This window comes from Aedes albopictus, chromosome 3 (assembly GCF_035046485.1).
Source record: "Aedes albopictus strain Foshan chromosome 3, AalbF5, whole genome shotgun sequence".
In the NCBI taxonomy this organism is placed as follows: Eukaryota; Metazoa; Arthropoda; class Insecta; order Diptera; family Culicidae; genus Aedes; species Aedes albopictus.
Window position 1 is genome coordinate 31934465 of NC_085138.1, and position 1153433 is coordinate 33087897.

Genomic DNA, 1153433 nt, shown 5'->3' on the forward strand with positions numbered 1-1153433 from the left:
GTAATTTCTCCAGGGATTCCTCCAGAAATTTCTCCAGGGATTCCTCCAGGAATTTCTCCAGGAATTCCTCCAGGAATTCCTCTAGGGATTCCGCCAGGGATTCCGCCAGGAATTTCGCCAGTGGTTCCTTCAGTTATTTCTCCAAGGGTTCCTCCAGTATTTCTCCAGGGATTCCTCCAGGAATTTCTCCTGTGAAACCTCCAGGAATTTATCCTGGGATTCCTCCAGTATTTCTCCAGGAATTTCCTTAGGGATTCCGCCAGGAATTTCTCCAAGGGTTTCTCTAGTAATTTCTCCAGGGGTTCCTCCAGTAATTTCTCCAGGGATTCCTCCAGGAATTTCTCCAGGGATTCCTCCAGTATTTCTTCAGGAATTCCTTCAGGAATTTTCTCAGGGATTTCGCCAGGAATTTCTCCAAGGGTTCCTCTAGTAATTTCTTCAGGGGTTCCTCCAGTAATTTCTCCAAGGATTCCTCCAGGAATTTCTCTAGGGATTCCTCCATGAATTTCTCCAGGGATTCCTCCAGTTTTTTCCCAGGAATTCCTCCAGGAATTACGTCAGGGATTCCAAAAGGAATTTCTCCAGTGGATCCTCCAGTAATTTCTCCAGAGTTCCTCCAGTATTTCTCCAGGGGTTCCTCTAGTAATTTCTCCAGGGATTCCTCCAGTATTTCTCCAGGAATTCCTCCAGGAATTTCCTCAGGGATTTCGCCAGGAATTTCTCCAGAGGTTCCTCCAGGAATTTCTCCAGGGATTCCTCCAGAAATTTTGACAGGGATTCCTCCAGGAATTTCTCCAAGAATTCCTCCAGGAATTTCTCCAGGAATTCCTGCAGTAATTTCTCCAGGAATTCCTGCAGTAATTTCTCCAGGAATTCCTCCAGGAATTTCCTCAGGGATTCCGCTAGGAATTTCTCCAGGGATTCCTCCAGTAATTTCTCCTAGGATTCCTCCCGAAATTTCTACAGGGATTCCTCTTGAAATTTCTTCAGGGATTGCTCCAGGAATTTCTCCAGTGATCCTCATGGAATTTTTAAATAAATAATAATAATCCTCCAGGAATTTCTTCAGGGATTCCTCCAGTCTTTCTCCAGGAATTCCTCCAGGAATTTCTTCAGGGATTCCGCCAGGAATTTCTCCAGGGGTTCCGCTAGTAATTTCTCCAGGGATTCCTCCAGAAATTTCTCCAGGGATTCCTCCAGGAATTTCTCCAGGGATTCCTCCAGGAATTTCTCCAGGGATTCCTCCAGTATTTCTCCAGGAATCCCTCCAGGAATTTCTCCAGGGATTCCGCAAGGAAATTCTCCAGTGGTTCCTTCAGTAATTTCTCCAGGGATTCCTCCAGTATTTCTCCAGGGGTTCCTCCAGGAATTTCTTTAGGGATTCCGCCAGGAATTTCTCCAGGGGTTCCTCCAGTAATTTCTCCAGGGATTCCTCCAGAAATTTCTACAGGGATTCCTCCAGGAATTTCTTCAAGAATTCCTCCAGGAATTTCTCCAGGGATCCTCCAGGAATTTTTAGATAAATAATAATAATCCTCCAGGAATTTCTCCTGGGATTCCTCCAGTATTTCTCCAGGAATTCCTCCATGAATTTCCTCAGGGATTTCGTCAGGGATTCCGCTAGGAATTTAATCAGTGGTTTCTCCAGTAATTTCTCCAGGGGTTCCTCCAGTAATTTACCCAGAGTTTTCTCCTGAAATTCCTCCAGGGAATCCTTCAGGAATTCCTCTAGGGATTCCTACAAGAATTCCTCAAGTTATCCCCCCAGAGATTCCCCCAAGAATTCCTCCAGGGATTTCTCCAGAAATTCCTCTAAGTATCCCTCCAGGGATTCCGCCAGGAGTTCTTCTAGATTCATCCAAGTAGAATTTCTCCAGCGATTCCTCCAAGAATTTCTCCATGGATTCCTCCAGGAATTTCTCAAGGAATTCCTCCAGGAATTTCTCAAGGAATTCCTCCAGGAATTTCTCCAGGGCTTTCCCCCAGAATTCCTCCAGGGACTGCTTCAGAGGAATCCTGGATTTTTTCCAGGATTTCCACTAGGAATTTGTCCAGGGATTCTCCCAGGGCTTCCCCCATGAATTCCTCCTGGAATTTTCTAAGGGATCCCCTCAGGAATATCTCCAGGGATTCCTCCAGGAATTTCTCATGGGATTCCTCCAGAGCTACTTCCAGGGATATCTTCGGGAATTCCTTAAGGAAATTTTCTAGCATTTCCACTAGGAATTTCTCCAAGGATTCCACCAGGGCTTCCCCCATGAATTCATTCAGGGATTCCTCCAAGAATATTTCTAGGGATTCCTCCGGGAATTCCTTCAGGGATTCCCCCAGGAATTTCTTAAGGAACTCCTCCAGGAATTCCTCCAGTGAATCCTTCAGTAATTCTTCCAGGAATTCCTCTAGAGATTCCCCGAAGTATTCTTACAAGAATTCCTCCAGATATCCCCCCAGGGATTCCTCCAAGAGTTCTTCTAGAATTCCTCCAGGAATTCTTCAAAATATTCCTCTAGCGATTCCTCCAGAAATTCACCTAGACATGCCTCCAGGTATTACCCAAGGGAATCCATCAGGAATTTCGCCAGGGATTTCTCCAAGAATCCCTCCAGAGATTCCTCCAGAAATTTCTCCAGGGATACCTCCGGGAATTCCTCCAGGGAATCCTCCAGGGATTCCTCCAGCGATTCTTCGAGGGATTCCTCTAGGTATTGCTTCAGGCATTCCTCCAGGAATTCGTCCAGGAATTTCTCCAGGATTTTCTCCAGGGATTCCACCAGTATTATCTTCAGGGATTCCTCCAAGAGTTTTTCCTGGGATTTCTCCAAGGATTCCTCCAGGAATTTCTCTAGGAATTCCTACAGGTATTCCCCAAGAGACTCTTCTAGGAATTTCTCCAGGGATTTCTCCAAGAATTCCTCCACGCATCCGTTAGGATTTTCTCCAGGGTTTCTCCAGAATTTTTTCCAAGGATTCCTATAATTTTAAGATATTCAATAAGACTCACTGAAGTCAGTTAAATTAACAAATAAATAAATAAATAAATACAGGAATTCCTCCTGGCATTCCTCCAGGATTACCTCAAGGAATTCCTCCTGGAATTTTAATAAGAATTCCTCCAAGCATCCCTTCAAGAATTCCTCCAGGGATTCCTCCTTGCATTCTTTCATGAATTTCCCCACGCATTCTTCCAGGATTTCCTCCAGGGATTGCTTCTGCAATTTCTCCAGGGATTTCTCAAGAAATTCCTCCGAGAAATCCTCCAGGAATTCCTCCAGAAATTTCTGAAGAGTTGTTCCAGGAATTTCTCCAAGAAATTCGTTAGGGATTCCTTCAGGAACTTCTTCAGGAATTCCTCCAGGAATTTCTCCAGGGATTTCTCAAGGGATATCTCCATAGGGACTCATTCAGGAATTTCGCCAGGGGTTTCTCCAAGAATCCCTCCAGGGATTCCTCCAGCAATTCTTCGAGGGATTTCTCTAGGCATTCCTTCAGGGCGTCCCCCAAGAATTCCTCCAGGGATTACTCCTAGAATTTCTCCAGGAAATCCTCCAGGAATATCTCCTGGGATTACTTCAGGAATTTTTCCAGGGAATCCTCCAAGGTTTCACCCAAGAATTCTCCCAGGGATTAATCCACTAATTTCTCCACGGATTCCCCCAAGAATTCCTCCAGGGATTCCTCCAGGAATTTCTCAAGGATTATACATTTACATACATATCATATAAGTGGGCACCAGAAATCCTTAAAAAATATTCCGACGATCAGCCATTGCTACAAGGATTCTAAAAACAATCTGTGATTTCTCAGTTTCTTTAGAAATCCTATAAATATATTTCCAGAATCAGCCGTTGCCGCAAGGATTATAAAAATAATCTGTAAATTTCCAGTTGGCACCAGAAATCCTTAAGAAAACCAGCTAGTACCAAGAAGATTTTTGAAAAATCAGAGAACTCCCAGTTTGAATCAGAAATCCTTTAAATATTTCCGACTCTCGACCATTGCCGCAAGGATTCTAAAAATAATCTGTGATTTCTCAGTTGCCACTTGAAATCATTAAAATATTTTCCGAACATGAGCTATAACCAAAAAGATTTTTGAAAAACCAGTGACTTCTTAGTTTGAACCAGAAACCCTTAAAATGTGGAGTGTAGAATAAGCAATTATTTAAACTTAACACATAAATAAAAACCAAAAAAAAACCTTAAAATGTATTCCGAGGATCAGCTGTTACCACAAAGATTTATAAAAAAAATCAATGAATTCCCAATTGGCACCAGAAATTCTTAAAATGTATTCCGAGGATCAGCTATTACCACAAAGCTTTACAAAAAAAAGTTGGCACCAGAAATTCTTAAAATATATTCCGAGGAACAGCTACGGACGTAAGCATTCTAAAAATAATCTGTTATACAATAGCTGGCAAATTAAATCCAAAAAATATATTCCGAGGATCATCCAAAGAGATCCATAAGAACTGTGATCTCACTATAACAATTCTTCCAACAAGCAAAATTTCAAAAATAATTTCAATAAATTAATCAGAGTTCCTCCAAAGAATTCCACAAGAACTGTGATCTCACTACAAAAATTCTTTCCACGAACAAAATTCCAAAAACAATTTCATTAACATAACCAGAAATCCTCCGAAGAGTGCCATAAGAACTGTGATCTCACTACAACAATTCTTAACACAATTACAATTTCAAAAATAATTTCAAGAAACTAATCGGAGTTCTTCTAAAGAGTTCAATAAGAACTGTGATCTCACTACAACAATTCTTCCCCCAAACAAAACTCCAAAAACAATTTCCATAAAATAATCAGAGTTCATCCAACGAGTTCCATAAGAACTGTGATCTCACTATAACAATTCTTTCCACAAATAAAATTTCAAGAACATATTCAAGAAATAAATCAGAGTTCCTCCAAAGAATTCCACAAGAACTGTGATCTCACTACAACAATTCTTCCCACAAACAAAATTCCAAAAAGAATTTCAAAAAAATAATCAGAGTTCCTCCAAAAACTTTCACGAGAACTGTGATCTCACTACAACAATTCTTTCCACAAACAAAATTCCAAAAACAAATTCAATAAAATATTCAGAGCTCCTCCAAAGAGTTCGATAAGAACTGTGATCTCACTACAACAATTCTTCCAACAAACAAAATTTCAAAAATAATTTCAATAAATTAATCAGAGTTCCTCCAAAGAATTCCACAAGAACTGTGATCTCACTATAACAATTCTTTGCACAAACAAAATTCCAAAAACAATTTCCATAAAATAATCAGAGTTCCTCCAAAGAGTGCCATAAGAACTGTGATCTCACTACAACAATTCTTTCCACAAACAAAATTCCAAAAACAATTTCAATAAAATAATCAGAGTTCCTCCAAAGAGTTTGATAAGAACTGTGATCGAAGGTCAACAATTCTTAACACAAAAACAATTTCAATAAATTAATCAGAAATCCTCCAAAGAGTTCCATAAGAACTATGATCTCACGACAACAATTCTTAACACAAACAGAATTCCAAAAATAATTTCAATAAATTAATCGGAGTTTCTCGATAGAGTTCCATACGAACTGTGATCTCGCTACAACAATTCTTTCCACAAACAAAATTCCAAAAACAATTTCAAAAAAATAATCAAAGTTCCTCCAAAGAGTTTTATAAGAACTGTGATCTCACGACAACAATTCTTTCCACAAACAAAATTCCAAAAACAATTTCAATAAAAGAATCAGAGTCCCGCGAAAGAGTTCCATAAGAACTGTGATCTCACGATAACAATTCTTAATACAAAGAAAATTCCAAAAATAATTTCAATAAATTAATCAGAGTTCCTCCAAAGAGTTCCATAAGAACTGTGATCTCACGATAACAATTCTTAACACAAAGAAAATTTCAAATTCAATTTTGATAAATTAATCAGAGTTCCTCAAAAGAGTTGCATAAAAACTGTGATCTTGCGACAACAATTCTTAACACAAAAACAATTTCCATAAAATAATCAGAAATCCTCCAGAGAGTTCCATAAGAACTGTGATCTCACGACAACAATTCTTAACACAAAGAAAATTCCAAAAATAATTTTAATAAATTATTCAGAGTTCCTCCAAAGAGTTCCATAAGAACTGTGATCTCACGACAACAATTCTTAACACAAAGAAAATTCCAAAAATAATTTTAATAAATTAATCAGAGTTCCTCCAAAGAGTTCCATAAGAACTGTGATCTCACGACAACAATTCTTAACACAAAAACAATTTCAATAAATTAATCATTGTTTTTTGACATATCATATGTAGACGAGATACAGTAAAAAATTCAGTTCAATCGGAGCAATGATTACGAAGAATGAGATGTTTGAAGTGAGCAACTTTGCTTAAAAATAGAACAAAAATCGATTTCAAATCGACAGCCTTGTATGGAAAGTCGAAAAAACTTCCGCTCTACTGATTTTTTTTCCTTCACGTTTTCGAACTCAGGACATGATTTTACACTAAAAATGATCATCAGCTTACCGAGTTCAAAAATGCTGTAAACTAGTGTAATTTGCATAACAAAATCTTGAAGGAACTTCCAAAAAAAATGTCGGTGTTAAATTCAATAACCAAATTTTATTAATTAATTTAAACCAAATGTATGTGGAGTTTCCAATTCAGCAGGCAGAAGAAATGTTTAAAGATGTTTCCTTAGGAATTGCCGTAGTTAATTTTTATTTGATTTACGAATAAATTACCAATGAAATTATCATCAGAACTACCAAAAATAATGCACACAAGTCCTCCACAAAATATCAAATTAATTTGGCGAGAAAATTCATTGGAATCTTCAAAGGAATTACAGGATCAATTCATTAAAAAAGAATGAAATTCAGATGGAATAATCCAAAGCAATACCAAATAAGTTTTTCAAACCATTTAAAAATGTATTGCACTAGCAATTTTCTTGAAAATTCTGGTGGATATTCCAAAAGGGATTTTCGATATAATTTTCAAAGGATTTGCTAAGGAATATTCCAATTCCAAAGAATCTAATTAATTGGATATTCTGAAGCTTCCAAAAGTACTCAAATATTAAAAAAATGAAAAAAAGTTCACAAACAAAAAAATCTGAATTGCATTCAAAAAAAATTTATGCCGAAAGAAGTTACTAAACATGTACCGAATAAATTTACACAGATATTTTATTTGCAATTTATGAAAGAATTGAAGTCGAGAAAATTTCCACTACTAAATGTTTTTGGACCAACCGAGAATCGATCGCATCGCTCTCAGCTTGCTCTTGCTAAATACCCGCATGTTTAGGTGTATGGTCTCTTCTTGTTGATTATACAGATTTAGTTTCAATTGTTAATAATTACCTTTCTTCATGTAGCTTAAGCTTTGATGCCTTCCAAGGTGGTCCGTCAAATTGAAATTTTGAAACCTCTTTTACACAGAGCTATTATTCCGCCCACCTCTTCTACGTAACGCTTCACCGTGATTCATTTAGCAGAACTTTTTTATACTCAAGGATCTGTGCTGGGAAACACAAATTAATTTGTGTTTCCAATGCTCCGAGGAAATATTCACTAATTGCTTCTACTTGCTTTTCACTTGAATCACAGTATCACTTCCCGAATCAAAAAACGAGGAGCCCATCGGAACTTTTTTTATGCCCAAGGATTTTTGCTTCGTATTGATTTTCACTATCGATCGACACCAACATTTTTATTATTTTTCCCAAGGTGTATTGCATGAATAAAAAACCCACGACTGCTAACACTTCCGTAATCGGCAGGATAAAAAAGCGCCAAAGGCAGAACAAGTTGCTTTTTTTTTTGCAAGTTTTGATTTGCGCTTTGCTTCTGGATTCATTTCCACCGTTTCCACCAAACGAACGTAAACCACACGCAGGCGGATCAGGAAAGCACAATTTCGGACAAGTTTTATGATTCGAGGATTTTCCTCACGGGGACACACGCACGACGAACAAAAATTTATTACCAGCGCGACAACGAAGGACGACCGGACTGGCGAGAGATGACCGAAAAACTGAAAAAGCCAGTGTTGCCACATTTAAATCTGTATTTTGCCTTTCAAAAATCTTTATTATCTGTATCACCATTTTTTGTCAAAATTCTGTATGAAATCTGTAATATTTCGCGAAAAATCTGTTTGAATTTCTGTAAGTTTCTGAAAAATCTGTATAATCTGTATCATTTCCAAAAATCTGTATATATTGGTATACAGAATTCTGTATGAAAAGCTGCAAGAAAATCTGCATGATTACAGAAAAATCTGTATATGTGGCATCCCTGGAAAAAGCTACCTCATATGCGCACACATGAACCGTGCGCAAATGCGACTGCTTTCTGTACACTGTGTGTGTGCTTGTATTCCGTGATTTGTTTATTTTCCATACAGTATTTGTATGCGTGCATTGTCAATCGCAGTTTCTTCGAGTACAACCGTCGAGCAGTTGATGTATCGTTACATAGTTTTCACGGCGCATGTATTGAGTATACCGTCCGTGAGCGTTTGTGCGCCAGCGAGCATGAGCGTTTTGCGCTTGTAGCATGCGCATTCCGTGCACATTACGCTGTGAGCTAAAACGCGCTTATGGCTCTGTTTTGGGTGTAGGGTATAACCTTTTTCACAGACGTTGGATCACTTTGCGGTCTTCGACAAAGTTGTTTGGCATATAGTCACCTACAATAATACCAAAGGGTTTGATTATTGAACGCTTACAACGCCACCTAGTGGCAAAATTCGAAAAATTTCTGCATACATTTGGCCAAGTTTTCCCATACAAACTTCAAGCGTTTTGAGCGCCCCTTTAGGCTCAACCGATTTTGCTCAAATTTTGAACGTAGCTTCTGGGAGTCCAAAACAACTGATTTAGGATGTTAGACTTGGTATTTTTCGAAATTTTTGTTTTTCATATTGTTCGCGCCAACGCGAAGTGGTAACCATGAATGTATTAGCCCCAATTTTCTTTACAACATGTCACGTCGTCCATCTGCCCATTCAACCATCTCTTCCCGCCGAACGATGACATGATTGATCATGCCAGAAACCATCAACCGTCCTCGTGATCTATGTGCCAGCAGCAACCATCATCGTCAACGCCCGAACCAATCAGCATCTTGTATGCAAGGAATTTTCCTCCATCTCCAAAGCCGTCACCGTTATGCATCCATCTCCTTCCATCTCATTCAGGGTGTTGAGTACGCTCGAAACCGCCACCACACAACAGTCAACATTGAACCACCGACAGAAGAAGTCAAGATCAACCGCCGACGAGAAAGGTTCTCAATCAACCACCGACCGAAGAGTTTTTGATTTGATTCGACCCGATTGATCCGAAGAACGAAATACAAGTTTTAGTGTAGTTTAGTGAACCAACGCGTGTTTTCCTTCACCAGTGAAATCAAGGGTTATTACAGTCCACCCTCTAATCAAGCTACCGGTCCCGAATCCATCCACCCCGCAAAATCCCCGTTCCACGACGGAACACATATAAGTGTGGGCCACCTTAAGGTCTGAGGTCAAGCTCGTCCGTTAAAAAATTGATATTGTCACGTGTTGTCGTTTAGAAAGCACGTTGTAGTTCTCTCAGAGAGGAAAACTTTTCCGCCTGATCAAGGGTGGCAGGGTGGCCAAGATTGTGTGGAAGGAATCCCTAAAATGTTACGACATGAATCAATATCATAACTCTGGTTTCTATTTGGCTCTTGGTAATCAGGTTTTCTTATAACATTTATATGTAAGTTTTGTATAATTATTCAAGCAAGTGAATAGTTGTATTCGACATATTTGAATAACATACACTCTGAAGAAAATAATTGTAATAATAACTTTGGCAGGGCTCATAAAACAAAAAGCTGAGAAGCAGGCCGTGTTCCAGTGTACATACGTTAGGTAAAGAAAAAATAAGAAAAATAAGCTGCTTTATAGTAATGAAAGTAATGAAAATATCAGGGCAAGGATAGTTAGTATGAAATTACTCACGATTAAATTATTGTCAGTTTTGTATAATAAGCAATGTTAGTACCAACAATCTTTTGATGCCTGACAATTCATAGCAGCTTCATCAAAACTATATAATATCACACAAAATAAAATCATAATTGTTGTACATTTTGCCGAGTGGCAGAAACATGATCATTGGCAACCATGAAAACGATGATCCGTGCACATTGATTTCTATTATGTCTTTACTCTCCTGCAAACCATAGCACAGAGCAAAAGGAAAGAAAAATCGCAAGAGACCAATACACGACATAACGGATTTGACGTTTGAACGGGTGCGTATTGACTAAAAATAAACTCGTTTTTAGGCTGCCGTGATAACACAGCACTGCTCAGGCGTCAAGCAGGGAAACAATTGCATCGGTCGGTACATACAATGCTCAGCCAGCTTGTTTAGAGAGGAGAGAACAATGAAGCACGGTAAAGCGGGTGCGTTTGGTAGCTGCTGAAACAGTAACAGTTGTTTTGGAAATAATTTCATGCTGTTCGAGCAAATTGCTCGAATATACAAACATTCAATGATATTATTTATGAGCAGTTTGAAGTTTGTATGAATAAATATAATAAAAAGTAAAAGCTTTCATTCAGCGCTACATCCGATTTGTGTAATACTCAACACGTAACAATTTGGTCATTCACATAAACTATATTTCATTGAACTATGAATAAAAATCACGACTGCTCGAAAGCACTCATGGTTTGTAGTCGTTGATGAAACGTGTAATTCTGGTGCATATGTGAGTTCAATGACCTTGCACGAAAATGTTGAAGTATTTACACGTATTTGCTCGAGTTTGTTGAAGTATTTGTGAATATTTGTTGATTTTTATGATGATCTGGGAATTCTGGTGAATATTCGAGTTCAATGAGCTTGCTCGAGGGTTCATGAAGTATTTGTGAATATTTGTTGATTTTTATGATGACCTGGGAATTCTGGTGAATATTTGGGTTCAATCAGATTGCTCGACCGTTTTTTGAAGTATTTGTGAATATTTGTTGATTTTTATGATGATCTGGGAATTCTGGTGAATATTTGAGTTCAATGAGATTGCTCGAGGGTTTATGAAGTATTTGTGAATATTTGTAAATTTTTATGATGACCTGGGAATTCTGGTGAATAGTTGAGTTGAATAATTTTACTCGAGGGTTTGTTGAAGTATTTGTGAATATTTGTTGATTTTTATGATGACCTGGTAATTCTGGTGAATATTCGAGTTCAATGAGCTTGCTCGAGAGTTCATGAAGTATTTGTGAATATTTGTTGATTTTTATGATGATCTCGGAATTCTGGTGAATATTTGAGTTCAATGAGGTTGCTCGAGGGTTTATGAAGTATTTGTGAATATTTGTAAATTTTTATGATGACCTGGGAATTCTGGTAAATATTTGAGTGCAATAAGCTTGCTCGAGGGTTCATGAAGTATTTGTGAATATTTGTTGATTTTTATGATGATCTGGGAATTCTGGTGAATATTTGAGTTCAATGAGGTTGCTCGAGAGTTTTTGAAGTATTTGTGAATAATTGATGATTTTTATGATGACCTGGGAATTCTGGTGAATATTTGGGTTCAATCAGATTGCTCGACCGTTTTTTGAAGTATTTGTGAATATTTGTTGATTTTTATGATGATCTCGGAATTCTGGTGAATATTTGAGTTCAATGAGGTTGCTCGAGGGTTTATGAAGTATTTGTGAATATTTGTAAATTTTTATGATGACCTGGGAATTCTGGTAAATATTTGAGTGCAATGAGCTTGCTCGAGGGTTCATGAAGTATTTGTGAATATTTGTTGATTTTTATGATGACCTGGGAATTCTGGTGAATATTTGGGTTCAATCAGATTGCTCGACCGTTTTTTGAAGTATTTGTGAATATTTGTTGATTTTTATGATGATCTCGGAATTCTGGTGAATATTTGAGTTCAATGAGGTTGCTCGAGGGTTTATGAAGTATTTGTGAATATTTGTAAATTTTTATGATGACCTGGGAATTCTGGTAAATATTTGAGTGCAATGAGCTTGCTCGAGGGTTCATGAAGTATTTGTGAATATTTGTTGATTTTTATGATGATCTCGGAATTCTGGTGAATATTCGAGTTCAATGAGCTTGCTCGAGAGTTCATGAAGTATTTGTGAATATTTGTTGATTTTTATGATGATCTCGGAATTCTGGTGAATATTTGAGTTCAATGAGGTTGCTCGAGGGTTTATGAAGTATTTGTGAATATTTGTAAATTTTTATGATGACCTGGGAATTCTGGTAAATATTTGAGTTCAATGAGCTTGCTCGAAGGTTCATGAAGTATTTGTGAATATTTGTTGATTTTTATGATGATCTCGGAATTCTGGTGAATATTTGAGTTCAATGAGGTTGCTCGAGAGTTCATGAAGTATTTGTGAATATTTGTTGATTTTTATGATGATCTCGGAATTCTGGTGAATATTCGAGTTCAATGAGCTTGCTCGAGAGTTCATGAAGTATTTGTGAATATTTGTTGATTTTTATGATGATCTCGGAATTCTGGTGAATATTTGAGTTCAATGAGGTTGCTCGAGGGTTTATGAAGTATTTGTGAATATTTGTAAATTTTAATGATGACCTGGGAATTCTGGTAAATATTTGAGTTCAATGAGGTTGCTCGAGGGTTTGTTGAAGTATTTGTGAATATTTGTTGATTTTTATGATGATCTGGGAATTCTGGTGGATATTTGAGTTCAATGAGGTTGCTCGAGGGTTTGTTGAAGTATTTGTGAATATTTGTTGATTTTTATGATGATCTGGGAATTCTGGTGGATATTTGAGTTCAATGAGGTTGCTCGAGGGTTCATGAAGTAATTGTGAATATTTGTTGATTTTTATGATGATTTCGGAATTCTGGTGAATATTCGAGTTCAATGAGGTTGCTCGAGGGTTTATGAAGTATTTGTGAATATTTGTAAATTTTTATGATGACCTGGGAATTCTGGTAAATATTTGAGTGCAATGAGCTTGCTCGAGGGTTCATGAAGTAATTGTGAATATTTGTTGATTTTTACGATGACCTGGTAATTCTGGTGAATATTCGAGTTCAATGAGCTTGCTCGAGAGTTCATGAAGTATTTGTGAATATTTGTTGATTTTTATGATGATCTCGGAATTCTGGTGAATATTTGAGTTCAATGAGGTTGCTCGAGGGTTTATGAAGTATTTGTGAATATTTGTAAATTTTTATGATGACCTGGGAATTCTGGTAAATATTTGAGTGCAATAAGCTTGCTCGAGGGTTCATGAAGTATTTGTGAATATTTGTTGATTTTTATGATGATCTGGGAATTCTGGTGAATATTTGAGTTCAATGAGGTTGCTCGAGAGTTTTTGAAGTATTTGTGAATAATTGATGATTTTTATGATGACCTGGGAATTCTGGTGAATATTTGGGTTCAATCAGATTGCTCGACCGTTTTTTGAAGTATTTGTGAATATTTGTTGATTTTTATGATGATCTCGGAATTCTGGTGAATATTTGAGTTCAATGAGGTTGCTCGAGGGTTTATGAAGTATTTGTGAATATTTGTAAATTTTTATGATGACCTGGGAATTCTGGTAAATATTTGAGTGCAATGAGCTTGCTCGAGGGTTCATGAAGTATTTGTGAATATTTGTTGATTTTTATGATGACCTGGGAATTCTGGTGAATATTTGGGTTCAATCAGATTGCTCGATTGTGGAAATCCATTCACTACTCTGGGAGTTATAATGTCATAAAGTTGAAAAACCACGAAAAAGTGTATAAAGAAGCCCCGCACGACGGTACTCTAAAACTCTTAAAGAATCCTCGAATTAGCTCAGCAAACTCAAATATTCATTAGAATTCCCAAATAATCACAATATATCGAGGAATACTCTAAAACTCTTCAGGAATCTTCGAATAAGCTCAGCAAACTCAAATATTCATTAGAATTCCCAAATAACCACAAAATATCGAGGAATACTCTAAAACTCTTCAAGAATCCTCGAATAAGCTCGGCAAACTCAAATATTCATTAGAATTCCCAAATAACCACAAAATATCGAGTAATACTCTAAAACTCTTCAAGAATCCTCGAATAAGCTCGGCAAACTCAAATATTCATTAGAATTCCCAAATAATCACAAAATATCGAGGAATACTCTAAAACTCTTCAAGAATCCTCGAATAAGCTCAGCAAACTCAAATATTCATTAGAATTCCCAAATAATCACAAAATATCGAGGAAGACTCTAAAACTCTTCAAAAATCCTCGAATAAGCTCAGCAAACTCAAATATTTATATAAATTTCCAAATAATCACAAAATATCGAGGAATACTCTAAAACTCTTAAAGAATCCTCGAATTAGCTCAGCAAACTCAAATATTCATTAGAATTCCCAAATAATCACAATATATCGAGGAATACTCTAAAACTCTTCAAGAATCCTCGGCAAACTCAAATATTCATTAGAATTCCCAAATAACCACAAAATATCGAGGAATACTCTAAAACTCTTCAAGAATCCTCGAATAAGCTCGGCAAACTCAAATATTCATTAGAATTCCCAAATAACCACAAAATATCGAGGAATACTCTAAAACTCTTCAAGAATCCTCGAATTAGCTCAGCAAACTCAAATATTCATTAGAGTTCCCAAATAATAACAACAAATCGAGGAATACTCTAAAACTCTTCAAGAATCCTCGAATAAACTCAGCAAACTCAAATATTCATTAGAATTCCCAAATAATCACAAAATATCGAGGAATACTCTGAAACTATTCAAGAATCCTCGAATAAGCTCGGCAAACTCAAATATTCATTAGAATTCCCAAATAATCACAAAATATCGAGGAATACTCTAAAATTCTTCAGGAATCTTCGAATAAACTCAGCAAACTCAAATATTCATTAGAATTCCCAAATAATCACAATATATCGAGGAATACTCTAAAACTCTTCAGGAATCTTCGAATAAGCTCAGCAAACTCAAATATTCATTAGAATTCCCAAATAATCACAAAATATCGAGGAATACTCTAAAACTCTTCAAGAATCCTCGAATTAGCTCAGCAAACTCAAATATTCATTAGAGTTCCCAAATAATAACAACAAATCGAGGAATACTCTAAAACTCTTCAAGAATCCTCGAATAAACTCAGCAAACTCAAATATTCATTAGAATTCCCAAATAATCACAATATATCGAGGAATACTCTAAAACTCTTCAGGAATCTTCGAATAAGCTCAGCAAACTCAAATATTCATTAGAATTCCCAAATAATCACAAAACATCGAGGAATACTCTAAAACTCTTCAAGAACCCTCGAATAAGCTCGGCAAACTCAAATATTCATTAGAATTCCCAAATAACCACAAAATATCGAGGAATACTCTGAAACTCTTCAAGAATCCTCGAATTAGCTCAGCAAACTCAAATATTCATTGGAGTTCCCAAATAATAACAACAAATCGAGGAATACTCTAAAACTCTTCAAGAATCCTCGAATAAACTCAGCAAACTCAAATATTCATTAGAATTCCCAAATAATCACAATATATCGAGGAATACTCTAAAACTCTTCAGGAATCTTCGAATAAGCTCAGCAAACTCAAATATTCATTAGAATTCCCAAATAACCATAAAATATCGAGGAATACTCTAAAACTCTTCAAGAATCCTCGAATAAGCTCGGCAAACTCAAATATTCATTAGAATTCCCAAATAACCACAAAATATCGAGGAATACTCTGAAACTCTTCAAGAATCCTCGAATAAACTCGGCAAACTCAAATATTCATTAGAATTCCCAAATAACCACAAAATATCGAGGAATACTCTAAAACTCTTCAAGAATCCTCGAATAAGCTCGGCATACTCAACTATTCATTAGAATTCCCAAATAATAACAACAAATCGAGGAATACTCTAAAACTCTTCAAGAATCCTCGAATAAGCTCAGCAAACTCCGATATTCATTAGAATTCCTAATTAATCACAAAAAATCGAGGAATACTCTCAAATTTTTCAAGAATCCTCGAGCATGCTCTGTGAACTAAAATATTATCCAAATTGATTGACGCATGACAAAATTCGGTTAACATTTGGAAGTGGCCACATACCATGGGGCATAAATTTAGGGTATTGCTCAGTGTATCTGAACAGGAAAGTCATAAGTGAATTGACTTCTAACGAACTTGATATATTATTTAGTATTTGTAAGTTGTGCATTTGGTATATATTCGAGCAGTCAAAGCGTGTTCCACTAAACGCACCGTGGGAGCAAACGCAGAGCAACATACAGAGGATCATCATTGTGAGCAACATAGGGTTGCCATCTTTGGCTAAACGAAGTACGATATTGGAATAAAACTTTTTTCGGTCGAGCCAGGATCTTTTCTCATTGGATAATATATTCTGGACTTCCTTGGTTATAGAGTGAATTCCTCACAAACGAAAAATGATCGATTGGCAAAGTAAGCTCTCAACCAATAACCGAGGAAGTTCTCATAGAAAACTAAAGCAGGCTCAGTTCCATTTTGGTCGTTACTTTAGAAAGATGAAAAATATTCTAAAGCGAAATAAATAATTATATGTAATATGCAAATATTATTGTTAGAAATGCAACTATGCGTGTTATGCGCATGACCAATCCTGGTAACCCTGAACCCCACCACAATTCCATGTGCTCTTGTTTGTCTGTTACGAGCGGAGAAAATGAGAAAATAATTTCTCTCATATGAGAGAAGTTTCATCATTTTTAGATTTTTACTGAAATGAAATGTAGACTACTAAAAATGTACCATAGTTAGCGTACTTTTTTTTGGACTAAAATGATCATAAGAAATATCCTCAGAGATTGTCGGGACGATTTTGCGATCAAATGCCTCTAACTACTTCAAATATTAGAAACAAGTGTCAAGGTGGCGAAAACAGCTTTTGACAACAGTTTACTCTTTTCTAATAAATTCAAATTTGGCTAAGTCTAAGATCATGAAATTTTCACTGAATATTCTAAAATATATTTTGAAGAGATTGTCTTGTGGAAATTGTAATATTTGGCTTCATATTCGAGATATTACGATTGAAGTTCCCAAAATCGAAGAATCCTCTCTCTCTCACGAGGAGCGTGACCTCAGACCTTAATGTAGACGCAACAGCTATGATATTTCTGCTAGTGATTGGCAGTAAATATGTTCAAATACCCAGTCCTTTGATAAGTTGTTCGGGCACGTTTGAAAGTTGACCATCAATTGTTAACTTCGCCTCGTCGGATAAATTTACGACTCGTGCTGTAAAAATCATAATTTTGCAACTTGTTGCATTAATAACTATTTTGCAATTTCTCATCGTAACAGGCTATTTTACCTCACGCAAATCTGTCAGGAAAAGGTCTACTTTCGCACACCAATTTAGCAGTGCTGTAATGGTTCATTATAGCACTAATTTGCGTTGCGTAATGAACCATTACAGCACTGTTTTCAGTTTTGATCAACTTCTTGATGCTTTCTGGAGTAGCTTCCGGGAAGGTAAGCCCAGTTCCTTGGGTTAGTGGATTGTCGTCAGGCCCTGTGAGCCAGCCTTAAAAAGACAAGCACCGAAAAATCAACAAGAGAAGAATGCGAACCGACACCAATGGCGACGACGACAGCGACGAAAAGAGTCTTGCGATTGGAAGCTCGGTACGTGGAACTGCCGATCTCTCAACTTCATCGGGAGCACCCACATACTGAAGGAACACGGGTTCGGCATCGTAGCGCTGCATGAGGTGTGTTGGACAGAATATATGGTGCGAACGTTTAGAGGTAGTCATACCATCTACCAGAGTTGCGGCAACATACGTGAGCTGGGAGCAGCTTTTATAGTGATGGGCGACATACAGAGGCGCGTGATCGGTGGGTGGCCGATCGACGAAAGAATGTGCAGGTTGAGGATCAAGAGCCGATTCTTCAACATCAGAAAATAAACGTGCACAGCCCTCACTTCGGAAGCACTGATGATGACTAAGACGCATTTTACGTGCAGCTCGAACGCGAGTACGACCGCTGCCCAAACCATGACGTCAAGATCATCATAGGAAACCTAAATGCTCAAGTAGGCCAGGAGGAGGAATTCAGACCGACGATTGCAAAGTTCAGCGCCCACCAGCAGACGAACGAAAACGGCCTACGATTCATTGATTTCGCCGCCTCCAAAAACATGGATATACGTAGCACCTTTTTCCAACACAGCCACCCTTATCGTTACACCTCGAGATCACCACAGGAGACGGAATCTCAAATGCACCACGTTCTGATTGACGGACGGCACTTCTCCGACATTATCGTCGTCAGGACCTATCGTGGCGCCAACATCGACTCCGACCACTATCTGGTGATGGTTAAACTGCGTCCAAAATTCTCCGTCATCAACAATGTACGGTACCGGCGACCGCCACGGTACAACCAAGAGCGACTGAAACTACCGGATGTCGCCTCAGCATACGCGCAGAATCTCGAGGCCGCGTTGCCAGACGAGGGTGAGCTCGATGAGGCCCCTCTAGAGGACTGCTGGAGTACAGGGACAGCAGCCATCAACGACGCGTGGAAAGATATCGACGGAACGAATGGTTCGACGAAGTGTAACCCGTGGTTACAATTTTGTGTACTTTTGTCGTTACGTGCATTTCACCCACCTACACCACTGTGTTTTGGATCATTTTAATTTGTTTGTTTTTAAATTTACTTTTTATTTGATATTTATTTAGTTAGAATGTAGGGAAATTGTACCGCACTTATTGTATCGGTGAGCCATTTGACCCCCAATCTCCCCCTCATTGCACACATCGACAGCAGCAGCAGAAACAATCGAGTGCGGTGTGTGGCTGTTTGGTTTTGGATTAGAGAGAAAGTTACGAACCACGTAGTGCGACGGACGCGTATTTTCACCCGTTTTTCTACCCCCGGAAATGAGAAGAAAGTGCCGTTTTCGCGCCGTTTATTGCTGGATGGTTGTTCCCAGCACCGACGGAAGTATCCGGGAAGTGAATTCCAACGGAAAAGTGCCGGCCCGTGGTTCGGTAACCAAAGTGTAGTGCTGTGAAAGTGATAGTGCTACAAGGGTGACGACCGCCGCCATCACGGGAAGCTAATTATAAAGGAGTGATTCGCTCCCGGCGGTTTAGCCAAGTGTCGACGAAAACCCACCGTCCTCGCTACACGGGCTCAGCCAGTAGAGCCAGTCTCGCCCGTGTAGCTAAACGTCAAGGAGGACGAAGACAGGTAGGTGTAAAGGGGCTCACCACCTGTGGTAGTACTTTGCGGAGACTACCAGGGCTAGTCACGGCGAGTGACTTGCCCGGCGTATTATCGCCACCGTCGCTAGGGAGGATCCGACAAAGGAGCCCGCTCTTCCCCCTAGCTAACTGCCAAGGACGGTTGCTTCGGCAACCCCAGTGCCCAAAGAAGAAGAAGGAGAAGAAGAAAGAAGAAGAAGGAAGAAGCTCCGCATAATCCGTGCGGGAGCGAAGCCAGCGACGACCACCACCACCGTTTTGCAGCAAGGGCCCCAACGAGTCGACCATCGAGAAGTACCTTGGGGAGAACGGGGCAAAACAGGTCAGGCGTAGAATATAAGTTTATGTTGCAAAATTGATTTATTATTATTTTCAAATTAAATTCCATTCAAAATCCTTAATTTAGTGGAGGTACCCTGCTTAAGGCCGCCCTGCCGGGTAACAGCGGGTAAGGGCTAAAAGCCTCTCCTTACAGAAGAGTGCAGAACGGTTTTGGCGGAGAAGAATGCAGCGAGGGCGGTAATGCTGCAGCAAGGGACTCGACAGAACGTGGAACGTTATAAACAGAAGCGGAAACATCAGACCCTCTCTTTCGGGAGAAAAGCGCCACCTGGAAGAAGCGGAGTGTGAAGAAATGGAACTGCTGTGCCGTTCCCAAGAAACACGGAAGTTCTACCAGAAGCTCAACGCATCGCGCAACGGCTTCGTTCCGCGAGCCGATATATGCAGGGATAAGGACGGGAGCCTCCTGACGGACGGACGTGAGGTGATCGAAAGGTGGAAGCAGCACTTCGATCAGCACCTGAACGGCGTGGAGAACGTAGGCACGGGAGCCCACGGTAACGGAAGAAACGACGACGCCAGTGCAGCGGAGGACGGAAATGAACCAACTCCCACGCTGAGGGAAGTTAAGGATGCCATTCACCAGCTCAAAACCAACAAAGCAGCTGGTAAGGACGGTATCGCAGCTGAACTCATCAAGATGGGCCCAGAAAAGTTGGCCACCTGTCTGCATCGGCTGATAGGGTAATTGTTCCCTTCGTTGTGGTAGTACCTAATGTTGCGGTAGTGGCAATTGAGCACTTTTTCGACTGAAATGTTACCAAAAGGCATTTTTAATAGATGTATTATGCTTAAATTATGAGATTGCACCATTTGGGTGCTTAAGATTTGCCCAAAAACCTATTTAAAAAAAATATTTTTCTTAAATTTTTTGCTGCTGTGTTCCTATTGTTGCGGTATCCCATATGATTTCGATGGGATACCGCAACAATACGAACCAAAATTAAATTTTACCTCCATAATAGGAACAGTGTGCCTAATGTTGTGGTAAGCGATTTATGATCGAAAACAGAGAGAAACGATAGTTTTTATATTTTTCCAAGCAAATTTGGATAGAAAACTACCAAGTAACGTTTTGAAACCCTTCATTAGACTGTTCGATCATTGTTTTTAAAATGAATTTACCTTAATACCACAACGATGGGCACACTTACCCTAGTCAGGATCTGGGAAACCGAACAGCTACCGGAGGAGTGGAAGGAAGGAGTAATCTGCCCCATTCACAAGAAAGGCGACCATTTGGAATGTGAGAACTTCAGGGCGATCACTGTTTTGAATGCTGCCTACAAAGTGCTATCCCAGATCATCTTCCGTCGTCTGTCACCTAAAAAACGAATGAGTTCGTGGGAAGTTATCAAGTCGGCTTCATCGACAGCCGGTCGACAACGGACCAGATCTTTACCGTACGGCAAATCCTCCAGAAATGCCGTGAATGCCAGGTCCCAACGCATCACCTGTTCATCGACTTCAAAGCGGCATACGACAGTATCGACCGCGCAGAGCTATGCTGCCGTAATTCTGCAAAGTGACGTAAGCGCCATTCAAAATATCGATATTTTTTGGTATATTATATATAATATCTGGGGTAGAAATAACACTGTGGTATTCCTGTTGTATTAGAATGCAAGATCTAGTCGTAATCTATCATCTATGGAAAGAAACTTAGAGGATGAGCAAGAGTTTTATGCATAATAACCAAAAAATGGGCCAAAACTATCAATGCACAGTGTTCGAAATCGATGATTTTGCGATCAAAATTAAATAACTTTTTTTAGGTTGGTTCTAGAGAATTAGCGTGTTCTACAAAGTTTTTCTGCATGCTGAAAGGCGTCTTTTGATAAAATGTAATAAATGATTGATCCCCCTAGAAGTGAGATAAAAATTTTATTTTTTCGAAATATTTTTTTAGAGGTTTGACGTCTTCGGCAAAGTTGTAGCCCATGATAAGAGTACAAAAATCCTAGAACATGTCAAAGCTCCATCTCTTACGGTTTTCGAGATATGGAGCGTTTTGTGCGAAGTACCCCTAAAACTAGTTTTTTAGTGTAGCTTCAACAGATAAAATCCTACAGTTTTGTGACCTTCTACAAACATGTTCAGGACGTCAAAATACACATTTCTTCCAAAGATATCAAGTCATTATATCTTAAAACAAAAAAGTTATAGGCAAATTTGTCATATTTTAAGGTGTACTTTCACCTTAAGTAACTATTTCCGGCGCAAAATGGCGCAGATGGCTCAGTCGGTAGTTGAAAGATTAGACTTTTTACTATCACTTGTGGACCTCGTGGACAATAGTGGGAAAGGTGGTTTAAATACATGACAAAAACTAATTATTTTGAATGTAATACAAGAAAAAAAAATTTAAAAAAAAATTAAGAAGCCCACAGTAATTTTTACCGCACTGTGTTTCTTCCGGCAATATTTTACAACGTTTTTTACAAAAACCAGTGAGTTTTTATCACTAAAAATTAAAACATAAGGACAAAATATTGTTCCCGAGAGTTATAACTAAAGCTAGTTCTAAATAAAAGTATTGAATTTCTTCAAACTTATGACAACATATCTATGCCCAAACGAATGACTACCTACCCTCTACCCAATAGTCATACAATTGAATGGCTACGGTGGTTAGAATATCGAATGCGTTTTGATAAATACCTTTGCAGTTCTTCTTAAGGTAGTTGTGATTTTACATTCTTCAATACATATTTTGACGATTTTCTGGTGAAAATAAAGTAGATCTTTTTATATCAAATGATCAATTTGATAAAAAAAATATTTTCAACTCGATTTTTGTGAAAAGTGCTGTAAAAAATATGAAAAATACTTCAATCAACTCATGATGCAGACGATGGGACGTCAAAACATGTAATTGGTTAACGTCAAGAGATTAAAAATAATATTTGAAATAAAAAAAAACCATCGCATTATTTCTCACACCCTGTATTTTATTGACTTATATCTGATATATTTCAATTGCTTCCCAGGTGTAAGTCAAACTCGTGGATTACCGGAAAAGCATAAATACAAATATAAATATAAATAGATGAAAAAAATTCTACTCTGTGTTTTGTTGCACATCTTGAACTGTTTAATATTTCCTTCTTCCTATTTCTACCGCTACATAACTTGAATATTGCCCCAAATAAAACTTCAAATAGGTAATTTTAAAGAAACTTTATCAGAAATTGCCTGATCATCAGATAGTAAACAAAATGAATTCAAAAGCATGAATAAAATATTCTGTTAGGTAAAAACAATGCTCAAAAACGACACGAATGCACCTTTGGCGTAAAGTGTCGCTAATTTAAGTAAATAAATAAATAAATCATGCTCAAAAATGTTGTAAAATATTGCTGGAAATTACGCAATGCAGTAAAAATTACTGCGGGATTCTAAATTATTAATTTTTTATTTATTTTTCTTGTATTACAGGCAAAATAATTAGTTTTTGTCATGTATTTAAACCACCTTTCCCACTATTGCCCAGGAGGGTTTCCACCCCCAAGTGGTAGTTAAAAGTCTAATCTTTCAACTACCGACTGAGCCATCTGCGCCATTTTGCGCCGGAAATAATTACTTAAGGTGAAAGTACACCTTAAAATATGATAAATTTGCCTATAACTTTTTTGTTTTAAGATATAATGACTTGATATCTTTGGAAGAAATGTGTATTTTGACGTCCTGAACAAGTTTGTAGAAGGTCACAAAACTGTAGGATTTTATCTGTTGAAGCTACACTGAAAAAACTAGTTTTAGGGGTACTTCGCACAAAACGCTCCATATCTTGAAAACCGTAAGAGATGGAGCTTTGACATGTTCTACGATTTTTGTACTCTTATCATGGGCTACAACTTTGCCAAAGACGTCAAACATCTAAAAAAATATTTCGAAAAAATAAAATTTTTATCTCCCTTCTAGGGGGATTAATCATTTATTATATTTTATCAAAAGACGCCTTTTAACATGTAGAAAAAAATTGTAGAACACGCCAGACCTCTAGAACTAACCTAAAAAAAGTTATTTAATTTTGATCGTAAAATCGTCGATTTCGAACACTGTGCAATGTCGCTTACGTCACTTTGCAGAATTGCGGCAGTATGGAGAATCATGGACGAAAACGGCTTTCCTGGGAAGCTGCCTAAACTGATTAAAGCAACGATGGGCGGTGTGCAAAACTGCGTAAGGGTTTCGGGTGAACTATCCAGTTCATTCGAATCTCGCCGGGGGCTGCGACAAGGTGATGGACTCTCATGCCTACTCTTCAACATCGCTCTAGAAGGTGTGATGCGACGAGCCGGGCTCAACAGCCGGGGAACGATTTTCACAAAATCCGGTCAATTTGTGTGCTTTGCGGACGACATGGACATTATTGCCAGAACATTTGGAACGATGGCAGAGCTGTACACCCGCGAAGCAGCAAAGGTCGGACTGGTGGTGAATGCCTCAAAAATAAAGTTGTAGGCGGAATCGAACACGACCGGATCCGTCTGGGTAGTAATGTTACGATAGACTTTAGGATACTTTCGAGGTGGTGGAGGAATTCGTCTACCTCGGATCTTTACTAACGGCTGACAATAACGTGAGCCGTGAAATTCGGAGGCGCATCATCAGCGGAAGTGGGCCTACTACGGGCTCCAGAAGAAACTGCGGTCGAAAAAGATTAACCCACGCACCAAATGCATCATGTACAAAACGCTAATAAGACCGGTGATCCTCTACGGGCACGAGACATGGACCATGCTCGAGGAGGACCTGCAAGCACCTGTGTGGCGGAGAAGGATGAACCACGAGCTCGCTGCACTTTACGGCGAACCCAGCATCCAGAAGGTGGCCAAAGCCGGAAGGATACGGTGGGCAGGGCATGTTGCAAGAATGCCGGACAACAACCCTGCAAACGTGGTGTTTGCAACTGATCTGGTTGGCAAAAGAAGGCGTGGAGCGCAGAGAGCACGATGGGCGGTCCAGGTGGAACGTGACTTGGCGAGCATTGGGCGCGACCGAGGATGAAGAGCGGCAGCCACAAACCGAGTATGTATTGTGGCGTATGTACTATTGTTGATTATGTCTTGTCCTAAATGTGTTGTGGAACCAATAAATGTATGTATGTATGAACTCAACAAAAATTTCAAAGGTTTTCACGACTGTTTGCCTGTTCTTCCAGAAACATTATAACACTGTTATTTTATTGCTCCAATAATGCCTGTCTTCCCATGATTTTTGAATCAAATTTCTCAAATTGATTTGAAAAATATTCCTACAACATTCTCATGTCGGCTTGACCACTGCAAGCAGCTGCAAGATAACACAGAACGTTGCTCATAAATCAGTTCGTTGATGTGATTCGATTTATCCCTTAAACAACTCCCGATAAAGGAGCCGGGTAATCTCTCTCGGTAAATCTCTGAAAATAAACAATTCCGATTATTTGAATTCACTGAATGAATACAAGTTTTCTATTGAACTCACTCAAACAAGGCCAGTTGCCAAGGTTTAAAAAAGTCCGGCACAAAAAGCTTTCGCTGGTTGGTTCGTATTCCACGAACGATAGTTCTGCCTACGACTTCCGGCTGTGGAAACTCCATCTGGGCGTATCCTCTGCGAAAGTTAACAATATTCAGCTAGGTGTGCTTCAAAGTTTATACTGAAACTACTTACGGCAGCGTCAGAAAATGATCCATAGACTCCTTCCGAGTGTTGAAGATCGAAGGAAATACGGTAGTCGTAACGACCTGCCCCTCGAATCCGGCTCGCCAGATCTCGTCGTGAAGGTCCTCCATGAATCCGCGGATGCCATACTTGGTGGTCAGGTAGTTTCGCATGTACCCCGTCGGTATGTAGGCAGTCCGCGAGGAAAGACCCACAATGTGCCCCCGACGACGGCGGTACATCCCCGGTAGGAACACATTTATGGTCCAGAAGTGGCTCATCAGGTTCACGTTCACCATTCTTCGGATGTTCTCCGGGCTGTATTCGTCTGGCACCAGGAACGGAATCAGACCAGCATTGTTGACCAGGATGTCCACATGCCCAATGTCTCGTTCAATCTTCCGCTCAAGCTCCACGATCGCATCGTACTCCGCCACGTCAACCTTGTAGAAGACTGCCTTGACGCGATACTTGCGCAGTTCCTGAACCAGCTTTTCACCATTGTCCACATCGACGTCGGCTATGATCACGTTACACCCGAACTTGGCCAGTTCCAAACAAGTGGCGTGCCCAATTCCGTTCGACCCCCCCGTCACCAGCGCGTTCCAACCCGCAATGTTCTTCGGAGGAGGTGGATTCAACCATTCCCAAAACAGCTGGATCCAGATCGGGATGCTCTTGAACAGGAACTGGACAAAGTAAAACACCCGTTTCAACGTTACCCAAATCCGCTCCAGCGGGGATATCCGTCGTCTGGGAGTGGCGGGATTATATGGAAGCCTCTGGAACTGGTACAGGCTCCCCTTGGATGAGCCGGACGCCATATTGGACGTGGGGAACACTTTACCGAAAGGACGTATCATCGTTACAGCTGGTGCGCGTTCTATGGTAAATTAGTTTTGTGGAATCGCATTCTGCACCGACCGATGATGCGATGCGAGTACCCTTTACCTTGAAACCGGCTCGCACCAAGAAGCCGCACCATGTAGGTTGCAGCACTTTTCTGCATCAGTGCACTCACATGGCTGCTGTATGTTGCATTTGCGGAGATGATTAGCTCGGTCAGCGATCAATTTGTGCTGAGGATTGATAGCTACCAGTTCGTTCAATTGATTCCTCGATAGTGGTTCAAAAGCTGAGTTTTGAGTTTATTTCCCATGGTTTTATGCATACTATTCAATATATATATATATATATATATGAAGAGTATAGGTTTTTTTTTTCATAACTGTACTTTGAAGTGATTGTGCAATGTTCAGCTTGGATTCCAGCTGGAATTTCCAACGTTTGTCTTAACCCGTAATGTACCAGGACGAACCAAAAATTTTCAAACTGCTCGTTCTCAGCAGTGTATTGACCGATTCTCAAAAACTTGGACTTTTATTGAAGGGGAATAGTTGTACTAACTTTTACTTTTGGTGCCGCCCCGCGAAACCCCTCCCCCCTTTCGGGGGAGGCAAATATGTCTGTGTTTTTTTCCTATGCTTCTGCTAGTTTGAGCAAATTCTTCAGGTTTTTCAGTAATTTCGATAACCAGCATCCAAAATCCCACCGGAGAAGTATAATTTAGTTGCATGACACTGTCCAACATTGTTGGGGACCATTTGGTTTCGATGTAAGAGTACCAGGCCCACCGGAAGATCCGGAACATCCGTAAAAATGGCCATTTGATGAAAATTCCTCTAGAGCTATGCGATTTTTTCCAATATATTCAAAATTCTTGGTCTAAGACCATCGTCAATGATTTGTTCCTCTTATGGACCACAGTGGCCACTTATTGGCCCACCGGAAGATCCGGAACATCCGTAAAAATGGCCATTTGATGAAACTTCCTCTAGAGCTATGCGATTTTTTCCAATACAATCAAAACTCTTGGTCTAAGACCATAGTCACTGATTTGGTCCTCTTATGGACCACAGAGGCCACTAATTGGCCCATCGGAAGATCCGGAACATCCGTAAAAATGGCCATCTGATGAAAATTCCTCTAGAGCTATGTGATTTTTTCCAATACAATTAAAATTCTTGGTCTAAACCCATAGTCGATGATTGGATATTCTTATGGACCAAAGTGGCCACTTATTGAACCACCGGAAGATCCGGAACATCCGTAAAAATGGCCATTTGATGAAAATTCCTCTAGAGCTATGCGATTTTTTTCCAATACAATAAAAATTCTCGGGCTAAGACCCTTTCAACTAGTTTGGTCCTCTTATGGACCACAGTGGCCACTTATTGCCCCACCGGAAAATCCGAAGTATCCGTAAAAATGGTCATTTGATGAAAATTCCTCTAGAGCTATGCGATTTTTTCCTATACAATTATAATTTTTATTCAGTGGCTACTTATTGGCCTACTGGAAGATCCGGAACATCCGTAAAATATGGCCATTTCATAAAAAAATAATCTGGAACTATGCGATTTTTCCAATACAACAAATATTCTTGGTCTAAGACTGTAGTCGATGATTTTCTGAAGGAATTCTCGAGGAAATTTTTCTAGAGAAATTCTTAGGGAATTCCCCAAGGAATATTTGGAGGAGTTTCTGGAGAAATTTGAGAAAGAATATCTGGAGGAACTCCTAAAGGAAGTTCTGGCGAAATTTCTAGAAGTACTTATGGAGGAATTCATGGTGTTACTTCTGGAAGAATTTCTGAAAGAATTTCCGGAGAAAATTCTGGAGGAATCCCGGAAAAAAATTTGGAGGATTTCCCGGAGAATTTTTTGGAAGAATACCCGGAGGAGTTTCTGGTGGACCTTGTGGAGGTGTTTCTTGAGGAATTCCCGGAGGAATTTCTAGATAAATTCCTGGAATATTTTTTGATGATTTTTTTAAGAAATTTCTGAATGAATTCCCAAATGAATTACTAGAATTTCCAGAGACAATTCTGGAGGTATACCGGGAGGAATATCTAGAGAATTTTTTTTGAAGAATTTTCAGAGGAATTTCTCGAAGAATGCCCTGAGGAATTTATAGAAAATTTCAAAGAAATTCCTGGGGAAATGTCCGGAGGAATTTCCGGAATAAATTTCTGGGGGAATTTACGATGGCATTTTTGGTGATATTTTTGGAGAAATTCCTGTAAGAATTCAATAATGTTTTTTTATGGAGATATTGCCTGCGAAATTTCTGTATTCGTTCAATATAGAGATGGGAAAACTGATTCAATTTTGAGAGTGAATCGCTCTCGATTCACTCTCAAAAAAGAGTCGACTCTTTTGATCGATTCAGCAACTCATTTCCGGGATTTGAAGAAAATGTTGATTTTCGATGTGAGCCAACTCCTTTTTGTACGGATCTACCCAGTTTTCGAGAAAATTCAATTGCATGGTATGAATATTGACGATCTGCACAAACGTCTGAGCATAATGTAGTGAAATGCAGGATCCGTAGGTTTTCGTTAATTTCTCCGAAGAATCGAATCGCTGGTGCGAGCCGCCAACATAATATAAGTATGAAAACAAAATTGAATGTCAAGGATTGCAATGTTCTGCGTCGAATCATCATTAGGTGCGCAGTCATACCAACTCTTTTAGCAATCGTAATGAACATCAGTGAATCGTAACTCTTTTGAAAAGAGTCGTGGCTCACTCACTCGGTTTTGCGAATCGATTCTTTGAGTCGATTCGCGAGTGAGTCACCCATTTCTAGTTCAATACATTGCCTTCATGCCTAATTTCACCTTCCACTTCAGCCAAATTTATGGAGAAATCCCTAGAGTAATTTCTTGGAAAATTTCTCGGAGTAATTTGTTGAGTAATTTCCAGAGGAATTTATTGAGGAATTCTCTAATCTATTTCTGGATGAATTTGCAGTGCAATTTCCCGACAAACTTCCAGAAGAACTTCTGGAAGAATACCTGAATTTCTGGAAGGATAACCGGAGGAATGTCCGAGGAATTCTTGGAGAAACTACTGAAAAATCCACAAAGGAATTTTTGAAAAATCCCCGGAGGAATTTTTAAAGGTATTCCTGGAGGAGTTTCTGGAGGACCTCATGGAGATGTTTCTTGAAGAATTCCCGGAGGAACTTCTGTAGGAATTCCCAGAGTAATTTCTTGATGAATTTCCGAAACAATTTCTAAATGGATCCCCTAATGAATTTCTAAAATTCCCAGACAAATTTCTGGAGGAATGGCTGGAGGAATGGCTGGAGAAATTTCTTGAAGAATTTCTGGCGAATTTTTCGAATGAATTGTTGGAGAAATTCTTGAAGAAGTTCTGAAGGAATTCCCGAAGAAACGTCTGGAGGAATTTACGTAAGAATTTCAGGAGGAATATCCGAAAAAAATTCTAAAGGAATTTCTGGAGGAATTCACAGAGATATTTCTGAAGAAATTTCCAGAGGAACTTCTGGAGAAATTCCCGAAGTAATTTCTGGAATTATTCCCACAGGAATTTCTTGAGGAATTCATTAAGAAATTCACGAGGGAATTTTTGGAGGAATATCCGGAGAAATTTCTGGAGGAATTCCTAAAGAACTTTCTCGATTCCCTGAAGATTTTCTGGAAAAATTCTGAATTAATTGCAGGAATAATTTCAGGAAGAAGTCTTCGTGAAATTTCTGGAAAAATTACCGGAGGAGTTCTGGAGTTTCTGGAGGAACTTCGGAGTTTCTGGAGGAGTTCCCAGAACAAATTCTGGTAGAATTCTCAGAGGATTTTTTTGGGGGAATTCCTAGAAGAATTCCCGGAGGGATTTCAGGATAATTTCCCGGAAGAGTTTATGGAGAATTTTTCTGGAAGAATGAGTAAGCTTTCTCTAAGCTTACAGAAATTTCGATTTTTGGAGGCACTTCTCAAGGAATTTCACAAGAATAATCTATATCTATATATATATAAAAATGAGTTTGAAGTCCCTTTGAGGCAACAAAACTCAAGAATTTTGATTGTATTGGAAAAAATCGCATAGCTCTAGAGAAATTTTCATGAAATAAACATTTTACGGATGTTCCGGATCTTCCAGTGGGCCAATAAGTGGCCACTGTGGTCCATAAGAGGAACGAATCATTGACTATGATCTTAGACCAAGAATTTTGATTGTATTGGAAAAAATCGCATAGCTCTAGAGGAATTTTCATCAAATGGCCATTTTTACGGATGTTCCGGTTCTTCCGGTGGGCCTGGTACTCTTACATCGAAACCAAATGGTCCCCAACAATGTTGGACAGTGTCATGCAACTAAATTATACTTCTCCGGTGGGATTTTGGATGCTGGTTATCGAAATTACTGAAAAACCTGAAGAATTTGCTCAAACTAGCAGAAGAATAGGAAAAAAACACAGACATATTTGCCTCCCCCGAAAGGGGGGAGGGGTTTCGCGGGGCGGCACCAAAAGTAAAAGTTAGTACAACTATTCCCCTTCAATAAAAGTCCAAGTTTTTGAGAATCGGTCAATACACTGCTGAGAACGAGCAGTTTGAAAATTTTTGGTTCGTCCTGGTACTTTACTTATCTCCAACTTGTTGGAACCCATTAGAAAAGCTGAGAAGCTTAGAGAATATTGTCATCGATTTTTCTTATCTTTTTTTTGCCTTTCTCGTACACCAAGGTGTACCGAAAGGCTATATGTTCACTCCAAAAACGAAAATTTGATAGAGCCCCCGGAGGGGTCAAGTGTTATATACCAATCGACTCAGCTCGACGAGTTGAGATGATGTCTGTGTGTATGTATGTGTGTGTGTATGTATGTGTGTGCGTGTGTATGTGTGTATGTGTACAAAAAGGTCACATCATTTTTAGATAGTAAATATGAACCGATTTCAACGACCGATGGTTCATTCGACGGGGTACATTGTCCCATTGTTTCCTATTGAAAATGGTTCAGATCGGTCCAGCCGTTCCGGAGTTATGGCCATTTAGGTGTTCCGGACCGGTACCCCAGGAAGGGGCCAGATATGAAAATGCAACAAACCCATGCATGCGACACATCAAACCACGGCATTTTCGACTATCTGATGAACGGGAAGTAGGAAAATAATCTCAGACTATATCTGAACCGGTAGTGTTCCGGAACCGGTTCCGGGTGTCCTGCCGGAAGTGGCCAAATGTAAAAGTGAACATAACCCATGCATGCGACACGTCAAATAGCGGATTTTTTGATAACCAGTTGAATGGTAAGCAGGAAAATAGTTTCAGACCATGTTTGAACCGGTAGTATTCCGGAACCGGTTCCGGATGTCCTGCCGGAATTGGACAATTAAAAAAGTGAACCAAACCCAGGCATGTGACACATCAAACAGCGGCTTTTTCGATAACCAAATGAACGGTAAGCAGGAAAATAGTTTCAGACCATGTTTGAACCGGTAGTATTCCTGAACCGGTTCCGGATGTCCTGCCGGAAGTGGCCAATTAAAAAAGTGATCCAAACCCAGGCATGCGACACATCAAAGAGCGGCTTTCTCGATAACCAGATGAACGGTAAGCAGAAACATAGTTTCAAACCTAGTTTGAACCGGTAGTGTTCCGGAACCGGTTCCGGATGTCCTGCCGGAATTGGCCAATTAAAAAAGTGAACCAAACCCAGGCATGCGACGCATCAAACAGCGGCTTTTTCGATAACCAGATGAACGGTAAGCAGGAAAATAGTTTCAGACCATGTTTGAGCCAGTAGTATTCCTGAACCGGTTCCGGATGTCCTGCCGGAAGTGGCCAATTAAAAAAGTGAACCAAACCCAGGCATGCGACACATCAAAGAGTGGTTTTTTCGATAACCAGATGAACGGTAAGCAGGAAAATAGTTTCAGACTATATCTGAACCGGTTGTGTTCCGGAACCGGTTCCAGCTGTCCCGCTGGAAGTGGTCAATTAAAAAAGTGAACCAAGCCGATGCATGTGACACATGGAAGAGCGGGGTTTTTCGATAACCAGATGAACGGTAAGCAAGAAAACAGTTTCATACCGTATCTAAACCGGTTGTGTTCCGAAACCGGTTCCAGGTGTCCCGTCGGAAGTGACCAATTAAAAAACAAAACCAAACCCATGCATGCGAAACATCAAATCATCAAAAATGTTCGTTAACCAGTTACACGGGCAGCAAGAAAATAATCTCTAACCACACTTAAGATTACCGGCAGTGTTGCAGAATCAGGGTTGGATCCATTGCTGAAATTACGCAGGTGAACAAAATCGATGCAAGCGATTAAAATGTGTAAAAGAACAAAATCTTGATAAAAATTTAAGCGATCTTGTCAAATTACATCATTTTAGATTCCTGAGGCGTCATTTTACAGTAGGATGGATCAACGTTGTATGGAAAAAATTAAATTTTATAGCACCAATCCCCTTCTGCGTCTAAAATTACTGCGAACAATTTTGATGCAACTGGTTGAGTCCTCGCGCTCTGTAACACGGTAGAAATTTGAATGGGCTTTAATAGGGGAAATTTCGATTGCTTACACTTTTTTTTGTCAAATTTTACATGAATCTTATAACTAATGATAATAAAATATAGGTTAAAGTGCGCAGAAAAAAATTGCCGAAATGTCTTGATAATGATCGGCATCCAGTGCTAGTGAAGGTGGTCAAGCAGTCAACTGAGAGATTTGATATTTTTCAGCTCGGCCTATTTAAACGTATAGCGTTGGAATATGAGCCATCAATAAGTTTCCAAATTTAATTATGGCTTTGATAAAATTCTTGCTTTTCTGAATAAGGCTGACAAAAATTTTGATTTTCTCTTAAGTCCAGAGGGGTCCCCCCTTGGAAATTTTGGTCGGAATTCAACATCTTGAAGAAGTGCACAAATAAATAAACCAATAGATTTATCAATTTTAAAGTGAAATTAGAGTCTTCCAGAAGTTTTTTTTTTATCAAAACCGATGAGTTAAGGCGAAACTGGAAGCCTTTCCTCATTTTTTGGTTTTTGATGTACTATTAAATAACGAAGCAATATTTTCAAAATCGGTTTTCGTGCACATGTAGAGTGTGGATCAGGGTATCTTCTGATTTTTTTACGCGGTATAAAATGTTTTTCGTTTTTGCAGAAACCATGTTTGAACAAAATTTCACAAAAAAATGGTTTCTGCAAAAACGAAAAACATTTTATGCCGCGTAACAAAATCAGAATATACCCTGATCCATACTCAACATGTGCACGAAAACCGATTTTGAAAATATTGCTTCGTTATTTTATAAAAAAATCAAAAACCAAAAAAATTACGAAATGCTTCCAGTTTCGCCTTAAGCGGTTTTGCTTAATTTTTTTAAGAATTTTTTCATCAAATACATTTATTATTTATCAACTCCACCCCTCATTGACGAGTCAACGAGCACTGTGACAAAAGAAGAAAATGAGATTTATTCCGTTCTAGAGTATTCTCAGGATTCAGGAACACTTCGGCTTATGACCGGAAAAAATGTTGAGTACATATTCGACGAGAAAGGCACTATCACCACTAGGTGGATTAACCTGGGTTTTTTGTAAACAAACTCAAATAATTTGAAGGAAATATTTTTTTGAGATTTGTGATATCAAAAATAGATTATACGTGAAAATCCAATGAAAAACTAAATAAATAAAAATGTATGGGATCTTGTAAAGTGTTATTCAAGACTCCTCCAAGAACTTTAAGAAATTACTTCAAAGATTTCTGCAGAATTTTGTACAGGTGTTCCATCAGACATTTCTGAGTTTTTTTAGGGATTGTAATTGAAATTTTCTAGCGATTTCTCAAGAAATATTCTTGGAAATTTCGTTGTGGAAGAAATTTCTTTACAATTGCTTGCAAAGTTACATCTAGAATTTCTAGTTGATATTCTTCCAGAGGTTTCTACAGGAGTTCCTTCGCATATTTTTTTTTTCAGAGTTTCTTGCATAAATGGATGCCTTCAGAATTTTTCCAGGAATTCTTTCCGAAATTCTTGTTGTTCTTCAGAGGTACCATTAGGCATGCCTCCATGTTTTCTTCTGGGATAACAACCAAAATAAATTCAGAGTTTTCCTCAAGCATTCCGTTTAAAACTCATCCACGAAATATTTTTTGGCATTATTCAAGAAACTCATCTAAAAAATTCCCAAGTGATTCTTCTAGCAGTTCTTTCCTATTCCTAAGGACTGCTTCATGAACTAAATTTAGCGACTTATTTGGACCTTATTTAAGAGGATACCTTAAATGAAGGTCCGTTTTGGGACCCTGGGGTCCATTGGACCCCAACATATATTCTCGCGTATCTCGTGATCCTTACTTTTTGAAAGGATGATGTTTTCAGCAAAGATGTTGGGAAAGTCAAGGGCTATCTAGTGATTAACAATTTAGTTCGGGAAGTTTCCGCTAGGTGGAACTAGGCATTCAAAAATGCTCCTTATCAATAGGATATAACGTATCTAAACAAGCGGACAAGACGCACCGAAACAATAGGGTAAATCGCACTGCTGTAGACGGGTAGACATATATATCCGGCGGATCAAAGGGGGTCGTTCAAATATTACGTAACGCAAGGGGGTGGGAGGAGTTCTAGCGCCGTGTTACGTTTCATTCAAAATTTCCCATACATGAGTTGGTATGCGGGGGAGGGAGGAACTCAAAAATTGTCAAATTTTGCATTACGTAATATTTGAATAAACCCAAAGCGGAATCAGAGACAAACAGACATAACACTATTAAAATTTATGAGATTTAAATCTCAGGATCCTAATTACTTATATAGTCTTCGGCAAAGTTGTTTGGTTGGTCAAGAACTTACAAATCTGGAGCAACATTTGAAAAGGGTGTTAAGAATAGGATTAATTTCGAATCACCCTAATTGTGAATTTGCTCTCACTTCTCTTCGCACAACGATAAACCTCTCTGATCATCTATCCATCCGATAGGTGAGCGAAAGCTCTTTCGTATCCCCAATTGTGCTCTGTGCTTATTGTATAGCTAGTCTAGAATAGCCGCCTACCAGTTCATTATAGACCTCCGAACAACGTAGATCACTAGATCTTTTCGCAAATAAAACGTACCCCTTTTTGTTCAAATACCGAGCCAATCTAGTTTCATTTCGCACAAAGGGCATACAAGCATTGGTAAACAATGACTTCACATGTCGCTCCTGCGTCCTCCTCAGCTTATTCACAAAAACTAAGACCGTTATCAGATAGAGCAAACATCGATCTTTCGGATAACGGTGTTCATTTGCGTGGGCGGGCTGTTGTTATGCCCTACGGAGCGTTTTTGAAAAAAAGACACAAGACCTCTTGGGCCCTTTTCAAATGTTGCTCCAGAAATGATTGACGGTTTGATTCGATATTCCACCACTAGGCAGTGCTAGTGAGCATGCAAATTTTATATATCATATATCTCAGGATCCTGATTTCTTAAAAAAAAAAATGGTGTCTTAGTTGTTTGGTAAGTCAAACATTTGAAGATGATGAGCCATTTGAAACGGTCTCTCCTAATAGCGCTGGTGCGGGATGCTTATCTATATATGGTCGGGGTTCTGCTAAACCGAACCAAAGACCATTTTTTGAAAAAATGAGTTTTCTTAACCATTGGATGAAGAATATGATGATCTACCTTCAGTGTAAAAATCCAGTAATTCTGACAGCTCTTCGTGGAGTAAATTCAAAATTTCTGTTTGGCAGAACATACAAAAAATAAAATTGCATCCAACCAGAGTGAACTGTAAACCATTCCATATAATCAGCGAAATGTTTTAGTGTTGGTCCAGATGAAGAACATTTTAAGTTATGCTCATCTCCGTCAAATTTCTAACTTCCAACCGACTCATAGTAACAATCTGTGGGAGAATTGAACACGTTATTAGAAATACGGATGTTGGAGGATACAATTATGTTTCGATGGTGCTGATCGCCATTTTTCCAAATCACATTCAGCCAGACCGAACCAAATCCACTGCATTTTAGAATCTATTTATTCTCAACAATACAAAAATCAACTGGTTTTAAATACCTGCGTTATGTCGACACACCTCATACTGATAATTTAACACAGAAGCCGTCATTGAACAACAAGGCTAATAAGAATAATAAAGCTTGAAAAAAATCAAACACTTGGTTCGCTTTGGCTGATCGAAAAATGCCGTTTTCACGAAAATCATGCTAGAGAAGAATGTTTAGAACTTGATTCAGACTTAACGACTGACCTTCAGCTAAGTTAAATAACCTAGAGGTAACGTGCTTGGTTATCACTCAAAGGACCCAAGTTCGAAACTCTTTAATTTTTTTTGATTTTTTTTGTCTTAGTTCACTTTGACAGATCATTTTCATGGTTTTCTTCGACCAGTATAAATTAGAAGTACACAAATTGCTCCATTTTCACATTTCAGGACCTCAGCACATGCAAGGACATCATTTTACATAATCACTCTTGCTCTGTGCCTGCACATGCACCGCCTATAAAAAACAGAGGTGGGAAGGGCTGAGCTGGGAGGGCTTCCGCCGTTCATATTTCAAATTATTTTGAAACCTCCATGCTACCATAATATACGCGTCCTCTCTAATTATTCATGTAAAAAATTGTGAGTGATATCGATTTCAACTTCATAGACGATGAAAAATCGAGTTTTCTCTTACAATCCGAATTGTTTTCTATGAAACAAAGAAACTCAGTCAGCCACACTGAACTATAAACCATATTCCAATGTTTTTGTTCAGCCAGAGTGAACTGAGTGCGAAGCACTGAAAAATTAAATGTAATTATATCAATGATTTCAAATAATTTACATGTATTCTTCGTCTCTGATGATTAATAAAGGCTTGCAAGTTACATGTGTGTGGAAAAGTTTCAAATAAACTTAGCTGTTGTTTATTTGTGAGTGGCTGAACTTAAAGCTTAATTATCTCGGAATAAAGTTTTTGGCGCTTAGTTCGGTTTAGCAGAACCCCGGCCATATATAAAAATGCAGTGGCATACGTGGGACCGCGCATAACTTGCGAACGGAAGGTCCGATTTTGGTCGTCTTAGTTTTGTTCTGTTAGTTTTCACCCAAGGAAGGTTTATGAGGCAAAAAACGTGGAAAAATTGAGAGTTTTTGAAAATCGATCTTCCATACATATTGTGACCGGGGACTTGATCTTGGATAGAAACTTGAAACGTTAAAAAACGCAGTAGGCAAGACAAAGTTTGCCGGGTACAGCTAGTTATTTATAGATATGGTGTCTACGGATAAGTTATTTGGCAGGACATTAGAGAATCTACAGACTTGCGGAGATATAGTTGAATAACGCAATTTTAGAGTGTTTTATAGTGAATTTAGTTTAATCTAATAGAAAATGACGTCACACAACCCACTGTCGTTATCGAAATCGTTCCGTAAATCTCATTTGGCTAAACGAATTGACAGATCGTTTGGTTACAGTTGTCTGCACCTTGGCAGCATATGGAATCTATAGTGTCTATATTACAGAATATGGGATATATACCTCGATCATAATCTACTTATTTTTCCATCGCTTTGTGAAATAACAGGATGGCTTAATTATGATGCTTGCATAGAACGTTCCATACAAGCACAGAGAATAGACATCCAAGTCGACTTTCAAAACTGTGTAAGGAATTAAACGGTCATTTGTAATGGCAACACAAGTGGCAACATCATGGTGACGCTGCTATCGCAAAGTTCCCACGCTGTTGTCAGTGGTGAATACAAAACTTATCAAGATATGCGCACGCACCCGAGATTGGCAGATTCTAATACAATGCGGTTTGAAACATATACAAATATTGTATTAAGGCTTTGCAAATACAAAAATTGGTAGGTGGCAGTATACCAAAAATTGTATTGGCTTCCTAGAATCTGGGAAAGGAAAATTTCGCATGTGTGCGTGTGTGCTCTGTCGCATTGGTTTCTCTTTATTTGTTCTATTTTTAGACTACTCATGGCAGCAGCGGCGGCATCAATCACCAAAACATGTTTAAAAAGAAATACGGGCGGCGGCGGGAATCGAACCGAGACACTATAATGCTGATTCCCAGTACCCGTGCTCTAATCAACACAGCTACAACTGCACATGGATAGACGAGAGGCTGAAATCCATCATTAACAACACAAACGTGGCTTGGTGATGGAAGTGATACAGCCACCACACTGCACAATGGGCCCAGAGCCGTATATAAGAAGACAAAACTGTTTAAGTTTTTAGACGCATAATATGTTTTAGAAAGTTTCTTTTTAATTGTTGATCTTTTTCCCCATTATTGTTATGTCAAACATCTGGTTAAACTGATTCAAAAATCTGGTCTCTAATTATTTTATTTACGATTCCATGAAGGATGGTGATGGATCGTTTAATTGGAAATTCCACCAATAAGCTGCGCCAGAGATCAAGCAAATTTTAAATTTCATATATCTCAGGACTCTCACCACTTAGAAAGGTGGTGTCTTCGGCAATGTTATTCAGTTATTCAAGAGCTTACAGTTAATGGTCCACTTGTTTCGAAACTTCGTCACTAAGTGGCACTAGGTACACATTTGCAAAATTATTTAAATGATTGATTTTTTTTCGTGAAGTAATCAACAAGCTGTAAATTTTGTTTTCTTTGAACGTGTCTATGTTAAGTCAAAGGTTTTTCAAAGAGCTATGCATTAGTCATAATTGTGCGACATTTCATTTCATTCGGTTCACTAATCCAGGGATATAGCAATTTTACGAAGAACACTCAAATATGAAATATTTTACTAGAGTTGCTCCAACTTCATGTAAAGTTATCCAATCGAGTCCAAATTTGTACCGTTTATAGCTAACTAGTTGTGCAACTGGCAGGTAATATTTGAGAATATTTGGTTTACCGTAGAAAATATTACAGCATGCTGAATATATTCAAAATATTAAATAAAAGTTGCATGCTTCAATTAATTTGCAACTAGCGCCGCCTACTGGCAGAACCTTGAACCAATCAGCTAATCAACTGAGAGGCCTTAATCAAGGTAACAACATCACCGAAGACATCAACTTTCTAAGTAATCAGAGTCCGAAGATATATGTAACATAAGATTTGTTTGCTCACTTGCGCTGCCTTATGGTGGAATTTTGAAACGAACATTCAATCATTTGTTAGTTCTTGACCAGCCAAATAATATTGCCAAAGACACCAACTCTCCAAGTAATTAGGATCATGAGATATTTGATATAAACATTTCATCAGTGTTACGTCTGTTTGTCTCTGGCATGACAGATATCACAGACAGCAAGACGTAGCACTTGCAAAATTTCCATACCGTATATCTTAGCACCATGATCACTTAAATATTCGGTGTATTTGGCAAAGTTGTTAGGTCAGCCGTTTGATTCAAAATTTCACCACTAGGTAGCGCTGACGATAAATCAATTTTTATATTCCATATATCTCAGGACTCTGATCACCTAGAAAGTTGGTTTCTTCGGCAATGTTGTTTGGTTTATTAAGGCCTTTCAGTTGATTAGCTGATTGGTTCAAGATTCTGCCAGTAGACGGCGCTAGTTGCATATTAGTAGAAGCATGTAACTTTTACTTGTTATCTCGAAAATATTCAGCAAGCTGTAAGTTTTTATAAAGTGTAGGGAAAATTCTCAAATTTTATCTGCTAGTTGCACAACTAATTAGCTATGAATGATACAAATTTGAGCTCGATTGGATAGTTTTACATGAAGTTAGAGCAACTCTAGTAAAATGTTTCATATTTGAGTGTTCTTCGTTAAACTGATATATCTCATGATTAAGTGAACCGAATGAAATGAAATTTTGCACATTTATGACTAATATATAGCTCATTGGAAAACCATTGACTTGACTTAAATATGTTCAAAGAAAACTAATTTACAGCTTTTTGATTACTTTACGAAAAAAATCGTTCATTTGCATAATTTTGGAAATGTGTAACTATCGCTTCCTAGTGCCGAAATTTCGAAACAAGTGGACTATTAACTGTAAGCCCTTGACCTACCAAACAACATTGTCGAAGACACAAACTTTGTAAGTGACCAGAGTTCTGAAATATATGAAATTTAAAATTTGCTTGATCTCTAGCGCCGCCTAGTAGTGTGTACAAAAGCATGCTAAGTTTGATGAATAGCCTAAAACATTTTTAGCAAGTTGTTACCTTTTATAAAGTACACCAAAACTATTCAAATTTTTTTTTTCCTCAACGAGTTAGATATAATTGGTACAAATTTGGTCTGTATAGATTAACTCTACACGAAATTAGAGCCCTTCTAGTAGAATACCTCGCCCCCTTAATACTAGAACTAGGTAACTCGTTTTGGGAAGTACGGGTAAAAATGGCTGGTAAAACATATCCTGCTATAAAACAAACACTTTATTGGTCTTAAAAAAAGAATCATTATGTGTTTTTGTAGTTTCAATCGACAAACTTGTGTTTATTGTGGTGAACGTTCAGATGTAAACAAATTGTACGCGATTTCGCAAAACCAGTTACCTAGTTCTAGCATTAAGGGGACGACCTATTATTTGACTTCCGTTTATCAAATTACTGTACCTTAGGATTAAGCGAACCGAATTAACTTTAAATTTGAAAGTTCATGATTAATGTATTGGTCTACTAAAGTATGTCCAAAGGGAAAAGAAGTTGCAACTTATTGAATACTTTTCAAAAAGTTCTAATCATTTGAATGTTTTTTTTTTTTGCAAATTTGCTACAACTTTGTAGAACATTTTGAAATTGTATAGAGAATAATTAATCAGCAGATTTTTGGATAAGCCACCTCGAGTGACCGTACTCATTTCACAATAATACAAAAAAATGACAGAACTTGGCAGAAACATTTTTGTCTTCGTAAATACGACTCTAAACTATAGACACTATAGATTCCATAGACTCGCGGAGACATGGTTGAGCAATACGATTTTAGTGTGTTTTTCCGTGAATTTAGAGTGTACCGAGCGAATATGACGTCACGCAATCCATTGTCGCTATTGAAATCGTGACGTCATTGCTCGTTTGGCTACACGAACTGACAGTTCGTTTGGCTACAGTTGTCTTCGCCTTCGCGAGTCTATGGAATCTATAGTGTCTATAGTGGAACCGTGTAGCGCATCTTAATACAACGAACAGATTATGATTTAACACATTTTCTGTACGTTTTTAATACATTAATTGGTAGAAAAGGCATATCTCAATTTTTGTTAGCCTTTCTTGTTTTGCGTAGGGTAGATCAAGGTTTTAAATTGATGTGCCGTTTGGTTCGGAACTCTAGGAATAGAAAGGAATGACATGGTGGTGCTAGTTAGCATTCAAATTGTATGCCTTGAAGGAATCCCGGAAGGAATTCCTGGAGGAATCCTGGGAGAAAGTCCTAGAGGAATCTCGGGAGGAATTTCTGGAGAATCCCGAAAGGAATTTTTTGGAAGAATCTCGGTGAAATTCCTGGATGAATCTCGGGAGAAATTTCTGGAGAATCTCGGGAGAAATTCCTGAAGGAATCCCGGGAGGAATTCCTGGATGAATGCCGGGAAGAATTCTTTGAGGAATCCCGGGAGAAATTCCTGAAGGAATCCCTGGAGAAATTTCAATTTCTGAAGAAACCCCGGGGCCGATTCGGAGAGGAATTCCTGAAGACATCCTGAGAGGAATTCATGGAGGAATCCCGGGAAGCATTTGTGGAAGAATCCTTTTACGAATTTCTAGTTGAATCCCTGGTGGAATTACTGAAGCAGTCTCGGGAGTAAATTTCCGGAGTACTTCTAAGTGGATTTCCCAGATGAACTTCTGGAGGAGCCTCGGGAGGAATTACTGAAAGAATCCCTGTATTAATTTCTGAAAGAATCTGAAAATTCTGAAAATTCTGAAAGAATTTTGGGAGGAATTCCTGGAGTTATTCGGGTGAGTCAATTCTGAAGTAAATTATCCAATATATAGGAAGTATTGGTGTTGTGAACAGAATGTAATTATATTGTATTATTCTCAAGATATTCACTTCAAAAGATGTGTACTTATTTGAAGACGCTTGTCACTCGGGAATCTAGGTTGCGGGGCATATACGAACTAATTAGCGCCATTTTGCAAGAAAACTTAAAAATAATTTTCATTACCAAATAGCCCTTGATGTATTGAACACTTTTGCCGAAGACACAAACTTTCTATACATTCACAATCTCAAGATATTCAAACTAAATTTAACTTTTAATCCATTATTTGAATACACACTAGCGCCATCTACCGGGCTAATTCCAATTCAATTTGTTCGTCATAAGATTGCCCTTGGTGTATTGAACAATTTTGTCGAAGACAGCATTATTCTAGGAAGTGACGATCACAAGATACGATCATTCGTGTCTTGGGGTCCAATGGACCCCAGGGGACCAAAATCGCCCGGTTCAACTTTGACATAAAACATAATCCATAGTACGCCATGAAATATTTGTTATTTTTGCACAAATAACTCATCGCGGTGTAGTTTGAAGGTACTGTGAAAATGGGGCCGATATGTCAATCCAAACTTTTTTGCGGCCACTTCAAAGTGGCTTTGGGGTCCAATGGACCCCAGGTATCCATTAGAGGGTTAAGGAACACTTTCAGACATTTTTCCGGTGATCCTTCAAAACTTTTGGCAGAGACTAACTTCTTGATATCCTTCTCAAGGTGTTTTCATGAAAGAATTTAGGAGTACCCGAGGAGGCTTTTTCAGTTCTATTAAGTATATCTTTAGACATTGCTTCGAAAAACATCCTTTTTTTATTTCCTCAGTGGTCGCAAGAAGACCTCCTCCACGGCTTGAGAAATTGCACAAGAAATTCTTCGACGCATTTTTCCTTAGGTATCTCCAGGAGTTCTTTGAGCGATTGCTTAATAAATTTCATGAGATATCTCTTCAGAAATTCCTTCCGGAGTTTTTCCTCGGAATTATTTTCAAAATACGTACAGAAGTTTCTCATGATTTTTCAGGGGTTTCTATGTTTGCAGAATTGCCTCTGGAATTCTTTTAGGGATTCAGTAAATCCATAAAGCATTCCTTTGGAAATTCAAAACGTCCACTCGATATTTTGTGCAATTTCAGGTAGAACTACTGAAAAAAAAATGGAAATCATTGTAGGGTCAGGATAAATATCTGACGAGATCACAGTGATTTCAAAAAGAACTATTGTAAGAATTTCTGCAGGAATCTATGAAGGAAATTCCCAAATAATTTCTGAAGGAAGTCTTGGAGGAATTTCCGCAGGATTTTGAAAAGGTAGGGGAACTTACGAAGAAAATAATATATGAAGCAAAATTCATCGTTGAATTGCGTAAAAATCCTTAAAATACTGTAAGCGTCCCTGGAGATATTTCTAAGAAAATCACCGGAGAAATTTCATAAAGTATCCATAGAGAAATTACTAAAAGAATCCTTGAAATTTTTTTTTAGAAATCTCCAGTCTAATTTCTGTAAAAAAGGATTTTGAATGAATCCCAAGGAAACTCCTAAAGGATTTTTAACAAGAGTTTCTGAATAAATTCGTGAAGAAACCAGGAGAAACTTCAAGGGAAAAGCTTGGTGGAGGTCTTAGAAGAATTTATTAAGAAACTTTAGAAAAGTTCATGGAGAAATGCTCCAATAGAGACATGAAGGAATTTCTATAAAACATCTGGAGGACTCTCTGAGGTACTTAACTGAACGCTTGCAAAAATCGCCGTAAATCCGTCCAAAATCACTGAAAATAACAATACAAGATTCTCTGGAGAGATTTGTACTTGATTTTCTGGATGAACCCCTCAATTAGGAAATTCCTGGAGACATTCTTGCGATTATTTCCAATGGCATTCTTTGGAGAAATTCCCGAGTTTATCACTGACGAAGTTCATGAAGAAATTTATGTAGGAATTCCTTAAATATTAAAAAAAAATCGCTGACCAACAGATTTTCAGATTACAATCTTGAAAAAGACTTTCTAATATAGAAATTAAAATAATCAAGAAAAACAAAATTATTGGATCCCTGGAGAAAATTATCAAGGATTCCCTAAAGATACTTCTGCATTCTTTACAAGGATTTTCTAAAGGACACCCTGGAAGAGTTTTTGAAATATGTATTCCCAGATAAAGTTCCAGAAGGGAACCATGTAAAACTTTCTCAACGAATTATTGGTGATATATTTGAAAAAAATCCTAAGGGCATATAAAGCATCTGGAGAAATTTTTCGAATAGTCACTGGAAGAATTGATGAAAGAATCCTTGGAAGATTGCATGTACACAGACAAATAGACGTAACACTCTTCAAAACGGCTTGGCACATGTATGTAACGATCAATTCAAATTTCATTTGATTTGCGCGATCGTTCCACCAGATGCGCTAGTGTTCGATCGCTTTGACGTTTGCCAGTGTACACGTTGCTGAATGATGCAAACGGAAATTACAGGCGATTTATGTAGTAGTGTGCGTGTTAGACAAACGTCAAATCAAAATCCATCATGGCCGACAGTGTTGCGCGCGGTTCTATCAACAGGTGGCAGTGTGCTCATGAAAAAGACAGCGGGCAAAAGTTTATGATGAATTTCCTATAAGAGTTACGTCTGTTTGTCTGTGGTATGTATCTATAGTACACTTTTAGAAGGAAGTCGTTTTTAACGAATTTCTGGAGAGTTTTGGAAGGGAACTTCGGAAAAATATTCTTGAGATTTTTTTCAAGATTCCTGGACGATTTCTGAACTTTTTATATTTTGTAAGAATTCCCTGGAAAATTTTTTGAAGGAATTCGTGGATAATTTTCAGAAAAAATCTCAGAAGAAATTTCTAGAAGAATCAATGGAGAAATTTCTAAGGAAACTTATGGAACTCTGAAAGAATGTCTGTTGCAATTCATAGATGGTTTTGTGAAGAATTAATCCCTAGAGAAAATTTCTGAAGTGATCGGTGCAAGATTTTCTGAAAGAAACCCCGGGATGAATTTCGAAAGGAATCCATGGAATAATTCATTTGTTTTGAATAATTCTTTGTTTTTTGATTCATACATAGTTTCTAGAATCTTTAGGGAACTTCAGAGGAATTTTTAAAGGTATCACTGGCAGAATTTCTAAAGAAACCCCTGCATAACTTCCGAAAAAAAAACAATTAAAGAATTTTTGAAGGAATCTGTGAGAGAGCATCCACAAATGACAGCATTTTCATGAAATAAATCGTGAACAATTGGAGAAATTCTTAATAGCGTTCCACTGGAGAATACTTTAGCAATTCTTCCTGGAGACTCGTCCAGGAAAACCTTCTGTAGACTTCCTTTAGGAGTTACCTCTGGAAATTCCTCAAGGAGCTCCTTCTGTGGATTGCTCCTGGTCTTCCTTTCGTGGTTATTTCCTAGAGCTCATGTAGTAGTTCTTCCCGGAAATTGCTCCTGAATTTTCTTTCTGGAGATTTCTCAAGGAGTTCTCTCTAGTTCTCTCTTTTTATCGGGAGTTCCCGCTAGGGATTTCTCCAGGGTTTCTCTTTCGGGATTCCTCTAGAAGTTCATTCTAGCGATACGTGCAAAATTTAATCTAGGAATTCTTCCTTTTGATTCATTTAGAAGTTCGTTCTCCAAGGACTCTATCAATGAAATCTTCCAGAAGTTCTGGAGATTCCTCCAGAAGTACCTTTTGATTATTTTTCAGGAGTTTCGCCTGGGAATTTCTCTTGGAGTTTCTTCTGAAGATTTATCCAGAAGTTTTCTCTAGTGATTACTGCAACGGTTTCTTCTGTGGATTTATCCACACATTCCGCTGGAAACTTAGTCAGTTCGCTAAGAATTTTGCCAGGAATTTCCATTGGAAATTCCTCCAGGAGCTCCTTTCAGAGATTTCTATTGGAGTTTATCCTGTAGATTACTTCGGTAATCCTTGTTATAGATTGTTTTAGAAATTCAGAGAAGAATTTCAGAGGGGATACTGTGTTTTTTTAAAACATCTGTTGGAGGAATCTTCTGAGAAACTCTGGAAATATTTTCACGGAAATTCCTGAAAAAATCGCTGGAAAATTTCCTGTGAGAATCTTAGGAAAAAAAAATCTTAAGAAATATCAGAAACGATTGGGCAAAATCCTGAAAAAAAAATCCTTGTACTACTCCACGAATGAGGCCTTGGAGAAATCTCTAGACGAGCTCCAGAAGAACTATGGTGAGTAATTGCTGGAGGAATTCAACAAGGAGTTTATGGCACTTACTCTTGGCGAAATTTTGGGGAAAAAAATCTGACGTAATTGAATCGACATGGAGAAATTCTAAAAAAAATCTAGAGGAGCAATTGGAAGAATTCCTGGATTTCCTGGAGCATTTCTCATAGAACTCCCAAACTTTTCTCAGAGGAACTCCTATTTTGGAGAAATCATGAGAAAGTATCATTTCCCACAGGCACTGGCGTAGCCACGGGGGTGGGGGGGCTTAGGGTTAAAATCCCCAGAAGAACTTTTGAATAATAGCCAGAAGCTCTGAATTAAAACTCACTGGAGAACCTTTCGGAGAAAACATAGAGAAACTTCTCGAAGAGTCCCTTAATTGTAAAACAAAATACGAGAAGTAATTCTCAGTTTAAATTCTGGATCTCCAGTAGTAACCTTGAGAATTCCGAACAGAACTTCTAGAAGGACTCTCTCAACTCATTTGGGAAAAAAAATCTGGGAGTTTTCAGATGAAACCCCGTCAAAACATTTGTAAGAAATTCTACAAAAAATCTGCAGATATTTCCCGAGTAGAAGGGAATAACAACAGCATAAGGGGCTGTGTTGTTTTGGCAAAATAACTGAATAATAAAATCGATCATTTCTAAATTATTAAATACCACAACATATTGTGTTATAAACTTGTCTGTCATAAGTGGCAAAATAACAAATTCCATAACAAAAAAATGTTCCTGGGAAACCATTTCAATATCTTGTTTTGTTAGTTTCAATAACAACTTAATAACAGTGAATTCGGAAAATATTTCAATAACAAATTTTGATAATAATAAATATGTTATTGATAATAATCTGAAAGCAGAATCTGCTATGATATCAAATTCGTTACTAAATAAGTTACAATACTTATTAAATAAAATTATTCGCTTTGTCTCACAAGCCCGCCCGTAACATGAGGTTCATCACTCTGACTCCTTCAGCTTTTAATTCATTCTACGAGATGTAACTAATGGCGGTTCAGCCACAGCCATCATTGGCTGAGGAGAGGGTCACAGAAGGTGACCCTTCCCAGCGGCTAACGAGACTCTGTATTTGCCTTCAATCCCAGGGTCGGCACGCTTATCCTACTATTTCGCGGATTCAGGGAAACACTTGGATTGCCTTTTTCACACTCCTTTATATTTGGTATTTGTGCACTTTCTCTCTTTCCCTAGCTCTCTACCTTCACTCTACTTCCACCCACTTTCTTAATCTTATCTGACCTTTTTCTTCCTTCTTCGGGGCCCCTTTCTCCTGCTGCCATCATCCACCTTCCTCGTCCATCTTCTTTTTCCCGTTTGATGCGACCTTTATCGCCCAATCGATTCGGGGTCCGCGACCACTGGAGAACAGCTCTTAGGGTGGTCCTCGGCCTGGTGTAGCGAGTGGCCGGATCATCATCTGCCCAAGCCTTCGCCGGATGTAGCCACGGCGGATGGTGACCCATTTTGGGGTTAGGGTTCACCTCGGTATAACTAAGGTAAAACCTCGGGGTTCTGTGTCCTTGGAATCCACCACACACACAATAGGAACACATTAGACACTATAAGTACAGAGGACTTCACGAGTGTCGATCACTTGGGCAAATGGCCGTTTTTTCGGTCGATTGAGTATCTCTAAGATCCTAATGGCCTCCTTTCGCTATCAACGTCTACGTCCATGATTCAGGTAAGGCAGAGGCATCTGTTGGCTAATGTTGACGGGTGATGGTAGCTGCTATATATGGCTGCGTCCTTTTCGGGTGACCAGCAAACACAAAGAGTGGAAACAAACAACACAAACACTTTCCTGAATTTTAAATAAACAAACAGACGAAACTACACTATAACGCGACAAAATCTCTGAAACTGAAGAATTTTTAGAATGCTCAACAGTTTTGCAAAAAAATTTAAGGATATTGGAAATATTGTACAGATTATTACAATTTTTCTGGAAACTTTCTTATAATTCCTTCGATTTTTCCCTGGATTCAAGAATTATGTCGAATACTCCTCCTGGATTCTACAAGGATTCCACCAAAAAAAAAAATATATAATTTCTCCTGAACTTCCTCTGATGATTCCTACAGGACTTTCACCAAAATTGCAATATTTTATTTCTAAAATTCCTCTAATCATTTCTCTAAGGATTCCGTCAAAAACTTCTTATATGTTTATCAAGTGACTTTGTCATAAAATTCTTCTAGAAATTCGTCGACAGATTTGGTCATAAACATTTCCACAAATGTCTCCAAAAATCTTCCAGAAATTTCTCCGGGAGTTCTTCTACGGAATCTTTCATGGATTTTCAAAGAATACTCTAGAATTTCCTCCAGAATACTGCATAGAATCCCTTCCAGGATTTCTTCAGAATTTCCTGTGATCATTAGTCTTGAAGTTCATCTTAAGGAGAAACTTCAGAGAATACAAACATGGCTTCCACAATGGCCGACTTTTCCCCCTACTCACGTTTTCAAAAGCACCAATCTTGAAAATTTGTAAACAAATGCTCTAGATTTGGAAAAGCTGGCTCTTTTTGCAAGTGAGCAAAGCCAGGATAAACAAATGCGGCTTGATTTGATGCTTCGTTCATCAGATTTGTGCATCTAAAGTTTGTATGGAAAATCGCAATGGGATTTCTTGATGTTTCACCTTAAGATTTCTCTGAAATTTTTTTTGAGGATTTCACCAAGAGTTTTTTCCGAAAGATTCTCCAGGAGCTTTTCAAAAGATTCTGCCAAGAATTCTAATAGATAATTGCTCAGAAGAATTAACTTCGAAATTTCTAAGAAAATTACGCGAGGAGTTCTCTTGAATACTTCCCCAGGGATTTATCGAAAGTTCCTCCAGAACTTCCAAGTGCTTATCCGAAAATTATTTAAGGAATTTTTAAAAGGAGTCGTTCTGAAATTTCCTTCTTAACTGAATACAAAAATTGAACAACACAAAGGGACAGGCCATAATTGACGAATTGTTGCTGTGATTTCAAAAAATGTTACTGTTGTGCTATTGCTGATAAGTGGATCAATACTACAACATGGATGAGTTTTTGCAGGAATAATCTCTGTCTGGTTTTTTGTTTACTTCTTCATAACAAATGAGCTAATTTAGTTTTAAGATACTTGAAATCAGCTTGTCAATAAAAGTGTTCAAGTGCATCGCATCACCCAATGTTGAGATAGGAATATTTGAAGGCAAACGAGAGTAAATAGTGTTGCTTTTCCTTGTTGATTATTTAAATTGGTCATGTGATTTTGAGACATTCTTCTATGATAGATGTGTATCGGAGATATTCCGACGCCATGGTAACACTAGCGATTCAAGCATGGGTGTTTTCGGTTTCGTACCCTGGATGTGATTTATCACCAGCAAATGCCACAAACCAACAGACATGCCTCAGATTCGTAATATTTTATGTTTTACATCTTTTTATTTCATTTCCGGTACTTTTGCCCGATGTTTTTTTATTTATTCAAATAATTGTATTCCATTTAGTTTGCTGATTTATAAATCCCACAGTTCTGCGGAGTAACGCCGGCTTCTGCAATGACTACGTTGCCTGGGGAAAATTGGTTCCAATGCAGATCAATTTGAAGAAACACGCTTGACAAATAACTGACATCTGTCAACACTGTGTAGAGCGCTCTGCGTCTCCGTTTCGGACCCAATCAATCAGCGCCGATCGTTACCATCGCGTAAATTTACATCTATAATTTAGTTTATCTTTCTAGTTTCTTTAATGTCCATGGTTTATATCGAACGGTGTCTTCCCTTCCCGAAGGCGTTCCACCTCTAAATATCGTATTGTTTTTTTTAGCCGTCAGGCTCCCGAATCACTTACCAATTAGGTTTAATATTTATAGTATTTCTATAATGATTCCTCTAAAGATTCCAGTGTTTTTTTTTGCGTCCGGGCGTCCGAAAGTGTTCCGCGTGTGTGAGTCTCGTCGCGCATTTGACTAAAACTAAACGTTTGTTTGAGAGCTTTTCCCTTTTTTTGGGTTAATGTCTAATCCACTGAAATCACATCTATTAGTATGACACTTCTGCTTTAACATTGTTCTCCTCGCGGATCCACTGGCGGAAACATCGAATTGTGGCCTATTCTAGTCCGGATGCTCTAATTTAGTCTAGGAGTTTTGGTGCAACCGCTTATTTGCAAACTTTCAGAAGACAGTTTTGTTTCAGTGTTTGTTTTGCTGTCACACTTTCAGGGGTTTGAGACTAATATTGGTCCATTCAAACCTTCTTGTCGGGGCCGGAAATATTTCAGCGAGGAGTTTCCTAATAAGTTTTGAAATGGTGGGATGCATTGAGTTAGGTTGGGACTGGGCTGGGGAAAGGAGGATACGTTTCAGTTTCAGTTTCTCGTGGCACATTGTCAATAGCTCTAGATTTGGCTAATTTGGTCGCTAAAGTTTGAGGAGGAAACTTGTTCTACTGTGGCGCACGCCGCCGGGTTGCCAAATAAATAAAATTTCAAGAATCTGGCGGCTTAAGCCACGTGTTCGCACCATTCGCAAATCGCAACAATTAATAATGTTTGTGTTAGTCTTTTTCGTACTGATTTTCAGTAGATAGTTCCTTAAACAATAGATACATACTTCCAGAGTTGTGACGACGTACTAACACCTAGGATTTACCTATATATTCTGCTTTCACTTACGACACTAGTTGTTTGCTAAAACTACCCATTCTGTTGATCATTAAGAGACATTGACACCGATGTAAAGGAGGGGTTCGATATTCGACCGACTGGCATATCTATTCACCTCCAGCGTGAGTACCCCTAAGTGGAAAAAACGTTACTTTTATGCATACGTGTGTGTTGGTGTGTGTGTGTGTATGTGTGAGTGTTACATCCTTCAAATTTATTTATAATGTTGCCTGCAACATGAATTTTCAATCATATCTAGAGTCGGTAGTCAGTGTTTCATTGTTTACCTCTAAAATAAGTCGATATTATAGTCTGACGGCTGTCAGTGACTGGAGCGCCGCCTACTCATCTCTTGCGCGTTAGGTCGATAGACTACAGTTAGGCGTGATCCGTTGTTGGCCGGATCGCACTAGAAACGGGATTTGCTTGTTGGGGATACTAACGAAAAGACAAAGTCACGAGCTGGCTAACGCTCTTCAGACTTCGAAGGGTATTTACACAGCCAAACAGACGAAACACTTGCAAAATTTCCATCGACCACTTTTTTAACGATAATTTTGAATCAACATAGTTGTAGGTTTCAGAACCAGAGGCGCGCGCATCGCTTTTCTTCGCGTTTGACATTTCACACTAGCGCCTTCTGTTGACGATATTGCACAACTCAGTGTAGCGTGAAACATTTCCACCAGGTGATGGTAGTGTGACCTGGGCGATGAATTTTCACGAAAATTGTTCTAGGTGTTTCGTCTGTTTGTTTGTAGTATTTAGTTCAAAGGATAAATATCAAGAAGGTGTTCCTTTGCCATTCGATCGCTATAGAGCTAGAAATGTGGGTTTCCTATGGAAAATTAAGGGCCCCTAGAGTCTTATCATGCACCGTTATGTTTACAGTTTAGTTGTTATGGTTGTTTGTGTGCTTTAGCGGGACCGACGAATGTGTCAAACAGGTGCATAAATTCGGATTGACGTTTCGATTTGGCTTAAAGTTTGTATTGTTAGTCGTTAGAACAGTAGAAAGTGATATGTTCGCGTTGTGGTGGATAAATGTTCGACGTGTGAGTTGCTAAATGTGATTTCAAACTGACTGAGTATTACAATTGATTATTTCTCTTACTTTGGTTTCGGAAAGTGTGAAGTTTTCTTGGTCAATTTGCTTAGTTTAGTAAAAATTTCAAAACTGTTCTAAAATTTGCGGGAGCTGATCAGTCGAACGTATTGATTTCCATGAATACTTGTGTTATCGAACATAACCTACATTAGGAAAGCTTGTGGCCTCCCACGAACCATCCACAGCACTGTGACTCCTCGTCCGCTTTGACCGTCCGTCAGTACTCCTGATTTCAGACGCTCTCCGCCGGAGGAAGTGTTCGCTCGCAGCACTTGCAGATCAGTGAGCTCATCCGTTCCGTCAGACAAGCCCAGTAGCTGACCAGCACCGAAGTGTGTTTGGATGAAATAGACTCCGATTCGGCGTACGGAGCTCGTTGACCAGCGCCATCCTGTGACGATTGCCGCCGACTGTACTGCAGCAGTGGTACCGGCGGCGGTGGGTTGCTGCCACCGGAACTGCTGCTAGCCGGCAACAACTGATGCGACTGTCTCGACGATGGCGTTGGAGTAGGTGAATCCGTCTGAAGTGAGCTCGACGCCAGCAGGATGCCTTGCAGTGATGGTTCGTAAGGGTGTTGTCAAATGGTTTCGCTTATGCTGCCCCCGCTTTTAGTAGTGTCATCTATCGGTGGCTGGCGCAATCCTCCTCCTGAGCTTAACGTCGTATCGTTAGCTTCCTCATTCAACGATTTGTTCAGAGAAAATGTCAAACTCTTGTGACTTCCACCGCAACTCGAGCCTCCTCCGCCAGCAGTGCTTCCACTTAGACTTCGACAGCAATTTCGACCTATGGGTACATCCAAGCTGTAGGCACGATTCCGTGCCGTGTTGATCGAACTAATGATGTCGCTGTTCCGTTGTTGCATAAGTATTGGCGATATCGACTTTGGTTGATTCAGTATCACTCCGGTAGCACAGCAGTACTCTCCCATTCCTTCGCCTCCGCCACAGATCGCAACCGAACCTCCCACATCTACAGTCTTTGATTTTTCCAGAAGGCGTGCCTTCTTCTGCAAGCAACTAGTGCTGCCTCCTTTTCCCGATCCGTCAACTTGGGGTGACTCCCTAACATCCACCACATCTACCGCAACCGTTTGTTGCAGCTTCTTGGATTCCTTCGAGTCAAAATTAAAGCTCAATCTTCCAGTCAGTTGTCTCAGTCTTGATATGATCGATTTTGACGCCGTTCCATTCGTCCCGTTTACTGCACTGCTGGTAGCTTTCCCAGCAGAACCCGCTTCTTCGCCTGATCCTCCTCCATTGTTATTGTTGTTACTCGCGTTCTTTATCTTCTCCAGCTTCTGCTGCTGACACCAGTTCATCTTCCTGCCAATGTTTTTATTATTGTTGCTACTGTTGTTGTTATTGTTCAAGTTTGCATACAATTTCCCCGAACTCGTCGCCACAGCCGTTGCCGTCGTAGGCACGCTTATGTTCATGTTCTCACAGTCTTGAACCGCTCGCAGCTGATGCAACGCAGCCGCCGCCTGCTGGTAGTGATGATGATGGTGGAAATGCGCATGGTGACTAGATTGAAATGGCCCCTGTTGTTGTTGTTGCTGCTGCTGTTGCTGTTGCTGTAGTTGCTGTATCAGCTGTTGCTGCTCATTGCTACTGTTCAGACTGGTACTGCGGTCCGACGACGAGTACATGCCGCTACCGCCGCCGCCACCGATGGAATCGTGCTCCAGACTCCGGTGCTGCCGCTGATGGTAGTACACACTGTTATCGGACACCACGGTCTGTATCTGGATGCCGTCGGACATCCGGCGGCTGTTACTGTACTGATCTAAGCTAATAGCACGATTTGAACCAAAATACGTTCGATTAGTATGCTGAATGTTGCCGTGGGAGCCACGAATGCGCGTACCTGTCGTGTAGTACTCGCCGATCATCGACGGGCGCTTCTCGCGGCTCCCCTTGCGGGAGCTCGGGTGCGATTGCTTGCGGTGACTACTCTCGGTATCCACCTTGAAGCGGGACGTTTTCTCCGCAACCTGGAAATGGGTGGGTGAAAAATTATGAAATTAGCCTTTTTGGATATCATAAAGTCAGTGTAAGCAAACTGGCGCTACCCATTTGGGAAACTATCACGATCCTGACTTGGTAGGATTTTGTTTTGCGATCTTCATACTTCAATGTCGTCAGACATCGGTTAGAGGTTCAAGCAAGCGTTAAAGTCAAGAACAGAAACATAAAACCACATCAAAGAAGATTTCCAAACTCACCTTTAACAGAAAACGTTACTGAAAGTTCATTGCGGACGGTTAAGTATGAAATTCTCAAGGTTGAGCTTTGTTCGTGGGTCTTAAATAATCAAACATACCGACATTTGACATAATACTCCAGTATTCTTCAAAAAATTTCCATTAATAGACAAGAGCAACGAACTCAAAGAAATTCTCAAAAGCACAAGTCATTTCAACTGTCAGTGAAATGGCAAACTGACGTGTCATGCCTCGAGCATGTATGCTTGTCTACAACGCAATCGTCTGCTACAGTCGTCCCTGAACTTACAGTGCTGTCACCATTGATGCATCCAGCGTTAACACCCTTCCCAAAAAATGGCTCACCCCATACTCACATCCACTTCGGTGGCCGTCTCCGAGTCTCCACTCTCGCTACCCTCCGGAAGGTCGTGCAGTTCGGCTGTAATTAAAATAGACTCATCAACAGATGTTCCACAGGCGGATATTTGCGAGGGGATACTACGTCTAGATTTCACGCTGATGCCGCTCTGCGACCGCGGCAACTGAGGCGATCCGGTCGAACTGGTTCCCAATCCTGGCGTGCCCGTTCCCGGCCCGGATCCGGTTCCCGTTCCACCTGTGGTCGTTCCACTGCTGACTCCGGTTCCGGCCGTACCCGTTCCAGCCGTTCCCGTCGTGGCCGTACTGTTGTTCTCCGACGATTGCTCCGCTTCTGCAATCGACCGACGCGCCCTGGTGGCCACGTCGTTCAGTTTCCTAGAAAGTTCACAATCACAGTTATCCAAAATTTCACACGGGAACACGGGAAACCTACTTGTAGTAATCCAAGGCCACCCGCACCGGAGTGATGATCAAGTCGGTCAGTTCCGGCAACAGTTCCCCAAGTGCCTCGAACAGCGGCAGTAGCACCAGCCCGATGAAGCGCACCTGGCTGCCCGGTTTGCTGACCTTGTCCGGATCCATGAAGGGCGTCACCGGCAGGCCTTCGGACTTTTCGGCGGCACTTTGGGCGAAGAACTCCTGCAGCAGCCGATCCAGCCACGGTTCGGCCACGTCCATGGGGCGGGCCTCGTTCGAGATGTCCGCCACCTTGATTAGCACCATGCACAGCTGGAATGGGGAAGGAACGAAGACTTCGTTACTGTCGTTCGGTAGAGAAGTCATGTATGAACCCGCGGATACTTACCAAATTGGTATGAACCTTATTGTTATAGTCGAAGATGGGTGTAGCCTCTTGGAACTGCGTTAGGATTTCATTGTGACGGGCCATATCCGTGGCCAGAATGCAACGAATGATTCCCTCGCGAACGTCTCTGTGAAACAGAATAAAGAAAGTAAAATATGTAAGTAAGTACCGTTGAAATCAGTGATGTTATTGAGGTTACTCCTCATTTACTCAGTGAGTATCCAGCTCTCAGATAAACAAATAACTACCAGTATAAGCGCCCTTGCTTTACTTGGCGTAACGCCCCCACTTGGACAAAGCCTACTTCTAAGCTAAGGTCAAAGAGTACTTTCACAATTATTGACTGAGAGCTTCTTCTGCCATCAATCATTTTGCATGTGTATATCGTGGATTTGGCAAAAAGATAGTGTATCCCCATTGGCATTGCCCAAGGAAGTCATGTTTCCTTTACGAAAAGATCATTGACCGACCGTGAATCGAACCCGTCACCACCAGCAAGGTCATGCTAGATACCCTGCCACACGATGCAAAATGGTCAAATTTTTTTTTTCTAGAATTTCCTTTAGAATTTCCTCTAAAGCATCCATCAGAAATTACTCCGGGAATTGCTCAAAACAAGCGTCCATTAGTGTGTCCCAAAAATAGATGTTCAAAAAACCAAGATGCTGAACGCTTAAATAAAAGATATGCATATATAAAGCATTTTTGTAGAACATTTCGATTTTCTAAAAAGACATTTAGAAGTTCCGCCAGGGCAATTTTTGAAAAATGACCCTTTTTCATGAACATTTTCAAAAAAAAATCATTTTTATTCGGAAAATTTTTTCAATTTCTGAATATATTTATTTGTATTCTTCTATGGGCTTTTGGGCATTCTTGAAGGGTATTGGTCCATAGAAAAATACAATAATATTCAAAAAATTCAGGAGTTGAAAAAATGTTTCAATAATTTTTTTTTGAGAATTTTTATGAAAAAGGGCCATTTTTTAAAAATCGCCCTGGCGAAACTTCTAAATGTCTTTTTAGAAAATCGAAATGTTCTTCAAAAATGCTTTATATATGCATATCTTTCATTTTAGGGTTGAGCACCTTGACTTTTTGAGCATCGATATATTTTTGGGACAGCGTAGCGTCCATGGATTTCCTCAGAAATTCCTTCATGAAATCATCCACGGATTCCTTCAAAAACACTTTCAGGAATTCCTCCAGAATTAAAAAAAAAGTTCAGAATTTCTCCAAAGATTTTTTTAGGAAGTGTTCCACAAATTCCTTCAAGTTTTTCAATGTTTTTTTTTTTAATTCTTCAGGAATACCTTCAGAAATTTTTCTCAGTAACCCTTTTTTTCTATGAGAAATCTTCTATTGAGTCCTTCCAAAATAACTCCATGGTTTCCTTCAGAAATCGTTCCAGCAATTCGGTCTTGAAATAAACCAAGCTTGTATTCAGAAACTTTTTCAGAAGTTTTTTTATTCAGAAATTCATCCAGGGTGTCCTGTGGGAATTTCTGTAGAATTTTCTCAAATATTCGCTCAAAAATGTCTCCAGGTAAACCCCCCCCCTCCCCAACCTTCTAGGTAAATTTCCATGTGTTCCTTCCAAAAGTTGACCCAGTGATTACTTCGTAAGTTCTTCTTAGGAAAACTAATGTTTAAATTATCCTTCAGAAATTTCTTCAAAATGCTCTATAGGGTTTCTTTTAGAAATTCTTGCACAATTTGTTCATCAATTCTCCTAACGATTACATTGATAATTCGTACAGGCATTACTCTAAGAAATCCACCAGAGCGTTAATGATTAATCATAAATTTAATCATGATTAATGATTAATGATTAAGATTAATCAAAATCATTAATCATAATCACAAAAAAATCTCATTTAATCATTAACCATTAATCTTAATCACACTGTTTTTGCAATCTAATCATTAATCAGTAATCATAATCATAAGAAAAAAATATTAATCAATCATTAATCATTCATCACCAAAAATGATTCATCATACAAAATATATTATCCAATTTAAATTGGTTCAAATGCTGTTCTAAATAATATAATTTATGATTCTTTTTTTAAAAATCTCCCGGACAGAGTTACCTTTTACTTTTGAAATTTCAAAAACATGTTTAACAATAAATATATTTTAATCATTTCCAGTTTTTTGTGATTGATTAATCATGATTTTTAATCAATGAGCCATTTTTAATCATTAATCATGATCAATAATCACAGATAAATCCAATTTAATCATTAATCATAATCTTTAATCATCCTAAAAATCAAATTAATCATTAATCATAATCAATAATCACCAAAATTGAAATTTTAATCATCAATGATTAATCATGATTAAAATTTTTGTTAATCATGAACGCTCTGAAGTCCACCACAGTTTTGTTCAGGAATTCCATTGAAAATTCCCGCAAGAATGTGTGCAGAAACTTCTTCAGGTATTCATATAGGAAAACCGGCAAGAATTCCACCAGAAAATATTGCATTAATACTTCAAATAATTGAGAAAGAAATTTCTACAGAGACGAATCTTAGCATTTCTCCATGGAATTCAGAAACGTTTCCTAGGAATTTCTACTTAAACTTCACCATGAACTGTTGAAGATATCCTTCGCTGATATTTGCCAAGAGAACTCTGAAACTCCGAAGAAGACTCTGGAAATATTTTTGAAAGAATTCCTGTTGAAGAAATCTTTAGAGGATTATACGAAGACATCTCAGGCTCAGGACACATCTCAAGAAAATTCTTGAAGGAATACCAGGAGGAATTCCTGAAGCACTTCTAAGAGAAATACTTGGAGAAACTCCTCGGAAAATCCTTGGTGGAATTCCTCGAAAAGTTATTTTTTTTAGGAAAAATCTTGAAAAAATCCATTAAAATCCATGGAGGATTTTTTGAGAGTATTCCTCAAACAATCTGTTGCAGTATTTCTGAAGAAATTCCAGTGGGAACCTTGCTGAAAATTCTTAGAAAAAAAATCATGAGATATATTTAGAGGAATAAGAAATATCTCGTTTTTTAAGGATCTTCACAAAAGATGGGCAATGCGTTTCTACAGTTTCCCACAGGAATGCGCTCAGAAATACTTCAACAGATTGCTCCAGGTATGCTCTCAGAAAATCCTCCAAGGATTTAATTGGATTTTTCCACGAATTTCTCCAAAAAACCCTCAATAATTTTTTCTAGGAGTCCCTGCAGATATTTCCCGAAATGTGCAGGAAATTCAAAAAAAATATTCGCATTTTTTTCAAATAATCATATCTAAAGTATTTAAAGTATTATTCAACAGTACTCCTGATACTTCTGCAGAACAGTACTTCTCACTGGAGATTTCGTCAGAAGTTTCTACACGGATTTTTTTAAAAATATCTCCAGGCTTCTTCGGAGTTTTAGAGTTTTCTTCAGGATTTTCAAAGTTCTTCTTGGAGTTTTTAGGAAGTTCTCCTTAAACCCATAGAGATTCATTCGGAAATTCTTCCAAAGGCTTTTCCAAGAATTCCTTGTGGAGATTTCTGCGGAAATTGTTTTTGAGATATTTCTGGGGATTTTTTTTTTTGTTCAAAAGTTTTTTTTTCAGAAATTGCTCAAAAAATACTGGAGGAATTCAAGAAAGAATTTTTAATGGTATTTCTAAAGAAATTCTTGCGAGTCTGAAAAAATGCCCCGAAAAATTCCTGGTGATACCTATGAGCATTTCTGGAAGAAGTTTTTGTACATATTTTGGAAGGATTCATGTATAAAATTCCTGAAGCAGTTTCCTAGATAAACGCCCGGGAGCGTTAGCGTTTGACTAGAAAATTTTCCACGAGAAATTTCTGGAAGGATTCCTTTAAAGGAACTTTTGAAGAAATCTACAATAAAATTGTCTGCAGAAATTGCAAGCCAAGAAAGTGGTACAATTCTCGAAGAAATTCTTCAATAAATTTCTGAGAGACCCCTGCAGGATATTGTGAAGCAATCCCAGGAAGAAAATGGTATGGCGCGTAAGATTTTTTAAACCCCCCTCCCACCATAAACCCTTACGTAATTAATGGACAGCCTCATACCTCTGGCGGAATTCTTGGAAGAATTTCTTAAACAATTTCAGAAGACATAAGTACACAAGAAAGAAATTTCTGAAGTAAATATTGCAGAAAAAAAAATAAATCCTGGAGGCTATTCATCAGAAAAGCACGGAAGAAACTGTTGAAAAAATATGTTTTTAAGGGCAAGCTCAGAATCCCAAGATGGCCGACTTTTGCACCTACTCACGGTTTTGAGCGCAAAAATCTCACAAACAACTTAACCAGCGCTCCGGATCTTCTTATTTATAGCTCATTATAAGTGAACAAGAACAAAATAAAAAATTACAGTCTAGTTAGAAGAATAATTCTTGAGATTTGTGCATTCGAAGTTCTGATGCAATGTTGATAGACGTATGTCTTAATTCATTAAAAAATCTTAAAAAAATACCTGAGAGAACTGGAAAGCCCTCCACAGGAATTGATCTTTGGAGACATCCCTGAAGCATCTCTGGAAACTTTATTCATAGAATCGCTGAAGAAAGATCTTAACAGATACTAGGTCATCCCTGGAGGAATGCCTAAGGAAATGCTGGAGAAAGTGCTGAAGGAACTTCCAGAAGAAATGCTCTGGAGTTTTCTAGAGAAATTTCCAAATAATTAAAGGAAGCTTTTAAGTAATTCAAGAAAAAAAAAATCTGCACTTCGGTGGAAAAAAAATCATATAAGTTCATATTTTGAAAAACATTTGAAGGTATTCATGAATAAACATAGGAGAATTTCTTGAGGAATTTCGAGAACATTTTCAGAAGAAACTCCAAAGAAACTCCCGGAGAAATACCTTCAGAAATGTTTGAAGAAAGAAAGAGTTCATGCACAGATTTCTGTGGAAATATATAAAGGGATTCTCTAGATAATGATCAAAGGAATCACAGAAAGTATTTCTGAAGTATCTTTTAAAGAAACTAGTGGTCTAGTTGCAAGATAAATATTTTGAGAAATTTCCTGAATAACGCTTAAAGAAAATCCAAGCAAATTTCCTGAAATCTCTGGAGAAGCATAGAAGAATAATAACACGAATGCATGTAAAAAAATAATATCTCAATTTTACTCCTGGAACATCATCATCATTGCACATTTAGCTTTTGGTAAGATTTAACCAATAGCAGTGAACTATTTGATTGATCTTTAAATATCATATTTTGCTATTGGTTAGATGGTACAAGAACAATTTTTTGCTATTTTTTCAGTACTTTTACCTCTTATCTCAAACAATCCAATATCACATTTTGACCGTCAGTAGAGTAAAAAATCAAACTTTGAACTATTCAAATTTTAATATTAATTTGAAGCATTTTGAAATACATTAAAACGGCGTACTTTTTAGGCAAATCTTGTCCCGAAAAAGATGTCAAACTGCTTTCCGTAATATAACCTGATAACCATGGACTTTAAAAGCATTGAAATAAGCGTTTTTGTCATGGAAAACAGGCAAATGAAAAATCACTGTGATTTCACCAATTCCCCCCCAGAGAAAGCACATTTTCGGTGCACTCGTACAGCTCATGCATTATATTACACGCAATATGTGAACACGTCAAATGAAAGCTTATTTAACGTAGAATCGACCAACCGAATAATATTCCGCATTATTTGTCATAAAATTATCAAATTTAGGTAATTCTTACTTGGAGAATGTTATCTTAAGTCGAACCATTTGAAATCTAAATTTGAACTAGTAAACGGGGCGAGCTTCCAGTGTTGGCCTGCAGACTGCGCTAATGGTTGTTTTGTTTACTCTTGGGGGATGAAAAAAATCCAAATTTAGTTTCCAAGTTTCTGAAGAGTTTAGAACATTCTTAGTTGAAATTCCACTGCCTAATGAAAAATAGTTATGGAAATTAGCAGATCCATGTGTTTTTCTATTGTTCAGCACGAAATTGGCTGTTGTGGGAGATGCTCGAGCAGCTGCCGCCAGTAGTTCAGATTTAGATTAAAATCATTGTTGACGAATAATCGAATTTTTCAATGAAATTCGGTGCAAATACAAACTTTTTACCACTTAACAGAAAGCTTATATCCGTGGCTTTCCTGTACATAAGATTTTGCCGTAGTAAATTATTTCCATGTGAGAGAAAAAGTCACTCAAAATTTGCGCTACTCCGGAAAGCCGCAATTTGGTTCAACTTTTGATTACCTACCCTACTTGAACTCTGCCCGGGTTTTAAATATTTGATATGGTCTCAGTCATTCTGTAGCCCAGATAGATCACGTGCTGGTCGACAAGCAACATTTTTTTGATCATCATGCATGTGAGGTTTTTCAGAAGCCCAAACATGGCCTTGGATTAGTATCTCGTAGTTTAAAGCTTCTCTGGCGCTCCGAAGCTCAATAGTGGTTAGTCGAAGAGGTAGCTGCAGTACCATCAGAAGCAAAATCAGAGGATAAGTATGATCAATGATTTTGGCACTTTATAAGAATTTATGCATGAAATAACAACAACCACGCAAGAGGTGACAAGTATCGCTCAGCGACATCAACGAAGTAAAATAATACAGTCCGGCTTAACCGAGAGCGGTACAGGCTGGCAAGAGCAGAAAAAATCCACTGTACCGCAACAAGAATGAGCAGAATGAAAAGAGTTTAGTTGATGAAGGGTAAAAAAAAACTTTTATCGGAACGATATGCCGAGGTTCTATGCAACTGTCAATGGTACGCAGAACGAAACTGCGCTAGTATCCACTAATGACCGGGAGTGAACACAAAATAATAGTGGCAGCCAGATGGAAAGAGCACTGAAACGATTTGTTGGATGACAACGAAGAAGATTTGCATAGTTACAGGTCAATCAGTTAAATCGTTCAGCGCAGAGGTTAAAAAGACCCTACAGTTTCTCTTCCCCAGATTGATTCGCCAAAAACGTTTCCCATATTTTGGATAATCAATAACGGGTATACCTACTTGTACAAGTCCTTGCTCATGTTGCGGAAAATGTTACAATCCGGATGCTCCAGCAGCCGAAATGCAATCGAACAGTGGTGGTTCTCCAGCGGAGAAATGTCATTGTATCTGGAATGGAATGGGAAAAAAGTAACGAAAACCATATCGTCATTAATCAATGTTCACACTGGCGTTGGATAGATGGATTGGATTGGGTGGATCGAATGGGGTAGAGACAGCATGGCATCGCATCGATTGGGTACATGTCAGTTAAAAATAAATGATAAATGAATTACAAAAAAAAAAATTGTGCCGCTGATGGTTGTGTTTAAGCTCAGGTACAAAACTTTTCAAAAATATGTTTTTTTTTCTTGAAAAAATATAATTCTAGCAAAAAATCCTAATTTCATTGGATATAGGCAGAAGAATCCCTAAATCTCAGAAGTTTTCTAGAACAAGTTTTTAGTGGACTCCCTAAACAGTTTTAAGACAAAAGTTTGTTTTGTTTTTGCTGAGACTTCATTTGTTCCAGTCAACCACGAGGTAGGAACTATCTTCTATGTTCAGTTCATACCCATGCTCAGTAAAACTGCATCTTCATTTGTAATCCCTCTTCACTCAATACCAGAGATGCCAGATATACAGATTTTTCTGTATTATACAGATTTTTAGAGGTTGAAACAGACAGGATACAGAGTACAGAAAAAATACAGATTTCATGATCATGATACAGATTTTTCCTCCACATATTTTTTTCCTCACACATTCACGCAAGATGGAAAATAAAGTGATAAAAATTATTGAGAGTACAAACCCATTTATTTATTTATATTTTTCACATTTGACCTCAATTTTCAATCATTCCATTAAAGGAAAATTATTCTTTCAAATTGAATGTAATAAAAAAAAAAAATATTACGAAACATAAAACGTTAGATTTGCAATAAGCATACGTTAAGGGCGGGCTTCTTCACGTTTTTATCACGTTGAAATCTTAATTTGTAAAATATAACTTTTCAACCTTCGCCCAAAATTAAGTTTTTCAGCAAGTTTTCAAAGATTATGTTGCTTGACAATTTGCAAGAGTCGCGAATTTCCAGTGAAATAATAAGTTGAAAGGAAAATTTAAGCTTGAAGTGAAATAAAAGTTGGAAACTTTGCTAAGCAAAATACCTGGTTTTCTTTACGCTTTTCATTCTTATATGTACAGGGGATAGACAAAATGATCGGGACAGGCAAAATTTTCACTTTTCAAAAAATGGTCAAACGGCTGTAACTGTTTGAAAAGTACATCGAAAAATTTAAAATTATTACTGTAAGCTGATCAACTAGTAACAATGGTCCAAATTTAGTAAAGATTAAGTTATTCTACATGAAGTAAGAAAGATTCTAGAAAAAGTGAAAATTATCCGATAGCCAACTTTGAACTGTTATATCTCCGGATTCAAAGAACCAAATGCAATGACATTTTGAGCATTCATGCCTTATATAATAAGCTTTGAAAAACTTTTAACATAACCTTAAATTGTTCACACGGAATAAAATTATAGCGTTTAGATAATTTTTCTGATTTAACACCGAATTATCGAAAATTTCAACATCGCTTCAAAATTCGAGATTTTAATTATAGTTCATTTTAATTCCGTCGAGTTTACTTTAATATGATTATGATTTGAAAGGAAGAAACACCATAACCGGCAAAATTTTTTAAAAGTAATGGAAAGCATATTAAAATAAGACCAATTTACTAAAATCATAAAATAAATGAAATCGCTGTAACTTGCGCTCGGTTCATTGAGTCTGGAGATATAACAGTTCAAAGTTGGCTATCGAATAATTTTGACTTTTACTAGATTCTTTCTAACTTCATGTAAAATAGCCCGATCTTTACCAAAATTGGACCATTGATACACAACTAGTTAATCAACTTACAGTAAACATTTTAAATTGTTCGATGGACTTTTCAAAAAGTTACAGCAGTTTGACCATTTTTTGAAAAGTGAAATTTTTGCCTGTCCTGATCATTTTGTCTATCCCCTGTAGAATGAAAATAATTAGAAAACTTACTAAAAAAGTTTTTGGAAATAATGACAGTTTATTTAAATAATAATATAGAATCGAACCTGAGTAGAAATAGCCAGTGCACACCTTTTAAAACAACTGAGTTACTAACTATAAAATTGTGTTGAAGAGTAAAAATCGCTAGAGCTTTTGGAAACTACAGAGTAGGAAAACAACTTGCAAAAATATGATGCATCGAATGTAGCAAAAGGAACACGTCATATGTGATGGAAATTTTTGAACGTTCTCAACGTTACCTTGCACATGAAAAGAAAAGAATTGCGTACGCGAATTGAACTCAGGTCCTTCGGGTGTGAATATCACGCTCTAACAATTTTGGCCATCTTAGGCTGTTGAAGCACAGATAAGGCGGCATGGGAGAGTTTTTTTTCTAATTTCGGTAAAAGGCGGAGAGGCGCCTAGTATATGGAACATCGGTAATGGCAAGGATTTTTTTTTTTAAGAAATTCTTGTAGAGATTCCTTGAGAAATTTCTAGAGAGCATTCTTAAGTGGAATTCTTTTGAATAAATCTCTATGGGTCCCTTCTTAAACTCTAGCAAGAAAAACTATACACACTCTTTTTGGAGATTTGTTTAAAAAATTATCGAAAATTTCTTGTCGACGGATAACTCCATTAATATCTCCACGGATTCTATGAGAAATTCATTCAGAACTATTTCCAAAGAATTTCTACGGAAATTCCTTAAGAAATATCTAAAGAATTAATTTCTGGGGTTTTGCAAATGTTTTGTAATGCGTTCCACCAAGAATTTCCCGAAATGTTTCTCCAGGTATTTCCTCAGGAAGTTCTTAAGAAACTTCTTCTAGGATGTAAAAAAAAGAAATTCGGGTTAAATACTGTTCCTTTCAATTCCACTACGAATTTGCATCCCTTGACAGATACGTATGTCGACCTCAACTGTAAGGTCGTTTTCAGTGTCTTGTACTTGACTCGACTGGACTGGATCTGTCAAAGGATGCAAATTCTTAGTGAAATTAAAAGGAACAGTATTTAACCCGATTTTCTTTTTACTTGCCACTAACTTTACCTCCTCCAACTCTTTCATTCAGAATTTCCTGCTTAGTTTTCTTCAGAAATTCGTATGTGAAGATATTTTTATCTCCACACATTTCTTCAAAATTAAAAAGTTACTTCATGGAGTTTTCCTGAAAAAATAAAAATTCTGAAATTCTTCAAGTAAATTATTCACAAATATTTAGGGATTTGTTTGAAAACTCTTCCCAGGGTTCTCCAAGATTTTTTTTGAGAAATTCGTTCAGTGACTCCTGCAGAAACTCATTCATGTTTTTTTAGAAAAAAAAAGAAAAAAAAAATTGTTAAACTTCTGGAGTAACTTTATCAAGAATTCTTGAGATATTTCTGAAGTGAATCCTGGAAAATCCGTGGAGAAATTTCTGAAGAAATCTCTTAAAAAATGCAGACATTGCAGACAAAGGTACTTGTGGATTTTTTAAGAAATTCTTCATTGAGTTTTTAAAGGTTCCCTGGAAGATTTCTGAAGGGATCCTTGGAAGAACTGCTGGAGGTACTTCTGAAAGATTCATAAAAAAAAAAACTCGTGCAGTTTATGAAGGGATTACTTGGAAGAATTCGTTAGAAAACCAAAAGAGAAATTAAAAAAAAATGGAGAACCCTTTACAAACATTCTTTGAAACATTTCTAGAAAAAAACCTTTGGAAAATGCTTATTAGTTGAAGTTCTGCAGCAATTGTTGTGAGAATCTTTCGAAAAAAAGAAAATAATTCTGAAGAAAGGTCTGAACAAATCCAAAGCAGTGCCTGGAGCAATACCTCAAGGAACTATTGGATAAACTCCTGTACGAACATCTTTTGAGAATTTTTAGAGGAATTAAAAAAAAACCCTGAAAAAATGGAGTAATCCTTTAAGTAAAATATCTCCTGGAATTGCATCTTTTCAAGATACGTGACGAGAAATTCTTGGAGAAACCCCTGGAGAAATTCATTGATAAATTTTTGGAAAAATGCTATAGAAAAACTCCTGAAAAAATGTTGGAGGAATTTCTCCAAAAAAAAAATATATATATATATACATATATATATTAAGAAACACAAACATAACTTATGTAGCAATCCCTGAAGGAATTTTCTCTTTGATCCTTTAAAGAATCAAATGAGGATTTTCGAAAGGAATTTCTGCGGAAACCCGTGAACCAGTTTCAGGATATTTTCTGAAAAACTCCCAGGATAGTCCCAGGGAAAATTCCTGGAAGAATCCCTGGAGAAATTTTCACAAAAAATCGGCGACGTAAAAGTTCAGAACTATTAAGAATATACATATTTATTTTACTATGCAAAATCATAACGTTTTGATATTTACACCATTAAGTGAAAACTTACAGCAAATAAAAATGATCGTGCAAAATTCGGGACACAAAAATTTACATTTGCAACATACAGATTTCTTACGGGGTCTGGCTGGATTTACGGAAGCTTGATGTTTTTTGGCTTCCAGTCACAGTTTCAAAATACAGACAAATACAGATTTTCTAAAATCCTGATACAGATTTTTGGAAAAATCATCTGGCATCCCTGCTCAATACCTACATATTTTCGCTTTCACAGAGATGGATGCACTGATTTTTTCCTGTGCTTGGATTTCGCGCTCTGCAGGCATGAATAATTGGAGTATCCTGTTTCGTCGTTATCCCAAGAATATGCCTTGCCACCGTTACACGATAAAAAAAATCTATGTACCTCTACCTACATGTATGACAAATGGTGTGCAATAAAATTCCAATGCGCCAATCGACACGGGATCGGGACCACATTTAGGGAGCGATAACTCATCCGCGTCCGAATAAGTTAGTCACCAGCCGTAGAGTGAATTGTCCGGGAGCTGAATTATGTATTCATGGTGCTGGTCGTCATGCGTAAATTGACCCGAGAAGATTAATAGGCTTTGAATCACCATTTGGTTGCTGCGGTGCAGGATAATTGCGAGTGACAATTAAGAATATTTTTGCACCCGAGGTGTGGTTGGGGATGAACACCAGTAAAACCAATTATAGTGTAACACTGCAAGAAGTTCAAATTGCATCATATACTCTAATGCATACATTTGATATTCTTGCAACATACAGTACTTTTGCACACTTCTAGTCAACGACGATATTCGAGTAAACTGTAATATTGCCTCACCCGTACGCAAGTTAGCACATCGTCTGTCATTGCTTCTATCAATCTGGCTAAAGTCGAAATTTCGTTACAAATTACCCGTTTCTTTCACTACGTAGGAAACTATTCCGTTTTCCACACAATGACAATGTCATATAATACCATTCTTAAAAACAACTTTATTATTCTTAAACTGTTGAATGGCATCCTTAGCTTCACTTAGCGAGAGTTGGAATAGAAATACCTTCAGAAATTTATCGAAAGATTCATTAATAAACCGTTTAAGGTTCCCCTATTGATTTTTTTGAAAAATTCCCCAGGAATTACAAAAAAAAAATTATCAGTGACTTAGATAGTCTCTCAAGAAATCTTTGATAAATTCTGACATGGATTCCTTCTGAGATTTATATGAGAATTCGTCAAAGAATTATTCCAGAGATTTCTTTAGGAAATCCATAGAAACATTCATAAATTTGGAAACGAATGACAACACATCTAATAAAAGCCTATGAAATATAATATTATTAAAATAATAAACAAAAAATTTCTTATAGTTTCCTAAAATTCATCCTTAAACTTAAAATTTAAGAATTCTTTTATTAGTCTTTCCTTGAATTGTATCTGAAATTGTTCCATGGATTCCTTTAAAAAAATCCTGAATTAAATCCAGAAAACCTTCCACTGATTTCTTCGTAAAGTTCTCCAGAAATACTTTTATAAAATCATCCATGCATTATAAAAAAAAATTCCTCAAGAGTTCCATGAGTTTTCTCAGAAATTGCCAAATAAATAATTACAGAAATTTCTCTTGTGCTTCCTCTTAAAAAATGAGGAGTTTTTCATTCCTTCAGAAATTTTCCATATAATTTCTTTGGAACATCTCACAAAGTTTCCTTCAAAACATTTTTCAGAGATTTATTAAGAAAATCCCTAGAGATTCTTCAAGATAATCTTCCAGGGATTTATATAAAAATCTCCCAAATTTCCTTTAGAAAGTCTTCCAGGGATTTGGTTAGAATTTTCTGCAGAGATTCCTTTAGAAAGTCTTCTATGGATTCGGTCCGAAATTGCACTACCGAAGTCTTCAGAAATTCAGGCACGCGTCCTGAAATGTGAACTATTAGTTCTAGCTATATGCTGTATTCTGCAAAGTTTCTTCATATTTTTTGAACATTTTTTTCCAATAATGTGAAATTAGGATGGTCTAAATGGTTCTCAAGATGACAATGTCAACTTAACTTTTCAATGTTTCCATATAGAGTAATGAAATGTCTTACAAAGTTGAGAGGCGCTCCATTCAAAACAACTTTGCCGAAAAAAGCCAAAATAGCCAAAATGGGGTAACAACCAAAAAAACAGGTTTTTTTCAATAACTTTTTATTCATTGAATTTTTACAAGAAACTTTATTCCGAGCAGTTTTGGTGCATTCAATATGCAATATTTCTTCCAAAGATAGCATAGTTCTATATCCTCAATTAAAAAAGTTATTCAATATTCAATAAAACAGATAAATATTATTATTAGCTTTATTTACGAGGCTTTCAGCCCTAGGCTGGTTCGCCTCGGGAAAACAGATAAATAAATAAAAATACTTATTCAAGCTTTTCTTCTCAAAATGGCTTATTTTTGACACCCACACTGTGGTAGAATGGCGCAAGCATATTTCAAATCATTTAGTCTTGTTCAAAAGATCTTATTCTCACCTTTCTATGGTGTAAAAACGAAAAAGGTGTTTTTCGTTTAAGGACAAACGTCATGAAATCCCGCTTCAACAGTGCATCAGACGCACAAATCTCATGAAGCAAGCTACAAGCAACAGTGTATTTTATTATTATGTTCTTGCTCACTTGTAATAAGCTTAAAATAAGAAGACCAGATGCGCTGGTTTTGTTTACGTAGAGAATTGTGCCCTCGAAATTGTGAGTAGGTCCCATTGTGGCAGCCATTTTGGGATTCTAACAAGTCTGTCCTTAAAGAGTTTAAATTAATTTTGAAAATATGATTTTTTTTTATAGTAAAAGGGCCCTAAGTACGAAAACATAAAAGATACGAGTTTGTCGTGTTCGACAAAAATGTGTGATATTAAAAGGATAAAAATTGTTCAGAATAAGCATTCCGAAAAAAAATCAACTAAACAAAACATATTGGAAAAAAACATTTTCTTCCTATGAAATTCGACCATGAACTTCCTTAGTACGAGAATATATACTTTTTATAGTGCATAGGCTGGCAGTACGGAACAGGTACGTATGATAGGTAGTATATGATAGACTTTCTTACTCAAATAGGGCGCCAACCAAATTTTGACGCAATTTTTCTTTCACCCAAAAAAAATCTCGAATTCAACGCCCAATCAGGTTCAAATGGTCTAGGTGCCAAAAGATCAAAGGGGTGAAAGTGGACTGCTTTGTTCACTCTCTCGCGTTCGTTAGCGAATGGAGCTATTGACATTTTACGCAGTGCCACGCTTCTCAATTTGGCCTTACTAGGTGCACACTGAACCGTTCTATTGTTAGAGAAACAGAAGGCATCAAGTAGGAGATCCCCATCTGAAATTTATCACAAGGATACTCAAATCATTTTACCGTTTGTAAATCCTGAACCACTGGAATCATGAGGACTGCTTAAATCTTATTTGTAAATGTAGAGGGGTAGGAAAGAGATATTTAAAGATTTTTTTTTTAGTAAACTCATCTGAGAAAAAACTTGTTTTCATTTCCTACCATTGCACTATAGAGCGGCTCCATACAAACAAGTTGTCAAACATATTTTCGCGTCAATTTGATAATGTCTTGCTCCTATGCGTAGGGTTTATGCCTTAAACATATTAAAGACATGTTGAACATGTTGTTTTATAACGACAGTTTCAAACAGCACGGAATTACAAGTGAATTGCATACTTTTAGGCGTCTATCTTTGTATGAGGATTTATGTCCCTACTTACAAAATGGATTTCAATTCGTAAAAACATGCTTCGCTAAGAGTTCCAAGACCAGATTTAGACTCCACTATGATTGATCTACCGAGAAAAGCGACCATGACGACCAAATCTTTCCCTTAGAGGTATTCAATGGCCAATACGGTGTTTTTATATTGCAATATCTCAATCATCACCGACAACTTGATTTGAATTGCAGAATAGCAGCTAGTAGCAGCCAAATGTGGTTTCAATGTATCCCACGGATCCTAAACAAAGGCATAGAAGTTGTCCCAAAGCGAAACTTTTCTTGTATGGAACGGTGTACATAGGGAAAAATTGATTTTTTTTAATGTTGCATCATTTAATAGTTTTACAATCAACATTCCTACGTCTCATACGTCTTTCGAACGGTTTATAAGCAAGCTTTTAGAAACTACTTTAAAAGTTTAACATTCTCCATTTAGCCGACATTTCATTCATTTTACCAAAAATTGGCAATGGTCTCATTCTGCTGACAATATCTCGATAAGTATAGGGATTAGCAAACTAATATTCTACGGTTTACTGGTCTAAGGGGTCAGCTTTCAACTACCGAACCTAAATCTCAAATTGAATAATAAAGTCGATTTTTGATTTTTGGCCACCTGAATCCCCCTTAGTGCATTGTGAGCATTGCGCGTATATCCCGTGGTTTCTTGTGGATACGGGGTTCAAACGCGAAGGACCTTCTGGTGGTGGTGTGAAATTACCAACGCAGTCATTTTTTTGTTCCCTGCCAATTTGTTGGCGAACGAAAAGGCGTCTGATTCATCATCGATACCATGAGCACAACCATTGACCAATGCTCCATGCTGGATGGATGCTGCTGCTGACACACGTGGGTGTAACCGGTCAAAAGGTTCACGTGTAAATCTAAACCGTCCGTTTGGTATCGGTGTTACAGTTTGCTCATTAGAGTCAACGGGCGAAAAAAGTACTGAGCTCACGCGTGCTATATTGAATCGCTGATATGTTAGGGGTCAATGGATGTGCACCCCGTGCACCGTGTCAGGGAGAAATGGGCGTTGATGTGTGATCGGGGGTCAAGCAGAATAATACAGTGTACCTAACGGTGATTGAGCAGAGGACGGCTTCGCATCAAAATGAGAGTTAGTTTCCTTGGATATTAGAAAAGTTCGGTTAAAACATATATGCATCCTTTACTTCTAAATCAAGCCGAAGCAGCGATCCCACTCAGTTTATTACTACTAGTGCTTGGGACCTCTAAACAAACGAGATTTTTTCTTGAAAAGGGTTTAGGGATGAACGGACGATTGGTAGGGAGCATATTTTACTATCTTGAGATAAAATCTCGACTTCGAATTTGAAAAATGTTTTTTTTTCAGTGTAGAGCTCAATTTGGATTTTTTCTATACTTTTTTATAAGACATGGACACGTTTAATGCGTCCAGCGAGCTATTCGCTCTTTGAAGTAAGCACGACACTGGACAACGGGCTAACATGTAACGCCCAGTGGCACAACCGAAAGCTATTCCTGACAGCTGTGGTGGGAATCGAACCCACGCCCCTCAGAACGATGCCACCAAATCTAGACCAACATTTGAAAAGGGCGTAACAGCCATTTCGAATTTCTGCTTCTCCCGTCCCTCCTAGGCTTACCCGCCATTATTCATGAAATCTTTTACCAGTTACAGATATATCTGACTCCCCTCTATCTGTTAACGGGAAAAGTTTGCATAAAAATATTGAAATACGCCCAGGAGGAACGGAACAAGTGAGAATTTGCAATGGTTGTTCCGCCCTTTTCAAATGTTTGTCTAGAAATGCTTGGTGCACTAGTCATACGGCAACGAAGCTACACGGGGCCTATTTCTATACGTTTTTTTTAACGAGCATTATTTTGTGAAAATTACCTCAAACTACTTTTTGAAGAAGTTGTTTTTTTTTAATGAAAACATTTAAAAAAAGAAGGTCGAAACAAGTTTAGCCCTTTTCAAAAGACCGTCCAGAGTGGCTTATCAATCCAAAGTCTTCACACCAAGAAAATTGCATTGCAATCTTAAATAGTACTGCCAAGTGCAAATACGATTTGGGGCGAAATTCGTCGTTTCTTAAGAGAATCTCTTAGAATGTATTAATGCACTACTAACACAGCAATTATTTAAATATAAAAACACTTCAAAACGATTTAATGAATAATCTCCTGACAAATTGTGGGTCATTTGATTTTGGTATGATTATGGCATTCACTAGTAAAGTTTTTAATAGCTAAAAACGCGGAAAAAACCTTTTTGGACATGAAAAACTTGTTTTCCCTGTAAGTTCCTATCATGTGGTGTATGGAAATTTGGTAAGGTGTACAATAACCTTTCTTAAAGAAACATTTCGTAATCATTAGTGGTGTTTCTTAAATCAACGTTAAATTTTAAAATATTTATGTTTTTTTTTTCAAAGTAGACTGCCCATAACTGCATATTTGTAACATTTGTAGTTTTTGTCAATATTGAGTTAATACCGGGGATCATCTCCAAATTATCAGTACTGTCATCCTCCCAAATAAACTTAAGTTTGTTCTACAAAACGTGAAATAAATACCAAGTCGTTTTGTCTCATCGTCAAATAGGGTAAGCAGGTGCACCTATTTTGGGCACTTGCCGTTATAACTAAGCCAATTTCAAACCGATTGATTTGAGATTTTGTATCGAGTTAGATGCTGTACGTGCCTAACTCTATACAAAAATTCAAATCAATCCGTTTGAAATTGGCTTAGTTATAGCTGCAAGTGCCCAAAATAGGTACAGCTGCCCAAATGGTACAAGACCCTATTCACGTATGTAACCGCATAACAGTCACACTGGGAATACACAATGGCTTCATGGCGTACCGCCAATCATATTATGGTCTAATGACTTTTACAACTCTTCGCCCAGCATAGAAGAAGAGCTGTAGAAGATTTCATTGCAGAAGGATAAATTTTCAATTTTCGGCAACTTTTTTAAATTACAATCTTTTTTCAACACAAGTTGCAAACTTTGAGCTCCATTTTCTCCAATATCTACTTTTGTCGAAGTTGACTATTATGCAGTTATGGGCAGTAGAGCTCTATTTGTTTTGTTTAGTATACAAGGTGTTTTATCTAGGCAAAGTCTACACACAGAGAAAGTATAACTGTAATCTTGGTGCCGTCAATAATTGTACGAGTTGGCATGAAAACCGTCTTCACTCCCTTCTCGAAAACTGAATAGAATATGACGGGCTATGGCCTTGAATTTTAATCTTTAAAGAATTACTTGAATCCGTAAAGAAAAGATCGATAGCAGCCCCTGCATGCATTGCTCCTCGAGAAATCATTAGAGGAAACCCTGAAGATATTTTGGGACAAATTTTTAAATAGAAAAAAAATTGAGTATTTGCAGGACTCCTGGAGAAATTCCTGGAAGAATTGCTGGAGCTCCTGGAGGGATTCCTGCAGGAATTCCTGGAGAAATTTAAAGATGAATTGCTAGAATAATTCTGGCTAGAAGCAATGCTTTAAGAAATTTCTGCATAATTTCTTCAAGGAATTCCAGGAGGAATCCTTGAAGAAATTCCTGGAGGAACACTGGAGTAATCATTGGAGAATCACAAAAGGAATTTCTGGAGGAATTCTTGAGGAAGAAATTCTGGAAAAATTCCTAGAGGAATTTCTAGAGAAATTCCTAGAGGAATTTCTAGAGGAATTCCTAGAGGGATTTCTGGAGAAATTCCTAGAAGAATTTCTGGGAAAACTCCTAGTGGAATTTCTGGAGAAATTCCTAGTGGAATTTCTGGAGAAATTCCTAGAGGAATTTCTGGAAAAATTCCTAGAGGAATTTCTGGAAAAATTCCTAGAGGAATTTCTGGAGAAATTTTTAGAGGATGTTCTGTGGAAATTTCTAGAGGAATTTTTGGAGGGATTTCTTGAGGAACTGTTATTAGAATTCCTAGAGGCACTCCTGGAGGAAGTGCTAGAGGCACTCCTGAAAGAATTCCTAGAGAAATTCATGCAGGAATTTCAAGAGGAATTTCTAGAGAAATTTCAAGAGGAATTCCTGGAGGAACACTGAATGAATTCTTGAGGAATCACCAAAGGAATTTTTAGAGGAAATCTTGGGAAATTCCTGGGGAAATTCCTGGGGAAATTCCCTGGGAAATTCCTGGAGAAATTCTTTGAGACATTTCTGGAGATATTCCTAGAGGCATTTCTTGAGAAATTCCAATAGGAGTTTTTGGAGAAATTCCTAGAGGAATTTCTAAATAAATTTCTATAGGAATTTCTGGAGAAATTCCTAGAGGAATTTCTGGAGAACTTCCTAGAGGAATTTCTGAAGAAATTCCTAGAGAAATTTCTGGAGAAATTCCTAGAGGAATTTCTGGAGAAATTCCTAGAGGAATTTCTGGAGCAATTCCTAGAGGAATTTCTGGAGAAATCCCTAGAGGAATTTCTAGAGAAATTCTTAGAGGTATTTATGGAGGTATTTCTTGAGGAACTGCTGTATGAATTCCTAGAGGAACTCCAGGAGGAAATGCTAGAAGAACTCCTGAAGGAATTCCTAGAGAAATTCATGTAGGAATTTCAAGAGGAATTTCTAAAGAAATCTTAAGAGGAATTCCTGGAGGAACACTTTAGGAATTCTTGAGGAATAACTAAAGAAATTTCTAGAGGAATTCCTGAGAAATTCTTTGAGTAATTCTTGGAGAAATTCCTAGAGGAATTTCTTGAGAAATTCCAAGAGGAGTTTCTGGAAAATTTTCTAGAAGAATTTCTGGAGAAATTCCTACAGGAATTTCTGGAGAGATTTCTAGAGTAATTTCTGGAGAAATTCCTAGAGGAATTTCTGGAGTAATTTCTAGAGGAATTTCTAGCGGAATTCCTAGAGGAACTGTTGGAAGAATTCCTAGAGAAACTCCTAGAGGAATTACTAGAGGAACTTCTGGCGGGATTCCTTGAGAAATTCATGCAGGAATTTCAAGATGAATTTCTGGAGGAACACTGGAGGAATTCTTGAGGCATTACTTAAGGAATTTCTAGAGGAATTCTTGAGAAATTCCTGCAAAATTTCTTGGGAAATTCCTGCAAAATTTCTTGGGAAATTCCTATAGAAATTCCTAGAAGAATTTCTGGAGAAATTCCTAGAGGAATTTCTGGAGAAATTCCTAGAGGAATTTCTGGAGAAATTCCTAGAGGAATTTCTGGAGAAATTCCTAGAGGAATTTCTGGAGAAATTCCTAGAGGAATTTCTGGAGAAATTCCTAGAGGAATTTCTGGAGAAATTCCTAGAGGAATTTCTGGAGAAATTCCTAGAGGAATTTCTGGAGAAATTCCTAGAGGAATTTCTGGAGAAATTCCTAGAGGAATTTCTGGAGAAATTCCTAGAGGAATTTCTAGAGAAATTCCTAGAGAAATTTCTGGAGAAATTCCAAGAGGAATTTTTTGAGAAATTCCTAGAGGAATTTCCTGAGAAATTCCTAGAGGAATTTCTGGAGAAATTCCTAGAGGGATTTCTGGAGAAATTCCTAGAAGAATTTCTGGAGAAATTCCTAAAGGAATTTCTGGAAAAAAATCCTAGAGGAATTTCTGGAGAAATTCCTAAAGGAATTTATGGAGAAATTCCTAGAGGATGTTCTATAGAAATTTCTAGAGGAATTCGTGGAGGGATTTCTTAAGGAACTGTTTTCAGAATTCCTAGAGGCACTCCTGGAGGAAGTGCTAGAGGAACTCCTGGAAGAATACCTAGAGAAATTCATGCAGGAATTTCAAGAGGAATTCCTGGAGGAAAACTGGATGAATTCTTGAGGAATCACCAAAGGAATTTTTAGAGCAAATCTTGGGAAATTCCTGGAGAAATTCCCTGGGAAATTCCTGGAGAAATTCTTTGAGATATTTCTGAAGATATTCCTAGAGGAATTTCTTAAGAAATTCCAATAGGAATTTCTGGAGAAATTCCTAGAGGAATTTCTAAAGAAATTTCTAGAGGAATTTCTGGAGAAAATCCTAGAGGAATTTCTGGAGAACTTCCTAAAGGAATTTCTGGAGAAATTCCTAGAGAAATTTCTGGAGAAATTCCTAGAAGAATTTCTGGAGAAATTCTTAGAGAAATTTCTGGAGAAATTCCTAGAGGGATTTCTGGAGAAATCCCTAAAGGAATTTCCAGAGAAATTCTTAGAGGTATTTATGGAGGTATTTCTTGAGGAACTGTTGTATGAAATCCTAGAGGGACTCCAGGAGGAATTGCTAGAGGAACTCCTGAAGAAATTCCTAGAGAAATCCATGTAGGAATTTCAAGAGGAATTTCTAAAGAAATCTTAAGAGGAATTCCTGGAGGAACACTTTAGGTATCCTTGAAGAATAACTAAAGGAATTTCTTGAGGAATTCTTGAGAAATTCTTTGGTGAATTCCTGGAGAAATTCCTAGAGGAATTTCTTGAGAAATTTCAAGAGGAGTTTCTGGAACAATTCCTAGAAGAATTTCTGGAGAAATTCCTACAGGATTTTCGGGAGAAATTTCTAGAGGAATTTCTAGCGGAATTCCAAGAGGAACTGTTGGAAGAATTCCTAGAGGAACTTCTAGAGGAATTGCTAGAGGAACTCCTGGAGGAATTGCTTAAGAAATTCATGCAGGAATTTCAAGAGGAATTTCTGGAGGAACACTGGAGAAATTCTTGAGGAATAACTTAAGGAATTTCTAGAGGAATTCTTGAGAAATTCCTGAAAAATTCCTTGGGAAATTCCTAGAAGAATTTCTGGAGAAATTCCTAGAGGGATTTCTGGAGAAATTCCTAGAGGAATTTCTGGAGAAATTCCTAGAGGAATTTCGGGAGAAATTCCTAGAGGAATTTCTGGAGAAATTCCTAGAGGAATTTCTGGAGAAATTCCTAGAGGAATTTCTGGAGAAATTCCTAGAGGAATTTCTGGAGAAATTCCTAGAGGAATTTCTGGAGGAATTCCTAGTGGAATTTCTGGAGGAATTCCTAGAGGGATTTCTGGAGAAATTCCAAGAGGAATTTCTAGAGAAATTTCTAGAAAAATTTCTGGAGAAATTCCTAGAGGAATTTCTGTAGAAATTTCTAGAGGAATTTATGGAGGGATTCCTAGAGAAACTGTTGTCAGAATTCCTAGAGGCACTCCTGGAGGAAGTGCTAGAGGAACTCCTGGAAGAATTCCTAGAGAAATTCATGCAGGAGTTTCAAGAGGAATTACTTGAGAAATTTCAAGAGGAATTCCTGGAGGAACACTGGATGAATTCTTGAGGAATCACCAAAGGAATTTTTAGAGGGAATCTTGAGAAATTCCTGGAGAAATTCTTTGAGATATTCCTGGAGAAATTCCTAGAGGTAGATTGATTGATTGATTGATTGATTTGTCTTTATTAAAGAGACTTTCAGCCCTTGGCTGGTTCGTCTCTTTTTTCCTAGAGGAATTTCTGGAGAAATTCCTAGAGGAATTTCTGGAGAAGTTCCTAGAGGTATTTCTGGAGAAATTCCTAGAGGAATTTCTGAAGGAATTTTTAGAGGAACTGTTGGAAGAATTACTAGACAAAATCCTGGAGGAATTCCTAGAGAAATTCATGCAGAAATTTCAAGAGGAATTCCTGGAGGAACACATGAGGAGTTCTTGAGGAATTACATAAGGAATATCTACAGGAATTCTTGAGATACTCCAGAAGAAATTCCTGGAGAAATTTATAGAGGAATTTCTGGAGAAACTCCTAGAAGAATTTCTGGAGAAATTCCTAATGAAATTCCTGGAGGAATTCCTAGAGGGACTGTTCAGACAGAAATTTCAAGAGGAATTCCTGGAGGAACACATGAGGAGTTCTTGAGGAATTACATAAGGAATATCTACAGGAATTCTTGATATACTCCAGAAGAAATTCCTGGAGAAATTCATAGAGGAATTTCTGGAGAAACACCTAGAAGAATTTCTGGAGAAATTCCTAATGAAATTCCTGGAGGAATTCCTAGAGGGACTGTTGGTAGAATTCCTACAGTAACTCCTGGAGGAATTGCTAGAAGAACTCCTGGAGGAATTCTTACAGAAATTCATGCAGGAATTCCAAGAGGAATTTCTAGAGAAATTTCAAGAGGAATTCCTGGAGGAACGCTGGAGGTATTCTTGAGAAATTACTGAAGGAATTTCTGCAAGAAATCTTGATGAATTCATGGAGAAACTCCTAAATAAATTTCAAGAGAAATTTCTAGAGGAATTCCTAGAAAAACTCGTGGAGGAATTCCTTGAGGAATTCGTGGAGGAATTTCTAGAGTAACTCCTGGAAGAATTCCTAGGGGAAATCCCGGAGAAATTTCTAGAAGATCTCCTGGAGGAATTCCTTGAGGAACTCATGAAGGAATTCCTAGAGGAACTTCTGGAGGAATTCCTAGAGAAAATCTAGAGAAATCTCTAGAGGAATTACTGGAGAAATTTCTAAAGAAATTCCTAGAGGAATTCCTGGAGATATCCCTGTAGGAATCCGTGGAGTAATTTAGAGATGAAACGCTAGAAAAATTCTCGGAGCAATGCTTGATAGAATTCCTAGAGGAACTCTTGGGGGAATTCCAAGAGGAGCTCCTGGAAGAATTCCTGGTTGAATTTCCAGAGGAATTCCTGAAGAAATTCCTTAAGGAATTCCTGGAGAAATTCCTAGAGGGATTTCTGAAGAAATTCCAAGAGGAACTTCTGGAGAAATTCCTACGGGAATTCCTGGAAAAGTTCCTTGAGAAACTCCTGGAGGAATTTCTAGAGAAATTTATATAGGAATTCCTAGAGGAATTACTGCAGGAATTTCTAAGGGAATTCCTGGAGGGATTCCTGGAGGAGTTCCTGGAGGCTTTTCTGGAAAAATTCCTGGATAAATTTCTGGAGAAATTACTAGAGGAATTTCTGGCGGAATTCCTAGAGGAATTTCTGGAGAGCTCCTGGTGGAATTTCCAGAGGATTTCCTGAAGAAATTCTAAGAAGAATTCTTGGAGCAATGCTTGAAGAAATTCCTGCATCAATTCTTGATGAAACTCTTGGGACTAAAGTAATTTCTAGAGAAATTAACACAGAAATTCCTGGAAGAATTCCTGGAAAATTCCTGGGGGAATGCCTAGAGGAATTCATGCAGGAATTTCGAGTGGAATTTCAAGAGAAATTTCTAGAGGAATTCCTATAGGAATCCCTGGAGTAATTATTGGAGAAATTTAAAGATGAATTGCTAGAAGAATTCTTGGAGCAATGCTTGAAGAAATTCCTGCATCAATTTTTCAAGGAACTCTTGGAGGAATCCTTGAAGACATTTCTGGAGGAATACTCGAGGAATACCGGTGCAATACAGTAGCAATTTTTGAGGAATTACTAAAGCAATTTCTATATAGAATTCTATAGAATTTCCAGAGAATACCTAGAGAAACTTTTGTAGGAATTCCTAGAGGAATTCATGCAGGAATTTCTAAAGGAATTTCAAAAGAAATTTCTAGGGGAATTCCTAGTAGAATAACTGGACGAATGTCTAAAGCAATTTGTATAGGAATTCCTATAGGAATTTATAGCGAAATTCCTGTCGAAATTCCTAGAGGAATTCCTGGAGGAATCCCTGGAGGAATTCTTGGAGGAATTTCTGGATAAATTTAAAGATAAATTGCTAGAAGAATTGTTGGAGCAACGCTTGCAGGAATTCCCGGAGTAATACTGGAGGAATGCTTGAAGATTTACTAAAAGAATTTTCAAATGTATTCCTAGAGGAACTCCTGGAGGAATTTCTAGAGAAATATCTAGTGGAATTCCTAGAGGAATTACTGGAGGAGTTTCTTAAGGAATTCCTGGAATTTCCTGGAGGAATTCATAGAGGAATTCCTAGGCGAATCATTGGAGGAACTCTAGGAGTAATTTCTGGAGAAATTTCAAGTTGAATTGCTAGAAGAATTTTTGGAGCAAAGCTTGAAGGGATTCCTTGAAGATTTACTAAAAGAATTTCTAAAAGAATTCCTTGAGGAAATCCTGGAGGAATTCCTAGAGAAATTTCATGAGGAATTCCTGGTGGAATTCTCAGAGTAATTTCTGAAGAAATTCCTTGAGGAATTCTTGGAGAAATTCCAAGAGAATTTCCTGCAAGAATTATATTACATTTTTTTTGAAATAAACATTATGATATCAAAAACCACATTTTCATCGACTTACCTCAGGGCGAGCTCGGTCCGGGCGTTGATCTGGTAGATGTTGTTGTACCCGGGGTGGTCCAGGTCGTGGCAGATGCAGGACACCAGCAGGATCAGCACCTCCAGTTCGCCCAACCGCTGCACCAGATTCGTGTGCCAAGTGATGGCGTACATCTGCGGAAAAGCAGCAACAATATGCGATTTAAAATTAAGCTCTTATGATTCAGTAGCAGTTGGTAGTGCATGTGCGGGTTAGACACGGGGGGTGGGTAAACAGCAATGTGTTTCGACCGGTAGTGATTAAGGCCGAGATTAAAAAAGTTTGGCTCGTGCTGGTTGGATCTGGCGCTTCTAGTTGTGTCTATCGTCGTCGACGACGCGGCGTAGGCACGCTGCGCTGCTGGGATGTTGGGACCAAGAGATAATGGTCTGTGGTTGCCGTCGACAGAGAGTAGCGTTTAGCGTACACTTTCGAGTACTTCTGCTAGTATTTAGTTGCTAATAAACAAACAATGCTGCGCATCTCATGAAGGGTGTTTTTCAACGGAAATTAGACAATTTCGCTGTTTTGATACTTTCTTGGGTTGATTGCAGCGCAGCGATTAGAACAGTATAAAATGCCCAAGCGATGAGTTCTGCCAGTATCAGTTGTGCAGATCTTTCGTCTCAGAACAGTTTTGAAACTCGAGAAGCTCAAGTGTTCCCTGTTGAAAAAAAAATCCGAATCAAAATGAAGGCAGTAGCAATTTTGATGATTTTGGCGATGGTCAGCGTTTTGGACTTTGCTGCTGCAGGTGACCAAATCTCATATCATACGAATTATCCCAAATTTTATCAAAACTGTTCCATTTTCAGCACCCAAATTTCAGCGGGGACGTGTTGAACGATGGGCCCAGGATCCCGAGCCTACCGAGGGCGCACCAGAGGCCGAATCGGAAAAACCGGAAGAGGAAGCAGAGGAAAAGGAAGAGGAAACTTCGGAGGATGAAAGTGGTGGCGATGAAGCCGAAGGGGAAGATCATCATGGGAAACATTGCCCCCATGATGAAGAATCTGGACAATCCGAATCTGAACCAAATGCTGAGGGGCCTGCCAAGTCGGAAAAGTGAAGTTAGATTAGGTGGCATGTCGGTGTAGCTCGATAATATTTTGTTATTATGAAGTTCTGTATTACATAGGCGTAAGTGCAGTAATAAAATTATTGATAAACAATTATTCTCTTTATAAAATGAGGAAATTTGATCTATATGAATATGTGTTTTGATATCAAGTTTTTACAGAAAAAAACAAAAATAAAAAACTGGTTATATTGATATATTTAAAATTTTAGGTTTATTTTAGATTTTTGTCCTTGAAAAAAAAATGTTGTTGGCCAGTGTAATATTTTTCCTTAAAGCCTAATCAATGCCCTAAGACTTGTTCTTAGACAATTTTTCCATATCACCATCGGATTTCAAGAAACAATTTTTATATATGCAGTGGCGTCTTGGTTTAGTTCTGTTAGTTTTCACCCAAGGAAAATTTTTGAGGCCAAAAACAATGAAAAATGAAGAGTTTTTTTTAAATCGATTTTTCATACGTTTTGAACGGGGAGGCTTCGACTTAAAACGTCTAAAACGCAGTAGGCAAAACAAAGTTTGCCGAGGACAGCTAGTATATAATATATTATATATTAGGAAACCCAGTATTTTTCCCAATGTTTCTCAAGGAGTGCCTCCAAAGATTTCATTAAATGATGCAATTTCTGGAAAAAACTCAGACATTATTGTAGAAATTCATTAAAAAATTCCTAAAGGGGTTTCCTTTAGAAATGCAGATATTTTTTATTGTAAAAGTTTCTCCAAAGCTTCATTAGGTTTTATTCCATATGTTCATAGATTCCCTAAGCCTAAGGCATTTATTTAGAATTTTCACTTGAAAATTCTCAAGACATTCTGAAAGTTTCTCAAGGTGTTTTATTTTCAGAAGTTTGTCCAGCTATTCCTATTATGGATCAGTTACTTTATTTGCAATTTTTGCAGGAGTTTTGGCAGACATTTCAGGAGATTCTTTCAGAAATTTGTCGATGGATATCTGCAGGACATCTCTCAGAAATATCTTAAGCTATTTTTCCTTTAAATAACGTTCGCAGTTCCCCAACAAATTGCATATGATTTTTTTAGGAGATAAGGAGGTATCTCAAGGAGCTTCCTTAACTCTGTAATACCCAATCCCGCCTTTAGACGGGGTATAGTTTGAGCATTTTTGTAATTTTTGTTCCGTGGAAAATCAAAATTTTTATATTTTTGGCTGATATTTACAACTGTTTTGTATATCTCAAAATAAATTTTAGTGTATTTTGAAACATACTAACATGTTTTAAAAATCATTGAAAAATTGATGTTTTAGTCACCTTTCAGAAGTCATTGTTTATTTTGCGATTCAACTACAATTAACATATTTTACATTTTTCCCAAATCATTCTATCCTAGTTTAATAGTTTAAGGGAATCGAATACACTCTTAAATTATTTTCCTTAAAATTACACGGAAAATAAAATTTTCAATGAATAAAAATAAAAATAAAAATATTTCAACAATAATCATAAAATATCAAAATGTTTTTATCTAAAAAAATCCGTACCCCAAATAGGCTTCCAAGAAAAATATAAAAGTGGGGGAATGTTCAAAAATAAAAATTAGAAAAATCAAAAACTGAAATTCACGAAATCTTAAAAAAAATTAAAAAGAATTATCTTCCAAAACATGTTTCAATCGATTTTAGATGATGAAAAGTGATGTTTAGATCAAAATCAAAAATTTGGGTATTAGAGGGTTAATCATCAGGTACTTTTTCAGAAATTTTTGTCCAAGAATCGCTCCAACAATTTTTCAGTAATTTCTTCAAGGAATCGCCAGAGTTATAACAAGGAGATTCTCAAGAATTGATTTCTTGAGGCAATCATCTGAATTTAACTCAGAAATTCTTTCAAGAACTCTTCCAGTCATGTTTGTGTAATTCCATGAATCTCAAGAAGGAACCCCAGGAGATATTTCTGACAGAGCCACCAGAGCATTTTCCAAAATAAAACCGTGTAGGAATTTCTGCAGGTATCACAGAAAAAAATTCCTCATCGAATTCTTGAATGAATCTTTAGAAGAATTAAAACAAAAACAAATCTGTAGGGTTTTTCCAAAGAAATGTTTCGATGAATTTCGATAAAATTCCACGAAAGAACTGTTGAAGACATTCCTGAAGAAATCTCTTATACTCTGAAGAAGTATCTGAAGATATATTTGTAATTGCGTTACGAATTCCCCTACTTTTCACTCGCGAAAACAATGTTAAAACGGCCTACTTTTCTTCACTGAAGCAAAGGTGCCGAAAAGTACTATTTTTCGGCACTCTTTAGAGTGCTGAAAAGTAGTACTTTTCGGCACTTTTGCCAGCACACACTTTTTGTTGAGTACCGCTACCTCCGTAGATACAGTTGCTACTTCTACATGCGCTGAGCAGATCGAATCCGAATCAGGACGATTCAGATTCTGATTTGAACTGTCAATCAGGCGTAGAAGCAGAAACTGAACCTACTTTTGCTTTTGCTTATGATGCTGCATGACGACGACGGGAGCTTGAAAACTTGCGACAGTTGGCCTACCATAGCCTACCTGATCGAAGAAAATACTATGTATGCACTACGTCCTGTCGCGCATGGAGGCTCGCACGTGGTTGCTGCTGATACACGTTTGTGTGGCTAGAGAGATTATACTGTACGGGTATATTTTGCAATTACAAAAAAATGTGTATGCAACGCGTTGCAAAACTCGATTTTTTCAGCACTCGTCGTATTTATCCAACTCGGCAAGCCTCGTTGGATAAACGTACAACTCGTGCTGAAAAAATCATCATTTTGCAACTTGTTGCATAAATAACTATTTTGAATGCATTGCCGCTGACGAAATATCAGAAGAAATCTGAAGTATTCGCTGAAAAAATCGCTGAAGAAATCACCAGTAAAATTTCTGTAAAAATCTCAGGAAGAACTTTCGAATGAATCTCCAGAGATATATTTGAAAAAATAAACCTGGGATTTTTTTTTTAAGAAATCCCAGCAGGAAGTTTTGGAAAGCTTCCTAGAGAAATACATGGAGAAAATCCCCGGAAAAGCCTTGGGCGGAGTTCTTAGAAAAGTTTATTGAGTAATCTTTAATAAAATTTGTTATCGAATCTGTGGAAGATTTTCTAAAGAAGTCCATAGTGAAATTTCCGGAGGAATTTTGCACTTTTGATTTTAAGAAAGAATCACAGAAAGTATTTCTGAAAGCATTCCTTAAGCTATTAGTCGACATATTTCTGAAGAAATTCTTGAAGGAATATCTGAAAAGATGTTTTAGGCGCACCATGATGGGGTAGAACAAGTTCAGCGAGCCTGACTGGGTTATATTGACCTCAACATTCTACTAGGGTTAAGGAAATGCCGGAGAAATTTACGGAGAAATGCAAGGGGGGATATCCTTTGGAAATTCTGAAGGAACCTCTGTATGAACTCCTTGAACAATTCCTGCAAGATTTTCTGGATGAATCCTTGTGGAAGTTCCTGAACACATTCTGGCGGAAATTTTCAATAGAATTCTTACAGCAATTTCTGAACAAAAAATCTCTAGTGGTCAAAGACACCCTTGGAAGAATTTACGAAAGAATCTTCGAAAGGATTTCCGAAGCGATCCCTGTATTAATTTGTAAAGGAATCCCTTAATTCCTAAACGAATCCTTAGAAGAAAACTTGAAGTAATCCCTGGCAGAGTTTCAGGAGGAACTCATAGAAATTTACATAACAGTGTTCATGGGTACATTTCTAGAGAAATTCTCAAGAGAAATATCTGAAGGAACCCCTAGAAGAATTTCTAAAGAAAACTTTGGTGAAACTCCTAAAGGAGTCTGTGAAATTTTTTCTAAAGAAATCCGTGAAGCTATTTCTGGAGGAATATTGAACTTGTGATTTTCTGAGGAAATCCAAGGATCATTTCCTGGAACAATTCTCGTATGGAATTTTAAGAGTTTATGAAGGATAACCATGGAAGGTTTTCTGGAGGAGTTCTTAGAGAAACTTTTGGAGGTTCCTCTAGAAGTAGTTCTGAATCAAATTCTAGAGCAATTTCTGAAGAAATCCATCGCAGATTTTCTAAAAAAAAAAACTTTCCAAAAGAATCCGTAAAAAACTTTTTTTTTTCTAAAGGAATCTATTGAAGACTTTCTGAAGGCAATATTGGTCGAATTTCTGAAATAATCTACAGATATTCTTAAATAAAATCACTGGAAGAACTTCAGGGATCAGGGACCAGGGATCATCAGAGGCATTTATGAAGGATTTCCTGGGGGCAGGATTTTCTTTAGGAATCCATGCAGGAATTATTGAGGAAACCTATCAAAAGAATTCTAACTAATCCCCTTGGAGATATCTTTGCAGGAATCGCTACAAGAAATTTTGAATGGAACTCTGGGAAATGTATTAAGAAGAAATCCAGGAAAAAATGTGAAACATGCGTATTGAGAAATAGAAGTATAAACCTCTACAAGAATCCTTGAAGAAAATTTTCAAATTAAACCCTGAAAGATTTTTTGAAATAATATCTCAGAAATTTCTTATAAAAAACATGAAATTTTATCTAGTTTAATCCTTGGAAAAATGTCCGGTGGAATCCTTTGACAAATTGAAAAAAATCTGAGATAATTTCCTGAAAGTCTGAAATTTAAAAAGAAACCTCCTGAAGAATTTTTGATTTGATTTTTTCAAAGAATTCCTGTACGAGTTTCTGTGAGAGTTTCTGGAGGAAAACTTTGATAATTTTTCTACGAAATCCCCAGAAGAATTTCTGAAAGATTTTGTGAAAGAAACCCTGCGAGAAATTCCGAAGAAATACCAGGTGAAATTTATGAAAGAATTCCTGGAATATTCAATTTGTTTTGAGGGATTAATGGTTTACAAGTGGCCAAACAAACATTAACTGAAAATAACAATTGTATGAACTAAAAGAGCATCATCTGACAAAAGAGCTATAGCATCTTGTTTCCTAGCCTTAGGCCTTTTTGGCGCCCCTCAGAGACTAGCGCCCTAGGCGGGGGCCAACCTTGTCAAGCGTACACTACGGCTCTTCTTATACACTCAATTGAGGGATATAATTTAGAACCACAAAGTATGATATAATAAGGCATGTAACATCACATGTTTGCTTATGATAAGGATTTTACAGTATCCAAAATTTGTAAATTATACAAACTACTTGCATATTCACTAACATATGTATGTTTGTAACGCATTACGTGTAACGCGTAACGCACTATGTGTTACGTGTAGAACGTCATAGATGACTAGCAGACCACACGAACATTTATAAAAATATGTCATACAAGATCGATTATTTGTTAAAACTTAGATCTAAACATCAATGGAACGAATTGACCTTGGCTTTTTTCCCATTGGTACTTCAACTTTGACGATTTCTGTGGCCCAAACCGCTGGATGAAAACATTTTAAATTTTGACCACAACATTTCCTATATATACTGACACTGCAGTGAAATTTTCATGAAGTTACTTAAATTTTTCACTGAAATACGGATTTTTGAAAAAAGTATGTCGAAAAATGCATTTTTCAAATGAATTGTTATAACTCAAAATATATAATTTCTATCAATTTGAAATTTTGACCATACATTACGAATATATTGATGATGAAGTGGTAAAATTTTCAGCCAAAAATATTGATTATTGCCGAAGTTGCAACAGATTGAACATGACCAATTTTGGGAGGAAAATTCAGCTCGGCTTTTTTTTTGCTACTGAGTGTAAGACTAACGTACTAGGCCCGTGCACAGAAGTGACGCCAAGGGAGGGGGTTTTCCCAATTTCTGCAATTGGCGGAGGGGCGCCTAGTGTATGGAACATCCGTAATGGGGGGCTTTTTTACTATTTCTTTATTTGACAGGCTCAGACGCCCGAAGGCTTTACGGGGCCAATAAAACCTTTTTTTCATTTTGAATTAGACAAACTAACAGAATCACAACCACTCTGTGACTCTTGAATACTACACGATTTCTACTTCTCATTTCCGCGTTCAGTTGACAGCCGACGTTTATTGGTTCCACAATTGATCTCATATGGTGAAGATGAGCTATCAGTCTCGCCGCCGTCGTCGTCGTCGTCGTCATCTCCATTCGTGCTCTGTTGGTGTTCTGTTTAGATCACTGAGAAAGCAATTGAATTGGATCTTGCAAATATACAGAAGCAGCATTAGCTTAACATTTAACTGCACCAATCGATGAAATCGAAGAAATTTTTTCCGAACAAAATTCCGCGCGTCATTTCACATGGACACATTTTAGGAGCCTGTGATAATGTTATAAACATTATTAACGAAAACAGAACCCAGTTAACCGACATGATTGTTTGTACCATGAACATTTTTTTTTGTGAAATTCATTAACATGTCACTTGAGTTTAGTTAAGATGGTTTCTCGAAGGCACGAGAAAGGTACCATTAGGATTTATAAGGGATTTTGTTTTACCTCTCTGATCGGATGGTACGCGGCACCTAATAAGACAGTATTCGTCTAAGAAGTAATGTCACAATAGACGGTGATAGCTTCAAGGTGGTGGATGAATTCGCCTAGTCGTGAACTACTAATGTCGAATTCGTTTTTGAACCTGGGTTGGAACTGGATCGGCGAAAAATGTGTAAACAAACAAACGTCAAACAAAATTCACCACAAGCGAACCTGAGTCGGGTTGATGTTGCAACTGTGATCTGATCCAGTTCCAACCCAGGTTGGAATTGAATCAAAAACGAAAAAAACATAAGGCGTATTATCAGTGGAAGTCATTTCTTCTACAGGCTCCAGAAGAAACTGAGATTAAAAAACGACTTACTTCGCATGAAATGTAGCTCTCTGCGTTCTACGGTGAACTCAGCATCCAGAAGGTGTCCAGTCCAAAGCCAAAAGGATACGATGCACAGGACATGTTACAAGAATGCCGAACACAAAACAAGAAGGCGTGGAGCACGGAAAGCACGATGGACAAACCAGGTATAGCGTGATCTGGGGAGAATTGGGCACGACCGAGGATGGAGAGCGGCAGTCGCAACCGGAGTATTGTGGCGTACTATTCACTATGTTTTATATTGTAGGGCAGCGTTTCTCAAACTATCGGTCGCGACCCACTGGTGGGTCGCGGGCTGATATTCGGTGGGTCGCGAAGATTTGTGTGATGCTCTAAATAAGATCACCCTTCACTTATGTCGAATCATGTTTCGAAATTAAAAAAACACTCTCTGGAAGAATCAGTGAACGTTCACCGAATTATCCATATATTTCAGGAGAGCTTCGGATTTTTGCTTGAATTTCGATATTTTGAACATATACCATATCTGATCATCCAGCAGCACTATAATTACTCGCGTAAATATTGAGTAGCATTTTAATCAGTATCTGATTGATGGATCCTGAAATGTATGTACGTCGTTACATACAAAATGTATGATTTTGAGTGATAACACAGTGCACCCTTATTCGACAAGCAATTCTAAAAGTTGTACATAAGCATAAAGTTGCTACTATATCTCCAATACCTTTTTAAAAATTAATGACAGAATTCCTCAAATTGGTGGCGTCCTGGAGTAATGCATGGAGTAGGAATGGTCAAATCTATATATATAAAATCTATATATATAAAAATGCAGTGCCATACGTGGGACCGCGCATAACTTGCGAACGGAAGGTCCGATTTTGGTCGTCTTAGTTTTGTTCTGTTAGTTTTCACCCAAGGAAGGTTTATGAGGCATAAAACATGGAAAAATTGAGAGTTTTTGAAAATCGATCTTCCATACATTTTGTGACCGAGGACTTGGTCTTGGATGGAAACTTGAAACGTCAAAAAACGCAGTAGGCAAGACAAAGTTTGCCGGGTACAGCTAGTTTGTATTAGAAATTCGCCAACTTATCTCAAATTCTTAAGACAGCGAGTTTACTGAAACTAACTGCTTTGGAATGTCAATATTATTTTGACCTTTTTCGGGAAACAAAAAAAGCTCTGTAAATAAAAAAAACTACAAATTTCCTAAGAATAAGTCTTGCGTAAGGTAAGTTTACCACATCATCGAATTGAACGTGTTTGATACAAATAAACTTATATCACAATGGAAGCGATAAAAACAGTTAAATTTTTCAAAAATGATTTATGTCTTTTTTTTTTTCTTTATTAGAGAGATTTCCAGCCCGAGGCTGCTTCATCTCTTTTGACTCATGTTATGTGGGTAGGTTGCCAAATTCTATTAAAATCAAAAGTGGATCGCAAAGTGGAAAAGTTTGAGAACCCCTGTTGTAGGGTAATTTTCCAATTGTTGCACAGCTGAAAACTCGCCTGTTGTTGCACACTCCATGTTATTCTTATGAGGTGTGCAACAACTGGAGAATTTTCAGCTGTGCCACAATTGGAAAATTATCCTATTTGATGTTTCTACAAAAAATGCATATAAGATTAAATTTCCCTGCTTGACTTAGAAGTCAAGGTTGTTCGGCTGCTATCGGCTCTTCTCCCAGTCTGCACCTACAGCGGATGGCCAAAATGTTTGGGATAGGCAACTTTTTTTCTCCCACAAAAAAATTCAACATGCTGTAACTTTTCATAGAGTGCATCAAACAATCTCAAATTTTGACTGTTTGTCAACCTATTATTTGTGCATCATTGGTACAAATTTGGGCACGATTGATTATTTTTTCGCGAAGTTAGAACCGTTCGGATAAAACACTATTATTTAGACAACTAATTTTTGAACTGTCATATCTCGGAAACCAGTGAACCGAATTGAATGATTTTTTTAACGTTTATCAACAATATATTGATACTCAATACGACGTTATAAAATGGAATTATTTCTCACGGCGAATTAAGTTATTCCGGATTGAAAATAAGTCAAATTTACAATACCACACAAAAATTACTAAATGTGTTCTTCCATCAATCTAAATAGGCTCTAATATATCTGATTAGGAACAGAAGTGGAAAATCTTTGGATATCAACACTAAAGTTTATTGACATTGATGTAAAAAAAGACATTTTTTCGAAAAAAATCCAAAAAGTGTCAATCCATGATAATTTTTTTCAATATTTAAAAAGTACCTATGTTTTAATAGTTTGTGAAGCATTTACATATTGTTAGTGTACGTTCAAAATTTCATTCAATTCGGTTCACTGGTCTCCGAGATATGACACCTCAAAAATGGGTTGTCTGAAAAATAATGTTTTACCCGAACGGTTCTAACTTATTGCGAAATATTAATCAATCGAGCCCAAATTTGTACCAATGATGCACTGCACATATAATAGGTTGACAAACAGTCAAAATTTGAGATTTCTTGATGCACTCTATGAAAAGTTACAGCATGTAGAACTTTTTTGTGAGAGAAAAAAAGTTGCCTATCCCAAAAATGTTGGCCATCCCCTGTAATTAGGAAATTGGTCAATAGTTTATACTCATTTCCGCAGTAATCCCCTCTTTACAAAAGTGTATGTTCTTTGGGTGTTTTGTTATGTTTTAACGAAGGCGTATTCTTCAAAATAGATTTTGTATTTGCTTTTTTATTTACACGTTATCAATGATAGGCACTAAAACGTGACAGCTTTTTGAAAATATTGAATATTCTCACATGTTCCATTAATTATGTAAGCCAGACTGTACAAATCCTTGCAAAATCAAGTATCTCTGAAGAAGACTCATGGCTTCTAAAATATCTCAGCATCTAAAATACGACGTATCTGCGGTACTTCAGAAAAGAAATAACAGCATATACAGTAGCGTGGCTCAAAATACCACATGTCAAAAAGTTCGATGGGCCCCCTTTTCATTTCGTTCTATATGACGCCACGATGCTGTGGTAAAATTTTTAGCCAAATACGTTAACATTAGGGCGGTGCTAAACTCGTTTGAAGTTTGTATGGAAGTTTATATGGGAAAACATCTTTTTTAGCATTTTTCTCATGAGGGGCACTATTTTTACTTAAATCACATAGCCGATTATATAGAACTATAGTCTTACATGTGCCAAAAAACTTTATCGAAGACCGCAAAGTCATCCGAAGCTTGTAAGAAAAGATATTACATGCAGACCATTTGGTGGTGCTTAACATTTAGCATGTAAAGGAATAACAATAGCAATAAAATCTCATTGAATGTGCCCGTACTGTCTAGGCTATAGCTTTTTTCGCAAGTGTCTGATTACGTTGCGGTCTTCGATAAAGTTTTTCGGCATATCCCAGGCTATATTTCTATAGGATTGATTACGTGTTTTAAGGAAAATTAGAACCCCTCAGTAGAAAATTGCTAAAATCGATGTTTTCCCATATAAACTCCCATACAAACTTCAAACGAGTTTAGCACCGGCCTAATGTTAACGGATTTGGCTGAAAATTTGACCACAGCATCGTGGCGTCATATAGAACGAAATGAGAAGGGGGCCCATCGAACGTTTTGACATGTGGTTTTACCATACAAGCTTGAGCCACCCTAATATACAGTTTACACCCTGGGCCATCTGATGATGCTTGCATATAAAACATTTCAAAATTAATGAGTTTTTAAGTAAAAAAAAAACTGTCAATACACATCCTTAGTTTACAACCTGTTGGTCAGTCTGGATTGCTCATTTTGGTTACTCTAAATCAGCGTTTCTCAAGCTATGGGTCGCGACCCACTGGTGGGTCGCGAGCTAATTTTTAATGGGTTGCAAAGTCTTGATCAACTTATATCAAATAATACTGCTCGTTATTTTTATTTTTTCAAATACTCCCTTAAATAATCGGTACAATTATTTTTAGAAATACAGTTTCTCTATTCGAAATTTTGTATTCAAAGTCTTTGTCTGGAGTATATTGAATATTGAAATTACTGTCTGCGTTCTGGCATAGATTCTAAAACTCTTTTCATATTTCATTTTTCATTCGATTTTAAAACTATGAGTTTTCAATCGGAAGTATAAAGATTAGGGTGAATTTTTAGATTTTACTTGTGTACTAAAAAATGAGTTCAAGTTGTTACTTGCAGTTACTTTTCAGTTAAATTCAGTTACATGCCAGGTTCAGCAGCTAAAATATAAAAATGGAAAATCCAGAAATAATCAAAAAATTACCAAACTTCGACAAGAAACCTCACTGTTACCATACTTCAGTAAAGCTAAACGTCGGTAAAGTTCTGCTGAATGTCGGAAGTTAGAATAACTAAAAATGGATTTATATAAAAATGGAAATGAAATAAGTGTGTATGGAGGATATGATTAAAGCATTCAAAAGGATTCATATGAGCATCCAGCACTACTATAATTCTAAAAATTTGATTTTCACCCACTTGCTGTGAATATTTATAGCTTTATCAATCCGATATTTCATTTGAAAATAGATTTTACAGATCCGAAGAAGCATAAAATTGCCACTATATCTTCAAGAACTTTGTATAAATTGTATGCTTTCGTTTTATTTTTAGATTGTCTGAGTGAACACCTAAAACCTGTTCTGCAGTGTTGTATCTGTATGGAGCTAGACTGGTCAAATATATTAGAAACTTGGATACTTATCACAAATTCTTAAGACTTGAGCTTGAGCTTGATTGACCGCCCGCAGTTGCTACTCCAGTATCGCCAGATCAGCTACACTCACACAAGGAACCAATGAGATAGCTGCTTGGGACTAACAGGCATCTTCAGTGTGTGAGCGTTAGTGGTCTTGTATTTTTAGGCGACAATGGCGCCTGCTGCGTCAGGTTGCAGGCCAATGGGGAAGGGGAGGGAAGTGATGATTGCAATCGCTTGCCCACAACAGGCCGTTAAATCCTCTGCGCCTGCACAAGGTCATGCGGATGTTGGTGTGTTGGTGGGAAATGTTTATTTTTGGCAGATGGATCATGCATTGGTGCAAGGGTGCCAGGCGTAAAGCGATAGAGTATGTGAAGAACACAAAATAGACGCAACTTATTATTCCTGGTACAAGACTGAGCCTATAGAAAAATGAAGATAAGATTGACATACAAAAAGGGAACAACAAGGAACAAACTCACCGGACTGACTCTTCATGGTCATCACCGACTACAGGACTAACACGTCCTTCCAGTCGTTACGAATGTCCACTCCTTCACATCACTCGCATGGTTTACCGCCGTCTAACGAAACTCTCTTGACTGGTAAAACGTAAATTCCCTCCCAAACAGTGTTGCCACAGGTACAGGTTATTCTGTAAAAGTACAGATTTTTTTCTACTTTTTGGTACAGATTCTGTACGGTACAGATTACAGATTTTTTGAAATTGAAAAAAAAATCATTAAAATTTAAATTTAAATCATTTTTAACACTGATATCTTTCAAAAGCTAGACTTTACATATACTGGCGTGAGTGAGAAATGGACAAATTGAGGTGAAATTTGCGAAAAAGTTACTCGTCCTCTCGGTGAGACTCGAACTCACGACTCCTACTCCCTAGACTAGTGAGTAGGAGTCGTGAGTTCGAGTCTCACCGAGAGGACGAGTAACTTTTTCGCAAATTTCACCTCAATTTGTCCATTTCTCACTCACGCCAGTATATGTAAAGTCTAGCTTTTGGAATAAAGTAAAACTTCCATTCGGCTGGTTAAGCCGCAAAAATCGATAATTAATTAATTTAATTAACTGATATTTTTGTTTTTAAAGTTTAGAAATTGGTAAATATTAAGTGTTTTTCATAGTTTAGTCTGAATATAATGCTCTTTTTTGTGTTTTTTAAGCGATTTTAATTCAAATGTGGTACAAATTTGGTACAGATTTTGGGTACAGATTTTTCGAATGTCTGGTACAGATAAAAAAGATTTTTGAGCCTCCGGTACAGATTAAAATGTGGCAACACTGCTCCCAAAAGTCACTCCCGTTCCGCCGCTAGCACTGAAAACGAGGACGCGCGATGGAAAGACCGGAAAGACGACGACAACTTACAACAAATTCTTCAAGTTATTCAAGACACAAACACGAACATCGTAAATTCATAGCTAAAATCTTCTCCAAAGCATACGAATGTAACTTTCGGATGGCGTTTCACCAACCAAATTATCACCGGAAAATCGCACAAAACGGAAGAACGAAAAAACGTGATAGTAAAAACAAAAAGCAGATCGGATTGCTTTTCCTGAAAGTTTTAAGAAGTAGAACCCAGGAATTTTTTTTCCGTCTCTTAACACTCCATTTTACGGTATCTATTAGCTCAAAATCATCCTTCATATATTAACTCAACAAGAAATGCAAAGATCGTCATTTCAAGTGTCGGCCAATTTTTTTATTAATTTTGTTTTATTTTGAATAAATTCTCCTGTGTTTTTGTACAGTCCGCCACCTTACAGTGGCAGTGTTTGGCCTAAGTTTATGCGGTCTGTCATCGTTAGTGGTGGCACTAAGTTTTGTTTCAATATATCGATTTCATGGCAAGTAGCATATTGGTTCATCAGTCCTCCCAATTGCGAGGTGACACAAAATCTTTTTCATTCCATAAATATTCACTTAAAATTTTCATGGTCTCACCATTTTTCCATGGTCTCACCAATTGTGAGGTGACACATTTGTGTGTATACTGTACGGTTGCATGGATCGCATCTCTTACCAAAGTGAATCCTTGATCTATGCAACTATCAATCCTTCCCTACTAACAAAACAAAACTCCTTCCTGCGACAACTGTGGAGGGTCCAGTAGTACATATTACCTCTATTAGCAACGGTTGTCGAACTAATATTCCTTTCCTTCCCCGATAGACCGTGAGGAAGTGGAGTGGCAAGCGCCGTTATTGACCCAATAAAGTTTGAGCGCTCAAAATGGTCTGCTCATGCTCTTGAATTTGATGTTTCTACAAAAACTAAATACAAGATTATTTTTTCTGCCTGACACAGAGGTCAAGGTTGTTCGGCTGTTTCCCCAGCCCCAGCCTGCACATAAATCACATCTAGTTGTCTACATGAGACGAGTCTAGATGCAGTCTCCTATACTCATATATCATACTTGTTACTTGAAGTTTGATGCGCAGTTGATATTCAATGACAATGGCAAATCAAACAACCTGTTTCCACTCTCAAAACGGTGTGCAAAGTGTCACAGTCAATTAAAAAACTAAATTTGCTTTCCCACCAAAAGTAAACATTCCACTCTCATGGGCGCTAGGCTAGGCTAGGGTAAGTACATCTACTTGACTCGGAAATTAACACCTCCCACTGGTACCTAAGTCGTGTCAACCAACACGAAAGCTTTTCCCATGACGTATCCCGCCATACAATATACATTTGAGATGAATCTGGTCACTCGGCTTCCGTCACGCAATTGTCACATTTACTGACGTCACCTAAAAGTCACAAGCCACCCGCCATACGTAGAAAGGTGTAATACATTCCCCTAGAGGCTGGGGAATTCCAGTTCTATCTATCACTGGGAACTCGTGTGTTTCGCTTGGCGCATTCGATCGAATCAATACCGGGGAACCGAACAACGCATTATTTATACTTATAGAGAACCTGTTCGCCTTCAACTGCGGTGAACAATCAGCGTCCAAATTTGCTTACGGAACAATCTCAGAAGATTCTTCAATCAAAAAACCACTTCTGCAGTTGACATACGATCTTCAAAATTTGAGACGCTCCCCGCTGCCCCCGCTTCAGGGAAAACGCTCCAACGCCACACTTTAAAATTCGGTTGTTTGCCCGCTTTAGTACCTAAGGGGCTGTCCATAAACCACGTGGTCATTTTTTTGGGACTTCTCAAACCCCCCCCCCCCCCCCCGCGTGGTCATTTGTCCATACAAATTTTTTTATTCGTCCATACAAAATGCTCATAGGCCGAACCCCCCCCCCCCCCCCTCATGACCACGTGGTTTATGGACAGCCCCTAAACTGTGGAGTGCCTCGTCGACAGTGACGTCACCGAGCCGTTGAAGCACCGTTCACCAGGCCCACAGCCTATAGGCACAGGCACTAGGCAGCAAACCGTGCGACCGGGACCGACCGGATGGTGCGCCGTAGTTGTGGCGAGAGGAATTTGCCATCTCCGCGAGTCTCGGCGAGTCAGTCGAGTCCGAGCCGGTGTCGCGTTTAGTTCACGATCAAGATCGCGCGCGCGTACGCGGGATCGCATAGGTTTTACCATTTATTTCGGCGTTCGCGCATCCACCAGCAGTGCTTTAACACATTTTAGTATAAGCGGGAGATTATCGGATCGTAGCCCGTAGGTACCTTACCTAGTAGCAGCGAAGCAGAAACGAATCAGCGCGCCGCACGCACTAAAATACAAAAGCGACGAACCTACAGAGCAGCCGTGAACGCGAACGACGCGACGACCATCATGCGGACCGGTTTGCTGCTGGGCAGTGGTGGAGCTTCGGCCAGGCTTTGGGCCGGCTGTTGGTGCCTCAGTTTGGCATTGTTGTCTTTTTCGGCGCTGGTCACGGCACAGTTCACCGACGAAGACGGCTTCGATATTGACTGTGAGATTTTCTGGTTTTACGCGGCGGGCAGTAGACTGGTTCAAAGTTTGAGGTGAAATTATGGGAGATAAAGTGTATGCATCAGGGGATTTTTGTTTATTATCGTACAAGTTGGTGCGAAGGTTCTCAAAATTAGATGATTTTTTTTTCGTAGCTTAGTAGGGTTCATATATACTTATATGTGTTTATATGAACAAACACTAAATTGAAAAAAATCAGGGTTGCCTGATTCTCCGGAAAACAATCATTTTCCACAGACACCACTTACTTTGAAAAAGCATAACTCAAAAACGAAGCATCGTAGACACAGTTTTTATGAAATCTTAAGCAAATTTTATCTGCAATTATAAATACAAAAAAATGGTTTTCCACAAAATTGTTGAGGAAAATCGGTTGGAAAAGTCGTAAAAATCGTTTTCATAGTTCGGAAAAATTCCCAAAAAAAATTTTTTTGGAAGGAGATTTTATATGCTATATTCAGTAAAATTTTCAAGTTGTGTTTTTTCTCCGTTTTTGAGTTATGACCAATTTTGTGGAAACTGTCCAGATGTGCTATATGACCCGTAATTTTTTTTTTTTGAAAATCATAACTTAAGAACGAGGCATCGTAGACACAATGTTTTCTTGTGAAATTGTAAGCAAATTTTCTCAGCAAATCAAAAAAAAAAAATACGAAATGAAAATTATTTTTTACAAAATCCACTGTTGAGGAAAATCGAAAAAAAAACTATTTAGGAAGTCCGGAAAAATTCTTAGAAAAATAGTTTCGGAAGGGAATAATATAAGCTATATTCTGCGCAATTTTCAAGATGTGTTTTTCTCCGTTCCTGAGTTGTGACCAATTTTGTGCAAATTAATAATATGGACGGTCGAAAATCAACCAACATCTGGACAAATTCCACAAAATTCATCATAACTCAGGAACGGAGAAAAACGACATCTTAATTTTTTTTTCAGAATATAGCTTATATTATTCCCTTCCAAAATTATTTATATAATTATTTTTCGGACTTCCCAAATAGTTTTTTCGACTTATCCAACCGATTTTCCTCAACAGTCGAAAATTTTGTGGAAAAAATATTGTTTTGTATTTTTTGAATTGCTGAAAAAATTTGCTTATGATTTCACAAAAAAAAATGTGTCTACGATACTTCGTTCTTGAGTTATGCTTTTTAAAGTTGGTGGTGTCTGTGGAAAATGTTTGTTTTCCACTGGAGTTTTCCGGAAAATTAGACAACCCTGATTTTTTTCAATGTAGTTTTTGTTGACTGTTTACTTCAATTTAATTAAAATACTACTAAATTTCAACGAGCAATTCAATTGCTCGACCGCTTATTCCATCCACCTATTGTTATCTAGTTCTGTCACTTCGCTAAGGGTAATCATCCGTAGTTACCGCGCCAACAGTTGATAAACGTTCAAAATTCCATTCAATTCGGTTCATTGGCCTTCAAGAGAGAACAGTTCTATTTTCGCGAAAGATTAACCAATCGAGCTCAACTTTGTACCAATGATGCACATATAATAGGCCAAATTTGAGAATTTTTGATGCGCTTTGAGAAAAGTTACAGCATGTTGAACTTTTTTGTGAGAGAAAAAAAAGTTGCCTATCCCAAACATTTTGACCACATCCTGTATATGAACCCTACCTGTGAAAAAATTTTCATCAAATTCTGAGAACCTTCGTAGGGTAAGTGTACCAGTTATGGCCATAGTGGTTCCCTATTTGGCCATAGTGGAAATTTAGAATGTTTTCAAACTTTGACCTTTTATGAGAGTTTTAGCAGTGAGCATTTAAATGTATCTTGTCATTAAAACTCTTGAAATGATGCAAAATTATGAATTCTCTCAAATAACCACTATGGCCAAATAGGGAACCACTATGGCGATAACTGGTACACTCAGCCTACCAATTTATACGATAATAAAAAAAAATCCCTATTAGTAAACATAATGTGTTGTGAGAAAATCTCCCGTGCAAATATGTGCGAGACCGTCAACAGATGTGTGCAATTAAAGTCAAATAGTTTCGAGGTTATTGCTTAACAAATTTACGTGTTCGTGTATTGTATTTATAGTTTTCTGAACTGGATGAACTGGATTTGACTTACTCTATGAGCTTTTTTGTACATTTAAGCGCGATTACTACAATACAACCATATAAAAACAAGTTCAAAATCTGGAATACAAAATATTGTATGCTATGTAAAATTCATGGGATGGGGATTGAAAGTAAAGATCGTTTGAACACGATATATGCAGTTGCAAGAAGAGATGGAAATGTTGTTATGATAAAGCTGCTCACTGTTTATTTTTATCCAAAACTAGCTGACCCGGCAAACTTTGACAGTGATTTTAGAGGAAAATGGAACAAAATGGGCAGTTCTTGTATATGATTTAGAACAAATCGTGCCCCTGAAATACACCGATTAATTTTGCTTCAGGAAAAAAAGTTTGGTTAGCCGCAACCAGTGCACAGTGGGAAAAAATGAACCCGAAACACGACTAAATTCATTTTCTCAGCTGGGTACCGGGTTCTACCAACGAATGAGACCATTCTCGCTTGGAAAAAGTGTGCTGAATCGATTGGTGGCGGTCTCGTTGACTGGAGGCCTCACCCTGGCCAGCTAGAGGGCCGAAATCAATCCGAGTTCGCACCAGATATTTATTTTGAAGCCGCAAATCAGAATTACTTCGCATTCCAGATAATATCAGTTGCATATTATGGCCCAATTGTGGTTCCGAAAGAATCCGGAACAACCCGGAACATCTGTATACGTGGGTAAGAAGACTTACTCTTATAGACATTCACACCTATTATGAAACGTAAATCTGCAAAGATCTGTTTTAAGGATTGAAGTCATATCAGATAACCCTGACCAGTTAGAAGGTAGGATCTGGCCAGTTCTAATTCCGAGTTCCTCTTAATACCTATACTACGAACATCTAAATTATGCTGCAGCTTAATAAATAGTACAAAATTCACAATCAGGAGCATTCAGGTTGACCAAAACTATATTGGTGACCACTAAACGGCAATCCGGAATGCTTCCGGAATTCCTCAGGGATTATTCCAGAATTCTTCTAGGTTGGGTCAAGAATCCTTCTGGGTTACTTCCAAAATACTTCTGAGATGTTTCCTGAATCCTTCTGGGATGCTTTCAGAATCCTTCCAGGTTGCTAACTGAATTCTTCGAGCATGCTTGCAGAATCTTTCAGGTATGCTTCTAGATTTATTTTGAGTTGCTTTCTGAACTCTTCTGGGTTACTTGCAGAAACTTCCAGAGATGCTTCCAGATTTATGTTGAGATGCTTCCAAATTTCTTCTAGGATACTGTCAGAATCCATCAAATATGCTTCTAAAATCTTTCTAGGATACTTCCAGAATACTTTTACGATGCTTCAAATTTAAAAAAAATGTCTCCCAAGTTCTTCAAGGATACTTTTAGATTCTTTCTATGTTGTTAGTAAAGGTTTCTGAAATTATTCCAGATTTCTTGCTTACAGAATCCTTCTGAGTTGCTTTAAGATATCTTCTAGGTTGCTTCTAGAACTTTCCTGGAATGCTTCGAGTTTTTTGAGGATGCTTCCTGAGTTCTTCTGGGATTCTTCCAGATTCCTTCTGAGATGCTTTCCAAATTCTTCTGAGACGCTTCCAGATTTCTTGCGGGGTGCTCCTAGATTCCAGAATACTTCCGGGATACTTCCAGAATCCTTCTGGGTTATTTTCAGAATACTTGGTTGCTTCAAGAGTTCTGGAATGCTTCCAAATTCCACCTGGGATGCGTCCAGATTTCTTATGAAATGCTTCTAGAATTATTCTTAGCTGCTCCCAAAATCTTCCTGGGATGCTTCTAAAGTTCTTCAGGTATGCTGCCAGAATCCTTCTATGACAGAATCTCAGGGATGTTTTCAGAATCCTTTGAGAATACTTCCAGAAACATTCTGGGATGCTTCCAGATTCATGCAGAGCTGCTTCCAGGATTTTTCTGACTCCTTTATGAACGCTTCAAGAATTGATTTGGGTTGCTTCCGGAATCTGTCTGGGATATTTTCATATTCCTAATGGGAAGCTTCCAGAATCATGCCTGTATGCTTTCAGAATTCTTGGGAGTTGCTTGCAGATTTTCTTTTTGATATTTTCAGATTCGTTATGGGATACTTCCAGATTCCTTCGTAGATGCTTCCAGATCCCTTCTGAGCTACTTTCTGAATTCTTCGAGGTTGCTCGCAGAATATTTCAGGGATGCTTCTAGATTTCTTCTGAGATGCTTCCCGAGTTCTCCTGGGATACTTCCAGATTTTTTCTGGGATGCCTCCAGAACCCTTCGGGTATGCTACCAGAATCAATCAGATTCCTCCTGGGATGCTTCCAGAATTCTTCTGAGTTGCTATCAGAAATCTTCTAGGTTGTTTCTAAAGTGTTTGGGATGCTCGTAAGTTTTTCTTGTATTCTTCCTGATTCCTTCTGGGATGCCTTCCAAATTCTTCTGGGATGCTTCCAAGTTTCTTTCGGGATGCTTTTTGATTCCTTATAGGATGTTGGCAGATTAATTTCAAGATGCTTCCAGAATACTGTAGAATTCTTCAGGGATTTTTCCAGAATTCTTCTGAGTTGCTTTCAGAATACTTTTAGGTAGCTCCAAAATCCTGGGATGCTTCAAGATTCCTCCTGGGATGCCTCCAGATTTCTGATGCTTCCAGAATTATTCTTGGCTGCTTCAGGACTCTTTCTTAGATGTTTTCAAATTCCTAATGGGATGCTTCCAGAATCATTCTGGGATACTTTCATTATTAGTTGGGCCGTTTCTTGTTTTTGCAAAGTATTGATTACATGCTGAGCTGGTACGTACAGTATCGGACAATAAAAATGCACCAAAGCCGTTTTCCCATACAAACTAGTCAACTTTAGATTACCATATCTCAGTTACTTCTCAACCGATTGTTTTCATTTTTCTGTGACGAACTACAAAACATTCCAATTTTCAAAAACTATTGAAAAAGTTCAGTGATAACTATTGTTACAAAAGTTACAGATAGGTTGAATTTTGACAATAAAAATGCACCAAGACAAAAAAATGTATAACAAAAAATGTTGAAGTCAAATCATGTTGGTCTGTTCAGCAAACTTGTTCGTCATCACACAAAAAACATATTTGCCGAAGACACCATAATGATATGACGTAACCATTTTTTGCTATAACATTTTTTGTCTTGGTGCATTTTTATTGTCAAAATTCAACCTATCTGTAATTTTTGTAACAATAGTTATCACTGAACTTTTTCAACAGTTTTTGAAAATTGAAATGTTTTGTAGTTCTTCACAGAAAAATGAAAACAATCGGTTGAGAAGTAACTGAGATATGGTAATCTAAAGTTGACTAGTTTGTATGGGAAAACGGCTTTGGTGCATTTTTATTGTCCGATACTGTATATATAAAGCTATTCTTGGTTTTGCTAGAATTATTTGGGCAGTAGATCCAGAATGAATTTTTGTATGGCTTTTCTGAGCAGAGTCTTCTATTGTAAGCTATTTGCTTCAAAACCGCTTAGTTGGTTTTATTAGTACGATTTTTTTTTTAAATTTTCGTATTCGTTTCGAAAAAGCTTACAGTTATTTATGATTATATGCGTGACATGCGGGCTCTCAGAAATAACTTCTTTAATAGAAAATATACACTTTCACAAACATAACTTCAAGATGATTTTCATCTAGCCTGCTTATTATAAACACTTAAGCTTTATGAGTTTCGTTGCAGAACCATTCTCAAAGACTAATCAGATTTTTTTTATTGCTCAATACGCCTTATAATTACTCCTACTGTCATGCCTACCAAACACTGGGAACGGTAATTTTAATAACTTGGCCTTTTTTCATCCAATTTGCGTAGTTTTGGAACCAATAAATTTTCCCAGCCTTCCCAGGTGAATTTGGACTTTTCCTATGTATGTGGATTTGCTCATAACTGTTTGCCCTGTGCAGCATAGTTGTCCCATGTTCTATGGGAATCCCTATTAACATGAGACAACTATGCTACACACGGCAGTGTGTTTTAAAGAACTGGAAAAAAATACAGCAAATTCTTAAAAACACATTTTTATGTGGATTATTATCATGCAAATAAATGTTATCTTTAATAAGCCAAAATATTGCACTGCAACATCTCGGGATGCTCAATTGAAATACTATATAATCTTCACAAAATTTCGTATAATACAGAAAATGTGTGATTTCGGTTCGAACTTAACATTTATTGTGACAATCCCCTAATTTTATTGCTTGAATAGATTCAAGGGGCCATAAGGCCGTTACAAATTTTTATTTCACTTTTTGTCCCGCCACTCTTTGACTGGTCGAGGGGGGGGGAGATAAAAAAAATACAGCATTGAATTTGAAATATATTAAAAACTCGTTAATAGTTATTTATGAAACGAGTTGCAAAAAGTTGATTTTTTCAGCACGAGTCGTACATTTATCCAACGAGGCTTGCCGAGTTGGATAAATACGAAGAGTGCTGAAAAAATCGAGTTTTGCAACGAGTTCCATACAAAATTTTATGCTATGATTTTTTCATAATGCAACCCATTTGAGTTGCATAATGTTCATAATGCAACTCAAATGAGTTGCATTATGAACATTATGCAACTTTTTTTCATTATGCAACTCATTTCAGTTGCATAATGAACCAGTCCGGAAAAATTGGTCATTATGATACCAAAATGAGTTATATAAAATGTAAATTATGATACTGAATTGCATAAAGTATTTTATGCAATTCAGTGTCATAATTTGTATTTTATCTAACTTATTTTGGTATCATAATGGCCGATTTTTTCGAACTGGTTCATTATGCAACTGAAATGAGTTGCATAATGAAAAATAGTTGTATAATGTTCATAATGCAACTGATTTGAGTTGCATTATGAACATTATGCAACTTAAATGAGTTGCATTATGAAAAAAATCATTGCATAAAATTTTGTATGGAACTTGTTGCAAAACTCGATTTTTCAGCACTCTTCGTATTTATCCAACTCGGCAAGCCTCGTTGGATAAATGTACGACTCGTGCAGAAAAAATCAACTTTTTGCAACTTGTTACATAAACAACTATTTAGCAAAACCCGATATTTTGATAATTTTTTTTTATTTGCCCCTCAAAATGCAAAATCCAGCCAAAAAATTTTGAAGGGAGAGGGGACAAAAAATCAAAATGAAATTTGTATCAGCCTTAGAGTACTTTTCCAAAACAATTGTGAGAAGTACGAATCACAAAATCTGAAAAAAAAAAAACAAACAAATTTTGTGTTTTCGGTTCAAACTAGACATTTATCACGAAGTTATTATTAAGTTTAATTGTCTGAAAATAATTACATGTACAGTTGAATGGTTTTCAAGAGTTATTTTAAAAAGCAGTTATTCTAAAACATACATAATGAATCTTTTGCGGCAATTCCTCTGAAAATCACTTGTGCCGTTTATTCGGAAATTTCCCAAACAATTATTTTTGGAATTCATTTCACAATATTCTTTGGCAATTGTTGCGACTGTTTCTTTCTTCGGTCATTCCTTGTTGAATCAATTTGCAAAGAAATTCTCAAAAAGATTCTAAAAACCTCGTAGAAATATCCAAAAAACTTTCCAAACGAGTTACTAGATAAATTTTCATCAAAATTATCTAGTTTTCAAAAAAAATGTCAAATAAATTTCTAAGCGAAACTGGAAGCATTTCCTATTTTTTTTTGGTTTTTGATTTTAAACAAAATAACGAAGCAATATTTTCGAAATCGGTTTTCGTACACATGTAGAGTATGGATGAAAATATCTCATGGATTTTTCCCTGGTGGAAAAAGTTTTTCGTGCAAAAATAGTTATTTATGTAATGAGTTGCAAAAAGTTGATTTTTTCAGCACGAGTCGTAGATTTATCCAACGAGGCTTGCTGAGTTGGATAAATACGAAGAGTGCTGAATAAATCGAGTTTTGCAACGAGTTCCATACAAAATTTTATGCAATGATTTTTTTTATAATGCAACCCATTTGAGTTGCATAATGTTCATAATGCAACTTAAATGGGTTGCATTATGAACATTATACAATTATTTTTCATTATGCAACTCATTTCAGTTGCATAATGAACCAGTTCGAAAAAAATGGCCATTATGATACCAAAATGAGTTATATAAAATATAAATTAAGATACTGAATTGCATAAACATTTTTTTGTGCAATTTGTTTAAAAATGTTTCTGTAAAAACGAAAAACGTTTTCCACCAGGAAAACAATTAGGAGATACTTTGATCCATACTCTACATGTATACGAAACCTGATTTTGAAAATATTGCTTCGACATTTTATTAAAAATCAAAAACCAAAAAGTGAGGAAATGGATCCAGTTTCGCCTTAAGGCTTACTGATGAAATTATGGAAGCTTTTCGAAGAAAATTGGTCAAAACAGATCCATAAGTTAATTGCCAAAGTATATTCAAAAACGGTTGCCGATGAAATTTCCATAAAACTCTTTCCACAGTTATTAAAAACATTTTTTATTTCGAATGGATTCTCAAAGAATATGCCGAAAAAAGTTTTGGACCAAATTTCTAAATGAATTGCTTGAGGAATTTCATAAGATATTACAGAACGATTTTCCAAATACCAGAGAATTGTTGGCGAAATCATCAACAGAATTTCTGATGGAATTTTAGAAAGAGTTCCAAATAGAAATATCGAAGGAATTTCCAAGCAAATTCCGAAAGAATGTTCAAAATAGGGTATCGCGCTACTTGGGCGGTGGCTTCTATATTCGTCTGTTTTCCACTATAACTCAGTCAATTTTGAACTAATTGACTTGAAATTTTGTACACGGGTAGATACTATATCTATCTCACCACAATCCAAAAGTTGAGTCAATTGGTTCAAATTTGACTGAGTTATAGTGGAAAACAGACGAATATAGAAGCCACCGCCCAAGTGGCGCGATTCCCTAATTTTGAAAAAAATTGCCAACGATTTAAAAAAAACCAGGAAAATCTACAAGAAATTTGCCAAAGAAATTTCCAAAGCATTTACCAAAAACGTTACCAAAGTAATAATCGGAGAGGTCTTCAATAGATTTGCCGGAGAAATTTTCAAATGAATTGTTGATGAAATTCCAAAGGAATTCGTGAAACAAGTTAAATTAGAATAACCGAATGTTTTCCGAAAGAATCAGCTGCAGGAATTCATATGATAATTACTGAAGAAATCTTGAAGAAAATGCCGGAGTAATACCGAATACCATAGATTACAATTTGAAAAAAAAAAAGAAAGTTCCTAGAGTCATTGTCGAATGAATTACAAAAAAAAACAAAAAAATGGTTTCGGAACTAGCCTACCGGTCGTTGTGAGACAGCAGCGTTGTGCGGCATCCTCTTTCATCGATGGCCCATCGGACGATACGGACGCAACGAGTAATCCGCGGTGCTGGGTGGTTCTCACTTGCACGTAGTAATAAAGTTTCCACTCCCATCAAAACAGAAATGTAGTAAATTGAGATATATGAACTCATAATATACACATTACATCCTACTTTGATCTTCTCCGAAAACTGAAAGCTCCATCGATGATTTTTCCTTTGAAAAATAGGCTATACTTCAGAATTGACCGGAGGTCAAAATATCAACATATGTTGATCGAACTCATGGAGAAGTTTTCGGTAGATTTTGTGCTATTCTCAGAGAAGTTGCAGGAGCGTTATTTCGACGACATATATGACCAAATCCTCGAAAGAATGGAGAAGTTTCTTTGGTAACTCTCAGGCAATTCTTTTAGGAATAATTTCTTCAGCAATTCTCATGACAATTCCTTTAGGGTTCCCTCTAGTATTTTCTCTATAAATTCTATTGCGGCTTGCTCTGGCAAATTCTAAAACAATTCCGATTGAGAATTTCTTCAACATTTTTTTCTAGGATTTTTCGTCATTTTGTTTCAAGGTTTGTTTCAGAAATTTCTCCAAAAGTTTCATCATGGATTTCTCCGGCAATTCATTTCGAATATGCTACGAGACTCTTTCAGGACTATCAATGGCATTTTTTAAAGAAATTTCACCGGTAATAATTTAGGGAATTCTTCGGAAATGTCGGCAATGAATTGAATGCATCTGCCGTTTAACTAGTCTCCACATCGGCCAATGTGGTGCTACCTTCTATGAACGAAATAATGCAAAAGGTAAATTCCAAGACTATTGTATGATGAACAACATCATTAGATAAATTTCTTGAAGTACAACGCATTCTTTGAAAAAATATTTGATGACCACAATAGTACCATGTAAAGCATACCTGTACTATGTTACTTTTTGACGATTTTGGAAATTTATCGCCAAATGGTCTATTTTTGTGTATACTTTCAGAAACTTCTCTCGATTAGTTTTTTTTGTTCAGAATTGTTTTTCTTCGAAAGCTATTCCTTGTTCAGTTTGTACACAAAGAGATGTCCGAGAATCGCTGAGGGAATCCTGATATCATCTATGAAATTCAACATGGGACTACTGATGCTGAAAATCTCTTATGACATGAAACAGTTTCTGCCGATAAAATCCCGAAAATTGCTAGATTTTCGGCATAACAGTCACACCAGAAAAAGTTCTATAAAAAAAGTTAAAGTAAATTGAATGTAATGTTTCTAACGCTATCCCAATGAATTCACTATGTTTTCTTATTAGACTTGTCCATAGAGAAGAAAACAAGGCTTGAACTTAAAACTCGTTTTTTCTCAGTTTTCTGTTTCGGAACACGGGACAACTATGCTGGTAGCTACCAAATATTTATCGAGAAATGGTGCCCAATGTGGGAAGTCCATTCCTGGAGCAATTTATGAAAAAGTTCGTATGCATTCTTAAAGAAATCCCTCTTTTTTAGATAGAAGAAAAGAATCCAGCTCAAGCAAAGTGCTCCCATTTTCATCCTTTCAAAAACAAAGCTAATGAACGCTACTTGTTTTGTTTTATATTTTTTTTTGTGAGGAGTGAACAAGTATGATAACAAAAGGAACGGAAACAATCGGTGCTTATAGCGCCTTTTTTTTAGGATGAACACATTGACATAGCCTGAAAAACGGTAATCAGTTCTGCGCCTTTCAATTCCGCCCTATTTTGCTTATCCTTTGACAGATAGGCGCATTTCGAATACCACTTGTAATCTTCCTCAGTGTCAGTTATCCACTCTGTCTTATTTTTTTTTTTCAGAATTTCATTCGCCTAGTCATTTTGAAGTTTCAAATTCATTCTTCAGGAATTCCTCTGACAATCTCGACCTTAAGGAAATCCTTTGACATTGTATTTTGGATATCTGGAAATTGTGCTAGAAATATCATTAGAAGTTTCTCCGATTTTTAAAGAATGTTTTAATCACGTAACGAACTTTTCCGCAAATTCTTCCGAGAACATCTTAGGAAATTCTTACGCTATTTCCGACAATTTTTGCGTAATTTTAATGGTATTTTTTTTTAAGATTTTTCAAGGCACTTTTTAGAAATTTGTTCAGAATATCCTCTGAAAACTTTTTTAGGCATTGTTCAAGCAATTCCTTAAAAAAATCCTCGGGAATTTTTTGGACGTTTTTTCGAGAATACCTGACGTCTCCACTAGAAAGAAATGTCTTGCATTCTTTCGTACAGAAATGTCAAGATAGAATTGCTATCTCTTCGTTTGCTTACAGTACACCACATACCTAGCCACCAGGATTGGAGTACGAGAGTAAGTCTCGGATTCATAAAAATAATTCGCTCTCACTTGTAGTTAGTGGGCACAAACAGGAGTGTGTTGTGGATTGGCATCTATGCCGAAAAGAGAGATGAGTTTGTGGAATTGGAGTATTCACGGGGCGGCTTCGGAGTCAGCTTGGCTTTTTATTCCGCAGAACCATTACCTGTTCTGTGGTTTAGTTGGTTAAAGCGCCGATCTAGCGAATACGGAGTGGTGGGTTCGAAACCCACCAGAACGCGATGTTTATTCACAAATTTCATCTCTCAATTTGTCAATTAGCAACATTTCGTGCCTTCTAATTACAAGTTTTTCAAGTATGTTTCAGACATACCAGCAAACATTCGCGGAGCCAGCTTTTTCTTTTTTCTTACTCACTCTCCTAAACATACACGAGAAAGAGCGATATGAAAAAGGAGGCAAGCTGCCCCCTCTTCTATCTTTCTTCTTCTCGTGTATGTTTAGGAGAGTGAGTGAGAAAAAAGAAAATGCTGGCTACGCCAATGCCAGCAAACCTGGTAAAGTGCCAAATGGGCAATATGTGTCATTATGTTCATATATATGAATATTTTCAAAAAGGTGAATCTAGAACAGCTCAGGACTACTTTTTATTCTAGAGTTAACAAATTTGCACAATTTGATATGAGAATTTGTAGAAATGTTCCGCAATTTTATTCTATTGAAAATTTTTCCAGCCATCAAATTCCATGAACCAGTCTAAACCCCCAAATAAACAGTCCAAGACCGTTACCTTCACCCGGATCTCTCGTGTCTCATGTCAACTTTTGCTCGTTCAATTTTAGTTGCGCCGACCAGCGAAAAGACAATGCAAGGCAATCTCGTTGAAGCAGAAAGCGAAGGCGAGGGCAGCAACAGCAGCAGCGAGAACAACAACAACAGCACCATGCGATGCTGGAGTTGCGTGGCTCGGTATCGCAGCTGGGCCGATTGCCAAAATCTGGACGAAATGCAGTACTGCGAGGACCCCGATGTAACCACCTGTATGAAGAGTTCGATCCGGATCGAGGGTCTGCTGGGCCGGGAGACACGCTACCACCGGTTGGCCGGCTGTGGTCAGAACGAAACTGCCCTGCGCGATGCGTACTTCGAGTTCTTCGAGATAACCTTCGGCGACAGCGAGCGGGTCACGCTGGAAGAGTTCAGCACCTGCGATGGGCCGCTGTGCAACGTCATGGACGAGGAGGCACTGCAGCGTGGCAAGTGGCGCGTGGTCAATGGCAATGTGGTGACCGCCGGGGCTGCTGCTGCTGCAGGAAGATGGGCGGGATCGGCCGTGGCCAGTGCGCTGATGATTTTAGCTGTAAGGTCGTTTGTGTAAGATGGGGGGAAGGGGGTTTGGAGATAAACCATCGAAGTAGATGATAAGTTCGCGAAATAAAATTTTAATAATGAAATGCGATGAACGTCTGAAGCTTTAAGAAGAAACACCTGTAACGCGTAATTAAGTAACTATTTTATTAATAAATTTCAATCAAACTTGGTCTGCTTCAGCTGTCGTTTGAGATATGTTCATTACATCAGTAATCAAAATTCAAAATCCGAACCAGACATGTTACTTAAAGCAGACGCGTTATCGAAATTTATCGTGTGAAAGGCAGAGTTTGGGTGTTGCTTACCAGCAACCATATCGCAATAGGTAGTATTTTTTGTTTGGACAGTATTACATCCTTTACACGGCTACATAATGTTGGTTAGAGTATAGTTTAGTATGTATGATTGATTATTTTCCGTCAATGGACATGATTAATCAATCGTTCATTAATATAAGAGTTTCTATTGCTAGAAATATATAATAAGTACACCTGAGGTCCTTATACATCAGCCAGGCACGGTATTCAACCACATTGTTAAGAGCTGAGTCTCCGGTAATCTAGCGCTTTAAATTCTTTTATAGCATCCAGTCAATTTGTTCGCTTTGCGAATGACCTAGACGGACACTATTGCTAGTATTTGCTGCCACGCCATAGGTTACGCCAAAACGGGCATTATAGTGATTTATTCCAATAAATCGGGTCATCTAAATACTGCTGGAAGACCGGATCATAAAGAACTGATTAAAGAACCATGTCGAATCCAATGCGGTTCTCAAAATCATTTCCAACAACATCCCATTCGCATACTTTTAGCCACATTTCTCCTACACCAGTTCAGAGGTGCAAAATGTTGTGTTGACTAGACAATAATTAAAATTCGAATTCTCACCGTCCGGTTATCCAGAAGTATTTTCCAATTATAATTGCTAAGTGACTCTCGACACAAGTGGTCCGTCTATCCGAAGTGGTAGCAGCGGTTATTCGTCAGTCACTCAAGCGGGCGAGAGTTGTGCGTTTCGACGGCGCGAACCGGTTTTGCAACTCGATGACGACTACAACAACGGCAGCCACGCATTCGGGTATTAGTCGCTTGTTTTAACTGGGAGCGACCGTGATAAATCAGGGAGGAAAATCCACGCCCCCTCTGTATCTAATTTCCACATTGTGCTTTGTGCGAGGGTATTTTTTTTCCTCCAGCTCATACGCTGCTCACTTAATCCGATCGATCTTGTAGACAAATAACAACCGAGTTGTCATTCCGTTCCTGTGCTCACGCGATGCTGTGTCCGAATAACTGCGGAATTGATTTTGTTTTTCCGATACAAAGTCATTGGTTAGAGAGAATTGGCGTAAAATGACTCACATCAATATGCAAAATACGATGAAAAGTTTGGGGAATGTCCAGAAACATGTCATTTTTTAGCACTTAAATCTGCCAATTTCGTGCTATTTCCGCCCGTTACTTCGAAACTTAAGGTCTGAGGTCAAGCTCGTCCGTTGAAAATTTGAAATTACCACGTGCTGCCGTTGAAAAAGCACGTTTTAGCTCTCTCGGAGAGGCAGCTTGTCCCACTCGTTCGGGGTTGGCAGTGTGGCCAGGATTATTTTGAAATGAGTTTATGGTTCAGTATAGCCAAAGTTGTACAAGATGGTTTTGTATCAACATTCTGGTTTTCATTTTGTCCTCAGTGACAAAAGTTATAACATGGATATGGTAGAAGATTTGCAGAGAAAGAAAATAATGTAAACAAATATAATAATGAAAGATGTGAATATAACTGGCTCAGTAAAAGGTCGGGTATTCATCAAGAATATACTGATGGTGTCTGAGCTCGTTTCTTGATCAGTACATAAACTTTACAAAAATTATCGTTGTTATCCAAGGCTATGGGTATCTTAGCATGCATATACGATATAAGAATGCGAAAATGATTCATTGATCATAGAAACCACTTAGCTATTTGCTTTATAATTATAAGCTGAGTAGCAGGTTGAGTCCAAAAGACGGGAGTTACGAAGAAATAGAACAAGAATAAGTGTATTGTATTGATACAGCAATAAAATGCATGGCGAATTATATATAACAAGCAGAGTTACTTCTTATTATACTTGACGTCGGAGAAGATTTCCACTATTGTTTCATCGAGCATTTCATTGTGTTTTCATTTATATTGAAACTAAATACTATCACAGCATGGAATCATAAATGGTTAGACTTATCAAACCTCTTGTATCTAAAGATAGATCTCAAATCATTATTGGCAACCACCAAAACGGTGATCCACACCGACCTCAATTTTCTCATTTCAGTCGATACCAACAAAGCAGAAGAGAAAAAAAAACTCTCCCGGCTGAAAGCTGTGGATGGATGCCCGCAGATGGGAGAACAATAGAGCACGGTATAAACAAACGCCGTCCTGGCAGGGCAGGTGCGTTTGGTAGCTGCGAAATAGTTGCTATGAAAATGATTTCGTGCAGTTCGAGCAAGTTGCTCGAATACTCAATCAATGATTTTATGTAGCAGCAAATGCATTGATTTGCATTCATTGCATTGCATTGATTGCAATTCAAGGTTTACATGGAAAACTAAGAGAAAATAAACTAAATCATCTCAAAACTTAAACAAAACAGAAACATTTTATAGATTCAAATTTATTTAACATATTTCATTCAAACATACAGAGAAAATAAAACTGCTCGAAACTCTAGTCGGCTGTAAGCGTCGACTCATAGGAGAGCTACGAATTTCATAGAAATCATATATGGTATACCCGATGATTTTGGGTGGATCGGTGAATATTTTTTTATCATCCGGAAATTCATCTAGAAATTCAATGGATTTCCTTCGAGAATTTCTCTAGGAATTCCTCTTGAAGTACCTCCAGAAATTTCTCTAGGAGGTCCTCCACGAATTCCTCAAGGTGTCCTTCAAGGCAGTCTTCAGGAGATTTCTTGACAAGTTCCTCCCGGAAATCCTCAAGGTGTTCCTCCAAAAAATCCTCTAGGAGTACCTCTACGAGTTCCTCTGGAAATACCTTGGGAAGTGTCTCCAGAAATACCTTTTGGAGCCCAACCAAGAAATTCCAGAAGATTTCTAGAAGTTCAAAAGATTTTTTTTCTACGAGCTTCTCCAGGATATTCTTGGGGAGTTCCTCCGAGAATTCTTCCCAAAGTTCCTCGCAAATCTCCTGTAGAAAATCCTTAAGGAATCCCTCTAGGAGATTGTCTAGGAGTTTCTTCTAGAAATTCTTCTAGAAGTAGGAATTTTTCTATAAGTTCCTCCGGGAATTCCTCGAGGACTGCCAAAGGAAACTCTTTGAAGTTTCTCTAGGGATTTCACTAGAAGTTACTTCGTGAAATCCTTTTCGAGTGTCTCCAGGAATTCTTCTTGAGTTCTTCCGGAAATTCCTCTAGAAGTTCTTCCAGAAATTGCTTTTCGAGTGCCTATGAGATTTCTTTGTAGGAGTTCCTCAAAGAATTCCTCGGGATTTCTCTAGTCGGTCCTCCGCGAGTTCCTCTAGGAGTTTCAATTGCATTTTTTTTTCTAGGAGTTTCTCTAGGAATTCCCCAAAGAGCTCTCTTGAGATTGCCTCTAAGAGTTCCTCCAGAAGTTTCTCTAGGAACCTTTGAAAAGTTCAAATGCATATTTTCTAAGAGTTTGTTCTGGAATTCTTCGAGAGGTTCTTCTGGATATGCCTATAGGAATTTCTCCGGGAATTCCTGAACGAGTTCCCACCCTTAGTAATTTGTCCAGCAGTTTCTGCGGAGCTTCCTTTAGAAGTTTCTTCAAGAGTTCCTATGGTCTCGCCGGGAATTCTATTAGGATTTCCTCCAAGAATTACTCTAGGAGTTCCTCCAGGAATTTCTGTACAAGTTCTTCCGGGAATCCTAAGAATTTTTTCGGGAATTACTCTTGGTGATCATTCAACAATTCCTCCAGGAACTCCTCCAAACAATTCTTAAGTAGTATACCTCTAATTCCTGTAGGAGTACCTCCAAGAATTTCTTGAGAAATCTCTCCGGAAATATCTCTAGGAATACCTCTAGAAATTACTCTAGAAGTTGAACATGCCTTTTTTCACGAGTTACTCCTGGATTTCCTCGAGGAGTTTCTCGGAGAATTCTACCAGAAATTCGTCCAGATTTTTTTCAAGAAGCTCTTCTAGGAGTTTCTCCGGAAACTCTTTCAGAAGTACCGATTGGATTTTTTTATGAGATCATCCGGGAATTTCTCTAGAATTTCTCTGAGAGATTCTCCGAGGATTCCTCAAGGAATTCTCGAGGAGTTTCTCCGGTTAATCCGCTAGGTGGTCTTCTGGGAATTGCTATAGAAGTTCCAAGAGGATTTTTTTTCTAGAAGTCTCCCCGAAAATTACTCTAGGAATTCCAAGAATTTCGCTAGGAGTCCTTCCGGGAGTTTTCTTGGGAGTTCCATCAAAAATTCCTCTAGAGGTTCATCCGGAAATTACTCTTCGAGCTCCTATCGGATTTCTTTCTAAGAGTTGCTCCGGGAATTCCTCTAGAAGTTTCAATTAGATTTTATTCTAGGAGTTCCTCCAAGAATTTTCCTAGGAGTTCTTTTGGAAATTTTTCAAATGTGATTTTTTCTAAGTGTTCGTACATAAATTTCTCGAGAAGTTCTCCAGGAAATGCCTATGGGAGTTTAACCGGGAATTCCTGAAGGAGTTCCTACCCCAGTATTTTCTCGATGGGTTTCTCCGGGAATCTAGATCCTAGATTCCTCTAGGATTTCCTCCAAAAAATCCTCTAGGAGTTCCTCCGGAACTTCTTCAAAAAGTTCACCAGAATCTCGTCTAGGAATTCTTCCAGGAATTTATCTAAACATTCTTCTATAAATTCTTCAGGTAGCTCCTCCGGAAATTGATCTTCGAGTTTTTATAAGATTTCTTTCTGGGAGTTCTTCAGGGAATTTCTCGAAATTTCCCTAGTCAGTCCTCCGGAAATTCCTCTAGGAGTTTCAATCGGATTTTTTTTTCTAGGGGGTCCTCCAAGAATTCCCCAAAAAGTTTTCTCGAGATTTCTTCTAGAGGATCCTCCAGCAATTTATAAGGAGGCCTCAGCGAAATTCTTCTAGAAATTCAAATGGGATTTTTTCTAAGAGTTCGTACGTTCGTATCTCTGAGAATTCCTGTAGCTTTGCCGGGATTTCTACTAGAATTCCTTCAAGAATTCCTCTAGAAGTTCCTCCAGAAATACATCAAGAAGTTCCTCCAGAAATTCTTCCAGGAATTTCTCTAGAAGTTCTCCCGGGAATTCTTCTAGGAGTGTCTCCGGGAGTTCTTCTTGGTCGTCAACCAGCAATTTCTTCAGACGTTCCTCCAAAAAATCTTTAAGAAATATCTCCTGGAATTCCTCTAGGAGTATCTCTCCCGAGAATTCCTCTACAAATTTCTCCAGATTTTTTTCTAAGAGTTCCTCCTGAAATTCTTCTAGGAGCTCCTACGGGATTTTTTCTTTTAGTTCGTTCAAGAATTCCACGAGTGGATCCTTCGGGAATTCTTCTTGAAATTTCTTCAGAAACTCATCTTGAAATTCCTTCAGAAATTCCTCTACGAGTAACTCCAGGAATTTCTCCAGGAGTTTCTCCTAGAATACCAACTAGAAGTCTCTCTGGGAATTCTTCTAGGACTTCCAAGAATTTCTCTAAGAGTCCCCCTGGGAGCTTCATTGGGGGTTCCTCTAGGAGGTGCTCCAAAAATTTCTATAAGACTTTCTCCTTGTTCCTCAAGGAGTTTCTTCAGCAATTTCTCTACAGGTGTTTCAAAAACTATTCTATGAATTTATTTTTAAAGTTCATGCAGGAATTCCTCTATGCTGTCGTTCGGGACTTCTTCTAGGAGTTACAATGTATTTTTTTTTCTTGGAGTTCCTCCGGAAATTGCTCTACGTAGAATTAGCGACACCAGTAGAATTCGTCCAAAATTACCTCCGAAAATTCCTATGGAAGTTCCTTCGGGAATTCCTCAAGGTGTTTCTCCGCATATTTACCCAGGATTTCCACCGCAAATTCTTCTAATTGTTTTCTTCAGTAATTTCTCTTACAATTTCTCCACGAATTCCTCTGGGAGTTGCTCCAGGGGTTCCTCCAGAAATACTTCTTGGAGTTCCCTTCAGAATTCATCTAGGTGGTCTTCTGGGAATTCCTCTCTAGGAGTTTCATAGGATTTTTTTTTTTCCTAAAATCTCACCGGGAATTCCTCTGGGAGTTCTTCCGGGTATTATTACTTGAATATCCCAAAGAGTGTCGTAAGCAATTTTCTTCAAAGGTCATCCAGGAATTATTTTATGAGTTTCTCCCGAAATTCCTCTTGGAGTTCCACTAAAAATCCTGCAAGAAATCCCGTCGGGAATTTTTATGGGAGTACCTTCAAAAATTTCTCTATAAGTTCCTCCTGGAGTTCTTCTTGAGATTTTGTGTGTATGTTTCTCCGGGAATTAAACTAAAGTTTCTCTAAGAAATCCTGTCGGAGTATTTTCAAGGACTTTTCAAAAGTTCCTCCGAAATTGCTCTACCAGTTCTCAAGGAATTTCTTTCTAGCAGATCCTCCGGTGATTCTTCGGGGAGATACCCCGAGAATTTCTGCAGGCGATCCCGATATTCCTCTAGAAGTTTCAATGGGATCTTTTTCTTGGAGATTCTCCATAAATTCCTCGAGTGATTCTTCCGGAGTTTCCCCGGGAGTTGCTCTGGGAGTTTCATTTCTCCTAGAGAAATGGCTGAAGAAACTCCATGAGGAATTTAAGGAGGAACTCCTGGAAGAATTCCGAGAGGAACACCCAGAGAAATTCCAGGAGGAAGTCCTAGAGGTATACCTGGAGGAACTCTTAGAGCAATTCCCAGAGGAATTCCTAGAGGAGTTCTTGAAGGAACTCCCAAAAGAATCCCCGAAGAGAATTTTAGAAAAAAAAATCTCTTGGAACTCCTGAAGGAATGCACCTAAAGAAAGAGGATCTCCAAGAGGCATACCTGGAGGAACTCCTATAAAAAATCCCGCTGGAACTCATCGAAGAGAAACACCTAGAAAAACTCCTAGAAAAACTCCACAGATTATTACAGGAGTTTCCTCTGAGATTCCTTCGGCAATTTATCCTGGAGTTCTTCCGGGATTTCAACTTAGGATTCCACTTGAAAATCCTCTAGGCATTCATACTAGGATTCCACCTAGACTTCCTTCATTGATTTCTCTCTTTCTTCCTGGCATTCCTACTGACATTCCTCCAGGAATTCCTCTTGGCATTCCTCTAGGAATCTCCTGGGATTCTTCCAGGGATTCTGCCTGGAATTCCTCCAAGGATTCCTCCAGGAATTCCTCCAGGAATTCCTCATGGGATTCCTGCGTGAATTTCTCCTCAGATTCCTCCATGAAATTTTCCTTGGATCCTCCTTGGAATTCCTCCTAGGACTCCTCCAAGGAATCCTCCTCGGGATTCCTAGAGGAGCTCTTCCTAGGATTATCACATAGCTTCCTTTTGGTATTCCACCAATAATTCTTCCTGGGATTTTTCCAGGAATTTCTCTTCGGATTCCTTCAGATATTACTCTAAGGAATCCTCTAGGAATTCTTTCAAGAATATCTCCAGGAATTCCTTCTAGGATACTCACAGGTTTTTTTTCTGAGATTTTACCAGCAATTCTTCCTGGGAAGAATCCCAATCCAAGAATTCCTCTTGGAGTTTCTCCAGAAAATTCTCCTATGATTCCCCCAAGAAATCCTCCTGGGATTCCTTTTGGAATTCATCTTCGTCAATCTTCCTGAGCTTCCTATGGCAATAACTCCTGGTATATCTCTAGGAATTCCTCCTGAGGTTTCTCCAAAAAGGCCTTCAAGAATTTCTCCAGAAATTCATCCAAGCCATTCCTCTTGGGAATCCTCCGGGAATGTCTTCGGAAATGCTTCAGGAATTCCACAAATATATCTTCTGAAACTCCTCCTGGGATTCCTCCTAGTATCAATACAGGAATTAATTCTTGGATTCCTTCAGTCATTTTTCTCTGAATTTTCCAAGGCTTCCACCACGAAATTTTACAGGAATTGTTCCAAGGATTCTTACATGAGTTTTTTCTGGGGTTCCTTCTACAATTCGTCCTAGAATTCCTCTAGGAATTCATCCTAGGATTCCACTTGGAAGTCCTTTAGGAGTTCGTCGTAGGATTCAACTTGGAATTCCAACGTGGATTGCTCCAAAAATACCTCCAAGTATTCCTTCAGGGGATCCTTTAGGAATTCCTCTAGGCATTCTTCTGGGAGTACCTCGTGGGATTGTTCCAGGCATTCCTGCTGGGATTCTTCCAGGAATTCCAGGTATTCCTATTGGCATTCCTCCAGGTATTCCTCTTGGCATTCCTCATGGGATTCCTCCAAGAATTCCTCCTGGCATTCTTCCGTGAATTCCTCCTTGAATTCCTCCAGGAAATCCTCCTAGGATTCTTCCAGGAAATCCTCCTGGGATTCCTCCAGGAAATCCTGGGAGGTTTTCTATAAATTTCTCCTAAGATTTTTCTAAATTTTGTTGCGGGGCTTCCTACAGAAATTTCTCCTCAGGTTTCTTTAGGTGTTCCTCCAAAGATTTCTCCAGGATTTCTTTTGGGAGTACTCCAGGCATACCTTCGGAAAATCTTCAGGAATTCTTCCAGAAGCTCCACCTGGGACTCCTCCATTAAATCCTCCTGCGATTCCTTCAGGAAATCCTCCTGGGATTCTTCCTGGAACTCTTCCTTGTATTATAACAGGCAATAACTCTGGAATTTCTGAATCAATTCTTCCAGGGATTTGTTCAGGAATTCCTCCAGAATTGTTTTTTGGATTCCACTAAGAATTCCTCCAGAAGCAATGCTTATGAGAAATCTCAGTAGGATTTGCTGTAGAAATCTCAGTAGGATTTCCTGGAGAAATCTCAGTAGGATTTCCTGGAGAAATCTCAAGAGGAATTCCTGGAGGGATCTCAGTAGGAATTTCTGGTGGAAACTCATTAGGAATTTCTGAAGGAATCCCAAGAGGAATTTAAGGAGGAATAGAAAAATTGGGAGAAATATCTGGTGGAATCCAAGGAAAAATTCCTAGAAGAATTCTAGAACGATTTTCTGGAAGAACCTTACGAGGAATTTCTGGAAGATCACCAGAAGGAATTTCTAGAGGAACCCCAAGGGAAATTCCTTCAGGAACTCCAGGATGAATTCCTGGAGATATCTTGGGAGGAATTTCTGCAAGAATCCAAGTAGTAATTTCTGAAAAAACCTAGAAGGAACTCCTGGAAAAATCCCAAGAAAAATGCTTGGAAGAATCCTAGGTAGAATTTCTGAGAAAATCCCAGGAGGAATTTCTGGATGAGTCCTTGAAGTAAAATCCTGTAGGAATCCGAGGAAGAATTCCTAGAGGAATCCCGGGAGGAAACCCTGGAGAAATCTCAGAAGAAATTCGTGGAGGAATTTCAGGAGGAATTTCTCAAGGAATCACGGTTACAACTGTTGTGGGAATCCCAGAAGGAATTCCTCGAAACATCCCGGAAAGTATTCCTTGAGAATGCTTAGGAAAAATTCCTTGAGAAATTCCAAGAGGAATTTCTATAGAGGAATCCCAAGATGAATTCCTGGAGGAACCCCAATAGAAACGCCTGCAGGAAATCCAGGAGGAATTCCAGTAGAAACCCCGGGAGGAATTTTATGAGGAATTTATCAAAAAAAAAATCCTGAGAGAAATTCCTGGAAGAATCTCAATTTGTGGAGAAATTCTTGGAGAAATGCTTGTAGAATCGAAGGCAGAAATACTGGAAGAATCCAGGAAGGAACTCTTGGGGGAATCCCAGGAGTAAGTCTTGAAGGTATCCCAGAAGGAACGTCGAGTTCTAGGAGGAATTTCGCAAAGATGACCCGCAGGATTTCCTGAAGGAATCGCAGGACGAATGCTAGGAAGACTCCAAGGAGGGATTCCTGAAAGAGTTCCAGAAGAAGTTCCTGGAAGGAAATCAGAAAGAATCTCCGCAGCAATTTCAAAAGAACTTCATAAAGGAATCTCAGGAGGAATTTCTGGAAGAATCCCAGGAGGAATTTCTGGAAGAATCCGAGAAGCAATTCCTGGAGGAATCGCAATAAGAATCCCTGAAGTCCTAAAGGAATCTAAGACAAAATTCCAGTAAGAATTCAATAATTAATTCATGGAGGAATCCCAGGAGAAATTCGTAAAAGAATTCCTGGAGGAATCCTTGAAACAATCACTTTAGAAATTCCAAGAGGAATTCCTGGAGGAATCCCAGTAAGAATCCTAGGAGGATCCTTGAGTTCTTCGGAAATTCTTATTGCGATTTCTCCGGGAATACTACCTGCGATTCCTCCAGGAATTGCTTCTTGGATTTTTCCAGAATTCCTCCACAAATTCATTTTGGGATTCCTCAGGAAGTCTGTATGGAATTCTTCCAGGAATTCCTCTTGGGATTTATCCAAGAATGCTTCCTAGAATTTCTCTAGGAATTCCTCCCATAATTTCTCGAGAAATTTCGCCTGGGATTCTTCCAGGAATTTCTCTCAGGATTTTTATTTTTGATAAATTCCTCCTAAAATTCATCCATGAATTCCTCCTGGGATCCCTCCAGGAATTTCTCCTTGGATTCCTCCCACGATATACTTTCAGGAATTCCTTCAACAAATTTCCCAGGAATTCCTTCCAGGGGTTTTCCATGAATTTCTTCTTGTAATCTTTGAGGAATTCCTCCCGGGGTTTCTACTGGAATTCCTCCTGGATTTCCTGCAGGGATTTTCCTTGGGATTCCTCCAGGAATTCATCTTGGGATTCCTCTAGAAATTCGTCTTGGAATTTCTCAAGGAATTTCTCCTAAGCATTCTCAAGGAATACTTTCCGGGATGTTTCGAGGAATTCCTCCTGAGATTCCCACAACAGTTTTAACCGTGATTCCTTGAGAAATTCCTCCTGAAATTCCTCGACGAATTTCTTCTGAGATTCCTCCAGGGTTTTTTTTTCTTTATTAAAGAGGCTTTCAGCCAGACGCTGGTTCCTACAGGATTTCCTTCAAGGACTCATCCAGAAATTCCTTCTGGGATTTTCTCAGAAATTCTACCTAGGATTCTTCCAAGCATTTTTCTTGGGATTTTTCCAAGAGTTTTTTCTGGGATTCCTCCAGGAGTTCCTTCTAGGTTTTTTTTTAGGAATTACTCCTTGGATTCTTGCAGAAATTCCACCCGGGGTATCTCCAGGAATTTATCCTGGAGTTCCTGCAGAAATTTCACTTGGGGTTCCTCCAGAAATTCCTTCTGGTGATCTTCTAGAAATTCCTCATAAGATTCTTCCAGAAAATCGTTCTAGAATTCTTCTAGGAATTTTTCCTTCGATTCCACCAGATATTTCTCCTAATTTTTTTATACCTCCTAAAATTCCTCTTGGGATTCCTTCAGGAATTCCTATTGAGATTTCCTCCAGAAACTCCTACTGAGAATCCTCCAGGAATTCCTCTTGAGATTTCTCCAGGAAATCCTACTGAGATTTCTCATAAGAGTTGCTACAGGAGGAATTCTTAGTGGAATCAAAAAAAAATCTGGAGGAATTGCTGAACAAATCCCTGGAAGAATTGATTCAGAAATTCCAGAATAAATTCCTGTTATAATGCAAGGAAGAGTTCCTGGAGGAATCCCAGGAAGATTTCCTGAAGGAATCGCAGGATGATTTAATGGAGGAGTCCCAGGTGGAGCTTCTGGAAGAATTCCTGAAGATTTTCCGAAGATATGCCTGGAGAATTCCCAAAAGAAATTCCTGGAGAAATCTTTGGAGGAACACCTTAAGAAACCTTAGGAGGAATTTCTTTAGGACACCCCGCAACAAAATTTAGAGGAATCCTAGGAGAAATTTATAGAAAACCTCCCAGGATTTCCTGGAGGAATCCTAGGAGGATTTCCTGGAGGAATTCAAGGAGGAATTCACGGATGAATGCCAGGAGGAATTCCTGGAGGAATCCCATGAGGAATGCCAAGAGGAATACCTGGAGGAATGCAATAGGAATACCTGGAATTCCTGGAAGAATCCCAGCAGAAATGCCTGGAACAATCCCACGAGATACTCCCAGAAGAATTCCAAGAGGAATTCCTGGAGGATCCCCTGAAGGAATACTTGGAGGTATTTTTGGAGCAATCCATGTTGGAATTCCAAGTTGAATCCTACGACGAACTCCTAAAGGACTTCCAAGTGGAATCCTAGGATGAATTCCTAGAGGAATTCTAGGACGAATTGCAGAAGGAACCCCAGAAAAAAAGTCATGTAAGAATCCTTGGAGCAATTCCTGTAAAATTTCGTGGTGGAAGCCTTGGAAAATTCATAGAAAAATAGCTGAAGGAATCCAAGAATTAATTCTTGTATTGATACTAGGAGGAATCCCAGGAGGAGTTTCAGAAGATATATTTGTGGAATTCCTGAAGGATTTCCGAAGATATTCCTGGAGGATTCCCAAGAGGAATGGCTTGGATGAATTCCTTGAGAAATTCTTGAAGGCCTTCTTGGAGAAACCTCAGGAGGAATTCCTAGAGAAATACCAGGAGGAATTCCCAAAGGAAGCTCAGGAAGACTACGAAAAGGAATCCCAGGAGAAATCCGAAGATGAATTCCAAAAGGAATCCCGAGAGGATTTCCTGGGGGAATCATCGGAGAATTTTCTGGAGAAACTCTAAGAGGAATTCTTGGAGAAATCCCAGGAAGAATTGCTGGTAAAATCTCAGAAAAAAAACCTGTGAGTATCCTAGAAGGAATTCCTGAAGATATTCTTGAAGGAATTCCTAGAGGATTCCTTAGAGTAATATCTGAAGAAATTCGAAGAGAAATTCCTGGAAAAATCCCAGGAAGAATTATTGGTGGAATACCAGAAGGAAGCTATGTTATAATCCTAGGAAGAGTTCCTATAGGAATCCCAAGGAGGATTTCCTGGAGGAGTCCTAGGAGGAATTTCTGGAGGAATCCAAGGAGGATCCAAGGAAGAATCCGAGGAATCCGAGGAGGAATTCACGAAAGAATCCCATGAGGAATTCCAAGAGGAATTCCTGGAGGAATCGTCGGAGGAAATACTGGAAGAATCCCAGAAAGAATTCCAGATAGAATCCCAGGAGATTCCTAGAGGAATGCCAAGAGGAATTCCTGGAGGAATGTCAGGAGGAATGCCAGGAAGTATTTCTGGAGAAATCAATGAAGGAATTCTAGGTGGAATCCTAGCATCAATTCCTAGAGGATTTCCAAGTGGAATCCTAAGTTGAAATCCCGGAAGAACTTCTCTTCGATGAGTTCCAGTGGGATTTTTTATAGGAGTTCTTCCAGGTATGCCTCTTGGAGATCCTTTGGTAAATTCTTTAGGTGCATTCCTTCAGGAGTTCCAAGAGATTTTTTTTTTCTAAAATTCTCTTCGGGGTTTCTTTTAGGAGTTCCTTCAAAAACTCCTCTAGGAATTCCTCTGGGAATTGCTCTAGAAGTTCCTCCAGGTATACCTCTAGGACTTCCTCCGGGAATTTCTCTGGGAGTTCCTCCCGGAGTTCTTCCAGGAGTTTCTCCTTAAATTCCTCATGGAGTTTTTTCAGCCATTTCTCTAAGAGAAATGAAACTCCCAGAGCAACTCCCGAGGAAACTCCGGAAGAATCACTCGAGGAATTTATGGAGAATCTCCAAGAAAAAGATCCCATTGAAACTTCTAGAGGAATATCGGGATCGCCTGCAGAAATTCTCGGGGTATCTCCCCGAAGAATCACCGGAGGATCTGCTAGAAAGAAATTCCTTGAGAACTGGTAGAGCAATTTCGGAGGAACTTTTGAAAAATCCTTGAAAATACTCCGACAGGATTTCTTAGAGAAACTTTAGTTTAATTCCCGGAGAAACATACAAAAAATCAATTAGAACTCCTAAAGAAAAACACGGAGGGCAGCCTAAAGGAATTCTCAGAGGAACTCCAAGAAAAATTTCAAGAGGAACTCTAGGAGGAACTTATGGAGAAATTTCTGAAGGTACTCCTATAAAAATTCCCGACGGAATTTCTTGCAGGATGTTTAGAGGAACTTCAAGAGGAAATGACATTTGAAGAAAATTGCTTACGACACTTTTTGAGAAATTCAAGTAATAATACCCGAAGGAACTCCCAGAGGAATTCCCGGTGAGAATTTAGGAAAAAAATCCTATGAAACTCCTAGAGAGGAATTCCCAGAAGACCACCTAGATAAATTCTGAAGGGAACTCCAAGAGGTATTTTTGGAGGAACCCCTGGAGCAACTCTCAGAGGAATTTCCGAAGAAATTGTAAGATAAATTACTGAAGGAAACAATTAGAAGAATTTGCGGTGGGAATCCCTTGAGGAATTCCCGAAGGAACTTCCATAGGAATTTTCGGAGGTAATTTTGGACGAATTCTACTGGTATCGCTAATTCTACGTAGAGCAATTTCCGGAGGAACTCCAAGAAAAAAAATAAATTGTAACTCCTAGAAGAAGTCTCGAAGGACAGCATAGAGGAATTCCCGCAGGAACTATAAAAAGAAACTCATAGAATAGTTTTTGAAACACCTGTAGAGAAATTGCTGAAGAAACTCCTTGAGGAACAAGGAGAAAGTCTTATAGAAATTCTGGGAGAACCTCCTAGAGGAACCCCCAATGAAACTCCCAGGGGGACTCTTAGTGAAATTCTTGGAAGTCCTAGAAGAATTCCCAGAGAGACTTCTGAAAGGTATTCCAGGAGAAACTCCTGGAGAAATTCCTGGAGTTACTCATAGAGGAATTTCTGAAGGAATTTCAAGATGAGTTTCTGAAGGAACTTCAAGAGGAATTCCCGAAGGATCCACTCGTGGAATTCTCGAACGAACTAAAAGAAAAAATCCCGTAGGAACTCCTAGAAGAATTTCAGGAGGAACTCTTAGAAAAAAAATCTGGAGGAATTTGTAGAGGAATTCCCGGGAGAGATACTCCTAGAGGAATTCCAGGAGATATTTCTTAAGGATTTTTTTTGAGGAACGTCTAGAGAAATTGCTGGTTGACCACCAAGAAGAATTCCCGGAGACACTCCTAGAAGAATTCCCGGGAGAACTTCTAGAGAAATTCCTGGAAGAATTTCTGGAGGAACTTCTTGTGGAATTCTCGGAGGAACTTCTAGAGGAATTATTGGAGGAAATCCTAGTAGAAATCCCGGCAAAACTACAGGAATTCCCAGAGAAACTTATCGAGAAAATCCTGGGAGTATAAACTCTTTCAGGGATTCCCGGTGAAACTCCTGAGATTTCTCAAGTAAATTCTCTCGAGATTTCGCGAGAGATTTCGCCTGGGATTCTTCCAGGAATTTCTCCCAGGATTTTCTTGATAAATCCCTCATAAAATTCCTCCATGTGTTCTTCCTGGGAATGCTCCAGGAATTCCTCCTGGGATTTCCGCAAGATTTTTCCTGGGATCCCTTCAGGAATTACTCCTTCGATTCCTCCCACGATACAACCAGGAATTCTTCCCGGGATTTTCTCAGGCATTCATGTGGAAATTCCACTGGAGGTTTCTACTACAATTCTTTCAGAAATTCCTTCTAGGATTCCTCCAGGAATTCCTTCAACAAATTCTCCAGGAATTCCTTCCAGGGTTTTTCCATGAATTTCTAGTTGTAATTTTCGAGGAATTCCTCCCGGGGTTTCTGCTGCAGGAATTTCTCTTGGGGATTCTCCAGGAATTTATCTTGGGGTTCCTCCAGGAATTCCTCTTGGAATTTCTCAAGGAATTCCTCCTGAGCATTCTCAAGGAATTCTTTCCGGGATGTTTCGAGGAATTCCTCCTCGGATTCCCACAACAGTTTCATCCGTGGTTCATTGAGAAATTCCTCCACGAATTTCTTCTGGGATTCCTCCAGGGTTTTCTCCCGGGATTCCTCTAGGAATTATTCCTCGGATTCCTACAGGATTTTCTTCAAGGACTCATCCAGAAATTTCTCCTGGGATTCTCTCAGAAATTCTACATAGGATTCTTCCATGCATTTTTCCTGGGATTTTTTTATGATTTTTTTCTTGCGATTCCTCCAGGAGTTCCTTCTGAGATTTTTCCAGGAATTACTTCTTGGATTCTTACAGAAATTCCCCCCGGGATATCTCCAGGAATTCATCCTGGAGTTCCTGCAGGGATTTTCCTTGGGGTTCCTCCAGGAATGCCTTCTGGTGATCTTCCAGAAATTCTTCGTAAGATTCTTCCAGAAAATCATTCTAGAATTCTTCTAGGAATTTTTCCTTGGATTCCACCAGGCATTTCTTCCAATTTTTAAGTCCTCCTAAAATTCCTCTTGGGATTCCTTCAGGAATTCCTCTTGAGCTTCCTTCAGGAATTCCTACTGAGATTTCTCCTAAGAATAGCTACTGGAGGAATTCCTAGTGGAACCAAAAAAGAAATTTTTGAAGGAATTGCTGAACAAATCCCTGAAAAAATTGATTCGGAAATCCCAGAATAAATTTCAGTTATAATTCAAGGAAGAGTTCCAGGAGGAATTCCAGAAAGATTACAGGAGTCACAGGTGAAATTTCTGGAAGAATTCCTGAAGAATTTGCGTTATGCTTAGAGAATTCGCAAAAGAAATTCCTGGAGAAAACTTTGGAGGAATACCTAAAGAAGCCTGAGGAGGAATTCCTAGAGAAATAATAGGAGAAATTCCTATAGGAAGCCCCGCGACCAAATTTAGAGGAATCCTAGGAGAAATTTCTAGAAAACCCTGCAGGGTTTCATGGAAGAATCTTAGGAGGACTTCCTGGAGGAATCCTAGGAGGATATGCTGGAGGAATCCAAAGAGGGATTCACAGATGAAACCCAGGAGGAATGCCAAGAGGAATACCTGGAGGCATGTCAATAGAAATACCTGGAATTTCTGGAAGAATCCCAGCGGGAATGCCTGGAACAATCCCACGAGGTGCTCCCAGAAGGATTCCTGGAGGAATGTCAAGAGAAATTCCAGGACGATCCTCTGAAGGAATTCCTGATGGAATACTGGGAGGTATTTTTGGAGCAATCTATGAAGGAATTCCAAGTCGAATCCTAGCTGAATTCCTAGAGGATTTCCAAGTGGAATCCTAGGATGAATCCTAGGAATCCTAGGAGGAATTCTAGGGCAAATTGCAGAAGAAATCCCAGAAGAAACTCATGTAAGAATTCTTGGAGCAATTCCTGTAGAAATTCGTGGAGGAAGGCTTAGAAAATTCCTAAAGGAATCCAAAGAATAATTACTGCAGGAATTGCTGGATCAACCACTGGGAAAATGGCTGAAGGAATCCAAGAATAAATTCCTGTATGGATACTAGGAAGAATTCCTGGAGGATCCACAGAAACATTTCACGAATGAATCCCAGAGGAGGATTTTAAGGTGATATTTTTGTGAAATTCCTGAAGGATTTCCGAAGATATTGTTGGAGGATTCCCAAGAGGAATGGCTTGGATCAATCCCAGGAGAAATGCCTGTAAAAATTCATGAAGGCATTTTTGGAGAAACCTCAGAAGGAATTCCTGGAGAAATACCAGAAGGAATGCCCATGGGAAGCTCAGGAAGACTTCTAAAAGGAATCCCAGGAGAAATCCGAAGAGGAATTCCTGAAAGAATCCCAGGAGGATTTCCTGGGGGAATCCTAGGAGAATTTTCTGGAGAAATTCCAAAAGGAATTCTTGGAGAAATCCCAGGAGGAAATCCCAGGAGAAACTGTCGGTGAAATCTCAGTAAAAAAAACCTGTGAGTATCCTAGAAGGAGTTCCTGGTGATATTCTTGATGAAATTCCAAGAGTAATTTCTGAAGGAATCCGAAGAGAAAATCCTGGAAAAATCCCAGGAAGGATCATTGGAGGAATACCAAAAGAAAACCATGCAATAATCCTAAGAAGAGTTCCTCTAGGAATCCCGAGGAGGATTTCCTGAAGGAGTCCTGGGAGAAAGTTCTGGAGGAATCCTTGGAGGATTTCCAGGAGGAATCCAAGGAAGATTTCATGGAGGAACTCAAGGAAGAATTCACGAATGAATCCCAGGAGGAACTCCTGGAAGAATCCCATGAGGAATTACAAGAGGAATTCCTGGAGGAATCCTCGCAAGAATTCCTAGAAGAATCCCAGAAAGAATTCCTGGAAGAATCCCAGGAGGAATTTCTAGAGGAATGCCAAGAGCAATTCCTGGAGGAATGTCAGGAAGAATTCCTGGGAGAACCCCTAAAAGAATGCCAGGAAGTATTTCTGGAGTAATCCATGAAAGAATTCTAGGTGGAATCCTAGCATGAATTCCTAGAGGATTTCCAAGCGGATTCCTAAGATAAATGCCTAGAGAAATTCCAGCAGGAATTGCAGAAGGAATCCCAGAAGAAACTTCTGTAAAAATCTGTGGAGCAATTCCTGTACCTATTAATTCCTGGAGGAATCCTTTCAGAATTCCTAGAGGAATTCAAAGAGCAATTTGTGGAGAATCCAAGAAGAAATTCCCGTATTATTACTAGGGAGAGTTCCTGGAGTAATCCCAGGAGCATTTCCCGGAGGAAACCTAGGAGGAATTCCTGGAGGGGACATTTGTGTTGGAATTCTTGAAGGATTTCCGAAAATATTCCTGGAGGATTCCCAAGAGGAATGGTCTGGAGGAATTCCAGGAGAAATTCTTGAAGACATTTTTGGAGAGTCCTCAGGAGGAATTCCTAAAGAAGTTCCTGGAGGAGTTCCCATAGGAAGCTCAGGAAGCCTTCGAAAAGGAATCCCAGAAGAAATTTCTTAAGAAATCCGAATAGGAATTCCTGAAGGAATCCCGGGAGGATTTCCTGGGGGAATCCTAGTTAACATTTCTGGAGAAATCCTAATTCCTGGAGGAATCCTAGAAAAATTTCCTGGAGGAATCCTAGGATAAATTCCTGGAGGAATCCCAGGTGAATTGCTAAAGAAATCTCAAGAAAAATGAGATTCTGTGAGATTCCTAGGAGGAGTTCCTGGAGATATTATTGGAAGAATTCCCAGAGGATTCCTTGGAGAATTATTGATGGAATACCCGAAGAATAACATGTAATAATCATAGGAAGAGTTCCTGCATACCAGGAGGATTTGCTGCAACCATCCGGAAGAACAACCCACGCAACAGTTGATTCCAACACCAGCAGACGCCGAGCACACAAGCGCAGTACTCCCGGATGATTTCCAGAGAAACTCGTTACCCAATCATCACCTTACCCATCCTTGAAAAATGTGACCTCCTAACCTCGAGTTGCCCTAATTTAGAGTACATTGGCCTCTATTCAGAACTAATCACTAAATTAAGTAGTTATTGCATTCAATAAATTAACTAGATTAAAAAAAAAAAAGATTTCCAGGAGGAATCTTAGGAGGAATTCGTAGAGGTATCCCAGTTGGAATTCCTTTAGAAATCCCAGGAGGAATTCCTGGTGGAATTCCAGGAGGAATTTCTGAAGAAAATCCTGTAAGAATCAGAGAAGGAATTCCGGGAGGAATTCTAAGTATGTATCCAATAGTCAAGAATTATACATAGATTCTTCAAAAATCCTTGAAATCCTTTAGTGGACCAATGTATGGACAAAGAATTAAAGATATGGATAAAAAATTATATAAGGTTCGCGTAGTTTCTTCAAAAATCCTTGAACTACCTTATAGATAAAATATGGTCAAGAATTTCAAGTAATCCTAAAATTGATTAAGTTTACATAGTTTTTTTCGAAATCCTCGAATTACCTTAGCGAACCAAGATAAGAACAAAAAAAATCTAAATATTTCTCAAAGTCGTTAATTTTTTATAGATTCTTCAAAAATACTCAAACTATCTTTGCGGACAAATAATTCCTAATATTTTAACGAATGTAGAATAAGAAATTCTACATTTTTAAAATATTCAAATAAACTTATAGAGCATTCACAAATGACGTAGCTTTTCCCATACCTATTACATGGTGCGTAGCAATTTGAGGAACTCCATTCTATCCCAAAATTGCTACGTGATTTATGGACGGTCCCTTAGAGGATCCAGGTATGAACAAGAAATTCCAAAAGTCAAGAATTTTACACAGATTCTTCAAAAATCCTTGAACTTCTCTAGCGGACCGAGATGTGTACAAATAACACTAGCTTACAAAATAAATCGAAAGTCGTGAGCTTCTATCAACGACCAAAATTTTTGATGCATAACTATGTGCTGATATCAAGATCGTGCAGCAAAAAAAAAAAATTTAAGTAGAACAGTTTTTAAGTTTTTCCTGAAAATCGAGCTCTACAGTTTTCAAACATATGAAATTTACTAATATATAAATATCTATCGTTGCGATCAACCAATTTTCAATCCTTTTCCATAAATAGAAAGCTGAATACAATATGTTTCAATCATCTGAACATAATTTTTGAATCAAATTAGTGGGATTCGAGATATTGGGATTATATTGGCCAATCTGCTTAAATTTGAGCGAATTTTCCATAAAATAATGGAGATTTGTATTTTTATTTTTCAGTAAGAAAATATCAATTGAAAAATTCTTTCTCATGGGCAAAAAAGTTCCTTATATTCCTAAGAATGAAGAATAATAATTTATACTATTCGAAAATCCTCAAATTACCAAAGCGCACCCAGATTTGGACATGGAATTCCTAGTAATTCTAAATGTCGAAAATGGCGGGTATGATCTCCTAACGATTCATAAACTATTTATAATGGGAATTGCCTCTACTTTCATGTGATTAGTGTTATCGTCGGGCCTACAACACGATATAAAAGTACAGAATGGTTATTGGAAGAGAAAAGTCAAAATTTATAACTATGGAAGAGCTCATGGATGCAAAAGCCCACTAAAATGACGTTTGAGTAGTGCCGCATTTACAGAAAATTAACTTTTTTCAATGGCATAGCACAAAAATCAAACGTGGGAACACGTGCCTTGATTCACAGAACAGCAGGCTGAGCAGCAGGCTTCGTCTTAGTGAGAACAATACTCAAAAAAGAAGAAGAACAATACTCAAAAAAAAAAGAGTCGGGGCCCGTGGCGCAGTGGTCCACACGTTCGCTTCATAAGCGGATGGTCATGGGTTCGAACCCAGCCCCGGCACTTGCAGTTTTTCGTCAGTTGCTCTTCCCCCCGAGAGCAGCTGGCACCTGACCCTCTTCGGAGCATATAGCTCCAACGGACCCGGAATTTGGATATCGGCGAACCGCAACCGCCAAAACATCAGCATCATCGTGCTCATCATTCTACCGTGGACAGGGTAGAAAAGTTGAAGCAGCACAAGGCACCAGTTCGATATAGTTGAATTAGAATAGAATACATGTAGGCGCTGTACAAAGTGCAGCGTCCAATTGGAATCGCTCACGTAGTGCCCTAGTGGACAAAAAGAGCTGTAAATTAGGTTAAGTGAATAAGAATAAAAAAAAAATACTCTAAAAGAAGAAGAAGAAGATATAAAACATCTCATCAATATTTTAGCAGAGTAACCATGCACTATCAAATGATACTTGTTTTCCAGAAATACTCAACTTTTGAGAATATCTATAAGTTTACTAAATTATCCAACAATGAATTTGATATAAATGATTGTGTTCATAATCGTTTTTTTTTTGCTCTGCTGTTTCTACCATTGCATTGATGTTATTGTTTTTCATTTGGTTTATAAGCAAAACAGGAATAAAAAAGAAAAATTTAAAAACGGTTAAAGTTTTTTGTTACAAATTTGATGATAAATGAAAAAAAAAAATATCTGTTTGGATTCGAGCACCTTAGAGGTGAACAACTAAACGCACCGCAGTCGTAAATACAGAGCCAACGATGGAGAGCGAAAGTAAACCGCGTAGGGTTGCCAACAATGCCTCGACTCTTCTAATTTCCTCACAGGGTGAATGATTGAAATAAAATGATAAATGTGTGCATACGTCTTTTGCTATATTTTCATTTTATTTCACTGCTACTTGCACTTGTGATATGAACCATTTTTATACTATAAACAAAAGCGTTTTCAGTATGTGACATAATTTCAATTAGTTGGTAATGTATCCTACCACCACAAGACATTTTTGGTAACCCTGAATCCTTGCGCTACCCGCTATGCTCTTGCTCTTTCTCTGGATGAGAGAAAATGGGAGATTGGCTCCTCTCAAATTTGAGTAAATTTGAATGATTTTACCAAAATTACATTTTCTAAAAAAGCACGGTTTACAAAGTTTTATGCTGTAACATGTACTTTTTTTTACGTTTACAGCATCTATGAACTTATAATAGTATTTGCACATGGGCTTTTGAGGATACATGACTTTTTTGTGTATCAAATTTGCAAGTAAAGTGCACAACCATCTACTTTTTGTCTGTAGATTTGATCGCTCTTGACCACGGTATTCAAATTTGGGATATCCTAAAATCATGAAATTTTTACAGAAGACTCTGGGATACCTGAAGAATAATTGCACATGAGGAAATTGCGATATTCGTCCTCATATTCGACAAATTACGCAGAATATACCAAAAACCCATGAAATCCTCTCTCTCGTGAGAAGCGTGACCTCAGACCTTAAGGAGTCGCTAGATAAATAATGGTTTATTGAAGCCAAGTTTACAGGATTCAGCTGAATCTTTCCCGTTTTTTTTTGTATAAAATTAACATAAAATTAATTGATTTTTTTCGTTATTGTAATATTTTGATACATTTCAACGATGAAATCGCATTTTTTTTTATTAAAGGCTCATTCAATCACCGTTCTTCCTTTACCTACTGGCAATATAAGTAGCATGACCAAGCGCACTGATGAGCCGAAATTCGGGAGGCGGATTTAGATTCATCGATGGAACTAGGTAAGTATCTGGCTGCCTCAGAAAAAATGTTCAAAACAAGGTGGGTACCGTAAATCGAAGGGATGTTGATAACCTTTCAATGAACTTGATTAATCAAATCGTAAACAGTTACACATTTTTTATTTAGTTTTTCTTTTTCTCGGTTTGACAGAAGAATCTCAATATCAGTATATTATCAGTAATTCCACAGTTATTAAAAGAAAACTCAATGTTTATGTGCCAATTGACCAGTTTGCATTTCTCGCGCTAAGTATCATACGACTTACTTGCAAAGGTCGATTTATCTTCACCGTTCTTCTCTTAAATTCACTATTCGGCCTGAAAATCATCTTCGGTTGTTTTTGCTGTTCTAGATGGTAGTCCTAGTTATCTGACTGATATTTTTTCCGAAATAATCCGTAAAGAAAATCCATTTAGAAAAACCAATTTGGCAGATACGCCCGTACGATGGTAATCGCGAGATTTATACATATATCGTGTAGCAGTTTTTTACATTAAGCGCCAACAGATAGGCAATATTCGTGCCCTTCGTTTCGAAGTGTCTTTTATAGACAAGGGTATAATTTAGTATCGATTTGTTATAGCGCAACCTGTTCAGAGAGGCAGAATAATTCACTCATTCACAGTGATCACATTCTCTTCAGATTACGGTAGTGCCGTTTTGTGCCAATCATCGAAGCGATTGAGGAGTTTTCACGCTTACTAGGTTGGAAGTTGCAATGCGGAAAGATAGATGTAAACAAACATGTTTTGCTGCCACGTTCATCAATTTTTTTTAATCAATATATTATGAAATTGCTACGAAAGTTGTTCTTTAACTGGTTGTTAAAAAATAGTTCATATGGAGGATGATAATTGGGTGACCTTGTAGCTTGCGATCTAATTTCATGTCCGATTATTTTACGCCGAACCCCAAGCAAAAGAGAATAACAACAGCATAACAAAATGCGTTATTTTGGCAAAATAAATGCATAATGGAATTAGTTATTTTTATGTTATTAACATAACATATTGAGTTATAAACCTGTCTGTCATAAGCGGCAAAATAACAAGTCACAACAAAAATTTGTTCCTGGAAAATCAATTTAATAACATGTTTTGTTAGTGTCAATAACAACTTAATAACAGTGAATTTGGGAAATATTTCAATAACAAATTTTGATATTAAAGAGTTGTTGATAACATTCCGAAAGCAAAATTAGTTATGATATCAAACAATCACACATGCTGTTGAATAGGATGCTTAAGTGAAGGCGATATGCGTACGCTTTACCCGTGGTTAAATAAAAGCATGCACGCATATGGCCTTCACATTAGCATCCTTTTCTACATCATATATGACTTCGTGTTGGCTGAGAATGCTATACATAATTAGACCAGCATGTGAGAATGGCGGAACAATCATTGCGAACTTCAGTTTTTCTCTTCCCTCATAGGCGTATTTTCAACTGTTCATGTAATCTTTTACCACAAATAGGTAGATCCGACTTTATCCTCTGGAACGACATGTGAAAATATTTCTGAAAAATCCCATTCAAAACCATCTACAATTTTGGATTCAGCTATCTGTATTAGCTTCGTTCAAACAAGTTTACTCAATAAGTTTGACATTTTTATCATTGAAATTTTCATGTCGAAGGCGGAATCTGGAACGTCCCTTTTAAACCCCACCTTCAATATCGTCTGCTATGTTCTCGTTTCCCGGGTAGAGGAAAAGAGCTAAATAATAGCATATTTTGATATGGAGATCAAAAAGTGATATTGGTTTGATTGATATAAGAGATAAAAGATCTAAAAATAATATCCCAAATTTACTCCTGGAACATCATCATCATATCATATTTTGATTTTGTAAGATCTAACCAATAGCAGCGAGCTATTCGTTTGATCTTGAAATATCAAATTTTGATATTGTTTAGATGTTCCAGGAACATTTTTTGAATATTTTTTTCAGATCTTTTATCTCTTATATCAATCAAACCAATATCACGTTTTGATCGTCAGTATTTCACCTCTACCCGGGTTTGATGTATGTAGGGTGCTGCACTGCATGGGCAGTTTCCTAGTATCTTGACAATGGTTAATATTTTTTTTTTATTCTTAATCACTTAACCTAATTTACAGCTCTATTGTCCACTGGGCACTACGTGAGCAATTTCAATTGACAGCTGCACTTACATTTTTGTACAGCGCCTAGATTCTTTTCTACTTTATCGAACTGGTTGCCTTTCTGCTGCTTTCACTTTTTCTACTTTATACCTAGTAGAATGATGAGCACAAGGATGATGATGGATGGCCGTTGTTCCTTTCCAGTCCGATTGGGGGTCCATTATCAGTAGCAGTTCGCCGATGTCCAGGTATCCGGGTCCGTTTGAGTCATGGGGCTCAGAAGAGGGTCAGTGTCAGTTGCTCTCGGGGGAAAAGCAACTGACGAAAAATTGCAAGTGCCGGGGCTGGGAATCCAACTGCATGGGCAGTGGCTGACATTTTGGGAACTTTTCAGCTACAACTCAGTCAATTTCAAACCTCGCGGCGCCCAGCAGGGACTTGGTTTTGTACACATTACAGCACCTCCATGTCATGTAATATATCACACCTCTTATCAAATGTGATACCGTAAGCATAACTCGTGAAATACTGTAAATAGCGTTGTTGAATGGCGTAGGATTTATTTCAAATCTTGTTTTAGTTTTGATAGTATTTGTACACTTTCAATAATACAATAATAACCAAACTTGTAATAACCAAAAATGTAATATTGAAATGTTATTTAATGGCTGTATACCAATAGCTTGGTCATAACAAAATAAGATTGTCCAACAAAACATGTTATGGAAACGTAATGCCTTGATAATACAATAATAACAAAACGAGATATAGAAACAGGTTTTGTAATTCCGTAGTTATTAATTTGATATTCCCCTCTGCTCGGGACTAGCTTATGTCCACTTTTACGTCCAAAATTCAAATTAACGGAAATTCTTCCAAAGATTCCTTAGGAAATCCCTACAAATAAAAGATGATATATTTCAGAGAGTCGTTCAGAAAAACGTAACGGGATGTCTTCAGAAATTTAGAAAGCATCACCCAACGAATACTTCTGAAATTCCACTACGAGCTCTTTGAAAACACTATCAAAGTTTTCTCCAGGGATTTCTTCAGTTTCTCGTATTTTCATAAATTCCTCCAGCGATTCTTTAGAAAATCATTTCAAATTTTGAACATATAGCCTTTCCAGTACACTTAGTGTACGAGAAAGGAAAAACTGAAGGAGCTACTGAAGACATACAAAATTCTGAAAGAATCCCCAAAGGAAGGTCTAAATAAATCTAAAGCAATGCCTGGAAGAATACCTGAATGAACTATTGGAGAAACCCTTGAAGGGACTTCCACAGAAACTTTTGAAAATTTGCGGGAGGGATTCCTAAATTAATTGCCTAAATAAATCCCTGAATACACAAAGTAATACCTGAAGGAACCTGGGGTGCAATTCAAGCAATTATTTCAGTAAATTGATGAATTTCGGAAGGAAAACCCTAGAGGAGTTTCTGAAAAAATCTCTGAATTATTGTGAAAAAAAAAGTCTCCTGGAATTGCATCTTTTGAAGACACGTTTTGAGGAATTCGTGTGGAAACCCCTAGAGACATTCCTAAAAAAGTTCAGAGAAATCCAAAAGAAAAACTGCTAGAAAAATCCTAGACATTCTAGACAGTCCTTCAGAAATATTTGATGAAACACACGAATGAATGCAAGCGTGTACTTATTCAGCATTATTTAACATTGCCCGTTATCCTTGAATGAATTTCTTAAAGAATCCTTGGTGGAATTTCCCTTGGTGGAAGAAACCCGTGGACCAATTTCAAGATAAATCTTTTGAGAAATTTCATGGAAAACTCCTGAAAAAGTGCTAAGGAAAATCCTTGTGGAATCCATGAAGAAATATCCAAAGAAATCCATGGACAACAATGCATTTTGAAGGAATACAAATAGGAATCTCATGAAATCGTTCGAGAATCTTCTTTCTGTAAACATTCCAGATTATTTCTGATAAATCCTCAAAAAAACTTCAAAGCAATTTGTGGTGGTTTTCCGTGGAATTAATCCTTAAAATTTTTCTTATTTTTTTTAAACAATTCTTGGGTAACTCATTAAAGGAATTGCAGCAGGAATTTCCATTCGCGATAATTACAAAGGAGTTTGTGAAATGATAAAGCAAGGAAGAGTTTTCTCGGAATAACTCTTAATAAGGATCAATAGTGAAGTTATTTCCGTGAGGGCGGAGCAGTAATAATTTGAAAGTTGCCTCATTACCCGAATTCTTTGTCAAAAGCTCAAAATATATAGGTTGTATAAGCATATCTCTTGGAAGATTTATATGGCAATTTACGAATTAAGTTCTTGGATTTTCTCTAAGGGCCTGTCAATAAACTACGTAGATTCTAAGGGGGGCGGGGAGGGGGGGGGGTATGTGGCCAAAGTCTACGAGGGGGAGGGGGGTCTGAGATGGTCGAAAAAAAGTCTACGTAGTTTATGGATAGCGCCTAAACCTCACGAAGTATTACCAAGAATTCTTCCAAAATACCATCCATACTTAAGAAATTCCTCCCTGGATTATTTCAGAAATTTCTCCGGAGATTGTTTCAGAACATCAACTTGGATTCCAGACATTCTAACAGCTTTTTATTTTTAGAAAATCAAAAGTTTGGAATTCTTTCAGAACATTGTGAGGTTTTCTTCAAAAAGTTTACAAATATTCCTTTAGAAATACGTTTGTATCCCGAAAGTTCCTCAATAAATTTAGCAAGGAATTTCTACGGAGAACATTTTAAAACGGCTCCATTGATTCCTTAGAAAGTCTATAAATAAGGTGCACCCACCCCCTCCCCTCTTCGGCACCGTTTTTGTATGGGATCTCCACTGATAGTTATGTATGAGCATCTCACTTTTCAGAAAGCCTTCAGAAATTCCTTCAGAAATTCTTTTAGAAAATTATCCATGATTTTTTAAAGAATTCCTCAGGAATTTTTCCGAATACTTTTCAATAAATCCTTGTAGGAATTCCACCAAGGGTTTCTGAGGCAGAATTTTAAGAAATTTCTTCAGCAACTGTTTCTAGAATTTCTTCAGGATTGCCTGGGATTCCTTTCCATAGTTGTCCAGGGATTCGCTTCAGGATATCTGCAGAAATGAGATACACAATTCATTCCAAAATTTCTTTAAGGATTCTTTCAAAAATTCCTTCATGGATTCCATCTAAAACTTACTCAAGAATTCCTTTAGAAACATCACTTAACATTCCTTCAGTAGTTTGAGAATTTCTTTTTGAATATCAGCAAGAGCAATCTCATTTGTTCCATGGATTTTTTTTTAATTTTCAGAGAATTTTCAGCAATTATTCCAAGAATGCCTAGATATATTTCGACAGGGGTTACCGAAAAAATGTCTAGAAGCTTTCATTTTTGTAATTCCTCTTACAATTCCTTCAGAAATATCTCCTGGGATTGCTTAAGAGATTTCTTTAGAAATTCTTTTGAATATTTCCTCACAAATTGTTATAGTAGTATTTTATGAAATTGCATTAAAATATTATAGAAATTCGTCAAGAGTAAACTGGAGAAACTTCTAAGAATTTTATGAGGAACTTTTGAAGAAGTTTCTGAGAAAATTCCTGAAAGGGGTTTTGAAGGGTATTCTTGAGGAATTTCTGGATAGAATTGAAAGAATTTTTTGCAAAATTTCGGAAAGATATTAGTGGAAAAAATCCCTGGAGCAATTTTCTTAGAGGAATTTTCGGAGCAAATATAAATCAGCTGGGAGATTTCTTGAAGAAATCGCCAATAGAAATTGCTTAAAAAATGAATTTTTAGAAAGAATTTCTCAAGCAATGCCTGAGAAACCGGAGAAAGCTGTACAGTGATCCCAAGAATAATTTCTTGGGATTTTTCTGGAGAAACGCCAAGAAAGAAATCCTGAAGTGAATTCGGAAGGAGCTCCTGAAAAAATCTCTGAAGGGTTTCCGGAAAAAAATCTGGCAGAATTCCTGAAGAAAGGTTCCTATAAATTCCAAAAGAAGTGTACGATCCAACCCCTAGAGAAAGTTCACGAAGAATCTCTTGAGAATTTTCTGGAGGAATTCCTGAAGAAACGATTGAGAGAATCGCTGGAGGAATTCGTAAAAAGAACCCTAAGGGAATATAAAGAGAAATTCTTTTATGAACCTCTCGAGGTACTTCATCAAAAATTTCAAAAATCTGAATTTACCAAGGAATTGAAGAAATTCTATCCTAAAGAATTATTAACCTGATTAGGAAAAATTATCCAAATAATGTGAATAAGGTACAGTATTAAAATAATTTTCTCAGGGACGTTACAGTATAAAAGATGATGGAATTTAAAAAAAAAACTTGAGTAACCATCTCTGATTTTACTATGACAGTACTGATCTAAAATGAGTTTCAGAAAATAAAATTTTGAAATTTGTATGGAGCGTAGACTTTGGCCAGACCCCCCTCCCTCCCCCCAAAAAGTCTACGTGGTTTATAAACAGCCCCTTATGACACATGGCGGAAGAAGTTTGGTGTCGCGCACCATTAACAATTGCATAAAACCTCTGCATATCGGTTTTATCCATGCTCTCCTACGCTTCAGCAATCATATTCTCTTCACACTGCCGTCTCTTACTGTGGTGTTGCTAGCTTCTGGTAGTCCTAAACAATATATGAAGATGGTAAAGCGTATTTTTCGAGTTCTATTTCCTACTCTCCCCACCATACTCCCTAGCTACACAAATGTTGAGCTATCAGAGTGGTACTAAAACGAGTCCAACAATGTGATGAGATATGATCCCATCTCTACAGCTAGGCTTGCCTCAACCTTTAGTAAAGTGCTTCTAAGTACAGCACTGTATCGTAGGACAACGTTTTTGCGTCCAATATTCTACGAGTGTGGAATAATTCCTGGTTTCATGCACCATAACTTGGAAACCCATGAAAGATGACGGACTCTATTCCATCCATCTAGATAGTTGCTGAATGGAACAAGGGGAGGCAATAGTTCTTCCCGTGGCGATTCAATCCATCATCATTGTCCCATTTTTTATGCAGTTCAACGCACACTCACTTGCCGTATACAGATTCGTTCTTTGAATGCGAAAAATAGATGACAGTATAGGATTGTGTTTCTCCGGTCTGATTTATGCATTGTTATTCCTGATGGATCTGATGGAGTGAATCTTGGTAACTGTACATGACAAATGTGACTGTGCCATGTATAATTCAAAAGCATTTCTCTGGAAATTTCATCGAAAGCATATTTCCTATTGTTACAATACAGCAAGTATTGAGTGTTCATGTGTCCTTAATCCTTACTATTATACATTAATTTATTATCTCTGCTAATTGTAGTAAAGTTTTATTACACTGATTCAACTGTGTTTGGAGGTTAAGAAGAGATTCGACCTTGCAGAACTGTTTTATAAGAATAGTTCTAAAATCTTTAGGAAAAATTTAAATTATTCAGAACATTCCGAAAGTTCTTCAGAACCTACTCCTAGTTTATTCTCAGAAGCCTTTGCTTCCAAGCACTCCTGCGGAAATTCCACCAGTTTTTCATGTCAAGAAATCCGCTGCCACCACTACATTCTTTACATTCTAGCTATGCACAGAGAAATTGATTTGAAAATGAATGATTCTTGTCAATAAACTCAACTGAAACTTCAAGTTACATCATAAAACTTTGCAAAGAGCTCTAAGCGCTAATTTACAGTCTAAGTTTAACATACATTGCAGACTGCATGACCAAAACTGCCAATGGACAAACTTTTCCTGTACACTCAATGCACTCCAACCAGCAACAAGCCGTTTGTGAACTATCATCTTTTCCCAATTTCACCCATCTAACTACACACAATTCATCCCCCATCATAATAGTACTACAGGGGATAGACAAAATGATCGGGACAGGCAAAATTTTCACATTTCAAAAAATGTTCAACTAGCTGTAACTTTTAGAAAAGTGCGTCAAATATTCTCAAATTTTTACTGTAAGTTCTTCAACTAGTTGTGTATGAGTGGACAAAATTTGGAAAAGATCGGACAATTCTTCACGAAGTTATAAAGATTTTTGAAAAAGGTAAAATTATCCGATAGCCAACTTTGAGCTGTTATATCTATGGATTCAATGAGCCGAATACAATGAAATTTTGACCATTTATGACTTACATAATGAACTCTTGAAAACCATTGACTTAACTTGATATTCTTAACACGGAAGAAAATTATAACGATTAGATTATTTTTCTAATAAAACACCAAATTATCCAAAACATCAACATCGTTTCAAAATTCAACATGCAAATTATAGTTCATTTAATTTCCCTCTAATTGACTTATATATTCATGTGTTTTGAGAGAAAGTAACAACATAGCCGCCATTAAAGTGAAAAAATAATGGAATGCATATTAAAAATAGACCAATTTATTAAAAAATCGTGAAAAAAATAAAATCGCTATAACTTTTTCTCTTGTTAAAAATTTCAAGTTAAGTCAGATGTTTTCCAGAGTTCATTATATAAGTCATGAATGGTCAAAATTTCATTGCAATCGGTTCATTGAATCTGGAGATATAACAGCTCAAAGTTGGCTATCGGATAATTTTAGCTTTTACAAGAATCTTTATAACTTCGTGGAGAATGGCTCGATCTTCTCCAAATTTGAACCACTGATACACAACTAGTTGGTGAACTTACAGTAAATTATTACAGGAAAATATTTGATGCATTTTTCAAAAAGTTACAGCTTGTTGAACATTTTTTGGAAAGTGAAAGTTTTGCTTGTCCCGATCATTTTGTCTATCCCCTGTTGATACTCACCATCTGGGCCACGCAAAAGCAGTGCCGGTAGTTGTGGAACGGGACGTCGTTGTAGTGCTTGTAAACCTCGTAAAGCCACTCCCGTAGCGTGTCCCGGGGAATCTGGAACTTCTCCAGCAGGTTCAGCTCGACGAACATGGTCTGCATCAGGTGGATCACGTCCCAGTCCTCCCACTCGTAGGAATCGAACGCCGGCAGCCGGAGGGCGGCTTTCACCTCGTCGGCCAGGGTCGTATCGGCAATCTCCAGGAAGCGCTTCTTCACGTCCGAGTGCTTCGGCAGGCTCGTTTTCCGGTGCGGCGGGTTACGGGGCCGGCTGGACAGACCTGGGGGGAGGAGCAACAATGGAATAATGGAGTCAATATGCCACTCGGTTCATACATGGATCACTGCTGCGATAACGACGACGACGACAGTGCGTTTGAGGAAGTTCGTTTTCTCCCTGTGGGCAATAGGGTGCAGTTGAATTTTTGGAAATCAGCTAAAATTGGAAGTTTTTGTATATTGTGACGTGAATTTTGACTATTGTTTTAACTGGAAAATTAAAAAAGACTGGTTTTGTATCGCCCAACGTTGCGGCCTTGTGTATGTGACCTTTTTCAAGGAACATTTGGTAATGCTGAGAGTTTCATTGCGCGCTTCTTGTATACGAAATAGTTATATGATTTTGGGACACTGTACTGGACGATGCTGGGTCATTAGGCCGAAGGCCATTAGGCCGAAGGTCACTAGGCCGAATGGTCATTAGGCCGAATGGTCATCAGGATGAATTGAAAGTTAGCCGTTGTTTTTACCTTTTCCAATAATTTTTGTCAAAGACTAGTTTAACAATGAAACTAGAAAGAATAGCCTATGTTTTAAAGATGGAAGAATTTATGAATTGAGCAGTTTCAGCGCTATTTTGGCAATGATACTAGAAAGAACAGCCTATATTTAAAAGAAGGAAAAATTCATAGGTAAAATATCAGCAGATTCAGCATCAATAAAGTATCTTCGTGCCTGTCACACGATACACACATGCACAATGGTCATTTGCAGAGAAAGCTCTCAAGTAATAACTGTGGAAGTGTTCATAGAACACTAACACTAAGCTGAGAAGCAGGCTTTGTCTCAGTGGGGACGTAACGGCAAGAAGAAGACCCAATGACCAATCGGCCTGATGACTAATCGGCCTAATTTCCATTCGGCCTAATGACCATTCGGCCTAATGACCATTCGGCCTAATGACCATTCGGCCTAATGACCATTCGGCCTAATGACCATTCGGCCTAATGACCATTCGGCCTAATGACCATTCGGCCTAATGACCATTCGGCCTAATGACCATTCGGCCTAATGACCATTCGGCCTAATGACCATTCGGCCTAATGACCATTCGGCCTAATGACCATTCGGCCTAATGACCATTCGGCCTAATGACCATTCGGCCTAATGACCATTCGGCCTAATGACCATTCGGCCTAATGACCATTCGGCCTAATGACCATTCGGCCTAATGACCATTCGGCCTTGAAGCGCCCTGTACCGTCCAGGGGCTGCATTATACACTACACGGAATGTGATATCTTTAATTTCATTACAGTCCGACGCAGTTTTAATAAATTATATTGAAGTATCACAAACCATCACTTATCTTATATTACAACGATCCACTTTTTCTCCTTAGTATTGTTCTAGTCTTTCCTAAAAACTTTTCAACGAATTACATTACACTTTTCACTTAATTCGTATCACCTAAGTCCTTGCTTTCGTACTAACTACAGCCTTTATTTGGACAGTATCTAGAGGTGTCCCACATGGGAGCTCAAGACTTATCCGATGTGCTGCCTGCGTTAACGTTGTCACCGAACTCCCCGACAACTGATCCTCAACAACTGACTTCACTGACTCCCCGACTGAAGCCAAAGCCTCCGTATTTATAGCCTAAATTTCCTAGCAATACCCGAACCAGCTTGGGCGTGTCTAAAATTCCTACGATCATTCTCGTCTTGCCGAAGATGTCATGATAATTCCTAACAATGCCCGAACCAACTTGGGCGTATCCAAAACCCTACCAAATGAAAATACTAATAAGTCCAAAACCTAGACCTCTACCTATCCTACTTGTCCTCATCGTGATTAAAATCCTTCTCTTCTTGAAAACATCACGACTCTTCTATCTTGGGCGTATCCCAAGCCCTACCAAGAATATTAATACCAACGAAAAACTTAAATCTCCTAACCACGCCTGACTTGGGCGTGTTCGCACAAAACCTACTGAGAATCTTTACACCAAGGCCTACATCTTCTAGCCCCGCCTCACTTGAGCGTATACAAGGCTTGGGTGTGTGAAAGAATTGAACCAACCATCGACGTCATTATCATTCTCCCCATCATCATCACCGTCACCATCATCATCCTCATCGTCTTTGGAATTTGGCACCAAATTCTCCAAAACAAAGCACCCGCTTTGTTATTGAAGTGTACCTTACTTGGGCACAGTGAACCCTAGCCGGCCCCCGGCCGCGGATGTTGGTTGAAATTATACCCCCACATTCTTTTCTTTCAGTTTACTCGAAGTCAAAACAAATCGAGTGCAAAACAAGTCCGGCGCCGTATGCCGCCAATACGGTGTCTCAATTTCAGAACATTCCAGCTAAGGTTCACCTGAGTTCAGAACCTTACCCGGCCAATTCGGCGCCTTGATTTCGAAACAAAAATAAACAATCTTTGTTCCAGCGCGATCAATATGATGTCGCGGTTCTATATCATTCTTTCGGGTTTATTACCCATCGTTGTCCCAAGCGTAATTGAAATTGCATCACACCGACCGGACCTAACGCGGTGCAACACGATCGCACCCGGCCACCACCGGACGATGATGGGTTATAAAAACTAGGTCAGTAACGAATGGTGCGATTTTCGTTGCTTCCAATATGCCGCGCGTGAGGTAGGTAGACCCTACGATGAAAATTGAATCTAAAATCCCCCGGGCAGCTGTTGGGAATGTGGGGTGAAAATGCATTTTTGTTTCAGTTGAACTGACTTTGAATATCGGAAGGCGTGGGAATATTTAGGTCTTTGCATGCCCTCCCACTTAGCGGAGTTTGAACGTGTATAAAATCACGTTCAAATGTAAGTATGTGGGTAAAATGTATCCCCCGAAAAAAAAAACTCAGCATTTAAATGATGATGCTAACGATGATTGTTAATATATAAACTGAAACTGCTATACTATTCTCCATTTTTCCTGTAAAGTGTCTCAAAATGTTTTCCAATACAGTTAGCTGATCTAAATCTCCCAAATAAACATTAAATTTTGTATTAACCCTCTTACATTCTTCCTCAAGAGATTGACTTCATTGGTACTCGCTGCTGCTCCTCTTGATTCGTCGTAGGTGTTGTTCGTCTGCCTTTGATATGTGCCCCTCTTGTTCAATGCCCAGATCAATTGGTTAGTATCAGGTCTCAGATGAGTGGTATCGTTGCTTCTCTGTTGTACTGGTTTGTCTTGAAGATGATGTAGTTGATTCAGTTGATGTCGTCTCCTGTGGGAACGTGACCATGAAGCTTTGGTATCCGGATATTACCTCGGTTGAATCGTATTTCCCTGCTGGTAATTCCCGCGCTGTCGTTTGCATACAGAAGAACTAGTTTTACTGTTGCTTTCTGTTGTTTCTCGAAAAAGTGTCATAAGTTGCCTTCCGAACTGGATTGTTTATCATTGTCGTTTACGGTGTTGTGGTTGATTACTTATCGCCCGCCTTCTGAATTTTGTTGGTATTGGATCAATCTCAATAGTGATGCGAATATTGTTGTCTTTGACCTGGTGCAAATTGTGGAACTGTTGCACACTCTTTAAAGAGTTTGTAATTAGTTGACTTAAATTCTAAAGCTTTCGATGATGTCGAAATGTTGCATTCCTGATTATGGTTACTGTTAATTGTTGTTGTATGAAGCACAGAGTAAGTGCTTTTTCAATGGTTAATGTAATGCGGTTGGTGAACATTACATTATGTCGGTTAATTTGGGAAACTTTGAAGACGTCCTTCTCTCATCATATGTCTGTATGAATTGTTGTTGTTGTTGTTTTGTTGTTGTTGTCGTTGTTGTTGTAGTTTTTCCCGATGCTCTGCATTGTGTTGGTTCATATTAGCAAATTCGCAGATGTACAATAATATTTGTCTCGATGTGCCACCCGAGTTGACCTTGAATCGTCTCCGGTGAAAAATTATGTTCGCTGAATTCTCTCCTCCGCCATACCAGCACCTTTGACCTTCAACTTTCCATCCGATCTGTTATTCCTCGTCATCGTACCAATTGGCTGTGGTACGTTTTCATAGAGGTACCGTTGAACTGCTCCTCTGATTGCTCTCGCCAGGTGTTGCCTTCTCGTCTTGTCCTCCCGCGTCATCTCTCGAGGAAGTTGTATTTAAATTATATCGAAACCATCGATTTATAAAATATTGATCTACCATGGCAAACTGAACTTTTAGTCTTCATGTTATTATTATTTGTGTTTCTTGTATGTGCAAAATATAACCTTTACAATAGTATTTATAAAAAACTGCACCATTACATTAATCATGCTCTGTTACCGTTACTTTCCTTAATAGTCATAAACTGTTATTTTTTTTTTACTCAAAAACCCGTAAAATATTAAAATGTGAGTTGTAGCAATGGAAAGCTTCTGTAGGGTCACTATAAACATCTGTATTACCAATTCCAAAAAATCTCACTACAGAATTCTCTCCAGTGTGTTTTTTTTCAATTCCTGTTTGCTCCGTTTCCTTTCGCAGGCTCGGCTTGATCGCCTCATTGCTACGACTTCTCCCCCTTACCGAATAAGGTTTTTGGATGGATACCTGTAACGAGACTTAGATCTTGTGTTTAATTCATGATTTGATAAAATATAAATATATTTATGTTTATTTCTAGTTTTTGCTTCTTGACGCAACCTAATGATTCCGAATCTATAAATATTACTTCATTTTTCATTCACATATTATTATTTTTCTTTTTTTTCAAATTAGTTATTCATTCACCATTCACACTCAACATTCACAAGCATCCTGGGGGGCCCTCCCTTGTCCTCATCATTCAATTTTCATCCGATCTCGTATATACTTTCAAAATTGTTATGTGACATGACCATATTATATAGGAGCGTCCTCCGTAGTTTCATTAGGGTCTAAATTGTTTCTAAATTGTTTTTTTTTTTTTTTTTAATCCGTTTTGCTTTATCGTTTCAGAGAATAATCGTTCGTTTGTTGTCATTGATTCTTTTTATTATTAATACTCTCAATCAACAATTTATGTCTTTTGTTTGTTTGCTCAAACCTCATTTATTATGTATTCCATATGTATTAACGTTAAATAGAGCTGCTTCTTTATTCAAGAATCTCTCAAGTTATTATTTTTCTTCTTATACATTCCCCGCTATTGTTACCCGATATACCCCAATGATATTTCCCCTTTCAAGATTACTTTTTATTTCCCATCATATTATTCCCAATATATCAATTCTTCATTCCCAATTTCTATATACCCTTTTCAATTAATCATTTTGCTTAGTTATGTTTACTCCTCCCAAATTACCCCTTTTCAGCTCTTCGGTACATTCAAATCGTTCTTGCATTCAAACTCATGCCGAATTGATGGACGCATTTTTGTTATAATTCAGCTGTACAAAATTTCCCGAAAACTTATTTTCATTATCCTGATTCATTCATCATTATCATTTCTTTATGTCTCTTCATATTCTCATAAAATTTATTTATTTATTTATTGCTATTATCATTATTTTTTTATTTCATTTTTTTATCAATTCCTTTTGAGTTGTTACGATATAATTTCAATTAAGGTAATTCGTATGCTCTCCAATCGTTAACCATTTTGTTGTGAACCTTACTACAGTTATATGTGATAATTGTTTATTTAATATAATAATTCAATTAATATTCCTAGCTATCCTACGCAAGCCTCTATCCTAACATATTATTCCTATGGTATTTTTTTTAACAACATATTTAGTAACTAATATTTACAAAAAATCATTCGTAATAAGGAAATAATTGGTTTTTCAATATTTACATCAATTTATACATTGACGACTACGCATAGCTAATCAATCATTATACTTTTTTAACCTATTATTGTGGACTTTTTCAAATTTGTTCCCATTTTTAATGATTGTGGTTTGTTCGCTGGGTAGGTCAACTACTGCGTATGGGCCTCTCCATTTACTTTGAAGTTTTTGACCTGTTCCTGTTGGGATTGCTTGTACTAAAACCAACTCGCCCCACATAGGTTGCCATTCTTCGGTTTTCTTATCATAAATAATTTTACGTTTCTCTTTCGAAATAATCAAATTTCTTTTGGCGTTTTCATGCAAATTTTTAAGAATTTGTTTCATTTCGCAAAAATAGTCATTATACGTTAAATCTGAATCTGTTGGAGTGTATATGGAGGTAGGAATCCTTGCCTTTCTTCCATATAAAAGTTCGAACGGACTGTAGCTTGTTGAGCTATTATTTGTAGTATTGTATTCAAAGGTAAAATAATCAAGATGTTGGTCCCATTGTTGCGGGTTTTCTCCGACAAATTGTCGCAAATATGTTTTCAATTCTCTGTTTGATCGTTCTACTAGATTTGCTTGTGGGTGATAAGCACTTGTATTGATTTTCTTGATTTTCAAAATTTTGCATGCGTGTTTAAAAAATTTGCTCATGAAATTTGCTCCTTGGTCTGTCACCAGTTCCAACGGAGTACCGAATTTACAAATGAATTTTTCGACAAAAGTTTTGGATACAGTCTCCGCTTCTTGATTGTCCATTGGAGCTACTATCAAAAATCTTGTAAGGTCGTCCTGCATGACCAGCGCGTATTTGTTGCCCCATTCGGATTCTGGGAGAACAACAATGTCCATATATAATTTTTCAAATGGCTCGGATGACGTTGTAGTTACTTTTAACGGAATTCTGTTGGATTTACAAATTTTATTTTTCTGGCATGAATCACATTGTTTTACGTAATTCTCGATGTCTCTTCTCATGTTTTTCCAATTAAAAATAAGACCAATGCGTTTCCGCATTCGCCTTGCTCCAACATGTCCGCCTAAAGGAGCATCATGGAACTCTCGAAGAATTGTTTCGATATCTTCATTACGTACTTCAGTGCGTTCCGAATCTGCGTTATAAAGGCTTAACGTAATTTGATTTTTCAAAGCTAAAAATTGAATCATCTCAAGTACTTCAAATTGTTTAATCTTTCTGAACGAAATCAAATGAATATTTTTGGACGCTGTTATCGGCGCTTTATTTTGATTGAAGCAGTTGCTAAGTTTGTAAAAGAATGTTTTGGTATTAATCATTGAATTACTTTTGCCTTCCACAATAATTCCGAATAAATTACTATCTGGAATAGAAACAACTCCATCTTCGCAAAAATCTTTCAGTCCATGGGGTAAATCAATAATTTTTGAAATTTCATTAAATGCTGATCTGCTATTCAAAATTACAATGTTACAATCAGCATCTGCACTTTTCAGATTCCTAGAAATTTTCAATCGATTTACATCAGTTGGATTATTCTTGGACATCTCTAAAAATTCATCATATGCGCTTGCCGCAAATGTGTCATTAGTATGTGTGTTATTGCATAAATCGAAAATGTCGGCCATAATGGATTCCTCAACTTCAGCCTCGTCCGATATCGCACTCGTACTTGCTGGAGGTATATTTGACACCTTGTTTATGCCTCGTAGGTCGGAACCCGTGCAATTATTATTTACGCTATCATTCATATAGGTCATCTTTTGCGTTTTTGTTTTGGTTCCCTCGCTTTCATGGTCCCGGTCAGCGATCGCGCCCCCGTTATTGTCGCCAGAAACGGTGTAGTTTTTCATCAGCTGTTTGTTCGCTTGACCGCGGTCGCGGTGTTTTTGGTTGGATACGTTTTCTTGTTCTGCTCTTTTCGTTTGCTGTCGGGTGACCACAGCAATTAATTTCGACCTTGCGGTTTTAATTTCATCGGCTGGATTACTCTGCTCTTCTGATTCATTGTCTGGATTTAGCCTAGAGAGAAAATCCGCTACAACGTTATCCTTTCCTTGTTTGTATCGAATATCGCATTCCAATCCTTGCAATTTCAAACGCAAACGTGTGAGGACTGATGAAGTTTCTTTTAGATGCCATATTGAGATCAATGGTCTATGATCTGTGTAAACAATAAACCTCTGATTGTAGATATAATGACGGAAATAATTCACTGCCCATACTATGGCCAGTAATTCTTTCTCAATTGTATAATATTTTCGTTCTGCTCCAATAAGTCCCCTACTAGCGTAAGCTATGGGTCTGTCAATTGATTTTTCATTCGATAAAACTGCTCCAATAGCGTATTCACTGGCATCTGTCGTTAAAACAAATGTGTCCTTGTAATTTGGTCTCACTAGCAAAGAGTCAGACGTTAAAAAGTTTTTCAATTCTTCAAATGCTTTCTGGCACTCTGGGGCCCAGTTAAATTTTACATTTTTCTTCAATAGATCATTCAGAGGTTTTCGTTTTTCTGCAATTCCTGGTATAAACTTACCATAAAAGTTTACTGTTCCTAGGAATGATCGCACTCCTTTTACAGTTTTTGGTATTGCCATTTCTCGTATAGCCTTAATATTACCATCAAGCGGACGAATACCATTTTTATCAGCTGTATGTCCTAAAAATTTCAATTCGGTTTTCAAAATTTGGCATTTTGTTGGTTCAATTTTTAAATTATGTTTACGAAGAGCTTTCAAAACTTTAATCAGATTCTCGTTATGCTCTTGAATTGTTCTTCCAAAAACAATGATATCATCCAAATAAACGATTGCTTTAACATCTTCAATTTCAAATAAAACTGTGTTCATCAGTCTTTGAAAAGTCGAGGGACTGTTTCTAAGCCCCATAGGCATTCTCGTGAATTCAAAATGACCTTTGGGTGTAGAAAATGCAGTTTTTGCATCATCTCTTGGGTCTATAGGAACTTGATAAAATCCGGATTTCAGATCAATTGTTGAAAAGTATTTGCTATCGCCTAGGCTATCCAATATTTCATTTATTTGTGGAATCGGATATACAAATGGTTTAGTTATCAAATTCAATGCCCTAAAATCTACCACAATTCTATGCTTTTTGTTTCCTTCTTCGTCTAAATCTTTCTTTGGTATGCATAAAACAGGTGCATTCCAAGGACTTTTACTGGGCCTAATAATCCCTTGCCGACGCATTTCTTCAATTTCCTCATTAATTTGTTTCTTTGTTGATTCAGGGAACCTATACTGCCTTTTATTTATTGGCACATTAGTCGTTGTTTCAATTTCATGTACTGCTGCATCTGTTACTGTCAGGTGATCCCCTTTCAAATAAAATACATCACAATATCTTGCCATTATATTTTCCATTGCGTCGTAATTAGCGCTTTTCAAATGCTTCAAATCAATTGTATCTAGCAATTTTTCGATACGATTTTTACCTTGTATTTGTTCATAATTCAAATTATCTATCAAACTTAGATCTTGGTTTGAATCTAAATCCTCCGGCGTATATTGATTCCCGGCCTCTACATTCTTATTGTAACATCCATTATCAACATTTTGATGAAGAATATTATACTTCATCAAAATGTTGATTTATGCATTTCTCGTCTTCATAATACTTCTCATAAAGGCACATATTGCATGAATAATCTTTTTTCGGTACGATTGGCTGTGTAACTATTTCATCATGTATGACTTCATCAATATCAAAATTTACTTGACAGCTTTTGTCATTGTTATCATATTGTATACAATTACTATTATCTTGTAGATCAGTCTGACAAGATTTATCTGATACCATTACGTACTTTGTTGTTGTAATATTGTTAATATTATATTCTACACTATCTGGCTTGCGTAGGGCTATGTAATCAAAGTTCTGGCTAATATATAATGTATGCTGTTTCAAAAATTCTGCTCCTATGATACCATGTACATTTAAGTGGTGAACTAAATAAAATTTTATCTTATACTTAGACTTCCCAATTATTAAACTAACTTCAGTAGATCCGAGCGTTCTTGTTTGACTTCCATTGAATCCCGAAATCAAAAACTTTTCAGATTCAGAATAATCTATGTCTGTTGCTCCGATTCTAGGGGCTGCATCCCATCTTAATATGTTTAGTTGTGAGCCTGTGTCTATCATGTAATTGATTTTTGTGTATGGTCTTTCTACAGTGGGTATATTTAACATAAATTGATTATTGCCCGTCCAATGTATAAATACTTTTTCTTGTGCTGGAATGCATTTATCAAATTGAACCATTTGTTTTTGTGATATGTTATAACTCTTATTTATGTTCATGGGCATCATTTTCTTATTACTTGCAGCATATAAGCGCCTTTCTAAATTATTTTCTGATTGACGGAGTGATCGGACGCAATTAACGAACCTCCGGTTATTTAGTTTTTTCGCTCATCATAGCAAATATTATTGTTTTGAATTCCCATGTTGCGTTCATCAAAATTTCCGTTGGTCCAATAAGGCATTTGGTAATCACCACGATAAATTTCTTGTTGTCCTAGATATCTATAATTGTTAAAATCTTTTTCATAACCTATTTCGCTCTGGTTGAATCTACTTTTATCGTAATGGAAGTTGTGATCAATACATTGTGGATTACTGAATTTCTGTTTTTCATTTTGTTGCCTGTAAAATTCTGCAGTGTGGGAATCCCTCAATCTCTGCTCGATGCGTTCTTGTTGTTCCACATCGATGCATTCTTCTTGTAGGTAATCTAGCAAATCTTGCAATGAGTCTTCTTTTTTCGTTTTTGCAAAAATTTTCAAATTTATATCTTCCAATCCCGCTAGAAAATGTATTCTTAAATGTCTTTGAGCGTATGACTCAATTGTAGGATCTTTAATATAATCTTTTTCGAATTCATCTATATTCCTCTTAAGTTGAAGAACGCGATCTTTGTAGTTTTTAAAACTTTCACACTTGCCTTGTTCAAGGGTCTCTATTTTATTAAACAGTTCTTCCAATTGTAAACTAATTCCGAATTCTTTTTGGAGATTATCTTTCACTTTATCCCAAGTATTTGCAAGAATGTTTTTAAATTTTAACGCTGCTGGACCTTTAAGTTTCGACAGTGCAATTTGAATGAGTATGGTTTCTGCATTTTTCCTTTCACTAGCATCAGTTATCCGTTTTATGGGTTTCAAAAAACAATTAATTTGATATATGAAAGCATCTAATTCACACGCACTACCATGAAATTCTGGAATACACTGTATAGCAAAATTTATTGGAAATTCAAATCTAGCGTTGTTCGCTCCACTATTGTTGCCTATTTCATCCATTGTATTCGTGGCCATTTTTATGTTGATATTTTTACTGATTTTTTTTTTAATTCAAATTAACACGACCTTATTATCGCCGGTCTGCTGCATAGTTACAAAATTATTATTTTTTTCAACTTTTGATTGATTCCATTCCATTGTAATGCTAGTTCACATCTGAAAATCATGTTTAGTGTAAAATTATGCCCTAAGTTCGAAAGCATAAGGGAAAAAGATACAGTAGAGCTGAAAATATTTTCGATATCCCGTACAAACCTGGCGATTTTGAATCAACATTGTTACATTGTTGTAGTTTTTGAAAGAAAAATACAAATTGTCTTTATTTATTGAATATTTTGCCAAAATTTAAGGCGATTGTTCCCTACACTTATCAATATCCAATCTGACGAAAAAAAAATCAGATATTCAAAACATATTACGTTCAGCTTCCTATTATTGCAAAAAGATATTGAAAATTTGTGAATTGTAACTTGAGATATTTAAATTAAAAAAAACTTGGTTGCGATTGTCTCGTATAATTAAAAAAAAACTGTACTTCTTAGTTTTCTTATTTTAAACACGGTCTCAAAATCAGCACGTTATTATGCATCAATAATTTTAATCGTTAACAGAAGTCCGCGACTTTCCTTTGATTTTGTTAACTAGTGTTATTCGTTCGTATTTTTCATCCACTTGTTCTTCTTGAAATCATTATTCTTGCTATATTTTTCCATTATTTATTGAAAATCAGTATGATTTCCTTTTTTTTTTAATAAATTTTTGAATAACTTCTTTATTTTTCCCACAACAGTATTTCAATTAAAATGTTTTTGTATAAATCGTAAAAAAAAAATTATCATTTCAAACCAACTCACAAAAAATTTAAACCATCTCAAAACACTTAATCATTTAAAAGGTTAATACTCACGATACCATCAAATAATGCAGGCTGAATGATGTCCATTGGTCCAGACACTCGGTTCCATACACAGGTTGTTGCGTTGCCATTTCCAATTCGGTGCTACGTTGTATTCCACTATCACTTGCGCTGCCACGAATTTCATCTTTTCCATCCAGTCTGTAACATTGTTTTCTTCTTAATTGTTCAAACTTTGCTTTAGTGTTCAACGTGGCACTTAGTCTCGGCACTGATTTTTTTTCTTCCCGTCAGAAATTTGGCGTTCCAATGTTCTGATTAGCGAACAGTTTTCGCTGTCACCATATGAAGCGCCCTGTACCGTCCAGGGGCTGCATTATACACTACACGGAATGTGATATCTTTAATTTCATTACAGTCCGACGCAGTTTTAATAAATTATATTGAAGTATCACAAACCATCACTTATCTTATATTACAACGATCCACTTTTTCTCCTTAGTATTGTTCTAGTCTTTCCTAAAAACTTTTCAACGAATTACATTACACTTTTCACTTAATTCGTATCACCTAAGTCCTTGCTTTCGTACTAACTACAGCCTTTATTTGGACAGTATCTAGAGGTGTCCCACATGGGAGCTCAAGACTTATCCGATGTGCTGCCTGCGTTAACGTTGTCACCGAACTCCCCGACAACTGATCCTCAACAACTGACTTCACTGACTCCCCGACTGAAGCCAAAGCCTCCGTATTTATAGCCTAAATTTCCTAGCAATACCCGAACCAGCTTGGGCGTGTCTAAAATTCCTACGATCATTCTCGTCTTGCCGAAGATGTCATGATAATTCCTAACAATGCCCGAACCAACTTGGGCGTATCCAAAACCCTACCAAATGAAAATACTAATAAGTCCAAAACCTAGACCTCTACCTATCCTACTTGTCCTCATCGTGATTAAAATCCTTCTCTTCTTGAAAACATCACGACTCTTCTATCTTGGGCGTATCCCAAGCCCTACCAAGAATATTAATACCAACGAAAAACTTAAATCTCCTAACCACGCCTGACTTGGGCGTGTTCGCACAAAACCTACTGAGAATCTTTACACCAAGGCCTACATCTTCTAGCCCCGCCTCACTTGAGCGTATACAAGGCTTGGGTGTGTGAAAGAATTGAACCAACCATCGACGTCATTATCATTCTCCCCATCATCATCACCGTCACCATCATCATCCTCATCGTCTTTGGAATTTGGCACCAAATTCTCCAAAACAAAGCACCCGCTTTGTTATTGAAGTGTACCTTACTTGGGCACAGTGAACCCTAGCCGGCCCCCGGCCGCGGATGTTGGTTGAAATTATACCCCCACATTCTTTTCTTTCAGTTTACTCGAAGTCAAAACAAATCGAGTGCAAAACAAGTCCGGCGCCGTATGCCGCCAATACGGTGTCTCAATTTCAGAACATTCCAGCTAAGGTTCACCTGAGTTCAGAACCTTACCCGGCCAATTCGGCGCCTTGATTTCGAAACAAAAATAAACAATCTTTGTTCCAGCGCGATCAATATGATGTCGCGGTTCTATATCATTCTTTCGGGTTTATTACCCATCGTTGTCCCAAGCGTAATTGAAATTGCATCACACCGACCGGACCTAACGCGGTGCAACACGATCGCACCCGGCCACCACCGGACGATGATGGGTTATAAAAACTAGGTCAGTAACGAATGGTGCGATTTTCGTTGCTTCCAATATGCCGCGCGTGAGGTAGGTAGACCCTACGATGAAAATTGAATCTAAAATCCCCCGGGCAGCTGTTGGGAATGTGGGGTGAAAATGCATTTTTGTTTCAGTTGAACTGACTTTGAATATCGGAAGGCGTGGGAATATTTAGGTCTTTGCAGGCCTAATGACCATTCGGCCTAATGACCATTCGGCCTAATGACCATTCGGCCTAATGACCATTCGGCCTAATGACCATTCGGCCTAATGACCATTCGGCCTAATGACCATTCGGCCTAATGACCATTCGGCCTAATGACCATTCGGCCTAATGACCATTCGGCCTAATGACCATTCGGCCTAATGACCATTCGGCCTAATGACCATTCGGCCTAATGACCATTCGGCCTAATGACCATTCGGCCTAATGACCATTCGGCCTAATGACCATTCGGCCTAATGACCATTCGGCCTAATGACCATTCGGCCTAATGACCATTCGGCCTAATGACCATTCGGCCTGATGACCTTCGGCCGAATGGCCTGACACCACTCATGAAACCAGAATAAAACAGAATCCTCCAGAAATGCCCTGCAAGCATGGAAACTACCCTTTGATTTAACCACCTATGACGATAAACAGCTCCATAAAGCCCTCCAAAAAAGAGTCCCAGAAAATTCCATGAATTCTTTATAGTATCTTCGTGCCTGAAACACGATTGTCTCTTCTGGAATGTCTTCAGAGGTTTTATTCTGACTTCAAGATAGTGATCCGGGAAGGCACTGTTGTAGAAAAACCAGAAGAAATTTCCTCTACAGAATCCTTCCAGGATTCTCCACAGAATCCTTCCAGGATTCTCCACAGAATCCTTCCAGGATTCTCCACAGAATCCTTCCAGGATTCTCCACAGAATTCTTCCAGGATTCTCCACAGAATCCTTACAGGATTCTCCACAGAATCCTTCCAGGATTCTCCACAGAATCCTTCCAGGATTCTCCACAGAATCCTTCCAGGATTCTCCACAGAATCCTTCCAGGATTCTCCACAGAATCCTTCCAGGATTCTCCACAGAATCCTTCCAGGATTCTCCACAGAATCCTTCCAGGATTCTCCACAGAATCCTTCCAGGATTCTCCACAGAATCCTTCCAGGATTCTCCACAGAATCCTTCCAGGATTCTCCACAGAATCCTTCCAGGATTCTCCACAGAATCCTTCCAGGATTCTCCACAGAATCCTTCCAGGATTCTCCACAGAATCCTTCCAGGATTCTCCACAGAATCCTTCCAGGATTCTCCACAGAATCCTTCCAGGATTCTCCACAGAATCCTTCCAGGATTCTCCACAGAATCCTTCCAGGATTCTCCACAGAATCCTTCCAGGATTCTCCACAGAATCCTTCCAGGATTCTCCACAGAATCCTTCCAGGATTCTCCACAGAATCCTTCCAGGATTCTCCACAGAATCCTTCCAGGATTCTCCACAGAATCCTTCCAGGATTCTCCACAGAATCCTTCCAGGATTCTCCACAGAATCCTTCCAGGATTCTCCACAGAATCCTTCCAGGATTCTCCACAGAATCCTTCCAGGATTCTCCACAGAATCCTTCCAGGATTCTCCACAGAATCCTTCCAGGATTCTCCACAGAATCCTTCCAGGATTCTCCACAGAATCCTTCCAGGATTCTCCACAGAATCCTTCCAGGATTCTCCACAGAATCCTTCCAGGATTCTCCACAGAATCCTTCCAGGATTCTCCACAGAATCCTTCCAGGATTCTCCACAGAATCCTTCCAGGATTCTCCACAGAATCCTTCCAGGATTCTCCACAGAATCCTTCCAGGATTCTCCACAGAATCCTTCCAGGATTCTCCACAGAATCCTTCCAGGATTCTCCACAGAATCCTTCCAGGATTCTCCACAGAATCCTTCCAGGATTCTCCACAGAATTCTTCCAGGATTCTCCACAGAATCCTTCCAGGATTCTCCACAGAATCCTTCCAGGATTCTCCACAGAATCCTTCCAGGATTCTCCACAGAATCCTTCCAGGATTCTCCACAGAATCCTTCCAGGATTCTCCACAGAATCCTTCCAGGATTCTCCACAGAATCCTTCCAGGATTCTCCACAGAATCCTTCCAGGATTCTCAGCATGATCCTCTCAGGATTCTCTACAGAACTCTCTCGTGATTCTCTGTAGAATTGTGATAGGATTTTCTACAGAATCCTGTCAGGATTTTCTACATAATCCTTTCCGGATTATCTACAGAATCTTCTCGGGATTTTCTACATAATCCTCTCAGGATTCTATACAGAATCCTGTAAGGATTATCTACAGAATCCTCTCAGGATTCTCTACAGAATCATCTCAGGACTATCTACAGAATTCTGTCAGGATTCTTTAGAGGATCTCTTCAGGATTCTTTTCATCATCCTCTCAGGATTCTATACAAAATCCTCTCAGGCATTTCTACAGAATCCTCTCAGGACTCACTTAAGAATCCTCTCCGGATTCTCTACAGCATTTTCTCAAGATTCTCTACACAATTCTCTACTAAATTAGTGTATATTGGAATACTTGTGACTTACAATTATTTTTTTTTTTGTTTTTCATCACAAATAACTCGAGTTTTCGTCTTTGAAAACTTCATGGAATGAGTCGCACCCTACCGGATAAGGTAGGTACGCGTGAATGAACCCAATTTCCTCCAACCTTGCAGCATGAAAGTGCGACCGGGAGCCCGATGCAAATTGAATATGGCTCGGAAGATATTGCATTCCGCATTACCTACCGTTGTTGAAGCCATCATCATCGCCATCATCGATCGACACACAGTAATGGAGGAAGGAGACCAGCTCCGACGATTTGCGATTGATAACGGCAATCAAAACTACATGCGGAAATTGTAAATCCATGCTGATTACGGCTTAATGTTCCTGCTTCTGGGAAAAAGGTAAGCATCTTACAACTCGGTACAACTCCGAAGTCAGATGCAGAAACAATGCAAATCTCATTCCGTCTTTACTTGTATCCGAATGTACTTGAGCAAGATGGGTTTGATTTCTGCGAATTGCAAAACAAATCCACGAGGTTGATTACAAGTTGCTAATGGTTGAAGTCAGGCTGGGAGTTTCTTTGAAAATTAATTTAGCATTTTCTTCAAGAATGTAATAGCAAATTAAATAAGTAGTTCTATCAGGAATTTAACGTGCAGTTTTCGCAGAATTTCCGACAGCAATTCAATAAGGAATCTTCAAAGAAATTTCTCAAAAAAGTTCACTAGACATTTAAAAATGAGTTCTGTCCGGAATTTCACCATGAATGACATTAAAACTCCACTAGAATTTCACAGGGAATTCCAGAAGGCATTCGACTAAAATCCATCAGAAATTCAACGATGGATTCAACCAGAATCCTACTAGAAATTCCTCCAGAAAGTCCTTTAGAAATACGATCAAGAATGCCATCAAAAAATCCACTGATTAATTCAACAGAAATTCAACCAGAAACGCTTGACCAGTTCAACTGCATTGTAGCCCATCAATTGATTCTGAAAAAAAAAAATCCTCACCATTTGTCGCATTTGTATGAATTCCATCACCCGATTGAATTCCGGCGCGAGCACTCAGGTGTCAATTTTTGATGTTCCGAAAAGCCGTTCGCCGGAAAATGGGACCCACTCGTGGGTCCATCGTATTGATAGAAATCGATTTGCGCCACCATGACTGTAAAAGGCATCAGCAGGGCTTTTTGCATCGACGTTGCGACGCTTGAAGCAAAAGTAAGCTTTTTACCAGTAGGTATGGACCGGACGGAACCGACATCCTCCACAGTCGGTGGTCGATTGGTCCTCTCTCGATGCGCACACTTGTTTGTGCAGAATCTACGCGATTGATTTCCATTTTTTTTTTCGCCACCTCCACATCCGGAATATGGCGAAAGAAGAAACTCTTCCAATCCATTCGATGTGGGTTTTTTCCTGCCACCACCACTTTTGATGTACTTTTTCCCTGGTCATGAGGCTTAGTGTTGGTTGGTATTTCGCCAAGGTTCACCATTTGCGACGAAGGGCTTTGCATTTGTCCGGAACATGTAGAGTAAATGTCTCAGTTTTTGATGCTGACAGCCCAAGTAACAATGAATGCTGAACAGTGCGAGTAATAGCTGAACAATAGTTGATTATTGGTGTCCATGGCTGAACACAATGACAGCTGAATATTGGTCTGAAGTATGGATTGTTAATCAGCAACACATAGATGGCTGAATATCAAGTTGAATAGAATATTATTCATCTGGGTAATCAGCTAAACATACATTAACATGTAGCATTAAACATCTGTTGTTCAACCTTTAATCAAATAATTTTTGACAGCTGACCAAAGCATGGTTTTCGTGAAGTCCACATCGATTCTTCAGCCTCAATTTAGACTTAGTTCAACTTAAGTTCTTAACTATTCAGACACAAGTGATGCTCTTGTTTTTGAGGACATGTTTACAATTGTGTGTGGTGTAGGTGCTATGATGAGTGACTATAAAGCAGGAAGTCCGAGTTCAATTCCCAGTTTTCCCACAGATTAATTCATACATTTCTAAACATCTCTTCTAGAAATATACGCAGCTAATGGTAAAAATAGGCTCACGTTAGTGTACTTATTTTAGTTTTACACAAATAATAAATTTAATTGCTTACTGATTAAGCGCATATTAAGGCTTAAATCAGCCTTCCAACGAACCTCAAATCAGCTAAAAGTTAAATAAAATCACCAAAATTAGATGTGTAGGAGCTGCATAAAGGATTGTACTTCTTGTACTCAGCTTTTGTTCAAATGAAGGCTGGTTTAAAATAGTTGGAGAAACGTTTGTACAGCATCAAATTGTTACCTGGGAGTGAAAGGTGTAAACATTAAAAAAAAATATCTAAATGCGCCTTTATCAGTGGCAGAAAACTTAGCCTTCCTTAAACTATACTGGCCATGATCGCATAAATGTCCCATATGCATAGAAAAACTATCAAATATGGAACTGGTATGCGATCTTAGGCAGTATACTAGTTTGGTAGTTGGGCAGCTTGGTTGCAGCTTCAGTCTAAACCTCCGATTTGGTCATCAATGGAGCATTGGCTGAACATATATCAAATGGTGAGCTCGTTCCATGCAATTTTTAATTGGTAAAGTTTAAAAAAAATCCCCTATTACGTACATAATAGGAAATTGCGTTATTCTACAATGTTTGATGCAACGAAGCCTGCTTGATAACAGGCTCTATAAAACACAACTTTTTTTTGTTATTGACGAGAATCTTCCTGTTCCAAGTTTTGGATGTCATGTTCTTATTTAAAATAAACATTTGCACAAACAAAAAATTTATAAGGACATTCCATATATCAATCAGCTAACCATTTTGTCCATAACTGGTGCATTCGCCTTGGGTCGCTTTAGGTAAGCGAGCAAAAATGGCACTCGTGTGATATGGTGGGTGCCTTTCTGGTTTGTTCACCGTGTTATAGTTACGTTTTTTCTCCACTGCTGTTTAGTGACAGAGAGTCCCTAGCAGACACCAAAGCAACCATCGTACCTTATCGTACCTTCGTGTATACGGGGACGATAGACGACACCTGAGAGGATGCACCGAGTGTAAGGTTCACGTTAGGAAAAGTGGTACCTTTTTTCATTTTGGTGTTCTTGACTTTGCCACAGAATGAATATGTTTTCATCGTCCAGTGGGACTGATGTTGCATGTATGGATGGAGGAGGGTGAAAACATTGAACAATAGTTGAAAGGAAATGATCGAAATAACTGCGGAATGGCATGTGTTACAGTTGCTAAAGAGCATTGTTTTGAAAACAGGTTCTTCTCACGTATCCATGGAAACACCAATTCCACCAAAAGAAGAATAATTTCTTATGTTGTTCCTGGCGCATGTCCTAGTGAAATTCAGGGTGGAATCCCTTGCTTCTAGTTCTAACTAAAATTACTAACGAAATTTCTGGTGGAATTCCTGCTAAAATTCCTAGAATAATTCTTGGTGGAATTCCAAGTAAAATTCCTGGTGGAATTTCTAGTTGGATTCCTAGTGGAATTCCTGGTCAAATTCATAGTGAATTCTTGGTATTCTTAGAGAAATTCCTGGTTTAGTTTTGGTGGAATTAGTAGTTCCTTAGTTCCTAGTGGAATTTCTGCAGGAATTTTTGGTATTCCTATTGGAATTCCTAGTGGAATTCCTATTGGAATTCATAGTAGAATTCCTAGTGGAATTTCAAGTGAAATCTCTAGAGGAATTTATAGTGGAATTCCTGGAGGAATGCATAGGGGAATTCCCGGTAAGTTTCTGATGGAATTCCAAGTGAAATTTCTGGAGAAAGTAGTGAAGTGAAGTACTTAGAGGAATTCCTGGTGATATTTCTGGTGGAATTTCTGGTGGAATTCCTAGTATAGTTCCAGGCGAAATTCCTAGAGGATTTCTCGGAGGAATTTCTAGTGGAAGTCTTGGTAGAATTCCAAGTGGAATTCCTGGTTCAATTCCAGGTCAAATTCCTGCTGGAATTTATGGTGGAGATCATGTTTGAAACCATAGAGGATTTCTTAGTGCAATTCCAAGTGGAAATCGTGGTGAAATTCCTGGTAAATTTGCTGGTGAAATTCCTCGAGGAATTACTGTTTAAATTTCCGATGGAATTCCTAGTGTGATGGAATTCCTTTTGGAATTCCTGAAGTAATTCCTAGTGGAATCTATTTGGAAGTCCTGACGGAATTCCTAGTGGGGTAACTGGTTAAATTGCTGGTTGAATTCCTGGTGGAATTCTTAGTGAAAGTCACGGTAGAAATTTCTTGTGATATTCCTAGTGGCATTCCTGGTGAAATTCCTAGAGGAATTCCAGGTGGAATTTCTAGTGGGTTTCCATTTGAAATTTCTGGTGAAATTCCTTTTTAGTGGAAGTCCTCGTGGAATTTCTCATGAAATTCCTAGTGGAAATTATCATGGAACGTCTGATGAAATTCCTAGAGGAGTACCCAGTGGAACTGGTAGATTTCTCTGCGGCATTCCTAGTGGAATTTCTGATGAAATTCATAGTGGAATTCCTTGCGGAATTCTTAGTGGAATTCCTGGTGAAATTTATGGTAGAATTCCTTGTGGAAGTCCTGACGGAATTCATGGTGAAATTCCTGATTGAATTCCTGGTGAAATTCCTGGAGGAAATCCCAGCAAAATCCCTTGTGGAATTCCTAGAGGCATTCCTCGTGGAAGTCCTGACGGAATTCCTAGTGGAATTCCTGGTGGAATTTCTAGTGGAATTGCTGATGGAATTTTTAGTGGAATTTCTAGTGGAATTCCTGGTGGAATTCCTAGTGGAATTGCTGGTAGAATTTTTACTGGAATTGGTGGTGGAATTCCTAGTGGAATTCGTGGTGGAATTCCTAGTGGAATTCGTGGTGGAATTCCTAGTGGGATACTTGGTGAAATTCCTAGTGAAATTACTGGTGGAATTCCTAGTGAAAATCCTGCTGGAATTCCCAGTGGAATTCCTGCTGGAATTCCTAGTGGAATTCCTGCTGAAATTCCTAGTGGAATTCCTGCTAAAACTCCTAGTGAAATTCCTGGTGGAATTCCTGCTGGAATTCCTAGTGGAATTCCTGCTGGAATTGCTAGTGGAATCCCTGCTGAAATTCCTAGTGGAATTCCTGAGCCGGCCTTCTGATACGTAGTGGAATTCCTGATGCAATTACTAGTACACTTCCAGGTAGAATTACTGATCGGATTCCTAATGCAATTTCTGATGGAATTCCTGTTGAAATTTCTGGTGAAATTCCTGATAGAATTTTTGGTGGACTCCTCATGGAATTTCTAATGTAATTTAATGGTAAATGAAAAAAAATCTGTTTGAATTCCTAGTAAAATTCCTGGTAGAATTCGTAGTGGAATTCCAGATGAAATTTTTGGTGAAATTCCTGATGGAATGTGTAGTTAGAGTCCTCGTGGAATTTTTGTATGAATTTGTGGTGAACTTCTTACTCAATTTCCGAGTGGAATTCATACTGGATTTCATAATGGAATAACTAGTGGAATTCGTGGTGTAAAGTCTATTGCAATTCTGATCAGAATTTCTGATGGGATTGCTTTTGGAATTCCTGATGAAATTCCTGATGGAATCCCTGATGAAATTTCTGGTAAAATTCTTGATGGAATCCGTAGTGAAATTCCTACTGGAATGCCTAGTTAACTAATTAAATTCCTATTGGAAATCTTAGTGAAATTCAGAGTAGGATTCCTGGGGTAAGTCCTAGTGCAATTCCTGGTAGAATACCTGGAAGGGTTTCTTATAGAATTCCTGATGAAATTCCAGATTGAATTCCTGATGGAATTCCTGATGAAATTCCTGATGGTGTTCCTGTTGAAATTTCTGGTTAAATTCTTGATAGAATTTTCAGTGGAAGTTCTCGTGGAATGTCTGGTGATATTGCTAGTGGAATTCCTAGCGGAATTCCTCATGGAATTTCTGGTGGTTTGCCCATTGAAATTCCAAGTGGAATTCGTAGTCGCATTCCTGGTGCAATTCGTAATAGAATTCCTGGTGGAATTCTTGGTGGAATTCCTGCTCGAATTCATACTGTAATTCCTATTGAAATTCTTAGTGAAATTTCTAGTGGAATTGCTGATGTTAGTCCAAGTGCAACTTCTGGTAGATTTTTTATGGAAATCCAGATGAAATTCTTGATGAAATTCCTGATGAAAATCCTGATGCAATTCCTGATGAAATTCCTGATGGAATTCCTGATGGAATTCCTGATGGAGTTTTGATGCCTGTCCTGAATTTGTACTGAAAGTCTTCGTGGAATTTCTGGTGAAATTTCTACGGGAATTACTGGTGGAATTCCAGAAGGCATTCCTTATCAAATTCCTGGTGCATTTTCCAGTTGAATTCCTGGTAGAACTATTAGTGGAATTCCTGGTGGAATTCCTAGTAGGAATCTTGGTGGAGTTTCTGGTGAAATTCTTACTGGATTTCCTTGTGGAAATCCTAGTGAAATTCTAACGGGATTTCCCGCTGTAAATCGTAAAGAATTCTTGTTGGAATTCTTAGTGGAATTCCTGTTGGCATTCCTAGTGAAATTTTTGTTGTAATTCCTGGTGGAATTCTTCGAGGAAATTCTGGAATTTCTTTTGGTATTTCGTGTGGTTTTTTTTGGGGAATTCTCAGTGGAATTCCTTGTGAAATTTCTTGTGGATTTTTTGGGGAATTTCTTTTTAAATTCCTAGTGGAATTCCTAGAGGAATTCTTAGTGGAATTCTTGTTGATATTCCATGTGGAATTTTTGTTGTAATTCCTGTTGAAGTTCATTCAGATGATTCTGGAGTTCCTTGTGGTATTTCGTGTTGTTTTTTTTTGTGGAATTCTCTGTGGAATTCCCCATGGAATTTCTTGTGGAATTTCTTGTTGAATACCTTGTGGAAATCTTTGCGGAATTCATAGTGGAATTCCTAGTTGGATTCCTAGAGGTATTCGTAGTGGAATTCCTAGTGAAATTCATGGTGGAATTCCTGGTGTTATTCCTGGTGGAATTTCTAGTGGAAATCCTAGTAGAATTCTTTTCGAATTCCTTGTGGAATTCCATGTGGAATTCCTAGTTCCTTGCGGATTTCTCAATGAAATTCCTAGTGAATTTCCTGTCGGAATTTTTGGTGGAATTCCTGGTGGTATTCCTAGTGGAATTCCTGGTGGTATTCCTAATGGAATTCCTGGTGGTATTCCTAATGGAATTCCTGATGGTATTCCTGGTAGAATTCCTGGTGGAATTCCTTGTGGAATTCCTAGTGAAATTCCTGATGGAATTCCTGGTGGTATTCCTCGTGGAATTCCTAGTGGAATTCCTGGTGGAATTCCCAGAGGCATTCCTAGTGGAAGTCCTGACGGAATTCCTGGTAGATTTTCTGGTGGAATTCCAAGTGGAATTCCTAGTGGAATTCCTAGTGGAATTCTTGGTGGAATTCCTGGTGGTATTCCTAGTGGAATTCCTAGTGGAATTCCTGGTGGAATTCCCAGAGGCATTCCTAGTGGAAGTCCTGACGGAATTCCTGGTAGATTTTCTGGTGGAATTCCAAGTGGAATTCCTAGTGGAATTCCTAGTGGAATTCTTGGTGGAATTCCTGGTGGTATTCCTAATGGAATTCCTGATGGTATTCCTAGTAGAATTCCTGGTAGAATTCCTTGTGGAATTCCTAGTGGAATTCCTGATGGAATTCCTGGTGGTATTCCTCGTGGAATTCCTAGTGGAATTCCTGGTGGAATTCCTAGGGCATTCCTAGTGGAAGTCCTGACGGAATTCCTAATGGCATTCCTAGTGGAATTCCTGGTGGAATTTCTTGTTGAATTCATGGTGGAATTTCTGATGGAATTCCTGGTGGTATTCCTAGTAGAATTCCTAGTAGAATTCCTGGTGGAATTCCTAGAGGCATTCCTAGTGGAAGTCCTGACGGAATTCCTGATGGAATTCCTAGTGGAATTCCTGGTGGAATTTCTTGTGGATTTCTTGGTAGAATTTCTGATGGAATTCCTGGTGGTATTCCTAGTGGAATTCCTGGTGGTATTCCTAGTTGAATTCCTGGTGGAATTCCTAGTGGAATTCCTGGTGGAATTCCTAGTGGAATTCCTACTGGAATTCCTAGTGGAATTGCCTTGAATGCATAGTGGAATTCCTGCTGGAATTTCCAGTGGAATTCATGCGAGAATTCTTAGTGGAATTCCTGATGTAAGTGCTGGAAATTCCAGCAGGAATTCCACTATGCATTCAAGGCAATTCCACTAGGAATTCCTGCTGGAATTTCCAGTGGAATTCATGCGAGAATTCTTAGTGGAATTCCTGATGTAAGTGCTAGTACATTTCCTGGTAGAATTCCTGATCTGATTCCTAATGTAATTTCAGATGGAATTCCTGTTCAAATTTCTGGTGAAATTCCTGATAGAATAGAATTTCCTTCCTCATGGAATTTCCGGTGAAATTTTTGGTGGAGTTTATAATGGAATTTCTGGTGTAATTTAATGATGAATAAATAAATTTATGTTTGAAGTCCTAGTGAAATTCCTGGTAGAATTCGTAGTAGAATTTTTGGCGCAATTCTTCCTGCTCGAATTTCTACTGTAATTCCTAGTAAAAATTCTATTGAAATTTTAAGTGGAATTCCTAGTGGAATTCATACTAGAATTCATAATGAAATAACTAGTGGAATTCGTGGTGTAAAGTCTATTGCAATTCCTGGAAGAATTTCTGATGGGATTGCTTTTGAAATTCCTGATGAAATTTTTGATGGAATCCCTGATGACATTTCTGGTGAAATTCCTGATGGAATCCGTAGTGAAATTCCTGGTGGATTTCCTACTCGAATTCCTACTGGAATGCCTAGTTAACTGGTTAAATTCCTATTGGAAATCTTAGTGGAGTAGAATTCCTGGGATAGAATACCTGGAAGGATTTCTTATGGAATTCCTGATGAAATTCCTGATGAAATACCTAAAGAAATTCCTGACGGTATTCCTGTTGAAATTTCTGGTTAAATTCCTGATAGAATTTTTAGTGGAAGTTCTCGTGGAATTTCTGGTAATATTCCTAGTGGAATTCCTAGCGGAATTTCCAATGGAATTTCCGGAGGTTTTCCCCTTGAAATTCCTAGTGGAACTCGTAGTGGCATTCCTGGTACAATTCGTAATAGAATTCCTGGTGGAATTCTTGGTGGAATTCCTGCTCGAATTCATACTGTAATTCTTAGTGAAATTTCTAGTGAGTTCTTCTGGTTGATTTTTTATGGAAATCCAGATGAAATTCTTGATGAAATTCTCGATGAAGCTTCTGATGGAATTCCTGATGAAATTCCTGATGGAATTCCTGATGAAATTCCTGATGGACATGACAATCCTGTTGGAATTTGTACTGACAGTCCTCGTGGAATTTCTGGTGAAATTTCTAAGGGAATTCCTGGTGGAATTCCAGAAGGCATTCCTTATGAAATTCCTGGTGCATTTTCCAGTTGAACTCCTGGTGGAACTCCTAGTGGAATTCCTGGTGGAATTCCTTGTAGGAATCTTGGTGGAGTTTCTGGTGTAATTCTTACTGAAATTCCTGGTGAAATTCATTCTGGATTTCGTAGTGGAAATCCTAGTGAACTTCTAACAGGATTTCTCGCTGTAAATCGTAAAGAATTCTTGTTGGAATTCTTAGTGGAATTTTTATTGTAATTCCTGGTGGAATTCTTCGAGAAAATTCTGGAATTTCTTTTGGTATTTCGTGTGGTTTTTTGGGGAATTCTTAGTGGAATTCCTTGTGAAATTTCTTGTGGAATTTCTTGTGGAATTTCTTTTTAAATTCCTAGTGAAATTCCTAGTGGAATTCCTAGTGGAATTCCTAGTGGAATTCCTAGTGGAATTCCTAGCGGAATTCTCAGTAGCATTCTTGTTGACATTCCATGTGGAATTTTTGTTGTAATTCCTGTTGGTTCATTCAGATGATTCTGGAGTTCCTTGTGGTATTTCGTGCTGATTTTTTGTGGAATTCTCAGTGGAATTCACCATGAAATTTCTTGTGGAACTTCTTGTTGAATACCTTGTGGAAATCCTTGCGGAATTCCTAGTGGAATTTCTACTGGAATTTACTGGAAAAACTTGTAATTAGAAGGCACGAAATGTTGCTAATTGGCAAATTGAGAGATGAAATTTGTGAAAAAAATCGCGTTCTGGTGGGATTCGAACCCACGACTCCGTATTCGCTAGACCGGTCTAGCGAATACGGAGTCGTGGGTTCGAATCCCACCAGAACGCGATTTTTTTCACAAATTTCATCTCTCAATTTGCCAATTAGCAACATTTCGTGCCTTCTAATTACAAGTTTTTCCAGTATGTTTCAGACATACCAGCTAACCTGGTAAAATGCCAGTAAAATGGGCAATATGTATCATTGTTCTACTGGAATTCCTAGTTGGATTCCTAGAGGTATTCGTAGTGGAATTCCTAGTGAAATTCATGGTGGAATTCCTGGTGTTATTCCTGGTGGAATTTCTAGTGGAAATCCTAGTAGAATTCCTTTCAAATTCCTTGTGGAGTTTCATATGGAATTCCTAGTTCCTTGCGGATTTCTCAATGAAATTCCTAGTGAATTTCATGTTGGAATTTTTGGTGGAGTTTCTGGTGAATTTCTTGTGGAATCTATTGCAAAATTTCTTGCAGAATTCTTTGTGGAAGTCCTTGTGGAATTCCTTGAGGGATTCCTTGAAGAATCCCTTTTAGAATTCCTTGAGGAATCCCTTGTGAAATTCCTTGAGAAATTTCCTGTGGAATTGTTTGTGGAATTCTTTGAGGAATTCCTTGAGGAATTCCTTGAAAAGTTCCTGTAGGAATTTCTTGTGGAATTCCCTGAGGCATTCCATGTGGAATTCCATGAGGAATTCCTTGTGGATTCCTTGTGAAGTTTCTTGTGGAATTGCTTGTGGAATTCCTTGTGGAATTCCTTGTGGAATTCCTTGTGGAATTCCGTGTGGAATTCCTTGTGGAATTCCTTGTAGAATTTCTCGTGAAATTACTTGTGCAATTCATTGTGGTATTCCTTGTGGAATTCCTTGTGGAGTACCTAGTGAAATTCCATATGGGTTTCGTTGTGGAATGCCTTGTGGAAATCCTTGTGGAATTACTTGTGGAATTCAATATGGAATTCATTGTGGAATTCATTGTGGAATTCATTGTGGAATTCATTGTGGAATTCATTGTGGAATTCATTGTGGAATTCCTTGTGAATATTTCTCGGAATTGCTTGTGGAATTCCTTGTGAAATTCCTTGTGAAATTCCTTGTGAAATTAATTGTGGAATTCCTTGTGAAATTTTTTATGGATTTTTTTATGGAATTCATTGTGGAATCCATTGTGAAATTTCCTGCGAAATGCTTTGTGGAATTCCTTGTAGAATTCCTTGAGGAATTTCTTGTGAAACTCTTTGTGGAAATTCTGATGGAATTCCTTGTGGAATCCCATGTGGAATTCCTTGTGAAATTCTTTGTGGAAATCCTGGTGGAATTCTTTGTGGACATCCTGTTGGAATGATTTTTTTTAAATTTCTTCGTGGAATTCCTTACGGTATTTCTAGTGGAATTCCCTGTAGAATTCCAGTGAAATTCCTTGTGGAATTCGCAGTGGAAGTTCTTGTGGAATTCCCTGTGGAATTCCCAGTGTAATTCCTTGTTGAATTCCTAGTGGAAATCCTTGTAGAATTCGTAGTGGATTTCCTTGTGGAATTCTTAATGGAATTCCTTGTGGAATTCTTAGTGGAATCCTTAGTGGAATTTTTGGTGGAATTTTACCATCCTGCACTGTTCTACCTGCTTATCATTTGAACTACCGCAAAACCACCCCTGACGCATCTATTTAGCTTTCCATTTGCTCTAATAAATACTGTGCTAAGCTTGTTTTCCCTCTGCCCTTGTTGTGGAGATACGAAGGAGCGGTCTTCCTTAAAATTGGATATCGTGGTCTGAGCTGACGTTTGCTACGTTGTCGTCCCATCCATCGAAGAGAAGGTCTTCAGCTCGGTCAGTGATGGTTATGAATCGTCGTCCCTGTCCGGAACGATAATACTTTTGAGACAGTCAGTGGTGGCGACGACGAAGACAAACGCGGAATTACCTCTTGGTCATATATTTACGACCACTTTGGTCACCGTTCTTGGTTGGACCCTTGACCAGAACCGACGAGTCGTTGGGGAGCCGGTCTTGGAAGGTAAATAAAACAGTGGAAAACTAAATGACGGTAGACTGTCGTCGTCCCCGTGGGAGTGAGTGTAACTTTTCCGAAACGGATGGGTTTCCGCGTGGGAAGTCCAACGGAACGATAGAGGTATGCGTCAGTTCGAAAGTCATCCACCACTTTTCAGTAGTTTATCGTAAAGTTGGCCCCAAGATGGATGTCGAAGGGGATGGATGATGTTTTTCTCAATATTTGTAGAGGCTTTATCGACTGCATACTATTTTACAGCTCAATAAGGAACGATACGCATAGTGAGAAAGTTATTTAAAGGTTTGCTAGGGCATGGTTTCCCAAACTGTGGGTCGCGGAAAATGGAATTAGCTCACCACAAAACTGAGGTGGTAGATAGTTGTTAACAATCGAAAGTCGGAGCAACAAGCTATGATTTATAAACATGTTCTAAGAAAATGTACTAGCAAGAAAGAATTCCTCATAAAAGCAAATACCAATACCAAAAATATCTCCAATACTCACACAACCAGTTCATCCGCTCGGCAAAGTCGATCTTGCGCTTCAGCTCCCGGATCAGCGCCCTCAGCTCGACGTCGTTGATCGCATCGATATTGTCGCACATCTGCTGGAACTGCTTGGCACTGGCAAAGTTGTTCGCCAGCTCGGAGATTCTCTTCCGCAGTTTGTTCCGCTCGATGGCATCCACTCCTCCGGAACCGCCCCGCTCCCCCTCCACCCCATCATCGTCGTCCTCATCGTCTTCCTCCTCGTCCGGTTCTGTGCTGTCACCATCACCGCAACCCGTAGCCATGCCGGGTCGTGGCGCTGTAATCGAGGAAGACGTCGGAGCGTCCAGGGAAGGTCGCTTCTGGTCCAGGGGTTCGGCTCCGTCAACATTGACTACGGTTTGCTGATCGGAGGACGCCGTCGTCGTGGTGGTCGTGGTCGTCGTTGCGTCCTCGTCGTCGTCTTTGGTTGTGCTATCCGCGGGGGGTCTCGCGATTGATCGCTGCGGCGTCGTTGAACAGCTTCCGGCACCAGGGCTGGGGCTGTCGATTGGTTTGGCATCACTGTGATTGTCGTCGATTGTGGCACTGGTTTGCTCGGAGTTGTCGTCGTTGGTCGTCGTCGACGTCGGTTTGTCGGTGGCTTGTGCGGGTTCAACAACTACTGAGTTAGGATCTCCGGGTTCGCGATCCTGGTTCATAGTACGATCGGCCTGCGATGTAGTGAATGATTGTTCCGGGTGGAGTTGCTTTGGCTGTTTGTCGTCGTTGGCGGTGGCCGTGGCACACTGGCTATCACACTGTTCTGGTCGAGGTCCGGCCTCGGTCGAACTCGATGAAGACGCTAGCGATGATGATCGCGATGAAGATGATGGCAGGAAGGGAAACACCTTGTCTTTGGCTCCCGCGTTACGTGACTTCTTGGTCTTTTTGCACTTGGGCGTTGATTTGTGCGTTTCCGAGTAACTGTGGTAGAATGAGATGAGAAAGTCCTCTAATTGAACTAGTTTGGCATGATCGACGTCGTCACATGGACTCGGTTGGGTGGATTGTTGTATTCGTTGGAGGCGCTGCTGCCTCTTGGTGGCTTCCACCTTCTGCGCCGCTTCCGCCGCTCGCTCGACTTCCTGCTGCAGCTGGGAGCGCCCGTGAAGTTCCGACTGGACCGGTCGTAGCTGATCGTCCACCGATGCCTGGACCACATTCAACGGAAGCTCATCGAAGCTCAGCACGATTCGCTTGTGGAGATCTTTCAGCTCGGCCAGCTCCCAGCGCTGTTCGTGGTTTCGTAACCGTTCCGCTAGATATCCCAGTTCGGCCAACAGCTTCACATCTACTCCGCGGTGGCCGTCTGGTGCTTTGTGGTACATTCGAGCTGATCCGTTGGTGCCCCGGGGCAAGGAAGGTAAATGCGTGGCCCGACGGCCTGCGGGCAGTATTCGAAGCGGATGCGGTCCAGGACGGCTACGGGTAGAAGATGCGGGCGCGGATGGAACGAACGGAAGCTACTGGATTTCTGGACGATTGTCATTCAATGCTGGATGATCGGTGGATCTGGAAGAGAGACAGATGGAGAATCGGAATTTTAGGCAAACTACGAAATCATTGATGTAATGTAATTACTATTTTTTGTATGTTGCGTTAGTGTGCATTAAAATGACTCAAATGTTTGTGGTACCTACAACAATCACATTCAAAAAAAAAAAATGACAGGCTCTCTTGGATAATATCAAGCCAAAGGGGCTTCGGCATTTATAGAAATAAGTAAAAAGGAAATCGGGTTTCTTGATTCCACTAAGAATTTCCATCTTAAGACAGACACATATTTCGACCTTTACTGTAAGGTCGTCTTCAGTATCTCGTACTTGACTCGACTTGACCTAAATGGCGAATCCAATTAGTATTTCTGCTGCCATATGTTTTAATATTACAGTGATATTTTTTGCGTTAACCGGATTTGTCGAAATTCCTTCAACGCTTTCTCCAGACACTCCTTCCGGGGACACTTCATATTTATTTTTCTGAAGTTACTCCACGAATGTATTTTGAGATTTCTCCAGGAGTTGCTTCTGAGGTTCCTCTAGTAGTTCCTTTAGAAGTTCCTTATGAGTTTTCTAACCATTCCTTTTTTTTAGAATTTCTCTAACAGTTTACTCAATTTTCAGACTTCTGGAAGAATCACAGAAAAAAAATTCTAGAGAAATCTCAAAGAGATGAGTTCTCAAAACGAGAAATCCCAGAAAAAACTTCTAGAGGAACCACAGGAGAAACTCCTAGACGAATTCTCAAAATTAGTATTTTTTTTTTTAGTTTTTATTTATGTGTATTTTAACTTAATTTGCTAGCATTTTGCTACACTCAAATGGGCAATTCTAAAATAAACTCTCTTAGGAACCTCTTAGCAAAAGTGTTTTTTTTTCCTTGGCAAATCCCAGAATTCATCCACAAATTACTTCTGAGATATCAGGAGTTCCTTCTAAAATTCCTTCCGAGTTTCCTTCGGCATTTTCATTCCGTTATCATCAGGAATTGTTTGTAGGATTAATCTAGAAATCCTTCCTAGTCTCTTCCAGTGATTCCTTCAGAGGTTCCTTCTATTTTTAGAAATTTTCCGGAAATTTATTCATGTTCCGTCTGAGATTCCTAAAGGATTTCTTTGTTTTTTTTTTCGAGGGTTCACTTCTAAGGTTAACCGGGAATTTCTGCTAGGATTACTCTAAGAGTTCATTTTGAGGTTCCTCGTAGAATTCCTTTTTGAATTCCTTTAGAAGTTATTTCTGGAACTCTTGAAGGAGTTCCTTCTGGGATTGATCCTTTTGACAATTCCTTCTTTTGAGATTACTCTATTCTCTAGGAGTTCTTTCTGAGTTTTTTCTCGGAGTTCTTTATGGGATTTTTCCAGTATTTTCTTTTGAGATTGTCCAAGAGTCTCTTCTAGAATCTCTCCAGGAGTTCTTTCTGGGATTTTACCAAAATTCTTCCAAAGATCCGTCCAGGAAATCCCCAGTGTTTCTTATAGAAGTGGCTTATTAGATCCATCCTTAAGTCTCTTCTGGGATTTCTCCTGGAGTCTTTTTTATGATTTCTTCCTCTATTATGCTAGGTATTCGGATATTCCTTCTCTGAGTACTCTTCCAGTTCCTTCTTTGATTCCTCCAGGAAACCTTTCCGGCATTTCTCTTCGAATGCCATTTCGACATGTCACACATATACACTACCCGCCATAAATATGGAATCGCATCGCCTAGTATTGCAACACCCCAATTGAATATTGCAGCACCTCCAGAAAGTTTGGCATCACCTGAAGACTTCATCACTTTCTGAACTGTATCTCAAAAACCGTATCCCCTGCATAGTTTAGACCTTCAGCAAAGTTGATCAGAAGACCTTTGGCTATCTAATGGTGGTAAGTTTAGTGTGTAATTCCGCCGCTATGTGGCGCCAGTGTGCATTTGAAACGAAGTACTTTGACATGGTTTATCTCAAGATTCTGACCTCGTATAAAGTTCGTGTCTTCAGCAAAGTTGATCAGACGGTCTATGGCTATCACATGGTGATAAGTTTAGTGCGTAATTTCACCGCTATGTGGCACCAGTGTGCATTTGAAACAAAGTACTTTGACACGGTTTATCTCATGATTCTGACCACCTAGAAAGTTCGTGTCTTCAGCAAAGTTTATCAGACGGTCTATGACTATGAAATGGTGGTAAGTTTAGTGCGTAATTCCGCCGCTAGGTGGCGCTAGTGTGCGTTTAAAACAAAGTACTTTGGCATGGGTTACTTCATGATTCTGACCACCTAGAACGTTCGTGTATTCGACAAAGTTGATCAGACGGTCTATGGCTATCAAATGGTGGTAAGTTCAGTGCGTAATTCCGCCGCTATGTGGCGCCAGTGTGCGTTTAAAACGAAGTACTTTGACATGGGTTATCTCATGATTCTGACCACCTAGAAAGTTCGTGTCTTTAGCAAAGTTGATCATACGGTCTATGGCTATCAAATGGTAGTAAGTATACTGCGTAATTCCGCCGCCATGAGGCACCAGTGTGCATTTACAACGAAGTACTTTGACATGGTTTATCTCATGATTCTGATCACCTAGGCCATAAGCCGCAGTTTGTCACGCCGCCGGTTTTTATTTTTCGCGCCGGTGATCAGTGCACAAACAAAATTAATGTTGCATTCCTTCAAGGATTCCTCTTGAAATTCTTTCGGGGATTTCTCCTGATACGCTGTCGTGGATTTCTCTTAAAATTCCTTCGAGGTTTCCTCCTGGAATTTCTTCGATGGTTTCTTTTAGAATTCCTACGGAGATTCCTCCTTGATTTTCTCCAGGGATTCCTCATAGAATTCCTCCTGGAGTCCTCCTGGATTTTCCTCGGGGATTTCTCCTAGAGTTTCTTCGGAGATTTCTTCTGAACTTCCTATGGGGTTTCCTCTCCCCCTGGGATTCCTGCAGGAATTTCTCCTGTTATTTCTTCGGAGATTTCTCTTGAAATTTCTTCAGGATATCCTCCTGGAATTCCGTCGAAGTATTCATTCTGGACTTCCTTTAGGGATTCCTTCGGAGATTTCTCCTTGAATTCTTTCGGAGATTTTTTTTGAAATTCCTTCGGGGTCTCCTCCCAGAGTTCTTTTCGGGATTTCTCCTGGAATTATTTCGGGGATTGATCCTCGAGTTCTTTCGGAAATTCCTGCTGAACTTCCTTCAAGGATTCCTCTTGACATTCCGACGGGGATTCCCCCTGGAATTTCTACGGGAACTCCTCCAGCAATTGCTTCGGAGGTTCTTCCTGGATTTCCTTTGGAGTTTCCTCTTGGAATTTCTGTTGTGATTCCTCTTCGAATTTCTTTGGAGATTGCTCCAGAAATTTCTCATTGAATTCCTGCGCTGCCGTTCTACGCATAGTTGTCCCATGTTGAAAAACTTGAAACTGAGAAAATCGCGATTGAAGTTTCAAACAGGTTTTTCATGATTTTTGGCCAAATTGTTCAACAAATCGGATTTAAGTTTTCATAGTATCGTAAGAAATCTCTTATTTTTTCATGCCTGAAGTATTTCAAATCAAATATTTTTATAAATATAGTGTTTTTAGCAAAACAAATGATTAGTGGGACTGTTATGCCTAGAAATATGGTCCTGTTGGCTAAATTTCTACGCATGTCAGTCCCACGATAATTAATCGTCTCTTTTCACGCTAGATGTGGTCTGTTCTGTACGTTTTTGTTATATTTTTTAATAACAAACAATGTTAGCTTCTTTTATAACATTATAAGACTCTCATGCATAAGGCTCAAATGTCTCGAGGCAAAACGGAGCCGAAAGACAACATAAGAGTGACTTCACATTTTAACACTTTCTTAATATTCGGGTAAGTAGGAACTAGGTGAGTGAGTTGGTGAATAAAAAAGTGGATTGATGAGAGGATGAATGTGAGGTGCTTTAAGTGAGTTGGTGAGTGAGTCAGTTACGAATTACAAGTTACAAGTTGGTAAGATAATTGTTAAATTGGTGAGTGTTTGTGGGATAGTAAATAAATGAGTTAGTGAGTTTGTTGGTTTATAAGTATGTGAGATCTGTTCCGTAGGAGTAAGTGCATTAGTAAGTGAATTAGTGAGTTATAAAGTATGGGTTTCGGTCTTAAGGCCGAAAAGGTCTTTAGGCCGAAAAGGTCTTTAGGCCGAAAAGGTGTTCAGGCCGAAAAGGTGTTCAGGCCGAAAAGGTCTACAGGCCGAAAAGGTCTACAGGCCGAAAAGGTCTACAGGCCGAAAAGGTGTTCAGGCCGAAAAGGTGTTCAGGCCGAAAAGGTGTTCAGGCCGAAAAGGTGTTCAGGCCGAAAAGGTGTTCAGGCCGAAAAGGTCTTCAGGCCGAAAAGGTCTTCAGGCCGAAAAGGTCCTCAGGCCGAAAAGGTCTTCAGGCCGAAAAGGTCTTCAGGCCGAAAAGGTATTCAGGCCGAAAAGGTTTTCAGGCCGAAAAGGTCTTCAGGCCGAAAAGGTCTTCAGGCCGAAAAGGTCTTCAGGCCGAAAAGGTCTTCAGGCCGAAAAGGTCTTCAGGCCGAAAAGGTCTTCAGGCCGAAAAGGTCTTCAGGCCGAAAAGGTCTTCAGGCCGAAAAGGTCTTCAGGCCGAAAAGGTCTTCAGGCCGAAAAGGTCTTCAGGCCGAACAGGTCTTCAGGCCGAAAAGGTCCTCAGGCCGAAATCGTATTTTGGCCAGGTCTTGGCGAAATGACGTTGTTCTATGCCTGAATTATTCGGCTTAATGACTAATGACCAAATTCGGTCTAATTACCTATTCGGTCTAATGAATTTTTCGGCCGGCACTGGCCAAAATAGAAGCATTGACGCAGTTTTGGCCATATTCTCAGCTTGGGTTTCTATTTTGGCCAATCCCTTGTATTTCTTATGGAAGCGGCCAAATTAGAAGCACCCTGGCCAAAATAGATATATGGGAGCTGATTTTTGAAGGAAATTTTGTTTCTTCCAGTTTTTAATCAAAATTTATGGTTTTCACAGCTGTTCTCATCATATTATATTAGGATCTACTAGTAAAAAATAAATTTATGCCTATTTAGATCGTAACAGGCTGGATACCGCGCTATGGCCAAAAGTCCGGGCTGGTCAAAACTGAAGCTTCTATCCTACACGGAAACCGCTTATCTACGACACAACTTAACAACAACAGTTTACTCAAGAATTCACTCACTCATCAAGTCTCTGAGCGCCCAAGTTACTCAATAACTCATTAACACATTCATTCAAAACAGTCACTCACTTACCCATCAAACCATTAATAAACCAACTCACTTATCAAATCACTCGCTTATCATCTTACTCATTTACTCATCAACCCACACACTTACAAAATCTCGCTCACCAAGTCACTCACTTACTCTTCAATTCACTTACTCGGTTGATCTGTCATCAATTGATATATTGATTGCTTGTTCAGTACCTCCAGCAGTTCGTCTTCGATTTGGGTTTAACCCAAAAGTGTTCTTTTTATTTTCTAAATAGGCGATAACTAAGCCACTCACTTACCGACACATTAATTCAATCAAATTATTGGGATAACATATTGAAATAAAAAAGTGAAACTCATCAACTCACTTACCAATAATATTTCAAGCTTGCTTAAATTCTGAAAATTTTCACATGCACCACCCAAGTAACCACAAGCATTATATCATAACATTAATTCAATCGTATTATAGTTTAGCTAATGCAAGATAACTTTTATTCTACATCTGTCAAGTAATGAGGCGTTTAATCTACATTTAGAAAGCATTGAAGCATTATGGGATTTTGACAGCTCCGTATAGTTCTATAGGGCCGTTGTTTAGTGCTTCATTGCATTGCCATGTTAAAAGCTTTATGGCAATCAATAATGCAAGCATTTATTACTTCATATATGCTTTTACGAAAGCTTCCATCGTTGTATACAAAAAAAAAACTCTCAGATAGATTATCATGCTCAGATGCTGCTGTTTGAAAATTTATATTATATGTGGTTTTTTTGGTTTCTGGTTGAGACATGAAAACAATCAGATGCTGAGGGAACAAAAATATGTGAGGTATTACTTTCCTTATTTAACATAGTGCCCCGATTTCATAAAATAAAGGATTGAAGTGCTGTTTGTATTGTTTCTTATTTGTATTTTTGGTAGAAGTGAACACGCATGAAAACAAAAAAAACAGAATCAACCAGACGAATTTATATCTTATTATTATCTTCGTTTGTGGAATCAATCGATTCGGTAATCACTTGCTTTCGAATGAATATGCATTAGTAATATAATTGATGGCAATCAAACCCCAGCACAACTTTTAAAGCTGAAAACACAACTCAATAAGGCACGAGCTAAGTATACGTTACTTTATGTTGCACATTTTCCAGGTGCAAAATACATGGTAATTGTAGCACACAGCGTTAGCGCGGTTGGAGTTTCATCGTGGTCCAGTAGCAGCAGTCTAGGTTCAACTCCCGAAATAGAATAAAAACATCAGAGTGAGAGTATCGGAACAGCTATGAGAAGATAAAAATAGATGGAAAATGAAAATCTTTTTTTTTTTGTTGACATGATGTCTTAAGCATGCATTCCATACGATTTCATTGCATTAGCTTTATGATACAAGCATTTTATATGCTTTAGCAATCTCCACAGTAAAGCTTGCTTTAATTTAACAATAGTAGCGCCACTTTCGACTTTAAACCTACTTTAATGTTACCTATATGACAAAACAACTTTATATCGCTTGTCATATAATGCACTATAAAGCGAAATTAATGCTCTATATCCAGCGTCATGGTTACTTGGGCAGTCATTCAATTCAGCAAACTCTTTGTCATTATATTGGATCGGCTTCGTCATGCTTCACGACATTTGAGCCCCTTAATTAAGTTAAAATGTTTGTGTTTGGTTTATGAGCTCAACGTGCATTGCAGCAATATTTGAATTTAGATTGAAACTGCAAGTTGCGAAGAAATAACAAACTGGAAAACAAGTTTCGTTCCAGCTGGAGCGTAATGCCAACATAATAGAAGAGTTTATACAATTCAGTATTAAAATAGCCATGCTATTTGGTGAAGTAAGTTACTAAAAATGCTTAATGTATCGGTTTTACATAGAAATTTTATAGTGGGACTGTTATGCGTATAATTTCAGTTGTGGGACAGACATGCGTAGAAAATCAACAGTGGGACAATTTGACTTGACATGCTTTTCATTGAGTCTTCGAACAAAGTATGTTATTTTTTGATGTTATATGAAAATATACGTATAAATAGAGCGCCTGGTGCAAAAAAGTCAAAATCGTCAAAAAGTAACATGGGACAACTATGCTTAGAACGGCAGTGCGGGGATTCCACCTAAAATTCCTTCGGGGTTTCCTACTGGAATTCCTTGGGGAATTTCTTCTAAAATTCATTCGGGGATTCCTCTTGGAATTCCTTCGGTGATTCCTCTAGAATTCCCTGAAGAATTTCTCCTGGAACTTTTTCAGAGGATATTTTTCGTTGATCCGTTATTGAAATCCTTTGGAATTCCCGAATTCCCTTGGAAGTTCCCACTGGAGTCCTACTGGAATTTCTTTGTGGATAATTGCTAGAATTCCTTTGGGATTCACGCAGGATTATTTACGGAAATTGCTCTTGAAATTCCTGCGGGGATTCCCCCTAAAATTCCTTCGAAGATTCCTTTTCAATTTTATCCACGGGTTCCTCATGAAATTTCTTCGAGGATTCCTCTAATTTTTTTTACGATGGTTCCTCCTAGAAGGCTTTTGAGGACTCCTTCACGAATTACTTTGAAAAATTCTTTCTGGAATTTCTTTGGGGACTCCTCCTGGACTTCCTTCATGGATTCCTCCTGAAATTCTTTCGGGGATTCCTCTTGATATTTCGTCTAGGATTCCACCGGGAATTCCTTCGGGGTATCCTCTTAGAGTTCCTTCGGGGATTTGCTTTGGAATTCCTTCGTGGATTCCTGCTGGACTTCCTTCAAAGTTTCCTCCTGATATTTCTTCGGGTATTCCTCCTGATATTCCGTCGGGGATTCCTCCTAAAATTAACACGGGAACTCCTCCTGGAATAACTTTGAAGTTTCCTCTTGGAATTCCTGTGGCGATTCCTCTTTTATTTTTTTCGGTGATTCCTCCTGGAATTCCTTAAATTCTCCATGGAATTCCTCCTGGAAATCCTTCAGTGTTTCCTTCTTTAATTTATTCGGTGATTTCTCCAAGAATTCCTTCGGAAATTCTTTCTAGAAATCCTGGATTCTTCCTAAAGTTCCTTCGAGGATTCCTTCTTGAATTTCTTCGGGGATTCCTTCTGACTTCCTATGGAAATTCCTCTTGGGGGTTTCCTCTTAAAAACCTTTGAGGATTCCGCTCGAAATTCCTTCGAAGATTTCTTCCGAAGTTCTTTCGGTGGCTCCTCCTGAGATTTCTGCATAAATTTCTCCTGTAATTTCTTGAGAGATTCCTTCGAAGATTCTTTCTGGAATACCTGCGGGGATTCCTCTTAGAATTCCTTCGGGGATTCCTCCTAGACTTCACTCAGGGATTTCTCCTGGAATTCCTCCAGAAATACCTCTAAGGTAATTTTCGTTGATTCCTCTTAGAATTTCTTTGGGGACTCTTTTTCTAATTTTCTTCTAAACTCCCACTTGAATTCTTTTGAGGTTTTCTGCTGGAAATCTTTCGGAATTTCTCCTGGATATTTTTCGTTGACTCCTCCTAGAAATCCTTGCTTAAAGGATTCCTTCTCGAATTCCCTTAGAAATTCCCGCTGGAATTCCTTCGAGGATTTCTGTAAATCCCTTAGGATTTCTTCTTGAATTCATTTATGGATTCCTCCTGGATTTCCTTCTGAAATTCCTCGAAAATTTCAATCATGGATTCCTTTAGAAGTTTCTGCAGGGATCTCTCTAAGACAGACTCTTGAACCACCAGAGATTTCTGCAGTAGTTCCTTCAGGATTTCATGGGTTTCATTTTCTTCATGGATTTCTCCAGTTTCTTTCAAGGTTCCTCCTGAAATTCCATCTGAGATTCCTCCCTGAAGAAACGAGATTCCTTCCCTCTAAATTAATGAAACAAAAACTGTAGCAAAATCTCTATCTGTATTGCCTTCAATTGCAATGCAGTATTGCAACATGAACTACACTAAGGATGCGGGTAATGTCACAATAGGTCTAAAAACTGGTCGCAGCGACGGATCTGAACAGGACTTACAAAAGGTATTCATTCAATCAATAGTTTATGTCATCAATGATCGTGTAATAGCTCAGACTACAAATTCTAGAGCGTAATGATAACTTGTTTGCTTTATCAATGTAACATTATGGTCAAATTTTGGTCACGCCGATTCACGCAGCCGAAAGCTGCCACCAGCGTGACGCCACCGCCGCCGGCCAAAAATGGCCCTTACGCTGCCGCCGAGCAAAATATAGTCGGCGCACAGGTAGGTCTAGGTGGTCAGAATCATGAGATAAACCATTTCGAAGTTCTTGTTGTAAATGCACACTGGCGCCACATAGTGGCGGAATTACGCGCTAAACTTATCAATATTTGATAGCCATAGACCGCCTGACAAACTTGGCTGAAGACACGAACTTTATACGAGGTCAGAATCATGAGATAAACCACGTTAAAGTACTTCATTGTAAATGCACACTGGCGCCACCTAGCGGCGAAATTACGCACCATTTGATAGCTATAGACTCTGATTAACATTGCTGAAGACACGAACTTTCTAGGGAGTCAGAATCTGGAGATAAACCATGTCAAAGTATTTCATTTTAAATGCACACTGGCGACACATAGCGGTGGTATTACGCACTAAACTTATCACCATTTGATAGCCATAGACCTTATGATCATCATGATCGAACATTCTAGGTGGTCAGAATCATGAGATAAACAATGTCAAAGTACTTTGTTTTAAATGCACACCGGCGTCACATAGCGGCGGAATTACGCACTAAACTTACTATAATTTGATAGCCATAGACCTTCTGATCAACATTGCTGAAGACACGAACATTCTAGGTGGTCAGAATCTTGAGATAAACCATGTCAAAGTACTTCATTGTAAATGCACACTAGCGCCACATAGTGGCGGAATTACGTACCAAACATATCACCATTTGAAGGTCATAAACCTGCTGAACAACTTTGCCGAAGGTCTAAACTTTGCAGAGGATACGGTTTTTGAGATATAGTTTAGTAAAAAATAAGGTTTTCAGGTGATGCCAAACTTTTTGGGGTGCTGCAATCTTCAATTGGGGTGTTGCAATACTAGAAGATGCGATTCCATATTTATGGCGGGTAGTGTAGGTAAGAAAAAGATAGAAGATAGCTTCCATTTTACCCACCAAATTGCCATACTCTTGTGTAAAGAAATCTAAATTTTCAAAGAAAAATACTACAAAAAAGCGTTTGTCTACAAATCCATGAAAATAATTAAAAAAAACTATATCTTTTATATGCTAGTTATTTTATACATTCTTCATGTATGCACCTTTTTATTCCCTGCATAAAAAAGAGCGAATGCGGAACCAATTTTGTATAGAAGTAATGGCGGTAACTATGAAAAAGACTGCCAGAGGTTGTTTATAGAGGAAAGCAAAGGAAGATTGCTAGGGCACGTCCTTCGGAAGTGCTTCAGGGGGTCTCAGGGGCGTTCCTAGGGGCCTCAAAGAGATTTTAGGAGGCCTCAGTGGCGTTTCAGTATCTGAAGGTCTAAAGAGCACGAAACAAGAAAAACCCTGAAAAATTTTGCCAGACTGGAGAATTATCGAATGTCGAGTAATTTCTTTGAAAATTTGTACTGAAGTTTCATTTTTTTTGTTCAACTTTTTTCTCTGATATACCTTTAACAATTCGTTTCACAGTATCTTTGTAAATTTCTTCGGCAATTTTATTGTGATTCCTTTTGTAATTCATTATGATTTGATTATTTCTTTGAAAATTCTTTCGTTTCAATTTATTTGGAGACTCCTTAAGTAATTCCTTGCATAGCTTCTTCGAAAATTTCATAACAAGCTTTTCCGGAAATTCCTCTGGAAACTCCTTAAGCCAATAATTTTGAAATTTCTCAGACAATTATTTCTGAAGTTCATTTCACAATTTCTTCGGTATATTCTTCGTAAACTCATTCGACTATTTTTTTGTGAATTTAAGAAAAAGAATTCACAAAGGAATTGCGATTTCCAGAAGAATAACCGAAGCAATTTGGAAATAGAAATGCCAAATCAATTTGCAAAGGAATTGTCGAAGGAATGCCTGAAGAAATTTCCGAAAAGCTTACTGAGAAATTTCCAAAGAAATTGCCAGATAAGTTTCCATCAAAATTACCCAAGAAGCTTCAAAAAGAATTGCCGAAAGAATTGACGGGCCCAGATGCAAAAGGGTGTCAGTGAACATTTTGTCGATTTCGACCTGAGGCATTGATCGATTTCTTCAGATTTCAAGCCTTCAGGAACTTTTTTAAGATTATTCATAAGAAAATTAGAAAACTTACAATGAATCGGAGAAAATTGGGTCCATTTTGAGACTACATACATTTTGTATGGGATGGAAAATTGGTGAAAAACTTTAATCCTCATTTACTTGAAAGTAGGGTTTTTTTCACTTATACTCCTTTGGTTCTAACCTCTTCAATTACTTAAAGAATTTCCAAAGAAAATCCTAAAGGAATATGTAAGCTTTGCAAGAAATTATCCAGGTCTAATCCTAAAATGAATGAATGAAATACATTGCAAAGGAGTTGCCGCAGAAATTACCATGCAAATTTTCGCAAATATACACAAAGAAATTTACGTAGGAATTCTCACAAAATATGCCGAAGAAGTTTAGGAAAAAAAAAATATCCCAAAATAATTCCTTGAGGAGATTTCTTTGGAATTACCGAACGACTTTCCAAAGACCATGTCAGTCAAATCCTTAAAGGAATTGTTAGAGACATCGTCAACAGAATTTCTGAAAGAATTGAAAAAAAAAATTAAAAATAATTGCCCATAATAACTATAAAAAGATGCCAAAAGGAACGCTCGGAGAAAACCCAGAAAAAAGTGGAGCCTCGGATGAACCTTCTGCATAAGATTTTTTCATGAAATTTTGGAAAAAAAAACGTTGGGGAATTCCAAACTGGCCTTCAAGAGGAATCCCAGAGCAAATATCTTAAGGAACCCCAAAAAATCTCAGAAAAAAATTAACCAAAGATCGCTGAAAGAAAATCGAGAAATCTCCGAAAAAAAACTCCTTGACGGATCTCTGAATGAATTTCTGGAGGGATTTCAGAAAACAAAATAAGGAGACATCTCAGGAGAAACTATGTTATACCAGAAGGGGTTCAAACGAAACTCCAGAGAGTCCCAGATTTTTTTGGAAGAATCACGAAAGAAATTCTTGAATAAGTTACATTAAAAACTCCGGGAAAAATACCGGGAGTTACTCCTTAAAGAATCCCGGAAGGCGATTCTGGAGGAATCCAAATGAAATTTTATGCAAAAATCGCATAAGAAATTACTGAAAAAAAAACAAACCAGAAACATTTTCAGGGACTCAATGAGAAATCACAGAAGGAACTCTTTGAGAGATCCCAGAAGAACTTTTTTGAGAAAAAAAAAACTGAGAAGGAACTTCTAGAGAAATTTTACAGAAAATAGCTGGAGGAATTTCGAGAATTCCTGAATATAATCAGAAAGATCTCCAGAAGAAATGCCAAAAAAAAGCTCGAGAGAAACCCCGGAAAGCGCTCCTTGAAGCTTATCAGAACGAACTTTTGGGGAAATAGAAATCTTATAATAAACTGCAGGTCGAATACCTCAAGAAGGTGCAGGTAAAATCTCAGAAAAAAATCCTCGAGGAATGTCTGACAATTTTTTTGAGAAAATCACAGAAGAAATTTCAGTGTATTGCATTATTTTTCAACAGTATTTTGAAAAATATGTTTTTTTTTTTCTAAATTAGACCTATAGTTCAACAGTTAAAAAAAGACATTTTAAAAATATTGGAAAAGTCCACTTTTGCACCAATTTTCTCCTGGAAATGGTCACTCTAACGAAAAAAAAATACGAATCTAATTTTTTTCAATTAGAAACATACCCACCAATTTTTGAGAAATTGTGAGAATCACTATGTTGGTTGACTGTGGAATGACTAAGGGTATGCGGTATGGGCTTTTTTCAAGGCGAAATGAAACGAAACGAAATGTTAAATTTCTGAGGCGATGCGGTACGAAACGAAACGAAATTCGATAATGTTTCGTGCGATCGACACGAAATCCGAATTCATTCGGTATTTTTCGAAACGAAACGAAATTTTCGAAAAAGTTCCGCGGAATTTTGCAGTTACAGAAATTTTGTGCAAATTGATACTGCGTGTTTGCGGCGCGAATTGCATTTACATAAAGACTCTCATCCCTTAGCTTCTTTTGCTACAATTCTTTTTATATATTTTTTTAAGTTTTTCGCGACCTATATTGACAATTTGAATAATTATACCAATAACCTAATAAGATTGCTCCAATGACTTAATAAGAGCATACCAACAACGCACACTTAGAAAACAGAAGCGAACTTGGTTGAATTTCAACCGAGTTTTTATTTGCTGAATGCTCGGTTCAAAACTTATCAACCGAATTTTCGGTAGACGTTCTTTGTCATAGAAACGTCAAACTTACCGAAAAAACTCGGTCAAAAAATCAGATTCAACCGAACATTTGGTTCAATTTAATATTACCGAGAGCTGTCAAACCGAACGAATCTCAGTTTGTTTTATTTGCCCTGGATTGCATTCATAGTAATTTTAGCATGAAAATAAAACAACTTTTCTCACCTATTTCCTCTGCGATTGTAATTTACGATCCGAATGCAAGGACCTTAACTTCAGAAACAAATATGGCAGATTGGATTACGCAGTCAAACCAAGTACGCAACCTACTTTTCGGTTGAAGCATCCGACGTGAAGTTCACCGCATTTGACGTTTGAACAATGATTGGTATTTTGTTTTGTCTCGATTTACCGAGTTTTCTCGGTATTTGCTACCGAACTCGTACCTTTAGTTGCTTCACCGATGGTTTCGGTTCAACTAACAATCAAATAGATAAGAGTATACCAAAAATCGGTTGCTTTTCAAATCATCAGGAGCAAAACGACATTTTCAAGCGATCTTTTCGGTTCCTCATTATAAACCGATGCTGGTCGGTAGAAAAATGAACCGAGTTCGGTAATATTTTTTAAGTGTGTATGGATACATTATCCAGATGATTACCAATCAAGCTTTGTTAAATAGCGTATCTTCTGGAAAACCTAAAATCTATACATAAAATTGATAGATGATTGAATTTATCAGAAAATACCCAGTATAACTCATATGGAAAATGAAAAGAATACTTAAGAAATGTATGCGCACAATAAATAGGCATCCGCAAGCTTGAAATTGAAAAAATATAACACAATCGTCTCTAGGTTATTAGGCCATAAATTCTACCAGATAGATCTGGACTATAGTGCACTTGCTGTGATGTTTAAAGTGCATGACCTTTTCGCCGAGGACCTCGGATCAAATACCACTCCCAAAAGACTTGCCAAATGTAAGATCTACCTTCGGGTTTCTCGATTTGAGACTGTGGGTCCCGAAATCAATAAACCTAGGGCTAAACATACTGTTACAACAGTTGAAGAAAAAAAAACAATAAAAAAGGTTCTTCAGAACTTATAAAAAAATCTAACCTAATATCACCAGCCCAGAGTATGTCGGTGAATAATCTGATGAAATCCAGCAAACAAACGTATTTTTTACCGAAATTTAGTATAAAAGTTGGCTGCACACACAGCGATGTTAGAGTTTGTCGTGCTCATCTATTCTATTGACATTTTCAATTCACTCCTGAAGGTATTTGAAGAAATTCGTCAAAAAATATCGGTATGAATCCCTGCGATCACATACTTTCCACTTCAAATACTTCAAAAATTCCACTACGAACTCCTACATTGATGACTTCACCTGAACATATTTTAGAAATTTCACAATTAAAAAAAAAAACATGATTTAGGATTCCCCTAATGTTCTTTTACAGTATTTTCTTAAATTCATCCAAATATCGCCAAAGTACTTTTTCAGTATCTGCAAACTTTCTCATGTAGGTAGAGCTCTATGAAAATTTTTACGGATTTTTTTTATCAGCAAAAGAAATAAGAGTTCAATCGTGTATAACGCTTAGTTATACAGATTTGATGGTAAAACTCTTTCAAGAATTCCACTGGAAATTTCCTGGAAAAGGGTTTTTCCAGAAACTTTTCCATGTACCAAACCTTCTACCGAATTTGTCTTATCCGATTTTTTGTGGGATTTTCATTATTTTATGTTAGGTACATATTTGGGAGAGCTTCTATGTTTTCTTAGAGCTTTTGCTAGTGTATCTAACGCCCTATATCATCCTATCCTAAAATTCTCCATTACTCTACTAAAAATTCCTGTTTGGAATTCAAACTGAAGAGAGGAACTAAACTCGTATTTTTTTTTTTGCATTTGATTCAATCAGAAAATTACACCAAAATATTAAGTATGGTCCTGCATACCGAAAATGTGGAAAGCATACCTATTGAGCAAGATCTTGATAGTAGGCCAAAGATAAGAAGTATATCCGAGATTTTTTCTGTCTTTATTATAGAACCTGGGAGTGGTTTGGCTCTCGCTATTCGAGATGTTTTTTATACACTTTTGTGTAACTTGAGATTAGCAAGATCTTCGATAGATGATGTGGACATTTACACAATTTATTTGTTTCCGAAATTTATTAGACATTCCGCGGAATTCCGTTTGATTTCGTCAAAATCTATTTTTTGGAGACGAAATTTTTAGAATTTGGCGAAACGAAACGAAATTCAAAATCATAAATTTCGCCCAAGTGAATTCCGTGGAATTCCGCGGAATTTCGTTTCGAGGTGTATTTGGCGAAACAATTCGGTATACCGCATACCCTTAGGAATGACTGAACCAGCATTGGTTCAAAATATATAAATTAATCTGTGGAAAAACTGGGAATTGAACTCGGACCTCTTGATTTGTAGTCACTCACCTTAGCACCTACACCACACATAGTTGTATACGTATCCTTGAAAACAAGATCATTACTTGTTGTATCTGAATTGTCAAGAACATAAGATGAACTAAGCCTGTATTAAGGCTGAACAAGCGATGTGGACTTCACAAAACCATACACGTTTGGGTCAGCTGTCCAAAATTATTTGATTAAAGGCTGAACAACAGATGACACTAGTTTACAAAATAAAACGAAAGTCGTGAACTTCTGTCAACGACCAAAATTTTTGAAGTACAATTTAGTGCTGATTTCGAATCCGCGCTTTAAAAAATTTAAAGTAGAGCAGTTTTTGAGTTTTTGCTTAATATCGAGTTTAACAATTTTTTAAAATGTGGAATTTACTAAAATTCAAATATCTCGCGTTTTGTTCAACCAATTTCAAATATTTTTTTATGAATTAAAAGCTGAATACTATACCATTCGATCATCTGAATGCAGGATTTGCGTCAGATTGATGAAATTCAAGATATTGGCGAGTTTTTGGGACAATCTCCTTAAATTTTAGCAAAATTTCTAAAAATATATGAAGAAATGTATTTTTTTTTTCAATGAGAAAAAAACAATCTAAAATTTTTTTCTCACCGTTTAGGCGAGAAACAGTAAAAAATTCAGCTCAATCGAAGCATTGATTACGGAGAATGAGATATGTGAAGTGAGCGACTTTACTTAAAAATAGAACAAAAATCGATTTCAAATCATTAACCTTGTATGGAAAGTCGAAAAAATTTCCGCTCTACTGCAATTTTCTTCCTACGCGTTTTCGAACTCTGGGCATGATTCTACACCAAAAATGATCATCAGCTTACCGAGTTCAAAAATGCTGTAAACTAGTGTGATTAATTCAGCATGTTGGTGTAGGGGGTAAAGTGGACAGGGTACAGTTTCATGGCTTGTACTGTTTTTCAACATGTTATAACGATTGAAGCTTATACCTAAGCATGAGTTATCATACTTTTGCTAATCTCGAATTTTTATATCACACAAACTTCTTCAAAAAGGTAAAAACTTTAAAAATCATGTGAAAAATCGAAAATTATGTAAAATTTGCTTACCGTTGCTAAATTATTTTCAAATTTTTACAAGTTTTACACCCTAAGCCAATAAAGACCACGTAGAAGAATATATATATGTATAACCGAAAAAAAAATGAGTTTTTGTAAAAAAAAGTTTTGGAAATAATTTTAACATAATCAGACCTTGGGGATAAAATGGACAATCGGTTCAAATTTCACCAAAATTTAATTTTCTTTTTTTTGTAAACTTCAGAATTATCAGCCGTCATACATATGAGACAGTTGAAGTAAAACTTTATAAAAAAAAATATATCAACAATATATAATTTTCATCTAAAACTGTGCTTGTTTTCTACACTTTTTTAACAATAATTATGTGTGTTTCAAAGTTTGTATTAAAAGTTTTAAAACAACAAAATAAAGGTTTTGTTTTGATAGTTTGTAATATGCTGTTATATAACTTTTAACGACATGTTCATTTTACCTCATCGATTGTCCATTTTACCCCCACCGATTTTTTATTACTCTATTTTGATGCACGTTTTGGTGAAGAATTTAATCAAAGAAAACAATATTTTTGAAGGCAATCCCTTACAAGATTTCTTGAGTATATCATTACCTTCCATGTTACTCGGAAAAGCAAATTGTTTTTGCCGCATTTCCACTAGAAACGACCAAAATGTTCAGGTTGTCCACTTTACCCCCACAACCCCATTTGATTTAAAACTGGTTACACAGATGAAGAATATTCTATTCTAACTTGATTTTTAGCCATCTATGTATTGCTGATTAAAGAAGTTGAACAAGCCATACTTTAGACCAATATTCAGCAGTCATTGTGTTCAGCCACTGCGACCATTAACCAGGTACTGTTCAGCTAATCCTCTCACTGTTCAGCATTCATTGTTACTTGGGACATGTCACAGAAGAGTCACGGCACCACCGCAAGTTTTGGTTGCACTGAATTCAATAATTGTGAATTGTACAACAATAAGGTCATTGTCAGGTATCCTTTTTTTAATTCATTCCTTTCAGCCAGTTCAATTTACTCAATCGGCTGCCACCGATCAAATGTGCTTTACTGTAAACGTCGAATAGAGTTCTAGAAAAGAACATCTTTCTCGTAATGCTAGCCCAATAGAATCTAACTACCTAAAATCTGTGCATTTCAATGATAAGTGCCACGTGTGCCCAACCAAGATTTATTTCTGGGAAAAAAGTATCCCGACAATGTCAATCGCAGTCCACATGAGAACGCCATCTGATTCGTGTCATTTTACTGACAGCTGCCTGTCCAAGAAGTAAAAAAAACATCATTCAATCCTTGTCCTGGAAATGTGTTCTCAATCCGAGAGCGGGTTCGCGGAATCACAATTCGACAAATGGACGAATGACAACAGGCAATGAAGATAATCATCATGAATCATCAATTAGTAAAAAGTTGGAAATACGAATTAAAGAGCTGGTTAGGTTTTCTTAGCTTGCTTGAGCTTAAGCTTGAGCTTGATTGACCGTCCGTGGATGCTACTCCAGTATTGCCAGACCAGCTACATGCACACAAGGAACCAATGAGGTATCTGTCGGGTACTAAGCAGGCATCTTCAGTGTGTGAGTGTGGTTGGGAATGGGTTCACACATTGGTGCGTGGATGCCAGGCGTAGGCGATAGGATTGTGTGTTTATTATGAAGATGTGCGACACAGTTCACTTGATTGCACAACTCGAAGGCGCTTTATGAAAGATTGACACTGTGTTGTGAAAGTCGAAAGGAAGGGAAACGGCTTTTTCAACCCGTTTCTGTTCTATGAACATGTGAATATACATGAGTTGTACATGTAGAGAGGATGGAGAAAATATAAATGAGCTACTCTTACAGCTGGAAAGGGACGGGGCAGGGATTGAACCCAGGATCTTCTGCATACGAATCAGAAGCGGTAGCCCGTATTGAGCTGGTTAGGTTTTCTAAAGCACACAAAAAACTTCAGGACAATGGTTAACATCAGGCAACCTTAAATCAATATTAAACCACCCAATCCATCTCCCGCAATGAGTCCTGCAGAAATGATTCAAATTTCATCGTAAATTTGTCGCTTTTGACAGTTGTTACCACCTTACGCGCTCTCGTTGGTAGCATTCCAGTATTAATTAAATTTCGAACATGTAAATTTATCGAAATTTTCCATGTAAAACGCTCCGGGAACTTCTCTGTGGGGAGAATGAACGACTGAAACCATACCTATCTCAATTAGCTGTCCACTCAAATACCAAAGCTGTTGCCGTCCGTGTGGTAACAACCAGTTCGTTTATTGACCACCCGGTAGCAGCACTCCTCGACCACCCTTGCCAAAGTTTAATATTTTGATTTAAGGTGAGTGTAGCAGTTACGGACTCCCATCAAAAAGGAACTCATTAGGTCGGTTCTAACACGGAATTGTGAAGAAGTCAGTCGCCGTACCGTTTTCCATAAGATTCAGCACACCCGAAATAATGGAGACGCTTGGTGTCCTTTTTCTCAGCTTGTTGTTCACGGTGAAAATTTTTCCAGAATTTAGATGGAAGTGCTCTAAAGTATACGAGTACTCTAATAATTTCCATCATAATTTTGGTGGACACTCTTCCAGAGTTCGTGTGGTATTCCTTTCAGGATTCCAATAGGAATTCTCTCACAATTCCGAAAATGCTGTTAGGATATGCTTTGTGAGACATTTCACCAGTTTTTGACTCTCCTACCCTAACCTCCTTTTGAAGCCGATTTCCACGTGCGCGCAAAAATGCCTGTAGTCGATTGAATTTTGAATTTCCGCGGCCACGCTCGGGTGGCGATGATGGAATCATCCTCCTTTATTGGTTGGGTGCTGGGTGCTAGGCGCTGTCGAGAAATTTGATTCATGCTCATGGATGCCCGCACGCACATTATTTGGTCGAGAAACACACAGAGAGATAGAGACAGGTACCTATTTACAGTAGTGCGAACAGCCTAATTGATTCATTTCATAACGCTTCGACACCGACGACGGCGACCGAGAACACAGTCAGTGTTCCAGTGATTGTGAACCAGCCAGCGGCAAAATGGCGAATTGCTGGCCGTTAATTAAATTCACGGTTCAGATTGAATAGTGTTTGGAGGCGATGGGCGAGGATATGGTTTGATATATATTGTATGTCCTACAGTTGGGTGGGCTTTTATCCATGTTTATCAAAATTCCAATAGTCAATCAATGAAAGGCTGTTGGTATGTTGAAATGCATAGACTCGCTTTAAAGTATCCTAATGTAGTCGTTCCTCCCGAATAAACGATTTTATCACTGTCGATTCCATATATTTTCAAGACACGATCTCCTAAAATGGAACGACCTGAATTGCTGGAAATTCTAAAAAAAAACCTGTTATCAAAAATTTCCTTCAAGAATTTATTAGGAAATCCTAATAAATACTTCATGGAAATTAAAAAAAAAAAACTCCACTCGAGTTCCTGTAGATATCATTAGTTGTATTGCATTACATATAATGAATTGGAATCCAAGAGAAATTCCTGAAAAAAAAATTCTGGAGAAACTCCAAGAGCAATACGTGGAGAGAATTTTTGGGAAACCCCTGGTAGAACTATTAACTTTTACAGTTTTTGCTAACGTAAGAACTTCACGACACACACACGAGACGCGATATGAGACAAGACATAACACTTATCGTTCTTACAATCGTCAAGAAAAGATTAAAATTACCTTTACGTCGACCGGTTTCGGGCGTGATCTAGCCCATCTATCCTGAAAAAACTCTTTAATAAAATCCCTGGATGATTTTTTAAAGTGATATCTGAAGGAACAACCTGGCAACATTTCTAGAAAAATATTGAGAAACTTGTAGGACTAATCTTGTAGAAATTCCTAGGAAATATTTCTGAAGACACTTAAAAATTCCTGGAAATAATCCTTGATAGAAATCCATGAGAAAATCCCTGCTGAATCCTAAGTAATGATGCAAGAATTTCTGGGGGCATCCCTGAAGAAGTTTTTTGAGACACGCCTTCGAAAATTTCCAAAGAAATTTCTAAAACAAATTCTGAAACAACCGACGGAATTTAAGGAAAAGACGCTAGAATTTTTTTTTTTTGAAGGAATCCATGAAAGGATTTTCAAATGAAATTTCTAGATCTATTTTGATGAAATATCTGGAAAAAATCTTAAGTAATTATTAACAGCAAATCTTTGGAGATTTTTTTTCCCAACAAGCCCTAGAAAAAAACTTTTAAGAATCAGCTGGAGGAATTACTGAATAAAGATTCAAATTTCTGAAAAAAAATCAGAGAGAGAGATTTTGAGAAATTTTTAGAGGAATCTCAAGATGAATTTTAAAAGTAATCCTTAGGGCATTTCTTTTAAATCTGTAAGGAATTGCTAAAGAAAACTTAAGAAAAATTTCTGAAGGAATTCTGAGCTTGCAATTTTATGAAGATATTGCTCTACAAAGTAATCTCTGGTGGGTATTCCGTAAAAATCCCCGGAGAAAATTCTGAAAGTATCAACGGGAGGAATTCCAAAGACAATCTATGGAAGCCTTAGGAAAAGAAAGATTGGAGAAATTTCTAGAGGATTCGAAAGGACAATATCAGCGGAGAAATCGGAAAAAATTCTGAAGCAATCCATGAAAGATTTTTCCAAAAAAAATCTGTTGAAATTCTTCCGAAAGGTATCTGATATAAGTTTATGCAGCGTTTCCGGAAGCAAACCATGTAAAATTTTCTAAAAGAGATCTTGGAATCATTTCTGGAGAAATATGAAGCAGAATTTCTTATGAAAAATTTTGTAAAAAACTCTTTGGAGAAATTTCTTTAGGAATCTCTGCAGGAATTTCTGAAAAAAAACTTTGGAAAAATGTTTGAAGGCATCTTTGGAATATTTTATAAAAAAATATCTGCAGGGGATTCTGAAAAAAAAACAACCTGCAGGAATCACTATAAAAAACACGCAAGAAACTCTGGGGGTATCCCTGAAGAAATTCTAGACATTCCTTCGGATATTCCGCGAAGAGTCCCTGAAAAAAATCCTGAAATCCGACGTAGAATTCACAGAGAGATTGTTTGAAACAACTTTTGAGGAAAACCAAGAAAAAAATCTCTGAAGGATTCCATAAGAAGATTTTCTGAAGTAATCTCTGAAAATATGTTGAAAAAATTCCCGAAAAAAAATCTGAAATATCTGGATGAATTCCTTCAGCAGTTCCTTTAAGAATCCCTTGAAGAATTTTTGAAGAAACCACTGGTGGAATTTCGGAATTACCCTTTGGATTATTACAGGATTTTTGAACTTGGTAAGCTGGTGATCATTATTTATGTAGAATCTTGCCCTGAGCTCGAAAAAGGAGTTCAGAGAAAAAAAAACAGTGGAGCGGATTTTTGTTTTTGTTTGTTTGTTTTTTTTTTTTTTTGATATTCCATACAAGGCGATTTGAAATCGATTACTATTCTTTTTTCAAGCAAAGTTGCTCCCTTCATGCACCTCATTTTTCGTAACCAATTGCAAGTCTAATTGAGCTAGAATTTGTACTGTTGTTTGCAAACCAATTACATCCTTACAATACGTTGCGTAAGATTTTTTTTTCTTTTTTTTTTCTTTTTGACAAAACACAAATCTTCTTTTTTTTTTTAAAATTCTGCTAAATTCAAGGAGATTGTTCCATATACTCACCAATATGGAAGTCGATCAATCTAATGGTAATATTGTGTATTCAGCTTTCTATTAATGCAAAAAGATTCAAAAAATGGTTGATTGCAACGCAAAATATTAGAATTTTAGTCACCTCCGGAATTCAACATATTTATGTACCGAAGTAAAGCGTGTAGGGAAGTAAAGCGTGGGTCCCAAAGGGCTTAAAATCTTGTTAATACCGCTAGATAAAAAAAATAAGTTTAACTCAAATTTCAGCTACAACTCAAAATCCACACTACTTTTTATTTTTGAAATACGGTCTCGAAAGCACGAGGTCATAAGATCTTGACAAAAAAAAATTGGAGGAACCTCGAATGGAATAATCGAAGCAATGCTAAGAGCATTTTCAAAAGCATCTCTGAAAGAATTGCCTAAGAAAGCTTCTGAAAGAATTCTGAATTTCAAATTTTCTAGAAAATTGCTGCTATCTTACTTTGGAGGAGGATGGTATTACGTAATAATTTTTGGAGGGTTTTCTGTAAGTATAGAGGAATTTTTGAGAAAATGTATCAAAGCTTTTGAGAGGAGTTGGTGAAATTTCTGGATATAGAGATATTTTTGAAGAAAACTTCGTATGAATTTTCGAAGCACTAGATGCAAGGCATTTCGATCCGCTCCGTAGATTTTTTTAAGGACTCCTTGGAAGATTATCTTAAACAAATCCTAGAAGGGGTTTCTTAAAGAATCCATGTTTTTTTGGAATTCAAAAGCAGTTCACGGAAAGATTTTCTAGATTTTCCGAAAGAATTTCTGAAGATATTTAAAGAGAAATACTTAAAGGAGTCCCAAGGAAAATCTACTGAAAAATTGCTGGATGACTTTTTGCAGGAATTGGTGGAGGAGTTTGAAAAAAATCAGCTTTTCCAAATTAATCCATAATTGATTTTTTAAGAAATCTATGAGGAAACTATGAGAAATCACATCTTAGAATCAACTTCTGATGCAAATAATAAAGGTTTTTGTCAAAGATTTTTTCGCGGAATTTGTCATGGAATATTTGAAGAAAAAAGTTTTTTTTAACCGTGAACGAATATCCAAAGCACTGGAATAAATAAAAATTTAAGCTACATAGATCCCAGAACAATTTTTGAAAGCCTCACTAGAAAAAAAAATCTGAAGAACCCATGTTAGATTCTCTGAAGAAATCTGGAAAGACATTTCTAGTAGAATCATCAGAAGAAGTTAGGAAATCTCGAATTTGGGCTTCTCCCACTTTTGAAATCAGAAGTAAAAAAATATCAATAATAATAATTACTACAATATATAGAATATATAGCAAAGATTAAAAAAAATGTGACAAATTTCTGAAGAAATCAACGAAGGAACTCATGAAGCAATCTCTACACATTTTTTTAAATGAATTATCGGAGAATTTTCTGAAAGAATCCTTGGAGGAATTTCTAGAAAAAGTTTTCGAAGAAAATTTACAAATAAATTCTTGCAATTTTTTCTTGAATGAATTTGTGGAAAAAATTAAGAAATAATGTTTTGACAAATTTTATCAGGAATCCTTAGAATAATTTCTTGAGTTTTTTTTTGTGAAATTGTCTTTAAAAACCCGAAAGTATTTTGAAAAGAATCTCTGAAAGATGTTTCAAAATTTCAAAGGCTTTTTTCAATAAATATGAAGCAAATCATGGCAGTTTTTCTAGGAGACTTTTTTGATAAATTTTCGAAGGAATTTCTAGTGGAATTCCTTGAAGAGTTCCTGAGGATTTTTCTAATGCTATCCCTGAATAAAATTTCCGGATGCATCATTGGAAAAAAAAAATAAAAAAAAGCATTTGTGGTGGAATTCTTGGGAGAATTTCTGAGAGAGTGTTTGGAAAATTATTTCGATAATTTTCTATAAATTCGTGAGAAACGCAAAAATTGAACAAAGGGTTTGTATATGGCTTTCAGGGGCGTTTTAAAAGGGTTTCAAGTTACTCATGGGAGGCTTAAGAGGGTTTTAGGATAGTTCTAAAAAATGTTCGATAGAGAATAAAAGGACCAGTGCAATTTCAAGAGCGAGGTTTTCCTGGAAGAGGTAGAGTCTTCGATTTCTTAAGGAATCTCTGAAAGATCTGCTGAAGAAAAGTCTGATGGAAGATTTTTTTGTAAGAAACCCACAAATAAAACAGTGAGGAAATCTTGCATTTTCCACGAAATTCTTGGAAAAATTTCTGGAGGACACTTCGAAGGAATTTCATAATAAAATGAAATAAATCTCGTCAATTGCTCCGTACAGTATTTGTCATAAAAAGATTTCTAACAGGCAAAAATCTGCGCAAACTTGTTTTCCAGTTCCACTTCCATTTTAAGGCACACTTTGAGGAATTCATGAAAAAATATTTGAACCAAATTTTAAAATAAATGCCTGAAAGATTTTTTTTTCAAAAAATCTCTGTCGGAACTTCTTAAGACTCAAGAAATGCAAGGACAACTTTCTCCAAGCTTCTCGACAGGAATTCATGAAAAAAAACCTAGAAAGAATTGCTTGCCGTTTCCGTATCACTTCGGCATACTTTTCTTCACTAAATCAAACGGCTGCATTAGGGTTCATGTAACTCGTGCTGTAAAAACTAAAAAGGTGCATTTCGTCACATAAATAGACAACTATTCTAAAATATTACAACAAGAAATGGATGTTATAAGAAAAAAAAATACGAAGAAAATTATGAAACATTCCATGCAAAATTTCCCAAAAGATTTTTCTGAGGAATTTCCGAAGAAATTCTTCGAATAATTTCTTGGAAAATTTTTCACAAGATTAGATGAAGGAATTTTTGAGGGAATTTCTAAAATAAAAGAATACTTTCCAACATAAGAGTTCTAAGAATAATTTTTGAAAATAAATCTGAAACAATTCCAAAATAAGTTCATGCGGGGATTTCTAAAACAATCCATGTGAGGTTTTCCTAAAGATTTTTTTTGAGAAATTTCAAGAGGAATTTCTAGTGAAATTAAAAAAAAATGCATGAAATTTGCTCGAACAATCTCTGAAGAACATTTCCGAATGAGTGCTTTGAAAAACTTTTGTGTGCACCTTTGAAGGATTTCTCAGGGGAATTTCTGGTGAATTCTTGGTAGTTTTTCATAAGTTCGTAAGATTCCAAAAAAAAAAGAAAAATCACATAAGCCGTTCCTTCATGTTTCATAGAGTGGCTAATATCACAGTGATTTTTTATTCGAATGAGAGTTCAAAGTTGTTGAAGTAATCACCTCATTGATTTACATCTATTTAGGAGAACTAATAAAAAATATTCAGTGTCGTATTTGAGATTTTTTCAACACGTCTATTTACGCAAAATTTGTCAAGGCGAAAAATAAATCTCAAAATCACGAAAGAGATTTTCTTACATTTGGCAGAGTGCAGAATATTCACTAAAGTACAAGTAGATCACTATAGTAGATTGAGTTCTTGAAAACCATTTAATTAATTGAACTGACCATTTGTTAGAACCCCTTGAAATTCCTTCGGCAATTCCTTTGAGCATTTCCTTGGCAAATGGAAAAGTTTTTCGGTAACGCTTTTTCAGAAAATTTCTTAAACAATTCATAGGGCAAATTCTTTGTGGTTTATCTGGCAATATATTTAGATTTTTTTTATGTCATTGCTTTGAGAACTCGTTCCACAATCATTTTAGATTTTCATACGAAAAATTTATATATAATTTCTTGCATTTAAGAATCTTTTCAATAATGCCTTTACATAGGAGATCCTCCTGTCATTGCTTTTGGCTCATTTGTCAAATTCTACCGGCAAGTTCTTTGAGAATTTGTTCAGCAACTCTTTTGTACTTCCATCGAAATCTCTTTTGGCCATTCTTCCGAGATTCCCTTTGGAAATATTTATTACATTTTTTTAAATTCCTTTAGGATGCCTCTGGGACGCAATCCCAAAGCCAAAGTCGAAAGAATATTAAAATTTGATGTCATGGTTTTCTTAGAAAAAGTCTCAAAAAAAAAATGCAATGCAAATTTTCAAAGGATTCACCAACAAAACTAACACATTGATCATATTTTTTTTTTGAAAATTTGGAAATTGTCAAGCGAATTCCTTAACAATATCTCATAGGAATTGCTACATTAAATGTTATAGGAATTGCTTAAAGAATGTTCAAAAGAAGGTAATTCTCCAAGTGAAATGCTGAAACAATTTCTAAAAGAATGCCAAAGGACTTTTCCAATAAATTTTCGTAGGAATTTCCAAAAAATTTTCCAGAAGAGTGACGAAGAAAATTTGAAACGGAATTCTCAAAGGACTTTCCAAACAAATTGTTGATAGAGATTCTTGAAAAAACATACGATGAAGTCCTCAAAGTTATTACCGAAGAGTATGAAATGTTAGACAATTCCAAAAGTAAATATTAAAAAATTAATAGGTAAATGTGAAATATACCTCCACACAATTATTGCTGAAATTGGTAAAAAAAATACTCTGGATTGTTCCTGCCTAGCAAGAATGTTGCCAATCACTGTGCAGGAGCTACACGAGAAATCATCTTCACAAAATTAGTACAGTGAAACAAACAACGAACATAATACTGTTTATCTTTTGACTTTCAGTAATCTGACCGTCAAAGCATACTCATAGTAACTTTGCCAGTAGAGAAAATGTATTGCAAAATAGTTTCAGCGGAAGCGACGAGTAAGAAATTTGCGCCTTTGGAAAGGACACAGCAAGCTTCGTTCGGCAGACATTAAGTCAAGCTTTTAAAGTTTTCGCAGATGCGTTCACTATTATCGTCTCCCGCCAGCTCTGGGTGGCTCTGGGTGGCTTCCTTCACTACATTGCTTGCTCACTGTTCTTGAAATGATTTCCGGAAAATAATCTTTCAGAAAATTACGACATCGTTCCTTGAAATTTGAGAAAAGTTCCCCTGTCACTAGATGGATTCACCTCGTCGTCATTGAAGCCCTCGAACCTCTTTACTGTCAGTCATTTAGGCAGGCAGGCAGGCAGTTAGTTAGTTCAGTGGTTCCGGAGTGCACTTCATCCTATGCCCTCAGCCAGCTGCCAGTGTTTGAAAAGCTTGGAAGAAACTTTTCACATTTACGTCTATCATGCTTCTCCGGGAAACACACCCGCAGGCGAACTTGTGCACTATTACTATACCTACTTAATGGTAGTGAAACCAAGGTTGTCGGAAAACGGCACGCTCGTAGGAAAAAGTTTTCCCTCAACCCTTTCCATCGTTGTTGGCTGCTGACAGGTTTGACAGTAGTTTTAACTGATGTTTTGATGGCCTTTCGCCCGAAGGTTCAACGAAAATCAATTCTGGGCTCGGCCGGTTAAAATGTTTGCGTTCTTTAATCCTACCCCTGGCAGACAGGGCAATCGATCCAAATAATTACTGAGACAACCTCTCAATAACAGCGAAAATCTGCCTATCGTTACGTTGCCACGCGTGCATAAAACATGATCAACGTAAAATTTAAATTGCCTTGCGGAAGCCAACAGCGTTTTTTCCTTCGCACCAGGGCCGCAACAGATTCCCATGAGGCCTTTTTCTAGAGGGCACTGATAATACAAATACAATACAAATACAATACAAATACAATACAAATACAATACAAATACAATACAAATACAATACAAATACAATACAAATACAATACAAATACAATACAAATACAATACAAATACAATACAAATACAATACAAATACAATACAAATACAATACAAATACAATACAAATACAATACAAATACAATACAAATACAAAACAAATACAATACAAATACAATACAAATACAATACAAATACAATACAAATACAATACAAATACAATACAAATACAATACAAATACAATACAAATACAATACAAATACAATACAAATACAATACAAATACAATACAAATACAATACAAATACAATACAAATACAATACAAATACAATACAAATACAATACAAATACAATACAAATACAATACAAATACAATACAAATACAATACAAATACAATACAAATACAATACAAATACAATACAAATACAATACAAATACAATACAAATACAATACAAATACAATACAAATACAATACAAATACAATACAAATACAATACAAATACAATACAAATACAATACAAATACAATACAAATACAATACAAATACAATACAAATACAATACAAATACAATACAAATACAATACAAATACAATACAAATACAATACAAATACAATACAAATACAATACAAATACAATACAAATACAATACAAATACAATACAAATACAATACAAATACAATACAAATACAATACAAATACAATACAAATACAATACAAATACAATACAAATACAATACAAATACAATACAAATACAATACAAATACAATACAAATACAATACAAATACAATACAAATACAATACAAATACAATACAAATACAATACAAATACAATACAAATACAATACAAATACAATACAAATACAATACAAATACAATACAAATACAATACAAATACAATACAAATACAATACAAATACAATACAAATACAATACAAATACAATACAAATACAATACAAATACAATACAAATACAATACAAATACAATACAAATACAATACAAATACAATACAAATACAATACAAATACAATACAAATACAATACAAATACAATACAAATACAATACAAATACAATACAAATACAATACAAATACAATACAAATACAATACAAATACAATACAAATACAATACAAATACAATACAAATACAATACAAATACAATACAAATACAATACAAATACAATACAAATACAATACAAATACAATACAAATACAATACAAATACAATACAAATACAATACAAATACAATACAAATACAATACAAATACAATACAAATACAATACAAATACAATACAAATACAATACAAATACAATACAAATACAATACAAATACAATACAAATACAATACAAATACAATACAAATACAATACAAATACAATACAAATACAATACAAATACAATACAAATACAATACAAATACAATACAAATACAATACAAATACAATACAAATACAATACAAATACAATACAAATACAATACAAATACAATACAAATACAATACAAATACAATACAAATACAATACAAATACAATACAAATACAATACAAATACAATACAAATACAATACAAATACAATACAAATACAATACAAATACAATACAAATACAATACAAATACAATACAAATACAATACAAATACAATACAAATACAATACAAATACAATACAAATACAATACAAATACAATACAAATACAATACAAATACAATACAAATACAATACAAATACAATACAAATACAATACAAATACAATACAAATACAATACAAATACAATACAAATACAATACAAATACAATACAAATACAATACAAATACAATACAAATACAATACAAATACAATACAAATACAATACAAATACAATACAAATACAATACAAATACAATACAAATACAATACAAATACAATACAAATACAATACAAATACAATACAAATACAATACAAATACAATACAAATACAATACAAATACAATACAAATACAATACAAATACAATACAAATACAATACAAATACAATACAAATACAATACAAATACAATACAAATACAATACAAATACAATACAAATACAATACAAATACAATACAAATACAATACAAATACAATACAAATACAATACAAATACAATACAAATACAATACAAATACAATACAAATACAATACAAATACAATACAAATACAATACAAATACAATACAAATACAATACAAATACAATACAAATACAATACAAATACAATACAAATACAATACAAATACAATACAAATACAATACAAATACAATACAAATACAATACAAATACAATACAAATACAATACAAATACAATACAAATACAATACAAATACAAATACTTATTCCCTCAAATTCGGCCCTGGTTCTCAGTAATCCCAACGGAATCCGCACGCTATGTCCAAAGGGAAGTATTATGAAAATCGAATGTACCTCAAATGTTATTCCATAGGATCGTAGGTTTGGACCTCTAGTTTCAGAATCTGTATGGTTTAAAATATTTCATCTTGGGTTTTTGGATTTTTTTCGATTTTTTAAATTTTTTTCCTATTTTTCCATACAAATCGCGAAAAAAGTAATTTTAAGGTTAATTTCATCCCATATAAAAATGTATGGGAAAAAACCCAAGATGGATTATTTTAAATCGCACAAATTCTGAATCTAGAGGTCCAAAAATACGGTTCTAGCGAATACACTTTGAGGTACATTCACTTTTCATAATACTTCCCTTTGGACATAGCGTGATCCGCCGTAAAAATCCATATTACATTCTCATTTGCACAGAATAACCCTTAAAGCCCCGGGCGTCATCGTCGTCATCGATGCCACCACCACCATGTTTGTACCGCAAACCGATTCCCATGTGTAATCCTCTGACAAAGCCAATCCGGTCAACACCTGTGGCCTCGTTTTGAACCCAACAACGCAACAACAACGCCAACGTATGCGAGTCATAACACCACTGACTGCCGCGGATTCCAATTTCCGCAATTTTCATCCATCGAACCGCGCGCCATTTTGGGGGCCCAGGGCCAGGGTCGCGAAAAACAAATTGCCACTAATCCGCTTCCACCGGGCCGCCCCGGATGATGTCGGTCGACCTGAGGTCGTGCCGTAATTGGAAAGCCGATTTTTCGGGGACGGGTAGCCCAAAGGTGCGTAAGGTTTCGCGCGCTTGCCATCGTTGTCGTCGTCACACAAACTGGTGCTGTCGGAGTCGCGGCTTACCTTTCGTTCGTTTGACGATGATGACGACGACGCCGACGACGCAACGTGTTTCGTAGCTACATACTCATCGAGCCTGAGGGTAGGCAACCTTCGGAACAACAAACGTTGTTATGTTGGGTGTTAATGAAGCACACGCGTGCCGTAAATCTGTCAGATAGGCGAATGCGAGTGTGGGGATGATTGGGTATTTATTATGCATTCCCCCTGAGGAAGGGTTTGAATTCCGCCGAATATAACATCAAAACCAAAATTCTTGTTGCTTGCATTCAAAATAACAGTATTACTCTCTTGTTTTTGGCGTAAAGCCAGAGGATAGAGCATGTTATGAACTGAGGGCTTCCGTTGCCGAATGACCATTTTTGCGTTCGCAGTTGTACATGAGAATTGCAGATTTCTAGAACAATAGGGGGAGCAATAAATATTGGAATACGAAATTCTCACAAAATTACATACAAATCAGGACTTTTTTTTTGTTATTATTATGAGCTCTCTATTTTGGGGAAAGGCTGGTACATCCCCGGAGTATTTGTTTCGAAATCAAGATTCATCACAACGAGGCCTACCGCTATACTAAATAGGTTGCAATCAATCACATTTACAATTGCATGATTTTTAAGAGAAATTTGAAACTCTAATTATTTTTTATATTTTTTATTTCTTATTTTTCCATAGGAGTTCCTCCAAAAATTTCTATAGGAATTTCTCCAGGAATATTCGAAAGGAAGTCCTCCAGGGATTCCTCAAGAAATTCCTTCTGGATTCTTTTACAAATTCTTGCAGGAATTCCTCAGTGATTCCTCAAGGGATATCTATAGAAATTTATGTAGGAGTTCCTCCTGAAATTTCTATAAGAATTCCTCTAGGAATTTCTATAGGAATCCTTCAGAGATTCGTCCTGAAATTCCTCCAGGGACTCTTACAGAGATTCCTGCGGGGATTCTTCTAGAAATTCCTCCAAGAATTCATCCAGGGATTCCTCCAGGAATGACCAAAAGGAAGTCCTCCAAGGATTTCTCCAGGTATTCCTCCAGCAATTCCTCCTGAATTTTTCCATGAGTTCCTCCAGAGATTTCTCTAGGATCGTCCATTGGTTTCTCAGGAATTCCTCCATGGATTCTGCCAAGCATTTCACCAGGGATTCCTTCAAGGATTTCTCCAGGAATTCCTGCAGGGATTTCTACAGGAATTCCTTCAGGATTCTTTCTAGATATTTTGCAATGGTTTCTCCAAGGAATTCCTCCTGGAATTTCCAAAAAAACACCAGAGATTCCTTAAGGAATTCTTCAAGGGATTTTTTAAGGAATGCCTTCAGGGATCCCTAAAAGACTGCCTCCATGGATTCCTGAAGGAATTTCTCCAGGAATTCTTTCAGGTATTTCTCATGGAATGCAGGCAGCCGTCCAGGGATTCTTACAAGAATTCCTTGATTTATTAATCCAGGAATCTTTTCTATGTTTCCTCCAGGGATCGTTCCAGACATTCCTCAAGGGATTTTTTCATGAATTACTCTAAGGATTGCTCCAGCAATAGGGATTTCTCCGGGCTCCGGGAATTCTTCCAAAGAAACGTTCAGAAACTCCTTAAGACTTTTCTCAAGAAAATACCGCAGGGTGTTTTCGAGAATTCCTTTGGTGTTCGCTACCGATACATTTGGCAGAAAAAGGTATGGCGTAGAGTACGCGACGGACGGACCAGGTAGAACGTCATCTGGCGAGCAGTGGGCGTGACCGAGGATTGAAAGCGGCAGCTACAAACTGAGTATTTCGGGATACTAATCCCCTCCAGAGATTCCTGCAAGCAGTCTTTCAATGATTGTTCCTGCTTGAATTTGTCCATTCCTGGAGGAATTCCTGAAGGTAGCTGCTGAGGAATTCTTGGAGGAGTCTCTGGAAGAATCTCTAGAGAAATTTTTTGAAGGATTTCATGGAAAATTCCCAGGAGAATTTCTCGGAAAATTTGTGGAGAATGTCCAAATCTTGAAAAAAAAATCCTGGAGAAATCCCAAGAGCAATTCCTGGAAGAATCTATGGAGGAATCTATAAAAGAGTTCCTAGACGAATTCCTGGAGGAATCCCTGGACAAATCAATGGAGGAGGTTCTTGTGCATTCCCTGGAGAAATTCCTGGATGAACCTATGAAGAAATACTTGTAGGAATGCTTGGATGATTCCATGGAGGATTTGCTGGAGAAATTTTAGGAGGTATTCCTGAAGGTATCCCGAAAACATATTCTGTTATGGAATGGCAGCCAAATTAAAGAGCCGATAGGTCAAAACTGACCCCATTGCAAAAGGAAGGTTAAGCATTATTTTCTAAAAATTGTTCGCTGGAGATTGTTTCCGAAAAAAACATCAAGACTTTCCTCCCGAAGTTCCTTTCTGAAAGTCTTAAATGAATTTCCTTCGTAGTTTATCCAAGAATCCTTTCTTAAATTAGTCAGGGAATTCCTTCCATAGTTCCTTTGGGATATACTTCCGAAGCACCATCAGCCGCTTCTCTAGAAATTCCTAAGGGTTAACCTTCTGTAACTCACGCAATTGTTTATCATTGCTATCACCGCACTGGTGCTGTGTACAACAAGCGAAATGTTTCAACGTATTGTACAAAATACAACAGCGTGACTGCTCGAGGATTAAGATACTTCTTTATTCTCTGAAAACAATCATAAATGACTCATACGAACTCTGCAAATGATTCCAAGGAAAAAAAAAGCTTGAGAAAACTCTGAAAAGAATTCTAGAAAATTTCATAGAGGAATTCTCTAAAAGATGTATGCGGAAACCGCAGACAAATGTAAAGGTGCAATTGTTGAGGAAATTCTTTGATAAATTTCTGATGGATTCCTGGAGGGTTTTCTGAAGGAATTTCTGAAAGGAGAGAAATTTCTGAACCTCTATTGCCAGGAGAAAATTTCTGCACAAAATCATGCAAAAACAATACAATCCTGGCGTGATTATTCAACCCTCCTAAGATTTAGGTTTTTTTTTTGCACCACGATGGCGTAGTGGACGTTTATCGTGCCTATCTGGGTCATATGGACCCCAACATCCTACTAGGGATAAAGAACCGCAAAATACATTAAAAAAAAACATTTTTTTGAAAAAATCTTTGGAATAATTCCTGGAAGAACTGGAGAACCCTCATAGAAAAAATTCTTGCAGCAATAATTGAAAGAATCCCCGAAGGAAGGTCCGAATAAATCCAAAGCAATGTCTGGAGAATACATAAAGGAACTATCGGAGAAACCGTTGGAGAAACTTCCAAATGAATCTCTACAGAATAATCCAAAAGGTTTTCCAAACAATTGCCCGAGAAAATCCCCGAATGAACGGAGCAATACCTGAAAGAATATGTGAAGAAATTCAAGCAATACTTTCTCTTAAAGTTTTTGAAAGAAGAATGAATTTCTAAAGGAAACTCCTAGAAGAATTTCAAAAAGATTCTCCGATTCTTTGTGAAAAAGAACATCTTTTGAAGAAACGTTTGGCGAAATTTCTGGAAAAATCCTTGAAGATATTCCGAGAACAATTTTTTGAGAATTTTCATAGAAACCCCAGAAACAATCCTGGAAAACATTCCGACAATATTTCTGGAGGTATTCCTTCAGAAATACATGAAAGAATGCAATCTTGGTGTTATGTATCAATTATTGAATGAATTTATATGGAATCTCTTAGAAATTCCTGGAGAAGTTTCGGAAGATACCCGTGGACCAGTTTAAAGAATAATCTTTTGAGAAATATCTTCAGAAATTCCTGGAGATGTGTCACGGAAAGTTCCTGGAAGAATATGTGGAGGAATTTCCGAAAAAAAACTCAAGGAAATCCATAAAAAGGGATGTATTTTGAAGGGATAACTAGCGAAATCTTTTTTGAAATTCTAAGAAATTCTGCGAGAACCTTCTTTCTGTAAACTTTCCAGATTATTTTTTGACAATTCCTCAAAGAATTCCCAAAAGAATTTCTGTCACTGTCCCTCTAGGTAATCCTGGCAAACTATCTAGAAATTTCAAGAAGAATTCTTGCAAACTTATAAAAAATCCTGAACAGGGTCGAGAAATGAAGCACTTCAAAAATTTTGAAAGAACTCAAACATTTTTGCAAACATTGTGACAACATTTTTTAGAGAAGTGAAGCGGACCTGATGTGATGATTAGAACACTTGACTATCACGCCGAGGACCTGGGATCGAATCCCACTCCTGAGAAACTCACTAAATGTGAGTTCTTCCTTCTGAAGGGAAGTAAAGCGTGGGTCCAAGGTGAACTAGCCTAGGGCTAAAAATTTCGTCAATACAGATAATAAAAAAAAATTGGATAATATTCGATTACGATACCTTGAAGTAACTCTTAATAAGGCGTACATAAAGAAAAAAAATCAACTCTAGCCATCCTAAATGGATAGGTGTGGTCTCAGATCAGTATTTAGAAGAAATTTCAGGCCAATTGCTAAACATAATCGGGGGTAATGTTTTTGTTCCTTCTTACTAAATGAATTCATACACTCATAAAGCGATCCGGATTCACAAAGGATTTTTAAACGATATTTTTTAAACGATAAAGCAAACGAACAAATTTCAATTATGTGCTGCTGGAACACTGATTAAGAGAGTCATTTTAATCTACTAAAAGGAAACTTAATCAATTTTCGGAACGGTCCAAAATTGCTGAAAAAAATAAACAAACTATTGTAGATATTCCATTAGGTTCTGAAGCTGCTCACGGTGGGCCCGCGTTAGCGCTTTCTGAAGAAATTCCTGAAAGTATTCCAAAGTAAGGGTCATACCCCTAATAAAGATTCTTGAAAACGTTTAAACGCTCAAAAATGTTCAAGGGTTCATAAGAATACTTTTTCCAAAACAGCTGTGAAAAGTATGAAAACAATCCTTTTAATATATTCCTTGCACATGCATGTAATAATTATTTGCCAGAACAACTATAAGAAGAGCGAATCGAATAATCTTTAAAACACGAAATTACAAACTGTATAGAAATTGTATGTTTTAAAGGAGAATTTCTAGCGAATTTTCTTCAGAGCTTCTTCAATAACTTCTCTAGAAAAGCTTTTCTATGGGTTTCCTAAACATTTCTTCCATAGATTTTTTTTCAAAAATTCGTACGGAGATTCTTTACGACAATCAAAAATCTAAAATCTCATCTCAATTTCATTAAATAATCTGCCACAGTCTCCTCCAGGAATTCTTCCACAGTTTAAAAAAAAACCAGAGATAGTATAAGACACGGGTTCCCAACCGGTGGTCCGCGGCCCCCTGGGGGCCGTGAAGCCAGTCCATTTTTATTCTATTTTGTGCAAATTACTCCAATTTTTAATTTTGTATACTGCCACCCCCAAAAGCCACAATTTGAGGAACAAATTTTCAGTACATAACGCCTTCAAAAGAAAAAAATTTTCGGCTGCGCCGCTATTTTTCAGCTACGACTCAATTGATGGTACATCGTTATTTACGAAATGTGAGTATCGAATAAAAAAAAAATATCATTGATCATCGCCAGGGCCCATATAGCCGAGGCGGTAAACGCACGGGTATTCAGCATGACCATGCTGAGGGTGACGGGTTCGATTCCCGGTCGGTCCAGGATCTTTTCGTAAAGGAAATTTCCTTGACTTCCTTGGGCATAGAGTATCTTCGTGCCTGCCACACGATATACACATGCAAAATGGTCATTGGCAGAGGAAGCTCTCAGTTAATAACTGTGGAAGTGCTCATAGAACACTAAGCTGAGAAGCAGGCTTTGTCCCAGTGAGGACGTTACGCCAAGAAGAAGAAGAAGTGATCATCGAAAATCCCTCCCACAGTGAATTTCTGGCTACGTCATTAGGCCCCAGATGCTTTGACAATTCTTAAAGGGGGTCGCCACCTAAAAAAGGTTGGGAACCCCTGGTATAAGAAATTCTCCAGGCCTTTCTTCAGATATTCCCTCAAGAATTTCTTCACAAATATTTCCACGAACTGGTTTAGGGAGATTTCGAAGGGGGTTTCTTCTGAAACTCTGCCTGTAGTTCTTCCAACGATTCCTGCTGGAGTTCAAAGAGAGATTTCTTCAGTGTTTCCTAAAGATATTTCTTTATGCATTTCCTTAGAAATTTCTCTGGAATTTCCATTAAAGACAACTCTTATCTACGAGTTGTTTAAGAAAATAACTCAGAAATATTTCCCAGAAATGTAAAGAGTTTTTTTTTCCTATGGATTTTTACAAAAAGCTTATCGAAGCGTTTCTTCTAGTATTTCCACAGTAATTAAAGCAAAAATATGTTCCAGGACTACTTTCAGAAAACCTTTTCAAAGTTTCATAAGAAAGATTTCTTCAGGAATTCTAGTGAAATTTCAGGAGGGATAACATCAAAAATATCTCAAGAGACTTCTTCAGAATTAAAGAGAATCCTTCAGGAATTTCAGCAAGAGCTTACTTCCAAAATGTCTCCAAAGGTTTTTTTTTCAGAAGTTCTTTCAGAAATTGCACAAAAAACCGGCATTATTCTTGGAAGAATCCTTGAAGGAATTTCTAAAGCAAGTTCAAGGGGATTCTCTGAAAGACTCTTATAAAAACTTCTGCAAGTAACTTTGAAGATTTCTAGAAGAAATTCTTGAAAATTTTCTGGAGAATTGAAAATTCTCTGTTGTTATCTCTGATGGAATGACCTGGAATGCATGTGAAATTTGTTGAATAAACTCTCTGAAATAACTCTTTAATTTTTATCAAAAAAAACATGAGAATCTTGTGAAGGAACTCTAGAAGTAACTGCAAAGAAAACATGCTTGAGAAATTTGTTAAGGAAATTCTTGAGGAGTCTCCTAAAAATCTAAGAAATCCCACAATAAATTTCTGAGGGATCCGTGTAGGGTTTTCTGAAGAACGGCGGTATTCCTGAGGGATATCCGAAAGAATTCCTGAAGACACTTCTGAAAGAATACTTGGAAGAATTTCAAAAACAAATTTTGAAGAGATTAGTACATACACAAAAATACTTAAAGTACTGCCTAATCACTCAAGGGGGCTTTTGCCTCTTTCTAAATTTTGAATTAAAAATAAATAATAATAATAATAATAAAGTACTGCCTAAGAAAATTTTCGAAGAAGTTTCTGCAAAATGGTCATTGGCAGAGGAAGCTCTCAGTTGATAACTGTGGAAGTGCTCATAGAACACTAAGCTGAGATGCAGGCTTTGTCCCAGTGAGGACGTTACGCCAAGAAGAGGAGAGAGGAGGCAACTTTTTTTCTCCAATAAAAAAAATCAACATGATGTAACTTTTCATAGAGTGCATAAAAAAATCTCAAATTTTTGGCTGCTTGTCAACCTATTATATGTGCATCTTTGGTACAAATTTGGGTTCGATTAAATAATTTTTCGAAGTAAGAATCGTTTTGGTAAAACACTATTTTTGAGACAACTAATTTTTGAACTATCATATCTCGGAAACCAGTGAACTGAATTGAATGAATTTTTTATACGATGTTATAAAATGTAATATTTTCTCACGGCGAATTAAGTTACACCGAGTTGAAATTGTCACCCATATAGAGGAAAATAAGTCATATTTACAACACCACACAAAAATTACTAAATGTGTTCTTCCTTAAATCTAAATAGGCTCCAATATATCTGATTAGAGATAACTTAATAGCAGAAGTGGAAAATCTTTGTATATCAACACTAAAATTTATTGACAATGATGTAAAAAAATTACATTTTTTCGAAATAAATCCAAAAAATGTCAATGCTTGATAACTTTTCTCTACGTTCAAAAAGTACATATGTTTAGGATTTTTCTGGCTTTCCAGTCCGATTGTGAGATCAAAAACAATCTTATGTTCTCTTACTCCGACGTTTCGATCCGTCGGAGTAAGAGAACATAAGATTGTTTTTGATCTCACAATCGGACTGAAAAATCCTAAAAATACACCAAGAACAGTCGTAACCAATTGGAAAAAGTACCTATGTTTTATTAGTTTGAGAAGCATTTACATAGTGTTATTGTACGTTCAAAATTTCATTAAATTCGGTTCACTGGTTTCCGAGATATGACAGCTCAAAACTGAGTTGTCTAAAAAATAGTGTTTTACCCGAACGGTTCTAACTTTGCAAAAGATTAATCAATCAAGCCCAAATTTGTACCAATGATGCACATATAATAGGTTGACAAACAGTCAAAATTTGAGATTTTTTGATGCACTCTATGAAAAGTTATAGCATGTTGAACTTTTTTGTGAGAGAAAAGAGGTGCCTATCCCAAACATTTTGGCCACTCCCTGTAGTAGAATTTCTTGTAAAATTCCTTGGAATATGGCAAGGAATGAGGGGCCCAGATTCAAAGGGGTGTAAGTGACCATTTTGTCGATTTTGAGTTTCGAGATTTCGAGCTCTAAGGAACTTTTTTTAGATGATTAGTTTTTACGATTATTAGAAAAATTACAATAAGTCGGAGAATAAGGAGAGTAAGCTCTATACATTTTGTATGAGATTAAACATTGGTAAAAAAAATTTAACCCCATTTACTCGAAAGTGGGTTTTTGTCACTTTGCTTCTAACCCCCTCAAATATATTCTGACGTAAGTTCTGCATGAACTGTTGAGAGAATCTTTGGAGAATTTGCTGAAGCATCTCCGGAAAAAAAATCTGAAAAAATCCCTAGGGAAAGGTCAAAATCCTTAGCAATCCCTGAAAAATACCTGAAGGAACTTCTGGAGAAACTTCCAAATGAACTTGCCGAAGATTCTCTTGAGAATCTTCAAGAGAAATTTCATAATAAATACCTGAGAAAATTTCTGAATTTATGGCGCACGCGCTATAGCTGGAGAAATTCCAACAGGTATTTTGTAACAAGATTTTTTGAAAAATTTTTAAACTTCTAAAGAAAAATCCTAGAGCATTTTCTAAAGAATTCCTAATCATGTATATAATTAAAAAAATAATCTGAAGGAACCTTCGATAAAAATTTGAAAAAAAAATCTCCTGGAGAAAATTTTGATGATATTCGTGAAAGAATTCCTTCTAAAATGTTTGGGGAAATACATGAAGGAACACATACACGAACTTCAGTAGCAATTGCGGAAGAAATTTCACTCATAATCCCAGGAGAAGTTTCTGAAAAAATACGTTTCAAAATGAATCTTTTGAAAAAAAATTCTTGACAAACTCCTGTAGGAAAATTTCTGGAGGAATTCCTGAAAGAATCTCCGGAAAAATCTCTGGTTTAATTTTCAAATGAGTACATGGACATGGACAAGAATGGATTCTGAAGGGATACCTGGAGGAATTATTGGAGCAATTCTTGCTGAAATCTAGCTACTTTATCGGCGCTGCAGTCTTGGGGAATCAAAACGACAGTTTTAGGTTTGTCCCGATGTTTCGACTCTGTTTCGATTCTTCTTCAAAGGGAAACTCGAAACAGAGTCGAAACGTCGGGACAAATCTAAAACAGTCGTTTTGATTCCCCAAGACTGCGGCGCCGATAAAGTAGCTAGATCACACATATCAGTCGAACTCTCTTAAGTACCCATGCTAAAATCATTCTAGTTAATCCTGCAAAAATCTTCTCTCTATAAAAGTTCTGGAAAGATTTTGATAAATCATCATAAAAGAATCCATTAAAAAATTCCTGACAGGTACCCTGGAGGTAATCGTGGAGAAAATAATAAAAAAATGCATGGAAAATAAAACATTATATCTTAAGGACGAATCTTAAAAAGAATTCTTGCTGATCCGATTCGCCTTGTTTCAATCTTTAGTCGGATGTACGTTTCCGCCATCGTCTCAAATTTGCAAGCTCTAATATCAATATCATCAGCGAAAACAAGCAGCTGAACGGACTTCGTAAAAATCGCTCCACTCGTGTTCATCCCCGCTCTCCTTATTACAACCTCTAAAGCAATGTTAAATAGCAAGCACGAAAGACCATCACCTTGCCGTAACCCAATGCGAGATTCGAAGGTACTCGAAAATGTCCCTGATACTCGAACTACATCGAGAAATCCGTATTCCTGCATAATCTGTCTGCCATAGCTGGTCTGGATCGATTGTATCATAAGTCGATTTGAAATCGATATGGACAAGTGATGTGTGGGCACGTTGTATTCGCGACATTTCTGCAACACCTGGTATATAGCGAGCATCTGGTCCGTTGTAGCACGTTCACTCATGAATACAGCCTGATATTGCCCCACGAACTAGTAATGTTACGATAGACGGGGATAATTTCGAGGTGGTGGAGGAATTCGTCTACCTCGGACCCTTACTGACGGCTGACAACAACGTGAGCCGTGAAATTCGGAGGCGCATCATCAGCGGAAGTCGGGCCTACTACGGGCTCCAGAAGAAACTGCGGTCGAAAAAGATTCACCCACGCACCAAATGCACCATGTACAAAACGCTAATAAGACCGGTGATCCTCTACGGGCACGAGACGTGGACTCAGCGAGCGACGCGTGCTAAGAACGATCTTCGGCGGTGTGCAGGAGAACGGTGTGTGGCGGAGAAGGATGAACCACGAGCTCGCTGCACTTTACGGCGAACCCAGCATCCAGAAGGTGGCCAAAGCCGGAAGGATACGGTGGGCAGGGCATGTTGCAAGAATGCCGGACAACAACCCTGCAAAGCTGGTGTTTGCAACTGATCCGGTTGGCACAAGAAGGCGTGGAGCGCAGAGAGCACGATGGGCGGACCAGGTGGAGCGTGACTTGGCGAGCATTGGGCGCGACCGAGGATGGAGAGCGGCAGCCACGAATCGTGTATTATGGAGAAATATTGTTGATTCTGTTTTATCTTGAATTTGATGTAATACTAAATAAATGAATGAATGCCCCACGAACTCTCTTGCAATAAAATTTGGGAAAAATCAAATGACAAATAGATGGAATAAGTCACCGAATGAAAATGTTTCTTATTCGAATTTGTTGGAGACTTCAATTAATAACTTTAGGAAGTTTGTTCTTGCAACCACTAAGCTCATTACCAATCGTATTTTTTTTTTGCCGGCATGGACGACCAGACGCGCTAATTCCCGCTACAGGGGTTACCAGCTAATCTCCATAAGGTGGCCTAATTCCCCCCACTAAATGCAGCAGGACAGGAATGCTAATATTCACCGTCATGGCTGTCGCAACGATGCTTCTGGCAAGTTTGATGTGTATCATCATTTTGCAACGCTGTGTTCCAACGATGATGATGACGCGATGTACTGTTCATCACCGTCCAGCTAGTGAAGCCGACCTGATGTCGATGGTACAACATGTCAACTCCGATGGTGATGATGGTTGGTGGTCGGTAAAGCTAATTACGATCAGCACCTGCAGCAATATGGTCATCACCTTCCTAGCCTGCGCCTGGCGGTGAAGCTCGGTTGGATTTAGTAACGATTATCGGTGTCATGCCACAGGTCACAATAAACCTACCGAACGAGATATGTGGCTTCCAGTTCCAACCCTTTCAGGTTGGATGCACCATTTTTAGCTTATCAAAGTGTATTAGATCAAAAAGGTTGTTTAGGTTTTTCCGAAACAAAATGATCTAACTCAAAACATCAATGAATCTTATATTTCTACACATTGTTTTATTTATTTTATCCAACTCCCAACACTACTGTCTATGATCGGCAGGATCCGCTCCCCCTACTTCCTTTCAATCAAAGTTGATTAATTTCGTATGGTGCTGCACGATAAGTAAACACCCCGTTTAAATCTGAATCCTGAACCCAATTTCCAGAATCGTACCCACTTTTGACGGATATGCCTTCTGACGGCGGGCGGCCTAAAAGCAGCAGCCATGGGTAGATACCTAATGCCCGAAATAGGACTTTTATCTTTTGAAAGCGCTGTTTGCAATCCACCTAAACGAAAACATCTCACGAAAAGGGGTTGCTTTCCTTCCAGTACACTGTACAGCAAAGCCAGTTTGTTCCTTTCGGAAGAAAGCGGCTTGTTGCGGTGTTTGGAAGAAAACCACGTTAAAAGCGTGCGAATATCAGGCTTTTTCCTGGGGTTGAAGGGTACCGCATCCTTGAACCGACCAATCGGGCCTGGCTCTCTGCTACTGCTGCAGGATGAATCCGTTCCGCTTCCAGATGATGAAAACCATGCTGTCGACCAAGCTGGACTGACTGGAAGGAAGCGATCAGGAAATTGAGTTAAGCAACTTTTTTTTCGTTTTTCGTGCGTCCTGAGATGTTGCGCTTTGATGCTTTTTAGAAGATGGACCTTTGTCGATCTCGAAGGAAGGTGGGGGAATGTGCGTTGTAGCGAAGATGGAAGTGAAGTTATTTTTGTCCAGCATAGTTGATAATTAGGGCAGCGAAAAGTGGTCTGTCAGCTTTTATTTTAATTGGATTCTATGATGATGGAATGAGAGTGCTAAGTTGAGGTGGCGAAATGGGGTCACCATATTCTTCTTATTTTTCTTTTTCTTAGCATAACTGGGCAGAAAACAATTACAAAACAATTGCAAGTTTTACCATTCCAAAAGAATTACTTAATGGTAAAATTTGTCATTGGTTTGTTTGAAATAAGTGACAAAAGGGCAAAAATAATAACTGACATTGTTCGATAAAATAACTAAAGATTGTCAAATTTTGACATTACAATGGTAAACCAAGAACAAAAAAAAAATAAGATTGAGAATTGCAAAATATACCATTATTAAGTTATTGAAAATAGAACAATATCAAAATTAGTTATTCCCTTGTCATCCAAAAGAAGGGTATATTAAGTTGTTTATTCCAATAACAAAATATAAACTTATAAGTTTTTTGGATGGAAAGTAATTGCAAACAAATATCAAAATTTACCATTAGAATAATCAAAATTCAAATTTTGCAATTATGTTGTTCTTGATAAGTGCCAAAACTGCGAGTTCATCAAACTCGCAAAAGGTCAACAATATCTCACCAATTGCAAAATTTGTTATGATAGCAAAATAAGACATTAAGTAGTTATTCTTCCAAATTTTAAAATGACAAGCAAATGGCATATTTTGATATGATATCATATTATGCTATTCACATGTTGTTTTAAGCTCTTCATGAAGAACTCATGAATGACAAAATAAGTTATGACAATAAAATTTGTTATTCTTTTGTTTTTGGTTTGCCATTCACCTCTACCCGGGTAACGTTTAAACTGGAGCAAAATCTGCTTCTCAGCTTAGTGAGCTGAGTGAGCTATGAGCACTTTTTCAGTTACCAACTGAGAGCTTCTTCTGCCAATTATCATTCCGTGTGGCAGATACGAAGATACTCTAAGCCCATAGGAAATTACCTCCTGGACTGACCGGGAAACGAATCATACACCCTCAGCATGGTCGTGCTGAGTACCACATCGGACATATGGGATCACCATATTAGAATAGATTCATGTTTGCAAGCTCAGTTAGATTTGATTTCACAGAAACTCTTATTACTCAAGGAATATGGAAATTTCTCAGGTAATCATCCTTCAAGCAATTCAGATTTTTCCAAATGTTCTTCTAAGTGTTCCAAGTAAAATGAGTGAGTATTCATCAATAAACCTAAGTTTATTAAATTAGTATTATAATTATGATTAGTATTCTACATACACTTACGGTTGTCATTAACATTATAGATCAGTCAGTTACCTGCAAAGATAAATAAGAGAATCATCAGACCTCGTTGCAGTGAAAATTTAATTAAATCATTACACATGATTAAATCAATCCAAATCCGCAGCCAACCAACAAGCACGCACACAACGAAACTCTGTCACACTGTCACCATCAATTTCACGACGCGAAAATTAAAAACACGCCTGCCATGATGCAATTAATCGCAAGCCATCATCAACATCCATTAGCGTCCGAACGTCCGAATGATGATCTCTCTTCCCCTTCATTCCGATGCAATCATGCCTCCGAACGGCGTCACTTGAACTGATGCCAAGTTAATTTAATACCCGAAGGAAGTAACCATTCCTTTGCGTAGGATTTATCTGGCCACTGGCGAGACTGATCATAATCATCAATAGACTCTGTGTATAATCGATTTGATTGGAACTATGAGAGTCAGTTTGATCACTGCGATTGTGCTTGAGCAGTACCTTCCCAGCCAACACGAAGTCGTATATGATGTAGAATAGGATGCTAAAGTGAAGGCCATATGCGTACATATTTTCATTTCATCGCGTGTAAAGAGTACGCATATCGCCTCCACTTTAGCATCCTATTCAACATCATATACGATCTGTGTTGGCTGGGTTCTGCGATTGTTTCAGGAGTTTCTGGATTTTTTGAAAATTCCTTCCGAATTTTCTCTAGAAATTAGTTTCGAGATCCCTCCAGGATAACTCCTTCCAAGATAACCAAGCAATTTTTCCTGAGATTCTTCCAGGAATTCTTCCCGTGGTGTCTCCACATGTTTTTTTTTCTAGTACCCCTCTAGGATTCCCATCTGTGATTCCTCTGGGAGCTATATCTGAGATTCTTTCTGAGGGTCTTCCCGAAGTTCTTCCAGGTCCTTCCAGGAGCGTCTTCTGAGATGCAGGTTCCATTTCATTAGAAACATCTGGAAGATTTTCTGAATGAACTTCCGCAGGAATTTCAGAAGGATCTGCTGGAATTCCAAACGGAATTCTTGGAGGACACCAGAAAAGAGTTCCTGGTTGACTCCTGGAAAAAGTTTCTGGAGAATTCTCGGAAGCAGTTTTCCTGGAACTTTTCGGAATAAGTTCCAAAAGGAATCCTGGGAAAAGTTTTCAAAGAAATCTACGATGGAGATTCCCGGAGGACTCCCTTATGGAGCTCCCAAAGAGTTCCCAAAGGAATTCTGGAATTAGTTCCTGGAGGAATCCCGGAAGAAGTCCCCATAGGAACTCTGGACGGAAAAATTTCGGAGAAGTTTTTGGGGGAATACTGAGAGAAGTTCTTGTTGGATTTCTTGAAAGATATCATAAAGAATTCCTAAAGAAATCCCAGTAGGGACTCCGGGAGGGATTTCGCATAGATTTCCTGGAAGCAATCCCTGCCACAATTTGAGAGAAGTTTATGAAGGAATCTCGGAATGAAATCTGAGAACTCTTGACAGAATCTCGAAAGAAATCCCAGGTAAATTTGCTGGAAATCCCAGGAAGTCCAAAAGAAAAGCTTCCGAAGATATTCCAGGAGGAACTTTTAGGAAAATCTAGGATGGAATTTCTGGAGGACGAAGAAATCTATGAATTCCCCGGATAATCTCAGGAATTACCCCATGGCAAATGCCATTTTTGCACCACTTCCGTTTTACGAACCAGTTTTTAAAATTACAGAAAATCTTTGAAAATCCAATATTTCAGTGAATATTTTTGCTGAAGTATTGAGCAAATATTGTCTAGTTACTGTAACCACTTTGAAAGCCTAACAAGTGAGGCTATTGAAAACGATGAAAATATTACCCTTTAATACCCAAATTTTTTATTTTGATCTAAATATCATTTTTCGTCATCTAAAATCGATTTAAACATGTTTTGGAAGATGATTCTTTTTAATTCTCGATTTCGTGAATTTCAGTTTTTGATTTTTCTAATTTTTATTTTTGAACATCCCCACACTTTTATGTTTTTCCTGGAAGCCTATTTGGGGTACGGGTTTTTTGAGATGAAAACATTTTGAGATTTTATGATTATTGTTGAAATATTTTTATTTTAAATTATTTTTCATTGGAAATTTTATTTTCCGCGTAATTTTAAGGAAAATAATTTTTGAGTGTATTCAATTCCCTTAAACTATTAAACTAGGATAGAATGATTTGGGAAAAATTTAAAATATGTTAATTGTAACGATTCAGTACAAAATAAACAATGACTTCTAAAAAGTGACTAAAACATCAATTTTTCAATGATTTAAAAAAAAATGTAAATACGCTTTAAAATACACCAAAAACCATTTTGAGAAATACAAAACAGTCCTAAATATCAGTCAAAAATATAAAAAAAATGATTTTCCCCGAAACAAAAATTACAAAAATGCTCAAACTATACCCCGTCTAAAGGCGGGGTTGGGTATTAGAGGGTTAAAAATGGCATCTTACCCCACTCACCCCTAACCATGATTTTGCTGTGGGTATTTCTCTAGGATTATTGATTATTATTTCACATGCTTTTCTGTGGATTTTTGCCTGGGATTTATGAGCATTCCTCCAAAATTATTTTCTGAAAATGTTTCTTGGCATTTGTCCAGGAGCATCTTCTAGACCCGAGCAGAGGAAAAAAAAGCATATTTTGATACGGAGATCAAAAAGTGATATTTGTTTGATTGAGATAAGAGGTAAAAGTATAGCACATTTAGCTCTTGGTAAGATCTAAAGGGGTCATAACGACAAATATTTGCCATTGTAGCCCGACATTCATCCGAGGTTGCCATGATTAGTTGTGTTGGTCATTTGTTGGGCTTGTTGCATTGAGCTATTTGATTGATCTTCAAATATCAAATTTTGCTATTGGTTAGATGGTTCAAGAACAAATTTTTGCTATTATTTTCAGTACTTTTACTTCTTATCTCAAACAAACCAATACCGTATTACTCCGCAAATACGACACCGACTGTTGTCGAATAACCGGGGTAAACTTTTAATTCGACAAATTGGTCACCCTACACCACCATGCTTATTGAAATTTGGCAACCCTGTTTTTGTTTTGATTTCCGGATTTGTTATTGAACATAATTTCAACAGATATTGCGGTGGTGCGACTGAAAAGCTCGTTCTTTCTACGATTGTTGCCATCCTCAGTTCATTCCGGTTGGTCTCCAGGTGTTTTGGGTATCGAATAGCACCAACTCAGAACTAGCGGCTGCAAGAGGAGCTGCTGCGGGTATGAGTATAAGCGCTATATCAGACTGTTTTGTATTTACAGTGTACATCGCTGTGACATTTGAACACTTTTAAATTCGGCAAATGTCGAATAAGCGGGGTACGAATTAAAAAGTGTCGTAATAAAACGGCTTTAGGACATTTGGTCGAATGACATTTGGTCGAATGACGTTTGGTCGAATGACATTTGGTCGAAAGTACATTTGGTCGAACGGACATTTGGTCGAATGGACATTTGGTCGAAACCCATGTTTTGGAAGAAGCATATGACATTTAGTCGAATGGACATTTGGTCGAAAGGCACTAACTGATGAAGAGCTTTGAATGGAAAATAATTTTATAGATTTCGGTATAATAATTTATATGTTACTGAACTTATTCGGTTGAAAGTACGTTTGGTCGAATGGACGCTAAGTCGTATAGCAATTTGATCGTGTTTAATTATATCAAACATAAAAAAGCAAACATTGTAGTGCAGTGTAGGTTTCGGCTCTTCTTTCCAGTTTCACCATTTCATTGCGTTTTTGTGTATAACATATTGGCTTTTCCATCAAATATTTTTCCTTCTTTTCAACATACTCTGTTCTTTCAAGTGTATTATTTGTGCTGAGAGTGAAGAGTGGACATTATGGTTGTGATTTTTTCATCTATGATTTTTCCTTCTTTTGAACATAGGCTATTCTTTCAAAATTCGTATTTGTACTATGTTTGCTGTCATTTTATCATGAATTTTTCCTTCTTTGAAACATAGGCTATTCTTTCACGTTTATTTATTTCATTGCGTTTTCCTGTACCAACTACTGAATGTTTCAGAAGCAATTTCTCCTTTTGAATACAAGCTGTTCTTCCGTTTGATATATGGATGTTATTGCTGCAGACTTTTTCATCGGATATTTTTCCTTCTTTTAAGGACAGATTGGTTAGGATCCAAAACTCGCGACTTCGAGCGTACACATCTCTTCGTAAACAAAACCAGTGCACCTGATCTTCTTGTTTCAAGCTTATTATAAGTGAGCGAAAACAGCATTATACAATGCACTGTTGTTTGAAGCTTGCTTCTTGAGAATTGTGCGTCTGAAGTTCTGATGCACTGTTGAAGTGGGATTTCAAGACGTTTGTCCTTAAACATAGGCTATTCTTTGACGCAGTGTTGCATATGAACTGAACGCGAGCCAAAATGGTTATTTATGCAACAAGTTGCAAAATGATGATTTTTTTTTCAGCACGAGTCGTACATTTATTCAACGAGGCTTGCTTGTTCAATAACATATAAAAAATTATGATACCGAAATCCACATCTATTTTCATCTGTTAGTGCCTTTCGACCAAATGTCCATTCGACGAATCGTCCATTCGACTAAATGTCATATGCTTCTTTTTCCAAAAAAATGGCTTTCGACCAAATTTCCATTCGACCAAATGTCCGTTCGACCAAATGTACTTTCGACCAAATGTCATTCGACCAAACGTCATTCGACTAAATGTCTTTCGACCAAATGTCATGGATTCACCTGCTACAGGTATATTTCTTTGGGTATTCCTCCAGTAATTCTTGATGAAGAATTTTCCAGGATTTCCTCCCAGGGGTTTCTCCTGTAGCTCCGTATCTAAAATGATTCGGCGGAGATTCTTTCATGATTTGTAGGGATTGTAGGGAGTTATTTTTGGGGATTCTTCCAGGCGAGGTATTGCTTCATGTGATTAATTTGGTTTTATTTTGGAGATTGCTTCTATGAATTCCTCTACACAGATAAAAATAATGAGATTTACACGTCATGTAAACTTCATTTTAGTCATGTAAACTTAGTGTTATGATGGTTTACATGATATATCATGTAAATTTGTGTTATATGTCATGTAGACTCTCAGAGTCATGCTGAATTACATGACATATAATGGAAGTTTACATGATATTTCATGAACTTTACATGATATGTCATGTAAACTTCTATGATATCCCACGCTCCAATCATGTGCATCATATGTCACAGAATTTTACACTCTTTTTTCGATCTGTGTAGGACTTCTTTTCTTCCTAGACCTCCCTGGTGTTTCCTCTATGGATTTTTCCAAGATTTCTTCCTCGAGGAATTCCTCAGTAAATTTTTAATGAATTATCCTCTGAGGATCTTTCTCAGAGTTTCGCCTAAACAGTTCCTGTTGATGACTCCTCCACGAGTTCCTTGTTGGTATTCTTTCATGGATTCCTTTCAGAGATCCTTCCGGACCTATCCGAGGATTTCAGCAGGATATCTCTCTAGCCTTAAGAGATTCCAAGAATTATTTTCTAACACCTCCAGGGGTTCCTTATAGGGATGATTACTGATTATTCTAGGAGCTTCAACTGTGAATTTCTTAGAGAGATCCTATTCAAGTTTTGTTTAGGAGCTATTTCTCAAAAAGAAAATTTATTGAGATTCCTCAATAAATTCAGATAATTCTTTCTGAATCACTCGAAGATTTTCATCTGGAAATTTCTCCAAGAGTACTCTCAAGGCCCGGATAGCGGAAAATAGCTCAATAAAAGCATATCTTGATATTGAGATTAGAGAGACGATATTGGTTTGAATGATATTAGAGATAAAAATTCTAAAAAGTTTAGATATAATTTAAAATATAATGCTGGAAAATCATCATCATCATATCATATTTAGATATTAAAATATCTAACCAAGAGCAGCTATTCGGTATCACCATAAATGAATTATCCTACATGTGTACATATTGTAAATAATGTTAACTTTAGCCTATAGAATTAATTGAATTTGAACTAACCCTTCAAAGAATATGAACTAGTCTAAGGTATAAATACTCTCTCAATAGCCCTCTCTTGAGAGACAGAATCATCCACGATGACCAAGCTGACCACTGTTCACAGCACAAGAATTTGTAGTAATCAGTTCGAAATATATCCCCAAAGACACAACAGTGCGGTCGATCATCTATTGTATTTTCGTTCCCATCTATCGTGTGTGCAATAAAGTGTTGCGGCAAATCAGAACAAATGCCAATTTCGTTAGTGATCCGAAACCATCAATAAGGGGGACAATTAATCATCTCGGTCGGTCGGTGTCGTGCGTGAGTGAACTTCACAACTGCATGTGACTATAGATCACAGCAAAGCGCGTGATCGTTGGTATCCAGTGAGATCGTTCTGCCTTCGGTGAAGAAGGTGAAGACTCAGTGACCGTGATAAGTGCCAATTTGGGTCCAGTGGTTCCTGTGCGCCGTTCGTAGCACGAACGGGAAGCAACCACCTTCAATTCCGGCAAATTACGAGTCCCGGCTCGATCAGCAGCAAGCTATTCGTATGATCTTAAAATATCAAATTTTGATATTGTCCAGATGTTCCAGGAATAGACATTATTTTCAGATCTTTTCTCTCTTATATCAATCAAACCAATATCACGTTTTGATCGTCAGTATTTCACCTCTACCCGGGATTCGTTAAGGATGAATCTGTATTCGATTCCATTATCCTCAAAGATCCCTGGAGTTCCTGCTGGAGATGCGTCCAGGTATTCCCACTGGAAGTTTCTCCTGGGGTTCCAGCAGGGAGTTCTGGAAAGTCTCGGATAGAACTCCTTGAGTAACTTCCAGAGTGAACTCCAGGAAGATCCCTGATGGAACTTCCATGCGTGTAACTACAGCGCTCCAGAGGGAACTCGTGTAGGAACTTCTCTGTGAATCTCCGAAACCGATCTCCTCTAGGAATCTTCAGAAGAAACCCTAGTCGCAACTCATCTATGAATTCACAAAAGAAACTTCTCTTGGAATCACCAAAATAAATTCCTCTAGGAATCCAAAGAGAGAACTCCTTGAGGTATTGCCAAAAGGAGCTCCTCCAAGAATCCCTTGAGTGAACTTCTGAATGAATCCGTAACATTATTTTTTCTGTATTATTGTATTATTCACAAGAAGGAAATACTGGACAAGAAAACCAGTAATTTACCCAAACCCAATACCAGTTTGCACCCAAATTGTGCTCAGTTTTTTTCTGAACGCTTAAAAGATCGAAAATCCTTCGTTTTAGAAAATCGATCTTATCCAGTCTGGTGGTCATATGCAACGAAGTCAAATAAAGGGCGAACACGATGAAATTGCCACACAGAAAATATTGTATAACTTTTGATTGCGTTCGCCAAGATAGCTAATTTTTTTACCATGAATAGTATATTATGTGTAGCTAATACCATAAAATTTTCATTAAAATCGGTTGAGTGATGGCGGAGATATCATTGAAACAAGGAAATTGCCACTTGAGAATCTTGTACAAACAAACATTTTGGAAAATATCACTTTTTTGCCGTTTCAAAGCTGGCGCTAAAAATACTGAACCGATTTCAATGAAAATTTTTTTGTACGTAAAGTATGTATGAAGAAGTAGTTTGTCAAAATTTCATTCAATTTGATCATACCGTTAAAAAGTTATAGCCATATATGTCGCACTATGTCACAATAATCAGATGTGGTTTTTGGTATAGTGAAATTCAAACTGCTCTTACTTTGAAAGTACTCAACAAAAATGGCTGAAATTTTCACTGTGAACAGTTTAACACAACAATTTTACACTGTCAAGGCTTTATAAAAATCGGGACAGTGTTACCAGTTCTACAGTCGAAATAGTGCACGCGGAACTAAAAATGGTCAAAAAGTACCTAAAATTTACCAGGAAGCGATTTGAGTTTTGGATATTTACTAGAAAAAGTACTGAACCGATTTCGATCAAATTTTTACCACTTAATTGATACTATGTTAAGAATATCGAGTGAAATTTTCAAACGTTTTGATGAGGTAACAAAAAAGTTATAGCCTAAGTAATTTTTTGAAATGGGTGTACATGTACAAGTTTTCTAAAATCTCATTTTATGATATCGACAATATATGCGCCAATACTCAACCGATTTTAATGAAAATTTTATGGTATTAGCTACACATAATATACTATTCATGGTCAAAAAATTAGCTATTTTGACGAACGCAATCAAAAGTTATACAATATTTTCTGTGTGGCAATTTCATCGGGTTCGCCCTTTAGGCTGTGCATCAACGAATATAAGGATATATAAGGAGGTATAGCAACATAATGTCGGTCATTTTTAGAGGCGAATGAACCCATTGGTTTAAAATGTCTTAATAAACAAAAAATATCGTGGAATTCGAAGAACAGTTTTTGGTTGTATTGTTCCAGAAGTTCCTTCTGAGATTTTCAATGATGTTTTTTTTTCAGAAATTCGTACATGAGTTCCACCCAGTTCCAACGGAAATTCTATCAAAATTGTTTTCTAACAATTCTCCGGAAATTCCTTTTACAGATCCTTCTGGTGTCTGGCCAAAGTCTACGCTCAATATAAATTTCGAAAATTTTGTTTGAACAAAAGTCTACGAAGGGGAGGGGGGTCAGAGTCTACGTAGTTTATGGACAGCGCCCAAAGGCTTAGCTCCTGTAGAAATCTTTGAAAAATACGTGAAACTCTCAGGTGAATTTTCACCATCTGGGAACCACCAGACAACATCCACAGCATTCCGCAGTTGAGTTAGCAAGAATGCTCTTTATTTCTTTTAGATTCAGGTGATGACGTCCGAAAAACCGAAATCATGAGCTTTTTAAAAAAAAATCGGCCCAGACACAAACTGGGTGGAAATTCCAAAGCTGAGGTCAACGATCACTTCTATTCAAGGCAATTTTATAATTTGTCGTACCTGAACCTCGACTCTGGCTAGAATGTGCTACATTCTGGAAGAATCTAGAGTGGCAACAGATTTTTCAACTATTTAGTCATTTTTCACAATCTAAATAAAGCACACCAAATTATTTTGTACTCTATTTTTTTTCTACCGGTCCAAATGTGGTATTATAAACTTGGACTAGATGGAAGGACTAGAAAACTTTAGCAAAACTAAGGCAAAAGCAATTCCTAAAAAACACGTTGTTTTAAGCATATGATTTTTCAGCGTGTTAGTAATTTGAAGGTATGTATGTATTGTTTTTTTATAGTTTTATAATAATTCTATTTGGAGTGATTTGAAGTATTTCTGCAGAAAAATTTACTAGAGATTATTTAAAAATAATCCAGGAATTTCTTAAAAAAATTGTTCAAAAAATCCTCCAGGGGTCCATGCAAGTATTCAATAATTCGTCTAGAAATTACTACAGACACGGATTTCTCCCGATTTTTTTAATTAAGGGATTCCTACAGAAATTCTTCCTGGAATTTGCTAAGAAAGCCCTCCTGACATTCCCTAAGGAATTCCTCATGGTTGCTTCCGGGATTCCTCATGGCGTTTCTTTAGTAATTCCTCCAATAATTTCCCCAAGGCTTCACCCGGGAATTCCTTCTGTAATTCTTTCAGGAACATCTTTCGGATATATTTTAAAAATGCCTGCAAAAACTCTCCTTGTGATTCCTTCAGAAACTTCTACAGGAATTAACTCAAGATTTCAGGATTTCCTCAGGAATTTCAGTGATTTCTTCAGTACTGAGATTTCCTCAGAAACTACTGGAATTCCCACAAAAATTGAACTTTCTTTCTTCTGGAATTCTTCCTGGGATTCTTACAGGAATTCCTGAACGGAATCCTTTAGTAATCACTCAAGGGATTCCTTCAGAAAATCCTCCAGGAGTTCTTCCAGGATTCCTCCGAACATTCCTGCAGGGACTCCTCTAAAAATTCCTACAGGGATTCCTCCAGGAATTTCTCTAGGAATTCCTCTAGAGATTCTTCTCGGAATTTCTCTAGATTTCTATAGAGATTCCAACAGGCATCCCCCAGGATTACCACAGGAATTCCTTCAGAAATTCCTCCAAGAATTGATCCAGGAATTCCCCCAGGAATTGATCCAGGAATTCCCCCAGGAATTCCTTCAGAAATTACTACCGTTATTTCTCCAGGAAATTTTCCAGGGATTCCTTCAGTGATTCCCCCAGGAATTCCTCCCGGACTTAATCCAGGAATTATTCCAAGAATTCCTCCAGGGACTCCTGCATAAATTCCTCCTGGGATTCCCCTAGAAATTTCTTCAACGATTTCTTAATTAATTAATTAATATCTTTATTAAAGAGACTTTCAGCCCTTGGCTGGTTCGTCTCTGTAAACGATTTGTTAGGATCCCCTTGGAGGATTTCCTGCATAAATTCCTGTATATACCTTGGGTACCTAACTCCTGAAAGAATTCTTGGTGGAATTCTAGAAATGTCTGGATGAAATCCTGGAGGAATGTCAGGAGGAAAACCTCGAATAATTCCTGGATAAATTCCCGGAAGAATTTCTGGGGAAATTTTTGAAGGAATCCCTGGAGGGTTTCCTTGAGGATTCCTGAAGTAATTTCTAGATTTGTTCCAGAGATTCATCCGGAGATTATCCACGGATTCCTCCAGGGATTCCTCTAGACATTCCTCCATGATTTTTTGCACGGATTCCTCCAGAAATTTCACCAGGGTTTCCTCCAGGAATATACCAGGAATTCCTTCAGGGATTCCTCTAAGGATTCTTCCAAAGATTCCTCTAGGAATTCCTCCGATAACTCCTCCAGTATTTCGTCCAGAAATTCCTCTAAGAATTCCTCCAGAAATTGCTTTGGCAATTCCTACTGTACTTTCTCAGAAAATTCCTCCCCTGAAATTCATCGGGAAATTCATCCAGAAATTCATCTGAGGATTCTTCTAGGAATTTCTTCAGAAAGTTCTCCAGGGATTTATTTGAGAATTTTTCTAGAGATTCCTTCAGGAAATAATTCAGGGATTCCTCCAGGATTTCTTCCAGGGATAGTTCCACGGAATTTCCTCAAGAATTCCTCTAGGGATTTTTCCATGAATTCCTGCTGGGATTCCGCCAGGAATTTGTTCTTCTAGATATTCATCCTGGGTTTCCGAAACCCCCCCCCCCCCTCCCCCCCCCCCTTTACCAATGCTTCATATGCTAGGCGCCCCTCCGCCTTTTGCCGATATTGGGAAACAACCTCTCCCTTGGCGCCACTTCTGTGCATGGGCCTGCCGCGTACAAAAACCAACACACTTGGAAAAAATCGTCGACTTCGGTAATATTTTACCTAAAACTCATCCGTTAAGTTTTGTTTACCGGGAAAAATCGGTAATGCTGGCAACATTTACCGAACCTCGTAAAAGTTTGATAGACGATGAAATTTTACCATAATTTTGTAATTTTTATAAGAATTACGGTAAAAAATCATTACCGTTCGCTCAGCAGTTGAGATTTCGGCAAAAATTACCGAACGCGATTAGCTGTGAAGTTATTTTTTTTTTCAAAATTGACTGAGTTATAGCGAAAAAGTGCGCAAAATCGAAGCCCTGCCCAGAGATGGTTCACTTCCCTATTCCTACATCCCATACATATGTACAAATGGATGCAATATTGGTGGAATTAGGAAAAAAATCCGCAGCTCAGGTGAGATTTGAACTCACGACCCACACAAACTAGACAAGTGCTTTACCAACTAAGCTACCGAGTCAATTAATGACACGGCATTTATAGTAAGAAGTACATCTTCCTAGTCATGAAATTGACTGTTATATTAAATAGAGTTATTTTGCATTACTTTGCAACACCATGTAATAAACTGTTCTCTTCTACTATCTGGCTTTACGTTCCAAGTGGATCATGGTCTGCTCTTTTTAATTTAATATATTTTTGCGTCTTTTTACAGTTATTCATTTAACCCTCAAGAGGATACCTTAAATGAAGGTCCGTTTTGGGACCCTGGGGTCCATTGGACCCCAACATATATTCTCGCGTATCTCGTGATCCTAACTTTTTGAAAGGGTGATGTTTTCAGCAAAGATGTTAGGAAAGTCAAGGCCTATCTAGTGATGAACAATTTAGTTCGGGAAGTTTCCGCTAGGTGGTGCTAGTGAGCATTTAAAAATGCCCCCGATCTACAGGATATAACGTACCTAAACAAGCGGACAAGGACAAGACGTACCGAAACAATAGGGTAAATCGCACTGCTGTAGACGAGTAGACATATATGTCCAGCGGGTCAAAAGGGGTCATTCAAATATTATGTAACGCAAAGGAGTGGGAGGTGGTCTAGCGCTGTGTTACGTTTCATTCAAAATTTTCCATACAAAAGTTGTTGCACGGAGAAGGGAGGAGCCCTTAGGTTGTCAAATTTTGCGTTTCGTAATATTTGAATAAACGTAAGAGGAATCAGAGACAAACAGACGTAACACTTTTAAAATTTAAATCTCATATATCTCAGGATCCTGATTACTTATATAATTGATGTCTTCGGCAAAGTTGTTTGGTTGGTCAAGAACTTATAGATTATGGACCGTTTGATTTGATATTCCACCACTAGGCAGTGCTAGATAGCATGCAAATTTTTTATCTCATAATATCTCAGGATCCTGATTGCTTAGAAAAATGATGTTTTATTTTTTTGGGTAGGTCAAAAATGTTCAGTTGATGAGCCATTTGATACGAACTCTCCTATTGGGAGACGCTGGTGCGGGATGCTTATTATTTATAGAGATGGTGTCTACAGCTGTTATTTGGCAGGACATGGACCTACCGAATATAGACACTATAGAATCTACACTTGGGGAGAAATATTTGAATTACGCAATTTTAGAGTGTTTTATAGTGAATTTAGTGTGTACTAATAGAAAATGACGTCACACAACCCACAGTCGTTATCGTTCCGTAAATCTCGTTTGGCTAAACGAATTGACAGATCGCATGGTTAGGGGCCATCCATAAATGGCGTAGCACTTTTTTTTGACGATTTTTGACACCCCCCCTTCTCCCCCTATTTTCCCATACCTAATACATGGCTCGTAGCATTATCAGAGACTCTCCCCGCCACCCTAAAATGCCACTTCATCTATCCCACGCTGTTGTCGGTGGTGAATATAAAACTTATGTAGATATGTGTACTCACCACTAATTGTAGCAACTTGCCGCATAGGTGACGCTAGTGTTGTCAACGCTAAAAAAATGAATCCTTGCACAGCTTTCGAGACAATTTTCTATAGGCTTGGATGTCTATTCTCTGTGATACAAAATATATTTTCATGAAAAATCGAATAAAATGGAATGTAAATTTCAACGTTTCCTTCCCGTAACCGGGAAGAACTCCTGGAGAGAAATTCCTGAAGGAATCCCGTGAGGAGTTCCTGGAGGAATCCTGGAAGAAATTCCTAGGGGAATCTCGAGAGCAACTCCTAGAGGAATCCCGGGAGAAATTTCTGGAGAATCCCGGGAGAAATTCCTGAAAGAATTCCTGGTGGAATGCCAAGAAGAATTCTCGGAGGAATCCCGGGAGAAATTCGTTGAGAAATACCGGTAAGAATTCCTGGAGAAATCCCAGGAGGAATTCCTGAAGAAATCCCAGGAGGAATTTCAAGTGGATTTCCTAGAAAAACTCATGCAGGAAACCCGGGAGGAAATTCTGGAGAAAACCCGGGAGCAATTCGGAGACAAATTCCTGAAGAAATTCTGGGAGGAATTCGTGGAGGAATCTCGGAAAGCATTTGTGGAAGAATCCTTTTACGAATTCCTAGTTGAATCCCTGGTGGAATTCCTGATGTAGTTTTGGGAGTCATTTCCGGAGGGCTCTTAAGTGGATTTCCCAGATGAAATCGTAGAGGAACCTCGGGAGGAATTACTGAAAGAATCCCTGTATTAATTTCTGGAAGAATCCTGGTAGGAGTTCCTTCAGAAATTTTGGGAGGAATTCCTGGAAGTATCCGGGTGAGTCAATTCTGAAGTAAATTATCCACCAAATTGGAAGTATTGGTATTGTGAACAGAATGTAATTATATTGTGTTATTCTCAAGATATTCACTTCAAAAGAAGCGTACTTATTTGAGGACGCTTGCCACTCGGTAATCTAGGATGCTGGGCATATACGAACTAATTAGCGCCATTTTGCAGAAAAACTTTAAAATAATTTTCATGGCCAAATAATCCTTGATGTATTGAACACTTTTGCCGAAGACACAAACTTTCTATACATTCCGAATCTCAAGATATTCAAGCTAAATTTAACTTTCAATCCATAATTTGAATAAACAATAGCGCCACCTACTGGGCTAATTCCAATTCAATTTGTTCGTCACAAAATTGCCCTTGGTTTAATTGAACAATTTTGTCGAAGACAGCATTATTCTTGGAAGTGACGATCACAAGATATAATCATTCGTGTCGTGGGGTCCAATGGACCCCAGGGGACCAAAATCGCCCGGTTCAACTTTGACATAAAAAATAATCTATAGTACGCCATGAAATATTTGTTATTTTTGCACAAATAACTCATCGTGGTGTAGTTTGAAGGTACTGTGAAAACGGGACCGATGTGTCAATCCAAACTTTTTTGCGACCACTTCAAAGTGGCTCTGGGGTCCAATGGACCCAGGTATCCATTAGACTATTAGAGGGTTAAGGGCTATGTTACCTGCATGCATTTGTATACTGTGTGGAAACCACACTCATACGCTATTCCAAAGAATTGAAGAAAGTGTCCCGACCAGAGAGAAATCTAACACTTCTTCTTCTTTGTGGCTCTACGTTCCCACTGGGGCTTGGCCTGCCTCGCTTCAACTTAGTGTTTTTTGAGCACTTCCACAGTTATAAATTGAAGGGCTTTCTTTACCTGTCATTGCGTGAATTTGTGTATTGTGAGGCAAGTACAATGATACACTACGCCCAGGGAATCGAGAAAAAATTCACGACCAGAACGGGAATCTAACACATCGTCTCCAAAAGTTATCGATCCAAAGCCTTATCCACTAGGCTATCTGGAGACAAAACCGCATTTTTTGAATTTTTCGGAAGATTTAAATACTTCTGCACAGAGATCTGAAAGCAATCGATACATACCGTTAAATTTTATTTTTTTCCACGTCCCATCCGTCGTAGTATGAGGACAGCAATATTAGGTGCATGCGATATGTATATGACGTAACAGTATTTATCCCAGGGCACCAGAATAATATTCACCACCAAGGAGAACCTTCAACTGAATCGTTCATCTCAACTAGTCTCGTTTAATAGACCGATCATTTAGTGAACTAATTGATGCATATCCGATGAGAGGATCATTAGATTCACTCGCGCGATGACGGTAATAGTTTCACGCGCCAGATTTCAAATGACGTTGACATTTTCCACTGCCAGGCAGACAGATTTATTTCCCACTGACATAATAACCATCATTCGATTGGATCCCGTGTGAGAAAACCACCATCACTGATTTGCTACACGCAGTCGTACGGGATAAACTCCCCGAAATTAATCGCACAGATCAATCGCGCACTAGATCTCTTCCGAACTGCGGTCGATTCCAAACTGATCAATCACGCGCCTCCCACGCAAAGCCAGTCTCGAGCATTCGTCCACCCAAACTTTGACAGCGGGCATGGCGGTCAACGTTGCCGCCTCCGTGGCGTTATCAATCACCATCATTCTCCACGATTAATTCAGCCAGTGTAGTGTCAGCGTCGTCAGCGATGGATGGCTACTCGCGGTTTAATTTTCAACATTTAGTGCAGAAGCCATATCGGACAAGAACCATGAGAGCTGCACGGTGGGTGGTCTCACATCTATTAACTGGGCGCTTGCTGCTGGCAACACTGCCCATCAATTTCGGTGTCTCTCTCGCTCCGCACGGATAACCGTCATGGTGGCAATTTATCGCCCTCAACTGTATGAATTTATTCGCTGACCGAGCTCCTTAGGTGTTCCGAGGAGACCAATGATGCACCGAATTCGCCGAGGACTGTCGGAACAGACGTTTTAAACCGGGTTTGGAGTATGATTCATGTGAATCAGTAAGAGTCTTAAGTTGCGCCTCAAGCTATCCAGAAGCTGTCCAGAAAGTAAACGAGAGTTGTTCAATTTGAGAACCACTTCGTCAACAATGAGCAAGTAACGAAACGGCTACCCCAAAAGGACGCGATGGACCGCAGAAGAACTGAATGAAACCTGTGGAACAATGCTCCATCGAGGGCGCCCCAATCCCCCGTAATTATCGCCCGGGAGTAATTAATTTCACAGACAACAACTAAACACTGCTCTCTTCCACCGTCCCGATAACTGTGTCTCTACTAATCCACCGAACGTGGAATGGGACTCTTCTCGGAAACAATTCGGAGTATTGAATGCTATAGTCAATCCGCCCAAGCGCCATGCCAGAGCTTGGGCGACGAGGTAGCTATTCGACCATCCCCCATCCATCCATCCCGGGAACGACCGATCCAAACGAGCTTTTGAGTAACTGCCTGAGCAACTGCCACCCGACCGGGTGGGGATAACCAGATGTGAACTGGTGGAGTTACGTCTCTTCTTCATCCGCATCATAATTTGAATTGACATTTCATTCGATTTCCTCTTCTTTTTGGCATGACCTTCCAAGTTAAATAAAGCCTGGTTCTCAACTTCGGCCAATTACGGTTAAAGAATTTATTTTTAACGCAACGTTTCGACCTGGGGTTTGTGTCTTCTTCAGGGGAAAATCAATGGGTATTAATTTTGTTCAATGTTTTGTCTAACTGTAACTGTACATTGTACTGAATTTTGTTGATACACGATTTCAGAAATACTCTATTTTCAGTTAAACTACTGTTTTTGTTTTTCGGAAAGTCTCATTTCATTTATATTTTAATAGATGTTTCAGATAAGTTAACAAGAAACATTTTCGAGAACAATGTTTTACCATAAAATCTATCAGAACTTCGTCAAGATCTTGTTAGATAACAGTGATCGGGCAGCAGTGCTACATGCTTTTGACAGTGGCTGCTTGCTGGTGCGGTGATTGGAAATTAATTTTACGCACGTCCGCGCGTAATTACAAATCATCGGCTCCCAAATGGATGGATGGGATAGAAGTGCGGGGGTGTAAATGTCATCGTCGGCTCCCACTCTTCGTCTCTTTCTCGGTATCTTCAATGAATCCAAGAGTTGTTCCAACAGTTGGTGCATTGAAAGATAGTATCTTATTGAAAGATCTGTTGTTAACATGGATTATCGAATGTTTGATGGCAATCCGACGAACGATAAAATTTAAAACAACTGTTATCTTCGAATTCCTGTGGGGATTGTTCCAAAATATCTGTCCGAAGATAAGCAAAGTAATTGAACTAATAGGATTTTTTTAAAGTTTTTCGTTGAAAGTTTCATTTTTTTTTGTTTTTCTTTTGTAAAAGTGAAGTAATATTTTTTTTTAAATTTTAACTAGTGATTCAAGTCCACTAAAAGTTGAAGATTTGTTATGGCATTTCCTTTTACAAATTTCTTCAGGAATTTCTGCAGTAATTTTTTTTAGATTTTTTCTGGTGTAGATATTTTTGAGTTTCATTAAGCAATTTCTTTAGGAATTTTCTACCGGTAGTTTCTAAAAGGTTTGCTGAGGCAATTTCTTGAAAATTTCCGTCGACATTTTTTCTACATATCCTCCAAGAATTTCCTGAGGAACTTCTCTGGCAACTTCGAACGAGATTTTTCAGAAATGTATGTTTAGAAGCATGTTCTTTTTGAGAATTTATTAACAATTCTTTCAGGAACTCTTCAACAGTCCCTTCCAGAATATTTCTGATAGTTTTTCGGCAACTCATCTAGGAATGTCAAAGTATATTTCCATAAGAATTTCTCCGTAGTTTCTTTCCACATTTCTAAAGATTTTTTTTTTCAAAAATTGTATTAGAAACTAACTTATAAGCAATTACGTTTAAACCATTTCGAATTATTTTTATAAATTTCTCTGACTGTATCTGGAGGGATACCTCTGGTTATCTTCTAATTTTTTTACAATTCTTGGCATTACCTTCGGGAATTCTTCCTGCAGTTTCCTTTAGAATTTATTTTAGAAATTCCATCCAACAGTTTCTTCAGGAATTCTTTCCGTAGTTGTTTGAAAGTTTCCTCCGGCATTTTTATTTTAATGTCTTCCAGTTAAATTTCTTGTTGAATTTCTCTGGTAACTTCTATCGGGATTTCTTCCGAAAGTTTTTTCTTGAAGAAAACGCTGGTAAATCTTTCAAGAATTTTACGAAAATTTCCTTACGGATTTTTTTTTTAATTTACTAACAAGTAATAACTCTAGAGCTTTTTCGGATTTGGAAATGTCTCCATCTCTATTATTAATACAGAAATTACTCCCGCAATTTATTTTGAAATTCTTTGGCAATTTTTGAAACAAAACCTTCCAGAATTCCTTCGGCAATTACATTAAAGATTGCTCTAACAGCTTGTATTTAAATTTCGTCCGAATCTTCTCCAACGATCAAGAAATTCCTTCAGGGATTGCTCCACGTTTTTTTTAAAGATTTCTTATCGCATATCTTCTGGATTTTTTTTTTTTCAAAACTTTCAGTGGTATTTTTATTTGGATTTCTTTTGAGTTTTTTTTTCAGGAATTCTTCTATCAATTGTTTGAAAATTTGCATCGACATTTTTTTTTTAATTTCCTACAGCAATTCCTTGAGGAATAATCCTAGTAACTTTTGTCAGTATTTCTTCCGATTTTTTTTCAGATGCAGGTTCTTTACTTTCTTGTCAGGTTAATTATTTTCTTGTCAAAACATTTAGGAATTTCTGAGAAAATTCTTTGTTCTTAAAAAAAATATTTCTTCACGTTTAAAAAAAATATTTTAGTAATTTAGTAACAAATAATAATTCAAGATTTTTTTTTATTTTTTTTTACTTCTCTGGTTATACCGCGACAAACGTCCCTGCCAATTGGTTGAGAAGTTTCACACAACTAAATTTGAAATTCTTTGGCAATTCAAATAATAATACCCTCGGGAATTCCACCGACAATGTCTTTAAGAAATCCTCTGGTATTTTTTTTTCTTTTTAAAATTTCATTTCTCAGTTGAAATGCATTTCTATTGAAATTCCTCTATTAAATTTTCCGAAATGTTATTCAAACAAATACGGTAATTTCTTCAGAAGTTCCAACGGAAATAACTCAAGCAATTCCTTTGGTATTTTTTTTTAAAGAAATTCTTCTGGCAATTATTTCAGAAAATTCTCCGGCAATTTTTTCGGAGGAATTTATAAAGAACTTATCGGCGTAGTTGTTGGAAAATTTCGTCAAGGAATTTCCTAGAGAATTCCTGAACACATTGCCAGAGAAACTCTCGAAGAAATTATCGGGATAATTCCTCTAGGCGCTGCAGAATTCTTGAAATAACTGTCACTTTTTTCCGAGTTTCTTTCGACAATTGCTTTGGGAATTCCAACTATATTGGTCAATACTATCCCATGTTCAGGTTGGGTTTTTCAACCAATTCTCTTCACTTGTTTTTTACTAAAAATGCTGAAATATCTGACATCTGGTCAGATCTGTCAGAACTATATATCCCTTTCGTGACGGACTATAAAAGAATGATTATCTCAAATTTTCTCTTATAAACTTAACGTCCTCTAGAATAAAACTTTCTTTACTTCGGTTACTTTATCCACCTATGCACTTTTTGGGGTCAAATTAGGACCAGCACAATTGTGCTGGTCCGTCCTCAAGCCGGTCGATGTTCTCTAAGTAATTGCTAAAAAATGCCTATTTTTAGGCGTTTTTTGGTACAGAAGATTTATTGTAATTATTGAATCACTGCAAAGTGTTAGTTTGTAGAAATTTAGACGTATAATTTTAAATCTAGGAACACGAGATCAGCTTGACAGGGTATTCAAATCATAGAACTAAATAAAAAGAAGATAATACGAACAGCAAATCCCTGTTTCAATCTAATTCATGATTTCGATAATATGGAGTAATATTTTTCATCCAAGTATTCAAAGTTCCTTAAAAAACTCGCACAAGCTGATATCGTGTTCATTGAGTTGAAATTATACGTCTAAGTTTTTCAAACTAACACTTTGTAGTGATTTAACAATTAAAATCAAACTTCTATACAGTATTCTGACAATTTCAGTCAAAGCTGAGGCTCATAAATACAAGTTAGAGTAATAACTCGACTATAAAAAATATGTACATCACATATTTTGAGGAAAAAACAATTGAAAAAAAATGTGTAAAACCAATGCCGAAAAACAGCACGATTATGCTGGTTCGTCACGAAAGGGATATAGCAAGTCGGCATACGAGGATACCACTGCACGAACCAGATTGCAGCTGATAGACACCACTGATAGTTTTCACTTGCTGCCAAATGTAGAGATATGTCTATGATTAGAAATTCGGTGGAGATATTCATTTTTGTAAAGACATATAGATAACATTTCAAATTATGTCCAATGCTTTAAAATATATTTAGAAAAAAAGAAAATATGCAGTTCGTAGAGCATACAATTTAATTCTGAGAACAATATCTGAGGAAAAAAATGCATGGAAACCTACTATTACAGCTTTACAAATGCTTTGTTTTCGTTCTTTAAATACATATGAGAATATTTCGGAGCAGTTTCTAGTTAAAGAGATATTTAAATACAACGTCCACTACTTCTTTGGAAATATAAATTCAGAGTTCAAATGAGAACCCCAGTTAGAAGAGGTGGGTTTGAAAATTGCTATGCAAACTTTGAAAGGATTCTATAAGTGATTCAGAATTTAAAATAAAAATAAAAAAGACTATCTTCAGAAAAACATTATATTAAAAAGAAATAAAGCATCTTTTCAATTCCAACGTGTCTGAATAAAAACCTTTCAGTGTTTTTTAGTTATTCTTCAAAAATTAATTGAGGTTCCTTCCCAAAATTTTCGATAAGTTTTTGGAAATGCTTCAGAATTTTCACCAAAAAATTTCTTTGGAAGATATCTCCTTGAAGTCTTTCGAGGTTCTTCTACATAATTACTTGGAGAGCATTTTTAGAAATTCGTCCAAAAGTTACAAGAGAAATTCTTATCCAATTTCTTCTACATTTTTCTCGGAACTCATTTAGAGATTTCCACAATTTCATCGTTAAATTCCTCCTGGTGTTCTTATGAGGAAACCTTCAGAAACTTGTCCAAGACTTGCTAACTCAAACGATGTTTACTCGGGGAATCTACCACCGATTCCTTCAGAAACTTTTCCGAAGACCACCTCAGAAACTACACATAATATACTTCAATTTTTTACGTGAATTCCTCTAAAAATACTTTTATTGAAGTTCTTCCTAGAATCCTTCCAGAAATTTCTAAGAATTACTCAAGAAATTCATGCGAGAAGTTCTTCATAAATGTTAACGAAAAGTCGTGAGAAGTCGCTGCTCAAATTCTTACGAAGAATCCTTTGGATTTTTTTTTTTCGAGGAATCCTTCCATGTTTGCTCCAGATATTTCCAGAAGAACCTTACTTAAATCCAAAAAGAACTTATCCTTAAAATTCTAAAACAACTCCTCTAGATTTTTTTTTTAAATTCCTCCAAGGATTTTTCGGTAATACTATATTAGGATTTTTTCTAGAATTCCAAACAGGATTTCATCATCCATAAATGACGTAACATTTTTTGGCCTATATTCAACACCCCCTCTCCCCTCGTAGCCTTTTTTTGCCATACCTAATACATGGTTTGTAGCAGTTTCAGATACTTCCCCCTCCTCCTGAAATGCGGCGTAATTTATGAGCGACCCCTAATTCCTTATTAAGTATTTTTCCCAGATTTCCTCCAAAGAAACCATCACGAACTCCTCAGAGGATTATTTCAGGAAATCTTCCGATCCTATTCCATGTAGTCTTCTTCTGGAATCACTCTGGGTAAGAATTATTTTGAATGAAGGATTCTTTCAAAAATTTCAGGACTGCACGAAAAAAAAAACTTACTGGAAATCATGGAAGCATTTCTTGGATTAAATATAGAGGCATGTCACGGCAAATTCAGAAGTAGGATTTCTCAACAAAATCAGCTTAAACCTGGAGGAAACCGAATGTTGTATTGCTCTTTTTAGTCTCCTTTTTCTTAAATGTTGGGGAAAAATGAAAATATTTTTGAGCTATGATTAATTTATTTTTGCAGAAATTTTGTATAAAATTCATAGAGGATTTAAAAAAAACTTATGTATAGATTCAATGTAAATTTCTGAAGTTTCCTGAAAATAGTTTTGGAAAAGTTTGGAGATTTTTTGGATTTTCTGGGGTGAGAATTTTCATTTAGGGAAACATCCGACAATTTGTTTGGGAATTATTCTGGCTTTTTTTTTTAACTACTACTAATTGCTCTGGAATTTTCTTGAAGAATTCCTATGGAAATTTTTTTTTTTGTAAATTTCCAAAGTTTTCTTTAGCAATTCCCTTAGGAACTTTCTTCAGGATTGCTTCCGAAGAATCATTCTATAACAGGTTCTACAGGGCAAATTACCTCATGAATTCTTCTATAATTCCTACTGAAATTTCTCGACAATTCCTTTGAAAAGTTCGAAATAAAACTTCTCTCAGATTATTTTATTTTTTTTTTAGAATTACTACAGAATTTTACTGACAAGCACTAGAGAACATTTTTGGAATTTTTTTTGGGAATTTCTCCAGTTGTTCTTGGAGCTATTCCGTAATTAAAATTTCTTCTCGCAATTTAAAACGAAAAATATCGGCAATTTTTCTTTAAAATATTTTTGGGTATTCCTGCCATAATTTTCCTAGGAAATCCTACAGTGATTTCTTTAGGAATTCTTCCAGCATTTTTTCTACAACCTTCTTTGGGAATTGCATAATTTACTTCTCCCTAGTGCTATCTAGGATTCTTCAGGCAATTAGTTCTGAAAATTTATTTTTGATTTTCACCGGCAAGTCCTTTTAAACTTCTCCGACAATATCTTCAAGATTTGTCAAGGGATAATCAGAGGATTTCCTACAGAAGTTATCGGTGCAATTTCCGAAAACTTTTGGAGGATTTCGCCAAGGAATTTTGGGGAGAATTTTTTGGCAAACTTCCAAAGGAACTTTGAAGGAAATTACCAGAGGAATTCTCCATGGAATTTCAGGAAGACTTTCGAAATAAAGAAATGTCAGATATATTCCTGAAATATGTGTCATTTGATCTGTCATCTGATCTTGCGCTAAAGATATATATCCCTTTCGGGATGGAGCACAAAAAATTAAATGTTCATACAAATGGCTCAAATTTGGCTCTCCAGAAATCTAAGATTTCCCAACAAAACAACAATTATTTTCCCTCTTTATTTTTCGATTTTTAGCTATGACTACCTAGATAAATCGGAAATAAAAATATATGCGACAGATAAAATTTTTCCATGTTCTACGATTTTCTGCACTTTTTGTTTACCTTGTTGAGGTAAATCCCACAGGCAACGAAAGCAAAAAATTGTTTACACCACGAGGGTGCTACGGTGATCTGATTTTGTGCACCAGAGCTAGCCAGAGCTAGGCAACAAAAGTTAGTGAAAATAAGTTTTGTGTTTTTTTTTTACAAAGAATTAGTACTCTATAGGAACTTAATTCAAATACTGACATGCTCAAATTAAAAATTACTGATTTATGTTGCTTTTCCATGCTCAACACATTCATGAGATCTTATCTAAAATAAGCGTTTTGACCCGATATTTCTCGTAAAGAGGTAAACATTCCACTTTCACGATTGTGTTGGTGAACATTTTGACTGGAGTATAAATTTATGCTCCACGTAAGGAGGCACAATCCAACCTGTCAAACTCCATAGAGAAAAAATAGGATGCCATCCCTATGGTTTACACACATCCAAGTATAAGTAATGGCTGAATTATGGAAACAGTTTACATCACTTAAACAAAGTCTAAAAAGATGAAAAAATATGTAAACATGTTTTTTATCGCTCAACAGCACAATTGTGATGGTTCGTCACAGAAGGAATACAGAAGTTAATTAGTCGTAGTTCTACCATTTTATTAAAACTGCGTCGTCTCAAATACACAAATCTGAAGAAGTAGACTTCTAACAAAAGTACAATTTTTAATTTTGTTCTTGCTCACTAATAATAAGCATAGAATAGCAAAAACCGGTGCACTGCTTTAGCTTTTCATGATATTTTTGCACTTAAAATTAATAAAATCGTAAGAAGGTACAAAAGTCGGGCATTGTGGTTACCATATTGGGATTCCAATGAGATTGTCTTTAAGGGATTGCTTAGGTAATTTCCTTAGAAATGATTGTTATTTCTTGAATTGTGCATGGGTTTCTCTGGCAGTTTATTCGGACAACTCTTCCGGGATGGATTTTTCTCGGAAATATGTGAAAAAATTCCACATTCAATTTCTGCAGAATCCTGAAATGTTAATGGATTATTTTCCTAGAGGAAAATGTCGGAAGAATTCTTAAAGGAATTCCCGAAGAAATTTCTTTAAGATATGCCGCAAATACTTTGCTGAGGGATTGTTGGATGTAATTCCGCAAGGTAATCTGAAGTAATTTCTAAATAAATTTGAAAAAGAATGGCTGGATGAATTGCTAAGGAAGAATATGCGGGAAGAACTACTCAAAAAGAATTCCAAAAAAAATGTAAAAATTTCCAGAAAAATGCGTATTCTTCGTTCTTGGGGAATTTCATAAGAAAATTTTGGAGGAATTCCTTAAAGAATTTCCTAAGTCAATTCTGAAAAAAATACCTGAAGAATCCTAAAGCAAATACTGAAATTCCATACGAAATTGTCGGTGAGATTACTAATGGATTTTCGGTGAAATTCTTGCTGAAACAACTGATGTCATTCCTCGTTAATAAAAACTGAAACGAGTGTTTCTAAAAACATTCATTTTTAATGCCTGTAAGAAATGATGAACAAAAATGAAAACACAATTGGAGAATTAGCAAAACATATTTCTGAAGGAATTTCTGAAAAGATTTGCTGAACGCTGAACAAAAAAAAAAGCTGCCGTATCTCCTGAATAAAGTGACAGGGAGTTCCAGTAGAAACTTCAGGAGGATTTTTAAAAACGAACAGCAAGATAAATTTTATCATTCTATTATTCTCTCGCATTGAGTGCTATGGTATCATTTCCTGTTGCGTAGATATAGAACAGCTTATTACAACAAAAATACGCTGATGCAAAAAAAACTTCTAACAATACATTTGGGATCGAGTGCTACCTAGCTAGGGAAATATGGGTCATGCCACAATATTTCTACATAATGGTAACAGTTTGTTGTTTGTTTGCTTGTTAGTGACACTTTCCACAACTGTGCATTTGTGTCGCTAATGTTAGCGTTGATTTATAAGTTCCACAGATGAGGAAAAAAATGGAAATTCGAGTAAAATCGTATACATTATGGGTCCTGTTTACATGCACCAACTATAGCACTACTGTGCTGAATCCGTTTTTTTAGTAAATCTGTGTGCTTTCGTATGCTATGTTATCGATGAAATTGATAGATCATCTTTTCCACGTACTGAAATTAATGAAAGTATATGATTTCTAGCATTAAAATAAACAACACAATGTGATAAAAACCAGTGCAAGTTTTAGTTCATTTAAAAGTTCCTCATTTTAGCTAATCCCTTCGTTTCAACAAGCAGTGCTTTTTCATTAGAAAGTCGCCTTTTTTTTCGTTTATCTCTTTTCTCACCAAGCTTCTACCCTAATCAAAAAAACATCCCGCTTGCAGCAGCAGCAGCTGGTGTAAATGATTGTTGCATTTATGTACCATTTCTTTCGACGAAGACGTCGAAGAAAACGAACGCCCGGAATCCTGGGAACCAGATGGCGCGGTTCGCCATCATCCGTCGATTTAATGAACGATTTCTCTCGCCGTGTTGCAAATTTTGCTCCCTTAACGCCCAGAACCACCGCACCGCCCGTAGTAGCATTGCCTTCATGGACATTTAATTCCATTATCATCGCGCGAGCATCAACCCTCCCCACACCCTCTATGCGATGGTGCTTGGTAACGAGCTCGTAAAAATTTTAATTAGAAAGTTGACTTTACCTCGGTGCGCTTGGGCGCGCTCTGACACAACCAGCATGGACTGGATCCGGGAGGAAAGCTTCGGATCCAAAAGGTTCCAGAGCCGACGATGTTTTCCAGAAGTCCGTAATCTAGTTCTGAAAACCAAACCGTTTCTTCTGGTGCTGGCCTGCTTCATGTTACGTCGTTGCCGCCTAATTAAGACGTATCGATTTTCCCTTCAGGAAGTCTCTTGCGATTCCGAACGGGTGGATGAGCAAGTTGCCTGCTTCATATGCGGTGGATATGAGAGGTACACTCGGCGGGGTGACTATGGTACCAGACAGGTCTCCTTCATTACTCATGGATTTGTCCAAATATTCTTCCACATTTTTTGTTTATTTTTTACAATATCTTCAAACAACTTTCAAGAATTTCTCTGGTTGCTATTTTGAGGGACTCTTTTTGGGCAATTTTGGGCAGAAATTTTCAAGGGACTCTTCCAGCACGTTATTAGGAATTTCAATAATAATTATTTTTAAAAAATCATCAGAAGCCTCTTTGACTTCGAGCTTCTTTTTGAATTTCTCTGGCATTTATTTCAGGAACCTCTCAGACGGTTTGTTTATATATCACTTGGTCAATTTTTCTAGAAATTCCTCAGGAAATTCATCTCGCATTTTTTTAAATGTTTTTTTTTCTTACAACTGTCCGGCATTTCTCAGATCATCCTGCGATAATTCTTTGGAAATTATCCCGTGTAAAAAATTGGCCAATAATTTAAAATCAATAGAATAAAAAAATATGTACTTCAGATTTTTTTTCTAGTGTCTTTCTCCGGAAATTCAGGCGCATTTTTAAGTATTCTCCAATGGCGAATAAATTATTCGGTTAAATAAAATTGTTCGAAAGTTTCCAAAGAATTCCTCTCCTCTTTTTCAGAGATTCTTACAGTTAGAATAAGAGATTCCGCTGGTAAATTGCTGCAAGAACTCCTTTGACGAATTTTTCAAAAATTTATCTCTCTGCTTCTATGGAAATTACTTGTAGGAACAATAAGGAAATTTCCCGACCCATTTTTTTTTGGAAATTTCCTGTTCTTTCATAACTTTCTATAAAAGTTTATACAGAAGTTTATTGGAAAAATGTCTTCACTATTTTCTTGATAATTGAAAAATTCCCCAAGGAATTTCGATATGGAAAGTCATAACATTATATTAGGAATATCCATAGCCTTAACCACTAGGCTAACTGGAGACCCCTTCAGCATTTCCTTTAGCATTTCCTTCGGAACTTCCGTCCTGTATTTCTTTCTGGAATTTTTTTTTTTTTTCATAAAACTCTTAATTATTCTTCCACAATAATTGTAGGAAACGATTAGTACAAATGTACAAGAAACTCTTCTAGCAATTGTTTTAGGGAATTAATTATAACATCACATATTATCTTCAACAATGGTGACGGAAATTTCTTCAAGTTTTCTAGGCAACTATTTTCAGGAATTTCTTCGACAATTTCTTTCGTTTTTTTTAAGAAATACTCAAAAAAATGTTCAAAATTTCTTCTAACAGTTTCTTTGGGAATTTCTCAGGCATTTTTAAGGAACCCCTGCGACAGTATTTATGTATTTCTTTGTCAATTTCTACTGGAGTTCCTCTGTAAATACGGTCAATTTCTCCAATGATATTTCCGGCATTTTCTTAACAATTTTTCAGGATTTCCTTCGATAACTTCTTTACAAATTATTGCTTCCACAGCATTGTTTATAAAATATCTTCACCAATTCATTTGTAAATTTCACCGACAGTTCCTCTAGGAACAATATGAGTACCCGGCAATTCCTTAAGGAATTCCTCCGGTTATGTGATTCCTAAAGGTAATCAGGGAAGAGTTTTTAAATGAATTCATAAGAGAAATGCCGAAAAAAATACTGTACAACTATCGGCAGGGATTTCCAATGGAGATTTTAAACAAATTTCTAAAAGTTATCCCAGATGAACTCCTGAATGATTTTTTCAAGATAAATATGGAAGAAATCTGCCAAATGAAATAACGAAGGAATTTCTTTAGAAAATTTCGTTGGAATTTTAAATATCCAGGTTTTTAATTTTAAAAAGAAACCATGGACGGAATTGTTGAAGAAATTCTCGGATGAAATCCTTTAATTATTTTGGATTTTTTTTTTTTAAATTCCACTGGAAACTCGTATTGGAATTTCTCAAGAATTATTTTTGGAAATTCTTTGCCGATTTCTTCAAAAATGTCTCAGGCAACATATACAAAAAGACATTAGGCAATTTAGTCAAAAATGTCTTCGTGAATATAGGAGATTCTTCTGCAATTTCTGAAGAAATTCTTCCCCGGGTGTTTTTTTTTTCCTTCAAGAGTTTCTCTGACAATTTGTTCAGGTCTATTAGCAGTGATCTCATTTATGCTAAATAATACCAAGAAACATTCATTTAGTCGAATAGACTAGAAGAGGTTTTCACAACCAGCATAAAACCAAATTAAAAGGTATTAGGTTTTATTACGGTACTACGAATTTAGACAAGACGAATTGGCCATCAAAATGTTACTTGAGATGTACCATACCTTCGCCATGTAGCCGATCATTATCCGCAATACCACAGTCAGCTCTGTATATCGTTGTTTGTATCAAAGCCAATATTGACACGAACATCCAATCGAGGGAATGAAGTGTTGATTTATTTCAAAATCTTACAAGGTTTTTCTCCGAAAATTCCCCAAACAATTATTTTGTGAAGTCCTCTGTGTTTTCTTTAGGATCTAAAGAATGTCTTTGGCAATATCTTAGGAAATTTACAAGGCAGTTTTTATTTAAATTTTTTATAAAATAATTATCATGACCATTTTTCTGAACTGTTCTCATGAAGTTTTCGGTAATTTTCTCTAGAATTTCTTGTGGAAGTCCTCCAGAAGCGCATTCAAAAATTTCTTCAAAAATTCCTCCAAAAATTCCTGTTTTTTGAAAAAAAAAAACAATTTTATTTCAGTTTTTTTGTTCAGAGCTTCTTTAGAAATTGTCTAAAATATCTTATGATGAATTATTGTTACAGAATTTTTAAGGCATTTTTTTTTTCAAGAAATTGGGTTGTTGAGTGAACGAAATGTTCCATGTTGCGTTCCAATATCATTATTTTTACAGTTAAGAAACAAACCTGTTTAATACACAATAATGACAGCAGCTTGACTGAACTAATGATTTCTTCAGGAGTCTGTTCCGAATTTCTCCCAGAAAATCATCAGAAATTTCTCAAACGAAGCCAGAGACATGTGTTCAGAAATAAGGGATCCAACAATTCCTTTCTGAATTCTTCTGGCATTTTCTTCCTCCAATGATTTTTTCAATAATACTTCTGTGAATTCGTTAAAGAAATTCTCAAGATATTGCTTTAGAAAATTGTAAACATATTTCCAAAAAAACGGAGAAGCGATTGTTCACTAGAAGTTTTCGAAGGAAATCCTTCACAAGTTGTCGAAAAATATTCTAATGAAAGTTCTAGAGAAATTTTACTGGTATTTTTCCAAAAGTTTCTATAAAAATTTGTTCTGATAATCTTTTTGAAATTTCTCAGGTTCATTCGTGAAGTTTTTGGACGATTTTTAAGGAATTTATAAATATGGCAACTAGAGTCTGGGACCATTTGGGCATGACCACCTATTTTGGGCACTTGGTGCTATAACTCAGTTAAATTCAATTAGATTGACTTGAATTTTCGAACATGCTAGATACTATGCATATCTGATTTTTTGGGAAATGTGTACAAAAACTCCTCCAGGAAGGCCTTTGATGATTTCTGTCAGAAATTTCTCCAAGGATTCTTTAGGAAAATTTTCCAATGAAACCCTTCAGCAGTCTTACAAAGATTGCTTAAGATATTTCTGTAAAAAAATGCTTCAATTCCTCCACAAATTCTAGCGGGAACTCAGAAATTCCTTTAGGGACTGCTTTACCGATTCCCCCAAGATTTACTTTAAAAAATATTCCGTGAATTCAGATATTCCTTTGGAAAATTCTTCCAAAGATTTTTTTCAGAATTGCCGTCAAAGATTTGTTAAAAAATATTCCCAGTATTTCCTATAGAATCCTCAAAATTTTGCGCCACGGAATTCAACAGAACTTACCCTTCCATAATATCTTCAAAAATCTCTATAAACGATTTATTCAAGGCTATCACAGGAAATATTTCTTCACCCCAAGATCCTTCTAAAAATATTCATCCAAGTATTCAATCTAGTATTTATCCTAGAATCCATTCAAAAAATTTGCAAAGATTATTGTAGAAACTCCTCCAAGGATTCATTCAGAAATGTATCCAAAAAAAATGGAATTTACTCCAAAAATTCTTTGAAAATTTCCATCAAGAATGATTTCAGTAATTTTTCCGAATATGCGGAAAATCCTCCAGAGATTCATTCCGGATTTCCATCATTTAATGATTCTTTCAGGAATTCCTGAAGTAATGAATATCGTCATAAACTATTAAACAAAATTTCCATTTTTTTAATTCTGACAATGATTACTTCAAGAAATCTCATCGGAGAATTTTCATGAACTCCTCCAAAGTTTACTTTTGAATTTTTTTCATGTATTCTTCAAGTATATCCTTCAATTATCATTTTGGAAATTCCTTCAGTGATTGTTTAGCCTACTAATCCATGGGTTTCCATGGAATCTTACAACATTTTTTTTATCATACGATTCATTAGTCTGGAAATGTTTAGCAATTTTTTTCCAAAAAATTCCAACCATTTCTTCGAAAATTTTTTTGACAATGTTTTTGAAATTTTCTTGGCTGTTTATTCGAAAATCATTTTGTTTTTTTAAGCGACTTATTTGGAAATTCCTCTGGTAATTCTTTTGGCATATCGTTCAGCAGCACCTTCGAAAATTTAAGCAGCAATTATTTTGTAAATTTCTTTGGCAACACTTTCGCATCTTCTTTGGGAATTTCTTCAAAAAAACCTGTCTGCACATTCTTTGACAGCTTTATTGGAAGGTTTTTTGGGAACTGCTTTGACAACTCCTTTAGAAGTGAACTTGGCAATTTTAATGCAATTTCATTGGCAAACCCTTCGAAAGCTGTTGTGGGAGTTTCTTCACAAATTATTTTGAAAATTTCTCAAGCACATTTTTTGAAACTCCATCAGCATTTTTTTCGACATTTTTTTTATGAATTCTTGTAGTTCACCCAGCAATTCCTCCGGCAATCTCCGTCAATTATTTCAGCAATGTTTTAAAAAATTTCTATGCCATTTTCCTTGGAAAATTCATTGACAATATCTCAGGATGCTTTGGGAGTATGTTTTCTGTAAATGAATAACCATTTCTTCATTACTGCTTTTCCGGATTTCGTTCGTGATTTCTGTGAGTAATCTGTTGGAGATTTCAACTCATTGCCAAATAAATTTATAAAGATCTTTTTTTGAATTCCTTCTGCAATTCTCACGACTTCTTTGGGATTCTTTTGTTCGTAAAGACTTCAGTACAGGTAATGTTTTTGGGTTATTCTGCGGCGATCCCTTATGGAACTCATTCGACTATTCTTTCGGAACTACTGCGTAGTTTTTTTTTTCGGAATTTTATCTGCAATTACTTTGAAGGATTCTTGGGTAAACATAATGGATTCTTTGGGGAATTTCTTTTTTTTTTCAGTTCACTTTCACTTTGGAATTTTTAGTTGAACTTCGAAATACTAGAGCGCTCAACACTGGAGAAGTATGTAAGTCGCAGGCCCATCTGTATGAAGATAAGTTGTAGGATTAAAAGGAATTCGCTCGTCCTTTCCAGTTTATCTTTAAAAGCACTAGTTTACAGCATTTTTGAACTCGGTAAGCTGATGCTCGTTTTTGGCGTAGAATCATGCCCTGAGTTCGAAAACGTGAAGGAAAAAAATTACAGTAGAGCGGAAATTTTTTCGACATTCCATACAAGGCTGATGATTTGAAATCGATTTTTGTTCTATTTTTAAGCAAAGTCGCTCACTTCGCACATCTCATTCTCCGTAATCAATGATCCGATTGAGCTGAATGTTTTACTATATCTCGGAAAATTTTGCAAAAATTCAAGGAGACTGTCCCTAAATCTCGCCAATATCTTGAATTTCATCAATCTGACGCAAAACCTGCATTCAGACGATCGAATGGTATTGTATTCAGCTTTTAGTTTATGGAAAAAGATTTGAAATTGGTTGAGAGAAACGCAAAATATTTGAATTTTAGTAAATTCCATATTTTTAAAAATTGTAAACTCGATATTGAGCTAAAACTCAATAACTGCTCTGCTTAAAATTTTTTGAAACGCAGTTTCGAAATCAGCACTAAATTGTACTTCAAAAATGTTGGTCGTTGACAGAAGTTCACGACTTTCGTTTTATTTTGTAAACTAGTTATATCATTCCCTAATGCTGAGAAGATTTTTTTCCCTAGTTTATGAAAAGTTCTTTCCGGATTCTATGGAGAATACTCTTAAAATTGTAATAGAGAATCGTTTCCGGATTCAGAAGAGAGCTTCTTCAGATTTTATGGATAATCACCTCTAGAAGCTGTTGACTATCCTATTTAGAAAATCCTCTCCGAAATATTGTGGAAATTTTTCTCCAGAATCGGTGGAGAGTCCTCTTTAGACTCAGTGGAGAATCCTCTATGGAGTCTGTGATGAATCCTCTTCAAATTCTGTGGAAAATCGCCTAAATGTCTGAAAGTACCGTGAAGAAAACATCCGGATCACGTGGAAAATCATTTCCGAATGCTGAGGACAATCTTTCCCTTATTGTATGAAGAGTTCTCTCAAAATCTTCTCAAAATTTTAATAAAGAAACTCTTCAGATTCAGTAGGGAGTTCCTTCAGCTTCTGTGGAAAATCACTGTGTAGACTCTTTCCTAAAATAGTTCTAGATTGTGTGGAAAACCCTCTCAGCGGTTCAGTAAAGAATCATTTTCAGATTTTGCGAATAATCCTCTCAAAATTTTATAGAGAATCCTCTCTAGATTACTTTGAATATCATCCTTGCATTCTGTTGAGAAACCTTTTTGGAATCGGTGAAACTAATTGGATAAACTTTCTACACGCAAAAAAAAATCCGTTCCGATATACGTGCACTCTCAGTCACGGCAACGAGAACAAACGGGAACTATGCTTAGCAACGATAACAACAATAAGAAATGTACACCGTGAACTAGATGTCACGGTCTCTAGAACGCCCATATTGACAGCTGGTACTAGTTCCAGTTCACGGTGTATATTTGCTTGTTCTCATATTTGCGTTTGTTTGTTCACGTTTATCAGAACGGTTTTTTTTTCGCGTGTAGAGTAACTCTCTAGAAGTAAATCTTTAGTGGAACTCTTTGGAGGAACTCTACGGAATAACTCCAAGGCAAACTCCTTGGAATAATTCTCTTGAGGACACTCGCTGGAGAAACTCAATACATGCACTTCTTGGAGGAAATTCTTGGGGGAGCTCCTTGGTACGAACTCACTGAACGAACTCATCGGAGGAATTAGCTGAGGGAACCCACTGTAGAGAATCGCTGTTGTAATCTCTCAGAAAACTTTCTCAGCTTGGTGGCGAGTCTCCTTTGAAGAATACCCCGGAGAAAATCCACGGAAGAATTCCCTGCAGGAACTTTCAAAAGGAAATCCCTGGTGGAACTTTCTGAAGGAAAGAAGAGCTCCCACGGGATACTTTCTGAAGGTTCTCTTTAAGTAGAAGCACTCCACAAGGAACTCTCTAATAGTATTCTATGTAGAAATACGTCAGATAAACTCTTTGGAGAAATTCTCTACAGAAACTTACTCCTCCCTGGAGGAACTCTCTAGAGTAACCCTGGAAGAACTCCTGCAGAAATTTCCTAGAAGAACCTACGAATAAAGTCCTCGCAAAACTCCTTTGAAAAACTCCCTGAAAGAACATTATGAAAGATTTGAGCAACTCTCTTGCGGAAAATCGCTGGAAAAACTCCATGTATACAGTTCTTGGAGAAACTTCTTGGGGGAGCTCCTTGGAGGAACTCATTTAAGGAACAAATCGAAAGAACAACCTGCATGTGCTCTTCGGAAAAATAACCAGAGGGAACTCACTGTAGAGACTCTCTGTCGAAACTTCTCAGAGAACTTTCCCCAAGAGCTCCGTGGAAACTCCATGAAAGAAGAAGGAAGAGGATATCCCTGGTGATACTGAAGGAAATCAATACAGGAGCTCCCTCAGGAATCTTTTTGAAGGAGCTCCTTCAAGTAACTTCCCGGAAAAGCATCTTCCTTGAAAAATTCTCCGAGAGAACTCCACTAAGAAACTCTTTACATGAATTCGATTAGAAAACACGTTAAGTAAAATCCCTGAAGAAATTATCTAGAGGAACTCCCTGGAGGAACTTTTTGGAAAAACTCCAGGAAAATTAATCTTAGAAGTACTTCAGCAGGAACTTAACGGAGAGAAACTCCCTGGAACAATTCTCTAAAGGAACACTCTGAAAGATATCTTGTGCGCAACTCCCTTGAGGTAACTCGTTGAAGCAACTCCATGCATACAACCTAAATGACCTAAACCATGCTCGAGGAGGACCAGCAGGTACTTTTAATCACGAGTGATGAGTAACGATGAGTAACAAATTCTACGGCGAACACAGCATTCAGAAGGATTCGTTGAAATGATATAGCAATGGCCCCATTTTAACTTCTTTCAGTGTACAGTGTACACCAGCACACTGACTGTTGCTCGATGTAGGGTGACTCGTCGCGTCGGCTTCGATCTAATCCTGTGCCGCCGGAGGATGAGGAGTGCTCTAATGAAATCGAGTCAAACAGAGGACCGGAATCCAATTATGACCTGCTGGACCGGCGACGACATACATACCTACTAGTAGTATGTACGATAAAAATGGTTTTCTCACATCCACATACATAGCCTCATTCACAGCCATGGGCATCTTTCCGTCCCAAAGGATGTAATCCTATTTTACTGTCATGTCTGTTGTTGGTTTGGTTGGTCGGTCGGAGCTTTTCCAACGAATTTGTTCAACTTGTCAATCGGTTTAAAGCCCCCTGGGAAATTTGCGCGCCTCGCGTCGCGTGTATGAGTTCTCAATCTGAGGTGCATCTGTGCGTGAGAACTACGGAATGGATTATGAAGGCTCGTGGAGGATGGCGCGGCGGTAGGGAGCTAATGGAGCGATGAATTATGGGCAACAGTCACCTTCCGTAAATTTCTCGCCCATTTGTTTTCATTAGCCTGGACGTGAAAATATTCCATGTGATGTACCTCTCGCAGTCGGTCAGGTCCCCCGTTGATGATGACGGTCGCCATTTGTAGCTAAAGTAATGATTTCATCGTGCTATGGCTGGCAGTTAGCTGTAGGTACGATGGCTGATTCGTGGTGTTTGCGTCGTTCGAGCAATGAAAGATTGAACGTGCGAGCTTATACAATATTGATGCAATCGACTGGATTCGGCTGTCAAACAATTTCGTATTCGGCGATAATGTGCAATTTGATCAGCTCGTTCAGGATTGATTGGATTATTCGCAATTCGAAATTAGCTTACTTGCAACATGTAGGCTTTGTTTATACGAAAATGGGAAACTGCATTGATAGCGTTGCTGAAACTCTTCAACTATCCTATGTAACATTTTTCAAACAACAACGCAACAATGTGTCTCTCGGAGTCTCACCCTTTAACTTTTAATGAGTCTTAGAGATTCTTTTCAGGATTTCAGCTGTTTTCAAGGATTTCAACCACAATCCTTCTACAGTTTTTGTACGTCTTCTTCGAAAATTTCTGATTAGATTTTTGATTATTTGAAGAGAAAAGTCCCTGACTGAAGTGTAGAAAGTTCTATCTCAAATAACATTTACTTCGCATGATTTTTTATACTTTATACTTGCAAAAGCGTCTACAAATTTCGGGACTAGTCCACCCTCGAAAATTGCATTTTATCGTCATGACATCAAATTATTCGACTGTTAAGAAGTGCATAGTATTTTTATCGCTATGCGTCGTAAACAGTTTTTCGCAAAACTCATTTTCTTCGACGACCACCACATGCCCGTCTTTGGTGGGCTACCGCCACCGAAATGCAGCACCACCCAAACTCTTCTGCCCAAACTGGGCCGAACAAATTGAGCGATAAAAACGCCATTTTATGGATCGGTAGTAATCGTAAAAAAAAATACCAAGTACTCTCAGACAGAAGCAGCAGCCAGCCAGGCCTGCCACAGCCGTTTGGAAGTTAGTGAACGGCTGCTCGTCAGGTGGTTGGTTATGGTGGTGCTTGGTGCTGTTTGGCAATCTTTCCAATCCTCTTATCGGCCATTCCACATTGCGACAATTGCTCCTGAATTGTCCCTGCGGAGCGCCACCGTCGCCATCTATGTATGGTACTTTCATAATGGCAGTGTTGCTTTTGTACTACAATTATCATCGATGCGAAAACAACCAACTCGCCGGATGGGTGGAGTGGTGAACTGATTCACTGTTGGGGGTCCATGGTGTCTACAACAGAATTATTTTTCAACTATGAACGATAAGGTTTGCATATATGTATGTATCTTCTTTACAATTGAATAGTGCCAGCAAGTGGAGCTCAGTGAACTGGACGTGCAATCGATATTCACAATTATCGGCGGTACATTTTGCATCAAACGGACGGATATTTCACACCTCATCGATAGAAAAAGGTCTTATGTTTATGTTTCAATAAATATGTTCATCATGACTCATCATGCGAAAGATTCTCAACAAAATAAACGAGTGGGAATATGTGATTATAATGTTACGGTGGAAGAACCACTCAAAATTCCCAGACGGAATACATTATACACGAATTTCGCCCCAAATCGTATTCGGAGTTGGCAGCACCCTCTCAGATTACAATAAAACTTTCTGGGTGTGCAGACCTTGACTAGATAAACCACTTTGCATACTTAGTTTCTTCAAAAATTATCTAGACTATCTTCAGAAAAGCGCTAAACTTTTTTTACCGATTTTTTTTCAAATGTGGTAAATAAAAAAATGACTACTCCTACAAGAAAATGGTGTATGGGTAATAATCACTAAATACGTCAAGTTTCAAAAAATATTGAAAAAAATCCAAATTGAGTTCTACACTGAATAAAATTGTTTTTAAAAATTCAAAGTCGATTTACAAAAAAAAACACCATCTTCGATTTCAATGAAATTTTGTCTCAGGATAGTTAATTATGTTCCCTACCAACTGTCCATACACCACCAGATGGGCACTTTTAAGGAAAAAAGTTTTTCTAACAAACACTTTTTCATGTCCGAACGATATTTTTTTTCAGTGTCTTTTGTTATCAAAAACTAAACCAGTGAAGGTCATAATCATCTCAGAATCCAATGAAACACAATTTGTTAAGAGATTTTGTCTCATTTATTCAAGAAGGTTTTGTTTTATTCATTCAATCAATTCGATTTTAATATTTAAATAAATACTTTATTACAAATGGTTTCTCTTAGGAAATGGCGAATTTCGTACCAAATCGTATTTGGAGTTAGCACTTCCCTCTCAGATTACAATGAAACTTTCTGGATATGTAAACCTTGACTAGATAAGCCACTTTGCATACTTAGTTTCATCAAAATTCATCTAGACTGTCTTTTGAAATGGGCTAACTTTTTTTATCGGTTTTTTGCCAATGCGTTTAGTAAAAAAAATGACTACTGTTTAGCCAGGAATCGTCCCCACGTTGTGATTATTAAATTAAATACAGACAAGGTGTACAATTGTTCTGCCATGGCAGCGGTCAGAACCGCAACTGATCTCTATTGAAACGCAGATTACATGAATATACATTTAGCGACACCTAAATGTGAATTATATAACCTTGATTGATAGGGTGAGACAATTGCGCGAACAACTACTATTACAAAAAATATTAGTTATTAGTAACACAAAACAAGTCAAGTTTTAGGAAAAAAATATTGGAAAAATCCAAATTGAACCCTAGACTGAAAAAAGTCATTTTTAAAATTCAAAAACAAAAACACCATATTTTTTAGGCAAACTTTTTTCCTTAAAAGTGCCCGTCTTGTGGTGTATGAACGGTTGGTAGGGAACATAATTACCTATCTTGAGACGAAATTTCATCGATATCAAAAATGTGTTTTTTTAATCGACATTGTATTATTTTTAAATTATTTTTTTTTAGTGTAGGGCACAATCAGGATGTTTTCAATACTATTTCTTAGAAATATTTTGTGATAATCACCAGTACAAAATGTATTTTTAGGAGTTGTTACTTTTCCATTGAATGCATTTGAAACAAGTCGATAAAAAGGTGCGACGAGGATACAGTTTTAATAAAGTATTTATGTAAATAAAACAAAAGAAAACCTTCCAAATTATTGAATAAATGAGATAGAACCTAAAACAAAATGTGTTTCATTGGATTTTGGGGGGATTCTAACCTTCACTGATTAAGTTTTTAATAACTAAAGACACTAAAAAAATCATTTGGACACGAAACGGTTTTTGTTAGAAAAACTGCTTTTACTTAAAAGTGCCCATCTGGTCGTGTATGGACGGTTGGAGGAAAACGTACCTCTGGAGTCGACCTGATGTACGGTTGGGAGGGAACATAATTACTTATCTTGGGACAAATTTTCATCGAAAACGAAAATGTTTTTTTTGTATATCGACTTTGAATTTTTTTTTTTCAAATGATTTTTTCATTATAGGGCTCAATTTGATTTTCTTACATTTTTTTTATTTTGAATTATTTTGTGAAAATCACCCATACAACAGCACTTTTTGTGGGAGTAGTCATTTTTTTTACTAAACGCATTTGAAAAAAAATGCCCTTTTCAAAAGTCAGTCTAGATAAATTTTGAAGCATGCAAAGTGGCTTATCTAGTCAAGGTCTACACACCCAGAAAGTTTCATTGTAATCTGAGAGGGTGTTGCCAACATTTGTTCGAGTTGGCGCAAAATCCGTCTATAGCAATCTACAAATACTGCGGAAGCGTGAGTGCAACTCTAGATTGAGTTTAAATAAGGGCGAAAGTAACATGAGCGAGTTCACTTTATCGACTCTTTCTTCTTCAAAACAAAGTGACAAGATGCAAGTATGGTTGCACTTTATAGTCATAAATCGCTAGCGTCTATGTATAAAAAAGTTCGATTGAATTTGCATCTTGTCACTTTAATTTGCAGATGAGAGAGTCGATGAAGAGAACTCTCTCATGTTACTTTCGCCCTTATTCAAACTCAATCTAGAACTGATTTCAGTGCAATCTCAACTAAACATATGCGTGAGCATAACCCCTGGCGAAAGATCAGAAAAAAATTAATAAGAATCTATAATCTATTTCCTGTGGCCACCTCCAGAAAAGCTCTCAAAAAGATCACTGGAGGAACCCATAAGGGATCTCTGATGAAATCAATCGAGGGTTTACTTAAGAAATCTCTTGGAAAACCCCTTGTGAAAGTTCTAGAACATGTTCAAAATATCGATTGAATCAAAGTTGTATTTTAAGTACTCAAAAACTTGAATCAAGTACTTGAAAAATTAGGTTTCTCTAGAGTTATTCCAAACGTGAAGTAGTTTTCAAACATAGTTTGTTGTGAAGTTTTCCATAATGATTAAGCAAAAAAAATGTATAGAAATATGCAGGGATGGGAACACTCACTTGCAACGAGTTACATTCACTTGCTATTTTCTCATCTCAGAAGCGTGCAATCAAGAAACGATGTATGGACGACTTTTACCTTGTGACTTCGTCTAAAACTTTGCCGAATAGAGTAGGGGTCGCACACGCATACTAAAGTCGTGAGGGAGCTGCGAAGGCAACTCTCCACGAAGTGAATGTAAATTACACTCACCTCGTGGAGAGTCGCTTTCACAGCTCTGTCACGACTTTGGGATTCATGTGCGACCCCTACTCAATTCAGCAAAGTTTTAGACGAAATCACAAGGTAAAAGTCGTCCATATATCGTTTCCAGATTGCACGCTTCTGTGTTGAGAAAACTGCAAGTGAGTGTAGTTCTTTCCAAGTGAGTGTTTCCATCCCTGGAAATATGTGAAGATATTCAATTCATCTTTACAAATTTACGTTTAATACAGAAAAATTGTGTATTCGATTTGATCTTCACGTTTATTGCAATACCCCCTGTGTTTTATAGCTTGAAGACACTTGATCGTGATCGTGCATGAGAATACTTTCCAGAATAATAGTGAGAAGTTTAAAAACATAAACTGTATAATATCGAAATCAAGTATAATGTAAAAATAGATATTTATGTAACGAGTTTCAAAAAGTTGATTATTTCAGCACGAGTCGTACATTTGTCCAGGCTTGCCGAGTTGGATAAATACGAAGAGTGCTGAAAAATCGAGTTTTGCAACGAGTTCCATACAAAATTTTATGCAATGATTTTTTCAAAATGCAACTCATTTGAGTTGCATAATGTTCATAATGCTATTCAGCATGACCATGCTGAGGGTGACGGGTTCGATTCCCGGTCGGTCCAGGATCTTTTCGTAAAGGAAATTTCCTTGACTTCCTTGGACATAGAGTATCTTCGTGCCTGCCACACGATATACGCATGCAAAATGGTCATTGGCAGAGGAAGCTCTCAGTTAATAACTATGGAAGTGCTCATAGAACACTAAGCTGAGAAGCAGGCTTTGTCCCAATGAGGACGTTACGCCAAGAAGAGAGAGAGAATGTTCATAATGCAACTCAAATGAGTTGCATTATGAACATTATACAACTATTTTTCATTATGCAACTCATGTCAGTTGCATAATGAACCAGTTCGGAAAAATTGGCCATTGTGATACCTCAATGAGTTAGATAAACTATAAATTATGATACTGAATTGCATAAAGTGTATTTTCAGTTCAGACTCAGCATGGTTCGTGACAGCCTTTTTGCTTTATTGCTTAAAAATAGTCAAGTACATAAGAAAACATTTGCATAATGATTATGACAATGTTCAATAATAAAAACTACAGTATCTCTACAAAATTACGAAAAATACAAAAATTTTGTAATTTTGGTTAGAACATAATGTTCGATGCGGCATTTTCTTTGTTTAATTATTTTGAATCAATCAAGAGTAAATGGAAAAACCTTCCAGTATAGTTTTGAGAAGTATAGATCCTAGAACTACATTTTTTTTACTAAAATGCATATAATACAAGAATATTATTGTTTTGTTCAGCAATCATTTCAATCATTGTAAATTCTTGTGATTTTTTTTTTCAGAAAATTCTTTTCGTTACTACGGTTATGCATTTGAAATTTTTTATTTTTTTTATAAATTGGAAATTTTTCAATTAATTTATTAACTGTTTGGTTATTCCAATGAGAATTCCCTTAATGATTCTTTTCGAGATTCCATCGGCATTATTATTAAACAAATTTTTTGACAATTCCTTTAATAATTTCTACAGTAATGCAAATAAAACTTGTACGTCAATTTAATTTTTGAGAATTTTTCGAAAAGAAATTTACAAACTTTATCAGCAATTCATTTAGACCATAAGTTCCTTTAGAGAAAAATTGGATTTTTTCGGTGTTTAAGGCCGAAACAAATCCCTTTTTTCGTTTTTTTTCAAGTCTTCAACATTTTTTTGTAGCTAGTCCTTTAGGAATTCCTTTGGCAACTTCTTCATCAATTCAAACTGCCTTTTCAAATCTTCAAGTTTAACATAAAATTTTATCAACCATATATTTCGAAATTTCCGATTCAACTATGTTAGGAATTCTTCCTCTTTTCTCTTGCATTATTTTTTGGAAACTCCTTCGACAGTTTCTATGTGAATTTCTCTGGCTATTTCTTAGGAATTTCTCAATTGTTTTGGAATAGCTGAAGGAATTTTTAAACAAATGTATTTCAGAAATAATTCAAAAAGGAATTGCAATTTCCAAAAGAATAGTCGAAGGAATCCAAAAACGGAATTGCTATATTAATTACCAACGGTATTTTTATAGGAACTGTCACAGAAGAAATCCGAAGAAATTTTGTAAAACCTGCCTGAGAAATTCGCAATGGAACTGCTGAGGATGTTTCCAAAAAATTTGGAGGAGAAATTTTCAATGATATTGCTGAAGAATTTACTGAAAATATGGCCGAAAAAATTATTAGGGAAAAAGCATTGACGAATAAATTAGTGAAAGCATAACCGAGAGATTTCTTGATGGGATAACTAGTAAAATTCCAAAAATAAAATGGCCAAAACGATTGCAAAGAAAATTACTAAAAAAAACTGCCGAAGCAATTTAGAAATAAATACTTGAGAAATTCCCAAACTCATTGACAAACAACTCCCATGACAACTTTCGAAGTGTTTGCTGATTAAATTACTAAAAAATGGTCAAGTTTACTGGAAACGGCTTGCACGTTTTGTAATTAATTGCCGAAGAAATTTTTAAACGAAGTGCCGAAAGATTATTCGAAGAAATTTTCGAAACAATTTCCGAAAGGGATCAAAAGAAAAAGCAAAAAAAAAAATCCCAAAGTCATTGCCACTTATATATTCAAAAGCATTCCTGAAGGCATTCTTAATGAATTTGCCAAATGAATTCCCAATAATAGTGTCTTACAAATTGTAAAAAAAAAATCCAAAAATTTATTACTGATAAACAGAAATATTCTTTCGGAAATAAAAGCTTAAAACATTTTGGAAGAGATGCTCTCAAAACTTTCGGGCAATTGAATCGAATAATTAATGTTGGTTAATCCACGAAATTTTACGAATATCCTGTGGCTCTTTATTTAAATGTGTACTTCTACATATGATTTTCTTCAGTCAATAACAATACATGTAGAAAAACGACCGGCTAATTGACGTAATTGAGGGACCTCTTCGGTTGGCTTTTCGGCACCCGATGAGACCCTCCGATACCCCCGAAAACACCAGCGTAACGCCTTTGAAATCCACCGAAACTCCTCTAAAACTCCCTGAAATGCCTCTGAAATCCCCCTAAAACTCTCTCGGACCTTGTGTAACGTAACTGAGACCCTCAAACACTCCCGAAAACGCTAGCGTAACGCATCTTAGTTAGGCCCTTAACTCCCCAACCCCCCCTCCACCGAACCATTTGAGATTTCCTGAGACGCCATTGAGACACTCTTAAAATCCCCTGAGGCTTCCCGGTACCCCCTTGAAACCTCTGAAATGCACCTGAAGCCCCCTGGAATCCTCTAAAGCCTCCTGTAAGGACCACGAAGCCACCTTAAACGTCTCTGAGATCTCCTGCTATGCTGCAGAACAGGCCCGTACACAGAAAAGGCGACAAGTGAGGGGTTTCTACTATTTTGAGCCTAGGTATGAAACATCGACAATGGGAGGGGTTTAACACCCAAAACCCCTCCCTTGTGCACGGGCTTGCTGCAGAAATCCTTCAGGACCCCCTGAAATGCTCCTGCAATTTTACTTTATAATTGCACCCCCCCCCCCCTGGTCATCGTTGCCATGGCTACTGTTTTTATTGCATTTTCTAACGCATAATGTTCGTACTGAATAGCTCTCCCTCTTTTTATGCAGGGCATAAATAAGGTGCGTAAATTTGAAGTGCATAAAAATAATCAGCATAAAAAAAGGGTTTAGTGTTAACATATTTATTATAATTTTCAATGATTTTTGGCTTCGGCTCTTCTCAAATGTAAGGCTACCCGACCAGAAGCTCCTAACAAGATTATAACAAAATTATTACAACCGTTGTTAGAAATAACATAATTTGATATAATTTTGTTGGAAGGATTCGTATATGTAAATAACCATAACAAAAATGTAACAAAATTTGATATTATTTTAAAAACAAAACTATAACAATATTTGTATTATTTATTCAAACTGATATATAACAGCATTTGTTACATTATGCATATCAAAATAAATGCTTATAACAAAATATTGTAACACATTTATTGTAGTATTTGCTACAGTTTTTGTAACAAAATAGTTTCATGTATGAAAGTCCTAAAATTTTTGCATGAGCCGTAACGTTCGGTTGTACTTTTCCCTCTCCCTTGAGCGACGCGTAATTTGGGAACGGCGTCATATTTGTTTAAAAAAAACTGCAACAGAGTTATCATTTGGTTATATTCTGCCAAATTCTTCATAAACCAGCAGTCCTTTGTAGCGTTTGAAAGAACATACTTTCTGCTGGAAACTGTGGCGAAGAATCTGTTGACGCAACAACATAGTATTTTCTAGAATATCTAGATGTTGTTGGGTTAATTTTGTGGCACAGTTGTTAAGTATTGTTTGGTGTGAAACAAAACAAGTAAACATTGACAATCTTCCCCTTCATCAGACCATTAGCTTTTCTTTCTTACGCAATAGGTAGTCGGGTAAACTACGTAAAAAAAGGTTTGGAACTTTTTATCAGACCGTTTTCAAATTTTAGTAGGATATCAAAGATACAGTAGACGTCGATAACTGCAACATGTTTACGTTTCACTAAGCGAACAAAAATTTGTTAACCGGAACGCCTGACAGTATCAACAAACCATCAACTGACGTTAAATGAACGTGAATTTCGTCCGTCTGTTCATTTGGGCTAACATGGTGCACTATTTTGACATTTGAAGGTGCTTGCAGTTAAAAGCATTGCAGTTAAACCGCTTGCACTGACCGAACGAATACTGTAATAACCTTTCTGAAAGTAACTGTTTCCGAGATATTCGGAATTTGACTTCATGAGTCTCTCAATATGTAAGAAGATGATAATGGGTTGTTTTTATCGATAAACGCTAAGTAAGAACAAAGAAATTTTCTCAGTTTGTAAATCAATCATGCGTTTTATTGTTTCAAACAAGCGTCATTTCTGCGTAAGAATCCCTGTTAGTGCTTTATCTGACGATAATGTTAACCATCGATTCAATACAAATCGATATCCATCGATATCTAAAACCTCTCACTGGTTGACCGGGATGTTTCAGGCAATTTGGCCGATAAAACCCTCAAGACGAATAGAACAATCCTGTCGATAATACCCAAAGTTATCCTATCTAAAACGACGGATATTGCATGTGTTGAAATTTGCGACCGGACGAACAATGTTTCCGTTACATGGAACTACGTTTTGTATACCTTCCAATATATTTGAGTCGAATTTTACACAAATGACGTATCTTGGCATGCGAAAACATTAGACCGATTTCAATAAATACCAAAACAGTACTGCTGTTCTGATTGCGCCAAAAAGTATACCAAGTAGTGAATGTTGACACACATGTGATACAAGAATCACTGTACAAATGCGCTTGAAATGAGTGCCATACTGAAAATTCTCTCAGCTCAAGTCAGTCTAGTTGGAATTTTCTTGACACTGCGTACCGTTGTACAGGAATCACACTCGTATTACATGTCTGTCTGGGGTATTATTGAACATGGAGAGAGCAAAAGTGGAACTAAATAATTATAACATGGAGTTTGTTTATTCTATCTATTTTGCATCTATTAAGTACGTCAGGATAAAATGGGAAATTTTCAACCCTCCCTGCCCTCCATAAGTAACGATAAACTTAATGGTTGACCTCTTATGTGATAGATTCCATTTCATTGCTTAAAATGTGGAATATAACTAAATTATACCTACAGCTGTTATCATATCTACATATGCTATAATTGTGATAGATTAAAACAAAATCACTAACGACAAATCAAGTCTATTATACGTCAACAAGTTCAATGTGACGTCATACTACCCTGCTCGTGTGCGCCTGACAAACAAGGATTTGAAAGACGAAACTGACAATACGTAGAACCAGTAAAGCTTCTATCACCGCCCTCTTCAAGTGTTGTGATGGCCTCATTGGCAGAGGCGTCAGATTGCTACCGATGGTAGGTGTCTGGGTTCAAATCCCGTTCGGATCCGAAAATTGTATTACGTACTGGCAACTTTTTTTTATGTCACCTACTTTTTCTAAAAATAGAATAACACACTTAAAATATTTACCCAAAAAATGAGTATAAAAATTTAGTTTTTACCCTAAAAGATTGCCAAGGAATTATAAAACAATTTGTTATAATTTTGTTAAATTCTACCATATTTCATGGAACATGTTTTGTAATATTTTTGTTATGATCATAACAAAAGCTATTACATTTTTGTTCTTTTTATGTGGCAACTTTGTTAGAATTTCTGTTATTTTAACTACTAACGGTACATGTTTTATAACAACCCTTGTTATAAAAATTTATTGTAACAAAATAACACAGCTTGTTATAATTTTGTAATGTCCATCTAGTCGGGTAGAGTTCAAATAGCAAACTGATGATGGAAATTGTTTTTTTTTTTTGTCATGAACAATGTTTAAAAGTCTCGATGGGTCTCGAGTTAGTCTTGTTGTTAAGGCTGTGGATCACCAATCCGGACACGGCGGGGTTCGATTCTTGTTCCGGTCGGGGAAATTTTCTCGACTTCCTGGGCATAGTGGGTATCATTGTACTTGCCTCACAATATACAAATTCATGCATTGGCAGGCGAAGGAATAATAACTTTGGAAGTGCTCAATGAACACTAAGTTGAAGAGAGGCCGGTCAAGTTCCAATGAGGACGTTGAGCCATAAAGAAGAAGAAAGTATCAAGAATAGATTCAACGGACGAATCTCAATGAAACAAACTATGCATATTAGCTCCAATTATACTTTAGTTAAAGCGAATTCAGTAAAAAATGAGGAACAAATTGAACCTTGTTAAATATTATTCGAGCCGGTCTGAAAATTCACATATCGGAGAAATAATCGAACTTTTTTGATAGAAACTGTACAACAGTAAAAAAATCACAAAAAACATTTTGAAAGTCCCCTTCATTTTAACATATGCTGTAACTCAAGTATGGCTAGATGTAGGAAAAAAATACACACACAGTTTTTCCATTGAAGCCTGTACGTGTAGAATCTAATTTTGATAAAAAAGAAGTTTCAAAAATTGCTGAAAATCGATGAAAAATAAAAATTCGAGGTAAAAGCATTTAACCATCCTGGGATACTTGCCAAATTTAGAGGCTGAAAATAAGCTTTCTTGAGAAAATAAATCGAATGCCAAAGTTTTGTGTGAAATTGAAATTATATACCATCTAACATTGATCCACGATGACTCTCAGTATTTTTTTTTACCTAAAAGTCCTTCAAATATCCTCAAACATCTTCGAAAGCATCATTGCATTCCAACAAACCCTTTTCAAGTAAAAAGTTTTGGAAGAAGCAAATGATGCTTTCTTTAACTTCGTGCAGCCAGAGCGTTCACTGTTAGAGCCCACTGAAGTATACCGTAATTTATTCGTTCCACAGTATGGGGCCGTACACAAATTACGTCACGCTCTTAGGGGGGAGGGGGGGTTTTGCAGAACGTGACGACCCTTACAAAAAATATTGAGGTCCCATGCAAAAAGTGTGACATAGCGGGGAGGGGGGTTGAAAAAGGTCGATTTTAGCGTGACATAATTTGTGTATCACCCTTACTTGATTCTTTGTACACTTACTTCTAGTGAAATATCAGAAGGAATTCTAGGAAAATTGAAAATTTCTGCCAGAAACTAAGAAGAATTCCTAGAGATGTATGTTGGGGGAATTACTGGAAGCACTCGTGACCAAATTTTAGGAATAAAATCCGAAGAAATATCGGATGATTTTTTTAATAGGGTGACAAAGGGTATTATCGGCATGGAGGGTTTTTGTGGACCACATTGCCTGAAATTTGGATGTATAACTCAGCTTGGATGACGCCAACTCTGAGTCTAACAGGTTTAACAAAAAACCATGACTAAGAGAACAAAACTGCCGAAAATACGTAAGTACCCCTACTGACAATAATTTTGAACTGTTTATTTTTTATTAGATTTTTTAAAGTGAATCTTGAAGGATTTTCTTAACCTTCTTTTGGCGCTAGGGTCATTTTTGACCCAAGCCATGCACGTCAGCGAGTTGCTGCCAACGTGATGCGAAAGGAAGGTTAAACAATTGTGAAGGTTTTCCTTAAAAATTCCTTCAACATTTTTTTGTGAAAATTTTCAAAGTATTCAGTATTCTCCCGGGAAAATTTTAGACTTTCAATGTTGGCGTTTTGGATGACATTTTTCGTCTAGGGTCTTCCCTGCCACATATTGATTGACTGTGGTTTCTTTTATCGTTCAACAAAGCATGAAGCTCTCTCAAGGGACAATATCGTTCCTTTGCATACCGTCGTCTCGACTGCTGTTCCTTACAACACATTTCATCACTAGTGAGTAATATTTATAGCAGCTAGGATTGAATCATGCCTGAACCAGGTCAGTCCCACTTGGATGATGCAGGTGATGAAATCTGTCTTAGGAGAAATTGTGGTAAAATGTACTTCACCATCTGGCAACCTTCGATTTCAGTTGAAAACTATACCAAAAACATAATAATATTGACTGCAGATGGCAATCCAATTCAACTCCATTGTCGTGAACATTACTACAATGTCTGGTATCATCAAGGTTTGAATGAGGTTTTGAAGAAATTTCAGCCAATGCGTATTCTATTCGTTCTTTAAAAATGCTGATTATTAAGGTGTATACTGAGAAAGTGCATGTTATCCCAGTGGAGAATTTTACCCTGAATCCCTCTATTTCTTCTAAAACATGACCATATCACAGCATCAGAGAACTAGAGAAAGACCCCCTTGCAGCCCATCCCGAAAAGCTTCGTCAGTAGCAAACAGCTCATAAAACTATCCACCGGGGATATGATTGAAGCAAGCCGCAGCAGCTTCGAAACATGACTCTCACTCACCACGCAGTCCCACTGCTCACTCTCCCTGTTCGGAACAGATAAAAAGTCAAAGTAATTTTCCGAATCATTGCCTGCTAGCACTACACCTACCTATGGGCATGAACGGGAATATGTACTGTGTTTGGCCTGGTCTGGTCGGTCAGTTGGATGGTTGTTGGTTCGGTTGTGGCATCTTCTTAGCTGTAGACGTAGTAAAGTGAACAGCATTTCGCACCAGAATGCGGGTGTTTGTATGTGAGAGTGTGTGGGCATGTCCGGCCACATATTCCCATTTGCAGCAACCGACACAGGACAAGCCTTGTGGTTCCATTACGCTCCTACGTAGAGCCACACCGTACGAATCTGTGGTCCCTACTAAGGAGCGAGGATAGGACGGGAACGACGCATGGGAGTTGCAAACTTTTCCCATCTACTGGGCAACTCCGGCAATGGTTACAGTTGGGCTGTCAACTGCAGAAACCGTCGATTTGATAGATTATGAATTGGATGTTTATTATCTGGAATGGCTATGTTTTGGTGCTGATAAATGCTGATGATCTCATTTGTTTATTTGATATATCAACGAAAACTCGTGGCCACATATTTTTTGCTTTGCAAACCTTTTGAATGCTGGTTTAACTGTAATGTGCAGCGAGCATGTGATTCACGCGTTCTCATGCAGGTTTTCTCTGCAGGTACATCATCAAAAATCATTAAATCACCATCTAAAGAAACTCCTGAAGCAGTTTCCATAGAAATCACTGAGGAATTCCTGAATGAATTCATAGATTATAATCTAGGATAATTATCCTCATAGAATTCCTGGAGAAATTATTGGATGAATTCGCAAATGATTTTCAAGAAAATCTTGTACACTCATTGGGCTCTTTTGAAAATCCTGACAGGATCTTGTACAAGTTCCTAGCAGAATACTTTTCGAAGTTCTGGAAACGCACTGTATAAAAAAACAAAAGCCGAATTCCGTTCACAATCCTGATACTGTTGGAAATTCCGACAGAATTTTATTCGAAATCCTGACAGGATTCTGTTCGAAATCTGAACAGGATTTTTTTTCCGAAATCCTGATTCTGGTTTCAAATCTTGACAGTACTTTCGTTTGAAGTCCTGACAGGAATCTGTTCGAATTACTGACAATAAATATTCTATTAGAAATCCCAGCAGAATTTAGTTTGCAATCGTGGCAGTAATTTGCTTGAAAGCCGGACATGGTTCTGTTCGCAGTCCTGACAGAAAGCTGTTTGAAATCCTGACTGGTTTCTGTTTGAAATGCTGACAGGATTTTGATCATAATCTTTAAAAAATCTGACAGGATTCTGTTTTGTTTTGTTCCAAATCCAGACAGAAATCTCTACGAAATCCTGACAGGATTCTATTCAAATTCCTGACAGGCTTACTTTTTAAAGCTAAGTGTCCTGCTGGCAAGTAGCGCGCTCAAGTAAAATTTCACCTTTTCTCGTAAGAAATTTTGACATTTGTTTAACTGACAGCATTTTAACGAAACGATGCTGTAAGAAGGATGTGAAGAAAAGGGCACAAGGTTGTTTACGATTTGGACTTGTTCGTTTTTCGCGTGCGTGTGGGGAAAATGATTCAATTTATAACTTTTGGGTGGGCTTTTGGGGAAAATCCAGATAGTGAGATTCCAACGGAGTTGTGAAGCTTTCCAAGGAAAATAACGATGACAGACATTGCGCTGCGGTTCTGGGAGAACTTTCAATGGTATTACAGCAACAACTATGGATAGATACTAATTATAAATTCTACAATTTAGGGGTTCGGACTACAGTTGGAGGAATTCTGCTGGGACGCTGGCGGTTACTTCATGGATTTCTTGAAGAAATACTGGGACAAAACATCACGTGAAATTTTATGAAGATCCACGAAGGATTCTTTGTGATAAATTTTCTGGCATTCTGTACGAATCAGGGATTTCACAGAAAATCCTCTTGCAACTCTTCCAGGTGTTCCACCGGAACATCCACCAGGAGTTCGCCGGGGATTCTCATAAAATGTCTCTGAAAAACCCTCCATAAAGGTACTAATGTTTTTTTTTCAGGATTTAATAGCATAAAATCTTCTAGAAGGTCTTTCAGGGTTTTCTCCAGAGGTTTTTTCTAAAATTCTACCAGGAGTTTTTTTTAACCATCCTTCAGTAATTTCAACCGGAATTTCTCTAGTATATTTTTATCCGGGATTCTCTCAGTTATTTATTCAGAGATTCCTTCCTGGATCATTCCAAGAGTTCCTGCTAGGATTTCTACAGGAATGCATTCCAAGATTTCTCCACGATTTTTTTTTCTAAAATAGAACTCCTCCAGCAACTTATAGGTTCCTCTTATAGTTTTTTTGGTCTTTCTCCAGGATTTTCTTTTAAGATTACATCAGGAGTGGCATCCGGGAGATTTCTCCAATAATTCCTCCAAAGATTCCTCCAGAAATTCCTCCTGAGATTTCTCCAGTAATTCCTCCAGAAATTCCATCTGAGATTCCTGCAGTATTTTTTTTCGGAAATTCGTCAGGGAAAACCTTCCGGAGATACCTCCAGAAATGCCTCCGAAAATTCCTCCAGGAATTCCTCCGGATATTCTTCCAGGAATTCCTCCGCAGGTTTCTTCGAAGATTCCTACAGAAATTCCTCCAGAAATTTCTCCTGAGATTCCTCCAGGATTTCCTCCAAAAATTCCTCCAGGAATTCCTCTGAGTATTCTTCCACGAATTCCTCCGAGGATTCCTCGGAGAAATCTCCGGGGAATTCCTGAAGGAAACTACGAAGGAATTCCTAGAGGAATCTCCGAAGAAATTACTGCAGAAATTTTTGGGGCAATTCCTTGAGAAATCTCTGGAGGAATTTCCGGAGGAATCTCCGAAGAATCTCCGGAAGAATTCCCGGAGGAATCTCCGGAATAATTCCCGGAGGAATCGCCGAAGAAATTACTGCAGGAATTTTTGGAGGAATGCTTGGAGGAATCTCCGGAGGCATTTTCGGAGGTATCTCCGCTGGAATTCTTTGAGGAATCTCCGGAAGAATTCTTGGAGGAATCCCCGGAAGAATTCCCGGGGGAATCTCCGGAAGCATTCCCAGAGGAATCTCCGGAAGAATTCCTGGATAAATCTCCGAAAGAATTCCCGGAGGAATCTCCGGAAGAATTCCTGGAGGAATCTACGGAAGAATTCTTGGAGGAATCCCCGGAAGCATTCCCAGAAGAATCTCCGGAAGAATTTCCGGAGGAATCTCCGGAGAAATTCCTTGATGAATCTTCGGACGAATTCCTGGAGATATCTCCGAAGGAATCCCTGAAGGAATCTCCGGAGAAATTATTGGAGGAATCTCCGGAGGAATCCCTGGAGGAATCTCCGGAGAAATTATTGGAGAAATTAAGAAGGAATATCTGGAGATATGCTTCAGAAGATGCTCTGGTGATTGCCCCAAAAAATCCTTCGAGGATTCCTCCGGAAATTCCTCCAGGAATCTCTCCAGGGAAATCCTGTAGAAATTCTGGAAAAATTGCAAGGGAAAATCAGAGGTAATTTAAGATAAGTTCCTGGGAAACTCCTGGAGGAATTTCTTGGAAACTCATAGGGGAATTCCAAAAGAATTTCTGCATGAATTCCCGGGGAACTCCTGGATATACTCCCGGCGAACTCTTGAAGGAATTAATTGGGAATTTCTGGAATTTCCGGAACACTCCTTGAGGAATTCCCGGGAAACTCCTACGGGAATATTCGGGAAACTGCGAAGGAACTCCTGATAATATCCTAAAGGAAGAACTTAAGGAGAACTTCTGGATGAATTCCCGTGAACCCCTGGGGGACATTCTAAAGGAATTATCGGGGAACTCCGGAATGAACTCTTTTAGGAATTTTCGAGGAAACAAACATATTCACCGAACTTAAGTTGTTTTAAGATTAACCGCAGGAAATCCGCGCTCATTGTGTTTTGCCGCAGCGGCATACTTGCGGATTTTTTTTTAAAGTACATACCGCAGTGCTTCCGCATTCCGTAGCCGGCCCCATTGCGTTTCCCGCTTCAAATTGATATTGTTTCTTGAGTTTCTTTCCTTGTCAAATATTTGACCCTGTGTACTACATGCCTAAGGCCCCTGTGTACTAACAGCTTAATGCACACTGGTGTCTTTGGTGCGAAAGAAGAAACAAAAAAAAAAGAGAAATATCACTTTTACTCACGGAATATTACATGGACATATTATTCCGTACGGAAAATTAACAATATGACTGATAGCATCGCATGACAGTGCCATCTGGCAAATCTTTCTGGCTGCGAATTATCAACTGCGAACGCTTAAGTAATTTTCATTGCAAAAGTTTAACGTAACCATTACTTGTCCTATCTTTTTACACAGTACTTACCAGGTGGAAACTAGCCATAAACCTGACAGGACCCTGATTGAAATTCGGACAGAATTTTGTTCTGAATCCTGACAGGATTATGTTTGAAACCTTAAAAGGATTCTGCTCCAAACCAAACCCTGATAAAATTCTGTTTGAAATCTCGACAGAACTTCCATTCAAAGTCCTGAAAGAAATGGGTTTGAATCTGTTTGAAATACTAACAACATTCTGTTAGAAATCCCAACAGAACTTTGTTTAAAAGCCTGACAGGATTCTCTTTGAAATCCTGACAGGTTTCTGTTCGGAATCCTGACAGAATTATGTTTGAAATCCAGACAGGAATCTCTCCAAAATCCAGTCGGGATTCTGCTTGAAATCCTGACAGCATTCTATTCGAAATCCTAACAGAGTTATGTCGCAATCCTGACAGGATTCTGTTTAAAATTTTGCCATGGTTCCCTTCCAAATGCCGGCAAGATTCTGTTCAACATCCTGATTGGATTGTGTTTGAAAATGTGACAGCATTTTATTTTTCAAAAGATTTTTAATGAAAAATTTAAAGGATTTGATCCAAAACTGTGACATGAGTGCGTTCGAAATCCTGACAAGATTCTGTTCGAATTGATGATAAAATTCTAAAAGAAATCTGTTCAAAATCCTGAAAGAATACTGCTCGAAATTGTGCCAGGACTACTGTCAGCTTGATTGAAATTTCGGCACAATTTGATCAAAATTCTGACAGGTTCCTCTGATAGTTTCATTATACATATTTACAGAATTCTGTTCGAATTCCGACCACAACAATTGACGCGAAATAAAATCGAGGTCCCCCAACCATCGTTCGTTGATGTTAAAAAAAAGATGTCCATACCGAACAACCTAATCCGACAGCAATTTGCTACGCACACATTTACACACAGTGAACACACAGCAATTGTTTCACTCTTGGCGCTCTAATTCAATTCACGCAACAATTTAAGCCATCAGCAACAATTGCTTTCACGCTTAATCGCATTACGTCCTGAGCGCGCGCGTGTGTGTGTGTGCGTGTAAGTGTGCGAACTACAGCACTAGCAGCACCACAAAAAGGATGTTTTACCCGTTCGTCCGGATTGCTCCTTCATTGCCGGCATTTCCGGCCGGCTGCTTGGCGTTCTTGGAATCGGTTGTTGGAGACCCGGAGAGATGAGAGTACAAAAATAAAAAAAAAAAATTAAAAAAAATAAAAAAAAAATTGGAGGATAAAAAACAGATAATAGATATTTTTTGAGATTTTGTGTATAGAAGATGAAAAACATTAGACTCACGATAAAATGATATAATGAAGGAAATAATGATCAACTGTATGTTACAATAATAGAATAATATTTTGGAAATGGAATGAAGGAATGATATTGAATTGAGTTGAATGCGTTGTTTTCTTCTGTTTTTTTTTACAATTAACAAAAGTTGATCATTTTTCATAACATTCCTTTACTTGGGAGTGCTCCTGGTTCTTTTTTTCCTGGCTATTGTGAACCACATGGTAGGACACAGCAAGCAGCGCACCGTAAAGGGCTTTATTTCTCGAGAGCCACTTTTCTATTTATAGCGAACACATTTTCTCCTTTAGATGGAGATTTTTTTTTTCTTTTTTTTTTCTCCTTTCGTTGGCTGAAACAGTGCACTATCCTATTCATAAGCTTTTCCTCTTCATCGGACGGAGACTGGCGGGAATCGCATTTAGTTCTCCCTGACCGCCCCCGCTTTGTCGTCACGCATTGAGCTTGTTTCGCTTTTCCGATAACAATGGAGGAAACGTTCTGCTCGGGAGGCAAACAATCACCAGGAGCAAGGAAACAAGATCCAGGATGCAGGCGGTCGCATGAATAGTAAGCTGATGCGGGAGATGTATCTCCTTTAGTTGTGGTGATTGATGCATCGCTCGCAGGTCAAAACGGGACAACCCTGCTTTGCACGATGCGATATGGAGGCGCAGTGTCGCTGGTCGTTAAGGACGATGAAACGCCATCAAAGTCCAATTATCGTGATAAATAGCGATATTGTAGATGAGAAAAAAACACAACATCAAAATCAGTTTCTATCTTGCAGTAAATAAAATTTCAATTAGCTATATCTGTATATGAACGTGAAGTTCTCATGTTGTTCTTTGATTACTAAACAGTACATGGTGAGTTCGTTCCATGATGATGTTTTCAGTGTTTTGTTAATAGTATGCCTCAGCGCATTTTTAACTTCCTTCTTCTCAAGGATAATTTACAGTTTCATGGTTATGTGTCTGAAAACGCATTTAGCTATTTCTGCCCCAAATGTTGCTACTCTGTTCCAAACACAAGGACCAAATAAAATTTCCGAACAACTAGCCCAAAAAATGCCATTCATTTCCATCAACCAGAACAAAACCAAAGAACAATACACTCATTTTATTTCATTCCCACCACATGTGACATATATACTCCACAACAACCGGTGTACCACGTGACCCAATTTCAGTGATGGATCAGCCGTCTCCATTAGAAATAGAGAAATATACATACGAACATACGATTGGTGTGCTCTAGGAAGAACGCAAACATCACCGCACCAGTTGGCTGGGTCCTCGGGTCTCTAGGTGTACCAGGCTGTACCTCGCGCCTCTGCAGCACCACGAAACGAATATATGCCACTTTGTGACACCCGTCGTAGTCCTTGTGTGTTTGCTCCCAGTTCTTCACCTCAACTTGCCTCCACATCCTGGCTGTATCCTCCTGTGGACCGTCGTCATCGTGTTCATCTCTTGGCATAACGACTGTCAGCAATGAATGTGCCCGGGCCGGGGGAAGACAAGTCCATTCGGAATGTGTGCTTAGCTGTCATTTATCTGGTGGCCGGCGTTCGTTGTCGGATGGAATCCTGTGTGTGTGCTGCTGTCCACCACGCCGTGGACGACGAATGGAAGAATGTTATCTCTCCGGAGGTGTCTGTGCATGCATCCTCCTCCTGCTGAATGGTCATTTCTATGTCGGACCCATTCCCCACAAAGCACATCTCGGGCAGCCTGCTGCGGATGACCATCATCCGGTCCCACAAAGGAACATCACCCAATGCACACAGTGACCCAAAATGGTACCCACCCAACCAGCCAGTTGATGAATGACGAGGCTTGTTATGGTCTTTAAAGTTTGCCGTATCTTATTGTATTCATCCATGTGGAGTGAACCTGGTGAGATGGTTAAAACACGTGACTATCACGCCGAGGACTTTAGATCGAATCTCACTCTCGTAAATCTCGCAAAATGTGAGTTCTTTCCTCGGAAGGGAAAATAATAATAGACTTGAAAATGAAAGTGATCCGATATTGCTTAAATTTGATAGAATGATCGTTACTAAAAATAATTAGACCCGTATTTTTCTCTTTCGCCATTAAGGTGGTCATTTTGGAAACAGGGTGGTCAAAAAAACGACATTTCTTCTTTTTTTCATATTTTTTTTCGAACCGTCGTAACTTTTGAACCATGACGGATTTTCAATTTTTTTTCACGAATGAAAAGATTATTATTTCTAGATTTATGAAAAATATCGTGGAACAAAATTAAATAACTTAAACATGCAAATAAAAACAATATATCAGTTTGTTTTTATGATTTTTTACAAAGTTGGACCACAATGACTAGAGTTTTTTAATATTTTGCAACTCAACTATTTTTACATAACATTGGAAATATTTTTCAAGTCGTTTTTGAGATGCCTTTCAAGCTTTGTGTTCCTATACGTATGGAAGGTACCCGAACAAAGGTGGATAATAAAGTGATATCACTTCGATAACAAGCAAAGTTTCGGTGTTATCATTTTGTTATTTGTGTTATCATCTTCTCCAATTGATGATAACCAAATGATAACAAATTTAGTTATCGATGTTTTTAGTGTATCGCGATAACATAAAAGTTCTAAATGATAACAGATTACAAACGCATATGTCAAAGTTTTCCCAAAACTGAGAGTCTGATGAACCTCGAATCTAAAAGCAGATTCCGCTTTCCACCTTCAACGCGACTGTAGTACGAAAGCATAGCCTTCAATTACTCTTACTCTCACTGAGCCCCGTTGGTATCCCGGGTAGAGCTTAATGGCAAAAGAATGGCAAATTTTACCATTAAAACAGAATGTTTGAATGGCAAAATGTGTTATTTGTTTGTTTGAAATAAAAGTTAAAATAACAAAAATAATAACAAAATTTTGGTAGCAGAAAAACTTAAAAATAACTTATTTTGCCATTGTAATAACAAAGTAATGGTAAAGCATGCGGATTAAATTGAAGAACTAAATAAGTTATTATTGAGATATTGATAACAAAATAAGACCCTAATTAACTGTTATCGGTGAATAACAAAATATGAGTTATTGATAACAGAATAAGAACAAATTTAGCTGTTTATGTGGTGATCAAAATAAAGGTAGGTTTGGTTGTTCAAATTCAATTTTAAAATAATGGTAGATTCAGCTATTTCTTTTTTTTTTCTTCAATAAAATTTAAGTTCATCAATCAATCTAAAAACAGTTTTATTTTGTGGAAATTAAAAACTCAAAACGAAACGAACTTAAAAATCTACTCTGGCTTCTCCTATTTAGGAACGTTTGCGCAGCGTAGGGTTGTTTGCGATAACATTCACGATATGCTTATTAAGCATTTTGGATTTCTCCATCGCAATCCCTACGGGGTCCTATAATAGTTAATGGTATATTATGAGTAAAATATGTTATGGTGCCTAATGTTTATAAATAATTTCTCACAATATCAAAATAATGGCAAATTTAGCTAGGAATGTAAATTATGTTATTGTTTTGATATTTTATACAATTCATTATAAAAGGTGCTAAATTGCAAGTTTTACCATGATAGTAATTTTTGTTATTGATGTGTTATTAAGCATTATTCATGAATAACATATCAATGACAAGATTTGCTATGATTGTATATTTTGCTAATGATTTGCCATTTTAAGTTTTTCACAATAACAGAAGAATGGCAAAACGAGATATGATGGCAAAACCAGTTATTATTTTGTATTTTGTTTGCCATTAGCCTCTACCCGGGATAGGGGCTATCGGCTGCAACCGGCAATCAGTCGATCAAAGTTCGAGACCCGCCTGGGCGGAATAATTGAAAGCATTGGTTGTAAATCATAATAAACTTCTATTAATTGCTGATGATGTCGGTAAAGTAGATTTTTACTATTTTGGTCGATGAAATAGCTCTGAAATAACTAATTGATAATAAAACCAATTATCAATCAGCTGTATTTTTTAATGTTGATAACTAAATGTAATTTTGAACTAAATATTGTATAACACAATCAGTTATCAACTTGAACTCAACAATAACTTAACTTCTTATCATTTTGGTATTCGCAATATAAAAATTATAACCTATTTTGTTATGCTGGCTCGTAATTCAACCTAAATGATAACAAACATAATTATCAAACAAATGATAACAGAACTTGTTATCATTTTGTTATTCGCCTTTGCATGGGTATGAAATGACCATGCGTCTCCATTACTGAAAAATGCTGTTAATTTTTTTTTTTCATTCTTTGTACATTCATGTACAGCTATGCGCTACTGGGTGAACTTCAGTTAGTCAAATAAAATGCCAGCGAATTCGCCTGCAGCAGAGTGATAACTCTCAAGAAATTTCTCCAGGCATTTCTTCAGAAGTTCCTTTTGAATTCCTCCATAAAATCATTCTGATTTTCCTACGGAAGTTCTTCTTCCTCCTAGAGTTCTTTCTATGATTCACGCAGGAGCTCCTTCTGGAATTCCTCCGGGAGTGCCTTGAGAGATTGATCTAAGAGTTCTTTCTACGATTTTTCAAGAGGTTCCTTCGAGTGACAGGATCCGAGAGTTCATGCTGAAATTACTCCAGCAGTTTCTTCAGGTGTTCCTCCAGGAAATTTATCTGGGAATCCACAAGAAGTTTCTCTTTGGATACGTCAAGAAGTTCCTTAGGATTTCCTTTTTTTAGAATTCCTCCAGCAGTTCCTTCTGGTAATGCTACAGAAATGTCCTTTGTGATTTTTCAAGGAGCTCTTTCTGAGATTCCTAAAGCAGTTTCTTAGAGTCTTTCTTGGATTCTTCCAAAAGCTCCTTGAAGGATTCCCTCAGGAGTTCTTTTACGGTGTATCCCAGAGGAACCAAAATCCACCAAAATTTTCCAAGATTGATCACAGGTTGCTTCTAGCATTTATCCAAGAGCAGTGAAGTGAATTGTCAGACAAAAGAGGCACGAAACGGGCAACAAAGGAGACGCGGCGATTACTCTTTATCCCAACTGGTAACAGATAATGCCATGATCTCGAACATTTTTGTTGCAGACAAAACGGAACCTGAATTTGTTGCGTACTTTTCAACTCGTGAATAATCAATTATTACCTACCCAAAATCGATTTTTTTTAAATGATACATCTTCAGCAGCGTTGCAGTGCTTAACGACTCGAAGTTACCGCTCGAAAATCACAATGCAAGCTTTAAAATCTCTGATCTCGTGGTGCACGATCTTTGTCCTATTCTGTTCAAGTTGGGAAAAACCTATGTCGCATTGGGTAGAATGTCGCAACAAATTCAGGTTGCGACATTGTCGTTATTGTTGCGCGATGGCTGAATTTTGATTCACTGTCCAAGAGTTCTTGAAAGATTCATCCTTCTGGGAATTTCAATCGTGATTTTTTTTCGGAATTCGCTTATTCCTTTGAGGATTTCTTCAAGAAGATTTTGGGATTTTTCAATCTTCCTTTGAAAATTCCGAGATTTCTCCAGAATTTTTTTTTTGGTTTCCTCAAGGTCAAGAGTTCCTTCCTCAAGAAGTTCCTTCTGAGATGTCTTCAAGAGTTCTTGCTGGGGTTGATCCAGGAGATCTTTCATTGATTTCACCAAGAATTTCTTGCGGGGTTTTTCATTACCTCTTATCGAGATTACTCCAGGAATTATTTCTAGAATTCCTTCATGAATTTCTCCAATACTTTCTCCGCAGATTACACCAAAAGATTCTTGTGGAATGCTTTCAGGAATTTTCCCTGGATGTATTCCAGGTTTCCTCTAGAAGTTCTTTCTGGGATTGCTATAGAAGTTCCTTCCAGGCATTCTGTCAGAAATTCCAAGAATTCGTCCAAGAAAAACTTCTTGAGGGATTCCTCCTAGGACTTATTCCAGAGTTCTATTAGCAACTCTTTCCGGGATTACTTGGGGATCGCATCCCGACGTTCCTCTTCCATTCCCCAAAAGTGTTTTATGGAATATCTCCAGCAGCTTTGTATAAATTTCTCCAGATATTCGTTCTGGGTTTCCTTATATAAAATTACGTTGGAGTTTTCCAGAGTCACCCCGGGTTTTCCCCGGAATCTCAAAAAACTTCTTGAAAATCCAAACAGGCTCTTGAAGAAATCATAAAAGGAAGGAGTGAATTACGGAAGGAACTTCTGGAGAAATATCGAAGGAATCAGGAAGGAACCTCTGGAGAAGTCTAAGGAAGAACTCTCAGATTAGTCTCTAGAGGCAACCTTATTTCACATTATTGGAAACAAATGTTCCAAAAATATGTATAAACTTGCCTGAAGACAGCATATCGCTAAATCTAATAGTTTAGGCGTAAATATTTTTCCATTTAAATACGGCCCTTGGACTTATTGTGCATTCCTTCTGGCAGCAAACCTGATTCTCAGCCATTGCAGAAAAAAATACTTCTTGTTTTGGTGGGATTGAAACCAGTGTCGGGAATATTCACTTGCAAAAATATTGTAGATTAATCTAAAAGATTGCCGAATAAAGTAAAGGTGACAAACGCATACCAAAACCGTGAGAGAACTGTGAGCACAAGGTGAGAATAAATTACACAAATTTTACTCACCTCGTACTCACAGCTCTCTCACAACTTTGGTATACGTCTGTGACCTTTGCTTTATTCGGCGAACTTTAAAATTAAACTATGTACAATTTAAAAGCCCTTCAAACATCATTTTTTTTATAGCATGCTTCTGGATAGAAGCAAGTGAGTATCACTCTTGCAAGTGAGTATTCCCAACACTGATTGAATCCCCACGACTAAGGAGATTTACATCTAAGCCGAAAGAAAGCAAAGTTGTGAAAGACGGATCGGACGTGGCTTCGTGGTCGTGCGGCTAAGGTTACCAAGCCTTTAGTCATCGTGCTAAAGAGCGCGGGTTCGATTCCCGCCGCAGCTGTCCGGAAAAGTTTTCGGCTGTGCCACTGGGCGTTGCATGCTAGTCCGTTGTCTAGTGTCGTGCTTCCTTCAAAGAGCAAAATATCTCACTGGAAGCATTAAACGTGTCCGTGTCGTCTTCTTCTTCTTCTTCTTCTTCTTCTTCTTCTTCTTCTTCTTCTTCTTCTTCTTCTTCTTTTTTTATGGATCTACGTCCCCAATGGGACTTGGCCTGCCTCGCTTCAACTTAGTGTTCTTTGAGCACTTCTACAGTTATTAATTGAAGGACTTTCTTTACCTGCCATTGTATGAATTTGTATATTGTGAGGCAAGTACAGTGATACACTATGCCCAGGTAATCGCCTTAACTACTAAGCTAACTGGAGACCCCTGGACGGACCCCTGGTGCTCCATACCCAGTTTGACTTTCTATTATGTAGAATCGTAACTTATTCTATGGCATAGTTGATTAATGCGCCAGACTAGAGATATGGAGTCGTAGGTTCCAATCCCACCAGAAGAAGTGATATTTTTTCACAAATTTATGCCTTACGTTGTCAACTGAATGCACACTGGGTCAACGAGAAACTTGAGTTTTTCGTTCATTTCCTACATTCCAACCGACTGGAATAGCCGGTAAAGGGCAATACAATTATCTGGCTGCTATATATTTGAAGCCAAAATCATGTGTGCTGATCAGTTTGGAAAACAATCAATATAGAAATCGACAAACTACAAAGTTTTCAGTAAAAGGGGGCATAAATTGTTCAACAAACAGGGCCAATTTGTGTGCCCGTTTGAAATTAAAACAAACACTCAGAGTGATATTAGATTGACAAGTTGATGGGCTACTGTTTGTTACTGTCAGCGCTGTATACCTTTCTGATGTTTGAATATTCAACCTAATACCGCTTCTGCCATCTCATGACATGCCGGTAAACTTAGCATAACTTGTTCAAATACACAACCTTGTTCCCCAGCTTCTACAATTACACCAATCAGTCCACTCCAGAACGATTCACCCTTAGGTTCAAAGGGTATAAACATTCAAAGCGGGTGTACACACTTAAAAAAGTGTGCTCATTTCTTTGGTACTATCACAAGGAATCAAAAAATTGATTGTATCATCTCTCATTTGACTGATTTATATAGAGGAGTAAATCAGGATTGCTACGAAAACTTGCACTCATATGAGTACATTTATTTCACAGTTTTTGTGTTCATTGCACCTGTTGGCACCCATCATGAATCGCTAACGAAGCAAGTAGCCATTAATTCAATATACATATGCCGCACTCACTCACTTGAAACTAGCAAAACGATCGTTGTAATTTTCACCTCACCATAGCACGCGACAAGCTTCTGAGCTGAAATTACACATCCCCGTTAGCGACGATAATTTCCCGGTGAATTAGAGCAGAAGTAAAATGTCAACGAGTTTGTGCTGGGGCCGGCTCCGGTGCTCCGGTGGTTAGCCCAACTATGGCAAGCCCTTTGAAACTCTCCTAGCTTGTTTGACGTCAACCAGCCAGCAGTGCCGCCGTTGGCTTGTTAATCTGTTAGCTTTCTGAAAACGGATGTGAATGAGATTTTCTCCTGCGCGCTGCGTTAATATTTCACCAGGCTTAAATTCATTTCATTATAAACGTACTCGGCCGCAATCCTCTTAGGAAAAAAATGCTTTTTCTCATCACCCAAGCGTTATATTTGGGTTGTCTATTTTCCACCACGTAATAGGATTTTCGCATTGAAAGCTTGCTTAATTTCGTTACTCTGTCCCATATCAGAGAATATCTCCACAAACCCCTTCCGCAATGTCGCTTCCATTCCTCGAATAATAAATAATCTACTTTAAAGCAATTCCATCACTCAGCCCGGCAGCTTTTTCCAATATGGTTCATCACTCACACCGTTACTTCCATCGTTCGTCCATCTCTCGTATGGACGTATATAGTGACCGCTGCTCTACCCGACAGCAGAAGTCCTTTAATAACTCTATCAAAGTTCACCCTTCTTCCCTTCTTCCACCTTTTAGGGTGGACCCTTCGATCATCCTGAGCCCAGCAGCAGCATCAGTCAACAACGGAAGCGCACTGATGTGATTAGTTCGGCTCATATCAACCCACAGGGCCGAACCGAGATAGGTATATGGTCGGCCGTAACGTCTGCCGACCGATTTGCTGTGAGGCAAGGGGGTTTCAGACGTTTTTCCACACGGAACACTTTCTGGTAAAGTATATTAAAAGCTTAAATTCAATAAAGTTTGCTGACGAGATCCAAAAACCTTTCATGATTCCTGAAAACAACTTAGAAGAATTTCAGCAGATATAGCTTAAGATAAATACAAAGAGAAATTGCAAGAATTGATTGATTTGTCTTTATTAAAGAGACTTTCAGAAATTGCAGGAATAATTAAAACAGGAATTTGTAATTCAAGAAGAATTTTTAGATGAGTCCCTGCAGAAATTATTAGAGAAACTACTGAAGGATTTTCTTATAAATTTCTGGATGGATTCCAGGAGTATTTTCAGGAGAAATGTCAGGAGCAATTCCAGGGTGAACTCCTGGACGAATGCCAGAAAAACACCTTGAACAAATTCAAAAATGAATTTCAGGAGGAACTCAAGGAGCAATTTTGGAAGGAATTTCAAGAGGAATTCCATGAGGAGTTCCTGGATGAATTGCTGGAAGAATTCCAGGAGAAATTCTTAGAGCTATCCAGCTGGAATTCAGCTGGAGGAACTGCAGTCGGAATACCAGAAAGAATTACAGTAGGAATTAAAAAAAACAGGAGGAATTGCAGAAGGAGTTCCAGGGGGAAAAGCCAGTAGGAAATTCCATTTATTATTTAAAAATTCCAGGAGTAACTCGAGGAAGAATTCCGGTAAAATATCAGGGGAAATTCCAGTAGGAATTCCAGTAGGAATTTCAGGAGGAAATTCAATAGGAGTTTCAAGAAAAATTTTAGGAAAAAATTCAGGAGGAATTTCAGGAAGAACTCCAGGAGATATTCCTGCAGGGATTCCGGGAGGAATCGCTATGGAAAGTCCAGGACGGATTCCAGGAGGATTCTCTAGAGGATTTTCTGGAGGATTTTCAACAGGAATTCGGGAAGAATTCAGGGGAAAACAAAACAATCCTGGAGGAATTCTTGGAATTTTTTTGGAGGAATTCCAAAATGATCCCCAATTGGAATTCCAAAATGTGTTTCTATTGGAATTCCAGGACAAATTCCAGGTGGAATTCTAGAAGGAATTCCAGAAAAAACTTTTTGGTGGATTCCAGGAGACATTCCCATTTAAGTTTTAGGAGATATTCCTAGAAGAATTTTAAGGAGGAATTTCAGGAGGAATTACAAGAAGGATTCCAAGAGAAATCGCGGTAGGTATTTCTAGAGGAATTCCAGAAGGAAAATCTTGAAAAATTTAGAATTAAATTTTAGAGAAATCCCCAAAGTAAGAAAAATTTTTTAAAGAAATTCCAGGCCACGGGTTCCCAACCGGTGGTCCGCGGCCCCCTGGGGGGCCGTGTAGCCAGTCCAGGGGCAGCGATGTTACCAAAAAAATGTTAAATTTTTATTCTATTCTGTGCAAAAAATACAATTTTTTAATTTTACATACCGCTACCCCCAAAAGCCACAATTTGAGGAACAAATTTTCAGTATAAAACGCCTCCAGAAGAAAAAAAAAATTCGACTGCGCCGCTATTTTTCAGCTACGACTCAAATCCTCCTGGAATCCTCCAAGAGTTTCTCCTGGGATTGCTTCAAGAATTCTTCCAGGGATACCTCCAGAACTTCATGCAGGCATTCCTCCAGGATTTCATCAATGTCAGCGATTCATCCAGGAATTTCTCCAGGAAACTCTTCAAAAGTTCTTCCAGGATTATCTCTAGGTATACCTTCTAGAATTTGTTCAGGAATTCCTCCAAGAATTCGTCCAGCAATTGTTGCAAGCATTCCTCCAAAGATTCCTCCAGGAATTCCTTCAAGGATTCCTCCAGGAAATTCTCCAGTAATTACACCAAGAATTTCATCAGGAATTCCTCCAGTAATTTCTCTAGAAATTTATCCAGGAATTGCTGCTGGACATCCTTCAGAAATTATGTCAGGAATTTTCCCAGAAAAGTTTTTGGGTTTTTTTTTTCAGAAATTCTTACAGGAAACTTTCCAGGAATACTTTCAGGAATTTTTCAGGGATTCCTCAAGGCAAGTTATACATTTTTTTTTAAATTTTGCATACCACTACCCCCAAAAGCCACAATTTGAGGAACAAATTTTCAGTATAAAACGCCTTCAGAAGAAAAAAAATTTCGGCTGCGCCGCTACCTTTCGGCTACAACTCAAATTAAATGTACATGACACTATTGTTTACGAAATGTGAATGGTAAATAAAAAAACGTTTTATTGAACGTCGGAAATTCCTCCCACAGTAAATTCCTGGTTACGTCACTGTACCCAAAAAACTCGGATCAGTTCATATAATTAATATTTTTTTCTAAAAAATTGCATTGGGCCCCAGAGGTTTTGACAATTGTTAAAGGGGGTCGCCACCTCAAAAAGGTTGGGAACCCCTGTTCTAGGCGGTATTCCTAGGAAGGTATCAGGAGGAATTTCAAAATTCAATTTCAGGATAAACTCCACGTGAGAAGTTTCTGTAGGAATGTCCAGAGAAATCCTTTGGGAAATTTCTGGTGGAATTGTAGGGGTTTTCCTGGAGAAATGAGGTTCTAGGAACAACTTCAGGAAGAATTTCACAATGAATTTCAGGATAGATAAGAGAAATAATTCTTGGCAAAATTCTAAAAGAAATTTCAGAATATTTTGAAATAAATTTCTGGAGATATTCAAGGACTTCTAGGGGCAATTTTGGAAGAAATCCCTGTTGGAATTCCAGGGACAATTCTAAGAGCGATTCAAGACGATATTACTGAAGAAGTTTCAGTCAAAATCAATTCCATTAAGAAAATCCACAAACTCTACCAATTTCACGAAGTACTTTGGTAAAAAATTCTAGATAGAATTCTTGGAGGAATTCTAGGAGAAATTCCAGGAGGAATTCAAGGAGAATTTCTAGAAACAATTTCATGAGGAATTCAATGAGCAATTTCAAAAGTTATTCTAGGAGGAATTTCAGGAAGAATTCCATAAGATTTTTCTGGAGAGATTCTCGGAAGAATTGCTGAAGAAAGTCCAGGATGGATTCCAGGAATTTTTCTGCTAAAAATTCCAGAGGAAATTTCAGTAGGAACTCTAGGAGGAAATTCGATAGGAATTTTGGGATGATTTTCAGTGAGAATTCAGGAAGAATTCCAGACCCAAGCAACACGACTTGTTGCTAACCCAGTAACAGCAACCTTAGTGCAAGTAATTCACTGTCCGTATTACGGACGACAGAACACAATTGCTTCTTCTTTGAAACCCAAAAAGCGCAGATTCTGAATTCTTATGCAACATAAACGAGGAGGAATGATAAAAAAGTTGGGAAAAGATTTTGCACAGACTCGAACCATGGACACCAGGAGTATTATCTACTCACCTTACATACTACACCAAAAGCTCTGTGAGAGAATCGATGCTCAACACACCATAAAAGCTACTGAAGTTACTTGTTACTTTATTGCACCTTCTTTGTCACAAGTTAGAGAACTGTCAAAATGAAAGACGCTAAAGTTTTCTGTAACGCATATGAAACCTAATCTGAACAAACAAACCAGAGTTAGATGTTTCATGCATGTTACATAGCACATTTAATGTAAGCTGACTGTATTATCACTTGAGAGCAATACGTAAGCTCTGCCTCCACAGATCGATGTCAAACACGTGATAATTTGTGATTTCTATGAAACAAAACCGCAACTTTACGGATTTCGGAGTTTAAATGCAACTCAATTGACAAGATGGAAGTTTCGTGTGCTTCTAGTGCAACTCATTTAGACCAAAGCATAGAAAGCCACAATCTGCATGATGTTGCAGGTGCTGCTTGGGGAAGCAACTTTAAAAGGAATAGTGTAGATGGGGGAGAATCGACTGTATTCTGTGCAACTCGGATTTTGACGGCTACGCAGTCTTGTTAAATCAAAACGATTTGTTATCTAACCCGACATCCAAAGTGTCGAAACGTCGGGTTAGATAACAACTCGTTTTGATTTAACAAGACTGCGTAGCCGTCAAAATCCGAGTTATAAAAGGAATTTCAAGAGTAATTTTAGGAGGAATTTTAGGAGGAATTCCAGAAGGAATTCCAAGAGAATTTTTGGAAGAATTTCAGAAAGAAATCCAGAAGATATTCCAGGAGAGATTCCAGGAGGAGTTGCTTGGTCCATGAGGGTTTTTATCAGGGGTTCGAGTAGAATTTGGTGGAAACAAGGAAAAGGAATTCCTTGAATATTTTTTGTAGAAATACCATAATTAATTCCAATTGGAATTTCAGCAAAAATCCTTAGTTGGATTCCAGAATTGAAGTTCTAAGGCCATCCATTAAGTACGTCATGGTCCTAGGGGGGAGGGGGGGTTTGTGGAAGTGTGACAAGCGATGTATTAACCTTCCGTTAATCGCGCTGTTGTACTTTGTACAACACATGAGAATTATCGACTATTACTTTGAAATTATCTTTTCTATCGATGTCAATCCCAAATGTATTCTACAGGAATCTTATTTGGGTTATTGTAAGACCTTTTTTAAAAACAGTATAACTCCTTATAATGCGGAAAATTGAAAATCGCAATATGAAGAACGTACTATATTTATGATAAGATAGACAGTTGAATGTGAATTAGTGTATTTCAAAAACTAAATGATCTAGAAATATGGTGTCTTCGGCAAAGTTACTTGGGATATCAAGGGCCTTTGCGAGGTAATCTGAGAAATTCAGATTTCAACCGATAGGCGGCGCTAGTGAGCATGTAATTTTTATATCCCATATAACTCAGGATCCTGAGTACTTAGAAAGATGGTGTCTTCGGCAAAGTTGTTTGGTTGGTTAAACACTAACTGATGGAGAGCCGTATGATTTGAAACGCCACATCTAGGTGGCGCTAGTGGGTATTCAAATTTTATAACTCATATATCTCGAGATCCTGATTACTTAGAAAGATGATGTCTTCAGCAAAGTTGTTTAGTAGATCGAACACTAACTGATGCAGAGCCGTATGATTTAGAACTTCACATCTAGGTGGCACTAGTGGGTATTCAAATTTTATAACTCATATGTCTCAGGGCCCTGATTACTTAGAAAGATGGTGTCTTCTGAAAAGTTGTTTAGTAGATCAAACACTAACTGATGAAGACAAATATGACGTGCAATTTCATATCCAGGTGGCACTAGTGAGCATTCCCATTTTATACCTCAAATATCTCAAGATCCTGATTACTTAGAAAGATGATGTCTTCGACATTGTTATTTGATGGATAAAGGATGGATTAACTTATCCCGTGACATTGACAACCTTAAGATAGAGTATATTGAAAAACGACGGTCAGATATTGAATATTTTACTAAACGCTTTTACTTCATGCAAAATTAATCAATCAAGTGCAAATTTAAACAAATTATAATCAACTAGTTGTGTAATTTTCAAATTTTGAAAACTTTCGGAAGTATACAAATTTACAGCTCGTTGATTTTTTTCTAGATGAATAATAACACGTTCATGCTTTTGCAAATTTACAACTAGCGTCTTCTGGTGGCAGAAGCACGAATCAAATGGTCAATCAACTGAAAGCCCTTGATCTACCAAGCAACCTTGCTAAAGATATCAACTTCCCAGGAAATCAGACTCGGAGATATAAAAGATATAAAATTTGCATACTCATACTTCCTGGCGAAATATTGATTTCAACGACCCATCAACCAAATGCACTTAACCTATTTGACAACTTTGCCGAAACCACCATCGCTCTTCTAGTAACTAGGATCCTGAGAACTATTGCATATTCATTTTTTATGTTCACTAGCATCATTTAGTGGTAAAATTACGATTCAAACGGACAACTATCTGTAAGTTTTCGATCTTTTAGAAGGTCGGCACGAGAAGTAACTTTTCCCCCATTTGGTCTTTGATTTACCAAACAACTTTGCCGAAGACACCATTTTTATGAGTAAAGTGAAGCTTCGTGGCCGTTCGGTTAGCGTTACCAAGCGTGTAACCGCACCATGCTATCCACTGGTGCATGTAATGTATGTCGTGTCCATGGTCTAGTGTTAAGTTCTGTTCAGTCTGTACAGCCTCTGGCTGAAGACGGTGTCCCGTGCCTTTTTAATCGGGATCCTGAGCTACATGAGATTTAAAATTTACATGCTCACTAGCGCCTCCTAGTAGTGGCATTTGAAATCAAACTGTCACTCATCTATAAGCCCTTGATATACCAAACATCTTTGCCGAAGACACTATGCTAAGTAATAAGGGTCCAGAGATACATACCATATAATATTTATGTGCTCACTAGCGCCACCAAGTGATGAAATTTCAAATTAAACTGCGAATCATCCGTAAGTACTTGACCTACCAAACAACTTTGTCAAAGACACCATCTTTCTAAGTTATCAGGTTCCCGAGATACATAGGATATAAAGTTTATTTGCTCACTAGCGCCGCCTAGTGGTGGAATTTCCAATTAAATGGCCAATAAACTGTAAGCCGTTTACCTACCAAACAACTTTGCCGAAGACACCATCTTTCTAAGACATCAGGATCCTGAGATATAAGATATAACATGAAATTGCTCACTAGCGCCGCCTAGTGGTGAAATTTCAAATTAAACTGCGAATCATCCGTAAGTCCTCGACCTACCAAACAACTTTGTCAAAGACACTATCTTTCTAAGTAATCAGGATCAGATGGTATAAAGATACATAGGATATAAAGTTTATTTGCTCACTAGCGCCGCCTAGTGGTGGAATTTCCTATTAAACGGCAAATAATCTGTTAGCCATTGACTTGCCAAACAACTTTGCCGAAGACACCATCTTTCTAAAACATCAGGATCCTGAGATATAAGATATAACAAGATATTGCTCACTCATTCCCTATCGGTGTTTGGAACGAGTCGGATGTGAATGTCCGTTTCTCTTCGCGCGGTAGCCTTCGTAGTTAGTAGAGTTTTTTTTCCCCTCGCGCTGAGGGTTTTTTATATCGGTAGTATCCTACTAGTGCGGAGTGTAGTGCCGCAAGGCGAATCCCTCCGATGTTGGGGAGTGAGTTGCATAGCAACATCGTCCAGCTCTAATCTCGAGGCAAGCATAACTGCCCATCATAAACAACGCACCACGACGACGACGACGACGACGACGACGACGACGACGACGACGACGACGACGCCGGTAACGACGAAGTGAAAAAGTCGACGATAAAGGTCATCAGCGTACAACAGCAGCAGCAGCCCAAGCCATCGCCACCAACAAGCTACCTACCTACATATAGGTATACAAAGGCTGTGCACAGACCAGTTGAGTATTTTGCATCTTTTTCGCCGCTCTATTGTTCCCCAGTCCACCGTCTAGCTCGCAGTAAAAAAATTATTTCGATTTGAGTTTCGATGGTACAGTAGTTCCCCCCGGTTCACGGCCCATTGACACCACACTATTTTTTTTAGTTTTAAGTTTTTTTTTTTGAGTTGCTATCCTTTCTATTCTTTGATTTTTTTTTTGTTTTTTTTTTCAACATTTTCTCATATTATATTAGTATTTAAGTAGATACAAACATTGAATTGATTTTTTCTAAGTTGCTATCCTTTTTCTATAAGTTTTTTTTTTCCTCTTTCTTGCCCCTTTTCTCCCGATATCACTTTACTTCGGATTAGAACAGGTGTTGAGACTATTTTTTTTGGTTTGACACCGTTTTGCTCTGCCGCATTTTAACCACAGTGGTTCAAAACCCCTTTTTTCTGGATTTAATTTTGCTTTTTTTGACTTGGTTATTTTTCTCGACGTAGGACTATTGGTTGAATTCAGGTAGGACCACGTCTTCGAATTAGTGCTTTTTTTTAGTTGCTATCCTTCTCTTTCTTTGTTTTTTTTTTTTTTTGTTTTTCTTTTTTTTTCTCCTTCAATATTTTTTTTTTTATAGATATTTAAGTTGGTAAACGGTTTTTTTGGATTGTTGTTTTTTTCCCGTTCTCCCGGTTTAACTTTATATTGAACATCTGGTTGGTTATATTGGTTTTTTATTGCCATTGTCTGGCATAAGGTATAATAAAATAGGCCTGCATGGAAACGAATGACACTGGTGGGAGTTCACCGGATCTCGTAATTTCATCCGATGATGAGACAGGCTCTGGTCTGTCAACTATTTCAATAGAACAAATTCAGAATTCTGACGCCATGGAAACTGGCGATAATGAAAACGATCCAGGGGTTCCCCATGTACGTTGTGTTGTTTCTTCCGGAATCGTTCCAATTAGTTCTTTGGTGAAAGAAACACGGTCCCAGCCCATGGTAAAAACTCCCTTGGCTACAAATTTCTCTCAGCCTGGCATTTCTTCTCAGCCCGCTGTATTCTCTTCTATCCCTGGATCTTCTTCTAACCCGGTGAGCCCCCGCCAGAAAGTTTATCCACCCGGATCTAAGGGTCCCTTTCTGGTTTTCTTTCGGCCCAAACCGAATGGAAAAAAATTAAACAAATTACAAATCGCAAATGATCTGGCAAAATCGTTTCGCGGAGTTCTGGAGATAGACTCACCCAGCCGCGACAAACTGCGTGTCACAGTAAATGACCCCGATCAGGCGACAAAGATCGCTAACTTTGAGCTCTTTACGCGGGAATATAAAACATATCTGCCTAGCCTCGAGGTAGAGTGCTACGGAGTGGTCACCGAAGATAATTTAACCTGTGCTGCAATCATGTCTGGAGCTGGTGGGTTCAAAAATCGTGCCGTCCCACTGGTTCCAGTACTTGATGCAGTCCAAATGAACAAGGCACAAACTGACGGCTCAAAACAACCGTCGAATTCTTTCCGGGTGACCTTTTCCGGCACCGCTCTTCCGAGCGTTCTCGTGGTTGGGCTTCTTCGATTACCTGTTCGCCTCTACGAACCGAAGGTAATGCATTGTGCAAAATGCCAGCAGTTGGGACACACCGCACTTTACTGTAGCAATAAACCACGTTGCGGTATGTGCGGTGAACAACATGCGGAGGGCTCCTGCAATATGGAGCCAAAATGTGCCACTTGTGGCGAATCTCCGCCCCACGAGCTCAGTGCATGCCCGAAGTACGTAGAGCGGGAGAAACATTACATAAACTCCTTAAAACAGCGGTCAAGGCGATCTTATGCAGAAATGCTGAAAAAGATCGCCCCGACTGCTGTTCCAGTTGCCCAACCTTCTACTAGCACTAATATCTTTGCAACCCTGCCAGATAACGATCAAGGCTCTGACTCTGAGGATGGTGTAGAGTACACTATAATTGAGACAGGGACGAAAAGAAAGCGAGCTGTTGCAAAACGGCACATGCAACAGCGAGCTTCTCAAAACGTTCCTGTTGCTCAACCAGCTCGTCAAACCCCTCTGATAAAATCAAGAAGTGGCGGGAGCACCAAAAAGGTATCGCCTCCAGGTTTCAAATTTTCGGCTGGAGATTTTCCGTCACTTCCGGGAGCATCTAAAACCCCAGATGCCCCAGTTTTTCGCCCAGAAAGCCAAAAGACTAGTCAACAGGAACGTCGACAAAACCCAGTCGGTCTTTCCGGAAAATTGACTCTCTCTGGGATAGTGGATATCATCTTCGAAACGTTTAATATCTCACCCGTAATAAGAAGTTTGATAAACATGGCACTTCCCTTTGTGACACCTCTTCTGAAGCAACTGGCTTCACAATGGCCGATTCTTGAATCTTTCATATCTTTCGATGGCTAATTTGTCCAGCGAGGTCGGAGATATGATTGAAGTCCTACAGTGGAATTGTAGAAGCCTAATTAAAAATATGGATGCGTTCAAATTTTTAGTTCACAGTACACGTTGTGACATATTTGCCCTTAGTGAAACATGGTTAACTTCCGATAAAGACATTTCTTTCCACGATTTTAATATTATTCGTCGTGATCGAGGGGATGGATATGGAGGGGTGATCTTGGGGATCAATAAGCTCCATTCCTTTTATAGAATTGATTTCCCCCCGATGAACGGCACTGAAATAGTTGCATGTCATGTTACTATACAAGGAAAAAGTTTCAGCGTAGCCAGTGTTTATATACCGCCTAGTACAAGAGTATCTCGCAGAGATCTTGCGGAAATATGCTGTGCTATGCCTGCGCCTTGGTTGATCCTAGGAGATTTTAATGCACACGGAACAGCCTGGGGGTCTCCGAAGGACGACAATCGCGCAACCCTTATATATGACCTCTGTGACTATTTCAATTTGACAATTTTGAACTCCGGGGAAGCAACGCGAATTAAACCTCCAGATCCTCCAAGTATGTTAGACCTCTCAATATGTTCGAATTCACTATCATTGGATTGCACGTGGAAGGTAATTCAGGATCCCCATGGTAGTGATCATCTGCCGATCAAAATTTCAATCACCAATGATTCGTGTCAGGCTCGCCAGATTGACGTCGCGTATGACCTCACGAAGCATATCGACTGGGGTAAATATGCTGAGTTGGTCTCAGAGGGCGAGCAGTCGGTTGACGTTCTTCCACCGCAGGAAGAGTACCAATACTTGTCCGGGTTAATCGTCGAAAGTGCTCTACAAGCGCAGCGTAGACCGGTTCCGGGAACTTCGATACGGCGAAGAACCCCCACATTGTGGTGGGATGAGGAATGTACCGGAGCCTATCGCGAAAGATCCGCCGCGTTTAAAACATATCGGAAGCGAGGTACACGGGAGAACTACGAGTGGTATTCCTCTCTCGACCATAAGTTCGCGAACCTCGTGAAGGCGAAGAAACGTGGTTATTGGAGGAATTTCGTCAACGGTTTATCGCGGGAGACGTCAATGCGAACTCTCTGGACGGTCGGAAGGAGAATGCGCAACGCGGTATCGGTTAATGAGGATCGAGAAAGCTCGCCTCGATGGATTTTCGATTTCGCAAAGAAAGTCTGTCCGGATTCGGTCCAAGTACAAGCGAATTTTCGTCGTTGTCCACCCGAAAGGAATGCAATGGATTCACCCTTTTCGATGCTAGAATTCTCACTCGCGCTTCTGTCATGTAACAACTCTGCCCCAGGAATGGATAGAATTAAGTTCAACTTGCTTAAAAACCTCCCAGACGTCGCAAAGAGGCGCTTGTTGAATTTATTCAATCTATTCTTGGAGAGCAACACTGTTCCGGATGACTGGAGACGAGTGAGGGTTATTGCCATTCAAAAGCCCGGGAAGCCCGCGTCGGATCACAACTCGTACCGACCAATTGCGATGTTGTCGTGCTTACGGAAGCTGCTAGAGAAGATGATTCTCCATCGGCTTGACAAATGGGTTGAATCGAATGGCCTTCTTTCAGATACTCAATTCGGTTTCCGCAGAGGCAAGGGAACGAGCGATTGTCTGGCGCTGCTTTCTACAGAAATTCAACTGGCCTACGCTCAAAAAGAGCAAATGGGCTCAGTATTTTTGGATATTAAGGGGGCTTTTGATGCCGTTTGCGTTGATGTCCTTTCAGACAAACTCCACGAGTGTGGGCTTTCTCCGATTTTAAACAACTATTTGTACAACTTGTTGTCTGAGAAGCACATGTTTTTCTCTCATGGAACCTCGGCAACTTCACGAATTAGTTACATGGGTCTCCCCCAGGGCTCATGCTTAAGCCCCCTTCTTTACAATTTTTACGTCAGAGATATCGACGAATGTCTCGTGGAAAATTGCACGCTACGACAGCTTGCGGACGACGCCGTGGTCTCTATCACCGGACCAGAGGCGGAAGATCTGCAAGGACCACTGCAAGATACCTTAGACAATTTGTCTGCTTGGGCTGTAAAGCTGGGTATCGAATTCTCTCCGGAGAAAACTGAGTTAGTTGTCTTTTCTAGGAAGCGTGATCCAGCAGATCTAGAGCTTCAATTTTTGGGTAGGGAACTCACTCAAAGTCTTTCACATATGTATCTGGGGGTCTGGTTCGACTCTAAAGGCACCTGGGGAAAGCACATTAATTATCTGTATCAGAAGTGCCAACAACGAATCAACTTCATGCGTACACTTACCGGAACATGGTGGGGAGCCCACCCGGAAGATCTGATAAAGCTTTATCGTACAACGATACTGTCGGTTCTCGAATACGGTAGCTTTTGCTTTCAGTCCGCCGCGAAAACACACATACTGAAGCTAGAGCGTATCCAGTATCGCTGTCTTCGGATCGCGTTAGGCTGCATGAACTCGACGCACACAATGAGTTTGGAGGTACTAGCAGCAGTACTCCCTTTATCAGATCGTTTCGTGGAACTGTCGTTAAGGTTCCTCATCCGCTGTGAGGTGCTGAATCCATTGGTAATTGAAAACTTTGAGAAGCTGATCGAACGAATTCATCAAACAAAGTTTATGACAGTGTACTACTCGTACATGACTCTGGAGGTTCATCCTTCTTCGAATGTTCTCAACCGTGATTGCTTCCCAGACTTCTCCAATTCCACTATAGTTTTTGATCTGTCCATGTTGCAAGAAATCCGTGGAATTCCAGATCCGCTCCGATCGGAGCACATCCCTAAAATGTTTGCAAACAAGTTTGGCCAAGTCAGTTGCGACAGAAGGTTTTTCACTGACGGGTCAAAAACAAATGATTCCACTGGATTTGGTGTATTTAATGAGCTTCATAGCGCCGCCCATAAACTTCAAAGTCCTTGCTCAGTATACATCGCAGAATTGGCGGCTATACACTACGCATTAGAGCGAATTGCCTCTCTTCCCTCTGATCAATATTTCATTTTTACGGATAGTCTCAGCTCAATTGAGGCTATTCGCTCAATGAGGCCGGTGAAGCACTCCCCGTATTTCCTGAGCGAAATTCGATCAATTCTGAGTGCTTTATCGCATCAAGCATATAACATCACTTTGGTTTGGGTCCCTTCACATTGCTCGATCCCGGGCAATGAGAAAGCGGACTCACTCGCCAAAGTGGGCGCTATGGAAGGCGATATTTATGACCGTCATATCGCTTTCAATGATTTTTTTTCGATTGCTCGTCAGCATGCCTTGGTTAGTTGGCAACAAAAATGGGATGCAGGAGAGTTGGGCAGGTGGTTACACTCAATTCTCCCACAGGTATCGAAGACGGCGTGGTTCAAGGGGTTGGATATGGGTCGAGATTTTATCAAGATAATGTGTCAACTTATGTCCAATCACTACTCTCTGGGCTCGCATTTCTATCGAATAGGGCTCACAGATAGCAATCGTTGTAGCTGTGGTGCAGGCTATCAAGATATCAACCATGTTGTGTGGGAATGTCCCGAATACGGTATTGCCAGATCCGATTTATGTGCATCCCTCAGGGCCCGAGGGAAACCAGAAAAGGAAGACATTAGAGATGTGTTGGGTAAACTTGATCTTGAGTATATGAAGCTTGTGTACGACTTCTTGAAGCAAGCTGAAGTCTTCGTCTGATATCCCCGTCTTGTTGTTCCACTTGTCCACCTCGTGTCTTTATTTGATATCCCAGTCTTGTTGCTCCACTTGTCCACCTCGTGTCTCTTCGAAAATCGTCTGTATGTATCGTTACAGGTTGTATGTCCACTCTACGTTTGACCAGCAGCAATACGCCACACCAAGCTGCCACGTGTCAATGAAAAGCCCCATCACCCTATCCTTTCCTCAAATATTTTTGTGCCCCCTAACCTCGACCAAACCGCGAGTTTTTCGGTTTCCCAAAACTAACATAGTTTATAAGACAAAAACATGAAATTGTAAATAGTATTAACTGGATTCGGCTCCGTTATGCCTGTTGGCGCATGAGCCTTAAATAAATGATTAAGTAAAAAAAAAAAATATTGCTCACTAGCGCCGCCTAGTGGACGTATTACGAATCAACTTTGTCAGCATCAAGTAGCCCATGAAATTTACAACAACTTTGCCAAAGACAGTCCTCCTCTAAACAATCAGGATCCTTAGATATTTCAGAATGTATGGGTGTTGTACAAAGTACAACGCGCGACTGCTCGCGTTACAAAAATTGGCGCGAGTACTGAAAGGTTAAGTAAAGGGAAAGCCCGTCCGAAGGGGAGAGGGGGGGGGGGTCGAAAATTCCCAATTTTAGTGTGACGTACTTAATGGATGCTCCCAGAGAGATTCCTGTAGGAATTTCATGAAGGTATTTGATGAGGAACTCCAGGAGGAAATATAGGAGGAATTCTAGGAGGAGTTCCAAAAGGAATTATAGGAGGAACTCCAGGAGGAATTCCAAGAGGAATTCCACGGGAAACTCCAGGAGAAAATCCAGAAGGAATTCCAAGAGCAACTACAGGATGAATTTCAGGAGGTTTTCCTGGAGGAATTCCCGGAGGAATTGCTTGAGAAAGTCCAGGATGGATACAAGGAGTATTTCCTAGAGGATTTCCAGCAGGAATTTGGGAGGAATGTGGGGCAATACAAAGAAGAATTCCTGGAAGATTTTTTTAAGAAATTTCCAGATGAATTCCAGGATAAATTTCAGGAGATATTCTCAAAGGAATTCCAAGAAAAACTCTGATGGATTTCAGGAGACATTCCTAGTCAAGTTCCAGGAGAGATTTATAGAGGAAATTCAGGAAGGAATTTTAGGAGGAGTTTCAAAAGAAGTTTCTAGAAAAATTGCGGTAGGAATTTCAGTCGGAAAATCAAGGATAATTTCAGTAGGAAATTCTAAAGAAATCTATAGAGTAAGATGGAATTCCAAGAGCAATTCCAGGCGGAATTCCAAGGGAAGTTTCAGAAGAAACGTCACGAGCAATTTCAAGAGGAAGTCTAAGAAAAAATTTAGAAGAAATTTTAGGAGAAGTTCTAGTAAGAATTCCAAGAAGCATTCCAGGAGAAATTTCAGGAGTAATATCAAGAGGAACCATATAGCCGAGGCGGTAAACGCACGGGTATTCAGCATGACCATGCTGAGGGTGACGGGTTCGATTCCCGGTCGGTCCAGGATCTTTTCGTAAAGGAAATTTCCTTGACTTCCTTGGGCATAGAGTATCTTCGTGCCTGCCACACGATATACACATGCAAAATGGTCATTGGCAGAGGAAGCTCTCAGTTAAAAACTGTGGAAGTGCTCATTGAGCTGAGAAGCAGGCTTTGTCCCAGTGAGGACGTTACGCCAAGAAGAGAGAGAGCTATCAAAAAATTATGTTTGAAGTGCTTTTAGATTGTAGTTTAATCTAAAAGTTTGCTGAACGTTACGCCAAGAAGAGGAACGTTACGCCGCTGAGGACGTTACGCCAAGAAGAAGAAGAAGAAGAAGAAGATCAAGAGGAACTCCAGAAGGAACTCCTGGATGAATTTCAAAAGGGACTCCTCGAGGAATTCTTAAATGACTTCCAGGTGGAATTTCAGCAGAAATTCTAGGTGGAATGCCTGCAGAAATTCCAGGAAAAAGTCAAGGAAAAATTTCTTCGATGATTTCCAGGACAGATTTCAAGACGAATTCCAAGAATAGCAGAATGAATTTCAGGAAGCCAAGCATTTTCTTCCCAAGTAACATTTTGATGACTTAAAAGTCATGTAGAGGTTTTAAGATCTGTCACTGAACCGAATACCTTTTATTTTGGTTTTATGATGGCTCTAAGAACCTCTTATAACCTATTTGACTAAAACTGTTACTTGGGTTGTTATGTCGGTATAAAGAGTTTATCCGCAGTGCTGGTTAAAACGACAATGAGAACCTCTGTTCTGTTCGTTCATATGGACAGAACTTCAAAATTACAAACCGTCATAGGCAGCGTTTCTCAAACTATGCGTCGCGACCCACTTGTGGATCGTAGGCAGCATTTTTGGCTGGTTGCGAGCTGGACAATAAGTATTAACATACACGTAAATTAATACTATGATCTTCAATTTCACAGAATTGATCAGAAAACAATTTGTCATATGGTAACATCATGTTTTTTTTTAATTAAAGAACTTATTGAACTAATTGTGTCAATTAGCGTGAAGCTACTAACAAGCTCTGCTGAGTGTGGAATAATGTTTAGGTAATAAAAGTGTGAATATCTCTGTGAATTTATTGTCTTCTGGAATCGTGAGGTAAATGCTTAAATTTTAGGTATTTTTTTTTAATTTTTCAATCACAATCACCAGACGTTTGAAAATTGAAAATAATTCATTACTGATTAAATGTCAATGGTTGAGCTTCAATTTTCCAAGTTTTTACAACTTGGTTGAAAACATTATAAGTCAACGGTTAGAGATAAAGTTTTTTTTTATTCATGAGTATTTTAACTTAATACTTCATTTACCCTCATATTAAGTTATTTTAGAGGTACCAAAATAAATTTTTCTAAATTAAAAAACCCTATTCTAAGACCAGGGGTACTCAACTGTTGCACCACATGACCCACTTTTAATGGTAAAAGATTTATGTGAACCACCTCTCCTGTAACACTGGAATTTGTATGTAATGCTACATATTCTTTGGGTCTCCAGTTAGCCTAGTGATAAGATAAGGCTATGGATCGCCAATCCGGAGACGGCAGGTTCGATTCCCGTTCCGGTTGAGAAAATTTTCTCGACTCCCTGGGCATTGTGTATCATTGTACTTATTTTACAATATTCAAATTCAAGCAATGGCAGGTGAAGAAAGCCCTTCAATTAATAACTATGGAAATGCTCAAAGAACACTAAGCTGAAGCGAGGCAGGCCAAGTCCCAGTGGGGGTTATCAAGAAGAAGAAGAAGAAGAAGAAGAAGAAGAAGAAGAAGAAAAAGAAGAAAAAGAAGAAGAAGAAGAGGGTACTAGCAACGTTTTAAACTTATCGTAATTCAAATTTGAGATGAAACGGAAAAACTGCAATCTTGTTTGGGGTAAATGTTTCAAGTCTTCTCTGTCATTATTGCTATAAGTCTTACAACTTAAAAAGCCAGGCACATAGAATAGCTTTACAATTTCCAGAGTTATGTGAGCAGGTGCATACATCTTTAACATTTAAAAGTGGGTCATGTGGTGCAAAAATTTGAGGACCTCTGGTTTTGTAATTGTTGCTCTAGGATAAAATTATCATATATCTAATACAAGCAAGCGCGTAACTACAGTGCATTTGGCCCCTCAGCTCCAACGTCTTGCGTGCTTATTAAGCTTCTTCTTCTTTTATGGCTCTACGTCCCCACTGAGACTTATCCTGCCTCGCTTCAACTTAGTGTTCTTTGAGCCCTTTCTCAGTTATTAATTGAAGGGCTATCTTTGTCTGCCATTGCTTGAATTTGTATATTGTGAGGCAAGTACAATGATACACTATGCACAGAGAAGTCGAGAAAAGTTCCCGACCGGAACGGGAATCGAGCCCGCCGTCTCCAGAGTGGCGATCCAAAGTCTTACTCACAAGGCTAACTGGAAACCCATAGAATAGCATTACAAATTTCAGAGTTACAGGAGCAGGTGGGTCACATAAATCTTTTACCATTAAAAGTGGTTTAAAAAAATTATTTAAAAATTTATTAATTTTTAAGTTTTATACGAAAGAGCGCCTTTTCCTTGCCACTATGATTTCTTTCAGATTTGTAGACCTTCATTTTGATACCTAAAATTAATTTCTAAGAGACTTTTTTGAAATCACCTTTGACAGCTGGAGCTTCACAGCTCCGCCCAGAACAAAATTCGACGAGGGGTGATTCATTAAATCGCTCCCATACAAACTTCAAATCGATTTTTAATAGGTTCCCGGGCATCAGAATTCATGAAAATTTGGATTTTGGCCTAATTTGGCGTGCGAATTCAGAATATAAAATTATCTCAACATACTTTAAGAAGTCGTTGTTCTAGGATAAAATTAAAATTATCATATAATACAGATATCTGAAGACCGATTCCAGAGGCACGATATCCTCCACCTAATACAAGTTGAGAGCATTTCCAAGTGAAATTCCAACTTAGTCAAGCCACTCTAATTTGCTGTGCTGATACATTATATTTACACTTTTAAACGATTTCAGTGCATTTTTTTCCACAACCATACGAATAAACTTCCCAACATAATATAAAATCGCTTTATTTGACCGGCGAAAATATTTCCCGCTCAACCAACTTTCAACAGAATTCCGAAATCGCACAAACCACACACACACATTCAACTCGGCTCCATGCTTCCGTAGAAATCCATTAATTTCCCGCAACTATCTCGATCGCAGAATTCATCCATCCAAACCGGCTGCACACACACAGTAGCAGAACAATGGCACCCCACCACGGAACATACACATTTCAAAAATCTGAGAATTTCAACAACGGCAATTAGAGAGGGCGGAAGCCCTCCACCCGACAGCAGGCAGCTATCGTTTCCAACGATCGCCACGCCACCATTATACCAACATTTTATTGCGCGAATGCAAAACACCAGGAATGCACTCAACTTTCATAAACCCGGTCCCCGGTGTGCAGCATTTCCCCCTGGGTTTTTGTTTGCAGTTTATTAATACACGCAAACGCAACGGAAGCGCCACCAAGCCACCACCACCAAGGTGGTGGTCATACCGAGAAACATCAACGGGGAACTTCAAAGAGTGCGCTGGTTTTTGTGCTACTGGGGCGGGAACCCACATGGTTTCATTTTACTCGAAGGAGAAAACTTTAAATTAGTTTGCTTGTGTCGCTTATTGGGAAACTATGCAGAAGCTTACCTTTAATGACGAACGGGAAGATTTAATGATGATAGTATCTGAAAAGAAATGGGAGATAATGAGAATCCTTAGTTAGTTTGTAATGGAATGTTTGTTCATGCAAAATAGAAAGAGCAGCATTTTTGCTTGTCCCCCAGAACACCAAATTCTTTTTTAACTCGACTTTTTTTACGCGGCTTTATTTTACAAGTTTTCTACGAGATTTTCTCAAAATTACGCGATGAAGTTTTGGAACGAATTTCGAGGCGCAAATTTCTACCAGAATTTTTTTGTATTGTTCTTAAAATTCAACCGAAATTTGAGGACAATCCGTTAAAAACAAGTGAGGAGGATGCAGAAAGAATCCTGCTCAGGATTATGGAAGAATCCTGCTAATGAACCTGCTCAGGATTCTAAAAGAATCCTCCACAGGATTCTGAGAAAACCCTTCTCAGGTTTCTAAGATACTCTTGCTTAGGATCTTGTTGGGAAAATGCTGCTCAAGATTCTGAGAAAATCCTGCTCAGGATGCTGTGAAAATCCTCACGAAGATTCTGGGAGAATCCTGTTCAGGATTCTGGGGTAAACTTGTTCAGGATTCTAGGAGAATTCTGCTCAGCATTCTGGGAGGATCATGCTTAGGATTCTGGAAGAATCCAGCTCAGGATTCTGGGTAAATCCTCCTCGGAATTCTGGGAAAATCCTCCCGAAGATTCTAGAAGAATCGTCTTCATGATTCTGAGAGAATCCTGATCAGGATTGTGGAAGAATCCTACTCTGGATTGTGGGAGAATCCTCCTCAAGATACTAGGGGAATCGTATACTAGATTCTGGGAAAATCCTCCCGAAGATTCTACGAGAGTCCTGCTCAGGATTCTAAGAGAATCTTGCTCGGAATTCTGTGAGAATCCTGCTCAGGATTCTGGGAGAATCCTGCTCAGGATTGTGGAAGGAAACTGCTCAGGATGCTAAGAGAATCCTGCTCAAGATTCTGAGAGACTCCTGCTCATGGGTCTGAGTGAGTCGTCTTCAAGATTGTAGGAGAATTATCCTCAGAAGAATCCCGCTCAGGATTCTGGGAGAATCCTGCTCAGGATTGTTGTAGTAACCTGCTCAGATTCTGAGAAAGATCCCCCATATAATTCTTGAAAAATCCTTCTCAGGATTCTGAGAGAATTCTGCTCAGGATTCCGGGAGAATCCTGCTCAAGATTCTGGGAGAGTCTTCTTCAAGATTGTAGCAGAATAATCCTCAGGATTGTAGGCGATTCCTCCTCAGGGTTCCGGGAGAATCCTCCTCAGAATTCTGCGATAATTCTCTTCAGGATCCTGGCAGAATCCTCCTCAGCATTGTAGAGAAATCCTCTTCATGATTCCGGAAGAATCCTGCTCAGTTTCTGAGGAGAATCCTCCAGAGGGTTCTAATAGAATCCTCCACAGGATTCAGGGAGGACCCTCCTAAGGGTTCTGGGAGAACCATCTTCAAGATTGTGGGAGAGTCCTTTTAAGGATTGTGGGAGTTTCCTTCTCAAAATTGCGAAAGAATCCTGCTGCTGTGCGAAAGAATCCTGCTGCTGTGTGAGAATCCTGCTCAGGATTCTGGGAGAACCCTGCTCAGGATTCTGGGAGAATCCTGCTCAGGATTCTGGGAGAATCCTGCTCAGGATTCTGGGAGAATCCTGCTCAGGATTCTGGGAGAATCCTGCTCAGGATTCTGGGAGAATCCTGCTCAGGATTCTGGGAGAATCCTGCTCAGGATTCTGGGAGAATCCTGCTCAGGATTCTGGGAGAATCCTGCTCAGGATTCTGGGAGAATCCTGCTCAGGATTCTGGGAGAATCCTGCTCAGGATTCCGGGAAAATCCTGCTCAGGATTCCGGGAGAATCCTGCTCAGGATTCTGGAAGAATATTGCCTAGGATTCTGGAAGAATTCTGCTCAGGATTCTGGAAGAATTCTGCTCAGGATTCTGGAAGAATTCTGCTCAGGATTCTGGAAGAATTCTGTTCAGGATTCTGGAAGAATTCTGCTCAGGATTCTGGAAGAATTCTGTTCAGGATTCTGGAAGAATTCTGCTCAGGATTCTGGAAGAATTCTGCTCAGGATTCTGGAAGAATTCTGCTCAGGATTCTGGAAGAATCCTGTTCAGGTTACTGGAAGAATCCTGCTCAGGATACTGGAAGAATCCTGCTTCTGATTCTCTCAGAAACCTGAGCAGTATCCTGAGAGAATCCTGCTCAGGATTCTGAGAGAACCCTGCACAGGATTCTGAGAGAATTTTGCTCAGGATTCTGGGAGAATCCTGCTCAGGATTCTGGGAGAAACCTGCTCTTGATTATAGGAGAATCCAGACCAGGATTCTGGCAGGTCCTGCTTAGGATGCTGGGAGGATACTTTTCAGGATTCTAAGAAAATCCTGCTCAGGGTTCTGGGAGAATCGTTTTCAATTTGGTTTGGGGAAATGAAAATGAAGAATTCAAATAAAACAAGCTTATGATTTGAAATCTACTGATGTAGATGCAGTAATTTTGGCTACAGCACATTATTTCCTAACAAGTCCCTTTTGCCCCTCTTTATGTCTGGATTTCCCACTTCAACCCTCCTTAGTTAAAAGCTTTGCTTCTGTCTTGTTCCCGTCTTTGAATGCGAGCCATTCCATCCTCCTAACCACTCCCGCGTTTGTCGGTTTTCCCATCCCCGGCTTCATTTAGGTAGTGGAGTGGAAATTGTGCGGTGTGTTAGATTAGCCGCGAATCAGCCGCTTCCTCATCGTTGTTACATCATCCACCACGCAACGTCCCGTTCTTCCCACCCGCCCGCTGAGAGGCTGTCCTTACAAGCAGAAACGTAATAAGCCTCCCGGCTGTGGAAGTTTGACACGTTCCATCGGTCTCCATTTGCTTGTCTAAGCTCGCTTGCTCCCTGCTTGATACGAGGAGCAGTGAGACTACAATGCCTTGTGAGCCGACCGAACGTTGTGACGACAAACGAAGGAATGAGGGACGCGTTTGAAGGGAGTTTGAAATTTCCCACGGTTGCTTGTCGGTTGGATGGTTGGTCATGTCGTCACCGCACATCACATCTTATACCTACCTACCTAGGCTCGCATCGGTAGAATTCCTTGGGAAGTTCGATGTTTGCCTATCGCAATGGACTGGAAAGTAAACTGGAAGTGTTAGCGCTGATATAGATCCTAGCTTCGATAATGTCAGAGTTAAATTTAAAAAAATGGATGCTTACTTATTTCTGATTTTGTGTCGCTAAATGATTTTTTTCTCGCAAAAATAAATATGCATGTCTTCATGGCAACTTTGTTCCTATTACCTAACCAAGCGATGGGCCCTAGAGAAGTTCTGGACTTTCTCAAAGGCAGTTTCTCTTTCCACGATCTTAAGATTCTGTGAAAATTTCCCAGGAAATAGCATTCACTCCACTTTTGGCTAATTTGATTACTTATGCTGGAACGACGAGGCGCCATCGCATCGTCGTCTTGCTGTGAGACCCGGACGACGGCAGTGGTCCCCTTGGCTCAGCTCGTCCCAAAACATCAATCGGCTTTGTTCTTCAGTGTTATCTAATTTATGTATATGAGTGCAACCACGGGGCGACTAAGACCGACTAAGAGTCGGTGACGATGTGCTGTACGACCCGAGGAAATCTTTCATCTCATCATCTCCCGATGTTGAGTTTTATTGCTATTTACTGTGACTGAGAATTCACGGCCAGCTAGCTAGACGGTGGCGCACAGTGGGACAATTGGATGAAAAAGGTGGTCCCAATGATTTAGCTTATTGCGTTTTATCTACAAAGAAAATAAAATGAAAATCACTACCTGCCAAAATGTTAAAAACTTTTATGGGTCTCCAGTTAGTGGTCAAGGCTATGGATCGCCAATCCGGAGATAAAGTCAACACTCAGGGATGAATCGCACACAAAATCATACACACACCCACACCCACTTGACTTAATGCCCATGTTTAATGAGTCGTTAAATTGATTTAATCAGACGCATATCTTTTCAATTTATCTTACCTCTCTAGGTTACCCTCTGCTCTTGGTGGAAGATTTTGCAAATCTAGTCATGTGCAATGATGCGGGTAATCGTTACTGGAGGCAGGTTGACGAAACGTGTTTTGGCTAATTTGGGCGTGTGTTTTACACCAGCATTTGAAGTGATACCTGGAATTTCTATTTTTGTGGCGTGTAGATTTCACTAGATACGATAACGAGAGTTCAGCTTATAGATGCATTTTATGGCCATGTGAGTATTAAATTATATTCACATTCTTCGAATGAGTTTAATCACTTTTTTACCCTTTAATTCTGCTCTCTTATGCTTATCCTTTGCCATATACTGGATAGCGGACACTGAGCAAGATTACAAGTGGTAGTCGAAAAACGCGGATATCTCAAAGGATAAGCATAAGAGGGCGGAATTTAAAGGCACAAAATTGATTAATCTCAGCAAGAATCCCAGAAACTTGAGTAGGATTCTCCCAGAACCCTCTAGAAGGCTGTCCCAGAATCCTGTGAATCCACAATCCAGAAAACTTCCAAAATCCTGACAAAAATTGTCCAGAATCCTAAGCTGGAACCTCCCACAATCCTGAGCGGGATTCTTCCAGAGTTTTATCAGGATTCTCCCATAATCTTGAAGACGATTATCCCAGAATCTTAAGGAAGATTCTCCCAGAATCTCCCACGATCCTGAGGAGGATTCTCCCAAAATACTAAGGAGGATGACAATGATAAATATTGCCCTGTACTGACATTTTACCAGATTTGTTGGTTTGTCTGAAACATATTTAGGCGTGAATTGTTGCTTATTGACAAATTGAGAGACAAAATTTGTGAAAAAAATCGCGTTCTGGTGGGATTCGAACCCACGGCTTCGTATTCGCAAGACCAGCGTTTTAACCACCTAAGCCACATAACAGGTAATGATTCTGCGGAGTTTGGCTTTCTGGGCTGGATTCTCCCAGAATCCTGAGCAGGATCCTCACAGAATCATGAGGAGGATTCTCCCAAAATTCCCAAAATGTTGTCTTAAGAGATTGTAAAGTATTTTTTTTATCTTGAAATGATTTTCTCGAGGAACTTCTTGGAATTATTGAGCAAACCTTGGGAGGAAATTTACTGGATCAATCCGTTGATGCATGCATACACCTTTGAAGAAATTCTCAATCAAATTCGAAGATAATTCGTAGCTGTGTGCTAAGGCCAAGCTTTTGAAAAATATTTAATCATCGAGTGATCCCGTTGCTGTATTTTTTACAACACCTTGAAAAACTTTCGCTTTTCGTTTTCAGCATTAACGTAGTGCTGGCGGTGGTGGCCAACTGCGCGACTAACGAAAGGTTGAAGGAATATTAAAGACACTGGGAAATACAAAATCAGGATAGCTGGTCTGTGAAACATTTCTTTAAAAAAATCTACAGAATTTGTTTCTCAATTTTCTTTGGAGTATCGTTGGATTGATTGATTCCTCAAAAAAAAAAAATAGCTGGAGAAACAAAAAAATTGGAGAACTTTTAAACAAATCTTTTTCATAAAACACTAGAAATTATTCAGATATTTTTTTTTTGTAAAATTATCTTAACAAACAAAATCTTAATTTCCACAAAAAAAAACCAGATTAACCCACCTAGTGGTGATAGTGCCTTTCTTGTCGAATATGTACTCATGAACTTTTCGACGACATTAGCCAAAATGTTCCTGAATCCTGAAAACACTTTTATATAGAAAAGCAACAATTTTAACAAAGCCATCATTGATTTGGGAAACTTATTGATGATACATATTCCGATGTAATGTTCAACAGCAAAACAGAACTGAAAAATATAAGACATCTCAGTTGACTGCTTGACGACCTTAACCCTAGTCGTGTATTGAGGTCATTATGGCCCCATTCCATCCACTACGGCAGCGGGGTGAGCGTCAGCTAATGCGTGAAGAAGGTTAACTTTATTCACAATCACAGATCACGTTGTGATCTTCGCCAATGTTAATTTCAGCACACTTTAGGCTATATTCTATTATCATTGGTAACACGATTCATGTTAAATTTGACCTTCCTACGAGAAAAATGCAGAAAATTCAAATTTTCCATTCAAATTTCAACCACAATGAGAACGGTGAGAGCTCAACAAGCCGCACCCAAAATGTGAGCAATAATTTTAGAAGCATAAGAAGATTGAAGATTGAAATACTGTATAAGGTGTTGATGCGATTAATTTATATTTTTTTCTATTAAAAAGTTGATCCATCCTACTATACATTTACATCGCAGAAATCTGAAATAGTGGGTTGAAGAGATAGCTTTGGTCACGATTTTGTTCTCTTGAATATATGAAGACTTTGACCATTTCTTCACTTATAATTATACCCAACGTTTACATGCTATCAAACAAGCCACAATTTGATTTATCGCTTTGACATTTATTTAGTTCACTTTTATAATTCCGCTATTTGATGTGCAGCTTGCATGGGTTTTGTTAAATTTTACGTTTGAACACTTCCAGCGGGACACCTGGAACCGATTCCGGTTATCTCAAATATGGTCTTAGACTATGTTTTTGTCAATTGTTCATCGGGTTACTTAAAAAGCCGAAAATTTATGTGATCTGAGGTTATTTTCAAGCTAACCGTTCGTCAAATTTTTGAAAAAGCCGCGATTTTATGTATCGCATGCATGATTTTGGTTCGCTTCTTTTAGATCACTTCCGATGGAACACCCGCAATTGATTTCGAAATATTATTACAAGTTCTAGATGTGGCCTGAGACTATTTTCTTGTTGGCCGTTCATCAGATTATCAAACGCCGCTATGGTTTAGTTCCCTTCTATATTTTACCACTTCCTACGCGTTACTCGTCTTGTCACCAGTTCTGGAACACTACCGGTTCTCCCAAATATGGTCTGAAACGGTTGGTTAACCGTTTATCTTGTTACTGAATAAGTCATTGATATGTCGCATGTATTGGTTCTCTTTTATATTTAACCATTTCTGGCGGGACACCCGTAATCTACGGAACCGACACACTGATATGGCTTGCGTCTATTTTCTTGCAACTGTTCATCATGTTACCTAAAAAGCCGTGATTTGCGGTATCCTCCTCCTCTTCTTGGCGTAACGTCCTCACTGGGACAAAGCCTGCTTCTCAGCTTAGTGTTCTATGAGCACTTCCACAGTTATTAACTGAGAGCTTCCTCTGCCAATGACCATTTTGCATGTGTATATCGTGTGGTAGGCACGAAGATACTCTATGCCCAAGGAAGTCAAGGAAATTTCCTTTACGAAAAGATCCTGGACCGACCGGGAATCGAACCCGTCACCCTCAGCATGGTCATGCTGAATACCCGTGCGTTTACCGCCTCGGCTATATGGGCCCTTTGCGGTATCATGGGTATCATGGGTTTGGTGTCACTTCCGGCCCGGAACCGGTTGCGGAACACTACCGATAGTCGCTTAAATAGTCTGAGCCTATTTGCTTGCTAAAGTTTATTAGGGATAAGGAGAGTTCGACTGTTACGATCTATAGAGCTACTTCGGGAATTATCCCCTGAAGAAGACTCTAATACGAGTCGAAACGTTGGGAAAAATCTAAAACTACCGTTTTAATTCCCCAAGACTGCAGTGCCGAAGTAGCTCTAAAGTTTATTAGGTTATCAAAAAATGATGTGAGGTTTTTTGCACACATACACACATACACACACACACAGACATCACCTCAATTCGTCGAGCTGAGTTGATTGGTATATGTGACTTGACCCCCGGGCCTTCTATCAAAAAGTCGTTTTTGGAGTGAACATATAACCTTTCCAGTACACTCAGTGTACGAGAAAGACAAAAACAAAAAAATTTCAAGGAAATTTGAATAAATTCTCAAAGGATCCACTTCAAAGATTCATGAGGTTTTAAGTTCTTTTGTTCAAGGGTAAAATTTCACAAAATAAAATTAACCATTTAATACCCAGCCCCACCTTCAGACGGTGTATAGTTTGAGCATTTTTGTATTTTTTTTTTTTACTTTTGCGGGCAATCAAAGCCAAAATTTTCAAATTTTTGGCTGATATTTAGGACTGTTCTGTATATCTTAAAATAGTTGTTGGTGTGTTTTAAAGCGTATTTGCATTATTTAAAAATCATTGAAAGAATTATAATTTTATCACTTTTTAGATGTCATTGATATTTTGTATTGAATCACGAAACTACCATATTTATTTTTTCCCTCAATTATTCTATCACAGTAAAAGAGTGTAAAGGAGTTGAATACACTCCAAAACTATTTTCTTCAAAATTACAGATAAATAAAATTTTTCATGAAAAAAAATATTTCAACGATAATCATAATCTCTAAATGTTTTCGTCTTAAAGAAATCGGAATTGCAAATAGCTGCTAGGAAAAATATGATAGTGTAAGAATGTTAAATGGTCGGGGCCCGTGGTGCAGTGGTCCACACGTTCGCTTCATAAGCGAATGGTCATGGGTTCGAACCCAGCCCCGGCACTTGCAGATTTTCTCCAGTTGCTCTTCCCCCCGAGAGCAGCTGTCACTTGACCCTCTTCGGAGCATATAGCTCTAACGGACCCCTAATTTGGATATCGGCGAACCGCAACTCATAATGGACCCCCAATCGGACTGGAAAAGGAACAGCAGCCAAACATCCGCATCATCGTGCTCATCATTCTACCATGGACAGGGTAGAAGAATGAAAGAAGCACAAAAGGCAACCAGTTCATTACAGTAGACTAGCATAGAATACATTTAGGCGCTGTACAAAGTGAAAGTGCAGCGTCCAATTGGAATCGCTCACGTAGTATCCTAGTGGACAAAAGAGCTGTAAATTAGGTTAAGTGATTAAGAATAAAAAAAAGAATGTTAAATAAAAATATATAGAAAAATTTAAAACCAAAATTCACAAAATCGCGAGTGAAAAAGAATCACCTTTCAGACCATGTTCAAATTAGTTCTAGATGACGGAAAATGATACTTAGATTAAAATTTAAAAAAAATAGCTATTGAAGGATTAAAATAAAAATTCCAAGACTGAGTACGAGACATTTCAGAAAACAGGGCAATGTTCTAGAAAAAAAAATGAAAAAAGAAAACAATTCTTCTATGAAATTCCTAACGAAATTACTTTGAAGTCCCCTAATGAAACTTCATAATAAATTTTATATGGAATTCTTCTTCGAAGAAAGTATTGAAAAAATCCATTGATAAGGGCACACCGAATTCACAGATAAATGCATAGAGCATTCTTTGAAGAAACGCTAAAAATGATCTCAAAGAAAATTTCTATTCGAATCTATTTCCTCAAGAATAAACCCGGCCATCCTAAATGTCCTAGTGCATTTGTCCAAAAAGTGCCTGTTTTTTTTGTTATTATTTACGTGTATTTTAACTAAGGCAAATTCTGCTACTGAGCAGTGTAGAATGATGAATGAGAAGATTGTGTAAGCTGTGAAGAGTAATCAACGAAGAGTGTGAGACAGTGAAAATTGAGAAGTGAGCCATTTCTAATGTAGAGTTTAGAGTGATTAGTAAGCTGTTATCAGTCAGGGGTGAGTAGTGAAGCTTGAGAAAGAGAAGTGAGGAGTGAGATATGATCAGTGTGTAGTGAGAAGCGCGTTGGAAACAGAGACGAGGGAGAAGTAAAAATAAGAAGTAGGCAAAAAGCAGTGCAGAGTAAGGGGTAAAAAATAACAGTGAGTAATAAACAGTAAGAAGTATAGAGCAGTGAGATTTACAGTAATGAGCTGAATTTTTAAATGTTGAGAAGGTAAATTCTCCGTTTTTACAATGCGATGGTTCAAAAAGCGTGGGTTTTATGATTGCTTGCCTAATTTGATGCTATTTGAGCAAAACGTTGGGTAACTGTGTCGTGTTGTTTTTCTAAAATATCATCAAATTAGGCAAAGAATCATAATACTCACTGTTTTTGCACCATTTCATTGTAAAAACGATGAATTAAACTTTTCATCTTACAAACATTTAGCTCATTACTACAAATCAAGTTCTTAATCCAACGTGCCCCATTGCGCAGTGAAGAGTGAGAAGCGAGCAGTGCAGAGTGAGGGGAGATCAGTGAAGTGTGCCAAGTAAGTAGTGTGGAGTGGCAAGTGAGGAATTTGAAGTGAATAAGGCGCTGTAAGTGAGTAAAGTGAGGGGTGAGCAGTGATCAGTAAGGATTTGGAGCGGTGAGGAGTGAATATTGAGTATTGGACGGTGAAGAGCAGTGATCATCAAACTGCGGCCCGCGGGTCACATGCGGTTTTTATGTAGGGTTTTTGTGCGGCCAGCGATCTGATTTTGAAATGAATTAGAATGTGGCCCGCTAACCGAATCCATAATAAAAAAAAAACATTTTTTGGCCATACCATGACAATTCTCGTCCAGAATAGATTATTTAATTACATCAAAAAAATCAAGGAAATATTCCATAATTTTCTTTTCACAATATTGAAGAAATTCCTTGCACCGAACAACTTTTGAAATGGATTCAAAACATATTTTTGTGGGTTTTATTTAAGGGTATTCATAAAATTGAATGATGTATTCAATGGTTCTACATGAAGTCTATTCCAAAAATTCATCTAAAACATTTCCCCCACCAACACTTAAAATAACTTTTATAGAAATTAGTTTAGATGAAATTGGAGAGATTACTTTTTCCAAAACATTCTTAGTAAACTAATATGAAAATATTCAAGAAAAAATCTAAGAACTTCTTGAGAAACTCTTCAACAAATATCTTCTTAAAATAAAACCGGCAATTATTTTACTAAATATCCTTTGGACTCTTTATATTTTACCTTATACTGTTTGAAACAATGTTTTCTTTTTGAAATTCTGTCAGACATTTCTACAGGATTCTCTTCAAAATTTCCGTAAAATATATCCAATAAGATTTTCAGTCATTCTTCCACAAATACTGAAATGATTCAGAGATTCCTTTTCTCAAGATTTCTCAAGATTGATCAAAACCTATCAAAATTTCTCGAAAAGGCTATTTTTTTGTTAATTTTTAAATATAACTTCGATAAACTTTGCAGAAAGCTCCAAAGCTGTGGTGAGAGACTAGCTTCGAAAACATGCAAAAATGCAAGAAACTCCACCTGAAATGAAATCTCCTCATAATTCCAGGTTTCCTAGTAGTAGTAGACCTGTTTGAGTTTTTTTTATCTTTTTCAATATTCTTAAGCATTCAAACAAATGGATTTTGAGTTGAATCCAGCAAGTTAATAGCAAAACATTCTGGAATGACTTGCCTCCCGCAAGACAGATAGGCTGAGCGTTAATGGTGAAGAGTGTTGAGTGAGAAGTAAGTGGTGCGGAGTAAGGAGTGAGCAATGATGAGTGAAGAATGGGAAGTGAGACATGATGAGTAAATAGCAAAACTGAAAAGTGAGGATTGCGGAGAGAAAAGCGAGAAGTGAGCAGTTAAGAGTGAGAAGTGATGTATAAGGAGTTCATTACGTAGAGTTTGTAGTGAGAACAAAGAAGTAAGAATAAGAATAAAGGGGTGAGATTGTGTTGTGAGCAGTGGGTAGTGTAGAGCAACGAGCGAGAAGTGAGTTGTGAGGAATAAGCAATAAAAGAGTGAGTAATGAGTAAGCTGTAAGCAAGGTGCAGTGAGGAGAGAGCAGTAAGAACTGAGTAGTGAAAATAAAAGTGAGCAGCGTGGAATGAGAAGTGTAGAGTGAGAAGTGTGAAAAAAGGAATGCAGAGTGACCATCAGGGATGCCAGATGATTTTTTTTTGAAAAATCTATATCACTATTTTCAAAAATCTGTATTCCATGTAAAATTTTAATGATAAATCTGTATCTCATACAAAAATTAAATAGCCTCTCTCGCTCAGAAATCTGTATTTCATTTAAAACGAAATCTGTACGGATGCTCAAAAATCTGTATAATACAGATAAATCTGTATATATGGCATCCCTGGTGACCAGTGAAGAATAAAGGATGGGGAGTTAGTGAGAATTAAAGCAGAAGTGAGTATTAAAAAAGAAGAGTAAGTAGTGGGAATGAGTGGAAGTGAGAATAGAGCAGTTGGAAGCCACAAATGTGAAGGTAAGCAGTTACTCTGGTGGTGTCCGTGATTGACAACGTGTACGAACACGAGCACAAAAACAACTATGCAGTGTGTAGTGAGTTGAGAGTCATGGCTGTTTCTTTCAAAAATAGGGTCGGACATCGATTTTTTACATTAAGTCGTAAGTTCATAATAAAATGTATAATATTGTATGGATTTCCATGATGTGTCAAAAAACGGAAGCCACCATCGTTGATTATAAAATGAAGTCGGACATCGAATTCTCCGCGAATGTTGTGAATCTTTGAGCAAAACCTGGAATATATGGGACAATTATACTACAAGTGACCAATCTGAGAATGCTTTTGGCGGGATATTTCTCTACAGAGCTCTTCATTAAATCCTGGAAAAAGGACAGCTGTATTGGATTTTCTGAAAGAAATCTCTTAAAATTCTAAACGAACCTCGGAAGAGTAAGTCCAAAAGAAAACACTTTCAATTTTTCAATAAAAACCACTTGAAAACTAATTAAAAGTACAGTTTCTAAATACATAACCGTCGGCCAACCATCTCACGAGCCTAACCTCCACCAATTCCTACCAAGTTCCTCAGTTTACCAGCCCCTTACGCAAACTTGTTGAAATCGATACTTCTCCTCGGCTCCGACGACGACGACGACTGGAGGGCCAGCATCCTCCACATCGAAAGTAATTACCACACCGCTTCGCGGAAAACAGCCGCCAAATTTCGGCTTAAATCCCACCTAATTAATTAACGGGGCTCTTCACGGTTTCATTAAACTACGGTGGCAGCCACCACCACCACCAGGAGGACCATCATCGCTAGACGGATAAGCGCACGGATCGACGGAGTCTTCGGTTGCGTTGGACTGGCACACGTACCTGCCCCAATCCACAATCCAAACTGCCTGCCTACCTACATGACGGAGGTTTGCGAAAGCCAGTGATTAACGGTTTCGCTTCACGAGAATCCCCGCCTCACGCATAATTGGGTTTTGTTTTAGGAGAAAGGATTCGATTACTTTCACAGAGTCAGCTGATGTCAGCAGGGGGCAAGCTGGTCACTTGTATCGAATTCTTTAGACACAGATGTCATAAGGGATAATGGAAACAGATAAATACTAGAACACAAAAGATATTATATAATTCATTCGAGATAGAGAAATAAGAAATAATTACGCAGAAAGTTAAAGAAAGAAGATAGAAGAAGAAAACTAGAAGGAAGCAAACTGAAAAAAATAAGAAGCAAGAAAACAAAAGATGAAACAAAATAGAATGAAACAAAGGAAAAAATAAAAAAAGCAAAGAAAGAAAAAAAAATAAGATAAAAAACAGTTGTTAGAAGACAGAAGACCGATAGATTCTGGGTTTGCGATGATAGAAGATCTTCGAAATTGATATTTCTTGGAAAACTCGTTGACTGGATCACTTGGTAACGTGACCTTGTCATCGTCTCTATCAGCAGGTGTCTCTATCGTAGAATCCGAGGCAACCCAGCACCAGAATGTTGTCCACGCCAAACAAAGTTACTCGATCTGTAAAGCCGACCAGACTTTAGAAGAGTGAGAGTTGTGGAATGAGCGCTTCGGCTTCGACCTACCCATACTCGACAGCGCTCCGTCATCCCGTTGATCCCCCGTCAGGGCCAGCTGTCAAGGTGTTGAACCAATATTTACCGGGTCAACATTTCGCTGGAAATCTCCTGCTTCCAATCTTGTCGGTAGGTCGGTGTCGTCTTCGTTCGTGGTGGTGGTGGTGTTCGGTTTCACCATCAACAGCAGCCAGCAAATAGGTTGATTGGATAGCACATTTTAGAGATGGACGAGTGCGCGATGGTGAAAAGTGCTCCGAAGCACGTCCCGAATCCTTTGGGTGAGCACTGGCACTGGTAGTGGGGATTGGCGTGCAAATCCCGCAGCACCTGAGAAGAATATCTTAAACTCAAACGAAACCGATCCAACGAGGTATAGAGAGGTGGATGGGGGGGGGGGGGTGTTCTCAGAGGTCAAGACGAGGGGAAGTGGAGGATATTTTTCTTTCTCTCACTTTGCAAAGTTTCATCTGACGGAATGCTTGTAGCTATATATTTTATCGATTTGGTAAAAACAGCTTGAATGGATTTTGTGAAGCTCAACGTACAAATGTTCTACGGAGTGTGCGACAAACCGACAAGGATCACGACACAGGTGATATGGCATGGAGGTTGGAGAATAAATGTGTAACATCAAGAGGAATAGAACTTGAAATCGGATTGAAAAATATAATATTTTTGAAAATTCCTTTTATTTTTTTCCAAATTTTGTTATAATATTTGTAAATGTGATGGGATTAACCTTAATGTTTCCACCTTTTGTTCTTTATTGATTTGTTATTATCTTCTTTCTTGTGCCTTCTATCTTGCCTCTTATTATATTTCTAAGTTTTTTTTCTTTATTTCTAGAAACATTCCATTATTTTAGTTAGGTAATACTCCTACTAACGATCCATTCATTACGGGTTTGGTGGTCTAATGGCTACCGCTTCTGTTTCGTATGCAAAAGATCCTGGGTTCAAACCCTGGTCCGCCCTTTTCCTCCTACTTTTTATCTTCCTATACTTCCTATACTTTATCCCTACTTATTTTTCAGAGATACAACTATCGCTAGAACAGAAAACGATTTCCCTTCCTTCCAACTTTCACAGCACAGTGGCCATCTATCATATGACGACTACGAGCTATGCAATCAAGCGAACTATGCCGCATTATCTTCAGAGAAATAAGTACACTAATCTATGCCTGGCATCCACGCACCAATTTGTGAACCTTTTGCCAATCATATCCCACCAACACTCCGACATCCGCATGAATTTTTGCAGACGCAGAGGTACATACACTCCCGTTCAAAAGTTTGGGGTCACCCCCTCAAAAACATGTCATTTTTTTAGGCCCATATCTCTGCCAATTTGCGTCTGATTTCAAAACCCTAGGTCTCATTCAAAAGATAATAAGTCAAAGAAACTTTAAACATGATTTAAAAGAAACTTTTTCAAAAAATTTTGGATGTAAACTTAACTCAAAGTTGCCAAATTTTCTAAAAAATGAATATAAACTTACGGCAGTGTCGCTGGAAATTGGGTAGTCCAAATTTTAAGATGAGAGCGGTAATATAACCCATTTTCTATTGGCTTTCAACTGCTTTTTACAAAACTTAGCTAAGAAATCTGGAAAAAAAGTTATTAAGTAAATTAACTCTTCATGTCATCGACCAAAAGTTTGGGGTCACTCCTCAATATGATGTATCGGCCAAAAGTTTGGGATCACTATCGTAAAACATAGAAAAGTGATTTGTTGATATCTTTGTCATCTTTCATTCAATTTTAATTCTTCTTGGCTCATTTCAAAGATAGTTAACTAAATTTACGTTTGATGTCTTTAACTTAACGTATTCTACGATTTTTGTATATAAAAATGTTGTTAAAAAACTGCAAATCTTCTAACACTGCCGGTGGTGGTGTGAATTCCGGACGCTCCCCAGTGGCTATCATCGACACAGCTACAATAGATGAGCAGCATAGCGAGCAGAAACAAAACTGTAGTCACCGAACGAGGTCGAACTCACAGCCGTGTCATTGTTCGCCGTATGATTGTGTTCAGCACCCATCATCCACCGTATAGTGCAATAAGTGCCTTTTTCGGTTCAATAGAGTCCATCTCTAGATCCAGCCATTCGGTGAGCCATCATGCCAGCAGCAGCAATCTAATCTATAGATTATCGCCAGAATTATCTAACAGCGGTTTCACTTTATACAGGAATCGCTAGAAAATCCGTTGGCGCCGCTGAACAGCTTGAGGCTACTGGCGAAGCCAGACCTGAATCGGCACAAAGTTATGAACTTTCCTTAGAAGTTTGTACACATGCTTTGATCCGTAAGTTTGATCAATTTGATCTAATTGAACTATTTAGAACCTAACTAATGAATTGAAAACCTAAAATTAAAATCCTAATCTATCCTTAAATTGTATATACATGCCTTACTTCTAAATTAAAAACTGAATTCCATGCCTTTGTTAGGATAAATTTCGTTCACCCGAAACACTTGTTGCGAGTCGTGGTTTCTACGATAAGGCATAAAATACTGAATGTAAGTTCGACAATTTATGTTTATAATTCTAACAACTCAAATAATGAAATATTTAATAAATTACAGCTTTAAGCTGCCATTGTTCTGGACTGCTAACGGAAGTGTTTGAATTGCCCCGAAACCCACCGATTCGCAACAAATGTTATGTAAAGTTAACACATTTCACCACATTTCAAAAAATGAGGCAACTTCACGTTAAGTTTTAGTATGTAAATTTCAACAAATATGTGTGGTTCAATGTATATGCAGTAAGTATCATTCATTTTGTTTCAAATAAGCCTTATCTTTTGAATGAGACCTAGGGTTTTGAAATCGGACGCAAATTGGCGAAGATATGGGCCTAAAAAAAAGACATGTTTTTGAGGGGGTGACCCCAAACTTTTGAACGGGAGTTTATATTCGGTCTGCTGTGGATACAGATGATTGCAACCATCACTTCCTTCCCCTTCCCCGCATTGACCTGCAGCTTGACGTGGCAGGTGCTATTGTCGCCTAAAATAGAAGATCATCAACACTCACACACTGAAGGTGCCTGCATAGTCCACGGCAGGTATCTCATTGGTTCCTTGTGTGAGTTTAGCTGGTCTGGTGGTACTGGAGAAGCATCCACAGGTGGTCAATCAAGCTCAAGCTATATTCTTACTAACATTCCATTATTGATTCCCATGTCATTCTTTGATGTACTATTTTTTTCTACGTTTTTTTTTTCTTTCAACTCAGACTTTTTTTGCAGAATCTTTTATCTTCTCCGTAATTTTCAATCTCCTTTTTTTCTGTTTTTCTATTTATCCATTTTTTAACTTTCTTGTTTTCTCTCTTCCTATTCATTTCTTTGCTCATACGTAAATCTCTCATAGCTACTAAATCTTTCCAAATATTTATCTTTCCGTATTTCAATCGTTCTGTTTATCTAAATTCTTTTCATCCCGACTTCTTATGCTCCTGTTCTACTGCATGTATTTCTATCATCAATCCAAATGTATTTTTTAATCTTCCAATATCTTCCTATATTCCAAACTGCCCTTCAGTATTTCAGGTTTCATATTCATAGATTTTTTCTTCGTTATTTCAATATTATTTTTTTCTAATGTTCATGTTGTACCTTCTATTATCCATGATTCAATCTTTTTTTCTATAACTCTATCATCAAGCCAAACGAGAGATGGAATTGTGAAAATATTAGAAAATATGCAGTATTCTGCAGAATCGTTACCTGTTCTGTGGCACAGTTTGTTAAAGCGCCGGTCTAGCGAATAGGGTAGGGTTGAATCACACCAGAACGTGATTTTTTTTCCGAAATTTTATCTTTCAATATGCCGATTAATTATCTTTTAGTGTATTCCAATTTCCAAGTTTTTTTTTTCAGTGTGCTCTATCTCAATCTCTTCCAAACTTTCAATCTTCATATTCAACAACTTTCCAAATTACTATTGTTCTATCCTATTTATCCATCAATCTATGTTTTATACTTTTACATTGCAATTGTCTTACTTTGGAATTCTTTTATCCTGCTATCTAAACCTCGTGTAAGTCTATCATTCCGTAAGCCTTCCTGACTAGAAAATTGTACCAAAAATATTACATAATCCTGACTAATCATGATGTTTATAACTCATTGTGATATAATCATGTTCAACATCCTTGGTGTTTGCCAAATACCATAACTCAATTATATCACAATATGTTATAAATGTTGTTTCATAACTCGTTGTATTATAATTTCGACGTTTGGGAAATAATGTAACAAAATTATATCAAATTATGATAGAAACCAGTAATCCAGAGACTTAAATTCATATCACGATTTGTTATATTTTTGATATTATTATAACAAATGAGGTCAAAATCATGATTATACCAGTATACTTTTTTTTATACAAATTTTGTTATTTTAACATCATCCATAAACCAGCTTATAACATTATAAGTTAGAAACAAATAGTATAACATCATAACACAATATGATACAAACTTGATATAATTTTCTAGTCGGGTTTATCCTTCTTTATTTTTCGTTATCTTTATCTGGTCATCTCAACCTTATCTTTCTGTTTTTCCTATCGTTCTGTATTTTTTTACTCATCTTACTCTTTTATACTTTTTCCTCCTGTTTTCGTCTTTTCTTATCTACCTACATTCCTTAATTTGTTATACTACTATAAATCTTCATATTTTCAATCTACCATCCCCTATGATCTTTCTGTTACCGTAATTTATCTTATTGTATTTAGGTAATCTTACCTGGTAGCCTTCATATCTTCCCTAATTTCCTTTTCACAATGTTTATTTTCTTACTCGCTGTCTTTCAAATCTCCCTTCATTCAATTTTCTTATTATCGTAAGTTCCAATTTATGTAACTATTTTTTCTATTTTTCTTTTTGCATATTTTGTAACCTCTCAATGTTCCATTCTTACTATTTAGTTTCCTTAATTTTTCTTTCATTTCTATTATATTTCCTTTCTATTATATTTTCCATGTATCTCATAGTTATTCAGTACCATTTGCTGTACATCTGAAAATGACGGCAGAGATGGTAACGGCACTCGGGTGACGCATAAGACGAAAATCAAAAGGAGATACAACTGGGCACACTATGGCTCTTCAGGGGAAAAAATAGAGGAACTTTAAGGACGAACGGGACGATCGAGGAAATATCCGCCATTGCTCTGTTGCTACTAGGTGGTAATCTCAGATTGTACTTCATATTTTGTGTATGCTCACTTGCAGTACATATGCTGATTGTTTTTCAGCATCTTCAGTGCAATAGAAATCAAGATTACCATCTTCAAAATCGCGAGGCAAATTGTTCGAAAAAGAGGGACGATAGGAAAAATAACACGGCGTCCCGTATCACCTTAAATGAGTTCTGGAAGGATTTTTTGGGTCAGCCCTTTGAATCGAACGTTTTAAACCTTAAGGGACGTTATAAGAGATATCAGAGGCGTTCCGAGGGGCTCAAGGGGTTCCATGAGGATTTTGAGGGGTTTTTGGAAGGTTTTCTCAGGAACATTTAAGAAGTATTTCAAGAATTTCAGGGGGTTTAAGGATTTTCAAGCAATTGTTAGAGCGTTTCATGGTAATTCCAAAGGTATTTCAGTGGTGATACCGAGAAATTTTTGAAGGATTTCATGGAGCCTCAGGGCGTTTCAGGAGCATTCAGGTGATTTAGAAAGGCTCCGGCGATTCCAGGTTTCAGAGGCTTTATGGGCTTCAGGTGTTTCAGGGGTCTTCAAGGAGTTTTTTGGGGGTAAGATGGAGGTTATTTAAGGGATTTCAAAGGGTCTCAACAGGCTTCTGAGGATTTTTTGAAAGTTTCAAGAGGTTTCGAGGGCAGTGATGGAATTACTCCCATCATGCAGCAATTCGCGAGTGTAAAGCCAATACAAGGCTAACTCACGATTCCGTGAGTAAACAGTGTGTGAGTTTATTCGCACCCGCCTGCTTCGTGAGTAAGAAACAAAACAAAAACAGGAACACTCATGAGTTTTCATTCGTGAAGAACTAGTGGAGATGCGGGAAGTGCATTTTATTGTGGTTATAAAAGCAAATTCAATGATTATCCAACATAAACTAATGCTTTCGCTTCATTGTTTCTGAAAAGCAGCACTAGTTAAAATGCGTTAAAATGCGTTCTTGGTCAAAATGCAAAAAAAATAACTCACGAAGCTTCGCGAATCACATGCGAGTGTTTGCCAGCTTCGTTTACTCACGAATAAAGAAGTGCGAGTATTCTCGGGCCCCTGTAGTTCACGAGTAGGTTTGTTTTGGTTTGCGTCTGCACAGCTGCAATATTCATCATTTTCCATCTCTGTTCGAGGGACTTCCAGGTCATTTCAAGAATTCTGAAAGGGTTTCTGGGGCATTTCAGGTCTTAAAGAGGTTTCAAGGCCCCTAAAGGAGTATTCAGAGGGGTCTTAGTGGCCCCAAAGGGGTTTCAGTTTGTAACCACTAAACGATTACAGCGCCACTACTAGTGAAGCGGTGGGAATTGAACTAAATGCGTAAAAACATATACGGCAGAGATTCGAGCTCCCGTAGATTGGGTTTCAATCGAACTAGTTTTTTTGATGGTTTGAGTCTTCGATTAGCTTCATGTCGCACACTTTTGGAATGTGTTGCACAACATCGTATGATGTTGGTATGATCAATCAGCGCAGGACACGTTGAAACTAACTTCGGGTTTAAATAATACGAACTGGACAAGAAATGGTCCATAAAGCCGATCTGATGATTACGAGATTTATTTCTGTGAGATCAGTGCAAGCGAAAAGATTGTTGATCGTTTGTGGTGGCATATAGGGAAGAGAGTACCAAACTGAACAGATAAAATCCAACATTATAATTTTGATAGTGTAGATATTACAAAAATTCAGTGAGTACAATTTTTAAAATACAGCATTTGCTACACAGCAATTAAACACGTTAATTCCATTTAGCTCTTGGTGAAATTATTCCGTCGAAGGATTGATTTTTCTAATCATGTGGAAGCAAACTTTGTGCAATAAAAGTGAGTCCAGCGATTGTATATAAAGTTCTAGAACTAAGGGGTTTATATTATAGTAGGATATTGCCACACAAATAACAGTGCTAAATAAGCGGAATTAAGCCCCCTTTGGCTTACAAAAGGTAAAATTATGGCTTGTGGAATCCAGACGTGTTAACTTGAAGTGTCTGTTCTCGCCTGAAGAACCTTCAGGCGAAGGTTTTTTTCCACTCTAAACGGGCATCGTGATTGGTCGACTCGTGAAGAAAGCCTCCAGGCGGGCGTTGGCCACGTGGTGCTGTGAGTAGCTCCTTGAACCCAAGTCGTAGCTAGGCCCACGTGTGTTTCCTAGCACAAGACCATCAGAAGTGATATTAGCATACACCGAACACCGTGATAGCATCAGGAATGAGTAGCTGAATGAACAGGTCAGAAATCTTTGTAAAACAACGTGCACGTTTAGGGACCATAAAACGAATGGGAATAAACTACTCGCTAAGGTTTAGTTCTCGTAAGTGATTCTTTCAATTGTACCTTTTGATCAGTGAGAGATTTTCGTTTTTATCAGATCGAACGAGTTTGTTTTTTTTCCGTTCTGGGTTTTTGGTGTTGTATTGGTAGTTCCTACCTGACCTGCCCTGAGAGGACTAGCCGGGTACGGTTTATGAACACGCCCTTTCGCAGTACAACCCGTTGTACTGACGCTTAAGCGAAAGGGTTTCAAAAGGGTAGTTCGCTGAGGAGCTGGCCGATTTTGCGGACATTGTTTGAAACACTCGGCTGTAAAAATACCTACGGTTTAGGGATATTACCCGCTGTTTTTGCTATTTCCGCCTTCCCAATCTACCAACTGTTACAAGTTGGTTTCAGGGGAGTTTTAGCTCATATGGAGACTTCAAAAGATTTTCATGGACATTTCAGATGGTTTTAGATTATCCAGGAGTGTTTAAAGTGGTATTCTAGAGTGCATCAAGGAGTTTCAGGAAGTTCCGTGGGCGTTTGAAGTGAGATTTCCGGATCCCTCTGAAATTCTTCTAAGCCCCTTCAAACTCTTCTGAATTTACTTCGAAACCCTCGACCCCTAGAACCAAACTGTAAACCTTGTGAACCCTTCTAGAAGAGAAGTTTCTGTCTCAAATGACCGTCAGCTCAATATTTTGCTTTTCAGAGTTTGTAAGGATAGTATTTGGCCATAACTGAGCATAACTGTTTTGCAATAGAACCATTTTGATACTCAAGGCTAATAATAGTTGCATGAAGTTTCTGAAGTTATTATTATTTTACATTGTTCTTCCTTTTCATATATTTTCACTTCCTTTTTTATCTTCCTGTTTTGCTGACGTTTATTTTTCTATTTATCTACCTTCAATTTTATCATTTTTTTTCTATCCTCCTACCTTTTTTAACATTTTAGCTTTCTTTTATATTAATACTTCTTCCTAGATCGTCCTATTTCCTCATATCTTGTCTTCCTATACGTTTTCATGTCGCCCTGTCTGCTCATTTATTACTATTTTCATTTCCTAAATTTTTTCTCACATCCAATCAATGTTTTCCTATGTTCCCATTATGTCGTTTCCCTATTGACCTGTCTATCTTACTTTCCTTGATACTATCTTGTTTTTTTTTTTGAAATCAAGAAATCAAGAAATCAATAATCAATAATCACGGATGTATCAACCTACCTTTGCCAATGAAGACCTAATATATGCAAGCAGAAAGTAGTAGGCTATCGTTAACCATCTCTGTAGCACTGGATATCGAATATCTTTCCTACATTCAACGTTTTAATGTCACTCCACTTTCGAGTTGGGTTTATTTTTCTTGATTTGCGTGTGACGAAAAACCACATCAAAGCAACAGCTTGGTGCTTGCCTGGCATCACCTTCTATCCCTACTTCGCTATAGTTACCCTATAGGGTAACTTATTGTACAAATTTTAAATTTGCATCCCATAAAAGCTCCGTGGTACTTCACCACTTGATTTCACAGTAGCACCCGAGCAGAGAAGAATACCAAATCAAGTATCAAATTCATAGCTAAAGAATCATTGTTATTAAGTTGTTATTGAATATTACAAAACATGTTATGAAATTGGTTTTCCAGGAATGTTTTTCTGTTATGATTTTTGTCATTTTGCCGCTTATGATAGACAAGTTTATAACATACTAAGATATTTTCAATAACATAAAAATTACTGATTCCATTATGCAGTTATTATGCCAAAACTAACATATTTTATTATGACGTTGATAGTCTCTTCTGCTCGGGCAAAAAGTAGGAAAAAATGCTTACTCATCGGTACAATGTTAACAAACATTTCTTCTTTGTTATAGGGAGGATACAAATTTCGACAGTCGAGCCAAGTACGAGACGCTGAAGACGACCCTACTGTTGACGTCGAAATACGTAGGTCTGGGACCATTTGGGCAGGAGCACCTATTTTGGGCACTTGCTGCTATAACTCAGTCAATTTAAAACCAATTGCTAGGCTAGATACTGTGCGTATCTTACCGTATTCCAAAAACCAAGTCGATTTGCTGAAAATTGACTGAGCTACAGCAGCAAGTGCCCAAAATAGGTGCTCCTGCCCAAATGCTCCCAGACCCTATCTGTCAAAGGATGCAAATTCTTAGTGGAATTAAAAGAAACAGTTCTAAAGCCTTTTTTTTACTTATTTGCAAGAGATTTTTATGGCCCTCTTTTGGAAAATTTTTAGTGCATCCCGCTTCGAAATTTATCACAAGTAATTACCAAGGAAATCGAAAAAAAATCTTTGCGACAAACTTCCTTCAAGTTTTTTTTACAGGGTTGTCAATGAAGGAAATCCATTTTTTTTTCCAATGCCTTTGTATATTTTGTAGATAATTTTTAAAGGCTTCATTCAAGCCATTTGTGAACAAACACTGCCAAAATTATGACAGTGCTCTTTACATAACATTGTTGATATTCAGAGATGAACCAGCCTCAGGCTGAAAATCTCATAATTAAAGACATAAAAAAATGTTGATTGTTTATAGCGAAATAGTTCAAAAAGGTTTTTATATTTTTCCAAAGGCCTTATCACTACTATTTCGAGGGCACAATAAGCATCCTGAAGTTCTTCCTTCAAGAAACAATTTAAGATAGAATTTTCATTGGGACTGTCCAGAAAACTATCATGAAAGCATCATGATTTTATTTTTGTTTTATAACAGTTTTGATGGCCTGTTCGGCTTAAAAATGTTACTTTGGCCAAAAATGTCACTTTTTGCATTGCAATGTTAGGGTAGTGGACGTATTTTGGCTCGGGCAGGTATTTTGGCCCACCGTGTTTTTTTTTTATTATTTTATCATATAATGTCTACAAAATCTTAGCAAAATATTAATGGAATCTTGGCTAATTAGTATTGAAACTTCCAATAAATATTTGTCAAGATTTTGTAGAGATTATATGATAAAATTAATAAAATTCCCAAGGTGGGCCAAAATACCTGCCCCGAGCCAAAATACGTCCTCTACCCTACTGCAGGTATTCATCTGAAATTCAACAAATTCAATTCAAACTTGAATCAAAACATCAAAACTATGTTAAAATATAGACTGTTTCAGAAATTATAAATACACTTTGTTTATTAAATTAAATGAACTTTTCTAATGATTTTTACCAACTTCTTTCAGAGTATAGCATATTGTACTCCATATTTTTATATTTCCTTTCAATTGTCTTGATATTTTAAAGAACTGTCGAGTTCTCGAACAAATAAGTAAATTTTTCAAATTCGCATTTGCACAGAGGTGTTTTTAATGATTTCAACATTATTTATCACCAAATACCAAAAATTATCTAAATTTTTATCACATTCGCTTTCTCAACAAGTTGTCCAAGGAATGCCTTGATCAAAATTTGGGAAAAACCGATAAAGGCATTTCCACAACATTTTTTCGGAGATCAAGTTTCTTATTTTTTAAGGTTCCGTGGAAAACATAAGATCTACCACACAGTTTCTTAGCTTTCTTGAACGCATTTAATCTAAACGAACTCATTTTTTCAGCTCATTCGATCCTTCGGATGGCAAAGCTTGTCATACCATAAAAACGAATGCAGTAAGCAGTAATTAAGGCATTCGTTTGCTTAATGTTTGTTGCTACTGGTGTTGTTGAGAAATTTGAAACAAAATGTTTTGTATTGAGAAGGCCCGTAATGGTGGTTCTTAATCAAATATTCCAGTAAAAATTACTCTTACCAATCAAGAAATATCTTTTATTATCGATACAGCAATTTTTATTGTATTTGGAAATTAAATATTTTATCTGTGAGGCTTTTTTCGTTTCTACTATGCTACATTTTTTGACCACTTTGTGCAACTTCAAATTTTAATCATCTAGTTTACAAAGCCCTATTTTTTAACTTTTACCACAAACATCAACAAAATTGGTATTATTTGCTTCGTTGGCATGTTTACTATAAGAGCAAGAAGAATTTTTTTTGGACATTGTGCTCAAATTGAAATAGCAGTTAATGGTTAGTGTATTTATAATTTCTGAAACAGTCTATATAAATAAATTAAATTTTTACTGATTGGTTTTTAAAACCTCTTTAGGGGCAATTAGATTTTCAATTTTCGCTTGGGGTTCTTCTGAAAAACCATTTGACAAGACAAAGAGTGTCAGGGACTTAGGTCAAGCATAGTTTACACAACTGCTGAAAATCAAAGCATCAAATATTGTGAATGATTAGCGATAATTACTTGTCACTATGAATTTCAAGTTCTGACCAAGCTTTGAGATTAAATCATGAAAACTTTACACTGTTGAAAATGCTTTGACATCCATGTGCACAACAGAACGTGTGCTCGATGAACAAATTGAGATTTGAAATTATGAAAAGAAATCCACGTACTCCGGTGAGACTCGAACTTACGACTCCCAATTCGCTAGACGGGCGCTTCTATTCCTTCAAGCTACGGAGTCACTCGACTATCTCCGTCACCAGTAGGCCTGGAACTGAACTCGATTCCACAATCGCACATGGTTATCTTCTTTTCACAATCCAAACTTCCTTCGGATGGGATAACTATAGGCAGATACCTTACTTAACAGTGAGTGGTAAAGGTGTTTAAGAACAAAAGAGTAAATTCATCACTGTAAGAAAAGGCGATTATTGTGATGGCATAGGCAAACACGAATAGGAACGATATGTGAAGATTTTATGCAACTTTCAATGGTGTGTGGTATGAGATTGCGCCATGTCCCGGGCAAAGGTCAAGTACTGACGATCAAATCGTGCTATTGGTTTGCTTGATATAAGAGGTAAAAGTACTGAAAATAATAGCAAAAAAATGTTCCTACGACGTCTAACCAATAGCAAAATTTGCTATTTGAAGATCAACCGAAAAGCTCGCTGCTATTGGTTAGCTCTCAAAAGAGCAAAAATTGTTATGATGATTGTTGGTCGAGGAGTGAATTTTAGCTATTATTTCCAGCACTTTTACCTCCTATATCAAACAAACCAATATCACTTTTTGATCTTCATATCAAAATATGCTTTTATTAAGTTTTTTTTTCTGCTCGGGGTGCAATGATCGGAAATGCAATTTGCTGACAGATAAAGCAATTGCGGCAGTCAGTGGAATTTCACCATTCACCATAGATTTTAAACGTGAAAAAAAAGTTTTTGTCGCAGTAAACCGTTCAGTATCTCGAGATTTGAAACACAAACGATTTAAAAAAATGCAATAAAAAAGTTCAATTTTTTTATCCCCTCAAGGTATGTAACCCCTTAAGGCCCTAGGGATTCACAGTGAAATCCCGCTTCCCTGAATTTTTCATCCACCGCAAATTCCATCACGACCGTTGATGCATGATTTATTCCGCTGGACCGACCACAATCCGTCCGTGAGCAATTAAATCCCACCCGACGCAACGTGCCTGCCCTCATTATGGACTCATATATTCGCCCATCACATCATCCGTTATCCCTTGGTAAATATTGGAACGCGTCGCTGTATCCCAGCAGGATGCTTGGGGAATAACACCCACCCGAACGTATGTAGGTTCGCATCTCATTCCGCCGATATGCTGGCTGGACCAGGCGACCACGTGGCTAATTAAATAATCATCGGTCATTGGCAGCCCTCTGGTGTTTCTACTCTTCGTAGGAGTTATGATAAGGGTCACATATAGCACACGCACAGTAAATCGTTTGAACATGGTGAAAGTGTCTGGATTTGATTCTTTGAAGATGCTGTTTGTTAACTACAAAAAGAATCCAAATCGTTTCCCAGACGATTCACAAACTGAGGTGAAAATCTGTTTTAACACGCTGAGCATACGCTAGTCAGACCGTAGACCTAAATATCAGACATTTCACCTGGAAAACCGTTTGTTCCACTCATCCATCCCAAATTCCAAATCTCATTTTTCTACTTACTTCTACTTGCTTCACACAGTCCCACAGGATAAACACAACATCAATTACAGCTCAAATTACCATATAGTTGGCATCCTTCATCTCTCGATCCTTCAATCAGCCTCCGTACCATCAATACAACGATGCATTTAAGTAACAATATCATCAGGTCTGCTTGCTTATACCCACAATGTACACGGAACCGATTCAAAACAGCAAAATCCTCCTCAGTCTGCTCTCGAGAGTAAACGATTATCGATTTCGAGTCGATGCCAATCGTCGTCGTCGTCGTCGTCGTCGCCATCGTCATCGTCATCGTAGACACCGGAGCAAAAAGAAGCTTCTCCAATTGCCAATCGACTCGGAATAAATTTATTGTGCAGATGCAGAAGTACAGATCAGGAAGGGGTCTCTCTCTCTCTCTCGCTTGATCCGTTCATTTCCATCCAAGTTCCCATCGAAGTAAAGCCTCTTAGTAATAGAGGGGCGCGTGCATAAACTACGTGATGAGAGGGTTTCTAAGAAAGCCCAAATTAGGTCTACATAGTTTATGGACAGCGCCTACGTAATGCCGCTATGCACACTATTGAATTGCAGTGGTTCCAAAACTGATACAATCTGTTGCATTCAGATAGAATTTGGTTTGGTTTGGATTTTGAAATTGTTAAATGTTTGGATTTGGGACTTGTCAATGTTAAACAGTAAATTTGAAAATGCATCACCCTGCTCCAATCTACTCAAGATTACAATTAAAGTAGCTATTTCGTCTACGAATCCCAATTTAAAGACGGGCGATCAGATCCGGAAATTTTCTGGAAAATTCTGCAGTATTACTTCCTCGTACACCGCAAGAAATTCGGTTGGGTATTCTTTCGGACTCTTGTTGGGTTTCTTAAAATTATTCTTATTATTATTATTATTATTATTATTATTATTATTATTATTATTATTTATTAAAGAGGTTTTAACTTGGGTCATTCGCCTCTGGGTTTCTTAAAATGATTTTAGCAATAAATCCTCTCAAGATTCCGCTAAGCATCCCTCCAGAAAGCAACCCTGTCCGTGCACTTCTTGGAACATTTCTTTACTTCACAGATTCTTTCAGGAATTTCTCAAGAAATTTTCTTTGAGACTTCTGCAGGAGTTTTTCAAGAAATTTCTCACTAGCTTCATTTTGAAGGTAGTCCACTTGTTTGCTAAGAAATGCCTCCAGAATTTCCTTCTGGGATTCCTTAAGAGATTCTTTTGGAAATTTCTTCAAAGATTACTACTCGTTCTTACTGGTACTCGTTCATGTATTTTTTCAAATATTTCTAAACTGCCGTAATTCTGCAAAGTGACGTAAGCGACATTGATAGTTTTGGCCCATTTTTTGGTTATTATGCATACAACTCTTGCTTATCCTTTAAGTTTCTTTCCATAGATGATAGATTACGACTAGATCTTGCATTCTAATACAGCGGGCATAATACAGTATTATTTCTACACCAGATATTATATATCATATACCAAAAAAATATCGTCATTTTGAATGGCGCTTACGTCACTTTGCAGAATTACGGCAGTTTAGAAATATTTGAAAAAATACATGGCCCGATCGTTTTCAACTAGTTGATGAACTTACAGTAAAAATTTGAGAATATTTGATGCTCTTTCCGAAAAGTTACAGCGAGCTGAACATTTTTTGAAAAGTGAAAATTTTTCCTGTCCCAGTTATTTTGAGTATCCCCTGTATATACGATTACTGCGATTTCATCCAACATAATTTACGATTCCTCGAAAAATTTCTACGATTTCGCCTATTTTATCCGTCTAAATATAGGATTATGCATGATCTTATTGCGATTGAGAGTACCAATATACGACTCAAGATTTTCAAATGAAAAAAAAAAACAATTGGTGTTCAGTGGGAATCGAGCTTAGGTCCTTTGATTGAAAATTGCGCGTTATCTCTATTGGCTATATTGCCAAGTTGATAATAGAATGTTCAAAGTGAATGGCGTGAAACGAATAAAAATTAGCATGATACGGTGCGAGACTTGTGGTGGGAGCGTTGTTGTTGTGCATTGAGTGGCACCAAAAGTGGAGCCGTGCAAGAGGCCCACTTTTGCCGTGCAAGAGGAATTCACATCGGTGTTGTAATCTATACATCACTTATTGTAAGTCATCTGCTAGTATGAAAACCTATATATTTGATTGAAATAATTGTCAACAACAATAAAAATACCAAATTTGTGATGAATACCATTTTTTTCTTTTTCTCCATCATACAAATATGTAAACAAAACCATTTACGATTTCCAAGATTAAGATTCGACTATTAAAAGTGCAGTAACAATCATATGCGACTGTAAACATGAATATACGATTTCTACGATTTCATTCACTTCGCATACGACGCCAGTGTGACGCAAACGATCAATATACATCATTGTTATAGTTGTTTACGATTTCACCGATTTTCATCATACATTTAGGTAGCAAGCTCGATTTAGCAGATTCATATACGATGTGAAGCGACGGTTTCCACGATTCAAAGAAATCATATATACGATGCTAGCGAACTTGCAGCTTGACACTAAGAATGTATTTTTTTTTTCACCATGCTATCCGATTCTGTGCGATCCTACCTATAGTATCTCGCACCTTTTATGATCGGAGACGACTATATGAAACAAAATCGCAATTGAAATTTAATTTGGCATGAAATGCGATTTTACGCAATGATTATCAACAAATATACATATTATTATACAATTCTGATTCAATATATGAAAATATACGATTTTTTTAATACAATGATTTACGATATGTGGTTGGCTGGGTGACTCTGTGGGTTTTTCTTTGGAGTTTTCTGAAGCAATTCTTCGAGGAATTTCTCCTTTGGGTTTCAACATGGATTCTTCCAAACGTTTCTTCAGCGAGTTGTCAAGTTGAATGTCAGAAATTTCTTGAAAATACAGATAATGTCGTATGTTTTGAAATCGCGCGAACGTTATCAATGCTCACAATATGTGTAGTTTTGTTTGTGAAGTTTTTTGATCACTAGTAATGCTCGTGAACATTTGTATTTGAGAATTTAATTTTTTACTGTATAATATGGAAACTTAGAATGTTGTTTATATCTGTAAGAATAATCATATACGGTCTGATTGTTTGCAAATCTGATTAGAATGATCACTATTAATTATTTTTAAGATATATCGTCTTGCTCAAACCTTTGTAGGGGTATGTGGCAGGACCACCATCATCATCATTTCAAAAGATTTAATTCTAGGAGACATGTTTTCACTAAGACATGAAGATTGTTTAAGATATTCTTGTAGGGGATTCGTTTAGAAAATATGGAATTTCACTTCAAACTTTTTCAGAAAGTATTGCATGATTTTCTCCAGAGAAAATTAGTTATAAATTCATGTATTCATGGATTTTATCGTGCCAATTTTTCTGTAAGTTCCTCCAGGGGATCTTCTAATAACTCCTTCAGGTATTCTTCCTGACATTGCTTTGGATTTATTTAGACTTTCTGCATAAGCTACTGCTGAATCTGTTCAAAAATGTGCCTTCAACATTCATCTTGAAGAAGAGAGAAAACACTTGCACTCAAATGTAACAGCAAATGAATGAAAAAAAGAAGGACTGACGCGTGATAAGATCGTATAAAATACCTGTGGAGCATTCTTCAGTCCTTTCAGATATCATTTTAAATTTTCAAAGAATTCTTGCAAAAATATTTTTTTAAATTATTTATTTATTTTTTTTATTTTTTCAGTAATTCTTTAGAGAATTCCTCCGTTTTTGTCTTATTATTTATGCCAGGAAAATTTTCAGAATGGAATCCTGTCCATTCTGAAAATTTTCCTGACATAATTACAGGATTTTTTGTGTACAAATTCCTTCAGAATTTGTACAAGGCATTTTTCTGACAAATCCCTCCAGAATTCCCTCCAGGTATCTCCAGAAGTTCTTCCGAGGAATATTTTTATAAAATCCTCCAGGGATAACTTCTTTGAATAACTCGAATAACTTCAAGAATTCCACCAGTACACTTGGCTGTAATTTGGGCAAGACATTTTTTACAAAAAGTCCTTCAGAAATTCCTCAACGGATTTTACCAGGAATTCCTTCAGAAATTTGCCGAGCATTTTCTCTTCGGATTAACTTGCAGTGTCTCCTGATTTTTCTGAGCTTTAAGGGGGTATATTTAAGTGTTCTCCTAAGTATTATCCCAGGCAATATTTGTCCACTTTTGCTTCAATTTTTTTTTTTCAAGAATTTCTTTAATGAGTTTTCAAGGTTCCTCTCCAGCTTTTTCTTTAGGTTTCTAGATACAATTCTCCTGGGATTTCTTAAAAATTCCTTTGTATATTCTTCAAAAATTCTTCGGTCATTTTTGTGCAACTTTTAGATGGACTGCTAAAAGAATATCTGAAAAACATCTACAAGAATCTTTAACGACATCCCAGGAGAAATTTCTGATGGAATCGCATGACATTTCAAAAAAAAAACATTGTAAGTATTTCTGTAGGAATCACTGAAAGAATTTATCAAAGAATTCTTGAAGAAACCCTGAGAGGTATTTACGAAGAAATTTTTGAAAAATTTGTAAAAAAGTTTTTGGACGAAACTTTTTTCTGCAAGTATTTCTAGAGAAATCTGTGGACAATTCTGAAAAAAACTACTTGAAAGAAACGCAGTTATACTTCGAAGAAATGCTGGATATATTTCTGAGAAAATACTTACATGGAATAGAATATGTTTAGGAATTTTTGGAAGATACTGTGTATGACTGGAGGAATTCCCGATTGAAATAATCATAAAATCAGAAACCTTCAGATTTTCAGGGTACAACCCTGATAATACATTTCTGGGCGCATTCATGCGGACATGTTTAATGGATTCCCTAGAACCATCCATGGATAAAACTGTAGTGGACATTCTGAAGAAATACCCCAACAAAGTTCTGAAGGAATCTTTGGAAAATTTTCTGAAGAAGACACAGGAAGAACTCATAGAATAATCTTTAAAAATATTTCTGAAAGATCCTGTAGAAAATTCCAAAGCAATCCCTGAAGAAATTTCTGATATTTTTTTTAATCAGATACCTAGAAAATTTTCGAAAGTGATCACTTCTGGAGTTTCACAAGAAACCGATAACAATCTACCTGGTAGAATTCTTAGAAAAAATCTTGAGGGAATCTAAAGGAATTCCTGTCGAAAATTCCTTAAACAATCTCTGGAAGAATTTCTGAAAAGAAAACTACCATAGGAGTTTATGAAGAAATTCAACAAGAAATTTTTGATATAATCTCCAGAGAAATTTCTGAAAGAATCTCAAATTTTTTTTCCATGGATTTTTTTATGGCTCCACGCGTATTAGACGCCAATCACGTATATCCTCGATTTTCTGTAGCACCAAACGGTATTATCGTTGATTTTAATCTGGGATTTAACTTTAGTGTGCCGATTCTGATTCTTTCCGAATTTCCTGCCATGTTTTCGGTACGTTTAATGTGGTATTTCCTTCGAGACTCATCCCGAAATTCCTACGGGGATTCCTCCAGAAATTCCTATGGGGACTCCTTCAGGGATTCCACCAGGTATTCCCTCAGTGATTTCTTCAGGAAATTCTTCGAAGATTCTTCCAGAAATTCCATCGAAGATTCTTCCAGGAATTCCTTAAGGGATTTCTCCAGGAATTCCTACGGGGATACCTTCAAGAACTTCTTTGGCGGCTTTCCAGAAATTCCTTCAGAGATTCTTTTTCTGCTGATTTCTTTAGAATCACATTCGCGCATTCCTCCAGGAATGCCTTTGAAGATTCTTGCAGGAATTTCTTCGAAGGTTTCTTCGGGAAAAAAAATTGAGGATATCTTCAAGAATTTCTTTGTATATTTTTCCAGGATTTTTTTTCAATTATCGTCTAAGCAATTCCTTGAGGAATCTTTCTAGAATTCTTTCTAGAACTCTATGTGGGAATGCCTTGGGTCATCCCTAAAAGGAATTTCTTGGGGTTTCTTGGAGGAATATGTAAATGAATGCTCGGAAGAATTTCTGGAGGAATTTCTTGTGAAGTTTTTGAAAGAATTCCCGTAGAAATTTATGGAGAAACTCCCAGAGGAATTCTTGGAGGAATTTTTGGAGAAATTCCTGGTAGAATTTTGAATTCTGCAAGAATGTTGGAAGAAATTTCTGGAAGAATTTTTAGACAAATTTTTGGAGGGATTTCTTGAAGAAATTCCAGAGGGATTTATGGATAAATTCCTGAAGAACATCCTTGAGGAATTCGCGGATGAATTTCTAGAGAAATTCCCAGAGGACTTTCTGGAGGCATTACCGGAGAAGTTTCTGGAGCAATTTCTTTGGAAATTTCGGGAGAAGTTTCTGAATAAATTCACTAAGGAATTTCTGGAGGAATTCCCAGAAAAATTTCTGGGGGAATTTTCAAGGAGTAGTTTGTGGATGATATCCAGGAGACATTTCAAAAGGAGTTCGCTGAGGAATTTCTGGAGCAATTTTCATGGAATTGTCGATGGAATTTCTGGAGGAATTCACTGATATTTTTGTGAAGGTATTTCCAGCGGAATCACTGGAAAAATTATCGAAACAATTTCGTCAAGATCAATTGCTGATTAAATTTGCAGTGGAATTTCACGAGAAATTCCTAGAGGAACTTCTAGAAGAACTCTTGGAGAAATTTCTGGAATTATTGCTGGTACAATTTATGGAAGAACTCCAAGAGGAGTTTCTGGAGCAATTACCCGAGAACTTTCTAGAATTATTCTCGGACCATTTTTTTTTTGAGGAATTCGCAGAGGAACATTTGGAGGAATTCCTGAAATAATTCTTAAATAAATTTCCGAAGGAATTTCTGGAAGAAGTCCCAAAAAAATATGTGGAGCAATTCACGAAGGAATTTCTAGAGGAATATCTGGGGATTTTTTTTTTCAAGGAATTCCTAGAGAAATTCACTGAGGAACGTCTGCACGTATTACAACAAAAATTTCCAGTGACATTTCTGGATGCATCCCCGGAGTAGTTTCTGGAGGAATTAACTAAGGAATTTCCGGAAGAATTTCCAGAGGAATTCCCAGAAAAACTTGTGTAGGAACTTATGTGGTTATTTCTGGAAGATTTTCCGGAGAAATTTCTGGAGGATTTCCCGGAGGACTATTTTCAAGGAATGCTCAGAGGAGTTTCTTGAGGAATTTCTGGAGAAACGTCTGGAAGAAATCCCGGAGTAATTTCTTGATGAATTTCCGCAGGCATTTCCTAATTATTCAGAAATTCCTTCCAAAAATTAAGAAATTTCTAGAAGAATTCTCAGAGAAATTTCAGTAGTTGTTTCGGAGGAATTTCTTGAGGGGTTCTTGAAGATTTTCCAGAGGAATGCGTCAGAATTCTCTGAGGCAGGCAGGAAGGGCTCATGGATATATGAACAAATGAAAATTGAAAAAAAATCAGGGTAGCCTATTTTCCCGGAAAACTCAGGTGGAAATTCTTTGTTTTCCCCTGACACTATTAACTTTGAAAAATCATAAATCACGAACAAAGCATCATAGAAACTAAGTTTTTCCATGAAAAATGAAACAAAATCTCAGAAATCCAAAAAATAACCTGGAAAAAGTTTTCCACAGAATTTTCTACATTTGAGAAAATTCGTAAGGAAAAGCCAGAAAAACAATGCCCGAACTCGTAAAAAAATATCAAAAAAATATTTTTGAGAAGGTTATTCCATAAGCTTCAATCGCTGATTTTTTTTTAATGCACTTTTTTTTCGTTTTTGAGTTATGGCCAATTTTGTTGAAAAGTGTCAAAATGTGTCATTTAAGCATTTTTTTTTCTTTGAAAAATCATAACTCAAGAACAAAGCATCGTTCATTGCTGTAGCAGGCCTTGACCTGGAAAGGTTGATTTTCGTCTGCGTCTGACATTTTTTTTTTCTCTTTTCAGAGCGAAAAATTTTCAAGAACTGCGGATTGGAAATCGAGTGAAAACTTGGGACTACCTTTGGTTCTCTCCTGGTGGATTGCGTAGCGGTTGAAGTTGGACGATTGTTCGGTTGTAACAAGAAGCTTTTTGCGGTGGAAGAGTTTTGCGGTTTTTCTGGCATCAAGTGGATCTTTGGCTTTCGAGTCCTCCCTCTCTTCCCTCTCCAGTGGAAGAATTGTTCATCCCGGTAGCATTCGTTTGAAGTATTGCCGTTGAAACTAGCAGTTGAAGATTAACGTGAGCTTTGTGAGCTCGTCTGGCGATTCGAAGACAAAACATTTTCATTCCCTGTTTGAAGTTTGTTAAGTATTTTATTTTTTATTTTGTGGTTAATAGTAGTGTAGATCTCTATAGTAGTAGTAGATAATGGATATTGATGAAAATTCTTCTGGTTTGAAAGAAGGTGACCCTCCTCCTGGCTCATCTTCAAATAGCAAACCTTTTCGGATCAAAATTTTTCCTGCCTCGTTTTCTGGACCGTTTGTAGTGTTTTTTCGTAAAAAGGAAAAACCTATTAACGTTTTATTGATTTCTGCAAAAATCTATGAAAAATATTCATCTGTCAAGGAAATCAAAAAGATTTCACTTGACAAGTTACGTGTTGTATTTGGTTCGCGTACTGACGCAAATTCTCTTTTGGAATCTAAACTTTTTGCTGATTCATATCGCGTATATGCACCATCTGAAATTTGTGAAATCAATGGTGTCATATACGATGATTCATTGGAATGTGAAGAAATTTTGAATAGAGGAATTGGAATTTTCAAAAATAAAGCTATTTCGCCAGTAAATGTTCTGGATTGTCATCGCCTATCCAAATTCCTTTTGAATGAAAAGGGAGGGAAATATATTCATTCCAATTGTTTCAAAATTACATTTGCTGGATCAGTTTTACCTGATTTTATTAGAGTTGGTGAAGTTGTTTTCGATGTAAGACTTTTTTATCCCAAATTGATGCACTGTGAACGATGCCTCCTTTTTGGTCATACTATTGCATTTTGTTCCAATAAACCAAAATGTTCAAAATGTTCTTCATCACATTTATCATCAGATTGTAAATCAGATAAAAAATCAGATATTTGTATTTACTGCAATAAAAAACATGATTCTTTAAAAAATTGTCCAGTTTATATTGAAAATCAAACAAAAATGAATCAAAAATTGAAAAATAGGAATAAATTTTCTTATTCAGAGATTTTGAAAAATTCTAGTAATATTGCTGCCCCTAATATTTTTGAATCCTTAACTGATGATGAAGAAGATGATTGTGTATATACGGAAAATTTTATTTACAAACCTCCTACTAAAAGGAAGCGTGTTCAAAAAACAAATATTAATATTGATGAAAGTAGTTTAAATCCAAAGGCAGCTTCATTTCAACAAAATTTCCCTTGCTTGAGTTCTTCTAAGCCTCGAATTATTCCTGGCTTTCAGCGTTCTAATTCTGATTCATCAAATAGTAATGAAAATGTTAATGATAACCAAAACAGCAATAATAGCAATAATTCTTCAATTTTGGGAAATTTGGAAGATTTAGTTGATTTATTGGGGTTTAATGATTTTTGGAAGAAAATAATCAAGATGATTCTACCATTTTTGGCTTCTCTTCTAGATAAATTGAATTCATTTGGACCCATCATTGCTTCTTTGTTTTCTTCGTAATGGCTTCAACAAAACATTGTCACTTGAATATTCTACAATGGAATTGCCGTAGTATAATTCCTAAATTAGATAGATTAAAAGTTCTGATTGCTCAAAATAGTATAGATATTTTCTGTTTGAATGAGACTTGGTTATCAAATTCAAAGTGTTTACGTATCCCATCATATAATATCATTCGAAAGGATAGAGATAATTCATTTGGAGGAGTTTTGATTGGCATTAAGAATGGCATTGAATTTAAGTATTTGAACTTAGCCTTGAATATACAACTTGAGCATGTTGTTATTTTTGTTACTTATAATGATTGTAAATTTTGTATTATTTGCATATATGCTTCCCCAAATTCATACTTTTCCAAATCAGAATTCAAAATGATTTTAGATAATGTTTCATCACCTTTTATAATTGTAGGTGATCTAAATGCTCATAATTATTCCTGGGGCAGTGATAGAATTGACGGTCGAGGTTCCTTAATAATGGAACTAATAGATGAATTCAATTTGAATATTCTTAATGATGGTTCATTTACAAGAATTGCAGTTCCTCCATTTCAAAATTCATGTATTGATTTATCTTTATGTTCCAATAGTTTAGCATTCAAATTATCTTGGAAAATAATACCTGATCCAAATGGTAGTGATCATCTTCCTATTTTAATTAAATTAAATAATAATGATTATAGTAATAAAACTGAAAATTCTAATATTGATGATCTTTCAAAAAATGTTGACTGGGTGAAATTTTCTGATTTAATTTCCATTTCATTAATCCATTGGGATAATTCTCAATCACCAATTGAAAATTATGATCAATTTATCAAAATTTTGATTAAATGTTTACTTAAATCTAAAAAAACCAAGTCAGTACGCAAAAACCTCGAAAAAAATCGCCCCACTTTTTGGTGGGATAATGATTGTTCAATTGCTTTGAAAAATAAATCAACTGCATTCAAAAAATTTCGTCGTTCAGGCACAAGAGAAAATTATTTGTCCTACCGTAGGGAAGAAGCTTTGTTTACTCGCGTTACTAAATTTAAAAAACCCTAATTAATCCACCTAGCGGTGATGGTGCCTTTCTCATGCTTTAAAATATCCTTTCAACAAAACTGAAGCGACGTGTTGATGTCATTGACATAAATATAAAATGGAAACTGTTTGCTAAATCTACTCAATATGGATACATTTTATATTAGCATAACATCCAATATTCAGAAAATATAAGACAACGATCCAAAATTCAAACCAAACAAGTGTTATGAAGCCGCAAAATTTCGAAACGTCATTTTAGATTTTCCGGTCATCATTTTTTGGCTCCGGATATCTACCCCAACAAAACTAAGAGCCATCCTGAACATTGAGACACCATCTTGGATGTTCTGGTATTCATTTTCGGACTCTGCACCTAAAATTACATAAAATAGTCACCGTATTGAATTCTGGCATGTCGTTTATGATTTTCTGGTTACCAGTTTTGGACGAAGACCGGCATTCTTCCCCATTTAAACAATAGTCATATTGCAGACCTTGTGAAACAGCGCACAGCTTGGGTTTTCTGATTACAAATTTCGAATTCTGTACATATTTTCATACAAAATATGCCCATAATGCAAGAATTTAAAATCCTATCAAATAGGCGCTAACTTGAATACTGGGCCATTATCTTGGACTTTGGACCGCTATCTTGGATACTCTGGTGGACTCCGAACATATTTCCCATACCAAAAACACTTATTTTACATAGTTTTAAAGCTCAAAATTCTTTAAAAAAGCCGCCATTTTCTGTTGACGCGATCAAATTCTTATTTTTCCATTCAACGTTGACCCATCCTGCTATAAATTTACACCTTAGTAATCTGGAATGGTACGATTTGATGAGATCGCTTTAGTTTTGTCTATATTTTGTTCTCTTTCATATATGAGAACTTAGACCTATTTGTCACTGTTGTTCTTACCTAACGTTTATCAGGCCATTAAACAATGCCACGATTTAATTTTTCACATGAGCGTTGGTTCTGCTACACAACAGCTAGTCTGTAATGTGATCTAAGGCTATTTTCTTGCTAACCGTTCATTAGATTATCAAAAAATCTGCTATCTGATGTGTCGTATGTATGGGTTTGATTCATTTTTATATTTGGTAATTTCCGGTGGTATACCCGGATCTGATTCCATGACACTACCGGTTGTCCCAATTATGGTCTGAGATGATTTTATTGCTAATTTTTCTCCTTTACCTAATCACCGCGATTTTATATATCGCATGTATGGGATTGATTCACTTTTACTTTTAACTACTTTCGAAGCCACAGCTGAACCCGCAACACTACCGGGAATCTAATGTGGTCTGACCCTATTTTTCCATCAGGTTGTCGATAAGTCGTGATCGTGATTTGATGTACCGCATCCATGAGTTTGGTTAAATTTTACATTTTACTACCCGGATCTGATTCCGGGTAACTACCAGCTGAACCAAATTGGTCTGACAATTTTGTCTTGTTAACTGTTCATCGGTTAACCAAAAACGTTGCAAATTGAAGGTGTCACATGCAGGGTTTGACTATTTCGACGGGACTCTCGGAACCGATTCCGGAACACTACCAGTTGTCTCTAGTGTGATCTAAGGCTATTTTCTTGCTAACTGTTCATCAGGTTATCGCAAAAGCCACGATTTGATGTGTCACATGCCTGGATTTGGTTTACTTTTACATTTGGCCTCTTCCGGCCACTCAAAACCGATTCCGAAACACATGCTGGCCGTTCATTAGGTAATCTAAAAAGCCGCTATTTGATGTGACGCATGCACGGGTTTGTTTCTCTTTCAGATTTGACCACTTCGGGGGGAACCCTGGAATCGGTTCCGGAACACTACTGATTCAGATATGGTCTGAGATGATTTTCCTGCTCTTTGTTCATCAGGTAATCGGAAATGCCGTGGTTTGATGTGTCGCATGCATGGGTTTCATTCAATTGTATATTTGGCCACTTCCAGCGGGACACCCAGAACCGGTTCTGGAACACTACCGGTTCAGATATGGTCTGAGACTATTTTCCTGCTTACCGCTCATCAGGTTATCGAAAATGCCTTGGTTTGATGTGTCGCATGCGTGGGTTTGGTTCAATTGTATGTTTTGCCACTTCCAGCGGGACTCCTAGAACCGGTTCCAGGACACTACCGTTCATCAGGTTATCGAAAATGCCTTGGTTTGATGTGTCGCATGCATGGGTTTGGTTCAATTGTATGTTTTGCCACTTCCAGCGGGACTCCTAGAACCGGTTCCGGAACACTACCGGTTCAGATATGGTCTGAGATGATTTTCCTGCTCATTGTCCATCGGGTCATCGGAAATGCCGTGGTTTGATGTGTCGCATGCATGGGTTTGGTTCAATTGTATATTTGGCCTCTTCCAGCGGGACACCCAGAACCGGTTCTGGAACACTACCGGTTCAGATATGGTCTGAGACTATTTTCCTGCTTACCGCTCATCAGGTTATCGAAAATGCCGTGGTTTGATGTGTCTCATGCATGGGTTGGGTTTACTTTGATATTTGGCCACTTCCGGCGGGACACCCAGAACCGGTTCCGGAACACTACCGGTTCAGATATGGTCTTAGACTATTTTTCTGCTTATTGCTCATCAGGTTATCGAAAATGCCATGGTTTGATGTGTCGCATGCATAGGTTTGAAGCATTTTCATATCTGGTCCCTTCCTGGGGTACCGTTCCGGAACACCTATATGGCCATATCTCCGGAACGGCTGGACCGATCCGAGCCATTTTCAATAGGAAACAATGGGACCAGATTCCGCGTCGAATGAACCGTCGGTCATTGAAATCGGTTGAGGTTTACTGCCAAAAAGTGATGTGAGTTTTTTTGTACACACTCACACATACACACACACACACGCACACACATACACACACACACACATACACACACACAGACATCACCTCAATTCGTCGAGCTGAGTTGATTGGTATAAATGACTCGACCCTCCGGGGCTTCTATCAAAAAGTCATTTTTGGAGTGAACATATAGCCTTTCCAGTACACTTAGTGTACGAGAAAGGCAAAAAGAAACTATTGGAAACATTTTGTTGAGAATCTTGATAAAGAAACTTCGTTAAGTACATTATGGTCAGTAGCAAGAAATTTAAGGAAACAGGATAATTCGTCTCCTGTTACATTGGAATATTCAGATAATTGGATTGATCAATTTGCATCGAAAATATGTCCTGATTTTGTTCCCCGATCTATTAATTTCAAAAATGTAGAATTACACAATTATTTTCCTGAATTATGTTCTCCATTTTCGTTAGATGAGCTAAACTTGGCATTATCTATAACAAATAATACTGCTCCAGGTATTGATAATGTTAAATTCATTGTACTTAAAAATTTACCGTTTGAAGGTAAAATTCATTTATTGTCAATTTATAACTCTTTCCTTTTTCAAAATATTTTACCATTAGAATGGCGTTCTATTAAAGTAGTTAGTATTCTGAAACCAGGTAAAGACCCTTCTTTGGCTGATAGTCGTAGACCAATTAGTTTATTATCCTGTCTTCGTAAACTTATGGAAAGAATGATTTTAAATCGTCTTGAGCTATGGGCTGAAAATAATGACATTTTTTCAACTTCTCAATTTGGCTTTAGAAAGGGTCGTGGTACTCGTGATTGCACAGCGCTTTTGGCTTCTAAAATTTTACTTTCTTTCAATCAAAAACAAGATGTTATTTCCACATTTCTTGATGTATCTGGAGCCTATGATTCTGTACTTATAGATTTACTTTTCCAAAAAATGAATAATTTGAAAATTCCCTTAATTATATCCAATTTTATTTATAATTTATTCTCATATAAAATTATGTAGGGAATCGCGCTACTTGGGCGGTGGCTTCTATATTCGTCTGTTTTCCACTATAACTCAGTCAATCTTGAACCAATTGACACAATTCTTGGAATGTAGTGAGATAGGTATAGTATCTACCCGTGTACAAAATTTCAAGTCAATCGGTTCAAAATTGACCGAGTTACAGTGGAAAACAGACGCAAATAACAGACGAAGAAAACCACCGCCCAAGTAGCGCGATACCCTACTTTTATCACAATGGGTCTTCTAAAATTTTTCGTTATAGTTATTATGGTCTTCCTCAAGGATCTTGTTTAAGTCCCTTTTTATATAATTTATTCACTAGTGATATTTCAGCAATCATTCCAAATGGATGTTATTTAATTCAGTTCGCTGATGATAAGGTTATTTCAGTAAGTGGCAAAAACAGAGAAATAATTCGTCATTTTATGCAGGTTAGTTTGGATAATATTGGTTTATGGGCTTTCAATAATGGTTTTAACTTTTCGGTTCAAAAAACAAAATTTATTATTTTTTCTCGAAAACATTCCACTATTAGTGTAGATTTATATCTTAATGGTATTGAAATAGAGCAGGTTAGTGATTACAAGTATCTAGGTATATGGTATGATTCTAAACTGAATTGGGGTTATCATATTAAGTATATTCAGAAAATTTGTTCAAAGAGAATAAATTTTCTTCGCATTATCACTGGCACTTGGTGGGGTGCTCATCCATCTGATATGATAACTCTTTACAAGACAACAATTCGTTCTGTTATGCAATATGGTTGTTTTACTTTTGGTTGTGCTTCTCAAACACATTTGGCAAAACTTGAAAAAATTCAATTTCGATGTTTAAGAATTTGTCTAAAATTGATGAATTCCACGCACACAAAATCTATTGAAGTTTTAGCTGGCATTGTTCCTCTCAAAATTCGTTTCAATGAATTGAATACTAAATTTCTAGTCCAGTGCTTTACCAATAACCATCCAATAATTAACATACTGAAAGATTTGTATGAAATCAATCCCTCTTGTAGGATCCCTAATTCATTTATTTATTGTTACACTAGAAACATTGTCCCTCTTGATTCAATTAATTTTTATAATCATGACATAAATGTTCACTCTTTTCAACCTTTAATTGACATCTCTTTAGTTTTGGAAATAAAACAAATTCCATACTATGAGCATTATCGATTTGCTAAATTGTTATTTGACCGTAAATTTGGTGGAATTGAACCTCAGTATTTATTTTATACAGATGGTTCATTCATTAGAAATAGTGCTGGATTTGGAGTTTATAATATTGAGGTGGCTCATTTTTTTAAATTGAAATCTCCTTGTTCCATTTTTGTTGCTGAATTGATTGCTTTATATTTCACATGCAGTGTTATTCAAGGGTATTCTCCAAATTTGTACATCATATGTACTGATAGTTTGAGTTGTTTAAATGCAATTAAATCAACAAATTTCAATTTTAAAATTCATTACATAATCATAATGCTGAGAAAATTAGTATATGATTTACAACGTCGAGGATTTATTATAAAATTTGTGTGGGTTCCTGCACATTGTCAAATTTTTGGTAATGAACAAGCTGATTGTTTGGCCAAATTAGGTGCTACTCGTGGTATTATTTATGAACGTAATATTTTTCATTCGGAATACTTTGCTGAAATCAAACAAAAATCGAAATCTTCTTGGCAAATTGATTGGGATTGCAGTGATAAAGGTCGTTGGTGTCATTCCATTTGTCCTGTCGTGGATAAAAAACCTTGGTTCAAACATTTATCTACTAGTAGAAATTTTATTTGTCTGTTTTCAAGACTTATGTCTAATCATTATATTTCTAATAGTCATTTATATCGTATCAATATTGTAGATTCAAATTTATGTATTTGTGGTGAATCATATCAAGATATTGATCATATAATATTTCATTGTGTTCATTATACATTACCCAGAAAAAACTTAATTGATAGATTTAAAAGTTTAGGCTTTTCTTTACCTGTATCTTTTAGAGATATTTTAGGTTGTAAATCTTTAGTCATGATGAAAATTCTTTTCAGATATTTTATTGAAATTGGTTATGCTGTTTGATACTCTTTAAACTTTTTTTTCAGTTTTCAAGAACTGCGTCCGATTTCTGTCCTTGATGTTCAAAATTCCTTCGTCGTAGTCAGATTACCTTGGTTCATCCCTTGACAAATCCGCATCAAGACCACGGCTCGATTATGGATACTTTTCCGGAGGAGCCTTTAGTTTTAAGTTTATTTTATAATGATTTTTGAAAAGATAAAAGAGGTTTTATGCCTTTTTGAGAAAGATTTCGTAGATGAGGAAATCACTCAAAGGGGCTTTTCCCTCTTTCAAAATTTTTAGTTAAAAATAAATAACAATAACAATAACAAAGCATCGTAGAAACAAAGTTTTGTAATGAAAATGAATGCAAATTTTCTCAAAAATTAAAAAAAAATATGAAAAAGAAAAAGGCTTATATGATACATTTGGACATTTTCAATAAAATTGGTCATAACTATGGTGCTTCGTTCTTGATTTCTGATTTTTCAAAGTAAGTAGTGTCAGGGGAAAACAAATAATTTCCATCTGAGTTTTCCGGGAAAATAGGCGACCCTGAATTTTTTTCATTTTTATTTTTTTTTCTTCATATATTCAGGAGTCCAGCCTGTGGAAAATTTTTCATGAAAATCTGAGACCCTTCGGCTCAATTTGTACGATAATAAAAAAAATGCCCAAATTAGCGAAGTAATTGCTTGAAGTTTTCTCGCAGTAATTTGTCGAGTAATTTCCATAGGAATTCATTGTGGAATTCTCCAATCAAATCTGGATATATTTCCAGTGGAATTTCTCCAGGGATTCCCAGAAGAACTCCTGATGGAATTTCTGGAAAAAATTCCGGTAGAATTTGAAGAGGAATTTTCGAAAGAATTCCTGCAGAATTTCCCAAACATATTTCCTCATTTTTTTGTTTTTTTTTTATTTTTTATTAAATAACGGATCATTTTTTTTCAAAATCGACGAAATTTCGAAAAAACGTGCTCTCTAGAAAACTGACAAACATCAAAAGATACCTTGATCCGTCCTTGAACTGTGTAGGAAACCCGATTTAGAAAATAATGCTACATTATTTAATAAAAAATCAAAACCGTAATATGAGAGAATACACAGAGTTTCAACTTAAATTTATATCCTTTTAAATTTGCTTTCATTGTTTTGGTCTATGGATTAAAAATTCAAGGTAATGTAGAATTATTATCGAAGTGAAACACCATTTTCTACCACTTGTGAACTACTGTTCAAAGGCAAGTTACTATGTGTAAGAGAACTGAGACCCAAAGAGACGATCCAAGTTTTATTGGATAGGTGTTTTATGACAGACAATTTCCCCTCTCAACCTTCCTCCATCTTAATGCAGCATCCAGCAATAGTTACAGCATTCCGAAGCATTCCAAGTCGGCTGTAATCTCCCCCCATCAAGTGGAAATTCTTGTCTGATTGCTTCCGAAGATAGTTCCTCCTGGCCCCGTCCTGAAGTGTGTCGACACAATATTCCCAGACACCACCGGTCGGTTGGTCGATCGGTCGAGTGACAGTTCAGTATCAACCGTCGTCCATCGTCAGTTGTGGTGATTGTCTCCAGTCTGATGGAAGCAGTTGTGTAAATCATCATTCTCGATATCGCCACGGAGGAATGCTTTGCGGACAAGGATGGACATCTCTCTAGGTTGAGGATTTACAGAGTTTCATTATATCCCTTTGAAAATTCGAATGATTTTCATCGGACAGGAGGACGACCAGGACTATCACACTTTCCAGTATCCATCCCATGAGCCTCTACTCTACACTATGAAGACCACATCAATCATCGGTGTCAAACTAAGGATTGAGCTATCAACCTGGCAGAAGTGAAACTATAATGAAACCTTAATTCCACTCAATCAACAGGAACTGGATTGACTAAAGCAAAGCCACAATGACTCAGTGACTGACCACTGGTATCCGTTCGCCATATCGTAAATTGGTTTTAGGAGTTATTTCTAATTTTCCCACGAACTACATAACGACAAATGACTCCCCTGGAGTAAGGTGGACAAAAAGTCTAGAATATCCCGCCAGACTTCTTTGATGTTGTCAATCCATTTTTGTTCTATCCAACTATGCAACCAAAATTGACCATATGTCAATATTAGTTCGGTTTCTGCTGCCTGCTGGTAGTGACAACTAAAATAACGATTTCCTCCCTCCTGCTGATTTTCGAAGAACCGCAGATTTGCAGTCAAAGCTGCATAAATTTTGTTTAATTTTTGCGGTCAACCGACTTCCACAGGTCATCAAGTGGCGGCTTTTTGCCCCCAGCAAAAAAAGAAACAACCACAATTCTCGGTGGAGCTTTTTCCCGGACCTAACGCGGACACAGGACGAAAAAAAGTCCCTACAGAATGTGTGTGAAATCTGCGCACGTGATTCCACCACCTTTTTGCCCGAAGCATTTTCCCGGTCCTAGTGGCAGCGGCGCTGCTTTTTTCCCGCGGTATGTTGCATACATACACAAAGCGTCGTGGTGTTTGCCAAGGACCACGCTTCTCCAACATGTGCAAAATGAATGAACGTTGTTGGCACATACAATAGTGCGGGATGTGCTCGGCGAGCGTGGTGCAATAATATTGACTCGCTCTAAACATTGTTGATCATCGACAGATGGAACTGACGGGGACGTTGTGTAACGAATACTGATTTGCTGCTTGCTGTGTGTTGCTGTGAATATTTGTTATAGCTTGTAACACTGAAACATTGTTTTGAAACATGAGAATCAGAATCGCTAAATTTGATTGTTGGTTAGGGCACCGAAAATCTTCGAAAGGAATATTGAAGAATTGGCACTATACAACAAAATAGATTTTGACTAACACGGTTTTCAAGTCTAAATAATCTAAAAGATAGTTCACATATTCAGGTTACTCAATTCTAGGCTGAATGAGAGTAGTTATATACATTACATAGGCAACAAAATGTGGTAAAATAGGTAGGATATGATCAATTAGTGAACTTCTTTGGGTAGGACAGTCACTATGTTCATGATTATTCTACTTTATATATTTAAACAACAACTGGAGTTCTACCAAAAGCTCTATCGATATTTTCACCAAGAATTTCAGGAAATTTCCAAAAACTTCAACCCAGCATTGCACTGCAGCTTTTCCTCATAGCTCATTCCAGCGTTCTTTCACAAATTACTACTAAGATTGTTCCAGAAGTTACTCAAGAGATTTCACTAACCTTGAGCCCTACGGATTCTTCTAAAAAATGTCCCAGCATTTCTACAAGAAAGCTGATTATCTTTCCAGGAATATCAGGAATTTATTCAGGAATATCAATTGCTTTTTACCTTCCCAATCCCCATATACAGTGGGGACCCGATTTTGTCAGCCCCCGATTTTGTCAGCTTTCTGACCCGATTTTGTCAGCCTTTTTTGAAGTAAAAAATTAATTTGTATTTCATTCAGAACTCCAATTTTATAATCATTACTAATTGCAGTTGATGTCTTTAGGCGTCATAGAAAAATTACGCAATGAACAAAACTCGTATAACTTTTGAAAACGACCAAACTTTTTTTGTAAACTTACACATTACGGCAATTTTAGCACCCAACCCTCGCCAATGTTTTAAACCAATATTGTTTTAAATTGCTAAAAGATTCCAGCTCTATCTCTTCTTGGCATAACGTTCCAACTGGGACACAGCCTGCTCCTCAGCTTAGTATTTTATGAGAAATTTTACAATTTTTAAATGAGATTCCCCACAGCCAATGTTTTTTTTTTGCACATTGTGCATATATTGTGTGGTAGTCATGAAGATATTTTATACACAAGGTAGTTAAGGAAATGTCGATTATGAAATGGATTCTGAGCTAACCGGGAATCAAACTCGTTACCCTCAGTATGGTTTTGCTGATTGCACGTGCGCATACCACATCGGCTATAAGGGCTTAAAGACTATTCTTCTTTATTTCCTCTGGAACAGAACAAACAATAAACGCTGCCTGCTGTTGTGATTACAAGGATTGACTGTCAATCCATTTACTTGTTTCTGGCAACTCTGAGATTCCCCTAGGTTTACTTGTTTGGATTGATCCTGATAGGCTAACATTTGAAAAGGGCGTAATTTTGGTTCTCCCTTCCTTCTGAGCATATGGCCCATTTTTCATGTAATCTCTGACCAGTAGCAGATAGAGCAGACTCCCTTTTATCTAATAACGGGATAAGTTTGCATAAATAAATTGAAATCTGCCCTTTTTTACATGTTCGTCTAGATTTATTATGAAATTTCCATTGTTGATTTGGCATCGTACACAAATTACGTAACGCAATAGGGGGAGGGGGGGAGTCCAGCTTAGCGTTACGATCCATAAAAAATATTTTTGATTTTCATACAAAAAGCGTTACAAGGGGGAGGGGGGGGGGTCTGAAAATTCCGATTTTAGCGTTACGTAATTTGTGTACCATGCCTTTCCTGCTTGGATTGCTTAAAAAATGTTGTGAGAATTGTATTCATTAGTAACGCTTAAGAATTCGAGATGGAATACCCCCAAAAATTCTTGCTGCGATTCCTTCAAAAACTTTTGCGTGGTTTCTTGTAAGAATTTTTGCTGGTATTTCTCCAAGAATTCCGCCGGAAATTTTGAAAGGATTTTTTTCGGGAATTTTATAACGATTTATTAAATTATGCCTCTTTAAGATTCTCTCAGGCATTCCTCCTGTGATTTCCCCAGAAGCTGTTCTTGAGACTTGTTCTGGAACTCCTGCTAGGATTCCTCCAAAAGTTTTGCTGATATTCTGACAGCATTTTTTTCAAAAATTTTCCTCATGAACTCCTACAGCGATGTAGCCAGGGGTTTCTCCAAGGATTTCTCCAACAATTCCTCCTACAATTACTACGTGGATTTATCAAATTTCTCAAATAGAAGAGAATGTGCCTCTGGAGCCAACCTACAGATGAATAAATTTAGCGATTTTCCTAGGGATTTGTTCAAGAATTCCTCTTAGGATTCCTTCAGGGATCCTTCTAAGAATTTGTAAAATGTTCCTCTATTAATGCCTTCCGTAATTACTCATACAAGAATTCCTCTAGAGATTTCACTATGATTCCTTTGTTAGATTTCCCAATTGGTCATCCTGTATGGATTTCCCGGGGGTCCCGCAAGAGGGTTACCTCCTGGTATTTCTTAACGAAAATCCTTTGGTATTGCTTCTGAAATTCCTTTAGAAAATTTTATTGGAAACTCTTCTGGAATTCATGCTAGAATTTAACAATTCATTTATGTAATGGTTTTTCCTTAAACTGCTCCAGATATTCCCCCAGTACTTTTTCCAGAAATTCCCCCATGAATTTCTAAAAGAGATTTTTTCAAAGATTGCAATAGGAATTCTTTCGATGATTTTGCAGAAAATGCTAAAGAAATGCCTCTAGAGATTTCTACGTATATTGCAGTAAGGATTCTTTCAGAAATTACTTGAAGGATTTATAAGGAGCTCCTGTAAAGGTTTTTGCAGAAACTACTTAGGGTCGGGAATGCCTTGAAGGTTACGTTCCGTATATCCTCGGGTAGTTTCTCTAAAAAAATCCTCGAACATTTCTTCTAAGATTTCCACAGAGATGCTTTAGAGATAAGGCTCAGGAAATTAAAGTGGAAAGGCAGCGGAAACGTAGCCAATTAGGACAGTATGAGTGTCTATACTTGTCAATCCGATGTTGAATAAGTGTAATCAGTTTCGTACCTTTTAATTCCGCCCTATGTTGCTTATCCTTTAACAGATACGCGTATTTCGACTACCACTTGTAGTCTTCCTCAGTGTCAGTTATCCACAAAATCAGATGTTTGTTTATTTTCATTCGTTGACACCCGACTAGAAAATTTTACATATCAAGTTTATATCATATTGTGTTATGATGTTATAATATTTTTCTATAACTAGTTATGTTATAAACTAGATGCAGGATGATGTTAAAATAACTAAAATTGTAATAAAAAGTACACTAGCCTAATCAAGATTATAACCTATTTTGTTATAATCATATCAAAATTATAACAAAATGAGATATGAATTTTAGTCTCAGGATTACTAGTTTGTATCAAAATTGGATACAATTTTGTAACATAACAAATGTCGAACTTCAAACTAAATTCTAATAAAATGCACAGTGGGAAAAAATAGGTATAAAACGCGAATAATTTCAATATCTCTGCTCGGAGTGGATGGATTCGAATGAATTTCTGACACAAACTGCAAAAATCTCTACAGTTTCAGATAAGGAGAGTGTCATTCATCGCATGATGCTGGAAATCAGTGAATTTAGCTCGTTTTACCCCACTCTCTCTATCAAACACCTTTTTGAGAAAATCCTCCTTCTATTCCCGACTGGCGCGCAAAATAAATTACTTATTCAACTCGTATTTGTGTAAAAACTTCCATAGTATCGGCAATTTAACATAAGGTTGGTCCTGCTGTTATCGATTGCGTTCCACTCCGGGCGGAGATACATGTGAAATTTCAAAGAAATAGGGGATATCGGGGTTATTTGAAGATATTTCAATTTTTAAGGCCGTGCAGTGACCAAATCAGCTCCATTCGATACTACGGAAGTTTTTAAACATTCACGACTTAAAAAAAAAACATTTATTTTGTACTTCAGAAATTTTCGAAAAAGATGAAAAAGAGAGAGAGTGGGGTAAAACGAATTAAATACATTGACTTCCAGCATCGTGCGGCGAATCACACGTTCCTTATCTGAAACTATAGAGAGTTTTACAGTTTGTGTCAAAAATTCATTCAAACCCATTCACTCCGAGCAGAGATATTGAATTTATTCGCGTTTTATACCTATTTTTTCCCATTGTGCAATGAGTTATAAAACAACATTTGTAACATAATGTGATATAATTGAGTTATGGAATTTCGTAAACACCAAAAATTTTGAACATGATTATATCACAATAAGTTATGAATATCTTAGTTTGTTAGGATTATGTTTTATTTTTGTTACATTTTTCTAGTCGGGCAGCTAAAGTTAGATGTTATGATTTAAACTGCACTAACCAGTGTCAACTATCTTCTGTAGACCACAATTGCTAAGCTAGGAGAAGGCTGTGTTCCAGTAGGAATGTTTTGACAAGAAGAAAAAGAAATAAAAGATTTAATAGTTATGCTGCAAAAAAGCACTGAATGTTAACTTTGCCAAATACCATTTTTTTTTTCTGTGTTGATTTTTTTTACCACAAAAGGTTCGATCAAATATTACGAAACGCAAAATTTGGCAATTTTAGACCCTATCCGCTATCCCTCCACCACGTAACTATTTTTGAAAGAGAAATTTTAAAATTTTGTATGAAGCGTAACACAGCGCTGGACCCCCCCCCCCCTTATTGGCGTTACGTAATATTTGAACGAACCCAAAGCAGACCCTTCACACCTATCTCCGTCTAAGACGTGCTCAGAACAATTTTTCATGAATAAAAAAATGATTTTAAAAAATGTCCCGATTTTGTCAGGTACCCGATTTTGTCAGCCCAAAATGCTACCAGGGGTTGACAAAATCGGGTCCCTACTATATTTCTGTTCTGCTTTGTGATCAAATTTTGCAATAAAACATCAGAAAAAAAAGGTCGAACAGGGAAAAAACAGGTTACTTCTTGCAAAAATTGCTTTTAAAATTCATCAAAATGTTCCTTCTAATACTACTCCAGAAGTTCCTCCGAAGTTTCCATTGGATTTTCGCACAGCAATTGCCTACAAATTCTTTCAAAAGTTTTTTCTGAAAATCTGAGATTCTTCCAGGAAATCCTTCTGGGAGTTGTCCAAGATTCTGTTCGGTCTGGGATAGTTGCATTTCGACCTCCAATACTTCAAAGAACTTTTGCTATATTATGTTTCGAATCACCTTTACAATTTCTCTAGAATTCCTTACAATGTTCTTTTCAGCTACGCCTTCTGGGAATCTTGCAGGAATTTATTCTAAGAATCCTTCAGGATTTCCTTCTAGAACTCATACATAAGCTCGTTCTGAAAATCAGTGCACTCCAGTGTATCCGAAATCTCTAGAAACATGGCCCAAGCTAGGTTTCAGAACTGGTCAATAAGGGGACATCAGGTATCATCCGGATACGTGTCCAGCGTATCTAAAATATCCTAAAATATGTATCGATAGTCATAATTTGTAAAACCATGAAGTTTGATATGTCGCAAGCTAGGTTTCAGAACCGGTCAGAATTTGGCCACTTCCCAGGAGGCAGCAGGTTTCCGTAACAGTGGCCAGTGTATCTGAAACCTCTAGAAACATGGCCCAATACTCTTGTTTTTCAAAATCGTGACGTTTGATATGCCACAAGCTAGTTTTCGAAGGCGAATTATAGGTTGCGCCTCTATCTGATACCAAGTATCCCCGGTCATAAATCCGGAACAACGAAAAAATCCGGAACTATGATCCTGGTTCCATAAACTAGAAGGATTTTGTGATCAACTGTCAAAATTTCATTAACTTTCGTGGAGAAACGACTAAGAATTAGATTTTTAATGTTTTGAAATTCATTTCATTTCATTTATTTCATTTACTTCATGAAGCTTTGATATTAGTCTAATTTACACGAATCCTAATGAACTTATGTTCTTTAAAAGGGTCATTTTTAGCAGTTGGTTAAACTAGCTATTGCTATCTATCTATTAGTGTATAATAAAGTTTTGGATATTGGTTGTAATGTAATTCGTTATACCTTTTTAAACACATTAATCGAAGCGGAATGCTCAATGTTATCCGGTATCTGATTATAAATACTTGGACCCATTTTCACAAATCTTCTTCTCCCTACTTCCCACTACGCTGTAGCAGATGAGCTTGTCTAGTTTGATGCTGATGGTGAGCTGCATTAAAACGCCAATTGTGGTGAAAATTCTCGTTGTTGACAATCTTAAACATTGTTACTCCAACCTTCACGGTATATAGCCCGACAACTGGGAGAATGTTGTGGTCCAATGCGCTGTACAGGGTGTCTGTAGGTTGAAGGAATGGTAACCTGTAAATGGCTTTCACGCACCGATTCTGTTGTACCTGTATCTTCTTTAAGTACGTGTTGTACGTAGAGCCCCAAACAGATATACCGTATTGATATCGACAGTGGATGAACGCGTAGTACATATTCAAGAGGACGTGACGTGGCACAAGCGAAGAAAGTTTACGTAGTATTCCGCACAGTGATGCACACTTGGCAACTATTTCACGGATGTGGAGGTCCCATTTTAAACGATTGTCAATGAGCACGCCTAAGAATTTGGAACTGTTGACTTCTTCAATAACGACTCCTCCAACTCTCAAAACTGGACGATACTGGGCATCGTTGATACCAAAAAGCATCATTTTGGTTTTTGCAGGTTTAACGCCAGAAGATGGTTCTCCAGATAATTTATTACGATTTTATAGATCGGTCGACATATACACGGGAAAAAAATCGTTGCCGGATCCATGACTAAAATGTTATGAAATCATAAAACTTGTCGCTTCATGATATTGTAACTACAAGTCATGATATCATGACGTTAACAATGATTATCATACATAATAATAACTGATTCCATCAACAAAAGCCATGTCCGTCAAAAGCGTTATGAAAAAATTAAGCTCGTTTTCATAAATTGAATACCATAAAGCATAGTCATGGTAGCATGGCTCTGAGTCATAAAACTATGACGCTGAGTCATCTCAACCAGACGCTGAGTCGTATAAACATAGCGCAGAGTCATAAAATCATGAATCACAACAAACGAATTTGGGCACTGTAAGCGTTACGCAAACCCTCGCGCAGAATCACCTACGCCATTTTTGTCACTTCTGTCAAGGCGCCTTTTGTGAGCGGCAGTGTTTTCCGGTGAGATTTTTTTTTGGTTTTCGAAAAAGTGTAGTGAATTGTTCTTACTTAAATAGTAGTAAACTATATAATTATTGAACTACATTCCAGAAGTTGAAAGTGAAAAAACTCCTTATTCCGGCACAAAACTCCGGCCAGCTTCATCAGCAGCAGAACAATCAAGCTCACGTAATGATTTTATTACTACTAACAATTTATACAATTAAGCCTTGCTTTATTTTATTATATATTTTTTTTAATAGAAATCTTTTCTTTTCTATGCAGACGGCGGGCGACATGGAACATAAAATCAGCACGCGCTTGGATTTCCTTAAGGAAAAATTCGAGAACCTTAATTTGCTGCCGCAAATTGTTTCGGTTGGGCATCGCGGGGAGAAGGAGCGGTGCTCGTTATTTTCAGGGGAGCGGAGTACAAGGCAGACCACATCCTCCATGCCATTTGCATTTGCATGCAAGTGATATATGTTTTGAATCTCCAGTATGCACCAGACTGCAAGCCCCTCTAGATGTTCTTGCAGGCTCATCTGTTCAAAATCCCAGCGGTAGATCTACCCAAAAGCACCCGTGATTAACTGCGGGCTATTGAGTAGGTTGAAGGCACAACGATGAATAAATATTGACAAATATCAGAATCATAAAAATTACTTCAATATTCAGGAACCTTGTTCATGATTTCAGAGTGCGTGCTTCACGATAACATGACCTTAAATGCCACTTTGCACCAATTAATCCGATAGTATAAATTACAAATACTAGAATCATGCATACTGCTTATGTTTTTATAACATTAGGTAATAAATCTAGAACATGCTTTATGATAACATGACCAGTACTACCATTTTTCGCAAATCGATCCAGTTCCATAAATGACAAATACTTGCACCATGAGTAATGCTCAAGCTTTCATAAATTTAGTTCATAGTTTGAGTACGTACTTCATGATAATATGAACCGACTTACCAAAATTCGCTAATAAAACTGGAACCATAAATGACAACTACTAGTTCTATGAATACCGCTTCTGGTTTTATGAATCTAGTTAATAGTTCTGGTATTCATGGGCATGATATCATGACTCAACTTAAAAATTTTTGTCAAGAAATATTAAAAACGTAACGCCAAGGTGACGTTACGGCAACATGAGTCATGAAATTATGACCTTTTTTTGTGGTGTAGATTTATAACATGAAAACACACATTTTACGCGAAACCATGAATCATTTAGCAGGTTCCAAGCAGCGGATTTTTTCCCGTGTATTGATTCAGCTCATAAGCATTACTGGCTTCGTACGAAATTGCCGTATCGTCCGCGAATAGTCTCAGCTTTCCTTTCAAATTCAACCTTGCTATGTCGTTAACGTATATTAAAAATAGTAAAGGCCCGAGATCGCTACACGCAAATAAATCCGTTCCGAAAACTGTCCACATCTAGTCACGAGTTCCAGAACAAGCGAGAACTTCATTTACAAATATACACCGTGATTTAAAATCACGATATCATAAAATCTGTGCCACTCAATGTACGTAACGTCTGAGTAACGCATCGCCAACAACAGTTGCGGAACGAAACTCACAACAACGTGATCTGTGTTCTAGAAGCCGTGATTCGAATTCACGGCTCCGAGAACATAGTTCATGGTCCACAACAAATTGACAGGCCCAGCAGAACAAAAATCATGAGAACAGGAACTGTGTTCTTAAAACCGTGATTTATTTCACGGCACTGAGAACTTAGTTCACGGTCTGCCGCAGAACGCTATGCGCTGTCAGAACAAAAAACATTTAATTAGGAATTCGTTCTAGCTGTGATCAGTGTTTGTTCCCGGTTGTCATCCATGAAAAGTGCTGAAAAAGTAGGATTTCGGAGATATTTTTCGCCCTGTGATCATTTTGGGTGAAGGGTGAATTATTCTCGTAGCAGCAAAGTTTAGAATCTGTTCCCAAAAGGCTGTTTATCACTTGATCTCCTAAATTAAGCTCTAGTTTGAAAGAGATAGAGAAGAATTCTGCGGCAGACGCCATTGCTGGTAGAAAAGCTGCTCCTCCGAATTCTTGACTGTTTTTTTTTTATTTCAGAATAATCAATGGAACAAGTTTGCTGAACGCTGGTATACTTCCACGCTAGACCCTTTCAGTTTTCAGAATTTCAATCGCTTTATCCCGGTCACTAATAACAAACTTCCACATTTAAACTTTACGAAAAAGAATAACACTAAATGTGATGGTTGTTTAAAACAGATTTCAGCCCAGAAATCATTCGACCATTCTGTGATCTGAACGCTTACCACTTCTTGTTGGGTGACGATCCGTTTTGTTTTTTATTTTTTCCTCATCGATGCGTTACAGAAAGTGACAGCTACATATAGTCGTGATTTTAATTCGCGATATCGAGCACAAAATCACGCGCATGGGATTTCAATATCACGAAACCAGGAACTCTGTTCTTGCATTATGGATCGTAACGAGTTTGTTGATAATAAGAAACAAATATGAACTTTTTCCCAAGAATCAAGAACAAGTTCACAGAAATGATTTGCAATGAATCACGGAAAGCAGAACTATGTCACGAAATTAAGCTTAAGGGGTGTTCCAGTTGTCATGATTTTTCGTTCTCAAAAATCAGAACGGATTTTTAAGCGTGTACCTTGCGGTACACCACACCTACTGACGCAGGGTGTACTTTTTATTCCAGATACCACAACTTGTTGATAGCGATCAGTTAAATAGCTGCGTAGAAGGTCATTAGCAGTTCCGCGAATCCCATATGCATCCAGTTTTTTCAACAGAATTCGATGATTTATAGTTTCGAATGCCTTTGAAAGATCCGAAAATACCGCTCCAGCAGACATTTTTCGATCGATGGCGCAAGCAATATCATCAACCAATTCTAATACTGCAACCACCGTTGACGAGCCTCGACGAAATCCGAATTGACGGTGATAAAGCAATCCAGTAACATCCATGAAATCATTTAGCCGCAAGGATAGAATTTTCTCAAAAACTTTGTTGATTGATGACAGAACATATATTGACCAATAGTTTGTTGGATCCTTTGGATTACCTCCCTTGAAGACAGGAAACACGAGTGCCGTTTTGAGACAATTCGGGTATATTCCCAAGGAAACGCTGTCATTGAAACAATTGCACAATATGGCAGACAATGCTACGCTGTTTTGTTTCAGTGCCATACCCGAGAACCCATCTATTCCAGTAGCCTTAGATACATCCAATCCAGAGATGATGTTAGAAACTTCCATTTGAGACGTTGGTCGTATGAACATTGATCTATTAGTCATCATGTTGAATTTGTTGATGTTTCCGTCTGAAACCAGGTTGCTTGCAAGCTTCTCCCCAACAGATGAAAAGAAGGAACTGAAGATTTGTCCGACATCAGCAGGGTTGGCGCTTTCGATTACATCAGCCTCGAGAACTGGCGACTTTTCCTTCCCGGATATGCTACCATTTATTTCGTTTATTTTGCTCCAAAGTTGTTAAGGGTTGTTAGAGGAGAAAAATCGTTGATAATATGCTGATTTAGCACGATGTTTAGCGTTGGTTAGCAAGTGGTTCACGTGTTCCAGAAGACTTTTGAGACGCGTATTTAGTCTGTCTCTTTTTCATCTTTGAAACAAGTTATTGGAGATTTTACTTAGTTTCCAGATGTCAAAGTTATACCATGGGCAGGTGTTGGGTTTCACTTTGACCTCAACCGATATTGTGTTCGAAAATCTGTTTACTAGCTGATGGTATTTATTGGTGATAAGCGAGATGCGATCGTTAGGGTCGAGTAAGCTGAAGTCGGATGACTGTAGAAACCTTTGGAAGCTAGAATTCACCAATCGGTGGTTCACCAGAGTTTTTGTTAGCGTTTTACTAGTCTTGCTCATTTTTGTAGTGAATTGTGACAGAACATATCGGTGGTCGCTAAGATTGCAGTCGATTGTATAGTTTTTGATGCTATTGGAATTATCTGCTTGGGTAACCACATGATCGAGCAAGTAATTGCTGGCTGGACACGTAATGTGCGTGTTTGTCACGATCATATTATATGACGCCAACAATTGTAGATAACGTTGGGTTCCTTTAGATACCAAATCATTCACTGCAATATGCATATCACCTAGTAAGAAGCAAGGCCATTGGGAGTCTCCCGAAGATACTATGTTCTCAACATGATTTAAAAAGCTGTTGACGTCATAGCCAGGCGGACGATAGATGCCATGGACTATGACACGACTAGAGGAAGCCAGAAGTTCTACCGCTACATGGTGATATCCGTTATCCTTCGTGTTAAACCCATCTCGAACAAATACTGCTAGGCCGCCAAAGGAGTTGCTTCGACATGAGTAGATACTATCATATCCAGGAATATTATAAAATTTTGATCTTCCTTCTTTGATCCACGTTTCTCCTATCACCACAACATCGACTACTATGCTCAAGTTTTGAAGAAAAATGCCAAAAGTGTCAAGTTTAGTATAGCTGTTTATACCTCGAATGTTAATTTGCAACATAGTTATTCCAACGGATGAGGTTATCTGCGCAGATGCGTTGTCTAAATAGTGATGTGTAGCATGATTTAAGTGCTCCATTTTGATACTTTAGCTATGTGCAACTGTGGTGTTGACAAAATTTACTATCTGCTTGATAGAAGCTTATTCAAATCAGCTCGATTTTACACCTTGATAGGCCTGGAGTCTTGCGATTGTTTGACAAGTATAACTCCATTTCGACTAGGCCAAACATATTGGAGTTTCAACGAATTTTTGTGCTTTTTGAGGTCTTGAGGTCTTCAGTAATATCCGTGATAAAAAGGCATTGATTGCGAAGAAAAAGCAATTTGGCCTGTTGAAAGTGTCTATGATTGGAAGTGTGCGTTGGCCTCATGGCTGGTCCAACAAAATTTATATCAGGGATGATTTGTCGCCACTATCGATGGACATCTTTCAAGACCTCTCTCTCTCTCTCTTCTTGGCGTAACGTCCTCCTGGGACAAAGCCTGCTTCTCAGCGTAGTGTTTTATGAGCACTTCCACAGTTATTAACTGAGAGCTTCCTCTGCCAATGACCATTTTGCATGCGTATATCGTGTGGCAGGCACGAAGATACTCTATGCCCAAGGAAGTCAAGGAAATTTCCTTTACGAAAAGATCCTGGACCGACCGGGAATCGAACCCGTCACCCTCAGCATGGTCATGCTGAATACCCGTGCGTTTACCGCCTCGGCTATATGGGCCCCACCAATTACACGAAGTTAATTATCTACAAAACGCTGATAAGACCGGTGTCCTCTATGGGCACGAAACATGGGCCCTACGTGCAGAGGACCAACGCGCCCTTGGAGTTTTCGAACGGAAGGTATTGCGTACGATGCTGGGTCATTAGGCCGAATGGTCATCAGGACGAATTGAAAGTTAGCCGTTGTTATTACCTTTTCCAACATTTTGGCCAAAAACTAGTTTAACAATAAAACTAGAAAGAATAGCCTATGTTTTAAAGAAGGAAAAATTTATGAATTGAATGATACTAGAAAGAACAGCCTGTAGTAAAATATCAGTAGATTCAGCATCAATAAAGTATCTTCGTGCCTGCCACACGATATGCGCATGCAAAATGGTCATTGGCAGAGGAAGCTCTCAGTTAATAACTGTGGAAGTGCTCATAGAACACTAAGCTGAGAAGCAGGCTTTGTCCCAATGAGGACGTTACGCCAAGAAGAGAGAGAGAAGCAGGCTTTGTCTCAGTGGGGACGTAACGGCAAGAAGAAGACTCAATGACCATTCGGCCTGATGACCATTCGGCCTAATGACCATTCGGCCTAATGACCATTCGGCCTAATGACCATTCGGCCTAATGACCATTCGGCCTAATGACCATTCGGCCTAATGACCATTCGGCCTAATGACCATTCGGCCTAATGACCATTCGGCCTAATGACCTTCGGCCGAATGGCCTGACACCATTGCGTACCATCTACGGCGGAGTGCAGATGGAAGACGGGACTTGGAGAAGGCGAATGAACCACGAGCTGCATCAGCTGCTAAGAGAACCAACCATCGTCCATACCGCAAAATCGGGAGGCTATGATGATGGGCGGGTCACGTCATCAGGGTGTCGGATAGCAACCCGACTAAAATGGTTCTCGAGAGTCATCCGACCGGTACAAGAAGACGTGGAGCGCAGCGAGCTAGGTGGGTCGACCAAGTGGAGGACGATCTGCGGACCCTACGCAGAGTGCGGAACTGGAGACAAACAGCCATGGACCGAGTGGAATGGAGACGGCTACTATGTACAGCAGAGGCCACCCCGGCCTTAGCCTGATGGACGAGAGAGAGAGAGATTCCACTAACACGCCCAGGTTCATCATCATCTAAGAATTACATTTATTTTTCTAACAATCAAATTACAGCTGAGCGATTCCAAGCAACAGCATCAAAATTAAGCAAATTTTTTAATTCATGATTTTCTATTGAACTGAAACTTTGCACAGTTTTTCAGTTCCATCTAAATCGCCATTTTTCGATATCAAATTTTAATTTTGAATCACGACTAACTTTTCAAAAGGGTGTAAGTGAAAATGGTTCAAAAATATTCAAAAATCTGCACAGCCAAAATGGTTCGTTCGATTGCTATGAATTTTTCAGCAAAGTTAGATAACTAAATGGTGATTCCTAAGAAAATATACACTGTGAAAAAAAATCTTTTTTAACATTAAAAAATATCATTTTTGCCACAAAAACTCAAATATCTCAAAACCCTATCTTTTTACCAACGTAATTTTTTTAGCGAAGACGGTCCATTATATTAGCAATCTACCATAAAAATTTGGTGATGGTAAACTAATAAACAAAAAAGTTATAACATTTCAAACATTTCACGATTTTCACATTTGGTAAATATTTTTTTCTGTGTAAATTATTTCGGTCAGAAATCGCAGTTTGATGCTGATTTTATTGTTAAGCAAAGTTAGATAACTAAATGGTGATTCCTAAGAAAATATACACTGTGAAAAAAAAATCTTTTTTAATCTTAAAAAATATCATTTTTGTCACAAAAACTCAAATATCTCAAAACCCTATCTTTTTACCAACGTAATTTTTTAGGGAAAACGGTCCATTGTATTAACAATCTACCATAAAAATTTGGTGATGATGAACTAATAAACAAAAAAGTTATGACAATTAAAACATTTCACAATTATCACATTTAGTAATATTTTTTTTAAGTGTAAATTATTTCGGCCGGAAATCGCAGTTTGATGCTGATTTTATTGTTAATGGTCGTGCGTGAGTAAAACAAGCTGTTTTTATTATGTATTATGTATATTATATGTACAGTAATGTTCCGATTTTATCACGCCCTCCGCGCATTAGTCGTTTAAGGTACACCGGAGCAAGTTGAAATGGGTGGGGCAAGATGAAACACGAAGTTTTGAAACAGATTTCAATACAATTTTGTAATTTATCTTTCGTTAAAAGATTGTTTGAATCAAAAACTATGCGTTACGGCGATCAAACTATTTATTATCATTAGAAAACATCATGTTAACCCGCTTTTTCATCTTGCTCCACCCGTTTCAACTTGCCCCGGTGTACCTTATTCATTAATTTGCTGTTACATTTGAGGACAAGTGTTTTCCCTCTTCTTCAAGATGAATGTTGAGAGCGTGTTTTGCAACGTTAAAAATATTGAAATGGGTATAGATGTTGAAGAATATTCCAAAACATTTTTGAAAAGGGGCGTGATTAAATTGTTTAAACAGATGTCGCTGATGGTGCGGTGGCATGACTCTCTGCACTTAGCACTTCTGGCAATTTCTCAGTTGTTGTCGTTTTAGAACTTCCTGCGCTCTGCTTTACCGATGATATACAGATGGCTCGTTTGTCAAAGTCTAGACGGCAGGACGTGCAAGTAAATTTGTATTCAATGTGGGCATTTGGGCATAACGAGTCTCTTTCAGTTTATCTATGGTGCTTTCGGTGAGATTTCGTAACTCTTTTGAACATTTTTTTTTTCATCAAACGGTCTACAAGAGAGCGTTGAGTTGAAGACCTTTGAGAAAGCGACTGTTCATGTTGTTCGTTAGATTATAATAAACAAAATCACTTATTAGTTTTAACTGACTAGTTTGGTGTTGTTTGCTTGACTGAAGAAAAAAATTACTAATAATTAATTTAATATCCATAGCGAAGTATTTCTTTGCTTTTTCGTGAGCATTGTCATGGTATGTATACAGACACACAAACGTAACACTGACGAAATTTTCATTGACCACGCCTTTAACGATCATTTTGAATCTTGGTTGTGGCTTTCATAACCAGAAGAGCGCCCATCGTGCGTTTGACGTTTCACACCAGCGCCTTCTGATGACGATATTGCACAACGCAGTGTTTCGTGAAACATTTCCACCAGGTGGTGTTAGTGTGAACTGGGCGATGGATTTTCACGAAAATTGTTCTAGGCGTTTCGTCTGTTTGTCTATGGTATGTACCTCTCATGCATTTGTTGTTGTTGAAGTTACTCACATTCTTCCGATCATAAAGTCTGTTCTTTAAGAGGTAATTTTTTTTTAGATAAACTAGACGTATACGCGTATATAAAACTTTTATTATACAGCTTTTCTCTTAAAAATAAGTTTAATTCCATTTTTCTTATAATCAACAGCTTTTCAACACTATCAAGGGATTTTTTCACCAGTCACGTACAATAAAAAGTATGACACTCTCAATGTTTTTGATCACAACACTGGATCGCGTCTAAGTTTCAAATAGATACTACAGCAATTATGAATAATCAAACAAAAATATCATGAAAACAATTTGTTTAATTCAGGCGATAGCCTTTACAATAAAATCAACATCAAAATATAATTCTCGAAATAATTTACACAGAAAAAATTTTTTTTTTGTTACTAAATGTAAAAATTGTGAAATGTTTGAAATGTCATAACTTTTTTGTTTATCAGTTTACCATCACCAAAATTTTATGGTAGATAGCTGATATAATGGGCCATTTCCCCTAAAAAATTGACGTTGGTAAAAAGATAGGGTTTTGAGATATTTGAGTTTTTGTGACAGTGTATATTTTCTAAGGAATCATCATTTAGTTATCTAACTTTGCTGAAAAATTCATAACAATCGAACAATCCGTTTTTGCTGTACAGCTTTTAGAATATTTTTGAACTATTTTCGCATACACCCTTTTGAAAAGTTAGTCGTGAGTGAATATGAAGGTTTAATATCGAAAAATGGCGATTTAGATGAAATTGAAAAACTGTGCAAAGTTTCAGATATTTTTGAAATGGTCGCTCAGGATCGACTGACATGACTCCGTGGAATTCCTCAGCTACTTAGATAGACTAATTTCAAAACTTCTTTGTACTCCAGCAGTTTTCGGATGGACTATTTGCAATCAAGAATCGATTTTTGAAACTTTATCGGTAATCTCAACAAACCAGTATCTCTAACTATGTTCAGCCAAACAACATCTTACTGAAAGTAGTCAATCCCCTCTTCACCTTGAAGACAGCTGTCTCGCCCATTCCTTGGCAACCGATTTTATCCGAACCTATAATTGAAAAATACGAATTCGATCACCGCCCTGTTATATCACCGGTTTTACTACTGATGACAGACACCTCCGTCTCGGCAAATGCCATTCAATTTCGTATGCGATTTTTCAATTAGTGAAAAATGCATTTTCGTCATACCATCGGAGCGTTACTTAAGCCGCGAAAACTCGCTTCGACTTACGGAGAGTATTCGAGTGGACCGAACAGACCAGTCAACGGAATTTATTGGCACTGGATTCGACGCCTTCATTCAACCTTCAATCCTCCGTCGTCGGTCGTCAATAGCTAGAACGACGACTTTCTCGGTTTGTCAGTCAACGAAGCGCGAGGCTGCTGCTGTGCTGGTGTGCATTGAACGAGAAAAGCATCTGGACCGGAAAATGTCAGCTCGGACGTCGTCGTCTTCGTCAGTGCTGCTACCGGCATTGATGGTGACGGCCATTCTGGCGGCACTATTGACGAGCTCGGGATGCATGGCTGCCGGATCTGGTGCGGAAAATTAAGTTTCTTTTCTGTGGGGGATAATCCTCAATACTGTTATACTTGTAATTATTTTCCAGCTAAACCCATGCGACGCCCAGACGACCATCCGAAGGAACCGTCAACCACATCGACGGACACACAGGTTAACCAGCTCAAGGAACTCCTTGTCGAAGCAAATCGTAAAGCTACATCTATGAAATCTTCGGCGAAATCATTGCAGCAAAAGTATTCCAAATATATGGCTCAAGTTGCTCGCAATGGATGGCCAACAGCACAAAAGCAACACTTCGTAGAGGAATCTCTACGAAACAATGCTCAACACTTGCGGGCCAACTTTAGGCAGTTTGAAAATCAGATGCGATCGGTTGCACCCCGTGTCAAATATCTGCGTGATTTAGCTCGGCAAGGACCCAACAGGAAGCAGATGGAACAAAATGTCAAGCTGTACGAAATAATTATGAACCTGGTCAAAAGCTTCATCGAGTGTCCGGGGCAGATTCTGGATTTGCTAGGTGCGTCGGATAGTGACGGGGTTGATTCGTTGCCAACCGACAGCGGTGAGAACGGGACTGGAGAGGGGGATTTGTACGCTAACTATTACTGATGACGAAAAATGTTACAATAGAATGATCTAGTTTATACGAACATTCATTCATAATAAAAAGCTTATTTGTGCAGCATAAACTACATATTAACGGTTTGGAGTTACCCCGTAAATGCGAATGGTTTTTTGAAAAGTAGAGTACGATACGCGATTAACAAAAACATTCTCTAGAGACAATCGTGGAGAAGCAGAGAAATACTCGGTCTACTTTGGCAACGTAACTTCTCTGACCGAAGACCGCGGACTTTCATGCTGATCATATTCGTCCCTGATCAAATGCGAAGTACCAAATTCTTATTTAACGTCAAGAATTCAAAACCAGGATAACAGAAGTAATAAATGCTGGGAGTAACATAATGGTGTTTGGGGAATATAGCAGTAATCTTGGAAAATCAGTAGTCCCCAGTTGATGCTGATGGATGAAGGAAGAGTCAGCTTTTTCAGAAAGAATTTAACAATTCTAGAAATATAACTAGAAAACCATTTGAAAGAACTTGCTGCACATAGGAACAGCTAATAGGTGGCTGTTCACAAACCAAGTAGACCAAATTTTCAGAATCCTGAGAAGAATTTAAGAATCCCAAGAAGTACTTCAGCAGAATTCTGAAGCGTTCTTGCAGAATCCTGAGAAGGATTCTAGCAGAATACCAAGAAGAATTTTAGCAAAATCCATAAAATGATCCTAACGGAATCCTGAGAAGGTATCCTGAAAGAGTCCTGAGAAGAAATCTAACAGAATCCTCAGCAGGATACAAACAGAATCCTGAGCAGATTCAAACAGAACCCTAAGAAAGATTCTAGCAGAATCCTGAAAAGGATTCTTGAAGAATACTGAGAAGGATTCTTGCAGAATCCTGAAAAGGATTCTTGCAGAATACTGAGAAGGATTCTTGCAGAATACTTTGAAGGATTCATGCAGAATCCTGAGGAGGATTCTTGCAGAATCGTGAGAATGATTCCTGCAGAATCCTGAGAAGGACTCCTGCAGAACCCTGAGAAGGATTCCTGCAGAATCCTGAGAAGGATTCCTGCAGAATCCTGAGAAGGATTCCTGCAGAATCCTGAGAAGGATTCCTGCAGAATCCTGACAAGGATTCTAACGGAATCCTGACAAGGATTCTAGCCGAATCCTGGAATGGATTCTAGCCTAATCCTGGAAAAGATTCTAGCCGAATCCTGGAAAGGATTCTAGTCGAATCCTGACAAGGATTCTAGTCGAATCCTGACAAGGATTCTAGTCGAATCCTGACAAGGATTCTAGTCGAATCCTGACAAGGATTCTAGTCGAATCCTGACAAGGATTCTAGTCGAATCCTGACAAGGATTCTAGTCGAATCCTGACAAGGATTCTAGTCGAATCCTGACAAGGATTCTAGTCGAATCCTGACAAGGATTCTAGTCGAATCCTGACAAGGATTCTAGTCGAATCCTGACAAGGATTCTAGTCGAATCCTGACAAGGATTCTAGTCGAATCCTGACAAGGATTCTAGTCGAATCCTGACAAGGATTCTAGTCGAATCCTGACAAGGATTCTAGTCGAATCCTGACAAGGATTCTAGTCGAATCCTGACAAGGATTCTAGTCGAATCCTGACAAGGATTCTAGTCGAATCCTGACAAGGATTCTAGTCGAATCCTGACAAGGATTCTAGTCGAATCCTGACAAGGATTCTAGTCGAATCCTGACAAGGATTCTAGTCGAATCCTGACAAGGATTCTAGTCGAATCCTGACAAGGATTCTAGTCGAATCCTGACAAGGATTCTAGTCGAATCCTGACAAGGATTCTAGTCGAATCCTGACAAGGATTCTAGTCGAATCCTGACAAGGATTCTAGTCGAATCCTGACAAGGATTCTAGTCGAATCCTGACAAGGATTCTAGTCGAATCCTGACAAGGATTCTAGTCGAATCCTGACAAGGATTCTAGTCGAATCCTGACAAGGATTCTAGTCGAATCCTGACAAGGATTCTAGTCGAATCCTGACAAGGATTCTAGTCGAATCCTGACAAGGATTCTAGTCGAATCCTGACAAGGATTCTAGTCGAATCCTGACAAGGATTCTAGTCGAATCCTGACAAGGATTCTAGTCGAATCCTGACAAGGATTCTAGTCGAATCCTGACAAGGATTCTAGTCGAATCCTGACAAGAATTCTAGTCGAATCCTGACAAGGATTCTAGTCGAATCCTGACAAGGATTCTAGTCGAATCCTGACAAGGATTCTAGTCGAATCCTGACAAGGATTCTAGTCGAATCCTGACAAGGATTCTAGTCGAATCCTGACAAGGATTCTAGTCGAATCCTGACAAGGATTCTAGTCGAATCCTGACAAGGATTCTAGTCGAATCCTGACAAGGATTCTAGTCGAATCCTGACAAGGATTCTAGTCGAATCCTGACAAGGATTCTAGTCGAATCCTGACAAGGATTCTAGTCGAATCCTGACAAGGATTCTAGTCGAATCCTGACAAGGATTCTAGTCGAATCCTGACAAGGATTCTAGTCGAATCCTGACAAGGATTCTAGTCGAATCCTGACAAGGATTCTAGTCGAATCCTGACAAGGATTCTAGTCGAATCCTGACAAGGATTCTAGTCGAATCCTGACAAGGATTCTAGTCGAATCCTGACAAGGATTCTAGTCGAATCCTGACAAGGATTCTAGTCGAATCCTGACAAGGATTCTAGTCGAATCCTGACAAGGATTCTAGTCGAATCCTGACAAGGATTCTAGTCGAATCCTGACAAGGATTCTAGTCGAATCCTGACAAGGATTCTAGTCGAATCCTGACAAGGATTCTAGTCGAATCCTGACAAGGATTCTAGTCGAATCCTGACAAGGATTCTAGTCGAATCCTGACAAGGATTCTAGTCGAATCCTGACAAGGATTCTAGTCGAATCCTGACAAGGATTCTAGTCGAATCCTGACAAGGATTCTAGTCGAATCCTGACAAGGATTCTAGTCGAATCCTGACAAGGATTCTAGTCGAATCCTGACAAGGATTCTAGTCGAATCCTGACAAGGATTCTAGTCGAATCCTGACAAGGATTCTAGTCGAATCCTGACAAGGATTCTAGTCGAATCCTGACAAGGATTCTAGTCGAATCCTGACAAGGATTCTAGTCGAATCCTGACAAGGATTCTAGTCGAATCCTGACAAGGATTCTAGTCGAATCCTGACAAGGATTCTAGTCGAATCCTGACAAGAATTCTAGTCGAATCCTGACAAGGATTCTAGTCGAATCCTGACAAGGATTCTAGTCGAATCCTGACAAGGATTCTAGTCGAATCCTGACAAGGATTCTAGTCGAATCCTGACAAGGATTCTAGTCGAATCCTGACAAGGATTCTAGTCGAATCCTGACAAGGATTCTAGTCGAATCCTGACAAGGATTCTAGTCGAATCCTGACAAGGATTCTAGTCGAATCCTGACAAGGATTCTAGTCGAATCCTGACAAGGATTCTAGTCGAATCCTGACAAGGATTCTAGTCGAATCCTGACAAGGATTCTAGTCGAATCCTGACAAGGATTCTAGTCGAATCCTGACAAGGATTCTAGTCGAATCCTGACAAGGATTCTAGTCGAATCCTGACAAGGATTCTAGTCGAATCCTGACAAGGATTCTAGTCGAATCCTGACAAGGATTCTAGTCGAATCCTGACAAGGATTCTAGTCGAATCCTGACAAGGATTCTAGTCGAATCCTGACAAGGATTCTAGTCGAATCCTGACAAGGATTCTAGTCGAATCCTGACAAGGATTCTAGTCGAATCCTGACAAGGATTCTAGTCGAATCCTGACAAGGATTCTAGTCGAATCCTGACAAGGATTCTAGTCGAATCCTGACAAGGATTCTAGTCGAATCCTGACAAGGATTCTAGTCGAATCCTGACAAGGATTCTAGTCGAATCCTGACAAGGATTCTAGTCGAATCCTGACAAGGATTCTAGTCGAATCCTGACAAGGATTCTAGTCGAATCCTGACAAGGATTCTAGTCGAATCCTGACAAGGATTCTAGTCGAATCCTGACAAGGATTCTAGTCGAATCCTGACAAGGATTCTAGTCGAATCCTGACAAGGATTCTAGTCGAATCCTGACAAGGATTCTAGTCGAATCCTGACAAGGATTCTAGTCGATTCCTGACAAGGATTCTAGTCGAATCCTGACAAGGATTCTAGTCGAATCCTGACAAGGATTCTAGTCGATTCCTGACAAGGATTCTAGTCGAATCCTGACAAGGATTCTAGTCGAATCCTGACAAGGATTCTAGTCGAATCCTGACAAGGATTCAAGTCGAATCCTGACAAGGATTCTAGTCGAATCCTGACAAGGATTTTAGTCGAATCCTGACAAGGATTCTAGTCGAATCCTGACAAGGATTCTAGTCGAATCCTGACAAGGATTTTAGTCGAATCCTGACAAGGATTCTAGTCGAATCCTGACAAGGATTCTAGTCGAATCCTGACAAGGAATCTAGTCGAATCCTGAGAAGAATTCTAGTCGAATCCTGAGAAGGATTCTAGTCGAATCCTGAGAAGGATTCTAGTCGAATCCTGAGAAGGATTCTAGTCGAATCCTGAGAAGGATTCTAGTCGAACCCTGAGAAGGATTCTAACAGAATCCTGAGTTGGATTTCAACAGAATCCTGCTCAGGATCCTGCATAGAATGCTGCTTGGAGTTCCTTGGAGTTCCTGAGAAGGATTCTAGTCGAATCCTGACAAGGATTCTAGTCGAATCCTGACAAGGATTCTAGTCGAATCCTGACAAGGATTCTAGTCGAATCCTGACAAGGATTCTAGTCGAATCCTGACAAGGATTCTAGTCGAATCCTGACAAGGATTCTAGTCGAATCCTGACAAGGATTCTAGTCGAATCCTGACAAGGATTCTAGTCGAATCCTGACAAGGATTCTAGTCGAATCCTGACAAGGATTCTAGTCGAATCCTGACAAGGATTCTAGTCGAATCCTGACAAGGATTCTAGTCGAATCCTGACAAGGATTCTAGTCGAATCCTGACAAGGATTCTAGTCGAATCCTGACAAGGATTCTAGTCGAATCCTGACAAGGATTCTAGTCGAATCCTGACAAGGATTCTAGTCGAATCCTGACAAGGATTCTAGTCGAATCCTGACAAGGATTCTAGTCGAATCCTGACAAGGATTCTAGTCGAATCCTGACAAGGATTCTAGTCGAATCCTGACAAGGATTCTAGTCGAATCCTGACAAGGATTCTAGTCGAATCCTGACAAGGATTCAAGTCGAATCCTGACAAGGATTCTAGTCGAATCCTGACAAGGATTCTAGTCGAATCCTGACAAGGATTCTAGTCGAATCCTGACAAGGATTCTAGTCGAATCCTGACAAGGTCGAATCCTGAGAAGGATTTTAGCAAAATCCTGTAAAGGATTCTAGCAGAATTCTGAGAAGGATTCTAACAGAATGCTGAGTTGGATTTCAACAGAATCCTGCTCAGGATCCTGCATAGAATGCTGCTTGGAGTTCCTTGACATTCCTACTGAGGCTTCCGAATGGATTAATTTCATGATTTCCGCAAAAATTCTGCTCAGTGTTTAGAGTCAGCTCACCATAGCCCATGTAGAAAAGCAACAGATGTCCTAATGACGTCAGTCTGACTAGGTACCCACCGTCAAAAATCGATAACCCCACGCCCCATTCCACACAATATTGCAATGTCCTCCAGCAAGCGAAGAGAAAGTGTTTGTGTGCATCGGTGGGCTTCGGTTGCGGCTGCTGATTCTCGTAGCAGCCAGCATGTGAGCGAGCATGTGGGGCAAAACCAACCATGTTATAAATAATTCAATTTGTACTGTTTTTTAGGTTCCTTCCTATCCTAGTGAAAAGCCAACCGTCCGACAGCTCTATCACCCCCGACTGGTTTCAATTGGATGCTTGCCCCCCTCTGGGGTCGGTGAGGGAGGAAACCCGAGAAAAAAATTCTAAAGAGCGAATCAATAGTTATTATTGTTTAAATTGAGAAATTATCTACTTCTTTAGAGTATGCTTTGTAAAATGGAAGATTTGACGATGAGTATAAATTGGTGAGTTCATTTCATATTGTTTTGTTTTAATTAATTTAATAAAATGCATACATGTTATGAACCTGACATAGTTTTCGAAGTTTGATCAACTTTTTGCCTCTTAAATAATAAAATTATCATTGACAAAAACTCAATTGCCATTTAAATAATATTTTAGAAAAGAATAGAAATTTCTAATTTTTTTTAAATTTTTTGATTATTATCAAATTTTGATAAAAATAAGACAATTATTTTCGGTTCGGGATACTTAAAACTTGCATGTTTAGGTTCAAACTGACTGCAGCCAATAGAGCCCCACATTGGAGGATTTGCGAATTTTCCTCACGCAAGGAGTTTTCCCACTACACTGCACTACCTAGCTGGTTCACTCGCACCGCTCCGTTGTTGGTTGGCGTTCGTGCCATTGCATCGGTGGGATGTGAACCATCTCCTCCTCACTTTAATATCGAGTGCCACTCCTGTGACACTTTGTTGCAAATTGAATGAGCCGAGTTGAGCTTCCGGAAAGCGAATTGGGCATGAAACCCATGGGCCGAGGCGTGAGGAAAGCTCCTCGCTACGAAGCAGTGGTGTTTAGACGCGTTTTTTTTTTCGCTGATGGTTTGGGGGATTGTGGAGCAGTGTGCTGAATTATTCAACAAGCCGTCGAGCAGCTGGTTGGTATCTGGGTTTCAGGAAGACATTCGTTTGGTTTCGAGTACTCAGATGCGGATTTCCTTTAAAAGATAGACTGAACATAAATATAATCAGATGGGAAAATTACCTGAATCCAGGAGTACTATTGAAAAGAAAATATTCTGTGAAAATCCCTTTCCGGATTCAGTGAGTGTCCTGTTCATAGTTCTGGTAGAATCCTTTTTTTGAGTTTGGAGGAGTGCTTCCATAGACTATCTTTCATCAAACTCCAGGAAAATTCTTCTCAGAATTCTATGAGAATCGCCTATAGAATTAGGAAAAGTACTTCTCAGAATTATGAGCGAAAGTTTTTCCAAAGTTCTGGATGAATTCTTTTCTGTGTCATTTATTTTTTTTCCCGGAAATTCGTCAATAGGCTTTGTTAGAATCCTTCTCAGGATTCTGCTAGAAACTTCTGTTAGAATCCTTCTCAAGAGTCAGATAGCCTCCTTCTCTGTATACTTCAAGAATCATTCTCAGAATTTTTTCAAGAAAACTGCTAGAATCCTGATTAAGATATTTCCCGAATACTGATAAGGATTCTTACAGAATCCTGATAAGGATTTCTACAGAATCCTGAAGAGGATTATTCCAGAATTCTTACAAAAATTCTCATAAAATCCTGAAGAGGATCCTTCCAGAATCCTGACAAGGATTGTTCCAGAATCTTGACAAGGATTCTTCCAGAATCCTGACAAGGATTCTTCCAGAATCGTGACAAGGATTCTTCCAGAATCCTGACAAGGATTCTTGCAGAATCCTGACAAGGATTCTTGCAGAATCCTGACAAGGATTCTTGCAGAATCCTGACAAGGATTCTTGCAGAATCCTGACAAGGATTTTTGCAGAATCCTGACAAGGATTCTTGCAGAATCCTGACAAGGATTCTTGCAGAATCCTGACAAGGATTCTTGCAGAATCCTGACAAGGATTCTTGCAGAATCCTGACAAGGATTCTTGCAGAATCCTGACAAGGATTCTTGCAGAATCCTGACAAGGATTCTTGCAGAATCCTGACAAGGATTCTTGCAGAATCCTGACAAGGATTCTTGCAGAATCCTGACAAGGATTCTTGCAGAATCCTGACAAGGATTCTTGCAGAATCCTGACAAGGATTCTTGCAGAATCCTGACAAGGATTCTTGCAGAATCCTGACAAGGATTCTTGCAGAATCCTGACAAGGATTCTTGCAGAATCCTGACAAGGATTCTTGCAGAATCCTGACAAGGATTCTTGCAGAATCCTGACAAGGATTCTTGCAGAATCCTGACAAGGATTCTTGCAGAATCCTGACAAGGATTCTTGCAGAATCCTGACAAGGATTCTTGCAGAATCCTGACAAGGATTCTTGCAGAATCCTGACAAGGATTCTTGCAGAATCCTGACAAGGATTCTTGCAGAATCCTGACAAGGATTCTTGCAGAATCCTGACAAGGATTCTTCCAGAATCCTGACAAGGATTCTTCCAGAATCCTGACAAGGATTCTTCCAGAATCCTGACAAGGATTCTTCCAGAATCCTGACAAGGATTCTTCCAGAATCCTGACAAGGATTCTTCCAGAATCCTGACAAGGATTCTTCCAGAATCCTGACAAGGATTCTTCCAGAATCCTGACAAGGATTCTTCCAGAATCCTGACAAGGATTCTTCCAGAATCCTGACAAGGATTCTTCCAGAATCCTGACAAGGATTCTTCCAGAATCCTGACAAGGATTCTTCCAGAATCCTGACAAGGATTCTTCCAGAATCCTGACAAGGATTCTTCCAGAATCCTGACAAGGATTCTTCCAGAATCCTGACAAGGATTCTTCCAGAATCCTGACAAGGATTCTTCCAGAATCCTGACAAGGATTCTTCCAGAATCCTGACAAGGATTCTTCCAGAATCCTGACAAGGATTCTTCCAGAATCCTGACAAGGATTCTTCCAGAATCCTGACAAGGATTCTTCCAGAATCCTGACAAGGATTCTTCCAGAATCCTGACAAGGATTCTTCCAGAATCCTGACAAGGATTCTTCCAGAATCCTGACAAGGATTCTTCCAGAATCCTGAAAACGATTCTTGCAGAATCCTGACAAGGATTCTTGCAGAATCCTGACAAGGATTCTTGCAGAATCCTGACAAGGATTCTTGCAGAATCCTGACAAGGATTCTTGCAGAATCCTGACAAGGATTCTTCCAGAATCCTGACAAGGATTCTTCCAGAATCCTGACAAGGATTCTTCCAGAATCCTGACAAGGATTCTTCCAGAATCCTGACAAGGATTCTTCCAGAATCCTGACAAGGATTCTTCCAGAATCCTGACAAGGATTCTTCCAGAATCCTGACAAGGATTCTTCCAGAATCCTGACAAGGATTCTTCCAGAATCCTGACAAGGATTCTTCCAGAATCCTGACAAGGATTCTTCCAGAATCCTGACAAGGATTCTTCCAGAATCCTGACAAGGATTCTTCCAGAATCCTGACAAGGATTCTTCCAGAATCCTGACAAGGATTCTTCCAGAATCCTGACAAGGATTCTTCCAGAATCCTGACAAGGATTCTTCCAGAATCCTGACAAGGATTCTTCCAGAATCCTGACAAGGATTCTACCAGAATCCTGACAAGGATTCTTCCAGAATCCTGACAAGGATTCTTCCAGAATCCTGACAAGGATTCTTCCAGAATCCTGACAAGGATTCTTCCAGAATCCTGACAAGGATTCTTCCAGAATCCTGACAAGGATTCTTCCAGAATCCTGACAAGGATTCTTCCAGAATCCTGACAAGGATTCTTCCAGAATCCTGACAAGGATTCTTCCAGAATCCTGACAAGGATTCTTCCAGAATCCTGACAAGGACTCTTCCAGAATCCTGACAAGGATTCTTCCAGAATCCTGACAAGGATTCTTCCAGAATCCTGAAAACGATTCTTCCAGAATCCTGAGTAAGATTCTTCCAGAATCCTGAGTAAGATTCTTCCAAAACCCTGTGAAGGATTCTTCCGGAATCCTGACAAGGATTCATTCAGAATCCTGACAAGGATTCTTCCAGAATCCTGACAAGCATTCTTCCAGAATCCTGACAAGGATTCACAGTTATTTCATGAAAACCTATTATGAACTTTTACCGAGCGTCAGCCCTTTTTCGCCACAATGGAACGCTGGTAAATCGATAAAGACTTCCGTTCTCACTGATTTCCATCCGCCTTTTTTCGATTCGAATTTGCTCTACGTTATTCAGGCTTGAGAATCGGAGCAGCAAAGTAGCAAGCTGCCTTCAGTGGGAACAGTTAACCAGTGAATTCATAATTCTACATTTAACCAGAAGCTTGTATGAAGACGAGTGATTGTCCTCATAAGATATTGTGCATTTGCCATCGCTCGTCTGCCCTTCAATAAAAATTTAATATTTTCTGACTGATGGTTCTAACAAAATGAGTTACAGAGAAAACTCATAGTATCAATCAGATAGTAAATTTCAATAGGCTTGGTGGGCTTGAGTCGTGATCACGGAGGAAACCAACAATTTCCGTCTATATAGAAGAAGTGGAGCAATTTGGCGCTTTTAAATAAGAGCCTGCGGCAACTAGCTGTATTTTCATAACCACAACGGAATATCCGTTTTCGAAACTGCGACTGTTGAAATCCAATCTGAAGGGGTTATTTTTCTACCTCACCATGCATATGCGGTATGTGATGTATATCTTATCCTTATCCCTTTGCTGCAAATTGCCTCAAGCTATTTCATTGGAATGAAGGACGAATCAAACGTTGCTGTAACGTCTTCCTAGCCTGTGAATTCAATATCCAGTCGTTTCCCTCGAAAAATTCCGATCCAAAGCATTGATTCGCTGTTCAAGGATATGCTCTTTCCCACCGAAAGCAAGGAACAGACTAGGAAAGGTTGCGGGGGGTGCCAGTCACTCTCCAGACTCCAATATGGAAATTAATCCGATCGCTTTCATGTTTGGAAAAGCAATGCACAAATCACATCCCGGGCGCAATATCCTTCGAATATGTGTAGCTCGAGGGGTCCGTCGCCGTCGTCGTCGTGAGTGAATGTCGAATGGAATGTCTCGAGATGAAAGACAAGAAAAACAACGACGGAATCGGATGGGTAGGATTCACGCACGCAATGTCGGAAGTATTCCGTGGCATTGTTCAATTGATCTCTGTTAGGGAATGGGAAGGAAGAGATTCGAGGACAGCTTCGGGCCGACAATCAGATTACGGCTTTGGATGTTGGGGAAAATGGTTCCAGGAACAAGCATTTCTCATTAATCGAATTTACTTACGGAGTACTAGAAGGGGCGTCAGTCAACCAAATCCTCATGAATCTTGAATTGGTCTCTTCACAGCGTTTGATTTGTATTGACTTCTGATTCAAATGAAATTGAAAATTGGTCCGTTACAGTTGAATAAATCAGAAATAATATGTTGGGTTTCACAGAGATTTGTGGAAAAAAACTTCTCAGGATTCTGGACGGATCCTTCTCAGGATTCTGGACGAATCCTTCTCAGGATTCTGGACGAATCCTTCTCAGGATTCTGGACGAATCCTTCTCAGGATTCTGGACGAATCCTTCTCAGGATTCTGGACGAATCCTTCTCAGGATTCTGGACGAATCCTTCTCAGGATTCCGGACGAAACCTTCTCAGGATTCTAGACGAATCCTTTTCAGGATTCTGGACGAATCCTTCTCAGGATTCTGGACGAATCCTTCTCAGGACTCTGGAAGAATCCTCCTCATGATTCTGGAAGAATCCTCCTCAGGATTCTGGAAGAATCCTCCTCAGGATTCTGGAAGAATCCTCCTCAGGATTCTGGAAGAATCCTCCTCAGGATTCTGGAAGAATCCTCCTCAGGATTCTGGAAGAATCCTCCTCAGGATTCTGGAAGAATCCTCCTCAGGATTCTGGAAGAATCCTCCTCAGGATTCTGGAAGAATCCACCTCAGGATTCTGGAAGAATCCTCCTCAGGATGAATTCTATTGAGGATTCTGGACGAATCCTTCTCAGGATTCTGGACGAATCCTTCTCAGGATTCTGGACGAATCCTTTTCAGGATTCTGGACGAATCCTTCTCAGGATTCTGGACGAATCCTTCTCAGGATTCTGGACGAATCCTTCTCAGGACTCTGGACGAATCCTTCTCAGGATTCTGGAAGAATCCTTGTCAGGATTCTGGAAGAATCCTCCTCAGGATTCTGGAAGAATCCTCCTCAGGATTCTGGAAGAATCCTCCTCAGGATTCTGGAAGAATCCTCCTCAGGATTCTGGAAGAATCCTCCTCAGGATTCTGGAAGAATTCTCCTCAGGATTCTGGAAGAATCCTCCTCAGGATTCTGGAAGAACCCTCCTCAGGATTCTGGAAGAACCCTCCTCAGGATTCTGGAAGAATCCTCCTCAGGATTCTGGAAGAATCCTCCTCAGGATTCTGGAAGAATCCTCCTCAGGATTCTGGAAGAATCCTCCTCAGGATTCTGGAAGAATCCTCCTCAGGATTCTGGAAGAATCCTCCTCAGGATTCTGGAAGAATCCTCCTCAGGATTCTGGAAGAATCCTCCTCAGGATTCTGGAAGAATCCACCTCAGGATTCTAGAAGAATCCTCCCCAGGATTCTAGAAAAATCCTGCCCAGGATTCTGGAAGAATCCTCCTCAGGATTCTGGAAGAATCCTCCTCAGGATTCTGGAAGAATCCTCCTCAGGATTCTGGAAGAATCCTCCTCAGGATTCTGGAAGAATCCTCCTCAGGATTCTGGAAGAATCCTCCTCAGGATTCTGGAAGAATCCTCCTCAGGATTCTGGAAGAATCCTCCTCAGGATTCTGGAAGAATCCTCCTCAGGATTCTGGAAGAATCCTCCTCAGGATTCTGAAAGAATCCTCCTCAGGATTCTGAAAGAATCCTCCTCAGGATTCTGGAAGAATCCTCCTCAGGATTCTGGAAGAATCCTCCTCAGGATTCTGGAAGAATCCTCCTCAGGATTCTGGAAGAATCCTCCTCAGGATTCTGGAAGAATCCTCCTCAGGATTCTGGAAGAATCCTCCTCAGGATTCTGGAAGAATCCTCCTCAGGATTCTGGAAGAATCCTCCTCAGGATTCTGGAAGAATCCTCCTCAGGATTCTGGAAGAATCCTCCTCAGGATTCTGGAAGAATCCTCCTCAGGATTCTGGAAGAATCCTCCTCAGGATTCTGGAAGAATCCTCCTCAGGATTCTGGAAGAATCCTCCTCAGGATTCTGGAAGAATCCTCCTCAGGATTCTGGAAGAATCCTCCTCAGGATTCTGGAAGAATCCTCCTCAGGATTCTGGAAGAATCCTCCTCAGGATTCTGGAAGAATCCTCCTCAGGATTCTGGAAGAATCCTCCTCAGGATTCTGGAAGAATCCTCCTCAGGATTCTGGAAGAATCCTCCTCAGGATTCTGGAAGAATCCTCCTCAGGATTCTGGAAGAATCCTCCTCAGGATTCTGGAAGAATCCTCCTCAGGATTCTGGAAGAATTCTTCTCAGGATTCTGAGAGAATCATACTCTTAGAGAATGCTCCTCCGGAATTTAAGAGGACCTTACTTCGGGTTCTAAAAGAATCGTTCTAAGGATTCTGGAAGCATCCTTCTCTAGATTCTAGGAGGATCCTTCTCAGCATGTTGAGAGAATACTTCTCAGGATTCCGAGAGAATTCTTTTCAGAATTCTGAGAGAAGTCGTGTTTAGGTTGTAAAAAAAACTATCTCAAGGTTTGGAAGAATCTCTTGAAGATTCTTGGATTATTATCTTATAGATGCCGTAAAGGTCCTTATTTGGAATCCTCATGTATCTTTCTTTCCTTCAGAATCCTTCGAGAGAAGTATTCTACTGATTCCGGAAGAATTTTCCTAATGCTTCTGGGAGCTCCACAGTGTCGTAGGCATCGCTAAATTTTATGAATCTGTGATGGAAAATTTCCTGCGATTGCTGAAATGTGCATATTGATTCGAGTGGGCGACAAAAGGTTAACGAACTCCTGATTTATGAAATCTATAAACATCTACACCAATTTCAGTATCAACAAAACATCATTCCCACACAAACTTCCAATTTCATTCACAACACGTGCCTTTTCAAAGATCCCCAATTTCCAATGGAGACGCATTATGCTCTACCGGGAACTCATTATCCAAAGCACAAGCATAAATGCCATTCAGTGTCAACCGGCGCGCGGCGACTTACCTTGTGTAGTTCTTGCAGCTTCCAGCTCGGCGTCTGGTTTCCAAGTGAACGGTTTATCCTGCAATTGAAGAAGAAATAGAAAAATGCTCACATCAGCGCATCAATTGACAACACCGACGGGCAGAGCGCCGCCGTCTTCTTATTGATAGCTCAACAGGTCATTCCGGGAAATATCTCCGCACGCAGCAGTGGGCAAACAATATCTGCTAAGCAATTAACTTAATTAGTCTGCGGATTCTTTTTGCTTCGCACCGGAAAATAACATCAGGACAATGAACCGGAAACTTGGACAAGGGCGTAAGAGTAAGCGGCGTGGCGGCGGGCAGAAAAGTTCCGACGAAAAGTTGTGCCTTTTTCGCTCCGATTCCTCCGGATTCCGGGTATTGTTTTGCCACCGTTTGGCCTTAAATTTTCGACCGGGTCCGACGCGAAAAGTTTTGCAGCTTCCCTCCTTCCAGAAAAAAAAGAAACACAATAAAGGCGCAAGTGGCAAAAGTATGTGTGTGTATATTTGCCCGCCTTCCCAAAAGTTTAATTTCCAGTTCCGCCGAAACCAGAGCGGACATTGTGCCGAGAATCAATTTGATAACCGAAAGCGAGTACATTCCACCACCGGACCGGGAAAATTCGGATATCTTTGTTGGGGTTTCTGACGCTGATTTCGCAGACGGTTGGCGGAACCGTGGTGGCGGTGGATTGTACAAATTGGGCAAGCTTTCGCAAATAATTGCTGCAGTGGAATGAAAAGTCGGGGAGGTGTGTGGGAAGTGGGGGTGGTTATCGATCGATCGGATGGAATGTTTTTATTATTCCACTCGTTTGTACTTCTCGGAACTTTGCGTCTCTGAACACTGTGGGTAAATAAATGAAATTTTGCAACGAAAACAGCAACATTTCTCTCAGAATCCCGAGGAGGATTGTCTCAGAATCCTGAGAAGGATTCTCTCAGAATCCTGAGAAGGATTCTCTCAGAATCCTGAGAAGGATTCTCTCAGAATCCTGAGAAGGATTCTCTCAGAATCCTGAGAAGGATTCTCTCAGAATCCTGAGAAGGATTCTCTCAGAATCCTGAGAAGGATTCTCTCAGAATCCTGAGAAGGATTCTCTCAGAATCCTGAGAAGGATTCTCTCAGAATCCTGAGAAGGATTCTCTCAGAATCCTGAGAAGGATTCTCTCAGAATCCTGAGAAGGATTCTCTCAGAATCCTGAGAAGGATTCTCTCAGAATCCTGAGAAGGATTCTCTCAGAATCCTGAGAAGGATTCTCTCAGAATCCTGAGAAGGATTCTCTCAGAATCCTGAGAAGGATTCTCTCAGAATCCTGAGAAGGATTCTCTCAGAATCCTGAGAAGGATTCTCTCAGAATCCTGAGAAGGATTCTCTCAGAATCCTGAGAAGGATTCTCTCAGAATCCTGAGAAGGATTCTCTCAGAATCCTGAGAAGGATTCTCTCAGAATCCTGGGAAGGATTCTCTCAGAATCCTGAGAAGGATTCTCTCAGAATCCTGAGAAGGATTCTCTCAGAATCCTGAGAAGGATTCTCTCAGAATCCTGAGAAGGATTCTCTCAGAATCCTGAGAAGGATTCTCTCAGAATCCTGAGAAGGATTCTCTCAGAATCCTGAGAAGGATTCTCTCAGAATCCTGAGAAGGATTCTCTCAGAATCCTGAGACGGATTCTCTCAGAATCCTGAGAAGGATTCTCTCAGAATACTGAGAAGGATTCTCTCAGAATCCTGAGAAGGATTCTCTCAGAATACTGAGAAGGATTCTCTCAGAATCCTGAGAAGGATTCTCTCAGAATCCTGAGAAGGATTCTCTCAGAATCCTGAGAAGGATTCTCTCAGAATCCTGAGAAGGATTCTCTCAGAATCCTGAGAAGGATTCTCTCAGAATCCTGAGAAGGATTCTCTCAGAATCCTGAGAAGGATTCTCTCAGAATCCTGAGAAGGATTCTCTCAGAATCCTGAGAAGGATTCTCTCAGAATCCTGAGAAGGATTCTCTCAGAATCCTGAAAAGGGTTCTCTCAGAATCCTGAAAAGGATTCTCTCAGAATCCTGAAAAGGATTCTCTCAGAATCCTGAAAAGGATTCTCTCAGAATCCTGAAAAGGATTCTCTCAGAATCCTGAGAAGGATTCTCTCAGAATCCTGAGAAGGATTCTCTCAGAATCCTGAGAAGGATTCTCTCAGAATCCTGAGAAGGATTCTCTCAGAATCCTGAGAAGGATTCTCTCAGAATCCTGAGAAGGATTCTCTCAGAATCCTGAGAAGGATTCTCTCAGAATCCTGAGAAGGATTCTCTCAGAATCCTGAGAAGGATTCTCTCAGAATCCTGAGAAGGATTCTCTCAGAATCCTGAGAAGGATTCTCTCAGAATCCTGAGAAGGATTCTCTCAGAATCCTGAGAAGGATTCTCTCAGAATCCTGAGAAGGATTCTCTCAGAATCCTGAGAAGGATTCTCTCAGAATCCTGAGAAGGATTCTCTCAGAATCCTGAGAAGGATTCTCTCAGAATCCTGAGAAGGATTCTCTCAGAATCCTGAGAAGGATTCTCTCAGAATCCTGAGAAGGATTCTCTCAGAATCCTGAGAAGGATTCTCTCAGAATCCTGAGAAGGATTCTCTCAGAATCCTGAGAAGGATTCTCTCAGAATCCTGAGAAGGATTCTCTCAGAATCCTGAGAAGGATTCTCTCAGAATCCTGAGAAGGATTCTCTCAGAATCCTGAGAAGGATTCTCTCAGAATCCTGAGACGGATTCTCTCAGAATCCTGAGAAGGATTCTCTCAGAATACTGAGAAGGATTCTCTCAGAATACTGAGAAGGATTCTCTCAGAATCCCGAGAAGGATTCTCTCAGAATACTGAGAAGGATTCTCTCAGAATCCTGAGAAGGATTCTCTCAGAATCCTGAGAAGGATTCTCTCAGAATCCTGAGAAGGATTCTCTCAGAATCCTGAGAAGGATTCTCTCAGAATCCTGAGAAGGATTCTCTCAGAATCCTGAGAAGGATTCTCTCAGAATCCTGAGAAGGATTCTCTCAGAATCCTGAGAAGGATTCTCTCAGAATCCTGAGAAGGATTCTCTCAGAATCCTGAGAAGGATTCTCTCAGAATCCTGAGAAGGATTGAAAAAGATTCTTCCAGAATGCTGTGAAGCATTCTCTCTTAATACTTAGCAGAATTCTCTTAGTATTCTGAGCGGTAAACTCCAAGAATTCTCAGCGGTAAACTCCCACAATTCTGTGAAGAATTTTTCCAGAGTCCTGCGAAGGATTCTTCCAGATTATTTCAGAATCCGGCGAAGGATTCTTCCAGAATCCGGCGAGGGATACTATTTATTTTTAACTGTAAATTTTGAAAGAGGGAAAAGCCCCCTTGAGTGAGGCGAGGGATACTTCCAGAATCCAGCGAAGGATTCTTCCAGAATCCGGCGAAGGATTTTTCCAGAATCCGGCGAAGGATTTTTCCAGAATCCGGCGAAGGATTCTTTCAGAATCCAGCGAAGGATTCTTCCAGAATCCTGTGATGGATTCTTCCAGAATCCTGTGAATGATTCTTCCAGAATCCTGTAAAGGATTCTTCCAGAATCCTGTGAAGGATTCTTCCAGAATCCTGTGAAGGATTCTTCCAGAATCCTGTGAAGGATTCTTCCAGAATCCTGTGAAGGATTCTTCCAGAATCCTGTGAAGGATTCTTCCAGAATCCTGTGAAGGATTCTTCCAGAATCCTGTGAAGGATTCTTCCAGAATCCTGTGAAGGATTCTTCCAGAATCCTGTGAAGGATTCTTCCAGAATCCTGTGAAGGATTCTTCCAGAATCCTGTGAAGGATTCTTCCAGAATCCTGTGAAGGATTCTTCCAGAATCCTGTGAAGCACTCTTCCAGAATCCTGTGAAGGATTCTTCCAGAATCCTGTGAAGGATTCTTCCAGAATCCTGTGAAGGATTCTTCCAGAATCCTGTGAAGGATTCTTCCAGAATCCTGTGAAGGATTCTTCCAGAATCCTGTGAAGGATTCTTCCAGAATCCTGTGAAGGATTCTTCCAGAATCCTGTGAAGGATTCTTCCAGAATCCTTCGAAGGATTCTTCCAGAATACTGTGAAGGATTCTTCCAGAATCCTGTGAAGGATTCTTCCAGAATCCTTAGAAGGATTCCTCCAGAATCCTGAGAAGGATTCTTCCAGAATCCTGAGATGCATTCTTCCAGAATCCTGAGAAGGATTCTTCCAGAATCCTGAGAAGCATTCTTCCAGAATCCTGAGAAGGATTCTTCCAGAGTCCTGAGAAGGATTCTTCCAGAGTCCTGAGAAGGATTCTTCCTGAGTCCTGAGAAGGATTCTTCCAGAGTCCTGAGAAAGATTCTTCCAGAGTCCTGAGAAGGATTCTTCCATATCGCAGTCGCAAAATTTAAACTTCTTGCTCATAGTCCAAACCTCTAGTCAGACTCCTAGCAAATGCAGCCCCCGACAATATCGACCATCGGGCAGCAACGATGGTCAACAATGCGATGCGATCCGCCGTAGTTCTATAGGACTGGGCCGAGTGCACATATGCACACAGGACTGCCCCGATGCACACACGGATGATGGTGGACCCGAGGCCGAACCAAACCACCGGACGATTTTCACCTGTCTGCTTTTGTGTACCAACGGTTGGAGTTAGGAGGTGTTTGCTTTGGAGCTCCAACAGAACGTCGGAGCTGCTGATGGTGAAGCTGAGTTTTGGACTGAGATCAGTTGGGAAGGGGGAAAAATATTGATTAAAATGTCGGAATGTGTTTAACCTAGATAGGTAGAAGTTTGTGCGCTCCGCTCAGGTGACGTTTACATTCCCATATCCGGAGCGGTGAAGTCGGGCGATAGAGATAAAATTCAATTCAAAATTGATCAATTAGGCGAGAAAGCTTTATCCGACGTCAAGTCATTGATCAAGTCCTGACATGAGGGAAAAAGTTCCTTTTTTAGTTGATTATGAACTGATGAAAATGCATTGAGATATTTCCTTAGGTACAGGGATTTCTAAATAATGCAATAACGTCAAAGATGAATAGCATCTCCGAATCCAGCTGGATGTTCTCTATGCATCAGGGCTTGTCTCTGAATTATATTAGTGATTCTCTCGGAAACCAGTCAGGAATCCTATCTGAAACTTTTATCGAATCCTAGCTGGGATTACTTGCGAATTATGTCGAAAATTCTATTGATATCCTATCAGATTCCGTCTAAAACATTCCAGTGATTTTTTACGAATTCCATGAATAATCCATGAAAGATTTTTTTCCAAATCCAGAGAAAATATCCCAATCGCGTTAGTATTGTTGCTATTCCCTAATCCTATCGGGTATGCTTCTCGAATATTCAAATTCCTTAACATTTTTTCATGATACAAAATTTGTGAATAAAAGTTTTTACTATTTACTATTTGAATGTAGGTTAAGCGAAACCAAAGATGTAGAAGGTCGTCCTCTTTTCCCCCCAAATGAGTTCATAATAGTCCACGCACATTCCACAACAACGCCCCCACAAAACAAGTAGCAAAACTGCTTCTTCCGGACCTTCATTCGTTTTAGCATCAAACCAAGTCCCTACCGTTCATTGCTGGCAATTAGTGCGATACGCCTGCCTATCGTCGTCAGATTTTTTCACTCCGTTTTCTGATCGTATTCACCGTTTGATTCTCCCACCACGTAACCTCGGAGGCCTGGGACTCGAGTGTTCTTCCGGTGCGGTGGGGGTGCCCTGTTTTTTGCCCCATCATCAGCGTAACCAACCAGAACCAAGCAGCAGCAACCACACTGCCGCACCGTCGACCGAATTGTGGTGGTACGCCTCGTCAAATAACGGTTTCTGGGGGACGGCGGGGAAATGGGTCTTTTTTAGGTTTGAGATTCGAAGTAAAATTTGTAAGGCAAATAAACTCATGTGGTTATAACAACCACTGTATAATGAAAATTCTTTAAGTTTTGCAACAATTTTCAGTTAAGGGTCGTTAAGGGTCATTGTGATGTTCCTTGCAGTGAATATATGTAGCAAAAAAAATGCAGAACACTACAAATGCACCGTATCCCACGTTAGGTGACATGTTACGGACAACTATTAACAGAGTCCTACAAATGCGCATTTTATTTTACGTATCGGGCTCGTTTGGGCCCTTAAATACGGAAACTAAAATGGAACGTTACAAATGCATAAAACACAAGCCTGCAACACATAACATAAATTATACCCAGTTGTCTAAATAGATAACAAATTCCAATCCCAGGATGACGAGGTTTCATTATTGTTCTTGGTCCATCAGTCAATCCTGTAATCGTATTTCTACTGGCGGATTGCCTTTTTGTTCGCAGCGTTGGTTGCTTTCGTAGCTTGTGTTTGGTCTAGGAGTTTCTAATTCTAAGCAGGCATCCTGACCCGGGCAACAGCACAAGACCTTCTTTCGTTTGATGTCTGTGTTAGGGGATGGCTGGCGTGTTTTGTACTGGATCGCTGCCCGAAATGCCTTGAGCGCTACAAATGCGCATTAAAATTCAGGGACAGATGTACATGCAAAATAAACTAACAAAATGTTCAAACAATTTACAAACGTAACATGTATTTCGAGTATCGATAAAGGGATCGATGGAATCGCGTGCATGCAAGTGATGATTGTAACAAAATATATGGGAGAATGGGACGTTCGCTAACGTTTTCATCCATAACTCATAGTTGCGGTCAACGCTCACCTAAATATTTTAATGTTTTGGAAAGCTTAGACTTTCAGCATCCTAATGATGAGTTAAGAATTAAAACCAGTGGTTGTGAACAAAGTGATAATCGTGATTTAATGATAAAATTCAAAATGGCGGCAAAATCCAAGATGGCTGCCAAAAATACTCAACTTCAAATGGAAGGTCCCTTCATGAAAATGTGAACTTTTGTACATGTAAAAAAATGAATTTTCGAGATATTCATGATAAATGCTCGACAAATTAATTGCAATTTGATAAAAAAAACATTAATCTGTCACCTGTCACCAAAAGTATTTACAGGCTTTTTAAAATAATCAATGAACCATTCGTAGATTTTCTTCAGGAATTTTCAGGAAAATTTATTCAAAAATTCAACAATTTTTTTTTTTAGAAAAATGTAGATCCTTCAGAAAATCTTGAAGAATATTTTCAAGATATTCTGACATGGAAGCATTGGGAGATTTTTTTGAAAAATCCTTCAAGCATTCCTCCATTGATTCTTTTAAACAAATCTTAATTTCCTTTAGAATTTACTACAAAGTTGAATATATTCATTATTAAGAAACTTTTTTTATAAAACCCTTCCTAGATTCCTTTCGATATTGCTCCATGGATTTCTTCAAAAAATCCTCCAGGAATTTCTTTCGGAAAGTCTTCCACGGATTTCTTTAGAAAACCTTTCATGGATCTCAGAACATCTTCTAGAATTTCCTATGGACTTTTTGTTGAAAGAACTTCCAGGAAATTCTCCAAAAAAAGCTTCCGTGTGTTGCTTTAAAAAATCCTTCATTTTCAGGAACCCATCAGAGCATTCTTTCAGCAAATTATCCACGGATTCCTCCAGTAATTTCTTCAGTTTTTTTTTTAGAAATTTGCCCACAGACTTCTTCCAGGGTTTTTTTTTATTTGCCTGGAGATTCCTTCAAATTTTCAAATTTTTATTCTTCCAAAAACCTGTTCAAGGATTTCAAATCCAAGGTAATCTTCTATGGACTTCTTTCATAATTAATCGAAGGGTTCCTTCAGTGATCACTTCAGCAATTTGGTGTCAAATAATCTACTAAGGTTCAATACAGAAACTCCTCCAGTATTGCAATGCTAGGGATTTTCGGTAGGTTAGGATGTAGCAATATCGGTATGAATCATCCTAAAATTTCTGTAGCATATAGTGTCTGACCAGCCTGGGATCATCAAACGTGTTGACTTTGAACTGCAATTTTGGATCAGGCTTCCCGTGGGACCATGGCTACTTTACGGTATCCTAGACTCAACAATGTGGGCTTCAATATGGTTCAAAAATTCAATCATAGATTCCTTCAGTACTTTTTTTCAGGAAATTTTGCTTGCATTCCTTCAAGAGTTCGTTTAGGTATTCCTTCAAAAAGTACCCCCGAAGCTTATTAGCAAATGCTCTAGGGATTCCATTGAAAATTCCATGAAATTTCTTCAGGGATTTTTTCAAAAAATCATGCAGGAGTTCCTACTTGGATTTCTTCAAGATTTCCTTCAAACATCCATGTATTCCCCGATACATTCATCCAGCACTATTACTGGATCACTCCAAAAATCTCCTCACGAATTCTTTGAATAATTTATTCTAAAATATTTCCAAGGAACATCTCAAGAGTTTTTCTGTGGATCTTTGTAAACCCTTACCTATGCGTTTCTCCAGATATTCCTACAGGATTTTCTTACGGAAACGGGGATTTTCTTTTATTACCGTATGGGTTTGGACCGAAGGGTCTCAGATTTTCATGAAACTTTTTCCACAGGCAGGGCTCATAGATATATGAACAAAAAAAAAATTGAAAAAAATCAGGGTCGCCTATTTTCCCGGAAAACTCAGGCGGATTTTTTTTTTATTTTGCCCTGATACTACTTACTTTGAAAAATGATAACTCAAGAACGAAGCATCGTAGAAACAAAGTTTGTTTTTAGAAAATGAAAGCAAATTTTCTCAGAAATCATGAAAAAAACATATGAACTGGACAAAGTTTTCCACAAAATTTTCCACAGTTGAGAAAATTCGTAAAGAAAAGCCGGAAAACCTATTCCCGAACTCGTGGAAAATTTACAATATAATATTTTTGAGAAGGTTATTTCATAAGCCTTAATCGATGAAATTTTTGAAATCTTCAAATCTTTTTGAAAAAATGTCTCCTGGAATTGCATCTTTTGAAGGAATGTTTGGAGGAAATCCAGGAAAAACCTCTGAAAATTTTCCTGGAAGAATATCCATTGAAATTTTTATAAAACTATTTGGAGAAATCCCAAACAATTTTTTTTTCGGAAAAATCTGATAATATTTCTGGAGGAATTCCTTCATAAACGTTCAATACTACAAACATAAACCAACGCAATCCTTGAAAGAATCACAGAAGGAACTTCGAATGGAATTTCTGAGAAAACCCGTGGAGCTCAAAAGTTTCTCCAAAACCACCTCAAAACGAATTGTTTATGAAAAGAGGAAAGATAGAGCTATTATTTTCAATAACACTAGTTTACAGCATTTTTGAACTCGGTAAGCTGATGATAATTTTTGGTGTAGAATCATGCCCTGAGTTCGAAAACGCGAAGGAAAAAAATTTCAGTAGAGCGGAAATTTTTTCGACTTTCCATGCAAGGATGATGATTTGAAATCGATTTTTGTTCTATTTTTAAGCAACGTCACTCACTTCACACATCTGATTCTCCGTAATCGATGCTCCGATTGAGCTGAATTTTTTACTGTAACTCGCCTACATATGATATGTCAAATAAACGTTGAGAAAGATTTTTATATTGTTTTTTTCTTATTGAAAAAAATACATTTCTTCATATATTTTTGGAAATTTTGCTAAAATTTAAGGAGATCGTCCCTAAAACTCGTCAATATCTTGAATTTCATCAATCTGACGCGAAACCTGCATTCAGATGATCGAATGGTATTGTAATCAGCTTTTAATTTATGGAAAGAGATTTGTAATTGGTTGAACAAAACGCAAGATATTTGAATTTTAGTAAATTCCATATTTTTAAAAGTTGTAAAACTTAATATTGAGCTAAAACTCAAAAACCGCTCTACTTAAAATTTTTTGAAGCGCGGTTTCGAAATCAGTGCTAAATTGTACTTCAAAAACTTTGGTCGTTGACAGAAGTTCACGACTTTCGTTTTATTTTGTAAACTAGTGTAATAAAAACTTGGGTCGGCCATATTGGTTATGATCGCCAACTTGGATTTTTATACCAAAACATTTTTTCAACATGATGGCAACTACCGATTTTCAAAACTTTTGCATCAATTGAAAGCTGAGACATTTATACATAACATATCAAAAAAATAGAGATGTTTTTTTTCCTATCTTTTTTCCTATCTGCAGTTCTGTAAATTAAGTCAATAAATTTTCGCAGAATCACCACAGGATTTTCTGAAGGAATATTCGTAAGAACTGCTGGATGTTTCTCGGAAGGAATTCTCCGGAAAATTTCTTATATTATTTATTTTTACTAATTCGTTCATTTGGAAGGCTCAATCCTCATTATATTACTAAAGGGATTGGTACACGAAAATCCTTTAACTACTAACTGGAAAATTTTCTGAAAGAAATACAGCAGAAACCAAAAAAAAAATCTTGCGGATTTTTCAGAGTGCACTGAATAAATAAATAAAAACTATATATAAATTTTGAAATTATACCTTAACTAATTGAAAAATCCTCTGCAAGTCCCCATAGTAAAAAAATATTGAAAAAAATCAGTAAAAAATGCTTAGGAAGAGGTTCAGGAGTAATTTCTGAAGGAATTGTTTGGAAAAAGAAATCTGCAATAATTCCTGCTATGTCTGGAGAAATGCTTGAAGAAACTTTTGGATAAACTCTTTGAGAAACTTCAAGAAGAATCTTTGAAATTTTTCCTGAGGAATTTCCAAATGAATGTCAAAGAAAATCTCCAAATAAAAGGAATCTCAGGAAAAAATCATAAATTAATTTCTGAACAAGTTTGTTAAAAAATATTTTAGAAAAAGACCCTAAAGAAATTTGTGAAAGAGAAAAATCTTCTAATCTTCTTGAAATAATTTCTCCTGAAATTGCATCTTTTGAATAAACGCTTACAGGATTTTCTGGAAAAACCTATCGAAAAATTCATGGAAGAATTAACAGAGAAAATTCTAGAATTTTTTTCGGAGAAATCCCGAACTAAAACTTCTGGAAAAAATGTTACATTGTTTCTGGAGGAATTCCTTCATAAATGTTTGAGTAAATACATAAAGGTATACAAACATAAACTTATGTAGCAATCCTTGCAAGAATTTTCTGTGGAGTCCCTGAAGCAATCGCAGAAGGAACTTCAGATGGAATTTCTGAGGAAACTCGTGGAATAGTTTAAAGATGATTCCTGTGAGTAATATCTTGAAAACTCCTGCATAAAGTCCAAAGAAAATTCCTGCCGGTATTTGTGGAAGAAACTCTAGAGGAATCCCTGGTGAAACTTTCAAAGAAATTCATGGGCAAGGACACATTCTGAGGCGATACTTAGAGGAATATTTAGAGGAATTGTTATAGAATCGTTCTAAGAGATCCTGCCTGATTCTTTTTTCTGTAAACATTCCAGATTTTTTTTTTTGTGATAGAGTGCGGGCTCCAGTTATAGCCATTCTAAGAGAAAATTTTTTTCAATAAAAATAACCAACAATCCTATAAAAGCTACCAATGTGTCAAATGAAAGGTCAAGATATATACTTTATAGGAAAAATGCAGAAATCAAGTTAATACTTGATTTTTGTATTAAAAGTGCCACTGGCTAAAAGAGAAGCAGTTTTGGCCATATTCTCGATTTTGGTTTCTATTTTGGCCAATCACGTGTATTTCTTATGGGAGTGACCAAATTGGCAGCACCCTGTACATAATAGACATCTGGGATCTGATTTTTTAAGGACAATTATTTTTTTTCTTCCAGTATTTAATGTATGGTTTTCACAGCTGCTATCATCATATTATATTAGGATCTAGGGTAATTTTTCAATTGTTGCACGGCTAAAAACTCGCCTATTGTTGCACACTCCATATTATTCTTATGAGGTGTGCAACAATTGGCGAATGTTTAGCCGTGCAACAATTGGCAAATTACCCTACTAGTAAAAAATAAATGTATGCCAATTCATATCGCAATAGGCCGCGTACCGCTTTATGGGCAAAACTCCGGACTGACCAAAACTGAAGCTTCTACCCTGAAAGAATGCCCAAAGAAGTTTCTGGCGTGCATCCAGCGCGTTCGCGGCTCGCCGGCTTCTACCTGGTTCCCTGTTGAGTATTGTTATCGATATTCTTTTTTCCGACATTCACACTACGAGTCCAGCCTACTGAAGTCTGCCGTATTTTCTACGTTTAATAATATTCGAATCTGTATACACTTGGTACAACTCGTGATCCATGCATCCGCGTCACAGTCCATTTTCTTGTTTCCCACCGAATTGTCCGCAGAACTTTGCGCTCAACAACTCCGAAAGTTTTTCGTTTTACCTCTTTTAACGTCAACGCCTCGTGACCGTAGAGGGCAACCGGCATAATCAGCGTCTTATATAGAGCAAATGTCGTTTGCGTTTGCACGTTACGATACCTAAACTGCCTACACAATCAGTAAAAGGCCCTATTCGCAGCTGCAATACGTCTTTTCGCTTCACGGGAAACGTCATTGTCACATGTTACAAGTATTCCAAGATGAACAAATTCTTAAACAACTTCAAACACATCCTTATAATTCACTACCACAGCACTAACACCACCAGGCTTGCCTCTGTTTCTATCCGCTATCATGTACTTCGTCTTGGTAGAGTTAATCGCTTGTCCTCGTTGTTTCTCTCTTCAGAGGAGCATTAGCTCCTCCACTGCCGTGTGAGGATAGTGACATTTCTCTACACACCAGACCTCCTAAACGCTCCTTCCAGTGCTATGTTAAACAGGAAATTTGAAAGAGCGTCCCCCTGTTTCAATCCATCCAAGGTCACAAACGAGTTTGACACTTTATCTGCGATCCGAATACTTGATTTCGATCCAGCCAGCGTTGCGCGTATCACCCCAATTGGTTTCGCCGGAAAACCATGTTCTGACATCATCTGCTCATTAAAAGCTAATTTCTTTTCACTGAATCGTACGCTGCTTTAAAACTAATAAACAGGTGGTGAATCTGCAAGTTTTATTCCCGGATTTTATCTAGGATCATCCGCAAGTTAAACATTTGATCCGTCGTTGATCGGCCCTCACGAAAACCAGCCTCGTATTCACCGACGAAAAATTCCTCAAGAGGTTTCAGTCTATTGAACAGGACACGTGACAATATCTTATATGCCAAATTCAGAAGGGTAATCCCTCCGGAATTGACACACTCTAGTCTGTTCCATGTCAATAGGTTAGTTTTTCCCAACGAGACGCATTCCACCCCCAACACCCCCATATATGCGTTGCACTTCTCCGGGTTCCTTTTGATTTTTATTGGGTTGCTGAGGTTGCAGACGCGGCGCGAAGGGTCCTTTGGCCGTGGCAAGTTCAAACGATTCGCATGGATGGATGGCGCCGCCACCACATCGCATCGTCGACAGCCGCCCTGCCTCCTTCAAAATATGTTCCGGGAATTTTTCTCCGAGTTTTTGTTACCAAAGCGATGAGATTTCGTTTCTTTTTATCTTTTATTGCGAGCGTGTTTGTGGTTGGAGCGGCGCGGAACTGGGTGGAAAAATCCCATCCCTTCGATGAGTGTGTTTCTCTGATTCTTCAACGTCAAATTTTGAGAAGTAGGGCAAGGTCGTTTTCGTCCAACTACCTCCGGAAGGGGAGATTTTGTTTGCATTACATTTGATACGTGATGTTTTTTGATGAGCGAATTTTCTCCTAAACTTGGAAAATGCCCCAAAGGAAGAAAAATGGCTGACTGCTGATAATAAAGTTGGATTTCGGTTTTCCGTGGGAAGATGAAAGGTGCTTATTTACTTTCAGGATAATAAATGTTTATGTGTTCCTAAAATCACTTATCTCGATGCTACACGAAGCTAGGTAGCGGCACTAAGCTTCCGATCAAAAGCAGCGTAATACGGCGGCGAAGCTTTATGCAAATTTTAAACGAAACCCCTTTTCCGAACGAACACACCATTCAATCCGTCTGGCGCAATAGGTAGACGAAGTTGGGACTTTTGCCGTCATCTAGTTTATTCTTCTGATCCGGGGCAAACTTTTCACTTGCTAAGCTGTCTCACGTCTTCTGCTCACACGTGTAATCTGCAAAAGGAGCAACTTTTAGTTGTATGCAAAAATCAGAAAGCGAATTTTCTATTTTCCACCCTCTACGGTTGTACCTTTCTTGGACCAGTAGATGCACTGAAAGCGAACGCGGGTTTGATGTTATAGTTGCTATACTTATCACATCTTGTGACATAACAATGGAATATTCAAATAATAATCTAGATTTCAACCGAAGTCCTGCGAGTAAGTCCTATGATCAAATATTCAGCAGTACGTCAACAAACAACAATCAAACTCAAGTAGCAATTCTAATCCAAAGCGTTCAAGCTTTAGAGGGTTTTTTGAGAACCCTCATAAAACCTAAACGGTTTAGTTTAGGGTTTATTTGAAAGTATAATTTAGGATGTTTTATAACTCTATCACCGTATGCTAAAAATCAAACATGCTTGCTCATGAAACATGTCACCTCACACCGTAGGTGAATCAATCAGAACTTTATTTTTTTATACTCCCTGCAGATGCAAGCATTTCGTTCATTACAACGACTTCGGATTTACCTCTTTGGGAAAAGTTTCATTTGCAAGCTGTCAGAATCTGACACTTTTCAGCTACTGTTACCAACAACCGGGCAGCACAATAGATGCTGCACACTTACAGACATACATACATATCCAAACATACGTGCATTCCTTGCTTATACCACCTGTCAAATGCACCACTTATGTGGTCCAAAGGTGAAGAATGGAGAATCAATTTAAACTTGTGATGCTGAGTTTGTGGCATTTGCAGAAAATGGCAATCGCTGCGATGAATGGGTCGTTGTGCTGGGAATCGGTAGAGCATTATCAGAGCATCAGAGCTTGATAGCACAAGCAAAAAATCTCAAAAAGACAACTAATTTAAAAATTCATTTAAATTTGTTGGGCAGAAACCTAAAATAAGTATATTTCAAAAGTCTAAAAGAAATCAAGAAAATAATGAGTTTTGATTACTACTTTTCTAAAAGCAACAGCAAATTCCCGATGGGATTCAAAGATTCATTCAGAAAAAAATACATGCCAGATTCGGAGAGAATCCCTGACAGGATTCAACGAGAATCCCTGACAGGATTCGACGAGAATCCCTGACAGGATTCGACGAGAATCCCTGACAGGATTCGACGAGAAGGATTCGACGAGCATCCCTGACAGGATTCGACGAGAAGGATTAGACGAGAATCCCTGTCAGGATTCGACGAGAATCCCTGACAGGATACGGAGAGAATCCCTCACAGGATTCGAAAAGAATCCCTGACGGGATTCGGAGAGAATCCCTGCCAGGATTCGGAGAGAATCCCTGCCAGGATACGGAGAGAATCCCTGCCAGGATTCGGAGAGAATCCCTGCCAGGATTCGGAGAGAATCCCTGCCAGGATTCGGAGAGAATCCCTGCCAGGATTCGGAGAGAATCCCTGCCAGGATTTGGAGAGAATCCCTGCCAGGATTCGGAGAGAATCCCTGCCAGGATTCGGAGAGAATCCCTGCCAGGATTCGGAGAGAATCCCTGCCAGGATTCGGAGAGAATCCCTCCAAGGTTTCGGAGAGAATCCCTACCAGGATTCGGAGAGAATCCCTGCCAGGATTCGGAGAGAATCCCTGCCAGGATTTGAAGAGAATCCTTGCCAGGATTCGGAGAGAATCCTTGCCAGGATTCGGAGAGAATCCCTGACAGGATTCGGAGAGAATCCCTGACAGGATTCGGAGAGAAACCCTGACAGGATTCGGAGAGAATCCCTGACAGGATTCGGAGAGAATCCCTGACAGGATTCGGAGAGAATCCCTGACAGGATTCGGAGAGAATCCCTGACAGGATTCGGAGAGAATCCCTGACAGGATTCGGAGAGAATCCCTGACAGGTTCGGAGAGAATCCCTGACAGGATTCGGAGAGAATCCCTGACAGGATTCGGAGAGAATCCTTGACAGGATTCGGAGAGAATCCCTGACAGGATTCGGAGAGAATCCCTGACAGGATTCGGAGAGAATCCCTGACAGGATTCGGAGAGAATCCCTGACAGAATTCGGAGAGAATCCCTGACAGGATTCGGAGAGAATCCCTGACAGGATTCGGAGAGAATCCCTGACAGGATTCGGAGAGAATCCCTGACAGGATTCGGAGAGAATCCCTGACAGGATTCGGAGAGAATCCCTGACAGGATTCGGAGAGAATCCCTGACAGGATTCGGAGAGAATCCCTGACAGGATTCGGAGAGAATCCCTGACAGGATTCGGAGAGAATCCCTGACAGGATTCGGAGAGAATCCCTGACAGGATTCGGAGAGAATCCCTGACAGGATTCGGAGAGAATCCCTGACAGGATTCGGAGAGAATCCCTGACAGGATTCGGAGAGAATCCCTGACAGGATTCGGAGAGAATCCCTGACAGGATTCGGAGAGAATCCCTGACAGGATTCGGAGAGAATCCCTGACAGGATTCGGAGAGAATCCCTGACAGGATTCGGAGAGAATCCCTGACAGGATTCGGAGAGAATCCCTGACAGGATTCGGAGAGAATCCCTGACAGGATTCGGAGAGAATCCCTGACAGGATTCGGAGAGAATCCCTGACAGGATTCGGAGAGAATCCCTGACAGGATTCGGAGAGAATCCCTGACAGGATTCGGAGAGAATCCCTGACAGGATTCGGAGAGAATCCCTGACAGGATTCGGAGAGAATCCCTGAGAGGAGTCGGAGAGAATTCCTGACAGGATTCGGAGAGAATCCCTGACAGGATTCGGAGAGAATCCCTGACAGGATTCGGAGAGAATCCCTGACAGGATTCGGAGAGAATCCCTGACAGGATTCGGAGAGAATCCCTGACAGGATTCGGAGAGAATCCCTGACAGGATTCGGAGAGAATCCCTGACAGGATTCGGAGAGAATCCCTGACAGGATTCGGAGAGAATCCCTGACAGGATTCGGAGAGAATCCCTGACAGGATTCGGAGAGAATCCCTGACAGGATTCGGAGAGAATCCCTGACAGGATTCGGAGAGAATCCCTGACAGGATTCGGAGAGAATCCCTGACAGGATTCGAAGAGAATCCCTGACAGGATTCGGAGAGAATCCCTGACAGGATTCGGAGAGAATCCCTGACAGGATTCGAAGAGAATCCCTGACAGGATTCGGAGAGAATCCCTGACAGGATTCGGAGAGAATCCCTGACAGGATTCGGAGAGAATCCCTGACAGGATTCGGAGAGAATCCCTGACAGGATTCGGAGAGAATCCCTGACAGGATTCGGAGAGAATCCCTGACAGGATTCGGAGAGAATCCCTGACAGGATTCGGAGAGAATCCCTGACAGGATTCGGAGAGAATCCCTGACAGGATTCGGAGAGAATCCCTGACAGGATTCGGAGAGAATCCCTGACAGGATTCGGAGTGAATCCCTGACAGGATTCGGAGTGAATCCCTGACAGGATTCGGAGTGAATCCCTGACAGGATTCGGAGAGAATCCCTGACAGGATTCGGAGAGAATCCCTGACAGGATTCGGAGAGAATCCCTGACAGGATTCGGAGAGAATCCCTGACAGGATTCGGAGAGAATCCCTGACAGGATTCGGAGAGAATCCCTGACAGGATTCGGAGAGAATCCCTGACAGGATTCGGAGAGAATCCCTGACAGGATTCGGAGAGAATCCCTGACAGGATTCGGAGAGAATCCCTGACAGGATTCGGAGAGAATCCCTGACAGGATTCGGAGAGAATCCCTGACAGGATTCAGAGAGAATCCCTGACAGGATTCGGAGAGAATCCCTGACAGGATTCGGAGAGAATCCCTGACAGGATTCGGAGAGAATCCCTGACAGGATTCGGAGAGAATCCCTGACAGGATTCGGAGAGAATCCCTGACAGGATTCGGAGAGAATCCCTGACAGGATTCGGAGAGAATCCCTGACAGGATTCGGAGAGAATCCCTGACAGGATTCGGAGAGAATCCCTGACAGGATTCGGAGAGAATCCCTGACAGGATTCGGAGAGAATCCCTGACAGGATTCGGAGAGAATCCCTGACAGGATTCGGAGAGAATCCCTGACAGGATTCGGAGAGAATCCCTGACAGGATTCGGAGAGAATCCCTGACAGGATTCGGAGAGAATCCCTGACAGGATTCGGAGAGAATCCCTGACAGGATTCGGAGAGAATCCCTGACAGGATTCGGAGAGAATCCCTGACAGGATTCGGAGAGAATCCCTGACAGGATTCGGAGAGAATCCCTGACAGGATTCGGAGAGAATCCCTGACAGGATTCGGAGAGAATCCCTGACAGGATTCGGAGAGAATCCCTGACAGGATTCGGAGAGAATCCCTGACAGGATTCGGAGAGAATCCCTGACAGGATTCGGAGAGAATCCCTGACAGGATTCGGAGAGAATCCCTGACAGGATTCGGAGAGAATCCCTGACAGGATTCGGAGAGAATCCCTGACAGGATTCGGAGAGAATCCCTGACAGGATTCGGAGAGAATCCCTGACAGGATTCGGAGAGAATCCCTGACAGGATTCGGAGAGAATCCCTGACAGGATTCGGAGAGAATCCCTGACAGGATTCGGAGAGAATCCCTGACAGGATTCGGAGAGAATCCCTGACAGGATTCGGAGAGAATCCCTGACAGGATTCGGAGAGAATCCCTGACAGGATTCGGAGAGAATCCCTGACAGGATTCGGAGAGAATCCCTGACAGGATTCGGAGAGAATCCCTGACAGGATTCGGAGAGAATCCCTGACAGGATTCGGAGAGAATCCCTGACAGGATTCGGAGAGAATCCCTGACAGGATTCGGAGAGAATCCCTGACAGGATTCGGAGAGAATCCCTGACAGGATTCGGAGAGAATCCCTGACAGGATTCGGAGAGAATCCCTGACAGGGTTCGGAGAGAATCCCTGACAGGATTCGGAGAGAATCCCTGACAGGATTCGGAGAGAATCCCTGACAGGATTCGACGAGAATCCCTGACAGGATTCGACGAGAATCCCTGACAGGATTCGACGAGAATCCCTGACAGGATTCGACGAGAATCCCTGACAGGATTCGACGAGAATCCCTGACAGGATTCGGAGAGAATCCCTGACAGGATTCGGAGAGAATCCCTGACAGGATTCGGAGAGAATCCCTGACAGGATTCGGAGAGAATCCCTGACAGGATTCGGAGAGACTCCCTGACAGGATTCGGAGAAAACCCCTCACAGGATTAGGAGAGAATCCCAGGACAGGACAGCATTCGGATATAGGGTGACAAAGGGTATTATCGGCAGGTTTGTTCTGTTCGTCATGAGGGGGGTTTTTGTCGGCCAAATTGCCTGAAACTTGGCCATATAATTCAGCTTTGTTGGCAAGGATTTAGGGCCAACTCTGAATATCACAGGTTTCAAAAAACCCCCATGACGAAGAGAACAAAATTTCCAAAAATACGTAAGTTCCTCTATGTAGCCAGCATTCAACACATAACTACGACTGCTTACACAATACCCACAATATGATAGCAAGCCATTTGTCAAATCCAAAATCCGTTGGCGGACGGCGACACAGATTCGGAATCCGTTCCAGAAATAGATTGCTAGTAGAGCTCCAATCAATCGTAATGGGTGATAAGCACCAAATCCCCCTGCTAAATACATGATTTTTCTATTCAGCTCCAACAAGAGCTCTCCCATCGATCACATCAATTCGTGTCGTCTGCTGAGTCGTCACCGTCGTCTGAATTGAGCGTTCATCCGTCGTCGTCTCCCTTGTTTCATGTCAATCAATCTGCAAGAGCTCTTCCATTCGTATACATACATCAGCCAGGTCGGTGACTAGCTGGGGAGGTAATCGGAACAAAATGAGCCCTAAACAGTGGTTTCAGACAAATATTGAAAATACTTTTGGGATAATAAATTTTTAAAAGAAATTGTTACCATTCCTGGTATTTTTTTCTTTTGCAATTATATCCAAACTTTTCTTTAGACAATACTGACGTGATCTCTGTCGAAGTAATCAAACATAATTTCTGATAAAGTTTTCGAGGAAATTCCTACAGGAAGAGTAGTTTACCCCAACCTCCCTCACTCACAGAAGTTGTCCTCCTCCCAATGTAAAGGCGTTCTTCGGAAGGTGCAAATCCCATAAATCAAAAGCAAACTTATTTTCAGCTCTCCGGAATTTCGCTCGACTATGTTTGCGATAATACCTACCACTCGTTATCCTCTGCACCACTCTGTTCCTACTGATTCGGAACTGGTAGTGTACTGAGGTAGGCAAACGAATAAAGCAAACGAATCCGAAAGCTTTCGTTGGTTTTCTGGAGATTGCTAATCCGGAGCTTTACATAATCTAGCTCATCATAGTATCTTCCTTCTCCCGAAAACGTTTGCGTTGAGTGAAAAATCCACCATCGCCACCACTGACTGCCATCACCATCGCCGAGGACGAAGTGAATTTAATCGGTGAAATTTAATTTTGCTAATGCATTATCTACCGTCACCGTCCTCGTTGTGGAAAAGAGTCCTACCCTAGTGTAAGTCGTCTACTGCCACGATGGTGATGATGATGGTGATGAGACGACGACGAAACACCACGCAAAACATCATGGAACGAATCAGAAGCAGGACTTGTATAGAGCCGTATGATTGACGGTTAAGTGCAAGACGACATGCAAAGTTGATAGAGTCAAGGAAGGTGCGTGAGAAAAACTAAAGCAATATATTTGCAAAATCACAAAAACCCTCCTGGGATTCGAACACAATTCTTTCTGGGATTCGAACAGGATTCTTCCTGCGATTCGAACAGAATTCCTGGTGGGATTCGAACATAATCTCTCTTGGGATTCGAACAGAATCCCTTCTGGGATTCGATCAGAATCCCTTCTGGGATTCGAACAGAATCCCTTCTGGGATTCGAACAGAATCCCTTCTGGGATTCGAACAGAATCCCTTCTGGGATTCGAACAGAATCCCTTCTGGGATTCGAACAGAATCCCTTCTGGGATTCGAACAGAATCCCTTCTGGGATTCGAACAGAATCCCTTCTGGGATTCGAACAGAATCCCTTCTGGGATTCGAACAGAATCCCTTCTGGGATTCGAACAGAATACCTGGTGGGATTCGTACAGAATCCCTGGTGGGACTCGAACAGATTCCCTGGTGGGATTCTAACAGAGTCCCTGGTGGGATTCGAACAGAATCCCTGGTGGGATTCGAACAGAATCCCTGGTGGGATTCGAACAGAATCTCTGGTGGGATTCGAACAGAATCCCTGGTGGGATTCGAACAGAATCCCTGGTGGGATTCGAACAGAATCCCTGGTGGGATTCGAACAGAATCCCTGGTGGGATTCGAACAGAATCCCTGGTGGGATTCGAACAGAATCCCTTCTGGGATTCGAACAGAATCCCTTCTGGGATTAGAACAGAATCCCTTCTGGGATTCGAACAGAATCCCTTCTGGGATTCGAACAGAATCCCTTCTGGGATTCGAACAGAATCCCTTCTGGGATTCGAACAGAATCCCTTCTGGGATTCGAACAGAATCCCTTCTGGGATTCGAACAGAATCCCTTCTGGGATTCGAACAGAATTCCTTCTGGGATTCGAACAGAATCCCTTCTGGGATTCGAACAGAATCCCTTCTGGGATTCGAACAGAATCCCTCCTGGGATTCGAACAGAATCCCTTTCTGGGATTCGAACAGAATCCTTCCCGGAATTCGAACAGAATCCCTCTCGGGATTCGAACAGAATCCCTCTCGGGATTCGAACAGAATCCCATCCGACACGTGGATAGAATTCCTCTAGAAATACTACTCCACTGTGCAGCGTTTAAAACGATTGCCGGATAAGGCAGCTCATGGCACCTGTCCCACACTGATAGTGGCCATGATCGACGCGTACAGCATCACCGTCGACCGTTATTCCTGGTTTTTCCCGAGTTTAGCCGGAAGACAAGGAGCCACGTTCCATCTCTCCGGTCTTGGTCTTTGGTCCTACATAGATGGAAGCCAATCCAGGGCGGGTAGAAAAATGATTATGTTTTCATTTCCTTCTTACGCGGATACTGCCAGGGATACGACGCAGCAACGGGGATGAAAAGTAGCTCTGTTTCTAGAGGTGGCTGCAAAGATGTATCTCCCAAGGACTTTGATAGAGGCGAAAGCTTATTTCCCCACAACGAACGTGTAATCGTTTTGTTGCATTTGGGTTGAGGGCGATGGTGGGGGGTTTGAGAGGGGCGACCCATTGCCTTAACTATTCATATTTTTCGCCTTGAACCGGTGACTTTGAATAGATAAAGTTGCGGTGCTTTCGCAATGAGGAATGCTACCTTGACACGAGATGAGAGAAACAGTTTGCCTCTGCCGTTAGTTTATGGAACGCATCTTTTGGATTGGTTCACTGCTAGAGTGGCTGCACTTATTCCTTGCTGGGAAAATGAAATTCAAGAAGCATCTTGAATGGTTTCTTACGATAAATGTATATATGCAGTGCAGAATTTTCAGAAGTACACTTATGGGAAATTAGCGAAGAAAGAGTAGTCAATTTATTCATCTTCCTTTCATGGTAATTCATCCCAAAATGCATCGTACATTTCAAACAAATTTCATTTACTTTGGTTATCCGACCAAGATTTCTCCATGGATTCAAGAACATCCACTGGAAATTCAATTAGGACTTCCTAAAAAAAATCCTGGCAAATTCTGAAATTCCATTAGGTATTTCCAGCAGAAATTTCACCAGTAAATTCACAGGACCCCTACCAGGAATTCTAGAGGAATTCCACCAGGAATTCCAGAGGAATTCCACCAGGAATTCCAGAGGAATTCCACCAGGAATTCCAGAGGAATTCCACCAGGAATTCCAGAGGAATTCCACCAGGAATTCCAGAGGAATTCCACCAGGAATTCCAGAGGAATTCCACCAGGAATTCCAGAAGAATTCCAACAGGAATTCCAGAGGAATTCCACCAGGAGTTCCAGCGGAATTCCACCAGAAATTCCCTAAAAATTCCACCAGGAATTCCCAAGAAATTCCACCAGGAATTCCAGAGGAATTTCACCAGGAATTCCAGAAAAATTTCACCAGGAATTCCAGAGGAATTCCACCAGGAATTCCAGAAGAATTCCAACAGGAATTCCAGAGGAATTCCACCAGGAGTTCCAGCGGAATTCCACCAGAAATTCCCTAAAAATTCCACCAGGAATTCCCAAGAAATTCCACCAGGAATTCCAGAGGAATTTCACCAGGAATTCCAGAGGAATTTCACCAGGAATTCCAGAAAAATTTCACCAGGAATTCCAGAGGAATTCCACCAGGAATTCCAAAGGAATTCCAGCAGGAATTCCAAAGGAATTCCAGCAGGAATTCCAAAGGAATTCCACCAGGAATTCCAAAGGAATTCCTACAGGAATTCCAAAGGTATTCCAAAAGAATTCCACCACGAATTCAAAAGGAATTCCACCAGGAATTCCAAAGGAATTCCACCAAGAATTCCAAAGGAATTCCACCAGGAATTCCAAAGGAATTCCACCAGGAATTCCAAAGGAATTCCACCAGGAATTCCAAAGGAATTCCACCAGGAATTCCAAAGGAATTCCACCAGGAATTCCAAAGGAATTCCACCAGGAATTCCAAAGGAATTCCACCAGGAATTCCAAAGGAATTCCACCAGGAATTCCAGAGGAATTCCACCAGGAATTCCAGAGGAATTCCACCAGGAATTCCAGAGGAATTCCACCAGGAATTCCAGAGGAATTCCACCAGGAATTCCAGAGGAATTCCACCAGGAATTCCAGAGGAATTCCACCAGGAATTCCAGAGGAATTCCACCAGGAATTCCAGAGGAATTCCACCAGGAATTCCAGAGGAATTCCACCAGGAATTCCAGAGGAATTCCACCAGGAATTTAAGAGGAATTCCACCAGGAATTCCAGAGGAATTCCACCAGGAATTCCAGAGGAATTCCACCAGGAATTCCAGAGGAATTCCACCAGGAATTCCAGAGGAATTCCACCAGGAATTCCAGAGGAATTCCACCAGGAATTCCAGAGGAATTCCACCAGGAATTCCAGAGGAATTCCACCAGGAATTCCAGAGGAATTCCACCAGGAATTCCAGAGGAATTCCACCAGGAATTCCAGAGGAATTCCACCAGGAATTCCAGAGGAATTCCACCAGGAATTCCAGAGGAATTTCACCAGGAATTCCAGAGGAATTTCACCAGGAATTCCAGAGGAATTCCACCAGGAATTCCAGAGGAATTTCACCAGGAATTCCAGAGGAATTCCACCAGGAATTCCAGAGGAATTCCACCAGGAATTCCAGAGAAATTCCACAAGGAATTCCAGAGGAATTCCACAAGGAATTCCAGAGGAATTCCACCAGGAATTCCACCAGGAATTTAAGAGGAATTCCACCAGGAATTCCAGAGGGATTCCACCAGGGATTCCAGAGGAATTCCACCAGGAATTCCAGAGGAATTCCACCAGGAATTCCAGAGGAATTCCACCAGGAATTCCAGAGGAATTCCACCAGGAATTCCAGAGGAATTCCACCAGGAATTCCAGAGGAATTCCACCAGGAATTCCAGAGGAATTCCACCAGGAATTCCAGAGGAATTCCACCAGGAATTCCAGAGGAATTCCACCAGGAATTCCAGAGGAATTCCACCAGGGATTCCAGAGAAATTCCACCAGGAATTCCAAAGGAATTCCACCAGGAATTCCACCAGGAATTCCCGAGAAATTCCACCAGGAATACCAGAGGAGTTCCACCAGGAATTCCACCAGGAATTTAAGAGGAATTCCACCAGGAATTCCAGAGGGATTCCACCAGGGATTCCAGAGGAATTCCACCAGGAATTCCAGAGGAATTCCACCAGGAATTCCAGAGGAATTCCACCAGGAATTCCAGAGGAATTCCACCAGGAATTCCAGAGGAATTCCACCAGGAATTCCAGAGGAATTCCACCAGGAATTCCAGAGGAATTCCACCAGGAATTCCAGAGGAATTCCACCAGGAATTCCAGAGGAATTCCACCAGGAATTCCAGAGGAATTCCACCAGGGATTCCAGAGAAATTCCACCAGGAATTCCAAAGGAATTCCACCAGGAATTCCACCAGGAATTCCCGAGAAATTCCACCAGGAATACCAGAGGAGTTCCACCAGGAATTTCAGAAGAATTCTACCAGGAATTCCAGAGGAATGACACCAGGAATTCCACCAGGAATTCCAGAGGTATTCCACCAGGATCAGAAGTTGTAACACGAATCTTTAGGGATTTCATCAGGAATTTTATCATAAACCTCCTTCAGGAGTTCCTATTAAAGTTCATGCATAACTTTTTCGGGAAGGGAAGGGACATTTGACTTTCATCTGATTTTTTTTATTAAAACATTATCCTCTCAAAATTCCTTCAATGCCCACCAAGGTCCACTAGGGATTTTCCTGAGAATATTCTTTACGATTGCTACACGAACTTGTAGAAATGCCTTCGGTTATTCCATGAAGCAATTCCACTGTGAGTTGTATCTTCCAGGCCCTTCAGGTATTTTTTTCACAAAGATCACCGGAAACTCCTGTGGAAATTATTCAGCAAAATCATCCAAAAATGTCTCAATAAACATATTAAGGAACTCCTCTAAAAACTCCTTTGGAAGTTCCTCTGTGAATTACTGTGGATTGCTTCTGTGGGATTGCTTCTGGAAATGCAACCGGAGCAGGGGCGTACAATTTCGTTTCAATGATACACTTTCATGCAACATTTGAATGAGTCACTTCAAGTGTTTCATACATTTTTCTAATGACTCGGTCTTAAAAAAAACTTTTCCACTCATCGTAGCACTCGGTAGTCTCCCACCCTGTCGCATTGCTTGTGCTTCACCCGTCAGAGCATTAGTGTCTCACTGGTGCGCGCTAGTCTCTCAATGGTTACGGGCGCCGGTTAATTGGATTTAAGTGGTCGAATTTGTTATCCTCTTTCATAAAACATAATTATCATTCTATTGGCGTGCACCACTATTTAAAAATGTGGTTTAAATAGTGTTTTTAGCATGTTGAAGTATTTCAATGACTCATAAATGAAACGAAAATCCAAGTGTATCATCCCATGTTTCATACACGCTTGTTTCTGTAGCAGCAACGAACGAGTGTGTTGCTGGGTGAGAGATGAAGCATCACAGCAGTCCGTTCGCATGGGAAACGATTTGCTACAGTCGTCGTACGTCATGTTTTCCTTTCGAAATTGCACGACCCTGAACCGGAGTTTCTGTTTAAATGCCTCTTGGACTGTTTCTGAGAATTCCTAGGGGAAGATTCTGTCAATTTCTCTGAATTTTTTCACATTTTTTTTTCTGAGAATTTCTTCAAAATTGCAGGTTGCAATTCTTCTGAACCCTGCTCAGAATTCAGAAACTCTTCTAAGAAATTCTCCACATATTCCTTAAAAAAAATTCTCGGATATTTTTTTTTCAGAAATTCCTTCAGAAGCTCGTTTTAGAATTACTCCATGAATTTCATAAATTCTTCTATGAACTTTTTTGAAAGCTCCTCTACAAATTCTTTAGGTTGTTTTTCCAGGAATTGTTTTGTGATTGTCCCCAGGAATTCTTCCAGGGATTCCTCCAGAAATTTCTCCAGAAATTTCTTCCTGAACTTCTGTAATTCATTCAATAATATCTCTGAAAAATCTTCAAGGATTCCCCTGCATTGATTCATCTTTTTTTTTTCTATAGAATTCTAACGAAGTTTCTCTTTTTTTTTCGGAGTTTCTTTGAATTAATTTTCTATAAACTGTAACAGGATAACCGTCATCCGAATTCTAATATATTTTGTATTACAGAGCAAAGCTATTTTAGAAAATTTTGAGAAAAATATGCAATTGCTAAAATCTATTCTTTTTTTTTGCAAATCCTCTTAATTAAAAATGTTGCCACACTGCCACTCAAATTGGAAACAAAACGTACAATCATGCGTGATAACTTAGCAGACGTGTATAAATAATCGAATACATTATTTACAAATGTATCTCCATGTTCACCAAGATGTTTTTTCGCCATCATATACTTATTCTACCCACCCTTATCCTATTCACTCGCAGACGAAGATAAAGTGTACTACTTTGCATAGTAACATACAGTATGCGGCAGGAAAAAATGCGAAAGTGTTTTTTAACTTCAAACCTCATTTTCGTCCATTTGACGTTAACCAATCTATGTTTCAACGTTCCATGATTTCTAATAGGCTAGTTTTCTGAAAAGTAAATTAATTTTTTTTCCATTTTGGTCACTAACCTTTACAGGGTGGCGCCTGAAGCTGAAGACAATCAAAATTTTCAAACCGCAGAAAAGTACACAGGTCGCTAAATTTCGTATCTGGTAAAACAAAATTTTTAATTTGCTCTACAATATCATCAAATAAATGTACTTATTTCATCTAGTATGTGAAACTACATGGCTCTGGATCAGTTTGGTCTGGTTGTTCATCGAATTTAAGCAAAGTTTATTATTGTTATAGTCATTTTGTTTAATGACTATTGGGCGCGCAGTTTTTGATACCCGCTTTTTAGGCTTACATTATCACATGTTAAACATCAAATATGTTTATTTTTATTTTGCAGTGCTAGAATATAGACATTGACTGATATTTAGCGTGTAATAGTGCCTTGAACTTTTCGCATTTTTTCCTGCCGCACCCTGTATTCACACATATAAGAGCTAAATTCTTTAGCTTACTATCAAACAAGGATTTGAAATACGCGCCACCGTAAACACATTCCACTCGGAGGATGTGATTCGGAAGCTTTCCTATACAGGAGAGAATTGTCGGTGATTGATTCCGGCTCTAAGCGGCTTATCCTCGAATTGACTGCTGGCTGGTGGCCAAATTTTGGCAAACGGCGTCTGTTAAGAAGCAGAGCTTCTATCCTCGAACATGTAGTATTGGTGCTTCCATGAGCCATTCAACGTAGAGCAATCAATCTGATTGGAAACCTTCGACAGCATTGTTTGCCTACTTGGAATCAAATTATTCAAATGGGGTAGTATGTCGGTTCCTCTTCAGCATAGTTGCTTTTTGTACTGGACACAAGACGAACTGACGTTCGTCGCTAGATAATGTATATGCGAAATCCCATGGAAACGAATGCAGGATCATGTTAAATTAACATTGTCTCGAAGGTTTTTGAGTTTACATCTTTGGAGCCTTCGGTGCCGCACCATTGCTGGCTATGAACATGTTTCTTATGCTCGGTTTCGTCGCCGGGGTCATATTGAACCCTCCGGATCTAAAGGGTTAAATATTTTCAAAGTGCTTCATTTTAAAGAAAAGCATTCTCAAAACTCCTTAAAAAATTTGAAACAGAACAATCCATAAAAGTTTTAATTATTCTTTCTGGAAATTCAATGAAATCAAAAAAATACCTTTGGGCATTCCAATGAAACTCCCTAGTGGATTCCAGAAAAAAAAATTTCCAACTCCAATGAAATTTCTACAGGGATTCTGCCCAATCGCCAGAGCAGCTACACTTACATAAGCAACTAATGATATAACGGCTTCGGACTTACAGACCTCTGCGATGAATAGGTGAATAGGTGAATTCAATGTATTAAATGCAAATGACGTCTGTGACGTCAGATTCCGTCAGGCCAATGTAGGTAAGGGTTAGAAAGTATCGATGCAATTACTTTCCCACGGCAGACCGAACACCACCCTAAACATTTTATACAGCTAACCAGCAAATCTTGCTGGTTTTTGCCATGCTTAATGCATTCCTGGGGACAATCTCAAAAAAATTCCTGGAGAAACAACCTGAAGAGTTTGTAGAGGAGCTTCCAAAGAAGTTCATAGAAGATCTTATGAAATTCATGGAGTAATTTTAAAAAGAGCTTCTAAAGGAATTTCTGAAAACAAATATTATAGAAATTTTTGAAGAAACTTTTCCTGGAATACGCGGAGAAAATCCTAGAAGTGTTTCTGAATTTTGAGCAGAGTGCAGAAGAATTGCAACATGCAATTTTTAGGAAATTCTCAGAAAAATTTGAGAAAAAATTCTGAGAAATTGCAAGAAGCTTACCCTAGGAATTCTCAGAAACAGCCGAATAGGCATTTCCACAGAAACTCTAGATGAATTTCTAGAAGCAATCCCACAGAAATTTCTTGACATATTCATAAAGGCATTCCTACAGTCATTCACAGAAGAACTTCCAAAAGAATTTTCAGAGGAGTTCCTCGATATGTATCTTGAGAAATTTTTGGATGATTTTGCTGAATAATTTCCACATAAGTTTCCGGTGAACTTTGTGACAAAATATCTGAAGAGCCTGGAAGATACAATTCACAGTGGAATTTCTTCATGGAATAACCGAAGAAATTTCTAAAGTTCGTGTAGCAATCGTAGAAGACTTCCCGAGAATTTTTTTTCTTCAAATTCTTGGAAAAATTCAAAGAATATTCTTAGGAAAATCCCTGGAGGACCTTGGTGGGCATTGAAGAAATTTTGAGAGGATAATATTTCAATAAAAAATCCAGTAAAAAGTCAAGTGCCCGTTCCTTTGCCGAAAAAGTTCTGTTTGAACTTACATAGGAGCTCCTGAAGGAAATTTATGATGAAAGATACGTGTTACAACTTCTGATGAAATACCTGGTGGAATGTTTAGTGAAACTACTGGTGAAATTTTTAATTGAATTCCCGGTGGAATTTCTGGTGGAATTACTGGTGAATTTCCTGTTGGTGCTTCTATTAAACTTCATTGTGGATTTCCAGTGATTCTCTGAGAATTTGGTTTTCTACAGGACGCCCACCAGGAATTCTAGAGGAATCCTCGCTAAAGTTGTACAGGAATTCTAAAGGATCCAAATCCTCCTCGAATACCTAGTGAAATTTCTCTGGAAGTACTAGTGGTATTCCTTTGGAAATGTATGAAATTTCTGGTGGAACTACTTGAGAATTTCTTGGTGACGCTCCGATTGAAATGCTTGGTAAATTTCCAGTAATTCTCCCAGAAGCTCTAGGGAAAATTGCTTGTGGAATTCCTCAGGAATTCTTAGTATAATTCCTCTAGAATTCCACTGGAATATCTCTAGAATTTCACTGGAATTTCTCTGGAATTCCTGGTTTAATTCCTCTGGAACTTCTGAAGAAATACCGCTGGAACTCCTAGTGAAATTCCTCTGGAACTCCTGGTGTAATTCCTCTGGAATTTTCGGTGGAATTCCTAGTTCAATTCCTCTGGAATTCCTAGTAAAATTCCTCAGGAATTCCTGGTGGAACTCCTCGGGAATTCCTGGTGGAATTCCTCTGGATTTCCTAGCGGAATTCTTCTGAAATTCCTAGCGGAATTCCTCTGGAATTCCTCTAAACATTTTTGACAGCTTACCAGCAAATTTCGCTGGTTTTTGCCATGCTGAATGCATTCAGCAATACAAATTGCTGAATTTCAGCAATTTTTTCTGAAACATCTAGCTATTTGCGCTACTAGGGCACAAAGTTGTGCTGCATCCAAGGCTGGATCTCAGCAAAATATTGCTGAAAATCCAGCAAACCGATTTGCTGGTTTTTGCTTTGCTGTAAGCGTTTGGTGTGTATATATCAACCCGTGCAGAGTAAAATAGCTCAACAATAGCATATTTTGATACGGAGATCAAAAAGTGATATTTGTTTGTTTGAGATAAGAGATAAAAGTACTGAAAATAATATCTCAATATTACTCCTGGAACATCATCAGCATAGCACATTTAGCACTTGGTAAGATCTAACCAATAGCGTGAGCTATTTGATTGATCTTCAAATATCAAATTTTGCTATTGGTTAGATGGTTCAAGAACAAATTTTTGTTATTATTTTCAGTACTTTTACCTCTTATATCAAACAAATCAATATCACATTTTGATCGTCAGTACTTGACCTCTGCTCGGGAATGCATCTGTGCAAGTTTATGGTATTTTGGATTGTTTAGGAAATGTCTGCTTGGCATGGTTCTCGTTGGTGCGTGGATTGCCGTTTAATATGTAGACGTGAGTGAGGTGAAAGATTTTATGTTACAATTACTGGGTGCATGATGCGGTCGATTTGTGGGGGCAACGTAATAGATTGATTATACTGTGCTGTGAAGACGGAAGTAAGCTAAATAACCTTTTAAACCGTTTCTAGCTCTTGCGATAACTATGAACATAAATTGAATACGTACAAAGTATATGAAGCATATAAGTAGCGCAGAACAAGAGAAATGTGTTTCTCCTGGAATTCTGGCCGCCTTCGACTACGAATTTCAGACGGGTACCCTACAGGCAATGTGGATCAGTTCAATATGTTAACCTGTTCAGCTTTGCACAGAAAGCTTGTTAGTTTCTCTCGGAAACCACGCGAATTTCCACTGAACAATACCCTGCTAAAATAAACAAGTCTGACCATGACAAACTAAAGCCTGTATTTGTACCCACTGACTGATGTGATCGAAACTGCCGTGGGCCACCGACCAGCTCCGACAATGTTCCTTTTGAAGTTGCTCCGATAAGGACGCCCCCATCGTCCACTCACCGCAATTCCGAGAAGGTGTTTGTTATTCAATCTGTCGACCGATTGGTCTCCTGACGACGCGATTGCATCTCCAAATAGAAAACAGTAGGTAATCTCTACTCCACCCCTCCCGGATGCGTCATCAATGGCACTCACCGTTCCACTCCACCCTGCTGGACATCGAACTCGAATTAGCAGCCGTCCGTCATTATCGCTAATGAGATACAAACAAATCATTTTCGCTTGTAATTTGCATCGGAGACCGCCGCCCGCCTCGCATTTGGTCGTCCGACGATCCTGTTTGGTCCTCGTTGTCCCTGGTAACCTATTTTCCACCGGAATTCGCACATTGAATGACGTCCATCAAGCTAGAGGACGATTGACGACATCTAGGTACGTACCAAAACAGAAGCAGCATGATATGACTTTTGGGGATCGGAAGTCCTCGTGTCTGAACAGCCTGGCGAAGATAAGGTCCTTCTAAGAAAACGTACAGTTGAATGCGATGCCGATAGGAAAACAACGCATGTTCAAATGAATCCGAAATAGGCATTTTCTCTAGAAAATTTATTGAAACGTCTTCTAGGTTACAATATGTTGCCAAAATCGGGAAGTCACTGTTGTCAATGAATCACCCTTTAATGCGGGAAAAAGAATCCAGAAACAATTGGTTCGTTGAAAAGTGCCAGAAGGCGATGGATGAGAAAACGTTGTCACAAGCGGAATGTTCACCGTAGGAAGAATAACCAGTATGAGGAGAGCGTCGTTACTTAGGCGCAAAACAGTATGGAACAAAATGATATGCGAAAATTTCCCGAAACTGTCAGTGGCATGCGAAGTAAAACAGCGCCGTCTTCCGTTATATTCAATAACCGTAAAGTTGAATTTCCGACAAATAAAACTATGGTTGTCAGATGGGAAGGTTAAGTAACACCCAATGCATTAAGAAAAGGTTATACTTTATGCATTAAGGATCAAAAATGACCCATAACTTTGAAGCGCTTGCAAAACCTAATTTCTGATCCGAGTTTTGTTCTGTTTCGGAAAACACGAATTTCTAGAATGTAAATTTGGAAGTATATTTGTGTTTTTCCCATTATGGCTACAAGAGCATCCGAAACCGGTTGCAGAACAGTGCCGTATGGTAAAATCGGAGCTAGTTGCTCAAGGTATCCAAATTTGGGCGCCCTTGTACTGGGACGCCTTCAAAGAAATGACTTCACTATAGCGCCTAATTAAGAATTATCACTCTTACACTATTATTTGACGAAATTTTTTTATAACTATCGCGGAGAGGACATTCTTGCTGGGATTACTTTTATAAGTTAAGCAAGAATTCTTCTTCCACTTTCTAGAAAATTCTCCAGAATTTACTCCTGGGACACTGCCAAAAACTTCTTTGGTGATTACACATTAAATGATTTATCAAAAAAAAAAAAGAATATTTATAAAAATAAGACACTTGCAGGATTTCTTTGAATGATTTAACCCCTTCGGGACGATTTTTTTCATCAACCTCGCCGCTGTAGAACGCGTCAGCGAGGTGCAAATGACCCAACCGTCCTGAAAGGGTTAAGCCAGAATCCATGTAAAAATTCCTCTCAATATCCCTTAAAAATGCATCCCTCTCCATGCATTTTTTTGAAAATTTCCCCAGGGATTTCTCCAGAGATTCCTTGAGGAATCTACCCAGGAATTTTTACTAAGATTTTTTCAGATGTTTAACAAGGAATTTCTCAACAAAAGATTCAACTTGAAACTGGTTTGGCAGAAATTTCTTCCAAAATTCCTATTGCGATTCCTTAAGACAGCGGTTTTCAGATCGTGCACCGCGGTGCACTTGGTGCACCGCGAAGTCATGGCAAGTGCACCGCAGCACTTCAAAAAGTCTTGCATATTCAAATTTAAATTTAAATTCATTACCCATTTCATGAAAAATAATTCGAATTAATTAGAACAACTGGACTATTGGAAGGTGCATCAAGGGATTGAGAATAAAATTTCCATTATTCCAGCCAGCGAGTTAAACTCGGATCCAGCAAAAACCGTCTCAGATATTCGCAAAGAATCATGGAACAAATCTGCCAAAATCTTGGCCAAAACTCTTTTAATAAATATTATTCTTTTTTTCCAAGATCTCGTAATGTATATTTACAAGCACCCTACAAGGCATCTCCAATGTATCTTCAATGCATGCGTCAAAACAATCTCAGAAGAAATGTTACAAATATATCTGTGGTTTTGCTTAATACCAGAGAAGGAACTATCACTGTTCTCAAAATCAGTTAATCAAAAATTCTACTGATAACGTATTTATGATTTTCATTGAAATCTCCTTACGAATTGACAAGAGAGCCTGGAAGGAATTTATCAAAAATATTGTCAATATTCGCCAAAGTTCTGAAAAAAAAACAAATAAAATAAAATAATCCAAGTGTCTTGCTAGAAATTTTTAAAAAATATGGTAAAAGTCTTGGAAAAACTTTTATGAAAAAACCACACTAGAAATATTACAGTAGTCTTCAAAGGACTTCCCCGAGGTTCTTGAAAACAAAATACCACTAATTCAGCTGAAGATTTCATTAAGCGTTTGTAAAGATCTTGTCTGTAAGTTTTTAGAAACATTCCTGAGCAAGAAATATTCCATGTCGAATAACTATGTCACTTCACTATGCTCCGATAAGTGATGAAAAACGTAAGACAGTGCCATAATTCGTGGAAAAAATAATGACGAGTGTATGCACCTTGGAAATGCTGTGAAAAATACGACAGCCTTTTGACGAATTTATAATTGTTTTTTTTTTACCAATAATAAACTTGTGCACCGTGGAGCGATTTATTTTCAAAAAGTGCACCGTGAGCCGAAATGTCTGAAAACCCCTGCCTTAAGAGATGTTATAGAAAATTCGTTCAAGAACAGCCACATAGCTTGTATTCCTTCATGTATTTCTTCAAACATTTCTGAATTGCTTTACAAATATGTTCTGATTTTTTTTCCAGGAGTTTTCCTTTGGAATTTCTCCGGAAATCTTTTAGGAATGTCTTCAGAGATTCTCCAAACATTCCTTCGAAAAATGCAATTTTAAGAAAAAAAATTCTAAAAGATTCGGAAATTCTATCAAAAAATTCTCAAAGGTTTCCATTTATAAATTAAAAAAAAAAATCCAGAAACTTTTCAGAAATTATAGTTTAATGTTCTCGAGAGGTTCCCTTAGGTCATGGTTTCCCAAACTGTGTCATGTACTGTAACAGATAACAAATGAGGGAATTTCTTTGGTAGGTCACCGAAAGCACGTCTACTGTGGCAAAAGGGGGTCGCGCACCCAAAAAGTTTGGGAACCTATGCCTTGGGTATTACTTCATTCAATTGGGGGTTTTCAGGATTTTTAAATGTAAATTACTCTAGAAATTCTCAAGAGAATTTTCTGCAAGTTCCTCAAATAGTTAATTCAAGATTTTTGTCCAGGAATTACTTCTCTAAGGGCATCTCTAAGAGTTTTTTTTTTCGAAGATTTCTTGAAACAATCTTTCAAAGATTTCTAAGAAATTCCTTCAAGTATACCTTGAAGAATTCTTCAGTAATGTTTGTGCAATTTCTTGTCGAACTTCTTGAAAATTCCAAAAGGAATATCTGAAGAAATTCGGCAGATTTCTCTGAAGTCATCTCTGAAGATATGTATATCTAACGAAACCGCAAAAGCAATTTTCAAAAACTCCATGTCGAAATCTCTCCAGGAATCATAGAAGGAATTTCTCAAAGACTTCCTCGAGAAACCCTGAGAAGAGTATATGAAGCAATTTCTTTAGAATTTTTGAAGAATGGTTTCGAATAACTTCTTATAAGCTCCATGGAAAAATAAAACTTTTTGGAGAAATTTCTTGCTGAAATTCCAGAGGAAATCCTTAAAAATTTATTGAAATCTCTGGAGATAAAATTATCTTCTCAGAGTAAATTAAGAAGGAATCCCAGTATGAATTTATGAAAAAATCATCAGTAGAATCCCTATAGAAATCTTAAGAAATACTTTTGACCCTATCTTCGGAAGGATATTTGAAAAATCCCAGGGAAAATCTTGAAGGAATCTAGGAGATTTTTTTTAAAACTTCCTGGACAAAAATACTTAAAGAAACTTCTTAAAAAACCCTTGTTGGAATTTCTAGAAAAAAAAATTATGGGATTCATTACACAGTTCTTCGAGAAACCCTTTACCAATATTTTAGGAAGATTTTCTGAAAGTATTCCTGGAGAAATCTGTGGACGAATTTCTGAAAAAAAAAATCCCGTAAGACTACATGGAGAAACGTGTTGGCAAGAGACTGCAAATTCTTGAGATATTTCTAAAGGAAACTCCGTAGAAATTTCATGAGAATATTTTAGAACAAATTTCTTCAAGAATCCATGGAGGCACTATTTAGAGTTATATTTAGAGGAAATGCCGGATAACATGGAGGAATATCTGGAGGAAATTTTAAAATCTCTGGAAAAAATACCCGATCGAATTGTTGAAGCTATATTCAAGAATTTTCCAAAGAATCCTCTAGGAGAATTTATTTTTAAAATCATTGAATTTTTTAAAGGAACTTCTGAAGAAAAATATAAAATAATCCTTGGAGAAATATTCGATGATTTTTTTAAACGAATCACTTGAAGAATTCTAAACTAATTCCTGATGCAGTTTAGGAAGGAACTCATAGAAATCTACTTAAGCAAGTTATTGGAGAATTTTCTGGAGAAATTCATCAGGGAACATCTGGAGGACTTCTGAGAAAAAAAAAAACGCCGGAGGAATTTCTGTAACGGATTAATTTTTGATTGAACAAATTTGAGGACAAATCTCACAAGGCATTGCTGAAGGAATTCTTAAAGAGTTTTTCTTTCTCGGATTTTTCATAAAATTACACAAAAAAAATTCCAGAGAAATTTTTCAAGGATTCCCAGAAAGCATTTCCAAAGTAATTCCTAGTGATTATTTTGGAGATTCCAAGATTGTTTCTTTTAAATTTCCTGAAGAGACACCTGAATATTTTTTTAAGTAATCTTTGAAAGAGTTTCTGCAGGAATCTCTGGGGAATATCTAGAGGAAACTCTTGAGCTAACTCTGAATAAATTGCGAGAAGTTTTTAATGAGAAACTTTTGGATGAGTTTCTGGAGGAATCCTTGAAATATTTTCTACAGGAATTCAAGTGGACAAAGGTAAGGTACACCGGGGCAAGTTGAAACGGGTGGGGCAAGATGAAACACGAAGTTTTGAAATAAATTTCAATACAATTTTGAAATATTTCTTTCGCCAAAAGATTGTTTGAATCAAAAACTATGTGTTATGGCATTCAAGCAGTTTACTATCATTGGATAACATCATGTTAACCCGCTGTTTCATCTTGCCCCACCCGTTTCAACTTGCCCCGGTGTACCTTATTTAAGGAGTACTTGAATATGTCCAAACACACATTTCTGAAGGGACTTTTGTAGGATGCTCTGAAGCAAACCCTTAAAAAACTGCTAGAGATACTTCTGGAAGAGTTCTTGAAAGAATTTCTTGCAAAATGTTGGAAAGTAAAATTGGACAAAAGCTCTAAAACATTTTTTTAATAATCGCTCGAATAATTTTTGGAGGAAGCCCAGCAGAAAATTAAAACATAAAATCACAATAGTTTAAAAGAAATTGAATGTTTGAAGGAATATCTAAAGGAATGCCTGGAAATCTGAAGAATGCTCTACATATATTCCTGGAGAAACCAAAGTCTGACAGAATCCCTGAAGTTCTCATTGAATCCCAATGGAAGTATATGATGCAATCCCTTATGGAATATTTAAGGAAGTTCTAAGACACCCCCTGAAGAAATTCCTAGGAGAGTCTCTTGAGAACTTTCTTGACGATTTTCTGAAGTAATGTCTGAGAGAATCATCGAAGGAATTTCAGAAAGGAACCTCTTGAAGAGCTCTTCTAAAAGTTTCAGAATGTATTCCTGCAAAAAAAAAAAAATTCTGAAGAAATAATTCGGAATGAACACTCGGAGGAAGCTCAGCAGAATTTCCTGCAAGAATTTCTACTGATAAAAAATTCAGTTAGCATTAACCCCTCTAGAATCTGTTGATGAATTTCTGCAGGAATTGATTTTGTTTAGGAAAAGACTGGGTGTAAATTAAATATTCCTCCTGAAGAAATTCAGGAAAAAATCAAAAGGAAAAAATCCAACCCTGAAGAAGTTCCTGCAAGTACCTATCTTCGAAGAAATTCTTGCTGAAATTATAAAAAGCATTCCTGCAATAATCTCAGAATTCTTTGAGAAATTATTTGAGGAATTTCAGTAATAATCTCTAAGCAACTTCAAGCACGTCTATTATGAAGAAATAAGTTGAAATTTTTTTGAAAAATTTCTGAAAATATCCATAGGAAACTCAAAAAATCTCTGGATGAAATTTCCGAATGAACTTTTGATATTTTTTGTAATCCGTAGAGATATTTTAAGAGAAGTGTGAAAACATCTTTCAAAATATATAAATAAAAATATCGGTACTAGTTTTTAAATGAATCCCTGCAAGAAGTCCTATCGTAACGGAGTTTTTTTTATTGTATGCGTGAGGGTACAAAAAATTGGATAACTCACATAGATAACATATATGATGCCATAAAAAATTGTAGATAGTTTCTTATATCTAGGATGATAAAGGTTCGTAGAATCCAACTTGCTCGCTCGGAGCGTTCTGACCTCTAGCAGACTTGGTTTATCTTAACGGTGAACCGTTTATTCACATGTGCGTGCTCGGGCGGCACATTATATTTATTGTTTCTACATTGAAATGCAAACTAATCGCTACTAGGGTAGAAGTGCCAATATTTCACATAAGTGCCAATTACATTATATTTACTGATAAATCCTAATTAATATGGAATAGTAAGGGTGATATCCACTTAGGGTCGTTACACTGTAATATTCTTATGAATTATTACTCTATTAGCGCAGAAAGATTAAGAAAATGATACAAAAGATTTGATTATATTCAGGACTACGCGAAATAAAAGTTGTCAGTATGCTGAGTGAAATACAGCAAACGATGTGTGCCGAGAGTAATCAAGTGACTTAAAACGTTTCCCGAGTTGGAAAGAAGCAGTAGCAAACCAAAATGTATGGCGTACAGTTATTAATTTCGTCCTATCTTTATTGGATGTTATACTTAGTAAATGAATATTATATGGCTATTCCAATCTATCCTCATATTTTTTTTTTAAGAATTACCAGGAACCAGTCCTTTCAGAAAAAAAATCTTTCTATGGTATAACCAGAAAATAATTCCATTGTACGCCCACTAACACAAACATATAAACCAATCCTTGAAGAGAAATAGGACAGGGCAAACGAGCAGTTATGAATTATAAAGTTATATATTTCGGGCTTCCATTCAGAAGTTTCTGTTGCCGTTGCGACAGACGTATGTTTGGTACCTCGGGTGGACAGTACTAGGACAAAGTCGTAAAAAAGTACTAGAATGAACGCCAGCAGGGATCCCAAAGTCCTAACTGTTGGAAGCTGCTACCAGTTTTTCTCATCGTATAAAAGAAAAAATACTACCTACCATGTCCTAGTCCAAGTCCACTCATCGACAGGATTAAAAGGACCAACAGCGCATCGAAATACGAAGCGAAAGCAATGAATAATTTATTGCGACGAAAATGGTTTCTTTTTCTTGTCGTCACCGTGCGCCGCCGGTCGCCGCCATAAGTTTCCCGGTACGGCGAAGGATGCCGAGCTGGGCCAGGCAGCTCAGCTGCCGCTGGGAAACTTCTTCTATGGAATTTTTCATTTCTTTTCGATCGAATCTCTCCACTCCGCTCCTCGGGAGCCAGGCAGGCAGGCAGACAGATAGACAGATATCAGCACATTCGGATCTGAAGGTGCGGATGTGCGGCGAATTTTGCGGAGGCGGACGATAATGATTGGCAACCGGAGCGCGAAAAGGTCCGAACTTTTAATGAGAATTTGATCCTCGGTGCCGAGTATCGAATTCAGGGACAATCGGAACGGATTTGGGGAGGACCACACAGTTGTTGTTTGGTGGCTCGTTTTCTGGATGACCGCACTTGACCGATCGACACCGATTCCTGGGTTATGATTCAATCTGGCGACATTCCGTGGGTGGATTTCGTTCTTTTTTTAGGCAGAGGTAATTGTATTTGCAATAAGTGAATGTTGTTTTGTAATTCCAGGGTACGAACGGATCAAATTCTAGCTTGAGCGTTGGTTACATGTTTGCACATTCACCTGAATACAATCAGGTCTTCTATAGATGCTGCCACCCACTTTACGCCCACCAGAATTTCTTGGATGTCTCTGCAAGACATTACAGCAATTTAAAATAAGCGAATAGAGCGAAGTATCTTATAACAGAACCGACAGTATGAAATCAACTTCAGGAGGAATTCCAGAGGACTCCAAATATACCAAGAGCAATTTCAGACGAATTCCAAGAGGAATTCCAGATGAATTCCAGGAGGAATTTCAGAGGAATTCCAAGAGGAACTCCAGAGGAATTTCAGGAGCAATTCTAGAGAAATTCCAGGAAGAATTTCAGAGAAGTTCCAGGAGAAATTCCAGAGAAATTCCAGGAGGAATTCCAGAGAAATTCCAGGAGAAATTCCAGAGCAATTCTAGGAAAAATTCCAAAGGAAATCCCGGAGAAATTGGAGGAGCTCCAGGAAGAATTCCATGGAAATTCCAGAAGGAATTCCAGAGGAATTCCAGGAATTTTGGAATACCGCCTGGAATGCCTCCGGAATTCCGCCTGGAATTCCTCTGGAATTACGCCTGGAATTCCTCTGGAATTCCACCTGGAATTCCTCTGGAATTCTGCCTGAAATTCCTTTGGAATTCCGCCTGGAATTTCTTTGGAATTCCACCTGGAATTTCTTTGGAATTCCGCCTGAAATTCCTCTGGAATTTCGCCTGGAATTTCTTTGGAATTCCGCCTGAAATTCCTCTGGAATTTCGCCTGGAATTTCTCTGGAATTTCGCCTGGAATTCCTCAAGGATTCCCCTGGAATTTCTCCTGGAATTCCCCTAGAATTCCACCAGGAATTCCTCAGGATATCCACTGGAATTCCTCCTGAAATTCCCCAGGAATTCCTCCTGGAATTTTCCTGGATTCCTCCTGGAATTCCCCTGGAATTCCTCCTGGAATTCCCCTGGAATTCCTCCTGGAATTCCCCTGAAATTCCTCCTGGGATTCCCCTGGAAATCCTCCTGGAATTCCCCTGGAATTCCTCCTGGAATTCTCCTAGGATTCCTCCTGGAATTCCCCCTCCTATAAATTCCCCTGGAATTCCTCCTATAAATTCCCCTGGAATTCCTCCTGGAATTCCCCTAGAATTCTTCCTGGAATTCCCCTAGAATTCTTCCTGGAATTCTCCTGGAAATCCGCTTTGAATTCCTCTGGAATTTCGCCTGAAATTTCTCTGGAATTCCGCCTCGAATTCCACTGAAATTCCGCCTGGAATTCTTCTGGAATTCGGCCTGGAATTCCTCTGTAATTCCGCCTGAAATTCCTCTGGAATTCTGCCTGAAATTCCTTTGGAATTCCGCCTGAAATTTCTGTGGAAATCCACCTGGAGTTCCTTTGGAATTTCGCCTGAAATTCCTCTGGAATTTTGCCTGGAATTTCTCTGCAATTCCTCCTGGAATTCTCCTGGAATTCCTCCTGGAATTCCCCTGGAATTCCTCCTGGAATTCCTCTGGAATTCCCCTTCAATTCCTCCTGGAATTCCCCTTGAATTCCTCCTGGAATTCCCCTTGAATTCCTTCTGGAATTCCCCTGGAATTCCTCCTGGAATTCCCCTGGAATTCCTCCTAAAATTCCCCTGGAATTCCTCCTGGAATTCCCCTGGAATTCCTCCTGGAATTCCCCTGGAATTCCTCCTGGAATTCCCCTGGAATTCCTCCTATAAATTCCCCTGGAATTCCTCCTATAAATTCCCCTGGAATTCCTCCTGGAATTCCCCTGGAATTCCTCTTGGAATTCCCCTAGAATTCTTCCTGGAATTCCCCTAGAATTCTTCCTGGAATTCCCCTAGAATTCTTCCTGGAATTCTCCTGGAAATCCGCTTTGAATTCCTCTGGAATTTCGCCTGGAATTTCTCTGGAATTCCGCCTCGAATTCCACTGAAATTCCGCCTGGAATTCTTCTGGAATTCGGCCTGGAATTCCTCTGTAATTCCGCCTGAAATTCCTCTGGAATTCTGCCTGAAATTCCTTTGGAATTCCGCCTGAAATTTCTGTGGAAATCCACCTGGAGTTCCTTTGGAATTTCGCCAGAAATTCCTCTGGAATTTTGCCTGGAATTTCTCTGCAACTCCTCCTGGAATTCTCCTGGAATTCCTCCTGGAATTCCCCTGGAATTCCTCCTGGAATTCCTCTGGAATTCCCCTTCAATTCCTCCTGGAATTCCCCTTGAATTCCTCCTGGAATTCCCCTTGAATTCCTTCTGGAATTCCCCTGGAATTCCTCCTGGAATTCCCCTGGAATTCCTCCTGGAATTCCCCTGGAATTCCTCCTAAAATTCCCCTGGAATTCCTCCTGGAATTCCCCTGGAATTCCTCCTGGAATTCCCCTGGAATTCCTCCTGGAATTCCCCTGGAATTCCTCCTATAAATTCCCCTGGAATTCCTCCTATAAATTCCCCTGGAATTCCTCCTGGAATTCCCCTGGAATTCCTCCTGGAATTCCCCTGGAATTCCTCCTGGAATTCCTCTAGAATTGTTCCTGGAATTCCCCTAGAATTCTTCCTGGAATTCCCCTAGAATTCTTCCTGGAATTCTCCTGGAAATCCGCTTTGAATTCCTCTGGAATTTCGCCTGGAATTTCTCTGGAATTCCGCCTCGAATTCCACTGAAATTCCGCCTGGAATTCTTCTGGAATTCGGCCTGGAATTCCTCTGTAATTCCGCCTGAAATTCCTCTGGAATTCTGCCTGAAATTCCTTTGGAATTCCGCCTGAAATTTCTGTGGAAATCCACCTGGAGTTCCTTTGGAATTTCGCCTGAAATTCCTCTGGAATTTTGCCTGGAATTTCTCTGCAATTCCTCCTGGAATTCTCCTGGAATTCCTCCTGGAATTCCTCCTGGAATTCCCCTGGAATTCCTCCTGGAATTCCTCTGGAATTCCCCTTGAATTCCTCCTGGAATTCCCCTTGAATTCCTTCTGGAATTCCCCTGGAATTCCTCCTGGAATTCCCCTGGAATTCCTCCTGGAATTCCCCTGGAATTCCTCCTGGAATTCCCCTGGAATTCCTCCTGGAATTCCCCTGGAATTCCTCCTGGAATTCCCCTGGAATTCCTCCTGGAATTCCCCTGGAATTCCTCCTGGAATTCCCCTGGAATTCCTCCTGGAATTCCCCTGGAATTCCTCCTGGAATTCCCCTGGAATTCCTCCTGGAATTCCCCTGGAATTCCTCCTGGAATTCCCCTGGAATTCCTCCTGGAATTCCCCTGGAATTCCTCCTGGAATTCCCCTGGAATTCCTCCTGGAATTCCCCTGGAATTCCTCCTGGAATTCCCCTGGAATTCCTCCTGGAATTCCCCTGGAATTCCTCCTGGAATTCCCCTGGAATTCCTCCTGGAATTCCCCTGGAATTCCTCCTGGAATTCCCCTGGAATTCCTCCTGGAATTCCCCTGGAATTCCTCCTGGAATTCCCCTGGAATTCCTCCTGGAATTCCCCTGGAATTCCTCCTGGAATTCCCCTGGAATTCCTCCTGGAATTCCCCTGGAATTCCTCCTGGAATTCCCCTGGAATTCCTCCTGGAATTCTCCTGGAATTCCTCCTGGAATTCCCCTGGAATTCCTCCTGGAATTCCCCTGGAATTCCTCCTGGAATTCCCCTGGAATTCCTCCTGGAATTCCTCTGGAATTCCTCCTGGAATTCCCCTGGAATTCCTCCTGGAATTCCCCTGGAATTCCTCCTGGAATTCCCCTGGAATTCCTCCTGGAATTCCCCTGGAATTCCTCCTGGAATTCCCCTGGAATTCCTCCTGGAATTCCCCTGGAATTCCTCCTGGAATTCCCCTGGAATTCCTCCTGGAATTCCCCTGGAATTCCTCCTGGAATTCCCCTGGAATTCCTCCTGGAATTCCCCTGGAATTCCTCCTGGAATTCCCCTGGAATTCCTCCTGGAATTCCCCTGGAATTCCTCCTGGAATTCCCCTGGAATTCCTCCTGGAATTCCCCTGGAATTCCTCCTGGAATTCCCCTGGAATTCCTCCTGGAATTCCCCTGGAATTCCTCCTGGAATTCCCCTGGAATTCCTCCTGGAATTCCCCTGGAATTCCTCCTGGAATTCCCCTGGAATTCCTCCTGGAATTCCCCTGGAATTCCTCCTGGAATTCCCCTGGAATTCCTCCTGGAATTCCCCTGAAATTCCTTCTGGAATTCCTCCTAGAATTCCTCCTGGAATTCCCCTGAAATTCCTTCTGGAATTCCTCCTAGAATTCCTCCTGGAATTCCTCCTGGAATTCCTCCTGGAATTCCCCTGGAATTCCTCCTGGAATTCCCCTGGAATTAGTCCTGGAATTCCCCTGGAATTACTCCTGGAATTCCCCTGAAATTCCTTCTGGAATTCCTCCTAGAATTCCTCCTGGAATTCCTCCTGGAATTCCTCCTGGAATTCCTCCTGGAATTCCTCCTGGAATTCCTCCTGGAATTCCTCCTGGAATTCCTCCTGGAATTCCTCCTGGAATTCCTCCTGGAATTCCTCCTGGAATTCCTCCTGGAATTCCTCCTGGAATTCCTCCTGGAGTTCCTTATGGAATTCCTTCTGGAATTCCACTGGAATTCCACCTGCAATTCCCCTGGAAATCCTCCTGCAATTCCCCTGGAATTTCTTCTGAAATTCCCCTGGAATTCTCCTGGAAGTCCTCCTGGGATTTCTCTGGACTGGAACTCCTTTGAGTTTCTCTGGAATTCCTCCTAGAATTCCTCTGGAACTTCCAGGAGGTATTCCAGGAGGAATTTTAGGAGAAGTTTCAGAAGGAACTGCAGGATGAATTCCAGAAGGGATTCCAGGAAGATTTACAGGAGGAAATCCAGGAAGTATTCCAGCTGATCTAGCGATACTGGACTGGCATTTACGGGCGGTCAATGAAGCTCAAGCTCAAGCAAGCAATATTTCATGTTTCATATGTATGCAAGTCCACTGATAAGTAAAGATAAACTAAAAGTATTGCTTCTTTTTTTTTTTCTTCAGCAACTACAGAAATCCAGCAAGCCAGAAAGAGATTACAGTAACAATTAAAATCATATTTTCAACAATTTTCATCCGGCATTAATCGCGCAAGCAGCACAAAATTACGCGATAATCCTCTCCAAACAACTCACGTCTAACTGTTTATTTCCATCCCGGTTTACCTCGCGTCGAGTGACACACCAGCCACCCAGCGTGCGTCGCGCCACGACAACAATTTTCGTATCATTTTACCGTGATCCAATTTGTGTCTGGATATATGTGTTTATGGGTGTGTAAATACATAACTTGCCAGAAGTTGTTGGCATTATCCTTTTTTTCGCTCCAGCTCTCCATCACAAGTCGAACGAGGATAAGGACCCATCTCGCTGCTGAGAATGATGGTTGCACCTCTTCTCAGATGAAGCCTGGAAAAACTCGACACGACTCACGACAGGAAAGCAAAAAAAAGTTGCACTTCCATGGAAAGTTTTGCACCATTCAGTGATTTCCGGTGTTGGGCGATATCTTCTTGAGATAGAAAAGACCCGCCAAAAGCAAGACTGGAAAAATCTTTGTGCGAAGTGATAAATGGCAGCGATGAGTTCTTCCGGGAGTGGCTACCACTGATTGAATATGAAGAAAACGGCCGATCCAGTTTATTTTCTTGGTATTCAAATTTCATGTAGAGTAATATCTGGAGAAACCTTTGATGAAATTTAAACAAAAGTTCTTAAAAAAGTTTTTGGAAAAATTTCTAAAATTTCTGAAAAATGCAAATTTTGAGAAAAATTTTCGGAAAATTTCCAAAAAAAACTCCTGTACTAAATTCTGACATATTTAATGGAGGAATACCTTTAGAAATGTTTGAAGATATACGTGATGGAATACAAACATGAACTCATGTAACAATCCTTCAGTGAGGTTTTTACAGAATCTCTTAGGAACCCCTGGATGAACAACCAGAAGAATCTATTGAGAATTTTCTATAGAAATTTTCGAGAAAATGCACAAGAAAATCCCTGAATAAATGGAGTAATATCCGAAGGAACCTCTGGTGAAATTTAAGTAAACATTTTTGAAATAGCTTTTGGAAAAAAATTCTTAAATTTCTGAGAAAAGATAATTTTGAGAAAAAAATTTGGAGAAATTCCAAAGGAAAACTCCTGGACGTAATTTGTGGAGGAATTCCTTCAGAAATCTTTGACGATATACGTAAAAGAATACAAGCATGAACTCATGTAGCAATCCTTCGGGGAGTTTCTTACAGAATCTCTTAGGAACCCCTGGAAGTACATAAAGAAGAATCTCTTGCGAGTTTTCTATAGAAATTATCGAAAAAAAGCACAAGGTAATCTCTGAAGCAACCTCAGATGAACTAGAAGCAAAACTGCTATAAAAAAATTTCTGGAAAAATTTCAAAAAATTTTAGAAATGCTGATTTTGAGAACAAATTTCTAAGAAATTCCAAAGAAAAACTCCTGGACAAAATTCTGAGATTATTTGTGGAGAAATTCCTTCAGAAATGTTTGAGAATATACGTGAAGGAATACAAGCATGAACTCATGTAGCAATCCTTAAGGGATTTCTTACAAAATCTATTAAGAACCCCTGGAGGGACTTCCAGAAGAATCTCTTGAGATTTTTCTTCAAAAATTTTCGAAAAAAAATACACAAGAAAATCTCTGAATAAATGAAGTAATATCTGGAGGAACCTCTGGTGAAATTTGACCAAACATTTTTGAAAAAGCTTTTGGAAAAAATTCTAAAATTTCGGAGAAATGCTAATTTAAAGAAAAATTTTCAGAGAAATTCCTAAGAAAAACTCCTGGACAAAATTCAGACATAATTTGTGGGGGAATTCCTTCAGAAATGTTTGAGGAAATACGTAAAAGAATACAAACATGAACTCATGTAGCAAACCTTGAAGGGATTTCTTACAGAATCTCTTAGGAACTCCTGAATAAATTGGGTAATATCTAAAAGAACCTCTAGTAAAACTTAGGCAAAAAAAAAAATAAAATAAAATAAAAAAAAATTGTGAAAATTTCTTGAATTTCTGAGAAATGATAATATTGACAAGAATTTTCTAACAAATTCCAAAGAAAAAACTCCTGGACAAAGTTCTGAACATCAAGCAGAATGTCTTGAGAACTTTCTTGAGCAGTTTCTAGAATGAATGCACAAGAAAATCCCGAACTAAATGGAGTAATATCTGAAGGAAATTTGAAGAAATTGAAAACAAAATTTGGAAAAAAAATTCGAAAGGTTTGGAAATTTCTGAAAAAAAATAATTTTTAAAAGAATTTTCGGAGAGAGACGAACCAGCCAAGTGATGAAAGTCTCTTTAATAAAGACAAATCAAGAATTTTCGGAAAAATTTCAAAGAAAAACTTCTGGAAAAATTCTGACATAATTTGTGGAGAAATTCCTTTAGAAATGTTTGAGAATATACGTGAAGGAATACAAACATGAACTCATGTAGCAATCCTTCAAGGAGGTTCTTACAGAATCTCTTATGAACCCCTGGAAGAACTTCCAGACGAATCTCTTGAGAATTTTCTATAGAAATTGTCGAAAAAATGCACAAAAAATCCCTAAATAAATCGAGTAATAGCTGAAGGAACTTCTGGTGAAATTCAATCAATTTTTTTTTAATATTTTTTGAAAAAAAATTTAAAAATTCAAAAATTTTGAGAAATGCAAATTTTAGGAAAAATTTTTGAAGAAATTCTAAAGAAAAACTCCTGGACAAAATTCTGACATAATTTGTGAAGGAATTTCTACAGAAATGTTAAAGAATATACGTGAAGGAATACAAACATGAATTCATGCAGCAATCCTTCAAGGAGGTTCTTACAGAATCTTTAAGGAACCCCTGGAGGAATTTTCATAAAAATCTCTTGAGAAATTTGTACAGAAATTTTCGAAAAAAATGCACAAGACAATCGCTGAATAAAAGGAAGAAACATCAGAAGGAATCTCTGGTGAAATTCAAGCAAAAATTTTTGGAAAAGTTTTTTGAAAAATTTCTGGAAAATGCTAATTTTGAAAAGATTTGGAAAACATTCCAAAAAAAACTCCTGGACAACATTCTTACATAGTTTGTGGAGGAATTCCTTCAGAAATGTTTGACGATATACGTGAAGGAATACAAACATGAACCCACGTAGCAATCTTTCAAGGAGGTTCTTACAGAATCTCTTAAGAACCCCTGAAGGAACTTCCAGACGAATCTCTTGAGAATTTTGTATAGAAATTTTCGAAAAAATCCCTGAATAAATGGAGTAATATCTGAAGGAACCTCTGATGAAATTTAAGCAAAAAATTTTGGAAAAGTTTTTGGAAAAATTTCTAAAACTTTTGAGAAATGCCAATTTTGAGAAAATATTTCGGAAAACTTCCAAAGAAAACCTCCTGGACAAAATTCTGACATAATTTGTGAAGGAATTCCTTCGGAAATGATTAAGGATATACGTGAACGAATACAAATATGAACTCATGTAGCAATCCTTAAAGGAGGTTCTTACAGAATCTCTTAGAAACCCCTGGAGGAACTTCCAGAAGAATCTCATAAGAATTTTCTATAGAAATTTTTGAAAAAATGCACTCAATAATCCCTAAATAAATGGAGTAATATCTGAAAGAACCTCTGATGAAATTGAGGCAAGCATTTAAAAGATTGTACGACATTTCCCCGAAAACCAGTTCCCCGAATGAAGTTTCCCCGAAAGTTCTTTCCCCGAAAAACGATTCCCCGAACGAACGGTTTCCCCGAACGGATCGTTTCCGCGAAATATTTATAATACTATTTTTAGTAATGGTTTCTGATCATTTTCATGAATAATGCCATTGTCTGAACTAGTCATTCAAACGAAATTAGCGAGAAGTTAGCCTGAGTACAAAGTGTGCCGATGTGTACTCTTTAGAGAGCTATCTAGATCATGGACACTTTCACATCTCATTGATATTACGCATTCCCTCTTATCGTGAATTTTCCGAGATATTATGTCCATCATGATGCTTCAATGAGGATTGCTCTTCTTTTAAATATGGGTCTTTCTTTTCTGTTGTACTGATTGAAAATGATAGAACACTCAACTTAGAACACGCTCATCATAATTTTCCCTTCTTTTATTCATAGACTGTTCTTTGTATTTGTTTTTGAATATTCAATCGATGAAAACGCCATTTAAACACATAATACCTTTAAAACGAGTCATCGTGATTGTGGTAGTAATCTGCTAAAGATCATTGTCATTGTAAAACACATGTTCCACATAACTGAAACTTTAAGTCTTAAAATATTCTTACTTGTGAAGTCAGTCTATGTTTTGATGAGTATTAACAGTCTTTAAAACGAAAAGTCAAAGGAACTCAATTTGTTTGACAAATAGATTTGAAGCTAAGCACTCTTCAGATTTTTTTGTAAATAAATGGATCAATCATGACCGAAGTAACATTTGAAATTGACATTTCTACAGAACATATTAGTAGTTAGACTGCCGACAATATTTTGAAAGAACAGTATATGATGAAAGAAGGGAGAATTTCTGTTGAAGATTTCTACTATAGCGCCTGTAAATAATAGAACAGTTGGTCACAAAAAAAAAATTTTTATAGCAGCAGTCAAATTCCTGATGATTAGTTGAGCAGTTCAACTTGAAAGAACAGCCTATGTTTGAAAGAAGGAAAATTTTACTAAATGAAAGGTTATCAATCGAGCCAAAAAGACGGTGCTGCATCTTTAGGCAGAAGTATGTCAGGCCGAAGTACGTTAGGCCGCAGTTCATTAGGCCGAAAGTGTCATTACGCCGGACTGCCATCAGTTCGGTTGAGTTGAAAGTCATGAAAAAACCCAGTTTGATCATAAATAAAACCCAATACTCAAAAGAATAGCCGACTTCTCAAAGAAGGTAAATCTGTCATGGGACAGTTAGTGATTTACTAAATTACTACCCTCAATAAGCTATGCAATATAACAACTAAAGCCAACTGAGTGTTATAAAAGAAAGCGAAATTTTTAGATGGAATGTTGACAAAGTGATCAATTAATTATCAGTACTTCAGCAACAGTATAACATCAACATCAAGAAATCATCTATGTGAGGAAAGGGAAAATGTTATAAGAATTTCATAACAACATAAAAGTTCATCCCAGTATCCATAGAATGCCCTAGATTCGAGGAATGTTAAAAAAAAACTCAAGGGACTCAAACATCTTCTAGGACTTCGAAAACGAATTTTAACATCGTTTATGAAGAAAATTAAGAAGACGGCCTACTGACCGATTCTAGCCTATGAACTTCAGCTTAGCAACCCATTCGGCTTAACGTACTTCGGTATGACTTACTTTGGCTAAGCGTGCTTCGTCATAAAAACTGGATACCCCTAGTTGTGCATTGGGGCAATGTTAAATGGCATATGCAATAATCTTTTCGGGAAAACGGTACATTCGGGGAAACATTTTTCGGGGAAATGGTACATTCGGGGAAAAAACTTTCGAGGAAACTTCATTCGGGGAACTGGTTTTCGGGGAAATGTCGTACAATCGTTTAAAAAAAAATGAAATTTCTTAAAAATGCTAATTTTGAGACAAGTTTTCGGAAAAAAAATCACAAGGAAAACTACTGGACAAAATTCGTACATAATTTGCGGAGGAATTCCTTCAGAAATGTTTGAGAATATACGTGAAGGAATACAAACATGAACTCATGTAGCAATCCTTAAAGTAGGTTCTTACAGAATCTACTAGGAAGCCCTGGAGGAACTTCCAGAAGATTTTTTTGATAATTTTCAATAGAAATTTTCGAAAAAATGCATAAGAAAATCCCTGAATAAATGGAGTAATATCTGAAAGAAACTCTGGTGAAATTTAAGCAATTTTTTTTAAAACAGTGTTTGGAAAACTTTTACAATTTTTGAGAAATTTCCAGGAATTCCTTCACAAATATTTGAGAATATTCGTGAAGGAATACAAGCATGAACAGATGTAGCAATCCTTGAAGATTTTTTTTTTCACAGAATCTCTTAGGAATTTCAGACGGAAATTCTGGGGAAACCCGTGGACGATTGTACGACATTTCCCCGAAAACCAGTTTCCCGAATGAAGTTTCCCCGAAAGTTATTTCCCCGAAAAACGATTCCCCGAACGAACCGTTTCCCCGAATGTACCGTTTCCCCGAATGTACCATTTCCCCGAATGTCTCGTTTCCCCGAAATATTTACAATACTATTTTTAGTACTGGTTTCTAATCATTTTCTTGATTAATTCCATTGTCTGAACTAGTCATTGAAACGAAGTAGCGTAGTAGTCTTTAGAAAGATATCAAGATCATGGAAACTTTCACATCTCATTGATATTGTGTATTCCCTCTTACCATGAATTCTTCGAGATATAATGTTCTTCATGCTGCTCCAATGAGGTTTGCTTTTTTTTTAAAATATGGGTCATTCTTTTCTGTTGTACTGATTGAAAATGACATGGCACTCTTAATTACAACATGGTGTTCTTAATCACGCTCATCATAATTTTCCCTTCTTTCATTCATAGGCTGCTCTTTCTATTTACATATTTTTAAATTTTCAATCGACGAAAACGCCCTTTAGACACATAATACCTTTAAAACGAGTCATCGTGATTGTAGTAGTAATCTGCTAAAGTTCATTGTCATTGTAAAACACATGTTCCAGATGACTTCAACTTTAAGTCCTAAAGTATTCTTGCTAGCGAAAGAAGTATATGAGCACAATTTTAATGTGTATTAACAGGCTTTAAAACATAAGTAAATGTGTATAACAAACAGATTTGAAGCTAAGCACTCTTTAGTTTTTTTGTAAATCAATGGATCAATCATGACCGAAGTAGCATTTAGAATTGACATTTCTACATACCGCCGGCAATATTTTGAAAGAACAGTATATGATGAAAGAAGGGATGTTTGATGAAGATTTCTACTATAATGCCTACTAGAACAGTCGATCACAAAAAAGAAATCAATATAGCAGCAGTCAAATTACTGATGATTGATTGAGCTGTTCAACTTGAAAGAACAGCCTATGTTTGAAAGAAGGAAAATTTTATTAAATGAAAGGTTATCAATCTGACCAAAAAGACGCTGCTGGATCTTTAGGTAGAAGTATGTCAGGCCGAAGTACGTTAGGCTGCAATCATTAGGCCGAAAGTATCATTACGCCGGACGAGCATCATTACGATTGAGTTGAAAGCCAAGAAAAAAAAATTAGTTTGATCATATATAACCCAATACTTAAAAGAATAACCGACTTCTCGAAGAAGGGTTATCTGTCATGGGTCAGTCAGTGGTTTGATAAATTACTACCGTCAATAAGCTATGCAATATTACAACTAAAAACAACTGTGTGTTATAAAAAGAGGCGAAATTATCAGATGGAATGTTGGCAGAGTGATCACTTCCCAAGTAACATTGTTAAGTCAAATACACTAGAAGAGGTTCTTAGAACCATAATAGAACCAAAATAATAGATAGAAAGATTTATGGCGGTTTTCAAAACCTCTACAAGACCAATTGCCAATCAACATGTTACTGGGGTTGATCATCAGTTCTTCAGTAACAGTATAAAATCAACATCAAGAAATCATCTATGTGAGAAAAGGGAAAAGGATAAAATAATATTGTAAAATCATGGAAGTATATCCTAGTATCTATAGAATTCCCTAGATTCAGCTTCGCAACACATTCCGCTTAACGTACTTCGGTCTGACGTACTTTGGCCAAGCGTACTTCGTCCTAAAGACCGGATGCCCCTAGTTGTGCATTGGGTCAATGTTAAATGGCATACGCAATAATCTTTTCGGGGAAACGGTACATTCCGGAAAACGGTACACTCTTAGAAAAAATCATGTAAATTTAAGTTCACTTGGATGCACATAAAAGGAGCGGCCCGTTTCACTCAAATTTACGTCTTCTAGCACGAACAAAGTCGAGCTAGCAATCACTAGAACCGAATCGACAGATAAAACATAAAAGTAAAATATCTTGTAAAATGATGACCTGGATTCGAACACCGGTCTTCTGATTGAGAGGCAACCACTATACCTCTCGGCTGCATCACCGAAGTGAAGGGTTGATGATAAATGTGAAACTGTTTCTACCTACCTGGTCAGGTAGGTTTGTTTACATTTAGTGCAACCAACTCGAGCTTACATGATGGATGTAAAATTGAGGCAAATTTACCATTCAGTCATAAAATGTTTACGTACGTTGATGGTTTATGTCACGTGTAAATTCCTAATTTTTTAAGAGTGTATATTCGGGGAAACGGTACATTCGGGGAAACATTTTTCGGGGAAATGGTACATTCGGGGAAAAAACTTTCGAGGAAACTTCATTCGGGGAACTGGTTTTCGGGGAAATGTCGTACAATCCCCGTGGACCAGTTTCAATATTAATCTTTGAAGAAATCTTTTTAAAAACTTTTGAAATAGTTTCATGGAAAATTCCTGAGGGAATACCTGAAAGAAATTCCGGATGAATCCCTGGAGAAATTTTCAAAGAAATGCTGTACGGATGCATCCCGTAGGGACACTAAGAGGAATCTTTAAAGGTTTTTTTTTTGCTAAAACTATTCTAGGAAATCCTGCAAGAATCTTCTTTCTGTAAACATTCCAGACAATTTTTAAATTCTCAAATTATTGATCTTGAAAGAATCTCTTTTCTTTCAAGGAATTTCTGCCTGTGTCTGGAAGTAATCCTGGATGTAATTATAAAATAGAGAAGTGATCAAACATTCTGTAAACTTTATTTGTTTCATATGACCAAGAACGAATACTAGCAATGAATTAAAAGGATGAACGAATAGGAGTACAAAAAGAAAATAATAAGTACAAAGCAATAAGAAATAACTTTTAAACAAAGAAAATGGCAAGAGAAAATAAATTGAAAATGAAAACAGTCAAAAAAAGAAAACCAAAAACTACAACTGATAAAGAATGGAATCAATACAAGTGAAAAAATACATTGTAAATATTGTAAACAGAGTCCTCATCAAGTCGACGTATCCGACCTAGTTTCAGAAAAATCCGACCAGAAAAACCCATCCCCACACTATCAGCTCCCAACAGATTGTGGCACACTAATCAATCCCAGCGTTCGTTCTATGGGCCTATCGCGGATAATGAATATTCATTGACCCGGCTGGCTGGCTGCATGCACTGCACAGCACATCCAGAATTAGCGGTTTTGGTTCAATGTTTGCCAATGCATGCAGCCCCCTCCCTCCATCGTTGCATTGGTTGGGGATAATGATGCCGATCGGATGAATATTCATATGTAGTTACCAGTCAGTCACTATCGATTCCAAATGCATTTATAGGCCACCCAAACAGCCCACATCCATCGATAAAAGGCAGATCCAACATTTTTTTTTTGGTGGACGAAATCCCTTCGAAATCGTGATTTGTATACCATTCGACAGTACTGTTCCACAGTTTGGGAGAAACAACAGGAAGGGAACTGACCACTAATGGAGGGTCATTAATTATTACCCTTGGTTCGGATCGGTGGGTAACTCTATTCAGTCAACAACAACAACAACGGCAGCGCCACTCACATTAGAGCGATAACAATATTGTAGTTGAACCGCCGATAGCAGAAGTCTAGGATTTGAAAACAGGAAAAAAAGGCGTAATTTATCAGCCTCGATAGAATTAGTAATGAGGGCGTGCAGGGGATGATGTGTGCGTTGCAGGGATTCAGGGGTGATGGAAATCACATGCCCATGTTTGAAGGGCTACACTAATTATGCTTTATTTACATGGAACGCGTGCTTCTGCCCACATAAGTCGGAGGGATGATGGTGAGGTACAAGCTGGAAGCTCTGTAATTGTGTGGTCTCAATTAGTGCTGGATTTGAATAGTACTCTTTCGAAGCAGAACACATGTGCCCTTTTCAAAAGCATGCATCCGTACTACGAAGTAAATCCTGCCAATTAAATATTATTATTAGCTGATCCCTAAAATTACTTTTAAAATCCATAATTTGCAATTCCAAGATAATCTGAAAATTCATAAATTAGCAACGAAATCATCAAGTTCATTAACACTTGTAAATGCTCACAATAAAGCCATATACAATGATGTATATTGCCCTTTACTGGCGTTTACCAGATTTGCTGGTATGTCTCAAACACACTAAAAAAATGTAATTAGAAGGCTCGAAAGGTTGCTTATTGACAAATTGAGATGAGAGATGAAATTTGTAAAAAAAATCGCGTCCTGGTGGGATTTGAACCTACGACTCCGTATTCGCTAAACCGGCACTTTAACCAACTAATCCACAGAATAAGTAACAAACAATTCAGCGGAATAGAAAGCCAAACTAACTCCGAAACCACACCGTAAACACTCCTTTTTCACTAACCCATCTCTCTTTCGGCTTAGATGCCAATCCACAACTGGGTCTCCAGTATTCTAGTGCTTTAGGCTATCGATCGCCAATCTGGAGACGGCGGGTTCGATTCCCGTTCCGGTCGGAAAAATTTTCTCGACTCCCTGGGCATGGTGTATCCATCCATTGTACTTGCCTCACAATATACAAATTCATGCAATGGCAGGCAAAGAAAGCCCTTCAAAAAATAACTGTGGAAGTGCACAAAGAACACTAAGTTAAAGCGAGGCAGGCCAAGTCCCAGTGCGGACGTAGAGCCATAAAGAAGAAGAAGAAGAATGCATACAGTGTTAGACAAAACAATAAAACCGCCAGCCATTTTTCATACAAAATGGCCAATTCAGTCGATGTGATGCTCGTTTTCTATTGAACCGAATTGGCTGAAATTTTGACAGTTGCCATGGAGTTACGGACATTTTGATTTGTATTTATTTGATTGAGTTCTATTTGCTACATCAAAACTAACAGATGTACGAAACGACAAAATAATAGGACCACTTCCATATTGCTATTACCGAAGGATATATGAGAGTATCTGATACTTGATGATTGATAAACAAATACATAAATTGAAGATGCCAACTTGGGGACATTTTTATTAAATTGACCTCAAATAACTAGGGACAATGGAAATTCGCGGCAAAATTTCTTAAATTTCGCGGGCTACTATTGTGAATTTCGCGGTCCTATATTTTTGACCGTTTTGTCGAAGAAAACTCCAAATTATGAATAAATTACGTGGTTTTGTTAGGAGTAATCATAGATTCACTAGCAAATTTGAGAAAAAAAAAAGTATGAAAAAATATATATCTAAAATGCAATAAGCTCATAAAAAAACTTTACACTGTCAAAAGTTATTAGTCAATTTTGCTAAAATATTTGTAATTGTTGCAAATTTGTATGGTATTTTTACAATTTAACCCATTTTCGCGGCATTTTGCGGAATTCTTCAAATTTCGCAGCCATAGCCCAATTTCGCGGATTTCACGGCTTCCGCGAAATCGCGAATTTCCATTGTCCCTACGAATAACCATTATAACAATCTGGTGTTAGAGTTTCGTCGCACCGTATATCTTCAACTTTGAAAGTAGTGAACAGAACTCAATCAATTTAATACAAATCAAATTTCCCATAATTTCAAGTCGGCTGTAAAAATTTCAACCAAATCGGTTTACTAGAAACCGAGTTCTATATTGTCAAACTTGGCCATCATGTATAAAATAGGACCGGTGGTCTTATAGTTTTGTCCGACACTGTTAGTCTTTGCTTACAAAGAAAACATAAACCTTTAAAAAAAATCACTTTCTACCGTACTTAACCCTCTAATGGATACCTGGGGTCCATTGGACCCCAAAGCGTGGTCGCAAAGAAGTTTGGATTGACATATCAGCCCCATTTATACAGTACCTTTAAACTACACTGCAATGAGTTATTTGTGCAAAAATACCAATAGTTTCATGGCGTACTATGGATTATTTTCGATGTCAAAGTTTAACCGGGCGATTTTGTACCCCTGGGGTCCATTGGACCCCACGACGCGATTGTGATTGTATTGTTTGACCGTGACTTTCTAGAATAATGCTGTCTTCGACAAAAATGTTCAATAGATCAAGGGCAATCTTACGGTAAATAAATTTAATCGGAATTAGCCTAGAAGATGGCGCTAGTGTGAATTCAACTTACGGAGTGAACGTTATATTCAGCTTCAATATCTTGATATTCTGAATGTGTAGAATGTTTGTGTCTTCGGCAGAAGTGTTCAACACTTCAAGAACTATTTGGGAATCAAAAAATATTTTAATGTTGCCCAGCATTTTAGATACCCGAGAGACCGGTATAAAATGTACATGCTCATTAGCGCCACCTGATGGCAGAGTTCCGAATCAAATCGCTCATCGACTGTAAATTTTTATCCTACCGAACAACTATGCTGAAGACATTATCTTCTAAGTAATCAGATTCCTGAGATACATGAGATATAAAATTTGTTTGCTCATCAGCTCCACCTAGTGGTGGGATATCAAATCAAACGGGTCATTATCTGTAAGTCCTTGACCAACCAAACAACTTTTCCGAAGGCACCAACTCTATAAGTTATCAGGATCTTGGGATATGCGAGATGCTAATTTCATCAGAGTTACATCTGTTTGTCTGTGATGTCTCTTTTGGGTTCATTAAAACAATACATAACGCCTAATTTGCAAAACTTCTGTTTTTGTGTAAAAAATTATGAAATTTTGTAAAAAGGGTAACACAGCGCTAGACCCCTTGCTCCTCCATAGCGTTACGTAATATTTGAACGATCCTTTTTGGGCCGTCGGACCTATATGTATGTTTACCCATCAACAAAACTGCGATTTACCCTATTGATATGTACGCTTTCTCCGCTTGCTTAGGCACGTTCCACTGTATTGATTAGAGGCATTTGGAATGCTCTCTAGCGCCGCCTAACGGAAAGTTCCCGAACTAAATTTTTTATCACTAAATAGGTATTGACTTACCCAACATCTTTGCTGAAAACATCACCCCTTTAAAAAGTAAGGATCACGAGATACGGAAGAATATATGTTGGGATCCAATGGACCCCAGGGTCCCAAAACGGACCTTCATTTTAGGTATCCTGTTGAGGGTTAAAAAAATATTAACAAATATATTTTTGCTAACGTCTTCGTGGACGTTATGAAAGGAGATAGGGTCCAAGAAATTTGGGGGGTCAAAAACCATGATTTTTCTGTCCATTTCGCGTGGTATATTGTCGGCCCCTTGGCAAAAATCTTAAAAACCCTCAGAGCGAAACTCTCATAAAGTCTATTTAAAAGCTTAGTTTTAACATTTAACATCAAAAAATTCTAACCATAAAGTTTGATATATCAAGTGTACGATTAAAGCCTAATAATAATCATTAATTCGATTTTACCTGGAAAGAAAAAAGTACAACGGAAGTTAATTGAAATGCATAGCATGTGACCAATAAGAAGAGCACCAACAGAACATATAAAAGTTTATGCAGATTATTTGGGAAGGGCTTACACTTAAGAAGACTAAGGAATTTTGATGCAGTTTATTTCTCGTCATGAGGGGTGTTTGTCATCCAAATTGCCTGCAACTGTATATCATAAATCTGCTTGGTTGAGGAAGTTTAAAAGCTGTCTTTGGGCTGATAAGGTTTTAGAAACCACGAAACCTTTTCATTTTTATTCCATTTATTTCTATCTCAAATTTCAACATGTCTGTTTGCTTTAATAATAATAGAGTAGAAATCTACTTCGTCATATGCGCAAATTCCAGAAACATCAGACGGGAAATAACCAATAATTACAGATATTCTAACTCACTTTAACACACTCGAAATATCACGTTTCAATTTTCCTCCACTTACGAATTGGAATTTGTTTCTCGTTTTGCATACGACGAAGGTAACCGTACCAAAGCAGCGGCTAGCCGAATTGTTATTCATCAACGTTCCATTTTCACTTCGTCAGATTCACTAGTTGAACCAATCTTCATTTCACACCCCACAAAAGCTCTGTGGCAGTCGTTCACAGCTACAGAGTGCAGCAAAAGCTGTTCAATCAATCAAATAAATCATTCAGGTTATCTTGGCTTAGGGAGGATTCACAAACTCAGAGAAAGAACTTTTCGTTGCACTATGATATTATGATCTGTTGTGCAAAAATATTAGAAATAAACACCTACCGGTCAACGTCGAATGAGTGTAATCAGTTCCGTACCTTTTAATTCCGCCCTATTTTGCTTATCCTTTGACAGATACGCGTATTTCAACTACCACTTGTAATCTTCCTCAGTGTCAAATCATAACTTTTTACAATCGAATGTAGCATAGTGTCACGTTGAAGGTGTGCCAAAAATTAAATTAAGGTTATGCCCAAAATAGACGTGGACTAGAAGGAACAGAACTCGAGGGACAATTATTCAATCTTGTTATTTTAAGGCTGCAAAACGGTGAGTCGATAAGGAGAGCGTCAAACATAGCTCTGGTCCTCACAAGTTCCTACCTCATGCTTCCACGGGTCAAGCGATGACAAAGACCGCCAGCTAAGAGTTGTGTGCTTAGCTGGTAGTGCAGCCTGGGCACTGTTGTCCTTCTGACTTCAGCTAGATTTAGGAGGTACGTCCCGAGCGTCTGTTCACCAAGGAGGTGCGGCTCAAACAGCGCCTGTTCTGGCATCCAGCGGCTGGGTATGAAATGCTGTATTGCGTCAGCTATACCTAAAAAGGCAGCCCCTTCAACGCAATGTAGGCAGCGCGGCCCCGGTAAGGTAGCCTGCTGAAAACCTTCAAACACCCAGAAAAGCAATAGTAGAGTAAACGGATTGATTCAACGGCAACAGACCCGGCAACGAATAAAGGACAATGATTGGAAAGTTGGATCTCGGAACGTAAGAACTTTGAATGAACCCGCACGTGTTGGGCTCCTGGCTCGTGAACTGCAGAATGTCGGCGTTAATGTGGCCGCTATCCAGGAGATACGCTGGCCCAAAACTGGAGAACGCGAATTTCGAGCGGTGGATCCCATGGCCAACACTTCATTCAAGTTCCACATCTACTACAGTGGCGGCGATAAGGCAGAACGCGGAGTTGGCTTTATAGTGATCGGGAAGCAGATGAAGCGACCGAATCTATGTGTTGAGGATGAAGGGCAAGTTCTTCAACTACAGCCTGATCAGCATCTACCCAGCTAACACGAAGTCGTAAATGATGTTGAATAGGATGCTAAAGTGGAGGCCATATGCGTACCTGCTTCCATTTAACCGCGTGTAAAGTGTACGCATATCGCCTCCACTTTAGCATCCTATTCAACATCATATGCGATCGTGTGTTGACTAGGTATGCCCCAACGAACGACAAACCCGATGACATAAAGGATGAGTTCTGAGAGCCTTGATAAGGCCTACGGAGAGTGCCCAAAACAAGATGTCACAATAGCCATCGGATGCAAATGCGCAGATCGGCAAAGAATGTTACTTTCGGCCTGTCATTGGAAAGCCTTCATCCTGTTACCAACGATAATGGTCTGCCACCACGTGCTGGTCGACGGGCGACTTTTTTCGGACGTCATAAATGTGAGGTCCTACAGAGGCCCGAACATCGACTCAGATCATTATCTTGTAGCTGCTAAAATTCGGGCGCGATTATCCAGCGTCACGAGTTCAAGAAACAACAGGACGATGCGTTTCAATATCCAGCGCTTGTCAGCCTAAGAGATTGCTGCACAGTACCATCAGAAGCTAGACGAGAGGATAGGAGAGACCAACGGATCTAGAGATGTCAACAGCTTATGGGGAATTACCCACGAAGCAGTAGCAACAACAGCGCAAGAGGTGATAGGTACTACTCAGCGACGCCAACGTAATGGTTGGTTTGACGAGGACTGCCAACGAGTGACGAACGAAAAGAATGCCGCCAGAAGTCGAATGCTAGTGGCCGGTACCCGGCAGAACAGAGAGCGGTACAGGGTTGCAATAGCAGAAGAGAAACGAATCCACCGCAGGAAAAAACGACAACACGAAGAGAGTGTTATTGCTGAAGCGCAGGAAAGTATGAACAGGAACGGTATGCGGAGGTTTTATGCAACTGTCAATGGCGTGCGGCACAAGACTGCGCCAGTGCCCGCCATGTGCAATGACCGGGAAGGTAATTTGCTGACAGACAAAACAATGGTGGCAGCCAGGTGGAAGGAGCACTTCGAAGATTTGTTGAATGGTAGCAGCGAAGTAGCACCCAGGAACAGGATTAACATAATGGATGACAATCAAGCAGTAGAACCACCAACACTGGATGAGGTTAAAAAGGCCCTTAAGGAGCTGAAAAACAGCAAGGCTGCTGGGAAGGACGAGATCGCGGTCGAACTTCTTAAGCACGGAAGCGAGCAGCTACATCAATCACTCCATCAGATTATTATAAAGACTTGGGAGGATGAAGAATTGCCCACCAGTTGTTTGGATGGCCTCATATGCCCAATCTACAAGAAAGGGCACAGACTGGAGTTTGCCAATTACAGAGGGATTATCCTTTTAAATTCGGCGTATAAGATACTGCCGCGTGTCCTGTGCAACAGACTGCGACCTCTTGAGGAGTCCTTCGTCGGCGAATACCAAGCTGGTTTTCGTGAAGGCCGATCAACGACGGATCAAATGTTTACCCTGCGGATGATCCTAAATAAATTTCGGGAATATAACTTGCAGACTCACCATCTGTTCATTGATTTTAAAGCAGCGTACGATTCAGTGAAAATAAATGAGCTTTGGCAGATAATGTCAGAACATGGTTTTCCGACGAAACTAATTAGGCTGATACGCGCAACGCTGGATGGATCAAAATCAAGTATTCGGATTCGTGTCTATATCGTTTGTTACCTTGGATGGATTGAAGCAGGGGGATGCTCTTTCAAATTAATTGTTCAACATTGCACTCGAAGGAGCGATTAGGAGGCCAGGCGTGCAGTGGAATGGCTCTATCATCACACGGTCGCACATGCTCCTCGATTTTGCGGACGATATTGATTTCATCGGCATCGATCGTAGGGTAGTGGAGGAAGCTTATGCTCCTCTGAAGAGAGAGACAGCGAGGATAGGCTTGACGATTAACTCTACCAAGACGAAGTACATGATAGAGGGTAGAGACAGAAGCAGGCCTAGTGGTGCTAGTGCTGAGGTAGTGATTGATGGGGAAGTGTTTGAAGTTGTTGAAGAATTTGTTTATCTTGGAACACTTGTGACATGTGACAATGACGAAGTGAAGTGGAAAGGCGTATTGCAGCTGCGAATAGGTCCTTTTACGGATTGCGTAGCCAACTTAGGTCCCGTAACTTGCAAATGCAAACAAAATTCGCTCTGCCGAACGAACGACAGACGCGAGTATGTGTCGATAATTGTGTCGCGAAGTAAATTGCTTCAAAAGTGAAGTTACACCGTACGTACCCTACCAAAAAACACTCCACCGCGCTAGTCGGAGTCCGTGTCGTTCATTCTCGCGTTATCCAGTCAGTGCGATAGTTTCCCAGCTAGATAATTGCAATTGCAATTTCTACAATTTCGTGGTGCAGCAGTTCTGTTTATACTCCATCGCAATTGCTTTGCTATCAGTCGACGTTTTGTTGTTTCGCACACAAACACATCAGGATCAATCTACCCGTCTCTCCTCGCACGATGTCAAGCCTACAACGAACTCCTCTTGCCTTTAGTGGTGTCAATAACAACACTCCATTGACGAATAAGCGATTGCGAACGGATGAGCAGAGCTGGGAAAACGCAGTTTCTGCTGAATGCGATGTGGCGTCAAATCCAAAAACCATGGAAGATTTGATGAGAACGATGATGCAGCAGTTTGCAGAAACCAGAGAGTTGATTACCACTGTCCGGAGCGAAATCCACGACGTACATATCAAAATCGATACCGTCAAGATGGAGCTGCAGAGCGATATAGCATCGGTGAAAAATGAATATGCGACGAAGTTTCAACAACACGACTCTGCGTTGGAATCGTTGAATCGGATGGTAGACTGTGTGTCCCAAAAAGTCGGCGCCCTGGAAAACCGTAACGAACTAATTATCAGTGGCATCCCTTTCCAAACTGGAGAAGATCTCAACTCAACGCTGAATGCAATCAGTAGGCATCTGGAAGTCAAGGATACGTCCGCCCTGGTGGCGAAAACCCGGCGTATAACATCTGCAAGCAACTCGGACAGAACCGGTCTCATTCTGGTTGAATTTGCGCTGAAGTCATCACGGGACGAATTCTACAGTGCTTACCTACGGAAGCGGGATCTCAAACTAAAACACCTTGGTTTGGATTCAGATAGACGTGTGTACATCAACGAAAGCCTCACAACGGAACAACGAAAGCTGAAATCAACGGCATTACACCTGAAAAAGGCAGGTAAGCTGGTATCGGTGTACACAAAGCAGGGAATTGTCTATGTGAAGGCTGCAGCAAACGGACCACCCATCGAGATAAACTCTGAACGGGAGCTGGCGAGTTTTTCGTAAAATAATGTTTTTTTTTCGTCACTTTTGAAGTAATGCTTTATGTTTATATGATTAGTCTTAAAATTTGTATTTGTGTATTGAAGATTGTATGATTGTGATAATTGTTTTAAGTCAAACCGTTAAAATGCAGCCCTCTAAGAATTGCTTCCCCTTTTATACTTAATGTTGCCCACCCACAACCACACTTCCACGAACATACCCCGCGCAGTACTGAATGCAGCTCTTTTCCATGATAAGCTGAATTTATGTCATGGCAATGCCCAAAGCCTTTGTGCACGTAACTCTACCAAGCTCGATGAAGTTCGAAACGTCTTGTCCGACTCTAAGGTGGAGATTGCTTGTTTTACGGAATCATGGTTATCATCAAGAAACAGTGATCGCAGCATCCAAATTCCGGGCTTCTCTGTCGTCAGAAATGATAGGGTCTATAAACGTGGTGGAGGAATCGCAGTTTACTACAGGGAACACCTAATTTGTTCCAAAATCTTCGGAACGGTACTCACCACAGAATCACAAGATAAAACCGAATGTCTGGCGTTAGAGTTCCGCATAGGTGGTCAAAAAATCTTGCTGATGACCATTTACAATCCACCTGAAAATGACTGTTCATCCTTCTTGGCAGAGAAGTTGGCAGATTTCGCTGTTCGCTACGAAAACATATTCCTGATAGGTGACTTCAACACTGATATGCTTCATCCGAGCAGCAAGCGTGCGCGATTTGAGTCGATGCTTTGCGCTAACTCATTGTCGTACATCTGCAACGAACCTACATTCTTCTACAATGGAGGCTGTACACAACTAGATCTTTTGCTAACCAACAGCACTGAAAAGGTGTTGAGGTTTGGCCAAGTAAGTTTTCCTGGACTGTCTCAACACGATTTTATTTTCGCATCCGTCGATTTCGACACTTCTCGGTCCAGCAGCCGGCGCGTATACCGTGATTACACCAACTTCGACCCTCATACCCTCGAAAACGCTCTATTGTCTATTCCTTGGAATCGTTTTTACCAAATTGAGAACCCGAATGAAGCTATCGAATTTTTCAATGAGCATGTTAAAAGAGTACACGACTCATGCATCCCTCTTCGTGACGGCACAAGTCGTCGTCGGCATAACCCATGGTTCACTGACGTCGTGCGACAGGCATTGCTTGAGCGGGATTTGGCATACAAAGACTGGTTGCAAGCTCCGCCACATGTGAGGGACGTGAAACGACAGCGATACAAGGTACTGCGGAATCGGGCCACCATGAAAGTAGCACAAGCCAAACAGCAGTATCTGAATCAATTCTTGGACAGTAGAGTTCCGTCCAAAATTCTTTGGCAACGGGTACGGAGCCTAGGAGTCGGTAAGGATAAATCGTCAAAGCCGTGTGAATTTGATCCGGATGTGGTAAATCGTGCTTTTTTGGCTAACTACACGAGCAACACCCAGCAGACATCGAGACCTCCTAGTTCAACACCACCTTCGCCGTATAATTTTTCTTTCCAACCTGTTCAGCACTGGGAAGTTGTCAATGCAATCTGGGACATTCAATCAAGTGCTGTTGGGATGGATGAACTGCCGAATAATTTTATTAAAATCATCCTACCATTGGTCGTCCATCATATAACCCATCTGTTCAACATGTTCATCCGGACTTCGACTTTTCCTGATTGCTGGAAGCATGCAAAAATTCTTCCACTTAAAAAGAAACCGCATTTGAATGACGTCAACAATCTACGACCAATTAGCATACTTTGTGCATTGTCGAAGGCCTTTGAAAAGCTTCTCAAGCGTCAAATGACATCGTATATTGAGAGTAACAACTTGTTGTCAGATCATCAAGCCGGTTTCCGCGGAGGTCAGAGTGTCAAAACAGCAGTTCTTCGAGTGCATGACGACCTTGGAGCCACCATTGACAAAAAGGGTGTTGGCATACTGCTGCTTCTGGATTTTTCGAAGGCTTTCGACACTATCGTACATCGTAAATTGTTAAACAAACTGGAAGTGCAATTCAACTTTTCCCCGTCATCTGTAAACCTGTTGGGGTCCTACTTGTGCGGACGTAAGCAGACCGTTTTCTGTGATAATCGCTTTTCGAGTTGTGCGGATGTATCATCTGGTGTGCCTCAAGGCTCAGTTCTGGGTCCCCTGCTCTTCTGCTGTCACATCAATGATCTACCAACTGTGTTGAAGTACTGTTCCATACAGATTTATGCCGATGATGTGCAACTCTACGTCAGGCGGCTGGGGCCTTGTACGAGCGAGCTGATCAGGATGATTAATGCTGATCTTCAAAATGTAGCGGATTGGTCACGTCGAAATAGTCTCCAAGTGAATCCTGCGAAGAGTAAAGCCATATATATCTCAAGTCAACGTCGACTAAACAGCGGTTTTCCTGACGCGAGAGTTGTGCTAGACGGTCAGAGCATCGAGTGGACAGAAAGTGCGAATAACCTAGGGTTCATTTTCCAAAATAATTTGCAGTGGGACAGCCTAATAGCACAGCAGTGTGGAAAGATCTATGCTAGCCTACGCACGTTGTACAACTGTGCTCCTACAGCACCGACCGCCACAAAACTAAAACTGTTCAAATCCCTAATTCTACCTCATTTTCTGTTTGGCGATGTCCTTCACGTCTACCCAAGTGCAAGTTCCTTCGACAGACTTCGTGTGGCGTTAAATTGTTGTGTGCGTTATGTATATGGGTTGAGCCGGTATGACCACGTTAGCCATTTGCAAAAGAACCTTATCGGATGTAGTTTACGAGGTTTCTACGCATATCGCTCCTGTATTTTCCTGAGAAATCTGCTAACAACACAAACTCCCGCCTCGTTATATCAAAAGATTGTCCAAACACGAGGCCGCCGGTTACAGAATTTGGTGATTCCAGCTAACAACACGGCGAGTTATTCAAGTTCACTGTTCGTTCGAGGTGTGGTAAACTGGAACACGTTACCTCCCGCATTGAAGCGTTCATCGTCGGAAGCAAATTTCAAGAGTGGCTGCATAAACTTTTGGAACCGTGATAGTTAGATAGTTATTAAGTAGAATAAGTAAAGTTTAAAATCTCAGAAAATGATATTTTACCAACCGGAGGTAGTATTTTAAAAGATTTGTGGCGCTACTGGACAATAAATAAACAAACAAACAAACAATATCACACTCTGGAATAATTGATGTAATTGTTTGTTTGTATAAGACGCTGATTCTTCCGGTTGCCCTCTACGGTCACGAAGCGTGGACGATAAAGGAGGTAGACCGAAAAGCTTTTGGAGTTTTTGAGCGCAAAGTGCTGCGGACAATTCTCGGTGGGAAACAAGAAAATGGAGTGTGGCGCAGACGCATGAATCACGAGTTGTACCAAGTGTACGAAGATGCGAATATTGTGAAATGTATAAAATACGGCAGACTTCAGTGGGCTGGACACGTAGTGTGAATGTCGGAAGAAAGAATAGAGAAAACAATATTCAGCAGAGAACCCAGTGGGGTAGAGGTAGGCGACTTCGTGGGCGGCCGCGTACTCGCTGGCTGCACGCGGTTGAAGAAGATCTACGATCCCTACACGTTCGGGGAAACTGGAGGAACATCGCCCAAGACCGACGAAGACGGTGCGCTACTATACGCTTGGCGTTGGAGTAAGGTTACTTTGTAGCCAACAAGGTATCAAGGTAGGTAGGTATTTTAAGAAACTTATAGTTCTTTCGTAATATTTTTTACATGATATGGAAGCTAATTTATAAATTAGTAATTGATATCAAATTGCCCGTGAGAAATTAGGTGAGGTGTAAGAATCATTATTGGCTCGATCATTATTGGCTGGTGCTTAGTTAGACGGAAATTAGATAAGAACCCTATGAACGGCTTATTTTCTTAAGTGATTCCTTTAAACATTCAAGGTGATTCGGAATATTTCTTCGGCTTTCACTTGATTCCCAATGCAAATTACATTCAAACCAATTTCTAAAGTTCAAAGTTCAATCCCCGAAGAATAAGTCAGCACTGAGAACAAATCAAACTCGAGCGCTTTTCCACAATTTGGCAGGCACCGAGTGATTGACGCTCTCCGTCAACTTATTTATAGCGTCAATTTAATCCAGCATCAACAACAGTAGCATCAGCAGCAGTAGTAACGATTCGCCCAGGGTGTGACTGACTAATTAAAACTATTTCATTACCCGTTCACACCCGTTGGCAGCCAGCCCCCACCGAGAATTTCGAGGAAAATCACTTACAGTCAAGTCAGCACAGCGGATCTACTAGCTACGATGATGCTGATGATGCTGCGAGCGAGTTGATGACGCGATTCCAATTGCGCCAAAAAACTGAATGCTCAACTGATGAATGAAGCGGTGCAAACGCGGGGCGAACAGAACGGCAGGGAGGCTAATAATCGCAAGGGTTTTCCGCCGTCTCATCGCGCCTCCTGAGTACCGCCACCTAGTGGCATGGGATTCAATTTATGCTCTCGCCAAGACAACCAATATGTGCAGTAGAAACTAAATGTGGTGAATCGTAGAAAATGGAACGCGTCCCGACCTAATCAATTGGATATTTAAGAGGGAAGACTTGTGTTGCGTAGAAGACTAGTATAACCAAGATTCAGGTCGCTTACATGTGGCGAACGTCCCCGGAGGCACCAGGAACCTACTGCGGATTGGCAAGTTAGTCTGGTAGATCTTATATTGCCTATGTGTTCAACACTGAGAGGTCTGTAAGTCACAAGCGAGGTCTTGATTCAGTGCTGTCATGGTAACATCGGGATTGTAACATAAGGCTAAATTTCAATAGGCTGAATGCACAAAAGGCTGAATACGAAAGGCTGAAATCAAGAAAGTTTGACATAAGGCTGAAATTACAAAAGGCTGAAAATTGAAAAGGCATAGATAAGTTAGAGCACTTCTTCCTTTTCTTGGAGTAACGCCCGAACTAAGATAGAGCTTGCTTCTTAGCTTTGGAATATCGGCTCGAAAATACTCAATGCCAAAGGAAGTCAAGAAAATTTTCATAGTGAAAAGTTCTTGGTCCGAACGCGAATCGTGCGCGTCTGAGGGTTACGCGGGCCCAAGTTTCGGAACTGAACTTTGGAAATTGTTGTCATAACGGCTGCTAAAACAATAACATCAGAGATTTTCCCTTCTTTGGAATATATGCTATTCTTTTGAAAAATACTGCCATAGTAATGTATGCATTCAATAATCCATAGCTTTATGGCCAGTCGTGAAACTTTCAGATTCAGAACATAGTAACTGAAGTATGTTCCATTAAAATGGCTTAGTTTGGCCAACCATGAACTAGGGAAAGTAGGACCATAGACTAACTTGAAGACCTGAGAGTACCGAAGAAAACCATTGAGTTTGGTGTGTCCAATAGCGTGCAATAATATTCATTACCTTGTATTTCTCCCGCGTAATTTGCATTTGTAGAACAATCGTCAAGCTGAAGCAAAACCTATACGAGTACCACGGCTTGGTAATCGACTGACAAGCATATATTCAAATAGATCGTAAAATCAATGAACGTATGTAATTATTCCCAATTAGTATGATCTGTTTGTCTGAGCTGTTGGTGTTGAGGTTAGCCTTTAGGCTGGTGTGTTTAAAAACTAGTCGAATCTCTATTTCAGCCTTCTGTTTTTTCAGCCCTTCGTGTATCAGCCTTTTGTTATTGCAGCCTTTCGTAATGCAGCCTTTTGTACGTAACCCGTAAAATCAGAGCTGGTTACTCAAAGTAACCAATTTCAGTAGGTCCACATGAAAATGACATCAATATAGCCTTAGGACACCCAAATGTTTTTTGCACCGAAGGAACAGCTGAATTTAAGAACTGCTGGAGGAATCTCTTAAGGAACTACTGAAGTGCTTTTAGAAAGGATCCATGGATCAGTTTTTGAAGATATTGCTTCTGAAGTAATTCTTGGAATGCTGAAGAAGTCTCTAAAGACATTTTCGAAAGAATCTCTAGAGAAATTTCAGCTTGAAACAGATTCTGAAGAAAACAAAATTTCTAGAGAAATCCAAAGAAATTTTCTGACGAAAACGGAGAGCTCCGGTGGAATACTCATCAGAATCTTTTGAATTATTTTTAGAAGAATTTCTGGAGAAATCTGCCATTAAAAATCCTTAACAATTTTTCGAAGGTATTCATAGATAAATCCATGGAGAAATTTCTAGAGGTATCGTGAGAGGACATCCTGGAGAGCTGTCCTGAGAGAATACATTAAGGAATCCTGGCGGAGTGTCAGAAGGAATATCTGTATGAATTTCTGAAGGAACCTCTAGGAGAATTTCGGAATAAAATCCTCCAGCGTTTCTGTAAGAAAATTTGAAGATTCCTTTGTTGATTTGTATGGGACCCTTACGTTGTCATTTCTAGAAATTCCTTCATTGATTGCTCCCGGGATTCCCTTGATAGTTTCTGCCGGGAATTCGTCTTTGTTTTTGACCTAAACAATCTTATTGATTCCTCTCGGGATTTCGTTTTACACTTTTTCCTGTTTTTTTTATTCATTTCTTCAAAGATTTTTCATGCCGAATTCTTGCCGAAATTTCTTGACAGATTTCTCTCGGGATTCCTTCCAATACTTCTTCATTGAAGTACCTAAATTTCAGCGTCCTTTGCTAGTACATCCACATGCAAATGACAGCATAAAAGTCTTATAAGGGCATCAATTGGGTGGATTTTTGCACCAAAGAAAATTGCATTTTAATATATTAAAGAACTGCTGGAGAAATCTCTGAAGGAACTGCTGAAGTACATTTTGAAAGGATCCAACGATCAATTTTTTAAGAAATTGTTTCTGATTTGTTTCTGAATTCTTGGAATACTGAAGAAGTATCTAAAGACATTTGCGGAAGAATCCCTGTAGAAATTTCAGCATGAAAGAGTTCTTCAAAAACATTTGGTAAAATTCAAAAAAAATTAATGAAGAAAACGAAGGATTCCTGAAAAAATACATAGGGAAAATCCCGGGCGGAATACCTATCAGAATCTTTTGAAATATTTTCAGAAGAATTCTTGGAGAAATCTGCTATCCAAAATCCTTAACGATTATTTGAGGAATTGCTGGAGGACATCCTGGAGAAAGTTCTGAGAAACTACATTCTGAAATCCTGATTGAGTTTCTGAAGAAATATCTGTATGGATTTCTGAAGTAATCTTTAGGACAATCTCGGATTAAAATCCTGCAACATTTCTGTAAGAAAATTCGGAAAAATCCTGTGAAAAATCTGGAAGAATTAATAAAGAAATCCTAGAAGCAGTTGCTGAAAAAAATTTCTTATAGGAATATCGTAAGCAATCCCTGAAGCCATTGTTTTAAAAAAATTCGAGAAGAATTTATAGATCGCGGAAATTTTTCAAAAGGAATTCCTTTAGTAATTTCTGATTGCAGTCATGGAGAACTTTCTGAAAAAATCCCTCGGTGTATTTGTAAAGAAATCCATGAATTTGTTTGAGAATGAATTTATGAAAGTTTTTTTAAGAATTTCTAAAGCAATCCTCACAGGACTTTCCTAAGGAAATTCTTGTTAATAAGTATTTGAAGAAGTACTGAATTACTTTTTTTTACAAATGTGTCCGTAGAAGATTATCCGTAAAAAGCCCCTAGAGGTTTTTTCTGGAAAAATCCATGAAGTGTTGCTTAGAAAGTTCATAAAAAGTTTATTAGAGACATTTTTTGAAGAAATCTGAGATATTTTTGATGAAATTCTTCGATGATTTTTTGAAACAATTCATGCAAGATTTAAATAAAGCATTCCTGAAAAAATATTGAATGCAATCTGTGGAAGATTTTGTGAAAAAATAAATGATTTTGTTAAATAGAATCCATGTAACCTTTTCAAAAGCAATCTATGGAAAACTTGGAAAACCTTCTGAGAGAAACTTCATAGTCTGAAGAAATCTCTGGAAGCTCTTGAGCACTACTCTTTGGCTGATTCTTCATATTATATTATTCATATGAATTTCAGAAAGAATTTGAGTTGAAGTTCTAAATGTTTGGTATAGGCAACATTTTTTTTTTCTCTGACAAAAAAGTTCAACTGTGCTGTAACTTTTCATGGAGTGCATCAAAAATTCTCAAATTTTGACTGTTTGTCAACCTAGTATATGTGCATCATTGGTACAAATATGAGCTCGATTGGTTATTCTTTCGCGAAGCTAGAACCGTTCTCGTAAAACACTATTTATAAGACAACCAATTTTTGAACTGTCGCATCTCGGAAACCAGCGAACCAAATCGAATGAAATTTTCATTTTTATTGTTGATAAACACAATAAAAATCAATAAAAGCATTATCAAGGAAATCTATGGAAGGTTTTCCACAAGCATCCTTGGAGAAATTGGTAAGGACACCCTAGACGAAACTTTGGATGAATTTCTGATGAAATTTCTTAAAAAAATATTCTTAAAGTATCTCTCAAAAAGTCGCTGAAGCAATTCCTGTACATTGCCGGATGCATTTCATAAAAAATTCTAGAAATTACCCATGGTGGTAACTCTTAAAAAAAGATTTACAGAAAGAAATTCCGAATTTCAGAAAAAAAAAACGTAAAATAATTTCTAAAGCATACCCTGAAGATACTTCTGAAAAAAAAATACTTGGAAAATTGTTTGCAAGAAGCCTCAAAGGCATTTCGGAAGCTTTTGGAATTTTGAGTTCCTGAAAAAATCTCTTGACGAATCTCTGTAAAATTTTCTAATGGAATACCTGGAAATATTTCAGAAGGAGTTCATTAAAGAATCAACCCAAGCAACACACATGTTATATAAAAGTTACGAAAGCGCAAGTTTTGGTTGTATAGAAGTTTATTTTACGTAATCCTAACAATGTGTTGAAATAACGTAAAATAAACTTCTATACAACCAAAACATGCGCTTTCGTAACTTTTATATAACATGTGTGTTGCTTGGGTATGCAAGATCTTCTTAAACATTCATTTTTGAAATTTTTGAAGGAAGCCCGGAATCTCTGAAAACAAAATAACCGAATTGATGGCTAGATAATCATCCTATGGAATCACTGGAGAAGAAATAGAAGGATTTTTTGGAATATTTCCTAAAAAAAAACAGGTCTGAGTAATAGATTTTCAAAATGAATCTCTGAAATAACTGCTAAATGTATTTAATGAAGAATTTCTTAAGAAATCTCTGTACAGATGTTTGAAAAAAAACATAGGAATTTCTGTTTTAACAAATGAAATTATTTGAAGCGGTCCATGCAAGATATTAAAAAAATCTTGTGGGATTCGTGAAATTTCTGGAGAAGACGCGACGCGAGACAAGACACAACACTTATCGTTCTTACAATCGTCAAGGATATAAAAGGGCTGAAAGCCTATTTAATAAAGACAAACCAATCAATCAATCAAGGATATAAAAAAAATTAAAATGAGTGTACTACTTGATAATTTTGTAAAGAAATCTCTGAAGAAAATATCCGAATAAATCATTGGGCGATTTTTGTTGATGCCCGAGAGTAAATTTCTGAACGAATACCTGGAAAAAAATTCAAAATTTTCAAATTCTAAAGAAAAGTTTGGATTTTTTTTCTGAAAAACTTTCAGAATAATTTCTTAAGCAATATCTGAAAAATCATCTTAAGAAATACTAGGAGAAACTTCTGAATAAATATCGAGAAAATAGAGTATGAAGCTAGGTATGAAGATTTCATAGAGGAAATGTTGAATAATTATTTGGGGAACTTCTGGAAGAACTCATAGAGAATTTTTTGAAAGAACCCTTCGAAAAATTTCTAAAGAGTCTTCTAGAAGGGTATCTTAAGGAATCTTTGGCAAAATTTTTAAAGAAATTCATGACTGATTTACTTAAGCAATAAATGAAAAAAATTCTAACGAAGAAAGAATTTCTAAAGTTTTTTTTTAATTTTTATTATTATGTATTTTAACTTAAACTAATTCTACACTAATTTCTAGAGTAATTTCCGAATAAATCCTTGTAGGCTTCTTCTTCTATTTCAATAATGGGATTTCCATGGAAAATAGCAATTCTTGAAGATGTTTCCGTAATAACTCCTCCAGGGAGAAATTTCTGAAGAAATGTTCGCGTGGTTTTCCAAAAATCCTCACGGATAATTTCTGGAAGAACCTGTGAATAAATATTTTAAAGAAATATTTGTACTTCTCTTCCCACTGTGAAAATATTTGAAATGACGAAACACAAATTCTTACATCCAAGATGGCGGAAAAAATCTCAATATAACAAATGATTTTTTTTTCTTACCACTAGGGCGCGAAAAATGAAAAAAAAAGAAAAATCCCATGGGTGATTTTCTTTTTTTTTATAAATTCATTTACGAAAACAAAATTTTGAATAGCTCATTAGAAGTTTTCTTGACATACTTGGGCGCCCAATAGTTCCAAAAATCATAAGGATAATTATTCCTGCAACTTTGGAGGTATGTACAGGGGATAGACAAAATGATCGGGACAGGCACAATTTTCACTTTTCGAAAAATGTTCAACTAGCTGTAACTTTTCGAAAAATGCATCAACTATTTTAAAATTTTTACTGTAAGTTCATCAGCTAGTTGTGTATCAGTGGTCCAAATTAAAGAAAGATCGGGCCATTTTCGACGAAGTTATAAAAATTTTTGGAAATGGTAAAATTATCCGAATGCCAGCTTTTAGCTATTATATCTCCGGATTCAATGAATCGATTGCAATGAAATTTTGACCATTCATGACTTATATAATGAACTCTGGAAAACATTGGACTTAACTTGGAATTTTTAACAAGAGAAAAAGTTATGGCGATTTTATTTTTTTTCACGATTTTTTAGAAAATTGGTCTGTTTTTAATATGTGTTCCATTACTTTTTCAATTTGTTGGCGGCTATGTTGTTACTTTCCTTCAAAACACATTTATATATAAGTCAATTAGAGGGAAAATAAATGAACTATAATTTGCATCTTCAATTTTGAAACAATGTTGAAGTTTTGGATAATTTTATGTTTTATTGGCAAAATAATCTAATTGTCATAATTTTCTTCCGTGTGAAGAATTTTAAGTCAACGGTTTTTCATAGCTCATTATATAAGTCATAAATTGTCAAAATTTCATTTCATTCGGTTCATTGAATCCGGAAATATAACAGCTCAAAGTTGGCTTTCGGATAATTTTACCTTTTCCAAAAATCTTTATAACTTCGTGGAAAATGGCCCGATCTTTCCCAAATTTGTACCACTGATACACAACTAGTTGATGAACTTACAGTAAAAATTTCAGAATATATGATGCTCTTTTCGAAAAGTTACAGCTAGTTGAACATTTTTTGAAAAGTGAAAATTGTGCCTGTCCCGATCATTTTGTCTATCCCCTGTAGTACCTTTATGAAGAAACTACAAAGGCAGACTTCCAACATTAAGGTAAATATGAAGAATAATTCCAAACATTACAATAGAGAGAGAGCGAAAAAACGCGCGAAGGATATTTTTTACGTTACTGAGAGCGCAGCAATTCCTTAGAGATTGATTTTGTTCAGATGCGTATTGTCGTACTGAGATTACAAAATATGTGAAGAGCAGATTACTCAGTGAGTAGCTTTGAACCGCCATGACACCACTAGTTCGATTCCCGTTCCAATCAGTAAAATTTTTTTCCACTACCTCGGCATAGTGTATCATTGTGCTTGCATTACAATATACAAATTCATACAATGACAGACAAAGAAAGTCCTTCAATTAATAACTGCGGAAATGCTCACTAAGAACACTAAGTTGAAGAGAGGTTGGCCAAGTTTCTGTGGGAACGTAGAGCCACAAAAAAGAGAAGAAGAAGTCGCAGATGAAATGGGCCAATCTATCAGAAGATGGAAGTACAAGTAGTGAAATTAAAAAGAATTTGCTCGCCCCTACTATTTTTTTCTTTTTCATTTAAGTAATTCAATTTCTTTAATTTTAGGAAAAGTGAACTGAAGACAATTGTGAAACAACTGGAAAACCCTGTTGCAAATCACGCAAAAAGGACACGACACACGAGCACGACCTGGATTAAGGCTCAATTAAGAGAATGGCTTCACCGGCGGCCAAGTTCCGCGGGCACGGGTGGGCCCTATCACATTTCAATCTTTGCGTTGGACGACTTGCACGGGTGGTGATGCTCTAGACTAGAGCGCTAGCCGGTCGTCATGGCGGCGACCACTTCGAACCGAGATACAGAAAAGGATCAAACATCTACCCGAATGAGTGAGTGGTGGATACGACCAAGGAGGGGCGAGGTCGGGTCCCACCCGACCGAGATTTGTTTTGCTTTTCTTGAGATCACAGGAAAAGTTGCTCTCGTCCTCCGGTACCTACTAGGCGAGCGAAGAAAGACCGAGGGTGGGAGAGGACGACTTATCTGCTGTGTGCAGAGCGCTTCATCGATTGAAGATTTCAATGGCATATGGGACTGTGCCGCCGCCGCGCCGGCCGGGGCTTACGACGACGGGAAGAGATTTGAAGGGCTAGGAGCTTTGTGGTTCAAGCCACCGGAGGGTGTTGTTCTTCGATGGATGTACCTACTCAGAGGAGATGAGAAAAGTTTTGTAAGCTGTTTTACAGGATTACTCGGCAATGAGCCTTGCATTAAGCGAGAAGCTTATGTTGGAAGCGTGAACCAGTTTGAGTGTGTTGTTATTAGTATTTTGTAATGGGATAAATGGGAATTGAGAGTGTTACGTTGTTCATGAACTAGATGAGTTCGATCATCTAGCTATGATTGTTTTCGCTTCGGGTGAAGTAACACTAGCTTGCACTTGATGAAGTATTTGATATGTTCGTGCAACAAAAGCAAAGGTTATCAGAATATGCACTTGTTTTATTAATTTTCTTATTGTATATTTGAAATATTGGGTCACCCGAAACGTCTGGGAGTTTTAAGCTAAGTATACAAGAAATAATTAGCTTACTTTAAACAAATGCAGAGAAAAACACATTAAAAGTGCAGTACTAGAGATTCTCTGTAGAACCCTCAAAGGATTCTCTATAGAATCGTTTTGGGATTTTCTACAGATATATTCATGGATTCCCTGTACAAATCTTTAGGGAACATCTAAAGAATCCTTTTCAAATTCTCCTCATGGGATTTTTTACAGAATCCTGTAGGGATTATCTACATAATCTTCTTGAGATTCTCTGCGGAATTCTCCACCAGGGATTCTCTGCAAAATCCTCTAGGGACTCTTCAGGGATTCTCTGCAGAATCCTTCTGGGATTCTCTGCAGAATCCTTCTGGGATTCACTGCAGAATCCTTCTGGGATTCACTGCAGAATCCTTCATGGATTCTCTGTAGAATCCTCCACCAGGGATTCTCTGCAGAATCCTTCAGAGATTCTTTGCAGAATCCTTCAGGGATTCTCTGCAGAATCCTTCAGGGATTCTTTGCAGAATCCTTCAGGGATTCTCTGTAGAATCCTTCAGGGATTCTCTGTAGAATCCTTCAGGGATTCTCTGTACAATCCTTCAGGGATTCTCTGCAGAATCTTTCAGTGATTCTCTGCAGAATCCTTCGGGGATTCTCTGCAGAATCCTTCGAGGATTCTCTGCAGAATCCTTTGGGGATTCTCTGCAGAATCCTTCAGGGATTCTCTGCCGAATCCTTCAGGGATTCTCTGCAGAATCCTTCAGGGATTCTCTGGAGATTCCTCTATGGACTCTCTGAAGAATCCTTCAGGGATTCTCTGCAGAATCCACTATGGATTCTGAAGATTTTTTTTTTTTAATTCGCTATAAAATTCCCCAGTGCTTTTCTGTAGAACTCTCTGCGAACTTTCTTCCGAATCCTCTAGATATTCTTTGCAGAATCATCTAGGTATTCTTTACAAAATCCTTCTCGGAATCTTTAAAGAATCCTCTAGATATTCTCTAAAGAATACTCCAGGTATTCTCTACAAAATCCTCTTGGGATTTTCTATAAAATTTTTATGAGATTTTCTATAAAATCATTTGAGATTCTCAATAGAATCCTCTTCGGATTCTTCACAGAATCCTCTTAGGATTCTCTACAGAATCCTCTAGGGGTTCTCTGCAGAATCCTCGTGACATTCTCCACAAAATGCTCTTTGGATCCTCAACAAAATCCTCTTGAGGTTTTCAATAGAAAACTTTTGTTATTCTCTACAGAAACTTTTCAGAATACTCTACAACATCCGCAGGGGATTCTTTACATAAATCTCTATAGAAACCTTTCGCTATAGAATCCTCCTGGGATTCTCTACAGAAACCTCTTGGCATTCTCTGCAGATTCCTCCTGGGATTCTCTACAGAATCCTACTGGGATTCTCCACAGAATCCTCCTGGGATTCTCTATAGAATCCTCTTGGGACTCTCGACAGAATCCTTTTGGTATTCTCGACAGAATCCACTTGGGATTGTCTTCAGAAATCTATTGGGATTCTCTACAGAATCCTCTTGGGATTCTCTACAGAATCCTCTTGAGATTCTTTACAGAATCCTCTTGGGATTCTCTACAGAATCCTCTTGACATTCCCTACAGAATCCTCTTGGGATTCTCTACAGAATCCACTTGGGATTCTCTACAGAATCCTCTTGGGATTCTCTACAGAATCCTCTTGGGATTCTCTACAGAATCCTCTTTGGATTCTCTACAGAATCCTCTTGGGATTCTCGACAGAATCCTCTTGGGATTCTCGACAGAATCCTCTTGGGATTCTCTATAGAATCCTCTTGACATTCCCTACAGAATCCTCTTGGGATTCTCTACAGAATCCACTTGGGATTCTCTACAGAATCCTCTTGGGATTCTCTACAGAATCCTCTTGGGATTCTCTACAGAATCCTCTTTGGATTCTCGACAGAATCCTCTTGGGATTCTCGACAGAATCCTCTTGGGATTCTCGACAGAATCCTCTTGGGATTCTCGACAGAATCCTCTTGGGATTCTCTACAGAATCCTCTTGAGATTCTCTACAGAATCCTCTTGGGATTCTCTACAGAATCCTCTTGGGATTCTCTACAGAATCCTCTTGGGATTCTCTATAGAATCCTCTTGGGATTCACTACAGAATCCTCCTGGAATTTTCTACAGAATCCTCTTGGGATTCTCTACAGAATCCACTTGGGATTCTCTACAGAATTGTCTTGAGGTTTTTTACAGAATCCTCTTGGGATTCTCTCTCATCTTGGAATTATCTATAGAATCCTTTTGGGATTCTCTATAGTATCCTCTCAGGGTTAACCACAGAATCCTTTTAGGATACCCTACAGAATCCTCTTGGGATCCCCCACAGAATCCTCTCAAGATTCTCCACAGAATCCTCTTGGGATTCTCTACAGAATGCTTTTGAAATTCTCTACAGAATCCTTTCTCTTCTTTTGGCATTTTGTACAGAATCCTCTTCATACTGCGTAGCGAGACAAACTCCTAATCTTTGACATATGGCACCTGTCATTTGAGCCAACCAAGCCGGATAGAGTGACACAGTGCCGGCCCTCATTCGGCCAGCTAATCCCGTTTCCTACAACTTTATCACCTTGTTCAAACAGAACAGAATAACATCACATCCGCGCCAAACAACAATCCTTCGATCGCATCAACATATACATATGTACAGAAGCACTGATTGACTCGTCTTTGATAAAGCTGGGGAGAGGATGGTATAGATCCATGCATTCAGGCTTCTACTACGCTCTGAATGGGAATTGATGTCAGGTTTGGAACAAATGTTTGAAAGGCACATTTTGCTCTCAAAACTTTGAAACTTTATTACCGAAAACAAGTTATTAAAAGATATTCGAATCAACTCTGGACTGAAAGATACTAATGCAACAATTCCCTTCGTTTATCAAAAGTTTATATAATTTCCAACCAGAAGAGTTTTAGATCAAGACCCGGACCCGGTGTGATGGTTAACGTTCATGTCTTTCGAGCTTTCGGCCTAGAATTGGATCTCAACCCTTGACAAATGCAGAAAGTGTAACTTTTTTTTCTATCGATTGAAAGCACAGTCCGATATTGAGTATCTCAGTTTCGAGTCCTAAGCTAGTTAATAGAGTTAAAATAAATGTGTTTTCTCTCTCCGGTCGGGACAGAACTCAATCCCTCACGCAGTCTATCGGATAACGGAAAATGTCAAACCTCAATTGTTTACACATTCTCCTATTCGCTCGATAGTCGTCTGTTGTAGGTGTCTCTTCGTCCTCCTCGGCAACGACGAACGCCTGAACGAACACGCGTGACAAATAAATCCAACTACTCAAGCCCGGAACACGTCCGGACAGACTTTTTCCAACCAACACTCTATACGATGCTATGCTAACCATCATCGCAGGAAAGGATCGAGGAAAATCGCAACAACAATACACCTCTTCCCACCTCTCTCCTGGGGTCCTGCGTAGCACCTTCCCTTCTCTAGTCAGTCAATGTCACCATGTGACGATGGATCACACACACACAATAAAGTGTGTGTGTGTGTATTTCTGCATTCGAACGCGCTGGAACTTTGGAAAGGCCACCTGCCACCTGCCACCATCGTCGCCGTCAAGAGTATCCCACATCTTGACTTTTTCCCCTTCAATTTCATTCCAGCCATCCAATTTCGAACGATGTAATCCTTTTTACCGGAGTGCCTTCCCAACCCAAACATACACTGCTGCTGCTGCTGCTCCTTCTTTTGTGAGATTTACTTTCTACTTGTTGGTGCTCCCTACTCCCATGTACTTAGGACCTTGCCATGAGGGCAAAGCTGCTTTTCCGTGCTTCACAGTGTCTATTTACCACAAGCGATTGAAAATGCACCGAGCAAGGGGCATTGTCGAGTTTCAAATGAAATTGAAATGCGCCGTTCTGAGGTGATTGTCAATCTCAGGTGTTCTATCTTTTTTTTTTTTTGGTTTTCATGCTTTCTTCTGTTCTCTATTGTTTTTCTTCTTTCTTTTTGATCCTTCTAATTCTTTCTACCATTTCTCTGTTCTATCATTTTTTTGCATTCGTTTCATTTTGTTTCGTGTCTTTCACCTTCATCTATTTGTTTTAACAACCTAAGATTATTAGATCTGCTTTCTATTTCCAAGCTTCTCACAGTTTGCAAGGTCGTCTGTTCACAAAATCTATGACAAAGATATGCAATCCAAAGACGGAGGAGCATTATTTGTCTTGTCAGTTTCTTATCTCATTCATTCTAGGAAAGACCAATGCACCGGTTTTCAGTTGTAACAAGTAACCAACGAACGTGGTATCATTTTGTTTCCTTATACTTGGGTACATATTATATCCATACACACAAAAACTCACATAAAATGATTCCAAATGCAACATCTGATCCAGGAAAAACGGAACAAGTATTCTCCCTGAAATGCGCTCTATTGCTGCTCGGCTTGTAATCTTATACGATGACAAAGATGGGAACGACGAGGATGACGACCGCCCTGCTGGGCTCCGGGTTCCATGAATGGGATTGAATAGGGAAGTGTTGGGTGTACAAATTACAACTTCGGATAGAGTTTTTGTACTCTTAACAATTCACGGGCGAGTCCTCTCTGGACTACAGATGTACTCCTCCCAAGTATGTTTACCGAATACTCTTAAGATTCTTTACAGAATCCTCTCAGGATTCCAAATAAAATCTTCGCATCCTCTACGAAAATCTACCTATCAGAATCTCAAGAGAATTTTGTAAAGATTTCAAAGAGGATTCTGTAGATAATCCCAAAAGAATTCTGAAGAGAATCTGAAGAGAAAGGGATTCTGTAGAGAATCCCAAAAGGGATTCTGTAGAGAATCCTAAAAGGCATTCTGTAGAGAATCCCAAAAGGGATTCTGTAGAGAATCCCAAAAGGGATTCTGTAGAGAATCCCAAAAGGGATTCTGTAGAGAATCCCAAAAGGGATTCTGTAGAGAATCCCAAAAGGGATTCTGTAGAGAATCCCAAAAGGGATTCTGTAGAGAATCCCAAAAGGGATTCTGTAGAGAATCCCAAAAGGGATTCTGTAAAGAATCCCGACAGGATTCTGTAAAGAATCCCGACAGGATTCTGTAGAGAATCCCGACAGGATTCTGTGGAGAATCCCGACAGGATTCTGTGGAGAATCCCGACAGGATTCTGTGGAGAATCCCGACAGGATTCTGTGGAGAATCCCGACAGGATTCTGTGGAGAATCCCGACAGGATTCTGTGGAGAATCCCGACAGGATTCTGTATAGAATCCCGACAGGATTCTGTGGAGAATCCCGACAGGATTCTGTGGAGAATCCCGACAGGATTCTGTGGAGAATCCCGACAGGATTCTGTGGAGAATCCCGACAGGATTCTGTGGAGAATCCCGACAGGATTCTGTGGAGAATCCCGACAGGATTCTGTGGAGAATCCCGACAGGATTCTGTGGAGAATCCCGACAGGATTCTGTGGAGAATCCCGACAGGATTCTGTGGAGAATCCCGACAGGATTCTGTGGAGAATCCCGACAGGATTCTGTGGAGAATCCCGACAGGATTCTGTGGAGAATCCCGACAGGATTCTGTGGAGAATCCCGACAGGATTCTGTGGAGAATCCCGACAGGATTCTGTGGAGAATCCCGACAGGATTCTGTGGAGAATCCCGACAGGATTCTGTGGAGAATCCCGACAGGATTCTGTGGAGAATCCCGACAGGATTCTGTGGAGAATCCCAACAGGATTCTGTGGAGAATCCCAACAGGATTCTGTGGAGAATCCCGACAGGATTCTGTGGAGAATCCCAACAGGATTCTGTGGAGAATCTCGACAGGATTCTGTGGAGAATCCCGACAGGATTCTGTGGAGAATCCCGACAGGATTCTGTGGAGAATCCCGACAGGATTCTGTGGAGAATCCCGACAGGATTCTGTGGAGAATCCCGACAGGATTCTGTGGAGAATCCCGACAGGATTCTGTGGAGAATCCCGACAGGATTCTGTGGAGAATCCCGACAGGATTCTGTGGAGAATCCCGACAGGATTCTGTGGAGAATCCCGACAGGATTCTGTGGAGAATCCCGACAGGATTCTGTGGAGAATCCCGACAGGATTCTGTGGAGAATCCCGACAGGATTCTGTGGAGAATCCCGACAGGATTCTGTAGAGAATCCCGACAGGATTCTGTAGAGAATCCCGACAGGATTCTGTAGAGAATCCCGACAGGATTCTGTAGAGAATCCCGACAGGATTATGAAGAGAATCCCGACAGGATTCTGAAGAGAATCCCGACAGGATTCTGTAGAGAATCCCGACAGGATTCTGTAGAGAATCCCGATAGGATTCTGTAGAGAATCCCGACAGGATTGTGTAGAGAATCCCGACAGGATTGTGTAGAGAATCCCGACAGGATTCTGTAGAGAATCCCGACAGGATTCTGTAGAGAATCCCGACAGGATTCTGTAGAGAATCCCGACAGGATTCTGTAGAGAATCCCGACAGGATTCTGTAGAGAATCCCGACAGGATTCTGTAGAGAATCCCGACAGGATTCTGTAGAGAATCCCGACAGGATTCTGTAGAGAATCCCGACAGGATTCTGTAGAGAATCCCGACAGGATTCTGTAGAGAATCCCGACAGGATTCTGTAGAGAATCCCGACAGGATTCTGTAGAGAATCCCGACAGGATTCTGTAGAGAATCCCGACAGGATTCTGTAGAGAATCCCGAAAGGGATCCTGTAGAGAATCCCGAAAGGGATCCTGTAGAGAATCCCGAAAGGGATTCTGTAGAGCATCCCGAAAGGATTCTGTAGAGAATCCCGAAAGGATTCTGTAGAGAATCCCGGAAGGATTCTGTAGAGAATCCCGGAAGGATTCTGTAGAGAATCCCGGAAGGATTCTGGAGAATCCCGACAGGATTCTGTAGAGAATCCCGACAGGATTCTGTAGAGAATCCCGACAGGATTCTGTAGAGAATCCCGACAGGACAGGATTCTGTAGAGAATCCCGACAGGTTTCCATAGAGAATCCCGACAGGTTTCCATAGAGAATCCCGAAAGGATTCTGTAGAGAATCCCGACATTCTATAGAGAATCCCAACAGGACAGGATTCTGTAGAGAATCCCGACAGGATTCTGTAGAGAATCCCGACAGGATTCTAAAGAAAATCCCGACAGGATTCTGTAGAGAATCCCGACAGGATTCTGTAGAGAATCCCGACATGATTCTGTAGAGAATCCCGACAGGATTCTGTAGAGAATCCCGACAGGATTCTGTAGAGAATCCCGACAGGATTCTGTAGAGAATCCCGACAGGATTCTGTAGAGTATCCCGACAGGATTCTGTAGAGAATCCCGACAGGATTCTGTAGAGAATCCCGACAGGATTCTGTAGAGGATCCCGACAGGATTCTGCAGAGTATCCCGACAGGATTTTGTAGAGAATCCCGACAGGATTCTGTCGAGATTCCCGACAGGATTTTGTCGAGAATCCCGACAGGATTTTGTAGAGAATTCCGACAGGATTCTGTAGAGAATCCCGACAGGATTCTGTAGAGAATCCCGACAGGATTCTGTAGAGAATCCCGACAGGATTCTGGAGAAAATCCCGACAGGATTCTGGAGAGAATCCCGACAGGATTCTGGAGAGAATCCCGACAGGATTCTGGAGAGAATCCCGTCAGGATTCTGGAGAGAATCCCGTCAGGATTCTGGAGAGAATCCCGTCAGGATTCTGGAGAGAATCCCGTCAGGATTCTGGAGAGAATCCCGTCAGGATTCTGGAGAGAATCCCGTCAGGATTCTGGAGAGAATCCCGTCAGGATTCTGGAGAGAATCCCGTCAGGATTCTGGAGAGAATGCAGACAGGATTCTGGAGAGAATCCCGACAGGAATCTGGAGAGAATCCCGACAGGATTCTGGAGAGAATCCCGACAGGATTCTGGAGAGAATCCCGACAGGATTCTGGAGAGAATCCCGACAGGATTCTGGAGAGAATCCCGACAGGATTCTGGAGAGAATCCCGACAGGATTCTGGAGAGAATCCCGACAGGATTCTGGAGAGAATCCCGACAGGATTCTGGAGAGAATCCCGACAGGATTCTGGAGAGAATCCCGACAGGATTCTGGAGAGAATCCCGACAGGATTCTGGAGAGAATCCCGACAGGATTCTGGAGAGAATCCCGACAGGATTCTGGGGAGAATCCCGACAGGATTCTGGAGAGAATCCCGACAGGATTCTGGAGAGAATCCCGACAGGATTCTGGAGAGAATCCCGACAGGATTCTGGAGAGAATCCCGACAGGATTCTGGAGAGAATCCCGACAGGATTCTGGAGAGAATCCCGACAGGATTCTGGAGAGAATCCCGACAGGATTCTGGAGAGAATCCCGACAGGATTCTGGAGAGAATCCCGACAGGATTCTGGAGAGAATCCCGACAGGATTCTGGAGAGAATCCCGACAGGATTCTGGAGAGAATCCCGACAGGATTCTGGAGAGAATCCCGACAGGATTCTGGAGAGAATCCCGACAGGATTCTGGAGAGAATCCCGACAGGATTCTGGAGAGAATCCCGACAGGATTATGGAGAGAATCCCGACAGGATTCTGGAGAGAATCTCGACAGGATTCTGGAGAGAATCTCGACAGGATTCTGGAGAGAATCCCGACAGGATTCTGGAGAGAATCCCGACAGGATTCTGGAGAGAATCCCGACAGGATTCTGGAGAGAATCTCGACAGGATTCTGGAGAGAATCCCGACAGGATTCTGGAGAGAATCCTGACAGGATTCTGGAGAGAATCCCGACAGGATTCTGGAGAGAATCCCGACAGGATTCTGGAGAGAATCCCGACAGGATTCTGGAGAGAATCCCGACAGGATTCTGGAGAGAATCCCGACAGGATTCTGGAGAGAATCCCGACAGAGGATTCTGGAGAGAATCCCGACAGAGGATTCTGGAGAGAATCCCGACAGAGGATTCTGGAGAGAATCCCGACAGAGGATTCTGGAGAGAATCCCGACAGAGGATTCTGGAGAGAATCCCGACAGAGGATTCTGGAGAGAATCCCGACAGAGGATTCTGGAGAGAATCCCGACAGAGGATTCTGGAGAGAATCCCGACAGAGGATTCTGGAGAGAATCCCGACAGAGGATTCTGGAGAGAATCCCGACAGAGGATTCTGGAGAGAATCCCGACAGAGGATTCTGGAGAGAATCCCGACAGAGGATTCTGGAGAGAATCCCGACAGGATTCTGGAGAGAATCCCGACAGGATTGTGGAGAGAATCCCGACAGGATTCTGGAGAGAATCCCGACAGGATTCTGGAGAGAATCCCGACAGGATTCTGGAGAGAATCCTGACAGGATTCTGGAGAGAATCCCGACAGGATTCTGGAGAGAATCCCGACAGGATTCTGGAGAGAATCCCGACAGGATTCTGGAGAGAATCCCGACAGGATTCTGGAGAGAATCCCGACAGGATTCTGGAGAGAATCCCGACAGGATTCTGGAGAGAATCCCGACAGGATTCTGGAGAGAATCCCGACAGGATTCTGGAGAGAATTCCGACAGGATTCCGGAGAGAATCCCGACAGGATTCTGGAGAGAATCCCGACAGGATTCTGGAGAGAATCCCGACAGGATTCTGGAGAGAATCCCGACAGGATTCTGGAGAGAATCCCGACAGGATTCTGGAGAGAATCCCGACAGGATTCTGGAGAGAATTCCGACAGGATTCTGGAGAGAATCCCGACAGGATTCTGGAGAGAATCTCGACAGGATTCTGGAGAGAATCCCGACAGGATTCTGGAGAGAATCCCGACAGGATTCTGGAGAGAATCCCGACAGGATTCTGGAGAGAATCCCGACAGGATTCTGGAGAGAATCCCGACAGGATTCTGGAGAGAATCCCGACAGGATTCTGGAGAGAATCCCGACAGGATTCTGGAGAGAATCCCGACAGGATTCTGGAGAGAATCCCGACAGGATTCTGGAGAGAATCCCGACAGGATTCTGGAGAGAATCCCGACAGGGTTCTGTAGAGAATCCCGACAGGATTCTGTAGAGAATCCCGACAGGATTCTGTAGAGAATCCCGACAGGATTCCGTAGAGAATCCCGACAGGATTCTGGAGAGAATCCCAACAGGATTCTGGAGAGAATCCCGACAGGATTCTGGAGAGAATCCCGACAGGATTCTGGAGAGAATCCCGACAGGATTCTGGAGAGAATCCCGACAGGATTCTGGAGAGAATCCCGACAGGATTCTGGAGAGAATCCCGACAGGATTCTGGAGAGAATCCCGACAGGATTCTGGAGAGAATCCCGACAGGATTCTGGAGAGAATCCCGACAGGATTCTGGAGAGAATCCCGACAGGATTCTGGAGAGAATCCCGACAGGATTCTGGAGAGAACTCCGACAGGATTCTGGAGAGAATCCCGACAGGATTCTGGAGATAATCCCGACAGGATTCTGGAGAGAATCCCGACAGGATTCTGGAGAGAATCCCGACAGGATTCTGGAGAGAATCCCGACAGGATTCTGGAGAGAATCCCGACAGGATTCTGGAGAGAATCCCGACAGGATTCTGGAGAGAATCCCGACAGGATTCTGGAGAGAATCCCGACAGGATTCTGGAGAGAATCCCGACAGGATTCTGGAGAGAATCCCGACAGGATTCTGCAGAGAATCCCGACAGGATTCTGGAGAGAATCCCGACAGTATTCTGGAGAGAATCCCGACAGGATTCTGGAGAGAATCTCGGCAGGATTCTGGAGAGAATCCCGACAGGATTCTGGAGAGAATCCCGACAGGATTCTGGAGAGAATCCCGACAGGATTCTGGAGAGAATCCCGACAGGATTCTGGAGAGAATCCTGACAGGATTATGTAGAGAATCCCGACAGGATTCTGTAGAGAATCCCGACAGGATTCTGTAGAGAATCCCGACAGGATTCTGTAGAGAATCCCGACGGGATTCTGTAGAGAATCCCGACAGGATTCTGTAGAGAATCCCGACAGGATTCTGTAGAGAATCCCGACAGGATTCTGGAGAGAATCCCGACAGGATTCTGGAGAGAATCCTGACAGGATTATGTAGAGAATCCCGACAGGATTCTGTAGAGAATCCCGACAGGATTCTGTAGAGAATCCCGACAGGATTCTGTAGAGAATCCCGACAGGATTCTGTAGAGAATCCCGACAGGATTCTGTAGAGAATCCCGACGGGATTCTGTAGAGAATCCCGACAGGATTCTGTAGAGAATCCCGACAGGATTCTGTAGAGAATCCCGACAGGATTCTGGAGAGAATCCCGACAGGATTCTGGAGAGAATCCCGACAGGATTCTTTAGAGAATCCCGACAGAATTCTGTAGAGAATCCCGACAGTATTCTGTAGAGAATCCCGACAGGATTCTGTAGAGAATCCCGACAGGATTATGTAGAGAATCCCGACAGGGTTCTGTAGAGAATCCCGACAGGGTTCTGTAGAGAATCCCGACAGGGTTCTGTAGAGAATCCCGACAGGAATCTGTAGAGAATCCCGACAGGATTCTGTAGAGAATCCCGACAGGATTCCGTAGTTAATCCCGACAAGATTCCGTAGAGAATCCCGAGTAGAGAATCCCGACAGGATTCTGTAGAGAATCCCGACAGGATTCTGTAGAGAATCCCGACAGGATTCTGTAGAGAATCCCGACAGGATTGTGTAGAGAATCCCGACAGGATTCTGTAGAGAATCCCGACAGAATTGTGTAGAGAATCCCGACAGGATTCTGAAGAGAATCGCGATAGGGTTATGTAGAGAATCTAGAGAGGATTCTGTAAAGAATTTCAAGAGGATTCTGTAGAGAACCCCGAGTACTCTCGAGAGGATTCTCTCTTCCGTATAGAAACCTTAAAGGATTCGGTAGAGTACTCCGAGAGGATTCTGTAAAGATCCTCAAGGGAAATTTGAATAGAATCCCGAGAGGTTAGGACTTAATGCTAACTCAAATACCGTTGAAGAAAGTATAACAGCTAGTTTCAAGGCCAGTCTCCCCTATTCCAACGGGATCCATCCAAAAGCACCCGGTACAAATTCGTTCGACTCAGTGTTCCCACGGTTACGTCCACCAACACCACCGGCAAAGTATACGACAACGACGCGAAAACTTGGAATTGGAGCTCGCCTTGGCTCTGCTGCTGCTGAATATACGATAACCAGGCAACCAGGGAAACTCTCGGGTTCCGGAAGGCGATGGATTCGAGAGTTTGGTAGGGATGGTAGCGCCCGCCCTGAAGGGTGCTGTCTATTAACAATGAATGACTTTACGATGACAATGACGAGGTAGAAGGCGACAACGACGACGACTGGAGGAACGAAATTAAGTTTTTGCAGCATTAAATCAGGTTTTATCGCATGGAGTCGCCGGCGCACCCAAACTAGTTGCCAAAAGGATTAAAGGGTTGTGCCAAATTTGCAGCTTTTACTGGGGGGAATGAAAATGTGGTTCGGCTTGCTGTGGCGGTTGGTGAATAATTGATAGAGTTATTATGAGTGGGGATTTGAGAACTGTCGACACTGGTTTTTGGGTGTCACTGGAATGGTGCAGATGGCAAAATTAATGTGGGGATTAAATTTCAATGAGGAGGTAGATGCTTGTTCTAAGGTGACGTTCAATTTTAGATGAATGTGGATAGCAAATGAAAGTGCAGTTCCAGTGTGGTTACATCAAATGAATGTAGCATTTTTTTCATAATACTGAAATCTATTTGAAATCTTAAGATAAGCTTTTACGTGGATAATATTGAAAAATATCCACAGAATATCTGAACATATGCAGTCATTCCGTATAATTCCCATTGAATTAGAATTCCCTTAAAACCCACATACCAATAGAATGTTGACCGATATTCGCTAATTTTTGAACGGTTAACTCGGATAGCTGACTCTTTAAATTATTTGTAACGAAAATATCAGATTTTAATTCTAAAGATTCATGAGAGTTTCAGAAGACTGATTTATGAGAGCTTAAAGAAGTTTTGAAGGTTTCAGAGTTGTTTCGGATGTTTTTCTGTGTGTTTCAAGTCGTTACATCATGTGTCAGAGGGTTCAGGGGCCCTAAAAGCCTATCAGATGTGTTCTTAGAATTTTAGGGTGCTTTCAATGGAGTTTCAAATATATTTCAGAGCGTTTTTAATAAAAAAAAAAAGCGTTTGAATGAGTTTCGCCGGAACGTCCCTAAAACTCACTGTGAGCTAATAGTCTAGACTTTCCTTAAAATGTCCTTTGAATCCCAATATACTTCCTCGTACGCCCCTAAAACCTGAAAAAAGAAGAAAAACCTGGAGCGCCCCAATAACCACTGGACCCCATGAAACTCCCTGAAATCATCCTCAACGTCCCTGGAGCCCTCTGGAACACTGCGGGAACATCCCTCCAACCTCTGAAACCCCCAGAAACTCCCTAGGATCCCATGGAAATTTTTAGAACGCCGCTAGGAAATTTTTGATACTTCTTGTACCTCAGTTCTTTGTTGTGGTGACCGACATAAATAATATTCGGGCGCTGAATTCTCTTGAAACTCCCCAGAAATACCCTGAAAAAGGGGTCTTTAAGGGGAAAGGGGTGTTCTCACAGCACCGTACCGGGCCGGGCCTCGACGAGGCTTTTTTCATTTCGTTCCCACTACACCGTGTTCACTGGATTAGCACTGAGCGATCTATGTTACGAAGTCAGACGCACACTACAAAGCAACTGCCATTTCTTTTATTTTTATCCACTGCACTAACACCCATAGAGAAATTGGCGGTTTGATTACTTTTAAAATTTACTTTGTTTTGGAGGTTTTAACTTTCTCAGTCTAGGGAATCCAAACGATTAAATTGCATTGCCCGACGTTTCGGTCTAATTTATTTGGCCTTTTTCAAGGGTAAGGCTGTCTATCGTTTTTTTTTTCTTATGTTCTATCAGTTTTTACTTAATATCTTCAGGATTTCCTCATTTAGGCATCGTGTTCAAAATTTCTTTGGCGAATCTTCAAGGGTCTCCTTTAGAAATCTTCTAAGGAACTTCTCCGAAACTTCCTTCAAGAATTTCCTCAGGCAATTTATTTGGGAAGTACTACAACGATTTCTTAAGGAATTACTCCATCTACGTCAAACGGAAATCTTCTGACTATTTCGCTAATATCAGTTAAGTTATTCCTTGGACATATTTTTGAAGAAAATCCCATGTAATTTATTTAGAAATTCCCTGTAATATTTGTTTTAGTTTTCTCTGGCAATCTCTCAAGTATTTCTTTCAAGAAATCAGGATCTCAGAAATTTCGTCAAGATTTCCACTGAAAACTTCTTTGGAAGCTGTTCTATTTGTTTACAAAACCTCGCAAAAACCTCAAGTTTCCTTCGAGGAATCTTCCGGCATCCGCAAATTATTTTGTTATTAATTTTGAAATTTCTTTAATAATTTTGCCGGAGAGTCTTTTTGATTTTTTTTTTATTCATTTAGCCAATTAAGTGATTAACTCTCCAGATTTTTTTTTTCAGGCATAGCTTAGGAAATTATTCCGGCAGATCTTTTGAATATACTTCTAGGGGCTTGTCTGTAGGAATGGCTCCAGTCAATTTGTTGCAATTTGAAAATTTGTCCTACTTACACTTATTCCTGGCATCCCCATGGGAAATCCTATAACAATTCCCTTTGGAATTCCTTTGATTCTTTCTTTAAAAACTCTTCCGGGAATTTCTTAAGCAATTTTACAGTAAATTTTAATAGACATTTTTTTGGATTTTTCTCAGTTCCTTGGCCGTCCTCCAGAAATGCTTTAGGCTATTACATATATTAGAAATTCTTGCAGTAGCAATTCATTTTCAACCACCATTTAGCACCACCTCTGGCAAAATCTTGGAATTTTCCTGAAAGAACAATTCCTAGAAGAAATAACGGTGGAATTTTTAAGAAATAGCCTTAGGAATTTCAGAACAAAATTCGGGATAATATTTTGAAAGAATTTCCAGAAAAATTTCCGTTCCAAAATTGTTGCAAGATTTATTCAAAAAAAAAAATGCAAGAAAAACGATTAAATTAAATTCTAGAAAAGTTTTTAAAGGGATTTCAGTGAAAGAAATCATATTAGATTTTCCAAGTGAATTTCTAGAAAATTTTCAATTTCTAAAAAAAAATCCAGAAGGTATCCTGGAGTAATCGTCAATTTTTTTTTTTTTTTTGAAGATATTACTAAGGATTTTTTACTAAGCATAGAACGAAAAAATTGTCGGTTGAAATTGTATACAAACTGTGGGGAATTGCCGAAGCAATTGCTGCAAAAATGCTAAAGGGGTCCTAAAAACTATCATAAGAAATAGCTGAAAGAATCACCGATAGAATTTTCATAAGAGTTTCTGGAATGATTTCTTAAAACAAGTTACAGAAGAATCTCAAAACAAAAAGCTTAATGATATTCCGAAGCAATGGTGAAGAGAATTCCAAGAGGAATTTGAGAAAAAGTTGCCCGAGGAATTGCAGAACGAATTTGGGAAAAAAAATACTCAAATTAATTTTCGTAGGAATTCTTAAAGGAATTGCCAGGTAAAAACCTCAAAAAAACTGAATTTCAAGAGAAATTTCTGAATAAATTTCCGGAATAATTTCTGTGCAATTTGCTGGTTATTTATTTTGGGATTTTTTTTAATATTGATCAAACTGCCGTAGAGTTTCTGAAAATAAAACTGCTGCTGAAGGGAGTTCTGGGGGAAATCCTAGAAAAAATAACCAGAGAAATTTCACAAAAGATTGCCTGGGGATTTCTCAACAAAACTGTCGGAAAACTTCTTAAAAGAAATGCTAAAGAAAAAAAAACTCAAAATTTTATAGCTAGAGGAATTGCTGAAAATTTTCCGGACAAACTCATAAGGAAATTTTCCAAAAATAAATTATAGTTATTCTTCGTATTTTTGTTTCTAATGTTTTCTTTACGTAATTTCTTGAGGAATCACTCTGAAATCATTTTTCAAAATGTCATCAAAATATACCTACCGGTAAACTGCACCCGATTCCTTCAACAATTCATTCATGCAAGTTTACGACAGTTTTTTCCAACAGTTCATTTGAAATTAATCTCCTAAGAAATTCAACCAACTATTCTACAGCAACTTCTCCGGAAATACTTGTGAGAGTTGCTCTGAATAAATTCCTACGAATTTCCGTTGACAATTTCTTTAACAATCCCTTCAAATTTATTTTGAAATTTCTCTGGAATGTGTTCGTTTGGCCTCTTTTGTTAATTCTACTTTCAGATATTTCTTGAGAAATTTCTCTGTTTTTTTAATTACCCCAGAAACTTAATTGTGAATATCTCCGGCAGCCTTTTCTAAATGTTTAATAATGCTTTTTAGCTGTAGCTCCTTTTTCATGCAACAGCAATTTCTTTGAGAATTCTAACTGCTACTTCCGGAGTTTCTAAGAAGCTCTTCTGGATTTCGTTAATTTTTTCTTCAGGAATTTCCTCAGAGCTGTTCCAGTAATTCTCAAATTTTCCATATTTCCTTTAACAGTTTCTTATAGTTCCTCTGGCAATTTTATAAGCAATTTGTCACCAACAATTCAAAAGGGCGTAACTGCGTAACCCTCTTCCACAGCTGTGACTTGTATTTAATTGCTCCTACGCAATCCATCGCCATTAACGGAAAGAAGAGCAATTGCTCTCTTTAGTAATGATTGTGAATTACGTGGAAAATATAAAATACAATCCACCACTTTGCAAAAAAAAATGATTTATTCGAAAGAAGTTACGCCCCTGTTAGTTTAGAATTCCTCTGAAAATTCATTTTAAAATACCTTCGAAATATCCTTCAGTAATTCTATAGGCAGCTTTTTTGAAATTCATTCTGCATTTTCCCTTTTTATTTATTAAGCAATTTGACGGCATTTTCGTCCTCTAACTCCAACTCCTCATTCAAATAATATAGGAAAATTCCTTCTTGGAATTACTCAGAAAATTCCTTGAGAAGTTCCTCCTGAAAACCTACGAGAAATTTCTCTGACAATTTCTTGAGGAATGTCTTTGACATTTTCTCTCAAGTATCTCTGAAGAGAAAGCATTCAATTCCGTCTTTATCCAGAGTATGTACAGACTGAACATAAGATAACGGACAATTCACACTACAATCACACTACCACTGGCAAGATTTCCCTACCTTTCATTGGATTTTTTTTGCTCTCCTCTTAAGGAAGCCGAGCAACCAATTTTGTACGTATATTGAAGTTTTTGACCGTGCTATACGTACTTTTATGCGGTAAAGTTATGTCGCATAAGTGCAGCAAAAGTGCTTTAAGCGTACAATAGTGAAGGTGATATACGTGCATTGGCGGAACAATAATAATGCTATATGACATGAAGCGATATCTTATGCGATGTCCGGTGTGCGCTACTGCGACGTAATGTGGCATCTAATGCGACTTATTCTCAAAAAAAAACAATTCTTGTCACAGTGTCGAACTAATAAGCTTCGGATTAATGAATCACACTTAACACTAAACCCTACTTATGAAACAAGCTGATTAATAATCGTGAGATGGTCAGAGTTGAATTCCCTAGAGGTGAAGTCTCTCTGAACAAAATAAAAACATTAGATCCAACCTCACCTCAATGTTCGTTGAAATGCAACTGGTATGCCGGCACTGTGCATGCCTTGCAGACTATCTGGAGTTGAAAATGACGAAGGGTGACTTGTCACACAGTTTGCACTTCCCCTCTGGAAATCACCACACATTGTTGATCATCGAGGCCACAAAAAAAAATAATGACTTTATTACCATTATAATTGGCTATTCACTTTCACTTTTGCAGTCCAACAACCACACTTTAATTGTTATCACTTGTCCGCATTACGTCAACATAAACAATTCTAGCTTGTGGGAATTTTTTTTTTTATTATCGTACAAATTGGGCCGAAGGGTCTCAGATTTTCATGAAACTTTTTCCACAGGCAGGGCTCATGGATATATGAACAAAAAAAAATGAGAAAAATTCAGGGTCGCCTATTTTCCCGGAAAACTCAGGTGGAAATTTTTGGTTTTCCCCTGACACTACTTACTTTGTAAAATCATAACTCAAGAACGAAGCATCGTAGAAACATTTTTTTTCAGAAAATGAAAGCAAATTTTCACAGGAATCCAAAGAAAATATGAACTGGAAAATGTTTTCCACAAAATTTTAAACAGTTGAGAAAATTTGTTAAGAAAAGCCAAAAAAAAACTATGCCCGAACTCGTGCAACATTTTCGAGAAGGTTATTTTATAATCTTTAATCGCTGAAATTTTTGGAATGTACTTTTTTTTTCGTTTTTGAGTTATGGCCAATTTTGATGAAAATTTGGACATTTTCCATAAAAGCCTTTTCTTTGAAAAATCATAACTCAAGAACGAAGCATCGTAGAAGCAAAGTTTTTTTTAATAAAAACGAAAGCAAATTTTCTCAGGAATTCAAATATAAGAAATGGAAAAAAATTTCCACAAAATTTTCCACCGTCGAGAAAATTTATAAGGAAAAGCCGGAAAAGCTATGTCCGAACTCGCGGAAAATTTTCAAAACAATATTTTTGAGAAGTTAATTTTAAAAGCTTTGATCGCTGAAATTTTTGGAATATACTTTTTTTTGTTACTGAGTTATGGCCAATTTTGTGATAATGACCATGTAATCCTATATTATATGGTCATTTTTCACTCGATTTCCCATAACTCAGGAAAGAAAATTGAGTGCATTCCAAAAATTTCAGCGATAGAAGCTTATGAAATTCCCGTCTCGAAAATATTTTTTTGAAAATTTTCACGAGTTCGGACATAGTTTTTCCGGCTTTTCTTTGTGATTTTTTTCATCGGTGGTAAATTTTGTGGAAAACTTTTACCACTTCATATTTTTTTTAATGCCTGAGAAAATTTGCTTTCGTTTTCATAAAATAACTTTGTTTCTACGATGCTTCGTTCTTGAGTTATGATTTTTCAAAGCAAAGGCTTTTATGGCACATTTGGACATTTTTCACCAAAATTGGCCATAACGCAAAAGCGAAAAAAAGTGCATTCCAAAAAAATCAGCGATTAAAGCTTATAAAATAACCTTCTCAAAAATATATTTTTGGAAAATTTTCCATGAGTTCGGGCATAGTTTTTCCGGCTTTTCTTTACGAATTTTCTCAACTGTGGAAAACTTTTTCCAGTTCATATTTTTTTTGATTCCTGAAAAAATTTACTTTTATTTTCTAAAAAAAACCTTGTTTCTACAATGCTTCGTTCTTGAGTTATGATTTTTCAAAGTAAGTAGTGTCAAGGGAAATCAAAAAAAAATCCACCTGAGTTTTCCGGGAAAATAGGCGACTCTGAATTTTTTCTCAAATTTTCTTTTGTTCATATATCCATGAGCCCTGCTTGTGGAAAAAGTTTCATGAAAATCTGAGACCCTTCGGCCCAAACCCGTACGGTAATAAAAAAAAATCCCCTTATGCGAGTTTGTGTGCATACTTTAACGAGTATATTTTTACATTTATGCGATTTTATTCGTACACCAATACAAGTCAAACAGGCATACTAAGAAAAGGACCAAGTTATACGAAGTTCAAAATAACATCATTTTCGATGATACATATTTAAAAACATGACATTATATACGAAGGAAATTATCCCACTGCCGTACATATATACGATAGTAGCTTAAAATATCACTTTATAAGATGTACTGCGTGCATCCTTATGCGCCTCCTGGTTGTCTGGGGGCATTAACGAAGTACACCACGCCTAGAAGGGGACGGGGATTTGTAAATGTGTGACAAGTAATGTATTAAGCATACAAAAACCCGTTGCGATTCTGAACAGCTATCTCAAACGCAAGACATAAAAAGAGGTTTTAGTTTATGGATTACACCGGTGACAGAACTTATTTCGTAACAGTAATTTCCTAAAATTATTTTTAAGAATGGTGCAGTTTTCGTGTCATTAGGGGTACAAGATTCCCAATCCTCTCAGGCCCCTTCTCCGGCTACGCCAATGCCCGATATTGGTTTGAAAAACTTTCTTTTCTACTATTTAATTTGAATGGAGAATCCCGATATCATAACGCACAGAAGCTCACTTGACGTCCACTTAAAGACAATAGCCTAGCGGAGTGAAACGTACACAGCCCAGCTCCGAATCCGAAGCATCAACAACAGCAGCATCGTTCGTCGTTCTATAAACCACTCCCCTCCCACGTTATTTGCCTTTTACTTACGAGCACTGATTGAATCCCGGTAGCTTGTTTCAATACGCCATGCCGAGTAAGAGGTGTGGGTCTAAAATGGAAACGACAAGGATCTACCTTGGGTTGGTTCGTGTTCGTACCGTTCACCACCGGTTTGCCAGCATAAACATAGACCGAGACACAGTCACTGGAGATGCTGTTGCTGCTGCTGCTAAAAGCAGAAAGCTCCCCCCAGGAGTGAGTCCTCCATCACCTACCGACCGATTCTCCGGTATTAGCTGCCATCATCTGGAGCGAACAAGAGATGCAGGCAAATTGTCTATTCCCGAGCTACTCAGAAGCACTCTTGTTCCACCCCGTGTCCCAGGAGGGGGTTCCCCAGCATTCGCACTTCCACTCCCCGTCCGTTCGTCAGCCACCACCGCTGTTGGCTGGTTGATGTCTACTAATGGATATTATTCGAAATTAGATTTATTGTTGCGATTCTTGGAGAGAAGCCTTTCCCCCACCAGCAGGATCCGCAAACATTGACACACCTAAGTAGATTTCGCGAGGTGGTGAATTTTGGTTGGGAGAAAAACCGACGACGATCACGACGCGATGCTGCTGGTGGTGATAATCAACTTTAGTCATCAATCGGTCGGACGCGCCCAAGTACCACAGTCACCGAAAAAGGATACGTATTTGTGGGTGGAATGGGAGCAACGCAACGGGGGCAACAATCGCATTTGGAATATTCCGGAACCGAAACGCTGCCTGCATTTGACTCCGGAGCTACTGTGAAACACATATCGCTGATGTTGCTCCCGCAGATGAATGGAGTTGCCTAATTGTAAGCCTTGAGACGAGCATGTCATCTGACAACTCGACACTCGAAGAACTTCGCCACGTCTTCGACGTTGAAGCAGTGCGGAGAAGACGCAGATACGTGACACATTTAATTTGTTTTGTGCGTTTCGGGTGAAGTGCAAAAGCTCCAAAGGAAGAATGTTCAAAATGATGTGAGAGTGTGTTTGTGTGTGTATGTAGGGGGGAAACAAGACACTAATGAGCTTTAGAATTTGCTGACGTGACGGGTCCAATGGGGTATGAGAGGAATCAGCATAGTAAACGACGTTGCCAATGCTCCTTTGGCAAACCATTTACAATTTAAGCTTTGGACGACATTTATTTTTGACTGCAGAATCATGATACTAAGAAACATTTAATAACAACAAAGTTAAGTAAACAACAACGCTGTAGACGGCGCTTTTGTCTTCAACAAGCAGCTTGTCGTGAAGGCCGATGACAAATTTGCTTTACTATAAAAGATAAAATCAAATTCCGCGCGTACTAACATCTCACAAATTCATCAATTGTTAGATTTTAAACTTTTATTCTATTTGACTAAAAATGAAACTTGGGATATATTACCTGAAAGCTACGAAATGGTCTTCATCCAGTTGAAATAAATAAATAAAAAAATATCAAACTGGTTCATGAGCTAAAAGGAAAAAAATGACAATAAACTATGTACGTTGCTACAAAGTATTTTCCCTGAAACGTGTTTATTCCCAAGTAATACACATGTCACAGAAAAGTCACGGCAGCGCAGATTTTTTTGCGCAGAAGTCACTGTGACTTACTTCTAACAATAATACTAACTTGCAAGAAGTAAGTCACTGTGACTTCTGCCCAACAAAAAGCTGCGCCGCCGTGACTTTTTAATGACAAGTGTGTTACTCGGGCTGTATATCCAACGTTACGCACATACATACGTGCGGCTCTGTGATCGTGCGGCTAGGTCACCAAGCTCTTAGTCGCATCGTACTGAAGAGCGAGTGTTCCCCGGAAAAGTTATAGGCTGTGCCAAACAATAATGCATCAAGCTCTGTCAGGATTCTCTACAGAGTCCTCTCACGCATCTCAACGTAATCCTCCCAGGATCCTCAACAAAATCCTCTAATGATTTTCTGCAGAATTCTCTGCAAAATCCTCTCAGAATGCTCTGGAAAATCATCTCAGTATTCTCTGCATAATCCTCTGAGAATTCTTTGCACAATCCTCTCAGGATTCTCTGCACAATCCGCTCAGCATTCTCTACAATATCCTCTTAGGATTCTCTGAAGAACCCTCTCAGGATTCTCTTCAGAATCCTCTCAGGATGCTCTTCAGAATGCTCTCAGGATTCTCTACAAGGATTCTGCAGAATCTTTAAGGTTTCTCAGCAGAATTCTTTAAGGATTATCTGTAGAATCCTTTAAAGATTCTCTGCAGAATCCCTTAAGGAATCTCTGCAGAATCCCTTAAGGATTCTCTGCAGAATCCCTTAAAAAATCTCTGCAGAATCCCTTAAGGATTCTCTGCAGAATCCCTTAAGGATTCTCTGCAGAATCCCTTAAGGATTCTCTGCAGAATCCCTTAAGGATTCTCTGCAGAATCCCTTAAGGATTCTCTGCAGAATCCCTTAAGGATTCTCTGCAGAATCCCTTAAGGATTCTCTGCAGAATCCCTTAAGGATTCTCTGCAGAATCCCTTAAGGATTCTCTGCAGAATCCCTTTGGGATTCTCTGCAGAACCCCTTAAGGATTCTCTGCAGAATCCCTTAAGGATTCTCTGCAGAACCCTCTCAGGATTCTCTGCAGAATCTTTTAAGGATTCTCAGCGAAATCCTCTCAGGATTCTCAGCAGAATCCTCTCAGGATTCTCAGCAGAATTCTCTCAGGATTCTCAGCAGAATCCTCTCAGGATTCTCTGCACAATACTCTGAGAATTCTCTGCACAATCCTCTTAGGATTCTCTTCAGAATCCTCTCAGGATTCTCTTCAGAATCCTCTTAGGATTCTCTTCAGAATCCTCTCAGGATTCTCTTCAGAATCCTCTCAGGATTCTCTTCAGAATTCTCTCAGGATTCTCTTCAGAATCCTCTCAGGATTCTCTTCAGAATCCTCTCAGGATTCTCTTCAGAATCCTCTCAGGATTCTCTTCAGAATCCTCTCAGGATTCTCTTCAGAATCCTCTCAGGATTCTCTTCAGAATCCTCTCAGGATTCTCTTCAGAATCCTCTCAGGATTCTCTTCAGAATCCTCTCAGGATTCTCTTCAGAATCCTCTCAGGATTCTCTTCAGAATCCTCTCAGGATTCTCTTCAGAATCCTCTCAGGATTCTCTTCAGAATCCTCTCAGGATTCTCTTCAGAATCCTCTCAGGATTCTCTTCAGAATCCTCTCAGGATTCTCTTCAGAATCCTCTTAGGATTCTCTTCAGAATCCTCTCAGGATTCTCTTCAGAATTCTCTCAGGATTCTCTTCAGAATCCTCTCAGGATTCTCTTCAGAATCCTCTCAGGATTCTCTTCAGAATCCTCTCAGGATTCTCTTCAGAATCCTCTCAGGATTCTCTACAGAATCCTTTTGGGATTCTCTACATAATCCTCTTGGGATTCTCAACATAATCCTCTTGGGATTATCTACCGAATCCTCTTGGGATTATCTACCGAATCCTCTTCGGATTCTCTACAGAATCCTCTTCGGATTCTCTACGGGATCCTCTTGGAATTCTCTACAGAATCCTTTCGAAATTCTCTACAGAATCCTCTTGGGCTTTCCTTCAGAATCCTCTTGGGAATCTCTACAGAATCCTCTTGGGAATCTCTACAGAATCCTCTTGGGATTCTTTTCAGAATCCTCTTCGGATTATATGCAGAATCCTCTTGAAATTCTCTACAGAATCCTCTTGGGCTTTTCTTCAGAATCCTCTTGGGATTCGCTACAGAATCCTCTTGGGATTCTCTACAGAATCCTCTTGGGGTTGTCTACATAATCCTCTTGGGATTCTCTACAGAATCTTCTTGGGATTCGCTACAGAATCCTCTTGGGATTCGCTACAGAATCTTCTTGGGATTCGCTACATAATCCTCTTGGGAATCTCTACAGAATCCTCTTGGGATTCTTTACAGATTCCTCTTGGGATTCTCTACAGAATCCTCTTGGGATTCTCTATAGAATCTTCTTAGGATTTCCTACAGAATACTCTTGGGATTCGCCACAGAATCCTCTTGGGATTCGCTACAGAATCTTCTTGGGATTCTCTACAGAATCTTCTTGGGATTCGCTACATAATCCTCTTGGGAATCTCTACAGAATCCTCTTGGGATTCTTTACAGATTCCTCTTGGGATTCTCTACAGAATCCTCTTGGGATTCTCTATAGAATCTTCTTAGGATTTCCTACGGAATACTCTTGGGATTCGCCACAGAATCCTCTTGGGATTCGCTACAGAATCTTCTTGGGATTCTCTACAGAATCTTCTTGGGATTCGCTACAGAATCCTCTTGAGATTCGCTACAGGATCCTCTTGGGATTCTCTACATAATCCTCCCAGGAATCTCTAGAGAATTATATAGAAATTACTATCCCAAGTAACACAACATGTTATATAATAGTTTAAATTTCACCATTCGTACCAAGTGTGGTGTATTTTCCTTGATTTATTTACTCATTTTTGAACACTTATAAATTCAAAACAGCGCAAAAAATGGCGGCTTATAAAACATCTCACATGTAATATAAGATGTATCCCAATACACTTATAGTACTAAAAATTGTAATGTATCAACAAACCATTCATACCCCTATTTTATATCAAGATATTTATCGCTAATAAACCTTGAAAAATACACATATAATACAATCACATTTTCCAGTCCGAATAAAATATTTTCACAGTGATATAACCTGCACAAAACTTTTATATTACATTCCATTTGTATTAGTTGGAACTAAGCTATTTGGAAGTCGAATAACTGATAAAAATCATTTATAATACAAAATTTACTCAGTTATACGTGTGGCATCTAAAATGACGTAAAACAAAAAAAAATAAACTGTATTGATACACATAATTTTGGTCTTGTCAACGACTTAAACATGCAACATGAAAATATTGTTTAGTCAATGATTGTAAAATTTTCGGAAAACTTCCCAGAAACTGGAATATTCTCAATAATAGTAGCGCCTTTTTACATGCGCTTCAAGATTCATGGTGCAACTTTTTATTTTGCTCATTCATATTTTAAGCGCTGCTGATTGCAATTAACAATCATTACATTATTCTACCAAAATGGGTTGTTTTTGCATCCACTTCTTGAGTTGACTCGTAAAAACAATATGGCAGATATCAAACGATTCTTACAGTGCCGTACAGAAAATGTAAACAAGTTTCGCCATTTAGAATATGTATTTTTGAGGTCTGAGATTGTTTTCTACTATTGACACACGTTAGATCAAAGCATTGTTAACTGTAAAAAAATAGGTTTCTTAGGAATTTTTGACAAATCGACTAAAATAAAAACATGAACTTTTCGCATACTTTTATTTGGTATACATACTTTTGTCATATACTGTAGTCTGGATGATTTCTCTAAATTCCATGTCAACAGACTCTGCGCAGCAATTTGAAAGTAAGTTTAAGTTACGCTAATAATGCATCCGCAGAACAACTTTACAATATTTTTTGGAAGGAGTTGTACCTTCGATTATAATACGTTTATTTAACATATTTTCAACAATCGTATTGCATCAAAATGAGCAACTGTCAAAATAAAAAGTAAACATTGCAATAAGTAAGCAAAAGTACTCTACGTTGTGTTGTAGTTTCGGAGTGCAATTACAGTTTTTACTAGATGGACAGCCTTGGGCAGACTTAAAGAAAAGATTAATCGTCAACTGATTTACTGGTGCCAAAATTGGAGCTTGGTGACGACCGAGATGATTGGTGAGCAACTACTACATTGCCGCCGTGAAAGTATTTTGGGGCATTGAATCTTCCATCAACATCCACTTGTCCGCATTGATGATTTCTTTACGACAATCATCTGTTGTGCTCTGCTAAATAGTTAAAGTCGACGTGACTCCATTTCACCATAATCTTGCTCATCGGGGATCTTTCTGACCATTGCGGACCAAATTATGAGCCATTACAGCAGTGCAGCAATCTGTGTTTATTATTTTATTTTTCTGCTGCAGTCGTGAACATTAAGAAAATTCAAACCTTGTGCCAAATACATTGTGATTATATTTGTAAAATAAAAACCCTGTTGCTTAAATGGTATTGTGTAGTAGGAATTGACAATAATGTGTATATTCAATAATCTAGGACTTGAACACGTTCATATTTGATCATCACATTCGCGATGTAGAGTGCTGCTTTTGGGATGCAAACAATGGTGTCTTCGTGATTGGTTTGCATGATGCTGTATTTATGTTATATATTTATAGCATGCACGTAGTTTAGACTTGTGATACTCAAGTGATTTAATTTGCTGTTTGTCATCAATAGTCGATCGGCTAACAAAATTAAAGCATAATAAAAACAGAATATGTTTTCTGATTCACTAATATTACTGTTGTAATACATCGTTTGACATTCTGATTGCCAAAGATGTTTTCTGTGTTACTTGGGATCAGAATCCTCTTATATTCCTCTACAGAGTTTTGTCAGGATTCTCTATAAAATTCTCTCAGGATTCTCCTTAGAATCATCTCGGGATTATGTATAGAATCTTTTCTGGATTCTCTACAGAATCCTCTTGGGTTCCTCCACAGAATCCTCTCGAGAATCTATGCAGAATCCTCTCGAGATTCTCTACAGATCCTCGGGATTCTACAGGAATTCTTTACAGAATCCTTTAGGCATTCTCTACCAAATCATCTACGTATTCTCTTAAGAGACCTTTTGAGATTCCCTATATAATTCTTTAGGGATTCTTTTCAGAATCCTTTAGTGTTTATAGTGGATTAAATGAAAGATGACTGAGATATGACCGAAAAACATTTCCATGTTTTGAGGAGGTGACCCCAAACTTTTGCGCGGGTGTGTACTTCAAGTTTCTTAAAATCCACTGTAGTCTGGAACCCTCTGATCTTCCTCAAATCACTTAAAATGGCCCTATAAGTACAATGAAAACTCCTGAAAACCTCCTGAAAGCCCCTGAAATCTCCCTGGAACACTACATACGGGTTTCTGGGGACTACTGAAAGGTTTCAGGATGTTCAGGGGTTCCACAATTTCAAGAGGTTTTAGAGATTTTAGGAGGGGTCAGAATTCAGGGTCTTTCAAGGGAGTTTCTGAGAAGTTTTAAGGGTTTCTGTGTTTTTTTTTTTCATGAGGGATTTTTCATGATGATTATTTTGGGCCTTTGCGAGACTTCTAAGGTGCAAAGACCAAAAGAAAATGTGTGCAATTCAGTGGTCAGAAATAAATGATTGTGATTCTAATTGAAATGTAATTTCCTCTTGAGAAAGTAGCGAATTTCGAGCCCGACAAGCCTTTTGGCGCTTGCGCCTGAAAATCAAACGAAATAAAAAAAATACACAAATTTGAGCTCGATTGGTTGATCTTTCGCGAAGTTTGATCTGTTCTCGTAAAATACTATTTATAGACATCATATTTTCGAACTGTCATATCTCGTAAATCAGTGAACCGAATTAAATGAATTTTTGAACGTTTATCAACAACATAATAAGGGGCTGTTCATAAACCACGTAGACCAAATTTTGGTACCCCCTCCCTTCTCGTAGTCTATTGACCATACAAAAAATTTGAAATTTGTATGGAGTGTTGACTTTGGTCAGGTCCCACCTCCCCCTCCCAAAAAAAGCCTACGTGGTTCATGAACGGCCCCTAATTCACAAGTCATTGAAACATAGGTTCTTTTTGAACGTTGAAAAAAGTTAAGATGGATTGACACTTTTTGGATCTGTTTTCGACAAAAATATCTATAAGACAATATACCTTACAAGATATACAAAGAAAGAACACATTCAGTAACTTTATGTTGTATTGTAAATTTGTCTAATTTTCCTCCATATGGATAAAAATGTCAAACCGGTACAACTTTATTGAGCCGTGAGAAAATATTACAATTTATAACGTCGTATCAAGTATCAGTATATTCGAATGACTGTAATCAGTTTCGTACCTTTTAATTCCGCCCTATTTTGCTTATCCTTTGACAAATATGCGTATTTCGACTACCATTTGTAATCTTCCTGGTAGTCGAAATACGCGTATCAGTCAAAGGATAACCAAAATAGTGTGGAATTAAAAGGTACGAAACTGATTACAGTCAATCGAAGAAGGTATTCTGCTTAGAGGGTTCAAAAAGTCGGTACAAGATCAATATATTGTTGATAACCACCAACTAGAGGAACAGTATTAAACCAAGGAAAAAACAAAACAAAATTTTGATTGGGTACAGAATAAGAGAAACTAAAAATCAAGGAAACCAGATATTCAGATAGCAAGATAACAAGAACATCAAAGGTTCAGAAAACTCAAGAAACTACACACTTAAATTCAGAAATTGATCTCGGTAAACGGTTTGCCAAAAAACCAACAGCTGATATCTCGGTAAAGTTTTACTGAGATTTAGGTAAAAAATTACCGAGTCTCGGTGAACTTTGCCGAGATCTCGGTAAAAAGTTAGATTGACGAGATATTGGCAAAGTTTTAACGACATCTCGGTAATAATTTTAACGAGATTCAGTGCAAGTAATTACCAGATTCTCGGCTGTTAGATTCTCGGCAATCCGTTTGCTGAGGTCGGCGATTTAATTCAAGTGTGTAGGGAAAAGAAAATCTGGAAACCAGAGAAACTGTATAACCAGAGAACCCGAAAGCCTGTATGGTAGATGTGAAGACAACAAAAGAACTAGAAGTGCTGAGTTTTTGTGAACTTAAGGATTAGATAAAAAGAAAACTATAGTAAAGGAGAATCAAGAAACTAAAAAAACAGGTAACTGAAAAACTAGAGACTCAGATATCTTAATATCTCCTCCTCATATTGTCTGCATGTGCTTTCTGAAAAGTGCGATCTTCTTCTTCTTATTCTTCCTGGCGTAACAACCACCGGGACAAAGTCTGCCATGCCATATTGCATGGGTTGGGTATATCGTGTAGTAGGCACGAAGTTACCCTAAACCTAAGTAGTCACGAAAGTTCTCTTTAAGAAAAGTTCCCTGACCGACCGTGAATCACCCTCAGCATGGCCAGGATGAATACCCACGCCTTGTTGTGACTATATGGGCCCCAAAAAATAAGATCAAAACCTGTAAAAAGCTTTTTAAAGTACAACTAGCTATATATTCTCATATAGCAATTGCGCAAATGCCTCCCGCTTCGTTCTAATTCAATTCACCACACAGCTCTCTCAGGAAAAATTGAAACTTTACTACGCAATCAGCCCCCCATGTCTTCACCCAGGTCCTCTCATCCTTCCAATTTCTGCCTGCCTGACAAGTTCGCATTACCATTGTACTCATCTTCCCCGTCCACGACGTCCCGTCAGCCCGTCACCCCAGCAGCCGGACACACGGACCACTACTGCTGGATGAACGAGAGTTGAGTGGAATCATAGCCGGTCTTCGGACGGTGGTAACCGGAACCGTGTTGTTCCCTACCTTACATCAAGGACCAACGGATGGACGGATGGACGGACCAACGAACGAGGAACGGTCGGATTCCCATGCAGAATTGCAACCCGGTAGAAAATTAATTAGAAAACTCCTGTCCAACTGCGATGCAGAGTCCCTCTTGCAACCGGATATTCCGGGTTTTTCCTAGTGCAGTCTTGAAGGTGCGTCTTTTTTGTTTCCCCCAGTAGTGATCTCCATCCGTGGCAACGACAAAGGGGGAACATTTCATTTGCGCGATTCAGGTGTCGGTTTATTCAAATCTAGGAACGGTTCAGAAGCATGGAACAGAAAATGGTGTTTCGAATACAAATGAAATGATAATAATTAGTATGTATTAGCTGTGTGATCTTTGCATCAACAGAAACCTGGTCAGAATTGGAGCGATTCTAAAGGGAATTCAGAGAGGATTTTGTAGAGATTCATAAAAGGATTCTGAAGGAATTCCTGAGAGCATTCTTAAGGAAATCCTGAGAGAATTCTGAATGGAATCTTGAGAGGATTCTAAAGGGAACCCTAGGAGGATTCTGAAGGGAATCCTAGCAGAATTTTGAAGATAATCCTGAGAAGAATCTGAAGGGAACCATGAAAGGATTCTGAAGGGAATCCTAGAAGAATTCTGAAGAGAATCCTAGGAAGATTCTGAAGGGAATGCTAGGAGGATTTTGAAGAGAATCCTTAGAGGAATCTGAAGGGAACCATGAAAGAATTCTGAAGGGAATCCTGAAAGGATTCTGAAGGGAACCCTGGAAGGATTCTAAAAATCCATTCTTAAGGAAATCCCTCTATAATTCTGAAGGGAATCTTGAGAAGATTCTGAAGGGAACCCTGAGAGGATTCTGAAGGGAATCCTAGGAGGATTCTGAAGGGAATACTAGAAGGATTCTGAAAAGAATCCTGAGTGGAATCTAAAGGGAACCCTGAGAGGATTCTGAAGGGAATTCTGAAAGGATTCTGGAAATCCATTCTTAAGGAAATCTTGAGAAAATTCTGAAGGAAATCTTGAGAGGATTCTAAAGGGAACCCTAGGAGTATTCTGAAGAGAATCCTAGGAGGTTTCTGAATCGAATGCTAGGAGGATTCTGAAGGGAATCCTGAGAGGAATCTGCAGGGAACCATAAAAAAAAATCTAAAGGGAACCCTGAAAGGATTTTGGAAATCCATTCTTAAGGAAATTCCTCTATAATTCTGAAGGGAATCCTGAGAAGATTCTGAAGGGAATCCTTGGAGAATTCTGAAATCAATCCTGTGTACAAACTGAAAGATTCTGAGTGGAAATCTGACAGAACACTGTGTAGAACTCTCATAGGATTCTCCATTTAATTTTGTGAAGAACCCCAAGAGGATTCTGTTGAGAATCCTGAGAGGATATCTTTAGCGAGTGTTTCCAATACTCTAGTTGATCTAGCTTCCATCTATGGAAGAAGCAAAGATCATGAAACAAGGAATAATTTGTAGTGCAATCACTGTAAGTTCATATTTTGCATTCTTCTGAATTTAAATGGTAGTTCAACACTCCTGAAATTCCCAAGCACCATCAGGGAAAAGAATGAAAACGGAGACAACAAAAACCCAACAATGAGTTATTCATCACGTAAAAATAGAACTGTATTTTGCATCATCTATCAACCTGTGTCCACCTACCACACAGAATAAAAATTCCACTGAAGTGGACCGAACCCCAAGTCCCCACTTGACCGACCGACCATCATCATCATCGCTTGGAGACAATTCAATTGTCCTTTCGCAGCTTTCGATCTCGATAGTGCTTCGTTCCACGCCCCATGTGGTGTCGTCCTTCGTTGTCGGTCGTCATTCAGACGGACCGGTATGGGAAATCGATGCCAAATCGTCCATCCGTGATGGATGACGAGCATGGTGAGAGTGGGTGGTGGCGGTGGCGTAAGAAAGGACCCGATCCGAAAAATCAACATTCAACCCAAGGATGTGACGTGCCGTGGGTTTGGGCACTCTGGCTGGACAGGCGACACCGACGTGAACACTCGATAATGACGGGATTCGTTCGGTTCGGTGTTTACTACAGGTCACGCCAAGCAGTCCCATCTGTCTTCTTCGACAGCAGCAGCAGTGCCTTGTAGTGATGTTGGTTACAGTCATGGTTCAGTGGGTAAGGCGGGTAAATGTGGTGACTCAAGGTAGGATTCGTTATGTAAATGTAAGTCGAACGGAAGTAAGGCGTCTGAGTGTGTTGGTGTGTGACACCCATGTCAGTGTTTGGCGGTGCTTTAATTTGACAGACGATGAGATTTTTCTACTGCCAATTGAGAAGGGGCAGAAAAGCTTCAAGTTTTCCAGTCATAATTTTCATGCAAATTTTATAATATTTCTGAAACGCCATCCTTGAACATTTTTAAAATGATTCATTTCACGATAACCTTCTATACACATTCAATATTAACTTCACAATCCTCTCAGGATTCACTTTAGGATTTTCTAAATTTCCTTCTGATTCTTCTGTATTCTTTCAAGAATCCCTTTCAAGAATCTGCACAAAATCCTGTCAGGATTCTACTAATAATCTTGTCAGGATTCTCTACAAATCCAGTCGAGATTCTCCACAGAACCCCCTCAGGAATATCCATAGAATACTCTCAAGATTCTCTACAGAATCCTCTCAGGATTGTCTTCAGAAACCTCTAAGGATTCACTTTAGAATTTTCTCAGGATTCACTTAAAAATTCTCGAAAGATTCACTTCAGAATCGAATCTATGACAGAAGGTTGAAAGATATAAGGTCGAAGGATAAAAGGTCGAAGGACAAAAGATCGAATGAACAAAAGGTCGAATGGACAAAAGGTCGAATGGGACTAAAGGTTAAATGGGACAAAAGGTCGAATGGGACAAAAGGTCAAATTGACAAAAGGTCGAATGGACAAACGGTCGAAAAGGGCAAAATTGTTAAATAGACTAAAGACCAATTGGTAAACATGAAAAAGTAATCAGAACTTGACAGAAAAACGACGAGCTTATATGCAGCAATTTATTATCGCATTGCAATTCGAAATAGATGCCCATAAATGATAGAAAGTTATGTTATTCCATGTGTTATTCATTAAAGTTAAATGTGGCAAACAATATTCCTTGAAAGAACAGCCTATGGGTTGATGAAGGATGAATCATAGATAGGATAATTATCAGTTGAAGCTCCAATCATGACAGCGATTTAATAAAGCCAAACAGTTTATGAATTAGAAAAGGACAAATCTCTGGGTATTATAGGGGTGGTCCATGAAGTACGTCACGCTTATAGAGGGAGGAGATCAATGAATATTTCTGCAGTACAGTGAGAAGAAACAGCTATGGAAAAGAAAAAGGCAAACTTTCTAATTGAAAAATAAGTACCTACTGAGTCAATAATTATTTCAGTTACAACAGCAACAAAAGTTAAAACAACAGCCTATAAATTTGAGAAGGAAAAATTCCTGAACAAAAAACAATCTAAATTGCCATTAAATGCTTAATTGACACAACTTAAAAGAACAGCCTATAAACAAAAGAAGGAAAAAATTTCTATAGAAATGTTAGTGGCTGAAATACTATACTGATTTCTATAACAGCACAACAATGTTTCTCTCAATGAGCGAAAACAAAGACTCCTCAAATATTTTTGTCTTATAAGTGAGACATACCGGCTGGTAAATTGGTCTACAAAATTTTTTGTTCATTCGATCATTTGTCCTTTCAACCTTTTGTCCATTCGACCTTTTGTCGTTCGACCTTTTGGCCTTTGACCATTTGTCCATTCAACCTTATGTCCTAAAGTCCTGTAAGGATTCTATTCGAAATACAATCAGAATTCCCTTCAGAGTGCTCGGAGGATTTTTCTTAGAAGACTCGGAAGATTCTTTTCAGAATCCTTTCAGTATGTCCCCCCGGAACTTTCTCTTGAGAATCCTCGGAAGATGCTCTATAAAATTATCTCAGTGTGCCCCTCAGAATCTTCTTGGAATTCGCTTCATAATACTCTCAGTGTTCGCTTCAGAATCATCTAAGGTTTGTCTTTGAAATCTTCTTAGGATTCTCTCAGGATACTTCACAAAATCCTGTCAAGATTCTCCACATAAACTTCTCAGAATTCTGCTCAGCATCCTGCACAGAATCCTCACAGGATTCTCTACAAACTCTTCTCAGAATTTTCTATGGAATTCTATCAGGATTCTGCACAGAAGCCTCACAGAATTCTCCACAGAATCCCCTCAAAATTCTGCACAGCATTCTTTCAGAATTCTGCACAGAATACTCTCTACAAAATCTTCTCAGGATTTTATATAGAATCCTCTTAGGATTCTCCACAGAATCCTCTCAGTATTCTGCACAGCATCCTCTTAGAATTCTGCACAGCATCCTCTCAGAATTCTGCACAGAATTCTGCACAGCATCCTCTCAGAATTCTGCACAGAATTCTCTCAGAATTCTTCTCGTAATTGTCTCAGAATTCTTCTCAAAATTCTGTCAGAACTCTCCACAGAATCCTCTCAGGATTCTCCACAGAATCCTCTCAGGATTCTACACAGAATCCTCTCAGGATTCTCCACAGAATCCTCTCAGGATTCTCCACAGAATCCTCTCAGGATTCTCCACAGAATCCTCTCAGGATTCTCCACAGAATCCTCTCAGGATTCTCCACAGAATCCTCTCAGGATTCTCCACAGAATCCTCTCAGGATTCTCCACAGAATCCTCTCAGGATTCTCCACAGAATCCTCTCAGGATTCTCCACAGAATCCTCTCAGGATTCTCCACAGAATCCTCTCAGGATTCTCCACAGAATCCTCTCAGGATTCTCCACAGAATCCTCTCAGGATTCTCCACAGAATCCTCTCAGGATTCTCCACAGAATCCTCTCAGGATTCTCCACAGAATCCTCTCAGGATTCTCCACAGAATCCTCTCAGGATTCTCCACAGAATCCTCTCAGGATTCTCCACAGAATCCTCTCAGGATTATCCACAGAATCCTCTCAGGATTCTCCACAGAATCCTCTCAGGATTCTCCACAGAATCCTCTCAGGATTCTCCACAGAATCCTCTCAGGATTCTCCACAGAATCCTCTCAGGATTCTCCACAGAATCCTCTCAGGATTCTCCACAGAATCCTCTCAGGATTCTCCACAGAATCCTCTCAGGATTCTCCACAGAATCCTCTCAGGTTTCTCCACAGAATCCTCTCAGGATTCTCCACAGAATCCTCTCAGGATTCTCCACAGAATCCTCTCAGGATTCTCCACAGAATCCTCTCAGGATTCTCCACAGAATCCTCTCAGGATTCTCCACAGAATCCTCTCAGGATTCTCCACAGAATCCTCTCAGGATTCTCCACAGAATCCTCTCAGGATTCTCCACAGAATCCTCTCAGGATTCTCCACAGAATCCTCTCAGGATTCTCCACAGAATCCTCTCAGGATTCTCCACAGAATCCTCTCAGGATTCTCCACAGAATCCTCTCAGGATTCTCCACAGAATCCTCTCAGGATTCTCCACAGAATCCTCTCAGGATTCTCCACAGAATCCTCTCAGGATTATCCACAGAATCCTCTCAGGATTATCCACAGAATCCTCTCAGGATTCTCCACAGAATCCTCTCAGGATTCTCCACAGAATCCTCTCAGGATTCTCCACAGAATCCTCTCAGGTTTCTCCACAGAATCCTCTCAGGATTCTCCACAGAATCCTCTCAGGATTCTCCACAGAATCCTCTCAGGATTCTCCACAGAATCCTCTCAGGATTCTCCACAGAATCCTCACAGGATTCTCCACAGAATCCTCTCAGGATTCTCCACAGAATCCTCTCAGGATTCTCCACAGAATCCTCTCAGGATTCTCCACAGAATCCTCTCAGGATTCTCCACAGAATCCTCTCAGGATTCTCCACAGAATCCTCTCAGGATTCTCCACAGAATCCTCTCAGGATTCTCCACAGAATCCTCTCAGGATTCTCCACAGAATCCTCTCAGGGTTCTCCACAGAATCCTCTCAGGATTCTCCACAGAATCCTGACAGGATTCTCCACAGAATCCTGACAGGATTCTTCACAGAATCCTGACAGAATTCTCCACAGAATCCTGTCAGAATTCTCCTTAGAATCCTGTCAGAATTCTCCTTAGAATCCTGTCAGAATTCTCCACAGAATCCTGTCAGAATTCTCCACAGAATCCTGACAGGATTCTCCACAGAATCCTGACAGGATTCTCCACAGAATTTTGACAGGATTCTCCACAGAATCCTGACAGGATACTCCACAGAATCCTCTCAGGATTCTCCACAGAATCCTCTCAGGATTCTCCACAGAATCCTCTCAGGATTCTCCACAGAATCCTCTCAGGATTCTCAACAGAATCCTCTCAGGATTCTTCACAGAATCCTCTCAGGATTCTTCACAGAATCCTCTCAGGATTCTCCACAGAATCCTCTCAGGATTCTCCACAGAATCCTCTCAGGATTCTCCACAGAATCCTCTCAGGATTCTCCACAGAATCCCGTCAGGATTCTCCACAGAATCCCGTCAGGATTCTCCACAGAATCCCGTCAGGATTCTCCACAGAATCCCGTCAGGATTCTCCACAGAATCCCCTCAGGATTCTCCACAGAATCCTCTCAGGATTCTCCACAGAATCCTCTCAGGATTCTCCACAGAATCCTCTCAGGATTCTCCACAGAATCCTCTCAGGATTCTCCACAGAATCCTCTCAGGATTCTCCACAGAATCCTCTCAGGATTCTCCACAGAATCCTCTCAGGATTCTCCACAGAATCCTCTCAGGATTCTCCACAGAATCCTCTCAGGATTCTCCACAGAATCCTCTCAGGATTCTCCACAGAATCCTCTCAGGATTCTCCACAGAATCCTCTCAGGATTCTCCACAGAATCCTCTCAGGATTCTCCACAGAATCCTCTCAGGATTCTCCACAGAATCCTCTCAGGATTCTCCACAGAATCCTCTCAGGATTCTCCACAGAATCCTCTCAGGATTCTCCACAGAATCCTCTCAGGATTCTCCACAGAATCCTCTCAGGATTCTCCACAGAATCCTTTCAGGATTCTCCACAGAATCCTCTCAGGATTCTCCACAGAATCCTCTCAGGATTCTCCACAGAATCCTCTCAGGGTTCTCCACAGAACCCTCTCAGGGTTCTCCACAGAATCCTCTCAGGATTCTCCAAAGAATCCTCTCAGGATTCTCCACAGAATCCTCTCAGGATTCTCCACAGAATCCTCTCAGGATTCTCCACAGAATCCTCTCAGGATTCTCCACAGAATCCTCTCAGGATTCTCCACAGAATCCTCTCAGGATTCTCCACAGAATCCTCTCAGGATTCACCACAGAATCCTCTCAGGATTCTCCACAGAATCCTCTCAGAATTCTGCACGGAGTCATCTCAGAGTTCTGGACAGAAACCTCTCAGAATTTGGCACAGAATCCTCTACAGAATCGTCTCAGGGTTTTCCACAAAATCTTTTTTTTTCAGGATTATCTACAGAATCCTCTCAGGATTCTCTACAGATTCCTCCAAGGATTCTCCTCAGATTTCCTACAGAATCATCTCAGTGTTCTCTACAGAATGGGATCTGAATTTTCCACCAAATCCTCTCTGAATTCTGCACGGAATCTTCCAGAATTCGTCACAAAATTTTCTAAAGATTTTTTTCCAAATTCATCCATTATTTGCAATAAAATAAATTTAGGAATCTACGCTGAATCCGATCACGATTCGCCACAATATTCTCTCAGAACTCTCTTCAGAATTCTGTCCTAATTTTCCGCATTATCTATTCAGTATTTTCCACATAATCCCTCCAAGATTCTTTACAGAATTCTCCAAAGTATCTTTCCCGAATTCGCTACAGTTTCCCGTCAAAATTCTGCACAGAATTCTCTCAGGATTTCTAGGAGAATTTCTCGTGAATTCTTGTAGAAATCCCCGGGGATTTTTGGACAAATTCCTCGTAATTTCTTAACATCTCCTTGCGGGATATCACTTACTTGAAATCCCCTGTTTACCACTGTCTAAAAAATTCGATGAAAATCGAGGAAGAGTTTTCTTTTTCTTGTAAAACTATTTCCGATTTTAGAAACTTTAAAATCATTTGAGGATTAATTAAGAACAGTGAGTGAAACAACATAGAAATTGAATTTCAAGTAACATATAGAAGAGTATTTACGATTCAAATGAGAATGAGTGCATTCGTGCGGTCCTCATTCATCATTTTGCCAAAACCATGACACCAAGTTAAATGGATGATGATGATGATGATGCCGAGATGATTGAACTGGCATGACGAAGAAGCGTCGAGACAGTAGCCATGAAGAGTCATAAATGTTGATTACCATGCGGTGGTAAACTCCAATGGTATAATCCAAACTTATCGTTGGGTATTGTAGCACTATACTATCGAGGCGGTACATGAGGATAGCACCGAAGTTCCAATATTGGTGAAAACGAAGTACATATGACCTCTGAACGGAAATATGTGGATTTTCGCTTATCGGTCTTTGTTGAGTGAGGTGAACTCACGAGCATGGTAGACTTAAACGAATAGCATGTAGATGACTATTATCCCGTCACATCGTTCTCCATAACCTACCCTAGAAACAGACTGCTTTTCAAATAGTTCGATATCACCGGTTCTACGCTAAACATTCACCGTAAGCACCGTCACAGACTGGCCGGACATGGAGAACCGCACGTGCTAAAAGCACCAGTTTCGACGACCTCCATTCCGGTCCGGAGCCTAACGTGCTGTTCCGGGGCTTCATGCGATGCAGTGTGATTGGTACTGATGGATCCTATTTGTCCAATTTAACGGTATTGCTCCCAAAACATCGGCCACAAAACGATCCACAACGATGTGGGTCAGTGTCGGAAAGATACCGAGCTTCGTCCGAAATCCAGTCCCCGATTAATTTATTACGGCCCCATTCCAGCAGACTGGACGACGACGACGGTTGGCCATTTCGAGCGGAAACGAGAGCTGTTAATTTGAGTTTGTCGGCCCCGGCTTCGGCCGGTGTCAGTTCCAGAGAATGTCGACTTGCGGGCGCCACCATCCCACGACCACCGAGCACGGCCATGATAGCGGACACAGCTGTGACGTCCGCCGTTTCGTCCACTTAGACTTAGAGAGGAAGCGACAATAGGAAATTGTGTGGTTCACGGTGGAGGGTGGGAATGTTTGCGCGCTCCTAATTCGCGGGTACACAAGGATGCGTTGGGAAAACAAATGACAAACACGTTTTGGGGTCGTGGGGAATGACACTGAAATTTTCCTTGATGAAAATCAGAACAGCTCCGCAGTTGAGATTCGAAAGATTTACTTCTAAAAATCTATGTACTTTTCGAACAACAGCAAACAACCTCATTAAGTACAAATGAAAGTAGTGGATACAACAAACTGAATATAAGAGAATTGAATAAAATTGAATAAAATAGCGAATATAAGATTGATTACCTAACATCCTGTTTTCCCATCAATCCGCGTCCCAAAGATTTGACACATTTTCTACCCGTCTTCATTGCTACACCATCGAAAACCTTAGCATCTGTTAACATCCCATCTACGAAATTCATTTTACCCGTAACCCATGGCATAAAAAAAACCATTATTCCCTAATCTTCCGTCCATCATCTCACCTGGGACGTCCGATACAGACCGGGTTCTCGTTTGCAAATTTGTTTGTGCCACACGCCAAGAGAGGCGCCATCCTTTCCATCCGTTGAATAAAAATCCTTTCGGTATTAAGAACTCCTCGGGGAAATAAAGTTAGACAGACGTCTGTAAACGCAAGCAGCAGGAACGGTGTGTAAACATGAATGGAAATCTCGTTTTTTTTGTTAGTGTCCCGGTCAGGGAATCTAGGTCACGCAATCAAATCATTGGGCCACAGGATGTATGCACTCATAAGCGATAATATCAAGAAAGGATTTTGTGGAAACTTCTGAGTGGATTTTAAGAAGAATCACGAGACGATTCTTTTAAGCATCCTGACACAATTCTCTAAAGAATCTTGCAGAGATTGGAATTCTATCCTTACTGGAGAAATTTTGTAAGAAATCCTGACAGGATTCTGTGGGGCATTCTGAGAGGATTCTGTGGAGAATCCTGAGACGATTCTGTGGAAAATCCTGAGAGGATTCTGCGGAGAATCCTGAGAAGATTCTGTGGAAAATTCTGAGAGGATTCTGTGGAGAAACCTGAGAAGGTTCTGTGGAGAATCCTGAGGGGATTCTGTGGAGAATCCTGAGGGGATTCTGTGGAGAATCCTGAGAGGATTCTGTGGAAAATCCTGAGAGGTTTCTGTGAAGAATCCCGACAGGATTCTGTGGAGAATCCTGAACCGATTCTGTGGAAAATCCTGAGAGGATTCTGCGGAGAATCCTGAAAAGATTCCGTGGAGAATCCTGAAAGGATTCTATGGAGAATCCTGAAAGGATTCTATGGAGAATCCTAAGAAGATTCTGTGGAGAATCCTGAAAGGATTTTGTGGAGAATCCTCGGAGTATTCTGTGGAGAATCCTGAGAAGATTCTGTGGAGAATCCTGAGAAGATTCTGTGGAGAATCCTGAGGGGATTCTGTGGAGAATCCTGAGAGGATTCTGTGGAAAATCCTGAGAGGTTTCTGTGAAGAATCCCGACAGGATTCTGTGGAGAATCCTGAACCGATTCTGTGGAAAATCCTGAGAGGATTCTGCGGAGAATCCTGAAAAGATTCCGTGGAGAATCCTGAAAGGATTCTATGGAGAATCCTGAAAGGATTCTATGGAGAATCCTAAGAAGATTCTGTGGAGAATCCTGAAAGGATTTTGTGGAGAATCCTCGGAGTATTCTGTGGAGAATCCTGAGAAGATTCTGTGGAGAATCCTGAGGGGATTCTGTGGAGAATCCTGAGGGGATTCTGTGGAGAATCCTGAGAGGATTCTGTGGAAAATCCTGAGAGGTTTCTGTGAAGAATCCCGACAGGATTCTGTGGAGAATCCTGAACCGATTCTGAGGAAAATCCTGAGAGGATTCTGCGGAGAATCCTGAAAAGATTCCGTGGAGAATCCTGAAAGGATTCTATGGAGAATCCTGAAAGGATTCTATGGAGAATCCTGAAAGGATTCTATGGAGAATCCTAAGAAGATTCTGTGGAGAATCCTGAAAGGATTTTGTGGAGAATCCTCGGAGTATTCTGTGGAGAACCCTGAGAGGATTCTGTGGAGAATCCTGAGAGGATTCTGTGGAGAATCCTGAGAGGATTCTGTGGAGAATCCTGAGAGGATTCTGTGAAGAATCCTGAGAGGATTCTGCGAAGAATCCTGAGAGGATTCTGTGGAGAATTCTGAGAGGATTCTGTGGAGAATCCTGAGAGGATTCTGTGGAGAATCCTGAGAGGATTCTGTGGAGAATCCTGAGAGGATTCTGTGGAGAATCCTGAAAGGATTCTGTGGAGAATCCTGAAAGGATTCTGTGGAGAATCCTGAGAGGATTCTGTGGAGAATCCTGAGAGGATTCTGTGGAGAATCCTGAGAGGATTCTGTGGAGAATCCTGAGAGGATTCTGTGGAGAATCCTGAGAGGATTCTGTGGAGAATCCTGAGAGGATTCTGTGGAGAATCCTGAGAGGATTCTGTGGAGAATCCTGAGAGGATTCTGTGGAGAATCCTGAGAGGATTCTGTGGAGAATCCTGAGAGGATTCTGTGGAGAATCCTGAGAGGATTCTGTGGAGAATCCTGAGAGGATTCTGTGGAGAATCCTGAGAGGATTCTGTGGAGAATCCTGAGAGGATTCTGTGGAGAATCCTGAGAGGATTCTGTGGAGAATCCTGAGAGGATTCTGTGGAGAATCCTGAGAGGATTCTGTGGAGAATCCTGAGAGGATACTGTGGAGAATCCTGAAAGGATTCTGTGGAGAATCCTGAGAGGATTCTGTGGAGAATCCTGAGAGGATTCTGTGGAGAATCCTGAGAGGATTCTGTGGAGAATCCTGAGAGGATTCTGTGGAGAATCCTGAGAGGATTCTGTGGAGAATCCTGAGAGGATTCTGTGGAGAATCCTGAGAGGATTCTGTGGAGAATCCTGAGAGGATTCTGTGGAGAATCCTGAGAGGATTCTGTGGAGAATCCTGAGAGGATTCTGTGGAGAATCCTGAGAGGATTCTGTGGAGAATCCTGAGAGGATTCTGTGGAGAATCCTGAGAGGATTCTGTGGAGAATCCTGAGAGGATTCTGTGGAGAATCCTGAGAGGATTCTGTGGAGAATCCTGAGAGGATTCTGTGGAGAATCCTGAGAGGATTCTGTGGAGAATCCTGAGAGGATTCTGTGGAGAATCCTGAGAGGATTCTGTGGAGAATCCTGAGAGGATTCTGTGGAGAATCCTGAGAGGATTCTGTGGAGAATCCTGAGAGGATTCTGTGGAGAATCCTGAGAGGATTCTGTGGAGAATCCTGAGAGGATTCTGTGAAGAATCCTGAGAGGATTCTGTGGAGAATCCTGAGAGGATTCTGTGAAGAATCCTGACAGGATTCTGTGGAGAATCCTGACAGGATTCTGTGGAGAATCCTGACAGGATTCTGTGGAGAATCCTGACAGGATTCTGTGGAGAATCCTGACAGGATTCTGTGGAGAATCCTGACAGGATTCTGTGGAGAATCCTGACAGGATTCTGTGGAGAATCCTGACAGGATTCTGTGGAGAATCCTGACAGGATTCTGTGGAGAATCCTGACAGGATTCTGTGGAGAATCCTGACAGGATTCTGTGGAGAATCCTGACAGGATTCTGTGGAGAATCCTGACAGGATTCTGTGGAGAATCCTGACAGGATTCTGTGGAGAATCCTGACAGGATTCTGTGGAGAATCCTGACAGGATTCTGTGGAGAATCCTGACAGGATTCTGTGGAGAATCCTGACAGGATTCTGTGGAGAATCCTGACAGGATTCTGTGGAGAATCCTGACAGGATTCTGTGGAGAATCCTGACAGGATTCTGTGGAGAATCCTGACAGGATTCTGTGGAGAATCCTGACAGGATTCTGTGGAGAATCCTGACAGGATTCTGTGGAGAATCCTGACAGGATTCTGTGGAGAATCCTGACAGGATTCTGTGGAGAATCCTGACAGGATTCTGTGGAGAATCCTGACAGGATTCTGTGGAGAATCCTGACAGGATTCTGTGGAGAATCCTGACAGGATTCTGTGGAGAATCCTGACAGGATTCTGTGGAGAATCCTGACAGGATTCTGTGGAGAATCCTGACAGGATTCTGTGGAGAATCCTGACAGGATTCTGTGGAGAATCCTGAGAGGATTCTGTGGAGAATCCTGAGAGGATTCTGTGGAGAATCCTGAGAGGATTCTGTGGAGAATCCTGAGAGGATTCTGTGGAGAATCCTGAGAGGATTCTGTGGAGAATCCTGAGAGGATTCTGTGGAGAATCCTGAGAGGATTTTGTGGAGAATCCTGAGAGGATTCTGTGGAGAATCCTGAGAGGATTCTGTGGAGAATCCTGAGAGGATTCTGTGGAGAATCCTGAGAGGATTCTGTGGAGAATCCTGAGAGGATTCTGTGGAGAATCCTGAGAGGATTCTGTGGAGAATCCTGAGAGGATTCTGTGCAGAATCCTGAGAGGATTCTGTGCAGAATCCTGAGAGGATTCTGTGGAGAATCCTGAGAGGATTCTGTGGAGAATCCTGAGAGGATTTTGTGGAGAATCCTGAGAGGATTCTGTGGAGAATCCTGAGAGGATTCTGTGGAGAATCCTGAGAGGATTCTGTGGAGAATCCTGAGAGGATTCTGTGGAGAATCCTGAGAGGATTCTGTGGAGAATCCTGAGAGGATTCTGTGGAGAATCCTGAGAGGATTCTGTGGAGAATCCTGAGAGGATTCTGTGGAGAATCCTGAGAGGATTCTGTGGAGAATCCTGAGAGGATTCTGTGGAGAATCCTGAGAGGATTCTGTGGAGAATCCTGAGAGGATTCTGTGGAGAATCCTGAGAGGATTCTGTGGAGAATCCTGAGAGGATTCTGTGGAGAATCCTGAGAGGATTCTGTGGAGAATCCTGAGAGGATTCTGTGGAGAATCCTGAGAGGATTCTGTGGAGAATCCTGAGAGGATTCTGTGGAGAATCCTGAGAGGATTCTGTGGAGAATCCTGAGAGGATTCTGTGGAGAATCCTGAGAGGATTCTGTGGAGAATCCTGAGAGGATTCTGTGGAGAATCCTGAGAGGATTCTGTGGAGAATCCTGAGAGGATTTTGTGGAGAATCCTGCGAGGATTTTGTGGAGAATCCTGAGAGGATTCTGTGGAGAATCCTGAGAGGATTCTGTGGAGAATCCTGAGAGGATTCTGTGGAGAATCCTGAGAGGATTCTGTGGAGAATCCTGAGAGGATTCTGTGGAAAATCCTGAGAGGATTCTGTGGACAATCCTGAGTGGATTCTGTGGAGAATCCTGAGAGGATTCTGTGAAGAATGCTGAGAGGATTCTGTAGAGAATCCTTAGAGGATTCTGTGAAGAATGGTGAGAGGATTCTGTAGAGAATCCTTAGAGGATTCTGTGGAGAATCCTGAGAGGATTCTGTGGAGAATCCTGAGAGGATTCTGTGGAGAATCCTGAGAGGATTCTGTGGAGAATCCTGAGAGGATTCTGTGGAAAATCCTGAGAGGATTCTGTGGACAATCCTGAGTGGATTCTGTGGAGAATCCTGAGAGGATTCTGTGAAGAATGCTGAGAGGATTCTGTAGAGAATCCTTAGAGGATTCTGTGAAGAATGGTGAGAGGATTCTGTAGAGAATCCTTAGAGGATTCTGTGGAGAATCCTGAGATGATTCTGTGGAGAATCCTGAGAGGATTCTGTGGAAAATCCTGAGAGGATTCTGTGGACAATCCTGAGTGGATTCTGTGGAGAATCCTGAGAGGATTCTGTGAAGAATGCTGAGAGGATTCTGTAGAGAATCCTTGGAGGTTTCTGTGAAGAATGGTGAGAGGATTCTGTAGAGAATTCTTAGAGGATTCTGTGGAGAATCCTGAGAGTATTCTGTGGAGAATCCTGAGAGGATTCTGTGGAGAATCCTGAGAGGATTCTGTGGAGAATCCTGAGAGGATTCTGTGGAGAATCCTGAGAGGATTCTGTGGAGAATCCTGAGAGGATTCTGTGGAGAATCCTGAGAGGATTCTGTGGAGAATCCTGAGAGGATTCTGTGGAGAATCCTGAGAGGATTCTGTGGAGAATCCTGAGAGGATTCTGTGGAGAATCCTGAGAGGATTCTGTGGAGAATCCTGAGAGGATTCTGTGGAGAATCCTGAGAGGATTCTGTGGAGAATCCTGAGAGGATTCTGTGGAGAATCCTGAGAGGATTCTGTGGAGAATCCTGAGAGGATTCTGTGGAGAATCCTGAGAGGATTCTGTGGAGAATCCTGAGAGGATTCTGTGGAGAATCCTGAGAGGATTCTGTGGAGAATCCTGAGAGGATTCTGTGGAGAATCCTGAGAGGATTCTGTGGAGAATCCTGAGAGGATTCTATGGAGAATCCTGAGAGGATTCTGTGGAGAATCCTGAGAGGATTCTGTGAAGAATCCTGACAGGATTCTGTGAAGAATCCTGACAGGATTCTGTGAAGAATCCTGACAGGATTCTGTGAAGAATCCTGACAGGATTCTGTGAAGAATCCTGACAGGATTCTGTGGAGAATCCTGACAGGATTCTGTGGAGAATCCTGACAGGATTCTGTGGAGAATCCTGACAGGATTCTGTGGAGAATCCTGACAGGATTCTGTGGAGAATCCTGAGAGGATTCTGTGGAGAATCCTGAGAGGATTCTGTGGAGAATCCTGAGAGGATTCTGTGGAGAATCCTGAGAGGATTCTGTGGAGAATCCTGAGAGGATTCTGTGGAGAATCCTGAGAGGATTCTGTGGAGAATCCTGAGAGGATTCTGTGAAGAATCCTGAGAGGATTCTGTGGAGAATCCTGAGAGGATTCTGTGAAGAATCCTGAGAGGATTCTGTGAAGAATCCTGAGAGGATTCTGTGGAGAATCCTGAGAGGATTCTGTGGAGAATCCTGAGAGGATTCTGTGGAGAATCCTGAGAGGATTCTGTGGAGAATCCTGACAGGATTCTGTGGAGAATCCTGACAGGATTCTGTGGAGAATCCTGAGAGGATTCCGTGGAGAATCCTGAGATGATTCTGTGGAGAATCCTGAGATGATTCTGTGGAGAATCCTGAGAGGATTCTGTGGAGAATCCTGAGAGGATTCTGTGGAGAATCCTGAGAGGATTCTGTGGAGAATCCTGAGAGGATTCTGTGGAGAATCCTGAGAGGATTCTGTGGAGAATCCTGAGAGGATTCTGTGGAGAATCCTGAGAGGATTCTGTGGAGAATCCTGAGAGGATTCTGTGGAGAATCCTGAGAGGATTCTGTGGAGAATCCTGAGAGGATTCTGTGGAGAATCCTGAGAGGATTCTGTGGAGAATCCTGAGAGGATTCTGTGGAGAATCCTGAGAGGATTCTGTGGAGAATCCTGAGAGGATTCTGTGGAGAATCCTGAGAGGATTCTGTGGAGAATCCTGAGAGGATTCTGTGGAGAATCCTGAGAGGATTCTGTGGAGAATCCTGAGAGGATTCTGTGGAGAATCCTGAGAGGATTCTGTGGAGAATCCTGAGAGGATTCTGTGGAGAATCCTGAGAGGATTCTGTGGAGAATCCTGAGAGGATTCTGTGGAGAATCCCGACAGAATTATGTGGAGAATCCCGACAGGATTATGTTGAGAATCTCGACAGGATTATGTGGAGAATCCCGACAGGATTATGTGGAGAATCCCGACAGGATTCTGTGGAGAATCTCGACAGGATTCTGTGCAGAATCCCGACAGGATTCTGTGGAGAATCCCGACAGGATTCTGTGGAGAATCCCGACAGGATTCCGTGGAGAATCCCGACAGGATTCTGTGGAGAATCCCGACAGGATTCCGTGGAGAATCCCGACAGGATTCTGTGGAGAATCCCGACAGGATTCTGTAGAGAATCCCGACAGGATTCTGTGGAGAATCCCGACAGGATTCTGTGGAGAATCCCGACAGGATTCTGTGGAGAATCCCGACAGGATTCTGTGGAGAATCCCGACAGGATTCTGTGGAGAATCCCGGCAGGATTATGTAGTGAATCCCGACAGGATTCTGTGGAGAATCCCGACAGGATTCTGTGGAGAATCCCGACAGGATTCTGTGGAGAATCCCGACAGGATTCTGTGGAGAATCCCGACAGGATTCTGTGGAGAATCCCGACAGGATTCTGTGGAGAATCCCGACAGGATTCTGTGGAGAATCCCGACAGGATTCTGTGGAGAATCCCGACAGGATTCTGTGGAGAATCCCGACAGGATTCTTTGGAGTATCCCGACAGGATTCTTTGGAGCATCCCGACAGGATTCTTTGGAGTATCCCGACAGGATTCTGTGGAGTATCCCGACAGGATTCTGTGGAGAATCCCGACAGGATTCTGTGGAGAATCCCGACAGGATTCTGTGGAGAATCCCGACAGGATTCTGTGGAGAATCCCGACAGGATTCTGTGGAAAATCCCGACAGGATTCTGTGGAGAGTCCCGACAGGATTCTGTGGAGAATCCCGACAGGATTCTGTGGAGAATCCCGACAGGATTCTGTGGAGAATCCCGACAGGATTCTGTGGAGAATCCCGACAGGATTCTGTGGAGAATCCCGACAGGATTCTGTGGAGAATCCCGACAGGATTCTGTGGAGAATCCCGACAGGATTCTGTGGAGAATCCCGACAGGATTCTGTGGAGAATCCCGACAGGATTCTGTGGAGAATCCCGACAGGATTCTGTGGAGAATCCCGACAGGATTCTGTGGAGAATCCCGACAGGATTCTGTGGAGAATCCCGACAGGATTCTGTGGAGAATCCCGACAGGATTCTGTGGAGAATCCCGACAGGATTCTGTGGAGAATCCCGACAGGATTCTGTGGAGAATCTCGACAGGATTCTGTGCAGAATCCCGACAGGATTCTGTGGAGAATCCCGACAGGATTCTGTGGAGAATCCCGACAGGATTCTGTGGAGAATCCCGACAGGATTCTGTGGAGAATCCCGACAGGATTCTGTGGAGAATCCCGACAGGATTCTGTGGAGAATCCCGACAGGATTCTGTGGAGAATCCCGACAGGATTCTGTGGAGAATCCCGACAGGATTCTGTGGAGAATCCCGACAGGATTCTGTGGAGAATCCCGACAGGATTCTGTGGAGAATCCCGACAGGATTCTGTGGAGAATCCCGACAGGATTCTGTGGAGAATCCCGACAGGATTCTGTGGAGAATCCCGACAGGATTCTGTGGAGAATCCCGACAGGATTCTGTGGAGAATCCCGACAGGATTCTGTGGAGAATCCCGACAGGATTCTGTGGAGAATCCCGACAGGATTCTGTGGAGAATCCCGACAGGATTCTGTGGAGAATCCCGACAGGATTCTGTGGAGAATCCCGACAAGATTCTGTGGAGAAACCCGACAGGATTCTTTGGAGAGTCCCGACAGGATCCTGTGGAGAATCCCGACAAGATTCTGTGGAGAAACCCGACAGGATTCTTTGGAGAGTCCCGACAGGATTCTTTGGAGAATCCCGACAGGATTCTGTGGAGAATCCCGACAGGATTCTGTGGAGAATCCCGACAGGATTCTGTGGAGAATCCCGACAGGATTCTGTGGAGAATCCCGACAGGATTCTGTGGAGAATCCCGACAGGATTCTGTGGAGAATCCCGACAGGATTCTGTGGAGAATCCCGACAGGATTCTGTGGAGAATCCCGACAGGATTCTGTGGAGAATCCCGACAGGATTCTGTGGAGAATCCCGACAGGATTCTGTGGAGAATCCCGACAGGATTCTGTGGAGAATCCCGACAGGATTCTGTGGAGAATCCCGACAGGATTCTGTGGAGAATCCCGACAGGATTCTGTGGAGAATCCCGACAGGATTCTGAGGAGAAACCCGACAGGATTCTGTGGAGAATCCCGACAGGATTCTGTGGAGAATCCCGACTGGATTCTGTGGAGAATCCCGACTGGATTCTGTGGAGAATCCCGACAGGATTCTGTGGAGAATCCCGACAGGATTCTGTGGAGAATCCCGACAGGATTCTATGGAGAATCCCGACAGGATTCTGTGGAGAATCCCGACAGGATTCTATGGAGAATCCCGACAGGATTCTGTGGAGAATCCCGACAGGATTCTGTGGAGAATCCCGACAGGATTCTGTGGAGAATCCCGACAGGATTCTGTGGAGAATCCCGACAGGATTCTGTGGAGAATCCCGACAGGATTCTGTGGAGAATCCCGACAGGATTCTGTGGAGAATCCCGACAGGATTCTGTGGAGAATCCCGACAGGATTCTGTGGAGAATCCCGACAGGATTCTGTGGAGAATCCCGACAGGATTCTGTGGAGAATCCCGACAGGATTCTGTGGAGAATCCCGACAGGATTCTGTGGAGAATCCCGACAGGATTCTGTGGAGAATCCCGACAGGATTCTGTGGAGAATCCCGACAGGATTCTGTGGAGAATCCCGACAGGATTCTGTGGAGAATCCCGACAGGATTCTGTGGAGAATCCCGACAGGATTCTGTGGAGAATCCCGACAGGATTCTGTGGAGAATCCCGACAGGATTCTGTGGAGAATCCCGACAGGATTCTGTGGAGAATCCCGACAGGATTCTGTGGAGAATCCCGACAGGATTCTGTGGAGAATCCCGACAGGATTCTGTGGAGAATCCCGACAGGATTCTGTGGAGAATCCCGACAGGATTCTGTGGAGAATCCCGACAGGATTCTGTGGAGAATCCCGACAGGATTCTGTGGAGAATCCCGACAGGATTCTGTGGAGAATCACGACAGGATTCTGTGGAGAATCCCGACAGGATTCTGTGGAGAATCCCGACAGGATTCTGTGGAGAATCCCGACAGGATTCTGTGGAGAATCCCGACAGGATTCTGTGGAGAATCCCGACAGGATTCTGTGGAGAATCCCGACAGGATTCTGTGGAGAATCCCGACAGGATTCTGTGGAGAATCCCGACAGGATTCTGGGGAGAATCCCGACAGGATTCTGTGGAGAATCCCGACAGGATTCTGTGGAGAATCCCGACAGGATTCTGTGGAGAATCCCGACAGGATTCTGTGGAGAATCCCGACAGGATTCTGTGGAGAATCCCGACAGGATTCTGTGGAGAATCCCGACAGGATTCTGTGGAGAATCCCGACAAGATTCTGTGGAGAATCCCGACAGGATTTTTGGAGAGTCCCGACAGGATTCTGTGGAGAATCCCGACAGGATTCTGTGGAGAATCCTGACAGGATTCTGTGGAGAATCCCGACAGGATTCTGTGGAGAATCCATACAGGATTCTGTGGAGAATCCCGACAGGATTCTGTGGAGAATCCCGACAGGATTCTGTGGAAAATCCCAACAGGATTCTGTGGAGAATCCCGACAGGATTCTGTGGAGAATCCCGACAAGATTCTGTGGAGAATCCCGACAGGATTCTGTGGAGACAGGATTCTGTGGAGAATCCCGACAGGATTCTGTGGAGAATCCCGACTGGATTCTGTGGAGAATTCCGACAGGATTCTGTGGAGAATCCCGACAGTATTCTGTGGAGAATCCAGACAGGATTCTGTGGAGAATCTCGACAGGATTCTGTGGGGAATCTCGGCAGGATTCTTTGGAGTATTCCGACAGGATTCTGTGGAGAATCCCGACAGGATTTTGTGGAGAATCCTGACAGGATGCTGTGGAAAATCCCGACAGGTTTCTGTGGAGAATCCTGAGAGGATTCTGTGGAAAATCCCGACAGGATTCTGTGGAGAATCCCGACAGGATTCTGTGGAGAATCCCGACAGGATTCTGTGGAGAATCCCGACAGGATTCTGTGGAGAATCCCGACAGGATTCTGTGGAGAATCCCGACAGGATTCTGTGGAGAATCCCGACAGGATTCTTTGGAGAATCCCGACAGGATTCTGTGGAGAATCCCGACAGGATTCTGTGAAGAATCCAGACAGGATTCTGTGGAGAATCGCGACAGGATTCTGTGGAGAATCTCGACAGGATTTTGTGGAGAATCCTGACAGGATACTGTGGAAAATCCCGACAGGTTTCTGTGGAGAATCCTGCGAGGATTCTGTGGAAAATCCTGACAGGATTCTGTGGAGAATCCCGACAGGATTCTGTGGAGAAGCCCGACAGGATTATGTAGTGAATCCCGACAGGATTCTGTGGAGAATTTTGACAGGATTATATGGACAATCCCGACAGGATTATATGAAGAATCCCGACAGAACTCCATGGAGAATCCATACAGGATTCTGTAGAGAATTCTGAAAAAAAAGCTGAGAAGTATCCGTGAAAATATCATGGAGAATCCAGAGGGGAGACACTGTGGAAAATCTAAAGAAGGTTTCGTGCAGAATTCTGAGAGGATTCCTTGTAGAATCCTTGAAGAAAAAGGTTCTCTGAATTGATTCCAAATAAAAGTCTCTTTCAACACATTTGTCTCTGCTTGGAACATCAGAAGAACGATTCGAAAACCATGTCTGAAATTATCAATCCATTAAAAAAAACGTCCGCATAATTTCCACCGGTAAAACTGACATCTCAAACATTCAACTGACTCTAACTAAAACCTGTATAGTCTGAGTTTTGCATTGAATTATAAACTACCATGCGTCTCCACAGAGTCAATGCGTCATGGAAAATTCAAACCATTCGAACCTACCAAATCGATTCATCGGTAGCGCGTCTCGCTAGGGGAATGGACTGGTAGGCAGGTGGGGGCTCGAATCTCAGGGGCTCGGCTCCAAAGTCAATTTTTCAACTACTCCAATGTATATCCCCACCGGAGGATGCGACAAAGCTACAAATTGAACATTTTCCATTTCCGCAGTTGCTCCACCTCTGAAGCCCTACTCGATAGATGGTGCACCGACGCTGTAGCCCTAGAGTACCTACATCCACCTCAGTCTGATTGAAAACCTCAAATCATCACACCGTACAAAACGAAAAGCCACATTCAAGGTCAGCCCGCATTCGCTCAAACCGCAAACCAATTCAGAGCTTGAAATGTGGAGAGCCGGCATCCACTCGGTCGTCGGTGCCCATTTAGTCTGTGCTCATCCCATCTCCCAGCGCAAGTTAACAGCGCATAGACCAGGAAATCTGTGCATATTTCTGTCGCCCCCTCAGGAGCACCATGGCAGGCACCAATCCGTGTGCCATTCGCGACCAGAATGAGAAATTCTGCTCAACCTCTGTGTGTGTGCCCGCCACCGGTCTGATGCCACCTTAACCTCTCCACCAGAGCACTACTGGTACAGTGATGTGATAGATGCACTAACTGTGACGCAAAACATCATCGGTCCCCAGCGCGTCGTCGTCGTGCGACCAGACCAGATTCTATTGGCAACTAGGGATACCCGGCAAAAGAAAAATACACGACGACGCGCGGGACCGGAAATGTGGTGTAAATATGAACACTTTCCCATTTGCATTTTTTTCGCATCCATTCTTTGGAGGTGCCGCGTGTGTTGCAAGGGTAACCCTTTTGTATCGCACAGCAGCGGTGTGATACATAGGAGTGTCAGGGCCAGTTGCTTGGAGAAAAAACTTCAGATTTACACAGCGGAACAAAAATGTACTACTATTGGTGTATCTAGATCGATCATACCTTGGGCTCAGATTTCACTAGTTTACAGCATATTTGAGCTCGATAAGCTGGCGATCATTTTTAGTGTATGTTGGCGCGTATCCGGGACCAACTCCGGTCGGGTCGGGTATTGGAATATCTAGCCACAGAAGTTCAATGCCACGACTGTTCGTACGACCGACATCTAGTTTGCCACGCCCTCACAGCGTTAGTACGGATACTAAAAGTGTCAAATAAATTGTGTTTGCCAAGGCAAAAGATCCTCTACAAGGTGGACACTTAAAATCAATCGTTTGTTATTGTAAATTAAAAAATATTTAAATAATTAAATATGAAAAGAAACTACAGCGCCATTAGAGTTGTGGTGTATTTTTATTGGTCGGGTGCAGTGATGCTATTGGTCGTGACCATCCCATGACGATGAACAAGTAACGGCGATGACATAGTGCCGCTTCAAAGTGAGAGTGAAAGTGCGCGTCCATAGGATTTTCGTGAATTTGCTATTGTTGATATTCTTCTTTGCGGCTTCGCACACGCGCACTCCCACTCTCACGCGTAACTATAACGGCACCCTAAGCCTTTTCAACGTCACAAAATGTAACGAGCACTCGCGCACCTAGTCATGTCATTTCGCATTAATCAAGCGTCATGACGAAAACTTCCTTATTGTTTTGAAATTAAAATTTTCAGGTGGTCCAAGTATTTAATAGATAGAGAGGACATATATTCATGATTTAAAGGATTCAAACAACTATAAAATCCATCGCTGTTCTATGAGCAAATGTTGGTAGACTCTTGGTCATCGTCTCCCGATTCGATGACATTGAGAGAGGCACTTCTGTAAAAATCACGTGACGACTCGTGTTGACATTGACGCTTTCCAAGCCTGGTCGGGTGGAGTATATCACTCGAGAATGAAAGTAGCCACTTTTAAATCACTACTAACTATTCTTTATTGTTCTGCACTTCTACTTTTACACTACTGGGAATTCACTTTACTTTTACACTTAGGGGATTCACTAAACAGCGTAAATTGATTAAACTGATTAAACGTCACAATCACCAAGGCAATCTTTGATTATTTCTTTCACAATTTCATGAAACTTTTCAATTACGCGACGGTTACAAGACACCTGTTCTAGAACAGCGTGGAACACGCTGGCGGCGCTCAGTCACATCGTCGGTTCGGCTGCCTTCTGCTGATCAAGAAGGTATCAATAGAAGCGGAACTGCTCCTGTTCGGCTTAACAAATTGTTTTCCTGGTAAACGAGCGACCAGTCGATGCAGTAGGACTTGTCGACCAACCAACCGTCGAAGTGAACTGTACCCAAAGCGGGTGAAGCATTCCAGTTGAGACACCGCACACCTGAATTTGAAGAACCCGTCATGCAGCTGCTCATCCATCTCCGTGAACAGGTCACGCGGAAGATCCGGCACATTATCGGAAACCTGGTGGAAGCAAACCATGACCCATCGAGATTGAGATCATCGCTCCTGCGGGTGTACGAGAAAAAGTTAGGCATGTACTACCAGGAATACGCCAACCTTCACTGGGAGATCTTGGATAGCATCCCGGAATCGGAGTTCAAGGAGCAGGATGAGCTGCGGATAGACTTCGACCGGCTGCACACCGAAGCGCTGCTAAGGATAGAGCACCTATCCGCGAGCTTGACTGGTAAGTACAAACTCAGCGAGAATGAGCGCCTTGTTTTGGAAAGCCTCCAAAACAGTCAGCGGTAAGAGCCTGCTCAAGCAGAGTACTCCGACAAAATCGAACGTGAAACCGTCACATCACGTTGAGACGGCCGTCAATCACGTGGAGAGCGCTCAGAAGAAGCACTCCAGTCGGTCTAGTATGACGCAAACAAATCACACTGTAACACCCTAGCTAGCTCATCTTGTACGAGTGAACAGCGGCACAGAACGAGATTTAGCAGTAAAGTACAGCAATGCGCGGAATGTAAGCATACTTCTCTCCCGGAGATGAACCAACCATCGGCTGAAAGTCTCGATAATAAAGATAATAATAATAATACTTCTCTCCGGGCAGATTTCACACCGACGAAGCTGTCCAGCCAATCTTGTGTATACCTATCGAGTGGCACTGCGATACCCGTCAAGGTAATCCAATCCGCCAAGGATTCGCCACCAATCACAGTGTGGTCGCAAGGAGCTCTTCAGCGCACCCAGAATAGAACCACCAACTGAAGAATGCTCCGAAGGAGTACTGCAAGCCGGTAAGTATCTAGAACCATCACCAGTCGAAGTCCGGTTGGGTGGAACAATCCAGCGCAACAAGTCATACCATCGACACCACTCGGAGCCTGTTCAGAGGAAGCACTTAAATCAGCCACGAGTGGAATTGCGGTCTAGTTGACGATAATGGTATCACCTGCCGCTAAAGAGTGATTGGAAATTTCATCGAGCCTGCTCTGCATATCAGAGCGCCGTTAACCTAGGAGAGTAACGTCATCAGCCAGTTCGAAGTAATTTAGGTGCTTCATGAGAATGAGCTGCCACAGCAACCCACGATTTGGTTCACGGTCAATCGCACCTACCAGGATCTCGTCGATTAAATACGATGAGGAACAGTAGCGGTGCTAGTGTACATTCTTGCCTCAATTCATGCAACGACCCGGATGAGATCGGACAAAACACCGTTGTGCAGTACTCTGCGGTCTGCGCGAAAATGCTCTGTACTGTGCTTCAATGAGGCCGATGATTTTCTGAGACGGTCGAAAGCTTTTTCGTAATCAATGAACACCAGGTAGAGAGACTCTTGGAATTCATTGATTTGCTCCAGGATGATACGGACGTGACAATATGGTGCACACAGGATCGCCCAGCACGGAATCCGGCTTGCTGCCATCGGAGAGTTGTGTCAATTTTCTCCTGTATCCGATTGGGGATTATTTTGCAGAGGACTTTGAGAACGATACACAGTAACATGATGCCCCGCTAATTATCGCATACAGTCAGGTCACCCTTTTTGGGTACCTTTACTAAGACGCCTTGCATCCAGTCGGCCGGAAATGTCGCGGTTTCCCATATGTTGCAGAATAATTGATGCATTAGTTGAACGGATACTACGGGGTCAGCTTTGAGCATCACAGCTGATATGCGATCGACCCCTGTGGCTGTGTTCGATTTCATGTTACGGATGGCTGTTTCCATCTCCTGCACTGATGGAGTTTCGGTGTTGACACGGGTAATGCGTCGACCCAACGCATAACCGAAACTGTCTTAAGTGGAGGAAGGAGATGAAGAAGAAAACCGTCGTGATAAAATCTGATTCAGATCGTATTTGGATTAATCAACAAATATAATAAGTCTATCGAAACACACAGTTTTTGCTAACAAAATGTTGATTTAGAACAATTTGATTACAAAAAAAAAATGTTTATTTTTTATTAGAGAAAAAAAAATAAAAAAAAAGCTAACCCATCGCATCAGCTGGGCAACCCCGTAAAAATGAGGTGAGGCAAGATGAATCATATGTCATAATTTAAGAAGTTACGTTTGTCACTGTTTAACCCTCTAATGGATACCTGGGGTCCATTACACCCCGCAACCACTTTGGGGTCGCAAACAAGTTTCAATTGATATATTGGCTCCATTTTTATAGTACAAACAAAGTACCTTCAAACTACACAGCGATGAGTTATTTGGGCAAAAATACCAACAGTTCCATGACGTACCTACTATGGATTATTTTCGACGTCAAAGTTGAACCGGCCGATTTTGTATCCCTGGGTCCATTATTGGACCCCATGGCACGAATGATTGTATCTTTTGATCATGGCTTCCTAGAATAATGCTGTCTTCGACAAACAAAATTGTTCCACAGATCAAGGGCAATCTTATGATAAATAAATTGAATCGAAATAAGCCTAGTTGTTGGGGCTAGTGTGTGTTCAAAAAACGCTTTGATAGCTTCAATATCTTGATATTCTGAATGCATAGAGTGTTCGTGTCTTCGGAAAAAGTGTTAAAAAGTAAACTTCTTTTGAGGTGAATGTCTTGATGCAATATATTGACAAACAGTACCAATACCAATACAATCCTATTTGATGGATAATTTACTTCGGAATGGACTCACCAGGTGGCGAAAGTATAGTTGCAAAGATTACATATGGATAAGACTTTCGAACCACACCGCAAAAATGTAATATACATTTGTTACCTGATAACTCGATTGAAAGAAAATATTTTATGGTGAAAATAGTTGATGGTGCTCCTGCACAATCAATTTATTTCTCCGATATCTCAGTACAATGAATATACATATATCATTTTAATGTTTTCTGTAATTATTAAGGATTAATATTCCTACCGGGTGACAATGGGGTGTATTTTAATCATAATGTTGGCCCAGTGAAAACATACAAAGTCGACATCTTTGACAAAATCGCACATACTATTGAGAGCAGCTTGTCTGAATAAAACCAAGTTCGAAATCACCTCACTTGATCCATTCCAGGATTTCTTCAGGTATTGTTCTACAAATTCCTTCAGTGATCAAGGTTTTTCTCAGGGATTCTCTTAGGAAGCCCTTCATCATGTTCCAGTAATTGCATCAGGGGTTCTAAAAAATTTCCACCAATGATTCCTTCAGGAATTTCTAAAGCAAATTCTCCCGGGATTTTTTAATAAAATATTACAAGAGTTCTTTAAGTAATTCTTGCCAAGGTTCCTCCAGGGCTTTATCTAGAAAACCCACTAATCCTCCGGATTTTTTTCCCACGAATTTCTCCCGGAATTGTTTTAGGAACTTCACCAGCGATTCAATAAGAAATTCATAGAAGGAATCCTTTGGAACCCCAGGAGTTTTTCCTAGGGCTCCTCTAGGATATCCTCCCGCAATTTCTTCAGGAATTTTTCCTGAAAATCCATCTGGGATTTCTCTTGGGATTTCTCCGAGAGTTTAGCCCTAGATTCCATCAGGATTTTCTCCAGGAATTGCTTCCGGGATTCCTCTAAGAGGTGAAATTTGAAAGCTTACTAGCACCACTACGTCTGGGTTGTGCGACGTCATAATCTATTGCTACACTCTAAATCTACTATTAAAAAAAAACATTTCATTACTCAACCATATATCCGCAATGCTGTAGATTCTATGGTGTTAACCTTTCAGGACGCGTGCCCATTCGATTCCAAAACTGCACCACACTTGCGTTGTATACGACGGGCGAGGTTTTTGATGGTGTTTTTGACGCCGTTGTACGACGCGCATCTTGAAAGGTAAATATGAATTATTTGGCTTTTTATGTAGGCCGATGAATGCTAAAAAAAACTTTACCGTAAACACCATGTCTATAAATAATAAGCATCCCGATGTACGACAGATATAAACTGTACATGCTCAATAGCGCCACCTCATGGCAGAGTTCCGAAAAATCAAATGGCTCATTCTCTGTGAATGTTTGACCTACCGAGCAAATATGCCAAAGACAACATCTTTCTAAGTTATCAGCCTATTAAACAAAAGTTCATCCTATTGGACGCAGTGGCTTAATTTCCCCAACAGGGGAGGAAAAAAAAGTAATCAGGATCCTGAGATATATGAGATATAAAATTTGTAAAGCGCCGCCTTGTGGAGAAATATCAAACCAAACGGTTCATCAACTGTAAGCCCTTTCCCAAACAAATAGCTCTAATAATAGTCAGGATCTTGCGATATATGAGATGTTAATTCCGTCAGTGTTACGTCTGTTTGTCTGTCATGTCGCTTTGGGTCCATTCAAATAATACGTAACGCGAAATTTGACAATTTTAGAATGCATCTCTACCCCACGTAACCACTCTTGTGCAGGAAATTTGAAAAATTCGTATAAAGCGTAACACAGCGCTTCACACCCCTCGCTTCTCTAGCGCTACGTAATATTTGAACGACCCCTTTTGAGCCACATGACATATATGTTCATTGTTTACCCATCTACACAAAAAGGCGATTAACCCTATTGTAATGAGCGTCTTCTCAGATTGCTTAGGTACGTTTCATCCTATTGATTGGGAACATTTTTGGATGCTCTCTAGCGCCACCTAGCGGAAATTTCCTGCACTGAATTGTTTATCACTAGATAGGCCTTCACATACCTAACATCTTTGCTGAAAACATCACCCTTTCAAAAAGTAAGGATCACGAGATACGCGAGAATATATGTTGGGGTCCAATGGACCCCAGGGTCCCAAAACTGACCTTCATTAAAAAGACAACTAACACCGTCTTCAACCAGAGAACTAAGTATTGCTGTTCCCTACAATAGAAGAGCTCGAAGGAACAGCCTTTGATTAAAAGAAAGAAAAATGCCTCTAGTAAGCCTTCCGTTCACGGGGGGTTCGATTCCCGATCCGATCGGGAATTTTTTTCGATGTCCGTGGACATAGTGGCTCATTGTGCTTGCCTAACAATGTACAAAGTCGTGCAAAGATAGACAAAGCAAGCCCTTCATTTAATTAACTGCTACAGCTCAACGAACACAGCTCAATGAACTGTTGAAGAGACAGGCCAACCTTCAGTGGGAATGTAAAGCCACAGAGACACAAAAATATGAGCAGTTCCAATGCAACAAATCCTTTATAGATTGAATTGGAAAGAATAGCCTATGATTTTTTGGATCTCCAGTTAGCCTAGTGGTTAAGGCTATGGATCACCAATCCGGAGATGGCGGGTTCGATTCCCGTTCCAGTTGGGAAAATTTTCCCGACTCCCTGGGCATAGTTTATCATTGTCCTTGCCTCACAATATACAAATTCATGCAATGGCAGGCAAAGAAAGCCCTTCAATTAATAACTGTGGAAGTGCTCAAAGAACACTAAGTTGAAGAGAGGCAGGACAAGTCCCAGTGGGGACGTAGAGCCATGAAGAAGAAGAAGAAGCCTACGATTTACAAAAAAATAACATTTCCGATGATCGCATTAGCTGACATAATGTCAAGTTTTTCTATCAATAAATCTACAAAGAAAGGGAAAGCTACTTTGTGAACGTTTCAGAAAACACTACGAACGCGTCGTTGATAATTAGTATGACAGTGCCACTTACTTCTTTGAATCATCATTCGGCGAAACGACATTCGGTCAAATGGCACTCATCGATAGGCTGATACCAAGAAATTTATTTAGACTATCTTAAAGCAGACAAATTTCAGGGGAACAATCACTCAAGACATGAGCAAGCCTGACATTTTCTTGACCACAGAACGACACTATTTTTCATTTTTCGTTTCTGAGAGATTTGGACATCAACATATTGAAATGTTTCGATGACCTCAAGGAATCGATTCTGTTTATGTCTCTTACTGTCTGAGCAGAAACATAACCAATTGAAACAATTTCTCCTCTTTTCATTGCAGGATTACCAATGATCAAATTTCAACTGAAAGTTCATCGTCCGTGGCCGATACTTAGAGACAATCATGCTTCTGTTGCCATTATCTAAAATTTAACCAAGGCTAAATTCCCAACTTTGTTTCTTAAGAGTAAACAAACCACCATCCTTTTCCAGAAAATAAAATGCAGTTTTTTCGCTGAAATCACAACCAATGGTAATGAAAATTTATCACTGTACTCTACTCAGCATCTGGATAGAAGTGAAATAGTTTTCATTTACGGTTTTTGGATTTCTAGCAAGAAAACTGCTTTGGAAAATTGATGATTGTCGATGACTGAATGATGGTTATTTGAGCCTTAAAAGCAGTCTGTACAATATTGCGTTCCGTCAAATTTTTCGATTCGGCCTGTTGAAAAAAGTGTGGAAAAGCCTATGGTGCGACGCCATCCGGCATAGAGAAGAAAATTATTGCTTCCAAAAGTTTGTGAATGGTTTGTCAAAAAAATACTTTAATCGTTATCGTTCTGTTTCTATGCAAAAGAGGTAATAAGAAAACAACAATAAAAAGAATGGCTAAAGTTATAATAGGGACCATCCTGATATCTATTTTTATCGGTTGTTCCGTTGAAGAAGAGAATTTGTCATCAGTGAAACAGTTCCTAGTGCATTTCAAGATGTGTTGATAAGGAGTGCTTACAATAGGATTAATATGAAACTGTGGAAACTGTGAACTCAACAGATAAGCTTCTACAAGAATAGGTTTTGAACAAGCTTGCTGGATACAGTTTTACCGAGGAAAAAAATAAGGATGTCAAGGCCCAATTTCAACCAAAATTACAGTAAACTTGGTGAGACCTTTCCGTTTTTTTCTGATTTTTGAAGTTTGTTCAATACAACGCAAGAAAATTGAACGTTAGTAATATCTATATTTTTAAATAAAACGAGCTTATACATTAAGCCGTAATTAAAACTGTTCTACTTTAATTGACTTGGGAGCACGATTTTGAAATCAAAACGTAATTATACTTGAAAAAGTTTGGTCGTCGATAGCAATTTGTGACTTTTGTTTTGTTTCTTTTTTTCAGCACTGAAATTGATGATTTTTTAGAATGCTCAACAGTTTTGCAGAACATTTTTAAGATGTTGGAAATCTTTCACAGATTATTTTTCTGGAAACTTAATTTAAATTTCTCCGGGTTTTCTCTGGATTCAAGAATTATGTCGAAAATTCCTCCTGGGTTCTACAAGGATTCCTCCTCTAGAAATTCCTCCAGAATTCTGCATGGAATTCCTTCAAAGATTTCTCTGAAAATTTCTTGGAGGATTTAACCAGGAGTGTTTCCGAAGGACTCTCCAAGAATTTTTCACAGCTGAGATGTAGTGCTATAAATAGTAAGGAGACTGGCGTGAAACATGCACGCTCATACTCCCTCATTATGGAAAACAACATAAACTAAGTTAATCTCGAATTATGTTGCTTTGATTTCAAAACTTGTTACTGTTTTGCTATTGTTGATAAGTTGATCAAAAGTACAACAATAACAAAACTTGCACTTTACCAAAATATGTTATTGAAATGTAATATGATGAATGTATATTAATAGCTTGATTATAACAAAATGCGATTGTCCAACAAAATTTGTTATAAAAAATATCTGCCTTGATAATTTAATAATAACAAATTAAGATATAAAAACAGATTATGTGATTTCGTAGTTATCAATTTGATATTCTCCTCTGCTCGGGAATGGGCAGTCCGTACAATTTTACCAAGAAGGACATGAATGTTGCAACTACATATCCAACAGATGAAGTAGATCGTGTGAATGTCAACGCTACTCCCCTCTTCACTTGCTCAAAACAACTGAAGCTATACGCGACGCCGTTACTGCACGGACTTTTGACCAGGACTTAAGCCTAACTACCCCTGCGTGCGATGTCAGTCAGTGTTAGAACGTCTCACCTAGGGGCAGAACGCTGAACACGACAACGACGACAACGGTGTAGAACAGCAGCGTGCGCTATGCTCCATGGCTCCATTCGAGACTTTTTTTTATTCGCTCTAGGTCCGGATGATAGCGGTTCGACGCATCCAAAGTGGTTGACTGTTGACTGACTTATACGCCGTCGTCGTCGTCGTTGGTCCGTAGGGTTTGAGTCCACTCTCATGTCGTCGCACCGATACGGTGCGATGGAAGCTAGGTACGTGTAGTGGGAAAAAGGAAATGTGCATAATTTGCATTTCCTCAGCTGGTAGGTCGGTCCGTCGGTCGGTCGGTCGGGAAATGGCTTTTTCCATCACACCATCCAGTCCTGCTCTCGGTGGCCCGGAGTGTGGAAAAAGCTGAAGACTAGAAATGGAAAAACAGCAACCAGGCAGTGAAGTGTAACTAAGCTATAAATACCAAGTGCTGCCTCGCCCACCAACCAACACGGACCGACGACGACGATGGACGAAGAGGGCGACTTGATAAATGCGATTTGCTGACAGTGTCCCCCCAATCCCCACCCCTTTCTGTGAGTTTCTTTGGTGCAGTGGAGCTCCCGGAGAAAATTGCAGCGCCACCCCCAGCAAACGAGAATGGACAGGAATAATTTAATACGGCAGGCGAGAAACGCGCTTCGCATGACAGGATATGCAGTTTTATTATTCCGATGATCAACGGTGGATTGTGCTCGGAAAGCCAGAATAAATTGGAATGTCATGTTCCCAGACCATCTAGCAGCCGATTAGAGAACTTCAGAGCTGAGCTGCGGGCGAAGGATTAACCTTCTCTTGCCTTGGATCGCCTCGCGCAAAGTGCATCGTAATCGATAAATCCACGGCTTATTCCATCATCCGCGGCGCGTGTTACCAGGCGAAAAATGTGGAAGCCATTCCATGTTGATAAATCGCATCTGGTCCGGTCGCTTTTCGGTCAATCCACTGTGGCGTGACAAATTACCGGAAAATGGCGCGGCGAATTAGCGCCGAAGCTGCGGGACAAAGAGTCGTCCCATCCGCGTGCGACAAGCATTTTCGTGGTGGGCTATCATCCTTCTTGGAAGGTAAATCTGATCCATTCGGTATGATGAGAGCTTGAGAAAATACCGCGCATCACCGTTCGAAAAGAAGATGGATAAGGTGGTCCTGGAGACGAGTAATTCGTGCTAAAACCAGGATGGCATTGAAATTGAATCTTCAGATGCACGACCGTTACGGCAGTTTATCCGGGAGCCTTTGCTACTGAAATCAACTGAATGCTTAGACGTTTCAATACCGATCGAAAGCTATTTTGAACAAATATATACTAAACAGGACTAGATCGCCAAAACACTATCTAAGGCCTGTTTTGGATGTGCTTGAAAAAATAAATACGTTTACTGAATTTCATTCAATGCCCGGAACACTATGAACGAATGCATTTTCATTACATGGAAAAGTCAGTGTTGAATGAAAAAATTGCTGCCGAATAACCAAAGACGACGTTGGTGGCTTCAGAGAGAAAACGCAATATATAGACTTAGAATATACTCATGTAGAATGTTTAATAAGAATCAACTTTAAAGTTCACTCTAGAACCTCAAAATTTACCCAAAAACTTGCCCTATTCAGGATAGAACATCAGCAGGATAAAAAAAAAAAAGACACGGACACGTTCAATGGTTCCAGAGAGCTTTTTGGCTCTTTTAAGGAAGTACGACACTAGACAACGGACTAGCATGTAATGCCCAATGGCACTGCCGCAAACTTTCCCTGGCAGCTGCGGCGGGAATCGAGCCCACGCTCCTCAACACGATGCAACTAAGAGCTTGGTGACACTATCCGCACGACCACGGAGCCGCACAAAGTAAATTATTGGAGTATAAATCCTAGTGGAAACTTCTCTTTGAGTCGATCCCAGCCCCGGCTCTTCGTCAGTTGCTCTTTCCTCAGAGAGCGGCTGGCATTTGACCCTCTTCTGAGCTCTCATAGCTCTAACGAACCCGGAAACTTGGATATCGGCAAAATGGCAACTCATAATGTATCCTCAATCGGACTCAGCCACACATAAACATCTTCGTGCTCATCATTCTACCATGGACATAGTAAGAACTGTATCGTTAATTATGAGTACACTTGAAAATTGCTGTATTTAAACATGTTTTATTTCTTTTGTAAGTTCCATACCAGTCAAAGGTGTCACGCGCGTAGTGGCAGGATGCCAAATCCGGCCAAAACAATGTAGGATCTTTGTGCTTTCAGATGGGTGGCAGAATTAGTTTCTGGGGATATTCCTTCCGGTATATTTTGACGTTCATACTTGGGACGGTGAAGAAAGGTAACCACTTTGACAAATTGCTTGCCATACCAACACATTTTTCCAAATTTTTCGCAAAAAAACGATTTCTCCGAATTTGGAACATCCATGCCTCGCTTCACAGTGAGAAACTGTGCCCCTGGAAGTGCCTTGTAGTCCATTTTGACATGCGTTTCATCATCCATGATTATGCACATGTAATTTTTGCTCAAAACATCGTCGTACAGTTTCCGAGCTCGAATTTTCACATAACCCGCCAGAATTTGACTGCGTTTTGGACATATCTGTTTTGGTTAGGTCAAAAGGAAATTATGCTCCTTAGCTCACAGAACCATACCAATAGTCGTTCAATCACTATTCTGCACAATCTTTGGTGGATACATCCTTTTTTGCGTTAAAGATTTAGTAAATTTCCTCTTTGGAGCCACCAATGCACAATGCCGCGTCCGGGTGAGTCTCTCAGTGTGTTATGCTACCAAATCGTTTGGCAGCATTTTGAATAGCAAAAACGCTAACACCTTAAACTTTTGCTAATTTTCTTGGCGATAATCATTTTTTATTGCAGTACAGTTATTGCGGTCACAATCGATTTTCGCTCGACTTCCGTAATCCCTCGCATTGTTCCCCTTGAGGAAAAACTTTAATTTTTAATGAAGGTTTTCGTTTAATTACAACGCTGGCAATACAAAGACAAACAGCCATTGTCAAAATAAGGCAAAGTTTTTTTTTAATACAGAGCCTGAAAGGTATACTCATAATTAACGATCCAGTCCTTAGAAAGGTTAAAGCAGCACATAGGCAACCAGTTTGATATAGTAGAATTAGAATAGAATAATTTCAGCTGCAGTTACACTTTCTACAGTGCCTACATGTGCTGTAGAAAGTGTAACTGCAGCTGTCAATTGTAATCGCTCACGTAGTTCCCAAGTGGACAATAGAGCTGTAAATTAGGTTAAGTGCTTGAGAAACAGACAAAACAATGATTCCTATTAACCAATGACGACGTTGGTGGCTCCAGAGAGGAAGTCTACATACTGATATAATATACTCATGTACAATTTTCAATAAAGATTGAGTTCAAAGCTTGCTCAAAAGCCTCATAATGTATGAATTCCCAATGTAAGCAAGAATTTATCACAGAATTCCTGGAAGAATTATTGAAGAACTTCCGCAAAAAAATATTGAAGGAAAAAAGAAACATCTCACAAATCTCACAAAAAATCTCTCTGAAATATATGAAGGAATTGCTAATGGTATGTTTGGATAAATTCCTAAAAATTCTCTAAAAGAACAACATTGCTTCTTTTGAATGCTGGCAAAAGACATTTTTTATGTTTACCCCAATCCGTAATATCACCTTTTCAAAAAACTATTATTCTTTTAAGAAAAACACCTGTAACTAATGAACCAAAAGAGATAACGACCATCTCATCGAATGAAAAGACGCGTCTTCAAATGTTCTACAAGTGTTTCTTGAACGACTTTGATGAAAAATTGAATCTGAAAAAGTAAATGCCAGAAAACAGTTTTTTCTTGAACCACCCTAAGCTAATTTAGAAAAACATCTCTAAATCGATCAATTTTAAAGAAGCATAAAAACTGTATTCAGCAAGTCTGCTCAAAATTGATAGATCTACTACTTTCCCGAAGAATGTGTATAGTTATTCTTGCAAATAAAAAAGTTCGTTTTCCAATTTCTTTAAAAATATGGACCACCCAAATTTTCATGCACATTGGAAAGAGGGCCTTCTTGTTAGGGACAACTTTATAGAAGACCAAGTTTGTCTTAAAAATCATTTGAAGGCGCTGAATGCATCTTTCCTCGTAAATCTGGTTCGTGGACCATTGTGCATTGGTGGCTCCAGAGAGGAAGTTTACATATTGATATAATATACTCATGAACAATGTTCAATTAAGATCGAGTGGCTTGAGTGCGCTCAAAAGCCCCATAATGAATGAAAGCAAGAATTTATCACAGGATTCCTGGAAGAATCATTTAAGAACTTCCGCAAAAAAACATTGAAGGAAAAAAACACCTAAATTGACAAATCCCACAAAAAATCGCTTTATCATACATGAAGGAATTGCTAATGGTATTTTTGGATAAATCCCTCAAAATTCTCTAAAAGAACTCTCCAATGATTCCCTTAAGGAGGGGATCAAGAAATGTCTGCAGAAATTTCTCCAAAGCATCCCTAAGTAATTGATAAAAATCTCTGAGGGGATTCTGAAAAGAAGACGCTTTGGAGAAATTCTAGTAGATGTAGTAACTGTTGAGATACTTTCGATAAAATGAATCTCTGAAAAATTTTCCTATGATATTCTGAAAGGATTTATGAAAGAATACCTGGAAAATAAATCCGAAAAAAAATCTTAGAGAAATTCCCATGAAAATATCTAGAGCTTTTTCCTAACGAATCCCTGCAGAAATTCTTCGAGAATTCCTGGAGTAATTCATTGGTGAAATTTCAGAAAATACCTTGAGGAAGCTGGTTGAACTCCTGAAATAATTTCTGGAAGAATTTTCCAATAAGTCCATGCAGAAGTTTCTCAAAGATTCCAGCAAGAATTCTTAGAAAAAAAAATCTGAAGGAATTTAAGAAAAAATCCTGAAGTAATTCTCAATAACATACTTGAGTGCTAACTGCATAAATTGAAGAATACTCCAACAAATGCCTTAAAAATATCCAACGATTCCTGTAAATATTTCTAGATAAGAGACGAACCAGCCCCAGGCTGAAAGTCTCTATAATAAAGACAAAAAAATCTCTAGATAATCGCTGAAGAAGTTTCAGATGAAAATGAAGAAATTTTCTAAAGAAGTTTATGAAAGAGTTAGCCAAAGACTCACTCAAGAAATTTTAAATACCATGAGATATGTACGATGGAATCCCTAGACGAAGTTCCCAAGTAACTTCGAGAAAAAATGCATCGAATCTATTTGAAAATACTTCCACATATATCTAATCGAGATGTTTATGATAGCATTTATACATACACACAGATAGTTTCTGTAGCAAGTAAATAACTATCAAGCAATATGGCAATGATTTCAGATTCGTCCACTAGGTGGCACCAATGTCAAAAACACCTATGGCTCAGAATCGGGATAAAATAGAACCAAGGATTTATCCTTGAATTTCTCTAGTGTCTATTCTGGGTTCCTTTAGTAATTTCGACAGATGGTTCTCTTGGAATACCTCCAGGGAATTCTCCAGAAATAATTTCAAAAAATACACCGGAAATTTTTCTAGGGATTTCAAAAATTTTCTCCAGGATTCCAGGATTCAACAAAACTTTTTAAAGGCCTTTTTGAATTTTGCATATTTTCCACCAAGATGTTTTGTTAGAATCTCAATCAATTTTCCTATAACAAACTCACAAGAAGTTTTTTTTCTCATTCTAGGAAACTCAAACGATTGTATTGGCATTGCCCAACATTTCAGCCTGAAACGTTTATAATTTTATTGGTTTTCGTTTTTTTGTTATGTTTCATCACTAGTGCCACGGTTTCTTTTGGAACTTCTTCTAGTATTCCATCACATATATATTTTGGTGAATTATAACGGTAATTTGGAAGGTATATCGACACTGCTTGTGTACTTTGTGCAGAATATATTCATACAAAATTCTTGAAAAACATTTCAGGAAATTTCTAATAAAATCACTGCAAGGATTTCTCCAGAGTTTTATCTAAGATTTTTATTATTAATTTCTTTAAGAATATTTCCTTCTTCACTATTTTTTTATCTTTTCCATGATTACTCGAGCTTTTCTTTAGAATTTCTTTTTGGTTAGAATTAATTTAAAAAAATTTCTAGGGATCTCTCTATCAGTCGGTCCTGGGATTTCTAAACGAAGTTGTCCAATTATATCGACAGGGTTTTTTTACTTAAGGTTTCGATGAGTTATTTGTTTTTTTTTTCAGAATATATTCAGGAGTTTTTCTAAGATTTTTTTAAGATTTTTTCTCAGTTCTTAAGCGATTGCTTCAAGAATTTTTCCTCTGTAATTTTCCCAAAAGTTTTCGCTTGATTTCTCGAATAATTTCTTCAAGAATTCCTGAGAAATTTCCTTAAAACGAAACTTTTGAATTTCGATAATAATTTCCTAGGATGCTTAAAAAAATGTTTCAACGAATAATAACAGGAATTGCTTTTTAAAATTCAATAAGAATTTTCCAGGAATTTCTTGAGGCATATTGGCAGAAGATTCTATAGGAAGTTTTAAGGGTATTCTCAAGACGTTTTTCTATGAATTTCACCAGGAACGCCATTATTGTTTTCCTAGGAATGTTTTAGCAATAAGTTTCCAGGAATTGAGTTCTTAAATTTTGAAATATGTATTGCTTTTTTGATTTTATACCAAAGAGTACCGTTTTCGGAACCACTATGATTTTTTTTCAGATTTTAGGAACCGTAAACCGGGGTCAAATTGATCTTCGGGTCGAAATTGATCACACGTTTTTCGGTTAGGTTTAGCATATTTTAAGTAATTTCCTTTCAACTATCGTGCAGTTGGGAACCGATACTAAACGATATTTGCTTGGAAACTATTTGAAGAATGTTATATCTAACGGAAAATCGTCTGATCAATTTCGACCCGGAGATCAATTTGACCCCGGTTTACGGAACTTTGTTTTGGTACCTAAAATCAATTTCAAAAATATTTTATGAAATCACTTTTTGGCAGCTGGGCAACTACTTGACAGCTCCACCTAGTACAAAATGTGACAAGGGATGATTCGACAAATCGCTTCCATACAAACATCTAATTCATTTTTGAATTGGTTCTCGGGCAAAAAATCATGAAAGTTTGGATTTCGGCACAGTTTGGCATGCAGATTCAGAAAATGGAATTATCTCAACACCGCTAAAGAAGCCATTTTTTCAAGAAATTCAAAGGAACTTTCTCAGGATTTCTCAGAATATCTCCATGAATTTGTTCTAAAAATTTATCTTGAATTTTGGCATGGATGTCTTTGAAACTTTCTCGAAGAATTTTCAAGAAATTTATCCTAGAGTGTCTCTCTATTTTTTATTGTTTTAATTATTTTACCTAAAACTTTTCCATCAATTTTTCAATATATTTCTCTTTGGTTTTTTTTTGTCTAGAATTTTTGTTTGATTTTGTCCAAATGTAATCCTGAACATTTGGAATAATTTTTCAAAACATATTTTCAAAAATTTTACTTAGAAACTTCTCCAAGGAGTTCATTATTAATTTGTCCAGTACTTTTAATATGTTTTCTGCTAAAATGCAGCAAAATTTAATGCTTGTCGTTTCAAATTTATATTATGGTTATCCGTTTTAGGCCAATTCTCAACATACACGCCATTCCATTCTTATTTACATAGATTAAATTTCGCGTTTACTACATTTTCTGTAATTTTAATTGATTATTGGAAATCAAGTATTATGGAAATTTTGAAGTTATGTGTGTACTTTTTAATTTGTTTATGCAGCTTTTTAGTTTAGTATTGCTTGCACCTCTATTTTTTATTGGAAATTTTCCAATTTTTCACGTATAATAGTAACTTTTTTATGTGTCGTTTATATTGTTGCACAAGTTTTTCATTAAGCCCACTTAAAATTTACTAAATTCGTTTAAAGAGCATGGCATTCTCAAGGCCCAAACCTAAAGTGACCATCCACGTGTAGAAGATGTTTGTGCTCATACATGAGATACGTTTACCTCTAGCACTGGAACCGAAACAACTCAGCTGTTATTTTCACGAGCTGGAAGCCGAATAATACGAAAACAAAAGGACAAACAATAGCAATAACAGCAGGAGCAGTACCCGCCAGTTGATTCGAGCCGACTTCAACGACGACGTACCAAAGGATGAAAGTTTGCTTACTTTTCTTCCTTCCATTATTCAACTGGAGCAGCAGCAGCACGAATGTTTTGTTAAGTTTTTCACGGTTGATGATTTAATTCAGAGCTCTTGGGTGCTTTTGCAAATGGATGATGGTTTAAGAGGGGGCGGCTTTTTTGTTGAACGAAATTTCTAAATGTGTGCAAGCAATAGTGCCACGTTATCTGTTTTGACACATGCGGGAAAGACAATGGTCGGAAAATGTATTTAAGTTCTGTTGTGGCTCAATGTGTTGTGTATTTTTTTTTTTTTTTATTTTCCCAGTTTATTTTTTTGAATTTCAGATTATTTTACCGAAAAATAGAAGATAAATCCACAAATTAGGTAATTTTGAAAACGACCAACTGATTGGCAAAATTATCCATCGGCCCAAAGCAAAATGTGAATTTTTGTAATAAAACACCCCTATTTTAGACTCCTTGAAGAAGGCCCAAACCGAGGGCCGAAACGTCGGATGAAATATAATCACCCCGCTCGTAATTTATCCGGACCGAAAAGCCAATTAATTGTAGATGAATAATTCTACAAATAAGGGATTCAAAGCATGAAAAGACAATCACAAACTTAAACCCTAATTTATAGATTTATCAATCGACTTTCTGAATAGGATGGAACTGAGATTACTAACCACAAGATGCATTATCGAACATCTTGTTTCCGCGTCAATCCGTGTCCAATAATCTCGACACATTTCCTACATGCCATTATTGGCGCCCCATAGGAAACATTTTCACCTGTTTACATCCCATAGATTTCTATCAACTCGCACCTTGTGAAGGACAATAAAAAGCAAAACCTATTATTTCCTAATCTTCTGTCCATCATATCCCACCTGGGACATCCGATACGAACGGGAATTTGTTTTGCGATACACCGTGAGAAGGATGATGGTGGGTCCTGTCATTGTTGTCCCAAAAAAACAGGAGGATATTTAGGGAAACAACCACACGACCACACTATAAACGATACCAACGCACAGTGATGCGAGGGCGGAAAAAAGTCGAAAAATCAACTTACATATTTTGATTCAAATGTATTTTTTCATTTTTTCTCGACATTTGAATAGTCTATTTTCAAAATTTGGTGCTGATTGAACAAAACTTGAATTTTTTCCAGAGCTTTAAAGTGGGTGTAAATCATACTTGAAATTTAAGCTCCCATATAAAATGTATGGAAAAACAAAAACAAACTTCCTCTAAGTTTTCAAATATGAGCACACATTTGTACACTTTTGACGCTATATTCATTTTGAAGATGTTTTTGCCAGCTTTCAGAAAACCTAGGGGTTATTTTGCGCAAACTTGCGCAACATATGTTTTTCGGCAAAGAAACAACAGAAAGCCCTTATGTTGAATAACATTTGACCTCCTGCTTATAGTTAGCGTATTGCTTTACTTATTTTGAGAATAAAAGGAGATACATGTATATCTTCAAATTGTTACGATTGCATTGCTTCCATTTCTTATCTTTTATCATTCCACTTTTTATTTTCAAGGCTCAGACGTCATGAAGCTTTACGGATTCATTTGTATCAGCTCAGCTACCATAGCGCATAACAGAGCCGATGTTTGTTGTAGAATGTTAACATTTTTATGTGTGAAAAGTATTTTAGTTATTGTAGTTTGTGTTCGATTTATGACCGTTCCAGAATATTTTCGTATTTAAAATTTCAATTGCGATGCTGTCCTTTTGGGTCCTGTTTCTTGATTTTCTCGAAGTAAAAAGGACCAATTTTAATTAGAAAGCATGAAATGACCCTAATATTCAAATCCGATCCTTTGATAAGTTGGTTTGTATGAATTTATCAACAAGCAAAAGTTTGATATTCACGCAAAACGTAACGCGTGGAATGTGTCAAACGCCAAAAAAAAGTAAATTGGCATAGACAATTTTCAGTAAATAACTACGGAAGTCTTTGAAGAACTATAATTGAAGCTGATGAGCAGATTTTGTTAAAGCTGGAACGTTACGCCAATAAATAGAAGGAAGTTGTTTTTATCGAAATTGTAAACCTTAGATACGTTGAAAAAAAAAAACAAAATACTTGAACTTATTAATCCATGTTAAATATATTGTTTACATTACACACTTCTGGTAAACTTTTTTTTTTGTCATATGTGAGTAATTACGTGTTTTTGTTTTTCTATCGGATATTTTGCCTAATTCAGATAGATCCTAATTTTCGCCACTTCCTCAAGCATTAACCAATAACTCTATGCTCTGGCTTATTATACTGGTAGCCGTTCGAAAAAATATTTCTTTACAATATTTTTTTTTAGTATTGATTCAACATTTTTTTTGTGTTCATGAATATTAGAAATTTATGGAAAATATAAATAAATACATAACTAAGTACTGTTACGAAATTGTTTTAGTTGATTCAAAAGTGTAACGGTCAAACGAACTGGTTCTTCTGATCATTTAGGAGAACTTCATATAGGAGAACTTCAACGTTTCTCAAACTGAACAATAATTTATTTTAACCGGTTCATAACTAAGTTGGTTTTAGCCAGTTTGCAAAATTATTTAGTTTCGTTGATCTGTCATTGCACAGGCGGAACTTTTTTGCTCTTTTCAAAAGTTTATCGGATTAGTGAACCGGCTTTCCATATCACTTATTTTGGTCCTATGTTTAATCGTTCATACAAATAAATTAACAATTATCAAGCTGGACAGCAAAATTAATTAACCGGTTTATAAATTATTGTTTTTGATTAACCGGGTCTCAAAATTATCTTTTTTTTGTCGAATGGGCATCCATTTACTAGTGGGATGAATTTCTTGATTTTACCGGTTCGAAAATGAACCGGTTTTCCAATTCACTTATTTTATTTTTGTGGAAGGTTAGCTATAAGATGTAATTATAAAACAACTATCCTCAAGAGATCAAATAGATCGGTTAGACAAAACGGTTCAACAAATACTGCATTCTCCACTTGTTTATCATCATAATGTATAGAACATCAGCATAATACCAGTTGGACGAAATCCTTGATTTTACCGGTTCAAAAGTGAACCGGTTGAGCAAACCGGTTCGCAAATAATACATTTTATTCATGTTTAATTTCCCATGAAAATAAATTATAAAAAAAATTAACGATTTCTAATCGGAATTATTAAATATTTTTTACCGGTTCAAAAATGAATCGGTAAAATGAACCGGTTCGGCGAAATGAACATTTCTATTGTACTATTCGTTTCTCACTCAAAAACAATCTGTTACCTCCATTGATTCCCTTTTGGACGTTGGAGGCTAAAAAACATTCCCAAATTGTCCATTTCCTCAGGGGAACCTGGATTCCGGAACGGTCCTGAAAGTGGCCAACCTGGTAGAAAAGTTCTGAATTGACTTTTAGTGGTCCTATTTTGCAAAATTATGACAAACGATGTGTCGCAAGATAGGTTTTTAAAAAAATGCCAAATTTTCCACTTCCCCAGGGGAACCAGGATTCCGGAACGGTCCTGAAAGTGGTCAATGTGGCCCATAGGAAGTCAACATGACTTCTAGTTAACATATTCTAATAAATAATAAAGTTTTTATAAGCTTTGAACGAATATCATGCATGTTAAGACTTTTTGCCACCTTTTGTATGGAGCCGCATCACTGTGCAACGCCACCGCGGAACGGTGTGTAAACAGCAATTGGAACACCTTTTTGTCGTTGGGCTTCAGGATTGATCCAGCAATCTAGGTCATGCAATTTGTGTATTCGGGGAACAGGATGTACGCATCCTAATTCAATTGAATTGCAACAAAATGAATGAGACCTATACATTGCCCAAAGCTCTGATAATTGAACGCCGTACAATCTCACTGGAACATTTCAAACATTTTTAATAATTAGTGCAACTAGCTTTGAGAAATTTCTGATAAAAATCAATTGAACTCGGTATAGTAGAACATTCATATCAATATAATCCTGGAAAATTTTGATTATTTTTTGGAAAAATCGTTGAAAGAGAACCATAAGAAAGTCCATGTAAAAATTCTTGGTGAAATTATTGAATACATTCCAGGAAAAGTACAAGGAAAACTCCTGGAGAATTTTTTTGAGAAATTCTTTGAAATTTTTTTGGAGAAACCCATGCAAAAATCTAGGGGAAATTTCTAACAATAAATAATAGAGAAATTTTTAAGAAAATCACAGGAAAATTATTTTGAAAAATGATAAAAAAAAGTCTTCAAAAGAGCCTGCAAAAAAATTTAAATAATTTCAAAAGGGTTTTCCCCAAATTTTCTTGAACTGCAACAAATAGAGGGATTCAAACCCACGACTCCGTATCGCTCCGTATCCGGCGCTTAAACCGACTAAGCCACAGAACATCTTACGATTCTGTCGAACAGGATTCGAATCAGTACCCTAACCGGGTCCGTCGTCCCTAAATCTTATGAACATTAAAACAAAAACCATGAAAAAGTTCTAAAAACCCTGCTGAAGTTTTTAGATTAACCTAAAAAAAATGAGAAATGTGTGGAAATTTGTAAAAACTCTTGCAAAAAATCCTCCACGAATGTTTAGGAGGAGTTAGAGAAAAATTCCTAAAGATTTTTCCGGCGAAACTTTTGAAAATAACTTTATAGACATTGGTCTTGGAAAATTTCCAAAAAAAAATCCAAGAATGGCTTCTGAAGAAATTCCTGCAGAAATTCATGATCAAAATACAAGAAAAAATTGTTGGTCAATTTGAAAGAGTTTGCCTTGGAAATTTTCTTGTAAAATTCTTAGAAAAACTTTCCTGTCATATTTTTGGATAAATTCCAGAAGAAATCTTTGTAAAAATCAGGAGGTAAGTTTTTAACGATTTTCCCAGATAAGTAACCCTCAAACTGATAAATGAATTGAAAACTGATTTATTTTCTTTAGAACTTGAAGGAATTCGTATTTAAGGACAAGCTGTTTGGAGTACACAGCATAAATTTTCACGAGCACAAATCTAGAGAACCGTCGAAAGGAACTGGCTGAAAATGTAAATCAATGTTTACTGTGTGGCAGCAAGCATCAAGTTACATTTTCAGCCAGATAGGTTTGACGTTTCTCAAGATAGCTCGAGGAAATTGGAGCTGTACTCCAAATACCTTGTCCTGAAAGGTACCCGAAAGATAAACCAATGTTTTACAACAAATCACATAGGTTTATAGATGCACTTGTTAAATCCATCATACAAATTGTCCAAGAATGGATTCCGAAGATTCTCTAAAAAAACAGATCAAGAGTCATTCGCGCAGAAATTCATGGACAAAGGCATAGAAAAATTCCTGTTATAAATCCTGAACAGTCTTCTGAACTTCTTAAGAAAAAATCAAGAAATTCATGAAAAAATACTGAAGTAATCGAACGGAAATTGTTTTGAAAAGATCTGCAAAGATGTACACATGCAAAATGATCATTGGCAGCGGAAGTTCTTAGTTAATTCCCGTTGAAGTGCACATATAACACTTAAACTGAGAAGCAGGTTTTGTCCCAGTATGGATATTACGCCAAGAAGAGAAAGATACTAGAAGAAAGCCTCTGAAGTCCCGATAAAATTTTTGAAACCACTAGACTGATTTATGGAGAAATTTTTCAGAAAAAAGTTCATGACAAAATCTTTAGAAATTCAAAGAGAAAATCATGAATATCGTGGATAATATTGGGGAATAATTGAAAAAAAAAATCTAAAAAAAACATTTAGAAAGAAATTCCAGGAATAATTGCTGGAAAACTTTAGGGAAAAGTTTCAAAGATTTCCATGCAAAAATTAGCGGTAAATCATATTTTTGGGTAGATTCTTGAAAACGTTCCTCTAAATTTCTTGGAAGTTTATGAAAATTCCTGATGAAACTTCTAAGTAAATGCGGAAAAAGCTTCTCCTCCTGGAAAAGTTTATTGAGAAATTCCTTCAAAAATTCATGCAAAAACATGAAAAGAAATTCCTGTAGATAAATTTCTTGAAAACATTCAGGAAAAACATTAGAGAAATTCACAGGATAAATTCAAGGATATACTCTTGAACAAATTTCTCGAGAAATTTCAAGAGAAATCACTCGTGAAATTAAGCGAAATCTACTGAAAAAGTTCATGTAATAATTAAATAAAAATAGATAGAGAAATCACTGATGAACTCCATGAAAAACATCCTTGAATAATTCCTGAAAAATTATTTTTTTGAGAAAACTCTTTAAGAAATTGCATTAAAAAATAACACAGCGAAACTCGGAAAAAATCCTGTCGATATTGTTAGATAAATTCATGACAAATTCAAATGAAAGACTTCATGCAGAAATTCTAAGAAAAAATCTCGAAAAATCATGGAACAGCTCAAGAGATTCATCTTGGCGATCAGGGACATGTTTTTACCAAAAATAGTTGGAAAACTATAGAAAGAAGTTCTGGAAAGATCCATAAAATAGTTTTATGGGAAATTTCTAGGAGAAATCCATGAAAATTTTTAGATAAAAAAAACTGATAACTGCCTAACAAGTGTCGTGAAAAATTCTGAAGATATTCTAGAAAAAGGCACAAGGAAACAAATCTGAAGAAATTTGTGGAGAATTACATAGTAAAATACCAAACTACGCACATGAAAAAATGTTAAATGAACTCTTAATAATACAGGTCGGACTCGATTATCCGGAGTCGGGTTCTGATGCTTCCCAAACATATATCTGAGGAACGGAATGCTCTATAAAGCTGAACAGTTTGTTAAACCAACTTTGGTTAGTAATCAGTCAAAATTTCAGCTTCATAGAGCATTCCGTTTGCGAGCTATTATTTTGGGATGGGCCAAAACCCGACTCCGGATAATCGAGTCCGACCTGTACTAGACAGTTGTAAAAAAAAATCTGTGATTTCAAAGTCATCTACCAAAAGCAACTTGACCTGACAGTTCTATTTAGACAAAACATAAGCCAATATTTTATTCAAACATTTACCACCATGGAGAAGACACAAATCACGTGCCGAGACGTCGGGTAAATAAAAAAAACGTTGTTTGTTCATTGAATGACTGCGTAGCCATATAAAAGTAAATAATCCGGAAATATTTCTTGGAAATTTGGTAATAATTTTTTAAGATTTTTTTGAAAAAAAAAATCTAAAGAAATCCTGGGAAAGTTCATGTAAAATTCCTGGTGAAATTATTGAATAAGTCCAGGAAACATACCAAAACATATTCCTGGAGAGATTTCTTGAGATTTTTTTTTGGAAAAATATGAAAAAATACGTGCAGTAATTTACGAATAATTTACGCAAAAAAATAATCATGAAGTTATTGGAAAAAATCCTTAACAATTCAAGAAAATTAAACTAAAAAAGCCGTAAAGAAATTCTAGGACAGAATCCTGGAGTCATTACAGGTAAACTCCTGGCTAAACCTGGATAAATTTATTAGGATATTTCTTCAGTAATCCCTGGAGAAATTCGGCGAGTTTTTTTTTTTTTTTTTTTTGAAAAGTGCCTAAAAATATCTTCTTGGATTGTTTGATGACCATTTTGTCGTCAGAAACTCTCCAGCAGACGTAACAGGAGAAATCTTTGAAGAAAATTACTATCAAACTTCCAGGAATATTTTAATAGCTTTACAGGATAATTTCCTAGGAAACTCATGATAAACTTTTTAAAAATCTTTGGATTTGCGAGAACATTTACCGATGGAAATCTTAAATGTTGGAATATACACTGTCGCAATTAAAAATTTTTTTTTTCATAAACTCATGTTCCATGAAAGAAATTGAAAAACTTCAATCGATTCAAGATAGATCTATCAGGAAAAAAAAGCGAGATTGCCCGGACATTTTATTGTATTATTCATGCTTGAATTATGAATTAATTTCTAGGGTAGCTTTGGTAGAAATACAGATTTGTGTTTTTTTTCATTCTCACAAAAAACTTTGTAGTCAAATTTTTGACGCATGTTCGGCAATGTTTAATCAGATTGCTGCGGGGATCGCTTATTGTTTTCTCAAAACTTCTATTTTTTTTTTTTTTTTTTGAAAAACCATATTTAACCCACCTTTTGCAACAGAATCGAACCGTACACTACATTAGCGAGCTGTACCTGAATGTATTAGGAATGTTGAGAATCATATGAAAAAAAAACTTGAGAAAAGCCTACTTCAATTACAGGTCGGACTCGATTATCCGGAGTCGGGTGCTGGTGTTTCCCAAAATAATATCTCGCAAACGGAATGCTGTAAGAAGCTGAAATTTTGGCTGACAGCTAATCGAAGTTGGCTTGACAAAATGTCAAAATTTAAGCTTTATACAGCTCTTCGTTCCCAAGATATATGTTTCAAAAGCATCAGAATCTCATTCCGGATAATCGAATCCGACCTGTATATAGTCATTAAAAATCCTTGTCACATGACAATTCTCACTGTGCACGAAATTTTCCAATCCCCCATCAAAACAACACCTCTCCCAAGGAAATTGAAAAACCACCCTTTAAACGGATATTAAACTTCGATCGGAACCGCAACCTGCCGAGAGCAGCCATTGCTAACCGATTGCCGCAATTCAGGTCAAGTCAGCCCCTATTGTCTGTCCCACAACGGAACGTGCTGAGACAACGAATTTCATCACTCGGATAACTTTGAAACAATCTTTTCAAAAGTTTTCCTCCGTCGGTGAACCGGTGAAGAAAAGAAAAAAACAACTCTGAAAAGTAAATCTTACCTTCTTTTGTTTCCTTCTGGAGCGCCGTCACCGCGAATGACACTCCTCTAGCTATAATTTTCCATAATGTAGTCTGTAATGATGGCATCAAAACGAATACACTGAGGGACACACACAGCTGGCCTCACAGAGCCACACACTTAACTGGCTGACTATCTCCGCGCCTTCCTCAGCCTCTGCACAAACCACTTCTCTCCTCCCGCTCTCGATAGCTTCTTTCGAACCCCTGCACCTTTTCTTCTTTAATCTTCTCTTTCTTCCTGGCTGAGCTTCACTTGATTTGCCTCTTGCCGGACTTTGCTCAACTCACACTTCTTCTCCCTCGTCAAGCTTTCCACCGGCAACTTTCAATAAAGAAACTTTTTCCCCCTTCCTTCTAGTACTCTTCTCCGCTTTCTTCCGTTATCCTTGACACCCCACACCGACCCGATGATGCACTGTATTATTATCCATATCTTCTTCGCTTCAGTACAGTTCACGTCTCTTCACACCACCCTTCACGCGTCCGCAATCTTCCTTTCCTTCTTCCGATTCCGACGAGTCGTCGAGTCCTTCCACCCTCACTCACTAACGAGTAGTTTCACTCAATAACGACAAAATTGTTATAAATCACCATTATTCGCCACTGCCGGCTCGGCTCGTCTTCTTATTTGTGCTCTCGGCAGCAGCGGTTAGACCCCACTTCCATTGGGTTTTCCACGTCTTCTTGTCGGATCGTCTTTCGGTAGTTATTGTGTGTTAGCCTTTAATTTGGTGACACGTTCACTGCCTTATTTTCGGGACTAGTGAAACTGCTTCTTCCACAATAACTTCTTTTGGATTAAAACACACTAACAAACACGCACACACACTTATGAATTACCATAGAGAGAACGACAGACACTTACAACACGAAGACACGATTGAGGAAAACTTTCAGCACTTGTTTCAAACTTGAACTATGCTTAGGTGGGTGGGTGGTTGATGTGATAAGACGTTTTGTTCAGTAAAATATTTGCTTGTACAGCTCGCACTTTTACGCAGTTACACAGGTGATCGATAAGTTGTTTGTCGACACAGGATCAAATCGAGCACAGCATCTGAAAAGAAGAAAGAAATGCCATTATGTTACCAATAGTTTTATTATAGGTAACCAACTTTTAAAATAAATTAATTTTGTGATTGAAAATATTAATCCTCAAAAAAAAAGCAGTGGCTTCCAGAAAATGTTCCCTAAACTTCTAATACTACACTCATTTTCTAAAACTCTCCATTAAAGTGTGGATCCTTCTTTAAAAGCTTTTTAAACCTGAAATTTATATCTTCTGCTGGATTGAAATCATATAAAAAGATAAACCTCTGAAAATGAGCCAAAAATATTGAGATTTAGAGATGCCTCCACTTTAAGTATCATAACTTTCTCAATTTTTAACCAATTTAAATTAACAATTTTTTTGCATGGATCTATTTAAAACTGTTTTTCGGATGATCTTGTAGAATATCATGTTTTTTTTTTCAAAAATCACGCAAAATATTTATTTTTTTTATTTTTTTTTCGTTCTTGAAGTTTTACATTTAAAGCCCGTTAGCTTTACAATTGTTTGAACCACTTCAAATATTTTAACGTGCTTTAGCTGATATTTTAATTGTGTAAATATGTCCTGAATAACAATTCATTAACGAATTTATTGTTACGCCAAAATTTTTCTAAACATGAACAAAAACTTGAAACATGATGTAAAATTGAAGTTTCCAAAAAATATTTGGTTGTTTTAAGTCAACATCATGTGTTAAGTTCAGAACCCTCCAAAATTTTAAGAATAAAGCTTTCATATTATATTATTTTAAATAAACTTTCAATTTATGGAACGAAACCATGCAAGGAAACGATTAAAATTTCGTCAAAGTTCTCATTTTCCTTGTAAAATACGTTTTTGATATTGAACTATGTTGAAACAATTATCCAAAGGCACGATATTTTTTTTAATCTAAATGTGTTTATTATCTTAAATCAATATAACCATGTTTTGAAAGGTGATTATTTTTAATTCGTGGTTTTGTGAGTTTTGGTTTTTGATTTTTCTTATTTTTATCTTTGAACATCCCTACATTTTTCTATTTTTTCCTGGAAGCCTATTTGGAGTACCGATTTTTTTTTTAAAGCAAAAACATTTTGAGATATTATGATTATTGTTAAAATATTTTTATTTTTGTTTTTTTTACACTGAAAATTTTATTTATCGTGTAATTCTAAGGAAAATTATTTTTAGGTGTATTTGACTCTCCGAAATAATTGTACTATAATGGTATGATTTAAGAAAAAATTAAAATATGTTAATTGTTCCTATTCAATACAAAAGGAATAATGACATCTGCAAGTTTACCATAACATGAATTTAAAAATACGTAAATACGCTTCAAAGGCACCAAAAACCATTTTGAGATATACAGAACATTTCTAAATATAAGCCAAAAATGTAAAAGTTTTGGTTGTCCAGGTAAGCAAAAATACAAAAATGCGCAAACTATACCCCGTCTTAAGGCGGGTTTGGTTATTAGAAGGCTTAAAAGCTATCGGATAAACTTCAAATTTTCTGTAAAAGAAGAAAACAATTAAAGAAATTTAAAAAAAACTCATATTCTGCATGACATTTGAAAAAAAAAAGTTCTACAAAATCAATTTTAAAGAGATTAATTCAAAAAGATTGAAAACCGGTTGAAAATTAAGGAAGTCATGTCACTTAAAGTGAAGTCATATTTTTATTACCCGAAAATTCAACTATTAAGCGTTTGCGTCATCTCTAAATCTCAATAAAAGGTTTGGCTCAAATTCAGGGATTCCTCTTTTTATATGATTTGAATCCAGGATTCTGAGAGAATCCTCGTCAGGATTCTGGATAAATTCTCTTCAGAATTCTGAGAGACTCCTCTTCAGGATTCTGGGAGAATCCTCCTCAGGATTCCGATAGAATCCTCCTCAGGTTTCTGGGAGAATCCTCCTCAAGATTCTAGGAGAATCCTCCTCCCCAGAATACAGAGAAGGATTCTCCTAGAATCCTGAGGAGGGCGATGCTTTCCGAATCCAGCGGACGATTCTACCAGAATCCTTAGGACGATTGTTTCAGAATCCAGAAGAAGATTCTCCAAGAATCCAAGAAGCTTTTCTACGAAAAATGAAGGGGGTTTCCCTGGAATCCTGAGGATTATTCTACCAGAATCCTGAGGAGGATTCTACTAGAATCCTGAGGAGGATTCTACCAGAATCCTGAGGAGGATTCTAGCAGAATCCTAAGGAGCGTCTCTGGGGATTATTAAAGCATGTTCAGGGCGATACTTTCAGAATCCGGAGAACGATTCATCCAGAATCCTGAGAAGCATTCTTCCAGAATCCTGAGGAGGATTCTTCCAGAATCCTGAGGAGGATTCTTCCAGAGTCCTGAGGAGGATTCTTCCAGAGTCCTGAGGAGGAATCTTCCAGAATTCTGAGGACTAGTCTACCAGAATCCTGAGGAGGATTCTCCCAGATCTCTGTGGAGGATTCTCCCAGAAACCTAAGGAGCGTTCCCTTCTGATGGGGATTATTCAAGAATCTTCGGGGCGATACTTCCAGAATCCAGAGAACGATTCATTCAGAATCCTGAGGAAGACTCTTCCAGAATCCTGAGGAGGATTCTTCCAGCATCCTGAAGAGGATTCTATCTGAGGTTGATTCTTCCAAAACTTTGAGGAGGATTCTCCCAGAAACCTCAGGAGGATTCTTCCAGAATCCTGAGGAGGATTTTCCCAGAATCCTGAAAAGGATTCTACCAAAAACCTGAGGAGGATTCTTCCAGAATCCTGAGAAGGATTCTCCTAGAATCCTGAGGAGGATTCTCCCAGAATCCTGAGGAAGATTCTCTTAGAATCCTGAGAAGGATTCACTCAAAATCCTGAAAAAGATTTTCCCAGAATCGTCAGAAGGATTCTCCCAGAATCCTAAAGAGGATTCTCCCAGAATCCTAAAGAGGATTCTCCCAAAATCCTGAAGAGGATTCTACCAGAATCCTGAGGGGAATTATTCCAGAATCCTGAGGAGGATTCTACCAGAATTCTGAAGAGGGTTCTCCCATAATCCTGAGAAGGACTTGCCCAGAAACCTGAGGAGGATTCTCCCAGATCCCTGAGGAGGATTCTCCCAGAACCCTGAGGAGGATTCTCCCAGAATCCTGAGGAGTGTTCTCCGAGTATCCTGAGGAGTATTCTCCGAGTATCCTGAGGAGGATTCTCCCAGAATCCTGACGAGGATTCTCCCAGAATCCTGACAAGGATTCTCCCAGAATCCTGACGAGGATTCTCCCAGAATCCTGACGAGGATTCTCCCAGAATCCTGACGAGGATTCTCCCAGAATCCTGACGAGGATTCTCCCAGAATCCTGACGAGGATTCTCCCACCGGAGCTTAAATTTCAGGATTCTTCCAGAATCCTGAGGAAGATTCTTCCAGAATCCTGAGGAGGATTTTTCCAGAATCTTGAGGAGGATTCTTCCAGAGTCCTGAGGAGGCTTCTTCCAGAATCCTGAGGAGGATCCTTCCAGAATCCTTAGAAGGATTCTTCCAGAATCCTGAGGACTATTCTACCAGAATCCTGAGGAGGATTCTACCAGAATCCTGAGGAGCATTCTCCCAGAATCCTGAGGAGGATTCTACCAGAATCCTGAGAAGGATTCTCACAGAATCCTGAGGAGGATTCTCCCAGAATCCTAAGGAGCGTTCCCTTCTGATGGGGTTTATTCAAGAATCTTCGGGGCGATACTTCCAGAATCCAGAGAACGATTCATTCAGAATCCTGAGGAAGACTCTTCCAGAATCCTGAGGAGGATTCTTCCAGCATCCTGAAGAGGATTCTATCTGAGGTTGATTCTTCCAAAACTTTGAGGAGGATTCTCCCAGAAACCTCAGGCGGATTCTTCCAGAATCCTGAGGAGGATTTTCCCAGAATCCTGAAAAGGATTCTACCAAAAACCTGAGGAGGATTCTCCCAGAATCCTGAGAAGGATTCCCAAGCAGCACACTTTGTTACAACTAAATCACGGTAATTTCTACGCGACAAATCCAAAAATCGATTTTAAATTACTGTAACGTCGATTTATACAGCTATGTCACCGAAAAAGCGCAGGAGGTGGAGCCTTTGTGCAACATGTTGTTTGTTGCATAAGAGATTAGATGGTAACCAATGTGTAATACAGTTTGTTTACACATCAGAAGAAAAATAAACTCAATGTTACATTGCTTGTTTCGTCATAACAATTATGGAAAATGATAAACGTCGGATCAAAACATGGCAATGACGATTGGAAAAAGTATCCCCCAAGTGAAATGGAAATGTGTTTCGTCGGTGCACCGTCCTAAAATTGACTGACAATTACATTTTTCTGGTGAAATTGTCAATTTTACTAGCAGAAAACACGTGCGCTTGCAAAATTTGAGAATTTTAGCATATACATTTGCACATCGTACTGATTCGTTGTACAATTTTTGAACGGGAAAAAAGATACTAGGTTTGTAAGGCCAATTTATTCGTTAATTCTGATGAGTTTGCTTTTCTATTCTGTTTGCTTAGGACTCCATAATCTTAATTGAAAGATATATTAGGTCATGTTTCTTGTAACTGGTACAACTAATCGCCATTGTGATGATTACGCGGAGTCTACATTGCCAGTTGGATGTCTGAAGATATCAATATCCACATCAAACATTACTTCATACAGAACTATAAGTTTGAAAGCAATTTTCTTAAATTCACGGAACCGTCATACATAAGTTTTTTTTTAACGTAAACCCGTATTTCAACCCAATAAGATAACTTTAAGTAAATCGCGCTAGATAAATTGCCTTTCCTCCATCAAAAACTATATTCAAGAGCAGTCAAATTCAACCCAAGACCTCCGCTCCCCTTAAGCAAACAACTTAAATTTGAGTAAAACTACATTTTCTTGAAATTGACTTATTGGGCACAAGATCTCCCATTGGGTCGATGCATCTCTATTTGATTTTTGGGAAACTAGTTTATTCGATATACTCTATTTTTTGTTAAAATTCACCCAAAATATAGGTAGTTTGGATTTTCCGTGAGCTACTTTAACATAATAAGTTCTAAACATCGTATTTGTTAAGTTCTAGCATACAAACATATCTAATTACTAAATACTTTTGACATGCAGTGTTAATCTTCAACTACTAGTAGCAGCTAGGTTGCACATTTGTGACAAAATAGTCGTTTGTTTTTGTGCGTCTCATATGCGTTCACAGTGAAACAACAAAAAGTTACACTGTCGTCATTTGGAAACGACTTTCGGTAACATGATGCATGGCAACTAAAAATTGACTTCGCAGCAACTGGTCTGATCATTTGTTTTGGTTTTTGGTTTCGATGTAACAAGATAAAGTCAAGAATGTAACTTTCTGCATTTGACAGTTCACGAGCATATTACACCAAAACTACCATGTGACATTAATGTAGCTTCTGCAAACTTAAGGTTGCATTGCGATGTCTGAGCAACCAAGATGTATACAGCAAATATAGAACAGTTACGAGTAGTCTGAAGTGAAACGGCTATGCAATCTTTATTATTTTTCTAAAATATTCCATAAGTTACAAGTGCTACTTGGGTTCTCCTAGAATCCTGAGGAGGATTCTCCCAGAATCCTGAAGAAGATTCTCTTAGAATCCTGAGAAGGATTCACTCAAAATCCTGAAAAAGATTTTCCCAGAATCGTCAGGAGGATTCTCCCAGAATCGTAAAGAGGATTCTCCCAGAATCCTAAAGAGGATTCTCCCAAAATCCTGAAGAGGATTCTACCAGAATCCTGAGGGGAATTATTCCAGAATCCTGAGGAGGATTCTACCAGAATTCTGAAGAGGGTTCTCCCATAATCCTGAGAAGGACTTGCCCAGAAACCTGAGGAGGATTCTCCCAGATCCCTGAGGAGGATTCTCCCAGAATCCTGACGAGGATTCTCCTACCGGAGCTTAAATTTCAGGATTCTTCCAGAATCCTGAGGAAGATTCTTCCAGAATCCTGAGGAGGATTTTTCCAGAATCTTGAGGAGGATTCTTCCAGAGTCCTGAGGAGGCTTCTTCCAGAATCCTGAGGAGGATCCTTCCAGAATCCTTAGAAGGATTCTTCCAGAATCCTGAGGACTATTCTACCAGAATCCTGAGGAGGATTCTACCAGAATCCTGAGGAGCATTCTCCCAGAATCCTGAGAAGGATTCTCACAGAATCCTGAGGAGGATTCTCCCAGAACCCTGAGGAGGATTCTCCCAGAATCCTAAGGAGCGTTCCCTTCTGATGGGGTTTATTCAAGAATCTTCGGGGCGATACTTCCAGAATCCAGAGGACGATTCATCCAGAATCCTGAGGAGGACTCTTCCAGAATCCTGAAGAGGATTCTTCCAGGATCCTGAAGTTGATTCTTCCAGAACCATGAGGAGGGTTCTACCAGAATCCTGACGAGGATTCTCCCAGAATCCTGACGAAAATTCTCCCAGAACCCTGACGAGTATTCTACCAGAATGCTGACGAATATTCTACCAGAATCCTGACGAGGATTCTCCCAGAACCCTGAGGAGGATTCTCCTGGAATTGTGAGAAGGATTTTTCCAGATTCATGGGGAGGATACTTCCAGAATCTTGAGGAGGATTCTTCCAGAATCCTGAGGAAGATTCTCCTAGAATCCTGAGAAGGATTCACTCAAAATCCTGAGGATGATTTTCCCAGAATCGTCAGGAGGATTCTCCCAGGATCCTAAAGAAGATTTTCCCAAAATCCTGAAGAGGATTTATTCCAGAAAACTGAGTGAATTATTCCAGAATCCTGAGGAGGATTCTATCAGAATTCTGAAGAGGGTTCTGCCAGAATCCTGAGAAGGATTTGCCCAGAATCCTGGGGAGGATTCTTCCAGATCCCTGAGGAGGATTCTCCCAGAATCCTGAGGAGTATTCTCCGAGTATCCTGAGGAGTATTCTCCGAGTATCCTGAGGAGTATTCTTCGAGTATCCTGAGGAGGATTCTCTCAGAATCCTGACGAGGATTCTCCCAGAATCCTGAGGAGGATTCTCCCAGAATCCTGACGAGGATTCTCCCAGAATCCTGAAATTGTCTGGAATAAGTTGATTTGAGCATTTATATTTGAGTTTTTCTATAGGCGCAGGGTCCACTACTACTACACAACCCGTAGAAATTAACTAAAATCTTCCTGTAGAAAATTTATTTCAATTTTGGTAAAAAAAGTTTATTTTGTGAAAATGAGATAGGGTAGCGAACCGCTTGGGCAGCGGCCGGTATTTTGGGCACTCTTCGCTATAACTCAGTCAATTCCAAACCAATTGACTTGAAATTTTGTACACGCACAGACAAACAGACGTAACGTAATTTCCCTCGACCACGCTTCTAACGATCATTTTAAATTTTCATAGTTGTGGCTTTCACAACCAGAGGCGCGCGCATCGTTTTTCTATGCGTTTGACGTTTCACACTAGCGCCTACTGTTGACAATATTGCACGACACAGTAATTCGTGCAACTTTTCCATCATGGTAGTGTGAACTGGGCGATGGATTTCCATGAAAATCGTTCAAGGTGTTACGTCTGTTTATCTGTGCTATACGTATCTCATCGCGTTCTAAAAATTGTGTCAATTGATTCAAAATTTGCTGAGTTATAGCAGAAAAGTGCCTAAAATAGAATCCCTGCCGAGATGGTTCCACTTCCCTACAGTTTTCCACCAAGAAAACAATTAAAAATGTAATGCTTCTTCCTCTAGAAGTGGAAATGCATCACGTTTCACCTTAACCCATCCCATTTCATCGCATAAGCTCTCTTTTTGCTCTTTTCTCATAATTTCAACTCAAGTTGCACCTTCTCAAGCATCGCATACACTTCCGGTGCAATAATTTCCCTCAAAATGCATGCTGCCGTGCACGTGCAAAACTAAACACTCTCGACGTCAAGCTTGTACTCGTTCCAACTTGGTGTCCCCTTTCAAGCAAAGCAGGCAGGCAGAACAATGCACATTCTCCGTCCAAACACAATTATAACGTCCCATTCACGGGAACCACCTTCACACACCGACGACTGGGAGAAGCACGTACTTCTATCAATCTGAGTCCCAGCGAATACGAAGCCCCAAAGAGCACATTCCTACCCTCGTCCCATTACACTAAGGTTGGTTGGTAGCACTGACTATGTCAACGAATGAACGGTAGACCCACGGCTTGGGTGGAGGGCCAAGAGCATAAAGATACAGCGAGGACGACGACGACAACAACATAACCGAGGACGAACCAAACAAGCAGCTCCCCTGCGGCGGGTAAAAGTTACACATATTGAAACACACGTGAATGAAACCCGAAACCCCCCATTTCCCTTTTCCGGGGTCGTCCGGTGGTGGCAGGGAAGTTAGCGGGTCATGTGTCCGGACGAAGTAGTAAGCGCTGCGCGCATAGGGCCTCGATTCATAATTGACCTTCGCCTCGTCGTTCTATTGCAGGGTCATATATGTAGAGGGATGGTGTGTATAGTAGAACTAAAAAATGTCGCTCAAATTCCAATATGTAGAATTTATTGAACAAGTTCATGTGAATAGCAATGAGGATGACCAAGATTCCACAGAAACGGGCGTCGGTACTGTATATTGTAAATAACGTACAGTCTAACCCTAATCTGAAAATGATCAGGAAGAGGTCATAAGAATTCTGAAATATCGGAAATATAGGCTGGCATATATTTAAGTTGCAATTGACCACAATAAGTTCAATTTATAAGCCTTCGTATATGGAAATTGGGAGAACGAAGACCCAGTTGTACTTTTACTTCAAGCGCAGTGATAGTCTCATCGAGAGAGGCGCCAATTTCCAGTTTAAGGTGTTCGTGGTTCAAATCCTGTTTTAATTTGATTTTTTTTATTACCTACTCGAAGCTTCTTTTTTAAATCTCTAAATTTTAGTATATTTTTGTTTTTTTTTTTTTATTTTATTCTTTTTAGTTTTTAGTTACTTGAACTCCTGCATAACTTTTTCCGCTTCTTTCTCAAAACTGTCCCACTGTGACCGCCGGGTTACCCCCTTCCATAAGCAAATTGTTTGGGCTTTGTGCTAGCTGCCGGAATGTGGAGCAGGGCCGCACAAATGGGAACAGGAGGCAATCTCGGTCTTATCTGTAAACAGTTGAATGCCGCCGAGAGAGTGGGTGAATTGAATAGTCACATACAAGGAGCAGCAAAAATCAATAAACTCGGGAAAAGGATGTGAGCGAAGCGGCGTGGGTGGGCGTTTTCGGTGCTCGGTTGACCGCAATTGAGGTTCTAAAGCAGGGTGGTTGTGGTTTTCTCGTTGTAAGATGAAGGTTTTGTATCAATTTTATATCATCTTTGAATACGTCACAAAAATTGGCGCATCTCAAATTGATATTCAAGAAACGCAATCAACTGTACACTTCTACGAATATTCCTGACCTACCAGACCGGTATCAGACTTCAACGTTATCAGGAACTGGTTGTAAATTAAATGTCAAATCAATTTCAGATTGCTCATTCATCGAACGTATGTTTGGCTTTTACGTCATCAAGAGCAAACATTTGAAAAAAAAATGAGAAACATACGAATGTCTCCAGTGAACTTCAAAGTAACTTTCTTCCCGAGCAAGCACAAGCTTGAGTTCGTCACTCGAAAATAGAACTGTTTCTCACGCCACCGCCTGACAAGCAATTTGTCCTGTAAGCAAGGTGCTCACCTGTCTCATCCAATTCCGCGCCGCCGTCAAACTCCCATTCAGGGAACAATTAATCATCCAGGTTACACTGACTGCTCTGCTTCGTTCCCTCGCGCCATTTCGCTAGTAGTCATTTCGGTTGCTACCGCGGTTGCAAAAACAACAAATCACGCTTGAAATCCTGGCCCCAAGGCTCGAACGTTGAGTATAGTCCATAGAAACCATCAATTATTTTGGGCGAACGTGCACCATCCGGGTTGAGTCACGTGAGCTGTGGAAACGGAAGCATCCCATCTCTGTTTTGTGAAGTTGAAATTTGAATGATGTGTCCAGCTTGAATTATTGCATATGGTTGTAGATTATCTTGAAAAATGAAAACTAGAACATACGAACCATCTATAACAATGGAAAATATAGAATTGCCTATACAATTTATACTCAGTGGATTCTTCATAAGAACAACTTTAGGAAGACATTCACATATTCTTATTGTAGCGTAAATACTAAAAAAAATCTATTGGTCTAAAAGGATACATTTCACACCCTTACCTTTAGACGATCTGAGCTAGCAGACTATAATCTACCAATTTTTCAACAGCTCGTTAACAGATTTTGTTCCATTTTCAATCCGCATAATATTATGTCCAAATTTTCCTGTTGGATGAATTCTTAAAACACTGACAGCACTAAAATACGAGCTGAACATTATCAAAAATAATTGAAACAATTTCTGAAAAAAATTTAAGCAAACTTCTAAAGGATCTGATAGAAGAAATAAAAAAAAATGTTTGGCAGATCTCTCAACGAAATTTCTGTCGCAAAAGTTTTAAACACTGAGTAACGATGACTTATACAACACCACTGGTTTTGATTGAATGGTTTTGATGAAAAATGTGCAACTCAATAAAAGTTTCACCATCGCATTTTCAAAGATTCGCTTCGGCAAGTCTTCTATAAATTCCCGCGGTATTTCCTTGTTTTTTTTTTCCGATGATTGGATTTCTACGATGAATCATTTCTATGCCAATTCATTTAACGGGAATTTCTATTAAAATTCCTTTATACAGTGCGAGAAACAAGTATAAAGACAGAGCCGTTTTCCATACAAAATAATCATGTTTAGGGATCAAAATCTGTTTTTCTAGCGATTCGATTGTTATGGAATTTTGTCTGCCACCTTAAAATAACTAGAATTTTGGCTAGAAATATAAATCATCATCCATGAAAACGTTTTTATCGACTTTTCAGATTCAAATAAATATAAAGACACTTATTTCCACATATTGTCTTTATATTTATTTGAATCTGAAAAGTCGATATAAACGTTTTCATGGACGATGATTTATATTTCTAGCCAAAATTTTAGTTATTTTAAGGTTGCAGACAAAATTCCATAACAATCGAATCGCTAGAAAAACAGATTTTGATCCCTAAACATGATTATTTTGTATGGAAAACGACTCTGTCTTTATACTTATTTCTCGCACGTATTTTACAGCTGTTCTTTGAGATTTGTTGTTTTTTTGGCGCAATTTCTTTATATATTCTTTAAGTAATTACTTTGGAATTCTGAGATTCTTCTGGATTTTTATAATAATCGTTGATTTTTTTTGTTTTTTTTTTAAATTATTTCTTTTTGGAACTTCTTCTGCTATTTCTATGGATATTTATCCGGCAATTGGGTTTTTAAATTGAGAAAAATGTATTGTTTTTTTGGATTTCATACGAAAAAGACCTTTTTCTGAACCACTATGTTTTTTTTCAGATTTTTTAAACTTCACAGATAATGAAGGGGGTGGAAGCTCAGGTAAAATGTTATCTCCTGGGCGCCCATTAAAAACACCACCCCCGGCGAAAACTGGCGCTCGAGCCTAGCTATTTAGCACTGTAGTTGGACGTTAATAAGACCGGTGGTTCTCTACGGACACGAGACATGGACGATGCTCGAGGAGGACCTGCAAGCACTCAGAGTTTTCGAGCGACGGGTGCTAAGGACGATCTTCGGCGGCGTGCAGGAGAACGATGTGTGGCGGAGAAGGATGAACCACGAGCTCGCTGCACTTTACGGCGAACCCAGCATCCAGAAGGTGGCCAAAGCTGGAAGGACATGGTGGGCAGGGCATGTTGCAAGAATGCCGAACAACAACCCTGCAAAGTTTGTGTTTGCTAACCATCCGGTTGGTACAAGAAGGCGTGGAGCGCAGAGAGCACGATGGGCGGACCAGGTGGAGCGTGATCTGGCGAGTGTTGGGCGTGACCGAGGTTGGAGAGCTGCAGCTGCAAATCGAGTATTATGGCGGCAAATTGTTGATTCAGTATTATCATGAATTTGATGTTAACTAAATAAATGAAATGAAATGAGATAAAAATAATGACATTTACACGTCATGTCAACTTAATTTTAGTAATGTAAACTTAGTGCTATGATGGTTTACATGATATATCATGTAAATTTACGTTATATGTCATGTAAAAACTCAGAGTCATGCTGATTAACATGATATATAATGGAAGTTTACATGATGTTTTATGAATTTTACATGATATGTCATGTAAACTTCTGTGATATCCCACGCTCCAATTATGTGCATCATATGTCATAGAACTTTACACTCTTTTTTCGATCTGTGTTTATTTTGTTACATAAAATCGATTTTGAATAGACTTTTCGAAATCACCTTGTGACAGCTGGCCAACTGCTTGACAGCTCCGCCCAGTACAAAATGCGACGAGGGGTGATTCGACAAATCGCTCCCATAGAAACATCAAACTGATTTTTAAATAGATTCCCGGGCACCGAAATTCATGAAAATTTGGATTTCGACTCAGTTTTGCATGCAGATTCAGAATCTGGAATTATCTCAACAACGTTAAAGAAGCAAATTCCCTTTCAAACTCTTTTACCAATTTTTTTCCGAAAATTTGTTTAACAATTCGTTTTAAAAACTTGTCGATCAATATCTTTGAAAATTCAGAAAATCTCGAATGAGCTGCCAAATGAATTAGCAAAGATATTACAAAAAGAATTCACAAAAAAAATGACAAAGGAATATCAAATGAAATCGCTGATTTTCAAAAGCATTTATGAATTTAATTTCAGAAGGGAATTGCCAGATAAAATTCCAACAAAAATACAAAATAATCACAATACCTTTAAAAAGGATTGTAAAATGAATTCAACAAGAATTGCCATTGGAGTTTTCAAAAAAAAATTTCAAAACCATTCTCAAAGCAGTTGCCCAAATCAATTACCAAAAAAAATTGTCGAAGTAGTTTTCAAAGAAAGAAGCATCTAAAGAAATGTTCAAAGGAATCACCAATTAAGTTTTGCGAAACAAAAATGTCAATGCAATTTTCGAGTGACTCCCGAAAATTTTGAAAAAATAAATCACCGTTTCTTTTCAATATCATTCCAAACGAACAGAAGACCCGACAAACGCGCTTTAAACGCATTGTTCGGTGGCATCATCGTCGTGCTGTAGGAATCGACACATTTAGAGTCTTCTCTTATATTTTGTTTCACACAAAATCAGTTAGATATCCCAGCTTTTCAATTAGGGGTTTTCTTCTGTAGGCAGATTCATCCCGGAATCCCAGCTTAAAATGTTTTAGAAAAAATAACTCCCTGTAACAATCACTGGAAGGATTTGTGTTGGTAACCTCTGCAGCAATCCCAACGAGAATTTCTGGAGGAATCCCATCAGCCATTTCCTTGGGAATTCCAAGAAAATTTCTACAAATATTTCTCCAAGAATTTCTCTAGAAATTCTGAAAATTTCTTGAGGAGTTTCTCCTGTAATTCTCCCAAAAATTTCTCCAAGGATTGCAACAGAAATTTCTCTTGTAATTCCTTCGGGAATGCCTGCTAGGAGTCTTCCAGAGTTTTTTCTTCAGTTTCAGTTCAAGAGATTTATCCACGTATTGCTTCAAGAGGTCCTGGGATTCATCCAAGATTTTCCCTGGGATTACCTTTTGAAATTCTTCCTAAAGGATTTATCCAATTATTCTTGATTTGATAACTGCAGCAATTTCTGCTGTAATTTCTCCACAGATTCTTCCAGAAATTCATTCAGATTTTTTACCAGGGATTCCTTCGGGTTTTTTCTAGAAATTCTAACAGGAATTCCAATAAACATTTTTGCTGGAAACCGTCTTAAGGACAAACGTCTTCGAATCCCGCTTCAATAGTGCATCAGAACTTCATACGCACAAATCTCAAGAAGCAAGCTTCACACAACAGTGCATTTCATTATTCTGTTCTTGCTCACTCGTAATAAGATTAAAATAAGAAGATCAGGTGCGCTGGTTTTGTTTACGAAGAGATTTGTGCCCTCAAAATCGTGAGTAGGTACCAAAGTCGGCCATTGTGGCGGCCATTTTGGGATTCTAACAAGTCTGTCCTTAAGATTCCTTTTGGAGTTTCTATTGGGATTACACAATTTCTGAAAACAAAACTGTGAATTTTCATCTGGCAATGCTTGAGAAATATCTACAAGAATTCCAGTAGAAATTCTGCTAAAAATTCGTAATGAAATCCTAGGCAAAATTATTGGAGCTATTCCAAGAGAAATTCCTTAAGAAATCCTTGATGAAATCCCAAAGCCCAAAAGAATTATAGGAGTACATAATTTCTGGAGCAGTCCCTGCAGGAATTTTCAAAAGATTTTTCCAAAGATTCCTCTTGAAATGCCTCTTGAGATTCCTCCAGGAATGCCTGCAGCGATTCCTCCAAAAAATTCTTCGCCATAATTTCTTTCTCGGATTCTTTCAGGGAATCATCTTGATGTTTCGGCAGGAGTTACGCCTATGAATCCTACAGATATTTCTTCAGGGATTCCTCTAGAATTTCCTCTTCGAATACATCCAGAAGTTACTGCTCGAATTCCTTCAGGAATTCCTACTAGAATATCTCCAGGATTTTTTGCTGAGATTTCTCAAACATTTCCACCTGAAATATCTCCAACTATTGCTCCAGAGCGTCCTCCTGGAATTCCTGGAGGACCCAGAAAAAAAAAAACCCTGAGGATTTTGACCAGAAATGTCTGAATGAGTCCTAGTAGCAGTTATGGAGCAATCACAACAGGAATACAATATATCAAACAATTGTCCGTACAGCAATTTTTTGGTCAAAATAATTATTCATTTAAATGTTTATAACTTTTTTATACGTCAATCAAAAACGCTGAAATTTTGACCATTCATATCCCATATATGTAAGCTCCATCGGTCAAATATTGATCGAGATCAAATATGTTTTCTGGAAATAATAGAACTTTTAGTAAAACATATAAGATTTTTGAACCCATTTTTAAAACATTATATCTCAATATGTACTTGATGAAACTTTTTCATATGTTTTTGTTTTACAGCTTATACCTAAGGCTTTCATATGCAGCTTCATTTAAGGTTTCATATTCACTACAAAAATTATGAAAAATCTGTATATGTTCAGAGTGTCATTTGGAAAGTTATCATATTTTGTTCAATAAAAGTGCCAAGCGTTTTCAACTTTTTTTAACTCTCTTAATGTAATATTTTTTTACAGGACATACTGAACTACATATGAAGAGTAGGTCCTATGGATTTTTTGTTCAGTTAATGTACTATTATCGGTGGAAAACGTTTGGCAGATTAAATGTGCAAAATATGGTAAATTTTAAAACCACGTCAACTACATAAGCACATTTTTCATATGTTTTGTAGTGAATATAAAACCCCAAACATAGCTGCATATGAAAACCTTAGGTATAAGCTGTAACACAAAAAAATGAAAAAAATTCATAGAGTACATATTGAGATATAATGTTTTAAAAATGTGTTCAAAATTCTTATAAGTTTTACTAAGAGTTCTATAACTTTCAGAAAACTTATTCGATCTCGCTCAAAATTTTACCAATGGAGCTTTAATATATGGTTCATGATTAGTCAAATTTTCAGCGTTTTTGGTTGACGCATAAAAAAGTTATAAACATTTGAATGAAAAATATTTGGACAAAAAAATTGCTGTACGGACAATTGTTTGATACACTGTACCTATAAATCTCAAGAGTACTTCCAGTAGAATAATTAGAGGGATAGTTGGAATAGTCCCTGCCTAGAGGAATCACTGAAAAATCTCTGGATGTGGATGAATCCATGGTGATATTATAACAGAGATTACACGAGGAATCGCATCCAGAGTTCAAGGAAGAATCACAGTATGAGTTTTAAGAGATTATCCCAGAGGATTTCCTTTAAAATCCTTAGGAAAATCGTTATAGGAAACACAGAAAGAAATTCTTGAGGGATTCTTTGAAATCCCCTGAAAGAACCACATAAGGAGTTTCTGGAGACAGGCTTCAGCAGGTATTCAAGAGTAATTTATTGAGGAACCCTTTGAAATCGTAGCAGGAACTTCTGCAGGGCCCCTCATATGGAATCCTGGCCGAAATTTCTGTAGAAATTCCAAGAGCTTTCTGGAGGAGTCTTGGAAAGCTCACTGGAAGAATAACAGCGGGAATTTCCGAAAAATTCCTAGAGAAATTCTTGGAGAAATTTGTAGACGAATAACAGGAGGATCTTTCAGCAGCGCAGTAGCAGTGGGAAGCATCATGGAATTCACGTGGTTTTTGGATCACATCAAACACAACCTTTATTCTCGCACTCGCAAATCCAAAATGAGTCCACGGTTTTCCAGAGCAAAGAGCCAACACAAAACAAGTGTCAAAATAGCCGGATCACATTTGGTTCGATGCTTTCTTTGCTCCTAAAGGTAATTAATTGAGTGTTTATTTTGATTATATTGAACATCAACGAAAAAGTTTATCAAACTTTGATTTCATTGAAGAAATATTTGGTGTGTTGTATTAGCACTACAGACGAATGAACACATCGCTCCACTATGACTTGCGGAACGATGGCATTGTTTTGGAGTGCATAAGCACACATTCGCGATCAATTTCATCAGTGTCTGCATATAAACTCTATAGAGTAGACCCAGGTGGAATTCATCGAAGCATCCTGGGAGAAATTTATAAAAAAAAATGCATCAGGAATTTCTCTAGAACTTTGGAGTCTCTCTAGGGATTCCAGTAGAAACTCTTACTAGGTAGATTCTTGCTGGGCTTTCTCAAGCATTTCCAGAGCTGAGATTTTTCCTGTAATTGCTCTTGAAAATCGTTCAAGAATGGAGGTTATAATGCCGAAATTTCCAGCGGAATCCCAGCCAGACTTCCTGGAAGACACCACCAGAAACTTCTTCATAATTCCTAGCAGCATTTCTGGAACAATCCTAGCAAGATTTACTAGGAAAATTTCAAAAAAAAATCTGGATGAATTTTTGTAAAAATTCCTGAAGCAATTACTGCAAGTATTTTGATGAAATGTCTGGGAGAATCTTAGCAAGTTTTTAGAAATCACAACTGTAATGGCATGAGAAATCCCATCAAAAACACATGCAAGAATCCTAGGATGCCTCCATGAATTTCTCCAAGGACTGCTACCTACAAGAAATTTTCTTTGGATGTAAGTTGAGATGCAGCGCATGCTTCTTTCCAGTTTGAGCGCTATTCCAAGAAGAAGCAAATAAACAGAAGGTGGTGTATTTCATAATAAAGAACAACTATGTAGAACACACGCAAAATCCAAAACAAACAGTTGCACTTCTTTGTGCAGTTTATATTCATTCTGTTCTGAGCTTGGCTAAAACTGAGATTTACAGGAGTGATGAATTAAAAAAAGATTTGAAACTGATTCCGAATTTGACCTCCAAGCTCCTGTAACATGTACAATTTTATTTTTTTTAAATATTTTTTATTATCCTTTTTAATAAATTGTTTCTAGGACAAAAGATTTTTTACTTAATTATTTAGAATTTTGCATGTATCCACATTCCAAATTCTAAATTTAAGTGTCCATATAAATGCACAATAGTTATTAATGTATTTTAACCTGCTGATTTAGAAATCCTTAGAAATCCTGTAACACGTTTTATTTCAACACAATCATATATTTTTATGGAAAATGAGCTTCTTTACTCAAACATTTAGAAGTAAGCATATGTCCATCAAATTGTAGAATTGCATTGAATAAATTTTGGATCGCTGATTCCGTATCTCAGTTTACAATTTCCTGTAACACGTACAGTTTCTGTGAAAAGTTATTCCAAAAAAATCATCTTTTCATGGAACATAGGCTTTTTCCATATAATAATTTGGAATTTAGCATATGCAGTTGGAAATGTGCAATTGCATTCAAAAGATTTTGGCCTGTTGATTTCAAATCTAACCATGGAATATCAGTAAAACTTTAAGTTTTGAGAATACCTAATAAGGGTTTATAAGAAGAGCACATTTTCACTTAAAATGGACTTTTTTACTTAATAAATTAGACTTTTGCTTATGCTCCACGAATAATTGTATTTGATAGATTTTGACCTGCTGATTCCATATCTTACTTTAGAGTTCCTGTAAAACGTACAGTTTTTGAGAACAATAGAATTTGTTCCTGGGTTGGGTTGGACATCGTCCTGTAGATCGGCAACATCTAGCCCGAAACCGGTCGACGAAAAGGTAAATGTTTAATTCCCTTTATGTTTTGTAAGAACGATAAGTGTTAATAAGTGTCCGTGTCGCGTCGCGTCTTGTGTGTGTTCTTACGTTAGCACGAAACCAAAATAATGAGTGAATAGAACTTTATTCACAAAATTTTATATCATCACATAAAATGAGTTTTCAAACTTTTTATTAAGAATTATGCATTTGTTCATTAATATGTACAATTTGTTTATGTAGGGTTTCGATCTGCATATCAAAATTTATAATTGTATTGAACAGAATTTCACCCTGATTCCATATTTCATTTTGGAATTTCAATACCGAGTAGTTATTTTTTTTATTTGTGTATTTGGGAAATAATGTATATTTTACTATCATTTTAAATGTTATACCTACTCATCAAGACTAATATTTCGATTTTGACCCGCTAATTACGAATCAGATCTAAGAATTTCTGTAATACCTACAGCTTTTGTGAAAAAAGATTGCTTATTTCATGGAAAATAAACTGTTTTCTCTAACCTTGATTTATTGAGTGAGTCTGAGTTTCGAGTATGTTTTGAATCAGCGATTCAAAATCTATTAAATACTCTCGATTTCGATGAGCAGGTATAAAATTCAAAATATTAAAATGGTGTTTTTTTTTTGAATATATTGAATTTAGAGAACAAAATACTCTTCTCCCTTCAAAAATTGAAAATTTTACAGAAATTCTAAAAACTTTTAAAATAAACCCCATATAAAAAAACTAAGAGTGTTCGAGAAGTTCTGTGGTCAAATTCGGAATCAGCAAATCAAACTAATACACATAGTGATTTTGAAAAAAATATATATGAATTTAAAAAAAAAAGTTGATTTTCCATAAAAAAAATGTGAACGTCATAGAAACGGATAGGAGACTATTTAATGAGATAAGCAAATTGCCTAAGGTTGTACTATTATTTTAGGTTAAGTCTTCAAAGATCATCATTGCGAACGTGAGTTTTGAAAAGCATACTTTGAAAAGGACTAATATTTTACGAGCGTGCATTTATTTTTTTTTTATTAATGTGGATTTTAACATCAAGCTAATTCTACACTTCTGGGTGCATTTAATTGATTCTAGTTTTTCAGATCAATGCTATGCAATGCAAGGGAACTTTGCTTGTTACTACAATGTGATGTTCGGCAAACTTGTGTAAAAGTAGTGTTATTCGTACAATTATCACCAAGGACACCTTGTTCTAACTCTCGCATTTACAGCGTGAGAACGCTAGTATTACCTACTCATACTGAATGATCGAAAAATTCAATTTTACAGTGGTTTTCGATTGGTAGATTCTGATACTCGAAGTTTTCGGCTATTCAGTCTTAAGATTTCAAACGGTAGTTTGTTAACTGCCCGACGTTTCGGCTGTACTTGGCAGCCTCCTTCTAATTTCCCCTAGAAGAAGGCTGCCAAATACAGCCGAAACGTCGGACAGTTATCAAGCTACCGTTTGAAATCTTAAGATTGAATAGTCGAAAACTTCGAGTATCATAAAAAAATCAATCGTGTCTCATACTTGACTCAACTGAAGACGACCAGTTGAGGTCGAAATACGTATCTGTCATAGGGTATAAATACTTAGTTGGAATTTACCTTATTTTCTTTTACTTACAGGTGTTCCACTAACACGCCCTGGTTCATCACCTTCAAAAAGCGAGGATATGCGTCCAATTTCGCCTTAAGAAGCTTGAAATAAGGTGGCAACTAGTGCGGGCACTCTAGTAAAGAAATAAACGTCCATGCCTTACAGAACATCACTGTTTGTCAATCTGCTTATTTTTTTTCTTTGAATGAAAACCGATGCACATGTACGATGACTAATTGTGTATAGAAGCTGTTCAAAACAAATCAGCTTCCCACAATTCCAAGGCATATCAATACTAAAAACAGAAAACCAACAAGCAATCGGAGCGAAAAAAATATAATGATAACACGACTCCGATTGCAACGGTTATCAAAACAATCAACTCATCCACTTACAAACACTGATCCTTATCGAACCACACCGAGCTCGACCGAAGAAATTCCGTCAGGTTTACTGCTTGCCTCTGCTTGCTTGCCGGCTCAAGTGCTGCACTTCGCTGCCACCGAACCGCACCGAACTTGTTCCTCCACACAACTCACTCGCACTTCACAATCTTCCCTATTTATCAGCCACTTCAGCCCAAGCTTCAGCCGATTCGCGAACGGGATCAATCGCTGTGCTGTGTTGGTGTTGCGTTTGTTAGTTCACTTCTAATCCAGGAAAATTCTCCAATTCCGCAACACTTTATCAAACATTCAATCTAATCACGTCTCCTCGACTGCTAGCTAGGTATGTCTTCCTTGTTTCCCCTCGACAAGGACAACTCACTCAACCCCGTCGGCCGTCCGACGGACGTTCCGGAAATGGTCTCAATTATCACCGTTTCGGTCCACACGCACACAAACTTTCCACCTTGCAACAATGTCCGCAAGGATTTATTTATTCATCATCATACGAAGGAGGCTGGTCCTCCGTCCGAAAACACCCTAAATAGGGCGCACAGCTGCTGCTACTTCTGCTGCTGATGTGGAATTTTGAACTCAGTCGCACGAAACTAGGCCATCACCACCATCGCATCGACGAGCTTGCGAGCCCACTTGGACCACCCGTGTAGGCCTGAATGGATGGAAAACTAACGGCCCACACCACTTGTCCCTATTGCAAATGGGATTTCTTTGGAGGTATTACACGGTGTTACACTGTGGGGAAAAAACTTCTTATGTGAGCTGCGGCAGATTGTAGGTCTGATCGAGCAACTCTGCTACTGCAAACTGTTGACTACCATGTTTGAAAAGTTTTTACCCCAAAAATTACGAGACTCTGTAGGGTAAGTGTACCATTTTTAGTGCTCCCATATACATTCATCTGACACAAAACAAAAGATTTAATTTCCCAAGCAACAATTTTAGTCAAATAGACTAGGAGAGGTTTGAGGAACCATCATAAAACCAAAACGAAAAATAATAGATGTTATGGAAGTTCACAAAACCTCGACAAGACTAATTGGTCAACGAAATGTACTAAGGTTTTCACCACATAATACGGATCGACCATCAAGTTGTTCATGATTCGAATGAAACTGCATTTTTTTCCAAAATCAACAACAAGCTATTTTTGAACCACGATTAAACTTTTAAAGGCCTGTATTGTTTCGCACATATTTCATTTAAAAAAATATAGCTAAGATAGTGGTACGAAGAAGCTGTCTGAGACTCAAGAAGTATTGATTAGACTTTCTGAAAAAAAAAACGGATCAACAAATATTTATATTTTTAATAAAAAAAATAAAAATTTTGAAAATCTCAAGACTCATTATTGTTTTTATCCTTAATCACTAAACCTAATTTACAGCTCTTTTTATCCATTAGGACACTACGTGAGCAATACTCAAAATAACTGGGACAGGTAAAATTTTCACTTTTCAACAAATGTTCACTTAGCTGTAACTTTTCGAAAAGGGCATAAAATATTCTCAAATTTTTACTGTTATTTTATCAACTAGCTCTGTATCAGAGGTCCAAATTTGGAAATCGGGCGAAGTTAGAAAGATTCTAGAAAAAGGTAGAATTATCCGATAGCCAACTTTGAGCTATTATATCTTCGGATTCAACAAATCGAATGCAATGAAATTTTGATCAATTATGACTAATATAATGAGCTATTAAAAACACTTTTGACTAAACTTAAAACTCTTTGCCCGAAAGAAAATTATAACGATTAGATTATTTTTCTAATATAACACCAAGTCATCCAAAACTTTATAATCGTTTCAATATTCGAGATAGTAATTGAAGGTGTTAGAAGCAAAGGGGTGTAAGTGATGGAACCCACTTTCGAGTAAATGAAGTTTAAAGTGTTCCACCAAATTTTCACCCAATACAACATTTTTTGAAAAGTGAATATTTTACCTGTCCCAGTCATTTTGAGTATCCTCTGTTGTAGTCTATTACTCTTCTATATCGAACTGATTGCATTTCGCGCTGCTTTCACTTTCGACCCTATCATGGTAGAATAATGAGCACGAATGTTGATGTGTGGCTGCTGGTTGTTCCTTTTTGGAGCCCGATTGGGGGTCCATTATGATTTGCCGTTCGCCGATGTCCAAGTATCCAGGTCCGTTCGAGCCATGGGATCAGATGAGGATCAGTGTCAGCTGCTCTCAGGTGGAAAGAGCAGCTGACGAAAGTGCCAGTGCTGGAATCGAACCCATGATCATCTGCTCATGAAGCAAACGTGTGACCACTTGCGCCACTGGCTCCGGCAAAAATCATTTTTTTATAATTTTGAATATTTCTTATTTGCAAAAACTTGATGTCAAAACATATGTTTTAACGCAAGGGTGACGATGAAGAATCAAAAATTGGTACCTATTTGAAGCATGATTGTTTCGAGAAGTCATACATTGATAACAAATTATGAAGCATTTCCAGTTCAACGCACGAATCGCAAAATTTTTCTCATGTATGAGCTTTTATTTGTAAATGTTTTTCATGTTATTTGATTTGCAATATTCTTCATCTAACTTTTGAAAAAAACGTATGACAAAATCTTAGAAAATCTCTTCTTCAAAAAATTATAACTCGTGTTGAATGAAAAGATGTCTTCGAAGATATTTGAGTAATTTGAAAAAAAAACACTAAGAGTAAATTTCATGTTAGGTGTTGAAAAAATTCAATTTTCCAAAATCCTTGCCCTTGCGACTTTTTTTAATATTTTTCTGTAGAAAGCAGGGATGCCTGATAATTTTTTTTTTTTCTAAAATCTCTATCTCATAACAAAGTTTGGGCGAAAAGTCTGTATCCCATACAACAATAAAATACTTTCTCTAGCTCAAAAATCTGCATTACATATAAATCGAAATCTGTACGAAGGCTCAAAAATCTGTATAATACAGATAAATCTGTATGTATGGAATCCCTGGTAGAAAGCTGGCTTCTAGCATCAAAATTTGCCGAGTAGCCCAGGATGGTGAAATGCTTGTAACATTTTTGCTAGAATTTTCATTTTGCATCGATTTTTATGGTAAGTTTCCAGTTCCCAAGTAGAGCGCTCAAGTAAAATTCCTCCTTTTTCCGTAAGTAATTTTGACATTTGTTTAACCGACAGCATTTTTACGAAACGATGCTGTAAGAAGGATGTGAAGAAAAGGGCACTGCATACGGCGGTTGCTAGATAAATTGTTCGTTGTTCGTGGCCTTATTGTTTACGATTTGGACTTAGAGAAATGTTGTTCGTTTCCTCAGGAAGTGTGATTGAAATTTAAATTTAATTTTTGCGCGCGTATGGGGAAAATCCAGATAGTGAGATTTCAACGCCACGGTGTCCAAATCTCGATTATTATCGAACTTTCATGTACCTCGGATTTTTCTTCGGAAATTGTTAGTATTTGGGCTATATATTCATAATCGGAAGACGAGAAAATATTTCATCGGTGAAAATTTTCCCATACATTTTGTATGGGACGTTTTTTGGTTAAAATCAGTATTTAATTAATTTTAGTATGGAAAATAGCCAAAAACTTAGATAAATCAAAATTTCCCCGATGGAATATTTTAAAACTTTCCTATTATAAAGTATAGCCAAAATGCTGACTTTCTGTGGAGAAAGATCCGAGGTACATGAAAGTTCGATAATAATCGAAATTTTGACAACGTGCAACGGAGTTCCAAGGGAAATGATAATGAGAGACGCTGGGATTCTGAGGGAACTTTTAATGGGTGTGTGAAGAATTAGCCTAAGTTAAAATTCACAAATAAAAAGAAATTAAAAAAAACTTTTAATGGTATTACAGCGAGAACTATGGTTGGATACTAATTATAAATTCTGCAATATTGGAGTTCGGACTACGGTGGGAGGAATTCGGCTGGGACTCTGACGGTTACCTTGTAGAGTTTTAGATGAAATACGAGGTAGGACAAAGCTTCACGGGGAATTTAATGAAGATCCACGAAAGATTCTTTGTGATGAATCTTTTGGCATTCCGTACGAAGATTTTTCTTTGGGGTTTCACAGAAAGTCCTCTTGAAATTCTTCCAGATGTCCACCGAAAAATCCACCAGAAGTTCGCAGGGGATTCTTATAAAATGTCTCTGAGATTTTCATTAGAAGTTCTACAAAAAATCCCTCCGTGAGTTCCTTCTAATTCAGGATTTATTTATTTTGTTTTTTTTTTTATTTTGGGATCTTCTAGGAGTTCCTTCAGGGTTTTCTCCAGAGGTGTTTTCTAAGATTCTACCAGGAGTTTTTTTCGAACTATTCTACAATAATTTCATCCGGGATTTCTTAAGTATTTTTTATCCGGGGTTCACTCAGATATTTATTCGGAGATTGCCGCAGGAATTCCTTCGGGATCATTTCAGGAGTTCCTTCTAGGATTTCTATAAGAATTCATTCTTAGATTCGCCCTGGAGTTCTTTCAGTGATTCTTCCAGGATTTCTTTCTAAGATACAACTTTTCGAGATTCATCTAGGTTTTCTCTGGACGTTTCTCATGTGAATCCTCAAAGAATTCCTTTTGTAATTCCTCTAGCTTCTTCCGGGATTCCTCCAGGAACTACTTCTAGGTTTCCTCTAGGAGTAAATTTATGGGTTCCTCTCATAGTTTCTTCTGGTATTTCTCCACGATTTTCTTCTAAGATTACACCAGGGGTGGCATCAGGGACCTCTCCAGAAATTTTACCCGGGGTATCTTCCGGGAATTTTTCAAAAGTTCTTTTCGGAATTTCTTCAGAACTTCCAGACTCCTGGAAAAAAGTCAAGGTTCTTCCAGGAGTTCCTTCTAAGATTTGCCCAATAATTTATCCAGGATATCCTTCCGGGATTCCTCCAAGAACTTCTACTGGGATTCCCTGCAGATTACATATTTTGGAATTCATTCTGGAAGTTTCTTAAATTTTGCTCATGGAAATACTCCAGAAGTTTTTGTTTATTCTTTATGGAAGTACTCCAAGACTTGCTCTTGAGTTCCTTATAAAATTCCTCCAACAGCTTCTTAAGGAATATCTCCAGAAGTTTTGCAGGGAATATCTACATGAGCGAGTTCAGAGATTCTTTCAATAGTTTATTCCCAGATAAAAATCTGAAGACATTCCAAAAGGTTCTGGAGAAATCATAAAAAAACTCGTGAAAGAATCCCTGAAACAACTTCTAGAACAATTTCATAGGAATTTTCTAGGGGAATCTCGGAAGGAATTTCTAGAGAATTCCATGAACGAATCTCTGAAGGAATCCCGTATGGAGTTACAGGAGTAATCCTGGAGAGAACTCCTGGAAGTTCTTAACAAATCCTAAACAAATTGCTGGAATAATATCTGAGGGAACTCCTTTAGGTATCCCAGAAAGAACTCCTGGAGTAATCCTGAATTAATTTCGAGAGAGATCTAGGATGGAATTTCTGGAGGAATCCCAAGCAGAAATTCTGAGGGAATCCCAGAGCAATTCTCGTAGGGATCTCGGAACGAATTCCTGGAATTCAGAAAGATTTCATAATAAAATGGTAAATGACTTATTTTTTACCAGGAATTGTGTATTACGTAAAGCTAATACTATACAAATTTCATCAAAATCGGTTGAATATTGGTGGAGATATCGTTGAAACAAGAATTTTGCCATTTGAAAAGTTTGAGCAAATGAACGTTTTTAAAAAATATCACTTCTTCACCGTTATAGCTCTAGATTCAAAAATACTGAACCGATTTCAATCAAAACTGTTCTGTGTGTATAGTATACATGTAGAAATATTGTGTAAAAATTTCATTCAATTCGATCTAGCCGTAATAGTTATAGCCGTATATATGGCACAAAGTCACAATAAGCAAAAAAAAAATTTTTTTCTATCGTGACATTCACACAGTTATAACTTGAAAAGTTTCCAAGCAATTTGGCTAAGAACAGTTTTTATAATGGTTTTACTGTTTCAAATGCTAACAAAAATCGGAACAGTCATGACAGTTGTACAGCTTCCGCTCGATAACTGGGCTTTGACGACAATTCAGTTAGCGAACGCCGCTCGATAACTGGACTGAGCTCCCGGAGCCGGAGGCTTTTGTTATATTTTGTTTTGTTTACTGATTTGCAAAATGTGAGGTTAAATTTCGTTTATTTTTGACAGACAACTGATTTTTAACTGAGCTTTGGTCCAGTTATCGAGCGCCCAGTTAAAAAGCAGTCCAGTTAAACAGCAGTCAGTTATCGAGCGGATGCTGTACAAACAAAATAGTACACACGGAATAAAATGGTTAAAATGTACCTAAAATATGCCTTGAAGCGATTTGAGTTTTGAATACTAGAAAAACGTATTGAACCGATTTTAAGATTTTTTTAATACTAATTTTTTGATACTCTGTTAAGAACTTCGAGTCAAATTTTCAGACGTCTTGACGAGTTACATCAAAATTATAGCCTTTACAATTTTTAAAACGGATGAAAAAATTGCTAAAATCTTATTTTATGATATTAACAATATCTGCGCCAATACCAAACTGAATTTGTTGTCATTGTTATGGTATTAGCTACACATTATATATTATTCCTGATCAAAAAATATTTAATTTTGTGAACGCAATCAAAAGCTATACATTATTTTCTGTGTCCAAATTTCATCGAATACAGTCTTTACTTCTCATGGTTCTAGTGCACCATAGAACATTTTATTCAACACACGAAATGAAATGATTATGATGCAACAGTTTTTAGAATCATTGTCTCCTAATCAGCTAAACTCAAATGCTATTTACTTTTTTCAATAGTCGAACTATTTATAAACAATTCAGTTTTGGGGTGTCTTTATAAATTTTTAAACTACGTAACGGCAAATTATTCAACCTCAAGAAATTCAATCTCGTGTTCAGATGCAGCCATGCTGATGGACGACGGAGCACACATTATAGAGCGACACGGCTAAATACTAATGCACACTGTGAACGCGCAGGCGCGAAAGAAGAAACACAAAGAAAGAGAAATGTCCCTTTTACTCACGGAATAATACATCGACATATTATTCCGTACGGAAAATCAACAACATGACTGACAGCATCGCATGACAGTGCCATCTGTTGGCAAATCTTTCTGGCTGTGAATTACTTATCAACTGCGAACGCCTAAGTAATTTTGTTTGCAAAAGTTTTACGTGAGCATTACTTGTCCTATCCTTTTACACAGTACTTATCAAGTGGAAACTAGCCATTAAAACGGACAAAAGGAAACTATTTTTGGGATTTTGTGGAATATTTCGACTTTTTTGGGTTGTGAAAATTTCTGCCGCGTCCTCTGAAACTTTCAATGTTTTGAAAATGAGCCCATTTTTGATTCTCTAAAAACTTTTCATACAGTTTTACTTCATCGCCACCCACCTTACGTTAATCCATCAAAAACCAAACCTGTCTTAGGCAATCAAACTTCAACATTTTTGGCTGATTTTATGAACTGTATTGCATATCACAAAATGGCTTTGAGGTCCTTAAAAGCGTATAAATTTGTTTCTAAATCATTGAAACAATGATGTTTTGGTCACCTTTTAAATGTCATGGAATCGTAACATATTAAATATTACAGATTTTTTTTCGCAACGAAATATGTATATTTTTAAAAATAAGTTAGGATAAGTTCTCAGGCAGTTTTTTTTTCTTATCACTTTGGGATTTCATGCTTCATTTTTTTTAATAAATGTATGCGAAAACACTTTAAAAAAAAACACAAAAGTAGGAAAAAATCTTTTTTGTTTTTTGAATTCTGAACACATGAACACGTATGTTTTTTTCCGTCATTCTGGATGGAACCCGTCTTATTTCTGTAATTATTGTTAGGAGTGAGTACTTAGCTTAGCTTAGCTAAGACTGACTGTACATGTCAATAGTTACTCTTCCGTAATTGATCTAATCTGGTATAACTTGCACTGAGATTCAAAAGAATGTTAGGGTCTGAGAGCCACTCTGCATATCCACAAATACCACGGAATGGCTACTTGTTAGTGATCTTGGATATTTGTCTGAGAGTCACTGTAGATCGGTGATACGATCGATTTCATACGTGCTTACTTCTAACAAAAATACTAAAATAAGAAACAACGCAAACAGCGCTTCAATCCCTAGTTTTAATGAGGATGCTATCAGACTCACTAAACGCTATAGGGGAACCGATACACTATAGTTGATATAAGAAAAAATAGGAACATCTATGACATGATTTTTTTTTTAATTTCTATTCAAAGCAAACTGGCAAAATGTTAATGCCAATGAAATGCACATATTTAGACGGATAAGTACTTTTGCATACTTTTTTTCGTTTATTTTGTTTGTTGTTCGTTTATTTTGTTGTCAAAATTAACCTAAATTATAATATGAAATATAATATATATAACATAAGAAAAAATAAAAATAAACTAAAAAATTTGAAACAACACCCAAGCAAACAATAATGCATATTGAATTTCAAGCCATTTCTGATGAAATTTTCGAAAGAACCTGCTTCGAAGCAGCTACAGAAGTTTCCAGAGGTATTCTCCGAGCAATTTTAACACGAAACACGTAACTTGTTATGAAATTACTGGAGAAATAATACAAAGTTGTGACCAAATAAAAAAATGAAATAACATTTTCTGGAGTATATCTATCAAGAACTCTACCTGAGCTATAAACTCGCGCTGTATTACTAATCTAATGCATTGATGATTTTAGTATTTTTTTTTATTCTTAACCACTTAACCTATTTTACAGCTCTTTTGTCCACTAGGGCACTACGTGAGCGATTCCAATTGGCGGCTGCAGTTACACTTTGCACAGCGCCTAAATGTATTCTATTATATTCTTACTCTACTATATCGAACTGGTTTGCCTTTGTGCTGCTTTCACATTTCTACCCTGTCCTTGGTAGAATGATGAGCACGATGATGAAATGATGTGTGGCTGTTTTGTTCCTTTCCCAGTCCGATTGGGGGTCGTCCATTATGGGTTCCGGCTCAGAGCTCAGCATTTGGGTACAATTTCTGACGATACACGTTATGAAACTTCGAGAGGCTTGTAAAATTCCTTGATGAGATTATTGGTAATCCTCTGGCCCTGGTTAAAGGGAGATCGGGGGTCCCAGCCCCCTCATTTAATAAACCACCACAAAATTTAAAAACAAATAAACAAAAAATGAAAACATTTACTTTTTGTTGGTCTGCATCATTCTTTTGGAAATACGGTAACCGGTTTCCTTTGGGTTCAGGAGTTGAACATTATTGAGATATTTTTTTGAGGTATATTCTGAAAAAAACGGCTAAGGTAAGATAAAACTAAAATGTTAGAGAAAAAGTCAATATATACCTTATGGAAAACTGACCATTACCATAAGATTGTTTGATGAAAAATATTGTGTTATGGCAATCAAGTTTTTAATCATGGTTAGACAGCATCACGTTAACCCGTTTACTCTTTCATCTTGCCATGGTCGTATCAACTTTGCTGCACATTACCATTGCTATACGGAACAGTTAAAAAAAGAGGATCATGTTTTTCAAGAAAATTAAATTCCGATTCCAAGAAAATACGGCAAAAAGAATTTCTTTAAGGAGACCATTTACCATTATTTCCAACGTTTCTCAAAACACTTTTTTATATGTATCTTCGGAAGTCATTTTCGTTCATTTTCCAGAGCAGTTTTTTCTAAATGTTTTCACTCCTAGCTGTAATTGGGGAATAAGCAGGAAATAAAGTACAATTTCGACATCAACACAATCCAAAACAACTTTTGACACATTTGCATATTCAAAGGAATTCTTAATTTCTCAATTTCTGTGCTTCCATGCACCTTTTTCAAAATTTTCTGAAATTTTATCCAGAAAATTCACCAAAATCGACTTCAAAAACTTTTTAAAAGTGCTCCACGTTTGAAAAAGAATGTTTTTAAGGCGAAGCAAAATGTATTTCCTCATTGTTTTTTGTTTTTTGATTTTTTTTTAATAGCAGAGAAATATTATTCATATACAGTTAAAAAAGGATTAAGGTAAACAAAAAATCAAAAAATGAGACAACAAAAACCCGATTCTAGAATTCTTTCTTGAATTTTTTTTTCTCTAAATATGTATGTACACTCAAACCTCCATTTAGGTAATGAGTCAGGGATACTTGAATGGATCCATTACGTAAATGGATTCATTACTTAAATGGATTCTGTTTTTGACTTAAATAGAGTTCATGCTTTTCCATTGCAGTTTCGTCAAAATATTTACAGTATTATCGAAATAAGCCAACAGACCGTTAAGCTGAAAACTTTATTAGGTCGATAGGGTCATTAAGCCAGTAAAGTTGCTAGGTCGAAGAGATCATCAGGCCGATATATCGTTTGGTCGGAAATAGGCAGGCTTGACAGAAACTCCCTCGCGAGAAAATGAGGAAGTGATTTCGGCGATTTTCTGAGGAGTGAAAATAAAACTCAGAAATCACAACGCAAATCCTCAACAGCACCGAGCACAAGCTTGCCGCGCAGCGAGGTGTTCGTCCAACACTCATAATTGCTTGTTGTTTTTCTCACGTCCACTCACACTCAAAAAGCTCTCGCGCGTTCCACTCCCATACAAAGAAAGACTCTCGAGGCGAAAATCGCACTCAAAAGCCCGAAATAATCATCGGCTCTTTTTTCGTTCCCCTCTTCCTCGCTCAGTTTTTATTGCCTCTCTGTTTGGGGTTCGTTCGCTCTCTCGCGACGAGGTAAGAGCAAAACACCGCTCTAGAGCATTTTGCAAAACTCTTTTGATTTCGAGGAGGATTATCAAGCCTGGCTGACGCATTAAGTCTATGTATTTCGGCCCAATGACTTGATACCCATTTTTAAGTCATATAGAGTAGAAGATGTTCTTGGAACCAAAAATAAAAGGTATAACGTTTTTTTACGGTTCTCAAAACCATGTACAAGTCGAATAAGTCATAAAAATTATTAGATCAGTTTGTCATGACAAGATACTGAAATTCGTCATGTTTTATGAAGGACCTAAAAAACTCCTCGAAACTCAATTTGGTTCAATAACGGTGCTAGATAAAATCACGAAGCTCATTCTGCGGAGTCGAAACTATCATATTCACAGCTACCCATGGTCATGAATGCAAAACCGTCCGCTACGGTAGCCTGGTTTGTTGAATTTCATTAACACGTGTGTTATGCTCTGTTTCATCGCCGGGATCAATATGAGATAGGAGAAAGTAGTGGTCCACACGTTCGCTTCATAAGCGGATGGTCATGGGTTCGAACCCAGCCCCGGCACTTGCAATTTTTCGTCAGTTGCTCTTCCCCCCGAGAGCAGCTGGCACCTGACCCTCTTCGGAGCATATAGCTCTAACGGACCCGGAATTTGGATATCGGCGAACCGCAACTCATAATGGACCCCCAATCGGACTGGAAAAGGAACAGCATCCACACATCAGCATCATCGTGCTCATCATTCTATCATGGACAGGGTAGAAGAGTGAAAGAAGCACGAAGGAACCAGTTCAATAAAGTAGAATAGAATAGAATACATTTAGGCGCTGTACAAAGTGGACGTGCAGCATCCAATTGGAATCGCTCACGTAGTACCCTAGTGAAAAAAAGGAGCTGTAAAATTAGGTTAAGTGATTAAAAATAAAAAAAAATCATTTTTAAAATCAAACCAATATTTTTTTTTTGAGAAACAATGTTTCTTGTTGGATAAAAACTGGAGGATTAGTTTTTGTTTTATTTTTATTTTATTTTTTTAATAAAATTTGAGGAGATTGTTCCACATAATCTCTTATAGTACGATTTTCATCAATTTGATGAATTTGCTGATTGGAAGTTAGGTATGCTTTCAATCCATACCAAATGATTTGAAATTGGTTCTTTACAATGCATTCGAAATGTTGAAATAGTGGAAAACTTTAATTTTTGCCATAATTCGGAAAAAAATCCATGTAAAAAATTTTGGAGCACGATTCTGAAATCATCACGTGTTAATGGCAAGTTCATGGCGTTCGTTTTATTTTGCAAGCCACGTACATGGTTGTAATAAAAAAATATTAAAATTCTTTCAAATTTCGGAAAAATCTGAAGAAGTCTTCTTTTCCGTTTCACCAAGTAAACTCTTGTAGGAGTTGGGGATGCTTATTTACAAAGTTCACCATAAATTATCTAATAATAATTCTATGATTACATGCAAAAAATAACTTGAGTAATGATGATGAACCTGGGCTTGTTAGGGGACTAACTTGAGTATTAATAATCACAGCTACTTCTCATATGTATTATGTAATAAAATTAGAATTATTATTGGAATCAGAAAATAAAAAAGATGCTTTTCCAAAACAAACTGAGAAATCCTTTTGCATGAAATTCAACAGGTTTTTTGGATCAATAACAATTCCTCAAGAAGAATTTCGGAAAATAGTTCACTGTAAATTAAAGATAAACCCTTGGCAAAACTCGATGCATTACCTCATTTTTTGTTTTTTGATTTTTTTTAATATTGAGGCAATATTTGGTTAAGTGGTTTCCACACTCATGTAGACGAAAGATCAAGTTATCTCCTGCTTTTTTTCTGGTTGAACATGTTTATTAGTTTTACAGAAACCATTTCGGTTTTAGAAATTTATTCTCATTTTTTTTTTGTCAAACTGAGAAACATTTTCCACTTGAAAGAATATAGAATATTATTTCTGAATGAGTATAGAAATAGGTTAACCCTCCTTTAGCATTAGGGTCATTTTTGACCCAAACCGTACACTGCGTCAGTGATCTGTTCCCAACGTGATGCAAAAGGAAGGTTAATGTTAAAAAAAAAATAATTAATAAACTTTCTCTGTGTACGGAAACCGATTTTCAAAATATTGCCCCGTAATTTAATGAAAAAAATCAAATACTGGAAAATGAGAATATGCATCCAGTTTCGCCTTGAGTGCTATAACAAAAGTGCTGAGAAAAACTTAGAATTCGTATCTCTCAAGAATGTATTTCGTTATTTAAAAAAGAAACGGAATGAAATTGGAAAGGAAGGGAAGAAACATGTATCTCAAATAGTTTATCTAGCATACATACTGCGCTAAAATAGTAAACGAAAACTCCACTATCAGACTGTTTATGTTTAAAAGATAAGTGAGAAATGTTGCAAAAAATCATGGAAAAATGTAAAAATCAATTTTAGTTTATGGTATCATCATGTATAATGGGTTAGCTATGGAAAAAGTGTCGTCGATAAATACAAAGGGGCAGCGAAAATATTATATTTCCCATCACTTATCTTGACTTCCTCTTTGTAAATGCAAAGGAACTTTTGCTCTGTGGGAGCTTTGGAAACTTAGAAGTAGCTTCGAAATGCGTTGATACATAAGGATCCAATATGAATAAAGGTTCGACAACACAAAATTTCCTACCATAAAAAAACGCTGCATAGTAGCTGATTATCGTTAGGAAAAAAAAAGTGCTAAGTGCCATCCACAAACACAACTTACAGACTGACAATTTCTCAGTTTTGCCCGAGCCTTCCAAATAAACGAATAAGTAAAAAAATCTCAGTCTGTTCAAGATGGTCAAATGCTTACCAAAACTGGCTGCCAAACAAAAGTCGAACTATGGAATCCTTCCAGTGCAATCTATTTCCTATGAGAAATGCAAAGAAAGCAGATGAAAATGCTAATGCCCCTTGATAAACCCCATGCATGAGTGCTTGCAACACTAATGTAGATAATAAAGCAACACAAAAATAATTATGCTTAAGCAAGCCTTACTTTTTTGATTTAAAAAAAAGGTTTAAAAAAGACTTAAACCAAAACGCCTAATCAAACTTAAATACTCATCAGTATGCCTAAAAGATGTTAAACAACAACTTTAAATCTATTGGGTCAAAAATTTTCAAACATGGACCAAAAAACAGTTAACCTCGACCTACAATCTGCAACTGATCACCTCATACACTTTCCCTTTTCCTAAGTTCGTTGCACAGTGTACACCACCGAAAAAACAACACGCTTCCTTACACGCCACTTGTTGTACCTATCCACCGGAAATCCACAGAATGTTCTGCTGCTCTCCCCGTGTCGTCGCTTAGAACCGAACAAACCTCCCCCGTCCCGCGCGCACCGCACAAAATATCCTTGCACACTGGGGACGCCAACCAACACACTGAAATCCTTCTCTTCTTTGTGCTGCACTCTAAACCCAGAACCACAAACTCAGGGCCAAGGGAACAAACGCTACGGGAGATCCGTGCCCCCGTCGCGGCGCGGCGGTCCTTGCCAACACTTCTGCCAGTTGTAGTGGTAGTAATGGAACATGTTTACTCTGCTAACGCTCGGCGGCAACTGTCCGACGTTCTGTTCTGTTGAGTTGAGTTCGCGAGGTGCTTGGCTGCCCGACGACGACGACGACGATGATGACGGTGATGACGGTGATGGTCCCATCATCCATTACCTACCTATTGGGTCCTCATCGTTGTCGTCGTCGTCGATTATGCAATTAAGGGCCGCAGGCACGCATGCGTTCGACCTTCGTGTGGAGAGAAGTGCTCCGAGAGAAGTATTGCTTCGATGTCGCGATTGCTGTTCGTTCCAGTTTCCGAATTGGTCCAACCAGCCAGCCGCAGCCGCTGGTCCGTCGGTCGGATGTCGAACGAAGAAGGATCGCTCAACCATGACCTCGCCTCGGTTGTTCGGATTTGACCAAAACCAGGCGCTCTCCACCGCGGTGCTAGAGGGTAGGACGATTCGTTTGCAGATGGAGACGCGTGGTGTCTCAGCCGTTGCGAATCAGAACGAACCATCCATCGGACCGTTTAGTACACGTACCTAGGTATGTAGGTGAGACGACGTTTATTTGCTGCCCAAGCAAAAGGTACGATTGCTCGTTTGGGTTTCAGCTTTTTTCGTGATGTGCATGGTAAGGGTTTCTGACGCGTAATTAAATGGACAATTATTTAGTTGCGCGCCAAGGCGGAAGGCGGCATCTATAACAAACAATGAAGATGTGCGTGTCTTTGAGGAAGGGGTGGAGACACATGCGTGACAAGGAACGAAACGGAACTTAATCAGATTTGGTTGATGTGGGTATAGGTGGTACATTGTTGATGTAGCGGACGAGTTATGCGTGAGACGCCACATGATAATGGTTGACAGTCGCGAAAACATAACGATTCTCATGCCTATCAGGTTTCAGGGCTCGGCGAAGGACGGCATTGTTTATTTACTCTAACAGACTTACATAGTTTGTTGCAGACTAATGAAACTATTTAACAGTCAATCACTCAATTATGTCTTCTTATGAAACGTATATATTCAATTCGGTTGTAGTTATCGTTTATTGGTATAAGCATCTGATACTTAAAACCAACAATGTCATGCCAAACGACTCAGATAAGAACCCCTATAGCCACAGCTGTAAAGGCGTGGGTATTCAGCACGACCATGCTGAAGGTGGCGGGTTCAATTCCCGGTCGGTCCAGGAACTTTTCGTAAAGCAAAATTCCTCGACATCCTTGGGCATAGAGTGTCTTCGTGCCTGCCACTGGAAACATGTAAAATAGTCTATAGCGAAGGAACTTACTTTCAGTCCTGGGCACCCACGGTTGTGGTACAGAGGGCAGAATTGAAAGATCTCCATCCTGGGCGATTTCCAGCCATCGTTTTGACCTGGGACCAGGTCAAATTTCTGTCGGCTTTTGATAACATCGACGATGGAGCTCCACTTTAGAAATCCAATTGTGAGGCCACCATACACGAATTATATACCGCAGACATCTATAGATGAAGACCTGCAGCCGTTGAGTGTTCTCCACTGATACAGACCAGATTGCACTGGCGTATAGCAGCATAGATTTCACGTTCGAATTGAGAACTCGGATTTTGGTGCGTAGACTGATCTGGTTGTTTTTTCATACCTTTCTTAAACTCGCAAGGGCAGCCCTCGCCTTCTTGATCCGTGCACCTATGTCGATCTTGATTCCGCCATTGCCACCCCCCTGGCTACCAAGATATTGGAAGCTGAACGTTGATAGCTCCACTGATTGCCCAGCTACCGTAAAGCTAGAAGGGTTGACCGTGTTTACATCCAACGTTTTGGTCTTGTTGGACGTTGGTAAGACCTGCCGCTGAGGAGCGATTGGCAAGATCATCGAGCTTGCTCTACATATCAGAGCGCCGTTGAGCTAGGAGAGCAGCGCCAGTTCGAAGTCATTTAGGTGCTCCATTGTAATGGGCTGCCACAAAAATCCACGATTTGGTTCACGGTCAGTCGAACCTATCCGGATCTCGTCGGAACAGTAGGTAGCGGTGATAGTATACATCCTTGCCTCACTCCAGCAACGACCCGGATGGGACGGGACAAGACACAGTTGTGCAGTACTCTGCACGTATATGCCCTGTACTGTGCTTCAATGAGGCCGATGATTTTCTCAGTGACACCCTTGCGCCTGAGGGCTTCCACATGTTTCCCGATTGTCCGGCACGGATCCTGCTAGCTACTTTCGGAGACTTGCGTCAATTTTCTCCTGTATCTGGTTAAGGAACACTTTGTAAAGGACTTTGAGAACGACACACACGCCTTGTATCCGGTCGGTCAGAAATGTCGCGGTTTCTCATACGTGAAGTAGTCCTCGCATTAATGAAGCAGCAATCTGTTTTATCGACTTGTTTATTGCGTGTCTCGATTAGGAATAGTACAATGAGTGTCAAACTAACCTATGCTAACTTGATCGGCTTACTAGATCTGCTCATATGCTACAGCTCGGCCATCCTGATCAAACACATCGCCCCCGATGTGCACTATGTCTGATCGACTTCCGTTTTCCACAATTTCATATTTGTCGGATCGAATATACCCGTGAAAGGTAAACGAGTTAGTTGGTATCCTTCTATATCACCAATTACATAACGATTATTCGCGAGCACCTTTTTAACTATGTAAGGTCCCTTAAAATGTGGTTTGAGTTTAGACGATCCACCGGAATTTGAATGATGAGGTATATACACTAGATCACCTTCTTGATAAACTGAAGTAGACTTACATTTAGAATCATATTGTTTTTTATTATAAAGCTGAACGGCTCTATTGACAGCTATGGCTTTTTCTCGAATTTTCGTCAAATCTCTTATCATTTCATTATTTGAATTTAGAATATTTTCTACGTTTGCATTTTCAGAAAACCGTTGTGTTATACCAAAAAGAACTTGAGATGGTGTATTAGCAATCGATCTACAAAACGTATTATTTATAAAATGTTCAGCATCTTGTAAAATACATGTGAATCCACGACGAGGATTTGAATCAATTAACTTTGCCAATACTGGAGTTAGAACTCTGTTGAATCTTTCAACCTGCCCATTAGCTTGAGGACATGCAGTAGCAGTTAGAATGTGCTTAACATTGAATTGCTGTAAAAATTCTTTAAAACTGTTAGACGTAAAACAACTTCCGCGGTCGGAGACTATTTGAACAGGTGCTGAATAACTTGAAAAATACAATTTTAAGTGTTTCAAAACTTCGCTGGTATTCGTCGTTTTACATGGGTATAGCTTTAAAAATTTTGAAAAAGCATCAACCACAACAAAAACATATTTAAATTTACAATTGGACAATGTCAAAGGTCCATAGTGATCAATATGAACTGTATGGAAAGGAACGCTGCCTTTCTCTACTATATTCAATGGTCCATCTCTACTAAAATTTTTCTTCGAAAATATAATACATTTAAGACAGTTTTCAATATATTTGGATATTTTTTCTTTCATTTTTGGAAACCAATACGATTTAATAATATTTTCATAAACTATTTCAGTGCCAAAATGTCCAAAATCATCATGATGCATTTTTAATATTTGGTTGACCATGTTTTTGGGAACATAAAACAGTAATTGATTTCTTTTCCCCTTTCTGTAAACAATTCCATTTCTTAGCTCATAGTTTTTGTCCTCTTGAATTTCTAAAAGTTGACGAATTTTTTCTATCTCGGTGTCTTGAATTTGACTAGCTATGATAGCCCTCTCAAAAGAATCTAAATTATTTTCAATAACACAAATTTCTGGGATTCTAGATAAAGCATCAGCATGTTTCATATTAGAAGAATTTCTATGTATGACGTCGTAATCATATTCAGATAAAAATATTTCCCATCTTGCTATTTTAGCGTTGATATCTTTCTTTTTTAACGTTTCTTTCAAAGCAATACAATCCGTTACAATAGTAAATGAAATACCTTGTAAATATATATTAAACCTTTTAATACAATTTACTACTGCCAGTGTCTCTAATTCAAATGAATGTAATCTTGATTCATGTTTATTTGTTCTTTGGCTGTAGTACATGACAGGATGCATGTTTCCATTTGATTGTTCTTGCATTAACACACCACCAAATCCATGAGAACTTGCATCAGTATGTAGCTCTGTTCTAGCATGAGGTGAATAAACTTTCAAAATTGGATCCGCAATTAGTTTATCCCTCAATAATTCAAAAGCGTTCATCTCTGTCTCTCGAAAACTGAAACATTTTTTATCTTTTTTTAGAAGGTCATATAATGGTTTTGCAATCATAGAAAAATTAGCGATAAACTTTCTAAAATAGCTTGCCAAACCAATAAATTTATTTACATCACGAATATTTCTTGGAATTGGAAAATTTTTGATGCATTCAATGTGTTTTTCGCTTGGCTGTATACCATTTGCACTTATATGATATCCGAGATATTCGATATTGGTTTTCAGAAATGAACATTTTGCCAATTGTAGCTGCAAATGATTTTGGTTTAAAATTTCGAAAACTTCTTTCAATATTTCATAATGCTCTTCGATTGTCTCAGTTGCTATTAAAATGTCATCCATATATATCCTGATTTTTCCTTTTTTCAAAAGAGGTCTAAATATTGTATTGATAAATCGCATAAATGCTGAAGGTGCGTTACATAATCCAAACGGAACTCGCGTATATTCAAATTGACCTAAATGTGTAACAAATGCAGTGAATTTTTGAGAATTTTGATCAATATGAAGATGATGATATCCATTTTTGAGGTCTAAAGTCGAAAAATATTTTTTGTTTTTTAAACTATCAAGTTGATCCTCTATCAACGGTAATGGATATCTATCCTTTATGGTTATTTTATTTAATTCTCTGTAATCGACGCACATTCTCCACGATTTATCTTTTTTCTTTACTAGAACTATTCTGCTAGCATATGGAGAACAACTTTCTTTAATCACACCATCTTTCAATAATTTATCTATTTGGGATTCAACTTCAATTTTCTGGCTATGCGATAAACGACGTGGGGAAAAATTGAATGGTCGCTTATCTGATAAATTGATAGTCATTGTGTATTTAAAATCTGGATTTATCGGTTTTGAATTTAGATTACCATAATATTCAATAAAAAGAGATTTGATCCTATTAATATTTTCCAAAGAAATGTCGCTATCGCCAATATCTAATGCATCTACATCAGTTTTCAAAAATGTGTCAGTGCTTACCTCAATGTTGTTGATTTCAAACAGTGAACCATCTGCACATGTCGCCAACTTCAAAGGCTCTTCTATAGTTGTTTGTTTTCTAATCGCAAATTGTATTACTCGACCGTCATACTCAACTAACAGGTTGTTGTTCCTTACGAAATCCGATCCCAAAATACACATCGGGCGCATCGTGGAATCCGGCACAATCTTAAACTGCAATTTATAAATATAATTATCAATGACAATTTCTGAATCAAAAACTCCTAAAATATTTAACTTTGAATCGTTTAAACCTACGTAAGAATTTTGAAACTGTTTTAGAAATCGAATTTTTCCTGAAATAAGACTACTTTTAATTAAACAAATAGGACTTCCTGTATCAAATAAAGCCTCTGATTTGACTAAACAGTTATTCAATCTAATAAGTATATCAAAATAAGCCTGCTCTAAAGGGTGATACGGTCAAAAATTGGTCACACAATTAGTTTCATAACTTGAAACTGCGTACACCAAAACAGCTGAATTTTGAACCAGTAATGGTACTTTATATGTAGCTTATACCATAAAATTTCCATCAAAATCGGTTTAGTATTTGCGGAGATATTGTGAATCCTGAAAACTGCATTTTTAAAATTTTGTACAAAGTGGATTAAAAAATAAGAACACATTTTTACTCTTTTATTTATAGAGCCAGAAATACTGAACCAATTTCAATGAAAATTTTTTTGTATGTAAAGTATACATATCAAAATGTTGTGTAAAAATTTCATTCAATTTGATCCAGCCATTACAAAGTTATATTTGTTTAGGTGGTCAAATTTTGTCAAATTTTGTCAAGTCAAGCCAAATTTTGGTCACACAATTTTTTTCATAACTTTAGATTGGGTACACCAAAACAGCTGATTTTTGGATCAGTAATGGTACATTATATGTAGCTTGTACCATAAAATTTTCATCAAAATCGGTCTAGTATTTGCGGAGATATTGTTGAACCCTGAGATCTGCAATTTTAAAATTTTGTGCAAGGAGGATTCACACATTTTTACTGTTTTATTTATAGAGCCAGAGATACTTAACCGATTTCAATGAAAATTTTTCTTTATGTGAAGTATGCATATCAAAATGTAATGTGAAAATTTCATTCAATTTGATCCAGCCGTTACAAAGTTATATTTGCTTAAGTGGCACCCGGTTAGTTTTTTTCATATTCAAACTGCTACAACTTTGAAAGTATTCATACAAAATGGCTCAAAATTTTACTAAGAACATATTTACATAATAGTATTATACTGTAAAATTTTAATAAAAATCGGAGCAGAATTGATAGTTCTATAATCAAAACTGTGCTTTACTGACCTTAAATTTCCGAAAATTTACTATGGAGCGCCTTTGTACAAAATTTTAAAAAGGTAGGTCGATGGTTTTATCTATATATCAACCACTACTCATTCGATTTTGATGAAAATTTTATGGTATAAGCTACATATAATGTAGCATTACTGGTCCAAAAATCAGCTGTTTTGGTGTACACAGTCTAAAGTTATTAAAAAAAATGTTTGACCAAATTTTGACCGTATCACCCTTTATGCTAACCCTACCATGATTTTCTATACTTTGTCGAGACATATAGCACGTGTTTGATCCATCTTGAGTTTCTCCGTTTGCCGCCAGCACATCGTTGAGTTGTCCTTGAGTACAATGGTTGTCTTGATTTCCCGAGGAAGAGTGTTGTACTTGATTTTGAATTGAGTTTTGATAACAATTTCTGGCGAAATGACCTCGTTGACCACAATTGAAACAGCATCTGGTATTGTCTTCTTTACGCACTCGCTCTTGATGAAAACTTGAACGGAGTTCTTCGTTAACCAACCGCATTTTCGTTTGACTTTCATACCGATAGATAGCGTCCAGTAATTTCTCCACCGTAGTGTAATTTGCAATACATAAGGCCAGTCTTAGGTTGGAATCCGGAATACCATTGATCACATATTTGATTATGGCAGCTTCGCTAAGATTCACGGCTCTCGCTTGAAAAACAACGTCGTAGACAAAATTTTCATATGATTCATTCGACCTTTTCATTCGCACCGACAGGGCATTATGGACATCTACTTCATCTATTCTCGCTGGAAACGCTCGAACCATTCTTTGCTTAAAGTCTGCCCATCCTTCGATAGTGTCTTCAACTCCTTCATACCACAATTGTGACACCTCTCCCAATCGCATCACCGCATAATGTAAAATTGTCCGCTCGTCCCAGTCAAATGTGGTCCTCAAACTTTCAATCCTTCTGATCCATTTATCCGCAGAAACCTTCTCCGGAACAAACTCAGAAATTAAGCTTCGAACGTCTTCAGGTTTCATCATCATCCTTCCGTTATACGCATTCATCCTGTTTCCGACTATCCCTTGTCCAAGTTTTCCTCTTTGTTAACGATTCTCCTTAAAGTCCAACTTCTCCAACGCTCACGAAAAATATTCAGCTCTTCTCCTTCAAAGCTTTCGTTCAGATCCCACTTCTGAATTGAAGTAGTCCTCGCATTAATGAAGCAGCAATCTGTTTTATCGACTTGTTTATTGCGTGTCTCGATTAGGAATAGTACAATGAGTGTCAAACTAACCTATGCTAACTTGATCGGCTTACTAGATCTGCTCATATGCTACATATGTTACAGAATAATTGATGCAGTAGATGTGCGGATACTACGGGGTCAGCTTTGAGCATCTCAGCTGATATGCGATCGATCCCTGAAGCCCTGCTCGATTTCATTCACCGAATGGCTGTTTCTATCTCCTTCACTGATGGAGCATCGGTGTTGACACGGGTAATGCGTCGAACCCTTGGCGGATCATGCTGAGGTGTTGGTGGCACTTGAAAAAGTTTTCCAAAGTGCTCGGACCAGCATTTCAACTGGTCAGCCGAGTCGGACAGTAACTGTCCAAACGTGTCTTTCCCGAGCATCGTAGCATTTATCTTAGTCCCATTTAAGGTGAATATATAACGAAGCCACCTCTCGAATTTTCAAGAGCACAAATCTGAAGAACCAAATGAAGGATGGTGATGAAAAGTTGATCGATTGGTCACCACCAGCGAGTGACCAATCGATCAACTTTTTAGCGTGGTGAGATATTTGGTTCTTCAGATTTGTGCTCTTGAAAATTCGAGGGGTGGTTTCGTTATATATTCACCTTAAGCGACGTGAAACACCGTAGAGAAGACGGATGTCGCCGATATTTACGGCTTTCTCGCCTTCGTCGGCTAAAAAGTCCGCCCACGCTTTCTTGTCCCGCCTACATGACCGCTTTACTTCCTTCTCGAGAGTCGAATAGCGCTGACGGGCTACGGCTTTGGCTCCTCGTGTTTTCGCTCGCTCTATCGCGGCTTTGGCGTTCCTTTGCTCCTCAATCTTCCTCCAGGTATCATCTGTGATCCACTGCTTTCTTCGGGTGCGTAGCTCACCCAAATTATTCTCGCCAGTGGCGATGAAGGCGTTCCTGATGACGCTCCATTGATCTTCTACGCTTCCACCTTCTGGAATATCCGCAGCAAGGTTCTCTATCTCCTCGACGAAGGACCTTTCCACCGCAGCGTCTTCCAGTCGGCGTGTGTTGAACCGGCGCACCTCCTTGGTGAACAGACGCTCGAGACGTACCTCCTCAATTTAGCTGCACTGCCAGCTGAGCACATAACTCTTAGCTGGCGGTCTTTGTCATCGCTTGACCCGTGGAAGCATGAGGTAGCAACTTGTGAGGACCAGAGCTATGTTGGACGCTCTCCTTTTCGACTCACCGTTTTGCAGCCCTCCCAAAAGGAACCCCAGGAGAAATCTATGAAGGAATATATGAAAGAAACATGGGATAAATTCTTAAAGGAATTCCTGGAAGAATCCGTGAAAGAAACCCGGGAGAACTCGATGAAGGAAGCCTGGTAACCATGACTGAGAGAATTCCGGAAGAAATCCACGAATTATATAAAAAATCAATGAAGAAACACCTCAATGAATCCCGGGGAAGATTCTGAATTAATTGATTTATCTCTATTGTAGAGACTTTCAGCCCAAGATCTCTGAAAGAAATCACCGAAGGAACCTCAGAAGAAACTTCTGAAAGAATCCCTACATGACTCGTGGGAAAAATCCCTAAAATAAACCTGGAAAAAAATAACTAAATCCTAAGAGGTAAAATTGAAGAAATTCTCGGAGAAAACCCATGAAGAATCCTGGAGGCATCCCTGATGAAACAGCACAAGAAAGATCCCGAAAGGAGTCCCGGGAGAAATCCTCAAAAGAATCCCTAAAGAATTCCCCGCAAGAAATACTCAAAGGAATCCCGCATTGGCGTAGCTAGATTGTTCGAGAGGACCTAAAAGCTCGGTGGCTTTTGCGCCACTCTCGCGTACCAGAAACCACCGGTTCATTTTTTATTTGCCCAACTAAGACTCTACTCTCAAGGGCTTTCTCGAACGGCCGTTGCTCGACTGAAATCTCCAAACGTACTAGAACTTATACACAAACATTCAAACTGCATCAATGACGGAACTTACAAAGAACGGAACTAAGCAAATAGAAAAAATAACAACAAGCAAATGAAAGAAAGTATTTGAAGTGAATTTATTATATAATCGTCAAAAGGGAAGAAAATAATTCAAATTAAAACATTAGAACAAAACAAACAATTGAATTCATTAACGTGTATATAATCTTTCACCATTGCGCGTCAAATTTTGTTGTGTGCTGTGTGTGTCTTTTCATGGCCATGAGTGACACACCTGCGCAGGTTTTGTTCGTCGACGGTGGTTTCTCCTGGCCAATCGTCGATGTTAGCTCGCTGTCCTGAATGTTCGCCGGACTACAGGTGCGAAAGGGTGTCGGTGGTCCAGTACTCTGCCCGATCGTGCCAAAACCGTATGCAGGTAGGCCGGCACTATTCCCCTTGACTCCGTTTAACTGCCAGGAACTGGCGTGCGAGGACGAACATCAGGGGCCCAAAATAAGAAACGTCTTTTTGGACGCTTTTCGAAAATTAAACGAATGCTCAGAAGGCAGAGTGTCTGCCCCAGGCGACAAAATCCAATTTTTTAACACTTAAAAACTACAAACTGAGAGAAGGTCGCCGAAGCTCACTTCTGCACTCCAGCCGACTTAACTATAAAGTGATGAAGTCAAGTCCAATACTCTAATCAAGTAAAATTCCTGCTATTGAAACAGTCGTCTATTCAATATACCAACAATTATTCTCAAGTGCGCCAAATTCGATCGCACATGGCCATAAACTGTTTTGCGCCATCGAAAAAACCCTCGCCATTAGCTTAGCCTAGACACAAACCTTACATGAAACGGATAATCTCTATCATAGGAAACGGTTCAAACACAAAACCAAATTCAACGAATCTAATTTGAATGTGTTTTAACTTAACAAAGATTCCGGAATGCTGGCTTTCTCAGTCTTGGGTAAATCAAAACGGCAAGTTTTGCTTTTCCCGACGTTTCGGCTTTTTATTAAGCCTGTTTTCAAGGGGTAAGCTTAATAAGAAGCCAAAAAAAGCTTAATAAAAAAATTAAAAAAAGGCTTAATAAAAAGCCGAAACGTCGGGAAAAGCCAAACTTGCCGTTTTGATTTACCCAAGACTGAGAAAGCCAGCATTCCGGAATCAATATATTCCAGTCGTACTCACCCAGCATTAAAAAAGATTAAAACGTCAAAAGCTACAAATTAAGTAAAATAGTAATAATTGAAAAAAAACATATTTATCCAAATTTATCCAATTCAGAACTTTATTTTATTTAAAAAGATAAATAGCGTAAAACGTTACAGAATATATTCTAAATAAAAAAATGTCAGGAGGAATTTAAAAAGCAATTCCTAGAGGGAATCGTGGTGCGTTTGAATTAAGAGAATTCTGGAAAATTAATGTGAGTCACAGTGACTGTAAAAGAATAACAGGATATATTCCCCAAGCAACACACATGGTTACGAAACAGTGACGGCAACGCATGTAAGGATTGCGCAGTAAGTCACAGTAACTCATTTGCAGGAGCTGCAGGGGATATTCTTGAAAGAATTCACGGATGGATTCCTGAATAAATCCATGGAGGAAACCCTGGAACAACTACTGGAGGAATTACTGAAGCAGTTGTCAGCTAGCTCTCGATCGTTTCGGTAGCCTTTTTGCTATCGATCTTTGCGTGGTGCTATTGTTAGAGTACTAACAATGGGCATATCTCGAAAAAACACGATAGTCGTTGATTTCAACGTACTACCCAAACGTCCCAGCCCAGCAGAAGTGCAAAAATTCATCCGTGATCAATTGAAACTGGATATGTCAATGGTAAGAAATCTCCAGATGCACAGTATCCGTCACCAGACGCTGATTGAAATGGTCAGCCTGGAAGCAGCAGAGCGCCTAGCTTCCGCCCACAACATGAAGCACTACTTAGAGGTGGAGAAGAAAAAATACATTATTCCTGTATTTCTTGAGGATATGGCAATCAATGTAAGAGTGCATGATCTACCACCGGACATGTCAAATGCCGAAGTAGCGGAGTACATGAAGAAGTATGGCAAAGTTAAATCCGTCGTTAGGGAGGTATGGAAAAAATACTTCCCAGGAACGCTAAATGGAGTACGAGTTGTTAGAATAGAGTTGAAGGAACCGATTCCGTCTTATATTCGCTTAGGAGATGATATGAGTATGGTAACCTATAAATCCCAAATTGCCACCTGTTTACACTGCGGCCACAAAGCACATCCAAAAATGAAGTGTTCGGAAGCCACATCCAAAAAGATAACAACAACCAGCGATGTATCTGGTCCATCGCGACATGCAGAGCAGCAGAAGCAGCCACCACCGCAGCAGCAGCCGCCGGTCCCGTCGCCACCGCCGCCGCCGCCGACGCAGCAACAACAAAGCGAAATGGAAAACAATAAGGCTGGCAACTCAAACGGTGCACTTTCGGAGAAAAAGCGCAAACAAGAACGAGCTTCAGACCCGGACAAATCGGAAACAAGTGACATGGATTGTACCCCAGAAAACCCAGATGTTAATGAAATTAATATACCTCACGAAGAGTGGTATACTTATCAAAGTAAGAGGCTAGACCGTATTATAGAAGCAAATAAGAAACTTATAGAAAAAACTGCAATTGTACTTTCGAAATAAAATGAAATAAATTCAGAGACGAATGCCTTTCTGGGTAGTCTCTTTAAACGAAAAAAAAAAAAAATTACTGAAGAAATTCTTGAAAGAATTTCTGAAGCAACCCCTGGAGAATATCCTGGAGGAATTGCTGTAGGAATTTCCGAAGAAATCCCAGGAGGAATTTCTGGATCAATTCTTGGAGAACTTCTTGGGGTAATTCCTGAAGGTATTTGTGATTCCCGGAGGAGTCCCTGGGGAAATTCCTGGATGAAGTCCTGGAGGAATGTCTGGAGGCAAACTTGGAATAGTTCCTGGATAAATTCCGGGAGCAATTCCAGAGGGAATTTCTGAAGGATCCTTCCTAGAGGATTTCCTGGGGAATTTTTTGAAGAAATCCTTGGAAGAATTCTTGAAGAAATCCTTGAAGGAATTCCAAGAGGAATCTCAGGAGGAATTCAAGCTCCTCCTCTCTCTTCTCTTCTTGACGTAACGTCCTCCTGGGACAAAGCCTGCTTCTCAGCTTAGTGTTCTATGAGCACTTCCACAGTTATTAACTGAGAGCTTCCTCTGCCAATGACCATTTTGCATGTGTATATCGTTTGGCAGGCACGAAGATACTCTATGCCCAAGGAAGTCAAGGAAATTTCCTTTACGAAAAGATCCTGGACCGACCGGGATCCGAACCCGTCACCCTCAGCATGGTCATGCTCAATACCCGTGCGTTTACCGCCTCGGCTATATGGGCCCTCCTTTTCATGGAATTCATGCAGAAATTCCTTAAAGAACTCTTGGAATAATCCAAAAGAAATTGCCGTAGAAATTTCTGAAGGAATTTCTGGCGGAATTACTTGATGAATTCCTAGAAGAATTTCTGCAGAAATTCCTAGGGTAATGTCTGAAGGTATTCTTGGGGTAATTCCTGATGGAATTCTTAAAGGTCCCTGAATGAAACCCTAGAGGAATGCCTGAATGAATCCCTGTAGAAATCTCTGGAAAAACTCCAAGAGAAATTCCTAGAGCAATCACTAGTGCATTCCCTAGAGGAACTCCTGAAGAAATGCTTTGAGGAACCCCTAGAGACATGCCTGTAAGAATTCCTGGAGGAATCTCTAGAGAAATTCCATGAGAAATCTCCAGAGGACTTCCTGGAGGAATTTCTTTAGAAATCCATAGAGAAATCCCAGGAGAAATTTCTGGAGGATTTTCTTGAAGAATCACCGGAGGACTTTCAGGTAGAATCCCTGGAAGAATTTCTGGAGGTATTCCTGAAAGATTTCCTGGCGGAATCTATAGAGGAATTCCGGAAAGAATCTCTGGAGGAATTCCTAGAGGAATTCTTGAGAAATCTCTAGAGCAACTTCTGAAGGAATGCCTGCATCAAATTCATGATGAATCTTTGGAGGAATTCCTAGATCTTGTACCGACTTTTCGAACCCTCTAAGCAGAATACCCTCTTCGAATGAGTGTAATCAGTTTCGTATCTTTCAATTCCGCCCTATGTTGCTTATCCTTTGACAATGTCAAAGGATAAGCAACATAGGGCGGAATTAAAAGGTACGAAACTGATTACACTCATTCGAAAAGGAATTCCTAGAAAAATCCTTAGAGGAGTTGCTGGCGGAATCTCTAGAGGAATGCCTGGAGGAATCTCTAGAGGAATTCCTAGAGAAATCTTTAGCAGAATTTTCAGATGAATTCCTGGAAGAATCTCTGTAGGAGTTTGTAGACGAATCCTTGAAAGAATTCGCAGAAGAATCCGGAAATTATTTCTGAAGGAATTCCCTTGAGAAATTTCTGGAGGAATCCCAGGAAGAAATCCAAGGATCAATTTCTGAGGGAATTTCAGAAGGAGTTTCTGAAGAAATCTCAGGAGGAAGTATTGAAGAAATCGTTGAAATTCTTAAAAAAAAATTCTTAAGGAATCCTAAAAAGAGTATGTAGAAGAACTCTTGGAGGAATCCCTGTAGCAGTTCCTGCAGGAATGCCTGGAGGAGTTCCTAAAGAAACCCCAAGAGAAATCACGGAAGGAATTCCAAAGAGAATCTTTAAACAGTTCCTTGTTGAGTTTCTGAAAGAATTCCAGGATGCATTTTAAAAATTATCCCGAAAGTTGTTCCTGAAAGAATCACAGAAGGAATTTTCGGGTGAATCCCTGGAGGAATTCTTGGAGGAATTCTTGGAGGAATTTCTGAAGAAACCCCATGAGGAATACCTTGGGAAATCACATGAGAGTTTTCTTAGCAAATTCTTGGAAGATTTTTTGTGTGGGAATCCCTGGATAAAAAAAAAATCTGAAGAAATCCGTGCAAGCAGTAATTTCTAGATGATTTATTGAAGGAACAATTGGATGGACTCCTAAAGGATTTTTGTACAAAATTTTTGGGTAATTCATGGATTAATATTTGAATACTCTCTAGTAAAATTTTCTTTAAGATTTGTTTTTGATGTCGTTCATACAGAAATACTTCGAATAATTCCAGAAAAACCTATTGGGACAATCTCTAGTAGGATTCTGGAAGGAATATATGGAGAAGTCCTTGAAGAAACCTCTGAAGGAATACTTGTAGAAATATCCTAAAAGATCTCTGGAGAAATTCCCGAAAAAAAACCGTGAAAACAGCACAGTAACAATCACTGAAGGAACCTCCAAAGATATCCCAGGACAAATCCCCAAAGGAATTTCTGGTAGAATCAATGAACATGAATCATTATAATCACTATAGTCATTTTGACTCCTCAAAACTGCATTGCCGATTTGCTTATTCACATATTGGGTGACCATGCCGCTTAAAAATCACTTCAAGAAGTGCTGGGGTAGGACTCTAAGCTCAACTGTGCGTGCACTATGGTGCTCCGGAAAGTAGGGGGTTGGTGTCAGTCCCTACGAGTCAGCCGTAAAAAAAAACCATTGTAACGGAAAATCAGCAACAGAATAATACGAACCGAGATCAACAGCAACGACCCCAGCGAACAAAAAGGATTTGCGACTGGAAATTCGGTCCGTGGAACTGCCAATCTCTTAACTTCATTGGGAGCACCCGCATACTCGCCGATCTACTGAAGGACCGCGGATTCGGCATCGTAGCGCTGCAGGAGGTGTGTTGAACCGGATCCATGGTACGAACGTTTGGAGGTAATTATACCATCTACCAGAGCTGCGGCAACATACGTGAGCAGGGAACTGCTTTTATCGTGATGGGCGACATGCAGAGGCGCGTTATCAGTTGGTGGCCGATCGACGAAAGAATGTGCAAATTGACGATCAAAGCCCGATTCTTACACTTCAGCATAATAAACGTGCACAGCCCACACTCCGGAAGTACTGATGATGACAAGGACGCATTTTACGCGCAGCTCGAGTACGATCGCTGCCCAAGGCACGACGTCAAGATCATCATAGGAGATTTGAACGCTCAGGTAGGCCAGGAGGAGGAATTCAGACCGACGATTGGTAAGTTCAGCGCCCACCAGCAGACGAACGAAAACGGCCTACGACTCATTGATTTCGCCGCCTCCAAAAATATGGCCATACGTAGCACCTTTTTCCAACACAGCCTCCCTTATCGTTACACCTGGAGAGCACCACAGCAGACAGAATCTCAAATCGACCACGTTCTGATTGACGGACGGCACTTCTTTGACGTGGCGCCAACATCGACTCTGACTACTATCTGGTGATGGTCAAACTGCGCCCAAAACTCTCCGTCATCAACAATGTACGGTACCGGCGACCGCCACGGTAAAATCTAGAGCGACTGAAGCAACCGGATGTCACCTCAGCATACGCGCAGAATCTCGAGGCCGCGTTGCCAGACGAGGGCAAGCTCGATGAGGCCCCTCTAGAGGACTGCTGGAGTACAGTGAAAGCAGCCATCAACGACGAAGCCGAGAGCACCATCGGGTACGTGGAACGGAATCGACGGAACGAATGGTTCGCCGAAGAGTGCAGAACGGTTTTGGAGAAGAAGAACGCAGCGAGGGCGATAATGCTGAAGCAAGGGACTCGACAGAATGTGGAACATTACAAACAGAAGCGGAAACAGCCGGCCCGACTCTTTCGGGAGAAAAAGCGCCGCCTGGAAGAAGCGGAGTGTGAAGAAATGGAACTGCTCAAGAAACACGGAAGTTCTATCAGAAGCTCAACGCATCCCGTAACGGCTTCGTGCCGCGAGCCGAAATATGGCGGGATAAAGACGGAGGCCTCGTGACGGACGGACGTGAGGTCTTCGGAAGGTTGAAGCAGCACTTCGATCAGCACCTGAATGGCGTGGAGAAAGTAGGCACGGGAGACCTCAGCAATGGAGGAAACGACGACGCCAGTGCAGCGGAGGACGGAAATGAACCAACTCCCACGCTGAGGGAAGTTAAGGATGCCATTCACCAGCTCAAAACCAACAAAGCAGCCGGTAAGCCTAGTATTGCAGCTGAACTCATCAAGGTGGGCCCAGAAAAGTTGGCCAGCTGTCTGCATCGGCTGATAGTCAGGAGCTGGGAAACCGAACAGCCACATTCACAAGAAAAAAACACATAAACAAATGAGTTCGTGAGATGTTATTAAGCCGGTTTCATCGACGGTCGGTCGACAACGGACCAGATATTCACAGTACAGCAAATCCTCCACAAATGCTGTGAATATCAGGTCCCAATGCACCTGTTCATCGACTTCAAAGCGGCATACGACAGTATCGACCGCACAGAGCTATGTAGAATAATGGACGCCCTTCTGATTTATGGTTACGATTCCCAAACAAATGGTGAAAAGTATATGGAATCAAAGCTCGGTGGGTTTCGCAGGAAATAGAAGGAAATTGATTTCTATTTCAAATACAAATTGTCATTTTCAGCTTAGTGGGCTATTTAACCGGCAGAGAGAGCATTTAATCATCGATAATGCAGTTGATGATGGTTTTCCCACGTATCTATTCCAAAAAATGTGTCCAAGACAAACTCTGATTTCAAACACACGTTATGCATTTAAGTTCATTTCGCATGCACACACAAAAAAAATGACATTAACATATAGAAGTCGATTCGTGTCATCAATTACTACACTAGAACAGCGACGATGCGATGTCAACAGCAGAAAGAAAACCCGGCATGCACAGAGAATTGAGAGATGAAAAACATAGGTACGTACGTCATACGATCTGAATATTGAATGTCTCATGCAATCACCGGCGCCACGTCCGGCAAAACTCACAATAACAGCATTCACCGATCGGTCGGTTGGTTGGCCGGTCCGGTGATCTGTCACCAGCAATAAAACCATAGCAGCAACAGCAGCAGCAGCAGCAAAAACTTTGAACCGTGGCTCTCGATGAATCCCCACTGACGGCGATACTGGTGGACAGAATCCTGCCCTGGGGAGTGTGGGCACAATGCGTCACTGGAGGATCAGTTTGAGATTAAACTTGAAGAATCGCAGTCTACCGCCCAGAAAAAATGCTATGAGTTTTCCCACTTTAAGCTGTAGCTGGAGTAATTGATTTTTGAGTGAGACATACTCAGTGACTGATTATTTTTCTGGATGTAAATTGTCACACCGAGAAAAATACCTAACCTATTCAGCCACTGAGTTGGTCTCAATAAGAAATATATAAGTGCATTGTTTTCCTACTCAATTTCAGTTAAAAGAAGGACAACTATTGCTAATGAAATGCTCCACTTTTAAAGAAAACTGAGTACAAAAACAAAAGACTTAACGATTTCTGAGTAAGATCAACTCAGTGACTTAGTAGAAAATTTTCTCTGTGCATTATCATAGTTTATCATATGGGGTGGGATGATGCATACTTTAAGGCGTTAACACCCAAAAAAACTTTCTACTCAGCAACTCCAATTATTGTTTTCTTTTTCAACTTTAGTGAAAGTTCAACTGTGAAATGGGTTGTTTCACTTTTAAAGGAAACTAATAATACAACAGAAGGCTTATCGTTTCATGTGTAAGACCGGTTCAGTCAATAAGAAGAAATCTTTTTAAGTTTATTAAATGCCGCTCTTAAAAATCAATGTACATTTGTAATGTTTCAATTTTCAAATAACTTTTATTTTTACTTTTAGAACGGACAAGTAGATGGCGCATTCCGACCTGACTTTCCTTATCAACAATTCTAAACAACCCGCAGGCATCTCTCGCATGCAGGCAGCTGGCTTTGTGTCAGCATCAAATTCCACTGTCAACCGATTGATTGCATTGCTGAATGCGAAACCCTCCATCCAATCAAGCTGCCACTGACTGCCATTCTCCTCCACTAACACTGGTTTCCATGGCAAAAATTTGAAACTTTAGTTAGATAGAAAAAAAAATCGCCCGATTGGATTCCGATTTTTTCCTCCTGTTTTCGCAGCAAGCTTGAATGTTTAATGCAGATAATGAAGCGCCACCATACACATTCACGGCCACGGCTGCTAGCTTCGGGCAGACGGGCAGGTTCATTGGGAATTCCTGATTGACGTGTCTCCCGATGTAGACTAACTCCCGACTAGAAGATTCTAACAAAAATATAACATAATTATAACAAATCATGATATTTATAGCTCAATTTGATATAATCATGTTTAATATATTTGGTGTTTCTAAAATATTATAACTCAATCATATCATTTCATTGTGAGGCAATTTAGTTTTGATTTTTTGATAGAAACTAGTTTTATTGGAGATGTATCATATTTTGTTATAATTTTGATCTTATTATAACAAAATAAATTATAATTTTGATTAGACCGGTGTACTTTTTCTTACAATTTTAGTTATTTTAGCACCAATTAATGCAGGAATTATAACTGCATTATAGCATAATAAGTTATTGAAAAAATGTATAACATCATAACACAATGTGTTATAAACTTGATGTATTTGTCTAGTCGGGGCTGGCAGGCTGCCTAACCAACCTAATAGGTTTTGTTATCACGTGCTAACAACCGTGCTCGTAAAGTTACCATCGGTTTTCGATCCGGTACATTAAGGAATAGGGACGTGACCGGATTCGGTGATGCTTTTAAAATTTGGGGGTGTTTGTTTTCATTTGATTTGGAGGTCACCTGGACACGTGTCTTCGGCTGAAATTGAGCTTTGATTATTGAGTTCAAAGTGCTATTGTAATAATTTTTATCCATTTTTTTTATAATGAATAGACGTTTTTATCTCCTGTGATCAGCTTTTGTTCAAACGAAGGCTGCTTTAAAATAGTTGGGACAACGTTTGTACAGCATCAAATTGTTACCTGAGATTTTTTAAAGAAATTCAGGGAAGAATACTGACAGTACTGACATCTTGCAAAAAGAAAAAGAATACTCAGGACGATCACAAACAAGATATCTCAAAAATAGGCACAAGAAAAAGCCTGGAAAACAACTAAAAGAAACCGTAGGAAGAACGTCATAGAATTCCTTCCGAGAATCCTTTAAGGAATTCCTCAGAGCACCGTCCAGGAAAAATTTCAGGAAATTCTTCAGAGAATATTTAAAGAATTTTTCAACGAGTTCTTGAGAAAATTCTTCAAGGAATACTAAAGGCTTGAATAAGAGGGTTCTTCACAAAATACGTCAGACTTTTCAGGAAGGATTTTTTCGGAGATTTCTTCAGAGAAACCTTTAGGGCATTTCTCTGGCCACCCTTCAGGAAAAAACTCAAGAAATCCTTCAGCAAATGTTTTACTGAATAATTCAGGGAGTTTATCAGGAAATTCTTCAAGGAACCCTTCAGGAAGTTTTCAGGGAATCTGTTGTTGATTCTTTTAAAAAGTTCTTTAGGAACTCCTTCAGAGAATCCTTTAGAGGTTCACATTTCCTACATGGAAGTTTCTATGGAATTCCTCAGGGAAAACATCGGAAAATGCTTCTCAGAACCTTCAAGAGATTCCTTCAGGAATAACATAAGTAATTTCTTAAAGGATTTGGCTTTCTCAGTCTAGGGAATCCAAACGATCAAATTGGCAATATACCAGACTGAGAAAGCGAAAACCTCCAAAACATAGAATTTTCAGTCGAAAATCTTCAGCATAAGTTATTTCTTCAAGATACCAGCCACAAATTCATGATTCCTTCAAAAATTCCTTTAGAAATTTTTCAGGATGTCTATCAGGAAATCCTTCAGAAGTCTTTCAGATATTTCTTCAGGAACTACTTCAGACAATTCTCAAGGGAGGTCCTAAGGGCCATCCTGCTGAGAAACCATCAGGAAATCCTTCAAAGAACATTTGGGAAATTTTCTTGTGAGACCTTCAGGAAATCGTCCCTTCAGGAATTTCTTCAAGGAATCCTTTGGCGATTCCTTGAAATCTGCCGGATTTTGCTATGAGAAATTCGTGAAAGATTCTTCCAGACAATCCTTCAGGAACTCTTCTAAAAATCTTAAGAGGATATTTTAGAGCATCCTTCAGAGATGTTTCTCAGGATTCTGGAAGAATCCTCTTCAGGATTCTGGAAGAATCCTCCTCAGGATTCTGGAAGAATCCTCCTCAGGATTCTGGAAGAATCCTCCTCAGGATTCTGGAAGAATCCTCCTCAGGATTCTGGAAGAATCCTCCTCAGGATTCTAGAAGAATCCTCCTCAGGATTCTGGAAGAATCCTCCTCAGGATTCTGGAAGAATCCTCCTCAGGATTCTGGAAGAATCCTCCTCAGGATTCTGGAAGAATCCTCCTCAGGATTCTGGAAGAATCCTCCTCAGGATTCTGGAAGAATCCTCCTCAGGATTCTGGAAGAATCCTCCTCAGGATTCTGGAAGAATCCTCCTCAGGATTCTGGAAGAATCCTCCTCAGGATTCTGGAAGAATCCTCCTCAGGATTCTGGAAGAATCCTCCTCAGGATTCTGGAAGAATCCTCCTCAGGATTCTGGAAGAATCCTCCTCAGGATTCTGGAAGAATCCTCCTCAGGATTCTGGAAGTATCCTCCTCAGGATTCTGGAAGAATCCTCCTCAGGATTCTGGAAGAATCCTCCTCAGGATTCTGGAAGAATCCTCCTCAGGATTCTGGAAGAATCCTCCTCAGGATTCTGGAAGAATCCTCCTCAGGATTCTGGAAGAATCCTCCTCAGGATTCTGGAAGAATCCTCCTCAGGATTCTGGAAGAATCCTCCTCAGGGTTCTGGAAGAATCCTCCTCAGGATTCTGGAAGAATCCTCCTCAGGATTCTGGAAGAATCCTCCTCAGGATTCTGGAAGAATCCTCCTCAGGATTCTGGAAGAATCCTCCTCAGGATTCTGGAAGAATCCTCCTCAGGATTCTGGAAGAATCCTCCTCAGGATTCTGGAAGAATCCTCCTCAGGATTCTGGAAGAATCCTCCTCAGGATTCTGGAAGAATCCTCCTCAGGATTCTGAAAGAATCCTCCTCAGGATTCTGGAAGAATCCTCCTCAGGATTCTGGAAGAATCCTCCTCAGGATTCTGGAAGAATCCTCCTCAGGATTCTGGAAGAATCCTCCTCAGGATTCTGGAAGAATCCTCTTCAGGATTCTGGAAGAATCCTCTTCAGGATTCTGGAAGAATCCTCTTCAGGATTCTGGAAGAATCCTCTTCAGGATTCTGGAAGAATCCTCTTCAGGATTCTGGAAGAATCCTCTTCAGGATTCTGGAAGAATCCTCTTCAGGATTCTGGAAGAATCCTCTTCAGGATTCTGGAAGAATCCTCTTCAGGATTCTGGAAGAATCCTCTTCAGGATTCTGGAAGAATCCTCTTCAGGATTCTGGAAGAATCCTCTTCAGGATTCTGGAAGAATCCTCTTCAGGATTCTGGAAGAATCCTCTTCAGGATTCTGGAAGAATCCTCTTCAGGATTCTGGAAGAATCCTCCTCAGGATTCTGGAAGAATCCTCCTCAGGATTCTGGAAGAATCCTCCTCAGGATTCTGGAAGAATCCTCCTCAGGATTCTGGAAGAATCCTCCTCAGGATTCTGAAAGAATCCTCCTCAGGATTCTGGAAGAATCCTCCTCAGGATTCTGAAAGAATCCTCCCCAGGATTCTGAAAGAATCCTCCCCAGGATTCTGAAAGAATCCTCCCCAGGATTCAGAAAGAATCCTCCCCAGGATTCTGAAAGAATCCTCCCCAGGATTCTGAAAGAATCCTCCCCAGGATTCTGAAAGAATCCTCCCCAGGATTCTGAAAGAATCCTCCCCAGGATTCTGAAAGAATCCTCCCCAGGATTCTGAAAGAATCCTCCCCAGGATTCTGAAAGAATCCTCCCCAGGATTTTGAAAGAATCCTCCCCAGGATTCTGAAAGAATCCTCCCCAGGATTCTGAAAGAATCCTCCCCAGGATTCTGAAAGAATCCTCCCCAGGATTCTGAAAGAATCCTCCCCAGGATTCTGAAAGAATCCTCCCCAGGATTCTGAAAGAATCCTCCCCAGGATTCTGAAAGAATCCTCCCCAGGATTCTGAAAGAATCCTCCCCAGGATTCTGAAAGAATCCTCCCCAGGATTCTGAAAGAATCCTCCCCAGGTTTCTGAAAGAATCCTCCCCAGGATTCTGAAAGAATCCTCCCCAGGATTCTGAAAGAATCCTCCCCAGGATTCTGAAAAAATCCTCCTCAGGATTCTGAAAGAATCCTCCCCAGGATTCTGAAAGAATCCTCCCCAGGATTCTGAAAGAATCCTCCCAAGGACTCTGAAAGAATCCTACCCAGGACTCTGAAAAAATCCTCCTCAGGATTCTGAAAGAATGCTCCCCAGGATTCTGAAAGAATCCTCCCCAGGATTCTGAAAGAATCCTCCCCAGGATTCTGAAAGAATCCTCCCCAGGATTCTGAAAGAATCCTCCCCAGGATTCTGAAAGAATCCTCCCCAGGATTCTGAAAGAATCCTCCCCAGGATTCTGAAAGAATCCTCCCCAGGATTCTGAAAGAATCCTCCCCAGGATTCTGAAAGAATCCTCCCCAGGATTCTGAAAGAATCCTCCCCAGGATTCTGAAAGAATCCTCCCCAGGATTCTGAAAGAATCCTCCCCAGGATTCTGAAAGAATCCTCCCCAGGATTTTGAAAGAATCCTCCCCAGGATTCTGAATGAATCCTCCTCAGGATTCTGAAAGAATCCTCCCCAGGATTCTGAAAGAATCCTCCCCAGGATTCTGAAAGAATCCTCCCCAGGATTCTGAAAGAATCCTCCCCAGGATTCTGAAAGAATCCTCCCCAGGATTCTGAAAGAATCCTCCCCAGTATTCTGAAAGCATCCAACACAGGATTCTGAAAGAATCCTTCCCAGGATTCTGAAAGAATTCTCCCCAGGATTCTGAAAGAATTCTGGAAGAATCCTACACAGCATTCTAGAGGAATCCTCCTCAGGATTCTGGAAGAATCCTCCTCAGGATTCTGGAAGAATCCTCCTCAGGATTCTGGAAGAATCCTCCTCAGGATTCTGGAAGAATCCTCCTCAGGATTCTGGAAGAACCCTCCTCAGGATTCTGGAAGAATCCTCCTCAGGATGCTGGAAGAATCCTCCTCAGGACTCTGGAAGAATCCTCCCCAGGATTTTGAAAGAATTCTCCCCAGGATTCTGAAAGAATCCTCCCCAGGATTCTGAAAGAATCCTCCCCAGTATTCTGAAAGAATCCAACACAGAATCCTGGGAAGGATTCTGAAAGAATTCTCCCCAGGATTCTGAAAAAATTCTGGAAGAATCCTACACAGCATTCTAGAGGAATCCTCCTCAGGATTCTGAAAGAATCCTCCCCAGGATTCTGAAAGAATCCTCCCCAGGGTTCTGAAAGAATCCTCCCCAGGGTTCTGAAAGAATCCTCCCCAGGGTTCTGAAAGAATCCTCCCAAGGGTTCTGAAAGAATCCTCCCCAGGAATCTGAAAAAGTCCTCCCCAGGATTCTGAAAGAATCCTCCCCAGGATTCTGAAAGAATCCTCCCCAGGATTCTGAAAGAATCCTCCCCAGGATTCTGAAAGAATCCTCCCCAGGATTCTGAAAGAATCCTCCCCAGGATTCTGAAAGAATCCTCCCCAGGATTCTGAAAGAATCCTCCCCAGGATTCTGAGAGAATCCTCCCCAGGATTCTGAAAGAATCCTCCCCAGGATTCTGAAAGAATCCTCCCCAGGATTCTGAAAGAATCCTCCCCAGGATTCTGAAAGAATCCTCCCCAGGATTCTGAAAGAATCCTCCCCAGGATTCTGAAAGAATCCTCCCCAGGATTCTGAAAGAATCCTCCCCAGGATTCTGAAAGAATCCTCCCCAGGATTCTGAAAGAATCCTCCCCAGGATTCTGAAAGAATCCTCCCCAGGATTCTGAAAGAATCCTCCTCAGGATTCTGAAAGAATCCTCCCCAGGATTCTGAAAGAATCCTCCCCAGGATTCTGAAAGAATCCTCCCCAGGATTCTGAATGAATCCTCCCCAGGATTCTGAAAGAATCCTCTTCAGGATTCTGAAAAAATCCTCCCCAGGGTTCTGAATGAATCCTCCCCAGGGTTCTGAAAGAATCCTCCCCAGGGTTCGGAAAGAATCCTCCCCGGGATTCTGAAAGAGTCCTCCCCAGGATTCTGAAAGAATCCTCCCCAGGATTCTGAAAGAATCCTCCCCAGGATTCTGAAAGAATCCTCCCCAGGATTCTGAAAGAATCCTCCCCATGATTCTGAAAGAATCCTCCCCAGGATTCTGAAAGAATCCTCCCCAGGATTCTGAAAGAATCCTCCCCAGGATTCTGAAAGAATCCTCCCCAGGATTCTGAAAGAATCCTCCCCAGGATTCTGAAAGAATCCTCCCCAGGATTCTGAAAGAATCCTCCCCAGGATTCTGAAAGAATCCTCCCCAGGATACTGAAAAAATCCTCCCCAGGATTCTGAATGAATCCTCCCCAAGATTCTGAAAGAATCCTCCCTAGGATTCTGAAAGAATCCTCCCTAGGATTCTGAAAGAATCCTCCCTAGGATTCTGAAAGAATCCTCCTTAGGATTCTGAATGAATCCTCCCCAGGATTCTGAAAGAATCTTCCCCAGGATTCTGAAAGAATCCTCCCCAGGATTCTGAAAGAATCCTCCCCAGGATTCTGAAAGAATCCTCCCCAGGATTCTGAAAGAATCCTCCCCAGGATTCTGAAAGAATCCTCCCCAGGATTCTGAAAGAATCCTCCCCAGGATTCTGAAAGAATCCTCCCCAGGATTCTGAAAGAATCCTCCCCAGGATTCTGAAAGAATCCTCCCCAGGATTCTGAAAGAATCCTCCCCAGGATTCTGAAAGAATCCTCCCCAGGATTCTGAAAGAATCCTCCCCAGGATTCTGAAAGAATCCTCCCCAGGATTCTGAAAGAATGCTCCCAAAGATTCTGAAAGAATCCTCCCCAGGATTCTGAAAGAATCCTCCCCAGGATTCTGAAAGAATCCTCCACAGGATTCTGAAAGAATCCTCCCCAGGATTCTGAAAGAATCCTCCCCAGGATTCTGAATGAATCCTCCCCAGGATTCTGAAAGAATCCGCTTCAGGATTCTGAAAGAATCCTCCCCAGGGTTCTGAAAGAATCCTCCCCAGGGTTCTGAAAGAATCCTCCCCAGGGTAATGAAAGAATCCTCATCAGGGTTCTGAAAGAATCCTCCCCGGGATTCTGAAAGAGTCCTCCCCAGGATTCTGAAAGAATCCTCCCCAGGAATCTGAAAGAATCCTCCCCAGGATTCTGAAAGAATCCTCCCCAGGATTCTGAAAGAATCCTCCCCAGGATTCTGAAAGAATCCTCCCCAGGATTCTGAAAGAATCCTCCCCAGGATTCTGAAAGAATCCTCCCCAGGATTCTGAAAGAATCCTCAACAGGATTCTGAAAGAATCCTCCCCAGGATTCTGAAAGAATCCTCCCCAGGATTCTGAAAGAATCCTCCCCAGGATTCTGAAAGAATCCTCCCCAGGATTCTGAAAGAATCCTCCCCAAGATTCTGAAAGAATCCTCCCCAGGATTCTGAAAGAATCCTCCCCAGGATTCTGAAAGAATCCTCCCCAGGATTCTGAAAGAATCCTCCCCAGGATTCTGAAAGAATCCTCCCCAGGATTCTGAAAAAATCCTCCCCAGGATTCTGAATGAATCCTCCCCAAGATTCTGAAAGAATCCTCCCCAAGATTCTGAAAGAATCCTCCCCAAGATTCTGAAAGAATCCTCCCCAGGATTCTGAAAGAATCCTCCCCAGAATTCTGAAAGAATCCTCCCCAGGATTCTGAAAGAATCCTCCCCAGGATTCTGAAAGAATCCTCCCCAGGATTCTGAAAGAATCCTCCCCAGGATTCTGAAAGAATCCTCCCCAGGATTCTGAAAGAATCCTCCCCAGGATTCTGAAAGAATCCTCCCCAGGATTCTGAAAGAATCCTCCCCAGGATTCTGAAAGAATCCTCCCCAGGATTCTGAAAGAATACTCCACAGGATTCTGAAAGAATCCTCCCCAGGATTCTGAAAGAATCCTCCCCAGGATTCTGAAAAAATCCTCCCCAGGATTCTGAATGAATCCTCCCCAAGATTCTGAAAGAATCCTCCCTAGGATTCTGAAAGAATCCTCCTTAGGATTCTGAAAGAATCCTCCTTAGGATTCTGAAAGAATCCTCCTTAGGATTCTGAAAGAATCCTCCTTAGGATTCTGAATGAATCCTCCCCAGGATTCTGAAAGAATCTTCCCCAGGATTCTGAAAGAATCCTCCCCAGGATTCTGAAAGAATCCTTTCCAGGATTCTGAAAGAATCCTCCCCAGGATTCTGAAAGAATCTTCCCCAGGATTCTGAAAGAATCCTCCCCAGGATTCTGAAAGAATCCTCCCCAGGATTCTGAAAGAATCCTCCCCAGGATTCTGAAAGAATCCTCCCCAGGATTCTGAAAGAATCCTCCCCAGGATTCTGAAAGAATCCTCCCCAGGATTCTGAAAGAATCCTCCCCAGGATTCTGAAAGAATCCTCCCCAGGATTCTGAAAGAATCCTCCCCAGGATTCTGAAAGAATCCTCCCCAGGATTCTGAAAGAATCCTCCCCAGGATTCTGAAAGAATCCTCCCCAGGATTCTGAATGAATCCTCTTCAGGATTCTGAAAGAATCCTCCCCAGGGTTCTGAAAGAATCCTCCCCAGGGTTCTGAAAGAATCCTCCCCAGGATTCTGAAAGAATCCTCTTCAGGATTCTGAAAGAATCCTCCCCAGGGTTCTGAAAGAATCCTCCCCAGGGTTCTGAAAGAATCCTCATCAGGGTTCTGAAAGAATCCTCCCCGGGATTCTGAAAGAATCCTCCCCGGGATTCTGAAAGAGTCCTCCCCAGGATTCTGAAAGAATCCTCCCCAGGATTCTGAAAGAATCCTCCCCAGGATTCTGAAAGAATCCTCCCCAGGATTCTGAAAGAATCCTCCCCAGGATTTTGAAAGAATCCTCCCCAGGATTCTGAAAGAATCCTCCCCAGGATTCTGAAAGAATCCTCCCCAGGATTCTGAAAGAATCCTCCCCAGGATTCTGAAAGAATCCTCCCCAGGATTCTGAAAGAATCCTCCCCAGGATTCTGAAAGAATCCTCCCCAGGATTCTGAAAGAATCCTCCCCAGTATTCTGAAAGAATCCAACACAGGATTCTGAAAGAATCCTTCCCAGGATTCTGAAAGAATTCTCCCCAGGATTCTGAAAGAATTCTGGAAGAATCCTACACAGCATTCTAGAGGAATCCTCCTCAGGACTCTGGATGAATCTTCTTCAGGATTCTGAAAGAATCCTCCCCAGGATTCTGGTAGAATCTTCTTCAAGATTTTGGAAAAATCCTCCCCAGGATTCTGAAAGAATCCTCCTTCCCCAGGATTCTGAAAGAATCCTCCCCAGGATTCTGAAAGAATCCTCCCCAGGATTCTGAAAGAATCCTCCCCAGGATTCTGAAAGAATCCTCCCCAGGATTCTGAAAGAATCCTCCCCAGGATTCTGAAAGAATCCTCCCCAGGATTCTGAAAGAATCCTCCCCAGGATTCTGAAAGAATCCTCCCCAGGATTCTGAAAGAATCCTCCCCAGGATTCTGAAAGAATCCTCCCCAGGATTCTGAAAGAATCCTCCACAGGATTCTGAAAGAATTCTCCCCAGGATTCTGAAAGAATTCTCCCCAGGATTCTGAAAGAATTCTCCCCAGGATTCTGAAAGAATTCTGGAAGAATCCTACACAGCATTCTAGAGGAATCCTCCCCAGGACTCTGGATGAATCTTCTTCAGGATTCTGAAAGAATCCTCCCCAGGATTCTGGTAGAATCTTCTTCAAGATTTTGGAAGAATCCTCTTCAAGATTCTGGAAGAATCCTCCTCAGGATTGTGGAAGTTTCCTCCTCAGGATTCTGGAAGAATCCTCCTCAGGATTCTGAAAGAATCCTCCTTAGGATTCTGAAAGAATCCTCCCCAGGATTCTGAAAGAATCCTCCCCAGGATTCTGAAAGAATCCTCCCCAGGATTTTGAAAGAATCCTCCCCAGGATTCTGAAAGAATCCTCCCCAGGATTCTGAAAGAATCCTTCCCAGGATTCTTAAAGAATCCTCCCCAGGATTCTGAAAGAATCCTCCCCAGGATTCTGAAAGAATCCTCCCCAGGATTCTGAAAGAATCCTCCCCAGGATTCTGAAAGAATCCTCCCCAGGATTCTGAAAGAATCCTCCCCAGGATTCTGAAAGAATCCTCCCCAGGATTCTGAAAGAATCCTCCCCAGGATTCTGAAAGAATCCTCCCCAGGATTCTGAAAGAATCCTCCCCAGGATTCTGAAAGAATCCTCCCCAGGATTCTGAAAGAATCCTCCCCAGGATTCTGAAAGAATCCTCCCCAGGATTCTGAAAGAATCCTCCCCAGGATTCTGAAAGAATCCTCCCCAGGATTCTGAAAGAATCCTCCCCAGGATTCTGAAAGAATCCTCCCCAGGATTCTGAAAGAATCCTCCCAAGGACTCTGAAAGAATCCTACCCAGGACTCTGAAAAAATCCTCCTCAGGATTCTGAAAGAATGCTCCCCAGGATTCTGAAAGAATGCTCCCCAGGATTCTGAAAGAATCCTCCCCAGGATTCTGAAAGAATCCTCCCCAGGATTCTGAAAGAATCCTCCCCAGGATTCTGAAAGAATCCTCCCCAGGATTCTGAAAGAATCCTCCCCAGGATTCTGAAAGAATCCTCCCCAGGATTCTGAAAGAATCCTCCCCAGGATTCTGAAAGAATCCTCCCCAGGATTCTGAAAGAATCCTCCCCATGATTCTGAAAGAATCCTCCCCAGGATTCTGAAAGAATCCTCCCCAGGATTCCGAAAGAATCCTCCCCAGGATTCTGAAAGAATCCTCCCCAGGATTCTGAAAGAATCCTCCCCAGGATTCTGAAAGAATCCTCCCCAGGATTCTGAAAGAATCCTCCCCAGGATTCTGAAAGAATCCTCCCCAGGATTTTGAAAGAATCCTCCCCAGGATTCTGAATGAATCCTCCTCAGGATTCTGAAAGAATCCTCCCCAGGATTCTGAAAGAATCCTCCCCAGGATTCTGAAAGAATCCTCCCCAGGATTCTGAAGGAATCCTCCCCAGGATTCTGAAAGAATTCTCCCCAGTATTCTGAAAGAATCCAACACAGGATTCTGAAAGAATCCTTCCCAGGATTCTGAAAGAATTCTCCCCAGGATTCTGAAAGAATTCTGGAAGAATCCTACACAGCATTCTAGAGGAATCCTCCTCAGGATTCTGGAAGAATGCTCCTCAGGATTCTGGAAGAATCCTCCTCAGGATTCTGGAAGAATCCTCCTCAGGATTCTTGAAGAACCCTCCTCAGGATTCTGGAAGAATCCTCCTCAGGATGCTGGAAGAATCCTCCTCAGGACTCTGGAAGAATCCTCCCCAGGATTTTGAAAGAATCCTCCCCAGGATTCTGAAAGAATCCTCCCCAGGATTCTGAAAGAATCCTCCCCAGTATTCTGAAAGAATCCTCCCCAGGATTCTGAAAGAACCCTCCCCAGGGTTCTGAAAGAATCCTCCCCAGGGTTCTGAAAGAATCCTCCCAAGGGTTCTGAAAGAATCCTCCCCGGGATTCTGAAAAAGTCCTCCCCAGGATTCTGAAAGAATCCTCCCCAGGATTTTGAAAGAATCCTCCCCAGGATTCTGAAAGAATCCTCCCCAGGATTCTGAAAGAATCCTCCCCAGGATTCTGAAAGAATCCTCCCCAGGATTCTGAAAGAATCCTCCCCAGGATTCTGAAAGAATCCTCCCCAGGATTCTGAAAGAATCCTCCCCAGGATTCTGAAAGAATCCTCCCCAGGATTCTGAAATAATCCTCCCCAGGATTCTGAAATAATCCTCCCCAGGATTCTGAAAGAATCCTCCCCAGGATTCTAAAAGAATCCTCCCCAGGATTCTGAAAGAATCCTCCCCAGGATTCTGAAAGAATCCTCCCCAGGATTCTGAAAGAATCCTCCCCAGGATTCTTAAAGAATCCTCCCCAGGATTCTGAAAGAATCCTCCCCAGGATTCTGAAAGAATCCTCCCCAGGATTCTGAAAGAATCCTCCCCAGGATTCTGAAAGAATCCTCCCCAGGATTCTGAAAGAATCCTCCCCAGGATTCTGAATGAATCCTCCCCAGGATTCTGAAAGAATCCTCTTCAGGATTCTGAAAAAATCCTCCCCAGGGTTCTGAATGAATCCTCCCCAGGGTTCTGAAAGAATCCTTCCCAGGGTTCTAAAAGAATCCTCCCCGGGATTCTGAAAGAGTCCTCCCCAGGATTCTGAAAGAATCCTCCCCAGGATTCTGAAAGAATCCTCCCCAGGATTCTGAAAGAATCCTCCCCAGGATTCTGAAAGAATCCTCCCCAGGATTCTGAAAGAATCCTCCCCAGGATTCTGAAAGAATCCTCCCCAGGATTCTGAAAGAATCCTCCCCAGGATTCTGAAAGAATCCTCCCCAGGATTCTGAAAGAATCCTCCCCAGGATTCTGAAAGAATCCTCCCCAGGATTCTGAAAGAATCCTCCCCAGGATTCTGAAAGAATCCTCCCCAGGATTCTGAAAGAATCCTCCCCATGATTCTGAAAGAATCCTCCCCAGGATTCTGAAAGAATCCTCCCCAGGATTCTGAAAGAATCCTCCCCAGGATTCTGAAAGAATCCTCCCCAGGATTCTGAAAGAATCCTCCCCAGGATTCTGAAAGAATCCTCCCCAAGATTCTGAAAAAATCCTCCCCAGGATTCTGAATGAATCCTCCCCAAGATTCTGAAAGAATCCTCCCTAGGATTCTGAAAGAATCCTCCTTAGGATTCTGAAAGAATCCTCCTTAGGATTCTGAATGAATCCTCCCCAGGATTCTGAAAGAATCTTCCCCAGGATTCTGAAAGAATTCTCCCCAGTATTCTGAAAGAATCCAACACAAAATTCTGAAAGAATCCTTCCCAGGATTCTGAAAGAACTCTCCCCAGGATTCTGAAAGAATTCTGGAAGAATCCTACACAGCATTCTAGAGGAATCCTCCTCAGGATTCTGGAAGAATCCTCCTCAGGATTCTGGAAGAATCCTCCTCAGGATTCTGGAAGAATCCTCCTCAGGATTCTGGAAGAACCCTCCTCAGGATTCTGGAAGAATCCTCCTCAGGATGCTGGAAGAATCATCCTCAGGACTCTGGAAGAATCCTCCCCAGGATTTTGAAAGAATCCTCCCCAGGATTCTGAAAGAATCCTCCCCAGGATTCTGAAAGAATCCTCCCCAGTATTCTGAAAGAATCCTCCCCAGGATTCTGAAAGAATCCTCCCCAGGATTCTGAAAGAATCCTCCCCAGGATTCTGAAAGAATCCTCCCCAGAATTCTGAAAGAATCCTCCCCAGGATTCTGAAAGAATCCTCCCCAGGGTTCTGAAAGAATCCTCCCAAGGGTTCTGAAAGAAACCTCCCCGGGATTCTGAAAAAGTCCTCCCCAGGATTCTGAAAGAATCCTCCCCAGGATTCTGAAAGAATCCTCCCCAGGATTCTGAAAGAATCCTCCCCAGGATTCTGAAAGAATCCTCCCCAGGATTCTGAAAGAATCCTCCCCAGGATTCTGAAAGAATCCTCCCCAGGATTCTGAAAGAATCCTCCCCAGGATTCTGAAAGAATCCTCCCCAGGATTCTGAAAGAATCCTCCCCAGGATTCTGAAAGAATCCTCCCCAGGATTCGAGAGAATCCTCCCCAGGATTCTGAAAGAATCCTCCCCAGGATTCTAAAAGAATCCTCCCCAGGATTCTGAAAGAATCCTCCCCAGGATTCTGAAAGAATCCTCCCCAGGATTCTGAAAGAATCCTCCCCAGGATTCTGAAAGAATCCTCCCCAGGATTCTGAAAGAATCCTCCCCAGGATTCTGAAAGAATCCTCCCCAGGATTCTGAAAGAATCTTCCCCAGGATTCTGAAAGAATCCTCCCCAGGATTCTGAAAGAATCCTCCCCAGGATTCTGAAAGAATCCTCCCCAGGATTCTGAAAGAATCCTCCCCAGGATTCTGAAAGAATCCTCCCCAGGATTCTGAAAGAATCCTCCCCAGGATTCTGAAAGAATCCTCCCCAGGATTCTGAAAGAATCCTCCCCAGGATTCTGAAAGAATCCTCCCCAGGATTCTGAAAGAATCCTCCCCAGGATTCTGAAAGAATCCTCCCCAGGATTCTGAATGAATCCTCCCCAGGATTCTGAAAGAATCCTCTTCAGGATTCTGAAAAAATCCTCCCCAGGGTTCTGAATGAATCCTCCCCAGGGTTCTGAATGAATCCTCCCCAGGGTTCTGAAAGAATCCTCCCCAGGGTTCTGAAAGAATCCTCCCCGGGATTCTGAAAGAGTCCTCCCCAGGATTCTGAAAGAATCCTCCCCAGGATTCTGAAAGAATTCTCCCCAGGATTCTGAAAGAATCCTCCCCAGGATTCTGAAAGAATCCTCCCCAGGATTCTGAAAGAATCCTCCCCAGGATTCTGAAAGAATCCTCCCCAGGATTCTGAAAGAATCCTCCCCAGGATTCTGAAAGAATCCTCCCCAGGATTCTGAAAGAATCCTCCCCAGGATTCTGAAAGAATCCTCCCCAGGATTCTGAAAGAATCCTCCCCAAGATTCTGAAAAAATCCTCCCCAGGATTCTGAATGAATCCTCCCCAAGATTCTGAAAGAATCCTCCCTAGGATTCTGAAAGAATCCTCCTTACGATTCTGAAAGAATCCTCCTTAGGATTCTGAATGAATCCTCCCCAGGATTCTGAAAGAATCTTCCCCAGGATTCTGAAAGAATCCTCCCCAGGATTCTGAAAGAATCCTCCCCAGGATTCTGAAAGAATCCTCCCCAGGATTCTGAAAGAATCCTCCCCAGGATTCTGAAAGAATCCTCCCCAGGATTCTGAAAGAATCTTCCCCAGGATTCTGAAAGAATCCTCCCCAGGATTCTGAAAGAATCCTCCCCAGGATTCTGAAAGAATCCTCCCCAGGATTCTGAAAGAATCCTCCCCAGGATTCTGAAAGAATCCTCCCCAGGATTCTGAAAGAATCCTCCCCAGGATTCTGAAAGAATCCTCCCCAGGATTCTGAAAGAATCCTCCCCAGGATTCTGAAAGAATCCTCCCCAGGATTCTGAAAGAATCCTCCCCAGGATTCTGAATGAATCCTCCCCAGGATTCTGAAAGAATCCTCCCCAGGATTCTGAAAGAATCCTCCCCAGGATTCTGAAAGAATCCTCCCCAGGATTCTGAAAGAATCCTCCCCAGGATTCTGAAAGAATCCTCCCCAGGATTCTGAAAGAATCCTCCCCAGGATTCTGAAAGAATCCTCCACAGGATTCTGAAAGAATCCTCCACAGGATTCTGAAAGAATCCTCCACAGGATTCTGAAAGAATCCTCCACAGGATTCTGAAAGAATCCTCCACAGGATTCTGAAAGAATCCTCTTCAGGATTCTGAAAGAATCCTCCCCAGGGTTCTGAAAGAATCCTCCCCAGGGTTCTGAAAGAATCCTCCCCAGGGTTCTGAATGAATCCTCCCCAGGGTTCTGAAAGAATCCTCATCAGGGTTCTGAAAGAATCCTCCCCGGGATTCTGAAAGAGTCCTCCCCAGGATTCTGAAAGAATCCTCCCCAGGATTCTGAAAGAATCCTCCCCAGGATTCTGAAAGAATCCTCCCCAGGATTCTGAAAGAATCCTCCCCAGGATTCTGAAAGAATCCTCCCCAGGATTCTGAAAGAATCCTCCCCATGATTCTGAAAGAATCCTCCCCAGGATTCTGAAAGAATCCTCCCCAGGATTCTGAAAGAATCCTCCCCAGGATTCTGAAAGAATCCTCCCCAGGATTCTGAAAGAATCCTCCCCAGGACTCTGAAAGAATCCTCCCCAGGATTCTGAAAGAATCCTCCCCAGGATTCTGAAAGAATCCTCCCCAGGATTCTGAAAGAATCCTCCCCAGGATTCTGAAAGAATCCTCCCCAAGATTCTGAAAAAATCCTCCCCAGGATTCTGAATGAATCCTCCCCAAGATTCTGAAAGAATCCTCCCTAGGATTCTGGAAGAATCCTCCTTAGGATTCTGAAAGAATCCTCCTTAGGATTCTGAATGAATCCTCCCCAGGATTCTGAAAGAATCTTCCCCAGGATTCTGAAAGAATTCTCCCCAGTATTCTGAAAGAATCCAACACAGGATTCTGAAAGAATCCTTCCCAGGATTCTGAAAGAATTCTCCCCAGGATTCTGAAAGAATTCTGGAAGAATCCTACACAGCATTCTAGAGGAATCCTCCTCAGGATTCTGGAAGAATCCTCCTCAGGATTCTGGGAGAATCCTCCTCAGGATTCTGGAAGAATCCTCCTCAGGATTCTGGAAGAACCCTCCTCAGGATTCTGGAAGAATCCTCCTCAGGATGCTGGAAGAATCCTCCTCAGGACTCTGGAAGAATCCTCCCCAGGATTTTGAAAGAATCCTCTCCAGGATTCTGAAAGAATCCTCCCCAGGATTCTGAAAGAATCCTCCCCAGTATTCTGAAAGAATCCTCCCCAGGATTCTGAAAGAACCCTCCCCAGGGTTCTGAAAGAATCCTCCCCAGGGTTCTGAAAGAATCCTCCCCAGGGTTCTGAAAGAATCCTCCCAAGGGTTCTGAAAGAATCCTCCCCGGGATTCTGAAAAAGTCCTCCCCAGGATTCTGAAAGAATCCTCCCCAGGATTCTGAAAGAATCCTCCCCAGGATTCTGAAAGAATCCTCCCCAGGATTCTGAAAGAATCCTCCCCAGGATTCTGAAAGAATCCTCCCCAGGATTCTGAAAGAATCCTCCCCAGGATTCTGAAAGAATCCTCCCCAGGATTCTGAAAGAATCCTCCCCAGGATTCTGAAAGAATCCTCCCCAGGATTCTGAAAGAATCCTCCCCAGGATTCTGAAAGAATCCTCCCCAGGATTCTGAAAGAATCCTCCCCAGGATTCTGAAAGAATCCTCCCCAGGATTCTGAAAGAATCCTCCCCAGGATTCTAAAAGAATCCTCCCCAGGATTCTGAAAGAATCCTCCCCAGGATTCTGAAAGAATCCTCCCCAGGATTCTGAAAGAATCCTCCCCAGGATTCTGAAAGAATCCTCCCCAGGATTCTGAAAGAATCCTCCCCAGGATTCTGAAAGAATCCTCCCCAGGATTCTGAAAGAATCCTCCCCAGGATTCTGAAAGAATCCTCCCCAGGATTCTGAAAGAATCCTCCCCAGGATTCTGAAAGAATCCTCCCCAGGATTCTGAAAGAATCCTCCCCAGGATTCTGAAAGAATCCTCCCCAGGATTCTGAAAGAATCCTCCCCAGGATTCTGAAAGAATCCTCCCCAGGATTCTGAAAGAATCCTCCCCAGGATTCTGAAAGAATCCTCCCCAGGATTCTGAAAGAATCCTCCCCAGGATTCTGAAAGAATCCTCCCCAGGATTCTGAAAGAATCCTCCCCAGGATTCTGAAAGAATCCTCCCCAGGATTCTGAAAGAATCCTCCCCAGGATTCTGAAAGAATCCTCCCCAGGATTCTGAAAGAATCCTCCCCAGGATTCTGAAAGAATCCTCTTCAGGATTCTGAAAAAATCCTCCCCAGGGTTCTGAATGAATCCTCCCCAGGGTTCTGAAAGAATCCTCCCCAGGGTTCTGAAAGAATCCTCCCCGGGATTCTGAAAGAGTCCTCCCCAGGATTCTGAAAGAATCCTCCCCAGGATTGTGAAAGAATCCTCCCCAGGATTCTGAAAGAATCCTCCCCAGGATTCTGAAAGAATCCTCCCCAGGATTCTGAAAGAATCCTCCCCAGGATTCTGAAAGAATCCTCCCCAGGATTCTGAAAGAATCCTCCCCAGGATTCTGAAAGAATCCTCCCCAGGATTCTGAAAGAATCCTCCCCATGATTCTGAAAGAATCCTCCCCAGGATTCTGAAAGAATCCTCCCCAGGATTCTGAAAGAATCCTCCCCAGGATTCTGAAAGAATCCTCCCCAGGATTCTGAAAGAATCCTCCCCAGGATTCTGAAAGAATCCTCCCCAGGATTCTGAAAGAATCCTCCCCAGGATTCTGAAAGAATCCTCCCCAGGATTCTGAATAAATCCTCCCCAGGATTCTGAAAGAATCCTCCCCAGGATTCTGAAAGAATCCTCCCCAGGATTCTGAAAGAATCCTCCCCAAGATTCTGAATGAATCCTCCCCAGGATTCTGAATGAATCCTCCCCAAGATTCTGAAAGAATCCTCCCCAAGATTCTGAAAGAATCCTCCCCAAGATTCTGAAAGAATCCTCCTTAGGATTCTGAAAGAATCCTCCTTAGGATTCTGAATGAATCCTCCCCAGGATTGTGAATGAATCCTCCCCAGGATTGTGAAAGAATCTTCCCCAGGATTCTGAAAGAATCTTCCCCAGGATTCTGAAAGAATCCTCCCCAGGATTCTGAAAGAATCCTCCCCAGGATTCTGAAAGAATCCTCCCCAGGATTCTGAAAGAATCCTCCCCAGGATTCTGAAAGAATCCTCCCCAGGATTCTGAAAGAATCCTCCCCAGGATTCTGAAAGAATCCTCCCCAGGATTCTGAAAGAATCCTTCCCAGGATTCTGAAAGAATCCTCCCCAGGATTCTGAAAGAATCCTCCCCAGGATTCTGAAAGAATCCTCCCCAGGATTCTGAAAGAATCCTCCCCAGGATTCTGAAAGAATCCTCCCCAGGATTCTGAAAGAATCCTCCCCAGGATTCTGAAAGAATCCTCCCCAGGATTCTGAAAGAATCCTCCCCAGGATTCTGAAAGAATCCTCCCCAGGATTCTGAAAGAATCCTCCCCAGGATTCTGAAAGAATCCTCCCCAGGATTCTGAAAGAATCCTCCCCAGGATTCTGAAAGAATCCTCCCCAGGATTCTGAAAGAATCCTCCCCAGGATTCTGAAAGAATCCTCCCCAGGATTCTGAAAGAATCCTCCCCAGGATTCTGAAAGAATCCTCCCCAGGATTCTGAAAGAATCCTCCCCAGGATTCTGAAAGAATCCTCCCCAGGATTCTGAAAGAATCCTCCCCAGGATTCTGAAAGAATCCTCCCCAGGATTCTGAAAGAATCCTCCCCAGGATTCTGAAAGAATCCTCCCCAGGATTCTGAAAGAATCCTCCCCAAGATTCTGAAAGAATCCTCCCCAGGATTCTGAAAGAATCCTCCACAGGATTCTGAAAGAATCCTCCCCAGGATTCTGAAAGAATCCTCCCCAGGATTCTGAAAGAATCCTCCCCAGGATTCTGAAAAAATCCTCCCCAGGATTCTGAAAGAATCCTCCCCAGGATTCTGAAAGAATCCTCCCCAGGATTCTGAAAGAATCCTCCCCAGGATTCTGAAAGAATCCTCCCCAGGATTCTGAAAGAATCCTCCCCAGGATTCTGAAAGAATTCTCCCCAGGATTCTGAAAGAATCCTCCCCAGGATTCTGAAAGAATCCTCCCCAGGACTCAGAAAAAATCCTCCCCATGACTCTGAAAAAATCCTCCCCAGGATTCTGAAAGAATACTCCACAGGATTCTGAAAGAATCCTCCCCAGGATTCTGAAAGAATCCTCCCCAGGATTCTGAAAGAATCCTCCCCAGGATTCTGAAAGAATCCTCCCCAGGATTCTGAAAGAATCCTCCCCAGGATTCTGAAAGAATCCTCCCCAGGATTCTGAAAGAATCCTCCCCAGGATTCTGAAAGAATCCTCCCCAGGATTCTGAAAGAATCCTCCCCAGGATTCTGAAAGAATCCTCCCCAGGATTCTGAAAGAATCCTCCCCAGGATTCTGAAAGAATCCTCCCCAGGATTCTGAAAGAATCCTCCCCAGGATTCTGAAAGAATCCTCCCCAGGATTCTGAAAGAATCCTCCCCAGGATTCTGAAAGAATCCTCCCCAGGATTCTGAAAGAATCCTCCCCAGGATTCTGAAAGAATCCTCCCCAGGATTCTGAAAGAATCCTCCCCAGGATTCTGAAAGAATCCTCCACAGGATTCTGAAAGAATCCTCCCCAGGATTCTGAAAGAATCCTCCCCAGGATTCTGAAAAAATCCTCCCCAGGATTCTGAAAGAATCCTCCCCAGGATTCTGAAAGAATCCTCCCCAGGATTCTGAAAGAATCCTCCCCAGGATTCTGAAAGAATCCTCCCCAGGATTCTGAAAGAATCCTCCCCAGGATTCTGAAAGAATCCTCCCCAGGATTCTGAAAGAATTCTCCCCAGGATTCTGAAAGAATCCTCCCCAGGATTCTGAAAGAATCCTCCCCAGGACTCAGAAAAAATCCTCCCCAGGACTCTGAAAAAATCCTCCCCAGGATTCTGAAAGAATACTCCACAGGATTCTGAAAGAATTCTGGAAGAATCCTACACCGCATTCTAGAGGAATCCTCCTCAGGACTCTGGATGAATCTTCTTCAGGATTCTGAAAGAATCTTCCTCAGGATTCTGGTAGAATCGTCTTCAAAATTTTGGAAGAATCCTCTTCAAGATTCTGGAAGAATCCTCCCCAGGATTCTGAAAGAATCCTCCCCAGGATTCTGAATGAATCCTCCCCAAGATTCTGAAAGAATCTTAGGATTCTTAAAGAATATTCCCCAGGATTCTGAAAGAATCTTCCCCAGCATTCTGACAGAATCCTCCCCAGGATTCTGAAAGAATCCTCCCCAGGATTCTGAAAGAATCCTCCCCAGGATTCTGAAAGAATCCTCCCCAGGATTCTGAAAGAATCCTCCCCAGGATTCTGAAAGAATCCTCCCCAGGATTCTGAAAGAATCCTCCCCAGGATTCTGAAAGAATCCTCCCCAGGATTCTGAAAGAATCCTCCCCAGGATTCTGAAAGAATCCTCCCCAGGATTCTGAAAGAATCCTCCCCAGGATTCTGAAAGAATCCTCCCCAGGATTCTGAAAGAATCCTCCCCAGGATTCTGAAAGAATCCTCCCCAGGATTCTGAAAGAATCCTCCCCAGGATTCTGAAAGAATCCTCCCCAGGATTCTGAAAGAATCCTCCCCAGGATTCTGAAAGAATCCTCCCCAGGATTCTGAAAGAATCCTCCCCAGGATTCTGAAAGAATCCTCCCCAGGATTCTGAAAGAATCCTCCCCAGGATTCTGAAAGAATCCTCCCCAGGATTCTGAAAGAATCCTCCACAGGATTCTGAAAGAATCCTCCCCAGGATTCTGAAAGAATCCTCCCCAGGATTCTGAAAAAATCCTCCCCAGGATTCTGAAAGAATCCTCCCCAGGATTCTGAAAGAATCCTCCCCAGGATTCTGAAAGAATCCTCCCCAGGATTCTGAAAGAATCCTCCCCAGGATTCTGAAAGAATCCTCCCCAGGATTCTGAAAGAATCCTCCCCAGGATTCTGAAAGAATTCTCCCCAGGATTCTGAAAGAATCCTCCCCAGGATTCTGAAAGAATCCTCCCCAGGACTCAGAAAAAATCCTCCCCAGGACTCTGAAAAAATCCTCCCCAGGATTCTGAAAGAATACTCCACAGGATTCTGAAAGAATTCTGGAAGAATCCTACACCGCATTCTAGAGGAATCCTCCTCAGGACTCTGGATGAATCTTCTTCAGGATTCTGAAAGAATCTTCCTCAGGATTCTGGTAGAATCGTCTTCAAAATTTTGGAAGAATCCTCTTCAAGATTCTGGAAGAATCCTCCCCAGGATTCTGAAAGAATCCTCCCCAGGATTCTGAATGAATCCTCCCCAAGATTCTGAAAGAATCTTAGGATTCTTAAAGAATATTCCCCAGGATTCTGAAAGAATCTTCCCCAGCATTCTGACAGAATCCTCCCCAGGATTCTGAAAGAATCCTCCCCAGGATTCTGAAAGAATCCTCCCCAGGATTCTGAAAGAATCCTCCCCAGGATTCTGAAAGAATCCTCCCCAGGATTCTGAAAGAATCCTCCCCAGGATTCTGAAAGAATCCTCCCCAGGATTCTGAAAGAATTCTCCCCAGGATTCTGAAAGAATTCTCCCCAGGATTCTGAAAGAATCCTCCCCAGGACTCAGAAAAAATCCTCCCCAGGACTCTGAAAAAATCCTCCCCAGGATTCTGAAAGAATACTCCACAGGATTCTGAAAGAATTCTGGAAGAATCCTACACCGCATTCTAGAGGAATCCTCCTCAGGACTCTGGATGAATCTTCTTCAGGATTCTGAAAGAATCTTCCTCAGGATTCTGGTAGAATCGTCTTCAAAATTTTGGAAGAATTCTCTTCAAGATTCTGGAAGAATCCTCCTCAGGATTCTGGAAAAAATCTCTTCAGAATTCTAGAAGAATCCTCCTCAGGGTTCTGGCAGAATTCTCCTCAGGTTTCTGGAAGTATCCTTCTCAGCATTACCCCTCTTCATCTCCACGGTCAATATGGAAAGGAATTCTTTCTAATTGATTGTTCTATGTAGCTTATGATAACCAGACAAATAATTAATACAAATCACAACCATTATGATCATGAATCACAATCAAAAATTCAAAATAAATTCCTCTCACGTTTCTTTTGAAATATTTTCTGTCGCTTTGTTTTGTTCGACACTAAGTCAAGGTTATCCAAATCCCATTATCAAAGAAACGCATAAATTGAACGGTTTGATCAAACACCGGGAACCACCCAGAGCAGCAGCCAACGTGGTCGGCCCGTCGTCGACGACCGACGCCAGGTGGACTAGCTGGTTGGCGCTAATTGTTACCGAAAAAACGCGCACACGCACGTCCAATTCCAACGGAAAATATATGCGACCGAAGAATAGTCGTCCGTCCGATCGAACATCCAAATGAAGAGCTCATCATCATCGTTTCGAATCAGTCGGAGTGGAGGTTTTGCTACCTATCGCTGCTGTTTGATTATTCACATAGCGCATCGTCGCACCACACTGACTGACTGCTGTGTTGTCGAAGCTCGAGTTCCGCACACGGGTGTTAGATTTCGAATATTTTCAGCTCACGGGAGATTCATTGTCGATTGGGTTTCAGGTGACATGTGTTGGAATTTGAATTGGCGTTTTTTGCTTCGAATTTTGGGGTGATTTACTCTTTCCACTATTTTGAAATGTGTCGATATGTGCTTGGTTAATCTAATGTTGAAAAGTGTTAAGTATGATGTTAAACATGGTAGAATCAGAATGACTAAGTAAAAATTAAGTTATTGTGAATCAGCCAGATGCGATTTCTTAAGAATCAATAAACAGGGTTCTCTTTTTTAACGATATTTTCAGCCCTACGCTGTTTCATTTCTTATAGAACCTTAGAAAGAGACTCTGTACATCCCTTGGTTGTGATTACGGAGAATCCCTGAGGGAGATTCTGGAGAATCCCTGAGGGAGATTCTGGAGAATCCCTGAGGGAGATTCTAGAGAAAAACCCTGAGGGAAATTCTGGAGAATCCCTGAGGGAGATTCTGGAGAATCCCTGAGGGAGATTCTAGAGAAAAACCCTGAGGGAAATTCTGGAGAATCCCTGAGGGAGATTCTGGAGAATCCCTGAGGGAGATTCTGGAGAATCCCTGAGGTAGATACTGGAATATCTCTGAGAGGAGTTCTGGATAATCCCTGAGAGGGATTCTGAAGAGTCCTTGACGAGGATTCTGGGAAATCCCGGGTGAGGATTTTGGAGAATCCCTGGTGAGGATTCTGGAGAATCCCTGGCGAGGATTCTGGTGAATCCCTGGCGAAGATTCTGGAGAATCCCTGGCGAGGATTCTGGAGAATCCCTGGCGAGGATTCTGGAGAATCCCTGGCGAGGATTCTGGAGAGTCCCTGGCGAGGATTCTGGAGAATCCCTGGTGAGGGTTCTGGAGAATCCCTGGCGAGCATTCTCGTGAATCTCTGGCGAAGATTCTGGAGAATCCCTGGCGAGGGTTCTGAAGAATTCTGGAGAATCCCTGGCGAGGATTCTGGAGAATCCCTGGCGAGGATTTTGGAGAATCCCTGACGAGGATTTTGGAAAATCCCTGGCGAGGGTTCTGGTGAATCCCTGGCGAAGATTCTGGAGAATCCCTGGCGAGGATTCTGGAGAATTCTGGAGATTCTGGAGAATCCCTGGCGAGGATTCTCGTGAATCGCTGGCGAAGATTCTGGAGAATCCCTGGCGAGGATTCTGAAGAATTCTGGAGAATCCCTGACGAAGATTCCGGAGAATCCCTGGTGAGTATTCTGGAGAATCCCTGGCGATGGTTCTGGAGAATTTCTAACGAGGATTCTGGAAAATCCCTGACGAGGAATCTGGAGAATCCCTGACGAGGATGCAGGAGGGATCCTGATGGAAACTATGATGAACCTCTGATGTGTATTTTGAAGACTGTTGGAAATCCTGTTGAAGAATATTTAGAACCTCACATTCTTCTCATATCATTTTAAAATATTTCTGTCCATTTACCAAGTGGTATACATGACTGTTAATAGTCGAAAAATTTGAATATTCGATCCAACCCGAGCTGAACCTAACCGGCCTGCTCCTAACCAAACATTGGCGAGCAAACAGTAGCATTTTATCGCCTATCAAAAGTTGAATAGACACCTTAATTATTCAGTCACTTCATACCCACCCTCGGTTTGTGTTACGCTCAGCCGATGGTATCAACGCGTGTGCTTCCGTGTGCCTGTTTAGGATCAGAGATTTTATTTCGCTTTTATCGAGAGCTTCCCGTCCTATCTCCGACGCACGTTGATTCCCATTGATTATGAACAAAACGCACCGTTTCGTCGACCCCACCCTCCCCCAAAAACACAAATCGTGACTTGAAAGCTCATCAGCTCAGGCCTATATAGCAACAGCCAGCAGCCAGTGGCTTCCATACAATTCGGTAGCCCACACTGCTGCTTTTACGACCGATTTGAGTCACACCGAAAATAAGTCATTCAGCGTAGGAAAAACACGTTGTTTAAAAGTTGCTCTCTGCGTTCAAATCGGTTTATTTCTGCGAATAGCACCACAACTTAGTTTTATCTCGCCCCTCCCTCTCTGTGTGCAAACACGACGACGACCGTCGGTGATGACGATGGTGGCGTCGAAAAACTTCAAACTTCTCCTGGTGTGGGAGAGAATTACAGAAGTTTTTTGCACTTTCAAAACCTTCTTCTTATGCGCCCGCCGAAACCGCGCGCCGTCGCAGCTACCGCCACCGCCACCGCTGCCACTGTGCCACGACCATATCGGTTTTTGTTTGCACCCAAAGCAATCGAAAACTTTGTTGCAGCTCGCTCAGTCAGTTACCTAGTCAGTTAGTCAGTCAGTCAGCCAGCCGGCCAACCGGCATTGGTTCCCATTCATGAGTTTATTTTTTCGTTCCCTTCTAAGGACTGTTCAATTTATAAAACGGACAACTTGCTTGTGCGATATCTTTTTTATTTTTCAATAAAATCATTATCAGCTTTATGCATAACTTTCTATAGTTATTCTCAAATGTAGGAAAAATAAAACATTAAGCAAAATGTTCTTTATTGTGTAACTGAAGCGATTTTCGTAAAACATCAATAAAAACCGATTTCTCAAAATTCGACATAACTTTCCACATACTTAACATGACCATTTTCATGAAGTTTTTAATGTATTGGAATCTTATTCTATTATACTGAAGGTGAAGCTCAATAGTTGGTCAATAATAATTCACCAAGTAGTTTCCAGCTTGATATAGTGAGTTATCTTGTTTTCATAGAAATTATTAAAAAATGTTCATTTAAGTCGTGTGTTGCAATAGCATCATGAATTCGGCTAAAAATTTGTCCAGAGTAGTAGAATATTGCTCTCTGAATGATACAGAAGAGAAATTCACTTTTATTTGCATTTTTCATCCTAAATTCAATCCATAAATATGGTCATATTAAAAATTTTATACTTTTTGCTCCGTTGATACAGATTTTCGACTCTAGCGAATCTTGTTATTATTTATTTTCAACAAAGTTGGTCCTATGTTATTGTACACCTTATTTAATAATACTCGAATGCAAAGTTTTTATTTCCAACATCATTGTTTTGCAAAATTTGCATTTGGTTGCATTGTTATTTGGAAGAATCTTCACAGAACGAAACTGTATTGATTACTGTGTCTGCAATGGCGCACCATAACCTAACCAGCAATGCTATTAAGAAGCAGTTTTCTGCATTTCAAACCACATTATTCCCACTTTCGACTGAATGCATAAAAAAGTTGATTATCTAATATTTGCATGCCCTTTTTGCTTTACCATTGAATTTTATGCAAAAAATCGAATCTCACTTGAGACTTCAATATCTCAACACTTAATTTTCCAAATGAGTTTAAATTTTGCCAGAATGTTTATTACTCATGCTGCTGTAGCACGGCACATACTTTTCTGATATTAAAAACGATATACCATATGTAAACAGTATTTTTTAATATTTTTTCAATTATCAGAAATCGAAAAATTCGCCCTATTTAACACCTGACCGATTTTCTTTAAAATTAAACTATTTTTATCCGATTCAAAAATTATTACTATAATGAAGGATGATGTACTGAACAACGAAGCAAGGGTGGTTAAATTTGAACTAAGCGTCTTCTTTCTATAGCTTTGTAAAGTTGTCCGTTTTATAAATTGAACAGTCCTTAGTTTGGAACAGTTCACGCTCTGGTGCAGGAGAGGTTCGCTATATTGTAAAGTGAGGTAAAATTGACCAGTTGATGGTCGAGATATCGTTCCATTAATACACTAAAACATCTTATTACAAACATATATTTATTTGTTCAACATCATTAAGACAAGACATAATCAACAATAGTACGCCACAATACTCGGTTTGTGGCTGCCGCTCTCCATCCTCGGTCGCGCCCGATGTTCGCCAGGTCACGCTCCACCTGGTCCGCACATCGTGCTCTCTGCGCTCCACGCCTTCTTGTGCCAACCGGATCAGTTGCAAACACCAGCTTTGCAGGATTGTTGTCCGGCATTCTTGCAACATGCCCTGCCCACCGTATCCTTCCGGCTTTGGCCACCTTCTGTGCAGCGAGCTAGTGGTTCATCCTTCTCCGCCACACACCGTTCTCCTGCACACCGCCGAAGATCGTTCTTAGCACGCGTGGCTCGAAAACTCCGAGTGCTTGTAGGTCCTCCTCGAGCATGGTCCATGTCTCGTGCCCGTAGAGGACCACCGGTCTTATTAGCGTTTTGTACATGGTGCATTTGGTGCGTGGGTGAATCTTTTTCGACCGCTGTTTCTGCTGGAGTCCGTAGTAGGCCCGACTTCCGCTGATGATGCGCCTCCGAATTTCACGGCTCACGTTGTTGTCAGCCGTCAGTAAGGATCCGAGGTAGACGAATTCCTCCACCACCTCGAAAGTATCCCCGACTATCGTTACATTACTACCCAGACGGATCCGGTCGTGTTCGATTCCGCCTACCAGCATGTACTTGTTTTTGAGGCATTCACCACCAGTCCGACCTTTGCTGCTTCGCGTTTCAGGCGGGTGTACAGCTCTGCCACCGTTCCAAATATTCTGGCAATAATGTCCATGTCGTCCGCAAAGCACACAAATTTTCCGGATTTTGTGAAAATCGTTCCCCGGCTGTTGAGCCCGGCTCGTCGCATCATACCTTCCAGAGCGATGTTGAAGAGTAGGCATGAGAGTCCATCACCTTGTCGCAGTCCCAGGCGAGTTTCGAATGAACTGGATAGTTCACCCGAAATCCTTACGCATTTTTGCACATCGTCCATCGTTGCTTTAATCAGTCTAGTCTGCTTCAAAGGAAAGCCGTTTTCGTCCATGACTCTCCATAGCTCTGAGCGGTGGATACTGTCGTATGCCGCTTTGAAGTCAATGAAAGGTGATGCGTTGGGACCTGGTATTCACGGCATTTCTAGAGGATTTGCCTACGGTAAAGATCTGGTCCGTTGTCGACCGGCCGTCGATGAAGCCTTCCCACGAACTCATTCGTTTTAGGTGACAGGCGACGGAAGATGATCTGGGATAGCACTTTGTAGGCAGCATTCAAAATAGTGATCGCCCTGAAGTTCTCACATTCCAAATGGTCGCCTTTCTTGTGAATGGGGCAGATTACCCCTTCCTTACACTCCTCCGGTAGCTGTTCGGTTTTCCAGATCCTGACTATCTCCCGATGCAGACAGGTAGCCAACTTTTCTGGGCCCATCTTGATGAGTTCAGCTGCGATACCATCCTTACCAGCTGCTTTGTTGGTTTTGAGCTGATGACTGGCATCCTTAACTTCCCGCAGCGTGGGAGTTGGTTCATTTCCGTCCTCCACTGCACTGGCGTCGTCGTTTCGTCCGTCGCTGTGGGCTCCCGTGCCTACGTTCTCCACGCGGTTCAGGTGCTGATCGAAGTGTTCCTTCCACCTTTCAATCACCTCACGTCCGTCCGTCATCCGTGTTTATTGGGAACGGCACAGCAGTTCCATTGCTTCACACTCCGCTTCTTCCAGGCGGCGCTTTTTCTCTCGAAAGAGGCGGGTCTGCTGTTTTCGCCTCTGTTTGTAACGTTCCACATTCTGTCGGGTCCCTTGCTGCAGCATTACCGCCCTCGCTGCGTTCTTCTCCTCCAAAACCGTTCTGCACTCTTCGTCGAACCATTCGTTCCGTCGATTCCGTTCCACGTACCCGATGGTGCTCTCGGCTGTGTCGTTGATGGCTGCTTTTACTGTACTCCATCGTTGGTGTGTTCGACTGTTTTACGAAACTGTTTCGTGGTGGCTTGTCAGTCTTGACAAAAATAAAACACTATTTATGTTATTTTGTCCGACGTTTCGGTCTGTTTGAAGAAGGTCCCAAACGGACCGAAACGTCGGACAAAATAACATAAATAGTGTTTTATTTTTATCAAGACTGACAAGCCACCACAAAACAGTTTACTGTACTCCAGCAGTCCTCAAGAGGGGCCTCATCGAGCTCGCCCTCGTCTGGCAACGCGGCCTCGAGATTCTGCGCGTATGCTGAGGCGACATCCGGTTGTTTCAGTCGCTCTAGGTTGTACCGTGGCGGTCGCCGGTACCTCTCTCTCTCTCTCTCTTCTTGGCATAACGTCCTCATTGGGACAAAGCCTGCTTCTCATCTTAGTGTTCTATGAGCACTTCCACAGTTATTAACTGAGAGCTTCCTCTGCCAATGACCATTTTGCATGCGTATATCGTGTGGCATCGACTTCCTATGAAAAATTTTCCAGAGAAATACTGGGAATATTTCCTGGTTAAATTCCTTCAGGAAACCCTAGTCAAACGTTTGGAGAAATTTCTGGCCACATACCCAATGGCGATTCTTGTAAAAACTTGTTATGATTTCACATGGGTGCTGGGTACCTGGGTACTCTGTCGGCAACATAAGGGTTAAGAAAATTTCAGGATTTTTTAGCAATTCTAGCAAATCTAGGAATGTATTAGGTTTGTCTTCATAAATTTCTCCAAAAAGGTCCCAAAAATATATTAAAGAACATTTCCACAAACTCCTTCCACAATTTTTCCACCAAAAATTCTTCTAAGATTTACTCCAGAAATTTTCAAGGAATATTTATGGGATTTTTATCAGAATTTTAGAATAATAATAGAATTATTTATTGATTTATTTATTTATTTATAAGAATACCCTAACACTTTTTTTTTCAGGAAATACTCATTGTCTTTTCTCAAAATTCGGCACCAACATTTCAAAAGGACGTAACTGCATTTACAAGCAATGCCTTCTCACAAAGCTGTGGAGCGTATCCCATGCCTCTCGAGCAATCCACTAGTACAAAAAAAAATAAAGATAATATCCTCCTCTTTCGATTAACCCGGGAGCAATCGCGTCGTGTACTGAGTACACGCACCATGAAAAATGCACGCATGTGGTACACAGTGTGAGCGCAGCGTCGCTGCAGGTAGTCAAAGACGCGACTGCTCGAGGGTTAATGGATGTGAATTGCGTGAGATGAATGAAATACAATCCACAGCTCTGTGAGAAAGCATTGGTTGCTAAAGCAGTTACGCCCTTTTGAAATGTTGGTGCCAAATTCTTCCAAAAGTTTTTTTTCAGAATTTTTTTTTGGAATTTCTTCGAGTATTTTTCAAGAAACATGTGAAGTAATTCTATGGTAATACCACGGTTTTTTTAATACACAATTTGACCACAAACTTGTTCAGAAATCTCTACAAGGATTTCTCCAAGAAAGCACGTGAACATTTCCCGGAATAATGCGAAATTCCTGCAAAAAACTATAGTTTATAAAAGCTATTCTTTATGTATTTCGCACTAGAAATTCCCAGTCGATTTTTAAAGATTTTGGATGGTAGGGTCTTGTACCATTTGGGCAGGTGTACCTATTTTGGGCATTTGCCGCTATAACTAAGAGAATTTCAAACCGATTGGTTTGAATTTTTGTATAGAGTTAGGCACGTACAGTATCTAACTCTGTACAAAAATTCAAATCAATCGGTTTGAAATTGACTTAAGCGGCAAGTACCCAAAATAGGTACAGCTGCCCAAATGCTACAATACCCTATATCTAAAAGAGTTTAAAACTTACTGAATAAAGCAGTACTTTTCTTTTTCCATGAGGAATGGGGAAGGCCTCGGATAGTATTCTCTCGCATTTTCAAAAAACTTTTTACTAGATTCACACAAAATGTGTGATTTTCTTCCGGATTTTTTCGAAATTTTCGAAAATTATGAAGCAAATTTTCTCAGGATTGGAGCCCAGAATTTATCATGAAACTTCACCAGAAGCATATTCACACATATAGGACTGCTAGTTGAGTCATGATGTTCAAAAGTGGAACTTGAAAGGTTCGAGGCGTGATAAAAGAGATAAAATATAGTAAAAGTAACACGGTCTTTTGTATCACCCCTTGGATAAAAATTTAAAAAAGTGCCCCATGGAGGGCATAAATTGGAAGGTACAAAAAAACTTTATCTTAGGCAAATAAATTTTGAACAATAAGAAAACAATACAATATTCAACATTTTCTATTAAAAATAAACACCAATGAAACAAAAACTTAAATTCAAAAAAATCTTATAATGTCCAGTCCATACATTTCTTGTAACGAATTTCACAATGTTTATAAGATAAATTCACAAATGTTACATTTTCACGGCATGTTCGACATTATTCTCTGAAAATTTGTTATATTATGCTCATAATAATAGTATACAACGAGCTCACCGATCCCTACGCATCCTATCTAAAGCCTTATCGTTGACTGAATGCGAGTGTTAGAAGAGAATTTCCAATTATTGACTACGCTGAGTCCCGATTCTCACATCTATCCTGTGATGAGAAAAACGCAAATGATCAATGTCACCCCATTTGACAACGGTGCTGCTATTTGTTGTGTTTGTGTAGCGGAGGGCAAGCTAACCGCAACTCGCACCATTGCTGAGCAGATGGGAAACACAGACTACAGGGGGAGGGGAGCACGCTCCAATGCATTCACTGTGATGATAAAGACGTGGGAGTCACCCACACTGCTTGCCACCACTCGCCCTCCGTTTATCAGGCGTATTGACCTTAGTCGAAAAGTTACTAAATTCCTTCCACCACCGATGCGACGAATAATTGACAAAGCGCGCAATAGGTAATGGAGTTGCCGGTGGTGCAGTGCTTTTATTTGTGCGGAACTAATCTCGAAGTGTTCGTAATGGGTCGTCGGATTGGCGATCGTCGGAAGCGAATGTGGTTTTTTGGTGATTTGAGAGAGAAGAATCAGGGTGATCTCAGAAGTGAAGAAAATAATCAGATCCTGGATTGGACGCGAATCCATCGAATCATGCAATGGGATTCCGTCGAATCTCTGAACGGTATTCTCTCGAATACCTGAACGAGGTTGGACGTCGAATCCCTGGGCGGGATTCCGTCGGGAACGGGACGCTATTCCGTCGAATATTTCACAAGATTTCTTTGAATTCCTTAATAAGCGTTCGTCAATTCCCTGAAATAGGAGTTGCGAGACGGAACTCCGAATTATCCCTGAACGGAAGTCCGTCGAATACCTAGGCGGGATTCTGTTCAACCTCTGGACAGGGTTCGGCCAAATTTTTTACCGTCAAATCCCTGAACGGAAGTCCCTCGAATCTCTGGACGTTCCGTCAAATTTCTAGAACTTCGAATTCCCAAGCGGGATTCCATTGTATCCCTGAACTGAATCCGTCGTGTTCCTGAATAGAAGTCCGATGAAGCCGTAGAAGGGATTTCATCGAATCTCTAGAAAGGATTCCGTCGAATCACTGGACGGGATTCCGTCGAATCCCTGAACAGAGTTTCGGCGAATCGCTGGATGAAATTCCTTTGAATTCCTGGACGGGATTCCTTCAAATCCCTAGATGGGCTTCGTTTATCTCTCAACGGAAGTCCGTCGGAGGTTCCTTTAAATTCTTGGACCGTCGAATCCGCGGTCGGGATTTCGTTGAATCTCTGGACATAATCCGAGGAATCCCTGACTGGAAGTACGTAGAATCCCTAGATTCCGTTGAATCCCTGGACGGGGTTCCGTCAAATTTCTGGGCCGTCGTATCCCCGGGCGGGGTTCCGTGGAATCTCTGGTCAGAATCTGTGGAATCCCTGAATGGAAGTCCGTGGAATCCCTTAACAGGATTTCATCGAATCGCTGAACGGGATACCGTCGAATTTCTAGACGGAATTACGTGGAATCTCTGGACGAGATTCCATTGAAATTTAGGACGGGATTCCGTCAAATCCCTGAATGGGAGAACGGGATTCCGCTAAATCCCTGGACGTGATTCCTGTGAATCACGTACTTCAAATTCCAGTTGACCAGCCGGAACGTGATTTCGCACTTGTGGAAGATTCAAGTTTTAGATTCTGCCCTTATCGGCTAACGAACCTTTCAACCCAGAACCAAAACCGACGACTCACCAAAACACTTTGCCACCCTACCGCTTAGAACTTTTCACCATCGTCGTCACGCTGAATGTTGTCCCTAATGGCGGGTGGGAAAGTTTGGCCAGTGAAATAACTTTTTCCCATCGAAATGACCTTATTGTAGAAGTAGTAGTAGTAGCAGCAGGCAGCAGCATCAATGGAAAAAGCTCACTTGCAATTCCGTGGAGTGCAGCGCTATCGCTGCAACAGCACAGAACATCTTTTCCGCCATGTGACCTCGTCGAATTAGGTTTCGGTTTCTCCGGTTTCAGTTGCCGTCGTTTGTGTCGTCGTCGTCGTCGTCGTCATCGTCGTAGTTTCGGTTCGTACCCAAGTGGAATAAAATATGAAAAGTCAAATTCGTGGAGAAGCTGGCGGAAACAAGAGTTTGAAGTAAAAAAAAAACTGCATCAACTTTCTCTGAGCAGAACAGGGATATTTTCATGGCGAAATTGTGCTGCAAGTGAATGGAAATGAGATTGCACTTGGGGGTTTTCGGGCACTTACAGTTGACACGGATAGCGCAATTATGGCACTGGGAATCAGATATTGTGTACTTGAGAAGTGATTTCTCGTTATTATTTTACAGATGAATTTAAAAAATATGTGTGCCGGGAGTTTGTTGCCCGATCCTAAACGTGAATAGTGTTGACATATGCGCGGCTAGATTCGGAAGATTCCTAGCCATGAGTTTGTTGTTTGGGGCAAAAAGTAAATGATGCATCATATTTAATGTATGCGTGTGCGAGTGTGTGTACAGTTCGGTCCACAGAGTTAACAACCAGTCCAAATGCCTGTGTTCAAACTCCCCGTGCTTAGAATTTGTAAGAACTTTGTAAACAAATGAGGACCAAGCGGATAGTTCCTGAATCAAGCAACCGTTTAGCGGCAAGCCCACGATTTTGATAAAAGGCTGCAAACTCTAGATAGACGTGAATAAATTTGGGAGGACAGCCATTTCTCATCAAGGGTTTCTCTAGGAATTCCGTCGAGCGATTCTTACCTCTTGGAATGTCTTCCAGGATTTCTCGATGAATCCTTCCTTTTCACGATGTTTTTCTCAGTATTCAATCTTAAATTGCTCGCGAAGGTGCTTCCAGATATCTACCGGCATTTTTCCGAGATTCCAGCTATTTTTTCGTAAATCTTCCCTGAGAACCTTTTAAAATTTCCGAATTCCGACCGAATTCGCAATAATGTTTCCAGATTTATAAACAGGTTTTTCCATAGATTTCCCGAGTAGTTCCTATTGCATTTTCCACAAGAAATTTTCATGAGATTTATTCCAAAGTTCTCCACAAGATTTCTACAGGATTTTCTCCCAGGATATTTCTTCAATGTTTTCGCAGGATTTCTCCCAGTGTTTCTCCTAGAATTCCTGTTGATTTTTTGCACAGCAATTCATTCTAATATTTCTTCCAGGATTTTCCCAGAGATTTTCGAAAACAATTAAAATTTAGTCGCGGTTCTCATTTTCTTGTAAAATACTTGCTTTGACATTGACATCCATATTGGAAGGATTTTCTAAAGGTACAGTTTGTTTCTATGCAACAAAAACAACTGAAGCACGCTAAACGCATTGAAATTTTTCAAACAGTTGAAAAGTTATCGGGCCCAAAATTTTAAATTTTGAGAAAAAAAAAGAAAAGAATGTATAAAATCTTTGAAAAACTCCTATTTTGCGTGATTTTGAAAATATAATTTTTGTTCTACAAAATTTAAAAAAAAATGAAAATCAGATGAAAACTGAGAAAGTTTTGGCAGTATAATAAAAGCCTCTATTAAATACTGGAAAATTCAACTTTTAGGTGATTGCGCCACCTCCAATACTGGAAAAACTCGTAATAAGAAGGCTCGAAATGTTGCTAATTGACAAATTGAGAGATGAAATTTGTGAAAAAAATCGCATTCTGGTGGGATTCGAACCCACGACTCCGTATTCGCTAGATCGGCACATTAACCAACTGAGCTACAGAACAGGTAATAATTCTGCGGAATAGGAAGCCAATCTTACTCCGAAGCCACACCGTGAACACTCATCTTTCGCAAACCCATCTCTCTTTCGGCTTAGCTGCCAATTCACAACACACTTTGCGATGTATCATGGCTAGACGTGTGCGCCGCCGCGCCGCACCGCCGTCGCCGACGATTTTTCCACGCCGCCGCCGCCAGTTAAATTGACCCGGCGCGCCGCTGTTCATATTTTTTCACGCCGCCGAACAAAATTCCCCACGCCGATGTGAAAACGGCAAATATTTTTTTTTTTTTTTATTAACGAGATTTTTAGCCCTGGGCTAGTTCATCTCGGGACCCACGCTTCACTTCCCTTCCGAAGGAAGAACTCACATTTTGTGAGTATGTCGGGAGTGGGATTCGATCCCAGGTCCTCGGCGTGTTAGTCAAGTGTTCTAACCATCACACCAGGTCCGCTCCACTACCTGTTTAAACCGGATAGCAATAAAAGTGGTAATTTTTTGCGACTTCATTTAATGATTTATTACAGCAATACTTTGAAGATCCTCACTTATTCTTTTGCAAGTACTTTTTCGTAAACCATAACGGATTATCAATAAAATTTTTGGCGGTTTTCTTATTAGGTCCACAAACAAATTCTCCTACATATTATTTGCATATCTGGAAGATTTTCATGGCAATTTACGAATGACATTCTTGGATGGATATATTCCATGAACTGTTCAGAAGTTCCTATACACAGCCAAATAAACTTAAGATTGCCATAAGGCTCAACTTATGACAGGGCTTTTAAACAATTCATAATGATTCGAATGAATTTCATAAGATCGGTCTCTGATAGCTGGCTTTTATATATGTTTAACAACATGGTTTTCTCAACCGTCAGTAACCGTGTGGATAAAAAACGAGCTCAGTGACCCCGACGCGAATCCAGTCTGCATCATTTTAAGATTTTTTTCATAAGTCTATCTTATGGAATTTGTCATAACCAGCACGACCAATTTTCATAAGGTATTCTTATGGCATCCATAAGGTATTTCGATGAATTTCGTAAGTTTTTTTTTCGCTGAGTGTAGGGGACCCTCCAGATATTTCAAGAATTCTTAATCCATCAGGACACGTGCCGTTGTAAAAAGTACAACACTACCAAAAAAACTTGCTCGTCGTATATAGCGCGAGCGCTGCGTAGTTTCAGCTGCTTGGTGGCGCGAGAAATCGCCAAAGGAAATTTCGAAAACAATATGCTTCTTTTTTAAGGAATCTCTGCCTGGAAAACTGGAGAATGCTGTGCAGTAATTCCAAGAAGAATTTCTTGAGATATTCCTGGAGAAACATCAAGAAATATATCCTGAAGTGATTTCTAAAGGAACCCCTGAAAGAATCTCTGAAGAGATTTTTTAAAAGCGTGACCGAAAACAAAAATTCTGAAAGAATCCCTGAAACAAGGTTTCTATGAATCTCTAGAGAAGTTTACGTTCCCAGCCGTATAGGAATATCTTCTCGGAAGCCCCCTAAACGAACTTCCAGAAGAATCTATTGAGCATTTTCTGGAGTAATTCCAGAAGAAACGCCTGAAACAATCTCTGGAGGAGTTCCTGAAAAGAACCATAACAGAACTCCAACAACAATTGGTCTAAAATGAGTATAAGAAAAGAATTTCCTTGGAAGTTGTGAATTCATATCTTGTGGAATCCTTAATAAAGTTCCCGTCAAATGTCCTCAAGGATTCTCTCTAAACAGTTGTGCTGAAGCCTTTGCTGCATTACAAACGTGTTAAAAATAAAAGTAGAGTTGGATTGTAGTTTTAGTTTATATAAAATATGTATGCTTGGTCGACCTGAATGACTCACTTGAGTTAAAAGGTCGTTAATAAAACAAACTACAACAACAACAATTCTCTCTAAACTGTAGAGCATAATTCTATGTGAATTGAAATGTGAAATGAAAATCTATTTAAACCTCTGATTTACATACGTTTAACCCTTTATTACAAAATAGATGAAAATTGTACTTTAGTTACAGAAAACCTTAGTACATAAACGGAGATCGCAGCAGTCTGTGAGCGCGCGCGGACGCCATAATTTTTTTGGTTGTCATTTTTGCATCCTTCGATTTTTAAACTCGGTCGGTGGATTTCAAACTTACATTTGAAGAATTAAACAGTGATTTAGTGAATTAAAGTAGCGTAACATGTATTCGCAGGATCTAAACGGAGTTTTAAAACAGCTGGCAAAACATCGGTCTCAGGCGGTTAAAAAAAGCTTTGAAATTCAATGAAACGGTTTGAAAAAAAAAGCTTTGAAATCTTTGAAATCCGTTCCAAAGAGGACCAAAATTATTGCCACCTGTCATGGAAACCGATGGTGAATCGTTCGTGCAAGTGTTTTGTCTTGTAAAGATATTTTTTTTACGATGAAAAGTGGTCACTTTATTATGGTGTTGGAGCCCAATGCAGAACTTGATTACGAGTTCCGCCGTTCGTCGGCTTATCTTTCGCGTCGGCAGTTGGTGTTTTCCTGTCCGGCTTTGCATATGATGAATGCAATGAAAAATGGAACGAGGGCTAATGAAAGGTTAATCGATTGTAAAGGAAACACTGTTTGAAGAGTTGTTACACTGAAACGTTCCGGAACCTGGCATGTGTGCCGAAGATGACGTTGTTAGTGTGTGGCTGTAACATTATCATATGAAGAAAACCAGTTTGGCAGATCAGACAGAGAGGGCATCCGTTTCTGTTCCTGGCGAATGACACACTCAAAGTGATTAATTTGGTGAGTTCGTTCTGATTTGTATTGAATAGTTGTGCATATCACCATGCCGATTTATTATGCGCATTCCTTTTGAGATATTTGCTATATTATATACATTTTTTATGTTTGTGTTTGGGGAAGGGATCACTCTACCTTTTTTTCTCGTTTCAGAGGGCGAGTAATGGCGCCTAAGCCTAGGCTTTCGAGCCTGGACATGAGTATTAAATTCCTATGTCCCATCCCAGGAAAATCATCAATGGAGTGACATTAACCTTCTTAGCAAAGTCACTCCCAACGTATTTACCCAACGTATTTACTACATTTATACTTACTGTGCTGAACGGTTGGTACGAGATGTCCCCGTTCTATAGCAATTTTTTTTTTTTATTCTTAATCACTTAACCTAATTTACAGCTCTTTTGTCCACTTGGGCACTACGTGAGCGATTCCAATTGGACGCTGCACTTACACTTTTGTACAGCGCCTACATGTATTCTATTCTAATTCAACTATATCGAACTGGTGCCTTGTGCTGCTTCAACTTTTCTACCCTGTCCACGGTAGAATGATGAGCACGATGGTTGGCTGCTGTTCCTTTTCCAGTCCAATTGGGGGTCGTCCATTATGAGTTGCGGTTCGCCGATATCCAAATTCCGGGTCCGTTAGAGCTATATGCTCCGAAGAGGGTCAGGTGCCAGCTGCTCTCGGGGGGAAGAGCAACTGACGAAAAATTGCAAGTGCCGGGGCTGGGTTCGAACCCATGACCATCCGCTTATGAAGCGAACGTGTGGACCACTGCGCCACGGGCCCCGACATCGTTCTATAGCAATATCCTCAACAAAACGCTGCACAGTAGGCCTGGCCGCTTCAATTCTTGTACTGCATCTCCGATGTGCTGCAAGTATTGATAATGACAAGAAAAATGATAGAAGTAGTCGATTCTATCATTTTCCAGGATTCTTTCAATGAATGGCTGTGTATGTGTAGACTAGACTAGACTAGACTAGAAAACCTTAGTACATAAACATAATTATTCTCTTCTGAAGTTTTGTTTTGACTAGAAGTAGCATTTCACTAAAAAAAAAAAAAAATAAGGCCACGCCGATTACGCCGCCGCCGCCGCCGCCGAATAGGGCGTACGGCGTGGCGCCGGCGTCGCCGCCGCCGCTGCCTTAAATTACTATATGCGCCGCCGCCGATGAAAACTGCTTCGGCGCACACGTCTAATCATGGCACCTTAAGAATTCCATCGAGGAATCTTCAAAGAAACCCTGTCCAAATTAATAATGGAACAATCTCTTAAAGAAACTCTAAAGCAGTTTGTAGATGAATCCTTGGAAGAATATCCAAAAATGGTCAGAAAACTCCCCAAAAAAATCTCTGGAGGATTTCCCAAACGAAATAGCTAGAACAGTTGCCAAGAAAATCCCTTGAGGAATCTCTGAAGGAATCTCTTAAGTATTCTAAAGCAACAATCTGTGAAGGAAACCCCAATTACCAAAAAATCTTGGAGGAGTCCCTGAAGACATGTCTGAAATTTGTGAAGCAGTCCCTGAATGCATCTCTCGATTTCTTGGAGAATTTCGTAAAGGGATTCCTAAGTGTAGAATTAGCATTTAAGATAAAATACACGTTAATAAAAAAAATAAACAAATAAAGGGATTCCTGGATAATTCAATCCCATAATAATTTACTGAAGGATTTCCAGAGTCCATAAGAGGATTATCTGAACAGATTCCTCTAGAGAAATCTCTCTAGGAAGCCCTAAAATATATCCTAAAGATTTTCCAAAAATAACCTGGAACATTCCCTGGAGGATTTCCTAAACGAATTTCTGAAGAAATCTTATAGCAAATCCCTGAAAGATTCTCTAAATCAATCGCCAAAGGATTTCTTGAAGAAATTTCTGGAAGAGTTCTTATGAATCTCCCCGTGAAGAAATCCCTGATGGATATCCTGATGTAAAGGGTTATTCAATGAATATCCTCATGGGTTCTTTGATTGATTTCCTGAAAGAATCCTGAATCCTGATGAGTTTGCAGAAGAATAGCCGAATAAGTTTCTGAAGAATTCCCTCATGGATTCTCTGATGGGTTTCTTGAAGGAGTCTTACCATCCCACCAGATCGACTCTCACTTCTGAAGAGATTCCACTCCTACATTTTCTGATTAAAAACTGGAAGAATCTCTGTAGGATTGCTTGAATGACTTATCCGATGGATCCCGCAATATGGATTTCCTAAAGTAATCCTTAATCCCTGAAGAGTTTCCTAAAACAAACCTGGAAGAATCTCTGAAGATTCGCTGAAGGACTCCCTTGAAAATTTCCTGAAGAATTTCTTGTCTTGCGCCTTGAACCTAGGAGTTCAAAAGAGAATTTTCAGGAGTTTTTATCGCAAAATTCAAAAGATTCCTTGAAGGACTTTCTGAACGATTCCCTGTAAATTTTATTGAAGGAATCTTGAGTCCGTAAAGAATTTTCTGAAGGAATCAATTTTCTAACGTTTCCGCAGCGGGATGTCCTGAAGAATTTCCTATAAATTCTATGAAAAGATTCTGAATCCCTTAAATATTCCCTGAAGGACTTCTTGAAAGAATCGCCTAAGGATTCCCTGGAAATCTTCCTGATTGGTTCCTTTAAAGCACGGGTTCCCAACCGGTGGTCCGCGGCCCCCTGGGGGGCCGTGCAGCTAGTCCAGGGGGCCGCGATGTTACCAAAAAATGTTAAATTTTTATTCTATTTTGTGCATATTATACCAATTTTTAATTTTCAAAAATCACAGTATGAGGAACAAAATTTCAGTATAAAACGGCTTCAGAAGAAAAAAATTTTCGGCTGCGCCGCTAGTTCCAGCTACGACTTAAATTTAATGTTCATGACATCAGTGTTTACGAAATGTGAGTGTTAAATAAAAAAAAACCTATCATTGATCGTCGATAATCCCTCCCACAGTAAATTTCTGGCTATGTCATTGTACCCAATTCATATTTTCTCCAAAAATTTTTATTGGGCCCCAGATGTTTTGACAATTCTTAAAGGGGGTCGCCACCTGAAAAAGGTTGGGAACCCCTGCTTTAAGGAATCCAGCGATAATTTCCTGAATAACTCCCTGAATAATTTACTGAATCCTTGCCTGAAGGATTTCCTGAAGTTTCCCCAAAAGAATGGCCACAGAAATCGTCAAGAGCATAACATCCCAAACTTCGTTTTAGGACTCATTTGACATTTGAAATGGCCTATAAATAGAAGTCCATAAATAAACAGAATTTTACCATTTGGCTCATACATGTAATGCAAGCCATGGGAGACAAATTTTCAGAGCATCGGGGATATCTGAGGTCACTTATTATATCAAATGGCTTCCTGGATCATCCAAACTATCCTATATATTAAGTATCACATGATTCAATCAATCTTCTATGACTACCGAGACGCACTATACTAAGTTAGAAAGTATCCCGATGCATTTTAACAACTGTAGATAAAATGGCCTTAACTCCAGAATGATTTGGATGTTCAAAATGACATGCATTCAATATAATATATTAAAGTATACAACCAGATCTCCAGAGCGTTTTAAGTATGCTGCCTAGAAAACCATCAGGACATGACTACTGACATCTCCGGAGGGGTCATATATGACCCCAATATAGAAACGGCTGTGTAAATTTACACATTGAATAAAATAGAAAACTCTCTTCGGCAAAGTAGTTGCAAATTGAGTCCTCTACAAACCCGAGATGAACTAGCCTAGGGTTATAAATCTCGTTAATACAGACAAAAAAATAGTCCTCTATTGAGGAAAAATGGGAATATTTGTATTTGAGACGCCACTGGCAACCTAGAACATCCTGAACACCATAAAGTTTGGAGAAACGAACTAATTGACATACCAGTTGTTCTAAAAGCTGAACTTGGATATGGGTTGCGTTCATATGTATACATTTAACCTTCGTCAAGAATATCAGAAAGTTTTTTTTTTTAAATTTTGGGATGATCTAGGTATTCCAAACTGTCCTTCAAATCTACAAGAATAGCTTTATGTGTTTCCGCCATAAATAATAGCATTACATAATCTACTGGGATCCGTGGAAGCTCTTGAAATCTACAATGCTATTTAAAGATACTATAGGTATATTCTAGATCAGCCAAACTAGCTTGGAGTTCAGAACTTCAGATCTACACTCGTAACAGTAGTCATATCTGTTATTCTGAGTAACGCTGCATAATCAAATGCGGTTACTGGGCCAATCTGAAGTTTACTTGGTATTATTATAAACCTTTGGGACATTCAGGGTTGTCCAAACTGTCCTATCATGAAGTCCTTCAAATCTACTAGACTAACTTTTGGTGTTCTCGTCATAAATAATAGCATTGCATAATCTGCTGGGATTCGTAAAGCTCTTGAAATCTCAAATATCATTTTTAAAAGACGCGGACACCGTCTTCAGCCAGAGGCTGCACAGACTGAATGAAACTTAAACACTAGACAAGGGACACACGGAGCATGCACCAGTGGATACGGAGAAGAAACTATTCTCACGAAAAGTTTCATCGCCCGGAGCGGGAATCGAACCCTCACCCCATAGCATGGTGCGATTAGAAGCTTGGTGACCCTAACCGCACGGCTACGAGGCTCCACTGAGACACTATAGGGATATTCCAGGTCAGCCAAACTATCTTGGAGTTCCGAACTTCAGGTCTACACTCGTAACAGTAGCCATATCTAGTAAACTGAGAAACGTTGCATAATCAATCGCGGTTACTGGACCAACCTGAAGTCTACTATGTATTATTATTAACCTTTGGACATTACGAGTCGTCCAAACTGTCCTGAAGTTTAACTCTTGATAATAATAGTAGTTATTCTCACAGTAAACTCTACCATTACACATCCAACTGTAATCTGTAATTCCCTTGGCATTTCATGAGCCATTCCAAGATAGTTTTGAAATATTCCAGATCAGCCAAACTACTTCGGATACCTGATACCTGATAAGTATAGTAGTATAATGACTGAAGTTACCGTTACACGTGTAGACTTTAGGATCTAAACTCAAAAACAGTTTGGATGACTTAGGATATCCAGAAAAAATATTCTGCACCAAAACCACAGAAAAACGTAGAAAGAACTCGGGGAAAAAAAAATGCGGCTTCCTAGGGTTAAGGGGGTTTTCAGTGGCATTTAAGGAAGTTCCAGAGAATTTTCAAGTGGTCCTAAAGGCGATACAGGGGCATGTTCGGGGGTTTCAGTGCTTTCTTTTTTTGTGGCATTCCAGGAAATTAAAAAGAGTTGCAGGAGCGTTTTCGGAGGTTTCACAGGTGCGGATTTTCAGCGGGTTTCAGAGACAAATTGAGGGATTCCGGAGAGTTTGAGAGGTTTTACTGCCGTTCTACGCCCAATTGTCCCATGTTATGTGGAAATCACATATAACATGGGACAATTAAGCGTAAAGCGGCAGTATGGTTTTTGAAAATGCATTTTGAACCACTGCTCTCAGGTGAGCTTAGGGAGATTTCAGACGCGTTTTAAAGCGTTTCATAAACGTTCCTGGCGGTTTCAGAAGGGATTCACGACGTTCCAGACTGATTACACTTGTAGATTCGAAAACCTATATTCAAGGAGGTCCTAAGAAATCCAGCAAACTTTTAAAGATCAATTTACAAATATGGCTAGAGTTAAAGAGCAAAAACTTGGCAAAAATAATGTTACCTTCAAGTTTCACTTCACTTAGTTGGAGCTCGCGAAATTCGTAGAATCAACAATCTGCAAATAAAAGAGAAAAGACAGACATTCAATAGAGAAACAAACAGATGAGTCCTATTATAGAGAGCAATTATATGACTAATTTTAGCATTTTCTGCATAAATGGTCCAATCGGGCAAAAACTGCCAGAGACTGGACAAAACAGTCAGTACTGATGGTGGTGGTGGTGAAACAGACGCATAGCAACCGTTCGTCTGCTCAAAAATTAAAGACGACAAGCAAGCAAAATGGAAAAGTATTTTCCCAGTTTTTTCACTGAAAACGACCGCGAGACGATGACGTTGTTGGTTGGCAACGAAAATAAGGACGACACCAACGACGGCCCGTTCACTATATAAATACCATCCCATTTTTCCTATTTGTTTCAAATATCCTTCCCATTAACCAGCAACGTCGTCGCAGTTGCAGTGAAGGTGGTCGTCTCGACGACCATCATCAGCCAGAAGAAGAGCCGTTCCATTTTTCCAGCGAGAGTCAACAGGTAAACAGCTGTGTGCAGAAATCGCGCGATCTCGGCTGCCTGCCATACCGTATACCTACCTAAAAAATGGGAAATGGGAAAACCGACCCAAGCCAGAGACTCTCGTCGTCGTCGTCGGTCGAAGGGAAAGCATTAACGATAATTGTACGACCTCGAACGAAATGGGATTTGTTTTGCTGGAGCTTCGGCGGTGGGGTCCATGGTGGAATGTCCGGAGGGATAGGATGGGATACTGAAGAGAAGTTTAATAGATCACTACGTATATTTAAGATGCTAGGATTGGGGAACAAAAGGTCGATGCACTCTGGAACATCTAATGGATGGGGGCTGGAAGGTTTACTCAAGATTGGAAACGGTGAACAATTGCACTTTTAAAATAGTTGGTTTAGAATGAATGTGGATAGGGACTATCTAACCATTCTCAATGTGCACAATTCACGCTTTAAAAGGGTCAATACAAATTTAATCTAAATCCAATCCAATCCAAATCCAAATCCAAAATCAAATCCAAATCTAATCCAAATCCAAATCCAAAGCAAAATTCAAATTCAATCCAAATCCAATCTAAATCCAATCTAGATCTAATCCAAATCCAAATCGAATCTAAATCCATTCCAAATCCAATCCACATCCAAACCAAAACCAATCCAAATCCAATCCAAACCACTCCAAATCCAAAATTAAATCCAAATTCAATCCAAATCCAATCTAAATCCAATCTAAATCCAATCTAAATCAAATCTAAATCCAATCTAAATCCAATTCAAATCCAATCTAAATCCAATCCAAATCCAATCCAAATCGAATCTAAATCCATTCCAAATCCAATCCACATCCAATCCAAATCCAAATCCGAAACAAAATCCAAATTCAATCCAAATCCAATACAAATCCAAATCCGAAACATAATCCAAATTCAACCCAAATCCAATCTAAATCCAATACAAATCCAATCCGAATCCAATCCAAATCGAATCCAAATCGAATCTAAATCCATTCCAAATGTAATCCAAATTCAAATCCGAAACAAAATCCAAATCCAATACAAATCGAATCTAAATTAAATCTAAATCCATTCCAAATCCGAATCCAAAACAAAATCCAAATCCAATCCAAATTCAATCTAAATCCAATATAAATCTAATCCAAATCCAACCCAAATCTAATCTAAATTCATTCCATATCCAATGCCACATCCAATCCAAAACCAATCCAAATCCAATCCAAATCCAAATACGAAACAAAATCCAATCCAAATCCAATCTTAATCCAATCCAAATCCGATCCAAATCCAATCAAAATCCAATCTTAATCCATTCCAAAACCAAATCCAAATCCAATCTAAATCCCATCCAAATCCAATTCAAATCAAAATCCTAAACAAAATCCAAATTCAATCCAAATCCAATCTAAATCCAATACAGATCCAATCCAAATCCAAATCGAATCTAAATCCATTCCAAATCCAATCCACATCCAAACCAAAACCAATCCAAATCCAAAATAAAATCCAAATTCAATCCAAATCCAATCTAAATCCAATCTAAATCCAATCTAAATCCAATCTAAATCCAATCCAAATCCAATCTAAATCCAATCCAAATCCAATCTAAATCCATTCCAAATCCAATCCACATCCAATCCAAATCCAAATCCGAAACAAAATCCAAATTCAATCCAAATCCAATCCAAATCCAATACAAATCCAAATCCGAAACATAATCCAAATTCAACCCAAATCCAATCTAAATCCAATACAAATCCAATCCAAATCGAATCCAAATCGAATCTAAATCCATTCCAAATCCAATCCAAATCCAAATCCGAAACAAAATCCAAATCCAATCCAAATCCAATACAAATCGAATCTAAATTCAATCTAAATCCATTCCAAATCCAAAACAAAATCCAAATCCAATCCAAATTCAATCTAAATCCGATATAAATCCAATCCAAATCCAATCCCAATCCAATCCAAATCCAATCCAAATCTAATCTAAATTCATTCCAAATCCAATGCCACATCCAATCCAAATCCAATCCAAATCCAAATACGAAACAAAATCCAAATCCAATCTAAATCCAATCCAAATCGAATCCAAATCCAATCTAAATCCATTCCAAAACCAAATCCAAATCCAATCTAAATCCCATCCAAATCCAATCCAAATCCAAATCCTAAACAATATCCAAATTCAATCCAAATCCAATCTCAATCCAATCTAGATCCAATCCAAATCCAAATCAAATCTAAATCTATTCCAAATCCAATCTACATCCAAACCAAAACCAATCCAAGTCCAATCCAAACCACTCCAAATCCAAAATAAAATCCAAATTCAATCCAAATCCAATCCAAATCCAATCTAAATCCAATCCAAATCCAATCTAAATCCATTCCAAATCCAATCCAAATCGAATCTAAATCCATTCCAAATCCAATCCACATCCAATCCAAATCCAAATCCGAAACAAAATCCAAATCCAATACAAATCCAATCCAAATCCAATACAAATCCAAATCCGAAACATAATCCAAATTCAAGCCAAATCCAATCTAAATCCAATACAAATCCAATCCAAATCCAATCCAAATCGAATCCAAATCGAATCTTAATCCATTCCAAATCCAATCCAAATCCAAATCCAAAACAAAATCCAAATCCAATACAAATCCAATCTAAATGTAATCTAAATCCATTCCAAATCCAAATCCAAAGCAAAATCCAAATCCAATCTAAATTCAATCTAAATCCAATACAAATCCAATCCAAATCCAATCCCAATCCAATCCAAATCCAATCCAAATCTAATCTAAATTCATTCCAAATCCAATGCCACATCCAATCCAAAACCAATCCAAATCCAAATACGAAACAAAATCCAAATCCAATCCAAATCGAATCCAAATCGAATCCAAATCCAATCTAAATCCATTCCAAAACCAAATCCAAATCCAATCTAAATCCCATCCAAATCCAATCCAAATCCAAATCCTAAACAAAATCCAAATTCAATCCAAATCCAATCTTAATCCAATCTAGATCCAATCCAAATCCAAATCGAATCTAAATCCATTCCAAATCCAATTCCACATCCAATCCAAAACCAATCCAAAACCAATCCAAATCTAATCCAAATCCAAATACGAAACAAAATCCAAATCCAATCCAAATCCAATACAAATCGAATCCAAATCGAATCCAAATCCAATCTAAATCCAATCCAAATCCAATCCATATCCAATCCAAATCCAATCCAAATCCAATCCAAATCCAATCCAAATTCAAATCAAAAACAAACCCAATTCCAATGCAAGGTAGACAACGTACTTTCTTTGTAAAAAAAAAACAGTAGAAGTCAAATAAAACTAAATCAAAACTAGAAGAAGTATGGAAAGGACAAAGCAGATGACAAAAACAAGTCATCGAACAACTTCGTCAGTTACCAAGAAGCTAAAATAAGTAGTGCGTTCGACAATTTCAGTCACTGAACTTAGTCTTTTCACGTCCCATTAGGCAATCCCATCCTTTTAGCACCAGTTGCTACCAGTAGTCGTGCTGGCGGAGGATGGGAGCTATCCAACGTTCACTCACTCGACCAAGTCCATGGTCCTGCAATCCATGGTACAAATCTAATGGCCAACAACCGACAGAGAGAGATAGAGAGTGAAAAAAAATAAACGCAGTTAAACAACTCGCGCCAATTTTATTCACTTTCCCTCATTTTTATGGCGTCAATAGTATACAGCTATAATAGCGAAGTAACAACAACACAGTCGGTCGTCCATCGCGCGGGTCAGTCAATCGTACAACCATTATCATAATTACGACGAGTGTCTCTTTATGCAGATTAGTCAGTCAGTCAGTCAGGGGCAGGCAGGCCAGCAGGCTGGTTGGCAGTAGTGGTGGAGCAGCACGGATCGGCTATTTTTTTTTCTTTCCTGTTGTTTTTCTGTCATTGGCAACAGCAGCCAACAGAGTTTCATCATTGAGTAAAATGGTTCAAGCCGAGAGAAAATGCTGTTTAAGCATTAAAAGAGCCTTTTCCATTGCACGTGGTTATGAATACAATAGCAAAAAAGGGAAGGAATATTAGTGAGTCATTGATGCTCATATAGCCGAGGCGGTAAATGCACGAGTATTCACCATGACCATGTAGAGGGTGACGGGTTCGAATCCCGGTCGGTCCAGGAACTTTTCGTAAAGGAAATTTCCTTGACTTCCTTGGGCATAGAGTATCTTCGTGCCTGCCACACGATATACGCATGCAAAATGGTCATTGGCAGAGGAAGCTCTCAGTTAATAACTGTGGAAGTGCTCATAGAACACTAAGCTGAGAAGCAGGCTTTGTCCCAATGAGGACGTTACGCCCAGAAGAGAGAGTGATGCTGTTTAGAAATCGAACTCTCCATTGTACCTCCACAATGATCACTTGAACATGAGCCAAGATGGTCGTGCAATACATAGTTTTTGGTAATCATTCGTCGATCGATGTTACATCCTTGCGGTCTTCGAGAAAGGGGAGGAGTTTTAGTGGGGCAAAGAGCCAACTTATGTAACTCTGCATCTCCACAGTTGTCGCGGGAACGGGTTTTAATTAATCAAAAGAGATGGAAAGTTACATAACAAAGTCACCTTTGTAAGTGGAGAGATCAGTGTATCATGTCTGTATCTCCACAAGGATCTCAGGAAGAAAAGTCTGCTAGTCTGACTTCGGTAAGTCATTAATCTATAATAGCAAAGATCACTTTCTTCAAATACAAAAAATGCGACTATGACAGCTTTAGAAAATAGATAAATGTGTAAGTAATCACGACATTAAGCATTAAAGCCAACTTTAACTGAATTGAAATGGAATTAAAAAAAGAAGTAAGAGAAAACAATAAAAACTTCCAACAAGCATTTCTTTGTAAGAAATTAGCTTCCTGAATCATTGTACAATGTCGCTTTGTCGAAGATAAGCGATTCGATGGGTTAGAGACAGTCATAACTCCAAAGTGGTATGGTCCTGCAGGACATACAATCTGGGCGCATCGGATCCACCAGAGGGAGCGTACCCATCGAAAGCCATAGAAAACAAAATAAAACCATTACCCATAGTAGGTATGGAGATACAGATGTCACCGATGGGCTACTGTTGGCTTCTGGCTCACGCGACTCACGATCTTACAACGAGATAAAAAAATAAACTGTCACAACAACAACATCAGCACCAGAGCCACGAGATAACTGATGGTCGCTTGCCACACGACATGCCATGTTTCGATTGGAAAAGGCATGCTATTGTAGGCAGAGATAACAAATAATCAAGAGCTCGCTCACAACCAGCGAAGCTCACAACGATGACGACTGCAACTCGACGACGACCAATAATTAAATCAACACGCGCTCTCAAGTGCAAACAAACAAACTAGCGCGGCTGCAACAAGAGTGACGTTTGCACTATTAAAGTGGCTGACGTGTAGATGCCACTATCAATCATTATCAAGACAATATCGATGTTTTTCATATCGTTCCTAACTTCTTTGTTTACAACTTTGTCTTTGGTTTGGTTAAATTTGTTCAAAATTTGAATTTGAATTGCATTTGGATTGGATTTGGATTGGATTTCGATTAGATTTCAATAGGATTTGGATTGGATTCGGATTGGCTCCGGATTTGGATTGGATTTGGATTGGATTTGGATTGGATTTGGATTGGATTTAGATTGGATTTGGATTGGATTTGGATTGGATTTGGATTGGATTTGGATTGGATTTGGATTGGATTTGGATTGGATTTGGATTGGATTTGGATTGGATTTGGATTGGATTGGATTTGGATTGGATTTGGATTGGATTTGGATTGGATTTGGATTGGATTTGGATTGGATTTGGATTGGATTTGGATTGGATTTGGATTGGATTTGGATTGGATTTGGATTGGATTTGGATTGGATTTGGATTGGATTTGGATTGGATTTGGATTGGATTTGGATTGGATTTGGATTGGATTTGGATTGGATTTGGATTGGATTTGGATTGGATTTGGATTGGATTTGGATTGGATTTGGATTGGATTTGGATTGGATTTGGATTGGATTTGGATTGGATTTGGATTGGATTTGGATTGGATTTGGATTGGATATGGATTGGATTTGGATTGGACTTGGATTGGATTTGGATTGGATTTGGATTGGATTTGGATTGGATTTGGATTGGATTTGGATTGGATTTGGATTGGATTTGGATTGGATTTGGATTGGATTTGGATTGGATTTGGATTGGATTTGGATTGGATTTGGATTGGATTTGGATTGGATTTGGATTGGATTTGGATTGGATTTGGATTGGATTTGGATTGGATTTGGATTGGATTTGGATTGGATTTGGATTGGATTTGGATTGGATTTGGATTGGATTTGGATTGGATTTGGATTGGATTTGGATTGGATTTGGATTGGATTTGGATTGGATTTGGATTGGATTTGGATTGGATTTGGATTGGATTTGGATTGGATTTGGATTGGATTTGGATTGGATTTGGATTGGATTTGGATTGGATTTGGATTGGATTTGGATTGGATTTGGATTGGATTTGGATTGGATTTGGATTGGATTTGGATTGGATTTGGATTGGATTTGGATTGGATTTGGATTGGATTTGGATTGGATTTGGATTGGATATGGATTGGATTTGGATTGGACTTGGATTGGATTTGGATTGGATTTGGATTGGATTTGGATTGGATTTGGATTGGATTTGGATTGGATTTGGATTGGATTTGGATTGGATTTGGATTGGATTTGGATTGGATTTGGATTGGATTTGGATTGGATTTGGATTGGATTTGGATTGGATTTGGATTGGATTTGGAGTGGATTTGGATTGGATTTGGATTGGATTTGGATTGGATTTGGATTGGATTTGGATTGGATTTGGATTGGATTTGGATTGGATTTGGATTGGATTTGGATTGGTCCACTTCCTTCGTTTTAATTTTTTTTTTTTTTTTGTTTGTTTTACATTTTATTGTTCCAAAACATTACAGTTTTCTTTATTTACCCCTGATAATTATCCCTGATATACCCTGATATACCTGATATATATATATACCCCTGATAATATTATCATTAAATATTATAATATTTCTGCATAGTGAGCACCCAGTGTTGACATTTCTGAATATCTCTTTCATCAAAATGTTTATTGACTTTCGTTTCTTATTCTGTTTTTTCACATCTTTTACATTACTTACTCTTACTTGGGTCTGGATCAAACTGAATTAGAGTCTGCAAATTTTTTTTCGGTATTTGAACTCAACTATCTTTCATCATTTATTTGTATCTGCATCTTGTTCTTTCTGTTTCGTCTTCTTCTTAGCTTCATTTTCGTATTAGTCTGTTTTTCATAGGTCAACTTATATTGTTTGTACTTTTTATTACCATTTTTATTTTATTTTACATTTGAAAGAATCTTACATTTTACTTTTCTATTCTGCTAACCTATTCTTACTTTACCTTTTTTATTTTATTGACTGTTTGAAATTATTTCGTCAACAAGAGTTTTTATTTCTTTTTCATGATCTTTGATAAAATCAATAAAATAAAAAAAATAGTGTTTGTATCTGATTGTTTAACAGACATGACTAATCTCAACTTGATCCTTTAGTGAATTGCATGAAAAACATTGCAATGACTACCTGCTTAAACCAAATTGAAAATTCTATCCATGTTGAATGAACAGAAAATAGATCGAAAACCCACAAAGAATCTTCATCGAATTGATACATTAAAATCAGTGCGCAAACCGAATACCATCGGATTCGCCAGGAGAGATAGTCAGCAAAAAAATGAATTTTCACCCAATCGCTTCATTCTTCGACAAAATTAAAAACAGAAAACAATTTACCTTTTATGTTCCAGAGGCGCCATCCGATGGAATTATCTCCCAACATATTGCGAAAGTAAGAGCGAGAGAGAGGAAAAAAGCAGTACGTTCCTCTGGTCAGCTGCTGCTGAACCCAATGGAAACGAACACACCACGTGTAGCGGAAAAATAAGTGAAATACGGTATTTAATTACACGTAATTAAAAACCATCGATCCAGAGCGTTTCGTTTGTTGTAGGGTTTTTTTTTCTCTTTCAACTTTTTTTTTATTTTTTTTTTTTGCCACCCACAAACGGAAAACAGGAACCAGCAACAGCATCCACCGCCTTTATCACCACTGGTGCAAGGATGAGGCTTTGGGTTATTATGTTTTATTTTTTTTGTCTCACCGGAACATGGCAACCAGCGATGTGGAGATGGTTGAAATATGGTTGGATGAAGTGGGTTTTATTCATCTTGGTGGAAAATGCAGCTTGGCAACTGGTAAAACATTTATGGTAGCTTGTGTGACTGTTACTGTTCGAAATTCCAGTGGGTTTAATAAAGTTTTTGTAAAATAATATTAATCGAAAATGTTTGCAGAGATTTTTTTTTCTGTTTAAAAATGGTTTGTGTAAACAACATTTTTACCAGTAAAAACCCTAATTTATCCACATAGCGGTGATGACGCCTTTCTCGTGCCTTCGAAAACACATTTCAGCACAACTCAAGTGACAGTTGATGAATATCGCACTTACGTTTCTATACGTTTAACAGAAATGGCATCAGAGATCATATCGTTCATCTAGCTTGAGCCTTAAACTCTTAAAAAACAGCCGCAATCTTGAATTTTGAGCCGCCATTTTGGATTTAAATCCGGCAGCTTGGAAATTGTGGTCATTTTGTACTCCAGACTTCTTCCACATAACAAATACACCCATATTGAATGGTTTTAGAGCCCGAAACTCCATTAAACAGCCACCATATTGAATTTTGAGACGCCATCTTGGATATTTTGGTCGCCATCTTGGATATTCTATTTTTGTTTTATTTATTTTTATCTGTACAACGAGATTTTAAGCCCTAGGCTAGTTCATCTCGGGACCCACGCTTTACTTCCCTTCCGAAGGAAGAACTCACATTTTGCGAGTTTGTCGGGAGTGGGATTCGATCCCAAGTCCTCGGCGTGATAGTCAAGTGTTCTACCCATCACACCAGGTCCGCTCCACTCCTATTTTTTTTAATTGTCATTTGTGGACTCCAAATTTCTTCCCAATACCAGATATACCTATATAGCATGGTTTTAGAGCCTAAAACTCCATTAAACAGAAGCCACAACCTCTCATGGACAATATATTTGATGTAACATTTACTTCCAAGTACTGAGAATCAACCTAAATTTTGTTGATGATTAACCTGGGCTTGTTATTTCTAAATTTTGTGATTTTCTAATGAGATTATTATAATTTCTATAAAGTTCTCAAAACATTACAAAAATGATCTTACAGGCCTCGTGGACATTTCAATTTTCAAAATGACTATAAAATCGAATTTTACATAAAATCGAAGCATTTTTTTAATTTATTTTTATTTAAATTCTATGTCAAAATATACTAAAACACACGAAAACTTCATGAACACTGAGTTTTCGATAAAAGGCTAAGAGCCTTGGCACACACTAGTAGTTCTCGCTGAATAACGAATAAATCACTATCTTGCTAGCTTATTACGATCGAAATTTGTTATCTCCAAAAATATGTATGGTTGATTCAAAAGCCAATATTTTGAGCAATGGCATACACAATAACGTTATTTGTAAAAATATCCCAAAAATTCGAAAAGTTCAGAAATTAATCCAGGGATTGCTTTTGAAGCATCTGCGATGATTTAGCCTGAATTCATTTACGAATTACTCCAAATTTTTTAGAGATTTGTGACAAGCACTTGATAGAGCGTGGTTATTGGTTGTGCTGTATTTTTCGAACGATCTTTCTGTGGCAAAAAGATAAAAAAAAATTGCTTAAGTAATTCTTCTAAAGAATCTTTCTAAAATCTATCGGAGTTTTTTTCGTGTATTCGTCCAAAAATTCCCGAACGGATCCTTTCAAAAAATCACCATGGATTCATTCAAAACTTTTCCCTAGTGATTTGTTAAGAAATCCATTCTATACTATTAATTCCATAAAAATTCTTTCAAAGCATCTTACAAAAATAACAGAAATTACTCCAGGGATTGCTAAAAAAAATAGTGCAGAGTTTCCATCAGAATTTTCTAAAGACATTTATTCACAAATTTCTTCAGAGATTCTTTTTATAATACTTTCAGCGTAGCCTTTATAATCAATACATAACAAAGTTTACAGAAAATGTTTCAAAGGTTCCTTCAAAAATGTGTACTGAGGTTACTGGGAAATAAGGATTTCACCAGAAATTAACACAGCAACTTCCAATTTCTCCAGAAATTCCAATAGGGATTCCTCCAGAAGTTTCACAAAGAGTTATGTTAGAAAGTTGTGTATGAGTTTCTGCAGAAATTACTTCAGGGATTTCTTCAGGAAACCCTTCAGAGATTTGCCTTATTTTTTCGGAATTTTTCAAGATTTTTTTCTGAAAAATCTTTTAAACATTCTCTCAAACGATCTTCCAAGTATTTGTTCCAAGACTTCCTCCGGGGTTTGCTTTATAAATTGCTCCAGGAATTTTTTTTTAGAATCTTTGGAAATTCTTCCAGGGACTCTTTAAAAAATCTTGAATCCATTCGGAATTTTCTGCAATTCCTATAGGGGTTCCCTATGAGTTCCCTTCGTAAACCCTTCCATGAACTTTCTCAAAAAAAAACTCAATGGATTTTTTTAAGAAAATAATTCACGGATGCATAAGGAATCAGAAATCCAGAACTCCTTCAAAATTTCAGAAGCTTTCTAAAAAATTTTCTCCAAAGATTTTTTTAGAAATTGTACAAGAGATTATTAAGGAAATGCCGAAGATTTATTCACACTCATTTAGATTTCCTTCAAAACATTTTTCTTCCAGAATCTGCTCCAAGGGTTTTATAGGAATATCTTTAAAAATCCACCAGGTATTGCTTCATTTTTCTACAGATTCTTATAGGAGATTCTTCATACATTCTTCTACAGATTCCTGCCAAAATTCACATAAAGATTTCATCTCGGCAGAGTTTCGCCGAGTATTAATCTATGCATTTGCTCAGAAATTCCTCCAAGTGTACCTCCAGGAATTTCTCTGTGGATTCCTCAAGGAATTCATTAAAAAAATTGTTTAGGATTTTAATTAGAAAATATCTCCAGCATTCTTTTCCGAAAATATCTCAAGGTTTTTCACCAAGGGTTTCAAAGTGTTTTTTCAGGTATTTCTCCTAAAATTTCTTCAGAAAATCGAACTATGCAATCTGATTCCTGAGAATTCCTGTTTTTTTTATTCTTTCAGGATTTCATTTCTAATTTTCTTTAGATTATGTTTAAATTACTTCTGAAATTTGCTTCAGGGACAATTTTGGAAATATCTTTAGAGACTTCTTCAATAATCCATGTATTACTTCAGAAATTTCAGCAGGGATTTCTTCAAAAGTTGATTCATGGATTCTTTCAGAAATTGCCCGAGCGATTCCTTCAGAGATTCCTCCAGGAAATTTTTGAGAATGCTTTGAGGAAAAATCTGGCAAATGGGCAGTTTGCATGCATAAGCCAAAAATGTTGTCATTGCTATGGGATCTGCAAAAAATATCACCAGAGAATCACCCTATTACTCCACTCATCGTGATCATCGACAAAGCGAGGGATATTTATAAAAAAAAAATAAAGTCAGAAAAGGAATTATGCCATTAATGTATGTCATGAGGTATGCTTCACAAAACAATTTATTGGTATGAAGTGCTCCGCGTGTCAAAAGGCTGAAAACCTCTGCATTGTAAGTCATCATAATACAAACTGTTAATTTTAAACTGATTCATTTACATCGTTCATGTCCATCGAAGTACATAAAATCGAGGTATACCTGATAATTCCAAACTTTTCAAAAACCTTACCCCTTGAATTTTTTTTTATAATTTTTCAAGAGAAGGCTTACTTCCAGTCTCACATTGTATCCAGGATGGTCAAATGATTCTAACTATTTTTCCCGATATTTTTTTCATTGATTTTCAAAACAAGTAGAAGAAAACAATGTTTGAGATTTAAGTAAAAAAAATCACATATAAAGAAAAAAAATTAAACATATTTTTATTCCTACATCCTAACAAATAATTGAAAAAAATCAATAAAAAAAGAAAATGCATAAGATTATGTGAAAATTTCACATTATTGTTATTCGAACTTTTTTTACTGTTTAAAGTTTTGAACTAAAACTGATACGTGTATTATCGACAGGTTTGTTCTCTTCGTCATGGTTTTTTTTTTGTAGGCCAAATTGCCTGAAATTTGGGCATATAACTCAGCTTGGATGTGAAAGATTTGAGGCCAACTCTGAGCTCAACAGGTAAACCCATGACGAAGAGAACAAAACTTCCGGAAATTCATAAGTTCCTCTATTTAACATTTTTTTCTTACTTTTGTATTTGAACTTTGAACTTGCTGTAACTTAAGTGTTGTTAGATGTAGGGAAAAAACAATATAAAGGTCATTCCACACCAAGTGTACGCACCGCCTGTTATCGACCATCACGGATCTTTACCAAATTTTGTTGGAATGTTTGTTTAAATGGAGGAAGGAAAATCCAAATTTTGGTGCCGATCGGATCACCCTTCGGCCCGTGGCAGCACCCCGCGCCTTTGTCAATACAAGAAAAATCCAAGTTTTCCCTTCCTTTCCTTAGCTTATAGCTTTGAAGCTATAACATATACGCATTTTGGACCTTCGGTTTTTTTGAAGAAAATTGTTAGAGGAATCCAGGAAAAATATTATTTTTTTCGATACAATGTTACCAAACATGTTATTTTTCAATTTTAAAATTCAAAATCGATTTTTCGTCGAATGAGTATATTTTGATTTCAAAAATTTTGATTCCATCGTGTTTATCAGACATTTTCCGGTCGAAAAATCTTAACTCGCCGAGGTCTTTTTAGCCGTTCCAGAGATACAGCGTTTTTAAGCTTGACGGGCTTGGTGGTCTAGTGGCTACCGCTTCTGATTTGTATGCAGAAGGTCCTGTGTTCAATCCCTGGCCCGTCCCTTTCCTCCTACTTTGTATCTTTCTATATACTTTATCTCTCCTCTCTACATATATAACTCATGGTTGAAGAAGCCGTTTCCCTTCCTTCCAAACTTTCACAGCACAGTGTCACAATCCCTTGCTCAATCCTAATAGATAACGCCTACAAGTTATGCAATCAAGCGAACTGTTCCGCACATCTTCAGAATAATAAAAATATAATTCTATCACCTTACCCTGGTATCCACGTACCAATGTGTGAACCGTCTGCCAACCAAGTCCCACCAACACTCCGACATCCTCATGAATTTGTACTGACGCAGAGGTATATTCGGTCAGATGTGGATAAAGGGTGATACGGTCAAAATTTGGTCACACAATTTGTTTCATAATTTGGGACTGCGTACACCAAAACAGCTAATTTTTGGACCAGTAATGGTACATTATGTGTAGCTTACACCACAAAATTTTCATCAAAATCGGTTTAGTATTTGCGGAGATATTGTGAATCCTGAAAACTGCAATTTTAAAATTTTGTACAAAGAGGATTAAAAAATAAGAACACATTTTTACTCTTCTATTTATAGAGCCAAAAATACTGAACCAATTTCAATGAAAATTTTTCTGTGTGTGAAGTATACATATGAAAATGTTGTGTAAAAATTTCATTCAATTTGATCCAGCCGTTACAAAGTTATATTTGTTTAGGTGGTCAAATTTTGTCAAATTTTGTCAAGTCAAGTCAAATTTTGGTCACACATTTTTTTTATAACTTTAGATTGCGTACACCAAAACAGCTGATTTTTTGATCAGTAATGGTACATTATATGTAGCTTGTACCATAAAATTTTCATCAAAATCGGTCTAGTATTTGCGGAGATATTGTTGAACCCTGAGATCTGCAATTTTAAAATTTTGTGCAAGGGGGATTCACACATTTTTACTATTTTATTTATAGAGCCAGAGATACTTAACCGATTTCAATTAAAATTTTTCTGTATGTGAAGTATGCATATCAAAATGTTGTGTAAAATTTTCATTCAATTTGATCCAGCCGTTACAAAGTTATATTTGCTTAAGTGGCACCCGATCAGTTTTTTTCATATTCAAACTGCTACAACTTTGAAAGTATTCATACAATATGGCTCAAAATTTTACTAAGAACAGTTTTTCATAATAGTATTATACTGTAAAATTTTGATAAAAATCGGAGCAGTATTGATAGTTCTATAATCAAAATTGTGCTTTACTGACCTTAAATTTCCGAAAATTTACTATGGAGCGCCTTTGTACAAAATTTTAAAAAGGTAGGTCATTGGTTTTATCTATATATCAACCAATACTTAATCGATTTTGATGAAAATTTTATGGTATAAGCTACATATAATGTAGCATTACTGGTCCAAAAATCAGCTGTTTTGGTGTACGCAGTCTATAGTTATAAAAAAAAATGTGTGACCAAATTTTGACCGTATCACCCTTTACAAACGATTGCAATCATCACTTCCTTACGCTTCCCCAAATTGACCCATTGTCGCCTAAAATAGAAGATCATCAACACTCACACTGAAGGTGCCTGCGTAGTCCACGGCAGGTATCTCATTGGTTCCTTGTGTGAGTGTAGCTGGTCTGGCGATACTGGAGTTGCATCTACGGGCGGTCAATCAAGCTCAAAAATCTCTAAAATTGTTTTCTTTTGCTTGTTATAAAAATCGATGAAAATTGAAAATTCGAAAAAAAAAATAGAAGTAGGGTGCCTGTACCAGTTATCGCACCACCTCAGAAAAACTATTTCTACAAAAATAAGAATAAGACCGACGCATGTAAACAATAAGTCAAATGATTGATTAGTTTTCAAACTTTACAGGAAAAATAACGGGTACACTGTGGCGAAATAGGGTGCAAGGAGGCCGAAAAGTTAAGGAAAATGATTTATTTCTACCATAATTTGAGCAAATAGTGAAGTTTGAATGATTGCAACCATCTTTTGTAAACGTGATCTGCTGTTCATGATATTTTTCTTGTTAATTTTCATTACTGAAGGCTGAAAATAATCTATGGCGAATTTGAGGTACTATAGCCATAACTGGTACACTGATCCTATTGAAGCTTTTTTTACCTAAAATTTAAAAACGTGTTCTGGAAAACTGGTAAACATTTTTCACCCGAAAAAAAGGGAATATACTTTGATCCCTACTCTTAATGTGTATGGAAACCTGTTTTGAAAATAATGATTCAATAAAAATCAAAAACCAGAATATCAGGAAACCCATCCAGTTTTGCCTTAAGGTGAAACTGGAAGCATTTCCTCACTTTTTGGGTCTTGATTTTTTACTAAATAACAAAGCAATATTTTCAAAATCGGTTTTCGTGCACATGTAGAGTATGGATCAAGGTATCTTCTGAATTTTTTTGTAGTAGAAAATGTTTTTCGTTTTTGCAGAAACCATTTTTGAACAAAATTTCACAAAAAAAAAATGGTTTCTGCAAAAATGGAAAACATTTTCCAACTCAAAAAAAATTCAGAAAATACCTTGATCCATACTCTACATGTGCACAAAAATCGATTTTGAAAATATTGCTTCGTTATTTAACCCGTTTCGGTCCTAGTTGGGAATTTAATTTCAAAAAACCACTGTGACTTCATTTTCCAACCGATTTTTACGAAATTTTGAACGAAGATCGCGCTGCATCTCTAGTTGTATGGAAAAATATTAAAATGGTATTTTGGTCCTTGGGGTCTGAGTTATTGAAGGGGTTATATGGGTCAAATCAGATCAAAAATGGCCCAACTTCCTTTTACCCACTGATTACTTGTAAAAAACACATGAAATATGATTGCAAACATAATCAATTATCTTTTTATTATTACAGACGCATAGTTTGAGTAAATTGGGATTGTCTGGATTTGGTTCCGGATGCTCCGGGTCGCGTTTGGGGTGCGTTCGGAGGACACTTCTCAAACGCCCTACACATGACATTTTTTCTCGCATAATTCTAAAAACAGGCTTGTCATGATTCATTCTTCATAATTTTGTATACTAAGTATATTGAAGGAATATTCAAAGGTTTCTTTTTGACATATTGGCCGCCATCCCGGATGTTCCGGGAACCTGGAACCATCCGGGAAGTGGCCATTTTCCAAATTGTTATGAAACATGGATTGCGACACATCAATCTTCATAATTTTGCAAAACAAGTGTGCTAGAGTAGAATTCAGAGATTTTTGAACATATTGGCCACAATCCCGGATGTTCCGGGAACCTGGTACCATCCGGGGAAGTGGCCATTTTCCAAACAGTTATGAAACATGGCTTGCGACATATCAATCTTCATGTTTTTGCAAAACAAGTATGTTAGAGGAGAATTTAGACGTTTTTGGGCATATTGGCCACAATTCCGGATGTTTCGGGAACCTGGAACTACTCGGGGAAGTGGTCATTTTTCAAATTGTTATGAAACATGGCTTGCGACATATCAATCTTCATGATTTTGCAAATGAAGTATGTTAGAGGAGACTTCATAGGTTTTTGGACATTTTGGCCACAATTACGGATGTTACGGGAACTTGGAACCACCTGGGGAAGTGGCCATTTTCCAAACAATTATGAAACATGGCTTGCGACATATCAATCTTCATGATTTTGCAAAACAAATATGTTAGAGTAGAATTCAGAGGCTTTTGGACATATTGGCCACAGTTTCGGATGTTCCGGGAACGTGGAACCACCCGGGGAAGTGGCCATTTTCCAAACAGTTATGAAACAAGGCTTGTGACATATCAATCTTCATGATATTGCAAAACAAATATGTTAGAGGAGAATTCATAGGTTTTTGGACATATTGGCCACAATTTTGGATGTTCCAGAAACTTGGAACCACCTGGGGAAGTGGCCATTTTCCAAACAGTTATGAAACATGGCTTACGACATATCAATCTTCATGATTTTGCAAAACAAGTAAGTTAGAGTAAAACTCAGAGATTGTTGAACATATTGGCCGCCATCCCGGATGTTCCGGGAAACTGGAACCAGCCGAGGAAGTGGCCATTTTCCAAATTGTTATGAAACATGGCTTGCGACATATCAATCTTCATAATTTGCAAATGAAGTATGTTAGAGTAGAATTCACCGGGTTTTGGACATATTGGCTACCATCTTGAATATTCTGGTAACCGGGGACCACCCGGGAAAGTGACCATGCCCCAATAAATTATGCAACATGGCTTGCGACATATCAATCTACATGATTTTGCAAATCCAGAGGTTGTGGACATATTGGATAATACTTCGGATGAAAAACCTCTGAGCTCCACTCTTACATACTTGTTTGGCAAAATCATGAAGATTGATATGTCGCAAGCCATGTTTCATAACTGTTTGGAAAATGACCACTTCCCCGGATGGTCGCAGGTTCCCGGAACATCCGGGATGGTGGCCAATATGTCCAAAAACCTCTGAATTCTACTCTAGCTCACTTGTTTTGCAAAATTATGAAGATTGATGTGTCGCAATCCATGTTTCATAACAATTTGGAAAATGGCCACTTCCCGGGTGGTTCCAGGTTCCCGGAACATCCGGGATGATGGCCAATATGTCTAAAAACCTCTGAATTCTACTCTAACTTACTTGTTTGGCAAAAACATGAAGATTGATATCAATGATGCAAATGATCACCTCACTAGTGCTCATCACAACTCATCAACTGTATATTTATCGCGTGCGATTGAACTGTGCACTGATCAGCGATGACCAGCAGCAAAGAGGTGGCAAAACGAACATGATGTAAATCACAAACGATTTTGCACACATCTGTCTGTGCCGCCACACGCTCGCCCGAAGAGCCGAACCATACCGAATAGGTTGGTTTGCGAAGCTACGGCACGAACGCTCGACACGCACACAGAAGCAACATTCGCATGTACCGATACCATACTAATAAAGCTTTCAGCTAACGATGCTTCGCGATAAGCAGTCGAAAAGCATCGAAAGCGATGAAAAGAGATGCTTGGCTAGAACGCAACGGCTCAACGGCGAAAAGGAAGAGTCAACTATGCTGATTAGTGTTGAGTCCGTTCGTGTGCTACTCGTATGGGAGGTTGATTGAATAAAGCGAGGATGGGTGAAAACGTATTCGTTGTCGAAAGCAAATCGCATCATTTCGCGAATGTTTTCATCAAATAGCAAGCTTGATTGATATGTCGCAAGCCATGTTTTATAACTGTTTGGAAAATGGCCATTTCCCCGGATGGTCCCAGGTTCCCGGAACATCCGGGATGGCGGCCAATATGTCAAAAAAACCTTTGAATATTCCTTCAATATACTTAGTATACAAAATTATGAAGAATGAATCATGACAAGCCTGTTTTTAGAATTATGCGAGAAAAAATGTCATGTGTAGGGAACGTTTGAGAAGTGTCCTCCGAACGCACTCCAAACGCGACCCGGAACATCCGGAACCAAATCCAGACAATCCCAATTTACTCAAACTATGCGTCTGTAATAATAAAAAGATAATTGATTATGTTTGCAATCATATTTCATGTGTTTTTTACAAGTAATCAGTGGGTAAAAGGAAGTTGGGCCATTTTTGATCTGATTTGACCCATATAACCCCTTCAATAACTCAGACCCAAAGGACCAAAATACAATTTTAATATTTTTTCATACAACTAGAGATGTAGCGCGATCTTCGTACAAAATTTCGTAAAAATCGGTTGGAAAATAAAGTCACAGTGATTTTTTGAAATTAAATTCCTAACTAGGACCGAAACGGGTTAATAAAATATCAAAAACCGAAAAAATGAGAAAATGCTTCCAGTTTCGCCTTGGTGAAATATCAAAAAATACAAATTTAGCTGCCACCATGGCCGAGTTTACCCCCTAGTAACATTGTCAAGGGCACTAATCTTAAAAGTTCGTAAACAATTGAACCTAATTTGCATTATCTGCTTCTTTGTGTAAGTTAGCAAAGCCAGGATAAACTAGTGCAGCGGAGTTCGATGCTTTGTTCGTCAGATTTGTGCCTCTAAAGTTTGTATGCAAAATTCGAATTGTGCTTCTTGATATTTCATCTTACGAGGGATTCAGAGTTTCGGAGGGCTTTGATGGGTATAAAAGGAGTGCCAATTTGATTCATGATATTTCTAAACGTTGGACGGTGTTTCAAAGCGTATGAGCGGATTACCAAAAAAAAAATGTATCCCGAGTAGAGGAAAAAAGCTCAATAAGAAGTTATTTTGATAATGTGATAAAAAAGTGATTTTAGTTTGTTTGAGATAAGAGGTAAAAGTACTCAAAACAATATCTCTTATTTACTGCTGTAAAATCTTCATCATATCGCATTTAGCTCTTGGTAAGATCAAACTAATAGCAGCGAGCTATTTCATTGATCTGCTGCCATTAGTCAGATGGATCAAAAACAAGTTTTTGATATAACTTCCAGTACCGTCAAATGGGGTAACTTGCAACACTTTTCGACTTTGAAGCAATACCATTGAAATCTAAACATTTGAAACACCCTGTGAAGCATCGTGTACGCTAATTACCCCGAGTAGAATACTATGCAGCACTTGGTTTACCAGAATACGTTGCCACCTACTCAGGAGGTGCGAAATACATGCTTGTTGCATGTTTCCCCATCTGTGGGGTAACTTGCAACATAGGACATGAAGCTAAGTTAGCTATCATTAAACAGCACTAACATTCTAGTATTTAGTCGTATTGTAAATTTTTGATGTTATGCATGAAACATATCATGAAAAGATGTACACTAACCAATTGACATATAATTTTTCATGAAACGAGTGATAGTTATTGCAAGCGAGAGTATATCGTTTAGCAACAGGTCTCACGTCCCTCAAACACAAAATATATATGATTCTCGTGACTTAGCACTCATTACAAAATGTCAACAATGATTATTGTCATTTCTTGAAAAGGTAGAGTGAGTCATCTTCAAGCTAGCTAAGCTTACTATTAGGTACCCTAACTGCAAGCAAGGTCATCAGACTTATCGCAATTACCATAAGGGAGGGGTCAAGCACGATTTTCATACTTGTTTTTATAGATAAAATGAGCAATCCGTTTTGACAGTGTAGCTAAACCATAAACAAAGAAATAAAGCTAATTTTTATACTAAATCGATCTTTCATACACATAATCTCTATAACCGAAATAGTAGGGCATACTAGTTTTCATTATTATTAGAAAATGCTTCACATTTAGTGTATGTCATCGTGTTGCAAGTTACACCGCTGTTGCAAGTAACCCCGTTTGACGGTACTTTTACCTCTTATCTCAAACAAGCGAATATCACTTTTTTTTTGTCCAGTACCTGACCGCTACTCACAATATAATAATGTTGGCAAATCCGCCAATTTTGTCTGGCATGCGTATATTTCTACGAATCAATTATAAAAATTTTGAGGTAAACCATAGAAGATGCCATAAATGTCATAAGGAGAGAAGCACAAATTCTGTTATCAGCTTCTTCAAACTCTCTACCTACATCGTTTGTTCACTCTTTCTATTCCTATAGCACTCCCTTCACTGATATCAGAGGCGTTGCATATGAAACTGCATATTACCATGACAAGTCTACACAATCGCAGCATAAAAATAGCCCACAGATACGACAACAACATAACTACGTATGTTCACTTCGTCGCACACTCTCTCACACAGCACCCGCAAAATTAACTAGGGCTACTCACTAGTCACAACTGATAACAACCAAGTGATTAGGCATAGAAAGTTATTATTTCTCTTTTTTTTTTCTCATCTGGCTTCCACGCAGCAGTCAGTGGCCACGTCTTCGTCATCTCCTTTGCCGTCATCGTCGTCGACACCGACGCGACGATTGCCGTTGATCCGGTTTGTGCTCGCTGTGGCTAGCCATCATCAATAAATATCTATCTCTATAAAAGGAGACGCGAATCCATGATACATATCTTGCAAGGTTTCGCCAATAGGTGGATGGATGGATGGCTGGATGGAGGAGACCTTGACGGACGAATCCCGTTGGTTTCTCCGACTATCGGTTAGGGTTGGTCAGGTTTCGAGCCGTTTGTGAGATTTTGATTATACGATCGTGAACTTTCCAAAACAATTGGCCATGCAAAAAGTTAGAAACTTTTGGAAGTGTCATCACAGTACATAAGAAAACATCCTAATCAAGCTATTAAAGTGTATCCAATTTATGAGCGGTTCAGCAAATAAATCTGCAGATCACCCTTGAAACTACAATTCTACAGTCAATTTTTGAAGAATTCCATCATCATCATCGTTATTTTCTGTACAATCATCATCATCGTCGATGATCATAATCGCGTTTCTTTTCGATGATTGGTGTTTGGTATTCCATTGCTTCCACCCTCAACCTACCCCAACCGAGGATCGATCCTTCAATCACTGAATGATGGGTCCCCCAGTCAGGGCCAGGGTCAAGGTAGAAAGAGATTGGCTTGGCACCAAACAGTAGCCGCTCGACTCGCGTAGAATTTGGGAAGGTGGAACCTAGCGAACGACCAGCCACACTCACTCTCATGTATGCGTGTTACGGACAGCGTGTGCATCATGCAAGCAGCTTCGAACGAAATCCGGTCTTTCTGGTCCTGGAGGTTCGCGCTTGATTTGATTTAGCATTACTCATTGTACCTATCTGCTGACTGTTGAGCTAGCGAGGGCAAGTCGCGTGTTTGTGCGAGGAATTTGCGAAGAGACCTCAAATCGATTCACCTGGGTGTTTAAGGCGTCTTTCTAAGGGATGTGTAACGACACATTTACATCTTATTACACTGGAACCTCCATTTCGGTAGAATCGATTTAGGTAAAATCTATTCAGGTAACTTCGATACCTAACGTTTACCTAATGGAGTTTGCTTGTGTTCAGAACTGTTGGAGTACTCAAGATTAGTTAGGGATAAGGTTGGTTCAGGAAAAAGCAGTAGCGAGTAGAGTTAAGGGGAGCTTAGGGTGTGTTCAGAGGTGAGAGATGAGAGAAGTTGGAACTGTTTAAGGTTTTCTAAGAACTTTATTCAACATAAATCATCGAATCAACATGTATAACTTGTGTGTTTGAATGAAATTCAAACTAACATAGCCACATGTTTGTTTATGAATCTCATCATCAGATCTACGAACGCAATCAGTCTGAAACGTCTTGAATTCTTCCTTCTGAAAATTCCTTTAGAATTCCCTCTAGAGGGTCCTCCAAAAAATTCTCGAAGAATTCCTCTTAACAAGTTTCCGTAAGTTTCCTCAGAAATTCTTCCAAAGTTTCTGTCAGAAATCCATAATAGAATTATTTCAGGAATTCACACACGGATTTCTTCAGAAATGCTTTCAAGAAATTCCTTCAGAAAATCAAAAGCTTCTCCCAGAAATTTTCTCATTGATTTATTTATAAAGTCTTCCAAAGACTCCTACAGGAATTCTTTCAAAGTTTCCATCAGAAATTCTACTGAAGTTTACTTTTAAAAATTTGTAAGAGATTTTCCCAGTAAATATTTATAAGATTCCTCCACAATTCAAGGATTCTATTGAGAAATCTTCTACGGATTCCTTTAAAAATTTCTTTTTGAGTTCCTTCAGAAATTACTCTAGGAATTCGGTTTCAAATCTACCAAAATTACTTTCAGAAAATCCCCCAGTTTTTATCAAGAAATTTCAGATATCTACACATCAATTTCTACTTAAATTTCGAATTTTTGTAGGTTGTAAACTTCACTAGAAATACCACCTAAGATATGCCAAAAATTTTCCCGAAGAGTTTCTCCAGGTATTTCTCTAGGAAATTGTTAAGAAACTCCCACTGGAATTTCTTCAAGAATTTCCCTGAAATTTCTTCAGATATTCCTCTAGAGATTCCTTCAAGGGAACTCCGTGAGATTTGTACAGGGATTCAACAGAATTTTTTTTCAGCAATTGCTTAAGAGATTCCTTCAGAAATTTCTGCTCGGTTTTCTTTTGGATTTTTTTCCAGAATCCCATCCAAAATATCTCCAGAGACGTCTTTATAATTTTAGGAATTTTTTAAGGAATTTCAGCAAAGGATTTCCTCGAAAGCTGTTCGATGTTTTTTTTTAGAAATACCTCTAAAAATGTATTCTAAAATTCAACAAAGATTACTTCGGCATTTTTGAAGGAATAATTGGAAAAAAAAACTCCTGGATAAATTCTGAGAAGTATTTCTTATAAAATTTCGGAAGAGATCAGTACACAAAAAATCCAGAAAATCTATCTGGTAAAATTTCCAAAGGAGATCATGAAGGAACAAAGAAAATTCATGGAGAAATTCTCAAAAGAATCACTTATGGTATTCATAGAATAATTTCTTGAAAAATTATTCGAAAATGCCAAGTAAAAGACTCAGGAGTAATCTATTCAGTATTTTCTGTAGAAATTTCTAAATGAATACCTTTAAAAATGCCTACATATATGAAATAATGCATGAAGGAACCTCTGGAGAAATTCCAACAATAATATCTGAAACATTTCCTGAAAAAAAAATCAGTATTTCTACAAAAAAACCTCATAATAATTTGTGAAATACTCTCTGAAAGAATCTCTGAATCCCTGAAAAAAAACTCTTAAAATTGCACCGTGTGGAGAAATCTTTTAAAAAAATGCTGGAAAACTCTTGGAAAACTCCTAGAAGAATTGCTAAAGAAATTTTAAAGTCGTTTTAGGTAAAGGAAAAAAAGAAAGAAAAAAGGGAAAAAGGGGAAAAAAGAAAAATAAATGCCAAGAGAGTCGAAGGGTACAATGATACATATTGTCCATTTTACTGGAATTTTACCAGATTTGCTGGTATGTCTGAAACATACTGGAAAAACTTGTAATCAGAAGGCGCGAAATGTTGCTATTTGGCAAATTGAGAGATGAAATTTGTGAAAAAAACGCGTTCTGGTGGGATCCCATCCCATCCATCCCACCAGAACGCGATTTTTTTTTTCATAAATTTCATCTCTCAATTTGCCAATTAGCAACATTTCGTGCCTTCTAATTATTTTTTCCAGTAAGAGACGAAGGAATTTTATGTTTGAATAAATCACCAGCAATCCTTGGAGGAAAACCTGGAGGAATTTCTGAAGAAGCCCTGAAGGAATTTCTAGGATAATCTAGGATAATCTCTTCAGAATTTTTTTTTGATAAATTTCTTCAGAAACTCCTGAAAGAATCTCTGGAGGACACCCTGGAGAAATTTTTGCAGATATACATGGGTAGGAAGCCATTCTAAACGAATACCTTGGGGGATTTGTGGAGGAATCATTGCTGAAATCATTCTAGGAAATCCTGTGAGAATCTTCTTTCCATGAAAATTCCGGAAACATGTTGATATTTAAATCCTGAAAAAATAACCTGAAAGAATTGCTGGTGGTGTCCGTACAGGTAATCGTGGAGAAAATACTAAAGGAGTACATGAGTAGGAATTCATTCTGAAAGAAAGGATCTTCAGAAGAATTATTGCTGAACTCATGAAAGCAATTGCCCTTCAACGATAATTACAGAGGTGGGAATTCCAAGAAATTCTGAAAATGTCCCCAGATTTTGTTTCAGAGTTTCCGGAAGTGGTCAGATCACTGAATCAAATCCCAACAACCGCGCAACAAAAATGACAATGTCACAACCTGCAATTGTTGCTACAATTCACCCAATGCGACATAGGTTGATCCCAAAATAAGATCAGTACTCCATCATCGTCGGGTTAGTAATAACTGATTATTTACGAGTAGAAAATTTCGCTTCTCTTTTGTCACCATCAAAAATTTTCGAGATCATGTCATTATCTATAGGGCTCTGCATTGTTTTGATTTTATATGGGATTTTCATGTTTCTTGGCCTTGTTGTTTACAAAATTTCTGTAAGAGTAAAAGAGAAGGAGAGAATTTCATGCAGTGCCCTATTACAAGTTGAGATACAGAGTAATCGCCGCGCCTTCTTTGTTGCTTTTGTACCTTTTTGTCTGACAATTGGGTTTTTAAATTTAAGAAAATGTATTGTTTTGTTTTGATTTCATACGAAAGATACCTAAAATCAATTTCAAAGAGATTTTTTGAAATCACCTTTTGATAGCTGGGCAACTGCTTGACAGCTGCGCCCAGTAAAAAATGCGACAAGGGGTGATTCGACAAATCGCTCCCATACAAACTTCAAATTGATTTTTAAATAGGTTCCCGGGCACCGAAAATCATGAAAATTTGGATTTTGGCTCAGTTTGGAATGCAGATTTAGAATATGCGATTATCTCAACACCGTTTAAGAAGCCAATTCTCTTTTGTGGATCAAATTCATTCCCAAGTAACATTTTTTTATAAAATGGAGTGAAAAAGGTTATTAGAACCACCATAAAACCAAAATAGAAGGTATTTGGTTTTATGACGGTTCTCATAAAATTGGCCATCAAAATGTTACTTGGAAATGTTAGTCATCGACACAGAGTCTGTTGACTTTTGGACGAAAAATCATGAATTTTGAGCCGTCGAAAAGTAGAGCTGCAAAAAATCCTGAATCCGGGGGATCACAACATAATCGATTCCATAGTATCCGGAAGCGGCCAGAACGATTGTTGGTCATCGGCACAGTGCCTATTGACAGCTGGATGAAAAATCATGGACTTGAAGCCGTCGTATGATAGCGTTGCAAGAAATTCTGTATGTTTCTCCAAGGGCCCCTACCGGAACCGGTTCCGGCCTGGTACGTGGCCGATACAGGTCCATCCGTCTCAAAACTGTCCATGGGGGTCTCAGAGAGATTTTTAGCTGTGTTCCGAGAGGGTTTTTAAAGGGCTTCAAAAGGGTTTCAACGGATTTCATGAGACCTGCATAGGCGTTTTACTGGAGGTTCCTGGGGAGATTTCAGAGTGTTTTGGGAGGAACAAGGGGGTTTCAGGGACACTCAGTGTAGTTTTGCGGGTTCCAGAGGCTCCCAGAAAGCTTCAGGTGTCAGAAGTGTTTCGGAGGCATTTCATTAGGGTTTTCAGGAGGCTTTTGGAGTAATTCAAGGGGTTTGAGGGGGCTTCATAAATGGTTTTAGAGATTCCCTCAAAAGTAATTTAATTGCTCTGAAACACCCATAAACTCCCCTGAAAGCCCCCTTAACACCATTAAACGTTTTGAAAGTTGAATAAACTATTAAAAATTAGAAATTCGAAATTAAAAGTGAAACCTCCTAAGACGCCCCGGAAACCCATCGAAATTCCCTGAAACCCCTTGCAAAAAGCTCTTCAATCGCTGGATACGTCTTGTAACCTTCTCAATGTCATCTAAAATGCCACTGAGATTCCCTGAAACGCCTTCGAAATGCCATGAAACACCAATGCAACTCACCCGAAGCCCATTTAAATGCTTCTCCTCTTGGACCTCTTGGACCACTCTTCTTTTGGGTACTCTGGGAACTTCCTGGAAACCCCCTTAGTCCCATTTCAAAGTCCCGATAGCAAAACCAGTTCTCGCCGACGAAGTTGTTTGTCGTAAAAACTTGAAGCGTTTGAAAGCAAACCCGATCAAAGTTGGCTAGCAAACTGATAACACTTTTTGCTATGAAGTTATCAGATTGCTGATAATTGAATTTGTTTTCAGTATGGTTGAATAAACAGGCAACATAACAAAATTGATAACAAAAATTGTCTCCATTGATATCACAAAAATTTCTCATCGTGTTATCGTAATGATCAACTTGATAACTGGTTTTGTAATGCGAATTTTTCCATATGATAATTAAGTTTGTTATCAATCAGATATAATCGAAGATCAATGATAACAGGTATTGGCCTTGACTTGATAACAAATTTAGTTATCATGCTGATATTATCAGCCTTCCTAGATATTTCCTTTTTTTTGTTTTTTTTTTTGTTAATTTTTAATTTAAAAAGGAAAAAAATAGTTTGAAAATCGTTTTATTAGTAACATTTAGTATAACATTTAACTAAAACATTCATTGAGTTTTTCTGATCTGAATTGCATCGATCAAAGAACAAATTCAAAATCAAAAGTTGCCAGCCAAGTTAAACAGTTTAAAATCATTATACGTGAATAAAATCGAATCCGCTATTTAGCTGTATGTTTATCGAGAAGCGTTGGCGATAATTCGAGTCATCAAGCGTCCTGCACTACGGTAACATGCGTTTGCGGTTGCAGCGTCATCTCCGAGGAACAAACGGCGGTCGTAAAGTCGTCCTGAAATAACATTAAAAACGTCAATAAAAATCTATGACTCTTTACACATGGTTTTCTTACTTTTGATCCATTTAACTTTCTCGGGATCCAAGGGAGCTTTGAATGTTTCTCGCGGAGTTTCGTTGCCTGTAGGTTCACAGGTGTCATGAGAGATGCCATCTCCGATTTTCTTCGGGCGACCGGAAGGGTTATTCGAAGCACGTCCTGTTACTGAACGCCCAACGAGTCCTTCTGGAAAAAGCTTCATCATGATGAACTTCAGGAACAAATAATCCTTGTCGCCGGCTTCGTGGGACATTCGCTGCAGCGCATCACCGTCGATGAATCCTTCCTCTTCCTTGAACGGCTTCTCTGGCGTCGGTAGAAGTTTTGATGTCAACGAATCCAGCAGCTTCGCATTTTGGGCCTCCAGTTTGGCGTTCTTCAAAATTAAACCATCTTTATCCTTCTGCAGAGACTCCGCCAATGCTTTTTATTTATCAACGTCCTCAGATTTTCCACACGAGCATTCTATGAAACACAAAAAGTTCAATTACATATGCTACTTCAATGTATTTAATTTAAGAAAATAATTACCTGTTTGAGGGTTCAGAATGACGATATCAGCCGCTTCATTAACAGCTGATCCAGCAGCTTCATTGGTCTGTTCGTGGAGTGACTCGATGTGGACAATCTGAATGGAGGGTCCAGGATTACTGCAGCTGGGTTCGCATGGGGCAGTTGTAGTTTCCCAGTCCTGTAGCAGTTGGTCAACGGATTTCTTTCGACGGTAAGTGCGGGTGATTTGCGATGTCGGTAACGGTGGTTTTTCGCTCATATCGACGTCTTCGTCATCAGAATGATGGTCGAAGTTATAGGAAGGAACCGCCATCGTTTCCTTGCCGGATGCATTCGATTCCAAGTTGATGGTATTTTCTTCCTGCAACAAAAACAAGAGGTTTGAGGTTAAAATGTGTTCGCAAACTAGCGGCGTATTTCTGGAATATTTACCTTTAATTCCGAAAGCGACTGCACCACGAAACTTGCATTTTTGCTCGCTGCCTTCTTCAACACGCGCTTTTTGGCAACATTAAGCCTTTTGCGAGCCATTTTTAACCAATACGACGCGACGCACTGCTAATTATTCCGCAACAATGAAAAATAAAACACGCGTGCTTATCCGAGAGAAAAAAAACAACAGTGATTTTTGACAACTTCGAAGCATCCACGATCACTGGCGGACAGTGCGTTACTTTGGTAGGATCGGTGGTCAGAACAAAAATTGCAAATTTTGTAGGGAATCGCGCTACTTGGGCGGTGGCTTCTATATTCGTCTGTTTTCCACTATAACTCAGTCAATCTTGAACCAATTGACACAATTCTTGGAATGCGGTGAGATAGGTATAGTATCTACCCGTGTACAAAATTTCAAGTCAATCGGTTCAAAATTGACCGAGTTACAGTGGAAAACAGACGAAAATAACAGACGAAGAAAACCACCGCCCAAGTAGCGCGATACCCTAGTCTGCATTTATGTCGGTCGTTGCATTGTTGTATGCATATTGAACAATCAATTGTTCGCATCATGCTTGTTCAGAAATTATTATTGATTCCATCGCATTAAAAACTTGTGTATATCGGGATAATGGCATTTGATTTTTTCCAAGCATAAGATACAGTGTGCGGTGAGTGAGGCATCTGAATGTCACACAAATAACATGTTAAGGTGAAACGAATGCAGAACAAAATTGGTAGGTAGCTCAACAGTGAAGCTTTTGTACTGAAACAAAGTTACAAATATTTTTTTTAGATGAACCTGCTTCGGACTGAAAATTTCATAAATGAAAACAAAAAATCTTTAGGTTTTATTAATTTTCCGGAAAATTGAAATTGTTTCGTTTTTTTTCAAAGACGTAAAGTAGTGTTATTCTGCAATATTTTTAATAGGCTCAATCTCCATGATCATTTTTACCTTAAAAATGAGTTCATGAAATTTATTTCTGGAAATTTCGGAGCAAATTCAATTCGATACCAGTGAAACATAAATTAAACAAGTCAAGTAGAACTTAATTGATTTTTTTGTTCCAAAATGAGCGATCGGCGCAATAAACGACATTATTTTATGTCTAATGAGTTCAAGGACAAAAAATATTTGCAAAAGGTTTGTTTTTTTAGGAATATAGAAGAGTATGAAATTAATGTACTATATGTTTTACAGGAAAAAGCCCAAAGCAAAGTTTGTCCCACAACCTGAGTTCAGTTGTTACGAGCAATCGAATGCATCCGACATCCTTCGTCCTACGGAATTAGTTTCTGCTGACATCGATTCTGAACAAGAAGGTGTAGATCTGGAAGAAAGTGTTGTGGCGAATAATTCTGGTATGAAGATCCGGTCAAATTCTTGTTCCTTGGAGACCCCAGATACTATGAGTGTGGAATTTAACCTCGACGAAAGCGATAGTTCTGTGAGTTTATCAGAAGCGTCCGAAAAATCTAATTATGAAGACTTTGCCACAAAAGAATGTCTAGGAGGAGGAGGTTTCGACTTCACTAAGGTATCATTAAAATTATGAATTGTGAATCCCTAGTTGTTTATGCAACAAGTTGCAAAAAGATGTAAAGCACACGATTTTTGCAAACAGTTGCATACACAACTTTGTGCAATGATTTTTCAATTTATACAACTCCTTTCAGTTGCATAATGGATCAGTGTGGCATAGTATGCCACTATGGAACTGATATGAGTTGAATCAAATTTAATTGATAATACTGAAATAAAATGACTTAATGAAACTTTTAATGTTTGCAGATATTTCTGGACAAAGAGAACAGAATGAAGTTTGACGCGGACATGTCCACCCAAGAAGCTCGTTATATGATCCTTAATTATTACATTAAACATCACCTAACACAAAAGGCTTTGGTGGATCTGCTCAAGATGCTAAATTTGATGGCAGGCAGCAAAATATTTCCAGAATGTTTTGAATCTTTCATAGCTTCTTTTCCTGATCCGTACAAATACACCAGAGTGTATTATTGTACTGAATGCCAATGTGGAGTTGGACAATCGGTCCCGGCTAAGCAAACTATATGTCCTATACCTGAGTGCGGTGGGAACAGTTTTGATTTTTTTGTAACCATTCCAATTGAACAACAGTTGCGAGAAACCATGATCAAATATCGAAAGGAAATAGCGGATTACGAGAAACTTGTTGACAGTGAGGGCATAAGTGATATAAATCGCGGAGATGTGGTTAAAGAAATTCAAACAAAAATCAATGGCAGAATCATTACTTTGTCAGTGAACACAGATGGAGCTGCAGCATATCGTTGGAGTATTAACAAGCCATGCTACCCCATATTTGTCGTCATCAACAACTTGCCACCACGTATTCGCTTTGATAAGAACAATCTTTTGATGGCTGCTATATGGCTGAACAAAGGTGAACCAAATATGCCACTGTTCTTCAAGGAGTTTTGTAAGGAAATGGTAAAACTAAGTAATGGCGTTGCCATTGATTCCGACACATACACCGTTTTGGTCGTTCAGAACTGTTTGGATTCCGTTGCTAGACCAAAACTCCAAAATTCAACCCAATTTAATGGAAAATTCGGGTGCTCAGTTTGCTATCATGAAGGAAAAGTCGTTAAGGGAAATCAAATTCGATACCCATTTAAAGCTAGTGATAACAGACATCATTCCGAAACACGTCGTCTGATGATAGAGGCACACAGTTCTGGATCGACCATAAAAGGAATTAAAGGACTATCGACGTTTCTCTCAATTCCACATTAGTGAATGGTAATATATTAGAATTTAAAATTGGCTGTCACTAACTTAATACACTTATTTCAAGGATTCCCACCGGATTATATGCATGCGGTTCTCCTAGGCGTCGTAAAGCAGCTATGGGAACTTTTCACTGCATCGTCCAACCACACCAAGCCGTATTACATTGGACAGCAAATGTCGGAAGTCGAGAAAAGAATGATAACCATCAGAACTCCAAGTTTGTTTTCTCGATATCCTGGAAAAATTGAGGACATGAAGAAAAATAAGGCAAGCGACTGGGAAAACATGTTGTTTCACTATTTTTATCCATGCGTTGTTGGTATTCTTCCCAAGAAATATTTGGATCATTTCATGTTGCTTTCTACGTGTATTTTTGAACTACTTGACATTCATTTGACTCAACATACTATTGCAAAGGTCGAGAAACAACTAAAGGATTTTGTTCGTAAGTTCCAAATATTGTATGGAGAAGAGAACATGTTTTTCAATGTTCACGTGTTGACTCATCTAGCAGGAAGTGCAAAACATTTTGGAGCATTGTGGAACTCATCACTCTATCCGTATGAAAACGGCAACGGTATGATTTTAAAGTTTAGAACTGGTAACAATCATCCAGTTATTCAAATAACTAACAAATTCATTTTGAATCGTATTTGTCACAATCAGATCTATTCGGGAAATGACGCAATCAAAACGTGGCACTCTCAGTTATGGAGTTCAAAGCCGATGCACGGTATACATTTCGATAATTCATCGCTGTTTGAGCTATCTAATGGGTTAAAAATCGACGACACAGTTTTGGAGCGAGAATTCAGCCACCATTTAAAATTCATTGTTGATGGTGTTCAATATTGTATTAGAAAATATTGTGAGAAACTAGGCTACAACGATTCTTTCATAAAAATTGATAAAGATTTTTTTCAAATTGAGAAAGTGTTAGTTGACCTTAAAGACAACATTTATATCATTGGCAAGAAACTAATTACAATCCAAATTTACAACAACATGTACTCATACAGAAGTAGTGCTGAACATCACCTGAAACCTATCAAACATAACATTCGACCTTGTGTCAGTGTTTCGGTAAGCAGAGGAAATAACGCTGTAAATTATATTTCGGTATGCAAGCCAAACACACAAGTTAATTAGAAGTGTAAAGTATAGGAATTAGCTGTATCACTGATGAAAATAAATTTCTTTGTAATTGAAAAAAAACTACATTTTTCGTCGATAATAATTCATAACAGTTGATAACAAAAGTAGTTATCATCGAATACATTTATTCGATAACGCAAAATAACAGAAAGAAATCAAGATAACTAAACAAGTTATTGTGATGTTATCCTGTTGTTATTCTACTTTGCTCGGGAAGTGTGCATAATTGACAAATTGAGAGATAAATATATTTTAATAAAATATCACTATTATAACATGCGACACATCAAATTGCGCCGACCAGAAAATCTGTTTCTTCTGTTTAAGGTTCTAAAACCATTCAATATGAGTATATTTGTTATGGGAAAGATGTCTGGATTTCAAAAACGGTAATCAGAATATCTAATATGGCTGCCCAAAATTCAAAAGCTTGAAAATGGCTCTTCCAGTCTTGACAAAATTCAAATACAGCTATATTCGTCCAGTGTTGTTTTAAAGAGCAATGATTGTCGGACGGATGGAGTTTTCCCGCACATCAGTGTGGGATTCGGTAACTGTGGAAAAACCCTTCCGGAAGTTAACCGCTCTAGAACTTAACACCTTGCGCTTGATCGATCACCAATGCTTTTCCATCGATCATCATCCATCATCCATCGATCGATCAAGCGCAAGGTGTCAAGTTCCAGAGCGGTAAACTTCCGGAAAGGTTTTTCCACAGTTACCGAATCCCGTAAACTGCTGTGCGGGAAAACTCCATCCGTCCGACAATCATTGTTCGATAAAACAACACTGGACGAAAAATCGGCAATAATTGAGTCCCTGAGGAAGGTCATAAATGAGACCGAAACGTCGGACAAGACTAAATAAATGTATTTGAATTTTGTCAAGACTGGAAGAGCCACTTTCAAGCTAAAATCTAACACAGTCGAATCCAAAAAGTGACAAATTTCAAAAGGCAGCCTAAAATTCAACATGTCGGCTGTTTTAAGCAGGTTCAGGCTCTAAAACAATGAAATATGGATATACTTGGTATAGGAAAGGAATGTCCGAAATCCAAAACTGACGACCAGAAATTGTTGAAGAATAGAGCGGCAACATGAAGAAGTTTATTTAACATTGTAGTTTGACTTCATTGAACTCATATTTCCACGTAGCTCTTGCTAATGGTTTGATATAATAAAAACGTTATTCCTGTACCACTGTACGAAGAAGTTGGCCTTTCTACGCATCTCCGATAAACCAATAAGAATATCCGAAATAACTCAAAACCCGAGATACAGGGGATGGCCAAAATGTTTGGGATAGGCAACTTTTTTTCTCCCACAAAAAAAATCAACATGCTGTATCTTTTCATAGAGTGCATCAAAAAATCTCAAATTTTGACTGTTTGTCAACCTATTATATGTGCATCATTGGTACAAATTTGGGCTCGATTGATTAATATTTCGTGAAGTTAAAAAACACTATTCGGAAAAAACACTATTTTTAGACAACTCATTTTTGAACTGTCATATCTCGGAAACCAGTGAACCGAATTGAATGAATTTTTTAACGTTTATCAACAATATATTGATACTTAATACAACGTTATAAAATGTTGTATTTTCTCACGGCGAATTAAGTTATACCGGGTTGAAATTTTTACCCATATAGAGGAAAATAAGTCAAATTTACAATACCACACAAAAATTATTAAATGTGTTCTTCCTTCAATCTAAATAGGCTCTAATATATCCGATTAGAGATTATTTGAGAACAGAAGTGAAAAATCTTTGGATATCAACACTAAAATTTATTGACATTGATGTGAAAAAATTACATTTTTTCGAGAAAAAATCAAAAAGTGTTAATCCATGATAACTTTTTTCAATGTTTAAAAAGTACCTATGTTTTAATAGTTTGTGAAGCATTTACATATTGTTAGTGAACGTTCAAAATTTCATTCAATTCGGTTCACTGGTTTTCGAGATATGACAGCTCAAAAATGAGTTGTCTGAAAAATAGTGTTTTACCCGAACGGCTCTAACTTTGCGAAAGATTTATCAATCGAGCCCAAATTTGTACCAATGATGCACATATAATAGGTTGACAAACAGTCAATATTTGAGATTTTTTGATGCGCTCTATAAAAAGTTATAGCAGGTTGAACTTTTTTGTGAGAGAAAAAAAGTTGCCTATCCCAAACGTTTTGGCCATCCCCTGTATATTTTGAATGTGGAAGATGTCCGAATGCCAATCCAGTGCTGTGAAATTGCAACACCATATGCTATGGCGACATCTGATTACACCAGCCGTACTGGATCGTCCCGAAGCGGCCGTCGGTACCGTACATTACTGATTACGGAAAGTTATGCGGCCAAACTTAATCATCAACAGGTAGTCGTCAGAGTCAATTTTAGCGACACTATAGGTCCTGACGTCGATGATGTCGAAAAAGTGCCGGTCATCAATCAGAAAGTGGCCGACTTGCGAATTCATCGACTGTGCGGTGATCCCCAGTTAAGGCAGAATACGGTTGTAGAAGATGGTACATCGCCATGTCTTACGTTTGTTAATTCTTCCTCCTGATCTACTTGAACGATCAGGTCTCCTATGATGATCTTGATGTCGTGGCTTAGGCAGCGGTTGGGGTGCGCGTATAATGCCTCTTCGCCATCATCTGCAGTGCTTCCGGAGTAGGCATTGTACAAAGACCACTGATTTTCGTGGGTGAAATTACCATGGTATTAACGAGCTGTTGTCCAAGTAGATTCCATGGTAGTTTTGAGAGTGAGTAAACTATAGTAAACTTTTACCGCAGATTTCTTCCATATTGCTTTCATATTATGGCTTCCTTATCGGGTAGTGCGCCCGTGAGCTGCAAATATCAGAAAATGCTCGGAATTTCAACCCGGCAAACTCCCACTCGAAAACGCCCGCTGGGGAGAGGAGCCCAACCGCCGCGCCGCCATGACAACTTTCGTGTGCGAAACTCGACTCGCGCGTTTCCAACGGGAAACGAGAAATTCAATATCACCGATTCGAAAGAACCGGAACGGCTCCTCCCGACGACGACGACGGCCCTCTACATCCTTCCCTATGGTGTGCGGTGTGGTGTGCGAAGCTGCGACACCCTCGCACTCGCACTCGCACCACCCGAACAACATTCACTTCTAACAGTGTGAAGGCCGTGTAAACGACCTTGTTGCTTTGCTGACTGGGCCTACCTCTGCGCTGCGCTGGCGTTCAACAACTTTCGTAATCGAGCGGGGGGGGGGGCGGCACATGCATCCATGCATTCAGGCAGGCAGGCAGCTGCAACATCTTAACAAGATTCTCCACATCGACCGACCGACCGACGACACGACCGGTCCCGGTTGCATCTTCTCCCATATTGGCGTAGTTTTATTGTTGTTACTGTGGATGGACCCGTTTCGCAGTAGACTCATTTTTCTTTTTTTTTTCTGTCGAGCACACGCACACGATCCCAGGAATACGGACGACAGGCTGCATTCCTGGTAATACGACGAATCGAATCAGGTTCCTGTGGCAGACACCTGGACCCAGAGAGTCGCTCGTTCTTCCTTACTTGGCTGGTTTGGTGAAGATGAGATGATCGTGATTTCAATTTTACCTTTATGCCTTTCACGTGGAGTTAAGCCTTACTGAAAGGTTAGATGTTCACACAAAATAGCGAGTGCGAATCTAAATGATTGCTGTAACCCTTAAACGTAGTATTCTATAATACCGTTTACATTTTTAACAAGCTTCAAGCTTCAACTGCTTTCAACTGCTTAAGGACCGTCTTGAAATCCCGCTTCAACAGTGCATCAGAATTTCAAACGCACAAATCTCAAGAAACGAGATTCACACAACAGTACATTTCATTATTCTGTTCTTGCTCACTCGTAATAAGCTTAAAATAAGAAGATCAGGTGCGCTGGTTTTGTTTACGCAGAGATTTGTGCCCTGTTATTATATGTTATGTTTCTCATTTTTATTTCGTTGTTGATCATCAAAATACCCCCCACCCAAATCGACAGAAACTTCAGGGAAAATCATAAAAATTAGAAAGCACAGAATGTTGATTAATTGGCAAATTGAGAGAAGAAATTTTCAAAACAAATCTCGTTTTAGTGGGATTTGAGCCATTGCCTTACCTTACCGATCAGGCTAAGGCCAGGTGGCCTCTGCTGTACATAGTAGCCGTTTCCATTCCACTCAGTCAATGGCTGTTTGTCTCCAGTTCCGCACTCTGCGTAGGGTCCGCGGATCGTCCTCCACTTGGTCGACCCACCTAGCTCGCTGCGCTCCACGTCTTCTTGTACCGGTCGGATGACTCTCGAGAACCATTTCAGTCGGGTTGCTATCCGATATCCTAATGAAGTGACCCGTCCACCGTAGCCTCCCGATTTTCACGGTATGGACGATGGTTGGTTTTCTCAGCAACTGATGCAGCTCGTGGTTCATTCGCCTTCTCCAAGTCCCGTCTTCCATCTGCACTCCGCCGTAGATGGTACGCAACACCTTGCGTTCGAAAACTCCAAGAGCGCGTTGGTCCTCTGCACGTAGGCTCCATGTTTCGTGCCCATAGAGGACGACCGGTCTAATCAGCGTTTTGTAGATGATTAACTTCGTGTTACGGCGAACTTTATTTGATCGTAGAGTTCTGCGGAGTCCAAAGTAAGAACGATTTCCTGCCACAATGCGCCTCTGAATTTCTCTGCTGGTGTCGTTGTCGTCGGTCATCAGTGAGCCCAAGTACACGAATTCTTCAACCGCCTCGATTTCATCACCGTCGATATAAATTCGGGGTGGCGGGCGCGCTGATTCCTCCCTGGAGCCCTTTGCCATCATGTACTTTGTCTTCAACACAATAATGACTAATCCGATTCGCCTGGCTTCACTCTTTAGTCGGATGTACGTTTCCGCCATCGTCTCAAATTTACGAGCAATAATATCAATATCATCAGCGAAAACAAGCAGCTGAACGGACTTCGTGAAAATCGTTCCACTCGTGTTTATCCCCGCTCTCCTTATTACACCCTCCAACGCAATGTTGAACAGCAAGCACGAAAGACCATCACCTTACCGTAACCCTCTGCGAGATTCGAAGGGACTCGAGAGTGTCCCTGATACTCGAACTACGCACATCACTCGATCCATCGTCGCCTTGATCAACCGTATCAGTTTATCCGGGATTCCGTATTCGTGCATAATCTGTCATAGCTGTTTTCGATCGATTGTATCATACGTCGATTTGAAATCGATGAACAAGTGATGAGTGGGCACGTTGTATTCGCGGCATTTCTGCAACACCTGGTGGATGGCGAACATCTGGTCCGTTGTAGCGCGTTCACCCATAAATCCAGCCTGATATTGCCCCACGAATTCTCTTGCTATCGGTGATAGACGGCGGCATAAAATTTGAGAGAGTATCTTGTAGGCAGCGCTCAGTAGTGTGATCGCGCGGTAGTTCCCGCAATCCAACTTGTCGCCCTTTTTGTGGATGGGACACACGATACCTTCCATCCATTCCTCCGGTAATACTTCCTCCTCCCAAATCTTGGCAATGAGCTAGTATACAGTGGTACAAATTCGTTGAAACGCACATACTTCTCAAAACGTTCTCTTTATGCCCAAGTAACACACATGTTATATATTAGTTACGACAGCGCAAGTTTTGGTTGTATAGAAGTAAATTTTACGTATTTCTAACATTATGTTGAAATAACGTCAAATAAACTTCTATACAACCAAAACTTGCGCTGTCGTAACTAATATATAACATGTGTGTTGCTTGGGTGTTTCTGCATATTAAAATTCATGATAAAAACGCTCCAAGTATGACTAGTAATATAATAGTACTTGTAGAAATGCATATTGACATAAAAAATTGTGAAATAATTTGCCAATAGAAATTATGCGAAAAACGAAAAAAGTGCGTTTAAACGAATTTTCCTCCAAAACTTAGATAGTTATAAAAATAAAACGAATTAAAAAGAATTCTCCGTTACTCGTGCAGACAGTATATTACGTGAGTGTCTATCGAAATATATACCAATAAAACACAAATGATCTCCAAGTAAAGTTTACCGTTCAAAAATCAAGTGCGTTTAAACGAATTTGTACCACTGTAGTGCTCTCACCAGTGCTTCTCCACCGTATTTTAGAAGCTCGCTTGGTAGTTGATCAGCTCCAGCGGATTTGTTGTTTGTGTTTGTGTACCGACTAACACTGCTCAAATTTTATTCAGTACTCTTGCTCAGTTAATGACACGAATGCCACAATAATGGTAAAGTGTCGTTAATAAATAGTAATAATAATCTTGCTCAGTGGTTAAACTAAAACTTTTCCTGCATTCGACTTTCGTAGGAATGTTTTCAAAAATAAATCATCATTCCTTCATTAACTCAAGAAGTCCTTCCGTGTGTTCAGTTAGGAAATGTAGATCGAAATTCTTGTTACATTTCCAAGAATTCCAACCGAAAAAAAGTACCATCAAATTGGTAGTTTTGACTTCTTTGGATCTTCTCCATTCAAGAGTTGTCTAAAGATCTTTGAAAGGTTTGCATCATGCCTGATGTTCTTGACACAAATGTGAACAAAACATCCCGGGACAAAGGCATCTTGTAATCTTGACATCCTAAAAGCTTGAGCTGCTGACGTCTCAAAATCTTAGCATTTGAGATTTTTGTTGTCATGTGATCTTCGCATCTTTGACTGCAGGCATCTTTTCTTGCGATCTTGTCATCTCTGGGTCTTGGCATTTTTGTATTAAGATTTCAGGTTCTCATAGGCTTTGTATCTGAAGATCCTTGGACCTTGACAATTAATTATCTATGGATTTGGGAATCTTAATATGTTGCAGTAATGATGCTCTCATGGTATGATATTGGGAAGAGTAGTCCCTTAGATTTCATAAATCCATGATATTGTGACCACAAAAACTAATTTGCTTATTTTCAAGCTTCAATCGACGAAGATAATCTAAACATGCATGGAGAAAAATCTCAAAAGATTCTTTAAGAAATTCTTCAAGGGTTTCAAAAAAATTCCTCCAAAAAATGTTAATGCCCAAAACTTTCATGGATTTCTTTGAAAATATCTCAATGGATTTCTTCGGAATTTCATCCAGAGTTTCTTTCACCAAATTCTCCAAGAATTGCTCCAAAAGCCGTTTTAGGATGGAAATCTTTCTTAAGTTCATTTAAAAAAATAATAATCTTCAGTGAATTTAGACCCTTACAAACTCAAAATTTCTTCAGAATTTCCTCTAGGGTTATTTCAGAAAATCCACCAAAGGTTCTTTCACAAATTCCTCCAAAGATTCTTTCAGAAAATTTTCCTGGGTTTTCGTTAAGAAACTGCTTTGAAAACTCCTTCAGCAGTTCTTCCAGGGCTTCCTGAGGATAATGCTTTGGGGGTTCTTTCAGAAAATCTTGCTCGCATACCTTTAGAAGTTTCTCCATAGATTCTTTCCCAAAAAATTTCAGTTACTCTCCAAAAGAGCACAACTGCTTTTGGACACAGCACATTCCAACAATTCCACTTGAATCTTCCATAGATTTTCTCAGAAATTCCTCTATGAATTCTTTCAAAAATTCCTTCGGGAATCGATTCGAAAAAACGTCCAAGGAATACTTCAAAAAATCCACCAAATCTATATAAGATTCCTTTCGAAATTTATACAGAGAGTTCCTTAGATTTCTTTTTCTGGGATATTTTAACAAAAACCATCATCAAATATGCATGATCAAATTCCTCCAAAATTACTTTTAGCGGGTTTCCATGGAATTCTTTAAAAATTCCATCAAAAATTCTTGAGAAAGTAAATTTTCAAAATTATTTGTTTTTTTTTTTTTTGAATAATCTGTTTTTATAATACTAAATAAAGATGTATTCAAGTTCACTGTTCTGTAGCAAAACGTGCTTTATAAATATTTTGAAAAATCTTCCGGAGTTCAAATTAACTTGGATTTTGTTTGATATGGTAATTCTGAAAGTATTTTAGAATTTCTTGCCAGAAGTTTGTCTAGAAATCTTCTACACGTACCTATGTAGAAAAAAAAACTTCTAAAATTTGAAAAGAAATGTTGAGGAAGTAAGAATATCCTGACAGCTGGGGAAAGCTTTTACCTTATCATTGGGAAAGCGTTTCATGACTTTTGGAAGTTAATAGGACAGATCGGTGAAGTACTAGATTTGTAGTAATGAGCTGAATTTTAGTATGGTGAGAAGGTCGATTCTCCGTTTCTGCAATGAAATGGTGCAAAAAGCGTGAGTATTATGATTCCTTGCCTAACTTACTAAAATTCAGCTCATTACTACAAATCTAGTACTAGACCGAACGTGCCCCATTGGAAAAGTTTCTTCGGAACTTTGAGATTTTTTTTTGCTTAAAACATTTGTAAGCTCCTCCTGTAACCTTCTCTTGAAATCTAAGCAACTTTGAAAGGCAATCCTTTAAAGCATTTAAAGAATTTTTGAGGAAACTTGGTAAAGCTGCAAAAGTTCTTCTCAGCTGCTAAGGAGGGGGAGTTATTTTTCTATTTCGTAATTAGGGTGGTCCTAAAAATCGAGATCTTTTAAAACTTAAAATTTTCTAAAAATCATAACTTTTGAACCAGTTGATCGATTTTAATCTTTTTTTTGTTTGAAAGTTATTGAATTGTAGTTTTAAGAAAAAATACGTTGAAGGGGGCAAACTGTGGTCAAATGCAAAAAAAATGAAATTATTATAGTCTTCTTGGTCTCGGGTCTGGTCTGATCATGGTCTGGTTTTATGTTTTTATCATAAAATTTAGGAAATTTGGCGTAACATAACAAACAAATCAGAAATGTATTTTTTTTTGCAGTTTTTGATAAATGATTTTTTGTAAATAAAAGGCCTAAATTCCCCATACAATACATTTTTTTAATTGATTATATTTTGAATCCTTAGAAAACTATGGATACCAAAACACCAGGAATCACTCAAAAAAGCAATACAATACATAGTTGTATGAGGATTCACAATATCAAGCAATTTTAGAGCAGCTAGTATTTAAATATACACACTAAGAATAAATCGCCGAATTCTGTGAAATTTCACCGAATTCTCAACAGCAGAATTTTCGGTAAACTGTTCGGTGATTTTTTGATTCACCGAACAAACTGTAAAGATTGAAAATGTTCACCTGTCAAATTCACCGAACCTTTCGGTGATTTGTTTTACAGATTTTCTGTGGATTCGTTGTTTGTTTTTGTAGATTTCACAGAACGTTAGGCGAATTTTCTACAAATTTACGGTGATTTTGCAAATAAATTATTTGCGATTAATAGAACTATTCTCAAATCAAAAGTCAGAATCAAAATAGGGGTTTTTCATTTACTTAAAATGGCTTTATTTGTTTTCATGCTCAAATGCTAAACACTGTGAGGCACACAAATTAACGGCACGAAAGTGGCTGTTCATGGGATGTTCCAATGCACCGCACTACCGCAGGTGAAATTTTTCACCGAATTCTGCGATTTATTCTTAGTGTGTATGACTCTCTATATTCAAAAAATGATTTTTGGATATGATACGCCAAATTTCTTGAATTTTCTAATAAAAATATAAAATCAGGGTACTATTTGGCCCCGAGACCATGTAAACGTGAAAAAAAACTAAAATAATTGCAAACAATTTTAATTTGTATGTATGTATGTATGTATGTATGTATGTATTGCTGTCAGTTTGACTAGCAGTGCAGTTAACATTACCAAAAATAATTTTAATTCAACAGCTGGGCATTGTATTTCTAACTATACTGTGTTATAAGATGCGTGTCCAGGAAAAATTGACAATGTTTTGTTGTTGAGGTGACTACGCTTTTAGTCAAATTCACTGCAATGCATTGTAACTTCAATCATATTTCAGTTAACGTCACAGATTTTGTTGTCGATTGAGAATCATAGGTACGGTTAGTAATTTTACTATGGAACGGTAGTTTCCACAACATTTTTTTTTTTTCAGTGTACTATGTTTCACAGCAAATTGCAGTGATGCCAATCGAATCGTTCGATCATTATAAGCAAAGATTTTCATTCTGGTTGAAATTAATGTTTACTAAACCCTCTAGGGTACTTGTGAAAATGGCATGGTCGATTGAGTGAAAAACATCGTTTCCCCATAGTTTTTCCCATACAAACTTTGAAGGGCTTGAGCAGTCTTAAATTTCAACCAAATCAGCTTAAACTTTGGGAGAAGGCATAGAATCTGGTTACGAATCAAATAAGCGGTGTGGAAAAAAATATAAAAATTAAAAAATAAAAAAAAATAAAAATAAATAAATAAAAACATTATTTTAAAATTGGCCAACACTGCACAGATAAAAATAATAGGATTTACACGTCATGTAAACTTCAGTTTAGTCATGTCAACTTAATGTTATGATTGTTTACATGATATATCATGTAAATTTTTGTTATATGTCATGTAAACACACAGAGTCCTGCTGAATTACATGCCATATAATGGAAGTTTACATGGTATTTTATGACTTTCACATGATATGTCATGTAAACTTCTGTGATATCCCACGCTCCAATCATGTGCATCATATGTCACAGAATTTTACACTCTTTTTTCGATCCGTGTGGTTATATTTTTTATTTTTTTTTTTATATTTTTAGTTTTGAAAAACTGATATTTTGGGCAACCTTATCATAAAATTGGTCATGTCCACCCAAATGACGTCTGTATTATTGTATCAAACTGATTGCTGTTGTGGTGCTTTTACTTTCCTGCTCTGTCCATGGTAAAATTATGAGGATGATGTTAATGTGTGATTATTGTTCCCTTGCATAGTTGAGGGCCCATTATGAATTGCACTTCGCCGATAACCGAGTATCCGGGTCCGTTTGAGCTGGCGCAGAAGAAGATCAGTGTCGGGAATCGAACCCATGACCATCCACTTCTGAAGCGAATGTGAGACCATTACACAACGGGCGCCCGCTAAAAATTTATTCCACTAAAAATTGAAACAATTGTCCTAAAAAGACATTCACTGTATTCCATTGTCCATCCGGAAAGCGGTGAAAACATTTTCATAGCAAAAATTTTGAGTGTAAAACTGCGTTTGATTGTTGATGATGACGATAATTTCCATAACGCATCATTCAACGTTGAAATCAAACTTTGTTCTCTGAATTGTTTTTATATTTCCACAGAACTTTTATTTTTCCTGAATCACACAGATGCCTTATGCATTGCATGTTTGTGTAAATTAAATCGTGTATGAAAACACCATTCCTTCTGCTTCGTATTAAATTTCCAACCCTCATCAACGGAATTCACCGCTCTGGCCACAAATTTAACCACTTTTCTCACCGAGGGGCCATCCCTTTTCCACCCGTACAATCGCATCGCACTGGACATAAACAAACAAAGGTCTGGTTTCCTTCGGATACACGCCACGCAGCTCATCCATCCTGGAAATGCCTTCACAAATCAACCGACCAACCCATTTCCCAACCCAAGGAGAACAAGAAGCAACCCTAATCCCAAGAAAGCCGGAATAAATTCCGCCCTTCAGACCACCCCCTCCTTCTCCCAATTCGTTCACGTGCCAACCCTTTCCGAGCGCAACAGTGTCAATTTCCGGCTGGAAAATTGCAAAACGCAAGATGCAATTTCTTCTTGCACTGGTTCCGCCGATCGTGTTACTACTATAGCCGTATGCCGTAGGTACGTTTTCTGTTTCTGTATGGTTCCGAAAATAGAAAAACCCGAAGACAACGGTTGTACAGTGCAGTAGGGCGATAGTGTTAGAATTACGTCACATTATCTTCTATACAAACAGAACTTGCGCTGCCGTAGCTCGTATATGACATGCGTGTTGCTTGGGTGGCCCCATATCGGTTAGCAGACCTCACGGAGCTGAATGGGGAGCTATTCACAGTTCCAGGTGTTCAAAACATTACAATTAGTGAAGGTTGAATTCATTCGATTGCTTTAATAACAGAACGTTGAAATATGCTGTAGTCGTACCTATTGTTCAAAGGAGCATTTCACCACCGTTTCCCCCACTATTCTACGGACAGAATTCATTGCGCTCCAGATCCACACTCGACGAACATAATAAAATAAACTAATTCGGAAAATTTTCCCGCCACCTCCCCCGTCGAGGTCCATTTTATGAGCTCACTACCAGAACCTTTTGGAATTTGCACCATTGCATTGCAGTGGGATAAAACTGCAGCAATGAAGGGACTTGCTGCTTGGTGAGTTAGTTGATACCAAATGGTTTTGCTCAAGGAAAATTATTTCTACAACTTCACCGATAGTTGTAATTTGAGGAGCACGGTAAGGTAAAGTCGGGTGTAGCCGGATTGGATTTCTGACAAGTTTTGAGAACCCTGGTTTTATCAAGGTTTTAAAGTAGTCTTAAAACATAAAATTTATCAATCTCACCTTAGTAAAACCCTTAATCGTTTCAAGGGGTTTACTATCCACGAGACATTAAGCATTAAGGGTCCAGATCATTGGTACAAAACCTTCCGATACATTGTCACCCAAAAGAATTTTTAAAACTACCCTAGATGACTTTTCCCACAGGTATTTAGCACCGTTCACCACAAGAAAAACTAGTCTATTCTGCCGGCCTTCCTTACACCACATAGAAGGATCTATCTTATGCGTACTATCTCGCCTTTCCAAGTAAATGAATTCAACAATAAGCGGTACATTCAAGACGAATACCATTTATGCAGCTACACATATCCTCCCTCTTCCATCCATCCCAGAGGAGCGCTTTCTCCTTGGACCACAGACTCAGACACAACCGTTGTATGTGCGTTGTTGTTGCCATGGTTTATGCTGGTACCCACTGTAAGCTAGCTGCCGATACAGAGAAAGAAACTGAAGCCCAACAAACTATAACTGCGAGGCTGCAGCAATGCAACTCCACACAACCGTATATCATACATATATTGCACTTTAATTAATTGAATAGCATTTATTCAAATTTATACGACGACGTCGTCGTCGTCGTCGCTCGTTGCTTGTTGCCATGAAAGTTTGTTACGGAAATTGTGCAACTTTGAAGCGTGGATGGAGAAAGAGAAATTGTGTGCAACTATTTTTGGGAAGCATATGGCTCCCACCCACCTATTTTGGAAAGCGGTCCGTTGATCCGATCAGGAGAAGACAACAATACTAAAGCAATCGAAATTATTACCAAACTTGAATAGTTATACAGCCATTCCATGAAAAAACAATTGACTCGGAAATAAAAGTGCTCCGATTTTACTCAAAATCGGTAATAATGATCTTTACCAAAAATTAATAGACCCGTATTTTTTATTGCGCCATGGTGACCAATTTTATCCAAAAAAAAATCAAGATTTTCAAAAACATCATAACTTTTGAACCAATAGACCGATTTGCAATCTTTTTTTTTTTCAAGAGATTATTAGCTCTAGATTATAGAACAAATTTCGCGAACAAACTTTAGTAAATGTCAATAATCAATAATGGTCAAAATATCAGTTTTTTCATGGTTTTCATAATGTTGGACGACAACGACTATATTTTTTTATTTTTTTAACGACAGGTTAGCTACTTTTACAAAACATATTAAAAAAAAAGAAATGTTCTTTAAGCCTTTTTTGAGCTGCATTTTTTTAACTTTCGGGTTTTGTGCTCATATTTGCATAGAATGACCATACGTCACCATCACTTTGAAAAAACCGTTAATTATATTTATCATTTATTTATTTATATATACAGCCCTGGGCAACTAGATAAACTTCAGTTATTAAAAACCTAATGAATCCACCTAGCGGTAATAGCGTTCTTCTCGTGCCTTCGAAAACAATTTGCAATACAACTAAAGTGACATGTTGATGAATATCGCACTTTCGTACATTCAACTATCTGGCTTTTGATTTTTGAGCATTAAACTCCATTGAACAGCCACCATTTTGAACTTTGGGACGCCATCTTGGATATTCTGGTTGCTCTTGGATATTTTGGTCGCCATCTTGGATATTTTAAGCGTCAATTTTGGACTGCAGACTTCTTCACATACCAGATATACCCGCATTGCATGGTTTTAGAGCATAAAACTCCATTGAACAGAAGCGATTTTGAATTTTAAGCTGCCATTTTGAATTTGATCTGCCATCTTGGATTTTAGACCGCCATCTTGGATATTCTGGTTATTTTTGGAGTCCAGACTTCTTCCTCATATCAAATATACCCGTATTGCATGGTTCCAGGTCCTAAAACTCCATTAACCCTCGAGCGATCGCACTGTTGTATTTTGTACAACACGTTGAAAAAATCTCGCTTTCTGTACTCAACATTAGCGTGGTGCTGATGGTGGTGGCCAATCGCGCGAGGTCGCCATTTTTGGACTCCGGACTTTTTTTTCATATTAAATATATACATATTGCATGGTTTTAGGACCCAAAGCTCTATTGAACAGCCGCCATCTCGAATTTGGAGCCGCCATCTTGAATATTAGGCAGCCATCTTGAATTTTGGAATGTCTGGTCTCCAGTGTTCATTTTCACATAAAATTCGTCAACCATGCTGAAGGTTACAAAAATCGCCGCAGTTTGATGTGTCGCATAATGGAACTTGGTCCGGATCACTGAAATGCCCATAACTCCGGACGCCTCGACCGATCTGAACCATTTTTAATAGCAAACAATGCAGTAAAGTTCCGATTCAATTCGAGCTATAATCCGAAAAAATGGGAAGTGCCTCAAAAATGAGTGAACTTTTTTTGCGCACAGACACACACACATACAGACATCATCTCAATTCGTCGAACTGTGTTGATGGGTATATGTGACTTGACCCTCCGAGCCTTCTTTCGAAAGTTCGTTTTTTGAGTGAACATATAGCCACTTTGGTGTACGAGAAAGGCAAAAATACTAGCGAATTCACCTACTGCAGAGTGATAATCCTCCATGAATTTCTTCAGAAGTTCCTTGTGAATTCCTCCATAAATTCATTCATATTTCCCTAAGGAAATTTTTGCTCAGATTCCTTCTAGAGTTCTTTCTGAGATGGATTAAGGAGCTCCTTCTGGAATTCCCCCAGCAGTGCATTCAGAGATTGATCTAAAAGTTCTTTCTAACATTTCTCCCGAGGTTCCTTCGAGGGACCCCCAGGAGTTCCTACTGAAATTACCTCAGCTATTTATTCTTGATGGACTTGGTGATCTAGTGGCTACTGCTTCTGATTCGTAAGCAGAAGGTCCTGAGTTCAATCCCTGGCCCATTCCTTTCCTCCTACTTTGTATCTTTCTATGTACTTCTCCTTCCTCTCTACATATACAACTCATGCACATTCATTTGTTCGTTCGCTAGAACGAGAAACGGATTGAGAAAAAAATCCGTTTCCTTCCTTCCAACTTTCACTCCACAGTATCTATCAGATAACGCCTACGAGTTATGCAATCATGCGAACTGTGCCGCACATCTTCAGAATAATAAAACAAACAATTATATCACCTTACGCCTGGCATCCACGCAACAATGTGTGAACCTTCTACCAACCATATCCAACCAACATTCCGACATCCGCATGAGTTTGTGCAGACGCAGAGGTATTTTCGGTCGGATGTGGATACAAATGATTACAATCATCACTTCATTCCCCTCCCCCACATTGATCTGCAACCTGACGTGACAAGCGCCATTGTCGCCTAAAAATATGAGATCACCAATGCTCACACACTGAAGATGCCTGCTAATCCCCGTAGATATCTCATTGGTTTCTTGTGTGAGTGTAGCTGGTCTGGCGATACTTGTATATCATCCACGGGGCCAATCAAGCTCAAGCTCAAATTACGCCAGCTATTTCTTTTGGTGTTCCTCCAGAAATTTATTATGGGAATCCTCAAGAAGTTTCTTCTAGGATTCGTCAAGAAGTTCCTTAGGGTTTCCTTTTTTTTAGAATTCCTCCAGCACTTCCTTCTGGGAATTCTTCAAAAGTTTATTCTGTGATTTCTCAAAGAGTTCTTTCAGAGATTTCACCAGAAGCTCCTTAGATAATTCTTTCAGGAGTTCCTTCTGGGTTTCCGCCAAAAATTTCCAAAATTGATCAGGAGTTGCTTCTGGAAATTATCCAAGAGTTCCTGCAAAGATTCCCTCTTCTAAAAATTTCAACCGTTATTTCTATCGGTATGCTTTCAGAAGTTCCTTTTGGAATTCACTACTTGTTTTCAGGATTTCTTCAAGAGTGTTCTGGGATTTTTCAATGAATTTCTCAAAGTAGAAAATTCGCCCAAGAAACACTTATAGAGCTTTTGTAGATGCATCGTTCCGTGCGGGGGGATGGTTTTATCTCTTTTGATTTAATAGTTACAGGTGTTTTACCCGTTTGTCTTCAAAAATCATGATTAATTAAGAAGGCGATATTACGGATTGAGGCAATCATAGAATAGAATAAATCTTTTGCCAGCATTCCAAACAAGAAATATTGTTATAAAAAAATACCAAGAAATAAAAGCGGTGTAATTTCTTCAACCCAAGAAAAAACTAGTGGAAAAGTGCCTATTTTTTCTAGTATTTAAATCATCAATAACTATTGAACAGAATGTCGTAGCAACAATCTCCGAAAGTGTGCATTTTCAAAAGCTCTGAAAGTGATGAGCCATTCGAAACTAAAGAGATAGAGTGATAGAACTGTTTTGACCAAATTTGGAGCATTTTCCCATAGTTTTCATAGGGTGACGGGCGCTAGAACAAATCGTTTTATCACTCTATCTTTTTTGGTTCAAATTTTTCATCAATGGCGTCAAAGAACCACTCTTAAAGCTTAAAAAAACGCACATTTTGCTTGAAAAATGTTGCTACGCTATTACGTTCAATGGATATTGATTATTTTCTAGAAAAATAGGCACTTTTCAACATTTTTTTTTTCGTGACTTACAGAAATAACACCTCCCTAGTTTTTAGATATTTTTTAAAACTATGACAGCTTGAGGCAAAAGATATATGTCATGCATGCGCCAACCCGTAATATTGCCTTCCATGATTTCTATGAACTAACTATGCTCTCTCTCTCTCTTCTTGGCGTAACGTCCTCATTGGGACAAAGCCTGCTTCTCAGCTATTAACTAAGCTTATTAACTGAGAGCTTCCTCTGCCAATGACCATTTTGCATGCGTATATCGTGTGGCATGCACGAAGATACTCTATGCCCAAGGAAGTCAAGGAAATTTCCTTTACGAAAAGATCCTGGACCGACCGGGAATCGAACCCGTCACCCTCAGCATGGTCATGCTGAATACCCGTGCGTTTACCGCCTCGGCTATATGGGCCCGAACTAACTATGCAAATATCCCATTTTGCCCCGTTTTGCCCTTTTTTGCACTATTTTAGGGCAAAACATAACAAATTAGCAAAGATAAACCTCTGTCGCCACTGTGTTTTCCTGAAAAATGTTAAAAACTATAGAAGATGTTGTTCTCGATTGAAGTGGAATATTGTCGTACTGTGCAGATCACTATAATGCCCCATTTTGCCCTATACTTCTTATCAATAATTTGAAAAAACTAGTTTTTTTTTCATATATTTTCAAGCTTATTTCGATGTTTCCATGCACATCATACCAACCATGATGCAAACACTCTTAAGAAACGAGATAGAGTTGATTTCCACCATGACAAGGCATGGGATGTGGCCTACTTTGCCCCAATTCTCCCTAATTTTCATGTTTTGGTGCAAAATTTGACTAAAAAACAAATAAAGATCTCTACTGCAAAGATAATTCACAACAAGGGTGAATCATTCACATGTTGTTCAGATCACTATATTCCTTATAAAATATTTTTAATTGGGGCAAAATAGGTTACATCCCGTGCTCTGTCATTGTGGATATTAACTGCATCTCATTTTCATGAATGTTTGCATCAAGATTTCTAATGATTTGCACAGAAACTTCAAAATCAGCTAGAGAACTTCCGTAAAAAAAAATTCTAGGAAATATGGGGCAAAATGGGACACTATCGTGATCTGAGCAACATGTAAATGATTCACCCTCGTTGCGAATCGTCTTTGAAAAAATATGGATCATTTTCCATGAATGTAAATCATCAGCGGAGATCTTTATCTCGTTTCTTAAGAGTGTTTGCATCATGGTTGGTATTATGTGCAAGGAAACATCGAAAAAAGCTTTAAAATAAATTAAAAAAAAAACTAGTTTGTCATAATTGATAAGTAGTATGGGGTAACATGGGGCATTATAATGATCTGCACAGTACGACAATGTTGTACTTCAATCGAGAACAACATCTTCTATAGTTTTTACCATTTTTCAGGAAAACATAGCGGCGGCAGAGGTTTATCTTTGCTGATTTGTTATGATTTGCCCTAAACTAGTGCAAAAAAGGGCAAAATGGGGCAAAATGGGACATTTGCTGAGGTCTGCACAAAACGAGACCACCGCCATTTGATTCCTTGTATTTTTTACATAGAAATGGGTCTTTGGTGCTTTCCCAAACCAGCGGCTTCTAAAAGTTGCGATTTCGGGTCCGTTTTTTCCCACTAGGGCCTTTAGGAGCAACTTTATTGAAAACCATTTTTGTCTAAAAAATCATTTGGAGGCACTGAATGCCAATTTGTGTTCGAAATTTGGTTGAACAAGTAAACAAATGTGTGCTACTCATGCTATGAGCGGCATGGGGTTTGGCTGAATGTGTATTACCCCGCTAATACGACACCGACTGTTGTCGAATAAGGGCTTGTTCACAAATGTCATTACGCTAGAGGGGGTGGGTGGGTGTCCTTTATGGTGTTACAGCCCGACCAAAAAAAAAATCTTCCCATACAAACAATGTTTCGAAGGGGTGGGTGGGTGTCAAAAAAGGCCAATTTTGGCGTTATGATATTTGTAAATAAACCCTAACCGGGGAAAACTTTTAATTCGACAAACTGGTCACCCTACACTACCTTACTCATTGAAAATTGGCAACTCTATTTTTGTTTTTGTTTTGATTTCCGGGTTTGTTATGAAACACAATTTCAATAGATATTGCGGTGGTGCGAAAGGAGGGCTTGTTCTTTCTACGATTGTTGCCATCCTTAATTCATTCCGGTTGGTCTCCATGCGGTTTGGATGTTGAATAGGACCAACTTAGAACTTCCGGAATTAGCGACTGCAAGAGGAGCTGCTGCGGGTGCGAGTATAAGCGCAATATCAAGCTGTTTTGCATATACAGTGTACATCGCTGTGACATTTGAACACTTTTTATTTCAACAATGTCAAATAAGCGGGGTACGAATTGAAAACTGTCGTATTAAAACGTGTTGAACCTGCGGGGTAAGACGGTAGCTTTAATTCTGGGTGAGTGTGGCATTCTCGGACACATATTGTTCCCTAGTTTACTAGTGTTCCTCCAAAACTTTCTGGAATGCCCCCGAAAACTCCTACAATACGCATTAGAACCCATGTAACGTACCTGAGACGCCTCTGAAACTTGCTGAAAACCTCTAGAAAAGTTCCTGAAAAACCGCCGAAAACCCCATGAAACCTCCTTTGACCCTGAAACGCACCTGAGATCCTCCGGAACCCCCGAAATGCCCCTGACAATGATGAATCTTCCTGAAATTCTTCTGAACACCACCCTGAACGCCGTTTGGTCGAAAAAGGAGTGATGATCATGGCAAACTATCACCTGTTTTCTTTATCAATATAGGGTATTGTTCAATTTGAACAGATGTACCTTTTTTGGGCACTTGCCGCAATAACTAAGTAAACCTATTGATTTACATTTTTCATAAGCTTAGATACTGTACGTATCCCAAAGAAAGGGTAAGAAGGTGTAGAGACGAGTTGACAAATTCCATAATCTGGAACTTCAAGTTGCAAGTGACTTCGTGGCAATTATTCAGTTTGGTACAATAAAGTTGCAAATAAAACAAAGAATATTAAAAAGAATATTTTATGACAGCACTCACTCAAGTTTCAAAATGATGCATCAACTAGCCCATGTAAGTATACGTCAACAATGATTGATTACTCATCCGTTTAAAAACACTTGAAAGCAGCAGTAGCGTAAACATCGACTTAGTAGTTATATGTACATATTTCTGCCGGGCAGCCGGGCATCATTATTGCAATAAGCTTCCCATAGTTGGCTACTTCAATGTCAACTCAAGTGCCCTTGCCGCGGGACTGGCGGTATCCGCGAAACGTGTGTAGATATCGGGTACCTCGTGCATCTTTCTGCCTGCCAGACTGTTTTGACAAATGCAACCTGTTGGAGCGTTTACGTTTCCTCGATGTTGGCCCATCATGCATAAAGTGTAACACAAAGATGTACCTACCTACTTAACAACAATTTGTCGTATTGGCGAAATCAAATTAACTCTCTGACACAAGCCAGCTGGCCAGTCATCCCCCCTCGAGTACCAAGTTGCGCAATTGACCTAGGCTTCGGCGAAATTCGAAACATCATATTGGATGGATGAAAAATGATTCTCACGTTCGGTACGGAAAACTGCAAGATCGTCATTCGATCCGCTATTGACGGTGGTCATCATCGTTAGGAATCTATTTCTGTCAGGATCGACACACTATTTACCTTGGACCACAGTTATTTGGACGACGAACAAAAACCAACGGCCGGCACATCTACGGAAATGCATTCAAGCAGGTCATAAATCTTTGAACCTGCCAAAGGTGCCATTGGTGTTTCCATCAACCAAGAATTGGAAGAGAGGAGATTGGGTTGTGGGAGTGATTGAATAAGATTGCTGTTGAATATGCTCTCGACAAAATTAGCGTTAAGTTTAGTTGAAATTTTCTCCACACGCACCAATCAAACCATGGTGACCAATTTTCCGATCCACAAGTGTAAAATCCGTGTTCGAATCCCAGATAATGTTGTTGTAACCTATCAATTTCGAATCGAAGCCAATTTGGGCTTCCGGTTTGAAACAACCACAAACAGATTGCAATTTATCTATCCCTGGACCTCCCGCTGGCTGGTTGGCTGGTCGGTTGATCTGCTGAATTGGCACATATCGATCCGACCAGAAGCAGCAAGCAGGGCAGGTTGCGTAGCTAGTAGCTTCCCTAGGATCCCAAATAGAAAGAGCAATTGATGCGTAATCGATTCGTTGCCGGCTGCAAATGATAGCAAACATTGCCAGGCCAGCAGTTGTAGTCACCAACAATGAATGTGCTCTGGAAGTCACCAACCAATTTTCATTATACACACTGGCTTTACTATATCGAAAAAGCAGTTTTCCGACCATTCAACCCACCCACGAGCCAGTGGTTCTGTGGTCGTTTAGGGATACCCCAGCACCGCGCCGTATGGGTATTGCCGGTGTGTGGTTTTCCATTCAGTGTGCTAATTGATGTGTGAGGTTCGGTGTTGCTCTCTCTATATCGGGATTTCGACCTTTGGTTGCTACCCATAATTATGTTGTCGGAATTAAAGTCAACACAGTTGATTGATTAGCTTTCATAGGCAATGGTAGGTATTGGGTTGACTGTTCCACCTGGATGGATTCGGAACAGATTCCGGTCACAGTTGTGAAGCGGTTTCAAACAACACTTATCATAGCGACTTTTGTAGGTTTAAGATAGTTTGTATCCTTTTCTTCCATCTTCTTTTTTTTGGCGCACCATCCTAAATGGGACAAAACCTCAGCTTCTAAGTCCTAGTGTTCTATGAGCACTTTTGTACCCAAACCTCCATTTAGGTAATGAGTCGGCACTGCCACAAAACATGGTGGCCGATTGGCTAGGAGTTTAAAAGGGGGCTCATACGGGGTTTCAGAGGGCTTCCAAGGGCATTTCAGGATGGGAAGTTCAGAGGCATTACATGGAGCTTCAGGGATGATTATGTCCGAGGATTGTCATGGGGTTCTGAAGGCATTACAGGAGCGTTTTTTTGGGGGTTTCGGGGGTCTCAGGTGCGTTTCTATGGATTTCCGAGTGAACGAACTTCGTTTGACAAATGGCGATTCCACTTCCTCCGATGAGAAAGTTCTGGAATGCTTATTCAGCCCACACTTCCCTGGATGTGTGGATATTACATCTTCGGATTAACCTGATGTCTTTTCTGGCTTCGACGCGGAGTATTGTAACTACAGAATCGACTGATTGGGCACTTAATAGCTTTGCTTCTTTCAAATCTCCTGGAGCAGATGGGGTTTTAGGCTGCAAAACGGTGAGTCGATAAGGAGAGCGTCCAATATAGCTCTGGTCCTCACAAGTTCCTACCTCATGCTTCCACGGGTCAAACGATGACAAAGACCGCCAGCTAAGAGTTGTGTGCTTAGCTGGTAGCGCAGCCTGGGCACTGATGTCCTTCTGACTTCAGCTAGATTGAGGAGGTACGATCTGAGTGTCTGTTCACCAAGGAGGTGCGGCTGAAACAGCGTCTGTTCTGGCATCCAGCGGCTGAGTAAGAAACGCTGCACCACGCCCAGCTAGATCCAAGGTGGTAACCCCATCAGCGTGGTCGTCCCAGTGTTGGTTGGGACGTTAAACAGAACTGGCACGATGGCCCTCCGGCGAGACAGGAGTGTTGGCGTAGGCCCAATAAGCAACCCGTAATAATCCCCATTGCGAATAACATAGGAGAAAATACGATTCGACAAAGACCCACGCGACGAAATAAGGACTACGATTGGAAACTTGGAACATGGAATTGCAAGTCACTAGGTTTCGCAGGATGTGACAGGATAATCTACGACAGTGGTGCTCATCCTGCGGCCCGCGGGCCGCATGCGGCCCTTCAAGCCTTAAGATGCGGCCCGCGGAGTACTTTAAGACGAATCGAAATTTTTGAACGATTATTTGAAATAACTCGTTAAATTTATTAAGAAATCAGACAAAAAAATGCTGATCAATTTTCACAGTGTTGAAAATAAAATGATAAATAAACAAAAAGAACAATCCGTTTTGGTAAGATTCGAAATCTTAACTCCGAAATATTTCGGCATTTCAGCTAAGTCACGAAGCCAGCTTATAGTTATTTATAAGTGGTACGAATCAAATGAAAGTTTTTTAAAAATGTTGCAGTTTTTAAGCGCAGTCAATGCAACGCTGAGCAAATATTTCACAATTCGCCTTTCCGAAGAACATGAAAACACAAGGCACGAAGTTTTTGACAAAATTCTCAACAAATCTCAACTTGGTTGCCAATATTGATTAATTTTCACTGTTTGTTTAATTTTCTATTATAAGACTCACACATTTTTCGAAACAAAACTTACGAATCCAATTTGAATTGTCCAAGCAAAACTCCTGAACAAACTTAGAGAAATTCATAAAGCGTCTCCTGTGCCCTTTTGGAGAAACTTTTGGATACATTTTTGGATAAACTCCAGGAAACATTATTGAAGATAAATTTTAAGCAACTCTAAGCGAAATACATGGAGAAACTCAAATCATCCTGGAGAAAATAAACCTGAAGAAACTCAATGAGAAAGTTGTGGCGATACTGCATGGAAATTATAGGAGCAACTCCTAGAAAAATGTTCTGGTGCCACTCTAACAAAAATTTCTTAAACAACTTTAGAATAAATTCCTCGAGCAACAAAAAGAGAATTTTCAGGAGTAACTACAAACAAGATTACAGGACCAACTGCATCAAGACACAAAAGATGCCTAGAACGCCTGAGGAAAATTTGAACAATCAATTTGAAGCAACTTATGTAGCAAATTTAGAAGATAATGTTGAAGAAACTTCCGGAAACAATTGTTAAAAATCTAATTTTTGAAGAAATTTAATGATGAAGTATGAAGTCTCTTCTAAACTTATGGAAAGAATTTACTAAAATCTTCAAAAAACTCCTGGAAAATTTTCGGAAAAATCGGGAAGCTATTCTAGGAGAAATTCTTGGAAACGATTAATGGAGATGTTCCAAGAGAATTCTAGAAAAACTAAAAGAAACTTCAAGAAATTTCTCGAAAACCTTCTGGAACAACTCCACAAGAAATTTCAGGAGAAAATCCAGCAAACCTTTTTGGAGCGATTCAAAAGAAATTCAGGTGAAAGCTGCTTGACAAGTTCTAGGGGCAACTTCTTTTATTTTTACTTATTCGTTTATTCCAGGGCGCCTTATGGGCATAACTGAGCCGCAATCATTTGTTGTTTTTTTACAATATATTTAACATTTTACAATATTTACTGCCTTAATGCTATATTAGTTTGGGGAGCCGAAGTACTCGCGGCTGTTTCGAGGTTAGGGATATAAAAAAAAATAAAATTGGGGAACTTCTAAATTGTTTGTTTGAATTTCAATTTGAAGCTCAAACGTTTTTCTCAACCATACTTATGATTCTAAATTGAACTCCACGAAGTGCAATAGATTATGAAGTCTGACCCTTAGGCGCCGTCCACAAATTACGTAACGCTCTATGGGGAGAGGGGGAGTAACGCCGTGCGTTACGGCCCATACATTTTTTTTAGGATTTTCATACAAAAAAGCGTTACGGAGGGGGGAGGGGGTGTCAAAAAATGTCGATTTAAGCGTTACGTAATAAATTAATGCTGCCGAACAGTTCAAAATTTTTAATAAATATGCTTTAGAATTGTTCTTTTTGTTGTTTTGTACATCGATGTTTTATGTGGCCCGCAGGTCGATCCCGAAGTGCAAATTTGGCCCGCGGTATCCTCCAGCCTGAGCACCACTGATCTACGACGAACTACATCCCCGCAACTTCGACATCGTGGCGTTGCAGGAACTTTGTTGGACTGGACAGAAAGTGTATCAGGTATCAGTAGGTCGGCTCTAGAGGCACGTTCTCCTCCATTTGGGAAATTTGTGCCATCGCCATGAACACGAGCCTATTCATCATTTACCTGACGGAGAAGGGAAGGAAAAAGGATAGGAGATGGGAAAGGACAGGTAAGGGAATAGGATCGTCATACTCGCAAAAGCGTACCACAATGGGTTCACATAGCGTCCTGAAAAGGACACTGTAATAACGCATAAGCGTGCCACAATGGGTTCGAACAGCGCCCTGAGAAGGGCACTGTGATAATGCATAAAGCGTAAAGAGAGCCTATAGCTCTTTACCACAGCGGGTCAAGAACAACAGAACGTCCTGAAGATTCAGGCTTCTGAAGTCAGTTTCACTTAATAAGTGTTTCCCGAGTACTCGGAAACGCAATTGCGCAAAAGCTGGACAGTTACATATTAAATGATACGAAGTTCCATAATCGGATTCACAGCTATCACATGCAAATGAATCAGCTTGCTGAATATTCGCCATGTGATAACTGAGTCGGCAGTGGCCAGTCAATGCTTTGACCAGCATGCTGCAATTCTGCTTTGACAGATTTGTTAGATACTTTGCCACCCCTAGAGATGGCTCAGTACAATACAATTTTGTTTGACGACATGACTCCAAACTATTCCAGTATTGTTTGTGCTGAGTGGCAGCCCAGGTGTCAATCTGAAGCTTCACCCAACACTTGGATACCGGAATAGCTGGCTCAGGGCCAATGAAGTCATGTGATGCTCCAGTGCGAGCTAACTCATCAGCCAATTCATTTCCAGCGATGGAAGAATGGCCAGGTACCCATACAAGGTGAACAGCGTTTGCTGAATTCAGCTCCTCAATTTGAGTTCGACAAGCGATAACTATTTTCGACCTGGAGTTGGCCGAAGCAAGTGCTTTAATAGCAGCCTGGCTATCTGAACAGAAGTATATTACTTTGCCCATTACGTGCTGCTGAAGTGCTGATTGCACTCCGCACATAAGAGCAAAGATTTCGGCCTGAAAAACGGTGCAGTGTCTGCCAAGTGAATAAGACTGATACAGCCTTAGCTCACGAGAATAAACACCAGCACCTGCTCGACCTTCTAGAAGGGAGCCATCAGTGTAACATACGATGCCGTCTGAAATACTTCTCTCTAGATAACCAGATGTCCACTCTTCCCGGGAAGGGAATTTCGTGGAAAATGTCCTATATGGAAAATTACAAGCAATTGTAAGATCACTTGGAGCAAGGACAACTTTGTCCCAATTCACCAAAAGTGGAAACAACGAGGTGTGTGTTGAACTGCGGTTCACAGGAGTTTCCTCTAGTAAACCGAGTACCCATAGACGGTAAGTGCAAGAAAGTTCTTCTTGTTTGAGATGAATGTGTAGTGGGACAACGTCAAAGAGAACTTCGAGCGCTGCCGTGGGAGTTGAAGAGAACGCTCCAGACATCGCCATTAAGCACATCCTTTGGAGATGGCCTAACTTTGATTGGACCGTTCTCACTTCGCCCTTTTGCCACCACACAAGACATCCATAGGCCAATATTGGCCGAACAACAGTTGTGTAGATCCATTTGATATACTTGGGTTTTAGACCCCAAGTTGTACCAAAGGTTCGCCGGCATTGCCCGAAGGCCATACAAGCTTTCTTGATTCTGAACTCAACATGAGGTGTCCAGGAAAGCTTGGAATCAAGAATGACTCCAACGTACTTTACCTGTTCAGTCACATTGATTTCAGAATCAAAGAGACGTAAAGTTCGAACACCATTACGGTTTCGCTTTTCCGTGAAAAGAACAATAGATGTTTTACTCGGATTTACCGAAAGGCCATATTGGCGACACCAACCCTCAACTACCTGAAGAGCGTTTTGCATCAGGTCGAAAAGGGTGCTGATGCACATACCGACTAACAATGTTAGGTAGTCGTCGGCAAAACCATAAGTAGGAAAACCGTTATTATTGAGTTGCCTCAATAGCGTATCTGCTACGAGATTCCATAAAAGTGGTGATAAGACTCCCCCTTGGGGGCATCCACAAACACTCAATTTCCTAATCGCCGCTTGACGCAATGTCGAGAAGAGATGTCGGTTTTTGAGCATTTGGTGAATCCAATTGGAAATCATTGGAGATATACCATGACCCCGTGCGGCTTCCAATATGGCATCGAAAGGCACGTTGTCAAAGGCACCCTCGATATCTAAGAAAACACCCAAGCAGGATTGCTTTTGAGCGAATGCCTTCTCGATATCGTAAACAACTTTGTGTAAAAGAGTCACAGTGGACTTTCCAGATTGGTAAGCATGTTGGTTCACATGAAGAGGCACATTGGCCAGATAAACATCACGGATGTGATGATCCACAATGCGTTCTAAGCATTTCAGAAGAAAAGAGGTCAAACTGATAGGTCTGAAGCTCTTTGCTTCTTCATACGACGCGCGACCCACTTTCGGAATAAACTTCACAGTAATATCCCGCCAGGATTTGGGAATATACCCTGTAGCAAAACTGCAAACAAGTAGTTGTTTCAAAACATGTTTGAAATGATCAAATCCCTTCTGAAGCAAAATAGGATAAATCCCATCTGCCCCAGGAGATTTGAAAGGAGCAAAGCTATTAAGTGCCCATTCAATCGATTCTAAAGTTATGATACTCCGAGCCGAAGCTAAAGAATCATAACTACAAGAAAAGACATCAGGTTCATCCGAAGATGTAATATCCACACATCCGGGGAAGTGTGTACTGAATAAACATTCTAAAACTTCCTCATCAGAGGAAGTGAAATCACCATTTGGCAAACGAAGTTCGTTCACTTGAAAATCCTTAGATTTTGCAAGGATTTTGTTCAATCGACTGGCTTCACTCAGACTGGAAACATTTGTACAAAGGTTTTTCCAGCCGGATCGTTCAGCAGACCGAAGAGCTTTCTGGTAGGCCTTGCGAGCCAACCTGAAAGCCTCCGATCCAGCCGAACGTCGTCTGTTCCAACTCTTTCTACATTGTTTCCTGAGCTTCGCCAGATCGGAGTTCCACCAAGGGGTTCCTCTTGTGGTCTTCACAGACCGCAGAGGGCAGGCTTCTTCAAAAGCTTCCATGATGAAGGCCGTTGTAGTATCAACGGCATCATCTAAATCACTTGGAGTGTCAATTGATGGTGAGTATCCATGAAATTTGGCTGCAACCAAATCGGTAAAGAGATCCCAGTTGGTTGACCGGGGATTCCTGAAACGCAAAGTTTGCGAAGTAAAATTCACATGTTCAAACAAGATGTAACGATGGTCAGATAAAGATTCTTCATCTGACACATGCCAATTGGTCAGCTCATGACTGATTCTGCTAGAGCAAAGCGTTATGTCTAACACTTCCTCTCTACCAGATACCATGAAGGTTGGGCGGTTGCCTATGTTAAGTAATCCAAGATCTGTACTACTCAAGTATTCCATCAAACTGGAGCCTCTCAAATTGATGTCTGAGCTGCCCCAGATTATATGGTGAGCATTAGCATCACTACCAACAATTAGCGGAAGGCCTTTTGAAGTGCAGTATGCAATGACTTGCTTGAAAGCATCCGTAGGGGATGGTTCATCATGCGGTAAATAAACCGAACAATAAACGTATTTCCTGTTGAGGTTTCCAACAGATACATCTATTATGATAGCACATACATCTCTGGTAGTTAGTTCAGAGATGAGTGTAGCAACGATTGCGTTGTTGACAAGCACACATGCTCGAGGCATGACACGTGAGTTTGCCATTTCATTTTTATTGAAAGTAGCAAACACCGGATTCACAAGGTTTCCTAAATAGAAATTCCCCTTACGAAAGTAAGGTTCTTGGACTAACGCCACTTGGGCTGTACCATTTTGCATAAGTCTACAAAGATTGATCGTTGCTGTTCTTTTGTGCTGAAGATTGATCTGAGCTATCCTAACCGTAGCCACTACCCAAACTAGGCAAGAATAAACTCTTAACAATCACAGCACAAAAAAGAACAGCAACAATAAAGCCAGATCGGTATCGAATTGAGTGCGCCAAAGGCGAGGATGCACAGAATACACTGTGTAAAACGCATAATGCGAAACCATATAGGTGAAAATCTAAACTAATTAATAACATCTTCATAATCCCGCCCTTATTCAGCCTCAAGTATGAGATTGAAGAAGGGCAGCTGATTGTCTCGGAGAAACACAAGGTCCACCGCGCTATTGCTCCGGTTAGCACAGTAAGGGCAAATACTGTGGAGGGTGCCCTGGTACTCCACAGGCTCCGTTTGCGGTTAGGTTTTTATTAGACCCCCCTAGCCATTCATTCCTAGGCACGGTAAGCATAAAGCCGCATAACACCATGAATTAGGGGTCACCTGATTAGTGGATTCCTACCACTGGAACAGGCGGTCCGTAGTGCTATTCTTAGCCAGTTGAACTAACCGCTACCGACACTACACAGCTATCTAGGCTGATCGGGAAAAGAAGTTGATATTGGTGATCAACTTCATACGGGCCCGAAACGCCGTGCGTTACGGCCCATACATTTTTTTTAGGATTTTCATACAAAAAAGCGTTACGGAGGGAGGAGGGGGTGTCAAAAAATGTCGATTTAAGCGTTACGTAATAAATTAATGCTGTTGAACAGTTCAAAATTTTTAATAAATATGCTTTAGAATTGTTCTTTTTGTTGTTTTGTACATCGATGTTTTATGTGGCCCGCAGGGCGATCCCGAAGTGCAAATTTGGCCCGCGGTATCCTCCAGCCTGAGCACCACTGATCTACGACGAACTACATCCCCGCAACTTCGACATCGTGGCGTTGCAGGAACTTTGTTGGACTGGACAGAAAGTGTGGAAAAGCGGGCATCGAGCGGCTACCTTCTACCAAAGCTGTGGCACCAGCAATGAACTGGGAACAGGATCTATAGTGTTGGGCAAGATGCGACAACTTGTGATCGGGTGGCAGCCGATCAACGCAAGGATGTGCATGTTGAGAGTTGAGGGCCGTTTCTTCAACTACAGCATCATTAACGTCCACTGCCCACACGAAGGGAGACCCGATGACGAGAAAGAAGCGTTCTACGCGCAGTTAGAGCAAGCATACGATGGTTGCTCGCCGCGTGACGTGAAAACCGTTGTCGGCGACATGAACGCGCAGATAGGAAGGGAGGAAATGTACAGACCGGTAATCGGGCGAAACAGCCTGCACGCCGTATCGAATGATAACGGCCAGCGATGCGTAAATTTTGCAGCCTCCCGTGGTATGGTAGTCCGAAGCACCTTCTTCCCCCGCAAAGATATCCACAAAGCCACCTGGAGATCACCCGACCAACAAACAGAAAACCAAATCGACCACGTTCTAATCGACGGTAAATTCTTCTCGGATATAACCAATGTTCTCACATACCGCAGTGCGAATATAGATTCGGATCACTACTTAGTCGCTGTATGCATGTGCTCAAAACATTCGACAGTTATCACCACGCGTCGAAGTCGAACGCCGCGGCTCAACATCGAGCAGCTGCGTAACGTAGAAGTGGCTCAAGACTACGCACAGCAGTTAGCAGTGGCCCTACCAACGGAAGAGCAGCTTGGCGCAGCTACACTTGAAGATGGTTGGAGGGACGTCCGATCCGCCATAGGTAGTACCTAGGCTACAGCACTAGGCTTCGCGACTCCGAATCACAGAAACGACTGGTACGACGGCGAATGTGAACAGTTGAAAAACGAGAACAATGCAGCACGGGCGAGAATGCTGCAACACCGTACGAGAGCGAATGAGGCACGTTACAGACAGGCGTGGAACAGACAGACCTCAGTCTTCCGGATGAAGAAGCGCCATCAGGAAGAACGAGACCGCGAAGCGATGCAAGAGCTGTACCGCGCGAAGAACACACGAAAGTTCTACGAGAAGCTGAACCGCTCACGCAGAGGCTTTGTGTCACAAGCCGACGTGTGCCGAGATAATCACGGGAATAAATGGTCGAGAGGTGGCGGCAGCATTCCGATGAGCACCTCAATGGTGACGTTGCATGCACCGAAGGTGGCGCGGTAACAGATCTAAGAGTACGTGCGCAGAATGAAAGATTTCCAGCCCCTAATCCCCAAGAGATTGAAGAGGAGGTTAGCCGGTTGAAAAACAACAAAGCCGCTGGAGCAGATCAACTACCAAGCGAGTTACCAAAACACGGTGGAGAAGCACTGGTGAGAGCACTACACTGGGTCATTACCAAGATTTGGGAGGAGGAAGTATTACAACGGACCAGATGTTCGCCATCCGCCAGGTGTTGCAGAAATGCCGCGAATACAACGTGCCCACACATCACTTGTTCATCGATTTCAAATCGGCGTATGATACAATCGATCGAGAACAGCTATGGCAGATTATGCACGAATACGGATTCCCGGATAAACTGATACGGTTGATCAAGGCGACGATGGATCGAGTGATGTGCGTAGTTCGAGTATCAGGGACACTCTCGAGTCCCTTCGAATCTCGCAGAGGGTTACGGCAAGGTGATGGTCTTTCGTGCTTGCTGTTCAACATTGCTTTGGAGGGTGTAATAAGAAGAGCGGGGATAAACACGAGTGGGACGATTTTCACGAAGTCCGTTCAGCTGCTTGGTTTCGCTGATGATATTGATATTATTGCTCGTAAATTTGAGACGATGGCGGAAACGTACATCCGACTAAAGAGTGAAGCCAGGCGAATCGGATTAGTCATTAATGTGTCGAAAACAAAGTACATGATGGCAAAGGGCTCCAGGGAGGAATCACCGCGCCCGCCACCCCGAATTCATATCGACGGTGATGAAATCGAGGCGGTTGAAGAATTCGTGTACTTGGGCTCACTGGTGACCGCCGACAACGACACCAGCAGAGAAATTCAGAGGCGCATTGTGGCAGGAAATCGTTCTTACTTTGGACTCCGCAAAACTCTACGATCGAACAAAGTTCGCCGTAACACGAAGTTAACCATCTACAAAACGCTGATTAGACCGGTCGTCCTCTATGGGCACGAAACATGGACCCTACGTGCAGAGGACCAACGCGCCCTTGGAGTTTTCGAACGGAAGGTGTTGCGTACCATCTACGGCGGAGTGCAGATGGAAGACGGGACTTGGAGAAGGCGAATGAACCACGAGCTGCATCAGCTGCTGAGAGAACCAACCATCGTCCATACCGCGAAAATCGGGAGGCTACGGTGGGTGGGTCACGTCATCAGGATGTCGGATAGCAACCCGACTAAAATGGTTCTCGAGAGTCATCCGACCGGTACAAGAAGACGTGGAGCGCAGCGAGCTAGGTGGGTCGACCAAGTGGAGGACGATCTGCGGACCCTACGCAGAGTGCGGAACTGGAGACAAACAGCCATGGACCGAGTGGAATGGAGGCGGCTACTATGTACAGCAGAGGCCACCCCGGCCTTAGCCTGACCGGTAAGGTAAGTAAGTATTACCAGAGGAGTGGATGGAAGGTTTGTGTCCCAGCTACAAAAAGGGCGACAAGTTGGATTGCGGGAACTATCGCGCGATCACACTACTGAGCGCTGCCTACAAGGTACTCTCTCAAATTTTATGCCCATGTCTATCACCGATTGCAAGAGAGTTCGTGGGGCAATATCAGGCTGGATTCATGGGTGAACGCACTACAACGGACCAGATGTTCGCCATCCGCCAGATGTTGCAGAAATGCCGCGAATACAACGTGTCCACACATCACTTGTTCATCGATTTCAAATCGGCGTATGATCCAATCGATCGAGAACAGCTATGACAGATTATGCACGAATACGGACTCCCGGATAAACTGATACGATTAATCAAGGCGACGATGGATCGAGTGATGTGCGTAGTTCGATTATCAGGGACACTCTCGAGTCCCTTCGAATCTCGCAAAGGGTTACGGCAAGGTGATGATCTTTCGTGCTTGCTGTTCATCATTGCGTTAGAGGGTGTAATAAGGAGAGCGGGGACAAACAGTAGTGGGACGATTTTCACGAAGTCCGTTCAGCTGCTTGGTTTCGTTGATGATATTGATATTATAGCTCGTATATTTGAGACGATGCCAGAAACGTACATCCGATTAAGAGTGAAGCCAGGCGAATCGGATTAGACATTAATGTGTCGAAGACAAAGTACATGATGGCAAAGTGCTCCAGGAAGGAATCTCCGCGCTCGCCACCGCGAATTTATATCGACGGTGATGAAATCGAGTCGGTTGAAGAATTCGTGTACTTGGGCTCACTGGTGACCTCCGATAACGACACCAGCAGAGAAATTCAGAGTGCGCATTGTGGCAGGAAATCGTGCTTACTTTGGACTCCGCAGAACTTTACGATCGAATAAAGTTCGCCGTAATACGAAGTTCTACAAAACGCTGATTAGACCGGTCGTCCTCTATGGGCACGAAACATGGACCAACGCGGAGTTTTCGAACGGAAGGTGTTGCGTACCATCTACGGCGGAGTGCAGATGGAAGACGGGACTTGGAGAAGGCGAATGAATCACGAGCTGCATCAGCTGCTGAGAGAACCAACCATCGTCCATACCGTGAAAATCGGGAGGCTGCGGTGGGCGGGTCACGTCATCAGGATGTCGGATAGCAACCCGACTAAAATGGTTCTCGAGAGTCATCCGACCGGACCAAGAAGACGTGGAGCGCAGCGAGCTAGGTGGGTCGACCAAGTGGAGGACGATCTGCGGACCCTACACAGAATGTGGAACTGGAGACAAACAGCCATGGACCGATTGGAATGGAGACGGCTACTATGTACAGTAGAGGCCACCCCGGCCTTAGCCTGATCGGAAAGTAAAGTTCGATAAAAACTGATTGAGTATGAGCAGCAAGTGCTCAAAATAGGTCCCCTTGCCCAAATGGTCCCAGACCCTACATATTGTCATTTTAACTCTTTCCTTTCGGCTCTGAACAACTACCTCTATGCCAAGAAAGCATTTTCGCAAAAAGTGCTTTAACAAAAGTTATTGCAAATTGGAAAAATTTTCCGAAATCAACGAAAAACAATAGTTATAAATCAATAGCTTTTTGATTGTTTTTCAATAGTTCCACTATTGAACCAAGTAGTTGACAATCGGATTTAACTACATTACAATAATGTTCTAGAAACTATTGCATCATATTCATCTTATTCCATTTGTCTCGAGTTCGATGGTGCTCTAGAGCAACTATGGGAAGTACAGGGTTAATCATAAATTCCAGAAACCAAAACGCAATGACATTCCAACTCACCTCTAAACATCCGCAACCACTTGCAGTTCGTCACTTCAAGTCAAGACTGTATGTATACATACCATTCTCTTTCTCGAAAAACTAAAACACAGCAGCAGCTCAATCGCATCACATCTCACTTCCCACACCAATATTTCACCTCCATTATCCCTTTGACCAAACTCCTTCCACTTCAATTGAAATATCGGTTCAACTAGCTCGCTTACTTCTTCCCTTTCAGCCGAAATACCAACTCACCACATCAGTTCAGCTGAGAACGCACTTCTTCTTCTTTTTGGATGACACATACTACTAAGTTAGCAGCGTATTTCGACCGAGATATGGCATCCAAACTGTAACTACTGCTAATACGTACGAACGTGGGTGTATAGGGCGTCCCATAAAAATAGTGTCTGAAAACTGTTAGTTCTCAACCCAAAAAAGTCCTCAAAAAGAAAGATGTGAAAATTTAATGGAACATTGCAGCTCTATAATAAATTGGATGCTTATCGAATGAACCTCCTCGATTCTAGTGAATACACAAATATGAAACTGTGCTTAATGTAGACCTGAAGTTCAGAGAATCAGTGTAGTTTGGCTGTTATGAATTACAGTAAAACCTTCATGAGTCGATATTGAAGGGACCATCGACTCAAGGAAATATCGAGTAGTGGAACAAAAAAAAAACAATTGCGCCATTTTGTATGGATTCTACTTTGCGATGCAACGTTCTAGTGTAGTTATGACAGTTCATAATTATTTTATGGTAATTCAGTACACATGGTAGATTATGCAAGCTTTTACTCAGTTAAGTGAAAATGGCTTCTTCACAGGTGTGTTGACGCAAAGCTACAAAGTAGTAGTACAGACAAACAGACGTAACTCTTAGAGGAAATTCATCAAAAACTTTTGCCCGGTGTCATTTTAATGAGAACACTACCACCTGTTGGTAGAACCGCGCGCGGCACTGTCAGCCATGATGGATTTCGATTTGACGTTTTGCTGACTCGCACAATACTACACAAATTGCCTGCAATTTTCGTTTGCATCATTCAGCAACGTGTACACTGGCAAACGTCAAAGCGATCGAACACTAGCACATCTGGTGGAACGATCGCGCAAATCAAATGAAATTTGAATTGATCGTTGAATGCATGTGCCAAGCCGTTTTGAAGAGTGTTACGTCTGTTTGTCTGTGGTAGTAGTATGGGGAACCAGAATAATCCCAATATCTTATTGGAATGACTCTTGGGGATCCAAGAGGTTCAAGGATTCTGGTTGATTATGCAACGTTGCCCACAGCTCGGGCGTCCTAGGGTATCCCAAAAGTATATAACAATGCAATGTATATTGTTCCAAACATGGAATTGTATTGGTTTATCACACACCCTAATGTAGAACCGGTCACCATCGCGTAGCCCTCTACTTCCGACGCTTCAACCCACCCCCGACGACACCACCAGCATCATCTTCACACATTCTATACTCGTCACGATCTCTTCAATTCTCGACCGAGTCGACGTCGTCACAGTCGTCACTCGTCAGCTCGCGCGTCGTCGTCGTCCTGTGATGCGCGTCTTCATCTGCTCGCGAGTCGCGGTTGGTTACACTTACGCGCGCTACACTCTCTACAGACTCACTTATTCGCAGCTCGCTCAGCGGCCAACAGCAAACAACACACCGAAATCAGTAAACAGCGCAATAAATAAAACCGATAGATCAATGATCTTGCATGCATGCATGCATGTGCCACCAGCCATCCAACCACACACTTCTTCGTCTTCGCCTTTGAGTTGGGCGGGCAGGAGGCTGCAACTGTTGCACCCACCTACCACCCCGCCCGTAGTCTCAGAGGATGTGGATGAGGATCGGGAAACCGCTATTAGGCTCAAACTAGACCTGATGCTAGAGCGAGGCGTTCCTAGCAGTTTCTCCCGCTTGACGACTTCTTCGCACTTTTTTCTTTCTTTCTAGCTTCGTTTGGTGCCTTCTTCATTCGTTTCTTCTTCTTCTTCTTACAGTATTAAGGCGACACTAACTTGCGCTGCGCGTATTTACACTGAGTTACTGCCACTTACTACACCACTTTGCCTGTGAACAGTAATGATGATAACATACATTGAACGACTTTGGATGTCGTCGACGATGTTGCAAGTAGGAGTAGCGAGGCAAATTTGTAGACCAAAATACGCATATTTCGAATACCACTTGTTATTATTCTTAGTGTCAGTTATCCACTGAAATACGCGCGTCTGTCAAAGGATAAGTAAAATTGGGCGGAATCGAAATTACGTACGGATTACACTGATTCGAAGAGGGTATTCTGCTCAGAGGGTTCGAAAAGTCGGTAGAAGATCAGGCCAAATAGTTCAAATTTAAATCCGCATTCCTTTATTCTAAAACGCTTAAGCTGATTTAAAGCTCTATTGTCAACCAGGGCACTAAGTGAGTGATTGCAATTGACAGCTGCAGTTACATTTTGTACAGCGCCCAATTGTATCCTACTCTACGAGGGGTTTTATCCAATTCCCGTCATACTAGGCACCGACCAATAATATTCGAGTTTATTCTTGCACCTCGCCCAATGCCTCAGCTTTTGCTGAATTCTGCAGCAGTGAAATCCAACTTTGAAGTGCCACAGAGCTTTTGTAAGGTGTGAATTGAAGGTCAGATCAATAAGCAAATCTGGCGAAGTGAAATTGAACGGTATTGAAGAACAATTCGGCTAGCTACTGCTTTGGTGCGGTTGCCTTCGTCGTACGCAAAACGAGAAAACATGTAAAGTCGTAAGGGAAGCGTAACTGAAAAATTATAATTTGCGCACAGACAAACAGACGTAACTCTTAGAGAAAATTCATCAGAAACTTTTGCCCGCTGTCTTTTTCATGAGCATACTGTTGGTAGAACCGCGCGAAACACTGTCAGCCATGATGGATTTTGATGTGACGTTTGTCTAACACGCACACTACTACACAAATCACCTGTAGTTTCCGTTTGCATCATTCAGCAACGTGTACACTGGCAAATGTCAAAGCGATCGAACACAAGCGCCTCTGGTGGAAGGATCGCGCAAATCAAATGAAGTTTGAATTGATCGTTAAATGCATGTGCCAAGTCGTTTTGAAGAGTGTTTCGTTTGTTTGTATGTGTTTTGCGTAATTGCTCGATTTCCAGTACTGTAGGAGCTGGTTTTTGATAGTTTATATCGTTTTGCTTCCATCTAATAAGTCATTAGAGGGATTCACTTAACAGCGTAAACTGATTAAACTGATTAAACGTCGCCACCACCAAGGCAATCTTTGATTATTACACTCGCAAAATCATGAAACATTTAAAGTAAGCAGAAAAGCATGGCTTACGCAGCAATTTAATCTGTTTTGTGAGTACCCCTATTGGCAAAGGTAAGTTGGAATCTTCATATATTGGCTATTTTCCAGCTGATATTACGGGAATAAGCGCGTATGATGAAGTATATTTGTGCCACATATCGAACTGGTTACCTTTGTGTTGCTTTCATTTTTCTACTCCGTCCAAGCCAGGATGATGAGCACGAGTATGCTGATGTGTGGCTTTTATTCCTTTTCCAGTTCGATTGATAGTCCATTATGAGTAGCCGGTTTGCCGAAATCCAAGAATCCGGATCTGTTAGAGCTATGTATGTGCTCAGAAGAGAGTCAGTGTCAGTCGCTTTTGAAAGGAAGAGCAACGGACAAAAAATTACAAGTGCCTGGACTGGGAATTTACCCCACAACGAAACTCCTATAAAGCGAACGTGTGTCCACTGCGCCACGGGCCCCGGCTAACCAAAATAGTTCATCGTCTTGAATGAACTCAAGCAGAAGAAAACAGATGTAGGAACCCATCTTCAGCAAAGTGTTTCCATTTTCGTCCTATCGAAAACAAAGCTAATAGGTGTTATTTGTTTTGTTTTTATATTTTTTGTTAGAAATGAGCATGCATGATAACCCAACTAACAATCACTCCCCAACAAACATTATTGCTGTACAACACCTTTGCAAAAGCCGCTGTTAAGCTTGATTTTGAAAAAGTTGGCTGAATAAGCTGTTATTCAGCTATCGTTGTTACTTGGGTCATTTAACAAGCACCTTCATGATAAAATAAATTCAGCATGATGCTGAATAACATTTGAATATTTTTCAGGTACATCATTTGTTCGGGATACGTTCACGCAAATTTGGAGAAGTTATAAAGCATAAGGTTGTGTGCCAACTAAACTGTTTGATGTTAAAAGCGTTTTAGGAATATATAGTAAAGCTGTTATTCAGCTTTAGCGAAAATGTTCAAAATTTTGCAATTTCCCGTGAGTTTGATTGGCATCTAAGTATGCTATGAACAATTATGTATTATGAAATAATAACTACATATAACCCAAGTAACAATTTTGATTTAATCGAAGTTTTTTAACGATTCAAAAACCCTAAACATAAAACCATTGATGCCGACTTTAAAGTCATCTCGAGTTCTAATATGCCTCCATAAGCCCACGTTCTGGCTAGTTGGCCCAGCCTTATTACGATCTACAGGACTTTCGTATGCAAACCGGCTTAGGATTTCGGGTTGTATCATAGTTGTCCGATACAACCTTCTAAATAAAACCACCTTCTGGCTTGTCAAACATTTGTTTTGTTTATTTCTCACTAATGTTCGATCTTCAGAATAAATTATGCTTGTTTTTTTTTATACAGCCATCAATTGGAAAGATGTCGATCTGGAATTCAGATTTGTTTTCCTATTTAATACGTGTTAGGAGACATGCCATGGGAAATTTGTGGTGAATGTGACTGTGATAATGACAAAAAATAAGTGCGCCACACAAACTGTGCATTAATTGGAAGTTAGATGCATTTAATTTACTCGATGGAATTGGGTGCTTAAAAGGATTTTTCAACATAGCGGAGTTTCAAAGACATTATGTAATTTTTCTGAAAATAAGCATGACGGAAACGTGTTGAATCGTTAAGTTTGATCTCAAGCTGTACGTAAAATCATAATATTTAGTAATGATTTTTCTGTATTTACATAAATTATCCCGGCTAGGTGACATATTTTTCTGATGAAACTCTGTGTTTCTGCTGATTCCTCCAATAGGACTAACCCTCCTGAGGTGGTCATATCTGAGCTCATGACAGAACTAGCGGTTTTTCCAAAGCATTTTTTGGTCTATGTTACGGCCACGAAATCTTTTATTGGTTTTATGCATTGCCTCACAGTTTTGTGTATTTGTTTACAAAAAAAAATCTCTCCGACAATAACCGCAAATGAAAGTTTTATTGAAATGGTATATAATAAGTGATAAAACCAATCCAGGACTACTTGCTAGTCTTTAACTGAAGATGTTTATAGCAGAAGTTATATGATAGTTTTATGGAATGCCAAAGGTGCAAATTAAAAAACTACCACATAAAACTGATATAGAACAACTAGCTTTTTCACATGCTCGTATAAAACAGGATAAAACATCATTCAGATTCAAGGCATTTTGATTGTTACTAGGGAAATTAACCTAAATCAGGTTTCTAACTCGAGACCCGTCGATTGCCAGCCGCATGCCTTCCTATCTGCGCCATCCTAGAAATGATGAATTGAAGCACTCAAATCAAAACATAAACTTACCGTGGAATAGTAATGATCACACTTCGACTCCTATTCAGCAGTGGTGAATTAGCACAGAACCACAGAACAGTATAACTAACAACACATTAATTCAGCTGCTGTTCAGTAAAAAAACACGTGTTTTCATCCTGTACTCTGAGTCGAAGTATGATGAAACAAAAGCGCTTATTCGACTTATGAAAACACATTCCACAGCTACATGTGGTAATTTGTACATTAACTTAACAAGAAGCAGAAAAAGTTTTTGTTAAACTATTTTGAAAGGGAATTACTGCAGATCGAGAAGAAAACTTATTAAACTCTTGAAAATTGTTGAAATTATCATTGTTATTATGAATTGTCGGACAAACGACGCGAAAAACAAGCAACAAAGAAGGAGCAGCGATTACTCTTTATCCCAACCGGTAACAGATAATGACATGATCCCATAAATTTTTGTTGCAGACAAAATGGAAGCTACATTTGTTGCGTACTTTTGCGTACTCGTGAATAATCGATTATTACTTATCCAAAATTGAATCTTTTTGGTGGTAGATCTTAAACAGGGTTGCAGTGTTTACCGACTCGAAGTTATCGCTCGAAAAAATCACAATGAAAGGCTTAAAAATCTCTAAACTCGTGGTGTGCGATCTTTATCCTATTCTGTTCAAGTTGGGACAAACTTCGCATTGGGTGGATTGTTGCAACAAATGCAGGTGCATTATTGTTGCGCGATGGTTGAATTTTGATTCACTGGTTAAAACTGTTATGAAAGGTCGATCATTGGCTACTTATTCAATCTAAAAAGCATTTGTACAGTAATGTGTACAGCATAATTGTTGCTGCCAACACTGTCCATCGTTGGTTCGGTTTGATAGATGTCAGGAGAAGTGTAAAAGAAATAGGGAAAAACACGCAGTTGTCATTGCGAACAAATATCCAATTCCCAACAACGCGGAAGTTGTATTAACAAAAGTTCTTATGTTCTATTTTATATTTCAAGCTTAAATTTATATTCACTAAATGAGGGCCCATATAGCCGAGGCGGTAAACGCACGGGTATTCAGCATGACCATGCTGAGAGTGACGGGTTCGATTCCCGATCGGTCCAGGATCTTTTCGTAAAGGAAATTTCCTTGACTTCCTTGGGCATAGAGTATCTTCGTGCCTGCCACACGATATACACATGCAAAATGGTCATTGGCAGAGGAAGCTCTCAGTTAATAACTGTGGAAGTGCTCATAGAACACTAAGCTGAGAAGTAGGCTTTGTCCCAGTGGGACGTTACGCCAAGAAGAGAGAGGAATGTGAAATTTCCTAAAAGTACAATGAATTTGATCTAAACCTAACATCATATCACAGTAAGTAATCACAGTAGGATTTGCCATTCTAAATATAAACTAAATATAACTTAACCTATATCACAGATATGCATAACTATGAACATCGATAGAAACAGCTAGACTTGCTTCAAATATGCTCGAAACCGCTTATTGTACGTTATTGTATGCATAAGTTAAACTTAAATACTAATAAATATGAATTATTGCAGCTTTGAGTTGACTCGCACCCAACTAAAGGAAATTGCGATCTGCTACATTGAAACGGAGATGAGCCCCCTCTTCGTTCCCGCAACAATAATATTAGTTCAGCTATCATTACTATTATAAAGCAACAATTCAGCATGCATGCTTGTTTGTGGCATGCGATTGTTAGTTGAGAATGAACAGAAAGGAAACAATAGGTGCAAAAATCGTCTGTTTTTGGAAGCAGATGAAAATAGAAGCATGAAGACGGGTACCCAAACCCTCACTTTAAGGGCAAACGTCTTGAAATCCCGCTTCAACAGTGCAGCAGAGCTTTAGACGCACAAATCTCAAGAAGCAAGCTTCAAACTACAGTGCATTTTATTATTCTGTTCTTGTTCACTTGCAATAAACTTAAAATGAAAAGCTCAGGTGCTCTGGTTTTGATTAGGTACGAAGAGATTTGTGCCCTCGAAATCGTGAGTACACACTTATTTCTGAATAGCCTGTTCGGTACTTTTTTGACGAGATTAGAACAGCAGTACGATCTCGGTAGTTTCGGTAATCGATTTTACTGAGGTTCAGTAAAACAACTATCAAAATCGTATGGAAAAGGTAAACAATGCATTTTTGCTGAACTAGCTCGGTGCTCAGCAGTTCTAATCTCGTCAAAAAATTACCGAACTCGGTTATCAAAATTAAGTGTGTAGGTGTCAAAGTCGGGCATTGTGGCGGCCATTTTGGGAATCCAACTAGTATGTTCTTAAGGATAAACGTCTTGAAATACCGCTTCAACAGTGCATGAAAACTTTAGGCACACAAATCTCAAGAAGCAGGCTTCAAACAGCAGAAGTGTTAAAAATTCACTTTCGAGTAAATGAGGTTTAAAGTTTTTCACCAACTTTTCCTCCCATACAAAATGTATAAAGTTTCAAAATTGACCCAATTTTCTCCGATTTGTTGTTTTTTTTTCTGATCTTCGTAAAACAATCTTGAGAAAGTTCCTAAAAGCTGGAAATCTGAAGATTTTTTGATATGCTCAACTTAAAATCGACAAAATGGTCACTACACCCCTTAGCATCTGGGCTGTCGCATTTATACCAAACAAAATCACAATTTCGATTTTGTTTCATACAGTCATCTAAGATCATAAAAGGTGCTAGATACAATCGGTAGAATCGCTCGGAATCGGATAGAATCGTGAAAAAAAACATTAGTTCTGAGTGTCAAGCTGCAAGTTCGCTAGCATCGTATATGTGATTACTTCGAATCGTGAAAATCGTCGCCTTGCATCGTATATGAATCAACAACACTACAACATGCAGCATGTTATACGATCCCCAGCCCTTTGCCGTCAAAATTATACTCTTATCCCGAACTACACAGTTTATATAAATGGTGACTTTAGTAATACCACAGACAAACAGACGTGTCACTTGGAAGAAAATGCGATAAAAATCATCATCACGCAAACATAATCGCCCAATGCTAATTATGCTGTGGTATGCAAATCTTCTGAGTAGATGGCGGTAGTGAGCAAACGTCAAACAGAAGCAAAAACGATGCGAGCGCCATGAGCGAGCGATTTGCGAACAACGGAATATTTGAAGAATCCGTTAAAAAGTGAAACGATGGGAAGTGAGTGGAGTGAGACGTCTGTTTGTCTGTGGTAATACTAATTGCTAAAACCACACATACACTATGGTGCATAATTGATCGGACAAACGCCCATTTTCATACTAAATGGCCAAGTTTGAGATGGTGTAACTACGGTTTGCTTTGATGGATTGAGCTCAATCAACTACCAATATGCTGAATTTTACTTACACGAAGTACAAAAAGTTTTCGTCCACAGGTTTGGGCGTGACATGGCGTTCAAAATGTACAAAAGTGATCGCACTGCGGCATGAAGAATTCGTCACATGGTTTTTTAACGATTTGTTTTTCCACAAAATTCTCTCAAGATTTCTCGAAATCGGCAAAAACATTTCAAAAGGGCGTAACTGCATTTGGAAGTAATACCTTCTTTCAAAGCTGTAGGTCGTACTGCCTCCCTTACACTCAAACCACCGCGGTTGTCAGAAAGAGGAGAGTTTTTCTCATCTGGTACTTGTTGTGAAAAACATGGAAATCATAACACATGATCCACAGCTTTAAAGGAAGCTGATGATTCCAAAAGCAGTTACGCCCTTTTGAAATGTTGGTGTCGAAATATGCGACAAATTTTTAGCATTTTCTTTTCATATGCATGTTTTGATGTTTCCATGTTTTGATATTGAATAGACCATCGAGATATGGGGCGATCGAATTGAAGAACCACCTTGTAATGCACACTAAACCTGAGCAGAGCAGAATAGCAAATTTATAACAACAGAATTACATAGCCTGTTTTTATATCATAATTTGTTATTGTTAACTTATCAAAATATATCATTTTAATAACATGTTTTGTTGTGCAATCTTATTTTGGTATGTTCAAGTTATTGAGATAAATCCACAAGATAACATTTCAATAATATATTTTGTTGTAGAACAAGTTTAGTTATTATTCTACTATAGAGAATGTACAAATATGTGATGAACAATAACACAACAATGACAAGTTCACAAATTTCCTGTTATTAAGTCGTAATTTATCTAACAAAACATGTTATTGAATAAGTCTTCCAGGAATATTATTTTGTTATGATATTTGTTATTTTGCCGCTTATGACAGACAAGTATATAACATAATATGTTATGATTCTATTATTCAGTTATTAAGCAGAAATAACATCTTTTATTATGCTGTTGATATTTTCTTCTGCTCGGGAACTGACAACAGATGTCACTTCGTCTTCCTAGAATGTTTTGCACGTAGGAAACGTGGTGGAGGTATGTAACTTGTAGAAATGGGGATATCAACATATAGAGAGAAAGCCTAGAACAACAACAAACAAGATCGCATCGAGATAGGGAGATATCGATATAAGGTGGTATTGACATGTAGAGAGGAAAATTTATGCAGATCAGGGATGGGAAATGTCATTTTGTTAATTGCTATAGTTTCTCTGTACCTAAATAGTTAGAAATTTTTATTGAAGACCACATTGAACTAATCACCTTTGTAGATTGATGGAAATTTCAATATGTCTGAAATTTTTTGAGTGATTCCGTGACATTTACCTTCAAGTATGGTAGTATGGCAGATTGAAATGAGATAGGGAGAGATATCGAGATGTAGAACATGGAGGTTCGACTGTATTTTTTGCAAAATTTGCTAGATACTTGTCAAACAAGAGCTAAATTAAACTGTGTGGTGCTACTTATGTACATTTTTCTTAAGCTTCTACGCACAAAGTAAAATAAAATTAGATGAACCAAATTTATCTAAAAGAAACTCAAAAAAATATTTGTTTCGGCATTTTTACCAAACATATTAGACATCCACTCCTACGTGATGCCAGCGACTTGATTTGCATCCGCGTATGTTCGCCCCTTTTACTCTGCAGCGGAGAAAAGGGCTCACCAAGCCGCCGCGCCACGCCGGCGTGGCCACCAGCATCTAATCAATCTCGCATCGGCGACAGAGCTCCACGCGATGCGGGCTGTTCGAAACTATACCGAGCAACCGAGCCAATGATTGGGCGGTCACTTTCATTCCCGCACCAATAATACCTAATCATTGGTAGTGAGCGGAACGACGACGGCGACGACGACAGGCGACACTAGGCTTCATTGGCTTCTTAGGAATTTTGCTGGAAGTGCGTGTCTTCCATACGCGTCTTCGCCTGGTTTTTCTTATACTGGTTTTACGTACCTCCTCTACTGGATCGCTCGGAGGTATGTGCTCTTGTTTAGAAGAGCGCTCGGTGGCCCTCCGCCATACGTTTCAATGGTCGTAAAATAGCCGCTGTTTGATTATTTGCAAATTCAGAACTGTTTGCATGCGCGGCGCGACTATTGTTTACGTTGACTGCGTGGTGAGCACGCTTCGATTTCTAAATAAACGAGCTCGCGAATCTCTTTCGCACTCTCGGCCGACGCGTCGACTTTCTTAGGTGGTCCAGAGCGATCTTTGTGAATAGATCTGAAAGATGAGAAAAGACAGGGGGTTTCGTTAATTCATTACTCGGAAGATGCACAGCTCGGAATAATTATGTCTTCTGTTTACTATCTTTAATCTTCTTGCTTAATGCTTATAGCGCTTTTGGTCTTTTTGGTTTCAGGCTTCTAGCTTCAAGTTTTGGTTTCTAACTTTTGGCTACTAGGTTTTAGCTTTGAGTTCCTGGTTTTAAGCTTCTATCTTCTGGCTTCTGGTTTTTGTTTTGATCTTTTGGTTTCTTACCTCTATCTTCTTCCTTTTGGCTTTTGGTTTTTGGCTTGTATCTACGAACTCTTGGCTTGGCTTCTAACTTTTGGCTCTCAGCTGTCAGTGTTTGGCTTTTGGTTTCATGCTTCCAGCTTTTGGTTTCACACAAGTACCTTTAAGCTTCAAGCGTTCAGCTTTTGGTTTTGATTTCATTCTTCTAGCGTCGGCTTGAAATAGGTATCTAGCTTCAAGCTTTTGATTTTAGTTTCTCGTTTCTCGCTTCTAGCTTTTAATTTCTAGGTTCTAGCATTAGCTCTCACCTCTACCTTCTGGCTTATAGCTTTTGACTTTAAGTTTCTAATTTTGATCTTCTGGTTTCATGCTTCTATCTTCTTGCTTCTGACTCCTGGCTTTTAACTACTAGCAGTTGGCTTCTAATTTCATCTTTCTGTTTCTAGCTTCTGGCTTTAGGCTTGCTATCTTCTAGTGTACAACTTTCAGCATAACGCTTCTGGTTTCATGGTTATAGCTTCTGCTTTCAGACTTCTAGCTTTTGGTGCCTAGCTTTTGGCGTTTAGCTTCAGGTGTCGAATTTCTAGCTTCTTACTTCTGGCTTTTAGTTTTGAGCATCTGGCTTCAGACTTCTATCTTATAGCTTTTCACTCCTTGTTTCCAGCCTTTGGTTTTTAGGTTTTGCTTTTAACTTCTAGCTAGTGGCTAGCTTAAAGTTTCATGCTTTTGGCTTTTAAACTGTTTACATTCAGTTTCTCGTTTTAATATTCTGGTTTTTAGCTTTTGACTTCTACTTTTCAGAATTGAACTTTTGGTTTCATACTTCTACCTTCTTGTTTCTGGTTTTAGCTTCCAACTTCTGGTTTTCAGTTGCATGTTTCTATTTTTTAGCTCTTGACTTCAGACTTTTAGCCTTTGGTTTCTAGCTCTCAGCCTTTGACTTTTGGGTTTATGCTTCTAGACTAAACTACTAGCTTTTGTTTTCAAACTTTCTACTTTTGGCTTTGGGTTTCATGTTCATAGCTTCTGTCTTTAGATTTATTGCTTCTATTCTTTGGCTTCTAGCTTTTGGTTTCAAGCTCTTAGCATTAAGCTTCTCGTGTCAATAACGTACTTATGATTTATAACGTTTGCTTTTTAGCTTTTATCTTCTAGCTTCTGATTCTTAGGTTCTAGCTAGCTTCTGGCATCTAGCTTTAGTTTTAACTTTTAGCTTCTAGCTGCTATCGTTTGGCTTCCAGCTTCCAGCTTCTATAGTTTCCAGCTTCTAGCTTCTAACTTCTAGCTTCAGGCTTCTAGCTTCTAGATTCTAGCTTCCAGCTTCTAGCTTCTACCTTCCAGCTTCTGGCTTCAAGCTTCTGGCTTCTAGCTTCTGGCTTCGAGCTTCTGGCTTCTAGCTTCTGGCTTCTAGCTTCTAGCTTCTAGCTTCTAGCTTCTAGCTTCTAGCTTCTGGCTTCTAGCTTCTGGCTTCTAGCTTCTGGCTTCTAGCTTCTGGCTTCTAGCTTCTGGCTTCAAGCTTCTGGCTTCAAGCTTCTGGCTTCTAGCTTCTGGCTTCTTACTTCTGGCTTTTAGTTTTGAGCATCTGGCTTCAGACTTCTATCTTCTAGCTTTTCACTCCTTGTTTCCAGCCTTTGGTTTTTAGGTTTTGCTTTTAACTTCTAGCTAGTGGCTAGCTTAAAGTTTCATGCTTTTGGCTTTTGAACTGTTTACATTCAGTTTCTCGTTTTAATATTCTGGTTTTTAGCTTTTGACTTCTACCTTTCAGAATTTAACTTTTGGTTTCATACTTCTACCTTCTTGTTTCTGGTTTTAGCTTCCAATTTCTGGTTTTCAGTTGCATGTTGCTAGCTTCTGACTTCTAGCTTCCGGCTTCTAGCTTCTGGCTTCTAGCTTCTGGCTTCTAGCTTCTAGCTTCTAGCTTCTGGCTTCTAGCTTCTGGCTTCTAGCTTCTGGCTTCTAGCTTCTGGCTTCTAGCTTCTGGCTTCTAGCTTCTGGCTTCTACCTTCTGGCTTCTAACTTCCAGCTTCTAGCTTCTGACTTCTAGCTTCCGGCTTCTAGCTTCTGGCTTCTAGCTTCTGGCTTCTAGCTTCTGGCTTCTAGCTTCTAGCTTCTGGCTTCTAGCTTCTGGCTTCTAGCTTCTGGCTTCTAGCTTCTGGCTTCTAGCGAGGGGCTTCTAGCTTCCGGCTTCCAGCTTCTGACATCTAGCTTCTGGCTTCTAGCTTCTGGCTTCTAGCTACTGGCTTCTATCTTCTGGCTTCTAGCTTCTGGCTTCTAGCTTCTGGATTTTAACTTCTGCCTTCTTGCTTCTGGCTTCTAGCTTCTGGCTTCTGGTTTCTGGCTTCTAGCTTCTGGCTTCTAGCTTCTGGCTTCTAGCTTCTGGCTTCTAGCTTCTGGCTTCTAGCTTCTGGCTTCTAGCTTCTGGCTTCTAGCTTCTGGCTTCTAGCTTCTGGCTTTTAGCTTCTGGCTTCTAGCTTCTAGCTTTTAGCTTCTTGCTTCTAGCTTCTTGCTTCTAGCTTCTAGTTTCTAGCTTCTAGCCTCTAGCTTCTAGCTTTTAGCTATAACTTCTGACTTCTAACTTCTAGCTTTTGACTTCTTGCTTTTAGCTTTAGGTTACAAACTTCTAGCTTCTGGATTCCTGGCTTGAAGCTTTAGCTTTTAGCTTCTGGCTTGTCGTTACTAGCTCTAAGCTTCACACTTATAGTTTTTGGCTTTCGGTTTCATGCATCTAGTTTCTGTCTTTGGATTTGTAGTTTCTAGCCTATGGCTTCTAATTAATGGCTTTAATCTTTAAGCATTTTATTTCTCGTTCCAAACGTCTGGCTTCTAGCTTTTGGCTTCTAGCTTCTGGCTTCTGGCTTCTAGCTTCTGGCTTCTAGCTTCTGGATTTTAACTTCTGCCTTCTTGCTTCTGGCTTCTGGTTTCTGGCTTCTAGCTTCTGGCTTCTAGCTTTTGGCTTCTAGCTCCTGGCTTCTAGCTTCTGGCTTCTAACTTCCAGCTTCTAGCTTCTGACTTCTAGCTTCCGGCTTCTAGCTTCTGGCTTCTAGCTTCTGGCTTCTAGCTTCTAGCTTCTGGCTTCTAGCTTCTGGCTTCTAGCTGCTGGCTTCTAGCTTCTGGCTTCTAGCTTCTGGCTTGTAGCATCTGGCTTCTAGCGAGGGGCTTCTAGCTTCCGGCTTCCAGCTTCTGACATCTAACTTCTGGCTTCTAGCTTCTGGCTTCTAGCTCTTAGCTTCTAGCTCTTAGCTTCTAGCTTCTAGCTTCTAGCTTCTAGCTTCTAGCTTCTAGCTTCTGGTTTCTAGCTTCTGGATTCTAGCTTCAGGCTACTAGCTTCTGGCTTCTAGCTTCTAGCTTCAAGCTTCTGGCTTCTAGCTTCTGGTTTCTAGCTTCTGGCTTCTAGCTTCTGGCTTCTAGCTTCTGGCTTCTAGCTTATAGCTTCTAGCTTCTGGCTTCTAGCTTCTAGCTTCTGGCTTCTAGCTTCTAGCTTCTGGCTTCTAGCTTCTAGCTTCTAGCTTCTAGCTTCTGGCTTCTAGCTTCTAGCTTCTAGCTTCTGACTTCTAGCTTCTAGCTTCTAGCTTCTGGCTTCTAGCTTCTGGCTTCTAGCTTCTGGCTTCTGGCTTCTGGCTTCTAGCTTCTGGCTTCTGGCTTCTGACTTCTAGCTTCTGGCTTCTTGCTTCTGGCTTCTAGCTTCTGGCTTCTAGCTTCTGGCTTCTAGCTTCTAGCTTCTGGCTTCTAGCTTCTAGCTTCTAGCTTCTGGCTTCTAGCTTCTGGCTTCTAGCTTCTGGCTTCTAGCTTCTAGCTTCTACCTTCTACCTTCTACCTTAAGCTTCTAGCTTTTAGTTTTAAACTTCTGGTTTGATGCTTCTATCTCAAAGCTTCTGACTTTTGGTTTCAGACTTGTAGCTTTTAGCTTTGAGCTTCTGCTGTCATGCTTCTAGATTCTGGCTTTAGACATCCAGCCTAGCATCGGAGTTTCAGCTTCTGGTTCTTGGTTTCAGGCTTGTAGGTTCTGGCTTCAGATTTTTAGCTTTTAGCTCTTTGTTTCAAACTTGTGGCTTCTAGCTTTCATCTTACAGCTGCTGATTTCTAGATTTTAGCATTTATTTTCTCGTTTCAAACTAGTATTTCTAGCTTCTAGCTTTTGGTTTCTAACTGTTGGTTTCTAGCTTTTATCTTCTAGCCTCTGATGTTTAGCGTCTATCATTCAGTTACTTGTTTAAAACTTCTGGCTTCTAGCTTTTGGCTTCTACCTTTTATCTTCTAGCTTCTGATTTAAAGATTTTAACTTTTGGCTTCTAGATTTAACTTCTGATTTCTAGCTTTTTGCATTTTGATTCTTGTTTCCAATTTTGACTTCTAGCTTGAAGCTTTTGGCTTATGGTTTTAAGCTTCTGGCTTTAGATTTCTAGCTTCCAACTCTTTCCATCAACTTTCAGCTTCAAGCTTTTATTTTTAAACTTCTGGTTCCACCATTCTATCTTCTAGCTTCTGCCTTTAGTTTTCATTTTCTAGCTTCTGGCTTTAGGCTTGCCGCTTTTATCTTTAGCTCCTGGTTTTAAGTTTGTAGCTACTTCACTCTAGCTTATGTCTTCTTACGAGATACATGTAAGAAGATACATGTATCCAGTATCATTAATTTTTTGCTAACTTCCTTATATCTTCCATGTGTTCCACATCAAGTGAATCCAAAAATTCCCTTCAAGGCCAACCTCAATGAATACATCCACACACAGATAAAATACAGATAAATTCCTCAATTTCTCGCGTTCAATCGCAAAATGCCAAACACTGTAACGGCTTTCGCTCCTAGTAAGAAAGGCCTGTAGCCTTGAACGTCTCAATCTTGCTCTGATTTTCCATGTTTGATGTCGCGGTCCCAAGTTCACAGAGGGTAGGTACAGACGTACAGACAAATACACAAGCAAACTCTTTCCCTCCTTCCACCTCATTTGCAACCGGATGAACCCCACCTCCACCTCTCTTGTACAGCTGCACGGGTTACTCGGATCGGGAGATTCGTCGTCGTTTGTCCGTTCCATCTTTTAAGATTTGAGCGATTGCCGGGGTAACCATTCAACGAGCAACGCAACGCTGTAGCAGCAACAGCAACCAACGGCCAAGACCTCCTTCGCTCATTTGAATACATAAATGCACAAAGAAAGTCACAGATTCGTAATAAAAATAACAAAAAAGCAGTTCACATCGAAAACGACGCGACGCGGATACACTATACACTACACACATGGCATGGGCGATGATGGCCAAGGAGAGCAATAAAAAGTTAACGATCATCAAATAGCCAAATAACCGACAAAGAATAAAACGATTTCGCGCACCAAACACCAAGCAGCCAGCGTCGAAATGTCTCCTCAACCGTGTAAATAAGACAAACATGGGAAAATAGGCGATACGGTTCATCGCAACGCAACGACGAAGACGAAATAGGAGCGATCCAAGTAAGCCTTATCGAATATCCATCTCGAACGCCATGCGAAACTATTTTTTACGGTGAAATTAATTGATGGTCTTCGATTTCGAAGCAAGGAAATAGTTTTCAAATAATACACACTAAAGCCTTATTAGAAATTAGTCTAAGGTAACACTGGGTGGAGTCCATGCAGATGATACGGTAAATTCCAGTTCAATGTATGTTTGCGAAACTCCTTCGGGTAAAGATCGTCGAATCTACAAGCGTAATCAGTCTAGAATGTATGTAAACCCTTCTGAAACCTCACTAAACGCCCTGAAATCTCTTGAAACGCTTTAAAACCCCCTCTGGAAGCCCCATGAAACTCGATTCTGTCACATTCGCCCGAAAACCATTCGCCCGAATTCCAATCGCCCGAATGACCATTCGCCCGAAAGTCATCCGCCGATTCCATGCAATTTCTTTGAACAAGTTTTTTTCCTAGTTTTCCATGATGAAAGTTTAAGGACAGACCAATCGCAAGAACAGCTGGACTAGCTATAATAATAATCATATAAGCTTAGTTTGAAAGAACGGTCAATGTTTTGAAGAAGGCCTACTTTCTTGTGAAAATATTACATAATTTATTATCAATTGTTATAGCATTGTTGATCGAGAGGATAGTGCCAAAACTTCAGCACAGAGTACTCAATACTTTTAAGTTAATAGTATTCACGATAGATCTACTCGGAATAACTACGTATCGTTAAAATGAACAATAGTTCCGAAAAATTAAAACGTGTGAGCTAACGGATGCAGAAAAAACAGCAAAATCGCGAGAATGCAGCGTTCTTATTCGAATAAGCTGTTCTTTTGATACCATGTTTTGAATCCAGAAATTGTTTTAACGTCAAGGTTCCCCATAAAATAACAAATTAAAAGAACAGCCCATGATTGAAAGAAGGGCAAATTTATGGTAAAAAATGACATCAAATTGAATTTAATTTCCTTGAAGGTAGAACTAGAAAGAAAAGCCTATTGACAAAAGAAGGGACATAGGAAATCCAGCAAAGATGGGACTGATATGCGATTCACGGCAGTATATTGCTGAAAATGTTTTTAACAGTATAAGTCTTATATCAGACTCTGTTTAAAGAAAGCAATATGCGTATACGACACCTAAATTGATTTCAGAAAAGTATTTCCAAGATTACACTAGTTTACAGCATTTTTGAACTTGGTAAGCTGATGATTGTTTTTGGTGTAGAAACATGCCCTGAGTTCGAAAACGCGAAGGAAAAAAATTACAGTAGAGTGGAAATTTTTTCGACTTTCCATACAAGGTTGATGATTTGAAATCGATTTTTGTTCTATTTTTAAGCGCTCACTTCAAACATCTCATTCTCCGTGATCAATGCTCCGATTGAGCTGATTTTTTTACTGTAACTCGCTTACATATGATGTGTCAAATAACCGTCGAGAAAGAATTTTTAAATCGTTTTTTACTCATTGAAAAAAATATAAATCTTCATATATTTTTGGAAATTTTGCTAAAATTTAAGGAGATCGTCCCCAAAACTCGCCAATATCTTGAATTTCATCAATCTGACACAAATCTTGCATTCAGATGATCGAATGGTATTATATTCAGCTTTTAATTTATGAAAAAAGATTTAAAATTTGTTCAACCAAAATGCAAGATATTTGAATTTTAATAAATTCCATATTTTAAAAAATTGTAAAATTCGATATTGAGCTAAAACTCAAAAACTGTTCTACTTTAAATTTTTTGAAGCACGGTTTTGAAATCAGCGCTAAATTATGCTTCAAAAATTTTGGTCTTTGACAGAAGTTCACGACTTTCGTTTTATTTTGTAAACTAGTGTTATTATGGTTTTCGGGCGAATGGTCTTTCGGGTGAATGGTCTTTTCGGGTGAATGGTATTTCGGGCGAATGGTCTTTTCGGGCGAATGGTCTATTCGGGCGAATGACTTTCGGGCGTTTGTTACATTCGGGCGTTTGTCATTCGGGCATTTGGAATCCGGGCGAATGGTTTTCGGGCGAATGTGACAGAACCATGAAACTCATCTATGAGCCTATACCGCTCCGTTCTGAAACCTTCTGGAACGCCCTAAAACGCCTTTAAAGTCTTCAGAAAAGCCCCATAAAACCCCAATGGAACTGACCTGAACACCTATGTAGCCCACTAAACGCCACCTTATACCTTATGAATCGCCTTGAAGCGCTTGAAAACGTATTGAAATACTTCTGAAAACCTCCCTAACACACCGTGGAACTGACCTGGGATCCTCTGCAGCCTCCTAAAACTCCTCGGAAACGCCCTGAAACGCCTTGAAATCCCTCCCCAGAACACCATGGAACTGACCTGACAGTCTGTTTAACCCCCTAAAATCCCTCTGACACCTTCAAGAAGGTTTCAGGGCAGAAGGTCGAAGGACAAAATGTCGAAGGGCAAAAGGTCGAATGGGATAAAGGGTCAAATGGACAATAGGTCGAATGGATCAAAAGATCGAATGGACAAACAGTTTTCTAGACCGTATTGCCATCTGATGTGTCTCTGTTATAAGAAAAAAATCTTTATTAAGTCCTTTTTTGTTGTCCATTGAGGGAATTGTAGTGCTGTTATTGAAATCATATGCAATTCAGCCATTAATATTTCTATATGATTTTTTTCCTTCTTTTGTTCATGTTCATGGCAGGTTTGTTAGATTTTTGTTCATGAACTCTTCCTTTTTGCATTCATAGGCTAATCTTTTAAGTTTTGTTGCTGAAATATTAATAACTTTTCAATGTTTTCCAATTTGTCTTTTGTCTATTAAACCTCATTCTTCTGATGATCACATTGGCAGCTTAGAATGTTACCCGGAGTTTGTACTCTTTTCTGAATTCCTTCGATCATAATTCGGTCAAACGGCCTTTGGCCAAATGACCCTTTCGGCCAAATGGCATTCGGCCAAATGGCGTTCAGCCAAACGACATTCAGCCAAATGGTCGGACACCTGGTTTTAGAACCTAAAACACTATTAAACAGTTGCCATCTTGAATTTGGAGCCGCTATTTTGGATTTGAGACCGCCATCTTGGATATTTTGGTCTCCTTTTTCTGACTCCAAACATCTTCCCCATACCCTAAAACTGTATTACAGCCGCCATCTTGAATTTGGGGCAACATCGTGGAATTTCTGATCTCCAGTGTTGATTTCCACACAAAATTCGTCAACCATGCTAAAGGTTACAAAAATCGCCGCAGTTTGATGTGTCCTATAATGGGGTATGGTTCAGTTTCATATACGGCCAGTTCTACCGGTGCTGGTATGGATCACTGAAATTACCAATCCGGAACGCCTTGACCATTAGGAAGTTCCTTAAAAGTGAGTGACCTTTTTTGTACATAGACATACATACACACACACATACATACACACAGGCATACACACAGACATCATCTCAATTCGTTGAACTGAGTTGGACACTTCGAGCTTTCTAAATTCGTTTTTTAGTGAACATATAGCCACACAGAAACAGACGTAACACTTAGAACAAATTGTATTAAAAATCATCGTCACGAAATTGTAATCGCCCAATGCTAATCATGTCATGTTTGGACAAGCCACCACTAGATGGCGGTAGTGAGCAAACGTCAATCAGGAGCAAAAACGATGCCAGCAAGTATGAGAACATGCCTGACAATTCTTACAAAAATAAAAAATATCCAGTTTTGAATATAGACCATAGATACCATAGAGTGCCATAGAGTCGGAGATACATGGTTGAGCAATACGATTTTAATGTGTTTTACCATGAACTTGGAGTGCAACGAGCAGTCCATTTTGGATATTGAAAACGTCAGGCTTGGATTTATGAATGGCTACACGAACTGACAGTTCGTTTGGCTACAGTTGGCTTCGTTTCCGCGGGTCTGTGTACCTTGAGAAGCCAAAATATCGTTTACATTTTATGTGTTGCACTGTGTTAGTATAGTTATTCGTAAATTTTACCTACTAATTTTGGCGATACGGGACAACTGTATCAACAACTTTTTTAACTACCGATAACCTTTTTTAAGCTATTCTTCCATAAATATGACCAATCGTGTTTTCAAAGGTATCAAATCTTACAAAAGTGCTCTACAGTGACGATTCGTTCGTTGAGAGCTCGTTAGATGGGCTGTCTCGATGGTTGAATGTTCACTGGTTGGGGCAAAACCCAACTAAAAAGCACTGTCAATGTCAAAATAGATGTTAAAACGAGTTTGACGTCTGACCGCCGTCGCATCACAGCTCCTGTATACAGAACGTTTACGCAAGTATGTGAGTGTTCCGTGACGTATTTCTCGTCACTTGCGTGTGTCTAGAGCATTTTGATCAGTTGTCAGTTGCCCCAACGAACGAACACGATTCGCTAATCGGGGCGCAGTCGTGACCCAACCAGCGAATCTGGACTGTACACAAATTCTTCCATAAATCATTTTTGCCTTTCTCGTGCACCAAGGTGTACCGAAAGGCTATATGTTCGTTCACTCCAAAAACGAAAATTGGATAGAGCCCCGGAGGGGTCAAGTCTTATATACCAATTGACTCCCCAAGTAACACACTTGTCAGAGAAGAGTCACGGCGGCGCAGGTTTTTGTTGAGCAGAAGTCAGTGTGACTTGCTTCTAACAAATAAATACTTACTTGCTAGAAGTAAGTCATAGGGACTCCTGCGCAACAAAAACCTGCGCCGCCGTGACTCTTCTGTGACAAGTGTGTTACTTGGGTCAGCTCGACGAGTTGAGATGTGTGTATGTGTGTGTGTATGTGTACAAAAAGGTCACCTCATTTTTAGTTAGTAAATGTCAACTGATTTCAACGACCGAGGGTTCATTCGACGGGGTATATTGTCCCATTGTTTCCTATTGAAAATGGTTCAGATCGGTCAAGCCGTTCCGGTGTTATGACCATTTAGGTGTTCCGGACCGGTACCTCAGGAAGGGACCAGATATGAAAATTCAACAAACCAACCAAATATAAAAGTAAACCAAATCCATGCATGCGACACATCAAATCGCCGCTTTTTCTATAACCTGATGAATGGTTAACAGATAAACAATCTCAGACCATTCCGGAACCGATTCCGGGTGTCCCACCGGAAGTGGCCAAATATAAAAATGAACCGGACCCCCTTGAGTGATAAGCAAAGAAATAGACTAATCCCACATTAGAAACTACTGGTAGTGTTCCGGAATTGGTTCCAGGTGTCTTGCCGAAAGTGGCCAAATGTAGAAGCGAACTATACCAATATTCGCAACACATCAAATGGCTTTTTAGGTATCTTGATGAACGGTTAACAAGAAGAAATATCTTAGATCATACTTGGGAAAACTAGTAGTGTCCCGGTTCCAGGTGTCCCTCCAGATGTGGTTAATGTGGCTTTTTCGATAACATGAACGGTTTTCATGAAAATCGCCTCAGATTACGTTAGAGACCACCGGTTGTGGAACGCTTCCGAGCTTGCTTCCGGGTGTCCCGCCGGAATTGGTCAAATGTATAAATGAACCATGTAAATGTTCTGGAACCGGTTCAGGGTGTCCCACCGGAAGTAGACATATATAAAAGTGAACCAAACTCTTTTTGTCTGGTGCATGGATAATAAGACAATGGGTACAGTCCACAGAATTTACAATTGGGAGTGTTACTAACTCCGTGTAAACTGATTAACAGTTAGTATTTACATAAGCTCAGACCAGAATATTTAAATGTGATATCGGTAGTGTTCCGGAATCATTTCCGGGTGTCCCGTCGAAAGTGGCAAAATATAAAGTATACCAAACTCATGTATGGGGCACATCAAATCGTGACATTTCGATATGCTAATGAACAATTAGCAAGAAAATAGGCTCAGACTGCATAAGAGGCTACCGGTGGTGTTTCAGAAGCAGTGTTGGGTGCTTCAGTGGAATTACGAAAGTGAACAAAATCAATGCAAGCGATAGACATGTGTGAGAGAACCAAAAAACTAAATCGATCTTATCAGACTACACTATTTTAGATTCCAGAAATGTAAATATACAGTACGTTGTATGGAAAAAAATAAGCGCATAAACCCCTAACATTTTTTTAAATCGCCATTTGCGTCTGAAATTTCTGCGCAAAATGTAGTTGAAATTTGAATGGGATTTAGTATTGGCAATTCAAATTACTACATTACAAATTTTACATGAATCTTGTAACCAATAATAAAATCTAGCTCAAAGTGTACATGCATCTGGGTAATTCTCGCTGAGACCGGCCCACTATTTACACCTTGTCTTCAAAAATGTTTAAGGTGCCGATTTTCTGAAAGTCCTCGTTAAAAAAGTAAGGAAAACGTATTTGGTTACTCAAATTGATGGACCTCCCGTTGTTGGAGCCACAACAATTTTTGCGGACTCCTTGATTTTGGTCAAATGGTGGCTCATTTAAACCGTGAGTATTGTGTTGTTCTTTGCTGTGCATGCATCGCTCCTGTAAGGGGTGAGTATGGCAGCATATTCGATCGCGTTCGCTATTGTCTCGAGTGAAAATCAAAACAATAGATGCGCGGGTGTTTAGTGTTCAGTATTGTGTTGTTCTTTGCTGAGTATTGTGTTGTTCTTTACAGAGAAAAACATTAATCAAGACAATTAGATGTTCGGCATTGAACCACAAAAACCCCACACCAATTGGTGAGATCGTTCCAATATTATTTATTTATAAATAGTTCTACTTCAGTATATTTACTTTATAACTGCATATAAGTTGAAAATTCGCTATTTTCAACATCCTTTCATCTATTGGAAGATGCTTCAGTTCTGGGCTCTTTCTAAGTTGATGAAGGGATTTATAAATGCTTGCAAGGACTTGGCCAGGTGTGTGGAGCTGAGTGAATCTATGACATTGTAGATAGTAGCGACATCACCAATGTCAATGGAAATATTCAACTTTGCAGCTCCATCCAAGATTTGTGCAAGTATTCATGCTATGCTATGCTATGCTATGCTATGGTGGCTCATTTAAACCGTTATAACTCGAAAGTTTCTCCAAAAACCACCTCAAAACGAAATGTTGTTAAAAAGAGGAAAGATAGAGCTACTAATTACAATAATAAAAAGTTGGGTTGGCCATATTGATTTTGGCCGCCATCTTGGATTTTTATACCAAAACATTTTTTTCACCATGATGGCAACCACCGATTTTCAAAATTTTTGCATCAATAAAAAGCTGAGACATTTATACATAACATATCGCAAAATTAGAGATGTCTTTTCTTCTTTCAAATATCTGCCGTTTTGTAAACCATGTTACTTTTGCGCACTAGGCCCGGTGCCGGCCGCAGTGTTATTTCGCAGTGTTTACGAACACCAATTTAAAATCTGAACCCACTAATGGAAAGCTGAAGGTTTAGGGGAGACTGAGGAGACTTGATCCCTGGGGAGACTTGTTCCCCCCATATTTTCTCGGAATCAAAAACAGTTTTCTTCTAGCATATTTTTTCCAAAACAACATCTGGACAGACGACAATGTTTTGGCTACAATTGATTTTAATTGTGTATTGCATTATTTTTTAATGACTAATGGTTTGTTTTCAGTCCTTCAGAAATCTTTTAGGCGATTCCGAAAAATCTCAATAACTTTGTGAAAACTGAACCAAATCGTGTCAAAATTTCACTGCACATAGTATAAATAAAGTACTATCAAACGTATTTATTCAAATAAGGCTGTTATATAAATATTTCAATTAATGTAGCTTGGTGTATACAACAGTGACATGGGGAGACTTGATCCCTTGAGGATTACACACACATTATACATGTGAAAAATAAAATTCTATTTGGAAGCCTCTATTTACTCGGAATTCTAGTATATTCAATGATAAAACGTATAAGATAATTATTATTTTGCTACACACCATTAAAAGGGGGATCAAGTCTCCCCATTTTCAAAATACGGCATATCCTTAACAATTTAAGAAAATCTTATAATTTCAAATACACCATATTCATAAAAAATGTAAGAAAACTTGAAACGGAAATGAACAGGAAGCTTCTGGAGTTATTTTCCCTTTAAATTAAACATGTGCTCAAAAGGGGATCAATTGTGACCCATTTTTGAAAAATACATCATAAGACATGCCTCCGTAAAAACACAGTTTTGACAACTTTAACAATAATTTAAAGTCCTTATGTTGTGTATAAACTTGCAATAGATGTTTACCTGCCATTCTGTACGAAAAACGGATATAGTTTTGTGTTTTTTCTTAATGTTACAGGCAAATTAAGAAAAAGGGATCAAGTCTCCCCAGTCTCCCCTAAGCTTTTCAACACACTAAAAAAGTTATAAAAGCAATGCCCGCATCATTGAGAAACACCCAAGTAACAATTATCAGTTTAAGAAATGTTTCTCAGAGCAGCGTTGTTAGGGGCCGTTCATAAACCACGTAGACTTTTTGGAGGGAGGGGGGGCCTAATCAAAGTCTACGCTCCATATAAATTTCAAAATTTTGGTTTACATGGTTTATGAACAGCCCCTTAAGCTTTAAGTCGAACTATATTGGATATAGTTGAGATGAAACTGTTGTTCAACTCTTGTTAGCCCAGAAATGGAGAACTTGTGTAATAACATCCGTTCTATAAGCATTGTGAATGTTATGTTTATTCAATGATCGTGCCATAGTTTAACAGCTGGTGTTCAACGTTCAAACCTTTTACTATTTACAAATATATTAGAAACTTTTCTTCAACGTTTATTAAACCAAGTTGTATGATGTATTTTTGTATAATCGTTTAATAAAGATGTAAGAAACAATTATAGCAATTAGCTGCTGGGTTCATAATAACAAGCATTCTACGACAATGCAATCAATATATGGCAATCATTTTAATTTTTACATTTGGTTGAACAAATGCTGCCAAAAAGTTTCTTGAATGTTTCTTCAATATAACTGTATGAATGTTAGCAAAAATTATTTTTCTTTTTGCATATTTTTTCATATGTGAATAATTTGAAACAACTAATTATGACCATATTTACCTATATTAACGCATTTCAATCACATTTTTATGATAGAACTCACATCAATGACAAGACTCGAACTCGGGACCCACTGCTTCTCTGCCGTCTGCATCTGCTCTTCTCCAATCAGGACTACATGAACCCTCCTTTGGCATTGGGGTAATTTTTGACCCAAACTGTACACTACGTCAGCGAGCTGTTCCCGCGGTGATGCAAAAGGAAGGTTAAAACAGTATTTAAACATTGATCCGAATACGCTGCCGTTCGTGCGTTGCTTAAACATCGCTTAAGCTTTGTTATTCGACTAATTGTTTACATCAACACTGAAGCTGATCAATGTTTGATTAATCATGTCCGTAACGTTTATTCGTGTAAATAGAGTTTTCAATAAGCTTTGATCATCAGCAGCGCTACTGGAGCCTAAAAATAGCTGTATGGTCAATTAGCTACGGTGCGGTGTTGTTTTGCAAGATTGGTGACTTTTCAAACATATATATTTTCCTTTCTCAGACCCAATAAAGTTATTCGTTCTTTGTTTTCGGAACTTCAATTTCGTGTACGGAGGAAAAATATGTTATCTCCTTGTGAATCTTTTGACAAAAAGTGAATCCTGAATCCGGTCGAGATTGATAGGCTGAATGCGTGTCACGATGAAGGAAAACTTCTCGGCGCTGCTAGTTAGAGAAGCCAACTGCTGTTTTGAAGCTCGGTTGTTTTGCTGCCGTTGGTCAGTGTAGTGTGAAAGGTGAGTCGTGATATTTTTTGAAGTGTGATTTAATGATTTAGAGATGTTGCAAGGCTCTTGTTTGATGTTATTAAATAATACGTAGCCGCAGATGCTCTTATTAGGCTCCTAATCAACAACCATGTTTACAAATGCCAGCATGACGAACAATGGTAATTAAGTGATATTATTACACTGCTAATCAGCAGCTGAACAAAACGATTAAGACAGTATTCTTGAACTATGTTTAAGCTACTTCTTCCACTGTGAATAATATGTGGAATAATGGTATCTGATGCGTCGGAAACAGCATGTATTCGTACATTATTACAACAGTATTTGGCTGTCGATGGAAATTCCTTAACAGCTTTCTTTAAACTTCTGTTCGATTAGTTGTTCAATTAACAAAGATATGATGAACAAAAGTGTTGTTTTCGCTGTATGAAATATTTATTCGACACTTTTTTCAACACATACTATTGTTCAACTGTCGGCGCTTTTATTGAACACTTCTGGAGCAACATTTGAAAAGAGCCCAAGAGGTCTTGTGTCTTTTTTCGAAAACGCTCCATAGGGCCTAAGAGCAGCTCGCCCACGCAAATGAACACCGTTATCCGAAAGATCGATGTTTGCTCTATATGATAACGGTCTTAGTTTGTGTGAATAAGCTGATGGGGGCTCAGGAGCGACGTGTGAAGTCATTGTTTACCAATGCTTGTATGGCCTTTTCAAATGTTGCTCCAGACTTGTTAAAATGGCATGCTTATTAGTAGTTCTGAATTGTTACTTGGGCAGTCAAAAACGGAAACGAACCTCCGATGTACCCTAATTTTGCGGCAGGTGCCTTCCCGAGCAGAGTGTAAGTACTGACGATCAAAATGTGATATTGGTTTGTTTGAGATAAGAGGTAAAAGTACAACAAATAAAAGCAAAAAAATGTTCTTGAACCATCTAACCAATAACAAAATTTGATATTTGAAGATCAATCAAATAGCTCACTGCTATTGGTTAGATCTTACCAAGAGCTAAATGTGCTATGATGATGTTCCAGTAATAAAATTGAGATAATATTTTCAGTACTTTTACCTCTTATCTCAAACAAACAAATATCACTTTTTGATGTCCGTATCAAAATATGTTATTATTGAGCTTTTTTCCTCTGCTCGGGTTTGTGTATACATGCAGGCCTAAACTCGGATGCTGTTGCATGTCGTTGCCGGTGCGCATGGAAATGTATGGAGAAAACGTGGCTTAATTTACAAAACTGCGGATAACTTTTGATAGAAAAAAGACATCTCTAATTTTTTGATATGTTATGTATAAATGTCTCAGCTTTCAAAAATTTGCAAAAATTTTGAAAATAGGTGGTTGCCATCATGATGAAAAAAATGTTTTGGTATAAAAATCCAAGATGGCGGCCAAAGCCAATATGGCCAACCCAACTTTTTATTATTGTAAATAGTAGCTCTATCTTTCCTCTTTTTAACAACATTTCGTTTTGAGGTGGTTTTTGGAGAAACTTTCGAGTTATAACGGTTTAACACTTATGTGGCCGGCAGGGTACCCGGGTACCTTTTTCAATTTCAAATCTCGATATTTTAATGGTTATTGAGACTAGGATGTTGGAACTCTGTTAGATCTTAGAACTCGTGAATATACATCTATTAATGGGGTTGACCGAATTTTAAAGTGAGGAAGGGCAGGGGGAGGGGCTCCTTCATTTTTTTTATTACGTGGAAGGGGATATGATCATTTCCATTTCGTGGGTACCCGGGTACCCTGCCGGCCTTCTACGGGTGTTTTTTTTGCTGGCCACACTACGGTTAAATGAGCCACCATTTGACCAAAATCGAGGGGTCTGCAAAAATTGTTGTGGCTCCAACTAACGGGGGGTCCATCAATTTGAGTAACCAAATGCGTTTTCCTTACTTTTTTAACGAGGACTTTCAGAAAATCGACACTTTAAGCATTTTTGAAGACAAGGTTTAAATAGTGGGCCGGTCTCAGCGAGAATTATACCCATCTGTGAAATCAGGTGGATTAATCTGTTTTTTTTATTTTGTTCTCGAGCTTTGTCATATACATATTATTCTAAAACTATTTCTGAAGCTTGTGCTTGGAGTTTTAAAAAAGCTAGCTTTTTTATTGCGACCATTAACATGTGTTTTCATATGTTTTTTTTCCAGCCTAACAATACTTTCCTTTTAAAAAATCTTTTGCTTGAAATTACAAAAAAAAATTTTCAAGGTGGGAATCCGTAGCAGGTTGCTAGGGCAGGGGTTCTCAAACTTTTTGAACTTGCGACCCATTTTAGATTTTTATAGGATTTGGCGACCCACCAGCACGTATTTTCATAAAATACTGAGCATTATATTAATTATATTTCATCACTTTCTTTTACACATGCTAGAAAAAAAGAAAAAAAAATCATACCATTTTTACAAAGTTGTTGCAAAAATAGCTGCGATTTACGCCACAGATTTCCGAATTCATTAACGTTTATTGAAAAGTTACAAATTCCTATAAATAGAGCAAGATTAGAATTTTGTGCTAAATGAAAAAGGAAATTTTTCCTTACGTTTTGTGTCTCACTATTCTTCAACTAAATTCAAGCATTCGAGACCGTACTGAGCACTTCCAGCTTTTTACGAGCAGCTTCAACTGTCAATTTTTTTTATAATTTAGTAAGGAGCAATTCAAGGGGTTTATTTAGAATTTTTACCCATTTACTTAAACCGCGATTAAGTGACGTAGTAGGTCTGTTAAAAAACTCGCCGTTTCTTTTTAGCTTCGTAATCCAAGTTTGTTTCTTGCTAAATATAGACACTTATTAGAACGCGAAATACTTCAAATTTTGCTTTCTACATCTTACCTGTCTAGCAAATGGGTTAAGCAAACTTAAGCTAACTGATTAAATTATAAAAATACAGTAACTAAAAAACGGCTTCTATCAATCGTGACGAGATTGTTTTCTATCTTCTCTGCCTCTGAATTCTGCTTATCATCGAGTATGACGGATCGTGATCTAATGACAGAACGGCTGGCATCGATGACAGGCGGTGTCATTCAGTGGTAGACCTTCCTCGGGTAGCGCTGGTGGTAGCAGAACTACAAGGGGTTCGCAGATCGACGGGCGCGCTTACAAAAGTCTTTGAAAATTAGTGGCAATTTTATGATGCTGCAGAACTTCAAAATTTACTTTAAAATGGAAGATTGGGTTTTAATACTATACCTACAGTGTATTAAACAATTGTCCGTACAGCAAATTTTTTGTCAAAATAATTTTTCATTCAAATGTTTATAACTTTTTTATATGTCATTCAAAAACGCTAAAATTTGGTCCAACCATGAATCATATATTAATGCTCCATTGGTAAAATTTTGAGCGAGATCGAATAAGTTTTCTGAAAGTTATAGAACTTTTAGTAAAACTTATGAGATTTTTGAACACATTTTTAAAACATTTTATCTCAATATGTACTCGATGAAACTTTTTAATTTTTTTTTTGTGTTACAGCTTAAACCAAAGATTTTCATATGCAACAATATATGGGGTTTTATATTCACTACAAAAAATATGAAAATTTGCATATGTAGTTGACGATGTTTAAAAAATTACCATATTTTGCACATATATTCTGCCAAACGTTTTCTACCAATAAGAGTTCATTAACTGAACGAAAAATGCATAGGACCTACTCTTCGTAAGTAGTTTAGTAGGTCCTATATAAAAATATTACAATAAGAGAGTTTAAAAAAGTTGAAAACATTTGGCACTTTTATTGATTAAAATATGATAAATTTCCAAATAATTCTCTGAACATATACAGATTTTTCATATTTTTTGTAGTAAATATTAAACCTCAAACGAAGCTGCATATGAAAGCCTTAGTTATAAGCTGTAACACAAAAAATATTGAAAAAGTTTCATCAATTACATATTAAGATATAATGTTTTAAAAATGTGTTCAAAAATCTTATAAGTTTTAATAAAAGTTCTATAACTTTCAGAAAACTTATTCGATCTCGCTCAAAATTTTACCAATGGAGCTTCAATATATGGTTTATGACTGGTCAAAATTTCAGCGTTTTTGATTGACGTATAAAAAAGTTATAAACATTTGAATGAAAAATAATTTTGACCAAAAAATTGCTGTACGGGCAATTGTTTGATACACTGTATGTATAGCGAGTGGGTAAACATCAAGTAAAGCTTTAAGAAATATAGTACTGCTGGATAGTTAGATGAGTCTTCTTGGAATTACTGGTCATAGTCTTCACAATCACATATTTAATTTCTATTTCTATTGATATCTCTCTTCAGTTGTTCTGTATTCTGTAAAAGTTCAGGAGGTCGACATTCAGAAGAATTTAAGGTCGACCGAAGTTAAGCTTTACTGAAGTTCGGTAAAAGTAAGGTTTCTTGTCGAAGTTTGGTGATTTTTTTTTTGCTGATATATGGTATTTCAATTTTTATAATTTAACTATTGCACCTGACGTGTAAATCAAAATGGATACTGTTAGCAACAACTTAAACTCATTTTTCGGAAACACAAGGAAAATAAAAAATTTAACCATAATCTTAAACCTTCAGAATGAAAACTCATAGTTTTAGCATCGATTACAGAACGCAGACACTACTTGCAATATTCAATATACTCCAGGCTTAGACTTATAGTGCAAAGTTTAGAATAAAATTAAGGAGAAACAGAATTTCTGGAAATAACTTTGCCGATTCTCCAAGGGAATATTTATAAATTAGAAAATGGCAAGCAGTATCCCAAAGCAGCAGCCCAAGCCTTCGCGACCCACCAAAAATTAGCCCGCGACCCACCAGTGGGTCGCGACCCATAGTTTGAGAAACGCTGTGCTAGGGTGTTAAGTTTGAGAACTGAAACAATACATTATGTCTAGACTCTAGACTCTCGGCTAGACCAAAAATCTAACCCACCTTATTCAGATTTAACAATCTGAAACCTTGCTTGGGTAGACTAACTGGCGGCTCACGTAGAATCAACATTCTAGTATAATCTGACCGCGCAGCAGTCTCTGTCTGCCACTGCCCAAATCAGCATTCTCTCGGTTTTCGAATAACGCTCGCGCCACCGTCTGTAACCCAAAACCCATAGAAAACGCATGCATGTGCCTCCACACGGCGATAACCCCGGCCGGGCCGCGGCGACCGAAAGACAGACAGTGCACCGCGAGCGACCGCAAGTAGGTAATTCGCTAATCTTTGCAGCACACCACCGGTGTGCGGTACGGTGCGATGTCACCCACCCCCTTGCCCACGCCCACCCTGTCCGATCCTTATTCGGGCGACCGGAGCGCACGCGAGAGCACGTTGATTCCGACCGAGTCATATAGGTAACTGTATGTAAGCGAATCCAAAAAACGAACTTACCCTCCTACAGCATCCGTTCCCAATCGATCGTAGCTCTCTTCTTTACACTGCTGATCTTGGTGGTGGTAGTGGTGAATAACAATAACAACTACACAAGATCACATTCATGCTCTCTTCTATAGGTGTTTTCCTTTTATTTTATTTATTTTCGTTTGACCGGTATAAGCACTCACAATCACTAGACAGACGAACGGAGAGCAGCTTCGTAAAAATCACGTTTCTTGAGGAAGCGCGTTTGTGTTCACTATGCACTTTGATAAGCAGATGTCGCACACGATGCACCATTCAATAAACACTGATATGAAACGAGCTCACCGTCTCGCACAAGATGACACAAGAATGGGACACTTTCGGCTGTGCAGCGTAGGATGCACTCTAGCGCGTGTTCTACGTTTGCGCCTAGGCTTCGGTAATACACGATTCACACGCGACCTCGCTCACTTGAGTCGACACTGTAACCACCGACGGATCGTTGTGATCCTTTCTAGATTACTTCGAGCCATGGTCCTCTTGAGCCGTATAAATTCGCCGTTTCCTCCCCGTTGCACTTCCGAGCTGTAATCTGACTGATCTCACTTCTTCTAGGTTCTTCGTCGCACTCGTTCTTGTTGATTGAATTAATATTAATTTATAAACATTCCTCCCCCGTTCTGTAACCGCGTTCTGCGCTTCGTTGACCCCTCAAATCGTTCCCAATTACGTTCTGCACGCTTCTTTCCCTTATCTTGCTCTCGCTCTCTTTCTCTAGCTCCGTCTTCGTTCGCTCGGAACCGCACCGACCCAATTGTGACGATTTAACACGTATGCTTCATCTCTGTTTGGCACCCGCAAAATTACCATATGGTCGGCGCCGAATTTGCCATCCGTCTCTGTTTAGCCCACTGACAACCACAAACCAAATCAGTGTTGTTCGCGTTAGATCGCCGCTGATTCTGTCCCTATCATATCAAAAACAATTTTTATCCCATAGTTCACTGTTATCCGATTTGACCATCCGCGCGAAACCGCTAAGCCGCAGAGTTCAAAACCGCGAAAGACGGGGACCTAACTGCGTCCCGCAGAACCGTTGCAAGAAGGGCCCTAGAACCGCGCGCCTGTCCGACCGACAACCCGGGGGTCAAGTTAGAGAGGCTAGAATATCAAACACCAAACACGTCCATCCGCGCCAGTGATTCCACTGCTACTCATCGCGCTCAGCGACGACGGTCTTCGCAGTCACAGTCGCTGCTGTGCTGCCCGTAGTCGTCGTCGTCGTCATTAGTCGATTACACAGCCAGCCGCGCATGATGCGGGACACCCCGACCCGAACCCCTGACTTTCTGGCTCATGGTGCGCCCCTGATGATCGTTGTCACCACACTTGCGGACGACACGCTTGGAGCGAGACTTGCGCGCGCGCTCGCTCTTGCGCTCCTGCGCTCTCCCGCTCTCGGCGATGCTACTGCGACTGCGACGCAGCCGCGGTCTTCAACGGAAACAACGTGCGCTGCTCTAGCGATACATACGTATCCGTCGGTGCATAGGCAGACCGGATCAAGCGACATGTTTTACTGATATCGAGGAAACAAAGATAGGATTCAAAGTACATAATAGGGTTCGAAGATTTTCTTTGAAGAAGCGACCTCCGACTTGATTAATTGTAGATCAGACTAGGGATGCCAGGTGAAATTTTCAAATACCTTCCCAAGGCACGCTAAAATTTCTTCACATGTCTTCACACTAGACGTGTGCGCCGAAGCAGTTTTCACCGGCGGCGGCGTTTATAGTAATTTGAGGCAGCGGCGGCGGCGACGCCGGCGCCACGCCGTTCGCCCAATTCGGCGGCGGCGGCGGCGGCGAAATCGGCGTGACCTTATTTATTTTAGTGAAATGCTAAAAAACGTTAATGCAGAGTAATTTGCTTCCTGAACTTAAGTGCAATTTTCATCTATTTTGTGTGAAAGGTGTAAAGTATTTTTTTTTAAATTAACGACACTTTACACTTAAAAGTGCATTCGTGTCGGATAGTTTAATCAATTTTACAATTCAAGTATAATTTTGCTAACTTATTTTGAAGATATTTCAAAGTGTAAAGTATGTAAATTAGAGATATCAATAAAAACTATCCTTGCAAGAATTATGCTATAAATTTTAGAGAGAATCCCTGAGGACGTTTGCCAGGAAATTTATAAAGGATTCCTTTTGATAGAAATTCACAACGTCGCACGTCTCTTCTTAGGATATTCTATTATAAAAAAAATTAAACCAGTGTCATGGTAAAAGATTTTATTTTTTTAGAAGTTCTGTGAGGGTTCTGTTCAGGAATTCCTCGAAGGATTCTTTCATGCGTTTCTTCAGGAATTCCTCCAGAAAATGTTCAATAGACTCTTCTAGAACTTTCTCCAGGAGGCTTCCTGGTAGATCCTCAGATATTCCTAAAAAATCCCTTCAAAGATTCTTTCAGGAGTTCCTTTAGAAATCACTTCAGGAATTATTTCTTGACATTTCTCCAGGAATATCTCAAGAATATCTTTTCTTGGAATTACTGCACAGCATTTTCTAGTTTTCCAGAATCTAGAATACTTCTTTTTGTGATTCATTTATGAATACTTCACAAGTTCTTCTAGGGAAATTTTATTAAGGAGTTTTGTCCACTTATATCATGCAGACATTGTGCAAGGTATTCTTTCAAGAATCCATAAGTATGTCCAGGAGTTCTTCCTTCCAGGGTTTGTTCTAAATCATTCATGAATACATTAGGGGATTCATTCATTTTTTTAGTACCTTTGTCCGCAACTTCTGATTGAATTCCCGATGAATTGTTTTCAAGGATTCCTTCAGAAACTTCTTAATGATTTTATTCGGAAATTCCTTAAGGATGTTCTTTAAAAATGCCTTCAGCGATTTTCTCAGAAACTAATCTAGGATTTTTTTCCTTAATTTTTTCCAAAAAAATCTCATGAAATTCTTCCAGAAATCCCTCCAAAGCCATTTCAGTAGTTTTTGTGGTGAATCTCAGGAATTCCTTCAAGAAATTTTCCAGGAGCTCCTCCAACGATTGTTTCTGAAATTGTTTCAATGAAATTAAATCTCATCAGGAAATTTTTGAACATTTTTTTAGAAATTCTTTCCGATAATCCTCCAAGAATAACTCCTACATGTTTTATGTAATTTTATGAACTACTTCTGTAAATATCTGTGGAGTTATGGCTCAAAGAATTCCCGGAAGAATCTCCAAAGGAATCTCAAGAACCTAAAAGAACCGCAGGAGGCATTCCAAAGAAAAACTTTCTAGGCATTTCTTCGGTAATCCCTTACGATATTTTCCAAGAGCTGCTTGGAAGAAAGTCATGGAAAATGTTTGAGGTAATCTCTTACTGATATTTATGAAAAAATCCTTAAACTACTGAAGGATTAGGTGATATTTCAGATGAATTTTTATAGTAGGCTTTAGATGAAATCCATAGAGGAATTTCTGAGAAAATCCTTGGAGGAATTTTTGAATAAATTGTTTATTTAATTCCTGAAGATTATGTAAAATAATCAGGCGTGACGCAAATTTATTGCACAGAACGTAAGCAATTTAATGACGTAAATTTAGGTCTTAAGACTTATTTATACGTCATTCTTGAAAAATTGAATTCAATGTGACGTAAACAATTTGTGAATCGTTCATCATTACGTTTTATATGACGAAAAATTCAGTAAAATGTAAAAGAAAATTACGTCACTTGAGCGTTTATGGAAAATTTATAGAGGAACTTAAAACACCTCTAAAAATATTTCTGTAAGAACATTCAAATATTTTTTTTTATGAATCCTTGGAGAAATTTCTTAAAGAATGCTGGACTTTTTATTTTCTAAATAAAACGCTGTTAGAATGTCAGGAATCCATGGATGGTTTTCTAAAAAAAACCCGGAGAAATTTCCTAAATAATCCATGAGCTTCTCAAGCATGGAGTTGTTTTAAAAGAAATTATGAAGAAATTTCTGGATGGTACTGTATAGGAATTTCCGAAGATTTCATGGAACACATGCATTGAAAAATGTCATTCGTAAATTGCCATAAAAATTTCCCAAGAGATAAACAAAGAATATGTAGGAGGAAGAACCAAATTAGATGAACGCTAAGTATTTTTTGATTACTACAGAGACTCGCTTAGTACTTAAAATTTAATAAGTGAGGATCTTCAAAGTGTTGCGGTAAGAAATCACTAGTTAATCAAATAAAATGTTACAAAAGATATAAGTACTAGAAGAATTCCAGAAATATACATCTAATATGCAGAAGAAAAAAACAATAGATATTGCTTAAAAATTGCTATCAGGTTTAAATAGGTGGTTCGTAAAGTGTTGGTGAAAAAAAAACTTTGTCGTTTTCTCATCGGCGTGGGAAATTTGGGTCGGCGGCGTGGAAAAAAATGGACAGCGGCGCGCCGGGTCAATTTAACTGGCGGCGGCGGCGTGGAAAAATCGTCGGCGACGGCGGCGCGGCGTGGCGGCGCACACGTCTACTTCACACCCCATATTGTGGCTTTAGTATAAAAATAATGTTAGAAGTCAAAATTTATGCCATGTTCTCACTTATAAAATGAAGGAAGATACCGTGAGGTCATCCAGCAATAACATTAGTTTACAAAATAAAACGAAAGTCGTGAGCTTCTGTCAACGACCAAAATATTTGAGACACAATTTAGCACTGATTTCGAGACTGACCTTCAAAAAAATTTAAGTAGAACAGTTTTCGAGTTTTAGCTCAATATCGAGTTTCAAAAATTTTTAAAATATAGAATTCACTAAAATTCAAATATCTTGCGTTTTGTTCTAACAATTATAAAACTTTCTCAATAAATTAAATACTGATTATAATATGTACCATTCAATCATTTGAATGACGGTTTTGCGTTAGATTGATGAATTTCAAGATATTGGCGAGTTTTAGGGACGATCACCTTAAATTTTGACAAAATTTTCAAAAATATATGAAGAAATGCATTTTTTTTTTCAATAAGAAAAGAACAATTTAAAAATTCTTTCTCACCGTATATTTGACATATTATATGTATGCGAGTTACAGTAAAAAATTCAGCTCAATCGGAGCATTGATTACGGAGAATGAGATGTTTGAAGTGAGCGACTTTGCTTAAAAATAGAACAAAAATCAATTTCAAAACATCAACCTTGTATGGAAAGTCGAAAAAAAATCCACTATACTGTAATTTTTTTCTTTCGCATTTTCGAACTCAGGGAATGACTCTACACCAAAAATGATCATCAGCTTACCGAATTCAAAAATGCTGTAAACTAGTGTAATGTATGGTTCTCTCCAGAATTTCCATGGCATTTTTAAGGAGTTTTCCCGAAAATTCCTAAACAAGTTCCTTGGATTTATTTTCACGAGTTCCCAAAAAATCCGGAAATTTCTCTAGGAGTTGCTTCGCGAATGCCTCAGAAATTCTCTCTGGAAGTCTTCGCGAATACCTTCAGAAGATCCCTGGGAATTCATCGTGGAGTTTCTCGGTAATTTCCCCATATCATCCTCGGAAATTCCTCCAAATGGTCCTCGAGAATTCACCCAGGAGTTCCTCGAGAATTCCTGCAGAAGATACCCAGTAAATCATCCTGCAGATCCTTGGCAGTTCCTCCAAAAGATCCTCAGGAATTCTGCCAGAAGTTCCTTGAGAACTCCTCTAAGAGTTCCACCGGAATTCTTTCATAAGTTTCCCGAGAATTTCTTCAGGAGTTGAGTTTCCCGAGAATTCTCCCAGGAATTCTTCTACAAGTTCCTTCAGGAGTTCCTCGGAAAATTCTACAAGAGTTCCTCGGCAATTCCTCCAAGAGTTCCTCGGGAATTCCTCCAGGAGCTCTTCAGGAATTACTCAAGGATCTGTTAGGGAATTCCTCCACTTTCTCGAGAATTCATCCAGGAAATCCTTGGAGATCCTCCAGGAAGTCCTCGGCAAATCTTACAGAAGTTCCTTGGAAATTTATGTCGGAGTTCCTCGGGATTTTTCCAGAAGTTTATCGGGGATTCCTCCAGAATCTCATCGGGAATCCCTTCATAAATTCATTGAAAAGTTTGTCGGAAAATCCCCCCGTAGATCCTCGGGAATTCCTCCAGGAATTCATCAGAAACTCATCCAGGCAATCTTCGAAAATTCTTACAGAATTCCTTCTGAAGTTCCTTGGGAGTTCCTCCAAAAGTTCCTCGGAATTTCCTCTACAGGTTGACAAGAATTCCTTAAGAAGTTTCCCGAGAATTCTCTAAGAGCTCCTCGACATTTTTTCCAAAATTTCCCCGGAAATTTCTCCAGGATTTCCTTGGTAATTCTTCCAGTTGTTCCTCGGAAATTCCTACAGGAGTTTCTCGGGAATTCCTCTCGGACTTCATCGGGAATTCCGCTAGGAGGTCGAATCGAATCGAGAATTCTTTCAGAAGTTTCGGAAATGCCTGCAGGAGAACCTCGGGAGTTCCTGCAAGAGATTCTCGTAAATTCCTCCAGGAGTTGCTCGGGAATTACTCTAGGAGTTCCTCGGGAATTCCTCTCGGAGCTCTTCAATAATTCTTCCAGAAGTTCCACCAGAATTCCTCTAGGAGATCCTCGAGAACTCCTTCAGATGATCATCGAAAAATCCTCCAGGAGTTTGTCGGAAATTCCCTCAGGAGATCCATGGAGGAAATTGACAAGAATCCTCAAAAATTCCTCCAGGAGTTCCCTTAGAATTCATCCAAGGATCCTCAGGAATTTCTTCTTTTATCTTTTTATCTTTTATCTTTTATCTTTTTTAATCTTTTATTTGGAGCAGGGAAAAGCCCGTTTGAGCTGAACAATCAATTTAGCTCTCTCTCAAATGGGCGCAAAACCTCCTCATCTTTTCGCATCAACAGAAATTACAAATCCAAATGATGACAAAGATTACTTACGGCTAATATACACTTATATACTCTTAAACTTAAACTTAAATTTATACACCACTTAACAAGCCTACCTATTCCGTCCGTTCTTCAAGAGATCTTCCGCAATTTCTACAGGAGATCCACGGCAAATTCCTTCCAGGAGTTCTCCGAGAATTCTTGCAGGAGTTCCTCGGGAATTTCTCCAGAAGTTCATCGAGAATTCCTTCAGGAATTCCTAAAAAAGTTTCTCGGGAAAACCTCCTGGAGTTCCTTGGGCCTCTTGGGATTCCTCGGGAATATTCTGAGGAGTTACATGCTTCTCGGGAATCCCTCCAAGAATTCCACGTGCAGATCTTCATAGTTTCTCGAGGTTCTTTTCCGGCACTTTCTCGGGAATTCCTCTTGGTCCCCAGAAAATCTACTCCAGAAGTTCCCGACGATTTCCTGGAGGTATTCATACGTATATCTAGATGAATTTTTGATAAACTCCTGAAACATTTCCCAAGAATCTTCTGGAAGAATTCCCGAAAAAATGCTAGAGGGATTCTTGATGAACTTCTGGAGGAATTTCCAAGGAGCTTCTAGAGAAATTAAAAAAACTACTTTGAGAATTATTAAGAAATTTTTGGAGGAATTTCCGAAACTCCTAGAGGTATTCTCCTAGAGGCATACCCGAGAATCTCTTGAAGAATTTCCGAGCAACTAGACGAGAAATTCCCGAGGAACTCCCGGAGAAATTCCCTTGGAACTGCAGAATTAATTCTCGAGGAACTTCTGAGGGAATTCCCGAGTAATTCCTAGTTGAATTCCCGAGAAACTCCTGGTAAAATTCTTGAGAAACTTCTGGGAGAATTTCCGAGGAATTCTTGGAGGATAAACTGAGGAACCCTTAAAGGAATTCCCGAGGAACTTGTAGAGGAATTCCCAAGGAACTCCTTGAAGAAATTCTCGAGGAATTCTTAAAGGTATTCCCTAGGAACTTCTGGAGGAATTCCGAGGAACTCCTGAAAGAATTTCCGAGGAACTGCTACAATAATTATCGAGGAACTTCTAAAATAATTCTCGGGGAACCTAAAGGAATTCTCAAGGAACTTCTGAAGGAATTCCCAAGCAACTCCCGGAGAAATTCCCTTGGAACTCCAGGATGAATTCCCGATGAAGTCCTGGAGGAATTTGCGAGACAGGATTTCTTGAGGAACTGATGGAAGAGTTCCCCAACAACTCCTGGAGGAATTCCCGAGGAACTGCTGGAGGAAATCCCGAGGAATTCCTAAAGGAATTCTCGAGGACCACCTTATTCCCGAGGAACTCCTGTAAGAATTTCCGAGGCTCTCCTGAAATAAAAAAAAACTCTGCAATCTGCTGGAGGATTTTCCACGGAAATGAAAGAATTCCTGAGGTACTCCAGGTGAAATATGCGAGGATCACCTGGAAGAATTCCTGAGAAACTTTTGAAGGTATTCCTGATGGAATCCTGAAGAAATTCCAATGCAATTTCTAGAGAGATTCTCGATGGACTACTGGAGAAATCTTAAAAGGCTTGGACAAATCTTCGGACAAGTCTGCGGAAAATTCAGGATCAAGCTCTGTTTAAAATTCGAACAAAGCTCTGGGCAGAATTTCCGAAAAGAAAAACCTTGGTAATATTCTAGAAGCAACCTCTGTTTTTGGAGATTTTTGAAAAAATAGAGAATACCCAGTTGAATTCCCAGAGAAATTTTGTTGATGGAAATTTTATTTTCTATAAACTAGTGCTGATTAGAAATTAATTCAATAGTTCAGCATATTTCTTAAAATTTCCATGAAGTGGTGGGCATCTGATTTGATTCGTATTTTAACTAAAAACTGCTTCAAAATTTACGCCAACATGAAGACCGAAAAAATAGGAATTTGTAAGTTTAAGGATTTAAAAGTTCAAAATTTATCTTCAAAAACTGAAACGTATTTCATCTGAAATTGTTCCAAGATTTGAATTAATGGTTTTGATTAACAACATAAATAAACATTATTTTTCAGCTTTCAAAAGTCTTCAAAAGTCTTCACAAAATTTGAAATGTCTTCCATATGTCTTCACAAAAATAAATGTCTTCACAGAACTTCAAATGTCTTCAATTTGAAGACGAGATAAAGAACTAATCAGTAACAGTGCTAGTCCCTTTTTAAGGTCGTCGGGAATAAGAAGGACTGTTCGGTCGACGACCTTTTTTTATTAGAATCTCGTAAACCCTTTGCAACTCAACAGTGGTCAGGAGTATTTGTTAGTATACTGGAACCTCCATTTAGGTCATGAGTCGGGACGCGCGCAAAGCACATAACCTAAATAGATTCCAAGGTTTCAAAGAAGTTTAAGAAAGGTGAGTGGTGAAGTCATACGGGGTGTCAGAATAAAGGGCTCAAGAGAGTTTCAAACGGTTTAACAGGGCCAAGCTCAGGGGCTTTCATGAGAGCTTCAGAAGGGATTCAAAGTGGTTTCAAGGCATTTCAATGTGTTTCAGGGCGTTTAGTGGAAATCTCAGGGAGTTTCAGGAGGCTTCGGGGTTTGCCGAGGCTAACTGCGATGGGATTTCAGGAGTTTCAGAGATGTTTCAGAAGAGTTTTGGGAAGTCTTAGGAGACTTAGGTGAGCTCCAGGGAAATTTCAGGGGCTTTCAGAGGCGTGTCAAGGCGATTCAGGTGAGCTCCAAGAGGATTTCAGAAGCGGTTGAAGCCAGTTCAGAGGGATTTTGGAGGTGTTTTAAGTGATAATAGGTGAGGTTAAGGAGCTGTTTCAAGGCCTTTCAGGGCTTTCCAAAAGATTTCAGAAGTGTTTCCGAGAATTTTAGGGACCACTTCCATGTGAACTTCAAGGGAGTTTCAGGGGAATACAAAAGCATTTTAGGGGATTTCAGGTGTGGTTCAGAGGTTTTCGTGTGAGCTTCAGGAAGGTTTCAGAGAGGTTCAGAGGCGTGTCAAGGTATTTGAGATTATCTGTAAGAAGATATCAAAGGCTTTTCCAGAGGGGTTTCACGGGGTTTCAGAAGTATTGTAAAGGACTTTAGGGTGCTGCACAAAATTTCAGGTGAGCTTAAGAGGATTTCGAAAGCGTTTCCGAACTTTCCAAGAGATTTCAGAATGGTTTCCGAGAGTTTTAGGGGTTTTCACAGAGTTTTATGTGAACTTCAAGGACATTTCGGATGACTTCTAGACTTCTAAGGAGGTTACAGAGGCGTTTCATGTTGTTTTAGAGCGTTTGAGAGGTTGTTCGTGTGAGCATCAGGAAGGTTTGAGAGAGTTTCAGGGGCGTGTCAAGGTGTTTGGGATGAGCTTGAACAGGTTTTGAAGGCCTTATCAGAAAAGTTTTGAAGGTGTTTTAGAGGGCTTAGGGTGCTTCACGGGCTATCATATGAGCTTAAGGAGGATTTCAGAGTTGATTCAAGACGTTTTATAGCTTTTTAGGAGATTTGAGAAGTGTTTCCGAGAGTTTTAGGGGTTTTCACAAACTTTCATGTAAACTTCTAGAACTTTTAGGGGATTTCGGAGGTATTCAAGACGTTTCAGGACGTTACAGAGGCATTGAAATTTCAGGAGGTTTCAGAGGGGGCTTAGGGGGCTTGGGGTGTATCACTGGCCTTCAGATGATCTTCAGGAAGATTTTAGGGGGCAGGTCCCAGAGGTGTGTCAGGGCATTGCAGGGCGATCCTGGACATTACAGGATGTTTCAGAAAGGTTTGCGGGGGATTCACAGGCTTGCAGTTGAAGATCAAGGGGGTACCATGGGGAAGTTTTAAGAGGTTTTTTTTTTCAGGTGTTTCAATGCGTTGTAGTGCGTTTCAGGGGGTAGGATGCTTCACGGCCGTTCAGGTGAGCTCAAGAGGATTCCAAGGCATTTCCGGGCTCTTCAAGAGATTGCAGAAGTGTTTCCGAAAGTTTTAGGGCCTTCAAAGTCTTTCAAGTGAGGCGGTTTAGTGTCTTTCTGAAGATTTCAAGTGGTTCAAACAAAGGCTTTCAGGAAACATCCAGAGGGGTTTTAAAGCGGTTTCAGGGTGTTTCGGGAGACTTTAGGGGGGTTTAATGGGACCTTAAGAGCATTTCAAGTTGATCCAAAGAATTTCGTGCAATTTCAGAGGGGTCTCACAGGTTGGGTGCGCTTCAGGGTGATTTTAGGGAGGTTTTATAGGCATTTGAAGACGTTTCAAGGCGTTTCAGAAGGTATCAGAGGGTTTTTGAAAGCTTCACTCACATGCTCTTTACCCTCCCGAAGCGCACGGCTTCTAAGGGGTTTATGAGGCGTTTCAAGATTTTACGCCATACACTAAAACCTCTTTTTATGCATGTTTTTTATACACTTTTAATTTATGCACCTTTTTTATGCCCTGCATAAAAAGAGGGAAAGCTACTCAGAACCAATATTGTGCATAAGAATATTTAATAATGACAGGAGCTATTGCAACGGCGACCGGGGGGTGTTTACAGATGAGAGCAAAGGAAGGTTTTAGGTTCGTTTTTGGGTGTTTCCGAGAGTCTCATGTGCGTTACATGGGCTCCCAGTGGGTCTTAAGGGGATTTCGGAGTCATTTCAGGAGTCTCAGAGCATTTTAGGCTGGTTTCAAAGCCGTTACGGAGGCGTTTTTAGGGGTTTTGGTTTAGGAGGATTTTTTTAGACATTTCAAGATGTTTCAGATCATTTTCGGCGAAATTCAGAGGCGTTACGGAAGCGTTACGAAGGAGTTTTCGGGGTGTTCGGAGCCTCTCAGGTGCGTTACATGGGGTCCGAGGGGGTTTAAGGGGGATTTTGGAGGCATTTCAAGACGTTTCAGAGCATTTTCGGCGGGATGCAGAGGCGTTACTTATGCGTTACGGAGGAGTTTTTGGGGTGTTCGGAGCTTCTCAGGTGCCTTACATAGGGTCGGAGGGGGTTTAAGGGGGATATTGGAGGCATTTCAAAATGTTTCAGACCATTTTCGGCGTGATTCAGAGGCGTTACGGAAGCGTTACGGAGGAGTTTTCGTGATATTCGGAGCCTCTCAGGTGCGTTACATGGGGCCCGAGGGGGTTTAAGGGGGATTTTGGAGGCATTTCAAAATGTTTCAGAGCATTTTCTGTGGAACTAAGGGGCATTACGAAAGCGTTATGGAAGAGTTTTCGGGGTGTCCGGCCTCTCAGGTGCGTTACATGGGGTCCGAGGGGATTTAAGGGGGATTTTGGAGGCATTTCAAGACGCTTCAGAGCATTTTCGGCGGGATGCAGAAGCGTTACTTAAGCGTTACGAGGAGTTTTCGTGGGGTTCGGGGCCTCTCAGGTGCGTTACATGGGGTCCGAGGGGATTTAAAAGGGATTTTGGAGGCATTTCAAGACGTTTCAGAGCATTTTTTAGGGATTCAGAGGCGTTACGGTAGCGTTACGGAGAAGTTCTCAGGGGTTTCGAAGCCTCTCAAGAGCGTTACATGGGGTCCCCGGGGGGTTCAAGGAGGATTTTTGAGGCATTTCAGGAAGTTGCAGAGCAGACTCTGAAATACCTTAAATCGCCCCTCAAACCTCATGCAACGCCCTTTAAAGTCTCCTGAGATCCCTTGAATTGCCCCAAAAGCCCCTTGAAACGCCCCTGAAACCCACTAAATACTATTGAAATACCCCAGAATTCTCCGTAATCCAATGAAAACACCAAAAAATCTTGACTGAACACCCTTGTAAGGCTCCTCAAACCCCCCGAAACAACCCCTTAAAACGCCCCTGAAGCCCCTTGGAACCCCCTTTTTGGGCTCTCTGGGGGCATTCTGGAAACCCCCATAGCTCCACCTCATCTGCCCAGGAGCAAGATCTGTTCTCACAAACTAGATTTTCTAATTAAAGCCCAAACTTAATTTATGCATAAATTTCCCTCTTTTTATGCCTTTTATTAATTTATGCACATTTTTAATTTATGCAGTCCCAGCCATGTGCATAAAAAGAGGTTCCAGTGTATTAAAGAAAACCCTCATCTACCACTCTCAATTGCTCTGGAGATCCTTTAATACTGTTACATGGTCCCCTCCGGCTTACCACCATCCATTTAATCGCCACTCTCTCATGCGACATTTTCCGTTCGAAAATACACTTTCATCTGTTAGAAGATGTACTCGTCGCGATCCCAGCCACATACACCCATGCAACATGTGCCGGTTTTGTACCATCCCCGTCGTCCTCATCATGTGCGCTGCACATGACGGTGGCGAGCCGAGAAAACCGGTTCACCGCACCGTGCGTTGCCACCATCATCATGATCAGCAACATCATCATCATCATCATCGTCATCCTGTGGCCGCCGCCGAGGAGAGCACGCGATAACAACGAACCACCATACATATCTTGCGATGAATGTAAGAACTTCTTACTAAGAAGTCACCCGGAGAAGAGAGAATATGGGACGAGAACGAGAACTTAGGGCAAATCCGTCGAAACAGTCGAAACCTCCACCACGATCAGAAATGTAGTTTTCCTTTGATTATCATATGCATACGGAGCGTGGACCACAGACAGAGGCATTCGTTGAGCATTTTAGGAAACGAAAGAAACCGAGAAACAACTACCTAAGGAGTGGAATCACAGTTTCGTCTTATCAAGTAATTACCTACTTACTTACTTACTTACTTACTTACTTACTTACTTACTTACTTACTTACTTACTTACTTACTTACTTACTTACTTACTTACTTACTTACTTATTTACTTACTTACTTACTTACTTACTTACTTACTTACTTACTTACTTACTTACTTACTTACTTACTTACTTACTTACTTACTTACTTACTTACTTACTTACTTATTTACTTACTTACTTACTTACTTACTTACTTACTTACTTACTTACTTACTTACTTACTTACTTACTTACTTACTTACTTACTTACTTACTTACTTACTTACTTACTTACTTACTTACTTACTTACTTACTTACTTACTTACTTACTTACTTACTTACTTACTTACTTACTTACTTACTTACTTACTTACTTACTTACTTACTTACTTACTTACTTACTTACTTACTTACTTACTTACTTACTTACTTACTTACTTACTTACTTACTTACTTACTTACTTACTTACTTACTTACTTACTTACTTACTTACTTACTTACTTACTTACTTACTTACTTACTTACTTACTTACTTACTTACTTACTTACTTACTTACTTACTTACTTACTTACTTACTTACTTACTTACTTACTTACTTACTTACTTACTTACTTACTTACTTACTTACTTACTTACTTACTTACTTACTTACTTACTTACTTACTTACTTACTTACTTACTTACTTACTTACTTACTTACTTACTTACTTACTTACTTACTTACTTACTTACTTACTTACTTACTTACTTACTTACTTACTTACTTACTTACTTACTTACTTACTTACTTACTTACTTACTTACTTACTTACTTACTTACTTACTTACTTACTTACTTACTTACTTACTTACTTACTTACTTACTTACTTACTTACTTACTTACTTACTTACTTACTTACTTACTTACTTACTTACTTACTTACTTACTTACTTACTTACTTACTTACTTACTTACTTACTTACTTACTTACTTACTTACTTACTTACTTACTTACTTACTTACTTACTTACTTACTTACTTACTTACTTACTTACTTACTTACTTACTTACTTACTTACTTACTTACTTACTTACTTACTTACTTACTTACTTACTTACTTACTTACTTACTTACTTACTTACTTACTTACTTACTTACTTACTTACTTACTTACTTACTTACTTACTTACTTACTTACTTACTTACTTACTTACTTACTTACTTACTTACTTACTTACTTACTTACTTACTTACTTACTTACTTACTTACTTACTTACTTACTTACTTACTTACTTACTTACTTACTTACTTACTTACTTACTTACTTACTTACTTACTTACTTACTTACTTACTTACTTACTTACTTACTTACTTACTTACTTACTTACTTACTTACTTACTTACTTACTTACTTACTTACTTACTTACTTACTTACTTACTTACTTACTTACTTACTTACTTACTTACTTACTTACTTACTTACTTACTTACTTACTTACTTACTTACTTACTTACTTACTTACTTACTTACTTACTTACTTACTTACTTACTTACTTACTTACTTACTTACTTACTTACTTACTTACTTACTTACTTACTTACTTACTTACTTACTTACTTACTTACTTACTTACTTACTTACTTACTTACTTACTTACTTACTTACTTACTTACTTACTTACTTACTTACTTACTTACTTACTTACTTACTTACTTACTTACTTACTTACTTACTTACTTACTTACTTACTTACTTACTTACTTACTTACTTACTTACTTACTTACTTACTTACTTACTTACTTACTTACTTACTTACTTACTTACTTACTTACTTACTTACTTACTTACTTACTTACTTACTTACTTACTTACTTACTTACTTACTTACTTACTTACTTACTTACTTACTTACTTACTTACTTACTTACTTACTTACTTACTTACTTACTTACTTACTTACTTACTTACTTACTTACTTACTTACTTACTTACTTACTTACTTACTTACTTACTTACTTACTTACTTACTTACTTACTTACTTACTTACTTACTTACTTACTTACTTACTTACTTACTTACTTACTTACTTACTTACTTACTTACTTACTTACTTACTTACTTACTTACTTACTTACTTACTTACTTACTTACTTACTTACTTACTTACTTACTTACTTACTTACTTACTTACTTACTTACTTACTTACTTACTTACTTACTTACTTACTTACTTACTTACTTACTTACTTACTTACTTACTTACTTACTTACTTACTTACTTACTTACTTACTTACTTACTTACTTACTTACTTACTTACTTACTTACTTACTTACTTACTTACTTATTTACTTACTTACTTACTTACTTACTTACTTACTTACTTGTTCCATGGACCTGCATGATAGTGCACTGTATTAGTAATATAACAACATTAGATTGATTACGCTTGTAGACCTTCAGGCCTTTACTTGTGGAAAATCTTGGATGACCTAAAACACCTTTGGAAAGTTCCCAGACAACCAGTAATCGTATAAGATGGTGCATAAGATGATAAAGTGGAGGCCATAGGCGTGCATGCCTCCATTTAGGCGCATGTAAAATGTACGCATATCGCCTCCACTTTAACATCTTATGCAACATCTTATACGATCACTGGTTGACTGGGTTGTTATTTACATAACTATGCTCCATTGTTCCATGGACCTGTAAAATGTTACACTGCACAGTAACATCAATCTATTGGTTACGCTCGTAGACTTTAAGGCCTTCACTCACAGTAGTTGATGGGTGATCTAGAAAATTTTTGAAAATTACTTCTCTTACCTGTAGAATTTTACACCGCATCAGTTATGTTACAACAGCTTATTGGTTACGCTTTGCTCACAGATGTTCTTGAATAACATAGATCTCTGGAAATTATTTCTTGGCAGAACCATGCTCCATAAACTTGCAGGATGTTGCAACGCATCCGTCATGTAACAATATGCCATTGATTGTGGTCGTAGACCTTAAAGCCTTTACTCGCGGAGGTTCTTGGATTACCTAGAACATATTTGGGAATTAGTTATCTACAGAACCATGTTCCATGGACCTGTATTATGTTGCACCGTATCAGAATTGCAATAACATTTGATTGATTACTCTTTTAGAGCTTCTGGCCTTTACTCGCGGAAGTTTTTGGATGACCTAAATCAGTAGTTCATTACAGAACCACGCTCCATGGACCTATAGGATGTTACACCGCATCAGTAATGTAACTTCAATCTATTGGTTACGCTTGTAGATCTTAAGGCCTTCACTCACAGTAGTTCTTGGGTGATCTAAAAAATCTTTGATCACAGTAGTTCTTGGGTGATCTAAAAAATCTTTGAAAATTACTTCATAGAGCTATGCTCCATGAACCTGTAGAATTTTACACCGCATCAGTACGCCTGCAGATCCATGATCCATGGTCTTGTAGGATGTTACCCCACATCAGTAATGTAACGACATTCTATTGGTTATGGTTGTAGACCTTAAGCCCTTATCCACGGAAGTTCTTGGATTACCTAGAACATCTTTTGGAATTAGTTCTCTACAGAAACATGTTCCATGAACATGTATGGTGTCGCACCGTATCAGTAATGTAACAACATTTGATTTACTCTTGTAGACCTTGAGGCCTATACTCGCGGAAGTTCTTAGATGAACTAAAACACCCTTGCTTAGAAAGTACTTAGTTCATTACAGAACCACGCTCCGTGGACTTGTAGGATGTTACACCGGATCAATCTATTGGTTACGCTTGTAGATCTGCAGGTCTTTACTCATAGAAGTTTATGGGTGAGCTAGAACATGTTAGAGGTTGGCCGGTTAAAAAAAACAACAACAAAGCCGCTGGAGCAGATCAACTACCAAGCGAGCTTCTAAAATACGGTGGAGAAGCACTGGTGAGAGAACTACACTGGGTCATTACCAAGGTTTGGGAGGACGAAGTATTACCGGAGGTGTGGATGGTAGGTATCGTGTGTCCCATCTACAAAAAGGGCGACAAGTTGGATTGCGGGAACTACCGTGCGATCACACTACTGAGCGCTGCCTACAAGATACTCTTTCAAATTTTATGCCGCCGTCTATCACCGATTGCAAGAGAGTTCGTGGGGCAATATCAGGCTGGATTCATGGGTGAACGCGCTACAACGGACCAGATGTTCGTAATCCGCCCGGTGTTGCAGAAATGCCGCGAAAACAACGTGCCCACACATCACATGTTTCAAATCGGCGTACGATACAATCGATCGAGACCAGTTATGGCAGATTATGCACGAATACGGATTCCCGGATAAACTGATACGATTGATCAAGGCGACGATGGATCGAGTGATGTGCGTAGTTCGAGTACCAGGGACACTCTCGAGTCCCTTCGAATCGCATAGGATTACGGCAAGGTGATAGTCTTTCGTGCTTGCTGTTCTACTTTGTTTTAGAAGGTGTAATAAGGAGAGCGGAGATAAATACCAGTGGAGCAGTTTTCTCGAAGTCCGTTCAGCTGCTTGGTTTCGCTGATGATATTAATATTATTGCACGTAAATTTGAGACGATGGCGGAAACCGACTAAAGAGTGAAGCAAGGCGAATCGGATAAGTCATTAATGTGTCGAAGACAAAGTACATGATAGCAAAGGGCTCCAGGGAGGAATCACCGCGCACGCCACCCGGAATTTCCATTGACGGTGATGAAATCGAGGCGGTTGAAGACTTCGTGTACTTGGGCTCACTGGTGACCGCCGACAACGACACCAGCAGAGAAATTCAGAGACGCGAAAATCAGGAGGCTACGGTGGGCGGGTCACGTCATCAGGATGTCGAATAGCAACTCGAATAAAATGGTTCTCAAGAGTCATCCGACCGGCACAAGAAGACAAGCTCGCTAGGTGGATCGATCAAGTGGAGGACGACCTGGCGGACTCTTCGCAGAGTGCAGACCCTTCGCAGAGTGCGGAACTGGAGACCCACAGCCATGAACCGAGTAGAATGGAGTTAACTCATATGTACAGCAGAGGTCATTCAGGCCTCCGGTAAGGTAAGGTAATTTTAGGCCTTAGCCACGTCGCTCCCACTGATTTTCTCATATTATGCTTTCTACATAAAGCTTAGTTTCTAGCTCCCAAGTAGAGCGCTTAAGTAAAATTCCTCTTTTTTCCATAAGTAATTTTGACATTTGTTTAACTGACAGCATTTTAACGAAACGATGCTGTAAGAAGGATGTGAAAGAAAAGGGCACCAGGTTGTTTACGATTTGGGCTTGAAGAAATTTCGTTCGTTTCCGCAGGAAATGTTATTGAAATTGAAATGTACTTTTTCGCGCACGTGTGGGGAAAATGATTTAATTTATAACTTTCTTTCAGGTGCTCCACCAGAAAATCCACCAGGATTTCAGATTTCTCCAATAATTCCTCCAAAGATTCCTTCAGAAATTTCTCTGGAGATTCCTGCAGGAACTCCTCCGGAGATTTTTTTGGAAATTCCTCGAGGAAAACCTTCCGGAGATTCCTCCAAAAGATCCTCCTAAAAATCCTCCGGAGTTTCTTCGGAGATTCATCCAAAAATTCCTCCAGAAATTCCTCCCAGAATTCCTCCGGAGATTCCTCCAGGAATTCCTTCGAAAATTCCTCCTGGATTATCTCCGCCAATTTTTCCAGGAATTCTTCTGAGGATTCCTTCAGGAATTTCTTTGGGGATTCTTCCGGATTATCTTTGCTGATTTCTCCAGGAACTCTTCCGAAGTTTCCTCCAGGTACTCCTCCGAAGATTCCTCCGGAGATCCCTCGAAAAAACATTGCGGAGATTCCTCATTCAACTTGCATTCAAATTCCTCAAAGAATTCCTCCAGAAATTCCTACCGGAATTCCTCCAGAATTTCATCTCGGAATACCTCCGGAGATTTCTCCAGAAATTCCTCCGGAGATTTCTCCTGGAATTCCACCGGAGATTCCTCCAGGAATTCCTCCGGAGATTCGTCCAGGAATTCCCCCAAAGATTCGTGCAGTAATTTCTGGTGGAAACTCCTATTCCTGGAGGAATCTCCGGAGAAATTCCTGCAGGAATCCCCGGAGGAATTCCTGGAGGAATCTCCGGAGGAATTCTTGGAGGAATCTCCGGTGCAATTCCTGGAGAAATCTCCGGAGGAATTATTGGAGGAATCTCCGGAGGAATTATTGGAAAAATCTTAGAAGGAATTTTTAGAGATTTGCTCCAGAAGATCCTCTGGTGATTGCTCAAAAAATTGCTTCGGGATTTCTCCGGTAAATTTCTCCAGGAATCCATCCGAAGATTCTCGGGGAAGTCCTGCAGGAATTCTGGAAGAATTGCACGAGAATTTCAGAGGAACTCTTGGAAACTTTCCCGAAGAAGTCATGGTGGAATTATTGCTGAACTTCTCGTGAAATTACCGAGGTAATTTTAGATGGATTCCTGGGAAACTCCTGGGGGAATTTCCTGGAAACTGATTGGGGGATTCCAGGGGATTTTCTGCAAGAATTCTCGGGGAACTCCTACAAGAATTCATGGGGAACTCTTGCAGAAATTCTCGAAAATCCCCTTGATGAATTCCCGAAGAACTCCTGGAAGAATTTCTGGGAAACTCCTGGATATACTCCTTAAAGAATTAACGGGGAACTTCTGGAGGCATACCCGGGAACTCTCGGAAGTTTTATCGGGGGTTTCCTAGAGGATTCACATGAGAATTTCTGGATGATTTCCTGGGAAATCCCTAGAGGAATTTTCAGAACACTCCTTGAGGAATTCTTGAGGAACTCCCTGGAGGAAAGCCCGGGGAACTTCTGGAGGAATTCCCGGAGAACTCCTGGAGGAACTCCTGATAGAACTCTTTTAGGAATTTTCGAGAACTAACCAGCTTGTTGCAGGAATTAAGAGCTATATTCGTGAGGAACTCAAAAACACCATCTTTCCAAAACTCCCAGAACTCCGCCGAACATTCTATTGAAATCATTAGCTTCTCTTGGGCCCACAGCTTCTTCGAAGAACTTGAGGAGCCTCGCCGAATGATTCGTTTTTTTTTTTAATAGTATTTCCCGCTTCCTGCAGAATCTCGGACAATACTCGGACTCCTATTGCGATTTTTTTTTCTACTTAGACTTCAGTGCAATAAATTTCGTCGTTCTCCGATTTCGCTTTCGGTTTCGCTGTCGCTCTCTTTATCTGCTCTTTAGCAATTCGCCCGATCTAATGACAGATTTCGCCGGCCGCCTCAATGTTTACCATTTTTTCTCATTGTTCTCGGCCTACCAGCTGATCATGTTTACACAACAAAATCAGCTGGGCATCCGATGTTTACGTTCATCCTTATTGTTCGGCATCACCAGCTGATTTTGTTTTCACAACAAACCACGCTGATTTCGCCTGAATCTTGGGTAGGAAGCGAAAAGCTGTCGGAGATGACAGATAAGTACGATTTTTGGGCGATTTCAATTTCGTCGCAAAAGTCTGATTATTCGTAAAAAATACAATACCACAATGCTTCCGCATTCCGTTGCACTTCAAACAGATGTTTTATCTTGAGTTCTTCCCTTGCCAAATCTTTCCCCCTGTGTACTATAGGCCTAAGGCCCCTGTGTACTAACAGCTTAATGCACACTGCCCGAATACAAATTGAGATGTAGCTAAGCATTAGCAAACAACATCAATACACTTAGTACTGTCGTTTTATGTTGTAGCTTTAATGTACTCTGACTTCAGCTTGACATATGAAAACATGACAATGCATCTGACTCTAATGTTACATTAGCATCTAATGTCATACTGATGTAAAACGATGTGTATATGAGTATCAAGATTAGACCGGCCCAAATACAAAAATGTCGAAAAATTCCACGGGGCACCCTCTAGAATCGTGCCTTTAGATGAGAAGAACAATCTGTGAAAGATTCAGCTCAATCGGTTGAAAACTGAGCTGGCGCAAATGAGTTGAAGGTTTGTATGGGATGTTCGGTCCAAATATATGGGAAATTGGATGACCTGCAGTCTCTCATACAGTACGCCGGTTTGGCGATTTCGATTTGGCTCAGAATCGAAAGAATAACAGTTCATACCCTAATGAACAACTTTGTAGAAGATCATATCATGATAAAACTTAATTTAGTTGCGGTTTTAGCCAACGAAACCAGGATTAGCACATCTTCCCCCCGTTTACTCTCGGTTGTTATATGCAACACGTGTTGGTCGGCCGTAGCTTGCGCGCTACATCATAGGCAGCTATGTAATTCTACATTGTCTCGATACTCACCCACATGCGTGAGCAATGAAAATGAAGGACAACATAGCCGCCTATGATGTAGTGAACAAGTTTCGAACGTTGTGAGTCAAATTGAACTCGCCAAACCGGCGTGCTGTATGAGAGACTGGAGGTAATCCAATTTCCCATATTTTTGGACTGAACATCCCATACAAACCTTCAACTCATTTGCGCCAGCTCAGTTTTCAACCGATTGAGCTGAATCTTTCACAGATTGTTCTTCTCATCCAAAGGCACGATTCTAGAGGGTGCCCCGTGAATTTTGAAAACTTTTTTTTCGCTTCATACAAATGTGGGCCGGTCTAATCAAGATACATAAAAAAACGTTAGGATCTGATGTTACATCAAAGTGTAACGTCATGCTGATGTAAAAAGACGTACTCATGAGCATCAAGATACATCCGAAAACATTAAGTTCTGATGTTACATCAAATTGTAACGTCATGCTGATGTATAATGATGCAAGTATAAACATCAAGAAACATTCAAAGACATTAGGCTCTAATGTTACATTTAAAAGTAACGTCATGTAATGTAAACCGATGTTCTCATAAACATCAAGATACATCTAAAAACGTTAGATTCTAATGTTACATTATGAGCTAATGTCGTACTGATGTTGAACGCTTTACTCTTTAAAAATCAAGGACATTAGATTTAGACGTTCCCTGATGTCTCCTACATCAGGATTACATTGCGATTTAGATGTGTTTATGCAAGGTAGCATACATCAGAAAATCAAATGTTTTTGATGTCATGAACAATACCCAGAACATCACAACCTGATGTTTTCAGACATTTCTTGATGTGCAAAAACATTAGATTTAAATGTTTACAGAAGTTTTTTAATGTGCAAAAACATAAGACTTAAACGTTTTCTGATGTATGTTGATGTATGTAAACATTAGATGCAAACGATATTCTAATGTTTTACGATGTAAAAAACGTTACCTCTAGACGTTTACAAATGCAGATACATCTGAAAACGTTGGGTATTAATGTTAAATTCTAACCCTAATTTCGTACTGATGTTGAACGACGTATTCAAAAAAATTAGGAAACACCCAAAAACGTTTACTTCTAATGTTACATTAACAGCAAACGTCATGTCATGTCATGTCGTTATGTGCATAAACATCAAAATGCATTCAAAAACGTTATCTTCTAATCTTACATTATACGCCAACGTCATGCTTAAGTAAATTGAAGTACGTAAAAACATCGAAATAAACGGGGTGACATCAGATTCTAACGTTGAATCACGAAGATATCAATCGATAACGAACTTGGTTCTCCAATTATCTAAAGGGAAGGGTCGGCTCGTGTATTGCGCATATCAAAAATTCTGATATGCATTTTTTGAAGAGGGTTACCGGACCACATGGTGGTGACCCTCTTTGGGCCTAATGTGCCCCTTTAGCAAACGGTAAAGACAACACCTCAAAATTGAAGGTAACATGTGAGGACATTAGAAAAACGTTAGAATATAATGTTTCTGTACATGAAAAAACATTTGAAAACGACTAGATGTTACGTTTTTTACATCGAAAAACATTAGAATAACGTTCGAATCTAACGTTTACATACATCAGAAAACATTTAAATCTAATGTTTTTTCACATCTAAAAACATATGAAAACATCAGGTTCTGATGTTCAGGGTTATATTCTTGACATCAAAAAACGATTGGTTTCCTGATGTATACATTATGTTACCTTGCATAAACATTCAAAACATCTGAGAACATCAAAAATACATGCGAATCGCATGTTTCTGTGCGTCAAAAAAAAAACATATAAAAACGTCTAGATTTGACGTTTTGTACATTGCAAAACATCAGAAAAAACGTTGGAATGTAACGTTTTCATACATCAATATACATCAGGGAACGTCTGAATATATTGTTTTATACATCAACATACATCAGAAAAACGTTTGAATCTTACGTTTTTGTACATCAAAAAACATCTGAAAACGTCAGGTTTTGATGTTCTGGATCTTGTTCTGGATAATATTCTTGACATCATAAAACATTTGATTTCCTGATGTATACATTATGTTACCTTGCATAAACACATCTAAATCGTAATGTATTTTAATGTTCAACGACAGAAGTACATTAAATCTTGATGTTGATGTACACATCAAAATTAAATGTCAGGCTAATGCAAATTTTTATTCGGGTGATGTCTTTGGTGCGAAAGAAGAAACAAAAAGAAAGAGAAATGTCACTTTTACTCACGGAATAATACATCGACATATTATTCCGAACGGAAAATTAACAACATGACTGACAGCATCGCATGACAGTGCCATCTGTTGGCAAATCTTTTTGGCTGCGAATTACTTATCAACTGCGAACGCTAGAGTAATTTTGATTGCAAAAGTTTTACTTGACCATTGCTTGTCCTATCCTTTTACACAGTACTTACCAGGTGGAAACTAGCCATAAATTTGTGTAGTTGGTGCGGAATGGCTTCATTGTAGAATCAGTCATGCTGCCCGAGATGCTCATTATGCATCTCCGATGTACTGCAAGCATTAATAATGACGAGAAAAATGATACCAGTTGTCGATTATAAAATTTTCCGGGATACCTGCAATAAATGGCTCAGAGAGTATAAACTAAACTGAACTAAACTACCCGAGTTTCAACCCAGAGTCTAACATTAAAAATACAAAACAGAATTTACAATTACTTTGAATATATATCATGATTAGATTGACGGTTTGATAAAATTAATAGCGTGGGAAACTACATAGGCGACATTTAATCGGATGTTTAGAGCACAACAAAAGCTTTAGTTGTAGAAGTCGGTCCTATAGCAGTCAATATTCGCATATGAATCCTCACCTGCGCATCCAATGGATAAACTTCTTCTGAAATGTTTCGTTTTGCTCGTTCTAGGGCTCGTAGTCAGCGTTAGTGGGTTTTATATCAAAGAGATGCACTACGACTGGATTGCGCGGGCCGTCAAACATATTCAAAGGAATGCGAAAGCCCCAGTGGATGTAGTTTTCCCACACAATCCATCTTCCGAGGATGAGATGTGGTCAACGCTTGACTCACTGCGGCGCTTCCTAAGGCGTGAAATCATTGTTAAAATTGAATCTTTGAAAAGTGACATTGAACCTAGGCGAAGAGCTATTTATTTCTTGGATGGAACGAACTTTAGAAAGTTACAGGTAAGCGTTTCCAAAAACACGATCATTTTAGAATACAGAATTTTAAAACTGGTTATATTTTAGATGTCAATACAGCAGATTCACCAAAAACGATCTACTCTAGCCGATAAGTTGTTCGAATACTATTTTGTTATTTCGACCACCACCCTGACACCTTCGCACCAACTGCTTTTCAAAATTCCTCTATCCTGCCACATGATCTTCATCCATATGACCAAAGGTGAGCTCACGATCCATCGAATATCGACCGCAAATTTCGGTCACGTTCGAACCTTCAACACAAGTGCGCCTTTGGAGTGGATCTTCGATGACAGACAGGACTGGCAGGGTTACAATGTCAACATATTGGCTGAAATCCAGGACGCCCTGATCGGTGTGGACATTGAAACCTGCAAGGCGATCTTCAACCATGGAAACATGAGCTACAACTTTGCTATACTGCAAGAACAAGACGATCACGAGTTGATGGAACAGCTCCTAAGGCGTGGATCCATCCATCTAGTTGTATCCCGGTCGGTTCTTATCACCAGTCCTTACGGAGAACACCTCTTCATTCGGGACACGGACGGTATGTGTCTGGTGGTCCCCCAACGTCATCAACGCAACTTCATCTACCACCTGGTGCAACCGTTTGAGCTCAACACATGGATAGTCATCGCCGTTATCCTCGTCCTAGACATGATCCTCGCTGCGTACTTCCCGATCGCCTTTCCTCACAATCCGATCATGATCCTTCTGTTCGGAGGCTCCCTAGCCGGCCACAAACAAACCCGTTGGACGAGGTTCTACTGCTTTGGGTGCACGGTGTTCCTGGTAATCCTATCGGGGGCATACCTTGGCAACGCTATTATCCACATGACGCTGACACGTTACGACCCGGGTATGAAGACCGTTGCGGAGTTTGTCGCGTCGGATATCCCGATACTGATCGGTACGGAAACCGTGCCCCACTTGAACTCGTCCGAGGCGATGAGTGAGCTGTTGTCCAAAACCATTCAAGTTCCGAACTTCGACTTTCACTTGAACAGCGGCAGGTACGCGTATTTGGTACCCTGTGGCTTTGGACGACAGGTGATAGATTGGCAAGTGATCGAGAATCAGATGAAGCATGGTCGTGAAGCTATTCAACGGTTCTATTTGGTGGATGAGGGGATCATGTGGCATTTCAAACAGATGGTGTTTCACTATCAGTTCATGTACTATGCACGATTTCAGCTGGCTCTGAACTGGTTAGGCGAAGCAGGTTTGTGGGATAAGTGGACCGGCGATGTTCAGAAAAGGTACGATCATCAGAATGTGCAGTACGAACTGAGGGACGTAGATGACATTTTGTTTCTGGAAGATTTGGCTGCTGTTTGGTACTTTGTGGCCGGTGGCTGGATCATCTCAGGAATCACGTTTTTGTTGGAAATAGTTATTGACTTTTTGAAGACAAAATTGTATGGAAAATTGAGTATTGCTTAACTCCGCTTTACAGAAAAGTAATAAGATAGGCAACATGCACCCAGATAACAATTTGATGCTGTACAAACGTTTCTCCAACTATTTTAAATCGGCCTTCATTTGAACAAAAGCTGAACGCAAGAGGTATAATCCTTTATTAAGCTCCTAAACTCTAATTTTGGTGATTTTATTCAAGCTTTAACTGATTTGAGGTTCATTGAGGGGCTGTTTTAAGGCTTACTATGTGCTTAATCAGTAATCATGTATATTTATTACTTATGTAAAAATAAAAATAAAAACTGTAGTATTGATGTTTTATTTAGTGTGATTGTACAATTTTTGATGTTATGTTACTTACAAATTGATGTTGTTCTTTGTCTTAGGGTATGGTTGTTCTGTTACGGTCAGTATAAGGCTTTGGTCGGTACATGTCCTAAAAATGTCATATTGTGTTTGAATTACTAGTAAAGTTGTTAAGATAAGCTTCTTACATATGGTTGGTCGACTGGTCAATATTTTAAAATTTAATTTTATAGTTTAGTCACTTTTAGTTTTGCTCACTCTGTTTTCGGGCACTATTGATTGTTAAGCTCTTATCATGGACAGCAATGGCGCCATTAAATCTTAAAATTTAATTTTATAGTTTAGTCACTTTTAATTTTGCTCACTCTGTTTTCGGGCACTATTGATTGTTAAGCTCTTATCATGGACAATGGCGCCATTGTCCATGATAAGAGCTTAACAATCAATAGTGCCCGAAAACAGAGTGAGCAAAACTAAAAGTGACTAAACTATAAAATTAAATTTTAAAATATTGACCAGTTGACCAACCATATGTAAGAAGCTTATCTTAACAACTTTACTAGTAACTAAAACACAATATGACATTTTTAGGTCATGTACCGACCAAAGCCTTATACTGACCGTAACAGAACAACCATACCCTAAGACAAAGAACAACATCAATTTGTAAGTAACATAACATCAAAAATTGTACAATCACACTAAATAAAACATCAATACTACAGTTTCCCTGAAGAAGACGCCGAACCCGGTGTCAAAACGTCGGACAAAATTAAATAGTTTGTTCCACTAAAACAAGACTGCAAAGCCGAAACTATCTCTGATCTCCAATCACAGTCGAACCAACATAACATCTAAAAATAAAAACGATAGCCTATTTTACCATTAGCTGTAAAAATTTATATTACCGATTGGTATAAATTAATCTGTGGGGAAACTGGGAATTAAACTCGGACCTCCAGATTTATAGTCACTCACCTTAGCATCTACAGTGTATACCACACACACAATTGTATACATATCCTCGAAAACAAGAGCATTACTTGTTATGTCTGAATAGTCAAGAACATATGTTGAACTAAGTCTCTATTGAGGCTGAAGAAGCAATGTGGACTTCATGAAAACGAGCTTGGGTCAGCTGTGAAAAAACATTTGATTAAAGGTTAAACAACAGATGTTTAATTCTGCATATTGGTGTTTGTTTTAAAGCTGGTTACCCAGATGAATAATATTCTATTCAACTTGATATTCAGTCACCTATGTATTGATGATTAAAGAGGTTGAACAAGCCATACTTCAGACCAATATTCAGCTGTTGTTACATCCATTGACACCATCAACCAGCTATTGTTCAGCTAATACTCTCACTGTTCAGCATTCATTGTTACTTGGGCAATGAGTTTTTACATGTTTAGTAGTTGATACTTTTAGTAAGTAGTTTGGGCGTGCCTGAGGATCCTTACAGAAGGGTACCTAAGGGGTGTTAACTTTTAGGAAAGAATGTATTATAGAGACTTAAGGAATTGATGCCTGAAATGTGCTTTATTTTACCATTTCAGACAAGCACGACAATAAAACAAAATCTCATGCAGAAAATATGTTTTAAGAAGGTTTTCTAGCGCAACTGGTTAATAAAGTCTTGATGTTGGACGGCTATAGTTGCCTGATTCCTTCCACATCGAATTCAAGTACAAAAAATGCTGGGTTTGTATGCGAAATGAAACTCAATTGGCTCGCTATCAGAATTTGAAACGATGCGTTTTATTGGTGAAGAGATCCAATGATCTTTGTCGTTCGGCGATCTATACTGAACTGGCAGGCCTGGCTATTCTATACTAGCTATACAATACGCACAGAGCATAATTGGGCATACGAAGTTAGCTTACGCTCACCTATCGGATGGATAGATGATAAGAGAGAATGATCGTGTTTTGGAGAGTGTAGTAGCCAGAGGTGTCAGCTTATGAGTTGTATATTTTGAGAGTTTGGACAACTTGAAAGTCTTATCATACCGTGTGCGATTATCATAATTTTAGCGTGCACGAATGAATGCTAGTGAACGTGTTCTCGAAACGCTAACGCTAACTTGACACCTTGCGTGCGAGATGTAACAGAAACGTCAATCATGCGTAAGCATGTGCTGGATGGAAATTTAGATGTACTTCAGTTTAGCGAACGTTGTTGTGACGGACGGACGTCCGTGTTCGTTTGTGGTAAAAGTAGTGAAAAAAAAAATCGGCTGATGGCGGATCAGCCGAAAAAGAGAGCTCGGATACCACAGAGAGGACCGAATTACTATTAGGGTGAGACAAAATTAGTCCTATTCTTAACAAGGTTCACAGTCTAAATATCATCTTAACCCTTTGGAGCCGGAGGGGTCATATATGACCCCAACATAGACACGGCTGTATAAATCCACACATTCAATAAAACCGAATACTGTCTTGGGAAAAATTATTGCAAATTTTGTCCTCTATCTACACCAGTTGTTCTAAAACCTGAATTTGGATATGGGCTATGTTCATATGTATTCATTTAACCTTCGTCAAGAATACCGTATAATATATTCTGGGATGTTCTAGGTGTTCCAAACTGTCCTGTAGTGAAGCCCTTCAAATCTACAAGAATAACATCATGTGGTTTCGGCATAAATAATAGCATTATATGGTTACATAATCTACGGTGATCTGTGATGCTCTTGAAATCTACAATATCATTCGAAGACAATATAGGGATATTCCAGGTCAGCCAAACTACCTTGGAGTTCAGAACTTTATACACTACGTAACAGTAACCATATCTGTTATACTGAGTAACGTTTCATAATCAGCCGAACTTACTGGACCAATCTGAAGTCTACTTGATATTATAATAAACCATTGCGACATTCAGGGTCATCCAAACTGTGTCCAAATGAAGTCCTTCAAGTCTACAAGAATAACATCATGTATTTTCGCCATAAATAAAAAATAGCATTGCACTATCTGTCATTTAAAGACACTATAGAGATATCCCAGGTCAGCCAAACTACCTTGGAGTTCAGAACTTCAGGTCATATCTGTTATATTAAGTAACGTTGCATAATTAACCATGGGTATTGGACCAACCTGAAGTCTACTATATATTATTATAAATCTTTAGAACATCAAGGGTCGTCCAAACTTTACTGAAGTTTAGCTCTTAACAGTAACAGTTGTAATTCTCACAATGAACTGTAACATTACAGATCCAACTGTAGACTGTAATCCTGTAATCCCCCTAGTATTGCATGAGTCATTCCAAGATAGTTTTGAAATATTCCAGATCAACCCAACTACTTCGAAGACTATAGCTTCAGGTTTACACTTGTGATAATAGCTTTTGCCAGTACATTAAGTAGTGTTCTATCCACTGCACAATGGTTCACAGAACAGATTTAAGAGGAAAGATGCTTTCAGCGCCTTCAAATGATTTTCTAGATTAATAAGGTCTTCTACAAAGTTGTTCCTAAAAATAAGGCCCTCTTTTCAATATACATAAAAATAAGGGTGGTCCATATTTAAAAAAAAAATGCGGATCAAAATTTTTTATTTGCAAGAATAACTATATACATTCCTCGGGAAAGTTGTAGATCTATCAATTTTGAGCAAGTTTGCTGAAGACACTTTTTATGTAGCTTTAAAATTGACCGATCTAGAGGTATTTTTCTGAATAAGCTTAGGGTGGTTCAAGAAAAACCGGTTTTCTGGCGTTAACTTTTTCTGTTTTGATTTTTCATCAAAGTCGCACAAGAAGCACTTGTAGAGCATTTGAAGACGCGTCGTTTCGTGCGCTGAGATGATCGTTATCTCTTTTTATTCAAAAGTTACAGGCGTTTTCCTCAAAAATCATGATTTTTTAAAAAGGTGTTAAGGCGGGTTGGGGCAAACATAAAAAATATCTTTTACCCGAATTCAAAAGAAGAAATGTTGTTATAAAACATATCAAAAAATTAGAGGGGTGTTATTTTTGTAACTCATGTGAAAAATACTTGGAAAATTCCTATTTTTTTCTAGAAAATCATCAATATCTTTTGAAAGGAATGACTTAGCAACATTGTCAGCGCACGAAAATGCGCGTTTTTTTAAACCTCTAAAAATGGTTCTTAGACAACTTTGATGAGAAATTTGAAACAAAAAAGATAAAGCGTTTAAACTGTTTTGACCAAATTTGGACCAAATTTCCCATAGTTTTCATAGGGTGACGCTAGAACAAATAGTTTTATTGCTTTATCAAAAATGCGCATTTTGGTGCGCTGAGAGTGTTGCAACGTCATTCCGTTCAAAAGATATTGATGATTTTTTAGAAAAAATAGGTACTTTTCAAGTATTTTTCACTTGGGTTACAAAAATAACACCCCTCTTATTTTTTGATATGTTTTATAACAACATTTCTTCTTTTGAATGCGGGCAAAAGATATTTTTTTTATGTTTGCCCCAACCTATCATAAACCCTTTTTTAAAAATATGATTTTTTTTAAGAAAAACGCCTGTAACTTTTGAACCAATAGAGGTAACGACCATCTCAGCGCACGAAACGACGCGACGCGTCTTCGAATGCTCTACAAGTATTTCTTGAGCGACTTTGATGAAAAATCGAAACAGAAAAAGTTAACGCCAGAAAACCGGTTTTTCTTGAACCACCCTAAGCTTATTCAGAAAAATACCTCTAGATCGGTCAATTTTAAAGCTACATAAAAAGTGTCTTCAGCAAACTTGCTCAAAATTGATAGATCTACAACTTTCCCGAAGAATGTCCTCCTCTCCTCTTCTTGGCGTAACGTCCTCACTGGGACAAAGCCAGCTTCTCAGCTTAGTGTTCTATGAGCACTTCCACAGTTATTAACTGAGAGCTTCCTCTGCCAATGACCATTTTGCATGTGTATATCGTGTGGCAGGCACGAAGATACTCTATGCCCAAGGAAGTCAAGGAAATTTCCTTTACGAAAAGATCCTGGACCGACCGGGAATCGAACCCGTCACCCTCAGCATGGTCATGCTGAATACCAAGAATGTATATAGGGTAATTTTCCAATTGTTGCACGGCTAAAAACTCGCCTATTGTTGCACACTCCATGTTATTCTTATGAGGTGTGCAACAATTGGCGAATTTTTAGCCGTGCAACAATTGGAAAATTACCCTAGTTATTCTTGCAAATAAAAAAGATTGATTCGCATTTTTTTTTTGAAAATATGGACCACCCTAATTTTCATGTATATTGAAAAAAGGGCCTTATTTTTAGGAACAACTTTGTAGAAGACCATATTAATCTAGAAAATCATTTGAAGGCGTTGAATGCATCTTTCCTCGTAAATCTGGTTCGTGGACCACTGTGCACTGTATTTACCAAAGTAGTTCCAGGAACAATAAGCGTTGTTATATATTTTTGGGATTGGGCCAACGTTACTGTTATGGAGCTTACTTCATAAAAACAATCAGTGTAACATGAGGAGACTTGGTTTAAAATAGTAACGTTACACTACCACATAGGGTCCACGAACCTCTTAACTCTCGCGGATCACTTTATGATAGATTTGTGATAATTTAGGTCATCTAATATTTCATGGAGTACACAGCATTATATCTACACTTCCTATGATAGCTTGCTACACTAAATAATGATATATTCTTTGGAGAATTTCTTGGCTTTTCAGTCCGATCGTGAGATCAAAAACACCTTATGTTCTCTTACTCCGACGTTTCGATCCGTATCGGATCTTTATCAAGGAATTGAGTTTTTGGTCGTTTTTTCGTCATGAAGATTTTTCAATCTTTCAACCGTCATTCGATATTCTAGTTTCCCGTCCGTTTTCATCCGGAAAACCGTAACTTAAATCACTAGTGATCGGGATTCGGACCTCTTTCGCTACTGTGTGTCTACGTTTTTCCCGGACGGGAAACTAGAATATCGAATGACGGTTGAAAAATTGAAATATCTACATGACGAAAAAACGACCAAAAACTCGATTCCTTGATAACGATCCGATACGGATCGAAACTTCGGATTAAGAGAACATAAGGTGTTTTTGATATCACGATCGGACTGAAAAGTCAAGAAATTCTCCATAGAATACACCAAGAACAGTCATAATCCATCAACTAAATAATAATACATAATGAACCATATTTACTAATATTCTTCAAATGCTATGAGGCATTGTTCTATACCTTTGAAATATTTAAAGTTAAGATATTTCAGGATTACTGGACTTCCCTACAATTGAAAACTTCCAGGTAAGGTGAAGATATGACGAAGTCACATCTCTAGTATTAGTCTGAAATGAATTTGTGTCTGTCCTGTCTGTCCTGTCTGTCCTGTCTGTCCTGGCTGTCCTGGCTGTCCTGGCTGTCCTGGCTGTCCTGGCTGTCCTGGCTGTCCTGGCTGTCCTGGCTGTCCTGGCTGTCCTGGCTGTCCTGGCTGTCCTGGCTGTCCTGGCTGTCCTGGCTGTCCTGGCTGTCCTGGCTGTCCTGGCTGTCCTGGCTGTCCTGGCTGTCCTGGCTGTCCTGGCTGTCCTGGCTGTCCTGGCTGTCCTGGCTGTCCTGGCTGTCCTGGCTGTCCTGGCTGTCCTGGCTGTCCTGGCTGTCCTGGCTGTCCTGGCTGTCCTGGCTGTCCTGGCTGTCCTGGCTGTCCTGGCTGTCCTGGCTGTCCTGGCTGTCCTGGCTGTCCTGGCTGTCCTGGCTGTCCTGGCTGTCCTGGCTGTCCTGGCTGTCCTGGCTGTCCTGGCTGTCCTGGCTGTCCTGGCTGTCCTGGCTGTCCTGGCTGTCCTGGCTGTCCTGGCTGTCCTGGCTGTCCTGGCTGTCCTGGCTGTCCTGGCTGTCCTGGCTGTCCTGGCTGTCCTGGCTGTCCTGGCTGTCCTGGCTGTCCTGGCTGTCCTGGCTGTCCTGGCTGTCCTGGCTGTCCTGGCTGTCCTGGCTGTCCTGGCTGTCCTGGCTGTCCTGGCTGTCCTGGCTGTCCTGGCTGTCCTGGCTGTCCTGGCTGTCCTGGCTGTCCTGGCTGTCCTGGCTGTCCTGGCTGTCCTGGCTGTCCTGGCTGTCCTGGCTGTCCTGGCTGTCCTGGCTGTCCTGGCTGTCCTGGCTGTCCTGGCTGTCCTGGCTGTCCTGGCTGTCCTGTCTGTCTGTCTAATCAAAAGAAAACGTCTAGTTAAGAAAGTGTTAGGCAGAGTCATCTATAGAGTTATATAGGCCATCTGACTTATTTACTAAATTCTGCTTTGTAATATTGCACTTCTTGTATTTTTCACTGTCGAGGTTGACCAGTGTGTAATCGCATATCGCTGCTGTGAATGGAGCTAAACTGTACCTACACATTTGTGTCACACCGCAAGAAGTTCATAAAAAGGCAGCCATAAAAACCACCACCCCGAATAGTGTGTTGTCGACAACTATGTATACTGACTGATAATGCACTGAGGACCAATGGCGGCAGTGGTGGCGCGCCAATTGCATATGGGAAAATGTGGATAATTTGGCCTAATTCACCGATGGCGGAAGTCAGTGTGGCGGTTTATAATGATAACAACAAATCGTTGAGCAATTCACCTAACAGTGACGATGGCATCTCCGTTGAACGTTGCGTTTTGGCCTTTATTGCACTCAGGTTCTTCAGTCCGATAATGTCAATGTAATTTGCAAAGCAGGCAAATTGACAGAGTTTCGTGAAAATCGAACCCTGAAAATTCTGTGGACGATTGATCAGAAACCTTTACGTGGTTTTGCACATCGTGCAACGTTTATTTTATCAGTTTGGTTGCTATCGACGAAGCCGGCTTGACAACTTTCCACGAACTCATTCGTTGTAGATGTTGTGATAGATGTCGGATGCCGTTGTGGATGAGGAAGATTATTTCTTCTCTAAACGTTCCTCCATTAGTAGTTCGTTTTCACAGGTCCTGACTATTAAACAGTGCAATCAGTATTTCTATATTTGGCTATTGAGATACCAAATCGAAACAAACGGAATTTGTGACTATTCGGTAGCGCACCACAAATATCGAATGCATTGTATATCTTGCGATAAAACCAACTGTTGGATGGGATGGTAATCGGAGAACTTCAGGAGCACGTTTCAATCGAATTCTTTAAAGGCAATAAAAGGCTCAGTAGAAAGAAAAGGACCGTTAGATGTCAAAAGCATTACATGAGTACCAATCTGTCATGAAGAAATTACATTCGATTTGTTTCGTTCCTCTTGTTATCGGATTTGTACTCAACCCTAGTGGATTGAATACCCCGGGGAATCATTTCCTATGGGTCAAGCGTGGAGTCGAACACGTTCGACGGATTGCCGAGGGCTCACTGGATGTAGTTTTGCTAGACGACCCGTCTTCCGGAGATGTAATTAGATCAATCTTTCACCAACTGCGACAGTATTTGAGTAGTGAAGTGGTTGTTAAAATTGAGTCTTTGCAAGGTGAAACTCTAACAAGGAAGAGAATGCTTTATGTCGTGGACGGATCGACATTAAAACTGCTTGTTGTAATTTTCCAAAGCGACGTCATGTTTAAGCATTTTGATAGTTGAGTATATCAACATATTTTATTTTAGATGGCAATTTATCGGATTCAGCAACTACAATCGTCTCTATCGAACAACGTGCTGAGATACTTCCTCTTTCTGTCGACCACCAACCTGACACCCTCAAATAAGCTGATCTTCAGAAAACCTTTATCCTGCCACATGATCTTCATCTACATAACCAACGATGATCTCATGATCGATCGAATATCGTCCGCAAACTTCACCCACATTCAAACCTTCAACACAAATGTACCCTTGGAGAGGATCTTCGATGATAGACAGGACTGGCAAGGGTACAATGTCAATCTATTAACTGCGACACGAAACTACCCCTACTCCGCAGTAGACAACGACGTCCTGGTCGGTATATATGTTGAAGCCTGCAAGGCGATCTTCGAACATGCCAATATGAGCTACAAGTTTGTTTTGTTACAACATCACAATTCGTTGGATTATAGGCAGCTTGGCAAGGTATTTGATGAACTGCTTAGTAGTGGTTCCATTCATGTGATAGCAACCCGTGCTGATGCTACGAATCCTTACGGGCAAGCTGTGCTTGTTAGGGACACTGACGGGATCTGCTTGATGGTTCCCCGAAGGCATCAACGGAACTTCGTTTACCACCTGGTGCATCCGTTTGAATTCAATACTTGGATGGTTGTCGCCTTCGTTCTCGTACTGGACATGGTCCTTGGTGTGTACTTTCCAATCGCTTTTCCTCACAACCTGATCATGATCCTACTGTTCGGAGACTCCCTAGCCGATCATGAGCAAACCCGTTGGACGAGGTTCTACTGCTTTGCGTGCACGGTACTCCTGTTTCTTTTATCGGAAGCATACCTCGCCAAGGCCATCATCTACATGACTATGACGCGTTACGCTCCGGATATGAAGACCATAGCGGAGTTTGTCGCCTCGGACTTCCCGATACTTATCGATGAGGAAGCCGTGTTCAGCTTAAACACATCTGAGGCAACGAGTCAACTGTTGTCCAAAATTGTTGAGGACCAGAACTTCTACTTTCACCTGGACAGCAGTGTTTACGCGTATATGGTGACATGTGATTTTGGACAGCGAATGGTTGATCGACAGGTGATCGAGAATTACATTAAGCTTGGTCGTGACGGTAAACGGCGGTTCTATTTGGTGAAGGAGCGGATCATTTGGTTTTACAACGTGATGCTGGTCCAATATCGATTTATGTATTATGCAAGATTTCAGGAGATGGTGGAATGGCTAGGTGAAGCAGGTTTGTGGGACAAGTGGATCAACGATTTACGTGAACAGGAAGAGCGTTATTCGCAGTATGAACTGCGAGACGAGGATGAGATTTTGTTTCTGGAAGATTTGGCTGCCGTTTGGTACTTGGTGATCGTTGGCTGGACCATTTCAGGGATGACGTTTCTGTTGGAAATGGCTTGGAACTACTTAAAGAGGGATTGCCAATGGGTAAGGACTTTGTTACATTGGAAACTTTGTTAATTTCTAGTACACATTTGTATTCTGTCACTTACAACCGTGTGAAAAGTATGATCTAACTTTCGCCAGCTTGTTCATTTTTTTTTTTTCTTTATCGAGGCTGTACCGCCATAAACATGCCTCTGCTGGGTTCCAGTCTATCACTCGATTGCAGATTTCGGTCCCACATCTGAGTAGAGTGTGGCTGTCCCAGCTGCACTTTCGGTTCCGATTATCTGTCTCCATCGGTTTTTGGTGAAAACCGACGATGGAGCTCAACGTTCGAGTAAGGATAAGAGTTGCTGGACAGAGGAGGCTAGTGATTTAGCACTGCGAGTGGCTGCGACATTGGTCCCTTGTGTTTTCGCTCTCTCAATTGCGGCACAGAGAAACAGACGTCACACTCCGCCCACTTCCCATCGATCAACTTTTTAACTGTTGCTTCAAATTTTCGGTAGTTGGTCATTTGACCACACGCGGCGTTGGCATCGTTTTTCCTCCTGTTTGATGTTTGCTCACTACCGCCATCTAGTGATGGTCAGGCCAAACACAGTACGTTTAGCATTGGGCGGTAACGCTTTCGTGACGGTGTTTTTAACCCTAAAAGGGATACCTTCATGGCCTCAGTTTCGTTACCTCGCTGAGTGTGTTCCATCAAAGACGAGCTCTGAAAGGCGCCTGGGGTCCAATAATAGAAATACACTAGAACGCCAATGGCGCTGTACTTAGTTTTCCTATTTAATTATTTCAATAACCTTAGTTGTAATAATTGATTATTTTTAAGTGCCCATCTTGTAGAGGACCTATTGTTTTGGTAAACAAAATTTATTTGACACTTATAGTACCGCTACTGACGCTGTAAGGGCGAGGCAAACTAGATGTTAGTCACACGAACAGTCGCGACATTGGATTTCTGTGGCTGGTTATTCTAATGGTCCAATGGACCCCAGGTATACATTTTAGGGTGATTGAAATTTGTTCTAAGTGTTACGTGTGTTTCTCTGTGATGGCGGTTTTCTGTTCCTTCGCAAACCATACGTGCTTCGCTATTTCCCCTCAGGCATCATCTGTGGTCCACTGTCTTCCAATGGTGGTGAAGGCGTACGTGATGGCGGTTCATTATATTTTTACGGTCGAAGAACCTCTTCGACGAAGGACGTCTTCCAGAAAGTTCTTGTTGAACAAAGTGTTAAATCGTAACTTGTTCCATGCCCAACAGGTTTCAGTTGGACAACTCAAGCAGAAAAACCGGCAACTTATAACAGTGGGCGTGTCGAGAAGACGGTTCCTGGAGAGACGGATGAATACGAATAAGTCCTACGTAATAGCTTCTGAACACAACGTAAAAAAACAGTGAATTTGAAGGATGGTGGCTCCAGAGAGGACTGAAGCTACGTCATCCAGGTTCACGAGTGTAGGGATGTCACGATGAGGAAGAAATAAAAGCTTGTTTTTCTTAGAGAAGACACTCTCACATTTGAGGTAAAATCATTTTTCTCAATGGCTTGCACTTGTTCCTCATCGTAGCAATATGTACCCTGGGGACAAGAAGTTGCAAATTAGAAATAAAATCATTATCCCTATGCTTTTCTTCTGGATTCATTACAGTAACAGAGAATTTATTACACCACCATTAAATCTCAAGCTGTTTACTTCGTTTTCTTTTGCGCAGGTGTTGCTCATGTTAGTTTCGAGTGGATAGGTGCAGGGGGAACTACTGTACACGTGAGAAACACGTGGAACACGACTGCCGTCTATGATTCCGTAGCGCAACTTTCGCTGCTGTTATACACTGATATTACGTATATCGCATTTATCAGAAAAGCGCCTCTACCGACACCCTAGCATAAAGTCAACTACCTTCATCATGCTTCCACAATCCACAGCAGTGAAGAGAATTGTCAGACAAAAGAGACACGAAACAAGCAACAAAGAAGGTGCGACGATTAGTCTTTATTCCTACTGGTGACAGATAATGACATGATCTCGAAATGTTTTGTTTCAGACAAAACGGAAGCTGAATTTGTTGCGTACTTTTCAACTCGTGAATAATCAATTATTACTAACCCAAAGTCGAAACTGTTTGATGATAGAGCTTCACCAAAGTTGCAGTGTTTACCGACTCGAAGTTACCGTTCAAAAATCGCAATGCAAGGCTTAAAAATCTCTAAACTCGTGGTGTACGATGTTAATCCCATTATTTTCAAGTTGGGACAAACTTATGTCGCATGGGTTGTTTTGTCGCAACAAATACAGGTTGCGACATTGTCATTATTGTTGCGCGATGGTTGAATTTTGATTCACTGATCCACAGGTCATTGGGCCTGTCCATAAACTACGTAGACTTTCAGGGAGGGATGGGCGGGTAGATGGGGGGGTCTAAAGTCTACGCTCCATACAAATTTCGAAAATGTTGTATGGACTAAAGTCAACGAGGTAGGAGGGGGGATTCTGAGATGGCCAAAAATGAGTCTACGTAGTTTATGGACAGCGTCAATTGATGACAAAGACCACTTAGCTCGTAACTCAGCCTGGGCACTGTTGTCCTTCTGGCTTCAGCTAGATTGATCTTTAGATCTTTAGAATTTCTTTCAGGATTTTCTTAAGAAATGTCTATGGAGACTGCTTCAGAAATTGATTATGAGATTTCTCCATATGTTTGTCTAAGTTCCATGAATTCTTTAAGAAATTACTCCAGGATTTTTTTATTAGAATCTAACATTTCGTTTAGAAACTCCTCCAGCGGCTTCTTCAGAATTTCTTCCAGGGATTCTTAAAGAAATTTTTCCAGAGCATCCTTCAGATGTTCCCACATTGATTTCTCCAAAAAAAAATCTTCAAGAATTCTTCCAGGTAGTTTTAATGAGTTCATTCTGGAACTCCGCCAGGGATTTGCTCAGAAATTCGTCAAGGGAATCGGTTAGAAATTCCTTCCAAAATTTCACCAGAGATGTATTTAGAATTTCAGAACAGTCTTCAGAAATTCTTCCAGGTTGCTTCAGAAAATCTTCCAGAGGTTCTTTCGGAAATATCCGATCAAGAAGGTCACACGATTTTCCATTTTTTTTTTATTTATGTGTGTTTTAAATTAAAGCTTTTTCTACATTCAAGTTCTCCAGAGATTTGTTCGCTTTGGGTGATTTAGACAGGAATTGGTCCAGTGATTACTACAGAAGTTCATACAGAGATTCTTCCATATTAACCAGCAATATCATCAGAAAAAAATCTTTGGAATTTTAATGGTAATTCTTTCAGAAATATCTAAAGTTTTTTTGATGGATCTTTACAGAAACTTATCTAGGCATTTCTTCAGGTATTTCAACACGAATATTTTTATAAATACGTCCACAGGTAACTTCATGAAAACTTTCAGAAAATTTCCCAAGAATTTAATAAAAAGATTTCTTCATGAATTATCATAAAAATTTACAATAAACTTCTCCTGAGGAGTTTCGGGATGTATACTTTTAAGAATTTCCTTGAGATTTTCGTCTAGAGATTAATTCAATAGTGCTTCCAGAGATTTCAATAGGGATTCTCCTAGAGATGTTCTCAGCAATACATTTTGAGATTCCATTAAAAATAACTCCAGATGCTTTCTCAGAATTTTAGGAATTCTTCAGGAGTTTCAGCAAAAGATTTCTTCAAAAGTTTTTCCATTGAGTTTTTCCGAAATTCCGCCTCAATGTTTTTGATAATCCTTCGGAGATTCTTTCCGAAATTCTTTCAAGGGTCCCTCCAGCTGTTCCTTGAAAAACTCCTGCAGAGATTCCTGCAGAAATGATTTGTTTTAATTATATACTGGGATGCCTTTTCAGATTTCTGCAGATGTGGTTTCAGAAATTCCTCCAGTGAGTTTTCCAGTAGTTTTTTTTTTCAGAAACGATCGAAAAATACTGGTAGAATTGTTGAAAGAATCCCTGAAGAAAATCCTATAAAAATCCCTGGAGGACTATTCGAAGGAATCCCCTCAAAAACTTTGGGGTGAAGATTGAAGATTTTTAGAAGAAATACTTGAAAAATTTTTGGAGCGAAGCTTGAACGAAAATTCCAGTAGTTATCTTTCAGGAATTTCTAAATAAATTCCTAGGAATGAACAAACTTTTTGAAAAAAAAAATCATGAGAATGTTCCAGAGGAACTTCAGAAACAATAAAAAGAAATGTTTGAGGAAATTGTGGAGAGATTTCAGGAGAAATCTCTAGAGGAATTTCTGAATTAATCACTAAAAATTTTTTGCAGAAAATGCAAACAAATATCCTGGAGGAATTCTTGAAGAAACTCCTTAATAAATTTTGGAGGGATCCCTGGAGGATGTTTTCAAGGAATCATTCGAAAATCTTCTGAAGATACTTTGGAGGAAGCCTCAGAAGATTTTTTTAAACGAGTTCTGAACTTAATCGTATACAAAAATCGCTGAAGTACTTTCTGGAGAAATTTCTTGAGCAAATCCTGCAGAAAATGAAACACGTTGTAGAATTCTTAAGAGAAGCACTGAAGAAAGTTCTGAAAAAAATGTTTTTTTTAGGAATCTTTGAATACCTGGATAAACTGAAGAACCCTTTGCAGGCATTCAGAGATGAATTTCTTGGAATATTTCTTTGAAAATGCCAAAGAAACCATTCTGGAGTAAATTTTGCAGGAGTTGCTTAGAGAATCTCTGGGGAAATTCTAGAAGCAAAGCCAGATTTTTTTTTTGAAAGAATCCCTGAAGAAATGACTGATCAAATCTTAAGCTACCTCTGGAGGAACTGTTAAAGAAATCCCTGATGCAACATCTAGCAGATGTTGTTAGATTTTATTGCGTAGAAACGGCTATCTCAGTCTTAATTTACGACGATTTATTTTATTCTACCCGACGTTTCGGCCATGGGTTTTGGCCTTTTTCATGAGCATGAGCATGAGCATGAGCATAGCGGCCATGGGTTTTGGCCTTTTTCAAGGGAAAAATTGTCTATCGTCCTTGTCCTTGTTACAATTTGCATTTGCATTTGTCAATTTATCCGGGTCATTGCTTTTTTGTACAATTTTAGGGTAATTTAAATGATAATTTTGGTCAGAGTTTTGCTTTTAAAATGGTGAATTTCTGTCTGACAGAAATTCACCATTTTAAAACAGTCGTTATATGTATAAGCAAAACTCTGACCAAAATTATCATTTAAATTACCCTAAAATTGTACAAAAAAGCAATGACCCGGATAAATTGACAAATGCAAATGCAAATTGTAACAAGGACAAGGACGATAGACAATTTTTCCCTTGAAAAAGGCCAAAACCCATGGCCGAAACGTCGGGTAGAATAAAATAAATCGTCGTAAATTAAGACTGAGATAGCCGTTTCTACGCAATAAGATCCAGTTCCAGTCGAAAAATCCCAAATCGATGTTGTTAGAGTTTATTAGAGGAATATCTAAATAAATGCATGAGAGAATCCCTGAATATATGGAATAATACCAGAAGAAGAACCTTGAGAAAAATTCAACTACCTATAACTTCTGAAAGAGTTACAGGAAAAGAACTGAATTTCTAAGGTAAACACCTGGATGAAACAATCTGGGAAAATATATCCGAATCCCTGTGAAACAATAACTCCAGAAACTCCATATTTTGAAAAGATCTTGTTGAAACTCCTATTCCTAGAAAGAATTTCCGGAGAAATTCCAAAGAAAAAATCCTGGCGGAATTCCTTTAGAAAAATTATAAGGTATGCATGAGCTTCTGTAGTTGCTCTTGAATTTATTTCCTTAAGAATCCCTGAAGAAATACCAGGAAATATTTCTGAAGGAATTTCCGAAAAAAAAACCGTGCACTAATTTCAACATGCATCTTATGGAACATTTCTTATAAAACTCTTGAAGAAGAGGAATTCCTGAAAACAATCTATGGAGCAATCTCTGTTGAAATTGTGGAGCAATCTCTGTTGTCTTACTCAAATTCTTTCTACTAAATCCTTCGTGAATTTTGATAAATCCCTAACGAAGTAAAAAGGAAAAAATACATTCTTAAAGAACAGTTGGAGGAATTAAAAAAAAAATCTTGCAGAACTCATTAATGGAATTGTTGTAAGAGTAAGCCTCTTCAGCGATAAATACAGAAAAAAATCGTGGAAAAATAATTCAGAGCGTAGTTTCTCCGAACTAATTCTTTGAAAGGCATAATATTGAATTTTTTTTTCCATAGGGACGTACCGGTATAGGGGGTACTTAAATTTGTTAAACATGAGTAATCAGCTCTGATTTCACCATGACAGGACTGTCTACCACAGCAGCAGCGAGAAGACAGAACATGGGGTCGAATTCATAGGGATCGGGAAACATATGAAGCAAGTTATGACGTGAATGCCGATCAACCAGCAGATCTGCGTATTGAGGTTTCCATTTCCACGCAAATTCTTTATCCTCAAACGATGAATTTTGTAACGAAATCGACCATGTGCCGATACTTCTCACGCTAACACGCTGCTCAAAGACGACCTAAGAACGGACGGTTCCACAAGGAGATCCCGGGAGGAATGGGCGAGAAGAACGATCCCAGCAAACATTTTTGCTGTGTTAGAGTGGAATGAACCATTCTTAAGCAAACTTCAGCAGTTATTCAGCTACTTTTTTTTCTTGGGTTGCCAGAAGCTGGATGCTATAGGGAAGCAAGAGAACACGATCAAACGAATTCATCGCAAAAAGAATCGAGAGCAAGAAGTAAATGTGATTGCGCGGGCGCAAGTGAATATGGAACAGAATGATATGCGGAAGTTTTACGAAACTGTCAATAGCTTGCGGATAAATCGCAAATAACGTGCGATAATGATGTTACCCGCGAGGTGAGAAGTCGGATTGCGGCTGCGAATCGATTCTTTTTGATCTACGAAATCAGCTGATATCCCGTAGGCTGCGAACGAAGACAAAACTCGCGTTGTACAAGACTCTGATTCTTTCCGTCGCTTTATTCGGTCATGAATCGTGGACGTCGAAAGAAGTTGTTCGGATAGCTTTTGGAGTCTTCGAACGTAAACGATAAACGGAAGGACGATCTGACGGCGTTACATGAACTACGTATGTTACCAAATATATGGGCACGAAGTTCGTATGCCTACAAGTTAAAACCATATTCAGCAGAGAACCAGGAAGGGGCCGTCGGCTTTGTGGAAGGCCACCCACACATTGGCTCTTTGCAGTTGAGGCGAGGGCCTGAGGATGTTCAGGGCGACTGGAAGCGATTGATCCAGGACCGAAACCAGTGCAGTGGAGGCGGATGCTTCATTCGGCGTAGACTCACCGCTACGAGTTGAAGCCCTTCGAGCACGTATTAACATTTTAAGCTGTCTATTTTCAATTTTTAGCGAAACATTTTGTTTATGATTGATTCATTCATCGAGCAGAATGGGGTTATGACAGGGATCCTTCATCCCATACACTTGGATGATGTCCTATCAGTCCTCCTCTCGGGAGCCACCATCCCAATCGCCTTCAGGTTCACTGTTCTTTACGGTTTTTTTAGAACGTAGTTTTATACCAGGTCTCCTAAGAATCTGGATGGCTTAAGGTCACTCGGGAGGACGTGTTGCTATCTTACCTTTTTTTTCTAGCAATTTGGCTCGCAATTTTGAAGATGCAAGTATCAATTTCCACTGCACTGACATACGTGGCTGAATCTTTAGTCGATTATTCATCGCAAGTGAGCAAATGAACGATCAGATTTCTAGCCCATAATATGGAGTAGAATGAGATTTGCATTTTACTAACAACAGAGTCTTCCTAATCCGTGAGATCCGGCTGAGCATCATCAGGATCCATCGACAGGGGGAGAAAATTGATGCACCGGTTCAACACACACAGATCGGAAGATGCTGCGATGACGGCACTTCGTCAAGGAGCTGGAAAACCGTGCTGCGGATATTTCGAAAGATGGCAGCGTAGAAGATCAAGCAAGCGCCATCAAGAACGCCTTCATCGCGTACTTGGTGGCCTCGCAAACCTATGCTCAGCCCCATCGTCGGTGTCACCAGAAGCCGAGAGCGTAGTGAAAGTGGAATTCAATTGGTCGACGAAAACAAGTTGAGACAATCAATCGCCAAAAATGACAATTGTTCAGCATTTTTTGTTATATATTTTACACAGTGTGGTAAGCAACAAAACACAAACAGTACTATGTGTTAACCTCTAAAAATTGAAAATATTAACTCTTAAACCTATTTCAAGAAAATCAACCCAGCTAATTAACTGAGTAATTCCTCTTGTAGTAGTTCCAAATCATTTCCAGCAGAAGCGTCATCCCAGAAATGGTCCAGCCAACCAGCACCAAGTACCAAACGGCAGCCAAATCTTCCAGAAACAAAATCTCATCTTCGTCCCTCAGTTCATACTGCGAATAACGCTCTTCCTTTTCACGTAAATCGTTCATCCACTTGTCCCACAGACCTGCATCACCTAGCCATTCCACCATCTCCCGAAATCTCGCATAATACATGAACTGATAGTGGACTACCATTTTTTCAAAACACCATAAGATCCACTCATCCACCAAATAGAACCGTTGCTTTCCTTCACGGCCATACTTCATGTAACTCTCGAACACCTGCCGATTAACATACTGCCGTCCTAAACCACAGCCAACTATATACGCGTAAACACTGCTGTCCAGGTGAAAGTAAAAATTCGGATCCTCAATAGTTTTGGATAACAGTATGCTCAGTGTCTCGGATGTGTTAAAGCTTTGCACAGCTCCCGTACCGATTAGTATCGGGAAGTCCGAGGCGACAAACTCCGCTATGGTCTTCATATCCGGAGAGTAACGTGTCATAGTCATGTAGATGATGGCCTTGGCGAGGTATGCTTCCGATAAGAGAAACAGGAACACAGTGCAGGCAAAGCAGTAGAACCTCGTCCAACGGGTTTGTTCGTGATCGGCTAGGGAGTCTCCGAACAGCAGGATCATGATCAGATTGTGAGGAAATGCGATTGGGAAGTACACGCCAAGGATCATGTCCAGTACGAGAACAAAGGCGACAACCATCCAAGTATCTAGCTCAAACGGATGCACCAAGTGATAGATGAAGTTCCGTTGATGACTTCGGGGAACCATCAGGCAGGCACCGTCAGTGTCCCGAACAACTACATGTTGTCCGTATGGGCTCGCAGCACCAACACGGCCTGCTATCACATGAATGGATCCGCTATCAAGCAGTTCATCCAATGCCTTGCGTAACATTATACGTTCCAACGAACTGTAATGTGGCAATACAACAAATTTGTAGCTCATATTGGCATGTTCGAAGATCGCCTTGCAGGCTTCAACATCCACACCGACCAGGACGTCGTTAACTACTGCGGAGTAAGGATAATGTCTTGACTCAGCGTATATATTGACATTGAAGCCTTGCCAGTCCTGTCTATCATCGAAGATCCTCTCCAAGGGTTCATTTGTGTTGAAAGTTCGAATATATGTAAAGTTTGCAGCCGATATTCGATGTACCGTAAGATCATCGCTAGTAATGTGGATGAAGATCATGTGACAGGATAAAGGTACTTTGAAAAGTAGCTTATTCGAGACTGTCAGGTTGGTGGTCGACAAAAAGAGAAAGTGTCTGAACACATTGTTCGATAGAATAGATCGTAATTGTTTAATCCGATGAAGAGCCATCTAAAATAAAGTATGATGATGAAATCAACCATTTATATTTTCTACGTTGTCTCTTCGACAAAATACCACAAACAGTTTTAATGTCGATCCGTCCACGACATAAAGCATTCTCTTCCTTGTTAGAGTTTCACCTTTCAAAGACTCAATCTTAACAACCAATTCGCTGCTCAAATACTGTCGCAGTTGGTAAAATATTGATCTAATCACATCTCCGGAAGACGGGTCGTCCAGCAAAACTACATCCAGTGAGCCCGCGGCAATCCGTCTAACGTGTTCGACTCCACGCTTGATCCATTGGAAATGATTCCCCGAGATATTCAAAACACTAGGATTGAGTACAAACCCGATAACAAGGGGAACGAAACAAATCAAATGTAATATCTTCATGACCGGTTAGTACTCGTGCAATGCTATTGACATCTAACGATCCTTTCCCTTCTGCTAAGCCTTTTATTGTCTTCAAAGGATTCGATTGAAACGTGCTCCTGAAGTTCTCCGATTACCATCCTATCCAACAACAGTTAATCTTATCACAAGACATGCAATGCGGTATTTGGAGTGGCGCAACCGAAAGGTTACACATTCCGTTTAAAACCCAACTTTCGATTTGGTTTATCAATAGCCAAATACAGTAATACTGATTGCACTGCTTAATGGTCCGGACCTGCGAAACCGAACACCTACCGGAAGAATGTATAAGAAAGGGGTTATCCGCCTCATCCACAAGGACGTCCGGCATCTATCACTTGTAACAAAATTTAATGAGTTCGTGGGAAGTTATCAAGCCGGCTTCGTCGATAGCTGGTCGACAACGGACCAGATCTTCACCGAATGGCGAAGCATCCAGAAAGAAGTAAGGTCCCAAAATCATAGACGGCTTTCCAACCACAAACTGATCGAAGAAACGTTGAGCGTTGTGCAAAACCACGTAAAGGTTTCTGATCAATCGTCCCCAGAATTGTCGGGGTACGATTTTCACGAAACTCGGTCAATTTGTCTGCTAGGTGACATGACATTGACATTATGAGACTGAAAAACGGGAGTGCAGTAAAGGTCAAAACCCAGCGTTCGACGGTAGATGCCATAGTCACTGTTAGGTGAATTGTTAAACGATTTTTTGTTATCATAATAAACCACCACACTCGACTTCCGCCATCGGTAAATTAGGCCAAATTATCTACATTTTATGGAATTGCCGCCATCATCGGTCGTCGGTGCATTATCAGTATACATAGTTGTCGACAACTCTATTCGTGGTGGTGGTTTTTATGGCTGCCTTTTTTAAGCCTGGTTTACATTGATCAACTGAAACGAGCATTTCACTTGCAAACTTCTCAAATGTGCTCAATCCAATTGAATGATGTGTTTAGACTGAGCAAACGACTTGAACGTCCACCTGAATGCTCTTGAAAGCATTTAAGTTGAACGAAGTGTTTACATTGTTCAATTCGTGCGGTGCGTAAGCATACTGGATTGAATTCATCTCATTTGACAGATGACTTGAATTCAACTCACTTGAATCGCGGGTTTAGACGAGGCAAGTGAGATGATTTCGTTTGACTTGAATGAAAAAGTTCAACATGTTCAACTTTCGTTCAAGTCAAGTCAGTTGATCAAGTGAGTTGAGCGGTGGTGTTTACACGTTCTATTCGCGTTCAATTGGACAGTTTCCATTGACTTGAATCAAGTCACTTGCACCATCTAAACCAGGCATTATGAACTTCTTGCAAGTGACACAGATATGAAGGTAGTTTAGCGCCATGCACAGCAAGTTTGTGCTGTGATCGAAGTAGACCTCGACAAACTTTACGTTTAGGGAATCCCCGGCCAACCAATGGTGATCTTTTTACTGATTTTGTTGCAGCCAAATTTCATGGATCTTCTTCTTCGTCTTTATGGCTCTACGTCCCCACTGGAACTTGCCCCGCCTCGCTTCAACTTAGTGTTCTTTGAGCACTTCCACAGTTATTAATCGTTTGTCTTCCATTGCATGAATTTGTATATTGCGACATTTGCACCCATTTAGACTCGGCCGAAAATCATTATCATCACAGTCGAATTTCGCACACGACTTCGCAGCGGCTGGCATACACAAGTTCCGTTGAGTTCATCACAGGGGCGTCGGATGCACGACAGGTAAACAAAAGCAGTTTAATTAGTGTGAAATGTCGCTGGGAAATGATGATTCAGTGGATGTTCAAATTATCACAGTAGTCTAAACATCATCAAGAAACCCAATATTGCGAGGCAAACACAATGATACACTATGACCGGAACGGGAATCGAAGCCGCCGTCACTAGGCTAACTGGAGACCCATGGATTTTATGGATATTCACCTCAATAGATAGTATAGTAAACACCACTCATTGACACTCTAAATGGGTTAGCTGATTCCAGGGTCGGTTGGGGGGTGGGTCCCGGACCTCCACATCTTAAGGCCCCCCACGAAAACTTTTACTGGTTGTTACACATTAACATTAACTTTATGTGTCAGATTGCTCGAATACCATTTGAAAACAAACAAATGTTTTGCTCATCGCTTTTGTAGCTCCAAGGGCTCCCACAATCCTTAATCCAGGCCTGTATGATGTAGTTGTTGATACTACAACGTCCTTCATTATGGAATCATTTGAAGGAGCTAGCTTGCCCTCTGCGGCCTATGGAGACCACAAAGGGAACCCCTTGTAGAAACAGTTGGAACAGAAGTCGTTCGGTTGGGACGGAAGGTTTCAGGTCGGCTCGCAGGGCCTACAAGAAAGCTCTCCGGTCTGATGAACGATCCGGATGGAAAAAAAATAATTAGGAATTCCTCCCGGGATTTCTTCCGTGATTCGTTTAAAGATTTCTTTACAAATATCTTCTGGGTTTCTATCAGGGATTCTATCAGAGCTTCCTCTCGGATTTTTTCTCTGATTTTACTAGAAATTTTTCCCGGGCTTCCTTCAACGATTTTGCCTGGCATTATTTTCGGGATTCTTTCCGGGATTCCTCCATTGGTCGTTCCCAAATTTCCTTTAGGGATTTTTCCAGCGATTGTTTCAAGATTTTTTCTGGGATTCCGTTAGGAACTCTTTCCGAGATTCTTTCATTGATTCGTCCCTGTTGAGCAGATACGTGATAACACAGGAAATCAAACTGTCTTGTACGGAGATTCGAAACGGAATAAATATAGTTTTCTCTACCTGTCAAACAGTATAATCCAAGGCTAACTTGATCTTGCACAACATAATGTATCGTCCAACTGTGCTTTCACCATCATCGGAATCTTCGAATTTGCCTCTCTGAGTACGCCGATCATATTCTTCCAGTAACTTAGTCTTGACAAAATTCATCGTAAAAACTTCCATTCTTCCTTGTATCGCAGCAACCGTATTTTCGTATGATTCCGGAAGACTATCAAGTATAAAAGCTGCCTTCATATCCTCATCCATGCGACACCCCGCGTTCTTTATCTTCTCGAAAAGCTGTTCCAAATCCATCAGATGTTGACGCAAATCACCTACCTCGGAAAGTTCTGTTTTCGATCATTTCTTGATCATAGCAACTTTGTCCACCGATGAATCCTTGATGTAATAAGTCCGCAGCCTACTCCAAGCATCCTTGGCAGTTACCGCGTCCTGAATCAACTGCAACTGGGCGTCTTCAACTAGAAAACCGATGGTCTGCAGAGCCAGTTCCTTCTTCGTTTTCCATTCCGATGACCTAACCTCCATGTCAGGCAAGTCGTCCTCCACGTACTTCCATAGCCCTTCACGCGTCAAAACTTGCCGTGCACTTTCACCAACAAGATTCAACACTCTAGCACTATTTTCGATTCCCTGCTACTCTGGGAACCACTTATGGAACCATAACCTGTTGAGCAGATACGCGATAACACAGGAAATCAAACTATCTTGTACAGAGATTCGAAACGGAATAAATATATTTTTCTCTACCTGTCAAACAGTATAATCCAAGGCTAACATGATCTCGCACAACATAATGTATCGTCCAGCTGTGGTCCAACAATCCCAGGATTCCTCCATATCCGGCATTCCATCAGGGATTCCTTCAGGATTTTCCCCGGGATTACTTCATGGATTCCTCCCGAACTTTCTTTACTGACTTCCTTCGGGATTCTCTCACGGATTATTCCCGAAACTGCATTCTTCCAGGATTTTTCTTGGGTTTTCTCCTAGTCTGCCTTCAGGATTTCAGGAATTCCTCCCGGGATTCCTTTATTGATTTTCCAAAGATTTTCTTTGGAGATTCCCTCATGTAAATCATTCAGGAATACAGTTATTGCACAATTATGGGTCACTCTGTCATAATCATTAGTCAGTCAATTTAATCGATTTCTCGAAAGTTTCCTTAAGAGATTCCTCCCAAGAATAATTCAGGAATTCCTTCACGGATACTTCCCGTCATTTCTTTGGAGATTTCTTCTGGAATTCCTTCTGAGATTTTTTCATTGATGTTTCCCGGATTTTTTCATTTATTGTTTATTGTGGGTTTCCTATTTGGATTCCTTCTGGATGCTTTCATGGATTTTTGCGTGATTCCCTCATTGATTCTTTCCGAGCTTTCCTTAGAAATTTCTCCTGTGTTTTCTGCAAGGATTGTTTCCAGCATTTCTCTTGGGATTTCTCTCGAAATTTCTTCAAAGATTCCTTCCGGGATTCTTCCAGAGGTTTCTGGGCATTTACCTTTTCCTGATTTCATCTAGAGATATACTTTCAACGTTTCCTTCAAGGAATTCCTCCTGATGTTTCTTCAGGGATTCCTCCAAGATTCATCTAGAGATCTATTCCGGGATTCTTCCAGGGATTCCTGTAAGAAATTCAAATTGACTCCTTTTGAGATTGTTGGGGATTCTTTCAGAGAATTCTGTCGGGATTTCTTCCAGGCTTCCTCGACCGTTTCCTACCGGAATCCGGAGTTCTTTCAAGAATTCTTCCCACACACCAAAATTTTTGAAATGCTTCCAGCACGCCAACAATCAGCAAAAGAAATTGCTGAATTTCAGCAACATTTTTGCTGAATTTCAGCACAACTTTGCTGATCAACTGTCAAAATTACTGGATGGTTCAGCAAGTTGAAAAATAATTGCTGATACTCAGCAATTTGTATTGCTGAATGCAATCAGCACGCCAAAAATCAGCAAAGTTTGCTGATTACCAGCAAAAATATTTTGCAGTGCAGGATTCTTTCATTGATGCTTCTCAGCTTTTCTTTAGGAATTTCGCTAAAGATTCTTTCAAGGATTTCTTCCGGAACTCGGTGTGGTATATATCTGACAATGAGCATCTCTCAGTGTGTTAAAAGTCTTATCCCTCAATATGTCAACAGACAATTGATAACGCACGCGCATTGCATCCGGGGCAACACCTACGCTATCGAGTGACAGCTGCTGACGAGAACATAGCAAGCCGCGACTCTTTCTCTTTCTTCGGTCAGCGTACGACCACGTCGGACGCACAGTGTATCCTAGAGTGTATCGGGTCGCTGCGCTGGGCGATTCTCATCGAGAACCATCAGCTAAATTCCCACAATGACAATCCTGCCAGGCTTTATTGCGATGTTTTCTTCGCAATAAAACTCAAATAAAGGTGAGGATCGCTCAGCCGAGTAAGTTAAACCAAAAGTGAATTTAATTGGAAAGTGCAGTGTTGTGGTAAGTAAAGTGGCAGGTATGAGTTTTCTTTTTTCGTTCATGGACGTTTTGGATAGAAAAATATAAAAGACGCATTCCGAGGACCGTCCGAATGGCTCGATTTTCTTTGTATGGCAGAAGACGTGTCTCGAAGACCGTCGGATTTGTTGTGTTTGATTTTCGGAATCGAAAGACGCACCTCGAAGGCCGTCGAAAAATGCAAGAAAGGGACGCGCATCGAAGGCCGTCTAGAAATGGACAAGACAGACGTACCTCAAAGGCCCTCGAGGAAAGAAAAACAGTGACGCGCCTCGAAGGCCGACGAGAAACGCAAAAGAAAGACGCGCCTCGAAGGCCGCCGGAAAAAAGGGCGGGCCTCGAAGGCCGTCGAGAAATGCAAAAAGGGACGCGCCTGGAAGGCCGTCGAGAATTGAAAAAAAAACGAGCCGTCGACGAAAGAAAAGGAATGATGCGTCTCGAAGACCATCGAGAAATATAAAAAAGGGACGCACCTCGAAAGCCATCTAGAAATAGAAAAGAGAGACGCGCCTCGAAGGCCGTCGTGAATAGGCCTAATCAGAAGACATTCAAAATCAGCTGATTTTGGGAGCCTTTGACAGTTCTCCTATGAAAATGACAGTTCAGCGTGGTTCAGCGTTTTCGCCTTTGTTCGGCAGTTGTAAACAGTGGCATACACGAACCTCGAAGGTGCAAAAAAAAAAAAGGAAAAGAGGGACGCGCCTCTAAGGCCGTCGAGAAAACCAAAAAAGGTTCGAGGAAAAGGAAAGAGGGACGCATCTCGAAGGATGTCGAATTGATTTGGTAAATCAAAATAGAGAATGGAGATGCATCTCGAAAAACATCGTATTATAAAAAAGATTTTTGAAGAATCGGAGTTGGACAACGAAGATCGCTATAATCATATATATTGTATCGTGCCTCGAAGGCCGTTGCGGGTAACGCCTACGCTATCGAATGACAGCTGCTGACGAGATCATAGCAAGCCGCGACTCTTTCTCTTTTTTCGGTCAGCGTCCGCCCACGACGGAGTGTATCGGGTCACTGCGCTGGGCGATTCTCATCGAGAACCAACAGCTAAATTTCCACGAACTCCTTTAGAAGTTTCTCGCGAGATTACTTATTCAGGCTTCTTCTGCGCGGTGTGTGAGGTGAGACGAGTCGAATAAGGTGACAAAAGTCGATTGTATCCCATTTGATAGGCATTATTAGTCGTCTCACGTCACGTGAGACAAAACCGATCGTCTCATTTCACACGCCGCGCTGAATAAGCCTGATTTATTTTATCCCCTTTTCCACATTGATTTGATGGATTCCTTTCCAGATTTATCTTGGGTTTCTTTCCGGGATTCCTCCAGGATTCTTTCATCGACTCTTCTTAACCCACGGGCAATCGCGCTGTTGTATTTTGTAAAACACGTTGAAAAAATCTCGCTTTTTGTACTCAGCATTGGCGTGGTGCTGACGCAGGTAGTCAACCGCGCGAGTTACGGAAGGTTAAATTTATTTCAGGAATTATCCCAGAATTCTTGCATGGATTTTCAAGTAACATTTTGATGACCAAATACTTTTTATTTAGGTTTTATGATGTTTCAAAGAACCTCTACAAGTCTATTTGATTAAAAATGTTTCTTGGTTGTTGCTCGCAAAATTCCTTCAGAGATTTCTGCAGGAATTCCTCCTGGATTTTTTCGGGGATTTCTCCAGAGATTCCTTCCTGGGGATTTTCCCGGGATGCCTTCTGGGATTTCTTCCGGGATTTCTGATAACAAAAACGCATCCTCATTTTTAGATTTTTTCCTTACGAAAAGATCCTGGGCCAATCGGGAATCGAACCCAGACACTCTTAGCTTGGTCTTACTGAATAAACAAGTTTAAATTAGATCAAATAAGAGTGGGAGCGTTAGAGCGTTAAAATCATTGAACTGCTGCTGCAAGAACTGCTATAGGAACTACGGAAGAAACTAATGGAAATTTAAGTCCAAGGGTGATGTCATCGCCAAGAAAACTCGACCTTCCTCAATGTTTGTCGCGCATTAAAGTCATGCTCTACTATATTTATAATTCACTTTACGATTTACGCGTAATATCGAATTCTTATTACTGTGTAAAAAAAATGATATTTTTTATCAATATAAAATTTGTAGTAGGTAATAAACTGAGAAAAAAAAAATGCAATGTCAAAAATTGATTCATTCTGATAACGTCCAGGGTCCAGTACTCAATAACATTAAAAGGATCGCCTTCCAGGTGTTGTGTGTCAGCAACGGTTAAAATAATCCAGCAGATTTCGTTGGCTTCGATCCTGAAATTTGGAATACATAATATGTTGAAATACGACCAAATGTATTGTAGATTCCTGATTTAGATTATTGCAGAGTTGGCTATACTTAATAGCTCGGTTAATAAAAGTCGAATTTTTAATAGAAGACTTGGAAAATCATGCCACATGCAACAATCAACTCAATTCGACGAATTGATAGTAACGGCCATTTTATTAGTGATCCGAACCAGCACGGGAGGAAGTTACCAAATATGTAACACAGTCCTATCATGCGTCATATCAATTTGTGTAGATTTTTTCAATCTTGATAATTCTTAATGAATTTAGTACGGGGTACACAGATAGTGATCGAAAATGCAAGACAGTGGACGAAAATCAAGATGGCGGCTGATTTATGGAGTTTTAAGCGATACTGATAAAATTGGTATGAGTTTATGGAATTTTGAGGTAGACCAGATAGCGATTCAAAGTTCAAGATCACACATCACATTAAATCAAGATGGAGGCTATTTTCTGAAGGTTTTAGTTCTAAAACCATGCAGTTTAGAAGAATGATAATAAGAAAATCCAATATGGCGGACCAAAATTCAAGATGGCAAATAAAAATCAAGATAGTGGCTGTTTTATGGAACTTAAGGCTCAAACCATGTAAATGTGTACAGGTATTTGGTATGGGGAAGATTCCCGAAAACCAAAAACGAAGACCAAAAAAGCCAAGATGGTGGAACCAAAATTAAGATGGTGGCTACTCGGAGGAGTCTTACGAAGTCAATATGGGTAATTTTGCCATGGGGAAGATGCCCAGGGTCCAAAACTGAAGACCAACAAATCCACCATCACCACTAGCTGGATTGATTAGGTTTTTGCTTGTGATTTCCTAAAAGCAATTAGCAAATTTAGAAGAAACATAAGATACGGCGTGAAATTTCATGGTGTAGACATAGGGCATTTGGGGTAGCTTTCTTCACAGTTGTCATTGATTGCAGATGATCTAAAACAACTCTTGTTAAGATGTGAAGTCGAGTTCATTAGTCATATACAAGCATTAAAAAAACAACATTTCTAATGTTTAAAACAACAATATTCCCGGCGCCGACTATAAAGCGCCATCATACGAACCATCAAAATTCTCGCTATCGCCCAGTGGCGAGCAACCCTTACCATTTGAACCACCTTCTTCCGTACACTTTTCGGCGTTTTGGATGCAACGGACCGGTTTTTAGCACCTTTCCCTATTTTTGAACTGCTGTTGTTGTTACTGCTACTACTACGCTCTGTCATCGTCGCTATTGCACTGCTTTGAGATTGGGAGGAATCTCGTGGTCCTTCCGAACCGGCAGTAGCAACATCACTGGCGGCCTCCTCAACAGGGGAGTTTATCTTGAAGAATGCGTTCAATGTCTTCTGCTGGTGCTGCTGCTGCTGCTGATTTGTTCCCTGCGATGCGAATGCAGTTTTGGAACCGTCTGCCTTAGTCGTGGATGCGGATTTCGGAGGAGTCGGCGGAAATACCGTGGATGGCTGGTCGCGGTTGAAGAGTTTCAGCTTCACCGGTGATGGGTCGTGAATCTTACCCGGTTCTTGGGCAATCGGTTCGATCGAGACCTTCCGAGGGCTGTTCGGGCAGGTGTTTTCCTCGTCCTGGGAGGGAAACAACGAGATGCGACTCTTGCTGGGCGGTTGATCCGTTGTTGGGCATGCTGAAAGTAATGGAAAAAAGGGTTTTGTTGACAAAAAAAAAATATTTTTGTGCCTAAACTAGCGAAAATGCTACACCATCTATAGACGACCCCTTAGGCTTAGATAATACACAATTTTTCATGCTGTACGAGGAATGATATGCGGAGGTTTTATTCAACTGTCAATAACGCGTGACACAAGACTGCGCCAGTGTCCACTATGTGCAATGACCGGGAAGGAAATTAGCTGGCCGGGTTAAACAATGGTGGTTTAAGGGAGTGTAAGATAAGTAAAAGCAGAACTTCGAGTATATTTTGAATGATAATGATTGAAGGTACACCCAGGAACAGGATTATTATCAAGCAGTGAACCCACGCTGGATGAGGTTAAAAAAAAATCTGAACAACAGTAAGGCTGCTGGTAAGGACAAGATTCCGGTCAAACTTCTTAAGCACGGACGCGAGCAGCTACATCAATCAATCAACCAGGTTCTTATGTAGATATGAGAGGATGAAGATTTGCTCATCAGCCTTAATATGCTTAATCTATAAGAAAGGGTATATACTAGAGTGTTCGTACCCTGTGGAACAGACTGAAACCACTTGAGGAGTCCTTCGTCGACGAGTTGGTTTTTGTGAGAACTATTCAAAAACGAATCAAATATTGCATCTGCGGATGATCCTAGACAAATTTCATTAGTACAACTAGCAGACTCACCAGCTGTTCATTTATTTCATTGTTTTCCGACGAAACTAATTCAGGCAATACGCAGGTCTGGCAGGCATGCAAAGGAATGGAACTATCACCACATGGTCACACATGCTGCTCAGCTTTGCGGACGATACCTAAAGATCTCATTGTCATCGATCGTTGAACAGTGGAAGAAGCAGCGAGGATGGGCTTGACGATTACCCCACCAAGACGCCGTACATGAATACGGGTGGAGACAGAGGCAAGTCTATTGGTATTAGTGCTGATTGATGAGCATCAGGGCCCATATAGCCGAAACGGTAAACGCACGGGTATTCATCATGACCATGCTGAGGGTGACGGGTTCGATTCCCGGTCGGTCCAGGATCTTTTCGTAAAGGAAATTTCCTTGACTTCCTTGGGCATAGAGTATCTTCGTGCCTGCCACACGATATACGCATGCAAAATGGTCATTGGCAGAGGAAGCTCTCAGTTAAAAACTGGCTGAGAAGCAGGCTTTGTCCCAGTGAGGACGTTACGCCAAGAAGAGGAGATGAGTGATGAGCATCAGATGAGGTTATCCAAGTTGTTGTGTTGAATGTTGAATGTGTTAATCTTGTAACACTTATGACATTTGACAATGATGTAATCCCGTGAAGTGAATAGGCGTGCCGCAACTGCGATTAGGGCCTTCTGCGGACTGCGTAACCAGGTTGTGCGCGTAAGTTGCAAACGTGCAAACGAAATAAGCTCTGTATAAGACGCTGATCTTTCCGGTGGCCCTCTACGGTCACGAGGCGTGGACGTTGAAGGAGGTACATAGGGTATGAGTGCCATCAGTATTCTCATGCTCTCAAATTCATCCTATTCGAAAACAAGCGATTACGGTACTGATTTACCGTATGCGTGATAATGTTTGCACCATCGTTAAATAAAATTCCAGTTTTACTTGTGAAGACAATGTATTGGTTTTATTTGCAGGCATTTAAGCTATAACTTATATCAAAGTAGACTGTGAATAAAAAGTGTTGATTTTCTTAGTTTAACACTTGCATAATGACTAAGTGGCAAACTAGCTAGTGATTTGTCCACGCGCAAACGTCGAATAGTATCCGTGGTAGAGTCAAAGTCAATATTAACAATTTTTGAATTTATTTTATTATTTTGACATTGCCTAATGGTGTAGACATTGACACACAAACAAAAGTTATGATAACTATTGATTCTGGAATTTGGTACGGATCGATAGTTTTTCGGAAATCGAAAAAAACGGAGGTTGCGTTCGGGCAAATTCAAGACTTTCTTATATGGCGCTACTCGTAGCTCCTGGATGCCATTGGTAACAATGTAAGTTTTTTTCCTATGGTCGAAGGATCATTAAGGCCACCGTAATTTTCCTTTTCGATATGCCATGCCCAAGGATGGGAACACTCACTTGCAAAGAGTTTCACTCACTTGCTATTTTCTCAACTCAGAAGCGTGCAATCAAGAAACGATGTATGGACGACTTTTTCCTTGTGGTTTTGTCTAAAATTTTGCCGAATAGAGTAGGGGTCGCACACGCATACCGAAGTCGTGAGGAGGCTGCAAAGGCAACTCTCCACGAGGTGAATGTAAATTACACTCACCTCGTGGAGAGTCGCTTTCGCAGCTCTGTCACGACTTTGATATGCGTGTGTGACCCCTACTCTATTTGGCAAAGTTTTAGACAAAACCACAAGGAAAAAGTCGTCCATACATAGTTTCTTGATTGCACGCTTCTGAGCTGAGAAAATATTAAGTGAGTGTAACTCTTTGCAAGTGAGTGTTCCCATGCCTGGCCATGCCATTTAGTCGCTGATTTAGCGTTTCTTTGCCATTTTTCTCATTCAGCGCATATAATTCACCCAAATCTTATTTTTGGTGGCAGCGATAGCTTTCTTAATCCATGTTAACCTTAGACGACCAGTGGACACCTTCGGGAATAGTTGCCCTTGCTTTTTTTCGGTCTAAGATCGTTTTACGGTTCTCCTGAACACTCCTGAAATGTCTTTTTTAACATTTGCGCGTGGACAAGTCCCGACTACCACTGCTACCCCTTCATGGTGCAAACTTTAAACTTAAGAAATTGGATTTTTTTTACCCGCAACCTACTGTGATATGAGTTAGAGCTTACGTACATGCAATAAAAACCAAGACATTGTGTGTACAGGTGACATGGGCACCTTATTTGTACGATGGTGCAAACATTATCACGCATACGGTATTCCATTCTTTTTGTTCTCACACGTGCTCACGTCTGACAAAAGATAAGCAAAAATAAGAAATAAAACAAACAGCGCTTCAATTCTTTGTAGGATGAGAATGAGAGCCACATGCTTAAAATAACGGAATCAATACTCTTCTTCTTCTTTATGGCTCTACGTCCCCACTGGGACTTGGCCTGCCTCGCTTCAACTTAGTGTTCTTTGGGCACTTCCACAGTTATTAATTGAAGGGCTTCCTTTGCCTGCCATTGCATGAATTTGTATATTGTGAGGCAAGTACAATGATACACTATGCCCAGGGGTCCGAGAAAATATTTTCGACCGTAACGGGAATCGAACCCGCCGAAGACTTCAAGAATCAAATGAAACAAAAGCGTGAATTATTCTCATAGTAATATTAACAACCCGAATTGAGAGAACAATGTTTATTCAACTGTTATGTAACAAAACATAAAATCAAATATATTTATTTCTTCATTTAAGTTCTGAACATTCTGCGCTTGTGACTTCGTGCGATTATTTTTTGGTTTACTTGTCTTGCTATGCTTTTCTAACTTCTCCTCCGTACGAACCGTTCCCGTGGACGTTGGTAGGCTGAACGAACTGTTGAACGCCACATCTCCATTATCATTCTTCTTATTGCTCGCATTGTTTTCCGGTTCACCTTCTCCTAGCAGTGTACCATCGACTGATACCATTCGACTTGTGACACCTGTGTATTGTTAAAACAATTATTGTAGTTTAGTTTAGTCAATAATAAATTTGTAGATTGATACCGACCTGGAAAATGAATTTCATCTTCTGGAAATCCTTCAAAATCGCTTTCATCATCCGAAATTTCTTTTTCCTTAACGTTGTTGCTCACGGTGCACAGTGCTGCATCCACACACAAAAATATAAAAAATCAACTTCAACATGTTGTTCAATTTTGTATGCCATCAGGTATATCTAATTTGCACAGTTCCATTATCTTAAAGTTTAGTCACGAATATAGATCAGTTATTATACGAATATAGTAGAATATAGTCATGGAAGTAGAAGAAATAGTGCCATGTGAAACACATTATAAACCACACATTATTAACATCTATGGAGTAAAAAATGATTATAGGAGCCGTAAACCAAATCACATTGTTTTTTTTTTGTATAAAAATTGACTTATTTTTACAAAATTCTAACAACAGTTTGAACATCGTTACATTACCATGGCATTGCATACTGTTAGGCGTTTATCAGTATTTGGAAGTTTCTGCTTTTTAACCCAATTCACGAAATTTATTTCAATTTATAGAAACACGTTTCGCTACACTGAGAAAACTCATCATAAGAAAGCCATAAGTTTGTCTTATGAAATTTCGACATAAGAAAAAGTTTTGATTTTCAAAAGAAATTCTTATGATATCATTTCATAAGACATTTTATGAACTATTTTTGCGCAATATAAAAAAATATCGCGACCTGAGAGCGAACCAGGGACGTCAAGATCGAAGAACGCGTGCTTTACTCACGCGCCCATCGACGCTTAGGAAGTTGGGGTGGTTGGAGCCCAATAAGAAGTTTGGTTTTTCGAGAACAACGTTTCATAAGATATATTATGGTTTCCATAAGAGCCTTCTTATGAGATTTTTCATAAGAACGCTCAAAGGAATTTCTTAAGATATTTTTGCCTCAGTGTAAGATATTCAAAGCCAAATTTAGATTCTACTATGATTGAATAATCGAAAATAAACGGCCATAAACATCAATCAACATAATTAATAGCACATTAGCAAATTTTCCAAACGTGTCCATCTTACCCTCCCTACTGGCCCGTCTTACCCACACTACCGGTCACCCGCACCGTGTAAATCAATAAATTTGGAGAACACTTTATAATTATCCTGAAAGTCATGGAAAATCAATAGGGGTACTCACTATACAGATTAAATTGCTGCGTAAGCCGTGATTTTCTGCTTATTTGAAATGTTTCATGATTTTGCGAATGAAATAATCAAAGATTGCCTTGGCGATCGCGACGTTTAATCAGTTTGATCAGTTTACGCTGTTAAGTGAATCCCCCTAATTTTTAATTCAAATCGGTTTGTAGACTGTAAATTATCTTAGTTGAAGTAAATAGTATGGAGATAACAATTTAATTACAGGGGATAGAAAAAATGATCGGTACAGGTAAAATTTTCACTTTTCCAAAAATGTTCAACTAGCCAGAGAAGAGAAGGGCATCTCAGAACAAACCGAACACACGAAAAGTGATAAATTTTAGGCGTGAAAAATCGACTCGATTTATTTTGTTTCTACCCATTTCGTTTCCATCGTGTATAAACGTCAAAACAACTGCATGGCTCAAAGTGTATTGATTATTTCAGGTATAATCAAAATTAATGAACAGATGACGTCATATCGATGATTAATTATCTTATTCTTCGAAATTTTGTTTCATGGAGAGCATATCAATTGTTGTTTCGACCACTATTGCAATAATATGGTGCACGTACCAAAGATGTTTTTTGCAATTGCAGGCTGTTATAAAGCATAATAATGGTGTTTTAACAATTTTTCTTGATTATCATAACGGTTTCATACATATTCCCATCATTATTGTATCGCGTATCCTATTTACGGTTTATAGAGATAAGCAACTTTTACTGTGTCCCCGAAATACATTCTAGTTAAATATATTTTTTGCGAATCAGTTTTTGAGTTGATGTACCTGCCTCCGAAATACTTTGCTTTTTCGTGTCAACACGGTTGAAATTTTCCGTGTAAAAAGTGTGGCTTCAACCGCTAGGTGTCGCGACCAACAGCATGAAATATTTTTCAATTTCTGACTCGGGAGATGGCCTTCTCTTCTCTGCTGTCAGCCAACTAAAAAGCACCTGGATGTCATAATTCAATGTCAAACTGAAAATGACAACCAATTTGTAATTCCGAGGGGCGAGCTAATGAGTTTTTGGTTTCTTAAACTTTACTGATAATCGAGAAGAATTTATATTTCATATTTCTTAAAAAAGAAACAATATGTACAATTACTTCGAAACAAATGCAAAACATCGGCAATCTTTATTTTGTCGATCATTGAAAGCGTTTTGTGCTTGCATTTTGGTCCGGGTGGTTTCATTAACATCTATATTTTCACTTCGCCGACTAAAAATGGGTGAACATAATTATTTCTCGCATTGACCGTATATGTATCTTGCAAAACGTATCAGTTTTGCTTTAAATGTAAAATAAATTGAAAAATTTTACGTTTTACTTCCAACCTAAACATGATTAAAAAAAAAACAATGCGCAGCCCCTTGTGCTGCTGTCACTTCACCCAACTAGCGAATCGAATTCGTTGGTTGGGTGGAGGTTGTGGCTCAACGAGCGGGTTCCGACTGTATTGTAAATACATGTTGACACAAAATTTTTAATTAGCTGATTGGCTTGAACTTTAATGAGTCTTTTTAGGGTGACTGGTTATTATTAGCAGGGTTGTTCTCTTCGTTATGAGGGGTTTTTCATCGGTCAAATTTTAATATCTCGCATCCAACACCCCGAAGTTGGTGAAGAATAGGCTCCTAAAGTCCTATCTGGATTCTTGTTTTAAACCACAATATATGGTACAAGAGTACATATTTACTCATTTTTTGATGTTTTTATTAACCGTAGTTGAAAATATATAATTTTTATTTTTTTTAGTCTTTTGTCTCGTCCCTAGCTTATAACACATACATACTTTGAGTGATTTTTTCACGGTGTATGTCAGATAGGAACATCAGGAACATTTTTGAATTCCCAGTGCGAAAAATGTCGAGCTCCGTCACACAAGGTTGACCTCAAGTGTCAAAGTAGAACTATTTACCATTTTACTTATTTCCACTTTTCTCATTATTCCTTTGTTTTTCAAGTTCGAGTAAAGTACAATTCCGATTAGAATACCATGCTTGATCGTGTTATTCAATATAAGCGAGATTTCGTCTTTAATTTTAGGACCCTATTGAAACGATTTGCATTACGAAACGTGTCGATGGTGTCACACAAGGTCAACGTAGTGGCTTCCTGAGGAGTTTTACACGCCAAGTTAGGTAAAGGTCCTCGAATGCCGCCTCAAGCTTCGCCCATACCTCGCGGGTCGTTTTTTTTTGTCCCCCGTGTGTTTTTTTTGACGAGGCTGAGTATATGGTAAGTGGGGGCAGGATGGGTCACCTAAGAAATGGACCTCTATAACTGTCTGAATATAAATCGCATTTCTCTGTATTCTACCACGACTCTCAGATACACTAGTCAGCTATGATATAAAAGTATAGAAAGGTCACAAAGTTTGAAACCTGCTTCTTGACAAGCAATTTTCAAAACATGACCCATCTGGCCCCACCTCATTTTTAAGGGGGCAAGATGGGTCAGCTATCAGAAAACTCGATTTTTCTCCAACAAAAAATACTATATCTTCTATTTTTTCTCTATACATCTAAGCTTCACAGACGTAAAGATTACATGAAAAAAGTGTTGAAACATATCGGTAGATTATTCTCAGAACTAGAAGATTTTTGTTCAGGTAGTCATGAACGGACTTTGAAAACCTATATTTTTTGTAGGAAAATTTCAAAAATAGTTTCACAAACTCTTAGTGCTCTAATTGCTTCGATAAAGTAGTAGGACTGTGCATTTATCGATATTATCGATAATATCGATATTATCGGATCAAATTTATCGATTTTTTTTTCTTTATTAAAGTGGCTTTTCGCCCGAGGCGAGTTCGCCACTATGCTGTTGATATTTTAACATTTTTCTTCAAAATGTTTCCAATACAATAATGCTTCGCTGGGTTTCGAGCCATTATCCGTGTGAATCGTTGTCCTTCCGTACGAGTTAGAGGAGTTCGGGCTCCTTTCAGATCGCACTGTACAGGCCCGCTTCCCTAAGGAAAGTTAGAAGGACCGTTTCGCTGTCCCGTTCATTCTGTAGAGCTGTTCTGATACTGGTGACTCCATATTGTTGTCTCAAGTGTTCGTAGGATGGGCAGTTACAGATAAAGTGTTCCACAGAATTGTGAACTCTGCAGATGTCGCACTGCTTTCGGAAGCCGCTACCGCCGCCTTCAAAATTGTGCGAGACTCGGGTGTGACCGGTTCTAACTCTTGAGAGTATGCGTTGGTCCCGCCCGTTCGGCAGGTCCTTCCAGCTATCGGTGTGGTTTTTTACTTTCCGCGTGAAGCTTTCTCTATCATGGTGCCATTCGATGGACCATGCTTCTTTCGCCTTCCGTTTCAGCCACAGCTTTACGTCCGCAGCAGGGGTGCTCCGTGTAAATAAGCGGCCGTTACGGTCCACATCGGCTAACCGGTCTGCTTCTTCATTACCTGGAATCCCTTTATGACCTGGAATCCACATGAAGGTTATGGGCTCACCTTTGGAGACCAGTTTCTGTGTAGCCTGGATCCAAGGATGGGCGTTACAAGTTCCTTGAAGTGCTGATACTGCGCTGGCCGAGTCCGTTACAATCAACAGCGGAGCCTCGCAAGGTCGAGATGCAGCTAGAAAGATTGCCGCTGCTTCCGCTGAAAACACAGAGCAGATTTCGGGGATACTGCGAGCTTCTTGGTAGGAGGATGAGCAGATTCCGAGTCCCACCTTCGTCCTGTTGGGTTCAAGTTTCTTTGAGTCATCTGTGTACCGGATTTCAGTGAAAGAATATTCGGTTCTTATTCGTTCTCTAAAGTGCGCCTGGACTATTTCTGGAAGACATTCCCGGTTGAAGTTGTTCTTTATGTATGCATCTATACGAGGTTCTTTTGCTTGCCAGCTTAGAACCCCATTTCGTTGGCGCTTGCACACCGGAGGGAGTACGATGTTGGCTACGGAGTTAAGTATTCAGTTTGCTTGGTTGGAAATGAAAGCTGCTGGCCCTCGACTTCTTGTCCGTTCGAGGAAGCTGACGGTTTTCGTACTAATTGCAATGGCCGCCTTGTACTTGAATGGAAGTGCCCCAGCTTCGGCACATGCTGACGTGGCAGGAGTAGAAGGGAGTAAGCCGGAAATTGCGCGAATAGTATTATTGTAAACAGGCCCCAGTTTGAGAACCATCTCTTCAGAGGCGCGACAGGTTATTTCCGCTCCATAAAATAGCCGGCTTCCAATTACTGCATCAGCCACCCGCAGTTGAACTTTCCTGTCACTTCTGGTCCGCTTGTTCGTAATACTCTTCATCAAGTTTATCCGGCTTCTACAATTTTCATGACCAACTTGCCTAATTTCACCTTCTATAAAATTTTCACACTTGTTCGCTACCTAGCGAATTCTATCATATCTATCATTTCATTATCCACTTTGATCTCTACTCCCTTATACTATGAGTAGAAAGAGACCGATATAGCCACAAAATCATCAAGTTATTAATAGAAAACGGTCGATAAATCAGCATATGATATGAAAAGTTTGTCTCAAAAAGAAAAGTGTTCTATCCTATAAGATCGAAAAAGCTACAGATCGATAGAATTTGTGATGAAAACAGAACAATACATTAGGCAGTCGGGTGCCTGAAACTTTTGCCAGTCTTGGTAAGGTGGTATGAACTACCAACCAAGCCGATCTGTTTAAAAGCACAGGTCGCACGGCAGAAGTTTCACGCATTCGATGTATTCGTTCAATACATGGCCTACTTGCCTAATTTCACCTTCTATAAAATTTTCACACTTGTTCGCTACCTAGCGAATTCTATCATATCTATCATTTCATTATCCACTTTGATCTCTACTCCCTTATACTATGAGTAGAAAGAGACCGATATAGCCACAAAATCATCAAGTTATTAATAGAAAACGGTCGATAAATCAGCATATGATCTACAATTTTCTTTCACTAAGTCGAAGTGCTGTTTAAAGTTTAGGTGTCGGTCGAAGGTCACGCCTAGAACCTTTACTGATTGTGGTAACCGAGTTTCTTCTCAAACGGTACAACAACGCGGACACACGTCTTTCCGCTCCTAAAGTAGTTCACCGAATCCCTAACCAGGGCAGACTCCACTTCGACCAAGCAGGTGCAACCATACCCTCTTACACATCAATGGGTCGAAGCGCTCTTTCTCTTTCGCTCTCACATTTTCATTTCTTCCATCGTTCTTTCGTACAGCGAATTCAAGAACGAGTATCTCACACACACACACATTGAGAAGCTTGTCCCGCCATTCAATGGAAGGTGGAGAACTCGTGTTCGAAAAAGCTCGAGGCAATGCTTGACAGTTCTCATGCACTCTCAGAATATTTCAGACACAGTGTGTCGACCTTATACACTCTCAACATATATCAATGAATTTTTACATTCTTAATTATTTACATCACATCTACTACATTCTTTCCCTTCTCTACTCTAGAGAAATTTAAAGAATCAAATCACACGGTTTCAAATTATGGTCATGCTTCCCGATTGCACCCAGCTGGCCATACCTACGATAGGCACCCAGTTTTCATATCTGGTCATGATTTCCGAAAGCACCCAGCTGGTCATGCCTAAAAGAGGCACCCAGTTTTCATATCTGGTCATGCTTTCCGAAAGCACCCAGCTGGTCATGCCTAAAAGAGGCACCCAGTTTTCATTTCTGGTCATGCTTTCCGAAAGCACCCAGCTGGTCATGCCTAAAAGAGGCACCCAGTTTTCATTTCCGGTCATGCTTTCCGAAAGCACCCAGCTGGTCATGCCTATAAGAGGCACCCAGTTTTCACTTCTGGTCATGCTTTCTGAAAGCACCCAGCTGGTCATGCCTAAAAGAGGCACCCAGTCTTCACTTCTGGTCATGCTATTAGAAAGCACCCAGCTGGTCATGCCTAAAAGAGGCACCCAGTTTTCATTTCTGGTCATGCTATTAGAAAGCACCCAGCTGGTCATGCCTAAAAGAGGCACCCAGTTTTCATTTCTGGTCATGCTATTAGAAAGCACCCAGCTGGTCATGCCTAAAAGAGGCACCCAGTTTAAATTCTTGTTATACTTACTAAAGCACCCAGTTTCAATTCACTTTTTTTCACTACCGACTCCGCCATTGTGGTAACCGAGTTTCTTCTCAAACGGTACAACAACGCGGACACACGTCTTTCCGCTCCTAAAGTAGTTCACCGAATCCCTAACCAGGGCAGACTCCACTTCGACCAAGCAGGTGCAACCATACCCTCTTACACATCAATGAGCCTCTGCACGAATTTGCCCTGTCCTGCTCACTCCCACAGAAAGTTTGAATACAGCGCGCACAGTAAAAGTCAAATTTGACTTTTACTGTGCGCGCTGTTTTCAAGCTTTCTGTGGGAGTGAGCAGTGGGCCAGATTCGTGCAGAGGCTCATGGGTCGAAGCGCTCTTTCTCTTTCGCTCTCACATTTTCATTTCTTCCATCGTTCTTTCGTACAGCGAATTCAAGAACGAGTATCTCACACACACACACATTGAGAAGCTTGTCCCGCCATTCAATGGAAGGTGGAGAACTCGTGTTCGAAAAAGCTCGAGGCAATGCTTGACAGCTCTCATGCACTCTCAGAATATTTCAGACACAGTGTGTCGACCTTATACACTCTCAACATATATCAATGAATTTTTACATTCTTAATTATTTACATCACATCTACTACATTCTTTCCCTTCTCTACTCTAGAGAAATTTAAAGAATCAAATCACACGGTTTCAAATTATGGTCATGCTTCCCGATTGCACCCAGCTGGCCATACCTACGATAGGCACCCAGTTTTCATATCTGGTCATGATTTCCGAAAGCACCCAGCTGGTCATGCCTAAAAGAGGCACCCAGTTTTCATATCTGGTCATGCTTTCCGAAAGCACCCAGCTGGTCATGCCTAAAAGAGGCACCCAGTTTTCATTTCTGGTCATGCTTTCCGAAAGCACCCAGCTGGTCATGCCTAAAAGAGGCACCCAGTTTTCATTTCTGGTCATGCTTTCCGAAAGCACCCAGCTGGTCATGCCTAAAAGAGGCACCCAGTTTTCATTTCCGGTCATGCTTTCCGAAAGCACCCAGCTGGTCATGCCTATAAGAGGCACCCAGTTTTCACTTCTGGTCATGCTTTCTGAAAGCACCCAGCTGGTCATGCCTAAAAGAGGCACCCAGTCTTCACTTCTGGTCATGCTATTAGAAAGCACCCAGCTGGTCATGCCTAAAAGAGGCACCCAGTTTTCATTTCTGGTCATGCTATTAGAAAGCACCCAGCTGGTCATGCCTAAAAGAGGCACCCAGTTTTCATTTCTGGTCATGCTATTAGAAAGCACCCAGCTGGTCATGCCTAAAAGAGGCACCCAGTTTAAATTCTTGTTATACTTACTAAAGCACCCAGTTTCAATTCACTTTTTTTCACTACCGACTCCGCCATTGTGGTAACCGAGTTTCTTCTCAAACGGTACAACAACGCGGACACACGTCTTTCCGCTCCTAAAGTAGTTCACCGAATCCCTAACCAGGGCAGACTCCACTTCGACCAAGCAGGTGCAACCATACCCTCTTACACATCAATGAGCCTCTGCACGAATTTGCCCTGTCCTGCTCACTCCCACAGAAAGTTTGAATACAGCGCGCACAGTAAAAGTCAAATTTGACTTTTACTGTGCGCGCTGTTTTCAAGCTTTCTGTGGGAGTGAGCAGTGGGCCAGATTCGTGCAGAGGCTCATGGGTCGAAGCGCTCTTTCTCTTTCGCTCTCACATTTTCATTTCTTCCATCGTTCTTTCGTACAGCGAATTCAAGAACGAGTATCTCACACACACACACATTGAGAAGCTTGTCCCGCCATTCAATGGAAGGTGGAGAACTCGTGTTCGAAAAAGCTCGAGGCAATGCTTGACAGCTCTCATGCACTCTCAGAATATTTCAGACACAGTGTGTCGACCTTATACACTCTCAACATATATCAATGAATTTTTACATTCTTAATTATTTACATCACATCTACTACACTGATTTCTTCGTAGGGATGGCTTTTCCATCAATCATGATTGGCTTTCGAAGTACTGGATGGTTTCCTGAACAGACATGTGTCCTGATGCATTTTTCAGCGGAAAGTTCAAACCCGATCGTTTTAGTCCAACGCGCAACGGCATTCACTGCTGTTTGGAGTTTTCTCCTTATGGCAGCAGGATGTTTACCGATCACCACGAGCAGGATGTCGTCTGCATATACGTAGATGTGTACCCCTTTTGGTAGTATATTGAAGACGCTGTTCATGCTTATAAGGAAGAGTGTTACGGCGATCACTGATCCTTGAGGGACACCCGTTTCCTCATCCATTGGTTTGGACTGATGGTTGCCTATGATGACTCTAAAACTTCGATCAGAAAGGAAGTTTTTGATAAAATTCAACATGTTACCAGTGATTCCCCATGATACAAGTTGTTTAAGGATCTCTGGCGCCCATTCTCGATTGTAAGCCTTCGCAAGATCAAGTGAAGCCATCTCGATATGGTCACCCGCTTCCAAGGCATCATTTAAGACCTGTCCCAATGCGGCAAAGTAGGTTCCGGTCCCGAAACCTGCTCGGAAGGCATGCTGTCGAGGATCTAGATACCGGCTGTTATCGAGATGTTCCATTAGCCTTCGGTTTACCAAACGCTCCATAATTTTCGCCAAGCAGCTGGTTAGAGCTATGGGCCGATAGTGCTCTACATCATGCGCTGATTTGGTGTTTTTGGTATGGGAATAACAAATGCCGTTTTCCAGCTAGATGGAAGGGTTCCTGCTGTCCATTCTTTGTTTAAACCTTTTAAAAGGGCAACCTTTCCTTCAAAAGGGAGATGCTTCAAAATGGGATAGCTGATTTCATCTGGGCCCGCCGATTGACCTTTTGCTTTACTGAGAGCAAAATTCAATTCATTCATGGAGAAAGGCAGATTAAACGCCTGTCCTCTGTCTGGTGGGACTACAAAAAGGTTTATTTCAGCTTTTGGGATTGGGTGCTTTATTCGAAAGCTATTGGGATAGTTTTGGTGCGACGACAGACTCCAGAAGTATTCCGCCAAAGCATCGGCGATAGCGGCTGGCTCCCTAGTTGTACGTCCGTCAATCTTCAGACCGATGCCTCGGGTACGCCTTTTGCCTTGGATGGCATTAACCCGATTCCAAAGTTCGGCTGATGTCTGCGAATCGTTGATTCCATCGAGAAAATTTGACCATGATTCTTCTTTGGATTTCCTGATCAATTGGCGACAGGCGTTGTGAGCTTCTCGGTAAGCTGTCATAGCATTTAACTTTTCTGGATGGTCGAAAGGTAGCCGCCTTGCTGCTCGCAATGTTTTTCTCCGTTTTTTCACCGCTTGCTTTATTATTTCCGACCACCAGGGAAAAGCGCGACGACCTGGGGTGGAACTCGTTCTGGGGATAGATTCGATGGCAGCCTCGTAGATTTGAGTAGATAGTGCTTCGATCGATATAGAATGCGGATCTATTGCATTCGCTACTGTCGCTTGAAAGACTGGCCAATCAGCTTGGTTGTATTGCCAACGAGGTCTTCGAGAAGTTTCTGGTATTGCGTTATTTGTGTAGATCCAAATCGGCAGGTGGTCGCTACCGGATAGGTCAGTATCGATTTTCCACATGATACGATTTGCGATACTGGCAGATGCTACAGAAATGTCTATAGCAGTTTCCTGTTGTCCTCGAATGAATGTCGGAGAGCCGTCATTGAGGACGTAGAGGTTTTTCTCACTGGCAAAATCTAGGATAGTTCGTCCTCTGATGTTGCTGACACGGTTTCCCCATGCTTCATGATGTCCGTTGCCATCCCCTAGTAGTATCATTGGACCTTCTATTTGACCAATCGCATCCAATAGACGATTTTTCAGATCTGTTATTTTGCCATTTGGAATGTATAGCGATACAATCGTTACCGCAAAAGGCCAAGTAATCCTGACAGCTATCATCGGCAAATCGCAGTTGATCGCAATGGGCTCATATGGCAACTCGGTCAAAACCCCAATGGAAACGGAGTGATATATGTTTTGCCCACATTTGGATATCCAAGTGTACTTTTTTCCCAGGGTTTTATTCATCGCCGTGGGATATGCTCGGTGGGTTTCTTGCAGGACGATAACAAGAGGCGCATGATCGTTGGTCAATCTTTCGAGTTCCGGTAGGTTATTGAAGAAACCGTTCATATTCCACTGTAGACACAGCGGTGTGCTTCGGTGGTGAAAGTTAGTAGTGATTGCAGGAAGCGAGATATTGGAGCGGTTACTAGTAGCCATTGATGACAGGAAAACGGGGCAGGTATACCGTGGAGGGCCCATATTCTGCGCATCTAAGACTTTTTCAATTTCAATCAGCTGTAACAAATTCCAAATCGAATCGATTTGGCTGAATTTTTGACTGCACATAGTTATTAGCTTTGTAAATGAGGGAAAAATATAATTCTTATACAAAACACTCAATTTATACGTAAAATCATGAAAATTCTAAAGTGTGTCTCTGTTCCTAATTCTGCGCACCCTTTTTTGGAATGTTCCTTATTCTGCGCACTAATGTTCCTAATTCTGCGCACATGGGAAAAACTCTAAAAAGATAACATATTGTAATGAGAACATGATTCATAGATGAAATTCAACTGAATTCTTCATTTTCAACTATTATACGACATTACGACCATATTGGAACTTTGCATGTCCTCAACATTGATACTACCTACTTTGATTACTAAGCAAAGGGAATTTTAATCATAATACACAAAAGGATTTTGTAGCATTATCGAACACTACTACGTTAAGCTTTTTAGTTATTCGCATACGCACATTTTAGTAAAATTTACTTTCATTTCTAAAGGCAATATAAACTTTTTATCCATGACAAGGTGGCACAATCTTTGTTTGCAAACTAAGACTTCTTTCTTGTCTAACTCCAGGGTTTCCACTGTTTAAGAAAATTCTATGTAAACTCACATCATATATCGCATTTGACGAATGATTGCATGAATCCATAAAATTTCCCCCGAGGTTGATAGCAAATGTTTAAAACAAGTGGTTAGTCCGGCCGAACTATCAGATCAAAAATTCAAAAATCGTAAATTAGCCTTCAAAGTTCATAAACTAACCTGTTGAGCCGTAATTACATTCACCGGATTGCTAGAAACATAGAATATCCTAGTTATAACTATGGTTGCATTTATATGATGTTTGTTTATTAATTATATGTTCAAAACATAGTGTTGAAATGTCTGCGCAGAATTAGGACCACCATTTAATACCGGTTCCTAATTCTGCGCACCTAAGAAGAACAAAAAGATTAAGAAAAGAAGAAGAAAACTCAATTGTTTTTTGCTGATTCTGATTCCTCGAAGACAGCAGTACAGGATGCGCATGGAAAAGCAGATATTCTCTTCATTATTTATGTCGCAAGATGCTTCAGCTCATGAAGCAACTTTTTAGCAGTTTCGCTAACGGACACAGATTTCAGGCAATTTATTGTACTTGCAACATCATTTTATTTTTTTACAAAATAATGATCGTTGATTTGAAAATTTTTTCTTCACAAACTTTTTCATTACTATTGAAACATTGTTCAAAAAATATATTTGAAGCTAATATTGAACTAGCGTCCGTGATTTTGTGGTATATTCGAGAAAGTGCGCCGAATTAGGGACTGCGCAGAATTAGGGCCGGTCACGGTACATGTACCGCTGTCCGTATTGCAGTAGAAAAGCGCCGGCCAGCGCCGTCAGGTTGTAACGATGATTCAACGGAGAAAACATCGGAGAAATTTATCGATACGATATCCGATATTGCTCAAACCGATATAAAACGATAACGATAAAGGCTAACTACAGTGACCCCACACCGATGAATCACCTTAATTTTTGTACACTATTTATGAATCACCATGTTGATCAAATGGAGTGATCCATAAACTGTGGTCATTTTTGCCGATTCATAAATTGTGGGGTCACTGTATTCCCGATATTCCCGATATTTCCGATTAATTTAAATGTTAAGGTCAGACTTTGTGATAGTTTAATTTTAATTTTAATAAGTTTCATTGTTTTAGTTACAACATTGACGCCATAGCGCCATATGTTAACTTGTAACATATGTTTTATAAAAAAAACACGTATATTCGTCAGCAGCGTGTGTGTTGCCTTTTAATAAAGTTATCGGATATCGATACGATATCGATAATTTGGAATCCGATATATCGCCGATACCGATATGAGAAAAATGCGTTTCGCCGATACCGATAAACCGCCACGATGCACAGCCCTATAATGTAGGTCACAGAATAGCCTTTCAATGAAGAATAAAACATTTTCAAAAACTATGCAAACATACCGAAAAATTAGGGTGACCCATCTTGCCCCGTCTATACAATACACGTAGTTAAATGGAATGTATAGCATAAGGAGTATAACGAAAAAATATTTTATTTTTTTCTGTGCAAGGAACGTAAAGAATTTTCAAAACAATATACCGTCAGTGTACCAGTAGCCGCTCGTGTTCCAATAGCCGCTCACCGTCATGAAAATGATGCTTATTGGCATAAATGTGTACGATTGTCTTCATCCGGGTATAATTCAGCACGCATATTTTGAATATCCATGGAAAAAAGATCGTATTTTAGCAGAGAACTTTGTTTTCTACGCTCGTGAGCGGCTATTGGAACACGAGCGGCTATTGGTACACTGAGGGTATCACTTTTTTGTGTATCCACTTCGTTCATCTGGGAAAATTATTGAAAGATTCAAAAATATATAGTACGGTTGAAAACGGTACTGACCCATCTTGCCCCCTGACCCATCTTGCCCCCACATACCATACTTATAATTGACGAGGCTGAGTAGGACGATTCAGCACACGTCTTCCTATTCCTGGCCCTACGTGCATTTAAATTTTTCGTTACGATTGGCTATCGGCCTCACTAATTCCCAAAGATCCTCGAATTTCAAAAATGTCCCCTGCGCCAATTTCCCACATTAGTGGGGTTTAAATTAAAAAGTGTTCAGATTAGAAGCGGTCAAACCAACGGGGGTACACGGTAACCACATTTGATCTAGTTTCCATTGAAATTTAGGATGTTTGATGTCGTCTGTACCTAGGATAGCCTGTACCCTTAAAAACGGCGATACAGAAAAACCAGTACATCCAGTGAACTTATACAGATTTTTGGTGGAATGATCTAACATCTTTAGAACATACAAGAATTATCTAGTTAAGTTTTCTAACTAGATTGTTGTGGTCATGAGCGTGGTATGGCTTCGGACGAAAAAGGATAACTGGATATTTTGATTCTTTACGACCAACTGGAATGCTGTTCCATCCAGATTGAAAATCCGCCCTGGCTGAGTGGCTCATCTGTCGCATCCATTTCCATCAAGTATTCACAAATTCTTTCGAAGTAGTTACGATCTGTGGTAGTGGCACGATCTGTTGCAATATATGCTTGCCTTTGTCTACGAAAATGATATACTTCTTTGCAAAAACAACTTCGACCACCTTGTAGTTTGAAGCAAATTTAAAAAAATCTACCGAAGACCGTCAAGATATTTGATTTGAAATGTGATAAGCATCTCCATAGAAGCAATATTTTATTCGAACAATCTCCTTATACAAAAACGTGCATCGAGTATCAAAAACTAACCAATGTAAACCAACCAAGGGCTGATAATCTCGATGATAAAAATAAATAATAAATAACCACATAAATCATGATCAACTTTTGCTTACCATAGTTCAAATTCCAACATATAACGAAAAAGATTTCATAACCAAAACACATCATTCAACTTACGTTTCTTCGCTGCAACGGCTTCCGGGTCGGATTCACTGGTGTCAGAACGCTTCCGGGGCACCGACTTCGACCCGATCAGCTTCAGCTTGAACTGCTTGGCAAACGGTTTGCTAGCCGGCGTTTTGGGACGGACAATGTCTTCCTTTCCGCCGCCACCACCGCCGACCGAGGCATCCGTCAGGGTGTCCGTGTCGGAACGGATCGCCTCTTTGAGAGCCGGAAGCTCCATCATCATCGCTTTGTGGCGTTGCTTTTTGTTCAACTGAACGCGGTAGTTGAAATCGAAGACGGCCGACGAACCGGTTGAGGAGACTTCTGCTTCTTCTTCGTCCTCGTTCTCGGAGGATGTAAGGGTTTTGATTATCTCTTCGGTAAGTTTCTCCACTTTAACGATAGCTTTCGCGTTGAGCAGTTTCTCGACTGAGGCGCCGCGCGGAAGTGGAATTTTCGCGACCAATTCCTCCAAACTGATTTCTTCTCCGTTGGAAGAAATCAGCGAAGAGTGGGACGAACTCGACGATAACCTCCTCTGGCCGGATGGCTTCATTCGCTTCGGAACCACGTCCGAATCGCTGTCTTCATCTTCTAGTACGTTTCTCCGCTTCTGGGATTTGCGTTTTTTCTTTGCAGCAATTGGAGAGGAAGCGCTCGATTCGGACGACTCAATGCACTTTTTGGACTTCCGGCGTTTCGTTGCAATAGGTTCCATAGAACTGTCCGAGTCGCAGCTTTCTGATCCAGAATCATCTTGGGCTTCCGCCCTCGAGTTCCGGGAATTGCCTCTGCTGTTTCCGCTGGCATTATTCTCAGCTCTGGTCGCTGCCCGCCTGGCTGCCTCCGCCCGCCTAGATGCTTCTGCTAGCTCCAACACCGCCTTAGGTGGTTCATTCCCAACGATCGGCCGACAAAATGTGCACACGTAGTTTTTCGAGGGAACCTCCATACACTGATCGTGACGGCAGGTCGATCCACACGTGGCACACATGATCAGATCCCATCGTTTGCAGTCATCGAAGTCTCGCCCATAGCGGCAACGGCATTCTTCCGCATCGCATTCCGAAGGACGTTCCAGCTGATCGTTGAATGCGTTAGGTTCCAGCTCCCATGAGGCGTCCCTAGAAGAGTGAGTTTTTAGAAAAATGAAAAATCAAAAATGCTTAGATATATTAGAGATGATGTTTGATTGCCCACAATACTTACTTTTCCGGGATGTACACCCCACGCTGTCGAATCAACTGGCCAAAGTCGTCCTTGTTGTTGCACAGAGGACACTTGAAAAAGTACCCCGCCGACTGGGCAAATTGGGCCACGCAGCGCCGATGGAACCAGCCATTATGACAGCACGGGGCACGAATCGATTCCAACCTTCGGTACGCTCCCATGTCGTCGTAGCAAATCCCACAGGCCTCCGTCTCCGAATGCTGCTCGGTGTCCACCAGTTCGACGTGTTTATCGCACCACGACTGGAACGTGTCCGAATAATGGGACAAACATCCGTTCTTGAACCCACAAGCTGTGTGGAACGTCCGGAAGCATTTCTTGGCGCAGCACCATATATTGGCGTAGCGCTCCTTGCAAATGTAACATTTTTGACTGCGGATTCGGGCCTCTTCGTTCCTGATGTCCTCTTCCATGAATCCGAAGATTCCTTCATCGTCGTCCCCATTCTGGACCAGACTCGACGTCAGAAGCTACAAAAAAAAATGTCCTCATCATCAACAATGCTCTGACCACCCCACCATCCCCCAAAAACCTACCAAGCAGTGATAGTGCACCTGAAGGCGCCACTTTTTGTGGAACTTTCCCAAAAAGAGCTCGTCATCTTCGGGATTCTTGCAAATGAAGCAGCAGGACGGCGGGAACGCAGGCGATGACGTCGACGACGACGCACCTTTTTTCGAGGACGTCTTCGGGGTCTTCGGAGTCGATACGGATTGACGCATTTTCCCGAACAGTTTTCAACCAACTTCCACAACAAATCGACGCCCGAATACTTTCACCACATTGTCCACCGCAAATTTCACTAAATTCAAGCCTAAATTCACTAGTTAATCACTCACTAATTACTTTTTTCCATCATCCGACAGACGACTCGACGAAAACGCGCCACCCAAAGCAAAACCATCAGCTCCGCGCAATCGATTCTGGCGGTTGGCGGCAAAACTGTGTTTTGACTTTTTGACAGTTCGCTCTCTCGCGCGAATTTCTTTTCGCTCTCTCGGCGCGCGCGCACGCAAACCGAAACCAAAACATCAAACAAAAAATGTTTTGGTTATTTTCAGCTCAGCATTGGGCGATCCTTCTTCGCTATTTAGCATTTTGTGTGATTTAGTTTTGAAAAGTTGCAATATTTTTTCACCAGATTTTTTTATTTTATTTCGTTATTGCATCTTGCTTTGCTTTATGCTATGTTCAGACTACGCTCGAATAACATACCCAAGTAACCACTAAGCCCTATCGTAAGCGGTCTAAAGGTCATAAAAAAGCTTTTCCGTGTCAATAGGCTCTATAGAAAATTTTCAAATATTGCGATTTTTTTTTTCGACTTAGACTTTGATGCGATAAATTTCGTCGTACTCATATTTCGCTTTCGATTTCGCTGTTAATCTCAGTCGCAGGGTTTTTGTAACTCGCCCGATAATGTGACAGTTTTCGCCGACCATCTCAATGTTTACCCGTTTACCATTAAGGTCTTTTGTTCTCGGTCCACCAGCTGGTCATGTTTACACAACAAAACCAGCTGGTTCACCGATGTTTACGTTCATTCTTATTGTTCTCGACTACCAGCTGTTTATGTTTTCATAACAATATCAGCTGGTTTCGCCTGAATCGGGGAAAGAAGGCGAAAATGTGTCATAAATGTTAGGTTAGTACCATATTAGGGCGAGTTCAATTTCGTCGCCAAAGTCTGATCACAGAGAAACAGACGTCACACTCTCATCACCTTCCATCGATCACCTTTTTAACGGTTGATTCAAATATTCAGTAGTAGGTCGATTGACCACTCGCGGCGCTGGTATCGTTTTTGCTCCTGTTTGACGTTTGCTCACTACCGCCATCTAGTGGCAGCCCGGCCAAGCACAGTACGTTTAGCATTGGGCGATTATGTTTTCGTGACGATGTTTTTTAATGAAATTTGTTCTAAGTGTTACGTCTGTTTCTCTGTGGTCTGATTATTCGTAAAAAATACAATATTCTCAGGCATTATAAATAGTAAGCACTGAAATAAGCCGTATATTAGTATATGACGCTATCACAGAGAAACAGACGTAACACTTAGAACAAATTTCATTAAAAAACATCGTCACGAAAACATAATCGCCCAATGCTAAACGTACTGTGCTTGGCCGGGCTGCCACTAGATGGCGGTAGTGAGCAAACGTCAAACAGGAGCAAAAACGATACCAGCGCCGCGAGTGGTCAATCGACCTACTACTGAATATTTGAATCAACCGTTAAAAAGGTGATCGATGGAAGGTGATGAGAGTGTGACGTCTGTTTCTCTGTGACGCTATGCTATAGTGCTTGTAAACCCAGTGTCTATGAGCCAAATAAGAAGCCTGACAGTGCTGTTAAAAGGCTTGGCCTGCATGACGTTTATATCAATCAAAGCTGATTTCAAGCAAAACAAAAATGAACCCTCGACTGATCCGGAGCAAGACGATCAAATATCCTCGGAAATTTCTTCCGATCAATAGGGTGTTTGAAGCTTGTTATCAGACACTTTAAGCATTAAATTGATACAGAAAATGTATAACTGCTTTCTCGAATATATTATTAATACATCGGATGTTAATCGTTTTATCCACATCCACAGACGAGCACCAAAACTAATCGATGAGCGATGAGCCCCATTTTGATTATCCTGTTATTGAACCTCGTCAACCTCCCAAACTTCCCTAGCTGCATCTCCTGCAAATCTCTCTCAGCCATCCATAAAACCATTTTATACATTTCGAATGCGGACACTTTGTGCCCGATTTCCGATCCGAACATCGGATCGTCCGGAACATCAACGCTGTACCAACTTGTTGTCTGCTTTTCTTTAAATACGGTGCTGAGCCAACCGATCTGTTGGTTCATCGATGGAGCAGATGGGAAATGTGACGAAATCCACTTAGAAATAACAATCCCGAGGATATCAGATCGAATCTGGATCAGGCCGTAAAAATCGAAGAAAAATAAACTTCAATGGAAAAAACATCCAGAACAAAAAAAAATAAGAAGGTAAATAACTTTCTTTTTTTTGCTTTTTTTCTGACTCTCATTCACGCAAAAAAATATTCCCGTTAGATGTACGTGATTCATCACTTGAATTGGAATTTGCTCTCCTTATTCCTAGTTTATCGGATTCCGATAAAAGCCTCTAATTCATTCGTAATCTCTACGTGATATTCTCATTCGAGTCACATTTTGTCATATCCATGCTACGTGATTGGTCACGTAGAACTTCAGCGTTGGGTGACATATTGATTTTAAGTGACTTTCCTGTGTGAAAAAAACACCAAAAATCATCATGGCGCCGGAAATTCTTGCAGACTTGAACATTTTTCGCAATTTTTGGAGATTTTCAAACGTAAGTAATCGAAATAAATCTTAAATGTTCTTTTAAAACAATAACATTACACCAATTATTCCAGAGTGATGGATTTAATGAGCTGTTGACGCTGTTCCTGCAGGATTTGGGAGTAGGTACTTGGAGCGAACATATGCGGATTCACCGTAAGAGATTTTTTGCGTATCAATCAGCCCGCGAAGAAATCGAAACGTAAGTTCGATAAAATATGCGTAAACTATTTATTTGGTTTTCAAATAAATTGAATTTTCATTACTTCTGTTTGCAGAAAACACAAAATGCCAACTGAATGCACAATGCTGCCCAACGAAAGTGCACTTCAAGAGCAGGAAGCGGTGGCATCCGGTTTGTTACTGAAACAACTGAAAAGCCTTTGTAATGAGAGAAAGTGTTTCTATATTTTGTTTTTTTTTTTAATTCATTAAATGATCAATAAAACGGAATGCTTTAATTTATCAAATGTATATCAATCCGGATGAAGTGAACAACAAAATATTACATGGTGGTAACTGATATCAGCAAAATCCAATGTTCTTAATTCGAATTTCATGTAATGATAATCTGACAGCTGTTTATTATAAACTGGAAAATCACGTATATATTATCTGACAACTGTTTACAATGAACTGGGATCTGGCTGACTTTGCATAACCGGACCCCCAAGTAAATTTTACGTGAAAAGTACTGTGGAAAAAATCTACGTATGCTTTCACGTAAACCTAAGGTGAATATTATTTTGGGTGTTTGACAACTCTTTCACCAGAGACTTGGTACGCAGATTGAAGCTGGCCGTATATCAGCCGAATATTTCGCCAAAATTGGCTTTTAAGCAGATCTATTATAGGATGTAATTCTGGTAAGCTCTGTTAACATTGCTCTTCATGTAAATATAGAACTAACTTGGTGCCAATTTTTACGGCTTAGTGGTTACTTGGGAAGTGAGGACGTTACGACAAGAAAAAGATGAACAATGATTTTTCTAATGTTTTCCAATTAATTAAAGGAATTTAGTAAATAGTAAACTACCATTGATAACAATACAAATACCACAGACAAACAGACGTAACACTTCGAACATTTTTCGAATCAAATCATAGTCACGGAAACATGTTCGCCCAATGCTAAAAGGACTGAGTTTGGCCGACCATCAACTAGGTGGCGGTAGTGGGCAAACGTCAAACTCGAGCAAAAACGATGCGAGCGCCACGGGTGGTCAGTTGGCCAACTATCAAATTTTCAAATAGACCGTTAAATCGGTGTACGGTGTACGAAATATCAGAGTGTTACGTCTGTTTGTCTGTGCAAATACAATTAATTTAATGGGGTCAATTAAACTGATGGTAAAATAAACATGCAATAATATTTGTTATTATGTAAACAGATTTCGCCTTTGAACAACCAAAGAATTTATATTTCTCGGTAAAATTTTTCTCCAGCATTTACAGATACTAATGGCCACATGAATTGTGAACGATTTATGGTACACTCAGGAAAATTGCCTCATACTTAATGGCAAATATCCATGTGCCAAACCACATCCAAAGCACAGACAAACAGACGTAACACTCTGATATTTTGCATCGTACACCGATTTAACGGTCTATTTGAAAATTTGATAGTTGGCCAACTGACCACCCGTGGCGCTCGCATCGTTTTTGCTCGAGTTTGACGTTTGCCCACTACCGCCACCTAGTTGATGGTCGGCCAAACTCAGTCCCTTTAGCATTGGGCGAACATGTTTCCGTGACTATGATTTGATTCGAAAAATGTTCGAAGTGTTACGTCTGTTTGTCTGTGACTGAATATTTGAATCAACCGTTGAAAAGGTGATCGATGGAAGGTGATGAGAGTGTGACTTCTGTTTCTCTGTGTGCATATCATTCTGGCGGCCGTTAGTGCTCGTAAATGCTGGATATAAATGTTAGCTATGGATTTTCAAAAGCGAAGACTGCTTACAAATAACAACAAATATTATTGTATTTTTAATGTAACAACGGTTCATTTGACGCCATTCAATTAATTGTACTTGTATTGTAAGAACAATGAAAAAACATTAAGATATATTGTTTTCTTTTGAAAATTGCCCTAAAAATGTCCCATAAAAACACAATACATTCTATTGTTTTTCGCGAAAAAGTGTATGAAAATTTTCTCAAAATTTTATGGTTAAGATACATAACGACCACCATTTTTTATTGTAAAAGTGCCATTTACCATTCGCCGAATGGTATAGAACAATAGGGGTGATGGTGAATGTGCCGTGTAAATTACAATACGTTTAATGGTGAATATTTTTCGAAAAAACAATAACTGGTGTTCGATCTGAATAGGTCGTATGTTTGCTGTGATTCCTATGTAGATGCGACCTAATCAAATCGAACGCCAGATAAAATTTATCGTATTTTTATGATATTTTTTATCAGGGTATTTACTCATTTTTCGATGTTTCTATTGATTGTGGTTGATGTTGAGTGTGCAACCGACCACGCGTTGCCCTTAGCAACCTAACTAGATATAAGTTGTATTATATTAGATCGTAGTAGGCTAAGAAATTTCAAATAAAATTCTTTCTCTTTTGTCGACGTTCTCACCCAGTAAAGACGTGTTCACGTGTAGCTCTGCCTATTTTATTAGGTTATGAGCCCAGCGCGGGAGAAAAATCTAGTTCGTTCCGAAAAGTAGTGCACGCGGTCGCGGAAATGGGTGAAGAAAAGTTGTGGCTGTTCGACGGAACCAATTTCGGAAACTGGAAATTCCGAATTGAGGTTCTGATGGAGGACAAACGTTTGCTCGACTGTCTGGAGAACGCCATCGAGGACGAGGAGTACGCGGAGGATCTCCCGGAGGATACAGCTGCTGTCAGAGCGGAGAAGAAGAAGAAACTCGACGAGCGCATGGCCAGAGACCGGAAGTGCAAAAATTTGCTCATCCACCGAATAGCAGAGGACCAACTGGATTACGTCAAGGACAAACGGACGGCGAAAGATGCGTGGGACGCCTTGAAGAACGCATTCGAGCGCGTCGGGATCGCCGGGAAGCTGTTCCTGAAGAAGCAGTTCCAGGAGTTGCGGCTAAAAGAAGGCGAAAATGTGAAGGCATACTAGCTGCAGTTCGAAAAAGTGCTCCGAGAAATGAAGGCCGCCGGAGTGAAAATCGAAGAGGAGGACGTCGTATGCCAGCTTTTACTTTCGTTGCCGAAATCGTACGATGCGCTAATCGCGGCGCTGGAAACCATTCAACCGGACCAATTGACTCTGGAGTACGTCAAGAAACGGCTGATGGATGAGTCGGCAAAACGTGCGAACCAAACGTGCCACGCGGATGATCACACAGGTGAGTCGGCCTTTGCGGGGAAGAAAAGCGGGTTCAAATGCTTCGAGTGTGGCCGCTTCGGGCACAAGCGTGCGGAATGCCCCGATTCCCGTCCGGCAAGTGGCAAGGGACACGAGAAAAGCACCAAGCCGACAGCGAAAACGAACCGAAAATTCAAAAGCAGTGCGCACACCACGCGTGAAAATGAAATTTCGTTTGTTGCAACCACGGGCGACGGCGCACTTTCGGCGCCTACTGCGATGTCGAGCGAGCGCATCGAGTGGTTTTTGGATTCGGGTGCGACGGACCACATGGTCCGCGATAAGCTGCTGTTTTAAGAGATGCATCCACTCAAGCGAAAGGTGTCCATTTCGGTGGCCAAGTCAGGACAAGTCATCGTGGCGGAATCTGCCGGCACAATCCGTGTCGATATGGTAATCGATGGCAGAAGGCATCCGTCGGTAGTGAAAAACGTTTTGTACGTGCCCGAGTTGCAGTGATATTTTTTCTCTGTGCGTAGGCTCGAAGACATCGGGATGACGGTGAAGATTGCTGGAGGAAAAGTGGCCATCCAGAAGGACGGGCACACTGTGTGCGTTGGCCAACGGACAGGTCAACTATACGCCCTCGACATCTACCGTCGTGGTGATGAGGAAACAGCGAGTGCGAGTGCCATGACAACGAACAATGACAGTTTTGAGCTGTGGCACCGAAGGTATGGTCATCTTGGCGGCACGAACCTGAAGAACCTCTGGAAGCATGGGATGATTGAGACGGCAGCGAAGATTCGGGACTGGCCAGATCGATGGTTGTGCGAGGTGTGCTTGGCAGGTAAGCAAACGAGACAGCCGTTCGACAGTGCTGTAGAACGCCGTTCTTCTCGACCGTTGGAGCTTATTCACTCCGATGTGTGTGGGCCGTTCACTCCAACCACGTGGAACGGAAAGCGCTATTATGTGTCGTTCATGGACGATTATAGCCACTTCACGACGGTGTATCTGCTCGCATCGAAAGATGAGGTCCAGGAAAAGTTCGGGCAGTACTGTGCACTGGTGACGTCATTCTTCGGCACAAGGGTGTCGAGGCTCCGGTGCGACAACGGCGGGGAGTATATTAGCTAATCGTTCAGGAAATATTGTCGCACTGAAGGAATCCGTATGGAGACAACCGTCCCGTACAGTCCGCAGCAGAACGGGGTAGCGGAACGATTGAATCGCACATTGCTGGACAAATCTCATTCGATGCTGCAAGACGCTGGCCTACCAAAGTCGATGTGGGGGGAAACTGTCCTCACTGCCGCTTACATCCTGAATAGAAGCCCGACGTCTGCTCTGGAAGAAAGAAAAACGCCATATGAAATGTGGTACGATAGAAAACCGAACATAGACAAAATGCGGGTGTTTGGTTCAACTGCTTTCACGTGGGTACCGAAACAAAAGCGTGGCAAATTGGACCCGAGAAGCGAGAAGAACGTCATGATCGGATACACCACAAACGGCTACCGGATTTGGGACCCGAGGAAGAAGGCTATTTTCACATCCCGTGATATCGTTTTCGATGAGATCAAGAAGGTGACGCAGAGGCAAGAACCGGTGAGATTGATATACGAATCCGACGACGATGATGAACCTGTAGCAGTGAATGAAGTTCCTGAAGCGCACGAGCCGATCGAAAGTGATTCTGCTGACGACGAGGAATACGAAGATCCGACCGGCGCGCTCCCTTCGCAAACAAATAGTAGAGACTGTCCTGTAGAGGCGTCCACGAGGCACAGCGGACGGGAGCGCAGAATCCCCGGCAAGTTTCTTGATTTTATTACTGGCTTTAAAGCAAATATTGGCAGTGGATGTTTCGCAGGTTCCCATGGCAGCTCCGAGACTACTGACAACGTCGTAATGGCTTTCGCAGTGAATGCGGAGGCGTTGGTCGAGGACCTACCGTCAACCATCGACGGTCTGAGGAAGCGAGACGATTGGCGCCACTGGGAGGCCGCCATCAACAGCGAGCTCGAGTCGTTCGAGAAGAACGAAACGTGGGACCTAGTACCGAAACCGGCGGGAAAACACCTTGTGGACTGCAAGTGGGTGTTTAAGGTGAAACGAGACGCAACTGTAAACGTGGATCGCTACAAAGCGCGGCTGGTTGCGAAAGGCTACTCGCAACGGAAGGGGTTTGACTTCGACGAGACGTACGCGCCGGTGGCCAAAATTGCCACTGTCAGGACGCTTCTGGCGGTAGCGAACAAGAAGGGGTACCGTATTCACCAGATGGACGTAAGGACCGCCTTTCTCAACGGCATACTGAAGGAGGAGATATACATGCGACAACCTGAGGGCCTCCAGAGCACAAACCCAGGTCTAGTGTGCCGTCTCCGAAAAGCGTTGTACGGTCTTAAGCAGGCCCCGAGGAGCTGGAATGATCGATTCCATTCGTTCGTGACGAACCTAGGGTTCAAGCGGTCGAATGTAGATAGTTGTCTGTATCATTTGAAGTCGAATGGATCCGTCGTCTACCTGCTACTGTACGTGGACGACATCGTCATTGTTTCGGACCGGATGGAGCTGGTGGACCGGATCAAACACCAACTATCACACCAGTTTGAGATGTCCGATATGGGGGAGTTAAAACTCTTCCTTGGTTTGAGAGTGGATCGAGACTTGAGCGGAGGAAGCATGAAAATAAGCCAGCCCAAATATATCGCTGACCTCCTACAGAGATTGGGCATGGTTGACTGCAAGCCGGTAGCGACCCCAATGGAACCGAACCTGAAATTGGAAAAGAAGAAGCAATAAGAAGGATTAACTACGAAGCCGTACAGGGAGCTCATCGTATGTTTGACGTACCTGGCACTGGCATCAAGACCGGACATCAGTGCTGCGGTGAGTTTCTTCAGCAAGTTCCAGGCCGCACCAACCGATCTCCACTGGTGCCAGCTTAAGCGCATACTGCGATACCTGAAGGGGACCATGGATCTTGGTCTGGTTTACAACCAACGTGGAGAAGATCAGCCGCTAATTGGATACGCCGATGCCGACTGGGGCAACGACCAAGATGACCGCCGATCAATATCCGGCAACGTTTTCCAAGTTTATGGAGCTACTGTCTCGTGGATGACTCGAAAGCAATCAACAGTATCTCTTTCATCAACGGAGGCCGAGTACATATCTTTGAGTCAAGCTGCCTGTGATGCGATTTGACTCAAGAATCTGCTTGACGAACTTGGAGTTGCTCTACATCACCCGATCCCGTTGTTCGAAGACAACCAATCATGTATCCGCATCGCTGAGGAGCCAAGAGACCATAAGCGGATGAAGTATATCGACATACGGTACAACTTTATCCGAGAGAAGATCCAGGACGGCGTTTTCAAGATCGTCTATAAGCCAACATCCGAGCAAGTTGCGGACATCTTTTTTTTTTCTTTTTTCTTTTTTTTTTTTGAGGCTTTAAATTTATTAATTTTAATTCATTCGCCTCCAACCGCTTGCGGACATCTTTACCAAAGGACTAGCACGAGGATCGTTCGAACGGTTGCGGAACAAGCTGGGGCTGTTCGGTTGAGCGGAGGTGTTGAGTGTGCAACCGACCACGCGTTGCCCTTAGCAACCTAACTAGATATAAGTTGTATTATATTAGATCGTAGTAGGCTAAGAAATTTCAAATAAAATTCTTTCTCTTTTGTCGACGTTCTCACCCAGTAAAGACGTGTTCACGTGTAGCTCTGCCTATTTTATCCAGCTTTTTACGCTGGCTATAAAATGACGAGGGGTGATTTGATTCTGACTTTTCTTGCCGACAGATTTTATGGTTTAATCTAAGTAGGCAATAATTTTCGTTTGTTGATTCAGCTGTCAAGAATTTTCATTGTTTTTATTTTGAATCTACGGTATCATCGCATAGAAATGCTTTTGATAATATATCCCTACTATTTTAATTTCTTACTACATTTATATACTTTTAGGCACCTGTTGGGAGGTAGGGCTTGAGAAGTCCTTTGAGCAAACACCTTGATTTGTGGGTGTAGAGCTAAAAGCTATTAAAATTTATTAGAATCTTGATATTGTTTCTTACGCAACTACTTACATCGGTATCTCTTGATCCCTTTCAAATCCCAACAAGTTATCATAAATATCCTAGCTGAGTCCGATTAGTGAGCTACAAAAAGTTCATAATGCATCTATTAACTATAATTCATGATTTTAGTTCCAATTCAGCAACTCACGGTTTTTTAACCTCAACTCAGAATCAATCTTCCAGTGATAGGATATATGTATAGAATACGATTTGGCGGTTTGCCACCTAAGCAATAACATTGGGATAAGTTTCATTAAATTCAATTAATTCCGATTAATTCTTATTAAACTTACGATTTTTCAATATTTGAAATAAGCAAAATTACGTGAAAAATAATTATTAAACTTCGCCAAATTCACAAATGCGGTCCACTTCACTACCATGCATAGATCATTCTTCCCTCTTCATATTGTTTCTCTTCCATTCTCATATGCTATCGATGACAACTTCAGTTGTCACTGTGACAATCTTCCGAGGGGCGCTCCGACGTTGGCGTAGTTATGAGGGATCGGTGCGAACTGCCGTAACAGCTCCCCGACCCGTAAGGCTGGTCAGGTAACTCCGGTCCAGCTTTACTCGCTGCTACATCCAACCGCGCCAACTTTGACACTGGTCGGTGTACCATACCACCAGCAGTCTGTACGACCGCAGCACGGACTCGTCCATCACGCCCAATGATGAGTTCAGCTACTCGTCCTCGAATCCATCCGTTACGTATTTTCTCCTCGACTATTAGAACTAAATCGTCAACCTGGATTGGTTTCACCTCGTCGAACCATTTCGTCCGACGTGCGATTGTCGGTAGATATTCTCGCACCCACCGACGCCAGAACTGATCTACCAACGTTCTGCATAGATTCCAATCATTCCTGCTTACTTGTTTCGGGTCCGCCAATGTTTTCGGTGTCTGTGCTACACCATTTGAGCTCATCAGTAAAAAATGGTTTGGTGTTAGAGATTCCTGCTGAGCTGTCTCCAGAGGAATATAAGTAAGGGGCCTCGAGTTCACCACACTCTCAGCTTCGGCCAGCACTGTCGCTAAAGACTCTTCATTTGGTGTTCGTGGAGTATCCATTGCGGCTAGCGCAGTTTTCACCGATCGCACAAGTCGCTCCCATGCTCCACCCATATGGGGAGCTCCTGGTGGGTTAAACACCCAATTGGTGTTTGCGTTAGTGAATGTTTCCGCTAGCTTACGATCGATTGTGCTCATCTCCATCTTCAGTTCATTGCTCGAACCCACGAAATTCGTTCCTCTATCGCTGCGGATCTCGACTGGAGCTCCTCGGCGTGCGATGAATCGTCTGATCGCCATCTTACACGATTCTGCTGAAAGAGCGTGAACGACCTCGAGGTGTACTGCTCTGGTAGTCATACAAGTGAACAGTGCGACCCACCGTTTGGCAGAACTACGGTTCACTTTGACGGCAATGGGACCAAAGTAGTCGATACCCACGTATGAAAAGGGACGTACGTATGGCTGTAACCTGGCCACAGGGAGTGGTGCCATTCGGGGTATCGCTGGAGTTGACTTCTTCACCTTGCAGGTCGTACACTCCTTAGAAACGTTGCGCACAAGCGACCGCAGTTGAGAGATGTGGAAACGTTGCCTCACCTCGTTAACTACGGTTTCGTTATTTGCGTGAAGATATTTTTCGTGATACCATGCGACTAGCATCCGCGTCACCCGATGATCCTTGGGCAAGACTATAGGACACCTCGTGTCATATGATGCAAATGCTGCTGCGACGATCCTACTATCTGAACGAATGACTCCGGCTTCGTCCAGGTACGGCGACAACTTGCGAATCGTGCTAGACTTCTCCAGACGCACTTGTCGATTTGACTGCTTGCCTTCAACGCTGTCCAGAGCCGTGGCTTCATCAGGATATCGTTCAGTCTGGATCCAACGGAAAATGGTTGCTTCGGCCTTCACGAGCTCCTCCTGCGTAAGCGGACCGTTATGCAGTTGTTCTTTGTTCACCTTCCGCCGCAAATTTCGAACGTAGCGATGAACGTGTCCTATTGTTCGATGCAAACGCTTCCAGTTGGAATACCGCTCCCATTCCACAAATTGGACTATTATCGCTCCGCGATGTATCAGGCAGGATCGAAGTTCTTCGTTGGTTGTCTCATTGGTTGAATACGTGCTCGTTGTCCAAAGTTCTTCTGGCAGATACAGCTCTTCTTCCCCGCGAAACCAACGACTATTCGCAGACAGATGGGGGCCATTCCCCCACTTGGTCGCATCGTCTGCCACGTTTTTCTTCGTTGGTACCCATCGCCAATCCTCAGCTTTTGATTTGGATAAAATCTCACCCACTCTGCAAGCGACGAACTGTCGATAGTTGCGGTGGTCCGAGTTAATCCAGGCCAACACTGTCTTCGAATCACTCCAGTAGGAAACTTTCTCAATCATCAGCGAGTGACCATTGAGTATGGATTTTGCCAAACGTACACCGATGACTGCAGCCATTAGCTCTAGACGAGGAATCGAGTGCGCTTTTAACGGAGCTACCTTCGACTTTGCTCCTACCAGAGCTACCTTTATCTCGTCAGGAAACACCGCACGCAAATACCCCACGCAAGCGTACGCCTCTTCGCTGGCATCCACGTAGACATGCAACTGCAACGATACGATATCCTTCGCCGAATGATGCGGGAAATAGCTGCGCGGGATTTTAATCTGGTCCAGATAGCGAAACAAATAAGTCCACCGTTCCCACTTTTCAAGTAATTTCTCCGGGATCAGTTGATCCCAATCAGTCTTTGCTCGCCACAGGTCCTGAATCAGTATCTTGCCATGAATCAGGAAGAAGCATAATAGCCCTGCTGGATCGAACGGGCTCATAACTACTCGCAATGCTTGTCGTTTGGTCGGGTGCTTTGTTTCCGTTGCCAAGGTAGACGAAAATGTGAAGACATCTTCATCAGGCCTCCAGTACATCCCAAGTACGCGTTCTGTTGAGCCGTTTTTATCTAGCTGGAGACACTTCTTCGTTGCTGGATCGCTTTCTCCGACTCGTGCTAGCACCTCTTTGGAGTTCGACAGCCAGTTCCGTAAATGAAACCCACCTTGGGAATGGACGTACTTGACCTCTAGCGCCAATTTCACAGCTTCTTCAACGTCGTCAACGCTGTCCAAATAATCGTCCACATAATGCTTCTGAATTATAGCGTTTGCTGCGGCCGGATATGCTTCTGAATACTGTTCGGCGTTTACATTTTTAACGTATTGCGCCGAACATGGCGAACACGTTGCTCCAAACGTGGCCACATCCATCAAATACACTTCTGGTTCCTGAGTGGCGTCCTCTCGCCACAGTAAACGTTGCGCATGTCGATCATCACGATGAATCCGTATCTGGTGGAACATTTCCTTAAGATCTGCACACAGAGCTATGCGCTTCTCCCGGAAACCGAAAAGAACATCCAGCAACGTCCGCAGAAGATCTGGCCCTTTTAGCAGCATCGTATTGAGTGAGACTCCGTCCACTTTTGCCGCCGCATCGCAGAAAATTCGAATTTTTGACGGTTTCTTCGGATTGATGACAACTCCTAACGGCAAATACCACGTACGCCGTGGATCCGCCTCATCGAGTTCTTCCCGAGTAGCTTTGTGGATATATCCCTTTGCTTGATACTCGGATATCTGTCTTGTCACACTCTCTCCGATGATGGGATCGTTCCGCATACGTCTCTCTAAGCACTGCAACCGTCGAACTGCCATGCCGTAGCTGTCCGGAAATTCGAAGCGATCGTACTTCCAAAGGAGCCCTGTTTCGAACCGCTGGCCGATACGCTTCGTGGTTTCTTTCAGTATTCGATGAGCTCGTTGAACCTCCTCGGACTCTGTTGGCGGTATTTGCATTACTCCCAGACTTTCTACCGAGAAGAACTGCTCAACCAGCTCATGCAGCGTTTGATCCTCTTCCTGGCACTCGCAGATGTGGAAACTGTGGGCTTGATCCACGGACTTCTCTTGACTAGACCCGTAAACCGTCCATCCAAGCCGCGATTTCGCTGCAATTGGCTCTCCGGGCTGACCATCACGAAGCTTGAGCGTTGATGTAACGTGGGCGTTGTCGTTGCCAATCAAAATTTGGGGTTGCGCATTGTCATAATCTGCTATTGGAAGACCTTTCAGGTATGGGAATGCTTCCGAGATTTCAGCATACCGCAACGATTGTCTTGGCAAATCCAACTTACTCACTGTGCGTACGTCCGTCAGAGAATGTCTAGATAAGCTTGAATGTCCTGCGATTTCCAAAGTTACCCGCTGCGAGTTCGCTTCCGTCCTTTTCACGTTTGCCGTCCACTGAAGACACAATGGTTGCATTTCTCCGACAACACCGAGCTGCTTCACCACATCTTCGTCAACAAGTGTTTTCTCTGACCCGTCGTCCAAGAAGGCGTATACGGACACGGAACGGTTATTGCCATGTAAGGTAACTGGAATAATCCGAAATAGTGTCGTCTTACCGGCAAAATGATGATTGGTAGCGACTTTGGAACTGCTTGGCTTCGGATCATGCTGATCTTGTTTGTTTTCCACCTGCACGTTATTTCCTGTTGGTCGTCCATCACGATTACCTTGCTTGCTGCCATCTGTGCATCGCTTGATATCACTGGAGTCTTGCTTGGAATGTAGCAATGGATGATGTCGCCGCTGGCAGCCCTCAGTATCGCATTGCTTACGGATTTTGCATGGTCTCCTGCCGTGGGCTCCTAGACAAAGTCGACACAAGTTAAGCTGCTGTATCGTTGTCCAGCGCTCGTCCACAGTCTTTTTGCGAAATTCCGAGCAATCCTTGACACGATGTTCCGGATTTTGACAGATTAGACAAGCTGGGCTGGATCTGCGCTTCGAATCTTCTGTTGCTACTTTCGGTGTGACCGGGGCCGAATCTTCCGTCGTGTGAGTTCCGCAGAAATTCTTATCCTTGCCGATCTTTTCTTTCATCAGTCGGGGTTGCTGTTTTGGATCGTACTGCAGTGTGACGTCGGTTGCTGCGCGTACTAACGTCTCCATGTACTGGGCGAAAGAACGGATATTCACTTCTCCACACCTTTGCTTGTACAGCGACCAGTCCAGCTTCATGTGCGCCGGGAGCTTCTCTACCAACTCGAACAATAGCATCGGGTTGTTGAGATGCGCTTCGTGTCTTCCGGCTTCTAAATGGTCGCTAAGATTTTGCACTGCCATACCGAATCCAATCAGCGTATCTAGTCTGTCCTGCTTCGGCGCGGGAACTCCTCTGATCTTTTGCAGTAACGCGTGTATCAACAGCTCCGGTCGGCCGTACAACGTCTCCAATGTAGCAAGTACGTGTGGGACACTCGCCGGTAAAAGCAGTCGACTCCGGACTGATTCCAAGGCATGTCCTTTAAGGCACCGCTGCAGTCTTGCTAGGTTTTCCGAGTCCGAAAACCCACACGCCTGAGTAGAGTTTGCGTATGCACTAATAAACAGTGGCCAATCCTCCGGATTTCCGGAAAAGGTCGGCAACTCCTTGGTCATAACGTGTCTCGCCGCTAACTGCTGGGGTGTTGGTCCGTAGTACACCGGTAGCACCTGTGGATGTGGTTGTCCATGCTGTGGCCGTTGTTCTGGATCTCTACGCTGCAGTTCTGGATCTCTCGCTGGCGGTTGTTGTAGACCCGGTTGTCCTGGCTCGAATTCAGCAGGTATTGGTTGCCTGGGATGCAAACCTCCGAGTAGATCAGCTACGGTCACTACACCACTATTTCGATCAACACTACTTCGATTCACTTCGTTTGTTCGAATGAACTGCGCGGAAATTGTACACCGCGTGACTGAATACCCGTCAAGGACCGATTGAAAGGCAAGGATGCACCAACGTTCGAGACAGTGGGAAAATTAGGAGTGCTAGGATTCGAATGCTCTAGGGTGGTTCTGAGACTGCTTACACTAGGCCCTAAAGGAGCAGGGGGAATTTGGCAAATATTCGTACAGTTCCTACTAGTTGTCGATAGAATAGTGCTTTCTGTTCGACCTATCAAACCTCCTAACGTTGGCTCCATTGCTGACTGCCCTAATGAAATACCTGCCAACGCCACTTCAAGAACTCCCTGTTTGCTAGTTGGTTGCTGCTCGCCGTCCTGCCTAGCTGGTGTTGTTGTGGTCGTTGTCGTCGTTTCGCTGATCGTAGGGACAGTCGGAGCCTGCTCCGTTGAGGCTGCCATCGTCGAATTCAACGCTCTCCATCGCCGAACCTTGCTGGATGAACTTTCCACCGATCCAACGCTCCTTATATCCTCGTCATCACCACCCTCCTGGGCGATTATATCCCGCAGCCGGAATGACTCGTTCATCACGGTCTCCTCTAGCTGCAGCTGCAGTTGCTCGAGGGCTGCCTCGTCTTCCGCCTTCTTTTGCTGAAATAGCAACTCCGCCTCCTTATGCTTCCGATCTTGCTCTCGTCGCTGTAGCTCCAGGCGCTTCACTGCGAGAGCTTTCTGTGCTTCGAGTTTCTCCAGTTCTAAGCGCGCCCTGGACGCCCTGCTGGAGCACGCAGAACTTACACTTCCCGCTTTCCTGCTTGGTGCTTTGTCCACCGGTACTTGAGTGGAGGGTTTCTGGCATTTCGGACAGTTAAACACTCTGTCGAGCTCGGCAATGCTGTCGTTGACGCCCACGCACTCGAAATGCCACCAAGAACCGCAGTGGCAGCAACTAACCATCCGGTCGGTATCCGCTGCTCCACAAGCCTGGCAGTGGTTTTTCACTTTCCGTGAGCCTTTCGTACTTCTCGACATCTCGTTCGATCTTTTAGAATTGTTGGGAGGTAGGGCTTGAGAAGTCCTTTGAGCAAACACCTTGATTTGTGGGTGTAGAGCTAAAAGCTATTAAAATTTATTAGAATCTTGATATTGTTTCTTACGCAACTACTTACATCGGTATCTCTTGATCCCTTTCAAATCCCAACAAGTTATCATAAATATCCTAGCTGAGTCCGATTAGTGAGCTACAAAAAGTTCATAATGCATCTATTAACTATAATTCATGATTTTAGTTCCAATTCAGCAACTCACGGTTTTTTAACCTCAACTCAGAATCAATCTTCCAGTGATAGGATATATGTATAGAATACGATTTGGCGGTTTGCCACCTAAGCAATAACATTGGGATAAGTTTCATTAAATTCAATTAATTCCGATTAATTCTTATTAAACTTACGATTTTTCAATATTTGAAATAAGCAAAATTACGTGAAAAATAATTATTAAACTTCGCCAAATTCACAAATGCGGTCCACTTCACTACCATGCATAGATCATTCTTCCCTCTTCATATTGTTTCTCTTCCATTCTCATATGCCATCGATGACAACTTCAGTTGTCACTGTGACAATCTTCCGAGGGGCGCTCCGACGTTGGCGTAGTTATGAGGGATCGGTGCGAACTGCCGTAACAGCACCTGATAATCATGAATCTTTTCGATTCTTATGGAAACTGGTCTTCTGCTCTGCTAAACAATACATTACAAGTGACGAAAAACGTACACATATATTACTCACCATCCAAAATAGTATCAAGAGGGTGATCCTGGAGCACGTACAACATTTGTACCGGAATCTCGCTAGAAAATCTTAGCAACATCTACCATTGCTTCCCTCGAAATCCAAATTGGAATTGAGCAAGAAATGATCTGAAATTCAGTATTCGTAAAAAATGAATATAATTGCAATTTCAATACAGTACCGCATGAAAATCTACCGGAAATAGTTTCAAAATTTTGATCAGATCCCTGTCGGAATTGTTTCGGAGTTTCATCATAGCTTATGCCAGACAATTCTATGCATACAGACACGTTTTACAGAAGAATAAGTGTAGAAGTTATTAACCCTAGTAGGATGTTGGGGTCAACATGCCCCAGATAGACACGTTGAATGTGCACTACCCCATCGTAGTATTTTTTTTTTTCGGAATGTAATTTGGCCGGAAAAATATTTGTGAGTTTTAGTAAATCTTTTGGTTATTTTTGGTTTGAGAATTTCATAGATAATTTCCTTCCTCCAGGCAGGAGTTTTCTGGGAAATCCTCCCCAAAGTTTCCTAACAATCAACCCAGGAGCTCTTCGGGAATTCCCCCAGAAGTTCTCCCGAAATCCTTACAGAGGGATGCCTTAGGAATACTCCTTGGAATTCTCGAATAGAATAACCCCAGTTTATCCTTGATTCTTCAGAAAACCCTTCAGGAGTTCTCTAGGAACTCCTTCAGCAGTTCCACGAGAATTCCTCCAGGATTTCCTCATAGATTTTCTCCAGGAAGTTCTCGGGAATCTCTCCATGGGTTTCCCAGGAATAGCTCCAGAAATTCAACGGGAATTCATTGAGGGGTTTCCTGTGAATTTCTTTGAATTTCTTGAGAATTCCTCCATTATATACCCGGAAATTCCCAAAAATATTTTCATGAAATTTTCTTCAGGGGATTCTCAGCATTTCCGCCACGAGTTTTACGGAAATTTCTCCAAAAGTTCCTCGGGATTTTTTCCAAGATACCACTTGAGGATTGTCCCAGATATTATAGAAAAATCTACTCGATAACTGATCCAGCATTTCCATCGGGATTCTTCCAGGAGTTATTCGGGATTTCCTGGGCTTTTTCCATACGCATACCATCCATTGAAGTCAATGTAAAAAATCTCAATAAATTCCTTGAATTCTTCCATTTAGGTCATTGTGTTCTACTACTCGTAATAATCTCACCTGCAATATAATATATGTTAGAAATTACCCAAGTAACCACGAAGCCGTATATAAGTGCATCAATTTTGCCATATATTTATACAGGGGATAGACAAAATGATCGGGACAGGCAAAATTTTCACTTCTCAAAAAATGTTCAACTAGCTGTAACTTTTCGAAAAGTGCATCAAATATTCTCAAATTTTTACTGTAAGTTCATCAACTAGTTGTGTATCAGTGGTACAAATTTGGAAAAGATCAGGCCATTTTCCACGAGGCTATAAAGATTCTTGAAAAAGGTAAAATTATCCTATCGCCAACTTTGAGCTATTATATCTCCGGATTTAATGAACCGATTGCAATGAAATTTTGACCATTCATGACTTATATAATGAACTCTGAAAATCGTTTGACTTAACTTAAAATTGTGAACAAGAGAAAAAATTATAGCGATTTTATTTTTTTTCGCGATGTTTTTGCAAATTGGTCTTTTTTTAATATGTCTTCCATTACTTTTTCAATTTGTTGGTGGCTATGTTGTTACTTTCTTTGAAAACACATTCATATATATGTGAATTAGAGGGAAGTTAAATGAACTATAATTTGCATCTTGAATTTTGAAACGATGTTGAAGTTTCGGATAATTTGGCGTTTTATTAGAAGAATAATCTAATCGTTGTAATTTTCTTCCGTGTTAAGAATTTTAAGTTAAGTCAACGGTTTTTCATAGCTCAGTATACAGGGTGTTGGGTTCCTTACCCAGAATATTTTAGGGGGTGATTAAGGATGATATTTGATGAAAAAAATTGTTCTACGCATATGGTCAAATCTCAACCATTACAGAGTTATTGAACTTTTCATGATTTTGACAATGCTTTCAATAAAATGGCTATAACATAAAAACGGTCAAACTTATTTAAGATCTCTCAGCACCATTCGAAAGATTATGAAATTTGCTATTGAACGTCATCTTCGAACATGCAAATTTTTGTTACTTACTAACTTTTTAAGAGCAAATAAGTGAAAAGTAAGTGGTTTTTTATCAGTTTTTGTCGATTTACTCGAAAAAATGCGTAATTAACTTATTTTTTCCCTTAGACAAAGTTGAGCGCCTTGAAATGCTCTACAATTCGTTCTTTGGCACCAAACTCCTAACTCTTGTCATTTTCCCGCAATTTCGATTTGAATGCACTGTTTTGCATCATAAATTTGCTTCAATAAGTGCATCAGACATTAGCTCTCTTGACCCCACTGTGACTGCGAAACTAGCGTCATGTTTATTTCGCGCACACGGCTACTTGATTCCCCGCGCCGAACAACAACAGAATGGCGCGCTGGCGCATGAGTGAAAAGAACGACGCCGCTGCGTGTTCGGAAAAGTGTTCAGTTGAATGCTTTTTGTAGTCTCAATGATTCTGGGAAGCTCATGGTAATCCCGGGAAGATGGTTGGATTTTGGTAGACCGTAACTGAGGCTATCAGCCTGAAAGGCTTGGTTAGGGTGTTTTATTATTCCGGCATCGTCTTGGGGGATGGGAAACACCGGAATAAAACTGTTGTTGTCGATATCTGGAAGTTCGCGATGATTTTAATAGTGAGCTGGTGATCCCGGAAGTAACTTTGTTGGCTATAAAGTAACTAATAAAGCTTTGAGCATACAGCACAATCTTCGTCGGGTTTGGACGCTGTTCCTCCTGGTTCTCCAAACATGTCCAAACTGTTTTTCAACCACGTGTAGCCAGCGCGTTCGCAGACGTCCATGAAATCACCGGACATTAAACCTGGTTCCATGCTGAATGTTGTTTTCGTTATTATTCTTTCTTTTGATAATCGCACTACGTGCCCAGCCCACTGAAGGCTGCCGTAATTTATTCGTTTCAAAATTGTGCTTTTTGACGAAGTAGGTTGATCCTGATCGAAGTTTGCAGCTTCCTGCTCTTACTCATTCGCCAACAAATAGGTAAGAGCAGGATTTAGCAACTTCGATTATGTTAAATCTATCTCATTGAACATAAATAATATTCGCAGCACTTTGTGCTCTGTCTCCACTCGGGAGCTTGTAGTTTTGTAAAGTTTCGAAAGCAACAACGCCATACTCAATTAGGATTTATGAATGAAATTAAGATTTTGGGAGTAATTCCTCCAGAGATTTCCATAAGATTTTTTCCATCGATTCCTCCAAAATTACTTCGGAGATTCTTCTAGACTTCTTCCAGAGATTCCTCCAGGAACTCCTCCAGAGATTCCTCTAGGGATTCCTCTAAGAATTTCTCAAAGGACTCCAAAGGACCAGCCATTTGTCCAGGGATTATTACAGGAATTATTGCAGAATTTCCTCCAGGAATACGTCTAAGGATTGCTCCACAATTCCTCTAAAAGCTCCTCCAGGAATACCTCTAGGAATTCCTCCAAGGATTCCTCCAGTAAATTCTTTAGGGATTTCAACATGAGTTCCGGTAGTATTTCCTGCAGGAATTCCTCTAGAATTCCCCTTACAGTTCCTCCAGGAATGCCTTTAGAGAATCCTCCAGAAATTCATCCAGGGACTTTTCCAGGAATACCTTCAAAAATTTCGTAAGAGATTCCTCCAGAAATACCTGCATGAATTCTTCAAGAAATTCTCTTTCCAGGAATTCTTCAGAAATTTCTCTAAGGGCTCCCGCAAGGATTGCTCCAGAAATTCTTCAGTGATTTTTCAGCAATTCCTACAATAATTTCTCCAGTGATGCCTCCAGAGATTTTGTTAGTAATTCCTGCAGGCATTTTTCAAGAAATTCCTTTAAAGATTTCTCCAGGAACTCTTCCAGGGATTACTTGAGGAGTTCCCTCAGGAACTCCTCTGGCGATTTCTATTGGAATTTCTCTAAGAATTCCTTCAGGATTTCTACCAAGAATTGCTCCAAGAATTCCTTCAGAGTTTCCTCCAGAAATTTCTCCAGAGATTTCAACTAAAAATCGTCCTACAGGGATTCTATCAGGAATTTCTTCACGGATTCCTTCAGAGATTCTTTTACTAGTTTTTCCATGCATCCCCCAAAGAAATCCTCCGGGAATTCCTCCAGGGATTCACTGAAGAATTTCTCCAGTTACTTTTTGCTCTTAAGGAATTCTTGGAGAAATCCCAAGAGAAGTTCTTCGAGGTATCCCTGGAGGAAACTCTGGAGGAATTCCTTGAAGAATCTCTGAAGGAATTTCTGGAAGAATTTCTTCTGGAGGAATAACTTCTAGTAATCTCTGGAGCATTTCCTAGAAGAACCCCTGGAAAAACTTCTGAAGAAACCCCAGAAAAAAATCCTGAAGATTTCCTTGAAGAAATGTTAGAAGTAATCCCTGGATGAATCTCTGGAGAAATCATTGGAGGAATCCCTGAAGGATTTTTTGGTGGAATTCCTGGAAGAGCCTCTGGAGAAATTTATAGCACAATTGCTTGAGGATTTTCTTTAAGAATTCTTGGAAGAATGCGTCGAAGAACGCGAACGTTTGGAACGAACGTTTCCTAGAGCAATTCTTGGACACAACTATGGAGGAGTCTCTGGAGGAGTCTCTGGAAGAATTCCTGGAATAATCCCTGACAGAATCCTTGAAGGAATGCTGGAGAAATCCCTGGAGGAATCCTAGAAGTAATCCATGCAAGTATTCTTGGAGGAATCCCTGGAGGGATTTCTGAAGGATTTTTTGTTTAAATTTCTGAAGGAATTTGTGCGGACAACTTTGGAGGAAACCTTGGAAGAATCCCTAGAGGAATCCACGGAGAAATTTCTAGTGTAATCACTGGAGGAATGCCTGAAGAAATCTCTAAAGAAATTTCTAGACGAATCCTTGAAAGAATTTCTAGTGGAATCCTGAAGTAATACTGTGAGCATTCTCTAAAAGAAAACTTGGAGGAGTTCCTAAAGGAGTCCCTGGAGGAATCTGTGCAGGATTCCCTGAATTAATTCATGGAGGAATTCGTAGAAGAAATCTTGGAGGAATCCCTGAAGGAATCTCTGGAGGAATCTCAGGAGGAGTTCTGGAAGTATACCTGGAGAAATTAATCGAAGAATTCGTGGAGGAATCTCTTGAGAAATTACTGGAGGAAACCCTGAAGGTATTAACCAAAGAATCCTGGAAGGAAACCAGGAAGAATCCCTGGAAAACCTTCTGTAGGTATCCCTGAAAAAATCCTTGGAGGAATTTTGGAGAAATCCCTGGAATCCTAAAAGCAATCTCTGGAGCAATTTTTGGAGGAATTCCTGGGGGGATTCCTGAAGGATTTCTTGGAGATATTCCTGAAGGAATTTGTGAACCCATCTTTGAAGGAAACCTTGAAAGAATCCCTGGAGGAATCCTTGGAGGAATTTCTGGTGTAATCACCTGGAACATCCTCCTGAAGTAATTAATATCTGGAGCATTCTCTGAAAGAATACTTGGAGGATTCCCTGAAGGAATTAACAAAGAAATCCAAGGAGGAAATCTGAAAGAATCCCGGGAGAACCTTCTGGAGGAATCCCTGAAGGAATTCTTGGAGAAATTCCTGGAAGAATTTGTGAACCAAATTTTGGAGGAAACCTTGAAAGAATCCCTGAGGAAATTTCTAGTGTTTCTAATAAAAATGAAACAAAACCAATTAGCAATGGAATTGTTACTTGGGTGTAGGAAACTCCGGAGAAGTTCCTAAAGGAATCTCTGAAAGAATTCGTAGAATAATCTTAGTAGAAACTAAAGTATTCTCTGGAGCTGCTCCGGGAAGAATCCCTACAGGAGGAAATTCTGGAGGAAATTGAGAAGGAATTCCTGGAAAATCCCTGAATAAAGTCTTGGAAAAAATACTGAAGGAATTTGTGGAGGAAACCTTGGTAAAATCCCTGGTTTCTGATAGAATCCCTGAAGGAATTGCTGAAATAATCCCAGGTTGGAATGCTCCTAGAGGATTCGAAGAATTTGTGGAGGAATCACTAGAGGATTTTCTGTAGGAATAATTGGAGGAAACCTTGGAATTATCCCTGGAAGAATTTTAAGTGGAATTTCTGGGGTAGTTCCTGGAGCAATCCTTAGTGAAAGTTCTGGAGGAATTCCTGGAAGAATCCTTTGAGAAATCCCTGGAACAGTCCTTGGAGGAATCCATGGGGAAATGCTTCGAAAATCACACAAAGACTTCAGGAATTCCTATATCAATTGCTCCAGATGCCTTAAGGTGTTCCTCCAGGAATTGATTCAGGGATTCCGCTACAAATTCCTGAAAGAATTTCTCTAAGGATTCCTCCATGATTTCCTCAAAGGATAACTACAGGATTTTATCTAGGGATTGCTTCAAACATTCCTCCAGAAATTCCTCATAATACTCTTCTACTTAATTCCTTCAGGGAATCCTCCAAGTATTCTTTCAGAGAATGCTCCAGATATTAATTACTTCAGGAGGATGTTCCAGGTGATTACACCAGAAATTCCTCCAAGGATTCCTCCAGGAATTCTTTCAAGGTTTCCTTCAAAGATGGGTTCACAAATTCCTTCAGGAATATCTCCAAGAAATCCTTCAGGAATCCCCCCAGGAATTCCTCCAAAAATTGCTCCAGAGATTGCTTTTAGGATTCCAGGGATTTCTCCAAAATTCCTCCAAGGATTTTTTCAGGGATACCTCCAGAAGGTTATCCAGGGATTCTTCCAGGATTCCTTGGTTAATACCATCAGGGTTTCCTCCAGTAATTTCTCAAGAGATTCCTCCACGAATTCTTCGATTAATTTCTCCAGGTATACTTCCTGAACTCCTCCTGAGATTCCTCCAGAGATTCCTTCAGGGATTCCTCCAAGATTTCTTCTACGAATTCCTCCATGAATTAATTCAGGGAATCCTGCACATATTCCTCCAGGGACTCCTTTAGGAACTCCTCCAAGTTTTCTTTTAGAGAATGCTCACAGTATTACTTCAGGATTCCTCTAGAAATTCTTTCAAGGATTCGTCTAGAAATTTCTTTAGAGATTTCTTCAGGCATTCCTCCAGTGATTACACTAGAAATTTCTCCGTGGATTCCTCTAGGGATTCTTCCAAGGTTTCCTCCAAAGTTGTCCGCACAAATTCCTTCAGAAATTTAAACAAAAAATCCTTCAGAAATCCCTCCAGGGATTCCTCCAAGAATACTTGCATGGATTACTTCTAGGATTCCTCCAGGGATTTCTCCAGCATTCCTTCAAGGATTCTGTCAGGGATTATTCCAGGAATTCTTCCAGAGACTCCTCCAGAGACTCCTCCATAGTTGTGTCCAAGAATTGCTCTAGGAAACGTTCGTTCCAAACGTTCGCGTTCTTCGACGCATTCTTCCATGAATTCTTAAAGAAAATCCTCAAGCAATTGTGCTATAAATTTCTCCAGAGGCTCTTCCAGGAATTCCACCAAAAAATCCTTCAGGGATTCCTCCAATGATTTCTCCAGAGATTCATCCAGGGATTACTTCTAACATTTCTTCAAGGAAATCTTCAGGATTTTTTTCTGGGGTTTCTTCAGAAGTTTTTCCAGGGGTTCTTCTAGGAAATGCTCCAGAGATTACTAGAAGTTATTTCTCCAGAAGAAATTCTTCCAGAAATTCCTTCAGAGATTCTTCAAGGAATTCCTCCAGAGTTTCCTCCAGGGATACCTCGAAGAACTTCTCTTGGGATTTCTCCAAGAATTCCTTAAGAGCAAAAAGTAACTGGAGAAATTCTTCAGTGAATCCCTGGAGGAATTCCCGGAGGATTTCTTTGGGGGATGCATGGAAAAACTAGTAAAAGAATCTCTGAAGGAATCCGTGAAGAAATTCCTGATAGAATCCCTGTAGGACGATTTTTAGTTGAAATCTCTGGAGAAATTTCTGGAGGAAACTCTGAAGGAATTCTTGGAGCAATTCTTGGTAGAAATCCTGAAGGAATTCTTAGAGAAATTCCAATAGAAATCGCCAGAGGAGTTCCTGAGGGAACTCCTCAAGTAATCCCTGGAAGAGTTCCTGGAGAAATCTTTAAAGGAATTTCTTGAAAAATGCCTGCAGGAATTACTAACAAAATCTCTGGAGGCATCACTGGAGAAATTATTGTAGGAATTGCTGAAAAATCACTGAAGAATTTCTGGAGCAATCCTTGCGGGAGCCCTTAGAGAAATTTCTGAAGAATTCCTGGAAAGAGAATTTCTTGAAGAATTCATGCAGGTATTTCTGGAGGAATCTCTTACGAAATTTTTGAAGGTATTCCTGGAAAAGTCCCTGGATGAATTTCTGGAGGATTCTCTAAAGGCATTCCTGGAGGAACTGTAAGGGGAATTCTAGAGGAATTCCTGCAGGAAATACTACCGGAACTCATGTTGAAATCCCTAAAGAATTTACTGGAGGAATCCTTGGAGGAATTCCTAGAGGTATTCCTGGAGGAGCTTTTAGAGGAATTGTGGAGCAATCCTTAGACGTATTCCTGGAGGAAATTCTGCAATAATTCCTGTAATAATCCCTGGACAAATGGCTGGTCCTTTGGAGTCCTTTGAGAAATTCTTAGAGGAATCCCTAGAGGAATCTCTGGAGGAGTTCCTGGAGGAATCTCTGGAAGAAGTCTAGAAGAATCTCCGAAGTAATTTTGGAGGAATCGATGGAAAAAATCTTATGGAAATCTCTGGAGGAATTACTCCCAAAATCTTAATTTCATTCATAAATCCTAATTGAGTATGGCGTTGTTGCTTTCGAAACTTTACAAAACTACAAGCTCCCGAGTGGAGACAGAGCACAAAGTGCTGCGAATATTATTTATGTTCAATGAGATAGATTTAACATAATCGAAGTTGCTAAATCCTGCTCTTACCTATTTGTTGGCGAATGAGTAAGAGCAGGAAGCTGCAAACTTCGATCAGGATCAACCTACTTCGTCAAAAAGCACAATTTTGAAACGAATAAATTACGGCAGCCTTCAGTGGGCTGGGCACGTAGTGCGATTATCAAAAGAAAGAATAATAACGAAAACAACATTCAGCATGGAACCAGGTTTAATGTCCGGTGATTTCATGGACGTCTGCGAACGCGCTGGCTACACGTGGTTGAAAAACAGTTTGGACATGTTTGGAGAACCAGGAGGAACAGCGTCCAAACCCGACGAAGATTGTGCTGTATGCTCAAAGCTTTATTAGTTACTTTATAGCCAACAAAGTTACTTCCGGGATCACCAGCTCACTATTAAAATCATCGCGAACTTCCAGATATCGACAACAACAGTTTTATTCCGGTGTTTCCCATCCCCCAAGACGATGCCGGAATAATAAAACACCCTAACCAAGCCTTTCAGGCTGATAGCCTCAGTTACGGTCTACCAAAATCCAACCATCTTCCCGGGATTACCATGAGCTTCCCAGAATCATTGAGACTACAAAAAGCATTCAACTGAACACTTTTCCGAACACGCAGCGGCGTCGTTCTTTTCACTCATGCGCCAGCGCGCCATTCTGTTGTTGTTCGGCGCGGGGAATCAAGTAGCCGTGTGCGCGAAATAAACATGACGCTAGTTTCGCAGTCACAGTGGGGTCAAGAGAGCTAATGTCTGATGCACTTATTGAAGCAAATTTATGATGCAAAACAGTGCATTCAAATCGAAATTGCGGGAAAATGACAAGAGTTAGGAGTTTGGTGCCAAAGAACGAATTGTAGAGCATTTCAAGGCGCTCAACTTTGTCTAAGGGAAAAAATAAGTTAATTACGCATTTTTTCGAGTAAATCGACAAAAACTGATAAAAAACCACTTACTTTTCACTTATTTGCTCTTAAAAAGTTAGTAAGTAACAAAAATTTGCATGTTCGAAGATGACGTTCAATAGCAAATTTCATAATCTTTCGAATGGTGCTGAGAGATCTTAAATAAGTTTGACCGTTTTTATGTTATAGCCATTTTATTGAAAGCATTGTCAAAATCATGAAAAGTTCAATAACTCTGTAATGGTTGAGATTTGACCATATGCGTAGAACAATTTTTTTCATCAAATATCATCCTTAATCACCCCCTAAAATATTCTGGGTAAGGAACCCAACACCCTGTATAAGTCATAAATGGTCAAAATTTCATTGCATTCGGTTCATTGAATCCGGAGATATAATAGCTCAAAGTTGGCGATAGGATAATTTTACCTTTTCCAAGAATCTTTATAACTTCGTGGAGAATGGCCCGATCTTTCCCAAATTTGTACCACTGATACACAACTAGTTGATGAACTTACAGTAAAAATTTGAGAAAATTTGATGCACTTTTCGAAAAATTACAGCCAGTTGAACATTTTTTGAAAAGTGAAAATTTTGCCTGTCCCGATCATTTTGTCTATCCCCTGTATTTAAAATTGTGTATATAATGCTGCATTACTTTAAACACCTCATTGAAGCAATATTAAAGTCGAAAAGGGCCCCACTAAAATCAAATTAGTGCCTCATATTGCAGCACGTTGACAGCCATTGCTAAAGTGACATAAATGCATGTGCTGTACATTTGCATTTGCACATGCTTAATACGTGCAACACGAAAAACCAAAACAAAAATCTATTTTTAGCACCGTTTCGTTATCGACGGTACTAATGCCCCCCACATGAATGTTTTAACCATCATTTTTTTTTGTTGCCGGGTCGGGAGTCGAACCAGAAGTGTTGAAGACCGCTAGATGAGTTCCATACGCGCTGGTGCCTTGGACTGTTTCTGCTGCAGTGATAACAACAGAAATTTCATTAACTAAAAGGAAACTGTTCTTCTGTCTCAATCATTGCTGTAGAGTGCAAAACTATGTCATATGTAATAGAATCCCTGTAATAACATTCTGAAAAATCACTGAAAAATACATAATGCATTTTAGAATATATTTATTCAATATATTCGGGGTAATGGCTTCCAGTCTCTTTTAATTAAAAACGGATTCTTATGCTTTCATCCGACGTTTCGGACACATTTATTGTGCCTTCTTCTTGGGATTAACAATGTTCCGTTTTATCGTTAAGGGCCTGCAGCATAGGCACCTTTGTCAACGGTTTATGCTCCGACAATTCACCCACTTTGTTCTGGCCGTGGGCTGGATGGGCTGATTTTTCAGAAATCGATCCGGCTCGCAGAAAAGAGGTGCAGTCTGCTTCGCGCCACTTTCACTTCACAAGTGTGAAAGTGGCGCGAAGCAGACTGCACCTCTTTTCTGCGAGCCGGATCGATTTCTGAAAAATCAGCCCATCCAGCCCACGGCCAGAACAAAGTGGGTGAATTGTCGGAGCATAAACCGTTGACAAAGGTGCCTATGCTGCAGGCCCTTAACGATAAAACGGAACATTGTTAATCCCAAGAAGAAGGCACAATAAATGTGTCCGAAACGTCGGATGAAAGCATAAGAATCCGTTTTTAATTAAAAGAGACTGGAAGCCATTACCCCGAATCAACTATCACAGTCGTATCTCTAAGAAAGTTTTATTCAATATAAGAAAATTAAAACACCCCTCGCACACTACTCATTTGTTAATTGTGGTTTCCAGCATTATTGGCATGCGATAGCAGGCAACAGAAGGCCGTTCGCAATGCTGTTTTATTTTGTATGGCGAGTTTAAAAAATTTTAAACTCGCCATACAAAATAAAACAGCATTGCGAACGGTCAAGGTTTTGCTGAAGAAAGTCGTGGATCGGTGGTTCAAACGGGGAATAAGTTGGTCGGGACGAGTCGAACCAGAAGTGTTAAAGACCGCTATAGTTGACCGTAAAGTTGTTCACTCTTATTGATTTCATTTGTTTACCATTAGAGTCAAGCTTTTATAATTGTATTGTTAGAGCAACCTTTGCTAGTTTGTACATTACATTTATCCAGTTTTTGCAGTGCTGAATTATTGAATTATCGTATATTACCTTTTAATGCACCCTAATGTAAAGAAAAAATGTAATGCATCAATACATTGATAATGCCAATCTAATGGATTATTGCATGAGAAGTGTGGAATTACCACAGACAAACAGACATACTACTCAAATCGGAATCATCGCACGATTTAACGGTCATTTTGAAAATATAGTGTGGTTCGGACTGTGCTCGCATGTGTCATGGTGGCGCTGCTGTGCCTCAATTTTGCAGAGAAATGAACGCGACGCCGATCAATGTTTACATGAAATGACTCAATCATGAACCTTCATTCATGTTTTATGAATGGATGACGCCTCGGGGGAGTCGTCACCTGCAAAATTGTTACATCGAGCCGAGGGAAACAACACCTGCAAATGAATGCTTCGGATTGAGCATTATAGAGGGTGCTAGTGAGATGCCAAACGATGTTTTTGAAGCAATTTTCTTCTAAGTAGTATGTCTGTTTGTCTGTGGAATTACTGCATTTTGCATTGCAAAGGTTCATATTCAGTCTAATTCGTGCAATGATATAATGCTTGTGGTTACTTGGGTAGAATGTAAAAACAATTTAAACGATGTGTGAAAATTTGAACTTCATCTATTGTCAACAAACAACATTTCCACCTTCGCCAAGCATACTTTGACTCAACCATAATAATTATTATAGTGTCGGCAAGAACCGTCAGAAGGGGCTGGAAAAAGCTGGATTAGTTGATACATACTATAATAATTTTTTTAAGTTTTTTATCTTTTGTCCCAGTCCCACCCCTAGCTTTAAACTTATGATTTGAGTGATTTTTTGTTACCGTGTACGTCAGAAAGGAACATTTTTAAAACCCCAGTGCGAAAATTGTCGAAATCAATCACGTCATGGACGACCTCAAACGTCAAACTTGAATTGTTTACCATTTTACTTATTTTGAGTTTTTTCATTATTCTTTGGTTTTTTGAGTTGGGGAAAAGTACTGTTGCGATCACAATACCATGCTTGAACGTTATTCAACAATAACGGGATTTCATCAATAATTTTAGGACCCTATTGGGTTCTTTAGGGGTATCCGGATTATTTTATAATCGGACTCTCCACCCAAAAATTAGTCAAAATCAGGGTCGAAATCCAAAATTTCATGGATTCAAAATTTTTGGAATGCGGGAACTATTTTTAAAATGCATTTAAAGTTAGTATGGGAAAATTTTTATGTTCGAGTCGAACTGTCATGTTATCGATTGAACTGTCATTCTATCCACGAAAATCAAAACAACAGAGAAACAGACGTCACACTCTCATTGCTTCCCATCGATCACCTTTTTAACGGTTGATTCAAATATTCAGTAGTAGGTCGATTGACCACTCGCGGCGCTGGTATCGTTTTTGCTCCTGTTTGACGTTTGCTCACTACCGCCATCTAGTGGTGGCCCGGCCAAACACAGTACATTTAGCATAAGCTATTTTACGAGACGTGCTACTGATGGGCCGCTCATTGTTATTGTTTACATTTGATGTTTTTGTTTTCGCGAAAAGTAGCATAACATGTGGTGAGCGCCAATCAGATTTTTGCTGACAGAAATGTTTTGATTTCTAATGTGGCATGTATCAATCCCCCGAGGTGCATGATATCACTAGCAGATAAAAAAAAACCTCCCCACGGTCTACGGATATTGATTATAGTGGGCGGATTGACGCATTTTTGCAGATGAATGAACCCCGTTTATTTGATGGGCCTGTGTCACATGTTATGCTAGCGAAAATGTAAATAAATGGGCCCAGCGGTTGGACTTCAAAACTGGAAAACATTCAAAAAACAGCTGATTTGAAACGTCTCATAAAATGCCTTATTAGGCGATTACGTTTTCGTGACGATGTTTTTTAATTAAATTTGTTCTAAGTGATACGTCTGTTTCTCTGTGATAAAACCACATGTCCAAAAACAGAATTCCATCTTGGTAAGAATGCTGTTTCAACTAGAAAGAACGAATAATTTAGTCAAAAATATAAACAGTGTTCCAGTGCTGAGTATTTGAAAATTCAGTTGTCCCGTTAAATACGGGACGGATGGTCAGCCTACCCAACCGTCACTAACCACTGCTAACTGAGCACTAGTTAGACGCGGTTAACGACGGTTAGCACCGGATAAGTGGATTTTTCCGGTTAGCAAAGGAAGTGCCATTCCCCCAAGTTGAACCTGTCTCATTCTCTACAAGATGTTCAGGAGTTCTATCGGGGATTCCTAGAGATGTTCTTTCAGGGTTCTCCAGTAGGCCCTTCAGGAATTTTACTAGAAGTTTCTTCTGAGATTCCTCCAGGGATTCCTATACAGGAGTTCCTTTAGGGATTCCTACTGGAATTCCTTTAGAGTTCTAAATGTTCGATCAGGGATTGCTGCAGGAATCCTTCCAAGAGTTCATTCAGAAGTTCCTTCAGGGTCTACTCTAGGAAGTCCTTCAAGAATTCCTCTAGGAGTTCATGTTGGGATTCCTCCAGGAGTCAGTAAATTGCTTCAGGAATAAGTCCAGAACTTTTCAAAGGGGTTCCTCCTCCCTGGCCAAGTTCGCAGGGGTTGACGGTATTAAAGTGAAGGCACAGACAAACAGACGTAACACCACAGACAAACAGACGTAACACTTCGAACATTTTTCGAATCAAATCATAGTCACGGAAACATGTTCGCCCAATGCTAAAAGGACTGAGTTTGGCCGACCATCAACTAGGTGGCGGTAGTGGGCAAACGTCAAACTCGAGCAAAAACGATGCGAGCGCCACGGGTGGTCAGTTGGCCAACTATCAAATTTTCAAATAGACCGTTAAATCGGTGTACGATGCAAAATATCAGAGTGTTACGTCTGTTTGTCTGTGGTAACACTTCGAACATTTTTCGAATCAAATCATAGTCACGGAAACATGTTCGCCCAATGCTAAAAGGACTGAGTTTGGCCGACCATCAACTAGGTGGCGGTAGTGGGCAAACGTCAAACTCGAGCAAAAACGATGCGAGCGCCACGGGTGGTCAGTTGGCCAACTATCAAATTTTCAAATAGACCGTTAAATCGGTGTACGATGCAAAATATCAGAGTGTTACGTCTGTTTGTCTGTGATGACATGGTTTATCGAGGTAGGACCGATAGGACAATTGATAGAATTTGAATATTTTTCAAAGTATTTGTAGGGGGGTGAATACATAATAGTTAACAAGCAATTTTTATTATTTTAAAATTTTATTGCAATCAACTAACCAACTTGACGTATACGTATGACGTATCTAGATAGATTAACATTACGAGACTGGATAAAACAAAGAGGAGAAACGTCAAAATTGGAACAGTCGATTTTCTGTCATCCCCATCTGGTATACTCGAGACACTTTAGATTAACACGGGAAATCTGGAATTTTAATTGGTCAATACCGTGTGACGGTAGAGGTTTCAACTCTATTCAGAGTGCAGCTAGAAACCTAGCAAAAAAATCTTTTCAAAGGGGTTCCTCCTGAAATTCCTTTGGAGAATCCTGTAAATGTTCAGTCACAGATTGCTCCTACAAGGATTCCTCCAGCAGTTTCATTCCTCAGTTCCAGCAGTTCGAGGATTCCTCTATACAGAAGTTCCTTTAGGGATTCCTCCAAGAGTTCATTCAGGGATTCTACCAGGACTTCCCTCCATGAGTTCTTTCAGGATTCTCTTCAAGAGTTCCTTCGGAAACTTTTCTAGAAGTTTCTTCCGGCATTCCTCCAGGAGTCCCTTCAGGAATTACTCCTGAAGCTCCTACAGGGATTCCTCCTAGAATTCCTTTAGAGAAGCATCTAAATGTTCAATCGTTCTTCAGAAATCCCTCCTGGAGTTCATCCAGAGATTTTTCCTGGATTTTATTCAGGGAGTCCTCTAGTATGTCAATCAAGGATTTATCCAGAAGTTCGTGCATGTTTCCGATTCTTCTTTCTCGATTTTTTTCAGGAAATCCTCTAGGAGAACCTTCTGGAATGTCTTTAAAATTTAAGCGGATTTCTCCAGTTCTTCAGAGAATGCCTCGGAGAATGCTCCAGAAATTTTCGTAGAGAATATTCTAGGAGTGCCGTCGTATGGGATATCTCCAGGGATTTCTCTAGGAGCTCCTTCGGGAATTTCTTTAGAATTATAATCACGGATCTCCAGGATCCTAGTCGCTCAAACATCACCCAGCATTATATGGAGACGTTACTTAAATAATACCCCGGTCAAACATGTGAGACGAGTGTGATTCCCGAGGTGATTTCTGTACAACGGTACGCAGTGTCAAGAAAATTCTTACAAGACTGTCTTGTACTGAGAGAATTATCAGTATGGAACTCATTGCAATTTCGCAGAGACGACAAATGTCGCCGGTGCTTTCAGCTTTGGCTTATTTTGTTTTCGCTTATACTGCAATACAGCTTCAGTGTTTTTTTTCGTCCTTTTATTTTTCTCTTCTCGCGTTGGTTTCGCGTAAACGGAGTTTTTTCGGGTTTGAGCTTTTGGAGTCTCAATTAAATCACCTTAAATTATTCCTGAAACCGTTACATGGGATACGACAAGACATCTATCTATCTATCTATATAAATAAAAATGGAATGGTGTTTGTATGTCACGAATAGGCTTGGGAACGGGTCAACAGATCGACATAATTCTATCACTGTTGAATTCGTGTAGGGCTCCGACGTGTTCATAAGCCTAGTTTCGAGTTCAAAAGAAATCGCTCAAGAAACTTCTTGACCGATTCCTGGCAGAAATTGTCTACTGTGGTTGCTATTCGAATTGTCATTTCTTCGCAACTGCGTACCTACTGCGATCGAAGAAAAACGGTTTCTTGGGCGATTTAGGCAAGGAATTTCCCATGCATCAAGATAGGCAGAGAAATTCCTTCTGAACTGCAAACAGCGCTATACGTTGGCTATACGAAAAAAAAAATGCCAAAATCGACCGGGAAAGCAAAAAAAACGGGAAAATTTGAAAATCCATTTTGTGGGCCATTTTCTTCCAGAACTGAATGTCAAGAAACATAGTAGGCAGGCAGTACGAAGTTTGCCGGGAGAGCTAGTAATATAATGAACTTTATTGATAGCTTCAGGGCTGGTAGCGGTCAGGTGGCAAAATAATAGTGACTTTAGTGACCAACATTAACAAAAAAGTGACCAAAAAGTGACTGAATAGTGACCTCACAATCAATGGAAAATCGAGTTTATATGTTGAACCTTCGATCAATTATCGAATTCCCAAGAAAACCTATGCATAAATTTCAACTTGCAAGGTTTGTGCCTATGAATACTTTATTGTTTAATCCTTTTTTGTTTTGGAAAGTGTACAATTTAGGAAGCCTTAACTATATTTTCCTATTTTCAAAACTTTTGATAACTGGTTGTTGGTGAGAATAAAAATACCACCTTATCGTACATATCGTACATCATCACGCAAGCAAATATTTTTTTTATATTCGTTTTCACGTTTGCAGACATTGGGATCCCTTTAAGTTCAATACTGTCTTGCTTTGCTTACACTTTTTCACAACATTTTTTAACAACGAAATAATGATGTATACTATATAAGGGACGTGCCTCTGGAGCCGTCCTACTTATGATGTATACTACTGATTAATAAATATAAAATGACGAATACTAGCCGAGCGACCGAAACTTTTAAAACCCTGTTATTTTCATGGATTTTTTTACATCGAAATATCACGTAACTGGCACATTTTCAAGCGCACACCTTGTGTTCTCAATGATTTTTCCAGGTTCTTCTTTGGTTGCAGCACATTTTTTTCAATAAGAAAAAAAAAATGAATCCGTTGTTAATTTTATATTACTGTGGGCGAATTCTAGCGCACGCTATGTCCAAAGGGAAGTATTATGAAAATCGAATGTACCTCAAATGTTTTTCTATACGATCATAGGTTTTGACCTCTAGTTTCAGAATCTGTGCGGTTTAAAATATTTCATCTTGGGTTTTTCGATTTTTTGGAATTTTTTACTATTTTCCCATACAAATGGCGAAAAAAGTCATTTTAAGGTTAATTTCATCCCATATAAAAATGTATGGAAAAAAAACCCAGGATGGATTATTTTAAATCACACATATTCCGAATCCAGAGGTCCAAAAATATGGTTCTAGCGAATAATCTTTGAGGTACATTCACTTTTCATAATACTTACCTTTGGACATAGCGTGTAGCGCACATGTTCTTACAATAAATCTTCTGCCATTGCCCACAAAAATTTCATTTTCCTCGAGGAACAATTACAAAAATTATAGATTCCCGAGACGAATATAGACCATAACTTTCTGAAAGTTTGACCAAATCAAATGTAACTTTCAAAAAAATATTCCTACAAACATAATCTTACAAAAATGTTTCATTGTAATCTGTTTAGTATTTCTGTCCCTAGAGATAAATCTCTAAGAAATATATTTTTCTTTGTTTGTACAAGATTCCCAAAATCAAATTTTCTCGCGTCTATGCTTTTCCGATTCCGTTGAAATTTTTATGGTATTATCTGCACACAATATTCTGTTATTGATTTAATAAATCAGTCGTATTTATGCATGCAATTAACAATTATACACTATATCCCGTAGTGGAATTTGATTCCGGACACTCTTCAGTAAGGTGTTTTATGTGCTATTTCGTGCCAAAGAAGAATTATCTTCCCCATTCATCATGACAGAGAAAATTTCTAGCAATAACCTTCAGTTGAATAGCTGTTGCTATTTTTCATATTGTTTTACATGATTTTAAAAGTGATGCAATTAGAATAAATATCTGGAAGAGTTTTAAAAGCGATTAACGTTTTCCTCCCGTGCCTTTGAACGGAAAATGGCTAAATTTCCAAAAGCTATGAAAAAATTAGTTGTCAATGAAAAGTTGTTGGATTGTTTATCAATGGTTTCCTTATTGAAACAAGCAGTTAGCATTTGTGTTTACCTAATAAGGTTACAATCATATTCTTAAAGCAATTACATCCTATTCATCTAATTCCGTTTGTCTCGAGTTCGGCGAAAACCGACTGTGCTTTAGAGATATGTAGAGGGTTAAATTTAATTGTGAAAAATATTGAATATATTCAAACAGAACTCCTGGAAAACTTTCCCACAAATGTTTTAGAAAAACTGTATTTCTGGAAAAAATTGTTTAATTAATTTCTCGAAAACGCAATTGAAAAACTGATCTATGTTTAATGAAAATCATTACAGAAGTAGAACAAATTGCAAAAGAAACTTTGGCAGAATTCAGGTTGAATCTCACCATCGCATATTGGATGAAGTTTTGGTAAAGTTAGGTTCCAAGAAAAGCTCAGGAATGAACGAAAGATTCATGAAAAAATATTGGAAGAAACATGAAGATTTTCAACAGAAGCTCTGCCGTGAATTGCAAATCAGTCCCATCTTTTCTCGATTTTCTAAGCTGGATTTCTACGTTAGCGAACTGCTCCCAAAGTGATGAAGGTTAATAAATACAACAATAATAATAGTGTAATAAGCGGCGCAGCCGACATTTTTTCAAAGATAAGGTTTTTGAGGGAAATTTGTGCATCAATTTTGACAATACATATTTTGCAATTTAGTCAGATTAACGAAAATAGTGACTTTAGTGACCAATTTACTGAAAAAAGTGACTTTAGTGACTTTTTCATGCAAATAGTGACTTTTTAGTGACCGACTCGAAAATAGTGACCAAATCACTAAAAAGTGACTCGCTACCAGGCCTGGATAGCTTTTATGCATATTTTAAGTATATGTAATAAAATCTCAAAATTCTCCAATATCAGTACATCTTCATTATTAAACACGGAACTACAGATTCCGTTGATTCACTTGGCATTGTTTTTATCCTTGGGCTGTACGTGAATCATAACTTTGATGGCGCCACCAAGTCCATGTCGAGAGGTATTGAAGGCCTCTGACGTTTCCTCAATGTTGAAGTGGTGCGTTATCAATCGCTTGACGTCGATTTTTCCACTCGCCACGAGACTCAAAGCCGCAGGGTAGCTGTTGAACAAACATACGTTAAAAGAATATATTATACTGAACAATTTACACTTGAAAAACGTACTCATTGCAATAACGGAACACTCCACGTATGTCAACTTCACGTGCCAGGGCATTCGCCAACGGAAGTTTAACTTCGGAGGCTCCCATACCGACCAGAACGGCACAACCTCCGGATCGGGTGGCCAAAATCGATAGTCTGGACGTGGCCTCGGCTCCACTGCAATCGATCGTCTTGTCGGGTGCTCCATCGAACAGATCATGAACCTTCTTTACAACTTCTTGTTCGTTGGCGCCCACCTCAACCACTAGGGTTCCATCAGCTCCCAGTTCTTTGGCCACGTCTAAGCGGTTCTGGAGCAGGTCCGTCACCACAATCTTGCCCGCTCCCATAGACTTCGCTGTGATTAGCGTCACCAATCCAATGGGACCGGCACCGAGAATTAGTACCTGTGATCCTAAGCCTACACCGGCTCTACGACAGGCATGCACTCCAACGGATAGAGGTTCCAGAAGTGCTCCTTCCTCCATGGTCACATGTGGCGGCAGTTTGTAGCAGAAGTCAGCCGGATGGGTGTAGTAGCGCGTCAGGTTACCATCGTAGGGCGGCGTTGCGCAGAAGATCATTTCCTCGCACAGGTTATAGCGACCGGCCTTGCAGAAGTCGCAAACTCGACAACCGTAGCCAGGCTCGATCGCTACCCGATCGCCGGCCTTCAAATGTTTCACATTTGCACCAACCTTGGACACGACACCCGAAGCTTCATGGCCTATTACCATCGGTTTCTGCACCACGAAGTCTCCGCAGCGACCTTTGACCAGGTAGTGCACATCGGACCCACAGATTCCGACGCTGTCCATGTCCAAGAGAACCTCTGGAATGATTTTAATTGATCAGGTACGGAAGTCCGAAACTGCGCAAATATCACACTTACCATCGTCCTTCGGTGTAGGAATGGGACGTTGTTCCTGCAGATGTCATTGAAAAATTCCGTTAGGATTCGCACTTCTAGCCGTTAAACAGATCAAAGGCCTTACCAATCTCAGGTCCTCAACTCCGTACAGAACAGCAGTTAGATTATCCTTAGCCATGATAGTACTTAAAATATTGCAATCTTTTCAATCGAACACTCAAGAAAGATCGACCTCTCTCTTTGAAAGTCAAAGCTACAATATTACGTCCAAGATGAGCAAGACTTCGACCCACTGACCGAACCACGTAGCGTCCAAGCTTATCTTGCCATTCTCATACCGCTGAATGTCGAATCTTTCACCTATCAGCTAAACGTATAAACTGCAGCTCAAACACACCGTAAAAATAACATTCAACTTCAACTGGCGGTTTATTATTTTACAAGTCAAGTTCAAACAATAATAAAGAAACGTAGACGATGATTAGAACAATATGTAGACCTCGCGTTTTTGTAATAATTGAATCACAACAGGTCAAAACCGCTTGACCCAATTCTGAGCTACGCAATTGTCGCATATAGGGCGCATCGCATAGTTACATTAGTTCTTTCATTCAAAACTTTCCATATCTTCAAGGTTCATTTAGGGTTGAATTTAAAAATAAGTTCCGAAAAAAGTAAACAAGCCTGAACACAGTTCAACCTTTAAAATGAACATACGATTTCAATTGGGGACTACGAAGGTTGATGAGCCGGGAAACACTCTTTCTTCCTACGGGGTTTCTTATGGGAGTATGAGTGAAAAAAAAAGCAAAAAATCTTCCCTCCTTCACTTTCTCACAGAAAACCGCAAACAAAATCATCACCTTCGTAGTCCCCAATAACACTGAATGTAGTGCTTCTCTGGTTGAATGCGACTCGCGAGCTCAACGTGTTGATGTTTACTAATGAATTTGATTTTTATATGGTATGCAGTGAAAGGAGTGAGGTACAACCTATCTAGTCCGCTACATATAGGTACGGAGTATGCGCAGAGAGTAGAGCAATAAAAATCAACAAGGAAAGATAAATACGACCAGCTTCTGATGGCGTCTCACGTAGCCGTAGTCCGAAGATGATTGCCATGGTATTGGTTCCTATCGATATACAAGTTGCTGCTATTCCTAGGGTGATTGCTATTTTTTTTTTCAGGTAGATAGAAACTTGAATAACTTAAACAATTATAATTAGGGTAAGTATACCAATTATGGCAATAGTACCAATTATTCGCCATAGTTAATTTTCATCCTTTAACGATGTAAATCGACAAGAAAAAAAATTGTGAACAACAGACCACGTTCACAAAAGATAGTCGCACTCATTTAAACTCCACATTTTCCTCAAATCATGGTAGAAATAAATCATTTTCCTTAAAATTTCGGCTTCCTTGCACCCTTTTTCGCCATAGTGTACCAGTTATGGCTAACCCCATAAGGAATGCATGCAAATAGTGCGAAAAGGAACCGAAGTTAAGAAATGTATCCATAACTGGTACAGGGTTCCTATCATTGGCACACGCTGTAATCAATACTAAAAGTAGTTTTGGCTCCGTTTCTATATTTTTCCTGTAAAGTATGGAAACTAAGCTGTCTTTTAACTTATTGATGACATTCGTTGGTCTTCTCGTTATTTTTGTATAAAATAGCTTTCCTTAGGTAGTGCCATAATTGGTACACCCACCCTATGAGTTCATAATGTGAACAAATCATCTTGAAATGGTATGATCCTTGATTTTGTGTCTTGCTGTTTTGTTTTCACTCAGATAAATTGGTGAGCCCTGTAGAAGTATCCATCGAGCAAAAAATCAGAAATTTCCAATCGCTCTAATAAGCAAGTCTCAGTTTACATATTCTACCTCTCATAGCAACACAACTGCTGATTTTCATCTTGCTATCTTGAATGGAGCTTACTAGGCTCCAGAAGTATCCATCGAACACAAAATCAGAAATATTCAATAGCTCAACTATGCAAATCTCAGATTAAATATTCTACCTCTCATAGCAACACAACTGCTGATTTTCATCTTGCTCTCTTGGATGGAGCTTACCAGGCTCCAGAAGTATCCATCAAGCACAAAATCAGAAATTTCCAATCGCTCTAGTAAGCAAGTCTCAGTTTACATATTCTACCTCTCATAGCAACACAACTGCTGATTTTCATCTTGCTCTCTTGGGTGGAGCTTATCAGGCTCCAGAAGTATCCATCGAGCACAAGATCAAAAATTTTCAGTCGCACTTCTAAGCAAGTCTCAGTTTACATATTCTACCTCTCATAGCAACACAACTGCTGATTTTCATCTTGCTATCTTGAATGGAGCTTACTAGGCTCCAGAAGTATCCATCGAACACAAAATCAGAAATATTCAATAGCTCAACTATGCAAATCTCAGATTAAATATTCTACCTCTCATAGCAACACAACTGCTGATTTTCATCTTGCTCTCTTGGGTGGAGCTTATCAGGCTCCAGAAGTATCCATCGAGCACAAGATCAAAAATTTTCAATCGCTTTTCTAAGCAAGTCTCAGTTTACATATTCTACCTCTCATAGCAACACAACTGCTGATTTTCATCTTTCTCTCTTGGATGGAGCTTACCAGGCTCCAGAAGTATCCATCGAGCACAAAATCAGAAATTTCCAATCGCTTCACTAAGCAAGTCTCAGTTTACATATTCTACTTCTCATAGGACCACAACTATCCACACTATCATTCATAGGTTAAGTTCTTATGGTGGATGTAGAAGTAGGGAGCGATACATTATTCAATTATACCGCATTTAGTTCACTACTGGACTGCGAACTGCGACTTTATAAGTGCGAAAACGTAAATAAAAGTGCGCGATTGCATCAAATCAGGTTGATGTCTTCGGCGCACTATTTCTTCAATCTATGGAGAACAAGTGCTCTGAAGACACCGAGTTGATTTGATGCAATCGCGCACTTTTATTAGCGTTTTCGCACTCGTGAAAACTAGTGCGATAGTCCAGTGGTGAACTAAATGCGCTATAAAATGAATTTCCATCCGCGAAAGCATATCAGAATCGGTTGTTTTAGTTGTACTTGTTTAAGTTGTTTTCTGGTTTTGTTGCTTGATGGAATCTTCTGGAGCCTGGTAAGCTCCATCCGCGAAAGCATATCAGAATCAGTTGTTTTGAAGTTGAGGAACTTTTAAGACGTAGAATATGTAAACTGAGACTTGCTTATTAGAGCGATTGGAAATTTCTGATTTTTTGCTCGATGGATACTTCTGCAGCCTGATAAGCTCCACCCAAGAGAGCAAGATGAAAATCAGCAGTTGTGTTGCTATGAGAGGTAGAATATGTAAACTGGGACTTGCTTAGTAGAGCAATTGAAAATTTCTGATCGTGTGCTCGATGGATACTTCTGGAGCCTGGTAAGCTCCATCCAAGAGAGCAAGATGAAAATCAGCAGTTGTGTTGCTATGAGAGGTAGAATATGTAAACTGAGACTTGCTTAGTAGAGCCATTAAATATTTCTGATTTTGTGCTCGATGGATACTTCTGGAGCCTGATAAGTTCCATCCAAACGAAAATTTTTGATTTTGTGCTCGATGTGAGTTAGAATTTGCAAATTTCATCACTAATAGCTAATCATACATATTTAGGACGAAGGTGAAAGCCATGGTAAGTATTTGAGCACTATAGAATTATTAATTATTTTCTTTTTTTTTCAGGAAATTCTATTTATTATTCATTGTAAGAGGACTTATCGTACAGGGTTGTTCAAAGACGCTAATAGATGTGTGCGGTTGCATTCGTTCGTTTCAGTGTCTTCAGCGTGGTCAGCTCTTGGCAGTTTCCGCACTAGTAGTAGAAGACACGAACATGGGCGATCGTATATGAGCGATTTGTGCATTTATGCGAAAACCACACAAAAATATATTATAAATGTTGAGTTACAAAGCTTCATTTGTCAAGTACTCTAGAAAAGTAATCGAAAGCATAATCATAATGTACTTTTTTAATGCTATGTAACGAAGAGTAGGAGAGGGAAAGGATGTAGAAGTAGGGCATAAATGGTATTCAAAAATCAAAACTTGTTTTGTCGAAAAGAAATGAGATCATTTGCATCAGTGCATCAACTCGATGGAAATCCTGCTCCAACGCTGGCGTCGAGAGAAAAGCGTGCTACCGAAATCCCCATTATGCCTGGTTTAGACGGTGCAAGTGACTTGATTCCAGTCAGTTGAAAATGCCCAATTGAATGCGAATTGAACGTGTAAACACCACCGTTCATCTCACTTGAGCAACTGACTTGACTTGAACGAAAGTTGAACATGTTGAACTTTTCCGTTCAAGTCAAACGAAATCATCTCACTTGCCCCGTCTGAACCCGCGATTCATGTGAGTTGAATTCAAGTTATCTGTCAAAGGTGTCGTTCATAAACCACGTAGACTTTTTGGGGGGAGGGGGGGTCTGGCCAAAGTCTACGCTCCATACAAATTTCAAAATTTTTGTATGAACAAAAGTCTACGAGGGGGGAGGGGGGTCTGAGAAGGCCAAATTTTGGTCTACGTGGTTTATGAACAGCCCCAAATGAGCTGAATTCAATTCAGTTTGCTTACGCACCGCGCGAATTGATCAATGTAAACACTTGCTTCAACTGAAATGCATTCAAGAGCATGCAAGTGGCCGTTCGAGTGGTTTGCTGAGTCTAAACACATCATTCGTTTCGAATGAATATATTTGAGGAGTTGGCAAGTGAAATGCTCGTTTCAGTTGAACCATGTAAACCAGCCATTACACCGCAGCGGTGGTTGGGATGAAAAAAAAATGAAACAAAAATCGGAGTGACGAATGATGAAAAAGAGAGAAAGAGACAGATAGCGAATTAGGTTGGCGGAGTGACTTGAATGAGAAATCAGTTTTGAGAATGATTTGATTGTGTATGGATGTGTGTTGTGAAGTGGTCAAATAAATTTAAAATAGAAAAAATGAAAAGTGATGTGTTTTGTATTATGTACCGAATTTCGGCAGCGTTTCCGACAGAATCAGTTGTTTTGAAGTTGATGAACTTAATAAGTAGAATGTGTTACGTGAGTTGAAATTCACACTTGTCTCAGTTGTTTTTTTTCTGGTTTTGTTGCTTGATGGAATCTTCTGGAGCCTGGTAAGCTCCATCCGCGAAAGCAATTCAGAATCAGTTGTTTTGAAGTTGAGGAACTTAAGAAGTAGAGTGTGTTACGTGAGTTGAATTCACACTTGTATAAGTTGGTTTCTGGTTTTGTTACTTGATGGAATCTTCTGGATCCTGGTAAGCTCCATCCGCGAAAGCATATCAGAATCAGTTGTTTTGAAGTTGAGGAACTTAAGAAGAAGAATATGTAACGTTAGTTAAATTCACACTTGTTTTAGTTGTTTTTTTCTGGTTTTGTTGCTTGGTGGAATCTTCTGGAGCCTTGTAAGCTCCATCCGCGAAAGCATATCAGAATCAGTTGTTTTGAAGTTGATGAACTTATGGGATGTGGCGCTAGGTCGGACCGAATGCAATAAAACAACTTGATTGCTAGACGGTCAAATAACAACTAAATTTTATTCAAAAATTCAAATCTACAAACTAAAGTCATGGCATGCTGAGGTTTTCAGTCGCACCTTCAACACTCCTCCTCGACGGAAGAACACCAGCTGCCACGCGGAACCTCGTCAGCTTCTGGTTGGTCAATGGCTTCGTTAGCATGTCGGCAACCATGCTGTCGGTTGGACAGTACTGCACCGAGATCTTGCCTTCTTGGTACATCTGGCGGACGAAATGGTACTTCGTGTCGATGTGCTTCGATCGGTTGTTTACCTTACCGGATTCCAGCTGCTTCATGCACGATTGGTTGTCCTCATGAATACGAATCGGCTTCGCTACGTTCACGTCGAAATCGCTCAGCAACCGGTCGATCCACTGCACCTCTTGGCAGCACTCGGCGAGCGCCACAAATTCCGCTTCGGTGCTGCTCAACGCAACACATGTTTGCTTCCGGGATGCCCAGTTAATTGGTCCACCACCGAACGTCACCAAGAATCCGGAATTCGACTTCCGGGTTTTCGCATCACCGGCCCAGTCGGCGTCGACGTAGACCTCCATGCTCGCTTGTCCTGGCCCCAGTACAAGCTCGTGATCCTGGGTGAGCTTGAGATACCGGAGGATTCGTTTCGCCTCCATCCAATCTGCCTGCGACGGGTTGCTCACTGATCGGCCAAGGATCGATACGCTGACCGCGATGTCCGGTCGGGTGTTCACTGCCACATACAACAAACCACCAATCAAGCTTGAGTACTGGTGATTGTTCGGCAGCTTCTCACTCTCCTCCTTTTGTTGCAGGTGGCCAGGGTCCAAAGGAATCTTCGACGACTTCGCTTCGGTCAACCCAAAACGCTCCAACAACGTCTGGATGTAGATCCGTTGATTGAGGGAAAACTGCTCCTCGCTGCGTCGGACTTGGATGCCCAGGAAATGGCTAATATCCCCCAACGATTTTACCGTAAAGCTGCGGTTTAGAGCTGTCATCAGTTCGGCGTACTCTTCTTCGGTGTGGCAAGCGATGGCCATATCGTCCACATACACGACCAGATACGTACACTGGTTACCTCGTCGTCGAACGTACAAGCACGGATCGTTGGCTGACTGCGTAAAGCCTAGCTGCTTCAGGACGCCATCAAATTTCCGGTTCCACACGTGTCCCGCTTGCTTGAGACCGTACAGACTCTTCTGCAGCAAACATACGGAGCTCTTGTCACCCACCTCGTAGCCGGGCGGTTGCCGCATGTAGACCGTCTCATCCAGGTCGCCGTTGAGGTAGGCCGTCTTGACGTCTGCATGTTTCACCAGCATGTTCTTCGCACTGGCAACTGTGAGCAACGCCCTGAACGTTACCTGTCGCACTACCGGGGCGAACACCTCGTCGAAGTCCGTCCCGAATTTCTGGGAGAATCCTTGCGCAACTAGCCTGGCCTTGTACTGCGCAACGTTGCCATTCTCGTCGACCTTGCGCTTAAAAATCCACTTGCTGCCTACGGGTTTGCCATCAGCGGGTAGATTCGCCAGCTTCCAGGTACTGTGCATCTGCAGAATATGCTACCTTCGTATTAGTTTTATTTTACAGTTTCAGAATTTTCAGGGCAGTAATCAACAAATTGCACGGACTTAAACCTGAGATGAGACCGGACAACTGGCTTCTTATTGATCTTCTTTCCTTCCAAAATGTTTGTTGTTTATTTAAGTTTCGCTCCGTTCGTCGTTCGGGCTAGTGTTGCCAAACATTTTATTTTGCTTCAAGATTCAAGTTTTCTTACGGATGTAACATGAATGAGAAGTGCCCATAAATTTTGTCATGAGTTTAGGGGGACGGGCAAATGGAGGAAACGTCCATAATTGATTATCCATAGCGTGTTCGTAAATCAAAACTAATGAAGGATTAGTTCTAAATGATATTTGTAAACATAGTTCATTGGAAAAACCTTAACGCTAAAACTAGCGAAAAAATTGATTCTCTTTCATTATTATAATGCACTTTTACCATAATGAAAATGTATGCGGACCGTATTTTCAATCGCTTTTGACAACACTGTCCACACGCGGTCGGGAACGGTCGGATGGTTTTTGCTTTTTTCTAATAGCATGAAATCAACCAATCAGCAGCTGGTCCGTTTTGGCCCCATATCGAGCTACCTATTGACTGGTCTCGTTTCAGACTTAAACACATAATAAAAAATACGGTGAGTATTTTTTTAAATATATCATAACATTTTCTTTTTCTTTTCAGAGTTAGCCGCTCATAGTTTATGCACTCAAAATGTAAAGCAATATAGGTAAATTGATTTTAAAAATAATAATAATGCTAAGGTCATGTATAAATAAATATGTAAATTAGGAGTAGAAGAGGAGAAGGATGTAGAAGTAGGGAGCGATACATTATCAATTAAAATGAATTTCGATTCCGAAAGCACACAACAATTTCCATCGGTGCACCCATTGAGAAACTGCATGCACACCGAAATCATACTTCCGTGCTTGCGATTGACGGAAAGCAAGCTATCGAAATCACACTCGGGGCTAGAGTGCTGTTTGCCGAGAGAGAGAGAGAAGATTCGGATCAAAGGAGAAAAAGACCAAGGTGAAGGATGAATGGCTGGGCTGGTTGAACAGAAAGGAGTTTTGAGAATGATTTGATTGAGTATGGATGTGTGTTGTGAAGTGGTCAAATAAATTTAAAATAGAAAAAATGAAAAGTGATGTGTTTTGTATTATGTACCGAATTTCGGCAGCGTTTTCGACGTTTTCGACAAGCCCGGACAAATTCTTAAAAAGATTTTTTAGAAGAATTTTTGAAGAAATGTTTGGTAGATTTTCTAAAGGAATCTTCAATAGATTCTCCAAACGAATGCCTTGAGAAATTTCTGAATAAATGTCCAGATTAATTTCAGAAGTAATCCCTGGGCGAATTTCTCAAACAATCTCTGATATGATTTGTGAAAAATCGTGGAGGCACAGAGAACAGACATCCAAGTCCAGTTCCGAAATTGTGTAAGGAATTTAACGGCCATTTGAAATCGGCAACACAAGTGGCAATAGCGTGGCGCTGCAATCGGTAAATTTCCCATACTAATTAAATTCACCACTTGAAATGTTTCAATTCACCACTGACTGTGGCAATATGATGTTTGGTGGCGTTAGTGTTGCCATCGTGTATTGGTTTGCAACCTTACTCAAGTAAAGATTCAAATCCTTACACAACTTTCCGAATGAAATTTGTTCTAGCCTGGATGTCTGTTCTCTGTGGTGGAGGTATTGGTGAAGCAATTCATGCAAGATTTCGTAAAAGCATTCTTTGTAACACTTCTGGAACAAGGAACACAGGGAAGATTTTCTGAAACAATCTGTAACATGATGATTTGATTTGGAAAGTACTCTTCGGAGACCATCGTAATAAAGGTGTACATTCTGGTTTTACTTACTTTTACAAACACCGCAGAATTGCAACAAACGGCGACCGAGCAGATAACGGTTCACACCTATACTACTCGTACAGAAAGATCGTTTGGCGGCAAATACAGCACAACCTGTAACCAAACCACGCTCTGTAGAGTGCCTGTCAAAAATCTATATATTTCCGCGTGAACCCCTCAAGGAATTTCAGAAACAATTCGTAAAGGAAATCCAGGGTAAATCCACGTAGACATTTTCAAATGAATCCCTGAATAAAAATTTGATTTTTTTGAATTTTTTGGGACATTTATGCAAATAACGTTATTGTGTATGTCCATTGCTCAGAATATTGGCTTTTGAATAAACCAAAAGTATTTTTGGAGACAAAAGATCTCGATCGTTACAAGCTAGCGAGATAGTGGTTCATTCGTTATTTAGCGATAATTACTAATATATGCCAAAAACTCCAAGCCTTTTATCGAAAACTCAGTTTTCATACAGTTTTTATATGTTTTGGTACATTTTTGTGTGCAACTTAAACAAAAAATAAATAAAAAATTTGCTTCGATTTTATAGACATTTCGAAAATTGAAATGTCTATTAAATCGAGGTACACTAAGGTCTTTTTTTACACGGTTTTTTTACACGACTTTTTTTACACGGTTTCGCGAATTAACACGTTTTTTTTTTTACACGGATTCGCGAATTAACACGGTTTTTTCAACTTTTTTGCGCTAAGTGTCTAGAAGGGAACTCTTACTAAAAGGAAGAAAGGGGATTTATGCGAAAGGGTTGCAAGGGAGTTGAAAAGTGGTATGAGGTGGAGGCGGATGATGATGTAAGAGGTCTGCAGGAAAGGGATGTGTGGGGGGGGGGGGTTCTGTTTGTTGATGGGGGGAGGGGTTAATATATGGGGGGCTAGGAGGGGTTAAATGGGGGTTTCCTAAAGGTAATTTCTGGAGTATAGTTCAGCGTCCTACAGGTCCATGGAGCATAGTTCTGAAGAGAAGTAATTTTCAAGGGTATTCTAGGGTATCCAAGAACTTCCGCGAATAAAGGCGTTAGGATCTACAAGCATAATCGATGGGTTGTAGTCACATTACTGATACTGTGCAACATCCTACAGGTCTTTAGATCACAGTTCTGTAGAGAGGTAGTTTTCAGAGTGTAGAATTAGCATCTAAGTGAAAATACACGTTAATAAAAATATATATAAAAAAACGTAGTTTTCAAAGATATTGTAGCACCTCCAAGAACTTCCGAGAAAACAGGCCTGAAAATCTATGAGCGTAATCAATTAATTGTTGCTATATTATTGATGCGGTGTACCATCCTACAGATCCATGGAGCATGGTTCTGTAGAAAACTACTTCCTAAATAGGTCATCCAAGAATGTCTGCGAATAAAGAATTCAACATCTACAAGCGTAACAAATGGATTTTTGTTACATTACTGACACGGTGCAACATCCTACAGGTCCTTAGAGCATAGTTCTGTAGAGACTTACGTTTCCAAGATATTCTAGGACCTCCAAGAACTTCCGCGAGTACAGGCCTGAAAATCTACGAGCGTAATCAATTAATTGTTGCTATATTACTGATGCAGTGTAACATCGTGCAGGTCCATGAAGCATAGTTCTGAAGAGAAGTTATTTTAAGGATATTTTAAGACATCCAAGAGCTTCCGCGAACAAAGGTCTTACGATCTACAAGCGTAATGGATGGATTGTAGTCACATTACTGATACGGTGCAACATCCTACAGGTCCTTAGAGCATAGATCTGTAGACGTAGTTTTTAAAGATATTCTAGGACCTCCAAGAATTTCCGAGAGTTCAGGCCGGAAAATCTACGAGCGTAATCAATTAATTGTTTCTATATTATTGATGCGGTGTAACATCCTACAGGTCCATGGAGCATAGTTCTGAAGAGAAGTAATTTTCAAGAATATTCTAGGGCATCCAAGAACTTCCGCGAGTAGTGTCCTTTAAATCTACAAGTGTAATCGATGGATTGTAGTTACATTACTGATACGGTGTTACATCATACATGTCCATGGAGCATAGTTCTGAAGAGATGTTGTTTTCACGGATATTCTAGGGCATCCAAGAACTTCCGAGAGTTCAGGCCTGAAAATCTACGAGCGTAATCAATTAATTGTTTCTATATTATTGATGCGGTGTAACATCCTACAGATCCATGGAGCATAGTTCTGTAGAAAAGAAACTTTCCAAATATGCTCTAGGTCATCAAAGAATTTCCGCGAATGAAGAATTCAAAATCTACAAGCGTCCTATAGGTCTATGAAGCATGGTTCTGTAGAGATCTACTATCCAAAAACAATCTAGATCATCCTAGAACTTCTGCAAGTAAAAGCCTTAAGGTCTACAAGTATTATAATGAAATGTTGTTACATAACTGATGCGGTGAAACATCCTAAAGGTCCTTGGCACAAGACTCCGTTAACGTGTTCTAGGTCATCCAGAACTTCCGCAAGTAAAGGCCTGAATCTACTAGCGTAATTAATCAATTGTTTTTACATTACTTATACGGTGTAACATCATACAGATTTATGGAGCACGGTTCTATAGAGAAGTTATTTTCAAATATTTTCTAGGTAATCCAATATCTTTCGCGAATAAAGGCCTTAAGATCAATAAGCATAATCAATGGAGTTTTGTTGCATTACTGATCTTGTGTAACGTCCTACAGGTCCATGGAAGACAGTTCTGTAGAGTCTTGATTTTCAAGAATGCTTTAGGTCTTCCAAGTACTCTTGCGTATATAGACCTTAACAAACAACTATCGACAGTAACATCACGCTTGTGATGTATGTAATAAACGTTATTTTTCAATCGCGGATTATCACTGCACGATATGCAGGCATTGGGATTAAAATTACAAACATTTGCATTATGGTAAACAATTGGACCGCAATTCCAGATGTAGTATTGCAACAACGCATTTGGAGATTTATTATGCGGGAAACGTTATTTTCGGGTGAGTGATTTATTGGCCGAGAGAAATTCGAGCGTTTATTATGCGTTTAATGCGCAAAAATAAGTCCGAAGTTGACCAAAGTTCATAACTATCGCAATCGCAGTTGACAACCGGTAAACCTCAAAGATGTTGCATCGCATCAGTAATGAAACAACAATTCATTGATTACGCTTAGAGATCCTAAGGGTTTTTTTTTTCACGGAAGTTCTTGGGAAACATAGAATATCTTTGGAAATTAGTTCATTACACAACAATTCTCCATGGACCTGTAGAATCTTGCACAGCATCAATAATATAATAAAAATCCACATATTACCCTTGTAGATCTTAAGGCCTCTACTCGCGGAAGTTCTTGGAAGACTTGGAATATCTTTGGAGATTTGTTCTCTTCAGCTCTTTTATGATCTTGCACCGTATAAGTAGTGTAACAACAAGGCACCGAATACGCTAGCAAGATGCGATTCACCCCCGGATGAGCTGCAGTGAAACCTTTGGCCCAATCTTTACCCTGTCCATCCCTCAAAATGTGACCTTCTAACCTCGAGCTGCCACGAGTACCCTGGCTTCCACCCATCACTAACTAATATCATTAAAAAGTTATTACTCTGTATAGTGTATACTATTAAGTACAAAGAAAGATTCTCGGCTCCGTAAAGCGTTATACGCGATTGAGCCCCAAATAAATGAACTAGATAAAAAAAGTAGTGTAGCAACAATCCATTTATTATGCTTGTAGATCTTCAGGCTTTTACCCATGGAAGTTCTTGGAGTACCTAGAAGATGTTCGGCAATTATTTCTCAACAGAAATATGTTCCCTGGACCTTTAGGACGCTATACTAATGTGACAACAAACCATTGATAACGCTTGTAGATCTTCAGGTCTATACTCACGGAAGTTCTTGGAAACTTTCATTGATTGCGCTTATAAATTTTAAGGCCTTCACTTGTGGAATTTCTTGGAGGTCCTAGATCATCTTTATCATTATTTCTCTACAGTACTATGCTCTTTGGACCTGTAGGACGCTACACTGTATCAGTAGTGTTGCAACAAACCATTGGTAACGGTTGTAGATCTTCAGGTCTTTACTCGTGGAAGTTCTTAGAGGACCTAGAACATCTATGGAAATAAGATCCTTACAGAAAAAATGTTCATGGACCTGTAGCATGTTACAACGTATTAAAAATGTAACAACAATCCATTGATTACGCTTGTAGATCTTAAGGCCTTTATTCGTGGAAGTTCTTGGAGGTCCTAGATCATCTTCGGATATTATTTCTCTACAGAACTATGCTTCATGGACCTGTATGACGCTACACTGTATTAGTAATGTGACAACAAACCATTGATAACGCTGGTAGATGTTCAGGTCTTTACTCATGGAAGTTCTTGGAGGTCCTAGATCATCTTTGGAAATTATTTCTCTACAGAACTATGCTCCCTGAACCTGTAGGACGCTACACTATATCAGTAATGTGGCAACACACCATTGATAACGTTTGTAGATCTTGAGGCCTTTACTCGCGGAAGTTCTTGGAGGTCCTAGATCATTTTTGGAAATTATTTCTCTAAAGACCTATGCTCCCTGGACCTGTAGAATGCTACACTGTATTAGTAATGTGACAACAAACCATTGATAACGCTTGTAGATATTCAGGCCTTTACTCATGGAAGTTCTTGGAGGTCCTAGATCATCTTTGGAAATTATTTCTCGACAGAACTAGGCTCCCTGGACCTGTAGGACGCTACACTGTATTAGTAATGTGACAAAAAACCATTGATAACGCTTGTAGATATTCAGGTCTTTACTCATGGAAGTTCTTGGAGGACCTAGAACATCTGTGGAAATTAATTCTATACAGAAACATGGTTCATGGACCTGCAGCATTCTACAACGTATTAGAAATGTAACAACAACCCATTGATTACGCTTGTAGATCTTAAGGCCTTTACTCGTGGAAGTTCTTGGAGGTCCTAGATCATCTTTGGAAATTATTTCTCTACAGAACTATGCTCCCTGGACCTGTAGGACGCTACACTGTATCAGTAATGTGACAACAAATCATTGATAACGCTCGTAGATCTTCAGGTCTTTACTCATGGAAGTTCTTGGAGGACCTAGAACATCTGTGGAAATTAGTTTCTTACAGAAAAATTGTTCATGAACCTGTAGCATGTTACAACGTATTAGAAATGTAACAACAATCCATTGATTACGCTTGTAGATCTTAAGGCCTTAACTCGCGGAAGTTCATGGAAGACCTAGCATATCTTTAGAAATGAATACTCTTCAGTACAATGCTCAATGGACCTCTGTGATGTTACAACGCATCGGTAATGTTGCAAGAAATCATTGGCTATGTTTGTAGATCTTGTGGCCTTTACTCGCAGAAGTTCTTGGAGATCAAAATTGGAGGTCAAGTTTGAAAATTATTTATTTACAGAACAATGCTCCGTAGACCTGTAGGTTGTTGAACAGTATCAGTGCAGTGATGTAACAACAATCAATCGATTGTGCTCGTAGATATTAAAGCCTTTACTCGCGAAAGTTACTGGGTGTCCTGGAACATCTTTCTCTACACCACCATGCTTCGTGGACCTGTAGGGTGTTGACAGTCTCCTTGATTCTTCATTTCGTCCGTCTAGACAGTCCTTAACACCCCAAAATATCCTTTGCGATCTTCCTTTGAAACAGTATGCACTCTGCTCCCCATAACCCATCCCTTGTCCCCTTCCCCACTAACCCCTAGATTCAACCCACTCTCCCCCCCTTTCCTTATTAACTCTAAAACAAACCTCGAAATCTGAAGGTGAGGACATTTCAAATATTTTCAGATTTCCCTCAGTTTTTTTTACACGGATTCCCGAATTAGCACGGTTTTTTTACACGGTTTCTTAAATTAACACAGTTTTTTACACGGTTTCGCGAATTAACACGGTTTTTTTACACGTTTTTTTTTACACGGGACGTATCCCCCGTGTAAAAAAAGACCTTAGTGTATATCTGTGCAAAGGGAATGCAACCTAATTTTTATACATAGATATAAAAACCAGGCCCGGATTTAAGAAATGGTAAAAATACTGATTTTTTTTTAATGAGCCGAGAAGAAATTCAACGTGATCGAAATGAAATCAATCTAGAGTGCGTTGCTGCGATGACCTCAACAGTTGTCAAACCAACACAGCTTGGCAAGACAAAGTTTGCCGGGACAGGTAAAATAAATGAAAAATAATTGTTTGGCATCGCAAGGTGACCGAGCATCATGTGCACTCGCACTGCACACGAATTGTTCAAGCGGAGTTTGCCTAGGCGTGGCGGGGGTTCAGCAGTGGGCTCTGCTGGGCCTCTCCAGAAATACCACACATCCGGAAGCATCAACTCTGTAGTAGAGTAGAGTCTGTACAAGCGAATCGGCACCACTTCCAAAGTGCCCTAGCCTGGTCAGGGGTACCTCGGGCACATCAGGAGCAACGCCAGTAATTTCCTGATTACTGATCAGATCACCAACGCAAGCGGCGAGGGTGGAATCCCCTCAAGTGTCAGAGTACGGTACACCGAGGGTCGGGTCAGCGATCGAGGACACGCAGATGAGTGGAGCGGAACTCACGCGTGCGCTGACCCGTAATAGAGATAAGCTTCCGAAGCTTCTGGTGGTCGCTGAACAGCTCGACGAGCTGATCGGATACACTAGCGGGCGGAACAACATCAGCAAAGGCCTTAAAAAAGGTCTGCTGAGGCTCCGCGATTCGGTGGCCCAGGCCAAGAAGGAATATGATCTATTGCCCATTGCACGGTGACGTCATCAAGAAATCGCTCTCTTTCTCTCCTACGGAAAATTAGAAAACAACAGGACCAACACCTGTCAAATTTGACAGGTACTGGTCCTGTTGTTTTCAAACTCTCTGAAGGAGCAAAAGAGATAGAATTTCGCCGTGAAGTGGTCTATAGAGCTCGCTGACGTTTATTCACCTCTCTCTTTTAAGCATGCAGGCGGGATAGGATTTGTTTTCATCGGGAAACCTTTCCTGATGACAACAAATCCTACTCCGCCTACATGTTTGAAAGAGAAAGGCGAATAAACGTCAGCAAGCTCTATTGGTCGAGCGAGGCAAGGTGACTGGCACGGGTAGAAAAGAGAGGTCCACGCAAACGGACCGCCTCTCTACAGAGAACGCGAATAGGGTGCAGCCAGGTGAGGCTGCAGATAGGGCGAAAATCTCGGCCCAAGCCAAAAGGCCGAGATCAGTCGATGAGGAGCGGTCGGTGAGTGGTAAACGCCCGCGTAGTGCGAGCAACCCCAAGCCGGTCGCGAAACGAGCTCGGGGCAAAGAACCGAAACCCCGAGTCGAGGCTGTTAAAAGCGGTAGCGGTGACCAACCGGTCAAAGGGAAGGAGAACCCTTGGATTACGGTTGGAAAAGCGAAAGGAGAAGGTTTTGAGTAAAACCAAAGCGAAGCCTGCGCGTAAGCGCACGAGGGAAATAGCTACGCAGATGTGCTGCGGGCTATGCGGAGCGAGAATCGTCTCTCGGAGCTAGGCGCGGATGTCAAAAGCATCCGGCGCACTAGAACAGGTGAGATGATGCTAGTGCTTAAGAAGGATGCCGTCAACAAGGGCTCCTCTTATACGGCACTAGCACAGGAAGTGTTAGGTGAGAAGGTACAGGTGAGGGCTCTGACGCCGGAGGCGACTCTCCAGTGAAGAACCTGGATGAGATCGCCACCGCGGAGGAGCTCTCTGCTGTCCTTAAACAGCAGTGTAATGTGGACGCGCCAAGCGCATCGATCCACATCAGGCGAGGCCCAGCAGGTACGCAGATCGCAACGATCAAGCTTCCAATTGGGGAAGCCAAAAAAGCGGCTGCGAAGGGCATGGTAGAAGTCGGCTGGTCGGAGTGTCCGTTCAGTATCTGTGAGCCGCCGGAAGTGTGCTTCAGGTGCTTCGAGCGAGGCCACAAGTCGTGGGCATGCTAAGGCCCCGATAGGAGTAAACTCTGCAGAAGGTGCGGAGTAGAAGGCCACTTCGCTAGGGAGTGCACATCGACACCAAAGTGTCTGATTTGCACGGCCAACAAAGGCCACGTGACGGGTGGGCTTAAGTGCCCAAGCATAAGAGGACAGAACAGCCGAAAATGACGCAGGTCACACAGTTGAACTTGAATCACTGTGAAGCCGCGTAGCAGCTGTTGTGGCAATCCGCCTCGTAGTCGAGTACAGACATCGCGCTACTTTCGGACCCATATCGCATCCCCCCAATAACGGGAACTGGATAGCGGATAAGGCCAAGAAAGCGGCGATCTGTACGACCGGTCGGTACCCGGTCGTCCAGGAAATAATCTTCACGACGTGTGAGGGCTTCGCAATTGCGAAGATCGACGGGGTCTACTACTGCAGTTGCTATGCCCCACCCAGGTGGCCGATAGACCAGTTCTCGTCCATGCTAGACTCACTGGCAAGCGCACCAGTAGGACTGAGTCCTTTGATCATCGGTGGGGACTTCAATGCGTGGGCGGTCGAGTGAGGCAGTCGCTCTACGAACGAGAGAGGTTGGGCTCTACTCGAGGCTATGGCGGGATTAAACGTTGAGGTTGCGAATGTCGGCAGTACAAGCACATATAGCAGGAACGGTGCGGAGTCCATCATTGATGTGACCTTCTGGAGCCCGTGTCTTAACTCTAGCTCAGACTTGAGAGTTGATAACGGGTACACGCATAGTGATCACCTGGCGATTCGATACAGTATCGAACAGGGCGGTAGACGGCAGCAGTCGAGGATAACCGACACTCACCGAGGATGGCTAACCTCGAGTTTCGATAAGCCGGCATTCGCGGAGCGACTGCTCAGTGCTCATGGAGCAGAACACCGACTACCTGTCTAGCGACGGTCTAGTTGGTACCCTGAGACGAGCGTGTGACGCAGCAATGCCGAGACGATCCATACCCAGGAATGGACGAAGACCTGGTAGTGTCAATAACTCGCGGAGCTCCGCGCATCTTGCCACAGGGCAAGGAGAAGGATGCAAAGAGCCCGGACCGATGAGTTAAGAGCGGAGCGAGAGGTGGCATACAGGGCGGCAAAGCTGGCACTGAACAAAGAGATCAAGGCGCGTAAGCGGGTGTGCTTCAATGATCTCTGTCAGACGGCCAACACAACCCCCTGGGGAGATGCCTACCGGGAAGTCATGTGCAAAACGAAAGGCACATCTGCACCACCAGAATGCTCTCCCGTGATGCTGCAGAGGATTGTGGAAACGTTGTTGCCACACCACGAGGTAAGACCATGAGGACCCCTACGCTGTAAGACCATCCCGGTCCGACTGAGGTTCCTCCAGTGACGAATGACGAGTTAGCCGCAATTGCGAAATCACTTAAGCTGAACAAGGCCCCGGGCCCGGATGGCATTCCGACGGTGGCTATCAAAGCGGCCATCGAAACTAGCCCTGACATGGTCAGATTGGCTATGCAGAGATGCCTGGATAGAGGCGAGTTTCCGGATAGGTGGAAAAGGCAAAAATTGGTTCGATTGCCCAAGCATGGGAAGCCACCAGGTGACCTGTCGACATATAGACCAATTTGCCTATTAGAAACGGCCGGGAAACTCCTAGAGCGGATCATTCTATCTAGGTTATTGTTCTACACCGAGTGAACGGTCAACGCGGAGCTATCAGACAGCCAGTTTGGGTTTCGCAAAGGTAGATCGACAGTGGACGCCATTAGGTCAGTGACTGGATTGGCCGAAGTTGCGCTGCAGAAAAAGAGGAGAGGCATAGGGTACTGCGCGACCGTCACGCGATCGGACACCGAGTGGCTACGTAGTGGACGACGGTCATCTGCCATTGCTGCTCGGAGATAACACTTGCTCGAAAACGATACAATTGTTGGCGGCTCAAATATGGTGCTCTTTGTTCCGAGGAGGATGACAATTTCACTAATTTGCGGTAATTATTTGATTTGTCTTCGCGGATGCCCACAATTACTCGTCGTGACTTTCGATCAATTACGCGGATCGCAGTGTTTAGTGATTTGTACTTGGAAAGTGACTTAGATTTTGACGATTTGCGTCGCTACAGTGTCGTTTATGTGCACACCATTTCCACGAGTCACTCACTCACTCCACATAATGGAAGGTTGAATGAGGTCGAGACAACTGACACTCGCACACCACAAGACGGAGGTGGTGGTGGTGAACAACCGCAAGTCTGCACAACAGGCAGTGGTCACCACGGGCGGGTGCTCGATCGAGTCTTGTCGCTCACTGAAGCATCTTGGAGTCATGGTCGACGACAAGTTAAACTTCAGTAGTCATGTCGAGTATGCTTGTAAGAGGGCGAGCGTGGCGGTTACGGCATTATCTAGGATGATGTCAAACAGTTCGGCAGTTGTTTCTAGTAAGCGAAAGCTGCTCGCATCAGTAGCGGTGTGCATACTACGGTATGGCCAGTGCATACCGGACCGTGTGATGCGACCATGCCTAGGCGAGTCCACCCTAGAAATGGGAGGCCACCGGCTTACTGGTGGACCGACGCGATTGCGGACCTGCGCCGCGCCTGCCTACGGGCTAGGCGGCGGATGCAGCGAGCACGATCAGAGGAAGAGCGAAACGAACGGCGGGTGGTGTTCGCCGCTGCAAAAGCCGTGCTTAAGACCGAGATAAGAGCAAGCAAAAAGGCCTGCTTTGAGGGTCTCTGTCAGAGTGCCAATACGAACCCGTGGGGTGACGCCTACAGGATCGTTATGTCCAAGACGAGAGGTGTGATGGCTCCTACAGAGAAATCTCCAGAGATGTTGGAGGGGATCATTGGAGGACTTTTTCCGCGTCATGATCCTAGTCCTTGGCCTCCTTTCGTAGGACAGCCGGGGACTGGGACTGGCGATGAGGAGAGGGTCACCGATGTGGAACTTGCGGGGATAGCTAAGTCCCTTAGCGTAGGTAAGGCCCCAGGTCTGGACGGAGTTCCGAACCTGGCCTTAAAAGTAGCTATTGCAGAGGCTCCCGAGGTGTTCAGGTCTGCTATGCAGAAATGCCTGGACGAGGGAGTTTTCCCAGAAGCTTGGAAGAGGCAGAGCCTGGTACTATTGCCAAAGGCGGGGAAACCGCCCGGAGACCCGTCGGCATATAGACCACCCAGTCTACCAGTGATCGTATAAGATGTCAAAGTGGAGGCGATATGTGTACATATTACATGCGCCTAAATGGAGGCATGCACGTATATGGCTTCCACTTTATCATCTTATGCAACATCTTATACGATTACTGGTTGTCTGGGCAATATGCTTGACTGACACGGCGGGGAAGGTGCTCGAAAAGATCATCCTCAATAGAATGTTGAGGTTCACCGAGGGCGAAAATAATCTTTCGAGCAACCAGTACGGCTTCCGGAAGGGGAGGTCCACCGTAGACACCGGTTACAAAAACCGCCGAGAAAGCACTCGAGCCTAAGAGGAGGGAAATTCGTTTTTGCGCGGTAGTGACTCTGGATGCAAGGAATGCGTTTAATAGCGCCAGCTGGTCTGCTATTGCCGATGCGCTCTTGCGTCTGGGGATACCGGAGTACCTGTACAAGATTCTCGGAAGTTACTTTCAGAATCGTGTACTAGTCTACGACACGGAGGTGGGTCGGAAGTGCTTTCACATAACCTCAGGAGTCCCGCAAGGTTCCATCCTGGGACCGGTGTTATGGAATGTCATGTACGACGAGGTGTTGAGGTTAGAGTACCCAGTGGGAGTGGAGATTGTCGGATTTGCCGACGACATTTCGCTCGAAGTCTACGGTGAAACGATCGAGGAGGTGAAGTTGACTACCGACCACTCGATCAAGGTTGTGGAGGCGTGGATGCGGTCCAGGAAACTGGAGCTGGCTCACCACAAGACAGAGGTGACGGTTGTTAACAACCTGAAGTCGGAGCAGCAGACGGAGATCAGTGTAGGAGAGTGTACTATCCTGTCAAAGCGCTCCGTCAAACACTTGGGCGTGATGATCGACGATAAGCTTACCTTCGGTAGCCACGTCGATTATGCCTGTAAAAGAGCCTCCACAGCTATTGCGGCACTGTCCCGGATGATGTCCAATAGCTCTGCGGTGTACGCCAGTAAGCGCAAGCTTCTGGCTAGTGTTGCTACGTCCATACTTAGGTATGGCGGCCCGGCATGGGGCGCCGCGCTAAGTACTAAATGCTACCGACGGAAGCTGGAAAGTACTTACAGGCTTATGTGCCTGCGGGTTGCGAGCGCGTACCGTACCGTGTCACACGACGCTCTCTGCGTCATTACTGGTATGGTGCCTATCAGCATTCTTATCAGTGAGGACATGGAGTGCTTCGAAATGCGCGGCACAAGAGGCATACGCAGGACTGCCAGGATGGCCTCTATGGTCAAATGGCAGCGCGCGTGGGGCAGTTCCACCAAAGGAAGGTGGACCCATAGGTTGATACCGAGGGTAGATAGTTGGATTAATAGGCACCATGGGAAAGTTACATTCCACCTGACACAGGTCCTTGCAGGTCATGGTTGCTTCCGACAGTATCTACACCGTTTCGGGCATGCGAATTCTCCCGAATGCCCAGTGTGCAATGGTTTAGAGGAAACGGCGGAACACGTTTTGTTCGTGTGCCCGCGTTTTCGCACAATGCTTGACCGCATGCTTGCCACATGCGGGGAGGACACAACTCCGGACAACTTGGTCCAGAGAATGTGTAGGGATGAGCACTGACCGCACTGACCGCATGCTTGCCACATGCGGGGAGGACACAAACCCGGACAACTTGGTCCAGAGGATGTGTAGGGATGAGTTTGGCTGGAACGCCGTTTCAACGGCTATCACCCATATCGTCTGGGAACTACAGAGGAGGTGGCGCGTGGACTCGGATAGTGGCTAGTCCAGATGCAGTACAAGAGGTGGTCCAGGGGTTCGGAGTCGGCTTCGTAGGTCATACCGGTGCCCTGCGGTCAAGATCGACTCTTACAGCGATTAAGTGGCCGCGAAGAGGAAGTCCCGGTAGCGGTGCTGTCGTGGCGTCGGTCTACTGGGTTGGATCCGAGCCCGCGGTTGGAAAGGGGTCCCCGGCAAGGGTCGGGGCAGGTGGAGACCCTGCTGTCAGCAACCTTCTGGTGCAGCTGATAGGGCCTGGTGGGTACGAGGAGAGAGTAGTCCTGGCTTATATTTTTGTTGTAGAAGACGGCCTCAGCCCCACACTACCCTAACCTTCCTGTTAGGGTGTCTGTTGAGCAGATTATCCCCCTATGGTTTAGAAGGAAAAAAAATACCGGACCGTCTCGAAAGACGCGGTATGCGTGTTAGCGGGCATGATGCCGATAGCACTAGTGCTGGCCGAGGATGTTGAGTGCTACGAAGAAAGAGGTACAAGAGGAGCGCGACGAAACGCCAGAGCTTCGTCCATGGTGAAATGGCAGAGAGTCTGGGACTCTCCAATATTGACGTTTCTCCTCTTTGTTTTATCCAGGGTCGTTAGTCAGCACTACAATCACAGAGAAACAGACGTCACACTCTCGACGTCTCTGAAGCAATACCTTCTTGGTGGTTCCGGAGAGACGTAGGGTTTGGCGACCATAGGAATGGTTTAGTGGGTACGAGGAGAGAGTAGTCCTGGATTTTACTTTTGTTGTAGAAGACGGCCTGTCAGACCTACACTACCCTAATCTTCTGTTAGGGTGTCTGTTGAGCAGATTATCGCCCTATGGTTTAGAAGGTAAAAAAAAAGACGTCACACTCTCATCACCTTCCATCGATCACCTTTTTAACGGTTGATTCAAATATTCAGTAGTAGGTCGATTGACCACTCGCGGCGCTGGTATCGTTTTTGCTCCTGTTTGACGTTTGCTCACTACCGCCATCTAGTGGCAGCCCGGCCAAGCACAGTACGTTTAGCATTGGGCGATTATGTTTTCGTGACGATGTTTTTTAATGAAATTTGTTCTAAGTGCTACGTCTGTTTCTCTGTGCTACAATCATGATAAATTTGACTGAAATTAGCCTGTGCAGCCTTCGATGCTGTCTTGCTCTCTCCCACAGGAAATTTGACGTTTAGGGGCTGTCCATAAACCACGTGGTCATTTTTTTTGGGACTTCCCAAACCCCCAGCACCCCCCCCCCCCCCCCCCGTGGTCATTAGTCCATACAAATTTTTTTATTTGTCCATACAAAATGGTCATTGGCCGAACCCCCCCCCCCCCTCATGACCACGTGGTTTATGGACAGCCCCTTACTGAGGTCCCCGTTTTCAAAAATTACGAAGGAGTGAGGAAGATAGCACAAAGTGGTGCACAGGCTAATTTTTAATTGGACGTTTACAAAAATGCATACTATATTTTTGTTAAAGTGATATTTTTCTATGAATTCGTTAGAAAGTTTGCAAATTTCCTGCTCCAAACTTTCTGCATAAATTTACGCTGAGAATTGTCAGAATTTTCACCTAAAGAAAAAAACATAGGAATCCAGATTCCATGAGTTGAATCTGGATTTTTTTTTCTCAATTGCTAAAGATTCTTAGTAATAGAGTGTGTGTGGCGGCTTGGCAGCTCTGGGAAGCATGCCAAATCTCAGCGTTGTTTTTGTTTGCCAACGAGAAATCCAGACAACCAAAAATGGAGGGATAGATGGATGCACATTCAAGGGTGAGCTCGTTTCATGCTATTGTTTTATTGCGATATTTAAAAAATAATAATCTTTTTATATAAAAATGAGTTTGGATTCCCTTTGAGGCAGAAAAACTCACGAACGGATGAATCGATCAGAATCAGAATTAGAACAAGTGAAAATCAACTAAAAAGTACAAGAATTTTGAAATAACTGAAATTACTATGAACGGGAAAGAAATTCAAATCGATCGCAATCAAACCAATCTAAATTGCGGTGCTGGAAAGGCCCCGCAACAGATGTCAAACAACCACAGCCAATGGCACAACCGTCTGCCAGAACAGCTAGTTTATAATAACATTTAGATACTATTACAGTCAACACGTTTCGTTTTTATATTGTCAAGCACACTTTGTTCAGTCCATCACCTCAAGTAGTAGCTTTAACTCCTCATCCTTAGTTTCTATGCAAAGTATGTTATATTTAGCATCGTTCATTTAACATTTATAATGAGTTGACTTGTTTTCGCATTTCCATCAGAATGCCGCATTAACAGGCTAAACCGATCATATAACTTACCTAGGTGAATCCTGCTCAAGAAACTGTCCATCCCTAAAAGTGACCAGATTATCAAACCTTCAACGCGGGACATTAATTTGGAAAAATGCATAGTAAGGTGAAATCATAAATTCGCACACATAGTTTTTTATTTTATTTATTTTTGTTAACGAAAAAGCTGTGGAAAAAGTATACAGAATAAAAATCACTCAATTTTGCAACCAAGCATTTGCGTCGCGAACTTTCCGCAGAAGTGGGACATAGTTTTCTACAACATGTTTTTCTAAGTCTTCAAAAGAATTCTGATAATTAAATCTAACCAGCACTAATTGCCTTAAAAATTAAAATTAAGGTGCCATCGTTGGGGGTGACAATGGGTCAAAAGGGCAAGATGGGGTCAAAATACTATCTGAAATATGTCGAATATTGAATCAAACATTTTTTGGTGTCATCCTCATAGTTGCCAGCAGTTCCTGTCGAAAAAATAGGTTTCTAGAGGAATTAGTTAATTTTTGATAAATCATCGAGAAAAGCTTGAAAATAAGGGCTCAGATCATACTTTTAGATGGATTGATTCTTTTAAGAATCTTAAACTCATATTCATTAGACCTGTTCACTTTGAGACTTTTTTTCTCCGATTCTCCGTGACACATCAAATTCTCAATCCACATGAAAAAAGAAGTCTTCAGTCCAAAAATAAGCCAAATTAATGCCAATTTCAGCACACGGTAATAGCTTTTTTGCTGACATCGAGCTTTAGGTGTTCAACAGATCTAATGAATTCTTTATGAACAAAATTTAGGGAAAAAGCATTGTACCCAAACTATCAATTACATTTATTTATTCAACGAACTCAAATTCTAATTCACAAACTTCTTCTTATTATTGACATCCCTGGGCACGAGATGAATCAGTACCTTATTACCCTCGCCCTGACTGGCAACTCGGAACGCCTCGTGAACGTCCTTCAGATCGAAGTGGTGCGAAGCCAGTGGTTTTATGTCCACATAACCACTCGATACAATTTCCAACGCCGCTGGAAAACTGCAAAAGAAGCAAGGACACTTCCATAAACACTCCACGATTTTTTCGAACACCAAACTTCAACTTACTCATGATTGAACCGCATGGCGGTCAGGATGTTGATCTCCCGCGAAATTGCATCCACCATCGGCAGCTTAACGTCCTCGTTACCCAATCCCACCAGACAGATCTGACCAGCATTGCGGGTGGCCTTGATCGAGATTCTAATACCCGGCTCCGATCCGGTACACTCCAACACCCGATCTGCCGGTCCTCCCAACACCTCATGAATCCTCCGCACAAGGTCGTCTTCCTTGTCGTTTTTATCGATCGCGATCGTACCCGTCACTCCGAGTTTCTTCGCCAGATCAAGTCGATGCTTAACCCGCGCCAAGTCCAGAATTACGGTCTTCGTAGCTCCCATTGCTTTGGCAGCGATCAAACACATCAGTCCTATTGGGCCTGCCCCAAATATGACAACTCTGCTACCCAGACGGATATCGGCCGTTCTAGTTGCGTAGACGGCCACCGATAGCGGCTCCAACATGGCGCCTTCCTCCATGGACACATGATCCGGTAGCTTGTAGCAACAATCTGCGTACTGGGCGTAGAAGTTCGAGCAGTTTCCATCGGTTTTCTGCGTCGTACAGTGCTTTCCATCCATGCAAACGTTGTACTTGCCCACTTTGCACAGATCGCAAAAACGACATCCCGCAGCAGGTTCGATCGCCACGCGATCTCCCACCTTCAGATGGGTGACCTTGCTGCCGACCTTCCGCACCACTCCCGACGATTCGTGGCCCAGCACAATGGGCTTGGTCAACGTTTGGGCACCGAATCCACCTTCCTTCAGAAAATGGATATCCGTTCCGCAGATTCCACAGCAGTCCACCTCGAGGACCACCTCGTTGAAGGCCGGCTCCGGAATGGGACGCTGTTCCAGGCGAAGATCGTTAGGACCGTGCACTACGGCAGCGAAGTTCTGATTGGGTGCCATCGTTTACGAATTGTTGATCGATTGTCAACTCGGCTGTGGTTTTTATACTGGGATGCTCCACCTAGTGCAGGGTGGATTATCCCACAAGGAGATAAACCTAATTCAAAGAGTGACCTCTTGTTTGCTCCCACGAAGCCATTTCAGCTGGCGATAAGAATGTTGTTTAATGTATTGCCTTGTGCATCCGCTTATCATTTTGTCATAGCTACTGTTTGAATAGGAATTTCATTACAAAGTTTTCTATTTTGATGATTTATAATTATATGTATAAACGTCTGAGTTTCGGTATTTTAGTGAGTGATCCTTTATATGAGAATCAAGAAATTCCTATTGATATATCACATTAGTTGCTGTCTGATATTATTTTGAAATTCTCAGGATTGATTTGTATAATTTGTTTCAATTTCAGAAGAACGTTCATAAGGCAATCTAGCGCTCATCACCCTTCTCTCTCAAGCAGACACAGAAGATAGCAATTTTTTGTTTAATATTTTCATACGGAAACGTTTCCGTATGAAAACAAACCTATCCTCCTCGGGAGCGAAACAGAGAAAGGAGATCAAACGTCAGATAGCCTTATAGTCATCTTTCATACACTGATAGACGGCTTGCGGTAATGACGAGCATACAAATGTTTTTAAATTTACCATGGCAAAACGTGATCATCGACCAACAAACGCTTCTTGTGTGCGTTTTGCTTCCTTACTTATCAACCGGTTCGATAGCCGAGTGGTAGCGTGCGAGCCTGGTGATCTCAAGGTTCTTGGTTCGAATCCGGCTGCCGACAGACACTTTTTTTAATTGTAAATCGGGTCCATGGTAGAATTGAAAACATAAATCTGTTGAGATGAAACGAAAATCAGTCTGCACAAATCTAGTGGCGTTGTGCATTTAAGTTGACCCTCAGAATAGTAATTTCAACTGCAAGCCGTCTTTCAGTGTAGCATCCCACATCTCATTTGCCGTGGAATTTTCCATCACGTACACTCAGAAAAAAATCTATACTAAATAGTATACATCCCACACTAAATCAATTTCGCCTGGTTGACCCCAGGCTCCGTTTATATGCAGCCTAAACTGCCCTAGTATAACTTAGATAAAAACGAATTTCAGTATAAGTTACAAATATTTAACCTAGTATAACCAGGATTTACCGAGAATTTGTTTAAAATGTTTTTTTTTTGTTTTTTTTTTTTATTAGAACAAAGAAAACAATTAAATTAAATTCGGATTAATTTATTCTCGGATTTATTTGAACTAATTATGCACTCTCGCGGCTATCTGTCTCCGTTATCTTTCGGCCGATATTCTACTGCCTCTCATCGCCGAAACCTGGTTCTGGTCGTTTTCGTGACGCTGCTTGTCGATTTCCTCCGACACCTGGTAACGGTCTCAAATTCCTCGGATCTTGATTCCGCCGCATTCGATGACGATCTTTGTCTTCCCGCCGTCGATTTCGTCATGGCCATGACCGGATTCCTTCTCGGTAGCCCGCTGCCAGTACCATGGCCGTTAAGGAATCCACCGCCGCCGGAGTGGTTCCGGTTCTGCCAAGTGTTATTAATCATCATCCCTGCAACATAAAATATTTATTCGTTTGTTTATGCAAATGTGTTTTTGTCATGCATATCTAATGATGGGCAGTACTTACTTTTTATTCCTTGGAACATTGGCCAATGTGCTAACCGATTAAAGTTGATTTTTTCGTAATTACGATAGGAGCAATCAAAAACTTTATCAAAATGGTCTGATGAATAGCACGCGACAATTAATTTTTCTGGTTGTGATGACTAAGCTAAGCAGGGGCTATCTTATTTCTCATTATTCTGGCGCAGTTTAATTTTATATATGTAGTTAGTATACTTTCTAAACGATGCGTGGTGTATACCTCGTGAATGATAAAATGGTTTAAAATATAAACTCTCCATGATTTACAATGTTTCAGAGTGTATAGATCAGTTCGGCGTCCTTCACGGAAAAAAACCGGTCGGATTTGAAACAACAAACCTGTTTCTTTTTTATCTGTGTTGTTATTTCAATCTTGAAATTTGTTGGTGATTGAAACAAACTTGCTCGTTTGTTGTTCTAATATTGATTAGTAACATCATTTCCGGTAAAAACAAATTTGGAAATTTGTTGTTCGCTGCAAGCATAATGATTTGTATTTACTATACTTCGGGTTGACTACTTCTTTTGATTGCAATGAAAAACAAATCACAATTTTGATTTCTTACAACAAACAGCCCGGGTAAAATCAAACCAATATTTTGTTTGAGGGAAATTCAACCGAAAATTCAGTTTAAAACAAATCAAAATAGTAGTTTTTTCATGTGACCCGTTCCACTGTTATCGCCACAAGCTTGTCATGCTCAGCCATTTTGAAAATTCTGCTGCAATCATATAAGGTAATTCGCCAATTGTTGAACACTACCCAAATGTTGAACAGTTTTTGAAAATGTTATTACAAATTTAACTTAAGTAATTTTCCATCAACGTAAACTTATGATGTAGATGCGTATACATGTGTGCCATGATATTGCTCCAATAAAGTTACAAAATTATACATATTTTACGTCAGAAATATCGATTGAAAATTTTGTACCGCTGATGACACAAAAACTGCACAACTCTTAAGATTAATTTTAAGAAATTGCGGTTACGAAATAAGCTTTGCTGGCAAATCTACCACAAATATCAAAGTCACACCGTAGTTACAAGAACTGGAAGGATTTCCTTAACAGTTTAACATTGTTTAAAATCACATTTTCAAAGCATTTTTCTTATCACACTAACATTATGCATCTAAGATCCAATTGTTGAACACTGGCATAACCTACGATGTTAGCATGACTGCTAGATTTTTTTTTTTCACTCTACCTTTTCCAGGAGCGATCCACGGGTTTTCAAAGGATTTCAGGGTCGTTCCAGGGGTGTGCTAGGGGGTTGAGTGAGTCCCATGGGTTTCCAGGAGTGTTTCAGGGGCTTTCAAAGGCGTTCTTTTCTTCAGTCGTTTTCGCTTTTAGTCAAATCTTTTCAGCCATTTTTGCATTTGGTTATGTTTTGGTCACCAGAGCTCTCTTCAAATGGGAAACGATTCCTGAATTGTCACTCAAATGACTAACTGGGCACAAAACACGAAAAACCCGGAGAAAATTCCGCCAGAGTGAAAAGTTATCGGATGTCGGGTCAAATGTTATCAAATGTTGGACCACTGTTGGACCCATATCGTATAACTGTTGGGTCTATGTTGGGTTTGGTGACGAAAATAAAAATAGGTCAATGATAAGTTTATGTCGGGTTATACGTCATCAATTACGAACAAAGCTTGAGCCGTTCAACAATTGGCGAGAATCGTCCAACATTAGGATGAGCTAGCTTATGGCAGCGTTCAACATTTGGATTATAGACTTCCCATACAAATGTTCTATTTTCTCTTAGAAAATGGAATTTAAGGGAATACAAATTAAATGAGAAGTTAAGGAATGAGGGGATCTATACATTCACTGAATATTTTTCAACTAAAGTGGAATTATGCACGGAAACACAAACAAAAATAAAAATGCCAGTACTAACCGTTCAACAATTAGCGAATTACCCTACATCCCTTGCGTGCTCGCATGCGCTGATCCTGCCGTTGCAACTCAAAGTTTGTGCAGCAGAACCGTAAAATCCGTTGCATTCTTCCCTGGTAAGATAACTAAAATATATTTTTCTGTGATTTTATAAATTATTTCCAAATATAATGGTGTTTCTCCAAAATTCAGCAAGCCGCCAGGAAAAAAAAATCCCGAAGGCACCTCACGTTTTTTTCCACACCGAGTATAAGCCGCATCAGAAAACCGCTTCCTGTGCTACACAGTTTTACTGGACTAGACACCCGGATAAAAAATTACCATTCATTGTATGGTAAATATTATTAACATATGATAGGTTTCATTGTTCACAATAAAACACACAAGAGATATATTGTAACTTTTATACAATAGAAATCTAGCCCATATAGTTCGTACAATAAGAGAACATTAGCTTTATTAGTGACTAATTAATTCGACTGTTTTTCAATAGTTCTTTAATAATTTAAAGGTACTACATATAAGTAAAAATCAATTTAAGTTGTTTTTATACAGTTGGAAAACTGCCTGTAAAGTTCTCATGAACCTTAAATTAAAAGAAGTTTATTTCTCAATCACACTTTGAAACAATTCGATACATTTAAAAACAATAAAAAGTATTGTTACTTGAATCATGTTATTCAAATACAATTCACTTGGCATACTTTTTAGTTTTTGTTTTAAATTTGAGTACATATGTTTGGCGTGTACAGTAGAGTGGGTCATCCGTTATATGGATAAATAGAAAATTTGATGACATCCCGTCAGATCAAAACTTTTAACCTCCTATTTCAGGACCGGAATAACTGTGCAAAATTTGGACACGATCGCTTATGTCTACGTTTTGCGCATCGCGTTTGAAGTTTGTATGGGATTTAACATGGGGAAACATACTTTTTTACATTTTTTTTTTCATGAGAAGCTCGAATTTTTCTGAAGCCATGTATCCGGTAATGTGAAAACATAGCATACGGTATCCTGAAAAACTTTGTAGAAGACCACGAAGTGATCTGATGCTTATGAAAAAAGTTATAGCGTTGGCATTACTTGCCGAAACAGCATGATTTTGTTGCTATTCCTTTACATGTTAAAAGTTAAACACATGCATGCAGTTTGTTGAATATAACTTTTTTTACAAGCTTCGGATCGCTTGGCGGTCTTCGACAAAGTTTTTCAGAATATTTTAGGCTATTATTTTACATTATCGGTTAGGAATTTTCAAACAAACTTTTTCAACTTATGACAAAAATGCAAAAAAGTATGTTTTTCCATACACAATCCCACACAAATTTCTATTGCAATGCGCAAAGTGTAGACGCAACCAATCGTGCACATATATTCAGGACCCGAAAAATAAAATAAAAAATAAAACAATAGCATGAATCGAGCTCACCCTTGAATGTGCATCCATCTATCTCTCCATTTTTGGTTGTCTGGATTTCTCGTTGGCAAACAAAAGCAAAGCTCAGCTTTGGCATGCTTCCCAACTGCCAAGCCGCCACACACACACTCTATTACTAAGAATCTTTAGAAGTTGAGAAAAAAATCCAGATTCAACTCATGGAATCTGGATTCCTTTTTTTCATTAGGTGAAAGTTCTGACAATTCTCAGCGTAAATTTATGCAGAAAGTTTGGAGCAGGAAATTTGTAAACTTTCTAACGAATTCATAGAAAAATATCACTTTATCGAAAATATAGTATGCATTTTTGTAAACATCCAATTAACAATTCCAGTCAAATTTATCATGATTGTAGACCCTGGATAAAACAAAGAGTAGAAACGTCAAAATTGGAACAGTCGATTTTCTGTCATCCCCATAGTTGCAACCTGTCAAAACGACAAGGATTGCCCACTTTGGTATATTCGAGACTATATGTGACTATGACTTGGATCGAAAAATGTTCGAAGTGATACGTCTGTTTGTCTGTGTGCGAAACATGAATGCTCTGAATAACTTCTCTGAAAACGTATTTCTCAAAGTATTCGCTTCAAACATACTGTCCTATAAATAGGGCGCTGGGCGTTCGGGGTATCTGTGCTATAAAAAGGACGCTGGGCGGATATGGGTTAATAACTCTGGAAGTTTTCGATGGATACTAAATTGAAGAGAAGCTGGCCAAGTTTTAGTGGGAACGTAGAACCAGTATATAGTTTAATTACATAGAACATTGTATGGCATGTTCTGCCTGTCGATTTTAAGACTTAATCTCCGAGGAATTCCTAAATGAACTATATTTTTTATCGAACTCAACCCACTATTCAGGTCAACTCTTCAAATATCGTGAATACATACTGTAACTTAAGCACGAAAATGGTATTGCCACCACACAGGTCAAACACCTGCCTGCACTTTACATGAACGACCTAGAATATTCGTTGAACTCAATGCCACAGACAAACATATGTAACACCTAGAACATTTTTCGTGAAAATGCATCGTCCAGGTACACTACCATCGACACATGTTGCACGACACACTGCGTTGTGCAATAACTATGAAATTTGCAAAGCCAAAATTTTACCAGAAAACAATTAATGATTCCTGATTATTCCTCGAGATCTGAAGGACCTTCAAAAAGTACTTGGATGATTTATTGTCAGATATAGAACACTCATGAAAGCACACTCTTTGCTCAGCATGGCTCTGCAAACCTCATGAGTACAAACCATCTAAATCTATCTGGTGATCATTGCTTGCGCCTGTACATCCATATCATCGGAGTATCCAGTTATCAATTATGTTGATTGTAGAACACATGTTCTATGGCGATCAAATCTGATGCATCTCCGAGTTCAGAATCACATGTATAAAACGTAAAAAATGATGAATCCATTACGATCGACAACAACGACAACGAGGGTGATTATTTGCTCAAATTGAAAACAGCAATCGTTTTCCAACGGTTGCAGTCACGCGATCACTTAGTAAAGTTACAAATAACTGCGCAAAGCCAGGCAGATGCCGGCCACTGTCAATCAATCGTTGTGCCACACTGAATGCTGTAGGCGCCCGATCATTAAATGCAATTCTGTATATAGTCGGCCCTTGAGTCCAGGGGAGTCATCATTCTGACTCGATCGCACTTCGAGAAAGGAAGCAAAAGTTTCAGCAATGGCGAAAAGAACAAACATCGGCGCGGTGATTCATGGCGTTGACGATATGCGGATGGTAAGATCAACTAACACCGATCACGTGATCGTCACTATCATTGCATTGTTTTGTCCATCACAGGAGCAAGTCCCGATACCAACGCCGCGCGATAACGAAGTCCTGCTGGAGATCGACTGCGTGGGAATATGCGGATCGGATGTGCACGTCCTTTCCCACGGTGGATTCGGCGAGTACGTCCTGAAGAAACCGATGGTCATTGGGCACGAGGCGTCCGGTGTGGTGGTCGGTGTCGGGAAGGCCGTTAGGCGTCTCAAAGTAGGTGATCGAGTCGCGATTGAGCCGGCCATCGGCTGCAAGGTGTGCAAACTATGTAAGGCCGGTCGGTACAACCTCTGCCCGGATGGAATCTACAGCGCCACGCCACCGATCCACGGATCGCTTCAGAACTACTATACGCATCCGGAAGATTGTTGCTTCAAGTTACCGCCGAATGTAACGATGGAGGAGGGATCGCTAATGGAACCGCTTGCCGTCGGGGTGCACAGCTGTCGCATTGCGAATGTCCAGTTGGGATCGAGCGTTCTGGTTCTCGGCGCTGGTCCAATCGGAATGGTGTCCGTGCTGGTAGCGAAAGCAATGGGGGCAGGTAAGGTTTGCGTGATCGACTTGGTCCAAAGTAAGCTGGATATTGCCAAGGAGATTGGAGCGGACTACACGCTGTTGATCCAGAAGGGTGACAAAGAAGACGACATCGTCAAGAAGATCCATGGCCTCATGGGATGTGCCCCGGACATCTCGATCGAATGCACTGGTGCGGAGCCCTGCGTTCGGCTGGCAATTTTGGCCACGGAAATCGGAGGTGTCGTTACATTGGTAGGTATCGGTAACACCAACATGAATCTACCCATAACGATCGCGTTGGTTCGGGAGGTCGAGATACGATCCGGATTTAGGTATGCAAACGCGTATCCGGCTGCACTGGCCATGGTGGCGAATGGAACGATCGACGCAACCCGGCTTATCACGCATCACTTCAACCTGGAGGATTCGGTGCAAGCGTTCAAAACGGCTCGCCACGGATTGGAGGGTGCGATCAAGGTCATGATCCACTGTCAACCTCGTAACAAAAATAACCCAATGAAAAAGCTGTGAGTCAAGAGGACTGGACTAGCGTATTATTATGTGTAGAAGCTATTGATAAGTGAGAGGTAATAAAGTGGTTGTTGAGTGTCGGAAATTTGTCTGAATAATGACTTGGGAACGTACATAAATTACTTTCAACCCCCCTCGCCTCAATGTAACCCTTTTTGTATGAGACCTCTGCAATTTTCGCATGGGTCGACAAACTTTGCTAAACCCCCAATCCTCCTCAAAGCGTGACGTAATTTATGGACGTTCCCTTATCTACGTGTCTACGTAAAACTTCGTTCAGCGACGATTATACCATGCGAGGCAATTGACAGTACGGTCCGGAACGGAGGATTATGTAATTTTCACATTATCAGACAGGCGGTTCAATCAAGTTGATGACTTGCGTGTTAGACTAAATGTGTGCCTTCAACCTACACACACTAGATGTTTGACTGTCGTATAAGGCTGTAACTGTCGTTGCCACATTTTTACTAAAATAACTACCTTTAAAATTCTTGAACTCTCTAATCTCTATTTTACATAGAATTACGTACTCTTAAGCAGTGCTGAAAATGTCATTTCGATATGTCTACACGCTAAAACCGCTCAGCACCCAAAATGTATAAGGCCTACTCATAAGTGCATAATTTCCAGACCACAACAAGAATGTGTAACAGTTACACATTCACAAAAGCAGCTCGTACACTCTTCTGGATGCGAAATTTCGATATATTTTTGTTTACCAAGTTCACTAGTAAACCTAGATAGATTGCCGTTAATTTTTTTTTTGCGAATTTCACGATTTTGCGGACGTAGGAGCTGATTTTGTGAATGTGTAAGTTTTACACATTTTTGGTGTAGTCTGGAAATTATGCACTTTACTGCCGGTGGACGCATAAATGTCACATGTGCAAAAACAGACAATCGAGAAAATCACGTCCAAAGTTCGAAAAAGTAAATTGTCTCAACTATGAAGCATAAATGCCGAATCGTGTTCTAACATCAACCAATTTTAAATTTGAGCACTAATTTTTGTTTTAGAGCGATTTTAAAATTTCATAGGATTTCCAATGAAACGTGACACTTATGCGTCCACTTTTCAGAATGTGACAAATTGGCGTTGCATTTTTTCAACAATTTTCGGAACAAACTACCGATTTATATTTCCCTATACATATTATAATACACCATGATACATGGTCATGGACCGCAAAATCTCAATATTGCCAAAAATGCACATGTGACAATTATGCTTCCACCGGCAGTTTAGTGCTGAGCGGTTTTAGCGTGTAGATTTAATTACCTACAGCTCATTTCAGAAGCTGAATCTGGAAATATGGTGTATGATAAATATGTGCGGCATGATCAGTTCTACAAGAAAATCACGGAAAAACCGCTCATCGAGTATCTTCGAAAAATGCCAATTGATATTCATGATGAATATCTTTTGGCATTTTTGAAAAGTAGTCGATGGTTTTTCCGTGACTTTCTTGTAGAACTGATCTAGCCGCGCAAGTTCCTCATACACCATATTTTCAGATTCAGCTTCTGAAATGAGTTGTAGGTGATTGAATCTAGATATGTCGAAATGACATTGTCAGCACTGCTCTTAAGTAGAAAAAAACAACAATAAGATATAGATATTCGGTCTTCAAAATTTCGTATGGGCATAAGAGCCAATAGAACAAAAATAATAGGTTAGCCATTCTAGAAACAAATCAATAAATCTTCGCATGCCAAAATGCTATGCAGAACTGATTCAGGTACCTTAAATTTACATAGAAAAATGAGAATATTTCTTGATCACTCGAAAAAGTTTCCAGAAAGCTTCTGACACAGTTTTAAATCACCATTGTTAAACAATCAAAAGGTGATTTGAAAGGTGGTAGTCATACTAAGACGAACACCATCATCACACTAGCAAACGACACACAGAAGATGACATTAAGTTGATCTGGATTAGCTGGAACATGATGAACTGTTTATAGTAACTATAACTAGAATAGATTCTATCCCAACAAAAACAACAAATCCTCACTCAATAATCAGAAACATCCATCAAACTTATCTCATCCAAACAAGACAAACTAATGACAAGCCCGACCGACGTCGTCGGCAGCCTATCTAATGCATTAGAATCTCTCTTTTATATTACCTATAGGGGAACAAAGCCCAAAATGCCAAGATGGGGTAAAATGGCCCAACTCGGCACCAACATTTCAAAAGGGCGTAACTGCATTTTGAAACAAACCCCTCTTTCACATCTGTAGATCGTATTTCAATGCCGCCATGCAAATCACCGCCAGTATAGGAAAGAAGAGCAATTTCTCTGTCTAGTAATGTTTGTGAATTTCGTGGGAAACTTAAAATATGACCCACAGATGTGAAAGAGTGGTTTGTTTCAAAATGCAGTTACGCCCTTTTGAAATGTTGCTGCCGAACTCATAAAATCATTCATGAATGGGACTTGATCATTACTATTGGTGAATAGTGTCAAGATATGTTTGCATCGAACATTCTTCTAGAAGCTAGACCACGAAACCCACGAAAAATCTTTTGATTTCCCAATGAAAATTGGCAACTTCCGGTTTTTCGTGCTTGCAATTAAGGTTTTTTGGTGATTTTATTACCAGCCAAGTGTTTCCAACGAGATTGAGGCACGCATGGAGACGCATGGTTGTTGATGTCTGCGCTTTCCATGTTAGGGGTCATTCAAATATTACGATCATCGTTTTGCGGGGAGAGAGGTAACACTCCATTTATTGAGTATACGAAAAAAAGCGGGACAGAGGGGAGAAAAGGAGCCGGAAATGCCCGAAAAGTGATGGACGTAATTTTTGAATGTTTTCATGAAGTGGCATCTTACCCCATGGCAGATGGTCTTTTTGCACCACTTCCGTTTTACGAATCAGTTTTTAAAGTCGCTGAAAATCGATGAAAATGCAATAATTTAGTGAATATTTTTGCTGAAGTATCGAGCAAATATTGTCTAGTTGCTGTTACCACTTCGAAAGCCTAACAAAAGAGGCTAATTATCATTGAAAACGATGAAAGTTTGAAAAATGGCATTTTACCCCACTTGACCCTACTGTCTGTAATATGATGGAGAGAGATTGCTGGATGCACGGTGTTTGCTGGAGCCACCGTCGCTGCCGTGCCCCGTCGTATTGTGATTCCGGTTATCACTATCAGCGCTCAGCGCGTGCCGGCCGGTCTGGTCTATAAATGTATGAAAATGGCAATCATTATTGCAACAATAAATAAACAGCGCATTTCACACGGCCCCACGGCGATTTCCATTCGTGGAGGGATGGCGATTCCAGTATCATCTCGAAATCTTCGCGTAGGTCTTAGTAGTTAGTGGGTATATACAAACCGAATGGGTAGAATTGATAACGTCGCGTATAAGGAGGAATATTCCGTCACGTTTTTGTATCAGTTATTGCATATGGACAACTTATGTACCCCAAATCTGAACCCTTTGGGGCTTAATTGTAAAAGCGTTATTCGATTTACAGTAGATTCAAAGTATTTTAAAAGTTTTGGCGCCCGGCGCTCAAAAATTTTGAGATGGCAAGAGAGGGCTAAAAACATATGTTTTGGATGTGCTAGGTCATCCAAACTGTTTTAGAGTTTGTTAAACAAGGTCTGTTACAGTCTATTGGTCAACAAAGTGGTGATATGTACTCTATCATATTCAGCAAATCCAACCTGACAAAATATCTCGTTTGGGATATTCTGAGTCTGGATGACTCATCCAAGTCAAATCGTGGAGGTAAGAATAATGGATCTGTACAGGGAACTTATCATTCAATTGGTATTCAAGATGACGTTGCATAATTAATTGAATCCCAGATACTTTCTGGGTTGCAAAATGGTGAGTCGAGAAACTGAAGCGTCCATGGTTCTGGTCCTCACAAGTTCCTACCTCATGCTTCCACGGGTCAATCAATGACAAAGACCGCCCTCTAAGAGTAGTGTGCATAGCCGGTAGTGCAGCCTGAGCTCTGCTGTCCTTCTGACTTCAGATAGATTGAGAAGGTACGTCCCGAGCGTCTATTCACTAAGGAGTTGCGACTCAAACAGCGTCTGTACCGGCATCCAGCGGCTGAGTATGAAATGCTCCTCCACCGGAAGCTATACCTAAGGTGGCAGCCTGCGACCCATAGTTTGAGAAACGCTGCTATAATGCATTTCCCATTTAAATCCCAAAGACATTTATAGGGTGACGAAGGGTATTATCGGCAGGTTTGTTCCCTTCGTCATGGGGGGTTTTTGTGGGCCGAATTGCCTGAAATTTGGTTGGGAAGGTTTGAGGCCAATTCAGAGTTCAACAGGTTTCAAAAAACCCTCCATGACGAAGAAAACAAAACTGCCGAAAATATGTAAGCTCCCCTATGGAGCTTCCACGCTGACGTCATCTTGGATAACAAACAGAAATGGTTAAGTACTCAAAACAATAATTATTTATTGTTCTTTTATGGAAAAATATGACTGAAATTATATAATTGTATGTTTCACCAATTGTCTCCTTTTTTTCGTGTTAACCTTTTGAAAATCTACATAAAGGTACTAAATTTTAGCATCAACCCCTTCGGCGTGTTTGTCAGACAGTCGGGTCATATCTGATCTGTAGTATCCTGAGACCCTCAACCAGTCTGATTACGTTCCCAAAGAAACTTTGCTAAACTTTTCTCTTCTTATGAAATTAAGGGCAATTCTGTAAATTCAGGAGAGGCAAAATTTGAGTGTTTTTTCGTTATTGCGACATTTGCACCCATTTAGACTCGGCCGAAATTCATTATTATCACAGACAAATTTCGCACACGACTTCGCAGCGGCTAACACACAAGTTTACTTCAGTTTATTACAGGGCTGTCTTCTACACAACAGTTAAGCGAAATAATTTTGATTAGTGTGAAATGTAGCTGAGAAATGCTAATTTAGGGAGCATCCTCTAAGTTCGTCACGCTAAAATTGAGAATTTTCCACCCCCCTTCCCCCTTCGTACGGGTTTTTCCTATACCTAATACATTGCTTGTCAAACATTCACTAATCACCTCCCCCCCCCCCCCCTAGGAACGTAACGTACTTAATGGATGGCCCCTTAGTGGATTTTCGAATTATTACAGGAGTCGAAAGATTGATGAGAAACCCAAACACTACCCATATGGGATATCCGTGATGATACTTCTACAGATCCCTCGTGTGCATTTTTGAAAAGCAGCAGGCAATTCGTGAGGCCATCATCCTTGTACACATTTGGTGTAATCATCGTGATGTGAGAAAACAATGCCCAAAGCGGGAACTTCCTGCCAAATCGTGGAATTCCAAGCACATTTATCCATGAACGCAAACGTTAAATTTTCAACATGTTTGTACAAGATTTTTTTTTTCCTTCGCTTGCCTGCAATCTGGGATAACTTTTCACGTTATAGGCACTGCTCAAAGACGACTGAGGAACGGGTGGTTCGACGAGGAATGCCACAGAGTAAAAGACGAGAAGAATGTTTTCAAAATGCGGATGTTGATGTCAGGGATTTAGCAGAGCAGGGCGCAATATAAGGAAGCAAGAGTAGCCGAAGAGCTAATCCACCGCAAAAAAAGAACATGAGGAAAATGTGATAGCTCTGTGAAAGAGTACGGAACAGAATGATATGCGAATGTTTTACGAAACTGGCAATGGCGTTTGAAGAAAAATAACGCCTTCTCCCATCATGTGCAACGATTGTGATGGAAACTTGCTGACGGATAAAACAATGCAATGGTGACTAGCAGGTTGCAGCATTTCAAGGTCTTGTTGAACGGTGGAAATGAAAGAGCGACAGACAGAATTCAAATCGACCACGATGGACAGGTTTCGGAACCTTCAATACTAGACCATCAATCAAGACAGCCATTAGAGGGCTGAAGAACAACAATGCTGCTGGGAAGGACGAACTCATTGCCGAGCTTCTCAAGCACGATAGTGAGCAGCTTTATCAACTGTTATTCCATATTACATTTAAGATTTGGGAAGTGAGGAAGAACTGCCTGTTTGTTAGTTTGATGGTCTCATTTTCTCTCTATATAAAAAAAGGCATGGAGTGCGCGAATTACAGAGGAACAACACTTTTCAACTCAGCGTACAAGATTTTGTCCCGAATTCACTTCGTCGGCGAAAGTGAGGCGGGTTTTCGTGAGGGCCGATCAACGACGGATCAGATGCGGCTGATTGTCGATAATTTTCGGGATAATTTTGATTTCAAGGCGGCGAACTGTTCAGTGCATAGAAACACGTTAATGCAGATTATGATCAAACATGGTTTTCCGGCAAAGCTGATAAGACTGCTGCGATGCGACGCTCGACGCATCGAAATCAAGTGTTGCGGGTTGCGGATGAAATTTCGTCATCGTTCTGCACTAGCCACCACGTCAGTTCGTCGGTGATAACACTGTGACTTTTTTGTTGGAGGAGAATAACCACCGTGCAGTCCCTCGTTGCTACCAACAGAGCAAAAACAAAATTTTCACTCATTCCGGTTTTCCTTAGTACGAATAGCACGTTAATAAATCTTCGTTCGTATTTTAATCGCGTTTATTACCCTTTTTCCTTCGATTAATCCGAGTTATCCCACTATACTCTGCTAGTGGACGTCCGTCAGGTTCTGGCCCCAGTGTCGGAAATCGGGAAAAGTGCGGTATCGTCGAGAAATTCGGAAGAAAAAGTAATTTTCCGAGAACTGTTCGCGCGCGATTGAAACGGGAAGATGGCGGACAACGTGAAGGTCGTGTTTCCCAAACTCAGTGGTGCAAATTACTCTTCATGGCAGTATCGAATGCAAACGTTGCTGGAGCGTGACGAAGTTTGGTACGTCATCGTTACTGCGAAACCCGAGGAGCAGGATGCTACGCTGCCGCAGTGAAAGAGGGATGACGCAAAGGCTCGAGTTACTATTGCTTTCTTTGTGGAAGATAGTCAGCTGCGGTTCATTAAGAAATCGACGACTGCGCGAGAAATGTGGGACAATCTAAAAACGTACCACAACAAGGCGACGATTGGGATCCAAGCATCTCTGTTGCGGCAGCTCTGCGCGCTTAGTTTGGAAGAAGGTGGTGACGTCGAGCGGCACATCGAACAAACGGAGGATCTTTTCGAAAAGCTTGATAACGCTGGTGTAGATCTGCAGGAGTTACTGCGGATCATTATGCTGCTACAAAGTTTGCCGAGGTCATTTGACAGCTTTGTTACTTCGCTCGAAAATCGTCCCCAGGTCGATTTGACAATGGATTTCATGATTCGAGTAAAGTGTAGTCAGCAAAACATGTGCACTCGAGAGCGTCGGTGCAAAGTGCTTATGCACGCTGCACCGAGGCCATCGTTCGCGCCTATGCGGACCTGACCTATTCTGTTCTGGAAAATGTTATGTGCGTTTTATTGCTTATGCTGATAGATGAGGGAAAGATGTTTTGGGTGAATTCTTCATTACACCAACAAAGCTAGCCATGAAAATGTTTGACAATTCTGAGGTCATTTTGACAGACCACACACATGCACGAAAAAGACGGATAATGTATTCTACTTTATCGATCTTATTGCCGTCCTTTTCATGCTCATGTTGCATCTGTCAAAATGACCTGTGAATTGTCAGTCAGTTTGAGGTTAGGTTCGTTGGTGTAACAAAGAATGCGTGTATAGCACACCTCCCCCCTTTTGAGAATGATGTAATGGAATGAAATCATTAGTTTGGTTGCCGACCCCAGATGTCTTTACAATTTTTGGGTTTTACAATTATTTTCTTAGCTCTTAACCCATAAAAAAAATATTTTCAGACTAACCGAATTTTGCACTCCTCAGCTCAGAGCTGGGAACTTTCACCTACCTCATCTTTTTACTTATTTTTTTACTTTATTATTTTTTTGTGAGAGGTTAGGCTCGGTGGAACTCTACTTAAGGTTACTTGAAACAAAATTCACGCTTTAATTATTCTATTTTAGTGTACTTTTGTAGTTTTTCCTTGAGTTTTTCCTGTAAGTGTGTGTTGTATTTCGCAATTCGGTTCTTCAATTTTTATTATTCTGTATGGTCCAATATAAAACGGATCCAATTTTTTTCTATTTTCGTTCTTTAGATAAACTACATCATTAACTTCAATAGATATGGGGTTGAGCTTATTATCATATTGCTGTTTTCTTTGATATTTATGGTCTAATAATTTTTGTTTTACTATTTCGTGAGATTTGCTCAATTTAAATTTTAACTCGTTTTTGTACGACTCAAAATTATAGATTGGTTCATTACTGTTTTCTAGAATATCTTGAGGAAGGTTTGCTTTTCTGCCAAATATCAACTCAAATGGAGTGAAACTATGATCTGTGTGAGGTGTTGTATTGTACGAAAATTCATAATATTTGACCCAATCATCCCAATCTGATTGGTGTTCATTGGTGAATGATCGCAGATACTCATTTAGGCATCTGTGATTTCTCTCCAATGAGCCGATCGACTGTGGGTGATATGGTGTTGAGAATGTTTGTTTAATTTGAAGTAACTTGCTTATCTGTTCAAGTACTTCATTATTATATTCAGTACCTTGATCAGAACGCATTTCTAGAAAATTTCCAAAAGTTAAAATAAAATGTTCGACTAATGCTCTGGCTATTGTGTTCGCTTCTTTATTTTGAATGGGAATTATTGTCGCGCTTATCTTTTATTAGAGTCCTGCGGCGGTCGTACGCTCGCAAGGCATACCGCCGCATGACAGTCGCAAGGCAAAACAAAAGAAAAAGTGTTCCCGCCAAAAACAAAAGCACGTGGGTTTCGCGAAGTGACAGATGTTTTTGAATGTATTTGTGACGAACGGCAAGAGTGGCTCAGTGGAATGAGTGTTCTTGCTGTCAAACCCCATATAATGGAATTATATACTTTTAAATCTGGTGACGCTGTTATGATTAGTGACTGTCGCGCCAATATCAGAAGCCAGAGGCAGATAATCGCTATATTCTGATTTTTCTTGAGAGGCATAATATGGTTATGTATTTCGTTAGACCACATTGAATTGTAATGCAGTAACGGTTATTTTTATTTGATTTGGGTAAGGGACCTACAGTGTCGATGGATATTATTTCGAATGCCTTTGATGGTGTTGTTGTTATAATCATTGGTTCTTTTGTATGCTTGATAGTTTTGTTTCTTTTGCACAATTCGCAGGCCTTGACGAATTGAGCAATAGATCTTTTCATATCATGCCATCTGTATTTCTCTCGAAGTTTGAGGTACTTATAATCGGAATTGACCTACATGTCCTCCGATGGGTGTATTATGATGATTGATTAGTAATGTTTGGATATCAGTAGGGTTACTTATAAAGATTGGTTCCTTATAAATAATAATTTTCAACGATTTTAATGTTCTATTAGCAATCGTTTTGAATAAATTTAATGGTACCATGGTAAAAATAAAATCAAGGGCTGTCCCCAACTTTATGTCCACTTCTGGCATTTTGACGGTTTTATTGAGTCGATTTTGTAAAATAATAGCTTTGGCTGCTGACTTGAACCTATTTGGACTTATAATTGTACATTCGTTTAGAATTTTAATGCAAGATTCATAAATAGTTATGATCTCCTTATATTTTAAGCATTCCTGATTCCAGTCTTCAATTTGTAAAGCTTTTCCAAGGGTATTTAAAACTTGTTTATACTTATTCAGTAAATTATGTAACTTAGTAATTTTTTCTTGTATATTTTCGAATGACCTTGGTCGGTTTTTGTTTTTATTCAAATTGAGAAATTCTTCCTTAAATTGGTTTTCAATAATGGCCAGTTCTTCTTTGGTCATTTCACGAAAAAAAAATGTAATTAATTAAATTTTCGATTCACATTTCACTTTTATAAATACTTGTGAAGGATTACAATTTCAATTTACATTGCAATTTGGGTACTAGGAGTAAATGCAGACTACAGATACAGATTTGACTTACCACCTTATTGAAGCCTAGTAGATCACTGCTAGCACTCGGCCTCCTTCATTGACGCGGGTAGCCTCGATATGCGTCATTAGGCCCTTTGTTGTTGACAGCACCACTGCTCCAGTTATGGTCGGGAGTACCTCACTCGCATATCCTATGATGTGCTTTGCCTTGAGTGGTTTTCGGTTGACCAGCACCACATTGTTCAGCATTAACTCTTTGATCCTATATTTGTTGTTCGACACTTTTTGCACTTTAATGAATTCTTCTCTAATAAGCAAGTGCACAAATTGTTTGGCAATTTTTGAATTTGATGTGGAAATTATTCCATTGTGTTTTTTTTTAGTAAGTTCGTTTATAATATTCGCGATTCCTGCCATAGCGAATTGATTTTCACTTTTGTCACTTTCACTTTTTAACTGTTATTTCATTTAAAGCCACCATATATTTGGCTTTTTTGATTGCTTTGGAGTTTGTGTACCTTTTAAAAATGCTAAGGCGGAGCGGACCTGGTGTGATGGTTAGAACACATGACTATCACGCCGAGGACCTGGGATCGAATCCCACTCCCGACAAAACTCACAAAATGTGGGTCCTTCCTTCGGAAGGGAAGTAAAAGCGTGGTTCCCGAGATGAACTAACCTAAGGCTAAAAATCTCGTTAATACAGATAAAAAAAAAAAAAACCTTTTAAAAATTTGGTACATGGTAAGCGCCAATTGGATAGCAACTAACACTAGAATCACCATTAAATAGACCTCTAAATTTTCGATTAGGTCGGTGTGTAGACTGATTGTTTATAATTCGAATTTGTGGGTCATTTATGCTCCACATGTGATTTACTTTGCGTTTTACCCATTTTTTATATCACGATTCGTCTAAATACACTATGATAAGGATATTTCAGCTTCACAGCACCAGATTTTTTCATTGGATCATTTGCAAAGTATTTTTTCTCGTGTTGCACTGTGTTACATGTGTCGTATTGTTGCCATCACATGGTCCGTTGCACTTATCACTTGATTTCTGTGTAACTCAAGAATTAGGCTCTTCCGCCCTTTTCACATGTTGGTCTAGCACTGTTCTTCACTTAACTGAGTTAGATTTTTCATTCAACTTTGATTTTTTACTGTATCGTTTTCTAACGAGACGACATTTTGCACCTGTACTCGATCACGCACTGTTTACTCGTCCTGTCACGGTCGCCATCACATAGTCCGACCGAAGACTATGGAGGATATCAAACTTATTGTTGACTGCCCATTAACTATCCCAAGTGGTTAGCAGTATCTGTGATACAGAGTGCTGAGGGAAGTTTCGGTATGCATCGGAATGCATTGAAACACATAGTCTCCTGGTCAGAACAAGAGTGTTCTGGGTCTTGGAACTTGCGTTCCTTTTATTTGGTAACAGCTCAATCGTTACATACAAACACATTGTCAATCGAACATAGACCCCTGGGGTGGCGGTGACAATATTTCGGCAATAGCATTTTTGGGTTGAAACTTGAGCCAAGCGCGTCGTTCAACGAACGACCACCAACGAGTAAAGTGTAGTCAGCAAAACATGTGCACTCGAGAGCGTCGGTGCAAAGTGCTTATGCACGCTGCACCGAGGCCATCGTTCGCGCCTATGCGGACCTGACCTATTCTGTTCTGGAAAATGTTATGCGTTTTATTGCTTATGCTGATAGATGAGGGAAAGATGTTTTGGGTGAATGCGTATATAGCACACGACTGCGAGATGAGAATCAGAAGCGAGAGAGCCAGCAATCGTGCGGTGTTGGAGCGGAAAGAGCCATGCAGGTGGATGCGCAGAAACCTGATAAGAGAAAGTGCTATTTTTGCAACCAACCGGGTCACTTCCGCCGCCAGTGCCGGAAATTTCTTGCGGCGAAGAAGAGTGACAAGCCAAGTGAATCGAAACAAGCGACGTCGGGCCAACATGCGAAGCAAGCTCAGGCCGAATCAGCACCTGTACAAGTGAGCGACGATACTGTTGTGTATGGTGCGGTTTGTTTTGTTGCAGGAGGAGCAATTGCTGGCGCGTGGACGGTGGATAGTGGCTGTACCTGCCACATGACTAATGATCGGAGTTTCTTCAACGAATTCAAGAAGGACGTCATAGTCGATGTGACTCTAGGCGACGGCACCAAGACTCGGTCGGCCGGCTGTGGATCTGGAGTATTCTTTGGCATTAACGGCGAAGGAAAACGCGTCGCGATCACCTTGGATAACGTATTGTATGTCCCTAACCTGGAAGGTGGTTTAATCTTAGTCAGAAAGCTAGCACTGAAGAAGTTCATGGTCATTTTTACGGCAAGCGGCTGTGAAATCCGAACGGCGGGAGGCTCCGTTGTTGCAGTTGGCGAAACGGTGGGTAGCCAGTATAAGCTGAAGGAAGCTGAGGAGTGCCTGGCTGTGAAAGGTAACCACCACGAACAGTGTCAACACACCTGGCACCGCAGAATGGGCCACCGAGACATGGACATCGTAAGTGTGATCAAGAAAAACGACATGGTAAGCGGATTTGAAATTAAAGACTGCGGCGCGCGAATTGTCTGCGAATGTTGTTTGAAAGGAAAATTGGCTCGCAGGCCATTCCCGCAGATCACTGAACGCAAATCATCGCAACCTCTGGATCTGATCCATACGGATGTGTGCGGTCCAATGGACAATCCGACCCCCGGCGGAAATAAGTACCTAATAACCATGATTGATGACTGTACACGGTACTGCGTGGTATACCTGCTTAAATCAAAAAGCGACGCGGCAGACAAGATAAAAGAGTACGTTCGGTCGGTCGAAAACTTGTTCGGCCGAAAGCCCCGGGCTATCAGATCGGACGGCGGGGGCGAATATGTCGGAACGGATCTTTTGAACTTCTACAAGGCTGAAGGCATACACTATCAGTTCACCACTTCATATACGCCACAGCAGAATGGAGTGGCCGAGCGAAAAAATAGAGCCTTGCAAGAAATGGCGAATTGTCTGCTGCTCGACGCAGGACTTCCCAAACGTTATTGGGGAGAGGCGGTAATGATCGCGGTCCATCTCCAGAACCGTCTACCGACACGAGCAGTACAGCGAACACCGTACGAATTGTGGACAGGGCAGAAACCGGACTTCAAGCAGTTTCGTGTGTTCGGATGTGAGGCTTACGTCCACATTCCGAATGTAAAACGCAAGAAATTCGAACCAAAGGCCGAGAAGCTCATCTTCCTCGGATATTCTGAGCATCACAAAGGATACCGCTTCCTCAATCGCAACACGGACCGGATCATCATCAGTCGTGACACTCGGTTCGTTGAATTGGGCAATGGTTCTGAACAGCGGGAGGCAGCAGATAAGCTCAACGGCGCTGAAGAGCCGGTGGAAGTGGATGCAGCTCCGAGCAGCGGATGTAAAGTGGAGGTAATGCACAATCGAGAAGAAATAGTGGCAGAAGCACCTGAACAACCCGAAGAAGAAGTGTATGAAGACGCAGAAACTGATTTTCTTGGATTTGAACTGGAAGACGATATGTATTACGGAGAAGTAGAGCAAGTAAGAAGATCGAACCGTGCTACGCGCGGCGTGTTGCCAACCAGGTACGATGATTTCGTCGTTGGATTGGCAACTCGCGTGGAAGAGCCGACCGACTCCCGCTAAGCGTTGGCGGCTCCTGAGTGGAAGCAAGCGATGGTAGAAGAAATGCAGGCACACAAAGAAAACGATACGTGGACTCTAGAGCGGCTTCCAGCCGGAAAGAAACTGATTGGCGCAAAGTGGGTTTTCAAACTTAAGAAGAACGAAGCTGGTGAAGTGATGAAATACAAAGCAAGGGTAGTAGCTCAGGGCTATTCACAAAAGTACGGCGTTGACTACACGGAAGTATTTGCACCCGTAACCCGTCTGACAACGTTACGAGCGATGCTATCAGTGGCAGGAAAACGAGGTATGTTGGTGAAGCATTACGATGCTAAAACAGCGTACTTAAACGGAAGGATCGAAGAAGAGCTATATATGCGGCAGCCCCTTGGCTTTGCAGCACCTGGACAGGAGGAGTTCGTGTGCAAGTTGCAGAAGAGCATTTACGGGCTCCGGCAATCAGCGAGGTGCTGGAATAAAGCGTTACATGCAGCATTACTGGACATCGGTTTTAAACAGTGTGGTTCTGATCCTTGCCTCTTTGTTTTCAACAGTTCTGGCGTTGTGATCTACTTACTTGTTTACGTAGACGATTTTCTGATGGCATGCACAGAAGAGGCCGAAATTGATCGTGTCTTCGTTAAATTGCAGGAGAAATTTGACATCACGTCTCTCGGAAATGTGCGATATTTCCTAAGCCACGAAATCGTTAAAGAGGGTGAGTACTACACGATGCAATTGACAGCGTATATCGACAGTCTGATCGAAAAATTCGGCATGGAAGGATCCAAGCCGGATAGAACACCAATGGATACAGGGTACATCACTCAGAACGCTGACAGCAAGAACTTCCAAGACACCTCGCTCTACCGGAGTCTAGTGGGAGCACTGCTGTACATAGCAGTTAACGGAAGACCAGATATTGCGGTAAGTGTTGGCCTTCTTGGCAGAAAGGTTAGCGAGCCAAATAAAATGGACTGGACGGCAGCTAGAAGAGTAGTGCAATACCTGAAGACGACGAAAGACTTCAAGCTGAGGTTTGGCCCTGGTAATGGATGGGTTCTCACTGGTTATGTCGACTCTGACTGGGCCGGAGACAAGTACTCAAGGCGGTCAACAACCGGATACGTGTTCTTCTACGGTGGGGGCCCGATATGCTGGGTCAGCAAAAGGCAAGACAGCGTAGCTCTCTCTACTCTAGAAGCAGAATACAATGCCTTGTCCCTAGCGTGTCAAGAAACAGTCTGGCTGAGACGATTGCTCAAGGATCTCGATGAACCTCAACTGGAGACTAGCACCATTTTTGAAGACAACCAAGGTTGTCTCAGCTTCGTCAAGGCAGAACGCAGCAGCGGTCGAGTTAAGCACATTGACACGAAGAGTCATTACATCCGTGAGCTGTGTGAAAGGAAGATCGTAACTCTACAGTATTGCCCGTCAGCTGAAATGATCGCAGATGCCCTCACGAAACCGTTAGGCCCTACAATGCTGACAATATTTGTGGATCGATTTGGACTATCGAAATAAGGACTTTCGGTGGTAATTCAGGAGGAGTGTTGGAGGAGAATAACCACCGTGCAGTCCCTCGTTGCTACCAACAGAGCAAAAACAAAATTTTCACTCATTCCGTTTTTCCTTTGTACGAATAACACGTTAATAAATCTTCGTTCGTAGTTTAATCGTAGTTTAATATCCCACTATACTCTGCTAGTGGACGTCCGTCATTTTTCACCCATGGTTTTGATCACCCAATTTGTAAATTAATAACTGAGATTCCAAAACTTCAAAAATATAAAAATAGAGAAATGCGCTTACATGGAACAACATATAGAAAATCTGCTGAAAGAAAAAACAAAGGTGTTTCACTTTTTGTACCCTGAAGTGTAGATATCGGGACAATCTATGACTAACGAGATTATAATACGACTCAGTCCATATTTATTTGATAGATCATTCAACTAAGTGCAATACAAAATTTTAATTGATTACAACTGCAGTCTGTCTAGAACGAAAAAGGCATTACTTAGTATGAACCTAAGTAATCAAACAACATTATATTCGCTTTGTCCATTAGATAGATAAGTAGCCCCGTACATTTATTGACCAGGAGATTAAATTCATATGCAAATTGATGGCTGCCCACACTCTATCTAATCAAACTCCGGCAAAACAATACAAAAACGCAAACACCCGGGACAAACCCGGGTGTGTATTAGATGATAGTAAAAGAGCAAACAACGCGCACCACCGCTGACTGACTGACTAGCGCTATTTATGGCTAATCTTTCCAAAGACCACAAGGTAATAGCTTATTGAGTGTGTCCTCTGGCAATCAGTATCATTTCACCGTTCGGCGCCAGTAGACAGTCCCCGCCGGTTCGATTTAACGCATCAGCACAAGATGGCACCGAAGAACGAGAACCTCTGCGCCTTGGTGTACGGCCCGAACGATCTCCGGTTGGAACCGAGGCCCATCCCGGAGCCGGCCTTCAACGAGGTGGTGGTCGAGGTCGACAGTTGCGGAATCTGCGGAACGGACATCCACTTCCTGAAGGACGGTGGCTTCGGGGCTCAGCGGTTGATCAAGCCGATCGTTCTGGGTCACGAATCGGCCGGTGTGGTCCGCAAGGTGGGCAGCCAGGTGACGCACTTGAAGGTAGGTTGAAGTGAGCGGATGATTTGAGTTACGTAGGTTCATTATGTCCAACTTGGTGAGGAAGTAATATTAGTTAGTTAACCTTTGTGTTTGACAAACCAAAGATACCTCTGCTTTTTCCTTCAGCTACTTTGGAAAGAAGCAAAGTTGCGTTAGTGATAGATTAGACCTGATTAGACCATTGTTTCAAGATTGTGGTAATATACGTGAAACTTTTCAGTGAATGATGTTCAATAAGAGAAAGTTGATTATTAAAAAAGTTTAGATGGCATTCACATCCAGAAATAGGGAACCGAGCCACTTGTGCAGTGGCTTCTATTTTTGGGCACTTTGCGCTATAACTCAGTCAATTTTGAACCAATTGACACAACTTTTGAAACGCGGTGTGACAGGCTACAGATACTATAGCCGTGTACAAGTCAATTGGTTCAAAATTGTTTGAGTTGTAGCGGAAAAGAGCCCAGCGGTCCCCTTATTAGTAAAAAAAATCCTAAAAATTCCAATACAATACATTCTTTGTGATCACTTCTAGGTAGGCGATCGAGTCGCGATCGAACCGGCCGCCGGTTGCAGAACGTGCGATCTGTGCAAGGTTGGAAAGTATAACATCTGCCTGGACGGAAAGCACTGCACCACCCAGAAGCACGATGGAAACTGCTCCAACTACTACGCTCAGTATGCGGACTGCTGCTTCAAGATGCCCGATAACATGACCATGGAGGAGGGTGCCCTGCTGGAACCGTTGGCCGTGGCGGTGTATGCCGGAAGACGCGCCCAGATTGGACTGGGCAACAAGGTGGTGATCTTCGGCGCCGGACCTATTGGACTGGTGTGCCTGATTGCGGCCAAAGCCATGGGAGCCACGAGGACCGTGATCCTGGATTTGGAACATGCCAAGCACCGATTGGAGGTGGCGAAGAAATTGGGCGTGACCGGAGTTATCGGAATCAAGAAGGAAGACTCGGAGGATGATTTGGTGAAGAAGATTCACGAAATTCTGGGTGGTCCGGCCGATAGGGTTCTGGAGTGCACCGGATCGCAGCCCGGAATGAGAATCTCGATCAAGGCCACGAGAAATGCCGGCAGAATTTGCCTGGTCGGATTGGGTAACAAGGAGGTTCAGCTGCCCATGGTGGATGCCATTTCAAGAGAAATCGATATCACAACCTGCATGCGTTATAATCACGAGTAAGTCACGGACGTTCATGAACATACAAAGATATCTTACAATGACTAACATCTTTTCTTTTCTCTTTTATAGTTATCCTGCCGCATTGGAGATCGTAGCCAGTGGATACGTGGATGTCAAACCGCTGGTTTCACATCACTTTGACCTGTCCGATGTACACGAAGCATTCCGCGTGGCCAGCCAAGGCGAAGGAGTCAAAATCATGATCCATCTGATTCCTCGTGATACCAACAATCCGGTCCCTTTCTCCAACTAGATATATATCAATAACATAACTTTCTGTGCCATCTATAATCCCATTTCAATAAAAGTGTATTAATGTACAAAGTGCACGAGATTTATGATATCAGAAATCCATTACTTGTTAATATTCAGATCAGAATTCGAAGGTCGGAAACAGTGTCTACCTAAACGTTGTGTACATATAATATCTACCTACATGGAATACCATTCATGACAGTACCTAAATGTCTGGGTATGGTTCATTATGTCTACCTAAGGCAGTATAAATACTGGTGTTCATTGGACCACAGAGCAGAGACTTCACAAGCCTTAGACTTGTCAACATCTTTAATATTCTTTTGTTGATGGATATAAAACATTGAGTGGTCGTCTAAGTATCGCTTCCTCCTTTCAATCATCTCTCATTCGTTCGTCAGGATGGTCCCGACCTTATCCATTCTCATTTTGACTATCCTTATTGTGGAGTTTGTACGTCCAATGTACTTGACAGCTTGACTAATAATAGCCTTCCCGTACACATCGCCTACTCAGCAATATGCTAAACTACCACATCTCCTTTTCTTCAACGGAAAATGTTTAGTTAGTAATTTTTTTCAACATTGCTAGCCATGTTTTCATTATCTTAAATCCACTATTTAGATCATCTACGATCTTCTAAAAGATTCAATGTATTACCGTTGAAGAGGGATACTTAGAAATGCAATACCTGCGCCTACGATTTAGGCTAACTTCTTCATGGCATAACTCATGGTTAATTCCAAATCTCAGACAACTTTTATTTCAGAGTTCCCAGTTCACGGGCTTCGACGTTACCTTAACGCGCCTTCTAAGGCGACCATTGAGCTTCCCCCGGACCTAGCAGATCGAATCTGCTGTAACGGCTACTCCCTTCAATCTTTGTGTCTGGCCCGATCAGATACTATCCGTCGGGTTCAAACAAAAAAGTGCACATGCTTTCGCTGAACGCAACGGATCGAATCCGTCGCTCCAGCAGCTCCCTTTGATGGCGAGCTTTTTGCAACTACCGGACCCGGCAGTTCGAAACTGCCGCTTCGGTTGCTCCCATCTATGGTGACCCGGCGAATCGTATTCGTCGCTAAGGCAAGCCCCCTTCTAAGGCGGACTTTTTCAAACAGCCTGACCCGATGGATCGAATCCATCGCTAAGGCAACTTCCCATCTAAGGCGAAGTTGTTTTTGAAACTGAACAGCCTGACCCAACAGATCGAATCTGTCGCTAAGGCAGTCCCCTTTCAAGGTGGACTTTTCGAACAGCCTGACCCGGTGGATCGAATCCACCGCTAAGGCGACAACCTGACCCGACGGATCGTATCCGCCGCTAAGGTAGCTCCCTCTTAGGTGAGCGTTTATTTAGCCGAGCCTAACGGATCGAATCAGTTGTTTCGGCAGGTTTCGGCGGTTTTGATGGACATTTCAATAGGTCATCCGTTCAATTTGCACCGTAGAGCTTGCTTCACAACGGCAGTCTTGCTAGGAGAGTTCCATCAGTGGGTTTTCGACTTCTGGCTCAGCGTGTACGATTAGTTCCGTTTTGCGGCAATGATTTGGTAAAACTGCAGCTCTTCGCAGAAACGATTTTTTTTGAAGGATTTGTTTTCACAATTGCCAGTGACGGCGGAGGTACTTCTTCAGAGGACCAGGCTGTGTTGCCGAGCTTCAATGATGATGCCTTTTCCATTGCACGCTGGTTCTTTCGTCGCCAATGTGGAGTTTGTACGTCCAATGTACTTGACAGCTTGACTAATAATAGCCTTCCCGTACACATAGCCTACTCAGCAATATGCTAAACTACCACACTTATGAATAACAAATACCGTGAGGCCGCCATTCACCGTTCGTTACATATGATTTATATTCAAATTGTATGAAACGAGTGGTGAATGGAGCATGAGCGGTGAATGACGACCTCACGGTACAACTGTGGTAAAACTACGAAGTTTATATGATCACTCAAGACCAACTATCATTGATGAACAGAGATCCTGAGTTACAGTGTGATTCCCCCATTTTGGAGAGCCTAGCTTTATGAAGCCAACCACGTCATTGGGAGATAAGATCTATATGTCAGCAGGCCCTAGGCAGGGCTTGCCGAGAACTTTGAACATACGATGGGTACCCGATCAGAAAGGCATAACAAAAACATAACATAATTCTCGCGTTTAGTATCATACAGGCGTATCTACAATGATCGATTTCTCTTCATCGATTTTCTCTTCGGATTATTCCGGGAAATACGGTCAATATACGGATGATATCCCGGTGCGTTTCGGTAAAGGACGACTATGTCTAGCTTCTAAAACAACAAAAATAACGAAAAAGGATTTGCCGGCCAAGTTATTAACCAAAGAGAAAATCGATGAAGAGAAATCGATCATTGCAGTTACGCCCGTATGATACTAAGCGCGAGAATTATATCAACGGTTGATATCTAGGGTGACGATGGGTATTATCGGCAGGTTTGTTCTCTTCGTCAAGGGGGGTTTTTGTGAGCCGAATTGCCTGAAATTTGGGCATATAACTCAGCTTGGTTGGGAAGGATTTGAGGCCAACTCTGAGACCTACAGGTTTCAAAAAACCCCCCATGACGAAGAGAACAAAACTGCCGAGAATACGTAAGTTCCCCTATATCAAGGTTTGTTATATTTAGATATATTTGTTGGAATTGGTACGAAAACTAGTTTGTATTATTTCAAGGTTCTAACAAAGTCAGTTAAAATAAATGAATATGTGATTTGATCATCATTACATCAACATTATAACAAACTCAGTAATAATTTTTAAAATGCAATGTGTAACTAATCATTATTTTTTGGTAGTGTTTAGTGCGTAAATTAACCGATGTATGGCGTCATTGTGTTGAAACGACTTATGACCCCGGGAGCTCTCGTCGTCCCAGACGGGAACTAACCTAAACCCCAAGCGGCTGGTCCCAGCCACGGCCGCTTCCGGGGTGGGCACTCATGGCCTCTTTTTTCCCGGGTCCCAGGGCGTATCAGAGGTGGGGAAGTTTCGGATGTGGGAAGCCTATCTAGTTGAAATTGACTTACATTTGTTTATTCTGGTGATCAGGGTGGTGCAGCGGGTACAGGAAACACTGTTGTTGATCGTGCGGAGATCTGGATCTCGAGGTCCGATCGGCACTTGCCCGGTCGATCCTATGGTACCTATTGGTTGATGGTGGCAGCTTCTTCCAAGGCGGTACGTATTGCTGTGGTACCTTGGGCCGATGAGCTTCCGACGGTTCGCCGCCAGAACATGGAGGATGGTTTGCGTGGCGGATCCCTCGGGCCACTTGATCGTCGTGCGAGGGGGGGTTCAAAGGCCGGTCGTCTGCGACTACGAGTGATAGCGGGGGAGGCGGAACCTGCCAGTCTTCGTCCGTCGATGTAAAGCGAGGTCGTAGCTGACCGGATCGGTTTCAGGATCCGGATGTATCCCTTATGTTTTCGATGGCAAAGGGGGGGGGGGGTTAAAACGTCCCCGTTTCCGTTACACTACCGATGCGATGGTCTGAACGTGGATGCCGGTTCTTCCCGGAGTTAGGAGACTTCGTTCCACTCCGTCACGTGGCCGCCCACCGATCCGTATCGTATATGTTGTTTACAGGGGGGCGTCTACCGGCTGATCACTCCACGAATTTTGTCGGTTCCGGCAGGACACCGACGTTCTCGGCGAAAGAAGTTGGTGGTTAACGATTTGGTCAAGGTCTCCCATCTGCGGCCGACCAGGACTGGCGTGCGGTCTCCCGCCCGTAGATTGACGGGACCACTTGTTCGGTCTTTCTCTTTCGACCTCTGCTCACTAACTGCCTCATTGCGCTTCGTGGCCTACCTTCGTTAGATCACCGCTCATGGCCCGAAGTAGAGAGCACTCATTATTGGTTTCCGCACCATCGCAGATAACTTCAGTGTGCATGATTTCATTGGCTACCAACATGTCGGTTTTTCGCCCGCACCACCACACCATTCAAATAGTTCGTTTATAAACTGAACATTAGGAAGCCCTACCGTCCCACATCAAAATATTACAAACAAAATGTTACTGTTCGGTAACAGTGTTTAGAAAATACACAATTGTTGATATCCTTTATTATATGAACTACCAAAAAAGCTTATGTCTTCATCAAATTTGTACAGTCATAAGCTTACTTTGGAAGGTGGAAAATCAGGTAAGCGCGCAACTCCATCATGATTTAGATCACCTGCCCAGTTCGTATGTTCAGCAAAGTTGTTCATGATTCTTGAAATTCTCCAATGGGGTAACATTTTATGCACAATTTCACTACTACGAGCTATTTGATGTGTTAAATCTCATTATTCTGCTGTCCTAGGAAGTTCGGATCATCACTCATCAGCGAAGTTGTCGAGAAGTCCTTGGCTCTCAAGTGGAAGATGTTATATGTAATTGAACCGCGGCGTTTACATTTGTTCACAGGATTGTGTTAATGTCTTATAGGTTGTCTGTTTATTATGGATGGTCACGGAGTACTTTCAGGGAATATTTCTAGAGATATTAAAAGTATTTCTTTTGTAGGTTTTCTAGGGAGCTCACTAGAAGTTCTTCCAGAGATCTCTCCGAGAGTTTTCTCAACCATTCCTACGTGAATTCTTACTGACGATCCTCCAGTCAAATATTCAAATATTTCTCTAAAAGTTCTTAAAGAGATTTCCTCTAAAGTTCCTCTAGAAATTGTGGTTGGAGAATTCTTCAACAACTTCTCCAAGCATTTTTTAAGAAAGGCTTTCGATGATTCCTACAAAAAATTACTCTAAAGATTCCTACGGTAGTTGCTCCAAGCAATTCCTCTAGAGATTTTTTCCAATAATTTTCAAAGGATTCCTCCAGGAATTTCTGCAAAAAATCCATAAGAAATTCCTCCATGTATCCTTCCGGGTAATCCTCTAAGGATTTCTTCAACAATTCCTCCATGATTTTTTCCATGACCTCCTCTTTAAATTCTTCAAAAAACTTTGCCCCAAGGCTTTGTTGAAAGATTATTTCATATACATGTTGGGATCCCAAGTAAACCACTCAGCCTATGAACCATCATCTCTGATCATAAAACACGAGAACACATTCCAATTCACCAATTATATTTCACCGACCAGATCACGTCGCCTTTGATCTGTCGGAGCTCTCAACTTCAACTACTAATATGAATTCAATTGTACAGTATACAAATCATTCGTTATAGGGATTTCCAGCAAGGTTTAACTTAAGTTTAAAATCCAACATACATTTCCCTGCTTGAGAATTTCTTCAGAGAATCCAAAAGGGAGATTCTTTAAGACATTCTTAGCAAATTACTTCAGCCTATGCATCACAAATTCCTTAAAGGATTCTCCATCAGGGAAAATCCATCAGAAATTCTGAAGGATCTCAGTAATTAATTAAGTTCTAGTTTTAAAGTTAAACTTTTCAATCCAATTCCAATTTCTTCGAAATTTCTTAGTATGTGGTCACTCAGTCTCTGTTGTGAATATCACTACAATTAACTACAGCTTTTTTTCCGCATAGATAATCTGTGTACGCATATCTGCCTATCGAAATAGTTATGTACTACCAAATGAAGTGTAGTTGTTTTGTTAGAGTAAATAAAATGTTAGGTTCAACCGCGAAACGAAGTGTTTTGATATCCCTTCGGATTTCCTGAACGCTCTGTGTTCGAAAACAAATTACTTCAAGTATTTATCGAAAGGTTTCTTTGCAAATTTTATCGACAGTTACACCAATGACTCATTATGGAAATGCTTTTTTCTATCCTTTTGAAAATTCTTTCATAAAATCCTCCAAGGGAATATTCCTGCAAGAATTTGCGGTGGATATTCCTACCGAAACATTCACCACTTCAACGCCATAATATTACTGAACAACTTTACAGAAAGAATATCATTAAATAATAATGAAATAAAACATGCCAAAACAACGCTTTAAACATTTAAATAAATGCTGGCGCAACTAGTGCTTAGTTCCACACTTTTCACTATTTGAAAGTCATGAGCTATCTGTTCAACTTAGTTAATAACACGAAGATATAATTGCTCTCAACTGTATTAAGAACAGTTTCGTGTGACGTCCATTCGCGTAGGTACAACGATGTGGGCTCCAGCTCCGAAGTAGTGAACGCTGGCTCTAGCGCACAACAAGCGTACACGACATTGAAGCTGAAGGACTAAATGGGCTGTAGTAACGTGCATGGTGACGTCATAACTGGGTATGATGACGTCATACCTTCCCTCTCCGGTATGTTGGATCAGCGAGTCTATTTATAGAGGAGCTACCAATATGAAGAACCATTTCAGCATATATCGCCCCTCACTTCAAGTGCTGCGATGGCCTCACTGGTAAAAACGACGAGCTCCTGTTCTAGGTTCAAGCCGTCCTAGGTTCGAATCCCTGGGTTTTATGTATACTATGTGGAGAAGTTTTTTGATGCCAGTAACTTTTTACTAAAAATTAAATGTCACTCTAAAAATTGATTACCCAAAAATGAGTTAATTTTTACACTACTTATTTTTTACCCAATATATTTATAACTGCTCTATAACAACATGTGATATAATTTGATTTTTCTTTCTTGATTGTATACAGGGTGTTAGGTTCCTGAGTGCAAACTTTTTAAAGGGTGTTGAGGACCATAAATGGAGAAAAAAATTGTTCTACGCATATGTTCAAATCTTAACCGTTACGTAGTTATTGAACTTCCCATGTTTTTGACTTTTATTGCCTTAACTGGCTATAACATGAAAATGGTTAAACTTATCGAAGTTTTTTGACTCTTATTCGAAAAATTATTGAGTTTCCTATCAAATGGCATCTTTGAATCGATTGGTATAGTTAAATAACTAAATTTTCTAGAGCAAATATCTCAAAAGTAGCGTGTTTTAATTTATTTTTATCAATTATCTTTGAAAAATGCGTAATAAATTAAAATTCTTTCTTAGGCAAAGTTGTGGCCCCTGTTCCACTCTACAATTCGTTCTTTAACATCAAACTTCTATCTCTTATCGTTTTGTTGCAATTTCGATTTTAACATCGCATTTCAGATCATAAATTTGCAACCGTCATGGAAAGCACTTTTTTGCGCTTTGTGCCGCACATTTAAATCAAAATTGAGCATGAGCATGAGCATGAGCATAGATGACCGCACAATTCGTAGTTGCTACTCCGTGATTGACCAGAGCAATCGAAATTGCACAAGGAACCAATGAATAGGGCTTGGGACTAGCTTACTATTCTCAATGTACACAGGTCGAGAGCTCTCAACTTTAATAAGGTCAATAACGGCGCCGGCCACGTCCTTACGGTCATCGAGGATGGAAGGGAATGTTAGTAAGACAAACGTTGTTATAAAGACCGCGAATCGCTGCATCCCCACGTTTGTCTCAGGAAGGATTTTTTTGTTAGTAGGGTAAGGTACATTGTCAGTCCGGGAGTCACCTATGGTTGGTGATATGATTTGACAATGGATCAATATACACAAACCGCCGTTAACAACCGACCACTTTTCGACGCAAGAACTAGCCAAAAAGAAAATTCTATCGCGCGTCTCCACTCCACTAGGGAGCAGAAACCTTTAGTCTATTCCACACAGAAATACACTGAACGCGACTCACTTGTCGGCGCCCGGATTTTTTTCTCGACGAACCCGAAGTAACATTTTTCACTCTTTTGTGTAAATGCAAAAAATGAAAGAAAATATTTATTATCAACTAAAAGTGTATTGGAAACTAGCGCCGAAGGGAAGCGAAAAATTCGGAACCGACTCGAACCACGGCGCGCGCACACTCGTCTGTGCCGCACATTTAAATCAAAATTGCAAGAAAACTATAAGAGCTAGAAGTTTGGTGTCAAAGAACGAATTGTGGAGTGTAACAGGGGCCACAACTTTACCAAAGATAGAACTTCAATTTATTACGCATGTTTCAAAGATAATTGACAAAAACCAATAAAAATACACTATTTTTAGCTATTTTGCTCTAGAAAACTTAGTTATTTAACTCAACCAATCGATTCAAAGATGCCATTTGATAGAAAATTCAATAATCTTTCGAATAAGGGTAAAAAAACTTCGATGAGTTTGACCATTTTCAAGTTATTGCCAGTTAAGGCAATAAGAGTCAAAAACATCCCGCATAGAAAAATACGATCAATGGAATCGTTCATATTATAAGATATTTGTTCGTGGAATAATTACAACAAAAGTTATAATAGTTTCATGATTGGACGATTAAAGATGAAAATTTTGCATTATTCAGTATGTTTCAAGAATCATACCACTTTTCATGATGATTCATCCAATGGTACATTAATAATTTTTAATAATATGGTTTTGCACGCTCCGCAAATAACGATAGTTTTGGCGTGTTATTTTTCAACATTCAATCACTGCCACACTTTTGATATGGGTTAAATGGTCAATTTGTGTTTCTGTGTCGTTATAATCGTCGGAAATCAGCACTTTTGAGTTCTAGCTTTTAGATCACTGTAGTAAGAAACTACTTTTGGAGACCGCCGTGCACCAGCCTTTGACTAATATCACTGGATAATTCTCATGAAAACTCACCTTCATTGGCTGCCACAGCATGCGAGGGGATCAAAAGTGGGAGGTTTCTTATTACGCTTAGGAATTATCCTACCCCCGAGCCTACCCCAGCTTCTTTTATTTTAATCTCACCTATCCACTTCTCCAGGTGAAGAACTTTCACGCATTTGAGCCACTCGCGAGCACTGATCCGATTTAGAGTAGGAAGTAAACACCGCGCGAGAAGCAGTGAAAGCAACCTCGGGAATCACACGGTTCGATTCCCAATTCAACAAAATAAGTACAAAAAAAACCGCAAAAGTAAACAATGATTCACGTAATCGTAGACAAATTTGACAGTGCCCGGCAAATGCCCGCAGGGGTGTGCTAGCTTTTTTCTCAGTCGGCAAAACAGATTTGGTGAAATATTTCCGTTTTGTTTTTATTATTCGCTGTATCATAATGTTGATGATAAAGCGATCATTTTGTTCGGGAAAAATGGCATTTTTGAATGGTAACGATACTTAACAACCCATTCGGTCTATCATCGAAACACCGAAAATGATAACTGCTATCATGAATACGATATAGGCTGACCAGATTTGTCCCGTTTAAATACGGGACACATTTCGGAAACTCAACAAAAAGCAAATCAATGTTCAAAAACAGAACTGCATGTTGTTATTAATGCTATTTGAGCTAGAAAGTACGAATAATTAAGTCAAAAACGTTAACTATGCTCCAGTGAGGAGTGTTAGAAAATTTTGTTGTCCCGTTAAATACGGGACGGATGGTCAGCCTAATACGATATGTCGTATCATCTATGTATCATCCAGTTTACGATAACACGTATGATCAGAAAATGATACACTGTTAAATTAGTGTATGATACCGTTTTATTCGGGATGGGAAGTTCAATAACTACGTAACGGTTGAGATTTGACCATATGCGTAGAACAATTTTTGTCACCATTTATGGTCCTCTATCACCCTTTAAAAAGTTTGCACTCAGGAACCTAACACCCTGTATATCTCATTTTGTTATAAGCTTGTTATAATTGTATCAAGACCTGTTATAATTATGTTATGGCTAGAGCAATTTTAGTTATAATTTTTGTTATTTTAACACCTAATCGGCGAATTTTATAACTCATTCTGTTATGAAAAATCTTTGAAATAAATAACTTAATCGGTTATAATTTTGTTATGCCTTTCTGATCGGGTAAGTGCACTGCAATACCATAGACAAGCAGACGTAACACTCTGACAAATCCCATCGTACACCGATTTAACGGACTTTTTCAAAATTGATATTTGGCCAACTGCCCAACCGTGGCGCTCGCATCGTTTTTGTTCGAGTTTGACGTTTGCTCACTACCGCCATCTAGTTGATGGTCGGCCCAACTTAGTCCTTTTAGCATTGGGCGAATATGTTTCCGTGACTATGATTTGAACCGAAAAATGTTCTAAGTGTTACGTCTGTTTGTCTGTGGCAATACTTAGCCGAGAATGTGTTCTGATGTTTCTCTCTCTTCTCGTCACAGAAGCGACAATTTGAGGTTTGGATCTGACCTTTTGTAGATGGTATCTGCAGGGGCATAGGGTCCAGTTATTGGACCGACTGTAGATGTTATGATCCCGTTTGATGAGACCTAATAGTTGTTGGGTTTTCTTGGGGTTTATCGTGACGAACCTTTTGGATTGGTTCGTGTGGAAGTGCATTCCAGTTCGATGTGATTTGACTGACCATATATTTGTTCAGTTCCATTTTTACAGAGCAGTCTGAGATCTTACAGAAGAGCTCAGAGTCAATGAACCATTTATTAGATCTATTCCTGGTTAGTTCATCAGCAATCTCGTTTCCTTCTAGACCCGTATGCTTTGGGATCCAATATAGACTCGTAGACTCGATTGCGTATGGATAAGTTTTTTCAAGGCCAGAATGCATTCCCACACTAGCTATGAGTTACATGCAAGTGGAGTTATTAGGCGACTTAACACGTATTCCGCATATATTTCCGCCTGAAATGCTATGGGCAACTGCGCTAAGTAAATTTTTTGTTCTAGGACCAAAGATTTCGAAGCCTGTCAGATTATTCATTTTCGAACCATCTTTGAAGAAATTCCGAATAAGTCGGATGGAACGCTGGGTCTACCATCTTCCCATTTCTGATGGGAAGGAATGATTACACCGTAATATAAGTCATAACTGACTACCGTTTCCATCCAGTCACTACAATTTTCAATTGCGAAATTTATGGCAAATTCATTTAGTATACTATTTGAGACGATGGCGGAAACGTACATCCGACTAAAGAGTGAAGACAGACGAATCGGATTAGTCATTAATGTGTCGAAGACAAAGTACATGATGGCAAAGGGCTCCAGGGAGGAATCAGCGCGCCCGTTACCCCGAATTTATATCGACGGTGATGAAATCGAGGCGGTTGAAGAATTCGTGTACTTGGGCTAACTGGTGACCGCCGATAACGACACTAGCAAAGAAATTCAGAGGCGCATTGTGGCAGGAAATCGTGCTTACTTTGGACTCCGCAGAACTCTACGATCGAATAAAGTTTGCCGTAACACGAAGTTAACCATCTACAAAACGCTGATTAGACCGGTCGTCCTCTATGGGCACAAAACATGGACCCTACGTGCAGAGGACCAACGTGCCGTTTGAGTTTTCGAACGGAAGGTGTTGCGTACCATCTACGGCGGAGTGCAGATGAAAGACGGGACTTGGAGAAGGCGAATGAACCACGAGCTGCATCAGCTACTGAGAGAACCAACCATCGTCCATACCGCGAAAATCGGGAGGCTACGGTGGGCGGGTCACGTCATCAGGATATCGGATAACAACCCGACTAAAATGGTTCTCGAGAGTCATCCGACCGGTACAAGAAGACGTGGAGCGCAGCGAGCTAGGTGGGTCGACCAAGTGGAGGACGATCTGCGGACCCTACGCAGAGTGCGGAACTGGAGACAAACAGCCATGGACCGAGTGGAATGGAGACGGCTACTATGTACAGCAGAGGCCACCCCGGCCTTAGCCTGATCGGTAAGTAAGTCATTTAGTATACTGAGATGACCCGAAGGTCTCCCGGTAGCAGTGTTTTTGTTCTTTTCAACCTTAGAGCACATTTTCTAAGTACAGCTTGAATTGATATAACCGGGGCAGGTGAAGCATTGCGTCTAGGGCTAAAGTGGATGTACAACGAACTGCACCAGTGATGGCTATCCAAGCAGTGCGTTGAATTTTGTTGAGTTTAGCGTTTAACCCTTGCAGCAGCCTCATTAGATTTGGACCACCAAACAAGCATATGGCACAAGCAATAGTACAAGCAATAGTGTTATATATTCACATGATCATACTTGGATTTAGGCCCCATCTTTTACCAAGGGATTTGAATAAACCCAAAGTGTGAAACCTTTCTTCACAACATGATTGGAGATGCGAGTTCCAAATCAATTTTGCGTCGAATTTTGACATTGTAGCTGCCTATATGATCATCAGAAATATTCCCTTCTTTCGATCATAGGCTATTCTTTCTAGTTTTACTATCTGGGATAAGTTGGCGCTGAAACTGCCATTACTATATCAGATTTCTTCTTCTTTCAATAGTAGGCTGTTCTTTCGAGTAATACTCATGTGAAGAATAGTGGCATGGCCACTTAAGTTCATCGTTCATTTCTCGGCAAAACGGCATTCGGCCAATGATCCGAAACCATAGAGTCAATTCCAAAACTTCCTGACGAATGGAATTTTCAAACGTGGGCTTGTCACCAACATTACAAATGTCAATGTTCTAGGAAGAAAAAAACTGTAATAGATAGCCAGCTCTGGAGTTCATATTAGTTCTTGCCCATACGGTGTGATGTGCATTTGCGTCGCACCCCATGACGAAGGGGATGTTGTGTTGGTGGCTGCAGCTATCCCTGGAGGGGGATTTCGCCCACGTCGCCTGTGAAGTATGACGAGACTACCAAGATCTCTCTACTCACTCTAGCGGAAGATACTTCAATTCTGACCGCAACGATGTCCCTTTTTATGAATTCTGAAATTGGAAAATATTTACAGTTGTTATGTAATAAAATAGCCGCTCTAGGAGAAAGCTGGCTGTCATCATATACCAACTTACCCGAGTGATGTGGAATACCTTGTATTCTGGGTTTGTTGACCCATGGCTCTTGAATGAGGGCCGCGGTTAAGTTCTCTTTAGTGAACCTGCGACCGAGCACACCCGTGGCGCTCTGAGCATGGTGGAAGTTCACTTGCAGCACTTTAGTCGCTGTTTTTAGGTCCCGCTTTTTTCCGGACGACGACTGTCCGACTTTGAATATTGCGGATCATCAGGATGTCGTTTGAAGTTACAGTTTGGGTCGTTTCTCTTCCCTCTGTGATCAATCTGTCGCTTTTTGCATCCCCTTTGCCCTGTTTAGATACCTTTGAATTGGTACCACTAGAGCAGGGAGTCGCATGCGAGAGTCGAGCTTTTCCTCCATTAAAGGCGGACAGGTTAGCCTTTATAGTGATTTATAGAAGATTTATTAACCCCGCCAGAATTTCAGGGTAGTTGAGGGGCTATTTGGACTTCTTCAACTTTTTTCATTTACGCACCCTCTACTGTGAAGCTCTGTGAAGAACCATTCGCCATGAATGTCTTTCAGAATGGATCGTTTCACAATACGCCAATTAGTTATTATAATGTTATTTTGGCTTTCTATGACAAACTTCATGCGATCTTCGTCATAGCTGGAGCTCTGTTAGAAGAATATGAACTCGAATCATGTCTGGACGTGGAAACACCACTTGGTTCATTTCCATCAGCTCTGCATCTTCCCAGTGTTTCATGGATAGAGATATTCTCTTTAAGGTTGAAGGATTCGTTATTGATATCACCGTCATCATTGAAATTTGGAAAGCAGTTTTCTCTTTCAAGGTTTCAATGTTTACAACGAAAATGTATTCACTGTATTCAGGGTACGAAAAACGGATCACGCCGAAAAACAAACGCTTTGTCCTAAGCGGTGCATGTCGGTAACAAAGGCGCTCCGCAACAAACGCATGTCAAGCGATGATAGCAATAAAACGAATATCGCTTGCAGTGCGTGTGCCGATATTTCGGCTTTTCTGCTGAAATTTTCGACCCACATCATCGAATTCATGAGCATTTGGACGTGTTCAGACTCTTGCCATCCTCAAAGTCGAGTTTCAATTGTAAAACAATGAGAAAATCACGATGTGAATAGAACGAGACAAATATTCCTACCGTTTTTGTTGTGAACAAACTCGGGAGCGATTTTATCATTATCTGCTAACGAAAAAACAAAGCGTTGTTGCCGTGCCTTCTATGTTGCCTATTTTTCGCTTGTGGTGCCATATTTTGCGTAGGACACTGACTGTATTCCATTCTCCATCTGAAATTCAATGAATACATTTTCATAACGAACATTTGTGTTTTGAACAAGAAAACTGCTTTCGAAATTTCAATGATGACGGTGATATCAATGACGCATCCTTCAACCTTAATCACTCAGCAGTTGCTTGATCGTTACAGATTAGAACCATGTATCGTAAGGTCGCCATTCACCGCTCGTTTTATATTCAAATCGTATAAAACGAGCGGTAAATGGCGACCTCACGGTAACTGGACTTGTGGTTTAGGGACAAACCGTCGAAAGACAAAACGTCGAATGCCAAAACGTCGAAAGGCAAAACGTCGAAAACGAGTAAACTAAGCAAATAGTGAGATCTTTATTCTTTTAAAGGAAACTCATTCTTTCACTTGTATCTGCCAACTAGTTCAGAGGAGAGCCTTCCTGAAACTCCCTGAAATAACACCTAAGGGTCGGCATGTTTCCTGACAAGTTCTTCGCGGGTAGTGAATATTCGCACTGTCGTATATAAAAAACTCGCGTCACGCCACGTTAAGTATAACATTATTTATCCCCGGAGTTTCCCGGCCTTTTCCTCTCCCTACACTTTTCCACATTATTAATCGCTACTCTAACCTGTCTTTGTCCTTTTCTTACTTCTTCGGGGTCCAATAGAAGCACCCAGTTTTGCATTTGAACTAAACGCGAGCCAACTGTTGGCTTAAAATAGCACCGCACTCTAGATTGATTTCATTTTGGTCGTGTTGATTTCCTTCCTTGAAATGGCAAACTCGCGTGTCATGCCTCGAGCCTGTGTGCTTGTCAACAACGCAATAGTTGCTACACTCATCTCTGAACTAACCACCAGAGATGTATGTGCTATCACAATTGATGTATCTGTTGGAAACCTCAACAGGAAATACGTCTATTGTTCGGTTTATTTACCGCATGATGAACCATCCCCCACGGATGCTTTCAAACAAGTCATTGCGCATACTGTACTTCAAAAGGCCTTCCGCTAATTGTTGGCAGTGATGCTAATGCTCACCATATCATCTGGGGCAGCTCAGACATTAACTTGAGAGGCTCCAGTTTGATGGAGTGCTTAAGGACAGACTTTTTAGAATCCTAAAACGGCCGCCACAATGGCCGACTTTGACACCTACTCACGATTTCGAACGCACAAATCTTTTCGTAAACAACACCAGCACACCTGATCTTCTTATTTTAAGCTTATTACAAGTGAGCAAGAACAGAATAATAAAATGCACTGTTGTTTGAAGCTCTCTTCTTGAAATTTGTGGTTTTGAAGTTCTGCTGCACTGTTCAAGCAGGATTTCATGACGTTTGTCCTTAGGTAGTACAGATCTTGCATTACTTAACATAGGCAACCGCCCATGGTATCATGGTATCTGCTAGAGAGGAAGTGTTAGACATAACGCTTTGCTCTAGTAGAATTAGTCACGAGCAGACCAATTGGCATGTGTCAGATGAAGAATCTTTATCTGACCATCGCTACATCTTTTTTGAACATTTAAATGTTACTTCGCAAACATTGCGTTTCAGGAATCCCCGGTCAACAAACTGGGATATTTTCATTGATTTGGTTGCGGCCAAATTTCATGGATACTCACCATCCATTGACACTCCAAGTGATTTAGATGATGCCGTTGATACTACAACGATCTTCATCATGGAAGCTTTTGAAGAAGCATGCCCTCTACGGTCTGTGGAGATCACTAGAGGAACCCCTTGGTGGAACTCTGATCTGGCGAAGCTCAGGAAACAATGTAGAAAGAGTTGGAACAGACGACGTTCGGTTGGTGCGGAGGTTTTCAGGTCGGCTCGCAAGACCTACAGGAAAGCTCTCCGGTCTGCTGAACGATCCGGCTGGAAAAACCTTTGTACAAATGTTTCCAGTTTGAGTGAAGTCAGTCGGTTAAATAAAATCATTGCGAAATCTGAGGATTTCCGAGTGAACGAACTTCGTTTGCCAAATGGCGATCTGACTTCCTCTGATGAGGAAGTTCTGGAATGCTTATTCAGCACACACTTCCCTGGATGTGTGGATATTACATCTTCGGATGATCCTGATGTCTTTTCTTGTAGTTATGATTCTTTAGCTTCGGCTCGGAGTATTGTAACTATAGAATCGATTGAGTGGGCTCTTAATAGCTTTGCTCCTTTCAAATCTCCTGGGGCAGATGGGATTTATCCTATTTTGCTTCAGAAGGGATTTGATCATTTCAAATATGTTTTGAAAAAAAAAATACTTGTTTGCAGTTTTGCTACAGGGTATATTTCCAAATCCGGCGGGATATTACTGTCAAGTTTATTCCGAAAGGGGTCGTGCGTCGTATGAAGAAGCAAAGAGTTTCAGACCTATCAGTTTGACCACTTTTCTTCTGAAATGCTTAGGACGCATAGTCGATCATCACATCCGTGATGTTCATCTGGCCAATGTGCCTCTTCATGTGAACCAACATGCCTACCAATCTGGTAAGTCCACTGTGACTCTTTTACACAAGGTTGTTTACGATATCGAGAAGGCATTCGCTCAAAAGCAATCTTGTCTGGGTGTTTTCTTAGATATCGAGGGTGCCTTTGACAACGTGCATTTCGATGCCATATTGAAAGCCGCGCGGGGTCATGGTATATCTCCAATGATTTCCAATTGCATTCATCAAATGCTCAAAAACCGATATCTCTTCGCGACATTGCGTCAAGCAGCGATTAGGAAATTGAGCGTTTGTGGATGCCCCCAAGGGGGAGTCTTAACACCGCTTTTGTGGAATCTCGTAGAAGATACGCTGTTGAGGCAACTCAATAATAGCGGTTTTCCTATTTATGGTTTTGCCGACGACTACCTAACATTGTTAGTCGGTATGTGCATCAGCACCCTTTTCGACCTGATGCAAAACGCTCTTCAGGTAGTTGAGGGTTGGTGTCGCCAATATGGCCTTTCGGTAAATCCGAGTAAAACATCTATTGTTCTTTTCACGGAAAAGCGAAACCGTAATGGTGTTCGAATTTTACGTCTCTTTGATTCTGAAATCAATGTGACTGAACAGGTAAAGTACGTTGGAGTCATTCTTGATTTCAAGCTTTCCTGGACACCTCATGTTGAGTTCAGAATCAAGAAAGCTTGTATGGCCTTCGGGCAATGCCAGCGAACCTTTGGTACAACTTGGGGTCTAAAACCCAAGTATATCAAATGGATTTACACAACTATTGTTCGTCCAATATTGGCCTATGGAAGTCTTTTGTGGTGACAAAATTAGGCCATCTCCAAAGGATGTGCTTAATGGCGATGTCTGGAGCGTTCTCTTCAACTCCCACGGCAGCGCTCGAAGTTCTCTTTGACGTTGCTCCACTACACATTATTCATCCCAAGCAAGAAGCACTTTCTTCCACTTACCGTCTATGGTTACTCGGTTTACTAGATGAAACTCCTGTGAACCGCACATCAACACACACCTCGTTGTTTCCACTTTTGGTGAATTGGGATAAAGTTGTCTTTGCTCCAAGTGATCTTACAATTGCTTGTAATTTTCCATATAGGACATTTTCCACGAAATTCCCTTCCCGGGAAGAGTGGACATCTGGTTATCTGGAGAGAAGTATTTCAGACGGCCACGGCATCGTATGTTACACTGATGGCTCCCTTCTCGAAGGTCGAACAGGTGCTGGTGTTTATTCTCGTGAGCTAAGGCTGTACCAGTCTTACTCACTTGGTAGACACTGCACAGTTTTTCAGGCCGAATTCTTTGCTCTTGTGCGGAGTTCAATCAGCACTTCAGCAGCACGTAATGGGCAAAGTAATATACTTCTGTTCAGATAGCCAGGCTGCTATTAAAGCACTTGCTTCGGCCAACTCCAGGTCGAAGATAGTTATCGCTTGTCGAACTCAAATCGAGGAGCTGAATTCAGCAAACGCTGTTCACCTTGTATGGGTACCTGGCCATTCTTCCATCGCTGGAAATGAATTGGCTGATGAGTTAGCTCGCACTGGAGCATCACATGACTTTATTGGCCCTGAGCCAGCTATTCCGATATCAAAGTGATGGGTGAAGCTTCAGATTCACACCTGGGCTGCCACTCAACACATACAATACTGGAATATTTTGGAGTCATGTCGTCAAACCAAATTGTATTGCACTAAGCCATCTCCAAGGGTGGCAAAGTATCTAACAAATCTGTCAAAGCAGAATTACAGCATGCTGGTCAAAGCATTGACTGGCCACTGCCGACTCAGCTATCACATGGCGAATATTCAGCAAGCTGATTAATTTGCCTGTGATAGCTGTGAATCCGATTATGGAACTTCGTATCATTTAATATGTAACTGTCCAGTTTATGCGCAACTGCGTTTCCGAGTACTCGGAAAACACTTACCTATTAAGTGAAACTGACTTCAGAAACCTGAATCTTTAGGACGTTCTGTTGTTCTTGACCCGCTGTGGTAAAGAGCTAGAGGCTCTCTTTACGGTTTATGCATTATCACAGTGCCCCACAATGTGGTACGCTTATGTGTGTATGACGATCCTATTCCCTTACCTGTCATTTCCCCTGTTCTATCCTTTTACCTTCCCTTTTCCGTCAGGTAAATGATGAGTAGGCTCGTGTTCATGGCGATAGCACAAATTTCCCAAATGGAGGAGAACGTGCCTCTGGAGCCGACCTACTGATTCCTGATATCAGGTAGCTTGTAGGCGTTATCTGCTAGGTTGCTGTGAACGTTGGAAGGAAAGGGAACGGATTTTTCAACCCGTTTCTATTCCAGCGATGGCTATAAACTTATGAATAGACATGAGTTGCATATGTGAAGAAAAGAAAAAGAGAAAGTAGATAGAAAGATACAAAGTAGGAGGAAAGGGACGAGCCAGGGATTGGCCCAGGACCTTCTGTATACGAATCAGAAGTGGTAGCCACCAAGCCCGTCTTATTATTTGACAAAATTACAAAGTCTCGTACAAACATTTGTTCAGGTTCAGCTGAAATGTTTAAGTTGAGGTTGCTGTTTAAAAAATATATTCTCTTTTGTTGTTCTCGGAATGCTTGATTGTAAATTTCACAAAGCAATTTTTGTGAAGCTGCCCAGCTCATTTAAACGTGGCAGGCTTCCTAATCCTAATCCTAAAAGAAAAAGGCACAGGCCAGAGCGAGCCTTTAAAATCGGCGTACAAGATACTGTCGCGTGTCCTCTTCAACAAATTTGAAACCTCTTGAGGAGCCGTTCGTTAACGAATGATAAGCTGGTTTTTGTGAGGACCGATTAATAACGCATAAAATGCTTAACCTTGCTAACTTGCAGACTCACCAACTGTCTATTGATTCCAAAGCAGCGTAGGATTCCGTGAAAAGAGATGAGCTTTGGCAGATAATGTCAGAAAATGGTTTTCCGGCCAAATTACTTAGGCTGACACACGCAACACTGGATGGATGTAAATGAAGTACTTATTCGAATCGCAGACGAAATGTCTACCTCGGCTGTGACCTCGGATGGATTGACGCAAGGTGATGCTATTTCAAATGTACCGTGCCATGCCCTAATACCGTGTGCCTCCTAATACCGTGTATTTGACAAAAAGCTTAAATATTTTACTAAGTGTATTATTTTTTAAACTGAGTAACTAGTTCAATCATTAGCATATTAAATCTTCTTAAGTTAGGCGTAATAAATTTGCCACATATTCACAAAAACAAGCAATTAAAAATATTTACAAAATGTGAGTGCAAAGTACCAATACACGGTATTAGGGCATGATTCCTTTTGTGTTCCAAATACCGTGTTTCGGCTAAAACTTGCAAACTGAAAATATTATTGATACTTTTTACTTTATGAAGCAATTGTACAAACCTCTAGGCAACGTTTAACGCGCAGGTTCTTTTGATTATAAACTTAGTATGACTGATATAGTGATGATTCAAAGGACCACCAATGTATGCGGGTCACATACACGGTATTAGGCACAATGCTATGTTTTACCATTTTGATTTTAACCATGGCTTAAACATTTGGAATTCCATTAATTATATTTATTATGCATAATACACACAATAAGCAATAATATAGCGTTTGAAAAATCAAGAAACACGGATAATTTATTTTTACAGGGCTCTTTAAAGTGAAGAGCATCCTTAAGGTCACGGTATTAGGGCATGGCACGGTACTGTTCAACATTGCACTCGAAGTTTTGGCGTACATCATCACACGGTCGCACGGCTATGCTGACGATATCGATCACTTCGTAAGACAGTGGAGGGAGCTTATGCTCCTCTGAAGAGGGAGGCAGCGAGATTAGGCTTGACGATCAACTCTACCAAGACAACGTACATGATTGCGGATAGAGACAGAGGCAGACCTAGTAGTGTTAATACTGATGTAGTGATTGATGGGGATGTGTTTAAAGTTGAGGATTTTTTTTTATCTTCGAACACTTCCCAACTAACATTTATTGTGAATGTAAACGTCAACAAAGCGTCCTTAATACGGCTTGATGCTGAGTTACTGTGTTGTACACATGGACGGAACCTTCTATGCAAGCCCTATACCAATGAATCTGGCGAACTTAATCAGCTTGTACATGCTGTGCGATCAGCTTCTATGCCACCTAGTCATAGCTCTTTTCTCGGCTCCTATGTAACCACTAACTGAATAACATCTTGAGAAGGCGCTTTTTCAGCCTTTTCACAGTTGTTAAATAACAGTTTTACGGTATCCCCAAATTAAACGATTAAATATAATTAGGTTATGGATACCGTGACGCAATACATGTGGAACTGGAATTATCACTTTTAAAATTGAATAATTAAAGTACTTGCCGCCAGAGATGGCATGCTCCTCAGAGCGCTAAGTGAGAAGATAAAAAATACACATTACACACGACCTGCATGATGAGAAAGAGTGCGTGTAAAGAATTATCTTCTGCTTGGTCGGACTGCACGCGCTCGGCATCGTTGTCGCATCGCGCACGACGGTGAGCGCAGGAAAGCAAGAGAAAGTACAGTCCAACACACAGCTCACATCGCAGCGCAGCGCTACTCTGTACTGCCGAGAGCCTACAACTTGCAGCGCAGACAGCGCAGATGTGTAGCACATTCCTAGAAATGAGCGAAGCTCACGCAGAATAAGTTTGAGCTCTGCGTCGTCTCACGCAGCTGGTGTGGCAACTTACACATTCGCACTCTCACGCAAAGTTTTACGGCTGAGCGATGTGTGTTTGTTGCCGGTCCACATTCGTAGCAAAACAGAGCGGCGCACATTTTATTGAAGATGTGTACGCAGAGCTGTTTATCAGTGTATCTATGCCATCTCTGCTTGCCGCTACTTGGAATCGAACTCCCGATCTCCGTATCCACTGGTCCCGATGGTGTCCTCGCTGCCACACTGCTATATATAAATAACATAGAAAATAGCCCGTTTTGTTTTACTCCAGACAAGGCTTCATAATTGTGCCACAAGAAACCTTACCCAACTTCATCTTGCTGTAAAAGCTTGTGAAACGTCAAACGCAATAATGTTTACATCACGGGGATGCTATGGTGATCTGATTTTGTTGCCGCTTATCATTTGCAACCAGAGCTCACAAATACCAACATTCACTTTATACAGCAGCGGGAGAAAATAAGGCAAAGCGCACTTTGGCGAACAATGTTTGTGAAAAGAGGTATTGTGTGTCTTTTCACAAACAATTCCCACTCTCCGTAGGAACTTTACCTAAACAATGACACTCTCAAATTGAAAATTATCAAATATGCCGCTTTTTCATGATCAACACATTTATGAGATCAAATGTGATACAAGCGTTTTGCACCAATATCCCTCGTAAAAAGGTAAACATTCAAATTTCACGACTGTGTTGGTGAATATTTTGTCTGGAGCATAAATTTATGCTCCACGTAAGGAGGCACAATCCAACCTGTCAAACTCCATAGTGAAAAAATAGGATGCCGTCCCCTTGGTTTACATTGAATAAGCTGTGTGGTTGCGCCAACAGATTCTTCTTCACAGCTTCTAGCTGAAAGAGTGTTCTTTAAACGGCTACGAAGCGCTGCTGTTTTGGCAACATTACAAAACGTACTGTATAAAAGCAGCCGTTTTTAGTGGCTGGGACTCTTACTCGATATGCACATCTTCCGGCAAATCTTCCGGCATTCAATTAAAGTGCAATAAAAGCAACCCAAATAATTTCACAGCACATACATGGATAGCTGTAAAGAATTTGTGTAGTAGCTATATATCCCGCTTAAAGTTTGTTTTGACAATAATGTTTATATCCGACAAGCCGTGTTGGTAAACCAACAGTTTCTTTATTACAGCTTCTAGCCATCGCATAACGGCCTTTAAAGCGCTGCTGGTTTGGGGATTTGTCAGTATAATGAATTGTACTGTATAGTAGCAGCTGTTTTGTTAGTGGGGACTCCTATTCGATGTGCTCAAGTTTTCACATCTTCCGGAAAATCTCCCGGAGTTGGAATAGGGTGGAATAAAGGCAGCTCCAGTGACAAGCAATGGATTTCTGAAAACCGAGTTTGGTAGCTGTATGGTGCTTGTTTTGCAGTCGTGTATTAGCTTATGATATATATTTGACTAGCTCTCCTTTTATTCAGCGTTGACTGCTTTTACTCGATGGTTACACAACAGAAAGCAAATGACTGAAGCTTATAGCGCTGAAAATGTTAGTTTGGTTGTGAGTTGTGACATATGACAATAACAGGGTGTCTACTCCAAGGGGACGGCAACCTATTTTTTCACTATGGAGTTTGACAGGTTGGATTGTGCTTCCTTACGTGGAGCATAAATTTATGCTCCAGCCAAAATATTCACCAACACAGTCGTGAAATTTGAATGTTTACCTTTTTATGAGGGATATCGGTGCAAAACGCTTACATCACATTAGATCTCATAAAAGTGTTGATCATGAAAAAGCGGCATAATTTGATAATTTTCAGTTTCAGAGTGTCGATGTTTAAGTAAAGTTCCTACAGAGAGTGGGAATTGTTTGTGAAAAGACACACAACGCCTCATTTCGCAAACTTTGTTCGCCAAAGTGCTTTTTTTCTTATTTTCTCCCGCTGCTGTATTGAGTGAATGTTGGTATTAGTAAGCTCTGGTTGCGCATGATAAGCGGCAACAAAATCAGATCACCGTAGCACCCCCGTGGTCTACTCATAATTCAAAATAAAATTCCCTGAGTTTTCCAAGTTTTTCCAGATGAACTTTTGAAAGTTTATAATTAAAAAAATAACCCTAATTTTCTAAAAAATTATAAAGGGTGACATACGGTATCATCGGCAGGTTTGTTCTCTTCGTCATGAGGGATTTATGTCGGCCAAATTGCCTGAAACTTGATCATATTCAGCTTGGTTGGGAAGGATTTGATGCCAACTCTGAGATCAGCAGGTTTCAAAAAACCCCCCATGACGAAGAGAACAAAACTGCCGAAAATACGTAAGTTCCCCAGCTCTTCAAAAATTCTTCCAAGATTTCTGAGCGTAATTTCTGGAGTTTCTTCCAAAATTTCTTCCTGGCTTTCCGCAGGATTCTTTCACGAGATATCTGTTTGAGTACGTCCCGATATTTCTTGCAAAGGTTTTCCGATATACTTCCAGAGATTCTCGTTGGATTCCTCCTGAAGATCCATCCAAAACTAATCAAAGTTTCTTTAAGAATTTCATTGGTTGAGCCTCGTAGCCATGCGGTTAGAATCCAGATGGATGAGGATTCGATTCACGCTCCGAGCGATGAAATTTTTCACGAGAATAGCTTTTTATCCGTGTTAAGTTTCGTTCAATCGGTACAGCCGCCGGCTGAAGCCAGTGTCCGTGTCTTTTTAGTGGTTTCCCGGGATAGCTATCCAATAGTTTATGTCGGGATTTTTACCGATAGTTTTCCGATATTTCTCATGTTTTCTCGCGGAACTTCGTCCGTAGCTGCTTTCAGGATTCCATGAGGTTTTCAGAATTCCTCCTTGGATGTCTTTAATATTTCTTCTCGGGATTACTATTACCTAGAACTTTTTTCGAGATGACTAATTTTTTGTCAGGTTTTTCCTGAAGTTCCTGTCGAGATTTCTTCAATAACACTTTGTGGAGTTTCTCGCAAAATTTTATTTGAATTCCCTCGAATATTTCTCCAAGAATTTCATAAGTTATCGCAGGAGACATTCCGAGGAAAACCCGTAGAAGAATCCCTGCAATAAGTTTGGGAGAAATTCAGCATCTTGGGATAATTTCTAGTAAAGATTCCGAGAAGAATTTTGGGAATAATGCAGAGAATATCTATAAAAAAATCTCAGGTGGATCACTGCAAGAAATCCGGTACAACTACGGCTCTGTAAGAATGCAAGAGAAGAATTCAATGAGAAATATCAGCAATAATTCGTGTGGAAATCCCAGAAGGCACTCGGAAAAAAAATCTCAGGAGAAAGTCCAGGGTAAATTAAGAAAAAAACTCTGAGAGACATCTCATGACCTCATGACCAACATCGGAAGGAATCTTCGGAAAGAAGTTCCAGGAGATACTTCGAGAGAAATCTCAGGTAATAATTCAAAATAAACCTCGCTAAAACTTTTAAAAAATTCCTGTAGGAGACCAGAAAAAAACATCTTGAAGAAAGCCCAAAGCAATTATTTGAAGGTATTACAGTAAAAAAAATGAAGGAAATCTTTTGAGGAACTCTTGCAGTAAATTCGTGAAAACTCCTTCAGAAACCCTGCCTTGGAGGAACTTTAGTAGAAACCCCAGGGATAACTCCTTTAGCAACTCCGAAAGAAATTCTGGGAAAGTCCCAAGAGGAACACCGGAAGGAATCGTGTAAAATTTCCATGAGGAATGCCGAAAGAAATTCTACGATTTATCCCGACAGAAATTCTTATAGACTATTCGGGATAAATTTTGGTAAAAATCCTAGGAAGATTTCTTTGAACAAAACACTGGAGGAACTCCGGGAAGAAATAGTATCCCCGTGAAAAACTCCAGGAGAAATCGGTTGGAATTCAGGAACCCTGGAAGGAATCCGGAAGTACCTATACCTTTCTGGAAAAAAATGAAAAAGAAATACCAAGAAAAAATAGCGTCAAACATGCAGAAGGAATTTCATAAGAAATCCTGGTAGACATTCCAGGAGCTATTTCTAAAGAAGTTTCAGAAAGAAGCCCTGATAGAATTTCTGGAAAAATCCCTATAGCGAAATTTCTATATAAATTTTTACTACCAGGTTTTTATTCATACGACCCAATGTTTTTTTTTATCGGAGTAAAATTTCCCTGAGTACTCAAGATATTCCCTGAGTATTCCAGGTTTTTCCCTGTTAAAAAAAATCCCTGAGGATTCCAGGTTTTCCAGGTAGTAGACACCCTGAATAACGTTCCCCGTGAAATAAAAGGGCGTATTGCTGCTGCGAATAGGGCCTTTTACGGATTGCGTAGCCAGCTTAGGTTCCATAACTTGCAAACGCTAACCGTATTCGCTCTACCTATATAAGACGCTGATTCTTCCGGTTGCTCTCTAAGGTCGCGAGGATTTCTTTCCCTTCTACAACCATGTCGCACCTCACAACACGCCAACTACGATTAATAATATATTAGTGTACAACAATCTAGCCCTAATAGTTCACTTACCTTATCAGAAATCCCACCCTCGGTACTCCTTGACGATACTGTTGTTATCCTTCCGCATCCGCCGGACAGCGCTGGCCTCTCCCTTGGGGACGGCTCGCTTCTTCTGGTCCTTTTTCTCCTGCTGACGGATGCCGCCCTTGACTCGATCCGTCACCACCGAGGGCGCAATCGTACTAGCGGTGGTCGAGTAGGAACGGGCACTTCGGGCATCGTCCAACAGCTTGCGCACCATAATCATCCGGAACTCTCGGGAGTTGGGATCCAGCTCGGCTAGCTGGTCGTCCTGCTCGTTGGTGATCAGCTCGTTCGAGCTGATGGATGCTCCATCGTCGTCGTCGTTTTTGGCTACGGGTTCTGGGAGGATGTGGTCTTGCTGGGGAATATTTGATTCTGGGAATGAATCCGATGTCGATGCGGCTGCATCGGGCAAGGCATCCTTGAACATTTCTTCTTCTTCCTCGTTGAATGGCTTTTCCATTTCTTCGGCCGACATGGACGCTATATATTTTAGAATGCTGGAGTTTTTGTCCTCCTGTTTGGATGGCGGGGCTGAAAACAAAATAATACGTATGTTAGCATGAGGATAATCAGAGAATTGTGAGAATAATCTTCTTTGAATCCATTCTCAAAACACCCACCTGCTTTCTCCTCCGAGAACTTAATTTCCTCCTCCAGCTTCCTACGGCACTCCTCAATTTCCTTCTCATCCAAATCCCCGGTCACGCTGTCCTGGTAGTCATCGTCGCTGTCCTCTTCATCATCCTCTGCCCCTTCCTCCTGGTGGTACTCCTTCAGTATGTCATCCTCCATTTCCTGGGTGAATCCATATCCGGAACATAGCACTTCCTTGTCCAACTCATCCTCTCGCTCCAAATCGGCAAACTTTGGATAGTCTTCGCTCTCGTAGCCGAACTTCTTCCGGAATAGATCCCGCACTCCCTGCACGTCCCGATCGAAGTACATCTCGGCGTTCGGGTGCGAGGTGGACACCATCTGGGGGAAATCGATCAGCACCGGCGTCTGATCATCCTTGATCATGATGTTGAACTCGTTGAAATCGCCGTGAATCACTCCGCAGTTTCCCAACCGAACGATCAGATTCATCAGATCGTCGTACAGCGCTTCCACGTTGCCCACCTCGCAAATGTTCGTCAGAGGATAGCCATCGACCAGTTCCATGATCACGCAGTGTCGGTTGAAATCGATCGGTTCCGGCACCGGGAATCCCCGCTCGTACAGTGCCTTCATGTAGGCAAATTCCCTCGTCGCCGAAATCCGCGACAGGTACAGCCAGCTCATCTTGTGTCGCCTACCGTGATAATCGCGCTTCTCCTTCACATTCCGGAAACAGACCCGTCCCAGCCGGTGCAGCTTCAAACAGAGCGGCGTTCCCTCCTCATTCACCACCGTGTAAATGTTGGACTCCTTTCCGACGCCGATCTGGTTTCCAAAGCCGGACACCGATCCTCTCAGCGTGAGAGACTTCAGCGCCAGGTAGTCGTATCCGGTGTTTGTCAGCCGGTAGCCATCGACTGAAAAAGAAAAAATCGCATCCAAGCTCAGTTTAAAACTCATCACCCTATTAGACTATCGACTCACATCTCTTTCCGCGCTCGTACGAGAGCAGTTTGTGCTTGCACAGTTCTCGCAGCAATTTGTGGACACCTCCGGCTTTCAGACTGGCAATCGCAGCCACCAATGCTCCCGGGACCAGTTCGTGGTTCTTCATGCCCATTTCGATCTGTAATCGACGCGGAAATGATCCATATAAGTTTCATCCTTCACAACTTTCCCGTTAGGCCCCGTCTACTTACGGCGGTGAGGATGCGGAAATCCTCCTTGTTGAGGTACCGCAGAACGGTAACGTTGAGCTTTCCCATATTGCTGGATCAAGTAGACTTCCGGGGTGCAATCAATAACGGTTTCCCGAGCTAAATTGTTGGAATTTAGCTGAACAAATTGAAAATCGCTGCGTAGAAAACGCGATCCACCGAAGACACTGCGCACGGACGACGACGACACGAACAAACCGCGTGCGAGAGTTTTTGTTTTGGTTTGCGGTTGTCAAAAAAACTTGAGCGATGGGTTTGGTCCGTTAGGTCAACAAGACGGTGAGAGTACGCACATGAGGGGGGCGACACTTCCTGATTATTATTATTATTATACTATATATTATCGTCGCACCACCAAATCGAAGTCGTCGCTAGAAGCACATGCGAAGTTGCAGCTGCGAAGTAAATTTGAATCTATTTTTTCTGTTGCGCATCATTAAGCTAATTAAGAGCAACAATATGCACTAATCCAAATTGAGTTGCGACATTTCTAAGTTGGTTAAAAATCAATTTTCGCACGTTCGGTCACTTCGTATTTCGACCAAAAGCATAATATTTAAGACACTTTACCACGAGCTTTACCACTTAAGTGGCATTCGTGTCTGACACGTGCAACTAATAAATATTAAGGCCGCACGGGATGACGTGTAATTTTTCCTATCTTCCTTCTCTTTCTAACAATTTGCCTCACGATTTTGAAGATGCAAATATCAATTTCCACTGCACTGACGTAGCTGAAACTTTAGTCGATTGTGCACCGCAAGTGAGCAAATGAACGATCAAATTTCTAGCCAAAAATATGCAGTAGAAGTTGAGATTTGCATCTTACTAACAACAGAGCAATGGCGGACGATTCAACCACCGTCCCGTCCGGCCTTAAAAGTTACTTTGTTATGGGTAGTACGCTGATCGCAAGAAATTTCTTGGCCTATCTCGATGCGTGGAAAATTCAGGCAAGGAATCGCTCAAGAAATGAGAAAGCGTCGCTTTATTCCGGATGCTAGTACGGAGCTGAAACCAGGGATAGGGTGCGACTCAAAACTCTTTGCGTGCCGCACACTCTGCTACGAGACAGCACAACAAACTAGAAGGAGACGAGTACGCGCAATCGGTTGTGTGTTGCTCGCTTACTTTGCCGCGCGCTGGAGCTCTCCTGTCTCTCACGCTCTGTCGTATGCACTCTCTCGGAGCTTGTCTCCGTGCTTGGCACTTGGCTTGATACTACGCACGATTGGAAAAATTTCGAATCAAACGACCCATCACTTGTCAACCCTTGACAAGCTTAACAACTTTGCCGAAAACACAAACTCTTCAATTAATTTATTAATTGATTTTTTTCTGTTTGGAGACAAGCGCAGTCCCAAGCACCGTGCATTACTCCCTGCGCCGTAGAGCTAGTGCTGCGATTGTCTCTCGCTCAATTACGAAAGCTCTCACTCATACGTCTCTTGTCTCTCGGCAAAACGGGAGACGAGCACTTGCGATTGTGTGAAGCACACGCTTTTTTCGCACCGCACGGTGCATGCCGCCAATCCCTGGCTGAAACGAGACGTCAAATCAAATGGGGCTTGCTGTGTTAAATTTCTTGATCATTCCGGTCACGGAAAAATAATGCACTGAACGGAAATTTCTTGAGCGATTCCGTTTGAAGTGCATACCTCGCATTAAATGTCATTCTTTCTATAATAAATTCAGAGTGAAGCAACATAAAAAGCAACCTCGTCAACTTAAATCCCAAAGACGAACCTAACAAACGTGGAACAGCATGGCGCCGATAGAAGTCGCATTTTTTCGCTGAAAATTTCGTGGCGCACAAAGAATTATACTTGCTTGTTGTTTTTAAAGGTAAGTAGCAAACTTATAATTCAAACTTGAAAAGCCTTCTTAAACTATGTCTATCTCTTTTGTATTTTGTAGATTTGTGTCGACCATTTTCCACCGTCACCAAGGAAAACTTATGAACGATCTGGGAGCTGCCGGATGGAGCTGCTATTGGGATGTGGCCGGATAATAGCCTCGCGGAAGCTCTCTTCAGCGGAAACCCTCATCTTCATCGGCCGCGATCTCAGTCGTAGCACAGCACCATCCAGCATCGTCGGATCATCCACTACCATCCTTTTCGTTATGAAATGTCCAGCTGTTAACATTGGACGCAGCCGACACAGCACTCCAAAATAACAAGCACATCGATCAGGACATCGACACAATCGGTGGTTTCGCCTAACGGAAAAGTACTCGGCTGTTCCAAAACCCTTAGGATGACCCAGTAAGTTTGCGAGAAGTATGTCCCGTCTGGTGTATGACAGCTGACCAGCCAGACCTGATCAAGGGTCTGATGCATCGGACAGTTAGCTGGAAGGCATGATAATGTGATGTATATCGGTAAATTCACATGCTAGTATTATTTGGTTTAACGAACACATTGATTAAATAAAACAGACATATTGATATTTAGTTAGTTTGTATATTAATTCTATTTACATCAAAGTGTGTATCTTCTCATCCTTTCTTTTATTCACATATTCCCAAATCAATCTTCCTTGAATATGTATAAGTAAAATCGAAGACTACTTTATCAGACTACTATGTACCAGCAGAGCCGTTATACAAGAACCGTAACAGCACCAGAGCTTAACGGTACGATCATAGACTTGGTACGATTTCTAATGATCACGGGCACCTGGACCTTCGAACTCGGCAACCAGCAGAACAGTTGAACTGGACCAGATTGTCCTACAATTTCTTGCGGAAGACTTAATCCACATATTTCTGGTAGAAGGAAACCAGTGGCTTGGAGATGGCCTGGCGGATGGCGTAGATTTAGGCGACATAACTGTAGAGAATGAGATAAGCAGGAATGGAAATTATTTGAATAGTTGAAAAATTAGTAGGCGTAGATTTAACAGGGAAAACACATTTTAGTTTTGTGACAGATTTCAAAGGAGATAGATGGAAGAAATAGAAAAATAAAATTAGAAGCAGATTTTTTGAAAGAAAGTTTGAAGATTGTTTGTCGAGCTGGCCATCAAAGGTTCCGGAATTCCCTTTTCCGTCGGGTCCGTGGTCGACAATAACCACAACCAAAGACGCAGACCCGGATGTCGACGCTGGCGAACTTTTCCTTACCGAGCAGCAGAAGCGGCTCCTGGAGCTTATACTGCAGAACCTTGGGCTCGATCTGGTCCAGCTAGCAGTCGTTCACTCGCAGCAGACCTTTTCCTCGCTTGCAGTTCCCAACGGTGGTCGCGATAATCTTGCGTCCGAAGACCTGGACAGCGTTGACGGGTTCCTTGTGGGCCTTCGCCATGTGTGGTTATGAACACAAAACCTTTATTGCTAAATACTTCTCTGAACTGACAACTGCTATGAATAGTCCGAGGCATAGGGGAAGATTCAAATATTACGTCCATCATTTTTCGGGCATTCTAGACCCCCCTCCCCCCTCTGTCACGCATTTTCCCTATACCTAATACACGCACTGTCACACTTTTGTAGACCCCCCCTCCCCCAAATGATGGACGTAATTTTTGAACGTTCCCTAGTCGGATATGGCTACATTTTTCGTTTCTTGCAATGGACAATATTTGGTGGTGGAGAGCTAATCATAATACAGCAGTTCCAGCTCTTCTGTGCTTCACGCAGAAAAATGGCGCTTGTTTAAAACAATAAAACGCATGGTTGGTTTTCAAACTGAGAATTTACTTATTCCAAAGTTATATTTAATTGTTTTCATTTAGAGTTTATCGATAAAAACCTGAGTGTCGCGGACTGATTAAAAATGCTCTCTCATCGGGAGCCAAACATTGGGAGCCAATCATTGAAGATGGAGGTTATGTTAAACCTTGTTGAACCTGTGTGATTGATTGAAGAGTATTGTTATCTAGGTGCTGCGGATATAATCAAAACTGTTGTCGCGATATCTCCATTTGCCGCTGTCAAGCCGTTGGAAAGCGAGGAGAGGGATAAACATTGTTTTGAGCCTATTTTAGCTAATTTTGTTACAAGTATCCATCAAAATTTCCATCGCGAATGGAAAATAATAAACTTTGAACCCGAGAACAAAATCGGAATAATGGTGGATTGATCATGTTTACCATTTCCGAACAGCGTCGCGACGGCGTGTTTGACAACCGCGCTGAGAGAGGTGGTTGCAAGAAAATTGAACGCTCGTGCGTGTTTACAAGCTGTGTGCCGGGAGTGTGTAGGTGTGTGTTAGCTAGCTTGAAAAATAAAACCGTTTCTATTCGCACCACCTAGATAAAAACAACCGATTACCACAGACAAACAGACGTCTCACTTTACTCACTTCTCATCGTTACCCTTTTCAACGGTTAGTTCAAATATTGTGTAGTTCGCAAATCGCTTGGTCACGGCGCTCGCATCGTTTTTGCTCCTGTTTGACGTTTGCTCACTACTGCTACCTACTGAGTAGTTTGCGTAACACAGCCTGGATAGCATTGGGCGATTATGTTTCCGTGACAATGATTTTTATCGCAATTTGTTCCAAGTGATACGTCTGTTTGTCTGTGCGATTACCATCATTCAATATAATGTCAAAAATTTCATTTGTTTCAACAAAATAAAAACCATAAACATGGTCCGAAAGCACTCACACATCTTTAATACTTATGACACACATGTGATACAAGAATCACTGTACAATTGCGCTTGAAATGAGTGCCATACTGAAAATTCTCTCAGTTGAAGTCAGTCTTGTCAGAATTTTCTTGACACTGCGTACCGTTGTACAGGAATCACACTCGTATCACATGTCTGTCCGGGGTATAAAATGCTTACCCCAGCATCGCCACAACGAAGAAGGTGTTGCAAATCCACGGGGCTGCTCACTTCAATAATAATATTTAATATGAGTATTAATGTAATTAAATATATTTAATTTTATAGTCATTTGTAGATGCTATAAAAAATGTCAGTGAACTGAAATTTCGATCATAGCAAACTCAGACATTTTTTTCCTTTATTTATTTATTTGGTTGTCACCGGAAAAGTTTAAATGAATTTTACGTTTTAGTGATTTCTTGCTATTTAATGAATATTTTCTTTTCAGGATTCTTTCAAAAATATGTTAAAACAACAATGCCGGCTTTAATTTCCTATCGGATGTGACAATAATGGCTGAGTGAAGCAAAATCGTTTATCAACTTGCTAGGAGATGTGGGAAAACTTCCTCGTAGACCGATGGTGGCTCTCCCTCCTGCATGAAGTTTGGTTCAAGGTTTGGTCAGCTCCATACACTGAAAAAATAAATCACATATCACATGGAAAATTTCCATTAGTTTGGCTATATAACTGTTATTGGATTTTCCTATGAAAATTTCTTTGGAAATTTCACATGAAATCGACACGGTACATGGAAGTCATTAGGAAATCAAATAACTTCTATTGGAAAATCACATAACTTCGCAAAATCTATGTGATATTCCCATAAAATTCAATGGATACGCGTATGGAAACAGTCCATGTGAAAATCAGATGAAAACAATGTGAAGAATTTTTTCAGTGTAGGGCACTGCACTGTTTTGATTTTGTATGGGATTTTGACGTTTCGTGGCCTTGTTGTTTACAAAATTTCTGTAAGAGTGAAAGAGAAGGAGATAATTTCACGCACTGCCCTATAATTACCCCAAAATTATATGTAGTTAATAAACGACTCAAAAGCTGATGAACACTTTAATATTGGAAAAGTAATTGAGCTAAACCTACATTCTAAACCTTTTTGACAGCTTACCAGCAAATTTTGCAAGTTTTTGCCATACTGATGAAATTCAGCACAATTTTCTGAAACATCCAGCAATTTTGCTGATAGGGCACAAAGTTGTGCTGAACCCCAGCAAAATATTACTGAAAATTCAGAAAATCGTTTTTCTGGTTTTTGAAGTTAGCGTTTGATGTGTAGAGCTAAAGTCAAACAGAAAAAGTATCAACATAACGTGTAAAACATAATGGAAAAATAAAAATTCGCCAGAATCAAATGGGGTTGGTATCTCCGGCTGATGACGGAATGCAGTTACTACTCCTCATACATAACGCCATCCACTTATTGGGCGAAAATAAACTATTTTTGTACTCATATATTTTTTGTATATTTTTACACATTTTCGAGCACTTTGAGGTTAAATTCCAAGTCCAGGAATCCTCGATATTCTAGAATATGGGATGTGTGGGTCTAAACTGCGAAGGATCCCAAGTGTGTGTCTTGATGATTCAAAGGTGGCATTTTAGGGGCACTATGGAGTCCTTCGGGATCCTAGTCTTTGGAGATCCTATATAGTACTAATGGAGAGTCCCACCTCAACAACTTTGAATATTTTCACCCTAGAATAAAAAATATACCTGGATATCAAATGGAATCAAGAACAAATTTTACCTTGAAATAATTTTTAGAATATCTGACTTTCAAAATGACAGACACAAACAATCAAAGAAATAAGTAAGGAGTCAGTGATTGCTGTGATTGAAGCATAATATTTCAGTTCAGTGCTCGAAGTTTTATAGCATTAAAATTTATTAGATTTGAATAAATATATTTAAAAGTTCTTAATATTATTAGAGTGATCAGCCCCGTGTGCAAATCCATCACGCCAACTTTCAAGTGCAGCTTTGGCCGTGATGGATAACGTGCAGGTACTCACGACAGCATCCACAAAAAGTTGATCGGTTTCGCCTTTTTTGTCTTTTTTTAGTCGATCTCCTCCCCATCCGCTTACCGACGCTCTAAAAATAGATTTCCGAACTGCCGCAGCTGCTGCCGTCACCAACACAATCACATCCCGGGTTTGTTAGTGGCAACAGTGCAGTCGTTTGAAACAATCCATTATTTCATGTTGAAAATACCATATCTCTGTTTGTTTTAACAAACTGTCAAAAAAAATCGACAAATGAAAATATTTGTATTATCAAACAATGGCACAGTTCAATTTAAACTAAAAATCAGTTTGTCGCTATAGTAAACTGAAAAATCGGTTGATTTGAACTAGAATTTAATTGTGTTTACAATTTATTTTTCTGCATGTTTCCTACGATTTGTGAGATTGGGGCATTGAAAGTGCTTATGCAGTTCGCGATCGATAACATTATTCCGACCTGAAATGTATTATAAGTGCCAATAAATTCTAAGCAAATATTACAGTTTAACTTTAAGGTGTCATGATGCATCACCAAGCTCTCATACGAATCATTGACTTTTTGCTTTTCAATGATTGTTTGCCTCGCGATTTTGAAGTGATAAAAAACTGTCAATCTTGCAGCCATGCAGCAGAAAAAGTATCATCACAATCACTACGAGTGAGCAGATAGGATGATACTTTTTCATACGACTATTCGCTTTAGTGGTCGAGAATTATCACTTTGAAATTTCGAGCTTCATATCCAATATGGCTGCCGATGCTGATGATGCCGTAAAAAGCCTTAAAGGAATTTTTAAAGGTCAAAGCTCGGGTCAAAGGATATCCTTACCAAGAATTATTAATTGTAGGGCTACACCGAGCTACAGGGTTCCGAGATCATTTTTGAAATGATTCCAGTTTTCCGCTGAGGAATACTCAACAACATGCACCTTGCTACGTATTCTCTATAACCGCAAGGGAAGATTCAAAAATTACGTCCATCGTTTTTCGGGATTTCTAGACCCCCCCTCCCCCCTCTGTCACGCAATTTCCCTATACCCAATACACGTACTGTCACACTTTTCTAGACCCCCCCCTCCCACAAATGTTGGACGTAATTTTTTAACGTTCCCCAAAGTAAAAAAATAAGGGATGAAATTTGTTCTAATCGAATAACTTACCTGACTATTGTCGGGCCGCCACCAAACCGGACTTCGCACAATCAAGTCGCGACGCGACCCAACTCGCGACGTTTTTTAATAATGTCAAAAGTAGTGCGCATCCTTCCCGTTGTTGTCAGCAACACAGCGCACTAGATGCGAAACAGTTGCGACACTTGTGGACCAAGAAAATGGAAATTTTTGATTGAATGTCGGTCTTGATTCCAACCGGATAGACAATACAAGTTCAATATATTCGCACTCTATTCACGGAATTATGTACAGATATTCCAATAATTCTAAGCAAAAATCTTTAAAAATCAATGCCAACAAAAAGTCGTAAGAACAAATTTCTTGAGTTTGACAACTTCTGTTCATAAAACTTTCTGCTGACATAAGGTCGAATGCATACTTTTTCATATTTAGGTATTTTTTGACATTACGACCATTTTCCGACATTAGCTCGAATGGACAGTGTAGTAAACTCAAGGTTTACACAAGCCGAATCAAGCAAAAATTGCCAAAATCCGACCAAAAACTTTAACCCACCTAAAAGACGTTCGTTCGTCCTAAAAGTCGTTAACAAACTGAACTCCTAAATTCAAAGAGCTCCGAGCCCGCTTCTTCCCATACCTATACACACCAACACAAACATTCATCTCTGCCGGCGAAACTCTTCCCTCATTCATTCGTCCACCATACATCAACCCAGTTTCATTCGCACAACGCTGTACCGGAGACGCCTCTATGCATGTGTGTGTGGACTACCAACCATCACCAAACTAGATGCGAATGTCGGCTCTCGGTTGTGCAGACAGCACGCGAGCTGTTCATGGTTGGTTTTGGTGTAACGTATCCCGACTAAGCGGTTACACCAAAATCAATTCTGACTTTGCAAATAGACACATCACGTTTTATAAAATTTTCATAATAATAAGCATCCATACACTACAATCGCTTTCTTCTCTACTCTTGAAAATTTGGTTTGCAAAAGTTTAGTACATACATCAATACTTTAATGATATTGCGCCATTTTATATTTTTTTCACTTTATATTTTTCATGGCGCTGCGGTAAAATGTCATGAACTTCACGCGACTTGTACAATGACATCACGCCCTCAGTGCAGAATTTCACTGCCAAACACATGTTTCTATTGGTTTTCCTGTACTATTCTGTACCAAATGGTGTAGTCAAATGATAATATATTGCAATGAGGAAGGTGTAATCGTCATCTTTCAATTTCGAAAATAAAAATACATTTTACCTGACATTTTAAAAAACTGGATACAATATTACATGTTTTCTCTCAAATTCTTCCATTTTAAAATTATGTTATTAGTAAGAAATAGGTAAAAATATTACATTACATTCAATTTCATAACATATCAGAAATGAATACTTGCGACACCATAGTCAGTACCTAGTTTTTTTTTTTTCAATTTCATCTCGCCAAGGCCGACACCAATATTAATGAAAACATCATTATGTGGTTTATCTTATAGTATTTTTTTTTTTCTTGAACGTCTATACTTGATCTTAAACAATCGCACTTGATCATTCATAAGAAATTTCTCACGCATCGAGGTAGACATTTTTTTTCTCATACCACTTTATGAAATTAGTTCGAAATCCTACAGTTTTGTATCAAAATCATATCGAAAAGCACATAACATTCTTTTAAACATAACACTACAGAACAAACCTAACTTATTAGAATGCAATCAATCAAAAATTTGATTCAACCTCCAATTAAATTTAAATTCAACACCAACCCAACTTCATATCCTTTCCGAAACAAATCCATTAATTAATATCCATTAATAAATTAATGGAATTCAAACCTTCCAAAACAAAATTAATTTCTATACGATATTCAAATCCTTCATTCAAAGTCAATCTCGATCAAATCCAAATAGAAATTAAAACCTTTATTTCATACCCGGGCAGACGAGAATATCTAAATAAAATCTCAAACCGAACAATTTGTGCTGTCATAGTTCGATGTGATCTTGATGTGTTATTCAAAATTTAAAGAATATTGCACCAATAACTCAAAGTGATATGATATCAGTTTTTGTTCTTGTCGAAATAGCTGAAAATTTCTACATAAACAAACTTAGCTCTTCTGCAAATGAAACACATACACCCATAGAGATGGCTCAATGTTAGTGAAATGCCATGTGCTGCTGAAACGAAGAACCTCATGCTCTTGTTGCCATGATACTTACAACAGTGAGCCGCAGTTGAGTGGTAAGCATCGCCGTCCATAAATGCTAATGTCGTAGGTTCGATGCTGGATGTTGGCAATTTTTTTTTCAAGAAAAGGTGGACAAATCTTGTCTGCTAACATTTTGATATTGTAATATCTTAACGAGCTATTATTGAGCACTTCTCCATATTAGATTTTGATATTATTTCTGCTGCTTTACTTCTTATCTCAATCAAACAAATATCAGTTTTGTTCTTCAGTAATTCATTTTTTTAATAACTGAATGTGTTATTTGTTAGATTTTCTCACCTACTCGGGTATACAAATCAAGTTGAATCTCAGTCGAATCCAAGTCCAATTCGATCCAAATCCAATTTTATCTAAGTATCTCAAATAGAATCGAGTCAAATCCAATCCAAATTCTATCTAACATCAATACAATCTAAATCTTATCATTACTCAATTGAGTTCCAAACCGAATTTAAGTCCTATTAAATTTTGACTAAGGAATCAGACGTTATACAAATCTTAATCGAATCTCAATAAATATTACCTTCAGTTAACTGGAATTCATTCAAAAGTCTATTTCTTTATCAAGCGTAGAGTTCAAATATGAATTTATTTAAAATTCAAACCAAGCACCATCTAAACCAAATCCAAATCCAATCCAAGTCGAATCTAAATCCAATCCAAGTCCAATCCAATCCAAACCTAATCAAAATCCAATGGAAATCCATTCCAAATCCAATCGAAATTCAATACAAATCCAATACAACTCCAGTGTAAATTCAATCGAAATCCAATGCAATTCCGAACCAACTCCAATCAAAATCCAATTGAAATACTATCAAAATCCAATCCAAATCCAATCCATATCAAATCCAAACCTTATCAAAATCCTAGTCGAAATCCAATCCAAATCCGATTCAATCCAAATCGAATCAAAATCCAACCCAAATCCAAACCAAATCCAATCGAAATCCAATCGGAATCCAACCCGAATCCAATTCAAAATCTAATCCAAATCCAATCCAAACTCAATGCAAATCCAATTCAAATCCAATCCAAGTCCAATCAAATCAAATCCAAGCCTGATCGAAATCCAACCCAAATCCAGTCGAAATGCAATCTTAATCCAATCGAAATTCAATCCAAGTTCAATCCAAATCCAATCCAAATCCGATCTAAGTCCAATCCAATCCAAACCTAATCGAAATGCAATCCAAATCCAATTTGAATTCAATCCAAATCCAAACCAAATCCAATATAAATCTTATTGAAGTCCAATCCTAATCAAAACCAAACCTGATCAAAATCCAAGTCGAAATCCAATAGAAATCCAATCGAAATCCAATCGAAATCCAATCCAAATCGGAACCAAATCCAATTAAAATTCAATTGGAATCCAATCCAAATCCAATCCGAATCCAATCCAAACCCAATGCAAATCCAATGCAAATCCAATTCAAATCCAATCAAATCAAATCCAAACCTGATCGAAATCCAATAGAAATCCAATTCAAATCCACTCCAACCCAAATCCAATCTAAATTCATTCCAAATCCAATCCAAATCCAATGCAAATCCAATCCAAGCCCAAATCCAATCCAAATCCAAACCTGATCGAAATCCAGTAAAAATCCAATCCAAATCCACACCAATCCACTTAAATCCAATCTATTCCAAATCCAATGCCAATCCAATCCAAATCCAATCCAAATCCAATTGCAATCCAATCCAAATCCAATTGAAAACCAATATAAATCATATTTAAGTCCAATCCAAATCAAATCCGAACCTGATCAAAATCCTAGTCGAAATCCAATATAAATCCAATTTAAATCCGATTCAATCCAAATCCAATCAAAATCCAACCCAAATCCAAACCAAATCCAATCAAAATCCAATCCGAATCCAATCCAAATCCAATCCAAACCCAAAGCAAATCCAAATCCAATTCAAATACAAATCGAATCCAATCCAAATCAATTCCAAATTGGAATCCAATCCAAATCCAATTCAATCCAAATCCAATAGAAATCTTATCCAATCCATATCCAATCCAAATCCAATCGAAATCCAATTGAAATCCAATCGAAATCCAATCCGAATTGAAATCCAATCCAAATCCAATTCAATCCAAATCCAATAGAAATCTTATCCAATGCATATCCAATCCAAATCCAATCGAAATCCAATCCGAATCCGATCCAAATCCAATCCAAACCCAATGCAAATCTAAATCCAAATCCAATGCAAATCCAAATCCAATTCAAATACAATTATTATTATTGGCTCTTTATTATGGGGATTTTCAGCCGGAGGCAATTCAAATACAAATCAAATCCAATCTAAATTCAATCCAAATTGGAATCCAATCCAAATCCAATTCAATAAAAATGTAATTCAATCCAAATCCAATTCAATCCAAACCCAGTTCAATCCAAATCCAATAGAAATCTTATTCAATCCATATCCAATCCAAATCCAATCCAAATCCAATCCAAATCCAATCCAAATACAATCCAAATTCAATCCAAATCCAATCCAAATCCAATCCAAATCCAATCCAAATCCAATCCAAATCCAATCCAAATCCAATCCAAATCCAATCCAAATCCAATCCAAATCCAATCCAAATCCAATCCAAATCCAATCCAAATCCAATCCAAATCCAATCCAAATCCAATCCAAATCCAATCCAAATCCAATCCAAATCCAATCCAAATCCAATCCAAATCCAATCCAAATCCAATCTAAATCCATTTCAAATCCAATATTAATTCAGGTCGAGCTTAAATCCCGCTTTAAACATATTTAAAATCTAAATTTATACAAAAATAATATTTCCATTCCAAGTTAGATCTCAAACAAATTTTGATTTAATTCCAACACAATTTAAATCATAAATACATATAATCTATATCCATTTCAATTCGAATCCTCTTTTGAAGCAAATTCAGTCTAAATCTAATTAACAACCAATCCATAGCAAATCCAAAAACAATGAAAATCCAAAATTGATTTTTTTTTTTCAAATTGGTTTTGATATAAAACTGAAAAGTTTTGATCCTCACAAAATTTGCATTCTTCGTTGTTTATTTCTCTATTATTTTCTTAAACCATGTTGAAGCTTATTTTAGCCCTTCCACTAGTTTTTTTTAAACAGAAAAAAATACGCTGTCTCAATTGTTCAGGAATACAATTTGTACAATACTCACTCCACGGTCAATATTACTACGTGATTATCACTTGACAGTTGGAACTTCGTCAAGTCTTGATATATTTTGTTTACAACTGTCGCACTCCAACAGGAAAAAAATCTCACAATCTTCATCAATCATCCATCACTAATCCATTTCACTCTTCTTTCTTCCCGGTAAGGGCATATCATCATTTTTTATCATCTCGAGTCTTGCCGACCACAACATAAATACCTCAGAGGGTTGCTCGTTCCACATCCAATCCCTATACAAATCCAATTCAAACCGAATCCAAATCCAATTTATATTCATTCCAAATCCATTCCAAATTCAATGCAGATTCAATCTAAATCCACTTCGAATTCAATTCAAATGCAATCCTATCCAAATCCCATTCAGATCCAATCTAAGTCCATTCCAAATCCCAATCTAGCCTTATTTTAAGGTTATCCAAATCCACTACAAATCAATTCCAAATCTAATCCAGATCCGATCTAAACCCACTCCAAATCCAATTCCTATCAATATCCATTCCAAATCTAATTCAGATCCAATGTTAATCCAATTCCGTTGAAATCAAATCAATAATCAAACCAAAACAAAATTACTTCAAATCAAACTGAAATTTAATCCAATAGAATTCCAGTCATAAATCCACTCCATCTTATTTTTCAGAATAATTTTCTGATAAGAGATTTTCTGCGCTGACTTCAACTACACTATCAAGGATTGAGGTGTTCAGGCTCAATGTCTCCAATCAAGTGTCAGGTCCAGAATAAGATTCGAAGTCTAACTCTGACATTTTTAACATGACGTTTCTATTTCCAGTGTACTTTTTCTCAGAGCTCTTATCGCTCTGTAGATTTCATTATGTAAAATCTTGGTCACAGGTCTGTTGTCTTTGTAATATTCCACCACGAACTTTGACTTTTTTTTTATTATCTCAAACCATTAATACTCCAGAATGTTGCTCGCTCTGGAAAGTCCTGCTTTACTTTCTTCTTTATAACATTCAATTACAAAAAATACTTGAGATTCCTGCTCGATCTGTTTTTTTTTATTTCTTTGCATTAAGTCCTGAACACTCTACTTTCTACTGTATAGCATTCAAACAGGGAAGAAAATTTTCTCAGAGTCCTGTCCGCTCTGGATTTTTTTTTGTAACATGTAGAGCCGCTCTACTTTTTTTTTGTAGCATTCTGTCACAGGAAAAAATGTCTCCTCGCTCTGGAATTCGTTTCACGTAGAGTCATGCTCGCTCTACTTATTACTCTTAATCATTCGTTCTCACAAGAAAAAAAATGCCCCAGAGACCTGCTCGCTCTGGAATGTGTGTCATGTAGAGTCCTGCTCGCTCTACTTTCTATTTCAAATCACACGATCACCGAAAAAAAAAATACGTCAGAGACCTGCTCGCTCTGGATTTTTATTCCACGTAGAGTCCTGCTCGCTCTACTTATTTTTTTCTTTTTTTTTGTTAGCATTCGATCAAAGAAGAATGCCTCAGAGACCTGCTCGCTCTGGAATTCGTATTACGTAGAGTCCTGCTCGCTCTACATTCTATTTTGTAACATGCAATCAATTAATAGCTTCCTATGCAAACCTACCAGCTGCGCCATGTAGTAAACTCAAGGTTTACACAAGCCGAATCAAGCAAAAATTGCCAAAATCCGACCAAAAACTTTAACCCACCTAAAAGACGTTCGTTCGTCCTAAAAGTCGTTAACAAACTGAACTCCTAAATTCAAAGAGCTCCGAGCCCGCTTCTTCCCATACCTATACACACCAACACAAACATTCATCTCTGCCGGCGAAACTCTTCCCTCATTCATTCGTCCACCATACATCAACCCAGTTTCATTCGCACAACGCTGTACCGGAGACGCCTCTATGCATGTGTGTGTGGACTACCAACCATCACCAAACTAGATGCGAATGTCGGCTCTCGGTTGTGCAGACAGCACGCGAGCTGTTCATGGTTGGTTTTGGTGTAACGTATCCCGACTAAGCGGTTACACCAAAATCAATTCTGACTTTGCAAATAGACACATCACGTTTTATAAAATTTTCATAATAATAAGCATCCATACACTACAGACAGGATTTAGCGTAAAAATAATGTTGTCGGTTAAGTCGAAATGTTTAAACTTTTTTGAAAAAAAAATCGGGATAAACTACACGCTAAAGCCTGGAACACATAGCATCCGTTCCGTCGAGGTTTGCGTTTTTTTGACAGTTTTCCCATAGGAAATGTGTCAAACTACTGTCACGCACACGCAAACGTATGCATTGTGTGGGGCACTTAAGGTCAGTTTACCTATTTTTCTAAAATATGGGTAAATTTTAATCAAATTTGCGTAAACTTTACGCAAATATGGGTAAATAAAACTCATATTTTGGAAAAGTGCACATTCGCATTTATGGGTAATATTTACCCATATTTGGGTCACAATTTACTCATATTTAGGTACACATTACCCATATTTAAGTCTTGTTTACCTATATTTGAGTATCATTTACGCATATTTGCGGTTGTGCACTTTTTGGAAAAAAGGTAAACTGACCTTACACGGTCAGAAAATTCACACAAAACTGAGCTAAAGTGGGACAACTCAAAATTGAGTAAATTTTTTTTCCAGCGCTAGCGCTGGCCCAAGTGCGAAAATCTTATCAGTTTAAGCTGTATAATATTCTTGCTGATGTGAAGAATATTATGCTTTTGGTCGAAATACGAAGTGACCGAACGTGCGAAAATTGATTTTTAACCAACTTAGAAATGTCGCAACTCAATTTGGATTAGTGCATATTGTTGCTCTTAATTAGCTTAATGATGCGCAACAGAAAAAATAGATTCAAATTTACTTCGCAGCTGCAACTTCGCATGTGCTTCTAGCGACGACTTCGATTTGGTGGTGCGACGATAATATTATACGGCTTAAACCAGTTGGATTTTTGCACCTGGGCCAGCGCTATCGATGGAAATGCAATTTACTCATTTTTTGAGCTGTTCCAGTTTAGCTCAGTTTTGTGTGAATCTTACTCATTTTAGAGTAACATTTTCTTAGCGTGTAGCGTGTATCGACACCAATTTTTTTTCACGCATCAAAGAGTATACAATCTATCGTTTAAAACTAGGTGGTGCGAATAGAAACGGTTTTATTTTTCAAGCTAACTAACACACACCTACACACTCCCGGCGCACAGCTTGTAAACACGCACGAGCGTTCAATTTTCTTGCAACCACCTCTCTCAGCGCGGTTGTCAAACACGCCGTCGCGACGCTGTTCGGAAATGGTAAACATGATCAATCCACCAACATTCCGATTTTGTTCTCGTGTTCAAAGTTTATTATTTTCCATTCGCGATGGAAATGTTGATGGATAGTTGTTACAAAATTTGCTAAAATAGGCTCAAAACAATGTTTATCCTTCTCCTCGCTATCCAACGGCTTGACAGCGGCAAATGGAGATATCGTGACAACAGTTTTGATTATATCCGCAGCACCTAGATAACAATACTCTTCAATCAATCACACAGGTTCAACAAGGTTTAACATAACCTCTATCTTCAATGTTTGGCTCCCGATGTTTGGCTCCCGATGAGAGAGCATATTGAGTCAGTCCGCGACACTCAGGTTTAAAACAATAAACTTAATTTTCTAAATTTTGTTACTTACGACCTATTCAAATCGAACTCCAGAAATATCCGTACTTATAACTTATAAGATAGGTCCTTTTGGAAAGTTTCTCTTTTATTCTTCCAGTTGACCCATTAGGCCAAACCCCCTCGATGAGAGCGTCTGTTCTGATCTGTCAGTCGTAGTCGCGAGTGCAAAAAGCGTCGTCGCCGTCGTCGCGTCTCGTCGTCCGAAGTCCCGTAATTTCACGGCATCCAACAAAACACATATCCTGGTGGCTTCTTGCAATTTTGGTGCATTTTTTATCTGCAACATTACCGCGCGCGAAGAGAGGAGAAGCAGGTAGCGGAACGGAGGACAAAAATCAATTTCGGGCTGCAGGATTACATAAAACCGCAGCAGCGGTTGACGACGGCGGACGGCTCGCTCGGTCGGTGCTGCTGCTAGCTATTTTGATCCCCGTCCCCGCCCGGCGGATGGATTCCCGTCGTCAGGAGCGGTGCATTCCTCTTCAGTGGTCACAGTGGTAGTTTTCCTCTTGGTGGTGACCCCATTAGAACCGGACCTGTGCTGGATGATCTTTGAAGCGATTCAGCTCCAGCATTCAACTCATACGCATCATTCGCTTCAATTGCATTCACATCAGCAGCAGCCGCAGCAGCAACTTCGTAATCCGCATCAGCATCACTCGCTCCAGCATCGCTTCCTAGATGAACAAGACTTAGATCACGACGGAAATAGGCAGCGGCAGCGATTCAACGACGACGACGACGTCGAGCTAAAACTCAAATCGTTGGACTTTGGTTTGACCAAGCGGCTTCTGGCGGCGGTGTTTTTCCTGCTGGTGATTTACGCCTGGAAGCAGTACATAGACGAGGACGAGGAGTCCGATACGATTTACATTTGAGAGGAGGAAGCAGGCAGGCGCAAGGCGCAACGGGAAATCGATCGCCTTTTAGGATAATTTCAATTAATTAGACTAGCGGCAGCATGAGCAGCAAGAAGGTGTCCTACTTCTTCAATCCGGATGTCGGAAACTTCCACTACGGGCCCGGGCATCCGATGAAGCCACATCGACTGTCGGTTATACACCATCTGGTGATGAACTATGGGCTGCACAAGAAGATGCAGATCTACCGGCCGTACAAGTAAGTACCGGGGTCGAAGATGGTGAGCGACAGCTAACATTAATCTACTCCACAATCAATGGGTCATGCATTCAGCAATGTGCCAATCAAACACATTATTCTTAATGTGAATCCGATTATGAAACTTCGTTTCATTTGATATGTACTTACTCTGCCCTTGGCTCTGCTATACCCATCAGGTTTCACCTATTTGCCAAAACAAGAACCTCAATCGTATTTAACTAAATTATTTTATTGTTTCTCCCGCAGGGCCAGTGCACATGACATGTGTCGCTTCCACAGCGACGAGTACATTGAGTTCCTACAGCGGGTAACACCTCAGAACATCCAGGGTTACACCAAGTGCCTATCGGTGTTCAACGTCGGAGACGACTGCCCGGTGTTCGACGGGCTGTTCGAGTTCTGCGCCATGTACACCGGAGCGTCGCTGGAGGGGGCACAGAAGCTGAACCACAACCACAGCGACATCTGCATCAACTGGTCCGGCGGGTTGCACCACGCGAAGAAGTTCGAAGCGTCCGGGTTTTGCTACGTGAACGATATTGTGATCGGGATTCTGGAACTGCTGAAGTATCACCCGAGAGTTTTGTATATCGATATCGACGTGCATCACGGGGATGGCGTTCAGGAAGCATTCTATCTGACGGACCGAGTGATGACGGTCTCGTTCCACAAGTACGGGAACTACTTCTTCCCGGGAACCGGAGACATGTACGAGATCGGCGCGGAGTCCGGGCGATACTATTCGGTGAATGTGCCCCTGAAGGAAGGTATCGATGATCAGAGTTACGTGCAAGTGTTCAAACCGGTCATATCCGCTGTCATGGAATTCTATCAGCCAACGGCCATTGTACTGCAGTGTGGAGCCGATTCCCTAGCCGGAGATCGATTGGGTTGCTTCTCGCTGAGCACCAAAGGGCACGGAGAGTGTGTCAAATTCGTCAAAGATCTGAACGTTCCGACTCTGGTTGTGGGAGGTGGAGGCTACACTCTTCGGAATGTCGCCCGCTGTTGGACGTACGAGACTTCCCTCCTGATAGACGAAACGATCTCCAATGAGCTTCCCATGAACGACTACCTGGAGTTTTTCGCGCCGGATTTCACCCTCCATCCGGACATTCCCAGCCGGCAGGACAACGCCAACAGCAAGCAGTACCTGGAGGCCATCACGCGGCACGTGTACGACAATCTGAAGATGTGCCAGCATGCCCCCAGTGTGCAGATGTTCGACATTCCCGAGGATGCCCTGCCGGAGGACGTCAAGGTCAAGGAGGAACCCAACCCGGAGGCGCGGATGACCCAGGAAGAGGAGGACAAGCAGGTCGAGCCGAAGAACGAGTTTTTCGACGGGGAGAACGATAACGATAAAAGCGAAAGCGAACCGTAGCGTTAGGGTTAGCGTAACAGTTGCTTAGCGGATTAGGCTTTAAGTAGGATTTTAAGCTCAATGTGGACGTTTGGTGGGTTGACCATCTTATTGTAGCATGGGTTGGTTGGAAGGAACGTTCAACTGCAAAACAAATACTTTAAAATTAGGATTTTAATTGTACATCTCCATTAAGCTTAAACGCAAATCGTAGCACATTACGGTTGCAAACACATTTTATAATGATTCTAGTAATAATAAATTCAAAAAATCTTCGCATAGTGTGATACCTTACTTAAATACTAATTTAATTGTATTTTAAATGTCGATTTATTACAGGAAACAATTTACCAAATCTAACCTTCCTTGTTTTCATCTCTCTACTCTCACAGTGTACCTATAAGAATATCGTGGTCTAGACCTCTTCTCGCTACTATGGTGCATCCATAAGAGTGTTGTCTGTGCTAAGGCACCACATCTCGTTTTCTCTATGAGATCGCTACTTTATTCCGAGATCACAAAATCCTTGAACCGATCCGGTAGTTTTACTTCCCGGCGCATCCTAGAACGATCAAGATGTTGCGGTTGGTCAAGATTCTTGAACGATGTTGACGGAGACGATTCATCAGTTGTTGGCTCAAGCTGTTCAGTCTCTGATTGGCTGTTTTCTGCTTTGTCGGGGTCCCCAACAACTCGTTTTACATGAGCAACGTTACGTCGATACACTTTGTCCGAAACTTTGTTTCTCACCGTAACACGCGATCCTTCCTTATTCAAGACAAGGTATTCCGTTGGGTTGAATGTAGGTGTTAGTTTATTACCAGGTAGCAAATTTTTCAAAAGAACGGTGTCCCCTGCTTGTATTCCTGATTCTCTTGCCAGTCGTCGTTGATCCTCACGTTCCTTCCCTTTTTCCTTCAGAACCCGGTCCCTTTCACTAACTTCATCATCTCGAGGCGTAGTTTCAATATCTCCTAGACAGGGAATCTTTGAGCGTATTGTATGACCATACATCATTTCAGTAGGAGTCTTTCCTGTGATGGAGTGTGGTGTAGAATAATACATCATAAGGTAATCCATCAAGTCATTTTTCCAGTCCCGACCTAGCGCATGGCTTATCTGAAGTCTTTTGAGTAGCGATCGATTCTGGCGCTCAACTAAGCCATTTTCTTGAGGCCAGTATGGGGTGGAATAATTCTGACGAATACCATGGTCCTTGCAGTAGGTCTCGAATTTTGCACTAACGAATTGCCGTGCATTGTCCAAAGTGATTGTGGCAGGAAATCCCAAACGTGTGAAAATCTTATGTAGCCTGGTTGTCGTCTCTTCAGCCGTTATCTGCTTCAAAATTTCGACTTCCTTGTAGCGGCTAAAATAGTCGACAATAACCATGAGGTTTTCTCCGGTGGGAAGTGGTCCCATAAAATCAAGAGCTACGTCTACCCACGGCTTTGTTGGTAGCTCTCTTCTTTGCATTGGTTCTGGACGATTCGGTAAACCGACCAATCTGCAGCCTTCACACGCCGTTACGTACTTCGAAATCTCACGGTCCATCCCGGGCCACCAGACACGATCTCTTAATCTCCGTTTCATGACAGTTTCTCCTGGGTGACCTTCATGTGCCAAAATCAGCATTCTGTTTCTCAATGCTCTGGGAACCACGAGTTTGGTTCCACGAACCAGAATATCGCCAGTCAACCCTAATTCCGAATGGAATGGTTCGAACGGTTTAACCTCGGCAGACCATTTTCCAAAACGTACATAATCCTGGACAGCCAAAAGTTCCAAATCGTCTTTAGAAGCCTTCTCCAATTCACTGATATCGATCGCCGCAGATTCCATAATGGCTAACACCAGGAACTGGTTGTCACCATCAAACTCGTGATCTTCTCCGAACTCTGGTAGCCGCGAAAGACTGTCTGCAACATTTTCAGAACCCTTGCGATAACGAACTACAAATGTGTAGGCTTGTAGGCGAAGCAACCATCTTTCGATGCGCGCACATGGTCGTGATGTGGAACCAAATATTACTTCTAGCGGTTTATGGTCCGTTTCCAATTCGAATTTCCGTCCAAGAAGATATACTGAGAACCGCTCGACTGCCCAAACTAAGGCAAGCGCCTCCTTCTCAGTCTGACAGTAACGTTTTTCTGTCGGACTGAGGCTTTTGCTGGCATAACTCACTACTCGAGGGTGGAAATCGTTATTCGGGTCAGAAAACTGTATTAAAACAGCCCCTAGACCAACCGGCGACGCGTCAGCTACTACGCGAGTTCTCAGAGAGCTATCAAAGTAATGCAGCGTTTTGATATCCGTTACCATCTCTTTCAGCTTCCGGAAAGCTTCTTCGTGTTCTGATTTCCAATCAAATTTGACTCCAGTATGGGTCAACTGTCTCAGTGGTGCAGAAATCGTAGCTAAATTTGGAAGAAATCGTCCGACGTAGGTTACCAACCCTAAGAAACTCCTTAATTCTTCTGCAGTATGCGGAGCACGGAATGACTTCAAAACGGCCATTTTATCTTCTGTCGGTTTGATGCCATTTTCCGACACGTGGTGACCCAGAAAATCAACCTCTTTTACCTTATAGACACATTTATCGTGATTCAGCAGAATATTTCTCGATTTAAGAGCGTTCATGACCTTCTCCAAAGCTCGGTCATGCTCTTCTTCAGTCCCCCCGAAGATTAGGATGTCGTCGATAAAACTCACAACGTTTTCGCAATCTGCCAAAACTTGTTCCAAAACTTTTTGGAACATTTCCGGCGCGCACGATATACCAAACATGAGCCGTTTGTAACGATACATCCCTTTGTGTGTGATAAACGTTGTGATGTCACGGCACGATTCGTGTAACTCAAGTTGATGGAACGCGTCTTTGATGTCCAACCGGCTGAACACCTTGGCATTTCTGAGCAACGGCAAGAAATCGTCGAATGTTGGCATTAAATGACCCTCGCGTTTGATTGCCAGGTTAGCCCGCCGCATATCTACACACAACCGGAGGTCACCATTATCCTTCACAATAGTCACCAGTGGTGAAACCCATTGACTGTATTCGTTGACCGGTTCAATGATATCTGACGCCTGCAAAGACTCGAGTTTCTGCTCAATTTTGTCTAGAAGTGCCAATGGAGGCCGTCTAGCATGTTGGCACACTGGTGTGACAGTGCGGTCGATCGGAATGGTCAACAAAACACCTTTCAATTTGGGGAATGGTCGCTTCTGTTCTAACGCCAAACGGAAGACTTCCGGAGCATCCGTACTAGGCAAACCCAGAACCAGCACTCCCAAATCCTTAGCTGTGATTCTGCCTAGCAGCGGTTGCGATCCTGCCTCTATCACATAAAACGTTGCTACTTTCTCGATGCGTTTCTCGTTATTCTCGACTCTGATCACCGCTTCAAACACCTGCTTTACGACCAATGGGACGGATGCCTTCCCATATGCTCTGAAGTTTTGATCAGAATTCGATCGTCGATTTTCCACCTTCACACCTTGTTCTTGCATATTCGCCCAAGTCACGTCATCGATTATGTTTTTCTGACAGCCTGAGTCAATCAACATTTGAATGAGTACTCCACCTACGGATACCCACAAGAATGCGTCTCCATCTCCAACGTTAAACACGAAGCATGGAACGCTATCCTCACCATTACCTTCTTCCAGGTTATCCACGTGCCTAACCGCTTCATACTTCAATCGTTTCCGGCTGGTTTCACCATCATCGAGTCTGTTTTCGAATTTGCGCTTCTGTGCGGGACGGGTAGTACGACAGCATCTAGCAAAATGACCAATTTTCCGGCATAAGTCACACGGCTTGTTTCTCGCCGGACAAATACGATCCATACCACTGTGTCCGCGGCGGCCACAACGAGAACATTCATACCCAGAATCTCTTTGCGCGCTGTGAATCTTGTTGATTTCGCTTGGAACCGATTCGTGGGAAGCATTCGCACCAAACATTCGTCCTGCTTGAAACTTGATGGACTCATGTGTGTTGACAATCTTAGTAACCTCATCCAGAGTAAGATGATCCTTATGCAACAGTTTTTCGCGTAGATCCGGAGGGGACAATTGAATCAGTTTGTCAATGACACTTATCTCCGCGCTCTCTTGTCTCGTATTTCCGAAATTGCACTTGTTCGCTAGTTCCATTGATCGAAGCAGAAATTTATCGAGTGACTCGTCCTTATCCTGGGGTTTCAGTGACCAGAACAAGAAACGCTGGTAAGCTTCATGCTGTTTTGGAGCAAAATACGCATCAAGCTTATCAATTGCGACCTCAAAAGGGTTCACGCCTATGCCCTCTTCTACATCTGCCCCTGGAATGCTGCTAAAAACCTCCTGGACATCTGGTCCGGCTTTGGCCAGGAATATATGCTTCAATCGCGTCTTATTCGTGATCGCGTTGGCTAGAGCCAGGTACTCGAAATGTCGTTTGTATCGAACCCATTCATCACGGACTTCGTTGGGAGGAATCTGTTTGAACTTGAATGCTGGAATGTCGAACCTGTCCATGACTGATTAGCCGACTAAAAAAAAACATTCCAATCAGATGTTTCTTTACTTGTATATTCCTATTCGTATATTTACCTCGTTCACTTGTCGGTATTGCCTCGAGTCAGCTTTTCCAGGTTTCCAGTAAGCTGCGATACGCGTTTCCTACTGAAACATGTTTTCTTCTCAGATTATTTTTTCATATATGTATATTATTCATTTTTTACCTTTTCAGTCTCCGGGACCTTAGCGCTGCTCGAAACAGCCGCTTTCCGTTTTCAGTCTTCTCTGACCTTTCCCCGTACTGTGTAATAGCCGCTTCCAGATTACAGTCTATTGACCTGCGCTGCTCGAAACAGCCGCTTCCGTTTAGTTTACAGTCTCTAAGACCTTGCGCTATGCCACAGTACCAGCTTCGTTTCCGATCAATTCTGTAGAACATATTTTCCGATTGTTATTTCCACTACATTTTTCACCCATATCAACCCCAAACAGATTAAAACTTACCTTCGGTAGAACAAAAATCCCTTCCACTGTCGCCAATATGTGATACCTTACTTAAATACTAATTTAATTGTATTTTAAATGTCGATTTATTACAGGAAACAATTTACCAAATCTAACCTTCCTTGTTTTCATCTCTCTACTCTCACAGTGTACCTATAAGAATATCGTGGTCTAGACCTCTTCTCGCTACTATGGTGCATCCATAAGAGTGTTGTCTGTGCTAAGGCACCACACATAGCATTTCAGTGTTTTTTTTTAATTTTTCGATGATTGCGTTCTAGCACTATGTACAAACATGACTTAAAGCCAACTTTTCTAGCATTCGCCGCATCAAATCAAAACAAAGGAACCACTGTATGAGATTGACCATTGTGACAGCAGTCGAATTATGTCAAACACACAAGGCTACGGTGGCGCCATCTGTTCATTTCATAGCGACCGTTTTCGTTATTTTAATGATCCATTTTCTTCAAATTGCTAGAAAAAAAAACTAAACCATTCATATTAAAATTTATTCCGATAGGTAGGAGTGTCGAAATGTGCATCGTCTACCACTACACACATCCCAAGCGATAGTGCGCACCTACGTGTGCACCCCTACCTTGCGCCTACCGCAAGTGGAGAGAGAAGACAAAGACTTCATTTTTCATTCCAAAACTAGCGCTTCACGCAATCACATGTATTTTTCCCTTTCGCTCGATTAAACGATTGTTAAACGTAGTTCTCGCGTGTTAATCATTTCTGCTGCTTCCACTCCGAATCCCATACGCTGTTTCCCTGACTTTGCCGTCAGGTTATGGTGCCCAGCGGGATCGGTGTGAAGATTTTGTGACCGGGTTTTTCGGAACGGTCGTCGGTTCGTATTCCGCCGCGTGTGCGACGAGCAGAAAAAGTGAATATCGCGAAAGAACGTGTTCGGGCGCCATCTTGTGCAAGTGGTGATTCCTCTGCCGGAGCTGAAGAAGAAAGGAAGAAGAATTCCGAGCCAGCGTAGCTCGACGAACGGAGAAGCGAAGAGAGTGTTCCATTTTCCCTAGTGTTCCGAGTAAACACTGCTCGAAGAAGGGAACGAAGAAACAGTGTACCGTGCGAGCACAGCAGGCGGATCTCGACGATCGCCACCGAGAGTGAACAAAAACAAAACAGTGTTTGTGTTGCCAGTCGGCACGGGGATTATTCGCCTGAGTGAGAAAAACAAAAACAGGCATGAGTGATGCGAAATTTTCCGTTCCGCGGCTCAACGGGTCGAATTGGGCTACGTGGAAAGTGCGCGTGGAAAATTTGTTGTGCCGAGAAGATTTGTGGGACGTGGTCGAGGACGACATTCCCGACGCAGCGGATCGTACCGTCGCGTGGGAGAAATCCGACCGTAAAGCGAAAGCGACACTAGTGCTGCTACTCGAAGATAGTCAGCTTCCCCTGGTGAAAGCCTGTGTTCATGCTCGCGAAGTGTACGATGCTCTTAAAGCTTATCACCAGAAGTCCTCCCGTTCAGTGCGCGTTTCGATATTAAAGAAATTGTGTTCGACTAACCTTCCGGAGCGCGGCGATTTAGAGCGTCATTTGCTCGAAATCGATGACCTCTTCGATCGATTGGATGCCGCCGGAACGACCCTCGATTCGGACACGAAAATTTGCTTGCTTCTTCGAAGCCTGCCGCCTTCTTTTGACGGACTCGTAACTGCTCTTGATAGCCGGTCGGAAGATGACATTTCTCTCGACGTAGTGAAATCGCGGTTGATGGACGATTATCAACGTCGGCTAGAGCGTGATACCGGTAGTGCGCGAAAAGTGGAAAAGGCGATGCGGTCTGCTGAAAGCTATCCGGAGAAAGAAAGCCGGGTGTGTCACTTCTGCAAGAAGGTTGGCCACCTCCGGCGGAATTGCAGGAAGCTTCAAGCTTCGAAGAAAGAAGAAAACACCACGAAGAAAAGTGAAAATGCGAAGGCAAAAGTGGTCCAGAATGACAGCAAGGGCATTGCCTTCACCGCGAGTGACGAGAAGAGTCGATCATGGGTAATCGACAGTGGTGCAAGTGCACATATGACAAACGATAAATCGTTTTTCGCCTCGCTTCGGGAATTCGCTGGCGGGTGGATAACCCTCGCCGACGGGAAGAAAACCCAAATTCTCGGCGAAGGCAGTGGCGTGGTATACGGGATTGACGGTGACGAAGAGCCGATCAGAATCGACATTAGTGAAGTGAAGTACGTTCCGGGATTGTCGACCAGCTTGATATCTGTGGAAAAGCTGGCGCAGAAGAATTTGGAAGTGCGCTTCAACAGTGACGGCTGCCGAGTAGTTAACTCGAAAGGATCCGTCGTAGCGACAGGTGTCCGCTGCGGTGGACTATACCATCTTCGTCAAGCTGAGCGTTCGATGCAGGCAACGGTAGGTCAACACAAACCCGACTGCCAGCATCAGTGGCACCGTCGTCTAGGTCACCGAGACTGGGCGGCCGCCGAGCGTCTTCTCAAGGAGAACCTAGCCACCGGAATCCAGGTGAGTGATTGTGGTCTAAGATTGATTTGCGAGTGTTGCATGGAGGGGAAAGCCGCAAGAGCACCCTTTCCGGCTGTTATCGAGAGGAAGTCGACCCAGGTCCTGGACATCATCCATACGGACTTGTGTGGGCCGATGAAGACGACGACGCCGAGCGGCAATCGGTACGTCATGCACCTGGTGGATGATTACAGCCGATTCACCGTGACAGTCTTGTTGAAGCACAAATGGGAAGCCACGCAGAACATCATCGACTACGTACGCTGGGCGGAGAACAATTTCGGACGCAAACCCCGCGTTATTCGATCGGATGGTGGGGGCGAGTTCGACAATAAAGAGCTTAGGAGCTTCTACAAGTCCGAGGGCATCCAGCCCCAGTTCACCACTCCTTATTCCCCCCAGTCCAACGGTGTAGCAGAGAGGAAGAATAGGTCGATCAACGAGATGGCGACCTGCATGCTCGTTGATTCGGGGCTCGAGAAGCGGTTTTGGGGCGAGGCCGTCCTAACTGCCACGTACCTCCAGAACCGTCTGCCATCGAGGTCGGTCGCGAAAACTCCCTATGAACTGTGGTGGGGTAGGAAACCGGATCTTGGGCACTTGAAGGTGTTTGGGAGTGAAGCCTACGTCCATATCCCTGGAAACAGGAGGAGCAAGCTCGACTCGAAAGCGGTGAAGCTGAACTTTGTGGGCTACTCGATGGAACACAAGGGCTACCGGTTTGTAGATCGAGAGACGGATTCCATAACCATCAGCCGGGATGCGCGCTTCATCGAGCTCGGCAATGGAACGTCAGCCGTGGAATTGCCAGTTTCGGTTCCGGACACCAAGACCGAAGAAGGAAGGGATGAACCTAAGGAGGCGATCGGGCTGCGGAAAAAGCCTGACCTCCGTGAAGACGACGACGACTCTGTGAGCGATGAGGAGCACTATCATTCCGCTAGCCAGGACGAAGAAGAAGAAGGCGCTACTGGCGGTACTCGCCGGTCAAGCAGGAAGAACCTGGGAGCCGTACCGAAACGATACGACGACTACGTCGTGGGGATAGCTGCCTGTGCTTTTGAAGAGCCCGTGAGTTACCGTGAGGCCATCGAACATCCGGAGTGGCGAAGTGCCATGGTGGACAAAATGGACTCCCACCGTCGCAATGGTACTTGGGACCTAGTACCGCTGCCGAAAGGACGCAAGTTGGTGGGATCCAAGTGGGTCTTTAAGCTTAAGCGCAACGAAGCTGATGAGGTGGTAAAGTTCAAGGCGAGAGTTGTGGCGCAAGGACATACGCAACAGTTCGGGATCGATTATGATCAGGTGTTCGCACCGGTTACTCGTCAGACAACGCTGCGGATATTCTTGACAGTAGCTGCGAATCGTGGACTTGTGGTCCGCCATCTTGACGTTAAGACGGCGTACCTTAATGGGACCTTAGAAGAAGAGATTTTTATGCGCCAGCCGCCCGGATTTGCTGTACCAGGACAGGAGGAGCTTGTATGTCGACTTAAGCGGAGCATCTATGGGTTGCGCCAATCGGCGCGATGCTGGAATAGGAGGCTGAACGATGTACTGATCAAGTTGGGATTCAAGGCGTCGGCAGCGGACCAGTGCCTGTATGTGAAGAAAGATGGCGAAGTTACGGTGTTGCTGCTAGTGTATGTCGACGACATGCAGCTGGCATCGTCCAATGAAGCGGAAATGGAGCGGGTCTACCAAGGACTTGCCCAAGAGTTCGAAATAACCAGTCTCGGCGAGATTCGGCACTTCCTTGGACTGGAGGTGCGTCGCGAGGACGGAGCATACTTCGTTCGACTGAAGCAGTACATTGAGAAGCTGTTGGACAAGCACGGAATGGATCAAGCCAAGACAGCAAAGTCTCCCATGGACCCGGGATATTTGAAGTCGCAGGAAACAAGCAAGTTGCTCGAGGATGCAACGGTATACAGAAGCTTGGTTGGCGGATTGCTTTATCTGTCAGTCATTGCCCGACCGGACATAGCAGCTGCGACGGCGATTCTCGGCCGCAAGTTCACCGCGCCGTCCGAAGCAGATTGGACCGCTGCTAAGCGCGTACTGCGCTATCTTAAAGCGACGAAGGACAGTTACCTACAGTTGGGCGGAAATAGTAATCAACCGTTGATCGGGTATTCAGACTCCGATTGGGCTGGAGATCCCCAGAGCCGGCGATCAACATCCGGTTTGGTATTCTACTTTGGAGGAGGAGCGATATCCTGGACGAGTCGGCGACAGTCGTGCGTAACACTCTCGTCAATGGAGGCGGAGTATGTCGCACTCTCCGAGGCCTGCCAAGAGACCATCTGGTTGCGGCAGCTTCTGCGGGATTTCGGGGAGATTCAGAACCAGCCAACGACCATGAACGAGGACAACCAGGGGTGCCTGGCGTTCGTGAAAACAGAGAAGTCGAACCGTCGATCAAAACACATCGACACCAAAGAGAAATTCATTCACGAACTATCCGAGAAGAAGGAGATCAAGTTGGTGTACTGTTCAACGGAAGTTATGGTTGCAGACATCTTAACGAAGCCTCTGGGACCTCAGAAACACAAGCAGTTCTTCGAGATGCTCGGGATGGTGGACGACGTGTGAAGCGGATACCCGATGAGGAGGAGTGTCGAAATGTGCATCGTCTACCACTACACACATCCCAAGCGATAGTGCGCACCTACGTGTGCACCCCTACCTTGCGCCTACCGCAAGTGGAGAGAGAAGACAAAGACTTCATTTTTCATTCCAAAACTAGCGCTTCACGCAATCACATGTATTTTTCCCTTTCGCTCGATTAAACGATTGTTAAACGTAGTTCTCGCGTGTTAATCATTTCTGCTGCTTCCACTCCGAATCCCATACGCTGTTTCCCTGACTTTGCCGTCAAGGAGGACCACACCCTAATCGCAAGATTCAAATTATATCTATATATATCGGCACCTACATTTCAAAAGGGCGTAACTGCATTTGGAAGTAATACCTTCTTTCAAAGCTGTAGGTCGTACTGCCTCCCTTACACTCAAACCACCGTGGTTGTCGGAAAGAGGAGAGTTTTTCCCATCTGGTACCTGTTGTGATAAACATGGAAATCATAACACATGATCCACAGCTTTAAAAGAAGGTGATGATTCCAAAAGCAGTTACGCCCTTTTGAAATGTTGGTGTCGATATAAAAATGAGTTTGTAATCCCTTTGAGGCAACAAAACTCACAAACGGCTGAACCGATTAGGATGGCTCTGGCACGGTTCGATTCGTTTTCGTGGTGGCTGTGTTTATATGTACAAAAAGCTACGAAAATCAACTAGAAAAGTTACAAAACTGAAAAAACTGATTTTCTATGAGCTGGGGAGGAAATCAACACGACCGAAATGAAATCAATCTAGAGTGCGGTGCTATTTTGAGCTCAGCAGTTGTCAAACCATCACAAGACGGTAAGACAAAGTTTGCCGGGTCAGCTAGTCTAACATAAAAATGCAGTGGCATACGTGGGACCGCGCATAACTTGCGAACGGGTGGTCCGATTTGGGTCGTCTAAGTTTTGTTCTGTTAGTTTTCACCCAAGGAAGGTTTATGAAGCCTAAAACATGGGAAAATTGGGAGTTTTTGAAAATCGGGTTTTCATACATTTTGAACGGGGACTTGGGCGCTTGGCTAGGGACTTGAAACGTCAAAAAACGCAGTAGGCAAGACAAAGTTTGCCGGGTACAGCTAGTTCTTTATAATAATAACAAGAAGACAAAAATATCGTAAGCTTGTGCATGCACATAAACGTTCTCACGCAAAGGTGCATTCAAAATCAAACAAATGCAATATTTAAATGTATGTGCATATGTGCAATGCATTCATTTTTGAAAAGCTTGATTTCACAAAATCTGTTTTGGCACATGAAAACTAGCTGCGGATTTTCTTTAGTGTAGTCTACGGATTTATCCAATTCTGGACGAACATTTGAAAAGGGCCTATCTGCTTTGCGTAAACAAACATGTTTTTGTCTCTGTAGGGCCCATCTGCATCCACCCACGCACATCAACACCCTTATTAGAAAGAGTGTTCTTCAAGCTATCTGTTAAGGGTGTTGATATGCGTGGGTGGATGCAGATGGGCCCTACAGAGACAGAAACATGTTTGTTTACAAAAAGCAGATAGGCCCTTTTCAAATGTTCGTCCAGAATTTACTCAGCATGGACCCCTCGTTGGTATAAACGCGTTTCGTTCGAACCGATTCCAGTGAGTGGTGCAACGTGAGAGGAGAGGATGAGAATGAGCACTCACGGTAACATCGATTCACGCAAAATTGCATCATAACCGACGTACACTCAAACACAAAAACAGTGATATCACAGAATCTGATATCTGATATCTGATAAACAGACACTGGCAGAATTCCAAGCAAAATTCCCATCGAATAGAGCTTGCTGACGTTTATTCACCTTTCTCTTTCAAACATGTAGGCGGAATAGGATTTGTTGTCATCAGGAAAGGTTTCCCGAAGAAAACAAATCCTATCCCGCCTGCATGCTTGAAAGAGAGAGGTGAATAAACGTCAGCAAGCTCTATAATCTTTTAACGATCCAAGTAACGATCATTACTTAATTACTTAATAGAATACAGGCCAAACATGTCTAAAGGTCCAATCTGCAGAAGAGAGGCTCTCTTTGGTTTCTCTCTCTTCCGTCAATATCTCAGCTGTTCATTTGTCTTTTGATTTGTACTGCAAAAGTAGTTGAAAAGTGTACCATAAGGCAATCCATGAGACAGATGGGATCAGCTGATTTTCTTTGTTTACCATGTATTTTTGACATTCGTCGATCGGGGTGACAGTTGAACACAAAGGAATTTGTTAAGCACCGAGAACACTCGAAGAAAATTTGGTAAGCTATACATACACTGTGTATACAATTTCAGCTGTCACTCCCATCGCGATATGTCGTCATGCACGCTAAGATCAGTTTACCTATTTTTCTAAAATATGGGTAAATTTTATTCAAATTTGTGTACACGGAGAAAAATGGATATACCAGTTAGCATTTTATTTAATAATAAATTATCATTTCCACCTCATAAACATTACTGTGTATAAAAAGTATGCATTTCGTGCATTCATGTTATGCACTTCTGTACATATCTATAATTTATTGGTTTTGATGAATATCAACACCCTGATTGTACTCTTTGGACTTATTAAAACAAATTTGAACTCGTTAACCGCCACAACTAAGTTCTAAATACAAAATCCGCGCGGATATTTGTAACATTTACGCGAGTTTATCGAAGAGAAATATAAATTTTCGACATTCCGGGGAAAGATTGAAACATGATTGTTCTGTCCACGAAGTATAACCGGCCGTAAGTATCCCGTAAACAGTACAGTTTATCTAGTAAACCGTGTACTTAAGAATTTATAATTCTACTCTAGAAATCATCATCACCGGAAAGCTGAATTCAACCAGTTGCTGTTCCGGATCATGCCGCACCGGATGTCGGGCATTCTAGCATGGAAGTGTGCAAGATTGTTATGCCCTTCCGCGGTTCTATCCTATACCGGGAGCCATGTAGGATCACCGAACGCAATTGTTCCATTTTCAGTAAGTACGAGTAGCATATTCTTGTTACAAACATTACAATAAATGTCCTCATCACTTTTTTCAGCAAAGGCAAAATCCGGCCAGTTCGTGCTCCTGAAGATATCCGGATAACGTAGGCGCAAAATACTATGAAACGGTGAAGGAACGTTGGGAGGAACTTCCAGTCGCTGTAGTCCCTGCTGATCCCTTCGAGGATCCCTCCTGGCCATAATTTGAACTTATTTCATGTGTAGTTTGAAGTGTTTTATATTTTATTCAATTAATTGTATGCTAAACTTTAAGGAAATGACAATAAATTGATGATTTTCTCTTCAACCATACCAAACAAGTCATACTTTTCTTTGTTATTGTGTAAATAAAAAAAAAAAATTAAATTGATATATGCATTCAACCACGAATATACCCGGTATATGCATTCCCAATGCATAAATGGTTGATATGAATTGTCGAATAAACTCTAAAATATGCATTCCAAAGGGTGGGCAGACTGAATATGGTTTTAGTAAATAATTTATGCATTTTAGCATTTTCTAATCTGTCCGTGTAAACTTTACGCAAATATGGGTAAATAAAACTCATATTTTGGAAAAGTGCACAACCTCATTTATAGGTAATATTAACCCATATTTGGGTTACAATTACTCATATGTGTGTCCACATTACCCATATTTGAGTTTTGTTAACCTATATTTGAGTATCATTTACGCATATTTGCGGTTGTGCACTTTTTGGAAAAAAGGTAAACTGATCTAAGACCGTTCGCAATGCTGTTTTATTTTGTATGACGAGTTTTAAAATTTTTAAAACTCGCCATACAAAATAAAACAGCATTGCGAACGGCCTAAGCGTGTGGATTGCCTTATTACATTGCCGAGGGGGTCGACAGTAATCAATTTGCTTCAATTTCCATGCGATAAGCCGTAATTTTCTTTGATTTTCTGAATTATTCAATATTGTTTTCATTATACCGAATATCGGTTCGAATTTTTCGGATTTTTCTCATTTTCTGCCATTTTCCAAGTTATAATCGATTTTATGCTATTTATTTTCAGCAAAATGGTAAAAATTGAATATATCTGAAAAATCGAATAAAATGAAAAAAATCGTTCGAAAATCGGCGAAAATTGACGCTGAAAACGGCTAACATCTCTTAAAATGTTACGACGTCGCGACGCCACGTCGAAAATTTTGACAACTCTTCCAGGTAAACAACCAGCAGCGTCGGCTGATGCGTCGACCATCAGCTGGTCGATCAGCAGTTGGAATTGCTGAAATTACCGAATTCAACAACGAATCACCTCGAAAATATGGGAAATGTTGTTATTGAGAAGACGTATCCGCAAGATAATATCATTCTGAGGATTAAAATAATGCGCAGACCACATACAAACAGACGTAACACTCTGATAATTCCCATCGTACACCGATTTAACGGTCTTTTTCAAAATTGGATAGTTGGCCAACTGCCCAACCGTGGCGCTCGCATCGTTTTTGTTCGAGTTTGACGTTTGCTCACTACCGCCACCTTGTTGGTGGTCAGCCAAACAGTCATTTTAGCATTGGGCGAATATGTTTCCATGACTATGATTTGAATCGAAAAATGTTCGAAGTGTTACGTCTGTTTGTCTGTGCGCAGACTATGTAAACAACAGTCACATCCGTGATCAGCTGTTGTTTATAAACAAGCTCCATCCGGAAGAAAAGGGAGAACAAATCAAAATCGAGAAAATTTGACATTTTTGTTCAGGGATGTGCATCGATTTTGTTCGATTTTTTGGGGATAAGCCAACATTATAATCGATTTTATCGGATATTTCGGATATGGTTGATTTTGATCGATTTTCTATTAATTTCTTCAGTTTTGTTGAAATTATGAAAAATATGTGATTCCTTGTAGGTTTTGGCCAAAAATCTAGGATATCGGGAAGAGTCGTCCCCCTCGTTCATCCTGGCCTTTTCAGATGAGAGTCACCCAGCAGTGAGCTAGGGGCAAGACACTGTGCAAACGAGAGCAACTCTGAGAATTTCTGAGTAACTCTTTCTGTCGATGATCGACGAAATTTGTTGAAAGACATCCCCAAAACTGCAATTTTCATTCAGCACACGCAACACTTTGCAGTTTGACATTGGTGCCAGATCACACTTTGGCATAAATGGGAGAAATTCTGAGGAACTGTGAGGAATTCTGAGCAACGCCTCGAACACAGATTTGCTCTCGTTAGATCTGTCCTGCCCCTAGGCAGTGAGTGACATAGCTCTGCGTCGAAACGACGGTTAACAAGCGTTCGGCTGCTCAGGAGATGTGCAGAGAAAGAGCTGGGCGGCGGCAGCCACCGTATCAATGCGTTCGTCTCGAATGTTTTCGTTAGCAACATAGAGACGGTCAGCTGTAGCGTTGATGAAGGAAGAAGGGCAATGTTGATGTTGCGGCTTTTTTGTGTTATGATGGTGATAATGCACAAGACTGATTTGGAACATATTTCGATAAAAATCATCGTCACGAAAACATAATCGCCCAATCCTAATCAGGCTGTGTTACGCAAACCACTCAGTAGGTGGCAGTAGAGGGCAAAAGTCAAACAGAAGCAAAAACGATGCGAGCGCCGTGACCGAGCGATTTGCGAACTACAAAATATTTGAACTAACCATTAAAAAGAGTAACGATGAGAAGTGAGTAGAGTGATACGTCTGTTTGTCTGTGCCTCTACCGCAGACAAAAGACGTAACTAAACACGTTCGCCCAATGCGAAAAGGACTGAGTTTGGCCGACCATCAACTAGGTGGCGGTAGTGGGCAAACGTCAAACTCGAGCAAAAACGATGCGAGCGACACGGTCAGTTGACCAACTTTCACATTTTTAAATGGATCGTTAAATCGGTATACGATGGGAATCATCAGAGTGTTACGTCTGTTTGTCTGTGCCTCTACCCTACCCTCCACCATTACCCTTTACTCTAACCCTCTACCCTACCCTCTACACTACCCTATACCCTAACCCTCTACACTATCCTCTACCCTAACCTTCTACCCTACCCTCTACCCTAACCCTCCACCCTACCCTCTACCCTAACCCTCTACCCTACCCTCTACCCTACCCTCTACCCTAACCCTCTACCCTAACCCTCTACCCTAACCCTCTACCCTAACCCTCTACCCTTACCCTCTACCCTTACCCTCTACCCTAACCCTGTACCCTACTCTCTACCCCTCTACCCTAACCCTCTACCCTAACCCTCTACCCTAACCCTCTACCCTACCTTCTACTCTACCCTCTACCCTACCCTCTACCCTAACCCTCTACCCTAACCCTCTACCCTTGGTCATCATCTCAGTACATAGTGGTAATCACGTTCAAATGTATGCGTGTCTCTTTTGTAGTTGTAGTTGTGAAACTTGAGGGAAAATATGTGCACTCACCCCGGTTGTTAGTTTTATAATTATTTAGCCGTTTTACCCAAATCAATTGGGTTTTTAAATTAAGAAAAATATATAGATTTTTTGATTTTATACGAAAGAGCACCTTTTTCTGAGCCACTCTGATTTTTTTCAGATTTTTAGAACTTTATTTTGGTACCTTAAATCAATTTCAAAGAAATTTTTTGAAATCACCTTTTGACAGCTGGGTAACTGTTTGACAGCTCCATCCAGTACAAAATGCGACGAGGGGTGATTCGACAAATCGCTCCCATACAAACTTCAAATTGATTTTTAAATAGGTTCCCGGGCACCAAAAATCATGAAAATTTGGATTTCGGCTCAGTTTCGCATGCAGATTCAGAATATGGAATTAGCTCAACACAGCTAAAGAAGCCAATTGGAAAATATTTTCATATGCAATCTGAATGGGCCATTTTACGAGACGTGTCGGACCAGCTGATCGCTCATTACATGAATGAAAAATTTGACAGGAGGTTGCGCCCAAGCCCGTGAGTGTTAATATCAATATCAACACTGTTGTCGTTTCGTAAAATAGACTATAGTCTATTATATATCTATATATAGCCTTTGAATTAGCGTGCATTTTTGTGTATGGAAAAATTCAAGCTAGTGTACGTGTGTTGAAATGTCACTTATCTCTATACCACAGACAAACAGACGTAACACTCTGATAATTCTCATCGTACACCGATTCAACGGTCTTTTTCAAAATTTGATAGTTGGCCAACTGCCCAACCGTGGCGCTCGCATAGTTTTTGTTCGAGTTTGACGTTTGCTCACTACCGCCATCTAGTTGGTGGTCGGCCAAACTTAGTCCTTTTAGCATTGGGCGAATATGTTTCCGTGACTATGATTTGAATCGAAAAATGTTCGAAGTGTTACGTCTGTTTGTCTGTGTCTATACCAAGCACTTGTTTGCAAATTTTACCAACTTGCATGCAAGCATTACAGACAGAAGGACAGACAGATAGACAGATAGACAGACAGAAGGACAGATAGACAGATCAGGGCTATTCAGGTCGAACATTTCAATAGGTCCTATCTGCATTTGAGAGGCTCTCTTTATTCACTTTCTTTTTCAATTATTGTCCGTGCAGTTGAATCCCGGAATTTTCGACTAGCGAAGTTGGATTTTTCTCCAAATCCGTGCGTCGGACCTAACTTCGGAAGTGGTGCGCTGTATAGCGGATCGAGTTTACTATACAGCGCACTACTTCCGAAGTTAGGTCCGACGCATGGATTTGGAGAAAAACCCAACTTCGCTAGTCGAAAACTCCGATTTTCAACTAAATTGAGAATATTGCAATGTACGAGAGGGACGACTCTTCCCGATATCCTAGATTTTTGGCCAAAACCTACAAGGAATCACATATTTTTCATAATTTCAACAAAACTGAAGAAATTAATAGAAAATCGATCAAAATCAACCATATCCGAAATATCCGATAAAATCGATTATAATGTTGGCTTATCCCCAAAAAATCGAACAAAATCGATGCACATCCCTGAACAAAAATGTCAAATTTTCTCGATTTTGATTTGTTCTCCCTTTTCTTCCGGATGGAGCTTGTTTATAAACAACAGTTGATCACGGATGTGACTGTTTTTTACATAGTCTACGCATTATTTTAATCCTCAGAATGATATTATCTTGCGGATACGTCTTCTCAATAACAACATTTCCCATATTTTCGAGGTGATTCGTTGTTGAATTCGGTAATTTCAGCAATTCCAACTGCTGATCGACCAGCTGATGGTCGACGCATCAGCCGACGCTGCTGATTGTTTACCTGGAAGAGTTGTCAAAATTTTCGACGTGGCGTCGCGACGTCGTAACATTTTAAGAGATGTTAGCCGTTTTCAGCGTCAATTTTCGCCGATTTTCGAACGATTTTTTTCATTTTATTCGATTTTTCAGATATATTCAATTTTTATAGCACATTTAGTTCACCACTGGACTATCGCACTAGTTTTCACGAGTGCGAAAACGCTAATAAAAGTGCGCGATTGCATCAAATCAACTCGGTGTCTTCAGAGCACTTGTTCACCATAGAAGGAGCAAGGAATGCAAGCGGCGGCAGCGAGTCATCCGAAGGATTGTGTCCACGTGTGGCACCGAAGGCTCGGGCATCGAGATCCTGAAGCGATCCAGCGAGTGGTGAGAGAAGACATGGCTACCGGCGTGGCCATACGTAAATGCAACATCAAACGTCCCTGCGAGTGCTGTGCGGCTGGTAAGTTACCACGGCAACCGTTTCCCAAGAAGGCAGCTCGACAGTCATCGGCGGTCCTGGATCTCATTCATACGGACATTTGCGGTCCAATGAACACGACGTCGCCAGGTGGATCAAGATACTTTCTCACGATGATCGATGACTACAGTCGATACACCGTGGTATATTTCCTCAAGCGGAAGTCAGAGGCCGTTGAGAAAATCGAGGATTACGTCAACATGGTGCGGAATCGTTTTGGAAGGAATCCCGTGATCATTCGCTCTGACCAAGGGGGCGAGTATAAGGCGAAGCGCTTGGGCCAGTTCTACAGGGAGAATGGAATCGTCCCACAATACACTGCAAGCTACACACCGCAGCAGAATGGAGTTGCGGAGCGCAAAAACCGGACGATTGTGGAAATGGCACGCTGCATGCTACTCGATGCGAAAATGGACTACCGTTTCTGGGCAGAGGCGGTCAACACGGCGGTACCCGGATAAAAACTAACCATAGGGTATTTGGTGAAAACCATTCCTGTACCATACAGTGTACCAGCTACAATATAGTGTATTGTAATGGAATGGTTCGCTAAAAGCTTTGCACATTGGTAGCTATTATACATTTACATCCGATCTTTATGTAACAATATATTATACTGTTTTTCTTACGTTTGAACCATTCACTATTCCGAAACAATCTTTGTCCGTGCAATTTTAATTTTTTATTCAGTTTATGATTTTTTCCGTGCTTTGTTTTGTTGATGTCCGTGACATTTTTGTTGCAAAGGAAATGACAGAGAAAAAAGTGAATAAGTTGAAACATCTATTTAAAGCCAATAAAATGTTTAAATAAAGTGGTAAACCAGGTGTCCTAAGGACTGCATATCCAAGAGATATGGTGGGCTAGGTATGTAGAGTGCGATGAGAGGAATGCGAATGTAGGTCAACCCGGAAAGACGCAGGCCAGATTACTGTAAATCAGTGGATGAGTTCAACAATATTCTTTCTCTTCTTCTCTCATGTGAAATTGCCTTGTACAACAACCGAATTAAATGCGATTTATCTTTGACATTTTTAACATACGGACTGGACTGGACACTGAAACGACTTCTGAAATAAGTTCGTCTTCGCTTTTTAACCTAACTTATAGTTGAATCGAACTTGACAGTTTTCTCATGAGTTGTTATGTACACATTTCATAGTTATGTCAAATTGGAGCCTCAATATTGCAATAATGGTTAAGCACGCTGTAATGATACTTATGTACCTCGTCACCTACTTCATGCAACTACATTAGTGGTCTAATAACACTTAGCGCGCTAGGCATAGTTCCATCATGCCGCTCAAAGTGTTGCCACAAATAATGCTTAGTTTGCAAAACCCGGTTATCTGGCTGGTGGGACATGGGAGCTTAAGCTTCAACTGTTAATGCAATCAGAGGCTACTCAGACTTAGACGAGTTTAGGTTAGTTTGGCTAGAACTGCCAATATCGAAGGAACATGACGAGATAATATAACATTATATGGTTTATCTAATGTAAAACAATACAACATAACAAAAGAGAACCATTCCAAAACCATGATTAAATTTATAACCAGTAGTGAAATTACAATTAAAAACAATATATTTACGGTACATTTTATTGTTTGAAACCATACGTGTACCATACACTGTACGGTATATTAAAGCCCACGTATCAGTATTTCGAACAATTCATTTACAATAAAATGTATGGTTTTGTAAAAAAATATATATGGAGAAAAATATTTTTTCATATTGTTACGATACTTAACAACCCGTATAGTATATTGTAAAAATCTCATTTACAATTCACTGTATGGTGTCTAACATTACATCTTATTGTTTTTGTATTTTTTATTTTTACAGTGGTGTTTATTGTAACAATATGGTTTTAAATAGTACTGTTACAATACAACATTCGGTTTTTCTACTGTATTTTTTATTCGGGTACATTTGCAGAACATGCTGCCGTCTCGATCGGTAGAGAAGACTCCTCATGAACTCTGGTTCGGCAAGAAACCAGACTACGGAAATCTCCGGAGGTTCGGATGTGCAGCGTTTGTCCATGTGCCCAAAGTCAAGCGGACGAAGCTGGAACCGAAAGCAATCAAGCTATCGTTTGTCGGTTACTCGGATCACCACAAAGCCTTCCGTTTCATCGATCAAGCTACAAACGACATCGTGATCAGCCGAGATGCACTTTTCGTCGAAGAAGAAGAAGCAGCAGCTACAAAGCGAGGTCAACCATCTCCGACATCCGTGGAGTACGAGTCGGTGATACCGCAGGAGACACTCGATGAAGCCGAAGAACTTGAAGATGAAAGCGATGATGAAGGCACATTTGAGGATGAGGCTACGCCAGCGGATTCCGATTCAAGCATGTATGATTCAACCTGTGAAGTAGAAGAAGAAGAGGTGAATGACGATGAAGCAGTTACGCCCCGGAGATCAAGTCGGAGCACGAAAGGCATACCGCCCCAGCGATACCGTGAAACGACGGGGATGGTACGAAAAGCGATTCCGGAGCCGAGAACCTACAAAGAAGCCATCGAGAGCCCTGAAGCGGAACAATGGATAGCAGCAATGGACGAAGAAATGAAGTCGCACGCCGAGAACCGTACCTGGACATTGACAACTTTGCCCGCCAATCGCAAAGTCGTGGGATCCAAATGGATTTTCAAGCGCAAACTGGACGAAGACGGCAACATCGTACGCTACAAAGCCCGACTAGTAGCACAAGGTTTCTCGCAGATGTACGGGACGGATTTTGATGAAGTTTTCGCGCCAGTGGTCCGACAAGTCACCTTCAGGACGCTGCTTACAGTTGCTGGTCAGCGCAACATGCTGGTCAAACACGCCGATGTCAAAACTGCCTACCTACATGGAGAAATGGAAGAGACAGTTTACATGAAGCAGCCAACCGGCTACGAAGCACAAGATGGTGATGCTGTTTGCCTAATCAAGAAAGGCCTGTATGGACTCAGGCAAGCCGGATGCATTTGGAATAAGAAGATCGACGGTGTACTGAAGCAGATGGGTTTCCGGCAGTCCGCCCACGACCCGTGTCTGTATGTTCGGAGCGGCAGAGAAGGCAACACGTACCTCGTGATTTACGTGGACGACATCGTAATTGCGTGCCACGATGAGGAGGAGTACGCGGGCCTCATGCGGGACCTGAACAGGCATTTCACCGTAACATCTTTGGGCAACATCAAGCATTTTCTCGGTATCCAAGTGGAGCGTGATGGTAAGTCTTTCACACTTAACCAGAAAACTTACATCCAGAAGCTGTTGCTGAGATTCGCGATGGATGAAGCGAAGCCTTCGAAGTACCCCCTGGATCCCGGCCACCTAAAACAGAAGGAGGAGAAAGAAATGCTACCCAACAACCACCAATACGCCAGTTTAATAGGAGGTCTGTTATACGTGGCCGTCAACACTCGACCGGACATCGCTGCATCCGTATCAATACTTGGACGTTCGGTAAGTTCACCATCCCAAGCCGACTGGACGGAAGCTAAGCGTGTCCTGCGCTACCTCAAGTCAACCATGGACCACAAACTTACGCTGAAGGCCGAGGAACCTGGTTTAGAAGTTTACGTGGACGCAGACTGGGCCAGCGATGCAGCCAGTCGCAAATCAAATTCCGGATACGTGTTCCTGTTCGGTGGAGGTCCGATATTCTGGGGATCGCGCAAGCAAACCTGCGTTGCGCTTAGCAGTACCGAAGCAGAATTTGTGGCACTTGCCGAGTGCTGCCAGGAACTCACGTGGATCGTCCGGATGCTTCAAGATTTCTCCGTTGATGTCCCGACCCCTGTTCTGGTACACGAAGACAACCAATCGTGCATCAAGCAACTGAAGTCAACGAAGATCAACAACCGCTCAAAGCATGTGGATACAAAATACCATTTTGTCCGCAAGCTATACGAAGACAACCTTATTGATGTTCGCTACTGTCCCACCGATCAAATGGTAGCGGATATGCTCACCAAGCCGCTGGCACCACAAAAACTGGCAAGATTCCGAGAAGCAGTAGGTGTTCACCAATCGAGGAGGAGTGTTGGAGAGTAGGCGCTTGATGAACAAGAAGGCCATGATATTTTTGTACTTTGACATAAAATAAAATGATTCAGTTAGTTAGTTCCCAACCTTTGAACCGAACAGTTGTTCTAATTCAATTATCCGATCTACGGCAGATCCCAATAGATTTGATGCAATCGCGCACTTTTATTTACGTTTTCGCACTATAGAAGTCGCAGTTCGCAGTCCAGTGGTGAACTAAATGCGGTATACCATTTTGCTGAAAATAAATAGCATAAAATCGATTATAACTTGGAAAATGGCAGAAAATGAGAAAAATCCGAAAAATTCGAACCGATATTCGGTATAATGAAGTTGCCGGACGGGGATTTGCATGGAAAAGAAGGGATCTATAAAAAGGAAGGGAATCGATCTCACGAATGTGCCTGTTGATCGCCAGGGATGGGCACTTCAACGCAGGCAGGTGCAGGTTTAAACCTACGCAAGTCTACGCATTATTTTAATCCTCAGAATGATATTATCTTGCGGATACGTCTTCTCAATAACAACATTTCCCATATTTTCGAGGTGATTCGTTGTTGAATTCGGTAATTTCAGCAATTCCAACTGCTGATCGACCAGCTGATGGTCGACGCATCAGCCGACGCTGCTGGTTGTTTACCTGGAAGAGTTGTCAAAATTTTCGACGTGGCGTCGCGACGTCGTAACATTTTAAGAGATGTTAGCCGTTTTCAGCGTCAATTTTCGCCGATTTTCGAACGATTTTTTTCATTTTATTCGATTTTTCAGATATATTCAATTTTTACCATTTTGCTGAAAATAAATAGCATAAAATCGATTATAACTTGGAAAATGGCAGAAAATGAGAAAAATCCGAAAAATTCGAACCGATATTCGGTATAATGAAAACAATATTGAATAATTCAGAAAATCAAAGAAAATTACGGCTTATCGCATGGAAATTGAAGCAAATTGATTACTGTCGACCCCCTCGAGCACGCAGCGGTGTAGCACCGCCGCAAAAACGAAAACGACATTAGAAAAATAGGTAAACTGACCTTAGCGTGTATATTTACACAATTAATGTTTGGTACCTTTGATTTACCGTGCATGCACTCCGCTCTCCAACCGGTTCGCGGGAACTCACTTTCCAGTACCGGTAGAAAGAGAGCCGCCAGCGACGTCGTCGGGCGCGGCGCGGCCATATTGATTAATCTCACCAGAGTGATTTTTCTCCTTGCACCAAGCGGTTGTTAGTTTCGCCAGCAGCAGCAGGAAGTGTGTCCATCAAAGTTCCCCTTTTTTGCAGCGAGTTCCATACTGCCTGTAAAAGCGCCTGAATCCCACAGGATAAAAGGAAAGCGGAGTAGTGCCGAGTGTGCCGTTTCCGTCCGAAGTCGGATTCCCGTTTTTTCCCGGTGAAGAGTAGAGTGTGATCTTTGACATCCCCTTGCCAGCCAGCAAAAAGGTGTTCCAGGGGTGCGCCGCGCGAGTTTAGAGGTTCCGTTTTTCAGTTTTCTTCCGTCGCGCCGCGTTCGGTTTTTTCGGCGTTTCCACCCGAGAGAGCGAGAAAGGGAAAAGAAGAGAAGAGCGAAAGCGCGAGAGTTGGCAATTTTGCGCTGAACGCGGAGAAAGAAGAAAACCGATATTCGCTGGTTGGTGGTGTGCTACTGCAGAGTGTAGTTTCGTGCGGGCAATATAAAGGAAAAGCCGGAAGCCTTGTTGGATTCGTGTCCGACGGATTTGGTGTGGATTAGTCGCCCGTTTTTTGCCTGTTAACGGTGCAGAATCGTGCTGTGAGTGTGCCGCGAGTGGCGTTTGTGCGAAGTAGCTAGTCCTCTAGAGCCGGATTTCGATTTTTTCCACGAGTGGACCCTCTGAACGAGAACCGGAGATTTCCGAAACAGATTCATCCAATATGTCGGAACGCGAGAACAACATCTACAAGGCCAAGCTGGCCGAACAGGCCGAGCGATACGACGGTAAGTTTTTTCCTCTTTTTTTCCATGCTCCTTCGATTTTTTCACCTTCCACATCCGTGCGTGATGTCAGTCAATCCATGAGGAGAGTGGAGCTTTCTTCTTGTTCTTGGCGGTCATTTTCTTTCGCCTTCCCGAATCTTGGAAGCGGACCCGATCGAACACTGTACGGGATATTGATGTGTGGGGGGAGGAGTTGAACCAAAGACACCGGACAATGTGGTCCAGCAAGTTTCTTGGAATCGCAGGAGGTAGCTGGACATTGAATGGATTTTTTTGCATGCAGCATGAATTGTGTGCGACGGATCCGGATTGGCGATTTTTTCTTGGGCTATGCAACGACGGATGATGGCAGCGGAAAAAAGTTGACGGTCCTTGGCAGTAGTGGTTTTGCTGGAAGTGTAGAAAAAAGCTGAAGTCTTTCACCAATACGCGCACACTCCTCGAGTGCGTCGTACACTGTTCGAGTGGACGTGTGTGTTGGTGTGGGAAGCGGTAGAGGTTGGTGGATGTAGTAGTGTGGCTGACTGGAAGTCGTGTGCGTTCTATCGACAGTGCTGCCAGGAATTTTAGAATAGTGGGAGTTGTTTTTTTTTTAAGTCGAATTTTTAATTAGAAACAGGTGTTAGATGATAGCATGCTTCTCGTGTAATTTGTAATTTGAGCTTTACCATTATTATTTATAACGAGAACCGTTTAGTGTATAATACACTTTATATCGAGTCAAGTAAACTAATATGGCACATATAGGGATCATGAGGAATAATAAATATAAGGTTTGATAAATATCTTCCTGTTCAGGAAACTACATAAACATACAAATTAAGGAGTAGAGATGTGAATTGTATTGTATGTATTACTGCACGAATTTATGCTGGCCTGCTTACTCTCACAGAAAATTTGACGTTTGAGCGGTGCTGACACCGCTCAAACGTCAAATTTCGTGTGAGAGTAAGCAGGCCAGTATAAATTCGTGCAGTAATCCATAGAACGCCGACTTAGAAAAGCTCAATCGTACACTCAGCCAAATATCATTAAGTCTTCCATAAGGCCCAACTTATGAAACGGCCTTTAAATAATTCATAATGATTCGGATGAATTTCATAAGGTCACTCTATGACGTAAAATCGTCTCACAGCTTGGCTTTTATTCATGTTTAGCAACATGGTATTCTCAAGCGTCGGTAGCCGTGTGGATAAAACACGGGCTCGGCGATAACGACGTTCATGGATCGAATCCAGTCTGCATCATTTTAGGATTTTTTTTGTTCTTTCCATAAGTCTATCTTATGAAATTTGTCATAGCAAGCACGATCAATTTTTATAAGGTTTTCTTATGTCATCCATAAGAATTAGTTATAGCAAATTTTCATAAGATATTCCGATGAATTTCGCTAGTTTTTTTCGCTGAGTGTAGTAGGCATTCAGTCAGATTTAAAATGTTAATGTCAGTTTGTTGGTTTGTTTTGGGACGAATAAATTAATTTTAAGGACAGACTTGTTAGAGTCCCAAAATGGCCGCCACAATGGCCGACTTTGACATCTACTCACGATTTTGAGGGCACAACCAGCGCACATGAGATTTTTTTTTCAGCTTATTTATTACAAGTGAGCAAGAACATAATAGTAAAATGCACTGTTGTTTGAAGCTTGCTTCTTGAGATTTGTGCGTCTGAAGTTCTGATGCAATGTTGAAGCGGGACTTCATGACGTTTGTTCTTAAACACATTTAATGTGTTCCGAGGAGAGATGTGGTGGTTATACCTCCTTATATAAATGAAATGAAAATTTAATTATTTGTGATTTTGTTTGGGAAGCCGACATAAAAGAACATCATTTCACTACAGAACATGTGCTATGCCATCTAGAGATTCCCTCTAGGTGTTTCTTGTAATTTGTAATTTTGTAATTCTTTAAGAAGGTGCATTAGGGACTCATACAAAAGGTTTTATTTTTTGGGAATCCTTCATGATCCAGGAATTCAATGTAGGAGTTTCTTCAGAAGATACTCTTAGAGGAATTAAACAAGGAATTTTTATAGGATTATCTTTCTTGGAAAGTACTGCTGGAAAACTGCTGGAATTCCTAAAGGATTCACAAGAAACTCCTGGATGATTCTAAGGAAATACACATGGAAAATTCTCTGAAAGATCTCCTGGAAGATTTCCAGATTGAACTCCTGGAGAATTTTCAGAAAAAAAAATCTGGCAGAATTTCCAGAAGGAATCCTTAAAGAATTCGCTGTGGGGGATTCTCAGACGAAATTCTTGAGAAGTCTCAAGACTTCTGGAGTGGATTCAGCAGCAGCAGCGCTTGGGAGAATCTCAGGAAAAACTCCTGGAGAGATGGATGGACGAATCTCAAAAGCACTTTGAGGTTTTCGGCATACTACCGACATTCGGTGCGTAATCCCAGAACCCAGAAGGATTTCTTGAAGAAATGATTCATCTCAGAACTCCTGATGGAATCACGGAAAACTTGCTGGAGTAATTTCTTTCATTTCTCGAGCATCGGGCACAAGCATAGGAAACTCGGCCTCATCCCAAAGACCTAGTAGACGGCACACCCCAAGGCTCTTGCCTGAGCGCCTTGCTTTTTAGCCTCTACATTAACAGCCTTCCACGATCTGCAGATCTACATATCTGGATGTAGACCAGCTCATCTCGACCATTAACAGCGATCTTGAAACAATACAGCATTCGACCAGGCAGAACTCTCTTTTCCTTAATCCGAAGAAGTCGCAGGCAATCATTTTCTGCAAGGAAGATGCTGTTGTTCCAACAACGAGCATCGTTTTCTGTGGGGAGCGCATCACTCTAGCAGGCAGCGTTGTGAATCTGGACTGTAATCTGAAATGGAATGGTCATATCAACGATGTGACAGCTAAGGTTTTCGAGCCGTAATCTTGTCATTTTTTACGTACTGTGATCTACTATCTGCGGCGTTTATGATCATAAATTACAATTACAAAGAAACAGAGTATGTACGCAGATACGGACCACCAGAGGAACTCCTGCAGGAACTTCTAGAGGATCTGTTGGATAGAATCCCAGAATGAATTGCTCAAGGAATTCCAATTCCTCTCCTCTTAGTGTTGTTTATCGTTACTTAACCACCATCATCATGTGTTGGTGATGTAAACGGACTTGAAAAATGTCATAACATTTTTTTTCTCCATAAAAATCCGGGACATTTTCCATCCTTGCTTGAGCGTCGTTCGCCGGTAATCCAAACATTGAACTGTACGCGAGCATGATCTGCTTATAGTTTATTTTCAAAATAAGGGATAGGTACACCCACAAAGCTTACAAACTTCAGAATGCCGGTTCAAAACGGTATTTTCCACTCGACGCCGTCGTCAATCCTCGAAAACCTAGAAGAGTACGCTTGTTCTGGGAGGCAGCCGTTACAGACGCAGGCCAATGGTTCAACCTAACGTTGTTGCCTGATACAAATCTTCCGGAACCTCTCGCTACGGTGTTGTTTGTCGATTTAGACAAAGTACTCCTCAAGGAGTTTCTTTTGGGATTCGCAGTGAGTTCATGATGAGATTCTTCCGGGGATTTACTTAAGATTCCATCAGCAGTTACTTCTGGGGTTTCTTCCGAGATTTCTAAAGAGTTTCTGTCTAAGATTCCTTCAAGATCTCTTGCCAGGATTCTTCCAGAGAATCTTTTCTAGATAAGATTTCTCTAGAAATTAATTCCTAAATTACTTCAGGATTCTTGTTCTAGGAGTTCCCCCTCAGCTATGTTTCCTGAGAGTCTTGCAGGAGTTCATTCCGTGGGATTGTTTTAAAATCACTCTTCCTAATTCACTCCTGGATGATTTGTAGAAGTTCCCGGAGAAATCCAGGAAGGAGTTCCTAAAAAACTTCCAGAAGCAATTCCAGGCTAGACCTGTGCGCCGACTATATTTTGTTCGGCGGTGGCGTGAGGCACATTTTTGGCCGGCGGCGGCGGCGTCATCGGCGTCACGCCGGTGGCAGCTTTCGGCGGCGGCGGCGGCGGCGTGAATCGGCGTGACCAAAATTTGACCATATTTCAACATAGGCAAAGTGAAGAACATGATCATTGTATTGATGACAATAACTATTATGTTAGAATGAATACCTTTTTTTATTTCTGTTTGGGTCTATCACTACCATTAGACCTACTGAGACACTTTTTTTACTTATTCGTTTATTTGGAAGGCTCGGGTGCCACATGGACATAACAGAGCCGAAATAATTGATACATTTTTGTTTTTACGTTGTTTACATTTTTCAAATTTTCAACAGCCTTAATACCAATAGTTTGGGGAAGTACTCGCGGCTGTTTCGAAGTTAGAGATAACAAATATTTATAATTGGAAAGGAGTATTGAAACATTACCGGTGTTCTTAATGTAATGCATATTGCATTACTCCATTGCAAATGAAGGGCAATAAAATATTGATTTTGCTACAGTTTTTTTGTTTGGTTGTCTCAGAATCTTCAGAAGCAATCAAACTTGACAATAAGGTCACACTATTTACACTAAGGAATCCCCGAATGATTTGAGAGAGGAATCTCAGATGGAATCCTAGGAGCCTGAAAAAAACTACTGAATGAATCCATGAAGAAAATTTTGAGCTAATCTCTGCAGGAACTGCTGTTTGAAACCCTTGTACCACGCCAGCCTGCGAGTTTCTCGGGTTTAAGTAAGGTGGCTTAAGCGCCACTCCTTTCGGAGACCACCTACAAGTTAATGGATTGCCCGGCCGTTGAGACCCCCAGGGAATGGGTCTAATTTACTCCCGATCAGAGATACGAAACGAGTCGGCTGACGTCAAACTTCGGGAGACAATTCAAGGTGAAAAGGAAACCAGGATTCAGTTTCGTGGAGACGAGGAAACGAGACGATAGCAAGACAGTAAGTTCGCTAAGTTCTCATCACTGGCTGACTTAACCAACCCTTGAACTATCCAGCAGAAAATTAGGGAGTAGTCTCGGTTGTTTCAGGGAACCGCCCCAGTAAAATAAATAACAGAAAAGAAATTAAATTACGAACGGAAATAACATGCTAAACCTTCATGTCACTTTATTGGTAACTATCTCCTATTTCAACAAGATAGTTTTATCCATGTGCACCGCCTGGATTTATTCCCACCATCAATACACTAGAACGCCATAGACATCAAACATTCATTTTACAATTTTATTCTCTCTCCATTCTCTCGCTCTTCGCTAGCCTAGGCCTACTCTTTGCTTTCCCTTCTATCTACCTATTCTGTCTTCGCTGTTGTCGTGTCGAGTACTCTACGTGCAAGAATTCATCCGGGATCGTGTGCGTGTGTGTGCGTGCGTGCTCAGTGTGGCTACCGGCGCTAAAGGCGGTACTACGGTGGGCCACGTGATTCGAAAAATTACGCTATCTACTTAGTAGGTTCGATAGCGGGAAAAAGAGCCATGCGCATGGGCTTATCTAGTATCATGCATGATTTTGTTACTCACGGTTTGTCTACTTCGTACGTACGGTTGGAGGGCTGCTTACGATCTACCCACGGCGGTCACTCATCCGAGCATGAACTCGCCGCTGGGGATCCCGCGTCGACGGTTGTCGAGAGGGACGCTGCTGCAGAAAACCTCCGGTCGGTGTGTTGGGCGACGGGGGCGGCCGACGCGGCGCCGCCGATGAACCTTTCGACGGTTGGCGCAATTTCACGATGAACTTGGGTGCCTGCTACCTATGCCTAGGGCGCGATTGACGGACGCTGGCCCTCTTCCGGTTTCCGCACCTCCGGGGAAAACCTCGTAGCTGACGGTGGGGTCAGAAGCGATCTTGACTGGGGGGTGTGATGTGTTCGGTTTCGCAGGTTGCCACAGACCTATTTGGGAACACGTGGTGTCGTTCAACGACTAGATTAGCACACACAATTTGCACACAAATAGCACACATTTTACCTTTGATTCCAAGAAAACACACACGAAATTAACACGCAGCAATTAACTTGCAATGATTTGTACTTTAGCTCAAATCTACTACACTAAACAGGGAAAGACTTTATTAAGTTATATGAAGACAAAGCATGTTACAAATATCACCTTTAACAACACATCACGGCGCGAAACTTAACTTGATCACTCCTGCCTCTTCCACTAGCCAGAACGAAGTGATCGATCAAGCCCTAATGCCTCAGATATGTCGCGAAATGCATTAATCTTTCTATCTGATTTGAAATATTTCCCGAGAGAAATACCGACATCTTAATCGTTTCCACGCTCGCGAAATATTCAAGGTCAGGGGGAAGGGGGTGGTCTTCACCGAAAGTCTTTCGCCATAACGACTCGCCCGTATCTCCAACCCAAGAGAGAGTCGACCCATTCGGCTAAGTTCAATGTGCCTTGAATGCAGTTATTGGGGGGTCAACGCACAGCATCGAGCGCGCAATTTTGCGAAACGTGTTAGCACTATGCCTTTTTGGGCGGCAGGCCACATGTGCGTGTTGGCTATAGTGGGAACTCATATAAATGCCGTCTTAGGAGGTGCTACTCGTGAACTCGAATGAACATTCATGCGGAAAGGAGATTTTATTTATTAGACTGGTTCAACATTTGTTTAATAATTATATGGATAATGGTATTGAAGATTACGAAAAACACTAACTAAACAAAACTACATATGTATACCCGTTACACCCTGAAGAAACTTCTGCAGGTATCTCTGGCATTTCAAGAATCTCCTTTAGAGATCCCTAAAGAAAATTATGAACAAATCCCTGATTGAAGTTTTCGATGAACTTCAGAAGGAAATCCAGGAGGATTCCCCAAATTAATTCAAGCAGGAATCCCAAGGAAATTACAGCAGGAATTTCCAAAGGAATTCCAAGAGGAATCTCCGACGGAATCCCAGCGGGAATTTAAAAAAAAAATCGAGAGGAATCCCCAACGGATTTCTAGGAGAAATCAACGAAAAATTGCGAGAAGGAATTCCAGGATAAATTCCTGAGAGAATAATAAGAGGAATTTCATGAGGAATCCTCAAAGGAATTCCAGGACGAAGCCCATAACGTATTTCAGCAGGAAACTCCGAAGGAATTTTAGGAAGAAGCCCCGGAGGAATTCTAAGAGGAATTCCCGGAGGAAATCCGTGAAGGATCTCCGAAAGAATTCTAGGAGGAACCTCCGAAGAAATTCAAAGAGGAATCACCCAATGAATACCAAAAGGGAATTCCTAAGGAATTTTAGGAAGAATCCTCAAAGGAAGACCCCTCAAGAGAAACCCCTGAAGGAATTCTAAGATTAATCCCCGAAATTACTATAGGAGGAATCTCCGAAGAAATTTCAAGAAAAATCCCCGATAGAATTTCAGGAGAACTTCTCGAAGGAATTCTAGGAAAAATCACCTAAGGAATTCTAGGAGGGAACCTTGCAAGAATTCTTGGAGGACTCCCAAAGGAATTCCGGGAGGAATCTCCGGAGAAATTTGAAGAGAAATCACCAAAGGAATTCCATGAGTAATCCCTGACAAAATATCAGGAGGAATCCTCAAATGAAATTTAGGAGGAACCCTCGAAGGAAGTCTAGAAAGAATAGAACCCGAAGAAAATACAGCAGAAATCCTTGCAGGAATCCGAGAGGGCACCTCCGAAGGAATTCCGAGAGGAATCTTCGGAGGAATTACAAGCGGATTCTTCAAAGTGGAACCCCGGAGGAGTTCTAAGAAGAATCCCCATAAGAAGTCTAGCAGGAATCTCCAGAGAAATTCAAGAAGGAAGAATCGTCGAATACCAGGAAAAATTTCCGATTAAATTCTAGGAGAAATCACCGAAGAAATTCAAGAAGGAAATCCCGAAAGAATTCCAGGAGGAATTTTTGAAGGAATTTCAGGAAGAATCTCCGAAGGAAATCTAAGAGGAATCACCAAAGGAATTCCAGAATCAAATCCCGGTTAAATTCGGGAGGAATTCACGACGGAATATCAAGAGAAATCCCCGAAAAATTCCAGAAGGGTTTGATGAAGAAAGTCCAGGAGGAATCCCCGAAGAAATCCCAGATTTTTTCTAAGGGAATTCGAGAAGAAATCTTCAAAGTATTTCTAGGAGGAATCATCGAAAAATACCCAGGTGTAATCCTCGTAGGAACCCTCATAGGAATGCCATGAGAAACCCCTGATATAATTCTCGGAGGAGTTCCCGCAGGAACTCCAAGCGAAAAACCCGAAAGAATTCCAGGAAGAATCTCCGAAGAAATTCGGAATACGGAATATTAGGAGGAATCCCCAAAGAAATTTCAGGAGGAATCCTCGAAGAAAGTTCCGGAGGAATTCCGGAAAGAATTCCAGGTGAAATCCTCGAAGGAACTCTAGGAGGAGGGTTAAAGAGGAATCTTCGAATGAATTCCAGGAGAAATCCCTGAAGGTATTCCAGGAGGAATCCTCGAAGGAAGCCCAGGAGGAATCCCTGAAGGAAGTCCAGCAGGAATACCCGACGGAATCCCTGGAAGAATTCCTGAAGGAATTCCAGGAGAAATCCCCGAAGAAATTACAGGAGAAATCCCTGCAGAAATCCCAGGAGAATCCCCTGCAGGAATCTGGAAGGAATTTCCGAAGCATTTCCAAGCGGTATACTCGAAGAATTTTCAGGAGGAATCCCCATAGACAGTCCAGGAAAAATATCCGAAGGAATTCCATTAGGAATCCCCGAAGGAATTCTAGGAGAAATCAATGAAGCAATTCTAGAAGAAAACCCCAAAGGAATTCCAGAACGACTCCTGAAGGAATTCCCCCTGAACCAATCCAGAAGGAATTCTAAGAGAAACCATCAAAGAAATTTCAGGAGACATTCAGGAGGAATCCCCGAAAGAAGTCCAAGAGAAATGCCTAAATGAAATGCAGGAAAAATCCCTGGAGGAATTCCATAAGGAATCCAAGTGGAATCTCCGAAGGAATTCTAAGAGGAATTTTGAGGAAGAAATTTGACGGAATATTAGAAGGAATCCCCGAAAGAATTGCAGGAGGAATCCACGATGGAAGTCTAGGGGGAAACCCCGAAAGAAAATCTAGGAAGAATCTTCGGAGAAATTCCAAGAGGAATCCCCGAAAGAATGAAAGGAAAAAGCCATGTGGAATCCTCGAAGGGAGTCCAGGGGAACCACTGAAGGAAGTCTAGGAGGAACCCACGAAAAAATTGCAGGAGAAATCCTTGCAAAGATTCCAGGGGAATGTTCAAAAGAATTCCGGTAGGAATATCCAAAGGATTTCCAGGCGGAATTTTAGGATTTCAGTGGAACTTTCCGGGTAGGGGGAAGGATTACAGGAGGTATTCTCTAAAGAATTCCTTTAATAATTTCAGATGGAAATCCTTGAGGAATTCTTGTGGAAACTCAATGATAGATATCTCAAGAATATCCTGGAGATATACCTAGTTATAATCCTAAGAAATTATTGAAGAAACTCCTACAAAATTCCCTAAAGCAACTCCTGTAGGAATTCCTGATTGAGCTTCTGTAGGAATCTCTGATGGAACTCCTGGAGGCATCCGTGAGTCTTCCTGAAAAAATCTCAATCTACAATCTGAAGGAACCCCAGGAGCGATCTTAGAAAGAATTCCTAAAGGAACTTCTCGTGCAATCCCCTAAGGAATCCTGAAAGAATCTTAGAAGGAACTCTTATATAGGAATCCCTGAATAAACTTCAGGGGTAATCCCTGAATTCCCCTGGAGGTATCCTTGGATATTCGTATAAGATTCTCTGAAGGAACTTCCCTGAAGAAATTCAGGAGGGATCTCCGAAGAAACATCTGCAAGAATCCCTGAAACTGCTGGAGGAATCTCTAATGGAATTCCTGGAAAGAACTTCTGTTGGAATTCCTAAAGGTAATTCAGAAAGAATCCCTGCAGGAACTCCTAGACCAGTTGCAGGAATTAATGAAGAAACTTCTCACGGGAATCTTGATGGATCTCCATGTGGCATTTATAAATCCTCTTAAAATAATTTTTAAAGGGACTTCTGGATGGAAACATGAAAGAACTCTCGTTGAAATAGCTTAGGGAACTTCTGAAGTAATTCCTTATAAACACCTGGAGGCATCCCTGAATCCTCTTGGAGCTATTAGGGAGATCCCTGAGAGATCACCGAAGGAACTTGTAGAGCAATCTTTGAAAGAACTCCTGAAAGAATCTCTGAAAAAAAATCTCGAGGCCCCGAAGTAATTCCAAGAAGAATCCCCGAATGAATTTCAGGAGGGATTCTTGAACAATTCTAGGAAATTCTGAAGGATATCTCCTAGAGGAGTCTCTGAGGAAACTCCTGGACTAGTTCCTAAAGAAACTCCTGTAGGAATTCCTGAAGGAACTTCTGAAGGAATCCATGAAGGAACTCTCAGACTAATCGCTGAAGGATCTCCTAAGAGAATCCCTGAAGGATGTTCTTCTGGATGAATCTCTGATGCATCTTTGAATTCTCCAAATGAATTTCTGAAGTTACTCCTGTCGAGATCTTCCTGAGAGATCTTCTAAAAAAAAATCATCCTGAAGGCATCCCTGAAGAAATTTCTGGAGGAGTCCTAGGAGGATCTCCTGGAGGCATAACTGAATCCTTCTGGAAGAAAAAACTTCTGGAGAGATGTGAATCTGTGTTCTAAGAGTTGAGCAATCAGTTATTGTAATCAAACTCTTATGCTAATGATCGTGAGATTTTTTTATCTCAATTTTATGTAAACTTAATTTTGTTCGTGCTCTGATCACCGGCGTGAAAAATGAAAATCAGCAGCGTGACAAACAGCGGCGTATGGCGCGCCGCCTATACCTCGGTCGGCGTCGGCGTGGGACAAAAAGTGTCGGCGGCGGCGGCGTGGCGTGGCGGCGCACAGGTCTATTCCAGGCAGAAGCTTAAAGGAAGTTCCAAGAGGAATTCCTGAAGTAGTTTCTGGAGGAATCCAGGAAGCAGTTACCGAGAGAATCCTAGAAGTAGTTTCTGGGGGGATCCCGGTAGAGGTTCTTGGAGGAATCCTGGAATGAGTTCCGTTGAACTGTTCAAAACCAACTATTGAAAAGGCCGCAACAGCATTTTGTAAACAAACATGTTTCTATCGACTTGAGGCCTTTTGAACTCCACCCACACACCTCACCACCACTAACAGAAAGCGCAAACAACAAGCTTTCTGATAGTGGTGGTGAGATGCGTGGGTGGATCTCAGAAGGCCTCAAGTCGACAGAAACGTGTTTGTTTACGCAATGTTGATGTGGCCTTTTCAATTGTTGGTCTGGAGTTCCCGGTGGAATTACCGTAAAATCTCAGATGGAATTATTGAAGCAATCTCAGAAGTAGTTCCTGAAAGAATCCCGGATGGAGTCACTGGAGGAATCCTAGAGAAGTTTTTTGAAGAATGCTAAAAGAAGTTCGTGTAGGATTCCTGGAAGGATTTCAAAAAGAATTCCTGAAGCAATCCCAGAGGAACCCCGGGAAGAATCTCGCATTAAATTCCTCGGAATTTTGGAAAAAGTTGCTGAAGGAATTTCGGTTTCCCTACCTAAAATCTACATGTTCAACGAACGTAAAATATTCAATTTTCTCATCAAGTTGGCTTGTAATTTGTAGAAAATGACGAGAATTGTCATTTCTGTCCATTTTCAATTTGATTCTGATCCGGAATTCTCCGCTAATTCAAGTTTTCGGGTCATTGAACAGGTAAAAGGTGATGTTACGAGACGCCACTGCCTGAAGCCATCTCAACCCCCCAAAGAACTCCCTAAAAGTAAGCCGGAAGAAATCCCGGCTGGAATTGCTGGAATTACTTGATATATTTTCCAGGAATAGCTTCTAGAAGTCGCAACAAAACTTCTGAAGGCATTCCAAGAGAAACTATTGTGAGATCTTGGATGGAATTATTGGAGGATTCAGGGAAATCCATGAGGAATCGCAGAAGGAGTGTTATGAATGAAGCACTACAAATGCATCGTGTCCCATGTTGCGTGACACAATCTGGACAACTGTTAGCAGAACCCTACAAATGCTTACTTTATTTTCCGAATCGGGTCCCACGCTAGGGCACTTTTTATGGTGATGATTATGTATCCACCATCAGCGCAAGGATTACCTATGGCTGCAGAATCAAACCGGAACGGAATGATCTACCTGATGGTTTGTTGTAGCAGGGTAATCTAAATTCACTTAAGACCTTCGGAACACAACATGATGGTTGACAAAGTCTGACCACCCCACGAACATTTACCCGGAAACCAGTTCATTTAGTTTCCTTAGGCGGACTCCGGGTCCCACGCTGGGACACTTAGATACAAAAAATAAAATGGAACATTACAAATGCACAAAACACAAACACGCAACACAACATAAAGTGTGCCCTGTTATCTAAATAGAGAACGAAGTCCAATCCCAGAATGACCAGGTTTTATATTTGTACTTGGTCCATTCATCAGTCAATCCTGTAATCGTATTTCTTCTGTCGAATTGCCCTTTTTGTTCGTAGCGTTAGTTGTTTACATAACTTGAGTTTGGTCTTAAAATTTCTGAAACATGACGTCATCTTCGCGGCAAGTTCGTGCGATTTCGGCTTGCCGAAGTTGGCATGGCACGACTACTACTACTTCAAAAGTATCAAATCACAAACAAACACCACTCTGTCGGATCGGCCGAACATGTGAAATTGAGCACATTGGTCTTGCATGTTTTGTACTGGAAGCTATCCGCGAAATTAATAGAGCGCTACAAATGCACATTAAAGTTCAGGGATAGATGTACAAACCACAGTATAGCATACAAAATAAACTGGCGAAGTGTTCAGACAAAACCATTGAGGAATCTCAGAAGAGATTCCAGTGGGAACTTCTGAAGGAAGCCCAAAAAGGATCTCAGATGGACCTTTTTTATTAATCACAGAAGGATATCCTAAAGGGCTCCTAGAAGCAATTTATGGAGGAACCACGGACGAAAAAAAATATCTTAGCAACTGCGATCTGCAGTGCCTCTCGGAAATTTCACCGAGTTAGAAAGTAGTGGAATGGATTCGTTGATTTCTAAAATACAACTCTAGATGAACATTTGAAAAGTCAAAACAAACATGTCGATACTGATTTTTCATTTGGGCCTAACTGACATTTCGAGTTCTCTTCATCGATCCTCTCTCTCTCTCTCTCTTCTTGGCGTAACGTTCTCATTGGGACAAAGCCTTCTTCTCAGCTTAGTGTTCTATGAGCACTTCCACAGTTATTAACTGAGAGCTTCCTCTGCCAATGACCATTTTTGCATGCGTATATCGTGTGGCAGGCACGAAAATACTCTATGCCCAAGGAAGTCAAGGAAATTTCCTTTACGAAAAGATCCTGGACCGACCGGGAATCGAACCCGTCACCCTCAGCATGGTCATGCTGAATACCCGTGCGTTTACCGCCTCGGCTATATGGGCCCTATAGCCGATCCTCTCTTTGTGTTATTACAGAATGTGTATTGAGTTTTCCAAAGATTGTTTAGTTGAAATGCGTAGAAGACGACTAGATGTTGCTATAGAAACAAAAAGAATAATGATTTTGTTTGTTTTGATCAAGTTATTGGCGGAAGAGAGAGTCGACGAAGAGAAATCGATCAAGTTAGTTAGGCCCTTATGAAAAATCATTGTCGATGTTTCTGTCTCTGTAGGGCCCATCTGCATCCACCCACGCACATCAACACCCTTAACAGATAGCTTTAAGAACACTCTTTCTGATAAGGGTGTTGATGTGCATGGGTGGATGCAGATGGGCCCTAAAGAGACAAAAACATGTTTGTTTACGCCAATCAGATAGGCCCTTTTCAAATGTTCATCTAGAACTCATCTGTTCCTTAATGGAGTGCGTTAAAATTAGCCCTGTTTAATGACGCAGTTGAACAGGACTATTGTTGAAAACGTTAATAAAATATGTTCTGTTTGTGGAGCGGATCTGGTGTGATGGTTGAAATACGTGACTAACACGCCGAGGACCTGGGATCGAATCCCACTCCCGACAGACTCACAAAATGTGAGTTCTTCCTTCGGAAGGCAAGTAAAGCGTGGCCCGCGAGGTGAACTAGCCTAGGGCTAAATCATTAATACAGATACAAAAAGGAGTTTTGTCGAAACCTGAAGTATTGGCAACACTGCATGATAAGGACAAGAACATTTTTTGTTTAGGGGTTGTCCATTAATTACGTAGTTGCATAAGTTTCTTAACCGTGATCGTGGTTATAGATGGTGTCCCTCCATTTTCATACTCAAGCACAGTTATGATTTTCTCTCCATAAATTAGTGCAATGTTGGCCACAATATATGTGTGTTTTAGAATTTTCACTTGACATTTATCTAACCCTGCACCACTCCCACAATCTTCGGTGCAACGGTTTTAAATTTCCTAGAATTTTTATCTTTGTTTAGGAACAAAGCAGCCTCACCTTGACATTGGATGAAATCATCATGAGTCAACCGAGCTTTCTCTTATCAGTTATGGCACGCTGCTTGTCGACAGGATAATCCTCCTGGTGGTGTACTGCTTCTGCCTTCATAATTATGGTTTTATCATTAGTCAACCATCGTAATGTATCCAAACGTTTCCGGTGGTTTGCTTTGCACAGGTCTTCAGATGGTTTGGGGTAGTGACGTTGTCGCCTAGCATTCGGAGATGCTTTTAATATATCTTCATAGACAAATATGGACTAACACTACTGTATCGGAAACATGCTCAAAAGGTTACTCCAAAAGTGGATTCTAACGTTAGATCAAAACAAGAAAAGCTAGGCCTGAAACAACTAAAGATTGAAAGACTAAAACATGCTCAATAGTTCTGTATTTCTTTGTTTGATAAAAGCTATACTGATATTGAGTTCATGGTAAATTACAGACTTTTAACATTTTTAATTGTTCTTCAGCGTTCTTCGGCGTTACAAATCAATACGCCCTGTGCACACGTTACGCTCGAAATGTGTCATTTCGTCACTCGGTGACGGAACTTCTCGAGAAGTAGAAAGCACAAGTTGCACCTTCATCTTCTTCCATATCATACGATGACGACGACGACGGTCGCGGTGACGGTGGCTGATACCACCTATTCGTCCTGGTGTGGTTCCGTTGGTAACATTTTCGATTCTGCGCAGTCGCATTCTGGTCGGACGGAATCCATCAAGTCGGTGGATGGCGTGGTCGTACTGCTGGTTGTGTGAATCCACTGAACGAACTTTTAGAGAAGTAAGGGAAGGAAAAGTGCGGTAGGATTTTCCGGGAAGGAATAGCTAGCACCACACACGTGGTGGATGCAGACAGCCCCCAGCCATCGCAGGACGAACTTTCTTTGAGTATGGTCCCAGGCTCCCACTGCTGTCGCCTTAGCGACAGTCGGAATGAGTTTCTCGCTCGAGTATTCAAGAGATACCTACTGCCCATTATTTTTTTTCAAATCAAAACTGTTTGATTAGAGATTTGTGCAAATGTCAAATAAAAACGTATATGCAACGTAATTAACGAACAGTAAAGGTTGGTTCTCATTGTTTTGCAGATCCTTTTTAAAAGTTGAGATTGATTTCTATTAAACTTCTAGACTTCCTTGTTGTGTTGGTAGGATTTATACACACCAAACGCTTTCAACAAAATTTTGCAGAATTTTGCAGCAAAGTTTGCAGAATTTCAGCAAAACGTTACTGGTGATCAGCGGAGTTTCCTGAACAAATTAGCTAATTGTGCTGATTTTTAGCATTTTTTTTTTCTAAAACCTTCAGGTTGGCAAAATTTAGCATTGTGCTGAAACCTTCAATCGATTTTTGGTGTATATGAACAACCTATCAATTCCTGTACAGGAAACCCCAATCACTGTACAACAGTGATTTTTTCCTTCATCCTCATGAATAAGCAAACACACTCCTCGGAAACCATATCAAATAAAGAAAGCTCTCCCACCAGCACTACCACCGACGCAAATGCATTGGTGGTCCTGGCGATTGCAGCACCCTGTCGTCACAATGAAGCCATCAGCCACAAACTAACCCCACCACACCACCTACATAATGCGAGATAAACTTGTTTCCGTGCAGAATACGGACGCCAAGACGTCCAAGTTTGAAACTGACATACATAATAGAATTTACGTCCGAAACGAACCAAGTTGAGTTAAGGCGACTCCCGCATAAGTGTACAGCTTTCTTGTGGGTTGCGTCACTTTAGGACACATATCTGCTGCAAACAAGACGTGTACGATGGACGATGTAGTTGGGCTATTTTTCCTTGGACTCCGAATCCCCGAATGACACCCTTTTCCAAGGGAGTTAACGAATCTGTGGAACCGGTCTTTTGGTACGTACCAATTACGACAATTAACTTCTCTGGAAATATAATGCTCGATAAATAGTAATGCAGGCCTGGTAGTAAATTACTTGACCACTATTTTCTGGTCAGTCACTATTTTAAGCTATTTTGAACATCTTCTACTCCCTCATGATGGAATAATCCACGAATAAAAGAAAATTAGCTTGAATAAATATGGCACATTTTGAAAACGATTTTCAATTTATAGGGTAACTTTGGGTCCTATTATCGGCAGGTTTTTTCTTTTTGTCATCAGGGATTTGCCGACCAAATTGCCTCAAACTTGGTCGTATAATTTAGCTGGGTTGGGAAAGATTTGAGGTCACAGGTTTAAAAAAAACCCATGACGACCGAAAATACGAAAGTTCCCCTATTTTTTCGGGATTTTCAGAAGAATTGGAAACAACAACACATTAAGGTGAAACATCAAGAAATCACATTGCAGTTTTGCATAGAAACTTTAGAGGTACAAATCTGACGAACGAAGCGTCGAATAAAGCCGCACTTGATTATCCTGGCTTTGCTCACTTGCAAAAAGAGGCAGCTTTTCCAAATCGACCGCATTTGTTTACGAATTTTTTAGATTTGTGCTCTTGAAAACGTGAGTAGGTGTCTCAGTCGGCCATTGTGGCCGCCATATTGGTACTCTTTGAAGTTTCTCCTTAAATAGTTCTTTGTGAACTCTCAGATTATAAAAAATCCGGTGAAGTTTCTAACAGAGTTTTTATAGCACATGCTTGTAGAATCGTATCTGGAATTCTTACAGGTTTTATAGAGAATTTAAAGATTACATTCCAGATCAGCAACACACACAAGAAACCAATGAGGGGGCAATGGCAATGTGGGGAAGGACAGGGACGTGTTTGTTACGATCGCTTACCTTCGTCAGGCCGTTAAGTCCTCTGTGGTTGCACAATGTCATGCGGCTGTCGGAGTGTAGTTGAAAAATGTTTATTTTTGGCACAGGGTTCACGCATTGCGCGTGGATGCCAGCCGTAAAGTACACTGAAGTTTGTTTACGACGGTTGTGATAACGCGTTAAAAGCCGCGCTATTTAAAAAAAATACACGTTATATAAGTCAAGTCGAGTTAGATGTAAAAAGGTTTCAGGGGAGCTTCTAGGGGTGTTTCAGAGGCGTGCTGGGGGGTTCGAGGTAGACGTGTGTGTCGCCTCGCCGATATGAAATTGGCGTGTGGCTCCCCAAGCTACTACTCCCCAAAAGTCAAATATATTGTATTTCTTAATCGGGGATTTGCAAAGGAGTGTTATGCCTATGCACTGGGGGAAAAAGTTCATGGTTATGAAGCCTGCCCAGGTAGAATCGGCGTGGTAATTGCCGGTGGCGGCATCGTGATCGTGAATACCACTCGTCGAGCGGCATATCACTCCTCAGAAAGGCTGTCATCATAAAAACCAGGAAATTTCTGCAGCAGCACATAGCTAGATGTTCACTTGTAATTCAATCTTTAGAAAGTAATTAACTTTGTTCATAATTGTTTAAGAAGCCACACGCCGACTTCACGCCGAAAGTTCGACGCACACGTCTAGTTCGAGGGGGTTTCGGAGGTTTCGGAAGGGGGATTTCGGAAGCATTCCAAGAAGCTTCGAGGGGGCTTTAGGGGGATTTTTGATACATTTCAAGAAGTTTCAGGAGATTTTGGCGGGTTTTACAGACGTAACATATTCGTTTTCAAAGGGTTTCAGGTACGTTACAAAGGATCCGACAGGATTTCAGAGAGGTCCGGACGATTTCAGCGGGTTTCAGGAGCGTTACAGAAGGCTTTATAGGGGTTTCTCAGGTGCGTTACCCTCTGGCAGGCTTGTCCGCACTGAGCGCATGAAAATTCTGCTCTTTGGATTTACACCATCAAGCACATAATAAATTAGAAATCTTTTCATCTTATCAGATAGAAGGATGTTGAAATAATGTAAATGTCATTTCGAACTGTCAAAAAACCACACCGCAGAGCCACACGAAGCGCACAAAGAGATTTTCACCCGGGTGAAAACACTCTAGTGAATTTCACTTTGAACGGCCCGTGCGGCGCTGTGGTGCGGTTTTTTGATATTTCGAAATGACATTTACATTATTTCAACATCCTTCTATCTGATAAGATGAAAAGATTTCTAATTTATGGTGTGCTTGATGGTGTAAATCCAAAGAGCAGAATTTTCATGCGCTCAGTGCGGACAAGCCTGCCCTCTGGAACCTCCGAAACCACCTATGTAACGTCTCAACCCGCTGAAAAACCTCCAAAGCTTCTGAAATGCCTCCGAAATCCCCCTAAAACCCCCTCGGATCCCATGTAATGCAAAAAAAAACCTCCGAAACCTTCCTGAAACGCCCTGAAACCCCCTAGAGACGCTCCTAGAAGCCCCAATGAATCATCCTGGAACTCCCTGAAACCTTTTCTCGTCTACCGTGACTTGAATTTTTTTTACAACATTTTTTATTTTAAAATAACGCGGCTTGTCTTACGACGTTTTTTTTTTAAATAATGCGGTTTGTTACGACGTTTTTTTAATAACGCGGCTTTTTACACGAACCGCTTAACCCTCCTTTGGCATTAGGGTCATTTTTGACCCAAACCGTACACTACGTAAGCGAGCTGCTGCCAACGTGATGCAAAAGGAAGGTTAAACACATTTCAGTGTAGTGTGAAAAGTACTGTGTGATGCGGTTATAGAATGGTTCTAGATGGTAGAAGTCATCTGATAGATTATTACGATGCTGTGAAAGTTGAAAGGAAGGGAAAAGGTGCTTTTTTTCAATTCGTTTCTGGTTACGAACATGAGATGTACATACAGAGAAGAAAAGAGAGAGAAAGTAGATGGAAAAATACAAAGTAGGAAGAAAGGGAAGAGCCAGGGATTGAACCTGTGACCTTCTGCATAAGAATCAAAAGTAGTAGCCATTAGATTACAAAGCCTATCCTTTTTCAAGTATCAAAGAAGTGATCAACATAAACTCAACCTTTATTAGGCACTAGTCTGCTGTGGGAGGTAATAGCTGCTGATGTTAATTCCATCTAACCGACCATTCATAACCACGTTGATAAGCTCTTTGCAATGTTATCGGGCTGAGAGACAATGACAGAGAGAGTCTTGTAAAACTCGTTCATATTTTCGGTAATGACGGAGCGTAATATGATTGAGTAATCTCGCTGAAACCAGGCCGCCATTTACATAAAGTCTGGGATTTCAATTTTTTCTTGCTAATTCGCTAGAATATGATAAAAAGGATGAAAACCACTTGAGTTGGGTTAAATTGATGGACCCCTCGCTTGGCAAGGGGCTGACAAGGTGACAAGAATGACGATTTTTCATCAAATTGCACCTAATTTATCGCATAATATTTCAAAATTTAATGTTGTAACACATACAAAGCTTCACTTTTCTATGAAGAGTGATATATTATCATTGATGCGGTCAATGCACACCTAAATTTTTGAATGTTTTGGAAAGCTTAGACTCTCAGGTTTCTAATGATGATTCGGATTTGAAATCGGTGGTTGCGAACACAGCGAAAATCGCAATTTAATGATAAAATTCAAAATGGCGACCAAATTCAAGACGGCTGCCAAACATTTTTCAACTTAAAATGAAAGGTCTATACTTTCCCTTCATAGAAAAGTTAAGTTTTGTATATGTTACAACATTAAATTTTGAGATATGATGCGATAAATTAGGTGCAATTTGATGAAAAATCGTCATTTTTGTCACCTTGCCAGCCCCTTGCCATCAGTCAGTCCATCAATTTAACCCAACCAAAGTGGTTTTCATCCTTTTTTATCGTGTTCTAACGAATAAGCAAGAAAACATTGAAATCCCAGACTTTATGTAATTGGCGGCCTGGTTTCAGTGAGAATTACTCATTGTAAACATGGCAATTACTAGCACGTTTATGAATTGTACAATGAGATTCAAGTTATTCTGAATTTGATTGAAATAGGTAAAAACTAGTGCTCTATTGAATGCTCGTTTCATCTTGTGACGAGGACAGGAATAAATTGAAGATCAACAATTGAAAAGGTCGCATCAACATTGCGTAAACAAACACGTTTCAGTCGTTTTGAGGCCTTCTGAGATCCACCCACGCATCTCACCACCACTATCAGAAAGCTTGATGTTTGCGCTTTCTGTAGGTATATGGGTGGAGTTCAGAAGGCCCTAAGTCGGCAGGAACATGTTTGTTTACAAAATGTTGATACGGCCTTTTCAATTGCTGGTCTTGAAATGTCCCCGTCATGTGACGGTCACGACCAATAACAGTACTCGTTGAGTCATATCATAAAGTAAAGTATGCACAATGGAATCATGACCTATGTTCATGAAAACATTAGCATACATCATGAATTCATAACACCATTTAGGGCAATCGACGTTTGTTTTTAGTTTTACTCAAAAACACAAGTTAGAGTAAGTTACACCGGGGCAAGTTGAAACGGGTGGGGCAAGATGAAACACGAAGTTTTGAAATAGATTTCAGTACAATTTGGAAATTTTTCCTTCGTCAAAACTTACCTTACCTTACCGATCAGGCTAAGGCCGGGGTGGCCTCTGCTGTACATAGTAGCCGCCTCCATTCCACTCGGTCCATGGCTGTTTGTCTCCAGTTCCGCACTCTGCGTAGTGTCCGCAGATCGTCTTCCACTTGGTCGACCCACCTAGCTCGCTGCGCTCCACGTCTTCTTGTACCGGTTGGATGACTCTCGAGAACCATTTTAGTCGGGTTGTTATCCGACATCCTGATGACGTGACCCGCCCACCGTAGCCTCCCGATTTTCGCGGTGTGGACGATGGTTGGTTCTCTCAGCAGCTGATGCAGCTCGTGGTTCATTCGCCTTCTCCAAGTCCCGTCTTCCATCTGCATTCCTTCGTCAAAACATTGTTTGAATCAAAAACTATGTGTTATGGCGATCAAACTGATAATCATTATTAAAGAACATAATGTTAACCCGCTGTTTCATCTTGCCTCACCCGTTTCAACTTGCCCCGGTGTACCTTAACAATTAGAGTGCCTCAAATCGTTTAGTTTGATTGATAGTCTTGGGAATTTCAGTCATGCTTTCATGCTGCCACGTCATGTTTTCATGACTCAGTGATTTCCGATATTTTATTTATAAATAATGGAATGACTGACATTATTATCATAATGCAATTGGCAACCATGACTTTTTTCATGGAACCTGGATTTTCATGACCATTCAAAGCGTTCTTTCGTCATGATATCATTAATTAACATCATGATTAAGGACAGACTTGTTCGAATCCCAAAATGGCCGCCACAATGGCCGACTTCGGCACCTACTCACGATTTTGAGGGCACAAATCTCGTCGTAAACAAAACCAGCGCACCTGAGCTTCTTATTTTAAGCTAATTACAAGTGAGCAAGAACAGAATATTAAAATGCACTGTTGTTTGAAGCTTGCTTCTTGAGATTTGTGCATCTGAAGTTCTCATGCACTATTGAAGCGGGATGTCAAGACGTTTGTCCTTAACCGTTATGTGTCCGACAATTTTTTTGCTTTTTTCTACACCGTGCTTTTCAAATGGGGGCGCTGGGTACCCGGGTACCCTGTCGGCCACATAAGGGTTAAGGTGGCCCACACTTATATGAAAATCAAAAATTTCGAAAAATTCCAAGTCTTACCTCCTAAATCAGTTGTTTGGAACTCCCAGAAGCTACGTTCAAAATTTGAGCAAAATCGGTTGAGCCTAAGGGGGCGCTCAAAACGCTTGGGAAAAGTTGGCCAAATGTATGCAGAAATTTTAAGTTTTCGAATTTTGCCGCTAGGTGGCGCTGTAAGTGTTCAATAATCAAACCCTTTGGTATTATTGTAGGTGACTATTAGCGTGGGACACAAAAAGACATTTTACTCCTGTATACTTTTTGAGTTCCATTTTGGTCCCATATCAACTGTGCACAATTTCAGATCGATCGGAGAAACTATATTTTAGCGCCAGCCATTTTAAGTTTTCATACGATTTAGTATGGGGAAAATCACATTTTCAAAGAAAAATCGCCACAGGTTGCCCCTTAAGGCACTGTCCATAAACTACGTAGACTTATTTTTGGCCATCTCAGACCCCCCCCCCTCCCCCCTCGTATACTTTTGTTCATACAAAATTTTCGAAATTTGTATGGAGCGTAGACTTTGGCCAGACTCCCCCCTCCCCCCATAAGAGTCTACGTAGTTTATGGACAGGCCCTAACACCTAAAATTAAATCGATGAATGATTTCTGTTGGAAATTTTACGAGGAACCAACCCTCCGAAGACCGCAAAGCGATCTGAGGCATGTGAAAAAAGTTATTGGCTGAAAACCGAACACGCTAACGCCGCTCAGCACTAAAGTGCATAATTTCCAGACTACACCAAAAATGTGTAACCCTTGCACATTCACAAAATCAGCTCCTGTGTCCGCAAAATCGTTAAATTCGCAAATATTTTTCTACAGCAATCTAGCTAGGTTTACTAGTGACCTTGGAAAACAAAAAAAAATATCGACATTTCGCATCTAGACGAGTGTACGAGCTGTTTTTGAGAATGTGTAACTGTAACACATTTTTGTGTGGTCTGCAAATTATGCACTTATGAGTAGGGCTTACACATTTTAGTGCTGAGCGGTTTTACTGTGAATGGCATGCAAACGCTGTTTAAGATGTAAGGAATAACAATAAATAATAAAATCTTGTTATTTTATCGATCGGGCGAGGCCTAATAACTTTTTCCACGAACGTTGCATCGATTTGCTGTCTTCAGAGGTCTGATTCCTAGTGAAGTTTTCTACAGAAATCATTCATCGACTTATTTTTAGGGATCTAGGGGTGGCTCCCAGCGATTTTTCTTTGCAGGAGTAAAATTTCCCCATAGTAAATCGTATGAAAAACTAAGAATGGCGGGCGCTAAAATATAGTTTTTCCGATCGATCTGAAATTTTGCACAGTTGATATGGGACCAAAGTGGAACTCAAAAAGTATACAGGAACTTGAGTTTTTCCATTTTTTGTATTTTCCCATATAAACCGTGTACCAGGCTAGTGACTATATGCCAAACAACTTTGTCGAAGACCGCAAAGTGATCCAACGTCTGTGAAAAAAGTTATACCCTAGGTAAGGTGAGGTAAAACATTAGGGTAAGTGTACCAATTATGGCTATAGTATCAATTATTCGCCATAGTTAATTTTCACCCTTTTATGATGTAAATCAACAAGAAAAATTCTGTGAACAACAGATCACGTTCACAGAAGATGGTTACAATCATTCAAACTTCACAATATGCTCAACTTATGATAGAAATAAATCATTTTCCTTATAATTTCGGCTTCCTTGCACCCTTTTTCGCCATAGTGTACCAATTATGGCTAACCCCATAAGGAATGCATGAAAATAGTGCGAAAAGGAACCGATAAAAATATAACCATAACTGGTACATGGTTCCTTTCATTGGCACACGCTGTAATAATTACCTAAAGTAGTTTTGGCTCCGTTTCGATATTTTTCCTGTAATGTATGGAAACTAAGCTGTCTTTTAACTTATTGATGAAATCGTTGGTCTTTTCGTTATTTTTGTATAAATAGCTTTCCTTAAGTAGTGCCATAATTGGTACACTTACCCTATTATTATTTTTCCAGTACATGTAAAGGAATAATATCAATAATGAAATCTCAATTCTTTTCCTCACTTTGCCTAGGGTATAACTTTTTTCACAGACGTTGGATCACTTTGCGGTCTTCGACAAAGTTGTTTGGTATATAGTCACCTACAAAAATGCCAAAGGGTTTATTTATTGAACGCTTACAGCGCCACCTAGCGGCAAAATTCGAAAACTTAAAATTTCTGCATACATTTGGCCAACTTTTCCCTTACAAATTTCAAGCGTTTTGAGCGCCCCCTTAGGCTCAACCGATTTTGCTCAAATTTTGAACGAAGCTTCTGGGAGTTCAAAACAACTGATTTAGGAGGTAAGACTTGGCATTTTTCAAAATTTTTGTTTTTCATATAAGTGTGGGCCACCCTAATCATGATATTAAGACGTGCCCAGGTTTATAAACTTATTAGTCATCAACAATCATCCTATTTTTGAGTGGTTTCCAAAAAAATGTCAAGACCCTTCAATGTAGATAATTTTCTTCGGTTTTTGCAAGGGGAAATATTGAAGGAAGTACAAGGATGACCCATCTTTAAGCATTGACAAAACAGTCAACTTTTCAAAGGGATATCAGAAAGTTTGTCTAAAGCCAAGTCAACTGTCATCATGTAGCAAAACATGGCAAAAGTTGCTTACATTTAGTTATATTAGACGAACATGAATTCGGGTATTTTAGACAGCACATACGTTGTTATAATTTGAACACTTCTATTTGATTTTGCCGTAAATGTCCAAAATATATACGCTCGACGGTCTACCCAAATTACTTGAATTTCCCTAACTGCTGTTGAAAAGCTTTAGGCAAATACCTTTAAACTTGGTACTTCCCAACATGATGAGGACATCTCATGCTGCTCGATATCATAAGGCAACTATCATTTGATAAATCCAACTAAACTTGTAACCCATTTGTACCCGTGACCTCTTACTCTTTATCGATCCATTTGTTCCATATGACTTTTTTTCTCCTCAGTCATTCTGGGCCGACACAAAATGACACGAAACTGTCTGAAAAAGAATCATTCACTGGCTACACGCTTTAACTATTATCCAAATGACTACTAACAACTCAACGTGCCGTGCTTCTTTGTGTTATTCTTCCAATGGATGTTTTTTTTTTTTTTCACAAGAAAGAAGCTATGCGCAGCCAATTCCTTCCCGTCAGGATGAATACACACACAAACACCAGAGGTAGAATTACAACACCCTCCAATCGGGGTCCCTTTGATAACGAATCGAGATCGTTTGAAATTGTATGCTTGTAGAAATTGTTCGCCTGTTTTAGGAACCCGTTTTGTAATTCGGTTCATCATCTGAAGAAGCGTCCACTTTGATTGTGTACTTTATCTAAGGGTCTTAGACTATCCGCACTTATTACATGGGGAATTAGGTCATTTGGTCACCAACTCTAATTTGGTCGCATTTTGCTGCCCAACTAATACAGCTCCCCTATTATGTCATCATCTTTTATACTCGTTGAAGGAATTCTTCTGGGATTGTACGTAATAATGCCAGCTGTTAGGTTTATTTGCGAACAAAATTCGTAACGAATGATTCATGTATTTGCAGCTGGTATCAGGACCTATCAGGACGATACAAAAAGTCCGATCCACTTATCCATTTCGCTAACAGCAACAACAACAACGTGTGTGTGGAAACAGGTGTTCCACGTCCAGGGAATAGCCAACCCGCGCCGCCGAACCTTCCGTCCGTTTTGCTATGCAAACGTTAATGAATTGTTGATGAACACGGCCGTACCATCAGGCCGGCTCGTTCGCATAAGTTATGAGACCTCCGCATGTTGAGGTCCACATGCAAGCAGCAGGGATTGGTATCGTAGTCCTCCGATTGCTGCTGTGCTGTAGTCTGTAACGAGATTCTTGTTGGTAACTGGAAGCTAAAGAAATGCCTTCCAAGGTCCGATTAGAGTGCCAATCAAAAATTCATGCAATTTAATTTTATGTGTTTTATCGATTGTCACAAGAACAATGCGCTCTTTTCGGTTGATGTGCGGTCGTAAGCAGTTAGCGAAGCAGGTCAGTAGACCTGGATTAGAAGACTTCGGGCTGCAGACACCGACCGCCCGGCACGTGCACCTTTGCGTGGGTGGACGGGGCATGTGTTCTCCGTTTTCTCCTTCACCCGACCCGATTTATGTGGGCGATAAACGACTACGACCACACTCTTCTACTAAGGCTACGGAACAACGAAAATTGATTCTAGCCGGTGCTGAGGTGGTGTTGGGTTTCGTAGTTTTGTTTGACTAACAAATTGTTTGTCCCCGTTGACCCCGTGTTCGATCCGTTAGCTGCCCAGCTCGATAGCTAGCTGGTCAGCGACCACGAGTGTATCCTCGTGTACGCGTGCCACATTTCAAGAGCGCTTTCAGTAGTGTGCCGTACCGGGCCGCAATTTGATTGATTGAGTTGTTGTCGGCAACTCGCGTTCGTCGAGCAGCGACGACAACGACGATGGTCACAAATTGTAGACGACCACGAGTACTGGTTGTTCCGTCCAATCTCGCCCATTGTCGTCGAACTCATTTTCACCTCTTTGGACATTCCACGCCGTTCAATTGAGGAAGGCTAAAAGCTTAAATTATCACATCTTGCTAGAATGGAGCGAAAAACAGCGCTGCTATCAAGTGTGTCTGTATCGGTTCGGTTGGCGGTTCGACAATTCGAACGTGTGTTTACCGACCCGAATCAGAGTCACGCGGTACCGTCAGAGCAGACGAACCTGCGGAGATTCTCGTGCTGAGCGAGCTGTAAATCTCCAGAAATGGAACTGCTGTTTCGTGGGCAAATTTTAATTAAAAACGAATCAATCACGTTGAGGGCCCATATAGCCGAGGCGGTAAACGCACGGGTATTCAGCATGACCATGCTGAGGGTGACGGGTTCGATTCCCGGTCGGTCCAGGATCTTTTCGTAAAAGGAAATTTCCTTGACTTCCTTGGGCATAGAGTATCTTCGTGCCTGCCACACGATATACACATGCAAAATGGTCATTGGCAGAGGAAGCTCTCAGTTAAAAACTGTGGAAGTGCTCATTGAAACACTAAGCTGAGAAGCAGGCTTTGTCCCAGTGAGGACGTTACGCCAAGAAGAGGAGAGGAGGAGGAATCAATCACGTTCGTCGTTCGTGCGTTGCCTGGGAAATCAGTTGCTTCGACGGGAACTCGGCTTCTATACAGTTGGAGCACCGGTGTTCATGCAATTACCAGGTAGAGAGATGAAAGAAACTACTATTGTAGGTGGTTTAATTTGTGCTTGGCGCGACACTGATTGCGATGACCTTGAACTGGGTGTGATAAGAGATATGCGCTCGTTGAAGCTTGGAGGCAATTTGTATGTGTTACTGGTAATGACGGAGGCGATAGTCTAATGGGCATCGTTTCTGCCTCCGTTGCAAGGGGCCACAGGCGTAATCCTAAGGTCATTCTCCTTTTTCCATGTATTCAACTGTCGGATTGCATTTATTTCTACCAAGATTCTTCCGTGATCCTTGAATTGATCCCGGGAGTTTTCCCGTAGGTTTCCATAATGTTCCTTGCGAGAATTCTTCAGTATTATGACAGAGGGTTACCCGGAATACCTCAGAGCTTCTCTCGGAATTTCACCCGGAGATCCAGTAGAGGTTTCTTTCGGATGCCATTCCACAGGCAGATTAGCCGAACTACTTTAGAGTTCAGAACTTTAGATCCACACTCGTAACAGCAGGCATATCTGATGTACTGAGTAACGTTGCGTAATCAATCGCGGTTATTGGACGAACCTGAAGTCCACTAGATATTATTATAAACCTTCGGGACGTTTGGGGTCGTTGAACTGTCCTGCTGTTTAATTTTTAATAGTAGTTATTCTCACAATGAACTGTAACATTACACATCCTACTATAATACATAATATCTAGGCATTTCATGAGTTATTCCAAGATACTTTTGAGATATCCCAGATCTACCAAACTACTTACTGGACATGATAGACTATAATTTGTAGCTTTGTATAATGGAAGAAGTTATCGTTACACACGTAGAGTTTAGGATCTAAACTCAATAACAGTTTGGATGACCTAGGATATCCACAAACAATATTCTGCGTCATATTCTACCCTTTTCATGTTGTTGAGCACCTAATCCACAGAAATACGTGGAAAAAAACTCTATAATAATTATTGGAAAGATGCCGACTTCAATGGGTTGAACAAACGACTACTTCCTACTTCCCTACGTCAGTTCCTTTCAATTACGTAGACTTTTTTTCTGCGGATGACAGGTTCAAACGATCATCAGTATTGACGAGTATTTTCTTCCATCATTCTTGCCGTTCTTCTTGACCAACTGAGAAACTGGCCCGAGCAAGAGCAATGCTCTTATCCCAGCAAGCAGCGCCACCAATCGTGACCAAGAAAAGCCACATGGACACCCGTGCAGTGCGGCTGTTCACTTCGGCGCTCAGTAGTGGAGCAAAGAGGAACGAACAGTCGTGGGGCGCGCGAGTGTATAATTCGCGCAAATTGATTGTGTACATAACACCAATTTGGGCGTGAAGAATGTTCCGAAAATGACTGTGTGATGTACGGTTATCATCGGTGTGATGGAGGTCGATCGATGATGAGGAAGCACTTTTTACGCTTTTGGGGTGCACTGAAAGCGGTGGAATTGTTCGAAAATAAGTTTCTGATGATACAGGGGATAGACAAAATGATCGGGACAGGCAAAATTTTCACGTTTCCAAAAATGTTCAACTAGCTGCAACTTTTCGAAAAGTGCATCAAATATTCTCAAATTTTCACTGTAAGTTCATCAACTAGTTGTGCATCAGTGGACAAAATTTGGAAAAGATCGGGCTATTCTGCACGAAATTATAAAGATTCTAGAAATAGGTATAATTATCCGATAGCCAACTTTGAGCTGTTATATCTCCGGATTCAATGAACCGAATGCAATGAAATTTTGACCATTTAAGACTTATATAATGAGCTCTGAAAAAAGTTTGACACAACTTTAAATTATTAACAAGAGAAAAAGTTATAGCGATTTTATTTATTTTATGATTTTTTAGTAATCTGGTCTATTTTTAATATTCATCCCAATACTTTTTTTATTGATTGAAGGCTATGTTGTTACTTTCCTTCGAAACATATTTATATTAAAGACAAATAGAGGGAATTGAAATAAACTTTAATTGGCATCTTGAATTTTGAAACGATGTTGAAGTTTTAAAAAATTTGGTGTTTTATTAGGCAAATAAACTAATCGTAATAGAGACGAACCAGCCAAGGGCTGAAAGTCTCTCAAATAAAGGTAAATCAATCAATCAACTAATCGTAATAATTTTCTTTCGTATAAAGAATTTTAAGTTTTTTTTTTTTTTTTTAATGAACTTTTTTTTATTCTTAATCACTTAATTTAATTTACAGCTCTATTGTCCACTAGGGCACTACGTGAGCAATTTCAATTGACAGCTGCACTTACATTTTGTACAGTGTCTAGATTCTATTCTACTTTATCGAACTGGTTGCCTTTCTGCTGCTTTCACTTTTTCTACTTTATACCTAGTAGAATGATGAGCACAAGGATGATGATGGATGGCAGTTGTTCCTTCCCAGTCCGATTGGGGGTCCATTATGAGTAGCAGTTCGCCGATGTCCAGGTATCCGGGTTCGTTTGAGCCACGGGGCTCAGAAGAGGGTCAGTGTCAGTTGCTCTCGGGGGAAAAGCAACTGACGAAAAATTGCAAGTGCCGGGGCTGGGAATCAAACCCATGACCATCCGCATATGAAGCGAACGTGTGACCAACTACGCCACGGGCCCGGCAATTTTAAGTTGTATCAAAAGTTTTTCGAAGTTCATTATATAAGTCTTAAATAGTCGAAATTTCATTGCATTCGGTTCATTGAATCCGGAGATATAACAGCCCAAAGTTGGCTATCGGATAATTATACCTTTTTTAAGAATCTTTATAACTTCGTGCAGAATAGCCCGATCTTTTCCAAATTTAGTCCACTGATACACAACTAGTTGATCAACTCACAGTGAAAATTTGAGAATATTGAATGCACGTTTCGAAAAGTTACAGCTAGTTGAACATTTTTTTGAAAAGTAAAACTGTTGCCTGTCCCGATCATTTTGTCTATCCCCTGTAGATGCCTGACTTTAGTCCTTGGGCTAGTGAGCAAACGCGTAATACTGATCATCATTTAAGATGTGTGTTCAATTCCCGTTCAGCTCAAAATTGTGATGATTTTCAATCAATGCAAGAAAAATATTGGAATTGATTTTCAATAGTATACATCATTTCTATTTGATTGTAACAATCAATCATTAACTTGATTCTGATTTAAACAAATTGTATTACAAATGTAAGCCAAAAAAATTCCACGCCCTAGGTCAGCATCGATAGAAAACCTTCGGTTATATCATCCATAGAATTTCTATGATAGAAAAAATAAGCGATCCAATGTAGCGTTGCCATTGTGCTGACACGAAAATCCAATAAAAATAAGTCTGACCTGTCTGTCGAATGCCGGTTTGATGAAGCATTGGTTGTCGACCAGTTCTTTTTGGCCCTATTTGCTGAACCGAACGCACCCACTTCGGCATTGCACCGTCATTCCACCCTCTCATCCTACCCTTACCCAAAAAAAACACAGTCTACCAATGAATCCTGGCGCTTTATCACCACCGCCGTCGTGGTGGCAAATACGTTTCCTGCCAACGTTTTTTTCACCCTTGGCCGATGTGATGTGTTTCTATGTCCAGCATGTGCGGGTGTAGTAAAGTTGTGTGGAATCGAAAATCAGCAATCGATTTCGGTTCTCTCGTTCGAGGCTAAAAATAAAGGGTACATATTTCCCCAAAGTCGGAAAGAATACCTAGATGAAAAAACTACAGCCCAGCCGAACTAACGTCACTCATCGACATGTCGAAGGCCATCGATCGGCAACAAAACCCCGATATCAACTCACCGGTTTTCTCTCTAAGCTTCGAGTTGTTGTTCCATGATAATAGACAGACAGCCTGGAAACATGAAACTCTACAAACTTTGCATGTGCTTCGAACCGTGACAACAACGATTATTGTTCGGTAACTTTTTAGCGAACCGTTTTTTTTCCCTGACAGGGAAGAAAACAAGGTCATGAGCAATTATCACAGTTTGCTTTCGCTGGAATTGTTTGTCGCTTTTCTTTGCACATGCATATTTATTGAAATTGGATTTTTTTCGGAAAACTAATACTGTTTGATTGTAATTTTATGTACCGTCAAGGCGCCATTCATCTTGGGGGCTCCATTCACCGTGTGCCTTCGAATATTTTTTCATTATTTCCATATTATGATTAAATGATATGACAAATTCCCTTCAATTTCAACAATACAACACTAATGTATTGTTACCATGTTAAAACGCTCATTAGAAACATTTAAAAGTATCATTTTGACACTAAAGTGTGTTTAAATGAAGCGGGTTTCTGCCCGTTCACTGCATTCATAGTGAAAAAACGAAAACTGCGCTCAGGTGATTTAAGCGATAAACTAAATGTAGTAACGTTTTTATTCCACCAAGAAGCAATTAAATTCACATATTAGGTATGTATTTTGCATTACCGAAGTAAGTTTAACAAGAAAGTACGATTACTCGTACTTTTTAATTGAAACAAAAAGGCACGGTGAATGGGTACCCTAAAAATCAATGGTCTCCATTCACCGTGCCCCATATTGTCCCATATATCTAGAAAAAATCGAAAATTTGAACAATCGTTTTTCTAATAAAATCTTGCAAGTTATTACTTGAAATGAATTTAAACGAAGAAAATTCCCTTGGCTGGGTTGTTTTGATCATTTTTAAACAAAGTAGAATAAAATTTCTCATACACGGTGAATGGGTCCCTACTACCACGGTGAATGGTGACCTACCACGGAATTAAGCGACCCTACTACCTTTTACTAATTGTACTATATCACCAAATTTTGTGAAAAAAATTCTACTTCTGTGGATATTGCTTTAATTTTAACCTATAATGAAGGCAATTAAAAGCGGCACCAACAATGTTTATAAGACTAGTGTCAAATGACAGCCCTTATTTGCCCGAATCGTCTTAGATCCACGGTGAATGGTGCCTTGACGGTAATGTGGAATCAAATCTTAGAAAGCTTCACGTTGTTGATTTCATGATGCCTTCAAGCTCAATCATCAAAAGACAGTACTGTAAAACGTCACTAATATCACGTAACGAGTGTCACCATTCCTTGTACATCAATGATATTATGACATTTTCTTCTTGAAACGAGGGCAATTTAACCGTTATGTGTCCGACAAACTTTTTGCTTTTTTCTACACCGTGCTTTTTAAATGGGCGCTGGGTACCCTGTCGGCCACATAAGGGTTAAGCATTTTTAGACAACTTATACAATTCACAGAATTGATAACGCAAACAGAAGTGACGTTGCGTTCTCCCTCCTAATTTGTGCATCTTTGCAACTGTTGTTTTGTGTATGTAACAGGAACAGCAAAAAAACTGTTTCATCAACAACTCAACAACCTGATTGCATATCGAAAACAGCTGTTTACGTCAGGTAATCTGTCCGATATGTAAATGAAAATAGACAGCCCCTCGTTCGTTGAATCGGATGGGTGCACTTACTGCATTCACCGGGTTTCGCTTTCAAAGGGCGAGCGTCCAATTCTAATTCACGTTACTACTTTGTTGTAGATACAACAAAGTAGATATATGTAGTATGTATGTAAAATATAAACACCTCTGATCAAAGAATGCAGATCGAGGGAGGTCATCCAACTGATGATGCGCTAGTTCGAAACAAATGGAGCGTGAGATTGTGGCGTGGGATTGATGTTTGTTGATTTCGATGTTTGATAGTCGAATACACTATTCATCAATGATGTCAAGTGCCATAAACTTCATGTCAGTTCTTCGAACATCTGTTTCGATGACCGTTTGTGTGATTTTTTTACCTGTATTAACGAGATTTTTAGCCCTAGGCTAGTTCATCTCGAGACCCACGCTTTACTTCCCTTCCGAAGGAAGAACTAATTTTGCGAGTTTGTCGGGAGTGGGATTTGATCCCAGGTCCTCGGCTTGATAGTCAAGTGTTCTAACCATCCCACCAGGTCCGCTCCACTGTGATTAGTATTATATTTAGGTCAGTAAAGTTGGAATATAATCAGTGAATCAAAATTCAACCATCGCGCAACAATAATGACAATGTCGCAACCTGTATTTGTTGCGACAAAACAACCCATGCGCAGTGTTGGTAAACTCACACTCAAAGCACACTCATGAACCGCTCCTGCGTGAGCAAACTCGCACGCGATTCTGAATCGTTTTCTCACGCGCGAGAATTTCATGCAAAATCTCGCACTCACGAGTCATGCGCCGAAATCTCGTTCGCTTGTAAAACGAATCCAAATCAATTTGAACTGCATTCAATGTTGTTGTACGCTAGATTTGCTTTTGTTCTATCATACAATCCTAAAAAATTCTATGTAAACATTAAGAACACCAAGAAATAAAGAAATGAGTGAAATCATGAGTCAACTCATGCATGATTTTTTCGGCGGTGAGTTTGGCGAGTCAAGAATCGTGCGTGAAACAACTCAACCATGAGATTTGAGAATTTGAGTTTTTACCAACACTGCCCATGCGACATAAGTTTGTCCCAACTTGAAAATAATGGGATTAACATCGTACACCACGAGCTTAGAGATTATTAAGCCTTGCATTGCGATTTTCGAACGGTAACTTCGATTCGGTAAACACTGCAACTCCGGTGCAGCTCTATCATCAAACAGTTTCGACTTTGGGTTAGTAATAATTGATTATTCACGAGTTGAAAAGTACGCAACAAATTCAGCTTCCGTTTTGTCTGCAACAAAAAATTTCGAGATCATGTCATTATCTGTCACCAGTAGGGATAAAGACTAATCGTCGCACCTTCTTTGTTGCTTGTTTTGTGCCTCTTTCGTCTGACAATTCTCTTCACTGAATATAACATAAGAAAGCAATCATTGATTTACTTTTAAAACAAGTTTGACGCTTTTGAGTTCTTTGATCATGATCTTGGTAGTCTAGTGGCTACCGTATCTTTCAATCTACTTTCTCTATGCTTTCTTGTATACATATACATCTCATCACCTCACACAATCTATCACTTTACGCCTAGCATCCACGCACCAATGCGTGAATCCCTATGTCAAATATAATCATTTCCCAACAACACCCCGACATTCACATGACTTTGTGCAGGCGCAGAGGACTTAACGGCCTGTTGGCAACTAGCAATTCCCTTCCCATCCCCACATTAACCTGCAACCCGACGTAGCAGGTGCCATTGGTGTCTAAAAATAGATCATCAATACTCACACACTGAAGATGCCTGTTGGACCCAAGCAGCTATCCTTATTGGTTCCTTGTGTGAATGTAGCTGGTCTTGGCGTAACTGGAGTAACATCTACTCCACTACGGTCAATCAAGCTCAAGCTAAAGTTTTATGATCATCGGTTAATATTTGTCTGCGTTTAAGACTGCTTCATTGTTGGAATAATTCAACTTTACAGCACAAATCAATCTATCATATCACGCATACACGATATGTAAACAGTGAAGTGTGCTGCACCTTCACAGTAATCAACGGCATCCACGCATCAACGTGAACCCCCTGTCACAGTGACAACCATTTCAACATCACAGCACGAATTTGTGTAGGCGTGGAGGACTCAATGGTCTGCCGTAAGCAAGCGATTGCAATCATCATTCTCGCCTAAAAATAGAAAGACACCAGCACTCACACTCCAAAAATGTCTGCTAATCCCATACAATCATCTAATTTATTCGTTGTGATCCGTAGCTGATCCGACGAAACTGGAGAAGCAACTACGGGTAGTCAATCCAGCTCAAGCTCTAACAGGTTGGCAATTGCGGAGAATCAGTCAACCTGAACATTGAGAAAATCGCTTAACAGCGTATCCTTCCATATTCGTCGATGTGATTTTGGAAACTAATCACGTTGAGAACAGATAATGACATGATCTCAAAAAATTTTGTTAGAGACAAAACGGAAGCTGAATTTATTACATACGTACTTTTCAACTCGTGAATAATCGATTATTACGTACCTAAAATCGAAACTGTTTGACGGTAAACCTTCATCAGCATTGCAGTGATTACCGACTCGAAGTTGAGGCTCAAAAATTGCTATGCAAGGCTTGAAAATTTCCAAACTCAAGGTGCATGATCTTTATCCTATTCTGTTCAAGTTGGGACAAATTCATGTCGCATTGGGTGGATAGTCGCAACAAGTACAGATTGCGACATTGTTATTGTTGTTGCGCGATGGTTGAAATTTGATTCAGTGTCTACGATACATAAACAAGCATGGGAAACACTCGAACAATTATTGCGTTTCCCTTGCTAGCCTAGCTACTACTACACACAATCTGAAACGAGTGTGCTTCTCTCTCAGACACTGTTATTCACAGTGGCGTCTCATAACCTCACTTTTTATCTGTTCAACGACCCTAGAAGTGGCATTTGCGGAGAATTCAGGATCAGAACCGGTCGGATACGGCTATTATCGTCATTTTCTACAAACTACAAGTTATTTTTTGTGAGAAAACAATAATTTGCATTCGTTGAACAGGTAGTTTTGAGGTTAGGGAATCGCCACTACTTACTCAACATTGTTTGTTTGCTATTTTACATTGCTGACGTTCGAGTGAGTGAGTTTTCACATGCGTGTACATAGCCTCTATTACAAATCCTAAATTAGGCTCCACATGTAGATGTTTATTGGTGAGTTCGTTCCACATTATTGAAAAATGACTGTGTGGGATATAATGAAGTAAAACGATATGGGGTGACAATGGGTATTATCGGCAGGTTTGTTCTCTTCGTCATGGGGGGTTTTTGTCAGCCAAATTGCCTGAAACTTGGCTATATAATTCAGCATAGTTGGGAAGGATTTAAGACCAACTCTAAGTTCAATAGGTTTCAAAAAACCCCCTTAGACGAAGAGAACAAAACGGCCGAGAATAGGTAATTTCCCCTGTTTCATGTATTAAGAACTGTAATCTGACGTGTACATTAACGATACCCCAACTTCTCATCATATTTTCGTGTTGTTTGAGGAGTTACACTGAAGAAAAAAGTCGCCTAAATTTTATCTGTTTTTTACAAAATACTTTTCCAAAATATTTGCAAATTTTATTGATTCCATGATGATGTACTTTATTCAAATGCAAATAGCACATTGAGATATTATGTGCTTTCATATTACAATTTCATATGATGAAAGATAGCTATAGGTATTTAGATTTTCATATGGAAAGAATCCATATGTTTTTCGCTGTGTTCGTTTACCAGTTACCGATGTTTCGTCGAAAGACGAACTGAACAACCGTCGAATTTCGCAGCAACGACAAATTCATTAATTTCCCTCGGTAGAATGAAGCTTTTCAGCTCTGATTGAAACCAATTACTTATCTAGGATGGATCCCCCGTGCAGCCTCGCTCGCTTCCATCCTTCCACTAATTAAAATGAGACAATGTCCCAGGAATGTCGCTTCGTCGTCGGTGTGCTCTATGAAGCGCGGAAAACTTTTTCCATTGATTTAGCCTAGAAGCTTTTGCGAATTCTGTGCTGAATTGTAAGCGCGTCGCCGCCATGACGACAGTTTGCTTCGCGAACGTTCCGCCATTGAAAATGAGGGGTGGAATTTGACCTGGTTCTCGGCGAATGAAGCAGAACCAGCAGTATTGTGTATACCTTTGATTTAACTGACCCTATTTTGTTTTACAACAGTGCGCGATAAGGACAATGAGGAGGACGACGACGATGACGATGCTCGTTAATAATTCCAGGTTGACTCGAGTGGGATTTTCTTTTTCCAAGGATTTTCTCATACTTGAACTGAAGCTCGTTTACGTAGCTTGTGTTGTACTGCTGCTCCGCTTCCCCTGCTGTAATGGTGTGGGAAGAAATACACCATTTGTTGCGCAATGGCAATTGGCACACACAGTGTCATACGCGCTTTTGTGTAGGCGAGTTCTTCGCACATTTGCACAATGGTCCTAATTTCGTTCATCTGGATGCATGCAGTAGCAGTCACGAAGATACGAATAACAAACCAATAAAAATGAAATAAACCGTAATGAAATGAGGTTAGCTTTGTCGCCGAGACCCCGTACCTACACCGGGATTGTATCCAACAACGACGGCGGGGTGGGTAATCATCGCGTATTGCCGGTAATCCTTTTTTGTCCATTCTTCGTCGTAGTAGATCCGCCCTCATTTGTCCTTTGGGGTTTATCCAGCTCTGGAGCTCGTGCGATGAGATGCTATCATTTACCGTAGTAGCTTGAGCTACGGTCTAAAAATAGCTCGACCGAGCTTCGTTTGCCTTGTGGTAGTATTGCTGGCATGAACGCAAGAACTTGACACTGGGGCTGCCTGTCGGTTTGCTCTTGGATCCGGCGTCGCTCGCTGTTCGCGTCCAGATTCCGCTGCTCCAGGGGAAATTCACTCTTGTGTCTATCAGCCAGTCACACGGTGTCAAAGTTCGAGTTCAGTCGTCGCTTTGGTATGCAAAGACCTATCATCGTCGCCTTTCGAATCATTTCGCTGGAATTGTCGTCGACGTCGTTGTCAAGCGAGCAACCTTTAGGCGACTCCCACGACACTCCGCGTCACTCGACAAATGAAAAGAAAATTGAGCTAATGGACGATGCTGCAGGATTAGGTTTCACCACGTTGTTGGTGTTCTAGTCTGTCCGGATGTTGTTTAAAGCTGCGTTAGTTCTGAATTTGGTTTCTTCTTCTAAAGTAAAAAGTGTCTAATTGCTTTCATTTCTTCGTAAAAACAAGTTTCACTTGGCAGGTCCTTACTTGTTCTAAAATGTTCAAAGTTGCACTCCAGCTCAATATTGTCCATAAAACAATATTGCCTTTGCTTTACAAAAAGATTCTGAACCGACCAGGGATCGTACTCAGATACCCCGCAGCGTAGTCACGCTGAATACTCGCGTTTATCGCTTCGGCTATGTGTACCCTTGAATTTGGTGGCACCTCTAATATCAGCCACTGCAAACAGCTGTTAAGGTTCACCGTGTACCGCTCAGTTAGCACCAATTAGCCTCTGGTTGTACTGTGGCTCAATCGTATTATCAGTCGGTTGATGTGTCACCCACCCAATCGCCATCAACGGCCAAGTGTGTGCCTATGGCGACGTGGTTATCATCGTTGTCATTTAGCACATCATTACGCAACCGCACACACATACACAACGCTTACCACACTGACTCCTTCGATCCCTAATTACTCATGTTGAACTGTTTCTCCCCTTGGGGAGCTTGTTATCACTGCGATTGGACAACCTTCTCTGTGTGTCACCACCTAGCGAGCGAGAACGCAAGCCCCCTTCTGCACTGCCTGCTTTTTCTGTTACCGTGTTTCCGCGAGTGCTTTGTCTCTCGCGTCTTTCAGTTTCACGTCATGTAACCGAATGGTGTAGTATGGTCCACACGCTGCAAAATGCTTGGAGCAAAACAGTTAGAATCATTGCACTATTTACTGTCGACTTGGTAGAGCTGTCATTTCATGATGTCTTCGAAAGCGTATTTGTAAAATCAATACTAATATAAATCTACCACAGCGTAATCGTTGCTATGGGCATTAGTACAACGCAGCCTGCCGTATATTGAAAGCTTCACTCCATACACTTGGTATAAGTTGTTATTTATGTGACGCCTCCAGATAAATCCGGGAATTATATTTAGCAGGCAATACTCTGAGAAATTTTGCTTCGATAAAAAATAAAACAATTCCGCTACAATGATTTTTTTCGGTTTCATTGTGGAAATGCCATTTTTCTTAGTATTACTTTTTAAATTCCTCCCAGAGATTGTTTCGAATTCTACCAGCATTTCTCCAAGATTCGAACAATTCTTTGCAGGATTCTTCTTTTTACATCTTCCAGGATTCCTGAACTCCGACTGATTTCTCCTGGAGTTTTTCGCGGGGATCCTACGCAATTTCCTTCCAGAAGTTCTCCCACAGTCCGTTGTAGAAGTTTTATTGGAGTTCCTCCTGCGTTTTGCCCCTATCTTCACAAGAGTTACTTCACAAGGATATATCGCAAATATTTTCGCGGAATTTCTCGAATACTGCCGGTGTTCTTGCATCACCAGAAGAGTTGCTGCAAGATTTTTAGTCCTGGGATTTTTAATGGAGCTCCTGCAAGAATTTCTTAATGAGTTTTCCTTGTGAAAAGCAGGAGTTCCTCCTAGGAAGATTTCATTCGATGTTTCTCCTGTATTGTTTTTCATAAAATTTCCGTGAGCTTTCTTCCAGAGTTTCTCACCGGATTTTTGCTGGAGTTTCAACTGGGATATTTCCAGAAGCCATGCGAGATTTGTTTCCAAGTGTTACAAGAGATTTCTCTCGTAGTTTCTCCGGGACTTCTCTCATATAATGTTTTCCGGTGTTGATTCTGGAATATCTCAAAGTTTTTTTTTCTCACCCTAGAATTTAATTTCTTCTGGATGGGAGGAGAAACTCTAAATATCTAATAGAAATCCCGGGAGGAACTACGGGCGAAATACCAGGAAGATCTTCTACAAAAAAAAATCTCGCAAAAATCACGATAAAAACGGTTGGAAAGCTATCCCACTAGAGAAAATCTTGAAGGCACTTTGAATCCAGCGAGAAACTCTGAAAGCATATTGGAAAACCCTCTGGAGGAAATCCCAAGAGGCACCCCGACATAGACCCCGCGAAAAAATCGTAGTGAAATGAAATCCTGGGAGGAACTCAGGTAGATATCTCAGGAAAAACTTGCGAAATCGCAAAGGAAACCATAAAAATTCGGAAGGAGCTATTTACGTAAGCAATCACTGGAGAATGCTAGAAAAAAAAAAAACTTCGGCAAATATCCAGGAAAAAACTGATAAATACAAGGAACACGGTAAGAATTCTGTGACCGGCTGAGAAAGAATTTAAAGCAGGAACTACGATCAGTCTTGTAAACATTCAACACTTTTCACTACCTGCGTTTCGCTGCCGCCGTTGGCTGCCAGCCTGTTTTGCTACACTCGTGCGCTACCGTTACCTCTTACACACATCACGAGCGGTAGAACGAAGATCAATAAACATAAAAACGGATCCAAGCAATGTCGTCTGAAATGATGACATTTGTTTAATTTTAGGTTTTCGCGAAGAGTTCAACCTGTTCTGATTATAAAAGCTAATATTAGTTAATTCTTGCTTGTTTGGCCAAAAAAGCTCCCAGATAAGAATAACATAAACCGAACCGCCTCCCGAGGGCCCTATCGTGGCCAAGGGCATTTATTTGACATTTTTGTTTCGTACAGCAGTTTGCTGCTGCGAATATCGAAGACAAAGAAAGCCTAATTTCGACGAAAAGGTGTCAAAGACTGTGATCGCAAACAACTGACTACGGTAAAAATCTACTCCTGAATGTTTTTGTTAATTTCAGAGTGTTAGAATGTCGTTTCTTTTTAACCCTTTATAAGGCAGTGGCAACTATATTGCCACCTAATATACATATTTTTTTTCTGTTCGTTTTGAAAATTTTTACAACTTCTTTTTTAACTGATGGACACATTAGGCCTTTTGTAAACACTTATGATTTTTTTGAGCCATAACTAATATGAATGGGCTTTTTTAGAACAAAATGTCTATCGAAAAACTGCCATTTTTTAGTGCATAAAGGTTTATAAGCTCGAACTTCTGTTGTGGTAAGCGAATTGAAAATCGAATGATGGGGAATGAAAGGTCTATGTTCCTTTTACTTGTGGACAACATTTCAATTTGATTGCTTCATTACGTTTAGAAACTCAGCCTTTTGAAAAAAATGTTGTCTAATAAATGGGTCTGTACTAAAATCGCCATATCGTCCATAATAATTGACCAATCGAGTTCAAATCCACACATGTAACTCATGGATAATAGGGCAATACCCTGTCAAAAAATCAGCATGATTGATAAACGCATCACAAAATAACAACATTTTAAACTTTGTTGACAAAAAGTTGAAATTTAGACCATTTTTTTTTTTCATACAAAATCGACCATCGATTTTTTTGAAAATAAAAAGGTTTTTGTTCATTACACCACATGTACTTTATATTCCAATGTAGAAAGAGTGGATTCCGTGCCTGGTTCTCTCGGCCTTATAAAGGGTTAAAAGAAATTTTCGTTGGAAATGTCAGAGCAATTTTTTGAAATTAATCCAAAAGAGATTCTCAGCACCTCACGTTTAAAGACACCGAAATATTTTCCGGTCGACCTCCTTCAACGTTCAAGTTTTGTGGTCGAATTAGAACCTGAAGGATCAGTGTCTAATACAACGCGAAGTTTGTCTTCTTCTTCGAACTACGGGACTTCAGCTGTTTACGAAGGCCGTAGAAATTTCTTTCGCAGCTGGTAGACGTCTTTTTCTTTGTGCATATTAACATTATCGCACGTCAGTAGTTTTTCACTGCTCGACGTTCAATTCCGATGCCATCGATATCGTTCACATAAGCTAAGGTGCCAGCCAGAGTGGACGCGCCACGCGGCGCGACGCGGAAATTTGCACGTAAAGGAATAACAATCAATAATAAGGAGCTGTCAAATCGTATGGGAAAACCGCGTCGCATACTCTGGCCGTACCCTAAGAATACGTGATACGGGACGGGAGCAATGTTAAACAACAAATTCTAAAGCACATCACTTTGCTTCAATCCTTCTACTAAGGTTACGAAGGACGTCCACATCTTATCGGCATCTCGAACACCTGATTTATATCCATCCAGCTATGCACGAATCAGTACAATCAGTTTCGTCGGAAAACCATGTTCTAGCATTATCTGCTAAAACTCGTTACATTTCACTGAATTGTACGTTCTTTGAAATCAATAAACAGATGACAAGTTTGCAAGTTAAACTCTCGGGTTTTAACAAGGAATGATTGCACAGTAAACACTTCATCCGTCGTCAATCAGCCTTCATGGAAATCTGTTTGGTGTTCGTAAACCCGTGTGCTATCCATCGACCTCAATCTGTTAAACAGAATACGTCAGACAGGATTTTGTACGGCAGTCAGCTAGCCAGCAGGTAGTTCTTCTCATATCTTTAACGACAGTACGACGGCGAGGCGATGTATTTCTTGCAGTCGCTCACTTTTAAGCACTGTTATTGCCAGCTCTTTGATGACCTTTTTAACTTCATGTAGCGTCCGGGGGCTGCACAGTTTGTCCATCTTTATCACTGAATCAGTGACGAAGATGAACACATTGTGAAGCCTTACTGATGATGGTTAATATGTTCGCCAACGTACCAATATGTTCTCTACATTCAACAAAATGCCAAAGTGCTTTCTGTACCTACCTGACAGCTACTAAACCCAAGTAACATTTTGATAACCAAGTAGAGGTTTTGAAAACCGTCATAAAACCTTATACTTTTCATTTTGGTTTTATGATGGTTCTAAAATTCTCTTCTAGTCTTTTTGACTTAAAATGTTTAGGGAAGTGAATGTTTATCATGTTTTCATGAACTTTGTACTAAAACTGTAGCCACTACAACATGTATCTTTTATTTCACTGGTCACTGTACGTCATGTATCCAAAATAACATTTTTTAGTCAAATAAATTAGAAGAGATACTCAAAGCCACCATAAAACCAAAATAAAAGTTATTTGGTTTTATGACGGTTCTCCTTCTCAAGACCTCTTCAATTGATCATCAAACTTCAAGACTATGTAATTGATCATACAAATGTTACTTGAGATGTTGATCTAGTAAGTTTTAAACTTCAAAAACTAAGTGATGTTTTCTAAATAAAATGCCAATAATTTGGCATACCTTTTCGGAATATGTACTTCCTTTTAAATCTGCATGTTGACTCTGTGATGTCAGTAAAAAGAAACATAAAATTCTGAGTTTTCTTTTTGCGCTTATCGACCGTCGGAAAATCTGAAAAATCGTTAACTTGCGGGAGAGCTGTTCAATGATTCATACGTTTCTCATCCCCTACTTTTGCTCGAATTTGCTGTACTAAGCTTCCAGCTGCGGATCATCCTGCTCTGTGTGTGTGGGCAGCCAAAGTAGGGAATCGCGCCACTTGGGCGGTGGCTTCTATTTTCGTCTGTTTTCCACTATAACTCAGTCAAATTTAAACCAATTGACACAATTTTTGGAATGCAGTGAGATAGGTATAGTATCTACCCGTGTACAACATTTCAAGTCAATTGATTCAAAATTGACTGAGTTATAGTGGAAAACAGACGAATATAGAAGCCACCGCCCAAGTAGCGCGATACCCTACGCATTATACGACGACGACGACTCACAATTGAAATTTGACAAAAAAGCGGCATTCTCAGCCCGCTCTAATCTATTTGCATCGGCTAATGTAAATATTTGTGAGAAAAATCACAAACCAAACACGCGTGGTCTCATATAATACGCCGTACCCTCAGTTCGGAGCAGCGGCATGGTGCGTGGGGTTACACATGATCTTATTGATTACAATCCTAGGTATATGATGCGGAGCTTTGCCTATAAAGCTGACCGAGAGCGCGGCGAGGGAAGGTCGCCCAGAGTGGGCCCTTTGGAGCGTGACAATCTGCTCTGGAATTTTTATGGCTTGTGTAAGCCTATACCTTACGGTCAGGCAAGATTTGCACTCGTCGCATTCTGCTTTAGCCGGTCGCTCGTTCGCACTTCGTCACATGACTGAAGAGGTCAAATATGACGAGGGGTCCACCCACTTGTCTGCTGCTACTCATCCATTCATCATCCTTGACTCGTCGTCTGGCAATGTGTTATTATAACACTCAGTCATCCACGATTATGTAATGATTGGGAGATGAACATCCTAACAGGGCACTTGGAAACAGCGGAGCTGTCATCTGCATGTTCTTCCGATATGACTCGTTTGTTACATGCTTCAACGTCTCCGACGAGTCAACGAACTTAATTCCTAGCAAACTAGATTCAAGTTGGTGACGACTAGTTAGCAAGCTTCACCCGTCGATCTGTTCTGTGAAACTAGCGGAAACTTTTGGAATTCTAGAATTTGCATAAAATCTCGTTTCACGTTTTTCTACGTCAACGTTCAAGGGGCTGGCTTCCGTATGTATTGGTACACTGTGCTCCCCTTATCGAACCATACACAGCCAAAAGAAATGGCATTGCCTTGCTTGCTTTGCCTATCGTATCGATAGCTCCTCCGTTCCGTGCCGTCTTTGTGTGTCAGTCGAGAGCGCCAGAAGACTGTTGTGAAGCGTCGTCCGCGCAGTGTATAACTACGACGGAGCTGTTGTAGTGGTGAATTTCACCGGCTGCCGCTAAATCGCCTCCGCGGAAGCGCTATGTGGAAACTGCGACACCAGCAGCGCAGTGCTGCCATCACCCCGCGTATGAATGTGACAAAATTAATTGATTGAGCTGCAAAAAGTGAGCTCCGTAGAATGTAAATTGCGACTTTAGGTCAAATAGGCAGATGAATCAATTTACGTTATATCAACTAACGTTATTTCAATGTGAATTCATCTTCTCAATATATCAGAAATATTCAGTTAATCAGTTCAACAGACTTTCTTTGAGGTAGGCATTCTCACCCTTCTTTGCAATGCACAATGATCACAGAGCCATATCTTGGTGGACAAAAAACTAAATTAGTTCTCGCTATGCTTTGTCTCCATAGGTGTTAACCTTTTGCCAATATTAAAATGTCAACTCCATAAGGAGTCATTTAATAATATTAGAGAGCGTTTGGGAAATTAACATCCAAGCGGAAAGAGAGATGAAATCGTGAAAGACGGAACCGATTAGGGTGTCGGTTCAAATTCAGTTTGGCTTTCTAGTTCGCGGAATCGTAACTTGTTCTGTGGCCTAGTTGTTTAAAGCGACGGATCAGCGATACGGAGTCGTAGGTGCGAATTGCCGTAGTACCAAATTGTATTTGTTTTACATATTCATCCGTTTTGTAGCCCAAAAAATATGGTTTACCTTCCCTTATGCCTTGTTGGCTGCAACGTAACTTTACTCCAGCGCTGAGCATATAGTAAAACACCATCTTCGTCGGTCTTGAGCAAAGTTTCTCAGAACATTACGGTTTATTCTAGAGCCGCGCACAGCGTTAAGTTCATGGCACAAATTTCCCAAATGGAGGAGCACGTGCCTCTGGAACCGACCTACTGATACCTGATACAGTGTTAAGTTTGCGGCCTTTTACGAAGTCGCCGACCTCTGTATTTTTTAGATATTTGTCGAACTGAAGTCTACCGTATTTTAGTTATTTCACACTATTCACTTCTTTGTACACTTGATGCAACTCGTCATACATGCCCGGAGTTATACGCCATTTTTTAAGTTACCACCGAGAATTGTCTTATTTCACTGCGTCTAAAAACTCCAAAAGCTCCAAAGGCAACCACCGGAGGAATCGTCGTTTTACACAGAGCGAACTTTGCGTTTGCAAGTGACAGGACTTGAGCTGGTTACGCAATCCGTAATACGTCATTTGTCACAAGTATCCCAAGAATACTCCAACAACCTCAAACACATCCCCATCAATCACTACCTCAGCACCAATACCACTAGAACTGCCATCGTACCTACCCGCAGTCGTCTTAGTCGAGTTTACCATCAATCCTTTCGCCGCAGTTTCTCTTTTCAGAGGAACATAAGCGTTTCCTCCACTGTCCTACGATTGGTGCCGTTGAGATCGATATCGTCTGAGTTGTTATAATAGCACCATTCCTATATGCACGTCAGAACTCCTAATCGTTCCTTCGAGTGGAATGTTGAACATTAACGTTAAACTTTTCGTCATTGAAATCATCGTCATCATCAAACATTTGAAAGCAGTTTTTTCGTTCAAAACAAAAGTTTTTGCTATGAAAATATTTTCACTGTACTGCACATGAGGAATATAATGCAGTGAATATATTTTCATGATCCTTGTTTTGATTTGCAGCGAGAAAACTGCTTTTTATTTTGCGAAAAAAGATGACGAATGCTTGAGCCTTAAATTTAAAGACCATCACCCTGATTCATTAAATCTAAGGTCACACACAAGGTAGGCTCTTCGTCTGCGATCCGACTACTTGATTTCAATCTCAATCAGACTATAGTCCGAATAGAAATAGCCGAAAGAGCCGAATAAAAAAATATGGTTCATGGTATCGTGCATATTATAAGATGTTCATTTGGGGTATAATAACGATAGATACAATAATAAATTTATGATTGAATGATTCATGACTTCTAAATAAATACTATTCATTTATCATAGTATTAATGATAACGATTCCATCTATGATTCATGAATAATTTTTAGTAATCCGTTTCTCACTGACCGCAATTAACTATTAATGCATTTCCACTACATTGGGGCCGCAGGGTTATTCTTATTTATCGAAATTTAAATATGGTAGCCTACGAAAACGTACCTTGTGATCCAAGTGGCAGTGCTTGGCAAAGAGATTTCTGTCGACCGACTCCATAACACAAACACTGAGTAGTTCCCGTGGCAAGTTTTGCGGCTTCGTGAAAATGTAAATCTTGAATTATTATATGTCGCAGCCGCATACGGTGCGGTACGGTAGATGCATTCCCGTGTGCACCCTCCATCCCTCTCCATCACTACACTACAAAATTACACTGTTCTTGAATATCAGCATCTGTTTTCACTGGGTGCAACTTTAAACGATCCGTAGAGTAGAATATTCCAGATTTATTTTTCCTCCTGAAGATTCTGCCGGTTCAAAGTCTTCCCCGATGGCCTGCGCTAGTTGTTTCTCAGCTTTGAAACATTAATGAGTTTCGGTCAACCGCGAGCACTGTTTCGATTTGGTGCTGTGCGTAAACACCACACAAGAAACTTATGTCAGCGTGATCACGGCAATCTCACGGTTCGATTCCCGGCCCTCCAAATAAAAAACGCCGTGAAAACAAACAACGATTCACGCAATCGTAGCTAAACGTGACAGTGTCCGACAAGTGCCCGCAGGGGTGTGCTATTTTTTTCAGTCGGTAAAGCAGACCTTGCGAAATATTTCCGTTTTGTTTTTATTATTCACCGTATCATATAGCTGATGATAGAGTGATTATAACACATATAATACTGCAAAATTTTTGTTCGAGAAATTAGGCGTTTTTGAATGGTAACGATACTTAACAATCCATTCGGTCTATCATCAAAACTCCCAAAATGATAACTGCTATCATAAAAACGATTTGTCTTATCATCGAAGTATAGTCCAGTTTATGATAGCACGAATAATAACTAAATCATATGCTGTACAATTGATGTACAATATCATTTTATGCAATTCAGTAACATAATTTTTGTTTTATACAACTAATTTTGGTCAATTTTTCCGAACTGGTTCATTATGCAACTGAAATGAGTTGCATTATGCAAAATAGTTGTATAATGTTCATAATGCAACTCATTTGAGTTGCATTATGAAAAAAATCATTGCATAAAATTTTGTATGGAACTCGTTGCAAAACTCGATTTTTTCAGCACTCTTCGTATTTATCCAACTCGGCAAGCCTCGTTGGATAAATGTACGACTCGTGCTAAATAAATCAACTTTTTGCAACTCGTTACATAAATAACTATTATTCGGGTAATTAGCTTCACCGGAAAACCATGTTCTGATGTCATCTAGCAAAGTTCATTTCCTTTCGCTGAATCGTACGTGAACAAATCAGGCCAAACATTTCAATAGATCCTATACAAATCAAAAGACGATTGTTTTGACCATCGTTCAATGCAAGGAAACAATCATAATACAAATAAACAGCAGAGATATTAACGAAAGAGAGGGAAACCAAAGAGAGTCTCTTCTGCAGATAGGACCTTTAGACATGTTTGGCCTGAAATCCCGTTTTTTCTAGGATCATTCGTAGGTTTGACATCTATACGAATCAATACCATAAAAAAGTGGTCATAACTATGATCTTGAAATGTATTTAGACAACCAGGTTTTATAGCGTTACAACAATCTACAAAAATATGAAGACTCGACTTCCACGAAGACTCATGCATTGCATATATTGAACGACAACATTTTGTCCAGCTAGCTATGGCTCCGGAACCATTGTGCACTGCCACTACCACCCACCCTGAAAGCTCCACTGAACGTTTGTCATACTCCAATCTGTTGTATTGGTGCGTGTAGCCTCCGAGTAATTAGTATTTGTGCCGTAGAATCTCCCGGCGATACGTCAACTCGGTACACCACTACACGCCGAAACAACAAAAAATCACTTCAACAAACCGACTCACAAACACACCCCAGCTTGGGAAGCGGGCGGTATCGTGTTCCCAAGTAATCCGAGTAGAGAGGCTATTCAAATCAAACCGTTCGACGAGTCTCCAGGTGTATGCCTTGCAATCTCTCCATCATCACAGCAGCAGCAGTAGCAACCCAAAGAGGAAGATGACGAAACAAAGCGGTACCCACCTAGTGGGATAGATCTGTTCACCGGTTTCTTCCAATTCTCGTCATCACACCTATCCATTCGGCTTCGAAAGCGAACTGAAATCGAATCAACCAGAGCCGGAGGGAGTGTGAGTGGCTCATCGGCGGCCCGGCGATGGAAGATGGGCTTAAGCAAAAACTTGATTCGCAACTTGAACCCCGACGAACCGGTTCGGCAGTAGCAGCAGCAAGCAGCGGCAGTTGTAGATACGGTTCAGTGGCTTGGCGCTTCCAATTGATGATACCTGATGCGCTCGCTCGCGCACCGCTCCCTATCTAGGCAATTTCATCTGCAATCTGTTCGCGCACTATAAAAGTGCTGCAGCAGACGAGGGCGTCTTCAATTAATGGAGCGGCCGCCGGTGCTGCCGCGGTGGTACAACAGGAAACAGCGCGAGTTCAAGGTCGCCGCCAAGGTTATCTGATCCAGCTGACGATGATGATGATGAATACATATTACCTATACGGGGTGACGATGGCGCGTCGTGCACCTGTTGTTTGCATTCGCCGCATTACAATAGCCGGTCCCCTAGATATGTCTCGGTTCATTGGTTTGAAACAATTGAGAGCTAGAATTCTATATTGATCCGGGGTAGGAGGACCTAACTAACATCGTTAACTTTTCGTCATCGATTATACTTTTCTTTCGCGAAATAAATAGGATCACTATATGCGTATTGAACAGATTGGTTGGAGCTCAGTTTACATCTTGTCGCTCTAGCTCGTGAACATGGAGAAAAACCAACGGTATTGGAGAGGCCCTCTTCCAAAATCGACGAAGGAAGCTCTTTGTTTAGACAAACGAGTCGTCATCTAGAACACCACGACGCAGGCTTCGAATGCCTCGAATTTCTAGCAACTCACTTCCAAGAGAATTCTAAACACATCGCCAGACATTGGCTTCCTCGTTTTCTGCACTTAATTTTCCGCTCCATTGAAGAAACAGGAACCGCCAGAGCACCTTCAGCCAAAACAATAGAGATCAACGGAGTTTCAGCCGAGCGAAGAAAACCTTACGCTGCGACGTCAGGCGGCGAGGCCAGGCAGGACCGTGATGCCGATAATTGCTTTGCTCCGTTGCACTCAAAATTGCAATCATCGAGCGCGCGCGCTCGGTCGCTCCTCCGGTACGGTATATGGTTCGGTGGGTAATCTGAACTCGGAAATTTGCTGCACTTGAATGGACGTCATCAATGTGAGCTTGGGTCTTAGGTCTGGGGTGAGCTGGGTAACCACACCAACAAACCGAGTGGTGGCGGAAGTAGTTGCAAGTGCAAACGGAAAGACGAAGCCATGTCATATGGTGTTGATTGCATAGGTGATGAGAAAGATGTTTGTTCTGTTGTGACTGTAAAGGTGAGTGCTTTCAATCGTATTTCAACCAATAGTTAGCACTAATTCTACCGTCTACCCCCGTTCATTTGACCTCATCTAATCTGAACACTTTTTAATTTGACCTTCTCTAAATCTGCACATGGTTCAAACTAAAAATGGCTCAAACGTCATTCTGCTCATGGAACGGGGTGAAACGGAAGGCAAAAACGGTTACCATCAGTGTGTTTTTCGATGTCCACAGGGTTTCTCGAAGTTCAAATTAAAAAACGAACCCCGTTGGTTTGCATGAGGTGTCGTTCAAACCAACGGGGGTAGACGGTACTGGAAATTCACTACGAGCATGTACCAGCCGTGGATCGAAAGCTTGTCTTTATTCGTCAACTCGTAGGTGTCCCCATTTTCCATCGTTTTGAGTCAAGTTGTAATCATCTTTGCCTAGCAGAATCTTTAGTACGTTCTTCTTCTTCTTTATGGCTCTACGTCCCCACTGGGACTTGGTCTACACTACCCGCCATAAATATGGAATCGCGTATTGCAACACTCATACTGAATATTGCAGCACCCCAAAAAGTATTGCATCACCCTGACATGAGATTATTATTTCAGGTCTTTGAGGCACAAATCACTTATGGCCCCCCTAATTCGCTTTGAAAATGCAACTCGTACCCGCAACCTAATTGGTTGTGTGTTTCAGCCCAATTTTTCTCCTTATTTTAGGTGATGCCAAACTTTTTGGGTGCTGCAATACTGAGTATTGCAACGATTCCATATTATTGGCGGGTAGTGTACTACCGTGAATCGCATATATGTCCCATTTGCATAGGAAAACCAGCAAAGATGGGACTGATATGCGATTCACGGCAGTGTATCTCGCTTCAACTTAGTGTTCCTTGAGACTTTCCACAGTTATTAATTGAAGGGCTTTCTTTGCCTGCCATTGCATGAATTTGTATATTGTGAGGCAAGTACAATGATACAGATACACTATGCCCAGGGAGTCGAGAAAATTTTCCCGACTGGAACGGGAATCGAACTCGCCGTCTCCGGATTGGCGATCTATAGCCTTAATCACTAGGCTAACTTGTTTAGTACGCATTCGACATTAAACCGGCATCCATAGTGTTTTCTTTTTTTTTTTTTTTTTTTGGGCAATGATACAAATCCATTCGGTTTTAAATGTTCTAGTGACATTATTGATGTCATTCGCGAAGCAAATACATTCGTCAGATTTATGAAATTTGTATCACCACTGATGGGCTTTGTTCGAAACATGAATTTTTTGCATACTTTATAACAACAAACGGAGAACTCCATCACCTTGTCGATATCGTAGCCAATATATTGATTTTTTGCTCAGGCTAACAAAGCCAAGTGGAAATTACAACATTTGATTGCACTGACAGTCATACACACAACAGAAACACGTGTTTGATTAACAAATTTACAAATAAATTAACGAAGATTTAAATTATGAAAAGTAATCCACGTGCTCCGGTGAGGATCTAACCCACGACTCCTAATTCGATAGACGGGCGCTTCTTTCCTCCAAGCTATACAGCCACTTAAACATCTATTTCCTCTGAAGGCACAGAACTGAGCTTGATTCCACTAATGCACATGATTTGTTCCTTTTCACAATTCCAAATCACCTTTGGATGGAATTAGATGAACATCTACACGTCTCTGCTGTGTGCAATGTGCATGAGCGGAAGAGGAATTATTTTCGAAAATTGTCGTGAACTTCAGGCACTGTCTATCCGATGACTATGGGTGTGCCGTCGGACTCTCGACGGGTCGGTCCTCGGCCGACCTACGATAGTGTGACCTTACACCTTACAAATTTAAATTTCTCGAGTTTTTGCTTAGGCTGACCAAGCCAACTCAACAAACACTTTTGCTGTACAAGAGTGAAACAAACAACTCTTAAGCAAACTTTAGCTTAAGAAACTGTTATTCAACTAGTTTTTTTTTATTTGGGAAGTTTAAATAACTATCAGTTCGACATTTGCTGCTTCACGTTTCAGGCGAGTGTACAGTTCTGTCACCGTTCCAAATGTTCGTTCTAGCAATAATATCCATGTCATTCGCAAAACAGACAAATTGGCTGGATTTCGTGAAAATCGTGCTCATGGTGTTGAGCCCCGCTCGTCATAACAGTTTACAGGGTGACGTTGAACAGCAGGTCCATCAACTTGTCGTAGTCCCCGTCGAGATTCTAACGAACTAGACAGATCGCATGAAACCCTCGCAGTTTTTTATACCGTCCAACTTCGCTTCGTGGTGCGTTGGGACCTGGTATTCACGACATTTTTGGAGGATCAGATACACGGTGAAAGTCTTGGAACATCACAGAAAAGTAGCAAAATAACGTTTATATTTGGTACCAGATTGCATCAGGGGGATACGTGTTAGTCATTGCCTCACAATGCCCTGCTTTATTTTCACTTTTAGAGGAATTTTGTGTTTTATAATGCAAAAAGTTTCCATAAAAAAATTCAATCATGAACAGTAATGAACACTAACAGTTTTTCATAAGAAATTTAAAAATTTCACCGAACAACGGGTGAATTCAGAGAAGAACTAAAGTAAAAATTGGAATAATTAGTTTTCTCATCTTCGTTTCGCCGCAAATATTGTCAGATGAAAATTGTTTTTACATTCAATTCTCTGTTATGAATATTTTCTTGAATCAAAATAATGAACTCGTGCAGAAGTATATTCACGATGGTCACATTAAGTTGCGCCTGGAGAGTTATCCTCAATTTTTGCCTGAGAGAGAACAGAGCGGCAAACGGATGGGAACCAAAACAAACCATCGGAAACTGTCAAGATTCGTGTGAGAGGGAAGAGGACGGGATGAACTGGGATGAACCGAACGTTCATTCGTGACGTCATCGTGCAAAATGTAATGGACTTATCCACCAGTGAACAAAATTCACTCGGTCCGAAAATTTTAACTCTAGAGTGGGGCTATTTCCAATCAGAATTGGATAATTTTAAATAGGAAAGGCCCGCTGTAGTGTAGTTGTCGGACTGTGTGAATTTTGTTCACCGGTGGATAAGTCCATGGTGCCGTGAAGGGAATGAACTCATTTCCAGAGGGGAGCGCCCTTGGATGAACCAAATGTCAAAACCACATTTTCTTTTCATAGAGCCTCTAGGCCAGGGGAAGTGGTTCACCTAGGATGACAAACGTAAAATCCACTTTTATTTTTCATAGAGGCTCAAGAAAAAGGAAAAAAAAGGTTTTGACATTTGGTTCCTGCAAGAGCGCTCCTATGAAAAGGAAAAGTGGATTTGACTTTTGGTTCATCCTAGGTGAACCACTTCCCCTGGTCTATAGACGAGTGCACTGATGAACTGAATTCATCGCGGTCCGAAAATGTTGACACTAGAGCGGAGCCATTTTCAATCCGTTCTAGTGTCAAAATTCTCGGACCGCGATGAATTCAGTTCATCGGTGCACTCATCTATGGTCTCCTAGACCTAGATAAAACGGAATCCCTCAAGAGTCAAACGAGTGAACACGTGCATCGGTCCATGAAAATGTTACTCTGTGTCTGTTAACCTCTGCACAAGTTTACTCGTTTGACGTTTGAGTGGTGCCGTGTTTACAGAAAATGAACTCGTTTCCCTGGTCTCCTAGATAACATGACACCGCACAAGTCAAACGTTTGAACACTTGCATTATTTCATTGCGATTATAAGCAAGAAATAATTTGTCAATTAACAACGGGATCATAATATTGAGCATTAGCTAGTGGAGACTTTTCTAAGAATTTAGATTGAAGAATCAACAAAGATCTCCAGAATTGTATCATACCTTGCAAAGCTCTTCTTCGCTTCCGTTTTCTTCAACTTCCGCTAGTCTCACCCATCTGTCGTTATTACATGTAACCCTGCTCAACCAGGGGACCTTTAGGTTAAACGCCTCGTTAATCGTTCCATGTTAATTATCCCACCAATCCAGACTGACTCACATCTCTGTTACAATTTCGCGAAACCCAGTTTGCACGCGGGGCATAGCAGCACACACCTTTGCAGCATTATATGTATGTACGGCGAAACCGTTGAACACATCAGAAGCTGGGGTGGGAAGGTGCAGGGGGACGTGAAACAGCGCGACATCAGCGCCTACTCTTCCGATTCGTGCTCAGGTGGGTGTTTCCTCGCTGTGCTGTGCATGGTTGACTAATGGCGAGTGTAGCAGCAATGACCGAGTTCGGAATTCCTTCTATGGATGAATGAATGCATGGAGAAAAAAATTGTCAACGGTCGTCAGTCCAGTCATCAGCGCGTGGCTCCGTAGTCCGTCGCACTGTTATTGTAGGCTATAACAATAATGTATATTGAAATGCTTGTTCTCCTTCACGAAAAAGGGAGGTCGAGAGGTGTAGCGAAAACCTGCCAATGGGGACATGCTACTGGAAATGCTATTTAACAAATGGTAGAAATGAGTCTTGTACTGGCTTCAGACTTCTCACTAAATATGCCGAGGGATGAGGAAAGGCGCAAGTGTTTGTATGTGTATCGGGTGCTTGTATTTGGGCGAACGCGACATGGTTCATTACATCATCATCCTCGTCGTGGCCATATGGCACAAGCATATAACGGTATAGCTACTATGCATACCGGTATCTTTTCCATTTTAGGCAGAGAGATCAGTTCGTTTGGACACGGGGACTAGTGGCAATTAAATTATTCCGTCACAATTCAGCAATAAATATGAAATGGAGAATCTTACCTTTACGGGTAGTGACCCAACAGAAATATAAAGAATATGCTTGGAAAACCTTGCTCCCAATCAGAACAGTCAGAAAGCATATGATGCCCTGAAACAAAAATCAATATTTGCTGAGTGTATGTACGGTCTTCTCCACGTGCTTTCGGTGCACAGCACACAAACTTCGCAATGTGAATGTGAATCTTCTCCGCTTGGTGGTCTCAGAAAATTCCCTGAAGGCGAATTCTGTTAGCATGTCACCATATATTTTCACACATTTCCCTAGGTATTAGACGAAAGGAAGAAAGCTCCCCTCATAAAAAAAAGAATGTCTGACGCCCGTCTTCTAAAAAAACATAAAATTTAACGTATTTTTTCTTCTGTTCATTTTTCTTGCAGAAATGGTGGAAGCAATGAAGAAGGTTGCTTCCATGGATGTGGAACTCACAGTCGAGGAGAGGAATCTCCTGTCGGTCGCCTACAAGAATGTCATCGGAGCACGACGTGCCTCCTGGCGGATAATTTCCTCCATCGAACAGAAGGAAGAAAATAAGGTAGGAATCTCCCCCTGAATTACCCAAGTGTCTCCTCAAAGCGAACTGATTTTTACTGATATTCTTTCCTGTCGTCGCTATCCGTGCCATCCGGTTTCCGCAGGGCGTCGAAGAGAAGCTGGAGATGATCAAAAACTACCGCTCGCAGGTCGAGAAGGAACTGCGCGACATCTGCTCCGACATCCTGGAAGTGCTCGACAAACATCTGATCCCGTGCGCGACGACCGGCGAGAGCAAGGTGTTCTACTACAAAATGAAGGGCGATTACCACCGCTACCTGGCCGAATTCGCCACCGGAAACGACCGCAAGGACGCCGCCGAAAACTCGCTCGTCGCGTACAAGGCCGCCAGCGACATCGCAATGACTGACCTTCCGCCAACGCACCCCATCCGGCTGGGACTCGCTCTCAACTTCTCAGTGAGTATCAGTACGCGTGTTTGAGCCCGATTGAAAATGGTCGTCTGCGTGGGTAACCTAACGTTCGCTTTTCCTTGACTCTCCCTCCCCCTAGGTATTCTACTACGAAATCCTGAACTCGCCGGACCGTGCCTGCCGCCTAGCGAAAGCCGCATTCGACGACGCAATCGCCGAGCTGGACACCCTCAGCGAGGAAAGCTACAAAGATTCTACGTTAATCATGCAGCTGCTGCGGGACAACCTTACATTGTGGACGTCCGATATGCAGGGTGACGGTAAGTGGCGTTTTCGACATTTGGAAGTTGTTTTCTTTATTATTTGATGTTGGATAGTTGTGGCACGTAGTTTTGGCAAATAGGAATCAATGATACATTTTGCCCTTGACTGGAATTTCACCAGATTGGCACGAAATGTTGCTAGTTGACAAATTGAGAGATGAAATTTGTGAAAAAAAAATCGCTTCCTGGGGGGATTCAAACCCACGACTCCGTATCGCTAGACCAGCGCTTTAACCAACTAAACTACAGAACAAGTAATGATTCTGCGGAATAGAAAGCCAAATTGACTCCGAAGCCACACCGTGAACTCGAACAAAAACGATGCGAGACGAGTGGAAAGTTGGCCAAATTCAAATTTTTAAATAGATCGTTAAATCGGTGTACGATGGGAACCCAGGTAACCACTAAGCATTTGAATAAGCCGTGTATCAGCCCGTATTATGCATTTAAACTGCTTGCTGCCCTAAATAAGCAGTTCGGATGCATAACTGCCTTAAGTTAGCATAAGCTGTGCTGCTCAAAAGCTTTTGGCTGTTAATTAGCATTTCAACTGCTTGAAGTGTTTTCACTTGGGAGCAATCAGAATGCTTTTCAACTGCTCTAAATGCTAGGAGCAAAAAGGTTGGTAGATATGTTACGCATTTGGCAACACATATTGTCTCTCTCTCTTACAGAGCCTATGCTTCTGTTTACAAATTTGTGCATCTTATTTGTTCCTTCATTTTCCCCTACTCATCCAAAAGCACAAAAAAAACATTACTGCAGCTGGATTGGATTGGGAACTTGTCCACCAAAAATCACCAATTATTTATCATTACGTCGGAAAATGTGTGCCGAATAGGTGGATACTTTGGTGGATCATAGGATTGTTTGAAAGAGGGAAGAATGAATCATATTCCACAGATATTTAAAAGAAGGGATCGTAATGCTCTACCATAATGAAATATCTCAATGAAAACAAGTTTTGGATGTTGAATCTGAAGCTGTTATCGAATCATTCTTTATATTGGCGATTAAATCAACGCACGCCACCGGAACAGCTTTAGCATCGTGGATCAGGAGCAACAGAATCAGAAGCCGATATAATTCATCAATCTCCGGATCATAAGTTCAAACCTACATCACTACAAAAATCAGCAAAAAAGTACCACCTAGCACCGGCTGGAATATGGAAGGACGATGAAGCAGGGAAGCAGGCGAGAGAACGAGAAGCAGACGTCAATCTATTTTAGTTTTTTTTTTTTTTGCTCGACGAGGCGTTACGCTTCTTTGACATTTCGTCACGACGTTCCTGAAGGGATAGCACTAAGACAGCCCGTTATTTTGCCAAAACCTGCTGTGAGGTAGCACTATATGCGCATATACGGCTAATTAGCATTAAACGCCTTGTCGTAAAGGCTACTATAATGCTGATGGAATGCTATTTTAAATGCTTACTGGTTACTTGGGAATTATCAAAGTGTTACATCTGTTTGTCTGTGATAAAACCATCAAACATAGGCTTGCGACACATAAATTAGCGGTTTCTTCGATAACCTGATGAACGGTTAGCAAGAAAATAAGCTTAGACCACAGTTGTTACTACCGGTAGTGTTTCGGAACCGGTTCTGGATGTACCGCCGGAAGTGGTCATATAAAGAAGTGGACCAAATCCATGCTTGTGACATTTCAAATCGCGGGCTTTCATGATAACCTGATGAACGGTTAGCAATAAAATAGAAGAACACATTTTAAACTATCGGTAGAGTTTTATAACCGGTTTCGGATGTCCCACCATCCAAACATAAAACTACCAAACGTATGCTTGCGACCAGGGTCGTGCAATTTCGAAAGGAAAACATGACGTACGACGACTGTAGCAAATCGTTTCCCATGCGAACGGACTGCTGTGATGCTTCATCTCTCACCCAGCAACACACTCGTTCGTTGCTGCTACAGAAACAAGTGTGTATGAAACATGGGATGATACACTTGGATTTTCGTTTCATTTATGAGTCATTGAAATACTTCAACATGCTAAAAACACTATTTAAACCATATTTTTAAATAATGGTGCACGCCAATAGAATGATAATTATGTTTTATGAAAGAGGATAACAAATTCGACCACTTAAATCCAATTAACCGGCACCCGTAACCATTGAGAGACTAGCGCGCACCAGTGAGACACTAATGCTCTGACGGGTGAAGCACCAGCAATGCGACCGGGTAGGAGACTACCGAGTGCTACGATGAGTGGAAAAGTTTTATTTAACGACCGAGTCATTAGAAAAATGTATGAAACACTTGAAGTGACTCTTTCCAATGTTGCATGAAAGTGTATCATTGAAACGAAATTGTACGCCCCTGCTTGCGACACATGATAAAATAGCGGTTTCAGCGATGAACTGTTAGCAAGAAAATAGGCGCAGACTACAATTGAAACTACCGATAGTGTTTCGGAACCGGTTCCAGGTGTCCCACCCGAACTTATACATAGAAGTGTATCGAATCTTTGCTTGCGCCACATCACATCGTGGCCCGCCGCAAGTGGCTAAACATATATGTTAGCGTGGCTCAAAATACCACATGTCAAAAAGTTCGATGGGCCCCCTTCTCATTTCGTTCTATATGACGCCACGATGCTCTGGTCAAATTTTCAGCTAAATCCGTTAACATTAGGGCGGTGCTAAACCCATTTGAAGTTTGTATTGGAGTTTATATGGGAAAACATCGTTTTTAGCATTTTTCTCATGAGGGGCACTATTTTTACTTAAAACACATAACTGATTGTATAAAACTATAGTCTCACATGTGTTGAAAAACTTTGTCGAAGACCGCAAAGTCATCCGAAGCTTGTAAGAAAAGATATTACACGCAGACCATCTGGTGGTGCTTAACATTTAACATGTAAAGGAATAACAATAGCAATAAAATCTCATTGAATGGGCACGTACTGTCTAGGCTATATCTTTTTTCGCAAGTGTCTTATTACGTTCCGGTCTTCGGCAAAGTTTTTCGACATATCCCAGGCTATATTTCTATAGGATCGATTACGTGTTTTAGGGAAAATTAGAACCCCTCAGTAGAAAATAGCAAAAAACGATGTTTTCCCATATAAACTTCCATACAAACTTCAAACGAGTTTAGCACCGCTCTAATGTTAACGGATTTAGCTGAAAATTTGACCAGAGCATCGTGGCATCATATAGAACGAAATGAGAAGGGGGCCCATCGAACTTTTTGACATATGGTTTTGCCATACAAGCTTGAGCCACCCTAATATATGTACATCATATCACGATTTTTTTCTATAATCTGATGAACGATTAGCAATAAAATAGGATAAGAACACATTTTAAACTATCGGTAGTGCTCCGGAACTGGTTTAAGGTGTCCCGCCGGAAATGGTCAAATATAAAACCATCAAACGTTTGCTTGCGACACATAAAATCGCGGTTTCCTCGATAACCTAATGAACGGTTAGGAAGAAAATAAGCTCAGTCCACAATTGGACTACCGATAGTGTTCTGGAACCGGTTTCGTGTGTCCCGCCGGAAGTCGTGCATAGAAGTGGATCGAATCCATGCTTGCGACACATCAAACCAACACATCAAAATAATCAGATGAACGGTTAACAAGAAGATAAGATGAGAGTGCATTTAAGACTACCCGTAATGTTCTGGAATCGGCTCTTCTGTCGACATTCGGGAGTGGCTAAACCTATGCTTATAACACATCATATCACGCATTTTTCTATAACCTGATGAACGGTTAGCAAGGAAATAGGGTCAGATTGCATTTGTGACTATCGGTTGTGCTTCGGACCCGGTCCCGGGTGTCCCACCGATAACCTGATGAACTGTAAGCAAGAACATAGGCGACATCTGTTACTGCCGGCAGTGTTTCTGAACCGGTTCCGCGTGTCCAACCGGAAATACAAAGGTGAATCAAACCAATGTCAGTGATATGTTGGCTGAAGAACGTTGTGAAAGACAGAGGGTGAAGAAATGGCGAAAGTCTCTATTTATGAAAGAGACCCAAATCTATTCAACAATTCTGGAAGGAACTGGAGTAATTCCTACAAACATAAGACAAGACAACCAGATCTTTGAATCAAGAAAACTAATGGGGCACGTTCGGTGTAGTACTAGATTTGTTGTAATGAGCTGAATTTTAGTATGGTGAGAAGGTCAATTCTCCGTTTCTGCAATGAAATGATGCAAAAAGCGTGGGTATTATGATTCCTTGCATAATTTGATGCTGTTTGAGCAAAACTTTCGATAACTATATTATTTATGTTGCAAGAAATGGAGAAAACAACAACACTTTTGCCCAATGTTTTGCTCAAACAGCATCAAATTAGGCAAGGAGTCATAATACTCACGCTTTTTGCACCATTTTATTGCAGAAACGGAGAATTGACCTTCTCACCATACTAAAATTCAGCTCATTACTACAAATCTAGTACTTCACTGATCTGTCCTATTCATCAATTTTAGAGCAAAGCCCGAATTAGCAGTATCGCGGAGAGTTTGCTTCAAGGCCTACACGTGTGAGAGCACTTAAATTGGTATATTTTCTAGTCCACTTGTTATCGATTTGCCACTGCTGTAACCAAACCGACCGAACTCGTGTGTGTGTTTTTAGATAAGCACCAATCACATTTCGTTAGGTACCTACCTACCTACCTATAGCAGAGAATATAGGTTTTTCGGCCGAATAATAACACCTACGTGGCCAGCAAACTGACGTCAAGGATGTTTGCCACCGTGGCGATACGAATTACTTTCGTCAACTATAAAATTCCCGAAAACTAACATTGTGGTGGCGGCAACACTCACTCTTGTGACCTATGCGGCGCAGCAAAACATGTGATAACGAATTCAACAAACGGATGGACCCCCTCGGTAATTACCTATGCCATCATGTTCTCTTCATTACTAAATAATACAGTCAGTACCGCAGAGGGAACTGTGGTAGCGGGCCACATGACCGTTGTCGAACTTTTTCATGATCAATGTCAATTACCTCGCCAACTGCTTCCTCGTCACCCACCCTCTCATGATGTTACCATCTCTCCTGCCGTGTTGTAAAGCAGATACCGGCAGCAGAAGCGAATCGATTTACTGTTACTGATAATACTAAGCTCTCGGTACAACAATCTCCCTTCGCGTGTGCGACCGGTGGCCGACTATTGTAGAAAGATAATCCTCCTAGGCCTAATTATTGTAATCCAAATAAGAGATGGTTACCGTTCTAGTGCTCTGCATAAACCTCGATAGATAGATGGGATGACCATGGTCGTTCGTGTCGATCATGATCAGAAGTGTATGAAATTTCTTTCATGCGATCGTCATTGCTACAATCGTGAAATGTGGAAAATGACTTCCAGAAAGGTTGCGCGGGAGGGTCCTCCATTAGATGCAATCATGGGGTGTGCGGCAATGCCTTAATAAGCTGCTTCGTTTTGTTGGTTTAAGGTAATAGTTTCGAGCGCGTGAACGAGATTGTTGGGCGGCGTGATACCATGTAATTAGTTCCGAGATAAGATAACGATCGGGCGGCGTGATGACGAGTAGCGCCGGATGGTGGATTACTAGAGTTTGGTGTCTCTCGGAAGGTGGCTACTGGAACTATTGGTCAACTTTCATTTGGTATTGCACTGAAAAAAAAATACAATGAAAAACAAAATCAATCGATTAGACTAATTTTGTTGTTAGCATTGTAGACTGGAACTACATGGTACATATTGATCAACATACGGTCACGCCGGATCACGCTTCACCTGGTCCGCATATCGTCCGCTCTCCGCGCTCCACGCCTTACTGTGTCAGCCTCATCAGTAGCGAACGTCAACTTTGCAGGGTTGTTGTCCGGCATTCTTGTAACATGCCCTATCCACCGCAATCTTTCGATTTTGGCCACCTGGTAGATGCTGGGGTCTCCACAGAGTTCAGCAACCTTGCGATTCATCCTTTGTCACCAAGATCGTCTTTTACACGCGTCACTCGAAAACACTGAGTGCTTACAGGTCTCCCTCGAGTATGGTCCATGTCTCGTATCCGTAGAGGACCACCGGGCCTATTAGCGTCTTGTACATTGTACATTTGCTGCGGGGATGAATGCTTTTTTGACCGTAATTTCTTTTGGAGCCCGTAGTAGGCACGACTTCCACTGATGATGCGCCTACGTATTTCACGACTCATGCTGTAAGTGAGGATCCCAAGTAGACGGATTCCTCCACTACCTGACGCACGATTCATGAGGGCCACCGTTCCTAATGTATTTTCATGTCCGTGTTCTTCAGAAAGCACACAAACTGACCGGCTTTCATGAAAATCGTACCTCGGCTGTTATGCCTGGCTCGTCGCATCTACTAGAGCGATACTTAAAGAGTAGGCATGGAAGTCCGCAACCTTATCGCAGTTCCCAGCGAGATTCGGATGACTTGGATAGTTCACCTGGGACTCTTACTCCGTCCACCATTGCTTTTATAAGTCTGGTCAGCTTTCCAGGAAACCCATTAGGCGCCGTCCACAAATTACGCAACTCTATAGGATGAGGGGGGAGTACAGCCGAGCGTTACGGCTCATACAAAAAATTTAGGATTTTCATACAAAAAAATGTAACGGAGGGGGGGGGGTCTAAAAGTGTCGATTTTAGCGTTACGTAATGAATGGATGCTGCCTTATCGTTCATGATTTTCCATAACTCGATACTGTCATATGCCACCTTGAAGTCAATAAACACTGTTATTATTATTTGTGTCATTTTTTTTCTTGATTTTGCCTCGGCTGACCAAGCCATGTGGGAAATTACACTGTTGTTATTATTATTTATTAAACAGGTGGTGCGTGGGACCTGGTATCCATGATACTTATGAAGGATTTTTCGTGCGGTGAAAATATAGTCCACTGTCGATCGGCCGTCGTTGAAGCCGGCTTGATAACTTCCCTTTTTCTCGAATCAATTCGTTTTAAGTGATAGACGAAGGAAGATGATCTGAAAAAGTACTTTGTAGACGACATGAATGGTAATCGCTCTGAAGTTTTCACATTCCAAATGGTCGCTTTTTTGTGAATACAGAAGATTACTCCTTGCGTATATGTTCGGTTTCACAGATTCTGATTATCAACCGCTGCAGGCAGGTGGCCAATTTTTCTGGACACATCTTGATGAGTTCAGCCCCGATAACATCCTTACTAATTGCTTTGTTGATTTTGAGCAGGTGAATGAGATCCTTAAGTTTTCTTAGCTTAGGTGTTGGATAGTTCTATCCTCTGCTGCATTGATGTAGTGCTTTTACCTTTCATTAATCTCACATCCGTCCGTCAAGAGGCTCCCGTTCTTATACTTGCACATTTCGGCTCACGACACGAAGTCGTTGTGGGATGCGTTGAGCTTCTGGTAGAACCTTCGCGTTTCTTGCGAACGGTACAGCAGTTCTATTACGTCGCACTCTGCTTCCTCCTGGAGGCGTTGTTTCTCTCGAAAAATGCGGGTTTGTTGGTTCCGCTTCTGTTTGTTTCGTTCCACGTTATGCCGCGTGCCATGCTACAGCATTACCGGTTGTGTTCTCCTTCAAATCCGACCGTGGCGATGTTGATGATTGGGTGCAGTTGAACTTCACCAGGTGGTAGAAAATTACTCAAAAAACTATGTTTAGATCAGAGTTTAAAATTTTCATTTTCAATGAGTGAATTCAAACCGAATTTTGAAAACTCAACTGAGGGATCAAAATAAAATTCGTTTGGTGAATGATTTTTTCACTTATTCATTCGTTTTTCTGTCACTGAAAATTTTCACTGAGAAACAAAACTAGACCATAACTCCCGATTAAACTTCCAATCACCCCAAAACTTGGGTATAGTATTAATTAATTGGAATACTAGCCATCTGTTTCATTTGTCTATTAAGTCGAATTTTGCGTTTGTTAACAGAAATTGATTATCTTATGATGTGCAAGAAAATACTCATGACAGGGAATTGAATGAAAAAGAGAGGTATTCAGTTGACAATGAATGTGGCAAAGCACGAATGAAAAAATGGGAATGTCCATTTTCATTTTGAATCTTCGAATTTTTTACTCTCTGGTTTATTAGATATCTTTTGTTTATTATGAGAGTTTATGTATGATTCCATCCTAATTGTGAATATTGTTCTTTATTTCCAGGTGACGGCGGTGAACAGCGAGAACAAGTGGTTCAGGACGTCGAAGACCAGGACGTGTCGTAATTTGTTACACGACTCGTTTTATGTGTGAATTTATTTTATTAATTAAAGAAAATAAGATTAAGCATTATTAAATAAGCTATACATAAGAAAACAACAAAGAAAAAAGGAAGAAAATACTACAGCATACACACATACATACACAACAACAAGACAAAAAGAACAGGAACCAGACAAATTACGGCAAGTCGAACACACAGCAACACCCCCCGAAGCCGAACCGATGAGAGCAACAAAAACACACACACACACAAAGAGCAAGAGAGAGTGAAACAAAAGCAAAAGTAGAAAAAAAAATGTCGAATTCTTACTTGGGAAAGTGAGAAAGTATCTCAATCGAAAGCGAGGTCAAATTAAGAAGAAAATCCACTATTAGGAACGGAGGAAACCGGACTTCGTGTCACTCATCTTCCTCTTTGGCGACTGGTAGTTGGAAGGATCAAGATCAAAAAGAAAACAGCAATTGGAACACACACACTCTCACATATTTGCACCCCCAAAACAATACACAAACACGCCGACACAAATACTTACTACTACTACATCAAAAGAAACAAAAGCAGCGTATTAGAGCATATTGATTACTACTACTACTACTAGTAAAAAAAAAGCTACAAAAATCAGCTGAGTGGTGTATAAAGAGAAACAGAAAATCATCATCCATTAAATGTGTATTGTTTTTGTCAATATATATTAATAAAAAATAAAAAGGAGCAATCCGCAAAAAATAATAAAAATGGAATCTAAATTTAAAGAATGTAACACAAAGAGCAGAAAAGAAGGGATAGTATAAAAAAGGGGGCATAGGCATAGTAGGGGAAGCTACTATCCCAGCAAGAAGTGTCATTTTCCGTATCCACTTGAATTCGTCTTGCGGCGGTGTTCCGACTGGGCAATCCGACCGGGGATAGTGAGTGCATGGGAGGAAGGAGAGAGTAGCGCATTTCGAGTTTTTCCACTCGCAAAACATTCCTATTGTGAGAGCGAAAAAGTTTCGGGGAAAACAACGTGGCGAGTTGTTACCCACCAGAGTCCGGCGCACAGCGTTTGCGAGAGACAGAGAGAGTTTTGTGAAAGTATTATCAGTATTCCGATTTCATTTTCTAAGTGAGTATTCTGCGTTCGCGCTAGAAGAGAAGAGGGTCCGTTGACTCGGGTGGGGTTGATATCGCCATTTCTCTATTGTTTGTCTTGACGGAATATCCCGCTGTTTGGATACTCCCGGTCATTCGAGGTCGGAACACACGTCGGATCATATGTTTGTGTTTTCATTCGTTCGCGGTTTTGGGAAAACAACGCAAAATTGAACCGTCGTGGTCATGGGGTGGAATTTTTCATACTGGAATTCATTGTGAATTAGTCGGTGTTATAAGATCACATCAAGTATACACCGTGAAGTTTTAATAGCTTCAATTCATAATGAATTCTACTATGAGGCATTCATTCTTATTAAGTTTGGTTAAGGAAACCTCACAAGGTGGTCAATTTTGCGCCAGTTTCTCCAATCATGTTCGATTTCCTTCGCCCCTCGCATGGTAAGAAAACCAATCCTTAGCATAAGCGGTATTCATAGGTGTTTAACATACTCCATTTCGGGAAGAATGCATCACACGGCACTCGACCAGATTTGTGACTAATTTCCCGTTTGGTAATGTTTCGTTCGCCGGTTTCCTTTGTGATTCCCGTCATTTCGTTGAACCACCTTCCGTAGTCGAAAAAGGACAAACCAAACGATAAATAATGCAGGGAAATGAGTGTGATGGATATTGATTACTTTCTAAGTGTTTGTAGGACTGACTTGATCCATTCCATTGAGGAAAACGCGGTAAAAAGGAGCACAAACCTTCATAACAACTAGGAAAAATGAGAAAGCGGAGCGGGTAAAATCGGCCCTACTACATTTTGACTGTAGAAAAAGTCCTTCAAGAACGTCTGAGCTAAGGGAAAAGTGCGAACCAGTTTTCTAAAATCCAACAGAAGCGAATTTTCAAGAAAATACGAACACGTCATTGAATAGTCTAGCGAATTGCCGAATAATAAAAATCATTGCATTTATTGTCACACTCTCACATGAGCCGAATAATAAAACATACCAGCTCACAAATCGTTCTGAAACGAATTCTAACTAGCTGAATGACATTCATGACGAACTACACACCAACTGACGGCGAAACAACAGCAGTAATGATTGCGTCTCTAAACAAGTGCAAGCTATGTTTTAATCAGCGCAAACAAATGTAAAAGAAAAAAATGTTTCTAGTAGTAGCTATTGGATGCAGCTTTTTAATTGCTACTAAACCTGTATTTACGTGTGTTTTTCTCATAGCCCTCTTTGATGTTCCCAAAGCCATCTTCATCCTCACACACACAAAGGCAGACATTTCATTTCCCAGGGTATGAAAACTGTTTCCCGCATTTTAGTTGTCCGTTTCCACATTTTCATTGACAAACCAAACGCGCAAGAGCGAACATCCGACGTATCAATTTTCCGAATTAAATTTAAGGCGGTAAAAATAACAGAATAATAATTATTAAAGAAGAACAAGAAAAAAAACCTATTGATTATTATGAGTAGAAGTATAAATTTAAAGATAAATTAATTGAATAAAGAGACCCATGCAAAACTACTTAAAACTTAACGCAAAGCAACCGAATCCTACAAGTACAGAACAAACCATACGCTAGTAAGAGAATTACTTAAATAAAACATCCACGCAAAAACGTTGAAAAGAATCAGACGCGAATAAGCACTTCCAAAACAAAAACCTTACGTTTAGTAGAATCTCGACATTTTCCAACATTCTTCTCGTTTGTTTCTATTGATCCGGAATCCGCGATTTTGTTGATTGTGCCATCGTCGTGCAATTCGATCGGTTTCAGAGAGCATGTAAAAACAATCGAAAACGAAACACTTTTGTTTCCTCTTCAATGTTCGGAACAGGTTTTTTACTCCTTATTTCAAGATCGTTTCGCCAGATAAGAGAAAAAAACAACAGCAATCGCTCGCAATTCACCACGAACAGCAGAAAAATCAAATTTCTCATTGAAACAAAAACTAACACAAACACACGTACACACAAGAAACGGGAGACTCACACCGAAAGCAACATCAACAAACGAAAGTATTTTGCGCGCGCGAAAACAAAATGGTTTTATTTTTTTCGTTTTAAGTTTTACTATTTGAGAGAGTAGAAACAAAAGGAAATTAAAGAATAAATGTACACATGGAAACAATGCTATATTCGGAATGAAAATGTAAACAATTCACACAACATCAACCACACACAAAAAAAAAACATTATTGAAATGTAGTTCGATTGAAAAAAGAATCGCAATCGAAGTCAGCTAATAAAAATATAAAAAAGGAAAACAAGAGATTACTCACACATATAAGAGAATAATAACAACATTCTCATTCTCCAACAAGAAAGAAAATAAATAAAAATGGCGTAATAAAAGTTAATTGAAAAAACAATGGACGGCAGGCAAAAGCAGCAGAAACAACAATATGCAGGAAAACAAGCAAGAAAAACGCAAAAGTTTGAACATGGTGAAAACCACACAATAGTGAATTAATTAAAATATACATTAACGCGAAAAGCAACAGAAACAAACAAAAAAAAAAAACATCATCAAACAGAAACAGCAAACATACATGCAAACAACAGAAAAAGGAAAATATCGAAAAATAAAGCTCTAAGAAAAAAAAAAAAAAAAGATCAATGGATGTTGTCATTTATCCGAAATGCTTACCATCTGGAGAATCTTCAGCTCGTCGTATGAACTACATACAGACAAACAGACATAACACTCTTCAAAACGGCTTGACAGATGCATTTAACGATCAATTCAAATTTCATTTCATTCGCGCGATCCTTCCACCAGATGCGCTAGTGTTCGATTGCTTTGACGTTTGCCAGTGTGCACGTTGCTGAATGACACCAGGCAAAAGATTTTGATGAATTTCCTCTGTTTGTCTGTGTACATACATAACTGCGCAATAGTAAGCAAACAGAAAGCGGAACGGAGTGTAGCAAGCGCAGAAGAGAAGCTAATCCACTGCAAACAACAAAGAAAGCATGAAAAGGATAAACTAGCCGAAGCAAGATAAATTATGGACTGGAACGATATGCTGAGCTTTTGAGCGACGATCAACGGTGAGTTATTCATTGCACTTAAATGATCTTTTGAGTGAGAAACATGGAAATGAACCAAGAAGATATTTCCCTTTTCAATATCTCAACTAGTGTTTATTAACCCTAGCCGTGCATTGGGGTCATTAAGGCCCAAACAGGCACGTTTGAGCGTGCACTATCGGGCTCATTCTACGAGTGGAGTGACGTGACCCAGCTCCAAGGATGGGAACACTCACTTGCAAAAGGTTACATTCACTTGCTGTTTCTGTTTTCTCAGCTCAGAAGCGTGCTATGAACGAACGATGTATGGACGACTTTTGCCTTGTGGTTTTGTCTAAAACTTTTCCGACCAGAGTATGGGTCGCACACGCATGCTGAAGTCGTGAGGGATTTGTAAAGGGGGCATCCGTTAAGTACGTCACGGTCCTAGGGGGAGGGGGATTTGTGAAAAGTGAGTGTTCCCATCCCTGCCCAGATAGAATCGCATATCGAGATGAGAAATGAGGTGACTCGCCATGCACTGAAAAAACTGCAAATATTGTATGCATGTGTTGCACACATAGATTTTTGCAATTCGTCAAAAATATATGTGTATTTATCTACACATAAATAGCTTTGTAAATAACCCTTTTTCATGTGTAGACACACAAGGTCCATAAATTTAATGTGTGATCCAGCGTGGAAAACGAGTATGTGTGCATCGTAACTCGTAGTAGTATCTCATCATTTTGAAGATGCAATGACATGTTAATAGTTACGGTTTAATTTTTTTTTTTATTCTTACATGTTTTTTGAAAATTTTTTGAAATAATTGTTATGATGAATCAGCTGCCCAAAAAATTATCCAGAATGACCTTCTAAAGGAATTCCCGGAAGAAATTCTAAAGGAATTTCTAGAGCGATTTCCGAATAAACTCTTTAAGGAATTCCCGAATGAACTTCTAAACGAATTTCCAAAAGAGCATCTAAAAGAATTCCCTGATAAACTCTTAGAGGAACGTCGGAGAAACTTCTGGAAGAACTTCCGGGCGAACTCTTAAAGAAACTCCTGGAAGAATTCCAGTAGGAACTGCTAGAGAACTTGCCGGAAGAACTCCCAGAAGAATTCCCGGAAGAACTCCTAGAGGAATTTTCGGAGAAAACTTCTAGTATTTCCAGTGCAATTTCTATGAACTTTTGAAGGAATTCCCGGATGAACTCGTTGAAGAACTCGTGGAGGAATTCCCGGAGGTGCTCCTAGAGGAATTGTGTGTTCATTTGGTTTTGAAGAGAAACTTTAACCTAGTGGTCATACGTCCCTCTGTCCTAGAGGAATTGCCTGATGATCTCCTAAAGGAATTTCCAGGAAAAACTTGTAGGCTTCTAGATGAATCCTGGAGAATCTCCTAAAAGAATACCCGGGGTAACACTTAGAGGAGTTTCTAGAGCAAGTACTACCGTGAGGTCGCCATTCACCGCTCATTTTGGATCAATCAAACAAAAAATATCAAATGTTAGTAAAGTATCGTAACAAAAGTGAATGTAACATGCTGCCACATTACAAAACTTTCATTTCACCAAGTTTTTATATGGGTGTACCTGAAATTACGTTCTTAAAAAACATTTCCCTCACTGTGCTGCAGGGCAGCATGGGAACTGTTCAGGGCAAACAGCGGGAGAAATATCCAACAGGTATAAAACAGTAAAACCCGTAAAAAAATCTATTTTGACAAAACAGGATGAACTGAAAACATCAAGAATCATCAATATAATAGTAAATAAAAGTTATTTTGTTTTTATAAATGAATAGTTTATTATGCCTCTTAAGAAAAATCAGAATATGGCGATTATCTGCCTCTGGCTGCTGATATAAGCGCGACAGTCACTAATCATAACAGCGTCACAAGATTTAAAAGTATATGTTTCCCTTATATGGGGTTTGACAGCAAGAACACTCATTCCACTGAGCCACTCTTGCCGTTCGTCACAAATACATTCAAAAATATCTGTCACTTCGCGAAACCCACGTGCTTTTGTTTTTGGCGGGAACACTTTTTCTTTTGTTTTGCCTTGCGACTGTCATGCGGCGGTATGCCTTGCGAGCGTACGACCGCCGCAGGAGTCTAATAAAAGATAAGCGCGACAATATGTGGCTTCATGAAAAAATAATCCAGTGAGCGGTGAATGGATCCATTACACTAGTTTACAAAATAAAACGAAAGTCGTGAACTTCTGTCAACGACCAAACATTTTGAAGCATAATTTAGCGCTGATTTCGAAACCGTGCTTCAAAAAATTTAAAGTAGAACAGTTTTTGAGTTTTAGCTCAATATCTAGTTTTGCAACTTTTTAAAATATGGAATTTAAAAAAAATCATATATCTTGCGTTTTGTTCAACCAATTTTAAATATTGTTCCATAAATTAAAAGTTGAATATGATACCATTCGATCATCTGAAAGCAGGTTTTGCGTCAGATCGATAAAATTCAAGATATTGGCGAGTTTTGGGAACGATCTCCTTAAATTTTAGCAAAATTTCCAAAAGTATATGAAGAAGTGTATTTTTCTCAATAAGAAAAAAAAAAACAATTTTAAAATTCTTTCTCAACGTTTTTTTGACATATCATATGTAGGCGAGATACAGTAAAAAAACCAGCTCAATCGGAGCATTGATTACGGAGAATGAGGTGTGTGAATTGAGCGACTTTGCTTAAAAATAGAACAAAAATCGATTTCATATCATCAACCTTGTATGGAAAGTCGAAAAAATTCCGCTCTACTGTATTTTTTTCCTTCGCGTTTTCGAACTCAGGGCATGATTCTACACCAAAAACGATCATCAGCTTACCGAGTTCAAAAATGCTGTAAACTAGTGTTATGAGCGGTGAATGGTACAAAAAGTCTCAGTGAAACTTCTGTAGCAATGCCCGAAGAAACTCCTAGAGGATGCGTCGAAGAAAACCCTTGGATTTCCCGACGGACCTTCTAGAGTTCCCGGAGGAACTCTAAGCCGATTGCTTGGCGAAACTGCTGGAAAATCCTCAAAAGAGTTGCTGGAGATATTTCATCTCTTCTAGAGATGACCACGACAACAACTTTTTTTTTAGAATCACCAGCATTTTATTCAATCTTCGTAATCACTAGATTCCTTTTTCGGCCATCAGTTATCTTCAGGAACCCCTGGTATCTTTGTAAACTCGTTTTAATTCGAAGGACAAACTCTTTCACTTTTTTAGAACTGTTATTAATTTGGACTAAAAAATATACCACCGCTAAAAACGACCTTACAAGCTCAGACAAACAAACATACTACAGTCAGGTTTTTTTTTACGCGGGGGATACATACCGCGTAAAAAAAATCCGCGTAAAAATAAACCGCGTTAATTCAAAAATCCGCGTAAAAATAAACCGCGTTAATTCAAAAATCCGCGTAAAAAAAACCGCGTTAATTCAAAAATCCGCGTAAATGAAAACCGCTGTAATTCAAAAATCCGCGTAAATGAAAACCACTTTTAACTCAATAATTTCCTTCTTGATTTTATATTAAAAAATGAACTCAACGAATTATTTTAAGACAACATTTTAAGATTTTTGCCTGTCACTCAAAATTTCTACAAATTACACAAACTGCCAAGCTATTGTTTAAAGGTTTAAAGCTTTTACCATCATTGATGACGTCAAACCCGACATCAACCTATCATTCACCTATTTTTATTTTGGCCACCAAACCCAACATGGACCCAATACTTGGTCCAACAGTGGCTCAACATTCGATAAAAATTGACCCAACTTTGACCCGACATTCGATATTTTTTCAGTCTGGCGGAATTTTGCATGGTTTTCTCGTGTATCGTGCCCAGCTACTCATTCGAATGACAATGTATTCAATTGATAAGGATTCGCTTCTCATTTGATAGGTGCTCTGATTGAATGAAATGGTTTTGAACATGAATATGTAGAAGAAAAATGTTTAAAAAGAATTGTAGGTTAATGTTCAAATGAATGAGATGAAGTTTTGCAATACTGGGTTAAACCGGTTCGTTGTTAAGACTCCATCTCACAGTTGACGCATAAGTGTCAAACTACAGGCAGTAAATCATGTTCACTTAACCTTCAGTAACTCGCGCGGTTGCCCACCACCGTCAGCACCACGCTAATGCTGAACGCGAAAAGCGAGATTATTTCAACGTGTTGTACAAAATACAACAGCGAGATTGCTCTTGGGTTGATAGTTAAAGGTCACAAAGCATTCTTAGAAAATTTTGGGATATTCCAGGTAATCCTAAGTGTTCTGGAGCTCAGTTTTTAAAGTCTATGGCTATGACAGTAGTTTCTCAAGCTAAAAATAGTAACTATACATAACTAGACACGGTTTAAATCAATAATTATTCCAAAATAGTTTTAAAATATTTCAAATCAGCCAATTGAACAGCCAGAAATGGACATAATAGACATAATTATCTGATAGATAGATAGATACAATAATAGATATAATAATAATCTCTGGACATAATAGATTACAAATCGTAGATTTGTACAATGAAAAAAGTTCATGTAATCTCAAGAACGGTTTGATGTCCTTAGACATCTCAACAGATCTGATGCTGTCTATTAAACTTTGAGATGTTCAGTAAGTCATGAAAGGTTACAAGTCGTAGCTTTGTATTATGAATGAAGTTACCGGTACACCCGTAGACTTTAGGATCTAAACTCCAGAACAGTTTGGATGACCTAGGATATCCTGACTGATTTGAAACTGTCTATTGAACTTTTAAAAACTTACTGAGCATAATAGATTACAAATCGTTGATTTGTATGATGCAAGAAGCTACCGCTGCACCCGTAGACTTTAAGATCTAAACTCCAGAATAGTTTGGATGACCTAGGATATCCCGACTGATCTGAAACTATCTATTGAACTTTCAAAAGACTTACTGGGCTTAATAGATTACAAATCGTTGCTTTGCATAATGCAAGAAGCTACCGCTGCACCCGTAGAATATGGGATCTAAACTTAAGAATAGTTTGGATGACCTAGGATATCCCGACTGATCTGAAACTATCTATTGAACTTTCAGACTTACTGGACATAATAGATAACAAGTCGTTGCTTTGTATAATGCAAGAAGTTACCGTTACAGACGTAGATTTTAAGATCTAAACTCAAGAACAGTTTGGATGTCCTTGGATGTCCAGAAAATTACTCTGCATCATATTCTACCTTTTTAATGCTGTTAAACACCAAAACTACAGAAATATGTAGAAAAACTCTATAATAATGCTTGGAAAAATTCCGGCTTAAAATTAAAAATCCACGTAAATGAAAACCGCGTTAATTCAAAAATCCGCGTTAATTCAAAAATCCGCGTAAAAAAAAAACCGCGTTAATTCAAAAATCCGCGTAAAAAAACCTCGTAAATGAAAACCGCGTAAAAAAACCGCGTAAAAAAAACCTGACTGTACTCAAATCGCAATCATCGCACGATTTAACGGTCATTTTGAAAATAAAGTGTGGTTCGGACTGTGCTCGCATGTGTTATGGTGGCGCTGCTGTGCCGGCATCACCTCTCAATTTTGGAGAGAAATGAACGCGACGCTGATCAATGTTTACATAAAATGACTCCAACATGAACCTTCATTCATGTTTTATGAATGGATGACGCAACGGGGGAATCGTCACCTGCTAAATTGTTACATCGAGCCGAGGGAAACAGCACCTGCAATTGCTGAAGCATTCAATTGAGCGTTATAGAGGGTGCCAGTGAGATGCCAAACGATGTTTTTAAAACAAATTTCTTCTAAGTAATATCACAGACAAACAGACATACTACTCAAATCGGAATCATCGCACGATTTAACGGTCATTTTGAAAATATAGTGTGGTTCGGACTGTGCTCGCATGTGTCATGGTGGCGCTGCTGTGCCTCAATTTTGCAGAGAAATGAATGCGACGCCGATCAATGTTTACATAAAATGACTCAATCATGAACCTTCATTCATGTTTTATGAATGGATGACGCCTCGGGGGAGTCGTCACCTGCAAAATTGTTACATCGAGCCGAGGTAAACAACACCTGCAAATGAATGCTTCGGATTGAGCATTATAGAGGGTGCTAGTGAGATGCCAAACGATGTTTTTGAAGCAATTTTCTTCTAAGTAGTATGTCTGTTTGTCTGTGGTAATATGTCTGTTTGTCTATGTTTTCACTTCACGGGAAATGTCACAAGTGCTCCAAGATAAACAAATTCTCCAACAACTTCAAATACATCCCCATCAATCACTACCTCAGCACTAACACCACTAGGCCTGCTTCTGTCTCTACCCGCTATCATGTACTTCGTATTGGTAGAGTTAATCGTCAAGCTTATCCTCGCTGTCTCTCTCTTCAGAGGAGCATAAGCTTCCTCCACTGCCCTACGATCGATGCTGATGAGATCAATATCGTCCGCAAAACCGAGGAGCATGTGCGACCGTGTGATGATAGAGCCATTCCTCTGCACGCCTGATCTCCTAATCGCTCCTTCGAGTGCAATGTTGAACAATAAATTTGAAAGAGCATCCCCCTGCTTCAATCCATCCAAGGTCACAAACGACGTAGACACTTCATCCGCGATCCGAATACTTGATTGTGATCCATCCAGCGTTGCGCCTAATTAGTTTCGCCGGAAAACCACGTTCTGACATAATCTGCCAAAGCCCATTTCTTTTCACTGAATCGTACGCTGCTTTAAAATCAATGAACAGATGGTGAGTCTGCAAGTTATATTCCCGAAATTTATCTAGGATCATCCGCAGGGTAAACATTTGATCCGTCGTTGATCGGCCCTCACGAAAACCAGCCTGGTATTCGCCGACGAAGGACTCCTCAAGAGGTCGCAGTCTGTTGAACAGGACACGCGACAGTATCTTATACGCCGAATTTAAAAGGGTAATCCCTCAGTAATTGGCACACTCCAGTCTGTGCCCTTTCTTGTAGATTGGGCATATGAAACCATCCAACAAGCTGGTGGGCAATTCTTCATCCTCCCAAATCTTTATAATAATCTGGTGGATTGATAGATGTAGCTGCTCGCTTCCGTGCTTAAGAAGTTTGACCGGGATCTCGTCCTTCCCAGCAGCCTTGCTGTTTTTCAGCTCCTTAAAGGCCTTTTTAACCACATCCAGTGTTGGGGGTTCCACTGCTTGACCGTCATCCATTATGTTAATCCTGTTCCTGGGTGCTCCTTCGCTGCTGCCATTCAACAAATCTTCGAAGCGCTCCTTCCACCTGGCTGCCACCATTGTTTTATCTGTCAGCAAATTTCCTTCCCGGTCATTGTACATGGCTGGTGTACAAGTGCTGGTGATAAACTGTAATAAAGCAGTTTTTCAGTATTAAATTTAAGTTGACATTAGTTGCACACTGATGCCAAAAAATTAAACATTTGCTAATTTCCGTAGCAATTTCAAAGTTTGTAGCGTTACCCGACTAGATGGGAAAAACAAAATTATTACAGGTTGTGTTATTTTGTTACAATTTTTTTTGTCTGTATTAACGAGATTTTTAACCCTAGGCTAGTTCATCTCGGGACCCACGTTTTACTTTCCTTCCGAAGGAAGAACCCACATTTTGTGAGTATGTCGGGAGTGGGATTCGATCCCAGGTCCTCGGCGTGATAGTCAAGTGTTCTAACCACCACACCAGGTCAGCTCCACTTTGTTACAATGATTTTTGTAACAACGGTTGTTATAAAACATGTACCGTAAGTAGTTAAAATAACAAAAAATCTTACAAAACTCGTTCCAATTTAAACAAAAATATACCAAGTTGAGATATAACCACAGACAAACAGACATATTACTTAGAAGAAAATTGCTTCAAAAACATGGTTTTGCATCTCACTAGCACCCTCTATAATGCTCAGTCCGAAGCATGCAATTGTAGGCAGGGTCGTGCAATTTCGAAAGGAAAACATGACGTACGACGACTGTAGCAAATCGTTTCCCATGCGAACGGACTGCTGTGATGCTTCATCTCTCACCCAGCAACACACTCGTTCGTTGCTGCTACAGAAACAAGTGTGTATGAAACATGGGATGATACACTTGGATTTTCGTTTCATTTATGAGTCATTGAAATACTTCAACATGCTAAAAACACTATTTAAACCACATTTTTAAATAGTGGTGCACGCCAATAGAATGATAATTATGTTTTATGAAAGAGGATAACAAATTCGACCACTTAAATCCAATTAACCGGCGCCCGTAACCATTGAGAGACTAGCGCGCACCAGTGAGACACTAATGCTCTGACGGGTGAAGCACAAGCAATGCGACCGGGTGGGAGACTACCGAGTGCTACGATGAGTGGAAAAGTTTTTTTTTAATGACCGAGTCATTAGAAAAATGTATGAAACACTTGAAGTGACTCATTCAAATGTTGCATGAAAGTGTATCATTGAAACGAAATTGTACGCCCCTGATTGTAGGTGTTGTTTCCCTCGGCTCGATGTAACAATTTTGCAGGTGACGACTCCCCCGTGCCGTCATCCATTCATAAAACATGAATGAAGGTTCATGATTGAGTCATTTTATGTAAACATTGATCGGCGTCGCGTTCATTTCTCTCCAAAATTGAGAGGTGATGTAGGCACAGCAGCGCCACCATGACGCATGCGAGCACAGTCCGAACCACACTATATTTTCAAAATGACCGTTAAATCGTGCTATGATTTCGATTTGAGTAGTATGTCTGTTTGTCTGTGATATAACCATAACAAGGTTATATCAAATTTTGTTAGACTTAACATGCGAAATCATAACAAAATTATAAAAGTTCTGTTATATGTTTCAGAACAAATTCGTTACAATTTTTGTTATAAATATCTTGGCTCGGGTGTCCAAAATAACAAAAGTTATCAAGCATTTTCGGGACAACACAAACAATCTTTCAAATTTTGAAATAATTATGTTACAAAAAATATAACAAAGATTGCAATAAACGTGTTACGAAATTATGTCAGAGGTGATAATATTATAATACATAATATAACAAATGTTGTTACACACTTAAATTTTATTACCGGGCTCGGTTATCCAATTACCGAGTTTTCAACAGTTGAGCTCTCGGTTATCACCTCGGTAATTGAGTTCGACTACCGAGTACTCGGTATAACTATTGATCTAACAAAATGTAAAAAAATACTGAGCTACTCATCAAATGATTGCTGAATACTTTGTAAAAACAACACCGAGTAATCAGTAACATTTTATTTCAAAGGTTTTGTGGTTTACCGAGTGGCTCAGTATTTTTTTTACGAGTTTCCGTAATTTTTTACCTTCTATCAGCACAATGAAGTGGAGAAAAAAAAATAATAAAAAATAACTTTTCAACGCTATTTATTGTTTTTATTGTAATAACCTTTTAAACATTTGCATGCATCGTTTAGTAAAACGATGCCATAGAATATAACAATTCTCTTAACGCTTACAGTTCACTTATGAATTATGTAGATTTACTGGCTCTGAATACCCTCGAATGCTCAAGTCCAGCATAGTTATAAATGGTGCTGTTTCTCAAAGTCCTGACTTGTTTTCAAGTACCATCAGCTAATCCTGAAGAAGGAAAATTAATAATTTGCTGTAAGTATTTTAATTTATATTGATGATAATGCAAACTTACCAATCATTTCTGTACAATTTCACGAACTTCGCGGAACAAAAAAGTGTTTTCTGGACATCATTCTGTATCTCACATCAGCTCCGACCCACCAACTCTGATAAAAAAAAAAACAAATGGCGTCACACATGTCCTGCGGGAACTGAGTGCTCGGTAAAAGTTTTGAAGAGTATTCAGCACTTTTTTACTGATTGTACGGTAACTTCAATTACTGAGCTCCGTGCTAAGCTCACAAGAAGTACCGATAAATGCAATGTGCAGAGTTAATCAGTATTTTTTTATAACTGATATTTGTAAAATATTTTATCATGCAGGGAAATCGGTAAAACTAATTATTGAAGTCGGATAGTTTCATAAAATTTTACTGATTCCTCAGCATAAATTTATTTTTACAGTTTCCACTCAGCAAAAATTATCACCGAGGTGGAATCTCAGGTTTTAGTGTGTATACATCTGTTTGAATAAATGAAACAAGTTTTGTTATAGTTTTGTTTCTAAAATAATAACAATAATAACGATTTTGTTATGATTATTCCTGTCAAAATCATTAGAACAAAATAAGGGAAAATTGTCTATTTTCGGCCGTTTTGTTCTCTTCGTCTTGGGGGGTTTTTTGAAACCTACTGAACTCAAAGTTGGCCTCAAATCCTTCCCAACCAAGCTGAATTATATGGCCAAGTTTCGGGCAATTTGGCTGGCAAAAACCTCCCATGACGAAGAGAACAAACCTGCCAACAATACCCGATGTCACCCTATATCAACTTCTGTTATTTCTAACAACGGTTGTTATGATTTTGTTAAGTGCTTCTGGTCGGATAATAATTGTTTTTTTTTTATCGAAAACTTTTCCAACCTCCATAAATCCTAATGTTTTGAGAAGATGTTTCGCTCTGGCGACCCTTTTTCCCAATTCCAGAATGGCGTAGACGGTAAGGCATTCGACGGACGATTGGGAGAATACGAGTTCAAATCCCAAATTGAGGAAACTTTTAGAAAAGCTGGTGTGAAAATAATCATGTTTGAGGATCAAATTCTGTTTCTAGCGATTCGTTTGTGATGGAATTTCGGCTGCTACCTTAAAATAACTAGTATTTTAGGTAGTATTACAAATCATTATCCATGCAAATGTTTACATTGACTTTTCAGCATTGGCGTATCTAGGATTTTTTCCTAGGGGGTGCCAGTTTCAGTGGCTTTCAGGTTGTTTTGTTTTTTTTTTTTGTAACCCTCAATTTCTTAGTATAACGATATACTGCGTCGCGGGAAAAATTAGCCCGTAAATTTAAACGCGCTGTATTATAAAGAACTTTTTTTTTGGAAAATCCAAACCGTTGTACTGATTTAACACTTTTTCCGCCAGGTTTGAAAACTTTGTTTTGAGGATAGAAAACAATCAGGTCCGTAAAAATATATTTTCAGAGCAATTATTAGAAGTGTAAATCTCGGAAACTATTATAAAATATCCACAAATTTGCGTGTAACTTGTGTTATAGTTCCGTTCTGAAGCTTAACGAACATGTTATCAATCCAGTTGAAACCTGGAATTTGGTGCGAGCGAACTTCGATTTTTCTCTTCGGGATTCTGATGCTCGCACCAAATTCCAATTTCGACTGGAGTGATATTATATCTGGTGAAAGAAATGGTGTATGAAGCTGAAATTTTGACTTACGTAAAACCAGCATTTGACTTACGTAAACCAACATTGTAGTAAAACCAATTAAGTCAAAATTTCAGTTCCGTACATTTTGGATAATCGATTCTGGTTTATACGTATAATATAAGAAGTTTGTGTTCTCGGCAGAACATTCTTTAGGTAATTCCTCAGGAAATATTTCCGTCAATTTATTTGGAAATTGTTTAGCAATTTATTTCAATTGAGGCTTCTTTTGGTAATCTCTCAGTAATTTCTTTGGGTTTCGTACATTTCTTCACTTATATCTCCGGATCCTCTTCGGCAATTTATTTACGAATTTATTTGGTAATATGTTTGGAATTTGGTATCAAGCACCTTTCACGCCTCCTTTGAAAATTTCATTGGCAATTATTTTGGAAATTTCTTTGGCAATTGGGTTGTTTAGTGAACAAAATATTGCTATTTTCTATAGCCTAATCGAAAGAGCTCATTTTTCTAAGTATAACGTGATTTTATTGGGTTCCAATATCTTTGTTTAGATGGTTAAATTAACAAAACAGTTTTAATTTTCGTGGATAGAATGACAGTTCAATCGATAAAATGACAGTCCGACCCGAACAAAAAATTTTCCCCGTACAAACTTTAAATGCATTTTAAAAATAGTTCCAGGACTCTAAAAATTATGAAATTTTGGATTTCGACTAATTTTTGGAGAATCTGATTATGAAATAATCTGGATACCCCTAAAGAACTAAATTCCGTTTGGAGTTTAATTGACTTTTTCATTTCATTCGAAAAGTTTTCTCGGGAGTTCCTTTGCCAATTTTTTAGTAGTGTTTCAAGCATTGTTTTGTTAATGTCAGCAATTTTATTGATATTAGCTTTTTAAAATTCTCCAATTACTCTTCAGGCAATTCCTTTGGGAATTATTTTATTGAAGCCTTTGGTAATTCATTCGACAGTGACTCTGGGAACTTCCTCATATTTTTTTGGAGATATCTTCGGCAAGTCATTCTACTTTTTTTATAAATTCTTTTATAAATCGCTTCTATAATTTTAATGATAATTCTTTAGACAATTTCTTCAGTAAATGTGTAAGGAATTCCCACAACAAATGATTACGGATTATCTTCGGCAATTTCGATGCTACTTGCATTGATAAATTTATTTGGGAATTTCATCTGCAATTGTATTCGAAATTTAGGAAACTTCGATTATAACTTTGGGAACTTTTTCGGTAATTCCATTCGCCAAATTTCTTAGAGATTTCCTTCGGGAATTTATTTGAAAAAAAAATCTTTGGCAGTTTTTTTTTTAAATTCTGTCACGGTGATTCTTCGGCGATTACTTGTGGAATTCCTTTAAATTTTTTTCAGAAGTTTCTTTGATGATTCCGGAAAATTCTTTGAGAATGTTTTCGAATTTTTTGTGGATGTTTGTGCAAATTTTTATAGAACATATTTCGGCAATTTATTTTGCGATTGGATTTGACCAATTTTATTGAAAAGCCCTAATATTTTCGTCAGAAATTCCTTTGGTAATTCTAATATAAATGCTTTTGGCAACTACTTTGTAAGTATTAAGGTAATTTCGTGAACCTCATGGGATTTTCTTTGAGGAAGTTCAGTTGAGAATTTCTGAATTTCCAGTTCAGTAATTTACGGAAGCAATATATATGAATACTATTAAATCATAGAGAATAGCAAAAGTAATCACGTTAAAATTGCAAAATAACTGAAAAATAAATTGCGGAAATGATTTCAGAGGAATAGCCATTGAAATTATAAAAATAAAAATCCAAATAAATTGCTAATTAAAGACTACCACAGAAATTTTCGAAAAAAAAAACAACCATGCCGAAGGAACCCTCAAATAAATGGCCATACTGTGGTCTAGCGAATACGAAGTCGTGGCTTCGAATGCCACCAGAACGCGATTTTTTCTACAAATTCATCTCTCAATTTGTCAATTAGCAACATTCGGTGCCTTCTAATCAATTAATTTTTCCCGTTCATTCCTATAGGATTTCACTAGAGATTTGTCTAGTAATACCTCCTAGGATTTCTCTGTCCAACTATTACCAACTATTTTCCAACTTGTCCAACTATTCTCGAAATTCGTTAGGAAATTCCTACAGAGATTTCTATTGGGATTCCATCAGTGGAATTCTTTGAAGAGGGCCAAGAGGAGTTTCAGGAGTAATACCATGATTAATTTCTAGAGTTATCCATGATTAAAAACTCTAAAGGAACTCTTGGTACAGTCTGTGAAAAAATCAAAGGCATTTCTGGAAATAGCATAGGAAAATTTCCTAGAAGAATCTCAGCAAGAATGCCTGAAAAAATCCCTGCAGGTATCGCAGTAAGAAATTCTGAAGGAGACCTAGGAGGCATAACTGAACCATTAGAAGCAGCAGGAATCGTTTATGGAATCCCAGAAGGAGTTTCTGGATGAAAGTCAAGAGGAATTCCTGGAGGAATCCAATGAGAAATATTTGCAGAAATCCCAGGAAAAAAAAAACTCTTTAGGATTTCTAAGAAGAAACACCGAAGGTACTTCTGCAAGGCTCCTAGGAAGATTTCCTTGAATAATCCCAGTAAATTTTTGAAGGAATCCATGTAGAAGTTCTTAGAAGAATCCCTAGAAGAATTCGAAGATGTATTATAGTAAGAATTTCTGGAGAAATTCTAGGAGAAATTGCTGGAAGAATCCAGCTGAAATTCCTGGAGGAAGACCAAGAGGAGTTTCCTGTAGAAAATCCATGAGAAAATTATGAGAGAATCCTTGCATTAAATATTTTTAATAAAAATTCCTGGAGGAATCACCGGAGAGCTTCTGAAGATATCACAGATAAACCTCGAGAGGTATTCTTAGAAGGATTCTGGGATGAATCATTGTAGAAATCTCAGCAGAAATCCTAGGAGGAATTGCTGGAGAAAAATATACAGGAAGTTCTAGAGAAACCCCATCAGGAATGCCTGGGGGAATCTAAAGAAAAAATCCTTGGAAAACCAAGAGAAGCCCCTGCAAGAACCAGTAGAGGTATTCTGGAAAAATATATAAAGAAGGCCATAAAGGAATCACAGGAGGAATATTTGACAGAATCTCAGCCATAATGTAAGGATAAATTCATATAGGAAACACTAGAAGAATTTCTGGACATATCATAGTAAGAACTTCTAGAGGAATTGCTGGAAGAACAGGAGGAGTGGTTTGAAATATTCTTGGAGGAAGGCCACAAGGAGTTTCTGAAGGAATTCCATGACGAATTTCTAGAGGAATCTTTGGATAAAGTCTCTAGAGGAATTCCTGGGTGAGTCTTTGGAGAAATCCCTGGTAGAACAATCAAAGGAATTTCTGCAAGAATTTCAGGAAGATTACCTGGTAAGATCTCAGCAAAAAGCCAGGAGAAAGCTCTACAAGAATCCGTAGCATAATTTTAGAAGTACCACAATCAGAACTTCTGAAGGAAGAATAGCTGGAAGAACCCCAGGAATTGCTTGAGGAATCCAAGCTGGAATATATGGAGGAGTTCCTAGAATTTCGGGAGGTATCATAGAAGTAATTTGTACAGAAATTCTTGAATCAGGATTGTCGGTGGTATTCTAAGTTTCTTTAACAAATTCTTGGAGAAATACCTACAGCTCTCCTTGAAATAATCGGTAGAAGTGTACTGGAGGAATCCCTAATGGAATTGCAGGAGGAAAATCTGGAGGAATGCCAGAAGAAATCCCTAGAAGTATTTCTGAAGGAGTTTTAAAGGGAATTGCTTGAAGAATTTCAGTTGGAATTCATTGAGGAATTAATAGAAGTTCTTGGAAAAATCCCTTGTGGAATTTCTAGAGGATAAATCTTTGAAGAAATCTCGGAAAGAATCATCGACGGGATTTTTAGATGATCCCCAGGGAGATTTTCCGGAAGAATTCCCAGAAGAACTTCCCTAGTAGAATTCCTGAAGGTACTACCGTATGCGTGATAATGTTTGCACCATCGTACAAATAAGGTACCCATATCACCTGTACACACAATGTCTTGGTTTTTATTGCATGTACGTAAGCTCTAACTCATATCACAGTAGGTTGCGGGTAAAAAAATCCGATTTCTTAAGTTTAAAATTTGCACCATGTAGGGGTAGCAGCGGTAGTCGGGACTTGTCTACGCGCAAATGTTAAAAAAGACATTTCAGGAGTGTTCAGGAAAACCGTAAAACAGTCTTAGACCGAAAAAAAGCAAGGGCAACTATTCCCGAAGGTGTCCACTGGTCGTCCAAGGTTAACATGGATTAAGAAAGCTGTCGCTGCCACCAAAAATAAGATTTGGGTGAATTATATGCGCTCAATGAGAAAAATGGCAAAGAAACGCGAAATCAGCGACTTAACGGCATGGCATATCGAAAAGGAAAATTACGGTGGCTTTTATGATCCTTCAACCATAGAAAAAAAAACTTACATTATTACCAATGGCATCCAGGAGCTACGAGTAGCGCCATATAAGAAAGTCTTGAATTTGCCCGAACGCAACCTCCGTTTTTTTCGATTTCCGAAAAACTATCGATCCGTACCAAATTCCAGAATCAATAGTTATTATAACTTTTGTTTGTGTGCCAATGTCTACACCATTATGCAATGTCAAAATAAAAAAATAAAATCAAAACTTGTTAATCTTGACTTTGACACTACCACGGATACTTTTCGACATTTGCGCGTGGACAAATCACGAGCTAGGTTGCCACTTAGTCATTATCCAAGTGTAAAACTAAGAAAATCAACACTTTTTATTCACAGCCTACTTGGATATGAGTAATAGCTTAAATGCCTGCAAAAAAACCAATACATTGTCTTCACAAGTCAAACTGGAATTTTATTTGACGATGGTGCAAACATTATCACGCATACGGTAGAGTGAGATTTTTTGGAAGAGTTCTAAGAGAAATTGCTGGAAGAATCTCAGCAGGAGTTGCCTGAGGAGTCCTAGCCACCATTCTTAAAGGAAGTCCAATATAACCTCCTGGAGGAATTCCATGAGAAATTTCTGGAAGAATCTCTGAATAAAATCTCTGAAGAAATTGCTGAATCAATCCCTGCAGAAATTTCATGTATGTACAAGCCCATCAATAAGCAGAATCCTCTCTCTCTCTCTTCTTGGCGTAACGTCCTCATTGGGACAAAGCCTGCTTCTCAGCTTAGTGTTCTATGAGCACTTCCACAGTTATTAACTGAGAGCTTCCTCTGCCAATGACCATTTTGCATGCGTATATCGTGTGGCAGGCACGAAGATACTCTATGCCCAAGGAAGTCAAGGAAATTTCCTTTAGGAAAAGATCCTGGACCGAGCGGGAATCGAACCCGTCACCCTCAGCATGGTCATGCTGAATACCCGTGCGTTTACCGCCTCGGCTATGTGGGCCCAGCAGAATCCTAAGGGAAGTTAATTGAAGAAATATCGAGAGGAATCCATAAAGGAAGCCAAGGGAAATCACTGTATAAATAGATAGAGGTATTTCCGGAGGAATCTACGGCGAAGCTGTTCTTATCAACATCCAAAACGCGTACAACAGGTATATAAGTAATTCCAGGTGTGCTTCAGTTTTGTTCAAATGTGCCGTTAATAAATATTGGAATTATTGTGTGAAGTTTTAAATTTAAGGTGCCTGTCAATGAAAAATTCTAGGGGGTGCCAAAATTGTTCTAGGGGGTGCCAGGCACCCCTGGAACCCCCCTAGCTACGCCAATGCTTTTCAGAAAAAATATGGTACTGATTCACAGATTAATTTGTTTTAAATTATCAGAATTTCTAATTACTTAGTTTTTTTCATCGAGGAATATGGACATTCAAAATGGAGTGTAAGACAATGCAAATGTTGGTGTTTCAGTCAGAAAATTATCTTTGAAGTTCTGTATGAATTTTTCTAAGTTTCATATCAATTTTTTAAGCTACTTCAAAATTTCAAAATATATGTAGGGATTTGCAGGCTTATCTCAAAAACTTTTTTTTGTAGGTTCCTTTAAAATTTAAGATGTTTCTAATGAATATTGAAGTCTAAGCCTCACCAATACAATTTATTTGCTGTAAATTTTGGTTTTTGTAAGAATCTAAGAAATATAATCTTATATCAACAAAAATGTAAGATTTAAAAGTACCTTATCTCAACAAAACAATCAGACAATCATAGAATAAATATTCTAAAAAACACCTTCTTCAACCAGAGGCTGTACAGACGAAACATTGAACAATCACTAACATTAGGAGATAGACATTACACGAAAAACACCCACTGAAGAATTTCTGTTTGACGAAAATTTTTCACCAACTGGAGCAAGAATCGAACCCACACTCTCACAAACATTAAGCTGAATTAAAAACAATGTTGAAAACTTGGAGATTTTGTGCTACTTGTTTGTATTCTATGTAAAGCTATAGAATATTTATATTTTATAAAGTTTTCAGTTATATTTAAGACATGGTTTACGAAAAAAAAATTTAAAAAAAAACTTTTCAAAATCACTTTTTTCTATTTTTTTTTGGAAATGTGAAGAAAAAACTTTTTTTCTGATGTCCACGTGGACAATGGAGGAGGGGGGTAGGGGTCAATGAAGAATCCACGCTTGTCCACGGGGAGGGGGGAGGGAGTCAAAAACCATGAATTTTCTGTCCACGTGGTATATGGACGGCCCCTAACAGCTTTGTTGCAATTCGAACGCTACGTCAGGAAGAATAAGAATGTTACAACGTGTAGAGAGGTAGATACTACATTCATATCGCTTTCACAAAATGTGTTACCTATAGACTTTTTCTCAAGAACTCCGCACTACTAATAGCTTCACTGTAAGTGAAAATTACCATCAATTACAATTAAATTAAATAAGTGAATGCTTCCTAAAAGATAACAGTCGCCCATCAAGGATACAAACCATTCGATCAAAGTACTTGTCGAACAATGCAAAAACAAAACAGCATGACTGTGTATCAAAAGAATTCGCAATTTGATTAGCATAGTTTGCGTAACATTTACCTCGCCTACAAAAGCCACACGGTTGCCTATCACCTGACCCAGTGCACTTTTGCAACCGAAAGCTTCAAAATGATTCTCACCGCGTCGAATTTGATATCGGTTGCCAGCATATGGCTATTGGTCGCCGTCGTTGGCGCCAGTTACTACGAAACCAATGTTAACGCCCCCACCTTGGATCCTCACAATAGGAACGCGCTCCGATTGGAACCCTACAAGTGGCCCGACGGAATCGTTCCGTATCGGTTCGCGGACAGTTGCGACCAGCAGTACCGATCGGCCGTTCTGGACGCCATGAATGTGCTGCATCAGGCCAGCTGCGTTCACTTCATTCCGAAGACCCCGGAACAGGTGGAACACATTGAGTTTGGCAAGTCGGAATTGGGATGCGGGTCCAACATTGGGTACCGGTCGGAACAGCGCGAACCGTTGGAAGTGTTTTTGGACGATTTCTGCGTTGGTTTGCCGGGAGCGATACAGCACGAGTTGCTGCACGTGCTGGGGTTGTTCCACGAACACACCCGGCCCGATCGGGACGAGTACGTCGAAGTGCTGTGGGATAACATCGAACCGGGTGCGTATAGAAAATGTATTTTAGTTTCAACATAAAATTCATATCAGTGAGTCAACAATTTGGCGCCATAAAACTCGGTTTGTAGAAAAACAGATGAAACACTGGTAGCCATTCTCCACCTGGTCCACCCATCGTACTCTTTTGCTCTCTTGTGCTAACCGGATGATTATTGAACACCAACTTTGCAGAATTGTTGACTGGCATTCTCGAAACATGCCCTGTTCACCGCAAACGTTCAGCATTTGCAAATTCCAGGATTTTGGATTTACCGTAGAGTGCAGCGAGCGTGAGATTCATCCTTCGCCGCAATACACACGACGACACGACGACAAAGATCGTCTTTAGCACACGTTGCCCGAGCGCTCCAAATGGTTCAAGTTTCATGTCCGTAGAAGACCACCGGTCTTATTAGCGCCCATTGCACACGTTGTTATTAGATGTTTGAAACCGAGGCAGACGAATTCTTCTACCACCTCGAAAGTATCCCAGTCCTTCTTCAATTCCACCCCGTCTAGTGACATCAGGAATGATTTAGGGACAACTGCGGTTACCGAGAGAACATCCGGAACTATACGAACGTCCTCCAGGCGGCCACTTCTGCTTCAGCTGATCACCTAGTCGTGGTACATCATTATCTTGCCGGAGAACATTGATTGGCAGCGTTCAGAATTGTCACTCATTCTCGCGAAAACCAAGGCGAAAACCCAATTATGCCTCACACCATTTTTCAGCGAAAATCTGGCTAGCGAAATCTTCTGTTTGAGAAGGAGAGCGAAAATAAATTTTCATAATTTAATTTGTCTTCCTCGGGCGTTCCTGCTGTCTTCGGCTGACTCCAATAACATTAGTTACTTACCTTACCGATCAGGCTAAGGCCGTGGTGGCCTCTGCTGTACATAGTAGCCGTCTCCATTCCACTCGGTCCATGGCTGTTTGTCTCCAGTTCCGCACTCTGCGTAGGGTCCGCAGATCGTCCTCCACTTGGTCGACCCACCTAGCTCGCTGCGCTCCACGTCTTCTTGTACCGGTCGGATGACTCTCGAGAACCATTTTAGTCGGGTTACTATCCGACATCCTGATGACGTGACCCGCCCACCGTAGCCTCCCGATTTTCGCGGTATGGACGATGGTTGGTTCTCCCAGCAGCTGATGCAGCTCGTGGTTCATTCGTCTTCTCCAAGTCCCGTCTTCCATCTGCACTCCGCCGTAGATGGTACGCAACACCTTCCGTTCGAAAACTCCAAGGGCGCATTGGTCCTCTGCACGTAGGGTCCATGTTTCGTGCCCATAGAGGACGACCGGTCTAATCAACGTTTTGTAGATGGTTAACTTCGTGTTACGGCGAACTTTATTCGATCGTAGAGTTCTGCGGAGTCCAAAGGAAGCACGCTTTCCTGCCACAATGCGCCTCTGAATTTCTCTGCTGGTGTCGTTGTCAGCGGTTACCAGTGAGCCCAAGTACACGAATTCTTCAACCGCCTCGATTTCATCACCGTCGATATGAATTTGGGGTGGCGGGCTCGGTGATTCCTCCCTGGAGCCCTTCGTCATCATGTACTTTGTCTTCGACATATTAATGACTAATCCGATTCGCCAGGCTTCACTCTTTAGTCGGATATACGTTTCCGCCATTCCGTCTCAAATTTACGAGCAATAATATCAATAGCATCAGCGAAACCAAGCAGCTGAACGGACTTCGTGAAAATCGTACCACTCGTGCTAATCCCCGCTCTCCTTATTACACCCTCTAACGCAATGTTGAACAGCAAGCACGAAAGACCATCACCTTGCCGTAACCCTCTGCGAGATTCGAAGGGACTCGAGAGTGTCCCTGATACTCGAACTACGCACATCACTCGATCCATCGTCGCCTTGATCAATCATATCAGTTTATCCGGGAACCCGTATTCGTGCATAATCTGCCATAGCTGTTCTCGATCGATTATATCATACGCCGATTTGAAATCAATGAACAAGTTATGTGTGGGCACGTTGTATTCGCGGCATTTCTGCAACACCTGGCGGATGGCGAACATCTGGTCCGTTGTAGCGCGTACACCCATGAATCCAGCCTGATATTGCCCCACGAACTCTCTTGCAATCGGTGATAGACGGCGGCATAAAATTTGAGAGAGTATCTTGTAGGCAGCGCTCAGCTCAAACTTGTCGCCCTTTTTGTAGATGGGACACACGATACCTTCTATCCATTCCTCCGGTAATACTTCCTCCTCTTGGTAATGACCCAGTGTAGTGCTCTCACCAGTGCTTCTCCACCGTATTTTAGAAGCTCGCTTGGTAGTTGATCTGCTCCAGCGGCTTTGTTGTTTTTCAACCGGCCAACCTCCTCCTCAATCTCTTGGAGGTCAGGGGCCGGAAGTCTTTCGTCCTGCGCACATACTCCTAAATCTGTTACCACGCCACCTTCGGTACTTGCAACGTCGCCATTGAGGTGCTCATCGTAATGCTGCCGCTACCTCTCGACCCCCTCACGCTCGCTCGTGAGAATATTTCCGCAATTATCTCGGCACATGTCAGCTTGTGGCACGAAGACTCTGCGCGAGCGCTTCAGCTTCTCGTAGAACTTTCGTGTGTCCTTAGCGCGGTACAGCTCTTCCATCGCTTCGCGATCTCGTTCTTCCTGCTGGCGCTTCTTCATCCGGAAGACTGAGTTCTGCCTGTTCCGCGCCTGTCTGTAACGTGCTTGATTCGCTCTCGTACGGTGTTGCAGCATTCTCGCCCATGCTGCATTCTTCTCGTTTTTTCAACTGTTCACATTCGCCGTCGTACCAGTCGTTTCTGTGATTCGGAGTCGCGAAGCCTAGTGCTGTAGCCGAGGTACTACCTATGGCGGATCAGATGTCCCTCCAGCCATCTTCAAGTGTAGCTGCGCCAAGCTGCTCTTCCGTTGGTAGGGCCACTGCTAACTGCTGCGCGTAGTCTTGAGCCACTTCTACGTTACGAAGTTGCTCGATGTTGAGCCGCGGCGTTCGACTTCGACGCGTGGTGATAACTGTCGAAAGTTTTGAGCGCATGCATACAGCGACTAAGTAGTGATCCGAATCTATATTCGCACTGCGGTATGTGCGGACGTTGGTTATATCCTAGAAGAATTTACCGTCGATTAGAACGTGGTCGATTTGGTTTTCTGTTTGATGGTCGGGTGATCTCCAGGTGGCTTTGTGGATATCTTTGCGGGGGAAGAAGGTGCTTCGGACTACCATACCACGGGAGACTGCAAAGTTTACGCATCGCTGGCCGTTATCATTCGATACGGCGTGCAGGCTGTTTCGCCCGATTACCGGTCTGTACATTTCCTCCCTTCCTACCTGCGCGTTCATGTCGCCGACAACGATTTTCACGTCACGCGGCGAGCAACCATCGTATGTTTGCTCTAACTGCGCGTAGAACGCTTATTTCTCGTCATCGGGTCTCCCTTCGTGTGGGCAGTGGACGTTGATGATGCTGTAGTTGAAGAAACGGCCCTTAACTCTCAACATACGCATCCTTGTGTTGATCGGCTGCCACCCGAGCACACGTTGTCGCATCTTGCCCAACACTATAAATCCTGTTCCCAGTTCATTGGTGGTGCCACAGCTTTCGTAGAAGGTAGCCGCTCGATGCCCGCTTTTCCACACTTTCTGTCCAGTCCAACAAAGTTCCTGCAACGCCACGATGCCGAAGTTGCGGGGATGTAGTTCGTCGTAGATTATCCTGTCACATCCTGCGAAACCTAGTGACTTACAATTCCATGTTCCAAGTTTCCAATCGTAGTCCTTATTTCGTCGCGTGGGTCTTTGCCGATTGTATCGAGTCGTATTTTCTCCTATGTTATTCGCAATGGGGATTTTTACGGGTGGCTTATTGGGCCTACGCCAACACTCCTGTCTCGCCGGAGGGCCATCGTGCCAGTTCTGTTTAACGTCCCAACCAACATTGGGACGACCACGCTGATGGGGCTACCGCCTTGGATCTAGCTGGGCGTGGTGCAGCGTTTCTTACTCAGCCGCTGGATGCCAGAACAGACGCTGTTTGAGCCGCACCTCCTTGGTGAACAGACACTCGGATCGTACCTCCTCAACCTAGCTGAAGTCAGAAGGACAACAGTGCCCAGGCTGCACTACCAGCTATGCACACAACTCTTAGCTAGCAGTCTTTGTCATCGTTTGACGCGTGGAAGCATGAGGTAGGAACTTATGAGGACCAGAGCCCAATAACACAGACGGTGGTTGCTTTTATGCAGCAAATTTCCTTCAACGAAACGCATGATCGTTTCTCCTATTTTGTTTCACTTACAGCGGTCTTTCACGTCTTCATGCAATATGTTCCGTTGCAATTACCCAGTTCTGGATGGTAGAGATGAAACCTTCTGTTTTCGAGAAGAGCTCATACCAGTCATGCGTTCAACGCCGCCTTATCGATGTGCTTGAGTTTCAGTAGATGTAAATCAAAGGGGTACCGCTGTCCGATCACTTTTGCAATATTTTCAACGCCTTGCCACGCCCAGACCTGTGAACGAAAACTTTTTATACTTTGTACACACAAAATTCAGCATATTTGTAGTTCCGTGTCAAAAATTGAGCTCAATCCACCAAAGCAAACCATAGTTACAGCATCTCAAACTTGACCATTTTGTATGAAAATCGACGTTTGTTCGATCAATTATGCACCACAGTTGACGGTCTTGGCTGCTAATCTTCCTGCGCCAAATCCAGGGCGTTGTAACCATGGACAGCTTCACATACATGTCTGGCTTTCTACGAAATATACCTACACTCCCGTTCAAAAGTTTGGGGTCACCCCTTCAAAAACATGTCATTTTTTTAGGCCCATATCTCCGCCAATTTGCGTCCGATTTCAAAACCCTAGGTTTCATTCAAAAGATAATAAGTCAAAGAAACTTTGAACATGATTTAAAAGAAACTTTTTCAAAAAATTTTGTATGTAAACTTAACCCAAAGTAGCCAAATTTTCTAAAAAATGAATATAAACTTACGGCAGTGTCGCTGGAAGTTGGGTCGACCAAATTTTAAGATGAGAGCGGTAATATGATCCATTTTCTATTAGCTTTCAACTGCTTCTTACAGAACTTAGCTAAAAAATCTAGAAAAAAAGTTATTAAGTAAATTAATCCTTGATGTCATCGACCAAAAGTTTGGGGTCACCCCTCAATATGATGTATCGGCCAAAAGTTTGGGGTCACTATCGTAAAACATGGAAAAGTGATTTGGTGATATCTTATACATCTATAGTTCAATTTTAATTATTTTTGGCTCATTTCAAAGATAATTAACTAAATTTACGTTTGATGTCTTCAACTTAACGTATTTAACGATTTTTGTATATAAAAATGTTATGTAAAGTTAGCACATTTTACCACGCTTCAAAAAATGAGGCAACTTTATGTTAAATTTTAGTATGTAAATTTCAACAAATATGTGTGGTTCAATGTCTATGCAGTAAGTATCATTCATTTTGTTTCAAATAAGCCAAGAAGAATTAAAATTGAATGAAAGATGACAAAGATATCAACAAATCACTTTTCCATGTTTTACGATAGTGACCCCAAACTTTTGGCCGATACAGCATTTTGAGGGGTGACCCCACACTTTTGGTCGATGACATCAAGGATTAATTTACTTAATAACTTTTTTTCTAGATTTTTTAGCTAAGTTCTGTAAAAAGCAGTTGAAAGCTAATAGAAAATGGGTCATATTACCGCTCTCGTCTTAAAATTTGGTCGACCCAACTTCCAGCGACACCGCCGTAAGTTTATATTCATTTTTTAGAAAATTTGGCTACTTTGGGTTAAGTTTACATACAAAATTTTTTGAAAAAGTTTCTTTTAAATCATGTTCAAAGTTTCTTTGACTTATTATCTTTTGAATGAAACCTAGGGTTTTGAAATTGGACGCAAATTGGCGGACATATGGGCCTAAAAAAAATACATGTTTTTGAGGGGGTGACCCCAAACTTTTGAACGGGAGTGTACATCTGCTGGATCTGGGATACATATAGGGGTCTTTTCATGGCACTGCGCATGGTTCTGCGTTTTTTGTACTCCTTGTCTATACCATGCTCAGGTTCCTCTACCTATCGGTGGCTTGACCGACAATATAATGCAGTGGTGCTCAGGTTGATGTATACCGCGGGCCAAATTGTGATTTTGCGTCTGAGCCGCGGGTCGCAGGATAAAAATTATCATGAATATTATATTTAAAAAGCTTCTAGTAAAAGCACAGAGAACAGACATCCAGGCAAGAACAAATTTCATTCGGAAAGTTGTGTAAGGATTCGAATCTTTACTTGAGTATGGTTGCAAACCAATACATGATGAAAACACTCACGCCACCAAACACCATAATGCCACAGTCAGTGGTGAATTGAAACATTTCAAGTGGTGAATTAAATTAGTATGGGAAATTAACCGATTGCAGCGCCACGCCATTGCCACTTGTGTTGCCGATTTCAAATGGCCGTTAAATTCCTTACACAGTTTTGGAACTGGACTTGGATGTCTGTTCTCTGTGGTAAAAGGCAAATTTAGTATTCGAAAATCATAGATTTTTGGATAATTCCGACTACTATCTCTTGCACTCCAATTGTTTCAAAGATCTCAGTTTGACCGTTAAAAACATATTGAAAATAGGAAATTCTATCCAATTGTGAGTCATTTGTAATAGCAAATCATTTATTGCTCCTTATGGCTGGATTATCTACACACCATTTTCAAAATGTAGCATAAAACTACAAAAGAAACTGTGGCTACTGCATCATGGAAATTTTACCACAGAGAACAGACATCCAAGTCCAGTTCCGAAACTGTGTAAGGAATTTAACGGCCATTTGAAATCGGCAACGCAAGTGGCAATAGCGTGGCGCTGCAATCGGTTATTTTCTCATACTAAACTAATTCACCACTTGAAATGTTTCAATTCACCACTGACTGTGGCAATATGATGTTTGGTGGCGTTAGTGTTGTCATCGTGTATTGGTTTGCAACCTAACTCAAGTAAAGATTCAAATCCTTACACAACTTTCCGAATGAATTTTGTTCTAGCCTGGATGTCTGTTCTCTGTGGTTTTACTATATAACAAACAACATATTTGCTTAAAATTATTACTTACCGCTGATTGTATGAATTCTTGACCAAATAAAAGATTTTGTGGCGAGTTAAAACCACTTCTTGAAAGAAATTGGACTTGGGCTTGGAATCATGTTTTCAATCTCTCCTCGGTTACACTGAATATTTCAAAACAATAATAAAACCTATATAGTTAAGATTACCACGAACTAAAATAATTTTTAATTACAACTTGTTCAATCAAGGGAAATTAATAAAAGTTTTTCTGTTGTCATTTAAATCATTTGACCATAAATGAGAGATAAATATTTGCATGAGAATGAGCATTATAATTAGTATCTTTTTTCGAAGTACTCTGCGGGCCGCATTCAAGAGCATCAAGGGCCGCATGCGGCCCGCGGACCGTAGTTTGAGCACCACTGATGTAATGACTGCACCTAGGATGACCTGATCTTCGCGTGTTTTTGCGATACCCTTATTGTCGTTCGGTCATCACCATTGGCGAAGATAGGCCGGGGCAAAAGAGGGCGATTGCCCCTCCTTACTAAATTTCAGTTCAACTAGAATGTCAAAAACGATTCCAGAAAAAAATGCCTTCATCGTCAGACAGTTACCCTGGATACGCCACATAATATTTCTGAAATTTAACCAAATAAATACAATTGCTTTGGCACCAGAAAATGTCTGGTCGGCTCACGTTGTTGGAATCGTAGTGGCTTGGTATCCTCCTTGCTATTATTGTCGCCGATAGCATTTTGTACCGTCTCGAAAGGCATGTTTTTTGTCTGCACTTTTCTGGTTCAGCTCGCTCTATTTTGGACCTTTTGCAGAAGATAAGTGGTATTCTGGTAGCCACAAGGGGTCTTCTTGCACCGTATTGAAGCATTCTGTTATCCACCCGTGGGTTGTTGTAAATTTTTCATATAAAAAATTATGAACGAAATAGGGTCCTGGTATAGCCCAAGTTCTGGTATATCGGGTAGCATCGCACATATATCGTGAGCGGTTACCACGAGTACGGTCATGTCTCCATTAGACTGCCATTCTTCTTCTACCAACCACATCCCATCGTCGCTGTGTTTAACACGGTTCTCCGATTTTTTTATTCTTAAACACTTAACCTATTTTACAACTCTTTTGTCCACTAGGGCACTACGTGAGCGATTCCAATTGGCGGCTGCACTTACACTTTTTACAGCGCCTAAACGTATTCTATTATATTCTTATTTTACTAGGTATATCGAACTGGTAACATGTAACATTTTTGGACTAGAATGGACTAGAAGAGGTTATAAGAACCTTCATAAAATCAAAATTAAAGGTATCAGGTTTTATGGCGGTCTAACAACCTCGACAAGACTAGTTGGACTTAAAAATGTTACTTGGGCCGGCAGGTTCTCCGATTGATGGGTCCAAAAATGTGTGACTTCTGTGAGATCTCGGAGTTCTGCGGGCTTCACATATTCAACAACATGACGAACTAGCCTTGTTGATTGATTCTTCTGCTTGTACTGTGGTAATCGGTCAACTGTAATCATTACGCTTGGTTTAGATCCATCAAGCGTTTCACGAATCCGTCAAATCAGTTACGTTGTAAAACCATGTTCTACCCATATCTGTTCCTTCCCACTGAATCGTAGGCAGATTCGAAATAAAAAAATCAGGTGCTGCGTTTGCAATTGATCAAGTATTTGTCTCAGAGTATGCATCGTTGATTGGTCCTAACAAGAACCGACGAAGAATATCTTCAGTCACCTGATTCTGGTGAACGGAATACGTGACATGAGTTTGAGAAGTGTTATTCCTCGGTAATATGAGCCTCCAGTCCCGTTTGTTTGTAAAGAAAGCAAGTTATATATGGCATATGCCCTTCATTCAGCTAGCTAGCAGGTAGTTCTTTTTTTTTCTCCATATCTACGGAATATCTTCGCGATCATTGCACATGACGGGAAACGGTGTTGTTCTTGTCCGTACGCCATTGAGTTTCGTAAAATTTCCGCATATCGTTCTGTTCCATACTTCCACCACAGACAAACAGACGTAACACAATTTTTCTATTCAAATAATAGTCACAGAAACATATTCGCCCAATGCTAAAAGGATTAAGATTAGCCAACCGTCAACTAGGTGGCGGTAGTGAGCAAACGTCAAACTCGAACAAAAACGCTGCGAGCGCCACACGGTGTCAAAATTTCGATTATTATTGAACATTCATGTACCTCGGATTTTTCTTCGAAAATGATTAGTATTTGGGCTATATATTCATAATCAGAAAACTAGAAAATATTTCATCGGCGAAAATTTTTCCATACATTTTGTATGGGACGTTTTTTTGGGCTAAAATAGTAATTATTGATTTTTAGTATGGAAAATAGCTAAAAACTCATCTAACTCAAATTTTCCCCGATAGAATATTTTCAAATTTTGCATTTATAAATTATAGCCGAAATTCTAACCTTCTACGAAGAAAAATCCGAGGTACATGAAAGTTCGATAATAATCAAAATTTTGACACCGTGCGCCACGGGGTGGCAGTTGGCCAACTATCAAATTTTGGAAAAGTTCGTTAAATCGGTGTACGATGGAAATTATCAGAGTGTTACGTCTGTTTGTCTGTTCTTCCACAGACAAACAGACGTAATACTTGCGAAATTTTCATCGACCACTCTTTTAACGATAATTTTGAATCTTCATAGTGATAGGTTTCACAACCAGAGGCGCGCGCATCGTTTTTCTTTGCGTTGCAAAGACAATTGCACAACTCAGTGTAGCGTGAAACATTTCCACCAGGTAATGGTAGTGTGAGCTGGGCGATGGATTTTCACGAAAATTGTTCTAGATGTTACGTCTGTTTGTCTGTGATACTTCCGTCTTCTGGCAACTTTCTTCTCATCCGTCAGTTTCTTGTACTCAAATCGATTATATATTTCTGTGTTGTCTTTGCGCAATCACCGCTTCGTGGATTGACTTCAACAGATTGTTGAGGTTGTTGTGTCTGTCAATTCCTCTTGTGCGCTTATCAAGAGGGGAACGGTCAGACTAAGACCTGAGCGTCCTCTGCTGTACGTTGGAGTCGTCTCCATTCGACTCGGTCCATGTCTGTGTGTCTCCAGTTGCACACTCTGCGAAGGATCCGCAAATCGTCCTGCGCAGCACGTCTTCTTGTACCAGTCGGATGGCTCACGAGAACCATTTCAATCGGATTGCTATCTGACATCCTGATGATGTGACCCGCTCATCGTAGCCTCCCAATTTTCGCGGTGTGGACAAAGGTTGGTTCTATTAGCAGCTGATGCAGCTCGTGGTTCATTCCGCACTCCGCCGTAGATGGCACGCAACACCTTCCGTTCGAAAACTCCAAGGGCGCGTTTGTCCTCTGCACGAGCGTCCATGTTTCGTACCCGGATGACCGGTCTAATCTATATTTTGTAATGGTTAAGTTTGTGTGACTGAGAACTTTGTTCGATCGTAGAGCTCTGCGGAGTCCAAAGTAAGCTTGATTTCTTGCTGAACGTCTCTGCTGGTGCCGTTGTCCGTGGTCACCAGTGAGCCCAAATACACGAATTCTTCAACCGCTTCGATTTCATTACCGTCGATAGAAACTCGGCGTGGCGGGTGTGTTAAATCTTCCCTAGAGCCCTTTGCAATCATGACTTTGTCTTCGACTTCGTGAAAATCGTTCCACGTGTATTTATCCCCGCTCCTTATAACATAAAGTGACCAGACGTCCCGGATTGTGCGGGACAGTCCCGGATTCAAGCTGTACGTCCCGCATTGTATAGTGTCCCGGAAATGTCCCGGATTACAACAATCGCTAAAATATTTTAATTTTTTATTGGCAGATATATCAGACTTATATGTTGTACTGCTTCTGTACTGTTCTGAACATTTTGTTTATGAATCATCGTAGCTCATTTAGTTTGATTTTTTCTATTTGTTTTATTTCGTGAATCTTAACTAAATGCTAATTCTTCACACTTTTTACTTGATTCTCTTAAGCTCTCTGCATGTGAATATGAAGCCTTTTTGGCAGAATTTTCGTTCACCTTTTTTTTCAAAAAAAATATTCCTTAACGTATTTCAGAGATATTGATACATACACCCACACTATAGCAACCGATAAGGCATTCTAGAAATGCCTAAAATGAATCCTTAAGCTTTTTTTCCAAAGTTGCTATTCTTTTGCATGGATTTTTATGCATTTTAAAGTTTCTCTACAACATATGTTCCAGGGGATTCTTAGAAATGATAAAAGTTACTGTTTTCCCAAGCAACACACATGTTATAATAGAGTTACGACAGCGCAAGTTTTGGTTGTATAGAAGTTTATTTTACGTAATTCTAACATTGTGTTGAAATAACGTAAAATAATCTTCTATACAACCAAAACTTGCGCTGTCGTAACTTTTATATAACATGTGTGTTACTTGGGTTGTTAAAACTCTTTCCCAAATTATCTCTAAATTAATACCAAAAGAAACCTTCAGAGAAATTTTGATTGTACACTTTCTAACTAACACTTTAGGGACAAATGACTTGGGATCCCAGTTAAACATGCACAGATCTACGTCAACGTCTTACGAGACAAACAACGATTTAACAATTACTTTAACTTTGCTACTTGTTTCGCTTGCAACCTGTATTTTGATATTATTAAGTTTTTTTGGAATCACTGAATCACTGTAAAACTTACGATTTGAGTTATGTTAAATTGTGTCCCGCATCAGTACAAAATATATCTGGCCACTTTATTATAACACCTTCTAAGGCGATGTTGAACAGCAAACATGAAAGAACATCACTTTGCCGTAAGCCTCTGCGAGATTCTAAGGAACTCGAGAGCTCGAGAGTGCCCCTGACACTCGAACTACGCACATCACTCGATTCATCTTCGCCTTGACCAATCGTGTCAGTTTATCCAGGAATCCCTGTCATTCGCGATTCTTCCAATCAGCTTGAACTTCGTTTTTGACGCGTTTACTATCAGAAACCTTTACGCAGTTTTTTACATCGTCCATCATTGCTTTGGCCAGGCTAGCGAGCTTCCCAGAGAAGCCGTTCTCGTCCATGATTTTCCATAGCCCTGTGCGGTCGATACTGTCGTACACCGCCTTAAAGTCGATGAACAGGTGGTATGTTGGGATTGGGACCTAGTATTTGCGGTATTTTAGGAGGATTTGCCGCACGGTGAAGATCTGGTATGTTGTCGAGCGGTCGTCGATGAAGCCGACTTGATAACTTCCGACAAACTTATTCACTTCAGGTGAGAAACGACGGAGATGAGGGGATTGCGCTTTGTAGGTGGCGTTCAGAATTGTGATCGCTTGGAAGTTCTCACATTCCAACTGGTCACCCTTCTAGAAGATGGGACAAATGACCTCTTCTTTCCATTGCTAGGGTAGCTATTCGGTCTCCCAGCTCTGGACATTAGTCGATGCAAGCAGGTGGCCAACTTTTCCGGACCTATTTTGATGAGCTAATTAGGCTCCGATTCCATCCTTCATAGCTGACTTATTGTTCTTGAGCTATTGGATAGCCCCCCTTGACTTCCCTTAACGTGGGAGTTGAATCGTTGGTGCTCCGGGAGTACTGCTCCCTACTGTACTGACGTAAACATTTCTACTGTTGCCTTGCTCCTCCATGTCTGCGCTCTCCCCACCATTCAGATGCTCATCGAAGGCTGCTTCCACCTGTCGATCATCTCACGTCCGTCTGTCAACAGGCTCCAGTCCTTATTCCCACATGTTTCAACTCGCGGCATGAAGCCGTTGCGGGATGCGTTGAGCTTCTGGTAGAAATTCCGTGTTTCTCAAGAGCGGCACAGCAGTTCCATTTCCTCGCACTCCGCTTCTTCCAGGTGGTGATTTTTCTTCCAAAACAGACTGGTCTGCTGTTTCCGGTCTTGTGTTTGTAATGCTTTACGTTCTGTCGGGTTCCAAGCTGCAGCATTACCGCACGCACTGCAATCTTCTCCTCGAAAATCGTTCTGCACTCCTCGTCTAACCTTTCGTTCCGTCGACCTCGTTCCAAGAATCTGATAGTGCTCTCGGCTGCGTCGTTGATGGCTACTTTAAGTGTTCTCTAGCTCTCCTCTAGAGGGGTCACATCGAGCTCACTTTTGTCAGACAACGCGGCCTCAAGATCCTACGCGTATGCTGAGGCGACATCCGGTTGCTTCAGTCGCTCAAGGTTTTACCGTTACGATCCGCGGTACCGGACACTGTAGACCAAAGCTCCCCCAGAGTTGGAAACCCGATCAAAGGTAGTCTTGCGTTGTAGACATGAAAATATATGGTGGATTGGTGAGCTCGTTTCATGATACAATTTTTGTCGAAACTAAATCATAATTAATCTGATTATGCGCCCAACCCACACTACTCTTTCAAATGTGACTCTTCTCCGGCAGAATTTCGTCGGAACTTCGTCAAAGGAAGCTGGGACTACATGGAAACGTTCGGATTGCCGTACGACTTCGGGAGCGTGATGCACTACCCGTCGTACGCTTTTGCCAGACCGGGCACCAAAGAAACGATGGTCTCCCGTCAGAATCGTACCGCCCAGCTAGGACAGACCGATGGAGCCAGCGAGCTGGACCTGGAGAAGGTGCGGCGGATGTACAAGTGTGACGGGCTGTCATCGGACAACTGAGAGCTTTGGTTTGGTTTGCTTGTATTGAGAAATAGTTTTTATATCGAGTACTAAAAATCTAGAGGAATGCGCTTGCATAGATAACAAGTAAAATAATTGAAGGGGCACTTTAAATACTTTGTTATACTCTAAACAAGAATAAAGCTAATTTTCGCAGTACGTTATCGAAATGAAAAAAATAAAAATGAAAATAGACGAACCTTTTATGGCTAGGTTTAAATTCGCGACTTCATCTTTTCCAGCAGCAGTTGCAGACATTGTTTCTGTGAGTCCGATTGTGAAACTTCCGCCAGATGCTCCGTGTACGAGAGTATTTTTTGCTGGGAACGAAAAAAAAATTAATAACCTACATTCAAACATTTTAATAGGTTTATACAGTCACTTACCAACTGTTTCGCATCCAACGTGTTCCGATTCTTGGCCGCCAGATTCCACAGGTTGTACGTCAGCGTGAACATGCGGTCCACCGTCAAGTCCGCCCCAGTGATAATTTTCAGAAACAGATCCAGCGATAGTTGGCTCTGTTGCCGAATGGCGTTCGATTCCAGCAGTTGTTTGAGTATTTGCAATACCTCGTCGCACACCTCGCAGCTAATGGCGTGGATTTCGGCCAAGAACTTCGGGTCCGAACCGTAAAGCTCGTCATTGGAGATCACGTTCACGATGTGATAGGGGTAGACCTCTTGAGCGGCCACGGATAGGAAATCCAGGACGTGTAGGTAGATTGACGAGAGGGTTTCCGAGTTGGGTTCGAAGGGATATTTCTTGATGACCTCGAGAAGAAGTCGAAGGAGGTAGAGGACCCCTTGAGTGGGATTATCGGGGACGATAACGAGCGTGGAAAGGAAGTTCATTAGGAACGATTTGAGGAAGGGTTCGGTGGATTGGGGTTTGCCGTCCTGTTCATAAGTGCGGGGGATTTCTGGGATGAGATTCAGGGCGGCCTCGAAGCAGGAATCTGCTTGTTGGAGACACACGTTCAGCAGAGCTACCTGGCCAGATTGCAGGTAGAGCTCCATCCGGGTATTGACATCAATGATGGAGGGTATCGTGATGAAGCAATAGGCGGCACATGCCTTTACGAAAGCCGCCGTTTTGTTCGTATGCTGGCCCTTCACGATACGGCGGGTGCTAGTTGCCAAGCGATTGACACAGTGGATCAATGTCGAGTACACGGGATCCAAGTTGGAGAAAGCGGAGCGAGCCTCGACATAGAACGATAGCTGCTGTTCAAAGTCGCGCCCAAAGTCTACCTTTCGTATAAAATGGCTGATCAGGTTGCTGATCTGGCGGCGTTCATCTTCGCTTGTGAGGGCACTGCAAGATATTTGCAATACTTAAGTTTTTGAAACGGTTAGAACATTATTACAATACTCACTTCACAGAATCATTCAGCACCTTGCTAATATACATCAGAGCATTCGTAACAACGGGATCGGAAATGTACGATTCAGCTGAACCAGCTCTGTAACTCATCAAAATACTTTTGCAAACGTCCAGCTTAACAGCTTCCTTTTGAAAAAGATCTAGCATCGGCAAAAAGTTGTCCTGAAATTTTTGAAAACACCTCTCTTAACACCTTCAATCGATAGACAAGAAGTTCGAACTTACCAGCGATAACACGCCGTGGATGTCCTGAGCATTGGAAACAATCTTGTCTACAATAACCTGCAGCTCATGATAGTGACGTTCGTAGGCTCGATTAGGAGTCATGTGATACAGAATATCCCCCATAAGGGCGTTGACTTCACGTAGCTGAAAAGTTGTAAAGAATCCTTTATCTAAACAGTACCTACATAAATAAAAAAAAAAGAACAGCACTTAAGTAAGCCTAAACCCATCGTTGTACATGACATTCGGAACTGGTTGCTGGAGAGACCATTCACATCCTCGGTGTGCCTCAACATTCTGTTGAGGATGATCTTTTCGAGCACCTTCCCCGCCCTGTCCATCAAGTATATTGGTCTATATGCCGATGGATCTCCGGGTGGTTTCCCCACCTTTGGCAATAGAACTAGGCTCTGCCGCTTCCAAACCTCCGGGAAATCTCCCTCGTCCAGACATTCCTGCATAGCAGAGCTGAACATTTCGGGAGCCTCTGTAATAGCTACTTTTAAGGGCAAGTTCACAACTCTGCCCGCACCTGGGGCCTTACCTACGCTAAGAGACTTTGCTATCAACGCAAGTTCCACACCTGCTACCATCGCCTCATCGCCAGCCCCAGTACCCGGCTGTCCTACGAAAGGAGGACAGGGACTAGGATTATGACGCGGAAAAGGCCCCTTGATGATCCCCACCAATGCCTTGGAGAATGCTCTGTAGGATCTATTACACCTTTCGTCTTGGCCATGCTGCAGGCATCATTCCACGGATTCGCAGTGGCTTTCTGACAGAGACCCTCAAAGCAGGCCTTTTTCCTTGCCCTTATTTCGGTTCCTCAATATCTTGAGTCCACCTGGTGGAGCCGGTGGTCTCCCATTTCTAGGCATGGTCGCATCGCACGCACGCGAGAGAACTTCTACCAGCTCTTCACCGCTTAGACCGAGTAGGTTTCGCTCATGGCAGAGCACCTCACTAAATACTTCGTCGTATGATGTATTTCACCTGTGAGGGATTGACCGAGCCGCCTTTTCCTCTACCCGCTGAATGCCGTTGTTGTAGTCAATACTGTAGCGAACCGCCAGGTGATCGCTGTGAGCGTAGCTCTCGTCTACTCTCCAGTTTGAACCACTTGTTAGTCCAGGACTACAAAAACTAACGTCAATAATCGGCTCCGCACCGTTTCGACTAAATTTACTCTTGGTACCGATATTAGCCAGGTCGACATCTAGCATGACCAGTGTCTCTAGCAGGATCTGGCTCCTCTGGTTCGTTAAACGGCTTCCCCATTCCACCGCCGAGGCGCAAAACAGCTACAGAGGAAGACCCCGTTTACTTTGGCGACAGTGAAGCCCTCGTAGGTAATAGACACCAACTCCTGGGCGGAGTATTTATCCGTCGTCGTCGTTCATATCGCCGCAATATTTCCGGACCCAATTGCTGTTGCCGGCGGGTACTCGGTAGGGGTCCGCTATGATCTATTATGGCGATATCCGATACTCACTTAAAGACTGCCTGAAAATGCAGCTGCTGAGCTGCGTCACAGTGGTCAGATTCAGCTGCGCTACCTGCTCTGTCAGTTGTCAGCTACGGCTCTTCTGAAGGCCGGACAATTTGGACCTCCTGCTGACTTGCTGTTCGCGGATTTCCTATAACAAAACATACACGTTAGTGGACTCGTGCAGCCTTGTGCCTTATGACCTTTGCTGCCGCTTCGCCTACACAGCTTGCTCCAGTCAGGGCCTCTACAGTTCCATGACTTGTGTCCTGGTTGCAAAAAAAAACGAAGCAAACCTCTGGTGGCTCATGCAAGGTCAGTTGGCATAGCTTCAGCCCACAGGTAGCTGTAGCAAGGTTACTTGTTTCCCTGCCGGACCCTTCCGTAGCCAAACAGATCCTCGAGCTTGGCGTCGCTTCACATCGCCCTAAAGAAGTATGAGTATGGGGCCATCCATTAAGTACGTCACGGTCCTAGGGGGGAGGGGGGGTTTGTGAAAGTGTGACAAGCAATGTATTAAGTATAGGAAAAACCCGTACGAAGGGGAGAGGGGGGGTCGAAAATTCCCGATTTTAGCGTGACGTACTTAATGCATGCTCCCTATTCAGACTGTCTGGTCTTGATGAGTAAAGGGCCCATATAGCCGAGGCGGTGAACGCACGGGTATTCAGCATGACCATGCTGAGGGTGACGGGTTCGATTCCCGGTCGGTCCAGGATCTTTTCGTTAAGGAAATTTCCTTGACTTCCTTGGGCATAGAGTATCTTCGTGCCTGCCACACGATATACACATGCAAAATGGTCATTGGCAGAGGAAGCTCTCAGTTAAAAACTGTGGAAGTGCTCATTGAACACTAAGCTGAGAAGCAGGCTTTGTCCCAGTGAGGACGTTACGCCAAGAAGAGGAGAGGAGAGGAGGTCTTGATGACGAGCGCCTCGCCCTTCTTGTGCTTGGCACCTGCCCTCTTATTCTTATGTAGCGGTGTACTTTTTTTCCTCTTCCACTCAACTGTGGTCCAAGGGAAGGGGGGGGGGGTGTCCTCGTCCTGATCCGCCAACTTTGTGGTTGCTGAGTAACTAACAATGGTCGCAACCTCCTGTTCCCGCAACCCCTTCAGGACAGGCCAGTCTTTTCAGGCTCACCCTCCCCGGCTTTCCGTGACACCTGGCTGACGTCCAATTTATCAGAATTAGCCTTACAGGATTAGTAACCGCCTAACCTTGCGGGAACCGCCTGGCAGCTACTCATCTCACTTCTGCCTCACCCACTTCTGCGAGTTCTTTTCAAAAGCATTACTCATTCCTCGGCACGGGTCGCTTGTTTCCTTGAATTGGGATTAGTAGTCCTATTCTTAGCCGGCAACTACTACACTTCGAATGAGTGTCATCAGTTTTCTTTTTCTTCTTTATGGCTGCATGTCTGCACTGGGACTTGGCCTGCCTTGCTTCAACTTAGGGACTGTTCAGTGTTCATAAACCACATAGACTTTTTGGGAGAAGGGGGGGTTGGTTCTGGCCTAAGTCTACGCTCCATACAAATTTAAAATTTTTTGTATGGACAAAAGCCTACGACGGGGTAGGGGGATGGGTTCTGAGATGGCCAAATTTTGGTCTACGTGATTTATGAACAGCCCCTTAGTGTACTTTGAACACTCCCACAGTTAATAATTGAAGGGCTTTCTTTGCCTGCCATTGCAAGAATTTGTATGTTGTCAAGCGATCACAATGATATACTATGCGGGGAGTCGAGAAAATTGTCCTGACATGAACGGGAATCGAACCTGCCGTCCCTGGATTAGCGATCTATAGCCTTATTAATGGCCCGTTTACATATTTGCTAGATCTGAGCAGTATTGGCGTCAATTTAGCGTAACGTAAACACTTTTTAGCTGACAATAACAATAGCATGACAAACTCAGAAACTTCTGAATTTGGTGCTAAAACTAGTTGACAATAGTAAGTTCCATGTTCAGTAACGTTTTAACGTACCTTGCAATGAGATGATTCATTTAGTCTCGGACACGGGGCCTGTTTTAAGCTCATTAGAGTCGTCCTTGAGGAGGCGTTATGCCAAAACCCCTTCCCCGTGTGCAGACCGTGCCGGGGGATCTTCGGAGACTGGGTAGTGGGTACACATGGAGGTAGCTAGTTGGGTTTCATTGGCGTTGTGAATGTGACGGGTTGCATCACCTCCACAGCCCAGTCTTCCTTCACGGTCTCCATGAATTACCAGATCACGGATCCCTTAGGTGGTAATGGATGGTTGGGATTAGATTGTTTGGATGGGTAATGGAAGAGTATTCCCGCGTCGGAATGGACCATTTGAAAGGTCAGCAGCACTGCTGCTGCCGTTGCTGCATGGGGTGGCGGGAGGCATCACCACCCCCAGAAACAGCAGCAGCCAAGGCAGCAGCTACAGTGCTGCTGATAAAACAAAACAAAAAGCCGTTCGTCGGATCACTAATTGGTAATAAATCAATAACTTTTTCCACAAGCATCTAATTGTTTTGCGGTCTTCGAAGGAAAGTTTCAAAAATGATTTTTCTACAAGAAGCGTTGATCGATTTGAATTAACGAGACAAGGGGCGACCTCTGGGATTTTTTGTTTGAAAGTGTAACTTTTCCCATAGTAAATCCTATGTAAACTTTGAATCGCTTGCGCTAAATTATAGTTTTACCGATTGCGCTGAAGTTTTATACAGTTCATATGGGACCTAAATGGGATCTAAAAAGTCGACTGGAGCGAGGATTTATTTTTTCCATACAAGCGTGTCCCATACTAATGCTTAGGTCATATATGTTTTACTTTCGTCTTAGATCATCGTGTTGTGGGCACATCCTTATAAAGTGGTCCAGTGTAAGTGTGTCATTGCAGTAATTAGTTGAATTTTGGTTGAGGTTCCTTGTTTAGGAGGTTTTCATGAGAGAGCCAAGTGTGTCCGATACTTACTCTTGTACTCTTACTCTTCCTGTCTTTCCACCGTATGGTGGTGGGTTTACTTTGTCTGAGAAGTAAAGTGCTGGATTTTCGCCAGTTATATTCATTTGCCCATACTGTTCTTTCCTTGAACCATTTTATTGCATCGTTTGTGGGGACCTTATTGTACGGGAGTCCATTAATTCTTGCTTTTTCTGCTATTTAGTCCGCTACTTCGTTGCCTTTGATACCCCACATAGCTGGATATTCAGCAGAATGTTATGTTTTTGTCTTTTGCTTCATTCTTAGTTATTTCAATCCATGGGTTATTTGAATTTTCTTTGTTTAGTGCGGCATGCTGAGTCTGTAAGTATTATTGTTTGTCCTCCGTTATTAGGTATCTATTTTGTCGCAGTTAGTAAATTGTGTAAATTGTGCACATTTGGTTTAATTTCATCGGTGTGTCTAGATTTACATTATGTACTCCACACCCAGCTTCGTCATCCTTGACTAAACTGTCGGTGTACATTTTTGTATGAATTGGGTACACATTTATTTGTTCATCGTTTCCAAGAACACTTGTTGTACCACTCTTTGTTGGTGTCCCGCTTTTAGTTTTTTTGTCATGGATGTATCGAACTTTACTTAGGATTCATACCATTTTCTACCCATGGCGTTAGGTCTTCTCTCTATGTTTGATAGTCTCTCGTTCATTATTTCTATTGAGCCCTTTCAATAAATGGCTTTCCTACTTCTTCATTTTCATCGTGTAATTCAAGCCATTTTATTGCCTTCACGGAGATAAATCAGGCTGGTTTGAAACAACAAACGCGTTTGTTGATTTCTTTAATTAAAAAATAGTTATTACTACTCGGAGTTTCGTTGACCCAAACCAACTTCTTTGGTTTGTAATCAACTACAAAATTAGTTGTTTCTACTAACCACAAATAAACTCAACGGTGCCGGTGGTAGAATCAAACTACTAAATTTGTTGTTTGCGAACAAGAGCGTAGTTTGTTTTTACTAAAATTTAGGTTGTTTATATTTGATGAGCTATCAAAGAATCAAACCAAAATATTAAATTAGTTCTACTAATGCTGCCGGTTGAATTAACTAATATGTTTGTTGGAGAAATAACAACCGGCATTTTGATTCATAACAAACTAATATTTTGGTTTGTTGCAACTTTGTCGCGTCGACAGCGTTCTCTATTCGTTGGTTTTTTTTTTGTCTTTTGTTTTTGCTGTATGGAAGACCTTCCACATTTTTCACAGCTCCGACAAAAATTAGAGAGGCTGTTTTAATCTGGTTTGTGAAAAGGGATCTCCCTCGGGATCTCCAGCAAGCAAGTAAGTTTTATATTTTATGTTGTGTTGAAGCTTTTGTTCCAAATCAGATGATTGTTTTCTCCCGTAGGCGCACACTTCAACTGACAATGAGCCCTCGGAGGAGAAAGAGGATCAAAAAAGGAATCCGTTCAGAATGGACATAAAAGAATAATGTCTGCTGGATTATTGATCAGAGTGAAGGAAGTTCATCATGCCTCATTGGTTTAACTGCCTACTCCGAAGAAATTGACCGTAAATAGCTGGACACTGCATCGCGCGAGAGTTCATCAAATAGAAGAGACATAGAAGCAAGTTTATCTGGTGGTCGATTCTATATTTGTCGATGTACTTTCGTGGAACGCAGTGTCCGGCTTACTTTGAGGCTATAGGAGGTTCTCCATGGCGACTAATCTTTATCTTCAGAAGCATGAGCGCAAAAACAACTGCAGAAGGTGTTTCCGGCGAATGGCGCCATTAAAAAAACATTTATGCGTGACCTATTTTCCAAATTTTTTATATGTATTAAGGAATAAAAAGAATAAAAATGCAAATTATTAAATTTATTTTCCTTAAAATGTTTTGAGATAATAATAATAGAGAACGTTCAAAGCAATTTCAACAAACGCGCTGTTCAATTCAAACGGCATTATCGGTTTATTTCAATCCATATATTGGTTATATCAAACTAACAACATTTGTTGAATCAACAAACCGTTTAGTTTGTTTTTTGAATTGTCAAAAGGGAATAACCAACAAAGCAGTAAAATCAAACTAATGTTTGTTGAATTTAACTGGTTGAACCCTAAAAAAAGTTACCTGAAATTGCAGTTTGTTTCAACCGGCGTGGGTAGTAAAATCAAACTCTTACTTCGTTTGTGCCAAATTTGAACTAACATTCCGGTTGAATTAATCCAAAAATCGTTTGTGTTTACTATTATTTTTTCTCCGTGTTGGTGGTCGTATTAAGTCTTATGTGGAGTTCTATTGGTACCCGAGCAAAGCCCAACAACAAAATTACAGCAAATCGAAAACATGATTTGTTTTCAGCAACAAATTTATATCACATTTTGATATCAATTTATTTTACCTTAATTTGATTTCAAACTTTGTTTTCGGTTTGCTGCCATTTTAAACTAATGTAAATATTTAATGTTAGAATAGTGTTAAATCTTAAAGCAATTCTAGGGATATTATTCCATTTATGATTTGATATCAACCAAAAAACTCTACATTTAAAGATTTTTCATTTTTTTTGCACTGATACCAAAAACAGTTATCAATTTGCTATCATCGATAGCAGAAATTGTTTTCAATTTGCAGTCACAGGAACATTTTTCTGCTCTCATTTTTGATGTTTTAACCGTTAAACCGACAACAACCTGAGTTATCAAAACTTGCAATTTCACAACATCAAAACTAGTTTTCAATTTGCTCTCAGACTTTGCTCGGATAGTGCTCCACTCCCGAGCAGGGAATGAGAACAAACCTATAACAAATTGATAACTCATTTTATTATTGATAACAAAATGAAATCAAAATAAGTTGTCTTTCCGAATTGTTTATTCAATATCAAATTGAGATATCATTTTGTTATCATTTCAAAAACTCAATGATAACAAGATTTGATTTCAAAAATCCAAAAAAGGTTTAATATGCTTTATTATATTCACAAAATATTTGTTAAATCTACCAGAGTATTTTACTTACATATTGACACAAAATTTATAATTTGCTGATTCTGGGTAATGGTCATGCTATTGATTTAAATTGGCTTGAACTTTAGTAAGTTTTTTAGGGTGGCTGGATATTATCGACAGGTTTGTTCTCTTCGTTATGAGGAGGTACTCATCGGCCAAGTTGCCTGAAACTTGGTTGTATAGCTTGGTTGGGAAAGATTTGAGGCCAGCTTTGAATTCTACAGGTTTCATAAAGCCTTCCATGACGAAGAGAACAAAACTACCCAGAAGGGAACGTCCATAAATTACGTCACGTAAAAATCGAGCTTTTTCAAACCACCCCCTCCCCCCTATGTCACACTTTTTGTATGGGACCTCTGAATTTTTTGTATGGGTTGTCACGCTTTGCTGAACCCCCCTCCCCCCTCAAAGCGTGACGTAATTTATGGACGTTCCCGAATACAAAAGTTCCCAGATATCAGTTATTTCAATCTAAACATATTGCTGTAGTGAGCACAGATTTTATGTTAAAAAGATTTATAATAACCAAATTTTAGGAACAGTTAATTAATATCAATGATAGGAAGAAGGAATCTAAAATCTCTTAAATTTGACAAAATTGGATTTGTGGCTGAAAAAAAAAATAATTTGAAATTATCTTTCAATGATAAGTTTTGTGCGCGTTTTGTTCAGCGTACTACTGCTTGCGAAATAAACATCGCATAGCCTGTGGGAAAGCTTTGAGTTGTGCTTTCGAAACGAAAGCTTGTTCAAGTCTGCCTTCGGTTCGGGTGCGATCGCTTGAGTCAGAAAGCAGAAACCGTTAAGCCTGGTTTAGACTGTTCAATTGAAACGAGCATGTGAGTTGCAATCTTCTCAAACATGTTCAATCCAATGGAATGACGTGTTTAGACTGAGCAAATGACTTGTGTGTCCACTTGCATGCTCTTGAATGCATCTCAATTGAAGGAAGTGTTTACATTGTTCAACTCGTGCGGTACGTAAGCAAACTGAATTGAATTCAGCTCATTTGACAGATGACTTGAATTCAACTCACATGAATCGCGTGTTCAGACGGGGCAAGTGAGATGATTTCGTTTGACTTGAACAAAAAAGTTGAACATGTTCAACTTTCGTTCAAGTCAAGTCAGTTGCTCAACTGAGATGAACGGTGGTGTTTACACGTTCAATTCGCATTCAATTGGGCATTTTCCATTGACTTGAATCAAGTCACTTGCTCCATGTAAACCAGGCATTAATGGTATGACCAACGCATGAATGGAATGGATGCGAATGAGGGATGTGATAGAGTGAGACAGGTACATGGTGGTGCTGAACATGGGTTCGGCACTCGCGTCGGTCAACCGGAATGGTGATTGCCATGAACAGTTGGGGAGTCAGTTTGTTAACGATTTTTGCGTCGGACGGATGTTCGTTTATGAACGGATTTTTCGGTCAGGTTACGGTAGAACCGTCGGTTTTTACTGCGGATTGTGCGGAAAATGCTGCGGATACTACATGGCGCAGCCGGTGGGCTTTTTCACAGTTCACACATTATTTTTTCATCCTCTTTCAATCTTATTCAATTTGAATTCAAAACGAACAAAAAGCCCACCGGCTGCGCCATGTAGTATCCGCAGCATTTTCCGCACAATCCGCAGTAAAAACCGACGATTCTATCGTAACCTGACCGAAAAATCCGTTCATAAACGAACATCCGTCCGACGCAAAAATCGTTAACAAACTGACTCCCCAACTGTTCATGGCAATCACCATTCCGGTTGACCGACGCGAGTGCCGAACCCATGTTCAGCACCACCATGTACCTGTCTCACTCTATTGCCTGGTTTAGACAGTGCAAGTGACTTGATTCAAGTCAATGGAAAATGCCCAATTGAATGCGAATTAAACGTGTAAACACCTCCATTCATTTCACATGAGCAACTCACTTGACTTGAACGAAAGTTGAACATGTTGAACTTTTCCATTCAAGTCAAACGAAATCGTTTCACTTGCCCCGTCTAAACCCGCGATTCATGTGAGCTGAATTCAAGTCATCTGTCAGTGAGATGAATTCAATTCAGTTTGCTTACGCTTCGCACGAGTTGAACAATGTAAACACTTGCTTCAACTGAGATGCATTCAAGAGCATTCAAGTGAACACTCAAGTCATTTGCTCAGTCTAAACACATCATTCCATTGGATTGAACATCTTTGAGAAGAAAGCAAGTGGAATGTTCGTTTCAGTTGAACAATGTAAACCAGGCATATCACATCCCTCATTCGCATCCATTCCATTCATGCGTTGGTCATACCGTCTACCCCCGTTGGTTTGACCTCATCTAATCTGAACACTTTTTAATTTAACCTTCTCTAATCTGCACATCGTTCAAACTAAAAATTGCTCAAACGTCATTCTGCCCATGGAACGGGGTGAAACGGAACACAGAATCAAAACAAAACAGCAAATAAGGTTACCAGCAGTGTGTTTTTCGATGCCCACAGGGTTACTAGAAGTTCAAATTAAAAAACAAACCCCGTTGGTTTGCATGAGGTGTCGTTCAAACCAACGGGGGTAGACGGTACCATTAACGGTTTCTGCTTTCTGACTCAAGCGATCGCACCCGAACCGAAGGCAGACTCGAACAAGCTTTCGTTTCGAAAGCACAACTCAAAGCTTTCCCACAGGCTATGCGATGTTTATTTCGCAAGCAGTAGTACACTGAACAAAACGCGCACAAAACTTATCATTGAAAGATAATTTCAAATTATTTTTTTTTTTCAGCCACAAATCCAATTTTGTCAAATTTAAGAGATTTTAGATTCCTTCTTCCTATCATTGATATTAATTAACTGTTCCTAAAATTTGGTTATTATAAATCTTTTTAACATAAAATCTGTGCTCACTACAATTGCCAAATATTTTTAAATTTTTAAATTCTATATTAAAGGCAAATGAAGTTAGGTATGGCCAACCGAAGTAATTTATGGTCATTCTACTGTTTAAGGTCACATATTTTACATTTATAAAGTATTCTCGCGCGAAAAAGGATTCATTGTAGATCTGTACCAAAATGATGAATCTCGTTATGTTTGAAGTTTTAAAAATAACACAGATATCTATCATACATGAAAATGATGAATGCCATTTCACTTATTGTTATGCCAAACGGCCATTTTACCAATCGACAATTATGCCAGATTATGCCATTTGGCCATTATGCCAAAAGACTATGTCAAACGACATTATGCCATACCCGATAGAATTATTGTAGTAAAATATTTTTCCTATCGGATGCCTTATTTTTTCGATGTCATCATTTTCCCCGGGTAACGAGGGAAAAAGCTGAGAAGCCGAATGCGACTCAATTCGTTGCTCGAGGTCATTCAATTTGAGTCCCGATGCCTGTGGCTCTGGGATGTCGTGAACATCTCCCACATTTGTTTTGTTGCAGTGCATATAATCAGAAGGAAAAGCTGAAATATAATTACTTATACAAAAATATTAACCCTCGAGCGATCACGCTGTTGTATTTTGTACAACACGTTGGAAAAATCTCGCTTTTTGTACGCTTTTTTGTGGTGCTGACGCAGGTAGTCAACCGCGCCAGTTACGGAAGGTTAAGGGCAGTTGTCCCTTGACTCTAAATTTACTTTTCTTTGTCACTTCAATGTCCATCATTAATCTTTAAGTTCAATCATGGTATAGTTATGCTGCATATCTATCACGGAGAAAAAAATAATAGTAAACACAAACGATTTTTGGATTAATTCAACCGGAATGTTAGTTCAAATTTGGCACAAACGAAGTAAGAGTTTGATTTTACTACCCACGCCGGTTGAAACAAACTGCAATTTCAGGTAACTTTTTTTAGGGTTCAACCAGTTAAATTCAACAAACATTAGTTTGATTTTACTGCTTTGTTGGTTATTCCCTTTTGACAATTCAAAAAACAAACTAAACGGTTTGTTGATTCAACAAATGTTGTTAGTTTGATATAACCAATATATGGATTGAAATAAACCGATAATGCCGTTTGAATTGAACAGCGCGTTTGTTGAAATTGCTTTGAACGTTCTCTATTATTATTATCTCAAAACATTTTAAGGAAAATAAATTTAATAATTTGCATTTTTATTCTTTTTATTCCTTAATACATATAAAAAATTTGGAAAATAGGTCACGCATAAATGTTTTTTTAATGGCGCCATTCGCCGGAAACACCTTCTGCAGTTGTTTTTGCGCTCATGCTTCTGAAGATAAAGATTAGTCGCCATGGAGAACCTCCTATAGCCTCAAAGTAAGCCGGACACTGCGTTCCACGAAAGTACATCGACAAATATAGAATCGACCACCAGATAAACTTGCTTCTATGTCTCTTCTATTTGATGAACTCTCGCGCGATGCAGTGTCCAGCTATTTACGGTCAATTTCTTCGGAGTAGGCAGTTAAACCAATGAGGCATGATGAACTTCCTTCACTCTGATCAATAATCCAGCAGACATTATTCTTTTATGTCCATTCTGAACGGATTCCTTTTTTGATCCTCTTTCTCCTCCGAGGGCTCATTGTCAGTTGAAGTGTGCGCCTACGGGAGAAAACAATCATCTGATTTGGAACAAAAGCTCCAACACAACATAAAATATAAAACTTACTTGCTTGCTGGAGATCCCGAGGGAGATCCCTTTTCACAAACCAGATTAAAACAGCCTCTCTAATTTTTGTCGGAGCTGTGAAAAATGTGGAAGGTCTTCCATACAGCAAAAACAAAAGACAAAAAAAAACCAACGAATAGAGAACGCTGTCGACGCGACAAAGTTGCAACAAACCAAAATATTAGTTTGTTATGAATCAAAATGCCGGTTGTTATTTCTCCAACAAACATATTAGTTAATTCAACCGGCAGCATTAGTAGAACTAATTTAATATTTTGGTTTGATTCTTTGATAGCTCATCAAATATAAACAACCTAAATTTTAGTAAAAACAAACTACGCTCTTGTTCGAAAACAACAAATTTAGTAGTTTGATTCTACCACCGGCACCGTTGAGTTTATTTGTGGTTAGTAGAAACAACTAATTTTGTAGTTGATTACAAACCAAAGAAGTTGGTTTGGGTCAACGAAACTCCGAGTAGTAATAACTATTTTTTAATTAAAGAAATCAACAAACGCGTTTGTTGTTTCAAACCAGCCTGATTTATCTCCGTGTATGAGGATATCATATCCGATTTCCATACAACTTTTCTTCGTTTAGGCTCCAAGTTAGAAATGACTGTTGATGAAATGTTAATGTTACAATAATAGAGGTAATAAACTTAAAAGTTTATTAACTCTATTGTTACAATCGATAATACTATAGTATACGCCATCAATAGGTGCCATATTCTGATAAGGGAAGATTCATTTATTACGTCCATCGTTTTTCGGGATTTCTAGACCCCCCCTCCCCCCTCTGTCACGCTATTTTCCTATACCTAATACACCATCAATAGGTGCCATATTCTGAATATCGTATCAAACAAAACAAGTTTTCAATCACGAGATTCTTCTAAATTTAAAATAAAATCTAATTTAAATTTTTACTTATTCATGTAAATTAATGCCTAATAAAATATCAAAATGAATACTAAATTTGTTATTAATTTTTAGTTATTACCCTTTAAATTTGATAACTCCCTGAGAACTGCGTATGATATCAAGTCGTAAAATGTAGATAACAAAATGAGATATCAATTTGTTATCAATGAGAACTCATTCTGATTTCAATTAGATATTCCAGTACATTATTTTGTTATCATTTTTGTTATGTTAACACTTAAGTCATACAAAATGAAAACTCACTTTGTTATCAAAATTCGTGATATCTAAATAACTCAATTTGTTTTCAATTAGTTCTCATTCCCTGCTCGGGCTATTTGCACCATGGTTCCATTGTTTTCCAATTTTGTTGTGCTCCTTCCGAGTAGAAATGAGCGCCATACAGTATTTTGGATAGTACTAGGGGGTTGAATATGTTGAGCATGGTGCCTCTATTCGCTCCTTTGTATCTTCCACCTATTATTTACTTTGATCATATTGCATTTGTTGGTGATCTCTTTTCTTACTTCTTTGAAGTGTTGTTTGAAATCTAGTCTGCAGTCAAAAGTTACTCCAAGTAACTTTGCGTAGTTCACTTGTGGGACCTTTTGGTCCTCTATCACGATGTCTGGGATCTTTTTGCTATGCTTGTATTTGTTGCATATGTGTAGTATTTTTGATTTGTGTGGGGCAATGGTAAATCCTCTCAAATGGTGCCCATTTGTATACTCTAATTGTACTGTTTTTTGCAGTAGTGTTCTAACTTTGTATTTGACTTCTCCTGTTACCATTATTAGGATGTCGTCTGCATACAATAAGGTTTTTACATTTTACAATTTTGGTGACAATAGTAAGGATAATACTGTTAAGCATTAATAGCAAATACGTAAACAGGCCATCAACGACATAAACCGCTCCAAAAATAGGATACTCACCCCAAAATGCTGACTGGTGTACTGGGACCACATCTCGGCGCACTGAATGTACTCCTCCGTGTTCCCCATTCCGCTAATGGTACGCCAGGCTGCATTCAAAACCAAAGCCCTCTGCTCGGTTGGTGGCGCTGTCTGGCTTAGAATGCCGCCCAAAATTCGCAGCAGGTGCCCCCGCGATGATCCCTCCACCGAGACGGTGGACAAAATCTCCACAAACGGAACCGCTCGCAGTGCGATGAAGTCCGGCCGGAAAGATTGCATTATCGATTGCATAAGCAGGGCCGGGTGCTTTTTGTCACGACAGCGCTTCAGGACATCGTCCAACTCGGCATCGGTACTGAGGATCGTGACGCCCTGCATGAGCCAATCCAGAGCAGGAAGGAACAGCGATATGTACCCGTTCAGGGTTATCCGGTGTTTGGCGATTTCCGCTCGGATGCCTCCGTTTAGGATGGTATGGTAAATCGTGAGGACATCGTTTAGATTCTCCTTAATATAGTCACGGTTGGTTGTGATGGCCATTCCCACCCGGCAGAGATAGCATCGAGCGTAAATGTTCACCAGCGGGTCACCAACACCTCGAATCATGTGAGTCAATCGCATCAGAATGGAACTGAATTCGTTGGCCGTCAGGAATCGGTAGCTCTTGAGTATGGCCATTTCGACGTACAATCTGAAAATAAGAATCGTAAAATTTAAAATCAAATCAAATAATTAAACCATAAAAACATTTTGTGGCTAGTGGTGAACACGACCCATATTTTGGGAAACCACCTTTGTAAAGGGAAATTACCTTGGCAACAGTTCCCGTATGGACGCTATCTTGTAGAACCAGTTCTGGCACGTTTCCTTGGCCGACTCGGGCACCATATCCGGGGTGAAGTTTTCCGGCAAACCAACCGGTCCCCTGTGTCCCGGTTTAGCCGATTCCCCAGACTTGATCAACAATCGTTCGTAGACCAACTTCCCGAAAATGTCCAATATGTCCGTTATCAGCACAAACTTCGACGGATAAAACTGGATGACCGACGTGTCCGCCAACAATTTCGAGCATTGAATCGCAATCTTCAGTGCCTTGACCCGCTGGTCGGTGTTCCACGCCTGGACGAGCTCGTGATTCAGCTGCTCAATCTTTATCACATATTCCTGCTGGGACAGATCCAGCATCTGCCGAACGGTCCCCTCCTCAAACTCGTCCAGCTGCTCCAACCGATGCTTGACCTTCTCGGACATGGTCGTTTGCGATTTGATGGTTTCGCCCCCATTCAGGAAGCTGGTCACAATGGACAACTTCTCGTTGGTAGTATACTTGTTCAGAATAGCTCCTCTCCTTCCGGCCCACGGTTCGATCAAATCCATCTCCAACAAATTGGTAATCTCCTTCTTTTTCGACTTAGAAGCGCCCGAAGACACACTCAAACCCCCTTCAAACTCAGCGGCCATCTGCGACAGCGGATCCTGAGCGGAATCCTGCCGGGCAAATTGACTCAATGGATCGGACCCATCCAGGGCCAAACTGAGCGGATCCAGCGAAATGGTCGATGACGAACCACTGTTACTTTCACTGAAGTTGCTATTGGACGATTTCATTCGGGTGCCCTTGCTTTCCAACACGGTGATAGTGGACTGCTTCAGCGGATGATCGAACACTTTGAATTGGTCCAGATAGCGGCGACATTCGTCCTGGTTGCGCCGGATGCATCTCCTGAAAAGAAGGAAGCCTTATCATAGCAACAGAAACGACATGATGCCGGTGTTTGACTTACCATTCTGCGGACATTGTTTACTTGCAACGTATAACTTGCCAGCACGTAACCTGATCCTTTTTTTTAGACTAAGTCTTATTATTTCACTTTTTTGATAGAATTTAATGATAAGGATTCTAATAGAAACCGTGCGAAAAAAATCTAATGCAATAATAACAAAACAAATCAAGCCCTTTAAACGCAAACTGTCAAACTTCGGTAACCTTCGGCAATCCGTTAATAAACAAACGAATCGAGGGGTAGGATAGTTACGATCAAACACTCCCTCGCATGTCATTACCCCGAAAAGCACTTGCCCGAAAACGAATACCCCGAAAGTAATCACCGTGAATAACCCGAATGACACAATCCTGGGATAATTACACAGGCATTAAATTTTGCAAAAATCGTTTTTTTTCAGCACTCTTCTTTTTTTTGTCTCTTTTAATGAGATTTTTAACCCTAGGCTAGTTTATCTCGGAACCCACGCTTTACTTTCCTTCCGAAGGAAGAACCAACATTTTGTGAGTATGTCGGGAGTGGGATTCGATCCCAGGTCCTCGGCGTGATAGTCTTGTGTTCTAACCACCACACCAGGTCCGCTCCACTTAGGCACTCTTCGTATTCTTCCAACTTGGCAAGCCTCGTTGGATAAATGTACGATTCGTCTTGAGCATGACTCAGTCCATTTGGCTCAATATCGTAGTCTGTCATGAGACGAAAAAAGTCTAAAGAGCGAGTAGTCATTTAGATCAATGGTCTACTGCACGAATTCATACTGGCCTCCTTACTCTCACACGAAATTTAACGTTTGAGAGGTGTCGGCACCAATGAAGAGAATTGTCAGCCAAAAGAGGCACAAAACAAGCAACAAAGAAGGCCCCACGATTACTGATCTCGAAATTTTTTGTTGCAGACAAAACGGAAGCTGAATTTGTTGCGTACTTTACAACTAGAAGAATAATCAATAATTATGTACTAACCCAAAGTCAAAACTGTTTGATGATAGAGCTTCATCAGAGCTGCAGTATTTACCGACTCGAAGTTATCGTTCGAAAATCGCAATGCAAGGCTTAAACATCTCTATAAACTCGTGGTGTACGATGTTTATCCTAATATTTTCAAGTTGGGATAAACTTATGTCGCATTGGGTGGATTGTCGCAACAAATACAGATTGCGACATTGTCATTATTGTTGTGCGATGGTTGAATTTTAATTCACTGGTCGGCACCGCTCAAACGTCGAATTTTCTGTGAGAGTAAGGCCAGTACAAATTCGTGCAGTGGACCATGATAGTGAAATATTAAATAATAAAAGTTGAATTTACAGTTTAAGCTCCCAAAGAAAGCAACGGCTGCTTCAAAAGTTGCTAAAGGGCACCGCACTGTTTTGATTTTGCATTGGATTTTGACATTTATTGACCTTGTTGTTTACAAAATTTCTGCGAAAGCGGAGTGAATTTCATGCAATGCCCTATTTTCTGTGTGCGGACTGTCCTACACCCCATCATAACGGTTGGCTCGAGAGCTAACGCGCCGTTATTGTGTTGCGAGAGAGCGAGCTTAATCCGTTTCGTTCGCCTGTCATGTCAGTTCTTCGGTCCGCTCGCGCTCCGCCTGGCCAGTTGAGTTTCATTGTTCCACAGAAAATGGTGCATCGCGGGATGACGGTCGCGTAATCGCACACACAGCTTCTCGTACATTTTGTGCACCAAATTTAGTCGCGGAATTTCGGTCCAGTTTCCCGTGTGGCACCTCACCACCCGTCGTTGTTGGTTTCGGTTCCGTTTGCCTCCGTTTCGGTTTCGTAAGCCATTTCCGGGGAGGTAAACTTTAGTTCGCTGCGCGAGTGACTCATATCCGAAAGGACGGGTTATTTTTTGTTGTGAAAATTTACGTCGAATTCCATCGTTGGTCGGTGGTGGAAAAAGGTCTGTGTCGCAAGCAAGAAAGAAGTAACGGCGAGGCGATTGGTGCTGGCTGCGGGGTGCAGCTCTTGTGTTTCGGTTCAGAAAATATTGTGCTTGTGAGTTTGTGTGTATCGTTGTGTGGAATTAAAGGTTGAGTTGGAGTATACGCTTGGAGCTCTAGCAGCAGCAGCGCAACACCAGCAGAAAAGAACGTGAAGCAGGAAGCAGAGGCCAGCTCGTCTCGGTAGCCCAGCGAGATAGTCAGCAGACCTATAGCGCAAAGCGGGACTGGACGAGTGTATGTGTTGGATTTCGTTGCACCTCTTTGCCATATGAATAGTAGGTAAGTAACTGTCCGCTATGATGAATTCTAGATAGGCATCACCTGTATGTATTACTTTGGCGGTTTCTCGGTATTCCTGGATCAAGCCTAACCTACCTAACAATTCTTATGATACCTAACAATTCTTATGAAGATCCCAGCCCAGAGTTTCTGGACAAAGCATGGTGAAATGTATACAGGAATTAATTATGAATGTAGGTACCGAATATTCAAAATTATTTTTTACAGAATTGTTAGAGGAGCTTGTGAAACTTCCTCAAGATTTTTCTAATGTAAAATCTAACAAAAACCTTGGCGGCATGTTAGGCGAAACTTCAATAGTAATTTCCAGTAAAATACGCTATAATCATGGCTTTAATTAAAAACCGTTTTATAATTGGTTTCTAGATGCAAACAGGTTCTCTGGATATCTGGATTTCATATGTTCTGGTTGAATGTTATAAATTTAAGTTCTTTTTCGCAGAATTTTCTCGAGGCATCTCTTCCGGGATTTCGCTTAGAGTTCACCCCGAAATGCCATACTAGAGTTATGCCTGCCATTTTTCCACCAGTGAATTTCTGGATTCCTTCCGGAGCTCCTAGCTAGATTTCACCCGAAATTTCTTTCTACAAATTTGTCCATGAGTTTTTCTTGGGATTATCTCCGGATTGTCTTAGTCAACTTGAGAGTACTCGCACGGGATTTCTCCTGAGATATTCTCTGAGCTATGGATAGATACTAATTATAAATGGATTGATAATAATTATAAATTCTGCAATTTAAGGGTTCGGACTACGGTGGAAGGAATTCTGCTGGGACTCTGGCGGTTGCTTTTTGGAGTTCTTGAAGAAATACTGGGACAAAGCTTCTCGGGGAATTTTATGGAAATTTAATGGAGAATCCACAAAGGATTGTTTGTGATAAATCTTCTGGCATTTCGTACGAAGGTCTTCTTTGGGATTTCGCAGAATATCCTCTTGAAAGTCTTCCAGGTGTTTCCCCGGAAAATCCACCAGAAGATTCTCATAAAATGTCTCTGAAATTTTCATTAGACGTTCTGCAAAAAATCCCTTCATGAGTTCCTTTTAATGTTTTTTTCCAGGATTTAATAGCATAGGTAGGATCTTCTAGGAGTTCCTTCAGGGTTCTCTAAGATTCTACCAGGAGTTTTTTTTTTTGAACCATTCTTCAATAATTTCAACCAGGATTTCTCTAGTATTTTTTTTCCGGGGTTCTCTCAGATACTTATTCAGAGATTCCCGTAGGCATTCGTTCCGGGATCATTCCAAGAGTTCCTTCTAAGATTTCTCTAGCAGTTTTTTTAATAGAACTATATTGGATTCCTCGAGGTTTTCTCTGGGCGTTTCTTATATGAGTCCTCAAAGAATTACTTTTGGGATTTCTCCAGCAACTTCTTCCAGGATTCCTCCAGAAGCTTCTTCTAGGTCCCCTCTAGGAGCAACTTTATGGGTTCCTCTCATAATTTCTTCTGGTACTTCTCCAAGATTTTTCTTTTAAGATTACACCCGGAGTGGCTTCAGGGAGATTTCTACAATAATTCCTCCAAAGATTCCACCAGAAATTCCTCCGGAGATTCTTCCAGGAATTCCATCGGAGATTTCTTCAGAGATTCCTCCAGAAATTCCTTCTGGAATTCTCCGGAGATTCCTCCAGGAATTCCTCCGGAGATTCCTCCAGGAATTCCTCCGGAGATTCCTCCAGGAATTCCTCCGGAGATTCCTCCAGGAATTCCTCCGGAGATTCCTCCAGGAATTCCTCCGGAGATTCCTCCAGGAATTCCTCCGGAGATTCCTCCAGGAATTCCTCTGGAGATTCCTCCAGGAATTCCTCCGGAGATTCCTGCAGGAATTCCTCCGGAGATTCCTGCAGGAATTCCTCCGGAGATTCCTGCAGGAATTCCTCCGGAGATTCCTGCAGGAATTCCTCCGGAGATTCCTGCAGGAATTACTCCGGAGATTCCTCCAGGAATTCCTCCGGAGATTCCTCCCGGAATTCCTCCGGAGATTCCTCCCGGAATTCCTCCGGAGATTCCTCCCGGAATTCCTCCGGAGATTCCTCCCGGAATTCCTCCGGAGATTCCTCCCGGAATTCCTCCGGAGATTCCTCCCGGAATTCCTCCGGAGATTCCTCCCGGAATTCCTCCGGAGATTCCTCCCGGAATTCCTCCGGAGATTCCTCCCGGAATTCCTCCGGAGATTCCTCCCGGAATTCCTCCGGAGATTCCTCCCGGAATTCCTCCGGAGATTCCTCCCGGAATTCCTCCGGAGATTCCTCCCGGAATTCCTCCGGAGATTCCTCCCGGAATTCCTCCGGAGATTCCTGCAGTAATTTCTTTGCAGATTCCTCCAGGAATTCCTCGGGGGTTCCTTCAGGAATTCCTCCGGAGATTCCCCCAGGAATTCCTCCGGAGATTCCTCTAGGAATTCCTCTGGAGATTCCTCTAGGAATTCCTCCGGAGATTCCTCCAGGAATTCCTCCGGAGATTCCTCCAGGAATTCCTCCGGAGATTCCTCCAGGAATTCCTCCGGAGATTCCTCCAGGAATTCCTCCGGAGATTCCTCCAGGAATTCCTCCGGAGATTCCTCCAGGAATTCCTCCGGAGATTCCTCCAGGAATTCCTCCGGAGATTCCTCCAGGAATTCCTCCGGAGATTCCTCCAGGAATTCCTCCGGAGATTCCTTCAGGAATTCCTCCGGAGATTCCTTCAGGAATTCCTCCGGAGATTCCTCCAGGAATTCCTCCGGAGATTCCTCCAGGAATTCCTCCGGAGATTCCTCCAGGAATTCCTCCGGAGATTCCTCCAGGAATTCCTCCGGAGATTCCTCCAGGAATTCCTCCGGAGATTCCTCCAGGAATTCCTCCGGAGATTCCTCCAGGAATTCCTCCGGAGATTCCTCCAGGAATTCCTCCGGAGATTCCTCCAGGAATTCCTCCGGAGATTCCTCCAGGAATTCCTCCGGAGATTCCTCCAGGAATTCCTCCGGAGATTCCTCCAGGAATTCCTCCGGAGATTCCTCCAGGAATTCCTCCGGAGATTTCTCCAGGAATTCCTCCGGAGATTTCTCCAGGAATTCCTCCGGGGATTCCTCCAGGAATTCCTCCGGGGATTCCTCCAGGAATTCCTCCGGGGATTCCTCCAGGAATTCCTCCGGGGATTCCTCCAGGAATTCCTCCGGGGATTCCTCCAGGAATTCCTCCGGGGATTCCTCCAGGAATTCCTCCGGGGATTCCTCCAGGAATTCCTCCGGAGATTCCTCCAGGAATTCTTCCGGAGATTCCTCTAGGAATTCCTCCGGAGATTCCTCTAGGAATTCCTCCGGAGATTCCTCTAGGAATTCCTCCGGAGATTCCTCTAGGAATTCCTCCGGAGATTCCTCTAGGAATTCCTCCGGAGATTCCTCTAGGAATTCCTCCGGAGATTCCTCTAGGAATTCCTCCGGAGATTCCTCCAGGAATTCCTCCGGAGATTCCTCCAGGAATTCCTCCGGAGATTCCTCCAGGAATTCCTCCGGAGATTCCTCCAGGAATTCCTCCGGAGATTCCTCCAGGAATTCCTCCGGAGATTCCTCCAGGAATTCCTCCGGAGATTCCTCCAGGAATTCCTCCGGAGATTCCTCCAGGAATTCCTCCGGAGATTCCTCCAGGAATTCCTCCGGAGATTCCTCCAGGAATTCCTCCGGAGATTCCTCCAGGAATTCCTCCGGAGATTCCTCCAGGAATTCCTCCGGAGATTCCTCCAGGAATTCCTCCGGAGATTCCTCCAGGAATTCCTCCGGAGATTCCTCCAGGAATTCCTCCGGAGATTCCTCCAGGAATTCCTCCGGAGATTCCTCCAGGAATTCCTCCGGAGATTCCTCCAGGAATTCCTCCGGAGATTCCTCCAGGAATTCCTCCGGAGATTCCTCCAGGAATTCCTCCGGAGATTCCTCCAGGAATTCCTCCGGAGATTCCTCCAGGAATTCCTCCGGAGATTCCTCCAGGAATTCCTCCGGAGATTCCTCCAGGAATTCCTCCGGAGATTCCTCCAGGAATTCCTCCGGAGATTCCTCCAGGAATTCCTCCGGAGATTCCTCCAGGAATTCCTCCGGAGATTCCTCCAGGAATTCCTCCGGAGATTCCTCCAGGAATTCCTCCGGAGATTCCTCCAGGAATTCCTCCGGAGATTCCTCCAGGAATTCCTCCGGAGATTCCTCCAGGAATTCCTCCGGAGATTCCTCCAGGAATTCCTCCGGAGATTCCTCCAGGAAATCCTCCGGAGATTCCTCCAGGAATTCCTCCGGAGATTCCTCCAGGAATTCCTCCGGAGATTCCTCCAGGAATTCCTCCGGAGATTCCTCCAGGAATTCCTCCGGAGATTCCTCCAGGAATTCCTCCGGAGATTCCTCCAGGAATTCCTCCGGAGATTCCTCCAGGAATTCCTCCGGAGATTCCTCCAGGAATTCCTCCGGAGATTCCTCCAGGAATTCCTCCGGAGATTCCTCCAGGAATTCCTCCGGAGATTCCTCCAGGAATTCCTCCGGAGATTCCTCCAGGAATTCCTCCGGAGATTCCTCCAGGAATTCCTCCGGAGATTCCTCCAGGAATTCCTCCGGAGATTCCTCCAGGAATTCCTCCGGAGATTCCTCCAGGAATTCCTCCGGAGATTCCTCCAGGAATTCCTCCGGAGATTCCTCCAGGAATTCCTCCGGAGATTCCTCCAGGAATTCCTCCGGAGATTCCTCCAGGAATTCCTCCGGAGATTCCTCCAGGAATTCCTCCGGAGATTCCTCCAGGAATTCCTCCGGAGATTCCTCCAGGAATTCCTCCGGAGATTCCTCCAGGAATTCCTCCGGAGATTCCTCCAGGAATTCCTCCGGAGATTCCTCCAGGAATTCCTCCGGAGATTCCTCCAGGAATTCCTCCGGAGATTCCTCCAGGAATTCCTCCGGAGATTCCTCCAGGAATTCCTCCGGAGATTCCTCCAGGAATTCCTCCGGAGATTCCTCCAGGAATTCCTCCGGAGATTCCTCCAGGAATTCCTCCGGAGATTCCTCCAGGAATTCCTCCGGAGATTCCTCCAGGAATTCCTCCGGAGATTCCTCCAGGAATTCCTCCGGAGATTCCTCCAGGAATTCCTCCGGAGATTCCTCCAGGAATTCCTCCGGAGATTCCTCCAGGAATTCCTCCGGAGATTCCTCCAGGAATTCCTCCGGAGATTCCTCCAGGAATTCCTCCGGAGATTCCTCCAGGAATTCCTCCGGAGATTCCTCCAGGAATTCCTCCGGAGATTCCTCCAGGAATTCCTCCGGAGATTCCTCCAGGAATTCCTCCGGAGATTCCTCCAGGAATTCCTCCGGAGATTCCTCCAGGAATTCCTCCGGAGATTCCTCCAGGAATTCCTCCGGAGATTCCTCCAGGAATTCCTCCGGAGATTCCTCCAGGAATTCCTCCGGAGATTCCTCCAGGAATTCCTCCGGAGATTCCTCCAGGAATTCCTCCGGAGATTCCTCCAGGAATTCCTCCGGAGATTCCTCCAGGAATTCCTCCGGAGATTCCTCCAGGAATTCCTCCGGAGATTCCTCCAGGAATTCCTCCGGAGATTCCTCCAGGAATTCCTCCGGAGATTCCTCCAGGAATTCCTCCGGAGATTCCTCCAGGAATTCCTCCGGAGATTCCTCCAGGAATTCCTCCGGAGATTCCTCCAGGAATTCCTCCGGAGATTCCTCCAGGAATTCCTCCGGAGATTCCTCCAGGAATTCCTCCGGAGATTCCTCCAGGAATTCCTCCGGAGATTCCTCCAGGAATTCCTCCGGAGATTCCTCCAGGAATTCCTCCGGAGATTCCTCCAGGAATTCCTCCGGAGATTCCTCCAGGAATTCCTCCGGAGATTCCTCCAGGAATTCCTCCGGAGATTCCTCCAGGAATTCCTCCGGAGATTCCTCCAGGAATTCCTCCGGAGATTCCTCCAGGAATTCCTCCGGAGATTCCTCCAGGAATTCCTCCGGAGATTCCTCCAGGAATTCCTCAAAAGATTCCTCCCGGAATTCCTCCGGAGGTTCCTCCCGGCATTCCTCCGGAGGTTCCTCCCGGCATTCCTCCGGAGGTTCCTCCCGGCATTCCTCCGGAGGTTCCTCCTGGCATTCCTCCGGAGGTTACTCCCGGCATTCCTCCGGAGGTTACTCCCGGCATTCCTCCGGAGGTTACTCCCGGCATTCCTCCGGAGGTTACTCCCGGCATTCCTCCGGAGGTTACTCCCGGCATTCCTCCGGAGGTTACTCCCGGCATTCCTCCGGAGGTTCCTCCCGGCATTCCTCCGGAGGTTCCTCCCGGCATTCCTCCGGAGGTTCCTCCCGGCATTCCTCCGGAGGTTCCTCCGGTGATTCCTCCAGGATTTCCTCCGTAGGAATCTCCGGTGCAATTCCCGGAGAAATCTCCGGAGGAATTCCTGGAGGAATTCCTGTAGGAATCTCCAGAGGAATTATTGGAGGAATCTCCGGAGGAATACCTGGAGGAATCTCCGGAGGAGTTTTTTAGGAATCTCTGGAGGAATCTCGGAAGAATTATTGGAGAAATCTCAGAAGAAATTTCTGGAGATTTGCTCCAGAAGATGCTGTGGTGATTGCTCCAGAAAGTCCTTCGGAGATTCCTCCGGGAAATTCCTCCAGGAATCCCGGAGAAGTCCTGCAGGAATTCTGGAAGAATTGCATGAGAATTTCCTGGAGAATGAATGGTAGAATTATTGGTGAACTTCTGGTGGAATTCCCGAGGTAATTTTAGATAAGTTCCTGGGAAACTCCTGGAGGAATTTCCTGGAAACTCATTGGGGGATTCCAGGAAAACTTCTGCAGGAATTCCCGTGGAACTTCTACAAGAATTCACGGGGAACTCCTGCAGAAATTCTCGAAAATCCTCTTGATGAATTCTAGATGAACTCCTGGAAGATTTTCCGGGGAACTCCTGGATGTACGGGAATTAACGGGAAACTTTTGGAGGCATTCCCAGGGAACTCCCGGAAGTTTTATCGGGGATTTCCTGGAGGAGTCACCTGATAATTTCTAGATGATTTCCTGTGAAATCCCTGGAGGAATTTTCGGAACAATTCCCGGGGAACTCCTGGAGAAATTCTCGGGGAACTCTCGCGAGGATTTCCGGGAAACTTCGAAGGAATTCCTGATAATCTCTTGGAGGAAGAACTGGAGAACTTCTGGATGAATTACTGCAGATGATCTCCTGGGGGACATTCTGGAGGAATTTTCGGGGAATTCTTTTAGGAATTTTCGAGAACTAGCCAGCTTGTTCCTGGAATTAAATGCTATTTTCATGGGGAACTCAAAGACATCATCTTTCCAAAACTTCCAGAGTCCCGAGCTTTCTTTTGAAATCGTCAGTTTCTCTTGGACCCACAGCTTCTTTGAAGAACTTGAGGAGCTTCGCCGAATTACTAGTTTTTTTTTTCAAATGCATAGTACTTCCCGCTTCCTGCAAAATCTCGAACAATAACCGGACTTCATACCAATTGTGTACGTCAATAAATCCTCTTTTGTTAAAAATAATAAAAAAATAATGCAATAATCGGTAGAAATTCCATTAAAAACGTGAACGTGACTCACTGCTTATACTCGATAACGAATGAAGATCCCCAAATCACCAAAACGGCGAATGGTGATTGTGATGCATAATGATGTCTCCAAAAACAATGGCCCGTCTTTTAAGGGAATTTCACATCAACTCTGACAAGCCCGAGTAGGTATCTCCTGGTTCCCACTTTCGAAGCCAGTGCAATTCACCTGAGCAAGTCACAACCTTTACCAAGCAGAAGATGTCTTTCTTATTTTTTGTTGTTGATTCAACAAATTCACATGTCATTTCCTCCTCTCTCGAGACGATTTGGACTAACTTCGGGAAAAAAACCAAAACGCTGGCCAAAACCCTAATAAACTGAAGCAGCCTGACCGGACCGAGTTTTGGAGGCAGTGACTGACCGATCCGCCGCACGGCGATGGTTGAGGTCTCAAGGCTATTGACTCTGTTTTTCTTTAATATATATATTTGTTCCCCGACTGTGTGTGTGTTGTTGATTGTGCGACGTCAATCTTGAACATATACACACTCTTCAAGCCAATCGTGCCTTCCCGTCGACGACTTCTATCATGACTATAGAGCTCCAGCGGCAAGCAACGCTGCGTGGTGACTGATCTAGTGTGAGATGGTTGACCGAACGCGAAGGTATAAGCTAGGGGCAAGGTGTGTTGTCTTTGCTGCTACGATAAGCACTTCCAGCTATACAGATCTAAACCACACAGCAAAAATCCAAAAGCAGTTCTCGCTGTTCGATGTTGTTGAGGAAACTCGCTTCATGCGAGGTAGTTGTAGAACAACTTATGGTAGAGAGACTAGTGTGTTTAGGAAATACACTTGACTGTCGAAGCACGTGTTTGTGTATCGGCAAGTTTGTTTTGCCTAGAGTTCTAGGACGCGAGTACTGTCGAAACAGGAAAGAATGGAACAACTCTTCCGGCACGGTTTATTGCACGCGAAGCTATAAACTTTCAAAATCGATTTGGTTTTTATTTCAGTTTGTTTAAAATGTTTAAAATAAAGATTTGATACAGGTCACATCACAGTGTTGTGACGATATAGCGATATATTATCATAAAACTGACAACACTAAAATAATATACGTCAGAAGTGAATAGTCGATTGTAAGGGTTGGGCGGTTGCCTCTTGGAATACTGACAAATCAACACCAATTGTATGTTATAGACAAAATATTTTCGTAGATTATTTTCCTTATTTTTCCTCTTCTTGGCTGGGGCCACTGGGACAAAGCCTGCTTCTTAGCTAAGTGTTCTATGAGCACTTCCTCAGTTATTAACTGTGAGCTTCCTCTGCCAATGACCATTTTGCATGTGTATATCATGTGGTAGGCAAGAAGATAATTTATGTCCAAGGAAGTCAAGATAAATTTCATTACAAAAAGTTTCTGGAGTGGACCGACCAGGAATCGAACAGCATGGTCATGCTGAATACCCAAGCCTTTACAGCTCTGACTATTGTCACAATCAAATAATCAAAATATGTGTAGAATAAAGTTATAATAAATGGATAGATTTTCAGTATTGAAGCTGCCATAAAAACTTCCCATTTCATTATTGTGTGTTCGCGCGAAGGCGACTCTGAAATAAAAATTCTATGCCAGGTTGCTGGTCAATGTGGGGATGGGGAGGGAAGTGATGATTAGATATTTCCTGAATTTTTTTTTCTGAAATTCCTCCATGGATTTCTGCAGGAATTTCATTTGAAATCTTGACAGGGATTTATTTGCAGGAAATATTTTGCAGTTGCAGTTTCTTGATTAATTGGATGAAAGATATCATTGCTGGATGTCCGGGAGGAGTTTTGAGGATAATGGAATTTGATGAGTTCGAAATTTTGGTACCTAAACGTTGACCAAACGTATCCTTTGGCCTTTACCCTTGTAATAACGACACCCCAATTCCCGTGATACCTAGGCCTGAGAGGACGTAGAGGTCTCTATGCCTTTCTTAAGTGTCCAGCTCATCTTCCTTTCTCATCCCTCAGCTGCCACAAGGGCGTGATCAGGACAGTTCTCGAGCGTTGGAGGATTGCGTCAACCTCGTCTTAGAGTCAGAAATTAGTCCCAAATCTTTGTGCTTTGATACGTACGGGGAGGAGGCAACCCTCACAACGGCGGTCTAGGACTGTACCACCTACGAATTTTGCGACTCGCTTAATGCTAATGCTAATGCTACCCAAGTAACCAGCAAGCATTGAAAATAGCATCTATTCGGCATTATAGTGGTCCTTACAACAATGCGTTTAATGCTTATTGTTCGTATATGCGCCTATAGTGCTACCCCACAGCAGGTTTTGGCAAAAATAACGGGCTGTCTCAGTGCTGCACCTTCAGGTACGTCGTACCAAAATGTCAAAGAAGCGTAACGTCTCATCGAGAGCAAAACAACACAAAAATAGTTTTACGTCAGCTTTTCGCTCTCTCAATGTTCCTGCTTTCTCGTCTTTTCACACTCCAGCTGATGTAAGGTGGTATTTTTTGCAAGTTTAAGTAGTTTTTGGGATTGGAACTTACGATCCGAAGACTACTAAAACATGTTTGCTGTTCAAGTTCTGTTCCACGCTCCAGGATGTGCTATAGCTGCTCCGATGCCGAGCGTTGATTTTATTCCCAATATAATAAGAATGGTTGGAAGCCAGCTTCAGTTTCAACACCTAAAACATGTTTTCAAAGAGATATTCAATTGTGTATAAAGCATTTTTGTTCCCACGTCAATCTGCAGCATATGATTCCCTTTTCCAAATAAGCTTATACTCCGCTCGATAATCCGCCAAAGCATCCACTGGTTAGCATAGCATAGCATAGCATAGCATGAATACTTGCACAAATCTTGGATGGAGTTGCAAAGTTGAATATTTCCATTGACATTGCTGATGTCGCTACTATCTACAATGCCATAGATTCACTCAGCTCCACACACCTGGCCAAGTCCTTGCAAGCATTTATAAATCCCTTCATCAACTTAGAAAGAGCCCAGAACTGAAGCATCTTCCAATAGATGAAAGGATGTTGAAAATAGCGAATTTTCAACTTATATGCAGTTATAAAGTAAATACATACTGAAGTAGAATTATTTATAAATAAATAATATTGAAAAGATCTCACCAATTGTTGTGGGGTTTTTGTGGTTCAATGCCGATCATCTAATTGCCTTGATTAATGTTCTTCTCTGTAAAGAACAACACAATACTCAGCAAAGAACAACACAATACTCTCCGCCAAAGCATCCACTGGTTCTGCAAAAATTCTCCGACGAAATGAAAGATGGTAATTTCTCGATGGTCATGTTCCCATTTCCCTATCCAAACCAGCTGCAGCAATGTTTGGTGCTGAGCTTTTGTTTGAGTAATGAAAAAAAAAAACGAATAAGCAATTCAGATGTTCAAATGTGACAACAGAGACATTAACCCAGTAAGAAAGAGCAGCGTGCGCTGTCAATCACATGGCATGTATCCCATACTCTTTGCTCTTAGCATTTGAAGAGCAGTTAAAAAGTATTCTGAATGCTCCCAAACGAAAACACCTCAAGCAGTTGAAATGCTAACTAACAGCCAAAAGCTTTTGAGCAGCACAGGTTATGCTAATTCAAGGCAACTATGCATTCGAATTGCTTATGTAGGGCAGCAAGCAGTTCAAATGCTTAATACGGTCTGCTGTACGGCTTATTCAAATGCTTTGCGGTTACCTGGGTAATGCTAATAAGGGACGGCCTAGTGGACTCCCAAATAGCAATATATAAAGATATTAGTATAACTATATGATACAATACAGAAAGTCGTGAAAAAATTACGCCGATAGAGTGAAGAGAAACAAGAGTAGAGCCTGTAGATCTCAAAGATTTGTTACAAAAATAAAAGATAATTATTTATTACAGTACATCAGCATATCACGACACATAGAACCTTACAAATGTACAGATGAAAGACATCACAAATTGACACAGCACAACACAAGACATAAATGTGCCCTGTTATCCTGATGAATAACCGTTCCGATCACAGGATGATGAGGTTTCATAATTGTTCTAGGTCCATAAGTCATCCTGGAATTAGGGTGCGGGCACCGGTTTTGGCCAGTCTAAGGGAAATCATTTTTATTTAAATAACCAATAATCCTATGAAAACAACCAATGCGTCAAAAGAAAGGTTTCAAGGGGGCATCCATAAAGTACGTCACGCTTAGAGGGGGGAGAAAAACCCGTACGAAGGGGGGAGGGGGGTTAAAAATTCCCATTTTTAGCGTGACGTACTAAATGGATGCCCCCCAATCTATATTTTGAAGGAAAAATGCAGAAATCATGCCAATACTTGATTTTTGTATTAAAAGTGGCACTGGCCAAAATAGAAGCTCTGCCGCAGTTTTGGCCATATTCTTAAGTTTGGTTTCTATTTTGGCCAATCACGTGTATTTCTTATGGGAGTGGCCAAATTAGAAGCACCCTGGCCAAAATAGATATATGGGAGCAGATTTTTTAAGGTAATTTATTTTTTCTTCCAGTTTTTAATCAAAATGTGTGGTTTTCACAGCTGTAATCATCATATTGTATTAGGATCTACTAGTAAAAAATAAATTTATGCCGATTTAGATCGCAACAGGCTCAATACCGCACTATGGTTAAAACTCCGGACTGGCCAAAACTGAAGCTTCTACCCTATGTATTGTTTGGCAATTCGTCTTATAGTTCGCAGTATCTGTTGCTGCATTCATAGCTTTTTTGTCTAGTAAAACTAATTCTAATCGGGCAACCCGATTCAAGTTTTATTACTAGAGTTCTACAGTTTGAAGTCCGTGTCAGGGAAAGCTTTGTATCTCTAGTACTTAAGGCGAAACTGGAAGCATTTCCTCATTTTTTTGGTTTTTGGTTTTTTATTAAATAACGAAGCAATATTTTCAAAATCGGTTTCTGAGCACATGTAGAGTATGCATCAGGGTATCTTCTGAATTTTTTGCGAGGTATAAAATGTTTTTCGTTTTTGCAGAAACCATTTTTTAGTAAAATTTTGTTCAATAATGGTTTCTGCAAAAACCGAAAAACATTTTCTACCGCGTAAAAAAATCAGACGATACTCTTATCCATACTCTACATGTGCTCAAAAACCGATTTTGAAAATATTGCTTCGTTATTTAATAAAAAATCAAAAACCAAAAAATGAGGAAATGCTTCCAGTTTCGCCTTAAACGCTGCACGAAATGACCTGAAAGTTGGCAATCAAAATGGGATTGTATTGCATGGGCCTCTATTCTGCCAGAACCCTATAAATGTGCATTAAATAGTTTAAATATGATAATAGACCTGGGCTTGTTAGTGGAATTGAACCTGTAAGAAATCCCTGGAGAAAATCGGGTTAAGTACTGTTCCTTTTAATTCCACTAAGAATTTGCATCCTTTGACAGATACGTATTTCGACCTCAACTGTAAGGTCGTCTTCAGTGTCTTGTACTTGACTCGACGTTCCACAAACATTCGTTATAATTAACACATGCTACATGTAGATATTGTAACGCAAACTTCAAAGCGTATTGGAAGCCATTTGTGGTTCATGGAATGTCCAACTAGCGCATTATCATGTTTCTTGTAATATTGCGAGGTCGAAAGTGAATGAATTTCTTAGACAGAGTGAACACAAACGATGGTAGATCCTGTAGATCTTAAAATAATCCAGAGCAGTTTGGATGGCTTAGATCACCCAATTTAAGTACCAAAAATATATAATATATATAAAATATATAAAATTTTAGTTGAGTATACTGGATTTACGAAAAAAAGGCATGTATTTTCGGCTACCACCAAAACGGGGGCGGGGATAAGGGGCGGGGATAACCACAACTATTCCCATTGACTATAAAAAAGACTACAGGGTAAAATGTGTGAAAACAATGAAAATATTGCACTTATACCAACAGAAGATCGTCCCGGGTGTTAACGGGTTAATGGACAGTCCCTTAGAAGTGAGTACATATGGTACCGTAAACCGGGGTCAAATTGATCTCTGGGTCGAAATTAATCAGACGTTTTTCTGTTAGATAAAGCATATTTGAAATAGATTGCTAAGAAATATCGTTTAGTATCAGACTCGAACAGCACGATACTTGCAAGGAAACCATTTGAAGTATGCTTTATCTAATAGAAAAACGTCTGATCAATTTCGACCCGGAGATCAATTTGACCCCGGTTTACGGTGTCTTCGAATAGGATGAATTTGAGAGCATAAGATTAGATCCCATGATAGATGCCTGCCTTTGATCTAAACCAGTGTTTCCCAAACTTCTAGGAGGTATCGCCCCCTTTGAGCTAGAGAGAAACATTTTCGCCCCCCTCAAGTGAGATTGACACTAGTATGGCAAAACTGGCATTTAATGTACCTGAATTGTATCTCTCTAATTTTCATTGAGTTGTTATGAAAATGCATTGATTGTCTGCATTTTGAAAAAAAAACTGCATTTTGGCAATATGAAAACAATACATTTTGGTATCATATTTGAGGTTTACATATTCTTGAACAAAATCGAACAAAACAGAACTCACCGTTTGCAAACACTCGTAACATTCGTCAATCTAAACGATTCATAGAATCAGATGCATCTAAAACACTAAGGTTAATGAACCTGAACAAACATGATTGTATTTACACTGGACTAGTAACAGGCCACTGCCCTTGCAAATATTACATAAATATAATTGGGAAATTACAAGATAACAAATGTCGTTTCTGTAAATTTGAGAGCGACAGCTCTGAGCATTTATTGTGTGAGTGTGCTGCACTTTACCAAAAGCGCCGCGGTTACCTTGATAAGGGCTTGATGGAGCCTTGGGAAATCTGGGCCTCTCATCCCAAGCAGGTATTGGATTTCATACGAAATGCAGTACCTGATTGGGAAACATGCCAATAGGTGTGAGGATGATCATTTCTCCATAGTGATGAGTCTTTTCAGTACAGCAAAAATAAAGAGGATGACACCACAATAGATCAAATTAATGGTCGCAGTGGTACTATGTCCCCAACAGGAAAAAAAAATCAACCAGATGATTTACCAGTATTCTAAAAGGGGGTTCTTTAACAACCGAGATGTTTGGTGACAAGTACTCAAATAAGACTGGTGTATAATTGAAAAACAATTACATAAATATATTTTATGCAAATAGTAGAACTTAGGTGTATTTCAAATGTAGTCAGCTTTCTCAGTAATTGAAAATTAAGATGAATATATAACGAAGCCACACTTCGAATTTTTAAAAGCACAAATCTTTGTGGTTTGAGCTGAAAAGTTGATCGATTGGTCACCACCAGCATCGAATCATGCCGCACTTGATTATCCTGGCTTTGCTCACTAGTAAAATGAGGCAGCTTTTCCAAATCGAGCGCATTTGTTGACAAATTTTTAAGATTTGTGCTCTTGAAAACGTAAGTAGGGGTCCAAGTCGGCCATTGTGGCAGCCATATTGGTATTCTTTGAAGTTTCTCCTTAAGAAAAAACCAGTGATGTGACAAGTTTACTATGAATTGAAGAACTTTTTATTGTTTATTGAATTTGTGGTAATTTTTCAAAATAGTTCCAGTAATAAGCAATGTTTGGAATGAGGTACACCGGGGCAAGTTGAAACGGGTGGGGCAAGATGAAACAGCGGGTTAACATGATGTTTTCTAATAATGATAAACAGTTAGATCGCCATAACACATAGTTTTTGATTCAAACAATCTTTTAGAGAAGGAACCATTTCCTAATTGTATTGAAATCTATCTCAAAACTTCGTGTTTCATCTTGCCCCACCCGTTTCAACTTGCCCCCAGTGTTGGGAATACTCACTTGCGAAAAGTTATACTCACTTGCTTCTATCTCAGTCCAGAAGCATGCTATCAAAAAATGATATTTAAAGGGCTTTTAGATTGTTGTTCAATCTAAAAGTTTGCCGAATAAAGTAAAGGTCGCAGACGCATACCAAAACCGTGAGAGAGCTGTGAGCACAAGGTGAGTATAAATAACATGAATTTTACTCACCTCGTACTCACAGCTCTCTCACAACTTTGGTATGCGTCTGCGACCTTTACTTCATAAGGCAAACTTTTAGATTAAACAACAATCTAAAAGCCCTTCAAATAGAGGGTCTTGTTTCCCGGACTGAAAAAAATCCCGGGATTCGGGATTTTTATTTTCCAAATCCCGGGATTTCCCGGGATCCCGGGAAAAATCTAAATTTTCTAAAAAACGATGACAAAGTTAATGGAACAATTTCTTAAGCACTTTTAATTAAATTCGATCAACTAATAACCATTATATTCGAAAGAAAATACATATTTCTTGGACATTTGATTGTTGGAGACATTCAAAGGTATTTGAAAATTTTCAAATAAAGTTCATCTTCTTCCGCAATAGGTTAACTTGGGCTATAGGTTAACTTCTGCCTTACTTATCCGAAGGAATTTTTTGACAGAACTTAATGATATTTCTAGAGTAATTCCTTATAATTTACCCTGAGACGTGAATGAATTCTGTGTGAGAATTTTATGACGGAGTTAAAATGGCAGTGTGATTTGAAAATTTCAAACGGCAATTTCTTAAGATATTATTTGTCCGCATTTTGTTTTTTTTTTCTTTAAGAAAATGTGTGACTATTTCAATTATATGTGGATATACATTCATGTTAACATTTCAAAATTTCGATTAGTTTTTTTTGGTGAAATACAATGAAGAAACTGTGGAAAAAAATCCAGAATAATTCAAGACAGACCCTCTCAACAAACTTCTTGTTGAACTGATATGAATATCTTCAAAAAAATCCTTATAAAATTCTTTCGAAAATGTATTTATGATTCCATGTCAACATTTCTATCCCGAAAGTCCATTGATCTTTTTTTATTTATTTGGCAGAATGACAAGGTATTAAATTATATTCTTCGATTTTATTGTACGATCCGCTTTATTTTTTTTTTGCAATTCGATATCGCTCTGATTTTCATTATAAATCATCACAGAAATTTCTGAAGAAGATCTAAAAACGGTATGCTGTTCCTTCTTGTAAATAAATTAATAATTTCTCTTCTCGTCAAAATTATTACTTGTATTATCTGTAGTGAGTGTCTGTTCACCAAGGAGGTGCGGCTCAAACAGCGTCTGTTCTGGCATCCAGCGGCTGAGTAAGAAACGCTGCACCACGCCCAGCTAGATCCAAGGTGGAAGCCCCATCAGCGTGGTCGTCCCAGTGTTGGTTGGGACGTTAAACAGAACTGGCACGATGGCCCTCCGGCGAGACAGGAGTGTTGGCGTAGGCCCAATAAGCCACCCGTAAAAATCCCCATTGCGAATAACATAGGAGAAAATACGACTCGATACAATCGGCAAAGACCCACGCGACGAAATAAGGACTACGATTGGAAACTTGGAACATGGAATTGCAAGTCACTAGGTTTCGCAGGATGTGACAGGATAATCTACGACGAACTACATTCCCGCAATTTCGACATCGTGGCGTTGCAGGAACTTTGTTGGACTGGACAGAAAGTGTGGAAAAGCGGGCATCGAGCGGCTACCTTCTACCAAAGCTGTGGCACCACCAATGAACTGGGAACAGGATTTATAGTGTTGGGCAAGATGCGACAACGCGTGATCGGGTGGCAGCCGATCAACGCAAGGATGTGCTTGTTGAGAGTTAAGGGCCGTTTCTTCAACTACAGCATCATCAACGTCCACTGCCCACACGAAGGGAGACCCGATGACGAGAAAGATGCGTTCTACGCGCAGTTAGAGCAAACATACGATGGTTGCTCGCCGCGTGACGTGAAAATCGTTGTCGGCGACATGAACGCGCAGGTAGGAAGGGAGGAAATGTACAGACCGGTAATCGGGCGAAACAGCCTGCACGCCGTATCGAATGATAACGGCCAGCGATGCGTAAACTTTGCAGCCTCCCGTGGTATGGTAGTCCGAAGCACCTTCTTTCCCCGCAAAGATATCCACAAAGCCACCTGGAGATCACCCGACCACCAAACAGAAAACCAAATCGACCACGTTCTAATCGACGGTAAATTCTTCTCGGATATAACCAACGTCCGCACATACCGCAGTGCGAATATAGATTCGGATCACTACTTAGTCGCTGTGAGCGCATAACTTTCGACAGTTATCACCACGCGTCGAAATCGAACGCCGCGGCTCAACATCGAGCAACTTCGTAACGTAGAAGTGGCTCAAGACTACGCGCAGCAGTTAGCAGTGGCCCTACCAACGGAAGAGCAGCTTGGCGCAGCTACACTTGAAGATGGCTGGAGGGACATACGATCCGCCATAGGTAGTACCTCGGCTACAGCACTAGGCTTCGTGACTCCGAATCACAGAAACGACTGGTACGACGGCGAATGTGAACAGTTGAAAAACGAGAAGAATGCAGCATGGGCGAGAATGCTGCAACACCGTACGAGAGCGAATGAGGCACGTTACAAACAGGCGCGGAACAGGCAGAACTCAGTCTTCCGGATGAAGAAGCGCCAGCAGGAAGAACGAGATCGCGAAGCGATGGAAGAGCTGTACCGCGCTAAGGACACACGAAAGTTCTACGAGAAGCTGAACCGCTCGCGCAGAGGCTTTGTGCCACAAGCCGACATGTGCCGAGATAATCACGGGAATATTCTCACGAGCGAGCGTGAGGTGGTCGAGAGGTGGCGGCAGCATTACGATGAGCACCTCAATGGCGACGTTGCAAGTACCGAAGGTGGCGTGGTAACAGATCTAGGAGTATGGGCACAGGACGAAAGACTTCCGGCCCCTGACCTTCAAGAGATTGAGGAGGAGGTTGGCCGGTTGAAAAACAACAAAGCCGCTGGAGCAGATCAACTACCAAGCGAGCTTCTAAAATACGGTGGAGAAGCACTGGTGAGCGCACTACACTGGGTCATTACCAAGATTTGGGAGGAGGAAGTATTACCGGAGGAATGGATGGAAGGTATCGTGTGTCCCATCTACAAAAAGGGCGACAAGTTGGATTGCGGGAACTACCGCGCGATCACACTACTGAGCGCTGCCTACAAGATACTCTCTCAAATTTTATGCCGCCGTCTATCATCGATTGCAAGAGAGTTCGTGGGGCAATATCAGGCTGGATTTATGGGCGAACGCGCTACAACGGACCAGATGTTCGCCATCCGCCAGGTGTTGCAGAAATGCCGCGAATACAACGTGCCCACACACCACTTGTTCATCGATTTCAAATCGGCGTATGATACAATCGATCGAGAACAGCTATGGCAGATTATGCACGAATACGGATTCCCGGATAAACTGATACGGTTGATCAAGGCGACGATGGATCGAGTGATGTGCGTAGTTCGAGTATCAGGGACACTCTCGAGTCCCTTCGAATCTCGCAGAGGGTTACGGCAAGGTGATGGTCTTTCGTGCTTGCTGTTCAACATTGCTTTGGAGGGTGTAATAAGAAGAGCGGGGATAAACACGAGTGGGACGATTTTCACGAAATCCGTTCAGCTGCTTGGTTTCGCCGATGATATTGATATTATTGCTCGTAAATTTGAGACGATGGCGGAAACGTACATCCGACTAAAGAGGGAAGCCAGGCGAATCATTAGTCATTAATGTGTCGAAGACAAAGTACATGATGGCAAAGGGCTCCAGGGAGGAATCACCGCGCCCGCCACCCCGAATTTATATCGACGGTGATGAAATCGAGGCGGTTGAAGAATTCGTGTACTTGGGCTCACTGGGGACCGACGACAACGACACCAGCAGAGAAATTCAGAGGCGCATTGTGGCAGGAAATCGTGCCTACTTTGGACTCCGCAGAACTCTACGATCGAATAAAGTTCGCCGTAACACGAAGTTAACCATCTACAAAACGTTGATTAGACCGGTCGTCCTCTATGGGCACGAAACATGGACCCTACGTGCAGAGGACCAACGCGCCCTTGGAGTTTTCGAACGGAAGGTGTTGCGTACCATCTACGGCGGAGTGCAGATGGAAGACGGGACCTGGAGAAGGCGAATGAACCACGAGCTGCATCAGCTGCTGGGAGAACCAACCATCGTCCATACCGCGAAAATCGGGAGGCTACGGTGGGCGGGTCACGTCATCAGGATGTCGGATAGCAACCCGACTAAAATGGTTCTCGAGAGTCATCCGACCGGTACAAGAAGACGTGGAGCGCAGCGAGCTAGGTGGGTCGACCAAGTGGAGGACGATCTGCGGACCCTACGCAGAGTGCGGAACTGGAGACAAACAGCCATGGACCGAGTGGAATGGAGGCGGCTACTATGTACAGCAGAGGCCACCCCGGCCTTAGCCTGACCGGTAAGGTAAGTATTATCTGTAGTGATTGTTGAAATGAGCTCCGCAGAAAATTTCACCTGGACTTAAGAACAAAAAGTTTCAACGAATATCTTTACGAAATCGTCAACAAATATTTCAAAGATTGTCAAAGTCCTGCAGAGGTTAGGGATTGTTTATCCGTTTTCTTTTGAAAATTCTGTGAATTTTCTTCATAATTTAAACGTAAATGTGCAAGCAATTGATCAGGGCTAGGGACAATGGAAATTCGCGGCAAAATTTCTAAAATTTTGCGGGTGACCTTTCTGAAAAGCTAAAAGATTCGCGGAATTTCGCGCTCCTACGTTTATGACGGTATAAATGTGAAAAAACGCAATTTCGGGTATAAGAAAACTTTACGTCATAGAATGTGATTAGTGATAAGCCGGAAAATAATAAAATTAGTTAAATTTCGCAAAGAAACAGCCTAACTGTAAATCTGAATAACCATAATGCTCATGTGGACAGAGTTCTGAACGGTAAAAATCTTGGAAAGATCCGAAAATTTGATTGAAAAACTTAAAATTTCAAGAACATTTATAAGGTTTTTCGTCAATTTATGCAAATTTCGCGGTATTTCGCGTAATTTTCCAAATTTCGCGGCCGACACTCAATTTCGCGGATTTCGCGGCTTCCGCGAAATCGCGAATTTCCATTGTCCCTAAATATTATATAACAACACAGTATTCTTAAGGGATAACTCCAGAAACATCTAAAATATATGCAACAGTTTACATATTTCACATATTGTAAAAATGTTGAACATTGCCATAAATTCCAAGAGTACTACCAGAACAATCTAGCTTAAAATAAATCATTTTATTTCACATTCCGATATTCTGTCTGTTGATTCAGTTTGATTATAATTGTAATGTAACGCCACATAAATGAAAAATGGAAAGGCAGTAATAAATTGTAAAATATAAAATCAATGTAAAAACAAAAGATTTCGGCTCAGTTATGCCCATGTGGCACCCGAGCCTTCCAAATAAACAAATAAGTAAAAAAAAATGAAAAATGAATGACATAAATTCAGCCAAAATATCTTTTGTTTAATTAGTTGGACTTTCATCTAAACTTGATTTAAGTAGAAATAAACTATACCTGACAGATAGCGTAGAATTGGATGGAAAAAAGGAAACATTGACAAAGAGAAGATTTCAAAGTGAAAAGATTTGTTTTAGTATTGCCATTTTTTTTATTTTCGGGAAATCCCGGGAATTTCTGAAAAATATCCCGGGATTCGGGATTTTTCAGATCCCGGGATATCCCGGGATTTTTGTCCCGGGAAATCCCGGGCAAGACCCTCTACCTTCAAATATCATTTTTTGATAGCATGCTTCTGGACTGAGATAGAAGCCAGTGAGTATCATTCTTGCAAGTGAGTATTCCCAACACTGCTTGCCCCGGTGTACCTTACTTCCGAGAAGCTTCTCTGAAATATGTTCAAGCAATGTGTGATGATTTCCGTCCAAAAAGTGTTCTAAGAATCATCTTAAATTTCATGGTTTTGTTGAAATTTCCATTAACCCGTATCGGCCTGAGTCAGCGCATATGAACTAAAAATGTTGCCGTTCAGCGAATACACAACGGATTTGAATCATTTTTTGACAGTGCACTCGTACATATGTCTAGTTTGTAAAAGTGGACAGAGAACGTCGGAATGGTCCCTATGGCCGGAGTTATTCCGGTGGGTCACTGGGTCAGATTCGTATAAAAAGGGCTGTTTTTCGGTACACAGAGTGTTTTCCATTATGATTCGCTATTAAACTCACTCTATTTTCACTAAAACTTATACCTCTGCAACCAAACATTGTTTCCACACAGCTTTTGACCGTTATGGAACTACCGGATGTGGCCACCGGACATAATCTCCAGAGGAACCTGCCACATACTGTATACTGGGGTACACAACCATAACCCATTTTTTGCAGCTCTATGTATTGACTTTAGCGGTATAGTGTCTTAGAAGATTTTGTTCTGTATACTGAACTCTTTATTTTGGGATTTTCACTTTTGTGATTAATCCACCTAAAAGTGCGACAGAAATTCACTTTTTTCAAAAATGAAGATAGAGTGTTGGTGTCTTCTGCAAAGTTGTAGAAAAATGTTTTGTTGGAAAGTTTGCCGAACAAACTATTACCTTATTTGCTTAATTATAAGAGATATGTGTAGTTTTTTGTGAACGACCCCTTAAAATAGTTTTTTCGTTATATCTTTTTCTGGGGATTTTTGGTAATTTTCGTGTGTTCTTCAAAGTTGTTCTTTGTTATGAAATACACCTCCTTCTGCTTTTTTATCATTGGAATAACGCTCCAGGTGGAACAGAGCCTGCATCTCAAAAAAAAAACATAAATAGATTTTCTTAATGAGTCCTTGGAGAAATCCCTGGTGGAATCATGAAACGAATATTATAGAAATACCTGGAATGATAATAGGTCTCTTCCAGAGTTTATTGAAGGAATCCCCCTTGCAATAACAACCACTAGCGTAGGCAGCCTTTTCTTTTTTTCATTAATTCTTTTGATAAATACTAAGAAATGTGGGATGAAGGAGACGGCAAGTCCCTTGTCCTGTGTATTTACAACTTTAAAAAATCTTGCTGTGATTCCTTCAGGGATTTCCAGTAGTATTTCAAGCAAAATTCCTAAAGAGAGAAATCTGGAAAAATCATTGGAAATATCTATAGAAATCCTTGGAGAAATCACAGAATGGATTTGAATATGATAACGTGGACGTACTTCTGGAGCAATCTCAGCAAGAATTTCAGCATTTCAGCAGGAATTCCTTGAGACGTTATCCAAAGATTTCTTCATATTCCCAAGAGTTCCTCTTGACATTTTCGGATTTTCGGATTTCTCCGAGAGTTTCTTCAGGAATTCGTCTAGAAAATCTTATAGGATACCTACCGTGATTTCTGCATTGACCCATTGTGTGTTGTTCTCAAAGTTCTGTGCCAAAGTTATCCTGAATCGGATACAAGAGAAAACAGACGCGGCTCTCCGGCGGCAGCAAGAGGGTTCCGTGCCGGAAGATCTTGTGTTGACTATATTGTCACGCTCCGTATTATACTGGAGCAGGTGAACGAATTCCAAGAGTCCCTCTTTTTGGTGTTCATTGAGTACAAAAAAGCTTTCGATCGTCTGAGTCACGAAAATCTGTGGGGCGCCCTGAGACGCAAAGGAGTTTCGAATAAAATCGTCAACCTCATGGAAGCACAGTACGAGGCTTTTACATGCAGAGTCCTGCATACCGGAGCTTTGTCGGATCCCATCCGGGTAGTTTGGTACTATCACCGCTACTGTTTCTCATCGTAATCGACAAGATCATGGTGCGGGCGATTGACCGTGAACCAAATCGTAGGCTAGTTTGACAGTCCATTGCAATGGAGCATACTAGACCAACGATGCTCTAACATGCAGAATAAGCTCGACGACCAGACCAAACGCTCCTCTACCCTACGGCGGGTCCGCCATCAACGTCAGCAAGACCAAATCGTAGTCTATCAACACGGATCAAGACGGCTAGGACTGCTTTTCCGAATCTACGAAATATATTGAGATCCAATCAGATCAGTCAACGCATCAAAACTCGAATTTTCATCTCCAACGTGAAATCTACGTTGTTGTACTCCAGCGAAACGTGGTGCGTGTCAGCAGAGACCATACAAAAGCTACAGATTTTCATCAGCCGATGTCTGCGGTTTATATTTCGGGCCTGGTGGCCTCACAACTGGATTCCGAGTACTGAGCTCCATCGACGATGTCATTTGAAACCGGTATCAACAGAAATTCGAGAACGTAAATGGAGGAAGTCGACCACACACCACGAAAGAACGGAGACGAAATCTGCAAGCAAGCGCTGGATTGGAATCCGGCAGGACATCGCAGCAGAGACATACCCAGGGGCCCGTGGCGACGAAGCCTCAACAAGGAAATCAAAGAAGGCGAACCTGACCTGGGTCGAGGTCAAGGCTGAAACCAGCAGCAGCCCAGGATGGAGATATTTTACGTTGGCCCTATGAACCCCCAGAGGTGCTCAGGATACACGAGTGAGTGAGTGATTCCTGCAGTAGTTCCTTCTGTGATTGCTACAGAGATGTTTAAAAGATACCTCCAAAAATTCACCATGAAGATTACTCAAGAATGCGTGCTCAGTTTCCGTCATATGATTCCTACAGGAATTTCTTTCAAAATTATCAAATAACTTCTTCACAAACTCACCCAGGGTTTTTTGTGCCGAATTCCTCCAGTGATTTTTCTCTGAATTCCTCTTCGTATTCTGGAAATCCTCTTCAAATTTCTTTGAGAATGCCTGTTGGTCCTGAAATGGTACTGTGGTTTTTCCGGGCTTTCGTGGTGGGAATCCTACAAGAAGTGTTCCTAGAAATCTTCTAGCAATTCCTGCTAGAAATACTTCAGGAGGATTCCCAAGAGCAAAAACTTCAGAAATACCATCTATAAGTGCTTGAGAATTCTCAGCAAGAATACATGGAGAAATCCTGGTAGAAGTTCATGAATAATCCGTGCAGGAATTTCTAAGTTTATTCCGAGAGAAATTATTGGAGGAATCCTTGGGAAAATCCCTGAAAGGATGACCGAAGCAATTTGCGGAGGAATCCTAGGAGAAATCCATGGAAAAATTCCAGAAATTTCCAGGAGAACCCATCAGACATTTCTAGAGGAATTCCAAGAGGATTTCTCAAAAGATTTGGGAAGCCTGCTGGGGTGTATCTGAAAACTCTTCCTGGGATTCCTCAAGGGAATCTCTTGTAATTCTTTCAGAAATTTCTGCTATAAATCCTTCAGAGAATTTATGAAAGATAACTCTAGGAATTTCTTATTTTATTCCAGTCATTACTGCTGAGATTCCTCCAGGAACTCCTACTGATTTTTTTTCGAATTCTGGAGAAATTTCATGCATTTTCAGCATCTCCAATTATTACTGTTGAGAATCTTCCAGGAATTCCTGGATGATTCCCTGCAGGTGGGAAACTCAGAAAAAATACTGGAGGATTCCAGTCTGAAATTTATAGAAGATTCCCAGCAGCAGTCCAGTAGCAATCCCAGCAGTAGTTCCAAAAATAATCTGAAGAGGATTCCTAGTAGGACTCCTACTTAGTACTTAGTTTCTAAAGAAATCCATACTGGTATCGCTGGAGGAATCCCAGCAAGATTTTTTAGTGAGAATGCCAGAAGAGTTTTTGGAAGTATCCTTACAAAAATTGCAGGAGCAATCTGAAGAATAAATTATAAAGGAATCATTGGAACTACAGGCGAAATTTATGAAGGAATTTCGAGAGCAATTTCTGAAAGTATCTATAGAGAATCACTGGAAGAACTATTGCAGGATTTATTAGAAAAATCCGTGGACGAATTCATGAAAAAATACTTGGAGAAATCACTTGACAAATCACAGAAAGAATTACTGTAGGAACTTCAAGTGGACTCCTTGCAAGAATCCTGGATGGCAATCCCAGTAGTAATTCCTAGAGGAACCCAACAAGCATTCTGGAGATAATCCAAGAGAAATTTATGAAAACATTATCTTGGAATTCTTCAACAAATGCCTGTTGGGATTATTTTAAATATTCTTGTTGGGATTGCTTCAATGGTGTCTGTCTGCAATAGTTCCTTTGCATATCCTTACAAGCAATGCTCCAGAGATTTATCTAAGGAGCCCTATATAAAATCCTCTTGCTATGTCTCCAGAGATTTCTTCAAGAATTCCTTCAGGACTATGTCTTAGAATAGCAACAGATATTATACTAGGACTTCTCCAGAAATTACTGCTGGGATTTCTCAAGCATTTTCAGCTGAAAGAACTCCAGGATGATCTGCAGCGAGAGATACCTGCGTAATCCCAGCAAAAGTTCCTGATGGTTTCTACCAGAAATTTATAAATAAATCCCAGCAATATTCCTGAAGTAATACCAGTAAGAATTTCTTCAGATGCAGGCTCTGTTCCACCTGACGCATTATTCCAATGATAGAAAAAGCAGAAGGAGGTGTATTTCATAACAAAGAACAACTTTGAAGAACACACGAAAATTACCAAAAATCCCCAGAAAAAGATATAACGAAAAAACTATTTTAAGGGGTCGTTCACAAAAAACTACACATATCACTTATAATTAAGCAAATAAGGTAATAGTTTGTTCGGCAAACTTTCCAACAAAACATTTTTCTACAACTTTGCAGAAGACACCAACACTCTATCTTCATTTTTGAAAAAAGTGAATTTCTGTCGCACTTTTAGGTGGATTAATCACAAAAATGAAAATCTCAAAATAAAGAGTTCAGTATACAGAACAAAATCTTCTAAGACACTATACCGCTAAAGTCAATACATAGAGCTGCAAAAAATGGGTTATGGTTGTGTACCCCAGTATACAGTATGTGGCAGGTTCCTCCGGAGATTATGTCCGGTGGCCACATCCGGTAGTTCCATAACGGTCAAAAGCTGTGTGGAAACAATGTTTGGTTGCAGAGGTAGGGAATCGCGCTACTTGGGCGGTGGCTTCTATTTTCGTCTGTTTTCCACTATAACTCAGTCAAATTTGAACCAATTGACACAATTTTTGGAATGCAGTGAAATAGATATAGTATCTACCCGTGTACAACATTTCAAGTCAATTGGTTCAAAATTGACTGAGTTATAGTGGAAAACAGACGAATATAGAAGCCACCGCCCAAGTAGCGCGATACCCTATAAGTTTTAGTGAAAATAGAGTGAGTTTAATAGCGAATCATAATGGAAAACACTCTGTGTACCGAAAAACAGCCCTTTTTATACGAATCTGACCCAGTGACCCACCGGAATAACTCCGGCCATAGGGACCATTCCGACGTTCTCTGTCCACTTTTACAAACTAGACATATGTACGAGTGCACTGTCAAAAAATGATTCAAATCCGTTGTGTATTCGCTGAACGGCAACATTTTTAGTTCATATGCGCTGACTCAGGCCGATACGGGTTAAAAACCGCACATGTATAAAAAATAAAACTTTATTGTTAAGTAAAAAAACAGTCCCTTTCGTAATTGGGACAAAAATCAATCATGGATTTTGAACATAGTGAAGTTTCTTATTAATTGGATCTCCAGAATCACTGGGATTGTTTTTGGAAACTCGTATAGATGTCTTATTTGTTTTTTTTTTTGCTTGGAATTTTGCATCATCATCATCAAAAATTTTGTAAAATTTAGTCGATCTCAAAACAGACATTTTTCAATGATTCTAGAAACAAAAAATCTTGAAATGTCAGAGAGTTAATTATTTAGTTGACATTCAGCTTTTCGTAAGGAAAATTTTCTTTGCACACCTTGTACACATGCAAAATGGTCGTTCTAAGAGGAAGCTCTCTGTGAAAGTGTTTATAGAACACTTAGCTGAGAAGCAGGTTATGTCCAAGTGGGGACGGTATGCCAAGAAGAAGCTGTAGCCATATATGATCCGATCCCTCCGGTCCCAGCTAAAGGTTAAATAACCGGACGATTTCCATTCAAGTTTCCATCAAAACAAAAAAAAACCTATTCCGTTTAGAAAATTACCTCCTAATCATTTAATGTTGCTAGTGTACGAGGCGAAAACTATTATCCGTCGAAAAAAAAGTGGAGCACAAATGTTCTTGGAATTGTCGATATACACCTACAAAAGTGCTGAACTGAAGCCCCCCTAACGCGCATTGGTGTCTTGCACACCGATCACCGTCAGTCTTGCAACTTATTGTTGGGAGGTATGGCGGAGAAGTTCAGCGATGCGTTCAGTTGACTCACTGCAATCGATGATGACTACACCTGCTCGCTACCGTCAGCCAGTCAGTGCCGGCCATTATCGTTTACATGTAGTCATAGAAATGCTGATGTTATAAGGCGCATCGGCTGCCCAATCGAACTTTACATACCTACCTGGCTGTATGTAGTGGCTGGGTTGTGATCATTTGATGGTGAGAAAAAAAAACCTGCTACGCTCATTAAATGTGCCTGTACAGATGTATCTATTACATTGTGCTGCACAAGAGGAATTTTTTCTCATGTTCAGTTTTCGATTTCAGCCGTATATTTACAATGCAGCCGGAACGTACATTGGTATGACGGAAGCACACGCCCACCACACTACTGCACTCCGCTGCGAAGATGATACAACCATATTTTATTAAATCTTCGCTGGTCTGTTGGTTGGAGGCTTTGTTGTACGTGACAGCTTTTCGTCATTGTGAATGGTTTTCAGTCCTCCATGAAAATGAAGATGGGTCGGCGTAACTGCTTGCGGCCTTAAAAGATATTAAAGTGATGCGAAACGAGTAGACAGACAACAGAAAACCTCTGATACGTATAGGCACTGCGTTAGCTGGTTGAAACGGATGTAAACCAGGTGAATCGCAACAGTCAAGTACATAGTTTGTTTTTCGTTGGTTTTTTTGTTTAGCACGCACCTGACCGTGAAGAACGCAACATATAAAAATGAATGCAATGCAAGTTATCTCTGATCTACTCTTTATACTTTCATGTTCTTTGTGGTATATAACGCATTTTTATTCAAGACGAAAGTGTTTTGATTACAGTAATAACTATGGGATTGATTTAAGTCACTACTGAACTTATAGCAAACAATTGTGCTGAAAGTTCACTGCGATACTTTTACACAAAGTTGTTTACAATATGTATTGACGAAACATTCACTCAAAAACAATCTTGTTATTAAATGGCTTCAACTACCATAGGCTTTTATACCATCGTTGTGTTTTGATCCGTATAGATACAATGCATCTATAATTAGTGAAAGAGAGGATAACTACTGAACAAAAATAAGAAAAAGACTGTCAGATGGCATCATGGTTTACTAAAGAAGATATCTAAGAATCCCTTAATTCACCAGATTTGCAAAAACTTTAAAATAATACAACTTGGAAACCCTAGAGCAACCCTAGAGGGAACCTAAATACTTTATGAAATCCCGGAAAGGATCTTTGAAGGAACTCCATCAGTAATCCCTTAAGGAATGCCGACGAAAACACTTTTAAAGAAACCTTTTTCTTTCAGAAAAAGAAAAGAAAAGATTTTCAAAAACAATCTCTGTAGATATTCCCGGGAGAATTTCCTGAAGCAATTCTGGGAGGCATATCTGGTAGAATCCTGAAGCTCCGCTGAAAGCTTGGTACGATGCTCTGAAATAATCACAGAAGAACTCCCGGGAGGAAAAAACTCCCGAGAAGCCAGCAGGAATTCCGGCACGTATACCTGAAAAAAAATCCACCAGGATTCTCTGAATATATTTCGACAGAACTTTTTGAAAGTATACTAGAATGATTCTGGGAAATAAATAATTTCAGCAGAAATCCATGAAGGAATGCTGGCTAGAATCCTTTCAGGATTTTCTAAAGCAATCCCGGCAGAAATCCCTGAAGTTGTTCCTGAAGAAATCCCGTAAAAAACCTGATGGAATCCTTAGAGGGATCATGACAGGAATCCCGGCTGAAAGCTGAGCAGGAATTCCTGCAAGAACCATAGAAGAAGTCCCGGAAGGAATTTTCAAATAAATCCCTGGAAAAAATTGGGATTTTTGTAAAGAACCCCATCAGAAATTCCGAAAAAAAAATCTCGGCAGAAATCTATTTTCCTTTTTTTCTTTTCGGGAGGAATCTCATGAGAAATACCAGCAGGAATCATTGAAGGAATCCCTGCACGAATCCCTGAAGGAATGCATAAAAATAGTAACTAAAAGAATCTTCAGGATTTTCCAAAGGAATCCCTGCCAGAGGCGTCTCGTGACCCGTAAAGCTGACTGTGCACTTGAAGAGTTTTCACATGGGAGTAGTATGAATGGAAAACAGCAGGAACCTGAACTCTGCTAGATAAGCGAATCTATCGACGATTTCGTCGAGAAAACTGCCTTGTTGTTTCAATTGATGAAACAGAGGGTTTTCTACCGCCATCAGTTTAAGCCTCTTTAGTCTTTGCTCGCTCATTGTAACTGAAGATAGTTTCTTATTCTTTTGAGATGGAAAAGCTCCTTCCAACGGCATCAGTTGTAGACGTAAGTGTTATTATCGGAGGAATAAGCAGATACCTACGTTTCTGAGAAGAAACGTAGGTATCTGCTTTGTTCGTTGTTTGCTTTGTTCTGACGTTGTTCTTAGTAAGCACCTTAGCTATCTCTGCGACTTTTTTCGTGTAAAACATTTTCAGCTCATTGGTCAGCTGGACATTATCGAAATTTGGGAAGCGAGAGTAGACATTGCCCACCAATTGTTAAGGGTTTTTTTCGGAATAACTTTTGAGCTTCGAAGAATCCACTCAGAAGTGGATAACTGACACTAAAGAAGTGGAACACCCATTGCACAATTATAGTCTGTCTGTTCTCTATGCTATTCAAAAAGAATTTAAATGAAATTGACCCATGTGAGTAACCCATGATTATGCTATGACTGTAGTCGAAACATGCGTATCTGTTTAAGGGCTTCAAGGGTAAGCATTAGAGGGCGGAATTAAAAGCACAAATCTGAGTACACTCAATCGAAGAGGGTATTCTACTTAGATGATTCGTGAAGCGGTACAATCTTTTGCTCAATCGACCGCCTGGCAAACGAATTGCGGGAGTAGATTGTCTACACTGAGGATACTGTTCGTATGTTTTTCATAGTTTACATCTTATGAATCAGTAATTTTTATTTTTTTCATCATTCCATAGTTCTCGTATGCTTTTCATACTTTGAAATGCGAAATCCATAAGATTTGTCGTATGAAAAATCTCATAAGAGCATCGTATGAAAATCACACCATTTCTAAAAAACAACAAAACTTTTATTGGCTTCTAACCACTTCAACTTCCAAAGCGTCGATGGTCGTATGAGTAAAGCACGTACTCGCTAATCTTGACGTCCCTCCAGGTTGCGTTTTTTTTAATTTGTGCAAAATATTTCATAAAAATATGTATGATAGTCATACGACATAGTTTCAGTTTTTATACGTTATCGGTATGATTTTCATACGTGAGTGTTATGAAATTTATACAGTAACAGTATGACAATAATAGTTGGCGCTTTGAATCCAAAATCATAGTTCGTAACTATGATTTTCGCAAGAAATTCTTGTGGCAAAAAATCATAGTTGATTCGTATGATTTTCGGAGTTGCAGTATCCTCAGTGTACGATATCCCGCTCCATTTTCTTTTGAATGTTGCTAGAAAATGAAACCGTATGCGACGTGCAAACTAGTAGTGAATGAAAATGCCACCCATTCAGGTCCACCCAAAGGCATGCACGCATGCCAAATGAGTGGATGGGCGGCCTCCGTTGAATGGTACAAGTTCTCTCGCTTTGCTCTTTCACCTCGCTCTCTTGCTGAAGCATACTGTAGCTCAAATGCGACGTTGCCAAACTTAGCAGCTTCCCCGCGAGCGCAAGCTTGGTGTAAGCAAACAAACTTTCCTTTCCCCGGCCCCCGATGAGGCCCACGTCCATTGGAAGAAGTGCACAAAAATTTTACTAATACATTGCCAAAGCAGCACAGAACAGTCGAACACAAGTAAACACAGTTCTTGCATGCATATACAGCGCTCCCGTGTACTTCTGGAAGTGAACTGAGGCGAGAGATTTTTGGCGATGCTGTCACATGGATGTTTCGCATGCTTCGACGTGGAGCACTCTGGCAGCGGCAGGGTGGTGGCATAGTGAGATTAAGTTGGAAAAATTACTTGATTCCTATTGGATACGCACTAGTATTTCATAGTGGTTTGTTCACTTGAAGTTGTGAACATCAAAAGGATCGAATGAGTAGTTTATATCGTTTGTAGCAAAATGTTGACATTACAGTGATTTATTTTAGTTTTTATCAACTGTGTAGTGAACGCAGTGGACCTATGGACGAGACGCCACTGATCCCTGCAAAAATCCCTTAAGAGAACCGGTAGCAATCTCAATTCCGGAAGAAATATCTGAAGGAATCCTAGGAGGATATTCGAGAAATTCGAGAAGAAATCGCGGAAAGACTTCCTGAAGATATGTCGAGAAAATCTCATCTCACCTTTTCACCCTACTCTCTACCTTCTACCTTATCGCATTCTCTGCCCTCTATCCCAACTTTCTATCCAACGCTCTTTCAAAACCCTCAACCCTATCATCTGCCCTACCCTCTAGCCTATCATCTATCATGACCACTATCTTTTACGCTACCTTCTACCGTACTCTCCACTCTAACCCGTTACCATACTCTCAATACTGTGCTTAATCGTACCGTCTACCCTAACCCTTCACCGTACCCTCTACCCTACTCATTATCGTGCCCTCTTCCCTATCTTCTACCCTACCGTTTACCCTAATTTTCTACCCCACTTAAATTTCAGCATGACTTTAAATCTATCTGGCGTTCGATTTGAATAGATCGAATCTACATAGGAATCACAACAAACATAGGACCTTTTCAAATCGAACGCCAGATATATTTACTTTTGAGTTCCGCTCATCGAGTTCGATCGATAGATACCCATATTGCATCGTATCATAGCTCAAGCCACAGTGACGTGGACGCCGTCTAGGATTATGGGTCACTATTCCGAATTATGGCCCGCCATATTGAATTTCAAAATGGCGTCAAATATCGATTTTTGACTTCTACTAATGAAGCCCAATCGATAGATACCAATATTTCGTAGTATCAGCTCAAACCACCATTTCGTGGCCGCCATCTTGAATTATAGTCCGCCATATTGGATTTCGAAAAGGGGTTAAATATCGATTTTTGACTTCTACTCGCCATGTTTAATCGATAGATACTCATATTGCATGATGTCATAGTTCAAAACACCATTTCGTGACTGCCATCTTGGATTATGGTCTACCATCTTGAATTATAGTGCGCCATATTGGATTTCAAAATGGCGTCAAATATCGATTATTGACTTCTACTCATCAAGCCCAATCGATTTCATGGTATCATAGCTCAAACCACCATTTCGTGGCCGCCATATTGGATTTCAAAATGGCGTCCAATATCAATTTTTGACTTCTAATCATTAAGCCCGATCGATAGATATCCTTATTGCATAGTATCATAGCTCAAACTACCATTGTGTGGACGCCATATTGAATTATTTGTCCGCCATTTTAGTTTCCAAAATTGCGTCGGATATTTATTTATTCGAGTTCTACTCACTATCGATAGATACCCGTATTGCATAGTATCCTAAGCCGCATTGCAGTTAAAAAGCATACATACCAGAGTTTTGGCAGCCATCTTGGAACCTCTATCTTGGAATTTCTATTCCAAATTTGATTGAAATTGCTTGACGCACTTCAAAGTTTTGTCGGAACATACATACATACATTCATATAAACATACACATAGACAAACCTACAAACTTATAAACAAAGCATATAAACATAAACACACATACATGGACTTTTGTATGTATTGATTAACAACTCTGCCGGAGACATAGATTATACATTATCAACCATTGTCAAGATTCCAGGGAAATAGATTTCTTTCGCATTGGAAATGAAGCTCGTAGATCGTGACAATATGTAATTTTTTGCAGCATCGTTTACGCTACCTAGTGAACCAGTCGTTCCAGGGAAGTCCAGAAGGTTTATAAGGTTAAGGGGGTCCCAGGGGCGTTCCAGGGGGTGTTTCAAGGCGTTGTAGGGATTCTCCATGACGTTCTACTGGTGCTCCAGGGCGTTTCAAGGTACTTAAGAAGGTTTAGGGCTTTAAAGGGGTTCCAGAGATGTTCCATAAGGTTTAAGAAAGTTTCAGTGCGTCCGGGGTCGTTCCAAGGGTGTGTTTGACGGGTTTCAGGGGTGTTCTATGGTACCTCAGGAAGGGCCAGGAGCGTTCTGAGTGATTTCGGGATTCATGGGAACACAGGGGTGCTCCTGGGGGTTTTAGAGGGTTAAGAGCCGTTACATGGGGTTTCAGGGGTGCTTCTGGGGATCTTAGAGGGTTCAGAGCCGTTGCATGGGGTTTCAGGGGAGTTTCATTGGGCTTTATAGGGTTCAAAAGCATTCCAGGGGGTTTTAGGAGCGTTCCAGGGGCTTCAAAATTGCTACAAGGGTGTTCCAGGGAAACTCAGGGGGTATCATGAGTGTTAAATGGGGTTCCCAGAAGTGTTCTTAGGGGGTTTCAGGAGCGTTACAGTGATTTAAAAGGGTTAACCTTCCGTTAATCGCGCTGTTGTACTTTGTACAACACATGAGAATTGTCGACTATTACTTAAAAACCATCTTTTCTATCGATGTCAACTCCAAATGTATTCTACAGAAATCTTATTTGGAATATTATAAGACCTTTTTTGAAAACAGTATAACTTCTTATAATGCGGAAAATTGAAAATCGCAATATGAAGAACGTACTATATTTACGATAAGATAGACAGTTGAATGTGAATTAATGTATTTCAAAATCTAAATGATCTAGAAATATGGTGTCTTCGGTAAAGTTACTTGGGATATCAAGGGCCTTCGCGAGGTGATCTGAGAAATTCAGATTTCAACCGATAGACGGCGCTAGTGAGCATGTAATTTTTATATCCCATATAACTCAGGATCCTGAGTACTTAGAAAGATGGTGTCTTCGGCAAAGTTGTTCAGTAGATCAAACACTAACTGATGAAGACAAGTATGATGTGGAATTCCACATCCAGGTGGCGCAAGTGAGTACTCAAATATTATAACTCATATATCTCGAGATCCTGATTACTTAGAAAGATGATGCCTTCAGCAAAGTTGTTTAGTAGATCGAACACTAACTGATGGAGAGCCGTATGATTTGAAACTCCACATGTAGGTGGCGCTAGTGGGTATTCAAATTTTATAACTCATGTGTCTCAGGACCCTGATTACTTAGAAAGATGGTGTCTTCTGAAAAGTTGTTTAGTAGATCAAACACTAACTGATGAAGACAAATATGACGTGCAATTTCACATTCAGGTGGCACTAGTGAGCATTCCCATTTTATACCTCATATATCTCAAGATCCTGATTACTTAGAAAGATGATGTCTTCGACATTGTTGTTTGATGGATAAAGGATGGATGTACTTATCCCGTGACATTGACAACCTTAAGATAGAGTACGACGGTCAGATATTGAATATTTTACTAAGCGCTTTAACTTCATGTAAAATTAATCAATCAAGTGCAAATTTAAACAAATTATAATCAACTAGTTTTGTAATTTTCAAATTTTGAAAACTTTCGGAAGTATAAAAATTTACAGCTCGTTGATTTTTTTCTAAATGAATAATAACACGTACATGCTTTTGCAAATTTACAACTAGCGTCTTCTGGTGGCAGAAGCACGAATCAAATGGTCAATCAACTGAAAGCCCTTGATCTACCAACCAACCTTGACAAAGATATCAACTTCCCAGGTAATCAGACTCGGAGATATATAAGATATAAAATTTGCAGACTCATTAGCACCACTTACTGAAATACTGATTTCAACGACCCATCAACCAAATGCACCTATTTGACAACTTTTCCGAAACCGCCATCTCTCTTCTAGTAACCAGGATCCTGAGAACTATTGCATACACATTTTTTTTTTATGTTCACTAGCGTCATCTAGTGGCAAGGTAAGCGTCATCTAGTGGTGAAATTACGATTAAAACGGACAACTATCTGTAAGTTTTCGATCTTTTAGAAGGTCGGCACGAGACGTAACTTTTCCTCCATTTGGTCTTTGATCTACCAAACAACTTTGCCGAAGTCACCACCTTTCTGAGTAAAGTGGAACTTCGTGGCCGTTCGGTTAGCGTTACCAAGCGTGTAACCGCACCATGCTATCCACTGGTGCATGTCGTGTCCATGGTCCAGTGTTAATTTCTGTTCAGTCTGTTCAGGCTCTGGCTGAAGACGGTGTCCCGTGCCTTTTCAATCGGGATCCTGAGCTACATGAGATTAAAAATTTACATGCTCACTAGCGCAACTGTCACTCATCTATAAGCCCTTGATATACCAAACTTCTTTGCCGAAGACACTATCTTTCTAAGTAATAAGGGTCCAGAGGTACATGATATATAATATTTACGTGCTCACTAGCGCCGCCAAGTGATGAAATTTCAAATTATACTGCGAATCATCCGTAAGAACTTGATCTACCAAACAACTTTGTCGAAGACACCATCTTTCTAAGTTATCAGGTTCCCGAGATACATGGGATATAAAGTTTATTTGCTCACTAGCGCCGCCTAGTGGTGGAATTTCCAATGAAACGGTCAATAATCTGTAAGCCGTTTAACTACCAAACAACATTGCCGAAGACACCATCTTTCTAAGACATCAGGATCGTGAGATATAAGATATAACATGAAATTGCTCACTAGCGCCGCCTAGTGGTGAAATTTCAAATTAAACTGCGAATCTTCCGTAAGTCCTTGCCCTACCAAACAACTTTGTCAAAGACACCATCTTTCTAAATAATCAGAATCCCGAGATACATAGAATATAAAGTTTATTTGCTCACTAGCGCCGCCTAGTGGTGGAATTTCCAATTAAATAGCCAATAATCTGTAAGCCGTTGACTTACCAAACAACTTTGCCGAAGACACCATCTTTCTAAGACATCAGGATCCTGAGATATAAGATAAAACATGAAATAGCTCACTAGCGCCGCCTAGTGCACGTATTACGAATCAACTTTGTCAGCATCAAGTAGCCCATGAAATTTATAACAACTTTGCCGAAGACAGTCTTCCTCTAAACAATCAGGATCCTTAGATATTTCAGAATGTACGGGTGTTGTACAAAGTACAACGCGCGACTGCTCGCGTTACAAAAATTGGCGCGAGTACTGGAAGGTTAAAGGGTCTCATGGAGTTTCATCGGCGTTCCAGGGAGGTGGTTTCAAGGGGTCTCAGAGGCGTTGCGGGGGTATTCCTTAGGGATTTCAGGAGCATTCCAGGGATGTTTCCGAATATGGTTATGATTGTAAGGTTGGGTACTGAGCACAATAGTGGAATCATTGATAAACAATCAAAAACCTATTGATTTACAACAAGAACATCATTCATTGATTTCGAAAAATTTAGCCAATTTGTAAAAACTGTTGTTCAAGGCCTTTTTTTGGGAAACGCTTTATTGGCATATAAATAGTCGTTCAAAGTCGTGGGAAGGAAAAGGTTAAACAAGATTTTCAACTACAAATAAAATAATTCTACTTGCTGTTTTTGGGAACGCGATTTTGGAAGCATGTGATTATGTATGAAATATTTTGGTCGTTGATAGCGTTATTCAATTGGTTGACTATTTGTTTCGACCACATAGGGTATCGGGATGCTTCGTTGGCATACTCCCCTCGTTCGGCCTATCTCAATGTAAACCAAAAACTCAAACAAACACCCATAACTGGATATCGGAAAAGCTATGCGCCAAAGAACTGTAACATTTCGTTTCAATTTTAGCACTTTGGAGTATTAAAATTGAATGAAAATGTCACTTTGTTTAGCTTTGGTAGACGCCATGATTCTTTGGCTTAGTGGGTAGTCTATACACATGATCATAAATGGCATGATTCTGGAACATTTCGAATTGACTTTTCAATAACTTAACATTTGATGCAACGGTCAAAGACGCTATTTTGAACATGTGTATTTGTTTTCAACGAATAATAACTATTTTACAAATTTTATGTGGGCCGAATATTGAGGACATTTTTTTCACTATGTACCCAAATCTTGGCCCATCAGTAAAGTGACGTCAAAAACAGCGATAAAAAGACGTCAACAACATTTCTTGCGTAAGAACCAGAAAGAACGAACAGGAAGAAAGATTTTGTGTGCGGTGACTGTAAAAATATAACACAATAATAGGGTTGCGTTGTTTTCGTCTAAATTAAGGAAGAATTTTAGTTAAAGTGATTTATTTATAGTTTTTTGAAAATTTGGCTCCGAAAATGTAATATAAAAGTAAGATTGGTGAACAAACAGAGATAATACTTCAGCAGAAATATTGAAAAAATGAGATAACTAGTGGTTCCAGTGCATGGAAAGCAATAGGCCAACGTTGTATCCACTAATAGGTCAATTTTTGTACCATAGACTAACGTTGCATACCATCGCATCGAATCTTTTCAGCTTAATTAAATATTTTTTTGAATATTTACGTAAGTTTACTTTCAATTGGTGAAACATGCATTGCCTAGAGTGTGTAATAGGGTCAACATATTATTTCTAGTGTTATTAATTCATGAGTTATGGTCAAAATTGTCAAGGCGGCTTGCAAATTAGGCCAAGGAATGGTACATATACCCTATTCAACTTTTCAACTACACACGGGTGTTCGTTCATCACATTCTAATGATTACATATTATGCTACTGCAGTTCGTCCTATACACCTCCGGTTAACTGAACATAAATACTTACATGTATAGAATAAACGTGCCTTTGATAACCGCAATCAGTCACCATTTCCTTCGCTCTTTGCCCGACTCCGTGCGGTAAGTGATAATGACTGTTTCTCCGTTATTTACATACAAGAGGAACGCGGTAAAGAAATTCAAAGTCGCGGCGATCTTCTCTATGTAAGGATGGATGGATGAACAACAAACATAACGAAGACGGACAATAAGTGGACAATTTGCTATAATTGGAAAACAAGTGTTCGCAAGCAGTAAAGCATGCAGATTCACGTGTCGCTCGGTGGCAAGGCCGCGTGATGCTGAATGTGTGCTAAAGTTTCCAGCACTGGCGGCAGAGTGGAATCGGCAACAAGAAGTTGATGTCTTTTATTGTTGAAATTAGCTTCATTTTCGAATGCATATTTGATATAATCGTGGGATGCATTTACAATATACACGCTACGTTGTTTTGCGTAGTGATTTATATACCAAAAAAATCCACGTCATCCAATCCAGAGCGCATCCATGTCGTTATGAATTACCATTTGAAAACCATGTTAAGTCGGGACAAGACAGCACACCTCACACGGCTACAGAAGTCCGGTATAACGACCGGACACTGCAGGCAGGCAGTCAAAGAACATCCCCATCAGCTGATTAGCGTGTTGGCTATAAATATTGATATCCCTATCCAGTGTTTGTGTAACCTTGTCGAGCAGCTTTTGAAACCCGGCGATCGACGATCAACGACAATGGAAGATCACATATGCGGTCAAACAGGTCGGCGGCTGCGCTGCTCTGTGAGATTGTTCCCTGTTTCAATTATACACAGCTTGTTCCGATCTGTATGCAATGCACCACATTATCCTCATTAGCATAGAGCAGAGCGTGATGTGTTATATGCAAGTGAGGTATTCAACAGGCACCTTCGGAAATCTATATACCAGAACAGTATGGCCACAAATCCAGTTGAAGGCTGAAATAGGCGATGTAATTCATGATTCACAATCCGTTCCTACTCGAATTCAAATAAGATCAATTTTATTGGTCCTTGGTCTTACGCGGTATTCTGTTCAACAGGCTGTGGTAGATTTAGGCGTCCTTCATCGGTGAATATCAGAGGGTTTTCATGCGGACCGATTAACGACGGATAGATGTTTACCCTTCGGCAGGTTTTCGAAAAATTTCGAGAATACAACTTGTCGAACCAAAATCTGTTTATTAAGGCGGCGTACGATTCAGTGAAGAGAAACGAGTTATGGCAGATTATGATCAAACATGGTTTTCCGGTGAAGCTGATTAGAATGACTCGTGCGACGGATCAAAATGAAGTGTACGGATTGCGGATGGGGGCTGCAAAACGGTGAATCGACAAGGAGAGCGTCCAACATAGCTCTGGTCCTCACAAGTTCCTCCCTCATGCTTCCACGGGTCAAGCGATGACAAAGACCGCTAGCTACGAGTTGTGTGCTTAGCTAGTAGTGCAGCCTGGGCACTGTTGTCCGTCTGACTTCAGCTAAATTGAGGAGGTACGAGTCGAGCGTCTGTTCACCAAGGAGGTGCGGCTCAAACAGCGCCAGCCTCTGTTCAGGCATTCAGCAACGGTTGAGTAAGAAATGCTCTATCACGCCCAAATTTCCCAAATGGAGGAGATCGTGCCTCTAGAGCCGACCTACTGATACCTGTATCACGCTCAGCTAAACCCATGGTGGTAGCCCCCTCAGCGTGGTCGTCCCAGTGTTGGTTGGAACGCTAAACAGAATTGGCACGATGACCCTCCGGCGAGACAGGGATGCTGGCGTAGGCCCAATAAGCCACCCGTGAAAATCCCCATTGCGAATAACATAGGAGAAAATGCGACTCGATATAATCGGCAAAAACCCACGCGACGAAAAATGGACTACGATTGGAAACATGGAACATGCAATTGCAAGTCACTTGGTATCGCAGGATGTGACAGGATAATCTACTACGAACTACATCCCCGCAACTTCGATATCGTGGCGTTGCAGGAACTCTGCTGGACTGAACAGAAAGTGTGGAAAAGTGGGCATCGAGCGCCTACCTTCTACCAAAGCTGTGGCTCCACCAATGAACTGGGAGCAGGATTTATAATGTTGGGCAAGATGCGACAACGCGTGATCGGGTGGCTGCCGATCAACGCAAAGATGTGCATGTTGAGAGTTAAGGACCGTTTCTTCAACTAAATATAGCATCATCAACGTCCACTGCACACATGAAGGGAGACCAGGTGACAAGAAAGAAGCGTTCTACGCGCAGTTAGAGCAAACATACGGTGCTCGCCGCGTGACAATCGTTGTTGGCGACATGAACGCGCAGGTAGTAAAAGGGAGGAAATGTACAGACCGGTATTCGGGCGAAACAGCCTGCACGCCGTATCGAGTGTCCTGTTGCTAGGCGACATCGCGCCCGAAACCGGTCGACGAAAGGTTAATTTTAATATCTTGACGATTGTGAGAACTATAAGTGTTATGTCTCGTCTCACGTCGCGCGTGTTGTGAATATTCTACCTTTGGCCTATCTTTTCGTTTTCTTTTATCACAACATCTACATGATAAACTAAATTACTCATACACAAAATCTTAATCTTGTCGTATTAGGGTGCCTGTACCAGTTATCGCACCACCTAAGAAAAACTATTTCTACAAAAATAATAAGAAGACCGACGAATGTAAACAATAAGTCAAATGATTGATTTGTTTTGATACTTTACAGGAAAAATATAGAAACGGAGCCAAAACTACTTTTAGTATTTATTACGGCGTGTGCCAATGATAGGAACCCTGTACCAGTTATGGACACGTTTGTTAATTTGGGTTCCACTTCGCACTTTTTACATGCATTCCTTATGGGAGTTGCCATAACTGGTACACTATGGCGAAATAGGGTGCAAGGAGGCCGAAAAGTTAAGGAAAATGATTTATTTCTACCATAATTTGAGCAAATTGTGAAGTTTGAATAATTGCAATCATCTTTTGTGTTCGTGATCTGTTTTTCACAATTTTTTCTTGTTGATTTGTATCTTTAAAGGTTGAAAATCAACTATGGCGAATTTGAGGTACTATAGCCATAACTGGTACACTGAGCCTACTTGCTTATAGTGAGTCCAAAATTATCCCCATCCAACTCCTTGACACTTAAGAGGACGTCGGTGAGTCGCTCTCCTCTCGTTAAGTAGGTGTCATTATCATATCATTCCATATCCTCGTAACGGAAAAGATGGGCGTGGCCGACAATGAAAGTTGTCATGTATTTTCTACTTAGTCCTCCGGTTGGGTAGCTGTTCTCTCCCAAACAGCTTTTAATAAGTAATTGGAATAATAGTATTAAAGCTTTTGACATGATAACTTTCCGTATACAATTTACGAATTGCTCCGTTACCACTTAACGTAAAAATACTGATCGAAGTCGGTAATCATGAAGTCCTTAATGTCAATCACAACGCTTCTAGCTAATCGTTTAAGAAGTTTACAACCCGAGGAAACGTCGATGTTGAGATAGCATCGAACGATACAGACATCATTAATTGGTAACCATCTGATTACGGCATGTCGATCAATCACCTGCAATCAAAACATACACAGCGTGTAGAAAAGAAACGTAATAGTTCTTATCGTCTTCGGAACGAAGTGGTACAAAACCTTATCAGCTTATTTGCCGGCTCGTGTCGTGTAGTGTTTACACGGGGAAAAGTAAACGGTAAAACCAGTTTCTAAGCTACTCCTGTGGTTGAGTCTCGGCTTGGCAGGTGAGTCTGAGTGGTAGTTTGCACAAACGAAGTGGTAGATTCTCGAAAAGAACCAAAACACCTGCAGCAACAAACTTGTAGGTATACAAACAAACCATTGATATGTCTGTTATTGATGACGCACATGTGGGGATTAGGGACTTCTACGAATAATGGGTCATTGGCGTTTATATGATTGCTGTTTCGTATCCTATTCGGCTTGTCAATGAATGTATTTTTTTGCATGGTTCGATTCCCCCTATTACATCCAGTTGTACTATTCAGTTTTATAAAAAAAACTACAGAAAATTGCTTAGATTTTTAATGCAAAACTGTTGTTAAGTGTCATAGAGAAAAGAAACAAAACAACAAAAAGATATAATTCTTTTATTTCATAACAGACAGTTACAAACGCAAAAACTTTCCGTTGACTTGAATAAAGTTCACGAAATGTTTTTCGTCCGCTTCCGATTGACGCACATTGTATTGGCTAGCGCTAGCCAATTCATGCGTTAAACTCAAAACAGAGCAATCAATTCATGCGGTGCTGCCGGACGGTGTAACTGACAAAGGGTTGTGAATTTACACACGCAACCGCTAGAAGTAGTAACTGTCAGACAACCAACACGTTCGCTACTAATCGATTTGAGTGCGACTAGCGAAGAAGGCCTAACCTAGTCTAAGGTTGAGTCGCCTCGCCACGCCATGCCATGCATGGTGAACGATGAATGAAGTCAGCAGTAGCCCATTTTTGACACCCCTCCCCCCCTTTTTGAATGCGTAATCGAACGCATGAAAAGTATAACATGACTGATCGATGTGATAACAGCAATATCCCTATACAGAAATGGCCAACATCATTAGTTCGGTATGATGACGACAGAGCAGAGTGGTCTGCATAGAATTAGCGAGGAACTGGTTTTCAGTAAAGTGTTGGATAACACACTGACGGAGGCTTGGACGGAGGCTAAGTGATCTATGAGTAATTTGGATCAGATGAAGTTATGAAATGAGGCATTTCCTATTTAGTTGGTGAACGAATGACTAAATTGTGTATTTTATTGTGAATAAAATAATATCGTGCCTGCCACATAACGTTTGCAAGTTTGCTAAAAAATCACAAATAAAAATAAAACATAAAACGGTATGCTTATAATCAGTTCCCCCAATCGAATGAATTTTATTCAAAACTTAAAAAAAATATCAAATTATTTGGTGGGAGCATTCATGCTATGGGTTCTGGCTCAGATTGGCTTTCTATGCTATTCCGCAGAATTTCAACCTATTATGTGGCTTAGTTGATTCAAGCGCCGGTTTAGCGAATACGGAGTCGTGGGTTCGAATCCCACCAAAACCAGAATTTGGATCCCATAAATTTGAAACCTCGCTAAGCCATTGAAGCATATTTTTTATATACAAAACAAAATTAGTGGAAGCATACTAAACAATAAGAAAAGTAAAAGTTATTATTATTATTATTATCTTTATTTACGAGATTTTCAGCCCTGGGCTGGTTCATCTCGGAGATAGTAAAAGTAAAAACCCAACAAATTTATAGTTTCACAACCTGCACCACTAAATCTGATTAGATTAGCGACGGACAGCTCTAACAACCGGCAGCCAGTAGTTGAACAAGTGAAACAAGTTTCAATTGTAACTCTCTACAACGAAAGATGGTCCGTCTTTTGATTGAATTGTGTTGCACCTAGTTGCGTTGCGTGCAGGTTTGGGGGTAAATGTCTGGTCTGGTCTTGAGACGGGTGGCGCCACTAACGGCTTGGGTTGTTTTCATTTTCTTTTTATTTATTTTTGTTGTCCAGAGCACAGACCTCGAGCGGGGCTGCTTGCTGCAGTTGTCCACCTTTGCTTTCTTTCCGAGGTATGTGTATAATTTAATTATGAATGAGATTGGTCGTCGGTCAGTTGGTTAAATGAAGTGGTGCCGTTTGACCTGTGTTTTGAGCGGAATGAATTTTGAATGTAATTCAGCTACGAGGTAAAGAATGAGTGTAATCAGTTATTTGATACTTGATGGGCTACAACTCGTAGCGGTGAGTCTATATGCCGAATAAAGCACTCGCCTCCATTACTAGTGGTCTCAGTCCTGGGCCGATTGCTTCCAGTCCTTAGGTCCTCATCAAATGTTTAGAGTTCTTAGGTCCTCCTCAACTGCAAAAGCCAATGTGTTCGCGGCCTACCACAAACTGGTTCTCTTCTAAATATGATTTTAGCTTATTCTTCTTCCGGCATACGAGCTACATACCCATCCCACCGCAGTATGCCGTGTGCTATTCGCTTCACTATATCCTATCCATCTTTTTATATACAATTCGTAGTTCATGCGGCGCTGCCAAATGGCGCCCTCTAGTTTATCGCCGATTATTGTTCGCAGCATTTGACGTTCAATGGCTCTTCGAACAACTTCTGTCAACGGTCACGATTCATGGCCGTAAAAAGCGACCGGAAGGATCAGAGAATCCGAGTTAACGCGACTTTGGTCTTCGTTCGCAGCCTACGGGACTTCAGCTGGTTTCGCAGACCGAAAATGGCTTAATTCGTATCACTGTGGTATGTCTGCTATATTAGGATTCAACATCTAGTGGTAATCTAACATCTATGAAAGAAAACATAGCGAACGATCACGAGTTTGATGAAAAATAACCAAAAATGTATCATAATTGTCAGTGTCGCTGTCGGTGTTAATTGTAAAGCCAATTCCTCTTCCTGTCTTCCTCTTAAAAGGTATGAATGCCTCTTCCACGGCCTGACGGTCGATCCTGATGATATCGATATCGTCCGCGAAGCCCAGGAATGCAACCGCGCAACATTGGTTCTACTCTCTTTAACAACAGTTTTCTTTATCACACCTTCCATTGCTTCGTTGAAAAGTCAATTCACAAGAGCACTACCCTGCTTCAGTCCGTCAAAGGTAACGAACGATGGCGAAATTAACACTGCCTTGAAATCAATAAACAGATGATCCGTCGACAAGGGGTTTTACTCCCGAAATTTATCGAGAATCTGCCGCAGGGTGAACAACTGATCCGTCGTTGAACGGCCATCGCGAAAATCCGCCTTATAGGGTATCGGGATGCTTCGTTGGCATAGTCCCCTCGTTCGGCCTATCTTAACGTTAACCAAAAACTCAAACAAACATGCCGAACTGGATATCGGAAAAGCTTTGCGCCAAACAACTGTAACATTTCGTTTCAATTTTAGCACTTTGGAGTATTTAAATTGTATGAAAATGTCACTTTGTTTAGCTTTTGTAGACGCCATGATTCTTCGGCTTAGTGGGTAGTATATACACATAATCATAAATGGCATCATTCTGGAATATTTCGAATTGCCTTTTCAATAACTGAACATTTGATGCGACGGGCAAAGATGCTAGTTTGAATTTGTATGTTTGTTTTTAACGAATAATAACTATTTTACAAATTACATGTGGGCCGAATATTGAGGACATTTTTTTCACTATGTACCCAAATCTTGGCCCATCAGTAAAGTGACGTCAAAAACACCGATAAAGTGACGCCAACAACATTGCTTACGTAAGAACCAGAAAGAACGAACAGAAAAATAGATTTTGTGTGCGGTGACTGTAAAAATATAACACAATAATCGGGTTGCATTGTTTTCGTTACTAAAAAAGAAAGAACTTTAGTTTAAGTGATTTATTTATAGTTTTTTGAAAATTTGGCTCCAAAAATGTAATTTGAAAGTATAATTGGTGAGAAAACAGAGATAATACCTCAGCTGAAATATTGAAAAAATGAGATAATAAGTGGTTCTACTGCATGGAAAGCAATGGGCCAACGTTGTATCCACTAATAGGCCAATTTTTGTACCATAGACCAACGTTGCATACCATCACATCGAATTTTTTCAACTTAGTTAAGTAAATTCTTGAATATTTACGTTAGTTTACTTCCAATTGGTGAAACATGCATTGCCTAGAGTGCGTAATAGGGTCAACATATTATTTCTAGTGCTATTAATTCATGAGTTATGGTCAAAATTGTCAAGGCGGTTTGCAAATTAGGCCAAGGAATGATCCATATACCCTATTCGCCGACGCAGGGCTCCTCAATCAGCCTCAGTCTGTTAAACAGAATTCCGGACACATTTTATTACGCCGAATTAAGAAGTGTTATTCCTCTTTAATTCACACATTCCAGTTGGTGCTCTGTCTTGTATAGAGGGCAAATGAGGGGCATCCAACTAACTGGCAGGCAGTTAGTCCTCTTCCCACATCTTCAATATGAAACGGTGTAAGAGTTAACAAAATTGCTTACTACCGTGCTTCAGAAGCTCGACCGGCAGTTCATCCTTCCCTTGCTGTTCTTCCGTCTACTAAAGGCTGCTTGATTTTGTCTAAATGCTCTCTCCTCCCTGCCGCCACCATTGTTTTATCTGTTATTACGGTCGTTGCACATGACGAAAGGAGGCACAGTTTTTCTCCTCACGCCATCAACAGTTTCGTAAAACCTTCGCATATCACAACATAGAATGTTTTCCCATATTAAATCCAATACAAATACGGGGACACAATAAACTGAGAAACAGGCTTGGTTCCAGTGAGGACGTTACGCCAAGAAGAGAAGATGTATCTCTAAATAGAGAATTATCGCTCATCTTCTTTGCTCTAAATTTGTCCATGAGTGCAATATCCGGGAGTCCTGCTTGCATGTTGACCTACTATTGCTGGCATCTGGTCATGTTGAGCAGTCACATAATAAGCAAATTCTAATTGATACAAATTTTAGGAGATTAACTCGGTTTCATCGGCTCCACAATTAAAACCGAATCGTAAATCTACAGCTTGATCTACAGTTTACTCGCACTGACCAGCTAGTCGCTTCCATTTGAATTCATTCATGCTGATTGATTGACAACAAGCTGGCTCACCATGAATTGACCGTGAATAAGTGACATTTCTCTGAGTGATTGAAACGTAAACTTGTTTTTATGACAATGATAGGATGTTGTACTGAGAGCCCGCCAACGACGGTGTTATTGTTGATTAAGTTGTAATATAGTCATCAGTTCCGTCAATAAAACTTTTAATGTTCTTGTATGTGTTGAAATGACAGCACATTTCCTCCCGTGTAGCCAAATTCTAATACAGCTACGATTATGTATAGTTTTATTTCCCTTTTGATGTGTGCTGCCATCTGTTTGTGACTTAAGCTGTCTTGAAATATTTCGGCAAGAGAAAACGCATAAAAATTCGTGGGGTGCATAAGCACAGGCGCAACCAAAAAAATAAGCTAATTGCGTCGTAGTTATTTTCCACTGGTCTATTATCATCAGCGAATTTAAACAGCCATACTAATTGGAAATGGAAAACTACCTGGTAAATTCTCGCTCTCCAAAACTGACCAATGAAAAATAAGATTTTAACAAATCCGTACAACATTGTGCAGTAATTGCGCCTCAGGTTTTAAGTTCAACCCACTTCGAATCGCGTTCGTTTGGTTATTCTGGTGGAGTACGTGCTAGTGCAATCAAGTGCATTTTGCAGTGAAAGTTTTTGAGCTACTATTGAGCTTTGAAATCAAGTTGTGATTAAAAAGAAACTAAATTCGAAGTAATGCTACGCGATTTTAACTAGAATTCCTTGAAATAATTTTATTTATGTGTTTTTTTTAGTTGAATTTAACGAGTTCATCATTTTTTATTAGAATTTGAAATAAAAGTGAATCTAAATAGGAAGGACAGATTAGTCAGGTAAGCTGAAGTGAACTATTCGGTGGAAATTGGTGAAATTACAATTCTACTGCGTTGTCTAGGCAAGTGAAGCCCAACAACGTGGGCGGCTAATCTGGGTCTCGGCCAGTAACGGTCATTTGTGGGTGGCATTTTCCACCCAAGTGCTTGCGCATAAGTGACTCCGACAACAACATCAGGAGAAAGTCCGACGAAATCCGGGGGTGCCTGTCCTGGATGCACCCCGTGACGACTCGCTACGTCAAGCCGTGAAGCAAAGAGCGACGCTACCAAACGCTCTCACTCCACCGAAGCCGGGGACGCCTTTACCCCGAAGATTGATGCTCACGCGCGAGTCGACTGATCGGATCGGACCATCTGCGTAGCGCAAAGCCACCGTTCGTCGAGGAACATCTTCCGACGCTGGAAAGACGCCTGAGAACTACCGCCGTTGGAGCAACGCCTAGAGTTCAGGTCAGACGTTATTAGGGCCTGTGTAATAAATTTAGGCACATTTGTTTTAATTTGCTCCCATTAGACGTGACGTCACAAAGCTAGGTTTGCCTTGGCTAATATTATAGAACCGAACATTTTTAATAAATTCTGAAATTAGGCTTGGTGCAACTCTTTAAATTCAGCAGTTGCTTTCTTTTTTTAAATCGAAAAAAGTTGTTGAAATTTGAATTTTACTTCGAGTTTGGTACTACACTTTGCCAGATTTCGGTCGAAAATTTGAAGAATTTTGTCGGAGTTGTTTGAATTTCTAGCTGAGACACTTTTTACTGTATTTTTTTTTTTATATTTCAAATAGCGATTTGGTTTCCCTTTCTGATTAGAATTTGGCTGTTGGCATTTCGATTGGGTCCAGGTGGAGTTTCGGTTCGCGAATATAACTGTTGGCCTGCCCTGAGGAGGCAGTCTCTAGCCGGGTATTTTGACAGAGTTAACGGTCCTTTTTCGAAAGGTGGCGCTTAAGCCGTTGGCTTTAACGAAACGGAACGGAACGTTACATTTGGCGCCCAACGTGGGGCCGAAAAACAGTTAGTTGATTTTGAAATTGGGTTCTGCCCGAGAAATAAACTAGGTTTTTGAATAAATTTTGGTAGAATTTTGAATTTTGTTGATTGAGCACTGAACTGAATAGGAATTTGGATTTTTGTACATATTTTGGCGTATTTTTAGGTTTGATTGGGTTTAGTCTTACATTCGGTAAATTTAAGAAATTTGGGTATAATTTAAGGAAAAATCTCATTCTCAAAGAAGTTTAGTGCTTGCAATTCGTAATTGATTTTTTTGTTCTTTATCAAACAATAATTTACTGTGGTTTTCAGCTGAATTTCATTCTGTGTATATATTATATCAATTTGTCTTGATTTTTTTTTGTCTCTCGGATAGATTATAAGATTTTCAACTGTCAATCGCGTTTGAATTTCCGGCAGTACATTGAATTCTAAAAATCAGTTTCTAGCTTAAATTTCAAAAATGTCGTATTACAATATTAACGCGAATGCTCTCGATGAAGAAGAACTGAATTACGAGTTGTGTATTCGTGGTTGTTCGGTCGACGGGTCGTTAGATACTCGACGTAGAACTTTGCGGAAAGTGTTGCGAGAAGTTGAAGTGCCCGAAGTGCGTGAATCCGTGCATTCTTTTGAAGATGAGTTTGATGTGGTACCCGTAAAGCTTCAGCAGATTGAGAAACAGGTTCAGACAGGAGTTGAGTCCGGAAGCTGGTCACGTTTGGTGCATTTGCATAAAAGACTTCGCCGTTATGGAACGTTTAGTCAGGATCAACTCAACCGGAAGTCCGCTCTGCTGGATGCTGTCACACGAATGGCTATGGCATACTTCAATGTCGATCTGAACGAAATCAGTCAGGATGTGCCCTTGATGACGTTGGTTCCGGTAGGATTGGCCTTAGTAGCTGCTGGTGCAAACCAGGTGCGGGAGGATACTGGAGCTTCGCAGTCACAGCCCGGCCCAACGAACTGGGAGATGCCAAACCCACAACGACTTGGCGCAGTCCCAAAGAAGCAAGCGACGGGTGAGAGTTTAATCCTGTTTTCGCCGGAGCCGCAAGAGGAGTTGAGGGGCATCCCTCGACGTCAAACATTCCCGGCAATGAGTGGATACAATCCTGGAGGTTTCGATGAGCCACTGCAACCTGTGAAGGCGTCGTTGGAAGGTACTCCCGAGAGGAATCAATCACCGCAGGGAGCGATCGGCTTTGGGATTGGTGTTTTGGGCACTCCACAGTATCGGACGTCCGTGCAGATGCAGATCAATCGCCCATCTCCGATTCCCAAGATGTGTGGTCAGCCGATTGGTGAAAGTAGTGGTGTAAATCGTCTAGCTCAGTTTGGACACGACGAACAGGTGAAATCGTATGGAATGGTTGGAGCTGAAGTCAATCAAGATCGAGCACTCGAACATTGTCAGCATAGAACCAGAGATTCCGCCCACGCTTCTCCGGTTTGGCCGCAGCTGTCGTGTCTAGAAGGATCGCCGCACAGGATCAGCGTCGACAACAGACCTCCGTCGGTACCTAGGGTGGTGACTCATAACGTAAATCCGAATGAAACAAGAATGAATGATAATGAGTACGTACATAAGTCCGAAATAGAAGGCTACATCCGTAATTACCTGAATCAGATATACCGTAGAGCTCCTAGTGGCCCTGCTGTCAACTCTCCGATAATTCCGAGTCTTTTGGATCAGTTTGCTAATTTGCAGGTTCACGAACGAAATGCTTCTCAGATGCAGGAAACGAATTTGCTTCCGCCGATGAATCGCGTTTCAAGTTTGAGCCTAGACCCTCCGTTGCAGCTGACTAGAGGTCGACCGGAATTGCAGGAACCTGTACGAGTACAAATACCGATGATTAACGAGAGGATGCCCAATATGTCGACTAGACCAGTCTCTAGAGCACCGTTAGTTGATGAAACGTTTCAGAATCCCAGATCGTTTTCACCTTCGGCAAATCCCAACAACCCCTATCGTACGAGACTCCCACATCAGACGTGTAACATCATCGAAAAATGGCCAAAATTTTCGGGAGATTCGAATCCTGTACCTGTGGTTGATTTTCTGCGTCAATTGGAGATTTTGAGCCGCTCGTATCAGATCACGAACAGGGAGCTGCGTATGCATGCGCATCTGCTGTTTAAGGACGACGCGTATGTATGGTTTACGGCGTATGACAGCAAAATGGATACGTGGGAAACGCTCTTGACCTATCTCAAAATGCGTTACGATAACCCAAACAGGGATCGCTACATAAAGGAAGAAATGCGGAATCGGAAACAACGGCCAAATGAATTGTTTAGTGCCTATTTGACGGACCTAGAAGCTATGTCTCAACGAATGATAAGGAAAATGTCCGATGAAGAGAAGTTCGATATCATTGTTGAGAACATGAAGCTGTCGTATAAGAGGAGGTTAGCCTTAGAACCAGTTTACTCAATTGAGCATCTGGCACAATTGTGCTACAAGTTTGATGCTCTTGAGGGAAACTTATACAATCCTCGTACACCCAGCAAACCAAACCTGCTGAATCAACTGGATTTTGAAGACGAAATGCCTGATGATTCGACTGAGTGTGAAGAAGCCGATTTGTTGGCCATTCAGCGTTCGAAAAATTGGAAGCCTGTTGGAAAATCGCAGCTGACGGTCAAGGAAACGGCAGAGCAAGCCGCTGAAATGAGTTTGTGTTGGAATTGTCGTAAGAATGGACATCTTTGGCGAGATTGTGAACAGCGAAAGCAAATTTTCTGTCACATTTGCGGAAATGCTGAGACGACTGCATACCAGTGTCCACAGAAGCACAATTTGCGTCCAAAAAACGAATAGAATCGGGGAATTCCGGGAACGGTTCTCCAGGAAATTGCAACGAAAATGTTCCCTATCCCAACTATCGGTACTTCAGCCAAAATTACAGCATTAACACTAAGTTCCAAGCGTGCCCACATCTACAGGTCAAAATACTGAATGAAGAGATCGAAGGTTTGGCGGATACAGGTGCTGGTGTTTCGATAATAAGCTCTCTGGAGTTGATCGAGAAACTTGGTCTTCAAATTCAGCGATGTAACGTGAAGATAAGAACCGCGGACAGTACTGAATATACGTGTACGGGATACGTCAATGTACCATACACTTACCAAGACCTGACTAGAGTGATTCCGACCATAATAGTTCCGCAAGTGTCGAAGATTTTGATCTTAGGAATGGATTTCCTGAATGCTTTCAACTTTAAACTCGTGGTTCAGCTAATTCGGAGCAGTTGGATGTACAAAATTTCGAGGACGAGGACGAAGCCATTGACGCGTTGCTGGTGGAAAACTTTAACGCTGATGAAGAACAAATCTGTTTCGAAATAGTTCCTGAAGAAATTTCGGAGCCGATTCCTGTTCCCGCAGAGCCAGATGAGAGTTTAGACATGCCTACAATCGAAGTTCCACAGCAAACAATTCATAGTCCAGCGGATTTAGTAACTGAACACGAGCTTAACGCCAACGAACGCCAGGAGTTATTTGAAGCGATAAGGATATTACCCGCAACCGCTGATGGACATTTGGGAAGAACCGGAGTGCTACAACACAATATTGAACTACTTCCAGGAGCCCAACCCCGGAAGATTCCAAACTATCGTTGGTCACCGTCGGTGGAGAAGGTGATCGACGAAGAGATTCAGAGGATGTTGAACCTTGGAGTGATCGAAGAATGTGACGGACCAGTTGATTTCATCAATCCGTTACTGCCGGTAAAAAAATCTAATGGCAAATGGAGAATTTGCTTGGATTCCCGGAAACTAAATTCATGTACGAAACGTGATGACTTTCCGTTTCCGAATATGATCGGAATTTTGCAGAGGATCCAGAAATCCAAGTATTTTACCGCCATAGATTTATCGGAGTCGTACTATCAGGTGGGGTTGGATGAGAGCTCGAAGAATAAAACTGCCTTTCGTACAAACAAAGGACTGTACCGATTTGTGGTGATGCCGTTCGGACTCACCAATGCTCCGGCCACCATGGCGCGGTTAATGTCGAAGGTCCTAGGTCACGACCTAGAACCATTCGTTTATGTGTATCTCGACGACATTCTCATCATCTCACAATCGTTTGAGCACCATTGCCAGCTAATAAAAATCGTTGCTCGACGTCTACAGCAAGCTGGATTGACAATTAACCTACAGAAATCGAAGTTTTGCCAGAAAAGGATTCGGTATCTTGGCTACGTATTATCGAAGGACGGCTTGTCGATGGATACGTCAAAAATACAACCGATCATTGACTACGCGATACCCCAGACGATCAAAGATGTGAGAAGGCTCTTAGGACTCGCCGGCTTCTATCAGAAGTTTATACGTAACTACTCGGAAATCACGACACCTATAACGAACCTTCTAAAGAAGGATCGTAAGAAATTTCATTGGACGGAGGAAGCGAACTTAGCTCTGGAAAAGTTGAAGAACGCATTGATTTCTGCTCCCATACTGGCGAATCCAGATTTTCGTTTGCCGTTCGTAATTGAGACAGACAGTTCGGATATTGCTATAGGTGCCGTATTAGTTCAGAATCAGGAAGGAGAACGGAAGAGTATAGCGTATTTCTCCAAGAAATTATCGAGCACCCAAAGGAGGTACAGTGCCACTGAAAGAGAGTGCTTGGCGGTACTGCTTAGTATTGAAAATTTTAAGCATTTCGTGGAAGGCAGTCAGTTTGTCGTTCAGACAGACGCCATGAGTCTGACCTTCCTTAAAACGATGTCCATTGAATCGAAATCACCTCGTATTGCCAGATGGGCGCTCAAACTTTCAAAATATGACATCACTTTGGAGTATAAGAAGGGTTCGGAAAATATTCCTGCTGATTGCTTGTCTAGGAGCGTGAATCAGGTTGATGTTGACCTCCCTGATCCCTACATCGCTGGGTTGAGGTCTCAGATTAAGAAGTTTCCTGAACGCTTTCCGGATTTCAAAACATCGGACGGCAACGTATTCAAATACGTTACCAACTCTTCTACGATTGAGGACCCTGCATATAAATGGAAGCAAGTAGTACCATTTCGCGACAGAATCCACGTCGTAAAGGAAATTCATGACCAAGCGCATTTAGGCTATCTCAAAACGTTAGCCAAAGTTCGTGAAAGATACTACTGGCCGAGGATGTCATCGGATATAAAAAGGTTTTGCACTGCGTGTCAGATCTGCAAGGAGTCTAAAACACCAAACGTCAACGTTCGACCTTTATGCGGTAAACCGAAATTATGTAGTCGACCGTGGGAAATGATATCACTCGACTTTTTGGGACCATATCCACGCTCAAAGAAAGGAAACGTCTGGATCTTGGTCGTATGCGATTTCTTTTCGAAATTTGTCCTCGTACAATGCCTCCGTAATGCAACTGCTCCTGCCGTATGTACGTTTCTGGAAACAAACGTATTTACTCTGTTTGGAACGCCATCGGTGTGTATTTCGGATAACGCACAAGTTTTTAAATCTGGATTGTTCCAAAAACTGCTCGAGAAATATGGAGTTTTTCATTGGAATCTTGCGATTTATCATCCAAGCCCCAACCCAACGGAACGCGTGAATCGTGTGATAGTAACTGCCATCAGATGTGCCCTCAATAAACAGACTAACCACAAGGATTGGGACGAGTCCATCCATACCATCGCTATGGCCATCAGGAACAGCGTGCACGATAGTACTGGGTATACACTAGAGATGGGAAAATAATTCAATTTTGAGAGTGAATCGCTACCGATTCACTCTCAAAAAAGAGTTCACTCTTTTAACCGATTCAGCAACTCTTTTCCGTAACTTGATGAAAAATGTCATTTTTCGATGTTAGTCGACTCCTTTTTTTATATGTCCAGATTTTTAGGAAATCAGCTCGCAAGTTATGAACGTAGACTCAGCCGTCGACGCAATAAATACAGGATACGCAGATTTTCGTTCCTTCCACTAAAGAGTCGATTCACTAGCGCAAGCCGGCCATACAATATACGAATGAAAAATGTTCGAATGGCAAAAATTGCTTGCGATGTGTCTAAACATCACTAAAGTACGCATTTATTCCAACTATTTTCGGCACTTGTTGTACTCGTAATGAATTCAGCGAATCGTAACTCTTTTGAAAAGAATCGCTATTCACTCACTCAAATTCGCGAATCGGTTCTTTGAGTCGACTCGCGAGTGAGTTACCCATGTCTAGTATACACCATACTTTGTGAATTTCGGAAGAAACATGATTAGCCATGGTCGTGAGTATGAGCAAATTCGAGATTTGGGAAGTGGAGAAGATTATAGCCCACGCAGTTGAACGAAAATATGCGGAAATTGTTTGAAATTGTTCGAAGCAATCTTCAAAAGGCCTACGAGAAGTATTCCCATCCGTACAACCTCAGAGCGAATACGCGGCATCAATTTCAGGAAGGGGATGTCATCTACAGGAAACATGTACATCTCTCGGATAAAACTAAGGATTTTGTTGGGAAGTTTGGTACGAAATTCTCTCAAGCGCGAATTCGAGAAAAATTAGGAACCAATACGTACATTTTGGAAGATCTGGAAGGTCGTCGAATACCTGGAACCTTCCATGGCTCGTTCCTGAAACGGGCGTAAAAAGAGAACAGATCTTCAACCGGATAGACCAGCTATGACTGTGCTAGTACCGGCTAGCACATACACCAAATCATCCGTTAAAAATACGCTTCTATGCGGTGTTACGGTTCATCGTCACGTACCGGGATGTCCAAAAGGTTTCCTCGTACGTTGATCGGTATCAGCTGACTAGATCAGCATAAAATCCAGCTATGACGGCGCAAACGCCTGGTGCGCAGAAACAAACATGCCATGAGGAAAAACTCATCTAGAGGTGCCCAAGGCAACGTCCAACGTTTGAGATGTTCGTATAGATTTCCTCACGTTGTTGACAAACTCACTGAGGACACAAAAACAAGCTATGACTGTACTATTTCCCGGATAGTCCATACACGATTCCCCTAAACTCTATCAAACACACTTCAGTGGTGCAACGGTCTCCTGATGAGTCGAGATGTCCTTCGGTTTCCTCGTTCATCATTCAAAATCAGCTTCACATACTCAGATGAATGGAGCATAAATTCCAATAAGAAATCGATCTAGGTGATTTCAACCTAATAGCGCTGAGTTTTACTCGCGTTATGGAAGCACAGCTATGTAGATGTCTCAATTGAGCTCGGACCACAAACAAACTCATCAAACACTCATAGAGGAACACTAATCCCATTGGTGAAATGGTAGCTAGTTGAGAGTCAAATACCTGCATGAAATCAGACCTCCTAGTGATCCAAAGTAATCAATGTTCATAATTATTCGTTTAGTCCGTCGTTCCTATAAGAAAATAAATTGTTTTGATTTGTTGCGTTAGTTAGCTGAGAACTGCAAATACATACCTGCAATAGCAATTCCTCGTCATAACCGTTTCATCTCTCAAGTAAATTTTCATAGCCCGGTTTTATTTTCGCTTTTCTCAATAGTTTCTTACCTATTCGTATTTTCCTCATCAAGTATCATTGAATTAATAATAAATCACTTCCCTTTTGCATCGAATGTTTGTTTTGATTTTTTTTTTTCTCTTTATTGGCACTCAGATCCGTTAAACAGTTCTCACGATTATCTCTTTGTACCCGGTCGTGAAAAAGTTTCGTATTTATTCGTGCATCGTTTGGTAACGCTATGTGGTTAGGCACGGAAAATTGGGCGTGTTAGAATCGGATTAATGAAATCGATTGAGTGAGTAAAGTTTAGTTAGGTTTAGTTAGATAGGTTACATCGGTTCAGATATCTCTGAAGTAATATTCGGTTAGTCGGTAATAAATGTCCAAATATGTTTGGAGTAATGTGCCAACCTCGGTTGACATTCGGTTAGCATAAATTCGGTTTAGTTTAAGCATATGTTTTCCAAATATTTTTGGAGTATAACATTGATGATTCGGTAACGTAAATACGGTTTAGAGAAAAAAAGTAATTCAAATATTTTTGAAGTACATATTTCGGTTCGGTGTTAATGGAATGTTCGGGTTTTTGAATGAAAAGCGGTATGAGTTGAATAAGAGATTGATGAAACACAGAATGAGATCTAGTTGGACCACATAGTTGTCTTAAATGTTTTCGTTTGTTGGTATAAATTAATAAAACAGTAATTTTTTGTTGGTTTTGAGTTAGATAATTTTATGTCTTGTTTAGAGTAAAAATTTTGAAAATTTTAAAATTTTCAAAATTTTTAAAATCAGTATAAGCGAATGTAATATAGTCATCAGTTCCGTCAATAAAACTTTTAATGTTCTTGTATGTGTTGAAATGACAGCACATTTCCTCCCGTGTAGCCAAATTCTAATACAGCTACGATTATGTATAGTTTTATTTCCCTTTTGATGTGTGCTGCCATCTGTTTGTGACTTAAGCTGTCTTGAAATATTTCGGCAAGAGAAAACGCATAAAAATTCGTGGGGTGCATAAGCACAGGCGCAACCAAAAAAATAAGCTAATTGCGTCGTAGTTATTTTCCACTGGTCTATTATCATCAGCGAATTTAAACAGCCATACTAATTGGAAATGGAAAACTACCTGGTAAATTCTCGCTCTCCAAAACTGACCAATGAAAAATAAGATTTTAACAAATCCGTACAACATTGTGCAGTAATTGCGCCTCAGGTTTTAAGTTCAACCCACTTCGAATCGCGTTCGTTTGGTTATTCTGGTGGAGTACGTGCTAGTGCAATCAAGTGCATTTTGCAGTGAAAGTTTTTGAGCTACTATTGAGCTTTGAAATCAAGTTGTGATTAAAAAGAAACTAAATTCGAAGTAATGCTACGCGATTTTAACTAGAATTCCTTGAAATAATTTTATTTATGTGTTTTTTTTAGTTGAATTTAACGAGTTCATCATTTTTTATTAGAATTTGAAATAAAAGTGAATCTAAATAGGAAGGACAGATTAGTCAGGTAAGCTGAAGTGAACTATTCGGTGGAAATTGGTGAAATTACAATTCTACTGCGTTGTCTAGGCAAGTGAAGCCCAACAACGTGGGCGGCTAATCTGGGTCTCGGCCAGTAACGGTCATTTGTGGGTGGCATTTTCCACCCAAGTGCTTGCGCATAAGTGACTCCGACAACAACATCAGGAGAAAGTCCGACGAAATCCGGGGGTGCCTGTCCTGGATGCACCCCGTGACGACTCGCTACGTCAAGCCGTGAAGCAAAGAGCGACGCTACCAAACGCTCTCACTCCACCGAAGCCGGGGACGCCTTTACCCCGAAGATTGATGCTCACGCGCGAGTCGACTGATCGGATCGGACCATCTGCGTAGCGCAAAGCCACCGTTCGTCGAGGAACATCTTCCGACGCTGGAAAGACGCCTGAGAACTACCGCCGTTGGAGCAACGCCTAGAGTTCAGGTCAGACGTTATTAGGGCCTGTGTAATAAATTTAGGCACATTTGTTTTAATTTGCTCCCATTAGACGTGACGTCACAAAGCTAGGTTTGCCTTGGCTAATATTATAGAACCGAACATTTTTAATAAATTCTGAAATTAGGCTTGGTGCAACTCTTTAAATTCAGCAGTTGCTTTCTTTTTTTAAATCGAATAAAGTTGTTGAAATTTGAATTTTACTTCGAGTTTGGTACTACACTTTGCCAGATTTCGGTCGAAAATTTGAAGAATTTTGTCGGAGTTGTTTGAATTTCTAGCTGAGACACTTTTTACTGTATTTTTTTTTTATATTTCAAATAGCGATTTGGTTTCCCTTTCTGATTAGAATTTGGCTGTTGGCATTTCGATTGGGTCCAGGTGGAGTTTCGGTTCGCGAATATAACTGTTGGCCTGCCCTGAGGAGGCAGTCTCTAGCCGGGTATTTTGACAGAGTTAACGGTCCTTTTTCGAAAGGTGGCGCTTAAGCCGTTGGCTTTAACGAAACGGAACGGAACGTTACAAAGTTGATACTTCTGAATATAGCACAGATCTTGGAATTGTTATCAGTTGCGAACAATATATTCAAGTCCAACCACTCATCTGATTTCTGTGTATTCGATTATTACTTTTACTAAACAGTTTTTTTGTCTTCTTGCAGGTATGCTGTGTGATTGCATCTGGTTATACATACACCCATGTTTTTTGAACGAACGACTTGATTGTAAGTACAGTTGATTCTACTTTTTTGAACCCTATTCGTTATGAGACCTAGATATTCCTCGGTCAAATTCATCTCGGTCAAAGTATTACGCCAAAACACGAATAAATTGGCTTTCCGACTTAGGCACACATGAGTGTGTTATTACGTGTACCCATTCAACAATGCCATATCATCACCTTTGAAGAGCCATCATTTGCGAATCCATAAAACCGTTCAACACCACCGGGATGACATCATAAAAGCCGTTCCAATTTGGGAAAGTAGTCAGTCGTGTTGTGACCGGTCGCTGAGCCGTTTTCGGTTGGAGACTATGAAATTTGGCCACACTCGCGGAACCGATTACATCGATTTTATTTGCTTCAAGTACATTCAGAAGGAGGCGTACTGCCAGCCGCACTATCGCTGGCTATAGCCTATAGGTTCCAACGTCAATGTCACGTGTAAAAAACAGTAGTTCCGTTTAGCGGGGTGGATATTGACGAATGAACTTTTTTTTTTCCTGTAATGGAAAACAAAGAATGTGCACGCGTCAATCAACCGCATTCGTCATCGTCATTGCCGCCGCCGCCACCCATGAATGGGGCCTGATGGGTGGGTGTATTGACAGTCGCGCACAATTCTCGTTTGAAAAGAACCAGACGGCTCAAACGATCATAGGAAATATCGATTTCCTGCGCATTGTTGTAAGCTTAGGCGCCACTTCCGAGTAGACACAGCATGTGCAAAATTGAGATTTAGTCTATTGATATCGGTAAAGAGGGGATGATTGATGGGAATTAGTCTACTTACTGTAGTACTATTGAATGAGATAAAACACCCCTTCCATTAGAATGAATACTCAGTCCACTACACATATAGTAAACGAGTACCATTAGATAATGGCACGTGTGGAATGATATGTGTGTGTGGTAGAAATATCTGCATTATTTTCGCATGGTACTGATACTGGATAATAAAAGGCTATCGAATACTTTTAGCAAAAGACAAGAATTTTGCAAATATTGTAAATACTCTTTGAAAGTTATTTCCTGTTCCTTGTACCTACAACAAGAAAAATTACTACACGACTAGAAAATTAAATCACTTTTGTATCATATTGTGCTTTGATGTTGTATTAATTTTCTATAACTTCTATAACTCATGCTATAAACTAGATGCAGGATGGTGTTAAAATACATAACTAAAATTGTAACACAAAGTTTATTACTCTAATCAAAAATATAACTTCTTTTGTTATAATCAGATCAAAGTTAAATATTACAAAATGTGTTATAGTGTTACGCTCTAAAAGAACAAGTTTCAAAGAAAATTTGAATAATTTAATACGACTTTGTGACATTTTTTTCTGAATTCTGAAAATTTCTGAATTCTTCTCGGCTTTTGTTATTCCTATCTTCTTCCATAATTAGAGCTGTGTTGGCGAAATGTGTGTCGTATTCAATACAACATGCAAGAATAAACTAATACTAAACTTCATAATCGGAATTTCTCTCTAAATTTATGCGAAAAGCTAGAAATAGACAAATGTCATCGTGTCAGACGACATTGATTTGACACTTTCTTATGTTTATTGAACTTTGTTTTACCGCTCGTGTTGTGTGTAAGAGGTAACGGTAGCGCACGAATGTAACAAAGCAAGCTGACACCCGACTGCGGCAACGAAATGAAGGTTGTGAAAAGTGTCGAATGTTTACAAGTCTGCTCCGGGGATTTTCGAGGGATTCCTCCTGGGGTTTATCATGGAATTTCGCCTAAAATTACTACTCGGGATTCTTCTAGGGATTTTTATAGGAATAATTCTTGGAAATCTAGTAAGAATTTCTCCAGTAATTTCTTTAAGGATTCCTCCAGAATTTTCTATAGGGTCGTTCATAAACCACGTTGACTTTTTGGGGGTATGGAGAATCAGGCCAAAGTCTATGCGCCATACAAATTTTGAAATTTTTGTATGGACGGAAGTCTACGAGGGAGAGGGGGGTTCTGAGATGAACAAAATTTGGTCTACGTGGTTTATGAACATCGCCTATTGAAATTCCACCAGAAGTCCTCGGGAGAGTTCTTACTGGGACATCTCTTAGGATTCATCCAATGATATTTTCATGACTTCCTGTAGAAACTCTAACATCGATTTCTTTAAAAATTCTTTAAGATACTCTTCACAATTATTTTATGGATTTCTTCAGGAAATCCTCCTGAGATTTTTCTATGGACTCCTCTGGGATTTTCATGAGACATTTTCACAGAAATCCTCCATGAATTACAGTGAATCCCTATTCCTTTGGTAATAATTCCAAGGACAAATCCATGAATTCCTTTCGAGATGTATACAAGGATTCCTCTAGCGATTCTTTAAGATATGTTGATGGCTATTGCAAGTAGTCCGCTTTTGCTATTTTGACTTCACTGCTTCCAGTATCACGTGACTGTCAAAGACTGGTTGTTTTGTCTTAAAACACTTTGAAAATTGTCGTGGAAAAAAATCAATGAATCAAGCTACCCGAACTTCGTTGATTTAACTCAATGGCAGCAAACTTTAAATAGAACAAAAAATCAGCGCAATTTACAGTTTCATTTTCAGTTTATCCTGCTGCAACTTCTTCACATATAATCAATCGACGGATCTTGCAATCGAAGCGCAGTGAAAGTACAAGTTAGCAAAAAAAAAAACAGACACACTTTCCAAAACATATGTAGTAAAAAATGAGATGATAAAATGGCAGAGTGGAAGGATGAGGTGAGAAGGACGAATTTTCTATTTTGGTTTGTTTTATTCAAGGCTTTCCTGAAGGTCTAGCATTAAAACAGCCACATATTGGGTCAAAACCTGCATTTAAGTAGCATTTATGGCGCATATGACACATTCCACGCACCTCTACGCCAAGGATGTGAAATATCAAAGTGATTGTTTCGCCCCAAGCTTTCCAGCATATGAAAAAGGGTAGATTCAATCTTACGAAAACCATTTGTTTTACTTGAAATTTGACTAGTTACGTATTTAAATAGCTAGGTGAAGTAATAGCATTTTATGTAAAAAAAATGAAAATTTTTATTGATAATTTTCAAATATGCCTGCTGGCACGGTAAAGTTCGAAAACATTATAACTATTTTTTATTAATGTAGTATAATAACGTATATTTTATACACCCAAAGGACACTTTTCATAAAAATGGGTTTTGATATGTTTTAAGCACTTTTTGCAATAGCCGCAATTTAATGGTGTCCCGTTACGAAAACAGTATATTTGTTGTAATAGCGAATTTATTACTAGCTTTAGAAAAATGATTTTCAGGATTCTCTTAGTACTCGTGGAGACCTTTCTTCCAACATATGGGTTACCTTGATCGACGCGTTATCTTAGGCGTTACAATGGGTGCGTAGATTTGGTGTCCCGTTACGAAAATTTTAAAGACATTCATAAGTGGATAAATAAGTTTGGTTTGATCAAATATTTAACTAAAAATCTGTAACCATGATGATATGATATTATATGGTGTATATATTTTCATTATCCTTCTTGGTGTAACGCCCCTACTGGAACAAAGCCCACTTCTCAGCTCTCCACTGAAACTACGTAAACAAAGGGCAGGTATTCTGGTGGATCAGTATAAAAAGTGATGTTTTATTATGTTTTGTGATGACAGCATACTCTTTAAAAGCTATAACCTTTTTAACATGTCCTATGAATTACCACCATGATGTATAAAAAGGTTTATAGAATCACACAGCGTTCAAAACTTGAAGATCCCGAAGTGATGGTTGGCATTCCTTCTTTACCCCATACATCACCGTATAATTTTCTTTTATGACGACAAACATATTTTGAAGCTTATTTTCTTATTGAAAAAAAGTGTAAAATGCATCACGAAAATGGCGTAGCATTACTTTTTGTGAGAATATAAATTAGTGACCGTTGATTGAAAGAGGGAGGTCTTGTCGTTTTGGTTGACAACTTTTTTTCTTCTCGAAATCCGTTTGTTTGTATCCTTACTGGTTGTCGTTAGCTAAATATCAACGGAAAGCCCCCATAATCCCATCCCCTTCAAAAAAAAAAACTTTGTTCTCTCTAACCTTGACCAAACGGCAAGTTCAACGGTTCCCCAAAACTAACATAGAATAAAAGAAAAATCCCCTTTAAAATATAAAATTTATTTCAGCGAAAATTGGCTCCTTTAATCCCAAGGCGCATAAGCCTTCCAATAAAGGATTAAAGCAACATGCGACATATGCTTGAAAAGACTTTGTTGGAAGAATGTACTATAGATATCATTGAATCTTCTTCGGATCATTATAATGTAGAATGTGAAAAACCGAGAAGATAGATACGTCGCACAACCATAGTTTTGGAGATACAATTAAACTTCACGTACCCGCCCCTTGAAAACTCATTTTCAAAATGCTGGCATTTCGTCAATTTTCATTCGATTTTTTTTAAGTCGCCCTCGATCGATCATAAATTGGTGCTTATTTATTACACTTAAATGGCCATGTAGTATCCGAAACCATTCCGGAGATATTCCGGATTGTACTGGGTCAGGGGGTGGGGAAGGGATCTGTTTTGCCAAATTGCTAAAAGTGATTATTTCGTGTGTGTTGTGTTTTAGAGGCCCCCGCGGAACCTGCCCCAGATGTTACGAAGCGGCCATATCAGTTGATACAAACTTAAGTAATTTTTTTCTATCCCATTCTTTCGAAATGAAGATTGATACGTCGCTCGGCATGTTTTGGTTACAAACCAGAAATGTTCCCGATGACACCCCCGTGGAACCTTCATACTTCAGTCTATCCACAGACAAACAGACGTAACACCTAGAACAATTTTCGTGAACATCATCGCCCAGTTCACACTACCATCACCTGTGGAAATGTTTCACGAAACACTGCGTTGTGCAATATCGTCAACAGAAGGCGCTAGTGCTTTGGTTGTGAAAGCGACAACTATAAAGATATAAAATGATCGTTAAAAGCATGGTCGATAGAAATTTCGCCAGTCTAACGTCTGTTTGTCTGTGGTCTATCGTTTCTGACTCAGTCATTCGAAATCATGAAGATTGATATGTCGCACGGCATGTTTAGGTTGAGAGCCAGAAATGTCCCTAATGAGGCCTCGCGGAACCTGTCACGGGAATCCGGATGGGCCAACTGATTCAAATCTGGTTATAGCAGTTGTGTTTCACTAATCGCAACAAAAATGTCGTTGGAAATCGATGGTTCAAACACAACAACATACGAAATAATCACTTTTAGTCATTTTTACAACCCCCTGCACCCCAGCATAATCCGGAATATCTCCGGAATGGTTCCGGATATTGCATGGCCACTTGAGTATAATAAACTAGCTCCAATTTATGATCAATTGAGGGTCACTTAAAAATAATTGGATGAAAATTGGCGAAATGCCAGCATTTTGAAAATGAGTTGTAGATGGTCGGATACGTGAAGGTTAAATAAAACTCGAAACTGGTTCCCCAGGGCCCATTCCGATGGCCACCATAGCGCCAGAGAGGGTTTGAAGGACTATTGGTGTACTGCCGGACAGCTACTATCTGTCTAAAAAATATTGCCGAAGACACCAACATTCTATCTAGCAAAGCATTCAATCTACAACTAGATGACTTTAGCCGTAACGGGACACCATTTGCAAAACACTGTTTTCACGCGAGCGTAACGCTGCGCTCCCAAAACTAAATCAAGAATATTTCCAAAACTATACATTTCTCAGTAAAACTCACTTCGGCAATATTGTTCACATCAATCTAAAGAAGAAATGTCTAGAAGACTCTATTATTCAAAACTTCATAACAGAGCTAATATACGCATTTCAGATTGAAAATTTCAAAAAGAAGATTTCTGCGATGATGTCCCGTTACGAAATGTAACATGTTATATAAAGTAAATTGGAACCAAAACCCCATAGAACAAGTATTGCATCAGCAAGTACATCTAATAAGCTTGTTATAAAACCTGTTAAACCATATGATCATGAACATTATAATTGATTGCAGACGCCATTTGTTCACGAAAGTTAGTTCCTCGCGGTGTCCCGTTACGCTGGAATGTGTCATATACGACTGAGTAGCATTAAATGACCAGCTGAAAAGATGCACATAGTGCAGAAATAATGCTGAATAAAGTGCTTATTGCGGTTACCTGGGTATTTATCATATTTTTATTTATTTCGATTCATTCGCCTCCAAGATATCAATTTTGGTGAACTCATGCACTAACATACATTCTTAAATACATATGTACAGATATTGACGAACTAGAAAACATAATCACTTTATCGACGCAGTAAGATGTTACGCTATCTGCTTGACTATCGGAACCTTCACATTTATTCTGTGGAAATTTTCTCCGGAAGATTCATGTTGGTCATCTATCCTAGTGGGATGATGTACTGCAGCTTTCCATTTTGGCTCAGCTTCTCCAGCTTCGGTTTCAATTGCTTCTTATAGCTTTTCCGTTGAGGTTGCTTTCAAGTCTGGTGAAAAATGTGAATCGACGTGGACGAAGACAGGGGTTTTGGCCCATGCACTCTACATCATATGCTTTCGGAATATGTGGGGTGTTTTCAATTTTTTACCGGCGGCAATCTGAAATTCAAAGAAAACACATTATTTACAAAATTACAAGAACATGTGTATCAATCTAACCTTACTAAACCTTAGGCGCCGTCCACAAATTACGTAACGCTATAGGGGGAGGGGGGGAGTACAGCCATTACGGCCCATACAAAATTTTTAGGATTTTCATACAAAAAAGCGTTACGGAGGGGGGAGGGGGGGTCTAAAAATGTCGATTTTAGCGTTACGTAATAAATGGATGCTGCCTTACGATGAGGTGATGGTCGGCTTTGTTTGCGTTCTTCTCAATGTCAAGGAGGACCTGTCACAAACTGTCACCGCCAATCGAGCTGAAAATCGCACATTGATGGTGTGGAGTGGCCAAATATCCGAAAGATTTTATTGAAATTACGCTTCATTTGTTGTAATTAACAAAATATAATAAAGATGGTCAGTTTGCCTCAGCCAGTGCAGCGAATCTATTAATTTTCCATGCTTTGTCACACCGAACTTAATATGCAAATCATGTTTGACAAATATGAATTGAAACACCTTTTTCGATTATTCTTGCACCAAAGAATGAAATGCCAACGTTGGGTTCAACTTAGAAGAATCAGAGTAGGCAGTGAATTGTTAATGAAAAATGAAACAAACCAAAATTTTAATTTGTTTGAAACTAATTTTTCAGCAGATTTTTTTTTCAAACAACATATTAGTTTGATTCAACCGGCAAGTGTGTTAAATCGAACTAAGATTTGTGATGACATGATGAGTAAAAACAACAAATCTATTTGTTCATTTTAAACTGAAATCGTTGGTTTAGAACAACATAATGGCAGTTCAAAACAACATTTTTTTTGTTTGTAAAGCTACAAACACGTTTGTTGATTCAAACTACTCTGATTTTTCTCCGTGAAAGAAGACAGTTGGATTACTTCAAGATTTGTGCAAGTAGGAGTAATGGTAATCTGAAATCATGTTTCGGTTGAAATTTTAAGAATGCTTATTCTCGTCGAATATTCTTATAAGGTGATATTTTGTTACCTGTATCAACGAAATCGTTTCAACAGGGACCATGTTTAGAACTGACCAAGATACCAGGAAAATACATTTTTTATCATTTTTAGAA

The 1153433-nt window shown here is 39.9% G+C and overlaps 20 protein-coding genes, 1 long non-coding RNA gene and 1 other non-coding gene across 45 annotated transcripts in view; 11 read left to right on the plus strand and 11 right to left on the minus strand.

Annotated features, from left to right (window-relative positions):
• Positions 1-24792: 24792 nt before the first annotated feature.
• LOC109416007 (estradiol 17-beta-dehydrogenase 11) lies at positions 24793-26301 on the minus strand. Its single transcript, XM_019689979.3, has 3 exons — positions 25295-26301; positions 25106-25234; positions 24793-25040 (listed from the first exon to the last, which is right to left on the minus strand). The coding sequence occupies exons 1-3, from the start codon at positions 26146-26148 to the stop codon at positions 24986-24988; spliced, it is 1038 nt and encodes a 345-aa protein (XP_019545524.2). The 5' UTR covers positions 26149-26301; the 3' UTR covers positions 24793-24985.
• Positions 26302-49699: 23398 nt separating this feature from the next.
• Positions 49700-729724, minus strand: LOC109415966 (high affinity cGMP-specific 3',5'-cyclic phosphodiesterase 9A). Of its 15 annotated transcripts, none has more exons than XM_062856643.1 (15): positions 728463-729721; positions 707399-707668; positions 629891-629944; positions 532390-533468; positions 377904-377961; positions 299834-299871; positions 171142-172679; positions 141956-142281; positions 80737-80888; positions 62441-62548; positions 55467-55593; positions 55095-55390; positions 54780-55036; positions 54655-54719; positions 49700-54067 (listed from the first exon to the last, which is right to left on the minus strand). In XM_062856643.1, the coding sequence occupies exons 7-15, from the start codon at positions 172493-172495 to the stop codon at positions 52649-52651; spliced, it is 4104 nt and encodes a 1367-aa protein (XP_062712627.1). In that variant the 5' UTR covers positions 172496-172679; positions 299834-299871; positions 377904-377961; positions 532390-533468; positions 629891-629944; positions 707399-707668; positions 728463-729721; the 3' UTR covers positions 49700-52648. The 15 variants fall into 15 exon arrangements, with proteins under 15 accessions (XP_062712627.1, XP_062712628.1, XP_062712614.1 ...); XM_062856644.1 differs by having other exon boundaries at positions 54783-55036; positions 728463-729714; XM_062856630.1 differs by having other exon boundaries at positions 54655-55036; positions 728463-729724.
• LOC109419143 (uncharacterized) lies at positions 52301-52642 on the minus strand (the record flags this gene model as incomplete). The annotated part of the gene is made up of 1 exon (XM_019693365.3): positions 52301-52642. A coding segment is annotated over one exon (342 nt), but the record flags the coding sequence as incomplete, so codon positions are not given.
• Positions 81335-82031, plus strand: LOC109419203 (neurofilament medium polypeptide). The gene is made up of 2 exons (XM_019693412.3): positions 81335-81508; positions 81570-82031. The coding sequence occupies exons 1-2, from the start codon at positions 81343-81345 to the stop codon at positions 81821-81823; spliced, it is 420 nt and encodes a 139-aa protein (XP_019548957.3). The 5' UTR covers positions 81335-81342; the 3' UTR covers positions 81824-82031.
• Positions 96723-118668, plus strand: LOC109415967 (uncharacterized). Its single transcript, XM_019689945.3, has 2 exons — positions 96723-97222; positions 109765-118668. The coding sequence occupies exons 1-2, from the start codon at positions 97081-97083 to the stop codon at positions 110298-110300; spliced, it is 678 nt and encodes a 225-aa protein (XP_019545490.3). The 5' UTR covers positions 96723-97080; the 3' UTR covers positions 110301-118668.
• LOC109419202 (uncharacterized) lies at positions 362800-364056 on the plus strand. The gene is made up of 2 exons (XM_019693411.3): positions 362800-363373; positions 363445-364056. The coding sequence occupies exons 1-2, from the start codon at positions 362965-362967 to the stop codon at positions 363969-363971; spliced, it is 936 nt and encodes a 311-aa protein (XP_019548956.3). The 5' UTR covers positions 362800-362964; the 3' UTR covers positions 363972-364056.
• LOC109419230 (uncharacterized) lies at positions 654424-658709 on the minus strand. Its single transcript, XR_009998879.1, has 4 exons — positions 658611-658709; positions 658163-658539; positions 657681-658126; positions 654424-657620 (listed from the first exon to the last, which is right to left on the minus strand). It is a non-coding gene; the product is annotated as an uncharacterized LOC109419230 (transcript).
• A 52728-nt stretch (positions 729725-782452) lies between the features above and the next one.
• Positions 782453-806228, minus strand: LOC115267417 (PHD finger protein 7-like). 2 transcript variants are annotated; one of them, XM_062861011.1, is made up of 5 exons: positions 804817-805971; positions 804260-804750; positions 803060-804174; positions 783879-784417; positions 782453-782738 (listed from the first exon to the last, which is right to left on the minus strand). In XM_062861011.1, exons 1-5 carry the CDS (start codon positions 805000-805002, stop codon positions 782694-782696), a joined length of 2376 nt encoding a protein of 791 aa, XP_062716995.1. In that variant the 5' UTR covers positions 805003-805971; the 3' UTR covers positions 782453-782693. The 2 variants fall into 2 exon arrangements, with proteins under 2 accessions (XP_062716995.1, XP_062716996.1); XM_062861012.1 differs by lacking the exons at positions 782453-782738; positions 783879-784417 and adding exons at positions 787744-788045; positions 788114-788209 and having other exon boundaries at positions 804817-806228.
• A 9241-nt stretch (positions 806229-815469) lies between these two features.
• On the minus strand, positions 815470-820542 carry LOC134290169 (uncharacterized). The gene has a single exon (XM_062857228.1). It carries the CDS (start codon positions 820540-820542, stop codon positions 815470-815472), a length of 5073 nt encoding a protein of 1690 aa, XP_062713212.1.
• A 21481-nt stretch (positions 820543-842023) lies between these two features.
• Positions 842024-844442, minus strand: LOC109415971 (sorbitol dehydrogenase-like). Of its 3 annotated transcripts, none has more exons than XM_062856858.1 (5): positions 844324-844442; positions 843585-844160; positions 843482-843515; positions 842611-843421; positions 842024-842546 (listed from the first exon to the last, which is right to left on the minus strand). In XM_062856858.1, the coding sequence occupies exons 2-5, from the start codon at positions 843636-843638 to the stop codon at positions 842369-842371; spliced, it is 1077 nt and encodes a 358-aa protein (XP_062712842.1). In that variant the 5' UTR covers positions 843639-844160; positions 844324-844442; the 3' UTR covers positions 842024-842368. The 3 variants fall into 3 exon arrangements, with proteins under 3 accessions (XP_062712842.1, XP_062712843.1, XP_062712844.1); XM_062856859.1 differs by having other exon boundaries at positions 843585-843840; positions 844324-844417; XM_062856860.1 differs by having other exon boundaries at positions 843585-843827; positions 844324-844416.
• Positions 844443-868395: 23953 nt separating this feature from the next.
• Positions 868396-869631, minus strand: LOC109415972 (sorbitol dehydrogenase-like). The gene is made up of 2 exons (XM_019689951.3): positions 868691-869631; positions 868396-868622 (listed from the first exon to the last, which is right to left on the minus strand). Exons 1-2 carry the CDS (start codon positions 869596-869598, stop codon positions 868439-868441), a joined length of 1092 nt encoding a protein of 363 aa, XP_019545496.3. The 5' UTR covers positions 869599-869631; the 3' UTR covers positions 868396-868438.
• Positions 869632-876222: 6591 nt separating this feature from the next.
• On the plus strand, positions 876223-877560 carry LOC109415973 (sorbitol dehydrogenase-like). Its single transcript, XM_019689952.3, has 2 exons — positions 876223-876380; positions 876444-877560. The coding sequence occupies exons 1-2, from the start codon at positions 876324-876326 to the stop codon at positions 877473-877475; spliced, it is 1089 nt and encodes a 362-aa protein (XP_019545497.3). The 5' UTR covers positions 876223-876323; the 3' UTR covers positions 877476-877560.
• Positions 877561-893248: 15688 nt separating this feature from the next.
• On the plus strand, positions 893249-895204 carry LOC109415974 (sorbitol dehydrogenase). The gene is made up of 3 exons (XM_019689953.3): positions 893249-893688; positions 894221-894876; positions 894950-895204. The coding sequence occupies exons 1-3, from the start codon at positions 893434-893436 to the stop codon at positions 895131-895133; spliced, it is 1095 nt and encodes a 364-aa protein (XP_019545498.3). The 5' UTR covers positions 893249-893433; the 3' UTR covers positions 895134-895204.
• Positions 895205-920615: 25411 nt separating this feature from the next.
• On the minus strand, positions 920616-922720 carry LOC109415977 (uncharacterized). The gene is made up of 4 exons (XM_019689954.3): positions 922483-922720; positions 922268-922409; positions 921307-922200; positions 920616-921217 (listed from the first exon to the last, which is right to left on the minus strand). Exons 1-4 carry the CDS (start codon positions 922546-922548, stop codon positions 920673-920675), a joined length of 1647 nt encoding a protein of 548 aa, XP_019545499.3. The 5' UTR covers positions 922549-922720; the 3' UTR covers positions 920616-920672.
• A 17604-nt stretch (positions 922721-940324) lies between these two features.
• Positions 940325-942133, plus strand: LOC109419210 (histone deacetylase 3). Its single transcript, XM_019693417.3, has 2 exons — positions 940325-940485; positions 940735-942133. Exons 1-2 carry the CDS (start codon positions 940328-940330, stop codon positions 941870-941872), a joined length of 1296 nt encoding a protein of 431 aa, XP_019548962.1. The 5' UTR covers positions 940325-940327; the 3' UTR covers positions 941873-942133.
• Positions 941840-947092, minus strand: LOC134284100 (uncharacterized protein K02A2.6-like). Of its 5 annotated transcripts, none has more exons than XM_062842394.1 (3): positions 946579-947092; positions 946448-946516; positions 941840-946386 (listed from the first exon to the last, which is right to left on the minus strand). In XM_062842394.1, the coding sequence occupies exon 3, from the start codon at positions 946370-946372 to the stop codon at positions 942356-942358; it is 4017 nt and encodes a 1338-aa protein (XP_062698378.1). In that variant the 5' UTR covers positions 946373-946386; positions 946448-946516; positions 946579-947092; the 3' UTR covers positions 941840-942355. The 5 variants fall into 5 exon arrangements, with proteins under 5 accessions (XP_062698378.1, XP_062698377.1, XP_062698375.1 ...); XM_062842393.1 differs by having other exon boundaries at positions 946448-946519; XM_062842391.1 differs by having other exon boundaries at positions 941840-946519; positions 946579-946782; positions 946859-947091.
• Positions 947093-954357: 7265 nt separating this feature from the next.
• LOC134291916 (uncharacterized) lies at positions 954358-955271 on the plus strand. The gene is made up of 3 exons (XR_009999340.1): positions 954358-954704; positions 954775-954943; positions 955008-955271. It is a non-coding gene; the product is annotated as an uncharacterized LOC134291916 (long non-coding RNA).
• A 10603-nt stretch (positions 955272-965874) lies between these two features.
• Positions 965875-1033674, plus strand: LOC109419212 (14-3-3 protein epsilon). Its single transcript, XM_019693419.3, has 5 exons — positions 965875-966641; positions 1021555-1021709; positions 1021813-1022127; positions 1022222-1022402; positions 1030561-1033674. Exons 1-5 carry the CDS (start codon positions 966578-966580, stop codon positions 1030620-1030622), a joined length of 777 nt encoding a protein of 258 aa, XP_019548964.1. The 5' UTR covers positions 965875-966577; the 3' UTR covers positions 1030623-1033674.
• Positions 1033675-1052934: 19260 nt separating this feature from the next.
• On the plus strand, positions 1052935-1067528 carry LOC109419214 (low choriolytic enzyme). Its single transcript, XM_019693421.3, has 2 exons — positions 1052935-1053613; positions 1067102-1067528. The coding sequence occupies exons 1-2, from the start codon at positions 1053112-1053114 to the stop codon at positions 1067341-1067343; spliced, it is 744 nt and encodes a 247-aa protein (XP_019548966.3). The 5' UTR covers positions 1052935-1053111; the 3' UTR covers positions 1067344-1067528.
• LOC109419213 (VPS35 endosomal protein sorting factor-like) lies at positions 1067379-1084805 on the minus strand. Its single transcript, XM_019693420.3, has 7 exons — positions 1084641-1084805; positions 1083668-1084579; positions 1082875-1083547; positions 1068955-1069098; positions 1068722-1068891; positions 1067730-1068660; positions 1067379-1067663 (listed from the first exon to the last, which is right to left on the minus strand). The coding sequence occupies exons 1-7, from the start codon at positions 1084652-1084654 to the stop codon at positions 1067559-1067561; spliced, it is 2949 nt and encodes a 982-aa protein (XP_019548965.3). The 5' UTR covers positions 1084655-1084805; the 3' UTR covers positions 1067379-1067558.
• A 1432-nt stretch (positions 1084806-1086237) lies between these two features.
• The window catches only part of LOC109419215 (uncharacterized), a 117264-nt gene continuing 50068 nt past the window's right edge, over positions 1086238-1153433 (plus strand). The window contains exons 1-2 of one of the 3 annotated variants that reach the window (XM_062859259.1): positions 1086238-1086872; positions 1145678-1145740. Coding sequence is in view for 1 of the 3 variants with exons in the window: in XM_019693423.3 (XP_019548968.3) it covers positions 1086862-1086872 (11 nt within the window). In the remaining 2 variants the exon portion in view is untranslated. The remainder of the gene's footprint in view (positions 1086873-1145677; positions 1145741-1153433) is intronic. The other 2 variants (XM_019693423.3, XM_019693424.3) reach the window with 2 other exon arrangements.
• On the plus strand, positions 1128414-1138944 carry LOC134291483 (uncharacterized). The gene is made up of 2 exons (XM_062859257.1): positions 1128414-1134582; positions 1134645-1138944. Exon 2 carries the CDS (start codon positions 1136044-1136046, stop codon positions 1138408-1138410), a length of 2367 nt encoding a protein of 788 aa, XP_062715241.1. The 5' UTR covers positions 1128414-1134582; positions 1134645-1136043; the 3' UTR covers positions 1138411-1138944.

Bases quoted from the DNA above. Each gene is read 5' to 3' on its own strand.
- LOC109416007 (XM_019689979.3), bottom strand. From the start codon at position 26,148: ATGATACGTCCTTTCGGTAAAGTGTTCCCCACGTCCAATATGGCGTCC. The intron at 25,235-25,294 runs GTAAGTAGTTTC...TAACTTTCGCAG, and splicing joins GATCATTTTCTGACGCTGCC to AGGATACGCCCAGATGGAGT. The intron at 25,041-25,105 runs GTGAGTTCAATA...GTTTATTTTCAG, and splicing joins TGGCAACTGGCCTTGTTTGA to AGATTTACCGAGAGAGATTA.
- LOC109419203 (XM_019693412.3), top strand. From the start codon at position 81,343: ATGAGTTCTGCCAGTATCAGTTGTGCAGATCTTTCGTCTCAGAACAGT. The intron at 81,509-81,569 runs GTGACCAAATCT...TTCCATTTTCAG, and splicing joins TTTGGACTTTGCTGCTGCAG to CACCCAAATTTCAGCGGGGA.
- LOC109415967 (XM_019689945.3), top strand. From the start codon at position 97,081: ATGCGGACCGGTTTGCTGCTGGGCAGTGGTGGAGCTTCGGCCAGGCTT. The intron at 97,223-109,764 runs GTGAGATTTTCT...GTTCAATTTTAG, and splicing joins AGACGGCTTCGATATTGACT to TTGCGCCGACCAGCGAAAAG.
- LOC109415966 (XM_062856633.1), bottom strand. From the start codon at position 172,495: ATGTACCACAAAGCACCAGACGGCCACCGCGGAGTAGATGTGAAGCTG. The intron at 142,282-171,141 runs GTGAGTATTGGA...TCCTCCCCCCAG, and splicing joins CGAGCGGATGAACTGGTTGT to GTCTGTCCAGCCGGCCCCGT. The intron at 55,037-55,094 runs GTAGGTTTCCCG...TGAACTTTCTAG, and splicing joins GTGGCCTTGGATTACTACAA to GAAACTGAACGACGTGGCCA.
- LOC109419202 (XM_019693411.3), top strand. From the start codon at position 362,965: ATGCCATTCAATTTCGTATGCGATTTTTCAATTAGTGAAAAATGCATT. The intron at 363,374-363,444 runs GTGCGGAAAATT...ATTATTTTCCAG, and splicing joins ATGCATGGCTGCCGGATCTG to CTAAACCCATGCGACGCCCA.
- LOC115267417 (XM_062861011.1), bottom strand. From the start codon at position 805,002: ATGCGTCAATCCGTATCGACTCCGAAGACCCCGAAGACGTCCTCGAAA. The intron at 804,175-804,259 runs GTAAGTATTGTG...TCACTCTTCTAG, and splicing joins GGGGTGTACATCCCGGAAAA to GGACGCCTCATGGGAGCTGG. The intron at 782,739-783,878 runs GTAAGGGTTGCT...TCCAAATTTCAG, and splicing joins GGAAGAAGGTGGTTCAAATG to GATCGAAGCCAACGAAATCT.
- LOC134290169 (XM_062857228.1), bottom strand. From the start codon at position 820,542: ATGACCAAGGAGTTGCCGACCTTTTCCGGAAATCCGGAGGATTGGCCA.
- LOC109415971 (XM_062856858.1), bottom strand. From the start codon at position 843,638: ATGGCTAAGGATAATCTAACTGCTGTTCTGTACGGAGTTGAGGACCTG. The intron at 843,516-843,584 runs GTAAGGCCTTTG...TGACATCTGCAG, and splicing joins GAGTTGAGGACCTGAGATTG to GAACAACGTCCCATTCCTAC. The intron at 842,547-842,610 runs GTACGTTTTTCA...TTTGTTCAACAG, and splicing joins GTGTTCCGTTATTGCAATGA to CTACCCTGCGGCTTTGAGTC.
- LOC109415972 (XM_019689951.3), bottom strand. From the start codon at position 869,598: ATGGCACCCAATCAGAACTTCGCTGCCGTAGTGCACGGTCCTAACGAT. The intron at 868,623-868,690 runs GTAAGTTGAAGT...CTTCTTTTGCAG, and splicing joins GCCATGCGGTTCAATCATGA to TTTTCCAGCGGCGTTGGAAA.
- LOC109415973 (XM_019689952.3), top strand. From the start codon at position 876,324: ATGGCGAAAAGAACAAACATCGGCGCGGTGATTCATGGCGTTGACGAT. The intron at 876,381-876,443 runs GTAAGATCAACT...TGTCCATCACAG, and splicing joins GCGTTGACGATATGCGGATG to GAGCAAGTCCCGATACCAAC.
- LOC109415974 (XM_019689953.3), top strand. From the start codon at position 893,434: ATGGCACCGAAGAACGAGAACCTCTGCGCCTTGGTGTACGGCCCGAAC. The intron at 893,689-894,220 runs GTAGGTTGAAGT...GATCACTTCTAG, and splicing joins GCCAGGTGACGCACTTGAAG to GTAGGCGATCGAGTCGCGAT. The intron at 894,877-894,949 runs GTAAGTCACGGA...TCTCTTTTATAG, and splicing joins TGCATGCGTTATAATCACGA to TTATCCTGCCGCATTGGAGA.
- LOC109415977 (XM_019689954.3), bottom strand. From the start codon at position 922,548: ATGGGAAAGCTCAACGTTACCGTTCTGCGGTACCTCAACAAGGAGGAT. The intron at 922,201-922,267 runs GTGAGTCGATAG...TTTCTTTTTCAG, and splicing joins GTACGAGCGCGGAAAGAGAT to TCGATGGCTACCGGCTGACA. The intron at 921,218-921,306 runs GTGGGTGTTTTG...TTTTGTTTTCAG, and splicing joins GTTCTCGGAGGAGAAAGCAG to CCCCGCCATCCAAACAGGAG.
- LOC109419210 (XM_019693417.3), top strand. From the start codon at position 940,328: ATGAGCAGCAAGAAGGTGTCCTACTTCTTCAATCCGGATGTCGGAAAC. The intron at 940,486-940,734 runs GTAAGTACCGGG...TTTCTCCCGCAG, and splicing joins CAGATCTACCGGCCGTACAA to GGCCAGTGCACATGACATGT.
- LOC134284100 (XM_062842394.1), bottom strand. From the start codon at position 946,372: ATGGACAGGTTCGACATTCCAGCATTCAAGTTCAAACAGATTCCTCCC.
- LOC109419212 (XM_019693419.3), top strand. From the start codon at position 966,578: ATGTCGGAACGCGAGAACAACATCTACAAGGCCAAGCTGGCCGAACAG. The intron at 966,642-1,021,554 runs GTAAGTTTTTTC...TTTTTCTTGCAG, and splicing joins ACAGGCCGAGCGATACGACG to AAATGGTGGAAGCAATGAAG. The intron at 1,021,710-1,021,812 runs GTAGGAATCTCC...CGGTTTCCGCAG, and splicing joins AACAGAAGGAAGAAAATAAG to GGCGTCGAAGAGAAGCTGGA.
- LOC109419214 (XM_019693421.3), top strand. From the start codon at position 1,053,112: ATGATTCTCACCGCGTCGAATTTGATATCGGTTGCCAGCATATGGCTA. The intron at 1,053,614-1,067,101 runs GTGCGTATAGAA...CTTCTCCGGCAG, and splicing joins GTGGGATAACATCGAACCGG to AATTTCGTCGGAACTTCGTC.
- LOC109419213 (XM_019693420.3), bottom strand. The intron at 1,068,661-1,068,721 runs GTGAGTATTGTA...AATATCTTGCAG, and splicing joins GTGCTGAATGATTCTGTGAA to TGCCCTCACAAGCGAAGATG. The intron at 1,067,664-1,067,729 runs GTAAGTGACTGT...TTTCGTTCCCAG, and splicing joins CGTTGGATGCGAAACAGTTG to CAAAAAATACTCTCGTACAC.
- LOC134291483 (XM_062859257.1), top strand. From the start codon at position 1,136,044: ATGTCGTATTACAATATTAACGCGAATGCTCTCGATGAAGAAGAACTG.